At 35.1% G+C, this 1,008,392-nt stretch overlaps 5 protein-coding genes and 5 long non-coding RNA genes across 30 annotated transcripts; 5 read left to right on the top strand and 5 right to left on the bottom strand.

Moving 5' to 3' along the window:
- Positions 1-39,302: 39,302 nt before the first annotated feature.
- On the bottom strand, positions 39,303-42,848 carry LOC143179679 (uncharacterized). The gene has a single exon (XM_076378994.1). It carries the CDS (start codon positions 42,846-42,848, stop codon positions 39,303-39,305), a length of 3,546 nt encoding a protein of 1,181 aa, XP_076235109.1.
- Positions 42,849-57,305: 14,457 nt separating this feature from the next.
- Positions 57,306-58,319, bottom strand: LOC143179258 (uncharacterized). The gene is made up of 2 exons (XR_013001934.1): positions 57,987-58,319; positions 57,306-57,896 (listed from the first exon to the last, which is right to left on the bottom strand). It is a non-coding gene; the product is annotated as an uncharacterized LOC143179258 (long non-coding RNA).
- Positions 58,320-58,438: 119 nt separating this feature from the next.
- On the bottom strand, positions 58,439-60,774 carry LOC143179257 (uncharacterized). Of its 4 annotated transcripts, XM_076378387.1 has the most exons (7): positions 60,744-60,774; positions 60,581-60,662; positions 60,193-60,473; positions 59,958-60,103; positions 59,705-59,868; positions 59,286-59,524; positions 58,439-58,573 (listed from the first exon to the last, which is right to left on the bottom strand). In XM_076378387.1, the coding sequence occupies exons 4-6, from the start codon at positions 60,038-60,040 to the stop codon at positions 59,469-59,471; spliced, it is 303 nt and encodes a 100-aa protein (XP_076234502.1). In that variant the 5' UTR covers positions 60,041-60,103; positions 60,193-60,473; positions 60,581-60,662; positions 60,744-60,774; the 3' UTR covers positions 58,439-58,573; positions 59,286-59,468. The 4 variants fall into 4 exon arrangements, with proteins under 4 accessions (XP_076234502.1, XP_076234500.1, XP_076234503.1 ...); XM_076378385.1 differs by lacking the exon at positions 60,744-60,774 and having other exon boundaries at positions 60,193-60,509; positions 60,581-60,694; XM_076378388.1 differs by lacking the exon at positions 60,744-60,774 and having other exon boundaries at positions 60,193-60,493; positions 60,581-60,677.
- Positions 60,775-61,418: 644 nt separating this feature from the next.
- On the bottom strand, positions 61,419-64,114 carry LOC143179259 (uncharacterized). Of its 6 annotated transcripts, XR_013001935.1 has the most exons (7): positions 63,201-64,114; positions 63,095-63,116; positions 62,820-63,006; positions 62,655-62,735; positions 62,508-62,576; positions 61,847-62,420; positions 61,419-61,776 (listed from the first exon to the last, which is right to left on the bottom strand). It is a non-coding gene; the product is annotated as an uncharacterized LOC143179259 (long non-coding RNA). The 6 variants fall into 6 exon arrangements; XR_013001937.1 differs by having other exon boundaries at positions 62,655-62,778; positions 62,951-63,116; XR_013001938.1 differs by having other exon boundaries at positions 62,655-62,778; positions 62,951-63,116; positions 63,483-64,114.
- A 27,508-nt stretch (positions 64,115-91,622) lies between these two features.
- LOC143179253 (uncharacterized) lies at positions 91,623-92,323 on the top strand. Its single transcript, XR_013001928.1, has 2 exons — positions 91,623-91,850; positions 91,923-92,323. It is a non-coding gene; the product is annotated as an uncharacterized LOC143179253 (long non-coding RNA).
- Positions 92,324-100,463: 8,140 nt separating this feature from the next.
- On the top strand, positions 100,464-101,364 carry LOC143178998 (uncharacterized). Its single transcript, XR_013001885.1, has 2 exons — positions 100,464-101,005; positions 101,113-101,364. It is a non-coding gene; the product is annotated as an uncharacterized LOC143178998 (long non-coding RNA).
- A 3,987-nt stretch (positions 101,365-105,351) lies between these two features.
- Nbs (nibrin) lies at positions 105,352-108,626 on the top strand. 6 transcript variants are annotated; one of them, XM_076378712.1, is made up of 6 exons: positions 105,352-105,500; positions 105,577-105,719; positions 106,417-107,740; positions 107,873-108,021; positions 108,331-108,420; positions 108,504-108,626. In XM_076378712.1, the coding sequence occupies exons 1-6, from the start codon at positions 105,476-105,478 to the stop codon at positions 108,582-108,584; spliced, it is 1,812 nt and encodes a 603-aa protein (XP_076234827.1). In that variant the 5' UTR covers positions 105,352-105,475; the 3' UTR covers positions 108,585-108,626. The 6 variants fall into 6 exon arrangements, with proteins under 6 accessions (XP_076234827.1, XP_076234824.1, XP_076234823.1 ...); XM_076378709.1 differs by having other exon boundaries at positions 105,577-105,710; positions 106,417-108,021; XM_076378708.1 differs by having other exon boundaries at positions 106,417-108,021.
- Positions 108,627-113,308: 4,682 nt separating this feature from the next.
- On the top strand, positions 113,309-129,837 carry LOC143179678 (carboxypeptidase B). Its single transcript, XM_076378993.1, has 8 exons — positions 113,309-113,391; positions 117,510-117,828; positions 117,937-118,239; positions 118,887-118,977; positions 128,018-128,163; positions 128,495-128,551; positions 128,626-128,710; positions 129,644-129,837. The coding sequence occupies exons 1-8, from the start codon at positions 113,309-113,311 to the stop codon at positions 129,835-129,837; spliced, it is 1,278 nt and encodes a 425-aa protein (XP_076235108.1).
- A 33,506-nt stretch (positions 129,838-163,343) lies between these two features.
- LOC143179230 (uncharacterized) lies at positions 163,344-754,073 on the bottom strand. 8 transcript variants are annotated; one of them, XM_076378352.1, is made up of 12 exons: positions 693,343-693,378; positions 688,910-689,011; positions 643,460-643,591; positions 569,440-569,587; positions 540,602-540,709; positions 385,453-385,531; positions 299,958-299,975; positions 227,269-227,426; positions 225,362-225,496; positions 179,015-179,220; positions 167,706-167,927; positions 163,344-165,054 (listed from the first exon to the last, which is right to left on the bottom strand). In XM_076378352.1, exons 4-12 carry the CDS (start codon positions 569,582-569,584, stop codon positions 164,959-164,961), a joined length of 1,167 nt encoding a protein of 388 aa, XP_076234467.1. In that variant the 5' UTR covers positions 569,585-569,587; positions 643,460-643,591; positions 688,910-689,011; positions 693,343-693,378; the 3' UTR covers positions 163,344-164,958. The 8 variants fall into 8 exon arrangements, with proteins under 8 accessions (XP_076234467.1, XP_076234466.1, XP_076234465.1 ...); XM_076378351.1 differs by lacking the exons at positions 643,460-643,591; positions 693,343-693,378 and adding an exon at positions 754,040-754,073; XM_076378350.1 differs by lacking the exon at positions 643,460-643,591 and having other exon boundaries at positions 693,343-693,388.
- LOC143179231 (uncharacterized) lies at positions 277,556-282,772 on the top strand. Its single transcript, XR_013001919.1, has 3 exons — positions 277,556-277,654; positions 282,400-282,575; positions 282,644-282,772. It is a non-coding gene; the product is annotated as an uncharacterized LOC143179231 (long non-coding RNA).
- Positions 754,074-1,008,392: the final 254,319 nt, after the last annotated feature.

Genomic DNA, 1,008,392 nt, shown 5'->3' with positions numbered 1-1,008,392 from the left:
TGTATTCTCGAGATGTGCTGTTTTGTCGGAAATTCCCAATCGATTGGTCCACCAACAATTTTACAAACTTCAAGTGTGTCATTGGTTTTTCATTATTTATTTTTTTAACAGAAGTGTACAATATATATGCATTTACTGTACACATTTCCATCCCCCAAAAAAATATTTTTACGATTTGTTTTTGTTCTCATGTTAAAAACTGAAAATTAATTCCATTGTCTCCGTAGCGGAGCCCTCGAGTTTGAAGACAAATTTAAAATGGCTCCGCTCCGGAGCCCTCGAGTGCAAAGGGTTAATTACGGGTGTAAAGACTTGTTAGTCTAACTCATTCCACGAAAATTATTCGCATACATAGACTACAGTTGTTCCAAAGCATTGAAAGCAAAATGAGCATGCAGTCAAGATATTACAAAAAGAAAGATCATATCATAAAGCACTATCACAGAAACTGCGACATTTAGCAGTGACATAGACTGCCATCTTCTCATCACATTTCGTCACTGCATTTTTCTAGGACGAACATATTCGCTACTGTAAAGCTGCGCAAAACGAAGACGAACGATCGCTCGGCGCCAGCATTGTCATGAAATAAGTTCTTCATCTAGATCATTTTCTTCGTGTGATAGACGTACCGTCAAAGAAAATATTTCTCCTTTCGTGGAACAACAGTTCCTCTCACGCGAAATCTTCTGGACCCTGAATATCGGAGATCCTCACACGACGTAGATGTCCGTCCAGCGAAACACGTCTGACTTTAATCCTCTATGACCACCCTTTGCTAGAAGAACTTGGATTTATCAAGTTGTTAATGCTTCATGCGAGCGAAATTTGTTGCCAGCTTTCTCACGAATGTTATTCGAGGATTATACAAGAGTGGGCCAATATGTTCGTGAAATGACAAATTTAGAAGAGTAAATAAGGTAGCAATAAAAATCTTTTTGTGAGCAAGTCTTTTCAGAATAAGGTAAAATCTGTTAAATACAAAAACTAATATTAAAACTTTATTTGGTTGTTAATATTGACCCATCCTCGTATCTTCTCAAAGAGAGCTACGATTTAATCTATAAGCCTATCTGTCTATTGATCGATAGGGATTGTGTAACTTTTGGGGACCATTTTGCGAATAACAACGATACGCTTTTGTATGGAATTTTAAAGGATATTTTACTGCGATTTTTCGATGATCTTTTAACTGTCATAGGGGATTGAAGAATCCTCGAATTGAGGCTATAAAGAGTTCTACTTTATTCAGCGAAGTTAAAATATTCCACTAGCATTTCTCCGAGTTTTGTACTATGTTTTTTAATGAATTCAATACGGCACCGATCGCTGATAGTAATTAATTAATTATTAATTTAGTATCTAAATTTATTTTTATTCTAGAATTTCACTTAAATTTTTTAAATCAATTTAATTGAAAATTTTGGAGCAAATGTAAAATGCGAAATGTAAAATAAGATAATGTGCGAGTATGTATAACTAGTCTTCAATCCGCTGATTATTATTTCAAGTTCTTTTGTTACGACTTTACAATCATTTACCGCCAAAAAGATAATATCCAATTTCTGAAATACGCACTGCCCTCTTGCCTTTTTTATTAATTTTAAATATATTAGAGGACCATTTAGCTTTAACAATTATTAAAACAGTGTACATAAGAAGTCCTAAAAGATACTAATGTTAATAACTTTTCTTCTTGAACATATGACAGTGGTATATATTTTCAAGTGGAAGTTATTTTACTTTCCTTAATCATTTGTAATCATTTTATAATATATCAATAAACAAATCACTGTTAACAAATTAATAATTACATTTTAACATTTAAATGTACTTCATTATTCAGTAATAAATATTATTCAGTAATGACTTCCACCAAAAAATATCTATGTAGATTCTTGATCAAGTAGTCGTCAGATATATTTGATAAGAAGTTAATTTTTAAATCTTGCATTTAAACTGAACCTTTCGATTTATTCGAGGCGCTTAAAAAGCTTCGATATATTCTACCCTGCTCATTATTCACTTTCCCAGTATCTCATTCTTTCTTGATGACGTGCTCACATGGTCCTTGCATAACTATTATTTTTATCACTACTTCGATACTGATCCGTTTATAACGACGTTTATTTCCTGGCAAGTTATTTCTCGACGCTTCTCCTCTCATTCGAGGATTCCGTCGCGTTGCGTCGTCACGGTATGAAACTTTCATTTCAGACATCGTAAAGCTGCTTTACATTCGTACTCGTAGGTTATAGCTCGTAAAATTTCACTTCTCATTTTTTCTTCCTCTGTCTCACTTTCACTTCCACAACTGTCAATGTCTCGCGTGTTTCCGTGTCGAGACTTTTTCGTTAGCGACTGCCGTCACTCCTTCAACATGTTCGACCGTGAAAATAAATCCCGATAAGAGGCCAGAGCAGTTTTAACCTTTCTTATTTCTTCGCGGGGATCGTGTATTGTCTCGTGGAGCCAATCTTATATTCGATAACTTTTATTAACTAATACTGCTTTTAAGTTGTAGAGACAGTTACATTTTCACGAAAATTTTTAGTGAACTGTTTAACGATGGTTTTATTTATACTAAATTCTTAACACGTTCACAATTCTATAATACAAATGGTCAAGATAATTTGAACGATTCCTTACGATATTTGCATTAGATTTACACTGTACTGTTGATTAAAAAATGTATACGTGCTCTTGATAATTAAACTACGGATGATTATGCAAATTCCTATTTTGATAAACATGATTAAGAAATGGATTCAAGATTTGTTTTATATTATAAATATTATAAAATGTTTTTAACTCTCATTATTTTGTACATTTTTCTATACTACGTGAATTCTATACTTTGTACATATTGACATTTCTCATGAACACAAGTTCCGCAATTTACTGATATTTCTGATAATTCTGTGGAATGTATCGGCTTACTAAGTATATAGTGAATTAGTACTCTTTTGACGAATTGTGAACGTATTGCATATGTAAGTTTGCTTCATTCCAATTAGGATTATACAAAAATGTTTCCTTTTTATTTATGTGGCACAAAATATTCAAAACAGCTTTAATAGACTTTTTATTCTATTTTTTATTTATAAATAAATGAAAATACAAGTTAACTTAAGTAAAATAGCAGGGAAGATTATCTTAGGTCATTTTAGTTTTGCAAAAAAGAGTTCAAATATTATTATTTTATGCAGTGACATGGATATCATTTTTGAGGCGAACGGAGAACAATAACACGTGTATTTATTTGGTACTACTTGATTCATGTATTCTCGGCAAATTTTGTATTCTAACACTAAAACTAAACAATAAACCTAGAAACATTGTAGTCTGATAAAGTATTTCACTCTTAACTTGGTAGAGAAATTTCTTATTCTACTGTATAATATTCTTTATTCATTAGCTACCATGAGAACAGGATAAAGTTATTTCTCATTTGCTAGAAAATGAGTAAGTAAAAACTTAATTTTCTGTCTAGCATTGTATTTTATCTCATTTTTGTACCATCATATTACTACATACCGTGTGATATCTTTTACTCCTCTCAAATCAAGAAGTAACTAACAGACCGTTGCTATTGGCAAAGGTCACAGTCTGTAGTTAAACAAATTTTTATCGCGACCATTTCTACGATCTATATACAGCATTCCAATGCTGCTCAATTCTTGCAGAGCCTTTATGAAGTTAAAGAGCTTTCAACAAAATACGATAGTCATAAAATATCAGTAAATTTTATGATAAATGTAGATCTAACAAATTCTTCAGTAATGAAAAACTTAAATGACAGTTAATTCTACGGCCATTTCTGTGAGTCAAGATTTTAGATGAACACGTAATCGTAAATAAATTCTCATCCCTTTGCGTAAGCGTATTATTGTTTTTCCACTTTGACAGATACTATTGTACACTGCCACGTAGAGACAGCGAGGCGTACATGTAAGTTGGGGACTTCCAAAATGGTTTCTCAAAATGCATCGCTTAGAAGAAATAAATAATTGAAGAAAAACCCAATTCCTTCCTATCTTACAATTTTGTAGTCACCTTTTTATAGGGCCTTTATAATTGTCTTTGTAAAATTTATATCTTTCAAAATCAAAACAATTTTTCTTAGATTTCTTGGTTTCTTAATTCGTAATTAATCTTATAAGGCGATGTACAGTTCTTCCGTTTTGGTAGTTCCTTGATGTAAATTATAAAGTTTAAAGTACAGAAACAGTTTTAAAAAGTGGGTTAGAGCAACTTCTTTTGTAACTGTGTTAGATAAGCGGTGCGCGTACAGAAAGAGATGTTAATATATTGCAAATATACATATATTAATGAGTGTGCCGAAAGCCAAAAAGTGAGGAGAACGTGGCGAACCCGTCTCATCTTTTGACAGTTAATAATGTTTTTGAATTTTCGTTCAAGTAAACGATGAAATGGATATAACTGCACTTTCGGTGACATTTCTGGGTAGTAGGTACAGGGAAAACGAGATAATGAAATTCTTGTAATAAGAAACATGTATACATACATATACGTTATATATTATATATATATTATTGTTATTATAATTAACGTTTTTGTGCAGACCCCTGTGTACGGTTATTTACTCGAATGTTATCCTGCCATACTTCCAGGTGTGATTTGTAGCACTGTATATGTACATACATAGGTACGCATCTAAAAAGCGGTGAAAGGAAGAAGATGAAGAAGAAGGTTCAGTTCTCTTCTGAATATATTACATAACATACATTTTGTGGTATTTACAAGTTACTCTTCAAAGTAAGTAATAATAGAACTATTATATATAATACTAAAGTCGGACCGTTCTGAGACAGGGAACGGATTTTCCCTTTCTTTCGATCTACCGTTTCCTCCCTCGTCCATCACTTCTTCAAGCTGGCATCCTTTGGTGCTGCAGGCCCTCGTTCCTATGTTCTCGCCAGCGAAACGTGGATTGTTACGCTGCACTGTTGTTTGGTCTACCCCCGCGTAACAGTGGTGGAGAGCCCATGCTCACCTCCTCAGATGAGTCATCCGCCTCCTCAAAAAACAAAAAAAGACAAAAAAAAAAAAAGAATCAAATGTTACACTTGTTCTAACGTATTATACATAATGGGAGAATGTAATAGTTCTTTCTTTATCAGATTATTCTAAACATGATTATTATTATATTATGAGGTAAAAATTCCTTAATTACGAGAAGAAGAATTTAGGGAAAACAAAGAGTCTCCTTCAAAGCGGAAACAATAACATTTAATAAACTACTTTTAATAACTAAACTAAACTTCAATAAACATGGAATAATAAAAGAAACTTCAATATTGCGATAATCATGGTGATCCCTGTCGGCAGTGCATCTGCAACATAGAGTTAACAACTGGAATTACTAGTGGCACCCAGAACATCACGGATTCATTCGCATCTTGCTCCCTACACCATTTTCGTCCCATTATCATAGTACTGGCGTTAACGCGCACGGGGCGTTGGGGAAAGTAACGCATCAGGCCCCGACTTGGCACTGGGGAAATGACACACGTCAGTCCAAATTCAATGTACAGTAATGTTGCAGACGAGAGCCGCTCTCGGGTCTGGTCGCGACTCTCGTCCGCGACTGGTAGTCGATTCGGCTTCCTTTGCTCTCGGTCGCCGAGATAATTGGTACACGACCGGAGAAGCAAAAAAAAGGGTCTCGCTCGAGCTCGATGCCCGAAATCAATGACGTCAGAAAAGACAATTTAATAGGAAAAATTGAAGTTCCTTATTTGCAAACAGATTTTCACGCAAGTAACACCAATCGATTCCTTGTGCTCTCCCGATAAAAATGATATCAAATACGACATGATTCCTATTATATGTAATAAAGATATTTAAATAATAAACGTTGGAACCCTGCGACGGTTACGGAGAATCGTCAAAGTTACTTTTCTATCAGTTCTTTACGAGCTAAAAATGACATAAACAGAATTTATATATATTATATTTAATCGATGTCGGAAAGAAGATATTAAAAATAAAAAAATAACAATTTCTAAACATTTAAAACGGAACTTATATACATACTTTTTGTATTACGCTTTCATTTTCTTAATAATTTCAGTGATTAAATAATTAAACACAAAAATATGAGGGAATACATAATAGGGAGTTAGCCCTACGACGAGAGCCGCGTTCGTCGAATCGACTACCACTCGCGAGCGAGAGTCGCGCTCGAGTTTAGTCGTGCCTTAGAATCGACTACTATTCACGGACGAGAGCAGCGCTCGGGACTGGTCGTGCTTAAAATCGACTACCACTCGCGGACGAGAGTCGCGCCCGGGTCTGTTTACGAGCATGACCTTTCGTTCTACAAACCAAGTTTTATGTATCTTTGTTAAAAATAATCGGAATCATGTCGTGTTTGACATCATTTTAATCGGGAGAGCACAAGGAATCGATTGGTGTTACTTGTGTGAAAATCCGTTTGCGAATAAGAAACTTCAATTTTTCCTATTTAAATCCCTAATGCTATCGTTGTTTTTTATGACGTCCTTGTTCTCGGGCGTCGAGCTCGAACGCGATGGTTCCAAGAATTGGTTTCTCGGCGGCACGTATCAAACGAGGTAGTGGGGATAAACTACGGCTCTCGTCCGTGTAGACGAAACGGCTCTCGTCCGCAACATTACTGTATACGGGGCGTTACGGAAAGTAACGCATCAAGCCCCGACTTAGCCCTCGCACGGAATAATTGTATTCAGGGCGATGATAATAGCACTACTTGCCAAAAACGACCTACCTCCTTGACGGTACAAAGCGAACTGCCCTTTCGAGGCACCCGACAACTGTCCCAATTCCACACCGTGGACACACCCCCTCTATATCCAGGCACATCGTGCTCTCGGTTTACCTCCAGCGCCAACTCCCGAAGGGTAGCGGAGTGCGTAAACACGTGCACAACACAAAAGAAAGATCCAGCAAAAATCACATCTTACAATATATATCTATTGAATTTATTCAATTCTCAAGATTTGAATTTTCTGAGAAAAATGCTATTATTGATCATTAATTTACGTGTGGTGCAGTTATAACAAATAAAAGCAACGTTTTTTTTGTATTTCATAGTTTTTTATTATTACAATCATATAATTTATATTAAATCTTTGTAATACAATTTCAAATATCTCGAAGAATGATTGGATGGAACAAGATACCATTTTGATAACGAGACTGAGAGTCATTGCTTATTATGTGGAAATTGTAATATTGTAAGATTAGGACTTCGATAGGTAAGTATTTTATTGAAGTAAAAGTGAAGTGTTTTATTGTTACGTTACAACTTTCAATAAAAATTTTGTAGAATATGGCTTATGAATATACTTTTATTAAAGAAAAGATTAGTACATTAGTATTTTAAAGAAACAGGTGTCTATATCCTTCATGAAAATGTTAACAAATATCAACAAACTGAAAGAGATGTGTAGCTATAAGTAGTAAACGCTTGTTGATGAAAAATCCTGTTTTCGTAAATGTACTTCGAGGTGTAGAACTTAATTAGAGGTTTATTTCACCCTTTAAATATTATAACGTGTATTTAACTTGTAATATTTTATATAATTTTATGCATAAATGCATAAAGATTCGCAGTTTAGTAATAAGTACAATATTTGAACAGTTCTAATTTCAACTCTTAAAACTAGATGTAGTTAACATACGTAGAATAACCACAACTTACAGAGATTTCAACGACAGGTGTTAGAAGTGTTAAAGAGTAATTCTGGTGCTATAATAAGACGAAGATGAAGATAAGCGGAATTGCATTTCAAGCTGCGTATCCATTTGTCGCGTATTTTCGTATCGTATCATCGCTGCGTATCATTCTGGACGGAGAAGCGTTGCAATGTTCTGTATCAAACCGTGGTAAGAAGATATGCAACGGATGAATCCGGTATTTACAGGTTCATTGTCGTTGCATCAAAGAATGACGTGATATTCATTTGTTCTATTTTATAGCTGGGAACTGTGAGGAGTGTTTTAAACCTCTTAAGCTTATTTCTACCCTGATTACTGACGATTAAACTCGGTGACCAAACTCAGTGACTGGATATTAGGACAGACTCGCGCCAAGTACATTTACACCACAAGCGGTGGGGATAAATTGGCGAGAGACTCTCGCTGAGACTATACACGAAGTAACAAATCAAGTATGTTCGACACTTTACACGCTTTTAGAAGTATCTTAGAATATGTTTCCTTTATTGACGTAAATCAATTATAACTTTATGGGTCTTCTTTTACGTATTGATGCAAATTTCAACGAAAGTCGTGCATGCATTATCAAAAAAACAGCGTATTAAGCGGCTCGTGTGTCAACAAACGTTTAGGAACATATCTGTTCCCTTTCTAGTGGTCCATGTATGTATAAGATTATATAGGACATCAGAACTACATGCTGAAGCCAAGATGGAAAGATGAAAATATGGGAAGTACATAGCTCCATTTCTTTTTTATTTCGTGAAGTGTAATGCATATGCGACAGAGAGGTAACGAAGAGAGACCGATAGATATCGGAAATATACCCAATGCCCCATATAATCTTATACATATATCTGGTGAACAGATGGATGTAGGAACATATAGATGGAGGATATGTTCGGTGTATAGGCAAGGCGGCTGAAGCTAATTTGAGGGACGAGGCATATTGAAAATGTGTCTGGATTTGATTGGTTGAATTCTACTCATGCGCAGTTCCACTAATTATAAACAAAGTATCATGGTGTAAAAGGGAACGTCTCCGGTCTCAGTACTGAGTAAAATTGATAGAAAACCTATTTCAAATACTGCTTTAAATAATTGTTAACCTATAATTTAAATAAAACAATATTTTAAATAAGAAATGAAAGTTCGTTAAATAAACTATTTTTATTTGAATAATCTAAAATAGATCGCAAAAAGAGTTAATATTAGAATGAAAGAATGCATAATATTTGTAAACTAATTTTTTTAAGTAAAGCAGTGTTTCTAATACTGCTTCTTAAATATAATTACGTCTATCTTCCATTAAATTTCTTAATTGAAATGTAGAGATAATATTTGATCGCAATAAATAAGGAAAAAATAAAATAAATAAAATATTACAAATATAAGTTCCATTACTTTCAGTATCCATCAAATGAAATACTATTTTAAATGTTTGTTGTGCCTCGCGTGGTGGCTTCGCAGGATGAAGAACGGGATATGGCCTTTGGGTCCGTGCGCGGTTAAAGGATTAGAATCCACCGGGTGATTTCAACAAAACTCCGTTTATTTAGCAAAGAGCTGAACAGTTCAGGTTACAGTGGTCGCTTCGACCTGTTCTCAGCCGTGATTTGCTTCGAACTCCTCGATTTCCAACTCTCTCGAGTTCTCTTCGGCGTTTTTTTTTTTTTTTGGTGAGGTCGCACATTACCATATATGGTTCTGTTAACAACAACGTTAAGGTATCGATGCTGAATTAGCGGAACATGCTTAGTGGAACGCGTGTCTTTCTAGAACGTTTTTGGGTGACGCAACCATGTTACACGGATGAGCGTTGTCTGGCACAACAATTATTTGAATTTGCCATAGGGGATGCTTATAATTTCCAAAAACTTCGCACCATTTAAATTAATGAAATCATAGATACAGCGCACAAGTACTACTTTCATTTATAGTATGCTATATTATATTCACAATCTGGGTATAATTTGTTTAATTATGTTAGTCTTTAAATATTTCTAGTAAACTTTTCGTCATTTAAAGATATATAATCCCAAATGAGGTGCGCTAGTATCTAATTCAATTTACAACACAAGATACTTGTGATTCTCGAAAACTTTGCGCCATTTAAATTTATGAAATCATAAGGCATACAAATACTATTTTAATTCAGAAGATGCTGCATTATATTTAAAATGTTTGTAACAAACGTTTTTATATAAAATGTGCTTTTGTTTGGATTATAGCTTACTTAACTGTAATACGAAAACAGAAACGTTTTGCGCGGTATTTTTCGAATAATCATCTTATGAGTGTGATGGATATACAGGGTGTTTCTAAATTCGTGGGAAAACTCGGAGATGTAGGTAGTAGACAAGAAAATAAACCGAAAACTTCATATACAATATTCTCGGAAACGCTTAGTGTGTTAGTTATAAGCGGGTTTATATTTCGTAAAATATCGATATGACAGTGGCCCATCCCATTTAAAGGACTAGGCATCTCTGGGCCTAAGTGAGCCTCTGACGACTCGCAACGCATGCCGAGAGATACTGCATCAAATGAAAAAGCGTACTTTCTAATTGAAAATACTATTGATATTCATCTACGATTAAGGGGTTGCTTTGGCATTTTTAGAAAGTCGAAAATTTTGCTTTCTCACAAAGGGATATCTTGAACCTGTTTAAATAACGTGGAAAAGATTTCATACTAGAATATTAAAAATCCGACTAGAGTATTAAAGAAGAACGCTGTGTGTGAATAATAACGACTTACCATATGTTTATAATCGATGTTCGAAATGCCCTCCACCCTCACGCAAACACATCTCTAGTCTTTTCCGAAAGGATTCCTGAATTTTCAGATATATTTCCGGATTCGAAGATATTTCTCCATTCAAACCGAATTTCATTTTTAATATTTTAGTATGAAATCTTTTCCACGTTATTTAAATGGGTTCAAGACATCCCTTTATAAGAAAGCAAAATTTTCGACTTTCTAAAAATGCCAAAGCAACCCCTTAATTGTAGATAAATATCAATAGTATTTTCAATTAGAAAGTATGCTTTCCCATTCGATGAGATATCTCTCGACACGCGTTGCGAGTCGCCAGAAGCTCACTTAGGCTCAGAAATGCTTAGACCTTTAAAAGTTCGAGGCCTCGTCGAAGCCCGGACACTGACCTTAAAGGGGATGGGTCACTGTTACATCGGTATTTTACGAAATATAAAATCGCGTATAACTAACAAACTAAGCGTTTCCGAGAATATTGCATAGGAAGTTTTCGGTCTATTTTCTTGTCTTCTACCTACATCTCCGAGTTTTCCCACGAATTTAGAAACACCCTGTATACATCGTTCTGTAAAAGTATATGCCTGGCGCCACACGAATCTACGTCTGACAGACGTTCCAAAGACAAATGAATATCCTGTATCTCCACATTCGTGCTTCTTCAATGTAATCGATGCACAAATCATATGAAACATACCTTCAAAGATTTGCTTCTTACTAATTAATGCTGCTAATTACGTATAAATGATACGTACTTGGGGCAATAAGCGTATCATTTATATTACGCGGTTCCTGATGCATATTTTTGAACATTTGCTAATGTACAAATAAAACGCAATTACGTTAAATTATTAATACATTTGTTTCAATCACCTTTTCGGCATTTCCCTGCTGGTTTAATCTTGAATAACCTTCTCTAGTTTACAAATTCGTCTTAAAATAAGCTACAACAATATCAGTAAGAAATAAAATTATGGGTCAATGTGAAAAAATTGTCATGATCTTCACCTCACCTTTGTACGTGTATGGGGAAAAATAAAAGTCCCACCATATGGTATTCCTCTTGATACTGAACAACTTTTATCTGAAACATTTTTGTCGTAGCGTGCGATATTATAAACGAAGGCGATTTTGGACAGCCACTGGTCCTATAGTTCGTGATGGCCACTTGTGTATTATACGATGATGGTCTTAATTACTCGGTTCGTCCTTTTTTTAGATTGCATTACAACGAGTGTATGGCAGCGTCTGCCAGTGTTCGATGCTTATAGCATGTTCGATTCTTATAGCATGTGCTTGAACTCCCGATTTCGAACTGTCGACCATAGTCGGTGATGATCCGTCGTGGGTGTCCGAACCGCATCACCACACGGTCCTTCAGTGTCCGTATGATTGCTGGTGCTGTTGCTGGCCGAAAGGGCTGATGTTCCACTCATTTGTTGAACTTGTCCTGAATGACCATTAAAACGGTACGCCCCTTTTTGAACCTTGGGAGGAGTTCAACCAGGTTCTTCAAAATGATTTTTTAGGGGTAGGTAAAAAGGGTTAGTGTACATTTTCCATGGGGGAGTTCGCTGCAATACTTTATACTCCATACATCGCAATACATCTCGTTGTGCGGTTGGGACGCAGATTTTCCATTCGTCGTCTGAGTGGAATTCGGATTGGTCCAGAATATTTCGATACAGACGGTCCCCACGCACTTGGTACTTGGGATACTGGCTCGAATCCCGGGCCATGGTTTATAACTTCTTTTCGTACCATCCATTTTGGATGCGAATTTCTTCGATCCTCTACTCCCTCGGTCTAGTATTAGAGGGTGACGGCCACTAGGTCGTTTTCCCCTCTTCGGTACTAAATCATGAAGCCGTCTTGCTGTAGTTCGAGGCTCCATCGTGCCAACCTTCCGGAAGGGTTATCAATGATATGCAACCACATCATTGCTTGATGGTCGTTAGGACGGTAAAGCTGTATCCCTGCAGGTGCGAATGGAGTCTCCGGAAATCCTAGACCACCGCGAGACACTTCTTTTCGGTGCAACTAATGTCTCTCGACCGGGTTTAACGCTCGATTGGTATAGGCCACCATTCGTTCCTCTCGGACGTAGTCCTGGGTGAGAACTGCCCCTAGGCCTTCCTAGCTGGCATCGCTCTGGAGTACGAAGGATCAGCCTAAATCAGGACAGATCAGCACTGGGGCGGTGACCAGTAGTTATCGCAAAGACCTGAAGACGTTATCTTCCTGGTAGGTCCACTCCAGCGTCGCCGTTTCTATAACAAACTGGTCAATAGTGCGGCCATGTCGGAGAAGTGGGGGATGAAGTGGCGATACCACGATATCATTCCGAGAAAGCGACGGAGTTTTCACACGTTGGTCAGAGCTGAAATTTGGTGATGGTGTCCACCTTTTCGGAGTCGGTTCTGACTCTACCTCCGGTGATGACGTGCCCAAAGTGTCACAGCTTCGTCCGACAAAAGTGGCATTTTTCCAGGTCGATCCAGAAGTGGGCTCGTTATAAATAGTGCAAGATTCAAAGATGTGGTCGAGCACGATAATGTCGAAGGAGGCAAGGACACGAACCTCGAAGCTTGAGCCAACTACCTCAACCAGTAGACGTTGGAATGTGGCTGGTACAAAGTGTAGACCAAATGGCATAATACAGAACTGGTGTAACCGGGAACAGTCACACTTGCCAGTAACCATTGACTAGGTCCAAGGTGGAGATATAGCGGGCCTGGTGAAGTTGGTCGAAGGTGGCCTGTACTTATGGCAGTGGGCAGGCATCCTTCTCGGTGACGATGTTGATCCGGTGGAAGTCAATGCAAAACCGTCGTATACCATTCTTCTTCTCTCCAGATGCCCCTTGTTTGAGGGCTCAATGATTCCGACGACGAGCATTTGGTCTACCCCTTCGTTGATCATGGCCTGAGTGGCGGGATTTCGAGGCGTATACCGCTGCTTGATCGCTTCGGTTGTTTGCAGACGTATGGTGTGCTCTGTGATCGGCGAGGTATTCTGGAGATGTTCGAACTTCGAACACGATAAGATCGCTTATGATCTATGTACCTTTTGCCGTCATGCCTCCTCTAAAGCTAGCGCCGACGCCGACGCCGGAGTCGGTGCATCATAAGCAATCTTATGCTAAAGCGCTAAGTAATTCATCTATTCATTTTTTGTTCAAGAACGAAGTAAATGTCGTGAATAACATGTGTCTATTTTTCATATTATAATTTCGGGACTTTAAAAAGAAAATCCGCAAGTGGAAGTATGGGAGAAGCCGCAGTCGGGGTCGCGGCAGCAACAGCGAACCTGGCCTGGGGGGAAGAGGCGGGAACGGGGGGGAAAATTTAATTACAAATTATTATAATTAAAAAGTAAATATATTAAATTAATGTATTTTTAGCAATGTCTCCTTTTATTTTGTATATACCCAGACCTAACCCAGACTTAAGAACATATAAATATTATAAACAATTTATATTCTTTATTTTTAGTTTATTATTGCATGTAGAATCGCTCTTTCTCGATTGTATCAGCTTGTACATAAACTTGTTTTAATTTAATTTTTCATACAAAATACACAGAGAATGTCATCGTTTGATCTTTAAACTCATCCCTCAAAATTTCATAAAAATTTTTGAAGATCTCATCGGAGAATCTCCTTCCGAGTCGAAACGTGAAAATATCTATAATATCAAAAAGGCTGCGTGTGCCTTGTTGTGCTTGCCGGTGACTTGGACCTAAGCGTTTCAAGCTTCTTTCCGAATCTTTCCGAAGCCGTCCGAAGCAGTCCGAACCGCCGAGCTCACTTTCTGTTCGAACCTTACAATGTCACTCAGAATGACTTTTCAAGGGACTTCTTGTGGGACATGAGTGAAACACGCAGCTCGTATAGTTGCATGTGTAGCAGTGCGTCAAATTCTCGAAACTCACGTGCCAACTCAGGGCAGCACGGGCCTCCTGATTAGGCGCTGCCTGGTGTGTTCAAGCGGAACTAAACTTGTTAGTTTTTTACTCTGTTTTATCTCTAACCTGGCAAAAAGCACTGCCAAATCGCGCTTTAAGTTTTTGAGCTGGAAAAGGGCTCATTCGATAGAGGAAGGTTCAATCTAGCCCGCGCTGGTCATGATTTCGCTCAGAACAATCTCTAAATTAGCTAAAAATGCTTAGATTTCATGGCTATGAATTTGTCGATTTTTGCTTTACTTTAAACACTCATATTACTGAACATCAGCAGAATCTGATTAAATAATGACCAGCGCGGGCTAGATTGAACCTTCCTCTATCGAATGAGTTCTTTTCCATCTCAAAATCTTTTAATATAAGGACGTAAAGCGTCAGCGCGTAAACCTCTGTTTTTGCCTAATTTTGACGGTAATGTCACCGCCCTGACATATCTGATCCTAGGCCCTTAATGGCAACTAAGTCCTCTTCTTGATAGCGGGGAGTCGCCATCCGATTCCGATTGGAACCACGTCTATTCTCTTGCTGAATCGTTAAGATATTATAGGAATAGAATTGCTCGGATCTATTCTTTATTAGGACGATTAACAAAATTTACAAGTAGGGACGAGCACGCGACAGAAAATATAGAAAATATGCGTACGCGACTAGAAAACCAGGACAAGCGCCACCGTTAATGCCGAAATCCATCTCGTTATCCGTAAACTAAAGTCATAGTCGTAATCGTAATCCGTGATCGTATCTTTTTCTGTGCTCGTCTCGTGATTCGCGTAACTCTGACTCCGCACACCGCGGGTGCGTCCTTTTGTCTCGCGTCGATCGAACATTCTCGCATATTCTCGGTGTCTTTTTCAAATTCTATGCGTAACCGCTTGTTACGCGTCGACGATTATACCTACTGTCGCGGCATATACAAAAACAACACTCATACATCCAGCGTTCGCACACGCACACACACTCGTTCACTCGCACTCACATCAGCGCTCACTGTCTACAATATTGTTTTTCGCCTGCCAACTCAACTCTTCGCGACTTTCCAAAAACATGTCATTCCACTCTTCTGTTATCATTTCTCGGATTTTGGGATTACTTTTTAGTTTCATACCTATACCGAACAAGATCGTAAAAGGTGTGGCACTTATGCTACGGTGATGCGTTGCATTGAGGTACTTCTGACACACGTCCAAGTATTTGTGCCACTCTTTGGGTTTCGGTGCGGACAATTTGGTCAGTAGCGGGATGATTGTACTATTTACTCTTTCCACCTGGCCATTCGCCCTCAGCATACCCGTCGTGATATGACTAAGTTCGATGTCTTCTGCAATATTCTCGAAACTCTTCTGGAGTGAACGCAGTACCACGATCCGACACAATTTTCCGAAGACTACCGAAAACTGTCGCCTGTCTCTTTAACCGGTCAATAACATGACTGGCTCTGGTACTTTTCATCGCATAAAAGTCACGCGAACTTTGCGTACGCGTCTACCACCGCAACAATATGTCTGGTAAATACGGTAAATGTTCAGCAGCACTTCTCCCTTCTCGACGAGACACAATAATCCATCCTCTTTTCCACATTTTTTTTCGGCCAGAATGCACGATATGCAATTTCGCACTACTTTCTTCACTTTGGCCCTCAGGTTCGCAAACCAATAATTTTTCTTTACAAGCCTCGATGTTTCCACTCGAAAAATGTCCATTCTGGTGCAACTGCTACGTGATCTGACTCTGCATTACACGTGGTAGAACAATGTGTATGTCATCGTCTACCATTTTGAACAAAAGTCCGTTCCTAATTACGCATTCGCCACTATTTTGTCCGCTATTTACTAAATCTAATGTCTTTTAATTCAGCATCTTTGCGATGTGCCTTTCGTAATCTTATAAGAACGCTTGCCTCGCACTCGCTTACCAACATACATTTTAAAACAGACATACGACTCAACGCGTCAACATGTTTCATCTTCTCTATTGGACGGTGCTCAATCATATAGTTAAACTTTTCCAACAACAACACCTATCTCGCGACCCGTACGCACAAATCCTTCTTGTGCATAGTCAGAGTGAATATACGGTAATCAGTAACTATCTTAAATGATATTCCTAAAAGATAAACTTTGAACTTATTTACAGTCTTAACTATTGCTAATACTAGAGCCATATGCCCGAACTCTCTACAGGAGAAATATCTAGGACCCTTATTCTTCGCAGGACAATTCACGCTGAAATGATTGAATTCTTCGCAATTAAAGCACCACACGTCGTTCCTTGGTTCTTCCCTCGTGTCCTACCTTTCCGTCTTGATTGAATACTTATCCGGTTGCCTATCCTGATACCTCCTTGAATACCTGGTGTCCCTGGGCCTCGTCATGATACTGACCGGTACCGATCTTGCTCGTAGCAAAATCATTTCGAACGCTGCTAGCAATTCTCCCATAGTCCTAGACCGCTGTACCCATGCCAAGTCCCTCAAGCCAAGGTCAAGGATTCCTTCATTAATGAATTCGATCATTTCCCTGTCACTGATCGACATCCGATTTCCCAAAATAATCTTCTGCTATAGGTATGTAGGCTTCGTCATTTTTCCAAATACGCGCCTGGTAACCGTCTCGTCTCTAACATAGTCTTCGGGTGATAGAACATCTCCCGCAGATTGCCCAACAATTCGTCAAGCGGCATCGCGATATGCTCAGGTCTCGAGTGTAGCCACTCAAGGGCATTTCCCCTCAAACGCGACCTGATCAAGAGTTTTGTCATCTCGTCCGTCAAGTTATACACTGTTTTTAATATTCGTATCTGTTGCTCTCACGTATCGAAGGTGTTACTACTTCCATCGAAGTAGCTCAACAAGTCAGCGACGGCGGATACGTTTACCGGCGGCGAGTGTACTTGCGTCGCTGTTCCCTGTGCTAATTCATTTGCCTCAGTTTTACCCAAGTTCAATCTTTGCGTCTCCGTAAGCAGTTCTACCTGTTGGCAAGCTAAGTCAAGCTCTCGTTCCATTAGCTGTTTCTCTCGTCGAATCAGTTCTATCTCACGACGCATATCAGCCATTTCAGTCGCGCAGTCAGGTGTCTTGTCCTCGCTTGCCGCTTCTTCACCAACATCCATTGTGTGGACCCTCAACCACCCACCAGACGGGTCGGCCTCCGTCAAACGCTGAATCAGTTCGGCTTTGAGGCCGCAAGTTGGCAGCTCTTTTCCACGTAATTTCTCCTCCAGATCTGCGATGCAGAATTCGCTTGGGTCTCTCGTCAGAAAATTCATCTTGTGCGACTTCGGCACATCGCGTCTGTGACGATCTCAACCTTTCAACAAATTTTACACACCATTTTTCTTCATTAATGTTTTATACGCTGCTTCACAATGTCCACACTATATTCACTGCTAAAGTTCCACAGAATATTCATACAACAGAATATTCAACTCAACGTAGTGAATGTCATCGAATGACGAGATAATCGTGGGATTTGAAGTTTTTTTAAATAAATTCTTCCCGATTCATCTTGAACACCGAGATCTCAGATACCAGAATGAAAACCCCGAATATTTTCGGAAATCTCGGACATTTTTTGGAAACCTGGGAATCATCGGGAATCCCGGACATATTCGAGAATCTCGAACTTTTTTGAGAATCCAAGACATTTTCGGGAATCCTAGGAATTTTATGAAATCTCGAAATCTTCGAGATCCTATTCCATCTCGAGTTTCTGGATTTTGCACACACCTGTTCATAACATGTGGAACCCACTTTGGAAGTTCATTACATGCCTATGTTTTCCCAATGAGTGTATACGAAACAAGAAAACATGTCAAACACCATACGAAGTCTAGGAGAGTTTGGTTTTTTCCAGAAAAGGAGTTCAAATACTGGTAGACCGTTTAAGAGAAATCCTAGGTTTGACGAGCGGGTCGTCCGTCATGTTGAAAGGAATAACGAAGACAGCACTCGAAGAATATCAAGAAGACAATACAACACACGTAACAATGTGGAGAATTTTGCGAGAACAAAATATTCATTATACAGGGTGTCCCAAAACTATGGGACAAGCCGAGACATGCATATTCTTCATGCAAATAGAAATCGAAAAGTCCTGTACCGTTTTGCAATCTGGAGCTTCATCTTCGAGATATCGGTGATTGAAATTCAGGTATTGGACTTCCGGGGCGCGCTGTTCAAATCCCAGTCAGCCGAACGTGTGACCACACACACGCGAGTTCAAACGCGAGAAGCACGCGTCGGTGAACATACACACGCGTATACTGCTGATGTTACAGATGTTAATGCACTTCCATGGTATGAACTGAACAGTTACTTAACTTTTTCACTAATTGTAAGTCATAATTCACCTAATGCAAGCATCATATCGTAGTACTCTTCGTTGGAGAACATTGTTTAACGTTCGAGTTTTTAATTCGACGTAAGTTCAAAACACTAATCTTAGTACACTACAACTTAGAAAATAACGCACTAAAACCTACACAATGACACACACTAAAATCCACACACTAATTTAAACTAAAGTCTAAACAATAATTAAGGGTAAAAACTAGATAATAACTAAGCTAATAGTTAGTTGGACACCAATAATGTCTGTCCTCAGAAATCTTTTTACGATGCTCTCGGTTTCGCTCAAAGAATGATTCTGACTGTTAGAATCCGCATGTTAACAGATCAAGTCAAGGGGATACCTCGAAAGAACATTATTGGTTCCTTTAACACTTAAGAAAGCTGGAAAATGAACGAAGATTGGTTGAGAAACTTGAAAAGAGCAGGCAGAGAAATGGTAAAAATACAGCATAGAAAGTATTAGCTGTTTGTGTGGAAAATTTACGACGGTGCCAAGTGTCTTGGTTCATAGAATCTAAGAAGGGTACGAGCGAGGTAAAGACCCACTTGTCTCACGACATGCAGTTATTTCTTCTCGAGGAGTGTCTGGAAAATATCAGCTTGCTTCATTTAGAAAAGCACCCCAAAAGGACACCTTTTAAGAGTTCAGACGTCTTCGTTCTGAACAATAAGCTATTTTTTTTTAATCTGTACGTTACTCCGGCGCGTCGGCGGCTAGTACACGTGGTGACCAGATTCTTATGTTACCCCTGTCCACTGCCGAGGGACAATAGGCGCATGTACAGTCGGCAGCCAGATACAGCGATTTCGGTAAAACAGCAGGATATTGGTTCTTCACACTTCTACAGCCAGCCAGGACGTACTTGGAGTTTTTACAAAATGAGTTGCCTTTGCTCTTGGAACATTTATTATGACTTACAATTAGTGAAAAAGTTAAGTAACTGTTCAGTTCATACCATGGAAGTGCATTAACATCTGTAACATCACAAGTATACGCGTGTGTATGTTCACCGACGCGTGCTTCTCGCGTTTGAACTCGCGCGTGTGTGGTCACACGTTCGGCTGACTGGGATTTGAACAGCGCGCCCCGGAAGTCCAATACCTGAATTTCAATCACCGATATCTCGAAGATGAAGCTCCAGATTGCAAAACGGTACAGGACTTTTCGATTTCTATTTGCATGAAGAATATGCATGTCTCGGCTTGTCCCATAGTTTTGGGACACCCTGTATATCGTAAAGGAAGACAGATAGTAGATGTGTTTATATCACTTTTTTTATTGTTTTTAGACATACAATCAACTTCCGAAGTAGATTCCACATGTTATGAAATACCTTATATATGTCCTAAGCTCTATCTATACATATTAAGATTCGACATAAACGCTGTGACGTCTGGTGGCAGAAAAAACAACATTATTAACACTACGTTGAGAACACGTTTTCCTTTGATAACATTTCTATGTGAGGACAATGAAGATGCTGAATTCTTTCTAGAGATGAGAATCTTTATTCGAAAATGTGGTGCCACTGTTCGATCAATCACATTGGTAGCAGTGTTTCATATCAGAAGTCTCGGTAGAGACTCGCTAAGTACACATATTCCCATTGATTCTGTCAGAACTAGATGTAAGATACGCAAGGAATTTCGAATAAGTTTATGCCGTCTCTGCTAGAGGCCCTTTTATAAAAGAGTCACGAAACAACATACGCCCTGTAATTGTTACGCCCACTGCGACTGCTACAAAGAAAAATGGAAATACGCATTATACTTTTATTATACTACAGAACTTATAAAATAGTATTTACCTTATAAATTTGTATCCTGACTAGTAAACTATAAGAATGAAATTGTATCACTTTCAAAATGTATTTTTTGCTCTATATCAGTAAACTACTTCCCAATACTTGTCCTTATTACATATTCTTCCACCTAGATTTATTAAAGAGAAAGTATTAACATACACTAGTACTAAATAAGTAGGAAAAGTTGTATTTATTCACAAAAAATTAATTAGAAACATTAGAAATCTACTGATCTTATAATAGTTAAACTACATAATTAAAGTACGAACACTGACTAAATATAAGAGCAAATCTAACATCCAATGTACTTTTTTGTTTCCGGCGAACTGGGCTCTACAGGGTGTCTAATTTAACTGGGAACCCTCAAATCCAGCGCCCCTGCCGGTCGGAAGTAGAAATGCAGATGTCTTGTCCCTGTTTTAGATACCCCTTGAATACTGATTATGATCTATTATGGAAATGTCAATTCTGTAACCTAAATAAGTGCAAATGAACCGATTCCTTCCTAATCAACACATCAGCACAAAATTTTAATTGTGAAATGCTTGCAAATTATTTGCATGGTTTAATTTGAAATAATATAAATACAATAATAATTAGTTGAACAGTACAGAAGGGTTAATGTGGATGATTAATAATCGCTTGGACATGATAATAGGAAGACGTAATCATTTAATGACCCACTAGTATAGGAATGAGATGATAAGTACGGGAGCCGGAAACGGGAGATTCCTGGGGTGATTCTAAACAACATTTTCCTTTGCAAAAATATCCTTCGAAGCTTTGTTAACGAGTTATTAACGAAAAACACGGACCAATCAGAGAGCGAGAATAGAGAGTGCTCGGCTGACCAGCGACAGGACACAAGCTACGCGGAGCGTCTGCTATCCGCCGTGCTCGAGGCTTATACAAGAAACTCAAAATGTTTACGTCAATCCTCAATTTCTCCTAAACTATTGGATGAAAAATTATGAAAAAAATCAGGGCCACGTTAACTATTGACACACATATTATAGAATTTTTTCAGATGTTGAAATTAATTATCCAAGTTGTAAAAAATAAAAAACGAGGAAAAAGAATTTTAAAATACCGATTTAGTAAAGTAATGCCAACGTAAAAAAAATAAAAAGCAATGTTTTCGTAGCTCCTACGGATTGTACGTTATTTTACTGTGTATCAAAACATTGAAAACTGTACAAGAATACTTATTTCATAATGAATGAACAAAAGTTGGACGTATTAGTTGTTGTAATCGGTAAAAAGTACGGAAACATTGATTTTTATTTTTTTAATTATGACGGACTGTTCGGTTCACGGTTAATGTTTTACTCGCGACACTCGCCTTGCCACACGCCAAATTAATCTTGAATGGCTGTTTCAAATTCCGGATGGACCTCGACATGTTATAATGAAAAACAGTGAGTCTGCACGACGACGCTAGATGTGGTGAAGTCCAGACAGCTCTGACTTCTTTCCTTACGTTCTTATCCAAGACTCGAATGCATCTTCTTGTTTTTTGGAGTCCGCTCTCCATGCCCTTACATCCCCAAAAACGCGCGACTTTAAGGGCGTCACCGATTTTGTACGGCGGAACAAATCGACATTGATTGGCCTTCGACCCAAAGAAGGAAGATCCTCCTAGTCACCCTGACGGGAGGAAAGGAACCGCCCTGATTTTCTCGTCACAAAAGTGGAGGAGACCTCTCCACTAGGTCGAATGCCGCGAAAATTGGGGAGAAAGAACGAACCCCGGAATAGCGTGGCTCGAGCAGGCACACGCGCGTATTTTCCGCATGTTTTTACGGCCGTATTGTCCCGTGAGTCAGCGTCAACCCTCTGAGTCCCAAGAGGATGAGCTGGCGAAGGCACCGATTGCGGGGCAATACGGTCCTCGATGGTTATTAGGGAGGAACATTCTGCTCGAAGAAAGTACAAAATTACCTTACTCTGCCAGATGTGGAATTTTTGAAAGTACGAATGAATACACAAGGTATTTAAAAGAAACTCTGATTCCCACATCTGGCTGCAATAAACGCGATTGCCTCTTCGAAAGGAACACGGACCAAGGCAAAGAATATTTAAATAAATTGAGATTATAATATGACTCTAGTAATACGAGTAATTACTATCGGTAAAACTCACCCATTCGGAGAGGAATTCACCTGCTGCTTAAACACTTGCTCCATTGGGACACTGTGCCGATCCCGATCATTGGGGGACGATGCCCAGGTAGAGCTGACCACATGTACAACACCACAAGAAGTCACCTTACATTTACAACTTTTCGCGGTCACTAACACTGATCACTTCACTAAAGGAGCACTTGACCTTTTAATGACCGACAACCGATTATTCTGAAACGTTCTGCAGCATGCCGTAAATAAAGACAAGATGTTACACAGTTCGACGGCAAAATTACGATCGATACTGGCGATTTTTTCCGAAGTCTCTTTCCTCGTGCCCTCGCATCCCTCCAGCACGACTTCTCGAGGTGTAGCTTCGTCAAAATACTCGAATTTGATTTGCTAGCAGACACCAACAAGTTTGAATCTTCCTCGGTTACTTTTTTTAGTGGAGGTGGTAGTCTCTCTTTCGAGTCGAAAAAGTCACAAGCAAATTCATGGAGAAAAGTAAAGGCATATCGGATTAACGTAGGAGACCGTAACGAGTGTCTCGCAGTGTGGCCGTTTATGATCACAGGTATTGCCCTGCAAGTTCGAAGGAGCTATCGGTACCCGGGACTGAAGGTCGCAACGGTTACGTCGCGCTTATCATGGAAGTCCTTTTGATATATTCGGACGGATGAAATATGGAATTACCCGTTGTTTTTCTTCTTTTTTTTTTATTAAGCACTTTTAATTTCCGTAAGGAAATTATTTTGCAATACATTAATCGTTACAATGTTTTCTGTTGGATATCAAGGTTTTGTCCATTCTAGTTTTCTTTTATGTTCTCATGTTGGCAAGCCTGGTTGTTCACGTGTGGCACTGTGTATGGCTGTGGCGTGGTCATTTTTATATAAACAGTGTGATATTTTTGTTTTATTATTATCGTTAAGTAAAACGTTGTTTTACTTGTTACCAAAGATTGTTTCTGTTTTCTTATTGTCACGGCCGTGTACTTTGGGTAACGCCTAATAAATAGGTATTGTTGTTTTGTCACGAAAATTCAATATCAATATTTTCTTATATGTTTAATTTACATTTTTTGAGAAGTGAATGTATGATTTTACATAGTTGTACAGTAGGTTTGAAAAGTAATGTGTTACAGGACATTGGAAGGGAATAGTTCATTTTCTGTAGTTGCTTTATAAATTGTAACCTTTGTGCATCAGTAGAGAACATTGCCAAAATATATGATTTATGTCCTGTACTTCATGTCCACATTGACATCTGGAATTATTAGTTATGCCACTTCGAGCTAGCGAAAATGAGAGGCTATAGTGGTCAAATCTACATCAGTTTATTGTGGTTATTAATTCTCGTTGGAGATTCTTTTGATAATACCATGGTTTTGGATTTCTAGTAGAATAGTAATAGTAATAGTAATAGAATTTGAAAACTTTATTCCTTATTTCTAAAATATACGGGTTGGTTTTTATATTAAGGTTAATTTGACTGAGAGATATTAGAGCGCTTAGAGAATCAGTGAATATACAAAAACTTTTATTAGGATGGCTTAAGGTAATGTTTGTCGCATCATTTAAAGCTATACATTCTGTAGTGAAGACTGATGAGTCTTTAGTTATACTTCTAGTTATGGTTATGTCTAAATCTTTACATAGGTAAGCACTACCAACTGAAGTCGAATTTTTGGATTTACTTCCATCCATGAAAATAGCGTATGAATTTTCTTCTTTGAGTAATAGGTCTATTATCTTTGGATTATCTACATAAATGAGCGATCCACCCCAAAAATAAATCAACACAGATATCTACTGTGAGAATTCCATAATGATAGGTATAAATACTGTAGTTGTTAGTACATAGAATATCTTTAGAAATGTTTTTCTCGTTTTTAATACATTGTATTAGTACACGTTTAGTAGGCTTGTGTCTATCGTTGTTTCTGAAACTCGAAATAGTTTGGTAGGATAGTGAGTTTTTATTAGACATTGATTTATTTAGATAATTTTGGCATAAGAATTGTGATTGTTCTCTTAGTAGGGGGAGTTTTGATTCCGATAATAGGATGTTGGTTGGAGTGCTATTCTTATATCCAAGAGCCAATCTTATTGCCACATATTGTATTCTTTCTAATTTACCTATTTCTTTTTGTTAAGTGGGAAAATATGCAAAACTGCCAGGATCGATAATCGACCGAACGAAGCTTTTGTATATTGTATTTAGGGTCTCGGGGGGAGATGTCCACCGCGTTCCTCTAATAAATTTTATTATGTTCATTGATCTTAAGCATTTTTGTTGTACTTGATCTATATGCTTTTTGAAGTTCATTTTGTAATCAAAGATTATGCCCAAGAAACGTATACTATCATTAGATCTAATTATTGTATTTGCGACTGTAATTGTAGTCTCGCCTGGAAGAATACCACGATTATTAAAATGTATTAAAGTTGTTTTCTCAGGAGATAAATCTAATTCTATCGTTTGTAAATTATCGTGAATTATAGCTATAGATTTTTCTAGTATTTTTATATTTCTGTCGGTCTTAAACCCTTTACAATAAATGGCGATATCGTTTGCAAATTGCAGGACTGTAACGGTTCTAGGCAACCCCTCAATTATTTTGGAAACATATAGGTTATACAAGAGAGGGCTAAAGACTCCCCCCTGAGGGACGCCTTTGTAAACTTTTCTGGGTTGGTCTATTGATGTATTAGTATAAATTAATCTTCCGAACGTAATAAACTTTACGAATTTGGTTATATTTGAAGGGCATCCTATCTCTGCTAGTTTTTGTAGCAAGATGTCTGAATCGACATTGTCGAATACATTGCTTACATCAAGAAAGGCCGCTACAAGGTCTCTTTTATTCTTAAGGGCTTCTTCGATGTTTAAAGTTGGGTTAGTTACATTGTCAATAGTAGATTGTCCTTTTCTGAAACCTGTTTGGCTCTTTGGAGTGAAATTATTGCTCTCCAATCACAATTCCATTTTACTTTTTATTATAGATTCGAATAATTTGCATACACAGGATGATAAAGAAATAGGTCTAATATTTTTACCATCAGATTTCTTAATAAAGTGGATAAATGATTCTTTCTACTGGGTTGGATAGTTGTTCGTACTAAAAATTTCATTCAATATGTCTACAAGAATTAGTGTGCAATTAACTGGTAATTTATTTAGGATTACGTAGTCAATACCGTCGATGCCGGGAGATGACCGTATGTTTCTATTCTTGAGGGCAAAGTTAAATTCTGTAAAACTAAAAGGAGAGTTAAGAATATCATTTCTTTTGCAGTCAGGTATCGAATTAGGATTAGTGGGGACCTGGGGGGGGGGGGGGGGGGGGGGGGGCTAATTCTATCTACCGCTGCATTAATTTTCTCATCTAATTGAAAATTTTCTGATATATGGTTAGGAATTATTTTCGTCCATTTGTTTTTAAAAATTTTTCATCAGTTCCAAACGTAGCCTATGTTAGTGTTGAAGTCAATGTTTTTTGCGAATTCATTAAAATTGTTTCTTTTTTTATTCTTGAAGGTTTTTCTAGCTATAGCCTGACATTTTTTATATTCTATAAAGTCATTGGGGTTGTTCGTGAATTGCCAATTTTTAAGGACTGCTTTTCTCCTTCTTTTGATTTTTTCACATTCGGAATCCCACCATGGAACTGGGTTGCGATGGGTTCTGTTATTTATAATTTTTTTCTTAGGTGTATGTGTCTTTATAGCATTAGTTATTATGTTTATAAAAACAGAATATTTTTCGCTAGCTGTTAGTTGGTCATAATCTATTGATACTAATTTGCAATAATTTTCTTCTAAGTAGTTATTAACAGCATCCCACGTGTCATCATTGATTTTAACGTTTATTTTATCTGTTATGTTTACCGATGAAAAGATTAAATCGATATTAGACATTGTATGATTGTTGGAGTGAACGTATGTAATGGAGAAGAAGTTTATGAAGAAATAAGTTCGAATTATTAAAGCTATTTAGAAGTCTAATACCATTGGTATCAGTCTCGCTGCAATTCCAATTTTTATAATGTGAATTAAAATCGCCCATTAAAACAGTATGGCTATTTATATCAATATTTTCAAAAATTTCATTCTACTTTAATTGTGAAAGGATCACACCTGGAGTTCTGTAGCATATCATAAAATCTATTACGGGTTCTACATTGGTAATTTTTATACCCGCCAATTCAACAGAAGCATCTGTACTCTTAACATTAATAATCTCTATAAATGCTAAGTTATTTCGTATTAGAGCTAGGATTCCTCCTCCTCTTGAATGTAGTCGATCCTTTCTAAAAGTCTTGAATCCAGTAAAGTGAAAGTCTTTATTCGGAGATGTCCTTTCGGCAAGCCAGGATTCAACACATATGCAAATGTCTAGATTGGTGAGAATCTTAGAGAGTTCTTTTTTTTATTAACTATACTTCTTGCATTCCAAGACAATATTCTCAGGTCCTTTTAATGAGATGAAGTCATTTTCGATTTTTCTTCTTATTCTTCTTTTTCTTCTTTATTATGTTTGTGATTGATGTGAATCAAGTTCCGAGTCACTCAGTTTATTTATTATGAGTTTTGTTTTAATTCTTGAGAATCTTGCCTTTAGGGAGCGATCAATTATATGTGGATAGGTTTCCTCGATTATTTCAATTAAACCAACTATGTCGTCTGTGAATTCCAAAGTAATTTCAACTGTGTCGGAACGACTATGAGCTTTATCTATAAACGATTTAAATTGGTCGTAATTTATACAATGTTTAGTTGGATCCTTTTCAAAGATGTGTTTCATTGGTAGCAGAGTTACATTTTTTTTTTTTTTTATTTATTAAGCTGTAGAACCCCTTACAAGGTTATTAGCAATATACACAATTTAGTTTACATTTGGTAAACTAAATAAAAATTTAAAAAAAGAAATTAATTTAGGTATTGCATAATAAGTTTATATTTAGGGGTATATACCATGACTCTTAAGAAATTTGAAAATGATTAACAATGGCTGGATAAATGGTTTACACAAGAAGGCATCTATCGTATAAGGAGGGCGGAAATCGAGTTGACAGAGTTTTTGGACCATATCATTCCTTCCATTATCAAGTAGGGGACATTGCCATATAACATGGTTTAGAACTTGCTCCGGACAACCACACTCACACTTTGGAGCATCAATAATTTTAATTCTGAAAAGTGAGGCAGCCAGATGCTAATGATTTGCCCGGCATCTGTTGGTCCAGGAAACGAAATTTCTGGGCAGATTCTTGTATGCAAACAATTGTTTGGGACTGGGATTGTAAAAATGATTGAAGAACTTGTTGCCTTTAAGTTTGAATTCGTCGCGGAGCCACTCTTCAGTTTTATCTTTCGCTTGCTTTTAGAAACTCTTAGTAAAATCGGAGGACAGGACTAGGATATCAGTTGAGATTTCGAGTTCAGTTGCATTTTTGGCTAAAGCATCCATTTTTTCGTTGTAGGAAATTCCAACGTGAGCAGGAATCCAGAAAAGATAGACATTTCTTTTGCTACGAAAATTTGTATCAATTATTTTTCTGATTTCAAATACAAAAGGATTAACTTTTACACTAAGAGAATACTTGATTAATGCTTGAAGGGCACTTAGGCAGTCTGAGTAAATATACACACTTTCGTGAGAATAGGTAGAAGCGAGTTCAATAACCTTTTTAATTGCTACACATTTTGCAGAGGAAGTGGATATTTGGTGGTTTAGTCCAAAAAGGGCCGAGATTTTTAGTTCTGGGCAGAAGAAAGCTGAACCAACACCATCGTTACTGTGTTTTCTACTTCCGTCGGTGAAAAAGGAAATAGAGTTAGCAGGTCGATTATGAAAGTGATCTATAAAGCGAGAATTAGGATCGGGAGAATTTTTAAGTGAAAGACCGAAATCGGTATTCACTTCTATTGGGGAACATAATACATTAAAATGAGATAGGTACAGAAAAAAGTTTTTCTCTGTTCTTAGACTGGTTTTTAGGAGTTGAAGGGCTTGTATTTGATCTGCGAGGAGTGTGCGTGATCTGTTTACCATGTCGTTCCATATTTTAAAAGTTGAGAGCCTACATAGCAGATCATGCAGTAAAGTCCCACGATTTGCAAAATGCTTGGTTAGAAATTTTTTGCTTAGAAAGATGGCTCGGTGGCCTAGAGATCAGCATTTCGATTCTTCCTAGAGGACGTTGTTGGGGGTACTGCTCCTATAACCTAAGGCACAACGTAAAGCCGCGAACTCAATTCTCAGTAAACGACTTTTATATTTTGGAAAATAAATAAAGCAATTGTATTCAATGACTGATCTAATTAAACTCTTGTATAGGATGAGTAAAGTAAGTGGCTCAGCTCCCCATCTTATTCCACATACAAATTTTAAAATATTGAGTCTATTAAGGCACTTGCTCCTGACATTTTCTATGTGTTCTGTAAACTTCAGCTGATAATCAAAGAGGATTCCTAGGAATCTGGCAGTTGCGCTAGATTTTATTTTACAATTTTCTATATTGATTGTACAAGTACCCGGTTGTATCCCCTCTTTGTTGAAGTGAACTAGAATGGTTTTCTCGGGTCCCAGGTTGAGGCCTAATTTGTTCAGTCTACTGTTTATAGAAGTTACCGCCCTTTGAATAGATCTTTTATCTTTATCAGGAATACTAACTGGAGTGTAAACACTAATGTCATCTGCGAATTGGGAGACATGAATCCTATTACCAAGTCCTTTACAAATGTCTTTAACATATATAAGGTACAACAAAGGGCTGAGAACACCCCCCTGCGGTAGGCCTTTGAAGACTTTCCTAGTTATCGAGCTACAGGGATTGCAAATAAATGTAACGTCTCGTTCGTAAGTTAAGAATTGAACAAAATTCAGGATGTTGTGAGAGCATCCAAGTTCAGAGAGCTTTATTAGCAGGACGTCGCTGTTGACAGTATCGAATGCTCTTTTCACATCCAGGAAACAAGCCAAAACATTTTCATTTTTGTAGAAAGCCTCCTCAATTGTAAGGGTTAAAGCAGCGAGGTTGTCGGAGCAAGACCTACCGGCGCGAAAGCCTGCCTGAGATAGTGGGAGAAAACCTTGTGCTTCTGTCCACCACTGAAGCCGCGTTTTTATCAATTTTTCGAAAATTTTACAAAGGCTTGAAATTAGCGATATAGGTCTAACACTGTTGGAGTCTCTTTTATCAGTGAAAAAAGTAAGACTGTCTTTCCATGAAGGAGGAAACTTACTACTAAGATAAATTTCGTTGAGGACGTCGAGTAGAATAAGTTTAATCCTGATTGGGAGATTAACAATGCAGACGTATTCAATTTTATCAGGTCCTGGAGCAGACTTAAGGCTAACATTATTAAGTACAAGATTAAACTCATGGAAATCAAAAGGAGAGGATAGGAATTGATTTTCCTGTCCTTGATCTAATAAAAAAGTATCAGGGTTTCTTGGGACCCAACATGGGGCGATCTTGTTAATCGCTTCCAGTATTTTAGCTTCACGATTTGGAAAGGCTTCTTCAGTACTTTTGACATTAGCCCATTTATTTTTGAGAATTTTGCATTTATTCCAAACGTAAGAAACGGCTATATTAAAATTAATGCTTTGAGCGAATTCCCTAAAATTGTTAATCTTCCTTTTCTTAATATATTTTTTAACTACTGCTACGCATTTTTTATATTCTACATGATCAGTTAGCGCACGAGTGTACTTCCACTTTTTGAACGCAGCCTTTCGCAACCTAATGAGTTTATCGCATTCAGTATCCCACCAGGGTACAGCGTTCCTGTAATTCGCGGCATTTACGGATTTTTTAGTAGGAATAATCTTGATAATAGTGTCTATGATTAGGTTAGTAAAGAAGTTATATTTATCGACCGTGTTTAATAGATCATAAGAAGGATCAAGGAAAATATTATATGATTCCTCTAGGAGAGATCTATACTTAGTCCAGTCAGTTCTTTTAGATGTGAGTCTACGATGTATTCTCATAAACTGCACTTTTTCAACTTTTAGTTGGACATTTAATGGAAAATGATCCGAACTCCATGAATCTTCAAACACTTTAAGCGTAACTTTATCAAAGATATCGGAAGATGAGAGGACTAAGTCTAAGTTTGAAAGTTTTTTTCTGTGGAAATCAATGTGCGTGAGTGTATTATCATTGATTAAGATCAGGTCTGATTCAGATATAGAATTGCAGAGTCTAATTCCATTGAGATCGTTTTTCGTACAGTTCCAGATAGTATTATGCGAGTTGAAATCGCCAAAGACGAGGCATGCTCCTTCGGCACTCACCGAAAAAAACAGCTGATCCCATTCTAACTGAGGAACATTAAAGCCAGGAACCCTATAACACCCTACTATGATAATTTCAGGCGTTACATTAGTAATTTTAATCCTTCCGGTCTCCAAGTGGTCGCGAATGTTTCAAAGAGATTGAATAGGACAAAAAGCGAGTGACTTTTTTATTATGAAAATGATACCTCCTCCCGATCTATTTTTTCTATGGATTCTGAATGTGTTAAAACCAGAGAGAACAAAATTTTTGTTTTCATTAAGCCAAGTCTCAACTCTAACAAATACGTCAACAGTGGAAAGTTGTTTTTGGAGTTTTTCCTTGTACCTAGATAAGCCTCTAGAATTCCAGAAAACTACATTAAGCTCGCAGTTGGTGGTGGATCTATTGTTTTGCTGAGTCATCCTAGACAACTTGATGTAGAACAGGTTGGCTTGTGGATTCCATGCTATCTGAAGCTATCGAAAAGTCAGTGTCCGAGTCCGCATCGTTGGCAGAAATGGAGTCAACCTGATTGCGATTCTCCGCAAACCAATTGATACAGAGTTCAAGCTTCTTGAGGATTCTCGTAATTCTATTCTTGACTGACGTATTTGATATCATTTTTATCGGGAGAGCACAAGGAATCGATTGGTGTTACTTGCGTGAAAATCTGTTTGCAAATAAGGAACTTCAATTTTTCCTATTAAATTGTCTTTTCTGACGTCATTGATTTCGGGCATCGAGCTCGAGCGAGACCCTTTTTTTGCTTCTCCGGTCGTGTACCAATTATCTCGGCGACCGAGAGCAAAGGAAGCCGAATCGACTACCAGTCGCGGACGAGAGTCGCGACCAGACCCGAGAGCGGCTCTCGTCCGCAACATTACTGTATTTACAGTAAGATGGAGAGAGACAGCGATAGTAGAGAGAGATAGAGTGAAATAGGAAGAGACAGAGACAGAGTCGTGGGGCGTTACACCTCCCCCTTTACGGAATCTCTCGTCCTCGAGAGATCGAGTCTTGACTTGGATTTTACCCATTGCTTTTTCAAGATTTTTGGGATTTCCTTTGTCTTTCTGCGCTGAGATGGGTCTTCTTTTGGTGGTCTCGTGCATCGGGTGCACCTGCAGTTCCTATTTGAATTTGGGGGATCCGCAGCGCCGGTTCCAAATAGGCTTCCGATTTGCCACAAATTTTTTCGGGGGTCGTTTTGGGGTAGGCTCTTGTATTGGTTCCAGTCTGGCTCTGGAACGTCCACTTGTAGTAGCCGGTACGGGATCGTGGGTTTTGGGAGGGGTCCAGGGTCCGGGGTTATCGGTCGGGTCGGGGTGACTGGGAGGGACCAGGTTTCCTCTGGAGGCTGGACAGCTGGAGCGTCTTCTGCAGGGGCAGCTGCTTTTGTTGGGACGAGGACTGGGGCGCCCTCTGGATAAAGGCCTGGGACAGCTCTTGCTACCATTATCCTGGTCCCCGGAACGACTGGCACATTGCTCCGCACAGTCGGCTTTGACTGTGTTTCTCGGTGCTGCTTCGTTAGATTAGAGGCTATTAGTATTTTCAAAATGAAAGAATAAAGAAAATTTCAGTTAATGGTTACCGGTCCTAAAACGGATTCTGGGATAGGGAGAATGGGAGCGGGTATCTGGAGTAAATTATCCATGATTCTTTCCAGGTTAGCTCTGTAGGTTCTTCGTTTGCCTGCTCGCTTCGGCATGATGTTCTCTTCTGTGGCGATTGTGATTTTTCCGTTCTTTTATACCCTTTTTCCGAAGCTGTTGAAAAATCTTGTAGGTTTCTGATTGGTCCCCTTGTTTTTCCTGTTTCCTTATTGGTGCGCTTGCAGCTTTGTGCAGGAGTATTTATATCGTTCGAATTTTCCTCTTGCGCATTTGCTTCTTATCGGTCGTGGGGCGCACTTTGGTCGCGCCATCTTGGTTTTGCAATAATGTTCCAAGAAGGTTATGGATATTTGGATGATGTGGTGGACCTTCACCATTTTTACTAAAATCTGTGAGTCGGAGACATGGTTCGATGATAAACAGATGTGGGAAGTTTCGTGAAAGTTTTGCGCAGCGACACGGCGGGTGGTCATCCTGTGCGTTTCAAGGAAGGTTTTCTCTTCCTTGAAATGTTTTAGGAAAATGCCACACGTGTGCGTTAGAGGATCTTCCCAAAAAACGGTTGCAAGGGCAGAATCGTCTGAACCGTCCAAGCGGTCGTTTCGCTTGCAGCGCGTCACGATTGTACGCACTCGAGTTTACTTTACTCATTCAGTGTGTTCGTTTTTATTTTCTTTCCTGTAGACTAAGTGTTGCGTTTTTAATAAACTTTTATTTACTTGTTCACGAGCACAAGTTATGACCTACCCACGCTAATCCCCAAATTGGTGACACCGACGTGATCGGTAATAAACGGGGTATCGTGGGCTGTGTTTCTCTTGTGACATTTGTGATTTGTGTAATAAATCATCATGGAAAATCAACAAGTCAAAGTGTTTTCTGGTGAGGATTCCGCTAACGTACAGGATTCCGCGAGTGTGGCTGCCACTGCCCCGATTAAAATCCCCAAGTTTTGGCCACAAAAGGTTGCCCTGTGGTTTCGGCAAGTAGAAGCCCAATTTGTTATCGGTCGCATTACTAGAGACGAGACAAAGTTTGGTTACGTTGTCGCCCAGTTGGATGGGAAGTATGCCGAAGAGGTCGAAGACATTATCTGCAACCCTCCGGACATTAATAAATACGAGACGATTAAAAAAGAACTCATCAAACGTTTATCGGATTCGGACACCACTCGAGTTCGAAAGCTGTTGGAAACGGAAGAGATCGGGGATCGTACGCCAACGCAGTTTTGGCGGCATTTACGAGAGCTGGCAGACTCGGCGGTTAGTGACGATTTTTTGACCGAAATTTGGAAGAACCGCCTTCCAGTAAAAACGCAGTTAGTGCTCGCGGCGACGTCAGATAAGGACGGTACGAAATTAGCAGAAATAGCAGACCGAGTTCATGAAATACCGGTCGAAAAAGGAAGAATTGCTTCGGTTTCTCATGCCTCGGAAATTGATTTGTTGAGAGAAGAGTTGAAGCAGATGCGTTTACAGTTAAATGCAATGTCGAAGGGTGCACGTAAGCGATGGCGATCACCCAGACATGGACAGTTTAGGAGTCGGTCTTCGAGCAGAGACCCTTCGCAACGTACCGGGGGTAAACGTGAACTGTGTTGGTACCACTACAAGTTCGCGGAGAAGGCTGCGAAGTGTATTCCTCCCTGCAAATGGGCAGGTAAGCACTCGGAAAACAAATAGGACCGTCGATTGTAAACGCGGCTGATTCCGACGGTCCCCATACCCGCCGCATTTTTGTTACGGACCGACGCACTAAAATTAAATTCTTAGTGGACACTGGTGCGGATTTGTGTGTTTTTCCGCGGACGCGTGTGAAAGGACGTCCGGATAAGTGCGAATTTGAGCTCTACGCAGCAAATGGCACCCGCATTGCGACTTATGGCACCGTCATTATGAATTTGAACTTGTCGTTGCGTCGCGAGTTTGTGTGGCGTTTTATTGTCGCTGATGTGGAGAAGCCTATCATTGGCATGGACTTTTTGGCCTACTACAATTTAATTGTGCATCCGAGGAATAAGTGCCTGTTTGATGCAACAACTAGTTTGTTTGTGGTAGGACGTCGCGTTACGAACAATGTGACTTCGATTAAGACAATTAGCGATTCGGGATATCATCGGCTGCTCGCCGAGTACCCCGATCTCACCAGGCCACCCGTGTTTCGTAAGGAAACGGTAAAACACGAGGTCGTGCACCATATCCTGACCACGCCCGGCCCACCGGTTCATCATAAACCCCGACGCCTTGCTCCGGATAGATATCAGGTAGCCAAGGCCGAGTTTGATTTGATGCTTCAACAAGGGATCATTCGGCCTTCTAAAAGTCCATGGGCCACGCCGCTACACATGGTGACGAAGAAGGATGGCAAATCCATGCGACCATGTGGAGACTATCGAGCGCTCAACGACCGTACCATACCTGACAGGTATACACCCCCTCATATCGAAGATTTCGCTCAGAAATTAGCTGGTAAGAATGTTTTTTCCAAAATTGACCTTGTACGTGCGTATAATCAGATCCCTGTTGCACCTCGGGATTGCGAAAAAACCGCTATAACTACTCCGTTCGGGTTATTCGAATTCGTTTTTATGCCGTTCGGATTGCGAAATGCCGCGCAAACGTGTCAACGTTTCGTGGATAGTGTAATTCGTGGTTTAGATTTTGTATATGCGTACATTGATGATTTTCTTATAGCTTCGGAGAATGAAATCGAGCATAGGAAACATCTTAGACAACTTTTCGATCGTTTAAGTCAATTTGGAATTGTCATAAACCCGGCGAAATGTATTTTTGGGGTCAGCGAAATCGAATTTTTGGGTTATACAGTTAATCAGGACGGAGTTAAACCGTTGGCGGAGCGCGTGGAAGCTATTAGAAATTTTGTCAAACCCGCGACAGTAAAACTTTTAAGAAGATTTTTAGGCATGGTAAATTTTTATCGTCGTTTTGTGCCTGGCGCCGCGAATTTACTAAGAGCCTTAAATGATTTATTGAAAGGTTCAAAAAAGGGCAATGTACCAGTGCTCTGGACTGAGACGGCGGAAGAGGCTTTTGTAAAAGTTAAAGAAGCCCTTGCAAGTGCTACAATACTTGCGCATCCCGTTTCAGGTGCACCCATTAGTATTACTGTTGACGCGTCTGATTATGCAGTTGGTGCCGTTTTGCAACAACTGGTTAAAGGTGTTTGGCAACCGTTAGCTTTCTATACAAAAGCCCTTTCTGCTACCCAGCGTAAATATAGCGCTTATGATCGCGAGTTGCTAGCGATTTATATGGCCGTTAAAAGATTTCGTCATTCAGTGGAAGGACGTGATTTTGTGATATATACAGATCACAAGCCACTTATTTTTGCCTTCAAACAAAAACTTGAGAAATGTTCTCCACGTCAGTTTAGGTATTTAGACTATATAGGTCAATTTTCTACTGACATTAGACACATTAAAGGTACTGAAAATAATGTGGCAGATGTATTATCGCGAATCGAGTCTATTTCTTCACCCCCAGATTACAAAACGATTGAACAGGTACAAGAGGTGGATGAGGAGCTTAAAGAAATTTTAGCTTCCAATTCAAGTGCACTTTGTTTGAAAAAGGTTCATTTTCCTGATTTCGAGGTGTCTTTGTTTTGTGATGTGTCGAACGACACAGTTAGGCCTTTTGTACCTGAGGCGTTACGGCGTGCGGTTTTCAGTTCCCTGCACGGACTGTCCCATCCAGGGGTTCGTGCTACGCAAAGGTTGGTAACCAGCCGTTTTGTATGGCCGTCAATAAATAGGGACTGCCGCGATTGGACGCGGCACTGTATTCCTTGTCAGCGATCAAAAGTTACGAGGCACGTGGCAACCCCTATTGTCAATTTTCAAAATTCGGGTAGATTCGAGCATGTTCATGTCGATATTGTAGGACCTCTACCGATGTCTCAAGGTTGCAAGTACTGCGTAACAATGGTCGATCGTTTCACGCGTTGGCCAGAAGTTATTCCGATCGCGGAAATCGACGCGGAAACGGTGGCAAAAGCGTTTGTAAGTGTGTGGGTGGCACGTTTTGGTGTACCTATAAAAATTACCACTGATCAAGGACGTCAGTTCGAATCACATTTATTTAAAGAGTTGCTACAGTTAATTGGGTCATGTCATCTACGTACTACAGCGTATCATCCGCAAGCTAATGGGTTGGTAGAACGGTTCCATCGTCAGTTAAAAGCTGCAATAAAATGCCACGCGACTGAGGACTGGGTACAAATACTACCTATTGTGTTGCTTGGTATTCGGTCAGCCCTTAAGGAGGATTTAAAGGCGACAGCCGCAGAGTTGGTTTATGGTGCAGGTATTCGTTTACCGGGCGAGTTCTTCGTGTCAAGCAGGGTTGAGGGAACTTCCGATTTTGTGAATCGGCTAAGGAATTTTATGAAACATCTTAAGTCCTCACCTGTTACACGACACGGTTCTCGTAAAACTTTTGTCTTCAAAGATCTGGCTACCTCACCATATGTATTTCTGCGACATGACGCTGTGAAGAGTCCATTACAACCGCCTTATGACGGGCCATATAAAGTCGTACAACGTAGCAATAAAAGTTTCACGTTAATAATTAACGACAAAGAGGTTAAAGTTTCGATTGACAGGCTAAAACCTGCTTTTCTTCTGACTGACGATGGTAATCACCAACCAGTTAGTAGCAGACAAACAGCTCCGGAAGATAATTCAAAAAATTTATCTACTGACGAACAAATTAGACAGTCTGATCAGAATGCTGTGCCACCCACAGAAAATCTTGGCAAAACGCGATCTGGTAGACGCGTTCGATTTCCCGATCGGCTGCAAGCTGGTTTTTGAACTATGTAAATATTTTATTGTTCGCTAGTGTATATTAGTATTGTGTGTTTATCAGATTCTACTATATTTCATATTATTGATATACCTTTTTCTTTTGTATTCACGTTACATTTAATTCTAGCGTAGAAGTTAGCATAAGTTTGCTTTAATAATTTTTGTGTGTAATATAGTTATAAGACATTCTTTGTTCTTTTGTTGCGTTATCACTGGTAAGGGGGTAATGTGGTGGACCTTCACCATTTTTACTAAAATCTGTGAGTCGGAGACATGGTTCGATGATAAACAGATGTGGGAAGTTTCGTGAAAGTTTTGCGCAGCGACACGGCGGGTGGTCATCCTGTGCGTTTCAAGGAAGGTTTTCTCTTCCTTGAAATGTTTTAGGAAAATGCCACACGTGTGCGTTAGAGGATCTTCCCAAAAAACGGTTGCAAGGGCAGAATCGTCTGAACCGTCCAAGCGGTCGTTTCGCTTGCAGCGCGTCACGATTGTACGCACTCGAGTTTACTTTACTCATTCAGTGTGTTCGTTTTTATTTTCTTTCCTGTAGACTAAGTGTTGCGTTTTTAATAAACTTTTATTTACTTGTTCACGAGCACAAGTTATGACCTACCCACGCTAATCCCCAAAATGAAATAAATAAAACCCCCCTTTTTTTTTGTATTTATTATTATTATTATTATTATTATTATTATTATTATTATTATTATTATTATTATTATTATTATTATTATTATTATATATTTACATGTTTCTTTGGCGGTTCTGTCTGCGATGATATGCTAGAAAGAACGCTGTTCGGCAGTTCGTGCAATAATATATTGGTTGAGGCTCTATTACTAATTTAATGCACCTTTTGCATCTGATAGCGTAGTCTACGCTCAGGTGGTGCGAGTGGTACACTTCTACTATTTCATAATTTATACTGCACTGGCGGCAGTAGTCATTCCCATCTTCGTCCGTATAGATGCTTCCCTTTACGCAGTATACGTTGTACCACAGGTCCATCGTCCTCAATATTTTGGCGTTAGTGTTGTAAATAAATTACCTGTGTCCGCACATGTTTTTTTTTTTTCCTGGAAAATTGTATGTCCTATATCTTCTTTCTCCCCTTTTTTTTTTTTTTTTTTTTATTTTATTTTGTAGGGAGGACGAGCGGGGGTTTTATAGGAAAAATTAACGGTTAACCTATAGCACTAATAGTTTATTTTGAATTCGGAATCCCAATCGAACTGCGATCGACCTGTCACTCGTGGACTTCTGACCAGTACGCGGATCATGCACGTTGCTACTTCAATTCATTTCTCAGACAGACTCTCTGACACGCTGTCTCCCTTAAGTCTATCCTGCGTGGTTGTTTTTCCCCACTACGTCCGAATATTTTGGAAAAACCCACCCGCCTAAAGCAGTCAGCGGAGTAAGGGCACCTGGATACCGTGGGGTGCACTCGCCCGAGCTCTCGGCCGCTGCCTGGGTTTTCCCCATCTGGCCTGCAGGATGGAGTTTTACGGCGCGTCAATGTCCATTGACAATTTTCTTAACACGATTCTTATAATTCCTCAAAATCGCCACGGGTCACGTCTGCACCACAAACTCCACCTCGGTCTCATCAGGTCGACCTTGCGCCCATGCCTCGGCCACTTGCACCCTTACTTCGCTCACTAAATTGCCTACAGTTCGGCCATTCTGACATTTTAGCCGTCCCGGCTAAACTTAGGTCGATTACGAATCAGTCATCATTTATACTATGCAAAAAAAAATAAACACACTCATATCCATACACTTATTTACACCACACTTACTTAATCATATAAATATTAATTAACATTAATCCGAATCTTATCAAGTATATTATGCCGATACCCCGGTTGTTTCCCACTAGGTGGAGAGAATTCCCTACATCGTAAGCAGTTCGCTATATAATCTTTAGCCTTCTCGCGTAATTTAGGGAACCAATACACTTTCAAGATATTGTCTACTACCTTATCCAAACCAACATGTCCCAGATCGTCGTGGCAAGTACGGATTACATTATTTTCCATTGAGTGTGGTACGTAAAATAGCAGTTTCTTCATTTTATCCTTTCGGTACACTAATCCATTACACAATTCGAAAAACTTCATTTCGGTCTTTTGCAATTTATCGCGTATTTTACATATCTCGTCATCGTTATCCTGACATATTGACAATGTTTGCTCAAAAGTATTTCCTTCTATTGCTAGTATGCTATGGCATCTACTGAGAGCATCAACATGGCTCATTCTTTTACCTGGTCTATACTGTATCTCAAAATCATAGTCCTGCAAGAACATTGCCCAACGTGAGATTCGGGGGTTTATATTCTGCTTGCTTAACGTTAAACGGAAACTATCACAATCTGTCATGATTTTAAAAAAAATTCCGCCTAAATATACATGGAAACGCTTAACTGCATATACCACCGCAAGACATTCTAACTCGAAACTATGATATTTTGATTCGGCGGGTGTTGTCCGTTGACTAAAGTATGATATTGGTCTAAAATTACCATCGCTTTGTTTCTGTAAAAGAATTGCACCGAACCCTGACACGCTCGCATCGCAATGCAATTCTGTTTCTGCCTTCGGAGAATAAATTGCTAGGATCGGTTTACTGGACAATTGTTTCTTTAAGGTTTCAAATGCCTTACTTTCCTCCTCTCTGAATTTAAATTTCACCTCTTTTTTAATGAGATCGTACAGTGGTTTTGCAATCATTGAAAATTGCGGGATGAACCGTCTAAAATAACTCGCTAGGGCCACAAACCGAAGGACTTCCTTCGCATTCCGCGGTATCGGGTAATTGATAACTGATGCAATATTATTATCACTTGGTCGTATCCCATCCACACTAACGTGATATCCCAAATAATCTATTTCGTTTTGCGCAAAGAAACACTTGTCCAATCTAAATGTAAGACGATGTTGACCCGCGGCTCGAAATATTTCCTGCAGAATTTCAAGATGTTCTTCCAGAGTCTCCGTTGCAATAAAAAAATCGTCAAAAAATGGTAACATCTTTCCCGTTCTAATTAAGTTGGAGAAAACTTTACGAATAAATCGGTGAAATACCTTGGGTGCATTTGTTAGCACAAACGGACAATATAAAAACTCGTATTGCCCCAAAGGGGTTACAAAGCTTGTAAACTGAATTGCCTCTCGCGCCATTCGTACATTGTAATACCCATCTTTTAGATCAAGCGTCGTAAAGAATTTTTTCTCTTTTAATTGATCAATATTATCGTCTATCAGCTGACTCGGGAAGTTATCTTTCACAGTAATTCTGTTTAACTCTCTATAATCAATACATAGACGTGTCTCGCCATTCTTCTTACGTACTAAAACTATCGGACTGGCATACGGTGACTCACTCGGACGGATAATCCCTCTCTCTAACAGGTCATCCAAAATGACCTGCAGTTTTTGCTTGTCCGCAAAAGATAATCTCCTCGGTCTAAAACTAACTGGCTGATTATGCTTTAACGCGATCTTCATTTCGAAATCTATTTCCATTGCACTGGTTTCTTTAATTTTTAGGTAATCAGATACATACATATCCCTAATTCTTTCTATCTTTTCTGGCCCGATTTTTGAATTGATCTGTAATTTTTCTTGTTCTGTACTCAAGCCACTAATACATTCTATATTCATAATTTGTTTGATCGCGCAATCTAATTCATCGGTTATCACTTCCTGTGTTTTCCTTGTAATCACTAATTTCCCATCCCACGTAATTCTAATTAATGGATGTGACGAAAAATCCCGTCCGAGTATCGCCATAAATGCCATAGTATTATCTGGTACAATATAAAAATTTAATTTAATTGAGATGCCCTCAATTTCAACATCCTGATAAAATCTACCTAATATCTTTAACGGCGATCCATTAATACCGCAAAATTCTGGCCCGGTCTCACACACCTGTGTTCGCGCGTCCAAAGGAACAACACAATTTTTAATTAGACTGATCGGGGATCCGGAGTCCAACATTGCGCATAGCGTGTACTTACAATTTTGTCCGCTATTATCAGCTATATTGTAACTTATTGAAACCGTGTACGGTGCGTTGAGTGTGGCTGGTTGTACCATGTTCATCGACGTTGCCGCTGAGAGTTCTCTCCTAGTCGTGGTCGTTTCTCTCGCCATGTTACTCTCGCCTGATTGACTCGCTGTTCGTCGCGGGCATCCCGCTATTCGATGTAGCATCGATCCACACTCGAAACAGCCTCCCTGTTGCCTTTTCGGTTTTTGACAACTTGTCGAAATATGTCCCATTTCGGAACAATTAAAACATCGCACTTCTTTTTTAGGGGGTTTCACCACTAATGTCTGCTGCTGGATACGGCCAAATTTCGTCTCCTTCTTCTCCTTTAAGTCCCGTTCATTCATTCTCTTCGGGTCCAATTTGATATTCTCAAACGACTCTAATAAATCTGCTGTCGTTTTGATCCGCATGATGCGTGCTTGGTTCCGCAGCTGTTGATCAGTCACCCCATCAATGATGTATTCCACCAATTCTCCCTCCGCAATTGGTACTCTATTTCCCAATATTATTTTATCATGGAAATAGTCCGTAAAAAGTTCACCAGAATTCCACACTCTATTTTCAAACTGCCTACGAAGCGACAGTCTGCTTGGTCGATGGTCAAACATGATCTTCATTTCCCTCAATAAATCGTCTATTCGGAGGGTGATATGCTCCGCCTTCGAATGAAACCAACTCGCGGCTCGCGCTTTCAATTTTGAACTTATTAACACCCGCGTGGCATTCTCATCCAAATGATACGTTGTACGAAGAAGGTTCACTTGCTGTTCCCATTTCCAGAACGTATTGTCGCGACCATCAAAATCGGATAATAAATCACCGATCGCTCGAATACTCATCGTCGGGGAAGGTCCAGTTGGTCCTCTGACTCTCTCCGCATCTCCAGGAATGTCTAGACTAGCTGAAAAACTTCTCGTGCGCATCTGCTCATTCCTCATGATTTCTAATTCCCTTTGCATCACCATGTTTTCCCTCCTCAGTAAGTCCAATTCTCTCTGCATGTGTTCGTTGAGCATGGTGTCCCATCTCGCCTTATCTCTACGAATACGTTCCGATTCCCTCCTCCGCGTTTCTTCACCATACGCAGCTTGTCCTGCTTCTGTTATCCGCTGGTCGTCCAAGTGACTGGTTGGCGCAGCTTCTCTGGTTACCCTTCCTTCTTCGGCAATATTCTCCCAAATATTTTCGTCGAACTGCTCCAAACGATTTATTAATTCAGCCTTAGTTCCTGCTGAAGATAAGTCTCGAGCCCTTAAAAACTCCTTCAATTCGGCCACGGTATAAGCCATTGTGGTGGCCATGTTGCAAAAAGACAGAGAAAGAAAAAAAATTTTCCTCTTTTTTTTTTCTTTTCCCCACCAACGTGTTAAGATTCAAAGTTCGATTCACTTCGTGCCAATTACACGTCGTCCTCTTCCGCTTACACACTTCACGTTGGTCACAATGTCCAAACACAACAAAACACAAAGCAGTTTCACCACAACGGTTTCAACACTGTACACCGTTTGCCCGTCACTGTTCACAAATTCCTTTTTTCCTTTTGTTTAAGATTCCACTAACAGATCCGTTCGTTATCCGTTTCAATCCCACTTCTGAATTTGTAGGGAGGACGAGCGGGGGTTTTATAGGAAAAATGAACGGTTAACCTATAGCACTAATAGTTTATTTTGAATTCGGAATCGCAATCGAACTGCGATCGACCTGTCACTCGTGGACTTCTGACCAGTACGCGGATCATGCACGTTGCTACTTCAATTCATTTCTCAGACAGACTCTCTGACACGCTGTCTCCCTTAAGTCTATCCTGCGTGGTTGTTTTTCCCCACTACGTCCGAATATTTTGGAAAAACCCACCCGCCTAAAGCAGTCAGCGGAGTAAGGGCATGTGGATACCGTGGGGTGCACTCGCCCGAGCTCTCGGCCGCTGCCTGGGTTTTCCCCATCTGGCCTGCAGGATGGAGTTTTACGGCGCGTCCATGTCCATTGACAATTTTCTTAACACGATTCTTATAATTCCTCAAAATCGCCACGGGTCACGTCTGCACCACAAACTCCACCTCGGTCTCATCAGGTCGACCTTGCGCCCATGCCTCGGCCACTTGCACCCTTACTTCGCTCACTAAATTGCCTACAATTTTATTTATTTTATTCTTCTTATACGTATATTCTACTTACGGTCTGCCGTTCTTATTCTGAATTATTTGAAATTTCTTGACGTGCTCTTTTTTTTCGCTTGTACTAATGGCGGTTTAATGCCTGTATGTGCTTTAAGGTAGATGGGCTTTCTTAATTCTGTCCATATGGACAACCTTAAGTTGTTTCGGTCCTATAGCAATTTTTACATTATTATTCTCTAGGATTTCAATGACCTGGTAAGACCCTCTGTATTCGCTACTTAGTTTATCACGTCGCGGATTGAGTAGCATCACATAATCTCCAACTTTGTAGATTTCAGGATGAATTTTCCTGTCATAGTAATATTTTTATCTATACTTTGATTGTTCGAGATTAGTTCGTGCTAATTCCCGAATGGAATGTAATTTGGAAATTAAATTGTCTACATAATCTGTATAAGTGCCTAGACTGTCATTTGAAGGAATGCTTGAGGGTAAGCGCGCTTTTCTGCCGAAGACAAGTTCGTGCGGAGTGAATTTTGTTCCTTCGTGTGTGCTTGTATTATAGGAGAACATTGCTTAAGGTAACCATAGATCCCATTGTTTCTCCTTGGATACGTAATGCTTCAAGTATTCGATGAGAACATGATGACTTCTTTCAATGGAACCATTCGACTGAGGGTGAAAAGCGGAAGTTCGATATTGCTTGATGTGGAAGGCTTGTGCAAATTTCCTCATAAGGGATCCTGTGAAATTAGTGCCTTGATCTGTTAATATTGCCTTTGGGCTACCAAATCTGCATATGAAATGTTCAGTGAACGCTTTGGCAACATCTTCAGATGTGGTCGCCATTAATGGGACTGCAAGGGAGTATTTTGTGAGGTTATCTTGGATTGTCAGAATGTGACTATGATTCCTTTCAGTGTAGGGAAGTGGTCCTAAGATATCCATGGAAATTTTGTCAAATGCATCCACAGGTGTGTCTGTTATTATCAATGGTTCCTTGTTTTTTACTCTAACTAATTTATTTCTTTGACATTGTAGGCAAGTTTTGATGAAATTTGTAACATCATATTTCATGTTTTTCCAGTAGTATTGACTTCTGATGCGATGGTAAGTCTTCTTAATACCCTTATGACCTCCTATTGGTGATTCATGGTTTTCCTTCATGATTTGTAGGCGATCTTGCTGGGGTGGAATCTGGATGGTGCCCTTACACAAAATAAACTTCATATTTGTTTGCAGAAAATTTAACTGGATTAAATTTTGTAATTTATTCCACGGAATTTTTCCTTTTTCTCCTGATATGCATGCTTGCATTATGTTTTCTTGTTGCAGCTTAATCCTTAGTGACTTCAATACCTTATGGAGGGTTTCTTCTGAAGGATTGCTGGTAGTGACTATACCAAAGACAGTGTTCCTACCTTTCTTTAATTCTACTATTTGTACTGCTTGCAGTGGTTTGCATGGTTTGATTTTTTTCTGTTTTATTAATTCTTCCCCTAATGTTCCTAATGGTTTGCCATTTTCATTAATGAATATTATTATCGTTTCCTTCCTCATCCATAGGTGATCGTTGGACTCCTGAATATTAACTCCTACAGGCACATTACTAACAACTTTTGGTTTCTTGTGCACTTTTTTTGTTGGCTTCTTCTGCACTGGTCCATAGACTTGAGGGGTAAGTATTCTGTGTTCCTTCTTGCTGATCCTTATAGGGGATACGGGGGCTGTTAATGTACCACTAGAGTCTGACATTGGTTCCCTTTTAGGTGCGGTAAGTGTTGCTTCGCTGGAACTTGTACTGCTACTAGTTTTTGAGCAAGAATCTATTTTTGGTGGGTCTCTAAATTGATGTTTGGAGACTATTGTTTCCTCGTCAGCTTCCATAATTTCATTCCAGTCAGTAGGTTCTGGTTTTTGCTTAAGGGGAGTTGGTTTACTAGGATTTTTGGCAGGAGGTGATCTTGGGGTTTCATGGACTTCCACTTGAATTGTTCGTTTCTTAGGTGCAGGTTGGTTGGAGGAGGAAGTTGTTTGGCTCTTTTTCCTTTTTTGTTTCTTTTTTTCGTTAACTTCTACTTTTGTTTCGTTATCTGTATCGCTTGAATATATTCTTGCTTGTTTCTTTGGGGCTGGATTTCCAGATGCTGAAGTTGTGGTGCTTCTCTGGCGTGTTGGGAACTGGTGATATTCCTTTTTCTTCTTGTGATCTTCAGGATCAGAGCTAGAGTGAGATGTTGATCTCTGACGTGTTCTGTACTGGTGAACTTCTTTTTTCCTTTTGTGACCATGGTCAGAGCTAGAGCGAGATGTTGATCTTTGACGGGTTCTGTACTGGTGAAATTCCTTTTTCCTCTTGAATTCATCCGAATCTGGGCTTGAGTGAGTAATTGCTCGTTTTGCATATACAGGAAGTGAAGTCGGATTCCTGGATAAGGCGTCGGCGTTAGTATTATATTTGCCAGGTTTATAAACGATTTTAAACTCATACTCAGCTAGTTTTAGTTTCCAACGCATTAACCGTGACGTTGGGTTAGTCAGATTTTGTAACCATTCTAATGGTTTGTGGTCTGTGATGAGAAGGAATTTCTTGCCATACACATAAGGTCTAAAGTGATGCACAGCATATACTACAGCAAGTAATTCTCGCTCTGTTGGAGAGTATCTTGTCTCGGCATCGTTCAGGACTCTGGATGCATATGCTATGGGAAGGTCCTTACCGATTTCTCCTTGGCTGAGAACAGCACCTACAGCAAAGCCAGATGCATCTGTTGTTATGTTGAACATCCTGTTAAAATCAGGGTATTGTAAGATAGGCTCTTTACAAAGTGCATCTCGTAGAAATTCAAATGCTTTATGTTGGTTTCCTGTCCACTCGAAAGTGTAGTCCTTTTTTGTTAAGTTTGTTAAAGGTCTAGCAATTTTAGAAAAATCCTTAATGAATCGACGATAGTATCCGCACAGTCCCAAAAATTGTTTTACATTCTTCTGTGTTTTGGGAATTGGAAAATTTTTGACGGCTTCCAGCTTTTTTGGATCAGGTTTAACACCATTTTCGCTGATAATGTGCCCTAAGTATGCGACTTCTTTCTTTAAGAACTCGCATTTTTCTGGTTGTAGTGAGAGGTTGGCCTGTTGTAAACGTTTCATTAGTTTCTTGAACTTAATTGTATGTTCATTAAGTGAACTTGCATAGAGGACTATGTCGTCGACGTATACTAACAGTTCTACCCCTTGTAGGCCGATTAGAACTTCGTCCATTAGCCTCTGGAAGGTTGCAGGAGAATTTTTGAGACCAAAGTGCATCCGTACATATTCATAATGCCCGTAGGTGGTGGAGAAGGCGGTTTTGTGCCGGTCTTCAGGGTGCATGGGGATTTGGTGGAATCCAGAAGCCAAGTCAAATACAGAAAAGTATTTGGCGCTTCCTAATTGGTCCAATATATCTGCGATATTTGGAAGTGGATAACCATCTCCCATAGTTATTTCGTTGAGTTTCCTGAAGTCGATAACCATCCTCCACTTCTTTTTCCCTTGGGAATCTTCTTTCTTCGGAACGATCCAGACGGGGGAGTTATATGGGGAGGAAGAGGGTCTAATAATTCCCTTATCGAGAAGGTCATTTACTTGATTTTTTATTTCCTCCTTGTGTACTTGAGGATAGCGGTATTGCTTAACGTGTATAGGAACTTCATTTTCGGTAATTATCCTATGGTACACCTTGTTTGTAGCTTATAGCTCTTCTCCAGGAAGTAAGAATCTGTCTGCATGTTGCTTTACCAAGGTCTCTACACTGGCTCTTTCTTCAGAGTTAAGGTGATTTAGGCGCATGTGTTGGAGTACCTTGTAAGCTCGACACGGGTCCTTATATCCTCTTGTGCAGTTTTCAGCTGAAGGTGCCTCTTCAAAAGGCTGTATTTCGACCGTGGGCACTGGAATTTCGATATCTTCAGTTGAAGAGTTAATAGCAAAGAGATAGGCGGTGCCATTATGGTTTGCTACTACAGCATTTCCCATGTAGATGTTGGGATGTATGTTCATTTTGGGAATATACCCTGTGGTTGCTTGTAAATTAGCGACGCGTACGTAGATTTGACTTCTTGTTCTTGCGGGAATTGTAATAGTTTCTGGATCTGCAAAGGGTAATACCTCATTCCCTAATGTTATTGCAGATTTTGTGTAATCGATGGTCGCCTTGTTACTTCCAAAAAATTCGGTTCCCAGTATGCCGTCCTGAGGTATAGGAAGGTTTTCAACGATGTGAAAGGTGATTTCTGTATTTAAGGTCTTTACTTTTATATACCCTAGGGTAGTAAGTCGTCCTTCCGTAATTCCGTTGAGATCGAAGATGAGATTGGTTGATATAGATGCATAAGCAGAGATGGCAGACTTCTTTATGACATTTAAGTCAGAGCCTGTATAAACCATTAAGGTTGCTCGCCCATTGTCGAATTCTGGACCACAGAGATTAATGCTTGGAGGTTTGCTTATTTGTGTTGTGGCGAGTTTAAGTATGGCTTGTCTACGTACCATTCTTGATTGTACTGGTTCTCTTTGAGGTCTCTCCTGGTTAGCGGTTTTTGCAGCTTCCCGTTGGTCGAAGTATTTCTTCTTCCTGCATTGCTCAATTGTGTGTCCCTTAAATTTGCAGAATTGACATGTAGGAACGTCTGTAAGTTGAGCGTTTCTTCGAGGACGGTTTAGACTTCGGCATTCTTGAACTGTATGACCTCTCTTCTGACAAAATTGACAGTGTTTCATCTGCCAATCTACTCGAGAAACTTGTTGTTGATTTCCCATAGGCTGACTACTACAAGTATTTGTATTATGGCCGTAGCCGAAACAATTTGTACATTGGGTATTCTGAATAAGACCTTCTGCCATTCGAATTCGCATTTGATTTTCGTGATGTTCGGCCTCTGCCCTAATAGCTGCGCTAATAGTTGCGTCGAGAGTACTATAATCACAATATCGCATACGGGAAAATATCTCGGGTTTTAACCCTGTTAAGAAAGCCTTGATAGCGTTGCGTTCCGCAGTTATATTGTATTGCGCGGTATGATCGGGTACTTCGATCTCGTTACAATTCCTTATTTGTAGTAGAATGTTCGAAACGCGACTACTATAATCTACGACGGCTTCATTTGGCATCTGAGCAATTTTAGACATGTCGCCATATAATTGTATTGACGAGTGTAATGGAGCGAAACGCGAACTGAGCACGGAAATAAGGTCTTCAATGGTGTTATAATCACCACTTAAAACTACTCGTGAAGCTTGTCCAAAGAGTTTGTTTTTTATTAACTGTACTAATCCGTACTCAGCGTTTGGAGCAATCATTCGCCTAGCACTGCGACAGCTTTTTGCAAATTGATAAACGGCTAAGTTTCTACCGTCAAAAGAAGGAACTGTATCAGCGGCATCTCTAATGCTCATATGTGGAAAAGGAGGAGTAGTATGAACAGGCGTCGCATTACCAGTGTTTAATTGTAATTGCTCCAAATCGTTCGCTAGGTTATCTACGCCAGGGTTGTTAGTCGATGCCATTATGCCAAGTTAGATATAAGCCCCGCTGAGAAGTAATTCTCGTTGCCACAACTTAATCGATAGTACTCACTTATATTTTGGAGTAGGTTTCACAAAGCTTATTATCCTAAGATATTAAGCTTATCGTGGGTTGATTCTATCGAAATTACACGCGGTTCTACGCTTCGTATATCCCACCGCTGTCACCAAAAAGTGTATACGTAGTCTGTAACGTCCCTAAAGCGATGCTACGTTGTCCATGGAAGAGCGGCTTTCCGATGGACGAAAAGTGGGGTTCGTGTGGCGTGCGGTTAAAGAGTTAAAATCCAAAGCTTAGATCTTTCTTGACAATAATTTATTCAGTAAAACCCTATTCTAATTCTAACGTAAATACAATACTAATGCCTATTCTAATTCGTTAAATATTTATAAGAACAAATAAGGTTAATTATTATGTACAGACGAGGTTATGTTGATCGTAATCGTTATGCGATATACTTCTATCATTTATCTCGATAACGCGAGAGTTAGGTTATGTGTCTATGCTTAAAATTCGTGAATAGAAGTTAGGTTATGTGTCTAAGCTTTTACATTCGTAAACAAGAGTAATTATGCTGTTATTAATTATTAATCCGTATTAATTGCGGTAGAGGATCCTCTATTTTAGACGATACGCAGTGTAAGTGTGTGTGTGTGTGCAATAGATCTTGTCTCGTATGCCCTGGTCGCTGCCGAAGTTATAGGTGGCTATAACCTAAGAGCGGTCTCAAGGTTTCATGAAACATATAATCTTTGCTTGATTGCCTAAGCATCCGTAAGCCCTTCGTTATCTTTTCTACATCAGTCGCTACCTTGGAGAAAAGACTCTTCAGGAGCGGTCTTAGAAATGCGTCCGACTAGGAATGGCTTCTAGCGCTTGTTGGCAAGTGATTCGTCTGCTTACGGCAAGCACGAACTCTATATTAAAGGAGCATCAATTACTATTTGGTAGAACGGTCGCTACCCCTAAAGAAGCGGTCTCGATATTACTATATAAACTTCCTCCAAGATGTCGCCCGTACTGCTCTTCACAGGAATCGTCGTAGTGCACCTATCATAAGGTTACTTCAGACTGAACCTGTAAAGGAGCATCAAATACCCTTGATGGCTGGAAAACGGTCGCTACCTCTAGAGGAGCGGTCTCGATCTCACTGGACGAGTATATCAGCTGCCTTCAAGATCTTCGTCTGTTCGGAACCTGATGCCAGAGATAAGTGTGTCTCCTGTTGCTTTCGCAGCTCCTTATACACTCGCTAGTCGGAGTTCGCGCATGCGTAATGTCTTACTTTCTAATGGCGGTCTTATTCTAATCGTGAATGAAATCGGACGATATACGTTGTTTTTATGTTAACATATAATTGAAACTTATAATATATGGTATAAAAATAAGGTACAAAAATATTAATTAGTGTTAGGATAATAGAATACGCAATAATATAATAATAAAGTATTAGAAAGATACAAATATAAAGAAAGATGGTGATAGATAGAGAGAGATAGCTATATATAGAGAGAGATAGTAATAGATAGAGGGAGATAGTAATAGATAGAGTGAGAGGGAAGACCGTGGGTCGTTACAGTATTTATAAGAGGTTTAGGCTATGTTTGCCTTGCTCGGGATCGTCGGAATGTTCGGGAATCGGGAATTGGTCAGGCTGTTGTCACTTAACCCCTTACGTATATGTGTACCAATAGTTTAATTTGTTATATGTCGTTTCGGAGATAAAATGATACGTTATTACAAGTATCATTTACAATAATTGATTTACCTTATAACTATGACGGTAGCAAGTAACGAAGACCTAATGGCTCGGCGTTAGAAGACTTACAAAGGTTTTCACTCGCAGTTTTACGTCACATGACACTGATTATGGACGGGCGAAATATTGCTTACTTGAATTTTGGTAAAGGAATCGGCGTGAGACAAAGGTTACGGTATGTTTTAAAGGAGTTGATTGGAATTTTGTTCGAATGGTGGGGCCGAATGACCTGCCGCAATGGATGCTTACTCTGGCGAAATCTATTCTTAAAACGCGAATTATATACTAAGTCAGTCATCGACACACGTTTGACACCTGCTCGGTTGGTGTAACGCTGAGGTTGTCAAAATACCAGGTTACAGGGACACTCGGTTTGAAGCAATACTTCTGTTAAAATGTTATACATATTACGGTATATTTTAACCAGAACGTGACACAACGAATATCTGTTTATTTTTTCGATTTTGTTTCATAAAAATATTTTGAAAGGTAGCAGGGCAAACAGAAATAATAAATTGGAGGGTTTATGTAGTAATAATACAAGAATAAATGTACTGAGTTAAAAGAATTCGAAAATAATTGATCTAGTTAACCCTCGATGCGGCGACGAGTTAGTCTCGGCCAGACATTCGTTGACCAAATGTTTAAGGGCAAAAGAGTTTCCCCGACTTGCTGTAAAGGAATCCAACCTTTACAAAATTTCAGATTCCACAAAGAGAGACCATTAAAGCTGACAGCAGACAGTTTAGATAGTAATATGGAATGAGAGACAAGAACCTTCCTGAAACTAGTGTATCGACTTGATACTTTGCTTTAATGGTATGTATAATGGATTGACTGTAATTTATTAAACTGGTTACAGTAGTGTAGCCAGCCATAGGACTGTGTTGTTCTTCAGTTGATAGATTTTGTCTATCAACTATTTTGTCTAAGACATCAGTTCCATCGAGGCATTGACAAAGAAAATGGAACAATTGGAATTTTTAGCTACTGCTACTACCATATGCGATTTAAGGAAAGGTCATTTAAACGTGTGCAACCATGCACATGGACTGGACCAGACGTTAGAAATGATACGGTAAACTAAGAGGATCGTCCTTGAATAAGGCGGCAGGAGACGATAATGGTAAGCAGAATCACCTCATTATTACTGATAGAGAAACTCGCATACCTTTCCTCATAGATACAGGTGCAAATATATCTGTTATACCAAATAAGACTAGAAGATATACCAAAGCTACAAATTTTAAGCTATACGCTGCAAACGGAACTAGCATTAGTACCTATGGTACTAGAAATATCATGATATCACTGGGTCTCAAAAGACAATTTCTGTGACAATTTGTAGTAGCTGATGTTGGAAAAGCTATAATTGGCGCAGACTTTCTACGCCATCACAATCTATTAGTAGATTTGAACAGACGTCAGCTGATCGACCCAACCACAAGCATGTTCCGCATTGGTACAGTAATTAAAACAAAAGTTCCTACATTGTCAACGATAAATAGTACAAATAGTTATCAGGCACTCTTAAAAGAATTTGCAGATATCACAAGGCCTCAAAATCATGGGATAAAAAAGCAGAACATATATCATCACATCGTAACCAAAGGTCCACCCATAGCGGAGAAAGCACGTCGCCTACACCCAGATAAGCTAAAGATAGCTAAAAAGGAATTCCAGTACTTATTGGAAGAAGGAATCATTACACCCTCAAAGAGTCAATGGGCAAATCCAATACACATGGTGCGGAAAAAATCTGGCGATTTAAGAATATGCGGTGATTACAGAAGACTGAACAGTGTCACTGCACCGGACAAGTACCCTTTATCCCATATACAGGATGTAATCCAAAATTTTAGAGGCTGCAAAGTATTTTCCGTAATAGATTTAACTAGAGCCTATCACCAAATCCTGTAGCCATTGAAGATAGAGCTAAAACAGCCGTCATTACACCATTTGGACTCTTCGAATACACAGTAATGTCGTTCGGATTGTGTAACGCAGCACAATCATTTCAAAGGGTTATGGACAACATACTAAGAGAATTGAAATTTTGTACTTGTTACATAGATGACATTATAGTAGCATCATAAACTCAAGAAGAACACGAGAAACATCTGACAATGTTGTTTCAGAAACTTTCAGAAAACGGACTGACTATTAACTTAAACAAATGCCAATTTGGAAAAGGTTTCGTCGAATATTTAGGCTCTGCAGTAAACAGTCAGGGTATTACACCGCTGAACGAACGAGTTAAAATAATACTCGAGTACAAGAAACCAGGAAACATAAGAGATTTAAAAAGATTCCTTAGTATTATCAACTTTTACAGGAGATTTCTTCCTAAAGCAGGAGAAGTACAAATACCACTAAATAAACTGACTATGGGAAGTAAAAGAGACGGAAATAAACAAATTAAATGGACAGCAGCAACAGACGAAGCCTTTAAACAATGCAAACAACAGATGGCAAAAGCAGTTTTACTTCACTATCCAAAATGCAACGCGAGGCTAGCATTGAAAATGGATGCATCGGAAGTGGCATTTGGCACTGTACTGGAACAAGAGAACGATGGTACATGGGAACCATTAGCATTTTTTTCTCGGAAGCGGAAGAAAGCACAAATCAGATATAGTACCTATGACAGGGAATTGTTAGCGATATATAAAAGTTTAAAATATTTTAGACACTGGGCTGAAGGAAAAGAGATAACAATTAAAACAGACCATAAGCCCCTTATACAGGGTGTAACAAAAATGTCGCAGTTCCTTAAAAGGGGTGATTCAGGGGGTGATTTGAAACAACTTTTTCCTTAGCGAAAATGTAAGATGAGGCTTCGTTAACGAGTTATTTACGAAAAACACCGGCCAATGAGAGCGCGAGTTTGCCGCCCGAGCGACTGCGGTAGCGTTGGGTACGCGCGCTAGATGCTACGGTTGTACTCCGAACAAGAAAGTCGTCATACATCGAAGAAAATAGCATTAGTACGAAAACTGAAAGCGACATAATAAATAATACCGAGTCCTTTTTTTGTGTATCACTTGAAGCGAATAATTACTTAAAATCGAGGAAAACTACGTGCAACGTAAAAACACGAATATGTAAATTTCTTATTCGCATAACGTATAAACGAAAAAGCAATACAACGAAAAATAAAGGAAGAAGAGGACAAACTTCACCTGTAGTTTGTAAACCTGTGTCACTAGGTCACTGTACCGATCCTGGTCATCGACCGTCGAAATGGTTTATGCTAGGGCACGCGTTTAGGTAATTTATGGCTTTATTGCTTTGGTTTCGAAGGAGACATGATCTCGGAGTGTCCGAACAAGGAAGGTCTGAGGTGCTTAAACTACGTGGGGGGTACAAGGAGCTTCCTTGGAAAAATTCTACCCTGCCATAAACCACTCCAGAGGTCGATGACCAGTATCGGTACAGTGACCCAGTGACACAGATTTACAAACTACAGATGAATTGCATTTAATTCATTAATGATTATTATTTTTTAAATCTAACGCAGACTACTTTCAACGTTTCTATCTTCAACGTTAATTCTTCAATTCTCCGTTCATTTCTTTTGTTGCATTGCTTTTTCGTTTATACGTTATGCAAATATTTTCACACTAATGCTATTTCCTTCGACGCATGTCGACTTTCTTGTTCGGAGTACAACCGTAGCGCCCAGCGCGTACCCAACGCTACCGCAGTCGCTCGAACGGCAAACTCGCGCTCTCATTGGCCGGTGTTTTTCATTAATAACTCGTTAACGAAGCCTCATCTTACATTTTCGCTAAGGAAAAAGTTGTTTCAAATCACCCCCTGAATCACCCCTTTTAAGGAACTGCGACATTTTTGTTACACCCTGTATATGCCTTCCAGCAAAAAACAGATAAAGCTACACCAAGACAACAACGACAATTGGAATTCATCAGTCAATTTACGACCAAGATCGAACACATTTAAGGAAATAAAAACACAATAGCTGATTCATTATCACGAATAGAAACAATAGGAGTACCCGTGTTGGTTTCGACCGAAGAAATATTAAAAGAACAAAGGAAAGATGAAGAGCTAGAAAAGATCCTACAGAAACCAATAAATTGAAATTATATAAAATTCTGGTTGAAGATACAAACACACACATTTATGGAGATATATATAATGGTAAAATTAGACCATACATACCTGGAACATTGAGCAAAAAGATTTTCGAAGCAGTACACAACTTATCACATCCTGGAGTCCGTGGAACGAAGCAAATTATCTGCAAGAGTTTTGTGTGGCCGCACATTAAAAAAGATGTTTCGAAATGGACGCGTACCTGTATTACTTGACAAAAAAGCAAAATTCACAGACATAATAAAAAAGAGTACAAGCATATTGAAATTCCGCCTGGAAGATTTGATCATCTACACATAGATATAGTGGGACCACTTACTCCATCGAAAGGATTTCGATATTGTCTAACAATCATGGACAGATTTACCCGTTGGCCCGAGGCAATTCCGATTAAAGAAATATCAGCAGACACCGTTCCAACAACGTTGTACGATAGCTGGATTTCAAGATTTGGCACTCCATATACTATTACGACAGACCAAGGTACACAATTTGAGTCGCAACTATTTTTATCATTAACGAAACTTTTAACTTGCAACAGAATCCGAACGACAGCGTACCACCCGGCATCCAATGGACTAATTGAAAGATGGCATAGATCTTTAAAGACTGCTATAACCTGTCACAATAACTCTGAATGGACGGAGGTGCTATCAACAGTTTTGTTGGTTCTAAGGACCAGCTTCAAAGAGGTTATTAAGGCGACGGCAGCTGAAATGTTGTACGGAGAACCCATTCGGTTACCCGCTGAATTCTTCGCTCAAGAACTTCATCGAACAGAACCGGAATATTTCATCAGCAAATTCCGTAATTATATCCAAAGAATTCGACCATCTCCAAAGGCGCATCATTCCAAAGGAAACGTTTTCATACATAAATCATTACATACATGTACGCACGTTTTCCTGAGAGTTGACGCAACAAAGAAGACTCTGGAAACATCATACGAGGGACCTTTTGAGGTGGTGGAAAGATTGTCTGATGACGTTTTCCAGATTAATTATAAAGGAAGACTAGTTAATGTAACCATTGAAAGACTGAAACCAGCGTTCCAATAAAAAGTAGACAAATCAGAGACTGAACCTAGAACCTATACGAGAGAAAAGACTGTCAAATTTAGGATTCAGTTGCGTGGCCTTCAGGGATTTTTATTTGGACCCGGGAAGGATTCGTGCCCGTGGAGCGCTAAAGCATTCTGCTCGTAAAGAAATGAAACAAATTTAAACTCAAACTAAACTGTCGTATTTGAACCAAGGGAAAACACGTCTTATCAGTTCACAGGACTGGGACGAAGAGAGCGTACCAAAATGGTTTCTCGCTAAATTTTTATACATGTTTTGTTAATTTTTGGTATCTTAGTAACAAGGAACCAATTACATAATTATATTATAATTAATAAACTCCAATTCGTTAAAACTATCGTCAGCATTTATCGATTTCTAGCTTTCGAGTCTTTTACATCTTGGCGCTGGATAGAATTCCTTAGAGAAGGGGAAAAAGGTGAGATTTGAATGTTTAAATAAGTGTTTCTAAGGAGATATTGATTTATTCTTTACTCTGAAATATTCTGTAGAGTAATGTTTATAACTGGTTTCAAGCATATAAACTTATTCCAACTTCACTTTTGACGCCTTCTCTATTACATTCAATTTGAACTTCGCGCCTTGAGGTTAGTGTCACACGTTGTCACACAACAACCTGTGAAATGTAGTCACTAGAGATAGCTATAGCATAAGTTAGTAAGTTTACGTTCTAGATTAAGTTTAGAGTTTAAGGTTTAAATATTGTAATTACATATTGTAGCTGGAACGAAAGATATACAGAGAACACGTGTCATACGCAAAAACGACGCTCAGAGTTAATATACCCTTCCATTTTATCCGCTACATACTGTTGTGTGACAACGTGTGACACTAACTTCAAGTCGCGAAGTTCAAATTGAATGTAATAGACACGGACGTAAGTAATAGAGAAGGCGTCAAAGGTGAAGTTGGAATAAGTTTATATGCTTGAAAGCAGTTATAAACATTACTCGACAGAATATTTCAGAGTATAGAATAAATCAATATCTCCTTAGAAACACTTATTTAAACATTCAAATCTCACCCTTTTCCCCCTTCTCTAAGGAATTATATCCAGTGCCAAGATGTAAAAGACTCGAAAGTAAGAAATCGATAAATGCTGACGATAGTTTCAATGAATTGGAATTTATTAATTATAATATAATTATGTAATTGGTTCCTTGTTACTAAGATACCAAAAATTAACAAAAATATATTAGATTTAGTGAGAAACCATTTTTGGTACGCTGCCTTCGCCCCAGTCCTTTGCTCAGATCAGACGTGTCTTTCCTTGTTCTAAATATAACAATTCAGTTTGAGTTGTAAATTGTTTAATTTATTTACGAGCAGAGTGCCTTAGCGCTCCACGGGCATGAACTCATCCCGGTTCCAGTCAAAAATCCCTGATGGCCACGCAACAAATTTTGGTGACAGCGGTGGGATACGCAAGGCTGAAAAGGAAATCTCAGTCTTCGGATTCGCCGGCTCGTGAGGACTATTGGACGATTGGAAACATCTCTCGGAACATCGAATAATAAGGACTTCGTGGATTCTGGATTCAGCAATCTTCGTGGGGCCAGGAGTTGGATGAGAGACTGAGCGTGCTGGATTTCAAAAATTTCATCTCATCTGATTCGGCGAGTTACATATTAGAAATAGTTAATAGTTCGGAGTTACTGTTCTTAGTTTTAACAAAGTGAATTTGTTCTTATTATATTTTATTCGTCCTGAAACATAGTTAAAGTTAGTCGCGAAAATATCAAAATGTTGCGCAGATCTATGAAGTCTAAGCGAGCGAAGTCGTAAGTCGTTATTACCGCAAATTCAAAATTTTGAAGTCGAGGATATATTAGTAGATAAGCTTGAGCAGCAGACTCCGAATAACATGTTGCAATTGAATTCGCTTAATGTTTCATCACCCCGAACAAGTAATTCAAGTGCAGTTGATGTAGTTAGTTTAAGTGGAGAGTTACTTCGTTCTGAAACGGTTGATAAACCGGCGTCAAAAGAAACTGCGGAATCTTCGTATTTTCCTATACGTATATCATCGAATATCATTCCGCAATTTGATAGAGATTCCTCGTCATTTTTCAAATTTATTAAAATATGTTAAAAAATTAATTCACAAGTTAAATCTTCTGATCGCGTCATTCTTCTTACCATAATTCGAAATAAGATAATAGGACAGGCAGACATGTTGATATCAAATCGGGAAGAACCGAAAGCTGTTGACGGACTCGTTAATCTGCTCAAGAAGGTCTATGATTCCGCATTTGATATTAGTCAAATTCATGGTGAATTGAGAGGACTGCGACAGGGTATCCAGAAAACGTTGGCCTTTTATGTAGCTAGGGTTCGTAAAATTTTAAATCGAGGATTACCAGCGGCCAAAGATAAATTTAATCTGGAACAATTGAAAGTTGTAATAACTTTATTAAATCAGGAAGCTGTAACTAATTTTAAACAGGGTCTACGAGACCAATCTTTGAGATTACATTTTCTTAAAGAACGAGCGGAAGATTTTGAGGAAATCGCAAAAATTGCGTGCGAATTAGGACGAGAACCAGGTGAAGAACAATCAAATCAAGTTTTATCTACTCGACCTATAATTTGAGATGTTAAAGTTTTTACAATTAACGCCGGAGAAATTCAATGCTTTAAGTGTAACCAAAAAGGACACTTTCGTAATAACTGTCGCCAAAATAATGAGAGGAATTTGAATAAATTGAATTATAACTGGATCAGATGCAAATTCTGTAGGAAAACCGGTTATGACGAATCGCGTTATTTTAAAAAACAGAATAATAATTTTTCTTCACAAGCACAATTAACTTCAAACACTATCACAAAACCTCAATATTTAAACTCTCAGATAGCTCCGCGGAAGGGTGTGACACGGGGCGAACCTTTGATTGCAAGCTCTCAACTCAACGAAACAGGTTCCAGTTCGATGTAAAAAGTATAGGTTAATTACCAGTTCTTGATTTAGAACACAGTTCATTCTGTAGAGGGACTGCTAGTTTCCTTATTGACACTGGTTCACAATTAAACTTAATCAAACGAAAGAGTGAAATTTCCACTTTGAAAGTAAATCCTAAAGTTACATATCAACTTACTGGTATTGATTCAGGAAATATTAATACTTGTGGTGAAGTAGTTATCTCTATTCGAGACATCGACGTTCACTTCCAGTAAGTAAATGAGAATTTTCCAATCTCAGAAAAGGGAATTTTAGGAATTCCATTCTTAGAGAAGCAACAAGCAATTTTAACTTTTAACGATAAAATATTAAATAGTCTTCAGTTTCGCAATACAAGGGTTCTCCTCCGTTCACCCACTTCGTTTAAATTGGCTCCTAGAATAAAAACTCTTATCACTATTCCAATAAAAAACATTGAGGAGAAAGAGGGTTATGTAAGACAGTTCACTGCAGAAACAGGCATTTATGTAGGGGAAGCGTTAGTGACACAAAAGAATGGGTTTGCTAAAATATTCGCAATCAATACTACCCCTAATTACGTTAACCTAAATGTACCTCTGGTTGAGTTTGAAGAATTTTCTGAGCTTTCTCCTGCACCGCGTTCAGCTCGAACAGGAAATCCTGGCATAGAACAATCTAGGGCTGATGCCAATAGATTTGTTAAATTGATTAAAGTATTAGATTTGAAAATCCTTAACGATGTCGAATAAGCCAGTATACTGAAAATTTTGAAGAAATTTCCATATCAGTTTCATTTGCCAACGGCTCAATTAAGTTCAACAAATATAATACAACAGTTAATAATAACTGTAGATGAGGCTCCGATAAACACAAAACAATATCGATTTCCCCTAATTCACAAGGAGGAAATGACAAAGCAGGTGGAATCATTGTTGAAGAATAATGTTATTAAACCATCTACCTCTCCTTATAATTCCCCAGTTTGGGTGGTTCCTAAAAAGACGGATTCTATGGGTAAACCTCGATGGCGCATGGTTATTGATTATAGGAAACTTAATGATAAGACGATAAGTGATGCTTACCCGCTTCCTAACATAATAGATATTCTCGATCAACTTGGCGCAGCAAAGTATTTTACTACTCTTGATCTTATCTCAGGTTTCCATCAAATTCCAGTGCATTAAAATTCAAAGGTAAAGACTGCTTTTTCTACACCTAATGGGCATTTTGAATTTAATAAAATGCCCTTCGGTCTTAAAAATGCCCCAGCAACCTTCCAAAGGTGTATGGATTTAGTTCTCTCAGGCTTACAGGGGGTTGAATTGTTTGTTTACATGGAAGATATTGTCATTTACGCCAATTCCTTGGAAAAACACACAGAAACTAAAAAATCTTTTAGCTAGATTGAAAGATGTAGGGTTAATGTTACAGCCTGAAAAGTGTCAGTTTCTTCGACGAGAAATCTCTTACCTAGGTCATATCATCTCAGCCGAAGGAATTAAACTTGATCCCGCCAAAGTTGAAGCTGTAAAATTATTCCCCATTCCGAAAACTAGGAAAAACATCAAACAATTTTTAGGGTTTGTCGGCTATTATAGGCGCTTCATCCTTGAAATGACAAAGATTGCCAAACCTTTAACACGATTATTAAAAGCTAATATTCCTTTCGTTTGGAATGATGATGCTTACTCAGCTTTTAAACACTTGCGTGATATTATTTGTTCAAAACCATTGTTACAGTTTCCAAATTTTAAACAGCCCTTCCTTGTTAGAACTGACGCCTTTAATTTTGCTCTCAGAGCCGTGTTAAGGTCAAATCGGAAAAGATCTTCCCATTGCATATGCGTCGAGGACACTTAACGATGCTGAAATTAAGTATTCTACTATCGAAAAAGAGTTACTCGCGGTAGTTTATGTGGTTGAACATTTCCGGCCATATCTGTATGGCCAAAAGTTTGCCCTATTAACAGATCATAGACCGTTAGTCTGGTTACATAACGTGAAAGACCCTATTTCTCGTATAATGAGATGGAGAATCAAATTAAACGAGTATGACTATAATATAATCTATAAACCCGGGAAAATCAATCTTAACGCAGATGCACTATCGCGCAACCCTCCAGTTTCTATCAAAGACAGTCAGGCTTCTCTTACTCAGATACAACAACCCAGACATACTGACGCTTTTTCTCCAAGGAGTGTGCAGGGGGTTGTCGTGGGCGCCAACGATTTGCCTGCTATGGATTCCGAAGAGAAAGAGGATACAGACAAAGACAAACCTACAGAAGACAAAAATGAACAAATGGTGGCTGCTATTTTTCTCACATATGGAAAGTTTATTGATAAAGATAAAGCTAAGTTTAATAGTAATTGTACAGAAATTGGAAATAATGTTACTATAGAGGATGGAGGATCGCTCTCTGTGTTAAGGGAGACACAGTCTGAAAACGGTAGTCAGACGGTTATCAGAAAGATTTTTAATAACACCCCGCATCAAGTTGACAACAACGGCATCTTACACTGTGTCGTGCCGGGACCTGAGCAGACTGTATTTTTCCCAACGATTGTTGAGGCACAGGTTCAGCGGCCCAGGATTGTTTCGCCAGATGAGGTAACACCGACACAGTTGTTAAGGAACAAGTCACGATCGTCCGTAATGATGTTTCCTGGAAAAAATATTGCATCTACAACAGCTACCAATAATGAAATTAGAGTCTTAACAATGAATACACCTACACAAATACAGACACCTCATCCTTTCAACCTTCCTAATATCATTTATAGTAAGATTATCTTTATATGCGTAGAGACCATCTTGTTCATTTCCTTCTCGCTGATTGTCAGACTATTTCACAAACCAGTGAAGATTTATTATTACGAGGAAAGTTCTCCATTAGTCAAATTCAATCTTATGAAATTCATGCGGGAAATGCAATGGTATTTCCGGATGGAAAACATCACATTTTTCATCTATTTTCTAAAACAGATTCTGGAGAGGTACAGAATTCTGATCATCTTGCATCTTCATTATCATCCCTTAAACATTTAATGGATTCTCTAAATGTTAGGACACTTAGTATAGCTATGAACAACAATAATTTACAGCCAATCACATGGAATTCTCTTGAGAATCTTTTGAAAATAATTTTTGATAATCCACAATATAATGTTACAGTTTGTACTGACGAAATTATAACTCCATCTCCATCTAGACGGCTCCCTATTATTCAAGAATATCATGCATCAGTAGTGGGAGGTCATCAAGGTGTAGCCAAATTATTTAAAAGGATACATGAAGATTTCCACTGGCCTAGAATAAATAAACAAATTTCAGACTTCGTTCGTTCCTGTGTTAATTGTCAAAGGAACAAAATGTTTTCTGCAAAAATCAAACAACCTATGCGTATAACAGATACCCCTCAAAGAGCTTTTGAGAATATTCAAATAGATATTGTAGGGCCTCTACCTATGACAAAGAAAAGTAATCGTTATCTTTTGACACTTCAGGACAACTTAACTAAATATTCGGATGCCATTCCTATACCTGATATAACTTCAACAACTGTTGCAATAGCTTTGGCCAAGCAATTCATTAGTAGTTTCGAATGTCCTCGGATAATTCAAACTGATTGAGAGAGTAATTTTTATAGTAGCGTCATGAAAAATTTCTGTAAGATATTTAAAATACAAAAAATTGTATTTCGGCCACGGCATTTCGGCCGTAATCTCGTTAGGCTCCCTTGAGCAAACACGTCGTGTGTTCGTAGATTATTTAACGCACTACTGCACCAAGTCTGATTGGGATGAATGGATCCGTTTTGGTATATTTTCTTACAATACCTCCGTACATGAAGCCACAGGTTTTATCCGTCATGAACTTATTTTTGGTGTTAAAGCTATAATTTCAATAGAATTTGCTCATCAAGAGATCCCCCAAATCTTTGTCAATTATTTAGATAACCTAATTGTCAAAATTTCTACTACCCAGGCTTCTGCAGCGGCAAACCTGGAAAAGGCAAAGGAAAAAAGTAAATTGTTGTATGATAAAAATATAAACTCTCTGCAGTCTGTAGTAGGAGATGACGTATACCTATTAAAGGAACCCAAAACTTCAAAATTCGATTCCTCATGGCTTGGACCATATAAGGTTATCAGAATATATAATGATTTAAATGTGAAAATTGCTACAGGACCAGATAAATTTAAAATTGTCCATATGAATAAATTAAAATTAGCATGTATAAGATTAGATTCTCCTTAAGTAGTTTGAGTATGCATTTTATGTCTATGTTGTTCTCCAAATATAGGTTAAGATTCTCCTTATATTACACGACTCCAGATAAATTTAAATGACACATGTTTATTTACTTACGACATTGGTTCTATGTTATATTACTTTGGTTTAATATATGATTGTTGTTATGTTATTGAACCGTTATAGCAGTTATATGTTTGTATATTGCAAGTAACAGCTGCGAACATGCGTGGGTGTTCTGTAGCATCCTTTGACTTGCATTCTCTGTGAGACCCCAGGTGAACCGAGTAACTTGGCTACCACAGGGATGTGGGAAGAAGGAGGCTCAGCAATACCTACTTGCATGGAACATGTATTTGTATACATTTACGAATTCATGTCATTAATTGTTATAAATTGTTGAAAAACTGTTTCATTGAAACACTTTTCGTTGTTGTGTGACAACCTGTGACACTAACTTCAAGGCGCGAAGTTCAAATTGAATGTAATAGAGAAGGTGTCAAAGGTGAAGTTAGAATAAGTTTATATGCTTGAAACCAGTTATAAACATTACTCGACAGAATATTTCAGAGTAAAGAACAAATCAATATCTCCTTAGAAACACTTATTTAAACATTCAAATCTCACCTTTTCCCCCTTCTCTAAGGAATTCTATCCAGCGCCAAGATGTAAAAGACTCGAAAGTAAGATAAATGCTGACAATAGTTTCAACGAATTGGAATTTATTAATTATAATATAATTATGTAATTGGTTCGTTGTTACTAAGACACCAAAAATTAACAAACATGTATTATATTTAGTAAGAAACCATTTTTGGTACGCTCTCTTCGCCCTAGTCCTTTGACCAAATCAGACGTGTCTTTTCTTGTTCTAAATATAACAGTTCAGTTTGAGTTGTAAATTGTTTAATTTATTTACAAGCAGAGGTGCCTTAGCGCTCCACGGACATGAACTCATCCCGGTTCCAGTCAAAAATCCCTGAAGGCCACGCAACACTACTGTTGTGTGTCCCGCCCTCATTCCATAGCGGCGCTCAACGTAAACTCTCCAGGCACTAAGTTTAAATTGTACTAGAAAAGAAAGCAAAGCTAAAGTTGACATTATATTTTCTTAGAAACGAATGTTTAAACAGTTGATACTTGGCTTTGTCTCTCTCTCTAAATTACCATAAATCATTGCAGAGATGTAAACACTAATTATTATAAAATCAATAATTGTGAACGACGAATTAGAATTAATCTTATAAAACTAAACAACTTTGTAATTGGCTCATAGAAAACAAGAACATTTTTGTAAGGAACAAAAGCATGTACAAGGAAATGAAAGAGTCATTGATTTTTCATTCCTTAGACACACCTGAAAGATTTCAGACGTATTCCTAAATAAAACATTATTTTTCTTCGAATAGTTCAAATCATTTATTTTTAATAGTTAAAGTTGCAGTTTTGAGTTACTGAGTTATTCGTTTTGAATTTAGAAGTTTTGCGTGCGCTCACAGAGTCGGCCCGCGTTCGCGAGCCGAGCGCTTTAGCGTTCCACGTGCATTGACTCACGTTCCAAGTTCCTGCAAACACTAGATCTTCGAGTGGGCCACGCAACACTACTGTAACCGCTGACTTTGATAGCTTGGCTTGAGTTGGGATAACCATTTTGCTTTCTCGTGTGGTTTCGGTAGCTGAGTAGTTTCCGTGATTTGTACTTGTTTATAGTGCTTTTTGTTATGCTTTCTGAAGAAAGACAGGATTTGCATAGGTACAATTATTGAAGAAATGTGTTACCAATGGAGGAAAAGGAAGAAGGACAATGAACACTATCACTGCATACGATAATACGCGAAACAGAAGAATCATCACATATTGGTTTAAATCATTTACCATATGTACAGCGCCATGGGTGTAAGATATACATATGTGTGTGTGTGTGAACTATGGGGTTCCTCTTCCGTTTTCCCATGTGCGTTGATTGAGATGCAGAAGAGATGTGAAAGTGTGTTTGAGTTACTGACTAGAATATCCTATGTTAATTTTTCATTTCAAATGTAACAAATATATTGTATTTTTGATTCTCATATCACGTGAGATATGTGGGAACGTTTTTATTTATTTTCTACGCCAAATTCCACTATTTGAAAACAGTAACCAAAATCCAAGAGTTAAAAATGTTATGTTCACAAGATTAATGTGCAGTAAAAAGGCACCTTTTTGTTTAACCATTCCGCCGCCAACAAATAAAGCCTTATACACAAAAAGCTATTAGCTGCGTTCGTTGTCCTCGACATCCTAATTTACGTCGCAACACTATGTCATAATATTAACGAAATATTGCGTGGAAAGAGGACAGTCTTATATTAAATACTATAAAAAATAAAAAATAAAAATTAATAAAATTTATTATGATTTTTTTTGTTACTTATAATTTGAATAATAACGCTGTTTCGACATTGTATGTAATAAAAATAATGTCTTGTCCTCTTCTAAAATAAGAACCTAATTTTGAATAACTATATTCAGAGAGTACCGCCTGTTCCACCATATTGGACTTTAGTTCCTCAGAGGTCACTTACTATACAGAGAATTCTTACAGAGGCGAAATTTCGACGTTTCTGAGGTCCCAGTGTTCAGTGTGCATGCGTTGCTATGGTGTACAGATTTGAATGTAGCTATAATAAATTGAGGAATTAGCTTCAGATTGTTGAGCTATGGTGTAGAGATGCGAAAGCAACTATAGGAGCTATGATGTATAATCATGTAGCTACGTAAATACGATTTGGTGTAGGATTCATCATTTAAAGTTTCCACAGTCTGCAATCTATATCAATAACTGTAATGGAATTAAAGAAGTTATCATTTTCGTTATTTTAAATGTAATTGAAAGAGAACAATATTTGTTTCCAAGCTTTTGTTATGGCTTGTAAATTACTTTCGCGTTGTAAAATTATGAACAAATTTTTATTACAAGATCATCAATATTTTTAGACCTTTCCACCTTATTGAGGTATGAAGTCTATGCTTCGACAATATATGTAGGTGTATGCTTATAAAAGTGCAATTCTTAATAGCAAACAGTACATCTAATATTTTTGTTATTGCAGTATATATGTATAATTTATAATTTAAGGTACGTGTGTGTACGTGCATACAAGCCAGTTAGTATTTAATATTTCACACTTTCTTCCCATGATTCATTATGGTTTAATTACAGGGTATGGCTTGCAGATGTATGTAAGCCACCACTTCCTCTTTATTGAATCAGAAATACGCAGTTTATTCTTGCGAGCTTCATCTATCACCCAACATATAATTGTATTGAATGCAAGCAAGTGTGTAATTTAATATTTCACACTTTATTCAGTATTCTTATTTGCAACTTGTGGATTGCAGGTATAAGCCAAGGTTTTCTGTACATTCAATCGAAAATACAGTTCATTCCTGCATGTTTAAACTACTACTAATGTATAATAGCTGTCATTTAAATGAACAAAATATTATAAAATTAAATTTTTTATTATAACATATTTTAGTATAACAGCACAGTTTTCACTGAGCTTCGTTCAAGGCAATCCGCCTAACAGGGCATAGAGCGCAAAGAAGAAGCCATCTCATCTCTTATACGCTTACTAGCCGACAGATTCTTCACTGCGAAGAACTACCAATAATACAGTCTATTGAACTACCTTGCGCTATTCAGCAAGATATCGCGTCCCCGTTCCAAAAGGCACGACTGCTCGTTGCCTAGAGACAGTAAGACGTATATAGTGCGAGCTACTCGTACTTAGACGGCGCGGTTCCGCCGATTTTTGTTACAGACGTTAGAGACGATAGGACCAGTCGGACTACCGCCAGCAGCAAACGAGGCCCAGGACTTCATCGCCCCTGCGCCCCCTGGTTCTGAATTTAATAATCGTTTGTCTTTTTCAGCACAGACAAAAAGAATTAAAGTCATACGAATGCTTTCGGTTGATCCGCCTTCTCACCCAATCCGGACCGATGTTAGATCCCCTTGAACGATCCTAACAAATATTTTATTAATTGTGCTGCTGTAAATTAAATGTATATTGGGAACCAAAGCCAAGTCATGTGATTTACAGTTTACATTTTTTTGGAGGATCAGAATATGAACATCCTTTACACCCCGGATATAATCCTACTATATTTTCCGAAGAACCAACTCCAAAGAAAATTAAAACATCGCTAAGTAGATCTGAAAAACATTTGCACATAATACTTAAGTAACAACTTTGTGCATTGTGATTCAATGTCAAAAGAGAATGTACAGGACAGTCAACAGTCACTTCATTTGAAGCAAGAATATCTGAAAAAAGTTGATGATTTTATGAATTGTGAAGAAGATACAAATTTGATTGAAAACATTCCCCAATTTAGTAATTTCAATTGTCAAGTGAAGTTTGCATATAATGCATCGAATGACATTAAGGGGGCAGACTCCTTGTGTCGTAAACTGTACGCGTGCGCTCACACAAGCAAAGAAAGTCATACAAACGGTTTCGCAAATTACGCTTTACGTCTCGACAATTGTATAAAAAAATTTTTCATGGGTACAGAACCAACGGGTAGACTTCATCACAGGGTGGTCTGGTCCGTTTAAATACCAATAAACACTATACGTTGAGAAAAATGTAAAATTACAAACTCTAAGCATGAAACAGACGCTGTTGTAAACTAGCAAGATGACTGCCGAAGTAATATTTTTGCAAATATCTCACGATTTAATGGTTTTTTCACTTATAGCACACCAGACCACCCTTCCTTGAATTAACACAATATCATGGAAATGCGATTTTCTTCAATTTAACACTTCTTGAAGGCGTAAAGTGTAATATTCGCTGTGCACCCATTTTGACAGAAAAATAGTTCAACGATTTGCCGTTAGAAGCATTGATAATATATCTCAATCAATTTGGTTATATTATCATCAGCATCGATGAAAATACAGACCAGTCAGTAAATGTAATCTAGAAGTTGACAACTGAATGGCGTATTCATCGAACACACGAGTTCAGACGCAAGAAAGGCTTAGTTGCCAAAATGTATTCAAAGTCTGGTCATATTGTTGCCACATATATATATGCACATATTACAATTCTGCCCATCAGAAAAACTCAAATGAATCCAACTCCGGCTGAGATTCTGATTCTTACTAATAAGGCAACATCGCGAGGTGAAAATCTCCGATTTTGATGAAACTTTGCAGGATTGTAGAATAGCCGAAAATATTTGACACGTATTTTTTTTATCGGTTCTAATTCATGTAAAGGGTGTGAAAAGCACCCCCAAAGTCGGGACTGAGAAACATATTTCGTTTAATATCTCGAAAACTAGTGCGTGTAGCAAAATGATAGAAATTGTAATTGTGTATTTTTGAATGAGGAATACACCTATGTAAACAGTTTTTAAAAAATATGTTAAAAAGTAGTATATTGTCGTTGTTTTCACTGACTACATGCTGATCGATTGTTTTGCAAATTTGTATGCAAATACTATGAACCAAAATACAAAATACGGCTAAAATAGAATTTTGAATTTTTACGTTATAAACAAAATAATAACATTCCTAGTTAGACTACATTTTGCTCAAAATTGGGCATTGAAACGAGTGGTTTTACGAAAAACATATATCCCTATAATGTGTTTGTAATTATATTATGATACATGTTATTTACTCTTCACTAAATGTATAAATAATAACATTGCTAATGAACACTCGCAACGTCTTGCACTCGTTGCAAACAGTACGAGAGGTTCAGTGTGAGTGACCCTTGCATCGATGGAAATGTAGCAAGTAAAGATGGTTTACAAATCATTCTCCTTCAATAGTTTTTATTTACTATATATAAACAATTGGAATTGTTTCATAAATTGTAGTTTAATCCACTAGTTTTACATGAAAGTACCTTAGCTGAATGAGGCATTCGCTCATAATCTGCAGGTGTCGGGTTCGAATATCTTGGTAGATTTTTATTTTTTTTTTTAATTTTTATTTCAAGTAATTCTAATTTTCGTATACCTTTTCACAGATTACAATTGGACCACTCAACTCAATTCGCCAATTTATTATTGGTATCAATTTTGTCAGTTCAAAGGTCATTTACTACCATGTAGTATATTATGAGTAAAAGCATTATTCAAATTTGGATCAGATCGGATCCAAAAAGTTGTAAATGGAGTTGACATTATACAAAACATTATAAGCACATATGTTTTTCGTAAAGCCACTCGTTTCAGGGCCCAATTTCACACAAATTGTAATCTAACAAGAAAGTTTCGTAATCATACGAAAATGTTTTTAAAGTTTGAATTAACTTAGATGACTTTCATAATTATGGGTACATATGTATTGTTTCATTCGTGATGCTCTTTCTTTCTCGCTCGCACCATCCTTTTCTATATTCCATATGAAGCAAAATATCTGCTCAAGGCGTATTCAGTAGAGATTTACTCATGGATAAAATTGTAATTGATGTAGCAACAACGTGACAGAACTTTCCTACGATGCGATTTGGCAATTATACCTTGGCATTTCTCATTTGTAATTCAACAAGATAACGCTAGATGCCACATTATCAAATGTCTCATGTACAAATTATATGTTTCCAGTAATGCCCGTTTCCTCGTAACAGCGCTTAGATCGATTCGGAGTAGGTCCCGAAGGAGTCTGCCCCTTTATAATGATGTGCAATATGGATGTAAAAGATACTGTTTGTAATGCAGAGACACAAACAAAAAATTATATTAAAATATTTAAAGATGAGAGTGTATCGTGTTATTTGCCACTGCCACCAAATACAGAGGATGCTGCTTGCATCACTTTGCCATATGACGACCCTTCGTTAAAATACAATGGTTTCTAGTGATTCTCTTCTATTGAAACTGATGAACAGTTAGTAGATTTGGGTGGAATATCTTTTTCAATTCTATCTGAACAATTCTATCTGAAATCTAGGGAATTAAAAATAATAATAAAAATAAATTATTAATATTTTTAATGAAAATGAAGCTAGGTACCAGTTATTCAACTTTGGCTGTTTTATTTGGCGTGCATCGCATAACAATAATTAGAGTATTTATTGAAAGTTTACAGTGTCTTACAATTGCACTAAAAAATTATGTGTATTGGCCAAGCAAGTAGATTATCAAGCATACTTTGCCTGACTCATTTAAAGAGCATTATGCTAATTGTTGGGCAATAATAGATTGCACTGAAATGAGAAAACAAGTGTTTGATAATGTTGAAGAAAAAGTATTGTTTTAGTCAAATTACAAAAACTGTCACACTTTCAAAATATTTCTCGCTTGTGTACTAAACAGTTTTATTATATTTAAATGCAAATGTTATGGTGGTAGAGCAAGCAAAAGATTTATCACAAATGATTGTGGTTTTTTAAATTTAATTGAAGAAAATGATGTGATTTTGGAAAATGATGTGATTTTGGAAAATGAAAGATTTTCCACAATAAAAACCAATTTAGAAAATATGAATGCAATTCGTAAGTCACCTTTCCAGGATAGACCACAGTTTACAGCTGATAAAATGACAAGGAACCTATAAGATAGCTTATAATATTGGTATATATTGAACGCATTAAATGATTTAAAATACTTTTATATATACTAACAGAATATTTTTATATATAAATAATAGTGTCCAAGTATTGTTGCTCTTTGATGAATTTACAGAATCCTATTATAAAATAAAAATAATATAAATAATGTAAATAAATTCAGTTTTACTAAAATTTAACATTGTATTATTATTTATATAAATAATTGATACAAAGAAGTAGTTCTCATAAATATAAAATAATAAAGTAGATAATAAAATAATAGGCTCAAATAAATACATGCTACTAATAAAAATATACATACACACATAATACTATGAGTTATAAAGAACAAATACATGCATAAGATACAAACATATATTTACAAAGAGGAAGAAGGGTTTGTTTTAATCAGCATGCAATTTTGTAAGCATATTGAACTGAAATACTAATTGACGAATAAGAAAGTGTGTTATTGCAAATAAAATCAAAAAGAAATAATACTTTCAAAAGTGAAGTTATTTAATTTTACATGCTTTTAATTATGCTTAGATTTATCAATTCATTTATAATTTCATCAACTACAAAACTTTTGCGTCTAAATATAATTATTATAAATATATATGTATTTATGCACGGCAAGGCTATAGATGGGTCATTATTGTAGGATGATTGGCGGTATACAGCGTGAAGGCGAAGATTCCGGAAAGGAACCTTCCAATCAGGAGCGAGTCCGAGCGGAAGCGGGTGTGTGTGCGTGTGTGTCGGGGCAGAGGCGTCGCGTGGGGACAGAGACGCGAGTGTACAACGGCGAGTGTGGTCATTTAATTATATTATTACATTTAATAAAGATATATACATCTAGTATTCTACATTATAATCGTACAATGTTACTAGTGTTTAGTTTCTAAGTACTGTAAAGTTTTATTAGCATGTAAAAGGTGATGGGAATGATTGTATTTCTATTATTTCTTTATGTTTATCGTATTCTTCGGTTTAGTAGCCTTAGAAATTTAGAATATGTATCGCTGGCAAATTGTAAAGCCCGCTCTGGGCTCGCTCGGCGCTCTAGATCTATAGTCGATTACTATCATGCGATTCGATTAGCTATCGATAAGATCCCACCGATTTCATTCCGCTTCGCCGATCGCTCGCTCTCAGTCGGTTAATAAAGCTAAGAATCCGCGTGTCGTTACGCTCCAACACGAATTACTTATCTTTTCAATTTAGAGACGCGGTAGCGTCTCGACGTCAAGTACATGAAGAAGAACACCCTGTATATACATACATGTCGACCGTCGCTGTCGTATATCTTTACAGGAGAATCGGCAATTCCAACCTTACCTGAAACTTATTTCATTAATATCTCATCACACGGGCAATATTTTCTAAATTTAAAAGCATTTTTCTTATGTAAACCGCATCTGAGCTTTCCAATAAAACCAAATTCAATAAAATCGGTCAACTTATGACAGAGATATCGTAATATCATGTTATGGATCAGTCGAAAATTGTATGATTTTTCTTCTGATTCTTCTTATGATTTTTATTCTTCAGGCAAATTTTCGTAAACATAATACGTATACGCGTTACACACATACATTCCGCCAAAAGGAAGTAACACATGTTTCGTTCGTCGACTCTCGGGATCATTCGGCAGGGCTTGGTGGTCGTCATTAGAAAGAGAACCTGCCAAGTGTCGAATGACATTTCGGACACACCGGCAGGGAGGTTGTTTGTAGTAAAAGGGTACCGAACGGAGAAGCATCTTCTTCGCACAAGTTTTTGAAAATTTGTGCCGTGCTTGTGCGAAATATGTTCTAACAAATTGCAGCCAGAATTATCATTTAAAACATTATCATTTCATTGTTTTAACTGCTTTCAGTTTGTAATTAACTAGTTAATAAATTTCTCTTCTCTAATGGAACAGAAATTTCAAATATTGATATAATAAATAGTCGAAGAAAAATTACGATAGAAATGTATGTTTATTACAACAAATATAATTATACAAGTACTACTATCAGTATAAATTGTGTGGTACACCTTGCACTGCCCAAGATGTTAAAAAAATCGTTTGAATTTTAAGACATAATAAAACAGAATTTCACAGAATGGATAAATTTGACAGATCCTTACAATAATTGTGGTAGTTTAAATGCAAACATAATGAAGAAAGTCAATATAACTGCTTCCAAACAAATTCTTATTGCAAAATTACTTTTGTTCGATCACAATAGTAGTGGAATAATAAAAGTGGAACATTTCTACGTCAAAACAATACCTACTACTAAAATAAAAATGGGAAATCACTGTTATAAACTTAAGGCAGCGATTTTCCACCATGGTAAAAGTATTGCCGATGGCCATTACACGAGTATGGTAAGGGGTAAGGGCACAACGTGGGTATCTGTTGATGATTTACGATTAGAAAAGCAAGCTTGGTCATGAAATGCTAAAAATACATACATATTTTCCTTCGAAAGGTGTTATTTATGGTTGTTAGTACTAAGCTGTGGATGTTTATGCACGATAAATATACAAAAAGCATTTTGTATATTATACTCTATAAAGTATAATATTAAAAATTGTCTGAGGTCATTCCCTATGCAAATTATCTTTGTAAAAAGAAGTGAGATCCTAACAAAAAACTTCAAAAAAGTAAAAAAGTTACGCCAAGTATATGAAAAGGTCGGTACTGTGTCACAAAAAGATGTGAAATCGAATTGAGCTGCAAATACATAAAGGTGCTTTCCAGTAATGTGCAAAGGCGACACTATGTAACGTAATGTAAGATTCGGTGCTTTCCAACTATACTTAAGATGACACGAGTATGCACAGCTAAAATGCTGTGTTCAACTTGGCGTGGCCAGGCAATGTATTCTCGGATCATCAGTATCATACCTTCTCTCGCAGGCTTGCAGATAATTCGTGAATTTAAAACTCTGACAATATGAGTAGATTTTCATTATGTTGCATTTTAAAATATTTCTGAGGTCATTTATCGACATCAATACCTTGTTTTCACAGACGTGCAACTAACTCATCAATTTAAATAAAGTTTTAACACATTGCGTACACTTTCATTAGTTTGCAATTTCTAAATAATTCTTATTCATCGGCACCTTAACCTTGCCTGGCCACGCCATGTTGAACACAGCATTTTAGCTGTGCATAGTTGTGTCATCTATATTATATATATATATAATAATAATAGCGTCCGATAGCGATAGCATCTAACCGTCTAACAACGTCTAAACTAATAGCGTGTCTGAAAGCAACGTTAAGGCCGCTTCCCATTGCTGTAAGTTCGGGCCGCGAGCGCGTTCGCCGTCCACTGGAAAGTGTCAACTCTATGAGCAGGAGGGTCTGAAGTACCCAGCGACCCTGCACCGTGATCTGCTTAATCACCAAACGAGCCCGGCAAACCCAAAGCGACCATGCTCCGCGATCGCTGTCGCCACCGCAGGCGGTCCACAAGGGGTAGGGTCTTCCGTCCCACAGTGTGTCGCTTATTGTAATAATTTGGAGCAAAACTCCAAATAATGGAAAAACTCAAAAAAATGGAGCAATAGATATGACTGAGAAGTACCTTTCTTTCATATTTATGTAGGTATTGCGCTGTAATTATGTCATCTTGAACAAATATTGTTTAGTTTCCAGCAATAATTATTGCAGCTTTCAACAATAATTAACATGTTTTTGTCTGCTTTTAATGTATGAACCCGTACCGATACGCAATAAGTGCGCGTATACAAGTAATCTGTAGAAATAGCATACAAAATTAGGCTGAAAATTACAAATTTCACTCTGTTCACTCTGTTCACGTGCTCGCGTGCTCGGGTGCTCGTGTGCTCGGATGCTCGGATGCTCACGTGAAATATAGCCGTGGCTGCCTGCGCCGAAAGCCTCTCATGCTCGGACGCTCGTAAAAATCGACCCTTTCGAGTGGCTCGAAGCGTCGTTAAGCAACCTATGCTCGCCTAGTGGGAACGTCTTTTCGAACAAAATTCGCCGAACACGCACAATTTATGACCGAACAAGCCCGTTACAGCAATGGGAAGCGACCTTTATGGACCACGAAAGTGAACTTTCGCGCATTTATACTAGAACCAATTACCGACGGGTCCCCAGAAACCACGTGACCCTATGCCCGCACCCCGTAAGACGGCTTCACCCTCCGAGGCTATTGCTCCATTCCGCTATTCCTATATCCATGCATTTGACACACAATGTTAGATTCGGTGCTGCCTACTGCACGAGCCGTATGTACGTGAACTCGGCCCCTCGGATCATTTCGGGTAGCTTCGGAAAGATGAGAGAGAAGGCAAATACCAAATCTTACTCTCGCGTGTTTAAAATGCTATTATGGTTTGGTCCAAGTCGCCCGCAAGGGACATTGAGCGGTACGAATCACTAGCGAAATATTTCGAGTGTAAACTCTGGTTTGATCTGCAAAAGTAAATCAGTTTAATGAATTAAATAAATGTATTTTTAGCATCGTTTCTTTTTATTTTGTATATACCCAGACCTAACCCAGACCTATGCTGATTATGCTGATTATGCTGACTGTCAACGGGGGGAGTGATCACCGGTGTGACTCCCAGGCCACTATCAAACTAGGTACGTCCGACTTCACGCCGAAGCATGGAGGCAATAACCCGTTCCTACTCTCAGCCCCAGCCTCCGGATCACCCCTGCTTTACTGGCCCGGGCCTATGCAGAGTGTGCCTTCAGCCGGGGGTACGTCCTCATCGAAGTTCGTGCCATGGTTCCTCCCTGTTCGTAGCTATACTGCGTTTACTGAGAAAACGCAGTCGTTTCACGCAGATGGCTTCCATTGCCCCGACTGACTTTTCCACTGAGATTGGTGAAGGATTCAAGAGCCTAAAAGGACACGCCTTGCTTCTTTCTACTCTGTATACCTAGTGTCCAAATGAAACAAATGTTTCTATCTATTAAGAAACAATATTTATTGAGATATCAATGTATAAGAATCCACAGCTTATTTGATTATAAAGAAACAGCAACGGTAGAACTGTTTCCTGGATTTCCTACAAAATGTTCGATGCGACCAGGTAGTTTATGACACGGGAAATCTAGGGTCGTTTATGGTATTGCAACGCAGTAAGAATACTGACTAGTACCAGTACGTTTTCGGTCGACAGAGACGATATTCAAGAAGATTTTTATTTGCTAACAGAGCCGCATTAATACTTTCGGAGAAAACTAAAATCTAAAAGAATATCGTTTGCTTGCTCAAAATTTCTTTCACACCGTTTATGCGCTAACACTTGAAGAAGTGACTTTCTTTAGAAATGGTAGGACCTCCAAGGGCCCAACAAGGGGTTCATGGGTAGGGATGTGCTCGGGAGTGACAGAGCCAATAACTAATGAGCGTAGGCGTGAACTGCGCAAAGGGTACGAAAACTCGTCAACCGACAACTGCGTTCTCCCAGTGAACGAAGTATAGGAGTGGTGTAAGACGTTGGGCCAACCGAACTTCTCAGACGCAATCGAATCCTGCGAAGAACCCGATCTTGACTCACGTCAAATCGCTGCGAATTTGTCCTCGATCGAAGCCTCCCTAAGCTACCCTTCGTTACACAAACTTCCCCGTGCACGCGACCTAGGACCAGCTACTCTGGTGTCTTCCCCCCTTAGCTAATCTCCCCCCCCCCCCCCCACCCCCCACCCTCACCGTTGTCGAGCCATCTGAATTTTGCCAAAATCATCTCATCGACCAGTTGACGTTGCGTCTTTCGATCGAGCTATCGATGATATCAGTTCCGTCAGTGTTTTTGACGCGTCTCTTTTTCCTAAAGTTTTTACCCTCCAACCCCCCTTATGCCCAGAGCCGCAGAAAGCTCCCCCCCTCCCTTTGACGGATATGCAATTCTAAGTCCCCTCATCCCCACGGTATCGACTCCCCACCCTTTCATCCCCCACCCCCTCGCGTGCTTTTACTCCCTATGCTCTAGCTCCTCTAAGTTCCTGTATCTACCTACCGTTGCCCTGGAGGCTTCCGATCTCAAAATTCGCAGCTCGTTCGTTGAAAACTCTACAGTGCTGAGATGAGGTGTAAACCTTCCCCATCTCCGGCCTCTGTACTTCTTCCCTTTTTCAGGAATGTATTTCCTTTCGGAATCCCCATGTCCTTTCGGACAGGTAAGCTGGACTTGACTCCCCGCTCTCACGGGAAGCCGCCTCCATTTCTCTTATGTCAGATGCGCAACGTATGTCAAGTAGAGAGAGAGCTTCTAGGACAGACTCCTCGTCCCTATGTTGCCGCGGAACTATGGGACAATTCATCCTGGATTCTCGTGGACCCTCCTCCGCTCCTATGTTTCACCTGTTACAGCTTAACTATGGAGCGGACGATTCGCAGGAGTCGGGAATCATCTAGATCTATACTCTGCCTTCCCAAAGGTTCGTTATGATTCTAGATTATCCCGTGGATCGGATACAAGCTCTACTCCTTGTCTATTCTTCGGCATTGCTGCCTAGATATGACTCAGTTTCGTTAAGGACGCGTGTGACTCTAAGACAGGTAACTCTCTCTACCCTCCCGTTACGCATCTTATCCCTCCTTCTCTCTGTTTTTTTTTTTTTCGAATATTCATTATTTCCGGGTATATTCATTCGACGCGTCAACACAGTAATCTCGTTTAACTTTCCATTTATTTATTTTAATTCCTTCTCTTCAACATATAATCTCTCATTCTTATTACTAACACATGCGCCTCCTTACTTCCTTCTTACATATGTCCCCTCCATTAGCCACCTCTCGTTATACCTTACTTTTATTCGCATACTCTTGGTTACGTGTTTTATTCTCAATCATCTACTCGTTCCATCTATGAACTATTGCTATATTGCTGTATCCTAGTGTTGCACTCACCCGCGGTGACCCTATTCTATTGTTTATTATTCTTCTATATACATACAAAAGTCTTTCTTTTTTTTCCCTTTTTTTCCTTTTTTTTCATATTTACAATTCACCTTCGTGTCATTTCCTCATTATCATTACTATCGTTATCTAACTCTATCCTTGGTAACAATCCGAACCTTCTATCATTCCAGCATTAACATCTCCTACATCTAGTCTATTCATCATACCGTATTTATTTATTTATTTCTTCTCCTTTTCATAAAAGAGCAACAATATTTAACTAAGCTTATCTCGCATTCTAATCATACGTACATTTTTTTTTTTTTAAAGTTCTCCTCTTTTCCTTTTTTTTTTTTTTAAACAATCTATCCGCGTTACAATATTAGTTTCGTCTTGTTAATCTATTGTCCCGTTCTACTATTAAATCTACGTTCCCGTCCTCCTAATTTGACGCGTCCTTCCTTCCCTTTTCCTTCCCTGATCCTTTCCAGTTCCTTCCTGTCCACCGGGTGTCCCTTTCCTTTGGCTCTCGTCCTTGTCCCATTCCTATTCCTAGTCCTGTATTCCCTTCCTTCCGTCTGTCTCCTTCCACTCCTCTCGTTTCCCCAGTCTGCCCTTGCCTCCTCTTTCTCCATCTGGCTGAAAACATTGAACTCATATCAACACTCTGTTTCTTTTAGTCCCTGCCTTTACTCGTACCCCTTGACTATGTGGTGACGGGGGGCCCGACCTCGCCCCCATCCGTGAGTCCCCCCAGGATCGCGAGATCCTATCATCCCGAAGGATGATCTGAACTTAGTAAAGGCCTCATCGGCCACCACCCAGTCGGACTCTCCGTTGTGAATCTTACCCCTTGAGACTGGTCCGGATATCTCCACAGACCAGCCCCGTGCTCCTCTCGCTTCCCTCTGTCGGTTTCCCGCTTAGCCTATGTCACCTTCCTGCGCCATTCCTCGCTCTCTCCATCTGGAACATAACTTCCCCTCTTCCCCGTTACTTCTCGTTTCTATTCTCCTATCCTCTTAACCTCCTGCAAGTTCAAACAATCGATTAGATGTGTCGTTTGTGTACAATGTTACATTGGAGAGCCCTTCTCCCTTGTACGCTCTGTGTTCCCTCATTATCGTGCTACGCTTGTATATACAGTATGTCCCACGAAATCCTGGACAGTCGATTATTTGCTAACCTATTAAAGATACGAAAAAAGTTTTTATATGAAATTGAATGGCAAGAGGGGGCTGATTTATTGGCCGTAACACTTTTTTTTATCATTATTGTTTACAGAGATATGAAAGTTAAGTTTGGTTTTTTAAATGGGATTATATATTTTTTTTTTTATCAATAGATAGTACGTTTCAAGACGAATTCAGCAAACATTAATGTATACACCTTTTTTCAAATAGTTTTTAAGATATTACGCGTAAAAGTTTACTGATTTTCGGTGGAAGAAAATCTGCGAGCCAGGAAGCACAGTAGGGAGTCTCGACTCTCGACCACACTTAAGATGCTACGGGTTAACACGTTGCGTGCGGGGGTAAAAAAGTGGTCGAAAAAGGTTTGTCCGATTGTATGCTAGCGCGCGGCAGCACCGCCGGGTCAATACTTCTCCGGGGAAACGGGCTCAACTCGATAGATCTACCCTGTCGCGCGTCGAACGTGTTAAACCGTGCCTCTTGAAACTGATACGAAGAGACTGTGGTAGGAACGGCAGGCCTAAATCTTCCACCGAAAATCAGTAAACTTTTATGCGTAATATCTTAAAAACTATTTGAAAAAAGATGTATACATTAATGTTTGCTGAATTCGTCTTGAATCGTACTATCTATTAATCAAACAAAAGATATATAATCCCATTTAAAAAACCAAACTTAACTTTCATATCTCTGTAAACAATAATGATAAAAAAAAATTGTTATGGCCAATAAATCAGCCCCCTCTTGCCATTCAATTTCATATAAAAACTTTTTTGGTATCTTTAACAGGTTACGAAATAATCGACTGTCCAGTATTTCGTGGGACATACTGTATATTATTTGGCAATCTATATATATACATATATGTATTATTATTGTTATCATTATTATTATTATTATTATTATATGTTATTATATTTTTTTTTTCTTTTCGTACATGTTTATGTTCTCGCATAATCTACTTTATACTTGACACTTTCCTCCAACCTTCTCTCCTTTAGTTAGAAAAACCCCTCTCTCTCTTTTTACATTTACATTTACATTTATTGATACTCTTCTCTTCCTCTCCTCCATTTCTCCTCCTTGTCCTCTTTTGTTCTCCCTCTTCTGTCCTGCTTTTCCTCATCTCTCCTGCTTCTCCTGACCATTCTGGTGCTGTCCTCCTGGCTGTCTCTCCTCAACCCGCTCTTCCGCTTCCTCGTTCGCTGCAAACAGTTCAAATGATTATTTCCTCTGTTTCTCTCGCTTTTATGACCATCGCGATGAGGGCCCCGACCTCGCCCTCATCCGTGAGTCTCCCCAGGATCCAATTGATCCTATCATCCCTAACCCATTTTTTTTTTTTTTTTTTAACGTGGAGAAATGCCTAACGCACACCCCGGGTTGGGGGAATCCCGGGGTAGTGTGGGGCTTGCACCCACTAAAACTCCACGGTGGCCATCTTCAGCGCATGAGGGGGACTCCGGGAACTCTTTCGAACACTACCGGAGCCCCCCGCGCTACCCTCCGCCGCTACCAGCGCGGCGGAGTTCCTTCTTCGGTGGGGAGTTGGACCTCCCCACGTGGCCACGGACGCCTCGCGCTACGCGCCCAGCGCCCGCGACCACTTAGTGTTCCCGTTTTGGCTCAGTGACCGAGCCCGCAGCCAAGACTTAGCGCGGGGACCGCCTGTTGTTGCCGGGCGGATTAGTGTTCCGCCCGGCCGAGTGACGCGCGAGCAGGTCAGGGGGGACCAGCCCCACCTGTGGCTGGGGCGGCACGTAACCGCCGCCCCGCTGCCCGACGCGCCACTCTTCTTTCTGCGCGAGCGGGGTCCGCGACCTCCCTGACAGTCGGCTATGCCGGGACCGTCACGGGACACTGCCTCCTCGATTCGGCGTGCGAGCACGCGCTCGAATAGTTTGCCGATTTCATCGAGGAGGCAGATGGGCCGGTACGCGGAGGGTGAATCCGCGGGCTTGCCCTTCTTCGGGACGAGGACCATCCGCCCTCGCTTCCGCAGAAGCGGTATCCGCCCCGACTGCAGACAGCCATTAAATAGGCTTAGCAGCCGGGGCCCGAGGACGCGCAGCGCCTTCCTCAAGGCACGTCCGGGCACTCCGTCCGGGCCGGGGGCGGTGTCGCGCACCCCCAAGCGATGGACGGCGGCAGCGAGCTCGCCTTGCGTGACCCCCAGTTCGGCGGACCAGGTGGTCGGGTCCGCCGGCTCCGGCGGCAGTGGCTCCTCCAGATCTACCGGAAAGAGAGTGTCCACGACGCGCCGGAGAATGGGGGGGGGGTCGAGACTCGCCGTGACCGGGGGCGCCGCAGGGCGTAATCGCCCTAAGACTATTCTATACGGTCGCCCCCATGGGTCACGGTCTAGCGAGTCTAGGAGCTCGCGCCAGGCCTCGGACTTGGCCTTTTTGATGGCCGCCTGGAGGGCTACAGTTGCCTCTCGGTAGCCCTCGTATAGCGTTTGTTCCCTCGCGGAGTCGCGGTTAGCACGTCTGCGGGCCCTGGTGTAGCGACGTCGGGCTGCCACCCTTGCGTCTCGCAAGGCGGCGACTTCGCCCGACCACCAGTACACGGCCCGCTTGCGAGGCTTTCCGGTCCGGGGCATGGCGGCGTCGCAGACCGCCGCCAGAGACTTCCGGAACCATACTGCCTCGCTGTCGACGTCCGCGACGGGCCCAGCCGGCGGCTCCGGCCAGGCCATTGCGAGGGAGGCGGCCATCAGCGCGTCCTCGTCCATCTTCCTGGCGGCCCATCTGCGGGGCGGCTGACCGCCCCTGGGGCGACGGGCTGGGTGGGGGTTTTTCGGCGGCCCTGCCACCGCACGCATGTGCTTGCGGAGCCCCTTACGGGCCCCTGCGGCTTACTGGAGAGCGGGATACGACGTCCCTGACCTCATCCAGCAGCCGCTCGAACGCCGCGAGGGGGGCACTGAGCGGGGCGTAGATGCCGACCATCGCTAGGCCGCCGTATGTCGCCGCGACATATCCGCGACCATGCGCAAAAGCGCAGAGGGCCGCGGAGCCGTCGGCGATTATCGCGACGGAGCCAAGGTCGTCTCCCGCCCAATTTGGGCGGTCGAGGACACGGTATGGCTCCGCTGCGACTGCCAACCCCACACCAAGCTCGGCCAACGTCTGCTGCAGAAGGTCCTGCGACGCGGCCGAGTGGTTGAGGTTGGCCTGCAGGATTTTGGCCGTGGGGGTGTACTTTAAGCCGTGTCCATGGCCTCCCCACGGCTGGATCCTGGTTCCTTCGTTTCGGGCTCTGGGGCCCTTGTCTTCTCCGCTGGTTGCGGTTCTGGTTCCCTCGTTGCCGAGGCGACCGGACCAGATTGGCCGGACGCCCCGGGTGAAGGGCGGGATTTCCTCCCCCTTCTTGGCGGTGGCGGCGCGCAGGCTTTTGCGCCCAGCCGATGGTTGGCTGGGCGGCCCAGGTCAGTGCACACCGGGCACTTCGGCGGGGCCGAGCAGTGCCGCGCCATGTGCTCGGTGCTACCGCATGTGTAGCACCTGGCGCGGCGGTCTGCGTCGACTGGGCACTTCTGCTGCACGTGCCCCAGCTCTAGGCATTTATAGCACCGCTGGGGACGCGCAGCCAGTGCTTCGACCCTCGCCGAGGTCCAGCCGACCCTTATGCGCCCGGCGGCCATGAGTTTGGTCATGGCCGCGACTGGACACCTAAGCCAAACGGTGCCCAGCCCGGACGCGGATCGGCGGACAACGCCGGTGCGCACTTCTTCTGCGCGGCAACCGGCGATGCCTGCGACGGCGGCCGCCACCGCCTCCGCGGTCACGGACTCGTCCAGGCCGCTTATGCGCGCTTCGGCGCATTTGACGGGCCTGGACACTTTGACGTCCGTGCCGCGGAATACATCTGCTAGCCTTTCTGAAAGGCGATCAGCGCCTGAGGCGCTATCTGGGCCGGGGACCTCGAGGATCGAGGACCCCGTGCGGCCCTTTCGATATCTTAAATCGGTAATTCCGATCTCCTGCAGGCGCACGCCTGCCACCGCGTGCGCCATGACCTACGCTGAGGTCATGGCGCTGTCAGGGGGCAGGGTCAAGCTGACCGCTGCCCTTTTCGGTGCGCGGGGCGGACGCACGCGCGGCGCCTTTTTGGGCGCACTAGTCGGCGGCGCGGGAGCAGCGCGTGCTCGCTCCGCGGCCGCAAGCTTCCGCCTCTCCTTCCTGCCGACAACTCTTGACCAAGTGTCGGCAGAGGGATGGGAGGGAGCGGGTGTGACCGACTTTGGGCCGGGTTGTGGCGGGCGCGCGCTCGTGGCGGCCTTACCGCGGCGTTGGCTGCGGGCCCTCGGCGGGGCCGCAGCAGGCGACTTCGTGTTCTTCGTTGCCGCCGTGGTTGTCGCAGCGCAGGCACCATGAGGTGCGGCGCGGCGGGCGACAGGAGGGGCGGCGCGGCGGTTCGCAGCTGGAGGAACAGCAGCCCTACGTTCCGCTGCCTCCCTTTCCTTCTTTCTTTGCCGCCTTGCTCGCCTCCTTTGCGTGGCGGTCAGTCCCCCTGTAGCGGTTGCGGCCGCAGGTGGCCGCGGGGGTGGCGTAGCAGGAACGGGCGCGGCTGCTCGCGGCCGTTGTGGCGCCGTAGCTGGAGTAGGGCGCGGTGAGTCGCGTGGAGTGCGCTCAGGACGCGCCCGCGCGGTAGCGGCGTAGCTCGCCAGGCCGCGTGCTGCGGATGGAGGTGGAGGTGGTGGTGGCGCGCCCAGGCGGGCCGCGAGTCGCTCCTCCATCTCGCCACATAGGCGGAGTATCAGCCTCTCAACTCCGGTGAGGGGGTCCTGACAAGGTGGGTCGGATCGCGGTCCCGATGAGTCGCGAGTGACGGGCCGCTGGCGCTGTACCCTCGGCAATGGAGGCGCCGGAGGGGTTGGTGGCGTCGGAGGTCGCAGCGGTGGTGGAGGCGGCGCAGCCGGAGGCATTTTTACCGTGGGCGGCGATGGGCGGCGGGCCGGGGATGTGCGACCCATAAGTCTCGCCTCGAGCTCGGCTACGCGCGTGTTGAGTTGCGCAACTATGCGCTCGAGCTCGGCCTCGCGGTCTGTTACTTTTGACCGCTTAGCCTGTTCCACCGCGGCCTGGCGGATGGTTAGTGCCGCCACGCGCAGCTGGCGCACCATTGAACCCTTTAGATGGTTCGAACACTTTGCCACCTTCAATATGGTCTCGGAACCCTCGAAAATGCGGCCACCGAGATCCGTCGACGGGGCGTGACGCATCTCCTCAGCGAGCTCGTCTTCTCGGATCGGCTCACAGGATTTGGAGATGGGCGGAGCCATGACCGTGGGGTCCTCCGCCTCCATTTCTTCCCTCAGCTGACGCTCCTGCAACGTCAGCTGAATCAACTGCCTCTTTGCCTCGGCGAGGCCCACGTATTCCCCAGTGGTCGGGGGACGACCGCGCTTTTTCCCCGCTGGTCGTGGGGCTCGGGACAACCTGGCTGAGCGGATGGAACCCGCAGAACTAGCGGAATCCCACCCGTCATCGTCAGTCAAGCCCGCAGAGGCGGACCGCCACGTTGACTTTTTGCGGCTGCGGCCGGAACTCGGTCCCGGCAACCGCTCTAGACGCACCACAGTGCGCGCGAGGATCACCTCGCTAACGACCCTGGGTGCGTTTGTCGTCGAAGTAGACGCCGAGACAGACGATGTGCCTGCCCCGGACGCCTCTTCACCAGTAGTGGTGCTGAACGCTGTGGCCTGGTGGTCTACCACAGCGTTCTCCCGGTCGATGGATGACGACGCGGGGGAGCCCGGTCGGCCACTCCCATCCGCGCCGGTACTGGGGGATCCGACGCCCCCTGCACCGTAAACGTTAATTATTTTAGTTGTCATCTCGCATTACCGATACCCCATTGCGGGTGGGCCCGTACCCTAAACGCCCGTCTTACGTGCCGAAGTCGTCGTCGTTGTTCCATCCCGTTGCCAGCTCACCGCGTTCGTCCTCCGCGTCCAGCAAATTGGCACTCGCAAGCGAGTACCAACTACTGGGGCGGAGGTCCAGGGACCCCACGTGGAGGTGCGGTGAGTGGTCTTGAGCCAGTCGGGCCCCCAACTTCGCCGAAATTCCCCTCGCCTAGCGAGCAAGCTAGAACATCAGGGTGTTGGTAGAACATCAGCTCCATCGGAGTTCTCGCCAAGGCAGACGTGCCCGGACGAGACCCTTCCAGCCCTCGTGTCCCCGGGATCATCCCTAACCCAGACCTAACCCAGACCTAACCCAGACCTAGTTTTCGCATTAGGCAGTGGGGTGGACAGTCACCGGTGTGGTCCCCAGGTCACTATCAGACGTTTTTAATCCGTCCGACTTCACCTCCCCCATTAAGGTTCGTGGAGACTTGACCCGTCGTTTTCCCCCTGCCCCAGCCTCGGGATGATGATTTCATACACCTGTTTTACTGGCCCGAGCCTATTCGGGAACGCCTCCGGCTGGGGGTAGCGCATCATTGGAGCCGTGCCATAGTCCCTCCCTAATACGTGGTTTTAGGCCTTGCAAACGCGTTATTCTGTTACCTTCCGCGGGCGCGACCTACTACCGACTAGTTTGGTGTCATCCCCCCCTGACTAATTTTCCCCTCGTTCCCCCGCGTTTGGTCGAGCCAACCGAATTTCGCTGAAATCGCCTCATCGACCTATGGACCGTGAGGTCGTTTGGTCCGTTGAGCTATCGGCGACATCAGATCCGTCGGTGTGTTTGACGAGCTCTCGGTTCGTTTGTCCGCGGCTCTTTTCGTGCTTCCCAGAGAGTCGTCGAAAGCTCCTCCCCCCCCCCCCCCCCCCCCCCCCCCCCACGTCCCTCTAGTGTGAGTCTTTTTCCCCCCTCTCTCACACAATTCTAATCCCTCGTTCCCCAGCTAAGCATCGTCGCGTCGCTTTGTCGACCGGGTGACCGCGTCGCAGTCGATTCGGTCGAGACTACCGGCGACGTCGGTTCCGCCGCTTTTTAACGGGTCTCTCATTTCCCTGAAAACCTACCCCTTTTCACCCCCCTTTTATTGCCCAGAGACACCGAAAGGCGCCCCCCCCCCCCCCCCCCCTCCTGCATTTTTCCCCCACGGACGGACACGACATGATTTGACTCCCCCGCGTATCCGCTCTCCCTCCGCCCCTTCCCACTGTCCCCCTTCCCCCCCTCGACGTGGCTCTACTTCCCGTCTACGAACTCGTGGCTCGGTTATGAGATCGTCGCGGCGCCGAGGGGAGAGGTGCGACCCCTCCACTCCAGCCCCCGCGCTTCTCCCGTTTTTCAGGGAGGCCAAATTCAATTTTCCCCATATCCTCCACATTCCTCTTCCTCGTCTTTTCGTGTCGGATAGGGTATCATGGGGGTCGGAGGAGGAGCAGGTTTGCCGACATCGGGCTCTTCCTCGCTTCTCTCCTTCTCATCTGTTTCTCTACGGCTTTTCAGCCGTCGAGAGCGTACAGCGAGAGTTGTGACAGGGGTTGGAATTTGTCCGATTTTTTTTTTTTTTTTTGTGCGTATATGCGTGTATGTGTGTGTGTGTATGCATATGCGTGCCTTTTCTCGCGCGCTCGGGTCGCCTCTGTGTAATTCCATGAACTGTGGGACGACTCGCCTCTCGCTCCCCCTTTACTCTCGCAGGCCCGCCAGACGGTTCGTCTCTTTGTTCCGGTCTGTGCTGCCAGACTGAGGACGCAAATCTTGAGAAACCCCCCCCCCCCCCCCCCCCCCCCCCCCCCACTACGCAGACTAACGCACGGGCCGCGTATCCGTGAGCTCGGCGCTTGGGACAGTTTCGGGCAGCTTCGGGAGGTCGAGAGAGAAGGTGGATCGTGATGCGCACTCTCTCATTCTTTGAAATGTTTAAATCCCAATCGCTAGCAAGCGGCAAGCGGCACGCACCTTGTGCGAGCTTTCCGATTGCCCGGATATTTTCAGTTTCCAACTTAGAAAAGTATTCTAATGAAAAGAAATTTCGAAAATTTTTTTCTGCAGAAAAACTCATTTTAAGACCTCCTGATTACGTTTTAACTAATAAAAAAAGAGCTTTTTTAAAAAACCGCATATGTTTATTAACCCAATTGCATTCAAACCACTGAATGAATTTCAATGAAACTTTATATCTAAATTTTATATTCATATCTCAAGATCTTATTAGATTTAGAGCAAAATCGATGCATGGATTATCGAATTAACCCTTTCTGATTCAGAATTAATTGCACTTCAGAATTCAAGATTATCACAAAATAAATACTCTGATACTGAAAATTCGTCAAATGTATTAGAATAAGAGTCCATTCTTGACCAGTAACGTGCACTTTGTCACAATCTTCAATATAATATATTTATATTGGTAATTATTTAGAATAAGGACCTTCTCACCGATTTCTTTGAAACTTTTTTATATCATGTATCTTGATACGTGGATTAATTGTTCTAAATGAAATAATTGTCGCTCTCTTCTTATTTTCGAAATAAAAATTTTTATATGCTTGAAAATTATGATGGCAGGCCGAGGGTAGGTAGCAAAAAGGGGATTTGAGTTAGATTATAGCTAGGGCCAGTAAAAGAGATGTTTCGAGTTGGTCAGAGCTAGGGCCAGGAAAAGAGATGTTTCGAGTTGGTTAGAGCTAGAGCCAGGAAAAGAGATGTTTCGAGTTGGTTAGAGCTCTAACCCAACTCAAACCCCCTTTTTACTACCTACCCTCGGCCTGCTACCATAATTTTCAAAATTTTTCAAAATGTTTATCTCGAAAACGAAAAGAGAGCGATAATTATTTCATTTAGAAAAATTAATCCACGTATCAAGATACATGGTATAAAAAAATTTCAAAAAACTCGGTAAGGAGGTCCTTATTCTAAATAATTACCTTTATATTAACCAAAGGAACATTAAGTCACACGAAAAAAAGCTTGATATATAAAAACGTTTACATGAGTACAATGATACTATAAAAAAATGACAAAGAAAAGCAGTAAATATATGCATTTCGAATGTCATGACCCACAGGTCGTTACACTGATCTATTCGAAAAGTACGATGCTGCGCGCATCGCGATCGCGTTTCTTTTGTTTCGCGTGGTAAAGCATCCAGTGGGGTGATCGCGCTACGTGACAGTTAACGGTTAGATCAGATCGATGGCTAATCGTTGCGTGTTTTGTGATTCGTGACATTTGTTGTGTGTTGTATCAGGTAAGTAAAACTTTTTACACAGCTAATTTTGTAGTTTCCCTTTAATTCCCCCTTTCCGCGAATTAGAGCTTATTTTTCTTGCTTGTGTATATAGCTTGTATATTTTTACTATTTCATTCTTTTTGCGGTGAGATGGATACGTTCGAGAAACCTAGTGGAAGCAATTCACGTATTTTCCGTGGTTTGTCGACCGTTAAAAGACATACAGAATCTGCGAGACGTAAATACTTTTTGTCGAGAAAAAGTTCGCGAGTATGTATGGATGTTAAGGACTCGAGAAAAAAGACTTTTATGCCTCAATGGCTTGATATCGAAGATTTCAAGCCTTGGTTGCATAAAGTCCTTGAGGATCCTTTTTCGTGTTTTTGTTCGGTTTGCAATAAATCATTTGCTTGCGGTATATCGCAAATTAGACGTCATGCCGATTCTAAATGCCACATCAAAAACTGTAAAAAGAATGGAATATATGTGAGGTCAAATAACGATATCAGTACGCAATCTGAAGAGTCACCTTTGTCATTTCTTGATCGAAAGAAATCTGCGGAGATTCGTTTTGCGGCCCTGATCGCCGACAGAAATATTTCGCATCAATCGGCAGAAGCGATTCTTCAGTTTTTCCAAGACGTCGGGAAAGATCCCGATGTTTTGGAAAAAATGACGTTCGGTCGAACAAAGTGTAGTAGCATTATATCGAACGTTCTGTGTCCTCGAGAAACAGAACGTCTTAGTAGTATTTTACAGAACAATAAATTCTCAGTATTTATAGATGAAACTTCAGACATTACGAATGAAAAGTGGATGACGTTTCTTGTTCGGTATGTCGATCCCCAGACTATGGATATTCGAACGGAATTAGTCGAATTGATGAATCTCGACGCGAAGGATTGTAGCGCGGAAAAATTATTTAGCACATTCAAGCATGCTATGTGGAAAAGACAAATTCCGTTCGAAAACATTGTCGCCCTATCTTGTGACAACGCACCTGTCATGATAGGACGACACTCGTCATTTAAGACTAAGCTTGCAGAAATTCGCGGTAATTCGTTTTTTACCATGCCGTGTGTGTGTCATTCCTCGGCATTGGTAGTGCGTGCAGCATGTGCTACTATTCCCGAGGTCTGCGAAGAACTTCTTCGCAAAGTCACGACGTTTATTTATAGTAGTCCCAAACGTTCGGCCATTTTTCATGATTTTCAACAATGTTTCCAAAATTCCGACCGCAAAATTTTAAAGTTGTGTACTACGCAATGGCTGTCACATCATTCATTCGTAGTTACACTTCTAGAAAATTGGGACAGTGTGTTACATTTTCTGCAAGAGTTAGTCTTAAATGAAAAATCAAAGTCTGGAGAATATCTGTTGATCTCAATGCGAAATCCAGAAGCGAAAGCATATCTGCATTTTTTAAAATATGTTCTCGAGTTTTTTAATAATTTTAATTTATTCTTTCAAGCTCGAGAAACAAGAATCCATTTGCTTCAAAAGACTGCGGAAACTCTTTTGTATAATATAGCAAGTAATTTTTTAAAACCCGCACTTTTGAAGCACATGGGTTTAGCAAAATTAATAGATTTTTCGCGAGGCGATAATCAGATCGCACTTCATCACGTTAATGTAGGTCCGGATTGTGATAACTTCCTCCGCGGGTTGATCGAGGAAGGCAAATCCGACATCGTCAAAACCGTTCGTACAGTTTGTTTAAAATTTTACGTCGTGGCTGCTAATGAAATTCGTGATCGATTACCAATCGATGATGAATTTCTTAGCAAACTTTATGTTTTTAGTCCTCATTCAGCTTTAGATTTTACTAGCAGAGACACTTCCTTCAGAAGTGTTCTCTTTATTGCACAAAAGTTCGGCGGTTTCGACGAAGACGGTTTGCAAAAAGAATGGTTAGAATTGCATCTGGACTTCGCAAATGAGGATCAACAAAAATATGTAAATATGGATTTCGACAATTTTTGGAAAACGATTTTGTTAACCCCAAATGATCAGGGCTTTAGTAAATATCCATGTTTATGTAGATTAGTAAATTCAATTAGATCGCTCCCCAATTCGAATGCCGATGCCGAAAGATCGTTTTCCATGTTGCCGGACATAAAGACTAAGAAACGTAATAAACTTAGTTCGACTTCCGTCAATGCCCCTCATGTCATCTGAGACTTTGTATTCTTGTTCTGTTAAGAAACAGAACTGTCAATTACGATTATATGCCGCACATGACGACGGCCTCGCGGATACTCCCTCTTCGTCCTTTGACGCGACTTAGCGATGTCCAGAACAGTATCACTTTTAGTTTTATATTTAGTTTCATTTAGATTACTCTAATTTAATTTATTTTTTGGACATCGCTAACATGTAAATAGCTTTCTGACTTGCTTCACATAATTTCTATTCTTTCCCTGCTTTAGGTATGCTTGCCTGCTGTAAATATAATACGCTTGCTCGCTGTAAATATGCTTGCTTGTTGTAAATAGTATTTATAGACAGAACTTCCAGATAATTGTACATATAAATTTATATATATTAGTTATATAATAAATTTACATGTAACAATCATCTCGAAATTCCGTCATATGTAACTCTTCTGCTTGTGCTTTCTATTCTTTGGAAATGTAAAGAATTGTTTAACTTTTCCGTTTCATTTTATCTTTTATTTTGATATACATTATATTACATGTTTTCGATCACATAAACAATTTTTTACATTTCCCTCCCGATGAAAGAAACCACCACCTTCACCCGGTTTTCATCGAGCGGTAGTGTGTACGTTATTTTATAATAGCTGCGAGATCAACTCAGACATAAAATTGAAAAAATGTATTAAAAAACCTCATTGAAAAATATTTTATATTAAAAGCTGTGATAGCGTGCACGTTACTGGCTAAGAGTGGACTCCTATTCTAATACATACATTTGACGAATTTTCAGTATCAGAGTATTTATTTTGTGATAATCTTGAATTCTGAAGTGCTATTAATTCTGAATCAGAAAGGGTTAATTCGATAAGAGGGTTAATTCGATAATCCATGCATCGATTTTGCTCTAAATCTAATAAGATCTTGAGATGTGAATATAAAATTGAGATATAAAGTTTCATTGAAATTCATTCAGTCGTTTAAATGCAATTGGGTTAATAAACATATGCGGTTTTAAAAAAAGCTCTCTTTTTATTAGTTAAAACGTAATCAAGGGCTCCTAAAATGAGTTTTTCTGCAGAAAAAATTTTTGAAATTTTTTTTCATTAGAATACTTTTCTAAGTTGGACACTGAAAATATCCAGGCAATCGGAAAGCTCGCGCATGGTGCGTGCCGCTTGCCACATGCTAGCGATTGGGATTTAAACATTTCAAAGAATGAGAAACTGCGCATCACGATCCACCTTCTCTCTCGACCTCCCGAAGCGCCGAGCTCGCGGATACGCGGCCCGTGCGTTAGTATATGTAGTGGAGGGAGTAATTCTCAAGATTTGCGTCCTCAGTCTGGCAGCACAGGTTCCGGTGTTCCCGCGGTTCAGTGCGGGTTCTCCTCGTGTCCCGCACTGTCGCGCGGCTGCGGAACGGTTCGCCGCTGTGTTCCTGTGTCTCCATCGAATTGTGAGGCGTGCGTCTCTGTACATTGCGTTTGTGTTCGTCCGCTGGGGATCGCCCGTCCCCTCGTTCCGCGTTCACGCTATACTGTGAGGCGACCTCTCGTGTTGGAGTACTCGAATCGTCGATTAGATTTTAACTGTGAAACGTTTGATTTTCAGGGAGTCGGGAGTCGTCTACACCTATGCTTCGTCCTACCCAATGCGGAGCTCACTGTGGAGCTAGACTCGTCCCGTGGGATCCGAGACATCGATTACTCCTCGCCTGTGCCTCGACGTATCCGTCTGGCTGTGACCTAGTTTCATCGTTTTGTGGGCGAGTTAAGTGCATATTTCTTTTTTTTTTTTTTGATCGTCGACACCTCCGATTGCTTGCGCTCTCCTGCAAGCAGAAATCCAGGGTGATCTCAGTTTTACGTTCGGGTCGACTTTGACTTCTTGGCCGAGCGTGGGCTTACCTTTCCGTTGCGTTCCATGCCAAGTTGGCCGGGTTCGTTGGTTTCCTCGTATTTCTCTCGAACTTGCTTTCATTAGTATACATTGGTGCCCGTGCAATCGGGCTTCTATGCGTTACCATGTCGCTAGGATTGTGGTTTTTCGAGTGAATAGCTTTTGCATTATTCCTTCTGCTTCAGGTTATTTTGTATCGTGTCAACTTTGTGTTCATTTCCATTGCTTCCATTATGCTATCGCGAATCTCCTTTTTTCTCTCTGTATTCTTCGCTTGTCATTACCGTTTTTCATGTTGCATTTATCAGCTGGTTCGTCTCGGTTCGATTTCCGTTGTTCTTGCATGACTCGCGTGTCCGCTTTTATCCTTGGCCTTGTGTAGCCCTGAGTTGTCCTTAGGTTCCATGTCAAGTTTGCATGGTCCGTCTATCTTTTCATTTTTCTCTCTTTCGAGAGCCTCCAGTTGTACTTAGGTGTCCGTTTTTACGTATTATCTACTTATTATGTTCGCGTTTAGTCGCGAGGTCCGTGAGATTTGGATTTCGATGCGTTTGTGTACCGTTCATGTTGCCAGTATTCCTGTGCTTCTCATGACCTTGTTTGTCGCCTTCTATGCTGGTTTCCCGTTCCTCTGCGTTCCTTGTCTTTGATTATCATCGCTTTTGTTCGTTTATCCTCTTGTATATGTGTTCGAGCATCGTTCGTTTCGTTTCCGCATCCGACCCGCCATCTTGTCGGTGTACATGCGCTTCCGTGAATTCGGCCCGCCATCTCGCTGGCAAGTACATGCATCTCGTGAATTTCTTCGCGTTTCTCGTGTCTGATCTACTCTCCTGCATTGTTTTTATACATTCTTTTCGAACCATATTCTATACTTCGTTCACTGGGAGAACGCAGTTGTCGGTTGACGAGTTTTCGTACCCTTTGCGCAGTTCACGCCTACGCTCATTAGTTATTGGCTCTGTCACTCCCGAGCACATCCCTACCCATGAACCCCTTGTTGGGCCCTTGGAGGTCCTACCATTTCTAAAGAAAGTCACTTCTTCAAGTGTTAGCGCATAAACGGTGTGAAAGAAATTTTGAGCAAGCAAACGATATTCTTTTAGATTTTAGTTTTCTCCGAAAGTATTAATGCGGCTCTGTTAGCAAATAAAAATCTTCTTGAATATCGTCTCTGTCGACCGCAAACGTACTGGTACTAGTCAGTATTCTTACTGCGTTGCAATACCATAAACGACCCTAGATTTCCCGTGTCATTGTTACGAGTCCAGACGAGTTACGTAAAGTAACTATGAAAGGGCTCGATTCAAAGCTCCTTCCGTTGACCTTTGACTTTGCCTGGAAGTCACCATGTAAGGGCCGATAGGCATTTCCGTTGCACCCAATTAATAGATTTTCTTCGAAATTAATATCTCTCAATTTTCTTAGAAACTCTGCGATGCAACCGAGTCCCCACCATTTTCCCTATAGATTTTTGACTATAAAAAGGCTAAGAAACTCGGTCTAGCGGGCTCACTCGTAATCCAGTTTTGAAGTTAGTACGTGGCTTAGACCGGAAAGCAAGATCGAGCATTAGTTCTCCTTCAAGCAAAAATCTTTGAGTACAGTACGTAAAAAACTCACTGTAACGTAGTCTTAACGACGCGTCCCCCGCATACCTCTGTGCGTAATCGAGAGAGAGAGGACTTAGTTCCGCGACACGTAAAATCATAAACACTTGTATTCCTTCGAGTCAACTCAAACGTGTAATTATATACAGTTTTATAAGGTTTGTTAAATTGGATTTAGTTCAATCAAAACCTTTCCTAAATCCAATAAGAAGCGAACGCGTAAACGATCCCACAAATAATATATCTTTACCGCTCGAGATAGATATTGTAAATTTAAAAGTTACGAGGTTATATTAACATCTTCGCAATCCTTGCGAAGGTCCTTTTCCTAACCTACAAGTGGCTCCCGGTGTTGGCAGTTGCGCACTGGTTCGTCCACGTCCCGGTGGCTCCTGGCGAGTGCAAAGTTACTCGCTGGTTCGTCCACAGTCTTTATTCCATCCTAGTGGCTCCCGATACTCGCCAAGTTGAGTGTCGGTTCGTCCACGAAAACCTACCCAAATCCTAACGTGGCTCCCGGTGTTGGCAGTTGCGCACTGGTTCGTCCACATCCGTGAAGTGGCTCCCAACGAGTGCAAAGTTACCCGTTGGTTCGTCCACGAAAAAATAACAATATTCCAAAAACCCTGACCCTCGGTCAGACCATCTAGCCCTCGGCTCGTAACATCATAAACTACCTGGTCGCATCGAACATTTTGTAGGAAATCCAGGAAACAGTTCTACCGTTGCTGTTTCTTTATAATCAAATAAGCTGTGGATTCTTATACATTGATATCTCAATAAATATTGTTTCTTAATAGATAGAAACATTTGTTTCATTTGGACACTAGGTATACAGAGTAGAAAGAAGCAAGGCGTGTCCTTTTAGGCTCTTGAATCCTTCACCAATCTCAGTGGAAAAGTCAGTCGGGGCAATGGAAGCCATCTGCGTGAAACGACTGCGTTCTCTCAGTGAGCGCAGTATAGTTCTATGTTTTGCTCGTTCTTTACTTTTGCTTGCTCTTCTCCTTTCCCTCTCTCTTTCTCGTGTTTTCGCAGTTTTCTTTTCCATCTATCGTGTAGTCTCTCGATTTCGTCGTGTTTCCTTGTTTTTTCCTTTCCTAGTTTGTTCTTTCTTTCTCCCTCTCTCCCCCTCTCTCTTTTCCTCTCTCCTTCTTTCCTTTCTCTTTTTTTCCGCATCTTCGTTTCCCTGTCTTTTCTTTCCTGTTTTCCTCTTTGTTCTTCCTTTCCTTTCCTTTATTCCGTCTTACTACCTCTTCTTTTCCTATGCTTTTCCTTCCTTTGTTGTCATCCTGTTTCCGTGTTTCTCATAGTCCGTCGTCCTCTCGTCCTTTCCTTTACCGTTGTTCCTCGCGGCCCTGTGATTGTTGCCGTTGCGCAACCAATGCAAACGGCCTGTGTTTGGATTGTTTTTTTTTCTCTCATTTCATATGCGAGGTGCATCGAATAAGGATTCTTTGGCGCTTCCTTCATCCCGATTGCTGTTATTCTTTGCCGTCTGCATTCGTTATTCGCGGCATGACAAACGCAGCCGACGCATTCGTTCGATCGTTCCCCAGTCTCATCCCGAGCGCGCGTGCCAGGCGCGAAAAAGATACAAAGTATAAAGACACAAGAATATATAAAAATATATGCATCGTAGCGACGCGGCGGGAGTGACCCAGACCTAACCTAGACCTAAAAAATTACTATGTACCTTATAAACAATTTATATTCTTTATTTTTGGTTTATTATTGCATGTAGAATCGCCCTTTCTCGATTATATCGGCTTGTACATAAATTTATTTTAATTTAATTCTTCATAAAAAATTTTTGGCGATCTCACCGAAGAATCTGCTTCGGAATCGGAAAGTGAAAATATCTATAATATCAAAAAGACTGCGTGTGCCTCGTTGCGCTTGTCGGTGAATTGGACCTAAGCGTTTCAAGCTTCTTTCCTAAATTTTCCGAAGGCATCCGAACTGCTGAGCTCACTTTCTGTTCGAACCTCACAATATCACTGGGAATGACTTTTCACGGGACTTCTTGTGGGACATGAACGAAACACGCAGCTCGTATAGTTGTATATGCATTAGCGGGGCAAATTCTCGAAACTCACGTGCCAAATCAGGGCAATACAGGCTGTGGAGTCTACCACATAAAAGAAGAACCGGAAACAGGAAGCTAGCGTCATCGAAAATTCGATTTACGCGCGTGGTTTTATTTGTTTGTTAATTCAACTATTAATTTGTTTATAGTAACGATAGAATTGAATAGGCTTTGAGATTGTGAAAAGAACAGTCGTGTATTTTGTGAGAAATTTAATATATATATTTATTTCATAAATATTGTGGTTTTTAATATAAAAGAGTCGCTACAGGACCTCCTGATTAGGCGCTGCCTGGTGCGCTCAAGCCGAACTAAACTCGACAGATTTTTGCTCTGTTTTATCTCTAACCTGCCAAAAAGCACTGCCAAATCGCGCTGACGTTTTACGTCCTTATGTTGAAAAAATTTGTGATGGAAAAGGGCTCATTCGATAGAGCAAGTTTTAATCTAGCCCGCGCTGGTCATGATTTAATCAGATTCTGCTGATGTTCAGTAATATGAGCATTCAAAGTAAAGCAAAAATCGACAAATTCACAGCCATGAAATCTAAGCATTTTTAGCTAATTTAGAGATTGTTCTGAGCGAAATCATGACCAGCGTGGGCTAGATTGAACCTTCCTCTATCGAATGAGCCCTTTTCCAGCTCAAAGTCTTTCAATATAAGGGCGTAAAGCGTCAGCGCGTTTTGGCAGTGCTTTTTGGCAGGTTAGAGACAAAACAGAGTAAAAACCTGACAAGTTTAGTTCCACTTGAACACACCAGGCGGCGCCTAATCAGGAGGCCCATGTTGCCTCGAGTTTCGAGAATTTGACGCACCACTACGCATGCAATTATACGAGCTGCGTGTTTCCTGCATGTCCCATAAGAAGTCCCATGAAAAGTCATTCCGAGTGACATTATGAGGTTCGAACAGAAAGTGAGCTCGGCGGTTCGGACCGCTTCGGACGGCTTCGGAAAGAAGCACACGCAGTTTTTTGATATTATAGATATTTTCACGTTTCAACTCGGAAGGAGATTCTTCGATGAGATCTTCAAAAATTTTTATGAAATTTTGAGGGATGAGTTTAAAGATCAAACGATGACATTCTCTGTGTATTTTGTACGAAGAATTAAATTAAAACAAGTTTATGTACAAGATTCATGGTACAATCGCGAAAGAGTGATTCTACATGCAATAATAAACCAAAAATAAAGAATATAAATTGTTTATAATATTTATAGTATGTTCTTGGGTCTGGGTTAGGTCTGGGTTATAGGATATGTAGGAAGGGAAGATGTATAGCAGGGGGATAGAGGGGATACCTTGATAATGATCATATTTCCTGGACGAAACTAGGTCATATCTAGACAGAAATGTCGAAGAATAGACAAGGAGTAGTCAAGTGCTTCCGATCACACGGGATAGTCTAACTTCATAGCGAATCTTGCACGGCAGAGTATAGATATTAGATGATTCTCGAATCCTGCTAATCGCCTGCTCCATAGTTAACTGTAAAAGGTGGAACATAGGAGCAGGGGAGGTTCCAAAACATCCAAGATGCTTTGTCCCATAGTTCCTTGGAAACATAGAACATAGGGGTGAAGTGTCTTCCTTTGAAATGAAAATCCTGTCTCTATTCCACCGAATGCTATACATCTTAAGTATGAGAAATGGGGAAGGCAAGCTGTACGACGGTAGGCCTGACCTGAATTACCTGTCCGTAAGGATATGGGGATTTAAGACTTGCCTTCTCCTGCCGGAGAAGGGAAGGTTTACACCCTATCTCAGCACTGTAATGATCTGAATATTGAGCTGCGAAATTTTGAGATCAGAGGTCTCCGATGAATAGGTAGGAAAAAGGGAGGAGGCTAAAGCATAAGGGATAAAATCACGCGAGGGAAAGGAGGGTAGTGGATGGGGGGTATCGAAAGCGTGGGGGAAAAAGGGGGTTCAGATTTGAATAACCGTCGGGGGGGGGGGGGGGGGGGGGGGAGCTTTCGGCGTCTCTGGGCATAAGGGGGGAGGAGGGTAGATTTTGGGAAAGAGAGACGCGTCAAAAACACTGATGAAACTGATGTTGTCGATAGTTTGATCGAAAGACGCACAGTCGACTGATCAATGAGACAATTTCGGCGAAACCCAGCTGGCTCGACAACGGAAAGGGTGGGGGGGAAAGATTAGCCAGGGGGGGCAGGTACCAGGATAGCTAGTCCTAGGTCGCGAGGGAATTTGTACTAATTTTAGGGAGACCTCATGATCAGGGATAAATTCGCAGCGAATCGACGAAGGTCGAGTTCGATTCCTTCGCAGGAATCTGTCGCGTCGGAGGAATCGTTTCGCCCAACGTCTTAAACCACGTAGCTATAATCAAGGAGGAACAATGGCACGGCTCCGATGAAGACGCACCTCCGGCCAAAGGCACACCCTGCATAGGCTCGGGCCGGTAAAACAGGGGTGATCTGGAGGCTGGGGAACGAGGGTAGGAACGGGTTATTGCCACCTCGAAGTCGGACGTACCAAGTCTGATAGTGGCCTGGGAGTCACACCGGTAATCACTTCCCCCGTTATAAATTTGCATAAATCGCATAAATCGCATAGGTCTGGGTTAGGTCTGGATATATACAAAATAAAAGGAGACGTTGCGAAAAATACATTAATTTAATATATTTATTTTCTAACTAGTTATAATAATTAATAATTAAATTTTTTCCCCCGTTCCCTCTCTTCCACCCCGGCCTGGACCACGATTGCCACCGCGACCCCGACCTCGGCTTCTCCCGTACTTTCTTTTTAAAGTCCTCTTTTTAAAATTCTTTTATAATTCTAAGTCCTTTCTTTTTAAAATTGTAATATGAAAAATATATACATGTTATTCACGAAGTTTACTTCGTTCTTGAACAAAAAATGAATAGTCAATTACTTAGCGCTTTAGCATAAGATGCCAGAGGCTGACGCTGACGCCGACGCCGACTCCGGAGTCGGAGTAGGCTTTAGAGGAGGCATGGCGACAAAAGGTACGTAGATTATAGGCTATCTTATGGTGTCGAGAAGGTACTGCGTCTCTAGATAAAAGTTAAATATTTATTTATATTTTCGTTTTAGTCGTTTTTTTTTTTTTTGGTTTTTCTACCATTTATGATTTCTGAGATCTCTGAATTTTATCGGACGATGCTTTTAATTCTTCTTAATATTTTACTGCATTTTACTTCCATCTGGCGTTACTCTAATATCCCGACGACAATTAGTCGACCTTATATTTGAAAAAAGAACTAACAATTGACGAGAAATTAAAGTATATTGAAGATTATATTGTAAATTATGACAATTACTCTAAACAAGTAATCCACAAGACATTATGTATAGATTTAGGCGGTTAAAAAATGCAATTAAAGAGGGATGGTTAAAAGCTAAACGTTTAAAACATCGATTTTATAAGAAAACTAATAACTGGCTAGATGAAACGTTATTGAACTATATAGTATCATGAGCATATAGTTTTATAGAGGTATAGTGATAATAGAGGAAATAGTTTTTGCTGCTCAAATGCAATTACAATCATCAGGAAAAAGAAATGCTTCGACAATACTCAAGGAGAAATTACCAGTTCCCTCAAATGAGCTAAAAAATATAAATTTGCTTACTCAATGCGACAACAGAAAAATAAAGATAAATTATCACCACTGCAAGCTCTGTCATTGTTTATTGAAGCTGGTCTTTCAAAATAGCAGTATGTAACCATTAGAAAATATAAAAAAAATGTTTCCATCATACAATATATTGTTAAAAGAGAAAATGAATTGCTACCTCAAGAAAAAATCATACCAGGTAACTTCGATGTCTGCTGAAATAAATACGCAAGATTTGCTAAACCATACCGCTATACGGTTACTGACATATTCAGAAGATGTTTTGGCAAATTTGAATGAAGAAGAGTGTAAATCGTTAACATTAACGTCAAAATGGGGTTGTGATGAATCTCAATAAAGCAATTTCAAACAAACATTTGAAAATGAATTTGATTCTGGTGGCAATGTTTCTTAGTGTTCTTTTCTTCCGCTTCAACTAAATTGCATTTTAAATGAAAAGAAACTTTTATGGCAAAGTCCAACGCCTTCGTCACCATGACATTGTCATCCTATGAGAATTAGATTTGTCAAAGAAACGGTTGACGCCATACAAAATAAAATCGGTGACATGCGTTTGGCAATAAATGCATTACAAAACACAAGTATAAAGTTATGGGGAAAAAATTTTTCAATTAAACATGAAATGTTATTAACCATGATTGATGGTAAGATCTGTAATTCTATTACTAAAACTTTATATACCAGAAAATGTTATATTTGTGAAGCAACATTAAGCGACTTCAACAATTTAACAAAAGTGGCAGAAAAAGACGTAAATCCAAACTCATTAGAATTTGGATTACTTGCATTTTACATGCAAGAATTTGATTATTTTAGAATTTACTCCATTTATCATATAAAGTAACGGTTAAAAAATGGATTATACAAAAGACGGAAGTTGCAGAAAAAGAAATAGTTAGTTCGAAAACTACAGATTCAAAAAGACTTTAAGAGTAAACTAGGTTTACTTATTGATATTCCAAAACCAGGCTTTGGAAATACCAATGATAGTAATACCAGTAGAAGATTTTTTGCAAACCCAGATTTATCTGCTGAAATAACAGAATTGGACTGAAATCTCATATATCGTATAGCAGTGATTTTAGAAACTATTTCAAGTTATCACAAAGTGGATAATGAAAAATTTACAAAATGCAGCCTCGATAATGTAAAATTATGTACAGATTTGTATTCTTGGTACCCCATATCGCCCACTATGCATAAAATTCTTATTCATGGATCAATTGTAATCGAGCATGCTTTAGTTCCAATTGGCCAGTTATCAGAAAAAGCGGCTGAAGCTCGAAATCAACATTTTCGATCATGCCGGCAAAATTATGCACGAAAATTTTCCATTAGAAAAATACTCTACAACTGCTTCTTCCACTAGAACCTTCTTACGCGGAACAAAAAAGGAAAATATAGAAGATGTTTCCTCCGATTCCGAAGAAGTTTTGGATAATTCAAATTTCACTTCGTAAATATTTTAGGTATTTTTAAGTACTTTTTTGTTACATTTTATTGCTAAATTGAATAATTTATTACTTTTAATTTTAAATAATCATTGTAAAACTATTAAAAAAGTAATATCTTTTAGGAAAAGTGGGTTAGATATCATTCGGATACATGTATAAAATACGTAAAATAGTTATGGCCAGTCAGATCGACCATTTGGATCTCTGTGCGCTGCTGGGTACGGATCCACTAATTCTCTTTTATAGACGTCAACGACGCTGACGACACAGAGGACCCGCATTCCCCCAGGAAGTGTCAACTGCAAGGAACCTTCTTCAGCCTGCGTTAGAATTTTTAATTTTAAATAAACGTCTGTCCTTTTCAAGACCGACAAAGAGAATTACTTTTTGTACGTTTCTTTGGTTAAATCCACCTTTCTCCTTAATCAGGATCGACGTTAGATCACCTTCATCGCATCTAACAAGACTGAATAAGCGCAATGATAGGAATGGGGATTAAACAGTGGAAAAAGTCAAGTTCCTTATTTGTTAAAGAATTTTCATGCAGGTAATATCAATCAGTCTCTTGCTTTCTCCCGATTAAAATGATACCAAACACAATATGATTCCGATTACTTATAACAAAGATACATCTTTGATTTGTAAAAAGAAAGGTCTTCCTTGTCCTACTATTCAAACCACTGGTCCACCCCCCATTCATTCTCTTCTTCCGTCTCGAATCTTCCCTCGCAATCATCGACTGAATGGGTCGGTTGGAAACAGTAATGTATTCTCGTCCGTCAACAAAAAGAGAAGGATTGCAGATTGGAGAGAGATTAACAGAGCCGAAGCTCGAAAGAGTCCAGTTCTCAAATCATCGAAGCAACTTCGAGCCAGTGTGTTCAGAATGAGACGACACGCCACCGTCATCTTCTGTTCCCCTCCGCATTCCTGCCAAGTCGCAGCCATGTCCCCAACGTGACCAGTCTATGCGCTCTTCAACATCTACGCATAAGCAGGTGTATCTGTATGAACAGTAGGGTGGACCTTATTTTTGGACCAAAAAATTTTTTCAATCTCACCCCCCATTGTGACACTTGTTGAGAAAATGATCTGGAAAAAATTTGGGGTTAATTGGAGCATGGGAAATGGACGCGCATCAAATTTGAAAATTTTTTAATTTTAACATAAATACATGTTGTGATATATCGTTGAATTTGTCTTTTTTTTCTCTTTAAAGATACACAGATAACATAAACAGTTATTAATAGAAAAAACACACGTGACCTTGAAAATTTGAAAAAATGACCTTGAAAAAAAATTTTCTTTTTATCATTATATTCACATTCTTATATCCTACAACTTTTGTTTAAAGAGTTTTTTAATATATTCATAACTAACAAAGATATTAAATTAATTAATTAATTAATACGCTCCAAAAGTTTGTTTCTTAAATTTGTTTCTTAAATGTTTAATTCGTAAATATATTGAAATGTGAGTTTGCAATGCAAACTTTAAAACACAATCAGCAACCACGGGAAGATTACCGAGAATTTTTGGAACTCACAATTATTTTCTTAGGCGAAAATTTTGCAAAAAATTATGCTTTTCGAGCTCCGGGAGCTTTTCATCACGTTCGATGGATGGCCAAGGCAATATATTATTTAAAAATATATTTATTCAGAGAAGAATTTACTTTGACTAGCGAAGAGACCACTGGGATTGGGGACATTTGTATTTTCCTTGCCAATTTATACTTAAAAACGTGGATGCAAGCTCCAATCGCAGTAGAAGCTCTGCGGCAAAATTTTTACAAAATTTGTACGCTTATCGTCAAATTGATGATGCAATAAGCCGTACTGCGATGAACAAATTAATTAACCATTTATGGTACTTGGTACCATGATGTGCATCACTATATGGACAAAAAATGGAATATTTTATTTCTCCAAATTCCAAACGATTCTTCCAAAGATTTTTAATACCGACAACATTTTTGGAAAAAGACCCTTCGACATGGAATGATGACCCTGATTTCAAAATTGGGCTAAACATTGTTAAAAGCATTAAGGTTGTCAATGACACCGCTGAGCGGGGCGTTAAACTTATGGAAGAATATAATAAAATATCTAAAAACGAAGAGGAGAAACAATGCATATTACAAAATATTGCATATTACATATTACAAATTTTTTCCAGATCATTTTCTTAGCAAGTGTCACAATTCTGAGGGGTGAGACTAAAAGAATCTAGCAAAATAACTTTTGTCAAATATAGCTAAGGTCCACCCTAATGAACAGCCATCACGAGCAAAGCGTGGGCCGCTCGTGGCAAAGAATACAGAGCAACGATGAATAAATCCAAATAACTAAAAAATTAAATTATCTAGTTCTGATAGTAATTATTAAAAGATAAATAGAAAGTAAATATAATATCCAAAGAAGAAATACTGGCAATAGTGTGAATATGACACTTGAATATATTAAATTTAAGATTGTCTTCATGACACTATTTTTCCTAGCTCAAAAGATTAATTCATTGGAGAATGGTATCATGTTTATATACAATAGTGCAAAAAATTTGTACATCATCCTTATAATGAAAAAACATATTATTAATAGCAACCCTACAGTTATCGTTGAAAAAGATTAAACGACTATAGTTCAAGACATAATTCTTGAGGGATACCTGAACTAACTAAACTAATGTAGTTGTTATTAATTTTTACTATTTAGGATTTACCTGTTAAAAAACTTGAGATCCCATCAAAGGGGGAACAGTTAAAGCTAATAGCAGATAGTTTAGATAATAATATGGAATGAGAGATAAAAGCCTATCTAAAATTAATGTACATTGCATCGACTTGATGTTTCACCTAGATGGTATCTGTAATATAACGACTATAATTCATTAAACTGATTAAAGTAGAGCAGCCAGCTACATAACCACATTCTTATTTGATTAACATATTTTTTAATAATAATAACTAATCAGAAACTATTTTCTCCGATAATTTCGACATAAGATTTCCTTTACTTATTAGCCTTTAACTGGTAACTAAAGGTCTGTCTTCACCCTTAAATACAGAAGTAACAAGACTTAATTTCTATGCCTCAAGAACGATACCTGACGTGAGAGATTTGTTATAAATAAACCGAAGTATACGAAAGATAATAAAACAAGTTTCATGATTTAACAATATAACCTACAAAGTATTAGATTGGGTAATCTATCCTTCTATCCTTCAAAATTAGGGAGTACGGTGCTTTATTATCTCATTCCTAAACTAATGGCTCATTAAATTATTGTTTCATCATATTGTCACGCTGAAACCATTATTACACATACACATTAATCCTTGTGCATTGTTCAACCAATTATTATTATATTGATGTTTTTTGGATAACATCGAGTGAAAAATTCAAATTAAAAGAAGCAAATAGTTTGAAATATTTTACAACTAAAAATTTTCTGCGCTGACAATGCAAATAATTATTAGCAAGAAATCGATTCGTTCGCATTTAGGTTACAGGGCTGACATTTCCACGGTAGGCTACAACCAGCGTTTAAGAGATATCTAGAATGGGGACTAGACCTCTATATTTCCTTTGGTCGATAGAGGCAACACTTTCAAGAGTTTCTAGTTAAATTGGACGCCCTTTAGAGGAAATCTATACTTGCTGTGTAACAATGGTAACTTCAGGGGGTGCAAAATTTAAACTGAATCACGAATGTAATAGCGAAAGGAGTTAAGAGTGAAGTTAGTATAAATTTATAGATTTGAATTTAGTTTAGAAGATTTTTAAATAGGATATTTCAGGTAATGAATTAATAAATCAATACTTGCTTAGAAATATTTCATTAAACATAAAAACTTCATCTTTTTCCCCTCTCTCTAAGAAAATAGACTCATTGCCAAAATGTAATATACTTGTAAGATAAAAGATCGATAAACGATGACGTCAGTGATAACCAATAGGAATATATTAATTATAAAATAATATTCTCATTGGTTTTTAGTAATTAAGTTCTTTGGAAAAATCAACAAGATGTATTTGTTTTGATTTGAAAAAGCTGTTATTTTGTATACTTGGATCCAGCTAATCAGTCTGATCAGACACATTTTTATACTTCTTACTTTACAAAATATAATCATTTAAGTATGAGTCGTAAATTGTCTAAATTATTTTTGCGAGCAGTGTGCTTTAGCACTTCACGGGCGTGAACATTTCCCATTCCCAAAAATCCCTAAATTGTATGCAACATCCTAAGCTAAGATTCCTCATTCTGCGGCAGATAGCGCTAGGGTAGGAAGTCCTCACTCTAACACACTGCCTGTATATCAATGTAAAAAAGTACATTGAGTGATACCTCTATTAAGTTAATATTCATATATCTCTGTTTTTCTTTCAGAATTTTGGAATTGTTTTGATGTTGTAACAGTGTGCATGAGATATGGAAACCAGAGGAAATAACTGAATTGTCATTGAAATCATAGTTAGAAGAATGTGGTACTTAGAAAAAAAAACGGGTAAAACTTCCACCTTGATTAAAGAAGTTAACCCATTATATCTATTATGCTAGTATTGGTTCGTTTATCATTTCAGGAAAACGTATATATTTAGCCCCCAAAAAGGAGTTAACATTCGGGAGAAAAAAAACTGACATCATTTTACAAAATGATGAATCTGTCAGTCGGCTCCATGCATCTATTTGCATTGAACCTAGAAATACAATAGAAGTGTGTTCAGTGAAGTAAAATTTATTATATTATTACACAGGGTATTCCTAAGTAGCAGGTCAAACTTTAGTAATGTGTTCTATTCGTCATACTGCTAAAAAAATGTGTATTTGCAAGTATTTTACTCCTGAAACATAGTATTCAAAAGATTCTTAAAACAATTGTCCTCTAAAGGATCACAGTATACATATAAGAATTTCTTAATTAGCTTCTACAATAGATATACGAAGATGTACATTTGTTACCTGATTAACAATAGATATGTTGCTTACAATATCCTTAAGTTTATAATTAGAGCAACTTGAAGCCCAATAAATGGATAGGTTATTATCCTGCTCCTGTAGGTTTTATGTTCAAAATATTTTGTGTTAAGAAGACTGCATGTTTAGGCATTATAGTTGATTTGAACTTGGTTGATTCAATTTTAAGTTGAAATTTTGAAATGCTATAATATAGACATTTGATATCCAATTCAGGAAGTCTATAGTACAGATATAATGTTACAGTTTTCTATTAACAATATGTTGAAAATTCAGAGTAGAGTTGCAGATCAATCCAATTCTGTTTCCCCCACAGTATCTCAAATGCAAAGCACTTGTAATCATCCATTTATCCATATGACTAACAATAAGTTTAACCTGTTACTCTAAGAATATCTCTGTATATTTGAGTTTTATATTTACTATAAGTTTTTACATTTTCCTAGACAAACGAGACCATCTCAATATGTAAACTGAAAGATATGGGTTCAAAATATGGTACCTACATTCTCCTGGGCGAAGAAGAAAAAATAGAAATAAAAGAGCAAGAATATCATTTAAAACATCAAGATCAAATACGATTTGGCCTTCAGAACCATATATTCACAGTAATATATGTACCAGTAGTGACAATGGTGTCCACTATGACTGATAATGATAAGAACACCCTTCAAAACATCATGAACGAAATTGATGGGATAATTTCAGACAAGTGGACGAATAACTGTACTCACTTAACAGTATCAAAAGCCACGCTTACTGAAAAAGTTACTTGGGCCATGGCTTTTGCTATACCAATAGTAACTTTGGATTATTGGAAGCAAGTTAAATGTGCTATTAACAATGGGGATCAGCTGCCAAAATATGAAGATTTTGTTCCTTTCATTAGTGAAACCCTGATTAATAAAGAGAAAGTATCTCTGTGTCCCAATAAAAATCGAAAAACATTGTTTCAAAATCTAATATTTATACACTTCAGTATACGTCAGTATAAAATGTACGGAAAAATGATTAGTTTGGCGGGTGGTAAATCACTTTTATATTCAAAAAAGCCTCTGAGTAACAAAGAATTGTGTGCACCGAATGTTATTGTATTACAATATCCTAACAGCGACGTAACACAGTCGACTCAAAATATTATACCTGAATACGATTCAATATATAATATGTTGCAAACAAATAAACGTAAAATGATACCCGAGTCGGATATACCTCTAGCAATCTTACATTGCTCGGTGGAAAAGTATTGTAATCCACACTTCAAGTTTGGAGAATTCTTAAAGAGGACACAGTCCAAGCTTGAGTTTTCTGAAGTCTTAGCTATTGATACGCAAGATGTAAGAGCTTTACCAAAAGTAATCTCTAATGTGCCAGTGAAGCCAAGTTTCAGTATGAAGAATTCAAAACACATTGAAATTCCTGAGTCATGTGATATTTCTAGTAATAGTGGTGTATTAATTGAGGATAAAGCTCAAATAGAGGAGTCCAGTATCTTGCAAAAGAATGAGGAAACAAAAGATACCCTTAATACTAAAGTTAAAATTATACCAGAATCTTATACAAGTATTCAAGAAACTGTACAAAATACAAAGGAAGGATGTTTCATAAAGATAGCCACGAAGTATATTCCTGAAACAAATGATTCATTTACATCTAATGAAACACAAGAAACCATGCGACAGTCTCCCAAAAAAATTTCAAATTCAAGGCAACAAAGTATTGGCACTCTAAGTATTGAAATATTAAAGGAGTCAATGATAGTTAATAAAGGTACACCAACTAATGATAGTAGAATAGTAGACCTAAGTGCAGTAACAGAAGCACTAAATATAGAAAGATCTAGAACACTTACACCTAAGACAGATTATAATTCATTAAAAGATACATCACCTGTAATAACAGAGGACAGCCAAAAGCCAGAAAAAAGAAAGAAAGATTCTTGTGAAATTAATAGTAATGAAGAATGTGTAGCATCCGGTAGGAAAAAAGTTCGTTTAGAAGATGTAACAAAGGCGAATACTGGAAAAAACATTCCCTCAACACTATCCAATGTGAGATCATTATTTCAAATGTCTATAGATATTCGACGCTGTTCGACGATGGTACTCCTCATTCGCCTGTTATCCTTTCCAAGCGGTTCTTAAATTCACTGAGTAATTTTAGTATATACTTCGTACGCAGCATCTGGGTATTCTTCACAATAGAACCTCTAGAGTCACATGATTCCTACTGAAACAAAACTTAGGGAATTTCATGGGACTCGTAAGCCCTCGTTTGGACAGCGCTAGAACTATACTTACATGCAAATTCTGTGTCAAAATATAAATTGAAGATAAGAGATATTTGTTTCACATTTTTAGGAAATACAAGAAAACCAGACCAGTTGTAATTTATTGAGAAATGATACGTCTTCTCTTCAAGGAGGTCCGAATTATAAAAAATTTAGGAAGGTATGGTACATGTAGTAATATCAAAGTACTAAGATTATTACTATATTTTAACAAATTTTAATTCAATATTTCTGCTGTTTTAGATTTACAATAATGTTCCTGATTACAGGGTAACATTGAACGATATGTACATATGGAAAAAATATAATATGCAAATTTCCTAAAGTCCTATTTCGATAAAATAAAGAAATATTTTGTTACGAATATATCTTTCCTGCTAATACAATAAGAAGTTCCTTAAATTGTTTTAAATTAATTTTGTGATCTAATCGTTTCATCAAGTATAAATAATTACTATAGAATAATTATTTTAAAAAGTTATTTTAAAAAAGTGAATTTAATGATTTTTTTTCAATAAGATTATCAAGTAAAATAGTTATAATTTAGGTTTTGAAAGATTAAATTATTTTACATAATTTTGATTACTTTTTCTTTTGTATTTTGTATATACTGGTAATTAAATAGGATATTACTATTGATTCTTAAGGGAGTCGTTAGACAGCAACGGCAAATTGCTTCCAAACTGAAAGTACATAATTTAAATCATAACTTAAAAATAAAATGCACGGAACAACGGAACATACTAGAATCTTCATTTTTTGCATTATTTTTTCTTTGTCTAATGAGGAATCATCACTGCCTTGTTTAATCATTCCCTTGAGGATCTATAATCACTATAATTTTCATTTGTATTAAACAATTGGCAGCCGTCCTTAAATTAGAGCTATTATTTATTATTTTATGTAGAATTATAAAATTTTATACTATATTGACAAAACCTTGTGATCATGGTTTGATAAATACATTTCTTTCTACTTTACACGTAAACCGTTTTTACTCTGACGCCCCAGCATTCCCACAGCGCAGAATTTGGCGAACCTGACTTGGCAAGTGAATTGGTGAGCCTGCCTGGTTGCGTGATGCAGCATACTTGGCTTGACTCGTGACAGTATGTATGAATCCGAATCTACAATGTTGGAATGTTTTTGCTGATTAAAAAATAAGTTTCTGTAGGCTCTGCAAGACTAGGCGAGCCATGCGAGATTCGAAACTCGACATGCCAGGCTCGTAGATTCGAATTGGTATAATAAGCTTCTGCGAATCAGTAAGACTTGCCGAGGCAGACTCGTTGTTGCCCGAACCAACCGGTTCGTTAAGGAAAAACCACTCCCCCTGTGTGCCTTAGACATAGGCTCTGCGCTTCTACTCTTATCCAGTTACACCCTATATCTAGGAAACACCCTTTTCCACTAAGAAAAGAGGCCCCAACGATAATTCAGGACTCCCCTGATCGTCCCACGATACCATTTCCTAGAAATCCCAGCCTTTCCCAATATTCCTGAACCCAAAGATAAATCATTCCCTTCTTTTTAATCTCTTAAACAAAATCTCAATATCAGTTCTCGGGAAACCTGTTTTCCCCGAACTACAAAGGTCCCAAAAGGTTTCACCCTTCCTATCGCGCACCCTTAAATACCGGCTCTTAACGAGGAGCAGGGCAGTCTTGAGCAGTCTGGAACTTGGCACGAAAGTACCAAGAGCGTATCTCTGTAAAGTATTGTAAGAACCAACGCAATAAAATACTGAAAACGACATCCAGCCCAGTTCTTTGGAGCACCTCGACGACATCGTCAAGTGATATAACGATGGTCGTAGGCTCGCTGATGAATCCACTCGCCGACAATGATGCCAAAATCGTGGGACGTGGGACTGGGGGACAAAGGGCTTACCCCCACTATGACCTATTGTCGTCTCCCACTTGGCTCCTATCTGTATATGCTGTTTGCTCGATGTGTTCTGCCCAGAATTCACATTATGGAAGTCCGAGCGCGTGGCTCGCGAATCGGGAGACAGTCATTGAATCTTGGTGCAGCAATTTTCTTTTTTTTCCCTTTTTTTTCAATTATTTGCGTTATAAAAAACCGTGGCAACTAGGCTTGTGTCTTCTGTCTTTCTATTATTGCGCGGCCCACTCGAAGATCTAGAGTTTGCAGGAACTTGGAACGTGGGTCGATGCACGTGGAGCGCTAAAGCGCTCTACTCGCGAACGAGTACCGACTCTGTGAGCGCACTCAAAACTTCTAAACTCAAACGAATAACTCAGTAACTCAAAACTATAACTTTAACTGCTAAAAATAAATAATTTGAACTATTCGAAGAAAAATAATGTTTTATTTATGAATAGGTCTGAACTCTTTGAGGTGTGTCTAAGGAATGAAAAATCAATGTCTCTTTCATTTCCTTGTACATGCTTTCGTTCCTTACAAAAATGTTTTTGTTTTCTATGAGCCAGTTACAAAATTGTTTAGTTTTATAAGATTAATTCTAATTCGTCGTTCACAATTACTGATTTTATAATAATGAGTTTTTACATCTCTGCAATGATTTTTGGTAATTTAAAGAGAGAGGCAAAGCCAAGTATCAACTGTTTAAACATTCGTTTCTAAGAAAATATTGATTAATTGAGAATCCTGAAGCCCGGATTCACATTTCTGTTATCTAATGTCAATTTCAGCTTTGCTCTTCTTTCTAGTTCGGACGGATCAGATATGGAATTTCCAGTTGTTAAAACGCCAATTGGGGGAAACTTCTAAACGTTAAACATTTGGTCAACGGATGTCTCGCACAGACAGACAAACTCGTCGATGAGGGAAAAATACGGCAATTGTATTCTCATTCTTTAGTTACTTTAATATTAGTCTTGCGACCGGCATGCATTTTATTACGGTACACACACAATCATCATCCGATGTTTGTTTCTCTCTTCTCCAATTTTCGTAAACCTTTTCGACCTATGGGGGAGACTTCCTTTGTGTATTAAAAATTTGACGCATCTTTTACATGCACGTAAATGCATTTAGGTACATATGAAATCAAGTTCTCCTTTATAAACCACTTAGAAATTAAATTCAATACAATGGCAAATCATTATTAGATTTGCGTTCAATCGTTCGAGCGTTTATCTAGTAATAATACAAGAATAAATGTACGGTCACTACATGTGCAGCGTGATAACAAGCAAGGCTCGGTCGCAAGACGCAGAAATCGAAATAGTTAAAGTGATTCAAATTTAATTGATGTATTTAACCGTCGATGCGGCGACGAGTTAGTCTCAGTCAGACATTCGTTGACCAAATGTTTAAGGGCAAAAAAGTTTCCCCAACTCGCTTTTTAACAACGGGCAATTCCATATTTCATCAGTCCGAATGCATTGAAAAGACTTCAACGATAAGCGCGACGCAACCCCTGCGGTCTTCAGTCTCGGGTACGGATGGCTCCTTCGACCTTGCAGGGCAATACCTGTGATCATAAAGGGTTACATCTGCGAGACACTCGTTATGGTCTCCTACACTAATTCGATATGCCTTTGGTTTCTCCCATGAATTTGTTTGCGACTTTTTGGACCTAAAGAAGAGACTACCTCCACTAAAAAAAGTAACCGAGGAAGACCCAACCTCGTTGGTGTCAACTAACAAATCAAATTCGCGTATTTCGACCAAGCTACCAGATATCAGAAATTTTAAGAGGTGATTTTACGCATATGTAAAAATAGGACTGTGATGGTTAACGAAGGTAAGAAAAAGAGAGAGTGTAAAAGGAAGGAAAGCATTTCTTAGTGGACATCCTAGTAAGGTTACTTAGCAGACTCTGCCTTAGACTTGGGAATGGTTAGGTCAGGCCAGAAGTTGTAGGTATTTATAGGAAAGGATAGCTAAAGGACTATTTTTGGAAAAGTGGTAGAGGTAGAAGAGAATCTCTCTAGTGGCGAAGTATTTGATTGACAGATTGGCATTTAAGGCTTCGTTTCAATGTTATTAAGCCTAACATTTTCACGAAATATGTCTAATTTAGGACTTATTCTACTGACTTTGCTGTGTCTGACGTGGTTAATACCAAAGACATACCTACAATAAAATAACGTCCTAAATCATACATATTTCATGCGATTTTTAGTCGTTTTCTCAAAAATTAATAACTCTGAAATGAAGCCTTGAATACATTTTCGTTATTTTTTATTTTCGTTGTAATTGAACGCGTAGAATCACTCCTTAACATTTCTGACACTTATTGTCGGACACTTTGTATTGTGTCATGTACCCATGTTTCTTGGTATTTTAACGCTGCCTCAATTTATGATGGAGTACAAAGCATATTACAACCGTCTTCTAGTGATCGTTTCACGCATACCGTATGAAAAATGCGAGAAATCTACTTTCTGAATATTTATTTTCTGATTTTTAATAATAGAGTGTGCGAAAGTAATTATTCATCGTTCCAGTTTATTTATATTTTACCCCAGTGTCAATGCGGCACGGAGGGACAAATTAAGTGACTAAAATGAGGAGACGGATGAGGCTTAAGGATAAAATATTATTCGATTTGAAAATGAATTTCAGTGTCTACTGCAAATGGTACACGTAGCAGATGGAACGTATTAATAGACTGAAGAGTTAATTTTGTAAATTAATAACAATACAGTAACAATATTAATATTAATTAATGACAATACAGCAAATACAATAAGAAGAGGTTATAGCGGTAACATTAATCAAAAGCAGAATGTACACCGTCATCGGTGTATCACTTTCCACAAATTTTCAAGTATGTAGTGACACTTACCGTTAAGCGGTACATTGTATTTCACGTCAATCGTCAATTTATCGATCAATCAATAATTCTTCACAACGTGACGCTTCAATCAAAGGTATCTGTCCCGATAAGAAAATTTTTCTCAATCATCGCACTTATCTTGACTTTACAATAGACGATGCTCCGTTTACACGGTTTGGTACCATGTAAATAAAACGTGATTGTTATTGGTCACTGATATGAGGACAGTATATAAACCCGGAAGAGCAAGAAGTTGGTTTAATCGAACGTGACCACGATGCGCATCTTCATTTTGATTGTTACCATTCTCGTTGCGGCAGCCTTCGCCGCCGACGAAGAGATTCTGCCACCTTTAGAGGGGTACGTTACATGTTTTTTCTTTTCAGTATGTTTTGTGATACAATTGAAACACATGGTGCATTTCTAATAATAGGTATTATTTTTCTATAGAGTTTCACTGTTTGATTAACCCTGAGTAGTAGGTTTAACTGTACTTTTCAATCAGGAATTAGATTTTATTAAAATATAATGTTTTTAAGATCTAGATACAGGTGAAATCTATTAATTGCAAGTTTTTATTTAAAATTACTTTTGCATCTCCATATTTTTAATTATACATAGTTAAATTTCGTCTCGGGCGATCAAAAATGTATGACCTATTTTTGTATCTATCGATAATGTTTGACTAGTAGAAAATCAAAAGTATCAGTTTCAACTTTAGAAATTTATGGTATCAAAAGTTATGCGTCTTTAAAAATGCAGTCTATTTTAATGTCATGTTGGTTTTGTTCAGTGTCCGTGGGACTCTATTGGTAAGAAAATTCATGTTTTTACAGTCATTTTGACGGGATAAATTAAGATATAAATGATATTCATAATTTTCTTTATTATTGAAAGACATAATCGTATAATTGTATACATTAAGGATGACATTAAATGAATATTATTTTGTCGGTAAAACATCGCTATAAAAATTCACATTAATAAAAAGGACTGTAGGATAATGCCAAAACCATCTTTCTGAATAAAAAATTCGCACAATCCATCGGCGACATCTTCGTAGTGGAAGATGAATCAGTTTGATTCATAAACGATTTATAGGCGATTTTAATGTATCTGCATCTCTGTTCTCTACTATAATCATTTAGTAGTGACTTGTTACCGTATTCACTATATTCAGCAGTCAGTCTCATCCTTCTGAAACGGTGATATTTTTGAGTTGGTTAAAGATGTTATACAGTATGTCCTACGAAATACTGGACAGTCGATTATTTCGTAACCTATTAAAGATACGAAAAAAGTTTTTATATGAAATTGAATGGCAAGAGGGGGCTGATTTATTGGCCGTAACAATTTTTTTTTATCATTATTGTTTACAGAGATATGAAAGTTAAGTTTGGTTTTTTAAATGGGATTATATATATTTTTTTTTATCAATAGATAGTACGTTTCAAGACGAATTCAGCAAACATTAATGTATACACCTTTTTTCAAATAGTTTTTAAGATATTACGCGTAAAAGTTTACTGATTTTCGGTGGAAGAAAATCAGCGAGACCAGGAAGCACAGTAGGGAGTCTCGACTCTCGACACACTTAAGATGCTACGGGTTAACACGTTGCGTGCGGGGGTAAAAAAATGGTCGAAAAAGGTTTGTCCGATTGTATGCTAGCGCGCGGTAGCACCGCCGGGTCAATAATTCTCCGGGGAAACGGGCTCAACTCGATAGATCTACCCTGTCGCGCGTGGAACGTGTTAACCGTGCCTCTTGAAACTGATACGAAGAGACTGTGGTAGGAACGGCAGGCCTAAATCTTCCACCGAAAATCAGTAAACTTTTATTCGTAATATCTTAAAAACTATTTGAAAAAAGGTGTATACATTAATGTTTGCTGAATTCGTCTTGAATCGTACTATCTATTAATCAAACAAAAAATATATAATCCCATTTAAAAAACCAAACTTAACTTTCATATCTCTGTAAACAATAATGATAAAAAAAAATTGTTACGGCCAATAAATCAGCCCCCTCTTGCCATTCAATTTCATATAAAAATTTTTTTGGTATCTTTAATAGGTTACGAAATAATCGACTGTCCAGTATTTCGTGGGACATACTGTATAGTGTCCATGTTATATAACATGTAGTATAGAAAGATCTTAATAAAATTCAAAACTTAAATTCAGTATGTTGCAGAAATCAACATTTCCAACAATTTGTTTCTGTACATGTAATCGACGGTCAAAGATACTTGCATTTGTAAAGATACTTAGAAGAGAACATCGTGAAGTAAATCTCCGATTTTTATGAAACTAGGCAGAATTATATAGTAGCCGAAAATATTCAATATGTATTTTTTTGTACTGACTGTAATTCATCTTAGAGGGGTGAAAATCACCCCCAAAGCTGGGGTGGAGAATATATTTGGTTTAATATCGCGAAAATTATTGCGTGTAGCGAAATGGTGTAAACGAGGAGACTTCATATTTTTGGACGATGAATCCATCTATATAAACAGTTTTTGAGAATATCAATTTTTTTTAAATATATTCAGAAGTATATTTTCGTTGTTTTCGTTGAATAAATGTTGATTCACTTTTTCGTAAATTTGTGTGTGAATACTATGAACTAAACCACAAAATACAGATAAAATAGAATATTGTATTTTTAAATAATAAATAAAATAATAGCAATCTTTGTCAGACTACATTTTGTGCAAAATTAAGCCCTGAAACGAGTGGTTTTATAGAAAAACGTATATCTTTATAATGCTTTCATTGTTATATTATGATACATATTGTTTATTGTTCATTAAACGTATTAGTAATAGCACTGCTAGTGAATACTCGCAAGGCTTCATACTCGTTGCATACAATACGAGAGGTACAGTGTCGGTGTTTTTCGCATATATGAAAATGTAGCAAGTGAAGATAATTTATAAATCATTTCTCATTAATAAATATTATTTACCATATTCAAACGATTAGAGTTTCGCCAGTAAATATTGTTGACTCATAACGTGCAGGTCCTCAGACTTGAATCACAAACAACTTTTTATATCTTTTTCAATTTTTATGTTAAATAATTCTAATTTTCATATATCTGTGTATAGATTAGAATAGTTTTGTAATAGTAAGAATCATATTGAAAAAATGTTTCGAGTTGTGCTGAATTTTAAAGACAGAATCATCTTGTGTCGTTACACGGATGGAAGAATATTTTCCAATTTCGTCTTCAAAATTCAGGGTAGTTTGAAACATTTTTCAGTCAACGAAAATAACAAAAATATGCTATTTTTTAATATATTTTTTTAAAAATTGATATTTTCAAGAACTGAGTCGCCTTGTTTACACCATTTAGCTACACGTAATAGTTTCCGAGATATTAAGTGAAATATGTTTTTCGCCTCAATCTTTGGGGATAGTTTTCACCCCTTTAACATATATTAGAGCCAGTACAAAGAAATACGCGTCGAATATTTTTGGCTACTCTATAATTCTGCCAAGTTTCATAAAAATCGGAGATTTACACTTTGCGATGTTTCTTTGTTAGTAGCAAAAAACTTTGTTAGCTGAATGTAAAAATAGTTTTTTAGACAGAGTTCCAGGGACATCGAACAAAGCCAATATAGCGTTAAAATAGCATAGCTTTTGATATCATGAATTCCTAAAGTTAAAACTGATGTTTTTGAATTTTACTCATTCAATGCTATCGGTAGGTATAAAAATAGACTATAAATTTTTAATCGCTCAAGACGAAGTTCAGTCCAAAAATACTTTACTTTTTATGAAGGTGCAACTAAAGAATCTAAAATGTGTCTTCATTTTCAGTCCGACTTAAATTTTTTTGATTTTACATTTAAATTCTTTATACGAGGTGTTTAATAATAGGTGTCAGAAATTTTAAGGAACAATTCTATGTGTTAAAATGAGATGGAAATGAAGATAGGCAAAATTGCGTTTCAGGCTTCGCTTTCCAATAATTAATTTCTTGAGCAAACTCCTAAGATACGCGTTAAATGTATCTAACGCGGGACTTTTCTACTGACTTCTCGGAGGCTGACCTTGCTCATGAACGTCGACAGTACAATAAGTCCCAAAACAAATATTTCATACGAAAAACAGATGTTTTTTCAATAATCAATCATTCTAAGACGAAGACGCAAACGCAATTTTATTATTCTTGGTTTTTGTTCTCTGTTGATACGTAAAATCACTTCCCTAAAATTTCGAACACCCCGTATAAAACCTTTGATTTCCTGATACGTATATTTGATTTTCTAAATCGAAAATCTTTGATTTTCTAATATTACAAGCAGAAATTTAGTATTCATTACTAAGAAAATAAATTTATTTTATGTCAAATATACATGTGTACTTTAAAGTAAATTTTCAATATCGATTAGTGTCTAAAATTGAATATAAAGTGGATTAGGTCTGAAATCCAAAGGAAATCAAAACTATCTTCAAAATTTACAGGATGCAAAGCCTGTCTATTTCGTACAACACACCTGAACAATATTCCGTGTTGAAAAATTACATGGACGTTTTTGGCTTTGATTTCTTAAAAGCAACCTCCGATAATGTGGATGTTTTGGTAACAGCAGATAATGTGGAAAATTTTAAAACAGTCTTAGAGCAAAATGGTATGAATTACACAGTAGTGATTGAAAACGTTAAGAATGCAGTCACTGAGGAATACATCACACAGCAAGTTGAACGAAGGGTTCAGGCCAAGCTTCGAGGTGTCTTCGCAAGTGGACAATTATCATTCACTTATTACCCTACTTATAAAGAGGTAAGCATTAGGATAAATACAACAAAGACCTCATAACGATCAAATATTGCTTTATTCCTAATCAAGAAAGATTTCAGAATTCAAAAAATCAGTTTCGGTTCTCTATAGGTGCTTGATTACCTCGATTACGTAGTGAAGACTTACGGCGATGTAGCCTCATTGATTAACATAGGAAACTCCTTTGAAGGGCGACAAATGAAAGTCCTGAAGCTGTCGACCGGCGGTGCGAATAAGAAAGCCATTTTCATCGATGGTGGAATTCACGCTAGAGAATGGATTTCACCAGTGACAACCCTTTACATAGTGGATCAAATTTTGACGCGAAATAGAAATCTTGTAAAGGATGTCGATTGGTACATTTTGCCTGTTCTGAATCCCGATGGCTACGAATTCACGCATTCTAAATCCTCGGTAACTGAATTTATTTTACAGTATGTACGTTTGTAATATCAACGTCTAGCACATGCGAGACGAATGTCATTTTACAGATTTAATTTGTTGTTTCCCTCTTAATATTTAATTATACTTCAAGTTGTTATTTAACTTTCTGATTCTAGTCATATGCAGTAGGGTACTCGAAAAATTGGTAATTTATGATATTTTTTATAGTTTCTTTAATGAAATACATTTTATCCAATAGGGTGTTTCGATAGTGTCAGACTTTATAAGTGTATATTCTATATAAGCATTGAAAAGATCAAAATAAAAAATGTAGTAAATAGTGGTGACTCCTCATTGAAAAGTTTTGCAATTAAGGGGTCGAATACATAACACGTTATAATTTCGCGTGGTTACTGTATTCAAGCTGAAATAATTAACGTCGCAAATTAATGTAGCTACAGCAACTGATTTAAAGCGAAAGAAACTTGAGATAAAAGAAACAGTAAGTTGTCTTATTCTTCTTTGACTAATTTAAGTTTGAAAACTTTTATTCCATGTAGCCTTTTCAATCTCTGAAACACTTCTCGTTACGTTAACCAGTCTGTTTCCTTTTATACCGTTTTCGTTGCAATCGTATTATTCATTTTTCCAACTGAGTGTTTAATTATACTTTTCAGAATCGATTATGGAGAAAAACGAGGTCGAACAACGGTGGCTCGTCTTGTCGCGGCGTGGACGGGAACAGAAATTACGACATGGAGTGGATGTGTAAGTTTTCCGTTTTTTTATTTCCTATCTGCAGTAAGTAATATTTCTATATGCATACACAGCTGAAGATGGCTATTTGATGAGTCGGAAAGATTATAGCATCGCTGATTAGAGTCGACAAATTAATCTGTCTCAGATCAATCGATTGAAAGCTGTCCAAGCAATTGCGCATTTATCCATTTTTATCATATGAATCAAATACAGACAAGTCTATATTGAAGACACAAATTAATATTTCATGATTACAAAACGTATCAATCAAAAGAGTTGTTGATAATTTATCGACGATATCGACGATGTTCTCGGTGATTAATTAGAGAAAAATGAGGATTAAATGAAATAAATCAAGAAATTACAAAAGCAAATTCTGCTTTCGGAAAATTACTTTACGAAGCACTTCAGCTTTTAAATACCTCAACTCTTTAAATATAACTTTATCTTTCGTATGAGTAGCTTGTGTCGTGATTACGATAATGACTACGATTATATTATCTATTTAATCTACGATTATGAACTCGTAATAATTAAGGTACTAATCTATTTTTTATTGTTTGTTGTCACACTAACGAGTAACACTAAATTCATGAAAATGTCAAGTAAAAATGCTATCTAAAGTTAATCTAACCTTGAAGAAGAAACGAAAGAAACAAAGGCGGAAGAAACGAAAGTAGAAGAGTGAGGAAAAGGGGATAAAAAAGTCATTCAGAATTAATTATTTTCGTTGTACAAAAGTAAATTGTAATAAATTAATGATAATAAATTAGACTGTCTCACTGGACAGAGTACGAAAGAAACAATGTTCGCTTGCTCCAGTCATTGTGAAAATTATTATTGCTCAACCACTTTTTTTAAACCTTTAAACTTTTGTCAGATCGACAAAACTACCGTAAATGTAATGGATAATTACCTGCTGTTATAATTTGATTAATATTATAATTTCTTATTAATTTGTTATCATTTATTATTATCAATTTTTTCCAATTAATATCTATCATTAATTTATTATAATTTAATTTTATACAATAATTATCATTAATTGTGAACTGTTTTGTCATTCTCTTTTCCTTAGCTTTGTCTATTCGATTCTCCCGCGTTTCTTGATTTCTCTAGGACGACTAACTTTTGGTGACATTTTTAATTTACAGTTTTGTAAGCTTTATGACACATATTTTCGGTCTATGAAAAAACAACGTCTCAATTATGACATGAATTGAATAGTGTTCTTTCTAGGCGTATTTGATTATTGTAAAATACTCTGAGCAAAAGAAAGTGCTTTTGAAATTATATAAAGTTAATATTATTTTTAATAAATAAATGACATTGCATGATTATCTGCACAGTTATAGCCTCATCTACTGATTTGCTGAACGTAGGACAATGATTAGACTACGAATTTATAATTATGCAAATCCATATTTTTATAAATATCTACAACTAAAGAAATGGTATCTAAATTGAGATTTTGACACGTACTTTATGTTATGTTTCTCATAAGTCCAATTTACCAATGATAGACAGACTGTCTTAGGGTTTTTATCCGAATCTTTTAACATTTATAACTAAAGAAGGAACTTACAACTGCTACGAAAAACAAAGCCATTTTACCATAGATCATTTATTAAAGTTTTCTTCCTCGTGTTATTGAACAGCCTACACGTTATAGCGCATATTATATGTAGAGAGTGTTCGACGTCAGATGTCAGAAATTTTAAGAGGTGATTCTACACTATAAAATAAAACTAAAATCAACAATAACGAAAATGCGTTTTATATTTCGTTCCAAGGCGATTAATTACAAGAAAAACATCTAAAATGTGCGTAAAATGTGTCTAACTTTAGACTTATACTACTGCCGACGTGCACTAGCCAAGTCAAACACAGCTATATCAGTAGAATGTCAGTCCCAAGTCAGGCACATTTCACACGAAATCTAGGCGTTTTCATAAGTAGTCAGATGATATATACAGGATGTCCCACACAAGGTGGCGGAGCCGATACAGGGAGATTCCTGAGGTGATTCTAAACAACCTTCTCCTTTGCAAAAATGTTCTCTGAAGTTTTGCTAACGAGTTATTAATGAAAAACATCGATCAATCACAGAGCGCCTATAGCGAACGGACCGTCGCGGTCGCCCAGTGACAGGGCACAAGCTACGCGTAGCGTTCACTACTCGCCGTGCTTGAGTCTTGTACAAGAAATTCAAGATCTCTATGTTATTGCTTAATTTCCCTTAAACTATTAAATGGAAAATTATGAAAAGAATCAGGAACACTTTAGTTGTCGCGACACATATTATTGAATTTTTTCAGATTTTTAAATTAATTATCTAAGTTGTGAAAAATAAAAAAACGAGGAAAAAGAATTTAAAAATGCCGATTTAGTAAAAAAAAATGCCATAGTAAAAAAAATAAAAAGCAATGTTTTCGTAGTTCCTACGGATTGTACGTTATTTTACTGTGTATCAAAACATTGAAAACTGTACAAGAATACTTATTTCATAATGAATGACCGAAAATTGGACGTATTCGTTGCTCTCATCGATAAAAAGTACGGAAACATTGATTTTCATTTTTTTAATTATGACGTGCTAAAGCAAAAAATGTTTAAATAAATTGTGATTAATAATATGACTCTAGTAATACGAGTAATTACTATCGATAAAACTCACCCATTCGGAGAGGAATTCACCTGCTGCTTGAACACTTGCTCCATTGGGTCACTATGCCGATCCCGATCATTGGTGGGTGATGCCCAGGAAGCACACGACGTCTTGAAGACGTCTATTTTATGTTCATTTTATGTCTGAACGTCTTACGACAGAATTTAGACGTCTTAAAAACATCCAAGAGCATACATCTTAAAGACTTGCAAAGTATACGTCTATAAAACGTCTTAAAGACACACTACATGGACGTCCTAAAGACTTCTGCTTTTGAACGTCTTAAAAATGTCTAATTTTTATCTGAAAAGTGTAGGTCTTTAGGACGTCCATGTAGTATGCCTTTAAGACGTTTTACAGACGTAAACTTTGCAAGTATTCAAGATGTACGCTCTTGGATGTTTTTAAGACATCTAAATTACATCGTAAGATGTTCAGGCATAAAACTAATTTAAAATAGACGTCTTCAAGACGTCGTGTGCTATCTGGGAGGCCACCTTGCATTTACAACACTTCGCGGTCACTAACACTGATCACTTCACCAAACGAGCATTTGACGTTTTAATGACCGGCAACCAATTATTTTAAAACGTTCTGCGTCATTTCGTAAACACAAATAAGATGTTACACAGTTCGGCGGCAAAATTACGATCGATACTGACGATTTTTACCGAAGTCACTTTCTCGTGCCCTCGCATCCCTCGAGCGCGACTTCTCGGGGTGTAGCTTCGTCGAAATACTCAAATTTGATTTGTTAGTTGACACCAACGAGGTTGGATCTTCCTCGGTTACTTTTTTTAGTGGAGGTGGTAGTCTCCTCTTCGGGTCGTAAAGTCACGAGCAAATTCATGGGGAAAAGCAAAGGCATATCGGATTAGAGTAGGAGACGGCAACGAGTGTCTCGCAGGTGTGGCCGTTTATGATCACAGGTATTGCCCTGCAAGATTGAAGAAGTCATCCGTACCCGAGAATGAAGGCCGCAAGGCTTGCATTGCGCTTAGCGTTGAAGTCCTTTCGATGCATTCGGACTGATGAAATATGGAATTGTCCGTTGTTGAAAAACGAGTTGGGGAAACTCTTTTGCCCTTATACATTTGTTCCACGTATGTCTGGCAGAGACTAACTCGTCATCGCATCGAGGGTTCAATACATTTTATCACGCTACACATGTAGTGACCGTACATTTATTCTTGTATTATTACTGGATAAACCCTCCAATTTATTATTTCTATTTGCCCTGCTGCCTTTCAAAATATTTTTATGAAACAAAATCGAAAAAATCGTCAGTATCGATCGTAATTTCGCCGCCGAGCTGTGTAACATTTTGTTTTTATTTATGTTTCCGTACTTTTTACCGATTACAGCAACTAATACGACCAATTTTCGGTCATTCATTATGAAATAAGTACTCTTGTACAGTTTTCAATGTTTTGATACACAGTAAAATAACGTACAATCCGTAGGAACTACGAAAACATTGCTTTTTATTTTTTTTACTATGGCATTACTTTACTAAATCGGCATTTTTAAATTCTTTTTCCTCGTTTTTTATTTTTCACAACTTAGATAATTAATTTAAAAAGCTGAAAAAATTCAATAATATGTGTCGCGATAGCTAAATTGTACCTGATTCTTTTCATAATTTTCCATCTATTAGTTTAAGAAACATTGAGCAATAACATAAAGATCTTAAGGTTCCTGTACAAGATTCGAGCACAGTAAGTAGTGAACGCAACGCGTAGCTTGTGCCCTGTCACCGGACGACGGTTCATTCGCTATAGGCGCTCTCTGGTCGATGTTTTTGGTTAATAACTCGTTAACGAAGAGCCGGAGGAAATTTTGGCTAAAGAAAAAGTTGCTTAGAATTACCTCAGGAATCACATCTTTCCGGGTTCTACACTTATTCTGGGACACCGAGACGTAAATACTTTCGTTTTATTTTGACCTTGAGAATCGTATCTTAAAATTTCTCCCACGTGTAGCCGAATACTCTGTACACCTCATGGCAGCTGCCAGTACGTATCAAAGAACAAACATGGACGAATTAGCCATCATCCCAAAGGAACTCATCGGGATTCAGAAGAAATTGCTAGATTCACTGATTATAAGGTAGTTTATTCTAGGCTGGATTTTAAGAGAATGAACACAATGCACATTTACAATCCATACTTCGAACCGAGCCCGATCGAAGACACACGGTACATGATGGGAATGCGATTGAAACTTCTTGTCTAGGGTAGGTCTAGGGCAGGTTGTTAGCGACGTGCCTCTCTCTTGCGTTGAAGGAGAGTGCTCTGTGTCACGGTGCACTCGACTGATACACTCAAACTTTTCTTTAGAGAGCAATTGTGCGGCGTTTTCATGAAAGTTATGATTGAGCGTGATAAAAACTTGCTCGTTACGCCGCACACGGTTGTTACTCCTTCAGGCCTCTTCATTCGGGCTTCAGCACGTTGACTTATGAGAGCTCACAGTTATTTCCTGGCGACACTGATGTCGACGCAAATCTCACTACCCGCACTAACAATTTCACCTTTCATTTCTCTTGGAAGGAGCAGATACATTTTTTCGAGATTTCGAGTCAGAGATTCTGAGTAGAAATAAAGGAACACTGGAAAGGCTTTTTTGATATGTGAGATGTTAGTTCAAAAGAACCTTGCTTGTTCAGCTAACTGTGGTGGACTATAATTATTGGGAATAGTAGAAATGCAAGGAATGAGTATTTTTTGTTTAATTCTGTTATTTAGAGTTGAATGAAGATTTTAGTAATGTCTTATGTTATTTGTAAATTCAGTAGAACTATTATTATGAAATTACTTATCGTACTGAACAAACAACCTCATTATTTTCTACATGAACAGCATTAACTTCAGTTAACGAGATACCTCATTTGCGTATAAAATAAACTGTTCTTTGGATGAAAATAAAATATATATTTTATAAACCAATGATGCTAACGCATTAGCCAAAACCTTCGCAAACAACTCAAGCAACTCCAATTACAAGTGGACCAGACCTATTATAAACTACGATTGTATTGCGTATAGCTCAGCAAAGTATCAAACCTTAAAAATTCTTGACCCGATTCCCTGTACTCGACTGTATTCGACCAATTTAAGACTCTGAAATTTATTTCCAGCATAAATGACTCACGAAAGTTACAAGTTCGTTAATACAATTCTTTCAATCTTTTTCTCTTCTTTCCAACCTACGATCTTGCAAATAATGTATATGTATACTTATATGCGAGTCTAGATTGTTTTATGTTTAAGTTTTAATTTTTTATGCAATTCGCTGAATATTACTGTTATTATTATTATATATATGTATATTGTGAGTAGATCCAGTAAAGATTAATAATTTGATGAGACGGAAATATATTTAATAAACATAAAGATAGATATACAGGGTAAATATGTAAATATCGACTTGTACTTCTCACTCTTTCTCTACTCTCGCGGTACACACTCTCTCTCTCTAAACAAGCGTCTATCCTCTCTTATATCGTGTCACACATCTGAAACAATGCCCGAATCATGTTTTCTCATTATTTCCTTTTCACACCTCAAGATAGCTCTCACTCTCATTACCAATCTCGCATTACTTATCTTTCTAAATAGTTATTCTAGGGACAAATAGATTTATATCTATTCTTACCCTATCACACAATCATACAAATATACGCGTTCATATACAGGGTGTAACAAAAATGTTGTAGTTCCTTAAAAGGGATGATTCAGGGGGTGATTTGAAACAACTTTTTCCTTAGCGAAAATGTTAGATGAGGCTTCGTTAACGAGTTATTAACGAAAAACACCGGCCAATGAGAGCACGAGTTTGCCACCGGAGTGACGCGGTAGCGTTGAGTACGCGCTAGGCGCTACGGTTGTACTCCGAACAAGAAAATCGGCATGCGTCGAAGGAAATAGCATTAGTATGAAAATATTCGCAATACGTATAAACGAAAAAGTAATGCAACAAAAAAATGAACGGAGAATTGGAGAATTAACATTGAAGATAGATTAGATTATATAGATAGATAACATTGAAAGTAGTCTGCGTTAGATTTAAAAAATAATAATCACTAATGAATTAAATGCAATTCATCTGTAGTTTGTAAATCTGTGTCACTGCGTCACTGTATCGATCCTGGTCATCGACCATCGAAATGGTTTATGGTAGGGTAGAATTTTTCCAAAGAAGCTCCTTGTAGCCCCACGTAGTTTAAGCACTTCAGACCTTCCTTGTTCGGACACTCCGAGATCACGTCTCCTTCGAAGCCAAAGCACTAAAGCCATAAATTACCTAAACGCGTGCCCCTGATTTCTGCTGAGGTGGTTAGACTGGTCCTAGCAGCAACAACTCGACACATGGTCCTAAAAATTTGTTTCTTATTCTTCGCGGACGGAAAAGACTTTCTCTTCTTCGCGAACCCTTTTGGATCGATGCACGATGTGTCTGTTTTCTATCTCGAAGCATTGGATACGTAGGCAGTAAAAGAGTGGAGTGAGCGCTTTTGTATAACTGCTTGATGGTGCTCGTTGTGCACTTCTGCAAAGCACATGTTTTCTTGGCAGATACTGATTTTTTTCTCTCTCAATCTTGTTGTCGTAGTGGAAGTTAACTCATAATAGAACGATGGGAAACTATGTGAGGGTAGAAGGAGCTTCTTTGAAAAAATTCTACCCTAGCATAAACCATTTCGACGGTCAATGACCAGGATTGGTACAGTGACCCAGTGACATAGGTTTTCAAACTACAGGTGAAGTTTGTTCTCCTCTCCCTTTATTTTTTTGTTGTATTGCTTTTTCGTTTATACGTTATGCGAATAAGTGAGTATTCCTTTTCCTCTCACATTAAGTAATTATTATTCTTGATTCTCCTTAAACAAAAAAACTGTGTTCGTGTTTTTACGTTGCACGTAGTTTTCCTCGATTGTAAGTAATTAATGACTTCAAGTTATAAACAAAAAACGGACTCGGTATTATTTATTATGTCGCTTTCAGTTTTCATACTAATTGTAGTTCCTTCGATGTATGACGACTTTCTTCGGAGTACAACCGTAGCATCTAGCGTGCGTACTCAACGCTACCGCGGTCGCTCGGGCGGCAAACTCGTGCTCTCATTGGCCGGTGTTTTTCGTTAATAATTCGTTAATGAAGCCTCATCTTACATTTTCGCTAAGGAAAAAGTTGTTTCAAATTACCCCCTGAATCACCCCTTTCAAGGAACTGCAACATTTTTGTTACACCCTGTATAGCTCATCGCTCACACCATAATCTTACATACATATATAAAATCAATTCCATATATGTCACTTAATTAATTGTATTTGTACTATTTCTATGTCTTCAGTTGTAGAGTAGTCAAATTTGTCAAAGAAATCAATGAACAACAAATTTGCATATCGTATTTAAGCTGATCGTTGCATTTTATTACAGATAAATATTTAACAATTTTTCAAACTTAATAAATTGAAAAAATAATATTGAAATTGTAATAGAAATCTCTTAGCCATAAATATCGAAAAATTAATCTCCATTAATTTTCTACGTTAAGATTACTTCTACAATAAATCTACAAGTACGAAATAAATTCAAAAGGATCTTTAAGATTAGAGCGTCACTTTTTTTGGGATCACTCGCAAAAATATGCTTTATTAGTAAGTTATAATTTAATTAAGGAATAGAAGTCCATTGCGAGTGCCACTAATTAGTTTTGCTCATCTGTGATATTCTTCATTCTGTCCGAATGAATTCGCAAAATTCGATGAACAAAATGCACCGCCGGAGTTGCCGTTTGTAAGTTGAGATCCCTAATTCGTCCTGCCATTTGAAAGTTGGCTGTCATGGATAATTCGTGTGAGCACTTTCTCATATTAGAGTCTACCTACGGCGAAATTCTGTGTATACCAACTCTAGAAATTTTTACTGTGCTAGATATTTTTACACTGCTACGCGTTTCAAACATCAACCTCGCCCTGTTTGATACTACATATTTTTATTTCTTTCATATTAAGATGCATTACTTTCACTTGATAACTTGTTTTATCCCTGTTACTCTTGTAGAGAAACTCTTTTTTCTTTGGAGTTGTCTATTACTATACAAAATTAATTCGAAAAATAAAAATATCATGAATTTCGTAAATTCTAAATATAAAATGTTTAGGTTTTTGTAAGGTGGTAGATAATGTACAGAAGTATCTTCCAAAAATAGGCTAATATAATGCTATTTGAATTTAGGCTGCTTTAATCATAATTTATTTCGATAGGTAATTAATGGAACTTTCGATTTTGATTGTCCTTTTTCCTTTACAAATAGATGGACACGTATTTTTTACTCTTGTTGGTATGTTAATAAAAATATAACAACTGCCCACAGCTACTGGTGCATCTTCGAATCCCTGCAGCGACACATATGCTGGTCCGAAACCATTCTCAGAACCAGAAATGCAGCACATGCGAAACTTCATTTTAGCACGCAAGGGCCAAATCAAGGCTTACCTCTCATTCCACTCTTACGGCCAGGTAGGTATCGCGAAACTTGTACATATATCGACAGTTTCAAACAAGTTCTGCGTAGTCTAATTTAATCCTTTAATTGTCTCAAGTATGGCCAAGCATAGCGAGCTTCCCTTTTTCGTTTGCAAATCACGTAGCTCCGTGGCGTAAGCTTTTATTGGGTAAAGTCGAAAAATTAGTTAAGCACACGCGGATCCAGAGAATTGCAAATTCTGCTCTGCTAGAATATTCGATCTCTTGAATCGGTTTGCACGTTTTGTCCGCTAGAATTTGTTTAGGCAGTGTAGTTTTAAAATTTTCCATGGCTAATGAAAAATTTGAAATGTGATATTTTCAGTATATTTTATATCCCTGGGGATTCACATCTAAGTTACCTTCAAACGAAAATGAGCTGGTATGTAAAATTAACTTGTATTGATATTTACTGGTATTGTATTGTTATCTAATTGTTTGTTTCATTGATTGTAGCGAAATCTTGCTAGCCGTTGCGCGAATGCTATTGCTACTTATCGTAAAACTAGGTACACTTATGGTTCTTCTGCTACTCACCTTTGTAAGTAATTTATTTCTCTTTTAATTTTTTTGATAATTATAATATAAAATACTGCAACTTTCATATTTATTTTCATTGTAATATCAAAGTTGTAAAACCGTCTTTTTTCTCAAAATATTTAAGTTATGTACAATGTTGCCAAGTTACTACTTATTTGAGTATTTATATTTTTTATTTTAGTATTATATTAATTGTTATATTTACAAAGAGAATTGTTTAGACCAGCGGTTGATCAACAGATCTTTTTGGCTTTGTTGAATTTTTGCACGTAGTGTGTTGACTAGGGTTTAGTTCGAAGGACCAGAGATACCGATGAATTCTAAGTTGTATCTAATCTTTATTTTGATAAATGTTACTTTATACAGAAATGAGTTTAGAAGGAGGAGAAAATATTTAAAAATAGGAACCCTCGTTATTCCTTCGAGTGAGGCCTCTCTGGGGTAGGTTATGCCCAAAAACTCCCACCACAGACATGGGAGGGAAGCCTTTGTCGACAGCCCGTGAGGGTAGTGGCTAGGTTCCGTGTGGTGACATCACCTCGGAAAAGCCTAAGAGGCGACGGACCCCGAGGGTAGCGCGCTAACGAAAGACGCTCGGGTTTGAGGTTTACGATACATTAATTGCTATTGAGCACAGACTCGGGACCCCAAAGTGCACGTGTTCGTCAAAATCGTAAAACGATTAAGCGACTTCTAGGGTCCTTAATCCTCAATGCAATTTAACAAATAATTACCAATAAACTAATAGTGTATTTCCTCAAAAGTAGCAGGCCCAATTCGTCCGTATCGTAAACGTAGTTTACCAGATGTCACACAATTATAATCGTCTTAACAAGAATATTAGGGAATATTAGCAAAATAAATATTAGAAGAAAATATAATTGCAATATTATAAGTAACTGGTTTGTCTTTCTTTCTGTTGTAAAATTATTAGATCCTGCTGCTGGAGGTAGCGATGATTGGGCCATGGCTAAAGCTGGTATTAATTTGTCATACACATACGAACTACCCGGCGGAAATTCTGGATTCCTCTTACCACCTTCCGAGATCAAAGCTGTTGGCACCGAGACCTTTGAGGCTATCAAAGAAACTCACCGCTATGTCATTTCAAAAAACAGCTCACATTAATTGACATTATAAAATGCCTAACTCTATTTTATAATGATTAATAAAATTATCTCCTTTTAACTACTGCATATACTTCGCAGAGATATCAGAACCATTTTTATCCTTCTACATGGCATAATTTTAATATACATCTTCAGAAACTTTTAACGAGTATAGGATAGAAATTGGTTTCCTCAATATAATTGAATTTTAAAAATATTTATTATTGAATAGACCTGTGTAGATTCTCCTTCTATATTTATGAGTTTCTAATTATATCTCTGATAAGAAAACTTTGAATATTGGACTAATACTAATTTTGCATATTTTGTTTTATACGTGTTCAGCTACCGGTAGGAGAAATTTTGAGGAGCGTTTATAGACGCTAAAATAAGACGAATATCAAGATTAACGAAATTGTGGTTGTGCCCTTATTTATTAGATATAAACGTTTCAAAATTTGGCAACATTTGCATGATATCAGACAAACTGTTTTATATCATTGTCACTACGGGGCGTGTGCTAGATGACAGACGGCAGGAAGAGAGTGATGGTCACGACTGACGCAATGGATGACTTATCTAATAGAGTTCTGCGGCAAAATTCAACAAGATTTGTCTCAAATAGATGGTTCCTAAACATTGCTTATGAAATTTTAGAGCAGAAAGGGTAAATGTGTACACCTCATATTAACTTTCTGTTCAATCCATATACGTTAGGAAAAAACTATAAGAAATTTACACAAAATTAGTACATTTGCATTTTCTAAACTTTTGTAATTGTAATTTTTTTTCTAAACAAGTGTGAACTAATCATCTAACTGGGACAAGTATCGTCGAATTTTGTCGCAGAACTTTATCAGGTAAGTCATCCATTGCGTATGGATTTCACGCTGATTTTAAGCGGATTTTACCAAATTCTTGATTGTTTTCTTATTTTGGCCTCTAGAATCGTCCGTTAAAATTTTTCTCATCTGTAGCTGAAACCTGATACTTATATATTAGGTTTGAATTATATCTGAGTTACGCGAGGACTATAAATGTTTAGTACAAAGGTCGACAAACCTTTTTCATAAATGGTCACATATAAAACATTTTGAGGTTTCATGGACTAAGAGCTAGGACTGAGTATATAAATAAGTACGTCAAAAATAAAAAAATGTTTACACAATTCTTTCTTCCAATTTCTTTCAATTGCTTAGTTATTAAAGGCTAATTCACTCATCAAGTTCTTTAAACTTGATGATATTTTCTATATTCTCTTTTTAGAGGATGTCTTTCAGTAGTAGCTTAATTTTGAAAAAATTTTAATAATTATAGTATTTCGGACAGTGGAGTAATATATGGAACTATTATAATATAAATAAAACTATTTGTAAGACTTATTTGTTTACTAATGCGATGAATGGAATTGCTTCTTTTTTGATACTATTTTAAAATGATTAAAGTATTCAGACTAGCTGAGTATAACTCTGAATAATTTAACACATGGTTTGTATAGAAATACTAAAGCATTCCCAAATTATCAATTTAAAAGCAAAAGAATCTATAGAAAAATAATTAGGTGTTATGCGCGCCGACCTGGCTGATTATTCAGGCTTGAGTCTAAATCATTAGATACTACTTTATATGGTCCGAGCGGTTGGCTTTAGAAATGATACAAAATCAGCCAGGTCGTAATATTGTTTTTAGTAAATCCCACGTTATCTATGGTAAAGTGAAATTAGGGTTCGTCGATACTTTAATCCTATATAGATCATTTCATTGAGACCCTTAAATTACTAGAATTAGGAATATTGTAAAAATAAAGAAACTTAAATATCTGTTACTACGTATATTCAATAAAAAGAAAAATAATCTTAATAATTTTAGAGATTAATCAATTATTGTTTGAATAAAGAAAAGGTAATTCATCGTAGTTTGTCAATAGTTTTTAGTTTGTAACTATAAACGAATTAAACAATTTGTTAAACAAATCGAACAATTTATGAACAAACCTCTAGTAAGGAAACTCCTACAGTCCATTAGATTACTGAAAATTATTATTGTCAAAAGTCATAGAAATTCAGAAAATGAAGAATATGACAATATAGGATTCACCCAATCAAATCAAACCCTTGCTCTAATAATTTACTCTTTCGTAAATCCCAAATGGTCGCTCAATTTTTAAATTGAGTAATCCTGCTTTCGAGGAGAAAACACACTGATTATGCACAGATTTCGAATACACTTTGTACTGTATAAATTATCAGTAGTGATTACAAAGTATTAATATATGAATGTATATAAAAATAAAGAGGAAATTGAATAAAGCAAATAACTAAGATTATTAATTGAAATATGTATGTTGAAAAAAGAAATGAATATCATGAAGTAAAGTTCTTGTTCATAATTTGAACACTCTTGATTTAAACTACTTCGCGGATCCGACGACACGCACCTCGTGATTATTCATCGAAGAATGATGTAACTTCGCATCCTCAGAAAAATCCAGAGATTTGCTTCAAAAAGGCTGGACCGCATTGTTTTCTCTCTTTAGCTACTGAGAGCGTGATTTTGGCGTATGGTCATCCGCGATTGATCACTATGGCCACGTCTAAAAGAAAGAGATATGTGCATATACATGTGCGTTTTCCTCCGCCCGGTTCTCAAGATTCTCACACAAACTCACGCCAATTACAAGATTCGCAGGTCGTTACAAGCAATAGAATTCAGAATTCACACGTTTCAGAATACATCTTAGAAGAACTATGAATGCAAAGTTACACTCGGCTATACACACATATAGCAAACCTTCATACATTCGAGCTATGTGGTGACACGTTTTTATACTATTACATTAATTTAAACATTTTACAATATTGCATTATTTGATACAATTTTGGCTTGAACATGAGTTTTCGGTTATTAACAATTTGAAAGTTTTAAGATACACAGTGGTCTTATGATTTCGTTTGCCAGATGCGTCGTCTACGATTGCCGATAAGTCGAAGAGGACATGCATATTTGCCGGGGAACATTCTAAGGAAACGAGTAATTTATCAATCGTAATATCTTATTTACAATTTAACCATCCTCACTAAGTATTCAGTCACATTTACGATGTTTCCAATATTACAAAATTATAGGAACTGACTAGCAAGCAATAATTAACAATTTCAGATCAACGATATATTCCAATCAAGCCTTTAAATCAGTTTTGCGCACAATTTCTACATGTAATGCGTTATCAAAAAACGTTTTCAGCAAAGAAATTTGCAAATGGATCTTATCTTGCGAAACAATACTTTCACAACTGCAACGATTTTGACTATGGATCATCTCGGTGACGTTGATTCAGAAAGAAGTGGTTTATTTTGTTTAACATACAATGCTATGCATTATCGACACACATCGATAAATAAAAAGAAAAATTTCAAAAATTCTAGTTCGAAACATAACATAGGTAATTACGTTTTTATAAAAGATGTGTGAGTAAATCAATAGACAGATGACAAATTGTTAAGAACCTAATAAAAAATATAACATAAATAAGTATTTAATTTCACACTATTCGAGAAAAAATAGTATTGATATTATTAGTCATGCAATGATCCAATATAAGTTCGTTGCCGAATGATAGTTAGTATGCATTTAAGGATGTGTCCTCAGAATAAGATAATTTTTAACGATACATACTACTTTCAGGATGACTTAAGAAAGCATATATCTTAAGAAAGTCGAGAAAAAAACCCTTAAAGCTTGTAAGAAACAACGAGTTACGGAAAGCTTCTAGAAAAATCAGCTCGCAGTGTACAGCTATCAAAAGCCGAAAGGAAAACGAACCCATCAATGGTTGTATACTAAGTTCCCCGAATTTCCTGCTGACCCAGAACACCAAGCTTAAAAAACTACATTAAACTATCGTGATATACGAGGAATTACGTAGGCCGGTATTTCAAAGAAGAGTTCTCGCGAGCAGCGTACTCCCATGGACGTTTTTCACCCGTAAAACACGATGGCCATTGTTGTAATCTCGGCCCAGTCTCCTCATCGGCCACTTTGTCGTTCCCTTCGCATTTTTTCGGCCGTTGTGCGAAAGCGAAAGTGGTTAAGGAACCAACAAAGAGGAACTCTCAAGAATTCCGTTGGAATGAAGTAGAATACTTAGCACGTGGAGTAGAGAAGTATCGTGCCCAAGTTCCTTTGCGTTTATTCCTCGTTCATGGCGGTTGCGTTCGGTTTAATTGGAGAAACAACAGACTCATTAGCTGCGGACTCGAGTGGAGATAAGAGCTCATTGCTGGGGTTGAGGGCACTGGGCTGTGAAATTTTTGTATAACGAGCCACCCGCCCCTTGGCCGCATTGCGACGCCAACCAGGGGCTGAACGTTTCTTGAAATCGTTGACTAAGGTGACAGAGAGGCAGTTCGCGAGAAATTGCTAGGGTTATCCCCTTCTGAAGGCATTCCTCACGTTTCAGCTGTTATCGTTCGGTTAATTTGGACACGCTATTTTGTAAACACTCAGAAAGCTTTGCCTGATAAAAGGATTGGTGGGAATCTTACGCAATGACTTTAAAGGAACTTTTCAAGAGGACGGAGGATGAATATCAGCAATTGACAATTATCTCGAGAATTTTAAATGATGATTCTGCAGATTAAATTTGTGATTACAAAAGAAAACAGAATAAGTCATATATTTTTATTTTCGAGATATTAATGTTTAAGATTTTAAATTTTTATTCTGTATTGTGAACTTGAGTTTCATTCTGTTCTCGATTTTCTAGGCAGAAATATCCTTGATCAAGTTTTCTTTTTTTAGAAATACAAATAAATTCTGTTTTGTAGATTTCAACTAGACCCTTCACTAGCTATATATTTTTAACGATTATAAATCATTTATATAAATTTAAAAATTCATTTGCAATAAAAAAGATTTGATTTAAGGGGGTAGATCCGGATATGTTAGCAACATTACCGACAAAATTAGGTATAAACAGGCGATTACACCCTGACACTTTTCGTCGTTATATGAAAAAATTTTTAACTGGAAAAGCCTTCACTCAAAGTAAAAAAGTTCAATGCAGCGCGATCTGGTCATAATTTAACAAGATTCTGCTGATATTTAATAATATTTAATAATATCAGCATTACAAAGTAGATACTCTACTATCACTTCCACGAAAAAAGTCTGACCAAAGAAGACCCTCCCTCAGTCATGCTAACTGACAAATATAATTTCAGTATTTTGACGAAGTGACACCCCTAAGAAGTCGCATCTAGAACGATGCGAGGGCAGGAGAAAAGAGACTTCGGAAAAAATCGTCAGTATCGATCATGATTTCTGCCGCCAAAGAGTACAGCCTTTTCTTTTTTCTTTTGCCGCAGAGTGCCAAGGCAACGCGGAAGTCGCGGATCGGATGTACCGCGAAAAGCACCTGTACCGGTCATCACGAACCGCCGATTTCTTCTGCGGTATGACGAATCGGTTTTATAGTATGGGTAGCGTACTGGCTCCCGTAAATCGAGAGCATAAATGACAAATTCTTTCGCGTCATACGGCCCAAGTGTTAGAAACTTTGGAAGAAGATGCCACCGCCAGCGTACGTGACATAAGTCGCCAATACAAGCAAGTGTAATTACTATAGTATTTATAATACTAATTTTTTTTTTGTTTTATCTTACTATTAATTATGTTTTTTTCTCTATCTTTATACTGTATAAATTTATTATATAATTCCTTCACAGTTTATAGTTTGTTATTTCGTTCTGGATTAATTGACTTTTGTCCGCAAATAAATAAATAACTGCATTAAGTAATTAATTAATTAATTATCGGGTGACCTTTCTTTTGGGATTTTTAATTCGGTGCGTTCCGCAGCTGTCAGTGGTTAGGAGGTCAGGTACTCCTTTAATGAAGTGATCAGTATGGCTGACCGGGGAGTGTTGTGAACGTAAGATGTATTTCTGTGGCGCTGTATACCTGCGATTAGCAGGTGCTATGCTACCACTGTTTTGTCCCTCAACGATCGGGATCGGCAGCGTGAGCCACTAGAGCAGGTGTTCAAGCAGTAGGTGAATTATGCGAATGGGAGTTTCAACGATAACAATTGCATATCTACTCATTCACTTACCTGGAACTTTTTGGCCATATTTTGGATTAGTGCGCCATAGTTAAAGAAATAAAAATCGCTGGTTACGTAGTTTTTACGGTTTATATTTTGCAACATATGGCATTTACGGGTTAATTTTACATTTCTTAGGAAACAAACATTTTGACATGATTTCCAATGTTTTAATACGCATAACAATAGTGTATTATGCTTAGAAACAACGGAAACATTGCTTTTTACTTTTCTACTATGGTGTATCATCAAATTGAAAAATGTGAAAAGAATTGAGAATAATAGTATTAGTCACATTTATCTATCACTATTCCGGGATTCCGGTATTCCGGTATTGCTACAATACAAAATCGGCATTTTTCGATTGTTTTTCTCGTTCTTGATTTTTTACAATTTGGTTAGTTATCTTAAAAATATGAAAAAATTCCATAATTTGTGTCGCGATAGTTAATGTATATCTGATTTTTTTCATAATTTTTCATCCAATAGTTTAAGAGAGATTCGGCAATAACGTGGAGATTTTGAGGTTCTTGTACAAGGCCCGAGCACAGTGGAAACACGCTACGCGTAGCTTGTACACCGCCACTGGTCGGCCTAGCGCTTGCTATCCGCGCTCTGATTGGTTAATGTTTTTCGTTAATTACTTGTTAACAAAGCTTCACAAAACGTTTTTGCAAAGGAAAAAGTTGTTTAGAATCATCTCAGAAGTCCCCCCTTAACGGCTCCCACACTTTCTTTGGGACACCCTGTATGTGTACATGTGTATATGTATACGAAATATGTACTTATTGTAGCGAAAAGTTCAAACATATTTATTAGATATGTATCTACGAATGAAAATTTGTATACAAAATTCCAATATATGTGAAGTAATATTACAAAGAATTTGAATATTTAAAAAAAAAAGCAGAAAAGTTCTTTCTATATTGGGTATCGAACAGGGGACGTGACATTTAAAGAAAGAAATCATCATCTACAGTTACCCAATAGCCTTTCGTGAGTCTATAATTATTTTCTAAGTATGCATTTAAGGATTTATTCTAATTATTTATCTCAAGACTCATCCCTCAAAATTTTATAAAAATCCCTGGGGACCCTATCAGTACTGGGTTTACTCACAAGTGCTAAGTGGTTGCCTCTAGACTCATGAGACAGGGAACCTCACGCAACAATAAAAATATGTATCATTTAACCAAAAATTTGATACCTGTAAACGAATAGAATAGTATTAGCAACCATTGCTAAAAATTTCAAGTAAATCGGATGAAAGTTTACGTCAGTTTATGGAGTTATTGTTAGCTTTTAACACCTAGAGTGTGGATTATATAACTATATTATTATCGCGATGAATGTGAAACAGGTGTTCTTTTAAATGCTTAATCTAAATATTCTTATTTTAATGTGTACATAATTTTGCATAAAAATAAAGCAATGCATATTCTGCAGAATTTATTGATTTTAATGAGGTTCCAGAAATTGGGAATATCTCGGGCCTTTTCAACACTGGATTCGTTGCTGCTCCCCTTTACAAAACGAAACAAGACAATATTTGGGCAAATGAAAAGATTGTGCCTGTCTCGTGTCGCTTGTCTATAGCTTGAACAGTTGAATCTCCACATTTCAAGAGCGAGAAAATAAATGTCACACCTGCCTTCTTTCTCAGTTTTCGCAATTGTCTGAAGTACCGAGCTCACGCACACGTGGCTGGTATAGTAATATATGTAGCGAAGGGGGGAATTTTCTAAGTCCGTTTCCAATTTGGAGTCATAGAGTGATTCCATGTCGTCTTCATTACATAGTCGCTTGTTTGTAGGTAATACTATTCCTACAATGAAAACTGTAACAGCAGATACCGACCTGTCAGTCTCGAAAAGTTATGTGACTACTCTATCCCCTTAAGAATGTACGGTTTTTGAACATTTTTAAGTATGCGACTTTTTATAGCAGTACCACATACATTTATAAGTTTGTTCTGTATTTGTGAAGATATGTAGATAACATTTCCTTACTCTCTAAGTGAAACCTGAACTCTGCATCACCAACATTAATTTTTAATTAAATCAGATCCCTCAACATTCCTTCATGTTGCTCTTTAGCTGTTAAGAGTACATCATGAATTCCACAGAAGATTATGGTAGATACGATTCACATCAGAATTTTTTGATTCTCTGATATTAAATTTTGGTGGGCAAATACCACTTGAACATTTATAGGTACTTCTTCTATAAAGGATTTTGCAGCTTTTGTTGCCGCCAAGTGCCGGCGACTTTTATTATAGTTTTTGCAATATTCATGCATAAGTTTATACCATGCAAAAGGTTGTACAGCAAAGAAATCTTGAATTCTCTGTACGGCAGTAGGAGGAAACATCACGCAGTACAGACACAAACCTGCCTTTAAATGCTTAGAATATGCAAGCCACGGAGAGTATTTTTCAAGCTAACTGTATTGAAATTTACTTTTTAGATGTTTGGCATCTTCAGCAAAGTGAAGTGAATTATACTAGTTGTTCTTGTAGCAACAAACTAGAATGACTTCTGACTATAGGAGTCATTCCCAAGTACCAGTATTCCAAGGCATGTATTGCAGGTGCAAAGAAAGTAAGTTATGTCACAATCACCCAAAAGAATATGCTCCCAAAGAAAGAGCAAGCCATCATCATGGAAGCTAAAGAGGGGCTGGAACTCAAAGAATATGTTAAAGCAATTGAAAGTTTTACAAATCGAAGTAGCATACGTTTTACTTCTAGGATATCCAAAAGTAGAATTTGTATATATGTAACTACCAAGGACATTGCCGATGAATTAACAAGCAGATATACTAAAATAAACATTGGAAGCACAACACTAGAAACTCATTCCCTTCTGATTAAACACAAACAAATAATATTCTCAAATGTTTATCCTACAATGTAATACTGTAATACTACAATTGAGGAAATACTTGACCAACTTGATGTCAGAAGAAGACCATGAGTTTCTTTTATAAGAGCTGATCTATTTGAACAAGGGTATACTCATTTCTTCAGTTCTAAATGGCAGGTCTTCATACACCCTGATGATGTTCACAAGATCCCAGAAACTATTAAAATTAAAGACGATGATATTACACATTGAATTGATCCATCTTTTGACAGTTTAAAATGCTCCTTGTGTAACAATCAGCTGTGAGTTCGAATATGAAGAAATCAAATTTTGACAGACAATTGTCTTCTAACATTCAATACATAATAAGTAATAATTAGATTCGAATAGTGGCAGTGATATAAATCCCTAACTCATAACCCTAACCTCAAATCCTTAATCGAATCCTCGCGCCAGCGACGCGTAATGCGCGTGCGCACACACAACGGAATGCTTGCCATTATACATGCGCACAAACGCAGTATGTCACCAGAGCGACATCCTATGGCGTGCGATAGAACACACGTTGACGACAGGATGACGACCGGATGATAGTACGAGCCAATCAACAAGCAACGCTCTCTATACGCCCGCGCAAACACTACCAGGCGCATGCGCCAAAAACCTCGGGACCAATTGAGAGCACGTATTCTGTAATGACTCCTGAACGTGCAGACGCAACACGACGCTACCTTTACAGCAAGGACAGTCATTGGGCCCAAAAGAGGGAGGCAATTTTCCCGTATAAATATGGCAGCGCCAGCACCAGCAAAGAGGAAGACAACAAGAGTCAAAAGTATAGTTTCCTCCGAACTTCCAAATCAATACCAAGGCAGTTTTAACCGGCTGCTTGATACTTTCGGTCTAGGCAGCTTTAGCCAGCTCCTAGATCACTCCTAACCGAGGCAACTCTGACAAGCTTCTTGGATCCTCCAAATCGAGGCAGCTTTGATCAGCTTCTTGATTACCGACCGAGGCAGCTTCAACCAGCTCCATGGCCTCTCCTTGATCCGCATTGATATTGATTATCACTGCTATCTGCTCAAATTATAAGTAATTAATATTCCGGCGAGATAAAACCTCGCGACAACTATCGATTCATAAGAATCGATCTCATCAAAGACTGAAGGTTGTATAGTAAGAATAGAATTAAGTACATTAATACTGTAATACATGTAAGTTAATAAATCATTTCATGTTTTATTTTAAAAGAGAAATCGTAGTCTATGAAACTTATTTCTTAACCGCACGCCACACGAATCCTACTCCCTGTTCACAGGTAAGCCTGTGAACGTTTTATGTACTACGACGCTCGGTTCGTTACACTTGTGTAAACAAGATGGACATTTGGCCAAAAACTGTCCGACAAGTGATAAAGATATAATGTCAATTCCTAACACTAATGAAATCCCATATGTATACAACAAGCCAACAAACGAGTTAGTACCGAATGTAGTAAGCACAGAAAACTCGACTGAAGCAAATATAATTAAACAAGGAACTAAGAACACTACAATAGTGCCAACCAGAAATCCAACTTTAAAAATTTCTCTTATATAAAAATAAAAAATTTTGAAGTTTCGTACAAAAATAGAATAAATTGTTTGTCAACAAATGGTGAAATAGCTTGTGGCGTTCATCTGCATGGATAAATAAAACGTTTGGCGTGCAGATGGTGACAAGGCTTGTGACGCTTGCAACTACGGAAAGCTATTTTTGAGAAAGCCAAGTGAATTTTTATTAGCTTGTTACGTCCTAACTACACAGCGGTCGTCTCGAGCGGCGGAGATCAACCTTTGGGGTTCTTGCTCTTTTACAGTGCTAAAGCACACTTTGATTAAACTTCCTTTTACATGTAGTGTAAGGAGAGAGAGGAAAGTGAACTAGTAGATCTTGTTTAGGTTTAACAATTACATATATATTTAACAAGTCGCAGTTTACATACCAATTCTTTCTTCTTAACTGAGTGTACAAAGTCAAGGATGTCACCTCGCTAATGTAGGCGGTCGCTTCGCGTTGCGAGTTCCTTTATTTCACACACTTCCCTACTTCGTACTTCGCGGAGTTTCTCTACGCGGTATAAGGAGACGGATTCGAACTTCGCAGAATTACTAGCTGTTCCGTTCGACGCTTTACGCGATATTCCGTTACTACGCGATACGCCCTCGCTGTTACAATGTTACAGCTCTCGCGTCGCGGTGATGGTCAGAGATTCGCTCTGATCCCGGACTGACTAATTCTGACTGAAAGAATAACTAAGTGCTGATTGACTTGCCTCCTCTTTATAATATTCCTTTTGGGTCATTATTCGTAATACCCAAAAGGAAAACGTTTACGCGTTATTTTGTTGAATCAGCTCGGCGGTATCGGTTATAATCGCTCGCATAACAATGTTATGAAATGCATCAGCATTTTTCGCTTATTGACAGCAAAAAAGGGGGCCAGGTGAAGGCCGGATATAACAAGCTTCTCTTTTATATGCATGTTTTCGTCGAGTTTTGTTTTGGGCCTCAATAGCTATGGCAGGCATCATAAATACGGAATTTCTAAAGGGCCTCACGGCGATGAATCCACACGTGCGCGACCATAGGTGGACCTCATGGTTAACCTCGCCGGCAAGCGTGGGCCTGGAGGAAATTCGGATGAGTCAACAAAGTTTCCGTAAGGATGCTTATCCCCACAAAGTCGCGCGCGTTTTCTTAGTTTTAAGCTTAGTGTGTAAGAAAATAGAGGGTGCGTATATCGGAGCCAAAACAAGCTGATTGGTCAGCACCCGCGCGCGAAAATAAAAAAAGAGGGCGCACGTTTCCCGCGTTCGGTTTTGCTGGAAGCTTGGTGTCTGAGCGGTAGTCAGTTGAGACACGACACTCGAACTGAATTGTTTTATTCATAAGCAGTGAATCCTTTGAACACGTTCGTAAAATCAATAATACCCTTCAAGCTGTTTATACAAGGAGTAATGTACATACATATAAAGTAGACTTAAATACAGTATTCTTTAGCTAATAAGAAGATTATTATCTGCAATTTGTATGTTCCAAATAGTTATCAGCTACAACCCATTGATTTTTATAAACTGCTGTGCGAACTTAAAAATTTTCATGATTGTTGGGGATTTCAACAGTCACAGTATTCTTTAGAAATCCTACAAAAATGATAAAAGAGAACAACTAATTGAAAAAATAATAAACGGAAACGATTTCATTCTAAACAAAAATAAAACAAGTTTTATTAATCGTTCAATTTGTACTTCTGACATAGCAGGCTGATTGGACACGCAAGTATTCACATAACTGTTTTATAGTGATCATTTTTCAATAATAATTAACACTGAATATAACACAAGCGTTACAAACATCTATACGCCTAGGTGGAAACACCATAAAGTTGACTGAAAACAGTTTAGTATAGAAGTTGATAATGAGATTGATAAATTAGAAAATTCTAAAAAGACAAATGCTCACCTTATAGATACATTTGTGAAAAAATTTATAGATATAATTATAAAAGCAGTATCACAGGTTATACCTCAAACTTGGCACAAGAAGCAGAGAAAGAGTGTCCTATGGTGGAACTCAGATTGTGAAATAACAATCAAGAACTTTAAACATGCTTTCAACGCATATAAATGCCACAATGTAGAATTAAACAAAATAAATTATAAAAGATGTAGGGCTATAGCTAAAAAAATTATCAAACAAAATAAAAAGCAATCTTGCATGAATTATGTATCTGATATCAAAAGAGAGGCACTAGAAACATATAAATGAAAATTGAATGCACTCAAGTATCACTAGCATAACCTCAACAGAAGACTCGCCAATTTCAAACTCGCATAGCAAACTACTTTGCCAAAACCTTCACAGACAATTCCAGCGATCAAAACTTGAATCCACATTTTGTAACTTACAAACAAAATCTAGAGCAAGAAATATATAATGCCGAGCAGAATGAAGACGTAGAATTCGCATATCAGTTAAATGCTGAAATCACTTTTGATGAGTTATTGTTTGTACTAAATACCAGCACAACTTCAAGTCCAAGACCTGACAGAATTCCTAATATATTTATTGAAAAAACTCACCATAAAAGAACTCAAACTACACATTGGCAATTTCTAGATTCATCCTACAAAGTTTCATACAATTCTTTGAGAATCACACCAAAAAGTCTTCTTCGAATTGTAAGTTGAAAAGTGAAAATATTAGGACTTTCGAAAAGATCGAGCGTGGTTCGTGCCGCTTGTCTTTCTCTTTTTTTTTAATTTTTTGTCCAGGGAGATCCTATCTCTGGGAACAACCGCCCCTTTACTAGGTTGGTTTAATTATTTTCGTGTTGGTATTATCTGCTTGGAGATTTTTTAATATTGTTGCACTTTATTTACAACTATCTATAATGGTTTGCTACAATTGCGTTTACGATTATAATTGACAGCTTGACAGCTGTCAGCGCAGTCGATCTTCTTTGATCTTCCGCCATCTTCTCGCGTGCAGTAGTTGGTCTTGGCTGCATACCGGAAGCTTACACCAATATTTATATGTGTGCTACTCAGGAAAAAATTTTCAAAAAACCTAAGACATAAGGAATTGTGCGTGTGATGTTGATTAGTGTCTTGCTAGATAGTCCATTGAGGATTAGAATGGGATTTTTATTCTGTCGTACGTCCCTGTCAGTCTGATGAGCCTGTTATTGTGATCTTTTACTGTGTTTGTCGTTATAATTTTGTTTATATAATCGTAGATCAGTTCTATGTGTCTTTATGTAGTTTGGTGGTTGGGTATGTAGTTGATTCTCCCGTGATGACTTTTAGTATTTTGTTTTGTACGAATTTAGTTGGTTTGAGATTAGAAGTGGTGGCACAGGCCCAGACCTGTGCACCATATGTGAATATGCTCTTGAGATAAACTTTATAAAGGCAAAGTCTTAACCCTATGTTGAACTTGCATCAGCCGCAACCCTAGTTTTCTTTATTCTATCGTTCATCATGGGGGCCCATCTAAGTTCTCTGTCAAATATTACCCTCAGATATTTGGCCGTAGGGGTCCAGGATATTCCGTAGTTAACTATTTAGATCTGAAGACCGTTGAGAATTTTTCTGTTTATAGAAATGTATGTAGCCCTTATTTTGTGTGGATTTGAAGCCAATATCCAATTGTGGAAAAAATGATTGTATTAAGATATTCTCGTATTTTTGTAACCAATGCCTAAGTGGACCAGCATGAGACAATGATAGTAGTGTCGTCTGTAAATACAGCCCAGTTGCATTTTGTATATTTTGGTAGGTCGTTTATGAATGTATCGAATACCAAAAGGACCAAGAACAGATTCTTGGGAAACTCCAGCTTGTATTAGACGTTTTCTGAAATCAGCATTATTGATTGTGACGAATATGTACCTGTTTTGAAGATATGATTTAATTATTTATATGAAGATAATAGGAAGGCATATTTGGTGCAGTTTTAAGAGCAGTGCATCGTGTTATACTGAACCGAATGCCTTTTGGAGGTCCAGCAGGATCGTGGTTCTCCATTTCCTTACATTTACCTCGTGTATTGTCATTTCAGCCACTCTGACCAGTTGATGTGTAGTTGAATATCCCCCTCGGAAACTAAATTGTTGCTGCATGACAATATTGTCTTCTTCAAGGAATTTTGTAAGGTAAATTAAGAGACATTTCAAATAACTTTCCTATAAAGGGCAGAGAGTTGATTGGGCGGTAGGTACTAGCTTCGGTTATAGGTTTCCCGGGCTTGGAGACAGGGACCACTCAGGCTGTTTTCCAAGCATTAGGAAAGTATGAGATTTTAATTGCAGAGTTGAATATGTAACAAATTTGCAGATAAATTTTAGTCTAGGCAAATTTGAGGAGTGGCGTTGTAATGTTATTATATTCAGGTGCTCTTTTGTTTCTGAGTACGGAGATAGAAAGTTTGACATCATTGAATGATATGTATATCCGATTATTTTGGTTTGGTGTACATTCTGTTTGTATTGTCATACTAAAGGCTTTGACTGTTTTCGAAAGGTAATGTTTTATTCGTTACATTGTTGTGAACTGCGATAAAGAATTCAGCGAGTACGTCAGCTCTCTCCTTATCATCTGTAATAACCTTGCCGTCTATACCAAGGGGAGGTTTGACTGTTTTATTTCTTAAATAACTTATTGTAATATCCCCATAAGGATGTATCAGATTTACTTAGTGCGTGTATACGATCATTCCAATTAGTGTGTCTAATGCAGGTTATACTGGCTTTTATTTTGTTAGAATGTAACTGTGCCAAGTCTCGGAAATATGTCATGTCATACCTTTATCAAAGTTTCCTAGAGTTCCTTCGGTTGTTAATATAAGCAGTTAGTCGCTGATCTGCTACAAGGTCTAGACCATGGTTGGACGGTTTGATAAATGTGCTTGATTTGTTGCAGCATTTTTTAAGGATAGAAGCTAAACTTTTCACATAGAAGTCAAACTTCCCTTGTGACTGTAATTTGATTTTGACAAGGGAAGGCTCGAGTCCCGGGATGGCTTCTGGAATGAGACTGGGTGAAACTTGTAGTACATGCCTAGTGCTATAAAACCTTAATGGGGTTCGTCAAAGTGGGCCTTTGTTTTTGAGATATTTTAATTTACAGTTTTGCGTGATCCATGTGATTCATTACATAAGGACTGTCAGCAAGAAAGGATCTTTAGTAGAACGATAGAGTGCTTGATTGGTGTGCTCCAGGTCCCTGGTTCAAATCTGGTGGTTAGTGGTAGAGTAAATTTTCTTTTCTTTTTTTTTCTATATTAATACAATTTTTATATAGTCAAGTAATTTTTATTTTGTCTCGCGTTAATTTTATATGTGTCTTCCAAGTAATTTTTGCGTTTGGCCACCACTAAACATAAACTCGATTTGAACCGTTTTGTTTATTTAATATTCTATTTTACAATGTACTATTTACATATTATTTATATTGCATTATTGCATTCTATTTTACATTTATTTAGTTACATAGTCTATAAATACTGTACAATGTTGGAGATGAAATAAATCATAAAAACAAGGAAAACCCAAATTAGTTTCGCACCATGCGTACTTTAATAATGCAACGTTTTCGTAATTGCAGTATTTTAAAGTTGTTTGGAAAGCATACTTCATTAACGTTTGTAAATGCAGGCTTTTCCAAATTGTGTGTTAGTCCCCACGCGTACTAGGCGTACGTAATCATCAAATGAAATATTGGAGAGGACCGTACGGCCCCTTGCGAGAAACACGTGCCGACAGACGCCTCCTGGAGGACCTTACCGTAATTCCGAATTCACGCTAATTTCGGGTAACTCCGTGTCGAGCGCATACGACGTTTCAGGGCCGTAAGGGTAGCCTGGGGGACCCCGATGCCGTACACGTCGCCCGACCGCGTAGTTTCCGGATCCAGATGTCGCATATCACCGGAAGAAGCAAGGGCACTCCACCCTCAGAGTTGTGGGACTTGCCGCTCCCGCGGAGGACCTGAGAAGCCAAGGAAAATCTGCGGTACACGAGTCAGGGAAAGGTCCCGCAATGGCGTCCTTCTGGATAGGCTCAATGGAGAAGGCGAGCTCGAAGGTCGTTGTCCAGGCGACAGGAGTTATACCTGGAAGTCCTGGGGAAATCTCTACGATGTCGGAAAGCGGATCGTTGCCGGAGAGGAGCGGGGCTCCGTTCCTCGAGTGCGCACCTGGACAAGAGCGAGTACGCGTAGGGACTACGGCGCTTGCGGGATGGGGAAGGGGGGGGGGGGGGGGGGGGGGGGGCTGCACGCGTGCTACGCACCGTCACTCGTGCCGTAGCTAGGATCGAGCGATTACATAGCGAAAGAATACGAATTGCCGAATTACGATCAATTGTAATCAGGATAAGCTGCACAGATTACTGGTCTCAGTTGTTTTATCGGGCACGGAATGCCATAGTGTCGAGCGTGATTCGGGTTTCGTCCAGGAGCGTCTCGGATCGAATTTTGTAACGACTGAGGATCTTAAATCATACCGACTTTATCGAACCTATCTCCGACTAATTCCGTCCTTTTTCCGTGGTCGAGATAGCTAGTAATGATCGACGTGTTTCCGCATTGCCGAAGTCACCGTAACTCTCGTTAGTTAACATCGGGAATAATTGTACCGGATGAGTCCGCGCGTGCCGATTCTAGCGGACGCGCGTATTGCCTAGTATGGCCGAACATCCGCGAGTCTTCCGTTGCCGTGCTGAAAGCGCGTGCCAAATAATTTGGAATAAAATACCTGTGGAAGATAGACGCTGTTTCGTTCTCTAGCCTTGCCGTGAAAGCGATTCTCTCTACTACCGTCCAACCCACGATCCGTCTCATCCTTTCAGGACCTAGCCGAAGTTCTGCCGGGCCCTGCATTGCAGGTTGCATCTGGTTGCTGATCCTTTAGGGAAATCGGCACGAGAGTGCCTGGCGCCCATCTGGACGAGAGTTCTCTTTTCCGAGCAGCTTGCATCGCCCGAAGTTATCAGGCCCCCTGCCTCGAGCTCACGGCATCTCGACGCAGGGAAAACACCTGATAATATTTGTTGAGGCTCAAAATTCGCGCCCTTCGTATTCGGACCTCCAACAGTCCCCCATTCGAGACGCTTGGTTTTGTCTTTTGTTACCTTAACCTAAAAAACCGCCGCGTTATTCACCTTTTGTATTGTACGCAACGCGATGCGAGACGTTGTTAGATATAACGTACTGTTCTGGATACCGATTCGATGCACTACTGCCCTCTCATGCGTGATTTACGCTGTAACAATATTTATGCTAAAAGTCAATTTTTTATAGCTTAGTAAACTATTGAATGAAAATTAATATAAAACAATTATAAATATCACTAAATAATACTCATTATCAATATCATTTTTTGTTGCAAAAGAAATAAACTGGTTTTTATTGGAGTGCAAATAACAATACATGTAGATACAAGACAATAAAATAATGTAAAACTTTATAATTCATACAAATTGTAACATTAACCTCAAATATTTGCATCATTTTGAAGTTCATTATTTAGTTCACTAACTTCCTTGTGATGTTGAAGCATGCAGATCTGCTGTAACCGTATATGTAATAAATATTGTTTTTAAATTTATCTCGTGCGCTTCAGAAATACCCTGTATACATAGAAGTTTGTGGTTCCACATCGGCAGCATTCCTAATTAGGCATCGACTCGTTTACACAAGACCATCTAAATTGGTCACATGTTCCACTCTGTCTTATCGATAACACACCAAAAAGTAATACTGAGGCATGGGTTTATGGGAGTCCATTTTTCGTCCTTGTAGGAGAAGATTTTGTGCTCGAAAAGGGTTTATTCGAAAGAGAAAAGTTCAACGCAGTACGATCTGGACATGACTTCATTCAAAACACTCTATTTTGTAATAAGTCCTATTTTGTAATAGTCGTACTACCACAAATTCGATTAAATTACGACCACACCTCACTGAACTGAACTTTTTTCTTTCGAATGAATCCTTTCCCAACGCAAAATCTTATATAAAGACGAAAAGTCGATCCCCGTAAACCCATGTTTTTGCTTAATTTTGTCGGTAATGTTGCTGCGGACATATCTGATTGTACCCTCTCAAGGGGGTACAGTAGTCACGTGATTTTCGAGACTGACAGGTGAGTATCTGCTGTTACAGTTTTCATTATAGGAATAGTATTACCTACAGACACGCGGCTATATAATAAAGGCGACATGGAATCACTCTATGACTTCAAATTGGAAATGGACTCCGAAAATTCCCCCCTTCGCTACATATATTACTATACCAGCCACGTGTGCGTGAGCTCGGTGCTTCAGACAATTGCGAAAATTGAGAAAGAAGGCAGGTGTGACATTTATTTTCTCGCTCTTGAAATGTGGAGATTCAACTGTTCAAGCTATAGACAAGCGACACGAGACAGGCACAATCTTTTCATTTGCCTAAATATTGTCTTGTTTCGTTTCGTAAAGGGGAGCAGCAACGAATCCAGTGTTGAAAAGGCCCGAGATATTCCCAATTTCTGGAACCTCATTAAAATCAATAAATTCTGCAGAATATGCATTGCTTTATTTTTATGCAAAATTATGTACACAAATTATACAACATACAAAATTATGTAAACATTCTTATTAAAATAAGAATATTCTTATTAAAATAAGAATATTTAGATTAAGCATTTAAAAGAACACCTGTTTCACATTCATCGCGATAATAATATAGTTATATAACCCACACTCTAGGTGTTAAAAGCTAACAATAACTCCATAAACTGAAGTAAACTTTCATCCGATTTACTTGAAATTTTTAGCAATGGTTGCTAATACTATTCTATTCGTTTACAGGTATCGAATTTTTGGTTAAATGATACATATTTTTATTGTTGCGTGAGGTTCCTTGTCTTATGAGTCTGGAAGCAACCACTTAGCACTTGTGAGTAAACCCAGTACTGATAGGGTCCCCAGAGATTTTTATGAAATTTGGGGGATAAATCTTGAGATGAACAATTTAAATAAGTCTCTATATATATACTTAGAAAATAATTATATATATGTGTCTAATAAATGTTTGAACTTTTCTCTACAGTAAGTACGTATTTCGTATATACATATGTATAGACATACATGTGCATGTATTTACAGAAAATTAAAATAACATGTCTGACGTTGCGGCCAGCCGCTGCGTCCAACACACACAACTACGCATAACATATAAGAAAACAAATTTGGTACATCTTATATACACGGAAACGTTATGCGTGTTTCGGCGCTGCTGCATCTTGGCCCTAGGCGGTAGAAATTCCTCGATAAAATACACAGAAAAAAGCAGAAGAAAGTTGAAATGCATGTATGTATGTGTTAGATACATATTTATAAACGAAAATTTGTATTTAAATAGTACAATATTTGTGAAATACTGTTATATACAATTTAAATATTTAGAAAAAGTAGTTGTTTTCATACTAGGTATCAAATCTGGAACGTATTACTTATAATGAACTTATGATCTGCAGCTACCCAACCGCTTGTTTTAAGAATACTATTAACTTTTGAGCATATATGATGTGGCAGAGCGTGCAATACAACCGAGTAGAGGATGATTCTACATACATATAAAAATAAACAGAAAACAAACAATACAATTCTTTTTATAAGGCTGAGAGCAAAGGTTGACAATCAATAGTCGTCTGTTTTGACTTTGCACCGAGAAGGTTTCGAGGTTTCGTCCAGACTTTGAGTGGGCCATAAAATATTGTCAGACGATGTCGTGGTTAAATGAGACCTGGGCAATAAACACTGGGTCTAGAAAATGGTTGAGAAAAGCTGACATGGAAGGAACGGTCAAGCAGGCCAGAATCTAACGAGAGACACCGAGCAGTACGGACGTTATAGTATAGTAGTATACGTCTTACTACAAGGTACAGTAATGTTGCGGACGAGAGCCGTTTCGTCTACACGGACGAGAGCTGTGGTTTATCCCACTACCTCGTTTGATACGTGCCGCCGAGAAACCAATTCTTGGAACCATCGCGTTCGAGCTCGACGCCCGAAAACAAGGACGTCATAAAAAACAACGATAGCATTAGGGATTTAAATAGGAAAAATTGAAGTTTCTTATTCGCAAACGGATTTTCACGCAAGTAACACCAATCGATTCCTTGTGCCCTCCCGATTAAAATGATGTCAAACACGACATGATTCCGATTATTTTTAACAAAGATACATAAAACTTGGTTTGTAAAACGAAAGGTCATGCTCATCGCGTTATGTAAACAGACCCGGGCGCGACTCTCGTCCGTGAGTGGTAGTCGATTCGACGAGCGCGGCTCTTGTCGTAGGACTAACTCCCTATTATTCCCTCATATTTTTGTGTTTAATTATTTAATGACTGAAATTATTAAGAAAATGAAAGCGTAACACAAAAAGTATATAAGTTCCGTTTTAAATGTTTAGAAATTTTTATTTATTTATTTTCAATATCTTCTTTCCGACATCGATTAAATATAATATACGTAAATTCTGTTAGCCAAATCTTCATTTACTGTAATTTTTAGCTCGTAAAGAACTGATAGAAAAGTAACTTTGACGATTCTCCGTATCTTTATTATTTAAATATCTTTATTATAAATAATAGGAATCATGTCGTATTTGATATCATTTTTATCGGAAGAGCACAAGGAATCGATTGGTGTTACTTGCGTGAAAATCTGTTTGCAAATAAAGAACTTCAATTTTTCCTATTAAATCCCTAATGCTATCCTTGTCTTTTCTGACGTCATTGATTTCGGGCATCGAGCTCAAGCATTGACGGTCGAGCGAGACCCTTTTTTTTGCTTCTTCGGTCGTGTACCAATTATCTCGGCGACCGAGAGCAAAGGAAGCCGAATCGACTACCAGTCGCGGACGAGAGTCGCGACCAGACCCCAGAGCGGCTCTCGTCCGCAACATTACCGTATTTAATTTTAGGAAAAATTAAATTTAAAGATTCGTCTAGTATATGTATATCACACTATTTCCGGGCTTTATGTATGTATAGTGGTCATTACTTTCGATTTATGTTTACATGTAGTCGTCTTTCACGGTTGTATCACGCGTCCTACTGTAGTAGCCTGTATACAGGGTGTAACAAAAATGTTGCAGTTCCTTAAAAGGGATGATTCAGGGGGTGATTTGAAACAACTTTTTCCTTAGCGAAAATGTAAGATGAGGCTTCGTTAACGAGTTACTAACGAAAAACACCGGCCAATGAGAGCACGACTTTGCCACCCGAGCGACTGTGGTAGCGTTGGGTACGCGCTGGGTGCTACGATTGTACTCCGAACAAGAAAGTCGGCATGCGTCCAAGGAAATAGCATTAGTATGAAAATGTTTGCATAACGTATAAACGAAAAAGCAATGCAACAAAAGAAATGAACGGAGAATTGGGGAATTAACGTTGAAGATAGAAACGTTGAAAGTAGTCTGCGTTAGATTTAAAAAATAATAATCACTAATGAATTAAATGCAATTGATCTTTAGTTTCTAAATCTGTGTCACTGGGTCATTCTACCGATCCTGCTCATCGACCGTCGAAATGGTTTATGGTAGGGTAGAATTCTTCCAAAGAAGCTCCTTGTAGCCCCACGTAGTTTAAGCACCTCAGACCTTCCTTGTTCGGACACTCCGAGATCATGTCTCCTTCGAAACCAAAGCAATAAAGCCATAAATTACCTAAACGCGTGCCCCTGATCTCTGTTAAGGTAGTTAGACTGGTCCTAGCAGCGACAACTCGACACATGGTCCTAAAAATTTGTTTCTTATTCTTCGGGGACGAAAAAGACTTTCTCTTCTTCGCGGACCCTTTTGGACCGATGCACGATGTGTCTGTTTTCTGTCTCGAAGCATTGGATACGTAGGCAGTAAAAGAGTGGAGTGAGGGCTTTTGTAAAACTGCTTGTTGGTGCTTGTTGTGCACTTCTGCAAAGCACGTTTTCTTGACAGTTACTGATTTTTTTCTCTCTCAATCTTGTGGTCGTAGTGACAGTTAACTCATAATGGAACGATGGGAAACTATGCGAGGGTAGAAGGAGCTTCTTTGAAAAAATTCTACCCTAGCATAAACCATTTCGACGGTCGATGAGCAGGATCGGTAGAGTGACCCAGTGACACAGGTTTACAAACTATAGGTGAAGTTTGTTCTCCTCTCCCTTTATTTTTTGTTTTCGTTAATACGTTATGCGAATAAGAAATTTACGTATTCGTATTTTTACGTTGCACGTAGTTTTCCTGGATTTTAAGTAATTATTCACTTCAAGTGCTAAACCAAAAAAGGACTCGGTATTATTTATTACGTCGCTTTCAGTTTTCATACTAATGCTATTTTCTTCGATGTATGACGACTTTCTTGTTCAGAATACAACCGTAGCATCTAGCGCGCATACTCAACGCTACCGCGGTCGCTCGGGCGGCAAACACACGCTCTCATTGGCCGGTGTTTTTCGTTAATAACTCGTTAACGAAGCCTCATCTTACATTTTCGCTAAGGAAAAAGTTGTTTCAAATCATCCCCTGAATCACCCCTTTCAAGGAACTGCAACATTTTTGTTACACCCTGTATAGATTGGTTTCAATTGTTAATAAGAAATACGCATTAGTACGGATCACACCGATCTTTTAACTGCAGACTGGAAAGTGAAAATATTTGAACAATCGAGATGATCGTGTATGGCTTATGCCATTTACCCGTGTTACGAGTCCAGACGGGTTACGTAAAGCCACTCTGAAAGGGCTTGATTCAAAACTCCTTCCGAGACCTTTGACTTTGCCTGGGGTTCACCATACGAGGGCCGATAGGCATTTCCGTTGCACCCAATTAATAGAATTTTCTAAAAACCATCGAACTTTTCTCGGAAACTTTGCGATGCAGCCGAGTCCTCACCATTTTTCCCATAGATTTTTGAGTATAAAAGGGCTAAGAAATTCGGTCTTGTGGGCTCATTTCTAATTCAGTTCGAGTTTAGTACGCGGCTACACTGGAAGCAAGATCGAGCATTAGTTCTCCTTCGAGCAAAATCGTAAAGTACAGTGCGTAAAGTAAATTCACTGTAACGTAGTCTTAGCGACGTGTCCCCCGCATACCTTTGTGCGTAATCTAGAGAGAGAGGACTTAGTTCCGCGACACTTAAACTCATCAACAATTGTATTCCTTCGAGTCAAGCTTAAACTCGTAATAATATACATTTTTATAACGTTTGTTAAATTGGACTTAGTTCAATGAAAACCTTTCCTAAGTTCAAGAAGAAGCGAACGCATAACGATCCAACAAATATTATATCTTTACCGCTCGAGATATATTATAAATTTGAAAGTTACGAGGCTATACTAACATCTTCGCAATCCTTGCAAAAGTCCCTTTCCTAACCTACAAATGGCTCCCGGTTTTGGCCATTGCGCATTGGTTCGTCCACGTCCCGTGGCTCCTGGCGAATGCAAAGTTACTCGCTGGTTCGTCCACAGTCTTTATTCCATCCTAGTGGCTCCCGATACTCGCCAAGTTGAGTGTTGGTTCGTCCACGAAAACCTACCTAAACCTAAGGTGGCTCCTGGTGTTAACCGTTGCGCACTCGGTTCATCCACATTGGTGAAGTGGCTCCCAACGAGTGCAAAGTTATTCGTTGGTTCGTCCATGAAAGAATAGCAAAATCCCTAAAACTCTAACCCTCAGTCAGACTATCTAGCCCTCGGCTCGTAACACCCGCGACTTGAACAATGTTTTAAGAGCTTCATGAGTTGACTGCGCTGCGTTGAACTTTTTTCTTTCGAATGAGCCCATTCCCAACTTAAAATCTTCTCATAAAGGACGACAAATCGCAGGATGTACGATCATGTTTTTGTCTAATTTTGCCGGTAACGTCGCCGCTTTGACATATCTGATCGTACTTTCTTAATGTGTGCTTTTAATTTCATTTTTGTTCCAACTTCACGTCAGTAGATAATTCGGAGTAAGCATAATTTGATCAATTATTGTACAAAACGTTAGTAAATCAAAAGAGTGAAGCCGAATACATATTAAGTGTATGTGAATCAGTTATGATAAAAACTAACACGGAAAGCACGATCTTGAAATCTAGAAATAATTGTGTTTTTACAGTAATAATCACCACTTGATTCCAAAATGTAACTATTGTAGAATACGGATTGAAATATATGTAGCTTTCGGCGAGGAGAAACAGATTTTAGTCGACAGTTGAACTGAACATACTGCAGTACTTTAATTATAGTAATAAAGCATTTTGTAATTAACATAGAAGTTAATTATTCTTGGGAATCCAACAAAATAAAGAAACTGAATCTTAAGTTCATCGGCTATTACGAAGTCTTTTGTTTTTAAATCTGTAATTCACAGAAATAATGAATGTACGTTATTTTTAATATTTTATTCAATATCATATGTTTTTAACTCAATACGTACTTTATTTTTTACCTGAATACCTTATTTGTATAATGAAAGGAAATTCGGCACGTTACAGTGTCAGTGATGTTAATTCAAAGGCTTGGACTCATAGCTTCCCTAGCACGCGACATATCTAAGTCATAGCTTGATATCATAGTTTACAATTATTATTGGACACTCGAAGAGACACCAAATTTCCACGTTGTTAGAATATCTCTCACAGTCTTAGTCTTCCTCGTATTCTTCCTTAAGTAATAAGAAAAGATTTATGTCTCCAAGAAAGGACGAGGTGAGGGAGAGGCCATTCATTAGATTAATAAACGAATGAAAAGCTCCAAAAGTTTTTTCCACTCTTTATTTAGTGAATTCAAAAAACAGTGTTATAATAATCTTTGTTCCTTTTTTAATGAAATTAAAACAAACACAGTGGCATAAACTACTTACTTGGAACAAGTACATCTCGCTGATGGATCTACAGGTAAACATGGTACATTCGTCGATGAAACATTGAACCCATTAAAAGACGTAATGTACTTTATTCAGACGATAATGATCCATAAAACATTGTTCATATATATATAATATATATAATATATTTATAGGACTATATATAGAACAAATAACTCTCGTTCCTAGTATCTAATCGTAACTTAACATAGATAAATGTATCCTCTTTTCATACGAAGAAAGAACGCAGGAAGAAAGCGGCCGAGGCTTCGGGTCTCTTTCGAAGATACCTCGAAACGACACGTCATTTTCTTTTCCGTTATTTCTGTAATTTCCACTCATTGGATTCGATTTGATCACCTTCGCAGCTGTGTCGCAATTTACGATTATAGTCGGTGATACGAATAAAGTATATAGACCACTCGGAGAGAGATATGCTTTTTAGTAAATGATTAATGTAGCTTAATCTACATATAGCTAAGGGTACGGTAACGTATCTCCTTTTCAAGCAACACTTCACACGTTCCCTTCTTTATCACGATTCTCGTGAGCTCTCTCTAACGGCTCGTTCTCAGCATAATACTCGCATAGTTGCAATTAATTGCACAATTAATGCTCATTGAATCGCGACTTATGATTATTAAGTGGTATGAAATGAAACTTTCAGGACTGTTCAAGTGTTCAATGAACAATCAAGAATTCAGTTAATGATTGTTGAATTTTTTTTTAGTGGTTCGTCCAAGGAATTTCTATGCTGTACAATGTGTAAAAAAATCACGAAAATAGGGGACCAATATTAAAGAGTGCCAAAATTGAAATAAAATTTTTATATTTTTAAATTTTTAAGTGGGATGTTAAAATATTTACTTTACGGTCGAAATGTGGAACTTTTTTTATGCCGAGCTAGGTGTAAGACAATCACGAAAATAGGGAACCGATATTGAAAAGTGGTAAAACTAGAATCCTTGTCTTCTTAAACTTTTCACTGAAACATTGTTGAAAAATTTAATTTGCAATCCAAATATTTTTTTTGTGATTTGATTTTATGATTCACTCGACTTAATTCACACTTAACTGAATTCGTTGCATATTTTTGAATTTTTTGTGATTTCCTTGTGCATGTCACGACGACGTTCACTTATAATTTGGATTTTTACTTAATGACGAGATGGGAGCCTGCTAAATACTTCAGATATCATCTTTACACGATTTATTTCTCAAGCAAATTAGACGATTATCGTTTCATAGAAATTGATGGCAGAATATTTAACACAGAAGTTTGTTCTGGTATGAACAGAAAAGGCGTGGACTGTCGATGGAATCTCATTGAAGATGGAATCAATGATTTAATTATGATCGCTCTAGGGCTGCCGAAATTATCCGTAATTTTATTCTGTTTATGCTTGTTCAATTATCGATTGAATTAAGCTAAAATTTCCGTTATTCTCAGCTCCCGCGCATACATTCCTGAAGCAAATATTACGGATATTAAAAATATATAGATATATATGTGTACTTGAATAGATATGTGTATGGTTAAACAATAATAAACTCTAGAAACGGTAGAAATGCACGATTGCGTGCATTCGTATCGCATCAATAGCTCATAAATGCAATTTCATTATTGATACAATGCGCTCTGGCACACTTACACCATCTGGCTACATCGCCTCGATTATTATGGGAATTATAATAGAATATTACTATAACAGTTACGCGTAATTAATTTCACAAATTATATGGCACAGTAATAATGTATGGATTAACGAAAGCGTATTACAAGCTTTCTTCGTATTTCCAACCACGAGATCCTCTAAGTATCTCTTATAAAATAAGAGAATGCAACTGTTCGGTGGTGATTGTTACAAAGCGACTCGTGCCACGAAACATTGGTCGCAGATATAGCATTGTTATTCGAATTTTAGTACAATATTTATTGAAATACAGCTGAATGATTTCCAAGAAAATGTGGTTACATATTGTTGTTTCAAAGTACACAACATCTCAGCCATAGTTTACATTTGTGTATTTTTCTATCGGTAGATGTGCTGTTCTATAATATTACCAGTATTCGTATCGCTTTGTTAGAGATATCTGATAGAGAGTGATCTGAAAGAACGAGTAGGCTTTACCGGTACGTAGCACTCCCAAAGGAAGAAGAAAAATGTCTCCCTAGTATGGACTTTTGAATTACTGTTAACTAAATTTTTGGAGGTTTCTTCCTGACCTGTAATCCTCTTGTATTATTATTTATAAATGTTTGTCCATATCTTTATCTTTTGAAAATTCATTGTTCCATTTATAAAACATTTATAAATTTCAAAGAGAAATTTCATGTTACATTCATCCGTTATATTCAAAATTAACTTTTTGACAAAAATAACACACTTGGAAATCACACTATAAAGAAAATGTGGGCAGTAATGATAACGTAAGAATCGTTCTCTCTTCTGTTTATCATTAAAGAAATGTATTATATTCTTGTACAATATATGACTTGCGTAACAAGATTATACCCAATATAATTCAGATGAAAGTATGAATTATCTGAATACACGCATAAAGTACATTCTGTTCCTTAAAGGATAATAAACGAATTTGTTACATGAATAATTAAACTGTCTTATTATTAGAACAAAAAGTTACAGATTCTTATTTGAATAATTACTTTAATAATCCACGTTAACTGGACATTTTATCTATCTTTGTTAGTACTACTTCACCCATCCTCTAATTACTCAATTCTTTAATTAGGTTACCACGCACAAAAGGAAAATAGAAACCTCTGTAATCTAATAAACGGATATTAGCAGCCCTAGTTTCCCTCCACGTCGCCTAATTGTTATATCGATTACTTCAAAATCCAAGCGTCTCTCAAAACGAACATTCAATAGGTGTTTGATGGAAGTCTAGTTGCGCAGGAATCATTGAATATATTCAGGGTAATAACACTGTAAGGTACCTATAAGTTAATTCCATCACGATGCACGCATTGCTTAATGACTTGAGCTAGCTCGAGATTAGATGGCTATACATTTTGTTCACTTGAACATACGCTTAAATTTCAAAGCCGACACTGTTTTCCTAGATTCCTTTTGTTTCGTTTTCTACTTGTATTTCTTCCATTTTTTCTATGCCCAAATATCTTCCAATGCAGCACATGTTAAAGTTTGCCATATTGTCTAGAGCTAGTTTTAGTTCCTTTCGACCAATACTTCCTTCGGTGAGATGAAAGTCTTATGAAACGATCTGATTTCACAAAATAAACATCTATCCCGAACAATTACACACCAATAATAACAACATTACTCCGTTGGCTTTACTCAAAGTACCCACCTGTTTCGAAACTGTCACTTCGATGTTCTGATCTTCTACAGTGAAAGGAAGAGAACAAACATATTATATAATTGATACATAGAATTGTGAATATACTGCATTCAAGAGAAGACTTAATAGTAACGCTAAACGAAACTTGAATAAACAGTAACGTAGTGGAACGAAAATCACTCAGCAGTGACGTAAAGTTCTAAATTCTCGAATGCGAGGATCTATTGAAAACGGCTCTATCTTCAAAGTCGCCAGACCCAGTTTGCATTATTGTACTTAAAACACGGTGCATAATTTACTATATAACATACAGTACAAAAGAGATTTCTTTTGTCCATGACTGTAAATATAATGTAAATAACCTTTCAAAATCGTTTGGGTTCAACAGTTTCCGAAAAACTATGGCAAAAGACGTCAAGCATCGACGATTACCAAGTTCGCGTCTTAGCTTCAAAGTAACGCCATTCTTTGATACATTTAAAATACTTGTGGCTGTAGGGTAAAACGAGATAAGACACATATTTTCGTTTAAAAACTATTACCGCTGAAAGATTCTAAACACCGATTCTCTGTAATGAATCCTTGCCCCCTAGTGAAGGAAAAGAGCTCTATCAGTTTGTTTTCTTTTTATATGTAGAAGGTACGAGTTCTGCCTTCTAGATCCAAGATGAAGTATTAAATTTGTCAAAAATGTGATTCATATCATTTTACCAGTGATTGTGAATGTTCCTTCTTTTACAATCGATTGTACGCTAATTTGGACGATGCTTGCCTTCGTTCGTTTCCCTGGAGGAAAAGAAAACCACACTTATACGTCATCAAAAATACACTCGTATGATATGCTAACGATTTTCATTTGCAATCGGTGAATTTCAAGAGTCCACGCTTCACTTTAATATGTAGCGCGCGTCGATCTCACGAAATCAACTTCGCACGATGGATCTTATTCGCTATGGGTTGAGAGGATGAAAAAATTTGTCTTTATTTTTTTTCACGATTAATTAATGGCACCCTTTTTGACTTCTACTCGGATGGAAAGGTGTCATAATCGTATCAGATGTGACTGGTTCAACGTCAAATGGATTTCGCTGGATTAATTTGTATAGCAATGCGATCGGAGAATCTCGAAGTGGGGATGGTCAGAAGGTGCGCGGTTAGAAATGAACAGAAGCGCATATCAATGGGATTTAAAGCGTTTCGCGGTGTGAAAATTAATCCTATGTAATCCTATGACAATTAATCCTACGTAATATAATGGCTACCATGTTTATGCTAACTTAAGGTTACACGAATATTTATAACATCTCAAATGGAAATTAAGCGTTGATGATTAAGATACCGGACCGAACACTAATCGACATTTATTAGTTGAGGTAGGATACATAGAAAGAATTTATTTACAATCGTGTTTGTAAATCGGCAATCATTGGCCATTTTACCCAGAGTAGAAAATTCTGTTGCGACTTGGGAATCAGATTATAAGTAATGAAAGTAATAACGAATTGCATGGTGACACTACTGGAATAATCAAATTCATAGTGTTTTTTTTTTATTTTAACGTATCTGTACAGGGTGTTCGGCTACAGGTGGGAGAACCTTTAAAATGTGATTCTAGAGGTCAAAATAAGACGAAAATAAAAATGATGATTTGGTGTTCAGGGCGTCGTTAATTATTTATAAGCAATTAAAAATTTGCTAAAATTTGCCCGTAATCAGGCAAACTGTCTAACAATATCAACCACATGATATTGGATTGGAAGGATATGAATGGGAAGATGAACGCGTTAATGCTTTCTATTCCAAAATCTCATAGGGAATGTTTCGATTTTCCTTATGGATTGTGGAGAGTAAACAGGTTTATTGTTCTTCAATAATACCCTTCGATTTTCTGCAAAGCGCGTCGCAGGATTACCTAACCGAGACAAGTGTCGCCGAATTTTTTTGTCTCTCTATTAGGTAAGTCATTCGTTGTTTCAATGTCAATGATCATCACTGCGATTTGATCAGTTATTTGCCGCACACCCGATATGATCGATATTATTAGACAGTTTGCCTGATTACAGACTGATTTTACCGAATTTTTAATTGTTTATAAATAATTAACGAAGCTCTAAACACCAAATCATCATTTTTAATTTTCGTCTTATTTTACCTCTAAAATCGCATCTTAAAATTTTTCCCACCTGTAGCCGAACACTCTGTTGATAGATACATAATGCCGTCTGATAATAACTATTTTTTATGAAAAAAATCTGCGATGTCTGGTAGTATTTACATGTAAGGTAAATGTCCCAATAGCCGACCATGTCTCAACACTAACTCTAATTTTGTTTAATTTTAAGTTTAAATTGTAATGTATCCAATACAAAATAAAAAATACACTAAGTATCATCAAATTGTAATTACATTCAGCTACTGAGGCAAAATTCAAATATCAAAACATGAAATTTTAAGTTGTCCATTTACGTTTTAAGCGCCCATGTACAGGGACATTTAGCTTAGGCCTATGCGTGAAGTGTTAACTGACTGTGAGTTATCAAATTCTTGAAAAATTAACTAAATAATTTAATAGATTTAATAAATTTAGTAAATAAATAATTGTCAAATAAGGTAGGTGACTCCAATTTCGTTATGTTGACGGTTGAAGGGTTGTATGGTATTTCTAAATATATATGTAGTGAAATTATTGAACGTTTCATAAAGCTTAGAGTCTTATCTGACAGTATTATAATCTATTAAAGGAATTTTTAATCATACTTTAGAATAAAATAGTGAAAACCTGCTATTGGCGAAATTTTGCGGGTATGACAATTTCGCCATATCGTAGCGGAAAGGGTTGCTATCTTGGTCTAAGAGAATTCTTGTTCCGAGTTTACTAGTCAAACTGAAAAGATTGTTTGCCCCTGTACCAAATTTGCATACAAAATAAGACAAGTTTTACTAAATAGAAAGCTGCGTGTAAGTCATTTTAAACCCCTTAATCGAGTATGGCACGTTTTATATAGTGTAACTTGTTGTTGAAACGTTGTGAAACGAAGTTCATTCTCGGTACAAATTTTACACTAGTGCCAACTTGCGATTTTAATTATGAGTTTCTGAATTTCTTATGGGTAGCGAATTTGAGAGAACTGGCGAAATTCGGGACACCTACCTTATTAAAAATTTTAGTAACTTTATGTTTCTAAATACTGTCTATGATATAGTTCTAGTTGTTTCGTCGTAGTATCTAGTGTATAACTATGAAAAAGTCTAAAAAAGTACTGATAAGAATTCGCTTGAGATATTTATCATTCAAATAGGATCAAATATCTGCCCTATAAAATTAAAATCTGATATACTTTTCTAAACTAAATTCAAAGAGTTAGTTTGGCTCGATGTTTTTGTAACCATGTCAAAATAATATTCTTAATATTATAATTTTTTAAGAATATTTTAACAATAGTTTCCTGAATCAAATTATTGTTGAAGAGTATACAAAATTAAGACAGGATTTATAGTTAAATGCATTAAATCTTATTACTTGGGCTTTCGGTAAATTCAATTTGTGAAGACTACATACCGAATCTTTATAACTTATAATTAAATAAGAATCATCGTTTAAAATCTCTGAAGTGCAAATGTGATCGACATTTCCATTAGTCAATACGAAATATGCAGTGACACTGACAAAATACATGTTCATAGTAATGGCATTAAGACTTCGAATTCTATATAAGGTTTGACGTGTCCCTTATGTTAACCTTTTTATCTACAATTTTCTTTTGTAATGTTATCATTTTCGCTGCCGATCTGAAACGGGTGACTATCTAAAATTGCAAATCACAGAGCTCCCGCTAAGTGAACAGATTCTTCACGCGATGGTTAGGATCAGTTACTTGCGGAAATCCTTATCACGCGTTAACATGTAAGCGGCAGCGAAGATGTTTTAAAAAGTGCACGAGTCAAACTCGTTGAAATAGGTGAAGGGACAATTTCAGTATGAGATAACTATATTAAATTTAACATGCTTCAATAAAATGTACTATGACTTCCGGAATACACTGCATATTTTACTCATACACATAATATTAGTCCAAACCAAAAAAAAAGTATATATATATCTATATTAAAATTGTCGATGTTCGCAAAGAAATTGCTACGTTATTTCTAACAAAAATTATTCTATTTCTTAAACATTCTTCCACAATCTATGTTGATATTCTAAATATTGTTTAATATAGCTCTAAACAGAGTTTGTGTAAATTCTTTTTAGTTTTACATTAAAAAGTGTCCTTAAAATTTGATTTTCAAATAAGAAAAGATTCAAATAAAGATACTTGCATGGTGAGATACGCAAAAACAAGGAATTTTGAATCCAAAAGAAAGATGTTTTCACGAACTGTATCACGAAAGCATTGTTATTTCCATCGGAAATGAAACATGAAATTTTGCATTTTATTATGCTTTAAATTCATATTGACTTTCAAATATTATAAAAACAATTGTATTTATATTCTGTAAATGAAATGAAAGTGTCTCTGTAAATAAATAAATAAATACTTTTACATGTAAATATGTAAATATTTCTGCAAATAAATAAAAATTCCCAATAAAGAATTCTCAATTTTAAATTAATGATAGAGTTCGAAAGAAGGAAATTCGAATTCACATTAAAAATTTAAGATGGAATGAAAACTTGACAACAATATCTACATCAAACCTAAGACTATGTAAAAATTCTATAAAATCTTACTGAAACTTAACACAGAGTATCACTAATAATTAAATCTGTTCCTTCCAAGTGCTGCAATATTCTCGGTACTCTATGATTCGCGTGATACATTATTTTTCCGAAAGACTACCTGTAATTTTCATGAAACGCTACCACAAACGGACGGCCTGGTTTTTCACCTATTTTTTAACAACATTAGTAAAAAGAATCTATCAACGATGTATCTTGCTTGAGGGTTATCGAGACTATTTGAAAATTATTATTCGTCCCTCGAAATGGTCGGAGCTTAATCGTAACGAATCTTTCGAGACATGCCCACACAAAGCAAGGTATATGTACGTCGCAATTGGTGGGGTAAAATCGATAAGAAACGTAGTGTTATCACAGATGAGAAATACCACGCGTTTAATAACGTCAAACGGTTCGATTGCTCGGAATTTCGATCGATGAAAGTCCGCGTATCCAGTATTCCTCAAACACCGCACCGGAAGTGCTCGTGTTTGGCTACAACAATTTTTCAACGCGAGATTCGAACGCATTTAAAAGCGAATCAGGCCGGAAGTAAGAAGAGATGTCGGTACGTACGTTCTTCTAAGAAATATACATTGAACTGAAAATTCCGATTTTAAGGAAACCTTGTGTGAATGTATTGCATGAAATGTATAGGAAACAAATTGCTCTTTGACGGAGATATAGTCTGAAAGGGATTAGTGAGTTGTTAAAATTATTAGATTTTCTCATTTTTTGATATTTGTAGATCGGTCAGGATAGTTGATTAATGATTTTTTTGATGAAGACAAAAGAAAAGAGTATATATTGAACATATAGTCAGTCACAGGTTCGTTCACATGTAGTCGTTCACATTAATTACTTGCAAATACTACTACAGTGAATTCGTTCTTCTGTTTGTCTTATTTTTAGTTTCTACATATATTTACCATTTATACGGTTCTGTGAATTTTAATACAAAAATGTTTGACATTTTATTGCAAGTAGCAATAATTTGTTAGTCACTGTAGGTACGAAAGTAGAAAATTATTTCTCAGAAATGAGAGGTTAAAGGGAATTCTGTTGTTTCATATTTCCATGAACTATCTTAAACGATACGTGATTTGTTTAAACTAGATTACATTTGTAATATGAATATTTAAGTTTTATGTGCTATGTAAAAGAGATTCCATTTTCAAATTAGTCATCCTGGAAGACATTTCTATCATGCAATGGAAGCTACAAAACTGAAACAAATATTTCTAAACATTTTTTTCGATTGCTATAAAATTATAATAGGAATATAAAACAGTGGTATAATTTTTGAACCTGTGATTATCTTTTCAGAGTAATTGCCCTGCATACTTTATTGCTGGTAGTTTCTTCACTAGTGGAAACTGAAAATGTTTTCTGACTGTAAAAAAAGGAGAAAACAGGAGAGATATTAGTCGATAAGATGGACGTGAATGGAAGCGAAACGCTTTAAATCTTTGTCGTTTTTTAAATCCTCGGGGCGTTTGTTCGAGATCCATCGATACTAAATTCGCCAAAATAGGTCCCGAATCTGGCATGAGACGACCCTGAATTATTTGTTAGGCATTTAAGCTATATACAGACGGGTGTGTTATCCTTAAAGGAGATCGATATGTCTCGTTGGTGGCGTTGGTACAGGAATCCCCTATACTCGGAAAGCACCGTATTCCAATGACTAATTCTTTCCTGACTTATTCCTTTGCAGACAGGGATCCATTAGTCAACGCCATGACTGGGCCAGAACTTCCCCTCGAGTTCGTGTCAGAGTTGAGTTCCAAGGACGAATCCTGCAACACATAGCGTTATCGAATCCTGTCAGTGAAGATACACAATGGTCAATCGCCTATGGAAATTATTAAGAGATTTCAACCAAAATATTAAGAGATTTCGGGTGTAAGGTAATTCGAGAGAGCTGCTGTGAGTTATCAGTTGCCTGAGAAACGAGTTCCTGGTAGTGTATTGAATAGGAAGTGAAATCTACGTTAACTGCTTAAGGAAATTGTGCGTTTAAAATAAAAAGTAAACTATACGTGTCTGTCCTTTGGATTATGTTTTATAAAAATGACTTTTTTAAGGACTTAAAAGAATCTATTGCTATCTGTATGGGATAAATATATTCAGATGAAGACAGAATCTATTGAAAAAGGGAGGTAGAATCAGAATTTTTATTATTTTGTAACTTCCGTAATTACCGTGTTTCACGAACACATTCACCTATCCTTGTATGTAATTTGAGTGCGAAAGAAAACTTTTATCATAATCAATAAACATAGTAAACAAACTTGTAATAAAATCATGATGGATATATATATGTACATACGTAGGCATTACGGAATTATAAATTTTCATTATTCTTCTGAAAAAATTGTAGAATTGAAGAATTAGAAGTTATTCTTTTCTAGAAATTAAAAAAAAAAGATTTTTCGACAATTTAATTATGTACTAAATTACAGGCCTATAAATGAATTAATGAACTTACTAGTCTACTAATCGTAAGTAAAAATGTTTGATTTAATAATCCTGAACAATTCACAATTAGAAACATTTTGAGAATAACTCTACATTTTAATAATATTTACAATAATTTGAGTTTGCATAAAATTCCGCAGTCTAGGTATTCATTACACTACATTACATGTAGTTACTATATGTCTTCTTAAACAGTATCACTTTTTCAAGGGAAAGTTACCTTTATAACTAAGCACTAATAAATACGTTTACGATTGATATTTCCAGAATACTTAATTTACTATGATCTCCAGTTTTCCATTCGTTAAACATTTTCCAAGAGCAAAACGGTTCACAAGATAAAATTTGTAATTTATAAACGATTCGATAAAAATTAATGCATTTACTTCAAGTCTAATTAAGAGCGATCGAAATGGAAGAGCGCAGCGTATGGAATTAATAAACGTGCATTAATGAAACAGAGGTATTCAGTCGGAATTTAATGTACTTATCTGTGAGTCAGAGTATTACATTTAAACAAACGCTCTCACAATAGACGTGCACAGAAAATCGGACCAATATGTCTCTCACACTCTGACGTTTTACATTTGTGTTCCTATTCAGAAGGAAATCTGATAGAAATTTTATTTTCTTTTCAAAAATGAAATAAGTGTTTGTATTCTTTGAACAATTTCATTTCCATAATCCATACAATTTCTTTAATCCATACAATACAATTCCAAAATTGAATGTGAGATAGGTATACTATTAAAGACTGCGATTTAGAAAAGAAAACCTTTTTATTTTCGTATTTTTGTGATATTTCTAATCATGCTGGAAGTCTCTCTAAACTACAAATATAACGATTTTCTAATTGATAAAACTATTTTAAGTCTGCCTCAAATAAACAGTATATATGTATATACTCATAATTCTTATTGTAGGTATAGTGCATCTACTTAGTCAACTAAAAATAATTATACGTGTATAGGATATACCCAGATTAAGTGTCATACTTAAAGTATGAGTTTAGGTCTACAAAACAAGAAAATATGTTGGCAAATGTTTAGTTCAGGAAATACTGACTTCTACAGTTATAAGAATAAGTACGTTGAAATATCTCTTGTAAATTGGCCTCCGTGTTTAGTGGACCTAACATCGATAGTTTTTTTTCTGTATGAGGAGATTTGAAATAAAAAGTGTATGAAGTATCTGTTAATAACTTCTAATCTTTAAAATCAAGAATAATGCAAGCATGTGAAAAAATTACAGACGTAAGTATAATGTCAGTCAGCCACTTGCTCCGTCATCAACAAGTATGTGTAATACTTGTCTTCGAGCTGGAGGCCATCATTTTGAATAAAATATTTAGGTAGTTATATTTTCAGTGAAATAGTTACATTTTTATTTTTACAAAATAATAACTCAGATAAATTTAATGATATTATTCATCATATCAACTTTATAGTTTGGTAACTTTTAAGTACCAAAATTAGTATCTCTTGAACAAATCATTTGCGAACATACATATATACTATCAGAGGAAAAGTTTCCTCGTTTTGAAACCCTAAGTTCATATTTTAGGTCTGGCCACTTAATGTGGAAACGTCCTGTAGATTCGACGTGAATTAATAATATTTATTATTAGTGTTTAGTTGACAAAATGGGACACATCTGTTTTGAATGAAAGGCAATTAGTAATGCCTACGTAGTTTATGTATACAACCAATTATTATGTGATGTATCTACTTAAAATTAATTAAAAAGTACTATACATAAATAAATTAGAGGTTACTCGAGATATTTATCACAAAATATAAAAATTGCAGTCCTTGTATCATTGTAAAAATTCTTTAAGGTTTTACGAATTTCTTAATTTTATTTCATGAAGACTTACACGTTTAAAATAATATCAAAATTACATTTTTTTCAACTGCTACTATTAGAAAAGAAATGTTATGAAAATTAGAAGAGAAAAAATATTACTTACAATGCTGAGGGCATGCATAATACAAGCTTGCGTGGTGTTTTCGACATGGATCAATTCATCGCATTCCTCGTGGTCCAGTCCATTTACGTCAGATCGTATTTTAATTGGCGACAGAGCTGCCTCGTTGTCCGTACATTTGCCACTGTCAGGGGACGGTATTAATTCGTGTCCATCCAGATCCTCCTCCTCCGCGCGTTCTTCGCAATCGGACGCTTTGGTTTCCTGTTACAATTAAAGAGGGATACCTGGTTACATAAAAAGGTATAGAAGAAGTAAATTTTAAAGTAATTTTTTACGAATTTCGTTTTCAATATAGTTGCCCTTTTGTTTAATATTCTCTAAACATTTTTTGTCTGTTCTCCTTTAATCTTAAATATAATTTGATGAGTTTCTTAAATTGAGACAGTGAAACTAGTTTTACAGAAAACCATTTTTAAGAAGATAAACAAAGTTTTTATCCAGACTAATTCGAAAATATTGTTGTGCCCCGCAAGGCGATTCGCAGGACGAGGTGCGGGATTTGGTTCTTGGGTTTGTGAGCAGTTAAAGATGTCGATGCTGAATATGCACAACATGCTTGCACGTGTCTTTCTAGAACGTCTTGAAGTGACGCAACTATGTTACGGATGGGCGTTGCTTAGCACAACAATATATTTAAGTCTATGACTATAAACTTTGAGCAAAACAAAATTTTGAATAAAACATTTTATAATCGTCTGTAACACATACGAGGAAAAATACATGAAATTTGAGAAAGAAGGCTGAGATGGAATTCGTGTGAAAATGAAAAGAGTAATGCATTTATTCTAGTAATTTGAAGTGTTAAATTTCCTAATTCCATTTCTTTGAGTTGATTCTCGTAGATGCAACCGAAAGTATGTCTGTATGAGGAGAATAATAAACTTAAAAATACTCTAAAAGAATCGAAGTTGTATGAGTAGGAGTCCTGGCAACAGGTGACGGCTCATGACCATGTTGGGTCTCCCATCTATCGAGTGTCATGACATTGACTGTTTATGTTTGGAAAATGTGTATGAAGATGGCAAACGACCTGACGTCGTATTGCTAAAGGAATAAAAAGTCCTTCTAGGAATTCCTTTCCTGAAAGATCTGGCCACGGAATGGGGAAGGTTATGCGTTTTGGTAAGAGGATTGTGATGAATCCCATGGCACCTACCTCTAGAACCTAGCTAGGGAAAACGCCTTATAATTGTCATATTTATACAAGCTTCCACGCGCCGAACTAAGAAGGATCGCCGCATCACTCGCCGAGCCAGGCAGGCTCGCCGAATCCCGCGCTTTGGGAAGCCTCCTTTCGTTGGTTTTTTGCCACAAGTATTTCTAATCTTTAAAGCCTTATGAATGTTAAACCGTACGAGATACAACAAAGGATGTTAAACCTTTTTCTTCTGTTGCTCTTCCCCAGCACATGCAAAATTACAAAATCCTCCGTCTATTAGATTACCGCATAGACATGTTAACTTTAAAGCATTATTGCTACAAAACGAAGGCAGCTCGGACAATATGTGACATTGTGTGATCAAATTGGAGTACCCTACCATCTCTTAAAGTATTTCAGCGTATACTATATGTTACATAGTTAATACGATTACAATTTCTTTATTTAATTCATCTATTTTCCACCAGTTTTTATTATCTCCTTCTACTTCTCCAGTAAAAGGTAGATTCCATATCTGTAGAATTTACGGAGTTTAGATTCAAAGTATGTGTTCACTCAATTTTTCACTCCGTCGAATTTTCGAAATAATTGCTCTTTGAGACTGTCTTTCATTAATCGAAACGACTGGTAATTAGAAGGTATTACATTTTAAGGATAGGCTGGGTGAGGGAAATCTTCCTTTTAATTTAAAAACTGCGAGGAAATTGAAATAAAAATTGGACTTTCGGTTAAAATGTGCGAAACCCACTCCCCTGTCTTGTGCAGTTTTCTTAATTGTTTTAAACTGTTCATGACAAGTTTGTCTACCCAAGCTGCTTTGCAAACTCACTGGGAAATTGGGTCAAGTTGTCGTTGAACAGCAGTAATAAATTATTTGTTTACATTTTTGCTGATCTTTCACTACGTTTTTATCATTGAAATCTCCCCTGCTGAATTTTTTGAACCACTTTTCAAAAGTATTTGTAGATATAGTGTGGTCACTATAAGCATCTTTAATAAGTCATTTTGTTTTTGTCATTCCTTTTTTTGATTTAAAAACCAGCAGAATGCAACCTCAATCATGAACATTCTTTTTAATAGGAGCGGCAATGTCATCCATCAGTAATCCGTAGAACTTAATGAATGACTTAATAATGACTATCTCTGAATTTTCTACCTATATGTATAAATTAACATCTGATGAATATAATTATTAAGCTTAGTCTAATCGAATCATAAACTAACAATATAGAAAATTTAAATGTACACGATCTGACGTTCGTAGAGAAAAATCATGTAAATCAGCAATTAACACACATCTACGAGGAAGAAGATGCATGATTACTAAAAGAATAACATCGTGTTTTTTATGATTAGTAAAACATGTTCAACATTAAGATTTGTCGTATCAAATTTATATTCAAGTTGTATTAAATAAAGTTACGTTAAACAGTTAATTTCTTAAATTTTGGTTTTTACTTAAATAATTCAGTGTTTGTTTTAAATATTTCGAACATATAAAGGAAAAAATGTTAAAAAGTCGTAGTTATCAATAATATGACTTCTTTTCAATAATTTGTACATTTTCAAATTTAGACATCGTTTTTCGCGATAAGACAACTGTTTTAATCCACTGTACTTCGTTAAGAATGAATATAATAGAAAGGTTTTCCAAGTTGTAGAACCAGAAACAATGGTTTCTGCTTTTTAATAGATCACTTCGCCTAATCTTGTTCGTGCCCTGCAGTTGACATATCGACAGAAAAATATATGATGAGAAGTAATGTGTCTGTAAGTTTCCTGCTACGATTTTGTTCTGATGTTACAAAGTTTCGTTTCCGGCCGTTCAATGTCCTGTCCTGAACATCGAACTCACCTGACGATATTACTGCTCGCTTATTTTACTCTTTGCAGAGGGAAATTTATATTGTTTTTATATTGTTTAATTTATATTGTCTAATCCTAATGACAACTATTAGGGTCAGCTATTGCTTTCTTTTTAATCATACTCATATTTTAATTTTAAATGGACAGAACATAAGCCAAATGATAGATTCAGCTGTGGAATTGGACGTATAGCATTTAGTATGTTTGTAATCACTTTCGTCACTAAAAATGTTCTTTAACCTTTTTTTTCTTATACTTTTTGTTAAATTATTAAAAGCAGTTAAACTATTAAATTAGACCAAATGGGATACTTGCAAGGGAACTACTTGAAGTATAAATTTGCAATTTGAATAAAACTTTATACGTTTGTATAGCAGTGAAAAATATTGGTTGTCTATTTTTTTACTTGTTGTTATCCATGCTAAAGAGGCGAAAATCACCAATAAAATAGCGGATGGAAAACATATTTCGCTTATATCTCAAAAACTATTTAAACTTCGATAATGTTAAAAATGTAAATTTGACAAATACGTCTTTTCAAACAACGAAATCAGATGTGTAAACAATTTTCAGAAATTCCTATTTGTTTAAATAATGTACTGAAGAATGACGTATGTTTGTTAATTTTTCGGATCGAGTTTTGTCGATTTGTCAGTGTATTTACGTATGAATACCTATTTAGTATAGACCTAAACATAAAATATGCATATTTTGGAATTTTGAATGTTTGCATTATAAACGAAGTAATTGCATTCACAGTTTACTCACATTTCTTGTAAAATTGTGTAGGTATTGTTGTAAAGTATCTCAACAAAATATTTTTACAAAAAATTGTATAGAATTATAATATTTAATTATACATATAACCTATCATCATATGATCTTATTATCATTATGTTGTAATATGCATTGTTATGTGGTCATTTAAAAGCAAAAAATATCGTAGCTAAAGATGGATGGCGGTATCAAATTTCTGCTGTGAAATGTACGCAAGATTCAAAGTGTAGATTACCCCTGAATTGATTAAGATAGTAGATATTTGTTATATAGTTATTGCAATATTTTACGTTACCATTTATCATTATTTATAAATAATGAAAATTTCTACCAGAACAACACGTAAACTAAAACTGTTCTTCAGAAAGTATCTTGACCAGATGCGAAAAACAGTTATTTCACGGCCGAATTCACGTAATTCTATGTTACAAGTTAACATTGTCTTATAATTAAAATTATTAAAGATATACGTATTAATTTACAAAGCTTTAGTAAGGAGTGGAGAAACAATACGCATGATTATTAAGAGATTATTCTCCTTCTGTGTGAAACAGATAGAAGATAAATATCTCTTTTGGATACCTATGTATAATTGGTGATATTACAAATTTAACTCCTTAAAATCATATCATAACATAGTGATATAAACATCATAAAATCATTTAATTTTTTGAAAATAATTTGCTTCAGTGTATAATTTTATGTAAAACATGAGTTACGTTCCGAACAGAAAGATTTTTTCTCTTTTAGTTACTATGTCAGGTGGGATGTGTCACGATAATGCTTTGCATTTTGGAAATTCCTGATCAGGCATATTCTAAGCCTCTAACGTTCAAAGTTCAAAATGTTATTATTGTCTTTGCCTGTTCTCTCCTTGGAATTGTCGTCGGGGGTTGACGCTGTGTGTATGTGTGTGTATGAGAGCGTGTGCGAATATCCGTGTGTGTATGTGTGTACGTTCGTCTGAAACCTCGAGAATGTAAACGCTACATCTTTGTCAAAACGAGAAGCGTGCAACATTGACATTCGAAATTTGTAGGTTTTCATGAGGCAAAATCAATGTAACTAGAGCGTGTGCGATCTACATCTTTATCGCAGAATTGTACGTGTTGTTACCTATAATGCTTGTTGACACATATTGTAAATTGTTGAAGAAAACTAAACGCATTCATATCTCGCATCATTTGAGACCGCTTTAGCTGATTTCGGGAAATGCCTTGTAACGCGTTAATGTGTTATAGAAGTCGAGATGACAACCTTCCGGCGTTCAAATTTGGAGCTCGCGCAAAAACTATAAACAGCGCATGACACGACAACCGTGTGAGTGGCTATGCCTCATGGCGAGTATAATATCGAATGTTTTCGAAAATGGCGAAAACAGTTTATTATATTAATTGTAAGAGCGATTAGCTGCTGAAAATTCTAATAAGTGCGAAATCCGTAGATAGATGGATAATTCTAAAACCAGGAGCTAAGATACAGAGAGAGAACACACGCGACACATTAGATACAAATTAATGACTAATGCGACGGTTGTCGTGACGTTACCGCTAGGACCTCACATTGATACGGTAGGTAATCTATGTATTGGTGATCCGTGAAAGATCCTATCTGTTCTAGCTTCCGTTATCGAGCACTCTTCGTCGAGAAGTCACGAAGTGCGTGACGAGAGCCCGTAGGTTAACTCAATTTACTTGCTCTTTCTTTCCTTCTTACTTACTCCATTAGTTCGCAATTTCTATTTGTTTTTCGAGCATAGATTCATGGGAGTGAATGAATGCTTTGGTCTACAGGGTATTTCTAAACAGCACGGCATAACTTTAAGGGGTAATTCTAGACATCAAAATAAAACGAAAATCCAGAATAACAATTTCGCGCTTAAAGCTACGTTTGTTCGTTATAAGCGTCTAAAACTCTGGTGGAAATCACCAGAAATGAGCCCGCACGGAGGTCTCGATCAGTGGTTGTTTGCATGGTAGTGTAACCTTAACACAAGCGAGACGACAGATCAGCTGTTAGACGGTGAGTGACCTGCACTGATCCGAAAAATCAACAAACACATGTCATTTTTCAATACATTTTGTAAACAAATAAGTAATTTTAAAACGTGTTTATACCGCTTGATTCGTTATTTAAAAATACTTCACAGACTAATTTATACACACCTAACTTTGAAAGTGGTTTTGAATCCTTTAATATGAATAATAACAACTATAAAAATACGTGTCGAATATTTTCACCTACTCTACAAACCTGCAAAGTTTCATAGAAATCAGAAGTTCACACTTCGGGAAAGTCTCTTGTTAAACTTTAACTGCTTTCTCTGAGCTATTTACAATGTACGACGGTTTGTGCTTGATATAGAAAACATTTATACTGTCTACAATAGAATAGCAATACCTTAAAAAGCCATGGTAATGATTATCCTGTTTTGTCTAACCTTCTGTTACATGTATATTCATTTACAGAAATATATATATGGAAACAATTTTTAAAGATGGAATGTAATTCAGACTTCCACAACACAATATGTAAATGCTATGTAATATTGTAATTACAAATTCTATAACTTTTAATATATGTGCAATGTTCTGTAACCTTTGTTATCTAAATAAAACATAGCAGTAACATAACTCATGAACAGATTTGAAAAAGTCATCTCAAGGTCACACGAAGCATATAAGTTTACGTAACTTTTTTCTATAAATATGACGACACGTAGATGTCATAAGAACCAAATATGTAATTTATTAAATTTATTACATTTATCATACTTATTAAAACCATTTTCGAAAAATCATATACATACAATACTGTATATACAATACAATACAATACAATAATGTATATACAATACAAATATGTAAATAGATTTTTTCTACTTTCTCACATGAAATCCCTCAGAATTAATTACTCTAAAGTTCGAATCTTTACGCATGTGTTATGTCCTGGATACGCTACCGGCGACTAAATACAGTATTAATATGAGGTTTAGGCTATGTATGCCTTCCTCGGGATCGTCGGTATGATCGGGAATCGGGAATTGGTCAGGCTGTCGTCACTTAGCCCCTTATGTATATGTATGTGTACAAATAGTTTAATTTATTATATCTCGTTTCGGAGATAAAAATGATACATTATTACAAATATGATTTACAATCTTATAACTATGATGGTAGCAAATGAAGAAGACCTAATGGCTTAGCGTTAGGAGGCTTACAAAGGGCTCTCACTCCACGGTTTTACGTCGCGTGACAATGACTACAAAGCTGTGTACTCGACGGGCGAAATATTCCTTACTTGAATTTTGATAAAAGAATCGGCGCAAGACAGAGGTTACGGCAGATTGTAAAGAAGTTGATTGGAATTTTGTTCGAATAGTGGGGCCGAATGACCGCCGCAATTGATGCTTATCTCCGACGAAATTTATTCTCAAAACGCGAATTATATATTAGGTCGGTCATCGATACTCGTTTGACACCTGCTTGGTTGGTGTAATGCTGAGGTTGTCAAAATACCAGGTTACAGGGACACTCGGTTTGAAGCAATACTTGTGTTGAAATGTTATACGATATTAGGACATGATTAACCGGAACGTAACACATGCATGATGTATGATTAGAGAGTAGTGAAAAGAGGAACTCTAAATGTTCATTTTGTTCAGTAACGTGCGATTCGAACTGCGACAGCATAACAGCCAAAATAAAACTTTCGTAAAAATAAAATTAATATTTAACTTATGATTGCTAAAAGTAATAAAAGGTATTTACGTATTAAATTTATCAGACTTTTATAGTAATATCTTATATTAATAATATACATTATTATATAAAATATTTTTTTAGGTAAAGTTCTAGATATATTTGAAAATTTCAGAGATGTGGATTTTATACACAAGGATACGAATGGTTTTACTTAGGAAGGTAGCGAAAAATAAGATTTGAAACGAAATAAAAATAGGTTAAGTTATGTACGATAACTGACAACGTATAAAAAACAACTCTGTACGAAATAAAAAATGATAGTTTAATGAAAAGTATTCGAATATATTTTATTTATTCAAATAAATATCCTATAAATATTAATTATAATTATTCATTATGTAATAATAAGGTTAGTGCTATTACTCTGGGGTAACATCAAATTTACATAACAAATGTGACTCACATTTATATAGCCTGAGGTAGTTGGTGTAAGTCATAATGTTAGGTTAAAAAGGCGGATATTTTTACTCTTATGTTATCTTCATGTGACCTTCAAGTTATATAACCAAAACAATTTAGTTACATAGCAATTACGTAACAGTTACGGTTTTGTGCTGTAGGGGAACCCTTCTCAAACATTAACACTGTATTAATTTTAATTTGAACTCAAATATTGAAATACAGTAACATTTGTTAGTGCTAAAAGCTACAAAAGTTTGAATTATGAAAAATCCATTGAAAAATACAGAAACCAGAAGTTACGAAAAACAGAATCTTATAATAGATTGTAAAATTGCAAGCCTAATATCTCTTTGATGTTTAAGAAGAAAATTTCTCTTGATAACATTTTTTAAGACTTCTTTTTCTTATGTCATGTTATGACTCCGAGAGTAATCCACTGTCCTAATAAACTAAGAAGTCATTTGCAGCTCATCACGTTAGGAGCGAGAAATTTAAAAAAAAGTTTCAACTCTATTTAGAAAATTTCTATCGTGAGTTTCGACGTTCATTACCGTTTTAAAATGGTTGCTATCAAATACGTTACTCTTTTTTCACTCAGCGAAGATAAAGAGCTGATTTCTATCATGGTTATTAAATTCCTTTAATTACATATTAATTACCTACTTTTTAGGACGGATATCATGTGACTACCTTATTCTAGATTTAATATTTCTTGTGAAAAGTAACTTTTGGGAAATATTTAGTGTAGATGTAGGATATAGGTACTTTTTTCGATCATTCCCTATGTACAGAGTGTAACAAGCATACATTGAAATATTCTAAGGGGTAGTAGGAGAGCTCAAATAGAACACAAAATGTTTTATGGCATAGTATCCGATCTGTCACCATTTTGTAATATTAATGCCTTATGGCTTATACAGGGTGTTACCTCTGACACGACGCACGATTTTTCACCCACTTGCAGTCACCTGATAAAAAAAAGAGTTTAAAACAAAAGTTGCATGGTATGGGGATGTACAAAATATCAATAAAAAAGTTTTGAAAGCAGTTCGTTTTCATCGTAAGATCAAGGTCGCCTTGGGTTTTACAGATAGGAACACATACTTCTTTTTACCATATAGTAGAGGACATCGAGACGAGTTCAAAACACATATTACGATATTTTTACTAATGTATCACTGGATTTACAGTAATGGAAATGTGAAATATCTAGCTTTTCGTCGTATTTGGGTTTAAGACAGTATAAACATTATCAGCAATTATTAGTATTGAAGAATTGCAAAAGAAAATTATCTCACATGCAGAACTGTGAATTCAGCAAGTCAAATTGTAGTAACAGATTCAAACTTCTGTAAAAGAATAGAATATTGCGTCGCGGAAGGCGGAATGAATTTTGAACATGTAAGTAAATAAAGTGCATTTTCCTTATGTTCTAGTTGTATGTTTACATTTACTAATATTAAGTAAATTATGTTTACATTGCCTTAAAATCAAACACGACGAACAGCTAAATATTTCACATTACCACTACTGTAAATCAAATTATATGTTAGTAAAAATATCATGTAATATGTATTTTTAATTCGTCTCGATGTCCTTTAGAATATGCTAAACAAAAAATATGTATTCCTATTTGTAAAACCCAAGGTGACCGTGACTTCGCCATGAAAACAAACTGTCTTCGAAATTTTTTTTCTGATATCTATTATATGTACATCCCAAACTTTACAACTTTTGTTTTAAACTCTTTTTTTTATCAGGTGACTGCAAGTGGGTGGAAAATCGTGCGTCGCGTTAGAGGTAACACCCTGTATACTAAACTAATAATCAAAGAAGTTTATGATTTTACAGATGTATTGAACGGCAAAAATGCAGTAAAAAAATTTTAATATATTTCACTGCATCTCTTACGGTTTAACTATTACAAAGTTTTGAAAATTCGAGATGTTTGCAAGAAATGGATCTCGGATCTGAGTTATTTCTCATTTAGACCTTTAAGTACCTATGCATGTACATAGCCCGCGCGGAGAAGTATGTTTACAAATCAGAAATCACGCTCCGATTTAAATCGCTGCCCTGGACCTTTTATTCGTTGTAAAACATTATTTGTAGTTACAAATAATAATTATTTTAACATTAAGCATAATATATATATACATATGTACGACGTTTATATAGTTATTTATATATATATATCTTATACAAGGTGTAACATATAATATAGTCTTCGATACTTTAAGGGGTGATAGGAGATCCAAATTGAAGCGTAAAGTATACTATAACATAGTGCCCAGTTTTCCTTAATTTTCAATAGTAATGCCTTAGAACAATATACCAATAAGCTAAATTAACAATCAGGGAATTCTACAATTTTACAAATGCATTGAAAGGCAGAAATAGAGTAAAATGTTGTTATACATTTTGTTATATCTGTTACGGTTTACTTTCATAAAGTTTTAAAAATTTGAGGTGTTTATCGAAAATAGATCGCGAATTTAAAAAATAGGAATACATACGTTGAGATTTTTTATTTCGATTTCCTAATAAAAAGAACAATGTACCGTCTTGAAGATGTGAACTAACCCAAAGAGCGTGGTGTAAGATCTACACATTATTAAAAAGATTTTACCAAGACGAAACAATTTCTAACATTTTAACTGGAAAATCAGATCGTGAGATTGCAAAATCACAGCACGAGAGATGACCTCAAAGTATGCGATTTCGTGGTTTTGAACAAAAGAAATCTGTAATAAAATCCTATTTGATGCGAGAGTTCGAGGCTTCACGTCCGGAAAGAAACCGAGAATGTAAGCGATACTCTAACTAGCAGGTTGAATCGCGAAACGTCTAGGGAAGCACATTTGGCTAGAGTGTCCTAATTCTGTCTTTTCCTGTCACATGTTAACCCTGGCAGTACCAAACGAAAATGACACGTCTCTGTCCCTTGCTGTGCCGTACCGAGAATGAATTGTAAAAGAAAAATAGTTTACCAGTTCCGTAAAACGGGTACGGACAGTTCCGATGTGCGGTCCTTTTTGCGGAACAGTACTGTATAAATTTTGTATCGTAAACTGAATCCAACGATAAAAAGCACATTTATATTCATTCGGAGAGAAACCACTAAAACGACACTTTCAAGTACTTCTTGCTCGTTTATATGGATAAAAACTGCAGAAGCAGAAAAGTGTATTTCCCCAACGAGAGCGATAGAATTTCTTAAAAGGCATGTGATTCGGTAAAATATAGAAGTTAGCGTCATAGAACATAGCGTTGAGGCTTTCTGTGAAGATAAATGCTATTTGAAAAATTCGTGAACGCACCTGAAAGTCCTGCAGTGACGGTGATGACTCCTTCTGATGCTGGTTTGGACTCTGAGATGGACTGGGCGCAGATCTTGGACTCTGGGGTTGTGTTCCTAGCTCATAAATGTTGATCATATGAGCTGCCTGAGCATGTACCATCAATTCCCATGCTGAGGGGAAGGACATCTTGCAAAGAACGCAGAGCAGGGCTGTCGTAGAATCTCCTGTAGACACGAGTAGGGGACAATTCTTGTAATTCTATTGCTATAAGATATACTAATCGTTGATACATTTATTTGATGAGAAATTAAATCGTAACTGATATAGTAGGAGTCACTGTGTTTATGCTAAATCAAGGCTGAATATTTGGTAAGAAAAATAGCTGATTTACACAAAAATTAAAGAACTGAAATGGTGTGGATTATTGTTAATCCTTACTGATTATTAACTATTTTTTTTCTCAGAGTTTAAGGATTAATTTTAAATTATTGTCTGAAAAGAGAGTGATCCGATAATTAAACATTAGTAATTGAGGACGTTTGTAGAAAAGGGGCGCATAAGTCAAAATAGCAAATTGAGTAAATCGCGTTAAAAGTTTTAGTTTTAGTTTTGTCAATGTATAGCTATATCTAAATTGTTAACAAGTGATTCATAATGAACTTTGTTGTCGCGATAGATGGTGTAGTATGAATTCATTGCGTACACTACTATTATTTTGAAAATAAAATAATATATTTTAATAGTCGTATAAGTACTTTTTCCATAAATCGAGGAAAAAGGAGTGATTGTATAACAAGCAAACTAGGAATACGCAGCAAAAGTACAAAAGAAATATATTTATAATATAGATTTACAAATGAAATGGATATTTTCTGATAATTAAACTGTCTGAAGGAACTAAAGAATACTAAAAAATATAATAATTATTTTAACAAATAACAAATAATTTTTAAGAAATTTTAACAGTTTGAATATATTTTAATCCTTTAATGGTTTATTGCGTTCTGCGAACATTCTGCCGAGCTACGCAGCGGAGATTAATGGTATCAGAATGTTCGAAAAGCCAAACCAAACAGAGAACTCGAAAAACCGCACAGTTCGAAAGAAACCGAACAGTTTGAAAGTAACCGGACGGTTTGAAAGAAACCAAACGTTTCGAAAGAAACCGAACGGTTTGAAGAAACCAAATATTTCAAAAGGAACCGAACGGTTCGAAAGAAATCGAACGGTTCAAATAATCGAGTAGCTCGAAAAATCCGAGCAATTTGAACATATTTCGAACAGCTTAACGATTAACGATCGAGCATCTTAAATGATCCAAGTAAATTGTAACATTATATGTGTCAAAATTATATGTCACAATCAACATAGCGTGATCCTACATTTCTCGATTGATAGAGATTTGTGAAAACAATTTCCCGCAGAATTGATCTTGACGACTTTTTTAAGATTTTCAAAGTCAACATTTTTGTATAATTGCATCATGTTCTACTCATAGAGAGGAACAATATTGCAAAAGAAACTATATGTTAGAACTCAACCGTTCTATCGGAAAATGATGTTAATGTTTGGTTCATCTTAAACCTGTTTTATATTAATGTTTTCATATTTTACATAAATGAGTACTTTGACAAAGCACCAAAGAATTGCAATTTACCTCGAGAAATATACAATTATCCTGAGAAACAATATTAAAGCTTCACTTAACTACTGATGATGACCTATACATTAGCCATCATTAATAATTGTAGCATATTTGCGATTTCTACGGACTCGTCTCTTAAATGAACTACGTCAAATTATGCCACCATCCAGACGTCACTCCAGTTACTTCTTCCTCATTATAGCCTACCAATTGGTCAATTTTTAGATGAAATGTTTGGAATGCGACGGATAAGACGCAGACCTGTTTTACGCGTTCCTCGATCAACCACCAAAATTAGAAATGTGCAGTAATTAAAACTCAGAATTGAAGAGGCATTATAGCATCTCCGGTTTGTATCAACCATTGACCAAAAACACAGGAATAATTTTGAAAATGGTGAACATATCAAAACTACTGCATAAGTCCAACGTTTCAGGCTACTCAATCAAACAGTGCTATCTTGTGGGTTTGTCAAATAAACAGGAGACAAAGAAATCGTTGAGGTAAATAAAAGTAAAATTATTTTTTCTCACATTTTTACTTTATACAGGCTGGGTGGAAAATCGTAGAACAACAAAAAAAAATATGAAGGAAAGTGGTATACAATTTTGTTATCCGAGACTTCGTTTTCGAGAAAATCGAATTTGATTAGCTTTTACTTATCGTCTATTCCATTATCGGTTGTCTTTGACCGTGCTAGTGTTTATAAACATTGATAATCAGAGATTTGAGGCTTTTACGGCCCGGCATCATACATTTCACACTGCCGAGGCTTTCTGGAGCAAGACGTGTTCTATAGGAAGAGATTTTTTATTGCAGCTAGCTTTCTCAGGAGTTAAAAGACAATACTGAAACTGACGTGTGTTCTGTGGTTATGATCATCAATGATCACCAATAGTACGGTTCATTTACCACTAATGGGAGCTTCTTAAATTGTACAGCCGAACAATTTTAAAAAAAAACTAAGAAGATTGAGCTCCAAATTGGGTCGAGCTAATATCCTGTATCCCTGTTGATGTTATTGGAATGCTTAGCTAACTCTAAAGTTTCCCTGTATTTTCTATGGAAGTAACCCTTAGTTTGCGCGATGATGTTAGTCTCATCGAAAAGAATTTTGTATCCTGTTGCTATCTAGTGTTCAGCAACAGCCGATTATGTATAATTCACTCTGGCACAACGTTGATGTTTTCGAGTGCTCACACTCCTCCCAGTTTCACCGATGTAAACTTTACCGCAGGCGTAGAGTATTTTACATACTGGGTGAGGCACTTAAAACCGGCCACCTGAATAACTTGGCTGCTATTGGTGATAAGATAAAATGCATCAGGCCAAAATTATTTGGTATCGAGGGACTGATCATCCGATGTTACTAGTTTTTTGATAGGAGGCGTCAAGGAGATATGAAGATCATCTCTGTTTTTTTTTAAATGGAACGGTAGTTTTTCTACTTACATTCTGATAGAATATTTCGAGACGAACACAATGACCTATTGAAAAAGTCATTTGTGGTCTGGGTTAAGTCAATTGTGATGAAAAATAATTTACTTTGAGAAAATGGTCGAACACTTCTTTGCCGTCTCTGGTTGTTGGTATTATTTCATCTCTGTCTCGTAATCTTTTGTTACGGGGTGTTGAATGGAAATAAACATTCAATCACGCTGTACGCTTCAACTGTGCATACTATGGTTAGTTGTTTATGAGAATCTCTACCGAGCAATGTGTAACGTCTCTAAAGCAATGCTACGCTGTCCATGGAAGAGCGGCTTTCCAACGGACGAAAAGGTGGGGGTTCGTGTGGCGTTGAAATCCAAGGCTTATATCTCTCTTAACAATAATTTATTGAATAAAACTTATTCTAATCCTAACGTTAATACAATATTGATATTTATTCTAAGCTGGTTAAATATTAGTAGGATAATAAGATAATATGAGGTTCTATTATGTGTGATTATATAAATGTGAGGCTATATTGAACGTGATTATCTATCAGTTATCTCGATAACGCAAGGGTTATGCAAATACGTTATGTATCGTTGAACGACAGTTAAGTTATGTGATATTATTCGCGGTAGAGGATTCTCTACACAAAGCGCAGTGTGTTGTGTATGTGTCTGCAATAGATCCTGTCCCTGGTCGCTGCCAAAGTTATAGGTGGCTATAACCTCAGAGCGATCTCAAGATTCCATGAAACATATGATCTTTGCCTAAATGCGTAAGCATCCGTAAGCCCTCTGTTATCTTTTTTACATCAGTCGCTACCCTGAAGAAAAGACTCTTCAGGAGCGGTCTTAGAAGTGTGTCCGATTAGGAATGGCTTTTAGCGCTTGTTGGCATGCGATTCGTCTGCTTCGGGCGAGCACGAACTCTATATTAAAGGAGCATCGATTAGTATTTGCTAGAACGGTCGCTACCTCTAAGGGAGCGGTCTCAATCTCACTGGACAAGTATATCAGCTACCTCTAAGATCTTCGTCTATTCGGAACCTGATGTCAGGGAGAAGTGTGTCTCTTACTGCTTTTTTTGATTTTAGCTTTATTGTGGAGTTCAGTGGAGGAGTACCAGTTGAGGAAGTGTATGTCTCTTGCTGCTTTCGCAGCTCCTTATATACCCGCTAGTCGGAGTTCGCGCATGCGTAATGTCTTATTTTCTAATGGCGGTCGTATTCTAATCGTAAATGAAAACGTACGACATACGTTGTGTTTATGTTAAAATATAATTAGAGCCTATAATATATGATATAAAAATAAGGTATAAAAATATTAATTAGTATTAAGATAATAGAATACGCGGTAATATAATAATAAAGTATTAGAAGGATACAAATATAGAGAGAGATGGTAATATATAGAGAGGGATAGTAATGGATAGAGTGAGATAGAAATGGATAGAGTGAGAGGGGAGACCGTGGGTCGTTATAGAAGTGTATCTCAAGTTTCCGAAATGCGTTATTCAATAGCGGAGAAAATAGATATGGTTTTTGTTTATAGGGAATGTCGCCAAATTGTAAGAGATGTAATCCGTTTGTATACTGAACGGTTTCCCGAACGTGTCACACCTTCACGATCTGCATTTACAAATGTTATTAAAAGTTTCCAGAAACTAGACGTGTAGATAACAAAATACAAAAAAGATCCATGATAGCAACTGATAATCGAAATACAGTGAACATTTTAGCAGCTGTAACACAAAATACCCATGATAATACAAGGCAGCTAGCACGTGAAAGTGGCATTAGTCAACGAAGTGTTTTGCGAATATTATATTTAAATAAATTCTATGCTCTTCATGTTTCACTTCACCAAGAGTTACATGGAAATGATTTTCAGGGCCGTGTTCACCATCTTTGTGAATGGGGTCTGCAGAAATTACAGAGTGATGAGCTGTTTTTGATTAAAGTTTTATTTACGGACGAAGCCACATTTACAAACTGTGGTCAAATCAGTCGTCATAATATGTATTATTGGCCAATAGAAAATTCACGGTAGCTGCGAGAAGTGGATAAACAAAGATCCTGGTCTGTAAACGTTTGGTGTAGATTTCTTAACAGTGAAATAATTGATCCTTATTTTATCGATGGCACATTAAACGCTTCGAGATGTAAACATATTTTAATGCAAATTTTGCCACATCTGCTGGAAAATATTCCGCTTCATATACGTCAAACTATGTGGTTCCAACAAGATGGATGCCCTGCTCATTCTGCACGGATAATTACTCAATTTCTTAAGGTGACATTCGGAGATCGACGATTGGTCGTGCAGGAAATCATAAATGGCCCGCACCATCTCCAGATGTAACACCTCTAGACTTCTATTTGTGGTGAAAATTAAAGCAGCAAGTGAATAATGAAATACTAACAGCCAAAGAAGATATGAAAAAGCGTATAAGAACAGCTTGTGTCACGATAAACACAACTGAAATTCAACATGCCGTATTATCCGTCAAGCAACGCTTCAGAAAAAAGAAAAAAGAAAATGTTATAACTGATAATTACTAAACTAAACTTGAGCATGGTTATGTGTGACGTATAACTAAACATCGGATATGGATATAATTCTTATAATCGATTTTTAATCGAAACGCTTGTTGAATGATTCGTGCTACGGAATGGTAAAATGCGTAATACGTAAGAATTACAATTAACTAACGCTGTGAAATTATAATAATAGTTTTCTAAATACATAATAGGTACTAAGGTTATGATTTTATGCGCGAGTATGTTCAATGTGTGAATAGTGCGATGTTTTCAGTCGGGTGTCGATAATTTAGGAGGCGCGAGATTTGGAAAGATTTGATCTGATAGATTCTCAGTCGCTGCCTCAATTATGAAAACAATACAAGAGCGGTTTCCAGATCTCTCCAGAATAAAAAAGATTATCGACTACTTGCACTAAGCACCTCTAAGCGACTTTTAGTCTGTGTAGAGTTCACTCGTTATAACCGCCCAGAACTTATCTCGAACGGAGCGATCTGTCACTTTCACCAAAGTAAAGTTGCTTGTCTGCGCTTGTTACGGCATGTCCGCTCAGTTAAGCATCTTCGAGACGCATCCTAACTTGCTGAAACTTTCAGTCGCTATAGCCGCAGATACCTTATCTCGAACGGAGCACTCTATGGCCTTTTTGCAATTATCAAATAAGTTCGATGGGCTTATTATCCTGAGTTTATGAATATTTAGATGCTCTCACAATCAATCCCAAAAGGAGCATCAAATACCTTTAATCTTCTGGGCATTGAGTTGCTGTACCGGCACCATGTCACGGACGTAGTGGTCTGTAATAACTCCACTCGGAGTGTATCAGCTGCCTCCGAAATAGTCATAGTGTTATTCTTAACGTCCAAATTTGCTTTCCTGGAGATGTGTCTGGAATACTTCCTTATATACTCGAAAAATTAGAGTACACGCATACGCAGTGAGTCTAAGTAGTCGCTATCCTAATCTAATATTTACGGTAATAATTTAAATTAATCGTCATCATAAAATATTATAAACAAGTACGAAAATGAGTATGTGTATCTTACAATTCTATAATATGTATAATGAAAAAAGTATATAAAACTAATAACTGAAAGCAATTGTAATTAATTAAATATACTGAACGTAATGGAGAAGGCTATACATGAGTGGAGTAACTAACGTAGGAAAGGAACGTATTAGGTGAGAAAAGGAGACGGTTATATACATGGTGTAGCACGTGATGGATCACCTTTAGTTAATGACGCAGGTGGAAGAGAGGCCGTTACAATATGATAAGCTTCGTTTAAGTCGGAGGATCTTGTAATTTTGTAGATATATTAAGGGGGAGTAATAGAAAAAAAAATCTTAATACATTTTGTTGTATCTCTTACGGTTCAATGTTTACAAAGGTTAAAGATCGAAACTACTTGTGAAACGAACATACATAAGTAACACGCATAGATGTAGCCTAAAGTAAAAGACTGCCGGCAGTCAGCTGTTCAAGATTGACATAGGGATCGTTTACAATAGAAGACTCATTGAAGAACTTGTGTATATGAGGGTCTCAACACGTGTTAAGGGCATTCTAAACAAACACAACCTTCTTAAGTAACCGAATATTTTAGGTCAATCACTGATCTCTATAACTAGATACGATTATTGGCAAAATATAGTCGGTGAAAAGACTATGTAAGTAGGGTGTGACATCGTGCTGGTTGACCGTCATTTTGGTCAATGATGGTCAGGCGCGTCTACGGTATATTCTTTCTTTTTTTCCCATAAATTCGTCACGCTCTTCGTACAAAGTGCGAAGGTATACCGCGCTCGTTTTATGCGTACTTTAGAACCCGTCCACTGACTACAATCCAATTGCCTAGAGTTGAGCCCTGGTGATCGGATCCTCTAACTTGCGATCTTGTTGTTTCTTTAACTCGTAAATGGTGTCTTTCCCACGCGACGCGCGCTTTACTAATTAGATCTTAAGCAATTATCTACGAATATTTAATTGTGGATCCCCATAGGTCCTTGCTTATTCCCTATCTTTGTCTGGCGTCTGTCGTCTTTCCTTCTCAGTGAGATCACCTATCGCTATTACAATGGCGTTTGACAAGGGTGTTAAATTCTATTGGCAATTTAGGGAGGCTCGTATCGTATAGAAAAAGTGGTGGACAAGTCGGTTTCATTTAACTTAAACTCAAAGCATGTAAAACAATGTTTTAAACTACCCCGTAACCTCTTGTAGTAACTCGAACGTTTTAGTTTTCGTTTACGCTAGCGAATGCTAGTGATGCTAACCAGATGTTGGTTAGCAAGCAATAGCTTGGGTAGCAACATGTCGTTGTCGTCCTAGACGTTGCAAGGGAAACTTTCTTTTTTCCTTGTAACGTTTGGAAAAACCCAACACGTGTTTTACGAGGACCCTTTGGTCAAGAGGTTCTAGAGACCTCAGTCGAGTCCTGATCGCCTATGCGAAAAGTTCACGGTTTGGTTCGTACCGTACGCTTGTACAGTATAGTTTTTTATGAGTTCAATTTTAATAAATTTTATTACTGTTACACAAACAAGGGTATTATTACGTACACCCGCGACGAATCCCAAACTCTCTTAGATTAATAAATGAATATAAAAAAAGTGATTAATTTAGCAGGGGGTGTCTTTCAGATGAAGGAATCTCTTTATCTTTTTAAAGTTAGTACTATGTCCTAAAACGAAAAGAAGCTCATGCGTGTCGGTAAAACAAACCTATTGAAAGGGTCTGTTGACCCAGAGAATTCGGTTGCTTGAGAAGGTTGTGTCTGTTTCGGAAGGCCCTGAATATGTGTTAAGACCCTCATACAGGCAAGTCCTTTAATGGGGCTCCTATTGTAAACGGTTCCTGCTCTGTCGAACACTGGGTCAATTTTGAACAGTTTACTACCGACAGTCTTTTGATTTACACTACATTTGTGTGTATTACCTACGTTCTTTTCCACAAGCAATTTCGAACTTTAAAGCTTTGTTGGAAACCCAGATTTTCTTGACTAAGAATTGGTTACTTTCTATGTTTTGTTGCTGACCCATTGAAAGCTCAAAGCGTCATAAAGTAATCTAAGAGTTTGATCGGGTTCTCCACCACCACCTACCCTCTTGAACGTGCTTTGCACACTTTTCCCGAGAAAAGGACAGACTTGAGTTTATCACCTCACTGTGAGGAAGTCAAAGTGATTAAAGATATTATATTTAACATATTAATTAATTAATATCGCTGGGCATCCAACATAAATTTGGCTACGAAGATGGGATTAGTTCTGGCATTCAACTGATTTAGTGTAGCAGCAGAGGTAGCAGCTCTGTTTTGATCGTGAATGATGATATTTCAATTGTGACATCAGAACTAGACTCTGGAAATAATGGACACGCAACGTATTATCAAGGAAATCACATCGTGTTCACTCTGGGATTAGTGACTCTAGCGTCGATTGTGGAATTCTACAGTAGAACAAGCTCAATAGCATTGCCGTGAGTGCAAGTCCATTTGTAATTCGCCATTTCCTATTTTTCCCTTAACAAAATGCCTCTATCACCTCAACCTAGCACAAATAATTCACAAAACATTAAACTCACATTCAATTTTCTAACTCGGTTAATACCTGATAGTTTTGATGGTGATCATTACAAACTTAGAAGTTTTATTAAGCAAGTCGATGCAGTCCTTGAATTAGTACATGAATGGCAGAATCAACCTCTATGATTAATTATTGAAAGTACAATTACTGACAAAGCTTGTGAACAAATTGATGTTCAGTGTAATTTGATGTCATAAGGAAACATTTCTGATCTATTAGTGAGTTTATACCAAGATAAAAAAATTGCAATTATTGGAAAAATTAAATTATATCCGACAAGAGCGAAATGAAAACGTGTCACAACTCCATCAAAGACTACAAGAGGTTTCCTCTAGAATACTTGGAATTATTCATGCTAGTGATGATAGTGAAGAAACATTGGCAGATCAATTAGCGATGATTAATGACATGACTCTTAATAGGTTTATATATTATTCTTATCCACAAATAATACTTTCACTGCTGTTTTAGCTGCAGAAAAAGCACTTCGCCTTAAATATGAACATCAACATTAGCGTAAAATCTGTTTGTAAACTCTGTCATAAAAATCGTTCTACAAATTCATGTTTCCTTAGTGAACAAAGGGCATAACTGTGACTAGTTTCTAAGTCTCTACACTATAGTATTCACAATCCTATTTCTACCTGTGTAGCTTTTCATTTCATAAACAATGTAATTATTGCAAACGTACTGGTTATACCATTGACGAATGTAAGAAACGACAATTTGATAATGCAAAACGAATTTGTTAGGTAGCTTTAGATTCTAATACTAATTTTAATGGACAATCACAGAATATTTCAACACATGCAAATTCTCAGCAGCAAAATTTTCTGAGAGTTCAGCATTCACCGAATCCACCAGTTGTAATAGCATCGAATGCAATTCAATCAACTTCCATTGAAGAAATGACCCAGCAATTTAGTAACTTCATAGTTTTTCTGAGGAACTTACTGCATCAATTCAATTTGATAATGATTCTATTTTAATACTTAATGCCGTAGTTAGAGTAAAGGATCAAAATTTTGCCTTAATCATAATGGTAAATTCATCGATATCAGTTAAACGACTTCCAATTCTAGAACTAACCTTAGAACCACTTTCTGATAAGAAATAAATATTTAGTACAGATTTTCAACTTCTGAGTGTATTTTCAATTCACGCGAATGTCCTTTAGCGTAATAAATGGTCCTTCATGTTTGAAACGTTTAATGAATAATGGTTTAACGAGATTAACTGTAGACAATTGCTAATATTATTGTTCATGAATAGAGTCTCGAAGATCATAATTCAAAATTATTAAATGTATTTACTCGATTCCGAGAAAATTATTTAAAGCTCCAACAAAACAAATACAAGTTTTTAAAACACTCGTGTGAATGTGTTGGACATATAATTACAGTTCAAAATGGAGTTCAACCTATTCCAAAAAAAGTTGAATCTATCCTTTTAATACCACGTCCTCAGGATCAAAGATATATCAAAATATTTTTTGAAACCATAGATTATTATAGGAAATTTATTCAAAATTAGCTATTAATTGGAAACCCTCTTACATCATTACTAAAACAAGATACATATTTCAATTGGACAGCTGAGCAGGCAGAAGCGTTTCAAACATTAAAAAGAAAGCTAACGGAAAAGCCTTTTTTGCAGTATCCCGATTTCACAAAACCTTTTACTGTGACCTGCGACACCAACAACATGAGCATTGGTATGTAGTGTTTTTTCTCAGGATGGGAATGACGGCTATTATTCTCGAATCATAAGTAAATCCGAAACAAACTACTCGACTACAAAGAAACAACTTCTGATCGTCATAAAATCTGTCGAATATTTTCGTCCTTACCATTACGGTCGAAAATTTGTTATATTCACAGACCATCGACCGTTCTAATGGTTATTTAATTGTAAGAATCCTAGAGTTAGATTAGTTCATTGGAGATTGCGCTTAACCGATAGCACGATTTCGGCTTGGTTTTCGCGCTCGCCTATCGGGCATGTCGTCTGCTGCTTACAAACACAGACGTTACGGAACTGCCAAGTTAATAAGGTTATGTTTCGCATCAAATGCTTGACGCGATGCTCTTTCCCTTGAGTAAAAAATAAAACAGGATCGACAAATTTGGTAGCTGCTTCTATAATATCATCATATTATGCAAATTAAAGATGTTATAATAATTAGTAATTCTCTTTTAGGTTCAATTCTTTAACTATGATGTTTCAGTTGGAGAAAAAGCAGACGACATGCCCGGTAGGCGAGCGCGAAAACCGAGCCGAAATCGTGCTACACGCAGCGCCCCAGGACGGCTAGACGCCTCCACTCGCATCAAATAGGCCAAACTTTAATTACATTTTTCATGTACTTGCAGTGCATCGTTGGTCCCAAAATTTTAATGAGACATTGTTAGTGGTATATACTAATTACTGACCAAAAATCAGGGTAGGTTGGGACATGACACCATTGACACTCTGCTTGTGAGCAACGCCCTGACTTTATGTCGGATTTAATAAAATAATTAAGTAACTTATTTAAAACTAAGCATGTTACAACTACTCCATAACGTCCCCAAACGAATGGAGCCTTAAAAAGGTCATATCTAAGTCTAAAAGATCATTTAACGCATTATATAAAACCAAACCAGACAGTCTGGGATGAATATGTTAATTTTGCAATGTTTAGTTATAACACGACTATTCCTAAAACCACTAAACTAATGCCATACGAACTTTTATTTGAACGAAAACCAAGAACCAAACTTGTACAAGAATCAAAATTCTATTATACTTATGATGACTATATTATATCATTGCAGCACAAACTTAATACTAGTTTCAAAATTGCAAAAGAAAATACTGAAGTTTCAAAATCTAACAATAAGATATCCTATGATTAAAAAGTTCATCCAGTTCAATTTAAAATGGGTGATCTCATTTGTATGCAACAGAAACAACGAAAAGTAGGATTACTTAAAAAATGATCTCTAAATTATAAAGATCTTTATAAGATAGTTGCAACTTATAATAATAATATTGAATTACGTATAGGCAATTCTAATCGAACACATCATGTTAACATCCTAAAACCGTATTTTCTATATGATAATCATGGTAATCTACATATCCTTTCTACCTCTATTTCTCATTTCTAACCATATCTTTTCCAACTTCTACATAAATACTCCGATTAAACGATATAGTGAAATATTTTATGAAAACTAAGGTGAGGCAACCATTTCGAATTCTAAATTAATTTTGTTATTAATATGGCCTATATAACGTAAACGAAAAACATATTGGATAATAATCTTATTTTTACCAAACATCTTTATTCGTGAGCACAAAAAGATAAAATTAACGATATCTTATCCATTTCGCTTTTGCAGTCAAACATTAAGGATATTAGAAATTAAGGATATTAAGGATATTAAGGATATGAAAAATAAGCATGAAACATTATGCAATATGATGGGAATAAAATGTAGTAATAGAAAAAGTCGTAACTTATTGAACAATGGATTTAATATAACAAACTCATTTTTAGATGGTTTTGAAACACATGACGCAAATTATGATACAAAATTCATTCAAATGTTAATAAGTAAAGCGAAACAAACAAGTACACTTTTAAAATCGTGAGTACGTATCATTTCTGATACTCTTAGTAATTTCAATACCGCATTATATTTATTAAGAAATAGCGACAATAATCTAAAGTATAACTTTAAACAGATTAATAATATCATTAGTAAATCTTATTCCGAGCTATCCCATCTTATAACAGAAATGTTGATAATAGAGTACTACTAATTACACTCAAAATATTGCGTGAAGAATTTTCACATTACAAAGGTGAATGTGAAATTATTTTATCTGCCAAATCACAAAATTTATCACAGTTATATAAATTAATTACTGTTCATGCACTTGTATACGATAAAAATATAATTTATGCTATTCAGGTTTCGCTTGCTCAAGAAATCAATTTTAACCTGTGTCATTTCATACCTCTTCCTTTTTCACATACCAATTCTTCTAAAAATATTATTATACCAAACCCGACCATAAATTTCTATTAATCTCTCAATTCAAAACTCAATTCTGTCTCCTGCAAGATCTAAGGGATTGTGTTCAATACCTTGACAGCAGGAACGTGTGTAATAATGTACACTTGAGGCAGTTCATGGAACAACGCATTTGCGTAGCTAAGCTTTTCATTTCAAAATCCAGTCGGATTCCAGAGAGTTGCAGAATCAAAACCATGGAGGAATTTATCGAAACTTGGAAGAATGTATACAACAATCAATGGATTTATGCTATTCAAAGGCAAACTTTCTTATCAATTATATGTGGAGAAAATCAAAATCACGTTACAGGTGTGATTCTTCACAATATTGGAATTATACAGTTAAGAAACCAATGTAAAGGTTATACAAATCTCTTTTCACCGGTATTTATACGAACAACTGAGAAGAATCTAATATATTATATTCCGCTAATTATATATGACAACGATTGTTGTTTAACTACAATGAAACAAAAGGAGGTAAAATTACCTCTATTAAAAAATATAAAGTTCACAAACTTGGATTTTGCAGACCTTAAATTTGCAATCAAAAAGCTACAAGAACTTGGAAAACTCAAGCTGGATGAGATAAGGAAATCTGCAATATATCACATTCAAATTGGTATAAGAACATATTAATAATTCTATTGGCAGTAATATTTATTTTTACCATTATAAATTTTTGTCGTCAATGTCACAGCCGTCGTTTGTTAAAACGAATTCTTGGATATACATGGAGTTCAAATCCAAACACATTTTCGCCAGTAATAAAAACCTTTGTAAATTGTATATTTGACTCCAATATTAACTCCGAATTTCGAGGACTGTCAAAGGACGTTATCACATATAGGTCATCAAGCAATTGTTGAAGGATAAAGACAGCAGCATGACTAGATACGATACGAAGGAAATATGGAAAGAACATCCATCGAGAGTCGGCTATAGGACAAAGCTTTATCGTAAAAGCACTATATACTCCTTTATAGCTTAGAATTTTGAATATTATATACATATATAAAAGAAAATTTATAAAATATAGAAAATGTAGAAAATTTTGTATACTATAAAAATTTTTAAATTCTAAGTATTTTATTTTTATTGCTTAAATAAACTAGTACAGAAAGCGTGAACGCTAATTCTGGATTGATTAATTATTTCATAAAGCATTCCTTTTCTTTTTCCTTACCCTTATTACGATAAGCATTTGTAATCCTGATACTTATAGTTTTATTTGCATATGCATATTTGTTATACCAAATCAACTTACATTGTTTTTTATCTTTAAATTAAGAAAAGAACGTAATTACCTTATGTACTTATACATTTACATAACATTATATTGTGTCATTATCAACTAATCCTACTAGTGCTGTAACAAACTATGACTTGTAACGTTGCGCCTAGCGCCGTGGTCCCGTTAGGGTCTATGTAGCGGAAAGAATCGTACGGCCCCTCGCGAGAAACACGCACCGACAGGCGCCTCCTGGAGGACCTTACCGTAATAACGAATTCACGCTAATTTCGGGTAACTCCGTGCCAAGCGCACATTACGTTTCAGGGCCGTGTGGGTAGCCTGAGGGACCCCGATGCCGTCCCCGGCGCCCGGCCGCGTAGCTTCCGGATCCAGGTGTCGCGTACTACCGGAAGAAGAAAGGGCACTCCACCCTCAGAATTGTGGGACTTGCCGTTCCCGCGGAGGACCTAAGAAGACAAGGAAAATCTGCGGTACACGAGCCGGGGAAAGGTCCCGCAGTGCCGCCCTTCTGGAGAGGCTCAATGGAGAAGGCGAGGGTGGAGGCGAGTTCGGAGGTCGTTATCCAGGAGGCAGGAGTCATACCTGGAAGTCCTGGGGAAATCTCCACGATGCCGGAAAGCGGATCGTCGCCGGAGAGAAGCAGGGCCTCGTTCCTCGAGTGCGCACCTGGACTAAAGCGAGTACGCGTAGGGGCTGCGGCGCTTGCGCGGGGGAGGGACGTGTCGCGAATCGGAGGGGTCGCCTGCGCGCGCGCTAGGCACCATCACTCGTGCCGTAGCTAGGATCGAGCGATCACCTGGGGATAGAATACGGATTGCCGACTTGCGATTCATTGTAATCAGGGTAAGCTGCACAGATTACTGGTCTCAGTTGTTTTATCGGGCACGGAATGCCATAGTGTCGGGCGTGATTCGAGTTTCCTCCAGGAGCGTCTCGGATCGGGTTCTGTAACGATGGAGGATCTTAAATCGTACCAACTTTATCGAACTTATCTCCGACTAATTCCGTCCTCTTTCCGTAGTCGAGATAGCTAGTAATGATCGACGTGTTACCGCATTGCCGAAGACACCGTAAGTCTCGTTAGTTAACATCGGGAATAATTGTACCGGACGAGTCCGCGCGTGCCGATTGTAGCGGACGCGCGTATTGCGTAGTATTGCCGAACATCCGCGAGTCTTCCGTTGCCGTGCTGAAAGCGCGTGCCGAATAATTTGGAATAAAACACCTGTGGAAGGTAGACGCTATTTCGTTCTGTAGCCTTGCCGTGAAGGCGATCTTTTCCACTATCGTCCAACTCACGGCCTGTCTCATCCCTTCAGAAGCTAGTCGAAGTTTTGCCGGGCCCTGCACTGCAGGTTGCATTTTGTTGTCGATCTTTTATGTAAATCGGCACGACAGTGCCTGGCGCCCATCTGGGGGAGAGTCCTCTTTTCCGACCAGCTTGCAGGACAGATCGCCCGAAGTTATCAGGACCCCCTGCTTCGAGGTCACGACAGCTCGACGCAGGGAAAACACCTGAGAACTTTCGTCCTCATTTTAAAGGGAGGAGGTGTTAGAAATTAAGCATTTTTTGACTAAGAGTTGGTTACTTTTTAGGTTTCGTTGCTTTTCGATTAAAGGCCTAAAGCAGGCATGGGCACCCTTTCCTAATTCGGGGGCTAAATTATCATTCTGACTCTAAGGCCAGACCAAATTATTAAATAAAACAAATTAATATTAAATGAATTAAAACAAGTTGTTACTTCATGTTTTCTCTCATCATGAATCACACATACTTCGCTGAAATAGATTAGGGCCCGATCAAAAGAAGTAGGAGGCTGGATCCGACACTTAGGCAAGGGGTTGCCCATATGAGGCCTAAAGGGTCATAAATTAACTTAAGAGTTGGAAACACAGAATTAGGATACTTTAGCAGGGTGGGTCGCATTCGACCTGCAGTTGTCTTTTAACTGTTGTATCGCCAAATGTGTTTTCCAAGACATTTGGCGATCCAACCTGTTAGAGTATAGCTTGCATCCCCGGATTTTTCTCGGGCGTGGAGCCTTGAACTCTCGCACAGATGGGATTTTACTACAGGTTAAGATCATTCCCATGCTGCGATTTTGCAATCTTGCGATCAGATTTTCCAGTTAAAACGTTAGAAATTGTTTCATCTTGACAAGATCTTTCCAATGATGTGTAAATCTTATTCCACACTCTTTGAGCCAGTTCACATCTTCAGGACGGTACATTGTCCTTTCTACTAGGAAGTCGAAATAAAAAATCTTAAGGTATCTATCCCTATTCTTTAAATTCGCAATCTATTTTAAATGAACATCTAAAATTCTTAAAGCTTTATAAAAGTAAACCGTAACAAATACAACAAAGTGTATAAAAAGTATGTTTTATTCTATCTCTGCCTTTCAATTCATCTGTAAAATTTCAAAATTCTTTGATTGTTAGTTTAGCATATTAGTATGTTATTTTAAAGCATTATTATTACAAAATTAAGGTAAACTGGACACTATGTTGTGGTACATTTTACGCTTCAATTTGGATCTCCTATCACCCCTTAAGATATCGAAGACTATATTGCCTGTTACACCTTTTATAAATTACGTATAGGTAATAATATAAACGTCGTACATATGTATATGTATCTTATCCTCAATGCTAAAATAATTATTATTTGTAACTACAATTAATGGTTTAGAATGAATAAAAGGTGCACAGCAGTGATTTAAATCGGAATGTGAGTTGTAAATATATTTCTTCGCGCGGGTTGCGTATATGCATAGGTACTTAAGGGGGTACGATGAGATATGTCAGAGCAGCGACATTACTGACAAAATTAGGCAAAAAACAGGGGTTTACGTCCTGACACTTTCCGTCCTTATATGAGATGATTTTAAGCTGGGAATGGGTTCATTCGAAACAAGAATGTTCAATGCAACGCTGTCAACTCACGATTTTACGAAATTCTGCTGATATTTAGTAATACGAGTGTTATAAAGTAGAGCAAAGATCTACCATTGACAGCTATAAAAATTTATGAACCCTTCCCATTCAAAATGTTCTCATATAAGCACGAAAAGTGTCAGGCCGTAAGATCATACCACAATATCGCTTTTGGCTGGGTTATCGATAAAACAGAGCGAAAAATGTGACAAATTTAGTTGGGCTTTTGCGAACCATGAGGCGCCTAATTTGAAAGGCTGCCGATGTGGAATCGGAATCTGTGATATCCAAATTGAAGATGCGAGTTACTGAAAATTTACCCCTACACTACACAACTACCGTAGGAATCGTGTGTGCGTAAGCTCGGCACTTCGGGCCACTTCGGGCCACTTCGGACAGCTTCGGAAAGTGAAAAGAGAACGCGAATGTAAAGTGAACCTTATTCTCTCGATCCTGAAATACTGTCCAAGTTGACGATAAACGGCACAAACTTCGCGCGACGTTTTCATTTGCCTAGGCATATTTGCAAAAGCCCGTGAAGACAAGAATACAGAACCCGTCTTTTGCTATCATGCGGGTTCAAATCTGTCACATTTTATTTCATACACATTTTTTTTCAGTTTTTTAACTTTATAATTCTTCATTTCATATATTACTTCATTTATAAAATACTGTAGAAAATATAATTCATATTTAGTCACAAAGATAGCCATAAAACACAGTTGCACTGTTTTCATTTTTTTACAACCAATGTTTTATGGAATAAAATAATAATTTGAGCCTAAATAACATAAAATCAAATTTATATAAAGATTGGAATTGTATATTAAAACTACTTGTAGAATAAAAAAAGTTGCAGGTTTGAACGGTATTCGAACTCGAGCAGTGGTAAAGACATAGATGACAGGTATAGGATCCATGCATTTTGGCGTTCCTCATTTCATTACGGTTACGATGTGAGATCCTATACACGTCTGATGTTACAGTTATATTATACATAACGAAGAAACAGAGTAATTTGTCATAGCCAATAAAGTTTCCCCTGTATATATGTAGATATTATGTATACGTATATGTATGTACACGCACACATATGCGTGATCTTCGTATTAATACAAAAACGATATTTGGAAAAAGGGTCTATCTCGAGAAAGGCATCGATATGGGCAAACAATGAATAATGTGAATGTAGTGGTATTTAGAATGTGACACGTGTAAAAGTTATACACATACAAATAACATGTGTCGTTTTATAAATACCACTACATTCACACGATTCAGTGTGATATTGAATTACTGTAAATATAATATCTCAGCAATCAGAAACATCGCGCGTGGCTCGTGCTGTTTGCAGGGATTTGAATAGTTGAATATGGCGTTTCAAGAGTGAGAGAATAAGACACATATTCGCACTCTCTCTACTTTCCGCAAATGTCCGAAGTCAGTCGCGAAGCGTCGAGTTCATGTACACATTGCTCGTATAGTAGTGTGTGCAGTAAAGAGGGAAATTTTCTAAGCTGCGCCCCGAAATCGAAATCATAGAATGGCTCCATCTTGCGTTCATCAGGCAGCCACGTGTCTGTGGATAATACTGTTGCGAGCACCGGGTACATCTCCATGGCCTGCTACGCTCGCAACGAGGAATAGGAGGACATTCGAGGAACAACTGTCAGACAGAATTCTGACAGCTGTCAGGCAGTAAACACGACGAGCAAAATATCCGAATCGTTTACCTTATATCTGAGCTTAATAATACTGCGTATAGTTAATAATTGTAAATAAAGAAATTGTGATACCGTGTAAGCTTGATTCCGATGCCGCGACGCGTTAGAAATTACGGTGCGCGCGGGGAGCCGCCGGCGGCTCCCCACAAACGTAACATTGGTGTCAGAAGTGGGATTCGGGCCCCTTCTGCACGCTCGCGAAAGAGGATGGCCGACGTGGCATCCTCCAACGTGGGACAGGGGATGGCCGACGTGGCATCCTCCAACGAGGGACAGGGGATGGCCGGCGTGGCATCCTCCAACGTGGGACAGGGGATGGCCGGCGTGGCATCCTCCAACGTGGGGCAGGGGATGGCCGGCGAGGCATCCTCCTACGAGGGAACAGGGTCGGCCGACATGGCGACCCCCTACGAGGGAGAGCGAGCCATGCAAAGGCTGCTCGGAGGATTTCAGCAGGCGCTGTCAGAACAACTAGAGGAACAGTGGGAGAATGCAGAGCGACGTTGGACCGAGGAGCGGACCCGCTGGCAGACAGAAAGAACAGCGAGGAAAGCCTTCGAGAAGAAGATGGGCGCACGAGTCGATGACCTGCAAGGACAGATCCAGGTGATAATGCAACAATTTACTAGGTTAAGCGGCGCCGAGTCTCGCGCCGGGGTGGAGGGGGGACCCGGGTCGGCCGTGCAGGGGGGGCTTAGTGGTGTGCCCTCCTTGGCTGCGGCGGCCGTGCAGGGGGAGGTTAGTGGTGTGCCCTCCTTGGCTGCGGCGGCCGTGCAGGGGGAGGTTGGTAGTGTGCCCTCCTTGGCTGCCCTGGGACCTTCGTCCGCCGCGAATCACCCTTCGCTGGTCCCTCTGTTTTCGTCCGGGAGTGTTAGTGAACACCGCGTGCCCTTGGGCTTGGGGTACGCGGTGAAGCCGAAAGCGTATAACGGGAAAGAGTCCTGGGAAGAATACAGAGTACAATTTGAGGCTGTGTCTCGGGCGAATGGATGGGACGGGGCGAGGAAGGCTACGGCCTTGGTCGCCTCGTTGGAGGGTTCAGCGAGGGGCATTTTGACGGCTCTGTCTGCTGCCGAGTTAACAAACTACGAATTTCTAGTTTCGGCCTTGGAGCTCCGCTTTGGAGCTAAAAATTTAGCCAGTTTAAAATATGTGCTATTTCAAAATTGTCGGCAGCGGAGAGGGGAGTCCCTGACGTCGCTGGCCAGGGAGGTGGAGAGGCTGGCGGGTGCCGCGTTTCCGGAATGTCCTGCGGAGACGCGGGACAAATTGGCGGCCTCTCAGTTCATCACAGCCCTGGAGAGCGACGAAGTCAGGAGATCGCTACGTCTGAGCGGCTTCGCCTCGTTGGGGGCCGTAGTTTCCCGGGCCCTGGAGGTAGAGGCCGTGGAGGCACTGGCGCGAGACGAGGCGCGACGAACGGCACCCATGCGAGGATATAAACCGCTCGCGCGTTTGGAGTTCCAGAATAGCAGAAGAAGAGACCCGGACCGGAGTGGAGAGACTACATCAGCCATGAAGAGGAGAGCAGAAGAGAAGGGAGCATGCTGGAGCTGTGGACAGCAGGGCCACATGCGGAAGAATTGTCCGGAAGCCAAGCGAAGGAAGGCGGGAAACGCGAAGAGGCCGGCGTGAGGGGGACCAGCCTGGCCTACGCGACAGCGCGTCCCCCCATCGTGGGAGTTGTCTCGTCAAGAGAGACGAAGAGGACATCACTTATGGATACCGTCGTCGAGGGACATATTGAAGGAACGGCCTGCCTCATCGTCCTCGATACCGGCTCCTCAGTTAACCTCATAAGAAAAGGAGTATGTTCAATGGGGAAGCTGGACCGTACGAGATTGAGGATTCGCTCCGCCGTGGGAGAAGACATGCCAGTCTTCGGGAAAGGAACCCTTCAAATACAGTTGGGGGACTTTCTGAGCGAAGAGGAGTTCTTCGTCGTAGCAATGACGGAACCATGTATTTTAGGCATGGCATTCTTAAGCAAACACCGGTGCCAAATTGATTTAGCCCGGCAAGTGGTATGCCTCACAGGAGGAATTTCGGTTCCACTGAAGGGGAGAGAAGAGGAAAGCCGAAGACCTCAAGAGGAAAACCGAAGACATCAAGAGGAAAACCGAAGACTTCAAGAGGAAACCGAAGAGAAGAGAGGCATACCAGAACATCTAAGAGAACTTTTTGAACGATGTTCCATGGAATTGACAGCGAACCAGCAGAGTCGATTCGCTGATTTGCTTGAAGAATTCCGTGATGTGTTTGCAAAGAACCCCGATGAGGTAGGCAGGTGTGAAATCGTCCAACATCGAATAAACACAGGAGACCATGCACCAATCAAACAGGCGCCAAGGAGATTGCCGCTAAATCGCCGTCAGGAGGTTGACCAGTTATTGGAAAAGATGGAGGCACAAGGGGTGATTGAAAAGTCACAGAGTCCCTGGTCATCTCCGATAGTCCTAGTGAAAAAGAAGGACGGTTCGACCAGATTTTGTATAGATTATCGTCGATTGAATGAAATTACGAAAAAGGACTCTTACCCGCTGCCGAGGATTGAAGACACCCTTGACGCGCTCGCAAACTCCACATGGTTCTCAACAGTTGACTTGCAGAGCGGATATTGGCAGATTGTCATGGACAAAAGGGACCGTGAGAAAACAGCTTTTTGCGTGGGAGCCGGACTGTGGCAGTTCCGAGTAATGCCTTTCGGACTGTGCAATGCTCCCGCGACGTTCGAACGGCTGATGGAAACAGTTCTCCAAGGGTTGAATTGGAGAATCTGTCTGGTGTACTTGGACGACATTATAATCCACGCGAGGACCTTTGATGAGGAAGTGGAGCATCTACGCCAGGTATTTCAACGCCTTCGGAACGCGAAGTTATTAATGAATCCGAAGAAGTGTGATTTCCTAAAGAGGGAAACAAAATACCTGGGACACATCGTCACCGGAGAAGGAGTCAAGACAGACCCTGAGAAAATACGAGCCATTGCAGAATGGCCGGTCCCAGCCAATATCAAAGAATTGAGAAGTTTTCTAGGACTCTGCACTTACTACCGGAAATTCGTGAGGAACTTCTCGGATATTGCGAAACCGCTGCACCAGTTGACGGAAAACAAACAAACCTTCATCTGGACGGAACAGCAGCAGAAGACTTTCGAACGGCTGAAGAGTTGTCTAATAAGCTCTCCCGTTCTCGCATATCCCATTGAAGGAGCGGATTTTATTTTGGACACGGATGCCTCAAACGTGGCCATTGGAGCAGTATTATCACAGGTACAAGGAGGCCAGGAAAAAGTAATAGCCTATTTCTCTAAAGTCCTGGGGAAGCCAGAAAGAAATTACTGCGTGACCAGAAGAGAATTGCTTGCGGTAGTGAAATCCGTGGAGCACTTCCACCACTACCTCTACGGACGAAGGTTCCTGGTGAGGACTGATCACGCAGCATTACGATGGCTAATGTCCTTCAAGCGTCCTGAAGGGCAAATCGCTCGATGGATAGAGCGATTACAAGAATATGACATTGAAATCCGACATCGAGGAGGAAAGGCGCATGGGAATGCAGATGCGCTGTCAAGAAGACCGTGCGCTGATACACATTGTAAACCCTGCAGCAGAAGAGAGGAGCAGGACCAGAGGGAGACTACAAGGATTTTACGGACGGCCTGTGAAACTGGAGACGTCGGAGACTGGAGACAAACCCAGGCCGAGGACGAGGATATTGGACTGATCTTATTAAAGAAGCGCGAAGAAATCAGACCAACACGAGAAGAAATTTCAGCATGTCCGCCGCAAACAAAATTTTATTGGACGATATGGGATTCCTTAGAGGTCAAGGATGGCATCCTCTATCGAAAATGGGAATCATCTTGCGGCGCGAAAATAACGTGGTTGCTAGTGGTGCCACGGAAGAAAGTAACAGAAGTACTACAGGAATGTCACAGCTCCCCAGCAGCAGGACACTTCGGAGTGAACAAAACCCTGGCGAAGGTGCGGCAGCGATTTTATTGGATCACCTGTCGACAGGATGTCGTGGAGTGGTGCCGGAAATGTACTACTTGCACGGCGAAGAAGGGACCGCGAGAAAGAGGAGCCGGCGTGATGCAGATCTACAATGTCGGAGCTCCGTTCGAGAGGATTGCGATGGACGTCGTAGGACCCCTTCCGAAGTCAAGTTCTGGAAATCGATTCCTGCTGGTGGTTGCTGATTACTTTTCAAAATGGCCAGAGGTAATCCCTATGGTAAATCAACGAGCTGAAACAGCGGCCAAAGCATTACTAGTGCATGTCGTGAGTCGACACGGAGTGCCGCTGGAAATACACTCAGATCAGGGGAGGAACTTTGAGTCCACCGTCTTCAAAGAACTTATGAAACTGCTAGGAGTAAAGAAGACGAGGACTACACCCCTGCATCCACAATCTGACGGTATGGTGGAACGGTTAAATCGGACCTTACTACAGTATCTCTCCATGTTCGTCGCCGAACATCAGAGGGATTGGGATGAGTGGATTCCGATGTTCCTGTTGGCATACAGGTCAGCCCGACACGAAACCACACAAATGACACCGTCAATGGTCCTGTACGGTCAAGAATTGCGTCTCCCTATACAATTGTGGAGGGGGCTACCGCCCCAAGGAAATGACGCTCAAACGGAGTTTGTATCCCAACTCAAAGAGAGAATGAAAAAAATGCATGAGTTTGTCCGACATCGTCTGTGTTTAAGTAGCGCCAAGACGAAGGCCTGGTACGACAGCCACGCTAATACCATCACTTTTGTTCCAAGTGAAAAGGTATGGCTGTTCCAACCGCGACGAAGAAAGGGCAAATGCCCCAAGCTACAGTCGGACTGGGAAGGGCCGTATGTCGTGGTAGAGAAATTGAATGATGTAATTTATCGAATTAAGGGCACCGCCCGAGGCAAGTGTAAAGTAGTACATGTGAATCGCCTCGCGAGATTCAGCGAATAACCCATTTCCCCAGCAAAGAAGAAACAAATATCTCCGAGAGAAGAGGAACAAGAAGAAAGAAGTGCTCAAGAAACGTCAAGAGGCAAGAGGAGCTGGGGAAAGCAGGAACAGAGCTGAGACGCGGGCCCCGGGTGAACACGGGGAGGGGGGGATGCCGGGGGATCGTTGGTCGGGACTCTTCGGTAAGACGACCTAACCCAGGTCCACGCAGGCTCCTGGAGGGTTGCAGAGGACGTCGCGGCCTTGGGTTCCCCGGGCGACACTCCCTCTCCAGGCAGGGAGGTGTCTGAGACGAGCCCACAAAGTCAAAAGACTCCAGGACCACAGTACAGGAACAAGAAAGGATGGGGACATGGAAAGCGTAGGAGTATTTTCGCCGGCGAGTGCAGGAAGAAGGACCAATAGAAGAAAGAAGAAAACCGACAACCAACCTCGTCCAAGAAGAAGAAGCGCCATCGCAGAAGGCTAGGGTGAGTCTCCCTTCTCATCTCCTCGTTCAACCTCGCCGTCCAGGGGCACAACGGCTACCATCGTGTGCCGCCCGGGGTTCGCAGTGCGGATCGGCCGACAGCGGGTGGGGGACTTAACCGTACGCGGGTCTGTTTCCCCACACCGGAGAAGTCTCGTTTTCCCGGGAAGGCGAGCCTCCGGGGCCGGTCCCTGGATATGTGGCGCACCTTTGGACCTATAAAGAGGTCCCCTTGCCATACGGGGAATAGTGATTCCCTGGTGGGAAACAAGGAGGTGCGTCCGGCCGAGGTATGTTTCGTGGAGAGAGACCGTAGGGAGCAGGGCCCGAGAAAACAGCAAGAAAGAAGGACGCAAGTATGAAGAGGACGGGCGAGGGCAGAAGAGCGAAGAAGAGGAATACGAAATTGGTCTTAGCACACTGCGCCTCGCCCAGGGTTTTGGCATGGTTTTTCCCTGGGACCGTGGACGAATGTCGAGGCGCAGCCTGGGGAAGGCCATGCAGGTATAAACTTTCTTGTACCTCTTTTCCAGGCAGCAATACAGACGCCGACTTGGAAGCCTACATTGAGCGCGGTCGGGACGCCCGCTTTCCGAAGGAGGGGAGCAGTGTTGCGAGCACCGGGTACATCTCCATGGCCTGCTACGCTCGCAACGAGGAATAGGAGGACATTCGAGGAACAACTGTCAGACAGAATTCTGACAGCTGTCAGGCAGTAAACACGACGAGCAAAATATCCGAATCGTTTACCTTATATCTGAGCTTAATAATACTGCGTATAGTTAATAATTGTAAATAAAGAAATTGTGATACCGTGTAAGCTTGATTCCGATGCCGCGACGCGTTAGAAATTACGGTGCGCGCGGGGAGCCGCCGGCGGCTCCCCACAAACGTAACAATACTATTCCTGTAACGAAAACTGTAATAACAGACACCGACCTGGTACTCTTGAAAAGTCACGTGACTACCGTACCCCCTTAAAGGTCAATGTAAAAAAGTATCCTAATTCTGTCTTTTTCCTGTCATACGATACTTCGGTAGTACACGGAAAAATTTATGGCTTGTTGCTGTAAGGATCCTGTTGGTCGTTTGACGAGAGAACTCTTGCTGAGTGGTGGGGATAGTCGCGAACGTTTTCCGGGTTATAAAATGCAGCTATTTTAAGGCACAATACTGTATAACTTAAACTGCCTCATGAGAAGGCATTCTTCGAGTTATTCATCATTTTATCCATGCGACACGGGTCTTCCTAAATTACAAATAAAGTTCAATACCTTTCTCAGCGGCCATGGACAGGACGTTGAGAGTGCTTGCGAAAATAAGGAAATGATAGACGCCAAACGAGGACAGGAAATAAGCCAGGTTCCACAACTAAGCAGTCATAGGTAATTGGTTAGGAATTTAGGATTCATTGAGAAGGGTTTGTGTTGTGTCGGAAAATCCACTCACAATCCAGAAAGGCGATAACACCGCGAGTTAGAAGCTCCGACTAACAGGGATCTTCTTTTAAAATACAGACAATAGCTACTCCGAGTTAGTCGCATGCTTTTTAATTTTACATATTGCAAGGCTTAAGAACAATTGATAAACGTGTAAAATAATATCTGCGAATGTACAGAAATGTGACCATCATATGAGAACAGCGCAGCAGCAATATTAACCCTTAAGACTCGACATTTGTGCGGCATTAGAAGGGTTAACTTAAGCTCATACGTACAGGATGTTTTTTAACAGCATGGCATAATCTTTTGGCGAGAGCTCATTTTTGAAGAGTTGCATCAGATTTTTAGACACATAACTAATAAACGAAGCCTCAAACGCGAAATAATGTTGGGTACATGACCAAGACATTGTCAGTGTAAAAATGTACACTCAGTACGTGTATAGAAATCGTGGTTATTCCGGTCTTACAAAGCATCGAAATCAAATAATAAAGTCAAGTACATTAGCCTTTTATAGTTTATGTGAAAGGTTCAGTGTACGCTCTAAAAAATTTGCAAGATAAGCATTACTTTAGCAGTTATACACAAATTGAAAAATTAAACTTGAAATGTACTCGACGGGTCCCATTAATTCTGTCAGAACTAGATCTAGAGAACATGTAATTCTCTTTTAAGATGAATTTTAAGGTGAATTGAAGTATCTCATAGAGGACGTCTTTGGCAATTTTATTTAGATAACAGAAATTTACAATGATCATTCTGTTGTGATCATCGAGATTTCTGTTCTAAAATTTTTGCCAAATAAACAAGAGCCACTCAGTCGCATTTCTAATTAAATCTTGAAGCAATAGCTAAGGGTTATTTATCATCTGAGTCATCGAATATTCTGCCATTGCGGTAAACTATTTTTGCTAGATTTTCAAACTTTTAGAATCAGCATGCGCGTTCCATGACTACGCAGAACTCGCACATGCACATGAGCTTCATTCTGCCAGTACTGTATATCTGATACGGCAGCGTCCGCACCGTAATATAAACTTTTATATCTCAAAAACAAGAAGCGAGCGGCAATTTTTTCTTCCAGGTTCTTAATCTACACATCAAAATCTACAATGTAGCAAAGGCGCAAACCAATTGGCAGGAAGGCCCTAATCCTATATAAACAATTACCGCATTTATTAACAAGAAGTTTCGTGGCATAATTCATAACTGGCGCGAATGTCTGCTTAAACTTTTGATGTGTTGTTAATTACTTCAATTGAACAATGCCGCCACACTCTTAAATTGATTTAGAATTACAAAAATCGCATTTGGTATCTTCCACAGTTTCGCCAATTTACATAAATCTATCTTTCTCCGTCTAATACAACTAGTAATATAGATCTCACAGACATCTTACAAGACTTTACCAGACGTAAAGTCTAGTCGGCACACGAGCTGCTTAATATGCTATTTTTTCGATTCCCCAGCACTCGCGATGCGAATGTATTTGGTGCGAATCTCTACCAAAACTCGTGATCATTTTAGAATCGAGTTGTTCAGAGCTGTTCATTGTTTCCTCTAACGTCCGATTTCTGTTCACCATCAATATAGTGACGGTTAAATTTTCTTGGACATAATATTTTGCTTTTTCACGGAAGTCCTCCTAAAATCAGAGCAAGGAGACCTGTTTTATGACCCTGAACTAAGGTTCAATCTCTTGAACCACTCGCACCGAGGGTTATATATTTCACCCGTCTGAATGCATCGAAAGGACTTCGACGGTAAGCGCGACGCAACCCTTGCGGTCTTCGGTCTCGGGTACCGATGGCTCCTTCGAACTTGCAGGGCAATACCTGTGATTATAAACGGCCACATCTGCGAGACACTCGTTACGGTCTCTTACGCTAATCCGATATGCCGTTGCTTTTCCCCATGAATTTGCTTGTGACTTTCTCGACCCGATGAAGAGACTACCACCTCCACTAAAAAAAGTAACCGAGGAAGATCCAACCATGTTGGTGTCAACTAGCAAATCAAATTTGAGTATTTTGACGAAGCTACACCCCGAGAAGTCGCACTGGAGGGATGCAAGGGCACGAGAAAAGAGACTTCAGAAAAAATCGTCAGTATCGATCACAATTTCGCCGCAGAACTGTATAACATCTTGTTTTTATTTACGGAATACCGCAGAACGTTTCAAAATAATCAGTTGTCGGCCAATAAAAGGTCAAGTGCTTGTTTGGTGATGTGATCAGTGTTAGTGACCATGAAGTGTTGTAAATGCAAGGTGGCTTCTTGTGGTGTGGTATCTGTGATCAGCGTTACCTGGGCATCGTCCCCCAATGATCGGGATCGGCACAGTGACCCAATGGAGCAAGTGTTCAAGCAGCTGGTGAATTCCTCATCGAATGGGTGAGTTTTACCGATAGTAATTACTCATATTACTAGAGTCATATTATTAATCTCAATTTATTTAAACATTTTTTGCTTTGATCTGTCATAACTAAAAAAATAAAAATCAACGTTTCCGTAGAAGTTACAGAAACATTGTTTTGTGAAGGAAATTGAGAACAATAGTATTAGTGATATTTATCTGTTGAATTAATATGGTTATTATTTCAGTATTGCTACAGTACCAAATCAGCATTTTTCAATTTTTTTCTTTCGCATTTTATTTTTTACAATTCGGGTAATTCAAAAATCTGACAAAATTTCATAATTTGTATCGAGATAGCTAACGTGTCCCTGATTTTTTTCGTAATTTTTCATCCAATAGTTTAATAGAAATTGGGCAATAACGTAGAGATCTTGAGTTTCTTGTATAAGGCTTGAGTATGGCGAGAGCAACCGCTACGCTTGCGCTCCGTCACTAGTTCACGTTTTTCGTTAATAACTCGTTAACAAAGCTTCAGAGGACATTTTTGCAAAGGAAAAAGTTCTTTAGAATCAACCTAGGAATCCTTCCTTAATGGTTGCCGCACTTTATTTGGGATATCCTGTATAGCGTTGGGGCAAGACATGAAGTCGATACACTAGTTGTAGAAACAATTTTGTCCGTCATTCTGTATTACTATCTAAACTGTCTGCTATCAATTTCAATAGCTCCTGTTTGTGGAGTTTCAAGTATTGTAACAGGTAGATTCTAAATATTAGAATTTAATAATAAGTGTAGGAAAAGAATTTTAGCTAGTCCGAGTATCCGAGTAAAGTAAAGAAAGTAAAAAGGGAAAAATTGTCCTGAGCCTCGTGCGGATCTGGTGGCCAGATGTGACTGATGATGACCAGACCTGTGCCAATCCTTGAGTCAGGATGTAGAAAGAATAGGCTGGAAATTGTAAAGTATTAGAAGAAAAGGTTAAGAATAGCGAAAGACGAAGAGAAAGTCAGAACAGAAAACGGAAATGGAAATCGAGAGAAAACGACAAGGCCGTGATGGCAGTGCCGAACGGCCACAATATGTTTATTTAGTTCAACATGAATATGACTTTTTTCTAGATTAATTCTATGGCCGATAAATGAACTAATATTTCATTTCTTATTTGATATAAACTTTTCTTTTAATAATTTCGTAAGGACTTTCTAATTTATTATGTTAAGATTATCAAAATTGCTCGACCGAAAGCTCGTTTTGGGCATTGCCATTTATATTACTTCGTTTATTGTGTGTCGCAAAGTAACTAAACAATTGGAACTTATGCACTCGAACTGGACTCATGAGAACGATAGGACCATAAAAGATAAGGATAAGAACAGGGATTAAAAAGTGGAAAAGTCAAATTCCTTATTTGCTATCAGATTTTCACGTGAGCAATATCAATTGGTCTCTTGTGTTCTCTTGATTAAAATAATACCAAACACGACATGATTTCGATTATTTATAACAAAGATATATAAAATTTGATTTGTTGAAAGGAAGGTCTTACTCCTCCTTCTATTCTAATTATTCGCCCATCCCAAACTCATTCTCTCCTTCCGTCCCGACTCTTCCCTCGTACTCATCGACTGAATGGTTCGGATGGAAACAGTAACGTACCGCCGTTCGTACACGAAAGAAATGAACTGCAGATTGGAGAAAGACAACGAGAGCCGAAGCTCGAAAGGGTCCAATCCTCGGGTCGTAGGAGCAACTTCAAGCCAGGGTGTTCAGCACATAACGACACACTACCGTCACCTTCCTTTCTCCTCCGCTTCCCTGCCAACGGACCACGACTATCCAACCATATCCAAAGAAAGGATACTGGTAATAATGGACCTAAAATTCTTTTTGTGACAATATCTTTCCTAGTTCAAACGATTAGTCCATATAAGAATGGTATCATGTTTAGATACACGAGTGCAAAACATTTGTACGTCATCCGTATAATACAGCAACATACTGATGAAACACCCTACTGCCTACTCTATCTCCAGCTCATTCTATCTCACTCTATCTCTCTCTAACTATCGCCATCTCTCTCTACTTCGTTGTATTTATTTCGCTCTCTTTCTATTAATATTGTATTACCTTTCTTTCTATTAGTATTGTTATTGTAATACTATTACATATTCTATCAGTTTAAATACATATTAATATTTTTCTACTTTGTCATATATCATGTATTATAGGTTTTAATTATATTTGAATATAAGTGTAACCTACTTTGTACGTGTTTCATCTAAAAATTCATGGTTAGAATAAGTGCGCCATTAGAAATAAGTCATTACACATGTGCGAACTCCAACTGGGGGGTATATAAGGACCTGCGAAAACAGCAGGAGACACACTTCTCTCTGGCATTGGGTTTCGAGAACACGAGGATCTGAGAGGCAGCTGAGGTATTCATCCAGAGATCGAGACCACTCCTTTAGAGGTAGCGACCGTTTTCCAGAGATCAAGAGTATTTAATGCTCCTTTACAGACTTTGGTTTGCGTAACCACTATGACAGATGCACTACGACGATTCTAAGTGAATGCAGTACGAATGACATCTTGGTGGCAGCTGATGTACTAAGTCCTGTAGGATCGAGACCGCTCTCCTAGCAAATATAGTAATCAATGCTCCTTTAAGGTTATAGTTCACACTTGCCATAAAGCAGACGAATCGCCGGTCAACGAGCGCTAGAAGCCGTTCCTAGTCTGATAAATATTAAGACCGCTTCTGAAGAGTATTTTCTCAAGCGTAGCGATTGATATAACCGAGATAACGAAAGCCTTATGCATGCTTGGGCAATTCAAGCCAAGGTTAATTGTTTCACAAAGATTTGAGATCGCTCCGAGGTTATATTCACCTATTGCTTTGGCAGCGACCAAGGCATACGAAACCAAATCCATTACACATACACTCACACTGCGCCTCGTATAAAGAATCCTCTACCACGAATTATATAAATTAATATATCTATAATTAGTAATAGTATAATCACACATTCTAACTCTCGTTCAACGACATATAAAGCGTAAACGTATAACCCTTGCGTTACTAAGATAATTGATGAATAAATGATAATCAACATAACTTCACTTTTATACAATTACGTATAATATAACCCTCACACTTCTTTATGATCTCATTATTATTCAGCCTAGATTAGAATAGGCGTTAATATTGTATTAATATTAGGATTAGAATAGGTCTTTTTCATTGAATAAATTTTTGTTAAGAAAGATTTAAGCCTTGAAATTCAACCCCTTAACCGCACGCCACGCAAACCCCCACCTTTCATCGATTGGAAAGCCGTTCTTCCATGGATAACGTAGCATCGTTTTAAGGACGTTCCACTAGTAATAACTCCATAGTTATCGTTGAACAAGATTGAACGGCTAAGATTCAAAATATGATCCCTGAGGGACATTCGAATCAACTAAACTAGTGTACTTATTATTAAATTTTACTATTTGGGATCTACCCGTTATAAAACTTGAAATCGAATTAAAGAGGGGACCATCAAAGCTGGTATCAGACAGTTTAGATAGGAATATGAAATGAAAGACAAGAGCCTTTCTGAAACTAGTGTATCGACTTGATGTCTCATTTCAATGGCATTTGTAATGTAATGACTATAGTTAATTAAACTGATTATAGAAGAGAAACCAGACATATGACCATGTTGCTTTTCAGTTAACATATTTTTAAATAAAAATGATTATTTATGGGAAACTATGTTCTCCAGAATCCTTAACATAAGGTTTTGTTTCCTTATCAGCTTATAATTACAAAACAAAAGTCTGTATTGACCCTTAAAGACAGGAGTAATAAGACTCAACTTCTTCTATTTTCTCCTCAGAGAAAATACCTGCCATAGGAGATTTGTTATAACTAAGCCAAAGTATACGAGAGACAATAAATTTACAAGTTTCTTACTGTAACAGGTTGGGTAATTTATCCTTCTGATAAGTTTCATCATCTCATTTTTATGCTAGTGGATTATTAAATTATTACTTCATCATATTGCCACGACCAAACAATTATTAATCACGCACATTAATTTTTGTGCATTGTTGGACCAATTACTATTATTATATTCATATTCTTTGGATCACATGAAGTGAAAAATTTAAATTAAACCAAGTAAATAGTTTACAGACATTTTATAATTAAGGGTTTCGTGCGTTGACGATACAAATAATTATTAGGAAGGAATCGATTCATTCGCATTTATTTAGATTACAGAATTGACATTTCCATAATAGGCTATAACCAGCAATCAAGAAGTATCTGGATCGAAAACAAGACGTCTGCATTTCCACTTCTGAACATCATAGACGCTAGATTTGAGGGTTTTCAGTTAAATTGACCACCCTATATCTCACTAAAAGTGGGTGTACCCAATACTGACTATCGTGTTTTCTATATTTTCGCTTAAGGTATAATAAAAATAATAAATTATGGTTAATAAATTCTTGAGTAACCGCGCTGGCCTTTGCGCGTGCAAGAACCGATGAACGGTGGCGGATCCGGCGAATGTAAAATGCTGGTGTGTGTGGAAACGCCCTAATACTTTGTGACGTTGCGCATAGCGCCGACCCCGCGTTGTCAAAGTAAGCGAAACTATACTGCATTCACTGAGAGAACGCAGTCGTTTCGCGCAGATGGCTTCCATTGCCTCGACTGACTTTTCCACTGAGATTGGTGAAGGATTCAAAAGGCTAAAAGGACACGCCTTGCTTCTTTCTACTCTATATACCTAGTGTCCAAATGAAACAAATGTTTCTATCTATTAAGAAACAATATTTATTCAGATATAAATGTATATGAATCCACAGATTATTTGATTATAATGAAACGGCGACGGTAGAACTGTTTCCTGGGTTTCCTACAAAATGTTCGATACGACCAGGTAGTTTATGACACGGGAAATCCAGGGTCGTTTATGGTATGGCAACGTAGTAAAAATTCTGACTGGTACCAGTACGTTTTTGGTCGACAGGGACAATATTCAAGATTTTTATTTGCTAATAGGGCCGCATTAATACTTTCGGAGGCCCCAGGTGCATTATTATAAAAGTTGAAAGGAAGAAATTGAAAAAAAAAAACTAAAATGTAAAGAATACCGTTTGCTTGCTCAAAATTTCTTTCACACCGTTTACGCGCTAACACTTGAAGAAGTGACTTTCTTCAGAAATGGTAGGACCTGCAAGGGCCCAACAAGGGGTTTATGGGTAGGGATGTACTCGGGAGTGACAGAGCCAATAACTAATGAGCGTAGGCGTGAACTGCGCAAAGGGTACGAAAACTCGTCAACCGGCAACTGCGTTTTCCCAGTGAACGCAGTTTAGTGAAAAGAAGGACCGTACGGCCCCCTTGCGAAACACATGCTGAGAGACACCTCCTGGGAAAAAATGTCATGAATTTGGAATCGCCACTAATTCCGGGTGCCGCCGCGCCGAGCGCGCACGACGTTTCAGGACCGTAGAAGAAACCTGAGGGACCCCGACGCCGTCCCCGTCCCCTGGCCGTGCAGTTTCCGGATTCAGGCGTCGTATCTACACCGGAAGGTACAAGAGCCCTCTACCCTCGGAGTCCAGAGGCTTGCTGCTTCTGCGAAGGACCAAAGAGCCGAAGGAAAATCTGCCCACACCAAGCTAAGGGATGGTCCGGCGGTGCTGCCCTTCTGCAACAGCTCAAGCGGAGGGCGAGGGTGGAGGAAAGCCCGGAGATCGTTGTCCAGGCGGCAGGAGCCAGAGGAAGTCCTGGGGAAGTCTCCACGATGCCGAGAAAATGCGGATCGTCACCGGAGAGGAGAGGGGCTCCGCTCCTCGAATCCGCGCCTGAACCACGGTGAGTACGCCGAGAGGCTGTCGCGCTTGCGCGAGGGAGGGACGTACCGCGAATCGGGAGGGTCGCATGCGCGCATACCGAGCGTCGACTCGCGTTGCCGATACGACGAAGCATTGTGACTGCGAAATTAGGGTAAGCTGCACAGATTACTTTAGTTCCTAATTACCGGGCACGAAGTGCCGATAGTGCAAGGCGCGATTCCGGTTTCCCCAGGGTGTCTCCAATATTGCGATCGTGTTTAATTTGTCGTTTCGTTTCGCGTATTCCGGAATAAGTAAGATCAACGCATTCTTGTAACGGGCGAGTCCGTATGTACCGAGATTGTGAGGACAAGTGTTTGTTTCTGTACCGACCACCTGTAATCTTCCGTGATCGTGCCGTCCATACGGCTCTATATTGTCGAATAAACATCTGTGGAAGATAATCGAAGTCTCGTCTTTGCCTTGCCGTGAAGGCTTGATTTCTCTGCGCGTCCGAACCATGACCTTTCCTCTTCCGACGAGCTAGCTGACTTTGCTGCCGTAACGTATCGCTGTTAATTATTCGTTATTATTGGCACGAGAGTGCCTGGCGCCCAAAAGGATGATTGTCTATTCTGTCGAGCGGCTTGCAGGGCGGATACGGCAAACGTATCAGGCCGTCCTGCCTCGAACTCACGGCAGCTCGACGCAGGAAAATCTCTCGGAAAAGCCTCCTACCGAGATAAAACACCTGATAACTTATTTTATTATGAGGTCCCATAGTACCACCTTTTCCTCTATTATAAATTGTGATAACCATTGGGAACAGGATTCTCAGCATCATTTTTAATAACCTTGAAATATTTTGTTAGGAACAACATTCTAAACCATTTTTCCCTATATGTTTTTCGAGATGTACGCAAAAATATTTTGTATTGCCAAAATGTTTATTGTATGTCATATTCTGAAGCTTTTAGTTTCTGAGATATTGATAGCCCTGTTTATGTTGGATTTAGAACGCCAGAGTAGCGTTTAATTGCATTAACCACAGAGTGATTAGTGATTAGTGATTCACAGGTATGTGGGGGATCCTCCTAAAGGTGCGTCTATCGCTGGAACCGTGCTATGCTACCTATGCCGTGCTACCTAAATTTGTCGCAAGGTATAGCTAAGAGAGGTGTGTTACATTAGGCCAAACGATCCCTAAGAAGCTACGGCTCTGAGGTGCCGCTTCAGTTACAGCTATGTAGAGTCTTCGGCAGTGAGATCTTCCTCTAATACTCCTTATCAATCCGTCTAGGTCCATCTAGTTAGAACCACAAATTTCATGAAACTACTAAGGTCAAGAGATCTCGTGTTATCGAGCCTACTATTAAACATCATCAGATTCAGTCAGAGTCTTTGATGTCACTCTTTGATGTGTTTTCCTTCTCCCTCTCTTGTTACCGTGAGTCATGAAAGTCATGGACCACCAAAAAAAACGCGGTAAGTAATTTTCCCATGAATATAGTTGTAGAAGTGGAGATTTGAGTATACGACTGTTAAAGAAGGTGAAAGCATCGAAGTTAGAGGTCGTGTTTATCTCTCCTACTTTGGTGCTCCGTTAACTTTGGAAAATAGTCGGTCTGGTAGCTAATTACTAATTTCTTCTTGAAAATCTTTTCTCTCATCTACACAGCTGATTGAGTTTCTATGTTTGTTGCCAAAACGTGGACAACATGATCCAACAGATTCTGATCCCGGTTGCAAGTTCTCCGTTTGTTAAGCTATGAATTCTTCATGTGAAAGTATTATTTCGTTTGAACCCTACCCCTCGAGTTCGTCGCACTCTATAGTCAATATTAGATTCAATTTCGTTTTGGCAGATATACAGTTTTTCATTTTTTTTAACGTCTGACAGTATTTGATAGGATCCAAAAATATAAGTTTTAACGTTAGAAAGTCGTTGTACCAAAATATTTAACTTCCCCCAAAAACATTAAAAATGCAAAGTTACGCCCAGTACTTAAGGTGCCCTTAAACCGTTTAAAGAGTGTCATAGAAAGAAATGAACTTTTCAAAAACTTTATGACATTTAACTTTATATCATAGATAAGGCGCGCAAGTACCCATTATTTTAGCTTATACTAATGGGGTATGCGACATTTATACAATAAATATCGGTGCAATTATGCTGGATTTTGTTAGATAGCAGTAAATTAATTATATGTTTTTCTAAAATATTGGAGTACTAGCATATTCAGATTTAACCAACTTGCGAATAAGTATAACAGAGTATACTGTAAGTTAAAATAAGTGGGTACTTGTGTGCCTTATCTTTGATATCATAAATTTAAATGGCGCATAGTTTTTAGAAAGTTCATTTCTTTCTATGACAATCTTTAATGGCACCTTAAGTACTTTGTGCAAACTTTGCATTTTTAATGTTTTTGGGGGATTTCACAAATTTTTATAAAGGTTTCTATATAACTATTTCAATTGAGTAAGAATGAAGCAGTAGTGTAGTGACGGCAAGAAATTGGTTAAACATAGTCAATAGTAAGAAAAATAAACTAAGATGAACACGTAATTGGTTGTCGACATTGCTAATTTTTCTGCTTTTTTCGCAGACTAGCATTTTAAAGATGAGGTATCGCAATATGTTGTTACGATTCTACACAAGAGACGGGCGAGAGGCAAGGAGGACTTTGCTATTGTAGGGCTCCTAAAAGTTATTTATCTTCGACACATTATAGTTCAGATCCCCATGAACGAATTTTCACCTTTTTGTCGGAAAATGTTGTTTACCTAGATTTTTAAATACCCAAAGTTGGCCGATTATTCGTAACGGAAAAAAGAATTCATCCCGCGCATGCAGTTACCTAAGTACTTGGCGCGAAACTCTATCGAGTCTACTGATTCAATGTTGATGTAAGCCTATCCCTTGGGTGTTTTGTAACCAATATAATTAAAATATCCCTCAGGCATTGTAAATCCAACGTAAACAGGCACAACTGATACGTTGACCGCTCGATGAATCTGATCACACGAATCATTGATGTCAAAAGCTAAGCTATTTGTGTATGTGGTTACCACCGGGTAGTGTATGTCGAGTGTTGGATAAGCGTGTACACTAGGCTGCGTAGGACCTTCTATAATTTCGGTGATCCAAACGAAGTTTAAGTTAGGGAAGGTAGGACAATTAATTTCTACCATTATAATTATATATTATAATTATATAAAAAGGAATATTTCGTATTCCATTTTTTAAGCCCCCACACCAAACTTAACTAACACCAAAATAACCCAAAGCTAATCCAAACGTAATGTAAAACTGTATTAAACTTAACCTAAACTTATCTTAAACCTTCAGAATATTATAAGCCATTTTGAAAATATTTTTGCGTATATCTCGAAAACTAAAACCGGTCCGCAGTTATACGTATGTGTAGGAAAAAGTTATACAAGATGTACTTGAGTCGTTTACAGGACAAAATGATTTTTATATTTGAAATAAGTATAAATATTTTTGTTTTGTGGACAAATGAACGGCTCATTTGGAGACCATTGAAATCAGTGTTGTTAAAAGTCTTATTCCCAATAATTATTTAAATTACATATAGAAAAAATAACTTATACCCTTTAATGTCCCTCTAGGTATTATTTAATTCTCGTTTGAACTATTTCTCTATAGATTAACGAGTAGGTAATTCACATTTACCGATTAAAAGCGGACATCTTGTGTCCTAGCAACTTGTAAGAAATAAATTCATCCGATTTAACTTGCAGTACACAATTGGCAACTCTTACCGTTTTTGTAATAAATATTCCAGCTCTCCAAATCAATAAAACACCGCCTCCCCTATAGCGTTTTTGTATATACAGTTTTTGAAATCAAAGTTCTACCAAGTAGAATACTTAATAATTCCACATTCCTGTTTAATCTCTTACTACATAGTTAAAATAGGACTACTCTCGGGGTTGTTCAATTTTATGGATATTCAGCAAGTAACATGGTGCTTCCATCTTACTGTAGAAACAGAATCACACCCGTTGGTGTAGCTAGGATTTCTTGGGGGGGGGGGGGGGGGGGGGGGGGGGCCTGAATCGTTTCCATTTATTACATTGTTTTTCAAATTAATAAAATATTTTTAGGGAAACAAAACATTTTTTAAGTTTAAGTATCCGGTAAAGAGAAGTCACACATTTAATTTCACACTTCATTTACTCTTATTCCTCAAACTGGATTAAACCTATACTTCTAAAACTAACGGTCTTGGATTCTCGGAACATCTTTGTAGAATTTTCACTTCTAACTTTTTCTTATTTTCTAAAACCAATTTTTTATATATACTCATTAAATTTTTGTTATCATTGATTTTAACCATGTTTCAACGTGTCTTAAGGTGCTAAATGACCTTTCAATAGTACTTCTAAAATTCAATGGCAAACAAGGCTACGCTATTGAAATTCTTAAGGCATTTTTTATAGCGGGAAAAAATGTGTTGGTTTCTTTAATCATTTGCACTATCTCCAAGTCTGTTAAACCTTATAGATCAAGGTTTTTCTCACTCCACACCTGATACCACAATTCGAGTTCAGATTCAATCTCGATTAATTCGTAAAATTCAGCAAAACAGTTTGCTCTCCGTTTCAAATCTTCAATGGTCAAATCTAACATGAGAAACGGATGTAGAGACAATATGGAAAAGACTGGTATGTTCTTCTCAGAAAATCAAAAAATCAAGACATGGTATAATGATAGTTTGTTTTCGATATTCGGCAGGTGAGGCTGCAAGAGGATTTGAACAATGTTGCTGGTGTACTACAACTCTGAACAGCTGAAATTCTACTAGTAGTTTTTCCGCAGTGGCATGAGTAGAAATGCAAAGATCCTATATAGTTGTATCAGCATTTTGGCGGTGAATTTTCATTCTGACCAGAATTTTCTTGATATGGTTCATACATGGAAGAAGATCTAAACCTTTTGATTGCAGAATATTTGCAACGGGTTCTAGAAAGGCGTTATACGTGGCAATAATAAAGGTAGCGATAAGAAAGAGGTTTCGTGGCAGCATAGCGCAGCTGAAAAGCTATTTTTCTTCTGGCAGTATTCTTCTTGTGCGAATCTGTCTAGACCTTGCACAACTTCTGCAAAATTATCTTTAAGAATGACAATGTTACGATATTTTTCAGACATTATTGTCTCACAAAGAGCCGGCATGTTTGGAATATACTTCCTCCTTTGAACAGATTCGCGAAAAGAGTTTATAATGTCCTTTATAGTAGGCACTGTATTGCGAATTTCAGTAACACAATTTAGAGCGCTTACCATCAGATTTAAACGATGGCTTGTACAATGAAAGAATAGAGCTTTGTTGTACTTATCCCTTATTATTTTGTGTACACCGCCGTCTCTCCCTGCCGCAATCACACATCCATTGTATCCTTGTCCAACACATTTCATTGGGTCTAGTCCTTGTTTCTCTAGAAATTTGTCAATTGTATTCGCTGTGGTTGTTACATTCATAGCTTCTAATTCTTCGAAGCTAAGAAATTCTGTACGGAATGACATCTTCCTTTCGTAACGAAATCTTAATTTTATTAACCACTGTTCTTTCCCTGATATGTCAGGTGTGCCATCTGCCAATACAGAATAGGCACACGATTTTTTATAACAATACCATATAAATTCATCAGTTAGTTCTGTATTTATGGAGACATGTAGGTAACATTCTTTTACTCTATAAGTAAGACTTTAACTTTGCATCACCAAAGTCAATTTTCAATTGAATTAGATCTCTTAAAATTCCTTTATGTTGCTCTTTACCTCTTAAGGGTAAATCATGACCTCTACACAAGATTATAGTGGATATGATTGACATCAGAATTGTTCGATTCTCTGCTATTAAATTTTGGTATGCTGATATCACTTGAACATTTATAAGTACTTCTTCCATAGAGGATTTTGCAGCTTTGATTGCCGCTAAGTGTCAGCAACTTTCATTATGATTCTTGAAATATTCGTGCATATATTTATATCGTACAAAAAGTCGTACAGTAAAGGAACCCTGAACTCTCTATATCATGGGAGGAGGAAATATCAGGCAGTACAGACACAAACCTGTATGTAGAAACATACTTCATTATCGAAGTCAACTGCTTCATTATCGTAACCCTTTTCTTGAACTGATAATAAGGAAGGCCCCGGATGTCAGTCAGAATCTGGTGTATGAATTTTTGTATTTTTCTCATCACTCCTATTTCCATTTTTTTTTGAGCGTTTTTCTTTTCTCGGAAAACGACAGTCATTAGAAAGTATACCATAGAATTAAATTTTCAGTGAAGCTATAGCGATAAAATTTTTAACTAAGTGAGACAAACGTTAGAACATCATGAAGTCATAAGAACATCTTATGTCCATTGTAATGAAATGGATAACTTTCACGAATTAACTAACACTTGTGTGTTAGAAAAGTCGAAGTTAACGTATACTCGAATGGGGCATGTGCTTTTCGTCAACGTGCTTTCTCTTTCTGCGGTCAAGTAGGTACCTCTAGGGTTACCATAAACACTGGAAAGGGCGATACTGACGAAGGCGTCCTCATGGCTAAAAAGACGGTCGAAGGACCATTCTTGTACGAACAGTCGTTGTGACTGGTGAAACGCAGGAATAAACCTCGCACAGTTTTGCTATTAGCGTAAACGCCTACAAGGTCTTTATTTTGACCGCTCATTACGCCGATCCTGATTTTCCGTCTTACATGTGATTTATAGAACTTATCTAGGGGAATGGCTAATCAACCAACAGGAATGACTTGTCAACCGAATAACTGCACTCGTCTAGTATCGTAGTCACTCATCCACACGCATATACACATTTAAGCCGTGTGCCATGAAACACAAGACGATCGCGCCGAATCGACACCTCACAAGGACGGTATCGGTCCTTGATGAGTGCCGAATGTTTCGTTGCGGCAGCGGCCGCGAGACATCAAAAATACTCATAAACTCACCAATACTCGCAAGCCATGTATGTAACTTACATAACTAATTAAATATTAAAATGAAAGCTAATGGTTTGTACTGTTTCTTTCGACTGTCAGTGTCAGGATACATCTACCAACAGGGACAGCTATTGAGTGGGAGAGAAGGAAAATTATATGTTGTACTAACGAACAGTCCTGCAGAGTCTGTGGCGTAAACAAATCTCAAAAAGATCCATTAGAAAATTCCTTGTAGAAGCGAAATGAATGTTACAGACTTCCGAAAGTAAGAAACGAAAACAGAATTTAACATAATGCTACACACATTTAAACTCTCGCTAAGAACGAACTTTCAATTTCAAGGGCTTCACATCATGTAGGGATTTGAATACTTACTTGACGGGCATTTGATGTTGATTATACTGTACGTCTCGTTCTCTACGATTACTTGTAGTAGTACTGTTAAGTACGTAAGAAAACTACACAACGCTTAGAGTTTAAATAAAGAATTTTTTGACGCGCAGCGTCTTCATGGTCACGAGCGTGCCCCCATAACCTCATATTGTTTTGTTGTGAGAAAATTAACACGTGTTTAGAGAATAACTGTCGAATATCAAGAAATTTTCTTGAAACATTACAAAATCAGAGATGGGAAAGTCAAAAAAAAGAGATCATTCACGTTCATCTTCAAGAGAACGGAAAGGGAAAGAGAGCAGGATATCCAAAAAATTAAAACTGATGCAAGAGCAGTTAGATAACCTCAGAAGACGTTCGATGGAATTCCAAAATTCCATGCGAAATAATGCAGAAATAGCAAAAAAATACCGTCAAAGGTAAAAATTCTTTTTGTTTTTTTTTTTAATTTATAAAAAATGTAGCACGCATCCTCCACACGAAGCAGCGTGGTCTTTACGGTTAATTCAAAACGAATGACACCTAGTTCCATACGAACAAAGACAAGACAAGTGTAAAAAAGTTTAGTATGCATCTTCCACGTGAAGCAGCGTGGTTTTTAGGTTTATTTCAAAAAGAACAACACCCAGTTCCATACGAACAATGAAAAGATAAGTGTGGAAAAGGTACAGCGCGCATTGTTCCACGCGAACCAGTGCGCCTTTCTAGGGTTAGTTCAATAAGAACAATACCCAGTTCTGTGTGAATAAAAATGAGATAATCGTAAAAAGCTACCATACGAACATAAAATTATACATGAATAAAAAGAAATGATTGTATTTTTCAGATGCTGAATTATCAAACAAAGAGAATATGGACGAAAATACCCCTCCTGAGAATGAACTGTCCACACAGCAAGAGGCAGGTTCTACGTCATTTAACAGACATTGCCAAAAAGCGAGATCAACACTTCATTGACACTCAGAATTGTGTTGGATCGGCTATTATTTCGTTAGGTGTAGCAATATTAATGGGAATGAATCACTCAGATGAAGCAATGGATTATGTTCAATTAATGAAACACCTCTGGAATACGGGGAAGATCCTATGCGGCGTGTATCATCAACAGTCTCTTACCAAAAAGTCCTTATTACATCTACTATGGATAAAGATATAAAAACAACATTTGACGCCAGCGTCTCAGACGAATGGCTATATAGAAAGAAACTAACAGACCAGGTTAAGGAGGCAAAGTCAATTGAAAAAGCCGCTGCTGCACTTAAGGTCCCTGAAAGACAGGTCCTAAGAAAGATACGGCAAAAAAACACAGCGCAGGGAAACTTGCGCAGCCTGCCTGCAAGGCAAATGCAGGTGGGCAGTCATTTCCAACGGAAGCACTTCACGAATGTGAGATACAGACCCAAAATGTCGACAGCTCGAACATCCCAGAGATTCAACAACAAAGAGAAGAGTCAGAGGACGAACAGGAAGTAACTAAGCTAATCCCTAGCCGATAGACTTAGTTTCTTCAAAAGGAAATGGGGAAATATAACTGATGATAAGTTCATTCTGCAATGTTTAAATGGTTATAAAATTCTATTTGAGGAATACCCTGTTCAGAACGCTGAACCGAAAGAACCAATATGGTTTCTTAGCGAAAAAGAAGCAGTTAAGAAAGAAAGAAATATTTTACTCCAAAAATACGCTATTGAGGAATGCAGAGAGTGTGAAGATCAGTTTGCAACAGCATATTTCCTGGTTCCAAAGTCAAATGACTCTAACAGTTTTATCATTAACCTTAAAAAATTAAATGCATTTATAAAGCATACACAGTTTCAACTGGAAGATTTAAGATGAGCAAAAAACTTATTATCAAGTCACACACATCCCTGCGTGTAAAAGAGATAGAAAATACCTAAGATTTAGAACTGAAGGAAAGTTGTACCAGTTTATGTGTCTTCCTTTCGGATTATGCAAGAGTCCTTATGTCTTCACAAAAATTATGAAACCCATAGTAACCCTGTAGGATAAATTTGGAACACAATATCAAACTACTGTATAAACTTGGATTTATAGTAAATTATAATAAGAGTGCTATAACGCCCAGTAGAAGATGTAAATACCTCGGATTTATTCTAGATTCGGAAAAATACTCTATAAATTTAACAGATCAAAAGAAAAATAGAACATATATAAGTTACTAGAAAGCCTAAAAATAGAAATACTGGGGGTTTTAATAGCAGCCTGTCCTGAAGTCCAATATAGTAAAACTTACTCCAAAAGAGCGGAAAGAGCAAAATGGCTAGCCTTACTTATAAATAATAACGATTTTGAAAGTTATTTAACGATTAGTGAAAGCGTTATGCAAGATTTTCATTGGTGGAAGAAAAATATATGGATAGATATTAATCCAATAAAAAGTCAAAATTATAAAATTGTTATAAGTTCGGATGCGTCTAGAACAGGATGGGGTGCTGAATCAAGTGGAGTTGTTCTCACGGGTTTCTAAAACTCATGGGTTTTAGAACCAGGAAGATCAAAAACATCATATTAATTATCTTGAACTTCTAGATTCTTTTTTTGCATTAAAATGCTTTACGGAACACGCAAAAAACTCTGAGGTTTTGATCTGTATGGACAATACAACGACAATTGCCTATATTAATAAAGCGGGAGGTATAAAATTTCCACATCTGAGTGAATTATCAAGGCAAATTTGGCAGTGGTGTGAGAGCCGAAAGATCTGGTTAGTCGCCTCATATATACCTTCAAAGGAAAATGTACAGGCGGACGCTGCCTCTAGAGTAAAAAATCTAGATACAGAATGGGAACTATCCCAGAAAGCATTCAATAAAATAGTAAAAAAGTTTGATCCTGTCATTATTGACCTTCTCGCGTCCATAATTAATAAAAAATGTGAACGATTTTGCGCACGATATCAAGATCCGGAAGCCGAAATACTTGACGCATTTACAATTTCCTGGAAAAATGAAAAGTTTTATGCATTCCCTCCTTTCGCTCTAATATTGCCAACCTTGCAAAAAATTATTAATGAAAAAGCATTGGGCATCGTGGTTGCGCCAGTTTGGCCCACGTAACCATGGTACCTGCTGTTTGCTTCACTACTGACGAAACCTCCATTAATATTTAAACCATCATCAAAACTATTACTCTCCCCTTTCAGGCAAGAAGTACATCCGCTGGCGCACAATCTTTTGCTAGTGGCAGGGATATTGTCAGACAGGTCTTCTTGAAAAAAGGAGCTCCAAAAAGATCGATAGAAATACTGGTAGGTTTGATAACTCAATCAACCATGAAGCAATATGAAGGATGTTTGAAAAAGTGGTTGAGGTTTGCAGATGAAAACAAAATCGGTGTTTTTACACCTAGCAGTAATAATGTAATAACTTTTTTAACCTTAAAATTTGAAGGAGGCGCTAGTTACGGATCGTTAAACTCGATGAGATCCACGATATCACTAATATCGAAGAATGACATATCCAAAGATGCGCTTATATCTAGGTTTTTGCGCGGATGCTTTAAAAGAAGACCCTGTAGACCTAAGTATGACAGTACGTAGGATACCGAACAAGTGCTATCCTATATTGAAACAATTAATGATCTAAAAGATTTAAAATTAAAAGAAGTGTCTGAGATCATAGCTACACTGCTGGTCCTGGTCATAGCACACAGACTACAAACATTAGCTTTAATTAATATTAATAGTATAAGTAGGTCATCTATACGCGTGCAAATAAAAGTCCCAAAATTATTAAAAACTTCGAAACCGGGTACAATGCAACCGGTACTAAGCATAACTTTTTTCAATGAACAACCAAAAATTTATGTAGCTACAGCTATTTCACATTATGTAAAAATCACTGAAAAACTTCGGTCAGATACGCAAAATCTATTTGTTTCCACAATTAGACCACATAGATTTACCCATAGATATTTACACATAGATAGACCACATAAATTAGACCACGTAGATGTTAGTAAATTTAGTGCATACAGCACAAAACATGTATCTGTTTCAACTGCGTATAAAAAAGGAGTAGATGTCAGTACCATAAGAAGAACGGCGGTTTGGTAACTCAAATATGTTTGTTCAGTTTTATAATAGACCAATTAAAAAATCAAACGACTGTTCTGTTCGCGCCGTGCTTACCAACCTGGCCTAGCGTTAATCTTATGTTTTTTGTTTAAGTCTAGACGAACAAAGTGTTATGTAAACGATGATATACCTAAGATTATATATAAAAAATAAATAAATAACATACGAGTAAAAAATCGTTATCACAGACTTTAAATATCTACAAGTAATCATCTTCGAACGAGCCGCTTCATATAATTACGATCAAACGAGCCTTCGGCGGGCTCGTTTGATCGTTTAATTTCCCTTTAACTCTGTAATCCTTAGTATTTTCAGAAAACTACTAATAATAACGGAACTGATTGCATATTTTGGAATATGAGAAGATAGCCTTAAATAAGACAAGGGACAATTTAGAAGAATTTGTACAAATTACTTGCTTTCAGTACTGTAACTCTGACATCGTAATGTTCAAAAAATTCGGAAATTTGAAAACTACAAGATTTAAAGATTTGAGAATTTTGAGTGTTTGAGAGACCGAAATTTGAAAATTTGAGAAACTAAAAACTAAAGGTTAAGGAACGTTGAACTGTATTTGACTAACAAAATAGAAGTTCAGCTTCAGACTTCTCGTTGGTATACGTACGTGGAACTGTTCCGTTGAACGTGTGACATTTACATGTGAACCGCAGCTTGCAGTAGTTCCGCTTGTGCTCGAGCAATTCGCTCAGGTCTGTGAACATCTCCCTGCAGTTACCGCAAATTAGGATATCCGGATTGCCTGGAATAGAGGGGTCCACTTTTAGTTTAATTTTCTTTCGATATTATCACTGGGATAATAGGGATACGTTTTAATTCTATCACTGACAAGTAGCATCAATCAAGTCCTATTGACATATTATCTAAAGATAATTCTTTCGAAACTGGGACCCCCAGAATCTAAACTTTAAATTTTTACAAGATTCCATAATGTTATTTCTATTTTTATTATTGTAGGCTTATATCTGTAGTTGTAACACAAAACGACACGCATAAATCGTATACTTCTATCTTCGAGACAATGACGTTTTAAGGGATTCGAGGAATTGAGATTCAAAGTTCTGATCTCTTATTCAGTATTATAGACTTTACACCTTGTTATATTTTTTATCTCTTTTAGAGAACAAGTGCCTTTAATTTTGATGTAATAAATTTCAATTTTTTACAATCTGATATGTCGTTTTGCCTTAAAGTAGGTTTTCATATGACAGTAAATTCATGACTTTTGTTATTATGATTTTGTACAATAATAAAAAATAATAAAAGCTAAAGAGTTGCAAATGCCTACCCAATCTCCTGATATCAATGCAATAGAGCATCTTTGGAATTAATTGCACAATAAAATAAAACTGCATAATATTGCAAAAAAAGAAAGCCTTAGGAGAGCTTTGTAAGAGGAGTGGTCGAAAATAACATCTCAATTAGACGAAAATTTCGATGCCTCAACGATTAAAATATATAGAAGATGCACTTCGTTCCTCTACGAGATATTAACATAAGGAATTTATATAACATAATTTATATTAGGTTATGTTGTACTATTGTAAAAATGTATCTTATTTCTACTGCACGATTTTTATTGACAGCTAGTTTCTCTGTGTAATGGCAATATTTACTTAGTTTATTAAATATTACTAAAATTTTTATAATTTGTTGGTTAAATATGAAATGAGGGAATAGTATAATATTAATATTAAAAGAATATTAATGTGTAACAGTAGAGGATGAGCCGTATCTAGCCAGCCATTTTGATAAAAAATGACTTCCGTATCAGGAGTGATGACTTGACGTCAAATTGACTCCGTATCAATTAATGGTGACTGGACGTCAAATTGACACCACATAAGTACTGCAAATATTTACGTTTCTTTTGTAATTAATTTCTATTCTGCCAATTATTAATCTTACATTAAAATGTGTTGTTACATTATTGTTAAGTGTATCGAAATAAATTTCATTATTATAATTGTATTAACAAAAAATACATTTTGTTTATGAGATGTTACAAATATAATAACATTATATTGAGAATAACAAATAATAGCATCTTAATCGATGTAGAATATACTTCCATCTAAAGATACGTTAAAGTGACGTCACATCACCACTATTGATACAGAGTCAGTTTGACGTCATCACTAGTGACATTAAAACGGTGGTCACCACTTAAAGGTTAAAGCATAAAGTCACTGAAACAGTATCAAACAGAATCAATTCTAATTATTGTTTATTTCCAAAAGTAATAATATCTAGGGCACGATTCAATTTTCTAATTTTCCCTTTATCTACGATCGAAAAATTACGTACATATCTCTAGTGACCCAAAATTTCAAGATATTTACAGTTTTGATTTGCTCTCCTCTAAAGTTTGTAAAAGTGTAACTTAATACGCTTCGGCTCTGGATTCCAGATATATATTTCTATGTCTACAGGCTTTCAGTTCTATAGCTGAACTATTTTCTGAAAGAATCTCTAACAATAAGCATATTATTCGCGTAGGAATGGTGCACTTACTGTATACTTTCAACTGGTTCAAATCAGGAACAGTGGTGGTGTTTGCAGCTGGCTGTTGTTTCTGTTGTTTCGGATGCTGCGATCGGGTTGGCGGCATCAAACGAGGTCTCTTCAGTGGTGGAGCCAAACGGGGTGGAAAAGCAGTCGACGCGTAGTAACTGAAAATAAACTTATTACTGAGCACCAGCATTCCACCAAGGGGGGGGGGGGGGGGGGGGCATTGAATAATTGTTTTGTGGTTGGAATATTCACGGAGTTTCTTAACATATGTTACAGTAGGGGATAAATTCGACGTATGAGAATAATGAAACAAGCTGGTATAAATAAATCAAATGACTCCAGTAAGAGTAATTATAGATTTAACGAAGTTAGTTCCAATTTTGATCTATGGCAATCGTTAAATATCTTTACCAAGATCCAAGTTTATTTAAATCCAGTCTAATTAAGTAGTATAGCATTTGGACTCTAACAATATTTCCTTACATTTTATATCAGATTTGTTTATCCAGTCATTTGTTACTTTCGGGCTTGATAAGGCAGGAATAGGCTATCGACGCATACAATACTGATTTCAGAAATACACTATTTACTCTCTAAAAGTTCATTCAAAGATTTTTTCTTTTTAATGAATTTGTATGTCGCATCAACTGCATCCCGTGTTTATTAATGACGACTGTTATAATTGGGAATAATGTATTGAGTAGAGTTTACGTGAGTTCAAGGAATATTTTAGGAATGAAATGACTTGAGATATTTGCTTACTATTATTAGGGGAGAAGGTAGGAATATGGACCAGTGTTGTAATACGAACCAGGTCCTTATTTCTTTAATAACTGCTGGGGTATACCGAAAACTGAAATAAACATTAATTGGTATCCTTTAATACTACCAGGCAGAACTGGCATAATTCGCATGTTTATTTTTGTTAAAAGGTCAATTCCTTTGTTTTTGTGCGTCTAAAAGTTTTTCGTGGTAACATTAATTCATATGTTTCTCATATTAACTAATAAATGCAAAATGTTAGTTATAGAAACATAATGCTATATTTAGTTATTTGGAAATATCTTTCTCAGGTCGACATTTCTAAGTTATTCTGAAAAAAGGTGAGAATATGAACCAGGATGATCCATATCAGTTCTCTTCATTACATGTTGTTCTTTTCCTTTCATTTTAAGAATGACCTCCTGCTTATGCTTATGGATCTTAGAGTGATGCTTTTACTTCCAATTTTTGTGAATTTGAAGTACTTCAAATTTCATTAGTTGACATTAGTATTTTTCAAAAGAAAATTCATACAATTAATTATTTCTTCTTATTTTTTATTTTATCTTCTCATTTTCAAACTTTTTTGAAATTTTGTTTTGTCTTTCAAGTTTTTTAATTTTGTTTCTACAGAGACAATTCTAAAATGTACGAAAAAAACTTATTTAATGTTAAAATACAAAATCTGCGAAAAAATTGAATACTTGTAACACTTTTTCTACTTTTTCAGATCTGATATATATTACCAACCCACTTTCTACAACCATGGTTTTGATACAATTTTATAGAAGTGGCATAACTTCATAGTTAAATCTTCACATTAAAAAACTGCTGATCCATTGTCTCAGATCTACGAGCTACCATTTGCATCTTTCGCTCATACCATTTTTGTATTTTTAATATTGATTTTCCTTAAAAAATAAATAGGGTGATCACCATATTCTCATATTCTTCATTAAGATTATTGCGTAGCGTTGGTTTAATTTGAAGTTTGGTACAGAGTTCTGTATACTTAGGACAGTTTAGAAGGGTATGCTCTACTATATCGGAGTTACAAATATCAACATATGATAGGCTCGATTTTGGAAATTACTTAACACTACTTGTTCTTTCCGGTCGAGATGTGATGTATTTAAAGTTCTATTGAAGAACTCCTCGTAGATTTTTAGAGTGTGCGGTATTCCAAAATGCTTCTATTCATTGCTCTGGATTTTAAAAACATTGTTTGAAGATTTTTTAAAATCGAATGGGGAAATTCTATGTGGATTCTTTGTTGGTTGTAAGGTAGTCGCTTTTTTTTTATAGCTTTGTTCGTTTCATTATTGCCGCAGATGTCAATGTATGATCGTATTCAGGCAAAAATGATTTAATTCAAAGATTATTGACTACCGTTTACCTGTAACTCTAAATTAGACTTCATCATAATTATAACTTATAAAACCTCCGTAACAGTATTCACATTTACAGACATTCATTATCATTATTTTCCACTTCTTCAAATGAAGACTTATCTTTTAAAGAAAATCGTTGGTCCACGTCAGAACGATAGATCTGTCGAATATAGCGCGACGAGCAACTTTTGAGCCATCGAGAAACAACGATAAAGTTTCGCCACGGTTTGTATTTGTCTTCAGCTGTATTACTGCACCGAAGGCTCGCAGACACCGTAATCATCGAACTTTGAAAACTAAAGGAGGATTGTTACCCCCTCGGAGAAACGATTCGACGTGCAACGAGACAACCTCTGTACTTATCAGTCGCGGACGGACATTAGGAAAAGGAGAGAAAGAAATAAGGGGGCACTTCAAAAGGCAGTCGCCGCTCGACAAAGGACGACTTTCGCGGTCGCCAATAATTGGACGGTGCTTCGGCGGGGAGAAAAAAGGGAATTAAAATAGCTGAGACGACAGGAAGCGACAACTTCCCTCCTGGTGTAGACACCTTCCCTGACGTCTCTGCACGCCCTTAACGCAGTCCTACCGCGACTTCTTCGCATCCTCACCATCGCCCTCTCGTGCTTATTATCCGAAACTTACAAAGTGAAACAGAGTCAAACTTCGGGAGAGAACTTTTAACAACGCCACCAAGGCACAAATTTGAGGATTCCGAGCGCATCTTGTATAAGGGATGAAGCACGACTGTGAAGAGAAACGGAGGAATTGGACGCAGAGTAGTCTTTTTGATAAAGAAACGAATGTGTCTCATGAGCGAAAGTCGATGCTAATGTGTGGAAGACGGAAATATACATGTATATATGATTGATATATACAGGGTGTTTCTAAATTCGTGGGAAAACTCGGAGATGTAGGTAGAAGACAAGAAAATAAACCGAAAACTTCATATGCAATATTCTCGGAAACGTTTAAATTGTTAGTTATACGCGATTTTATATTTCGTAAAATATCGATGTAACAGTGACCCATCCCCCTTAGGATCAGTGTCCGGGCTTCGACGAGGCCTCGAGCTTTTAAAGATCTAGGCATTTCTGGGCCTAAGCGAGCCTCTGGCGACTCGCAACGTGTCGAGAAATACTTCATCGAATGAGAAAACATACTATATAATTGAAAATACTATTGATATTAATTTATCTACGATTAAGGGGTTGCTTTGGCATTTTTAGAAAGTCGAAAATTTTGCTTTCATATAAAGGGATAGCTTGAACCTTTTTAAATAATGTGGAAAAGATTTCATACTAAAATACTAAAAATGAAATTGGGTTTGAATGCCCTGTCATTTCTCAAAATGTTTCAACATGTATTTTTGGATGTAAACTTTTAACGCGACTCCGACTAAAGTATTAAAGAAGAACGCTATATGTGAATAATAAGGACAAACCATAGGTTTATAATCGATGTTCGAAATGGCTTCCGCCCTCACGCAAACATATCTCTAGGCTTTTCCGAAAGGATTCCTGAATTTTCAAAAACATTGTATATAATGTAACAAAAATGTTGCAGTTCCTTGAAAAGGGTGATTTGAAACAACTTTTTCCTTAGCGAAAATGTAAGGTGAGGTTTCGTTAACGAGTTATTAACAAAAAACACCGGCCAATGAGAGCACGAGTTTGCCGCCCGAGCGACCGCGGTAGCGTTGGGTACGCGCTAGGCGCTATGGTTGTACTCCGAACAAGAAAGTCGTATAATATATGTATACATATATATGTATGGAAATATATATATAAATATGATTGAATTTCTTTAAATATGCAAGGTTTCGTGATAAGTTGTGATTGTATTGAAGTCTAATTTAGAGCCACAGATGAACATTGGATAGTTTTTGAATAAACTTAGGCACAGGAAGTAAATAGTGTGTTGCTCAGATCAATTTATAGGTACGTTGACAACTCATTCTTGTGCTCTTCAAAGATGAGAGTAACAGATAACCGATTTAAGAAATCTAATACAGAATGGGAAGAAATATTGTTGGAATACAAATAGTCGATATCCTGTAAGAGGAAAGTAATAAGATTGAATTTGTATAAGCTTGGATACTGATAAGTAGGCTGTAGAATTTTGTTTTCATAATTTGTTCCATTCTTCAAATATTATAAAGTGTATTTAACTTTCGAAAATTTTCGTCAACTCTATAAACCTACCAAGTATCGTAAACAACGGAAATTAACACTTTTAGTTGTTCCCTTGTAAGTTGTATGTGTTACTATTGAAATGTCTTCCTTTTCAATAATTTTAACTTCGATTTACATAAATCAAAATTAGCATAATACAAAAGTAAAGCTGTAATAAACTTAATTTAATATATTTTTTTTTTTAAATCTCCAGAAGGGTGATCTTGGATGAATTTTAATCCATATCGAAAGTATTAAACGTAAAGATCAATCACTACGGCCAGATTCTTTACTTACTTACTGGGACCACGCAAAAAAAATTACAGAACATGATCGGGAACTTCGGTCAATATTCATTCTACATAAAAAACTACAATTTGTTTTATTTTTTGTTCGATAAATCTAGTTTTCGACATTTAACGACTTCTTGATTGTTCACCACGTCAAAGATTTTGTTTCAATTGCCATACTGAGAAATTATTTAACGAATATTGAATTGAATAACGTTTAGTTTTGCTTTTGTGGTATACGTATCTCATATTTAATAAACAATGATATCGATAACTTTAATCGAATGTCGTTGCTGCTTGTTATGGTAAATCTCGTATTTGATAATTCGTAGAGAAATATTCGAGGGATCCAGTTCCAACAAAACTTAATTATTACATGAAGCACGGTTCTTTTAGAATTGCATGCCAAATTTCAGCATATAGTATTTCTTTAGACAAAAAGTCGGTAAACTGAGCTCTAGGCAGTTTTGCGTAATTATCCGACGAAATAGAAATTTTTACAGTTGTAGGGCGGAGAAAGGCAAGGGAATGTAAAAAACTGCAAAACTCTGGTGTTCGTGAATCTCAACCGACAACAGAAAAAGAAACAGGAAATAAAAGGATGAGAGGAAAATGCATACGCTAACAACATCATGGAAAACAAAGAGCTGTATCAAAAGCAAAGCTAACAAAGGATCACGAAATTAATGATAAAATCATTAGCGGACAGAAAAGGAATAAAATTGAACAGAATATTATCTTTATGCAACTTCTACGAATATGTAAGTAATACGTTTCAAGAAGTAAATACTCTTCTTAATGTAGCGTTCTCTTATAAAAATTTACAGAAATTCCTATTTTATGAATGAGAACCGTCAGAAGACTTAAAAGAGTTTGTAATCGATATAATATTATCCAAGCTATAATGTACAAAGATCCTGCAAATTGTGCAACAGTTTATCATGTTCTGAGACCGTGATTAGTTTCATAAATTAGTTTAATAATTTGTTTAATTGCTTTTACTTTACTTATGCCCGTAGAATAAATTATATTGTACGTATATTTTTTAAAGTCTGCCTACAACGAAATTTTGTTTAATGGTAGTTCTACTATAGAGGCTCTAAAATACACAGGGTATTTCTAATCGGCACGGGATAAATTTAAGAGATTGACTCAAGAGACCAAAATAAGACGAAAATCAAGAATAACGGTTTCGCGTTTGAAATATCGTTTGCTAGTTATAAGCATCAAAAAATCTGGTGGAAAGCACAAGAAATGGACCCGTGTAGTGCAGCTTCGCAGTGGCCTAAGGGAGAGTAGGAATCACTCACGGTGGAATAGTTGCTTCAAAATTTATCGACACTTGACAAGGCTATAGGATACAAAATTCAGTTAAAATTGACGAAAATCATCGAATAACAATAACCTTGTCTATTCATTGGAATCCATAGGTCAACTCAAAACACTTACTATGAAATAAAGATTAATATATCCATCTTCATGTAAATTGTTTGTTCACTTCACCCATCTACATATCACGATTCTTTCATCCGTGAATATTTAACACCTAACGACTGTATCATTGAATAATACTAAATTTTTCTACTCTTTACAATCTACAGGCCAAGTCAAAGCCAAGTCCCAAATCGAACTCCTTTCATATTCGATCACGCACCCTCATTCTATCCAGTCATTCTTTCTTCTTTCTCACCGGTTCGCTTTCACTTTAAACCAAACGCTCACATCCATCGCGACACTCGATACAATTTACTAAATATCCTCTCGAAGCTCACACACTGCTAACAAACGTTCATTCATATTAACCTAAACACTTGGCAGAGACACAGCGTTAGTTTGTCGCCGCCACATATATATAAGTATTTTCTGCAATAATTGGAATCCAAATACATTTAAAAAGACTCTTTCTACAATAGTTGAGATTGGGGTCAAAAGTTATTACATGTTAAATCATTTAAAATCTATGTACCGATTACCGCAAATTTTGGATATATGACACATAATATGACACATAAGTACACATATCCATATCTTAACAAAATAAATACTCAGTAAACAAATATATTGAACGAAATGAATTTTCGACATATTAAAGCATCATTCTCTTGATACATTAAAATTGTAACGGAATTATTCCCTATACAGCTAAGTAGTTTTTTCTTTTTTTAATCTTGAATCTGAATCTTTTAAAGGAAATTATTAATTAAAACTTTAAGCATGTTGTTACTGAAAATTTGTAATATAAATTCAAAGGCGACATCTGGGATAATTGTAGCACCATCTATCAAGATCAAAAGTAATGTTACAATCTAGACTAATATAGACTAATGGGTGCAATGCATGGAAGGTAAGAATTGGGCACAAGAAAAGTGCACCGTGCAACACGATTTCTATTTTTGTGAAAACTGCGAAAACCAATAATTCATACCTACACAATAAGTTTTTATTTTGTTTGAAAATATGATTTATATCTAGTTTTTGATTTATATTCATGTAATGCATATTATAATTTAGTTAATAAATAACTTGATTTCTTAAAGATAAGATTTTGTTACTATTGACTCCATACCAAGTTACAATTGCTCCGGGGTACGGCCGGTTGTAACATTTTCTCCGCTTCACATTTTTTATTAATAAGTTACGTATTACTTGGTATAAAGTAAAGTGGCTGTGAATAAATAATCTCAGATAATTAGATAATATTTTCGTATAAAAATTATTGTTTTAAGTGTAATATTTTTTAAATTGTTGTATTCTAAAGTCAAAGCGTTATAGTTGACCTCAGTCTCCCCTATTTGAACATTTGTGATTAATATGAATGAAAACGTCAGAGTCATTGGTTTTGATACGTTTTGGTAGATCGACGCCAATGCATACATATAATATAAATATAGACTAGGAAGTCTGAACTTTGCGTCGTTTAGGATATCAATAGATAATATAATCATTTCCTCTGACAAAAGGTTTCTCACTCGATATTTAACACTGACGTATGTAGGTTAGGATTAACGAGAGGATCACTGTTATAATGTCATAGCATTGTTATCTTCTAATCGAAGTGGGCACGAATCCCTTTAAATTAAATGGATCATGCGTCTCTACCTCGAAATAATAAAATTGTGGTTATTTATAACAAGAAGCAAGTGCTCAAAAGAGTTCGCTGTTTCGTACTCCCAAATTAGAGATAACTCTTAGAATTAACTTTTACTTAAAAACTCCACGCACTGGAAAATGTTTTAGTAGCCACCCTCCATAATTATACAATTTCTTTGTGAATACGGCGAGGTATCTTTGACCCTTTGTTATGTAAATTTATTGCCTGTGAAAAGTCTAAAAACCAGTATTAAAGGAGTACTAATAAAAGCCGCTAGTGGCGGAGACCTGGAAAATTTAACATAAATAGATAAAAGTTTAGTAGTTGTAGTTTTATGATGAAAAAATGATAAAATTAAAATATCGATATATTTATTTATATCGTACTATTTGCCGAAATAAATATTGTTAATAAATACAGGCAAATTAGAACTACACTTTCATGAGAGACATATATGTATTTTTTGAATACTAATTTATCAATAAAGTAAACTAACTTAATATAAAATAGTCTGCGTCATTTACAATTATTGTGAGTTCAATAGATTTATTCTCATACTTGCTTTAGTTAGTCTATTCAAAACTTATTTTATAGATAGTTATGGTGAAGAAGACTAGCATTTCCCCCTTTTTAAATAACATACACGTGACCCTTTTTAAGTTAATAAATCAAATTATTTAAGAAGTTAATTGATAAAATTTGTCCCATAGAACACATGTACATATACTTAATAAAAGACATAAGAAATTGCAAATCTCATCTCCATTCCCTATTGGCCTATTCTATTGGTCTTGACTTTATAAGTCAATGAAAATCGCATAGATTATTTATTTGACAATATTTACATTTGTATTTATTACCGATTATTTCTTTACAGTGGAAGAAACTGGGGAGGAAACATACGCGTGTATAAGGAAGAAAAATCGTTAAATAAATTAAAATGAAGTGAACTGACAGGAATTGCGAGTAGCCGGATAAAATTATGACATCGGTTATGAGAAACGCAGTAATTGTGGGAAAACGCGGCTAAAGGTACTGACAGGAATATTATTTATAGGCTTTGGGGGTGCGCTCTCGACCGCGTCCCGCGTCCAAGTCGTAATAGTGGTGATAGCAAAATATATGAGCCTCGGTTTTGTCGCATACATGTGGTGGCGTGACGTTTCTTATCGTGTCACGGAGGAAAGAAAATGTGTATTTAAGGGTCGGATAAAACGATTTCGTTGACGTATTACTTTACGTGTAACGATCCTTGTTTCTTTCTGTTTACTTTTTATAACTGCTTCACTGATTGTGAGTCCAATTCAATGCAAATGTTTATTGTTAAATCAAAATTGGCTATCAACACGCCACTTAAAATACTATTTTTACCTATATTGTCAAAATTAAATGAAGTATTTAATATCTATCTCAACAACTACTCTCATGTTTGGAATACTATTGTAACAACCAGCTGCGATTTCGCCAACAAAGAAATCGAGTTGTAAAAGACAATTTTCCTTTTACATTTAATAAATAGCGAGTGATAATTAAATCTGAACAGTGGCAGTGATCTAAACCCTTAACACCTAACCCTAATCTCAAATCCTTAAATCGAATCCTTGCGCAAGCGACACGCAACGTGCGTGCGCACACACAACAGGACGCTTCCCATTACGCATGCGCATAAAATCAGTACGTCACCAAAGCGACATCCTATGGCGTGCAATGAAACACGCATTGACGACAGGATGACGACCGGATGATGACAGCACGAGTCAACAAGCGACGCTCTCTATATGCCTGCGCAAACACGACCAAACGCATGCGCCAAAACCTCGGAGCCAAGTGGGAGCGCATATCCTGCAATGACTTCTGAACACACAAGCGCAATACGACGTTACTCCTCCATCGAGGGCAGTTATCGGGCCCAAAAGAGGGAGGCAATTTTCCCGTATAAATAAGGCGGTGCTAGCACCAGCAAGGAAGAACGAAACAGTAGTACACAGCGCAGTTCTCTTTCTCCGAATTTCAACCTTAACTTCCAAATCCATACCGAGGCAGCTTTAACCAGCCCCTTGGTTCCTTCGATCTAGGCAGCTTTAGACAGCTCTTGGATCACTCCTAACCGAGGCAGCTTTAACCAGCTTCTTGGTTTCTCCAAATCCAGGCAGCTTTAACCAGCTCCTTGACTACCACTCCGAGGCAGCTTTAACCAGCTCCTTGGATTCTCCAAATCGAGACAGTTTTGACCAGCTCCTTAATTACCACTCCAAGGCAGCTTTAACCAGCTTCTTTGATCCTCCGAATTGAGGCAGCTTTGACCAACTCCTTGATTACCGACCGAGGCAGCTTTAACCAGCTCTTTGGCCTTTCCTTGATCTATATCGACATTGATCACCACTGCTATCTGCTCAGATTATAAGTCATTAATATTCCGTCAATATAGAACCTCGCGACAAATACCAGTTCATATATTAATAAGAATCTATCTCATCAAAAGACTGAAGTTTCTATGGTTATAAGAATAGAATTAAGTACTTTAGTAGTGTAAAACATTTAAGTTAATAAATCATTTCATCAAATTTATTTCTTAGCCGCACGCCACACGAATCCTACTCCCTGTTCATAGGTAAGCCGTTCTATCTGTGAACGTTTTATGTACTACGACGCACGGATCGTTATACTATCATGGCTGAGAACTGGAAGTATTTTCAACAATTTTTACATTAATTGAATATTTATTATTAATAATATTGAAAGCATAAAAGATTGAATACAAATTTTGGAAGTTAACGAGCAAAACACAAGAATCATTTCCAACAGCAAAAAATACTTTCATTTCACCTTTCCTCCGACAATAATCAGCGAAATAAACTCAGTACAAAGATTGTGTATAAATTGAAAGAGTAAGTTACTTTTAGAAGTCTGCAGAAATTCTTATCTTATTGTCTCTATTAAAATAAAATACATTTAAAAATTACACGATGTAATAATAAATAAACGTTTACAAAAATAAGTTGTATCTTTACCTATTGGGAATAGAAGTATAGGCAATACAGTATAAATTTTGAAACCCTGAAAATTAAAATAGAAGTTAGAAAATGAATCTAAAATATTTATTAAATTTTCAGCAAAATAGAGTTTTGTGTATCCAAATAAAACATAAGAAGACGGTTCCGGGGTGAAATTGTTTACTCTTCTGAGACTCAAGTTAGATATGTATACATTCAGATTAAACAACATGTACGGAACTTGAATTTGTTGGATAAATTGTAGCCAGACCCTCTAATACTAGATTTCATTAAATTCATTCAGCTAAGCAAGCTGTTACATATATGGGTTAAGCACAGCAGGATGGTGTAGTTAATAGGTTTAGAATATCATATCGAAGAGTGTCAAAACATTAATATAAAATTTTAAATAGAAAAATAATTAATCCTTCTTCAGAAATTAAATTAACTTTTAAATCTAACGTTTTTCCAATGATAATGATTGTTGAATAAAGATACTTTCAATGAAATATAAAAATGGTCAAGTCTACTATAAATGAAAAATTTAATGAATCAACGACTAAAAAAACCCTAATGCATTTAATCAATTTTAACATAATTTATACTGAGTTTTTAGGCTTTTGCAGTCAGAATTGCTAATATTATGCTTATGTAAAAGAATTTACATACCTACGTAATATGTATAATCATTCCTTTTGTTAGATTATGATGCATGTGAATTTGCCTGCATTTATGGAATGCTTAATAAATATATATCATAATATAATAACAAATTTAAATGGAAACAAGTTATTTCGGTTATATCTCTACTTTTTTTAACTGAAATAACGAACTATGTCAATTTTCAAGCTAAACCAAAATCGGTAGTACTAGTAATGAAACTAGCATTCCAGAGTATAATATTTTTAATAGAACCTATAATTTAAAAGAGCCAAAACAAGTATAACTTGCATTTATTTATATTTTACTCCGAGTCACCACATTTTCTTTTCTTCAACTCCATTCAGTTTCCCTGAATGTTCACTTTCAGATTGCCAGACAAACTCTAAGCAGGGCAACGGCAAAGAATTTAAGACTTCCATTAAAATATCCTTAACAAACGTCTTTAATTTCTTCAAGCTTGGACCTCTTCACCGAATTGCAAGGAATAGGGTTCTTCAAAGGTAGCCCGTGTTTCATTTCAGGAACTCTGACAATGACTCATTGCTGGCAGCGATATAACTCGAAATGTCGCGGGCAGACTTCTGTTGATCCCGAAAATGTATGGTTGAATAAAAATCAGAAAGGGATGAAATTCTCTTGCTTCCATGGCTCCGTGATATTTTTCGCGTGATTCGTGGAAAGAAAATAATCGTTCTTGCTGTACCAAGCTTTCTTGTTTGCTTATATTTCCTCGGGCTGCGACGTTTTCTGCCACTAATTTGCTCTAAAACATTTTTTTATGCTATAGAGAAAACAATAAAAGCAACGTTACTACTTTAATGTTGTTTTTCATTTATTTATTAAAGGCCGCATCAGTTTTTTTAGCTATTAACCGAATATTTATTCTTAAACCTAGTTAGTATATAATTCCACCTTAATTATACGTTTTTAGTTTTATTGTATATTACTTGTCTTCAAATATTTTGATTCCATAAATATAAATTATTATTTTGTTTGCGCAGTTTAGATCGTTCAGACATTACATGATAGTAGTAGATATTCCCTTGTTCTGATATTTTTATTAGCAGAACATTCTCATTATATAGGTTGACTAATTTTAATCTATGAATACTAATTATTCGTAAATTACTTATTATACCTATGAAAAAATGTTTCAGACAAGAATTAAATAGTTTCGAGATGGACATAGTCTAATTCTAATTAGTTTCTTTGTAAATAGAAGGTAACAATCATATGAAGATTACATACCTTTCCTTAAAGAGAATTATATGTATAATTTTGGATACATTGATCGATGGAGCTAGTTACTTTCTGAAAAAAGGTATTAAGTTATTTAAATCCATAAACCATTAATTTAGAAGATATTTTAATTGGAATATTATAAGCAGGTACTAGTACACTTTTTCAAAACCAATAATTCGTTATTTGACTTCAGAGTAGTAGGTATCTATACTAGTACCTGTTCACAATACTCTAATCGACACTTTACTCTGTTATGTATACGTAATTTCGCTAATCAGTGGTTGTCGGTCGGAGACCCATAAGTTTGACTTCGTTATACCAGTGGTGAAATATAGAATATATTGTAATACATAAAAGGACTTTACAAAAGACGACGGCAGTGAATGAGGGTGCTCGTCCGAAATGTATGGCCATCCAAGTGTTAATATATCTTGTATGCCTTTTCGACATAAATACCTTAACATTTTTTCTTGGAAATAACGAACTGCATTCAATGGAAATTATATGACTCCATTTAAACTTTAAAATTTTAAGAAAACTTTAAGAAGAATTGTTATCTTCTGAGTTCGGTAGGAGTTGCCAGTGAGTAAATATTGTCACTCATTTTATATAATTTTATTCTTTTTGATAACTTCCGTTCCATGTCCCCTTTGTTTCAAATTGTTTTAGAACTGAATTTTTCGACATATAATAAAATATTTCTTTTTATTCTAGTAAAAAATCTCTTAAACATATTTGAATGCTACGACTGGTTTTAATTACAGAGAAATGAGATAAATTCTAATTTGATTATGTTTTTAGCCATTTACTTTTCACAATCGAACGTTTCTAACTTATTGTTTATAGAGCATAACAAATGTGAATAGTATTCGAGCTCTCCCATTATTTAAGTATAGTTCTATTAAAGTAGTTTTATTAGCACCAACTATATTAACACACTACACCTTCGACTATATATGTATATACTTATAAACATGATCTGTGTATAATGCGTGTATAGGAACTTCAGGAATTGAGTAAGACAAAGATGACGTGGAAATATGACGTCGCGAGAACGAACCTGATGTAAAATCAGGAAGCCTCTGAGAATAGATGTGCTTGCGAACGAAACTGATCTGTGATCAGTGAGCAGCAAAAGTGATAGAGGGGACTATGTAAGGAGTGTATCTGTTTCGACTTATTCCAGTCGTGTGTATACAGGTAAAGAAACCAATTGATCGTTGCGCTTGACAGAAAGCCGGTGCATGGTAGGAATTGTAAACTATTATATCTACAAATCTTTGTGACCAGAAGACGTGTGAGTTGTGTTAGTATATTTGATAGTAAGTACTTTTGTAATTACCTTGTATGTTTGTGTATACAGTGCAGTGGTTTCCACAAAACAATTTTTTTCATGGATTCACTGCCCCGTGTTACCGGATAGAAAGTTTTCCCTTATTGCTGGACAGTACAAATCTCAATCTTGTGTGGCCCTATTTGTATTAGTGCTTATTATTTTGGTTTGAGTGGTTGAAAGATATATCTAAGTAACATGAATAATCAGGAAAAAGGTTCGTGGAATGAGCATAATGAATATGTAAAATGAATTCTGCGATGGAGACATCTTGAGTACCTAATGCCTTTAAAGAAATATATTTTTAAAGACATTAAATCTGTCTGCTCCTAGGTGCCACTTAATGACACGTCAGAAATTCTGTACTAAAGTTTAATCAAGGTTTAAGTATTATAACAATATTAAGTATTATAACAATATTAAATTATGATATTGGTTACATGTAAATAAAGCAGAATAGAAAGCATAAAATATTATTTTTTTTAAATTTATTTAAGAATAACCTTAAATGTGCGGTACTAGGGGAAATTCCTTACTTGAAATTATTATTGCCTGTACATTAATCCGTAGTTCCTTAAAAAATTGTAATCTTAGAATTGAAACTATATGGACTTATATTTCTGTATTATATTGTACAGCTGAAGTAAACTTCGATGAGACTTCAAATATCTGAAATAAAAAAACATGTAACTTCTGTCTTTTCGCTTTATAATTACAGATGTGTATTTGATAATATCTACTTTCTTTTCCCACTAAAGAAAAGTAGTGATGGTGATACTGCCTTAGCTTTTCATGCATAGCAGAAAATTTGGTGTACCTAGGATCAGAGAACGGCTACCTGACAATATTGCGGTAAATGTCGTGGACAAGCGAACTGTATCCCACAGTACAAGAATAAGGGTGGTCCAGTTGAGCGAAGGTAACGAAGAAAAACCAGCGATCGAAGCGAAACGACATTCCCCAGTGATTTGTGGAAAACAAATAATTGTCACTGGTGCCAATCACAGACGTGGTTGGTCGTATCTTCGAGAACGAGGATCTTGCCACGGGGTTGGCTCTTGATGAGAATCTGTCGATTTATTCCGTCGCCCCTTGTCCTTCGACTGTCTACCGTGCTAGGCTTATATTTAAACGAATAGGGGTTTATCCCGAGCCTCAGCTTCTTCCTTTCTCGTGGAAAAGGATTTCTGATCCCTCTGAGAGAGCTTCCGGGCAAAATTGAAATTAAATTGTTTGCTCTTCGGTTGAATTCAGCGCGACCTCTGGGACAATGATTTTGTGGGGAATTAAGCGAAATATAATTATAAAAAATTAACGTCAACTTTGGAGTAATCGATGTCTTTGTTTGTGTTTTTCGTCAAAGGAGAACCATTCTGAGATGCTACTAAATTTAATTCGAGACTTGCTGCTGGATTATGGTGGTATCCAGGATACACTATGTGAGTGGGATCAAGTAAGTATAACAGAAAGATCGCAATTACATCGTATCGCATTACATCGCAAATGGTTTAAATAGTCCTATATTTACTTTCTAGAGTAATGAAATATTTAACTTAGCATATAAATTCTTTGTTTCCAGTGATTATTATTGCTCACACTTACATATTGTGCAGCACTGAACAGTGTCTATTTCTTTATCTTTCGTAGTGGGTGGTTTAATACTCTAATTGTTACATTACATTTTTTAAAAACTACTTTTAGTATACACCTAATTCTGATTATAAACAGAACTATTTCTTTTCATTCATTTTATAATACTTTTTCTAATAGCACTTGTTAGAAAATGTTAACATAATTTGAAAACGTGCAAATTAAGATTATGTATTCATAATTATATAATTTGTTATGAGGCAGAACGCGAGCAAAACGAGCGGCGGATGAGGATAGATATACTTCTAAAGAATATAATAATTGATGTTTTATTTGGTACAAGGCTGAAACTGATGCGAGATCAATGAACCATTGGGATTATTGTAAATGAGAACGAACTCGATGTTAAATTAGGGAGCCTCTGAGTATAGAATTGATTTGTAAGATTGTGTAGAATGAATTTATAGAATACTATTATTATAAGAACCATTTAAGGAATAGTTGCCGAAGGAATTGGGAAGTTCGGGGACGCAAATGAAATAGGAATTTTAAAGGAAGAAGAGCGTAAAAACAGCGGTCTTGGTAAAGTATTAAAGAATAAAATTTAATGGAATAGGGCAGAGCTAGAAGATTTAAAAGGCTCGGTGAGTAATGGGGTCGCGGAAATTCCATAAAGGAAACAGAAAGTAAAAATTTGGAATTTTCAACGAGATACTGACAACGAACAACAATTTCTTGGAAAGAAGAAAGTAAAAGTTCAGAAAGTTCCTGCTTAGCATTAAAGAACAGAGGAACACGTTAAAAAAAGGACGTAAAACAATTTTCAACCAACGAAGAAAAATGAGAGAAATAAAGATAGCCATTATTTACAACCTAAAAGCCATCATATTTGCAATTTGATAATTATTCCCAAATGTAATATCTATAACAAATTGTTTTACCCATAACAGAAAGCCATGATTTAAAAAAGTTACTGATGTGTAGTTGTTTAGCAATAAGGGTACTTTTTAAATTTGAATACATGATACTACAATAGAAGTCAGTTGTAATTCAGAGTATAGATTGTACATAAACTAAAATGCGTATGATTTTAAAAGAATTGAAACTATTTATTGAAACTATTTATAACTAACTATTTATAATTACGTTCAAACTATTTACTGAGCTCACAAAAAATTTATATATGTGCATACGAGCTTATTCTAAATTGTACAAACATATTGATTATGTATATATATAATTAATATAATCAGTACTGCGAGAAGGAAGTTCTATTCGATTGTAGGGATAAATAATGTAAAAAAGTGGTGATTAATAAAATAGAAGATTTTTAAATACCCAAATTTTCAAGCACCAAAAATTTCGAACATTCAGATATGTGAATTTTAAAGTATTACAATTTTCAAATGCTCAAAGTCCCAACTGTTCGAGTTCTCAAACAAATCAATATTTAAATAATTATTCGAGGTTTGTAATATTCAGTTTCGAAAATTCCAATTTTTAATCATAAAACAAAATCGCAAAAACATAACTACTTACATGTAATCGGACACTTTTGTATTATTCTTAAGCCAGTCTGCTCCAAATCCTGAACCACTTCTCTCAAAATCTCTTTACGTTACCAAAAAAATATTAATCTATCTGTCATTATCTACCTTTTTCCCCTCAACACTCAATTATGTAAAACTATTTCTCTCTACATGTCAGAATGATCCTCAACATTGTTAATGGAAACTATTTCCACAAAGAAATGAGCAAAGTAACGAAAACGCTAGCAACGAGGGTCGATTTATCAAAGTGAACAGACGGAACAAAACTTTCTCGGCATTCGCGTATACTCCACGTCGAAACATGAATAACAGAGCAAAATGAAAAATCATGAAAGTGTAAACGAACAGAGGCACCGAGGACCCGTTAAATAGCAGACGAAGAGTCTCGAATGGGGTTCCAGGAAAAAAGAAGAGTACCCGAACTCGAAGATTGCAATACGGGGGAAGAAGACAGTAAAACGCACGAGTAGTGAAAGTAGAGAAGCAAATGGAGGGAAGAAAGATCTGCAGATTAAGTTTTATTCCCGAGGTAGTTGGAGGGAGGTGAGGGCAGCGGAACAGACGGAGGAACTACACAGTCGGATAAATACGAGGGTCTGCAATTCCTCTTTCCTCTTAACCCTCTCTCTCCTCTCTTTCCCGCAAGCTGAAACTCAACTAGGAGTTTCGGTCTGTCGCAAGGCGACAATGTCTCATCGATTTTATCAAAAGTCCAAACACATCCGGTTAAATTCTGTTAGAGCGATGTACAGGCCTTCTGAAGCGTAGCTGAAGTCGATGGAAATTTTGGGAGAATTAGCAACCAAGGTACAGATTCAACATCTCCATTTCAATTTTATTAGAAATTAGACAATTCTTGATAGAGGTAATTCGAGATACTTCGAAATTAGATTTTCTGTGTGCAATGCATCGTTTGTCAACGTTGTGAGCTTAGGTTTAAAAAAATTGACTAAAGGTAGGATACTCTTGAGAGATCTTTTCAACTATTTGCTGCACTATGGAGCTTGGCAGAGACCGTGTTGCTGTGTGTTAAACGTAAAAACAAAGTTATGCAATTAAGTGAGGATTTTAATACTCCATAGACGTACACATTGTTTTATATACCGTACATAAACTGGTTCGTTTATGTCTAATCACAATTCATTTACTATTCTAGCCTTCCAAAAAATATAAAAAGTTTTGGAGGTACTTATTAAGGTCTTTATTATATTACACAACTATTCTTAAAGTAAAGTATTTAAATAAAAAATACAAGTACTAAGGAAAGACTGGAAAATGTATACTTTCTTTTGTGCCATCAATCCATATTGCTTACATAACAATGAATTTAACTGTGTGAGGTGATATTAGCGTTTCAGTGCAAGGACAGTGGTAAAAATTGACCAATTTTTGACCTCGCTAGCAATTAAAGCTTTTAATAGAATATGTTTCTACATGTTTTAAGGAGTTTGATATGCATAGTTTTTTATCCGAGAGGCGATGGGAAAGTTGTAAAAAATAAGCGTAAATTCAGAAATGTCATGAGTAAAACGCATTTGTTCAATTGTCGTTACCTTCTAATGATGATCCCTTTTCAAAATATTCATTTAGGAAATTAGCTAGTAAGTTAATCATAGATCGGTGTTATACTGTTGTTGTATACTGTCATCGTTTTTTATTCATAATAGCGGCAATTGTTCGATTGAGACATTTGTTGAAAAATACAAATGTTATGTTAAAATAGTAATGACAGATTAGATAAATATGTACACGTATACAGAAATATTATTTTCATGTGTATGAACAAATTGAACATATAACATAAGGGTGCGAACACGCCAAATGCTGGTTTCCAGAGCTGGTTCACCAGCGTCTGTTTTCGGCGCTTACCAGCGCGAAGGGTGCACACGTAGGAAGCTGGAAATCAACGCAAATGTAGGAATGGTTCTCGGACTGTTCGAAAAAGTATTCAATCAAAATGTAAATTTCTTGAATGTGGTTTCTATTGGAGTGTAGTATGTTTTATTCGAATTATTTATTTGATTTATCATTCTGTTGAAAAACTTCGAGATGTAAAAATCTTGTCTATTTGTGTTATTGTATTGTCAATTTCTTATTGTTGTATAGTGTATGTTTTGAATTTCCGATTAATTTCTTATTATATTGTTTGTGTCTTGAATTTCCAGTTAATTTTTTGTCATATTGTGTTGTATTGTTTATGTCTTGAATTTACAGTTAATTTCTTGTTGTATTGCGCTGTATTGAATCATTTCAAGGTAATTTTAAATTTTACGTTCGCATGTATCGCCACCTTATTTCTGATAAATGTGGGTATACAATCATATATATTATTTATGATTATGAATATCAATCAGCGACTTGGATGCTGGAAAAGAATGCTTGTTTGGCGCTGGTCGATGCCAGTTGCAAGCGCTCGCAAATCCAGCGTCGAGCAAACATTTTTTTCCAACATCCAAGTCCCTGGTAGGTATTCGTACTCTAGTCGTAAAGAATACGAGTGATTTTATACGCAGTGGATTAAAATTAATATACTGTTGCGAACACCGGGTACGTGAACAGTGCCTGCTGCGATCGCACCAAGAATAAGAAAAAGACGGTAGAAGGGACGTCAAAAAGATCGATCGAGAGAGAGTCCGTTGACAGCTGTCACAACGATCGGACGTACGGCAGAAACCGAGCGTGAAAATAACGAGAATTGTAACTAGAACGTAGTACGCATAAGTGTAATGAATAAAACTGTTAAACTATAAATAATGTGTAAATGCCTCGTTGTGTTCCTCGAGCGACGGTGGGTCGACCGCCGGCGGCCCGCCGCCGCAACAATACTTTGAACACTGCCAAATATCGAACCAGTATCGCCGTGAAAACAAGTTCGGACTCACGAAATAACATGAATACAATTGATAGTTATCAATTAATAGCTCTTGTATATGAAAAAAGAACTATTTGGGACAAACGCCATTCAAATAGGTTATACGTGGAGAAATGCTGGCAGGAAGTGAGCAGTGAAATGCACACTGAAGGCATGCACCTGCAGTATTAATTTTACTATTATCATGATTAAGAATTGTCTTAGTTTAAAATATGTAACAATATTCATCACATATATGATGACACACTCGCGACACACTCGTTACGGTCTCCTACACTAATCCGATATGTCTTCGTTTTCCTCTGTTACGTTCCGAACAAAATTTTAATTTTTTTGTATTGCTCTGCAATAAAGTGCCTTGATAATACATGCATATATTGTGGGTTTATCCCTAAATCAAGTGCTGTTGCAAATTAATTGGCTACGAATTGGATGAAATCGAAATCCCTTTTCACTTGGAATCGTCGTCGTAACATGAATAGCCTTACGAAGCGTCAGTCAATCGCGTAAATTTCTGTGAAAATATATAATAGCCTTGCAACGGTCAGAGTAGACGAAGCATGTAGATTAAATTTTTGTATGCGTAGTGTCTCCTGATAACGCTAGCTGTGTGGGAATGTCCCTCGTCAGGAGCGCTATAAAAATTGCAAATATCATATGCAAGCCATAGAGTTCGGTTTCAAGCGTGGATTTTAAGAGAACGAGAGTGTAAGAACGTGAGAGAGAGAGAGAGAGAGAGAGAGAGAGAGTTGAAAAGAATGAGATAGGAAGATTAGCACATAGATTCACACACACTACTGCCTTATTTAGAAGATTCAACACTAAAGACGGAGCGGATCCCCTTTGGACGCTTTCGAAGACGCGAAGCTACGACACTCTACGACGAAAAGTCGCGAGGTGCGTGGCTAGGGTCCACGGAATTATATTAGAGTCAGAGTTTCTCTAAACGTTGTGTTAAAGTTAGGAAAAGGACTTGATTCCGTCATAAAAGAATTTCTGCTAATATCATTAACTTTATCTACTTTATCTTTGTGTTAATTCTTTGCATCGCATACATATATATTTTTACGTATTAAAATTTATTTTAATTATTCATTGTAGTGTACTAAATTGTCGATCTTGGTAAGTGATGTGATGTGAACAGTGCTAATTTCCTTTTCCTGCAGCAGGAACGGCGAACAGATCGCCGTTCAGTTTATCCGATCGCCGTATCAGTGTAGATATCATCGAAAGAACTAAGCTATCATTTCTTAACCGTTTATGCGAGTATATTGCAGCTAGTAGACGGCATTTTGAACGTTATTTCAATTAAATAATATTTTTTTTAATGTTTTCTTGATTTAGACGAAGAAAAAATATTTCTCATGGTGCTTGCTGAATTCGTCTCAATTTCCACTAAAAGACAGGTGTAAAAAAATTATAGGTTTACCTACAAAATACTGAAGATGGCCTTGAAATCTCTGGGGGAAAAAGAGGTTTGACAAAAAATTTTGTGTACTCGTCTTAAAGCTCTCCTTGAACTATGTTATACTTATTATCAAAAAAAGTTTCCGATCGCACAAGTAGCGGCAGAATAATCTAAGCTGATCACCTTTTGTGGTCCACCCTGTGTAAAATGACCAGGGTTACACATTTATCTTGTACTATGCCAATAATCTTTATCTACAGGTGCCATTGAAAACAATCAGTGTTCTCGCCAAGGAACAAGCATTTTTGCCCGTAACCTCTCCACCTACGCATGCTGATTGCTACAAATTAAACGATAGGCGTGCAACGTTATGCCAAGTAGTTTGAAACTGGCTGTTAAACCAATGCAAATTACTGCAAGACAGTTTCTGTGTTGCGGACGTAGGCGAAGGGGGCGTGGACCTCGGCGAGTTTGTCCTTTCTAATTACGTATCGCGGCAATAGAGGATGGGAAAAGCTTAGCCAAGTTTTCCACGAATTAATGTTGCCTTATGCATGGTCCCCACGAATTTCACGTTTCACAGAGCGCGTTGTTTTCTGGACGATTTCGTAGTTGGATGGTAACCCGACTTTCTGCTTCGCTTTACCTGCAAATTTTTATTTACAACTGCATAGGTCAAGAATTGTATTGTTAGATCCAATGAAATAGTTCGAGAACACTTAGGTTGTTTTGGGCCTGAAGTGTATAAATGAAAATTGTAATAATAAATTTGTCGACGAAATTAACAATGAGTTGATGATCGACTCGTGGTCATTTATTACCCAAAACCGCTATTGTCACCAGTCAATGGTGATCGTAACCTGAGGTTCTCGGATAGCTGAGAAATACATGTAATATACAGAGATATGCAGAGACTAATTCGTCGCTGCATCGGGGGTTAAATACATCAATTGTGTTCGAATCCCTTTAACTATTTCGATGTTTGCGTCTTGCGACGGAGCCTTGCTTTTTATCACACTGCACATGTAGTGACCGTACATTTATTCGTATTGTTTATCAAAATATTTTTATGAAACAAAATCGAACGATTAAACAGATATTCGTTGAAATATTCCGAAGGAAAAAAAATATGGATCAATTTTCTTGTGGGAAAGATAGGAAAATGATACGGATAAATAACTTATTTTATATTTCGTATTTAAACGGTAAACCCAGATAAACGGTTTGCCATTGTATTGAATTTAATTTCCAAGTGGTTTATAAAGGAGATCCTGATTTTACATGTAACTAAATGCATTTATGTGCATGTAAAAGATCCGTCAAATCTTTAATACACAGGTAAGCCTCCCCTATAGGTCGAAAAGGTTTACGAAAATTGGGGAAGAGAAAAACAAACATCGGATGATCACTGTGTGTGTGCCATAATAAAATGCATGCCAGTCGCAGGACTCTGATATTGAAGTAACTAAAAAATGAGAAAACAATTGCCGTATTTCCCCCTCATCGATGAGTTTGTCTGGTTGTGCGAGACATCCGTTGACCAAATGTTTAACGTTCAGAAGCTTTCCCCAACTGGGGCTTTAACAACAGCAATTCCATATTTTATCCGTCCGAATGCATCGAGAGGACTTCCATGGTAAGCGCGACGCGACCCTCGCGGCCTTCGGTCTCAGGTACGCATGGCTCCTTCGAACTAGGCAAGGCAATACCTGTGATCATAAACGGCCACATCTGCGAGACACTCGTTACGATTTCCTACGCTGATCCGATATGCCTTTGCTTTTTCCCATGAATTTGCCTTGTGGCTTTTTCGACTCGAAGGAGAGACTACCACCTCCATTAAAAAAAAGTAACCGAGGAAGATCCAACCTTGTTGGTGTCAACTAGCAAATCAAATTCGAGTATTTTGACGAAGCTACACCCCGAGAAGTCGTGCTGGAGGGATACGAGGGCACGAGGAAAGAGACTTCGGAAAAAATCGTCAGTATCGATCGTAATTTCGCCGCCGAACTGTGTAACATCTTGTTTTTATTTACGGAATGCCACAGAACGTTTGAAAGTAATCGGTTGACGGTCAATAAAAAGTCAAGTGCTCGTTTAGTGAAGTGATCAGTGTTAGTGACCGCGAAGTGTTGTAAATTCAAAGTGGCTTCTTGTGCTGTTGTACCTGCGATCAACGCTACCTGGGTATCATCCTTCAGTGATTGAGATAGGCACAGTGATCCAATGGAGCAAATGTTCAGGTAGCAGGTGAAATCTTCTCCGAATGGGTGAGTTTTACCGATAGTAATTACTCATATTACTATAGTCATATTATTAATCTCAATTCATTTAAACATTTTTTGCTCTGGTCCGTCATAAATAAAAATATAAAAATCAATGTTTCCGTACTTTCTACCGATTACAGTAACTAATACGTCCCAGTTTGTTCATTCATTATGAAATAAGTAAATATTTTATTTAACATTTTATAAAACATTTTATCAGCTTTTTATTTTTTTTACTATAACATTACTTTACTAAATCGGCATTTTAAAATTCTTTCTCCTCGTTTTTTGTTTTTTAAAACTTGGATAATTAATTTAAAAATCTGAAAAAATTCTATAATATGTGTCTCAATAGTTAACATGGTCCTAATTTTTTTCATAATTTTTCATCCAATAGTTTAGGAAAAATTGAGCATTGACGTAAACATTTTGAGTTTCTTGTACAACCCTCGAGCACGGTGAATAGCAGACGCTCCGCGTAGCTTGTGCCCTGTCGCTGATCGGTCGAGCGCTCGCTATTCGCGCTCTCTGATTGGTCGGGGTTTTTCGTTAATAACTCGTTAACAAAGCTTCGGAGGATATTTTTGCAAAGGAAAATGTTGTTTAAAATCACCCCAGGAATCTCCCATTTTCGGCTCCCGCACTTAGTTTGGGACACCCTGTATAATTACAGTTTTGTCTTTGTAGACGTTTCCTCTAGGTACTTGCTTCAGAGAATTCCAGGTCTACGTTAGGACGGAGAAATTTTGCATTTTATTTCTCCAAGTGTAACATTTTGATTATTGCAACTATACTTCTGATATTCATTTTTCCTGCGAAAGGTGAGAACTGCGAAATAATCTAACTATATACATATTATTCGTTGACCATCATCGCAACAAATTATACTCCTCAAATTTCTATAAAGGTTATTTATAAAATCGTAACATATTATCTTTTACTATTGCTACTAATAAATTAGAAACGCAGAAGTTATTAATAAAGTTTAAAATAATATTACGTCTGGCACCTGTGTAATGTAAAATAACAGTGAATGTAAATTTAAATGTGAATAGGGATGTCATGTCAGTAAAGAGGACGAATGGAACTATATATTCAATTTTTTTCAAATTTTTAAATTCGTTTCTGGTACTAAAAAATCGCATTTATTTAAAAGAATTACAAAAAAATGTTCTAAAAAACTTTTTCTGAACTGAAACAATTTTTTTTAGTACTCTTATGTGTTCACTATAAAAGAAGCATATTCTCGTGCCTTTGATATTTCAAGAATTATAATTTTTTCAAATAAAATTAGCACTATACTTTAAGTAGCTGTAAAATCAACACGTTTTAAAATTTTTGAAAAATCCTTCGTCATACGTTTAAATTTCACCGAAGACTACAAACATATCCAAATCTGAACAAAATCCGAGAGGGTACTCGAAAAAGTGTTCGATTTCCTGTGGAACGACCCGAATTTCAAGAGTTTCAATTGTGTATTTTGTTTCGTTTGAAGATCGGGATAATCCATCTGTAGTTAAGGGAACTGTGTTGGCGTGCTGAAAAGTATGTTTAGGTGCACGTGTATTGGTTATAGCTTCTTTTTTTCTTCATACACGCTATTTATTTGGGTTATTCTAGATGGTTGAGTTTTCCAAGGCAGAATTTTGAGTTGTCTTTTCTTTGTGATGTCCGGCATTGATAATTAAATTTCTTCCAAGTACTCATGGATTCTTATGTTGAAGGGTTAAATCAGTTTACGTTTTTTGATTATTTGTTGAGGGTTTTTTTCTTGCAAACTAAGAACTGATATGTTTGATTTGTAGGCGATGCTATTGATGAAGTGGCGTAGTTGAGGTTTAGATGTTTTCCTGTGAAGGGTAGTGGCATCATATTAGCTTGACTCATTGTCAGTACTGCAGCGACTGTATGAGACTAGTTCCGAACGCTCCAATGTTCATTCTGGCTCCTAAGTTATGGATTGGACTTGTATGCGTTCATTAATATTTGAAATTCAGCTCGCAAGTCTTTGTTAGCCTGGCTTTTAAAACTGTTCAGTTTTTTGTTAATTCGGTTTTAAGTTTCTTGATATGGGGCGCTTAGATGTGTTTTAGGTCAAATGTCAGTCTAGAAGTTTTTATACGAGGAGCTACTGGTAATTGTTGTAATCCTAAATAATATTCTAGTTGTACGGTTTTTCTGTTCGTTTTGGAGAATAGAGTTGTAGTGATTTTGTTTTGGAAGATTTTGAATCCGGTTTTTTTTGCAAATTTCTGTAATTTATTAAGAGTGTTTTGGGGAAGTTCTTACCGTGTTTGGATGTTTTCAACCTGTAATATCGTCTGCAAATAAGGTACACTTAACTTGACTGGAAATGATAGTAATAATATCGTTCACTGTTATTAGAAATAGTGTAACGCTAAGGACTGACCCTCGCGGAACCCCGTTTACAATATTTTTAGGGGTTTGATGGTTGGCCGTTTACTTATACTGCCATATTTCTAGTTTTGAGAAAAGTTTTAATGAAATATATCATATTACTACCAATCTTGTTTGATCCGCCTACTCCAAATCATGTCGTATACTTTTTTTAGATCAACATAGGTCGTTAAACGTTGTTTGTTATTGAAAGCGTTGCACATGTTATATTCCAGCATGATAAGGCTGTACATGGTTGATCGGTTTGGTTTATTTTCACATTCTTTGTTACACCATGGAAGTTCCTCTTTGCCCTTCGATCTTTTTGTTTAGGGTTTATTTCGTTTATACACATATGCTGCATTGGCTTTAGTGGAGGTGACAAAATGTTCTATTTTCTTCATTGTTTTTTGGTGCTTATACCAGTCTACACTTTCGAACTTCCATTTTGGGATAAAGATTGGAGAGTTAGAGTGCGCTTTCTTAATGTTAAACATAATCGGATAGTGGTTGCTGTCGAATAGTTCTGAGCATATTGTCTACTCTATTAATTCTACAATGTTAGGACTGCATAATGATAAGTCTATGAAGCTGACGCCTCCTGGGTTAAAGTGTGTCGTTTCTGTAGCGTTCAATAATATTAGTTCGGCTTGATCACTAATCCGTTCTACTTTCTTACCTCTTGGATCAATCTTATATGACCTGCACAGGCAATTGTGGCAGTTGAAATCTCCGACAATACAGTTTGGTAATTGGATTAATATGTTACTTATTTCCTATGTATCCAAGTCATATTTGTTTGGACTGTAACTGTTATATACTGCTAGTTGTCGAAATGCAATTGACTCTATGTATACTATTTCAAAGTTTTCGTTGTTGATTTTACTATTACTTTTGAAATTGGTTTCTTGTGTGCATATAATGACTGGTTTTCTGCCATGTATCAATTTTTGTATCAATTATTTCTTTTATTGGCGCGAGTATTTGATCAAGAGTCATTTGTAGTCTTTTGCTTGAATTGCTTTATTTTGGTTTTTTAATATGTTGCTTAGCTCAATTATTTTCGTTGTTAGTATGTTCTTGAGGCACCTACATTGATTTCTTAACTACATTTGTGCTAAGTAGGCTTTCATAGTCACTACTGTTTGTCGATTTTGAAGATATAGGTCTTTGTCGTTTTGTACTGAGGAGGGGATATTCCTTTTCGAAAAGTTAGATCAACATTTACTTGGAAAAAAAAAACAATGAAACTAAGCTATTTTTAATATCTGATTTGAACAAATAGATATTTTAAAAAAAGTATTTACATGGTTACATTTGTGGTTCAAAAATATGCAGTTGGCAAGTTCCTTAAAAATTGGAAATGCATGCCTCGAGGTGTTCCTTTATAATATACGATAACAACAATGGTACTGTGTACATTTCTTCGAAAATATATATTTATTAGATAATTAAATGAACAAATCATTTTTTTATATAGTGAGAACTGATGAAAAATTTTGATATAAATTAAGTATATAAAGTATAATTTATATGTCTATCTTTAACTTTGAGTTACGTAATCTTCATTTTAAACATTCTATTATGTACTTACTGTATTTAATAAAGTATAAATTATTCAGTTACGATTCTAAATTATAAAAATTATCTATAATTAGTGATTTATTTCAATAATGATTAATCGGTGAATGATTACAATTATCATTATTAGTTCACAGAGGTAATCGTAACATAGTTAGATATAGCTGAACTCTGGTCGTGAATTCAGGTTGAGCGAATTTATAATTTTGAAAGACGGTCTAAACCAGAGACCTAAGCGAAGTCTTGACCGGAGTTCTGACCGGAGTTCTGACCGGAGTTCTGACCGGAGTTCTGACCGGAGTTCTGACCGAAGTTCTGATCGATTATAACCGCTCACGAATTCCGCCCAAGACGAAGCTCTTGAACAGTTACAACCGCTCACGAATTCTGGTTGACCAAAAATCCTGACCGTTTCTTTTGGTTAGGACATACGGTTGAGGCGAAAACTGTAATCGCTCAAACCTCATAATAAACCAGAGAACGACCCACCACGTCATTTTGGTCGACTCTCTAACGTGACCGTGACCATAACCCTAATTTTATCGGTTTCACTCCCTGTTTTTTGTAATTTTGTATTGTAACTGATTCTCCACGGAATTTGGTGTCTAGTATTACATACTGTGATCCGTTCAAGAGATGATTCCCGGAACGGTACAGGGGCAGCAGAGGTCTCTAGATGTACGCTGGTGTGTAGCTGCCGTGACAAATCATATGTGAGAAGCGAAAGTATATGTGAAACTGGGCGTGTCCTCTTCCACTCTGATCAATTAGACCGCATCTCTTGAGCGGAGTACAGTATGTAGTCAGAAATATGTTACTCAAGTATCTAACAAGGAAACAATTAGTTTCTGTATTTGTGTTAGCCAGACACTTATTGGTATAGGTTTGTGTACGTCAAATGTACAGAATGTCCCAGATTCAAGGTACCAAACTTTGTTAGTATATTCTGCATGTTTAGATAAGACAAAAATATTATTTGAATATAGTTTGTTTAATGGTTTACTCAAAAGTAAAAAAAAAAAAAAAAAAAAAAAAAAAAAAAAAAAAAAAAAAAAAAAAAAATACGAAATTCCATGTAAACAGCTAAGAATAACGATATGCAGCTTGTCAGCTTTGCGGGTTCTGATGAGCCAAAATGAATATAACCAGAACGTGTGTGATCTACATCTTTAGCGCGAATTATACAAGTCGTTGCCTGAAGTGCGTGTTAACATCTCTTACAAATTTCTTGTTAAATGATACGTTCAGCCTAACAAGGTTCTGGGCTAAGTACTGGAGGGTTCATCACAGTGCTCTTACCAAAAGATATAGTTTTCCCCACTCCGTGGCCAGATCTTTCAGGAAGAAAGTCCCTATTCTTTAGTAATGCAATGTCGACTCGCTTGTCATCTTTAAACACACTTCTCAAACAGAAAGTCAATACCGATAGTTGGGAGATTCAACGTGGATGTCAGCCGTCGCTTGCAACCAGGACTGTTTAGTCTCACTCATTCATCTTTCGGGGCACACGTATCCTAGGACCCTATCATAAATCTATAAATGGCCAATCACCGTTTGGTCATTCTTTCCCAAATTGTCTTCAAAAATACGTTGTAGCTAACATGCTTATACAAGCTAAGTGCATCTGTATCTCGTACTATTTGAGATTATTATAATTAATCTCGGGAAACAATCTCCAATATGTAAACGACCTTTAATATTTGAAATTTCAGCGCTTGGTTTCTGTATCTCCATAAAAATTGTATACAGCGCGCGGCACGACGATCGTGCGAACAACAATGTCGCGCGACGAACATCGAACGTTTCTCACGAGAGCGCGAAAAACCCATACGGTTTGTTACATCAATTATAAAAACAATTAACCGTTGATCAATTAAAGGAGTAATAAAAAATGCGAAATCTATCGATAGATGAATAATTGAAAAACAGTGAACAGGAGTAGTGACAGAGAATACACGCGAGATATTAGATACAGATTGACGAATCGCATGAGAGCTCCTGTGACGACACCTCGTCTGATTCGCTAGGACCTCACATCGATACGTCATAGGATCCATGTGTTGTCGATCCGCGAAGGATCCTGCCTGTCCTGGCTTCAGGTATCCAGCACACTTCGTGGACAAGTTGTAAGGCACGTGACTAGAGCCCGTGGGTCCATTTACCTTTTTTTCTTCCTTTTTTGATTTTCACCCTTCGTTCTCTACTTTACCGAACTTCATCGAATGTACATTAATAAGGTACTTCATTGTCCTGAATACGAATTACATTTTAGTTTTGGGTCGTCGTTGCTGTTTTCCCATTTATGTAACAGGTGTGTTGATTTTATACTTAATATTTATTAAATAATTTTAATCAATTTATAACAGATAAAATTATAATAATATTTCACTGCGAAAAATATAATTTACATATATATATAAAGACTGCCGATGGGACACGTGTCGGCTTCAATGAATATCTTTTACAATATATCCATAGAAATTATAATATTAGCAGGTTAATGTTACATAAGTATAATTTAGATATTAAAATTAGCAGTAATATTAAGTTTTATGTTAAGAATTATGTAATATTTAGTTTTATTTATATACATAAGAATAGTATGATAGACTATATTATTAATTATATAATTGATGTAGTTATATGTATGTACTGTACATTTATAAATAATTTAATTAATGGTAAGTGTAGTACAGATAAATGTACAAATGCTTTAATTTTCAAGCAGTAAAATTAGGAAAACGAAAAATGTAAAATATTAATAAAATGTGATTTGTAAATAAATTGTAATTTATACCTTCTTATTTATAAATAATAAGATAAAACATGTTGGGGTGTGTGTTACAAATTTTAAGATTCCTGCCATTAGTCATATAGTAATACCTACATCTCACTGCAAAGTGCTGTTATTATGTTAACAAAACAATATATTGAGTGACGTTACCTTGATATATTCTTTCTTACGGGTACCTTTTGTCTCTCGTTTGTTTATCAATATTTTAATTTCTGCGCATGGTATGAGACTTGTTTTATTTTATAAGAACGAACAACTTACTTCTCTGTTAATATTGCTCATTTTTCTTTTATAATGTACTATCTTTTATTATGATTTTTGTAATATTTCTTCGTCATGTTATTTCGAAATAATGATGTTGATATTTTTTTGGTAACCTCACAAAATTCTCGGAATGTATTTATCCTTGTTTTTTTTCGCTACAATGAGTCAATTCAATTATTTTCCAAGTATAATACAGTTGTAAGCCTCCACCTCTCGAAACGCAATCACGTGTGGCAAGCCCGTATAAGACTAGATGATTTTCTAACTCATTTACCGTTATCCTTCCAAGATAATTAGCAATTGATATACAGGATGTATCAGAGGATGTCAGTCATTTTTGCAAGGTAGGTTCTATATATATAAATAATGAAAGAAATTCATGTACACATATGCCTGGAAATGCCCAATTTTTCAGTTATACGCTATTTTGTGTTGCGTAAGACGCTAAGTGAAATTCCTGAAAAAGTAAGTAAAGCGTGGGACACTTTTAGGACGATAGGTTCTAGACACAAAGCAATGAAAAAGGTTCAAATGCACATATGTCCGAAAACGAATAGATTTTTAGTTATACGCGTTTTTATATTGCGTAAAACGCTGGTCATTTTTTGTCTGCACGGTGTGCTATTCTCTTTGAGGTTTTACTAGGCCTAGGGATTTCCAGCACCTTGAACGATTGACATACAGTTATGGATCTTAAAGAAAATATTACACTGAACTTACCCTGTAAAAATGTCCCACGTTTTCTGATACACATTGTATAGTTATTATAGTGTGCCTTGACATAAAAAATAATACTGAAACTTAGAATAGAAGAATTCTACACGTTTCATGCACTCTAGAATAAGTTAGTTAAGGTCGTCAGGAAATTTTCTCATCGTCGTTTCATGCACGGCCGGTAATTTTGCTGTAAATTAAATGTAATGTAGCTGTGATGCCCTGGTGTATATGCAAGAAATCATGTATTCTGATACTTCCTTAATCATGTATTCTGATACTTCTTCTTTACCGCATCGAAAATATATGAAAAAACTATTGAGGAAGAATATATTCATATTTACAGAAAAATTTGAACTTGAAATTACTTCTCTATATAAAGCAAAAGTCAGTAAATAGTTTGAACTATGATTTCCAGGAACATTGAAATTGTTTCTTTTTTTAAGCATTTGAGCGTACATTTACCGTTGCGTGGGGGAGAACTAATTTTACTGGAGCACAGCAACTTAAATTCCACTGGAATTTTAACTAACATTATTAGGCGCGTCGAAACTTAATTACACTTTCAACGAGTACGTTTTAATTTTTCAGTAATGAAACTCGCTCACCGTGTTTCACCCATAACTGCGGAATTCTTAAAAAATTCTACGAATCCCCATTTCAAACAATTAAAAGACCAATGGAAGCAAATATTTTTTGCTGATACAGCTATTATGGTTTCAATAAATTGCGATAAATTTATTTTGAGTTGAACTTGATTTTTGTAGATTAGCTGCTTTTTAGAGCTAAATTAGGATTAGATTAGGAGAAAATTTGTTAATAAAAGTAAGTCTAAATACCATTTTATTTTAGTCATAGGATATTTCTACGTGTATACGAAAAAATAACAGTTTCATATAGAAAATCACTGGTATTTAAACTTGTATAACAAAAGAAAATAAACTTGTTAAACTTTGAGGCTTAATACAGTTACAATTATTTTTCATATTTCATGTCTTTCTTTATTTACACTTTTTTCGTTGTTTTTTATTTAGAACCAATCCTCCAGAAGTGTCTTACGTTTTTCATATTTTTACGGCATTTGACCCAACGTTTTATGCAACACAAAATAGCGTATAACTAAAAAACTAAGCATTTCGGCACATATGTTCATATCAACTTTTTGTGTTATCTATATACGTAGAACTTATCCTTCAAAAATGTCCCATCTGTTTGAAAACACCATATACATATATTATATATGTATATTCTGAGGAAATAAAAATGCATCGTAACACATATTTATGAAATACGACATTAGTTGTATTCGGATTTATCTGCAATAAATACATTCGGATTTATTTACCATAATGCATTTATAAAACTCCCATAATGTATGGTCACTAGGGTGGACCTTATTTTTGGACCAAAAAATTTTTTCAATCTCACCCCCCAGAATTGTGACACTTGCTGAGAAAATGATCTTGAAAAAATTTGGGGTCGATTGGATCATGAGAAATGGACGCGCATCAAATTTGTTTCTTAAATGCTTAATTCGTAAATATATTGAAATGTGAGTTTGCAATGCAAACTTTAAAACACAAACAACAACCACGGGAAGATTACCGAGAATTTTTGGAACTCTCAATTATTTTCTTAGGCGGAAATTTTGCAAAAAAATTATGCTTTTCGAGCTCCGGGAGCTTTTCATCACGCTCGATGGATGGCCAAGGCAATATATTGTTTAAAAATATATTTATTCAGAGAAGAATTTACTTTGACTAGCGAAGAGACCACTGGGATTCGGGACATTTGTATTCTCCTTGCTAATTTATACTTAAAAGCGTGGATGCAAGCTCCAATCGCAGTAGAAGCTCTGCGGCAAAGTTTAGAATTTTTACAAAATTTGTACGCTTATCGTCAAATTGATGATACAATAAGCCGTACTGCGATGAACAAATTAATTAACCATTTATGGTACTTGGCACCAGAAACGGCTGCATTGTCATTTTTCGATAGTGCCGTACCATATGAAACGAAAGTGCAAATGGTAGAGGCAATAAATGCCAGTACAGATAGTGACGATAAAGAATGCATTAAAAAATATAAAATCCTTTCGAAGGATGTGCATCACTATATGGACAAAAAAATGGAATATTTTATTTCTCCAAATTCCAAACGATTCTTCCAAAGATTTTTAATACCGACAACATTTTTGGAAAAAGACCCTTCGACATGGAATGATGACCCTGATTTCAAAATTGGGCTAAACATTGTTAAAAGCATTAAGGTTGTCAATGACACCGCTGAGCGGGGCGTTAAACTTATGGAAGAATATAATAAAATATCTAAAAACAAAGAGGAGAAACAATGCATATTACAAAATGTGATGGAATACCAAAAACATTATCCTGACATCACAAAGCAGAATTTGTCAAAAGATTTCTAAAGCATTTTTAATACATACAAACGCCTGATCAATCCCTCCGTGACTAATTGAATTTTTGAGACGTATTGAAGATTGCTTGTTAACCTTTTCGTGATCAGCTAAACGTATATGTCTCACTAGGGTTTTTAAACTATAGTTGATGTATGCATTACACTTTCTTTTGTAATTTATTCGAAAGGGTTAATACAGTCCCGTCTAGGGCAGGATCTGCATAGTCTTACCGAACGTCCACAAGCAGATCTGGGACGAAACGCTTGCTACATTTGTATACATAATTTAAAAACTTACATGATATGTACCTTCAATTCCAGGCAAGTAACGTAACACGTTGTATCAAGAATTAAGACAGGATATGCTGGCCTTACTGACGAGTCCGTCAGCAAATCTTGGACGAAATACTTTGATGTCATCTCTTTTCATATTTTCCATAATGTTTATAATAATTTCTTATTTTCGATCTTGGAACTCTTTTTTTTTGGAGCGTATTAATTAATTAAGTAATTTAATATCTCTGTTAGTTATGAATATATTAAAAAACTCTTTAAACAAAAGTTGTAGGATATAAGAAAGTGAATATAATGATAAAAAAAAATTTTTTCAAGGTCATTTTTTCGAGTTTTCAAGGTTACGGGTGTTTTTTCTATTAATAATTGTTTATGTTATCTGTGTATCTTTAAAGAGAAAAAAAGACAAATTCAACGATATATCACAACATATATTTATGTTAAAATTAAGAAATTAAAAAATTTTCAAATTTGATGCGCGTCCATTTCCCATGCTCCAATTGACCCCAAATTTTTTCCAGATCATTTTCTTAGCAAGTGTCACAATTCTGAGGTGTGAGACTAAAAGAATCTAGCAAAATAACTTTTGTCAAGTATAGCTAAGGTCCACCCTAATGGTCACCCATGCGCCTTTAATCCGCAACAGACAAATGGATACCTGGACAAACGGACACGTAGACAGCACTGGAGAAGAACCATTGAATTTTAGATTTAAGTTGTGGATCCAGTGATATTCACGATTCAATTTTTCCATACGCAAAACTACAGTAAATATGTACGCGGTTATAGTTCGCATATACAGTAGTGGCTATTCAAATTACACAACCTTATAGGTGTTAATGCTTTTGGATTTAACTGTTACGTGAGAACAAATCGTCTGTGTTATTGGTGATTAAAGACTAAATTTAAAGACCTGTTTTATTTAAAATTTTGACGTGTATAACAATTTAAATGTATTTAATTATCATGATTATAATTACTTTCATTTTCAGCAGATCTTATGTTTAGCAAATGTTGTAATTCTATTGGTCAGTACAGTACATTAAAATATGTATAAGGTTTCTTATTTTACTTCAAATTTGGCACAAACTCTCCGAACAAGAAAGTTGCAAAGCACGCTAAAAATACTGTTTATTTAAGATGAAAGTAATTATAAACATCACAACTAATCATTCTTATATTCTTAAACACATCAAAGTTCTAAGTACAAAAAGGAATTTGATCTTTAATGGCCAATGACACACATGGCTTCTCGTATAATAATTAAATTAAAACCGTTGATACGTATAAAGTGGTGCAAAAAATTGAATTTGTTATTAGAATGACCACAAACGTATACCTACTTGGCATCGTCGCGATACTATCGTACTTCTTAAGGAGGATTCACACAGTCGTGCTATACGGTGCAGTGCTGCCCGTGACAGTGCTAAACAGTATCGTTCTCGAGCTTTGGAATGGAGCGGTTAAAATTTGGCTGTACATTTTTCCGCTCGTATTCAAACCGTATCTTTACCTTGAAAGTTAGATTTTCTTGCAGAGTTGGGCAAAATGTTATCTAATTACTAATTTATAATTACTAATTACTAATTACAATTACAATGTAATTGCAACTTCAATTACAGATTACTGTCTGTAATCGTTAATTGTCATTGGCCGCAATTACGATTGTAATTCTCAAATGTAATTACGGGATGATTATAGTGACGATTACAATCGTAATTGCCATTTCCGCAATTACAATTGTAATTGTTAAACGTGATTGCAGGGCGACTGCAGTGGCGATTACAATTTTAATTGTTCCAGGTATGCAATTACGATTATAATCGTGATTGTAATTGTAGTTGCGCAGAACAATTACAAGCAAAATTGCTTTTAGCAGTTTTGCCTATATTCCAGAAATAGAATTTTATATATTTTTGTGAGCACCAGGTACATGGACAATGCCTGCTGTGCTCGCACCGAAGAACAAAAAGGCGGTTAAAGAGGTCAAAAATGATCGATTAAAGAGAGTCTTCTGACAACAATCAACGAGTAAATACCGAGCGAACCAAGAACTAGAACTTATAAGCGCTGTAAAGTGTCTTATCATTGTAAATAAATTAGTTTGATAATTCGTGTCACTGCAATAACGTCTCCGCGACGAACGCGAGCTCGCGACGCGCGTAATACGCAAACGGTCCGTAACAATATTTTTAACTTATTTTATTCCTAAGTCAGAATATAAGAAAAAGTTAAAGTTGGTGCTTTTAAATAAGGAGAAAGTTCAGTGACTGAACTTGCAAAGACTGTTATGCAAGCACTGAAACAAATTACAGTTGCGGCACAGTCATGGTAAGATCACGATACGGTTATGTGTGAATAGACCTGTAACCTGCTGCAACTAAATGAGTGAGTTTGTAACCGCTGCTTTGTTTACACAAACCCAAGTAAACTTGTTACATGTTTTACTCTGTTTTATCGACAACCGAACAAAAAGCAAAGTTGAGATATGAATTTACGACAGCCTATTTTTCGTCCTTACATGAGAAAATTTTGAGTTGCGAAAGAGTTCATGCAAGAGAAGAAAGTTCAATGTTATATCGTCGCCTTGTCATACCCGGGTCTACCCTCTTATACAAGGTATTTCTTTTATCTGGAAACGGTCGAATATCTTGTGAACAACTGGTGTGATAAAAAAAGAATATTCTTACAAAAATTATTTGGTGTAAAGGGGCACCATTATATGGTGTAAGTGATTTTTTAATAGATAGAGTTCTGGGGGAAATTTTAAAACCTAATTATTACCTTTAAATAAAACTTCTCATTTCTTTATTTATTACGCGATGGCATTTGCTGAGAAAAGTTCTACGAGTTGCCTTATGTGATTATTTCGTACAATACAGAGTTAGATAAACAGGAATCGCTACCAGAAAAATGAACGATCATTGAAGACAATCTAAATGAACAAAACTTAAGTACTAGGTATTTACCTTGTTTAATTAAAACAATAATAGAAGTTTTTTAATGATGACGATTTTTAATGATGTCCACAATAATTAAAAATGCATTTTTTTACTCTTTTTATGAATTCCTTTACAACCGTTTTTTATAATACGTCTTCATTACTTGGTGGAATTTTCTCCTTGCTGACGCGGTCCGCATATCACTCTTGGGATGAAGGTATCATTCACTACCAAGGAAAACATGGTAAGGTCGAAAAGAAATGTATCTCATGGTGATCTCTTACCCACTAATTGGTTGATAATTGTTAACCTTCAAATGGTGACCATCGTTTTAATATCACTAGCGGTGACTTGGCATTAAATTGACTCTGTACCTATAAAAGTAATTTAATGTCAAATTTGTTCTGTTCGACGAAGCAATCGTTGTTTATTGTTGCCATATGTGGGGATCCGAGATTTATTTAGACAATTTGCCTATTTAGCCGTCCTTTCGAAAATTCCACATCTGGCAAATTCATAAAATAATTTCCTGCTTTCGTCGAGTGGCATATTCCTTTCGAGCAATAACCATCGACGGCTGTATTACCCCGCAGTCGATACCGTTACGCCAGCTCATCCTCCGTTCGGACATTCGGAGGATTGACGTCGACTCCCGGGACAATACAACCACAAAACATCTGGAAAACACTCGCGTGGGCCCGTTCGAGCCGCGTTATTCTAGGGTTTGTTCCTCCTCCCAAATTTTCACGGCCTTCGAACTAAGGTAGAGGTTTCCTCCACCACTGTCGCGGGATGATCGGGGACTTCCCACCACCATCGCCGCTGAATGACCAGGGAAGGGGTCGTTCCACTCCTATCGAAGTGACTGGAGATCCTTCTTGCTCAGGTCGATACACAAATCGAAATCAATTTTCCGCCAATGCCTAGAAGCGTTAACGCCTCTGAACGCACGAATCGGAGGGAGACGGAACTGAGGAGGAAGCGGACGCCGGAAATGAGAACCAGAAACACGAGGGTCATCGTACGGACATCTCATTTAAAAGTAAACTCCCAATCGATTCGTGGGAACTAAGCCGTAGAATTTAGTTCACTTAACTTTCGGGATCCATTTAATATTTTATATAAAAACAATCGCTTAATATTAATTTGACAAGCGGCAACCGAAAATCGCGATACTCAACAAACGCGATACGAACTATCAGGCTAATTACTTTTATTAGATTACTTATTTTCCGATATATGGGAAAATTTTCCCTACGTAGAACTGCTGTGAGTTCGAGGCAGGGAGACCTGATAACCTCGCCGTATCTGCCCTGCAAGTCAGTCGACAAAAGGACAGTTGTCCGGATGGGCCCCAAGTACTTTCGTGCCAAGTACTGTAAAATTCGACAATTATACGCGTTCCTTGCAGCGCAGGTATGGTGGGAATCCGTGGCTAGCTCGGAGGGAGAGAGGAAAAGTCGTGGGCCGGACGCGCGGAGGGATCGAGCCTTCAGGGCAAAGCAATAACGAATCGTCGAGTACCTTCCATAGGTTTAATGTACAATTAATCTAAACCGTGTAGATGGTACGGCAACGGAAGATCTTACAGGTGTTCGGTAATAGAAAACACACACAATCGGTACGCGTGGTCTCGCTCGTTACAATGTTTGTGTCGGTCATAGCGAACCGGAATTTTGCGAGAACAATCGAGACGAATTACACGATATCGCAATATTCGAGGACGCCCTGGAGGTAACCCGAATCGCGCCTAGCACTAGGGCACTCCGTGCCCGATAATTGAGACCAAGGTAATCTATGTAGATCGCTTCCTAGATCGCTCTCGAAACGGCAGCGTGTCGGCAACAAGTGCCTACGCTCGGCACGCGTGGATGCGACATCTCCGATTCGCGACACGCCTCTCCCCCGCACAAGTGCTACAGTTCCTTGGCGTACTCGCTATGGTCCATGCGCGTATGCGCGTATGAGCGGACCCCGCGGGGCAGGCCGCTCCTCTCCGAAGACGATCCGTATTTCTTCGGTATCGTGGAGACTTCCTCAGGACCTCCTATGGCTCCTGCTGCCTGAGCAACGATCTCCAGGCTCGCCTCCACCCTCGCCTTCTTCCTAAGCCACTGCAAAAGGGCAGCACCACGGGACCATCCCTTGATTCATAGTTGGCAGATTTTTTTTCGGCTCTTCTGATCCACCGCCGAGGCAGCAAGTCCCTCAATTCCGGGAGTGGAGGGTTCCTGTACCATCCGGTGTTGATACTGCGCCTGAATCCGGAAACTGCACGGCCGAGGGACGGGATCGGCCTCGGGGTCCCTCAGGTGTTTTCTACAGCTTTGAAATGTCGTGCGCGCTCGGCACGGAGGCACCCGAAATTAGCAGCAATTCGAATTCACGATATTTTCCTCCAGGTGGCGTCTCTTGGCACGTGTTTCGTAAGGGAGCCGTAAGATCCTTCTTATCACTGATTTCACGAAATTCACTAAACCCGGGGACGGCGCTATGCGCAACGTCACAGAACAAAATTGACTATGTATCTGTAGTGATTACTTGACGTGAATTTGATTATATTTAACTAAGCTTAAGACGTTGTTACTAGTTATTCTCTAGATAATTCTATTATATTTATAACATTTCATAAACAAAATTTATTTTTTCTTAATACAATTACAAGAATGAAAATTTTGATAGACTTACTAGTAATGTAATAATACATTTTAACGCAATTTAATGCCAATTAATAATTGGCAGAACAGAAATTAGACCAATATTTTGTAAATAAAAAAACAATAGAAATTAATAAGTGACAGAACAGAAATTAATTACGAAGAAAACATAAACATTTACAGAAATATAAATGTTCAAAGTACAGCAAAAATCCATAATTCAGCTATGGAATCAAAGCATTTTTATGTAATTTAAGGATCGTTCTGAACTAAATCATGACCACAGCGCTGTCTATTGAATCTACTTCTATCGAACTAGTCCTTTCCCAGGACTTAAATCTTCTCATATAAGGACAAATAGTGTATCTCGGCAATGCTTTTTGTCAGGTTATGAATAAAATGAAGGAAAGAGGTGAGAAGCTTAGTTAAGCTGGAGCCCACGAAGCGGCGTGGCGCCTAATCAGGAGGACCGTGTTGCCCAGATTTGGCACGTGAGTTATGTATTGAGAACTTCCTCCTCCACTATACATGTAACTGTACGAGCCACGATTGTCACGCATGCTCCATAAGAAGTCCCGTGAAAAGTCGTTCTGAGGGATATTTTTATGGCACGAACAGTGGGTGAGTTCAGCATTGTGAAATCGCTTCGGACAACTTCGAGAAGAAGCTGTAAACTATGTAATTATGAGACTCTATGGAATTGAACGACTAAAAATGGAAAGATGGAGATATATGGGAAGTATAGAGGGTGTCCCAAATAAAGTGCGGGAGCCGTTAAGGGGGGAAATCCAGTGGTGATTCGAAACAACTTTTTCCTTTGCAAAAATGTCCTCTGAAGCTTTGTTAATGAGTTATTAACGAAAAACATCGACCAATCGGATAGCACGAATAGCGAGCGCTCGGCCGAGCAGTGACGGTGAAGAAATTACGCGTAGCATAGCACGTACTCATCTTGTATATTCACATGGCAGAAAGGTCATTAATGTCGCAAAGGCATTTTGGATTATCCTAAATGCCCATGTAACCACCAGGGGGCCATACATGCACGCAATATTATTTAACGTATTCTCTTCTTTTGTTTCTTCTTCTTTCTTTATCGGATATTGTATTTTCTTTGCCAAACTTAGAGAATATATATATTTTGTTATATTTGTTATTTACATACATATATTGAATTCATTCATTTATTTTTCCAAGTATAATATAATCGTAAGCCTCCACCTCTCAGGAAGTAATCACGTGTAGCGGGGCCCGTATGGGACCAGATGATTTCCTAACCGCGTAACAGTTTAAAGCGACATTAGATGGTCACTATGTGTGCTTCCTAATAAAATGCGTGTCGGTCGTAGAACTCTGACATCGAAGGAATTAAAGAATGAGAATACAATTGATGTGTATTCCCCTCGTCGACGAGGTTGTCTGTGCGAGACATCCATTGACCAAGTGTCTAACGTCAAGAAATTTTCCCCATTCATATTTTTACGGAGGGAACTTCCATATTTCCGCTGTTCCAATGCATCGAAAGGTCGACGCGACCCTCGCGGGCTTCGGCCTCGGGTATCGATGGCTCCTTCGAACTTACAGAGCAATACCTGTCTTCATAAACGACCACATCTGCGAGACACTCGTTATCATCTTCTACACTAATCCGATAAGCCTTTGCTTTACCCCATGAATTTGTCTTCGACTTTTTTGACCTGAAGAAGAGACTAGCACCTCCACGAAAAGAATCTGACCGAGAAAGACCCTCCCTTGGTCATGTCAACTGACAAATCGAATTGGAGTATATTGAAGAAGTGACAGCCCTAATAAGTTGCACCTAGAACGCTGTAAAGGCAGGAGGAAACAGTCAGTATCGATCATTATTTCCGCCGCTAAAGGGTACAACCTTTTTTTTCTTTTGCTGCAGAATGTCGTGGCAACGCAGAAGCTGCGGAACGGATGTACCGCGAAAAGTATCCAAACTGACCGCCACATTTCAGGGCCGCATTGTTTTTAAACGTGTGAACGATCTCGTGAAATAGAGAAATAAAAACTGTTGGGTATGTAGTTCGTACAGGCTACATTTTGCAACATATGTCGTTTACGCGTTAGTTTTACATTTCTTGGGAAATAAACATGTTACGATTTCCAATATTTTAATACATATAATAATAACGTAGAATCCGTGGAAACTACTGAAACATTGCTTTCTACTTTTTTACTGTGGTGTATTGTCAACCTGAAAAATGTGAAAAAAATTGAGAACAATAATATTAGTGACATTTATCTGCGGAATTAATATGATTATTATTCCGGTATTGCTACAATACAAAATCGGCATTTTTCAATTTTTTTCTCTGGTCTTTTATTTTTTACAACTTGGGTAACTGATTTAAAAATGTGTCAAAATTCCATAATTTGTGTCGTGATAGCTAACGTCTCCCTGATGTTTTTCATAAGTTTTCATTCAATAGTTTAAGAGAAATTGGATAAGAACGTAGAGATCTTGAATTTCTTGTACAAGGCTCCAGCACGACGAGAGCGAATACCACGCGTAATTTCTTCACCGTCACTGCTCGGCCGAGCGCTCGCTATTCGTGCTATCTGATTGGCCCATGTTTTTCGTTAATAACTCGTTAACGAAGCTTCAGAGGACATTTTTGCAAAGCAAAAAGTTGTTTAGAATCACCCCAGGAATCCCCCCTTAACGGCTCCCGCAGTTTATTTGAAATACCTTATATATAAGCTTGAAACGTTTAGGTCCAAGTATGCGAAGTAGGCGAAAGTTTAATGGGGGGAGTGATTACCGGTGCGACTCCCAGACTACTGTCAGAAGTCTAGGACTTCTCATCCCATCCGACTTCATGCCTAAGTATGGAGACTGCTCCTGTTTTACTGACTCAAGCCTATACAGAGGGAGCTCTTCCACGAGGGTGCGTCGTCGTCGAAAACCGTGCTATATCTCCCTAATCGGAGCTAAATAATGGTATATGACGTAGGACCTACTAACTCTTCGATTCTTGCATCAGATGGACATGTTATAGAAGTGAACCCTCGTGACCTAGGACTAGTTATCCTGGTACCTTCCTCCTCGACTAACTTTTTCTCCACAGCTGGTTGTCGTGCCAGCTGAATTTCACCGAAATTGCCTCATTGATCTGCTGACTTTGATCTTTTGATTGAACTATCAGCAACATCATTTCTGTCAGTGTGTTTTTGACCTAATTTTAAAGCTTCCCCCTCTCTTCGTTCATGCATTCAGATTTATAATATTTGCTTCTGCTAGATCCAAGTAACCGGCAAGCGGCACAAGGCACACGTGATCTTTTTGATATTTTAGATATTTTCATTTTTTGAGTGAGAAGGAAATTCTTTGGCGAGATTTGCAGAGATTTTTATAAAGTTTTGATATTTAAAGTGCTTTCTGCGTACTCTGTTCCTTTCGTATAACTCGATAAATAAATAGATTAGCGTTCAAGAAATTAAAGCATCATAATACGGTATCATCAATCTATAACTCTGTGATTCGAAAAACAAAGATTTGTATACATCAACAAAGATGGTAGCTTTAACAATTCAATTTGTAATGTAAATGTATATCAATGAAATTATTAATAAAAAGATAGTCGATTTACTTACTTCTACAAATAATAGAATCACTTCCTTCCTCGTTGTATGTACCACGCATCCCCTCCACATCTTGTATCAAAGTTTGATATTTTTCTAATTAAATTTTACTTGAATAAATTTTATTCATAGAATCTTCGGATAAGAATTATAAATAAAACGAAACTATTCTCAAATAACGGATAATTTTTTATTTTGATAAAAAGTTATTCAGATACAGAACTTCCAAATAACCTAATTATTAAAAATTCTGTAATGATACTTACATGTACCAATACCGTATAGTCCTCAAAATTTGTTCGTCGCAGAGTTATTAACGAATAAGTTTTAAAAATTTATTTACAAATTATGAATAACAATTTTATTCGATATAAGGTTATTTGTCAGTTACAAATAAATCTGTAGTGTCATCCGTTAGTTTCAAATAAATTTAATAAATTTATTCGTTATTTTTTATCCCTTATTCTTAATAAAATTTGCTCAACTCTATCTTGTATAATTACAAATTCATAGTGTCTTCAAGGAAGGTAATTGGATATACAACGATAGGCCCTATCTTTGATACACAGTATGGAAAGAACTTTTTTCTTCCTTTTGCAAATATTTAAATTCCATGTAACATTATTTCAAAAATGCTATAACCTTTTTATATGAATTTCTATCTATAAATTCATGTCTAACAGATATATTTGAACTTTTACAAGCAACTTCACAAAATAAAGCTGACATGAAGATGTTGTTGTTTATATTACATATACAAATTAACAATAATTTCAAATAGTAAATTATAAAGCGTTACAGACGAATATCTCCAAAAATATTGATTTTACGCAAAAATGTTTGAGAGGAAAGTTATTTAGCACCGAGGGGAATATCATGTGGTGGAACTTTTATGAATTTTGGAAAATTTGTTTTCATTTCGTTGATAATGCCTTTGATGTTGTCCTTAGTATTGCTGATATTCAACACATGTTATTACTCTCGTGTGAAAGTTCGAAGACACGAAACATGTGAATGAAATAAATACACAATAAACTTGTAAAGCGAAAATCAAATTATTTTTCGGAAATAAATTAAACAAAGCATTGTTAAGTACATTGAAGTACAAGGACATCATTTAAAACACTTACTAAAGTACAAATAAAACGCAATTACGTAAAATTATCCATATATATTTATTTCAATCATCTTTTCGGCATTTTCCTGCAAGTTTGATCTTGAACGACCTTCTGTACATAGTTTTCAAATTCGTCTTAAAATAAGCTACAATACTAGCAAAGAATAAAAATATGGTTGTATTTGAAAAAATGGTCGTGACTTTCACCTCACCTTTGTCCGTCTACTGCGAAAAATAGAAGTACCACCACATGATATTTCCCTCGGTGCAGAACAACTTTCATCTGAAATATTTTTCCGTATAATCAATATTTTTGGAGATATTCGTCTGTAACGCTGTGTAATTTACATCCTCTATATGTGTAACTAATTCTTTGTCAAATCTGCTATACAGGATGTGTCTGAACAACACAGGGTGAATTTAAGAGGTGATTCTAGAGATCAAAATAAGACGAATTTGAAGTTTCGTTCGTTAGTTATAAACGTCTAAAAATTTGCTTGGAAGCACCAGAAACAAGCCCATGCAGAGGCTTCGAGCAGTGGTTGATTGAACAGCAGTATCACAGCGATGTAAAGGAGGGAAGAGCTAACTCACCGTCGAACAGCTGATCGGAAATTTTATGACAAGTGACAAGATTACGGGATCAAAAATTCAGTTAAAATTTATGAACATCATTGAATAAAAGTAATCTTGTCTATTAGTTGCAATCCATAAAGCAAATCAAAGCACTCACTATGAGATAGAAAGGGTTAATATGCCTACGTTCATGTAAACTGTCTGTTCACTTCACATATCCACACGTCACGACTTTCTCATTCGCGAATATTGAATTACCGTACCAGGGTATCGTTAAATAACATTAAACCTGTCTATTCTCTGCAATCCAAAGGGCAAATCAAAACATGCCCTATGAAATTTCAAAGTAGAAAGGGTTAATGTATCCATTCTCCGATTAATCTTTTGGTCCACATCTATATACGAGAAAACTGCACATACTAATAGAAGTCTTGGCGTACAATTTGGAGAAAACCGCACATGCAACGGAAATAACATGAGAAAAGGAGTAAATTTGTAGAAAAACTCCGCATGTATCACGAATATTCGCACAAACGTTCATATGCGAAGGTCTGTCGAAAAACTAACTACGGCCTCACAACACCTGGATGTGTTAGATACCTTGGGTCTTCCCCCAAAGGCCCTTACCTATACTGAAGGCTTAAGCTCTCCGAAAACTGAGTCAATACCCGAAGAAAGTTCTTCAATGCTTGACATTAAAAAAAATATGCATAGATATTTGAAATATGTTTTTCTAAAGAATGTGGATAGCTCTGCCTGTTCTCTGATATAATATGTCCATCAATAAGATATAATTATAGATTTAAACTTATTACATGCATTTTTTATATTTTAATTAATTTCAAACCTTAGTAATACTGATAATGAAGCAAATCTGTGTAGTCAATGAAGACTATAAAGAATGTATTTATAAAATTAGATTCGAACTTGGTTGAAATCAATGTAACTATTAAATTATATAGATTTAGCTCAAACATTTCCCCACATGTTTCTGACAGAAGAATATATTTATATTTTTAGTATATTTTGAAAGTGGCACAAATTCATGATCAAGATTTATCATCACTAAGAATATTAAGGTAACGCACTTGAGATAATGATAAGAAGGGAGATCCGATTGGATATTGAATACACAACCTGACATTATTGTTTGAAATACGCATCTACCGTTGGATCCCTCCTCCGTTACACTATATTCCTGGACTTCGTTATACCTATCACGGTCTTTTTTTCGTATGGTCTATGGAATTCATTCCTTAAGTGTGTGCTACACGATTCCCATTCCCTGTTCACAAGTGTTTCTCTATTTATGAACTTCTGTGTACAACAGATCTAAATAGATCGTTACACTACAATGGCTGCGTATACTTTGACACATATGTGTGATGTTGCTATTACAATGATTCGATGTGTAGGTACAAATAACTAGAAAATAAGAGCATTACTCAATAACCCACTGATGGGCCACGCCGTTCGCAATCTGTAAAAATATCTGATAAGACGATATGATACGGACAAATGGAACCCACTATTTTTAAGAACATAATCAAGCATACTAATTAGTTTCACGACAATATTAAGAGCCCTAAAAATCGATTCATTGTTTCACGATTATGATGAACACATACATTTCTAAGGTCTCGACTTAATAGCGATAGACGTATCATTAGAGTTAGAGACCTATAAGAGTCACAAGAAGGCGGATTCAATTTTGATTGGTGCAGCCATGTTTGATCTAAAGTACAACAGCAGAGCTTCTACCAGGCAACAGAATTTAATTCCACACATGCAAAGCCTAACATCAGACAATGTAGAACAATTAGATAACACAGACTTAAATAACTTATAATTAACAAACATAGAATTGAATATATTGTACAATATAGATAGATAAATTATACATCATCTAGATAATAATTGACTTGTACACAAAACATGTTTATTAGAGGTGTGCGAGAACCCGAAAATGTCAGGTCGGGTCGGGACGGGAAATTTTTCGGAATTTTTCCGGGATCCCGAAGGTATCCATGTTACTAACACACAGATGTCATAAATTCCAAACATTCACTTTCCGAAGTACATACAATAATGAAGCGTCGCAATGTAGTGGTAATCGAGTCATGTTCGGGAATCCCGATACTTTCGAGAATTCCGATACTTTCAAGAATCCCGATACTTTCCAGAGTCCCGAACATTTTCGGGAATCTCGTCAGAATCGAGAATCCCGAAATTTTCGGGAACCCGACCCGATCCGACTCGATCCCTTCCCGACTCATCCCGACCATTGGGTTCCCGATATTTCGGGTTCTCGCACACCCCTAATGTTTATACCTAAACAAAGGTATCAAATACTCCAGTTTCGTTAAAATATGATGCTCTAGTAAAAATAGTTTATTCTTTATAAGTGCACAGTCATTTCAAATATTTGGGTACATGGAGCGGATTTTTCAATATTATTATAATTTGAAGAAAACATAAAATGCGAATTATAAAATAGCATTATTAAATTTATTCACAACTTATGTCAATTATGATTCCATACCAAAATGCCACAATTTAAATATAAAAATATGTAAAAAATATGAGACACTCTGTTGTAAAATTCACGGCTGAAGGGAGAAAAAATTAAATGTATGTCATTAAATTAAATGTATGACAGTAAAATAATAGCTACTTGTAGTAAATAAAACTTTATGGAAATTGATTGTACATTTTAACATATCCCTTCCTTCTTATATTTTCAATAATAAAAAATGGGAATTGTTTCTTATATTGAGAGAACATAGTATACCATTTAGTATAATATACGACTTATTAAACGAAACGTAGATTAATATGCATATACAAAGTGATCAGTTTTATTGGAAACCCTCTAATGGAAATTGGCAGCACTCACAATGCCAACAGTATTGACAATAAATGGTGCCAACATTCGGATATTTGCTGTTTAAACTGATCACCCTTACAGGGTGTAAAGTAAGATTTAAATGTGTGAGAAAGAACACCCTGCATTACCGCTCAAAAGTAATTGATCACACTTTTAGTGGAACAAGTATTTAATACCACTTAAGAGTAATATATACATATACGTGTTAACTGGAGTGGATAAACTGAAAATATGATAAGACAAAAGTGTATTTTATTTTGATACTGTAAGAGGTGTGGGGAGAAGGGTAGAGAGTTTCAGAGTCCCGATGGAGATAACTGAACACTTTATTTGGATATACAATTTCTCTCGATACTCCGCGGTACTTGACGATCTCTGCCACACTCTACAATGAACGTGAATTACCTCATATTTATATCAGTCGCGGGCCAAGATCCTCGCCGCTATCGACGTGGTCAATCACTCTTAATTAATTTTTGATTTGTTACTCGATCATAGGTGGGGGGCCACATTTCGGCAGTCTCACAAACCTCGCAGTATCTCGTCGCGTTCACGTAAACGTACCAACAATACAGATAAGAAGAAATGAACTACTTTGTGCTCTACTACATTTGAACCCACGTGTAATAAGTGATCAAATATTTTACAATTCGAACTTCAGATCATAGTTTTAGATCCAACATGGAGTCGACCTAACTTACAATTAAACGTATGTCGTTTCGTGACTCTTATGGAAAGGTCTTTAGTGTGGTCAGCTGTCCGCGCTATCCTTGGAGTCTGTCACTACTTTGATGTACTTTGTAGCGTCCTCAACTCCACTCTCGTCAAGCTTGCCGGCAGCAGCAACAAACCAAGGTCACCACTCACGATTTCAAGGCCTCTAGTGTGTCTATTATACTTCCGCCTGTTTTCCAAGCTTAGTTATAAGAGCTTCCTGCACCCCCAGAACAGGACAGAAATAACAGCAAACAAGTTTAAAGTACAGACACCAGAGTGTACCGTTCAGGTATTAAAGAAATCCTTTATTATAAAATCAAAGTGTTGGCACAATACGTGCAAAAGTTCCAGTGCTACCTTTCTTCCAAATTTGGAAGCGTTGTTCTAACACAATGTGTTGAGGAAGTGGATGTGTTTATGTATAATTGATGTCCAATCATCCGTGTGGATATGACGAAAATTTGTAATGCCATAGCAGGAGGAAAGTGATGCATCGAATGCGTCGTTTCCCTTATCAGCGTAGATCTGGAGTCCTTGAAAGCAGCTGCAGGAGAAATCTAGCAAAAATGACTCAATCGCCATACATGTTTTTCAGCTGTCCAAAAAACTCCGGTTATAGTCATCTTCGACCAGTAATCGAGAAATCTCGAAATAAGCCGAAGGACAGTCCATTGATCATTGACTGACTAAACGGGTGAGATTTCGTCACAAACCTAAGTTGCATTGATCATAGGCTAGCTTTAGCAACATTTGAAAAGTCATTTTACAGATTTACCAGAATTCCTGGACAGTACATGAATTTTACAAAGTTATTACAATTAAAGAGTAGACATTTAGACCAGGCGAATACGCCTAATAATGAATAAGACTGCATTTAGATCAAGTGAGCAAATGTTCATTATTCTCCTACTTTAGTAAAATTCAATTAGTATGAATTAATAAAATAGAGAAATGAATGAATTTTGTTGAACTAAGGGAAGAATAAGAATTTGCTCGTTTGGTCTAAATGCAACCTAATACAAACAGTGAATTTTTCTTGTTTGTCGGTCGTGTATGTAGTTTCGTTAAAATGCGTAATATTTAGTAGAACCGGCAAAATTATCGTTCACCAATTATCGGTCGTGTGCGTCTGGTCATTGTTACAACTCACAAATATCAAACGAAAAATACCAAGCAATGGTTTTCATACAAGCTTATCGGCAAACGAATCTTACAAAATAGTATCGTGAAGCACAAGGAGGAAATGAGGACGTCTAAGACCTTCATTGCGAATTAACGAGGTTCAATTAAGTAAATGGCTCTCCTGTGAATTTTCTGTCTCGACGATTAATTACAAATTGAATTGGTCGCGGGTATAATGGTGTAACGACTCCCTGCATAGGGAGGCACGGAGATACACGCCAAAGGGTGTCAGGTTAATTAGGGACATTCGTCCCTCAAGACATCGCTTTGTGACTAGGAGGCTTAACTGGACACGATGCATTCTGACCCCTAATAGCCACCCTGGTCTATAAGCTTGATCCCTATCGACATACATTAAGTGCACGGATTTCAGATGTCTATCTGGCCTCTGTCAAATTAAGTGTCACCTGCCAGAGACGTCAGATCTAATCGAAGCCAGCACGACACCACTTTCAAGCCCTGATTACGACATCCGAGCGAAAATCTTGTGCAGGCTTTCTTCGAATCAGGTGTTGAGGTGCGGCAAACTTTTCTATGGAAATCGATTTAAAAATTGAGACAACGATGCGAGACTTCGTACACTTTGTGATAATATAATAAGTTCGGAAGGAGTAAGTGTGAAATAACTTTGAACGGAGCTTCATTTTAATCGTGTAATTTAGTTACAAAACTAGTCGTTTCGTGACATCGCTTGGAAACTGTTTTTTAAGTTTCTTCAAGACTTCGTTTATTTGTGATTACTTTTCTTTCTAATGGGAGAGTTTAGTATTGAGAGGCGGAGACAAAAGGTGACAGTCTGGTGAAATCGTATTCTGAAGTTGAAACAATACTAAGTTTGAGAAAAAAAGGATTTTTGAATTAAAAGTTGTTTGAAGGAAATGATTAACATGAATATATTATTGTATCCCTACATTGAGGAAAATGTATTTCTACTGAAAACGTTAAAAAAATAAAACTTTGATGTGATTTTGTATAATAATAGTGTATAAAAACAAAGTCAAAACATTGCGTAACATCTCTTGACAAGGCCTCAATATTTTATTCAAGAGTTACTCTAGTAAGCAAATTAAGAACTTTGTTTGTTTTTTAGAGACCATACAGATGTATAGCATCTTTGTGGTTTTTCTTTAAAAAGAATCAACAAGTTTAATAAAAAGTAAAAGAAGATATCAAGACATCGATCACTGTTAATCGAAACTGTCAACTATACGTTTATTTCTCCTGCACGTTTCAAACTCTATTCCTTTATAAGCATGTAATAAATACAGCATGGCCAGCTATTAATTTAATTCATTTTATATCTCGTACACTTGCAACGCTAATTTTTCCAGCGAAAGGAACTCCTTTGCTACGACCTCAGTAATCAGCGAGTCCAATTCTATATAAATCCAATCTTATCAACGTACAATACCAATTTCCTTGAAGGCAGAGAGGCTGGAAGGGAGTACCAAAGGAAGAGCAAAGAATTTCGCATCGGTGAACGACAATTTACGTTTGCCGGCAAAGGAATAACCAGAAAAGTCCGACTGAAATAAGTGCAAAGAGAGAACGATAACGTCCCGTTCCAATATTCACCGACATTCGCGGCACATAATTTCCTGGTATAACAGTTTTCTGTAAAGCGGTTGAATTGCTAAACAACCCACGTAACTCTTCAATCTATTACAAACTGCTAAATTTGCAATTGGTAATATCAGAATTTCAAACTGTTTGGGAGTAGCATAGAATTTAGAGAAAACAGTACTTAGTTAGAGAAACTGTTTGCAATTTCAGTAAAGCAATGATTAATTAGATTCATTTTAAATGGATCTGTCGAATCAAAGGTACCTACTTTGGCAGTTGAACATTTTTCTATTACTTTTATACTTTCAGAAACTGAATATGAATAATAGGTATTAGATTACTAATTTACATATTTAGTAATTACAGTGGTAGGCAAAGCTATAAACACACAACCAAGGATGCATGAAGAAGGATGTATGAATACTGGCGGTTAGCAGAACTCGCATACTTAAATGTTACTTGTGAACGCGAGTCATATGACCACTTGTAAGCCGTCATTGCTCTCACCTATTGCATCTCCGCATACGACACTACTTTTACACAAAAATTATAATATTATCACGATAGAGGTATTTTCCAAATTCTGGAAAGCATTTTCTGTTGTGAGTTGAAGCACTTCTTGTCTATGAGAGTTTTCCAATATTTCTTGCTGCAACGAATTGAGTCATATTCTTACTAGATGCATCCATTACCAGTTTTTGTTCTGAATTTTTGTGTATGTGTATAAAGAGCTGCTTTAGAAGACTCATTGGACGTTTTCGCATCACTCTTGAGCTAGTTTCGGTACAAAATAAGATTGGGTAGGAATCCTCTTCAAACATGTATTAAACCATACAGTAGTTTCTACTATTACGCTGGGCCACTTCTAATTCAATAATTCCTGCATTTCTCAGTGCATCAAAACCGAAAAAGTTTGAACTCACAAAATCGAAAATAGAGTTTAGAATTTTGTAACAAAATTACATTATAACATTTGTAACATTCTTAATTACAACACAAAATACATTTCAATTTGTTCACTTTTTATAATAAGACAAATCTGTGTTCGTGTTATTCCCATATTAGAAAATAAGAAGGAGAAAAGGAGAAAAAATCTCCTACTAATAATCTTTCATGCCCTCGTGTCAAATTGTATATAGGCAAATCGACCTTCAACGTCCTAAGGGTAACTTTGTGTTACCTGCCACAGGCACGTCCACGTATTGCTCTATTGTATGACTGACTTGCGTCAGGTCGGACGTAAACTAATCCGCGTTTTCAAAATTTTGCGGCAACCTGATGTTACCTTGTACTGTAGTATCTACTAGTAACAACCTCTTATATGTACATATAAAATTGTATATTCTTGGCTTTGTATTGCTCTGTCCTTGGCTTATAACAATACAATACAAAAGTGTTTTTTTTTTATTTTTCTGATGACAAAGTAGTTATAATTAGAAGTTGAATATGGTAACAAAAATGCAATACATCTAATAGTGTACAGAGTATTTAAAAACGTAAGAACTTAATACTAAAGTTTGCATTTAAATATTGTTTTACAAAATAATTGTATCTAATAGTATCCCTCTGTAAACAATCTGGGTTGCTAAGGTTTCATGCGTAATTTCATTTATTTATGACTCTGAAATGAGGTGTTCAGAGAACCTGCTTTCCTCATCTAAAAAAAGTTATTTGCAGAAGAATTTTAATACTAAAACTACCAGAACGGTGAAATGACCGACATAGTTACTCCTTATAAATGTTTTGTTCTGTAAGTATATAATAATTTTTGTCCACTAATGCCGAATGAAAGTAGAGAAGTGTATAACTGATGATTGTTCGTATGAATTATATATTTTATCAAAGACCTATAATTTTGGCACTTTAATAAAAACAGATATGTTACCCTCGGTAGTTTTAATGTTAATCCCCAAAAATTACTAGCCTAGGCTAGATCTGTACTGATCAGTACGCGATAAAACCCATATTAAAAATAGTTGAAAGAGCTGCACGTACAATAAGTACGTTATTTTATATAAGAATAAATAATAATAATTCAAATGTATTCCACTTTCAGGTGTCCAAATAATTATACTATTTAGAACTGTTGCATGTACATATACTTGAATTTTTTTTAAAGATCATAGTCTTTGGTATAAAACGCTGCAGTAGTTTTCTTCAACGTTCATTCAGTACAAAGTGTCGATTTTCGACCAAATTCTCCTTTTTTCCCCAGTCCCTCCTGAACTTTTACTAAAAAAAGTTTCAAAGATTCGATTTAATAAATCATTGTATAATGTAGCAAAGGTTTTCATAATTATTCTAGAATTTTTTATTAGTTTTTTTATTCATTTTATTATATGAAAGGAAGTAAAACAAAAATTTTATTTGGACATAAAAGACCCAGATTGTCTATTGCAATCAACAAATATGGTTACCTGCAAAGGTGTACGAATTTCTGTAGACCAAAATTTCAAAATAAACATATAGAGTTTCAAACAATAAGAGGAACGATTACAATTCGAAAATAAAGTGGATTCCCTAATTAATTATCCCTTTGTTTTATTTGTAATCTTTTTATATAAAACAGGAACTTATTACGTCTTAGAAATAAGAAACATGAAGAAGTTCATAAATTTGCAAACATTTGCATTGTACGAATACTAAACAACGGTTGTTTTTAATAGACAAACGAGTAACATGACAGAATCAATAATAACTGTTATCGTTCCCCTCAGCATGCCATAATAAAGTACAAACATGGACGAATAAATATGCTTAAAATACTTCAAACATGTTAAACTCGAACTCAGAAGATAGCCTGAAGCGTGCTCTTAAAAATACATTTTGATTGAAGTCTATATCCGAACTACTTTTCGAGATATCAAGACGCGGCAGTGTCTCGACACCAAGTACAGGGTGTAAAAAAAATTAATGGTTGATGTGTACAATATGTACACATCTTATCTCGTATGCTTTTATACGCCAAATTAATTTTGTACAGCTAGTTACCTTTTAAACGAAACTTTATTATAAGTATAAGAGGACGCTTGACTGATGGTTTCTCGATAAAGTTCGAAAGAGATCTGCTGTCGTTGTATAAAACTTGAGCAAAGCCGCACTATGGTTATAAACTATTGCTTCTAAACGTTGTAAGCGGATGGGCTAAAAAACCTTCTATTGGTAGAGTTTTAACAAGGGTAAGCCGTGACAATCATAATATATACAGTTGAAAGTCTTTACGGAGAAGGCGACAGTAAACTAACAGATTTCTGGACATCACCACAGAAATTGCGTTTTTTAAAACGTGTTCCCTCGACATCTAGGGTGCAGTTGTACAACAACCTTGCACTTATGGTTAAATTTATGGTCACTTAGAAAACCTTCGATTCTTACAATACGCTAAGCTAACGATAGCTAGAATATGATAAATCTCGTACACGACAATGGTCGTGGCTCTCAGGAGTGAATCTATACCTCTGTGTGGATCGATGGATATTTACAAAAAAGCCCACCAGCAAAATTTTTTATAACATTGAAAACTAATGTTAATTTTTTTATAACATAATCGAATCCAGATTGTTTAATAGAACAAAATATTTGAAAGCAACCGTATGCTGCAAACAAACCGTTTAATCAGGAAAAATTGTTAAAGTTTTGGTATCGGTTTAATTGTGTGAAATCACACATGGAAGCATGAGCCTACCACTATTCTAGTACGCGGCAATGGTAGTGTGTGCACTCCAATACAGGAGGCCTAGCAAAGTGCATTAACCTAATAAGCCTAATTCAAGTAACTTTTCTGTCTTTCCAGGACTTTCTTTCCAGCGCAATTAACAATCGTGAAGTATAGGACTAGATGTAATAATAATATATTTATTTACCAATTCGTTGTCTTTGTTGTTTCATCTTATTTTGCGGAACTCAATTGAAAGGCAATGTATCAATCGATCTACTCACTGAATTATAATCTTCTATGCATCAAATAAGGTAAGTTGCCAGAATTTGAAGAGGCATCTTATTTTGCACCATTACATTATAAATATTTGTTATTGTAGGAAGAACACAATAATTCGGACCACTACTACTCAACATGTATACATATTATATTGAATTTGAAAATAGACAGTAATGTTTTGTATTAAACAAAAGCAACCAGGAAATAAATTTTTTTATTTAGATTTTATAAAGATATAAATGCGATTTTTTATCAGATTATTTTCCTCCTGTTCCATTCCTTCTCTCCTCCTCGTATTTATCCGTTTGGTATTTATCATTGATTAGTTTTTAGAGAAAAGTCAAAACATGCGTATTTTAAATTGTAACGATGTCGAATCCTTGTAATTTATAATGTCAAAAATGATATGAACGAATTCTTCATACAAATCATCTTTGTAAAAAGAAATGAATCCCAATAAAAAAAACTTCAAAACAACAAACAAACTATGCCAAACACGCGAGAAAATCCAAGACGAAAGTATCCCGACAGTAACGAAGTTTTTCGCACAACAAAACAATATGACGGCTCCCAACATAGTGTTTGGGTAGGTAACTGAAAAATTAAAATTTCTAATCTATAAAGTTGTGAAGTTTTCCATACACAAGGCATTATTACCACATAATTATTGAGAATGAGACACAAAGTATAATTTATATTCATAGGTTAAAATTAATATCCTGTGTATAGTGCAGAAATTATTTATGTCCAGAAAAGAAACATTCATCGAGCACATTCGGAACTCGCAACACACGTTAGACAGGAAATCAAAGTCAAATTAAATTAGCATCTCAGTTTGCGATTATACTTATTCTCTTTTTTTTTTGCGGCGATCGGCAACTGTACATGCACAAATTTGATGGTCCAGCTTTGATCTTCGCGAGAGGATCACGGTTTCCCCTTGACGCATGATCGTTAAACCCAATGCGAATTCATAAACTGTTTTCATTGGCGTTTTTAGCAGCGCTTTTAACAAGACTTTCATCGACACTCCGATCGAATCCTCTCTGCGTTAATTTTTAACTAAAATGTCCATTTCTGCAAGCCCTAATGCACACGAGAGCTTTGTACGTGGCGCACTCGTGAGCACTTAATTTCACAAAGTCGCGTTTATGTCAACATTTTTGCCCGTTTATATCAGACAGTTCCTCTAAAGCCTAAAAATCGTGTTTCGCCAAGGCAAACTTGAAACTAGACAACGTAATTCGAAAGTTGTTCAGTCACTCACTTGCGTTAACAAATTTGTTTATTTCGGGAAACTACTCCCTGCAAGTGTATTTTATAAGTTTGTTTTGAGAAAGTATTTAACCCACTTCATTGAACGTTGCTGGTAGGAAATATTATTTAACGAGAATGGCGGTCGCTTTCAAGAGTTATGAAAATCGAGACAAACTTATGGGGAAAAAGGTAGAAAAGTACCTACATTATTCACCAAAAATGTGAAATCATTTTGTGAATTAAGAAAAATAAAGATTCCTTTGTAAAATAGAGAATTTAGGGACAGGTGCCTGTTGTATCAATTTATTACCTTCAAACAAACATTGTAATTATTCTTCGAAATAATTATGTTAATATTAATGTTTTTTATGTATACACGTGTCTGTATCTATCCAAATACAGTGGGTTCGGTAATAAATGTCAGAAATTCTATGAGGTCATTCTACATATGAAAATAGAAGAAAAATCAAGAACGAGGAAATTGAATTTGTGTCTTCATTTCCCAGTTATTAAGTGTTGCTAAAACATCTAGAATTTGTGTGCAATGTATCTGACTTAAAATTTATTCTAATGCTAATGTGCATTCATCAGGTCAGGCACATCGAAATCAGTAGAATAAATTCCAAGTAAGACACATTTCACACATATTTTAGATGTTTTCTTAATGAGTAATAATTCCAAAACGAAACCATAAATGCAATTTCGTCTATTTTCGTCTTATGTCGTCGAACTCCGTGTATGTACAGAATATAAGCACAGAATTATAATAAATTGATATTTAAGATTAATTGCGACGGAAAATTAAGATGAGACTTCTAAATGAGGTTATCTTTTCATGAAAAATTCTATGTTTTGGCAATAAACATTCCAAATGAATATAATCTGTTGCCTAATGCTGTTACTCCTAATTCCATTGCATGATGTCTGATAAGAAATAATATACGTATTTAGAAAAGATTGTTGAATCTAAAGTGTTATCTAGAAGTGTAAAATTAAAGTTCGTATCTCTAAAATTGCTAGGTAATTGATAGATTGATTTTAGAAAGTACCATAAAATCGGTTGTAGTCCTTCATTGCTTCAGAGTGTACATGTACATGACAAGTGTGTTAATATACATATATGTATACATCATGTGTTACTTGCATTAAATGATTTTCTTGTTATGATTTAAATAATTTTTAGTTTACATTTGAAGAGCTTTTTAAATAAATTTTATAATTTTGATGTTTAACTAGTACATTACAAATTATTTAAATCATAACAAGAAAATCATTTAATACTAGTAACAGAACTATTTCTTAGATTAACTATCCAAGTAAGATAACTTTCATTAAGTGAAACTATTCTTTATATCAATATTATGTATTTAATAAATCATTTTCTCCTAAACTCAGAAATAGTTCTTTGCTTCTTCTGAAAAACACACTTTTTTGAGTTACGTCGCTTTTGAAATGCATGTGCAATGTATTAAAATATAACTAGAATGTGTACTATCAAATCATTCCAAATTTTTTGTCTGTAATGTATGTGTCAGTATATGCATTTCTTATGAGTATATGAATTTATTTAAATTCTATTTAGTCGTGTATTCAGTCGTGACTATTTAGTCGTGTATTCAGTTAATGATTATGCATAGGTTCAACTTTTGCTAGCTTGTTGAGATTGCCTAACAGTAGAGTAACGTATTGTAAGGTTAAAATATATTAAAATATATTAATTTTATGTTGACTAGTTCAATTTAATTGTAAGTTAGTTTGAATGCATGAATTATGTGAATGATTAGTTCTAATGTTTGTTCTAAAAGTTAGCTTTGAAGTTAGTTCGACTGTTGGAACCTTGAGTTGAATTTTTTGTAATTTAAATGATTACGAATCGATTCGAAGCTTGGTTCGACTGTTGGAATCCTGTTGCTTATGAATCGATTCGTCTAAATTCTATTCGCCGTTTTCTTCTCAAGGAAATAAGGAACCTCTTCTCAGTTAATGAACTGGCAGAGAAGAAAACATTATCTTTAGAAAAATGTAAATAACTCGCATAAAGCGAAAGTTGTCCGTGTCCAAAATTAAGATGTTCTCACTCTAAATATTTGTTTAGGTTACGCTGTATATCGACGAGGAGTCAAGCATGCGACCCGAGACCCTTTTTCGTCTCGATCGGCTGCAGCCCAAATGCCTAGACGCACCGATAGTTTCTAATGGGTAACATATGTTCCTCAATGAACGTCCTTTTTCTTTATTTTCTGAACAAGAATGTCTTCGAAAAGCTTTGAGAATTAGTATCTGTTTAATATAAGCAGTAAAAAATATTGAATTAAAATGTTTATAAGCACTAAAGGAAAATCTGTTTTTGTTTTTTTTTTTTTTTTGCAAAAATTACAGTATCGTTGAATGAAACAATGATCACAGATCAGTTTCGTCCGCAAGCACATCTAACCTCAGAGCCTCTCTGATCTTATATCAGTTTCGTCCGTTGTACCAACTAACACTTCAACCACTAAATTCTCTAGAAATATATCTGTCCTCACCGGTCACTCGCGCTGCTCGCGTCCAGTCCAGTAACATTTGTTTGGTATTATTTTCATCATAAAAACACAAAGAATCTATTAGGGATATTTTCAAGACGTTTGACTCGAGAACTCAGCAAAGTTATAAAAAAACTGATTTTAAGAGATCGTCTGTGGATCTCCAACACAAAACAAAAGTATCATCGATATTTAGTTGTCCTAGACCGCACCGGACAGAAGGGGATGGAACAGAACAGACTAAATATGAACTGTTCCATTTATAAATAAGGGAACATACTAATAGATCTTAATCCGATCTTGTTGCAGGCTTCTGTCGAGACGTTTTGAACGTTACTTAAATTAAGTATGATCCCGAGGAGATACATCCATGGCCTTTTTCATATTGTAGAAAAAGCATTGAGAAAAACGGTTTCAAGATATACCTGTGGTTGTAAGGCAGAGTGACCTAAGACACATGTTTCTATTTTAGAGATTTTGGCGTCTAAAGCTTTAATTTTCAGTAGTGTCTTATCGACACGTGTCTCGTTGAACTTTTAGTTCTTTTAAAGACCTTACTTCGTGTTAAAAATATAAATTTTATATTTTAGATCTCATTTTAGGCCTTAGCTCGAATTTTTTTAAAATTATGACATAGTTCGTTTTGTCTTACAGCCACGGATATGTTTGTTAATTTAAATCCATTACGCGTTATCCACGTTATCGACTATAAAAGGCGTTAAAATATCTTGATGCGGTAGCCTATGAAATAATACAATAAATTTTATTACATTTAAATATGTAAAACGAACTGTCTATATGTATAACTTATATACGACTTCTGATGAAGGAACAACTTTCCTATGCAACCTTTTCGCTTAGTGGTACCCCGTTAACAGACTATCTTTCCAACCATGGAATTTTCAATCTCGAGTCTCTGAACGTGAACCCTTTCAGCAATAAGTCACGCATACGTAGTCATGAATGCAAGCAAACGAAGTGTAAAAGGTTAATTAATTTCGAACGCTTGCAACAGAACATATTAGCACTTAATTACCTGGAGGCAGCACGAGATCATTTTTTTCCTCTCTGTTCAACCGTCTAGATACTTCTTCAATTAATTGTCTATTCGGTCGCTTAAGAACTGAACAAGGACCAGGCTGATTGAATGGAAAAGAACTCAAAGAGATGGTGCACGTGCAATTATCAAAAGCGTGGTGCGCACGCCAATGTTGTTATGCTCACGTAACCATAGATAATAATTATTAACACACGCTATGCTACTAGCTATATTTCAGTTGTAACACGTGGTCAGCGAAGAGGAGCTGCATTTTTGTCGCATTTATTCGCACTGTTCGCACGTTCGCGAACAGAATTTTCGTATAATTTAAGCTCCGCGTGCATCACTGTGAAGAGACGAGAACGTGAGAAGTATTTATTGCATACTTAATCCAACCACTGCAGACTTCTATTGAGTTTATACGTGAATATTTTGGAGAATATTTTGACTTGAAACTGGTTGATATTGAGATGTTAATATTGTTCAGTCATATAAGAACATCTGAAATTCGACTACTGATGTCAGAATCGTTATATTGGATTGAATTCCATTTTTCTTCGTCATTTGGCTGTTCAGATACAGGAAATAGTTTCGCATTTGAGATAATAGACCGGTTTTATCTTGATCACGAAAATTTAGTTATAGGCTTATGAAGATATTTAAGACTGTTGGGTGTCATTAGAATCAGTTAGATTAGTGACAAATTTGCAATTGCACAATCAAAATTAAAGGAGTTGACTGTACAGTCTTTGGTCATTGACTTAAGACTACAGGCAAAAATGTTGTTTTTACACTTAACTACGATCAAATGATTACTATTACTATAACTAAACATGTAGAATATAGACGATCATGTGTATATACAAAGTAATTTATTAATATCTCCTTCTAAAATATTATTAATGATAAAATAGTCCAAAGATAACTCTCAGATGCCACAAATATGTCGATCTTGCAATTGCTTTAATCAATTTTTCTAAATCTCCCTTAACTGGTTACTTTTATTATTTGACATGGAAAGTATTCAGGGATAATTTATAGTCATGCATAAACTAAGAAGTTGCAATTTTTTTATATGCTATTGTTAATAATTATTTATTATAGAATTTTAACGATCCTGCAGGATTCTGGCATTCGAAATACGAAAAAAGCTTATATTACTGTTCATGTTAAAGCAGGTAATCTCTTTTAGCACCAAATCTACGAAAAAGGTTGATTTATTAACTTCAAAACTTTTAGCGGGCCTAATTCAATGGCCTGAGACTGTACAGATCCATGAAGTGTTAAAGAAGGCCTAGAGTTTCCAAGTATAACTTTACACTATATGTACAAGATGTCTGCTTGTACATATCAGAAATTCTAAAGAAAAAACAAAAATCAAAAATGACGAAAATGCATTTAAAGCTTCATTTCAGAGTTATTAATTGTTCAGAAAACGCCTAAAATTCGTGTAAAATATGTCCGACTTGTGACTTATTCTACTTCCAGTGTGTATTAGTCTGACTAGATAAAGCAATATCAGTAGAATAAGTTCCGAGTCAAACATTTCACGCGCAAACTTTAGGAGTTTTCTCAATAATTAGCTTTTTAATAATAAACACAATAATAAATAAACTAATAAATTAATAATAAATGCAATAATTGTAGGAAAACAGTTATTTAACACAAAAGTTAATATTTATTTTTGCTAATTCATTAAACTGTTTACAAAAACTGTTCAAATCTCTAAAACACTTGATAAATCCCAAAAACAACAAAATTAAAATTAAGTTGCAGCGCAGTTGTCCGTACGAAATAACGTGTCTTGAGAAACGATTGTTATCTTGTTAGAAAAACTGATCATGAGGGACCAAGCGAGACGTCTACCATAGCGGAATATATTAAACCGTGGATTGTTAATTTAAGCGACAGCGAATCTGAGGATAATGTAAAATGAATATCTGAGGACAGATATTAGTGCAGGATGGCCGAATGTGTGGGTTATTGGTATTGGTTATTGATATGTTACATTTAGTATACCATATATGTATATCATATGGCAACGCACTGCGCTGCAACTCAATTTAATCTTATGTTGTTTTTGGGTTTCGTCAAATGTTTTAGAGATTCCGACCGTTTTTGTAAACACTTTAATAAATTAGCAAAAATAAATATTAACTTTTGTGTTAAATAACTGTTTTTCTACATTTTTGGTACGCAAACGCTCTAAAGTACTATCATTACATTCACTTACTAATAAACAAGTTTGTATAGAATTTCTACTTAATGCATCGACATGACTCATACTCTTGCCTGGACGATGTTCAACAATCTTGAATTGCATTAAGATCGAACTTAATCCATATTTTGATGCATCTTTTATCTTATATAATTTTAATAATAATTTAATTTAATTTAATTTAATTTAATTTAATTTTTATAATTTATCTTATATAATTTTAATACAGGCTTACTTATTAAAGTTAATTTTAATTGCTCAAAAACACATTTCTCTTCATCTCTAAACGGAAAGGAGCATCCTTTCGTAATAGATTCGGTAAAGGACGAGCAATTAAAGAATAATTCTGAACAAATTTTCGGAAATACCCTGTAAGACCAAAAAAGCTCTGAACTTGTTTTACATTTGTCGGTTGTGGAAACTTAATCACTGCTTTTGTTTTATGTATCGGTGGTTGTACCGTTCCATTTTCTACTATATGTCCCAAAAATTCGATCTTTTTACGAAAAAATTGGCATTTATCCCAATTAATCAACAGTCCCGATTTACTTGCAACATTCAGAACGCTCTGAAGCCTACGTAACCCTTCATCATAACTGATCGATGGTATTATTATATCGTCTACATATATCAGTACAATTCTAAGATTAATAAGTTCACGAAATGTAGCATTGACATATTTTTAAAAAATAGCCGGCGAATTACACAACCCGAATGAAACTCTTAAAAACTCAAATTGACCATCAGGAACTATGAACACTGTGTATTTACGACTGTCTTTATCTACCTTAACGTGAAAAAATCCGTTTTTTAAATCAAGAGTTGAATAAATTTTTGCACATTGTAATTGATCTAACTGATCTTCTATTAATGGAAGAGGGTATCGATCTTTTACTATTTTCTGATTAAGTTTACGATAATCCACACAAAACCTATGTTTACCGTTTTTTTTCTTAACTGTCACCACAGGACTCGCATATTCTGATAAAGACGGTCGTACAATTTCCTCTTTAATCCATTCCGTAATTTGTTTATTGACTATTTCTTTTTCTATCAGGGAAAGCCGTTGTGCTTTTTGATATATTATCATCTTTCAAAATTAATTTCATTTCGATACCCACATCATGAGTTTTAATTGGTTTATACATTTCAATCATTTTTTCTATCATATCACGGTGCTCACTATTTACAATATCAGATACATCTACCTTCGGGTTCTATTTTAAATATATTTGGTAAATTTGTGTCATCGACATTTTCTTCATGTATCTTATTAATTGTAATTATTCTAGATTTTATCGTTAAATCTACTTAATTTAGAAAATCAGTTCCTAATAATAAATCATGTCGCATCAATTCGTCTGAAATAACCTGCACTTTGATAGTATAAGTATTTCCATCTATTGAAATATCTATACTGAATTCACCTGTTTTACTTTTGTTTGAACCGATCTCATGAAAACAAACTTCTTTTTTAGACAATGATGGAGTGCCAATTCTAGTATAACAATCCGCGCGCATGAAACTCATGTCACTACCCGTGTCTATCAGAGCAGTAATTTCATGATTGTTTATTAATACATTCTTTACCAATTTACCTGTATAATTATTTTTAAGCATTGCCGCACAGCCGTCTTTCCCTCCTTTGCCCTTTTTCGTCACACATTTTGCTGCCACATGTCCACGCTCTCCACATGCAAAGTACATCAAACCACCAGCTTTTGTTGAACAATTTTTAAGTGTATGATCTTGAGAACTACAGCCGTAACACTTCCTTATAAAGTATCTTGAATCCTTGTTTACAAACTTCTGCTTGCTTTCTGTCTTCAATTCTGCGTCAAAATTTTGTTGCATTCTTCGCTCCTTATTATGTCCATTAGATCGTAGAATTATCTTCTTAAATGTCTTGAGTAAATCAGATATATTTTGAAATTTGTGTATTCAAGCCTGATCTCGTGATTGAGGATCAGATATACCTTTAATGATATACTCTAGAATTTTATCATCATCTATCGGTACACGATTTGCAAGAATCACTTTATCATGTATGTATTCACTAAATGTTTCACCCTCCTTCCAAACACGTGTTTCAAATTGTTTCTTCTTCGATGCCTTTCTAGTCCGTTGATTATACATTTTCCTCATTTCTCCAAATATTTTGTCCAGATTCATTTCAATAAAGTCTGCCTTCGAATGGAAGCATTCTACATCTTTTCTTCTTAATCTTAAACGAATTAATACTTTCATTTCATCATCTTCTAACTTATACGTATTTTTAAAAAATCGTGCTTGTTTCTCCCATGTTTCGTACGTACCACACTTTTCTTCAAATGTGTTAAAAAAATCAGTAATTGATGTTACTTTCTCGCGAGTTCCAACTCTCGTTCCATGGGATTCTTTTCCCTCTGCATCATTTCGAGTTCATATGCAGTCGACACACCATGCATTGGAGCATGAATTTTTGATGTATAAAAAGGACTCACTTCCGAAACTACGGTATCAGTCACATTTATATTTGTAAGTTCCTCTAAACCACCCATCCATTGACCTGACGGATCTACAGACATTAATCGATTTATTAACTCTGCCTTTGTACCCGTTGTAGATAAGCTCAAAGAATCTAGTTTTTCCTTAAGTTCTACCACCGTAAAATTATGCGTTAACCTCTTTGCAGTACTTATCGTATTCAATATCGGGTCTGTATTACACAAATCAACGATTTCACAGAGCTATCGTTCCCACACAGCACAATTTGTGCACTTTACCCACACACTATATTGAACGTATTGGACAAGCCCCCAAAAATGAAGGAGAACAGTTATTTAACACAAAAGTTAATATTTATTTTTGCTAATTGATTGAAGTGTTTACAAAAATTGTCTGAATCTCTAAAACATTCGACAAAACCCAAAAACAACATAAGATTAAATTGAGTTGCAGCGCAGTTGCGTTGCCATATGATATATATATGGTATACTAAATGTAACATATCAATAACCAATACCACATAATCAATTCTCAATAATTTTGAACTGAAGTCTTAAACACAATTTTCTTATTCCTGCTTTACATCATATTTCGATATGTAGAACCACTCCTTAAAATTTCTAACATCAATTGTCAAACGCCGTATATATGAAATTTGAACTACTTTCTCATCTCATTCCTTTTCTGAACTCCTTTGGCTGATATGTTAGGTACATGATTCGTGATTTTGATAAATACAAGAATACTGCGTATCGGACTTAGTGTTTCAAAATTAGTTGTTAGTCTGATACCCGTGTCGGAAACGCATCAAGACTTACCAAAAAGATTAGTTTGTCAACGTCGCGTAACAACATGTAATAAACAAAAGCAACACTTACTAATCTTTACGAATGGAGTACAGAAAAGAGGACTATTTTACTCTCGACTGAAGCTTGGTTAGCATTCTTTCAGAACAACATGTCCAAAATCATGTCATATCTCCTCGATCAAGGTGCAAAAAAGACCCTCGCAAACGCTAGTATATTTTAACCTTTTGCATTAATTGTTGCAATTCAGAGTCGGTTCGTGATTAGCCTAAGCAATCATAGGAATGATAGAATTAAAGTTACAAACTCAGATGAGGCATAATACAGTAGTGTAGAACAAAATTATATACAACAATGGAAGAGAAATGTGAATACTCTCGCAGTTTTCCTTCCATCCAAACATGACAAACCGCATGACAGTCCTCCCTCGTTGCTTTATTAATTATCCAGCCATCCACGATACCTCCGCTTTTTTGCGTCTCTGGTTTCTTCTCTTTCGGCTGTTTCTCCACAGACGTTATATTCCATAGCTGTACCTCGCCTTTAAATATGCAACATGGTACACTATAAAGATGCGTGTACCGTGATCAGCCTGAAGCTTCCCAATGCCTGTGGTCACGCAGTGAAGGAACATTGTTTCGCCAGGTAAAAAGGAATTGATTGCTTTTGATATTTTTTCCCTCCCCTAGCGGCTTGTTTCGACTGCTTGTTTTTGAAGTTCCATTTGCGCCAGCCACCAGCTGTGTTTTTCCAATCACTGACTGGCCATGTCTGCGGCCAATTTCCGGTTGACTTTCATGGAGCAAAAGGGCTGTCGCGTATTGTGCGAGTAACAAATTTCTGAATGGATAGGGCGAACGAAAATCGAAATTTTTCACGCGACGATTCTCTTCTTCTGCCACCGCGGCATCGCGATATATTTGACTCGATCGACCCCACATCTTGTCCTGGTTGCGAGTTATTTTGTTTTCGGTTCGATTTTGACGCAGGGCTACAGATTTTATCGGGGCTGAAATTCCGGTATTCGAACGGGAATGGGATGAAAAGGAGGATTGATTTTTACGCGGAATGGGAGGAACATTTGACATCAGCTTTTTGCCGACGGTGGTTTTTTTACACAAACGGTCATGTTAGTGATATATAACTCTAGTTTTAGGGATATAATTTTCGCGTTTTTTATAAATACATTCTTTGAATTATTGTAATCCATTGTTTAATAGAATTAGAAATTTGAAATAAATATGGGAGAAGTATAGGTGTACTTACTGATAATGGTCAGAAAGAAAATAATGAAATACTTAAGGACTGCGTAGCTTTTACCTATTAGACTTTCGACTGTGAAGCACAGAACCAGATTAAAAATATAAAAAATAATACAAAGTGAACGTAAATGTGTAGATGTAGCGCGATCATTATACATCAACAGACTGTGCGTGTCGTATGGGAACATTTATAAATATGTATATGTACATAAAGATACACTGTTTGTTAAAGTAAAAAAAATACCAAAATTTTCTATTCACATCTACAGTGACTGATTACATTATTATGATCAGATGATATGTTACATATTTGTTTTTTCACTCCAATTATAGTAAAACATATCATTTTAGTTCTTAATAGGCAGATAAACAATCACAATATTTGGATATATCGGCAACACTATTTTTATAGTATACTATAGGAGGCGTAGTTACGGCAGGCTACTATTTCATAATTTGTATTTTGTTGCTATTGTTCATGAGATATAACACGATATCGGAGATTCATGAGTTTGCTTTCACTTGTCGCTTTTTGGATTAGTATTTAATATAATGATCTATATTATTTTCTCTACTATATTATTAACTATTATTCAAGACAACTAGATGTATTCGAACAATTTTAGAACCACAGCTGTTATAAGGAAATATTGATATACATAGTCCCAAACAAAGTGCGGGAGCCGTTAAGGAAGGATTCCCGGGATGATTCTGACCAACTTTTTCCTTTGCAACAATGTCCTCTGAAGCTTTGTTAACGAGTTATTAACGAAAAACATGGACCAATCAGATAGCGCGAATAGCGAGCGCTCGGCCGAGCAGTGACGGTGACGAAATTACGCGTAGTATTTGCTCTCGTCGTGCTGGAGCCTTGTACAAGAAACTCAAGATCTCTACGTTCTTGCCCAATTTCTCTTAAACTATTGAATGAAAAATTATGAAAAAAATCAGGGAGACGTTAGCTATCGCAACACAACTTATGGAATTTTGACACATTTTTAAATCAGTTACCCAAGTTGTAAAAAATAAAACACCACAGAAAAAGATTGAAAAATGCCGATTTTGTATTGTATCAATACTGGAATAATAATCATATTAATTCCGCAGATAAATGTCACTAATACTATTGTTCCCAATTTTTTTCACATTTTTCAGGTTGACAATACATCACAGTAAAAAAATAAAAAGCAATGTTTCAGTAGTTTCCACGGATTCTACACTATTATTACATATATTAAAACATTGGAAATCATAACAACATGTTTATTTACTAAGAAATGTGAAACTAACCCGTAAATGACATATGTTGCAAAATATAATCCATAGAAAACTACATAACCAGCGAGCTTTATTTGTTTAACTATGACGCACTAAACCAAAGAAATGGCCAAGAAGTTCTAGATAAGAAAATAAGTAGACATTCAATTGCTATCGTTGAAACTCACCCATTCGGAGAAGAATTCACCTATGGGTCATTCCACGCGAAAGCTGCGAAATTTAGAGTAGGAGACGGTAACCAGTGTCTCGCAGATGTGGCCGTTTATGATCTGATCCCATGCATCGAAAAGTTTGTATGGGTGATTGCGATGCGATCCTCGCGGCCTCCGGTCTCGGGTACCGATGGCTCCTTCAAACTTGCAGGGCAATACCAGTGACCATGAACGACCACATCTGAGAGGCACTCGTTACCGTCTCCTACACTAATCCGAGAAGCCTTTGTTTTACCCCATGAATTTGTCTTAGATTTTTTCGACCTGAAGAAGAGGCCAGCACTTCCACGAAAAAAGTCTGACCAAGAAAGACCCTCCCTCAGTCATGCCAACTGACAAATCGAATTTGAGTATATTGAAGAAGTGACAGCCCTAAGAAGTTGCACCTAGAACGCTGCGAAGGCAGGAGGAAACAGTCAATATCAATCATGATTTCCACCGCTGAAGGGTACAACCTTTTTTTTCTTTTGCTGCAGAATGTCGTGGCAACGCAGAAGCTGCTGAACGGATGTGCCGCGAAAAGTACCCGAACTGACCGCCACATTTCGGGGCTATATTGTTTTTAAACGTGTGAACGATCTCATTCACATAATCCACGACCGTGGGGCTTTTAATTTGGTGCGTTCCGTGGTTTCCAGTGGTTAGGAGGTCGAGTATTCCTTGAATAAAATGATTATTATTGGTGACTGCGGAGTGTTATAAACGTAAGGTGTATTTCTGTGGCACCGAATACCTGTGATAAATAAGTCCTACGCTACCACTGCTTGCTTTATCCCTAAACGACCGGGATCAGTAGCGTGACCCAATAGGAGCAAATGTTCAAGCATTAGGTGAATTCTTCTCCGAATGGGTGAGTTTCAACGATAACAATTGCATGTCTACTTATTTTCTTATCTAGAAGTTCTTGGTCATTTTTTGGTTTAATGCGTCACAATTAAAAAAATAAATCTTGCTGGTTACGTAGTTTTCTGCGGATTATATTTTGCAACATATATCATTTACAGGTTAGTTTCACATTTCTTAGTAAATAAACATGTTACGATTTCCAATGTTTTAATACATGTAATAATAGTGTAGAATCCGTGGAAACTACTGAAACATAGCTTTTTATTTTTTTACTGTGGTGTATTGTCAACCTGAAAAATGTGAAAAAAATTGGGAACAATAGTATCAGTGATATTTATCTGCGGAATTAATATGGTTATTATTCCGGTATTGCTACAATACAAAATCGGCATTTTTCAATTTTTTTCTGTGGTGTTTTATTTTTTACAACTGGGGTAACTAATTGAAAAATTTGTAAAGTTTCATAATTTATGCCGCGATAGCTAACGTCTCCTTGATTTCTTTCATAATTTTTCATCCAATAGTTTAAGAGAAATTGGATAAGAACGTAGAGATCTTAAGTTTCTTGTACAAGGCTTAAACACGGCGAGAGAAAACTTTCGCGTAGTTTCTGCACCGTCACTTGTCGGTCGAGTGCTCGCTATTCGCGCTCTTTGATTGGTCGATGTTTTTCGTTAATAACTTGTTAACAAAGCTTCAAAGGACATTGTTGCAAAGGGAAAAGTTGGTTAGAATCACCCCAGGAATCCCCCCTTAATGGCTCTAGCAGTTTGTTTAAGAGTCCCTATATATCGGACGCGTGTAGCAACTGGACACACATTCTAACATCATACTTGTTTAAAATTTAACATAGTCTTATCAAAATGTGCGTCTAACTGTTCCGATTCTTTCAAAGCACAAGGCAATGCGTCGGACGACTCGATTCGGATTTTCGAGAAAAGAAGAACGTTGCAATAATGATGTGTCGCGTGGATGTGAATGATGTGGGAGGCAGGCCACGTCGAACATGGAATATGAAAATAACTAAACCTGAGAATAACTAAGCTTGTGAGTGGTAGTAATTGGTGAAATTATGTTTTTATGCACAGTTATTAAGAATATGAGTGTCATTAATACAGAATTAACGTGCTGTCGTTGTAAACAATATGATACTGCCGAAATATTCGTGTAATCTTCCTGTAGTTCCCTTCTACATTTCTAGCGCGCGTGGATTGTACAGAAAATAAATGGAAAGATGAATACATTAATCCTTTCTGTTCCAAAATCTCATAGGGAATGTTTTGAGTTGCCTTATGAATTGTTGGGAGAAGACAGGTTTATTGTTATTGAACCATACCCTTCGAGTTTCTAGAAAGCGCAGAATCTTCTAACCGAGATAAGTATTGTAAGATAGTTTGCCTGATTACAGGTGGAGTTTTAATTGCTTATAAATAATTAACGAAGTCCTAAACACCAAATCATCATTCTTGATTCTCGTCTTATTTTGACCTTTAGAAGCGCTTTTTAAAATTTCTGTCACCTGTAACCGAACATCCCATATCTAGGTACTAGTCTATAGAAGAGTAACGCTGAATAATCTCAACAGCAATTATGCATCTTTTAAACAGGACACGTAGACATTTTGTAATGGTGCAGAAACACGTATTCTGATGAAGTATTAGTATTTTGGTATTAAAAAACGAGGCTTTTAGTGCTGCTAAGGGTTTCAGTAAAGCTTTCAAATGAGTAGTCTGAAAGGTTTCTTTGACGACGATACACGATCTCGAAGGAGTTTAAATCCTCTTTCGTTTACGCGTATGCGGGTTCTTCACGAACTTACATTTCCTAGCATTGGCTGTTTTACCAGAATGCGAGTTACATCAAACGAAATGGATCATACCTGTATCTATCGAGTCACTAGAAATGAAATAAATTAATTGAAAGCTCGAAATCCATCAGTACCTTCCAATTCCATTTTAATCATTTTGAATATCTTTTCTTGTCTCTCTCTCTCTCTTTTTTTATTAATTTCAATTGAACGTATTAACAAGCCAATTAAAACATATAATTTGTTAATTATGAGAACGGTGATTCACTGAGTGAATTATGAAAGCTTTCGCATGGAAAAACGCAACGCAACGAGCCACGAATTTTAATTCTATTCCAGAAGAACGAACAGTGAAATTTTAATAAAAGATTCGACTAAAGAACCACCGTTAAATTTTAATGGGCGCCAGAAGGTAACAAATGTGCCCTGTATCGAAGCGGTACAATACGCAAAAATAAATTAATAAACTTCAATATTGTTGCTGATATTCCTGTTGCGTAGCATGTATGCGACGCAGAAGTAAAGTATTCAGGAAATGGTTTCGAGATAATAACTACGATTTACGGTCTGGTAGTTATAACTCTAGCATCGATGACAAATTACGAATTTGCTTTTAAAATCCCACGGATATGCGTTGGTAAACTTTTTCAAAGCTACAAAATTTTTTTAAATACTCTGCATGCAAAATAGCCTGGTCAGATTCGTTACTACTAAAGTGCCAATGTTTATCAAATTCAGATTTTCATAAGTTTAGGCACACATGACCGACAATTTCGTCTGTCGAATTAAAGGTCGATTACAAACTTAACAGAATTTTATATATCGATTTTGTATGTGAATAGGCTAAATATAACTAAAGAATCGGAAGTAGGTAAAAATTCATCCGCTCTCCAAATATAATTATTGTTTGCTTATATTACTTTGAATACGAAAGTAGCTACTTGTATAACAAATAAATGTTTTAAACATTTATCTAGATTTTGTGTAATCTATATTTATTACCCAATTAAATCTTTAATGAAATTTTTAAATAAATTTTTATTAGTACTGAAAAGATCGTATTTTGTATTATTTTGCACTTTATGAATTGTGTTTCATAGTACAAATTTCAAATAAATATTATGGATTAAGTACATAGTTATGCATTATTCTAGTTTAAAAATACAGGTTAATAAATCATTCTTTTTTACCGATTACGACGCTAAAAATTTTTCAGAATTTTGCGTATGCATATAATGGATTTAAAACGTAGCGAAATGTCCAACAATCGCAATATTTAACTAAATCGTCGTACACATTCACGGTACGTTAACGGTATCTCTCGATTGTAATTTCAAATGGAATTAAATGTATAATTTAGATTGGATTTAAATTGACAACTGTGATCAAATGAACTATTGGCTGATAGAATACTGTTTTCAGTGGAGAACAAAATTTTGTTCAAATGTTTTGTTAACTGAATTTCCATCAGTTTATAAATAAAAAATAAAAATCATGATATTCATGAATATATTTGAATTTTACGAGAATGAAATTTTGCTTTAAAAGAGTTTGTTGGTTTAATTGCAGTATCAATATCTTTTACAAAAGATTATAAAGTATAGTGGAGCTCATGTTAATAAATTTATTTGTTACCTGGATTTTTTGTACGATTTAGAACGCCACAGAATGTTCACTCACCTGTCGTAGTAGTAGTCCCTGAAATCAGAAATAGAAGTAATGATTAGTTACACAGTTTAAAAGTAGTAATACTTGTGATAGATACATATATAGTACTACAAATAAATTCTATATGTTAGTGATTGAAATATAATAAGTTAATTTCAACATAAAAATGGTGTGTTCGATTTGTACCTTGCGTTGAGTGGGTCGGACATGTTTATATCGCTTAGGCAGTCATAGGAATGATAATTTGTAGAATAATTTGCTCAGATTAAAATAGAAATACGATTGCATAGTGTGTTATGCAGGAAGAATATAAATGAATGAAGAAAGTCAACTGTAATAACGCCAGTAATGAAATCTCCAATATATGTAGTTATTACTTATAAGGGAAAATTACAAACTAGATTTCTATTTTTTGGGCTTAGCCGCAGCCAGGTTATAGGCACAGGTGAGTATTAAAGATATGTAAAATATTAGGGGTTTCTCACCAATTGTTTTTATAAAAAATAGCTTTAAAGATTTCCTCATTGCTTGAAGTACTAAGGGAACGAAAAGTCTAACAGGTAGCGTTATGGACAAAAGCCTAAGGCGTTAGTTTTGTGATCCGCAGGTCTTTTGATTCAAATCTGTATTTAGAGGAATTTTTTTACTTCTGTTTTTAAACTCATTTTTATATTCTTTTCTCTTTATTCATCGATGCACAGATAAATATATAAAATTTATGAAATATAAATTATCAAACATAATATTTAATTTTTAAATAATTTACCGTCAATATTACTGTTAGTCAATGTGCACCACAGGGAGGTTGTCGGTCGTTTTTTGTACATCGTGTGTAGCCTTGTGCATGTGGCAACATGACAACTAAGACATGACAACTTTGTCATTATATCAGATTCTCACGAACATGGTAATATAGCTGTTCATTTATTTTAAATATATTTAATACAATTTTTGATAGAAAAATACGGTACTAGCATTACAAAAATTAAATACTTTCCTAACGGGGTCTCTTCGCAACACAAAGATAAATATAATTTACTTAATCTCAGTTTCCATTTTAAAGATTTTGGAATCCATGCAGAGAGGCACTGTTTTGCAACTTCACATGGCAAAAATGCATACGATGGCGAGCCAAACCGCCTTGCAGCTTGAGTCAGTTTACAAAGACCACTATAATATTAGATCACAACACCACAAAAATTATTCAATTGGGCGATTGCGAACATTGAGAGTATCTGAGAAAGAATTATCGGAAAAAGACATTTTCATTCATACATACCGACAGACATACTGTCTGATTTGTCGACTAAAGTTTATTCTAACAGTCAAGATTAAAAAATTCTTAAAATTATTAAATAATTAGTTATTATATACTATGCGTCTTGTAGATGAAGGAATTTGCTTTATCGAGTCATTGAAAAAGACGCACTTGTTTCTAAGGACAGAAAGAGAGATCCGATTGGCTACACAATCTGACAACGTTGTTCGAAATGTACGCATCTAGCATTGGGTCCATGCTGGGCCATGTGCCTGCCGCTTGTTACGCCCAGGGCTTAATTCTGGAAAATCGCACTGTAGTCAAACAAACCTATGGTAATGAATGTACTTGAGCATAGACGGAGATCAGACCACTGTTTTATTAATATTGGAATTAATATTCAAAACAGTAAATGCATATAATCAGAAGCAAAATGAACAGGTTACCGTCAAAGCGGAGTAATTAGAGCATATTTTATGACGTCGTGTCAACACATTTCACACGTTCGAGTTTGAAGGTTAACATTGTGTGGAAAAATACAAATCTCTTCTTGATAAAATTAAAGTAATTATTATAGATAACGCGCTTCCGAAAAGAACAATAGTTAATGAAAGTAGTAGATGAAACACTAATGCTGATTTTTAATAATTTAATAAGGATAATTATGGGACACGGTTATTACATGTATTATTCAAAAAATAAATATTTGCAGTTGAAACTCAAGCAAATTTAATTTGCCGCGATAAAACGTGCTTTAGATTATAAAATAAGTACTTCTATCAATATTCTAATTAGCGAAGCTGAAATCACTACGTTTTGGCATAAAATTAATTTTCTAGTTAAGAAAATATTTTCTCAAATGTTATTTGAATAAGAGTATATCATAGAACAAAATTTTATTTCATAGTAATAGAGATACTATAATGCCATTATCTAATCAGAATTTTAGGCACTCTCTTCTAATTAAAAATCTTATAAAAATTAAAAAGTTGCGTATGGCGTTATGTGAAAAACTTGTCATCTTTAACTACAAATATAATAGATTATTATTTAGTATTTTGCTATGCCATCTTCTTGTTAGTATTAGTAGTTCTCTTTGTAAGTAATTTATCTGACTGAATTAACGAAGCGCTGACTGGTTTCACTGAATCAACTTACACAATAGTAGTAAACTAAATGATTCTCAATCGATGGATGCTGCTTATTACTGGCCACGATTAGGTATAGCAGGAAAAATTAGTTTAAATAAACGCTTAACAATTTTTACTGTAGTTACGTTCCACAAACAGTTATTTTATTTTTATTGATTCACATTTATGTTATAGCAAGAATTAGTAAAAGACATTGAATATTCCTGTCCATTAGAAAGATAGACGTAAAAACATTTTTACGTTGGTTATAAATTATTCAGGAAATTAATTACGTCCCATAACAGATGCAGCTCTAACCGCTACAATTTAAACGCTTCATTAGCCAAAGTTAATTTTATCGTGAATGGTCATTGCGAAGCCAAACTTCAAGATTTAAATCATATAATTTGACACTTGTCTGATTTCGAAGACAGACATCAAGATTTAGTGAAAGTGGTCCTTAATTGTAAGGACCATACTCTATATGATATTAATTAATCTTCTGTTAAACTAAGTATAAACTACGCCCAGGAGTTTCCGATATCTATGATTATTGCTTATGAAGGTCCAAAAAAGAATTTCGAAGTAGACTCGTTTGAAAATGAACATTAAATTCATTTTGGTATTCAAACAAATTATTCGCGAATATTGTTTTATGCAAATAAAAAGTAAAAGTTCGCAGACAGTAATTTAAATATACGAGTATTGCATCGTCATGAAATACGATATGATACGTATTTAATTTATTAAAATGTATCCACGTGTCTATTGATATCAGATTCTGTTTGTTCAAGGATTAAGAAAATATCTTCCTCCAACAGTCCAGAAAATTCTTCATACATTTGTCTCTATCAATTTTTGTTAGTACATACTCGCTCAGGAAAATATAGGCTGCTAGCGATTAGTGAAAAAAGATTTGTTTAAATGACAAGCGAGATTTAACTTATGTAATGAATTTTATTTTCTTTAGAAGAATTATTGAATTAAGCAATTTAAATATCAAACATTAAAGAACCTTTTTCGTGGATCGACTTAGTTTTTGGAGCATCTACAGTGAAGGTGATTAGGCAAATCGTTAGCACCGTTTATGGTTCAATCGAAGAGCATGTGCTATTTTTGAGTTACGGGACTTTAGTTGTGATTTGCATGTTTATTAGAAGCAATGTATATCCCAGCAAAAGAAATTGAAAACTATTAGAGACAATCTGGGCTCTTCGCTTCTCTCATCCTTAATACCAATGACATGTTACAAACCACGGGATTTCCGAAGAATAGATGATCAATGTGTTGGTCCTAGAACTGACCTGCGGCACGCAGGTGTGGTAACTGGAGAAAATTTCCGCTGCTTTCACGGTTTGACTCATCCCTTTTAGGACGAAGATAACGGTCACCTCTCTCGCCAAGGAAAGTACGTTAAGGACAAAAGAGATGGGAGGTACTTGATTAGCTTTGGGTTAGGTTAGCTTCAGGATTTTACGCGACGTAGTTAGAGTGCAATATTCATAGCTAGCAATGACCTCAACAGAAGGTAAGATCCTTTGAGGAAACAGCCAGGTATCTAATAGCACCAGGTGCTGCGGGGGATCCTTGACGAGTTCTTCAAGAAATCACAGTTAATTTTTTGACGGACCGCCGCACCGAACGGTTTATACCAATTTTTGTAATACGTGCTAAGTTTTAATAGAGATCCAATTCTTTTCTCGCGTTATTCCTATTGTATATGTGGTTTTTCTCGCAATTCTGGGACAAGAGTTCTAGTGAGTACATTTCCTTCGTGTGTGCATTTGAATTAGAAAATTAATCAGAGGATGGACACATTAATTCTTTCTACTCTAAAATCTTATATGGCGTGTTTTCACTTGCCTTTTAAATTGCAAAGACTAGGCAGGTTTAGTGTTATTCAACGATATTCATCAATTTGGGTTGCAGTTTGAAACCTATGGCAATGCCGAATATCATAAAATTTCCGATCAGCTGTAGGACGGTAAATGACCCCTTTCCTCTCTTGCGTCAGAGCTACACCGCTGTGCGGACAACTACTATGTACAGGGCGTAAAAAAAGTAATAGTCACGGCTTCTAGAGGTGAAATTTGAGGTGACTGTGCATAATAGGGTATACCTCACCGATTTTTCTAATCTTTGGATATATTATACAGGGCGATATTTTGAATAATTTTTTTCTACATATATAATCGTCGCTCCGCCTTAGTTTTCGATATATTTGCATGAAACTGTTGCTACTATCACATTAAATTTTGCTTATGCATACGCATCCGTGCCAGCGTATAAGTAAACTATTGAGCTCAAGCATTGTCTCCGAAACTTTCACTTATTGTCAGTGGTGTAAATTAACCCAGCAGACAAGTCTAAAAAAAGTTCCCCAGGCGACGCAACACCCTATAAGGGTCCAGTGAACAAACATAGAATGTTAAAGACTTAGGTTAGATTACCTTTGTTCACTGGGTCAACTTAGACCCACTGAGTCCTAGACTGTTGGTTCGCCTGGCGGCTTTTTTTTGACTTGTTTGTTGGGTTAACTTATATCACTGACAATAAGTAGACGTTTCAAAGATAATGCTCGAGTTACAGTTAGTTTACCCCTTATAATATTGATTGCCATACCCGTGCTATATTTGTAGAAACAGGAGAAAAACGGCTGTCCCGTACTAACTCATGCGCTATCAAGGACACGTACGTATAAGTAAAATTCAATGCGGTAGTAGCAACAATTTTTTGCATATATCTTGAAAACTAAGGCCGAGCGGCGATTATGTGTATAGGAAAAAGTTATTCAAAATGTTGATTTGTACAACATATTTTAATTTCATAAAAATTAGTGAAATGTACCCTTTTATGCAGAATTACCAAAGTACACCTCTGGAACGGTAAACATTTGAACAAAAAAGTTGTCGCTAAATTGTTTGTAACAATTTTGTTGCTGTTCTATGCATCGAGGCTCTGAAAGGTACCATGGCCCGATCGCGCTTAACGCACGAAGGCACGTAGAGTCCAGTTATTCACTGGCGTGTGCTATGTATGTATCGTTTTAACCAGCACATTGTTGTGTAGGAGAAAAACAGACATTTCGCTAATTCCTTGTTACGCACTCCCGTTCCCCCGACTGTACACTTAAGGTCGATCTGGCACGTTAGATCTAGCAAAATCTTCGTTGACCCTTATGATGGACATAACTTCACTTATGCGATGATCGGAATTTCTCTTACATGTACTGACGTACTACATACGATGCTAGCAAAATTATAAGAAATAAGAAATTACTTAAAATAATTGAACAGGATGTTTCTGAACAACACGGCATAACTTTAAGGGGTAATTCTAGACAGCAAAATAAGACGAAAGTTAACAATAATAATTTCGTGTTTGAAACTACGTTTGTTAGTTATAAACATCCAAAAATCTGGTGGAAATGGCTAGAAATCAGCCCGCAGCCAAATAGTGATTATCCGCTAGGCAGTATAGATCTCTCACTGTTGAACAGCTGATCTGTCCCCTTGCTTAGGTCAGAGTTATACTTCTGTGCGGATAATCACTGTTTCGAGGCCTCTGCACATGCTGATTTCTGGTGATTTCCACCAAAGTTTTAGACGCTTATAACTAATAAATGAAGCTTCAAATGCGAAATCGTTATTCTTGATTTTCCTTTTATTTTGATGTCTAGAATTGATCCTTAAAGCTATGTCGCGTTGTTTAGAAACATTCTGTATAGAGAAGGATAATATTAAAAATAGTAATACTCGATCGAAAATAATTCTTGTATGAAACTACTCACAGCACGTATAAAACTCTGGCACTTAAACATCACGGAAAAAAGCACAACGCCGATCACGTAATTGAGAAATATGTCTCTTACAAGAGAGCAAATGAAGTGACTTCCCCCCAAACACACACCCACATCCCTCTCTCCCCTCATCGACCGCATTTCCAGTATTTACAAATTAGATCGTGAAACGACCGATGATGTTAACAGAAGGCAGGAGGTATTTGTGTCCACACATTCATTTGCCAAATGTTAACGCATTTCAGCTGTTCCGTGTAGCGATACATTTATGATTATTTTCTCTTTATTGTTTTAAAGGACTAGAGAAACAAATATGCATGAATGTGTATGTGTTGGGAGCACGGGTATACGCAACAAGGAATTAGGGAAACGTCTGTTTCATTTTTACGTATAGCAACGTGCTGATGTAGAACGATGTGCAGCGCACGCCACTGTGGACATTTATAAAAAACTCGTGAGCAGAATTTTTAAAATTAATGGTATTTTTTTTTATTACGTAATCATATTCAGATCTTTTAGCAGAGAAAATGTTCGAAAGGAACCATATGCCCTAAATGAACTGTTTAGTCAGGAAGAATTGTTAACCACTACAGTACTGTTTCGTAAACCAATCGAGTTTCAGGCCCCCGAGTAGGCTCACGACAATTTCCACCACTCAGCGGGGGTCTCCTCGTCGAGCGACTGAGAGGATCCTTACAACGACAAGCCATAAATTCTGCTGGGTGCCGCCGAAGTATCGTACCCCAGGATAAAGACAGAATTAAAATACTTTTTCTCACGTTGACCTTTAAGTACGTATGCATCTACACAGCCCGCATGAAGAAATACATTTATAAATTACGCTCCGATTTAAATCACTGCCATGCACCTTTTATTCATTCTAAAACATTAATTGTAGTCACAAATAATAATTATTTTAACATTAAGGATAGTATGAATATGCATATGTACGACGTTTATATATAGTTTATATATAATTTATTATATATAGTTTATGTATAGTTACCTATATATAACTTATATGTATAAGGTGTAACAAATAATATAGACTTCGGTATTTTAAGGGATAATAGGAGATCCAAAATTGAACCGTAAAATGTACTATAACATAGTGCTCACTTTGGCTTAACACGTTCATGCCGGCGCCGCAATTCGAGTTTCTCACCAATGGGCAGCTGCTTTAAGAGCGCTTTGTTTTATCAGACGATGTGAGCCACCAATGATACGCGCCGCCCGATAGGATATTCAAGTGTGAACCACCGGTGGTACACGCCGGCGTGAATCTGTTAATTTTGCAATAGCAATGCCTTCAAATAACATACCAATATGCTAAACTAACAAACTAACTAACTTTGTTATATCTGTACGGTTTACTTCTATAAAGCTTTAAAAATCTGAGATGTTTAAAGAAAATAGATAGCGAATTTAAAAAATAGAGATACATACGTCGAAATCTTTTATTTCGATCTCCTAACAAAAAGGGCAATGTATCCTTTTAAGATGTGAACTATTCCAAAAAGTGTAGAGTAAGATCTGTATATCAGTGGAAAGATCTTATCAAGACGAAACAATTTCTAACGTTTAACTCGAAAATCAGATCGCGAGAGCACAAAGTCACAACACGGGAAATAACTTCAAAGTATGCGATCTTGTGGTTTTAAACAAAAGAAACATGCAGTAAAGTCCTATTTGGTGCGAGGGATCGAGGCTTCATGCCTGAGAAAGATCCGAGGATATAAGCGATACTCTAACTAGCAGGTTATATCGCCAAATGTCTTGGGAAATACATTTGGCTACCTAACAATTGAGAGACAAGTTTAGGTCGCATGCGACTCAACTTGCTAGAGTATCCTAATTCTGTCTTTTCCTATCGTACGTGTACCCTGGTAGTGTTTAATGAAATTTATGACCTGTCCCTGTCCCTCTTACAGTGCCATATCGGGGATGTAAGGCAAACAAAATAGTATATCAGTCCTGTGAAACGGGCACGGACAGTCCCAATATGCAGCTTTTTTGCGGGGCTGTACTGTACTCTGCTACGCGGTAACATCTGCCAAAAATAGATACATAGATCACCTCTGAAGGGTGAGGCCTAGCATGGACGTGTGTGTACCTTAGCACGGAAGGTCTAGCAAGGTGCATTGACCTAATAAGTCTAATTCGAGTAATTTTTCATTCTTTTCAATGCTTCCAATACGATACGGCAAAACTAACAATGGTGAACTACAATGTTGTATGTAACTATAATTAACTATTTACTATATAACTATTTACTTATCTATTCGATGTTTAAACCTTCTATCTCTTGTTCTTTTATTCTATTTTTGGAACACGTTCCATTCAGCACAAAACTTATATATCCACTGATAACGAAAACCCTCTAAATAATACTAATAGTCAAACATTAACGATCAAGCACTGAAACACTAATAACAGATAGCATTGCATTAGTCTTAACAGTAATCTGTGTAATAATAACTGTCATATTGTGCTGCATATATACTACACATACACATATAATACTAATAAAATAGATTTAAATTAAGTTAATAGACAAAAACCTAAAAACTTTAAATAAGATGGCAAGGAAACCAACGGTCACTCAGATGTGCTTTCGGTGTCGTTAAACTGGTTTTGATGTTCTGGAGATCTTCGCACAAAATACCGAAAATTCCAAACATAGAGTTTACAGTTACCAGTTATCAATTTTATATATCCTTTGGGAAACATTCTTAAGAAAAGGAGAGCACATTAGAGAAAATAACCCTGACTTTAACTGGATATCTGCGTTTACAAATGTTCAAATGTTGCAATGGACCTTATAGAACTGGGGTCAGGCCAGAATTGTTTTAACACTGACATTGAAAGCACGTCTAAGCAACCGTTCGTTTCCTTTATGCCTTATTTGAAGTTTTTATTTTTTGTCTATTAGAGTGGAACAGTGATATTTATTATTAGCATTTCAGTGCTTGATCATTAATGTTTAACTATCAGTATTATTTAGAGGGTTTTCATTATTAGTGGATTTGTAACATTTGTGCTGAATGGAACGTGTACCAAAAATAGGATAAAACAACAAGAGATAGAAGGTTTAAACATCGAACATGTAAGTAAATATATTATAATTACATACAACATTGTAGTTCACCATTATTGATTTTGCCATATATTGGAAATATTGAAAAGAAAGAAAAGTTATTCGAATTAGACTTATTAGGTCAATGTACTTTGCTAGGCCTTCGATGTTGGGGTACACATACCGCTATGTTAGGTCTCATGTTCAGGGTAACGTTGCCGCGTAGCAGAGTAGTTGTAGGCTCATGTTCTTATGTGTGACTCTACACAGTGAAACCGATGCCAAATCTTTAATTTTTCCTGACTAGACGATTCATTTACGGCAGATGGTTCCTTTCAAATATGTTCTTTTTTAAAAGATCCGAATACATTTACGTAATAAAAAAAAATTAACATTTATTTTCAATGTTGTAAACAATTTAACAAACAGATTTTATTTACAAATGTTTATTGATCTAGAGGTGTAGATTCACTCCCTTCAGCCGTGACCATTAATATTTTTACACCCTGTACTTGAGGCTTCCACCTAACCTAATACGTAGTGATCTCCTCCGGATTTTTAAACTCTCCTAATTAATAAACAAAACCTCGAACATAAAATCGTTACGTTTAATTTTCGTCTTATATGTCCTATATAAATTATCTATTGATTTAAGGCTAATAAGTAACTAAGGAAAGGTGAAGTGTTGTGCAAGTATTAGATGTTTCTAGTAATATCATTCTAGAAAACACTAGACTTCATTGTAGTGGTTATTTCCAATGATTATTCAGCTGGTCATAATTCTTTGATAAAATTGTATTTAACGAATTTCATATAAATATTTTTATCATTCAGGCCATAAAATATACAAGAATTCAATGAAAACTGAACTTTTGTGCATGTTTGATCTACAACAGGAACAAAATAAAGCCTGGTATGAGACAGTGACCATAATATTTTTACGCTTTCAAAAAACATGACGATAACGGGGCCAAAGAGAGAGAATATACCGTCGTGTTTCGCGACATCAAACAAAGAACAAGTGGAATGCGATGGCCAATAAACGCTTCGATTCATGTGATGAGAAATTATCACCGCCACTTTATGAAGACATTTTAATATTTAACTTTTGACTGGAAAAAAGAGACATTCCACCTCTGCTTCTAATCTTATATCCTTTAGAATTAAACACTTACGTTTAACTATCAAATACATAATATTGTTATTTGTCAATATATCTGCATATACTTTCTAATTACTTTTCTACAATTCTCTGGCACCTGAGTCAGCAATTTCATTTTGTCTCACTTTTTACTTTTTTGAAGGAGACTGCCACATATGTGCATGTTTAATTTTTTACAAATTCCCGCATAATTATAAAAGACACAATGAAACCTATTGGGAATTAATATTTCCTAGGAAATTCTCTATTGTCTGTTATCTTTGCTTTGTGTGAATATGTTAAATGAATACGTTACAATATAAACTACAATTACTCTATGTGACCTTTAAAAAATCGTCCCTCACGAGGTTAAAGAATTACGCATTTAAGAGTTACGATATTGTGTCTCTTAAATTTTTTCAACTTTTCTGGGATTTCTGAACACGCCAATTCAAATCTAAACATAGAATATTGCTTTTTGTGTTTGTGTTTTATACGCAAATTGATTGTCTGGTGCTGTTGAATGTTACAAACAAGAAAGAAATGTACTAAATCAACTAATTTTATACTAAATTAGCTAATAAAGTTAAACTAAACTTTTAACTTTTTCAACTTTATACAAATTCATGCAATGAAAGTAGAATATGATCGTAATGAGTAGTCCAAAAAAATTGAGCTAAGGCTGCATAAATTAATTCGATAGATAGTTTGACGTAGTATCGATAAGAAAGATTCATTCCGGCTTACTGGACAAGCACTCACCTCGCTTATCGCCTTCATTTTCACCAACGATCCAATCCTGCTACAGTCACAGTTCAATCACAGTTTAGTGTTCTTCGGAATCAGCTAAAGCAGAACAGTGTTCATACGTTCCAGTCACGTTTCAGTGCACTGAATAACATTTCAACAGCGATGGAATCGTGACTAGACGTCGCTTCAAGTCAAATCTAAAGGTGGTGACATTCATTTTCTTCGTGTCCCTAGAGTGCGGCACTTTAAATGCATACTAGTGACATTTTTCGAATATTTTGGAAAATCTGCTTAACTTCGTCTCAAATATACACGATTAGTTTTTTTAAGCGTCACGAGATAAGTGTTTAAATTTGTAATAACTATTTGTATTATTTCTATGTAAAATAATGAATGTTCAATCTTGATTAGAAAAAATTTCTTGTTTTGCGTTTAATTTCAAGTAAAAAGAACTTTTGAATCTTGGAAACTAAGTCAAATTTATAACGTACGAAGTGTTCAACTCAGGAGATTTATGGACTATAATTTGGCCGATTAACTAGTTTTAATCTACCTCCTTGTATTGTATAAGAAAAATATATTTTATCTTGACATAGATTTTGCGTTGAATAATTTTATAAAGGTTTGGTGTTTTTTACAGACATCACCTTTTTCTATATTTAACGTGTTTTCAAAATGGATTGGTTGCATGTATGTTTAATTACAACACATTTTATGGTGAACGTTTTTAAATGTTCGATAAACCCGCTGGAATGGAAAAACTGGTTGCCGTTCGATTAAATGGCAGATTCAGTGATACGAGTCAATTTCTGCCCTGTTTGCCGCATCGATCGCACGATGGTTTTCGAGAAATTGCGTTCTCACTGAATCGATCATAGTTACATAGATTCGCCACACCTCCGGGAACGTTTTTATCTTCCTTCTATCTTTATTCCATTTCTACGATACATCCCAAATCCTCTGCAATAGACTTTACTCTTCTCCTGTAATTCTTGGTGAACCTACAAATTAGTTACACTACTACCGAGTTCAGTGATCTTTGGATATATTGTTAGGTTCATAATTCGGAACAACTTTTTCCTATACATATAATACGCAGTCGACCTTAGTTTCAGAGATATTTGGAAAAAACTGTTGCTGCTACTACATTGAATTCCGGTTATGCACATATGCGTCCGTGGCAGCGCGCGTCACTATGCGACACGATGGCCATTTTCTGCTGTTTCTACAAATATAGCATGGGCCTGCAATTACTATTGTAAGGGGTGAACTATTTAGCTTTAATTATTGAACTCGAGCATTGTTTTCGAAACTATTACTTATAAGGGAACATCGTGAGGTGTAAATCTCTGGTTTTTATGAAATTTGACAGGATTATAGAGTAGCCGAAAATATTCGACATATATTTCTTTTTATCGGCTCTAATTCATGTTAACCTACGAACCTCTCGTACTGTCTGTAACGAGTGCAATTCATTACCGATGTTATTATTTATACATTTAGTAAACAGTAAACAACATGTATCATAATACATATAATGACGAAAACATTATAAGGATATATGTTTTCCTTAAGACAACTTGTTTCAGGGCCCAATTTCGCACAAAGTATAGTCTAACTGGGAATATTATTATTTTGTTTATATTGTAAAAATTCAAAATTCTATTTTATTCCTATTTTGTGTTTTAGTTCATAGTATTCACATAAAAATTTGTGAAATGACCGATCAACATTTAGTCAGTGAAAACAACGAAAATATACTATTTTACAACATATTTTTTAAACAAATTGATCTTTTAAAAAACTGTTTACATAGGTGGATTTATCGTTTAAAAATACGCAATCGCCCTATTTATGCTATTTTGCTGTACGCAATAGTTTTCGAGATATTGAGTGAAATATGTTTTCCATCTTCACTTTGGGTATTGTTTTCATCTCTTTAACATGAATTACAGCCGATAAAAAGATACGAATCGAATATTTTTGGCTACTCTACAATCCTGCCAAGTTTCATAAAAATCAGAGATTTATACCTAGCGATATTTCGTTGTTAGTGAAATAAGTTGACCCAATGGACAAGTCCAAAAAGAAAAAATCCCCCCAGACTCAACAGTCTATAAAGACCCAGTGGACAAAGATAACCTAAATCTAACTATCTTGCTTTCTGTTTTGAGGATAGTTCAGTGTGCGTTATCTTTTTCTACTGGGTCCTCATAAGGTGTTTCGTCGCTTGGGATATTTGTCTTTTGGACTTCTCCACTGGGTCAACTTATTCACACCCTTACCGATTTCGATTTTTGTTTATAATTTTAAAACTAAGATCGACCGCCTATTATATATATAGGAAAAAGTTGTTCAAAATCTCGTCATTTGTAATATACAAAGATCATCGAAATCGGCGGTGGTGCGACTAATCTTCAAGTTCACCTAATGTTTTATTTCTTATTTAAAATACGCAGCTTAAGAAATAAGCTCATAACAGAAATTCTATTTCGATGTTCTATAAATATAAATTAAGTTTAATTTGAGATATTACTTTTTTCTGCAATTAAAGTTTAATGTCACATCAACTGCACATAATGGTTATAACCAGCGTTGTCAGAAAAATCACTGAATCTCCGTTTGAGGGAGTGGGAGAAAGTAGGATTGTGAGGTGGCTTCCACCGTTCCGCTCTGTGAGACAGAGTGGGAGAAGCAACACTGTATATCGGACATTCGTTGCTTTTCGGAGTGGGAGTCACGGATTGAGTGACTTTTTTCTGACAAAACTGATCCTAACTTTTATAAGCGACAAAGAAGAAAAGGAAAGGAAGGGAGATTATTAATGAGCTGAGAAATTATTAATAATTGACATTAATGTGAATTTCATTAACTAATTTGATTAATATCTATTCAATAACCATTTCTACTAAGAAATTAAAGTTCTGTTATCATCTGATTCTACTACACTTATTTAATTGTCGTAGCTTGTTTGCGAATCAGCGTAGACGCAAAGTGCTTCGTTCATGTATTTACAGATTTCGAAAACCAAATTTAATCGAGAAAGTGGATCGCATTTGTGAAATCAAAATTGTTCAAGACAGATATTTCAATATGTAAAAGAAATATTCTTTTATGGTCCATCATATTTTTTCAACAGTATCAGAACGCGTTCTTTCTTGTGAAGCAAAAATAGGAAACAGTTTAACTTCTAAGTAACCTTGAACCCTGCAGCGACTATTTATGTAAAGTATGTGGCAAACATTCACAGTTTCATTCATTCTCTGAAAACCTTTTATGATACTTAAAATTTGCAGACATTAGACTCGGATTAGAGTGAATTACATAGTGCTCTGTGTACACTGTGTCGGTAAGGGATGCCAAGGCAAAACAAATTATTCACAAAGAAACATAATGGAGATATAGACAAATTCTGTGTAGAAGAATCTGAAGGGAACTTTAATTTCACCCCTCCTTTGGATACAAAAGCAACTGTAATGCAATTCTAGGTATTTTAACATTCCTACCAATTGCAATGTGTAATTATAATTAATATTAAAACTGATTGAGAATAATATTAAGGGGAGTTTCAGGAAAGTTACTAATTGTAAGTGACGAAAAGTACTATTCAATTTATGAAAATTAATTTGATAACAATTTTAGGCATGTGAAAGATTCAATACACTGAAGGATCTCTAGTGAATTGCAGGCTATAGCCTGTGTTACGAGGCCGGTCAGGATAGACATATTTCCAAAGAATATAGTAATCATAGTAATCGAGACCAAAGAGCCGTCGGGATTATTGCAGACGAGGACGAACCTGATGTAAAATCAGGGAGGATAGATGTGCTCGCAGACAAAATTGATTTGTGATTAGTGAGCCGCAGGAGTGTGAGTTTCGTGAACGCACCTAATGCAAAGTCAGGAAATCACTAGGACTAGTTTCACGGACGAACTCAAAATAAGTTGAAGTGCTGTTAAGGAGGTTGGCAAATTCAATCGGATGAACCTGATGCAAAATCAGGGTACTGTAAGGAAGTTGGATATCATACAGGCGAACCTCGTGTTACACGTAGCTGTAGGATACAAACGAATCTGATGTAAAGTCAGATAGCTGTTGGATAGGTTAACTTTCCTAGATGAACTCGAATAAATTGAGGACACAATAGGTTGGATACACTTTCTTTGGAGGTAAGGGCATACGGACGAATCTGATGTGGAATTAGAGAGCCGCAGAGAACCGCTATATCGTGGAGAATCTGTCAACTTTCAATGGGATCGCTTAAGGTAATTGTAGGTTTGAAAACAATCTAGTCAAATTGCAATGAATACTTTAGTATATTCTAAAATCAGTATTTACGAACAAATGTACAGTGTAGCGTTGGCGCATAAAGTATATGATTTTAATGGTTGGTGTTGACGCACTGACGGTGCGGAGACTTACAGGGTAGTCATAGAAATTGCCAGATAGAATTTATGCTGACTCGCGGATTCTATGAGATTAAACTATAGACTCCAAAGGAAACTTTAGCCCGATCTAACTGAATAGCAACCTACTCTGACGAACTTGGCTGTCAGCGTGACGGTACTGTTCTGAACCCGTTAGCGCTAAAATCTCGGGGCATACAGGGTGGAAATTATAAAGAGTTACAGATGAATTTCTTCAAAAGTATTGGTTATACGCAAAAATGTTTTAGATAAAAGTATTCAGCACTGGAGGGAATATCGTGTGGTGGGATTTTTATTTTTCGCGGTGGATGCGTAAAGCTGAGATGAAGGACATGACCATTTTTTCAAATGGAACCATACCTTTATTTTTTGCTAATATTGTAGATTATTTTAAGACGAATTTGAAAATTGTCTACTGAAGGTCATTCAAGGTCAAGCTTGCGGGGAAATGCCGCAAAGGTGATTTACTAACCGTTAATGTTTAAAAAAAGTACGCAATACTTATGTGAAAATATAATTAAAACCTATAATACACGATACTTGACAAAGCACAAAAATATTAACAATTGTTATAATTAATAGGATATTCAGTAATAAACGACTATATAGTAGTGATATAGAGAGAGAAGGAAGTAAATATAACGAGATAGAGAGAGGTAGCGATAGAGCAAGTCGTGGAGCATTACATGTGTGTAAATATTGACCTCTAAACACAAAAATAAGCTTGCCAAGAGTATTTTCTCTGTATTACTTTTAAGTTCTTATTTTTACGCAGAAAAAATGAAGAAGGATTTCGTACGCAAAATCGTTCTCTAATTTTGGATATATTGCGTGAATACAATATTGGATTTTATATTGCCTACTACTCTCTTCTGGTAATTATTAAATATTAATATGCATTGGGTATTAGTAATTGGTACGTATTTATTGGTACGTACTTATTGCCTACAAAGAGTGCAGTGTAATGCTAAATTTTGAAACAAACTATTCCCCGATTGAGTTAATTAGCACACTCTGTATATTGCATTTACTTTTTTCTGTTAACTAGAAAATACACTCAAATTAAGATTAAATTACAATTTTAATTAGCTTTTGTTTTAAAAGTTTTCGTGATATCTTAAATTATTTTTTTTGAAACTCTTGATATTATTTACCATCGGAAAGAAATTGGAACTTTCACCGTCTAATATGCTAGCCTAATTGGCATCAGTTGAAAACTTCTGAAAAATTTTTCAACTCTTGTTTTAAAATAAATTCTACTTTTTCAACCTGAAATATAAGGCGATAAATGGAAAATACACATACATATGTATATGTTTATAAGTGAAACCATTTACACAAAATTTATCTTTCATCAACAGCAGATGTTCAAGCATTCGTTGTTTCTTAAAAATGAAGTTTTGTAGTAAAAAGTCAAACTGAAGGAACAACCAAATCATAAAACTTGTACGCTATACTATATTTGTAATGAAAGGAGTATTTGAAATATTTAAAACAAGGACGTCTCTTTATATTTTTGGAAGTCTGGGTATCGAACTCATATTGAAAGATATCAAATACTTAATATATGTAAAGATACTTGTAATGTCGTTGTTGGAATTTATTTTAGTACGATGTATATTAGAAATTCTCGGAACTCGTTTCTCAGGAGAGTTTGAAATTTTCTCAAATTAAAGTTTCGCAATAAATTTAACATCAAATGACTACTTTCTAAGCTGAACTTAGAGCCTGTCAGCTACAACTTAAAGTAAGCGAGTTAATAACTTCTGTGAAAGCAGTACTTACAACTATTCAACAAACATCTGAGTATAATAAGTCATCAACTATATTTCGAAAAAGTAATTTATACTATAGTATGTTATACTACACTATACTGTACGTAATCTAAAATATCCTATATATGTGGCAAATATTCTCAGTTTATATGGGAATCGATAAAATGAAAATATTCTATTTATTCATAATATTTCATAAAGTTAAGCATCACGAAAGTTATTCTCGTCTCTTTCAATCTCTTGACTTTCCGCTGAGTGGTTACTTATGTACTCGGCCTGTCTTTTGAAGTATCGATGTAAATAACGTTTTGATATATGAAACGTATCAAACTTGAGTAGTTACAGTGGATAAAGTAATTGCCAATTTCCTCTTAAATCACTGAACCAACTTTGAAGAACATACTTCGCAATAAGTGAATAATAGTCTGCTCGTCAATAACTTTGTCAAATATTTAGGTAGGGGAGAGTGGAGACAAAAGTAATATTTTATACATATGGTCTAGTTTTCAATTACCTTCTAAAGATATAAACACAAAACTTATGCCTTAAGAAAATATGTCGATTGGTCTATAATTTGACCTACGTTTTAGCCTCACATGATGAGTATGAGATATAGCTCTTTTACTAAAGAGCTATAAAAAAAAACCAGACATAATATGTTGTCATTCTTGCGTGAAGAATTCCTATTCTGTATGTAATTCTGCTTGCTATGTTTCTTCATTGCTTTCCTATTAATGTGTAACGCCCCACGGCTTATTCTATCGCAACGTTTCTCTATCTCGTTATATTTATTTCGCTCTCTCTCTATCACTACTATATAATCGTTTATTGCATAATATCCTATTAATTATAACAATTGTTAATACTTTTGTACTTTGCCATATATCGTGTACTATAGATTTTAATTATATTTTAACATAAGTATAGCGTATTGTTTTTTAAACATTTACGGTTAGAATAGGAACGCCATTAGTAATAAAGTCACTGCACATGCGCGAACTGAAGCGAAGGAGCTGCGAAAGCAATGGGAGACACTTCTCCCTGGCATCGAGTTGCGAAAGCATGAAGATGTCAGAGGTAGTTGAAGTATACATCCAGTGAGATCGAGACCACAGCTTCTTTAGAGGTAGCGACCGTTCTCCAGAGAGCAAATGTAGTTGATGCTCCTTTGCAGATTTAGGTTTGGGTTTGATTAACTTTTATAACAGGTGCACTACACGTTTCAAGGCGAATGCAGTACGAGCGACATTTTGGATAGAGCTGATGTACTAAACCCTCTTAGGTTCACACTGCTCCTCTCGATCAGGGATAGCGATCACAGACTTCTATGTAATACATTATACTGTGAACTCTCCATGCATAACTGCAGACGAATGTACGAGTATATAAGTAGCTATATACATACGTACATAATACGTATTTTATACTTTTCTACGTGGCGTTCATTTTGATCTCGCTCGCATTAAAGCTGATTGAAGATTCGATCAACGTCGGTTTTCGTCAGCGTATAGTAAAAGCTATTTCTACAATTATGCGTACCAAACGTGTAGTTGATCATAATGGAAGCATAAAAATTGAAGGTTCCGGAATTGGTTTCTTTCAATAAGTATTAAATTATTTTGAAATTGTACAAAATATTTTTCATGTCAATCTTTAATTGAAACCTAGCTTCTTACATTGAAAAACTTTAGATTTTCGTTAAATAAATCACAATCATTGTTAGCATGGATCGCAGCAGTAAACAGAAAAGACTGGCTACTAAATGTATGGAGTGTAATTTGTGCAAAATATTTTAAATCTACCAATTTTTCTAATACTTCATGAGCAAAAGTGAACAGACTAACGTCAGATTTAATCCTTTCAAAAAATTTATCTAAAAATACACCACAAAATTTAACCCCTTGTCCTTGGCTGTCTATGATAGCGACAGTTCTAGCGAATTAGTGGATGACGTTCTTTTTAGGGTTATAGTTTGTGCCCGCTGTAAGTAGACGAATTACCTGTCAACAAGCACTAGAAGTTGTTCCAAGTCTGACAGATATTGAAACCGCACCTGAAGAGTATTTTCTCAAGGCCAGCGGCTTATATAAACGAGACAATTAGACTATTAAGTAAGGATTATTGTTTCATGAAGACTTGAAACCGTTCCGAGGTGTTATAGCTGCGTACATATAGCTTAGACAGCGGCTGAGGTATACGAGACAAGGTCCATTCCTCACACACACACACATACCGAGACTGCGTTTCGTATCAACGGTATATAGAGGATCCTCTATGGCGAATTGCATAAGCTAACATATTTATAATTGAAAATAGCGCAATCATATACCCATAACGTAACTCTCGTTCAACTAAGTATAAAACGTAGACGTATAACCCTTGCCTATTCTAACCTCAGTTACTTTTGTAATTGATAGATAGATACATATTGGATAATAATTACAATCATTGCAATCTCACTGTTATCTAGAATATAATCACATATATTTTACCTTTATTTTCGGTTATTATGTCATTTTATATTCAGTTAGATTAGAATGAGTATTAATATTATGTTAATGACAGATTAGAATACGATTTATTATTGAATAAATGATTGTGTATGAAAGATATAAGCCTTGGACTTTAACTCTTTAAACGTATGCAATACGAACCCGCATTTTTCGTCCATTGGAAATCTTCTCTACCGTAAATAGCGTAGTCTCGTTTTAAGGATGCTACTATATACTCTCTCCTACAAATCTTTATTCCATTAAACACTGCTTTACTACAGAACTGCGTCATGTAAAGAAAGTTTGGCATATTTCTAACCGTTGATGTTCTATCCTTGTGACTAGTGATTGTAAATGACTAGTAAAAGAACTTATCCGTCCGGCATCGTCTGGTATCGTCAGTTTACTATCGTTTCGGCATGATTATCAATTTTGCAGTGCTTTTAATTTACAAGGAGAGTTCGCGATCTGAACCAGCGCTTTTTGGATGAGGTGTAGTCAATGTGTAGAGACCAATAAATATAAATAAACTGTAGAATATCTGCCGGACCTGACCAGCCATTTTTGTAAAAAATTGTGGACGTTTTTGAAAAAAGGGTGCATAGGTCTATGAGCCCCTTTTCAGTAAATCATCTTTAATGAACTGCGATATGTCTAAAAATATTCTTCCAAAATTTAAACATAATATTTCAATTAAGTTAAACAATTAACAATTAAGTTAAATACAGTCATTTCTTTGTTTGTATATACCTCGCCTCCTTTGCGTAGCCCAGCAACCGCTTGTTCATTCAATTTTATTTACGATTCTTCTGAACGTGGTGTATTGCAGCATATTAAAGTGTCGATTACTTTCAAGTGATTCAGTGTTTCGCAGTTGTATCGTAAGTAATTTAATGTTTTTTAATGTTTTGCAAGCTCACATGTTTTATTAATTTCAATACTTTATAAACTGAAGATAGTAAAATGGAGCTGATCGTAAGAAAGAAAAGGGAAATATACTCTGATAATAGTTTTAAAAGGGAAGAAATTAAGCAAAAAAGAACGAATGGTATGGAATATATGTACTAGAAGCAGTGGAGTTATACAAAAAAGGAAAAAATTTGCACCAATTGACTCATGACTCATGATCAAAAAAAGAATCTATTCAATCTTTTCTACAGTGGACAAAACAAGGAATTATAAGACACTTATCTAGCACGATGTATGAAATTGAAAGCAAAACAGCCTTATCTTATGTTGTAGCAGGGTTCGATTATGCACAAAATTTTTCAGTTCCGAAACTAAACGTTACATCTCAATTTTACAAAGAACTGCTATGTTTGTATGTATTTAACATTCGCATACATAATGATGACTCGTGGTTTCTGTATTGCTTCATGGAAATGCGAAATGACAACGAAAGTTGTCAATGGATAGATCGAATATGCAGAAAGTACTACAGAAATTGTAATAAAATATTAAATATCAAGTAAATGTTAAAATTGGGTAAAAATAATATTTTGTAGTATTTCTATTATCTTTAGACAGTTTATTTATCATAAAATGTTCATTTCATTTTATATGCACTATAAATGTATTTCTTTTGTACGTTTCTTGCTTATTTTTAGTGTACTTACTATACATTTACATCTTTTTCCTCGATTTATGGAAAAAGAGCCTACAAGACTTTTAAAAATTATTTAATTATTTTCAAAATGGTACTAGTGTACGTAATAAAATCATGCTATGCATTTCATGACGACAACAAAATTCACTAGGAACCACACAGTTAACAATATAAGAACATATGATATGTTGACAAAATTGAACGTAAAACTTCTGATACAATTTACTTATTTCGTCATTTTGGCTTGTGGGCCCTTTTTTCATAAACATCCTCAATTACTAAACATTTATATGTTAATGCCGCGGACTTGTAATTTACAGGTCGTCAGCTCAAATCTCGATTGTTCGAAGAATATTTTCTTTTACAACTTCTAATTTTTTAATTTTCTGTCCACCTAAAAGCATAATAAAGAGAGCTCTAAAAGTTATATGATAGTTTTATTAAATTTTATATCCGGATTACAAGTCGGCGACATTGACATCTAAATGTTAAAAGTCATTTATTTACAAAATTGCAAAAGAAATGCCATTATATGTAAGAGTCAGCTTGTCAAATTTTTCTGCGATTATAAATAACATTATTCGGACAGTTATGAAACTAATTCATTTTGTTCCTACACTGTATAGAAATGATTTAGGGCTGTAGTAGTATAATCAGTTAACCGTTATAATGAAACACGGGTTGCATTGACATGTCCATCAATTAAACAAATTTGAAGAAAAAGGAAAACACCACAGAATAGGTGTTTTTGAGATATCAACCGGTGATAAAATTTTTAAAATACGAATATTTTCATGATTTATATTTTAAAAAATCTTTTTTTAAATATTGCATTGTTCGTTGTTCAAGACGCTTGACTCGACGATTCATCAGAGCCGCATAAAAAGAGGGACTGCTTTAACAATGCTTTGTCAACAATATTTAATTTTTCCGGATAGCTTTTCCGACGTGGCACCGGACAGTACCGAATGGACGAAGTGCGAACTACTCCATTCGAAAACGAGAAAACGATATTTCTACCTACAGACACAGCCGGATGTGTGCGGATAGGCCTTTATTCTCTACAAAAATTTGTCAACATCTTTTTAAAGATATTTCTACAACATTGAACCAGAATGTAGAATTAGAATCGACAATATTTATAGATTAACACAATGTAAACTTATAGTCTATAGACAGTGATTTGTAAATTGTAGTTTGCTATATAAATCATTATTTCATGGTTATTTTCTCCTTACACTGTTGACACAGAGTTTTCTATTGAAGAACAGTATCAAACAAGGGTTTTATCGGCGCCGACTAATATTTATCGAGCGAGTTGATACAGTTAGGAAGGAAATTATTGATAATCGAGAGAAGAAGGACAGTAATCGAGTTTGTGTAATGATCGGCCAAACGAAAAGTGTTTCGGTCAATAAACGGTCCATTAATTGCCGCTTAAACGCACGATTTCTGCTACTGAAGGAGAGAAAACGAAGGACGCTGACCGTGAAATGCCGACGAAAGGATCGACTTCGAAGAGCAAATTGCCAATTACTTTGATTGCTTTGCTTTCCAACGGAGAAAGCTCGAGTTGTTTGGCCATGCTTTAAGGGTGGTGATTCCGTGCCTTCGTAACATTAATGTAAAATGCAGACCGTCGCTGGAAACTGAGGGGGTGAGTGGAAAGAAGGGAACATTTCACAGAATTCTAGGCTGAACAGAGGTAAATTTAAAACTGAGCAAAAGAGACCCTCAAAGAGACTGTGAATACCAAGTGGTTGTTGACTCTACGATCCACTATTACGAATATCGTTAAATTTGCATAACATTGGACAAAAGTCTGTGATGGAAGGAGGATAAGTTCGAACGAGTCACTCCATTCAGTATTCTGGGTCTTCCATATAGAAGAGAAATTTCGTTTGTAATTTGTATCCAATTGACTCGTAAATAATACACAAAAGTACGTTGAATATAATTGAACGAATCCTGGGAGATTCAAGATGTATAAGATTTACTAAATTGTCATTAACAGCATCAAATTGGACGAAGAATAAGTACAGCTTTGAGAATATTGTTGCTGAAATACAAATTCAAAAATTCAACCTACCAGAATACTGTTTTTCGTTTTTGTGACGTTATACGTGTATCATTTTTTATCGTACAAAAACTAAGCTAACGTTGCATTTTCGAATTTTATTCCATAACAAAACTAACTGTTAGATACACTTTTATTTTGACGTATGTGTTATTGTTACTGAAGATACAATCGCCTTCACCTGGTTACTAGACTACTTTGCATATAATAAATTAATAACTATTACAGTGTTTATTAAAATCAATTTTCATGACGAGATATGAGTTTCAGAGATGTAATAAATATTCATAAATAGATTCTATATGTTCGTTAATCCTTTCTGTTTTGAATTCTATTTCTTTGCAAGTAAGAAAAGTATTTTGTGCACATAGTTATGTTTTGATTCTCAGAGTATGAGAAAATTTCGTAAATATTGTCAAAAAATATTCTCAATACTTAAAATAGTGAAATATGGTGGCGAACAAATCATAGTTTAATAGATACATGAAAGGGAATAATAGGAACGTCTATGCTACATGAAGTGACGAGGACGAGATACCTGAGAATAGACTAATATTATTAGTATAATTTAAATTACCTAATATAGAAGTACTAATATTAATATGTACAAATATATACACATCTTAAACTTACTTGCTTATGTCCACAATTGTAAATGTATATTAGGAGAAAATTCGATATTGTTACATGGCATAGTAAAATAAAAATTATATTTACAAAATATAAGCAATAACTTTCAGTATGTAAATTGTTTCTTTCAGCAATGAAATGTTAAATAAATAAATAATTTTATTTATTTATTTAATTATTTTAAATCTATAATAAATCTATTCCCAATATCATATGCTTTCGATTATTCAATATTTTTATAACATTATAAAACTCTTATTTCACTACTCCAAGATTACAACTACTCTACTAATGTGCTTACTAATAATCTACTCGGGTAGATACCATCTAACAAATTAAATGAAATAACTAAATAAAAACCTTTCTACTTCACTACAGTAACTTTGATCACAAATATATAATTTTATTATTTAAGATACAATTTAATATACTATTATATTAACGCGTGTTACCATATCAATTTGCTTAATATATAATTTTTAATCATGATTGCACTACGTCCTACCAACTATTAAATACAAATACATCACAAAAAGGAAAAACAAAACAAATTTTCTACGAAATTTTAACGAGGTGAATATCAATTGCAAAGTTCGGGCATATTATAAAGCAAAGTCCATTGCAAAATTGGAAAATGATCGTACATTCGTGATCTAGACAGTTTGAATATTATTCTCTGGTCGAGGGCGCAACTACAATGGTCCTGGCGTACAACGATTGGACACGAATAGCAAATCGATTGACGATTACTGAAGCGCATAATTCGAAATACAGGGTTTATCAAAAGATTCGGACTTCGCTAGGCCGTTAGTGAACAGATGCGAGGCAGAAAATGTTACAGGCAAAGGGAGTTTCATCCTGCGTGGAAAATTTTTTCAAAAGCACTACATTTTACGCAATCCATGCAAAATACTCGATTGACGTTCGAATAAACGTTTAATGCATATTTATGAAGCAATTGTATACGTATACTTGGAGCACAAAAAATATAATATACACCTAGCAATTTATGGAAATCGTTAACATTTATGAGAAACAGTGTATTGTTTGCTACATTTGACTGTACTTCTATGATGTGCGAAATGGGAAGATAATTAGTTGCGACTTTTTGTAGAAAAAAACACACTTTAAGTTCATGTGTATATTTGTTTTAATTTCAAAAGGCACAAAACTATCAATACTTTTAAATTTCAATAACCGTGTCACACGTTCTTGGAGGAACACTTAAATTATATGTATATAATAAGTGACCTACTTTAGTTATAATATCCATTCATAGTGGGAACTTATGTAAACGTATATGTTTATAAATATATTTAAAAAATGAAAGCTAAATAGAAACTTGTTTCGTCCTTCAAATACTATAATTTGTACTTTCTATATTTTGTATATTTTATTTATATATTCTATGTTTAAAATGTTCATAAATGTGTAAGGCATAGAGACCTGCAGCCTCCTTTTGAAGGAAATATGTATTTGCAATTTATATAATTATTGATTTTAATGCAATAGAATTATTACAAACTTGTAGGACGTTAATTCGATCGAAAACCATTTTTTATTCGAATCGAAAGATTTAATCAATGAATGTTATAGAGAAGCAAAAATTTAGCCGATGGATTGAAAACTGGAAATAGGTGCATGAAGATTTGTAAAAAACAGGAAAACGTTGATGTACCGAATTGTTACGTCTACCGAAAAATAACGGGGCAATTATGAATGCCTCGGCGGCACTGGCTGAATTCTTTGTTCTTCAAAGTTTTTGCTCTTTACTTTGTACATTTTTTTGCTATATGGAATACATAGCCTGTTCGCGATTTTTCATCAGGACTGTTTGCACATGAAAACGAAATGGAGAACGATTACATATTGATCGAGACCATAACGTGCATATAGAAAGCACATTAATCAAATCGCATTATTCTGCAAATTCCTTTATTTTCGTTGTTACGTGCTTCTGAATTTCTATACTGTACGTAGTTTCGTCAAACATTTTAATATTGCTTCGTTCTTTGAAGTTTCTAGACGATTATATTAGTAGAAAACGCAATAATAGATTTTTGACCTCTCAATTTTATTTCATAAAAAATATTTAACATAAGTTGAAAAGGGAACTTTGTCTCTCTTTTTAACAATTCTTCAGAAGGAAACACTTTTCAGGAACATCTAAAATTATATATAGTTTATATGTATAAAGCATATAATATAATTATATGTATATAAAGCATATATAATATACAAAATCTTTGTTTTTAATTAGCGAAAGGAGTAGTAGCTGTTCGAGAGTAGTAGCTTAAAATTAAAATATGATTATAAAATGAGTAGATTGTACATTATATAAATAAAATATATATATATTTTTTTTAATTTTAAGCTGATATCAACTGTTTCAATCGAAGTTTAATGATATTTCTATGAAAACTTTAATTTAGTTGTACATCAGAGAGTTTAGGTGTGAATCAGAATAATCATCTCCTCATACTGTCACAAGAAATCACGTTAAGAAAATATTTTTATTTTCAATGAAAATACAAAACTAACATAAATAGTACCTCTTGAATAGCTATTACTTTTTTTGCTAATTAAACACAATAATTAAAACTATGATTCTCTATATACAATTCACATGATGGGCGTTGAATCCCAAATTTCTTTGATACAGTGTACATATGTATATTCTAGAGATGCAATATTGAGCACAAATGCATAGACCTTTTAAACATTTCAACTTCTGATGGTGAATATTCCATACAATTTATATTTACTTTATACGACACAGCGGGTTCTAGTTTATTCATATTCACAAATTATTACGTTTTTGGCTGCTATCATTTTTTATTATGCATGATCTATAGCTGCAAGTACCGTGACAGTTACCATGTAAAAGAAACGATACTGGGCCATTAATATCATCATCAGCAGTTACATGATAAATTTGAATGCGAGTCGGACCCAGTTATTGCTACGCAAAGTTATTAAACAGCAAGATTTCCTTTGAAATAATCGTGCACGTTATGCATGTACGCGTTCATGCAGAATTTCCCGTGAAATTCATGCTACTTCAAGTACGGAATTAATTGAACAGTTTCAATGAAATTTGAGACCGTTTACACATTGTTTAAAGTAAATGAAAAGTACTCGGGCTCGTTCGTTAATTAAACCTAACACGCAAATTGAACAGACGAATTCAGGATCGGTAACAGGCTGCTCGTTGGGTACGAACGAATGTACGAAACCAATGAATTTAAATTGAATGGCCAACGACAAAAATTTTTACTGATATTTGTCGGACAAACAGCTAGTTTGCTTTCCAGCGAATTTGTGTTGTTGGGCTAAATTAAAAGGGTTTTTAATGGCTCGTCTTGTCAAATTTGACTGACACTTGCGACTATGCGAATGCACCATGTCACGTGATTTATTTGTATCCCCTTTTAAAGTTACGTACTGAATAGTATTTGGCATGAATAAAATAATGAATTGTTGATTTGAAGAATTTTTCAAATATTATAGTTATGCAGATTTGATTCTTATATAACGGTTTTAGTAATTTAAAATCTGAAAAAATGCTTTTCTTTTATTTTTATTTAAGACAGTATAACTTGAAACTTCTGCGTTCTATAGATTTTACACTGCTTCTTATCTTATTTAGCGACACTAATTTTTATTTTATGAACCTTTTGTCGGTCTACTTTCTCTTTTTTCATAGTTATAATGTTATATAATTAAAACATTGCTCTAGATAGCAGATATTTAGAAACCATAAAAACTAATGAATTCTGTACAGTGAAAAGATGAAAAAAAATCGAATTAGTGATGAGTTCTTAATACTAGGGTCAATTATATTCGCATTTTATTCGCAGGATTTCTTCTCAACACAGCTCAGTAAATTTAGCATACTTAAATTTCTTAGAATGGTCATTTCGTGTATACTAATTTGGAAAAAAAGAAACTAAAAATTCGTTGACTTGTTTCTTAACTGCAATGATAAATATTTTAGGAATGAAATAGCTTGAAACATTATTATTAGGGTTCTACATATTTCGAATAATTTAGGACTAAGACTTTATTATGGTAAAATTATGTATATGTATTGTTTATATTGTACATATTTCTATTCTGAAAATGTGCTCCAAGTTTTCAAAGATATTTCTACAGACGTTTCTACACACCTTTCACATACAAAAACCTTCACCTTGTTACACCACACAAAGAGAAATCTCCGGTTTTTCACTCAGGAAAGAGACGGTCTTGGCTTTCTCGAGTAGTGGCATTGACTCGTTATCGTAACATGATCGATGAATTGTCAAAAAGGTGGTATAAAGGGAACCAAGAGAGCGGTGAAAAGAAGAAAGTCATGGGAAAAAGAAAAACATCGGATTATAGAAAAAAGGAGGAAATAGAATTGCGGTGAACAAAACTTTCGCATCTTCTTGTCAAATACACCCACTTAAAAATAATTTTCAGAAGTGTTACAGTCTGCTCAAGAAAATTAAACTTTATAGCATGTAATATGGCACTTTGATCTAATAAAAGTTGATTTCTTTTCCAGAATAATCAGGTTACTTAAAGTAACAAATTCTATTTCTAATTCAAATTCTAGTAATTGTCTAAAGTAGGATGCTACTTGAATAGACCTTTTAAAAGTACACGAAGATGAATGGATTGTTCATTAATAATGAATAATTGTATTTTATTTCGTGTCTGTACACCGATTTTAATGATGACTGATTAGTAATTAGTAATTACAATACAAGGTTTCAGTCATCGATATATACTTGCACCAAGTATTAGGAACTTGTGAAAATAGAAATTTGTGATTAATAAATAAATATCCTGGACACATCCGGAAATAAAGATGTATAAAGTGTTATTAAATTTATTTAATTGTATCATGGTCTCATCTCTACCCAATTATAACTAAATATCACTTTTTCAGTTGAACATGGGTTGAGTTATTCGCTCTCCCCAACGAATGAACTAAACTATTGCGCTTTCTCAACCGATACCTTTGACTCGTTATCGTGACGTTATTGTTGAATGCACGTCGAGAAAGGCTACGATGGAACGATACAAGCGAAGTGAGCAGGGTAAATGGTATTTCTACGGAAAGAAACAGAAAGGAGGCGGAAGACGAGGCAGAGAGAAACAAGAATAAAATCCGAACATTCGCTGGATTCGCTGGAATTCATTCCAATTGCAAACAACTCTCTTAGTATGCTTTTATAAAATTAAGATTTTGAAATTATGGTGCATTGTGTTTTCATCGGGGTAAAAGAACGAAAATAAAAACCATTTAATTATAGACCAATTGATAAGTTAATACCTAGTTTTTAGCAGAACAATAAATTGAAATGGAAAATAGTTTATGCTTGATATCTTGAAAAACTGTTACAAATTATCAGGTAACCAAGAACGTTCTGCTTTGTGTTATAACAACAATATTGGACTTTATAAAAAATTAAAATTTGTAGATGGCGTTCTCTTTAGGAAAAGGTAATTTCATGTAAAGATAAATATCCTGAGGGATAAAATTATTGTATTTACTGAACTTAAAGCCTATTCAAATTATTATTTAATGTACTTTTGAAAGAAGTTCAAATCACAAGTTTGTTCAACTCTCGAAGTCCTTGTGTCTCCTATTAAACATTTTCTAACAATAAAAGAAGTAGTGTTGATAAATGACTAATATTCATTAAATAGACATTGGAATTTTCAGCATCGTACAAGTGCTATTAAATATATCACCTGATACAATAGTCATTTTTGAAAAATAAAATGAACAAATTCTGTTATATTGTTTCGTACGGAAGTGAAATTTAAAGAAACGGTTATTGAAAAATTCGCTCCAAGGTAATCGAAGCGATGCATATTTAATGCATCGAAACAACATGCTGCAACTTCATTTAAAATTCTATTATCACGTGTAAAATATCTACCGCTTTGAAATACTTGAAACTTTTATCCCCGTCAAGTGTAATTCTTGTCCCTGGGGAACTGGTATCTGCCTTTCCACCGGAAAACTCGTCTCATTATCGTAATACTACTACGAAATGAACAAAGGAGTTGCATGGGAACATAACGCAAAGCATCGCGCAGGAAAATGGAAAAAATGTAATTCAGTAGCAAGGAAGAAACCTAATCTTTCTCTCTTTATCCTCCTCAAAAATATACCAGATTTTTGGTTTGTATTATCTCTATAAAAATAAGAGACTCGTAAAGTTAATGCTGTTAAAATTTATTATTATATAATACCGTTGCATAATTTATATCGGATTACAGTAGAATTCATTCCTAATAATAGTGGAAAGACTTAATCTTTTTCCTTTCTTCTTTTGCGTATAAGCTTGTTATTATGCATGATTTTTTCTTCTCGTTTTCTCATATATGCATGTAAAACAGTAGACACATTTATTGTTAAGTTTAAGAATAATAATTTACGACTGGGTCGCGAGGATGCATTGAAGGCCTACAGGCCTGGTGAATTGTATGAAGGACAATTAGTCGCTGCTGTTTTGTTGTTATATCGTCGCGTTGATTGTATCGCATCGTTACGTCGCATTTTATGTCTTGTAATATTCTTACATTGTAAATACACTTCGTACTTTTTAATCTCGATTGTACTAATACTGGTTTTTCATATCACCATCTAGTAAAATCTCACATGTAATAGTATCAATTCGATGATGAATATTCAATCATTTGAATGCGGAATTAATTAAAGATAAAAGATTGGAGAATGTGCTTTAAATAAAGTGATCGGATTCTTCTTAAAGTTTTTGAAAGTAATTTAACTTAAGTAATTCTCGAATTGTAAGGTAAGGTAATTCGTCGACTAAATATAAGCTTATAATAGCTACGAAAAGAAGCGGAGAAATATTCTGAGAAACAAAATTAATAGAAAACTCAAAACTACTTTTTCTGTGGAAAGTTACTGATGTATTTTAGGAGAAAGAAAAGGGAGTGATCATCAATCGAAACATTGATTGTAATAAAGTTACTCTAAAATTATCACTTTCTAATAGAAAAATCATTTACTACGCGTAGTACTACCAATTTATTTGATTGAATTGTTAAATATCTATAATAAATACAGAGGAAGATTTCATTGAGAAAGTGGAGGACACTTTTAACGCATATAATATTCTAAAAAAAACTAATTTATTCGATCAATTAGTGTAAAATCAAAAATCTAGCAACTACATTCATGCTAGGGGAGACCGGTATCAAAAGTAATATGTTAAATAATTTAAAATCTATCGCAGGTTTCATCGCAAATTTTGGATGTATGATGCAAAATTACAGTTGAAATACATATAGTTATGCCCTAATAATATACGTGCGCAATAAACAAATACATTGAATAGAACGACTTTTCGATACCATAAAATAATTTTTCCTTAGTGCTTTAAAAGTGTGATATAATATACATTTCCTGGGAAAGTAAGTACTTTTTCTCCTTTTTAATTCTTAATCTGACTTTTCTGAATGTAATAGTGATTGTTAGTTAGGACTTTTAAGTGTCTGGTTAGTGAACATTTATAATTTAAGTTCCAGAGCATGATCGGGAACGATTGTAACATCATTGCCTTGATACGTAAAAAGTGACAAAATGAAAAATGGATATAGTGCATAAAGCAAATGAGAAATGCACAAAACGCTATGTTACGTAAATTTACCATAAGTGCGAAATAGAATGATTTATTTAATTAGACAAAGATCACATTTTTTGTGCTGTTTAAATTATAATAATACTGAAAAATCTGTTCCATGTGCACAAACATTTGAAATGTCTGTATATTTGTAAAGAATAAAGTATTTTTATTAAAACAACTTATTTTAACGAAACTGGAATATTTAATTTTTTCGCCTTTTCTTTTTCTTATTGAGTATAAACATCTTTCGCGTACAGGTAAACTATTTCCTTAATGATGTATAATGTATCCACCTATACAGTACAATATATTCAATTCTATGTTAGTTAATTGTATGTTATTTAACTCTGAGTTCTCTAATTATTCTACATTCTACATTGTCTAACGCCAGGCTTTGCATGCGCGGAATTGAATTGTGTTGGTAGGTAGAGACTGTGCTGTCATACTTTAGATCAAACAGAGGTGCACCAATCAAAATTGGATCCGTTGTTTCACGACATATATTAGAGGGTTTCTAGCCCAGGGATATTCCGGCCCCTTGAATGAGTCAGACACGATGATAGTTCTTAAAAAATCACACCGTATGCAATATAAAGTAGCGTATAATTAAAAAACTGAGCATTTCCGGAAGTATATGCACATAAACCTGTTTTATTTCTTCGTGAGTAGAATCTAACCTCCAAAAATGTCCCACATACTTAGAAATACCCTGCATTTAAATCTTCTCAGTTATTTTGAGTAATATCAAGGAATCATAACTTTTTTCAACTGCACAAATTATTTTATCTAGTTAGGAAGTTAAAATTGTAAGATTTGATATTAATTTTTCGTCGATATTTTTATTCCTCTTCCACGTTGCACAATGTACAAGAACGGTGACGTAGATACGAAAAATTATGTTTCACCTTAATGCTTCATAAATTCTTGTGTACAAATTTATTAACACTATTAACATTAATTTTGCTTAATAAGTTTTTTATTATTTTGTTACATGAAAATGAAGTTATTTAATTAAAGAAAAAAGTTAATATATTTATTAGAAGGGTTTTAGTGTTACATAACATTAGTAGTTATAAAATGTATGTAAATAATAAAGAAAAAAGTAAACAATAAAGCAAAACAGTGAAAAAAGAAACAAAATGAAAAAAAATATTATACAAAAAAACAAAATGAAAAAAGCATATTATAAAGAAAATAGAAAAGAGTGATGACTGATTTTTAGAAAAATTAAAGAACTAAATCTAAACTTCAAACTCATCGTCAAATTTTGACCAATACGCACTAATTCGATAAGTTCTACTTTCAAAAACTAAGATAACTTTACTTAAAAAATGGCTACTCTTGAATACATCTAATTAAAGCCGTCATATATTTGTTTCAATTTTTTTATTACGAAAATGAAGTATGTACTCTTCTCCACAAACATTAACGAAGCATGAAGCATGAAGCAAGTCATTGCTTGCTGGAACGGGAAACATAAACCATAAACAACATTGTTAAAGACGGTGTTTACAGATTTCCTTGTAAGAATCACCCTATGTAAACAATTTTTAATGACAAATAAAATTTGAAGTAGAGTTCCTCGAAAAATTAGAAACTTAATAACACTAAAGCTAAATAATTGAAGATGGTCAAAGTTATTATTGTTTTCGCAACCAAATAACTATTTCCAATCATTGTGCGTTGCTCCTAAAAAGAATGGCACTTGAACATCACAATTAACCTGAAACTTGGATCCACGAACTCTATTGGAGAACGGAACAGCCCAAAGCGTTTGACTAATTTAAAAAAATTTCGAGCTGTACCAATGATACTCAAAACGCTTCCACCGACCAGTTAATACGACTAACATCAGGGATCTAGGTGGAACGCACAACGAGGGTCAGAGTTAGAGCGGGAATCAGAATGCGTGAATCGTCGGAGTCTGTTTTCTGGCTGAGTTCAGCGTGAACGTGATTTTCGAGCACTCAAGCGAAGTGGAGAATGGTGTCCACAGCACGTGCCTCTAGGCTAATCCAGCCATCGTCATTCCCGGCTGACTCCATTTCGCTGTACGTACCCTCGTATGGTCTGGGGATAGGGATGAGATGTACAGGACGAAAAAGGATAGTCATTGGTCTGTTCGGTGGTTTAACCGGAGACAAATCCGAGGAGGTCAACCTTTTTCCCTCGTCATTTCAATGCAATCCCTTTTTGGAGCATCTACTCTCGATCTAGCACTCCACTGCATTCGTGCAGCTTGACTTTTACTTGCTTTTAGAAAACAGTTCAGTTTAAGTCTGGCTTTGCTACTGTTAGCCTTTCAAGGGGACCGAATTTGTATTGTAACCTTACTAAATCACGAATTTGAAAGAAAGTGTGAAGCGCGATGGAAAGCGGACAATGAAGACTGGTTCTGGTTACGGATAACATACTGATACATTGGAATACTATTATGAAGCTCAAAAATCTTGGTTAGTATCATGAACCAAAGATAGCAGTAGTAGTAAAACAATATGTTAAATACTACTTATTATTAGTTTATAATTACTTTGTATAAGACATGATTACGTTAACACGTCAATTAGTTTGATATTCTAGTACCCTTTTAATTGAGATAAGCCAGATTTCATTGTACTTCATTCCCACAAAAAGACGGTTCCGAAACTTGGATATACAAATTTGTACATACACAATGTAGATTTTTAAATGGCATGTAGACACGTTACACTGTTTATAGATAATATGAAAAAATTATTTAAGAGTAAGTCAACAGAACTCAGAATTTTATTAATAAAATTGCTTATGTAGAAGCGTGGAATCTTTACTGATAGAATCCGCCCATAGTTAGAGTGAACTAGTTGTAAGATTAATCAGAAGTTCCAGGTCAACATTGCTGAGAAGCTATGGAGATCAAGAATGGGTCATGAAGCATGACTAGTGACTTGGCTAGAGGGATCCAGAATGGGTCATAGACAACAACCAAGACCTAAATATATCCAGAATCGGTCATGGCTTGGGATAGGGTAAATCAATGTTTAGGTATCACAGAACTTTCTAGAGAAGAGGCAATGGGTCAACAAAATGATTCGAAGCCTAAAAAGCCTCGAGAGCGATTAAGAATTCTGTCTGTCATCCTGAGGTATTCAACTGAGAGCTTCAAAACCAAACTAAGAATCGTATAAATATGATCCATCATAATGTATTAGTAAATGAAACTGAACTCCAACTAAAACTAATTTAGTTTCTGAATCTTATAGACTTGAGAAGTTCTAATCTACTTAGTTTGGACTCCTACTGTATTCTTTCTCGTAATAAAATCATCCCGTTATATATGTAAATAGGGGGAAAAAACGCGCATATATGCGCGCACCGGTGTTTATGTGTTAAGATGAATTTATCTGATAAAATTATATTTTATTGCATTATTAGAATGTTAATACATTAAAAGCATTGTGAATTATATTAATCCTATAAATAAATTTAATAAAAACTGAAGTATGTAGTTTATATCTATAACAGTTATACGCACAGAACTGCAACAAAATTAAGTGATCTGAATAGAATATACGTTTACTCGAAAATAAATCATAAGTCATGGACTTACATATGTTGTGTTCTGGTTAATTATAACATCATAATTTCGCATAACATTTCAACATGAATGTTGCTCCCAATCCGAGTATTTTTATTACCTAGTATTTTGGCAGTATCAGCAGTTCATTTATCGTGTAAGTGTCAAATGTGCGTTGACGACTGGTCTAGTATATATTTCGTATTTTATAGAATATATAGTTTACAAGGAAGTAGGAATAATATACTATGCTCTCGCTGGTACTTTACTTGAGGACATCAAAACTATCATTTTCCAAATTAATTAAAATTATAGATGATAGCTTCGTGATTATAGAACACATGCTGTAAATATTGCAGGGGTTAGTGTCAATTGCGGCAGGTCATTTGACTCCACCATTTAGACAAATTCCAATCAAATTCTTTATAAACTATTAAAACTTTTATTTTTGGTTGCCTTTTGAACTCAAATATTGAGTACTAAGCTCGTCCAATACGCTTCCTCGTAAGCTAGTTTTAAAGTAACCAAATATTGTCAACTATTCTAAACTATATTTTGTATCTCCGAAAAGAAAAGTTTTTGTCAATTTACTCGTATTACCAAAAAGTAAAACTGTCTCTTTATTGAAGATAGACTTAGAATTGGTCTTGGTTAGAAACTTTGATCGGTAATATTTCGAAATTAGAAATATACGACTTAAACTTTGCCTTATAACCACAAATGTAAGAGACATATTGAACTCATTTCATTAAAATAGTCTAGCCAGTAATACGTAATGTAATTATATATTAATATAATTTTTTATATTAATAACATATTATTAATTTATTAATATATTAATTTAATTTCTTTATAACTTCTTTCGCTTCCAAAATCTCCGAAAGTGATTCTCTGATTCAATAATAAAGCGCAGCGTCCTTGAAACGACTGAGAACTGATAATAGAAACTTTGTACAAGTAGTTCTTGATCTGGGCATCCTAGGTGCAGTTTTCAGCAACTTTTTAATCAAATCAGTTCTCCGCTTCAGTTCTCATTACTTTGTTTATTATTTAAGCCGAGGAAAGATTTGAAAATTTCCAGGATTCTGGGTGAATTAAAGTCTGTTATACTTTTAAAGCGAGAAGATCCTTAAAGGATTTCAGATGAATGACGAGTTCAGTTTAAAATCATTATTTTAAAGAAGACACTCGCAAAATCTAACTTCCTGTTTCACATTACACATACCGATCCTCGATGTTTTCATTTAGCTTATTGTGTCCACTGCGAGACTAATTGCGATTGGTTTTAATGAACAGGCACATTTCCATTTTTCCATCACCTTGTTAACTGACTTTTCTTTTTACAGTGCGTATACTTCTTTTAGCTACTAGAGATCATTGAAAGCCCAGAGGAAAACGACAGAAATACTGAGTATATCCTGGAGCCGCTTTGAACATCTTGTATATGTTCCTTTGTATTCTGAAAACGTTACTGTAATATTAACGGAAATTTTTCATGGACTCTAAGGAAGTAATTTATAGACTAAGGAGTATTGCTTTTTTGTTAGTGATCGTTTGCAAATTTGACTATTAAATAAGATTAATTTAATTGACGCAAATTTGAGAAGTTTATTATACAATGTTTGATCTTGTGACTTGCACTCTCTAGACTATTTTTAATCAAATTGAAGCGTTTTCGTGCAAAACACCATAAGAGCCAAAAAGCCAATTTTAAGTAAAAATTTCGCAAAAAGCAAGGTAGGACATATCAGGGGTCCTACATTTTAGGATTATTGTAAATTGTTTAAAAAAAGACACTAACTCCAATTTCAGACTAAAGTATACCCATTAACATGTCTAACATTTTTGATAAAAAAACAATTTTTCAATTTTTGCACTTACAATGTTTTCAAAAGTAGTGTTCAATTATGGATATTGTATATGTTGTGAATTCAAGGTTTTATTCATTTTGCAAACACATTTTCTTCTGTAACTCTTAGTAAAAATACTTCGTAACATTGACTGTGTATATTAATATTATTAATAATGGAATACGTAATTTACCAGTTTTATACAATTAATACTAGGTAATACTCATATTTTAAGGTTTTACTTAAGAGGTTCTGTTTTAGTTTTGTGAAATAGTATGTTAAATGGAATTAAATAGAACAATACTTATGGAGTAATTTGTCATCTCGCAAACAAATATTATTCGATGTGATCTCTTTCTGAGTATACCCCATTCTTTCACGCACTCCCTATTTCAGCAGTCTTAGAAATTACGTTATAAAGGATCCCTTGCATTGAACTCATTCCGCAGGCGTGACTTTCCGGATGACTCGACCGAGTAGAGAAAGGAATTCTTTTCAAGATCGCCTTCAAGAATTTCAATAAAAGCCTCCGTATAGTTCACTATCCAATACATTTTGACACCACTCGTATAAAAAGTCAAATCACCATAGAACTCTTGTCCTTAAAACTTCATATTCTCTCTAAATCCATTATCTCTCACATAAATAGCATTATTGAGAATAAAAAGTTATCAGTAGGCTGCGGATATTTATGCAGATTCCTATTTTGATACACAAAATTAGAGAAATAGAACCTAATTAAAGACTCGTTTCCTCCCTTCAAATATTATAAAATGTACGTATCTTCCGATAATTTCTACATTTATCCATATTATAGAGATTCTGTCCCTCTTTGCACATTGAAATTTCCCATAATGCATAAAAATCCGCAGTCTAGTTATCAGTATTGGTAATCGAGTTGAATATTTTTATACTACTCTCTGTTTGATTGCAATAAATCAGCTAATTTTCACTCGTCACTCCTTTTTCTTCATCCAGATACATTCTTTATTACTGTCTAAGTGAATTTTTTCATTTTTGTCAATACTGGACCCATTTTGGTTTGACACAAAATAAAAACTGTTTGTCAAAAAACTAAAATTACCTCAATTGCTTTAAATGGCTTTGAGGCACAAATTTACCATACTGTCATTTCATATTTTGTAGCATGACCTACCTCATTTAATACCCTGAAGTTTACACCCACAGGTATTTGACGTTACGTTTGTTCTTGATTGCACTACTCATTATCATTTTAAAATCAATAAAGTCTTTCAGAAAATCACTGTACTATGTTTAATGACAAAGTACTTTCTACCTAATCCATGAGATTGAGTATTTGATATATTATTGGCAGTCATCATCGATAAATCTGTTCAGTGATTAATTCTGATGTCGAAATTTGAAGTATGCGTTTATGTATAATGTATCGACTGAATTCTGCGAGCTTCTATAATTTTATGGCACATTTCCGATTCCTCAATGGTCGTCGTGAAGTACTGTTACATGTACCTATGTATACGAACGTTACAATTATTTCAGAGTGATCATCAGTGTTATTTTCGTATCGGATTTCCGTAGGCACATTCTATACGAATTTAGAAGAGCAGGCGAATTTAGAAGGCTGATAGATAATGTTCGACGCGACAGAATAGTGGTATCGCTTCCCGTTGTTAATTTCTTAGGAATACCTACAATAGTGGACACAAGAACATTTAAACTTACTCATTGGTATGATCTGTACTATTTAGATGTTAGTAACTCTCGTATTAGTAACATTCATTTACTTCAAGATTTCTTCTAATTTTGTGCAATATGTAAGCTATTTCATGATTTCTTTTTTTTTAAATTATGATGACTTATATAAAGATGCTGAAAGGTAATCTAAGTAGCAATCTAATAGCTTTGTTTTGTTTTATTAATTACAGCATGTGTGACTGCAGCATATAGTAGATGCATAATACGTAATTACAAAATATTATAGGTATTCGTTTAAAGAGCTGCAGATAGAACGCAAATTTTTTCTACAGTTTTTATAGTTTTGAACGATAGAAAAGATGTATTTAATTTTCTCTAGGAATCAAACAAGTCTCCGCTTCATTTGTCTATGTTGAATAATGATAAAAATGATGATAATATTATGTTCGTTTTTTCATGTCTTATATTACGAGCGAACTGCAATAAAACATACTTTCTATTATTTAGAATGGAACTTAATGGACATAAATTAATTAAAACGGTATTAAAACATGTAAATATAATCGCATACCCAAAAATGTACTCATTATTCATACATGTATAAAATATAAAACATAAATGGACTCTGTTCTGCATTGCTGTGTTAACACACAAAAAATCGAATTCCGAAATATGAATGTAATATTATTAATCTAATGAATATTAATAATTTATGATAATTTTCTAATAAATTCTTGAATCAAAATTTTTGAATCATAAAATTATTTTTATGAATTTTTTTATCAAATAATTACTATTTTGCGTTTATATTCTATGCGTAATTTTGAGTGTAACTAGAATCTTTAATTCTTTAATATTATTCTTTATATTATTAGCTGATTCAAATAAACAAAAATTAGTAATATACACATTTACATTTTTTAGTGTCTACATCGAAGTTATGTTAAATTTTGTTTGTAAACTACTATCTTTACATTTAAATGACTATTTTAATGTATTGTGTTCAAAGTACATTAAGAAAATTGTTATTATATATGTTACTTGAGAAAAAATGCGAAAATTCGATTGCTCAAAACTAGTTATTTTTGTTTTAACACACTAATGCAGTGTAGGATCAAAATAGTCCGTGTAAAACGAGTATTATTCTATTCCATCATTTTAAAATGTAGGATTTATCTTGCAAATACACAAATATGCTTAAATTAAATAAGAAAATGAATAGAATCTGCTCAGAAATATACAAATCTGTGTACTAGTTTGTATAAAAAAATATATAGAAGATTAATTTGACTACTAAGAGATATTTATATTGACTTGAACAGATATTTAGAATAAAGATTTTCCTATTAAAATCGTGTTTTAGAATATTCAAAGTTGAAATTTTGTTTTTTATAGAGCCACGCAAAGATATTGATGAAAAAGTTTATACAATCGATATTAGATAAACTTCATTTTTAATATAAAATGCTTTTAGTAGCAAATAACGGAATTTCAAAAATATGATTTTGGAGATCCTTCTTCGAAACATCTTAGAAATACATTCAGGTAAATGTAAAGAAATAAAAACAGATATAACAAAAGTTTGTTTCAACACTTATCTTGAACTTAAAGAAAAATTACATTTACACTTTAAATCGGTAACAAATTACACCAATGATGAAATAAATATTTATAAACCCATTTGTGTGTAACTATTAAAAATATTATTTTCAATCATTTTTTTGCAATTTTGCAGCATTACTTTTACCCAGAAACCATCATAAACTTTTAATATTCTTAACCTTTGCACTTTTTAATGTAACTGCAGGTTCAAATGAGAATTATTTAGAACTGCTCTAGTTTTTATTTTATATGGAAAACATTCACTGCACACACTCTTTTTCTAGCGTATACATATCATTTTGTTTCTAGATTATCATTTTATGTCATTTAATTCTAAAGTTAGAATGTTTTGATTTTAATATTGATAGTGCAATACTTTTTAATGCACATTTTCAATTATAAATCCATGAATTGAGGAACTATTTCTTAAGTAAGGCCTTTTTCCTGTTTAACTTTCCTATTTTCACATAAGTTAATTATTGTATTACAACATTGGTAATAGGCCTGCTGCAGACAAGCGTTTTTTTGCCGCGCGCTGGGGTTATTTGTCGCAGGGCAGCACATTATAGCGGCAAGGACAATTCCCAATTTTCAATTGTGGAAAACAAAGAAAGACACACAAACGCGATAACTTGGCGACACGTTTGCGTATTTTTAAAAAAGCACACATCCTGTTTCACTGCTTTGCGTGAAATTGCCGCTGCAACTTGCTTTAAACGCGTCGCCTAATTGTCGCGTTCGTATACCTTTCCTTATTTTCCACAATTGAAAATTATGAATTGTCCTTGTTGCTACAACGCACGCGGCAGCAAAAAACGATCGTCTGCAGCAGACTCAAGAGACACGTACAATATGATGCATGGATTACAAAAGTACTGTATGTAATCGGGAAAAGAGCCTATTTTGGGAAAGGCCCGAATAACTAAAATATTGTAGCTTACTGTAGTTCGTAGAATTACAACAAACTGTTTATTAATAGATTAAATTTAATTTAACGAGATAGATATTTCATGAAGACAATATATGTACATATAACATGGTAAATAACTTAAACTTAAACGATATATTGTTGCCCGTTTACAAACATAAATATGCAAATCATGTGCATCATACAAACAGTGCAAACTAAAAAATATAGTTTTAGAATCTTCGAAATATAAAACACATTTTTGTCCAGGATTCACTGCTTTACCAGTTTTCTATAAAAGTATGTATTTTATAAACTGGAAAAGTATATTTTATGTATGTATTTAAGTTCAAAAGGAAAATATTGAAATTATGAATAACGGAAACACAAACAATGCTGTACAAAAGCTAAACAATTTCTCTAACAATTTCTAAACTAAAATCTCTGAACACAACAGTCAGGTTTACGCCAAATCAAACCAATTTTTACCAAAGACGTTAGTAGACTTTCTTTTGCTAATAGTGTAATAAGTACTAAAGACTATAAGAAAAATTATTGACATTGTTTAGGCAAATCATTTGCACAGTTTATGGCGTGGTTGAAAAGCATCTGCTACTTTTGAGTTACGGGATATTTTTAATTACATTTTTAGTGCAATGCATATCTCAGAGAGAAAAATTAAAAGCTATTAGAGGTAATCCGGAGTATTCGCTTCTCTCGCCCTCAATAGGAATGACGTGTTATGAATCGCGAGACTTTTGAAATGTAGTTGGCCAGAATGATGGTCATAGAACCGACCTTCGGCAAGCAGGTGTGTCACCTGAAGGAAATTCCTTCCAAGACGAAGATAACAGTCATCTCCCTCTCCAAGAAAAATGCGTTAAGGGCGAAAGAAAAGGAAAGTACCGAGAACCCACTGATTGGTCAAAATCATTAGCAATAGTTAACTAATCAGTAGATAGTTCAGGAAGCATCGAGGTTTTAAAGTTTTTCGAAGTTGATGAAATGGTTAAGAAATTCTTACGACTTTCGGGAAAGATTATACCATTTGGGTACCAATTTATGTAGTATTAGACAAAGGAAACAAAATGTACAAGATTCAAGCTTTAATACGTTCAGAACGGGATGTACCTCCGGTGGTACATTCGTGTTTGTCCCAAGGGACGAGCTGCGCCACCGGTTATATATACACAATTGTCGAAAAACAAAGCCGCCCTTTGAGAAAAAAGTAAATTCAGCCCCGCGCTGAACGTGTTAATATTTTACTTTTCTTTTTCCCCTAAATTTTACAAGTAGGCATAATTTAAATGAAACGTAAACAGTAAACATATTGTATACTATATATTGTATACTGCATACTATATACTATTGACTATTTTTGCTTACATATGTATGTACATAGATATGTACAGTACATATGTATGTACATAGATTCTGAATTCGTGTTACTGTGATACATGATTCCAATAAAGGCTGTAATGAAAATTATAATTCTTTCAACAAAAATTTGAGCTATTTGCATATAGGAAATTGAATATTAAATTTTCTTTAAATCACCACTCGAATGTTTTAATTATAAAGCTTTTGAAAATTATAAAGAAGGAAGAAATAGTGTCACCCATAAATATATCGATTGTTCAAAGAGGGATCATGTAATAACATGTCAACATTCTCAGATTAATTTCACGAACAAACACATCTCTCAATTTTCAATCAATAAAGTATTCATTTCTTTCCAATTCCGTTATTTTTCACGCGTTTAAGCCATCTAGTTTTCCCAGAATAAATTACATTACTATCTTGTGATCTCCAATTAAGTAACATTTCTTTCGTACAAATATATTACTTGACGATAAGTCTTGTTTCTTTTGTCAACCTCTGGATCGCATGAGATATATTTGCATGTAAAACGGTATTCTTTCCTATTCCGATTATCGGAAAGAACGATCAAGTTACTATTTAAACTCTGACAAGTTTTACAACTACCCATATCCAACGAAAGAAAGAATATTATGTACCAGGGAAATTTTTTCTACGAAAACTGTCACTGAATTTTCGATATATAGATTCTTGAGTCAACACTTTCGCAAAACGTAAATGGTATTTTCCACGAAAGAAATATAGTCATTTAATTGTTGAAATTGGAAGTGAGAATGGAGCATCGTTTGTTAATATCTAAAGTTGTAAAAGATAGCCATTATAATTGAAAGCAAACTCTGCGGATATAGAGTGAATCAGACATCATTTGTTGAATGGCAATTCAACAAAAGTGAATCACATTTTCGCTAATTTCTTTTTTTTTACTTATTCAGCTATAGAACCCCTTACAGGATTATTAGCAATATACACAATTTAGTTTACATTTGGTTACACATGTATTTGTTTTCACCGACTAGAGATCTATATGTGTACATATAAAAATAGAAATAGAAATAAAAATAAAAAGAAGTTAATCTAGGTGCTGCATAATAAGTTTACTATTATTCTTAAGAAATTTGAAAATGATTATCAATAGCTGGATAAATGGTTTATACAAGAAGGCATCTATCGTATAAGGAGGGCGGAACTCGAGTTGACAGAGTTTTTGAACCATATCATTCCTTCCATTATCAAGTAGTGGACACTGTCATGTAAACATGATTTAGATCTTGCTCCGGACAACCACACTGACACTTTGGAGCATCAATAATTTTAATTCGAAAAAGTGAGGGAGCCAGATGGTAATGATTTGCCCGGCATCTGTTGGTCCAGGAAACGAAATTCCTGGGGAGGTTCTTGTATGCAAACCATTGTTTTGGACTGGGATTGTAAAAATGATTGAAGAACTTGGTGCCTTTAAGTTTGGGTTCGTCGCGGAGCCACTCTTCAGTTTCATCTTTCGCTTGCTTTTAGAAACTCTTAGTAAAATCAGAGGACAGGACTAGGATATCAGTTGAGATTTCGAGTTCAGTTGCATTTTTGGCTAAAGCATCCACTTTTTCGTTGTAGAAAATTCCAACGTGAGCAGGAATCCAGAAAAGATAGACATTTCTTTTGCTGCAAAAATTTGTATCAATTATTTTTCTCATTTCGAATACAAAAGGGTTAACTTTTACACTAAGAGAATACTTGGTTAATGCCTGAAGGGCACTTAGGCAGTCAGAGTAAATGTACACATTTTCCTGAGAATAGGTAGAAGTGAGTTCAATAGCCTTTTTAATTGCTACAAATTCTACAGAGAAAGTAGATATTTGGTGGTTTAGTCGTAAAAAGGGCTGAGATATTCAGTTCTGGGCAGAAGAAAGCTGAACCAACACCATCGTTACTGTCCTTTCTACTTCCGTCGATGAAAAAGGAAATGGAGTTAGCAGGTCGATTATGAAAGTGTTCTAGATAGTGAGAATTAGGATCGGGAGAATTTTTGAGTGAAAGACCGAAATCGGTATTCACTTCTAGAGGGGAACACAGTACATTAAAATGAGTTAGGTACGGAAAAAAGTTTTTCTCTGTTCTTAGACTGGTTTTCAGGAGTTGAAGGGCTTGTATTTGACCTGGGAGGAGTGTGCGTGATCTGTTTACCATGTCGTTTCATATTTTAGAAGTTGAAAACCTACACAACAGATCATGCAGTAAAGTCCCACTATTTGCAAGATGTTTGATTAGAAATTTTTTGCTTAGAAAGATGGCTTGGTGGCCTAGAGGCCAGCATTTCGATTCTCCCAAGAGTATGTTGCTGGGGGTACTGCTCCTATAACTTAAGACACAACGTAAAGCCGCACACTGAATTCTTTCGATTCTCAGTAAACGTCTTTTACATTTTGGAAAATAAATAAAGCAATTGTATTCAATGACTGATCTAATTAAACTCTTGTATAGGATTAGTAAAGTAAGTGGCTCAGCTCCCCATCTTATTCCACATAGAAATTTTAAAATATTAAGTCTGTTAAGGCACTTGCTCCTGACATTTTCGATGTGTTCTGTAAACTTTAGCTGGTAATCAAAGAGGATTCCTAGGAATCTGGCAGTTGCGCTAGATTTTATTTTGCAATTTTCTATATTGACTGCATCCCCTTTTTGCTGAAATGAACTACAATGGTTTTCTCAGGTCCCAGATTGAGGCCTAATTTGTTCAGTCTACTCTTTATAGAAATTACCGCCCTGTAAATAGATCTTTTACCCTGATCAGAAATACTTACTGGAGTGTAAACACTAATGTCATCTGCGAATTGGGAGACATGAATCCTATTAGCAAGACCTTTACAAACGTCTTTAATATGTATAAGGTACAACAAAGAGCTGAGAACACCCCCTGCGATAGGCCTTTGAAGACTTTCCTAATTGCCGAGCTAGAGGGATAGCAAATAAATCTAAAGCTTCGTTCGTAAGTTAAGAATTGAACAAAACTCAGGATGTCGTGAGAGCATCCTAGTTCAGAGAGCTTTGTTAGCAGAACATCGCTGTTGGCATTATCGAATGCTCCTTTCACATCCAGAAAATTTGACAAAAGCTTGAAGTTACCGATATAGATCTAACACTGTTGGAGTCTCTTTTATCAATGAAAAAAGTAAGACTGTCTTTCCATGAAGGTGGAAACTTACTACTAAGATAGACTTCGTTGAGAAGGTCGAGTAGAATAAGTTTAATCCTGATTGGGAGATTAACAATGCAGGTGTATTCAATTTTGTCAAATTCTGGAGCAGACTTAAGGCTAACATTATTAAGTACAAGATTAAAATCATGAAAATCAAAAGGAGAAGATAGGAATTGATTTTCCTGACCTCGATCTAATAAAGAAGCATCAGGGTTTGATGGAACTCAACACGAGGCGATCTTGTTAATCGCTTCCAGTATTTTAGCTTCACGATTTGGAAAGGCTTCTCCAGCACTTTTGATTTTAGCCCATTTATTTTTGAAAATTTTGTATTTATTCCAGACATAAGAAATGTCTGTATAAAAATTGATGCTTTGAGCGAATTCTTTAAAATTGCCAATCTTCCTATTCTTGATATATTTTTTAGGTACTGCTATACATTTTTTGTATTCTACATGATCAATTAACGCACGAGTATACTTCCACTTTTTGAGCGCAGCCTTTCTCAGCCTAATGAGTTTATCGCATTCAGTATCCCACCAGGGTACAGCGTTCCTGTAATTCGCGGCATTTGCGGTTTTTTTTAATAGGAGTACTCTTAATGATAGTGTCCATGATTAAGTTAGTAAAGAAGTTATATTTATTGACCGTGTTTAATAGATCGTAAGGAGGATCAAGGAAAATATTATATGATACCTCTAGGAGAGATCTATACTTAGTCCAGTCAGTTCTTCTAGATGTGAGTCTATGATGTATTCTCATAAACTGCACTTCTTCAACTTTTAGTTGGACATTTAATGGAAAATGATCCGAGCTCCATGAAATTTCAAACACTTTAAGCGTAACTTTATCAAAGATATCGGAAGATGAGAGGACTAAATCTGAGTTTGAAAGTTTTTTTCTGTAGAAATCAATGTGAGTGAGTGTTTTATCATTGATTAAAATCAGGTCTGATTCAGATTTGGAATTGCAGAGTCAAATTCCATTTAGATCGTTTTTCGTACACTTCTAAATAGTATTATGCGAATTGAAATCGCCAAAGACGAAACATGGTCCTTCGGCATTCACCGAAAAAAACTGCTGATCCCATTCTAACTGAGAAACATTCAAGCCAGGAACCCTATAACACTCTACTAGGATAATTTCAGGCGTTACATTAGTAATTTTAATCTCTCCGGTTTCCAAGTGGTGGCGAATGTTACGAAGAGATTAAATAGGACAAAATGCGAGTGGCTTTTTTATGAGGAAAATTATACCTCCTCCCGATCTATTTTTTCTATCGATTCTGAATGTGTTGAAGCCAGAGAGAACAAAATTTTTGTTTTTATTATGCCAAATCTCAACTCCAATAAATACGTCCACAGTGGAAAGTTGTTTTTGAAGCTCTTCTTTGCACCTAAATAATCCTCTAGAATTCCAGAAAACAACATTAACCACGCAGGTGGTGGTGATTCTATTGTTTTGCCGAGTCATTATCTTAGACAGCTTAATGTAGAACAGGTTGGCTTGTGGATTCCATGTTATCTGAAGCTATCGAAAAGTCGCTGTCAGAATCAGTGTTGTTGGCAGAAGTGGAGTCATCCTGTTTGCGATTCTCCGGGGACTAATTGATACAGAGTACAAGCTTCCTGACGATTCTCATAATTCTATTTTTGACTGGCCTATCAGATACGCTGGCGTAGGTTTCTCGAAGCATTTTTATTAAAAGTGGGGTATTCTTAGTGAAGGACATTGCTAGCTGCATATCTGGATTACCTTTGGCTTTGATAAGAAAGTTTTTGGAGTCTTCATACTTCAAGACGTATGAGTGTGAATATTGGTTAAACAAATGCTTAATTGGTTCCAGTTTATACTCCATATCTTCATAGTTAGATAGCTTATCTGTGGCGTCTTTTTTAATTTTCTTATTAGCGTGTTTGATATTTGGGGGAGGTTTCAAAGATTTCAAACTGTTGTTATCGTCCTCTTTAGACGCCGTGTGCTTCTTAGCTAAGGTGACTTGGTCCGTAGTTGTTTCTTTAGAATCAGAAGGCGTGTTGCTTGAGCTGTTTGTTGATAGAAGTCTTTTTGTAGCTACTTTACTTTTAGACATAGCAGTAAAGTTGACATATGTTGTATTCATTTCTTGAGAACCTTGGTGATCACTAGGTTTAAAAATATTTACGTTGCGTGATCGAGAGTTTGTAAGCTGAGTCGTGTTAGAAGAGTCATTGGACTGGTGATTTACATTGACGTTTTGACTAGTGCAATGTTTCGCCAGGTGCCCTTCTTTTTTAGATACAAAGCATGGTTGGTTTTCGATTGAAACAAAGATCCAATACGACGTGTCTTCAGAATTAACCTGGAAATTGTCTGGTAATTTATTCATGTCATCTGGATAAATATAGACTTGCCTACGGAAGCTCAGTATGTGTGAGTAACCTGGTTCTGAGAATCCTGCTTTAATGTATGATGAGTTTCTAATTCCTAGATTCTTGAAAATGTTTTCCAGCTCAGTGTGAGGAATAATTGGACATACATTTGAAAGTATTATTCGTTTGGTTCTCTGAAGGTGAGGCCTAATAGATAGAGTGCATCTTTTTATGTTTATGCTGATGCCTTCCGAAGTAAGCCTGTCAACAAGAGCCTTCTGTGATAGATACATACAATTCGATTGTTGGAAATCCTGGATGCGAATCGTATATTAATAGGATTTATTATTTTCCAATAGCAGATATGTATTCTTTAATAGAAATGTCTTCGTATGCGTCGATAATCAGTGCTTGTTCTTTTTGGGGAAGGTTGCTTTTTGCATAATGTTAGTGTAGGTTAATCCTGAAGAAGTTTTGTCTTGTTGCTCTTTGCTTGATTCCATGGTTGATGTACGTGAAGAACTCCTGTACTCAGGAGTGTAACTCCCGTTTTTGAGGAAAAGAAAAAAAAAGAGAGAGAGATAGAAAAGAAAATCTAAAGAATTTGGATAAGTTCGAATAAATCGAGCTACACCCCACAGGAACGATTCACAAAGTAAACCACACAGTCACTAGAAACAAGCGTTGAGCACGCAAAACGAATCCCAAACAGATAGTTTACTAATATGTACGTCTGTACCGCGTGACAATTGGGAGCGAACTGTCTTTTCGCTAATTTAGAAATACATAGATTTTTTCATTAGATTATACAAGATATTCGATGACAAATGTCAGAAATATTAAGTTGTGATCCTACATTTTAAACTAAAACGAGAAGGAAAATCTATAGACGAAATTGCATTTGTAACTTCACTTCCAAGTTAACTGTTGAAAAAACACCTATAATACGTGCCTGATTTTAGAGTTATTCTACTGACTTTGTCATATCTGACCTAATGCACGTCGGTAGTAGAATAAGGGTGCAAACACATTACTGTCACATCACATGAACTCACGTTATATACTATAGCAAATTCATAGCGTAATCCAAGGTTTTTCCCTTGTCTTACACCTATTTTGCTATAATATATAATTTGATCTTACGTGATGTGATAGTGATGTGTTCGCACCCTCTGTATTTCACGCGTGTTTTAAATGTTTTCTCAGCAATTAAGTAATAACTTGAAAACGAAACTCTAAACATAATTTCGTCTACCTTCATTTTTGTTTTATTTTAGCATATAAGATCACTATTTAAACTTTCTGACACCTATGGTAAAACACCCTGTGTACTTACAATGGGTACATTGTACTCTACTAATACATACTGTACAATAATAATACATAGGCTAGTTTAAGATTGCCTATAGTAATTTTGTTACGAAAATAAATTTCCACGTATTGCGCTCATTTGTGTTTGGAATACTCTGTCCTGTCTTTAGTCATATTCTTCTAACATATCAAACGTAATTATAGTGACGTTACAAAAATTGTCTTTTATTTCTATTATTTTTCAGTAATATTTGTTTATTATTTTTAGTAATAATATAAGTATGGAGTCAGTAATTGTTAAGATCTGACTTGCAATAAGATCCACTTTCATTATTCTGTTCAACCATTTGTAGATAAGGTTAGTTAAACCAGATTTATATCTTGTGGTTACTTTTCTTTTCATGATAAGTTACGACTTTTAAACACAAAGTGCCAAGATTCCTTCCAGCTTTTATCTTAACGAGAGAAATGTTTTTTACACATTGCTTATCGCTGGTACAGTATCTTTTCACTGTGAATTTACGATTCATTGATGAGTTCATAGTAAAATACATATTTCTGAACTAAATTCATATAGGTGCAATGTTTGAAATAATGTGAACACACGTTATTTTATTAAAGAACTACGTACAAGATATGTTGTTCATAAAATCAATTGTAAATAGAAATTCAATATATCACATTAACTTTTTAATAAGAAATGTATTTCTTTTTGACGTAAATATGATTCTGTTTTCGTTTTATCATGAAATCAATTAAGTTTTGCTACGTATAAATATTTCAAATAATTGTTATGTTTATACTAATTCGCACAATACTGTCCAGTTTGATATACACTGTGGAAGATATGAGTGATAGTAACAAGTAAAAGTTGTATTTTTGTCGAAATTTCAAGACACAGTAAATACAAATAGGAACTTGATAATAATATTACTCGAGCGAAAAGTAGCGTATATCGATTAGAAGGTAGCCTAAGATCCTCAATAATCGCGTAATTGAATGCTAACGACGCTGAAATGTTGGTAGAACTCGTTTGACTGATCTGCAAATATACTCATCGGCGTTTCACCACGATTGGGGAGACGTTGTTTGTGCTCGTGCGGCCTGTGTACCGGGACCACAGAGGGTGGAGAGAGCACACTCCGCCAGACGAAGGTTATCGAATGCACGATGAACGAACCATCTTGATTGTATACCCGATGGCCAGGGTTAGGCCATTACTGACTAGTAATTAACTACAAATTAACCCTGACTATTGACGGCGAGCACAGGCGAGAGCAATTACAATACACTTGTGTCTGATACGTCAGTGAAAAATTTGAGTAGACGAGGAATGAGGGCAGATATAAGTACCTATAGGGACAGACATGCAGGAAATTGATGTTAGGAAATAGAGAGAATAGAAAATTATTATAATATTCATATAAAAAGTGTTCGCCTTAATTATGAAATTTAAGATTCGATTTTTGTCAATTTCAGGTACACTACATTTAAATTGCAAGATTAACATGCTCAATGTACAAGTCAGTGACACGATATTTTTTACGTGAACGCACACACAGTTTTAATAACTGAATTATGTCCAGCATGTTCAGCTAAAAATTAAACGCTAAGGCTTCACGTCAGTCTTAATAAAACTTGTTTCATTTTCAATGTACTTGTGCATTATACATATATGCATTATACAAGTGCATTATATAATATAGGAAGAAAATAATGCATTAAATCAATTTTTAACACTGAGTCTCTGTCATTTACTTATGTACGCTGATATTTGAGGTATAGTTATTTTTATTGAACTACTATATGAAGAATGAAACTTGAAGGTAATTAAATATTATTTAAAAATATTCATATTTATTTATATTAAATTATGCTTTATACACTAATCACCATGTATAATAACGTCAATTAGGCCTGACTTACAAGTAATTTCTTTGTATAGAACATGATATTGCGCACTTGTACTCGAAATTTAATTAATCTATAATCTGATTAATGTGTGATAGTTTCACAAAATATGGTTAACTATTATTTTATTAGTGCATTTATTATAGGAATAGTTACTTTAGGCATAGTGACTCATATTCACGAAGGATTATTAAACTCATACATTCAAATTTTGAAAATATTGTACTTTTTGTATTAAAATTATTGAAATTAATGGAAACTCACGAAGGAAAGATGAAAATAACGATAATCGTGCGTTAAATACAAATTAAAAATCATTAACACTGAACTATGAACACCTAATTTTAAAACACGAAAACTTTAAGACCTATCGATATTGAATATTTATAAAATTAGTATGATCTTGATTGTAATGTAGAAACAATATATGGCACATATTCGTAACTGTCATTACAAAGTTTTTTATGTTGAAGAGAAAGCAATAACAAAAATTATATTACGTGGAATCTGTCAAGCTCCATGTTAATAATTAAAGATTAAGTCGATATAAACTTGTGTAGGCGAGAAACTTTTCATAGGAAATCTGTGATAAGTTCTGTGGGACAGAAAATACAGTAACTAAGGCATTTATTTGCAGATGATTATAAAATCCACACGTTCAATATTAAAATTATTATACTGTTTCTATTAAAATTAAGAAGACAGAATAAGACCTGAAGGAAAGAAACTCGAAACGAGACAAGTAAAGAAAAAGTACAGCACAGTAGTTGTCATGATTAAATAAATGAAGTTCTGAACATATGTGAATAAATTTATGAGTCATTATATGATTAAAGAATATCGAATATGAATTTTCAGTTGAGAAGTATGCCAAAAATAATCAAAGTTGCACAAACTTTCTAACTTTGATACAATCTCTTTTAGTTTATAACGATAAATAACAATGTAAAATTGAATAACATAATTTACGTTATCATTAAATGAGATGCGAAAGGAGCGACGTTAAATTTATCGGAATATTAACTCTACAGATGTCACTAATCAATGTTGTTTAACACATAGTGGAGGGGTTCCGAGTTATGCAGCGGTTTGTGGTAAGCCAAACGTTATCGAGCAATGCATTCAGATACGAATAGCACAGAAGGAGCACGCGTGAGTAATCGCCAACATTAACGTACTATTCAGTAATACACAATACTACTTCATCATTGAAAATGTATCTATCATTTTGTATTATGCGTATAATCACGTTCCTGAAAAGCTTTTATTTTTTAACGACTTCCTTTATTTGATGCAATAACTTCGATGCACGTATGAAAACATTTCATTTCTGTCATTATTTTATCTATAGTTGTTTACTTTTCCTTCGCTTTAATAATTTAAGCACTCTTAATTTGCAACAATAGATAAACATAAAACATACAATAGGTACCTATAACGATCCAAACTATTTTTATTGCTGCTATTATTTAATTTATCTGTTTCTGTTCCAAGAATTCGTCAGAATTATTCATATGTTTAGTTAAAATTTATCAGTGTTTGTAGCTAAACACGTACATGGTTGTTTTGAAGATTTTATCACAATTGCTCAAATATTCACTTAATTTTTGTCAGTGTTTGTTGCAAATACAGTGTATTATACAAGCGATCCTGAAATAATGTTAAGAGTTATACAGTGTCTAATTGCGATAGCATTTAACTTATTAGTAACAATCGTAGTACATAGATTATTCTAGACTGCTCCAATTTGTACAATGGTGAATACTCAGCTATATCAAGGGATTTTTCGTGAATTGTAAAAGAATACAGTCCCGAATTCAGTTTACATTCCTGATATAGCCGAAAGTAGGAAAACGCATTAATACACCTAATGATATTTCGGAACTTAGTTTCCCCCCTTGGGACAAAATTCGCTTAATTGGTCCACTTTCCTCTGGGCACGAATCGGAGTGGTATTCGCGTTTACTATGAACAGTACTCACGTTAGATGTATGGTTACTTACGCATTATTTATATAACGTGCAGGCTAAACAGATGCGTGAAAACGCAAATTAGTGGTGTTGCCGCTATTTTGGAAATTGTTTTGCGGAAATGATGCTTTAATAAATTTGAAGAATGATAAATCTTTAGCAAACGTAGTGCCATTTCAACTACTTTATGTACTCTAGTACATAATAGTTAGTACCTAAAGCCTCTAGTACCGATAAAATAACAGTTGTTTTTCTCATGAATTTATACTGCTTTATTATTTTATTTCGATGTACATGTCACTCCATATAACATGTACATACATGTAAAGGAATCAGTTGCTCAAAATATTATCCTTAACAATATAATCCAAGCTCGTTCAAATTAGCGAAAAAATGATTCATTGATAATACCATCGAATGTTTTTCTGCTATTTTTTATACTCATGAAAATTATTATTACTTGTAATAGTTTAAAAACTATCACTGGCATACGAGTAGCATATGCTTAAAGTGACATGACAGGTACTCTTAATACTGTGACTGCCACATCACTCGTATCTGGACGAGTCTCTACATACCTATAAATAATATTAATTTATTTGACTACGAATGATGGTTATAGAAATTGATATCGAAAGTAATTAGAAAAGAAGGGACGACCATTAACTGAGTGCAAAAGTGAATATCAGTGTTAGGTATTGGAAATTAGAATCACTGTACATAAGATAGAAGTTTTAGCGCAGACAAGATGACAATAAAAGCATTAATTGAATAACAATAAATATGTATTGTCATTTTATGGAGCACTAAATTTGGAAAATAATACTGGCCTAAAAATATAGCAGAAAGTAAGTAAAACTTACGATAAATGTTAAGTTCCAGCACAATAATTTTTTCTCACGAAATCTATTTGTTGTTCTACGATTTAAATAATCGCGTGACGATAATAAAGACCAATAAAAATCTACGCAAAAGGTTCCATTTTTACGACAAACTTTATAAACGTTTCTTCAAATAAAGCATTGTTACGGTTTTGAACTGTGTTGTACGGGACAGACGGGGTCCTTCCAATCCTTAACACCGTACATAAATATTAATAAGCAAGCGGTGAAATTCACGCTTATCGTGGCACCGTGAAGATTTACATGAGATAACACAACTTTCCTTTTGCTGCACGACCGTTCGTGTGGTCTGTGCACGTGTATCCAGCAGAAAACACGTCGGCATTTACATACGACGTTGGATAAGGGAGTCACGGAGATCGTTTTGCAGCCACAACTTTTATCACGACTGATATCTCACCACCGCGGAGTATAACATTCTTTTCGGTATAAATAACGAAGCCGAGAATGATGAAGCAAGAATCGTTGCGTATCATTTATTGCAATATTCGAAAGGGGAACGCTTGGAATAATGATTTTCACATTTTGGGTTACGCACAGTGTATGTATGTATGTATTTTGTGAGCTGATGAGGAAAAACCTTAAATTTTGCTAAAATTCTATTGACTATTTATTCATATAATATAGAAGATCTGTTAAATAGGAGGAGTAATTAAAATATGTTATATTACTTGGTATTTGACATTTGCTTTAGTACAAGTTTAGAAAATTGCAGTACATACCTACTAACAATAAGCTACTTTACAAGCATTGCTCTATTTCTCTGGCATAGCACTTATTTATTTCGAAAATTACCTAAACGTGCGGCTCCACTGAGGCAACTTCTTGTTGCTGCATGTTCCAGAAGGTTTCCAACCGAATGTAACTTATACAAACCTTTTGTTCACGCTAGAGCAACACAATTCAAGGAACATTTAGATTTTGTAGGCTACATTTGTTGCCTACAACAAGTTGCCTACATACATATGTACGTATAAACCACGTTCGTTCCAGCGGCTACAAAATCGAGCGACAAAATGTACAGACTGAAGAAACATTTATTTGTGTCGCAAATGGATACCGTTCCGAATGGAAAGAAGTAACAAGTGGCGACATTATCACCAAAAACAGAAACAAGCAGCAACTTTTTCAAGAAACACAGAATGGCAACAAAATGTTACTTGTTGTTACCTTAGTGGAGCCGCACCTTAAGATTCACAGAACAGAAACTAGTGCTGCCTGTTTAGTGTTTAAATATTTGTATTAGTGATTTCTTTTATTTTCATCACAAATATATACCTACTACAGAATTGAATTTAAAATGAGTCTATCATAAATTCCTTATAACGCATTTGAATATGTGAAATAATCAGTGGGTCGTATGGAATATAGTATTTGATCAATTATAAAGCTGATGGCACATTAATGTCAGAAATACACACTGACATAATTATGTGTTATCATTTTCATAAAATATGAGTTTTCAACTTAATAACTGACTTATAAAATATTATTCTAAAAACTGTTTTTTTATTTTTGCTAAAAATACATGTAAATTAAAGCGCATTATTTTAGTTTGAAATATACATGAAGTGATTCGCGTTAATGATGCCTGCATTATTGATATTTCCTAAAGACGGACTATATTTTTTTTGTACAGTAAAGAGAATTGTAACATATCTATAGACTAAACTAATAGTAAAAGGATTTTGTGGAATAAAGCAAAAATGTCTTAATACATTTTGTTGAATCTCTTAGGGTTTAACTGCTATGAACCTTTAAAAATCCGATTGCGGATCTCGGATTTTTAAAGCTTTATAGACGATACAACAAAAAATATCAAGAAATTTCTGTCCTATTTTTGCCCTTTAATGCATTTGTAACATTGCAGAATCCTTTGGTTGTTAGTTTAGCATATAGGTACGTTACGGCATTATTATTGCAAAATGAAGACAGATCAGATACTATGTCCTAGAATACTTTATGTTCCATTTGAGCTTTCTTATCACACTTTAAAATATAGCTACGTATATTATTTATACCCTGTAAATTATAATAAAAAATTGTATTAATACAAAATATGCCGTTTGGTGTCTTGTTGTATATAGAAATATTATGTTCACGTAGAATTCTGAACGATGCAGTTCAAGGAAGTAAACAACCGAGAACGGAAATTTTATAGTCAGGAAAATATTAGCACACTCCAAATTTATTTAAAAAATATAATAGTTTTTCATTTGTTATTTACAGAAGTAATGTTTAAATTTAATTGTGACCTATAATTTACTTGGCATCAATACCTAATTAATAATCACTAATTTTTTTTGTAGCTTCCGACAAAATTTTTGACCACTTTTCTAACAGTTTAACTTTTAAAGTTTAATTTAAGTTTAAAATTATGTTTAAGATGTATATAAGTGAGGAATTGTTAACTTTCCATTATGCTTTCAAATGTGCTAATACCTTTTTTCCTTGACTGTAGAATTTTCGTGTTTCTTTTTTCACTTTCTTTGGCTCTGCTAAATTATTGATAATTCTAAGGCTACACTAACTCCCTGTATTAAAAGAAACTAAATGGCGTATTTCGCTTTAGTATTAATACATCACCTTATTGAAAAAAAGATATTTAAAAAAAGTAAAATGTATGAATACTTCTTCGCACACAGTAGATTTTGAAAAATACTACTCGTTTTATATTAGTCTGTGGAGGAAGATATTCTAATTGTAAATTTTACTTACAGTTCGTAGGATATTGTTCTTCTTCATTGAGAAATTCTTTATAATTTTTTCCATCTGTTTTAATTACAGTTTCAAAATCCATTGCTTTTCTAATGCACTAAAACTCAAAACATACAGAATTACGTGTAGAATTTGCTGTACTGTGATTAAAATTGTTGTTTCGAACTAATTATATTTATTTCATAAATAAACATATTCCCATTGCTATCATTCGACGGTAAAATCCTCAAACTCACTCACAGACCGTAATTTAATAATTAAATAATTAACAAAGTACTAATTCCATTTATAACTCCAATTGTCATCGTTGAGATAATAAACCTACAATTAATTATGATATTATTCAATCTCACAATCAGTGAAGTATTCACTATTTACTGATTTTTATACAAACTCACGTGTACTGAGAACCAGCTGAAGAAAACAATTTCTGCTCTGATATAATTGAAATTCGATTAAAAAGTGTTGAATATTAATGTTTAATGGGATTAAATATAATGATTAAGTAATTTGTGAATAATCACAGGTTAGATTAATAGGTATACATGATTATTTAAATTTTTCCTACATACTCCTACTGATTTGAAAATATATTATAAAAGATGTAAAAGCATTACAGTAGGATTTGGATTAGCCCTTAAGTTTAACACAAGACTCAAGCCAGTTTTTTATTAAAATGATCTTATTTTGACAGTTTTTAATATTTTTATTTAGTGGGCCTAATCATAGCCATACAAAAAAATAATACGTGTATGTTTCATTGTATATTTCTTTATTACAATAGAGCTCTGTTACTAATAAATGTTACAACTTTAAAAATTTTACGTAATACTTTCAAATATGTACATAGATACATATTAGTGCATTACTCTTAATTAAGAAAAGTTGTCAGAAGGTTCTCAAAGATTCTCATCAATTCTTAAAGGTCTACATGAAAAGATTCTTTAAAGAATTCAAGATTAATGCTTAAAGTCTGATGACACAAGCTCTAACATGACTTAAGATTTACAGAACATATTATACAGTATATAATTCCCTCAAATAACATTAAAAAGGTAAAAAAAAGCACGCTAAGTATGTGCGTTCCCCTCAGAAATCTACTCTACGGAAACCAATCTCCTACAAAGCATCAATCATTTGAAAACACTAATTTAAGACATTAGAGTCAGTAAATCCAGTGAAATCATTGGAAAACGCCAAGCACAATTATGTAATCTTCTATTAAAACGTTGCCAATATTGTACTCTGAACAAATATCACTTTCAATCATATTTCTACCACTGCAGTTCATTTCCCACTAAAAATATTTTTGACCCTATTTGCAGATGCTACGCAAAAATCATTCACCGTATGGAGTACGCTTTCAATAGTAAGTCTGTATTAATCGGTTATAGATGCTCTAAGTATGCACCGAAGGTGTAAATGTGAATGCGACAGTCACTTCAACAGCGGCGTCGAATTGACGATCCGCGGGTCCATTCGTTTCCCCTAAGCTCTAAACCGTAGAAGAGCGACTCGCAATGGAGAAGAAATTTGTCGCCCCTGACTATCATTACTCTTACAAGAGAATTGTGTTGTCATCATTATGATTGAATATCTTTACAAAAGGGCTCACCAAGTACTTTTTAGTCAAGTAAGCTACTAACTGTAGCATAAGTAATAATTTTTGTAAGTCAATTTCTTGTTATAAAAATGAAGGCGTACTCCATAGGGTGAAACATGATTTTCGTCTAGCATATGCAAATAGCGTCAAAAAAATTTAATGTATTGTAATTCTCTGTCCAATCAATTACAAATCTAACAACCTAAACTACGTTTTTTCTTACAAGATAATGAAATAACTAGAAATATTCATTGTTTTTAATGAGAGATATGTTACATGTTTGTTATGAATGCTTATTATAATTTCAAAAAATTTCTGTAGGTAGAAACTGTTTCTACCTACAAGGTGTGGTATCAGGAAACAATTTCTTCCTACAAAATAACATAACTATCTTGTCACGATTCTAAATACCACTTCCGAGACAGCTCCAAAACTTCTCTCAACACAGCACCAATTTATCGAGGATAATCCTAGGAAGCAAGCAGCATTTGCTCAGAAAAAACATCGAAAGCACGCGTGGGGAACGGTGCTAAATCTCCCTACAATCTGATAACGATGAATTACTCAAACTACGCGGAATAAACTTTCCCGCGACGTGACCATATTATGCTCCTTGTGTCAGGGCTGAATCAAAATTCGCCGTTTGGCACTGAGAAAAATGGCCGAATTTCTATCGCGTGAATTAATCATACGCGAATTAGAATTCCGTTCCCGTGTGATGACCTTTCAGAGAACAAATTTTAGATGGCACGGCTCAGTATCCCTTTAAAATTGATTCGGCGAGTTGAATATCAGTACAAATACAAAAACCAGGAGGTATTTAGTTCCAACGTGAAGTTTTGTTCATTTTACATAGGTAGTCCCTAGAACCAAAGTTTATTAAGTCCACTTATTTTCTGTGTGACTTAATACATTTTGAGTCTGGGGTCCACACATAGTTTTGAGATTATTTTAAGATAATTAATGTTAGACCTGTATTGTTGTTCAACTCACCTACTTAATTTGAGTAACAGTTCTTTATCCGTGACTATTGTATTTTGTCAGTGTAGCCCTTTTGTTTAAGAGCTGGTCGTGTGACTTCTCACGCATCAAGTTAACCTTATACAAGGTAATCAGTAAACTCATTTTGTTTAAAACTTAAACAAAAATAATTGTATGTAATATTTGAAATACAGAAAAAGTGTGACTGACTGGTTTGAAGGTTTTGAGGGAATAGATGTGAGAATAATTCATTCGTATTCGATACACAAAATACTTTATTTCCCACAATACTGTAGTGAACGTAGCACGGCCTACGTCTTCTCGGGAGGACACTTCGTAGCGTTCTCCCTTCACGCTCTCGGTACCCAAATATTGGCACCTCGGGTTTTTCTGTAGAGGAGTGTGACGCGATGTTGGAAGAAAAATAGATGGCCTCACTCGTTTTATGATATGGCCTGCTCGAAGGCCTGCAAGTTCCTTGGTGTTGACAACTCGCCCGAAAGTTTCTCTTCTAACCACTACGAATGCGTCACCACAGTTTTAAGCATACGAAATGATACAATCATACAAGACAGGGGAAAATTGCCTCCTAACCCTCTTAAGCGCTTCTTGAGGAAGAGCTGGACAATGTCACTATCCCATACCAAAGTCACATCTGATGTATGCTATACCTGATACAGCTGCCTTTTCACTGGTACCACGCAAGAAAGGCTCAACCGTGTTGAGGAGGTAACGAATTTCAGCATCCGTGAATTTCGACGCAGAGTTAACTTCAACGAACTTGTATACAGCTAATTTTAAAGTGTCCGTATTATTGATAATCTATTCGTAAAGAGCAAAAATGAGGGTATATTCTCATTTTCTCCAGATTTTTAAATATTTCCCTATTACAAACAAAATCGCATTTGTTTAAAACAATCGCAAAAAATAGTTAAAAACAACTTTTTTTTAACGAAATAATTTTTATTCAGTACTTCAATATCTTTGCTATAAGCATTTGCAAGCTGATTTTCTTGTTGTTATTAGTTCAAGAGCTCTGAATTTTTTAAAGAAAGTTAGCATTCTACTTCACGTCTCTATAAAGTTCATTTTTTAAAAAATTTTGGGAACCTCATTGATACACGTTTGAACATCGCTAAAGACTATAACGTATCCAAATTTGAATAAGATCCGAAACATTACACCGAAAAGTGTCTGATTTCGTATGGAATGACCCTATATGGTGAGATAATGGCGCGTGCCGCTGATTAATTATTCTCCAATTTGCAAGTATAATTTTTAAACAGCGCCGTCGTGCCGGACACGCACATGTATTAAAATATAGCTTAATATGCAAATCCGTTTGACTGAACGATTTGCATCTCTGCTACGCTCGAGTGGAAGTACGAAAGGAACGCGTGTTGAGCGATTACGATCTCGCGTCTTGCGGATCGATAGCGAGCGATTCGCTGACGAACGAGACTGTCGACGATGACGAGGAATTCGCCGAGTCCTCGTTGACGGAAAGGCTGCGGTAAAATGGATTGACGGCTACATTAAATCGCGACAGCGGAACGACGGCAGAAACTTTGGACCTAATCCCAGCAATATTAAACGATGCTTTCGGGATATCGCGCTCGTTCCTTTCTCCTATCTTTGTACCCACTTCCGACTTTGTCTTATTTATTCGTCTAACAAGAAACGGCAGTTTTGCTCGTGACAGTTTTGTTACGAGCTGAAAATCTTGTTGCTGGCTGATCGAAAAGACCTCAAGCATTCAATTTCGGAGGTAGGAAGCTTTGAAGAATGTTTGGCTTCCTCTGTTTGTCTCTTTCGTTGTGTTAAGCATAACTGCTTAGGTTTATTTATCTAATTTATGTTTTTAGAATATATTGACCCGAGTTGTTTATTAGCAAACACGTCATTCTATGTGTTATATTGATTGGGTACGACTGACAGCTGTGTGCGTACTATGGATGACACTGAATTATCAGGGTAATTGAAAATAATCTTATCAAGAAGACCTTTCTTTTTTATTGTAAAACGGAGAGACGTCAGAGACTTGTCTCCTAAAACAATTTGTTAACTATTTAGAATCCCCTACGATTTCTTAAAATAGTAAAATGTACAATGTGTACATTCTGTGTATTAGAAATGAAAGTTTGAAAAAATAGAATCCGAGGTTGACAGAAACTCGTAAAAGAAAGATATAAACGACGATAATCATGTATTAAATCCAATCTCTGTCTGATTAAGATTAGTATATCGTGAATAATTAAGTTGGAGTACACTTGCATAAGTTAGAAACTTTCAAGTAGAAATTTACGCTAAGCCTGTTGGGATCGAAGATACAATTTCACCAACCTAGTTCGGCATGAGGTAGTAACACATTACGTGTCAAGAGGGTTTCGTAAAAGCGTTCCGCAAGGGCCAAAACAACTTTTTCTTAGTAGCTTTTACCTATGAAACCATACGGCCCTGCAATGAACATTGGTGTCATTCATATATGTATGAATGGTATGTTAAATCGATGCATTTAAGCTCAACAAATATTATAACTTTTATATTAAAATAAAAATACTAAATAAATAATAAATTGGTTAACATGAAACAGGTAACATAAGTTTAAGAGGAACTACAGATCTCGTAAATCCACGAAAAGCACGAAATTATGTATTAAATATGGAGCTACATATAGGGTTCACTTGTACAGATTAATGTAACAAAAAGTTTTGGTTGAACAGAAATTTTTGAATAGAAATAAAAATTGGATTAAAGGAATTTAGTTAATAATTGGAGAAATTCAATTAAGACAGCTAATAAATCTACGAAGTTTTGTGAGAAACCAAGGGAGCAATTAATCTTACTACGTCCTTACATATCGTGTCATAGAATGTATATACGTTTTGTATATTACTGCACTCTTAAATACATATAGTAGTTAACAAATATGGTTAAATATGTAATACACAATTTAGTACTGGCAATCTCGTTAAAAATTTTCAAGAGAATGAGAAAAACCTATAGCACAGACTGAATGAAAGTCAGTAAACAAAAGTATTCCATTTATACCGTAACATTCCGAACAACCTAGGTAAGTGAAGCTACGTTTTTCGTGGAAAAGCGGCTTTCCATTGAGCGATAAGGAGGAGATTCACGTGGCTTGCGGATACAGATTGCATTTTACAGGCTTAGATTTTGTTACAACAATAGTTCATATAACAATTCATCCTAATTTATTAAACACTTAGTTAATGTAATGATTTAATTGGCGACAACAGAATAATAATAACTTGACATTTTAACCTACATTAACAATTCCACAACTATTTGTGATAACAATATAATGATTAAGAATTAAGAGAGTTCGATGAACAATAATTATGATTTGCTGTAAGAATATAACAATTAAGGTTAAGATACCAATGATATGAGTCACCATAGTAATGTAATATTTAAAGAACTAGAAAAACTTTATGATGTTAGTCGCTATAACAATTAATGATTACAAGGATCTAAAATAACAATGATACGGCAATTAGAATTTATAATCTAATACGCAGTACGAGGATCTTCGATTCAAACGTCTTTATATTGTATTCGCTATTTACTATGATTGAATATTGTTTGGATTTTCTGTCTAAGGTTCCTTGAGGTTTTTATTCTAACCTCGTTCGGAATCTGGGTCGCTACATTTAGGAAATGACCTATCAGGAACGGTCTCAGAATTCAAGATATTGAATCGCTTCTTGGTGCATGTTGACAGCTTAGATTTGTCTACTTCAGTGTGTGAAGAGCTAACTTTAAAAGGAGCACCAACTACCTTTTCCACCTATTCGGAACAGTCGCCACCTAGCAGAGAAGCGATCTTATTCCTAGAAGATGGTAAATCAGGTACCTTCAAGACACTCGTTATCACAGCTTTATGTTTAGAATCCAGAATTAGGATGTCGTATATTTGATAGGTTAATGATGCTAACCCTCGACCTTCAAAGGAGTATCAATGATCCTTGTGACGCTGAACAACAGTTGCTGCCTACTAGAGCAGTAGTCTTATTATCTCTGGACGGGTATATCAGCTACCTCAAAGTTTTTCATGCTATCGCCACAATTGCCAGAAACGAGTCCGTTCTCTTAAACTTATGCAGTTCCTTTTATACTTGAAATTCTAAGAATACGCCTGAATAGTATATCACAGTTTAAGTTATCTTATTCTATTTTCTGCATTGTTATTATAAAATATTACAATTTAGATAAAGTTTTATAATTATATATTTTAGAATAATAATATAATACAATATTAACGAAAAGGATAACAACACTTGATTTATAGAAACAATATGTAACGATTTGTAATCAATTTTCGGGAAATAGAAGAAAAAATAATGTCTAAGAGAAAAAGAGATTGAAAGTAGGGTTAAAATAGAGTAAAGTAACAGATAAGAATAAAAAGCAATAGAAAAAGAAGTGAGTCGGTAATAGAAAAAAAGGAGAGATTAAAAAAGAACAGATAAGGATGGAATAGAAAGAGATGGTGTTGTCGGACCGTTACAATACTACATAATGAGCAAAAAATGACAGTAAATGTAAACAAATATATATCTTAAACACATTAGAATGTTCGTCGCCCAGCGCGATTCGATTGAGTTTCTTGCCGGACCCAACTGAAAATCCTATGAACTTCAACAAGAACAGTGTTACCCGTATTTGGGTGACGGGGCCCCCACGAAAGCATACCCATCACCTAGATATGGGTGACGTGGCGACGAACGTGTTAACAAGACCAGGGCTGGGACAGTCGATACAATACGCAAGACTGGGACAACACGTCTACATTTGCTGCCTCTTCTTGTTAAATTAAGCACAGTCCAAAGCCAGAAACAAGACCTTCTCGCAACTGCTTCAAGTCCAATAAGACTTTAACCCACTTGAAGTTTCATTAGAGTTCATAAGAAGGAAGTTTCTTTCAGGAATTTCCATCGATATTCCTCGATCACTGCTTGCTCCGCAAATTTCACTATCACTTCTAATACTCTTCCTTCGAACATATAATTCGTTGAGTCAATGAGTGAACGATAGAAGACGAAACAGGGACAGCTAGAAGAGCGGAAGAGAGAAGACAGGAAGGTTGGCGAGGAATCTCTCCAAGAACGTTCTCCGACGACGATTTCTTTCAAACGACTAGCCAGCACATTTACCTCCAAGCTTGCATTGTTCACCCGTGGAAGCTATTACAGTCACTCTCGCGTCATCCGTCGATGAATGACGGCAAATTACGTCGATGGAGTCATTGGAGAGACTTTGGAGGAAAGAGAGAGAGGTTCTGCAGCAACGATGGACATGCGAAAGTTGTAAGTCTGCTTTCGCCACTGGGAAAAGGAAAAGAAAAGAGGGGCTAGAGAGTGGCAAAGAGGAAGAAAGAGAAGAGGTGGGAACTTTATTCGTGAAAAGGGCTATCGACGTTTTCCCACGACACTATCTGTTGTAGACGTCTTACGGATAGTGCATCAACCCGCGCGAAATATGTTTCCCAGCTTTGTCTCGTTCTCCTCTTGTCACGGCCTCTTCTCTGTGGAAACTGCTGGGCCATCCGTAGTATCCCGCGGTGCACAACCGTACTGCTATGTACCTGACGACGTTTTCAGACAGGTTGCCAGAGAGAAACTCACGAAATTTTGGTCGAGCTGTTACATCGTAAAGGAAGGGAACTTTTTCACCCCAGACGGAGGAAGAGAGCTTTTATTGGGCAAAAGCAGAAAACTGGTACAGTATTGTCTAGAAAATTCTAGGATATTCAAAATCGGGTGATTTAGTGGCTTCTTTTTAATACGTTGGAAACTGAAATCAAATTTTAAGTGGAAATGCTTAGAGACGTAAAAGCAATTTTTTTGAGTAAACTTAAGTAGAGATAAATTAGATTTGAAGTCCATACAGTTATCTAATTGAATACGTAATTACGTTTGTGTAAGATGAGTATGCAAATAATATTTTTTCCATTAATAGTAAGTTAATGGTGTTAGAGAGCGTTTCTGTTAAATTATTTTGTTAAATAATTACAGAATTTTGGTAGAGCTTTCTGTTGTACAGAGAGATATCGATAGTAATATTTTAATAATAGGCTTGCTTCGTAGTTGATTAAGAATATCCACGTACTGACTATTGCAAGGTTTTTTATTGTTACGTTTATATTTACAAGGGGACCGTTTCCTCTATTGTATACTTTTGCATGATATAATTATGAGTTTTTCCACGTCAACTTGAACACTTTTGCTTTTCAGTGTTAGGTATTTTGACGATATTGAAATACGTTGTACATAGTACACATATAATTAGAGGAGAGAAGTTCATGCATAATTTTTCTAATTTCGAAATTATTTGAAAAATACAAATTCACAAAGCCTGTAGCTTTCATTGATATATACTTAAAATGGTTTCATAAATGAATTTTTACCTTCGCAACCATTAAAAAGCCGGAATTCGGTCATTTCCTATTGTTTTAATCACGAAGATTAAGTCTCTCAAAACAAATTTTTCATGAATTGCAAAAACGATTTTTTAAAGTAAAAATAGTTTAAATATTCTTGTTTTGAAAATGTCGTCACCGGTCAACCTTTTTGTTCCAAAAGTTTTTAAAAATGATGTACTTACTCTGTGGTCTTTCACTTTTTCATTACATTTCCTTAATTGGTGAACAGATCACAAAGCGCTCGTCCAGATCGTAATCTCAGCTTCTGACTTAAACGCATCGCAGAGTTAATGACCGTACCAAAACAGTCAGAAATGGACGGTGCCGGCCGAATACGTTCGAATAGGCATTAAACACGAAACGCAAAGTACATACTGCTCCCGAGATGAGATGGTGGCATACTACATACAAACTGATACGAGTGTGGAAAAAGGGGAATCGATCACTCGCATCACTGAAAAATAATAGCGACGTTCCAACCAAGAGGTATTGATATTTTTGGGATAGTCGGTCACGTGTTAGAAGGCAGCTTACATGGAATGATTTCCAACCCAGAAATTCAGAAAATTATAAAACTTTGAAGGTGTGTAGAGTATATGCAGGTATGTATTATACAATTTTTTATCCTGCAGAAATTTACTTTGAGGAAGTAGAATCAACCCCTGAAAGTTCGATTAATTTTCGATTTTATTTCATAACTCAATCTATAGGAGATAGAAAAAAATGTTCAAGACGAAAGTTACTACATTTTTTTTAGATCTATCAACTGGTAAAATACTTTTCAATTGTTTAAATAATTAGAAAAGAGTTATAAACAAGAGTGGTAATAATTTGTTTTAGAATTCATTCTTTCACGGGAAATGTTAGTTAGTGGTGCAAGTAATTACCTAACAGCATAATCCATTTTTTAAATATCAATATAACTTTTATTGTGTGTGTTATGTTTCTTAATTCAATCGAGGAATCTCTTGATACCTTTATATCATACGTAAACTGCATGTCAATCTATAACCCTGTAACATGGATAGGGTAATTTATATACTTGTGCTCTATTACACAGTAGGAACTTATACGAAGTAGAAATAAAGTGAAGGAAGGAAATTGTTAACAAGTTAATATTACATGTAACGGTAGAGGCGTTTAGGAAGCGATTCAAGTGTAGTCGAATACCTTTGGAAACACTTATATAATATGAATAATATGAATTCATGATGATGAAACTCTTCAAAAAAGTGCTTAAAACATAGAAATTTGTTACACTTTGTATACATATCGTATAATAGCATGATTGCCGCACATGGAACAGCGTGCGGATGTATAAAATTTTTCGCTTTTTGTTGTCAGAAAGCGAAATCTACTGGACTTTCAAATTTATTTCATTTTTCATCAATATATCCACTTTTATACCACGCCTAAGCAAATATTGTAGATCATGATACTTTAGATATGAAAGCTGGTTATGAATTAATGCTTGCAGTTTCATAATATTATTTCGCATGTGCAAGTTAGCGTCATATTTAAGTAAAACTAGTACTTCGGAGAATTTTCATATAAAGTTATTCCATATTCGGTAACTGTAGATATCAAGGGGTTGAATAATTCCAGTAGTTTTTTCCGGTATTATGAATATCTCCACATGTTGATTCGGTAGTTTATTGTTTTGTAATGTGAATGCACAGTGATCAGTCCAGGAGTTCAATAACAAAACGTTTCGTGATTCTGCATATGGTAAATATACCCTTGTTAACCATAAATGCTCTACGGCCGAAAAAAAGATTGTTATACATGTGGGCCAAAACTACCACTCTGTTGCTTTAAAGCAATAAGTAGTAGAAGAAGTAGTTTTCCAGAAGCTGATATTATATGCAATATAATATACCTGGAAGTACTAGCAGATATAAATTGTACAACCGTTGCAATAGTTTGTATTCCTAGTATAGCTAAAGTACGGCCGGAATGTTGCAATAGCTTTTATTCCTAGTACAATGTAACTAAAGTATGGTCGGAATGTAACTCTAAATTAAAGCCACTTTCATTGGTATTAAATGTACCATCCTTTCCGATGTCTGTAATAAGAGGTTTTACATTATCAACAAAAGTCATGCAATTTCGTTTCGCTGCGCGGTATCGATATCGTATGATCAAGTAACAAATTTGTTTATTTTTCTTGAGACTATTCTATAAGTATTCTTAAGATTCCAGATCCAATGTCGAGATGTCTTTAAATCTTCCAATCTTATTTCTTCATTAGTTTCTAAAGCCCATTGTCGAAGATCGAAGTAATGGCATAAAAACTTATCGTTGACATATTTAGAAATTTTTAACAATTTTTTTCGTTATGACCCACCTCTGTTCACCGTTTCTTCCCATATAACATAATCAAGACAATTTTACATAGGTGTAAAGTAAAAGTTTCTTAACATAACAGTACATCGTCTACCATTCACTTATATAATTGTTGTAAAGATGTAACTTTTCGAAATTTCTGTTTGACAGATTCTAAAGAAAGCAGTTTCCTCCTTCCATTCTTTCAATAATTAACAGCATTGGTTTTATATTCTACAGTTATAATACCTCCTTATTCGGACACACACTGCTCCTCTTCGATCTATATCGTTTCCAAAAATTCTTCGCGTGTACGTGGATATGCGTCATCCATAAATTCTACAGAATGCGGTTTAAAGGGTTCCAAAATTTGCAATGTTCTATCAATTTCCACTGAAAAGGAAGTCTTTTCTTGGTATCTAATAAGCATGTCTTTTATTTTGCCACGTAATTCCATTTTTCTTTTGTTATAAGGAGCCTCATTATTCTTAGCAATTTGGAATGTTATCATAAGCAAACAAATTACATTAGCACGATTCACGGTAACCATTTTTAGCACTACATGTTCTTTACAGAATCAACATGTATTTACATGGCATTAATCAATACCAGTCTACGAAGAAACTAATATTTTTTATTGGTAACCAGTATCCACTCTTCAAATACCTTCAACCCCCTAAGAAACCTGAGAAAGGTAAATAAAAGCACGCCAAGTACATGCGTTCTCTTGAAAAATTTAACATACAGAAACCAATCTTTTACAAAGCATCAACCAATTTAAGGTACTAAGACAAACAAATTCATTGAAATCATTGGAAAACGCCAAACGCGAGAATTCACATTACTAATATTGTAGTTCCAACAAATATCACATTTATCTCATTTATTCCGTTTCAGTGTATTTCAAATTACAAATACTTTTGACGCTGCTTGCATATGCTATATGAAAATCATGTCTTACACTATGGAGTACGCCTTCATTTTTATGACAAGATCACGAGATTTTCGATGAGACTGGACTTAATCGACAGATCGTACGAACATTATATTAGACAATACAATTGAATTTAAGTTCTGAGTTACGGGTCCAATGATCTTCACGATTAAACGTATCCATACGCAAAACTGCAGTAAACGTGTACGATCGTACCGGTTACGCGTTACATACAGTAGTGGTTATTGAAAATGTACTACCTTGCAAGTGCCGATGCTTTTGGTTTAACTGTGACATGAGAAATTATCGTGTCTATAATTGGCCATTAAAGACCGAATGTTCCTGACTCGCTTAAAATTTTGATGAATATAACAATTTGGATATACTTAGTTACCATGATTATAATTAGTTTCATATTCAACAAATCTTATATTTAGCAACTTTGGCAAGTTCATTAGGCAATACAGTACATTAAAATTATTACATATGATGGCTTTGTTCGGTGTCTCGTAGGATTCGGTTATTAAAGAAGTTTGTATTTTTACCGTTCATAACCTAGAATAGAGGTTAGTGGTAAGTCTGAGCTAGGCCTTTTTACGAGATGTTCATTTTATGAGGTCATACGTTTAAGAGTGCAACCCACAGGTTACACTCTTAAACTTATGAATTGCAGAGAAGAAATTATAATTTTGGTGGTTGGAAAGACGGGAAAACGCTGTTGAAAATGTGGGTTTCTTCAACATGTTTAAAAAATATTGAAGTCAGTGAGGTGACTCACATTCTTAATAATTAATAAATTTTATAATTAACTCTTACTAAAGATAGATGAAGCGAAACTCTGCAGACAAAAATATAACCACGGTAGTAGGGTGGAGGAGTACTTTACAATGGGCATAATGGATACAGTATCGAAAGACTGCCGAATGATTACTGTGGAAAACAGAGAAAATTAAGACGGCGTTATTATTTAAACAATAACATTAATTTAATATCATGTTTAATGGATGCAATTAAACGACATTATACTTTAAGTAATAAACTTAGGTAATTTACTTTATTTTAGGTAATAAAGAAAATTACGGATATAATTTAGATATACCTTAATCTTAATCTGTCTCTTTAAAACGGCAGATTATAGACGGTAGAAACATGAGCTTTTTTACCGCCTGAGTTCCATGTGATACCAAACAAAGCCAACATAGCATTAAAATACTTGGTACGCATTTTAAAGAAGTGCAACTATTGATAATATGTATTCCTAGAGTTAAAATTGATATTTTTGAACTCTATTCGTTAAATACTGGCGATAGGTACCAAGAGAAGTAAAAAATTTGTGGTCTCCCAAGTCAAAGTTTAACACAGACAACTACTTCTTGCGTGATAGTTAAATTCAGAACAGTGACACTTTTAAAACGGTGACATTCTAAAAACAGTAACACGTTTAATGTGGTGCAATTCTAATGACTAGTACTGACATTATCGGATATTTGCTTAATCTGCTTCAACGGAATGAGCGAGTGATTTACCGCGTAGGGTACCTCTCCCATGTCGTACGAAATACCCGTTTCTTGATATATGAACGCGCCTGCGCTTTTACGTGATGGATATCCGGACATCCGTACATAGTATGGAGAAGAAAATCTTGAAAAATGATGTTAACACTTTATGCCTGGGAAGCCTATTTAATAGGCTTTTTTCCGACAACGCTTATAGCTGGGACGCCTATCAATAGGTTTGGGGCCAAAATTGGTCCGATTTATGTGCAATCCGCACCCACATTTGCTCTAGCATAAAATATTAAAAGTTACACTTTTCATAATCGCATCATAAGATATCAGCAACAGATGCACCGATTTTGATGAGACTAGTCTTAATCGAAAGATCGCTCCAACATTATATTCCAATAATACTACTGAATGTTAAATCTAAGCTACAGATCCAATGATGTAGATGATTAATATTTTTTATACGCAAAACTCCAAACAATGTACACGGTAATGCCACCTATGCCACGTGTATACTTGGCAATTACGTATATACTACTGGAAATTACAACAAGCAGAGCCATTTATTTAGTATCTTGTCGCCACTTCTTATGAAAAAAATAGAATAGATAAGTATATTTTATTTGATCACATCCGAGAAAAACATATTTACAAAGAGAAATATCTCGTTATTTATAAAAATATCTTGGTATCCAATATTGCTCATTTGAATTTTCTTTGAAGATAGCGTATCAATCGTCAGAAATAATAATTGGCTTATTATCAATGCTAAACAAAACGACAAGTAAGGCATAACATTTTCTTGGAACTTCGAAAGATTTCGCGTACTTGATATACATGTATATCGCGTATCCAGCTGCATATTTGCTTCCTATCAAATTAAAAGCGCAAGTATATAAATTATCTTATTTTTTGCTATGTGTTCTGTATTATTTCCTAATCCATGTTACAGGGGTATTGATTCACATGTTGTTTATGTATGATACAAAGGTATCAAGAGGTTTCTTGATTGTATTGAGGAACACAGTGCACACAATAAAAGTTGTATTTATATCTAAAAAATGGATTATGCTGCTAGGTAATCACTTATACCACTATTAACATTTCCGTGAAAAAATGAATTCTAAAAAAAAATTATTACTATTTTCTTTTATAACTTTTTTTTTAACTATTTAAACAATTGAAAAATATTTTACCAGTCGATAGATCTAGTAAATAGATATAATAACTTTTGTTTTAACTAAAAGCTGATTAATTTTACCTCCTCAGAGTGAATTTCTGCAAGAAAAAAATTCTGTATTATATACCTGCATATGTTCTACGTATCCTCAATGTTCCGTAATTTCTTGAATTTCCAGTTTGGGGATCATTCCTTGTTAGCCAATAATATCGATACATCTTAAGTCAGGGTGTCGTTGTTATGTTTTAGTAATGCGAGTCGACGATTACCCTCCAATTGCTTCAGCTTGTAGATAGTAAGCCAACATCTCATCTCTAAGCAGTATCTACTTTACATGATAAATTTTCCACAAACTCCAAAAACTTTAAAGAGAATAAGTTGAGGCAGTATTGGTATATAAATTAAGTAGGAATAAATAGGTTACCTATTTCATCTTCTACTGAAGATAGAATGTACAGAATACTATTTTCTCTGCTTGAAAATCCGAGGTTGTATTTTTTGTCCTACAATACAGTCAGAAATACTTACTTATTTTATTCTCCCTTAGTTGAAACAGTTTTTTCAAAACGAAAAATTTTATTCAATTTTTTTGGAATACTTAATGTTGAAAGAGGATTAAAAAGGAAATAGTTTAAATAATTTCAGAATAAAGCAACATATTCAACTGTTACTCCTGCATTTTAATTTTATTCTTTAAATCTAAAAATGGAACTATTTTGATGTTTACATTTTCATAGTAGTATTCTCCAGTTAAAAGAAATTTTAAAATGGAAGGGTTGATATCTTATAATCACGTGAAAATTAAAATTTTGTTATATGTATAGAGAGATTACTTATTCAAGGTTATTAAATAATTCTTTACCTATAACTGAACAAACTAGACATATCATCGCTTTAATTTTTTTCTCTTATTGAATTATTGTTACCTTTCTCATTTTTCATTATTTCTTTCTCTAAGGTGATTCCAATTATGTAGAAAGAAATGAAACGCTGTCCCTAGCGAACCTTTTTCGGAAGAAAAGATAAAAAGGAACTTATTAAAAATCTAGTTTAAAAATTCTAATTACTTATTCTTGCATTAGCAGAGTATCCCTGATTTAAAATATCCTGTTGGTTTACGAAACCATTTTAAGTCAGTCTCTCTGTATGTGTAAAAATCCTCTTTTATGAACTAAATATTCCTTTTAAATGAAATACAAGAATAATATTGTAGACGAGGTATTAACTTAAAGTTGGAGATCATTTGAAAGATCTTTAAATCACAGTTTTCACAGTAACACGATTTCAAATTACTTATGTCAAGTTTATATATTCATTTTTTCGAAGTTTTGCAATGTTGTTAAGTTCGTTTTCGTTATTATAAAACTTTCATATAGAAAAAATACGTGTCCATATACTCGAATAGTTTAAGAGATAATTGCATGAAAAAGATTATAACTCATCCTCTGTATATTCCTATAAGCCCATAATACTTCTCACGTTCCGTTCGCACATATTCTCTCTGAAAAATTTCGCGAGCATATTTGCATGACGTGACGGGCACAAGGGCTCCAACGGTGATTCAACTGTCCCGTGGCCAGCAGCTGTGTTAGCCAGACAACAACTTCGTCTTGTCCCAAGATGCCTCGACGCTAACTGACGTGGACGTTGTAAAGCCGACAATTTCGCGAGAATGCCTAACGGACAATAGGTACGTGCGTCTGATCAAGTGGACAGCTGTTGCTGCGTACATAAGCAATTTATTTTCATCGACAGAAGGGGAGGTCCTCGAACGATATTTCGTTTATCCGCTATTACTCCCTTTTTGTAGTTTATCCATCTGACTCTGCGCAGTGTCAAATACTTGCGGATTATAATTTCAAAAAACTACAACAAAAAGCAGAATTTTTAATATTTTTCGACTAAATGAGACATTTGAAAATATGGAAAAAATTTTCAAATAATATTTCGAAGTACTAAAATTTAAGTTTCATGATTTAATAATTTTGGAGATATGAATAATATAATAGCATCAGGAAAAGGCTACGTGATTAAATCTCGGCTGGATTTTTTAGTTCGTTCAATTTTTTTAATAAGAAGAACAGATTTCTCCGTGAGATTATTAGTTACTGTGAGTGTTAAAAACCAATTCTGTGAACATTTTTCTGTCCCGTTATAATTCAACAATGATAAATACAAATTATTGAAACAAACTAAAACTGCAATTCGAATTGGATTATATCGTTCTATCATGTTTAAATATATTCCGAAGTTAAAAATAACCATGAAACGTATAGGTACCGAATAATAAAATAAAAATACGAGTTGTACATGTAGAATGTTTGGGAAACGAACTGTATTAATTCTGATAAACTCTGCAATTATTTGGTTCTTCTGTTCGTGTTGATAGAGAATTTGAAATCAACAACACATTGCTAACGAATATCTCATTGTTGTGTATGCAATGTTAAAGAGGGTGATAACTTTCCAGTATCTGTAGACAAAATGGTCATTATTTTGCACCTTTTATTATTATTTGCACTTTCGAGTTATACTAATTGTAGTACCTATTTTGATAATAAATAATATTTTTCATTAATACTGAATTGCGAAGTAGACAAAATACTTATTTCGTAATCGAGTTGTTGTCATAGATGTTAACGGTAATTGTATGTCTTCTATTTTATAGTTTTTATTTATTGTTTGCTATTTGTGGGTGCATCAAACTTCCAAAAATTTTTATTGGGTTGTAATTAACATAATGATTCAGCAAATATGATACTTATGACAAAAGTAATTCAGGTAGGCATAGAACATGCAGTCACTTTGATGTCTAAATATGATGATAACCAGATGTAATGCCCCAATGCGCCAAAAATTTTGAACTTATTTTCATAAAAATGCGTATTTTAAAATCTTTGTCACTTAATTTATTATTTTTTAGCAAATTCGCCATTGTAGCGTGGCTAAAAAGGCGTTCGACTGCTGCCAATGATGGTAACGGCGTGTCATATTTAATAAAAACTCTTTTCATATGTGGATGTTGTTCTAATTTTGTATTTCTTGGCGACTGTTATTGAAGAATTGTAATACTTCATGTTCCGTCGATAATTTACAGTTGGAGGTTCCTTAGCCAACCTCAAAGAAGTCTGAAGTAGAAGATTTGTTATAGTTATCAGTTATTGTTGTAACAGAAAAATTTTCAGCAGCTACCATTTCTTTAAACAGGTTCATTATAGTAGTTTGTTGTTGAGTTTCCACACGAGTCAACCATCGGTTTTTAAACTTCGGATGGGAAAGAGCCGCTATAGCAGAATCGAATGATAAAGTCGATAGAAAAGTTATAATACTCACAAAATCTATTGCAAATACTTTTCAAAAAATAGTTTGATATTGATTTGCAAAACTTTCACTTTTTTGGTTCCGAAATTCAAGTTTATGTAATAATGAAAACAGGATATAATATGTATATATCGCATCTTGCAATATATCTAAAGCAATAGTAACTGGTTTTGCGCAGTGAATATATTTATATTTTTAACATTCAGCGCTTCAAAAACTTCTTGAGATTTATCTTTCATCTGCAATATTTTCTGTAGAGTATCATATAGTGAATTTCAGCAAGTCTCACTTGGTTTAGAAAGAGTGTAACCTAATATCTCAAGAAGGATTTCAGACGATTTAGGACGACCTACTGCTCTCCATAATATGTTGCATTTTGTCATCACACGATTATGTATACTAAATGAAGTTGGTGAATTTGATATCGCTTTGGAGTCGTCTGATAAAACACAAATATTCAACGTATGGGCACAATACCTAATGTGACTGGGCAAAATGTTTACGAGTTCCCTACTTTTTCATAGTATTTTAAACGCAGAATTGGACGTCTCTGATTGTGAGTTGTTTTCCGTTTCACTATCGGATTGTGTATAGTGTATCCGATTCACCCATGCACCACTGCTTGACTTCTTCATTACAAACATTTTTATCGGTTTTATAATCTCTATTATTTCGAAGGGTAGATTCCAAATTCATTATGAATATTATGTAACAACTCGGCAATTCTCTCAACAGAGTGACAGCTTCGAAATCTTCTGTAGGCAATAGCAACCGATCTGCTTTCTATATTATTTTCACTAATCCAATGTACCGTAATACCCAGAAAACTTCTACGTCGCGCGAACCAAATATCCACCGAAGTTGAGACATATTTTATGTTACGTACTTCCTTTTTTAAGCAACACATAGTTTCGTTAAAGAATGTTTCTATTTTTTACATTAAGGAGCGACGAGTTATTAGTCTGAAACCCTTCGAAGAAATGTGTAAGTCATTAAATATTGTTTTAAATTATGGATCGTCAACTATTCTCACCGGAACCATAGAATACAATACAGATTTTATAATGTTCTCTTGAAAACGTTCTTATGGACTTTTGTTTTTGTTAACTTTCAATATAATTATGTCATTAACTTGCGCCTTTTTTGTTTGACGTGATTCTGATATTCTTTAAAACTTTCCATACTATGAACCTTTTATAAATGGGATACAAAATTTCAGGATGATTTACCATGGCCTTTTATTTCTACTACGTTCAATTCGCACTTTACACACACTGCCACTGTTTGAGAAGCTGTACATTTGTCAATTACTAGCTTACCATCTAGGATGGTAATTTTCTTAAAAAGAATCTGCCGAAAATGACTGCATAGGAATAACAAACCCACAGTAAAAACAAAACTCGCTTTATTTGCTTGACAGCGTCAAGGTACGCTGGATATACTTTGACTGGAAAAGTCGATTCTTACTGTATATACGGTTAATGTTTACGGTTTACGCTATGAATATATGGGAACCTGAGATTTTGGTCTCGGATCGGATCGAGTAAAATCAAACAAATTCGGGCAATAACCTGGCACATTCAGTTATTGCTCTTAGTTTACTCTTTTACACATGTTATATCTTAGTTTACACATGTTATAATATTCGTTAATTGCAAAGATCTAAAATAATGGTTGATGACTAACGATTAATGACCAATTATTTAAAAATAACTGTTGACTGATCACAACTAATAACGAATGATTAATAATTAAATAAAGTCGTAAATAATTAATGCCATGTAGTCATAACTAACCAATAAAAAATGTTCAACTAATGACTACTAAACTACTAAATGATTAATCAAATCATTAATCATGTTTAATTATCAGTTGATTTGTGGTCTAGTCTAGTAGTGCGTGTCGTGACTTAAACATCGAGTATCGATACAATTCTTGTAATCGATTCTTAACCTAACCGCTAGTGAAATATTCCTTACTACGAAATGGTTAATATTTAGCTTTTAGTCGTAACTGACTTTAAAACAGTGTAATGTCCCTAAAATGATGCTATGTTTTCCATGGAAGAATAGCTTCCCAATGGACGAAAAGATAAGGGTTCTTGTGACGTATGATTAAGGATTTGAAATCCAAGGCTTAAATCTTTCTTAACAAAAATTTATTCAATATAAAATCTATTCTAATCCTAACATTAATACAATATTTATACCTACTCTAATTTGGTTGAATATTAATGAACTTATAAAGGAGTGTGTAGTTATACTAGACGTAATTATATAAAAATGAGGTTAGATTATCATGTATCTATCAATTATCTTAGTAACGCAAGTGTTATACGTTTATGCTTATAATTATAATTATATTATGAAAAAATGGGACTAATCTTCACCTCACTTTTGCGCATCTACCGGGAAAAATAAAAGTCCCACCATATGATATACCCCTCGACTGAATAACTTTCATCTGAAACATTTTTGTGTATAATCAATATTTTTGGACATATTCGTCTGTAACGCTTTATAACTTCCACCCTCTATACAATTTCAGATAGAGGATCCTCTATACGAAGCGTAATATGAGTGTATGTGTGTGCATGTGCAATAGATTTGGTTTCGTATATGCCTCGTTCGCTGTCAAAGCTATAGGTGGCTACAACGTCGAAACGGTCTTAAGTCGTCGTGAAACAATTAACCCTTGCTTGAATTGTCTAACCATCCGTAAGCCTTTCGTTATCTCGGTTATATCAGTGGCTACCCTTGAGAAAATACTCTTCAGAAGCGGTCTTAATATCTATCAGACTAGGAACGGCTTCTAGTGCTTGTTGACAGGCGATTCGTCTGCTTTATGGCAAGTGTGAACTATAAGCTTAAAGGAGCATCAATTACTATATTTGCTAAAACGGTCGCTACCCTCTAGGGGAGCGATCTCCCCTACAGGGTTTAATACATCAGCTACCTCCGAGATGTCATTCGTATTGTACTCACTTAGAATCGTCGTAGTGCACCTGTCATTAAGGTTACGCAAATCTAAGTCTGCAAAGGAGCATCGAATACTCTTGATCTCTGGAAAACGCTCCGATCCTCATGTTCTCGCAACTCGATTCTTTACATACCCGCCAATTGGAGTTCGCGCATGCGTAGTGACTTATTTCTAATGGCGCACTTATTCTAACCGTTGGTTTTAGATGAAAAACGTACAAAATACGTTATACTTATATTAAAATATAATTAAAACTTATAATATATGACATATAACATAATGTACAAAAATATTAATAAGTATCTAAACTGATGGAATATGCAGTAATAAATAATAAGACAATATTAGTAGAAAAAGAACGAAATAAATACAACGAGATAGAGAGAGATAGAGTGAGCTAAATGAGATGGAGATAGAGTAGCCCGTGTGCCGTTACAGCAGTATCAACATTATCACCAATTAATAATGTTACAAAAGAGAATCATCTCAACATGTGAATCCGGCAAGTCTAATTGTAGCAATACATTCAAACTTCTCTAAAAGAACAGAACATTGCGTCGCAGAAAATGGAATGCACTTCGGACATGCTATTAAATAAAGTGCATTTTTCTTATGTTCTATTTGTACGTTTATATTCAGTAATCTTAGGTCAATTATGTTTACACTAAACCGCTGCAGAGTTAATCATTACAGTTTACCCGCATCACTCTCTCGCATAGGTATTATCAGTGAACCGAAATGTGAATGCGGAAACGCAACTCAAGATATAAACCATGCAATATGGCAGTACAGTCCCCATAACTAACAATGATCTAAATCTGAACGAATAAGACAACTACAAAAAATTAAATTAAATTCTCCCTTAAGTATAGACATGATAATTACTGAATCACAAACATACCAGCCTGTACACACATTCACAGCTTTTTAAAAAATTGTAATCTCAAAATTTAGAGTAACAATCACAACCTAGAACGTAAGCTTAAATCTATGTACTATATAACACAAATTATGTTTATAAAATTTGGCCTATTGTAATATTGTATTCTGGTACAGTAGAAATAAGATTCATAAGAAGTCTTAAATGCTCAATAAAAAAAAATTATGTTTATACTGTTTTAAAGTCAAATACGACGAAAAACTAACTATCTCATATTTCCACTACTGTAAATCGAGTAATATTTACAATAATAACTTGAATTAACTGTAATTATAACGTATTATAAAAAGCGCGAAACTGAGTACGTATGTCTTCAAATTCTACAATATGTGTAATGAAAAAACTATATAAAACTAATAATTGAAGGTAATTATAATTAACTTAATATTACGAACGCAATGAAGGAGGTTCTGCATGAGTGGAGTAGCTATACTAGAAAAGGAGCGTATTAGGCGAAAAAAAGAGATGATTATATACATGGTGTAGGATGTGGTGGATCACTTTAAGGCAATCGCGCAGGCGAAGGAGGGGCCGTTACATAGGCAATAGCACGATTGCAAAGTAAACATTCTATTTATAGCACACTCTAGTATACATAGTAAATATTTAGCGATGGAATACATCGAAATATGACTTCAACACAGTACACGTGTAGGGACGTAAACAATTCAGTTACGTTTTGAAAATATTATTTAGTTAAATAACTACTAATTCACTTAATATTTCATTTACATCCTGTATGAGTTAAGGAAATAAAAATTTATATTCAGCAATTCTCAGAAACTAAAGAAGATACTAAAAACCATAAAAACAGTTAAGATTATATAAAGTTCAAATTTCTAGAACTAAATGTAATCCTTTTAAAAAGGGGTTGTACCGCGATTGTGTTGAAAAATATATTTTTTGTTAATAGCAGCTATTGAGTATTTAAAATAGCTAAATATACATTTTTTGTGGCTCTTAGATTACAGTAGATACTTATACCTCTAATATTTATTTTCCAAAATTTGAAAAGAAGTTATAGCTCTGATTACTGAGACACTTTTTTTCGAAGATTCTCTATTGGTTTACTCTGGTCTTCAGAATTATCCATACTTTGTGCTGAAAATTTACCTACAGATTACAGAAAAGGTCAACATTCTGAACAACTTTTCTTTATACATGTTCCCGTACTACATATTGTCTTTTGAATACTTGATATAAGTCTAGGTTAGGCTTTATTATATGTTTATCATATTATTCAGTTACATTTAAATTAGAAAGATAACGAATCAATCGGGGGTGCTCGAAAAAATAATGTCCTTTCGCTTATTTTTTGAAGAGAACGCCAAATTTAAAAGTCGTTTATACGTGAGCCCTTATTTAAGTAATTACCAAAATATTAGTAAGTATTGCCTTCAAGGAAGTTCAAAACTTTGTTACGTGGGCAACATGAAGTATATAACGTAAACATACAATTCAAACTTCAATGAAATGTTCATTTCATACTTTCCATGACGTTTTCATATGTTTCATGGTTTGGCGGTATTTCAATATTCTCATAATTAGAAAACAGACGGATCAAAGTTGGTCTGGGCTAGGCTCTCTTACGGTGAAAATGTATTTGATATATGAAGGCAATATTTATTAGTATTTCAATAATTAATTAAATAAGGATTCGCCTATCAGCAAAATTTAAATTTGACGTTTCCCTCAGAAAAAGTACATTCACTGCGATATTTTCATAGAAATAGTAGCTAAGCAACGACCGTGGAATGACGTGTACGCTGACATGGATTTATGTAACCAATGTAACTAAAGCTTGAAAATATATTTCAAGGTCATCAAAATCTAAGAGGTTACCCCTATTCTGTTGACCCCTAATCAAATAATCTATCGTATGATTTCTCCCTTAATTTTCTGAAATTAAGTAAACGAGATACAGATTCCTCTTAGTCAACAGAAAAGGCCTGAGTTACTTTAAGAGTGGTTGAGATCAATCAAATTTGTGTAACATATTTTCACTTACAACAGAAACATCCCGAACCCGGAAATTCAAAAAAATTATGCAACTTCGGGTATATGTAGAGCATGTGTAGGTATGTATTAAGCAATTTTTTTTGCTGCCCAAATTCACTCTAAGAGGTTGAAACTACCCTTCGAAAATTTGGCTATTTTTCGATGTTATTTTATAACTCGTAAACTACGCGAGGTAGGAAAAAACTTTTCAGACAAAAGTTATTTCTTTCGATTATATCTACTAAATGGTAAAATACGGATCAATTATTTAAACAATTAGAAAAAAGTTATAAACAAAAATGTTAATAACTTTTAATAAAATTAGTTCTTCACGTAAGAACTTAATCGGTGGTACAAATAATTGTGGAGAAGCATAATCCATGTTTTCTTCATACGTATATAACCTGTGTAGCATTGATACATTCTTCCTCGACAAATTCTGGACACCCTTGTATAATTGTACAAAAGCCGTACAAATTCTGGATACAATTGTATCTTATTAAACTGGATTATTGTATTATAGATGCGTGAAGAGCAGTATGCTTCTAAAATATATTAGAAAATGCTACATTACGCAGTAGAAAAACAAACTAGGTAGGAATAAAGGAAAAGAAAGATTCTGTTATATTTAGGTTGTTGTTATTAAAACTTTTTATATTTAATATAATTATCAAACTTTCCTCTTAGTTTCGCACTAAACAGATGAAATGATGTAGACATTGAATAAACATTTTGAGGTAAGTATAGTTTAATAGCTTTGAAAGCACTTATAAATATTATTAAGTGCCGTACGCGTGGGTAGGTTTCACTCTCGCATTCGATTCTTGAAAATATAATTGATTGTAGCAGTTTGGACAGATTCTATAATTCGAATAGATGCACGTAAAAAATTACAATATTAAAGTACACATAAGAATTGCAGTAATATGGCAATTATTTCAATATTGAACTTTTACATTAATCAGATTCGATATGAATGAATTATTCTTCATGATGATGAAATTCTTTGAAGAAGTGTTTAAAGCATAGAAATTGGTTACACCACGCACATCGTATGATGGTACGATTACCGCATATGGAACAACGAGGTGGTTATCTTAAATCTTATTTCTATCTATGTGTTATGTACTATTTTTTAATACATGTTAGAGAAATATGGTTAGCCCCGCAGCTTACATCTGATACATAACGTTATTAGATAGTCGAGAAACAGAGTTTATCAATACTGCACAGGTTATATACGTATGAAAAAAACATGGATTATGCTTCTTCATAATTATTTGTACCATCGATTAAGTTCTTACGTGAAGAACTAATTTTATTAAAAGTTATTAATATTTTTGTTTATAACTTTTTTCTAATTGTTTAAACAATTTATCCGTCTTTTACCATTTAATAGATATAATTGAAAGAAATAACTTTTGTCTGGAAAGCTTTTTCCTATCTCGCATAGTTCACGAGTTATAAAATAAAATCGAAAAATAGCCAAATTTTCGAAGGGTAGTTTCAACCCCTTAGAGTGAATTTGGGCAGCAAAAAAAATTGCATGGTACATACCTACACATGCTCTACATATACCCAAAGTTGCATAATTTTTTGAATTTCCGGGTTCGGGATGTTTCCTTGTTAGAAAGAAAAACAGTGCCGATTGTTTTGATTCGATTCGATTTGATTCGAAAAATGGCATTTTTCTCGCTGTATGTATCCGAAATCTCTAGCGTAGGGACTTGGCTGTTGATCCGTATACGCGGTTAACATCTTTAGAACAAGAAAAATTGTCAGAAGCCGCACATAAATTTTCCTCGTGGACGGAGGAGCCGTGTTTTATTCGAAGGACTTGCCGCTTTATCCTATCACTGTTTGGCTGAAGGTGAATCGCCTTAAGTACAGCACTAAACGAATGCTAAACTCGATACAACAGGCTCGATGGTACACGTCGAGCTTCTCGTCGAGCTTCTCCTCGAGCGACGTGGTGAAAATGTGTTTTACGCGACGTACGTGACCATGAAATTGCTAGAAATTCTGGGGCTGACAGAAACTCGCGAGGGGAAAGATGAACATGACAATAATCGTGCATTAAATCCAACCCCTACGACTGCTTAGTGTATCGAGAATAATTAAGTTGATGTACATACACACGGAAGCGAGAAACTGTTAAGTAGAAATATACGATTAACCTGTTGGAACTAAAGATATAATCTCACGTATTTGTTCACACATTTAGATCCTTTTTTTAGTTATCTGCTTATATACCACTATCTCATACCATTATATACCACATCTCTTTTCCTGACCTTAGCTCTAACCAACTCGAAACATCTTTTTCACTGGCCCTAGCTCTAACCCAACTCAAACCCCCTTTTTGCTACTTACCCTCGGTCTGCCACCATAATTTTGGAGCATATAAAAATTTTTATCTCGAAAACGAGAAGAGATCGACAATAATTTCATTTAGAAAAATTAATCCACGTATCAAGATACATGATATAAAAAAGTTTCAAAGAAATCGGTAAGGAGGGCCTTATTCTAAATAATTTCTCTCACTTTTTGTAGCCTTTGCGTAGTTCATTGGTTGAGTTGTACTTGGTTGTTTTTCTTTGTTTGTCGGTATATCCTGAGACTGTAGCACTATTTCTCCTCTGTAGTCAGAGGAGAGCTTACCCCTGTACTCAGGGGTAAGGGGGGCACCTCCTAGGGAAGTGGTCATTAATTTAATACACTATACGAGGTATTGGTGGTGTATAAATTGTTTGTACTTAATTCACCGGTCGCTTCTGTACACACGCACGCGTCAAGACTCGCGATCGGGAATATTCTGTTTACTAACACGTGTGGACTCTACGACGGCCGGAACAGGACTGACATTTAGATCCTTGAAGTATTATAATTTTCGTATTAACGTTAAGGAAACTGCGTATGAGTTAAATGTAAAATTTGAAAGAAAGGAAAGAAAAAATAGATAGTTTCCGTAGTTTCCACCGTTAAGTAAGGTAAATGTCCCAACTGTCAAATATTCCACTGAGTGAACAACCTAAAAATGCATATTCTGATACTTGAATTATAACATCTCAGTTGTTCAGTATAGTAGATTTATGATATTACTTTTTCTTTTTAATTACATTAAAATTTAAGCTTAACATTAAATAAAATAAGTGTCAGTGTTCAGGCATCGGGACATGATTGACTATTAAGATATTTGCCTTAATGTTCTAAATGCATATGAACTATAATTAATACCATAATATGTATCTATAAAAATTTAGCTATGCATTAGGTCTCTTTTTATATGTATAAATATTAAACTATTCATTGTCACAATGTCATAATCATATAGGTCTAACAACTATTCCAGCAATTATCTTATAATTATATTATCTTATAATCATATTACTCGTTGTTCGAATTCTATGATCACTGTGGAAGCAACATTCCACGGTCTTTTATGCAAAATTGAAGAAAACGTCACGCGTCATCTGCTTTCACCATCTCTCGTTCAAGGAAAATGTGCCTTCTAGCTCTGACGATAGTTAAAGTTCACACGACAGAATGGACCGAGATACATCGATTGTTCGGGGAAACAGAGTTGGTGGCTACGCGAAACATACGTTGTCTTCAATGTATAACGAGATAGTTGGAGATATAAAATGGTGGTAAAAGAGCGACTGTTAAAATCTAACGATCCACCGTTTTTCGTGAAAATATTTTCGTGGGGAAAATGAATTTTCCAGCAGCTACTGGGAATTTTCGACGACTAGACTCAACTTTTTGTTATTTTTCCAGGAGTATAAGTGTTGATCGACGGAAATTTTTGTCTAGCCGTTTGAAGCTCCGGAATGTTTATTGCGGTATCTTATGCAGGAAGCACGGAGTTTATGCAGGAAGAATAATATTTATGGTGTCTTGTGCTCTAGAGTTTGTGTAGGAAGAATAAATCGATTGCTTCAATTTTGGGTATTCAAAATGTGTGATATGTTAAAATATTTAAGGGTATATTATGCGAAGAAGAAATTTGTGACTATCTTGACGTAACTGTTGAATAGTATACATATATGTAGATAAGTTAGTATAAGAGCGTAAGGAACTAATCTTATTGTAAAGTATAATAAAGAAACATTTTTTGGGATGCGAAGGACGCAGAAATTATTTATAATCTAGCTCACCAGTCGTTGCCAGTTTTGGTGACATTTTGTCGCTTGCGTCCAGTTTGATGAGGCTTAGGTTCAGCCACCATGTTGACATCTGAAAATGTCGAAAATTAAATATTAGTTGTCGTAGTAAACATACTAATATTTTATGAAATACATTTAATATGAATTGAAAAGACGTATATTTTATTAATATAATCATAGTATAGTATTTTATAAATTCCTGTGAAAATACACAGATCTTAAATTAATAAATAAAACCCATATAAAAAATAAATCGAGGAATGAAAAATCTATGTGTGAGAGTATATCAAATTAATTTAAACTTAGTGATCCTTAAAACTTGATTACTTTCTAAATGAAGCCATACTAACATTAATATTATCACCCCATATTATAAATAGGAAATAAAAAGAACGAAAATGTAGACATACATATGTATAATATATTCTGAGTATTTTACATTATTATTAATTGTGTCACACACTTTAAATAATATATCAAATTTTCATCAAAAAGATTCTTTTATGGTGTATATCAGAAGCAAATTTAAAAAATATCTATCGCTTTAATCAATAATATTTATTAATCATATTAAGCCGTACATACATAACCAAGAAGTACCGTGCATTCTAATATAAATTTATTGCCAACTTAGGGTCGAACCACATTATCGATGCGCTCACGGTCTACACATCCTCCGCTCTTGATTGAAGCAAAAAATTGTTTCAATATATTTCGTTGTTTTTAAAAGTACGCCTTCACGTTATAAGTAACACACTAATTACGGTTGAACCATGTGTGAGGAGAGTATAGCCCTCACGCATGAGGGCCTCACGTTCACCCTGAACGTGAGTGGGCTGTGAGCGTATCGATAGTGTGGTTCGACTCTTCCTGAGCACTAGGCTTGAGATAAGAGATAAGTACAATTCTTGGTAACAGGTGCATTAGTATTCAAGCAGAAAATAGTTTTTAGCCAATTGTACATGTTTATGCCTAATTTCCAAGTATAGTGTCCTTAACATTACATTCTACAACCAAAGGAAATAGCAACAGAAAGTTTAACTTTTGTTCAATTTCTAAACAAGGATAAAATCTGTAAAATTTGGATCGCGAGAAATTGTGCTCACATTTTTATAGATTTAATCTCTTATCTTGATTCCAAATTTAGCGAAACGACAACAGGTGCCATGTGCTTCTCTGAGACTATTAAATCATAGGTGAAATATGATCATCTTTCCGTTAAAAATAAAAGCATTTATTGTGTTCGTAAAACGACAATCGCGATAGCATCGAAATCTGTCTTGTTCCTAATAGGCGGCGCAAATTAATAAAGCGTACCGTACCCAGGCCGGAGCTTAAACGTGCCTGCAAACAGTTATTAATTTCATCCCTTTCGCAGCACGTCTCTGTATCGTGCTAGATAACGCTAAGGTGGATAATGGATGCGTTCGTAACTGATCGCAACAGTTGAGCCGTTATGTCAGCGGAATATCCTTTCTTCCTGTCTCAGACAGGGAAGATGAAAAAAGACCTACGTTTCCCCAGCACACGCTTCGCAGACTTAATAATTTCTGGGCACACTCTTATCGTGACGAGATACCGAATGGAAGAATCTGGGAATAATGCAATAATAATTGTAGGAGATATTTTGTTGTTTTATTATTTGTGTATATCTCATGTTTCTGTATATTACTTTAGAGTATATTTTGTATATTAATTAAGATTTTAGGGAATGCAATATGTTATAGATTTAAAACAATAAATAAAGTAATTCCTTTACTCAGGTGACTATTGAGTTAAATATTGGATCCCTCTTGGGCAATATTTTGACTTTATATATTACTTATTTTTTCACATTCAGAAATGTTTGTTAACGCTGATAAAGTGTTGCGTGCTGTAGACTTAAAATAGTATCAAGCAGATTTTTAATTCTTTCATTTACTTAATTATTGAATAAAATATTGGCTCTCTCTTTCAGACGTTTTGACTTTATATAATATTTATTATCCTAAAAAGATAGTTTGTCATTAATAAAAGTGTTATGCTAGAATGACTTCATGTTTTCCATTGTCAAGTGAAAACTTCTTACGATCACTTTAAATAAAAACAGATGATTTTTAAAAGAAAATGGTTTGTTCACTGAAAAAGATTAACTCAAAAAATTTATAGACATCCAACAGAGTAACAAATCCTTTAAATTGAATTACATTATATGGGAAGACGTTTAATGTCAAGCTTTTAACCATATACACATATGAAAATTGGAAATTCACATTCAAGGTGAAGGTGGCTTTAATGTCAGTGACGTGTATCTTCGTAACCTTGCTAGTTATTTTCCGTTATCGCGCGAGCGCCCTTTACCGAGAAACCACAAATCTATGCTCTACTTGGCTCTCTATCACCGAGAATGATGATTCTCTGCTGACAGTGAGTACAAACATAATCTTAGACATGGTACGAAGCCAACTAATTCTAGTGGGTGTGTAGCCGCTACGAAACACGACAAAGGACCTATCCTTTGTGTAACCTAACCAAACACGTCGTTTGTACGACCTTTTGAGAATGTGCAAACACAATTCTTTATTGCTAAAAGTCACCACGATTATAACAACTACTTGAAAATCATGTCTTCGCAAGCGTTGGGGCAAATAACTGGATTTAGATTATCATTTTTTAAGCCTAATGTGTAATGCTTATCAAGTACTGTAAATTACACTTGTTCAGAGTTTTGTAAATTTTCTGCAAATACTGAATATAAGCAATAGCATTCGACATTTCGTAGAATATTAATGTTTGAGTAATTTCTGTTTTCTCTGGGAACGTAAACTAATCTCCGTGGTGCCATGTATCTACTTGCGCCCTTGTTTACCAAATATGTACAATGCTTGAACACTGCAGACGTAATACACAAACACGTATTAAGTCAGAATGTTCGCTGGTAGTTGATGCAGAATGCAGAGTTAACATAAATGAATGCATTCATGTATGTGTAAGTTGACGCCCGTTACATGGCAGAATAACGTAATAAACTAATACGAAGTGATGTATGTAATATTTAATAATAGAATGAGAAGTTAGATTATATATTACATAGCAAATATCACCTTGCAATACATAATGTAATAAATACATGAAACGTTGCCTTTAATGCAAATGACTTATATTCCAAGTCGATCTTTGTAAATTGGAAGTTAAGAGGTACGGACAGCGCCTATAGTATGCTTTTACACGATTAAAAAATATTTAAATGTTGCGAAGACTAAGAAATAAATTTATAAAAGATTATTGAAGGTCTTTCTTATTCATTATGACGTCCAAGTTGGAAGCTTTCTTCAAATAGTTATTCTCTAATGTTATTTAGCACATTACTCACAAAATATGTTAAAGCTTAATTTACTCATATGGTAACTAAGAACTAAGGTCATTTTCATTCCATTAAATACCTTACAGCGATCTATTTAGTTGATTTAGTTTCTAAACTCGGTTATATATTGTGTTGTGACAAGAAACATACAGGGTGTCAAAAACAGGAATGTCCAAACATTTTTTCAGTAATCATATAGGACTAAAATAGACAGAAAAACTTATGACACTTATAACATTCGTTTGACTTACGGTGAGATAACAGGCCTGTATTCACCCTCAGATTTTATATATCTAATTTCTTACATTTTCACAGAAACGTAAAAAAAGACATTGTATTAAATAGCGCAACATTAAAATAAAGTCTTAAAAACTTAGTTCTTGATAATTAGTGATGCAATATCAAACAGACATTCAGATGAACTGTCCTATAAACTTAGTAGGATTCCGTATGAACTTAGTTTTTTAAATATAGTTTATTGCCAAGATGCAATATCAAAAATCCTTTCTATAATACTGATTCCTTCTTGTTTTCAATATTCTAAGATTAATAATTCATCGACAAATTCATAAAACCAATTGTATGAAGAGATCTTGAAATTTGAAAAAAATTCTCGAAAAGCGTCCATCAAAGTATAACTCTTATGAGGGAAAATGTGTTGCCATCATATAAGGCTGACTAACATTTTGTTCGAAACTCAAAAAATCAGCAACGGCTCGGTAAACTGCATTACAACAGTCAAACAGTCCGATAAGAGTTATCTTTGCGACCCTGGCTGCCTACCTAAAATATACCCGCGTTGCCGACGAGAAAGGCGCTTAACTTTCACGAATGTTTCACCAAACGAGCTGCCATAATCCCGGTTAAATATCCCAGCTGTATCCTATACCCTTCCTACGCCATGTCGGCTCTCGAATGCTAGATTCTGCTCTGAGTTGACTTTTCCGACCGTGCAATCTGCGATATGCATAAAAATGCCATTCAACCGCGGTTCCTCGACTTTCCCGAATGAATACTCTGCTTCATCGAATGAAATTATTTCGACTACCCTCCTGTGCTGCTCAACGTACAGCCGTCTAATGAAAACGCGGATCTGTTGAGTTTTTTTGGCTCAATGTTATACACAAGAACTGTGAGTTCATTGACATTTTAGGAAAAAGAAGTGAGGGTGGAGGTAATAAATGATGGACTGATTTAAGAGAAGTTTGGTTTTATGTGATAATGGAAAAGACTGATAAGGGAAGTTTCCCAAGTGTTGATAACTGATTTTGATGAAATCTACGGAAGATATAGTTTTTGAAAAAATATTGAAGCCTTATTTTTTTATGGGCAATGGTCTACATGTAAGGGTGAAAATACTCCTCAAAATTGGGGATAGAAAACATATCTTTTTAAATATCTTGGAAACTATTCGGTATAGAAATAATCCTGTATACGAATATTATATATATTTTATCATAAATTTAATTACATTAACAGTTTTCTAAAATATAAATTTCTTTAAAAAATGTAATATTGGTTAACATTTTTTATTAATTCTTCGTGAAAAATATTATTCTATTTTCAAATAGCTTTATTTATATGAACTATACATATACCAAGATAAAAAATATGGATACTGTGAAATTTTTAATTTTTATCTCGATAAATATGTATATGCTATTATTGTAAATTTATCGTGTACCATGTCATGGAATTTTATGTAACCTTATTCATATTTTTAAAAGAAATAATTGTAAGCTCTGCAGCTTTGACAATAAGCTGATTTTAGAAATGCATCCTTAATCATATACTGAAAATGTTGAAGAAGGCTCAGTGTACCTTAAAGATTTTAATATGCAATACATACATACATACAAACTTCTACGTGTTGTACCAATCAATATTTAGTAACAATTTTCGTGCATTATTAAAATTCCAAATACAAATAAAATTATTAATTTTTTAAGTAGTAAAACTAATAAAAGGACTTAACAATAATGGGCAGATATTCAGGAATAATAGAAGTTTATCTTGACAAACAAATTAATAGAGTAGCCTCTAAATATAAACTATTTCGATTTACCATTAAACAGACTGTCTTTCTTCGTAACAATTTTTTCCGTTCTTCCCAATTTTGTTAAATCCAACGGAACGAGCCGTAAAATAATTTAAACTAAATGAGCAAAAATAGAACAAAATTATTAGCAAACAGAAAGTGGTAAATTATGTATAAATAGAAAACTAGAATAGAGATAAATAGTGACCGAATGTTACAGTCCAGTGAAAATTTTACCCTTTATCTTTCTTTTTCTTTCTATGTCCACTTATTTAACTTGTATAAATTATTTCATCATACAAGACTGAAAAAAATGAAAAACATTAAAAAGAAACATGAAAGTGTTGGTACTACATCTCTAAAAGAATTCAAAGTGTTCCCTAATTTAGGACTAAACATAGTTGATTTGGAATATCTGCAACTGTATTCCCAAATTTTAAAATCATTATTAGTCATCTGCTATTAGGATAAGTGTCATGTAATATACCTAACTGTTGAGGTTGTTAACAATACTTATACGTATGAGAACATGATAGAGTAACTATATATATACATAGAAGTTATTATTAAGGTTGAGGGAGGTTTCGGCGATAAAGAAACTCATGTGACTCGGACGAGAGAACCACAGCGGAAGGGACGTGGGAAAAACAAAAGACCGGCCGCAAGGCCCCTGTACGCAACGCTTTGACCGCGCACTTTGAATCACGCTTTCCAACACTCCCCCTTTCAAAGTGCTCCGTTCAATTGATTCACGCAGTAGATGTCTTCTAATACAAAATGTCTCGCTCAATCTTTACATAACGCTTAACTTAATTCCTTAAATTTAATAAATTCACGCATACTTCTAACTTATTCTTTGGCAATGACTTTGTCAATACATCTGCTATCATTTCGTTTGTACTTATATATCTTACATCTATTTCACCGCGTTCTTGCATCTCTCGAGAATAATGAAAGCGAATTTCAATGTGTTTACTTCTGCGGTGATACATACTGTTTTTGCACAACTGAATTGCACTTTGATTATCGCAAAATATGGTAACTTTATCGTGCACTAAATTGCTAAAGTTCATACTTTTTAACAGTCTTTTCAAATACACTGCCTCCTTTGTTGCTTCTGAGAGCGCAACATATTCCGCCTCCATCGTTGACAAAGCGACGGACTTCTGCCTTCTGGATTCCCAGCTGATGGGACCTCCCGCCAACATGCTTACGTAGGCAGAGCGACTTCTCCTTCCGTTTTCGTCTCCTGCCCAATCAGCGTCAACGTATACCTCGATTGGTTTACCTACAACTGAATAAGTTATGCCGTAGTTTATCGTACCTTTTAGATAACGTAAAACGTGCTTCGCAGCTTTCCAGTGGTAAGTAGTCGGGTTTTCGCTGAACTGGCTGAGGACGTTTGCGGCAAATGCTATATCTGGCCGAGTGGCATTTGACAGATATATTAATGCTCCTATAAGTTCCCTATATGGGACCTTTGACATGTCTTCCCTGTTCGTATTTTCTTGGCTGAACACTTCATTCGCTATCAATGGTGTGGTTGCTGGTTTGCAATCTTCCATGCCAAATTTCTTCAAGGTTTCTTCTATATATTTGCGTTGACATATCTTGATCTGACCAGTATCACCTTCCCTTTGAATGGACATGCCAAGGATGTTCGTTACCTTGCCCAAATCGTTTATTTTAAATCTCCTTTTCAATAACTGTTTTATATTTATTAGTTCTTGCAGATCATCTGATGCTATTAATATGTCGTCGACATATATGATTAATACTGTGTTTTTAGTATTATCTATATAAACACACGGATTGATTGAAGATTTGGTTAGACCAATTCCCTTTAGGAAACTATCTAAAGTCTGATACCAGTCTCTTCCTGCCTGTTTGAGACCGTAGAGCGGTTTCATGAGCTTACAGACTTTATTTTCTTTGCCTGCTTCCACAAACATTTCCGGCTGTTGCATGTACACGGTGTCTGTTAATTCTCCTTGCACGTATGCGGTAACTACGTCTATGTGATGCACGTGCATTTTGTTTTCTACTGCTCCCGCCAGGAGAGTTCGTATTATTTCGTACCGTGCTACTGGTGCAAATACCTCATTAAAATCCACTCCTATCCTTTGTTCGTTTCCACGGGCTACCAATCTTGCCTTGAACTTGTTAATTGTGCCGTCTTGATTTTTCTTCAGCTTAAACACCCATCTATTCGTGAGAATTCTAGTATTTTTTGGTTTGTCTACCAATTCCCAAGTTTTATTGCCAATGAGGGAGTTGTATTCGTCTTCCATGGCGGTCAGTCATAACTCCTTTTCATTGCTTTTCATTGCTTGTGCAAGTGTCATTGGTTCCTTATATTCTATTTCGCTTGTGTTGGCTGCTTGATGGTAGATTTTCTTAGGCCTACCTCGATTTCCGGTTCGCAATAATTTAGGACGACCCCGCGTTCTTCTATTGGATGTTCCTTCTTGTTCTTCTTCCGTACGTTCTTCTTGTTCTTCTTCAGTACTTTCTTCTTGTTCTTGTTCAATCTCCGTTGTCTCTATTTGGTTCTGAATTGGGCATACGAATAAATCATTTTCCTTGTCTTTAGCAGTTTTCATTTCTTCGTAAAATTTCACGTCTCTTCGTTTCACGATATAGTTAGTTCCACGTTCCCATAGTCTGTATGCTTTTGATTCTTGATCATATCCAATTAGAACATACTCTTTACCCCTTGGTGTAAATTTATTTACTCTGGGTTTCTTTTCCAGAGCGATCACCGTGCTGCCAAAAATTCGTAAGAATCCAAGATATGGTTTCTTACCTGTCCATTTCTGGTATGGTGTTGTATTCAATTTTCTGGTTGGACATCTGTTTCTCAGAAAAACCGCTGTATTTACAGCCTCCGCCCACAGCGTTATTGGTAATTTTGATTCCGTCAACATTGTACGTGCCATTTCAACTATCGTTCTGTTAGCACGCTCAGCAACTCCATTTTGCTGTGGTGTATAGGCGGTAGACAGTTGCCTTGTTATGCCCTCTTCTTCAAGATATCTAGAAAATTGTTTCGAGAGGTATTCTCTGGCGTTGTCACTACGTAATTTCTTTATACGTTTCCCCGTTTGCTTCTCAACACGATTCTTGTAGGCTTTAAATGCAGAAAGTATTTCTGACTTTTCTCTGAGGATGGCTACTTCAGTGTACCTACTCCTGTCATCAATGAAGGTGGCGAAATATCTAGCACCCCGTAAAGATGGTACGCTCATGGGTCCACAAATGTCTGTGTGCACGAGCCCCAATACATTTTTTTCAATGTTATTTGAATCTTTAAATGGTAGTTGTGTAATTTTACTTAAGTCACACACTTTACATTTGGGCATGCTCTCCATCTCTCGTTTGCTCATCTTCATTCCATGGACCATGTCTTCGTCAATCAACTTCCTAACGTCTTTGAAGTTTAAATGACCTAGCCTTTGATGCCATCTAGTGAATTTGTCATCTTCTCTTGATAACATGGCCCTTTGGTCAACCGTTGGTTTTACTGCATATAATCCATTTTGTTTATAGGCAGTTAACGCAATGCTACCATCTTTACGTTTCACAATGGCTGATTTTTCATTAAAAGATACTGTGAAACCATTGTCAGTGATGCTTGACACAGATAGAAGATTATTTCTAAATTCTGGGACCCACTTTACATTTTTTAGTCTAATTATTTTTGATTCTTTGTTACCTGAGTTTATGTTTATTTTAACTTCTCCTGCTCCTAAGGAGCTTGTGCTGCTTTCCGTTGCTGTGCAAATTTTGTCCACTTGACCCTCATTGAGATTTTCAAACTTTTCTCTATCCTTACACATGTGTGCAGTAGCTCCGCTGTCCAGGTACCAGTCATCCGATGTGATAGAGTTGATGTTTAATGCCATAGCCGTCATCGCCTCTTCTTTATTGCTTCTTGAGGAGGTAAATTTTTGTTTGCTTTTGCAATATCTAGCTATGTGGCCAACTTTTCCACACACGTAGCATTTTTCATTAAACTTGCTGTTACGATTTTCAGGTTTCTGTTTCTGAAAAGATTCCCTTTGTGGCTTCTTATCCTGAAATGCCTTCTTATTTGACAGTAATGCTATTTCCTTATCACAGTCTCTTGATACGTCATTGTCTGTTTTTCTAATTTCTTCTTCAAGCAACTTTACCTTCAATTCTTCTAATGTGGGCATCTTTTCTCTGGATTCGATGGCAATACAGAAGGTTTCATACTCGCTAGGCAGAGACATTAAAAGCATTATAGGTAGTACAGTATCTGGCAATTTTATACCTGCTTCCGTAAGTTGTTCCACCTTATGGATAAACTCATCTACATACTGAGACATGCTTTGGTTAGGATCTTTCTTCATTCGGTACAGCTGTTTGTACAGTACGCACTGTTTCATAGGTCCTTTTGACTCATACACACTCTTGAGTGCTTCCCATGCTTGCAGAGATGTCTCAGACCGTTTAACATGGTTGAATTGACTTTTGTGTAAACTTAATATAATTAAATCGAGAGCTTTCTCGTCCTTCGTAGTCCATGTGGCTGTATTCTCTATTGTTCGCGCAATCGTTCCACTTACGTATCCCCATAATTCGTTGAAGCGTAAAATACTTTTCATCTGAATCTTCCATGATTCATAATTCTCACTTCCCAACTTTTCAATTTGTTGGATATTTGCAGTGCTCATGGTGCTGGCTTCACTTATCTTCAACACGTGGCACTCGGACACACCTAACCTCACTTTCTAATTATCGATACTTTTGTCTTTGTTTTCTGGGCCCATAACCTGTTGAGGTTGTTAACAATACTTATACGTATGAGAACATGATAGAGTAACTATATATATACATAGAAGTTATTATTAAGGTTGAGGGAGGTTTCGGCGATAAAGAAACTCATGTGACTCGGACGAGAGAACCACAGCGGAAGGGACGTGGGAAAAACAAAAGACCGGCCGCAAGGCCCCTGTACGCAACGCTTTGACCGCGCACTTTGAATCACGCTTTCCAACACTAACAAATCAAAATAAGTTTTAAATGTGAATTATGGAGAATGACAATTAATTACTGATTAAATTAACGTGTGAATGATTAAATTAATTACTCGATGTAATGTATGTACATATGCGTATGTGCATATTTTAATAGAAACTTTTATGCTGTTGGTATATTATTATTACTTTAACTACAGGTTTCCATGAATGAAAGTAATTAAATGAAAATAAAAATGTTCTTTTCCCCTCAAATACTATAGCTTGTATTTTATTTTCTGTATTTAGTACGTTTTTACAGATTAATTGGATTCCATAATTTTTGATGTATTTAAAATTCTTATAAATAAATAAAAGCTTGACCATGATATGTTGTTGTATATTGTGCGATACGAGTTTCAATTGCTAGATAGTATATCGAGTTGATAAAAAAAAACGTGTAAATAATTTAGGACGCAAATTTCAATACTAACAACAACTTCTGACTACACTAGTAGTTATAAAAAGCTAGACACGTGGTAAGAAATTTAAAACTTTACATATTCCCCAAAAATTGTCCCATTTTTCCTTTTTTATTTGTATACCTAGATTGCGAATTTTTATGCATTTATAGAAAGTTTAAATGCTTAAAAAGTTACAAAATTCATATAATATTAAAAAATATAGAAAATATGAAGAGTATAGTACAAATTCTGGTGTTTGGAAAAATAAAAAATTTTTATTTCGGTTTCATTCTTTTAACTGTGTTTAAGAGAATATGAAATTGTATAAAAATTATCAGTCAATTCATAGCTAACTTAAACCCTAACTTAAACACTAACCATACCGGCAGTTCACATAACCTAACCATACCGTAACTGGTCATTTGGCCGGTTACGAAATGGACGTTATTTTTATGAAAAGAATTGTCAATTTATTGTAGGAAATGGTGCACAGCATAACTTTGATGTAATAATAAAGTAATCAATCATATATTTTTTATATATTTTATTTTTATATGTAACAGTATATTTTTTTTTATTATCTGCATTTTTTACAGACGACAGGTTTTTTCTTCATACATTTTCCGCAGGCATATTCTTTTACAAATCATACATGATTTGGTTGTTTTATTATCCTTACAAAATCTTATTTGGCATGTTTTTCGCGTATGCGAAATATTACATGGATCACTTGATGTTCCTTATACGCTTTCCTTTTCTTCTTGGAGAAATTTGTGGTGGACTTGGCAAGCTCTTCTGCTAATTGTAATAGAAATTGTTGCCTTGAAATCGTTTCTCTAGTTATTTCCTTATAAAGGATTCAGGCATTGATACCTGCTAAATCAAGAATGTTGAAAAAAACCTGCACAGGCCATCTATAAGATTTGGATTTGACACTGTATTTTCTCGCCATCTGATCAGTCACATTGACTACGCATTTGGTTTTATTATAGTATGCAATTGTTTCAGGCATTCCCTTGCTATTGTTATCGATTTTTACACAATTTTGCTTTGAACTAGTAATATAACTTTTTTTCTCGGTTTAGTCTTATAAATTGTTAGCGTACAATCATTTAATTTATAAATTATGGCCGAGAAGCGTTCCATTTCATCCGTTATTCGTTTCGCAAGTTTGAACAATTCTTTTCTATTACTTCGAATAGTTCCAACTAGTGTCGCAACGCTTCTACTTCTGTACACTTCTTTATGTGCTCGATAATATGATCATCGATTATCAAAGAAAATGCAGTTTTTGTTTAACCAAACATAATATTCCGTTTACTGTGTGTTGTTGGTCCTGACGCTTGTTTGAAGCTATGTGATGGTCTTTCGACTGTTGAACCTTCTTTATTTGTTGCTAAACTGTTCCGTCAAGAGCCACTTCAGTGTCAGACAAATCATCACTTTCACTTTCGGAATCTGATACAAATCTTCGGCACTTTTGTCCCCTGCGGACATTCAAAACGTTTTCTTCTTCATTGTCAGTGTCAAACAAATCATCACTTTCACTTTCGGAATCTGATACAAATCTTCAGCACTTTTGTCCCCTGCGGACATTCAAAACGTTCTCTTCTTCATTGTCAGTGTCAAACAAATCATCACTTTCAATTTCTTCAGTGTGGAACGAATCATCCTCACTATCAATTTGCTCATTTTCAGACTTAGAATTTTGCGTGTCTGAACACTCTTCACTTATACTTTGTATGTTTTCCAATAACATTCTCACTGAACGTGTGGACATATTCAGGGATAAAACAAAATACAAAACCAATGTATTGAATATTATTAAGTTCGATCATTCCTCGTCCTATTTGGTTGCTCTGTGACTATTCGATCTGCACTCTGTGATTCACAAAATGACACTGCATTTAGATTTCGTTTAGATATGGGGTACTCATTATGGGGCGAGTACTTTTTGAGAATCTCCGATAACGACAGAGCCAAGCAGATATTGCATTCAAATGTATACAGCTATAGACTTTTAGATCTTACTTAAATTCAGAGCTAAGGTTCCAGGTAGAGAACTTTAGAAAAATAAGTAAATTCGTCGACCGGTCAAATGACCGGTTCCGGTAAGCAAGCCAGGTGATCAACTTTTCTCGGTAAAAAAAGAAGCACAAAGAAATAAAAATCGACAAATTTATTAATTAGATAATATAAGAATTTAGGTAAAGTTAGACGAACAAAAAAATAATAACAAATGTACAATTTTAAATCAAACTTTGAAACCAGTCATTTCACCGGCACTTGTACGGTTAATCAATAGATTAACCATTAGATTAACCAATAATTTCTCAATAATTTCAACTGATTTGCTACTGTTTACCCGAAATGACTGAAGGACCAAATCGAAAGCTTTACATCTAACTATATCTCTGCCCTTTAGCACATCAAACCTCGTGAATCATTGCCATCGTTAATTACCGTCTCATTGGCTGAATTATCCGTCAGAGTGTAAAGTTTGTCCGTAAATCATTGCGAGTGAAAATGTAGGTAGCAACCAGTGCAAAGGAAGTCGGGTATCGATGTCATCTGCAAGCTCGTCCGAAGGGTGATGCCCAGTTACTATTGTGAATTGTTCCTTCGAACTAACCGCGGCGGCCGCGTCTGTAACCGGCAGCGTCGGTAATGGAATATGACAACGCGAGCTGCATAATGATCAACCAGCTCCCTACCTCTGAACTTTCTAATAAAACGGGCATTGTTGTGGACGGGCGAGACTCGACGGGACCAGAAACAACGAACAACAAACAAGTAACCGTGTGTCGATGCGTTCAAACTAGCAATTCGAGCGTCACCGTTGGTTCGCTAATTCGGTTAGCTGAGGCGTATAGTTGGTGGTCTCCTTGAAATTTTCTAACGAAATTGTTCTGAATTGTTTGACTGCAAGGTTAGCAGCAAGAAGCTGTTGATTTGAATTCACAGAGAAAGAGGGAGGGACAGAGAGAGAGAGAGAGAGAGAGAGAGAGAGAGAGAGAGAGAGAGAGAGAGAGAGAGAGAGAGAGAGAGATTGGGGGTAGATATAACTGGTGGTTTTGTTGTCTATAAGACGAGCATAATACGATATGATCCTGCTGGTAAGCTGTTTCGTGGTGTTAATACGTTAATTAGAATTTCGCTAATTAATACTTTCGGGACGCGACAGTTTCAGCGCCGCTTTAACAGAGGATGAATGTCTCTGATGTATTATAGGGGTGAGGAACGGTTTACAGGAGTTTGAAGCGTGACAGATTTCTATGATGAAAAGGAAGATATTATTATTACTGATTTTTTTTTGGAGGGAAGAGCTACACGAAGAGCAACATAGAAGTACACGATAATAGTGAATGTATAAGAAAATAATATATGTTGCGTTTTCAAATAGATTGAGTTTTTGCCCTAGTTGAAGTTTATAATCTAGAATTTGTATTTCTAAGAAAGAATATTGAATTAGAATAACTTTTCTTTTAACGGTTTAACGCTCGCCTTTTAAGTTACTATTATTAATAAGTGGCAAAAAAATATTCTGCCAGCCCAAACTATTCGATATTGAACGAGTTAAGAAAGAGTATATAACAAAACGTAGGTCTCTAATAAACAGAATTTAAATGAAAAATGTTAATTTTGAACACAATCACAATCAGAAATGAATATGTTTAGTCGTAACAATAAATTTATTTCCTTTTCTTCGTGACAAATATTACACATGGCACAATAGGGAAAAACCTTTAGATCCTCTTTTTAATCAGTTCATTTAAGAACTTTACAGGGATGAGGAGTAGCTAACGTGTTCGGGTTTTTCTGTCCTGTTCCCAGTGAATACTCAGCTAAGACTGACTTTCTCAAACATATGGGGGTTATTCCTTGCGCAATTTAGGAGAGAAGGAAAGTCCAAGTGCAACACCAAATGCAAGGCGCCCACCCAAGTTCAGACATCTCCTATTGTTAAGAATATCGGGACATCGACCAGCCGAGACACTCCGACTTTCTAAAACATCCGGGCACCATTCGTTCCAAAGATTTTGAGAAACCTTGAATGCTCGCTGTGGTCAATGTCAGGATTATTCCACTAAACCCAGGCGATCCCGTTTGTGTCTTTCGGTCGTCCTGTAACTCACATGTGCAGGTTTTTCTTTAACACCTTCCCTCCCTTCTGTCTATGAAACAAAAGTTTCGTTACGGACATTTACGTACGAAACATGTACGACGTTTTGTCTTATAATCACAAGTAAACCTAGTTATAGGTTTATCTTCTTACTGTAAAAATTTTCAGGATGGCAGAAACGAAAAAGGTTTTTATTCATGCACGTCTCGGGTAACACCTTCTGAAAACCGTGGCACTCGCCGATCGACAATGCACGTCGCTAACAATAAGCAACGCTTAACCGCGCACAGCAGTGATCATCTCGCATGCTGTCTGGTCATCGCAGTTCTCACACTCTATATTCTTACATTACTTAGAGTTAGTTTAACATTTGAGGTCAAGTAAAAGCCCTTCGTGATACCACATGTTTTTTAAAATATTTTAGTCAAAGTTGACTGTCTACTATTTGAATTACTTCAAATGAATATGTAAAGCTGAGCCTTTCTACACAACTACAAATTATTTCAAAAGATTATCACTTGATTAAAAATTTGTTATTAATATGATACAACACGTACAACACGTACAACTTTATAAATGAAAGCACATAAATACGTAACTGAGTTAGTACCGACGTAAAATATTGAATTATTGCATTATTTCATAATGTTTTATGAAATTGCTCTGAAATGCATTACTTGCATATACGATCTAAAATTTCAACTGTACTGTGAGTGCCTATTGATTAAGTGTAAAATCTGAGTCAAATGGTGAAACACATACTTATAAGAATTGCAACTCTGTAATCACGTAGATACATGCAGTAATAACTATAAGACTATTAATATTTTAGAATACAAATTAACAGATTAAATTATTCCTCACAATATTTTCTCTTGTTACGCACGAAGAGTATTTTTCCGTTACTCTCCTAAATATTCGACTCTCCGCCTGTTAAAAGAAAACGTCCTAGCACTTTCGTTTTTTCGTTATCTTAATGAGAGCGCGACGCCGAACAGCTCGATAGCAACAATGACGCTGTACCAACCGTAAAAAATTTCCTTATATGGAAATTTCTAACGAATCCCCACTTACTTTTCGGCCTATATAAACCCCAAGATTTTTGCCCTAACGCGTTCAGAACAGTATCGTCACATTGACAGTCAAGTTCATCAGAGTTGGTTACTATACAGTTAGATTGGGCTAAAGTTTTCTTTCGAGTCTACGGTTTAACCTCATAGAATCCGCGAGTCGGCATAAATTCTATCTGGCAATTTCTATGACTACTCTACAAACTTATGTATTATAATACACAAAAGTATTCATTGCAATTTGACTAGATTGTTTCCAAACCTATAATTACCATAAGCGATCCCATTCGAACTTGACAGATCCCCTACGATACAACTTAGCCGCTCAAGTTGCATCAATTAGTAATTAACAAGTTACGAGGCTTACTAACATTTCCTGCGGCTTTCTGATTGCATATTAAATTCGTCCGCATGTCCTTACTTCCAAAGAAAACTGTATCCAACCTAGTAGCTCCTCGATTTATTCGAGTTCGTCCACAAAAGTTAACCTATTCAACAACTATCTGATTTTACATCAGATTGGTTTACATCCTACAGCTACCTGTAATACCAGTTTCATCTGTATGTTATCCAACCTCCTTACAGCTACCTGATTTTTCATCAGGTTCGTCTGTTTGAATTTACCAACCTCTTTAACAGTACCCCAATTTATTTTGAGTTCGTTTGTGAAACTGATCCTAGTGACTCCCTGATTACGCATCAAGTTCGTCCACGTCTACAATAATCCCAACGGCTCACTGATCTCGCATCAGTTTCGTCCGTTGTACCAACTAATAATTCAACCACTATATTCTTTGGAAATATATTTATCCCGGAAATATATTTGGAAATATATTTATCCCCTATTATATATTTATATACTCGTATCCCGTCTCGTAACACTCTAAACTCATTGTTCTTCTAAATTCAATCTTTTTTCGGTCACATCCACATCAAATTTGAACCTTACTTACATCACATGATTCCAGAGGGATCGAAGTTTCTCTCTACTAAAAAGTAAACACGTCTCATTTTAATCCAGCCATAGATTTTCGTTACTACACTCACTCCACTTTAAATACTTCTTGTAATAATATAGTATAATTCTGAGCATGATATGACAGCCCAAAGATGTTTATATGATTCATATAATATAAGACACTGTCCTATTTATCCCAATGATTTATCACAAATATTATTTTTTGAGCATGATTATAATTATAATATGAAATAAAGGAAGGGCAGACTTAAAGGTGCAGTAAGAAATGGTATTTAATTTCCCGCTGGAAATTGACTCGACAAACAGTAACAAACGCGTTCGTTTAACGCCAGGCGAAATGGTTTCCTGGCTCGTTTGAAAAAAAAAAAAAATATTATTTCACGCGGTTATGCCGGCCGTTTCCCACTTCCACTCGACGATTCTTCCGCCATTCAGCGGGCCGCGATAAAACGAACGATGTAACGCAACAAATCGCAACGTTCGTCATGCTGTCCGGTACGTGACGAGAATGAGAATTGGAGGTGAAAATAACCCACGTCCCGTCAACCGATATGGTTGGATAAAATTGCACCGCAAATGGCCAAGTTGTTTCGAGTAGTTAATCCGGTAATTGGAATGTTGCCAATTAATACCACCGTCCCGAGACTGCGAAATATCGTTTCGCGCGACGCGCACGCAACGTGACGAATCAGCTTTGTCGCGTAAGGATAATCCAGACGAGTGAGTGTTGCGGAGAAAACCTAGTTTCACGTTCGAAATTAGAGATATAAAGCTTCTAACAAGACTTTTACAGAATTTGATATCTAAATATGTGTTCTTTTTATCTCAAATGACATTACAGTTATATGTATTACTTACGATTAACTATAGTTAAAATATTTCATACATACAGGTACTTAGGAATTTGGTCACGAAGAATTATAAAATGCACATATTTCAATTTTGACTGCATTTTATTATTAGGTTCTGTTGCGCCGATTTTTAAGTAAAATCAAAAGCTTTATATTTCACTGTATGACTAAAAAATCTGACACCTTTTGAGAAAATAGAATTTACAAATTACCTCACAGATAGGGAAAGATTGTAAAAAAATTATACAGGATCTTCAAGGTTTTAAATGTCAAACTTTATCAGTACGTTCTATGACTCTAGATAAAAAAAATGTTATATGAATATAGGTTGTTTAACGTTTTATTAAACAGATATAAACATAAATATGAAATTCCAAGGAAACGGTTAAGAATAGCGATATGTAGTTTTATGCGAGTTGTGTCTATTAGTAGCATACATCAAATACCAATTTTTGCTCAAAACTAATTATTACTAACAAGGAAACATCCCGAATTCGGAAATTCAAAAAATTGTCTAACTTCGGGTATACGTAGAGCATGTGTAGATATGTATTACGCAATTTTTGTTGCTGTCCAAATTCACTCTAAGGGGTTGAAACTACCCTTCGAAAATTTGGTTATTTTCGATTTTATTTTATAACTCGTGAACTATGCCAGATAGGAGAAAACTTTTGAAACAAAAATTATTTCTTTAGATTATATGTACCAAATGGCAAAATATTGATCAATTGTTTAAACAATTAGAAAAAGTTATAAACAAAAATGTTGATGACTTTTAATAAAATTAGTTTTTTACGTAAAAATTTAATGGGTGGTACAAATAATTATGAAAAAGCATAATCCATATTTTTTTTCATACGTATATAACCTGTGTAGTATTGATGAACTCTGTTTCTCGACTATCTACCAACGCCATGTATCAAATGTAAGTTGCGGGGGCAGCCATGTTCCTCCAGCATGTATTAGAAAACAGTACATAACACATAGATAGAAATAAGATTTAAGATATCCACCTCGTTGTTCCATATGCGGCAATCGTGCCATCATACAATGTGCGTGGTGTAACCAATTTCTATACTTCTTTGCATATTTCTTGCATATTCTTGTTCTATACTTCTTTTGAACACTTCTTCGAAGAATTTCATCATCATGAAGAATAATTCATCCACACCGAATTTGATTAATGTAAAAGTTCAATATTGAAATAATTGCCACATTACTGTAATTCTTATGTCTATTTTAATATTGTAAGTTTTGGCGTGCATCTATTCGAATTATAGAATCTGTACGAATTGCTACGATCAATTATATTTTCAAGAACCAAATGCGAAAGTGAAACCTACCCACGCGTACAGCACTTAATAATATTTATAAGTGCTTTCAAAGCTATTAAGCTATACTTACCTCAAAATGTTTATTCAATGTCTACATCATTTCATCTGTTTAGTGCGAAACTCAGAGGAAAGTTTGATAATTATATTAAATATAAAAAGTTTTAATAACAACAACCTAAATATAACAGAATCTTTCTTTTCCTTTAGTCCTAATTGGTTTGTTTTTCTACTGCGTAATGCAATATTTTCTAATATATTTTAGAATAATACTGCTCTTCACGCCTCTATAGTACATTATACAGTTTAATAAAATACAATGGTATCCAGAATTTGTGTGGTTTTTGTACAGTTATACAAGGATATCCAGAATTTGTCGAGTAACAGTTCATCAATGCTACACAGGTTATATACGTATGAAAAAAAATATGGATTATGCTTCTTCATAATTATTTGTATCAGCGATTAAATTTTCACGTGAAAAACTAATTTTATTAAAAGTAATCAACAATTTTGTTTATAACTTTTTTCTAATTGTTTAAATAATTGATCTAGACTTTACTATTTGGTACATATAATCGAAAGAAATAACTTTTCTCTCAAAAGCTTTTTTCTATCTCGCATAGTCCGCGAGTTATAAAATAAAATCGAAAAATAGCCAAATTTTCGAAGGGTAGTTTCAACCCCTTAGAATGAATTTAAGCAGCAAAAAAAATTGTGTAATACATACCTTCACATGCTCTCTATATACTCAAAGTTGCATAATTTGTTGAATTTCTGGATTCGGGATGTTTCTAATTATTTAATACTTAACTAATTATTTAATACTAATTGTTACTACCGATACTAATTTCTATCTAAATTCGTAGATGTAACTAATGTTCCATTATTGCTATGTATCTTGTTTTGCCAACAATGGTGGCCATTTTAAAATGGAATACTAGAATGTAAATATATGAAAGTAAGTATTTAAAATGTAAGACGCAAGTCAACAGGAGATTGCGAAGTAATTAAACAATATTATTTAATTAAACGAAGGAAATATTAAATGTTAAAAATTTTCTGATTAAAATGATGCCAAACATAATGTGATTCGAAACATATTTACCGGTTTAACGAATGTTAACATTTCTTTCATTACATACATATCGCTCTTCATAATTTACGAATGGTCCAAATTGTCATGCTTGGTTACATTTTCGCTTGCTGTAGCGAATGTTTCACATTATTATGAAAGTTTGCATGATAATAGTGCACATCACATACATACACGAAAACCCTAATGGCTTTTTCTCCCATAGGCTTTCGTTAACGAAAAAAGTAATAAAAAAGATTTGAAAGCTCATTATTACAGGTAATATTAAAGGTCACCTTAAGTAAGAGTGTGGCTGAGGGCGGTAAAGCAGATGTTTCCCGTACCTAAGAATTGGAATTGAATACCCGTTGCATGTAATTTTTTATTTTTTTTTTATTTTTTTATTTTCGCATCCTATTTCTTTCCTTTAAATGTAAACTACAAAAATAGAAATTGATAAAACATTTTCAAAGTTTAACTTGACCGTGAAGGTCGGATTTGTGTACTACTGTATTGTAAAACTCGACCATTTAAGGTGTCCAACGAATTGGTGCGCACTCTACAATATATGTGAAATCAAACATATTTAACCGGGACCCAATTTTCCCTCTGCCTAGTGCAGTGTTCTTTAAAATGAATTTTAGAAGGAGGTTAGAATTAGTTAACAATTTAATAAAAGGAGTGATGCAACACGAAGCAGAGACGTTTGATTGGAATTAAAGGAGGCAACTAGGTAAGGTATAAAAATAATGAAAATACAATGGTTCTTGGGCTTGAGTAGAAACACTCTTAGCTACATTGGTATTGGATGAAATAAAAGGCAATAAAATCAGAATAATAGTAGGAAGAAGAAGCTGATAAAGTAATATTTATAGCAACAACAATCTCGCATATACTCATGAAAATGATTACAGATGAGATAGTACAAAAATTTATTCTGGGAAGAAAAGCAAGTCTTTATCAGCTACTTTGCTATGTACGTATTGCCGGTCACACAGAGCAAATTGTTTATACATTACAAGATACACTGGTGGTCCCACCTAAGCGTCCGTCCAAATTTGGCAACCTTCTCCTAACTACTTTTAACAACAATAACGGAAAGTTACATCTCATTGTAACCTTGTCCTTTTATCAACCCTTACAAAAATACCTTGAAGAAAAAAGCTAAATATGATGTGATTGCTAGTAATCTACATTAGTAAGTCCAACCTAAAAATTACATTCAATAAATTAAGTCAAATAAATACTAAAACACTCAAGGACATAATGTACCCTCACTCTACGTGAAATCACCCTAACCACCAAATTCCCACACGTCTCACCATCAAAATTACACAAGTATATATGCCTTACATCGAATTACGAGGGAAAGAATGTAAACTGTACGGAATGAGCGTCGAACCAATTAGCAGCCCGCGTTCTTTCAGCAGACGCTCATTTCACAACATTCTTCGTTATTAGGCTTCTATAAAATTAGGAAGCACCTTAGACTCAGTGAAGTGTGCTTGCGTTAAGTCACGAAGTGGACGAGATGACAAAGTTGAAAAGCATAGAGCCGGGCGAGAGCAAAATTTAACGAGGAAACTGATCTTGGCTCGGATCAGACTATGCACATGTTTCTTGCAACCGGCGAAAATTGAGCTCTATTATAATACGATTATAGAATAACTTGCTTTTCTTTAAGCCGCGACTCGAAATGTGAGATACGTAACATGTGTCAAGAAACAGAGATTCTTTGCTTCCACATGAAATGAGAGTTTTCTGCTTTATGCAGAAAGAAAGTGCTGTATTACCGAACTTCATGACTTGATGACATTTTACTAAAATAGGTTAGAAATGAATTAATATGCATTATTATGCGAGAAACGATTTCTTTTTCGAACATTACACAGTCGTGTTAATGCTCAGAATAGAACAACCTTGTGCCAAGTAACACGACTCAGTGAAATCGCTCGATGGCAAGAGCTCATGTCTCGAGAGAATAATTAGGGTCCTCTTCTGAGATGCTTTCATGCTCGGCTGGGAGCACATTTGTGCCAACAAACGCGCCTCAGCAACCAACTACCCGATGGCAAGGCTACCTAGGAAAACAACCACCGTCAACCAGTCTTACAGGGAGCAAGATAGATTCGAAACGACCGTTTATAGCTGTGCGCGACCATGATCAATGTGAGTCAAGCTCCGTCAGACCGCCCATCTTTGTTTCACATTCATTAAATCCATTATACAAATGAAAGTGTAATAAATATTTTCTAATAAATGGTGCCCCCCCCTCCCCCCCCCCCCCTCCCCCCTCGTAATATTTTCGTACCATGCTGTAATGGGAATGCCTGGCATTGTAACCCTACGGTGAGGGGGTCCCATACAGTAGTACAGAAATAAATTATAAATGAAAGTCTTGGTCATTTATTCATAGTAGAAAGTAGTAGGTTAAGGTGTCCTTCATAATAATGAAGTCTACACAGCAGGGATTTGTTTCACTGAGAAACAATTATGTTCATCGAACAGTTTCTCTATACGCTGCTCAATGTTTTTTTACAAGGTTCTTTCAATTGATTCCTACATCATGAATTTGCTCTTTTATGAACAATTGAATGAACTTTATTTTATGAAGGCTGTTTTATTCGGATTATAGATTTTGATCAATTAATTCAATAGAATGTGTTTTTTAAAGGATTTTTAGCGAACATAATAAAACAATCGAAGTGTTGAATATACATACATATAAATTTGTAACTCTATTTTAATTGTGATTCTGTAGATATTAATTAATTTTTCTTTAGCATAAATAGATTTACATAACTTGTTTACCGTAGAATGGATGCAGAAAGAATGAAACTTCATCGTTCACTGAGAGAACGCAGTCGTTTCACGCAGATGCCTTCCATTGCCCCGACTGACTTTTCCACTGAGATTGGTGAAGGATTCAAGAGCCTAAAAGGACACGCCTTGCTTCTTTCTACTCTGTATACCTAGTGTCCAAATGAAACAAATGTTTCTATCTATTAAGAAACAATATTTATTGAGATATCAATGTATAAGAATCCACAGCTTATTTGATTATAAAGAAACAGCAACGGTAGAACTGTTTCCTGGATTTCCTACAAAATGTTCGATGCGACCAGGTAGTTTATGACGCGGGAAATCTAGGGTCGTTTATGGTATTGCAACGCAGTAAGAATTCTGACTAGTACCAGTACGTTTTCGGTCGACAGAGACGATATTCAAGAAGATTTTTATTTGCTAACAGAGCCGCATTAATACTTTCGGAGAAAACTAAAATCTAAAAGAATATCGTTTGCTTGCTCAAAATTTCTTTCACACCGTTTATGCGCTAACACTTGAAGAAGTGACTTTCTTTAGAAATGGTAGGACCTCCAAGGGCCCAACAAGGGGTTCATGGGTAGGGATGTGCTCGGGAGTGACAGAGCCAATAACTAATGAACGTAGGCGTGAACTGCGCAAAGGGTGCGAAAACTCGTCAACTGACAACTGCGTTCTCCCAGTGAACGAAGTATTCATACAGATCTACAACTGTTAATTTTCTGTCATTTTCTATTATTTTAAGTTATTTTCTCCTATTTTCTCTCAGTTTTCCTCTGCTTCACCTTCAATATTTTTTGTTTCTAACATTTATTAAATATTTGTATTTATGTATATTAACATTTTTGACGATCGTATATATAGTAAAACCTACATACTCAAGAAGATAACGTCCTGAGCAAAATGTTATCTAAAAATTTCTCCTCTCTATTTCTCCAATACTCTATCCTTGCAACGAATTTGATCTTTTTATTACATAAAAAGAAATGGTCAATACAATCAGACAATATTAATTGTTAGCATTCATAGAAAATGAATGTCTCACCACAGTATTACTCTCATATTCATTTCGTAATTAACCCATATTCATGGGACATTTCGGTCGGTGTGCATATGCACATAGAAACAGTCTGCTACTAGTGGTTCAACAAAGTTTCGTACCAAGCGATCCAAGCTTCCTCTTCGATCAGCTCGTCTAGCACGCACAGCGATATATTCACACGTGACATGACAATGCTCCCTATTAGGCACTCTTTGACTCCGGCTTATTCATGTACTTTAATTGCACCGTAATATTTATAACGGCAGTTAGAAGTTGTTTAGTCTTTTCTGAGAATGTGAGGACGATGTTACTCGCGGCCCGTTCGTGTTTTGCATGGCGAAACCGGAAGCTCCGTTTCGTGATAACCGGACGTTAACAGAAGAGTTTACTGCGCTGTACGCGTGTACAATGCCTTGTCAGTGGAAACTCACGGCTCGGGGCTGTTTTCTCACGGACAAAAGGAATAAAGGAACTGTTATGTATATCAGCCATATGAAGCTAACTAACACTTCATTTCGGCTACAAATTTTTTAAATTTCAAGAGATGTTGCTCAATATTTATCTTGCACGTGGATTATGTTTAGTGGTTTTAACGAACCCTAACACGACAATGTTGAGGTTACAATATGGCAAGAAGGCACAGTTTATACCTACAAGATACAATTTGCATTTTCAGTAAAAAGAGATTGAATGAAAGGAAAGTTTTGAATGCAAATGAATTTTGAATTAAACGAATGCAAGTTAATGATGCAAAACTGAGGTTTCAGATTTCGAACATATCGAAAGTAAAACTGTAATTTTTGTTATTTTATTTCAGTCTTATACAATTTTAATTAACAGAGATGTAAATGTCAGTTTTAGCAATCAATACTAGTTCCACGTAGTTTCTTTACTATTATTGTTTATAATTATTAAAATAATAACATAATATGAATACAAAGAAGTGTATATTCTACTCCTCCGATTATTAACCTTGTATAATTTAATCTTTTTCTTATTCTCCATCCACCATACGTATGCATTCATACAACAGAACACCTGGCCAATGCTACATATTTCTACTTGACAGAATAGTTTCCTTGTTTATCTATTGCTACTGAAATACTACTCAAGTTCCTTTCCAATGTGATACACAATTATGTAATCATATTCACTATCATTGATCATATTTTAAATATACTGGCCCCAAAAAGTAGGAGTGATTGTTAATTTTAATTTCATCTTTTCTACGTTTGCAGCAAGACAAATTGAAGCAAATGGAGACAAATGTATTTGTTGTATCTATTTTTAGGTATAGGCACCAATAGATTAAATATGTTGATCACGGCTATAGTATCAGTTACAATTTTGACGGTAAATTTTAATATAAAAACAAAATCCATAAACTACTGATAGATTGGTAACATAATCAAGAATATTTCATGTTAAAATTCATTTCGATTAATGTTAGAAAGTTTTTGAATTATTCAATATAATTCCATATTCGACAATATATATATAAAATACTGGTTTAGGCTCAATACAGGCGACGATATTTTGTAGCATGGTCTCATTGCGATCACATGTTTTCATTTGTTTTCCCAACTATAAATAACGAAGATAGACATACGATCGTAACGAGATCGTGCGACGAAATATCGCTCGTGTGCATTAGCCTTTAACAATACATTCTAATTTCGGAACTCTTAAATATGCCTTATACAATTTGTGTCCTCGTCACATTTCAACTTTCAAATCAATCAAACTTAAGAGTCAATACTCTAAATATAGTATGTCCTCTAAGTAAACAGATTACTCTTCTAAGAGTAATATATCCTCTTAGAAATAAATATCCAACAATTTTTCAATAGTTTAACTTGCTTCTTGCATTTCCTCTTGTAGTGATTCATTTAATTACAATTACCTTGTTCGGTAACAAAGCAACATATATGTAGAGTACACGAGTGAAACCTTAATCGGAAGTCGTAGCTGTGGTCTTCGTGCACAGTTGGAAAATGACTCGTAGGCTATCATCGTGCAAACTGACAAGCGACATGAATTTCCGAGTTGCTAATACAGGGCAGAGATCCTGCAGCAGGACAAGGCGTTTAACCAGATGGTAATTAAAATCAAACACGCAAAATTCTGACACACTAACGGAAAGAGTTATACATTTCAAAGACAATTTCAGCTTTGCTAAATGGAACAATGTGAATTATTAGCCAACTAGCAATATTGAAGTTACTTGTCTCAAAAACTCCTTACAAAATTGACGAATCGGTTGAGTAATTTGCAAATATTTAACTTTCAATTGGTGGGGTGTCAGTGTTACAGTAGAACATAGTGGGATAATTACGACCTTTTATAAGAATTTATTAATAGTAACATGAATAATATGCATAACACGACTGCGAATTTTTATGCATTTATGGAAAAATTAAACATACAAAAAATATAAAATACACATAATATGCTAGAGTAAATAAAATACTAAGAGTACACACTATAATACTTGCGAAGGTAAAACAAATCTTTATCCAATTTTTATTATTTTAATCGAGTTTATCATTCTAATCTATTAATTGGTGTAGTTATCTATGAATATTTTCCTAATAAACAGGGGTACGATCAGATATGTCAGGGCAGCGACATTACCGACAAAATTAAGCAAAAACATAGGTTTATGGGAATTAACTTTTTTTCTTTATATGGAAAGATTTTGAGCCGGAAAAGGGTTCATGTGACAGAAGAAAAATTCAATGCAGCGTAGTCTGGTCGTGATTTAACGGGATTCTATTGATATTTAATAATACGAACGTTACAAAGTAGAGCAAAAATCGACCATTCACAGCCATGGAATTTAAGCATTTTTATGTAATCTAGAGTGTTTTGAACGAAATCGTAATCAGACCGTGTTGCATTAAACTTTTCTCTTTCAAATGAATCCTTATCCACCTCAAAATCTTCTGATACAAGAACAAAAAGTCGATTTCCGTAAACCCATGCCTGAGTAGCGTTTTTTGCTGGGTTATCGATAAAACCGAGTAAAATACGTAACAAATCTAGTTGGGCTTGTACGAACGAGGCGGCGCCTAATTAGGAGGGTTTTCGATGTGGAATCGGAATCTGTCGTACTGAAATTGGCGACATGACTTTTTGAAAATTTCTCCCTCCACTACATAGATATACCACCGCATAAGTCGCGTACATATAAACTTGACGCTTTGGGCCACTACAGACAGCCTCAGAAAGTCAAAAGAGAAGGCGAATGTAAAGTGAACTTTACTCCCTCGGTCTTGAAACTACGTAACACGCGCGATCTTTTCGAAAGTGCAAATATTTTCACTTTCCGACTTACAATTCGAAGGAGACTCTTTGGTTTGATTTTCAGCGGATTATAGAAATTTTTATAAGATGAATCTAAAAATTAAAGGATGACATTTTGTGGAATATCTCGTATCAATGCGTATTTCTTAATAATGATTAAAACTAGTCTATATACAGGCTGCAGCAGCACGTGTGGTACAACCGCGAAAGACATGAGTTTGCATGTAAAAATAGACCGAAAATAATAACGTTGGGGCCGCTACACATCTTACGTACATGAAGCCCGGAGATAGTCAGGTACACATAGATTAGACGAAGCTTTAAATTTAATTTTCCTAAAGATTAAGTACCTTATAAAAACAATTGTATTCTTTGTTCTTGGTTCATTTTTATACGCATATATGTAGAATCATTCTCTTCCCAGTTGTATTATACGCCTTGCCACGTCATACATGTTTAGAAGTTAATAGTGTTCTCAAAACAAGCGGTTGGGTTGTAAGTTGCAGATGATAATTTCATTATAAGTAACACGCCTTAGGTTCAATACTCAGTTTGGAAAGAACTTGTTTGTAATATTTAAATTGCATGTAACAGTGTGTTACAAATATTGTACTTTTTTAATACAAATTTTTATTCATAAATACATAGCTAACACATACGTACATACATTTGAACCTTTTCTGCTTCTTCTTTGTATTTCATCGAGGAATTTTCACTGCCTAGGACCTAAACGCAGTGTCGAAACACGCACAACGTCTTCGTGTGCATGTGATCTATTGCATTTGCTTTCTCATATATTGTATGTGTTGGACGCAATATCAGACACGTTATTTTAATTCCCTATAAATACATGCATATATGTACTCTAGCGGCTTTGCTATTATTACGCCCTACAATACTTCACGTAGCTGTGTGGCAGGTAAAGTGGGTTTTCCCCAAGATTAGGGGGAGAGTTTGTGCTGGCCAGTTTTGATAACCATTGCGTATCGAACGCAGGATCTATCACTTAAAGAGAAATCATCACCCGCAGCTACCCAACAGCCTTCCTTGAGAACATTATTAATTTCTAAGTATATGTGTACATATTTGCTTAAATTGTTCGTAAAAAATACACAGAGATACTCCTCAGAAGGACATCGTTTGATCTGTAAATTTGTTCTTCAAAATTTCGTTAAAATCTCTGGGAATTGTATCAATAACGGATTTACGCAAAGGCGATCGCATCAGGATTTATAAGACAAAGGCCCCATACAACAAAAAAAATATACATCAATTAACCGGAAATTCTGTACGTGCAAATGAACAGAATAGTATTAGGCTTCATTACGAAAAATTTTAAGCAAATCGGATGAAAGTTTATAGTTATTGTTACTTTTTAATACCTAGAGTGTGGATTATAGCTACATTAATATCGCGATAAATATGAAACGGACGCCTTTTCAAATACTTGATCTAAATATTTTTAATTCTGTGTCTACTTAATTTTGCTTAAGAATAAAACAATCTATATTCTGCGTAATTTATTTTTTTAATGGAACTCCAACAATTTGGGACATCGGACCTCTTGAACACTAGATCCCCCCTTTTATGCCTCCTTTTATCAAATCGAAAAAACAAAATATTTAAGCAATTAAAAAGGTCGTGCGTGACTCGTGTCGCTTTTCGGCAATTTGAACAGTTGAATCTTAGCGTTCCAAGAGCAAGACAATAAAGGTGCGAACATATTACTGTCACGTCACGTGAACTCACGTTACATACTATAGCAAATCCATAGTGTGAGCTGACGTTTTTCCCTTGTTTCATACCTATTTTGCTATAATATGAAACAAATTTGCTATAGTATGTAGCGTGAGTTCATGTGAAGTGACACTAATGTGTTCGCACCCTTAAAATGACATCTTTCTTCTCTCACGGCTTTCTCGCAGCTGTCCGAAGCGCCGAGCTCACATACATGTGGCCTGTATATTAGTATGTGTAGTGTAGGGCGAAATTTTCTAAGTCGCGTTTCCAATTTGGAATCATATATAAGTGATTCCATCTCACCATCATTAGACAGCAATGTGTCTGTAGATAATATTATTCCTGTAACGAAAACTGTAATAGCAAATACCAATCTGTCAATCTTGAAAAGTCACCTAACAATTGTACCCCCTTAGCAACACAGCAGATGAAAGTCAATACTGATTTTTATGCATTTGTGACCTTAATACTAGAGAGATTTTAATAGACTTATAATTACAATAGCGCTTGCACTTCATCTTGCTCTTGAATGTTTTTTGGGAGGTACCAAAGTATCGTTGTAGATTTTCAAGTAACAAAACACGTTTAAGCAAAATTTCAGATGCTTCCAATAGATACATTATAAAATCAAATTAAAATTCAGAATAGTTATGATTAACTATCTATGAGAAATAAACCCTATATTTGATAAAGCTTTCAGAGGATTCCATGCGAATATTGTTTACAAGGAAGTTTTTTGCATAAAACTTTAAGTTCAAATACTCAAAAAAATGGTATTATCTATCGATATAACTGAATCATTGGGTTCAGCACTTATAGATCCTAAGAGAATTTAACCTCGATTAATCCAATCACGATTATCCGCGATCTGTTATATAAGTCTTCAATTCTTCATTGTATTAGCAATTAGGGTATAGTAGAATTTCGGCTGAGATTCAATGCTTTACCCATTGTTTTGAATCCTCTGTAGGTAATTAGTCGTTAACGATAGACACGAAATTACATATTTCTGATACTTCTTCTTCTGTTCATCGATTCTTATATTTGTTACAAAAGATTTTCAGTACTTGACTTAACGAACAATTACATAACATAGTAAAGATTAAGATCTTGTGCACTCGAACTTTTTTTTCGAATGTTTTTATCCAAGTGTCTGATAGGCACACTTTAAGTACATACAACACTATATATTGCTTACGCCTGGAAAGAGTACTTTGAGTACTCTTATATATTTTTTATATATTTTTGAAAAGCTTAGAATAAGATTAAAATTAGCTGAACTAGGTATAAATGATTACATTTGCCTAAGCAATGTGAAAGATTACATTTACCTACAAAGAATTAATAATGGTCCACAGGTAATAGAAAAATTGCTTTTAGAGGAGTGCTTCTGTCATAAATTTGGCTTTCAGTCCGTTAATTGAGGTTCTACTGCATCTTTAAATCGCTCATCTACTTTGTATTAATTTCCGGTGTACCTTTAAATCATTCATTTACTTCCTGTTAACTTCCACTGTAACCTTAAGTCAATCATTTACTTACTATTAACTTTGCACTGTCTCACTACACGTATCAAACTTATGTCACTATAGTCTGTCGGACACGTATCATAGTCACATTCTTCGAAGATTCATTTAATACCACACGATTGAAGAAGCACGATTAACTAGCATAGAAGTTCTAAAGGCTGCTACTTAAACACCAATAATGTTCTTACGGCGATCTCTCCAACCATCGACTGCTATAAAGATTTTAGAAGGTCAACGTTACCAACAAAACACGAGAAAACGTTGAAAACGTTGTAATACATTTTTACCATGAAACGAAGACTAATTCTTTATAAAATCTCAACTCCTTCCATCAATGTCTTGCATCCAACGCCTCACGTTATGGGCGGAAAGAATACACGGGAAAAAGGAACAGATGGTTGGAAGCAAGAAGGTTGCAACGTAGAGTGGTAAAGGGTACTGAAAGTGGCGCATTCAAGCGAAATGTATTGCATGGCAGCTAGATTTCTAACTATTCCGACGGAGCAAAGTCCTTTTATATGCGTTGCGGTTGTCTGGATTCGTTGGTCAATCCGTCTACGTGGGTCAACCTACATACTTTGTCACTCTCTCCGAATCCTGGATTCTGTATAAAGACTGGCTATCAAATAAGCGCATTCCTTTTCTCTATCTTGCTTGCAGCCTCATATTTCTGTTTATCAAGTGTCAGTTTTGCCTGATGATTGAATCCAAGTAAAAGGTATATCCAGAAGGCTTTCAAATGGTGAGGAAGACGGTTAAACTCCTCAACCAGAGACAAACACTAAACTTTAACTGTTTGAAGTATCCGAAGCGAAAAAGAACTCTTTTCGAAGCGTTTCTATTGCATGTGAGGCAAGGTGCTGGTTCTTTTATAACTACTACGTGAAGCTATTTTTTTGATACGTTGATTGTCGTATTACTCACGTATAGCTAAAGATCTCCACGTAATTACTAATAATATTAATTCATAAGGTGACAATGGTCAAACATATGACCAAAGCTTAGTAGTGAATTATTATTGTATTAGTATAATATCATTGCATTAGTATAATAGTACACTATAACTAATGCAGAGGAGCACTTTAAAGTAAATACAAGTACTGTTATTTAAAATTAGGATCACGGTGTATCTGAAAGAAGTTTCTGGTGAAAATAGCGTGGTAGTGGACGTGTTAATAGTTACTTATTAATACTTATACTAAGATAAAAACTGTCTTCTTTTTTTTAATTACTGCAACAAAAAATGTTAATATATCATAGCCGAAATACTTCCTACAAGTTAGTTGAGCAACCTATTTGTGTTTCATTAGCCTACTTTAAAAGCCCTGACTCGCTTAAATAACTTCGAGCCAGCTAGAATCCACGGAGTGCAAGATCTAAGCGTAAAATCCTGTTCAGATTATACAGCATAAACCACCAAGCCGAATCCTCTAATTTTGCGACAGAAAAATCCAGGGGAAATGCTACGTACAAAGCTACACGCGAACCCTCTTCCTCCTTAATTAATCCTCTCGTGACTTACGAATAACCAAGTCGCATATCCACAGAGACATTACTATTTCTTCGCGTTTACCATCAAGTCTGATCACGCGGTTACTCCATTTTACACCATATACGAAAAGTTGCACAGAAACTGTAATAGATACACTCGTGTCTGCACACTTTTCATGAAAAATTATATTTCTGTTTTTCTGTGACAATGCACAGGATTTCATACAGATATAGTTATATATAATAATTTTGAGAGTTTCCTAGAGGTACAAACATTCACTGTAAACGGTAACTTTTCCTTCGTAATACATTGAAATTTGAACACCGTAAGGAATATGTTTGAAGAATAAAAGTGAACCTTAGAATTTAAAATTTGCTATAATGGATACTACGTAAGAAAAATTTGGACAAAAAGACCTCAAAAGTATACGAAAATGGTACCACAATTACTTATTATCTTTATAACAAAACGTTAAAACAGATGTATAAAGTTGATAGAAAGTGCTTAATGAAAACGGTTTCATCGAATTTTTTAAGAAAAATTTTGCAAATGTTGCTTACATTGAAAAATTAAGAAACTATATAACGATAAAGAATATTGACGTATTGCAAAACGCAATCGAATTTTTTTATTGAAAATTAACAATTACTTCATATTATTTGAATGAGAGAACTGGGGTCAGAATATTTCGTTTACTGTTAATGAGAAAATGAAAGTAAAAGATGCTTTTAAAGTATAGAATTGAAGCTTTCAATTTCGAGTTAGCTAATAAGATATGCTAAGTAGTAAGAATTCGCATTTCGGTAAAAAAACTGAGAGGTATGTATACAAAAATCTAAACTAGTGTCATACGTTGTGATGTAATGATTGCCTTTGTACTATAATATTATGCTAGTTAGCGAGGAAAATGAGAAGTAGTTACACTATTCTAAAAACTATGAATTGGTAGTTGATTAAACAATACAACATAATCTCTATACCATTTTAATATGAATCTTTCCTTAAATTTTAGAAGAAAAATTTTACAGTACTTATAGCATTATTCTCTATGAATGTTTATTACTTTCCCAACATTACTTTTTGCACTTTTAGTCTCCCGTAGCTGATCTTCTGACATCCTCAGACTTGCTCGAAAGTACACAGACAGAACTGTATCTTCTCTTATTCACTCAAGACACCAAAAAGTCACGTTACTTACAATTTAATTAATAGACTGCAGATTTCCATGCAAAAGCATATTTTCATAAACACAGTTTACAAAATAGAAGCTAAATAAGTAACTATCATGAACTACAAATACTACCATTCATATTTTGTATATTTTTGCTTATTTTGTGTTCTCAAACCTTCTATAAATTTAACATTTCCCCAAATGTATAAGGATCCGCAGTCCATTAATTAGAAACACAGCATTCTGAAACGTTTGCTTTAGTTAAAGATTTGTTCGTGTCGAAAGAGAGAGCGAAAAGTGAGAGGAAACACAGAGGGAAAAACAGAAGGATAGACGATGGGGGAGTAAGAAAAAATGAGGATAAGAGTAGCGAGTGAGTAGAGGGGTAGTTGTTTGAATGCCGCGGCTAAAGGGCGGTTCGTAGCCTCTTAACCGCCCCTAACGTGGAAAAGCACGACTACTTCGGTGCTACGGGTAAAGTTTACCACGCTAATTCAGCCGAGGCCCGTAGGAAATGTTGAAAGGGAGTAAATTTGACCGTGGTGTAGGGCGCTTTCGTTCTCTTAAGCGCGGGCTGAGCTCATTGACTGCCGCCATGTTGGGAAATTGTATTTTAGTTTCACGTATAATTAACGAGGGAAGTGTTATAAGCACCTGTGCAACCTACGGGAATTTCCGGAACAAAACACGTGATTGGGTTCTTTGATGTCACCCCTCCGACTCTCGTCCCACTCCTCCAGCTGAATGAAACCTGCTTCGGAAGCGCCACGGGTTCATGGGCGAAGAATTAAAGGATTTCTGTGCTTTTAAATAGCGTATTTAAAACAGTGAAAGCCACCTTTCTCCAGGGCAGTTTGAATGGATATTCGCTGTTATCGCGGAAAAACCTTTTTGTAAAATGTCTGATCGAATGGACTCCATATTTTCGTAAAAAAGTATTTAAGCCCAACTGCCAGGTTCAATAGGCCCTGCAACTTTGGTTCTTTCTATAATGAAACGGTATGCTACTGAAATAAACGTTCTGCGCTTTTAAGACACGACTATGGCAAGTGATATCGAATAGTTACTGTTTCAATTACGGCGAAAAGTGCTAGCGTGAATAATTGTGTGCTGGCGATTGAGTCTATATGATTCTTAGGTTAAGCATAAAAATCCAACGCTATGTTTGTGCAATATTTCATTTGCAATAATTTCAGTCAATGTATAGTATTCAACATGTTTATTATCTCTGATTCCTAAGAAATACACTCTTTGTTATTAAGGAAAACTACAAACTAATAAAATTTAAAGAAAAACTACAAACCAATAAAATTTAAAGAAAAAATAACTTTATTTGAAAGAATCGTATTATTCTTTTGATTGACCTTAATAGGTTAAAATTAGTTCAAATGAACGCTTTTGTGGCTTATTTTGGAAAAATATCAACACACCGTATTTCATTCAAATAAAGAAAACTCCAGTTTCTAATGTGTCCTATTTAATTCTAGATGACGATGTCACAGAATAATTATTTATAAGTGATACGATAACTTGCACCCTCTTCTATTTTACATACTTATCACTATCTTTTGTTCCACTTAATTTCAAACGCGTAATTAATGAAACTCACCAAGCTTTCATCACTTTTGTTACGTATCGTCTTGAGTGTCAACGTAACTTTCAATGAGAATTGAAGTGTATTTTCTTCCTCCATGTGATTTTTACAGGTGACAGTTGTAAATTTAGGATGTCTATTATGAAGAAATATTTGTGTCGATTGGTATTGATCACCATAGTAAGACAAGTACTAAAGGTCCTATATTAGTAGATCCAAGTTTTTGTAAACAGCTCCATTTCTAATAGTCCAACTTAGTATTTAGACCGGATCAAATTTTGAGAAATGTTAATTAAATTAACATTTAACAACTATGTTGGTTACCACTGACTACTTGTAACTTACAGTTTGCCTGTAATTAATTCGCAATCGCGGTAGTGTCGAGGGGGCTGGTCCAAACCGTAAACAATAGATGAGCGTCATGTCATTTCTTAGAAGTTATCGACCGCGTGGTGTATAGACTACTCTAATTATTATAGTAAAAACTAGGAAAGAACATTATACATGTGTGTAACTTTAAAATACTGCATTATAGTAATTTCAATACATTTTACTTTTTGACATACCAATACGTCATCGGCAAAAACGACTATTTAGTTTGACTATAACGCACCAGTTCGTCATTGGCTAAATTGCGAATAGGTAAAACGCTTATAATAGTTACTCTTTAACATTTATTAATTTTTGTAACGCATTAGGAGCATTCTCATTCACAGAGGGTGTTCAACAACAGGTATCAGAAATTTTAAGGGGTGATTTTATATATGAAAGCAGGATGAAAGTCAAAAATGACAAAATTGCGTTTAAGACTTCGTTTCAAAGTTATTAACTGAGAAATCTCGCAAAGTTTACACAAACTGCGTCTGATTGGAGATTTACTCTACTGATTTCGCTATGGCTAACTTGACTTATTCACATCGGTAATAAAATAGAACTCAAGTTAGACATATTTAAAAAGGTAAATGAGATTAAAAGTGGTATTTGTTGGGACTACAATATTAATAAAGTTTTGATAAGAAATTAAATTATTGCACGTGGCGTTTTCCAATGATTTCAATGGATTTGTTTGCCCTAATATCTTAAATTGGTTTCTTCAAATGATTGATCCTTTATGGGAGATTCATTTCTCTAGGATAGGTCTTCCAAGAGAACGCATATACTTGGCGTGCTTTTGTTTACATTTGTAAGGTTCTTTGGGGGGATTTCACTTCTCTTTGTGATATTGAATAATAGTTTGGTTATTGTTAATCAAGCTATTTTTAGTCTAAAGGAGAAATGCTATGCACCTTTTGAATTAAACTTGTTTAATAATGCAATGAATCGTTTAATTTAATTCATGAAGTTCCGTAATATATTCTTGAATGAGAAAAGGATCCAATGTTGTTAATTATCAAAAAAGCGAAAATGGATGAGTTGCAAAGTACACAGGTGTCAATAACTTACTAATTCCGTAAAAGGCTGCAAAATAAGTACATTTGTATTAAGCATTGATTTGTATTAAAGTAAGATATACGTGGAAACATTGAAAGTATACGACTGGTTCACAATGAAAGAGTAATTATTATTGTCATGGAAGTAATACATAATTTGTTTAATATTATTATTTTTTTTAAGCTTGTATACAAGTAGGAAGGAAAATACTGGGGCCCGCACAGGATAATTAATATTACTGATATCAAAAATTATTGACGATATTACTGATCATTTGCAGTCGATATTAAAGAGATGTGGATTAATTATTACTGAAATTTTGATCTTTAAGACCCGAGCATCGTATACTGGCAATCTACCGCGCCAGGTGTCTACCTTTTCAATAATGTATGGTTGCGCCTGCGCCTGTACGCGACGGACATCCAGACATGCGGACGTGCGAACATCCAGGCCTAGGACAAGAAAATCTTGAAAATAAAATATTGAAAGTGACATTTTTCTGGATCGCATCACGAGACCTCAGCAACTGATGTACTGGTTTCGATGAGACTAGATTTAATTGAAATCAAATTTAATCTTAATTTATCAAAACTTCCTACCAAGTGAATTGGACAATGGACATCAGGTCGATGCTGTCTACACGGATTTCCGCAAAGCCTTCGACACTATAAACCATACTTTGTTAATACGGAAATTTAAAGTTCTTGGTTTCTCGGGAAATCTTAGTAATTGGTTATTCAACTATTTACCTAACAGATGACTTGTCAAATTCAACTACCACCTATCGGTTCCATTTACTGCTCACTCAGGAGTTTCCCAAGGCTTTCACCTTGGTTCTCTTTTATTTACACTATTTATTAACGACATATCAGAGGCTATTCAACGCTGTAAATTTTTATTGTATGCTGACGACTTGAAATTAATCATCAGAGCAAACTCCTTGATGGACGTCATAGGCATCCAGAGCGACTTAATACGATTACATTAGTGGAGTATAAGAAGTGTGTTATATTTTAATACTTTAAAATGTTTTGTTATTATTAAATGTACCAGAAAGGAAAGTGTTACTATCCATATACAATGGATGTTATACTGTTAGAAAATCGTGACTCAGTTTTTGACTTACATACCATTTTGACGTCAACGCTTTCTTGTACCGAGCATATACACCATGCCAAAAGTGCTACCTATAAGTCGCTTGCTTTCATCTTTCGACACTCCGCTGACTTCAAACGTTCTTCCACGCTTAGATTATTATACTAGATACGTGTATTACCATACCCTGAGTACGGATCACTGATATGGAATCCCTCACAACGGTACCTATCAAACATGTTAGAGACTGTACAACATAAATTTCTAATTTACGTTTCCTTTAAAATTAACAGACCTATTTCTCAGACATTTTATAATTATGACAAAATCCTTAAAATACTTGGCATATACATTTCTGAACAACGTAGGACCGTAACAGATTTCATATTAGTATATAAGGTATTCCATCAACTTGCTGATTGCCCAGCGTTTTTAAAACTCTTTAAATTCTCATTAGGCGAGAGTAATTGTATTAATAGATTATGTTTATCTGCGAACATTCATTGCCACGAAATCGATTTCTTTGGTAGTACACTAACTGCATTTAGGAAGACTACTCTACGCTGTCTTAAGTAGCCTACAAAACTGAGGTCGTTATCTCTATTTATCTATCTGATGACTACTTCTTGAGTTGCAGTTAAATTGAAAATTCAGAATCAGAATCGCATTATGAGATCTTAGCAATAGACACACCAATTTTGATGAGACTAGGCTTAATCACAAGATCGTGCCAACATTACATTGTGATAATACGTAATAATATACGTAAAACTCCAAATAACGTACACGCTAGTGTCGGCTATGCTCCGCATATACTTGGCGTCGTTGCACTAACGCCACGTTTGATATCGATTGCCTTCTTATCTATTAAATAGGAACAAAAGGATTGTTCTGCAAGGTGCGACAGCACATAATATAGTGAATTGTAAATAAAGATATGGAATGAAAACAACGTTTGCTAGATTCCTCAAAGCCTCACAATACTTCTATTTTGATTTGACTTTTGAAATTGCAACAACTGGTTACTGACGACTAATTCTCAATGGAACATTAACATTAAATACATATTTTTTACGTTAATCAAGTAGTTAATTAAGCAAAAGTTAACACAACCAAGTTATTTGCATTCTGTACCAGTGATACTACCTCTGATAACCCAAATTCTTTCTCTAGTATGGAAGCATTATTGATAAGATTGCAGTTGTAAATCGAAACAATATAAGTCATACTTTTTTTATCTTTCGGATATTAATATTTAAAGTTTCGAACCTCAATTGTGTATTATGAATTTACATTTTATTAATCCACGTTTCTAGTGGAGAAGTAGTTCTCTTTGAATTTCCTTTACTGAAAACATAAAGTGTACCTTGTAAGAATTAATTTACAAAATTTGACTTACATTATTTTGTCATATAACCAAAGAATACATAGAAACTGGAACTATTCTTAATACTTGCACACTTGTTATTATGTATACCTAATATTGCATTTTAGGTTGAAGAAGGTAAGTAATAAATATATTTGTCCTTCGTGAATCTGCGTATACATAACATTGGTTTTTTAATAACATGACTTAGAATCGTCAAAGTTAAAATAGGGGTTATTTAGACTTCTACCGTTAATAACTCATAGAGAAAACAATTTCTCTTGCAGCTCGAAAAAATTTCATCCTAGGATGAAATATACAATGAGTACCAATAAATACTGAATTTAAAAAAAACTGGGTTCAAAAAACAAATATCCCACCTATTTTAGCGACATAATACTACAACTGATCCTAAGAATCAACCGTCTACAATCAATGGTAACAACTCCAATGATCCAATAACGTAACGGATCGCGGAGTGTGCATAGTTCGCACGAGTACGAGCGCTGCAATCTCTTATCAAGTGAATGGACAAGCAGAGACACGTTTGGTGCACGAGTAATCCTGTGCATATATAACCGCAGTTTCAGTGTGCGACTGCCGCCTTTTGTAACTGCCAACAGGCCAATCTAAGTGACGAACGGCTGTGCACGGCCTCGCAACCTCATACCGCACCGCCATAATCATTTCATACACAATAGTTTCACAGCTCCGCGCGAGGGGCGCAAAGAGGGGCCAGGGTGCCTCGTGGCGAGAGTAATGGCAGCAATTTGTAGCCGCCCCCACATTCCAGGGCACCCGGTGCTCCCGTGACCCGAGAATTTACGCATCTGCGTGCCCCTACGTTTTGCTCTTTAGATCCTATACTTGACTTCTTCGATATTGGGACAGGGAAGAAGTGGCGGTTGGAACTAGAATTTTCGATACAGGAATTGAAACTACTAATATATTGGAACTCATGTATGTTATACTAATCTCGAAGCAAAGTTGTTGGGCTGCTATGGAAGATCTGATCAGTCTTTTGCTGGGATTATGCTAGTCTACCCAGATGATCTTAAAGCAGTGACTCCTTGTTATGTTCTATAACATGAGTGTAAAATATGAGTTTAATCCACTTATTTACGAAACATTGTTACGTATCGTCATTATATCTCACTTACGTAAAGTGGAAACATTATTGCTACTTTGCTTTCTATTTATTTGGATTTAGGAATTATTAATAAAAAAAAAGTCAAATTTATCAAACAGATAATTTTATTTATTACACTATGAAATAGTGTATATATTACTATGAAATATGTAAAATCAAAACGGATCTTAAAAATATATACGATCCGTGCTGCCACCAATTCTATTTATGAAAAGTGAGTTGTGTAGAGAAAACGTTGTGCATTTGTGAAATGTACTTTCAAAAAGATCCTTGCACAATGAATTATAATGAAATTAATTAATTCACTACTAGTAGTAGATAGTAGTTGGGGAGAATTTTCTGATTGAAATGATACCAAGCATTATACAATTTGAATGATATTTACTGGTTTAACGAATGGTACACTTCTTTCATTACATACATATCGTTCTTCATAACTTACAAATAATCCAAATTGTTATGCTTGGTTTCATTTTCGTCTGCTGTAAGATCTGAGCCAAATAACTTCTAATGACAACAGAGACGAAAAGCAAAACAGTTCAAAATTACAAAATCGGTTTATGAAACTCTTAACATGTAGGGGAAATGTTTTCACATTTTTGATTTCCTTATGTATTCTACTCACATTGATAAATTCATTCCTTTGTGTTCGAAAAATGCTCCCGTACATTAGTAAGTAAATATGATCAAAACTACATCGTGTTTGATAACATTTTAATTAGAAAAATATCACTAATCAGTTTGTGAAATTTTCATTGATGAAAATTTAAAAATAAAGAAATTTTAATAATACATTAGTATTGTCACACCTATACAAAACCCAGATTCGCTAGCAAATGCAAACCGACACTAGAATAGACAGACCCGATTCCGCTAACGCGTAATTCCAGAGGTCCGCTATCGAAAGAATACTGTAACTGTTGGGATATTTCAAAAACTGAAATAAATACATCAATTCGTATGTTTTAATGACACCAGGCAGAACTGACGTGATTTGCATGTTTACTTTTTTTAAAAAGTGAAAATGTCTTTTTTTGTGCATCTAAAAAGTTTGTCGAATATTTGGGACAGTAACGGAAAATATTCTCCTTACGTAACAGGTATAATAATGTGTCAATCCGTAATACAGAATTGAGGTTTAAAATAGTGAAAAAAAATTTCACAAAAATAAAAATATATAGTTATACTATTTTGCTGTATATGAATAGAACTATTGATATAAAATTTTTGGTCATTCTATTTACACCAAACATCTATTCTATTTTAAATCTAAGATATTATTTTCCAAAGAGTTTTATTTTTATACAGTCAGCTCATTCTTGCACAATACCCTTGTAATGAAGTTATATTTTGATAATTTACAATTTATTAATGTTTTGAAGTGCACACTGAGTATCACTACAATATAATCATCAAATATATACTGTATTTGGATGTGTTCATCAATTTGAATATTAATATTTATAATATTATAGAGCGCTCTATATTAGTTATTAAGGTATTAGTAGTGAAATCCATAATGGAGTTTGATATTGCATATTCATTATTTCTTTATGAGTATGCAAATTAATATTCGAGAAATACAGCTTTTTGAGAATCTCTGAAAAAGTATTTACTATCATCGAAATCTAATGATATGGTAATTCCGGGTGAGATAGCCCACTTTTCTTTAGTGCACCAGTAAATAATAAATACAATTATTATTGCAAATACAAATATATATTTTTATAAGAAAATACCTATAGAATCAGGAAACGTGGAAGAGTTTCGCGCCCAGTATTTGAGTGACGCGTGACGCTGGCAGTATACCTCTTCCGCGACCAAGATGTCCAAAAACTTTAATAACGATTTATTCTTTTGACGCAGTGTGTAATGGATTTTAACAATTGCCACATTGTTAAGTATTACTGTGCGCGTAAAAAGAGTTCTCCCACATGTAAATTGGGATAGGAAGAGCTGAGATATCAAGATATTAATTTTACGTGCAGGAGTAATTTAACGTGTCCAGTTTCATCCGACGGGGATACTTTTTTCTAACTTCCACATTTTTGCCACTAGGTGGTTTTCTGGCTTTCATATTTTTGCTGCTAAAGGGGTTCAGCTACACAGCTAGGAACCTGTCAAAATCCATCAACTTTGAACGAAAAGGTTAATAATAAAAGTATAAAAATAATAAATAATAATGAATAAATAAAAAAAGTAACAAAAAACAGAAGCAATAAATAAAAAATTCGAGGATTCTTGTACCAGCATACCCTAACACGGAGAAAGTGTTCCACAGTGTAATCAAAATATTATTATACTTTGCACTCAGTTAATATCAGCCTATAATAATTCAGTTAATGATATTTTCTATACGAAACTAGATTGATTCAAAAATCAATAAATATAACATCAAAGCTGTGCCTATTATGACACTGCAAATAGCTTCGAAGAAGTACACGTTATTAGTGCTATACTTCAGCATGGCAAATCTATTCATAAAGGATGTTATATTTGTCTCCTAAGGCAAAAGAATTCTACATGGATAAATGCTAATGACTGTAACATTTATCAAACGCGTTGGCCACGAGGTGTCAAAGACGCTTACATATTCATCTTAGACAACATATCACAATAGACTATCAAAAATCACAACATATAAGTAAGAAAAAGACACACGAACATCCTATATTGTATGGAAATAATAGTTTTCTACATATCAGTAGCAAAAATAAATGAAACCGCCCCCAAGAAACACTTCAAATCTAAAAACACACAGTAGTTAAGATCGGTTTGGACTCAGGTTCCCACAAAAAGTCTTCAAAAAATGAACCCATAAAAAATCTCTAAAAAAATGAACCCCTCTCGAGAAAGTATTCAAAAGATATTAACCACAAAAGATCTCCAAAAAATTAATTCTCCCAAAAGAGTATCCAAAAGATATTAAATAACTCCCAAAAAAGCATCCGAGTTATTAATAAACAAAATTGTTAATAAACCCCCCAAAAGTACCTTCGAAAAATATTAAACTTCAAAAAAATAACCATTTGATTCGAAAAAAGTACTAAAATCAAAAGTAGCTGCCCAATTTATAAAGGTGTTCGAAATCTCGGTAATTACGAAACCACACACAAATCAAAAATAGTTTTCCCCTTTATATAGTGTGCTCCACAACATGTTAATTAGAAAATCACGATAAAATGTTAATATTTTAAATGGATTCACAAATAACGGATACATGTGAAAATAAAAAAAATTAAACCTAATGTGCGCTTTTCGGGCCATTTTAATCAAAATCGGACAACCGACTTGTGGCATCATGTATAGTATCCTTGGTAATATACAAATAATGACATTATTTGAATATACATTTTATAACCTTAATCTTCAACTGTGGATGTGACGTCTAATTGACTCGACGTAACCATACTTACAATATTATAATTCCAAATAAACGTAATTTGCATCTGTTGTTAAATTGACGTTCGGTCACCGTTAGTGATATTACAAAGTGATGTCACCAGTTGAAGGTTAATTAAACCTTATTTGTGTAGGTTATTTGTTTTTGAAGTTTAGAATGTACATGAACAAATAAAAAATAATCTTTCGTTTAAGGGACAAAAAAAGAAACAAAAGGAAGGATTGTTATAACTTGAAATCAATATTAGTTAAGACCACTATAAATAGTGTACAATTCGAATGTATTAATAGAATATAAGATCCTAAACTATTTTAAACAATTCTGAAAATTAATTTGGCTTAGTTCACAAACCTGTTGCGATTTTCTATGTTTACTCTTCATAGATTTTAGGTTATCTTTCAGTAATGTTATAATTTTGAAGAAACTTTGATAATAATTATGTGCGACAAATTTCATTATATGTATACATGGAAAAATAATTATAATTCCGTGAAGTTTAAAATGTTCTTAGAATTTAATTCTGCAATGAAATTCCAACCGAGACACTATAAATTTAAATGCACTTCCAACAATGTTATGTTTCAAAGCTATTTAAAACTCACTCTACAATTATTCCTATTTCTTCATTCCTTTATTTACAGAATGAAAACATTTGTTTGTTAAATACCGCACTTTCGCGACAAATATACGTGAAAAGATTCCCCAAAACCCCCAGTGAGCTGTCTTGGTCTGAATATCAGACGGTTACATTAACCTCGGTTTGAATTCAAATGTGACAAATATTTAAATTCAGCCGATCATTATTCCCAATTCGTCTGTAAGTTAAACTCCAGACTTTGCTCCGTCAGCTTTAGCCGAAAGAGATGTGACCGAGCATAAATAGCCAAAGTTCATGAATCCGAAGTGTTTTCGATGGGCCACGGATCGATGTTTCCAATGGAATTAAATTATTTTTAGGAAGAAAGCCACACTACTTGGTCTGAAATGTACAGCACGTTCCGCATTACTTCCGTACCAAACTAACCAACTAATACGATCCACGTTCTGGTATAATTGAAACAATAAAATCTAGTATTGAGACGTGTAAACCTTGTTTGTGTCAATAATTAGAAGACCGATCTGGTACAAGAACTCAAATCAAATCCGTAAGGGAAGGAAGGTCTACAATATTACGGGAGGATGCATTTGTCATCATAGATTTTATTAATTTTTCAAAATATTCCTAACGCCCTTAAAATATGTTGCGATACGATGAGAGATACATGGCGGGATCACATAGACGTGAATTATGAGTCAAAGGAATAAATAAAATAACAAAATGAGTTCGTAAAAACTGAGTGGCATAGTTACGCAGGAGACACGAGAACCTGATTACGAACTGTACCAAGTGAAAATTGAACGGGAAGTATGTATAGGGGAAACGATTTCGTTTGAGCAAGAATATTAAATGAACCGTCGCGTCCCCCTGACTTTATGTATTGATGAAAAAGAAAAAATACAGCACAATCCAATCGGTACTTGAAGTTTTCTTTAGCGACGCTTCTCAATAGTATATCTACTACAGCGCTTAGAAAATTTCTGTCGTTCTTACCCGTTTGGCATCTGTATGAAACTGAAATTCAGAAATAATAAATGTAGGGGAGAATGGGGACAAAAGTAACATTCTTTATATTTGATATAGTTGCCAATTGCCTTTCAAAGATATAACAACAAAACGTATGCCATACGAAAGTATATTTATTGGTCTATCATTTGATCCACATTTAGCATCATGTGATAAGTAGTTAAAGAGCTATGGCCGTTTTCCGCAGCTACTGTCATTGTTACTTTTGTCCAGGAGGGTGGAAACGAAAGTACCATACTATGGGGACAAAGATAGCACTAATTATTTCGAGGAAGAAGTAGAAACAGTCTTTCCAATGCAATAATGAACTATTTTATTACAAAGAACGATAGAAACAAGCATTTAAATAAACAGATTTTGGGTAACGATGAAAAGAAATATATTTTAAATAATGATAGATAAAAAGCATAATCTACTTCGTACATTTATTTCGTACTGTGTATTGATATAATGATATTTCTTATTGTACTCCAAATTACAATTATAACAGACGTAATGAAGATCACTTATGGTGTAGTCTTCATTTGAACAACCTTTACAAATTAGACATTGGATCCACTTCTCTCTCGAACAGCTTTCATTGAATGGCTCCAAACAAACGAGACATATACAATCATTGTTATGTGAAGAATTCTTATTCTGTATACTATTTTGCTTGCCTTGTTTCTTCATCGTTTTATTGCCAATATGTACACATTGTATTTTCATATGGATACCACATTTTCCGGTTACGATTTTGTGCCGGTTACGATTTTGTGAGCCCCGATGTTGGGTAACGATAGTTAACTGTTACTTTTAAAGAAAAACATTAATAAATCTAAAATAATCATTTTCTTAAGTATTTGCTGAAATTTATTTTAGTATGAAATAAAAAATGGTACCCCTTAAAGGGTGACACCAGGGAATATAGCCTTCTCTAGAACCCTTCGCCTCGTACCCTTCCCGCTTTTAATTCTGGTTTGCTTCATCATTTTTAATAGTATTTTGATGTCCTATTTTCCTGTGTATTTGGCAAGCATAAATTCTATGTATCCAAATCAATAACAATAGGTTCAATTTGTAATTAAAGTATTTTCTTAGAAGTAAATTAATTTTATGGTTTAACTTGTGTTTCAAAGTAAAATAAAGCATCTAGATACGTATTGTTTTCCAAAAGCTCTGTTTAATTTTCACGTAGAAATTTGAATAAAAAGCGTTTAGCAGTTAAAGTTTCAAAATTCTACTGTACAATACAATTTCTTCCAATTCGAAGTGAATACTTCATGCAATGATTGCGGTTCAATGTAGCTCACAAAGTGAATATAATTATTTGTACTTGTTCAATTCTATTTCTCTTCATTGAAAAACTCGTTACCTTTTTGACTTATGAAATGGTCTTAAATTTTTTATCTCCGACTTAACTCGTTGCTTTTTTGACTTATGAAATGGTCTTAAATTTTTTATCTCCGACTTAAATAGAATAGTTCAAGAATTTAGGGGAAGAGAATCAACGAATCGAAGTATTGACTAACATAAATTTTTACACAGAAATGTTAGTAAACAACGAATAATGCTGTCGCAATGTAAAAATTCGGAATCCGAAACGACTTTCCAAGACATCAAGTTATTTTCGTGTTATGCAATATTAATGCCGCTGCGGCATTTTAAAATATAAACACTTTGCAGTGTCTGAATAATTCATGGATCTATGTTTTTTATCTATCCTGCATATCATCACACGTTTCAACTGCATTCCACATTATTCTGACGTCACCCACCTGTTTCGCATCGTGTACACTTTTCTAACTGCGAAAAAATGCACGAGTTAATTGAAAATGGAATTAATGGAAATGTAAATGAATCCTTTCTTAATTTTTATACTGCTTGAGAAACGTGACACTTTAATCTTTCAGTAGATATACTTATACTACATATGTGTATATGAACCATTAGTGACTTTGTTAACTTCGTATATTAAAATGATTTGTAATTCTGTGATTTAATATTAGAAATGATTTGGTACATACGTTATTTTACACTTGATGATTAAGTTGTTTCTCTGGTACTGACTCGTGCTAGTAACCAAGAGCAAAACTTAAACTATATACATTTAAAATTCCAGTATAGTAAAAACTATAAGAATGCCTTTTTATATTTAAGTACATACCTTGCCTTAAACTTCGATTACATGTGTAACATTGAATTTATTAATAAAAACTCAGATCCTTCCTTCTTTTCACTTTTGATTATTTAAACCTGACTACTACTTTCATGTGTCTTTTCTAAAGATATGAATATTGGTAATTTTAATGTTTGTTACGTCTAACTGTGTCTTTTTTTCGGTACAATAGCAAAGGTTGTCTTTTACTGTGTGCTAAAGAAATACTTTTGACGTGAGTTAGATTTGCCAGAATAAAAAAACATCGAACGGCCATTGTCGTCACAAAAATTCCACGTGCCATCGTGTACGGCGGAATACGTGGAAAGGTTTCAAAAACTTTTTCCCTATTGCCCGCTCTCGAAGCGAAAAGTTATTATTCCAATCAATTTTTCTCGGCCAGTAGAACATAACCTGTTTAAAGTTCGGTGAAACGGGATGAAACTGTAAAGGCCGATATGGCACGAGCGTGCACCGCTTAATCTAACTTCAACACATTTATCGATGTACTGGGGAATCAACTTCCTTCGTCGCTATACAGAATTTTACACAAAATGCTGTTGAATTTTTTTATAGTTTTTATGAAAAATTCGAGAACGTCATCCTTACAATTTACTTACAATTAGAGGTAGAATCAGTTTGTTAGTCCCAAAGAATCAAGAGATTGCAAAGAAATTTATTTGTGCCTGTACAGGTAACATATTTATGTTATGCAAAACTATTTTTTGAAATTCAAGTAATTAAAGGAATTGCAGCACTGATGGATATTCTGACATGTAATTAAAGTATGTATGGTATCCTAATATATGTATATAGTGAGACTGCAGATATTTAAGAAATTTAAACATGTAAAAAAAGTATAAGGTATACAAGGTATTCAAAAATATTCGTAATAAACTATAGAATCTTCCTTAAGCTTCATTTCATTCCATATGTTTATGAAACTATACTTAAATTTGTAAACAAACCCCTGGTCTATAAATGATTATTTAGCATGTGACAAATATATTCATAGTAGTTATCATTTTCGAAAGATAAGTTTGTCGTTTCTCTAATACAAAATTGGATGCATGCAATAAGTTGCTCATTTTGTTCAGATAGTGTATATTTAAAAATCTCCGGTCTATTGACACATAATTAATGTAACTAATTTTAAATTTTCTTAATATTGATCTTGAATAAACAACATTATCACAAGTATGAATTCAATCTAATAAATCAATCATTTTGACTACCACAATAATTCTTGTGTTCACTATCCACTGAAAGTCTATGATGTTTTTTGAGGTGAACCAACAAATATTTCAAATCGCTTCATAAATTGCTTAAATCACATTTTAAACGTAAGCCCAAAATTCTCCTTTTACGGGACACCTTTTAACAAAGCAAAGGAAATAAAGACAGTCCGACTTCGCTTTGACGCGTCTTTAGAGCTTTCCATATTTTTTTCGAAGCTTCCAATCGTATTGCTTCTTTAGTTAATCGATAACATATCCCTCGGGTTTCTATGAAATGTTTGATGATGTGAGGTACAAATCTGGGTTAGTTAATGAATTCGATGTGCAGAGATTCCGCGAGATCATTCTCTGGTGATGAAAAACCTCGTTTCTGGTTGTGCATGTGTTTGTACTCACTAACAAAGACATATTTTTGGCGGTTTTCCAGCAATTTAATCCCTTTACGAAATGTCGAATGAAGACTAACCGTCTCTTTAAAATGCATCCGTTGTTTTGTATTTAAAATGATGAGCCATGCAGAAGAGCATGTGCCCAGTTTCAAATAATATTATGAATCCTCGAATTGGTATACGTTAGCAGTTGCTTTGTTTTCCGTGTAACTACATTTAATAATGCATCCCTGTTATTCTTATTGCACAGTAAAGATTAATTTCTGAGATAATTGTCAAAGTGCCACTTCCACTACGGTAGAAATGAATGCTGGTTTTGCCTATTTCATTCAGTGTCATATTCGTACTTATGATTGTTCCATGACTGTGTGTGATGGTTTGGGAAAGATTGCTTCATAGAATAACGTAGCAGGGAGACAGTATCAGTGCGTTTGTACTCAAATTAAAAATCAACTTCAAATTAGGTTTCAAAGTAGAGGTAGAAACAGTATAGAGATACTATAGAAATCTCTATAGTCCAGAGTAATATCTGGACTATAAAGATAGTCCAGATATTATTCTGAAAATTGGTATTAGTTGCAAATTTATCAGGTTACGTTTTATATTATAGGGAAGATTGATGTCCCTTATCTTGTATGCAGTGACTGAGAGAGCCGTTTATATCGAATTAGTAAATTAGTTGACCATAGAAACTACTATGCAATTTTCACTGCTCACTAGCAATTTTCACATTTGTTTCCTATTTAGTTCTTTAAATTTTCACACAAAATATTCAACATCTCTTGAGTGTGTAAATTGGAACACTATTTCAAGTAGTTCACCCACGTGGATAAAAAGAGATGGGCTGAAATAGTATATGTATAAACATGAGATTTTTTCATTCCTTTAGAGAAAAATCTATATCGACTATACATCAATAAGCTTGTGTTGCCTTTGAAATGACAAAATAGTGAAAACAGTTAAAAGTATTTTAAATATTTTCTTACTTTACCTCACAAAATTCGTACCAGGTAGCACTCTCAACGTTAAGTGGTTAATATACTAATGAAAAGTATTGCCTGGTATGTCAAAAGAAATTTAAAACATCTCACTTGCAAATTTGCGTAGGATTTTATTCAAGTTCGTCTGAGCGAAGCACCAGTGAAAGTAGTTTGCTTAAAAAGTCGTGGAAGAGACGTCGGAATAAATTTGAAATTTCACAGAGGAACATCAGCATCGACAAAGCTCTCTCGATAGTTCATAAATCTCCAGGACTGTAATCTGGCAATCGAAGTTTTCTAATCATCTACACGCAAGGCGTGCCCCCAGTAGTTTATATCGGGATGATGTCCAAGGTGTTGCGATCTGGCAGTCCCATAAAATATGACTTCTTGGACTGCAGCCGTCGACTTCCTGAAATTGGAGTCTCCGTGACTTTCCGATGCATACCTGTACTTTGCCTGCAGGCGTTCCCTATATGTTTCTCTGTTTAATTGGCTACCATGAACGCACCTTTTGGTGCAGCGATAAATTCGTTAAGCGGTGAAACCTTGCGTGTTTCTTGCAGATTGCTTCAATTTACTCATACGAAGGATAATTCAGGAACTAAACAAATGAGTTGTTGCAAATGTAGGAGTAATAAACTAAAATAAAACTATAACATTTGCTGGAACCTTGTGCCATATATTATACAGAAATTTACAAATGTTTCAAGGAGAAAGTCGAATCTACATTCTTTTTTAAATAAAAATTCAAAGGGTTACGTTAACATGGAAATTCCAAAAGTTAAATATTCCTTTTTCTTGTCGACTCAAAGCTTCAAGCTCTCAAAATTTTATGAAAGATTTCACTAAAACTGTCATAATAATAGCAAAAATGTGATGTTGAGGATTAAAGTGTGAACGCACTTTTCTCGAAAAACACTTTTGGGCTGATGTTACAGCAACGTAACACCTAAATTCCAATAGAATTATAACGCTTTAATTACAATGATCCAGCCCCACTACCGTCCACTATTAAAGATCCTCAACTCAGCGGGACCAGGTCCTATAGACAAAAACAGTGAAACGATATAGTCAGAGTAAGCGAGAAAAATATAATAGGGCCAGCAGCGGTGGCCGACGCCATGCATTTAAAACAAATTCCGCGTATAATACAAAAAAAACACAGTTTCGAAAATATTAAATTCTATCATCTTCATCTTACCTTTATAAAAATGCTGCGGAAAATGCGGTGGATTGATGAAATCCTATCGATAAAAATGAGTCCAAACACTACATAAATCGAACGAATTTTTATTATTAGTCACAGTTCGCGATATTCTCTTTTGCAGTTTTTTCACGCACACACATACATAGATATATGTACAAGGCCGCACACTCTTTGCAATAAAATTTTCTTATTTTCTACCTTGTTCAAAATAGTCTTCAGTGCTTTGTGCTTGGAATTGTACACACGGTGTGTGTATGTGTATGTGAAAGCTGTGAAAGAGAAAATCGCGAACTGTGACATTACTGTAACGATATTTCGTTTCTTCTGAATCGACTTGTATAGAATGTGATACTAATATTCTCTAATTAATTTATCTATAACATAATATTTTTCGACATATTAATTATCTTTAAAAATATTAAACAGCAATTGTCGAAAGGAAATTATTTCTGTAATTATTGAATTTTAAAAATTACATCGTCCTACATATAATCACTGCATTAAAAATATTCATACACTACTACTGCTAGAATGATTGAGATTAGATTACTACACGCTCCATGAAATCAACTTCTTGTTCTTATTTATATATATACACATAAAACTCCATATTCTTCGTACACCTAATTGCACATCCACTCATCTAATTATGCAGAAATAAAATAGAAAATTCAAGTTCACAATTTGATTTAAATTACATATAGTTCTGAGTAGAGATAATCTATCATTTGTGTTCGAGGACATTGCACATAAAAGATAGGTACCATCCTTTACTTAAAGAATTCAAGTAGGAATCGCTTGTAAGAAAAGACAATACAACCCAAAATACTCTCCTTTCAATTTCTCAAAAATACCTATACCCTTTTTTCTGAGTAAGATTGTCAGAAAAATAAAATTTTGAATGTTTGGAAGACTAGAATCGCACCTTGGTTTTAGGGTTCTAAAGTCCAGTAACTATAAACATTACGAAAAGGAAAATTCACTAAGCATATAGTTGCATAAATTGTTTGTAACAAAGCCTTCAATTCTACGATCGAGATTCTTTCAATTTCTGGAAAGAAGTGGATTGTACGTGTATGTTAAGCGGAAAAATCCAGGCAAATTGTACGTGGAATCCGTGCGATAAATTCTTTAATCCGAAGATCAAATCCCGTTAGAATTTCAGCAGCAAAGAAGAATCTTCAAGACAAACAAAATGGAAATGGTGAAAATTTACTGGACCAAATAGGAAAATCGCGGGGCTTGTCCAGGAACGTACAGACAGTAAATCCCTGCACGGTTTCTCCGCTCTCCAAACAAATGGCCGGCATTTTACGACGAAACTTTATTTTTTCATGCCGGTACAAAACGAATTATAAATCATGAATAAGTGGAAATCTTATCACAGGAAATATCTAAAGTGTCGAGGGGAGAGGAGAAAAATGAAAAAGAAGAATGAGAAGGAAAATGGGAGAACAGAGTTCTTCGACTTATTGCAAAAGTTGCGCGAACTTCGAAAAATGTATTATGCTCAGAGAGAAGAGATAAACAGACATCAAACTCAATATTTCCTTTCGAGAGACGGGGAATTGAATTAAACAGGAGCCTTTGAACCGCATAAGGAATTTCGTTTCGCGATTTTATGTTTTGAATATAACTAGCGGCAAGTATACATGAATGACATTTTGACGTACAATTTCGTTGTGATCATACGTTTTTCTTTGTTTTCTAAAGTTACAAGTAACGAAGACGGACAGATGATTGCAATAAGATCGTGCATCAAAATATCGCTCATGTGCATCGGGCCTAAAGCTTAAAGGGGTACGATCAGATATGTCAGAGCGGCGTCATTACCGACAAAATTAGGCAATACCAGGGGTTTACGCCCTCACACCTTTGGTCATTATATGAGAAGATTTTGAGCTGGAAAAGGATTCATTCGAAAGAAAAAGGTTCAATGCAGCGCGATCTGGTCATGATTTAACGAGATTCTGCCAATATTTAGTAATATAAACGTTACAAAGTAGAGCAAAAATCGACCATTCACAGCCGCGAAATTTAAGCATTTTTATGTAATTTAGAGAACGTTTTCAACGAAATCGTGATCAGACCGCACTGCATTGAACTTTTTTCTTTCGAATGAACCCTTCTCTATCTCAAAATTTTCTTATATAACATCGAAAAGTGTTAGGACGTATACTCATTTCTCATTATTGCCTTTTGTTGGGTTATTCGTAAAACAGAGCAAAATAGATGCCAAACTTAGTTGGACTTGTGCGAACGAAGCGACGCTTACTTAGAAAGACTGTTGATGTGGCATCACAATCTGTGATACCTAAATTGACGACGTACGTTATTGAAAATTTACCCCTCCATTACACACACTACCGAATCAGCTGCCTATACGTAAGCTCGGCGTTTCGAAACACTTCGGACAGCCTCGGAAAGTCAAAAAAGAGGACGAATCTAAAGTGAAACTTCCTCTTTCGCTCTTGAAACTTAACCATGATCCAATTATAATTAGAAAGACACTCTTCAGTATGACCCTCAAAAAGTTGTACGAAATTCTGAGGGATGAATCTAGAAATTAAACGATGACATTTTGTGAAATATCTCGTGGTAATGCGCATTTATTAATAACAATTCAAACATATCTATACATAGACTTTAGTAGGATATGCGATACCAGCGGGAAGGTATACAAGATGCTACCTCTAACGCGACGCACGGTTTCTCACCTACTTGCAGCCACTTGACACAAAAAAATATACAACAAAAGTTGCAGACTATAAGGTGTACAATAGATATCAGTAAAAAAATTTCGAAAACAGTTTATTTCCATGGCAAAATCACGGTCACCTTGGGTTTCACAAATAGGAACACATATTTTTTTTACCATATTGTAGAAGACATCGAGACGAATTCAAAACACATATTACATGATATTTTTACTAACATATTACTCGATTTACAGTACTGGAAATGTGAAATATTTAATTTTTTGTTGTATTTGACTTTAAAACCCTTTTTGTCAGGTGGCTGCAAGTGGGTGAAAAACTGTGCGTCGCGTTAGAGGTAATACCCTGCATATATAATGTTGAGTCCTTGGAGAGGGTTAAGCTGCACATCGTTTACTCGACTAAATACCTTTTATTAAACAGAGCAACTTAACACTAAGAATACATAAGCGTCGATCGTTCATAGCGCACACAATCTCCACACATCACATGCCGCCGCCGAACCGATCGGTGGCGCTGCTGTCACGCGTCAGCGCAGGGTCGTCGCCATTCTCGTATCGGGCCCCAACATGTACATATAAAATAATGACATTAGAACCTGTTATGTTCTGAACAGAAATTTTTGAATTTTCCAGTCCTTTCGGCCATTACGATGGCCGGGGTGTGTCAGGACAAAGCTTTGTTACTATGGATTTTCTTAGTCTGATATATTCTGGTCTTTAACGTTCAAAATTTTAAATTATAATTATTAGCCTGCGGATGTTTATGCAAATGCATATGTTTCTACGAAATAGATAAAAGAGTGAAACCTAAATAGAAGTTTGTTTCATCAATAGAGGATCTTAAAACTATATTTTTTATTTTGCATATTTTGCATATTGCATATGCTTTGCATATCTTTTATAGAAACATGTGTCGAAATATACTGCATATGTCATACGTTTATTGCATTTCTTTTCATAAAATTAATGCTTATGAGCTTCCGAACATTATCTATTTCAGGTTACTAATTAAACGGTTGTGTACGATAGTCATGACAGAAATGACAATATAGCTATTTATATATCTCATGTTTACCTATAATGAATAATCAATGGTAATACTTCATAGATGCTACAATTAGAATTAATCAGTTATTCTGAAGTATTCACTGTGATAAAAAATTGCAGTTAGTACAATATTCAAATACTAGTGGGTACAGAAACAAGGCTTAACAAAACAATAATGTAGGCGAATCTTCACAATCAAAAAGTGGGCAAACAATAGTAGTAATAGAAAAAATAGTTTTTATATGGACATGTGTAAAGCGATGGTAGCGATTAATTTACCTTGGCGAAGTCTTGATAACGAAATCTGGCGAAGTTTTCTAGCAAAATATACGAATCAAACGATTCCTGATGAATCGACACTACGCAAAAATTACCTTGATGATTGTTATAATTTGGCAATTCGTAATATTAGAGAAGACATTGCTAGAAACAGTATATGAATTTCTGTGGATAAAACAACGGACAATATGGGACGAAACATAGCCAATTTAGTTATTGGGAAAATGTCCGAGGATGAAATGTCAGTACAACATTTATTTTCCTGTAAGAAATTAACAGAAACAAATTATACTACTATTGATTGATTTGTAAATTCAGCAATACGAATATTGTGGCCCGATGGTTGTGAAGAAAGAGTATTGTTGTTGATAATAGACGCAGCTGCGTATATGATAAAAGCTGGAAAACATTTAAAGGTGTTTTATCCAAATATGGTGCATCTAACGTGCGAGATTCATGGTTTGCATAGGGTTGCAGAAGAAGTACGTAAATATTTTCCAATTGCAAATAATTTAGTATCTTCTATTAAAAAGATATTTGTAAAAATACCACTTCGTGTCGAATGCTATCAAAGAATTTTAGGAAATCTTCCATTACCACCAGAACCAATCTTAACGAGGTGGGGGACATGAATTCAGGCAGCAATATTTTATGCTACACATTTGGAAGATATTAAAAATGTAATTGAATTCTTTAATGCAAATGATGCATTGGCAATTAAAAAAGTACAAGATGTTCTTCAAAATGAATCGTTAATTCAGAATTTAATATTTATCAAAGCTCATTTTTAAACTTTGCCGGACAATATAAAAAAATTAGAAACTATTGGAATGCCTTTAACAGAATTGATGGAATTAGTAGCTAATATTGATCGAAATTTTAGAAACCTTCCTGGAATTTGCGGAGAAAAAATTATAACAAAATGGAATGCAGTTTTAGCAAGAAATCCCGATTTCGAAATAATGTTCAAAATTAGTAAAATTTTGCAAGGTGAGATTGTTAAGGAACCTAAAACAATGAAAGCACGTTATTTCAGCAAATTCAAATATGCCCCGATCACATCTTGTGATGTTGAGCATTCGTTCTTAGCCTATAAATTGACTTTAAGCGATGAACATCATTAACTAGCGCTTTATAATATTGAAAAAATACTCGTAACGTATTGTAATCTAAATTATACTTGATTATTATTATTATGTTTAAGTAATCAAATTGTTTGAACATATTTCAAGTATATTTTGCATATTCCCGTATATGTTGGCATATTATTGATACATATTTGACATATGTCACTTACATATTTTGACATATTTTATTGACATAAACATTCACAGTCTAATAATTATTGTATTATCCGCTCTCTTCTTGGAATCATTGTCGAAAGTCGATGACGCGGATATGTGTGTGCGTGTGTGCATGCCAGTGTGTGTGTCCTTCTGAAGCCTCGAGCAGGTAAATGCGAACACCTTTGTCGTACCAACTAACGTTACATTTTGATGTTTGAAATCGCAGATTTTCATATGTCCGAATGAGTGTGGTCTGAACGCGCGATTAACACCGTGTATCGCTAATCGAACATCTTGTTGTCTCCGATGCATTTGTGTCTCGCACAAATTAGGGCGGTTACAAGTGATTACGGAAAAGAGTCTGTAATGCGAAAGCATTTCGAATTTCGAAATGAGAACCTTCAATGTTCAGTTTTGGAACTCGTATAAAAACTGTACACAGCATGCGATACGGTACGACGCGTGTGAGCAACGATACCACGCGACGAAGACGCCGAGCGTTTTCCGTAAAGGTTCGAAAACCTATGTGAATTGTTATAGTATAGTATGTGTACAAAAATTTAGCAATTGGTAAATTGTAGAGGAAACCGGAAAGGGAGCACAAACGATATATCGAAGTACAAATTGACAAATTGCGCGACGGCTTCCGTGATGCTGGGTCATTCCACGCCAAATCGATCACTTTTTGACCTCGACATCAGGGATTTTGTTCAAAATTGAATATGATGTAGTCCACATGAAATTAGGGGGGGCGGGGGTGGGGGTGGTTTAAGTCATCATTTTGCTGTTATCAAATTTGTTTACAAAATACAAGCGGTCAAAGTTTTCAATTTTTGCCCTATTGTCGTGAAACCGGGGTGTACTTTGGAATTTTTATCTCAGGAACTGTTTGTCGTATTGAGTTGATTTTTTTTTATTTTAATCGGAATGGTTTGGCCTATTTTAATAATATATTTTTTAATTGGAAACTCTTTTTTGTAACATGGAAAATTATAAACAAACTTTTCTTTTGCGAATTTCCTTTAGAGGGTCGGGGGTCAAAAATTAAAAAAAAAATATGACCATATTCCTTGAACTTTAGCCTACAAAATAAGCTATTGCCGAAAATGGAACTCGTAAAACTAACTCCGCAGTGAGCAGTTATAGGTAGTAGTGCGCGCCGCTTCAGGTAAGCGACCCGCGTGTCCGGAGATTACGGTCGCCCGATCGGACCTCTCGCATCCCATATTATTTGACTGAGGTGTAAACACAATATCACACGAGAATATATATCTGCATATGCAATATGTATATACTTATTTTAGAAAAACATTCAAATATATTTTTTAGATATGTATTTATGAATGAAAATTTGTACAAAACAACCGCTGTATTTGTGAAATAATATTATATACAATCTAAATATTTTAAAAAGACGAAAAGATTCTTTCCATATTAGATATTCAACGCAAGATTTATCACTCAGAAAGAAATCATCATCCGCAACTACCCAACAGCCTGCATTCCGGATGCTATTATCAATTTCCACAGATATCTACGTAAACTTCTGATTGTTCATAAAAAATACGCATAGAGATATTCCACAAAACGTCATCACTCCTAGACTCATCCCTAAAAATTTCATAAAAATCTTTGGGGGTCTCACCAATAGAGGATTTACGTAGAGGCGGTCACCTCGGGACCGCCCCGAAATGAATTCGGTAAGAGAAGATCTCGAAAAATATGTACGAATGTATTATTTCCCCAGAAATTCCGCGCGTGCAACAATGCAATTGAACAGAATAGCATTAGTATTAAGTACCAAAAATTTGAAACAAATCGGATGAAAGTATACTGAGTTATTGTTAGCTGTTCGCACCTAGATAGTGGATTATATAGCTAAATTATTATTGCAATCAATGTAAAACTTCTTTTAATGTCTTTTCAAATATTTAATCCAAATATTCTTAATTTTATGTGTATTTAATATTGCATACAAATAAAACAATACATATTGTTCATAACTTATTTATTACAATGCAACTCCAAAAATTTGTGTGGTCTCGAGTCTCTTCAAGAGTAGATCCGTCACTGCTCCCTTTTAACAAGTCAAAATATGAAAATATTTGCAACAGTTGAATCTCACATCTAAGGATCACATCTGTCTTCTCTCTCGACTTTTTTCAGCTGTCCGATGCGCCGAACTCACGTACCGCGTAGCTCATGTAATAGTATGTGCAGTCGAGTGGACCCCTACTCGGAATCATAGGGTGTCTCCATCTCGCCTGTACTAGATATCTATGTGTCTATAGGTAATACTATTCCTGTAACGAAAACTGTAATAGCAGATATCAACCTGTCAATCTCGAAAAGTCACGTTACTTCTCTACCCCCTTAAAGGGGCAGACTCCTTGTGTTTTGAGCTGTGTACGTGTGCTCACACAAGCAAAGAAAGCCATACACGTATACGCGATGAGCGAGAGAGACAAACGGTTTCGCAAATTACGCTTTACGTCTCGACACTTGCATAAATAAATTTTCCGCGAGTACAAAACCTACGGGTAGACTTCACTACAGGGTGGTCTGGTCCGTTTAAACTTCAATAAACACTATACGTTGAGAAACCTGTAAAATTACAAACTCTTAGCATGAAACAGACGCTGTAGTAAACTAGCAAGATGGCTGCCGAAGTGACATTTTTGTAAATATCTCACGATTTAATGGTTTTTTCACTTATAGCACACCAGACCACCCTTATATCGTAGAAATACAATTTTCCTCAATTTAACACTTCTTGAAGGCATAAAGTGTAATATACGTTGTGCACCCATTTTGACAGAAAAATAGTTCAACGATTTGCCGTTAGAAGCATTGATAATATATCTCAATCAATTTGGTCATATTATCATCAGCATCAATGAAAATACAGATCAGTCGGTAAATGAAATCTAGAATTTGACAGCTGAATGGCGTATTCATCGAATACACGAATACAGACGCAAGAAAGGCTTAGTTGCCAAAACATATTGAAAGTTTGGTCACGCTGTTGCCACATATATGTATGTACATACTACAGTTCTGCCCATCAGGAAAACTCGAACGAATCCAGCTCCAACCGAGATTTTGATTCTTACTAATAAGGGAACATCGCGAGGTGAAAATCTCCGATTTTGATGAAATTTTGCAGGATTGTAGAATAGCCGATAATATTCGACATGAATATTTTTTATTGGTTCTAATTCATGTAAAGGGTGTGAAAACCACCCTCAAAGTTGGGGGTGGAAAACATATTTCGTTTAATATCTCCAAAACTAGTGCATGTAGCAAAATGGTATACAAGGGGGCGATTGTGTATCTTTGAACGACGAAACCACCTATGTAAACAGTTTTTGAAAATATCAATTTATTTAAAAAATATATTAAAAAATAGTATGTTGTCGTTGTTTTCACTGACTACATGCTGATCTATCGTTTTGCAAATTTGTATGCAAATACTATGAACCAAAACACAAAATACGGCGAAAATAGAATTTTGAATTTTTACTTTATAAACAAAATAATAACATTCCTAGTTAGACTACATTTTCTGCGAAATTGGGCCCTGGAACGAGTGGTTTTACGAAAAACATATATCCCTATAATGTTTTTGTCATTATATTATGATACATGTTGTTTATTGTTCACTAAATGTATAAATAGTAACATTGCTAATGAATACTCGCAACGTCTTGCACACGTTGCAGACATTACGAGAGGTTCAGTGTGAGTGACCCTTGCATCAATGAAAATGTAGCAAGTAAAGGTGGTTCACAAATCATTATTCTTCAATAGTTATTATTTATTATAAACAAATAATTGGAATTGTTACATAAATTATAGTTTAGTCCACTAATTTTACACTAAAGTACCTCAGTTGAGTGAGGATTAGACATTCCCTCATAATCTGCAGGTGCCGAGTTCGAATCTTGTGGTAGCGTTTAATTTTTTTTTGTTTTCAGTTTTTATTTTAAATTGTTGGGGATGCCTTCGCATCATTTTCTCACGCCGGACCACTGCGCACCTAGTGGCATTATAAGGAACCACTCCCGCATCCTCGAGCCCTGCCGCCGTCTCTCTAGCAAGCCGCGTTCAACCATCCGGTAACTACCACAATACGTGTACTGTGTATTTTCCCTTCGTTCAAATATGTCTTTTGACTGTTTGTCGAGCCTTCAGTCACGGTCAGTGTTATTCACTTCGCCTGCCTAACCTTTCCCTAACAGGTTATGAGCCCAAAACGCCACTACGCTCGAGGTGCGACGAAAAACGAAAACAAACCGCGAGTGCAACGCGACAGGCGCGATTTGAGGTTACACTGAACCGAGAGACGAAAAGTGAAAACAGACAAGATGACCACGTCGAACGTGATGCGTTTCGAGCCGTTGTCGAAGGACAATTATGACACGTGGAAGATTTACATAAGAGCTCTACTGGTGAAGCATCGCACGTGGGGTTGTGTATGCGGCGAAAAGGTCAAGTCGGAAGCGACGGCGGCAAACACCGCGGCTATCATGGAATGGGAAGAGCGCGACAACGACGCAATGTCGGACATAATCGTGACGACACAATCTTCAGAATTGAAACAGACGAAGGACTGCGTTACCTCACGTGAGTAGTGGCTGAAATTAGAATCGATCTATCAATTAAGAGGGCCCGCGCGGAAGGCGACACTCCTGAAGCAAATCGTGCTTCAGAGAATGGGAGAAAACGACGACGTGCAAAATCACTTGCAAAAATTCGCCGACGCCGTCGATAAACTCGGTGAAATGGACGTGATAATTAACGACGATTTATTGTCGATATTACTATTGTACAGTCTGCCGGTCAGTTTCGAGAATTTCCGTTGTGCCATAGAGTCCCGTGAAGAATTGACGAGTCCGATCGCATTGCGAATAAAGATCATCGAGGAAAGCGACGCCAGACACAACGAGCGACGCGACGCGGCGCAGAACGTAATGACCGCCGAACAAAAGTACGATAGAAAACCCGCGAACAAATCGGAAAAGACCGAAAAAGAGCGTGCAATCAAATGTTATCGTAGTCAAAAGACGGGCCATAAAGCGACGGAATGTAGAGTGCACCGGAAACATAACAAATAAAACGCATCGTTGTATATCACGTCGGGGACGAACGCATGTAAATTCACGCGTGAGGCAGGACGCGACAGGGACAAGACGTGGTGTCTAGAAAGCGGATGCACCTCGCATATGTGCAAAAACCTAGACAGTTTCTCGCACGTAGAGTCAAATTCCCCCGACGAGTTGAAATTCGCGAACAATCGCACGACGACGATAGAGGCGATGGGCGTCGTACCTTTCGTAACGAACACCGATGGCCGAAATAAAAATTTCGATCTGCGAGACACCCTGTACGTGTCCGACCTGCGTACCGATCTGTTATCGGTAGCGAAAATCGTAGAGAGGGGCCATCGCGTAGTCCTCGACAAGACTTCCGTTCGCGTAACCGACAAAAACGGCAACACGATGTTTATCGCCGACCGCGTAAACGGGTTATACTACGTTAACGAGTCGTATCGCGCGGAGCAGGGAAAAATTGCCCGAACCGAAAACGAGCGAAAAGGGTCCCTCATGGACTGGCATGTTCGCTTAGAACATTTGAACTTTAAGGACTTGCGCGAGGCGTTAAAACGCGGAACGATACGGGGAATCGACGTCGACGATTCACAAGCGAACCCGGAATGCGAAGTATGTCTTCAAGGGAAGATGGTGCGTACCCCACTTTCAAAAAGATCCGATAGGAAAGCGGAACCCGGCGAAGTGATACATTCGAACGTCTGCATTCCCATGCGCGTATCCTCGAACGGGAACGCGCGCTATTTCGTTGCTTTTATGGATCACGCGACCGGATGGTGCGAAGTAAAATTTCTTCGCCAGAAGAACGAAGTAATGAAGGAATTCAAGAATTTCAAGACACTAATAGAGACGCAGAGAGGTAAGGAGATAAAGTTCTTGTCATCCGACAACGGAACAGAATATAGGAACACTCAGTTCGACACGCTACTGAAGGACTTCGGGATCCAACGTCGTTTAACAATGACGGACAACCCGAAACAAAACGGAGTGGCGGAACGAAGAAACCGCACACTTGTGAAGGCGGCCAGATGTCTCCTAACGCAGTAAGGTCTCCCACCTTCATTTTGGGCGGAAGCTGTGTGTACAGCGAATTATGTTAGAAACAGATGTCCAACAAGTCGTCTGAACGGGCGAACTCCACACGGAGCGTGGACTGGAGAAGTTCCGGACGTCAGCGACTTGAGAGAGTTCGAACGAGAAGCATATTGCCTGATCCGATCGACAAATGCAGGAAAGTTCGATCCTCGTGGGAAAAAGGGCATCTTTCTCGGATACGCCGAACAATCCAGAGGTCTCAGATTCTGGATCCCTGAAGAGCGAAAGGTCGAAATCTCGCACCATTTCAGATTCCTGAAGATAGGTTGTGACAAAGCAAAAAACAATCACGACGATTTTTACTCAAATCGAAGTACAAACCTTGACGAGGACCAATTAGATATGGAACCCGAAAGGACTGACTCATTGATCGAAGTCGAGGTGGCTCAAACACCGAGAAATGACGATCACGTCGAGAACGGTCCGGGCCGGAAAACTTCTCGAGCTCCGAAGTGAAGCCTGAAGAACAACAATTCGGGCGCGCTCGCGAAAGGCCTCGAATAATTCGCACGGGACTACGAGGCAGACCGAGAAAAGTCTATCAGGTACGCGACGCGACGCTAACCGATTCAGCGGCCCTGGCCGAAGTTCCAGTCGCATCCGCAATTTCAGGTTCCAAAAGGGACGAATGAATGCAGGCGATGGCGGATGAGTTTGTCTCCATTCTGAATGGAAGCCGCATAGTTCTCACGAACAAATATGGAGCAAACGGCGAAGTCGCTAGGAGGAAAGCCAGAGTCGTTGCTAGAGGTTTTTCTCAGAGACTGGGCGTGAACTATAACGAAACTTTCGCACCCGTGGCACGACTCGGTTCGATACGTCTCGCCATCGCCCATGCTGCGCGGCACAACATGCACATCCGACAATTCGACATCACAACCGCGTATCTCAACGAAGTCATTAAGGAAGAAATCTTCATGGAGATTCCACACCACACTACGGAGATTCTGGAGTTCATCGTGCAAAGAAAATGCGCACCACCAAAAATCATCGCCGATGCCAAGAAGATGTTGGGTCTACTGACTCAGGACCGTGTATGCCGAATTATACGGTCTGAAGCAAGCCGGTCGTTGTTGGTACGCACGTTTAGACGCGAAGCTAGCAAAACTCGGGGCTAGACCAGTGGCCGGAGATCAGAGCGTCTACGTAAAGGGCGCGGGTGACAATCTCCTTTTGATTATTGTTTACGTAGACGACATGGTGATTCTATCGCGCAACCCACACGAGATCGACAAGACATACAATTTCCTACAGAAGTCTTTTGACGTCAAAGACTTGGGAGACATTAAGTACTGTCTTTGAATCGAGTTCTCTCGAGGAAAACACGGCATCACCCTGAGACAAAAGGGATATGTCGCGGATGTCCTGGATCGCTTTGGGATGTCAGACTGCAGGCCTGCCGCCACACCAATTGAATCTGGAATGAAGCTGACAAAATCGAGCCCTTGGTCCAACGACGACGGTGAAAAACCCCCATACAGGGAGCTCATGGGCGCGCTCATGTATCTGTCGGTGGCCACACGTCCCGATATGTCGCACACGGTGAGCGTACTGAGCCAGTACAACGACACCTTCGGAAAGGAACATTGGCAGGCAGCGAAGAGAGTCTTACGATACCTAAAAGGTACCTCCGACGTGGGAATCACATTCGGAAAATACGTCGGAGATCTGACCGGCTAAGTGGACGCCGATTGTGTGGCATGCGTCGACGACCGCAGGTCGTACACAGGTTTCGCCTTCAGAATGAACGGCGGAGTTATAAGTTGGAAATCCAGGAAGCAACGGACCGTGGCGCTATCGTCGACGGAGGCCGAATACATGGCGCTGACCGAAGCCTCCAAGGAGGTAATGCATCGGCAACGACTCGCAAAAAAGATGGGCATCGCTAACTCGTCGATCATACTGTTGCATAACGACAACATTGGAACTCAACAACTGGCCGGAAACCTGGTATTCCATAGTCGCACCAAACATATCCACGTACGACCCCACTTCGTGTGGGAGGCGCTCGCATCCGGAACGATCAAACTGGAGTACCTACCAACGGGCAAGATGCCGGCGGATGTACTGACAAAAGGACTGTCGAAGGTAAAACACTGGCGGTGCTTGACCAGCCTTGGCGTCAGAGCAATGGACGGGTGACATCGGTCCAGCTCTTGAGAGGCGGTGTTGGGGATCACTCTCACGCCGAACCACTGCGCACCTAGCGGCATTATAAGGAATCACTTCCGCATCCTCGAGTCCTGCCGCGGCCTTTCTAGCAAGCCGCGTTCAACCATATGTGTAACATGTATTTTCCCTTCGTTCAAATATATCTTTTTACTGTTTGTCGAGCCTTCAGTCACGGTTAGTGTTATTCACTTCGCCTGCCTAACCTTTTCCTAACATAAATAATTCTAATTTTCGTATACTTTTTCACAGATTACAATTATACTACTCAACTCAATTCACCAATTTATTATTGGGACCAATTCTGTCAGTTCGAAGGTCATTTACTACCATGTAGTATATTTTGTGAGTAAAAGCATTATTCAAATTTGGATCAGATCGGATCCAAAAAGTTGTAAATGGAGTCGACATTATACAAAACATTATAAGGACATATGTTTTTCGTGAAGCCACTCGTTTCAGGGCCCAATCTCACACAAACTGTAGTCTAATTAGGAATGTTATTATTTTGTTCATAACGTAAAAATTCAAAATTATATTTTGAGGGGTCCATTATAACAATATATTTATTTTTAAATAAAAAATAATAAACATAACAATTTCATTCCTTTACTTCTAAATTTAACCCTTAAAGGATTAAAAAGTATGAATGAATGAATGAATGAATTATTTATTCTATATATATATGTAAGTTTTACGATTTCACGCATTAGTATATATATATATGCCCATAATTATGAAAGTGGTCTAAATCGTATATTTCTTATTTTGGGATATTGAAAGGATTACATTTGAATAAATTAGAAAATGTATTTCTATATTATGTAACATTGTAATTTAGAATTTTATTAGTCTTGATTAATGAAAATTTATTATGAATGTGAAATTTTGTGTGAATCTCATACGAAAATGTTTTTAAAGTTTGAATTGACTTAGAACACTTTCATAATTATGGGCACATATGTATTGTTTTGTCCTTTTCTACATTCCATATGAAACCAAATATCGACTCAAAGCGTATTCAGTAGAGATTTACTGATGGATAAAATTGTAATTGATGTGGCAACAGCGTGACAGAACTTTCTTACGATGCGATTTGGCAATTATACCTTGGCACTTCTCATTTGTAATTCAACAAGATAACGCTAGATGCCACATTATCAAATATCTCATGTATAAATTATATGTTTTCACTAATGCCCGTTTCTTCGCAACAGCGATTCGATCGATTCGGAGTAGGCCCCTAAGGAGTCTGCCCCCTTAACTACTACCACAGATTCCATGTAACTACTTGTTTTGTCTTCATTTCAAATTAATTGCTTTAGTTAAGTTGGAAATATTTTCTGATCAAAATTTCTAATATGGTTTATTTGAAAGCTACTAGGTTTAAATAATCAGTATCTAAAAAGTGGTGTCAGTAGTGATGGATTAAAAATACGTATCAACTTCGCAATTTCTTGCAGTCACTGCACAGTACAATTATTTGTTGTATAATAGAATCTTCTGAAGGAAATCTAAATCGACGAGCAATGTAAAGTTTGTATAAAATTAACGTAAATGTAAATTAGCAGTCTCGTTTCTTTAATTAGATTTTTAAGGCTACGTACTCCTACTCAGGTAATTAGTGATTAGGTTTTATAATTACGTATAGTTAGGTGTATCAAATGATAAAGTCTCATATACTTTGAAACAGGAAGAATTCTCTTACACGAGTCTGTATTTTGTAACGTATAGTAGGTTGCAAAATTAAAATTTTGAATGTTGTATATATCATAGACATTCGTATCAGCTTATTGCGATGAGGTAAGAATGGGTATTATTTGCGTGGCCTATTCGTACTCTTGTCGACATTGTTTGTTTCTTTCAGTTTAGGATTATCTTTTGTAGGATTGATAAAATGTTGTGAATTTTGGATTTGAATGTTGCAGTTTTCATTCCATAATTTTGTACTAACTTTAAGGTGATATTTTTGAAGATATTTGTAGAATGCAGGTACAAAATTCTAGAGGTTTGAGTAATTGCACCTATAAAAATTTAATATTGATGTGTTCATGCTTGCTTATTTTGCTGCAAAGTCTATCTCTGTATTACTATTAATGCCGACGTGTGATGGGATCCAAGAATATAAAACATCTTTGGACACTTGACTGGTACATTGGAACGAAAGGGTTAAAGAGCTAGCGTTCTCAATAGGAATTCCAGTCATTGTAGGGAGAAAGACTCGCAAAAGACGATATTATTCTTTCACCTTCAATAACGATGCCATTTACCTTAACTTTCGGAGCAGCTAGATCAAGAATCGTTGTTCAGAGGGAACAAAGTAAATCAAAGAATAAAATCATGAAATTCAAAGAGAGCGGGAGAATCCAGGAGGTATATACTCCACTCATTCGGGGGATGATTTAGTTTTGCCGCAGCGGGGACAGGGGTTGGCTGAGTCACGGCAAAGCAAAGAGGCGTACGTAGATGTAATTACATGGAAAAAATTCCGGTCAGGCCGTGCCAAGCGTTCTCGTTGTTGAGTTAGAGCTGCGTTGTATGGCGTGCCCCGACTTAGAAATTGCCCAGGCCAATCACCCGTGCCCGCACTACTGTCGCATCGTTTTCTTTCAGGATCGTCCAGCCAAAATCTCGACGGTACAATCAGGAACCACCGACACGTTCTGGTTAAATTGAGTGACACTTTTAAATATTAATCCACGATTCCGTTCGCCCGTGACACGAAACCAGACCCACGCGAACGGAAATAATGTGTATCCAAGGATCAGATGACCCGCTGGGACGTCAAATTGATATGTTCGAGACGATATGTTCCAACGATATATAAGCAACAAACATCTTCGCGTGGGATTGGAAATTGGAACTTTTTCTGCCTTTAATAAATCAGTGACTTCTGTGGTGGAAGGATGAAGGGAATCGACATATGTAGATGATCCAATTAAGATGATTCAAAGTGAACAACACTGACATTAGGAGAATTGAAATTAGGATAATTGTTAGTTGAAGTATACTTCATCTTCAATCGACATGAATCATTGTCTAAAACCTTATTTCCATGATAAAAAAATGCTCATTCAAGAGGAATATTCAAAGGAATTTATTCCGTACTTCGAAATTGCATTTAAGTGAACTTTATTAAGGTCTACAGTAGTATTAATTTGATTTTGTTTCTTTTCTATTTCGAAGTCTCTCCTTTTCATCCTAATCTAAAATCTAAAAGTATAAAAGAGCAACCATTTAAGGTAGGTGCTCACAAAAAATTATAACCACTTACCTGAAAAAGGGATGCGTCAAAATAACACGATTTATTGAAGAAAAATAATACTTCAATTGAAAAACAAGTGTTTTAACCAAATTTTAATAGTGCGTACATTCCTCCTTTTCCATCACTTCTAATACTGTTGTAGTCAAATTTCTGTACAAATTTTTAATAAATTGTGACGCAAACGATTTGTTTAACCTTCTTCAACAGCAATTTTTAACTATCCCAAGGAATTACGAATTAATTATTCCTATACATTCTCTATTAACAGTCTTTCTTAAAGACTATCAAGCATCAATTGACTATCAATTAACATTTTTTATAGCAGTACCTATGTGGGTTTTGAATCGAATCTCCACACATCATAAAATATCTGACTAAACATATCTACTATCTCGTTGAAATCAAAATAAGAAATTCATAAATTCCAAATAAATATAACAAGTGGTAAAGTAATATATTTTCAAATAGGTATATTATTGCTCAATTAGTATTACCTAATTGTAATGTAATACTAATGTAGAAATCTAGTAAATAAAAAATAAAATAAAAATTTTATTGGAACGATTATTTGAATAACGCTTTATTTCGATGATTTTCGGTCTTACGTCAACATTGTCGTATCGATTTCAAGGTTAACTTCATCGTTTACGCATAGTGACTATATAATTCAGGGATTCAAATGTACAATAGAATAATATGTAGCGTTTTAAAGAAACCCACAGGATAACTGCGACTGTGCAATCATATGGAACGCGCACGCATATGCGCCATAAATGTGACGCGAGTACTTTACCGTTGATTGTATCTGTGCTTAGCTTCTTGCAACTAATTACGTATATGTATATTCATCATATTGATGACTACGCATGTTTTGATGCTTCTTGTGAGACAACTACTGTTTGCAAAGAATTTGATGTCTAATCTAAAATAATGTAGATATATCATGATAATATGCTGACATTCTGAAAAAATAAAAACGGAGTAGTGAAATGAACAGTTCAGTATTTTATAGAGGAAACTTGATTGTGACCGTATTCTTCGTGGTCACCGGAGTACGGAGAAGAAAGTACCGACTCAGTCGGTACCCCGGGTTCACAGTGACAAATGAACGAGGCGAGGATGTGATTGCAAAATATCCTTTATTACTACGCTTAACCTTAAGGGCCTAGGGTAGTCACGTGACTTTTCGAGATTTCTTGGTCGGTATCTGTTGTTACAGTTTTCTTTACAGAAATAATATTATCTGTAGACATCTGGCTGCCTAATAAATGCGAGATGGAGCCACCACTGTGATTCCCCCTCCACTATACACACTACTGCACGAACCGTATGTACGTGAATTCGGCCCTTCGGATCACTTCGGATAGCTTCGGATAGACGAGAGAGCAGGCAAATGTCAAATCTTACTCTCGCGTTTCTAAAATACTATTATGGTTTGATCCAAGTCTCCCGCAAGCGGCATTGAGCGGCGAGTCATTCGCGAAATATTTCGAGTGTAAATTCTGGTTTGATCTACAAAAGTAAATCAGTTTAAAAAAAAATTACTTTTCGAGTTTATATAACTTGAATATAAAAGATGGTACACTTACAAGTTTTACACTTTCTACGTTCTTGATACCAGCCTTTAAAAACAATTAAAACAAGTTCATGATGATTTCCTATTAATTTACTTACAAACAATAAGAGTAAACGAATTTTACTTATCCCTTTGTATATGAGGCGAATTATTTCCAAATCGTTTTTCCTTCGAGTTTGGTCTGGGTTAGGTCTGGGTTAACTTACCTGTCCGCAAGGATATGGGGATTTTTCACGAATTGCCTTACTGAAAATGGAAGAAGTACAGAAGCCGGGGAAGGGAAGGTTTACACCCTATCTCAGCACTGTAGAGATCTGAAAACAGAGCTACGAATTCTGGAGATCGGAAGTCTTCAAGTATTAGGCAGGGAAGGGGAGGGGGGCTAGAGCAAAGGGAGTAAAATCACGCGAGGGGAGGGTGCATCGACACCATGAGGTGGAGGGGGATTTAGATTTGCTTATCCGTCAAAGGGAGGGGCGGAGCTTTCGACGTCTCTGGGCATAAAGGGGGGAGGAGGGTAGATTTTGGGAAAAAAAGAGACTTGTCAAAAACACTGACGGAACTGATATTATCGATAGTTCGATCGGAAGACACATACTCATCTGAATGATGAGACAATTTCGGTGAAATTCAGTTAGCTCGACAACGGAGAGGGTGAGGGGAAGATTAGTCAGGGGGAAAGGTACCAGGATAGCTGATCCTAGGTCGCGAGAGAATGAAATTTGCAGTAGTTTAGGAAGACTTCCGATCGAGGATGGATTCGTAGCGATTCGACGAAAGTCGAGTTCGATTCATTCGCAGGAATCGGTTGAGTCTGAGGAGCCGTTTCGTCCAACGTCATAAATCACGTAGCTTCAGCTAGGGAGGAATCATGGCTTCGATGAGGACGTACACCTGGGCAAAGGCACACCCTGCATAGGCCCGGGCCAGTAAAGCTGGGGTGATCCGGAGGTTGAGACTGAGAGTAGGAACGGGTTATTGCCTCCATGCTTTGGCATGAAGTCGGACGAAATTCGTCTGATAGTGGCCTGGAAGTCACACCGGTTATCACTCCCCCCGTTTGAACTCGCATAACTTCGCATAACTAGGTCTGGGTTAAAGGGTCGAACTGGTTGTGAAGGTTCGAGGCAAGTCTTGCCGATACTCGGCGTTAAGCAGCCGCATCAGGGTACCATCTAAGGATGGCTGACGTGTAGTGACCAGTCCGCAAGAATTAACGAGAATTACCTTCCTGAAAATAGAAGAAGTACAGAGGCCGGAGAAGGGAAAGGTTTTACACCATATCCCAGCACTGTAACGATCTGAAACTTGAGCTGCGAATTCTGGAGATTGGAAGTCTTCAAAGTATTAGGCAGGGAAAGGGAGGGGGGCTAGAGCAAAGGGAGTAAGACAACAAAAACACAGACGACAAAAGGTATCTTATGCTAAAGCGCTAAGTAATTTATCTATTCATTTTTTGTTCAAAAACGCAGCAAACTTCGTGAATAACATGTGTCTATTTTTCATATTAGAGTTCCGGGACTTTAAAAAGAGTTTGGGGGGGGGGGGGGGGGGGGGGGGGGGGGGGGGGGGGGGGGATTTAATTATAAATTATTATAATTAATGTATTTTAGCAACGTCTCCTTCTATTTTGTATATACCCAGAACTAACCCAGACCTAAGAGCATATAAATGTTATAAACAATTTATATTCTTTATTTTTAGTTTATTATTGCATGTAGAATCGCTCTTTCTCGATTGTATCAGCTTGTACATAAACTTGTTTTAATTTAATTTTTCATACCAAATATACAGAGAATGTCATCGTTTGATCTGTAAACTCATCCCTCAAAATTTCATAAAAATTTTTGAAGATCTCACTGAAGAATCGCCTTCCGAGTCGAAACGTGAAAATATCTATAATATCAAAAAGACTGCGTGTGCCTCGTTGCACTTGCCAGTGACTTGGACCTAAGCGTTTCGAGCTTCTTTCCTAAACTTTCCGAAGCCGTCTGAAGCAGTCTGAACCGCCGAGCTCACTTTCTGTTCGAACCTTACAATTGTCACTCGGAATGACTTTTCATGGGACTTCTTGTGGGACATGAACGAAACACGCAGCTCGTATAGTTGCATGTGTAGTGGTGCGTCAAATTCTCGAAACTCGCGTGCCAAATCAGGGCAGCACGGGCTTCCTGATTAGGCGCCGCCTGATGTGTTCAAGCGGAACTAAACTTGTCAGTTTTTTACTCTGTTTTATCTCTAACCTGGCAAAAAAGTACTGCCAAAACGCGCTGACGGTATACGTCCTTATATTGAATGTTTTGAGCTGGTAAAGGGCTCATTCGATAGAGGAAGGTTCAATCTAGCTCGCGCTGGTCATGATTTCGCTCAGAACAATCTCTAATTAGCTACAAATACTTGGATTTCATGGCTGTGAATTTGTCGATCTTTGTTTTACTTCGAACACTCATATTACTGAACATCAGCAGAATCTGATTAAATAATGACCAGCGTGGGCTAGATTGAACCTTGCTCTATCAAGTGAGCTCTTTTCCATCTCAAAACCTTTCAATATAAGGACGTATAGCGTCAGCGCGTAAACCTCTGTTTTGTCTAATTTTATCGGTACTGTCACCGCCCTGACATAGCTGATCCTAGCCCTTAACCTTAACACGAGGCAAGGGGCCGCTGCTCCTACTAGTTGGTTCTGGAATCGCTGATTCGCGGTCAGCGCTGGTCGCTGGGCTGGAGTCGGGGACAACCGGAGCCAGATCGGTCGGACGTTGGAGTTGAGGATTCACGGTCAGGTTTGCTATCCGTTAGTCGCGCCAGTCCCCTTACCTTTCCGTCTCTCGCCCTAATTGTACTGCGGAGTTTGCCTTCGGTTGCCCCGCTCTTCTGCCTGGGAGCAGGTAGGGAACCTAACGGGTGTTCTTTTGTGCTACGGGACTCTTTCTAAACAAATCAGCTAGCATAAATATATGGTTCTTTCGGAACACCCACTAGGTTGCAATTCGCGCGGTGGGCGCCTCGCGGTAGCTGCGATAACTATCGCGGTTTCGTGGTCGCAGGAGTGAGGAGTTCGCGTCCTTATAAGATATGTTACACGGTTAAACTTAAAACGGGAAACTGCTTTGCTTCAATACGAAAAACTAATCAGACTTAATAATTTCGTCTAAATATATTATATAATGTAAAATAATCTTTATGTAATAATCAATTAAAGTATTATGCAAAACAGCGTTTTCTTAAAGAAAGTCTAATTGTTTCGTTTTGACTAAACGGTATAACATTTAAATCAACATAAATTTAAATCACCGCAAATAGATATAAATGAATATAAGAATACTTGATTTGTATTTTTAAATGATTTGTAGAGAAGAGTGGAGGCAAAAGTAAAGTCGTTATGAACATAACAAGCCTCCTCCCCCTTCCACAAACATTTCCAGAAAATTTCTTTTACACATTTACATGTGTATAGTAATGTTTTTCTTATTTCATCAATTATTTCGTATCATTCAGGTAAGTTCCCGCTCTTTTGGTTTTTTGTTAATATTCATAGTTAAACTATAGATATTGAGTTAATTATTTACCACAGCATGATAAATACTATTGTAGGATTCGATAAGTCAAATTATCTTGCCATATTGCGACGTGTTAACACATACACACACCGTCGTGTGTCACGAGTTTGAGTAAGAATCTTCAATCTTACGATCTATTATAAGGCAATCGACGATCAGCGATGACAAACTCGTTGAGTCTAGTTGTGTATTCGTATAATCGCGTACTTTATTGGGAGTAAAAACTGACGAGGAAATGTAATATTGAAAATCCCAAAAGAGAGACGACCGTTCTCGAGGAAATTTGTAAGGACAAGGATATATTCGTGGGAATCGACATAATTGCGATATGAACATGCGTATTTTGAATTAAACAAAATAATAATTTATAAGATTGTCTTTTGAATGCATTTGTTTTCGATAAGTCTTTTATAGTATATAAGATATAATATTTTTATTCTGAGAAGCGTGGATGGGAACAAAAATAATATATTACCATCATGGATGAAAGTAATATGTTACTTTTGTTCACATGAAAGTTCAATATACATACATATATATTAGCAAAAAGCAATGAAGGAAGAAGGCAAACAAAATAGCATACAGGATTATAATTCTTTACATGACAATAACTTTATACATATGTCTGGTTTAGCTGGAATCTTTCAGTAAATGCTGTTCGAGAGGGTAGAAGTCCCATGAAGACTACAATTGTAATTCGGAGTGCAATAAAAAATATCATTAAACCAACACACGATCCCAAAGAAATGTATGAAGTTGATTGTGTTTTTATCTTTCGTTGTTTAAAAGGTCAAGTTTTTGATGTACTGGTTCTTCATTGATTTTGATGATTTTTAAATATGTTATGAAGGAGTTAATTTTGAATAATTTTATCTTTTGCCCATAATAGGCGGTCGACCTTAGTAGTTACTTTAGGTCGGCCTTAGTAGAGTCGGCAGTGTCCCTCCCCACCCGCGCTTCAAAATTTTGAACTTCCTCGAAGGCAATGTGTTTGATACGATATAACAATCGGCAAGGGAGTTGAACATTCGTTGCATATACTACGTCGGACTCATGTATAAGCTGTTGATGACGTATACAGATAAGATACAATTCAACTGTGTAGTACAAACAGTTTTATGCAAATATCTCGGAAACTAAGACCGACCACTTATTATGTACAAAGCAAAAAGTTGTTCAAAATCTACTCTTATATAACATCTGAAAATCATCAAAATCAGTGAGGAACCAGTATATCGAGAACTTCACCAAATTACTGTTACTTTTGTCTCCATAGTACATTACTTTAATCCTCACCCTCCTGGACGAAAGCAATAATGACACTGCCATAGTTCTTTAACTACTTATCACATGACGCTAAATGTGGATCAAATGATAGACCAATAAATATACTTTTTTAAGGCATATGTTTTGTTTTTATATCTTTAAAATGCAATTGTCATCTGGGCCGAATGTAAAAAATGTTACTTTTGTCACTGCTCTCCCCAATACAAGCTACGCGATAAGTAATATATAATACTGGGACTCTAACCCAAAAATAGCACAGAAGCATTTTAAAAACGTCTCAAAGACATCCAATAAAATCCTAAAAATGTCCAAAAGACGTCTTTGAGACGTCCGATGTTACAAATCAATATGTCTTTAGGACGTCTTAAAAAACATTTATAAGGTGGTTTAAGGACGTTCAAATTACGTATATAAGACGTTCAGACAAAAATTAGACGTTTTTAAAACGTCCAAAAGTGTAAGTCTTTAGGACGTCCATGTAGTGTGTCTTTAAGACGTTTTATAGACGTAAATTTTGCAAGTCTTTAAGATGTACGCTCTTGGATGTTTTTAAGACGTCTAAATTATGTCGTAAGACGTTGAGGCATAAAATGAACATAAAATAGACGTCTTCAAGACGTTGTGTACTATCTGGGAACCGTCATAGCTATAATCAATATGAAAAAGAGACATAGGTTAACAATTATTATCTTTACTAAAATGTTTTTAATTACAAAGAACGGTTATTAGTAATCGAAATTTGTTTCATTGTTTGTTCCCTCATTAGTAATGAAGGAAATTTGTTTCGGTTGCTCATAATAGTTATGAGCAATATTAAAGGCGATAATTTGGTTAGGCCAATGCAATCTGATAAATATTTCCCAGTTACGGATACATCTAATACGCACTATTTACCAAGACTTTTCAATGAAGCTTTTATCTGGACATAAAGGAACCTCTTAATCTTGTCTACTCGCTTATCGTACATAATAGCTGCACTGTAATCGTAATTTTGGGAAGTATGATGCAACTTCCGAATCTTCTTATTTATGACTTTCCTTATTTAGGAAATTTTAGGCATCCCCACTCATTTTTCGGTCTATATAAACCCGTTGATTTTAACCATTAGGGGATCAGAATTTTATTGTCACGTTCAGAGTCAACGTCGCGTCATATTCTCCAGAGTCGATTATATTGTGAGATCGGGCTAAAGTTTCCTTTCGAATCGGAGCAAACCTTATAGGATCCGCGAGTCGGCATAAATTCTATTCAGCCATTATTTTCAATCACTCCACCCTCGCATTACCAGTGCGTTAAAACCGAGCATTAACTATTTGGTAATTTCTAAATATTCTAAATAACTATTTTTAAATAGTTACCCACTGGTACTTGTAATAAGTAATCGAAATAAATTTACCTCATCTATAACTACTATGAGTAAAAATTTTTGTTCATGATCTTTATCGTGAATATTATCAGAATAACTTACTTCTTGGCCCGTGGGTAAGTTCGTATCGACCGAGATACGTTTGTACCTCAAATACCTTTTCTGTTTTTTAAAATACGTCATATGTTTCAAGGAAAAAGTTGAATGGTTCAATGGAACTCATACAAAATTCCAAAGAATTGTTGTTATTTTTTTTAGGGAGGTTAAGGTTAGTTCCATTTTTTTAAATGGAATCACTCCTTTTTAAACACTTACAATGACAGTTCCTTTCATAAGGAATTCAGTGACTATAATTATTCAAAGTCATTCAAAGTCACGGAGAGAGAAGACATACAAGATTTAAAATACGAAAGCAAAATACGTTTATCACGGGTGAGTCTTATAAACATATTAAGATCATATTCAATGTTATCGAATATTTTCAAATATCCTGTAGCCGACTACGCTGCGATTGATTTACGATCAGTATGTTTCCAAATGCGATTCCGCTATGTCTTATTCAGTGATTGAAAGGTGTGATATAATAACGGTTTACTGTGACTGTAGGCAAAATGCAGTGCAGGCGCGATTGCTTTATGAAGAGAGGTACCCTGACCGAAACACTCTTTCTAGTCAGATTCTTATTAATATCTACAAATTATTAAACATTTATGAATCACAGGTATACCGATTTCATATTCTAAATCGTATACGTTTTTTCTATTCCTGACTTTGAATGACCTTGAATAATAATAGTTTCTAAATTTCGAATGAAAGAGACTGTCAGGTCCTTGGAAAGGGTTAAGCTGCAAATCGTTTACTCGACTAAATACCTTTTATTGAACAGAGTAACTTAACACTAAGAATACATAAGCGTCGATCAGGCATTGTGTACACACTCCACGCATCACATCCCGTCGCCAAGCAGATCGGTGGCGCTACCGTCGCGCGTCAACGCAGGGTCGTCCCGATCTCGTATCGAGCCCCAACAGGGATTATCATTGTAGGTGTTTAAAAAGAGGCGGTTCCATTTTAAAAAAATGGAGGTGACCCTGATATCTCTAAAAAAATGACAATAAAGAAACAAAAATTATTCGGTTATTGTATGAGCTTCGTTAAACCATTGAACTTTCTCCTTGAAACATTTGATGCGATTTTAAAAAACCGCAATGATATTTGAGGTGCAAACATTAGGTGGCTCACCCTATATAGTGTAAGAAAGGCTTTCCTTCTTTAAAATCTAATTTTATGTTATTGACAAAATGTCTAAAAATTTGATCGATTTTGTGATCTCTAAAGATAGACGAAGAATAAGAGCAGAAATATCTATAATAATGGCACAAAATCAGATTGCTCGTTTTGTCAGAATGCTCATGTTACGTCCAGTTTAACCTGCCGGGGATAAATAACAGTATAATAACATGAAATTTAAACAACTATTGCCTTTCTCGGAATCATCGGAGTATTCGTGATTAGGAATTAGTTGTCACTTAAATACATGCGTATAAGGGTGCAGGTAATTTATTTAATTATATCTCTTTACGGAAATACACAATATAGTTTACAATAGTTGACAATATTTGATTATCTTAAAACCAGCTTATGAGGGAGAAGGATTATAATGGCTCGGCGTTAGGAGACTTACAAAGATGTCTCTTCTTCTCGTTCCACAGCTTTCACATCGTATGCAGCACTAACTAATAACTGTGCACTCGACGGATTTGGTACTCGGTATTTGAGTTCAAAAAGACGGCCAAAAACAAAGGTTACAGCAGTTTATAAAGTATTTGATTGGAATTTATTTGAATGGTGGGGCCGAAAAGACTATCGCAATTGATGCCTACCTCTGTGATACTTACAGTGGGTGTTCTGTAATCACGAAGCTGAATCACTCTATAATGTTTATTACTTTAGAAAACGATAGCTTTGGTGTTCTCGAGTAAAGTACCCTGGAGGGCATGATTTAATCTTTCCTAGTTCCTTGTAAATTATCTGTTCTATAAAACGCGAAATACAAAGTGTTTCATAACATGTGGGACCCACTTTGAAAGCCAATTGTTTTTATTTTCTAAACTAGCGACCTAAAAACTATAAAATAAAGCAATAAAATACTTTGCATTGATCAGAAAATTTTTGTTACTAAACTTTAATGCTACATTAATTGCCTATGATAGTTATTTGCGACAAAGAAGAATGGAACAAATGAAACTATGTTGCAATTGAAGATCAACTGTCAAACAATTTCGTTTTTTGAAGAAAAATTATCATGTTACAAATTGTGTGAACGATGAAGTTGTGTTCCAAGTTTGTCTATAATCAAGTTTATCCTCCAAAGCAGAACAAAAAAAAACATGACCTGAAATTTTTTAACACTTAAAAAAACTAGGACGACGAAATTAGCTGTAAAGTAGCATTATAAAACAAAAAGCAAACATTATACCAAATCGATAAAGCTTTCTTTTGAAGCAGATTTTTTATCAAAGAAATGGTACACGAAAATAAAAAGTGGTCTCAGCGATTCAATCTTCCAAAAGGCGTAAAATATTGTGCGAGATGACTATTTCGATGAAGCTCTTATATGTATGTATATATAAGCAGATAATACTGACAGAAAAGTGTTAAAAATGAACAGATATGGAAACAAATCCCATTGGTACATATCCAGATTTACATCGTTGCTTGTCGAACTACTCGTTTCTACAGAGGTTTGTTAACGAATACATGCTAATGCATTAGCAGCGATTTAATAATAAAGATGAGTGTTTAAAATACGAAAAGATACAGTCGACGATAATAATGTTTAATTATTAATACAAATGATACGCGGAAACCTATATAATTGTTAATTTATGGATACCATTATTAATATTTTGTCAACGAATAAATAAAAAATACGAGACTTACAATTCTAACATTTTTTAATCAAAGAATCGAGACCTTCGTTCTGACTTTTACAAATTTTCATAATATTACATCGGTAGTTGGCAGAAGGCTCAGCTAGCGCGAGAAGCTGTACACAAAGGATGAAAATGTGGTCGAGACTCGGCGAACATCTGTTCGCGACGAAAAAACGGAATATAAAACGGGAATAAAACCTCAATTCTCATAAACGTCACTGTAGACGTACGTTTTATAGTGCTCCTCTTCGAGTAATGTTTCTGCTTTCGGAAAGTAGAGCTGAACAAGGGGGCCCCGACTTTTTACAGCTTTATCGAAGTGCAAGAAAAATAAAATTCGCCCACCGCGAACAGCCGTTTATTTCCCTCCCCTTAAGTCATGTCTGGCGATACCAAGGTAATACCAGTTTTAACAGAATCAGGCTTGCTATAATTTAACCTCTTCAGTCAATGAAAACTGTCAACTTTTAAAACTCAAAGTGAATGGAAACATAAAAGAACGATTTTAACTTTTCTACGAAGATTAACACAAACGTGGAATTGCAGTTCTTCATATTCTGCAAGTGTCGATAATAGTAACACGTAATTCCAAAATTAGGAAAAGAGAAGTCTAGACATGTAATTTCTATGTGATAAAAGAAATATCAACAGATTCTATATTTTTATTGTACTAATTGTAAATAAAGTAATTACCTATGTCGCAAATTTAATAACACTAAGAATATAGAATATAGAATATTGATGAATAAAAATGATTTCACCCTGAGTATTATAAATTCTACTTTACTTGGGATATTTTATTGTACAATAAAACCTGAATTAATCAAACGTTAATTATACAATTTCTCTGTCATTCAGAGTTTTGATTATTTCGTGAATTAACGATAGAATCGCAATAGAATTGAGAGTAGAACTTGAAGGACAGAAGAAAAAGTATTGTATACGCTATAATTGTTAGACCGATTAATCGAAATTCTATTGCCTACTACATAGTAGCACTGGACTTTTTTGCTGCTTTAAACTTCTTATAAATACATACGAAATATCTGTAGTATAATTATAAGCCTAACTCATTGGTTTAAATCTTTTATAAAAATTATGTAAGCTATTTATATGATCTACGGAGGCATAAAATTTAGAAATATGAAAATATTAAAACCGAGGTTTTATTCGAAGATACGAAGGAAAACGAACGTTGAAGATCTCTTTGAAGGAAATATAAAATAATAAAACCTAACCTGTAACAGTACTCTACTATAACCATTCTACCCCACGGTATTTTATTAATATTTATCGAAAAGAAAAATATTATAACTAACAGCACTTGAAGGGTTATCGAAGACTCTTCGCTATCGGTTATTTTACCTCTTTCTAAAAACAGTTTCATCGCTAGTTTCGATATCAGTGCGAAGAGCGGCAGAGCATACGAAGAGAATAACCTTCATCCGCCGATAGGCGAAGTAACCTTCCTCGATTCAATTAACCGAGCAAGGCAGCATTAAAACGACTGTCGGAAGTACTTCTTCCGGCTTTTCCTTCGTTTCGAGTGCCAGCACGATTCGGCGAGCGGAGAAAACACGCTCCTGCGAAACGTCATTACGTTTTCGCATTTCCTCGTTAAATACACCGAAATATCCCGTGAGTCCTGTCCTTTCCTCAGTTAATTAGTTAAATTCCCCTTTTCCCGGCGGTGATAAGCCAGAGAATTTCATTCTTAACGACCTCTGCCCGGCCTTTATACTGGATCCTTTAAGGAGACAATGACGGAGGATCCAGGGCCTTTCTTGCGCTGTTGTACTGGAAACGAACCTGTGCGCGTTTGCCCTCTATACCACTGGGATGCATTCATGATGTTTGAGTCATTGTTCTGCATGTAAAGTTCCGATATCGTCCACGTTCCGTCTTTAACTGCTCGTCCACTGAGGCCCCCTGTCCGGTGAGGCTTGTCGATGGTTAACAATGATCAATTGTTTGGACTTTTTTAATAGAAGTCAAAACAATACCTACTTTCCTAAGCGAAAATGGTTAGTAAACTACTTTTCACCATTCGGTACATTTTAACAAAAATAAAACGCTTCGTGGGGGTATGGATTGTTTTCATTGAACGTTTAGTGCAAGTGCTGTGCTGTAGAATATTAGGCTATATTGAATATTATGTTTAGAAAGTATAATTATGTACTGCTGTAAACAAAAAAGTTCAGAAAATAAACAGGATGAAAATATATTCCAATTTTACGAGAAAGAAGTATAGAATATCTGAAATAGAGTATAAAGTGAGGAAACATTCCAGAACAAATGTAATATCAATATAAAATATTATATATACATACTATGATAAGCCTCATTTACTTCAAAGGGAATTTTTAATTTCTTTTTTTGGTCGCCTCTGTATATGAGGACTTTCCTATCGGTCCTGATTTTAAATGACGATACTACAATATTTGAGGAGAGGACATTCTTAAAGCATAAGCCACAATGTTTTACTATAGGAGTTAGGCCATTGGAAACAATAAATTATTACTTGCATAATAATTACTGTATTTGATTTCACAAACTTGAATGAAGGGTAGATAGTCAGGGCTGAAATATGCAAAGGCTACGACAAGATGAGCATGAAGGGACGTGAGACATAAAGAAGCTATAAAGGAGGCGCCAAGGTAACTCGAAACCTAGTGATATAAAAGATATTTTAGATGTCCCAGTTAGTCTTAGGTTATTGATGATTATCGTGATTTTAAAACAAAACAATGTAAGTCACATTTAAATTAGAGGAAATTTTACCCTCAAAAAGTAAATACAGGGTGTTTCATAACATGTTAGACCTACTTCGATAGTTGATTGTATGCCTAAAAGCAATAAAAAAAAAAGTCATATAAACACATGTTCTATCTGCCTTCGTTTATGAGATATAATGAATTTTATAAATAGACAAAATTCTCTGTTCGGCCTCTTTTCATAGACCGCAATAGTTCGTAAGCAAAAAATCGCACTGTTTACAAATAATACACACTTGATAACTTTAATGTGACTGTTTGAAGATTCAGCAAATTTCGCAATACTCTTTAAATCAGTTCAGTTCTTATTAATAATCGTGACACATGTCGTATAAGTTCGTGTTCCAAATGATAATGGAGCGTTACTTTGATTTAGAAATGAGAGATATGTATGTGATTTTATGTATGGGTTCGCCATGTGTAATGCAAGTGAATCAAGAACGATGACAAGACGAATTCAGACATGTCTTCAAATGCAAGGTGTCCTTTTGAACATCTTCTGTAAAGGTAATTAAAACAGAAAATTCATTATGTCTCATAAACGAAGACAGATAGGACATATGTTTATGTGTCTTTTTTCACTATAATAAAATAATAATTCAATAAATCACTATTATAAAATAATAAAATAATATTATTACTGAATAATAAAATAAATTACAACTAAGTTTCCCAATTAAAATGAACTTTGAATCAGTATGTTATGATTTCATTTTTACATACGAAAGCAAAAGTAACGAAAGAAACTTGTTCCTATATTAAAATATTTGAAACATAGTAAGGAGTAAGGAATATAAAGATTAATACTAACATGTATTGAACAGAATTCAGTATATGATAAATATGTTTTAAAAATACAGTATACCAATGTTCTAAATAATGAACTGTCATACAAATAATTTCTCTTTGTTTAATATTATCACTAAAATCAGAAAAATTGTTTAACAGAGTTCCTTTAAGAGACGGTATTATCGCTCTAATGGGGACGTTGTTCATTATCAAGCAATTATCCGCAGAATTTTATTAAAAGTAACAAAGGAGAATTGCTTCTCCTAATTACTACAAGTCACGCCTTCAACGATTTGACCCTTCCAGAAGCAGATACGTCTGGAAGGAAGGAAGGAAGGAAGGAACTTGCTTCTTGGCAAGTTAATTGCGAGAGTACGATGCGCAAAGTAATTTTTACGCAACTCGATTCTGCAATGAAATTTCGCCTCAAGAACTGCCCAAGAAGAATAATGAGGAACCTGTATTATATTCACTTGCAGTGTATAATTAATGCTTCAAACTAATTCTCTTTCCAAACAAGCAGAGGCGATTCCCTAAATAACATATTTCATTATCTTAATGTACTTAATAGAACGCGATTACAACAATGATATTACTTTTGTTATTTCGAGATATATAGGGTGTTCGATCACAGGTGTCAAAGAGCCTAATGGGTTTATTCCATATGCTAAAATAAGACGAAAATTAAGATAGACAAAACTACGTCTTAGGTTTTGCTTTTGAGTTATTGATTGTTGAGAAAATGCATACAACTTTTAAATGCGCGGAAAATATATCAGACTCGAAACTTATTCTACCGATTTTGCTGTACTTGATGTGACTAGTGCACGCCAGTATGTAGTAAAATAGTGTCTGAGTCAGACACACATTATACCAGTTCCAGACGTTTTTTGTAAAAACTACTAGCTCTGAAACGACGCCCTATGACATTATCTATTTTCGTCCTATTTTGACATGTAGAATCACCTTTTAAAATTTCTAACATCTGTTATCGAACATCCTGTACGTATATATATTGTATAATATGATTTTTAATTAATTAATGTAGATTGAAATTTTCTACGGTAAAAATAGCCTATCTCGTAAATTTTTGGAGGATAACTAAAAGAAGTATAAAGCATTATAATATCAAATTAAATTCGTCACATATTTATTTGTAAAAAGTATATTACACTCCGTCATTCAAGCTAAAAATGTATAGAATCTAAACTTCGTAAACTTTCCGAGTAAATAAATCTTTAACAATGTAATTCCCTACTTTTCCTTCTTACATTAGTAAAATATTCATCAACATATCAGACTGTTAATAGAAATACTTTCGTGAATCATATAGGAATTTACACAATTAGAACCTTTCATAAGAAAGACACAGTTTTAGTCCGTTCTATTTTGTAAATCTTAATCCTTGAATTAATTCTCAGAATGAAGCACGTACGATTCAAACGATTTTGGCTGTATCAACATACGCACACGCACGCACGCGCGCAGGCACGTGCGCGCTCTCTCTCTCTCTCTCTTTCTCTTATTTAGTTGCTCCCGTGTAACCCTGTATTCTAACTGGATGTGTAACAAGTCCAACCAAATGACAAATAATGACAGTACACAAACAAATAATATTTACATGCGTCAAATTTTCAATAGCACTACATTCATATGATTCATTGTTCATACATATCGATTAGATTTGTTGTAACGATTTTGTCGTTGTACGACATTCGATTAGGATAAAGAGAAAAAAGGAGAGAGAGAGAGGAGAGAGAGGGAGAGAGAGAGAGAGAAAGAGAGAGAGAGAGAGAGAGAGTCGGGTGCGGCCAGAATCGGTCGAGCTGGGTGTACATTCGGTGTAGTTTCAGAGGCACTTCTTCCCTCATATTCTCTGTTATTACAATTATAAACAATCCTTAGATCCTCCTCAGAGTGAACTTTACCGCTCAGCCTTAAAAAATTACTCATGCAAAATTGATATTTTAAGACTTTAAAGTCGTTCCTTAGCATACGCGTTCGAGCAACGTTATGCTTTTGGAAGTACTTGATAATGGTCGATCTTCAAAAGCGTTTACCACGTACATGTGTCTAGGAGCCGGGGAGTGCTATGCAAAGCAAACTATCCCAGTCAAATGTTGTCTCGGCTAGCGTACGCCTACATACCATGCACACAGAGATATCGCATATTCCAGCATGTTTCGTCATCACAGGTGCCGATTCACGAATTCATCGGGTTTCCATTGATCAACTGTCCGATCGATACTATGCATTCCCTCTTGTGATTCAATTGCGCCTCCCGTGAGCAATTATGAGCAACGACCAGGGGTGAACTTTCAATTCGCATTTTCTGCGCGCAAGAGATTCTGCGAAAGGTCTGCGTCACGTTTAGGAATTAATTCTGGGCGGGTGGAGCGTGCAAACGGTGAATTTCTGCACGTTTACGTTCAATCGAGCGACAATGACGAAGCTTCGACAAGATAACTGTGACGGGAAATTGTTTGACGAGAGTTTAGGTGGAGGTTGAGTCACTGAGAATAGAAAATAGCGTAGAGGAAGAACTTGACATGGGATTAAATTGGTCTTAAGATTTCTTGTACGGGATGGTGCATGAATTATTTTATGCGAAGGTACTTATGAATGAAGGGAGGTAGACAAACATTGGTTGCTAAAATTTGTACGGTTATAAAAGGCATATTGTTAATGGTATTTGAAATACTCTTGGACGAGACAAGTATAATCTTGGATCTGGAATGCTTTAAAGACATAATGTCAAGAATTTTTTTATGAAACAAGTCCTGAACCTTCAAGGTTGTCTTTATTTTATTGCTCAGATTTTTTTTATCTCCTTGGTACTTTACAATTTCTTCAGTAAGGACATTTGGTAAATTGTTGTAGCGGTTTAAGTCAATAGCACGTAGATGCTTCCTCACTAGTAAGCATCTGTACAGTGATTACAACGTATGTTGTTGTAGAAGAATGTCTTTTGGATATTTCCTGTGTAATCTTTTGCGAAAATTTGTTGCGTATAAGTTCTAGGCTAGATCATTAGGGTGATTTCCCAATCGGGTTTTATATCTTTTATGTAGTCGTTCTATTTATTTTGATATTGCCTTAATTTTCAGATATTTGCGTAATTCGTCATTACGTACACTCCCGCTCATAACCGTTTGTGAGCAGCCTTATTGTCTTAGGTAGAGAATGTTTTAAGATTAAACCATTGATTAGATCAACACGAGGAGCTTTGTTGTTTCGAGTTTCAACAATGAGTTTTTCAACTTCTTTTATTGTACATTTTGGGATATCTTGAACGTTGGCATTGGTTGAATTTTCCGCAAGCTCGTTTAGAATATCTGTGGAGGTGTATATGTTGTTAGGCTTGAAAGTATTTACTAGATCTTCACTAAAGGCAGTGACTTTTTCGAGAGTACTTTTTACGCAGATCGAGTCTGCTTTCTTTATAGCAGGCAAAGAAATAACCGGTTTTTTAATTTTTTACTGGCTTTCTAGAGTGAATGATTAGTATCTTTGTCAGGGGAAAAGTTAGATAGATAACAGTTAAATATTTCGTTGTGGTGATCCTTGATGAGTTACTTTATCTCCTCGGTAACTGCATTTAATTTTCTTGTATTGATTTGTGTCCTTTGCTTTTGCCAAGTATACTTCAACTTACGTTTCAATTTAAGCTTTTGTAAGATGTATTTGATTATCGCGAAATCCAAGAGATCGGGTGCTTTCTCCTGCGCTGATGGCTAGTGTGTAAGCTCGCCAGTTGTTACTGTATCCAAGGATGATTTTTTTACTCCCTATTCTAAGATTTTTCCGTGTAGCGAGTTAGTTTTGGAGTCCCATAAATGGTGTTTAGGATTATAGTCTCCACCAGCGATGAACTTATTCCTTAACGAGTTAAAAAAGTTTGTGTATTGCTATATAGATATTTTATGTTTCGGGGGACAATAAACCGCGGCTATGATGATATTGCCATGTATTGTATGGATAACCACAGTAGTAGCTTGTACATGAATGTCTACAATTGAGTGGTGTGTGTTATGTTTGATATCTTGTTTGATAATAACAGCTGATCCGCATCGTGCTCTAACGGATGGATGTTTGGTGTCATAAACATTATAAGAGGGAATTTTAATATAATTCTTATCAGTAAAGTGTGTTTCTGCGATGAGCATTACATCGATTTTGTTATCATGCAGAAAAGCTTTCAACTCCAGTATTCTCTGCTATAACCCGCTTGCATTCCAGATTGCGATCTTTAGTTGTTCCATTTTTACTGATTATTAAGCATGCATGTGAGGAGTTCTACCATTTTGTTCATTTGCTGTGATTGCTGTCATAATAGTTTTGTTCGTTCGATGAGCATGTTAGTTATTAGTTCACTGTTTACGATTGATGTTATTAGTAACTTTTTTATTTCTTGATTTTCTCTTGTTGTATCAATTACTGGGTTAGTACTTCCTGTCAAGAGGAGTGCTTTTTTTGTGTGTTTTGAGACGCAGTAACTTGAACATAGATTTTGCTATTAGTGTCGTGTTGTTGCTTCGTGGAAGTCTTTCTGTTTTCGTTTACGGTAACAGTTTAATGTTGATACTTTGAGTGTTCTGTAACTGCTTTCTGTCTGAGCCTAGAAAACAGCTTTTGTTGCAATTCTTTTCTAACTATACAACACTTATAGTTAGCCAGCTGGACTCCCTGGCAGTTAAAACATTTTACATTGTCTATTTTTCTTTCAAACGGACAATTCGTAGTTAAATGCTTGCTAGCACATTTGACACATGCAGGTATTCTGTTGCAAGAGTTTCTGGTGTGCTCATAGGTTTGACAGCGTAAGCATTAAGGAATGTCCTTTTTAGTTCTTGGAGGTTCGAAAGAAACTATCATATTAAGCAGTCTGTCTATTTTGTGTATTTCTTTATTATTTTTATTAAATTCAAGTTTAGTAGAAAAAGTGGAGCGGTTTTCTTGAATCGTGCTGGATAATATTGTTTATCTGTCTTACCTTATGGTTGAGCTCTTTCAATTCATTGATTATTGAGTTGATGTCCGTTTTGAGATGTACTCCTTTTAGCACTACCTTACAGCTTTTGTCTTTTTTTAATTAGTATATGTAGAAGTTTGCGTTTCTTTTCTCTTAGGACTAAAACTACTTTACTATAGATTTCAGTGGTGCTGACTTGGACTTTGATTTGGTCACTTTTTAATTATTTTAGCATGAATTTCTTGTCTGTTATTTCGTTTGATAGTTGGATAAGGAGCTCAATAGTTTGGGCTTCTATATAAATTGGTGGAGGTTTTGGTTCTGATTTAATATCGAATTTTACTACAGGATTTTCTGGTAGATTTTTTGACGATTCACGGATGACATTTGGTAGTATACTGAAAGGATTCTCATTAGTCGTACTAGTTTAACCATTTTATTTGGCCATGATCCGATATATCTGCTGTTAGTTGAATAGGCGAGTTTAGCTTGCGTTTCTTTGCTGCGACATTTTTTTCTTCGTTGTAGCTTCTGTTCCATCGCTTTTTACCTGCATATCAATTTCTATTGAATTTGAGCTTTTAGTTTGGCTTGGGGTAACCGAGTATTTTCCACCAGCTTTGGACAGTCTTAAATGTGCCATTAGTGCCATTTCGGAATTTGACTTGCCGTTAGGTAAGTTTCATGTACACAGACAATCTTGCTTCTCTGATTATAAACACACTCACACACACAAATAACTCAACAATCTGCTTGTTTCTCGTAAACACGTTTTGCTATTACAACAGTTCCAGCAAAATTGGCTCAGATTTCGAATTCCATTTTTATGTGTAAGGATTGTTTCTATCTACTGCTCAGGGGATTCGAGAGAAGACAAGTTTAAAAATTGTAAGAACGTATGAATATTTACTGAAAGCGTCTAATTAAAGTTAAGTTTATGCAACTTAAATAGGTTCAACAATCTTACTGAGGAAGGAACATTCCTGTGTTCTGGTCAACGTGCCCTTAATATTATCCAAGTTTTATGATACATTACAAATAGGTAATAATACGTAACTCAAACATTAGAATTTCCCAAGAAATAAGGTGGTAATATCTTAATTTCGTGCAAGAGCCGTTCTTTTTACGTTAATGACTCAAAAAAGTTATTTTTCTAATTATGTTATCGTAGCAAACGAGTGATATTTATACTACACTGTCATTATTATTATTAATATTATTCTTTAAATTCTCATTGTGTGTCCAGCGTATATGTGTCAAAAACTTCCAAAATAATTTTTTCAAGATACCGATTTCGTAAGAAACACAAAAAAGGATAAAAAATTGCTTTTTCATGAGTCTTGTTAGACACAAAGATACCATGAAATAACACAACTAACATATCTCCATGCTCTTATTTTCGGTAGATTAGCACTTGAAATTTGGATCCTCAATTCCTCATTATTACATTTTATTATATTTTTGTTCTTTAAGGTAGAAGTTCCTTTAATTCAACCTCTTGCTACTAAAAATACAATTTCTATCTTATAAATTTCGTTCTGTCTTTCAACCCCAGATATTAGGTGTCTTTGTGTTACCATTACTTATCTTTGCTTTATCTAACCCAGACTTATAGTACAAAGAAATAGTGATCTTGTTATGAGTGAAACAGAATCGATTTGACTAACCAAACGTTCACAAAATTCTGATCTTCAAAGTGTTGTAAACTCGAGGGGACCAAAATTCTCAACCCATTTCCGACTCTTGTCTATAGTATCCTCTCCTAATGGGAAACCTTTTGCATTTGACTTTCCTCGTGAGCTGGAATCGAGCAAACTCGACGGAAAGAATTCCCGTTGTTTCGAGTCCCCATTTTCACTCGATTCTTGCATAATTACGCGCCTGTTCGGTGTGAGGGACGCATCAAATTTACACACTCAGAAAGCAATTTCTACGTACGAAGGAACTACTGCCTCGTTTACGATGGACCAGCTACGTGTAAAATGAGCTTCTTCCACTGTTGATCGAACTACCGAATCCAATCCCCAGAACAACAGTCGAAGGAAAGGAAAGAAAGTACTTCGAGAGTTCGAGGATTTAAGAATAGAATTGCTGTAAGTAACATAGGTAGAAGAGGGAAGGTATTTCAGTAGTTTAGAGTTCTGTAATGTAGAAAATAGGTATTTAAGTAGAAATTTGAAAGTTTGTACATACATTTAGATATCTCATTACGAGGGGTAGTTCTCCTAGCTCCAGATGACACTTAATATTGAACATTAGCTATATTTTTGAAAAATGAAATGCGACAAAGATGACCAAACTGCAATAGTAAAGAGGAAATTCCTTTCTATTATTTTTGTAGGTTGGCCGCTTTGTCGCATTTCATTTTTTAAAGATATAGCTAATATCCGGTTTTAGGTGTCGTTCGACGCTAAGGGAGCTTCCCCTACATTATAGATGGACATACATCAAAGAATTCATAGAAACGAGCTAGCAAACTTTGCAGCTTAAGTCAGTGAATTTTTTGTTACTGTTAACGAAACAAACATTTACGGACGTGATGACACATTTTAAAGACACTCCACGTTGTATTCTCAACTGTAAAGAATAAGTGACTTTTACTGCTTTCTTAACAAGTGACATTAAACCAATACTTCGTCAAGAAATCAAAGATTCCTCGATGTGACACTTGTACCAAAGTGTCCGATAAATAATTGTAAAGCTGTCGTCAGTGTTAAAGCTAATATTGATGGCGTGATTACTGTCCTTAAATGTGCTGCATAAGAACCTCCAAAAATGAATTAAGTCTGCTTGCTTGAATCTAATTACTATTTTCAGAGCCTGATTGGTTTTCTAAAACATTTGACTTGTTAGTTCTGACTGGGAATATTTCTTACGTCTACCTCCGATTGGTTTGACTTTCAGTTTTGTTATCTAGGATGTCCTAATTCCTGTTGTACTAACTTCTCTGTACGATAACTATCCATCACCGCATAGAAAAACTAATTCTATCTTTTCATCAATAGTTAAAGACATTTGCATTGAATAATACAGTACACACAACACAAAAAACAAAGGCATGTTTCAAACTGACTTATTAAAGCTGAAAGAATTAACGCAGAAGGCACGTATACGATCGGGTTTTGTTTGCAGCATTGTAGTGATTTGTTTCGCAGACTCTTGACGCCGCTCAATGATAAGCAGATAGAATTTTCACAGATAACAAGTCGATGAAGTCGTTTAGGATGCGAGAAACTGCTGTCATGCGATTCATCGGTTTATGTAGGCCGTATTTAGTTTTGGTGTTGTTGACATAAAAACACAATCTAGATCTAAGCTTGTTTGTCAAAACGTATAAATTGATCTGCTTGAGCAAAGACGAACAATCAATACGATTGTTGATTAGATTAAAAATAAAACTTTGGTTTGCAGTTTTTCGACGTACCGACAACGTATCAAAGTTGGCCTCATTAGGTATCGTGAAATATTCAGGATCGTTAAATTCCATGGGACGGCCTGATTTGCATACATAAAAACAAAGGAATTTATGCTGAACTCCTTCGATCATAGTTTTATGAGTTAAAATTTTTGACCTGGGATATTGAAGAAAAAGTAATATTATTAATACTATAGGGGTAAATAAGGGGTCTAGAAGAACGGGAGGACCTCACAAAATAGCATTTAGAAATGTTGAGATTCATATCATTCGTTTGGCATCATTCATTAAGTCTTACAAGATTGGCTTGTAAATTATAAATATGTTTGGATGAAGAGATCTTGCAAAAGATTTTAACGTCGTCCGCAAAAAGGATGAATTTAGAATGAAGGAAAACGATAATGAATACGAATGAATAAAAGCGATAAAAAGAAGTGGGCCAGGATAGGAGCCTTGGGAGATACCAGATGTACCATGTATAGGAAAAGATCTGGAATTACGAACATGTACGATTTGAATGCAAGCGGTGAGGTAATTTTTGAACTATGATATTAGTTTACCTTTACAGCCCAAGGATGACAGCTTTTCTAATAAAAGTGAGTGGTTCACAGAGTCAGAGGCCTCGTGGAAATCTGTGAATACTGTGCCCACTTACAAATTAATTTCCATATAAGAGGAGATATGAAACCATATTGTTTGTCTCATATAGAAAGTGTGAGTGAATAATACAACTTATAGCTGATGACTTCCTCAACAATTTTCGGCATTACACTGATGACACATATAGGTTTACAATTCTTGATGTTTGATTTGCCACTTGTTTTGAAAATGGGTGTAACAAGACTTATCTACCAGCAAACATGAAAACGTCCAGTTTTTAGTGAACGGTTAAAACTTAGCCACATAGGATAGGATATGATAAAAGTACACGTTTTGAAAAATAAAGGTAAAATTTCGTTGATACGAGGTCCTTTGTTAATATCGAGATTATTTAATTTGGTAAAGATATTGTTCACGTCAATTTCAATGTGGGATATGCATTATGTTATAAAGAAGAAAGTGTAGTATACCGTTTTAAAAAATTAATTTCCTTTTTGAACTTCCCCCACCACTTCACCCCCGTAAAAGCTGTTAATACCACACAATGTAGCACTTCATACTAAACAATTTTTATAGGAATATTTTTTCTATAACTTCAATCCCTTGCGATATATTCCACTGTACTTACATAAACAGAATATCCTAGCATGGAAAAATAAGAAATACATGTTTTTTTATTTTTTATTTTAAATGTTATTAGAAGTCTTACGGTTGCTATTTATCACAAAAATAGTATTTTATTATATATTGTTTTATAGTAACAATTTTAGTTTTACACTATTTTTATTTAATCGCTAGATTCTAGGGGTGTTAATTAAGGATGGTTCGCCACCCTCCCCTTCCCCTTAGTTAGAGGTTAGAAGTTTATAAAGCCAATAATTTGTCGCCATAAAATAATTTATATCTAATTATAATATTTCTTATGGACTTTATGAATTTTCTTACAGATTTCAAGTCTTTTAAACACGCATTTAAACGATTACGGGTAGTTTACCCCTTGATAAGGGTGACTGATGAAAAGAACGTCACTCATATAGTTAGTTACGACGTAAATAAATTTGTACCAAGTTTTATAATGATTTTAAAGTCAATAATGTGATATTTCGCACCTCATCTTATAAACTTTGAGAGGTTACTTCGCCCCCTAAATATGAAAACGGGCCAAAATAAAAAACATTTATCTCTTATTTTTAGGCCCTCTACAACATATTTCAAAATCAAAATAATTGCAGGTGGACACTTAAAAACCATTCCTTGTGAATTATAAATTCTGATTACCTAACTATTTATGTATTCGTTCGAATTGCCTAACACTGCAAACCGCGAACCTTCGAACTCCGTTCAATGTGTGAGTGCGGCGGAGGTTGTGTAGCGCTGGATCTATTTAGATTTTTTGATATTGAAATGAACCGTTTTGAGCGTTGTCCGACTTTCAAGAATGCGCGTCCACCCACGGGTCATGCCAGTCGAGCGAATTTCAAACAGATCACGACCGTCCGTCGTAGTGATCAGACGCATAATCGCCCTCGCGGAACGCGCTCATGCGTTCCAGTTTTCCCCATTGCTAACAGCGTCCTTGCGCTAATCCATTATTTATTGCTTAATGCGATGAGTTAGTTATTATTCGTGTGTATTTTGTTCCTGCTGTGTTTTGACCAACCATTTCCGGCACATTGTACTATGATAATAAGCTGTTGTTACGTAAAAATTCTGATTTATTCTTCTCATACTTCGGTATTGGCAATCCTTACCCCTTCAGCAACTCCACTGCCTAACATTGACTCTTTCTGACTTACTGGTTGCTGACTTATAACTTGTTGATTGTTGCCTTCTAATTCACGTTTCAGCGTTTTGTTCCATCTCTGAATCCTCGTTGCTTTCTAAATCAATGGATTAGAGGTCAACGTCACCACCATTACTTTCCTTTTCACCCTTAACACACTTTTCTTGGTCAGGCAGGTGAGCAATGCATTTATCTTGGGAGGAATACATAAACAAATCTATGGTAGCAATTTGCTCTAAATAACACACATGCACGACGCATGTCGGTTATTGGAATCGTCATTCTATCCTATCTTTCGAAAAATCACAATTTATGACACATTTTTGCTATTGAGGGCAATAGAAGTAAAAGCTCCAAGTTGTCTCTAATAACTTTAAATTCTTCTCGCAAAGACATGCTTTACATCTAAGAAACATACTAATTATTACCTAATGTCTCATAACACCGAAACAGTAAATGCTCTGTAACCGTGGCATAAACTAAGGATAATATAAAATAGAAGAAAGATAGTGCGTACGGATTAAAAAAATGGACAGTTCATTACATTAGGATTGTGCACATACTTACTAACTGTGGCAGTATGATTAGAATCAACTGTGTCAGTAGTTTATATTGGTAGCCTAACGTATAGAACAAATTCAAGAAATTCTATGCAAGAATTAAGCAAATAATTCCATAATTACTACACTGTTTACGTTTACTTCAACGTCTAGCAGAGGAATGGTGATGGTGGGCTTTTTTTGCATCCCACACCTCGAAGAATCATCGATCTGTTTTATTATCACCAAGATCTATCATAAAACTATTATTGTATATCATAAAACTGTATCCCGAAACCCAATTCGTCTAGTTATACCGGTCATGTACATGCCGTTTCTCGTGGTCGGTCACGGTTTTGCTCTTTTTGACGTTGACAGAATTATAAATTTCATAAAAGACAAACCTAAATAAACACGTATGTTAACATTTAGCAGTACAGATGAAATTTAAAATTAGACCAACATTTCTCATTGTTTCATCTGTTATCCAACAAGTTCAGCAAAAGAAATTTGTTATACTAGATATAATTTAATAGAACTAAGTCAAAAGTACTGTCAAAACAAAATGAAATACGATATCAGAAAGGTAATTTCAAATATTCCTTCGGCCATATCCTGCTTATGCCCGAGTCATCCTCACGTTATTAATTTCCCCAAACTTGTTGAACTGTTGTTTCCCGACATACCGACAAAAACAGAATGGAATTCCAATCTCGATTGGCGTTAGAAGTCGAATTTGGAGATGTCAACGTCACAAGATGGGTGAGAAGAAACAGGACAGGGCGGAAGTAATACAGGAGGAACATGTCAGTTCGGTTTGAGCTGGTCCCTCGAATTTTCACATGGGCCACAGCGTGCATGTCGGAGCTTTTGCATCGCAGCTGAATAAGGGGGCTACAAGTCGAAGGAGCAGACCGTTGGACGGGTGGCCTCTCGCGGGAAATACGTCGAGTATCTGAATAAATCGAAACAGCCAAAGTGATTCTCCAACTTAAATTAGTTTCTGCCTGGCATTGGGGGAAGCTAGGTGCACGAGAGCAACGTTCTGTTGCTCCCTCCGTCGCAGTCGCTCGCTTTGCACGGGACACGCAAATAGCTACCTTTACTGTTTCTTTCTCCCGACCGAGTCTAGCCTCATTCCATTCGACTTTTTCCACCGTAAACGAATCCCGACTGATTTCCAGTCACCATTTGTTCATTTTATACGTGCCTACCGTTGGCTCCTAAACGCTGTACTCAGAGGACCAAATTTTTTTGTTAGAAAACCTGGCCAAAATGCAATTTTTCGACGTAATGAATATAATTCCTATGTGTTGCAATATAATGAGATAACAGACCAAAGTATGAGGGAAAATGAAAATTAACGGTACAGGTTGATTACAAAATTTTTGTATCATGTTTTTAGGCACCTCTATTTCTATTAGTTTAAATGGTTTGAAATATAATGTATTATATCCTTTTAATTTGGAACATATTTTTCTTTGAAAATAGTAGATACCTTGTTGATTCAATAATGAAATATTAATGTTAGCATTTACTTCTCTTATGATATCATATGAGCTATAACCCTCTCTAGGGCACGAATGACCGATAAAATGAACTAGAGTAAGGTCGTCTAACTGGACTAGGAGTAGCAGTGCGATCTAACAGAGTCTGCTTACAGGCGGAGACATTTGGTGATAAGGTATGTCGGCTGGCCAGCATCGCAGCCAAAGGGTTGGGTCTCACGGCCGGTGTTTGGTTCGGGAAAGCGGCCCAGGTATTCGCCGTTTCACATCACTCAGCCCGGGCAGTGACAAAGATGCCAGGGATAGGTGGGAAAAGGCTGTCGTAGCCCATCGCCCAGAGGTAAAGCAGACGTTCAACGGGGAGGATGCACCACGGTCGTAGAGGACAAGTCGCGACATGGGGAATACCCGACGTCACACAAGGAGGGCCCTCTCGGTCCATGTTCCGGAACTTGACTTGAACAACGTGACGGAAGCGCGATATATAGTCACCGACGTCGCATCGACGGCAGATGGCGGCCAAGGACACCACGGACTTTGGACCTCCTATACCGCGGGACCGTAGCCGTGAGCCGGCTAAGGGGCCGGAGTGTCGCTTACGCCAACCATTGATTATAATCTATATGTCACCAGCATGAATTGACCAATAATGGTGTGACAGGCGAAAACCAGTCAGGAAAGTCGTACGAAACGCCGCGTAACGAGATTCTGACGAGCGCGTAATCCTCGTCCTACTTCCTGTTCGAGACGTCAAAGGGACGACACATGTGGTAAGTGTTTCCTCAATAATCTCCTACGATTCCGTTAGAAACTATTGAATATTGCAGTTTGTAGTAGCTTGATTCTGGGTCGTCGTTAAGACCTAATGGCAGGAAAAAGAGCGAAGCGGAATTATCAGCAGCCTGTGGACGAGGATGAACATCGTGTTCGGGATTTTTCGCGAAGTTAAGTTCGAGAAAATTGCATAAAAACCTTTGTGACGCGAATATTGGTAACTAGCGAAACCACCTTATATCTCGTACGCGTGTAATCGTAGATTTAGAGAGAATAACGTTGCGATTATCGTTCCCGTGCGCCTTGTAGTCGCGGAACTCCCGTATAATACTTATCGAACAGCTTATAAAGCTGCTTAAAAGTATATCATCTTTTGTCACATTAACGGAGCGTTCATTGATGTTCTCGCCGTGAAGGTACCCAAAATCTGCATCCGTTTCTAACCTTCCGCCAGAAAGAACCCAGTTTCTATCCTCATCTGTAGCTAGCCCAGACCGTGGACATTTCGGAAGTACGCTTCTCACGCTAGTATCGCTAGTATTGGGGTCTGAAAGAAATTCACGATGTAAAGGACGTACCCGTAGTGCAGTATTGGGCACTATTGAGATAAAATTTTATTTAAATAAGACTAACGAATAAATAATTTAATGTTAGTCGATTATTTATTATTCGAATTATTAGTTATCCTAGTTATTCGTTATTCGTTTGCAGAAGTTTTATTCGTTGTTTATTATTCACCGTTTTTTATTCGGGTTTATCGTAAGTTTTTAAATCTTCATGGAATATGGAACGTAAACAGATGTTAATTCATCGGTCGTGTGGTAATTTCCGTAATACCACAGACAGACTGTGTTTCGCTCTCGTTTGTAAACAGTTTATGTGTTTATCTATCGAATAACATATTTCCGCGACTGTAAGGCTGGTGACTGCGATGTACTACTATCAGTAGTTCCGTAGTCATACAAGTGATAAGTAAAGTTACGTTCATCACGGCTGATATGGACTCTAATGATTTGGTATCTTGGAGTATGTGTTTTAATAAGAGTGAGCCTTTAAAAGTTAATGAGCTAACTCTTAACGGTAGTGACGTTGAATGTGTAGATGCAATCAGTAACTGTAATTTAAGGATACTAGACGGTCACTTTTTTGAAATTATAAACGAAGAGAGATTTATTGACAAGAAAAGAATTACGGCATTGTGCAAATAAATGTCAACAAAAAGAAGTTTATGTTAAAGGTTGTCGAAATTCTAGTTCCAATGTCTTATTTCATCTCAAGAGATGTCATGAGACAGATGCTGTTGAAGAATACAATAATTATAGAATAAGAATATTACAATCAAAAAATTCTGGCCCCGTTAAAGAAAAAAGTATATTACAAACCATGGAAACGTTTATCCCAGGAAACGTTTAGTAAGTCTGTTTTCATTTTAGTCATTCATTCAATGATACCATTAAGAGTAGTTGAAGATCCTTATTCCTTGAAAATGTTTCAAAACTTCAACATTATTGAATTAGGTTTACAAGTAATCTCCCGTCGTCAACTTGGGCGTCATATTAATAATTGACTTGAGAAACACATGGCAAATATTAAAAGAGAGTTAAGTGAAATATCTTTTGTGTGTACAATAGCCGATGTGTGTTCAGGCAAGAGAAGAAGATTCCTTGACATGATACTCCATTGGATCACAGAAGATCTTCAGAAAAAATCTGTTGCTCTAATCTGTAAAAGATTTTGCGGTACATACTCCTTCGACAGAATCGCTGAAATATTACACGAGTTGCATTCAGAGTTTAATCTTAATTCGAATGGCAAATTAGTAGCAACAATTACTGCTAATGGTAGCAATTTTGTGAAAGCTTTTGTAATATAGTGTTAAAAATACAGTTGATCAATTTTCTGAAAATGAAAGCTGAATTAATAGTTACTTAAATTTTTTTGAAGGACAAACACTACCCAATCATTTAAAGTGCAGCAGTCATGTATTAAATTTATGTGCCGCTGCAGATATAAAAAAGACTTTAAGTGAATTTCCGGAATTAGAGAAATTTCATAATGAAATTATAAAAAAGTGCAACAAACTTTGCAGAACTGCCCAAAGTCCAAAGTCATCTAAAATTTTTTAACGCATTTTGGGACAGAAGCTTTCACGACCTGGCGAAACAAGATGGAATGCACTTTACAATTTAATCCAACAAATTTTAAAGGTCAAAAATGAAAATGTATTATTATGCAAGAAGTTGAATATAAAAAATTCGTTAAAAAACTATGAAATTGATTATATATCGGAACATTTATCTTACACAGAGCCAGTACCACATGCACAGATTTTTTATAGAATTCTAGTACCGTGCTTAGTGGCATTAAAAAGAAACTAGAAAATTTGCAACATCACTGGATTTATTGTAAACCACTGACCATATCTCTACTCAATAGCGTTATAACCAGATTTCGTGATTTCTTTGACCTTTCTACTCATTAATCACAAACTGCTGTAATCGCTGCATTGTCTTATCCACGATTTAAAAATAAATGATTTCCCTGTATAGAATTCTGTGATCAAGTTCTGTGAGATATTTCTATTATTGTCAAAGCTCAAAGACCAGAAACATTTGAAGATGCTGTACAATTTGCTGCCACCGAAAAATCTGAACAAAAATCTTTATGAGAAATAGCTAAGTTTCAAATTTAGATTTGAAAGACACAAGACATTGTTTCAATTTTAATTGTACTGGACAAACTAAAATGAACTGTTATTTTAAAAACAGTTCATCAAATATTCCTGCGGGATCACAGTTTCGCATAAAAACTGAACAAAATATAAAGACATGTTCAAACAAATACTTCGTCACCATCTACTAGCCACGGTTGGTTAGGTAGACAACGAAATATGGTTAAATCGTGTGCATGTTGTAAGCATATTGGTCGTACTATTAACGAATATAAACTTCATTCAGTCCTCGGTGACTGCCGAACCGAGAGTAATTCAACAAATTCAAGCAGAACAACGTAAATTTAGATTTTACAACTTATGTACCCTGTAGAAATTTTTGAAACAGAAAATAAAATAACTAATCTATTACTAGATAGTGGTGCTGATATATCCATAATTAAATTATCTCAATTAAAAGGAAATACAGGGTGCGACATAAATTAGTGCCCACGATTTTTCAGCCAGTTCGGATGGTCTGACAGAAAAATGTTTCCTACCAAAATTAATCAGTATTTAACCGACAAAAAATTGCAGTTCACTAAATTAAAAAAAAATTGATTTTTAATAACAAATCAAGGTTGCCGTCATATCTTTAAATGGAATTGAGTAGTTTTAACTTCATAATATTGTAGACGATGTCGAAACGAATTCAACGACCTGCTATACGATGACTTTCAGATAACCTTGAATGAAAATATCGCCATAAATCAGTTGCAGAATATTTGAAATAATTCGGCAATACTTAACAGCAACGTCTCGCATTTTGAGATAAACATATGATATATAAATAATAAAAGAAGATAAACAAATAATAATTAAGTAAAATGTAGCCCTCTAAATTCTATTGATACTTTTCTAAAACTGGAATGTTGATTAATAATTATGCAGAATATTACAATAATATTATCAATAATGTTTAAGGAAATAAGAACTTTTCAAATCGCAAAGCCAAATAGTTCAAACAACTATCATAAACTTTAATAATACGATTACTAATCTATACAAATCCATACAAACCTTTAATGATAATTTTAAATTACTAAATAGTCATACGAGGGATATAAACAAGAAAATGGACCAGTTTGAAATTAAAGAGCAAATAAATCAACATTTTCTTACGTTAAATGCAATAGCGAATATACTTAATGAAGAAATCTCTGATTTAATAAACGATATTTTGTTTGCAAAACAAAATATTTTACATCCAGCAATTATTACTCCTACTCAAGTTTTTAATGAATTAAAGAAAACCGTAAAATTACGTCCTCTAGGAGTTCATTATCCATATGAACTTACAGTAGCTAAGGTGAATAAAATTTTACATTTGACTACATTGTAAGTCTATAATATAGACAATAAATTCATAAATAGTATGAAAATTCCATTAGTAACTGAAGTTATATTTCAACTTTATAATCTTCTACCATTTCCAGTAAAATCACAAAATGAATCATATATTTTTATTCAGCCTAGTGTAAAGTATCTAGCGATTTCATAATCAAAAACTCAATATATTACTTTAGATAATTTAAATTATTGTAAGTTAACACCTGAAAATTATATCCGTAAACTGACTATACCAATTTATACCATTCATACTAGGTCAATGTGTGAAACTGATTTACTAATTTCATCCATGGATATACCAAAATTCTGTGATATGCGTGTTACTCAAATTTCGAATGATGTCTGGTACAGATTAGCAAATGGAAATCAATGGATCTATATTTTACCAAAGAAAACTGAGCTTACATTAAATTGTCAATCCCAATTACAACCATTTGATGTTATACTTTCAGGCATAGGCATCTTTGAATTAGCATCTGAATGCAAAGCGTGTATACATTGTCAACTATGTTACTTGCGCAAAGTTCTTTTAAAAGTTCCTTTATGCCAATACTTCTTTCGATATAATTAAGGATGATTGTTGCACTAAGAATAAGATAAATGTAAGTGTTATATTAGATTTTAAGCAAGCAATACTTCTAAATGGTAAATTTAAATAATTTAGATATAGCTAGTTTCAAGTTAAGTAAAATATCTGATACTTTATATAATATTCCGAAACAAAAGTATAACAAACCTTTTTCTTTTCTGCACATTGTTTATATTTTAGTTTTACTGATAATGATGTATGTATCCTATAACATATACAAATATTATGCGAATAGATTTAGGAGACTATATTCTAAACGCGATAGTGACGATGTAGATAGGAGTATTAAAGTCGTAAATTGCCTTACTTTTAATTTTCGAAATAAACCGGAGCCGAAATATGAATCGATACAATATCGTTTAGATGATTCAACAGCTATTACAGAAGAAGCTGAATCATCTGACGTACCTACTACGTCTCATCGTTCACGTAGCGTACTTAAAGATAAGTTTTAGACACTTATCTTTAATCTAAAGGCGGAGATGTAATGTACTTTCTATATATTTTAGTTTTAGACGTAGTTTTCATGAAACTTTGTGTTAGAAAGACGCACTTTCACCAAAGGGTCATAAATTAAGTCCAAGAGCCGCGTCCTTCGTGCAGGCCGGCGTTTTCCTTTTCGTCACTCTAAGACCCATTCCAGGTCAGGATTTTCCTACCCTTAGAGAGTTTTGTAGACGTTTAGTAACAGCCGAACTGTGTGCATCTCAGAAATATATATTAAACTGAAGGTTTTATACTAAAAGGTCCATTACACCATAGCATACGACAATTTTGAGAAAATTTGTAATAATTTTAAGCTTTAAGCTTTCTTAAGACTAAGGTAGCTCATTGTGCCAAGTACAGTATTCCAAAACAGGAATAACAACAATTAACAACTAATTATAAGATACCGTAGTCGTCTCCTTGAAGCCCTAATCTCTCTTCGATAACATCACTAATTTCTAAGGATGGCGTGCTAAAATTGGTACAAAGTGAAAATTTAACGTGAAGGTTATTGACCGGTGACACTTTCGATAGATAGTGGTTGATTTTTCTGGCGAATCCTAGCAGTTATAATGAACAGAGTAATTTAGCGACTCATGAGAAATATTGATAGATTGTAGCAGTTAGAGAATTGTCCCTACGTCTTTGTTATTTCTATTTCTATTTCTATTTTTTTAACTTTGGGCATTTTCGCCTATCCTTCTCTTTTATTTACTTATTTAGTCTCATCAGTTTTTAAATCACTAGCGAACACTATGATAATATAATTTTTTTGTACATTACTTAATCTACTTAAGCTAATTAGAATTACGAACTAGAACGATCTCTGTCTAAATAATACTTTTGGTAGCCTATCTATCCCAGATAAAGAATAATATTATAATAAGTGATGTGACTAATATTTTCATCGTAATTAAGGCAACAATGTCTCAACAAATTCATAATTTCATTCAATGTTATTGAAATAGGTTGGTACTTATTTGTCTTATAATCCAGATCAGTTCAATTAGCTTTAAAATCTGAACCAATTATCATCATTTTTCCTCTTATTATCAAACCTTTATATGATTATTGAAGTTCGGATTAAAAAGACTTTCCCGATAAATTTTGAGATAACGTTTCATCAAAGTAACTCCATGTGTTCATCACAAGGGACAAAGAAAAACTGCGACACAAGTACTTTGTTTCATTCGCTTAAGCTTAATGGGCTTTTCTGTCGGCATAGACAAAGTTCAGAATGCGAGCCTTAATCTTTCTCATAAAACACTGATTGTGGATTGACTTTTAAATGCCTCGGAAGCACGGGAGAAAATAACAGCCAACCCTAGTACTGCCTGGCACGAAACATTTCAAACAGATATAACGCATCTAGTTGAACGTTTCTATTATTTGGTTTCTAGTAAAGATAAATTTGGTGACGTTTAATGCTTTCCTATTAGAATTATTTAAAATTATAAAATGGTAATCGAGTTTCAGTTATTTATATACAGGTGTACATGCATATATAGTGTGCTTAATTGGTAAGTACTATAAGTCTAACAATGAGAATTTATTTCTGAGATAGTGCATATTAAAGACCGTCTTATCCAGATTGTTATTTATTATCTTAAAAAATATTAAAAATCCAGATTTCATTGAAATATTTGTATACTAACACTTGTAACCCATTTTATCAATTTTTTAGACTCATTCTGAAGAACTATATTAGGGTTTCCTAACACTAGTTGTATACTACAATTTCCGCCTACTATGATTTCAAAAGCAATTTCCACACCTTTGGTTTTCTCATGAGAAGAGGAACTTGTTTCGCTTGTGAACTCAGAGTTACTGCCAAAACAAAATCTGATTAAGATATAAAGTATGGATAGGTACCTAATTATTTAAAAAAGTTAGAATGAAATGTAATAATAACTGAATTCTATTTCGTCAATTTTGTAAAACTCAACATTTTCTTCGCTCATAAAATTTAATGCTTTCTTTAATTCCTACATATTTCAAATAAGCTTGAATATTTTTCGATGAATTCTGCAGCTTGAGTTATGTCCAATTAAAAACTTCACGCTATTTGATTCAGGATGCCGACGTTGCTAATTAGATAGAATTAATTAATATTTTAGTGAAGAATTTAATCAACAAAACAGTTTCCGCACCAGGTACAATAGCAAGTATCTCGATGTCTATATTTATTGATAATGAAAAAATTGTTTGTGAAACAGATTAATTTGCATCTTCAAATAAACACAGGGAGAAATTGACGTGAACAGTGAGAATTTCTTCTCGGTATTTTCCAGTTTGAAGAGACAAGCATCTGATTCATCTAGAATTATCTTCTGCTATTTTTTATTTGCTTGAAGTATAAACAAATGAAAAATAATTACAATTTCAATCAGTTATCTAATTATTAGCGCGTTTCCAAATGTTTCAATTCAACTCACGTACATTATGTTCGTAAAGAGAAATTAAGGTCAGCTATGAGAGACTGTACGATTGATGATCTGAAGCACTAAAATTTCAAGTGAACAGCAAAAAGGAAAGCAAAGTGATCGATTATGACTGATTGTGATTGATTACGGAGAAGGAACGAATCAATTTCACTCGAGAGTATCCTCTTTGCAGTTATATTTGTGATGTATCAATAGCCGAAAACGAGTTACAAAGAGGTGAAAGACATTCGATTTGATAATAGACGATTTTCATAATAAGATTAATTGAGTAATTGGTCATATGTTATTTAATGCTATTATCTTCATTCTCAGTTACCAACGTGAGAATTCGATGAATATTTAAATGAACCTTAATTGATTAATATGCCAATAGATTCAATTCTTACTTTCTATAAAGAATTAAATAAAATATTTAAACTTTAATTAATTAACAAGTACTGAAATTTTTGAAAATTACTTTAATTTTTCTCTAGATATTAATTATTCAGACAAATATTTATTTTTGATACAACAAATTATCTTTGAAATCTGAAGCGACTAATGAAAACACGTTTATACGTATTCTCTGCCCGTGACCTTGAATGATCTTGAATAATAATAGTCACTGAATTCCTAATGAAAGGAACTATCATTGTAGGTGTTTAAAAAGAAGTGGTACCATTTAAAAGAATAGAGGTAAACTTGATACTTCTAAAAAGAGTGACAAAAGAAGAAAAATTTGTTTGGCATCGTGTGAGCTACATTTGACGTACCTTTAAAAACAACAAAAATATTTAAGGTGGAAACGTTAGGTGACTCACCCTGTATATGCTGGCGATTCTAGAATTAAATACACAGTACCTACATGTGATCTTAATCTCATAATATCCATACGTAATTCCGTTAAGAACATTATCAGTAACGTGGTATTCGGGAATAAAAAGATCTGGAAACTGCGTTACTAATGACAAGTATCGAGTGTCGAGTTTAGCCGACCTATAAATAGCACGTTCTGCCTACAAATTCGAGAATACAGTATAATATTGCAGAATGGAGTAGTACAACGAAGCAACATTCCGTAATAAATTCACGCAAGTATTCTACTCCCACGATACAGACAACATTCCCGTGGGAATCAAGAAAGTCCAAATTATATACTCAAGATGCTACAGAACCCAATGAAACCTCCAAATTCTTGACTTCCTTCTTATCATTTGACTTTATTTCTGAAAACAGAGCTTTTAGCTTTCGTTCAGCTTTACATCTTTTGATAAACATTATGTATTCATATCTGTAATGATCATGTTTATAAGTGTTCCTAAATTATATACTTATTATAACATTACTACACCGATATTCAGTCATTTTGTTATGTAGTCGCACATACTCTTCGTTCTTGTTCATGATAAAACATTATATTGAGGCTCGTTTGGATTAGTCAAGTTACTTGAATCAGAGATGGAAGGAAATTGCTAATGGTTATTAGAAAAGTGAAAGAAATTCGAAGAGGCATACCTAGAGATCAAATGAAGAACTATACTCACATTAGAAACAGACCGCATGTGAAGGATAAAGAAAAGTCTCCAGCACAATTTATCTTCCATTCGTACACACGTTTCTCTAACCTTCACGTGCGATCTCTTTTTAACCACAAAATGCCTTCAGAAGGTAAAGAAAGAACGTCAAGTATATGCGTTCCCTTGAAAAATTTACCCTACGGAAACAAATCTCTCACAAAGCATCACTCATTTGAAAAAACTAATTTAAGATACTAGGGTAAATGAATCCATTGAAATCATTGGGAAACGCGAAGCACGATAATTTAATCTTCTATCAAAAATAACACTTTTGATCTTATTTTTCTCACTACAATATGTCTCTAACTAAAAATATTTTTGACACTATTTGTACATGCTATACGAAAATTATGTTTCACCATATGGAATACGCCTTCATTTTTAAGACAAGAAAATGACTTACAAAAATCATTACTTATGCTACAGTCAGTTGCTTACTTCGCAAAGAAATACTTGGTGGGTTGTTCTGTAAGGAATTGCAATTATTATAAACAGGGTTACTACAAAAGAAGCAGACACTTTTAATATTTTATATCAACCAAACTATTGTAGGTATAAATAAACAAATATTTTACATGATTTTGCAGCCACTGCCTTTAAGTTTATATTAACCGGTTACAGATGCTCTATGTGAGCACGGAGGGTGTAAACGTCAATGCGGTAGTTCACTTCGACAAAGGTGATGAACTGGCGGCTCGCGGGTCCGTTCGTTACCCGTAGACCGTAGGAGAGCAACCTGTGATGAAGAATCAATTCGACGCCCCTGACTGTCATTACTCGTCCTACAAAGGGATTGTGTTGTCATTATTATTACTGAAGTTTTTTACAGAAGGACCCATCAAGTATTTTTTAGTTAAGTTGATTTCTTGTCATAAAAATGAAGGTGTACTCCATAAGGTCAACATGATTTTCGTGTAGCATGTACAAGTAGCATCCAAAATATTTTTAGTGGGAAATACACTGTAGCAGAAATGAGATTAAAAGTGATGTTTGTTGCGACTACAGTATTAGCAATGGTTAGAAGATTAAATTATTGTGCATGGCGTTTTCCAATGGTTTCGATGGATTCGTTTGTCCTAATATCTTAAATTGGTTTTTTGAAATAATTGATGCTCTGTGGTAGATTGATTGCCGCAGGGTAGATTTTTCAAAAAATAACATGTAGTTGTCGCGCCTTTTTTACCTTTTTAAGGTTTTTGGGAGGGATTCCACGCTTTTTTGTGACATTGTATTAAAGTTTGATTACTGTTAATCAAACTGATTTTTGCCTAAAGGAGAAATACTATGCATCTTTTTGAGTTAAAGCATCTTATTTAATCATGTAATGAATTGTTTAATTTTATTTATGAAGTGCCGTAATATATTCTTGAATGAAATCCAATGCTGCTAGTCATCAAAAGAACGGGAATTGAAGAATTGTAAAGTACGCAGTTGTCAATAACGTATTGATTTCATAAATGGCTGCAAAATAAGTACATTTTTTTCCTTATGTTTAAATGGATTAAGCATTGATTTGTGTTAAAGTAACACATACGCTGAAACATTGAAACTATACGACTGGTTTACAATGGAAAAGTGATTATTATCGCCATGAAATCAATATATAATTTGTTTAATATTATTATTCTTTCGAAGCCTGTACACAAGTAAGAAGAAGAGCAACTCTTATTCTGTACCGGAGCTCATACAAGATAATTAATTATCGTTAGTACCGAAAATTATTAACGATATATTGATCGTTTACAGACGTCATTAAAGAAATGTGGATTAAATATTGATGAAATTTTGATTTTTAAGACCCAAGCATCGAGAACTGGTAATCTGCCGCGCCATATGCCCCTCCCATAATGTATGGTTCGTCTGCGCCGGCCTGTGAACATCCAGCCCTAGGAGAAGAAAATCTTGAAAATAAAATATTGAAAGCGGTACTTTTTTAGATCATATCACGAGATCTCAGTAGCAGATGCACCGATTTTTACGAAACTGGGCTTAATCGAAAAATTGTACCAACATTATATTGTGATAATATCATTGAATTTTAGATCTGAACTACGGATTCAAAGATATTCACGATTAAGGTTTTTCATGCGCAAAACTCCAATGTGCACGGTAGTATTGGTTGTGCTCCGCACATACTTGACATCGACTATACGGGTATAGTTCAACAGTTAACCAGAGCATTGGCATTCTGCTTGCTCATCCCTGATTCAAGTAACTTGATTAATTTAAACGAAGCTTTAGATAATAAAGCTATTTAAAAATCAAAGGTGGATAAATTCATCACATAGAAGAAAAGGAAACTTTGGGCTTACAAGAACTGCTATCTTTTTATAATGAACCAAGTTTGGGTAAACACAATTTTCTAAAAATATAGAAACCCTCGTAAGCATAAATGTAACATATTGAGAACCTAATAACGATGCCATTGTCTTCGAAGAACAGAGTGAATTTAAAATATCGTAAAACATGATCGTTTGGACAAAACTTACTAAGTTGAAAGTCTAAGAGCAAACTAGATTAAAGCTGAATAATTTTCATATAATATCGCATGAGTGAGCTTTCATGTTGTCGGAAGCACCGTAGTCTTGGAAAACCAGGAGGATTATATCCTCAAGAGTTTGCCAGTTTCCGAGTCTCATTCAAAGGGTTTAATGGTGTAAGTCAATGAAAAAGAAAAATCGAGGACAATGGAGTGAAAAATAAAAAAATGTGAAATCAAACAACAAATAGACAGTCTTAGTTTCGGTAACGTCTATATATTATTATTCAGTATCTATAACAAATATTTATAAGACATATGTAGGTATAACTTGGTTGTACAGGAACCGCTTTATGAAAATTGTTTAGAAAAAAATGTTCCAATATAATCATTTGATGCAAAAGCACTTCCTGACCTGAACACTAAATGTGACCTAAATATCTACATTATTTTTTGCTGGAATCATAGATAAGGAAAAATATTGCACAATTGATAGTAATTAGACAAAGTTCCAGAAAAAATGTTATTTCCGGAAATTAATAGGGAAGCAGGCAAAAGGAATGTTCAGTTTTTAGTGATCTAAACTTGCAACTGAAACTTTATTCCAGATAGTGGAATTTGTTCTATTTTTGAAAAAAAATTTCCTTTCGTAAAATGTTTTTAATCCCCTATCCATTATTTTTCACTTTATACAGTGCAAGTTTGGGGGCCACTAAAGTGGAAGCATAGATGGGTAGACATAAACGAGGTGAGTGAAGAGTTCTTGTATGGGAAAGAGGTCTATAAAACTGTAACCTCGCGCGATTTCTGTGCTCGGGTCATCTTCCCATTTATCCAATCCCGTAGTCCCAGTATTTTGATACGTTTATCCACTCTCCAAATGGATTAAATACAACTTCTACTCTCGCACATGCACATAAAAATACTGATCATAAATTAAAATAACCATGGGTGAGTTGATGTTGCCCACCTAAAGCCGGGAAAAAGTGATTTGCTCTTTAGAAAGAATATGCCCCTGTTTTTTATCGTATACTCACCTTTACGGAAACCAAGCACGAAGCTATTATTCCATGATCCTTTTCGATACTATATAATCTACTCTTTGATAGGGGGTAGCGACGTCAAGGATATGCTAAGTTGATCCTAGGTCGCTTTTACCTAAATGCGTAAACAATCAGACTACTAGTAGGGAAGATTTGACTCATAAATTAATCATGATAAATGAAACGTTAATAAGTGTAGGCTTGTCACTTATCACTACTAATTAAAGTGTTCTTCAAGTTAATTTGTGTCATTTGTGATAAGTATTCAGACTTATCGATTGCTGAATCTATTATTCCGTCATTATTCATGTTTCTTTTTCATTCGATTCTGAAATGTTTTGTTAACTATTGCTTCTGGTTACTACGTTACATTAACGTACACTGACGGAATATAAAAAAATGATTCTAATTTTAAAGGAAGGAGTATCTAATAAATTATTTTGTCTATTTTATGTCGTATTATTATGATTCTTCATTTCATTAGAAGCATTTATTAACTCTTAGATAAATTAATATTACTTTAATTTATGCAAATAGACGCATATTCATCGTCTATGTATTGATGACTTGGAAGTCAACGTTTGTTTTGTCATGTGACGTTGCGCATAGCGCCGTTCCCGGGTTTAGTGAATTTAGTGCCGAGAAGAACCGTAGGGGTATCTTGCGAAACACGTGCTGAGAGACGCCTCTTGGAAGAAAATACCGTGAATTCGAATCGCCACTAATTTCGAGGGACTCCATGCCGAGCGCGCAAGACGTTTCAGGGCCGTAGTAGGAACCTAAGGGACCCCGAGGCCGTCCCCGTCCCCCGGCCGTGTAGTTTCCGGATTCAAACGCCGTATTAACACCGAATGGTACAGAGACCCTCCACCCTCAGAGTTGAGGGACTTGCGCTTCCGCGGAGGATCAGAGAAGCCAAAAGAAATTTGCCGAATGTGAGTCCAGGGATGGTCCCGTAATGCTGATCTTCCAGAGAGGTTTAAGAGGAAGGCGAGGGTGGAGGCGAGTCCAGAGGTTGTTGCCCAGGCAACAGGAGCCATAGGAAGTCTTGGGGAAACCTTCACGATACCGAAGAACTGCAGTTCCTCGCCGGAGAGAAGCAACCTATTTCGGGAGGCCCGCACCTAGTATACGCGCTTGGAGCATAGTGAGTATGCCAAGGGACTGTTGCACTTGCGCAGAGGAGGGATGTGCCGCCAATCTGGGGGTCGCATCGCGCGTGCCGAACGTCGTCACTCGTTGCCGATTCATAAAAAGGGACAATTGCTAGAGAATTATCAGCGATTATTAGGGTAAGTTACACAGATTACTTTGGTCTCAATTATCGGGCACGAAGTGCCGTAGTGCAAAGCGAGATTCGGGTTTTCTCCAGGGCTGTCTCAAACGTTATCGTTGTGGTTATTTCGTGCTGATTGTTCTCGCTTGATTTTGGTGTCATTACGACCGACACAAACTTTGTAACGGTCGAGTCCACGCGTACCGATTGTCGTGGGTGCGTACCTGACTCTGTTGTCGAAAACCTGCACTGATCTTCCGTTGCTGATTTTCTTGTAATAAACACCTGTGGAAGATACACGCCGTGTCGTCATTACCTTGCCATGGAGGCTAACATCTTCTCCGCGGTTCCGACCCACGACTTTTCCTCTCCCACGAGCTAGCTGAAGTACTATAAACTTTTCAGATTTTTCGTTACTCGGCACGAAAAGTGCCTGGCGCCTATCTAGACGATTGTTCCTTTTACCAAGAGTCTTACAGGGCAGAAACGGCGAGGTTTATCAAGCACCCCTGCCTCGAGCAAACGCTAGCTGGACGCGGGGAAAATAATCTGTAGTTAATATTTTGAAAGATCATTAAGCTCTTGAAAGATATAATAACTCATACTTGTATGTTCAGTTCTTTCAAATTTATGTAATATATAATGTTATACAATATAAACATTATACTATATAATATATAACATGAACTAGTTTATGCAGATACAATGTTAGTCTATAGCAGCACTGGCCAACAACTGCTTTCGGCCAAAGAGCAGTCATTAGTGCTCACGACTAACGGTTAGACTGGTCGTAATCATAATACTTAGCTGTGAAAGTAGTCGAAAGAAGGTCGTGGCATAGTAACCGTTTGTAGAATTACCACTTACACTCTATTCATCTGCCCCCCTCCCATTTTACTTTCGGTGACGTGACTCGCTATTTCATTGTTTCAAGAGCAAAACAAATTAAAAAGCAATCGTTTTTACTTATTCTATAAACTACTGTTAATGACTTAATATTTTCAGGTTTGGATATATTTGAGCTATAAGACGAAGTCTTTTTTACCATTTAGCAATAGTCTAAACCAGAGATCTGCAATATGCGAGTTTGACTCACCCGTCACCCGACTGTTTCTTGATTCGCCTGTACTGCCCGCCCTCAAATCTTGTTAAACTTGAATAACCCACGGCTAATTAGCCCGTCCATACTTCATACTCGCCTGAATCACCCGAGCGTCCCGATTAGCTTGCACTTGCCTTTACTTGAGACTTCACCTGCTATTCACATAATTTTTTATACTGATTCATAGTCGGATGGAGTATAAAACGTTAATAATCTAGTATTATTCACGTACATAATATTTAGAAAATATAATAGGAAGTATAGGAAGTGTGGGAATACCCTACAGAGACCAATCTCCCACAAAGCATCAATTATATTATTTGAAGAAACCAATTTAATATATTAGGGGGAACAAATCTATTAAAATCATTGGATAATGCAAAGCGCAATAATTTAATCTTCTACTAAAACATTACTAATATGGTAGTCCCAACAGATGTCACTTTTAATTTCATTTCTTCCGCTACAGTGTATTTCCCATTAAAAATATTTTTGACGCTACTTGTATATGCTACACGAAAATCATGTTTCACCCTATAGAGTACACCTTCATTTTTATGATAAGAAATCAATTTACAAAAATCATTGGTTATGCTACGGTTAGTAGCTTACTTGAGTAAGAAATACTTAGTGGGTCCTTTAGTAAAGAAATTCAGTAATGATAATGACACCACAACTCCCTCGTAACAGTAATGATAGTCAGGGGCTTCAATAGAAGCCTCTATTGCAACAGAGATTCAATATCAACAAGACAAACCGAAGCATAAGACCCTTTCCAGCGAATCATTCTATATAAACATTCAAATGTTTCCCCAACGATCCCGCACGAAATCATACAAAAGGTCCTAATAAAAAATAACATTAGAATTTTCAATACTAACCCTTATGAGAGCTGGCCTACAAGGCCCAGGAAGTGCTCATCTCCTGAGCTAGTATCATACGAAGAAATGCAACGTAGAATCTTCGCATCTACAGACACTCTTAATTACTTCAACTTTAATAAAGGGAGACACATTGCTAAGACTTGCCCGAAGACCAAAAAAACTACTGAAAACTGTCAATGTAGCAAATTCCCTGCTCTCAATACTCCACTCCTCCCACGACGAACCGTAACAGTCATCATCACGAAGAAGCTGTCTCATACAGCAGAAGTAACTGACATCGAACGAGGCTTAGTCCATATACACTTATAGACAAGGGGTCAGATAATTTCCCTGAAGAAAAGATAAAACATCTACGTGACGTCACATGTGGGCAAGATGTATAAGCAATGCTAGTACAATATATCTATACGACCTATACAATTTCAAAAGAGTGATATAAGGTAAATGTCCCAGTAGTTAACTATGTACATATGTTGTACATAAGTACATAAGTACATATGTACATATGTTTAATGTAATAACAGTTAGTTTTATTCAATTTTAGACTTAAATTCTAATGTATTAGATACACCGAATTGAACACAAACACTAGTATCATAAAACAGTATCCTCAGTTTCTAGAACATTATAATTAAAGTAGGGGGATACAGTTTTAGGTTGGTTACTTAGTGGGAGATTTGACATCTTAAGCATTTATGCATTGGGACATATGTCTAATTTACCTTACCAATGTTTCAAACATGTAAAACTACTTTAATGTTCGGCTTAATTATGCTGATAATTTTTATAAGAAATAAATAAATAGATGTATACATATATTCCTCTTAAAATATATAAGGTAATCTTTTTTTTTATTTAGCATTTAGAGACGCATCAACTACAAAGGTTATTAGTGACTACATCAATTGTCGGTGGAGAAACTGTTCATAACCTATTGGATATTTTGATGTCGTTGCAGAAGTTGAGAATGCTTTGTTAAAAGGAGAGTAATGTAAGAATATTGTTCATGTTGTCACTTAGACCGTGTTTTGTTCTTTCTTCGTTGTAGAGTGGACATTCTGTGATAATATGGTTTATTGATAATCTTGTGTTGCAAATATCACATATAGGAGGAGATTTGTTTTCAAGTAAGTGCACATGTGTCAACTTTGTATGTTTTGATCTAATTCTGGTAATTATAAGTTATTCGGTGCGTTTGAAGTCTGGGTTGGTATTCAAGTCGTAAAAATTTGGTATTGTCTTGTGGAGAGTACTGATGTTGAAGGTTTACCATACTGTGTTCCAGCTTTCCTTGAGTAATTCTTGGATATATTTGTTTACGTCAGCTGGTGTGCTGCATATAGGTTGATTTCCCGGTTTATCTGTAGTTGCGAGTTTTACAGCGAGGTCAGCTATTTTATTTCCATAGATATTTTTGTGAGATGAGATCCATACTATCACAATTTCTTTTCCAGATCTTGATAGGTTGTGGTATAATTCTTGAATATATGTGTTCATTTCAGAGCTGGTATTTGTGTCCTGAGTTTTATTAATTGTAATGTGGCATGTGTTAACAGCCAACTCGCACTTGCTTCGATGAATTCGTTGTTAGGCATATTTGTCTTTAGTTTTCATAGCTTTATCTTTTCTAGTTTTCTTTAGTTATTTACGATTTCCTGTCTTTTCTTTTGACTTCTTCGCTCACAAGGGTTTGTGAGCGAATTCATCACAGCAAGGGCGAGTTGGCCGTTACACACGCCACAGGTCTATAGTTACATATTTTAGATTGATCTTTACCGGGGTTTGGGATTGGGATGACGATGGCTTCATTCCATTTCTTAGGAAAGCAATTGTTCATCCATACATTATTGTATATTTGGAGCAGTATTTCTTTTCCTGTTAGATCCATATTTTTTAGGAGGATAGTAAGGATGTTGTCGGGTCCAGGAGATGAATTGTTAGAATTTGTAATAGCGTCATTTAGTTCCTTCATTCAGAATGGATCATTGAGGTATGGATGTGAACATTCTTTACTACCCTGCATTATTTCTTTTTCTTTGTTTTCTTTGTTGCCTAAATATTTTTGAATAGTTACTTAAGTTAGAATTTTTGGCAAAGATAGCTGCTAAGATGTTGACTATTTCTTGTGGATTATTTGTGTAGGATTTGTCTTCGCGTTCAATAAATGGTGGTACACTCTTTTGGTATCCTTTAAGTGTGTTTATTTGGTTCCAGATTTCTTTATCATTGCAGTTTTTGGTTTTAGTCGATACACATTTGTTCCAGCTATCTTTCTTGCTTTCGTTAATGGTTCTTCTGGCATCAGATCGAGTCCTTTTATAGTTAATCATGTTTTCTACAGATTTATGCTTTTCATATCGTTTAAAAGTATATTTAGCTAGTTTTATTGCTTCTTTGCACTGGTCGTCCAACCTTGCTACCAATTTTCTTTCTTTTTGTGCGGTTGTTAATCCTATGACTTCATTGGCTGCTCTGATAATGACCTGGGAAAGTGTTTTCACCATTGTATTTGCTGTATTTGTCTGGTATAATATTTGTGTTTCCTCTAAATATTTTGTTACAAGTTCTTTGTACAGTACCCAGTTTGCTTTCTTCAATTTGCATTTAGGAAAAAATTGGTGAGAATTTGAACTGGAGAGGGGATTTCCCATACGCATTAGAATTGGGAAATGACTACTGTCGTGCAAATCATCTAAAACTGTTTATCTGTATAATCTTTTGCTATGATAATAGGGTCATATGTGCCAAAAGAGTTTTCAATGAAGTTTTTAAATTGATTGTAATTGAGTGCAATTTTTTTTAAAGATGATTCAATTACTTCTTTAATAGCGGAGATCAGTTCTTCTACTGTTTTAATTTTGGCTACTTCTTGTGTGCATTTAGTTTCGTTGTTATCTATTTTTCGAATTTTATTCTTTTTCTTTAGCGGATATTGATTCGTGGAATATTCATTTACCTCTGATGAGACTTCATTTATACGGATGAGACGCTAGAACCGTTGGATAAATATCTTTTATTAAACAAATTAACACTGTTATTTTCTGTAGGTGTTAGTTGATGATATTCACTAACATTACTTGTGTTGGGAGTAGACTGACTTGGTTCCAATTCCATTGGGTCGAATGGTCCCTTCAACATTAATAATTCTGTGCCCTTTTCATTAGCTGTTTCGGTAGTTTTTTCTGTCATAACAGGTGTGTCATTAGGACAATGAGTAGCGATATGTCCTTCTCGCTTGCAAGTAAAACATATCATATTACCAGTAGAGATGTAAATCCGATACATTGTGCTATCGTAAATTATTGGAATCGATTAGGGAAGTTTATGTCCGTCGTCGGGATCAATATACACTTGTCTCCGAAAACTTATAATGTGTGAGAAACAGTGGTTCCTTCATACCTGCTCTTAAATATGATAGTTTCGTTGTCATCCTAATGTTTCTTTTCTTAATTTCAGCTTCGACAGTTTCGCGTGAGATAATGGGACATACGTTTGAAATAATTACACGTTTGTGTTTGTTGATGAGTGATCTGTTTGACACTGTTTCGTCTTTGATATTTATAGTTCTGTGGTTGGTGGTGATATGTTCGGCTATTTGTTTAGTTGCGAGGAAGATACATATTCGATTGTTTGATATTCAAGAGACAAATCTAATATTATTAGCGTTGGTTAGTGTAGCTATTTTACTGATATATTCCTTAATGGTTATTCCTTCTTTTGATTCTATAACAATTACTTGGTCTTTTGGTGGGTATACAACTAAAGATATGGCGTTTGCGTAGGATTTTTCCATTTGATTGGGTTGTGTAGAAACGTTGACGGTTTTATCATTTAATTGGCTACTCCTGCACTCAAAGGAAGCCATCTTATTATATTATTTATACGCTTGTACGCATCTTATACGCATGTGTATTGTACGCGAAGTGGTCGTATGATTGTAAGTACTGTGTATCACTATACATTTGTATAGATCTATGTTTGTAGACACCGCTCAACACGCGACACGTCTGACTACTTCGGTGGTTCGAGACGTACTGATATTTTTTATAGGTATAAAAATTTAGTCATTAATTTTTACTTCACTTTTACAACTTTAAATAGTGCTCATTATAATATATTTTCAAGATTATAATTTTGCAAAATTTATTTGAATTTGATATTAAGGTAGTGATAATATTTTATAAAAGGTGTCTAATTAATTATTTTCTTAAAACTTATCTTAGCTTAAACAAGTGATAAAAATACGAATAGTACACAAGTGTTTGGAGTGAAATTATTTATTTCTAACTGTAAATTATAAAATAAACTAATTTATTGCCTATATATTGTTGTGGATTTCTTTGCAAGCTCGAAAACAGCATGTTTGCACCATTTTTAATAATTTATTATGTAAGTTAATTTCATATCAGCCATTTTGAATTATGGTTTGCCCACATATGATGCCACACTTTCCACGTTATCTTTGTCTCACTTGATTCCTAAAGTTCCTATACACGTACTGTACGCAGGCCGTGTCTATAAGTATACGTGGTCGAAAGTACGAGGAAATAATAACGGTACGATCGCTAACAAAAAAAACTCTAACTACGTCATCCAGACCGGTAAGCTTGAAAGACATCAACATTACCGATCGTGAATCTACACAAGCGTTTGTAAAACCAATAGACAAGATAAAACCCAACATAGAAACACCAAAGGAAAGGTCCAAACACACTAAATAACCTAAAAATACAATCAGTGAAAAAATTGAACCAATTGGAAAGATAATAAATAACCCAAACTACAATTATCTTATTGACACCACTCAATTAACTAGTTTGCTGAAGAACTTACAAGAAAAGGGAAACATATGTGAACCTGCACGGAAATATACAGAAGGCTTACGCGGACTAGTCTGTATACTATCGTAGATATACCCATTACTAGAGGAGGGAAGTCTAAAAAATAGAACATATTGAACTGTTGAGAAGTTAAAAAGTGACCTAGATGATCTCGATACAGACGATTCCAACAATGTAACATATAGTACTATCCCAGTTTTAACGAATAACGAATCTGACGGTCTTACAGAACCAAAAAGGGCCAATAGTTCACAAAATATGTCTCCATTAGAATATAATAATGTTAACGATTCTACAATGGAATTTTAACGGTTTTTTCTTCACGTTAGCCTATCTACAGGTCCTACGCAAAGAATACAAACCTCACATTGTGTGTTTACATAAAACCCACTTTAAACCCGGGCAAAACATCAAATTGAAGAACTATACTTCATAAGTTACTAACTGAAATTTCCAAACCGCAAGTGGAGAGGTTGCCATACTAGTTACAAACTCTGTATGATTGACTCTATACATTCAGCGAACAAATTAAAATTTCATCTGCGATGGAAGCATCATCAGTCAAGATAAATACAACACCAAACATACATCTGTGCAACTTTTCTTTACCTAATAGACAAGATCTTAACGAAAGTGAATTGAACACAATGTTCGATAAATTACCTAAGTCATGCATCATTGCAGGTCACTTCAACAGTCATAATAGAATATGGGGCTGGGAAAAAGTTGATCTTAGAGGGAAAACAGTCAAGAAAATCATATCTAACCTGAATCTAATCATCTTAAACGAGTACAAACCAACACACTTCAACATGGCAACAGAAACTTACAGCTCAATAGACCTAACGATATGCAGTGCCAACATAGCTTATAGAGGCAAAACTATACCAGATTTATATGAGAGTGACCACTTCCCAATTTTAACAAAAATCAAACAAACGATTGAATGAAGCATTTCCTTGGTGAACCCCCTCTTTGAGACCACTTATCCAGAAATTAACAGAATAGTCAAAGAATTTACCTCCATCTTAACAGAAACAACGGACCAAACTATTCCCGAAACAAAACCAAAAAAGAGTCAAAATTTCTTCAACATACCTAGGTAGGACAAAGAATGTGAATATGTTATCCAAAAGACTAAACATGCGTTGAATAGACTTAAAAAGCACAAAACTGCAGAAACCCTAATTGAATATAAAAAATCAACAATTAGGGAACACAAACAACAAAGTTGATTAAATTTCATACACGAAATTAACAGTTCTGCTCATACAAAAACAGTATGGAACAAAATGACAAGTATCCAAGGCAACTACCACATTAATTGAATCCTGTAACTTCATTACTACGAATGACAAAGAAATAACGAACCTAATTGCAGAGACATTCACAAAAAATTCAAGCAACTCCAACTACACCCTCGAATTCTCCAATAGAAAGAAAATATACCCGATTTTATATTCGAACAGTTAATGAAGAGTTTAAAATGTTTAAACTTGAAAATATACTAAAAGAATATAAAAATACAGCTCCAAATTCGGACGAAATACACAACAAGATACAAACCAAATTACTACCTTAAAAACTTCAATATAATTTGGAGGAACGGTGTTTTCCCCGATAGCTAGAGAGAAGCGATAGTGATCTTAATTGGTAAACCAGGTAAGGGCCCTGCATTTCTTGAAAACTACCGCCCAATATTGGTTGTCAACATAATGGAAAACCACTAGAAAAAATGATTAAAGTTAGATTATGCTGATATTAGAAAACAACGAAGTCATTCCTCCACGTTAGAGTGAATTTATCCAGTATGGATCAACTAATCAATATACAATTTCAAATCTGTGACAGCTTGGCAAACAAGCAACATCTGATGACGATATCCATGGATATTCATAAGACTTATAACATGGTATACAGAAGAAGAACCCTGGATATATTAGAAAAGTTGCGATTTATAGGCACCATCACGAAATACTTTAAAAATTTTCTCAGAAATAGACAAATAAAGTCAGAAACAATAATACACAATCCAATATCAAAATCAATGAAAATGGATTCCCTCAGTATGAGTGATCAGGGATGAGTGTTCCATTATTTCTAATATCAATCCATGATATCATAACATCAATCTCTACTCCAGTCTGAGCCTATCTTTTTGCTAATGACTTAGCCATCATACAAAAGGGGACAAATATAAAAATATCGCAAGTTATACTACAAAATACTATCAAAATCTATACTATCATTATACTATCAAAATTCGGCAAATAATACTGAACTCAAATTTTCCAAAACCAAAAGTAAATTAATAGTATGTTCCAGACGATACTTTACACCTAAAATCAAGCTATACATTGACAACTCGATCTTGGAACAAGGAAACTCATTAAAATTATTGGGTTTGGAACTTGATAACCGATTAACATGACATATCCATATCAACAATCTTCAAAACGAATGTAATCGACGTCTAAACATATCTCCAACTACTGGAAAGCAGACATGAAGGTTTTACTAGCAACATATAAAGCGATAATCGAACAAATCGACCAGTAATAAAGTCGACTCGGCAGACAATAGGGCCCTTAGAATAATATCTGGTGTGTTTAAAACTAGTCCCATATTCAGTACCATGAGAGATAGTATCGAATCTCCAGTCAAAATCCGAAGAAACCTACTCAGTATCTCCTAGGCTAACAAAACCTCTACCACCCCTAAAAAAAACCAATGTACGGTAACACATTTTCAAATCGGCTCACACGTATATATAATAAAAAAAAAACACCTACCAAAGCTCTTCTATTATAGGATATGTGAACTAGAACAAAAACACAATATGAAATTTACTACCATAATTCCAAGAAGAAATTTAATGATTCCTCTCTGGATGAATTAGTATTGAATCGAAGTAGATTCACAATTATTCATACACAAAAAAGAAAATACCAACTCAGAAAAACTCTGTAAATTAACAATCAAAATGCTACAGTGCTATAAAGCATATATATACAAATTTATACCAATGGATCGAGGTCTGAGCAAGTGTAGGATATGTAGTGGTAACCTCCTATGCCATATTTAGCTGCATATCACAGAACAATACATCAATATGCACTGATGTACTTATGTCCAGTAACCATGCGATCTAAGAAACATATAAAAATTCGTGTAAACGAACTGCAATCCTGTATAACTCTAAGAATGCCATCATTGTATTACAAGATATCTTGTAAATCACCGAGGAAACTCGAGCAGGATTGTAGAGTAACAGAAAATATTCAATACGTATTCTTTTTATTGACTCTAATTCATGTTAAGGGGCTGAAAATCAACTCCAAAGTTGGGAATGGAAAACATACTTCGCTTAATATCTCGAAAACTATTGCGTGTAGCAAAATAGTGTAAATAAGGTCATTGTGTATTTTTGAACAACAAATCTATGTAAACAGTTTTAGATAATAACAATTTATTGTTTCTTTAACATGAATTAGAGGTAACAAAAAAAAATACATATCGAATATTTTCGGCTACTCTACAATCCTATCAAGTTTCATACATATCAGAAATTCACACCTCGTTATGTTTCCTTGTAAGTATAAGTATCCTAGTATCTTAGTTATTATACAGTTTTTGAGCAACACGGGATGAATTTAAGGGGTGGTTATATAGACCAAAATAAGACGAAAATCAAGAGTAACAATTCCACGTTTGAGGGTTTGTTTGTTAGTTATAAGCGTCTAAAAATCTGGTGGAAAAAGCACCAGAAATGAGCCCGCGTCGAGGCCTCGACTCGTTGTTGTCCGAACAACAGTATGACACCGATGCAAGAGAAGGGAGGGGTCACACACCGTCGAACAGCTGATCCGAAATTTTACGACACTCAACAAAGTTATAGGATCCAAAATTCAATTAAAATTGATGAATGTCATGGAATAACATGGAATCTTGACTATTCGTTGCAATCCGTAAGCCAACCAAGATAGAAAGGGCTCGTTTTTATAAGGTAGATTTTTCAACGGAATATATATACTTGACGTGTCTTTTTTAATCATTTTCAGGCTTTTTGGGATTCTTATTTGCTGTTCCATTGAACAGAACGAAAATGAGAAATACTGAAATCATCTAGGTCGGTAAAACTAATATAAACTAATTATAAAGGAAATATAAACCTAAATACAACTGATATAAACCGCATATAAATTACATGTGTAAAACTAAATATGTTTAATATAATCTAAATATAAAGAAAACACAAAAATAAGTATACAAGTAAATATAAACTAATACTGCTCTATAAAGTTAAGTATTCCCGGGATATAAGCTCGCTGCTCGGGACCGGTCGGGAGCATTAGCCTCGGTTTATTGATACATTGGTTACTTGCATGATCAGAAATCTATTTTCTGCGTTTTACTAGAATCGATAATGACAGAAAATGAAAGTTGTTAAAATACTCACCTGAAAATTACTGAAATCATTTCGTGTTTGGTCTTATTTTCATCAGAAAGACCACAGCAATATGATACAACTATTTCCATACAAATAAAACTAGAAATTAAAAACTTTAACTTTTAATTTTTAGTCCTGATCCTTAAATACCTCCTTAGTCGTTTAAATACTAGTTTCTAACTGTTTATAAACAAGCATCACGCAAGCAGAATCATTTCACACTTCACGCTGCATTGATTCCGAGGGGTCCCCCATTCTCTCGGTAGTGGGGATAGCGACGAGCGTTTAACCCGGGAAATCTGGCGAACCTATAGCCCGGGAGTACTGTGCTCTTTATTCCTATGGTTATAACGACTTCGGATCTAATGTGCTCGTAGGAATCAACGCTGACTTGTTAAACTGGATGTGCATACGGGAGGGCCGAATAAATCAAGAGATGATCAGGTGACAGGCGGGTAGATCAGCGATATACCCGCCCGTTGGGCCCCGTCCAGAGAGATTCGCTGCAAACGCAAATAGAGTTGCGAACATCCTAGGAGAATAAATAAATGGAAAAGTGCTGCAGACAGAGTTAGAAGATTCCGGGGGTTACCGAAAGTACCCGAAAATCTCCGATGGAGTAGTAAGATAGCATTCGGGGCGAACAACTTGGAACTGTCTGGATGGGTGCACAACGTGCGCAGCGAATCGCCTAGCTCGATGTTCAGATAGACCAAACTGGCGTTGGCCTGCGATTCGCCGCGCACGTTGTGCACCCGTCCAGACAGTTCCAAGTTGTTCGCCCCGAATGCTACCTAATCACTCCATCAGAGATTTTCGGGTACTTTCAGTGACCCCGGGAATCTTTTAACTCTGTCTGGATGTTCACAGCGAACCTGTCTAGATGGGACCTTGCAGAACTCTGGTCTAAATGAACTTCACATAAAATTTAATGATTCTCTAAGACTCCAGGATTAATACTATTCAAAGACCAATGTTGCATATACACAACCCCATCAAAAGCAAATATATTGATTGTTTACTGTTTGTGGACTAAAAATACAATGTTAGGAATACGCAACATCGAGCGTAAAAGAGTTAAATCTGTTACATTACGTAACGATTAATTTTTTTTTCTTTTTCTCTTTTCCTTTCCCACGAGGAATTATCGTCATCGCGACGGTTGATCGCCACCCGATATTTGGCGTTAGCATAAAGTAAGTCGCAAACGTCTCTTGAATCCTGCAAGGAGCTGCCGTTGCAGCAACCCGATATTAACGTCCGGTTATTACGTAGAATCTCTGGACGCCCAGTGGTTCTCCAATAAAATTAATAATAATAAAATTGCCATTCACAACGGATGCATTAACAACACACAGTGTTATGGGGAATCCCTTGTTAATTGCATTCGTTCCCGTTATTTCCACATGAACAACAGTTTTGCGAATATTTCTCAAATCCTTGCCGAAATACTACCTCATTGGTAAAATTATAATGTTTCTTCTTTGTATTATTATCCTCTTCATTTTATATTTTATACATACACATATTTTTATATATATTCGGAATCACTATTGTGCAAATGAATGCGAGTATGTAAAAGTGTGGACTCAAAATTTAAAAGAGTTGAGAGCATCACCAAACCTACTGGTTGAAGGAGTGGAGAAATCAAAAGAGCACATATACCATGCACACACGCGTGATTTCAAGCGAGCCTCGTGAGAGCAACCGCGACTTGCCGTCGGGTTGTAATAATACAGCATCAGCTTTTTGGTAGCTAGCCCAGCCTGGGTCCCGCCCGAGTGCTCCAAGCCTCGACACTCTTCGTTGACAAGTCGTGAGGTACGCGGCGAGGGGCCCGTGGACTAATTATCCTGTTTTCTATCAGTTAGACTCTCAATAGTTTCGAGCAGAGATTCACTGAAAAATGCAGTGAGCCGGGAGTGAATAGACTCATAGCCGCACGTTAAAATTTAAAATAGTTTAGAATTCAAATAGTTTTTCTTTTTCTTGAGTATTTCTTACTATCCAAATTCGGCTTAATAATATAGTAATGATGTCTCTAATCGTGTGTGTGTGTGTTTTCCAGGTATATTCCATTTGTCTGTAGTACTCCAGGTTTTTGGAAATCGGATAAAGACCAAGTAATTCAAGAAAACATATAAAATTTGCATAAGAAGTAAGCAGTAAATTGGTGAGTCTCTCATTGTACATTCTTTTCATTTCTCTTATGATTGTAATTCTATTTTTGTTTTACTTGACTCTCCTGTTTAATGTTCTTTTAAAATATGTTTATCATCAGAACATATTCACATATCTTAATATTGCAAACGCAATACAATATATTTAATAATCAGACCTTCAAACAAGCCTCCACCCTCCCTCGAACAAGCATCCACTACGGGGCCTGAATAGGACTAGACGAAAACGAATCCACAATAATTAATTTATCGTCGAGGGTGAAGTAACTGCTCTACTTCATTGTTGAATGTACTGTTAACGCGCGTAGCGTTTGAGCAGAAAACATTCCGCCGACCAACCCGACCACGCTACGCACGTTACAAATCCAATGTCCTTGTCTTAGACGTTCATAAACTTTGTCAGCATTCAACCCGTGCTCAAAAAACCAGTTCTTATCGACAAAATATAAAAAGTAAGATAATAGCGAAAGGTTCAGTACATAAACGTCGAAAGACGTTCTACTTCTATCAGGATACCAACCCAAGAAATGATCCTGAGAAAAAATTCATCACTGAAGCCAGGTTAAAAATGAAACTATTAACAATAATGTTGAAGTCACTAAAAATACCAATAATATTTCAATTAACAACAGTAAATCTACGGAACCATTGAAAATAATTGAGGTAAATATCAAGAATGATATAAATCAGACTCCGGTGCTGTAAGGCGACGCATTATTGACAGATATCGACTTACTCCACGATACAAGTTCATTAAAACCACCAGAAAGATCCTCCAGAAATACGAAGAGGAATAAAATCAGGAAGACAAGAATTAAATCGGAGGCCAAACTTAAGCTTGGGAAATAGTTAAGTATAAACCGTATTATAATGGCTCTGAAATAATGGAAATTGAAGTAATTAATCAGAAAGAAAATTTGCTTGTTGAACAACCCAAGCAGGAAATAACTTTGATTATACCGCAGATTCTAACCCCTACTCCACGTATTCTAAGAAAAGAAGACGACTTGAGTACAATTCTGAAGGAAATAAAAGTTCTCAGAGCCGAAAACAATTATCTAAAAAAGGTAATAAAGAATTTTGAAGAAAACAATAAAGAAAGCATAAGTCAAAAAGGGCAAGCAAAAGATTAGCAAAGAATCAGGACCACAAGTATCGAAACAATTACTAAAGCATACAAAGATCAGCATAATACAATTTTCAGTCATTCGAGATAAAAAACCGTTTCGACCTATTTTAAGCACAAAATGAGAAGGAGGAAAAAGAAGAACAGCAACAAAAAGATCAGGATGTTTTCTTCTATGAAAAAGCATAAGATGTTATTCAAGTTCACACAGACAATGCCACGCAGCACAACTGTATCAAATCAGAGCCACCCCTCCCCCCGCCCATAGCACAGTTCAAGAACGCAATCTATCCAAATTCGTCAGTAGATTTTATAAATATTAAAGAAATAATCACTTCTAAGAATTTAAGATTCTTTACATATACACCAAAAGCATTAAAATCGCTAACATATCTATTAGAAGAAGTAGGCCAAACAGTTAGTAAAGCAAACATCGATATAAGAACTGATTGAAAGTGACTGAAACTGAAACAGGCACATCCTTTTTAAAATTCATCAAACATATCAATTACCAAAAGCGAAGATATGGAAGGCTAATTACAAACGACAGTTTTTAGTGCTTTAAACTGCCAAAGATTTAGTCACATATACTCCAACTGTACACTCGAATTCAGATGTGTGAAATATGAAATAAAGCATGAACGAGGTACATAATTGCCTAACAGTTCTCGACTTGCCTGGGGAAGCTCTATACCGCATTAACTGTAATTAAAGAGGGCGTGTCCCTCAATGCACAAAGGCTGTCCAACCTTAAGAAGTATAAGAGCACAAAAAGCAGCTAAAAAATACACAACTATTATAATCAACTCGATAAACGACCAATTTAAATAGGTGACAAACGAAGTAATAACAAAAATTGTCCCACATTCAATCAAAACTTACTAAATAAAACAATCACTTACAGCAGAAAGGTGAAAAGTTCATCAACTAAAAATAGAATCCATAAAAAAGTACACTAGTAATGAAGTAAACAAACTACAAAAAGTTAAGTCACTTCTACTAACAAAATTATTCAAAACTCATAGAAAACCTTAAATATACTATCCACAAACACAGAAACTGTTAAAACAAAAAGTAGATCTCTTAAATCATGTCCTAAAAATAGGGTACACAAAAATCTCGTTTACATTCTGGAACAACAAACTCAGAAACTTCGATCTCAAAAGCTCAGTCAAAGCGTACTAATTTATCAATTCAACATTCAAACCAAAAAATCATACTAGCTCTAATCCATTCAGAATCAACACAAGTGAGGTAATTTTATTAAACGACACAAACATTAACTGAAGTAATACAAAAATCGAAAATAACCACAGTTTAATAGTCAATAAAGCAGATACAATAAAATTACTTGGTTCTCATTTTCAAAAAATATACGTAAAAAGCCTAAACAATTAACAACAAGGAAATAATAGTTCTGAGAATCCAGTAAATAACATGGCTACCGAATTTTTCAATCAATCAATAGACATCCCCGTCAGCAAATTTACGAACATGAATAATTCAGTCAATCCAGATAGATCAGATAATAAATTATCAACCTCGATGCACGAAATCAACCTAATCCTTAAAAAATTGAACGATGAAAAAACTTCTAGCTTTGGAAAAATCCCCAATTTCATCACTGGAAAACTTCCTCCAAATATCGTAAAAGTGTTAACAATAATTTACAACAACTGTCTAGCAAACTTATACTTTTCCCAAAAGTGGAAAATCGTGAAATCAAATGTTTTACAAAAGAAAAGCAAAGATCCCTTCGTGCTATCAAATTTTAGACCAATCAGCGTGTTCCCCAATCTAGACAAAATCCTAGAAATAGCCATCAATAATTGAATTTTATTGTTAGAGACAGTAAATGCAGAAACACTACTATTCATGCCATGTCTCATTTTCAAGCTGTTTTTCTACAATGATCGTTTGAATAAAAACAGTTTACAATAAGGCGTGATCAATTCTCCGTTATTAGCATCCAATTTCCCAATATCATAGCATCTTTTTTTCCGATATACTCAAGTTATTTGATTTAAACAAACCGAACAATCAAGCAAGCCTTAGTATTTTCGGATGATTCGATATTGTACTATTTATATTACAACCTAAGCATAACAAAAAAATTTTACAGAAACTTTTTAACAAAATATTCATGTACTGCACAAATTGGAATTTAAAAATTAATATTAACAAATGTGAAATGATGATATTTAGAATTTCTACATACTATTTATCAATTACTAGATGAGCTAGATTAAAAGATTTTCACCTAACATAACTGGAAGGTGCCATACAAAACAAAATTTAATTACAAAATTTAATAACAAAATTTAGATTAAACAAAACACGTTCAAATAAATCTAAAAAAGGCAGAAAATTCATTTAGAACACTATACAAACTATTCAGTTCTAGAGTAATACAAGCAAAAATTAAAATCCTCTTGTAAGCACATTTGTAAAATTAATCACGTAATACGCTTGCTCAGTGTGGTACAATATCAAACCAAGTTTAATTGAAGCAAAAATGTTAAAACTCATTCTAAATATTCACTCCAAAAAAGATGAGCAGGGAAATCGCCGCGTCAGCAAGAAAATGCTCATCTGCAGGAGGTCTGCACACCCCCTGAGGTATTCGTGCACTTGAACGAAAAAAATTTTATTTAGAATTTGTGAGAGTGTGAATTGGTTGCGTTGAATGTGACATGAACACAGAGCATTCTCACAGAGGCGAAACTTCTGTCAAAACCATTGATGTTCGTGTCACCGAAATCCATACAGATCGTGCATATCATAGGGACAGCGTTGCCAGTTTTCTAAAGAAATATGTATCCGTCACTTTCTATGAGGTAGCAGGTGAAAGAAGAAAGACAGATATCGAAGAACAGTGAAAAACGCGGAAAATTTCAAACGTAATATCACAGCCCCTGTGCTAATATCATATTAAGCAATTATTTTCTAATAGTTTGTTAACAAATAATGTTCCAATTAAAAATTGTGTCACAAATAAGAAATAAATCCATTATTAATACATTTACGAAAAATAACAAATGGTAAAGGTAAATGGCTCGAAAAGTTTTACATCTGTAAGCCCTTAGATTCTGTTTTAATGGATAGATGCACGTGCAATTAACAATTGTATAATTTTTTTAATGGAAATGTATATTTTTTGGTGGAGGTATATTTTGATTTCTCCATTCGCTTTACGTAAAAAACTATTAAAGTACAATAGTAAGAAAATTATTAGTTCTCAAGATATTTTCAAAAATGTCTTGTAACGTTGCGCATAGCGCCGTCTCCGTTTTATTAAAGTAAGTGAAATTAGTGAAAAGAAGGACCGTACGGCCCCCTTGCGAAACACATGCCCAGAGACACTTCCTAGGGAAAAATATTGTGAATTTGGAATCGCCGCTAATTCCGGGTCCCGCCGTGCGCGCACGACGTTTCAGGGCCGTAAGGGAAACCTGAGGGACCCTGAGGGACCCTGAGGCCGTCCCCGTCCCCTTGCCATGCAATTTCCGGATTCAGGCGTCGTATCTACACCGGATGGTACAGGGGCCCTCCACCCTCGGAGTCCAGAGACTTGCCGCTTCTGCGGAGGACCAGGGAGCCGAAGGAAAATCTGCCCACAGCAAGCTAAGGGATGGTCCCGCGGTGCTGCCCTTCTACAACCCGATTGTCCATTCTGTCGAGCGACTTGCAGGGTAGATACGGCGACGTTGTTAGGCTGTCCTGTCTCGCGCTCATGGCAGCTCGACGCAGGAAAACCTCTCAGACAACATCCAACCGAGATAAAACACCTGATAGTCTTTATTAAAAAAGATTCTCAAATGCTCGTTTCATTACATTGCAGATATTCCTGACAACGTCTTTTATTGTTCTTATAACTGCATTTAAATTATCTGCACTTATTGCTGCACATCCCACACAAAATCCATAAAAAAAGTCAAGAGGACTCAAATCAGATGAATTAGTTTCTTTAGATCAGATTCTTAGTTTTCGTACTTGATTTACAATACGTAAATTGTTACTAAATGATAAAATGTTTACTTGTATAAATCAGTTTCTGTTATGACAACAACGTGGAAACTGTGTTTACGTTTACAACATTGTCATTTTGCATTTGAACATCTTCTTCAATATTTCGAGAATTAATCATTTTCTTGCCATTATACCCTAATAGTTGGAAGCTAATGAACAGAAAAATTGATGTGTTCAACAAAAAATTAGCATTTCGATTTAAAATGTGCAACTGTTAATTGCGCATACACCGTTGCACTTAAACAACATCTAAGGAACTGCAGATGTAAAGGTTTTTGAACCATTCATTTTTCTCATTTGGCATTTTTTCGTAAGTGCAGTAATACTGGAGTTATGACCTGAAATAATAGCGTGGTCCATCCTGTATTACGTGTCATGCCTGTGAAAAGGAAATTGATACAGAAATATTGAATGTTCTGGGCGAAGAGCCTTCTGGCCAAGAGCCAATGGATGTTCAATTACATCATTCATTAGTAACAAGGGGGAATGCATGGCTAGAATCTAGTTTGTAAAAGGAAGTTAAGGATTCCTTAATTAAAAAGCACTCTATAAAAGGCAATTGTAATCTAGAGGTACTATAATTAAACCCTGAGATTTTTCCTTCACTGAGCAAATCGTCCCAAAAGGGGGATAGCCGTTTTAGCCGTACACAAAATTTAGCAGGGTCAGGTTTGTCAGCTTTGGGTATGGCAATCTCTATGATGCTGGAAGAAGACGAAGAGTCTGTGGACAGACTGAAATTTTTAGAGTTGCTTTGTGATGCAGGAAAATGTTTTATTGAAGTGCATCATGCTCAGTTGAAGGCAAGAGTTGCATCCATATTTTACCAGGAGTAAACAAAAATATAAGAGACCTACTGGAAAAAACAAAAACAGATTCCTTACCTTTTGGGAAGGATCTGACAGAAAAAACTAAAAACGCAAAGGCAATGGAAAAATTGAGTAAAGAAATAAAATAAAAACCTGCAGACTGCAGACTAAACAGAAGAGGCTCATTCCAAACACAACAGGGAACATGGAGAATGAGCAACAAAGCGAGGAACACCCCACGCAACAGGTTCCCACTGAAGGGCAGGAAGACCCAAGAGACATCTCAAAATCAACAAAGATCGCAGAAAACATACCCACCTCCGAGGTCATAGAGGTAATATACGTTTAGCAGGCAGGTTAAAACAATTTTATTCTAAATGGAAGAAAATCACAAATACTAAGTTTGTGTTAGAGTGTGTCAAAGGATATAAGATACCTCTTGTTAAGAATATAATACAAGGAACAGTACCAAAAGAACCAGTTTGATCTGATACGGTAACGAAAGAACTGAAGGCTTCCATTAAAGATCTTATTGTTAAAGGAGTGGTAATGAAATGTTTACCATCCTTGGGACAATTTGTTTCAACATATTTTTTGGTACCTAAACCAGAGGGATCTAAACGTTTCATATTAAACTTAAAGGAATTAAATGAATTTGTTAAAAAGGTACATTTCAAATTAGAGGATCTGCGAACTGTAAAAAGACTAATCTTTTTAGACGCCTTTATGGCCAACATCGATTTAAGAAATGCATACTTCTTAATTCCAATAGATAGAAATAGTAGAAAACTCTTGAGGTTTCAGTTTGAAGGCCAGTTATTTGAATTTGTTTGTTTACCCTTTGGTTTGAGTACTAGTCCCTATGTGTTTACGAAGGTAATGAGACCAGTGATATAAGACTTAGGTAAAAGAGATCTAATTTCTTCAATCTATTTAGATGATATTTTATGCATAGGGAAGGATAGTCAATCTTGTTTAAACAATGTTAAAATAACGGTAGACACCTTAAAGTCTCTTGGGTTTATTATTAATAAAAAGAAAAGTGGTCTTATACCGAATGAAAGGTGTAAATATTTGGGTTTCATTTTAGACTCAGAAAAGATGAGGTTAGAATTAACGGAGGAAAACCGAGAGAAACTAGAACTGACGGTTAACGAATTTATAAATAAAAAATTTTGTAAGACTAGAGAATTTGCTCAATTGATTGATTCTCTAGTAGCAGCATGCTCAGCTATAAAATACGGAATGTTGTATTGTAAGATTTTGAAACGTGAAAGATTCTTAGCTCTGTTATTTAATGAGAATGACTTTAACGCGATAATGAAATTACTTAGGAAGTTAGAAAAAGAATAAACGTGGTGGAAAGAGAGTCTAAGAGTGGCATATAACCCAATTAGAAGTTCTCGTTTTGTTAAAGAAATCTTTTCGAACGCATCACTCACCGGATGGGAAGCGTCTTGTGGCCAAGACAGTATACACATGGGTTTTGGTCAATAACAGAAAAAAGTCTACATATTAATCAATTGGAATTGATAATGGCTTTTTTTGCTTTAAGGTGTTTTGCAGACGAGTTGAGAGATTGTGAAGTCTTGTTAAGGTTAGATAGTACCACCGCGATAGCATATGTAAATCAAATGGGAGGTATTCAATATCCAATGTTAAATCAGATAAGTCGTGATATTTGACAATGGTATGAAGAAAGGAGTATTTGGATTTTTGCATCATACATTTCCTCAAAAGAAAATCTTGAAGCAGACAGAGAATCAAGAAGAGAACTTCTAGACACAGAATGGGAATTATCTGATTGGGCATTTAATTTAATTTAACAATGAAACAGTTGAGGTACCCAAAAATAGATTTATTTGCACCCAGGAATAATAAAAAACATGAAAAATTTTGTTGCTGGAAAAGAGATCCAGAGTCTTTTGCAGTGGATGCGTTTACTCTATGTTGGTCAGATTGGTTTGTCTTTGCCTTTCCATCGTTTTGCAAAGTCAGACGCAATAGGGCATATGGCATGTTTGTACTGCCGTTTTGGCCTGTTCAGCCATGGTTCCCCATGCTTAGGGAAATGCTGTTAGAAGAGTCTATTGTATTGAAACCATCCCCTGATTTATTATTATGCCCTTTCAGGTCGGGCCAGCAACATGCTTTAGCCGGAAACCTTTCCTTGATTGCAGGGAAATTATCAGGCAAAGTTACGTAAAGAAACATCTTGGTTTGATTACTGCCAAAAAATTGACTGTGATTCTTATTATGCTGATATTAAGAAAATTTTAGAATTCCTAGCGGAAATGTTCAAGAGTGGTGCATCCTACGGTACACTCAATACTTTTAGATCAGCAATTTCCTTGAACTCAAAAGAGAAAATATCTGAGAATGCAGACATTCGCAGATTTTTCAAGGGGGTGTTTAGATTAAGGCCTACTAGACCTAAGTATACTAAGACATGGGATACAGAAGTATTGCTCAATTATGCGGCTAGCCTGGAACCATCAGAGAAATTAACCTTAGAGCGGTTAACTAAAAAATTAGTTGTATTACTAGCTTTAGGAACAGCGCACCAAGTACAAACCCTAGAGTTAATAAGAATTGATAACATTGTGATAAATCCAGAAGGAGCGGAGATAAGAATTGGTGATCTTATTAAGACATCAAGACTGGGCTCAAAGCAACCGGTTTACTTTATTCCATCGTTTAGAGAAAAACGAGAGTTATGTATAGTAAGATCACTAGAATTCTATATGAAAGTCACTAAGAAGTATAGGAAGGATGAAAACAGGTTACTTATCAGTTTTAAAAATCCGTATAAAGCGGTCTCGTCACAGATCATCAGAAGATGAATCAAAGATTGCCTGATTCAATGCCAAGTGGGTGATGACTTCACCGGTCACAGTACTCGACATGCAGCCACATCGGCGGCCCTTAAGAAAGGAATTGATATCAGTGTAATAAAGAGCACAGCTGGTTGGTTAGAGGGATCGAAAGTATTCGCAAAATTCTATAACAGACCAATAGTGGAATCGAGGGGAAGCTTTGCTGCTGCAAGTTTGAATAAAAAATGAAAAATTTTGTCTCGTATGTATTGTTTATGTATATTAATCGTTAAGTTGAATAAGTCAGGCCGAAATAAGTGCATGTTACATGTTTCTCTGTTGCAGATTATAATTTCTGACGATAGTTCTTATGTAGATAGTATAAGGAAATTATTGGGATACATTTATTTTATTTTTATTTGTTTTTGTTTAATATTAACCCCATTAACAAGCTTTGAACGATATGAAGACGGAGACGCGAGAAGGCACGCAGGGACCTCTTTTCGCGTGCTTTAGTGACACTGTGATGACTCCTAGTGGAAAGTAGCGGTATTACAATGGTGTAATCATCTCGAACGAGTTTCAACATATAATTTCGATCAAATTTCGCTATAGGCACTTAATAATGGTATTTCACTTAATAATGGTATTTTATTTAATAATTACTTTTGACATTATTATTTTACACATATTAAAAGAGAATATTCCAATATAATATAAATAGTGACATGGATAGTAAAAATATAATTGGTATAATTACACATATATTATTTCATAACTTTGCTGTATACATAAACATGTATGAATTATAATAAAAAATTAAATTTCCTAATATTTTCTTCATTTAAATAACAGCTATTATATATTGGCAGTAGTTGAAACACGCAGAAATAAAATATATTTTTTATTGAATGTACAGAAAACCTTGTCTTAAACCTGCAATCCACAACTTACAAATAAGAATGTTGGGCAAAGTATAAAGTATTAAATTGTTATTGAAATATCAATAATCATCAATTGTTATTGAAATATCAATTTGAAATATTAAATGTTTGCTTGCATTCAATGCTATTATATGTTGGTATTAGATGAGGCTTTTAAGAATAAATTGTGCATTTCTAATACAATAAACAGGAAATCGTGGTTTCCATACACCTGCAAGCAATACCCCGTAATTAAAACATAAGAAATCATGAGAAGAAAGTGTGAAATATTAAATACTAACTGGCTTGCACACACATACACACATACCTTATATTATAAATTATATACATATATTGCAATAACAAAAAATATTAGATATACTGTTTGCTATTAAGAACTGCACTTTTACAATCATATATCTATATTGTCGAAACGTAGACTTTATACCTTAATAAAGTGGAAAGGTCTAAGAATATTGGCGAACTTGTAATCAAAATTCGTTTATAATTGTTACAACGCGAAAGTAATTTGCAGGTCATAATAAAAGCTTGGAGACAAATATTGTTCTCTTTTCACATTCACACACTTTAATTCCATTACAGTCTTTAATATAATAATATATGTATAACATGTTACACCCAGTACATGATTTAAAGGACTAAGGACTCATGGATCTAAAGGTTCGTGCCCTCAAGGTGCGACGGAGGAGGAGGGGAGAGAACGCTACCGCAGTCGCTTGGACGGCAAACTCGCGCTCTCATTGGCCGGTGTTTTTCATTAATAACTCGTTAACGAAGCCTCATCTTACATTTTCGCTAAGGAAAAAGTTGTTTCAAATCACCCCCTGAATCACCCCTTGTAAGGAACTGCGACATTTTTGTTACACCCTGTATATATAAATTTGATTACTTATTATTCAAGCTTTAAAGATACCACTTTTCAGAAAATACATAACACTTACTAATACTTCATTTCTAATACTACAAAACAATAATTCAATGATATCTAAAAAACCGCAGACTAAAGTATTGTGTACCAGGTTAACGTTTTATGATATCAATATACAATAATAGCGGTACACGTTACCTCGCAATTTCACATTTTAAATCACGTGACTAGTATTATAGTTTCATTTTCGAAAGAAGAGTCCTGAGCTGGAAGCGGCTAATTTGCGATGTTGCCGCGTTCCCGGCTCATTACTAGTACTTCTCTCACGCGGTACATTTCCCTACTCTTTGCCTTCGGCAGCTGAATGATGGAGTCTCGCCTATTCCTTGTCTTTGTCGATTTTCAGTCCTACTCCGTCTAAAAGGGACCAATGTCAATGTCCATAGTAATTGAATAGGGTGTTCAATTGAATAAAGTGAAAAATACGCATCGCACAGAATGAATGGCGGAGCTGAGTCAGTATTCCTCGGTACAATGATGCATATTGTGCCCCTTTATCCGACAAATATAAATGTGTTATTAAGATTTCGATGTGAAACTTACTTGAATAGTACATAAAAGTTAAATGTAAATAATAACTATAAAAAGTTACTAGTTTACATTAACTCTGTACAGTAATGCAAGTAAAAAGTACATAAATATTTAATAAAATGAAATAAAACAATGAAACAGAAATAAGAGAACACCTCAGTTAATGACATGTTTTAATCATTGCAGATACAAAGTACTTGTTCTCTAAAATTGTCATTTCATCATAGAAGTTCCTTTACTTCTTCTCTTTAATTAAAAATCATTTTATTTAATTTTTTAATTAAAAATCGTTGTATGAACATTGCATCTTCTTTATTCTCCTCGTAGGTGAAATAGCTTTGAAGATTTTAAGATTAATCTCATGTACCTATTAGATGGGATATTATAATACGTATAAGTGATTGATACGCAGGTATCATTTAGAGATATTTAGAGGAATCAATACGTTTATACGTTTTTTAAAATAAGGAATTACTGTATAATTATAAAGCAAAAGTATCGAAAATTTTATTGCTTAAGTCATTGTATATCTCGCGCAGAGTAAGTATCGTTTTGAACGAATGTTATGATATAATTTGAGTAAAAATAAAAATATATGTACAAAAATTATATTCTGTTGTCTTGAAGAATGTTCAATCATGGGAGGAAAATTTCGAAACTCTTGAACTGTAATCGTATAATAGAAATAGATAATACTTTATTTAGAAATCGTCTAAAATAAATACGATTAAGTTAGCCTACCTCCTTATACAGGGTGTTAAAAAAAAACCATTCAATATTTATATGGTATATAGGATACACTGTACTGAGTAAAAAAGCTTTAGTAAACATAGGTCGAAATGTCAACCGTTTCTAAGATATAAATATTTTTGTTTGCTAGTATCATGATTGACTTACTTGCTTCTATCGCATGCGATGTTTACTTTAGTGTTTACAAACCGCGTTCTGAATTACCTCAGTACTTGAATGATATGCCTTTGGCAGAAAGATTATCGATGTGGTACATGCATGATGGGGCACCACCTCATTTTGTGCGTAATGTGAGAGACCACTTAACATGGTGTTCGGTCAAAGGTGGACTGGACGATTTAAACCCTTTGGACTTCTTTTTATATGGATATTTAAAAAGCCTAATGTATTCCTCGCCGATAACTGATTTAGAAGAATTATGTAACCGAATCCACCATGCTTGTCAAACAATTCGACAGAAATGTGGAATTTTCGAGAGAGTTCGCGACTCTGTAAAACGAAGATGCCAAGCGTGTGTAGAAATGGAAGGTGGACATGTGGAAAATCTTCTGTAAACATCGAAAATTCAGTATTAAGTCAATTATGATAATAACAAATAAAAATGTTTATATCTCAGAAACGGTTGACCTTTCGACCTATGTTTACTAAAGCTTTTTTACTCAGTACAATGTATCCTATGTACCAAATAAATATTGAATGATTTTTTTTGAACACCCTGTATATAGCGACGACAATTGTACCAATAGGTTTCCGCATCACCTATAAGATACTATTGTCGATGTGTTTTTTTTTTCTTGCTAGTGGTATCCCCTGTAGGCCTATTCCACTGTCTCGCGTTAATAGTTCGGAAAATCGCGAAAAAAATAAACAAAAAGAAAACACATCAACAATAGTATCTCGTGGGTAATGCAGAAATCTATTGATATAAGTGTTGTCGCACCAATGTGCCACACGCGATTCCTGTGGAACGCGTCTGAAGCCTTCCGAACATTACGGTCGCCGTAGGCATAGGTAATGCTCGGTGGGAGAAGCGAGGCATCGCGTCGCCTTCAAGAGTCGGCCAAAAACAGCAGTTAATTCCCAAACCTGGTTTATAGTCTACATCTACACTAAGTTTTATATAACTAAGTTAATAAAACAAAAGATAACTCGAAGTCCATCAAATACTGAATTACAAAAATTCTTGAATTTATATCATTTTTCCATTGTCCAGATCCCTAGATGTAGATAATTTTTTAATAATAAGTCATTCCGATAAAACGTAGTAGTTTCAAGTAGTATTTTAAATACAATACAAGTAGTTGTATATAAAATTTATGTTATTATAGAATTTGATATAACCAAGTCATTTTGTGACTCACATATTAGTGTCAAATGATGAAAATTTACCAGTTACCAGTTTGATGAACAAGGGAGAGATAGAAAACCCTTTACTAGTTATCAATAATGTCTTTGACAATTAGATATTCGTAACATTTAAGTTTGCGCAGTATTTCGAGGAACGCGGATGCGATGTTTTTGTTTTATTGTGTCCACGTTGGTCTTGTTACCGGCGAATTTAATTAATCCAATTAAACAACGCGAAGTACAATTCTATACGAATCCCTGTTACATCACGTCGAAACAGAATATAAACCAGAAAACCCTTCTCTCAGACGGATAATTCTGACGAGTTGACATTACAACGAATCAAGTTGAAATGTTTCCCACTTTTAATGGGAATACCGGTTATCATTATTTGTGCAATCGTTAACAAACACGTGAATTTTGTTAGAAAGGTGAGCTGTGTTTCGAGGATCACTGTCGATTGGAATTTGAAATATTGTGAAATATTTGCCGAATGAACTTTTCGCAATAAACAAGAAACACGCATTGTAACTTGTTTTGCTAATAATTGTGAAATATGCTTTTTATTCATCTAATGTGAAGAGATATTATAGACATTGTTACGAGTCCAGACGAGTTACGTAAAACAAGTATGAAAGGGTTCGATTCAAAGCTCCTTCCGAGACCTTTGACTTTGCCTGGAAGTCATCATGCAAGGGCCGATAGGGATTTCTGTTGCACCCAATTAATTGAACTCTCTGAAACTAATATCATCTAACTTTTCTCGGAAACTCTGCGATACAGTCAAGTCCCCACCATTTTTCCCATAGATTTTTGAGTCTAAAAAGGTTAAGAAATTCGGTATAGCGGGCTCATTTCTAAGCCAGTTAAACAACGAATTTAGTACGTGGCTTAGACTGGAAGCAAGATCGAACATTAGTTCTCCTTCGAGCAGAATCATAGAGTACAGTACGTAAAGTAAATTCACTGTAACGTAGTCTCAACGACGCGTCCCCCGCATACCTCTCTTGCGTAATCTAGAGAGAGAGGACTTAGTTCCGCAACACTTGAATTCATAAACACTTCATAAATTCATAAAAAATAACAAAATTCCAAAAACTCTAGCCCACGGCTCGTAACAACATTGATAACTATTTTAGAGAAAACTAATCTCTAGTACATGATAAATTTTCAAACAATTACCAAAGGAGAGAAAGGTAAAATTAATAAATTGGCTTTGCTTTTTATTTTATTATAAATTAATTGGTATAAATAACATCTAGTAATAATAAGTTTTCTAATTGTAAGAAACCCATTGAATGAATAGGTTGAAAATATTTCTCCCAAATATTCACATGTAAGTGAGATGAGTCCAAGAGTTTTAATATTGATTAAAAAATATTTTATACTGGAAATGTGGCTTGTATATTAACATTTATTTCCACAGTTTTATATAATGAAGCAGGATGCAAGTGAAAAGTACGACTTTTCAGTATGAATTCAGCATGAATCATACATCTAACGGCTTGTATGTCGTTAATTTATTAATGAACACACTAGGACACTTTTGTGTGTGTTTACTGTAGTCTGTGCGAAGGTAAACATTTGCTAAATATGCAGATATACGGTTTGAGTATCGTATACACAGACAAATAAATATACTCAATTTAATGTTCTCTTTTTAACCCTATGAATTTGAAACGAACTTGTTCATTCTGCTTTTCGTATTAATTTTTACACAGACTGAAAGGATTACTGTCATTTTCATTGAAATATAATGTAATCTCACAATAGAAAAGCAAGATATTTTTCTGACATTAAGATAATACTTCCACTTGAAAAAACAATTATCTTGTACATTATGTGGTTAAATGATCACGAGGGACAATTTTAAGCTGATGTATACTATAAGTGATACTAATTTAAGATATTTCGTATTTTGATCTACCTACAGAACAGAAATCACAGCCACTCAGTGTCTCAATTGTGAAAATTGGTATGCTGTATTTCTTCTTTCATTTATTTCGATTCGAATTTAATACAATTCGTACAATATTTTTAGAATTCGATTGTGTGGTATCTTTCTTAAAGATATTCCTGAGTCATTGTACAATTCTGCTACAGTTCGACTTAAAGAAACTCGACAGGCCTTGCTCACTCTTTTTACCCTGAAATTAAAAGAAAACTTCAAAAAAGTGAATTATGTAGAACGAATCGATTCGTAACATCGAGAGCAGCAGCGCGAATTTCTTTTGTACGTTGATTCGACCGCGATTTGCATATTTTACTAAAAAAGACGCAGCGAAGAGGGAATATCCGAGGTATTCAATGCGCTCGCGACCGTGGAACGTATTTTCCACGGGTCTTTACAATTTCGCCTCTTCTCTGAATATCTAAACATTTTTCGTGAAAATCCTACTTCAGGGCCGGCTTACGGGACCACCTATGGCTTCACATAAGTCCGTGAGCTGCGACGGCAGACTTTTCTGAATGAAAAAGACCCAGTAGCCCCTCTGAATCAGCGGATTAATCCATAATGTGATTACCATAATAAATCATCGCGTTCCATCTCGTTGCACGCGCACCGTTAATTACAAGCGGCCCGCGTTCCCTCACATGCTCGATAATTGTCGATACTTTCGCAATTTTCTGGCTGCTTTCATATTCGGTGATTGCACGAATTTTCCTTCTTCGACTGCGAACCGATCCGAATGGAACATAATTGAAATTAACGATGGAAATACGCGATATTTTTTTTCTTCGCTCTGCCCGTCATTCGATCGAATTCAATTTATGGACTAATTATTCTCCACCCTGCATACGGAGCGATCCAAAACGATTCAACAGAAACTTTCAGAAATTTTAATCGAGCTGCAGAAACGAATTCTGATGGAAAATACAAGCAATGACTATCTTGATGGAATAATATGGCGATAGTAGAGTCATTACTCTGATGACGTTTTTAAGCGTGTAGGATGTCTACAGAAGTTCTAACGGAATATCTTGGGTAAGGAAATAAAATGAAAATGAAGAATGACGAAATAGTGTTAGACGTTAAAAGACGTCTGACATTCTATTGACTTGTTCTGCTGACTACAGTGCCCGACTTGGTTAATGCATACAGAAAATAGAATAAGTATTCACGTTAGTTAAATTTCACGCGAACTTTAGAAGTTGCAAACTCTCAAATATTTAAAGTTTATAATTATTTAAAATAGTCTTTAGTTCGTTAAATTCTCAAATTTTGAACTGTTAAATATTAAAAACTTTCAAATTTTATTAATATTGTTACGTACGAAGAATATTTTCCGTTACTCTCTCAAATATTCCTGTGTCTGCCTGGTAAAACAACTCTCTCTATAAAAGCACTTTCGTTTTTTTAGTTTATCTTAATGGGAGTGCGATTTCGAGCAGCTGAATAGCAACGATGACACTGCACCAACCGTGATTTCTATTCTTCTATAAGGAAACTTTTAACGAATCTCCACTCACTATACATTCGGTATAAACTCCGAGATTTTAGCCCTAACGGGTTCAGAACACAATACCGTCACGTTGACAGTCAAGTTCGTCAGAGTTAGTTGTTATTCAGTAAGATCGGGCTGAAATTCTATTTCGAGTCTACAGTTTAATCTCATAGAATCCACGAGTCGGCCTAAATTCTATCTGACAATTTTTGCAACCATTCTGTGAGTGCCCGTATCGCCAGTGTGTTAACATCGAGCATTAGAATTACATATTTAGTGCGATAACACTACACTGTAAAGATTTCTTTTCTATATTGAATTTATACACTCAGAATCATTGCGAACATACATAACGAGAAAAAAGAAAACACAATCTTATAAAAAACAATTTTATACCATTTTATTTCGCAGCTTCATACCCTGATCCAATAGAATCTTTTCTCTTCTAGGAGCCTTTGTCCCTCCTGTAGGATACGGTTGTACTCCGTTTTCTCGTCAGTTATTTAAATCCGTTCTCCTTCAATGGGAGCCGTCGTCCATTGGTAATATAGTTATATTCTAGCGTCTCGTTAAGTTACGTACAATGAAATGACCATTGCTATCAAAATTCCGTAATGGTTGATTGTCTTCTATCCTTGATCATAAGGCCCAAGATCCTAGTCTTAATTGGAGACACATGGCGGTGCACATGCATACGCCAACGTACCGCCAGTGTCGCTGTACGGCAGGGAATTTGATTTTCCGATCTCTGCGACAATATACACTTGTAACGTAAACACTGATTTTAGAATACATTAAAGTACTCATTGCAATTTGATTAGACTGTTTTCAAACCTACAATTACTTTAAACAATCCCATTCGAAATTTACAGATTTCCCACGATACAACTTAGCCGCTCGAGTTGTATCAATGTAATAATTAACAAGTTACGAGGCTTACTAACATTTCCTGCAGCTCTCTGATTCCACATCAGATTCGTCCGCATGCTCTTACTTCCAGAGGAAACTGTATCCAACCTAGTAGCGCCTTGATTTATTTGAGTTCGTCTACGGAAGTTAACCTATCCAGCACCTACCTGATTTTACATCGGATTCGTCTGCTTCTTACGGCTACCTCTAACACCAGGTTCGTTTCTACATTATCCAACCTCCTTACAGCATTCTGACTTTGCATCAGGTTCGTCTATTTGAATTTGCCAACCTCTTCAACAGTACTTCAATTTATTTTGAGTTCGTCTGTGTAACTGATCTTAGCGACTCCCTGATTTCGCATCAGGTGCGTTCACGAAACTTACACTGCTGAGGCTCACTAATCGCAGGCCAATTTCGTCCACAAGCACATCCGTCCTCAGAGGCTCTCTGATTTTACGTTAGCTTCGTCCTTGTTTACAATAATCTCAATGGATCCCTGATTTTGGATCAGTTTCATCCGTGTACCAACTAACACATCAATTACTATATTCTTGGGAAATATATCTATCCTTACCGGCCGCTCGCGCTGCTCACTTCACGTCTCGTAGCAACATCACTGTGTCTGAACTGACTGATCTACGCCGACAGTAGAATAAGTTCCATGTCAGACACGTTTCATAAATTTTAAGCGTTATGTTAAGTACTAATAACTCTTAAACGAAGCCTTAAATACAATAATGCAATAATCGAAGTCATTTGTTTCAATTCTGTGTTTAAATGATTTATGCTGGGTGCAAAAAGCATGTATCTTGGTAATTTTTGATAATTTTTTAAAGGGTGATAGAGAAGCTCAAATAGAACACAAAATGTTTTGAGGTATAATATCCAATCTACATGCATTTTGCAATAATAATGCCCTGACATTAACATACTTATAAGCTAAACTAACAGAAGGTTCTGTAATTTGGCAGATGCATTGAAAGGCAAGGAAGGTAATAGAGCAGAAAAGACTTAATATACTTTGTTGTGCTCCTTTGACTTTTATAAAGCTTTAAAAATCTAAAATGTTTGTAGTAAATGAATACACATCTTCAAAGCTTTATGAAAATTATACTGTAGGAAATAGAACAAAATGAATTAAAATTTCTTTACTATATTTTTGTCTTCCAATGTACCTGTAAAATTACAGAATCCTATGATTGTAGGTTCAGCGTATAGGTGTGTTAATTTTAAGGCATTATTATTTCAAAATGGGGGCACTTCAGACGTTATGTCACAGGACTTTTTTATTCCACTTGAGTTCCCCTATTACCCTTCAAGGTATTACTACATATATTATTTACATCCTGTTAATTAGATTTATTTCAGATTTCAGAACTTAGAACTTGCACTTTATTACAAATATGTATTTATTTCACGTTAACTTGTCAGAAAATTGCGAACTGTATATGTGGTTTTTGCAAATTACACATTACTCGAACATTTGTACAAATGTGAATGGGAAGTTATTAAAATTTCCTTATGAAATTCAATAATTTTGAATGAAAATTGATAGATGGGGATTCCCGTTTAGCAATTTACTCATTATTATGTAACGTACGCAGTAATTTATTTAGAAGTCGTAGGACAAAGTGTATCACTACGGTGTATCGTGGTGGATAACATTGTGCCACCTTTCAAGGACAGTAAAGGTGACACCTGAATATATAAAGTGTGAAGTGTGTCGCAGAAAATGATGGGAGGCACCAGTAGGTGGAAAATCATAATACAACGGGCTAAAATGTTTATAAACATTGATAATGATAGGATACTGTAGGAAATACCCAGATAGTTTGATGTCTGGCAGAAGTCATAGTTTATCACACTGCGTAATAGTTCATTTCGTATCGTTTGTTGCAAATTATTAAGTTATGACAAGGTATTCTAATCGAGAGTATGCTGACCTGTTACTCGCTTTGGGAGCTTGTGGAGGTAGCGCTTCTGCTGCAAGTAGATATTACGAAGAACATTTCCTAATTGCCGACATCCAGATTCCTATTTGGACTCTCCTGAGTCACACAGACAGTGGAGCAAATTGCAACTATCAATAAGACTCGCTTATTTGTATCGTGTCATGAAAATCGTGGTCGTAGTCGACAATACCATAACAGTATTGAAGAAATCGTTTTTCAGAGTGTAAATTAAATACCTAGCATTAGTACAAGAAATCTTAGTTTTACACATAATGTTAGCATAGAAACAATCCGTCGTACTCTGCGCAGTAACTACATGCTTTCATACTACATTGCACGGATACAGAATCTTCTGGCACGGGACTACGTGTCAAGAATGAATTTTTGCGTATTTTTGTAAATTTTCGTGTAACTTCCTGTAATTCTCTTCTACACTTCTAGCGTGCGTGGATTGAACAGAAAATTAATGGGAAGATGAACACATTAATCCTTTTTATTCCAAAATCTCATAGGGAATGTTTCGATTGGCCTTATGGATTGTTGGGAGTAGACACGTTTATTGTTATTCAACAATATTCTTCGATTTTCTACAAAGCGCGTCGCAGAATCATCTAGTTAAAACAAGTATTGTCGAATTTTGTTGCCTCTCTATCAGTAAGTCTTTCGTTATTTCAATGATAATGATCTCTGTGATTCGATCAGCTGTTATTTGCCGCGCACTTGATGCGATCGATATTGTAAGACAGTTTGCCTGATTACAGGTGGATTCTTTTAAATTCTTAATTGCTTATAAATAATTAATGAAGCCCTAAACACCAAATCATCATTTTTTATTTTCGTCTCTTTGACTTCTAAAATCGCATCTTAAAATTTCTCCTACCTGTAGTCGAACACCCTATATGTGTAACACAATATGATAGTTATTATTTAAACTACTGTTAAGAGTGGTGCAATGCTATCTATTATTAGTGTTTCAGCGTTAATGTTTCACTATCACTGGTATTTAGAGGTTTCTATTATTAGTGAATGCGTAACTTTTGTGCCGAATGGACCGTGTTCCAAAAAGTAGGATAAAACAACTCGAGATAGAAAGTTGAAACATCGAACAGACAAATAAATATATTATAATTACATGTAATATTATAGATCACGATTCTTAATTTTGCCATATCATATTGGAAGTATGGAAAAGAAAGAAAAGCTATTCGAATTGACTTATTAGGCCAATGCACCTTGCTAGGCCTTCGATGTTGCCTTCGGCCTTACATTCAGGGCAAACATTGCTACGCACAATGGGATATTTGCATTCAAAAGCCGGAAAAAGTACGGTTTTAAAAGTTTCACGTAAGGCGTAAAACTTTTATTATTCGAAATAGTTAAATATATGAGAAACAATGTATCAATACTTCTTTTTTCATTTAAACAATTATAAAGCGGCATGATTCATCGAAAGTTAGAATATTTATGACCTGCATTCTTCTCTATGCAATCTTCGAAACATTATCATTCATTTATAAGCGATTGTTAAATATTTTAAGTAAGTAGTATAAATTCTTGCATTATAATAGCTTTCAGGTAAGTACGTACTACACTTTCGAAGTGGTTTTACTTTTTTATCTTATATATTTGCATAGTTATTATTATTTGAAAACAATCAGTAATTCAATAATTTTGTTACGAATATAAGACTTAATAAATGATTTCCAATGCTTGTTCTAGTGTCATTTTATTCGATAAAGTGTTGAGGTAAATATAAAATATCTTGTATAAAATCTGATTTCAAACGTAAATGGTTGTCTGTAAATTACAAGAAAGAAGCTTTTAAAAGAAAGTATAAGAATTGGCTTGAAGGAACAAAAAAAGTTTCCGGCTTAGATGATGCGTCAATCGTATTGAAGGAGATCACAAATTTGTCTGAGCGTACAACTAAATACAGGAAAAGTCATACCAGTGTGTATCAAGGAGAAAGAAAATGATTATCGAGTTTACATGCCATATCGAGAACATGTCATTTTGGCAATAGGACAACATTTATAAGAGACTGTAGAAGCCAGAAATAAATATTTTCGTTCATACAGGCAAAATTTTGCCAGAAAATGCAGTTGAGAGTCATGCAATATACTGATATTATTAATAGACTTCTATTGAATTCAGAGCCTCTTTTATCAAGTATACGCTCAGTGCAAAAAAGAAAAACAATGGCATATTCAAAGGAATCCTTGGATATGTTTCTTCCAGAATCTAAATCATACGAGAACATATCATCTAAGGAAAAAAAATAACAGATGTATTATCTATTGAAAATTAATGGTAATAATTTAAAAATGTTTTTAAAATAATTTATTAAAATTTATTATTTAATACATTAATTTATTGAAATAATAATTTAAAAATGTTTTTAAAATTACATGTGTACTTATTAAAAAGTTTCACATTAAACATATTTTGCATTAAAATAATAACTTATATTATTTCAACATAATTTACATGCAAATTAAAAAATTAATTTTTTCCAGCTCTTGAGTGCAAGTATTCTACTATTGTCACAATTTTTGAAGGACTTCAAAATTTAAGAACACAATGTTTCAAACAAAAGTTAAACAACATTTAGACACTTACAAATTCCAATATGTAAAATTTCAAAAAAAACTTTTTCGACGGAAATTGAAAGTAACTGATTTTTTAAACGTTAAAATGCACTTTTGATTTCATTATATTGTAGCTGACGTTACGTACGAATTCAGCGACTTATTGCATTATGATATTGAATCCATAAATAAAAGCTAAAATAATTTTATCTAGCTTCTCAGGCCAAATACCCCATTGTGCCACGTAGCAAAGTAGTGGTAGGCCCATGTTCCTATGTGTGACTCTACACAATCAAACCAATGCCAAATCTTTAAAAATTTTTCTTGACTGAACGGTTCGTCTGCAGTATATGATTCCTTTCAAACATTTTCTCTGTCAAAAGATTTGAACACGATTACGTAATAAAAAAAAATCAACATTAATTTTCAGTGTTATAAACAAATTTGCGGATGGATTTTTTTACAAATGTCAATCGATTCAGAGGTGCCGATTCACTCTCTTCAGCAATGATTACACTGTTCAACACGGGTCTGATTTTGTAAGCGTGAATAAACATTTCTTATAGATTTCGACGTGCTGATTGCGAATCTGCAAACCGTTTTTTTCCAGAACGTACAGTTTTTGAAAAAATCAATTTTGAAAAAAATGACAAATTTTCAACTTTGGGATTTTTCTGTGCTTTTGCCGTAGTAGTTATTTAGTTGCTCTTTGCAGGAAATGATTCTGTGAACTCTCCCGAATAAAATAATATAAAGAGTTATTAGATTATAAACATCGAAATAGGTTTAAATAACAATTAAAATGAAAAGGACACCCAAAACGCACCCATTTTTGCTGATATTTTTCACTTTCTTTTAAAAAGTAAGGGTCTAGGAGAAAATTTGACTACACCACGCGATAGAGCAAACCTTTCTACTAAGGAAAGCATCAAGCGAATGTTCAAAATTATTTTTGTTTTCAATATAGAAATAAAATAGTTTGGCGAAACGCGCGGCGGCGACAGTGGTACTCAATGACGGCGGCGCGCGCCGCTGGACGCCTCGCTTATCGCCTGCCGTTCCGCGGACCCTATACACATTGACGTCATTGAGTACCACTGCCGCCGGCGCGCGTTTCGCCAAACTATTTTATTTCTATATTGAAAACAAAAATAATTTTGAACATTCGCTTGATGCTTTCCTTAGTAGAAAGGTTTGCTCTATCGCGTGGTATAGTCAAATTTTCTCCTAGACCCTTACTTTTTAAAAGAAAGTGAAAAATATCAGCAAAAATGGGTGCGTTTTGGGTGTCCTTTTCATTTTAATTGTTATTTAAACCTATTTCGATGTTTATAATCTAATAACTCTTTATATTATTTTATTCGGGAGAGTTCACAGAATCATTTCCTGCAAAGAGCAACTAAATAACTACTACGGCAAAAGCACAGAAAAATCCCAAAGTTGAAAATTTGTCATTTTTTTCAAAATTGATTTTTTCAAAAACTGTACGTTCTGGATAAAAACGGTTTGCAGATTCGTAATCAGCATGTTGAAATCTATAAGAAATGTTTATTCACGTTTACAAAATCGAAAAAAAGTCAAAATTTGTTGAACAGTGTTATTAATATTTTTATATCTTGTACATATAACCGGCATAACTATTATCTATAATTAGTGTAACCTATTCTATACGTAAGCAAATTAAATATATTTTAAATATTTTGGAAATAATATACGAAAATAAATGCGAATAAATTTTTTAGTTATTTTTATTAATATATTACAAATTAGTAGCGATAAATACAATATTTTTAAACAATTGAACATTGCATGTCTTTTTATTTGTTTCTAATAGAATAAACACGATTATTTTACTTATACCTGTTCGTTTTCTTATTTTGATTCTTTAGTGAAGAATTGAAGAAGGTACTTTTTACATAGAATTTGAAAAATACTTGTAATTAAATTTGTTCTCTGAAAAGAATGAATCAAATACTAATAGGTGTTTTAAATTTTAAGTTACAATATTCAACAATTTGTGAAAAAATTAATGTTAAACAGGAAATGTAATGCAAAATATCCGAAGTGATACGATTCTGTTAACTCTCCTATACAAGTAAAGGTACGTAATAGCTAGAATTTGACAGCAGAATTAATGAGAACTGAATTTTCGAGACGTATTTGAAGATATACGATAAAAATTAAAGTTCGACGAAAAGATAGATTTTCCATATAAATATAGAAAAATTGTCTAGTATACTTAAGGGCTACTATTAATGCCCTAAAAGATAAAAACCATTACGAGAGTACTAAGATGTACTCTCATTAATATAATGTACTATAAAATACGTCGAAACCCCAAAAGTCACTGCGACATTAATCCCACAAACTCAAATCTCTTAACCAAACAAAAAATTCAACTGATTTCATCCTTCAAATGTGAATATTTCTCAATTCATTACTTCAATTTATCCCCTCCAGACAACTAACTGAAGCCTCAATTACAATTTCCAACAACTATATCGGTATACCAATGCACTCGACTCTCCCGATGTTTTTCTTTCATTTCTTTCGCAATTTCTAAACCGCTCAAGACACAATTTTGGTGCTCAGATATGACCATCACTTCGAACAATTATATCCACCGGCGATCCTATTGTATCATTTGCTTGTAGCAAATGGAATACCAGGACTCCAACTGTGAGTAGTTCTTCCTTCGACAAGAGAGAACGATCGGTTCTGAAACGATGAATCGCGGGTGTCTGATGCCACCCAGAAGGAGTTTTATTCGAGCATTTCTCATGGTTGGAAGTTTCCCTATATACGCGGAAACGTGTGCAGCCGTGAGAATTATATAGGGCGAGGGTGAGACGGTTTGGTCTTGGTACCCCTGTGGTGAATTGTATTTGTAAATACACGTCGCTCTTCTACGTACAACCTACTGCATACAACCTTGCACCTATAGCCCTGCGAGTGTGTATGTGCGGCGGGTATATGGTCGCCGGAAGGTACGCGGCTGCGAGCTACAGTGGGAACACAGTTCTTGCATTAGCTGAAGAAAGATTTCTGGCGAAACGAGCGAGAGACCTCGACCAACTGAGCCGAAAGGGAGCAGCGAAGAAAGGACCCGTATAGATACCAAGGGTTCTTATTGGGAGGCGTGGTATCGAGAGCCTGTCGTTGATCTTTGCTGGCTGTATCGTTCTCCGCGAGATTCTTGTTCACGGTACACGGTTTCCGCGGGGGTGGGAAGAGAAACATGCTCGTGGAAAGGGGTGGCTCGTTTCAGCAATGATTACGCTCTCCGCGATCTAAATGCCAGACCCAACTTATGAAGTTCTGTCTTTGATTAATGCGCAAGGTTCTTTCGAGTCGGTGTTCTTTGAAGGTTTAAAAGACGGTGGAGGGTAAGGTTGATTCTGGATGGCTTTAAAGGATATTTATCGAGAAGCTGTTATTTAGCGGTGGGTTACGCTTTGAAGTGACGAGGAAGGGGAGATGCAGTTAACGAAGTTATTCTTTAATTTAGAATTGAAATTCTTTCAGCGAGATTGTGGTGACTAGACAGGTTTTATAAGATTCAAGGCTGAAAAATTATTTGGAAAATTCTGGAGAATTTCTTATACGTTTTTATTGAGGGAAGGACAGGTGACATAGGTATCGTTTTAGTACCTATGCAAATCATGTTCATGCAAGACGCCTGTCATAAGTAGAAAACATAAAATTCTTAAAAAAAATGGAAACAAAATTTCGAACTATATAATTAGTTATTACTGCCTTATAAAATTAGTATATGATAGTTGAAGCCTATCTTGTCTATCTTATCGAAACTTCGTTTCGAATCTCGTTTCGAATTTTTATGTTGAACTCTTACCCAAGTCTCGTTGTTTTCACATAGAAAGTAGAATATTTTTAGAATTTGAACGTGTGGATTTAATCATCCTCTGTGATCCAAATCGTGAGTCATTACATCTTATTGTATCTCTTTGGTTTGATCACATTTATCATATATTTCTTGTTGAGAGTTTCTCGCTTATATATATGTTTAGATCAAGAGTTTGTAGCAACTTAATTATATTCAATATACCAACTACATATATAGCTAAGGAAAAGTAAGAGGATTATTTTATTGTACAATTTCTCGTAGATCTATATATCAGAAATAATTCATTTTTGAAAGTATTAAATATTTCCAAAACTGAAAACCTTTACATAAAGACAACTAATACTAATCAGAAATCGTAATATTCTTACTTTACAAAATACTTTTAATCTTTATAATTACTGTTAAAGATGTTTCCATCTTCTCCAGACACGGCAAAAGCGGCGTATGACTCCTTACAGTTATTACAGTTAAATTCGACCGGGTAAACACGACCAGTATCAGCTGTTCGAATTGCAGACCCGAAGTCGAGTTGTGATGTCAAAGCCTGAGAGAAGAGAGAAAGAGAGAAAATTGTAACAGAATAGAAAAAGAATTATGAGAAGAAAGCGAGCGCCGCATAGCGGCTAATTAGTGTTAAGTGCTTACGCGAGGACATATCTGTCAGTCTTTCGGCAGTCAGTGAACATCCGCTCGAGAGTACGCTTCACTAAGCGCCTTTTGGTTATCAAAGCACTCGAAGAGTCCGAATTGATTACTAACTCGCTGACCTCTCTGCCTCTCGCGACTTGGTCCATTCGATCTGTTCGAATATCACATATTGTGCGTGCGACAGTCGAAGCAACTCGCAATAAAAGTAACATTTTGGCGAATTATTGCACTTTAGGAATCAATAATCTCACCTTGATTCCATGCGATCGTTATTCGTTTTGAGAGCAAAGTCGCAGAGCATCGGTGAGATAAGCCGCCGTTATCAGCCACCGGAACTAGTACTGCTAATAACAGTGATTCTCTCTGCTCATGAACCACAACTTTCGCTGCGATTCGTTCGAGACAATCCCTAACAAAGTGCATTTAGCGCAGAGAAGAGTTTAACTCGCTTCTGTACGTTCGCTAACCGACTGTTTCTTTGGTACAGAGAGTCGTCGGTAATACAGTCCACTGCTCTACCTTGCCCTTAGTACCCAGGTATTGTTTCACCCTCCTAATAGGCTCAATTGTTAGTAGTCTGGAATCTGGAGTCGGCTTATACGCAGACAGTGCGATTTATTCGTACGCTGATCAGTGCGGAACCATCAATTTTCTGTTCTAGACGTCAACGACGCTGACCTAGAGAGGACTCGCACCCCTCAGAAGGCGCCAAAATAGAAACCCGCTTCAGCCACCCTTGGGAATTCATTTTAAGTAAAAGTCCTTAAAAGGACAGACAAAAGAGAATTACTTTTGTGCGTTTCTTTCGTAATAAAATCACTTTTATCGATTCTAACACCTATAACACTGTTCAACACGGATCTGATTTTGTAAGCGTGAATAAACATTTCTTATAGATTTCGACGTGCTAATTACGAATCTGCAAACCGTTTTGTTCCAGAACGTACAGTTTTTGAAAAAATCAATTTTGAAAAAAATGACAAATTTTCAACTTTGGGATTTTTCTGAGCTTTTGCCGTAGTAGTTATTTAGTTGCTCTTTGTACGAAATGATTCTGTGAACTCTCCCGAATAAAATAATATAAATAGTTATTAGATTATAAACATCGAAATAGGTTTAAATAACAATTAAAGTGAAAAGGACACCCAAAACGCACCCATTTTTGCTGATATTTTTCACTTTATTTCAAAAAGTAAGGGTCTAGGAGAAAATTTGACTATACCACGCGATAGAGCAAACCTTTCCACTAAGGAAAGCATCAAGCAAATGTTCAAAATTATTTTTGTTTTCAATATAGAAATAAAATAGTTTGGTGAAACGCGCGGCGGCGACAGTGGTACTCAATGACGGCGGCGCGCGCCGGTGGACGCCTCGCCTATCGCCTGCCGTTCAACGGTCCCTATACGCATTGACGTCATTGAGTACCACTGCCGCCGCCGCGCGTTTCGCCAAACTATTTTATTTCTATATTGAAAACAAAAATAATTTTGAACATTCGCTTGATGCTTGCCTTAGTAGAAAGGTTTTCTCTATCGCGTGTTATAGTCAAATTTTCTCCTAGACCCTTACTTTTTGAAAGAAAGTGAAAAATATCAGCCAAAATGGGTGCGTTTTGGGTGTCCTTTTCACTTTAATTGTTATTTAAACCTATTTCGATGTTTATAATCTAATAACTCTTTATATTATTTTATTCGGGAGAGTTCACAGAATCATTTCCTGCAAAGAGCAACTAAATAACTACTACGGCAAAAGCACAGAAAAATCCCAAAGTTGAAAATTTGTCATTTTTTTCAAAATTGATTTTTTCAAAAACTGTACGTTCTGGAACAAAACGGTTTGCAGATTCGTAATCAGCACGTCAAAATCTATAAGAAATGTTTATTCACGTTTACAAAATCGAAAAAAGTCAAAATTTGTTGAACAGTGTAATTAAAGGAAATTGTAAAATTGTTCTTAGAGCAAAAAGTTGAAGATATGCGTGTACATAAAATCAGGTTACAATGATCATATTTTTGAACATTCACTAGCCCTACAATCGCTGAAAAACGATTCTATACTATTTTCAAGAATTGTTAAGGTCGATATAGTTATAAACTGGGATACGATTGCTAGAAGTAGAAATACATGATGACAACAACAATCCTTCTTCTATCTAATGGATATAGATCTTCTGTCTAATGGGTATAGAAGACAGTGTAAAATTTCTAACGATTGTATCCCAAACGTATCCCAACGATTGCATCTTTCTGTTTTATATTACTATTAACTTTCATCGACAGGATTAATTGAAGTGAAGTAATAAACATCCATGTACACTATTTTCCTACCTCTATACACAGTAATCCCCCCAAAAAGAATAACCTTTTATGTATTTCAAGATTTCTGCTTCAAAAAATGATATAATCATATAGCAATTAACTCTTTAAATAAACGCATCTGTTAGGAAATCATTAAATGGTAGAAAAACTATCTTATTTCGACTATCAGAGAACCTCTGTGTTCCACAAACCTCACATACTAGAGACTATACTATGCATACTAAGTTCTTTATTCTTCTTTTCGCCTACATTTATCTCATTAGCTGCCATATTTGTACCTATTCGTTCAAGTTGAACTATCAGAACGCAAATAACCTCTTTGGGGGTTAAATCATCTTTCAACCACTGGAAGCTATGAAATCTCGAATTTAATCCTTGATACACATGCGCTGAACGACAGACTAGGAAGAATACGTTCAAGCGTCGAAGATCTAGTAAATTCGCGAAGGAGGAAGGGAGACGATTCTCTGCGAAGTTTCACGAGTTTATCGAATGCTCTCGAGCGAACGCATCCCTGTCTCGAGTCAGATTCCTCCAAGTTTCAAACTAATGGGCGAGAGTCGATGATGCTTCGCTTTTAAGGATCTGCTGGGTGGCCGATCTTCCTCACTGCGGAACAGCTTCGAACACGAAGTTAACTTTCTGAGACAAGGGCCCGTTTCGTAAATGATTGCTGAATCTACAACCCTGACTGAGGAAACCCCGTGTTCGCCATTGATTTAACAAACGGGCTGCCTTCTAAATGCAAATGTTCGTATCAAATTGTTAATAATATGTTTAGCATTTCCTTGGGGTCTGTGTCCATCTGATAATTCTCTATTATAGCTATTCCTGAAAGCACTTCCAATTGTGCGTCAATAAATTTTTATGTGCTAGGTAGTTACTTTCTGCGAGCATTCTCAATACTGTGTATAATAGTAAATTTGGCTTTCGGAAGCAGTACACAATAGCTGTACTTTCAGGTGAACACGTACATAAAACACTTTTTAGGATTCTTTAGGATAAGTAGTACTTATCCAAGTACTACTTGTGAAATGAGGAAATATTCAAAATATACTGTGATAAAAAATACGAAAAAGTTCAGTTTCTTGTATAAGACAATAATATTTTATATCGATGATGGATAATAGTAGTTTTAGGGATTCACGTATGCAGATGCTCCGATCTTTAGAAGATAAGTTAGAAGAATCGCCAGTTTTCAAACATGTGGGATATTATTGACGGGTATATTCTAGATACGAAGACAATGAAAAAAGTTTATGTGCACATATGTCCTGAAACGCTCAGTTTTTTAGTTATATGATATTTTGTATTCTGTAGGGTGTGATATTTTCTTTAAAACTTATCATTGTGTGCCACCCATTCAAAGGGCCGTAATATTCTTGGGCCCAGTAGGACCTTAAGAATGATAGCACACCGAGCAAGCAAGAAATGAGCCAGCATTTTATGCAATATGTAATGTTGCATTTTATGCAACATGTTATGTAACATGTAAAATAGCATGTAACTATAGAACTATGCATTTGCGAGCATATGTTTATATGAACTTTTTTTATTGTCTAGGAATGCAGACCTATCCTAAAAAAAGGGACATTTTTGGAGACACCTTATACATTATTTATATGTATAAATATACTCCAGAAGTAAAGTGTGCCTTAGTACATTTTGGCTTTAGGACCTAGAAATACTATTGTTATTATTTGAAAACGGTTAATTCTAAACGTGTACTATTCTTCAACTTACCGATTCAATTATTGTAATTTGTGAAATTATAAATCTTCCTTATTAGAGTTACATTTATGTAGACTCAATAGATGTGGTAGGAAGATTATTATTTATTCTATTTGAAAGTGATGTTCGTGTAAGACTATTCAGACATTATCTTTCTGAAAAAAATGTATCAAATTTTCGCAAGCATGTCACCAGTAAGTCAATTGATACATAAAAGTCTTTTCAATTGGTCAGTTGATCCTCCTTAACAGCGAGAACAGCATATGTAATACTGAATCGCGGAAGTTTCTAATTATTAATACTCGTTTACTATCAGCGCCTGCGCCAATTTTATATCTTCTACTTACCTTCACGAGCTTTTATCAAGTGAACAGTATTTCCGATATTCTACTATAGAACATATTATAAAACTCATGTCCAAAGAGTATCTCGAATTTATCTTCCACAGCATACGAATTAGGTGTCTTCTAAATAAATGAACGCTAGGCTTGTCAGTAGTTAACACTTTAAGTACCAAACAAAATTCACATACAGCGATTCTAGGTTTAAAAGAATTGTTTTCAATTAATTTTCATGTAGATTCTATAGCACTCTCCTTCTAGTAGTATCTCTATAATTTTTCATTAGTATCTTCCATAATCGAGTAAATTAATGGTATTATCAACATATGGATGACATAGCAGTCAAAGCTTTAATCGGCACTTGTGTAGAGAAGACGACAAAGTGAGTGTGTCATGAATATTTGCGCCCTTCAGAAGTTAAACTTTCTGTACGTAATTCTGTAATTCTCTCGCCAAGCATGTGACTTACGTTCAACTTTTCAAAAATCAAAAGACTTATCTGCATGATATCCTGTTATGAAATAGTAAAATTATATGTAATTATAAAATAACGAAAAACAAAAAAAACGGCAGTAAATATGACGAATTTGGAGTTCTTACAATTGGTTAAGAATTCGAAACCTTGACATTGATAGTGTCTCAAATAATCCAATATATTCTCTCCTTTATTCCTTCACTTCAAGCTCAATTTTGAAAAACATTATACATATACCGTATCGCCATTTTTCTCTGTTTTCCGTTTCTGGAGTTGATCAGTTTCACATCTGAGCAGCTCATTTGAATTGTATAAATCAACAGAATTGTCAATGTTTTGGTGAATAGAAAAATTATTATACTTACCGAGTATCTGGCTAAGAACGGTGCGGCCATCTTCGCCAAGGCAGGCGCTGCGGGCATCAAAGGGATTTGTGAATTGTACGAATGCATAGCCTTTGTGCATGGATATTCCTGAAACAACAACAAACGATTGTAACGTTTCAAAACGGGTCGTTCATTCTCGACGCGAATAAAACAGGAATACCGAGATAATAGAGACAGAAATCTTTAATTAAAATTGTTTCTATGAATTTTGATGAGGGGCGGAAATCTTGGAGGAGAACCATCATTCTGCGAGTCGGACATTGAATCAGAGTTACGGTTCCTCAGATGAAAACAGACTTGGCTTTGTTGCTCGATTTTTAAACTGTGAAAAGCGACACGGGATAAATAGCAGATTTAGAAATATTTGAAAACACTCTCTACTGATAATTGAGAAAGGAAATAATGAAATTTAAAAGACAAGGAATTTTAGGAGGTGCTCAAAATGCAAATTTATTATAACTTAAGTTTCGTAGATTTAGCTTTGAAGAACGTTATTATATAGAAAATAAGGAAGTTTTGTTTAAGAGATGAACTTCTGAAAGAGGAATTTCCATTTTGAATAATTTATTAAAATAGTTTATTAACGAAGTATTCTATAATAGAAGTGAAAATCTAATAATATAAGCAGTGTGAAATATTGAGTAGGTTAATGCGTCTATAGGTATTTAAAGTCCTATATTAAGATGTATTCGATTATTATATTGTAATTGTATTACTGCAAACAATGACAAACTTCACTTTTGTCTAGATTAAAATTTTCATTATCTTTATATTCTAGTACATCAAATTACTATAAAAAGCTGTGTACCCAGCAACGAAATACAATACTGTTTTCACAAATATTTGAAACCTGTAAGAATCAGCTTTTACAATAGTAAAAGAACACTAGAAATTGTATGCATTATTTTATACAAATATAAAGAATTTGATAAGTACAAAATGTAATTATTTTTCAAACGATAAAAATTTGACTCATTCCAAAAGTGAAAAATGTTCCCACGATTTTATGAAGCCGTCTTTTTATTAATGTCCACCTAATTAAATATTTCCTTCATGTTGGAAGAGATGACAAAAGGATAATTATTATACTTTGTTTTCTTAACATAAATAATTCCAGTAGAGTATTTCCAGGAAATATAGCAAAGTTGCTGGTAATGGGCATCTAACTTTTCAAATAAACTTTTCGTTTAATATAACATTCATTTCACCTTCCAGTTGTGACATGTACAAGTTTCTGCGGAGTAACAGTTTTCATTGCACGAAGAACATTTATGAACTAAAACTTTATACTCGTTTAAAATCTACTTTCTGCTGAGCAACCGAAGCAGTTTCCTTTAATTAATTATTCAAATCTTTAACTTTGTTTCAAGCTTGCGAGAATTTCAGACATTATGGACATCTTTGACGGAAAAAAGTTCTGTTATTTTGGAAAAGCCAGTTCAAATCAGTGATGTCAGAAACATAAAGCATAAATAACTTTCACATAAATCTACTGTTTTTGCGCTCGTTTGATGCATGATATTTAAACATATGAAATTAAAGTGTTTAAAGAGAAGTGAATTACACCTTTGCGATAATTTATTCTTATTATACTAAAAGCAAAAGCAAGAGAAAAAACAAATTACACGTGAACGAATGCTCTCAGAGCATTTTTAAAGTAAACGTCACATGAAACATCCAAGAGCTTTTTCCTGAACCATCGTTCACTCTATGGCTATAAAGCGAAGTTAGTTTTACGTGCAAAACTTTATGCAAACTTTTCTCGAAAAGTATTAAAAACAGGCAGATCAAATTTCATGTTATTGCTAAAATTTATATTTAGGCGAAAATGTGTTTTACTAAATAACATTTTTAACCAAGGATTTCAAATGAAATCGGTGCTGTGAAGATTTCGAGCACGCCGAAGTGAATCTATCGCGTAATCTGGGGATACAGATTTCAACTGTGACGTATTTGTTGTTGAAAATTCCTCTGTCAATATTTTTCCATTTTTTCCCTTCCTTTTTTTGCACTACCTACCACATGGTACCCGGGTCATCGATTCCGTGGGCAGGCTGCGTAGCAAGTCGGCGGATACGTTCATTTTAACGTGCAAGAGTTGCCTGTAATCTCTGCACCCGTAATAACTTTTGCGTGGTTAGCAGCTGACCATGCATGGAATTCATTATGCCGAAACAAATATGTAAATCTCCATATATTCCTGCCATGAGTTATACACATATGGCAACGGGTGTACACCCCTGCTAGGATATATTTCGCGTGGGACACGTGTGTGTCCACCTACCCTCGAAACAGTCGGTGACGGTTGAAAAAAAAGAACTTATCTGTCCATGCCAGTTGCGTCGGACATGTTAATAATATCAAGGGTTGAAAATCTCGACCACTTTATGTCCTTCTCCTGTAACCGTGGGTTACATATTATTTTACAAGTCTCGTATGTAGTATAGAAATTATTTTTAATGATATTCACGTTGCTTAAGTTATGAGGTCATATTCTATCATATAACACATTCTGTTTTTCCCGACACTGCGGATTGGCGAATAATTTTTACGAATGTGACTTTATGTAGTCATATATTCAGGTAGGCTTACACTAAAAAGGTGCTCAATCCTTCGCGAAAACCAAAGATTCTTAACCTCTTACAACTTCGATCAGCCTGCCTTCCGTCTATCCTCAGACGTGATTCTAAATTTTTACCAAATATATATTATTCCAAATTACGGCTAGTATGTACGATAACATATGATAAAATACAACTAATGGTTATAGGATACGATTATACGATAGAATACAAACTATAATTAAAAATAGAAATTATATTGTATAGTAGGCAATTATATACAGGGTGGTCCATTTAAGTAAGGCCACATAAATATCTCTTTTTCTAATTGTGATGGCATAAAAAATATCTTATATGCAATTTGAATGGTATCGAAGTATCAGTATATTACAAGGAATGTTTTTCTTTCGAAATTTCAAATAAAATACTTTTTATAAGCTTTGTAAGCTTTTTATTCCTTATTGAATTGGCGAGTTGAAGAGCAATACAAGTCCAAAAAAAAACATTTTCGGATATTTAATTCCCACGTGTAGTTCGATGCATTTTACACATCTAGACACCAGAGCTATTGGCTTTCTGTATGACTTAACCAGATATAGTTTTGAGATTCTCCGAAAATAACTAATTTGAGACTTGTTCAGTTCTTCAACTTTTCAGAATTTTACTGAAATTGAGCGTACTCTTAAGTAATTCTTCTAGTCCAGAGCCCCAAAAATTGTGTTAGTGAGAAATTTTGTCTTTCAAACTATTACAGACATAAATTTTTCAAAGTTTATATATTTACCTTACAATTACATTTGAACGAAATTACACAAATTTTTAGAAATTAGAATAATCCGTTGGTTTCAAAGATTTTGAGTCAGCTAAGAAAAGTAGTTTCGAGTAATATAGACTTAGTTTTACAGTTGAATCGACTATAGTTTTTTAAATGTTTGAATGAACGTAAATTTTATTGACAAGATATCTACACATATTAAAACAAAAATTTTTCCAATCAGCCCTTTTTTCAGTTTTTGAAAGTATGCAGTTCTCCGAAATGTTAAATCACTGTATCAACGAAGCAAAAAAAAGATTCAGGCTCGTAGGAGTTCCAGTATATCGCACTTTTCCGACCATCACGAACTTCTAGGAAAGTCTCGAGCGCTCTTTACCGCAACGACACTTCGTAATCTCCGCGACGACTGCTTTGTGCGCGACGCCAGAGGGTGGAGAACAAGAAAAAGGCCTCGTGTCCTTACCGACGAGCGGCTCGAGCCAAGAGAAACGTGAAATTGGAGAAGATGCGACTTGTTGGATAGAGAACGGGGACGAAGGTCTTCGTTGCGAAATGCCGGGCCAATGGTGACAGCTGAGCCAAACAGATTGCATGAATCGAGTGGGCTAACAATACGATGACTCGAATATCGTATCAAAACTGGTGACATTCGCGTATCAGGTGTTATATTTTGCTTTAAAATTGTAGAACGATATAATTCCTGACCAATTCATGAGATACATTTTTGTACGTTTTTTTAATATCAGAGCTGCGAACCAATTGATTAAAGAAAGTACAATATTCTTCCAACACAGATATTGAAATTTATTTACAAGATATGGGAGGATACTTGAAATCCTTAGTATACGCAAGATCTGTTGAAAGTGTTAAAATACTTTGATACAAAATTCAACAGGGATCTCAACAAATTGAAAGAGCATGAAGGAGAATTGAAGGAGGAGTTATATCGATGATAAGATGTCTCCAGAAATGTGTTGATACTCAAAGTACTTAGTTTTAAGCATCTCTTGTGAAGGTAACTAAATATGAAATGATAGGACACGAAATATACTACATCTCATAAACAAGGTGAAATAGGATATATGTTTATATAAACATTTTGCATTGATTTTAAGTGCTGAACAGCTCCTGAAGCATTATCCACTTATTGCGATATTCAGTATATGTAGATTCATCATTATATTCATTATATCTTGAAATTACTTAGACTAATTGATATTTACTTTTCATGCATAGTTATACTCGTGTCCTTGATAAGATTACACCGTATTTTAGTTGAATCTGAAAGCGTGTCCTTTATTATAGCTCGTTAACCATGAGTCTACAGGGTGTTAAAAAAAAACCATTCAATATTTATATGGTATATAGGATACATTGTACTGAGTAAAAAAGCTTTAGTAAACATAGGTCGAAAGGTCAACCGTTTCTGAGATATAAACATTTTTATTTGTTATTATCATAATTGACTTAATACTGAATTTTCGATGTTTACAGAAGATTTTCCACATGTCCACCTTCCATTTCTACACACGCTTGGCATCTTCGTTTTACAGAGTCGCGAACTCTCTCGAAAATTCCACATTTCTGTCGAATTGTTTGACAAGCATGGTGGATTCGGTTACATAATTCTTCTAAATCATTTATCGGCGAGGAATACATTAGGCTTTTTAAATATCCCCATAAAAAGAAGTCCAAAGTGTTTAAATCGGGGGATCGAGGAGGCCATGCAACTGGTCCACCACGTCCAATCCACCTTTGACCGAACACCATGTTTAAGTGGTCTCTCACATTACGCACAAAATGAGGTGGTGCCCCATCATGCATGTACCACATCGATAATCTTTCTGCCAAAGGCATATCATCCAAGTACTGAGGTAATTCAGAACGCGGTTTGTAAACACTAAAGTAAACATCGCATGCGATAGAAGCAAGTAAGTCAGTCACGATACTAGCAAAGAAAAATATTTATATCTCAGAAACGGTTGAACTTTCGACCTATGTTTACTAACGCTTTTTTACTCAGTACAGTGTATCCTATATACCATATAAATATTGAATGGTTTTTTTTGAACACCCTGTATATTCAGGATCTCTGAAATAGTGGTCTGAAGCTAGAAATTCAATATTAAAATAAAAGAAAAAATTAAGACTAATGAAATTGCATTTGACACTTGCTTTCCGAACTATTAGTTGTTGCAGATATACATCTAAAATGTGTGAGAAATATGTCTGACTTGGGAACTTATTCCACTGTCGGCGTACATTAGCCAAAACAGACATAGTAACATTAATAGAAAAAGATTCCGAGTCAGACACATTTCACGTCAATTTTAGGTGTATTTTCGATAATTAATAACTCAGTAACGAAGTCTCAAACACAATTTCGTCACTTTTGGTTTACTTCTTATTTTAGCATATAGAATCATTCTAGAATTTCCGCCACCTGTTGTCGAACATTCTGTAGAACAAAAGTAATTCTATAAAAAAATCTTTTTTGTCCTACAAAATCAGGAGATGTCTCATAATAGATGATTAAGTTTTGAACCAAGACTGAATCATGTTCTTCGTAATTTTAGAAGAGTCTACCTCGAAAAGTCGTTGAATTTTTTACAATTTTAATCTATTGCTGTAGTTGCAAACCTGTAATGCATTTGGTTTTTTACATGTAAAGACAGAAACTTTTAGGTTGCCTACTACATGATAAACCAGATTGCAATTGAAATTAGAAAAGAATACCACAATATTTCCTTCTCTGTGCGAGAGTACTGGAAAATTGACCTTTATCTCTATTTACAAATTAAGATTGCTTTACAAATTCAGATTCTGTAATCATGCTAGAACAAGGAAAGCTCTTCTAGAGTTAGAAACATTCACAAATATGAAGAATCTTAGTGTAACTTCAAATGGGTTCTAATATGTTTAAATTTAAGGCCGCTTGAATGTAGTGTCTTGCTTCGTTATGAGATCATTGCTATTTAACTTGAAATTATTCAAAGGAAGAAAGAAAGAAATAGTCTCAAAGAATCAAAGAAAGAGTCTTGCGATAAGCATAAGTTGAACTGATAAACACGTTCCTCTATGTATTCATTATTTATCTGTAAGCTTATATCGACAGAGCACTTAAGTCTCAGTCCAGGCTCAAATCAGATTTGGAACTCATTAAACAGATGCCACAAAAAGAACGCAACTTTTCAATAGACAAAGTTACATTAATCTCTAATGTAATTAAAACATCCTGTATCACACATTATTTTTTTCTAGTTACATCCCTCAGCTAAGGATTGTATCTTATTAACTACAATATTATATTGTCATAAATGGTATATTTTCCTTAGTTACCCAAATTTTTATTAGCTACGAAAATAATCATGTGTAAGTGACAATAATTAGTTTATTACTACTTGCATTTGAATGTATGTATGTGAATATGTCGATCTTTTCAATTAATCAAAAAATAATGTAAAAAACGACAAGGCACATTAAATAAGAAAAAGTAATCCCTATCGTCTATGATACCCCAAACGAGTAGTAACCTATCTCAGCGTCAAACTGCAAGTAATGAGTAGTAAGAATCACTAGTTCTATGCTGAAGAGTATTTCTGTTTGTACACGTAACTTCGTAGTTCGAGACTTTACGTGTAATCACACACTCCGACTTAACCTTGTGTGGATGGGTTAATTATAGAGACTAGTTCTCGGAACAAATGTATAATCGTTTATTCAAAGGTTGGTTGTAGCTTGGTGGTCTAAACAGTTCTGTCTTCTTCGACTTCTTCTTGTCTAAGGAAAACTTCCAAACCCTTACATTGGGTAGAGGTGGGAAAATCAGAGAGGGGGTCGAATATGAAAGTAATTGTATACGTGATACCTCAATATATCAAAATTGTCAGACAAATAAAAATTACAAGTAAAAGAAAAGAAAATGAGATTAATAACAAATAATACAGACGATTACTTCTCATGTGACAGTCAAGTCAAAGACATTGATATTTGTAAAGTGGCACAATTTCATTGGCTTCTACTGTAAATGTCTCGTTATCACCAAGTTATTTGACAAGGCAACACTGATTTGAAATAATTTAACGCAACGAAGTGTTGCAGCATTATCGAAAGCTCAGTCTCAGACTGTAGCATTGTTCAATCGGGCTTTCGCGCACTGGACTCTCTTTGAATCCTCGAAGCCTCATGGAATGTGACGCCGCGGACAACGGTGTCTGGGTGGCGCCGATAAACAGCTTACTTTCAGAAGCTTCCTCAATAAAGCTCGAAGACAGCGCACTGGCCCCTCACAATACGACTGCGTGGAACTTTGTTCCGAACTTATGAGCCGTCGGAGGAATTAAAAGGGGGCTTCGATTCGTCAGATAAGAGGACGACCACTATAGACAGACGAGGCTACATTCATCTTGGACGACAGCTGTACGAAGTAGATTGTATAGATCAAGTGCATGGCAAGGGATCCTATCGTTTTCCAAACCTGAGAACTTCCGTTTAATTTTATTTTCGAATTGGACTGTTGAAGTATGCTTCGAACTTGTACTACCACGACATAGGATTCGTTGACTTTATGTTTCTGAAAGGGGTTAAACAGAGTGCTGTAGGGTTTGACAAGTCGAATTCTTCCGCCGTTTTGCAATACTGGCGACATGTTAACGCGTACACGCACGCCGCCATGTGTCGCGAATCAAAAACAATGATCTTCGATTTTACGATCAATGCGGGAAGACAATTAACTATCGATGACGCCAGACACGTTGAACATTTATACAAATAATCATCAGAAAAAGAAGTATAACCGCATCAAAAAGGAAAGACAACAGTTCACAAACAGAATTGCAAAGCCGAAGAAATAATAATGGGATTCGACAGAATCATAATATTACTATGTGTATTAGAATTGTACAGAGTAAATTTTTATAAGATTGTCTCTTCATTGTTATGTTCATGATGAATCTTAGTTGTCTAAATGTAATAGACAAAAAAGATTAATTACAATGCCTTTTTCGGGACAGTAATAGGTTCACGTTTACGGCTAATTTAGCAAAAACTTCTCTGTTAATTAACTTTACAAGCTTCTATATTTATAGAATTAAGGATTAGTGCACAGTTGACGAGAAAAGAGAGACTGTGAGATATCTATCTGTGTTATAACGAGTGATGAAGTCTTTCAAAATTATTTTAATGACAAAAATTCATGACTTTTCTTATAAGAATCGTTTTAGCGGTAGTAATAAAAATGGAATTCACAACACAATGAAACTTAAGTTAAAGTACCCAGCAGTTGAACTAAAAGTAAAAGTGCTATATAGTTTGAACTTTACTGGTTTTAAATTCACAAAAAATTTACCATACGACAATATTGTTTTGCTCAAGGTATCGAGTACTAAGTACTTTACCCTGTATCATCAAATACATACTGATATATCATCAAACATAATTTGACAAAATACATAATATAACAAACAGAACATATGGCTACAATTTAAAGTAGACAAACTCAATGCACAGTCAGAAGTCAAACAATACCAACGATTTGAGAGCTTCTATGGAAGTAAAAAGACATCTCAATACTAATACGAACAAGTTAAACAATTAACTTCAGTTTGATGACTAATAAAATAGATTACACCTGAAGAATGGCGATTGAGAAGTATTTCCAATTTTCTGGATGCTTTTAAATAATTATTATTTGGTGTTTCAACAGTCGCTGTCTCGTCCGACATTATGAAATTCCGTGAGCGCTTCTACGAAAATGTGCGTTCTCATTTTGAGCATGTATTAGATTTCACGTTATTAAATACAGCGGGGATGGCAATTATGACGTACAGTGTCGAATTAATTGAATCATCTAAATGTAATGCAGCAAGTTTTCATTAGAAGCGTGAGACGCGTTACGCAACTTGGAAGGAAACTTCATCATAGACTACGCTTTAATTTTACTTGTTTTGGGAACACCAAACATGGATCGCTTTGCGTTGCAGTGACAGCTGTACGCAACAGGCTTGAAGAAACTCGAAATTCATATAAAATGGTTCGAGTTGCGCGAAACTTGTTCTAGCACAAGTGTTACGCTGTTATTTGAGAAGGTACGGTACTACTGCATGTTAAAGAGACAAATGTGGTTTAATAATATGGCAAATTTAGAAAAATAGTGTATTTCTTATACGAAATACAGTGTTGTTTCGGTACGAACTCGATAGTACAGTCGTGTTTTTTTATAGGCAGTAAGGTAGTAAGTTGAGTTTAGAATGAATCTTCTTCTTCATTCTTAGTACTTAACTGGTTTTAGGTCTTGAGCTTGTCTCGGAAGAGTACTATAATTTCAAGGAAACGCATTACAAATATTACTGTACTCAATTACTCGGTGAGGGTTGTTTGATAATCAAGGCAACACAGTATTATCTTTATACAATATCATGATGGTACATTTGTGTTTTCTTGTGACTAGTGAGTAGATAAACCTTTGTTAGAAACTACTTTCTCAACTTCTTCAGCTTCTGCACTAGTTTCCTGTTGTGTGGCTTCAAAGAAACCTGAGTGTTTCAGCAAGTTTTTATCGGAACAGTAGTTCACTACTACATGTTGTACCCATAGTTTCAAAACATCAAAAATAGCAAAAGAAATCTTGCAATAGAGATTCAATTCGATTCTAAGCTCACATAACAAAATAACTCCTATTCAGCCCGAGAAAAATTTCATACAATGTAGTTCTAAATTCAATAACAGAAAAAAATCTCGCCATTATATCAAATTTTAGTCAATAACGAGATTCCAGACCAGTTCAAAAACTATTTATCTAAACTGAATTCGTTGGCCACAAAGTGGATCATCGTGATTGATATTTATTATTCTCCCCCAGTGGTTTAGTTACTCGCAATAAAAGTACATTTCCCAAACGACGTTAGTGGCACAATGAAAGTGATGGAGTCATCGAGGGTTCGTGCGAACTGGAGACGAATATCCAATCGGGATATCGAAGGTCAAGGAGCTATCACGGCGCAAATTGGGTTACCGAGGACGGAACGTATCGAGAAAATCTTATTTCCAACTCGCTATTTTTCTCAGGCTAGGACTCGGTGTTTTTATGTTGGATAATAGGATGAGTTTCCCCTGCTATCTGACCCGTTCTTTGAATCTTCGCAAGTTCAGTTTGTAACTATCCCTACTTCGCAACTTTTCTTAGACCAATGTACGATAGTTCAAAATGAATCACTCTATAATAAAATGTATGTACAGAGTGTTAGACAACTGATGTTAGAAATTTAACGGGATCATTCTGTATATAAATATAGGACGAAAATTATGAATGATGAAATTGCGTTTAGATCTTCGTTTCAGAGTTTTTAATCGATTCTTATAAAAACGTCTGAAAACGTGAAATGTATCTAATTTGGAACTTATTCCATCTACTGCCGGCGCACATTAGTTAGGTCAAACATAGCGAAATCAGTACACTCTGTAGACACATTTTCTGCGTATTTCAAGCATTTTCTGAACAGTTAGTAACTCGAAAATGAAACCTGAAGTGCAGTTTCGTCTACCTTCATTTTTATTTTATTTTAACATGTAGGCTAACCTCATATTTCTGACACTTGTTGTCGAACACCTTGTGTGTTGTACAAAGTTGTAAAACTAAGAGGGAAAAGTAGATACAAACAATTATGAAATTTCGTATATAAGTAGTGTATTTCGCCTATAATACAAAGCTATTTTTTGTCATGTTGAAAGTCATTTTAAGGGTATGAAGTTAACTCCAAAAGTTTTAGCATTTTTTAGTTTTTTGAGTATAACTTTGTAACGGTACGAGATAGAGCAAAACGTTACATGTACCAATTGTTCAATTTTTTGTGCTCTGTCACACTATTGCATGGAAATTGTCCTCATTGTATACCATTTTTAAATAAACAAAGTACTATGTTGCTCATATATACTAACGGTGACAGATAGATACGATTTTTATACATAAAAAATTATCATTTTAAACAATCGAATGAAATATAAAAGAATATTTTTAGTATGGTATTTGTCATAACAAATAGTTACTGTTATACGCATGCTGCTACATTTTGTCCGATGTTTCATTCGATTTACATTTCTTAACACAAATTAGGTGATTTCTATTTTATTATGACGATGAATGCCTATTTCATACAAATCAAATCTTTTTTTTCAACAAGTTGTTCCACATACGTGTACGTAATAATACACATGTAGACTTTAGGAAGGGAGTGATTGTTTATACATTCACCTATATGAAGGGAGTGAAGGATCATGAAATATGTAATAAATAAAATAGTATGTGATATTTAGGACAGCGTAACAATGATTGTTTAAAGAACGTTCAGTACTTAGAGACGGGAGATCAGAGTTATTGTCAGGTTCAAAAAGGCTTCGTTACAAAGCGTTTAATGTATATTTTTCTGTTTAAATACATTTTCTTTGTCTTTTTAGTAAATCGTTACAGTCACTCCACCTTATCCGATTCCTAAATCCTACATGTATATTATTATGTACACGAATATACACATATATTATTTTTAGCAGTTAGGGAAAGTGTCGAATCTTATTAGTAATTTAGAGAGGCCTGTGGCGCATGGAAGAAATGGCGAATAGTTTCGAAAATGTTGCCTTAAAAGACTTATGCGATTTTATGCAGTATAAATATATTTATTGCAAATATGAGTATGTAACAGTTATTCCAATAATACTTAAGGATTAAATTAATATAAATAACACACTGTTATTAATTTATATTGCAGTTTAGAAATAAAAAAAAGGTAAACTGTAATAAACAGTAAACAACAAAAAAGGTGAAAGTCGAAATATCTCTGAAACAGTGAGAGTCAAAGTTTTGTACATATATATCACTATTACATAAAAGACATATATTTTTATTGCATAAAATAGCAAAGTAGCATCTGATCATTTGTATATATTTACTTTCGCGAAAATATTTTTTTCCATTGACTTTTACCACGAAAAAATTGTTCCTTTTCTTTTACTTTAATGTGATAGGTCTATCCTATTGTATAATAATTCTTATTTGGCCAATTTTACATTTTCGACAGGTATTGTACTCGACTGAATAGTGCCATTTGTAACTATAGATAAGCTCTACTATTTAAACACACTCTTGGCCAATGACACCTTTTATCTCCTTCTTATGTATATATAAAAAAAGTATGTATGAAAATTTCAATCTAAAATATTCATTTTTCTCAACTAAAATGAAATTAATAATTTCGATCAGCACGTTTTCACAAAAAAAGGCAAAAATATCATGTTACAGTGTCCTATCATGAAAATATCATGTTTCAGTAGAGTAAATAAATTCAAAATAAGATAAACAGTATTTTTAACTGCCTTGCAATTTTATTTAGATCCATTTAAGATTGTAAACCTCTTACATTTGTCGAAAAAGTAAGTAAGTATTCAATTTGGTACGGACGCCATTGCTTGGAATTACTTACAGGCGAAGAAATCTGCTTTAGCGTGTCTTTAGCGAGAGAGACGAATTTTTTCATAAAGTTAGAAAGATCCGATCTACTGTACAATCTGGCAACGTTGTGGGAAATATGCTTCTGAAGTTAAGTCCCCCTCATAGTCAAGCGTCGATCGCCTGACACGCGCAGATCTCAACTTTAAAAAATCAAACAGTAGTCAAATATACCACTAACTGTACCATAAGCAATGCTTGTTGTAAGTCGATTCTTTATTACAAAAATGAAGGCATACTCCATAGGGTGAAACATGATTTTCGTGTAGTATGTGCAAAAGCGTTTAAAATATTTTTAATGAGAGACGCACTGTAGCGGTAGAAATAAGATTAAAAGTGATATCTGTTGGGAGTACAATATTAGCAATGTTTTAGTAGAAGATTATATTATTGCATTTGGCGTTTTCCAATGATTTCAATGGATTTGTTTGTCCTAATATCTTAAATTGCTTTTTTTAAATGAATGATACTTTGTGGAAGATTAGTTTCTATACAGCAGATTTTTCGAGGGGACGCATATACTTAGTTTGCCTTTTTTTACCTTTTCAAAGTTTTTTTGGGTGGATTTCACGCCTTTTTATGACATTGAATAAAGGATTAGTTATTGTTGATCAAGCTGACTTTAACCTGATGGAGAAATGCTCTGTACTTTTTTTAATTAAAGCAAATTATTTAATAATGTAAGGAATTGTTTAATTTGATTCATGAAGTTCCGTAATATATTCTTAAGTGAGAAAAGGATCCAATGTTGCTAATCGTCAGAAGAACAAGAATTGAAAAGTTGAAGAATACGCAGTTATCAATAACTTATTAATTTCGTGAATGGCTGCAAAATAAATATATTTTCCCAGTCTCGTGTTGATGGTCGAGGTGATAAACGTTCGCTCTGTTCCACGAGTTATACGCTATTAGTGTAGTGGTAGTAGTGCTTGTTGTGATTTCTTCAATACGTAACTCAACACGTTTGGGCTTCTTAATGTCCTCCTTTTAACTCTATTAATTCAGAGATATATTCCAGTGTACAGGAATCTCTCCTACTGGAATCATGGCTACAGAAAATGTATCTCAAGTCAAGATTTCTTCGGAATCTACATACGCAAGTATAATGCAAGAAGACAGTCTCCCCACGAAAGAACATGCTATAGTATTAGACGCATATGACGACATCACCATTAAAGAATACATAGTCGCAGTTGGAAAAGCTATTAATCCTATCAACATAAGGTTCGCTTCAAGAATTTCCAATAACAGAGTTTGTTTGTACTTATCGGACAAATCATTGGCAAACAAGCTTACGTCAAAAAATGTTAGCATTAGTATTAAAGAACGTCTTCTCTCTGCTAGGCCTTTACTCATAAAAACTATACGGGTCATTCTCTCCAATGTTTGCCCTGTTATTCCACACTCTGTGATATTAAATATCTTTAAGCAAATGGGTATTAGAACAGTATCGCTTATGTCCTTTATCCGGGTAGGATTTTCTGAAGCAGGTTTCTCAGATATCCTCAGCTACCGAAGACAGATTTACATCCATCCAGATGATACAAACAAGCTTCCAGAGAATTTACAAGTTAATTTTGATGATACCATCAACTGGATATTCATTTCAACGGATAGTTTATCGTGTTTCTTATGTAAAAAGGAAGATCATGTGGCCAAACATTGCCAAACTACTAACAAAAGTCTAAATCAACAGAATGATAATCCTTCCTTATTAGCTCATGAAGAGAAATCCGATTTGAACACGGAAAGTTATTCTCAATTAACTGGCCCGAAAAACTCTCAGAAAGCTATATCCAATTTTGATGAAATAATGGATTTTGATGCAACTAAGGTGTCTAATAAAAGACCCTTTTCCTCAACTGCATCAAATGCCTCTCACAGTTTATCAGAGGAGATTAATAAAGAATTCTCTCCGTCACTCTTAAACACTACCTCATGTAAAGATGCAACTGGCTCGAGCTTCATGAGTCTTACCGCAGCTAAAAAGTTGATTGTTCCTGTCAAGAAAAAGAAAAAACTGAATGCTCCGAAGAAGTGACTAATTCTAATGCAATGGATGATTTGGATCAAGTCTTAAGACTAATCAAACATACGCTTACCCAACAACCAGATACTTACGTTCTACAGTATAATCAATACAAAGAATTTTTAACTAAAGCTAAGGGCAATACAAATAACATTCATCTGGCCCAGTCTTATACTGATGATCTGACTCAACTTGTTAAGATGCTTCGTGAAACCTACCCCAGTGTTTCTAGTAGAGCTATTAAAAATAGAATCCCTAGAATTATTAAGAAATTGGAACTCAACGTCACCTTGTCCTAAGATAAGGAAGAAGATATCTCTGACTCATCTTTAGATCTCGGATCCGACACTGATGTTTCTCTCTCACCAGAAGACCTTCCTTGCAATATACAAAAGACTTAAGCCTGTCTAAAATAGTGAATCATGAACAATCTTAACACTAATCCTCGCTCTAGTCCTGACCTTGAAGTTGTTCTTTGGAATTGTAGAGGTATTTCTAAGTGCAGTGCAGAACTTCAAAAATATTTGGAGAATATTGACGTATTTATTGGCGTAGAAACTATGCTCAATAGTAACAAAAAATTTGATATTCCCAGTTTTCACTCCCTTAGAATCGACAGAAATAACAGACCTGGTGGTGGTCTTATCTTCTTAGTAAGAAAATCTCTTAATTTTTGTCCTGTACAAGGATTATGTAATGTAGCTAATAATTTGGAAACTGGGGCTATCAAAATTCATGGTGTAAGTCCTTCTTTAGTCTTGGCAGGTTGCTACAGGGTTCCTGCCACTTATATTTCTCAGATGGAGTGGGATCAGCTCTTCTGACAATAAGCTCCCATGGCCCTTGTCTCATCATTGGTGACTTCAATTTTCGTAGTACTCACTGGAATTGCTCCATAACAGATCCCAATGGTATTAGACTTTTCAATTCCATAAATGATTACGACCTAATTTTAATTAATCACAACACTCTTACACATATAGATACATACAGGAATAAATTCTCGAACTTAGACCTTACTCTTTGTCCGCCTGAAATTTTCGACACTGTCAAATTTAGTGTTTTTGATGATACCTGGGGATCGAATCATTTTGCTTTAAGTCTCAATCTAAGGGTAGAAAAGATATACTACTTCAAACACCGTCGCTGACTCTCTTCCAAGAAAACGGGTTGGACGCAATTCCAATCTTTATTGGAAGAATCATATAATAGTCTTCGTGATCCTTGCTATGAATTACTAAGTACCATTGATAAATATAACTTTTTTACCAAATTAGTAACTGATGCTGCTGTAAAAATCACTCCTACTCCTAAATTGTTTAGTCTTAAGCAACATAGAAATCTTGTACCCTGGTGGGACAGTGAATGTGCAAAACTCATTCGTCATAGAAAGGCTGCTTCTAAAAAATGGACTTACACTAGCTGTATAAATGACTATATTGAATATAAAAAGCGTAAGGCTACTACTAGGCAATGCATTACGAAAAAGAAAAGAGTCAACTTCACAGAATTTGCTGCAAGCATCAACTTTCAAGTTGATGTATCATATGTTTGAAATAAGTGTAGAATTTTGAGAATCAAATAGGCCAATATCAAACCAGACAAAAGCAGTTCCTCAGATCGTATTAATAATATTCAAGAAACAATTAACAAGATTAGTACACCCTGGGTACCTACACTTCCAACTACTTCTCTTTTTTTTTTCCGTTTAACAATATAAACGATCGGTTTCCCAGCTCCACATTTAACCTACGTGAATTTAATCTGGCCCTTAATAGTTGTAGTCTTAAGACATTTCCAGGGCCTGATAATATTGAATATAAAGTTATCATTATGTTACCTCTTAAGTTTAAGCTTATTCTGCTTGATCTCATTAATGAAATTTTCCTGAATAGTACCTTCCCCTCTTCTTGGAGGTATAGCCTGACATATTTTATTGATAAAAAGAATGGTAATGTTCGTCCCATCTCACTTACTTCTTGTCTCTGAAAAATTTTGGAAAAAATGATTAAGCTTAGACTTCAGTGGTGGGTGGAGTCCTCTAGTTTTCTACCACCGTCTCAAGCTGGTTTTCATTCCGGAAGATCCTGTTCCGACAACCTTGCAGCATTAACTTTGGCCATTGAGGAGGCCTTCTCCATGAATAAGGATGTTTTGTCATACTTCCTTGATGTCAAGGGGGCTTTTGACAATGTCAACAATGATATTCTCCTTCAGAAATTGCACGACATGGGATCTCCTGGCAATATTATTGATTTTTTAGGTTTTTTGATATATGAACGGAATGTTACGTTTATTCTTAACTCATCGAACACAGTAACAAACAAGGTATTTAAAGACCTACTGCAAGGTGGTGTACTCAGCCCCCTTCTCTACGATACTTAAAAAATATTGTTAAATGGGCTCGATAGTTGCATCAAAATTTTCCAATTTGCAGATGATATCGCGGTCTCTTGTCAAATCTCTGTTTCTAATATTGGAAGAAAAGCCTTGGAGGATGCAGTCTCTGTAATTAGTAGAAACCTTACTCTCCTTGGACTTTCACTATCTCCCAAAAAGACTGTTTTAATACATTTTAACAAAAGAGGAATCTACCCAGGTGTTTGCTCCATCAAAATTGATAATTATAGAATTAAATCTAGTGCTCAGGTTCTTCTTCTGGGCATTCTGTTTGATTATCAGCTTAAATTCAGTAAACAGATTGAATACATACGCATTAAATGTTTTGATAGACTTAACATCTTAAAATTTACAAGTGGCATAAGATGAGGTGCAGACCCATCTACTCTTCTTACTCTATACAAAAGTCTTATTCGTTCAATCATTGATTACAGCTCTTATATATATTTCCCTAAGAATGAGGATCTCAAGTTAAGTATTGAGAGAATTCAGTTTGCAGCCCTTCGTATTACCTTGGGTTATAGATGTATCACCTTGGGTTATAGATGTAGCACCCCTAATAATATCCTTTAGGAAGAGTCCAAGTGCTGTCTGCTTCAACATAGATTTGCTTTCCTATGTAACTGTTTTCTTATAAAAAAACTTTTCGAACAGGGGAACAGCTCTTTATAATTTAATACAAAGGCTCATAGAATCTACAAGATGGTCTAAATTAGTAAGCAAAGCTTGATCTATACTTTCAAGCCAAATTGATGGCTTACAACAACATAGAGTTTGGCTTAGAACCGAAAACAACTTCACTCCATACCTCTGTGGATACATTTTCCTTAGTCCGTCGATAGAAATAAATACTGAATTTGGTTTCCTTCTTAAGGAAGCAGTAGACTCTAATTCTATCTTTTCGGGCCACTTCGTTAATAGGCCTCCCAACTCTATAGCTAGTTTTACTGATAATAGTAAAAAGGAAGAGACAGATATGGTCAGTGCGGCTTATATTTCACCTGAGCTAAACAAATCACGCTTACTAAGTTCACATAAGCACATGTCTGTCTTCTCTGCTGAATGTATTGCAATCAAACCTGTCCTTGAGCTTGCTTCTGATTGTTCTAATTATAATATCTACATCTATTCTAACTGTTTGAGTGCTCTGCAAGCACTATGTAACTATTCGGGCAGTGTTAAATGTAATATCTTCCTACTTAACATTCATAAACTGATAAACTCCTAGTTCACAGAAACAAAGAAATTATTTCTTTTCTGGGTCCCTTCTTATATTGGCATTACATTTAATGAATAAGCAGATGATTTAGCTAAAGAAGCGTTTCATCTCAAGGTCCCGTCTAACATTCTAGTTCCCTACTCCGACTTTTCTCATAGCTTTAGAAAACAGGCTAAGATATTAACGATTAGTAGAAGAAGCTGAGTTCAAAGGTACCAAATTTTTCAAATCTTTTTATTATTCTGGCTCTAGGCTTTGGTTTAGCTATCATAATCTTCCTAGAGATTTCATTTGCTGGGTTAACAGACTTCGATCTAAATACTATCAACTAAAGGCCTCCCTCTTTAAGATCAATCTTGCTGCTGACACGAGTTGCCTGTGTGGTTGTTTGGTGCAGGATCTTAACCTTGTGTTATGGCAGTGTCCGATCTGTGATAATAATAGAAATGTTCTGTTTCACAAACTGTGCAACAAAGGCTACTTCCCACTACGGTGGGAAGTATTACGTATACATATTATATACGTATAATAGATGCCCTTTTGTATGAACCCTCTGTTTACCCTTTACTTTTTGTTCATAAATTTCTAGAGTTTCATTGTTAACACCTTTAGAAAACAATTTAAAGATGTACCAGTAATTTGTCAACCCTAGGTTCTAAGCTATTCTTGTAATGTTCGCATACACAGCAATATGCATACTGCTAATAATCCCTCTAGCAGGTTTATAGCTTAATAAGAAAAAAAGTACATTTTTCATCTTCCTTACGTGTAAATGGATTAGGCATTGATTTCTGTTAAAGGAATACATACGCCGAAACATTGAAAGTATACGGCCGGTTTATAATGGAAAGGTGATTATTATCGCCATGAAAGCAATACATAATTTGTTTAATGTTATTATTCTCTTTAAACCTATATACAAGTAGGAATCAAAACGACTCTTATTCTGTAGCGGGGTCTGCACAGGATAATTAAAATCATCAGTATCAAAAATTATTGACGACATCAGTAATCGTTTACAGTCGATATTAAGGAAATGTGGATTAAATATTGATGATATTTTAATTTTCAGGATCTAAACAATGAGTATTGATAATCTGCCGCAACAGGTACACCTGCTATAATGTATGGTTGTGCTTGCGCCTTTACGCTACGGTCACCCGAAACATCCAACCCTAGGAGAAGAAAATCTTGAAAATGTTGAAAGTGGCGCTTTACTGGATCGCATCACGAGATCTCAGTAACAGATGCACCGATTTTGGTAAGACTAAAGTCCGGCCGTTCTAAGACAGGGAACGGATTTTCCTTTTCCTTCGGTCTGCTATTTCCATTCACACCCACTAGTACTTCTTTAGGCCCAGCACTCTTTGTAGGGCTATAGCCCCTCCTTGGTATATTTCTTTACCTATACCAAGCATCCTTTACTTTTTCAACCACCTTTTGGGTAGATCTTTTGCAACGTGTGTCGAATAGACAATTGATATCCCGCTGTTGAAAACATAGAAAGGAGGGCCTACTGTATCAAAGGGAGCCGGATCTAAAGAAGTGGTGGCGGATGTGAGAGGAAACGGCAGACCGAGGGAAAGGGAGAATCCGTTCCCTGTCTCAAAACGACACGACTTTAGGAGTAATCAAAGGATCGTACGAACATTATATTATGATAATACACGATTAAAATTTTTCATACGCAATACTCCAAGCAATGTGCACAGTAGTGCCGTGCCGACTACGTCCCACGTATACTTGTAGGGTTTGATACGTTAAATTCCCCGCCATATAGCGACACTGGCGACACGTTATAGCATGGATGCACGCCGTCATGTGTCGCGAATAAGAACGATGATCTTCGGCCCTACAATCGATGAAGACAAAAGAATCGAACGTTAAAGAGGACAGACTCGTTGAGTACTTAAATTGAATGAGTACTGGAATTAAATCGGCAAAGGAACGGAAGAATATAAGAAAAAGGAACGATGACCGTTACGAAAGAAGTTTCCGAAATACAAGAGGCTTTATTTCTTCAATTCTCCAACTGTAAATACTATCGCAGCAACGAGAAAATAATAACAGGAATCTGTATGCTTGCAGTATGATCGCGCGTACTTATAATTATATTGATTAGAGTTTTGTAAGCTTCTATTCCTTAGTTTTCTATTTGTGGCGAATCTTAACTGTATAAGTTAAACAATAATAAACAATCAATACATACTTGGCGTCGTGGCACTACCATGCCGTTTGATCAAAGTCATTATTCTAAATAACTTTTCTCTATATGTGTTACCGTCAGTTGCCGTTAGTTTCTGAAATATTCTCAATAACTGCTGGTACACTTATATTGAACTCTGCATATACATAGATACGTATCCGAGTGACCCTATGCACGCTACTCACGTACTTCTTCTACAAACACATCGTGGTGAATGTATTCTTGCTTATTTTTTTAAGAATACGTTAAATTTAAATATTACCTTTAGGTTAGCCTTTATTTAAATAATTATCGCAATATTAGTTAATATTGTCTTCGGGGAAGTTATAAACTTACATAGGCGGGGCAAGGGCTAACCTAGACTAACTCTAGTCCGTCTTTCTTTCCCAAATAGAGGAATATTGAAATATCGTGACCATATAATTTGAACTTCAATGAAATGTTCATGTCATACTTTCCATGATATTTTTCTACGTTTCATGGGGTAACGATATTTTAATATTCTCGTTATTACGGAAGAAAGGTGGATCAGAATTAATCTGGGCTAGGCCGTTTTATGAGGTGGGAGAGTATGCGAGTACTGCCCCAAAACAGTACTTTCGGTAATATTTCAGTAATTGTTTAAATAACAGTTCATGTATAAGCAGAATCTAAATTTCACGTTTTCTCCAAAAAATAAGCAAATGTACATCTTTTTTCGAGCTCCCCCATTTGATTCCTTATCTTCCAGTCTTGAACGTAACTGTAAAACAAAGTAAGCTTGTAGGAAACCTAACCTAAACCTATCGCAAGTGTTCAAAAGACAGTATATGTATAGTATTGAAAATATTTTTCAGTATATCTCGAAAGGTAAAGCTGAGCGACAGTTACATGTATTGGGAAAAGTCATCCAAAATGATTACCTTGACAACATATTTCGAGGTTATGAAATCGGTGAAACGGTTCCTTTTCTATATAATTACCAATTTCTTTGCAATAGCTTGAGAGTGCCCAAAAAAGTGAACAGTTCGTACATTTAAAGTTTTGTTGTATTTCATATCATTACAAAATTATGCTGAAAAAGTGAGAAAACGCCAAAACTTTGATGGTTGATTTCATCCGTCTAAAATAATTTTGACATGAAAGAAATAGCTTATTGTTATACAGAACATACACAATTTGTATGTCAAATTTTATAATGTTTTGAATTTTTAAGTTCTCTACCTTTCGTTATAAGTAACGTAAAACGTATAATTTCTATTTTCTAGATGGTAAAGACATCTGGTAAGACCAGGTTTACGACACGAACGTTCAAAATCCGTTATTTTTGAGGACACATAATCCAGAATGTTAATTAGCTTTACGTCAATGTGACAGATTGTGACCCTAGAAATCGCTTCATTGCTTTACAGTTATGACGAACACGTCAGTTTCTAAAGTCTCGACTCAATAGCTATACGGTAGACGTATAACCCTAGGGAATTCGCAAGATTCATTAGACGCAGTCTGCTATATGCAATGTTCTGGGGTCTATCACTCCCCTGTGGTCCTCCGTAGCCGCCTCATCCTCACTATCGTTAGAGTAGGTAGCAACAGTAAAATATCAAAGTCACTACATACGTTTTCAAGGTCCCCGATTTGCTTATCATGCCTCAGCTCGTATCTTGAACCTAAATTTAAGAGTTTCCTGCGCCATCAGAACATGTTAGAATAGAATAAGAATGAACAAAATCATACTCAAGACAGTATACATAATCTATACATATACAGCTTCCTGCATATTATTGAATAAATTCTCTATTTCTAAAAAGTCAAAGTATTGACGCAATAGATACAACAGTTCAAGTGTTATTTTCCCTGCAAATTTGGAAGCGTTGCCTTAACAGAAATATTGACGTTCGAAGTTTTGAATCCTGATGCTGTCTTATAGACATGAACTTTATGACACTTTTACTTTTTTATGGGAAACATTTTTTTAAATCTAATCTACTTACTTGATACTGAAAAAATTCTATAATATGTGTCGCGATAGCTAACGTGTTCCTGATTTTTTTCATAATTTTTCATCTATTAGTTTAAGAGAAATTGAACAATAACGTAGAGATCTTGAGTTTCTTGTACAAGACTCGAGCTCAGCAAGTAGCGAACGCTACGCGTAGCTTGTGCCCTGTCACCGGACGGCCGTCCGTCCGCTATAGGCGCTTTCTGATTGGTCGATGTTTTTCATTAATAACTCGTTAACGAAGGCCCGGAGGAAATTTTCGGTAAGGAAAAAGTTGCTTAGAATTACACCAGGAATCACCCCTTCTCGGGAGTTACACTTATTCTGGGACACTCTGTATACATATGCATATACATATACATACATACGTGTACGTGTATGTGTATATGTATACATATATGTGGCGCTGACACTTAGAGATTTTCGTTATTCGTACTCATACTCATCCATCTTCCGTTCGTTGTAAGTAAATCGTCGTAAGGCAAAGAAAAATTTTAAAGATAGGGTAGACCAGGGACACACGTAACACAGGACGAATCCAGCAAACGGTATAAAACAAATACCAATCGACTAATAAACCAATGCTTCCATTTTTGTATCTCATTTACATTTCTCCTCCCCCTGATTTTTTGGCAACACGTGATAATAAACGATTCTTTGGATTTTAACGTTTTATTGAAATAGTATATTAAACGTAAACTTGTAGTATCTGCATCCATTACGTATCTTATTGTTCTGGCTTCATAAAATCTTTTGACCTTTTTTGTATTATATTCATTATATATTGACCTTATAGGTAGGTATAAAAAATGTTATAATTATATGTTAGATTAGGATGTAAAACACATTCATGAGAAATATTACTAACAGGGATAAAAGTAAAAAGTTCTTACTGTTGTCCCGATTGTAACTTGTGAATTTCAACTATACTTTTTGCTTCAACAAATATGTTATTCTCATAAAATTTATTAAGGAAAAACCTCGTTACGTCATATTTCCTAAATTTACACATCAGTGATTTTGAAGTTTGAAACAGAATACTACAAAATAACAAAAACGAGTGATGCAATCAGCGTAGTAAACATTTTTCAATACGATTACTAGAAACTACGTAATACCTTTGCATTTCTTGTTAATTCGTCAAATTATTCTCCTGTTTCACATAAGCGTGTCAAGTTACTTTCCTATATACCCATTATGAAAACAGTTATTCATATTTTGAAACTTATCAAAGTTTTCAGTTTTTCAACTTTGATATACAATATAAGCACGCTCGTTTGATTATCATACGACATAAATAAAAAATAAAAATGGACAAAAATAGAGTTATTAAGCTCTTAAATGTGATCTTCAAATACGGGATTACTGTTTACAGAATGTCCCACATTCGCAAAAGAGAAATAGATTGTGGGTTGGCTTCTTACAAGTCTGTATTAAGTTTATGTTGATATTTATACTTAGTTTTACCTTTAAAATAAGTAGAAATAGATTTAGAATTTTTAGAATTATTTTCTTTATTATTTAATTTAATTTTTAAACTTGAATATAATGTTACCATCGTCTCTACCTCAAATTATCGCATGTTATTTTCGACCCTAGGAGTAAGGACAAAAGTGACGAATGACGTACTTTAAAAAATAGTTTATTGAAAAAAATTAGTGTAATATATTGCTAATTTTTTGTTTGATTACATTGTTGACTAATGTAGTTTTGCTGCCCGGTTCAACTTTATTTTAAATTTTATAAAACTTAGAAGTTACAGAGTCAAAAACCCAAATTGTTACATTTGTTCCTGGTTTCTCCTATCACAGACCAAAGTGAATCTTACGCAATGGCAGCAATTTTTTCGCGGCATTCTCTTTGTACCTAGATTAATTTGTATATCTATTTTTTCAAATGATCGCGAATTTGCTACGAATTCACTACCGCTGCGGAAAATCGCATTGGGTTGTTGGAGCCTTTAGGGCCAATGCACACGAGTGATATTTTGACGCCCAATTTTATTGCGATCATATGGTTCTCTTTCTTTTCTCAATTACAAACAATGTAGACACATATATAATTGCAACGAGATCGTGCGTCGAAATATCGCTTGTGTACATCGGACTTTACTTGTTATCATGTCCGTGAACACACTTCTCGATTGAGAGAGAGCGGAGCTAGTTGGAAATCCTTGCAATTGTTTACATGTGTTCACGAACGGTCAATTTCCTACGCGAAACGGAATGGTAACGCTACTAATTTTGACATGCATACGAGTAAGTTTCTGAACTTCTTGATTTACCAGAAAAAGAAGTGGTTTTGTCGAACCTAAAACACTCGTTAGGGTGCACGAGTTCGAGACTATCTGAGTCCAAGTGTGAGCAAGTGATGTGAGAGATTCGATTCGTCGTCGATTATACTCAGGCATAATCGTATTCGGGAATATTCACGATGTGTGTGGGATCGATTTTATACACATATTATACTTTATAAATGTTACTTTTTTGTTTTAGTTAGTACTCAATAAAATTAAAACGTATAGGTATAAATAAACCATAGTTCCACGAATTCTGTACCTTTTAAGAAACTGTAATTTTGCATAATTATAATATTATACCGTTAAAAATACATAGGCATGTCTACGTCTACCTCGGTAGCCCCATTGTTAAAAAATGTCAAATAAATAAAGATAAGAAGAATGCTATCACAATCATATCATAATCACTAAATGATTCCTAATACTAATTAAATTCGATTTCTATAATTTCCTATTAATTATTGTTAGAGATGGATCGACATGTGAATTTATATTAACATATTGTTCATGGTTATGCCAACGGAAATTAAACCTTCTTGTTTCTTTTTTATGTATGTTGTTGTTGTCGATCGTATTAGCCGCGTGTGTGCGTACCGTACATACCGTGTATTATGTGTCAAGGAATATTGTTATTTTAGTTTCCTTCATGCATATTAGTATTCCTTACTCTTAACTTTACATATTCATTTACGCGTGTGTGCGTACCGTACATACCGTGTATTATGTGTCAAGGAATATTGTTATTTTAGTTTCCTTCATGCATATTAGTATTCCTTACTCTTAACTTTACATATTCATTTACGCGTTCGAATATCCCTGTCCATTATTAAGTCCTATCTCATGGTTGATTGCAAAACGTTTTATATTTAATTGTTGGAAAATTGAACTTCCATAAAATAAAATATACGAATAATGAGCAAAAAGCAAATCTGAAATCACTCTATTATGTAGAAACCTGGAAATGAGGGAGTGAAATATTAATGGCGCAGTGTAAAGAGAACGATAATGGGTGCAATTGAAACAGTTTAAAAGACTGACGTATTCGCGTACTCATATTTTTGAAAATTCATGTTACGACTTTACCATTTTATTAGATTGTCTTTGTACAACAAATGCGAAAAGTAAAATTATGTTATAGAATTGTCGTTCATTATGATATACGACACGTTGTAATACTTACAAAATATTGTAATATTTTTCAATAATACCTACTATAAGATAACATTTATACACTTTTTTATAAACTTTCCTGAACTTTCATGAACGTTCATGGCTTTTAACAGAATCATGCCAATCAGTTATTTTTTTGGTTATTCAATGAGTTAAAATATATATCTTTCGAGTTTCAACTAAAGATATTCAAATATAGGACACGAATTACGTATTTAGATTCTTGTTGGTTATTAACGGTCTATGATATCGATCGAAAATGATGCTTATATCGAATTGATAAACATGCGATTTTGCAACCTGAAGACAAAACAAGATGAGGAAGGAGTTAAAACTATGAAAAATTAAACGCAACTACCTCTTTAAATGATGCTAGTTAGCAGCTTTACCTAAGCTAGAAATTTTGTTCAACTAACACGTTCATAGTTCTATGATCCAGATGTGAGTTACGATAATTAGAACAATCATTTTTGAGAATATTTTTTAAAACTATTCTAATGAATTTCTATTAAAGAAATGTATGGATTTTTGCTGATATTGGAACCCACTCCTGACTAACTTTTCAGTACAAACTTTGAATATTTTTGAGAAACTTCCATTATTCTTCTAAATGTAGGAGTGAAACAGTACGTTTCTAATAATGAACTGTGAACGTGTTACTTTAACAAAAGAAACAACATACTGCATAAAAATGCATACTAAATAACATAATTGGGCTACGGTTCTTTATGAGAAATTTTAGCACGCAAAAAAGTATAGGATTCATATACAATAATGCCTTGCTTCCTGATCGGAACTCTGGCTTGCAAGCTGGACGTCGCTATCTCTGCCACTTTTTGGAATTGCCTTTTCAAGTGGTGACAAGTGGAGCTTCGGTGGTACCTACCTAATGTTAACAAACGTAACCTAAACTATTACGTATTACGGCAAAGCAAAATTTATGGTATAAACCCATCCTTGCAAGTTGGTTAAATTTGGTCTCGAGCTGTGGTCAATGTATTAGGCACTACTGTGATATGCACGGTATAACATGTATACGTTTTAATATTTTAAGGGGTGGTAAAATACCTCAGTTGGATCACAAAATGTTTTAAATTGTAATGTCCGATCTGCTTCCATTTTACAGTAATAATGCCTTAAGGTTAGGAATATGTTCTGAAACGAATGTAACTCGTGCATATTGGTGAGACAAACGCGTTGAAAGAGTCCGTTAATCTAGAGAATTCAGCTGCTACAGAAAGTTGTTTGTCTCGAAAAGCCCTGAACAACTGTTAAGACCTTCGTAGCATAAGTCTTTCAATGGGAATTGTAAACGATCCTTACTCTGTTGATCACTGAGTCAATCTTGAACAGTTAATTGCTGGCAATCTTTTGGTTTATACTACATTTGCATGTGCTGCTTACGTTCTTTTCCATTAGCATTTCTGATCTTCAAAGCTTCACAAAAATTACACCGTAAGAGATATAACAAAATGCATAAGGAGTTTTTTCTTCTATTGCTGCTCCTTTATGTACCTGTAATTTATATTACATTTGTGTGTGTTACCTAAATTATTTTCCGCTAGCATTTATTATTTTTAAAGCTTTACAAAAATTAAGCCGTAAGAGATACAATACAATATATTAAGACTGTTTTCTTCTATTGGTTCTTCTTCATACATATATCTGTAAAACTATAAAATCCTCCGACTGATAATTTACCGTATAGACATGTTAATTTTAAAGAATTATTACTGCAAACCGAACGCAAACCGGACACTATGTTATGGGACATTTTGTAATCCATTTGGGGTCCCCATCACCCCTTAAACTATTGAAATATACAAATTTTACACTCTGTATATTAGCAATTTTTTCAGAACATGTTTCCAATCAACCGTTCTGGGGAAAGCACCATGAGGTCTTCCGCACTCCGTGGTCAAATCCTTTAGGAATTCTACTCCTATTCCTTAGCAATATGGTGTCGGGCCGTTTACCATCTCTAAACAGTCGTTCTTCTTCTAAACCTAAACAGTCACATGACACCAAATAGCTGGAAGGCCAAACATAGTCATCTGGCATCGGTCGCCAACACAACTGTTTAATCTCATTCACCCTCTTCTATAGCTACGTACTCTAAGTCCCTATCATAAATCCATTAAAGGCCAAACATCGTTCGATCATCCTTTCTCGAACTCTCTCTAAAAATTCATGGTCATTAACATACATGTGTATCCATATTAACTGTATAACTATAATATCCTAAAATATAAAAAAGATTGAAGATTAAATACACTTTAGAATACATAGAAGTTAATATACATAAATGTTAAATTAGATTCCATTTCTTTAAATTAAATTTATGAAAATATGAATTTGTATAAACTATTATGAGCACATTTTGAGAAGATACATATCTTCAAATTCTACTTGGAAAAGAAATTCCAGTATAACTCTTTAAGCTGTTAAATAGACAATCTTTATTCCTGTGATTTCATCCATTTCATAGGTACGAACTGCTCTAATCATACGAATCTGTGAAGCCGGATTACGTGACCCGTGTCGCTTTTCACCGTCGCGAATCGAGTGTCGTTTTTCGCCCTCAAAAATCTGCGACACGGCGTGGGAAAGTTTTTAAAATGGGTCTGATCCGGGAAAGGGCTTTCCGTTTCGTGCGATTTCGCAAAGACAGAGAGACCCACCTGCCAGACGGCCGTAGCGCTGGAACATTCGCTCCACATCGGTCTTGCTGCACTGGAACGTGTTTAGATTCCCGACGAAAACCCGGGAATTCACCGCCTGTGGGTCCTGCGAATTGGTCTGGTTGCCCACTTTGCTCATCTTCATCGCCTGGAACAGTGGAATGTAACGGACACGGTTTATCGCCGAACGTGATTTGAGTGACGATGGAATGAAAAGTGATACAGTCATTTTATTGCTCCCCTCTTTAATGGAAGCCCTACAACTGGCGAAAGGCTACTGCCGGGAGCACATTTTATGACGTTCATTTTCGAATTCGGATGGGAGCTTGCTGCTATGTTTTATCGATGGCCCTGTTATCATTTAATCTTCTCGATTTTATATGTGTTGCAATACACATATAAGTATTGCTGCGTACATCGAGGCGAATGCGTAGGAATGCTGGATAGAGAAGTGACAAATTACCTCGCATATTTAGGTTCGTTAAAAATATTGTGTCGGGACCAAAGTGTTTGTCTCAACAGAAGTACTTGACCATGTAATGCTTGTTGAAAATAAATTTATTAAAGGTGAAGGAGGAGGAAGTGGTGAAATGCTGCGAAAAGGAGTCGGTTACACACTGTCTGCAAACCTTTTCAAAATTCTGCTTGGAGGTATTAAAATACTAGAACAGTGAATTTAGACTGCAGTTATAATACCTGCTTTAGCTATGTGGAATGGAACATTTTTTAATTCGCTGTCTTCACATTAACAACGTAACAACTACAGCTTTATCTTGATAAAAATTTAGAACTTAGACTCATAACTAGTTACGAGCTTAGCAAAAAACACAGACTAATTGTAAGATTACTTGACACGGTAGAATATAGATCATCAGACATAGAGGATAAGATAGTGAAAGAATAGTTCCAAGAAAATATGAATATGTATTTGAATCACCGGGTTCTTATCAAGACAACTGTACATGCTAACTATACAGGGTATTTGTCAATAGTGGTAAAAAATTTTAAGAAGTGATTGTACATAAGAAAATAATACAAAAATTAAACACGACAAAATTACATTTGAGGCATTCTTTCGGAGTTACGAAGATAATCGTTACCGAAATCAAATTTTTTAGGATTGTCTTGAAATTTTAATTGCATGTTAGATAAGTCTCATGTACGTTTGGTTAAAATTTCAAAGAATTTCACTATCCCAAATTCGGATTGTTTACCTTCAAAGTTTCAATTTTTAACACATAATTCCTTCTCTGAAATGACATTTCTGGTGCTACATCTGACAATTTTCTTAGGATTTTTGTTAAGAAAATAATATATGGTACAAAACATTCATAAGAATTGAATAAAAAAGACATAGAATAGTTTACATTTACTTACTGGTTTACAGCAATGTAAAATTCATAATTTAGCGAAATTCCAAAGAATTTCGACACAGTGTGTCGTAGAATTACCTAGTCAAGGCAAGTCGAATTTTGTTATCTCTCTATCAGTAAATTGTTGTTTTAATGGCAATGATCATCACTGCAATTCGATCAGCTGTCTTTTGCCGCGCACGTGATACGATCGATATTGTAAGACAGTTTATCTGATTACAATTATCTGATTTTAATTGCTTTTAAATAATTAACGAAGCTCTAAACACCAAATCATCATTCTTGATTTTCGTCCTATTTTGACCTCTAGAATCGTATCTTAAAATTTCTGGCATATGTAGCCGAACATACCCTGTATAATCCTGTAGTTCATGATTGTTTTACCATATCATACTGAAAGTATTGAAAAGAAAGAGAAGTTACTCGAACTGGGCCTATTAAATCAATCGACCTTGCTAAGCCCTGTGTATAGAGGTACACACACCACCATGTTGGGCTTTATGTTTAGAGTAGACATTGCTGCTAGCAGAATAGTAGTAAACCCATGCTCCCACGTGTGATTCTACACAATAAAACCGATGCCAAATCTTTAACAATTTTTCCTGACTAAACGGTTCATTTGCGGCATCACTCCTTTCAAAGATTTTTTCTACTAAACGACCTGAATACAATTACGTAGTAAAAAACATAACATTCATTTTCAATCTTACAAACAATTTTGCGGATGAGCTTTTTCAAAAATTTCCACCGACCCAAAGGTGTAGATTCACCCCATTCGACCGTAACCATTAATATTTTTACACCCTGTACTTGGCGTAACTTTTTTTACTTTCGTGAAGCGTTTTTATTGGGAGTGACACTTTCTTATGTTCATGTCAATGTTTTTTTGTATGTATAGATAGTAATTTCCTGTATTTATGTAAACGGCGGGCGAAGGGCGTACAGATGCATCGAAAAGTTTTGTCATATCCTTAGAAACAAATAGTCATAAATAATGAAGCCATTTGCAATTAACTTTAACACGATTCTGCATAAACAACTACATTAATTTGGTAAAGTTACGTGTATAAATGGGTGAGAAATGCGTCTGACTTTAAAACTTATTCTACAGCTGGTACATTATCTACAGTACAATTATCCAAAGTTAAGCTCTGGGCGTGCTAAGTGGCCAGTACATGGACTGGCAGGAACCCAACGTTAGATGTGTATGTCAAGCAACATTGTTAGATTGTGTAGCCGATCGGATATATTTTTATATCTTTAGGAGCAAGTGTATCTTTGTCAGTGACTCGATAAAACAGATTCCTTCATCTGCAAGACACCTTATGTTAAATTGATTACTTCTTGCATATTCTTTATCAACCTAAAAGATTCTGCTACCGGTTCAATATTATGCGGGCCTACAAGAAGTTACGAGGTTATTTAAAACATTGTTTTATCTGTCCTGAACTTGAGTTAAATAAACCCGAGTTGTCCGCCATTTTTCCTGTACGACACGAGCCTCCCCAAATTATCAATACGATTCAACACCCTTGTCAACCGTTACTGAAATAGTGCTAGGTGGCCTCACTGACAAGGAGAGTGCAAAACCTTCGAGTCATTGATTTAGTTCAGATTTTGTACATTGATAGATTTCGTTATTATATCTACTAAAATGTCCATTATATACTCAGATATTCAATATTTTTAAAGATATTCATGACTGAATACTTTGATAAGATTTGTAATAAAATGTATTTTACTTTTACCATATGCTTTTAGTGTGTACTATCTAATTACCTTGTACATAAGTATAAATAAAAGAAAAAAGGAAGTGAAAGAAGAAAAATCTATATACGCACTGAAACAAACTTGGGGTCTCCGTAGTAGTAACTCGACGCTTTACCGTCACGCTAAAATGGTATTTGATCCCACCTTTTATTCAACTACATTTCAACGTTATATTACGACTTCAATCATGAATATCTTAAAAAATATTGAGTATCTAAGTATATAATGGATATTTTAATAGATATAATAACGAAATCTATCAGTTTACAAAGTCTAAACAAAATCGGTGACCCGATGGAAATCAGAATAGATGAGCATTAACAGTATGAAATAAAATATAACTTTAGCAATGAATTTACCAATACCAATTTAAAGACTACTTTTACTATAAAACCTGTAATTTTCAAACTATATCAGTATCAATACTATGCAATCATATTGGGATTTCTGAGAACCTTTCCTTATTCTTCAGATATACACCGAAATGTAAGCTTTAAATAAAACATACTATTCAATATAAGTTACATAATTACATCTAGAAATCGTAAAAAATGAATTAAAATTATCTTATTGTAAGATGAGAGAGAAATGCAAGAAAGAAGAATAAGAAAGAGAACGTTAGCATTAACAATGAACATTAAGAATGTCTGTAAGATATTCAGACTTAATTTTTGTTTTTATAGTAAATAGAAAATATAGAAAATATAGTACACCATCCTCGTATTTCAGATACCTATAACACACGCATATGACACGCTCACGCACACGCACACGCACACGCAAATGAAATAGAAGGAGAAAGAAACACACAAAAAATTGATTTCATTTTAGCAGATATATGTAAAAAAATATACATGTAACTCGAGCGAAACACTAAATGGGTTTTCAGTTTTAATAAATTTATTCTTCGTTATTCTATTTATCCTTGGATAATATAAATTTAACGAAGTAATTATTTTTGCCATCGTAAACTTTTTAAAATTACTGGAACTGTAGAAATTCAAATGTTTAATGAGCCAACGAAAACTTGATATTGCTGAAATTATATTCCACGGTTGTTAGAATTTAATCCTGACCATGCGTAAGGTTAATACATGTTATAAAATTGGACGTTATCCGAATAAAACATTATTCATTGCGAACAAATAGTTCGCTTTACTCACAACCTTGAAGAAGTATACTTATACGTATAATTCCGTATTATATGCAAAATTAAAACTTTTCCCAGGTTTTAATTGCTTAATTTAATTCTCTTGCGCGTACTCGTGTGTTTTATTGGAGAAGAAAGACCAAACCAGTAGTTGATTTAATAAAAACGTCGCATGACCTGAATTTTTATTCCACGCCGCCTGTTTGTCATATTACATAATTGTGTATTAAAAAGACAGATTTCAAATGGAAGTTGACGGTAATCAGTGACTCAATTTTAGTGAGCCACAATTATTCTTTTCCTTTTAAACACAACTTCAACTTTAATTTTACTTGCTTGAAGAGGTATTATAAAGTCTACATTTCTTATCTCAAAATAAAATGTAATTATTATTTCTATTTATAGGTACCACAATTGACGCTTTACACTATTTAAATAATGTAATAAAAAATATGATAGAATTTTTAATGACCAATAAATTCTGTTTTGAATGCAATTTCATATTGCTTTGACCGATACAACAAAAACGGTTAGATAATGAAAAATTCACTGTCCTAGAAGTATTTTTAACACGAATGAAGCGTAGTTCTCCAAGTAGCGATCGGCGCGAATATTTAAACGTCGTTCCTTCGCAAACATTAAATTACAATTGGAGCGATGGTAGGAAAAGTGAAACAAATGCAATCAGCTCAACTGAGAATCGATGAAACTATATTTCCCGGTTAATGAATAAACTGACTGCGTTTGCGGCGATTTAATGAGATTCGCAGACGTTCTTTAAATCGACTAAAGACGGTTAGCAGTCGCGCGGAGAGAACGAAAAATTAATTAACGCGTCACGATTCCGTTCGCAGGGGCTTCGGCTTCGTCCATTGTTTTGTTTTTCCTCGACATAATATGCCACAAAACTAACGAGGTCGTTAACCATGCAAATAGTAATCACCTGCACAGTTCGACAACGCGACGCGACTGTGATTTTCACACAATTGATTAGTCTTACGAACGATCGCATATTAACCGAGCGACGTGGTTAATTGAAACTGCGATGCGACATCAAAGCAAGTATCGTTTTTTCTGGAACCTCGAATGGCGGCGAGGTTCCATCGTGCAAACTTTTAACTATTTGCCACTTGGCATCATTTAATACTGAATCTATCAAGCAGAGGATATGCGCAATATTGTATTTTAATTCATAGGAACTGAACAATAAATATATTTTATTTTGTTGGCGAAGTTACGTATATGGAACATTGAGCGTCAATAGCAGTATTGGATGACCAACTCTCTATCGATCCCTGTTTGAATCACTTAAGGGCCTAGGATCAGATATGTCAGGGCGGTGACATTACCGACAAAATTAGGCAAAAACAGAGGTTTACGCGCTGACGCTTTACGTCCTTATATTGAAACATTTTGAGATGGAAAAGGACTCATTCGATAGAGGAAGGTTCAATCTAGCCCGCTCTGGTCATTATTTAATCAGCTTCTGCTGATGTTCAGTAATATGAGTGTTCAAAGTAAAGCAAAAATCGACAAATTCACAGTCATGAAATCTAAGCATTTTTAGCTAATTTAGGGCTTGTTCTGAGCGAAATCATGACCAGAGCGGGCTAGATTGAACCTTCCTCTATCGAATGAGTCCTTTTCCATCTCAAAACCTTCCAATATAAGGACGTAAAGCGTCAGCGCGATTTTGCAGTGCTTTTTGCGAGGTTAGAGATAAAACAGAGTAAAAAAGTGACAAGTTTAGTTCCGCTTGAACAGACCAGGCGGCGCCTAATCAGGAGGCCCGTGCTGCCCTGAGTTGGCACGCGAGTTCCGAGAATTTGACGTACCACTACACATGCAACTATACGAGCTGCGTGTTTCGTTCATGTCCCACAAGAAGTCCCATGAAAACTCATTCCGAGTGACATTGTAAGGTTCGAACAGAAAGTGAGCTCGGCGGTTCGGACCGCTTCGGACGGCTTCGGAAAGATTCGGAAAGAAGCTTGAAACGCTTAGGTCCAAGTCACCGGCAAGCGCAACGAGGCACGCGCAATCTTTTTGATATAGATATTTTCACGTTTCGACTCGAATGGAGTTTCTTCGGTCAGATCTCCAAAAATTTTTATGAAATTTTGAGGGATGAGTTTAAAGATCAAATGATGACATTCTCTGTGTATTTTGTATGAAAAATTAAATTAAAACAAGTTGATATACAAGCTGATACAATCGAGAAAGAGCGATTCTACATGCAATAATAAACTAAAAATAAAGAATATAAATTGTTTATAATATTTATATGTTCTTAGGTCTGGGTTAGGTCTGGGTTAGGTCTGGATATAAACAAAATAAAAGGAGTCATTGCTAAAAATACATTAATTTAATATGTTTACTTTTTAATTATAATAATTTATAATTAAATTTTCCCCTCCGTTCCCGCCTCTTCCCCCAGGCCAGGATCGCAGTTGCTGCCGCGACCCCGACTGCGGCTTCTCCCATACTTCCGCTTGCAGATTTTCTTTTTAAAGTCCCGAAATTACAATATGAAAAATAGACACATGTTATTCACAAAGTTTACTTCGTTCTTGAACAAAAAATGAATAGATAAATTACTTAGCGCTTTAGCATAAGATCGCCTATGATCTACGTATCTTTTGTCGTCATGCCTCCTCTAAAGCTAGCGCCGACGCCGACGCCCACACCAACGTCGACTCTGACGTCGACGCCGGAGTCAGTGCAAGCTTTAGAGGATGCATGACGACAAAAGATACGTAAATCATAGGCGATCTTATGCTAAAGCGCTAAGTAATTTATCTATTCATTTTTTGTTCAAGAACGAAGTAAATTTCGTGAATAACATGTGTCTATTTTTCATATTACAGTTCTGGGATTTTAAAAAGAAAGTCCGTAAATGGAAGTATGGGAGAAGCCGCGGTCGGGGTCGCAGCGGCAACCGAGATTCTGATGATTATTATAAATATATTAAATTAATGTATTTTTAGCAACGTCTCCTCTTATTTTGTATATACCCAGAGCTAACCCTGACCTAACCCAGACCAAACCGGAAGGAGAAACGAATTGGAAATAATTCGCCACATATACAAAGAGATAACTAAAATTCGTTTACTGTTATTGTTTGTAAGTAAATTAATATGAAATCATCATGAACTTGTTTTAATTGTTTTTTAAAGGCTAGTATCAAGAACGTAGAAAGTGTAAAACTTGTAAGTATATCATCTTTTACATTCAAGTTACATAAACTCGAAAAGTAATTTTTATTAAACTGATTTAGTTTTGCAGATAAACCAGAGTTTCCACTCGAAATATTTTACGAGTGACTCGTGCCGCTCAATGCCGCTTGCGAGCGACTTGGACCAAACCACAATAGCGTTTTAGAAACGCGAGAGTAAGATTTGACATTTGCCTTCTCTCTCGTCTTTCCGAAGCTATCCGAAGTGATCCGAAGGGCCGAATTCACGTACATACGGCTCGTATAGTAGTGTGTATGGTGGAGGGGGAATCATAGTGTGGTTCCATCTCGCATTCATTAGGCAGCCACATGTCTGTGGATAATTTTATTTCTGTAAAGAAAACTGTAACGGCAGATACCGACCAAGAAATCTCGTAAAGTCACGTGACTACCCTAAGCCCTTAAGAGACCTATCTGATAAAGTAAATATAGATAGAGAACCGTCTTGTTGCGTTCAGAATAAATTAGTCATGTCTGTTTTCACTTTATGTGCGAAGTCCAAATATGTTCAATTAGTCACCCTGTAACTAAGAACTTGTAACAATTGAGCAGATCTTTTTCTTGTCCATGTTAGTACGTCGTTATCAACTAGCCTTAAATTGTTTCCGAGAGTCGTATAATTATTGATTACCTATATACATTTCTTTTCAACCATCACAGAATACGACAGCATTAAATTCGATAATTTTAGTCTAATTTTATTAAAGCTTCGTTTAGGCTTCTATTAATATCTGATTAAAAAAAGTATCTTTTCTAGAAAACAATTTGGTGACAAAGGGATAAGTTAGTAGGTGAGCACAATTATGTCACGTTTCTAAGTACATATTAGTGCAGGCGTAATGTAGAGAAAAACTTTTTCAATAATTACAATGTGGTAATTAGCAGGATCATTTTTGTTATTACCTGCATGACGAATCTTAATTTTTCAGATAAATTTTGCAATGTTTAGTACAAAATGTTTGCGTAGAATGCGGAAATTAACAATAGAAGAAACGTAAAATACATGAATGTACCTACTATTTAACCTAATTATTCTGATTCCAATTTCACTTTTTGTACTTGGTAGTACTCATTTCTAAGATCTTTATGTTGTCGAAAATTTTGTAAATTGATATAAGACAATTAATTAAATAATCAGTATATTTATTTCATGCGAGTTATACTTTTATTATCAAATAATTTTATAAACTCTAATTTAATACATAGTATTTACGTAAATATATACAATAGTGTTTAAGAATGTGCAAAAAAGTATAGGTACTTATTTATCAGTAATAAGCGTTTTACTAATAAACTACGAAGAATATTATTGCGAGTACCGGGTACATGGACATTGCTGCTATGCTCGCAACGAAGAATGAGAAGACGGTCCAGGAAGACGTCCCTGAGGCCAATTAAAAAAGAGACGACTGACAGCTGTTAGGGTGAATAGATTAAAAACGTCGAATCGAAACATAAAGCGCTTTTGGTTATTTTATAAATAAAGTGATTAAGTTGAGTAGTGTTAGCATTTACTATGGCATCGCGACGGACGCGAGCTCTCGTGGCGCGTGTGAGGAGTTGCCGGCGACTTCCCGAAAACATAACAATATTATATACGATGATACATCTGTTGACGTTAGATCATATAGTTGTACGCGGAGCCAACCCTTAATATTGGCTTGATTGATATAGATAATTACTAGGGAGCACGTTCAGACAAGGGAAATTAGAGGTTCGTCTAATTAATCTTGCAGCAGGTTTGTCCTTTAATTAGTAAATAACAAGAAGAGCTTCCAGGGACACTTATTGGTGACATTTACAAATAGGTACATTACTCTATTTTAGTTTCTCTTTTCGCTTCTTTATTAGCGCTCTTTTCTCGATATCGAAAAAAGCAGTATGAGATATTTTATGCAATTATATCATTTTTAATTGTAAATAATAAGAAGACTGGTTTCAAAATAATTCTATAGTTAGTAATTGTTGCATTCCGTATAATTATATACTACTTTACTAGATAAAATGTTTCAAGTTTCACAAACATAATCCTTCTGTTTTGTGCATTAACGTTTTACGTACGAAAATTCGTACACTTCATTACAGGTAATAGTTTCTAGTTTATGAATAAGTAAAGCCTTTTCATTTCTTTTACTTTTTGTCTGGTGTGGCAGCCAGCAATCAATGTTTTATTAGAAGAGGTTTCGGAAATAATAACCCAGACGGCACCATACATCCAAAGGACGTCCGTTTCATATTTTATTTACGTTGTTACGTACCGAACATAAAAAAATTAAATTTTTTTTATATATACAACTCGGTTGAATTGCGTCTCGATAATGCAATGCATTTTGGGAACTTCCCTAATCGAATGTAATCCTGGCCTTTGAGTTTATGAAATTAAATATCCCTTTCGGCAACGCGATCAACTTGTTAATATAACGCATTCCTTTCTTGAAATCAACGTGGTCCCATTACGTAGTGTACAGTCTCACCAACGCGTTATCTCACAAATGCGTAGGATGAAATCAGCGATCACATTGTATACGCGGTGATCCGTTCTGAATATAATTTTTTATTTGTTAAATATGTGTAAATGGGATTCGGAATTTTGACACTCCTAATTAAGTTCATACTTTTATAGTTTTTGGTTATTGATAATTTGGCAATATATATATATTCAAATTATTCGATGTGAAATAGTTAATCAATTGACCAATTAAATCCATAGCGTGTGTATGTGTGAGTTCGTGTCTAATTCTTTCTTTCATAAAGAGTTACTGACAAGAGCAAATTCAAAACGAGACGTTAAGATAACTTTAAGGAGATTTTAATAGGAAAAAGAAATTCTATTGGTGAGTCTTCAAAATTAATATTGTTTCCTTCTTTCGTTCTGATAATAATTTAAAGAATAATCATTTTGCAACAAGTGGCAATAATTTCAGATAGTTTAAAGACTGTGGGAATCTCCCTAGTCTCAATTATTTCACAATAAGAGAGAGAATGAATGACTGCTTGTATGTATCAAAATAGTTATTTCTGTTCTTATATTTTTATATATCTATATATTGTAATATCAATCTACACATACTTTTATACATATATTCATTTTTATATACTTTCTTATTGAAACATTATGTTATTCGACTTTTAACTAGTTACACCAATAAATTCAACTTACATACTTTATATTCTTTTCTTTTAATTTCTTTCAGCCTTTAAGCTGTTCAGATTTGTGATACGTTTGATCAAGGATCCGTATGGGACTGTAGCACCACCGATCCCTTTAACTACTCGAAATAATTTTTCAAATTTTATTTAATTCTAAATTTAAATCCTTCTCATGCTCTCTTCCGTGCATTAGAAATTAAAAATATTATAATTGTTAGCGCTCGGGCGTATCAACCCGCTCGGCGCATAACAACGTCCATTTTGAACATCTTTAGGATGTTCGTAAGACTTAAATTTAGGATGCTTTAGAAGCATCCGTCCCGTAAGTTCTACGGGATATTCTTGAGACTTAAATTTCAAGTGTTCTAGAAACGTCCATCTCATAAATTTTGTTAATGTTCGTAAGACGTAACTTTCAAATATTCTAAGAATATTCATCTTGTAAATATTGTACATGCTCTAGATGTCTAAATTTTGGTTGTTCCAAGTACATTCTGGTTAGTTTTGAAGATGGATATCGCGATACATTAACGCGAACGCGAAAATATGATATTTTAGAAACTATAAAATATTGTTTTCATTGAAAATGTTGTCAATAAAGGGACAGGTAATGTACGATAGGCAACACAAATTCCAGTAAGAGTTGCAGTAGATCCGTGGTTTAGAGGCTGGCTACCAGTCCTAAGGACCCAAGTGTTCAAATCCCCGACTGCGGCTTTTTATATTTTGGAATGGAAGAGTTAGTTTGTTACGTCCTGGCCACGTTGTCGGGAATAAATAAATAGTATAATATATGAGCTTTTAGACTCCTGTTGCCTATTCTTAGGATCGTCGGAATTATTCGTGATTAGGAATTATTTGGACTGGTCGTCACTTAAGTACATACGTATAAGGGTACTAAAGGTAGGTTATTTAATTCATATCTCTATTCGGATATAGTGTAGATACGTTATTACAATTATATACCTCTTTTCGAAAGTGCAAAATATAGTTTAAGTTACAGGATATCTCTTTTCGGAGATACAAAATATAGTTTTTAAAATATACTAACTTTTAAATAACTTTTCTCAAATTATAGTTTTTAAAACTAGCTTACGAAGGAGAAGGGCCCTAATGGTTCGGCGTTAGGAGACTTACAAAAATGTCTCTGTTTCTTGTTCTACAGTTTTCACGTTGCGTGGGGCATTGACTAATAACCGTGCACTCGACGGGCTGAGTACTCGATACTTGAGTTCAAAAGACAGCCAAAGGCAAGAGTTACAACAGTTTATAAAGGATTCGATTGGAATTTGTCTGAATGGTGGGGCCGAATGACCTGTCGCAATTGATGCTTACCTCTGCGATATTTACAGCGCATGTTCTGTAATCACGAAGTCATCGGGTATAATTTTGGTTAATTTGGAAAACGATAGTTTTGGTGTTCTTAAGTAAAGTCCCAGCGAGAGCATAGTCTGGTCTTCCTACTTCCTCGTAATCTATCTATTGTATAAAACGTGATATACAGGATGTTTCATAACATGAGGAAACCACTTTGGGTGTCGATTGTTTTTGGGCAGACAATGTATGACAATGTATGTCATATGTTATCAAACACCCTGTATGTACTAGGTGTGTTATCAACACCCATTTGGCATCTATACAGCGAATGAACTGCAGATTCTGACAAAATACCAGGTTACAGGGACACTCGGATTCGGAGCAACGTCAATAAATAATATTATAATTGTAACAAGACAGTATTAGCATGTAAATAGTGAATTAGCGTGTAATAAGTGAATTAGCGTAAAGTCGCGCGGCGATGCGACACGACGATGGGACAGTGCAGGTAAAAAGGATCCGCCCGCGTACAAAGGTAGCGCGCTGCACCCTCATTGGTTGACGCTAGGTGCGAAAATAAGTATAAAAGGCGGCGATTAAGACAAAAATAAGAGTCTTAACGGAGCAGACATAAAGCACGGCACTCCGGTCAACTGAACATAGGAAGAAACGAATCCCCCTAGAGGAAGACGTCAAAACGCACGGCACCTCTAGGTTTCGGCAATCCAAAAACCGTTCAAGCAGACGTAGAGACGGCTCTTGTGCGATTTTTCCTGCCACAACCTATCCTCAACCTCCACGGGATCATACTTGTCGCGTCGTGAACGTTCGTTTTACCGGAAAAAAGCGAAAGACTAACAATATTCTTTTCCGAATAGAACCCATAGAAATTAAGTGATTTGTGTACCACCTAGTGTAAAGTGTTTGTTTAGGTGTTTCTGATTCTGTTTTAATAAATTGTGTTAAAAAGTGTTTACATAATGAATTTTCAATAAAGATGTTTTCCGTTATAAAGTTAATAACTTTTTTGAATAAAAAATTTATTTTATAAATTTACTTTTATTAAAAATCCTAATTTATAAGCAATTTTGTCCACAATGAAACAGTTATATGATATTCATTGAGCTAATTAGATTAGTTTTAATTTTATTTAAAAACAAATTTGGTGCTATGTGGACGTTCATAAAAGATACACAGAGTGTTCCTTTCGAACACTCCAAAAATGTCCTGAGAATGTTGACACAGCACGTCCTTAGGACATCTCATTTTGTAAACTGGACGTTCCTACGATATTTGCAGAACTTCAAGGGGACATGTGGATTTTCTGGGGATGACCTCAGAGTACACAAAATGTCCGCAACAGATGTTTTTTGAAAATGTAAAAAATATTTGAAAATGTTACTTATTTCTTGCCGTCTCGGAGTGTTGCTCCCCTTAGAAGTTGAAATGTGACTGTCGCAGCTCTTGAAAGTCAACGGTTCAAATAATTATAGTCAAGATATACGTCTGTATCCCGCTTAATACTACATAAAATTTTTGTGAAATATTTCCTGTATTGTCCATAGTTTTTGAAATACTTTCACGTTTCCAGATAAATCGAACACATTGTATACATATGTATACAGGATGTTTCAAAACATGTCGAACATTTTTGGAGAGTAGATTCTAGACACAAAGACATTGAAAAAACGTTCATGTGCACATATGTCCGGAAACGTTTAGTTATACGCTATTTCATATTACATACGATGTGATACTTTCTTCAAGATCTATCACGGTGTTTCACTCATTCAAGAGGTCGAACAATCTCTGGGCTCAGTAGCAGCTTAAAGGGAATAGCATTCCCTGCAAACCAGAAACTGCAGAGGCCGGCACTTTATTCAATATAAAATAGCATGTAATTAAAGAACTATGCTTTTCCTGGCATATGTGCATTTTAACATTTTTGATTGTCTTTGTGTCTAGAACCTACACTGCAAGAACGTTTTGTATTTTCCGATACATCCGGTATAAATACTTACTCCATCTCCCCAAAGACTAGTAACAATCTATGAGTAGTAACATTCAAAAAATCCATTATAAAAATTGTCGCCAAATAAAGGAGTACAAACAGCACTCTTATTTTCCAAAACGAGTGCCGTTTTCTTCACAATAAATTAAAAATTACGTGAGAAAAAGCCACGGCTTTCGTAAACAGTTTTGTAATGTCGGACTTACAGTTAACGCGATAATTTCAAAACATTTTTAGCGGCAAAATTATGCATACCTTGGAAAGCGATTGTCTGAAACTTTATTTTAGAAACACAGACTACCAATTTCATAAAATTAATGACTGGAACTATGTTATACGAGTGTGTAGTGAGCACGTGTACCGGAATTATGTCGAATTGGAAAATGTTATCGCATCAGTATTTTTCGTATGGCTAAAATTCTGAACGCATAGTTTTCATAGTTTCGGTATTCCTTTCACCTCGATGCTTCAGGTAATCATAGCAATTCCATTGCGTTCGAGTGAATGCGATATTATCAATACCATTGAATAAAAGTTCTCATTTGCTTCTGACCATTAATGTTTTTAGCGTTGCGCATGATTTTAAACAGGAATCGGAAAAATGGATGACAGCTTTTGATCGATAAAAACGGAACACAAGCGAAACCAATCTCTCCATTCGATTCAGAGTTTGCGAGTAAATGTTTAGAAGAATCGATTCCTATGAACAGATTAAATTGCGCAAGTTTTCACCCTTAGTCTGGTAATTTAATTGAAGCAGGCCAAATAGACTATAGTTTTTCACTAATTCCAATTATGTTTAGAAAAATTCAAATCTACGAATACATCAAAGTGTTTACACAATAGATATAAATAATAATAGTTTGACTTCTTTGCTTTTTTTTTATTAACAGTTTCAATTTCTGTACGGAGATTACTCTACAAATCCAGATACATGAATGTACAAGGTATGTTGCTATTATAAATTTAATGCTCGAATCTGTCACCCAGTTAAACCATATTTAGCATTTAAACTATATTATATAAGTCGAGTATCTATATTGTAACAACCAGCTGCAATTTCGACTACGAAGAAATTAAATTTTAAAAGACAATTTTCCTTTTACATTTAATAAATAATAAGTGATAATGATATCTGAACAGTGGCAGTGATCTAAACCCTTAACTCATAACTCTAACCTCAAATCCTTAAATCGAATCCTCGCGTTAGTGACACGCAACGTGCGTGCGCACACAATAGGACGCTTCCCATTACGCATGCGCACAAAATCAGTACGCATCAGAGCGACATCCTATGGCGTGCGATAGAACACGGATTGACAACAGGATGACGACCGGATGATGACAGCACAAGCCAATCAACAAGCAACGCTCTCTATACGCCTGCGCAAACACCACCAGACGCATGCGCCAAAACCTCGGAATCAATTGGAAGCGCGTATCCTGTAATGACTCCTGAACACGCAAGCGGAACACGACGCTATCCCTACATCGAGGCCACTTATTGGGCCCAAAAGAGGGAAGCAATTTTTCTGTATAAATAAGGTGGCGCCAGTAGAAGCAGATAATGACGGAAGTAGTAGTACGCAGCGTAGGTTTCTTTCTCCGAACTCCAACCTGAACTTCCAAATACATACCGAGGCAGCTTTAACCAGCTCCTTGGTTCCTTCGATCTAGGCAGCTTTAGTCAGCTCCTGGATGACTCCTAACCGAGGCAGCTTTAACTAGCTCCTTGATTACCACTCCGAGGCAACTTTAACCAGCTCCTGGGATCCTCCAAATCGAGGCAGCTTTAACCAGCTCCTTGATTATCACTCCGAATGAAGGCAGCTTTGACCAGCTGCTTGATTACCGACCGACGCAGCTTTAACCAGCTCCTTGGCCTTTTCTAGGTCCACATTGAAATTGATTAACATTGCCATCTGCTCAGATTATAAGTCATTAATATTCCATCGATATAGAACCTCGCGGCAAATATCAGTTCATATATTAATAAAAATCTATCTCATCAAAAGCCTGAAGTTTGTATGATTATAAGAATAGTATTAAGTACTTTATTAGTGTAAAACATTTAGATTAATAAATCATTTCATATTCTATTTTAAAGAGAAATCATAGTCTATGAAATTTATTTCTTAACCGCACGCCACACGAATCCTACTCCCTGTTCACAGGTAAGCCACTCTATATGTGGACGTTTTACGTACTACGACTGACGGTTCGTTACAATATTTTTAATTCGTATGTTTTAAGAATGAGTGAATAAATCGACTATTGTCTGAAGTGGGCTTATGGAGTAGCACACTACATGATAGTGGGTGGAAGAGGCTATACAGACGTAGTTTAAAGATAAATTTCGAGCTTTGTGTGTAAAATAATGAACATTGCCACAGAACACGGTCAATATCCTACGTTGCCCAGCCCTAATTGCATTTGAGATCATCTAGAACATTTATCTTAGCTAGTGAGGAAGCAAGACTGCAGTGCCCAGATCTAATTCTGATTGTGATTATCGCTTCTCGCAGTAAATTTGTATTTTTAAATCATGGCTTCTACCTCTCCACGTATAAATGCTTGAAATATTTTACGCATTTATATGTGTCCTTCTTGATAAAAAATTCATTGATATTAGTAAATTCCCACGATTTCGAAATATCATCTAGATCCGTAAAAGGAATCTTGAAGGAAAACATTGGAGCTGTATTTGTAATATCCCTAGCTAAACCATCAGAAACCTCATTCCCATGAATCCCAACGTGCGCAGAAATCAGTACAATTCAATTTTGTTCACATTTGAATTGTTCTCACAATGGTCATGGAGTTTATTCTTTATTTCGAGAATAAAATGATTAGTCCATATATTAAGAATAGGATGATTAAGAGAAGTTAAACAACTCAGAGAATCCGAGAAAATTACAAATCTTTGTTTAGGGTTATTTAAGATGATGCCGACCGCGTAATTAAGAGCGATACATTTAGCTGTATATATTCATGCGTTTTTATTTGTACTTCTACATAGTGAGATACGTAGGCAGTACCAACAAAGACCGAATCCTTGATTCTACTCCTATCCGTGTATATAGCAAAAGCACCTTTTTTATCTACAAGTTGATTTATCAAAAGGTTGGAATTATCATTACCTACCTACCTAGATTAACTTTACCTACTGCTCGACCAAAATGAATATCTATGGAAACATTATATGTAAATATTATAGCGTATAGAAGAAAAGATATAATCACGTAATCATTATTAAGATTTTGAATACTCTGGAGTAGCAAGCGATTACTAAATTTGCGTTTTCGGCGTTGGTTAGTTCAAATTTTATTTAGCTGCGTAATGATTTTATCGATTAGGAGCTGACTACTAGAATGAATTTTATTCAGGTAGCTGTTGCACAGAAATCTTGAACGTTCTTTTATAAGTTGTACTTTTGACTCAAATAAAAGAATATTAGGTGAAGTACTAAATCAATACCCCAGGGCCAGTCTTATACCAGCATATTGAATTTTCTCATGTTTTTCAATTTGATCAAATTCAGTCGGAAAATAAACAAAACAACCATAGTCTAAAATTCAGCGGACACAACATTTATAGAAGATTATTAGAGTTTTTGGGTGGGCTCTCCGCCAGGTACCTCTGAGATATTTTACAATATTTAAAGCTAGAAAAAATATCTCTTTTCTGTGAGTCAACAAATGTTTCTAAATCTTTAGTGAAATCAGAAGAGAACAATAGGTTGAAAAATCAAGGAGACGAAAACTATGCACGGTCAGACATATTATAAACCGAAGTCTGTGGTATTTTAGTTTCCCGTTACTTTTTATGTACGCATAATTCAAAAAGTACATTGTATTTTAGAACATTAATAAGCTCAGAGATAGTGAAGAATGAAAAATGAAATTACAGCTCCTACATATTATCTACCTTAATAATGAAACATGACTAATTTAATGGTTTACTCTTACTTGCTCCTTTGTAATCTATTTTCCTTTACGCAGTAGAATTTCAATCTTCCAGTGCAAGAAAAATTACACAAAAAACATGGATAAATAGATCGATAAGTAATTTTGCATAAATTCAGTTGCTATTAATATTTTTAATACTTAAAACATTTTAATATTTTCAGGCCAGACTAATTCTTCTATTTTTCTGCAGTTTTCAACAGCTAAAATTTATTACAAATGAAACGTGTTCCTTCGCATTTTAATATTACTGTTCAACATAAAACGACAGAAAAGTGACAGGGCTAAATGTGTGGAATGTAAAAGGTGCGGAACGACTCATGACGAGTGCAAGATAAGGGCTATCATTTCCGTATATTGATTCGCATTTGCAGGAGGCTATCAGCTCCATTATGATACCTCTTTCCTTTACTGCAAAGTGAACCAAATGTCTTGATAATATTCTGTCTATGAAATTGATGCAGAATGAACCATGGCACCTTCTGGTATTCTTGCTGAGATACACTTTACATGTAATAATTTAAGAGTACAGATGTAAAAGGATTAAAAGGAGCGTTTATTAACGATTGCCGCGTGCAGATGAAATAAGAATATATGAAAATCGAAAGAAAAACTCGTCTAATTTTCGAAATAGATTAAAAGAACCTCCCTGTTTTCCCATTAAAAATATTGATTTTTTTTTCTTTATGTCTTGCAACTGATATTTATCTGAAAATTTTAACAAATAATGTTACAGTTTTGTTATGTTTTACTGAAATATAAATCTTATTATTAGTACCACTAAGAATGTCTTAAAACCTCTTTAGCTACGTCGTACTTCAATAAAATTGAAAGAAGAGACGTAAAACATTGAATAATTCCCAAGTCACACATTTCATGCATATTTTAGGTGTTTTTTAGCAATTAATAACTCGGAAGCGATGTCTGAAACACAAATTTATCTATCTTCATTTTGATCTTATTTTAACATGTGAAATCATCCTTTAAAATTTCCGACATCGTCATTAAATATTTTGCACAATAGTTTTAACACATTTACAGTTCTACAACTTACATGTGGGTTACGGAAAGGTGAGCCGAACTGGTTGTGAAGGTTCGAGGCAAGTCTTGCCGATACTCGGCGTATTAAGCAGCCGCGCCAGGGTACCATCTAAGGATAGGGTGACCAGTAACCTGTCCGCAAGGATATGGGTATCTTAACGAATTACCTTCCTGAAAATGGAAGAAGTACAGAGGCCGGAGAAGGAGGAAGGTTTTACACCTTATCTCAGCACTGTAACGATCTGAAACTGAGCTACGAATTCTGGAGATTGGAAGTCTTCAAAGTATTAGGCAGGGAAAGGGAGGGGGGCTTAGAGCAAAGGGAGTAAGATCACGCAAAGGTGAGGGGGTTATCAACATCGTGGGGTGGAGGGGGATTTAGATTTGCTTATTCGTCAAAGGGAGGGGGGGAGCTTTCGACGTCTCTCGGCATAAAATGGGGAGGAGGGTAGATTTTGGAAAAACAAAAGAGACGCGCCAAAAACACTGACGGAACCGATATTGTCGATAGTTCGATCGAAAGACACATAGTCATCTGATCGATGAGACAATTTCGGTGAAATTCAGTTGGCTCGACAACGGAGAGGGTGGGGGAAGATTAGTCAGGGGGGAATGGTACCAGGATAGCTGGGTCCTAGGTCGCGAGAGAATGAAATTTGCAGTAGTTTAGGAAGACTTCCGATCGAGGATAGATTCGTAGCGGTTCGACGAAGGTCGAGTTCCGATTCCTGCAACGGAATCGGTTGCGTCTGAGGAGCCGTTTCGCCCAACGTCATAAACCACGTAGCTTCAACTAGGGAGGAATCATGGCACGGCTTCCATGAGGACATACCCCTGGCCAAAGGCACAGCCTGCATCGGCCCGGGCCAGTAAAGTAGGGGTGATCCGGAGGTTGGGGCTGAGGGTAGGAACGGGTTATTGCCTCCATGTTTCGGCATGAAGTCGGACGAAATTCGTCAGATAGTGGCCTGGAAGTCACACCGGTGATCACTCCCCCCGTTTTGAATTAGTATAAATCGCATACGAAAAGGTGAACATTAATTTCTGGCAAAGTTTTTGTTAGATTTTTGGTGAATTCTGACACAAAAGAGTACATATGTAGATTATGTTCACATTCCCTTTACTTTTTTCATTTGACGTTTTTAATAAATTTGTTAAAATTGGTACCACTATTCAAACTGAGTGAATCAGTACTTTTTGTGAACTGTGAACGTGTCTGTGAACTACGCCTATTAGTGTCCCACGTATCACTGGTAACGACACAGAAATTTGTTTTATCTAAATTGTGTTTCACTAAAAGGCAATATATCAAGGGAGACTCTTCTCTCCAAGACGTGAGTCAGAAGAAGTAACTTTTCAAATCCGTGAAGCTATATTTAATCAGCATTGAAACTGAATAACGGATAGAGATTAAGCGGAGATTCGTATAATTTCGAAAACAATATAAAAATGAGTGGGATGCGACGAAAACGAACGAAGTTAATACATTTCTACGGAAGGGGGTGGTGCGGATTCTCGTATTCAAACTTAATCTTTGCCGCGATCATCGGAAGTGGAAGTTTCTCAACGGAGGTGTGAAACTAAGAAGATTATCCATAATTTATGTAGGAAGTAAAACAAAGAGTGGACTGCTGGTGATGGTGCTGTATAATTTCAGGTATCGCCACGTGGGCTATCGCTTCGAGTTTTGGAATCTCGTTAACTTTCTTTCTGCCAACTCGGAACTTTGCCATTGTGATTCGCATACTTATATATTTAGACAGGGAGTTCGAAAAATGTACTTTCATGAAATTACTGTAGACACAATCAGTGGATAGTCAGCAATATTTATTACTATACAATGATTTACCTCTAATCACAATACTTAATATCTACTTAATAATTGTGAAAACAGCGGTGCAGTATGTTTCCTTCAATTTTTCTATTTAAAATATTGTCATGTTTAACTCTTTGGGGTTAGATGGGTTAAAAACTGTCCCACCTTTTGCTTAGTTTTTTATGCATGGTGGGATATAATTACTCATATTACTAGAGTCATATTATTAATCTCAATTCATTTAAACATTTTTTGCTCTGGTCCGTCATAAATAAAAATATAAAAATCAATGTTTCCGTACTTTTTACCGATTACAGTAACTAATACGTCCAATTTTTGTTCATTCATTATGAAATAAGTATTCTTGTACAGTTTTCAATGTTTTAATACACAGTAAAGTAACGTACAATACGTAGGAACTACGAAAACATTGCTTTTTATTTTTTTTTACTATGGCATTACTTTACTAAATCGGCATTTTAAAGTTCTTTCTCCTCGTTTTTTATTTTTTAAAACTTGGACAGTTAATTTAAAAATCTGAAAAAATTCTGTAATATGTGCCTCAGTAGTTAACGCGACCCTGATTTTTTTCATAATTTATCATCTAATAGTTTAGGAGAAATTGAGCATTGACGTAAACATTTTGAGTTTCTTGTACAAGCCTCGAGCACAGTGAATAGCAGACGCTCCGCATAGCTTGTGCCCTGTCGCTGGTCGGCCGAGCGCTCGCTATTCCCGCTCTCTGATTGATCCAGGTTTTTCGTTAATAACTCATTAACAAAGCTTCGGAGGATATTTTTGCAAAGGAAAATGTTGATTAGAATCACCCCAGGAATTTCCCATTTCCGGATCCCGCATTTAGTTTGGGACACCCTGTATTTTAACTCACTTCGAAAAGTTGAAGTTACTCATAGTTATACAGTTTAATATTGAATATTTTATTTAAAGTTTTTCATTCAGTTGGCAATATTATGAAGCAACGATAAATACGTGAATAAATGAAAACAAAAATTTATAGAAGTCAAAACGCATTAATAAGTTGTTGACACTGGTGCAACTTGGATTTTTATTTTCTTTAAAATCGTGTACCTCAAAGAGTTAATTGAATAAATTGTCATCTGTTTATCACATGTTTAGTTAACGTCTAACAAGAACGGTGTAAGAAGCTCTTATCTTTGACTTTTACACGAGAATCTTTGCAATCTAATAATACATACGAAAAAGACCTGTTCCACAACAAACCGAAATCTTGATCTGTTATAGCTTTTTCAAGCAAATTGATAGAGCTCAAAGAAGCAAAAGCAAAATTAAAGTTAGATGTATTATAACAACGCAAATACAACAGAACTACAGTCTATAATCACTTAAACACAAAACCAATTATTTTGTGCTCATCTTCTGCTTTATTAATTTCACACCGATTCGAAAAGTTCAGAAACAAATTAAATTTAGCAAGAGTTACAAAATCATTAGGTCAGAAACGGTCACTACACCACCCCATCGATCTGTAAAAATCAACAAACTGGAATGCTGGTCAGGCGTGCAGCTAATTATTCGATTGAGGCGAATCAGGGTCGTGCGTGGAGGAGGAATGCAGCTCGTGTCCCTGGCCAATTATTAGGTCAAAGAAGCACGTGATTATTAACGAAGACGAAACAAGCAAGTTGGCACGAGCATACAAATTCGATGGAACGACCGAGACTAGCATCAGGTTTCCTACTCACGAACCTTTACCTTCTTTGCTCTCCACGGAAACTCCAGCACATGGATAGCAATGCGACCAGTGGACGCATCTATGTTACAGGTCAGGTGAAAGAACAATCAAATCTGTTCTCTGACCTAAACTTTTCTACTATTAATATTAACCATGAACATTATCTGGTGTAGACTACTCGAAAAGAAATATAAAGATGCAAACTGGATAACATAATTACCACTTTTTTAAAGGTATTCTCTTACTTTACCTGTTCCTCGTCTTCAGGAAAGTAAATTCAAGGTCTTTCACTGATTTCAAATCATAAACTTGTATCAAGACAGTAAGGCTATTTCAAGGAGACATGAGTATCTTAGCGTACTTATATCCAGATAGTTCTGTACTTCTTCTTAAATTTATTTTCCACTGAACCAGCAACAACAAAATTGTTATTTCTAACAATAGCAAGACGAAGACGCTTAGAGAAACGTTTAATAACAAATGGTGAAAGACTAACAAAAAGTTCCTTGTTGTTACTTCAGTGAAGACATATTTGTCTTGATAACTACCTTAAGCTGGCTACAGACGTTCCGATTCGATATCCGTTTATACCTATCAGGTCGTCTGTCAGGTTTATCGAATGCCTGTCGATTTATTTTGCTTTTGAAACACGTTTTCGTTGCTAGTAAAAAACCAACAGCAGCTAAAACATAGTTTGTCAATGCCATGATCAGCCGATAAACTGTGGATAGAGATCCGGTATACTAGAACAGTGCACTTGAAGAGATCTGAACAGGTGACCTGACAGGCGACCTGAACCGCGCGCGGCCTAAACAGACGGCCTGCATAGGCAGTCTGGACAGGCGACTTGACAGGTGTAGTGGAATGTCTGTAGTCGACTTTAGTGTCTGCATGCAAACTCACGTAATCAATTGAAAACTGAGAATACAAGGAACTTGTTTTTAAGATCCATTCATAGTAGCATGAAAACATTCGTGTGTCATTAAACTTATATCGAAATATTATATTCTTACACACACTGATAACATACTTGGACGATTGAAAAATGGACCTCTTCTATTACGATTTTCGAAATCATAGCACTTTGAAAATGAATACCTAAAATCCTACTCGTAAATTTTACGACATGGCAGTGTTACTGTTTCATAAATATTGTATATGCCAAGCGTAAAGTTCGATTTTATTCCTTAGTACTCAAAGAGTTAAAGAAAAAAAGTTTCAGTATGAAACAGTATTATTTTACTGATAGATAATTACCATATATAAATCATTCTATTTGTTTAAAATTGACATAGAGAACATGTATAAATTACAAATCCTGTTTTCATTCTATCTGATTACAGCGAATACAGTTTTAACTTGCTCAATGAAAAAGTGACACATGCCCACTAACTCCCATTTGAAACACTTTCTTTCACTGTTTCTATTAAAAATCTAGTTTTATGATGGCTTTCTTCTGTCGCAACAACTATATGTTAACATACCCTTTTAATCCACTATTACTTTGAATTATAAATATTTTGTTATAGCATGTTCTAACATTGAAACGTAAGACCCTTCTAATTTTAAGAAAAAACATTGATAACATTTTAGGTAGCACTCTATAGGCCGTTATCCTAATCAAGCTATGATTTTGCATTTCTTACAGATTGTTCGTATTGTTAAAATAGCAAATTGGATTCTCGCACCCACAGAGCTAAACAGAAAAATCGTTAATTTGCAAAAAAGAATTTGAGAACCAAAACTAACGACACATTAACGAAGTAAACGAGGGACAGAGTGTTGGTACACAAAATTTCATGCGTCCCAACCCGCCTTTCCCCATCTGATTGTATCTAAGCATAATGAGCTATTACAATTGCCTCCTCCCGAGCAAAACGGTAATCCCGCGTCGCTTTGAATTGCGCTCGTTACGAATCTATATAGCCTGGGTCCTCTTAAACACGGAATTTGCTAGCAATTGTACGATACGCGATTTCGAAGCCACCGTCGGATTGTGGCTAGAGCAATAGCGAACAGAAATATCGGCAATTTAAGAACAGCTTTTCAGAATACGGAACTCGATTTACGCCTAGAATTACGTATCTACGGCTTTCGGTTTTACTCTTTTGGCCCTTTGCGCGTTTAACTTTTTTCAATTTAGTCCTTAACTTAATTGGCATAGGTATGAAACCTGCTTTTTATAACGAAGTATCTGATTAATGGTATCTGTGTACTTTTATTGACATTATACAAGCTGACAATTAATGCTAAATTACTCTTTCTTCTCCTTTTTTGAATATCTGAGATAATTAAGTGTTATCTTAAAGGAAGTCGTCAGTAATTTACGGGAGATTCTAAAGCGTAACATTCATTTTTTAGTATTTATTAGCTTGTGGATCTCAGCTAGTGGTTAGCTGAATTTGTTAATATACATTTTTGGGGACATGTTGCTTTAATTCAAACTTTTAAAAGCAGTGGTAGCCTTAAGGATAAATTCAAAAGTTTTTATACGAAGTACAGATATTCTAAAAATGTGTATTTCCCTGGCAAGTTTGCTGGCAAAGTAGTTCGCAGAGACCTAATATATTTTTGATCCCAGCAAAGTGAGATGTGATACAAATGCAATATTCTGAGGGATGAATTTTCTGCTGAGGATCTCACCAGTTTCAGAAAAATTCAAATCTTGATGAAATTCGTTTCCCGTATTGAATATTTTAAGGTGACTTCGAAGATTCTTTTTCGTTGGAAATTGTAAGAGTGACCATTAGATAAAGGAACTTCAAATTCACAGGCTTAAGGCAGTATTCTAGTCTAGAAACGTAAAATAGTCGCTTTTTTCTTAATCCCATTTCCTGAAAGTATATGCTCTCGACAATGTTTCTGCCAAAAGATATTGCTGATTTCGCAAAATTAATGAAGTTAGAAGCGTTTGTCCGAAACTTGCGATGCAGCGTTGTACGGTATTAGGTACATTTTAAACCGCAGACTTATACATAGTGTATATAATACACTAAACTGCTACGTTTCGTCTGTGAGGCGTCCCAACTTTTATGTACGAATTTGGTATACAGACTAAAGCGCATGCGCTGCGAAAAGATACATAAGAAACTCTAAAATTTAAACGTCCATTCAAATATGTACTTATGCTAAAAGTCAATTTTTTATAACCTGGTAAAATTTTTGATGAAAATAATACTTATTATTAATAATATCCCTTTTGTAGTCAAAAAATAAATTGGTTTTTATTGGAGTGTAAATAAGAATATATCTATATACAATAGAATAAAGATAATGCTAAACATTACAATTCATACAATTATGTATACATCGTTCTGAAGTTCATTATTCAGATCACTGTCTTCCTTGTGATGTTGAAGCATGCAGACCTGCTGCAACCATGTATGTAATAATACTGTTTAATGCATTTGTACATGTAATATATTTATATATATCAATATATAATTTGATATATATATTTATATATATCAATAATATATATCAATAAATATTATTAATGAAATCACATGTATCTGTGGCAGAATGACCTTTTGCATTCTGAGGTTCTGAGTTTCCATTTATTTTGTCCCCTAACAGGAGACAACCGAGGACAAGAGGCTAAATTCTGTGGTGTGTATCCTTAGATAAATTTTCTTAAGTATTATAAAAATTTATGGATTTAAAATGTTTTGTATAAATTATATTCCATGACTTTAGTAGCCAGTCTTCTCTGTTCACGGCTGCGATCCATACTGACAATAATTGCAGTTCACTTAACTAAAATCTAAAAGTTTTCCAATGTAAGAAGTTAGGTTTCAAATAAAATTTAACATAAGGCATGTTTTGTACAATTTCAAAATAGTACAGTACTCACTGGAAGAAACCAATTCCGAAACCTTTAGTTTGTATGCTTCCGCAATGATCAACTACACTCTTAGTACACATAATTACACAAGTAACTTTTCCTACACGCTGACGAAAACCGATGTTGATCAACACTTCAATGCGACTAAGATCAAAATGAACGCCACGTAGAAAAGTATGCGACACATATTATCTACGTATATGTATATGTATAGGTACTTATATACTTGCTTTATGTATGTATGGGTACTTACTTGCACCTTTTGTGCGCCAGTTTAGTATATACTTTTTGGATACATTCGTCTGCAGCTATACAGGGGAAATTCTCAGTCCAGTGTATTATACATACAGTGTATGTATAGTACAGTGTATATCCTCTGTACAATGATCGAGTAAGATAACGAATTTTTTTTTATATTTACTTTAAGGTCGCATTAAACTCATAGGTCAGGAGCGACCATTAACAAGTTACGTTTTAATGGTTTAAATTTTGAAATATATTTTAATGTCTTGCAAGAAGAAAATAAGCTTTTCTAGATTATCGGTCGTGTTTGTTTCTATTATTTTTAATTTTATGTTTTCCTGTATTATGATTAAAATTGTTACATTCAAAGATAATGTGTTTCATACTAAGATCTACATTGCAATGCAGATATATTGATCTATTTTTCTTGGATATTAGGTGTGAGTGAATTAATTTAGTGTGCCCTATTAGTATTCGTGTGATTTTTACTTGGTCATACTTAGTTTATTGAGTGCTCTAAATACTTCTGCAGATAAATTGTACGCCATTCTTGTTAATAATAATAAGGTCAATCTTTCAGTCCAATTATTCACAAGACTTCTTGTTCTTTCACTGATTATCGATATGGCATTATGTTTAATAAATTAATACCATATGTATGTATTGATTATTTGGCTGCTAAATCAGCTTTTTCGTTGCCTATAACTCGAATGCATGATGGGATCCAAACAAGCTGACTGTCTTTATTGTTTTTATGCATCTTGTATATATTGTTTGAATTTCCCAAATAATCATTTCAGTCGTTTGATCGTCTTAAATAATTTGTAGGGCACTTTTTGTGTCGGAAAATACGGCAAATTGGTTAAGTGTGTGGTTGTTGGTGAAATTTAGAGTTTTTTTAATAGCTATTAGTTCGCAACAGAAGACTGAGCAGAAATTAGACTATCTGAATTTAAGTTCTGCTATAGTGGTAATGATAGAGCATCCGCTTTCTTCTTCATTCTTAGAGCCGTTTGTTTACAGGGTGGTAGTTATAAAGCGTTACAGAAGAATATCTTCAGAAACATGGATTATACGCGAAAATGTTCCAAATGAAAGTTGTTCAGCACCGAGGGGAATATCATGTGGTGGGGTTTTTATTTTTCCTGGTGGACGTGCAAAGGTGAGATGAAGGTCTGGGTTAGGTATTAAATAATTAAATTATTTTTTGGAAATAAATTGAACAATGCATTATTAGGTGCATTGAAGTACAAGGTACCTATTTTAAACACTTACTGAAGTACAAATAAAACGCAATTACGTTAAATTGTCAATATATTTATTTCAATCACTTTTTCGGCATTTCCCTGCAAGTTTAACCTTGAATAACCTTCTATAGATAGTTTTCACATTCCTCTTAAAATAAACTACAATACTAGCAGAAAATAAAAGTATGGTTCCATTTGAAAAAATGGTCGTGACCTTCACCTCACCTTTGCACGTCCACCGGGAAAAATAAAAATCCCACCACATGATATTCCCCTGGATGCAGGACAACTTTCATCTGAAACATTTTTGCGTATAATCAATATTTTTGAAGATATTCATCTGTAACGCTTTATAATTTCCACCCTGTATATGTGTATATGATCGGCTCTAAAATTGCATATTTTTATGAATAAGTTATTTAACATCTGGGAGTTTGTCTCACTGTCGGTGCAAGATGATAGTTTTTAGTTCACTGCTGATCGATGATTGTGCTATGAGGGTTCCTTGTGGATCTACCTCTTAAAGATGCAATAAGAGTCTGGTGTGATAACTGTCGAAATTAGGAACTGGTTAACTTTAGTGTGGAATAGGTTGGCTAACCGGGACTTCTTAAGCTAACATCTTCTCAAGATGTTTTCAAAGATTGAATTGTTAGCGGCAGTTGCTATTTGTATTGCATAATTTACTCATAGGAGTTTCTGTCTATCACTAAGTGGCGGTTCAATTGTTATTGCTAATGTATTATTTACTAAGCTGGTGTATAATGCTACCAATGATGTTCTTAATGCTGCATTGTGCTTGGCAGAACTGCAGAGTAGCCGACAATATTCAACATATATTTTTTCTATCAGCTCTACTTCATGTTAAAGGGGTCAAAACCACCCCTAAAGTTGGAGGTGGGAAACATATTTCGCTTAATATCTGGAAAACTATTGCGTGTATCAAAATGGTGTAAATGGGACGATTACGTATTTTTGAACGACAAATCCATGTATGTAAACAGTTATTGAAAATATCTATTTGTTTAAAAAATTTATTACAAAATAGTATATCTTCGTTATTTTCACTTACTAAATGTTGATCAATCGTTCCAAAAATTTATATGCGCATACTATGAACCAAAACACAAAATACGGATAAAGTAGAATTTTGAATTTTTACGTTGTAAACGAAATAATAACATTCCCAGTTACACTACATTATATGAGAAATTGGGCCCTGAAACGACTAGCCTTAAGAAAAATATACAGTCAGTCCAATGAGTATTCGTATCGTCATTGCTCATAAGAGAAATTTGTTAAAATCAAGCGATATATGTAAGATTTTGCCATAAACTGTTTATTATAAATGAACACATACATGAAGTTTATTTATTTCAAATTATAATAAAATTGATAAACTAATAACAAAAGTATATTGATTTTACCCTACATCGTACGTAATAACTGTCCACGAAAGTATTCGTATCATTCTTGGCAGAATCGATTTTGGTTTGTTTATACAGTCATTTCATATCGAAAATGATTCGTACAGTTCACAGTCGGTTGACTGAGTGTAAACACACTAGTCTAGTTCGAAACATTGTCGAAATAAAATTAATAATTAGAAATGAGTCGAAAGAAGTCCGAAATTACTCTAGAAGAGCGTCAAATAATTTTTACATTACACCAAGAGAGCAAAAGTTATATTGAGATTGTAAAATTAATTAGTAGAAGTAAATCAACTATCCAATTCATCATTATACGGATAAAAGCAACTGATAGTTTGTTAAATAACGAACTTACTAAAAGACCTAACCCAGACCTAACCCAGACCTAAGTTAGCCACAATGTGTAACGACATGTTCAATAAGAAGGTTTCTGCTGAAACTTGTCGAAGAATATTGAAAAGTGAAAATTTTCATAGTCAGTTACCGAGAAAGAAGACCTTTATTAATAAAATTGACAGAATAAAGAGATTAGCATTTGCTAAGGAGTACAGAAATCAAAGTAATACCTCTTGGAAAGAAGTTATTTTCTCAGACGAGTCGAAATTTAATATTTTTTGATGTGACGGAAGAGGAAAAGTTTAGAGAAAGCCTAATAGAAAAATAGAATTAAAAAATATACAACCGATTGTAAAGCACGGCGGAGACTCCGTGATGGTTTGGGACTGCATGGCAGCATCCGGAGTGGGCAATCTTGTCTTTATCGGCGGAATTATGGATAAGATAAAGTATAAAAATATTCTGGAAGAAAATCTGCAATCAAGTACGATTAAGTTGGGTCTACAAGATGACTACTATTTCCAACACGACAACGATCCAAAGCATACTGCTCAGATTGTTCGTGAGTGGATACTTTACCACGTTCCCCATTTTTTATGCACACCTCCTCAGAGTCTGGATACAAATTTTATAGAAAATTTATGGACGAAAATAGGCAAAAGACTACGCGGACATGAAATTTCTAATAAACAAATGCCAAAAGAAGAAATTTTGAAAGTTTAAAATAGTATTAAATTAAGTATCACTTTAAAACTGGTAGAAAGTATGCAAAATCGATTACATGACGTACTAAGGCATCAAGATGGACCAATGAAATACTAAAAAATTAACACAAAGTATTAAAGATACTATAATGTACAATTTTTTGACAAAATGTATGCCAGTACGAATACTTTTGTGGACTTTTATTACGTACTATATAGAGTAATATCAATATATTTTTGCTATTAGTTAATTAATTTTGTTCTAATTTGTTACAAATAAACTTTATACATATGTTCATTTATAATGAAAAGTTTATTGCAAATTCTTACATGCATCGCTTGATTTCAACAAATTTCTCTTATAATCATTATGAGTACAAATACTTATGGGACTGACTGTATGCCCTTATAATGTTTTCGTTATTATATTATAATACATGTTGTTTATTGTTTACGAAATGTATAAATAATAACATTATTAATGAATACTCACAACGTCTCGCACCCGTTGTAAACAGTACGAGAGTTTCAGTGTCAGTGACCCTTACATGAATGAAAATGTAGCAAGTATAGATGGTTTATAAATCATTTTCTATTAATAATTATTATTTACTACATGCAAATAATTGGAGTTTCTCCAGAAAATATGGTTTAATCGAACAAATTTACGAAAAAGTCCGATAGAGGAATACGAATAGATATGTACATCGTTTCTTTCATTTTTTGGTACCAGGTGAATCGACGCTTTCTTATTAGTCCCTTCTTAGACAGAAATATCATTGTTAATGAAACATGAACCATCATTTTCGATTCACCTTCGTAATATATTATTTCTTTGTTTGTACTAGTTTAATCATTTAATCACTCATTGTTTGCTCAAATGGAATATAAAGTCTTCTTTTATAACTACATAAAAACATGAAAATATATTTATAGAAAAAATTAAGTTTATATTATTACACATACTTAACAAATTTTTAGCAAGTAAATCAGCCTGTACAAGAAATTGTTCGGCTTAAAACATTGCGCTGGGAATAAATTTTTATTCGTTGCTAGCGTTACCCCAGTTTCATAGATTTACACGTGGTACGGCCTAATTCAGAACAGTGAATAAACCCTTATTGTGTAGAAAGACATGGTGTCTTTGCTCAGGTAAAGTTTGCTTGTTACGAAATTCCGTAGTGAAGACGCAGCGATAGCAGCGAGTAAAGCGTAAACATAGCAACTTGACCCGAATGCCGTGACAAAAACGGTCAATGAATGCAAGTTCGAGACCGCGAAACGAATATATTCTGCTTCTTATATTGATGGAAAAAATATATGTACATGGAAAAGAAAAATATCTATAACGAGATGTTATAACATAATATAAAAACATCTCGTTATTGAAATATACATGTAGTAAAAGAGCCATTGCAAATACCTCCGCAAAGTTGAGGAGCTGTTTAAAGATTACAGTAATTATTGTTGGTTTTCGATTAACTCCTTAACACTCAAACTCGAGTACACTTGGGTACTTCTCATAAAATTACGAAAAACCGGACCACAGAAATACTTAAAACTTTAATCAAAAGAGGTATAAAAAGTATGCTAAGTATACATACATATGTATACGTTCCCTACAAGAATCACAGTAAGGGATAGGAACATGCCATAAATTTCGTTCGGCACTGTCAAGGTACACGTGCGACAGAAAAACACAGAATTAGGATATTCTAGCAGGTTGATGGCACTTGACCTACACTTGTCTTTTAATTGTTGGATCGCCAAATATATTTTCCAAGAAATTTGACGATCCAACATATTAGTTAAAGTATCGCTTACATTCTCGGATTTTTCTCGAGCGTGAAACCTCGAACCTTTGCACTAGATGGAATTTTGCTACATCAGGTTTCTGTTGTTCGAAACCACAAGATTGCATACCGTAAGATCATTTCACGTGCTGTAATATTGCAATCTCGCGATTTGATTTTCGAGTTAAAACATTAGAAATTGTTTTGGCTTGGCAAGATCTTTCTCTACTTTTTAAATTCGCGATGTATTTTCGACAAACATCTCAGATTTTTAAAGTTTTATAAAAGTAAACCGTAACAGATACAACAAAGTGTATAAGAACATTATCTCTATCTCTGCCTTTCAATGTAAAATTCCAGAATTCAGTAAAATTCTGTAAAATTGCAGAATTCTCTGATTATTAGTTTAGCATATTGTATGTTATGTATGATACTTTATTTTAAGGAATTACAATTTCACAATTAACGCAAACTGGGCACTATGTTATAGTACATCTTACGCTTCAATTTGGATTTCTTATCGCCCTTTAAAATATCGAAGGCTATATAGGTGACTATATAAACGTCGTACACATGTATCTGTATATTATCCATAATGTTAAAATAATTATTATTTGTAACTACAACTAATGTTTTAGAATGAAAAGTCGGAGTGTGATTTGTAAATGTACTTCTTCGCGCGAGCTGTGTACACGCATAGGTACTTAAAGGTCAAAGTGAGAATATCCTAATTCTGTCTTTTCCCTAACATACGATACTTCGGCAGCACTCAGAAAAATTTCTAGTTTTATGGAACAGTGCTGTAGCTCTATATGCTACACGAAAATCATGTTTCACCCTACGGTGTACACCTTCATTTTTATGATAAGAAATCAATTTAAAAAAAATCATTGCTTTTGCTACAGTTTAAGTGATTAAGAAATGCTTGATGGATCCTTTTATAAATGAATTTAGTTATTATAAATACAGGGTTAAGATGAAAGAAACAGACACTTTCAATATTTTATATATCCCAAACTAGATATTAATAGATATTTTACAGGTCCTATAGGGAATGTTTTGAAGCTTATATTAGCAAGTTATAGATGCTCTATATATGCGCCAAGGGTGCAAATGTCAATCCGATAATTTACTTTGATAAGGGTGATGAACTGGCGCGAGAGCCCCCGGGCCCGTTCGTTACCCGCGGACCGCAGGAGAGTGGCCCGCAATGTAGAAAAACTTCGTCAGCCCTGACATACATATATTATTATCACTGATAGAGGAGAAACATGTTGTCATTCTTATTACTGAATTTCTTTACAGAAGAATTCACCAAGTATTCCTTACTTTAGGTCAATTAGTGAGCTACTAATTGTAGAAAAAGAAATGATTTTTTTAAGTTAATTTCTTATCATAAAAATGAAGACATACATCGTCAGGTGAAAGATGATTTTCGTGTAGCATGTTGAACTAGCGTCAGAAATATTTTTAATGGGAGACATAATGTAACAATAGAAATAAAATTAAAAGTGATATTTTTGGGACTAGTTACGTCCCGGTAAATTTCTATATGATATGCAGCACTTCATTCAGAGCGTTGCTCTGAATTTAAGTGTCCCCGTAGTTTGGTATTTTGTCAGTCTACAGGTCATTCACCAGTAGGTGTTAAATGTGTTGATAACAGATGTAATACATTTTCGCGTTAGTTAGAATAGATAATGTAGACAAGAAAGCGAGAGAGACAGAGGTGTATTCTCGGCACGACGCAAACGGCGCATTACTTGAGTTACACAAAACCATCATTTCCGTGTTATTAAAATTATAGATGTATTAACTTCGCAGCTATAGAACTCGCAATTCGCAAAGGTAAACATCAATTGCGACAATTTATTCGGCCTCTCCATTCGACTAAATTTTGTTCGATCCTTTAAAAACTGTCGCAACACTCATTTTTCGCTTTTTAGTATTCTGAACTCCAGTACGCGTAATTAGATCCCTCTACTGCATAGTTTTGGTTACTCAGTGCTGCACAAGATAATAAATGTGTGGCACGGATAAAGAAGTATAAATCTCTTAATGCCGAGCCATCTAAGACCTCCTACCCGTAGAGTAATAGATAATTAAATCTTGTAAACTATATTCCATATATCAAAAGAGATATAATTGTAATCGCAAACCAATATTTTCGAAACGAGATAATAAATTAAACTATCTATACCCGTATAGATATATTTTTGAATTTGACCAGTCCAATTCCTTCTCGGATCTTCCAACGAATCCCGAGAAAGGCAGAAAATATCTGAACCTCTATTTATACTGTAACTATCTCTGGCAGAAAGGCCGGGTAACACTACAGTATTGGTAATGTTTTGGTAAAAGATTAAGTTATTGCGCTTGACGTTGTCCAATTATTTCAATTAATTAGCTTACCCTAATATTTTAAATTGGTTTTGTCGTATGATTGGTCCTTTATGGGAGATTCCTGTTGGGATTGGGATGTTAGTGGACTTCTTTATCTTTTTAAGGTTTTCTGATTTACTTCACGCTTCTGTGATATTGAATAAGAGTTTGATAACTATTAATCAAGCTGATTTTAGCTTAATAGAAAAATGCTATTCATCTTTTTGGACTATATCTACTTATTTAATAATATAATGAATTATATAATTTGATCCACAAGGTTCATTAACATTTTTGTGTTTGAGAAAAGGATTAAATGTTGTCAATTATCAATAGAAAGGGAATTGAAGAGTTGCAAAGTATGAAATTGCTAATAACTTATTAATTTCGTAAATGACTTCTTTCCGTAAAAGAAACAAATTTTCCTTTTTTTGCTGTATAAATGCCGTGAACATTCATTTATGTTAAGGTAATACACATATTGAAACATTGAAAGTATATGACAGGTTTACAATGGAAAAGTGATTATTATTGCCACGAAAGTAATATATCATTTATTTGATGTTAGTACACGAGTCATTATGATTGTGTAATATCTTGCCTGTACACAAGGAAGAAGAGAATGACTCCCATTTTGTACCCGGACCCGCACAGGGTCAATAACATCATTAGTATCGAAAACTATTAACAATATTACTGATTGTTTACAGTTGATATTGAAGGAATGTGGATTAAATATTAACGAAATTTTTCTTTTTAAAGCTGTTCGGTTCGCGTTTAATCGATTTACTCACGACACTCGTCTTGCCACTCGCCAAATTAATCTTGAGTGGCTGTTTCAAATTCCAGATGGACCTCGACAGTGAAATGTTAAAGTGAAAAACAGTGAGTCCGCACGACGACTCTAGTTGCGGTGAAGTTCAGACGGCTCTGACTTCTTTCCTTGCGTTCTTATCTAAGACTCGAATGCATCTCCCTCAGTTTTTTCGGAATCCGTTCTTCATCCCCTTACATCCCCCAAAACGCGCGACTTTAAGGGCGTCACCGATTTTGCACGACGAAAACAAATCGGCATTGATTGGCCTTTGACCCAAAGAAGGAAGATCTTCCTAGTCACCCTGACGGGGGCAAAGGAACCGCCCTGATTTTCTCGCAACGAAAGTGGAGGAGACCTCTCCACTAGGTTGAAGGCCACGAAAATTGGGGAGGAAGAATGAACCCCGGAATAGCGTGGCTCGAGCGGGCCCACGCGCGTATTTTCCGAATGTTTCTATGGCCGTATTGTCGCGCGAGTCAGCGTCAACTCTGTGAGTCCGAAGAGGATGAACTGGCGAAGGCACCGATTGCGGGGCAATACGGCCCTCGATGGTTATTAGGGAGGAACACTCTGTTCGAAGAAAGCATGAAATTACTTTATTCCGCCAGATGTGAAATTTTTGAACGTACGGATGAATACACAAGGCATTTAAAAGAAACTCGGATTCCCACATCTGCCAGCAATAAACGCGATTGTCTCTTCGAACGGAACAAGAACTCAAGCGCCAACAATGGTAATGTGGGAATATTGACAATATTGTAACGCCCCACGACTCTGTCTCTGTCTCTGTCTCTGTCTCTGTCTCTTCCTATTTCACTCTATCTCTCTCTACTATCGCTGTCTCTCTCCATCTTATTGTAAACATATCTATCTGTTTCTATTTCTATCTTATTACTGTATATAAGCGCGTATTCTGTTCATCCATTTACTAATAGACATTTTTGTATTACGACACACATTATATATTATAGATTTTAATTACATTCTCATATAAGTATAACATATTTCGTACGTTTTCATATTAAAACAGTCACTATTAGAATAAGAGCGCCATTAGAATTAGAACAACTGCGCATGTGCGAACTCCGACTGGCGGGTATATAAGGAGCTGCGAAAGCAGCAGGAAGACACTTCTCTCTGGCATCAGGTTGCGAATAGACGAAGATCTGGGAGGCAGCTGAGATACTCGTCCAGTGAGATCGAGACCGCTCCTTTAGGGGTAGCGACCGTTCTACCAAATAGTAATTGATGCTCCTTTAATATAGAGTTCGTGCTTGCCGTAAGCAGACGAATCGCTTGCCAACAAGCGCTAGAAGCCATTCCAAGTCGGACGCATTTCTAAGACCGCTCCTGAAGAGTCTTTTCTCTAAGGTAGCGACTGATGTAGAAAAGATAACGAAGGGCTTACGGATGCTTAGGCAATCAAGCAAAGATTATATGTTTCATGAAACCTTGAGACCGCTCTTAGGTTATAGCCACCTATAACTTCGGCAGCGACCAGGGCATACGAGACAAGATCTATTGCACACACACACACACTTACACTGCGTATCGTCTAAAATAGAGGATCCTCTACCGCAATTAATACGGATTAATTAATAACAGCATAATTACTCATGTACATGAATGTAAAAGCTTAGACACATAACCTAATTTCTATTCACGAATTTTAAGCATAGACACATAACCTAACTCTCGCGTTATCGAGATAACTGATAGAAGTATATCGCATAACGATTACAATCAACATAACCTCGTCTGTACATAATAATTAACCTTATTTGTTCTTATAAATATTTAACGAATTAGAATAGGCATTAGTATTGTATTTACGTTAGAATTAGAATAGGGTTTTACTGAATAAATTATTGTCAAGAAAGATCTAAACTTTGGATTTTAACTCCTTAACCGCACGCCACACGAACCCCACTTTTCGTCCATCGGAAAGCCGCTCTTCCATGGACAACGTAGCATCGCTTTAGGGACGTTACAATATTATTAACCATTTGCGGTTTGAGTTCAATATTTGAAATCAATATTAATACTATTGGTACTATTCACAGTATAAAATCTATTGTTTTCTGTTTTTATTAAACGGATTGATACGTCAATAATATTGATTACGTGCGATCTCAAAAGAATTGAAGCGTGTTGACAAGATTATTGTCAAACTGAATTTCTAATATTAATATAATGTAGTATAATCTATCATAAACTACAACTGTATGTGAACTACTAAATTAATTTACACTACGTGTGCTTTAATTGTATGTATATATGTTATATAATATTCTGGGAAAATAGATAAAAATGCATCAGAACATATATTTATGAAATTCAACCTTAGTTTTATTCGGATTTATCCCTAATAAGTATTTTAATGTAATTTTTGCCTGGTATAATATGATATACAGGGTGAATCATTTAACTTTTTCACCCTAATTTATTCGTGAACTATATGATGTATAAGAAAATGTTTCGAACGAGACTTATTTGGTATAAACACGAGCACGCAGTGCAGTAATTAGCTTACTGCTATTTCACTTTATTATCAAAATATGAAGATCACTTTAAGTTTTTTAATTGCAATATGCTAAACGTTTAATCATGCAATTCGAATATCTAATGAATACAGAATAAAAAAATATTACGATACATGGGATCAAAAATTAGTAGTTACCCAGATATTCTTTAGTTCTTTTTTAATGCAACAAATATTCAAAATGTTGTTCATTAGAATCAATGCAAACACGTTGATCAAGCAATGTGAATAATACATGTATAAGTGTTTCTAGAATTAGTGCATTACATGCTCTGACGATGCGGTTACTTATACCTTCAATGGTCGGAGGTGGTTTACGATAGAGCTCATTTTTTAGACATTTTGTAAACATTTAAACTCAGGCATGCGGTTTGTGGATTTCTCATGCATAAAACTACCACCATCTTTCGCTGGAGAATATCTCAGTAACTATTCATTTTTGACACCATGAACTTTAATTTTTTTATTCTATATGCTACAGATATTCGAATAGCATTAAATGTTGCATACTATAGTTTAAAAAACTCAAGGTGAGCTTTATATTTTGATAAAAAAGTGAAATAGCAGAAAGCTAATTACTGCACTGCGTGTTCTCCTTTACAAACATTTTTTTTATACAACATACAATTCACGAGTAAATTTGGGTGAAAGAGTTAAATGACTCACCCTGTATAATATAATACATGTACAACACTTCCATAATGTAAATACAGTCGTGCATGTGCCTTTACGGCGTGACAGGCAAATAGACACCTGGACAAAAGGACATAGAAAAGAAAATCCTACAAGGATTTTCACAAGAAGTCACTAGGGTAAGTTTACAGACATATTCAAAATAAATTATGGTGCTACTAAGGAGGTTGGTGAGTTCAAACAGACAAAGTTGATGCAAAATCAGGGAGCTGTTAGGTCAAACCGATGAATCTAATACAAAATCAGGGTGCTGTGAGGAGGTTGGATAATGTACAGACGAACCTGGTGTTACAACTGGTTGTAAGATGCAGACAAATGTGATGTAAAATCAGGTAGCTGCTGGGTAGGTTAGCTTTTGTGGGCAAACTCGAATAAATCGAGGAACCACTAGGTTGGATACAGTTTCTTTGGAAGTAAGGGCATGCGAATGAACCTGATATAAAATCAGGGAGTCGCAAGAAATGTTAATAAACCCCGTTACTTGTTAATTATTAATTGATACAACTCGAGCGGCTAAGCTGTATCGTGGGGGATTTGTCAACTTCGAATGGAATCGCTTAGGGTAATTGTGGGTTTGAAAACAGTCTAATCAAATTGCAATGAATATTTTAGTATATTCTAAAATCTGTCTTTATGTTACAAATATACAGTGTACTGTTGTTACGTAAAGTGTATAATTTTAATGCTCGATGTTAACGCACTGTCGATGCGTGGATTTACAGAGTGATCGTAGAGATGGCCAGATAGAATTTAGGCCGACTCACGGATTCTATGAAGTTAAACTGTAGACTCGAAAGGGAACTTTAGCCCGATCTAACTGAATAGCAATCAACTCTGGCGAACTCGACTGTCAACGTGACGGTACTATTCTGAACCCATTAGGGTTAAAATCTCGTGATTCATATAGGCTGAAGAATAAGCGGGGATTCGTTAAAAATTTCCATATAAGAAAATTTCTCACTGTTGGTACAGCGTCATAGTTGCTATCCAGCTGCTGGGAGTTGCGCTCCCATTAAGATAAACGAAAAATGAGAGTGTTAGTGCGTTTTATTTTAACCGGCAGAGACTCGAATATTTGGAAGAGTAACGGAAAATACGTAACGTAGTTACTTTTATATTCAGCAGTTACTGTTTTTAGTGAATATTATAATTCTATTGGTCAGAATAATACATCAAAACATAAACTTTCTTATTTTACTTAAAAATTCGCACAAAGTTTCCAGATAATAAACTTGCAGTACGTATTGAAAACATTATTTGTTGAATATGAAAATAATTGTAATCGTGATGACTATGTATAAATATATTTACATTGTTAAATACACACAAATTTTAAGCATATAAAAGAGAATTCGACCTATAATGATCAATAACACGGACAGCTACTTCTTGTGTGATAGTCAAATTAAAAACGGTGAAACATGTAAGGTGGTGCAATTTTAATAGCCACTACTGTATACTTACTCGGTATCGCAACATTATCGGACATCTTAAGAAGGATTCACACATAGCCGTACCGTGACGGCATAGTAACATTCGCGATAGTGCTTAAAAAGTATTCTTCTCTACTTTTGGAATAGAGTGATTCACATTTGACCGTACTTTGCCGTATCATGTTAAGTTTTTTTGGCAAACGATATTTGCTTTTTCACTGAAGGCTTCCTGAAATCGGACGAAGGGGACCCTTTTTTTCATAACTAGTCGAATACGCTGATCAAACGCCTGTCATAGAGGGACCTCATACCTGAAACACTTCGGTCTTAAAGACAAAGAGAGCAATAGGTCTTCTAGTAATGAAAATTCTAATTCATATATTTTTTATTAGATTTTCTTATAAATGTCACTCGATCGATTCCTGCTATTCTGATGACTTTTCTGATCAAAATAGTACCAAATATGATATAATTCTGATTACTTTTTCAAAACACTGAGGAATACAGTCGGAATGGGTCTGATTATCAGTGAAATCACGGTCGCGGCACGTTCACGGCACGCTATGATTATAGTGCGGCTATGTGTAAATAGACCTTTAACCTACTCCGACTGAATGAGTGAGTCATTTGCCGCGACAGTACCCCTCCAATAATGTATGATTGCGCATGCGCCTTTATGCAACGGACATCCGGACATGCAGACGTACAGACATGCAAACATCCGGGTCCAAGAGAAGAAAATTTTGAAAATTTAATGTTGACAGTAGCATTTTTCTTGATCGCATCACGAGACCTCAGCAACAGATGCACTGATTTGGATGAGACAAGGTTTAATCAAAAGATGGTACAAACATTATATTGCGGTAATACCACTGAATTTTAGGTCTGAATTATAAATCCAATGATATTCATGATTAAAATTTTCCGTTCGCAAAACTTCAGTAAATATGTACGGTTGTACTGACTACGTCCCGCATATACTTGACGTTGCAACACTGCTGTTCCGCTTGATCCTTAAGGGATTAGTTGACTTAAACTTGGAGTACCTTTCTGATGCCATTTTCGACCATATTTGGTACACAGTTACTAAATTATAGTTAACGTTGTAACCCATGTTCTATTATACTCTTATTGTCATTACATCGAATAACGATAAGTATTTTTAAATAAAGTAGTACTCATCGTACTACCTGGGTCTTATTAAAAATTGTAGATGACACTCGACGCAATTAACACTCTTCCACTTTAAATAAAACCAAACTATAGCAAATACAACAACAAAGCTGAGTTGAAGAAGTACTGTATATATTACGATTTGAAATGAGAGACAATTTCACAATGTGAACACTAGAACTAAAGTTCATAATGAGTCCACAAGAATAAAACTGCACACTTTTGCATTTTCAGGTGTCGAATTAATTTTAAAGTGAAATTTGATTGAGAAGTAAATGGGTCTTCAACAATACCGTGAATTTGAACTAACATGTCCAAAGTATAATAATTTATGTCTATACCTACGTGGCTATGTGATTTCAGATGCTGGTAATTGTCTGATATCTACCGCTGCTACATTGTTACATTCCTACGATTAGTTAAAGAAATTATCCTAGTGAACCAACACACTGCCCTAAAGTAGTAGTAGCGGCAAATATATCAGTTCAAATTCAGTGGTGCTTTCACGAGCATCTGAACACTGCTAATGGTCAACAGTGACTTTTTACCTGTATAACGTTTAACATTCTCTTCTTTTTTTAAACTTACAGCAATGAATGATCTCAGAAGCCCTTACAACTCCTGCAAACAATGCCTCACAATGCGACAAGAGTGGAAAAGTAAAACTCATAAGACTAATAAAAGATATCGGAATTGTGGTTTGTTTAAAGAATAATTTCTTCATGAAACAATAATTGACGTTCACTTTCTGGGAAAAAGGACTGAAAAAAGCAGTTATTTTAACTCTACGTAGACAATCTGTGACATTGATGGCAGAAGAGAAATTGCGTATTTTTCGGACGTTTCTGTGAATTTTTATATCAACGATGCAGACTACTAATATTCCAGAATTTTTGAAGATTTTTTAGAAACTTAGCCTGAATAAAGTGAATAGTGTGCAACTTTTTTAATTATATTAAGCCTCGTTTAAGGATCTTAGTATTACTATTATCAGGGATCTATTATATTTATGAGGAAACGTGAGCACGAAAAGAAAAACTATAGAAAAATATAGTAAGTACATAAAATGACTCATGAATTTGTACACGAAGAATGATAATCCTAGAGCTGTGCCAAACTCCGAAAATATTCGATACCCGTTGTTCGCGATGGGTCGAGAAGAAATCGGGTTAAAATCTGGGTTAAGTCATTATACAATTTATTTATTTGAATATAACTGTATGGGAGAACCGGGGCAAGTTAATTTGAAATAAAACATTATATTATTAATTTGCTGCATTATTTCTGCTCTGTGTGTTAACTTTTGTAACTTTATAACAAAGTTTAAAGATGCAAGGCAACAGCCGTAATAAAAAGAAGTCGCTCTGAAGCATGATTCGGATTACCGAAATGTTCGGGAATCCCAACCAAATCCGAACCGGTACAATATTACTCGAATTCTTCCAATTTTATTAAATCCAGAGTTAAAAAAATATTAATAGTGTTTTACTTTCTGTATTAAAATGGTCGAAAGTGAATTGAAATTAAATTATAAAACTTAAAAATGGCCAACTGAGAGAACAAATGTACCTACCATTGTTAGATACTGTCTGATTCTTACATTAATGATAGCGATATTGGTTTCAAAAAATTAATAAAAATGTCAACTAAAGAATAATGAAGGGAATATTTCGTCACTAACAAAACCTATGCATACTTTCATCAGAAATTCAACAACAATCCGAGTTGAGGTCTCGTGAACGCATTAATCTTCAGATATGTAAATTTATGAGTCACTATACATATATAATATATGTATAATACATGTATAATAGTACAAGCATAGAAGAAATATTACTCATTATTCATTAAAAAGTCATTAATTATTAAAAACAGAACATTTTCCAAGTGACTATATTTACCAGAGTAATATTGTAATTTTTGTAAATGTTAATCATGATAAATATACGTAAAATACGAAGGTGGGGGGGGGGGGGGGGGGGGGGGGGTACATATAAAAACAAAAATATAGAAAAAAATTTAATCCAAACTTAACCATACCTTTGTGTGAAACGAAACTATCTTATTCTAAGTTTAACTTGAGATAGGTTAGGGTTTGCAGTTCCTCGCCTAGGTATTTCATAAATATTTACTGTCTATATTGACATGTTAACCATATGTAAGGTTCAGTAAGTCAAATACCCCGCCTTATAGCGATACTGGCGATATGTAAATGCGCGAACGCAGGCCGCCATGCGTGGCAAATCAGAAACCAGAATTTTCGGTCCTAAAATAGAAAACCGACCATTACGGAAGGTAGATAAGTTAAGCGGTAAATCATTTTGATACCAATAGTCATTTTATGGCGCATAGCTTAATGAGACGACAGAATATAACTATATTACCAATGAAAAACGAGAGCTTCCATGCAAAGAGAACAGATTTGAATAACTGATGAGAAAACGGACTATAACCATATTCTACAGGAGAGACGACGGCTTCTAAAAAAAAAAAAAAGATTCTACCGGACCAAGGTATGAAACTGTGCAATAGAAATGTATAGAATCATTTTTTTATAGGATTTTTTTCTGGTTATATATGTTTGTGACGATTTTGAGCATATACATTCAATATAAAAAACGAATTGTTACACATACATATACAAGACTATACGGGGCATTGTATATATTTCCAATGAGAGGCCAATGAAGCGAACATCAGAGTACAAATATGTATTTCTGTCTTTTTTCGTCACTTTCCTGACGCATGCATTTCAGGGAACATAAAACAGATGGAACTATACAGGGTGTAACAAAAATGTCGCAGTTCCTTAAAGGGGGTGATTCAGGGGGTGATTTGAAACAACTTTTTCCTTAGCGAAAATGTAAGATGAGGCTTCGTTAACGAGTTATTAACGAAAAACACCGGCCAATGAGAGTGCGAGTTTGCCGCCCGAGCGACCGCGGTAGCGTTGGGTACGCGCGCTAGATGCTACAGTTGTACTCCGAACAAGAAAGTCGTCATACATCGAAAAAAATAGCATTAGTATAAAAACTGAAAGCGACATAATAAATAACACGGAGTCCTTTTTTTGTTTATCACTTGAAGTGAATAATTACTTAAAGTCGAGGAAAACTACGTGCAACGTAAAAACACGAATATGTAAATTTCTTATTCGCATAACGTATAAACGAAAAAGCAATACAACAAAAAATAAAGGAAGAGGAGAACAAACTTCACCTGTAGTTTGTAAACCTGTGTCAGTGGGTCACTGTACCGATCCTGGTCATCGACCGTCGAAATGGTTTATGCTAGGGCACGCGTTTAGGTTATTTATGGCTTTATTGCTTTGGTTTCGAAGGAGACATGATCTCGGAGTGTCCGAACAAAGAAGGTCTGAGGTGCTTAAACTACGTGGGGGGTACAAGGAGCTTCTTTGGAAAAATTCTACCCTGCCATAAACCACTCCAGAGGTCGATGACCAGTATCGGTACAATGACCCAGTGACACAGATTTACAAACTACAGATGAATTGCATTTAATTCTTTAATGATTATTATTTTTTAAATCTAACGCAGACTACTTTCAACGTTTCTATCTTCAACGTTAATTCTTCAATTCTCCGTTCATTTCTTTTGTTGCATTGCTTTTTCGTTTATACGTTATGCAAATATTTTCATACTAATGCTATTTCCTTCGACGCATGCCGACTTTCTTGTTCGGAGTACAACCGTAGCGCCCAGCGCGTACCCAACGCTACCGCAGTCGCTTGGACGGCAAACTCGCGCTCTCATTGGCCGGTGTTTTTGATTAATAACTCGTTAACGAAGCCTCATCTTACATTTTCGCTAAGGAAAAAGTTGTTTCGTATTTCCGAAGAAGCATCTCGCAAAAATGAATTTCATCGGTGATAATCCTCTTTCCGAAGGTAGGGGTGGGATCAAGTACTTCGTAAGTAAATTTGACCTATGATTGATTCAGTTCGAACCCTCTGCAAGTATTTCGGGAATTCAAAACAGTAGTCTTATACTAACTCTGTATTTATAATAACTGAATTTATTTATAAAAGAGCCCACCAAGTATTTCTTAATTACCTACAATACTAGCTGTATTATAAGCAATGATTTTTGCAATTGATTTCGTACTGTAAAAATGAAGACGTACACCGTTGAAACATGACTTTCGTTTAGTATGTTCAAGTAGCATCAGAAATACTTTTAATGGAAGACATACTGTAGTGGTAGAAACATGATTACAAGTAATATTTATTGGTACTATAATATTGGCAAAGTGTTCGTAAAAAGTTAAATTATTGCGTTTGGCGTTTTCCAATGATTTCAATCGATCTGTTTGCCCTAACATATTAAATTGATTTTTGCAAATGATCAATTTGTTGTAGGGGATTCTTTCTTATATAGGACGGATATACTTAGCGTGCTTTTTTAGCATTTTAAGCTTTTTCCGGCCTATACCTTTCCCAAAATTCTCTGTTTTTAATTATTCTTTCTTTGCTATCTATCGAATCACTTATGGTACCATTTATGCGTGTTACAGGTATAAAACAATAACTGAAATTCAGAAAATGTATAAAGACACCCAGATAGCACACGACGTCTAAAGATGTATATTCTATGTTCATTTTATGCCTGAACGTCTCGCGAGATAATTTGAACGTCTTAAAAACATCCAACGGCGCATGTCTTAAGGATTTGCAAAATTTACGTCCTTAAGACGTACCGTAGGATATACCGCAGGGATGCCTTAAAAGCGTCTGAAATTTGCGTTCATAAAACGTATGTACTATGAGATGTACTGCATGAACGTCTTAAAGGTGTCTTAAATTTACATTCCTAAGATACCTAAAAAATGTACCAGATGAATGTTTTAACAATAACTGAAATTTTCGTCCTCAAGACGTCTCAAAGGCATATCAGATGGATATCTTAACAGTATCTGAAATTATTATCTTTTAGATATCTATGAAGCGTATCGTACATATTTTATTCGTCACAAATCTCGGCCTTCTACTTGATAAATATATCGATGTCGAATCTAATGTGTTAAGGCGTCTTTAAAATATCTGTAGGACGTAATGAAAACGCCTTAAAGACCTCCTATTTTGTAATAAGGCGTTCGGAAGCCGTAAGTAGGACATTTCTAGAACCCCAGATAGCACCATACATCCAAAGGACTTCCGTTTAATATTCGATTCACATCCTACGTCCATTTTGAACAACCTCAGAATGTTGGTAAGCCTTAAATTTAGGATGCTCTAGACTCTAGAACTTCCGTTTCGTAGGTTAGTTTTGACATCGTGCGCGTGATACATTAACACGAACGTGAGAATATGTTACTTTAGCACATTATAGATTATAAAATATTATTTCTACTGAAAATGTTATGTTATTAAAGGGACACGTAATATATAATAGACAAAATGAATTCGCGTAGGAACTGCAGTAGATTCGTGCTTAGAAAGCTGGTTACCACTCCGAAGTACCCAAGTTCTAATCCCCACTGCGCCTCCTATACTTTGGAATTGAAGATTTTCTTCATCGTGTTTTGTACGTTTCCACTTGTCGCTAGGAGAAATCTTTGTAATAAGATTAAATTATGATCTCTATAGTGTGATGTTGTTATTATCGTGAAAAATTGCATGATTGCAATTGAAATAAAATATAACTGCTGCATCTTATTATTCCACAGCTGAGTTTAAAGTGGATAGTAGCACTCGCGGTGTATGTTCTTTTTGTGTGAATACTAATAAATAATATTGTAATGAATTTCCAATAAAGATATTTTCCGCTATAAAATTTATAATTTTTTTTGTAGTAAAAGATTTATTTTATATATTTACTTGCGACCATTGGATGTACGAATGTCCGCCTTGACATTCTCAAAACGTACATAAAATGTCTCGGTGCTGTCTGGGACATTGCCGGTACTTATAAGACGTTCTGAATGTCTGGAACAAACGGCTTTAAGGCGTCTTTAACCCCTTGACCTATAACAACGTGTCAGGCACGTGCACTTTTGGTAACATCTTCGCTGCCGATTACGCAATAATTACGCGTGATGAGCATTTTTTGCACATAACCGATCACGCGCCATCGCGTGAGGAGTCTGTGTTCGCTTAATGGGAGCTCTGTGATTGGTAGTTTATGATAGTCACACATTTCAAATTGGTAGCGAAGGTGACAATATTCTGAAAGAGAATTGTAAGGGAATAGGTTAAGACATCTTTATGTCTTTCTGAAGACGTCTTCAGGATGTTACTACCAACAGATGCTCCCATGACCTATCTACGACATTCGGAGGACATTACCGACGTCTTTAGAACGTCTCGAATATTAGGCTCGGATGTCTTTATGACCTTACTAAGATGTCTTTCTGCTATCGGGCTATGCACATCAACACATTTTACGTAGAATACTACAACGATTTTTCGAGAAATTTTTAAAGACATGAGATAAAATCAATCAATAAGTTGATATTTTACTTATTGTAAAGTTTACTTATTTTAATTGTTTAGAAATGATTTCCTAAACAATTACAAGTTACTAATTAACGAGAAAGCAATTGAGAATACAATTCTTGTTGATAATATCGCTTTCAAGACTTCTTTGATTGTGTCTGATCATTTCCCGGTTATTTATACACTTTCCCTTTGTTCTCGGTTTTATTTTATTTTTAATATAAGCCCGTCTCTAAAAGGCTCTACTCCTTTAAATGTATTACATGGAATTGTATTTTTTTAATATGTGCAGGTCACTTTGAGACACACACAATGACTGCAGTTATTCAACAGCATAGGACACTACTTCAAGGTGGGTCTACACTATATGTTGTATAACAGAATTATATAACGTTCTAAATAGATTATATAACTAATTATATAACGTTATAATAAGATTATATAACTTTGTTAGATAATATGTAGAGTAGATCCACCTTCATATTTTCAAGTTTTAATAACTATACAACCTATATAAACAGCAGCAACATTGAAACATTTACGAAATTGAAAATTTGTATTTTAAATAGGCAAGTGTCTAAAAATTTGATAGCGTTGAATATTTGCGTTTAGTGTTGCGTTTAGACCGAGCAAACGAAAGCGTTCTTCTTCCACCTTCAGCAAAATTCAATTGTTATAAATTAATCAAATCAACAACTGAATGAAAGAATGCCCATGTCACTTGAATTTTGCTACGGTAGGGGATGAACGAGCATTGGTTCGCTTAATTTAAACGCACAATAAGATTTGAAATTTTGAGATTTGTGTGTAAAATGTTCGGACGTTTGAACATCTAAAAAGAAAAGGATTAGCCAATACTTTGGCTAATAGGAGTTGGTAAACTTGCATCCGGGACGGCGCCAATTGACTTCGCCTTTCCTGAGTAGTTGTGATCGCTTCAACCAATACATTGCGGCCGAAAATACAGGTGAAGTCAGACGGGGCCTATTTACTGCGATCAATTAGATCCGTACACTTTCCAGCTGCAAATTTACCAATTATAAACAGTACACAAATGTAAGTATTGTGGGTTTAAATTCCGTCACTAAGGTTCTCTCTTTGTCGACTCCTAACACCTTTTACAAACTTTTGATTTTCAAAATCCAGGTACTACAATACTTGCAAAAAGCTTCAATCCTTTCCAACATCAAGGTACGTACGTATAGGTAGGTACATTTTTGAAGCCCTCAGCTACTATTTCTAGAATTTGAAATCTGCTTATACAATTTAGATCAAGAGTCTCGGTAGACACTCGCGCCAAGTATATGTGCACCACGAGTGAAGGAGATGACTGGTGAGAGATCTCGACAACATTCTATGTATACATGAAACAACGAAATCGAGTGTAGAGAATTTAGATGGCTTTGAAAGTATTTTAAAAAATATGATCTTCATGCAAGTAGATTAATTAATTATAACTTTACGAACCTTGTTCTACGTACTGATGCAAATATCTACAGAATTTATGCATGTATTATCGAAAAATCAACGTTTTAAGGGACTCATGTAACTGCAGACGCCTGGTACATAATGTCTGTGAACACAAGATGCACATTCGTGTTAAGGAGACGAAGACCAAATACATGGTAAACGTGTACAAAGAAGAAGCATGCTGAATATTTTTTTATAGGAATATTCGTTTGGAGAGTGTTGGCACTGTTTAATCCAAGTGATATTGGTAGTAATATTTTAATACGAATAATGTGATTTTTGTTTGCTGTTCACGTCGTTTGACAGATACAGCTAGAAGTAGAAGGTATTTTGTTTTTCTGTTTTTGACTGTGTATTTTGGACGAAGGTAATAAAATATTTATTACACTTTTAATTTGAGTTGTCTTTGTTAAGTTTATTTTATAGTTTCATTCCTTTAGGCATTATTTATTGACTTTTTTCATAAATTAATATTCAAAATAGAAGTTTTTTGAAAGAAAACATTAATTAACAATTAAATTAAAAGCTGTGATAAAATATTCGGCATTTCAAAAAGAGACAATTTATGTGATTGTACATGAATTTTGAATTTGATCTTTGACAACAGGCAAGTGCAATAACAGACTTAATAAAACGATATAACCAAATTTTCATATCACGATCACCATATCAAAACTAATGTAATTGTTTTTTAGATAAATTCACTTTCATTGGTTGAATGTCCATGTTTCCCTACCAATCTGTTACTATCGTCGGATTGTAATAATTGACATCCTCTTCTTTTTGAGTACGAAGTAAATTGTACAACTTTATTCCAACTCTCGATTATTTTCTATCTGTTACCGAAATCACAACATCCAGAAGAACGCAAAATTCCGTAATTGGATGAGAAAAACCAAATTTATAAACTTTGACACGTCTCCTTTTGCTCGTTTGCAAAAGTTGTGCAATTATATAAAGAAATTATCGTTCGATGCTATTTGTTTATTTTAAATTTGTTTGATATTATAAATTCAAAATTGGTTCAAACATTATCGTCGAATAAAATTATTCTTGAAACTGAGGATGAACTAGTTTCTGATCTGTTTGTTCCATCCAACTAAAATGACGTATTCGCGGATGTCGTGTACCACCAGCGAACTTAATATTGGGTGGCTAGTTCACGAATTGTCGTACGATTTTTATTATAATACTGATTTCGAACTCGATGTCGGTCGTCAGAAGACCCGTACGATACTCTCCCGAAAACTTCAAAGTATCCCTCTTTGTTTTTTCGGAGTCCGTTCCTCCTCCACTTACATTCCCCAAACTCGCGATTTTAAGGGCGTCACCGATTTCGCGTGACGATGTAAACTGACATTGATTGGTCTTCGACCCAAAGAAGGAAGATCCTCTTGGCCACCCTGATGGGGGCTGAGGAACCGCCCTGCTGACTTCGCGACGAAGGTGGAGGAAGCCTCTCCTTCAGGTCGAAGGCCGCGAAAATTGTGGAGGAAAAAACGGTACTCCATATTAACACGACAAGACCTTACGAGTGTCTTGCAGATGTTTTATGGCTATATTGTCCCGCGAGTCGGTTGCAACCCTCGATGACCATGCCGAGGTTGAACCGAAACCATTACCGACCGCGAGGTAATATGTCCTTTCGAATGATTATTGCTAGGAAGAAACATGCTGCTCAACGAAATCTCAAAATTACCCTCTAAAAATATGTCAGATGTGGAACTTCGAAACGATGCTAAAAGAACACGATTTCCGCATCTGGCAACAATAAACGTATACCTCGCAGAACGGAACAGATCAGGTCACAGAGGTAGTGACCAGGTCTAAAGGTTACTAAAAGATTTATTAATGGCACTATTGGTGTGGTATCGTCTGTTTCCAGATACATTAATACGAATAACATTGAAGCAATAAAAATTGTATCACCTTCGGGACCGGAGTAGACAATTGACAACTAATCGCGAATTTTGAAAAAAAAAGGATAATACTTTTGTATTTCGAAAACAGTTTTTCATATCATTCACAAGGGATAATCCGCAACCCGGAAATTGAAAAAATTATGAAACTTTCGGAATACGTAGAGCATATGCAGATACGTAATACGCAATTTTTTCCTGCGGAAATTCACTCTAAGAGGGAAAAATCAACCCCTGAAGATTCCGCTGACTTTTTATTTTATTTTACAACTCGCAATCTATAGGAGATAAAAAAAAATATTTAAAAGAAAGGTTACTATATTTGACTAGATCGATTGACCGATAAAATATTTTTCAATTGTTTAAATAATTAGAAAAGAATTATAAGCAAAAATGGTAATTTGTTTTAGAATTCATTCTTTCACGGGAAATGTTAATTGGTACTTCAGGTGATTACCGAAGAACAGATTCCACTTTTTTAAATACAAATACAACTTTAATTGTCTGCGCTGTGTTCTTCAATACAATCAAGGAACTTCTTGATACCTTTGTATTATATGTAAGCTGCATATGAATCAATACCTCTATAACATGAATCAGGAAATAATACGCAATGCATCATAGAAAAGTAGGGTTACTTACCCAGGTAGGTACCCAAATTTGGGTATATATGTATACTTGCGCTCTTCATTACACAGTAGGCGCTTATACGAAGTAGAAATAAAGTAAAGAAAGAAAATTGCTAACAAATTAATATTCCATGTAACAGTAAAAGCGTTTAATGAGCGATTCAAGTATAGTGGCATATCTTTGAAAACACATCGCAGATAACAGAAATACATTTTAATAACGTCATAAAGACATCCATGCCAACATTCAAGACATCCTAATGACGTCGGTAATATCCTCCGAATGTCGTAGATAGGTCACGTGAACATCTGTTGGCAGTGACATCCTGAAGACGTCTTCAGAACCTCATATAGATGTATTAAGGACGACTTAAAGACGTTTCTTTTACCCTCCTAGAGTGAATTTCCACAAGAAAAAAATTGCGTATTACATATGCTCTATCTATCTGCATATGCTCTACGTATTTCTAATGTTTCATCATTTTTTGACTTTCTTGATTGAAGATCAGCCCTTGTCAGTTCTAGAATAACTATTCACACAAGTTCAATTTACGTTATGTAATTATATATTGTTTTCATCTGATTAACTGTGATCCTTACACAGTAAAGGCTAGTGAATCGGCAGTTCAGGAGTATAATCAAATGAGATGAAATTATAAATCTGACATATCTGTTAGGAAAGTTACAAAAAAACGAAAATCTAAAATTGAGGATCTTACATGGGTTACGAGTAACGCGATTTTACATATGTAAGAATAATTTAACGAAAAACGTATTGATACTGCTATAAAGTAGAGTATACGTCAATTTTTGAACATGGACAAAGTGTCTTGTTATGCAAATGCAATAGTGTAATGCATGTTACAATGCATATCGATAAGAACGTTGTATTATGGCAATTACATAATTCCGGTTTGTTGAATGAGTCGGCAAGTTCATATTTAGCGATGATTGAAAGTTTAGGTACCATGACTATTAGACATTTCGTCAGAGGAAAGTTTTCTCCAAATGTAGAGTAACATGCATCTGATTGTTTTGTACCTTTATGTACTCAATTGAACATGATTCATAATGCAGTTTCTTCATTAGTTAATAGATTATATCACTGAAAACTTCACCATTACACACCCTACCGAACCAGCTACGTGTACGTGAGCTCAGCGTTTCGGATTATTTCGGTTAGCTTCGAAGAGTCAAAAGTGAAACCGAATGTAATGTGCTTACTTTCTCGCTCCTGAAACTCAAATTGTCCAAGTCGCGGCTAAGCGACTTTCTTAAGTAAAATATTAAATTAAATTCTTCGTAAAATATTTGTTGTCAATGCGGATTTGTTAGTAACAAAACAATTCTATCCATAGACTGTAGCAAGACGCGGGGTATAATCGTGAAGGCACACATACCATAATGACATTAGCACCGCGTGATAGTCAAGAACACATGTATCGGACGAATTTTTAAATTCAATTTTTCCGAAAACTACATTCTGGTTTTCTAAAATTAAGCCCTGGTGGCCGGGTTCTCTAACTTATGATGTTGTCGGTTTCGAACTCGTGAATGATGCCTCTGTCACGCGACGCACACCCTACTCATTGAGCCTTAACCAATTATCTACGAAATACTTAGTCGTGGGTCTTCACAGGTCCTTGCTTATTCTCTATCTTCGTCTGGCGTCTGTCGTCTGTCCTTCTCAGCGGGGCCACTCAGCGCTATTTCAATGGTGGTTAACAAGGGTGTCGAATCCTATTAGCAATTTAGGGAGGCTCGTGTCGCACAAAAAAAAATGGTGGACAACTCGGTTTCGTTTAACTCAAACTCAACGAGGTTAAACAGTGTCTTAAACTACCTCGTAACTTCTTGCAGGTTCGTATAATATTAAATCGGTATCCGTAAGATCCGTAAAACACAATCCCGAAAAATATACATGATTATTTAACTAAAAATTCCGTACGTGCAACTCAACAGAATAGTATTAGCAACAATTATCAAAAATTTCAAGCAGATCGGATAAAATCTTACTGACAACGAGTTATTGTTAGATTTTAATACCTAGAGTGTAGATTATAAAGGGTGAGTGGAAAATCGTAGTACAACTGACCAGGCGATAATTCTACGTAAAAAATAAGGAAAAATGTGATATACAATTCTCTCATTCAAGGCTTCGTTTTCGAGAAAATCAAATTTGAAGTTTGCTTAACTACGCAATGCGATTTACTTATCGTGTATTGTATTACCGGTTGTCTCTACCTGCGCTAGTGTTTATAAACATTGATAAGGATTTTAGAGTTTTTACGTGATATATTGTCTTCATTGTTAGAAGATGTACCTCTAAATATCAGAACTAAAATTATTTTTCAACATAACGGTGACCAGCCACATTTCACGAGATCAGTTTTACATTTCTTAAATGAAAAGTATTCGTGCTGGATAGGTCGTGACGGTAAGGGTAAGATATACCTACTGGTCCCCAAGGCTGCAGACCTCACACCGTTGGATTTATTACGAAGAATGAAAATATTTGGGCAACTGAAACGACTGTACATGGCTCGTGTCTCTTGCCAACAATTCGAAGAGTTGAATCTCAGTATTTCAGGAGCGACAGAGTATCGGTCACATTTGCCTTCTGTGTCAACTTTTCACAGCTGTCGAAGAGCTCACGTACACGTAACTCCTGTAGTAGTGTGTTTAATGCTTTAATTTAATTTGGTTCCAATTCGGAATCATAAAGTATCTCCACCTCGCCTTCATTAAAGAGCTATATGCCTGTAGATAATACTATTCCTGTAGCAAAATTTGTAATGGTAGATATCAACATGTCAATCTCGAAAAATTTTCTGACCACACTACCTCTCCATTAAATTATAATTTGAACAAAACGGCTGAGAATAGCTAAAATTCTAACAAAATATGCGCCCTCTTGAAGAATGAGGGTTAGAGCTAAAACCCTCCTAGTCTCCCTTGGAGAAGGTTTTTTGTTTTTGCGAAAATGCCTGCCAAGTACATTTTAGATTTAATTTTTCAATTTGTCCATGGCCCCTAAACTAATACTTATTTCGAAAATTTTTTAGAACACACAGTATACTATTCACATAAAGTATAAGACTAGTATATTTGGCTTTATTTGATTTCAATACTTTGTAAGTTCAAGAATAAGTACGATTCTTCAGAATGTACTTCGCACATATTTTTACACTAATAGTATTTTTATTAGGATTGAATACACTGGAAGTACAATCATTGAAATATTATTATTTTTAAGGAGTTGAAATCCGTGAACTGAAACTTAAAGTACATTTTCACGTGACGGTAAATCGTGACCAGAGATGAGTAAGGAGATTGACAATGCTCTCGTTAGAATAGGGAAGCAGTTTCAATAGAACCGTTCCTAACGATTACTGTCGATATACATATGTATACACATATTAGAAAGAGACCGCACATAAAGGACAGAGAAATGTGCGTACGAATGAAAGATAAATTGTTGTAAGGACCTTTTTACAGAATTTCATATAAAATATTTCTCAATCCTTCACGTGTGGTTTCTTTTTAATGTGCGTGTAATTCGATTGTTGACTACTAGGAACGCCTTTTCGAACCCGCTTTGCTTTTTTAGCCGAACAATGGCAATCTCCTTACTCATCTGTGTCATGACTTTTATGATCATAACAGTAAATATGATGACTTTTGTCGACATGAAAACTAGATTTCGCGTTGCCATATTAGATTTAACTGTCGCGACATGTTAAAATTTATAATTTCGCCAACAACGCGGGCAGCAGTCAAAATTACTTCAATTTACGCCATGATTGAAAGTGGTTAAATATTGTGAGCCGCAAAAGACTGTCATACTGCTATACAGTGTCATGATGACTAAACTCATAACTGTTACTGTCACGAGAAAATGTACTTTTAAATACTGTTTACTCAAATTCCTGAGTACATATTGAACTTAATTCCATTTCTACTCGTAAAATACCATGAAAAATTTTCAGTTCTTGTTATGGAAGCCGAAACAAAATTCGCAATAAGAACGATAACGTCGAAGGGAAAGTTGGATGGCCAGAAACGAGGCGAGACAGGGTGCTCGTGAAAGGGGAGTCGCTACGTGAATTGCACCGACTTGCCAGAATTGGATCAGTTGAATTATACTTGCATGATTCATTAGCGTTTCACTCGGTGATACAATAAGTGAATTACCACGTACATTGTGCGAGATGGTAGACGACAATCTCCTGTGTTTTTGTCACTCGATGTGTTGCAAACCTATTGTTCGTCGAAAACCTGAATCAACTATACGATAGGCGTGATAATTTCGTTACTAGTGGCTGCTGAAAATCGAGCCATTGTTCATGGATGGGTGATGATTATACGATTACTGTCGACGTGATGCAACAAAAAGACAAAATGCGATAATTTTAGTGAGATACTTAAGGCTCCGTCCAAACAGGATCGCCACGAACACAAACATAACTGAGAACATCCTGAGAGGATAGATAAATAGAAAAAATATGCTGCAGACAGACTTAAAAGATTGCGGGGGTGACCGAAAGTACCCAAAAAATCTCAAAGGAGTGCATAGGCAATGTTCAGGGCGAACATCTCAAGACTGTCTGGACGGGTGACATTCGGCGCGACGAATCGCCTAGCTTGGTGTCCAGATAAACCAAACTGGCCTTGTCCCGTGCGCTGCTACGGTTAGCTAAAAAAAAAAAAAAAAAAAAAAAAATGAAAAATGGAAAATGAAAAACAAGTTGTTTATATGCAAAATCCAGGTTACAACTACGTAGAAATATGATACAGAGTTTTATTTATATCAAAACTGCAATTGCAGACGGTTACTGGCATCTAGAATTAATAAAAGACAATGTAGGTAACGATTAATACGAGTTAATTTAACAAGATTGAACAGAAATATTTTTAGTAGCAATGTATATTGTCCTCTGCATTGAAAAGTTTGTCTTTTACCTACTTTCAATCTCTGACTATTTTAAAAGCGTCATTGTGTAAACCATAGATTTGTTTCGTATCCATTTTGGGTCTCTCGAGGAGTTTCTGTACTGAACAGATAACTGTATGTACATTATTACCACTTTGCAACAGTAATTCTTAAACTGCAGACCTTTACGCATTTATGGGTAATCTTACTATGCAAAATAAAACAGAATTTATAAAAAAGTGTACGGACTATCAAAAGTTAAATGTACTTTATAATATTTAAAGGGTAAAACAAAACTTTACTTAGGTTCTAATTGTACCTGTTAGATTTCAGATCGTGCTTATGAAAATAAGAGTTATCTATTATATAATTATAATAGTGAGACGTGATGATTTGAGAGTAAAAATATTAGATTCTTTAAAAATGAGATTAGTGAGTTATAGTCTTGTTAAAAATAATTCACCAATAAACGCAGGAGTTATTACGTCTACAATTAATGAAGCATCATCATTTTCGGCGATATTTTTCATTCTTAAGAAAAGTGCACACAACTTCACCCTTTCAGTTTCGCAATCGAATCCTTTTAGTTGATCCTGCAAGAATGCAAAATTTTCACCTGCAGAAGCACTGTATAAGCATAGAGAAATGACAATTCTACCATTAGAAAGGTTATAGTATTTAAATTGAATGGTACACACGGGTTTTACAATAATTGAATACTTATTTGGTAACATTCAAGACTGTTGCATGATAACTGCTGGAGCATTGTAGAAATGATTGTAAACACAGGTTATTTTTTTGAACCACTCTGTTGATCAAAAAATCAATTTTATATAGAAATACAAAACACTATGTTAAATGCTGAATGAAGAATATGTTCTATATTATCATTGAGTTTGTACATTGTTATAGACATGAAATTAGTTACTTTTTGTAACATAAAAATCCCAAATAATCGTGTGTTTACATGAATTCGTATAATTGCAGACGATGCAAGAAAAAACGAAACTGCAGACGACTGTTGGTAATCTCAAGTGCAAATGTTACAACTCGAAAATTTAATATCTAATCCTGAGTTTGAAAATGAGTACCCCACTGTAAAATCTGCACACACCACGCAAGATCAAGGAAATGTAAACCACAGAGCACACATGTCATACGTGGTATTGTCTCGCGACGATTATCATTAATCGTGCATAATTAATGGGATGTGAATCATATGAAGCATGTAGCAGTGAGGACGGCGGTGTAAATTCTTCGTAAGTGCAGGGTAAACCATTATACGGACTACTTGATGGACGAACTGAGCAGTGTATAGGAAGGAAGTGAAGGCAGAGCAAAGCGAAAGTTGTGCAAATATTTACAGTCGAAGTGAACTGGGGTAAGGAAAACGTAGGTGGCGGATGCTTTTCGATGAGGGAGAGTCAAGTTATTCAGATCCTGAGAACATCGAAGGGCTCTAGAGGGAGGTAGCCTTGCGTATGAACTGCAATTAAGAGGGCTACTTTCGGTAAAGGAGCAATAACAGCACTTCGTCGCTTTGACATTTTTGAGACTACTTGATTCTTCTTAGAAATACAAGCAAGGGGTTCGTTTAAAGAAATTTGTTTAGATTCATTCAAGCGCAATTTTCAGGAGGAGCAAGGAGCGATGAAATTCTTTGACATTAAAAGAATTTTTAATCTTAGACATAAAGCTTACACATATTTTATCTAAGTGTTCGATGTCTTTAAAAGGGCAACTAGCACTATTTTATCAGTCTAAATATGTATACAGGGTGTCACACGTAACACTTTTCACGATTTTTCAAGTACTTGCGATAACAGTGTTCAACAAATTTTGACTTTTTTTCGATTTTGTAAACGTGAATAAACATTTCTTATAGATTTCAACATGCTGATTACGAATCTGCAAACCGTTTTTATCCAGAACGTACAGTTTTTGAAAAAATCAATTTTGAAAAAAATGACAAATTTTCAACTTTGGGATTTTTCTGTGCTTTTGCCGTAGTAGTTATTTAGTTGCTCTTTGCAGGAAATGATTCTGTGAACTCTCCCGAATAAAATAATATAAAGAGTTATTAGATTATAAACATCGAAATAGGTTTAAATAACAATTAAAATGAAAAGGACACCCAAAACGCACCCATTTTTGCTGATATTTTTCACTTTATTTCAAAAAGTAAGGGTCTAGGAGAAAATTTGACTATACCACGCGATAGAGCAAACCTTTCTACTAAGGAAAGCATCAAGCGAATGTTCAAAATTATTTTGGTTTTCAATATAGAAATAAAATAGTTTGGTGAAACGCGCGCCGGCGGCAGTGGTACTCAATGACGTCAATGTGTATAGGGTGCGCGGAACGGCAGGCGATAAGCGAGGCGTCCAGCGGCGCGCGCCGCCGTCATTGAGTACCACTGTCGCCGCCGCGTGTTTCGCCAAACTATTTTATTTCTATATTGAAAATAAAAATAATTTTGAACATTCACTTGATGCTTTCCTTAGTAGAAAGGTTTGCTCTATCGCGTGGTATAGTCAAATTTTCTCCTAGACCCTTACTTTTTGAAATAAAGTGAAAAATATCAGCAAAAATGGGTGCGTTTTAGGTGTCCTTTTTACTTTAATTGTTATTTAAACCTATTTCGATGTTTATAATCTAATAACTATTTATATTATTTTATTCGGGAGAGTCCACAGAATCATTTCGTGCAAAGAGCAACTAAATAACTACTACGGCAAAAGCACAGAAAAATCCTAAAGTTGAAAATTTGTCATTTTTTTCAAAATTGATTTTTTCAAAAACTGTACGTTCTGGAAAAAAACGGTTTGCAGATTCGTAATCAGCACGTCGAAATCTATAAGAAATGTTTATTCACGCTTACAAAATCAGACCCGTGTTGAACAGTGTAATCTGACAAAAAAATATTGTAGACAAAAGTTGATTAGTTTTCGATTGGCAATACATTATATAAAAAAAAGTTCGAAAATGTTTTTTATTATTATTGTCGAGGGCACCTTCATCTTTTTAAAAAGCACTTTGTATTTTTGACTTAACAAGTGGGCTACATATTGTAGCCCGTATCAAGATGAATTCAACGAACTAGTATATCATAATCTTCGGATGACCTTAAAGGCAAAGAAATGAAAATTTCGACAAAAAATGACAACCTGCTTAAATGGGTGATAATAACTTGTTTGTTATTAAGCCTCGAAATTACATTCAAATCAGGAACATTGACTAAATTAACACAAACGATTTCGTAAAAAAGTCACATCAAATTTTCGAACCAAAAAGAGCAACCAATGCAAACTAGCTACGTAGAGCGGAATTGTGCCTAGAAGAACATGTACTTCAATTCGAACATTTGATGTAAGTTTTTCACGAAATCCTTTGTGTTAATTTAGTCAAGGTTCCTGATTTGAATGTAATTTCGAGTCTTAACAACAAACACAAGTTATCGTTAGAAAACTTCGATGAAACAGCCTGAAAGTATATTCGAGCGTTTGCGACTAAACAAATGAACCGATAACAGGCCCGTTCAGCACGACGCCAGGCCCGGTCGTACATTAATGACAGACCCTTGAAAGAGTACAGCTCGGGGGAGAACGAGGACCTTTCTCAAAGGAAAAGTCATTCCAACGATATCCTCGAGTTCGTGCAGACCTCCAAATCATTGTACCCAGAGTTTTAAAATATACTCATTGTGGAATTTTTACATTTCTTATTTTCTTACATTATCACCCATTCAAGCAGATTGTCATTTTTGTTGAAATTTTCATTTCTTTGACTTTAAAATCATTCGAAGGTCATGATATACTAGATCGTTGAATTCGTCTTGATACGGGTTACAATACTGTTAAGTCAAAAATACAAAGTGCCATTTAAAAAAATGAAGGTGCCCTCGACAATAATAAAAAACATTTTCAAACTTTTTTTATTGCAATGTATAGCCAATCGAAAACTGATCAAATTTTGTCTAAAATGTTTTTTTGTCAGATTATCGCAAGTACTTGAAAAATCGTGAAAACTGTTACGTGGAACACCCTGTATACAATGTCGTTTCGATACAAGCTTGATGGTAGACTCATATTTTTTGGACACTGTTCCTTCACGTTAGCAAGATCCGGCCTTTGATAACTTTGAAAAGAAATTCAAGTCCCTAACAGATGAATTGTTGAAATAAATGTTTATTATAACAAAAACTTAGCCTAATACATAGTAATTATTAACTTTATATAATACTAATAATAACTACCAAAAATAACGGGCGCGTAAAAGCACATAGCCACGCACATAGCATCGGCTTAAACACAGCAGAGAAAAACACAACGCGTCAAAAAGACGGATGAAAACGAAAATTATACGGGCGCCAGTAGCGCCGCTCGTTAGAATGGGCAGAACAATCCTTCATGAATAAACTGGTAATTCATTATGAGTTATAAGCTTAAATCGTGACAGTAATGTATGTGCACACTTCTAAGGAAACGTGAGTATCTTAACAAATTTGTATCAAAGCAATTGTACGCCCTCTGACCTTACTTGATTATTCTTGTGTCTAGGGCATAGATCTGCTAAGTAGTTTTGTTGAAAATTCGACTAACAGACCTAGGACTCTTTCTTTCCCTCTCTCGTTTTTTCTTCTACACATCTTTTTTTAGGTACCATCTTATCTATGCCACCTTCAACTGTCACAAAGTAACTTTCATCCTTTGCACTCAAGCTTTTTCAAGTGGATAAATTTTACAATAACTTGAACTTTTTCTCTATTGTAACCCAGATAGCACACGACGTCTTGAAGACGTCTATTTGATGTTCATCTTATGCCTGAACGTCTTACAACATAATTTAGACGTCTTGAAAACATCCAAGAGCGTACATTTTAAAGACTTGCAAAGTTTACGTCTATAAAACGTCTTAAAGACAAACTACATAGACGTCCTAAAGACTTATGCTTTTGGACGTCTTAAAAACGTCTAATTTTTGTCTGAACGTCTTATATACGTAATTTAAATATCCTTAAAACGTCTTATGGATGTTTCTTAAGACGTTCTAAGGACATACTGATTTGTAACATCGGACGTTTCAGAGACGTCTTTTGGACATTTTTAGGGCTTTACTGGATGTTTTTAAGACGTTATTAAGATATCTCTGTGCTATGTGGGAGTATATTCGAGTGCCTGCTTACACTTTGAGTGCAATACCAAATATTGCTTGTGTCTGAAAGGAGTACTTCGAATTGCAGGAAGTATATACCTTTATATAAACCTGACTAATCTACGTATTTGAACTTAACATCATTGCCAGTAAACCACAGAATTTCAAGAAATTTTATTTCACAGGAAGTACTGTAAGATCTTAATTAATTGGTTAAATAGCAAATTCAAAATTAAACCGCCCTTTTAAAAAAAAACTTTTTTTACTTTCTGCAGATTGTAATTAGATAAGGATTTGACTTTCAACCAAGATTCTACTTTTATTATTACTTCCTGTACTACTATTATCAGTACTTTTATCGTTAGGTACTGCTAGGTAGGCATTTGAACAATTGTAAAATAAATGCACTTTCTGCATTTTTTTGCAGCTTGACGGTTTGATGTATTTCTTCCTTTTTACTTCGTTTGAACTATATGAACTACTTATAAACGAATTTGGTTTAAAAAGTTTGATTTCAAAAGTTATAAATATTTTTTTGATGTTCCTTTTTTTTAAACAGCTGAAGAAGGGTTCAGAAAGCACCTGTATATTATATCTGGAAGGAAAGACTGAATACTTAATAGTTACCTGTTATCCAGGCATATTTCAGAACATTAAAATATACAGGGATAGTGACATAATAAAAAAATGTTTGGTTAAAAAGCTAAAAACGGGGGATCATATAGAAAATGGCCTTCGCTATCAGATGAGAAATCTCATGTTGGACCTGCATGTAAAATTTGAAGTCGATTAATCAATCGCCGCTAAAGTTATCAGAGTTACCGTATAGAAAAATGTTTTGAGGAAAACGCATTTAAGCATTGACATTGGCTCTATTCTCTTCTGAATAGAGTGCAATTTCTAACAAAATAGTTTTCATGTTGTGGCTTGTCGTTGGTTGTATTACAATTACAGTTATAATTATTTCTGACTGCTTTCCTATAACATACTGTAAGTTCGTCAACTAGCAATAAATTCTTTTAACAGACGTACTGTAAACCCCCTCTGCAAGTTGGCTGGCTACCTGCATGTTCTTTCAAAATCCTATAACGTTGCTAATTCTTCGTTGATATTCTCTCATATCAATCTATGTAGAATATACATGAAAAGTAATTGATTTCAGAATTCTTAAACGAGTATTCCCATTGAATACAGTGACAAATTGAAAACCGAAATATAGAAAATCATAACTAATTGTGACTTCGTTAAGCGAGGTCCTATTGTATTACTCTCTGTATACAGTTACTATTCCAGAGAAAATCGTTGAAAATCGTTAAGATAGTTCGATCTTTCCTCCAAAGCTTCCTGCTGTACTCGGATTTCTACTACAGATAATTTATTTGGATAATTGGATAGGGTGTGGCACTATTGTACTACACCCTACGCACATCGATGCAAAAATGAAAAACACCGAGTTAGCCTAATTTGACCACAAAATGTTCCTACTACACTCGAATCTTCCACAGAGATGTTAACAACGTACGTTAATTAGAGTTCCAGTATATGTACAGATATTATCGGTTTTAAGGTGTTATTAACAGCGGAACTTTCGTTTAGGTGATAAATTTGACTTCTCTGGACCAACCTTGAAATTACCTGGAAATTCGTCTGAAATTTAACTTCAGTGTAACCTTAGAGGATGCAATTCCGTTTCTGAAAACAGTGGTTATTCGTAACCGCGGCGGGTTAATTACATCGGACGCAACGTTCAATTTCTCTGCTCGCGGTCGCTTGTGTGCGTGCATCCGCTCACGGTCGAGTTCGTAAACTTTATGGTTTAAATTAAGAAAGCTTATAAAGAAATGCTGTCAGCGGTGGTATCAAGAACTTTCTTCGATATTTGAACGTGCCTGTCACACTTCCATTGCAAACTTGGCGAAAGTGAACGTGTCAGTAAACTTTAATCTGTTTTTCAGTTGTTTTGGATCAGAGTAGATACTACACACTATGTCGAATTCTATTGGTTCCGTGCGATTACCAAGCCAGAGAATGAAAAAGTAACTTAACATAGTTATCTTACTAACTAGTATCTATTGAAATAAATGAAATAAAATATTAGCGAGTCAGTAAATAGTAATTACTTTTGCAAGAAGATAGCACGTAGCTTGTGAGTTATTTTAAATTAGAAGTGTGTTGAAGAATGTAGGAAGGGCTTTATGGAACTTTGCATTGTGTTCACTTTTAGATTAGTAATATTTTGCACCTTGTTTTACGATAGAGAAGCTGATTCATAATGATTACTTAATTTTAATTAATAATAAATAATATTTATTTCAACTAATATGTTGGTTGATACTTATTAGTTAGTATATTAATCAAATTTTGCACAGTAAATACCGATACTGCTAATATTAAATTTATTGGCCAGAACATGACCCCAGATAGCACACGACGTCTTGAAAATGTCTATTTTATGTTCATTTTATGCCTCAATGTCTTACAACATAATTTAGACGTCTTGAAAACATCCAAGAGCGTACATTTTAAAGACTTGCAAAGTTTACGTCTATAAAACGTCTTAAAGACAAACTACCAAAGAACTACCTATAATTAACAAAGTACAATGGAATCCCACCGTTCGAACGCAATTCGTTTCAGGATATGATCCGATTTTCGAATGAAATTTTGCCAGGTGAAATAATGTAAATTGAATTAATCCTTACCATAACCCTAAAACTGACACAGTACAAAATATTTCAAGTACTTATTTCGAGAAATCATATTGATAAGTACCTGATGGTAAAACAAATTCAATATTTAAACCTTTTTAGTCGTACATTGTGATACATATATAAAAAATACTTTATAATAATTAGTCAATTAATAGTTTTAGTCTGGAATCCATTAGTGGGGGGTTGAGGTTTATTCATATTTTATTATTACCAAAATTATAATGTTATTAATATTTTTCTTACTTAAAGAGTTCTTACTTAAAGAATTTTTTCTTGTGTAAAGGTTTAACGTCGTATAGAAATCTAGGTCATATCAATAGTTTCGTTCACAATTTATCAAATAGATTTGATTCTATTAAATATTCAATTGTATTCTTTATATGTTCCTGTGAGGTCAGAACTGTATTCGAGTTGATCCCATGTTTCTGTCTTTGAATTTGAATTTTTTGTTCGGGTTTGAATGTATTTAAATATAAAAAATGTACTATTAAAACATTCTTGCTATGAGTTACTTGTCACTATGCCCGATTTTCCAAATCAGAATAAACAATTTCTTGATTAAACTGTTACGCCCATAACGAAACTTGTGTTTCATTGACAGGAAAGAAGGGAAGTGCTAAAGAAAGACATGCACATGTACGTTGCAGGACCCTCTGCACGATGCAAACATGGTCGCCTGGATTCAATGCGATAAACCTGACATTGACCAGAGCGAACGCTCAAGGATTCCTAAAATCTTTAGGATGGACGGTACTCGGATGTTTTGGAGAGTCGGCTGGTTTGTATCTTAATATTCTTAACAATAGGAGATGCCTGAACTTGGGTGGGCGCCTTGCATTCGGCACTTGAACTTTCCCTCTCTCCTAAATTGCGCATGAAATAACCCCCATATGTTTTTCAAATTCAGTCTTAGCTGAGTATTCACTAGGAATAGAGCAGAAAACATCAACACTTTAATTACTCCTCATTCCAGTAAAATTTTTAAATGAATTTACTAAAAAGAGTAGCCAAAGGGTTTTCCCTATTGATTGTGTTATGTAAAATACTTGTAAGTGGACAAAGGGAAATAAACTTATTCTTAAGAATAAACATTGGTCTCTATGCGTAACAAAACCTTTTCCCATTCCCATAACTTTTATTTCTATAATTTAATAGATTCATAAGGTGACTTCTGTCCTAGATGGACAAACACATGAAGTATTATTTAATTTCCAAATGCCGAATCCGATTAAAATCCTGTTTTTATACGCGCAATACACATTGCAAAATCAGTTTTCTAGGCGTTAAAAAATTAATCGCCTTAAGCGGGAAATTGGGTCGTTCGCGGCGGTCCGATCTCCTTCAACGCATTAACGTGAAAAAGGCAGATGGTGATTCCTGAATGAAATTCGCACAAAAACAGACACGGGTTCCGACATTTTGAAATTCACGAGCTATTGCTCCGAGCAAATCTTTGGAATTAACGGATTAGACGGGTAATGCCGATCTACCGTTTTACGAGCTGACGTGATCGCAATAAAACTTTTTCATCTAGTCGTAATGAGTCTGCGATAAATCGAGACGACATTAGAATTTCTTCCCAGCAAGAACAAAGTTGAGGGCTTGACTTCTGCTTTGTGTTACGAACGACCGGTTCTGAATGAGGGGATACCTTTCATCTCGTTCGGGGTACGTTTCCACTGTCACGCGTTTACGAGAGGAAACAACGAATGTTAATTGATGAAGTTTCGGCAGTCTTCTCTGAAGCGAAGGGTTTGCCATAACACTGTCGAGAAGAGACAAAAGCTATCTCGTAGATAATTGGACAGTAATCGCAATTGCGAGAGTATGGATGATAGAATATGAAACAGATCTCGAAATGAATTCCTTTCGGTAAAAGATTCTCGACGGAATTCGTGCTTTCGGTTTGTTGATACAGTATGTCTGATGTATTATATTTCAAACAAGTTCAGACTGAAAAATTTAACTGAGAAGGACAGTGACGTGTAAAATCTTACTATAAGTTGGAATGGAAATTCATGCTTTAAGTACTCAGACGTGTTTTAATATCGAAGGGTGATGAAGAGAGAAAATTTCAATGCTTTGGATTAATACTCTAGAATTTGATTGTGTGTAGGAATAAATGTTCTTATTGCGAAAGTAATCAAGCTAAAAGTATGGAACTCACGACACTATTACTGTATTGTCGTCATTTCTAATCAATCTTTGGGTAACAGATTTCTTACATGGTTCTATGATAAAATTCTGGAATTTTGTGAATAAAACAATGTCTCAAAAGTTACTATAAACAATTATAAGTCTTGTCCTTTAGCAGCATATTATATCTTGCGAATATTGGACTCTGACCTGTTAATGACCATAACAGTAATTAATGTCGGAGTAAAAATCTGACATATCGATGTAATCATGACATCTCTTATAGTAATTTAGAGTTTAAGGTATAGATATGTGTGTGATATGTTTTTATGTCTTGTATGAGCGAATGACTGAGTCATAAGACATACCTTGTATTGTGAGCAAGTCAAGTGTTAAATAATTCTGCGTGCAAATATAGATAAATTTTGTGAAAAATTCTCAGTCCAGAATTTCATAACTATCACAAATTCCAACAGGTTATGGGCCCAGGAGAAATTTTTTTGGAGAGTAATTCTTCTCTAGTATATATATTTCTGTGCACGTGCTTTGAATATTAATGGCTCAGCGGTTAAAACGACACCGTGTTACGTAACCGACAAAGTATATCGGTGAATTTCCTGCACCATTGTATTATAAAAGGAATACGGGAAATATTTCAAATCTTTTCCATTCTTTACATTTCTATTATCAAAAAATCGTCAATTTTTATTCCGAAGGAGCTAATTTTTTGTCATAAAACAAAAAGAAAAATGTCTTCAAATGAATCTAACGGTAATATGGCAGCGGTCAATGTCGTTATTGGTAATATTCCGACGATCGATCCCAAGTTAAATGGTACACGTAATTATTCGTCATGAAAATTCGTAATGAAAATAACTTTGATTGGCTTAGATCTGTGGAAAAGCATCGAGCCTTCTAGCACATCGGCTATAGACAGTAAGAAAGATCAGAGAACATTAGCTGTCATTTGTTTGAATGTAAAGACACATTACAATGTTCATTTGAAGGTTGTAAACACGGCCAAAGACGCGTGGCAAAAACTATGCCAAGCCTATGTAGATACAGGCTTATCGCGTACTTTGATTTTTATGCGAGCATTGTTCAGACTAAATTATTATAGTTTTGAAAGCATAAACCAATACATTTCTGAAGCTGTTTCTCTTTCACAAAAGCTTGGAGACATCAGCAGTCCAATAAATGGTAAACTTTTGACTGGGTTACCTTCTGAATATAAACCCATGGTAATGGGTCTAGAGTCTAGACAGTTTATCGATGCCGATTACTACTGAATCGGTAAAAAGCAAACTATTACAAGAAGATGTAAAGCTGCAACTCCATAACACAACGATGGACAAATTGGCGGATGTGGAGTTTGTATTTAAACGCAAATAAAATTATTACAATGAAAAAAATTGTATTTTCAGATAAATGAAAATAGGTACCACGAGTGTGGAGACAAAGGTCACATTAAACCGCACTGTTAAAAATCACAAACAGGAAATTCGGGAAGAAATTCAAGATTCTGAAAGATAAATGGAATATGTTAACTGCTATCATACCATGATATTTGGTACATCTATTTCAAATTTACTAATCACATTACCCCTGAAGATAAGTGGATAAAAAATTACACTCAGTTGTCAGAACAAAATAGAACAATCGCTGATAATAAAATTCTTCAAGCGAAAAAAGCGGAGACGCATCTGTAAATCTTGAAGGTTATTGTCAAACTGAAACGATTCCAAACGTCCTGCATGTTTTCAATTTAAATGCAAATGCAGTCCATTAGTAGACTAGCAAGCAAAGATTTTATATTAGCCTTTAACGAAACAAATTGTAATTTATATCGTAAAGATAATTTTCACTCAAAAAGAAAAATAATGGTAACTGCAATCAATACGAATGGACTTTACAAACTTGACGTTGAGAAAGTAAATACAGTACCGCGTGTATTTTTCAATTTCAGGCCTTGTGGCATAGGAGGCTAGGACACCTGAATCATCGCAATATGTCTTTGCTTCGAAAAGAATTTGCCGATTAGCTTTGCAGATTACCTTTTACTGGAGAAGGAAAAATAAGAGCAAATGCTTTTTTTGGAAATTGTGCATATCGACGTATGTGATTCATTCACCGAACCAAACTAATTAGGTGCACGATATGTTTTTTTATTTGTCGATAATTATTTTTTAATGACGTTCTGTTATTTTCTCAAGATTAGAAACGAAGTATCAAATGCTTTCAAAGAAGTTCAAGCTTGGATGCCGAACGAAAAGGACCGAAACATAAAAATATTTAGATCCGACAGTGGGACAGAATTTATGAATAGTCAAATAAAAGAATTCTTTAAATTCAAAGGCATTTGGCATCAATTCCTCATACGTCTGAGCAAAATGATGTAGTGGAATGAGCCAATCGTATAGAAATGGAAAAAACAAGGTGTATGTTGCACGATTCTAAATTAAATAACAAATTTTGGGAAGAAGCCGTACGAACTATGGTTTATTTAAAAAAATCGTTTCCTATCGAAGAGCAGTAGAGGTACAACACCATTTGAATTATGGATTAATAGGAAGATTAACCCAAAACATTTAAGGATTTTTAGATGCAAGGCTTATATGCATATTGTTATAAGATATGCATACATATAAGATCCAAATTTGATGAAAAAGCACTATATATTATAGTTTGGTAAATTTAAGCAACCCGAAGAAAATATTTAAAGCACGGGATGTTACTTTCATAGAAGATGAATTGGTAGAACAATGTACTCAAAGCCAAAACGATACGTATAATGTTGTTTTTTCAAAACTAAATTGCAATGATGAAATCTTTAATCAAAGTATAAGAGAAAAGAAAGATAACACAACCATGGAGGTAGATGAATCAGACGATTTCACTATTAATAGTTCAAGTTCAACTTCCGGCGAAGATGTACACTTTGAGTCCACTGAAGAAGCTGATACGGAGTTTCCAGTAAATAGTCAATCTGATCGAAAGAGATATCTCGAAAGTCAACGAAAACAGCAGGAATTTTCGGATATGGTGAGGCACCAGGCTTTTTTACAACAGTCCAAGATTCAAAATCATTACAGAATTTGAAATCAAAGATCTTGAAAATACAAATAGAATATTAAGTATAAGAGTTACTAGCGATAAGAATACGATTAGTTTAGATCCAAAAAATTATAGAAATGAAGTCTTCTGTAGATTTAATATGCATAATTGTAAACCCGTGAATACTACTTACGTAGCTGATGAAAAATTAGCAAAACCAAACGTAGTTACTCATCATCCATATCAAAAGTTAATTGACAGATATAGTAGATATGTCTTTCTATTAGGCAAAGGTGCAGTGATCTGGAGGAATAAGAAACAACCTACTATGCCAATTTCCATCAGTGAGTCTGAATACGTTGCCCTCTCTGAGGCATGCAAAGAGGGGAAATTTTTGAGTAATCTACTACACGAAATTATGAATAAACGAATGCCTATAACCCTATATGTATAATGACATCTGCATTTTCTTGAGCCAAAGAGCAGATGCCGTTAATCGTACCAAGCATATCGACGTAAAATATTATGTATTTTCTATGCGATTTTGTATGCGTAAAATTGGAATATTTAAGCTCAGATCAAATGATAGCTGTTGTGCTGATTAAACCGTTAAATTCTGTTAAACACACTAAATTATAGTACCTAGGTTTGTGTTCAAGATGAACCGATTAGGGGGAGTGTCGGAACAGAAAGCTGATGTGACGATGTAATCGCGACATCTCTTATAGTAATTTACAATTCAAAGTATAATTTACAATTTAATGTGTGTGGTGCGTCTTTATACCCCTTTTATGAGCGAATGAGTCAGTCGTAAGACATATTTCGTATTGTAAGCAACTCAAGTGTTGTATATTTGTTTATTGTAGGTCAAATGTCGTGAAGCGGGGAACCCGACCCCCCCCCCCCCCCCCCCTCCCAGCTTTTCAATTCCTATTAGAAAATTAATTTTTATTATAAACTACAAAATTACTTATTTCTGAAATTAATGGTTTTCTCTAAATTAATGGTTTAAATATAGCCAATTTCACTTATAAGTAGCAAATATCTTAAAATAGTTATTTAGTCCGATAGAAAACTATAGATTTGAAGGAAACTCTAAGAAATATGCAACTTCATTTGTGCTATCAACAACTCACAAGGGAATGACCCAAAGTGATAATTTCCGATTTTGATGAAAATTAGCAGGTTTGTAGAGTAGTCGAAAATATTCAAGACATTTTATATCGGCCTAATCTACGTTAAGAGGGTCAAAACCTATCTCAAAATTGGTCGTAGAAACCATGCTTCACTTAATATTTCTCAAGCCATTGGATGTAGAAGCACACTTTAAATTAGTCGATTATGTATTTTTAGCGTCTAATGTATTTACGTAAGCAGTTTTTGAAAATATTTATTTGTTTACAAAATTTGTCACATTGCTTTAGGAGGATTGATTTTGCCCCGCTCTTCTCACAATTAACGAACAACCATTTTCGATTCCACTTCAAAAATCAGATTGTCTCCGGCGATAACAAATAATCGAACATACAAATCATGCGTTACTTAATCGACATTATCAGTATCCACCTCACCATGTCACTCAAGATCGATTCAGCTTCCATCCAAGATTGATCTCTCAAGTTAAGAGTTCTGAATCAACCTTGTGATTCTCGATCTTCCATTACTTACTTCGTGGAACAATTACGTGGACGCTGGCTGTTTTACAGTCATTCGTATTCTGCCCTCGCGCCGAGCGAACGGTAAAGGTTTAATTTTTTTCGAAGCAATGCAGCGCGGTGTCGTGTCTCCGTCGGATTCGACTGAATTATTAAAACTACTCTCGGGGATTTCCAAGCAGCTGGGGGGTAGCAAAAAGGTGGATGATTGCAATCACGTCGCCTCGTAAAGCGATCGCGAACAGTCCCTGCTCCGGCTACGATCCCCGATTCGACCCTTTAACTGGATTACTGAATCACGAACTCGCTCCTTCGCTATGGCACCCCGTCTATGTCTCGTGAAAAAATTAGGCGGTCCAAGGAGAATCCCAACTCTCACCTGTGCAAAATAAATACACGACAGGGATCTTTTTCCTGTTGTCCACCTGTACCAAGTTATACATCGTCCAACCGTGAATAAAACAAGCTTGAATGATATTTCTGGACTCTATAATGGAACGATGTTGTGGAAAGTTACTGGGAAAGGGGGACCTTGCACTGGAGCACCATTAGGAAAAGATTTAGTGATAAATATTGCAATTTTGTTGCGAAAGTCGATATAATCTTGAAGGAAGCTGGAGTTGCTTTGCTTTTAGGCTGATAAAGCTGTGGCTATAAGGTTAAATGAAAAATACACAATAAAGTTACAAAAAAAAAGAAAAAATTGTGACACATCTATATTTTGTACATAATGAGATCTCCTACAATAGATGAATATTACTAATTCAGTATAAGAAATGTAGTAGTAAAGTTTATAATACTCCTATATGGATATGAATCTCAAGTTGAAGCCTTTTCTGACTACCATTTTAGATAATATATGTATACCTACTTTAGAGATATTAACGTTCAAAGTTTTTCATCTCAACGCCGTCTTATAGAGATGCATATTCTCGTATACTTGTTCTTGCGAATAAAGTTTGTTTAATACAGGTTGCTCTATCAAAGCTATAAATTCCATATTGTACGTCCTAACATAGGGGTAGACTTACCGACAGTCACTGACCAACAAGTTTGTCGGCCTCAAGAGCTTCATACATAATGAGGTTTGTTGGACGCTGGATGAGACTGGGAACATGCCCTCTGCCAAATACGCGAGCTTGTTCGTATGAAGAGGCTTCCCACGGCGCGTGCTTCGACGAGCCTGTCTAGGCGAATGTGGCTTGGCGCGTAGAAGCTTGTATGAATTCGAATTTGCAAGGCGTACGAAATCCGAGAATCGGCAATCCAGGCAAAGGTACAAGCTTGCAGATTCGGATCTCTATAAAGTTGCATTAACCGAATCAAGTATGCCAAGGTAGAATCGCCAAATCACTCGCAGCGAGAACCTACCGCGCTATCAACCACTGGGCAAACAGTTTGAGGCACTTGTTTTTATACACGTATCGAGAAAACGTATCATGTTTCATTCATTACATATTACTTAGATAGACAGTATCCGTGCAGCTAATTCCGTAAGCTGAGTGTATATACATAATGAGAATATGAATAACTGTATCACTATATTTCATAGTCGCAGCATTTATTATTAATAAATCTTAAATCTTATCTTGAACTGCCCATGAAATTTGATGTAATTAAATTAAATAAATTACAAATACCATTTTTATTGTTTTTAATGCATGAACATTAAGTATTATTTATTATCAATAGGGAAAGTATCAAAATTCCATCTTCATCGGAAAAATGTCAGCAATTTTCAGCAATTTTTTACAATCCCCTTCAGTTTTTCGAAATTAAAAAGGTAATATTTATTTTACAATTTACTGTTTCACAAAATAAGTGAAATGAACAAAATTCAATGGAAAAAGCATTGTAGGAGAGTGAAACTTCATTGAATTAAGGTACTGTTATGAGCTGAGTTCGTCCCTCGCTCGTTACTTACTATTTAGTTAGGGGATGGTTGGGCCACCCGAGATGTGTTTTGTAGATTAATATACTCACGCTCTGTGTAGGTCATTAATCGAGCAACTACTCTGCGTTTATTAGCGTTTTATCAATCGCTAATAACATGAGATTATGCGGATTGGTTGTGTGGTCGTCGCGAGAGCAAACGGTTTCTAGATGAAGGAAAAGCTGGAAAAGCTCGGACAGGATAAGCAAATATATCTATTATTCTATTATTTATTGTATTATTCTTATTAATTAATTATCCAGAAAGGATAATAGTAAATGGGTTAGGAAATCATCTAATCTCATACTGGCCCCGCTACACGTGATTACTTTTTGAAAAGTAGGCTTAGGATTACATTGTACTTGGAAAAATAAATTAATGAACTCAATGTATATATATAAATAACAAAAATAGGAAAAATATATATGTTTTCAAAATTTAGTAAATCTTGAAATCAATTTAACAGACCAGAAGAAAATAGAAAGAAAATGCAGTATTAGAAAGACGAATAAAAAGAAAGAAAAGTACAATATCTAATACAAGAAAAAAGAAAATATATATGTAATAATACGTTTGGTTTCGCGTGTTTCCATACCCTATTGTGGCTACAAGGACATTTAGGAGGATCCAAAATGCATGCGATATTAATGCCCTACTAGTCATGAGAGCACAAAAGATGTGTTTGATACATTGGGCATAGTAATATAACAAAATCAGCCACAAGTATAAAATCAAAATCAATATCCATATATAAGTAAAATCAAAATCAAATCTAGTAATATGTACAACTTACGCAATCGAAGAAATCAATGTAAGAAAAAAATATAGAAAGCCAATTCAAGATCCAAATATGTCCAAATTAATATCCAAATAATGCCAAATCGTTATAAAGTCTCTGTCCGGAAAAATATCACTGGTAGTACCACTAGAAGAGAGAAAAGAATAAACACATGGAGATATTAAATCTATCACAACATAAATTACACTATAAACTGACCTATGCATTTTAGATTGTTTAACGTGAGTTACTGAGTTCATTCACTCCCGTGAATCTATGCTTGAAATAATAGAATTTAACCAAATCAGGAGTTTCGGTAGAGACTCGCGCCAAATGTATTCGCACGACGAATGGTAGGGATGACCTGGCGAAAGGGAGTTGCCGAAACTATCTATACACATATGAAGAAAGAGGAGATGTTAAAACTTTGAGTTTTTTTAAAAGTACCTTAGAAGATGTTTTTTTTATGGAAATTGATTAATTATAACTCTATGAATCTTCATCTAAGTCTAGTCAGATGTCTGTGAGAACTATGTATATTACTAGCTGTGTTAGAGGGAGAAAGATAGATTTATGTAAATTTGCACGAACGTGAAAGATGCTTTTTTTGTAGTTCTAAATCAATTTAAGAGTGTGACGGCACTATTCAATTGAAGTGATTGACAACACAGAAGTCTAGGCAGACGTTCGTGCCAACTATAAATTATACCACGAAGCTCCATGTTAATAAATGCAGTTTTATTGAACTTGCGTAAATAAAAATGTTTATAAATGACTAATGTTATTTTTAGTACTCGCGTACCGATTGCTGGTTTCTTCTGAAATTACTGTGATCATTATAAATGTGATATGACTTTCATTTCCCGTGCATGACTATAGCTTGTACAGATAGAGGTTATGTATCTGGGTTTTTTGTTTTTAACTGTGTATTTTAAATAAAAGTAATACAAAACTTTATACGTTTTTAGTTTAATTTGTTATAAATTTATTTCATAGTTTCAGTTATTTAGGAATAGGCATTATTTATGCGCTCATCAGTTTTTACATATATAGACAGTTGAAATAGAAACTTTTGTAAATCAAGCACCAATTAATAATCAAATTAGAAGTTTCGATGAAGTATCCGGTATTTCAAAACGGAGGCAATCTTGTGAAGTAATATGTGAATTTTGAATTTGGTATGTAAAAACGGGTCAGTGCAATAACAGACTTTATAAAATGATATATTTGTTTTTCAGTTAAATTTATTTCTATTAGTCGACTATTAGATAAACTTAATAATCAAGAGTAAGGAAAGAAGATAATAGAAGATGGTGAAGTTATATTGGATAATAGGAATGATGTTAGCACCATTGACTTAAGAAATGACTGTGTTATCATAAAAAAGGAGTTTACGATTTTCAAAGGTTATTATACTACTACTAAATTAAAATTATAATACTACTAATTTTTATACTACTAAATTTCTTATTTACTTTTTTATATCATAAGTTACATCATGGTTGTTCAATATTACAACAGAAACAGACATAATTACTTAGAAAATCACTCGCAAACTTTATAGAGCGCATATTGTGTATGACTGCTAAAGTGATGCTTGTCTTGCAAATGTTTTAGAGCGCACACTGAACTATTCACATAAATTATAAAAGACGAACGTACTTGGCTTTATTATTTGATTCCGAAACTTTGTAAGACCCGGATAACCATAATTTTTGCACATGTACTGGGTGTACACTTTTACACTGACGATATTTTTACTGGTATAAACCAATAGTGTTTTTGTTGGGCTACACTGACAGTGTTTTCGTTACGATACACTGACAATGTTTTTGTTGGGATCGAAGTAATCACGAAGTAATCACGTTCTGTGAATGTACTTGTGGCATATTTTGTTAGGATAATGAATTAAGGAAAGGAAAGAAAGAAAAATTAAAGTAATTTAACCCACGAGCTTTTATCACGCACCTCGCGACTTGCCGACAAGCAAGATAGCGGAAGCTAGGACACTCAGTATCCTTCGCGGATCACTAATTCATAGATCGCCCGCCGTATCGATGTGAGGTCCTAGCGAATCGCTCAATGTAACGTTACAAAAGCCGTCGTGCTATTCGTTAATTTGTATCTAATGTATCGCGGGTGTTCTGTCTCTGTACCTTAGCTTTTGGTTTTATAATTATCCATCTATCTACGGATTTCGCACTTAATAGAATTGGCAGCAGTTAATCGCTTTTACATTTAATATAATAAACCGTTTTCGCCATTTTCGAGAATATTCGATATTATGCTTGTTATGAGGCATAGGCTCTCACGCGGTCATCGTGTCACGCGCTGTTTATAGTCTTTGCGCGAGCTCCAAATTTGAGCGCCGAATGGTTGTCATTTCGACTTCTATAACACGTCGACGCATTACAAGGCGCTTCCCGAAATCAGTTATTGCTGTCTCTAATGATGTGAAATACGAATGCTCTTGGTTTCCATGAATAATTTACAATAGGTCCTAACAAGCATTACAGGCAACGAGGCGTACAATTCTGCGATAAAGGTGTAGCTCACATGGTGTAGATGCTGGCTTATGAGAACACGCAAATTTGGAATGTCGATGTACAACGCTTCTGGCTTTGACAAAGATGTTAGTATTTAGATTCTCGAGGCTTCAGAAGAATGCACACACAGACACAGATAGCGTCGACACCCAGTAACGATTCTAAGGAGAGAGCGGGTGAAGACAATAATAAAATTTTGAATTTTTAACGCCAAAGACTCGGAATATGCCCGGTCAGGATTTTCCAAAATGCAAAGCATTATCGTGAAACATCCCAGCTGACGTAATGGCCAAAAGAGGAGAAATCCAAAAATTTTCCTGTTCAGAACGTAACAATATGATGAGGATGCTCTTTCTGTGGAGTTTATTACACAATAAACACCACTATCATGTCCACCCGCCAAATCCAATCGGAAAAAAAATACGAAGACTGAAGATTTGTTTGGTTGCTAAATTATTATGAAACTGTGCCGTCAATGAACCAAGTAACTAAGGGTAATCTTACAAATTGCGAGACCAGTGGAGTAAAGTATGGGCGTGACATTATATCATTTGGTGCAGTTCAGAGAAATTAAGTAGAAAAAATGGTGGCAGATGTAATTTTTTAGGCAAAACAAAAAAGGTTAATGGAGCATTCAATCATCATTGATAATAATGAATAATAGCAATAAATGAATTCAATTAACGAAGAATAATTTGTACTTACATGTATTCGTTTACAAGTTTGTCATAAATTTCTTTGTACGTTTCGAGAACTATCTTTCCAATTACTTGAGGAGAAACAGCAATAGACCGTTGTAAATCCTCGTAACTATTTCCAGTTGCTAAGAAGCGTTAAATCACAATTAGTTTTTCCTCAGCACTGATTGCCTGTCTTATTTTGGTGTTCTATTTTTTTATTCTGTGTCTAATTCTTTCTAGTACATTATTAAAGAGAGTTTCGTTCATGCGTGGATCATTTCTGAGATCGTGTGGAATGGTCATTCTTAGTTCGTGAAGTAAATTCAAAACAGTGTATTTATTTCGGTTAACCAACCATTGCCTTACCTACGCTTTCTTTTTTCGCCGCCTTAAAGTTTTGTACAATTTTACTGTAATTATTATACACCGATATAAAGGAGGCAACATTTCGGTATTTATAAGGATTAAATTGAAATGTTTGCTGTAAAGGCAAAATGAAATCTGTTGCCGCAGATTACCGTTATTATGAGCGGTGTGAACTTTGCTGTCACTAAATTTTTGTAACGAACTGCCTAGGTCATATCAGAGTTGTATTATATAAATTTATATAATTTACGTGTGACTATCGAGCAGTTACTTTATATTCTGCTAATCGCTATTAACAATATTACGCGAGATGATAGTGTGGTCGTAATAGCAGAGCAGTTTTTAAATAAGGTAAAATGCTCGAGCACGATACGAAAATATAAGTAGTATTATTATTTGTTAATTATCCTGAAAAGGATAATGATAAATGGGTTAGGAAATTATCTAGTTCCATACGGGGCCCGCTACACGTGATTACTTCGCGAAAGGAGGAGGCTTACAACTATATTCTACTTAGAAAATAAATGAATTGACTCAATGTAGTGGAAAAACAAAAAGGTAAATATATTCTTAGAATTTTATAAATTTCAAAAAGAAAATATCAACAATATTCACATAAGTTATTCCAGGGTAACATAAGAATAAAATGTTATTACCAAAATAGAGAAAGAAAAACACATAAAAAGATGAACAGTATTAACAAATAAGTAATTCATACTTACAAAATAAAACAAATATACATATAAAACGAATATATGATACAAAAGAAAGAATATGTACAGGGTGTTCGACAACAGGTATCCGATAATTTAGGGGGTGATTCTAAACAACTTTTTCCTTAGCGAAAATGTTTGCTGCGGCTTTGTTAACAAGTTATTAACGAAAAACCTCGACCAATCAGAGAACGTTTTTAGCCAGCGCTCGGCCGTTCAGACGGGGCACAACTTACGCATAGCGTTTATTCTCGTCGTGCTCGAGGCTTGTACAAGGAAGTCAGCATGCACCAAGTTATTGCTGAATTTCTCTTGAACTATTGGATGAAAAATTTTGAAAAAAATCAGAGACACGTAAGCAGAACGTAAGTAGAACAATAGTACTAGTCATATTTATCTACAGAATTAATATGATTACTGTTCCAGTATTTCTTCAATACAAAACCGGCATTTTTCAATATTTTTCTCTTATTAATTTATTTTTTTCCAACGTAGATAATCAATTCAAAGTTCTGAACAAATTCCATAATATGTGGTTCGATAGCTTACGTGTCTCTGATTCTTTCCAAAATTTTTCATCCAATAGTTCAAAAGAAATTCAGCAATAATTTCATGCATGCTGGATTTCTTGTACAAGAAACTTGTACAAGAATAAACGCTACGCGTAACTTGTGCCCCGTCTGGACGGCTGAGCGCCGGCTAAAGGCGCTCTCCGATTGGTCGATGTTTTTAGTTAATAACTTGTTAACAAAGTCGCATCAAACATTTTCGCTAAGGAAAAAGTTGTTTAGAATCACCCTCTAAATTATCGGATACCTTTTGTCGAACACCCTGTATATGTATCAATAGCGTGGTACTATATGCTCATATACGCGAAGGTTGTCACAAAGACACTAACTACGTCCACAATGTCGGTGAATATTGTTACGAGTCCAGACGGGTTACGTACAGCAACTATGAAAGGTCTCGATTCAAAGCTCCTTCCGAGACCTTTGACCTTGCCTGGAAATCACCATGCAAGGGCCGATAGGCATTTCCGTTGCACTCAATTAATAGAATTCTCTGAAAACCAATATCATCGAACTTTTTTCGGAAACTCTGCGATGCAGTCAAGTCCCCACCATTTTTCCCATAGATTTTTGAGTATAAAAGGGTCAAGAAATTCAGTCTAGCGGGCTCATTTCTAATCCAGTTCGAGTTTAGTACGCGGCTTAGACTGGAAAGCAAGATTGAGCATTAGTTCTCCTTCGAGCAGAATCTTACAAGGGATGTTCGGTGAGTGTTAATCGCCGATTTTAATGAAACTTTGTACAATTATTTTATAGTCCTACCTCACCTTTGAGGGAAAATAAAAATTATAAAAAATCATGGGTGAAATTAACTGATATTGCTATTTTTTCTCCCTTTTTAATTTTTTCTCCTTCGTCCAGAGCTGCCAACTACAATGCAAGTTGTGCCATTCCATACACAAGTCATATGTATACAAAAACTATATTACATTATCGGTAGCATTCAAAAGTCAGAAAATAAGTTTTGTTATTATTGCCGGCGCATTGTAATGAACAACGATAACGATAATACCCGAAAATCAGAATGAAAAATGTAATAATTCGATATTTACTTCAATTCACCGTATCAATAATGGCGAATATTACACTACCAATGTAATACCAAAAGCTCCTTATTTATCTGAAATAAAAACATTTCTTTTTAGAAACGGGGGGGGGGGGGGGGGGGGGGCGAATTTTGATAAACAATTCGTTTTTTTAAAATTTTTTTAAAGCCATTTTATAAGCCTTGAAATACAGTAAAACTTTTGTATGCAACACTTTTTTATAGCGTTTAAACTTTGTAAGCTACTATACTTATTATACTTATACTTTATAAGCACCGAAATGAAAAGCGCGACTTGGATTAAAGGAGTAGTTTTTCCCTTAAAGGTGCGTACAAAGTTTCATTAAAATCCGCGATTAACACTCACCGAACTTACCTTGTTAGAGTACAGTACGTAAAGTAAAGTCACTGTAACGTAGTCTTAATGACGCGTCCCTCGCATACCTCTGTGCGTAATCTAGAGAGAGAGGACTTAGTTCCGTGACACTTGAATTCATAAACACTTGTATTCCTTTGAGTCAAATTTAAACTCGTAATAATACATATTTTTATAAGGTTTGTTAAATTGGATTTAGTTCAATCAAAACCATCCCTAAATCCAAGAAGAAGCAAACGCGTAACGATCCCACAATATTATATCTTTACCGCTCGAGATATATTATAAATTTGAAAGTTACGAGGCTATACTAACAGCTTCGCAATCCTTGCGAAAGTTCCCTTTCCTAACCAACAAGTGGCTCCAGGTGTTAGCCGTTGCGCATTCGGTTCGTCCACATCCGTGAAGTGGCTCCCAACGAGTACAAAGTTATTCGTTGGCTCGTCCACGAAATAGTAACAAAATTCCGAAACCCTGACCCTCGGTCAGACTATCTAGTCCTTGACTCGTAATAACATCAATGTCTTTCAGGTCTTGCGAAGTATACAAAAAAGTATTTGTGTGACAAATTTGAAATCAAAATTAAACAAAACTCGATACAAAATCAATATCAATCAATATTTAAGTAGTAAAAATAACTCACAAAACTAAAGAAATCAATGTATTGATACCGTTCGTTAGCGAAAAATCGTGATCAATCATTTTCATTTCAAAATAATCTCAAAAGTAAGCCGAAAATCGTGTACCAAAGGTATGCCATATTGTATACGGCGGTTAATCCTCAGTACGGAGAAACGCTAGAAAAACTGAAAAGCAGAAACACACGCACAAGCGGAATTTTTAGAACTGTTTATAATTGAAATTACGATTTTTCGTAGTTTTACGTGGAACTACGAGTATAATAACTCCCGGAACACTGCACTCCTGAGTGACGCTATGCTAAAAAAGAACTATTGCAAGATTTTAACATTAAAGATAAAGTGTCAGAACAAAGGAAGGAAAACTGTTAAAATCAGCGGTTGATCAAAAGATCCTTCTGACTTTGTTGAATTTTACATGTAGTGTGCCGACTAAGTATCGATTCCTGAAGGAGCAGAGATACCCATAAATTCTATTTGTATCTGAGCTTTGTTTTGACGAACTTTCCTTTATACAAAGGAGCCCTCAGTGGGCGGAGGAAATAGTAACACACTTCTAACAATCAACGTTGCGCTTACAAACCGGGGACCCAGGTATGAAAGCCTCAGGAGTTACAAAAGGGGCGTCATGCTCTATTGTCAATATAGCATTGTCAATTAATTACATAGTATCTAATTACATAAAAATTACTAAAACTCAACATTTAATACATACTTCACTAAAATTTCAAATTTGTTATGTTATTTTTTTTTTACTATTTGCAATATTTGATTAATTATTAATGCTGTACTGTTGATAATAAATTGTTGAATAATGAATCTTAAAAACATTTGCCTACCGTTTTTGCTACCTCTGCCTCGAAGTGGCAGGAATCGGGATAAAATGCGTTGAGGTACGGTTCGTACCTGGGTCCCCCACTTGGCCATCGCAATGCCAATAGTTAAAAATATGAAGGACCGGTACCCTGCTGGTTTAGTGGAATCGCTATATCCTGCCGCCGACTATACCTCACAACTTGACGAAGAGACATCCTCATGAGAGTTCTCACACAATTTGTCAATTCATATTTCAACAAATCGCGTGTGTTTCTCTTCGTAGTTTCCTTTAGCACATTATTAATTAGTAATATTTGTACATATATCGCATTTCCTATTTCTGCCTTAAATTATCAACAGTCAATAGTTGTTGTAATTACTGTAACAATTCGTATAGTTTTCCATACTTTTACGGGAAACGTTTGGCGTTTTCGTCGCGTGGTATCGTCGCTCATATCGTCGTCGTGTCACGCATTGTGTACAGTTTTTACGTGAGTCTTAAAATCATGCACTGAAAAATTCTCATTTTGACTTTTACAACACATCGATGTATTACAGATGATAGATCTGTCAGGTAATACGTCAGGTATTACCCTACAACGACGATTCCAAGGAGAAAGCGGATGATACGTCAATTAAAATTTACAATTTAGAACGTCAAAGGCCAAGGATGTTCATTTAAATCCAAAATGCAAAGCATCGTCAAGACACCCCAACTGACGTAATGATCAAAAATTGAATCTGATCGAAAATTTCCTATTCGGCGCGTAACATCGTACAAAATACGATTTTTTTACTCACGATTGGAACAGAGATACAGAGATACATTAGAAGGAGATAATAAAATAAGTAAAAACACATAAATAAATAACAAATATATACAGGGTGTTCCTGAAGAATACGGTAAATATTTAAGGAATGATTCTAGAGACCAAAATAAGACGAAAACCAAGAATAACGATTTCGCGTATGAGGCTTTGTTTATTATTTAACTAACTCATGGCGTTTTGCCTTATACCTGACTTATATCGTTCAAATAAGTTTTTGTTCTTTTAATTTTTTTCTTTGTTAATATTCATCTCAATCATAAATAATTTAAGAAAGTTAAACTATAAACCATAATGTCTTTATAAGTCCTTGTATTTGTTTTCAATAAGTTTTTTGTAGTTTAAGTTTCACAGAAGGCTCGCCAGATGTTTTACTGCCCTATGCAAGCTTTGCAGTTCCACAAACTGAGAAAGTACAAAAATATTCAAAATACGTGCTTTAACAAGGTTTAAACAACGAATTAGTAAGCAAATATATTATCATTATATATAATCCAATAGTTCTCGATTATTAATTTTTCCATATCATATTGAAAGTATTGGAAAGAAAGAAAAGTTATTCGAAATGGACCTATTAGATCACTACACCTTGCCAAGTCTTCTGGATTGTGATACCCACATCACTATGACGTACCTCACGTTCGGGGGAGACGTTGCCGTGTACTAGAGTAGTGGTAGGCCTATGCTCTTGTATGTGACTTTATACAGTCAAACCAATGTCAAATCTTTAACAATTATTTCTGACTAAACCGTTCGTTTGCGGCATATGGTTTCAAAATTTTCTCTATCAAACGATCTGAATACGATTACGTAATAAAGAAATTAACAGTAATTTTCAATGTTATAAACAATTTTGCGGGCGAGTTATTTTGCAAATGTTCACGGATTTAGATGTATAAATTCATCTCTGAAAGCCATGACCATGTATTCTTTTACATGCTATATATATTAGCAAGAAAACAATGAAGAAATAAGGCAAGCGAAATAGTGTACAGAATAAGAATTCTTCACATAACAATGATTGCATACATCTGGTTTATTTGAAGCCCCTCACTAAAAGTTGTTCGAGAGAAAAGTACATCTAATGTCTACATTGTGGGGGTTCATTATGCATGTCATAATTATAAACTGAAGTGCAATACAAACAATCATAAACCAATACACGATACTAAAGAAATGTGCGAAGATGGTTTTGCGTTTTATCTTTCGTTATTTAAATTATATTTCTTTTCATCATTATTTAAAATAAGTTCATTTAAATGCACGCTTTTTGTAATAAAATATTCTATTATTGTATTAGAAAAAATGTTTTTATTTAATCTTTCTCGAAACAATTAGTGTTACTTGTATCTTTGTAATATGTTACTTTCCTCCCCACCCTCCAGGACAAAAGACAGTAACAATGATAGTAACTGCGGAAAACTGCCATGATTCTATGACTACTTATCATATGAGGCTAAAACCTGAGTGAAGTAGTAAAGCAATAAACATACTTTCTCAAGGCATAAGTTTTGTTTTTATATGTTTAAAATGTGATTGTCAGTTAGGCCAAATGTGAAGAATGTTACTTTTGTCCCAGCTCTCCCCTAATAGTGTATGGAAAATTCACAAGTTTTTAAATATCAGTCTCTGTAAATAGTTTGTAGGTGAAGTTGCATTAATCACGAAATAAAATGTTTATAGTTTTGATATAAGTATTTTATCAAATTGGTACTCGAAACCTGCCCTTTAGCGACTACACATGTTCGCGCAGCTACGTAATTGTTACATTTATTAACAATTATTAAAACAATTATTATGAAGATAAAGTACTATATAGTTTTCATACCACTGACGCTAAATAAATATCATATCAACTTCATTGAAGTCATAGCTATTCACATTTATATTTCTCAATTTAAATAATACTGGAAACAAAAGCCCAGGAAGGAATAAATACGTCAGTGTTTTCGAAATTGATTAAAAAGCCTGAATGACAAATAAAATAAAATAACTTTTCATAAACAAATATCTATAATTCTACTACTAAAAAGTATACAATCTGATAAGTCAGCCACTTCTAATTAATATAGGGTGGACAAAAATTAAATGACAACTTTAAATTGAAATATCTTTTTTGAAAAACGTTTATTTAAAATACTTTTTTTGCTCGTGTGTTTATATTCAAAAAGGAAATTTTTTAGTGGTAATTTTAAAAGTTTTAAAAGCGTTTAAAAAATGGAAATTTCTGTCGAGAATCGATTTTTTTAGGAAAAATATATTATATGTCGAATCAAAACATCACGCAAACATTAAAGTAGCGGTCTTCAAGTAAGATAAAAAAGTCTTAATTGACAGGATTAATGCTTGATGACCGTAAAGTTTCACAAAGGACGTTCTTGATGGTTTTTTTCATTCTTTTTACTCGAAGACCACATTCTTACAGTTTGCGTGATGTTTTATTCGACATGCAATATATTTTCACTAAAAAAAATCGATTCTCGACAGAAACTTCCATTTTTTAAACACTTTAAAAACTTTTAAAATTACCACTCAAAAATTTTCTTTTTGAATATAAACACACGAGCAAAAAAAGTATTTTGAATAAACGTTTTTCAAAAAAGATATTTCAATTTGAAGTTGTCACCTAAGTTTTATTCACGCTGTACTTCCCACAAGCACTAATAAAGGAGAAATCTATTTTAATCTAATTACGCTGCAAAAATTGGAAATCCTTTGAAAGTAGCATTTTTGTCGTCAACGAGTTCCACAGTGGCTCGTAACAAATGAAAATGGGGTATCAGTGGAGGGTATGGGAGTAAAAAAGGGTGGAAGTCGAAGAGCTGAAACGAAAGAGATATTGAGAAGGGGTTTGATGCCGACGAAGATCGCAATCACATCGCGTCGTAAAGGGATCGCTAACGTTTCCGCTATCCAGCTAAATTCAGGTCCAAAGGGGGAAACGTAGGGTGGGGTAGAATATGGTTTTAAGCGATATTAACGAGGCGGATGAAAGTAGCGATAAAGGAACAACCAGGAAAAGTAAATTTCAACCTGATCGAGCGATGAATAAATTTGAACTTGCCGAGTATTTCGAGTTCAGATTTCTTCTTCTAATTTCGCCATAGAGTCCTAAACGAATTACGAATCGGATGAAGAAATTTGCATAAATGAATAATTCCCTGCGATTTATGTTCTCCTTTTGATGTCCTCTTATCGTTTGGATATTATTACAATCATATTTCACTTACTGTTATGAAAGCATTATGATTCTACGATTTTGTTCGGTTCAAGCTAAAGTTTTACCTCTTCAGGTCAGGGAGGGGCAATCAAGTGATAATCAATTACCAGTAATTTTTACGACAAAATTTTCGAAACATATTTTTGTGTCATTTCTGACATTAATTTTAATTAGGAGAAAATTAATTTTGTAAACAAATTTTTTTGAATAAATGATCGGAACATAAAATCCAAATTATCGTATATGTACATAAACCACAAAAAAATTTTGATTTGAAAGCTTTTATTAAATTCCGTGGTTTTTCGAAGATAAATGTCAGAACACTTTGATTAAATTAACACTCTTTTCTGTTCTTAACATCTAAATTATGATTTACTCAATAACTTTAAGTTACTTCTACTTTTTATAAAACTATATATGTACTTGCTTTCTTATGGATCTCACACACACATTTCACTCTCGCACGGCATCTCCAGTCACATGGTTTCCGGTCACGTGGTATAAATTTACTTTATAATACAACACACCTCCTTGAATTTATAACACAAGTTTACAATAACTTTAACATTGTTCTGAATCTTTCAAATTTGTTTCTCCCTAGAGATTTTGTCAGAATATCCGCAATATTATTTTCTGATTCAACTTTCACGACATTAATTACTCTTTCCTCATAACATTCGTGTACAAAATGATAGTGTACCTCTATATACTTAAGAGTTCTTCGTAAAATTTAGCAATGGCAGCAACTCCTGAGTTGTCTTCGTACACATTTATTGGTTTTTGAATTTCAACTTTAAAATCTTTGAATAAATTTATCATTACTTTTATTTCACTAACAGCCTCTGATAAAGCAACATATTCAGCAGCTGTTGAAGACTTAGTCACGCTGCCCTGTTTCCTTGACTTCCAGTAAATTACATTCCCATACATTTTAATAACATATCCTGTTGTTGATTTTCTGTCTAACTCATTCCCAGCCCAGTCAGCATCAACTAAGCAGTCAATCATAACAGTATTTCCATTTCTCTGATAAGTCAATTTGAGATCTTTAGTTAAATATAAATATTTTAGAATTCTTAGTGCACATTTATAGCGCATTTCATTATAGTTATTTTGAAATCTGCTTAAGTAATTAATACTATGACTAATATCTAATCTAGTCCCTGTACTAACATATAATAATGCTGTAATCAAATTCCTAAATTTAATATTATTAAATATTGACTATGCGAGTTCCAATTTCAATTTCTGTCCCATTGGAGTACACTAACGTTTCGCATCTTCAATGTTATATTTTCTACCTAGTGACTCAATATAATCTCTTTGATATAAAATCACTACTTGTCTGTTATGATCATATCCAATGTTTATACGGAAATAAGTTTTCATTTCTCTTAAATCTTTCATTGCAAATCTGTCTGTCAATTTACTTTTAATACTCTTAACTTTCGTTTCATTTTTACCAGAAACCAGTCGTCTACAAATATTATCAAATAGATCATAGCACATTGATCGTTTATCAAGTACAAACAATAGTCATTTTCACTTTTCTTAAAGCCTAAACTTCTTAAATAGCTATCGAAATATTCATACCACGCTCTTAGACTTTCTCGCAAACCATACAAAGCCTTTTCTAATTTGTACATTCTATCTGTACAATCTTCATAAGCCATCGGTTATTTTACATAAACTTCCGATTTAACTTTTCCATTGAGAAACGCTGTTTCTACATCCATTTGCATTATAATTAAACCATTTTGGCAACAGTATGACAATAATAATCTTAAAGTTTGCATCCTAACTACTGGTGAATACAAATCTTCTAACACTTCGTTTTAATGAAAGCCTCTAACTAAAAGTCTTGTTTTTCTTTCTGTTATCAGTTTTATTTGTAAAAACCCATTTTAAATCTAAAACTTTCTTATCTCTAGACCTCTGAACTAACTTTCAAGTATTATTTTTCTTTAAACAATTTATGTTTCTATCCATTGCTTGTTTCCATAATTTAGACTCATTGCTTTTTAACGCATCCTCAAAATTCATTGGACTATCTGAGCTTATATAATTTACATAGATACAACTTGAATAGACTGAGTTATCGCCATACCTTTCAGGCTTTTTCCTAGTTCTTCCTGACTTCCTCAATTCATCTTCGCGTCTGTTACCCTGATTATGACCACTTTTTCCATTAAAAACTGTATCATCAACTTCATCTAATTTATTTTCCTTTTTTATATCAAAAGTTAAATTATCATTTTCATCTAAATTATCGCTATCATTTACATCACCCATAGAATTGTTTTCCTCAGATTTACATTTTCCTCAATGACATCGACATTTCTTGCTATAGCAATTTTATTATTAATCAAAATTCCATATCCGACACTATCATATCCTAATAGTATCCCTAAATCAGCTTTTCTGTCCCATTTCGACTTTCTTTCTTCTTCTAGAACCCGTACAAAAACTCTACCCCCATACAAGCGCACATTGCTTATGGTTAGTTTCTTGCCAGTTAAGATTTCATATGGAGTCTTATTTACTAAAGTGTTTGCTAACGTTCTATTCTTTAGGTATGATGCAGTTTTAATTACTTCAGACCAAAACCTTTTATTCACTTTAGCCTCAGATAACAAACATCTAGCTGTATAAATTACTGACATACTGACCTATTATATCTCTCCACTGTACCATTTAATTGAAATACATAAAGTAGGCAAGGTTCCATACAAATACCCATTTCCTTAGCTAATTTGTAAATACCTTTGTTTAGATACTCTTTACCATTGTTGCACCTCAACTTTTTGATTTTATTTCCTGTTAAATTTTCAACATTATTTATATAATCCATAAAACATTCATAAATTTAAGCTTTTTATGTAAGTGTATATACTCTTGCTGCTTTATTGTAATGATCTATAAATGATAAAAAATATTTTTCGCCATTAGAACCAGTGGTACTCTAAAGAGCATTTAAATCTGTATGTACTATTTCTAAACACTCTTTGGTCCAAGTTCTTTTATTTTTAAAAGGTAAATTGTGCATCTTATTTTGTATACAAGTACCGAATCTCAAAAATTCAAACTCTAGTTCATTTGGTACTCCATCGACTAATTTAGTTTTGCATATAGTATCCAAATAGTTGAATTTAACATATCGTAGAATTCTATGATACTTTTCTTTTAATGTCAAATACTCATTATTTCTCATAGTTATATTAAATTATTCATTATCATTAAAACTACTCATTTTATATAAACCATTTTCTTTAAATCCAATTGCAATCAACTCCTTTTGTTCATTATAAATTTTAGAAGTTCCACTTACTGACACAACTCTGTTTTTATCTGTGACTTTGGCAAAGCTAATTAAATGTCGGTCCATTTCTTTTACGTAAAATACGTTTGATATTTTAATTTCCATTTTAATTCCGTTAACAATAAAATAATTTTGAATATTACCGATTTTTGTAGCTTGCAATAATCTACCATCTCCAATTTTCACATTAATAGGTGCTTTTAAGTTTACATAGTCAGTAAAATATAAATCGTTCATACTCGTTTATACAATCAGTCATCATACGTTCATACTTTTATTTTTCGACTTACAAACGAACGACTTACAAACTTTTGTTAGTCCCTATTTCTGTATAGAACAAACCCGCATTACTGTTACGATTCCTGTAACTTGCATCAAGTCGTCGATTTCCTTCGCCGCGTTGCTGCCAACCGCTTCCTCCCTCGCCGCGATGTTCTGTGTCTCAACCGCCGGCATGACCTCGCTGATCATAATCTCATCCGCCGTTGCCTCTCGCACCGTCACCGCGGTGCTGCTGAAAGTGTGACTCGCGGGCACTTCCTTGCCAATATGCCCCACCACTAGCGCCGCTCATTCCGTAATTTCCTTTGGACCACGTGCTCTTGCAATTATTTTTTATATGTACCGATTTTTCACATCTAAAGCATATTTTCTCTTGATTTCTTCTTTCGGTTTTGAATACACTCGATTTGCTTTGATTTTGGCTATTTTCTCCCTCTTTTCTTATTTTCCACATTGTTATTTTATTTTTAATGAATTCACAAGTTTGATCTGTCTCTTGCACGGTCTCGATTAAATCATCAATATAACTTAACGATTGTGGCAACGTTCATAGCATGTAGTTTAGTTTTTCCTTTTCATTCGCCGTTGCACCTGCATTTTTCAACTCATTTATCAACTTCTCAAAATCAGTAAAGAATGTGCTAGAATCCACATAATCTCTTAACTTAACTTTATCTTTTCTAGTCAATTTCTAACACACATCTGTAAAGCCATTGATTCTTTCAAATAAATTTCATCAAATTTCTTTAGAATATCATAAGCTGTTTTTTCATCGCTAACAAATTCCATTTGTTCATTTGAGATACCACTGTAGATATAGTTCATTTTAGATTTTTCTCTTCCCATAAATTTCCATCGTCAGTCGCTAATCTTTCTCTTTTTGCTACTTCGTCACATTTCTTCCACTTCAAATATAACAAGATTCTCTTCTTCCAGATGCTGTAGTCTCTGCCATCGAACAGTTGAATTTTTATTTCTCCTACCATTTTTCCTTCTTTGTAATCTTTTCCAAAACTGAATTTTCCTTTATCTGCTTCACCTATCGTTTCACTCTTCACGACATTTTTGTGGTTACGTTTTCTCATAACCTCAAAACGCTGACTCACAAGTAATCACGCTTTGCTACCATGTTAAATTTCGTAATTTTTCGTAGGTGAATGTCAGAACAATAATTTTGCATTACTTCTGCTCTTCATAAAACTACGTACTTGCTTTCTTACGGATCTCACACACCATAGCACTCTTGCTCGCCATCTCCAGTCACATGGTTTTCGGTCACGTGGTATAAATATACTTTATAGTACAACGACTTTACTTTTTTTAAAGTTATTTTAATCTAATGCACAACGCCGGCACTTGATATGTAACATATTGATTGCTTTTTCTATATTTTCTTAATTGCTTTTCTATAATTCTCTGGTACTCGAATTTTAACAATTTCGACATATTTTACATTCTACAGTAAAAACTAGATAACTGACTGAATCTGTCTATAGCATAGACACTCATCTTCACCGCTGAAGGGGGACCCCTTTCGAGATACCCTGAATCTCAACAGCGAAGTAGGTACCGATAAGTAAGGTAACCATATTCGAGTTCGTGTATAAGTGTGTTACTTTCCGAACAGGAAAATTTTTGGACTTTTTCTCTTTTGGCCACTACGTCGGTTAGGATGTGTCTCGATAATGCTTTGCATTTTAGAAATTCCTGATTGGGCATATTTCGAACTACTGACGTTCAGAAGTCAAAATTTTATTATTGTCTTTACCCGTCTTCTCCTTGAAATCGTCCTCGGGGATCGACACCATGTGTGTATGTGTGTACGTTCTTCTGAAGCCTCGAGAATGTAAACGCTAACGTCTTTGTCAAAGCCACAAGTGTTGTACATTGTATATCGACATTCTAAGTTTGCGGTTTCTCATGAGCCAGAATCAATGTAACTACAACGTGTGCGATCTCTATCGCAGAATTGTACGTGTCGTTGCCTGTAATGCTTGTTAACACCTATTGCAAATTGTTCATGGAAACCAACAACATTCGTATTTCGCATCATTAGAGGCAATTATAGCTGATGTTATAGAAGTCAAGATGAGAACCATTTGGCGTTCAAATTTGGAGATCGCGCAAAAATTGTAAACAGCGCGCGACATGACGACCGCGTGAGCGGCTATGCCTCATGGCGAGTATAATATCGAATGTTCTTGAAAATGGCGAAAATGGTTTATTATATTAAACGTAAAAGCGATTAACTGCTGACAATTCTGATAAGTGCTAATTCTGATAATAATTATAAAACTAAAAGTTAAGATACAGAGACAGAGCACCCGCGATACATTAGATACAAATTAACGAATAATGCGACGGCTCTCGTGACGTTACCTCCCGCGATGCGCTAGGACATTGATACGGCAGGTGATCTATGAGTTGGTGATCCGCCAAGGATCCTGCCTGTCCTATCTTCCGTTATCAGGCACTTTTCGTCGACAAGTTGCAAGGTGCGTGACGAAAGCGCGTGGGTTACCTCAATTTACCTTTCCTTTCTTTCTTTAAATTTAATTACAATAATTTTTTTCGAGCATAGATTCACGGAAGTGAATGGACTCATTATCCACATAAAATCATAACTGCATCACCCGTTTTATAGTGAAAATTTCGATATATATATACGAAAACATATATATATATATATATATATATATATATACATATATACATATCTATAAATCTAAAGCATCCGCGTGTAGTTGTGTTTTCGTTCTTTTTTCCAGAATTAGCAGCATACCGAGCATATCTTTTTACATAACGACGACCTGGCATAGAGTTGGCAATTTGCTTTTGGCTTTCGATTTGGACTCCGATTTGGCAATTTTTGTATACTGATTTCTTCAACCGTGTAAGTTACACAGACTACTTCATATGATGTTGATTTTGTTTATGTAATGATATTGATTTTGGTTTAGTATTCTGGTTGATTTTGTTATAATATTACAAATCTGTTGAACACGTGCTCGCCTTGTATATTCACCTGGCAAGAAGGGCATTATTGGCACAAAGGCATTTTGGGTTATCCTCTATGCCCTTGTAGCCACGGAAAGGTCATAGAAATACGTAATTGTACTATTTAATTAACATATTCCTTTTCTTTTGTTTTTTATCGGACACTGTATTTTCCTTTCGTTCACTCATCTTTCCGACACTGCAATTCCTTTTATGCTGTCTATGTTCAGCGAATTAATTATTGTATTTGCCAAACTTTGAGAATCCTATTGGATAATTAATTAATAAGTACAGTACATATTTACTTATTTAGTAAGTAAAAAGAAGAGTTATTATTACTCATTATATACGTAAACATAATTGAAATGATTTGCCTATGTGACGAAACATAGGTCGAATGCAAATTAAAGACGAGGAAATTGTGCTAGGCAGTTACAACTGTCCAGAGTAGGCAGTTATGAAATGCGATGGTTGAACAGATCAGATGTGCCGAACGAAGGACATATTTCTTTACATTGATGCTTGATGATCGGATAAGGTATCAGTCTGAGCTCGTGTATCGGAGAGACGACAGTAAGTACATAATACAGAAATGAAACTTTCGTAATTTTGGTTATTTTACAGTAATCCTTTCACAAGCGTATTTGTGCGGGTTTTGTAATTAAAATAAAACCAAATACAATATATTTTGGATTACATTTATTTAATTAAGAGATAAAAAAGACAGTTGTCACTCATTAAATATGCAAATATGATCCAAATTATTTTTTGTTTGGTCTTGTTTTCATTAGAAAAACCTCAAAAATATGATTGTAAGAGCTTTATTAAAAAATTCTCAAAATTAAAGAAGTTTTATCATTATATTAGTATTATGTTAATGATGTTTCTTTTACGTCACCTTCACTATCTACCCTCTTTCTCTTTCACTTACTGTCTTTTTCCAGGTTTAAAACACTTCAAAAGGAAATTCGGGCCTTTGGCTCAAGTTCAATCAGAGGAAAGAATCTTTACCTGTGCTCGATAACTGAATTTCAGTCAATTACCCAACTTTTACTGTGTTAGCAGATTTGGTACAGTGTAGAAATGTTTGAAATTCTTATCGTGAATTCGACTTTTGTTGAAATTCGATATCACAATTAATGGAGAATGAGTTTTGTGAACACTTATCCTGCTAATGCGTGAACAACGGTTTTGATTGGAATAATTCATTAAAGTGTAAACCAAATTAACTATTTCCACTTCTGCATAGTAGAATTACACCATTTCGCAGTTATTCATTAGCATATTATAGAGCTAGTTAATTACAATAGATATTTCAATCTATTGTCTAAAAATGTCTACTGAATAACTGATAGCAAAGATTGATTAGTAAAGCAGGACTTGACTATATGTTAAATTCAATTTCAGACTTCACATAATCCTAGAACTTCTATCTAAAGGGCGGACGTGTTTTAGTTGTGTTTGTAATTCCATTATCATTATTTGCATTGTGCTGTGCAATGAGACACTTTTTTTATACTACTTTAATTTCTGAATTATATACACCTAAAGAATATGAATCTATAAAAGTACCCCTCTTTACTTATTTGTCCATATGATTGAGGGCAGTAAAGCTTCCGCTGTACGTTTTCAAAAGATTATTAAAGAAGTTTTTATTGTTCCACATATATTTCAAAGTACAGTAGAGAAACCCAATTATCGAAATAGAAAACTGATATTTGTCCATGATAAAGTGATAAATGATCATTAATAACAAATAGATGAAGAAATAAATTATACGTTCAACTACAAAATTAACTTACTCTATTTTTTAACTAATTATGATCGTTTCAAAAATATCCAAAAGTAATATAAAACGGAGTCACAAATTCAAGGATAACGTGCCTCCAAATGACCATGAAAAATAAATGCACTTTCTCAAAGAATGTTGCGTAGTTCCAAACCCATAAAAATGTACTTCCGTTGAAAGTGAATGCAGTTTTAGAAGTAAGAAACAAGCAAACAAATTGAACGACTCAACGTTAATTACAGTATTACTGAGAGCAATTTAAATTTCATTTTCCAGTTGGAGACTCGATGATTGTAGAAATGCAGATTCTGATTTTTTTCCAAAAATCCATTTAAAATAACTGAAAAGGCCATTTCAGTGTTAACTAAAAAGGTATGTAAATAGAAGAGGAAATTCTGAATGAACTATAAACTCACAGACGAGCTTAAATGTAATTAATATCGCATTGCTCTTCCTTTCATTCTCCTTTCAACAACGGCTCTTCCTTCCTTCCTTTTCCACCCTCGCAACCCTTTCAACGAAGGATTGGTGCATCAAGGTGGTTTTACTGTGGTGTTAACTCAATATCTTCGCCATCATGCCACGATCTATTCCTTTCATCACCTTTCTATCTCGATACCAAGACAAATGCTCGAATAATATCTCTAGTAGAGTAAGTTCAATCCCTCTTCCGGCGTAGGACTGACAGACTAATATTCTATGCATATTTATTGAGCCAAGAAAATTATGGAAAACAGTAACGTTTTGGCTAAAACCTGCACGTAGAAAGCGATCAGTCAATTTACCAGGCGAATAGATTTATTATTTTTAAAAGTAATCAGATATTACTCTATTAGTTATTTTTTGTAGAAAAATGGATTAATGTGGAATTGATGTGTCATTATAAAAAGCTGAGAGTTTATTATATGAAGATACTTATCAAGGAATAGGCGTAGTACTCCAGGAGGTGTATTGGAAACAGCATTAAAGACTGCATAAAATCTATGTATTGTAAAATAGTTGTAGTATTGTCTGCGCAGAAAATTTTTTTATTATTAGGTGACCAAGAAATCTCTGTTATTTTTTAAGTTAAAATAAGATCGCTTGTTTTTTTATCTAACTAAAAGAATTGCAGCTCCCCTTTTGAGCTATCCTTTCTTAACGAGAAGATAATTTATACATTTTACTTTTATGAAATTCAGAATTCTTATTTACTAATTTTTATTGCAATAGCGATCTTATTTTTTACCTTTGAAAGCAGCAGAATTGTCTTGGTTACGGGTAATTGTATCCACTTTCTTGTTGTCACATTTCAATTAACGTTTTGTTTTTGAGGATGTAATATCGATTCAATTTCTAGAGATCATCTACATATTGTTGTAAGCACGACGTACATGGTCATTGTCTGCTGTGCTCGCAACAATGTATGAGAAGACGGTCGAGGAAAACGCCTTCGGGCATCGATCAAGCAGAGTCTACTGACAGCTGTCAAAGTGACAAGACATATCGAACGCCTATTTGAATCGTTACAAATTGTAAATAAAATTATGTTACGTAGTATTTAGAGTTTAGAGTGTTAATATCCACGCGATCGTTACGAACCCGCGGTGCGCGTGGAGAGTCGCCGGCGACTCCCCAAATCCGCAATATTATACAGGATGTAACAAAAATGTTGTAGTTCCTTGAAAGGGGTGATTCAGGGGGCGATTTGAAACATGTTTTTCCTAAGCGAAAATGATAGATGAGGCTTTGTTAACAAATTATTAACGAAAAACACCGGCCAATGAGAGCACGAGTTTGCTGCCCGAGCGACCGCGGTAGTACTCCGAACAAGAAAGTTGGCATGCGTCGAAGGAAATAGCATTAGTATGAAAATATTCGCATTACGTATAAACGAAAAAGCAATGCAACAAAAAATTGAACGGAGAATTAGAGAATTAACATTAAACATAGATTAGATTATATAGATAGATAACGTTGAAAGTAGTCTGCGTTAAATTTAAAAAAAACCACTAATGAAATAAATGCAATTCATCTGTAGTTTGTAAATCTGTGTCACTGAGTCACTGTACCGATCCTGGTCATCGACCGTCGAAATGGTTTATAGAATTTTATTCTTGATTCTCCTTAAACAAAAAGACTGCATTCGTGTTTTTACGTTGCATCTAGTTTTCCTCAATTTTAAGTAATTATTCACTTCAAGTGATAAACAAAAAAAGGACTCGGTATTATTTATTATGTCGCTTTCAGTTTTCATATTAATGCTATTTCCTTGGATGTATGACGACTTTCTTGTTCGGTGTACAACCGTAGCATCTAGCGCGCGTACCCAACGCTACCGCGGTCGCTCGGACGGCAACCTCGCACTCTTATTGGCCGGTGTTTTTCGTTAATAACTTGCTAACCAAGCCTCGTCTTACATTTTTGCTAAGGAAAAAGTTGTTTCAAATTACCCCCTGAATCACCCCTTTCAAGGAACTACAACATTTTTGTTACACCTTGTATATATCGCAATATGTATATCGGTGAAATTAAACTTTAGAATAAAGGTTTGGGGCATTTAGGAGCAAAATGGTACTCTCTAATTAACTGTGTGTTTTGAAAGGATAGTATTTTGATCAATGTTACTAAAAACAGTATATCGATGGGAAAAAAATTAAAATATAACGGATTATTTATTAAACATGTACTGCATTATTGTAAAAAATACACTATTTAACATTTAATGAAATTTGTGGCCTATCTTGCATTATATTGTATAGATTTTCTCATCGACCAGTCAAAGTGTCATAAATTTAGGTAAAAGTGTATTGTCCTGGACGACTACACTCCAGATGTGGAGGCTACGCGTTTAGTAGACAGCAATTTCTGTGAAGACGTCTAGAAACTTTCCCTTTCCTGTTTTATGCTAAAATTTCAAAGCACTGTAATGTTACCGCTTACCTCTTGTTGTAATTCCACCAATAGTAACATTTTAGGCTATCCTTTTTCATACTGAATCAACTAATAGAGTTTAACCATACTCCACCTTTGTACATTTTCCTGTGCAACAATCAAACTTTGTTCAACTCTCGAACCGAACACTAGCGATATTGTATCGATAAAAAAATAAATACAATTTTCTAAACAACTCGTTGTACAATATTAATTTGGTGTACAACATCGTACTTGTACGTACACAACAAAATTCATTAATGGTATTATAACTTTTTTGAGATGTTTATTGTATTCAAGTAATTATCCTAATACTTTTGAACTGGGGTGTATACCTATATCTGCAGAAAGATAATAACTAAGAGATTATTTTATAAGTCTCACACATGTGGTTCCAAGGCATTGCAGAAAAGTTTTCGCTTATACTAATATCAATTTTTTGTTAAAAATAAGTTTAAAACTGGGTTTTCTCGTAGACATTTTAACTACAACGGCAACCATTATCAATGGTTCCTGCATGCACCATCCACATCCTATATTTTAACACAGGCATACTTCCTCCAATTTTACTTTCTCGTTCCTCTCGCGCATCTCAGAAATACGTTTAGATATCCTCAGCAACGTTTAGTTATATTCAACCAAATGTTTGGGTGGCTAAACATCCTTCGTTTATATCATAATTTGAAGTACTCTATCCTAAATAATTTTTCTTTGCGCCTCTACCATTCAGGGCTAAATATCATGTGTTTAATCAACAATAGCTCTTGATTAAACTTCAACACACTTCCCAAAACTTCAACATACAATGCGCTGCAAACATTTATGCATATTTCATTCTCATAGTGTGTTAAGGCTACATGTTTGGGTTTATACTGCATCAATAGAGAACAGTACCGTTTTTGAGAAAATTGATTTATTACGGGTTCCGAGGCAAGCGCGAGCAGCTGGAAATGCCCGGAATCGGTTTTGGAATTTGAATATACAGGGTGTCTCACCTGATTTTGACATCTTGATTTTCTCGCTATTGTTACTCGTAGCAAAAAATGTTTCAGGGGAGGCTTGAATGGTATCGAGTGGAGCATATTCTGATGTTATTAGTTTTTTCGTGAGTGGACGCGTAAAGGTCGCATAAAGGTCAACTTTGTTTTTTTAAATGGAATGATGTATTTTTTAATATATCAATCGATGCAGCTGGACATTCGTTATAAAAAAGTACTAACCTATGTATGTCGAAAAGTTAGTAGTATATATATACAGGGTGTCCCACATAAGGTGGCGGAGCCGAAAAGGGGAGATTCCTGAGGTGATTCTAAACAACCTTTTCCTTTACAAAAATGTTCTCTGAAGTTTTGTTAACGAGTTATTAACGAAAAACATCGACCAATCAGAAAGCGCGGATAGCGAGCGCTCGGCCGACCAGCGACAGGGCACAAGCTACGCGGAGCGTCTGCTATTCACCGTGCTCGAGGCTTGTACAAGAAACTCAAAATGTTTACGTCAATGCTCAATTTCTCCTAAAGTATTGGATGAAAAATTATGAAAAAAATTAAGACCACGTTAACTATTGAGACATATATTATAGAATTTTTTCAAATTTTTAAATTAATTATCTAAGTTGTAAAAAATAAAAAACGAGAAGAAAGAATTTTAAAATGCTGATTTAGTAAAGTAATACCATAGTAAAAAAAATAAAAAGCAATGTTTTCGTAGATCCTACGGATTGTACGTTATTTTACTGTGTATTAAAACATTGAAAACTCTACAAGAATATTTATTTCACAATGAATGAACAAAAATTGGACGTATTAGTTGCTGTAATCGGTAAAAAGTATGGAAACATTGATTTTTATTTTTTTAATTACGACGGACCAAAGCAAAAAACGTTTAAATGAATTGAGATTAATAATATGACTATAGTAATATGAGCAATTACTATCGGTAAAACTCACCCATTCGGAGAAGAATTCACCTGCTGCCTGAACACTTGCTCCATTGGGTCACTGTGCCAATCCCGATCACTGAGGGATGATGCCCAGGTAGCGTTGATCGCAGGTACAACAGCACGAGAAACCACTTTGCATTTACAATACTTCGCGGTCATTAACACTGATCACTTCACTAAACGAGCACTTAACCTTTTAATGACCGACAACCGATTACTTTGAAACATTCTGCGGCATTCCGTAAATAAAAACAAGATGTTACACACTTCAGCGGCGAAATTACGATCGATACTAACGATTTTTTCCGAAGTTTCTTTCCTTGTGCCCTCGCATCCCTCCAGCACGACTTCTCAGGGTGTAGCTTCGTCAAAATACTCGAATTTGATTTGCTAGCTGACACCAACAAGGTTGGATCTTCCTCGGTTACTTTTTTTAGTGGAGGTGGTAGTCTCTCCTTCGAGTCGAAAAAGTCACAAGCAAATTCATGGGGAAAAGCAAAGGCATATCGGATTAGCATAGGAGACCGTAACGAGTGTCTCGCAGATGTGGCCGTTTATGATCACAGGTATTGCCTTGCCTAGTTCGAAGGAGCCATCCGTACCCGAGACCGAAGGCCGCGAGGGTTGCGTCGCGCTTACCATGGAAGACCTTTCGATGCATTCGGACGGATGAAATATGGAATTGCCCGTTGTTAAAAAGCGAGTTGGGGAAACTCTTTTGCCCTTAAACATTTGGTCAACGAATGTCTGGCAGAGACTAATTCGTCACTACATCGGGGGTTAAATACATCAATTGTATTCGAATCCCTTTAACTATTTCGATGTCTGCGTCTTGCGACCGAGCCTTGCTTTTTATTACGCTGCACATGTAGTGACCGTACATTTATTCTTATTGTTTGCCCTGCTATCTTTCAAAATATTTTTATGAAACAAAATCGAAAAAATAAACAGATATTCGTTGAAATATTCCGAAGGAAAAAAAGTATTGCCATTGTATTGAATTTAATTTCCAAGTGGTTTATAAAGAAGGTCCTGAGTTTACATGTACCTAAATGCATTTACGTGTATGTAAAAGATCCGTCAAATCTTTAATACATGGGTAAGCCTCCCCTATAGGTCGAAAAGGTTTACGAAAATTGGGGAAGAGAGAAACAAACATCGGATGATCACTGTGTGTGTGCCGTAATAAAATGCATGCAAGAATGAGAATACAATTGCCGTATTTTCTCCTCATCGACGAGTTTGTCTGTCTATCCGAGACATCCGTTGACCAAATGTTTAACGTTCAGAAGCTTTCCCCAACTGGCGTTTTAACAACGGGCAATTCCATATTTCATCCGTCCGAATGCATTAAAAGGACTTCCATGGTAAACGCGACGCGACCCTTGCAGTCTCCAATCTCGGGTATCGATGGCTCCTACGAACTTGCTGGGCAATACCTGTGATCATAAACGGCCACATCTGCGAGACACTCGTTACGGCCTTCGTTTTTCCCCATGAATTTCCTTGTGACTTTTTCGACCCGAAGAAGAGACTACCACCTCCACTAAAAAAAGTAACCGAAGAAGATCCAACCTCGTTGGTGTCAACTAACAAATCAAATTCGACTATTTCGACGAAGCTACACCCCGAGAAGTCGCGCTGGAGGGATACGAGGGCACGAGGAAAGAGACTTCGGAAAAAATCGTTAGTATCGATCGTAATTTCGTCGCTGAAGTGTGTAACATCTTGTTTTTATTTATGGAATCCCGCAGAAGGTTTCAAAATAGTCGATTGTCGTTTAAAAGGTCATTAAAAGGTCAAGTGCTCGGTTAGTGAAGTGATTATTGTTAGTGACCGCATAATGTTGTAAATGCAAGGTGTCTTTTTGTGGTCTTGGATACCTGCGATCAGCGCTACCTGGCCATCATCCCCCAATGATCGGGATCGGCACAACGACCTAATGGAGCAAGTGTTCAAGCAGCAGGTGAATTCCTCTCCGAATGGGTGAGTTTTACCGATAGTAATTACTCGTATTACTAGAGTCATATTATCAATCTCAATTTATTTAAACATGTTTTTCCTTGGTCCGTCATAACTAAAAAAATAAAAATCAATGTTTCCGTACTTTTTACCGATTACAGCAACTAATACTTCCAATTTTCGTTCATTCATTATGAAATAAGTATTATTGTACAGTTTTCAATGTTTTGATACACAGTAAAATAACGTACAATCCGTAGGAACTACAAAAACATTGCTTTTTATTTTTTTACTATAGCATTACTTTATTAAATCGGCATTTTGAAACTCTTTTTCCTCGTTTTTTATGTTTTACAACTTTGTTAATTATTTTAAAAATCTGGAAAAATTCTAAAATATTTGTCGCGATAGCTAACATGTTGCAGCATTTTTTGTTATAATTTTTCCACAAATAGTTTTAGCAAAATTGGTCAGTATCCTTCTTGTCTCTCGTTTTTTATGTTTTACAATTTTGTTAATTAATTTAAAAATCTGAGAAAATTCCACAACATTTGTTGCGATAGCTAAGGTGTTCCTAATTTTTTTCATAATTTTTTGTCCAATAGTTTATGAGAAATCTACACTAACATTGTCTTTTATTTTTCTACAACTTGGCTAATAATTTAAAAATCTGAAAAAATTCCACAATATGTGTCGCGATAGTTAGCGTGTCCCTAATTTTTTTCATAATTTTCCATCCAATACTTTAGGAGGAATTTGGCAATAACGTGTAAAAGTCTTCAGTTACTTGTACAAGCCTCGAGCACGGTGAGTAGCAGACGCTCCGCGTAGCTTGTGACCTGTCGCTGGTCGGCCGAGCGCTCGCTATTCGTGCTCTCTGATTGGTCGATGTTTTTCGTTAATAACTCGTTAACAAAGCTTCAGAGAACATTTTTGCAAAGGAAAAGGGTGTTTAGAATCACCCCAGGAATCTCCCCTTTTCGGCTCCGCCACCTTATGTGGGACACCCTGTATAATACATACATATGTACGTATGTATATCTGTTCATTTCAACCTTTTTTATATTTTATTATTTATTACATTCCTAAAACACCCAATATTGATATAGGTATTATGGGTATTTAGTTAACGATAATTACAACGAAATGCATTACTTCGCCGTATCCTATCTCGTGCTGCCGCATGTGCTAAGGCCAAGCGATGTGCGCCGACGCATCGCCCCACTCCTGAATTTCTACCAACGACTCCATCTTGTTCTCTCTTTACTCCCTACTACATTACAAAACAGTAACGCCATGAAAATTCTCTATGCGTAAAGAATAGCCCAGTAAGCTTGTTGGGGAGACGTCGAAACTACTCTAAGGCTGTTTTTTTAGAAGTGAGGGAGCCGCTCAGAAAAATCAGCTTGCGGATACTTTTTCTGCGTATCACGAAGCTACATCATCCTCAATGGCAACACATCGTACGGCCACGCGCCTTAAGTAAGGACTTCATAAATTTATGGATCAGTTTCCCGAATAAGGGACTCTTTATGAAGTCCTACTTGCATAATTAGATGCATCTAGTTTGTAGGTGTTGTACAATTGAGGAGCCACTTCATTTTTCTATTGAACCCTTCCAAGACCCATCCAACGGACATTTTGGATAACAACGAGGTGCATGAAGGGAAAATTGGGTCCTCTTGGAGGTATCTTTCAAAACGAAAAAATCGGAATGTATTTAAGTTTAAAATATGTCAAGTTACAAACTCTGAATTTGGACTTTTACGTAGAACTTGCACTGATCATTTAAAACGTACATTACATATACTACACTTTGTATTTTTATGACATATTTTGTTATTTACTGTTAAATGTATTTGTGTTTGTAAACTGAACGTAATATGCTATATAACCAACTTTACAAACGCTATGGAAGTTACCACATAATAACAAAGATCGTTCCTCTATCTGTAGACAATCCTATGACGTAAACATCTGTTATGCTCGGAGAGGCTGACACTGTGTCCTCCATAACAAATCTCGTTAAAAAGTCTCAACACCAGGTGTGGCCTCGGATCTTCTTACGCACTTTTAATTATTCGGAATTTTATATAACCACAGAGACCAGCTTTGCACTATATCGTTACATAATTAACAGACACTCATTTATTCTCGTGGAAAAGGCTCCATGCGCCAATTATTTTATAACATTCCCCAATGGCTATAACGAAGCTACTTTAATGCATAATTAAAGCGCAACAGAAGTCCTCGATTTTAACGCAGAGAAATCACGCTTGGAAGAGGAAAACACATAGCAGAGATATAAATTGCACCAGGGTGCAGAACTTGCAACTTTCTGCGCGCCCGGGATGCAGAGTTTTTACTCCCGTCGCATCGCAGGAAACGTCGTAATGGGTCACAGTATATGGGGCATATATTTCGCGTAAATATTTCTCGCTTTTTGCTGGGAGCTGGACTTGCTTGGAACCCAGAAAACGCGGACGATCGGACAGAACTTTCCTCAGGATGAAAAATCTGGGGAATGAATCGATGAAGACTCTGTCGTGACATGCAGTGCGATGAGATTGTGTGTGTAAATTGAAGCGGATAAAAAAATAATTTTGTTTGTGTGTAAAGTAAAGTATAGCAATAATTAAATTGTTTAGGAAATTTAATTCTAATTAAAGAAACAAAATAGAGATGCACTTTTATTGGATCCTTCGAATATTGCACCGTGTATTTTGTGGTACAGAGATTGTGTACTTTTACATAAACTATGCATTATCTACTTTTTAAAATTCTACGTGCAAAATAGTATTGTTTCGAGACGTTTATGACTTAATATCACAGTTCTAATTGTTCTACAATGTTGAACACTGTGACTACTGGGTCGGGGTTTATAAGACATATGCAAATTACTATTAGAAAAGATAAATATTTTTAAAGCTATTACAAGTGGAAACAAATGTTAATACGTTTAAACTGTGAGTGGGTACATGATATAAAGCATGAACCTAATTTATTTATGTAATTATTTAAGTGCATTCTCTGTTTTTGGATCTACTTAGGAAATAGTATTGTCTGACAGTTTTGTAATATTAATTTTGTCACAATTTTAATTATTCTGTAACGTTAATGTAACCTACTGTACTAACTGGCGATGTGTTTATGTGTAAACCAATAAATTACTGTTACTATTAAATTTAATAGGAAAAAGTTTACGAATCGCTGTACTTATTAAAATACTATAATATTTACAAATACAATTGATAAAAGTGTATTGTACGATCTGGAATCCAACCATCCTTGCAATCTGGCTGACACGAGAATTTCTGACCACTGGAATGGCTGCAGGCTGCAGCGAAATACAATTACGTGGCAACAGCTGTCCATCAGTGCCAATTTATCTATGAAATCCGCCGATAACTAATGATTATCATTATTCATCGTTGACGAGCTCTCACATGCCGTGCAACGTTGCCTGTATAATCAAGAAAATTATTTAACTTTTCTATGATCAGCGTGAAATTGAAAACGTTTCAGTGACAAAGCGACTACTGTGTAACCTTCAGAAAGTCCTCAAATTGATTCAATATGTTAAAAAAGGATTCGAGGAAAACATATGTTTAGATTTAAATTTAAATGGAAATCAATTTGTGATACAATCGATATCGGAAAGTATCAATTGCGAGCTTCCCACTGAACTTGTGAGTGAAAAAATTTGTGGATCAAATAGTTCCCAAATAAACTTTCTATCCCTTTAACTTCACATTTTTGTAAGAAAATCACAAGAAAAATTATAGAAGAAAGTTCCTTCTGGATAGAAAAATGAGCAAGCGAGGGCAAAAAATTGAAATCAACACTCCTTTCAGAAAAATTTCAATCAAATCCATTATAAACTGTTGTAACTTTGGCTCTGACGGTCTATTAAACTCAAGTAGCAGGTATCCAGGCCGTCGAAAGTAGAGTTTATTAGTTAGCTAACAAAGGAACATTCCGAAGTGTAAATGTCCGATTTCTATGAAATTTAGTAGGTTTGTAAGTTAACCAAAAATATTAGACACGTATTTTTTCTTATTCGCTGCTATCGATATTAAAGGGTTAAAAACACCCAATTATGGGGGTGAAAAATATGTTTTGCTTATATCTCAGAAATTATTTGACATAGGCGAAAAGTGTAAATTGGATGATTACGTGTTTTTAAACGGTGAATCAATCTGAGTAAACAGTTTTTGAAAATATTTGTTGATTTAAAAAATGTATTGAAAATGGCATGATTTTGTTGATTTGTTGTATCAAACACTAATGAATCGTTTCATGAATTTTCAGGTGGATACTATAGACCTAAACACAACATATGGATATTCTCGAATTCTAAATTTTTACATTGTGTTGTGCCAGACAACGCCCATCCAGGTAACATAGTTGCGTCATCCGAGAACGCTCTAGAAAGACACGCGTTCCGCTAAGCACGTTTCGCTAATTCAGCATTGACATCTTAACGTTGTTGCTAACAGAACCATATATGGTAATGTGCGACCTCACCAAAAAACGCCGAACAGAACTCGAGACAGTTGGAAATCGAGAAGTTCAAAGCAAACCACGGCCGAGAACAGGTCGATGCGGCCACTGTAACAACCTCCTGAACTGTTCAGCTCTTTGCTCAATAAATGGAGTTTTGTTGAAATCACCCTGTGGATTCTAATCCTTTAACCGCTCACGGGCCCAAAGACCATATCCTGTCCCTCGTCCTGCGAAGCCACCACGCGGGGCACAACAATTGAAAAAGAAATTGCATTGCATTCAAAATTTATCCGTTTGAGATTGCATGTATGAAATTGTGTACTTGAACAGGTTCCTTCAAGAAAATTTAATAAATTTATGATATTTTCGTCACAGTATTATGATATATGCTGTTAATTGTTCATAACATTGACCAAACATGACATAACTAAAAATGATCTGTGGACTTAGGTATCCGTCATGTAGTGTGTCAAAATTTCGAAGTGTAAATTACTTCTAAATCGATTAGTGTTGTTAGTACAGCTTGTTATTGCAATACTTTACGTTGCCATTTATTATTTATAAATAACCGAAATTTACGATTAAGAATATTTTAACTGAATCCATATTCCTGAAAGTTTCTTGGCTCAATGCGATTTTCAGTTCGATTTTCCGCCCGCTGCTTTCTTTTTAAATCCATATTACAAATTAAAATTATTTAAGACGTATCCATTATTTTACAAAGTTAAGAAGTTACTCCCTTCTTGTAGATATATCAGAGGTTATATTATAAACTTATTAACGTTCAAATAAGTTCGATGATATAATCATAATTACCAGCTTGAGAGGTTAGTATTTCTAGTTATATTAGTTGAAAAGACTGAGATTATTACTGGAATGATTCAAAAATCGTTCAGAGCATTAATTCTGGGAGCGAAGCGGATCATAAAATAATAAGCTTAAAACGTTCAGGTACCTACAACTGATGAACTTACTAAAGTCATCTACTTTTGCAAGATGAATTCAGTTTAAACATTCTTACCTACAAATTTCGGTTATTTATAAATAATAAATTGCAACGTAAAGTATGATAGCAACAAGCTATATTGGCAATACTAATCGATTCAGGAGTAATTTAAACTTCGAAACTTTCGCACACTGTATGACGTGTATCTGACTGCACGGATCATCTTTCTTTTTTTTTTATTTATTTATTTATAAAGGTCATATCCACCATGAGGTTATTAGTGGATCATCTTTAATTATGTTGTTTTTGGTCAATTTAATGAACAATTAACAGCGTCATAACACTATGGTGAAAATATCACAAGACTATTAAATTGTCTTGAAATAACCTGTCGCATTATACAATTTCATATGAAACGCAGATAAATTTTGAATGCAATTTTTTGTTTTCCAATGCAAAAATTCAAAATTTCAAAATATCCATATTTTGTGTTTAGGTCTATAGTATCAACTTGGAAATTTATGAAAGATTCGATTAAATCAACAACAAATCAACAAAATCGTGCAATTTTTCAATATATTCTTTAAACAAATAGGCATTTTCAAAAACTGTTTACGCAAACTAATTCGTCGTTTAAAAACATGTAATCGTCCAATTTACACTTTTCATCTATGTTAAATAGTTTCTGAGATAGAAGGAAAACATGTTTTACACTCCCAACTTTGGGGCTGGTTTTCACTCCTCTAGCATGGATACTAGCAGATAAAAAAGTACGTGTATAATGTTTTGGGCTGATTTACAAATCTACTAAGTTTCATTAAAACCGGACATTTACACTTCGAGATGTTCCCTTGTAAGACAGTGCCCTACCCGAGGTGAAACGCCGTGTCCCAACGACGAACCATTAGGATCCTTCTCCTTCATAAGTAAGTAGTAATGTAATCAAATATTGTCAAGTATTGTAATGTATATTTCATATCTCCAATAAGAGATATCTTGTAACTGAACTATTTGCCTTATCTCTGAATAGAGATAAAATTATAATAATGATTCTACATTATTTCCGAAAAAAGATGTAAGTGACGACCAGCATGATTAATTTCTAATCGCGAATACTCCAACGACATCAAGGAAGGCAATAGTTGCCTGAACCTCATATTGTTATACTGTTATTTGTCTCCTGTAGGGCCTGCTAGCGCGTAACAAAGGTAAAAGATTTGAAATAATATTTCAATTTATTATCTGAAAATATAGATAATATTATTATTTAAATAATAACTTCATTCACCTGCTTTGTATTTTAGATTCTGTAGATAAAATAATCATCAAAGTAATTTTAGGTGTATGGGCAAGTTTAATATATACTGCAAACTCACATAAGTCACACTTTCAAAAAGTTTGAGTTTATCTTTCCATTGAAGTCTACAAGATAAAGACTGTATTTTTGTCCAAAGAAGATTGTATTAGATTAATGTTCTCTTTAAAAGACGGGAACAAAATGAAATACAAGTTCATAATATAGAAGTGAGATTTAAAATTTCGAGTGTCTATTTCTCAAAAATAACAATATGTGATTGCCGGTAGTTTGATAATTTGGCTATTTTAGACGGTAAAATGATTATTTTTTAAATTATTTCTTAAAATAAAATACAACGTATTTCAATATGAAAATACCTGTGAAATAAAGTACCTAAATTACTTGAAGCAATATTTCAAATAATAGATATTATTTGAATCTAAATACTTTGAACTAATAGAGTATCATACAGTTAGCTCAAAGACAGAAAAATCAAATTTCAAGACCCTCCAAGATACTTAGGTTAATCAGCCTTCCTTCTAGGCCAATCACTTGTCTCACAACACGTTACAAAATCGCAACGCACTACAAAAATATAGACCGAATCTGAGACCTCCATAACTTGACATGGCATTTAAAGAATGGAAGGGAAAAAAAAGATGAAGCTACTACCTATCCTCACGATTCTTATGCAGCAGACGACTCCATCCATTTTCAGATCCCCGACTTGCACCCTCTTGTTATTCACAGACAGGAAGTCGTGCATCACGATCAACTAACAGAAGAATATTCAAAAAGGCGAGGAGGAGTGCGACATCCCCTTCCCCCTCCTGTCAACGAACAAATCTTTTCCGAGCCGTTAGCCGATGCAGAACTTCGTCGAAACTAAGTTCAGATTTAATTTAATTAGAAAGACGAACGGTGGGGGAGCCTAAGGGTGCTATCAAGGAACTCCCGTCGAATTTTTTCGTCGCTCGATCCACGCGTGCCATGTCCACCGCGAATATTGGATTCCAAGCATGGCACCGCGAGAAGGGTTTTTCCCTTCCCTGGTTCTTTAATCAAACGGAAATTACTCACGCCGAGTTGTCACCGGATGCTTGAGAACTCACGAATCTGGTTCGCAGGGCCACGGGGTAAAGGCGGAAAAAAGTTTTCAATCGGAATGCTCTAAATCGAATTACGTTCGTGGCTCAAGTTGAAGTCAAGGTTTGCTGGCAAGACTAATTGTGTTTCCATTTCAGCACCCTTCTTCATGAACCGACTACCCAACAACCGAAACAAAATCGGTTGTGTGGGTTCCTTTTACTGTTTTTGACTATCGCCATTATTATTCGGTGTATCGACGTCAACTGAAATTAGTTTTACATTCTTCGTGCAAATACTTACTACTACAGTCCTCTCGGGATATATGCTCGCTGCTCGGAACCGGTCGCGAACGTTTATCTCAGGTGGGATGCTAAATTCGCACCTCATTTGACTTTGAGTGAATAGTTTGTTTAGACAATAACGTCAACCCACGATGATCGAAGACAAGGATAGTTTTAAGAATTGATGAGAGTGAGTGAGATAGAATGAATTGCAGTCAAGGAAAGGATAGCGTAGGGAAAAAGTGAGAGCGACTGGGAAAGAATGAACCAATTAATATCGGTTGCATTAGTATCGGTGCATTTAGTAATGCTTGCGGTTTGGGGTCCGAACGATGAACCTATGACATGTAAGAGTGAGAGAGATTGGGGCTGCATGCATTTTGCATTGGCTCATTTGTACCTGCTTACTCCATCTTACTCTTTCTTACGGCATAAGCTTGTTACTCGCATCTCGGACCGCGTGCGTTTAGCATCGCTTCATTGATATACTAGTTACTTCCATGACCAGAAAACTATTTTTTGTGTTTTACTATAATCGATAATGACGAAAAATGAAAATTGTTAAAATACTCCCTTGAAGATTATACAAATCATTTCGTAATTGGTCTTAGTATCATAAAAAAGCCACAGTAATATAATACAACTTTTTTCATGAAAATAAAACCAGAATTTAAAAACTTTAATTTTTCAGTCTTAGTCCTGCTCTTTATGTATCTCCTTAATCTTTTCCAATTGTTCACAGCGGAGCATCGCGCAAGCCGAATCGTTTCACATTTCACGCTGCATTGATTCCGAAGGGTTCTCAATTCCCCGGGTACTGGGGATAGTGACGAGCGTTCATCCCGGAAGTAAATATTTGGAAGGAGTAAAGATTAAACCTGTTTGGTGTGAATGAAGATTCAACCCGTTTTTTATAGTGGAACGCAAAGCAAAGGGAAGTCATCGAACTTATAATATAATTTGCAAAAACTCGCGAAGGCGTGCTGCCGTTATTTGTGAGGTTAAATCCTAGTTTTGGCATATCTATCTAGAGACGCGGTAGCGTCTCGACGCCAAGTACGTGCAGAAGAACACCCTATATGTATATATATGTATATATATATATAAATCTCAGGTAAGGCTAGAATTGCCGATTTTCAAGTAAAGATACACGGCAGCGACAGTCAACACATATATATATACAGTCGACACACACACACACACATATATATACATATATATACATATATATATATATATATAATACACAGCCTTTTGCTGTGCATAATTGTGTCATCTTAAGTATAGTTGGAAAGCACTGAATCTTACGTTGCGTTACATAGTGTCGCCTTTGCACATTACTGGAAAACACCTTTATGTACTTGCAGCTCATTTCGATTTCATATCTTTTTGTGACACAGTACCGATCTTTTCATATACTTGACGTAACGTTTTTACTTTTTTGAAGTTTTTATAAATACTTTCGTCCAAATTTGTGTCGAATTTCAACCTTCTTGAGTCGCACATCAGATTCCTCTTTTTCGGTTCTGATTTAACATTCCTTTATATTTAGGCAGTGAGTTATTTGCAATAAGCATTCGAAAGTTCTAAAATAATTCTAAATCTTTAAAAGTTCAGTTCCTGTATTAAAGAATATTCTTTACTAAGAAAATTTTTACAAAATGCTAGAAATTCAAAAAAATATACAATAAACTAGATATTTTCTATAAAATTAAAGTTTGAAGATCAATATGATAACAAAAACTATTAAAATTAAATTATTATGCTTACAGCTATTTGTAATCACACAAATAGATGATTAAAGGAAAAGTAACTGGATTAAGTGTAACTCTTTTTTTCATAGATCTTCGTTGTTACAAAACCTCAGACATTATTCAATCTTTTTTGTACGTTCCACATTTTAAAAAATTCATACCTTCAATTAAATATGTTTTATAAATTTGATCTATGCACATCGGATACTGGAACTGCATAGGAAGCAAAATACAACGAGGCGCGTTCGATATTACGCAAACAAAAGTGTGTTTTAAAGTTCATTAGACTAAAACATTTGAATCACGCAATACGAAAATAGCATTACGAATTAAAGAACTTTTTAGTTGATTTTTTATTTTTCGATATTAGATTCTTTAAATAACTTTAAGAAAGTTTATTAATTAACTTCCTACTTTCCCACATGGGTATTATTTCTGTTTAATGGTGTTACTACTTTATGTTTCATTTGTATGTTTTAAACATTTTGGTTTTTGAAAATACTTTTAAACACGGTTTCGAATAAATAGTTATTATTTGTAATTTATAACTAATTGTAATAATAACATTGAATGATCCGTCAAAGAAAATTAAATCCTGGATTTCGAAAAAAGTCCAGCACGTGAACTGACTTGCTCGTTCAAAGTAAAGATTACTCGTCTAGTAGCAGAATTGTTGCTCAAAATGGAATACTCGGTCATAAGGTACTATATCGACTGTACTTAGAAGCTATTTGAAAGTCAAGTACCTCGGGGAACGGGCATAGGGTGCAAAGCAGCAACCCTCACGAGAATCCCGAGACATCTTACAGCGTGTTACCTACTGCTCCTACGCAGACCGCAGACTTCATGCGATTAACGGCGGCTCCCATAATGCGAGCATCTTGTTAAGTTGACTACGGTCGGCCTAATTAAATTCAAATCGATCTTTCGCACCATTCCTTGGGTTTTCAGAACGTCCAGGTCGCCTGAATTTCTGTATGCTGTGAACTTTGATTGTTAGTCTAAGGTCCTTGCGTTTGTCTAACGATAAAACGTTGCCACCCTTCTACTAAATGTTGCTTCTTTACTTCAGCTTGATCTGAACTTTGTGAATGTATTACATTAGGAGATTTAAAATGCATTAAAAACGAATTGAGGAAGAATATTTTATATTTAGAATCTGTGTGTGGATTTAGAGATATTGAGTTTTTGCTTTAGGCTGTTTCTTGAAATGTATGCAGTAAAGTTTGCTAATGGCAGGTGAAAAATATGTATATAGGTAGTATTAAAGTATTTTAAATATTTTCGGAAGCTTTGACTTTATTTCTTTTACGATTTTTTCTTAGGGTGTGTGCATAAGAATTTATGTAAAACGTAAGTTGTATCAATCTTCATTTTTTTGGAAATATTCTATTAGTGGTGGTTTTGTATGCATACACACTATGGGCACTGGTGTCTATTACATTGTCGTGCACTACTATCTACGGACGGGGTAGCGTCTCGACACCAAGTACATGAAGTAACACCCTGTATATGTACATGTCGACTGTCGCTGCCGTGTATCATTACTCGAGATTCGGCTATTTCAACCTTACCTGAAACTTATTCTATTAATATCTCATCACACGGGCAATATTTTTTAAATTTAAAAGCATTTTTCTCATGTAAACCGCATCTAAGCTTTCCAATAAGACCAAATTCAATAAAATCGGTCAACCTATGATAGAGATATCGTAATATTATGTCATGGATCAATCGAAAATTGTATGATTTTTCTTCTTCTTCTCCTTTTCCTTCTCCTTCAGGCAAATTTTCGTTAACATAATACGTATACGCGTTACGCGCACACATTCAAACAAAAGAAACTAACACATGTTTCGTTCGTCGACTCTTGGGATCATTCGGCAGGGTTCGGCGGTCGTCATTGCAAAGATAACCTGCCAAGTGTCGAATGACATTTCGGACGCACCGGCATAGAGATTATTTGTAGTTGAAGGTTATAATAGAACGGAGAAGCATCCCCATTCGCACTAGTTTCTGAAAATTTGTGCCATGCTTGTGCGAAATATAATCGTTTGCTTGTTTTAATTTAAGTTTGCAATTAACTAGTTGATACATTTCTCTTCTGTGATTCTTTATTATATTTGTTGGCTTCATTATTAATTAATTATTAAGCTGTACGCATGATAAAACGAACATATTTTCAACAAATTACACGTATATACAGGTGTATGTGCAGTTAAGTTAAACAATAGTTTGGTCAGAGAAGTTATTTGCAATTACCCTGATGGTCCTGCGTGTCTTTTTCGGATCAGCAATTGCATAAATTATTATTAGTAAATCGGCTAACTTCGTAAATGACATTTACATTTATTTATCTATAGTAGGTTATAGAACGGAGAATTTAATATCAGTTTGTAATTAACTAGTTGATAAATTTATTCTTCTGCGATACTGTTTATTACAAACTTCTCGTTTCTTATTTCAGCTTTCAAAAAAAGTAAAATAAATAATAGTTTGCTCAGAGAAGTTGTTTGCAGTTATAGTAAAAAATAAGTGTGAGACAAGGCGAGGCCTATTTTGCTCTTACCAAACTAGACTCGCATTCCATCTACGACACTTCTTTTCAGCCCTACCCAGTAGGTAGCTAATGTTAATCTGTGGTTGTAAAGCAAAACGACCTACGTCACATTTTCAAAAAGTTCTAGTTCAGGGTTTAATTAAGATCTAGAACATAGAATTTATATTTGCAAAAAGAAGAACGGATACTAAAAATAGTTAGTTTTACATATAGAAGGGAAGTTTGACAACTCAAAAATTGCAAAAATTCTGAAACACAAAACTATTTTCCAATGGTGCCCATGTTTATTTTAAAAGGGTAAAACCAAGTCTCAATGTTTTTATATTTCTTAGTTTTTTGAGTATAACTTTGTAATGGTAGGAGGTAGGACAAAAGTTTCAACGGATGAATTGTTCAGTTTTGAATGCTCTATCACTCTATTACAAAAAATGATCCTCGTCGTATATTTTTTTTTTTAATAAACAAATTCTTTTATGTTTTTACATAACGGTAAATGATACCTTTATGATCTACCTAAATGATATCTCTTTTCGGAGGTAGTGTAGATACATTATTACAATTATATCTCTTTTCGGAGATACAAAATATAGTTTACAATAGTTGACAATATTTGGTTACCTTAAAACCAGTTTACGACGGAGAAGGACCTTAATGGTTTGGCGTTAGGAGACTTACAAAAATGTCTTTTCTTCTCATTCCACACTTTTCACATCATGTGGAGCACTAACACACGACTACCGAGGTTTAGTACTCGATACTTGAATTCAAAGGACAGCCAAAGACCAAAGTTACAACAATTTATTAATGATGGGGCTGAATGACCTGTCGCAATTGATGCTTATCTCTGTAATATTTACAGCGCTTGTTCTGTAATCGCGAAACTATCATCTCTATAATTTTGTTTAATTTGGAAAACAATAGTTTTGGTATCCTCAAATAAAGTACCAGCGACGGCACAGTCTAGTCTACCTACTTCCTGGTAAACTGTCTATTCTATATACTAGGTCAGTTATTAACACACATTTGACACCTGCATGGTGAGTGAATTGCTGATTCTGTCAAAATACCAAGTTACAGAGACACTCGGATTCGGAGCCACGCTCGTGTTGAAATGTTATGCGAAATTATGATGTTATAATTAACTGGAACGATGCTCTGAACAATGTACAGCATTTTTGCGATAGTGGTGCCAGCTTTCGACTGGTTCGGTCTTATCATCGAGTAGGTACTACGAATTTTGACGTCACATTACATCAGAATGACGGTCGGTGGCTTGCTTTCCTTGCAAAAAGGACAGTGCTTTAAAGAGAGAGAGGGACTGAGAGTTGAGGTTTCAAAGAGGTTTAAATGTCTGCATATCAGTGAGACAATACTAACGTAACGTCATTAGAAAGTATAAACTTTCTCATTTTTGGTTTTTTGTGAATAAAAATTTCACTATCACACTGAAGAGAATTTTCCAAATTCTCCAAAAGAGAATTTTCCAAATATCAAACATGTTATGATTTGATTTGTATTTACCGGTTTAATGAATGTAAAAGCATTTACAAGAATACTACTACGACAACAAAGCATAAAAAAATTCAAGATTAAGAAATTATAACATTAAAAGAAAAAATATGTGCCCAGGCACAAAAGAATTTTCGATTTCCTGTGACACAAACGAAAAATATCAAATCCCAAAGAGTCTCTAGATCTCGTAAATGTTTCACTGCACCACGAAGAAAGCCAATCGAAAGTAATCTCGAATTAATTAAAATTTCTCAGCGACAATTTGGAATTTCAGATCCCGCGAATATCTGACAGCGACGTTGATTTAGAGGCTCAATAAAAATTCCAAAAGAACGGTGAGCAGAAAATGTAGCTGGTACTCATTCCTCCTTCCGTTCTCCTTCCGTCCCGAGACGATCAACAACAGTGATATGCATATCTACTGTGCGTCTCTAATTTTTCATTTTTGTGCCCAGACCCGACTTTTATCTACACCGACAAGCCGATGAATATTCATATAAATCCAGATCGCAGCCATCGTTTTAATATTTATTCGCTTTTAACGTTTCGCTCGTCGGTGATCGCCGTTTCCGAAACGACCACCCTAATTACTCGACGCGTGCAATTTCGCGCCGATGATAATCGTGTCTCTCGCGCGAGCGGCCAAAATTAACGTCGAAATCTCGCTTGTTTTTCGCGGGGGCTTCAAAACGGCTCGTTTTGCGTTACTGTATTGAGTTCTTCGCGTAGAATGGCACACGGAGTTTTTGAACGAGCTGCAACGCGACATTAAACAAGGCAGCAGGCGCAAGCAGGTGTTTCGTGAGTATTTCGCGAAAGTACACCAACATCTCGACCACCGGAAACTGAATCCTAGGTAGCAGAATAGAAATAAGAGAAATTTGCACGTGAAAGTGAAGCTTCTTTCTGGGATGGGTAAATATACAGATTAGGGGAGACATCTCCGATTTCAATGACCTTGGAATATGTTGTTAAGGTTATCATGCTGAACAATTTTTCCCTATACATATACCCGGCGGTCTCTTTTAGTTTTCGAGATATTCGCAAAGAAAATTTTTAATATTGAAAAGAGTGATCGAAATAAGTCTGGGTTAGATTCGTTAGCGACAGCTTCTGTTTACCTTCCTCGCTGAAACCTATATTGTTATTTTTTATGATGTCGAAAGAACTCGAGGAAAGACGGTTCATTATTATCAGTTTCGAACAAATCGTTGTAACGTAACGTCGTGCATTAATTAGTACAAACTGAAATTTTTCAAATTTCTAGCATTAACGATGCGATACGATAACCTAATATAATATTTGTGCGAGAAAAATGTTCTTCGTAAAACAATAAAGTGTCCGCGATGTGAAAATATTCAACACCTAGATACAAAAGAATTAATTTTTCATTGCACAAATCATTATTATAAACAAACAAGAAAGCGCAAACGGACACGTTTAACGTGTAATTTTAAAATTAGTGCGCTCCACAGAACTTGGTTTTCGAAAGCACGTCTGTCTAAACATTGATGTAGCTTGTCGAATAATCTGTTACGCTTTGCCCCTCGTCAGATGTTTCTTCAAAAAGAACTTAATATTTCACCAAATACCGCAGTTGACTGGATCAATTTTTGTCGGGAGGTAATTAATTTAAACAGTTTTACTATTTTTGTTATCAAGGCATATTCTATAAATAATTAATAATTGTTTAACTCATGTATGAATGGTTAATAAATAATAAAACTCAAATTGGTGGAAATGGAGTTATTGTAGAAATCGATGAAGCCAAATTTGGACGTCGAAAGTATACTCGTGGACGACTTATTACGGGACAATGGATTTTCGGTGGTATAGACCGTGACACAAAAAAGATATTTGTAGTACCAATCCTGTTCCGTAGAGCAGAAGTATTACTGCCTCATATTTTAAAAACGATTGCTCCTGGACCAATAATTCATAGTGATTGTTGGAAAGCATATGAACAAATTGATAAAAATATATATCAACATTTTGTAGTGAATCATTCAAAAAATTTCGTTGATCCAATCACAGGTGTCCATATCCAAAATATTGAAAGAGTATGGAGAGATATTAGTAGCAATATTCCTAGGTATGGTCGTAGAGAATATCATTTCAACCACTATCTGGCAGAATTTGTATTTAAAGGAACATTCGATTTTGATGAACGACTGGATGCTTGTTTTCAAGTAATGGCAGATACATATAAAATAACTGCAGATATAAAGGAATAATGAACTAATGAACTGCTAATGAACCTAACCCAGACCAACTCCGATTACACTTTTTAATATTGAAAATATTTATGCGAATATCTCGAAAACTAAAAGAGACCGCCGGGTATATGTATAGGAAAAAGTTGTTCAGAATGATAACCTTGACAACATATTCCAAGGTCATTGAAATCGGAGGTGGTTCCCCTAATCTATATAATTACCCTGGGATATTTCTACGCGTGGATCTTTGAAATTGTCGAAGAATGTTTCTTCTGTTATTACTTGGCGTAGAAGGAAGATTATTACTCGATTCATGGATGTCACGCATCTACTGCCTCTTCTTATGCGAGAGATGGTTTTACTGGTTGCGAATGCCTATAGCTCGTGACTGGGAAATTTTTCAAGATTTTCAAGTCCCAAGAGCAAAATTTCTTACAACCACGAACGTTAAGCGCAGTCTTCACATCTGCTCGTTTAGTACCTCCAGTGCAAGAAAAGGGGTAATTTATCCTGGCTCGAATTCAGGGTGTAGTGATTGCTAAAAGGTAGATTCTTGCAATTTTCCTTCTAAGCATTCCTTTGGAAGAAAGTAGCTCCGAGCCTCTCTACTACACTTAATGCTTCTTTTCACACATCCGAATCTAGGTTCAAAAGGTCTAAGAAGATACTGACCTGCTGGAAATAGTTTCATTCACAACTACCCTTACTCTTTCGCTCTTCCCTGAGTGTTATAGAATTTTGTGCGGGGTACTAGAGAGCCTTCCGAACTTAATCCAAAATATTGCTACAAAAACCTAATACATACATACATATGTCTTCATGACATTGCTTTAAAAAGTGATATAACTTAAGGGGTTACATCTACCTAGATAAATTGAAACACGGATTTTTTGTCTTTTACACGTTTGGAAACCTTCATATTTCAAGAATGTATCCTGAAATTTCATATTGATGTCTCAAAAATTGATAAAGTTATGCAGCTTTGAACGATACAGGATCGTGCGGTCTAATGCTGCTACTTACATACAAGAAACTACATATCTAAAACTTTAAACGCGTTTTTCTTAAATACGATTTCCAAATGCGGTGGATATCATATCTCGAGAATCACTCGACCGATTCACTTCAAATTTACAAGAGATATTCTTAGGAATCTTACGTTGGCAATGAGGATCTAACTTTTTAAAATGTTATTTCCTATTTCTCAATAATAAAAAAAAGGACGACCTTTCCATCGAAATTCCAGATTATTACTTTACATGACTGCCATTTTGTAATAAAATGCAAAATTAAAATTTAGAAATCGTCAAGGACTTCAAAAGTTCATCTATTCTTAATATCGATTTGGTTTTTTGCTTTTAGATGCATTGTTTAGGCTCGGGAATGTCCACCAAGAAATGCTTGAAAAAGAAACACGTCTTCTATCGATAACAATATATTTATTATTTAACAGCATTTCTTTACGAAGATTTAGGATAATATAGTTGAAAGATGTATCTTCTAGAAGAAAACTGTTTGCATTATTTTCATTCACAGTTAAAAAATAAATTCCCGAACTTATATAACTTTTTCGGGCTACTGGGTAGATATAACTCTTTAAGAAACATAATTTTTGAATTTTTAAATTACAACTGACATATTTTGATAAACAATTTTTTGAGCTATGTCGCTTTTGAAATAAATGTGCAATATTTGCCTACCATTGCTATTTTTATGACTATTCTTATTAGTAGTATTGTTTGCATTAAATGTAAGATAAGTACAAATATGGATTGACTTAATGTAAGAAGATTTACGATATACTGGAACCCTTCACTAGGAGATTGACAGTAATATGGCATAGTGAAAGATATTTAATTTTCAACTTCCTAATTACTCAAATTTTCTAACATTTCAATAATTAAATATATAAATTTTTAACTATTCCAATACCTGAATATTATGACTTTATCATATTCAAATATCGCAGTGTTCAAATTTCCTAATTTTTCCTATTTCTGACTAAGTTATCAAATTACATTTAGAAATTAAGAAAAGATATCACAGCACTAAAATTTCTAGGAATTTGTAGGAACCTAAATATTTTGTTATACGGGGCTTTCTCTTACAAATGTAAACAGTCCACAATGTTGTATTAAATATCATATCGTTACACGGAATTAATAAATTAATAAAAATCAATTCGAAAGTCATTCTACCTTTGACGTACCAAGTGACCACGGAAAATTCAATTCGTCGAAAGAAAAAATGAACGCAGCGTTTGTCAATGGAAACTCGATATATGGTTGAGTAAAAAGAACTCACCAGAACTTTCACCATGTATACCGTCCAGCTCTAAAATCCAGCCCAGTTGAATCGGGATGGGATAGTCTAAAATTCTCACAGCTGCACGCCGTCAGGCTTCCGCTGAAAATTTGCAGCAGAGTTAATGGGGAATCGTCTAACCCTGTTTGCCTGTCAAATATTTTCAAACAACGGAAAAGAATGAAGGACAGTGTCGTGATTTTCGCTACCTACTTAATATAGACTGAAAATTAGTTTTCGCAAACATCTTTTGGTGCTGTTCAAAGACATGAACGGTTCTCCTTTTGTCTTTTAAGGAAGATGATCTTTTCAACGTCTAGTCTTTTTATATTGTGCTTGTACAAACGTAATTAGGATTCGCACTAGGTAGGTATGCTAAATTCGTTTTTAATTATGTCGTGCATTCAGCCGTAGCGACGCAACCTAACGAAGTGGCGACGAAACCGCCTGTTGCAGTTTTGACTCACATAAGGCTGACGAAGACTCTCTGAGGAAGCACGAAAAAAATGAAGGGCAAACTCTATTCGATATTTTTAAACATTTGGGAATTTGAAGCTATGAATGGTAGGGAATTGAAATTTGAAAATTTGAGAAGTCAAGGGCTTGTATTTTAAATAATTGAAAACTTAAAAACTTTGTACATTTAATAGTTCAAAACCGATTAAAGTTCGCATGGAATATGCCTGACTAGGTACATTTTACTACCTTTTGTCAGTAGCTTGAGATAGTAGCACAAGTTAAGCCGAACATATTTCACATGCATTTTAGGTATATACATATTTTTAACGTTTTATTTTAGCATATAGAACCCGCCTTTAAAATTTCTGACACCTGTTGATCAATCGTCTTACGTATACTTATGACTTAGTTTGATTATACAACAAATATCTGTAGAAAATTCTATCGAAAGTTTTTCTTGTTATATATTAAACTTTCAGGTTGCAAAGCTTTCATTTTTTCCACTTAATGGATCAAAATAGAAAACTATCTCAATTATACACATATTTTGAATACTGTTACAGAAACACTCAGTGAATGCCAGTCGGAATAGAGATGACTCATTAGCCAAGTAGAGTTGTTCGTTGTGCACGTGGTTAAGTCAGACAGATATGCCAAACTTTCGATCTATCGGATATCCATTATACACGATTAGTGCCAGATCCGTTATCAGCCATAATTTATCTACTGACAAGCACTAGTTTCACGATCAATATCAATTGCAAGCATTAATTGCAAGATATTTGTGTAAAAGATGTAAATTTATATTATCTGACAAATTAGAATCGATGATCTATTCTAATGGTGTAATTATTAGGCACTTTAATGAAGAAGAATACAATAAATATACTATTAGAGATTTTAACTTTTATTGTAGGTATCTATTAATACTTAGGATTAATAAATAGAGTTTAGTCAGTTTCGAAGTTGAAAAGGCTATGTTTCAAATTGTGACTATAATGCAGTCAATTGTATGTTGTTAAAATCTTAAAAAAGACATAAAAGAAATTGAATAGAATCTTTTATTGTATACAATTGATGTTTTAGCCCGCTGCTTTCTGTAATCGTTTTATGAAATGCTTTCTAATTAAACCTGACCTACATCCAATTATAATATGGGAAAGCTTCAATACTTTCCCAACTAGAGAAAATTTCAGTAGCAACAATAGCAATAAAATGTTATTAGAACGAACATGTGCATGTGATACCTCTGTATAAATTATTTTATTTGCAAATAAATGTGTCGATAATTATGAAAATGCTTTAACAATAAGTCAAAACTCTAAAATAATTGAATTCATCACTTATTTGATGTAGCCTCAAGTTATGTTATAAAATAAGTGATAAATTCAACTTTTTCACATTTTTAACTCAGATCACATTCGTAATTACCAGTAAAAATAACGAACTAATTAATATTTTTCGGTCTAAATAATAATGAAAGAATAACTTTAGTAAGACTGAATGAATAAAGAATAAGCATGTAAAGGCAAATCCTTGCCTCAAAAATGCATTAAAAAGAGACATGATTGAAAACTATAATCCAAAGTGCAAAAATACCTCATCACTTAAACCATTATACTGGACATAGCACTATTCCATATTTAAATCGCCTAAAAGTATTCAAGGTACAACACCGTTTTTCACCTTTTTCAAAATTTCATCAAGACTTGCCCTACTTATTTTCGCTATTATTAATATTTCAACCTTTTTCTAGCTGAGCATATCATTCCTCTTTGTACAGCATTGACATGCAAATTATTAAACAAAGTATTCGATTAAAACTGGTTCTATTAACATAACATTATTCCACCAACGAAACGGCTGTTGGAATTTCGCGCAAGCTGTATCCGTGATGCGTGAAAATAAAAAAGAAGCTGAAAAAAATAATAAAACGACTTCATAGCTGCGTTACGCTGTCGCTGTTTCACGGTGTTAGCATTTTTGAGTTGATTACAGGCCTAGAACAGAAAATGTTCGCAAGCGAGTAGTGAACCTCTATGCTGCCAGAGCTCTGTGATACATAGATGGTATGATAGAGGTCTAGGATTAAATAGATGTTCTGATAACGAAGATCAAGATAGTCAAAAATTCGTTTTTTATAGCGTTGTGATCTCTCGACTTGGGTAACCTAATTTGATGTTTTCGAAAATGGTTAAATCAAGAAAAATCATACAGATAATAAAATTTTAAAGTAGAATTATTTAGCAAAGGTTTGTATTCATAAGTGGAGCAGGACAGATTGAACGCTTTCTTTGTCGTTATCATGGAAAGTAATTACTCAGAGCTCAAATGTAAAGTTCTGAGAAATGTAATTGGGAATTGCAACAATTCTGGGCAAAATATTCTTAAAATTATTCGTTCCAGAATAGTTTCACACGAAACACGAATAAACTATAAACGCAATTATTATTCTTTACAATATACTCATATATAAATTTGTGAAAAATTTATTTACAATGGTTTTCGAAGTATTAGATAAAATATGGTTTCCGCCCCAACTTCAAGGACAGTTTTCAACCCCTTAACATGGATTTGAACCGATATGAAAAATACGTATCGATTATTTTGGGCTACTCTACAAACCTGCCAAGTTTGATAAAAATCGGAAATTACCACTTCAGGTTGTTCCCTTGTAAGAACAGCTCTATGATATTTATTCCAAAGCTTACTTTTAAATGTGGCGAAATTTTGTTTGTCATAAAAATGACTGAAGAAAAAATTCAATGATTTTGAGACTGTTGAACGTATCCGTTGTGGCGATTTAATGATGGAGAGCTCTGTAATCTGATTTGATCGATACCATAATGACTTCACTCAGGTTTGGATTAATGAAACAGAGGTCGTATTTATCATGATGGATCATCAATCGTGTTATTGAGGATGGAACATTCAGCGTTGGATTTGTAAAATCTTTATGTCGTAATCACAAAAATATTCTATCTTTAACAGGAGGTAGAGTATAAAGAGAAAATTTATTCTGGAAATTGTTTATTTCCTTGATGCAGACACTCCAATTCGCATGAAATTCAGACCGAAAATTGATCATCTGATGAATGAAATTATTTGGTATTACAAGCGGTAAGAATATTTGTTGATATTACTGACATCTCCTCCAATTTATCCTACGACTTATTGATATTAAACTATTTCCCTCTAGATTCTTGCTTTTAGAAAGGAAAATATGTTAGGCATTCGAAGCGGTTTGAATGTTTTAGGGATATAAATATTTCCAGACAAAGGGGATACAACGCAATCTTTTTATTGAAATTTTTTATATGTTGACGTAGAATTGCTATCAAATATTTGTGAGTTCATGGATGCTTAAATAATAGTAGAAAAAAGGATCTATTGATTTTTGTAATTTTAGAGTAAAATGGACTGAATGTATGCAAGTACTATTTGGTTCTAATTTTCTTATTCACTTCCTTCTGGATTTGGTACAAAATATTTGTTTCAAGAAAAACGTCCAATTATTATTCAAGCAGATGGAAAACATAAATACTGCAATTCGTTTGAAATTTTATAATAAATATAAAATATGCATAAGTAAGTAATTTCAAAATTAGAAAAGTTTATTAGTTCATAACTAATACAGAATACATGTCTATCTAATATAGAATATTTAAACACTTTAGAAGCTAATTTATTCAAGCAAAAGTAATAAAAAGAATTCAGAACAAAAACGCAAAGATTAAGTTGAATTCGAATAAATCGAATATCAACAACATTCTTGACCGATTCAATGTACACGTATATATCGAATTTCCTTCCAAGAAGTTGAAATACTTAAACTGTTACAGTTAAGTCGTACGATACTACATTTACCTAATTCGAAAATCAAATATTCCTATGATTATGTCCGCCATCCCCAAGAACATTCATAACCAGTAACTGTCACGTTCACTTTGATAAAAAATAAAAAAATACTTTACTTATGTGGCACCTGTTCCGTGCCCCCGAGCTGGAAAACCATTCAGACGAACTCTAGAAATCAAACGACGCACATTAACGGTTTTGTTGTAATTTTAAACATATGCACCGCATTGGATTACATCCAAGCCCAAATTATAAACTGCTACGCACGCGGTTGCTTGATTCGAAATAGAATGACTCATAGACAGAGACCTTGTTCTAATTCAGAATGAAACACGGAAAAGCCGTGGACCGTATCGGGTCCCTCGCATATTTCGCGAGCCTCATTATGTCCAGATCATAGCTATTTCTGTGCATCTGTGCGCAAAAAAATTTTCAAGAGGTTGATAACAAATATCAACGAAGGGAATATTTTCCTATGTTACTGAACGTGAAACATTTTTCTGGTGAGTTTTCTCTATACTAAAAAGGAGAATGTGGATTTATGCTAGTGCCGTTTCTTGAATATTTGGAAGAAAATGGGATTTGGGAATTTATAGAAATAATATCGAACAAGTCAAACGTTGATTGAGGTTAATTTAATCAATTGTGTGATAGAATTGGTAAACCATTTTTAGTAGTTTAAATTTAAGTTAGAAATATTTTGCAACAATATTTTGTATCACAAAGTGTACATAAATCAAAATTTACAATATTTGTCCCAATGAATACAAGTAAACGTGATTTCAATAATAACAATAATTACAATAATAGTCTGGGTTATCACATAAATTCTTAATATGAAAGAACATAAATGTACAATATTACAAGATCTTTTTGATGTTCCTAAAATAATGTAAATTCAGTTACAATAAACTCTATATATGAACGTTCAAGGCACAATATACATATTAAAAATGAGTCTACTAATTGTACATTACTGACCAAAAGTTTTGAATCATTTTTCATAAATTATGGAAAATGAATTTTATCTTCTTAGATATACAATTTAATTAACAGCAAATAATTGTGTTAATTTTTTTCCATTATGTTACAATAAGGCACACTGAATACTATTGTATGTGATGAATTTCAACTAAAAAATTCTTTTCTTCCGATTTTTTTTCCAAATCATTCTGTCACTTTACCGAAATCTTTGAGAAAATAAGTTGTTAGTTTCCAAATTAATTTCAAAATAAAGTTTATCCTCTCTGCGTTACTAATTCATTCCAAGTCGTTGGTTTGTAACGATTCTCTTCTATTGAGACACCATACTAGAAGTCACTACTAAAACTTCTATTAAAAGGAATCACCATAATACATGAACCAAAAGAGTCTACTTGAAATTTCACTAGCAATCTAACTTATTGTTAGGTTCAATATATATCATCAATAAATACATAAACTAATACCTACTGTACGGCTAGAGCATTTGAAAATGATTGATCTGTTTGATCGAAAGGACTACCGTAACCAATGATCTTAAAAAAGGACACAGAAGTGTGGTAAATCCGTCAGCAATGTCAATGCGCTTGTAGGTCGCGATAGATCCAAGTTTCGTCGTTATGCGCTAAATGAAACGTCCAGCAGCAATCGTTAGCGTATGATCTATATTAGATCCTCGCTGAGGGAAGTTAGAGGGGTGCGACAAGGAGCCTGTGCAGAAAGGCAACATGCTAGTAATCTACCATTTTATGGATCAAGACAGCACATTGGCAGGGCTGTTGCCAAAGCTATTTCAAGGCAGCGCTGACTTCGCTCCGTCGACGCTCAGGTTTCTCCTCAGCTGTTCGCCGAGATCCGTGCGCAGCCGTCCCGCTGTAATACCATCAGACGTAGCCAAACGTCCGTTCTTATGGTTTCGTCGAATTAGTTTCAACCAGCGTTGCGCAATTGTCAGAGATAGAGTCGCAAAACGGCTCTTTGGAACGGCAATCGCCGCGTGCTGACGATAGCTGTACGTGAATACTAATTGCTATCGTGCTTATGATCCTTAATTACCCTATGATCCTTGATTATGATGCTCATTCTTAACAACGATACTCTCAAAATGTTATTTCCTCGTTACTCATTTCAATACCACATGAAATCGAATTCTACCTAGCCTTTTTGATTTGAGAAGTGCCGTTGTTTTTGCTGTATTTCTCTGTGAAGTTTCATTTGTTAATAGAGATACAAGAGAATCTCGATTAACAGGTTACTGATTATCTACAATTTCCGTTATTTAGGGTTTCGATTATTCTGTGCAACAATAATATAAATGCAGTAGAATTGGGAATAGAATTCAAAACAGGATTTATTGGCAACTTAGGAATGTTTAAAAAATCAAACGTTGAAAGGAGTAAATTCTGCCACAGATACATGTAATTTCAATAACAAATTTTATTGATATACATTATAAATATGTTAAACATGTATGTACAAATGTGTCTAACAGTACTTATTACATATGATTACAGCAGGTCTGCATGCTTTAACTTCACAAGCAACAGTCAGTGATTTAAAATATTTAAATAATGAATTTGAGAACGATGAAAATATGTGTAATTATAAAGTTCTGCATTATATTTATTGTATTGTCGTTTGCACTTTAATGGAAATCAATTTATTTCTTTATTATGAACAATGATACTATTAGTAATAAATATTATTTAATGACATTTAAAATTGCTTTGTTTTAATTTTCATTTGACATTTTACCAGGCTATCAAAAATTGACTTATAGCACAAATACATATTTAAATGAACGTTCAAACTTTCGGACTTCATTTGAACATTTTACTGAACTATGTACGAAATTCGTACATAACAGTTGGAACGTCTCACAGAGAGAAGCTAGCAAACTATCACTCAGCGATCACTCAGCGTCGAACAGCTGATTTCTTCCCTTCCTTGTGTCAGGGCTACACTATCGTGCAGAAAACCATTGCTTGAGGTCTCTGGTGGAGATTTCCACCAGATCTTTCGACGCTTATAACTAATAAACGAAACTTCAAATGTGAAATCGTTATTTTTGATTTTCGTCTTATTTTGGTGTCTAGAATTACTCCTTAAAGTTATACCGTACTATTCAGAAACACTCTGTATGTATAAAATAATGACATTGGCACCACTTATTCTTCCATATATGTATGAAACCTGGGGATAGACTTATAGACATGTATCAGACGAATCTTTAAATTCAATTTTCCTGAAAACTAAGCATCGTATAAAAAGATTATACCACACAATTGTACCACACGCCCTGTCACATCCTATACGTATATGGAGAAGTTAATAGTAATCTTAAAATAAGCGGTTGGGTAATTGCGGACGATAGTTTGATTGTAAGTAACACGTTTCAGGCCGATACTTAGTCTGAAAAGACCTTTTTCTTTCTTTTTTTAAATATTTAAATTGCATATAACGGAATTTTACAAACACTGTAATTTTTTAATATAAATTTTCATTCATAAGCATATTTTTAACACACACATATATATATATATATATATATATATATATATATATATATATATATATATATATATATATATATGAACATTTTTCCGCTTTTGTCTTTCTGTTTTATCGAGGAACTTCCACTGTTTAGACATAGCGTCATAATACATACGAACGCAACGTCTCCGGGTGACAATTTGTACAAAACAATTGCAATATTTGTGAAATAATGCTATACGCAATCTAACTACTTCAGAAAGACATAGAAGATCTTTCTATACTGGATATTAAACGCAGGGTATGTTATGTAGAAAGAAATCATCACCTGCAACTACCAAACAGCCTTCATTCAGAATGCTATTATTAATTTACAAAGGTATGTATACAGACTTGTTTTAATTATAGTTCATAAAAATATAATTGTTTATGAAATGTAATGTAATAATTGTTTGTTCATAAAAAAATACGCACAGAGATATTCCACAAAACGTCGTCACTCCTAGATTCATCCCGTAAAATTTCAGAAAAGTCTCTGGGAGTCTCACCAGTAGGCGGTCATCTCGGGACTCGTAAGACACGGTCCCGAAAAATATGCACATATGCATTATTTCGTTAGAAATTCCGTACGTGGAGCGGTGCAATTGAACAGAATCTAGAGACGCGGTAGCGTCTCGACGCCAAGTACATGAAGTAACACCCTGTATACGTATATGTCGGCTGTTGCTGCCGTGTATCTTTACTCGAGATTCGGCTATTCCAACCTTACCTGATACTTATTTTATTAATATCTCATTACGAGGACAATATTTCTAAATTTAAAAGCATTTTTCTTATGTAAACCGCATCTGAGCTTTGCAATGACACCAAATTCAATAAATTGGTCCACGTATGACAGAGATATGATAATATCATGTCATGGATCTGTCAGAAATTGTACGATTTTTCTTCTGATTCTTCTAATTCAGCCAAATTTTCGTCAACATAATACGTATATGCGTTACACGCACACATTCAGCCAAAAGGAACTAACACATGTTTGGTTCGTCGACTCTCGAGATCATTCGGCAGGACTCGACAGTCGTCATTGGAAAGAGAACCTGCCAAGTGTCGAGTGACATTTCGGACGCACCGGCAGGGAGGTTTCCTGTAGTAGAAGGTTATAAAACGGAGAAGCATCTTCATTCGCACAAGTTTTTGAAGACTAGTGCCATGCTTGTACCAAATATGTTCTAACAAATTGCAGTCAAAATTCTCATTTAAAACATTATCATTTCATTGTTTTAACTGCTTTCAGTTTGTAATTAACTAGTTGATCAATTTCTCTTCTATAATGGAACAGAAATTTCAAATATTGATATAATAAATATTCGAAGAAAAATTACGATAGAAATGTGTGGTTTTTACAACAAATATAATTATACAAGTACTACTACCAGTATAAATTGTGTGGTAGACCTTGCACTGCCCAAAATGTTAAAAAAATCATTTGAATTTCAAGACATAATGAAACATAATTTCACACGATGGAAAAATTTGACAGATCCTTGCAGTAATTGTGATAGTTCAAATACAAACATAATGAAGAAAGTCAACATAACTCCTTCAAAACAAATTCTTATTGCAAAATTACTTCTGTTCGATCACAATAGCAGTGGAACAACAAAAGTGGAAAATTTCTACATCAAAGCAATACCTACTACTATAATACAAGTGGGAGGTAACTGTTATAAACTTAAGGCAGCGATTTTCCACCATGGTAAAAGTATTGCCGATGGTCATTACACGAGTATGGTAAGGGGTAAAGGGTATAACGTGGGTATCCGTTGATGATTTACGAGTAGAAAAGCAAGCTTGGCCATGAGATGCTAAAAATACGTACATATTTTACTTGGAAAGGGGTTAATTGTGGTTGTTATTACTAACCTGCGGATGTATATGCACGACAAATATGCAAAAAGCATTTTGTATATTTTACTGTATAAAGTATAATATTAAAAATTATCTGAGGTCATTCCCTATGCAAATTATCTTTGTAAGAAGAAGTGAGATCCTAACAAAAAACTTCAAAAATGTAAAAAAATTACGCCAAGTATATGAAAAGATCGGTACTGTGTCACAAAAAGATGTGAAATCGAAATGAGCTGCAAGTACATAAAGGTGTTTTCCAGTAATGTGCAAAGGCGACACTGTGTAACGTAACGTAAGATTCAGTGCTTTCCAATTATACTTAAGATGACACAACTATGCACAGCAAAAAGGCGGTGTTCAACTTAGCGTGGCCAGGCACGGTTAAGGTGTCGATGAATAAGAATTATTTAAAAATTGTAAACTAATGAAAGTCTACGCAATGTGTCAAAACTTTATTTAAATTGATGAATCAGTTGCACGTCTGTGAAATGCAAGGTATTGATGTCGATAAATGACCTTAGAAATATTTTAAAATGCAACATAATGAAAATCTACTCATATTGTCAGAATTTGAAATTCACAAATTATCTGAAAACCTGCGAGAGAATGTATGGTATTCATGATCTGAGAATACCTTGCCTGGCCACGCCAAGTTGAACACAGCATTCTAGCTGTGCATAGTTGTGTCATCGCAAGCGTAGTTGGAAAGCACCGAATCTTACATTACGTATTTTCTAAAAATTTGTGAGTTCTCAAGCCATTTGAAAAGTAGATCCGCCGCTACCCCCTTTTAAAAAATTGAAAAATGGAAATATTTGGACAATTGAAAAGATTGTACGTGACTTGTGCTGCTTGCCGGCAACTTGAACAGTTGAATCTTAGCGTTTCAAGAGCGAGAGAGTGGGAGTCACATTTGCCTTCTCGCTCTGCTTTTTGCAGGTGTCCGAAGCGGCGAGCTCACATACTGCATGGGCACGTAATAATATGTGTAGTGGAGGGAGAAGTTTTCTAAGTTGCGTTCCCAACTTGGAATCATACAGTGTCTCCATCTTGTCTTTATTAGATAGCTACGTGTCTATAGGTAATATTATTCCTGTAACGAAAACAGCTGTTCACAGCTGATAGCTGACTTGCAAACAGCAAATACCGCCCTGTCAATCCTGAAAAGTCACGTGATTGTTCTATCCCCTTAATAAAAAAACTAAAGTATCTTTGGACTCCGAAGGTATAAATTGAATAATTCCACAAGAACAAATTTCTAAGTTCTTGTACTTTCGATTTCCAAATACTACTCCTATCAACTTCTTAAGAAGAAAGTCATTTCGTGAATACACAATCTTATCGAAAGGACCCGTCATCATTAATGCTGGTCTTTTCATCAAATATATATTAAAGGTCTCACGTTCCAGCGTTCTTTGTCTCGTGTTTAAGTCGATTAATAATCACCAGCCAGACTGCAATTATTGACTGAGACGAACGAGTTCCTTTCCGTCGAATCCAATAATATATTCAAAGAGGACGGTAAACTATTCGCTGTTAGCCTTGATGAAATATTTCCTTGGTTTTCAGCGAAGTTTCTTCTTCTTAACCATGGAACTTGTTCTTTCTCGCACGTTAATTTTCCACGAATTTAAACACGAGCCATAATGAATTAATTAAACCAAAGACTTGCGAAATCTGTCTCATTGCATCAAGACTCACAAAGAGAAGATGTTCTCGGCTTCTCGAAGGGGAAGTCAAGATTTCAATCTGATAATTGTCACTCCCAAAGGCTGCGGATTTTATCGAGTCTACATCCTGCGCTGTGAATAACCCACTCTTTTGAGAGCACTCCAGTTGCTCGACAGGTGAATTCTTAGTAATTATTAGCGTTCATTTCTTCGTTAACACGAGCAATATTAATTCAGAAAGTAGATTTTCTCTTAGACTGAGTGGTTTGATCCAAGTTGGGAGTCTTCTGTGCAGTAACTATGGAGTCCACTTGAGAAATAAGTAACTCCTGTTGGTAACAATAATTTTTAGCCAGATTAATTGCTCCAGAATAGTTACCTAATTTTACTCTGTATAATAATAGAGGATATCAGTAATAGTATAGACGTACAATGACTCACGAATTCGTTTCCAGATTACTAAATTCAGTTGTTGAAATTTGGAAGATATTTGACATTTTGCAGAAAAATTTGGAAACTCAACAAGAATCGAATATGAAAGCTAAATGGAAGGTAGGTAAAAGACAAAAAATACGAAATAGTAGTTTTTATAATTAATTAATCTACTAAATATGTGGAAATGTTGAATAATTATGAATACATAGGTCTCTTAACGCGATCCTTCTACTTTCATAACTAAAAACTAATGCTCCTATTTATATTCGTTTCCCAAGTTCTTCATTTTTTTAACCGAAAGCAGGTACAGCTTAAATCTTGAAACTATTCAATTAATTTCATACAATAAGGGAGGGTATAGGCCAAGGATCTAAAGGATGGTGTATTATGTGGACTTCTAGACGAGGGGATGAAGCCGACCTGTTACAGGGGGGAATAGCGTCCGTCATATGCATGTGGGCAATACGCAAAGCACACTAAAGCCAAATTTAAGTATTAATACTAGTCGCGTAATTTGAAATTTGAAATTGCTTGTTAACGCGTATCGCCATTATTGTATATTGGTCTCATAAAACGATATCGTGATATACATTGCTTTAGTCTATATTTTTCTTTTAACATCGTCCAATTATTGTTTTGGGCATGTAATTCTGGTATTAAAAATAAAGTATTATACAATGTGAAAAACAAGTACTGTCCCTATAAAAAATACAGTGCAGTATAATCCCTGTTAATTTAATACCTCTGTGCATTCCGTATCAGTTTTTGTCTTATATTTTCTGGAAACTAGTATCCCTAAACTTTGAATAATGAGAAATCAAATTTATATACGTATCTGATTTTATTGCTTCACCACAAGCAGTACCACTTATCGCCCATAGGCAAATGACGGCGGCGATCACTCCTCCCTTCCATCTATGACTGCCGCCCCCACTCCCACCTTTCCTCGCCAAGGAGGCTCCATCCTTTAGATTCATGGTACAGATTTAAGCATGAACGTGAATGAGGCAAGCCGAGTCGCAATGAACATATAAGTGTGGACGTTGATCCAAAACACGGAAAACTACCGCGGATTGTTCACCACACGGTTTCACATGGCCTTGAGTCGATTCATGAGCTGTCAATACACCTCGCCTGAACAAAAGTTTTCACCTTACGCGTTCTTACATTCTTTCACCAGTTTATACAATATCTTTTCAGCATATCAAAGCAACCTATATGGACAATAGTCCTTGAAGTTAACCAAACTCCGAACGGTCAAGTAGAACTGAAGTAGTGCGCTTTAAAATGTTAAATATTCCAATAAATGAACAATTTAAGGACACATAACATCCCAATAGCTGAACATACCGGCCGAACTTCGTCCTGGGAGACTAAAAATATGACTTTTTGTATCTATTGATAGTATTTGACTAGTAGGATTCAAAAATATCAGTTTTAACTTTAGGAACTCATAATATCAAAAGTTATACATCTTTGAATGTGTGTATTATACGGCTTATTTTAAGGCTATGTTGGTTTCGTTCGGTGTCCACAGGACTCAATCGGTAAGGAAATTCAAGTTTTTACCGTTCAAAACCTAGGATAGAGGTATGGGTTAGATCTGTAACAGATATTTTACGTGCTGGGAGTGTGGCTACCCGTTGAGATTGTGAACATATAAATTGCATAGAAAAAGTTATAATACTGATTGTCGGGAAAATCAAAAAAGTTATTCACAATGTTGATTTCTACTATATATTTAAAAATGATCAGAAACTGGTTCCGAAATTGATATGACTTACTGTAAATCTTAAGGTTAAGTGCGAAAAGCTGTATACACAAGACAATAAACCATAGCGTCGAATTTATAAGTGAAATTCAGGTTTAGTTTGGAGTCAACTGAATAAAAATTAAAAAATTGTTAGCTTGATTATAATTATATAAATTTAAGTTTGGGTCAAAATACTACATTTGTCGAAGTACTACACGATAACCGATTTCAATGATTTTTAAATATGTCATAAAGGACGACATTTTTAAGAACTCTTTCATTTGTTTTCTTGAACAACTTCTTTATATGTATAATCGTACTTTGCGTATACGTGCACGCCCATGACAGTGTATGCGTCACCAGAGATGAACGGGTAGGTTGCCAATGCCTTCGTTAGAAAAGCGAGGCAGATTCAATACAGGCGTTCCTACCGGTTAATTGCCGAGCTATGTGCACATCAGAAAGAGACCATGCGTGAAGCATAGAGAAACGTGCGCGCGAATGGAAGACAAATTGTGGTAGGGACTTTTTAAACAATTTCATACTCACATTTCTCTATCCTTCATATACGGTCTCTTTCTAATGTGCGTATAGTTCGACAATTGATCGCTGGGAACGCCTCTTCGAATCTGCCTCGCTTTTCTAACGACAATCTCAGTGAAGTAAAATAAAACAATCGAGTTAGTCAAGCGTTAACCCTCGAGTGAACTAGTGAGTGGTTGTGTAGCGAGTTTTCTCATTTCTACCGAAAATGGTTTAAGTTATCTTTGTCCACTGGGTGTTGGATCGTCTGAGGGACGTTTCACATTTTATTAGACATCTGAAGAATCCGCAATTTCATTCTCTGAATTATATTTTTATGACACTTTCTAGTGTGTTTTGCTATTTTAATTCGTCAAATACTAACCTAATTCTTTCTTTCAATTATTCGATATTTTTAATTATTTCAGACTAAACACGTGATCTCATAGCGAGGTCCACTGAATAAAAACAGAGTTAAGTATAAGCATACCTAGCTAATATTTAAAACCAACTTTTTTGAAAATCAAACCTTATTTAAAAAGATGTTATTCTATATTTTTTATTTATTTTTTCATGTAAAAGTACCCTCTAACCGGTTGTACCACTAGTTACCGACCACCGTGTATATACTGCTAGCAAGCCGTCCCAACGTGTTTATAAAAACAGTACTTATGTATATAAACTACGGCCATGGGCTCCTCCATACGTTGAGGCCAAACGTGCACGTATACGTAGAATTCAATGTAGTAGTAGCAACAGTTTTTCCTCAGCATCTCGAAATCCAAGGCCGACCGCCAATTTTTTCAAAGGAGAAGTTCTTACAAATATCGTCCTTTATAACATATTTAAAAATCAGTGAAAGTGAGGATATAGTACTTTGACAAGTTCATCTGAATGTAGATCATAGGTGATGATGGTTCACATACGCTGAAAATCGAATCACTTTGGCATCCTGCAGACGACTAGATACGTGGAAGAGCACGTTTCCACGACGACGATTTCGCCGATCGATTTTGTGAATTTTTATGGTGACGTTTCTGCTGGAAAAATAACATTGGTTTAATGTGACTCTAATTGATGTAATTAAACGAAATCATGTTTTTAGATAATAAAGAAAACTAGAAATATAATTTATACTTTAAACTGTGCCATCAAAATGACAGACTATAAACGGTGAAAGCATGAGTTTACCGACTAAATTTCACGGACATCGAACAAAACCAATATGGCGTTAAGAGAAACCGTATAATACACATTTTTAAAGACGTGTAACTTTTGATACTATGAATTCCTAAAGTTACAATTGATATTTTTTAATCCTACCTGTCAAATATTATTGATAGGTATAAAAGAAGTCACAAATTTTTGGTCTCCTAAGACAAAATTTAACCGAGTATACTATTTTATGATACTATTTCTTCTTTTTAATTTCATTAAAGTTTAAGCTTAGAATTAAATCAAACTAGCATTTGTGTTCAGGTACCAGGACATGGTTAGCTACGGGGACAATTAACTCAGCTACCTCGGCTTGCCTCATACATCCTATGTTCCGCTCCAGAGATGATTTCTGAGACGGCACAGGGGTGAGAGGGGTCTCTTGATATACATTGTGTGCATGGTTGCCGTAGCAAATCGTATGCGAGAGCCGAAAGTACATGTGAGATTGGGCGTGTTCTCTTCCACTCCGACCTATTAGACCTGCATACTTTTCGGAGATCATCTCTTGAACGGAGCACAGTATTCGTATGGAAACTTCATAGTCAGGTGCTATTTAGAGCTGGCAAACTTGTATGAGGAAAGTATACGGATCTAATTGATCGCAGTGGATAGGCTCCGTCTCATCATACATGTACCCTCGGCCGAAGTGTATTATTGGTCGAAGTGTTCATAACAACTAAGGAAAGGCGAAGTCACTCGATGCGAGTGAGGGATCCCTTTTGCCCCTGTGCTGTCCCGGATACAAGTTTATTAGCTCTGAACGGTACTGCGCTCCGCTCAAGAGATGATCCCCGAGAGATATGTAGGTCTAAGTAATTGGTCAGAATGGAAGAGGACACGCCCAGTTTCACATGTACTTTCCACTTTCGCATACGATTCGCCACGGCAGCCACGCACACAATATAGACCAGGACACCCTTCTTGCCTCTGTACCATCTCGGGGATCATCTCATGAGCAGAACACAGTACAGACTGTAGAGCACGAACACAAATGAGGTCAAGCTGAGACATTCGATTTGGTTTTGGTGCTCAAATTTGCACCCAGCTTAAGAGAACAGTACGTTAAAGAAAATGAAATATAGTCAGATTTCCTGTTGTAGGTAAAGCACCAAATTATACCGCTTACTAATTTCTCTAAAACTACCAAAAATGGTAAGTTGTTTACTTAAGCAGTCCAGTATCATGAAAACAGGTGACGTCTCGATTTATACCGTTGGGTCATGTGCGTTTATGTAGAATCCAGTAAACTGGAATACTTAATTCATTTCTCCTATAGTCGTAGAAGATAAATGAAGTTATTTTCTCCGTAAATCTTACAAAAATTCGCGATTTATGTCTAAGAATATCAATGTCACGTTTATAGTTCGCGAAGTATAATTTAATTTTTGTGTGAATTTTAAAAATTTATCGAAATACACTTTTAGCAGTTCGAATAATTCAAATAATTAATAATTTACTATAAATGTAATTCTTTCACTCAATACTCTAATATTAGTAAAACTATATATGAAACTTGTAATGTTAGACAATTCCGCAAAATAAATGACTAACAATTGTCTAGAGCAATTTACTATAAATGTAATTCTTTCGCTCAATACTCTAATATTAGTAAAACTATATATGAAATTTGTAATGTTAGACAATTCTGCAAAATAAATTACTAATAATTGTCTAGAGCAATAATCACTTCTAAATGAGAAACAAAAGAACAGGATTCAAATCTTCTCTGCCTCTTGTAACAAAAAACGTTAACTGAACCTTCGAATTATTCACTAAATCGTAGTAATAATACCGTGTTTAAAGCATCAATGAAAATTCCTCTTCGTACGTTAAATTTCAGGAGATACTGAGTCCGTCGTTGCAACGATATATACAGTCACACTGCAATAAATGGTTCTAATTGTCATTGACAGTGATAAGATTAATAAATTGATACAAAAGCGGAACTTCAAACCTTCAGAATTTCCGCATTGTTAGCACAATCAAATCAAGTTGAATCCTTATTGAGAATCAACAGAATAATTACGTGAATACGGATTCAATTAAAACTAGAACATACAATTAAATCTAGAACACTAGAAACTTCATAAAATATTTACAATGTTTCTATATATTCTCGAAGAAATTTTCAACGGATAAAGAAGTAAGAAACTGAAATAATAACTCTAAGGAATAGCAGAAACAGTAGCGAACTTATAACGACAGAATATTATTACCACTTACACTTTTTGTAGAAAAATTAATTATACAAATCATTACAGCAGTGAATACCTTTTCAGGACCAATCAGGCATTGAACGTGAAGTAGCATAATGAAAATAAAATTGTCCACGGCGAATAAAGAAAACACATATCCGAAATGATATTGGTGCGAAAGGAATGCCGCAAAAAATTTCTGTCGCTGCAACAGATTCGCATCTGTCTGTGGAAGACTTAAAACGTTAACAGCATGCACTAATAATTCAAACATGATCGAATAACCGTATTAATGTATTGAAATATTCACGTCTCTTGACACAACGATTTACGTCATCCACCAATGCAGCGTACAAATGGCTACAATTGCCGATGACAGTGACAGCAATAATGAAATAATGCTGAATACATTTCCAATGACAGTGAAAAACCGCTAGTTTCGAGATCCAGGGCTTTTTTCAGAGGCATCGAGTAGCCGTTATTCGCGACTGTTCACTATTTGAAATCAGTTTTAAGAGTAGCGCAATGCTCTCAAACGGAGCGCAATAAATTCGTAAAAATGTAAACATTCGTGTCCCCAATCTGGTACTTCGGACTACAGCGTTATTTAAAAGTCGACTTCAGAAATAAATAGTGATTTTAAGAAGAATATTAGAGAAGAAGAAATAATTTAATATTGAAAAGCATCAAATTTAGAGACAGAGGTTATAATGTTTATTTAAGTTAAAGTTCAATACCTATCAATAAAATAGCATGAAAAATTTGTTCCAACTTTTAGCGTTTAATAAAATTATTCTGTCCAAAATGAAACATCTCAATGTAATATTATTTAAATAAAATAAAGCACACATGGTAAATACTGATATTACTGAAATGATGATTTTATTTGTTATGTATCAAATTGTGATTAATTTACTTTCAATGTTATGTTTCCTACATGTTCTTATATTTCACACAAAATTATTTTATTGTAATTATTCAAGGTATTTTATTTCCAGTTGTGTAAAATTACCTATTCTCTGCTGTTTTACTATACTAAACCGTTAATGCAATATTCATACTTTGATAAATATGAGCGGAGAAACGGAACTCAAATGAAACTTGCCTTTATGTTCCAGATTTTAAATGTTATAACGTTTTATTAGATATATATACATGATGTATCATCAAACTGAAAAATGTGAAAAAAATTGAGAACAATAGTAATAGTAATATTTACCTGCTGAATTAATATGATTATTCCGGTATTACTACAATGCAAAATCGACATTATTCAATTTTTTTCTCTCGTTTTTTATTTTTTACAATTTGGGTAATTAATTTAAAAATCTGACATAATTTCATAATATGTATATTCCATAATATAATTTTTCATTCAATAGTTTAAGAGAAATTGGGCAATAACATAGAGATCTTAAATTTCTTGTACAAGACTCGAACACGGCGAGAGTAAACGCTACGCGTAGCAGCTTGTGCACCGTCGCTAGTCAGCCGAATGCTCGCTGTCCGCGCTCTCTGATTGGTCGATGTTTTTCATTAATAACTCGTTAACGAAGCTTGAGAGGGCATTTTTGCACAGAAAAAAGTTGTTTAGAATCACCCCAGGAATCCCCCCATAACGGCTCCCGCACTTTCTTTGGGGTACCCTGTATATTCGTGGCGTCGCATACAAATCGCGTGTTGGAGAAAAGCCTTGGGTTGTTGGCAACGCTGAGTGGGCCTTCACACCCTTAACAGGCCGGGTAATAAATTTCTTCTGGTCTCCTGGTTTTTCTTCCCGATACTGCTTTGAAGAACAAGGAGTTTTCGTTAAACCCTTGAAAAGTCAGTTCATTCAGTACTCTTAGATAACCTACATGAAAAACCGTTTCTGAGGAAGGTTTTGTTTCACTATTAATTTATATAATACAAATTTCACTATAATGTGGAGCAAGTAACAATTCTCAGCAGAGTAGAGAAGTAATACTAGTATAAGTGTTATTAAAAAATTTTTAAAAAACAAGTAAAGAAAGGTAAATTTTAATTGCCAATCAATTATTCGTCACAATACTGAAGTCGAAAATTAACAAAAATATGTCAAACATTTGTTACGTCCGTAACGAAACTTTTTTTTACATTAATAGGAAAGAGGGAAAGTGCCTAAGAAAGGAATGCACACGTCCGCTACAGGAGCATCTGCGCGGTGCAGGCAGGGTCGCCTGGGTTCAGTACAATAATCCTGACATTGACCAGCGCGAGCTCTTAAGGAAGATTTCCAAAATCTTCAGAACTGATGGTACTCGGATGTTTTGGAAAGTCGGAGTGTCTCGGCTAGTTTGTGTTTCGATATCTGTAACAATAGGTGCTACCTGAACTTGGGTGAGCGCATTGCATTCGGCATTGCACTTTCCCTCTCTCCTAAATTACGCAAGGAACAACCCCCATACGTTTTTCAAAATCAATCGTAGCTTAGAATTGACAACGAACAGAGCAGAAAACACCCGCCCGTTAACTACTCCTCACCCTAGTAAAATTCTTGAATGAATTGATTAAAAGGGGTCAAAAGTAGTTAGCTGTTAATTGTGTAACGTGGAGTAAGACAAAAAGAAATAAACTTATTCTTAAGTATAAACATTTGTTTCTGTACGTAACACACTCAATGCATTAGATGTGGCTACACGTACTACATCTATTGTTTGTAATACTGCAATATATTGTAGTATAGGTGTATGTATAGGTACATGTACAGGTGCAGAGGAATCTTAAATTTTCCAATGCCAATTAAAGTCCGTGTAAATAGAAACTATTTAAACAGTTAAATTATACCTAATCATTGCTCGGTAGTATCTACTAATAAATATTTTAGAATTTTACATTCTACATCATCCTTTCCGTTCAATAATAAAAACTTACTCTGTCTGACAGTCAAAAAAGTACTTAAATATACAAGGTGTTCCCTTTAATACCGACATATATTTTTGTAGCTATTGACACAAAAATATATCGATATCAAGTGTAGACTAAATGACGATAATACAAATTTGGAAAATAGATTACTTTCATAACGAAACCAAGGTTATTCTTGAACTTTTCAAATAGAAACATATAATTGTTAACTCTGTAAATTGAAGGAGATATTAAGTTGAATTCAAAAAGTATACTTACAAGATATTTTTCTTAACATAATACTTGGTTTGCAATAATAGAAATAGTAATATTAAATTTTTCGACGCATTTTATATTTTATATTTGAACAATGTAAACACATTTAACCTTAAATTACTAAATGTAAACAAAGAAGTAGAATATTACAGTATTGTAATGTAATAAGATACATGAAGAACATTGAACATTAAAATTAACAACGTATCAGTTCTGTCGGAATTAGAAAATTTTTAAAAACCAAATATGACCTAGGTTTCACTATGAAAATAAACAATTGTTGTATTGTATTGTTTTTGTTAGATGTCCGCAAATAGCTGAAAAATCATGCATTGTAATAGATAGAACACCTTCCATGATCCACAAATTTTCAGTTTTTATTTCTTTTGTTCAACAAGTAAAGTTTCTTTTGTTTCCATCTAAAGATGAAGAAATCAATGTGAGTAGAACTCAGAACGCAAGTTCACTAGACTGAACTTTAATCAATCCGTAGATGGCAGAAATTGTGTCAAAATTATGTAAATTCAAGTCGAAGAATAATCTCACTTCTATCCTATCAAAATCCTAAAGCTTCTCTATAAAACACATCGCTTGGAACTGGTCAGCGGCCATCAAGCTTTGCCACTGCATCGAAACAAGAGCAACTCGCCTTGAGCCCCATCCCAAAGCGTTAGCGAGCGTGTTGAAATCGTCAAGCACTATTCCTGCTTTATTCGCCCTGGAACTGGCCAGCGAAACTCACCACGTCAGTTGCAGATTCCTGCATGTGTCTCGTCGATTTATCTCGCACACGTGGCCCAACTTTCGCTAGTCATTGGCCATGATTCGTCGCCGCAAAGTTTCGCTGCGGACGTCGGTGAAGGAGCACGGAACAACTGAAACAGCGACACCGCGGACCGTTCCTATTCTAGATGAAACAACTCTGGCGAAGGGATTCACACGGTTCGAAAGGTACAAGAAAATATCGTGGTATAAGGAAAACAGAGTATCTCGAATGGAGCTGCGATGTGCTTCAACTGTCGCTCTGGAGTGCAATGTTAATAAAGTTGTGGCTATCAGGTAAATCGACCTATATCGCATTTTTGAAAAATTCGAGTTAAGGCCTTCATTAATATCTACAGTATAGAATTTACATTTTCAGCAAGAAAAAGGAGCGTTAAAAGAACTTTTTCCCTTACACTTAGATACAAGGGTTCAAGAAGACACAAGTCCATAAGAACAAATACTGCTGTTGAAAACATTAAAAGTCAATATCTTGAAAACAAAAGTTTCTATAAGACAGTTTGTAAAGGAATTTTTAAAGGAGGAATAATCGATTTGTTAAAAATTTTCTTCCATTAATAACTACAGATCTAAATGAAAATGAAAATTTTTTAAATATTATTTAAAAAATCCTAATTTAATAAGCTTCTGCATCTTTCTCACAGAATTCCATACGAACTCACTTTAACTCCTTGATATAAGACAAGACATCCAGGATACGTCATTTATTCATTATGTTATTGTAAACGCTGACATCTCTGACAAAGGAACTCTATAAATTACATCATATGCACCTAGCTTTGTGTTAAATTTTTCTCATTCAGGGGAGGACAAACAAAATACTTTTACAATGTAGAAAGGAGCAGCTTTGCCTTAAATTCGAGAAATTAATTATTGAAAACATGAAAACTTCTGTACGGATGTATGGCTAGCGTAACGGTATCGATGATTTATGAAACGTTTCCAATGACTTATCAGAAAAAGTTAATATAGTCGAACCTAGAAACTTGGACCTCTTTAACTCGAAAACCTCTATAAACTTACTTTAACTCGAATTATTTACCACAAATTTAGATGCATTTTTTACCCCTATAACTCGAATTTAGAATAACCAAACCTCTGCAAGTCGAAGTTTACCTCTAGAAGTCAAACTTTTATCGTTTACTACCTCTATAACTCGAACTTATGTGTAGTAATTATGTGTAGCATGTGTAGGTATGTGTAGTAATTTGCCAAACAAATAAATGTTGGAAAATATGAGATGACACATACCGTCTCTCTATACATACCCATGCCAGCTGGTCTTTTATCATAAGTCTAGTACATAATTCCCACTATCGTTTTAAATTGTCGCCTTCGCATTTATATTGATAAAAATTCTAAGTAAAATGAATCCTATGAGGAAACCTAAGACAGTAACAGTTTCCAAGTTGAAATTGAATTTTCTTCTGTTTTAGTTATTACAATCAGCACATTGTTAACTTATACGATAGATGCCTTCTTGTGTAAACCATTTATCCAGCCATTGTTAATCATCTTCAAATTTCTTAAGAGTCATGGTATATACCCCTAATGTAAACTCATTAAGCAGTACCTAAATTAATTTCTTTTCTTTATTTTTATTTCTATTTCTATTTTTACATGTACATATATGTATAGATCTCTAGCTGGTAAATACAAATACATGTGTAACCAAATGTAAACTAAATTGTGTATACTGCTAATAACCCTGTAAGGGGTTCTGTAGCTTAATAAATAAAAAAGAAACTCTAGTGCAAGTCCTCTTTAAATAAAGTTTTCGTAGATATATTAAATTTTTCTTACTCGAAAACTTCGATAAGTCGAAACTTTTATAACTCGAAGGTTTTAGCTCTCCTCTTGCGATTCTAGTTATCGAGATTCGATTGTACATGAAATTAATTGGTAGTGTGTCAGCAAGAAATTGCAATAATTTAGATTTCTGTAATGTTCTTCTATTTAAAAAGAAATGGGTCATATTAATTTTTTCTTAATGGAACCATATATTTTTTTAATGCATTACTTGTTGCATCTTGTTGTTTCTTATAAAAAAGTATTAAAATATTTTCCCAAAGAGTCATTAGTTTGGGAGATATGTTGGAGACATATAGAAATTGTCACATTTTCAATAATTAATTTTTCGAATACGAGGCAGAGGCGCTCTTTCCTACTTTGTGACAGTGTTGTGTCTGTCCTCCCCTACATTTAAAAAAAACTTGAACTCAAAGCTCGGTACGCCTTTTGTAGAGTTTCCTTGTGAAATGACAGAAACCTGACACCAATTAAATTCAAACAGGCATTAAAACCGATAAATATGTTACAAAATCTAGCTACAAAAACAAATATGCAAAACAATTATGCATACACAAATTAGTTAAAGTAGCACACGTCATGTGTAGTATTTGGATGGTATGATATGTTTATATTTAGACTCAATTTATTTAATTCTGTTTATAAAGTATTTATCAAATAATCAATGGTGTGAAATTTCTAAAGCATCAATTATTTTGCTAATTTAATTTCAGATGATAAACTAATTCTATTCTAAAAAGATACGCCCATAAATAATTCAGGTAAAAAGATAACCCTTCCTGTTTAAACTATAACATATCAAGGGGTTCATCAAGACGAGCGATTTTAAATTTCGATTAAATTTTCAAATATTTAAATTCCAAAGTTTCAGATTTTCAAATTTTTGAAATGCAAATCTTCAATTCCTCAAATTGTCATATTTTGAACCCTCAAATATTCAATGCTTCCAAATTTTCAAAATACAAATCTTAATAGTGAACATTTAAACTTTTAAACTCTCATATATTCACTGTTTTATCATTTTTAATTTTTAAACACTAATTTTTAATGTTTAAATTTTCGAAGTCTTTTCATGAGTTTCTTCCCACTTCTGATTATCCTTTACTAGAATTCCCTAGTTGAGCTCTTGAAGCACATTCAAGGTGATTCCACTTTATTATGATAATGGTTAAACAAATGAAGATATGTTTTACTATGAAAGAAGATCTATTTTAGAACGAAAGCAAATAGAAATCAATTTCAACGAAAGTTGAAAAACGTTCCCTGTGTTAGATATGACTTCATAAATTTCGAATCTGAGTCCGGAATATACGAGGCGAACAAGAGATATACTTCGTAAACGCAGGTGCAAATTCGTTATATTCACATGCAGATTATCTCCGTGTACCCATTGCGGGGCATCCGTGAAATTATGATATAAATGGAAATAACTCTGATTAATAGTGAACCGGTAAAATGGTTAACGTGACCTAGAAGGCATTATTAATGGTTACTTTACAATAGGTCCAGAATTGAATGCAACTAAAATGAGCTGATTTCATTTACCTCACGAATTCTGTAAATTATTCAACGATCTCAATAAAATCCATTGCATCGAGATTCTCTACCTATCAACGTGAATTCAACTTCTATGTCTTCCAAATGTTATTTTTCGCGATATCTATTACTATCAATAGTATCACATCCTAATTTTACTGATGTCATTAGTTTAATCACTGTCTTCATGAAGAAACAGAATCAAAATAGAGTCAGTTGAGAATTAGTGAAATGATTAAACTTGACCTGAACGAAGTATTTGATACAACAGAGATACCAATAACAAACTGGTAACTGTTGAATGATTGGCATTTTCTTCGCGGATTGTAATATCGTAGAAATCATGTTTCAATATAAACCAACGAAACATGATATAACCACAAATTAACACATCCATTGAAATATAAATTGCAATCATTATTTCAGATTCAGTTACAGAGTATAAATAAAAGGTGTTTTAGTAAGAACTAACGGTTCTGTTTTTTTCTTTTTTTAAACATAAAATAACGAAAATATTCCTGAAAATATTCCTTTTATTTATTATAAAATTGATACGTAGGAACTACGTATGGAATACAAGATTATTCGAATGCTTGCCTTGGTTATTTTAATAGACGACCATTGCTAGATAATGTTTTTCATGACATTTGAACATAAACTTCGTTCTATCTCGCCTATGACACGACAAATATTATGTTTTAGCTCAGAAATTGTTGCAGGATTATCGGCGTAGACTTTATTTTTAACAAAACATTAAAGAAAAAAGTTTAGAGGTGCTAAATCGTACGATTTCGAAAGCCAATTGAGGTCGCCAAAACGATAAACGCTGCACGATTATAATCGAACGAGTATTTTGATAATAAATATTCACAATTTGTATGTACAGGTTATTTTACTGTATAGCAGGCCTACGGATAGTTTCAACTTTTTGCTATACTTTCAGAAGTACGGCCTATTGCTGCTCGCCACTTGAATCGTTTCGCAGTATGTTGGCTTCTTGCAGCGACATAAGACGATCGGAGCTCGGGAGTGACTAGGTAAAAATCATAGAGGTGGCTTGCGACACATAAATAAGAGTAAACGACCAGGCAGTATATATTATACTTGAATGCAATATATTTCCGCATCACCCTGCAGGTACTATTGTCGATGCGTTTTTTTTTTTAAATACTACTTGATTGTTTCCCTTATTTTATGTGCTGAAAAACTCACCCATATGATTTTTACCTAATCGCCTTTGAGTTCCAATCGTCCTACATCCTCGAAAGGAACCAACATACTGCAAATGATTCAAAAGTATAGCGAAAAGTTGAAACTTTCCGCAGGCCTACTGTATACGTAGTATCCATGACTCTACATAGTGGATTCACGAGATAAGACAATAGATATAAACAAAGCGTTCACATAATCGATTGCTGCGGCTGCAGGTATTGGTTACAAATCGATTGCTAATTGTCCGTCTTCAGGGGTATACTAGTATTGTTATTTTACTGTTTTTTTTCTAGGTAACACTGTTCGACAAATTTTGACTTTTTTTCGATTTTGTAAGCGTGAATAAATATTTCTTATAGATTTCGACGTGCTGATTACGAATATGCAAACCGTTTTTTCCCAGAACGTACAGTTTTAGAAAAAATCAATTTTGAAGAAAATGACAAATTTTCAACTTTGGGATTTTTTTCTGCTTTTACCGTAGTAGTTATTTAGTTGCTCTTTGCATGAAATCATTCTGTGGACTCTCCCGAATAAAAATATATAAATAGTTATTAGATTATAAACATCGAAATAGGTTTAAATAACAATTAAAGTGAAAAGGACACCCAAAACGCACCCATTTTGGCTGATATTTTTCACTTTATTTTAAAAAGTAAGGGTCTAGGAGAAAATTTGACTATACCACGCGATAGAGCAAACCTTTATACTACGGAAAGCATCAGGTAAATGTCCAAAATTATTTTTGTTTTCAATATAGAAATAAAATAGTTTGGCGAAACGCGCGACGGAGACAGTGGTACTCAATGACGTCAATGCGTATAGGGACCGCTGAACGGCAGGCGGTAGGCGAAACGTCTTCCTCGCGCTCCGCTGTCATTGAGTACCACTGTCGCCGCCGCGCGTTTCGCCAAACTATTTTATTCCTATATTGAAAACAAAAATAATTTTGGACATTTACCTGATGCTTTCCTTAGTATAAAGGTTTGCTCTATCGCGTGGTATAGTCAAATTTTCTCCTAGACCCTTACTTTTTAAAATAAAGTGAAAATATCAGCCAAAATGGGTGCGTTTTGGGTGTCCTTTTCACTTTAATTGTTATTTAAACCTATTTCGATGTTTATAATCTAATAACTATTTTTATATTTTTATTCAGGAGAGTCCACAGAATGATTTCATGCAAAGAGCAACTAAATAACTACTACGGTAAAAGCAGAAAAAAATCCCAAAGTTGAAAATTTGTCATTTTTTTCAAAATTGATTTTTTCAGAAACTGTACGTTCTGGGAAGAAACGGTTTGCAAATTCGTAATCAGCACGTCGAAATCTATAAGAAATGTTTATTCACACTTACAAAATCAGACCCGTGTTGAACAGTGTAATCAACCTGAAGATGTCTGCGAATAATTCTAACTTTGAACGGAAAAAACGCCAAATGAAAAACGCATTAAACGAACATATCTCAGTGCTAATGAAAAAAATATCGTTTTAAATGATTACAAAGCAGAACTGGAGAACAATTCAGAGGAAAACATTGATTACACAGTAACAGCAATTGTAGGTACTACATTCATATCGATAATTATAATGAAAATGAACCAGTTATTGATCATAAAAGTATGTAACTTCTTATTTCCTAATTCGAAGGAATTTGGAACAAGTGAATTCGATCATGTCTTGACTGTTAAATAGACTATAAATTACATATGTCAAATTTCAAATGTCAGAGTAACACTTTCACAAAATGGTGACATATACAAAAATCAGCTTCTACTGATGTACACTTTAGTATAAACTGTCTATTGTCTATTGTATATACTGTGGCGATCGAAGTTGATTTTAATTTGGAAATAAACGGAACAAAATGTACATTTAATACGATAGAACGTTGTGGTAAAGTATCTGGTACCATTGCGTGACCATGACGGAACTGATAAGCTTAAGAAGACTATAGTAAATTTCGTTTACTTAAGTTTCTTCAAAAACTTAGTACTGAATCATTTAGGTTTGGAAAATTTTATTATGCCGATTACTAGCTTCTGCGATTACTTTTTACTTGTTCATTCAAATATGTATGTTTAATTTCCTTGCTTAAGGAAATGCCTACTTTATTATGTCGAAATAAGAAACGATATACTAATATTACCCATTAACCTGGTGTGTGCATCAATCATTGGAATTTAAATAATTACTCCACCATGATGTCGTATACGTATAAAACTTCAAAAGAAGGGTACGTTAAAATTTTTCAGTTCCTTCACACTAAACTTACAATTGTTACAAACCTATTAGCTCCCTTAAGACTTATTGAAATTTATTCGTAAAAGAATTCTTGTTTTCATATTAAAGTATAAAACGAAACTATACTTATGGAATACCTACTTCGATGAAAATTTTAAATATAGTAGGTAGACTTTTCAGGATAGTAAAATAGAGCAGTGTCCTCCATGCAATATTCTAGACACATAAAGGTCAGAAGTGTAAAAATTAGTCACTTATGTGGTTATGTTGTTTATAGTGACTAACTCGGATGGGTGTTGACAATACGCAAGAGAAGAACAGAAGATGACAATACTAAGGGCACATGTGTAAGCAGCAACACGTGGTCGTTCTAAAAGATTGTATTGAGTAAAGCAATAAACTGTAATTTGTTAAAGAAGTAAACTGCATAAAAATTGTTTGATTCTTTTAAATTGACAAGATGCTGTACTTTTTTAAGGCAGAGGTAATTTCTTGCATTAAAACCGATTTTATTCTTGTAATGTCGATGCAAAAAAATTCCAGTTTATATCGCACATTACTAAGGTAAATCACGTAAACTCGAGAGGAAAGATCGTCAGATAGCTCTAACGACACAAATCCAATCGAAGTCATTAAAAATAGCTATTTAGGTTTTTTAAATGCAAAGCCACAATACTGCTACTGCTCTTTGCCTATCGATCGAAACGTAATTGCTATTCCTTGTTTTCTCTCGTGTTCGTAGGCGAGAAGGAAAGAAAGGCGAGAACGAGCCATACATTTCGTGCATCCTTCACAGAGAAGCTATAAAGTACAGGAAACATACGCGAGAAGATCTCGGGGGACTAATGTAATTTGCCTCTATACAAGACGACCCCCTAATCCGTGCGCGCGAGCTTGCGTTCAATTCCAACTTTTTCCTTGGCAGAGCACCGAACGAAGCTTTGTTCGCGCTGCTAGAATTGGATTATGTCTGCGAGGAATGAAACGACGGAATCATTTTTAACCGAAGAAAACTCGAGTAGAATACGGTGCTAATTAGGACCTTATAACAAATGCAACGGTGCAATATGTCGCGACGATTTTTGTATAATTTTTGTATGTTCTTTTGGAAATTTGAATAAACGTTCTCTTTGAAACTTTCAAGTTTCAACATATGTGATCAATTAGTTCCAATTTTTCATGAAAAAGAAACTATTGAAATCTTTGATTATTATATCAAGATTAGTGGATAATTTCTATGATAAGTTGCTGCCACATGGAACACATATTTGTAACACTAATTTTATACAAAATTAGTAAATTACTAGTAAATAAATTCGTTTCTAATTGTCTTTAAAATTCGTGACATCAATTTTTAAAATTTAATTTATATTTATTTACCTACGGATTATAGTCCACTACACGCATATGTATACTTGAATAAAGTCTGCGCAATAGACAAGAAAAATATGTGTGTATATCACTTAATTTAATGTTTAAAATTAGAATTAGTTTCCATGAAATGAAGATTCTCAAAAAATTAATTGTAAGTTCAACAATGGCATTAGTACGTAGTAAAAATTGCTGACATTAAAATTAAAATAAATTTAAGTGAAACAAATCGGCCCTATGTGCATAAATGAGTTGTGTTAGGCCACCTTCAGACAGGTTCGTTGCGAACGCGAATAGAGCTGAGAACATCCTGGGAGAATAAATAAATGTAGAAGAGGTGTTGTAAACGGAGTTAGAAGATTTTGGGAGTTACCAAAGGTACTTGAAAATCTCCGAAGGAGTGCTTAGGCAGCATTCGGAACAAACAGCTTGAACCTATTTGGACGACGTCTTAGATTGGCAAACTTAAAAGTAAGTTATCTTTTAAGTGGCCTCTTTGTACAATTTTTCTATTTTTCTGTTGAACTAACAAGAAAAAAGGCTAATAAGTGCACGAAGCTTACAAGGAAAAGACACAGTGAGATATAGACCAATTCTGAAAATAAGTTGACACATGTTTGAGCATTTCTTAAAATAAGCCTTAATAATTGAGATATTTGTATGAAAAATTTTAAACATTTGTTGGTCATTACTTCGATTCTCCGTATATGTAAAACTTGGTATTTTTTCTTTTTTTTTTCATTTATATTATATTGCAATAAATTATATTATTTTATATCAAGTAATTAGAAAATTAATACACCAATAATAACAATAGTAACTATTATAGTAACAGACCAACAGGGTAGACGAGCATCTTGTCGAATGTTCTACAGCACTCCTTTGAAGTATAAGGCTGTAGCACAAAATATACACCGGTATATATAGGATGTTTCTAAACAGCACGGCATAACTTTAAACGGTAGTTCTAAACACAAAATAAGACGAAAATCAAGAATAACGATTTCGCGTTTGAGGTTTCGTTTGTCAGTTAAGACACCAGAAATTAACCCGCGCATAGGCCTCAAGCATTGGTTATCCTTATGGCTGTGTAGCTCTGGTACAAATTGACCAGCACAGTTCTAATTGAGGGAGTTTTAAACTTTCGAACTATTTTCTTGTAAAACTTCAAAATTACTATTTTTTATGTTTCCCTGAATGGGCTTCATTTGTGATAAAAAATTTGTTAAAAAATGGCCTATCACCCAGACATAACTTTTACATTTGTTATAAATATTCGATGTCATCAAAGTAGCAACCAGAAGAATATTATTCACCTATACACGTACATGTTGCTTCGAAACAAACTCTATAGTAGATTCAACCTGTTTGATCCTATTCCTTCATTTTATTTCATCCTCGCTCATTCAGAAGGCAAGTCGGATATTTAACGCCTGCATTCTCTAAGTTCTTAACTAATTTTAAGCCTTGAGCTTACATCGAGACAAGGCGGTATTTGGCTTTTGCCTTTGAGAACTCAAATTCATGTTGCAACTCTACAAATTGATTTCAGGTCCAAGGCTCATATTAATTATAACATTTCAACTGGTTTCACAGCTTGAAATTATATTAAGATAACACTTTTTATAGTCTTCGCTTTCGGAAACTCAAACTCAAATCGCTAGTCCAGACACTAATATTAGAACCAAACTTCTGGTTTCAAGTCTTGAAGTTATATTAGGACAATACTATACGTGCAAGTTGAGTAGGAAATACACGGAATTTCCAGTTAACATTAATATTTTTTCTTGGAAATGTGAGGTACAACTCTGAACTGAGACGTTACTGGATGAAGAAATAGTCCTGTTTGTGTGCCTTTATTTTACTTCTGTGTTCGGACGTGGGGTAAAATGTGATCTCACCAATCTCTTGTGGGAACTATGCGAATTGGTGTTGTAGGAGCTGTTCTCTAATTCGAGCATACCCTTCTTACGCTACGTTTCTTGAGAATTTCGCACCAGACTTCATGATGGCACTGTAGCTTTTCAAAATTTCATTTCGAAAACATGACAGTGCTACACTAACGCAGCGGTTATGCAACACAATGCGCCGTAAAATATTCTAAAAAGTCGACGTGTGTATTTGACGTTCACGGAATTTACAGAAGTGACATGCAGCAGAACCAAAATCTTTCTACTGGAGCTGTGCGATTCTTTTTGTAGTATTTGTTAAGTCACAGAAAAGAAAATGCTTCTTTTAGGTCATTTTAAAGATATTAGTTTCACATTTTAACATGCTTCAGAGAGAGTGGGAACTGTTTGAAAAAGACACATAGGAAGTCTTATATTGATAAAGTTAAACATGCGAGTGGAATATCATCAATGATCAAGTAAAGATATAATAATTACAAATATCAATTTTATTCTAAATAAAATAGTGCTCAGAGACATTGTTTATGGGATGATCAAATTACATTGATAAGTTTTAGAATAAAAACTGATGTTTTTTAAAAGTTGTTTTAGGGTAACACGTTTATGGTGATTATTGAAATTATTCTTCAGTCTATGTAATTTAAACAATTTTTGCAATATATTAGTCCTCTGACACCATATAATTTACATGCAAAATATTTCTTACATTATTATATGTAAAAAAGATATTTAGGTAGCTACCTTTAGATGGGATACATATGTAAAATCTAATACAGTATTCTCTCGATAGCGGGCCTCTGGAGCTATGCGTTAATGATTCCAGATCTAGTCCTACTCCAAGCTGAGAGACCCCTTGAAACGGGTAGGATTTTGGTACTGATTTGCATGTGTAGAGTTTCCTGGCTTCTGTATAGGTAAGACAATACTAATGTACTATTGAAATTTTTTTATGTTTAGTTTTTCATCACTGAAAATTTCACAAACTGATTGGTGAGATTTTTCTGAATTAAGTGGTATCAAACACAATATAATTTCATTCATATTTGCTTAGTAATGTACGAAAACATTTTCGGAACACAAAGAATGAATTTTTCAATGTTAGTAGAATAAATAAGGAAATCAAAAACGCGAAAACGTTTCTCCTACACGTTACGGGTTTCATAAACCGATTTTGTGCACTTTGAATTGTTTTGCTTTTCGTCTCCGTTGTCACTTAGAGGTTCTTTAGCGCAGATATTACAGTAAGCGAAAATGAACCGAAGCATGGCATAATTTGGACCATTTGTAAATTATGAAGAAGGATATCTAATGAAAGAAATGTTAACATTCGTTAAACTGGTAAATATAATTTAAATCATATCATGTGTGGTATTACTTCAATTAGAAAATTCTCCCCAATAAAACAATGAAATTTTTATTCACAAAAAATCAAAAGTGAAAAAGTTTATACTTTCTAACGACGTTACGTTAATGTTATCTCACTAATATGCAGGTACTTAAACCTCTTTGGAACCTTGACTCTCAGTTCCTCTCTCTCTCTTTCTCTCTTTCAATCACTGTCCTTTCGGCAAGAAAAGCAAGCCACCGACACTTATTCCGATGTAGTTTGTTGATGATTCTCGTTATTCGGTTTTTCATATAATTCTTTCATAAACGATATTAGACTATTCCAAAGCTGTTTCTTGTGTATTTGCTGTACCAGAGGCACATTCTATAAAACTCTTGAGTTGGAAATAGTTTAGTAGTCTACCTGGCTAGTCGAGTAAATGTTTGATACGATATAGTATTTCATCAAAATTTTTTTTTCTCGACAGTGTAGGTGTATCTACGTTATCTATTTTTTCAATGTATGAGGATTTTTCTAGTGTTTCAGATATGTTTATGCTGCCTCAATAGAAATGGTAGGTATAGTACTGATTTTGTGAAAATTTTTTATATCAGTAATCGCGCTCACATATGCCAGTACCGTGCCGTCAGTACCAGTGGTAGAAATATCGTTCCTTTGGTTTGTAATGGAACGATTCATACTAGGCTGTATTGTGGCGGCCGTACTCGAATCGTATCCGTACCGTGAAACTTAGGTATTTTTGGCAAACAATATTTGTTTCTTCACTGAAGACCTCTCAAAATCAGTCGAAGGGGATCTTTTTTTAATAACGTTTCGAATACGCGAATTGAACGACTCACAGCAGGGGACCTCACACCCAAAACATGTCAGTCCTAAAGATAAGAACAGCAATACGTCACCTAATAATGAAAATTGTAATTTCTCTCTTTCTCGTTAGATCTTTATACAAATATCACTGATCCATTTCTTCTGCTTTTCTGTTGAAAATGACCAAACGTGATATAATTCTCATTACTTTCAATAGTTACCATAGAAAGCGTATTCGAATTTTACACGATATACTTTCGCTATGGTGGCCCTCAGCTGTACGCGATAAAAACGTTTTGTCCAATTTTTTTTATTCTCATCCCCTAAAATGGTATGAATGCATAATAAAGTAACATATTTAAAAGACGGGTTCAATCGGAGAACATGAAAAGATGTCCCCAGTGCCCCAAATTCATTTTAAATCAATTCGTTTGGAATCTACATAATGTTGCATTTTCCATGTTAAGCTGTAACTGTCAAACGGTCATTATAAATCTATTAACTTTAGTTGGCTTAAAAGTTCATAATACAAGAAATATTTGTAATTTATTGTATCTTTGTTTTCCTCTAAAGAATTACTACTCTTTTTAAAAATCATTTTTACTACGCCTACAGATATACCTAAACAGTTTTCTAAAAAGTTGCATTATACCTACAAAGAAATACGTTTGTCGCTTGGAAAACAAATGTGTTCCCGCAATAAAATACCTGTGTTTGGAACGGTAGATCAGCAGACGGAGCAATACATATATTTAAAGTTGAAGATACTAAATAATATCCACATGTGGAGGCAAGCAAAGCATTCTAATATTCAATGATTGGTTCATACCGCTTTTAGAGTTTTGAAGAAAAGGTATTTAGGTGGGCTTATTTAACTGAAATACCCTATACGTTCGTTAATATTCTAATTAAGTTCTTCTGAGGATGAGAATGGTAGTGGGAATACAAATGGTTCGTGAGTCTTCGTTTCGACAATGCTGATGCAAGTGAGTAAGGAGGTCATCAGAAAGGCACGACACGGGTAGCTCTAAATAGTAGTCATTGAAATCACACACAGTACAGGCATGGTACGCACACTGTATTGTCACAGTACGGCTATGTGGGAATCATCCTTTAGACTTTAGAGTACCGCTTACATCCTCGGACTTTTCTTGGGCGTGAAGTCTCGAACCCTCGTACCACATGGGATTTTACCACAAGTTTCTTTTATTTAAAACCACAAGATCGCATACTTCGAAGTCATTTCCCGTGTTGTGATTTTGTAACCTTGCGATCTGATTTTCGAGTTAAAATGTTAGAAATTGTTTCGTCTTGGCGAAATCTTTCCAACGATATATAGGGTGTCCCACATAAAGTGGCGGAGCCGTTAAGGGGAGATTCATGGGCTGATTCTAAACAATCTTTTCCTTTGCAAAAATGTTCTCTTTGTTAACGAGTTATTAACGAAAAACATCGACCAATCAGAGAGTGCGAACGGACGGCCGTCCAGTGACAAGGCACAAGCTACGCATAGTGTCTACTACTCGCTGTATTAGAGTTTTGTACAAGAAACTCAAGATTTCTACGTTATAGCCCAATATCTCTTAAACTATTACATGGGAAATTATGAAAAAAATCAGGGACACGTTAGCTATCGTGACACATATTATAGAGATTTTTCAGATTTTTAAACTAATTATGCAAGTTATAAAAAATAAAAAACGAGGACGGAGAATTTAAAAAAGCAGATTTAGTATTGTAGCAAAACCGGATTTATGATCATATTAATTTAGTACATACATATCACTAATACCACTGTGTAACATTTTTTAACTTGATACGGAATAGTAAAAAAAAAAATAAAAAAACAATGTTTTCGTAGTTCCTACGGATTGTACATTACTTTACTGTGTATCAAAACATTGAAAATCGTACAAAAATACTTATTTCATAAGGAATGAATAAAAATTGGACGTACTAGTTGCTGTAATCGGTAAAAAGTACTGAAACATCGGTTTTTATTTCTTTAATTATGACCAACCAAAGCAAAAAAATGTTTAAATAGATTGCGGTTAATAATATGACTTCCTCATTCGATCGTACCCTTTATTGGATGGTGAGTAAGTAGACATGTAATTACTATCGGTAAAGCTCAACCATTCGGAGAGAAATTTATCTGCTGCTTGAACACTTGCTCGAATAACTTGGGTCACTGTGCCGATCCCGGTCTTTGCGGTATGATGCACAGGTAGCGTACAGCACAGGTCCTGCTAATCGCAGGTATACAACACCACAGGAAACCACCTTGCATTTATAACACTCCGCGGTCACTAACACTGATCACTTCTGCCCTCACATCCCTCCAGCGCGACTTCTCGGGGTGTATCTCCGTCGAAATACTCGAATTTGAGTTGTTAGTTGACACCAACGAGGTTGGGTCTTCCTCGGTTACTTTTTTAGTGGAGGTGGTAGTCTCTTCTTCAGCTCGAAAAAGTCGCAAACAAATTCATAGGAGAAAGCAAAGGTATATCAGATTAGTGTAAGATACCGTAACGAGTGTCTCGCAAATGTGGCTGTTTATGATCACAGGTATTGCCCTGCAAGTTCGAAGAAGCCATCAGTACGCAAGACCGAAGGTCGCGAGGGTCGCGTCGTGCTTGCCGTTAAAGTCTTTTCAGCGAAAATATTATAAGACACTTTGTGACCCGTTTGAGGTCTCCTATCACTCCTTAAAATATTTAAACGTATACATGTTACACCCTGTATATGTATATTATCCTTAATATTAAAATAATTATTATTTGTAATAACAATTAATTGGTCGGTTTGACAAAAGTCGGACGGGATCGGGTGGACTTCCGAGAATATCTCTCGCATCGGGACTGATCAAGATCCCGAAAGTATCTAACGCATCGGTACTGACATCGTAACGACTATTTCAAAAATAATTATTTCACAAATATATAAAGATTTGAAACTACAGATTCAATAAAGATTTGTACAAATATTGAAGAAGGTAAACCGTTTTGACTTTCTTATATCCTTTTTCCTATCTTTATGTGATATTAAATTTTATATAGCTTATAAACATTATATTCTTTTCACAATTAAAGGCATCACCTTAGAATTTCTCGTCGATGGTTGGAAAAGATTTAAAATTTTAATATTACATGTTGAATTTACAAAAATTATCTGAGACACATACCCATAAAAATATTGGGATGCTGCATGGGGCTTAAACATACAGGAATCAATTTTTCTTACAATGGATAATAACACAAAGCTTTTAAAAACCCTAAATAGGTGTAAAACCGTGATTTGCAGATTATTTACAATTGATTATTAAGAATGGAATGAAGAACGTTGAATTGTATGAACTGGTACGTAAAAAATGTTAAATTATAAGTAGGGGTTTTTTCGTGATGAACGTCTGTAAGAGAAAAATTGATGGAAATACAAAAATCGGTTTAATCAGATGATATTCACAGTACCATAATTACAGAAATGTATCATAACAGTCACAATGCATTCAAGGTAATTTAAAATGTTTGTTTAATTTTGGTTCTCCAAAATTCGATAAAACTGTTATGCGGTTACATAAAATATATTTCATTTGCAGAAATATTTTGAAGACATCGTAAAAGGTGATACAGTAATCCAATATCGATATCCGATACAGTTGTGAGCAGTCAGATACTTTTAGGATCTTGAAAGCCTGTATATCTATGATACTTTCGGGATCCCGATCAATCCCGATGCGAGAGATACTCTCGGGAGCCTGCCCGATCCCGCCTATGTTTTTTTGGACACGACCCGAATCCGTGATCTCGTCTACCCCCATACCCGAGTATGCGGAATATTTGGATTAAGAATTTGGAAAGACATCTGTTTCATTTTTATCGCGATAATAATGTAGCCACATAATCCACACTTTAGCTGTTAATAGCTAACAATAATTCAATATACTTTCATACTTTTGGTAGTTATAGCTAATGCTAATGTTGCTTGGATAACGTTTAAATTTCAAGAGCGAGAAAGTAAATTTCACTTTACATTCGCACTCTCTTTTGACATTCCGAGGCTGTCCGAAGTGGTCCGAAACGCTGTGTTTACATACACGCAGCTGGTTCGATAACGTGCGTAATGGAGGGAAAATTTTCATTGACGCACATTACCAATTTGAGTATCACAGGTTCCGATGCCACATTGGCAGTCTTTTTAATTAGGCACTGCCTCATTCACACAAACCCCATTGGATTTGTGACGTGTTTTACTCTATTTTATCGATAACCCAGCAAAAAGCAATGCTAAGGCATGGGCTTACAAGTATCGACTTTTCATCCTTGCGTGAGAACATTTTGAATCAGAAAAGAGTTTATTAGGAAGAAAAAGATTCAATGCAGCGCAATCTGGTCATGATTTCGTTCAAAACGCTCTCTAAATTACATAAAAATGCTTAAATTCCACGGCTGTGAATGTTCGATTGTTGCTCTACTTTGTAACGTTCGTATTGCTAAATATCAGCAGAATCTCATTCAATTATGAGCAGACCGCGCTGCATTGAACCTTTTCCTTTCGAATAAATCTTTTTCCAATTCAAAATCTTCTCATATAATGACGAAAAGTGTCCGGGCGTAAACCTCTGTTTTTGCCTAATTTTGTCGATAATATCGCGCCCTGACATATCGGGATCTACCTCCTTAAGTTATAAGTGGTAATAATTCATAAAATAAGTGGAAATAATTGCTTGTTTTAATTCGAGTGCTTTTATTGTCTGAAGAACTAAAAAGCAAGTCACTTTGTCAAAAACAGGAAGGTAGGAAAACTTGTAACTGGAAATTTTTGTACACAGATAGTCCTACCCATCCACGCTATACAGTATTCTCTCGATAAATGTGATACCCTCGGGGGCCGGAGAATCACATTTATCGCATAGATACTACATTCTTTATAGTTTGCCGAACGTAGAAAGATATCATTAATCGGCGAAAGAGAAGGACAGAGAGTCGAGGTAATTCTGCAAAAATTAAAAGTCACATATTGGTAAGACAATACTAGTGCATGAGCAAACATTTTTTATTTGTGGTTCCTTTTTTACGCAATTTTTTTATCACATTCGTGACATTTTTCTGATCAAAATGATACCAAACACAATATAATTTATAATATGGAATATATATTATATATTTAATATATATAGAATAAAATACCTTGTATTCAGCAAAGTCTGTAGATTTTACAGGAATAATGCTCGTACAAGAACAACTTGACACATCGCTTCACAAGGGCACATATTATTGTTAGCGTTTTGCCAAAAATTTCTTTGCCCGATATGCATACTGAGATTTTAAATTTTCTGTCGGGGAGTGAGACACAGCACAGAGAAAAACTGAGGGTCAGCAATGTTCTATTACCTGACCTGCTCAAAGGCCTGAGAGCCAACTCGACGTTGCAACTAGTCCAAAATTTTCTCTACGCACATCGGAAGCTTCACCACAGGTATTCCAAGAATAGAGGTCTATATTTTTAAGATTAAAATCTGTTTGTGTCGCATTTCACAACTAACCACACGATCGTTGATGAGAAAGCTACAAACTTCCTGTTTACATTTACATTCATCATATAGAAGACACGAATTCTACGCCACTTATTTACTAATTTATTACCTAACTTATTAACAGCAATAGTAAATGATAATAAGTTACAATTTTATAAGTAAATATAATCCGAACTATATCATATTTGATATTATTTTAATCAAGAAAATATCAGGAATATGCTAACAAAAAATAAATAATTTTTGCCGTTGCATTAGTATTGTTTCACTCTCTATTTACACTGCTCAGCGGTCGAATCTTTGTGCCGCCACTGTCGCTGCATTAATCTCTTCACTGGTTCCTAAGTTAATTATCTTAGTGGTGGGGATAAAACTTTCACATTTAACGCACAGGATTTTGTCACATTTATCAAGAAAATGCTGTACCATGATCCCCAACTTTTTTACAACTACTATGGCTGCGAGTGTTCTAGCTGTTGCTTGCGATCGTCGAAATATCGAAGATTACTAAATCGGTATAAACTTGCAAGTTACTCTGAAGTAGAAATGTACAGTAAATCTGTTTGGGCCAAAAATACACATAAACACGTGCATACTGATTATTAAATGCACACATTTGAGTTCTTGAAATATTAAATTTTTTGTGTTGAAATCAAGAAAGTTAGGTCAGAGTAAAATGTAGGAACTTGAAATAAGTAGAAGAAAAGAAATTAAATAAATTTCTAAACAGGTACATACGTATGAACAGATCTGTAGTCACTATATTAAATTAATTCTTTATTCACTGACCCTTTATATACATACACTAATATATCAAGTTTCTTAAAGACACGTATCAATAATTTAAAAACAAAATTGACAGATGGAGCACAGATAATGATAATATCGAAAACATTTCAATTTTGGGGATTTTTTCAAGTAATTCTTTGTGAAAGAGAAGTTAAAAACTGTAGATAATATTAGCTTACAATACTGTTCTTGCATGGTCAAATAACTTATAAGTAACAGCATAATTTACATACGTACACACCTAACCCAGACCTAACCCAGACCAATAATTTGCTTTTTTTATGAAAAAGCTACATGAATCGGAAATTGAGTAAATTTGGAAATAAAAATTATACTCCTAATATTAAATATTAACGCGTGCAGTGATTCAAAACAAGATCAGTTAACGACTCCGTGAGTATTCTTCCCAAAGCTGTCGAAAATCTCTCGCCACGGATACATCACAAAAAGCCACATTGAAGCGTTTCAATGCGAAACAAACCAGTGCTCTTGATCGCTCGAGTTTTCCAACAGGAAGTCTAGTCGTGAACGGATGAACTCAGCCAGGGAACAAGGAACTATGATATAAATTCGCGTAATTTTCCACAATGGAATTCCACGTGTCGACGTGGAAATGTTGCTTCCTCTCATTTACTCCATCCAGGTTTGAGCGGAATACATGTGTATGGAGAACAGCGCGAGAAGACGAATGGAATGAAATGGGGAAAACCGTTGCAAGAAGAGAGACCTAAGCGAATGTACGGGTGGAAATCTTAAAGATAAATTACAGACGCGCAATGGTAAAGGGAGCAAGAAAATGAGAACAACACGAGAGAAGAACAGCGGAACGAGAACTTGAAAGGGAATTGTAGTTAGCGATAGTTGCCGAAGTAGTGCAGATCGTCAATCATCGGACGAGTATGTCAAGTACTGTTCTGTTACAATTGTCTTCGTGTATTAAATTCGTTTTGACGGAAAGAGAGCGACGAATCTGATAAATGGAATGGTACTGATCTAGTAGAATAGTGGACCGTGAATGAAAAAAAGTTTTTTAATTACTAAAGTTTCGTGTAATGGGAAAACGTTTCTCAAAGAGAAAGTGAAGAAGTATGAAGAAAAAGTTTAATGAAGAACTTGACGGAAAGAAGAACTGCAAAGAGACGAAGAAGATGCAGTTCCTGTTTTTGTCGGTGAGAAGTAAGTGGTTCCATGGATCTTTGATAGTCAGGCACATTCAAAGTTTGGTGAAAAAATATTTTTAAATATTCTGTTACCTTCTGACGAAGAGATAAGAACACTGACGTGTTATTTTTGTTAAGTGTTTTTTTAAGATATAAAATTTCTGATTTTATTTCCTTATTCGTGTGATATTGAGAATCACTCTTTCTTCTCAGCTATAGCCGAACACCCTGCATAAAGTGCAAGAACGTACCATCTTCATATCAACCTATGCTTTAGTGGTTCTTCTGCCTTCTTAAAGCTACAAAGAACAGAAAATAAGGTTTAAACAAGAGTAATTCACAAAATGACGTACGTCATAATTCGCTTACACGAAGAATATACTATATACATACATAAAAAATATTTTCTTGTTTCATAAATACTCTTTTTGCTATATTCACAGCAGTTTTAAACAAAATGAGTTAAACTTGTGAGCACTGTGATACATCTTCAGTAGAAACCAGTTAGCTATACAAGCAAAGCCAATACATACAAGCTTAGCAGAATCTTGTTTCTCACCATAAAATCTCGAATGACTCCTGAACCTGTATCGAACAACCCGGCATAAAACAACGTTACACATAAGCTGCTTCAAAACTTAATTCCAAAGAACTCAGTAAAGGTGACAAAAAATACTGTCTTGAAGCTAAATGCACAGATTCGCTTTCCATGAGCTTATATCAAAGAAATCCTGCATAGACTAATGCTATATCCAATCTAATCCCAAAGCTTAATTCCAAAGAACTTAGTTCAGACAAAGAGTCCATTTCCAAAGTAGCCCTCCCACCATGCACCACACCCTGTACAGACAATCCTAGTTGTCAGCACGAACAATTACCACTGGTACACGAGCTATCTCATACATTAAAGATGCGCCAGAGTTTGCGACAATACCTGCCAAGACTGTACGCGTCATATGTTGGCCCTGCGGCGCGGCGTAGCAAGGCTGCTAGGGCCAAGAGACGAAGGAAAGAGGGCATGAGTATATGGGCGTAGCCTCTGGACGAGCTGACGGAGACGATTTGAATTTTGCATTAAACATCAATGCGTAGATTCCGCGTGTTTGCCCCCCGCAATTTCACCTTTATTGGATATACCCCGACCCATCGGAGCATGGCGAGATCTCGACGCTCTCTCGACGGCTGAATAGGCCAGGCGATGGGCCACAGAGACGATAGAGCAGGCTGGGATTGCGAAATCGCAGGGGTTCTTGGTACTAATACGCCTAACACTATATGCCTTTTCTAGCTGCTAAGTGATCGCAATAGCGAGACATGAATCAAACAATGTTGGAGAGAATTGGTAGTGGATCATTCTTGTTTGGATGTTTCTCTAAGCCAAGTCCTAAATTAATGTGTCTGGCGATAAAACTTTCTAATACATTATGGAAAAAGGGATTTTCTATTCTTGCGTAGTTTATAGCAGGACATCAGCTTTCGGCGCAAGTTTTAGACTTCAGTCTCAAATATAGATTGTTTGACTTTAAGTTAGCTAACTTATAGTATACTGTGCTCTAGTGTTAAGACAATTTGGTGCTTGAAACTCTTTGTTAGAGTGCAGAAAAGAAATTTTGGATGTACTCTTCTACAGTTTATAAGAGGACCCAAGGTTGAACATAGCTTCTAGGCGCTAGTCTGAAATATAGCTTATTTGGCTTTGATTTAGGAAGAAATATGGATTTTCCCAGAAATTCCCAAGTAAACTGTAGGTATAGGAATGTTTTCCTTTAGTTATATAGTTTAATAATTTCTCACGTTCTTAATACTTAATTGAGAATCTTAAGATGATGCTTATATCAAGGCAAGATTACGAAGTTTTATGCATTTATGGGAAATTTCAACATCCAAAAATTATAATCCCAAATAAATATGCAAGATTGTACTAGATGTCAATAGTTACAATATTTGAAGGGTAAAACGAAACTTTAATTGAGTCTCATTTTTCTAGCGTGTATATGAACATACGACTTTCGCATAAACATCCGCTATCTAGTGATAAGTCTTTTAGAGTTGCGTATAATATAAACAACAAATTTCATAGAAAATAAATGTGAAAATAAATGTTTATAATATTATTATCTAGCTTTCATTAATCCAGATCAATTCTAATCTAGTAGTAATGACTGCATAATTAGTAATTCTAAAATTTCATAATTCCCTGCTATTTTCAAATTAACAATTGTGATCTCTCTTCATCAAATCGAAAATAGCAATACGAATACTAAAAATAAAAAATTGAAAAAGGGACTAGAAAAATGAAGTTCATATACTTTATGTTCAATATTCACTAAGTGGATGATACAATAGTTATAACAAGTGCATTTTGGCAGTGCTCCAATACGACATAGCTGCGAGCGATACGCAATTTTCCTCCATTTGGCTCGCTCTCATTAATTAGACCGAAATCCATGCGCGTAAAAGAGAAAAATATACTAATTAAATGAACATCAAGTGATGTTAATTAAAAGTGCCCTTTGGAATTTAAGAGCTATCTCAACACTCAAAAACGCATGGAAATTTATATATTTAATTGCTTATGAAAGGAAATAAAATTGCCGCAGTTGATGAATTCGCAGACTTCGGTAAAATCGGTTTTGATTATTCTAGGAAATATTGGGGTCTTCTTTACACAATAAATTGTCATACACGTTCTCAAGTAAATTTTCGCAATACGAACATCAATACAAGTAACAGGTTTTCAGAAACAATAACTTAAATAAATCCATGTTCACGCTTTTCTGTTATAATTTAATCACTTTAATTAGAATAAGAACATCAACGATTAAAAATTCTAGTATTAAAACCTTTCCACCCAAAATTGCTATTTCATACACTTTTAGTACACTATATACAATATGTCTGTCTATGAAAAATTTAAATAAACATCTTGCAATAAATATGCAAGATGTTCAAAGTAAAGTACATATTATCTAATAACAATTCTATATTTATACTTATTTTATTTCCTTATTCGTGTTTCTAAAGATATGAATTTGTGTGAACATTTATGCTGCACAAATTCCACGAAGAGAATTAAGAAAATAGTTTTAAATTATCTTCGGTATTCAAAATTTTACTGTATTCTGAAATATTTCATATCATGTCATATAATTTCATATTATGACATTATGAAAGTTAACACAACATTTCATTTATAATTTTTTGATAGTCAATTTAAATTTTCTTTTTTCATAACATTCTGGTACAAATAAACTATTGCTGACCAATTTTTTATTGAAGTTTTTCAGTTCATTCCCATGCGATTTCATAAAAAATATATAATGTTATGCGTAAAAATTGTTATTTTACACCACAGTCTATAAAGAGTCAAAGTACTTATTGCGAGTGTTTACTTGAATTTATTCGTTTAATGAAACAATTTTTCCAATTCATAAAGTGATTCTAAATTTTTAGGTAGTGATGTGACACTTTAAAAATCGCTGGAAAACCTGAAGAAAATAGTTTGGCGTTACCTTAGTTGCTTCCCATTTACAGTGAGTTCCCTTACACACAGAATAGCTCTCAAGTAGTCATTGAATTATAAAATATCATCTCATCTTTTGACTCATGAGCGACCAGTTGTTAAGACGTAAGAATGCACCGCGATTAGCAGAACTGGCGAATTGCCCAGTCGCGTCTAATGCAACCGTAATCCTCTTAACGTTCCTTCTCTTGTTTTTTTCTTTTCTTCTTTTTGTTGCTCCCCCCCTTATATGACTTTACATCATTATAGGCATACGTAGAATACTATCTAACACAATGACGAATTACATTCAATTTCTCACTAGCGAGGTAAGTACGATGATAGCTGTGTTAAATATGAATCATACGTCAAATTTAGAATAATTAGTCATGCGGAAGACAGATTTGGGATTTGGAAGTAGGTTTGTTCTGTATTCTAACTGTGGCTATTGTGATAGATTTTCGTCTCACGTTCAAGTTCTACAAATATTGTACATTTTATGTAAAAATAAACTTGATGGAAAGTCACGGGAAAAAGATGAAACCGACGACAATCCATATTAAACAGACGGTAACTTATGAATTTGTTCATGAAGCATTATTAAATTGACACGTACAAATTATAAAAATATGGTACTCTATCGGTATACTATTATATTCATAGTATATTATATAATTCAAAGATTTAAACTGTATACGATTCTTAGGTTTCTTCTAAGTTATAGTTATGACTATCCTGATTGGCCTTAGTCCCAGGAATGTAAAGAAATTATATTTTAGGGACGCATGTTTGTAACACTTTGGATTAGAAATTTATCACCTGTATATAAGACACATTATTTCATAGAACGTGTACCTTCCTAGTAACAAATATAATTTTGTAATAATTATGTAGTAAGTTATTCCATGAATAATGTCACTATAAATTACTTTATTTCTAAGAAAATTCATGTTTACAATTATATATATTATTTAATTATATATATATATATATATTATTCCAACAGGAATAATATGTAATATATAATATAAACAGGAATAATAATACAGAAATATGTATCCATATATATATATATGTATACATATTCTGTATTATATATATATATATATATATATATATGTTAGAAGTCAAAGTTTTAAAAGATTCGAGACACGCTTACTGCAACGATTCTGGGGTAAGTGCCGTGGGGTTCGTCACAGTCCTCTTACCAAAAGGCATAGCCTTCCTCACTCCGTGGCCAGATCCTTTAGGAACAATATTCCCATTCTTTAGCAATACGGTGTCGAACCGCTTGCCTTTTCTGAACACTCGCTCTTCCAAACAGTCACACAACACCTGATATCTGAGAGGCCCAACGTAGCCATCAGCCATCGGTCGCCAACTGGACTGTTTAGTCTCATGCACCCTCAATCAGCCACACATAAACTAAGACCCTATCATAAATTACCTAAAGACCCATCGTCGTTCGGCCATCCGTCTCAAACTCTCTTAAAAATACGTTGACGCTAACATATAATATCATAAACTACCGATCATTATTCAACGTATTTTTAAAGAAACTCTTATTTCTTCGAACACACATATACAAATAAGAACGGCAATATTAACGAGATAATGTAATAATTTCGAAACAAAAATGAATCTTAAAATTTATAATAAATGATAAATATTTTCTACAAACAGACCTCAATTTATTTCAATGTCGATAAAAATATTTCTTAGAAACACACCTCCACATTTAAATCGGATACTGAATTATTTAATGTTCTGAGTGTAATTTGTACAAATCCTGGTGATAAATTTCTATCGTTAACACCTCGTCTAGCAGTAAGTAACGTCACCCTGCAAAGTTTCGATGCGTGCAAGCCAAATGTAATCTGAAACAAAGCTAAGCATAATCCAATGAATTATTCTAATCACTATTCAGTTACGATTCAAGTTACATACGATACGTCGCGGGATTTAATCGGAAATAAGCACGCTGCGGTGCAATCGTTAGCCTGATGTAATGCGCCGGTAATGATAGTAGTCTGTACCTAAACGACATTTAATGCTAATTATTTGTTACGTTATTCAAAATGACGTTTATAGCGTTCCCCAAGCGTGTGCTCATGGCGATACTGATTTACAAGTCGATACCTCTGAATAATCTTTGCGTGTTTTACGGTTACCATTCACCAAAATCGATGAAATTTTGCATTAGATAATGATCCAATTTCTAAACTAGCATTAGGTGACATTAGATTTTTCAATCTTGATATTTTCTGGTACATTTATGTTTACATAGGAAATTTCGAAAAATTAGTGTCTAGTCAGTAACAATAAAGATTCCGTGTCATCTTAACAGTTGTTTCTCGATATATTATATTTTATTACATGTATAGATACTATAATGTTAATGTAATATTCTAGAGAGGGGAAATATGAATATCGAGGCCCATTACTAAGAACAGCAGATGAGTTTCAACGTGGTCTAAAATCTAATCTGTTCCAAATTTCACGTATTGCAAGATACAGAATTATTCCGTAAAAGAGGCGCACATCGGGACTGTCCGCGACTCTTCTACGAGACTGATATACTATTTTCTTTTTTCTTTTTTTGCTTTTCATCCTCGTCACGGCACTAAAAAGGATAGAGATGTCGTAAATTTCGTTCGGCACTGCCAGGGTACACATGCGACAGGAAAACACAGAATCCGGATACTCTAGCAAGTTAGGTCGCATTCAACCTATACTTGTCTTTTAATTGTTGGATCGCCAAATGTGTTTTCCAAGACATTTGGAAATTCAATCTGTTAATTAGAGCATCGCTTATATTCTCGGATTTTTCTTGCGCATGAAGCCTCGAATCCTCGCACTAGATGGGATTTTACTACAGGTTTCTTTTATTCAAAACCACAAGATCGGATACTTCGAGATCATTGTCCATGCTGTGATTTTGCAAACTCGCCATCTAATTTTCGAGTTGAAACGTTAAAAATTGTTTCGGCATAGCAAGATCTTTCTCTATTTTTTAAAGTCGCAATCTATTTTTCGACAAAAAACTCAGACTTTTAAAGCTTTATAAAAGTAAATCGTAACAGATACAACAAAGTATACAAAAACATTTTACTCTATTTCTGCTTTTTGATGCACCTGTAAAATTGCAGAATTCTCTAATTGTTAGTTTAGCACATTGATATGTTATTTTAAGGCATTACTATAGCAAAATTAAGGCAAACTGGGCAGTATGTTAAAGTACATTTTACGCTTCTATATATTTTTATATACAGGATATAAAATATATTTATATTTTTAATATTATATTTTTAATGATAAAATAATTATTATTTGTAATTACAACTAATGTTTGAGAATAAATAAAAGGTGCATGCCAGCGATTTAAATCGTAACGTGATTTGTAAGTGTACTTCTCCGCGCAGGCTGCGTAGATACATAGGTACTTAAAGGTCAAAGTGAGAAAAAAATATCCTAATTTTGTCTTTTTCTTGGCATACGATACTTCGGTAGCATACAGAAAAATTTATGGCTCATCGTTGTAAGAACCCTCTCGGTCACTCGACGAGAGGACCCCCGATAAGTGGTGGGGATAGTCGCAAACCTTTTTCAGGGCCTGAAATTCGTCCGTTTTAAGGGACAATACTGTAAACGCTTTGTCTCAATACAAGCTGATCAAGTTTATACATGTAATGGCTGAAATTTGCTTTTTCAAAGCTGAGGATGAGAAAAAATAAAAGAATAGTGCTGTTAAATTTTTATCAAACGAATGATAGAATATTTCATAAAAATAAAAAAATCACTTGAATCATACCAATTACAATCCACAAAATATGTATCCATTACCTGATAGTATTATCTGATCTCCTATATCTGGAAGCTTTACAAATCTTTTCAGTATTTCTCCCTTTAAAGCATCACAGTTTCGAATACTCGACGTAAATCCCGCACCATTCGCACAGATATCTCATTACATTAATTAATTAAACTGTTACGATTCGAAACGTGCAAGTACACGTGCAGGTTACTTTGTGTACAATTGTGCGAGCAACGAAATTATTAATTAAATGCATAAAATGAAGTGTAAAGCAATAAAATACAAAGATTGCTTTTTGATAATCAAAACTAAAGGTTCTGATTACTTTTTGATGCCTTCAAAGGAATTGATAACCTTGTTGAAGTCAAATTTTTTTCAAATGAGAGGAATTTCTGTTATCACCTATTAATAGTAAATGCTTATACATACAAGTTTCATATAAAATTTAACCCATTCACTTCATTTGACAAGCTGAGCTCATGCCATTGGGAGGTCACAAACTCAAATTACTACCACAACTTGCACTGTGTATGTACATACAAAATAGATAATCTCGATTTTCAGAGTAGTTATCAAACATTTAAATCTGAGGCGAATGGGTTAATGAATTTAGTTCTTTGGATTTAACACAAATTGAGAACTAACGTTATACTTATAAAATTACATACTACTGTCCATATTTTGTGAATGAAAATAATCAAAATAGTTTATAATCAAGTTGTAATTATATCTACAGCTATATTAATTGTACTTGTATTACTTAATTCCTTTTGTTGGTTATTATATTATTTATCAGTGTGTAGGTACTTATACAAATACTGGTTATGTACAAATATGTGTATAATGGGTTCACAAGTGTTTATAATATCTAAATAATAATAATAAATTCAACGTTAGGTATATGCAACTTTAAGACAAAGGTACACTGAGAATTATACACTGACAGCAATTTAACAGATAGGTAGAGAAATTAGATTTTAAATTTGTCGCCAACGTTGTTTCGTTTCGATTCTTGCCACGGACTCGAAAATAAGTTGAGAAAGGGCAACTCGCTAGGTTCCATTACTTCCTCATTTTTTTGCGGTATTTTTCAGGGAAAATTTTCAATTTAACCGCGGGCTGCAAATTATAGCCTCGTAGATTACATCGATGACGACAGCAGCGAATTGTAACACACGCCGCACTGCAACGCGACGCATTTCTGCTTGTACTATGCTTCTCTCTTCTCTCCTCTCTCCGCACTCTGCGCTCCTTTACCCGCTTTCCTCCCTCGCACGTTCCCAATGATGCGAATAATTAGATAATTTTGACGTGATAAATGGCTCGCTTGCAATGACTGTCGCCCTGCTACTGTCTCCTCAAAAATTTTAATCAATTGTAACGACGACAGATTCTGAGAATTTGAGTAATTTTACGTGATTAATTTTTGTATATTTATAAAACTTCTGAATTTATTCCTACCTTTTCTTAATATGCTGTTATTGAGCGAAATTTCAGTAATTTTACATAATTAGAAGTAGAATTGTGACTAAATTTAACTTTTTATTTAATATGATCGAAGGACTACTTTTAATAATTATTATTTACAAGAAAAATGACACAGGTTTAGAAAAGTTGTGAAAAAATGTCAACCGAAAAAGAATGAAGAAACTATATTATTATTAACAAAATTCACATACTTTTTTGTTCGAAAAAGAAGAAACTGATTTAAAAACGGATCGTCAGAAATCATCGTTAAATCTGCCCAGATCTACATATAGGCTATACGACTACAAACCTGTTAACATTGAATATTCACATTAGTCTGTGATCTGTGTTAGATGAATGTTTGATGATAAATATTCTGTTTCATTTTCATGTCATTGTATGCTAATTACTTAGCTTAGTTTTCTTCTGAAGTTATTAAACCGAAAATTTATCAATGTTAAATATTAAGGGCAACTAATCTGAGTTATCCATAATGTATTCGATAGCTTACGTTCAAATTGTACCGTAACGACCCACGGTCTTCCCTCTCACTCTATCTATTACTACCTTTCTGTATCTATCACCATCTCTCTCTATATTTGTATCTTTCTAATACTTTATTATTATATTACTGTGTATTCTATTATCCTAATACCAATTAATATTTTTGTACCTTATTTTTATATCATATATTATTAGTTCCAATTATATTTTAACATAAACACAACGTATATCGTCCGATTTCATTTACGATTAGAATAAGACCGCCATTAGAAAGTAAGGCATTACGCAGGCGCGAACTCCGACTAGCGGGTATATAAGGAGCTGCGAAAGCAGCAAGAGACATACACTTCCTCCTGGCAACAGGTTCCGAACAGACGAAGATCTTGAAGGCAGCTGATATAGTCGTCCAGTGAGATCGAGACTGCTCCTTTAGAGGTAGCGACCGTTTTCCAGAGATCAAGGGTATTTGATGCTCCTTTACAGGTTCAGTCTCAAGTAACCTTATGACAGGTGCACTACGACGTTTCCTGCGAAGTGCAGTACGGGCGACATCTTGGAGGAAGCTGATATACTAATAGATCGAGACCGCTCCTTTAGAGGTAGCGACCGTTCTAGCAAATAGTAGTTGATGCTCCTTCAATATAGAGTTCGTGCTCGCCAGAAGCAGACGAATTCTAAGACCGCTCCTGAAGAGTCTTTTCTCCAAGGTAGCGACTGATGTAGAAAAGACAACGAAGGGCTTACGGATGCTTAGACAATTAAGGCAAAGATTATATGTTTCATGGAACCTTGAGACCACTCTCTGAGGTTATAGCCACCTATAACTTTGGCAGCGACCAAACCATACGAGACAAGATCTATTGCAGACACACACGCACAATACACTTCACCTTGAATAGAGGTTTCTTCATATCACCTCTACCGCGAATAATATAAATAATCACATAACCTAACTCTCGTTCAACGACGTATATATCGTATTTGCATAACCCTTGCGTTATCGAGATAATTGATAAATAATTATAATATAACCTCACATATAGGTAATCACACATAACATAACCTCATATCATCTTACGATTTTGTTTAACCAGATTAGAATAGTTATCAATGTTGTATTAACGTTAGGATTAGGATAAGTATTATTGAATAAATTATTGTTAAGAAAGATATAAGCCTTGTATTTTAACTCCTTAACCGCACACCACACAAACCCCCACCTTTCCGTCTATTGGAAAGCCTCTCTTCCGTGGACAGCGTAGCATCGGTTTAGGGACGTTACAGTACCGAAAATAGTACTTCCAAACTTTTGAAGTCTCAACTGATATTTTGTTGATAGCGTTTATACTAACTGAGTATTACATATTTGGCATAAATGTTGTGTCGCGAATTGATTTAAATCTTCACAGTTGTAAGCCGTGTTCGCGATCCGGAGATTACTTGCCTAATTAAATTTGAGTAATTGTTTATAATTTGACGGTTCGAAAACCACTAATTATTTCGACGATTCGGTAATTGTCTTTCGACGATTTAAAGAAGAAACGATTGTCTTTGACGATTCGAAAAGACGACTGACTTTGCTTCCGGAGTCCGCTTCCTCCTCCAGTTTCATTCCCTTCGAGATACGCATACAGGGGTGTCAACTTGACTTCGAGTCTTGACCAGTCGAATCGATTGGCTATCGATCCGGGCAGAAGCATCCCCCTGAGTCACCTTGAAAGGGCGGAAGACACCCCCACTTCCTTGGTCCCGCGACGGTGATGACGGGAGGCCCCGTGGCCCGGTAACGGCAGTGGAGGAAGCCTGCTTTCCTCCCCGGTCGAAGGCCATGGTTAAGGAGGAATAACGGAACTCCAGATTAGCAAGGCAAGTCCACAGGAGTGTCTCGGAGATGCTTTATGACTTATTTTCCGCCGCTCGACGAAAGCCCGATATTATTTTATACTAGTCGCCAGATGCGGGACCCTTAGCTGTCGAAAATATAAAGACAGAATTTCGAACGGACTCTGACTTTCGCATCTGACAACAATAAAATAAACGATTGTTTCGTCGAGCGGAGGAAGGACCGTGTCGATTATCCCTATTCTTGTTCCTCGACGGAACAATAAACGTATATCTAAAAATAAGTGTTATCATTTATTACGTGTTAAGTATAAGTGGTATTATGAAGTCGCACTGATAAAATTAGCAGTAACAATTACTTAGTACTTTTATCTAATTACAGTACGTTTGAATCAACAGGAATGAAAATACAGAAAATATTCTGTCTCTATAAAGAGGCTTAGGCACTCATAAATTAATGGATGTATTGCTAAGTATCAGTTTTCTGGGTCCAGTAATTAAATTAGAGAATCACGAAAGGACGCAAATACAAGTTTGACTTTCTTTGAACTTGAAAAAGTGTCCTCGACTTATCACGCCATTAATTTCCATGAGATAATTTTGATATTCTTTTCTGGGGAGTCGAAGGAGTTTACACAGCGCCATTGGCAAAAAAATATATACAAAAATACATTTAATTAAAAAACACAAAGAGACTGTTTTCACCAACACAAAATTTACAAGCAATTTGCATTATTCAAAGTGAAGTTTTTAGACAGCGATGGTTTAGTAAACTCGCCATGTTTTAAAAATAAAAGTTACATACACTGATTGTTTCATTTAATTCAACTTCTCCACGACCTTCTCAGGCCTGCTGAAGATAAACGGGTTTTTACGGCCGCGACCATTCGCCGCCGCTCGTTGTAGCAACAATATAATTTTCAATTGAGAAAAACAGGGATAGACATATGAATACAAGTTACAGTGGCAGATTAACGTAAAGCGGCAGCGGTGTAATCGTAGTGAAGCAGGATCTGCGTTCGTTTGAAAAGGCGCAAACGTGCCGCCTAGTTGCTGGTACAATTTGCGTTCGTATGACTTTCCATGTTTTCCACAACTGAAAAGTGGAAATTGTCCTTGTTGCTACAATTCAGAGCGGTAAAACACCGCTCATCTGCAAAGAGTTTAATTAGCCACTGAAGGCAAAGTTATTGGAACATATAATTTTTTGACTAAACATATTATTAACAAAATTGATAATGTGATGAACAAGGACATAGATAAAGATTTCAATGTTGTCAATCACGTAGCTGCCGGTACACGTGATTAGCGAAAATCGGACGATACTGCTAGTGCTGTCACAAGTAATTATAACAAACATAAGGACGAAACATAAAGTTAATTCACTAATATTCACTGGTAGGACAAGGTTATCATTTCATAAATAGAGTAATACATAAACTTATAAAAACTTGTAACAGTAAAATATCTTTTTATCTCATTACCATATTTACCCACATCCATAGATAGCACAGTCCAATAGCAATTAAATAGTTCAAACCACAGTGCTCTAGCTCATGAATCTTTGAACCTAAATTGAAGAGTTGAAAAGTAAATCCAGATACAAAAAATAAATATTCTACAGTACATACATCAAATGCAAACGTTTAACAGTGAACACATGGCAGTTTCGTCAAATCGCGCAATAAGATAGTCACGCGACGACTACCGCTCTTTGCATCGCGTTTGTTCTCAATGCGTCGAATACAATTTTCAGGTATCACAGGGTAAAACGCGATATCGTTTTTCGCCATCATAACGTGGAAGGCACACTGGAGTGCGCCAGGCCTTCCAACCAGAAGACATACTTCCACAGGTTCTCAACAACGAGAAAAAACACAGGGAACAAAGCTTTTAGATGAAACGGGGGAAAACGGTACTTTGGGCGTTTCGTCCTCGTTTCTCTAAATCCTCCTTCTATATGCTACCTGTGTAGTTTATTGTACGAACTTAACAATGAAAATTAATTTTTTTTTAATACTGAGAAGGATTGATCGTTCTGGTCCTGTTTTGGGATAGGCAGGTTCGCTTGATGATTGTTTATCTGAGATGAAATCAAGAACCTCTAGGTTTTCAACGTTTTTAATTTACGTCGGAAGTTCATTTTCCTTGGATATAATTTGCTTTGAAGTTTAGTGAATTATTGTGTAGAGTTTAGTTGCTATAAGCTTAGCGTTGAGTTTTTATTACCATTCTATTTTATTATTTCTCTTGGTAAGATGAAAAGTGTCATCAATATATTGACTACCAATAAAAATGTATATTTTGAGATTACAAGCTCGTTGTTAATTAAGACCAGTTAAGGCCGATTATAATGAGCAATGACTGTACTAACATTAATAGATACACGTCTAGAATGTTAATCTCTCAAGGGGCTATGTTGTATATACATAGATAGATTATGACCAAAATCAATCCATAGCGGTAATGACGCACGCGCGCGCGCGCGTATATGTGTATATATACATATATATATATATATATACATATATATATTATATATATTATATACATATATCGTATGTATCGTATATATATACATACTGGTACTGTGTAAACATGCAATGCCTTTTTGACACTTCCGACAGCATTCCCCTCGCGTATTTTTCATAACTAAGCCCCGTTTCTCATGTGTGTTCCGCGTTGCACCAGCGAACCTACCCTCGGTCACTCGTCTGAATTTAGCACGCACGCTGTGATTCACTTCACGCGGCACATGCGCCGCATTCCAACTTTCCGTGCAGCTGTGCCTCGTCGCAAATAAGCTTCAAAAGTGCTTTGATCAATTGTCACTGCGTAATCGTACATTCTGTTCGGCAGCCACAGGGTGGAGACTGAAGCGATTGATTCGTCAATCGAATCAATGCCCTTTTGACATGGTCGAGGCTTCAAGTCCTAGTAGAACTTGAAGACTATTCAGACCACACGTATGAATTTATGTTGCATTGACATAAGACAGTGCTGCTTTTCAGGAAGTCAATTTGTTATGGATTGTATATTTTCTTCAGGGGAGATAATTGTTTGAAGTTGTTAAAAAATCAATTTATTTTTCTTACATATTTACATATACTGACATTTGAAGAATATTTTGAAATCAATTCCGTGAAAAAATTCCAAGAGTTTTGAATGGAACGATGCAGATGGCATCGCAGCAAGTCCAGGGGGTTGAATAAATTTTTCTCGGAACTATATATTTCAATACAATGACCCTGTTAACTCGAACAACGTGCGACTAATCGACGTCTGATTTTGCATACGTAACTATTATAAAATGACGTATCTGACAACGAAGGTTTTTTTCGATATGACCTTTCATTTTTTAATTATATAAAAAGGAAATTAATTTTTCTTCCGAAACAACCAAACTTTCTTTTTAACATGCCACTATTCCTTTATATTTAAAAATTTTGAAAATCCACTTGAGTATAAGATAGCTATTAATCCTCTATCTATAGTTTTATTTTTACTGCTACTGTCTGCAAACTGGGCCCGTTCAGATTTTTTTATGTGTCTGGTTTAAAAAATTAAAAAAGTTCTTAAATAATATTCAAAGTTTTTCGAATGTCATCAAATGGTTTTAGTCGTTATAGATTCATTTATTAAACAAGACAGGAAAAAATTAAAAAGGCCTGAATTGTAAACGACCTAAGTCGCAGATGAGGGTTAAAAGGTCTATTGGCAAACATCCGTCCGTGTCCGTACCGTCCGGCGCCGTCCGGTAGGCAGAAATATCGTTTCCTTGTTTTCGAATGGAGCTATACACACTCATCCGTCTGACAAAATATCTGGATGGTTTCATTCACACATGAATTTTCTTCTGTTCCGTTCGGTGCCGCCCGGTAAGTAAAAATCCCCTGATCTTGAATGGAGTAGTTCACACTTAGTCTGTCAAGTGCCTGTTCGGGAAAGCTAAATATTGTTGCTGAAGATATTCTTACTTTCTGCTGGAAGACCTCTTGGGATCGGTCAAAGCAGATTCTTTTTTTATACGATCCTGATGAACCCTCAAGTCAAGTGTCTTGAACAACGTACCATAGAGATCCATCATAAAAAAAGCAGTGAGCTATCTTCTAATAAACGCGCGATATCTATGTTAGACATTAGACCTTCATAAATTGAATGAATGATTCTTGACCTTTTCCTGGTGAAAATGATACTAAACATGACATCATTCGGAATACCATTAATAATTGTAATATAAAGAGTAGGTGTTTCAATTTCGTACAATAACTATGCAACCGATTGTGGTAGTGATAGGCATCACAGAATACGTGATTGAACTGGTAAAGACATGTACATACAAGTTTAACAAAGTTTTTAATACATGAAAAAAAACCCTTTTTCTTCACTTATAAGGAACAAGTTATTGCAATAAACTTAGCTGTATTTCGGGACATCTAGTCGATAATCGGAAGAATATGCCTATTTCGAATTTGATTGAGTGACATATTGACATATTGACTGTTGCAAGATTTTGTATTGCCACTGTTATATTTTCGAATGGACCGTTTCCTCAATTGTAAATGCTTTTACATAACATAATTATGGGTTTTTCCATGCCAATTTGCTTCTTAATATTAGATATTTTGATGAGATTAAAACGCATTGTAGTGCATATGTAATTAGAAAAGAGAGATTCAAGCATGAGTTTTCTAATTTTGAAATTATTTAAAAAATACAAGCCAATAAAATTTTTAATTTTCATTGAAATGTATGCAAAATGTGTTCATAAATAAATTTTGACCTTAGCAAATATTAAAAAGCCGGACTTCGACCATTTTCTTGTTTTAATCAAGGAGATTAAGTCTCTCAAAGTAAATTATTGTAAAAATCATTTTTCAAAATATAAATAATGAAAATATTCTTGTTTTAAAAATTTGAACGCCAGTTGATATCTCAAAAATTGTTAAAAATTATATACTTATTCTATGGTGTTTCTCTTTTCCATTAAATTTATCTAATTGACGGACATGTCAATGCATCCCACGTTGTATTATAACAGTTAGATGATCATATTACTACAGCCCTATATTATTTCTATGATATTTAGAAACAAAATAAATTAGTTTCATAATTATGTGGATAATGTCATTTATAGCCGCAAAAAATTTCACAAGTCGACTATTACCTACAATGACACTTGTTTTGCAATTTTATAAAAAAATGACTTGAAACATATAGACATCAATGCCACAAACTTGTAATCCGGATATAAAATTTAATAAAACTATTATATAGCATTTAGAGCTCTCTATATCATGATTTTAAGTGCAGAAAAAACTAAAAAAATTAAAAATAGTCTGAATAGGCCTTAATAGACATAATACATCACTGTTTCAGTTTTTTATTTTAAAAACAGGCATTCTTAGGACCTCTATCCAAAAAGGTGCGCCAGAAAAACCTGTGCGACTTTTGAAAATATATATATATACTAGCTCCTGTTCCATGTTCATTTTTTGAGCCATCGATAAAGATCTGAGAGAAACAATCATATTTCTGCGTTAATTTTTAAAAAAAACTTTTCCATGCTTCCGGGGATACTTCTTTTTTATTATTGGATGTGAGTGACGTAACGATATTTAGTTGAATTAGTGTCCATGGTGGTACATTATGGGTTCTGTTTTTTCTATATTTGATATCTTGTATTCTATTTTGTTACTATATTTATTTATTCTTTGGTAGACGGTGATAATATGGTCTCTTAGTGCATATGATCTGTGGAATTTAGGGTGTACGTCGGTGGAAATAATAGGATTTGTTGAACTAAGAGCTTTCGTTGCATATTTCAGAAATAAGTATTTTCTTCTATGAGCCAAGCATGGTTCTCTAGCTTCGATTAAAATACTGCCGATTGAGGTGGTATGGAAGGCTCCTACTGCCATTCTTAGGCTAGTGTTGTGAATTGGGTCAAGGTTTTTTAGGATGACGGATTTGGCAGAGCTGTATACTATACATGTGTAATTTAATTTAGATCGGATAATAGCTTTATAGGCTAGCAAAATTACAGTTTTGTCTGCATCTTGGCTTTTGTACGCTATTGATTTGAGAATATTTATTCTTTTCCTACAATTACCACTCAATGTGTTAACATGTTCTTTCCATGTAAGTTTCGTATCAAAAATAACACCAAGTACATTAGTAAAATTAACAAATTTAAGGGTACTGTTTCCCAGATTAATTGTAGGTATATTCTGTTCGTTATGTTTTGAAAATAAGATAGATTCTGTTTTTGTAGACGAAAATTTAAATCCCGTGTATTTACAGAAATTATCAAGTGTTTCCAAGGCAGAATTAATGCATTTTTTGGTAGATTCAATATTCTTACCTTTGCATAAAGGTATTATATCATCGGCATATAACTCTTGTGATTATTGGTGGTTGAATGAGTTTGCACACATCGTTTATAGCAATCAGAAACAGCGTTACACTGAGTACAGACCTTTGTGGCACTCCGTTTTCGATATTAGTTTTTTCTGAGAGAAAGCCATTGAAGCGGACATATATACTTCTGTTGTGCATAAAATTATTCATGAATCGGCATATGTTTCCAGTAATTCTTATATTACGGAGTTGTGTTAATATTCGATGTTTCCAGGCCATGATTTGTCTTCGATGTTTCCAGGCCAGGATTTGTCTTCGCGTTCAATAAATGGTGGTACACTCTTTTGGTGTCCTTTAATTGTGTTTATTTGGTTCCAGATTTCTTTATCATTGCAGTTTTTGGTTAAAGTCGATACAAATTTGTTCCAGCTATCTTTCTTACTTTCTTTAATAGTTCTTCTGGCATCAAATCGAGTCTTTTTATAATTAATTATGTTTTCTACAGATTTATGCTTTTCATATCGGTTACAAGTATGTTTAGCTAGTTTTATTGCTTCTTGGTACCAAGAACTGGTCGTTCCACCTTGGTACCAATTTTCTTTTTTCTTGTGCGGTTGTTAATCTTATGGCTTCATTAGCTGCTCTGATAATGATCTGGGAAAATTTGTCCACCATTATATTTGCTGTATTTGCATGGTCCAATATTTGTGCTTCCTCTAAATATTTTGTTACAAGTTCTTTGTACAGTACCCAGTTTGCCTTTTTTTAATTTCTATTTAGGAATAAATTGGTGAGAATTTGAATTGGAGAGGGGATTTCCCATACGTATTAGAATTAGAAAATGATTACTGTCGTGCAAATCATCTCGTTAAAATCGCCGAATATTATAAAAGGTTTAGGTAGTTGTGGCAGAAGGTCGTTGATTTCGCTTATTTCAAACGTGTAGCTATTTGGTAGATAGATGTTACACACACAAAGATTTGTAGGTAATTGATAACTAACAGCTGCTGCTTCAATATTTGTTTGAAGATGAATTTCTGACGTTACTATATTATTTTTAATATAGATTGCCACGCCCCACTAGCGTGATTGCTATTATTGCGGTTTTTAGCGAATTCTTGATAGCCTTTGATCGGGTGGATGGTCTTATGCTTGAAATTGGTTCCTTGGAAGCATAATATGGTGGGTTTGCAGTTTTTTACTAATAGTTGAATTCTCTCTATTCTGGGGTAGAAACCGTTAGTGTTCCATTGGAGTATATTATTCATGTTAGGCTAAATAACTATGTATTTTTGTTATTTATGATATTTAATCAGATGTGTCTAATTCCAATTCTTCAGTGTATGACTTTATATCTGTTAATGAACTTTTCAGTTTCTTAATAATTCCTTTAATCGATCTTTCGGTTAGATATTTATATGTGTCTCTCATCGAATCAATTAATGGTTGTATGTTATCTGCATAATCTTTTGCTACAATAATAGAGTCATTTGAGCCAAAAGAGTTTTCAATGAAGTTTTAAAATTGATCGTAATTCAGTACAAATTTTTTGGAGATGTTTCAATTAGTTCTTTAATAGGGGAGATCAGTTCTTCTACTGTTTTAATTTTGGCTACTTCTTGTGTGCATTTAGTTTCGTTATTATCTATTTTTCGAATTTTATTCTTTTTCTTTAGCGAATATTGATTCATGGAATGTTCATTTACCTCAGTTGCTGTTACATGTGTCGATACTAATGAGACGCTAGAACCGGAGGATAAAGGTCTTTTATTAAACAAATTAACACTGTTATTTTCTATAGGTGTTAGTTGATGATATCCACTAACATCACTTGTGCTGGGAGTAGGCTTACTTGGTTCCAGTTACATTTGGTCGAATAATTCTGTGCCTTTTTCATTAGGTGTTTCAGTGGTCTTTTCTATCATAACAGGTGTGTTATTAGGACAATGATTAGTGATATGTCCTTGTCGCTTGCAAGTAAAACATATCATATTATGTGTAAATGTAAATCCGATACATTGGGTTATCATAAGTTATTGGAATCGATTCAGGAAGTTTATGTTCGTCGTCGGGGTCAATATACACTTGTCTCCGAAAACTCATAATGTGTTAGAAACCTGATTCTGTCATACTTGCTCTTAAATATGATAGTTTCGTTGTCATCCTAATGTTTCTTTTCTTAAGTTCAGCTTCGACAGTTTCACGTGGGATAATGGGACATACGTTTGAAATAATTACACGTTTTTGTTTGTTGATGAGTGGTCTGGTTGACACTGTTTCGTCTTTCATATTTATAGTTTTGTGGTTGGTGGTGGTATGTTCGACTATTTGTTTAATTGCAAGGAAGATACATATTCGATTCTTTGATATTCGAGAGTCAAATCTAATGTTATTAACGTTGGTTAGTGTAGTTATTTTACCGACATATTCCTTAATGGTTATTCCTTCTTTTGATTTTATAACAATTGCTTGATCTTTTGACGGGTATACAACTGAAGATGTGGCGTTTGCGTAGAATTTTTCCATTTGATTGGGTTGTGTAGAAACGTTGACGGTATTATCATTTAATTAGCTACTCCTCTACTCAGAGGAAGCCATCTTATTGTATTATTTATACGCTGCGTAAGCAGCGAATTTGTAGTGTAGGTGACCTTGTACGATTGTGTATCGTACGCGAAGAGATCGTATGATTGTAAGCATTGTGTATCACTATATATGTGTATAGGTCTGCATTTGTAAACACCGATCAACACGCGATAAATCTGACTACCTCGGTGGTTCGAGACGTATTGAATATATTTTTCTAGTCCGAAGTTTGTTTGAAATAGTTTAAGTTCTTAAGCTATTAAAAAGAACAAAAATACATCAAGCTTTTGAGCTATAATAAAATGAAGAAAATTCGTGTATTTTACGTCGGTTCAAACGGTTATGTACTCTTAAGGAATTTAGTCTGGCCGAAAAAGGGCTCAATTGTCCCTCGGACATAATCTTGTGACTCAACGATAATTGATACATTGCAAGAATTGTGAGTCACGCGATCAGTTTCTCGAACAAGGGCTTTTTGTGCAACGTCCTATAAATTCAACTTGCATAATGAAATGCATTTGTTCTGTAACCATTGTGCACTGGGGAAATTGTTTTATTTTCCAATTAGACTCATATAAGGCCTACTTCTTGAACATTTTTCTTACACGGAACGAGTAGAGAGGAATGGGCCTTTTAAAGACATGTTCCGAATTGGAAAAAGACATACGACTTAGGAACTCTTCGAGCTTAAGAATTACACGAGAACTAACAGGTGATTGAATCTGATTAAAAATACCTCGAGTGGTGTTACAACTAAACAGTCTTAAACAATTACACAATAGCACAATATTTGGAAATATAACCTAACACTGTATTTTATTTAGTACGAAAATGAACATAGAATCTAGTTTTACGAGATAAAGCAACTTGCTAAACGACTAATTGAAAGGTCAAATATTTCTGCAAAGTAGCACGTCATCGATTCTAAATAAAGACTCAATCGACCCTCCATAAATACATATTTATATTGCATTTGTATTTAATAATAGTTGCCAGTTGTATTTAATTCCATTCCAAAAACTTGATTTCAGTAATTCAAGAACTTAGTTTCATAACAGAAATGTGACCCTCTGCACTAAACTGAGGTTCTTATATCGTCCTGTGTTTCTTGAAGCGTGAATTTATATTAATGTAGCAAATATTACTGTGTCAGTTTTTGCGAGGTTAAAGACTCTAGATCTTTAATCTAGTTTTCTACTTCAATACGAAATTTTTCAAAATCACTTCTACGTGAAACGGTCAGAACTGTTTCCACCAAACAATGTATTATACATTCACAGCGACTGAACTACAAACACGAGAGGCGAGTTGGGTAACAACTAATTAATCTCCTGCAGTTTGCGTGATTCAATCAACATATACTAACGCAGAATTCGTCCACCCTTAGCTCTGTTACAATTTATATCAAATTGAATTTCGACAATTTCATTGGTACGATTAAGGGAAGTAATATTAGTTTCCAGAAAATTTATAATGGCGTTTGACAACTCAATTGACACATATTTCACTGTAAACTAATGTCTCTAATAATTATTCACACTTTCACAATTAATTTTACGTGCATTAATACATAAGAAAGTACAATAACGATCATGTTGCATTGAACAAAAATGATATAACAGTATGCTTTCCCACACATTATTTATTCAATAATCTATTAATAGGATAATAAATGTACTAGGAAAAGTAAAGAAACGAAATACTGTTTAATAATTGAAAATAATTTTTTCTGAATATGTTATAATATGTATAATATGCACGTATTAAGTACCTACGTCTAATAAAATAATGTTTGTGTCTAATCTATTTACCATCAAGTTCTCGATGTACTAGTCCCTCGCTGGTTTTGATGATTTTCAAATATGTTATAAAGGAGGTGATTTTAAACAACTTTTTCTTTTGCACATAATGGGCGGTCGGCATTAGTTTCCGAGATATTTGCAAAAATCATTATGTACTACACAATTGAATTGTACCTTATATGTTTACGTTACTGACAGCATGTGTGTGAGCCCGATACCATCATTTATCTATTGTTTCTATGAACATGTCGCAGAAGCCGGCAGAGACAAGTAACTTTCATAACGGTAAACAAAAAAAAGATTAAATTTGTTCAATTTCAATGTTGAATTTCAACAAAATGTTCATTCTATATCTTCCATAATGTTTCCATACATGCCGATATTCCCCTAACTGGAAAAGAAAGACGAATCAGAGTTGGTTTGGGTTAGACCCTCTTACGGAGTACAGGTAGTTTTACCACTCCCCAACCTATGCTTCGAAATTTTCAACGTCCTCGAAGGCAATATGTTGGATACTATATGTCGATCGGCAAAAAAGTTCAACATCCGTTGCATATTGTATTACCTGCCGACTACCACGATGTGTTTATAGTTTATAGAAACAATAAATAAACGGCTACATCGGATTCACACATAAACTATTAGTAACGTATATATGTATATAGGGTACAATTCAACTGTGTAGTACATAAAGTTTTTTTTAAATATCTCCAGACTAAGACCAACCGCCTATTACATGCTAAGGAAAAAGTTGTTCAAAATTACCTCCTTTATAACATATTTGAAAATCATCAAAATCGGCAAGGAACTAGTACAGATTTTGTATCTAAATTTATATTTACTATACAAATGATCACCTTAGAATATTTCAATTAGTTATATTATCGAATATCGTGAATATTTAGAACATTAAGACAATATTACTAATATTGAGTTAATAAAATATTGTAATTTAATTATGTACTTATTAATATTACATGTTTCAATTTTATGCATGTCGTATTTCAATCAATATCCTAGATTCAGCATTTATCGAACAATGATCAAAACAGTTTCTTTTAAAGTACTATCTGTTTGCTCATATCGAAAGCCGTATCGAACATGTTAACGATGCTGATAATTTCCATTACCTTGTTCTATTTTCGGAAATATTCCATTAAAGTATAGGATTTTTAAGTATTAGGAGAAATCCTATATTCTTATTGGTTCTAGATTGTTAGTACTTTAATTCATTTTACGTAGAAAATTTTTGATCTTCGATTAAGTTTCCATGAGCGTTTCTGGTTCTATAGGTAAGTTTGTACACAAATACTCACAAAGCTTTGAACATTTCAGGCTTGCAAATACTGATTATTATTAGTGGCACAGTATTTTTACTTTTCGCTAATAATGTCTCCCACATTTTCAACGATATTCTTTGACCGTTTGCCAAATTATGAATTCGTACATTTTGCAATTAAATATTTCTATTTTAAATAGCATGGAATGAATCGTCTGAATGTACCGTCAGTTCTTTCTGGATCAACTCTCCCCCATCAAACGTCGCATTATTGCTTTTGAAACTTTTTACCATTCTACCATTGCCTATATTGATCTAGTCCAATGCAAGCAGCTACTTGTGGACCAATCTAGGAAACTTGACTACATAATAGAAAATATTTTACGTAATCTTAATTTTAGATAAAAATTTAAAAATAAATGGAGTAAATTGTAGCTTTATAGATGTACTTTCTATATAGATTGTTTTAGAACAGCTCAGCATAATATTAAGGGATGATTCTAGACATTAAAATAAGACGATAAGAATAATAATTTCGCGTTTGAGGCTTTGTTTGTTAATTATAAGCGTTTAAAAATCTGGTAGAAAGCACCAAGAATAAGCCTGCGCGAAGGCCTCGAGCAGTGGTTGCCCAAACAGCAGTACCGCAAGGGAGGGGAGAAATTACTCACCATTGTACAACCGATTCGAAATTTTAGGATTCTCGACAAGGCTACAGAGCCCAAAATTCACTTCAAATTAATGAATATCATCAAATAATAATAATCTTATCTATTCGTTACAATGCATAAGCAAACTCAACACTCGCTATGAAATAGAAAGGGTTAATATGTCTACCTTTATGTAAATTGTCTGTTCACTTCACACATCCATGTATCACGATTCTCTTATCTGCAAGTATTAAAAGACCATACGAGGGTCTTGTCGAATAACACTAAACCTGTCTACGCTTTACAATCCAGAGGTGTTAGATGTATAATATGTATATATATTGCATGTATTTATTATATAGATAAAGTTGAAAGTCATGCTAGTTATTTTAGAAAAAGTAGAGTGCTCATAGGTGAGTATTAAAATATTAGATTTTCAATTGTTAAAACAGACAGCATTTGTTTATTTAAACACTAAATGGTACTGTATGACAGTTATTACTGCATCAACTAATTTACAAGGGTACATCCTGAAATGTTTGTAGATTAGCCAAGAATATTAGACACGTATTTTTTTATCTGTTAGTATTCATGTTAAACGGGTGAAAACCACTCCCAAAGTTGGAGTGGAAGATATATTTGGTTTAATATCTCGAAAATTTACGTGTAGTGAAATGGTGTTAATGGGGCGATTCCATATTTTTCAACAACGAATCCACCTATAAAAACAGCTTCTGAAAATATCAGTTTATTTAAAAAATAGTATATTTTTGTTGTTTTTCTTTACTAAATATTGATTGATCTTTTTACAAATTTGTAAATTACAAAATTAATGGGAAGATGAACACATTAAACATTCCTATTCCAAAATCTCATAGGGAATGTTTCAGTTTTCTTATGAATTGTTGTGAGTAGGTAGGTTTATTAGTATTAAACGATACCTTTAAATTTTCGAAAAAGCACGTTGTAGAATCATCAAGTCAAGATAAGTATCGTCAAATTTTGTTGCCTTTCTATCAATAAGTCATTCGTTGTTTCAATGACAATAATTACCACTACGATTCGATCAGCTGTCGTTTACCGCGCGACCGATGCGATCGATAGTGTAAGATAGTTTGCCTGATTTTCTAGGAAAATTTGCCAGATTTTCGCAAATTTTTAATTACTTATAAATAATTAACTAAGCCCTAAACACCAAATCATCATTCGTGATTTTTATTTTATTTTGACCTTTAGAATCGCATTCTAAAATTTCTCCCACCTGTAGCCAAACTCCCTGTATCAGCAACACATATCTGTCACACAGCGCAAACTGTTACACGATGTACTGGTAGTCCAACCTAGGTGCCGATCCAAATTCGACAACCTTCCTCTAATTACTGTAGCAAATAAATTCTAGACGTAAAAACGACCTTTCACTTTTCTTTTCAAAATAGAATTCATATAGGAGAATTGATAAAATCTTGTAACTACAATATCTATATTTTTAACAATTTTTATTTTTTTTATTTGTAGAAGTTCGTAATACTCTCGGATACAAATTTTTTAATTTTGATAACGTCTGAAAGGTGTGTTGATTATATTCTGATTTCAACTGGTTAAATACGATTAGAAAAGACAACTTGTATCCACTTTTACAAGATATAAAAGAATATTCTGCCTCGACGTTTTATCTCACCCTGTTATAGAGTGGTTCGCTTCTTAAGAACTCAGTATTAAGTTTTATTAATATCTCAATTTTTACGTCTCTTGAAAATTTTGGGAAACATATAACAGAATATTCAGTATGGGATCTCGAAAATGTCAGGTCAGGTCAGGACGAGAATTTTTTTCGGGATCAGGGCGAGATCCCAAAAATGACCAGGATTGTCGAAAAAGTTCGGGATCCTGAACAGGTTCGGGATTCCAAATATATCCGAGATTCCTGAAAAGATTTGGTATTCCCGACAATGCTCAACGAAAGGAAGAAAAACAAGCAAATTACTAGAAACCTTAAAATTTGAACACTAGAATGAAAAACCAGGATATTTTCGAAAATCCTGAACATTTCAGGGAAACCCGAGAATTTTCAGGAATCCCGGACCTTCATGAGAATTCTGAACACTTTCGGGAATCTCGGAAATCCCGGGAATTTTCGGGATTTTCCTTTAATCACATTGTTTCCTCATAATAAATCATATTTTAATCTTTTTCTTTTAAATAATCCCTGTCGGTCGCCATACCTTTAATACTACAAATCTCTCAAGAAATAAATGAATTAGTTGCCTTACTTATAAATTTCTTCTTAGGACAAAACGCTCCAAAGCGAAATTTCTGTTATAATTGTGCCATTAAATATAAATAGAAGGACCAGAATCGCTAAAATTCAATTTTGTCTTCGCAAACTTCGAAGATGCTTGTTCTTCACAGCAAAGTACGACCCTCTTCACAATCAAATTCCATGGATTTCGTTGCGTGTAATTCCTTTCTCGTATTTTCAGATCGCAAATATGCAAAATTTATAAACTAGCCACAAACACTTGTCTTAACTGGAGAATTTAATTAAGGTGGAACAGCCTTTGCAAATACTAAAATACTCTTAATTCTTTATACAACTAAATAAGGAACTTTATGCACAAAATTGGAGACAAAGATGCTAAAGAATTGGTCAGAAGATTAAATTCGCTTAAAGATAACCATTCTTTAAACTTTTAAAAGTCTTTAAACACTTTTCACACACACTACACCTCATTTATGGTGGTTAATTTCTCAAAAAGACTATGTTTTGATTTGTATAATATTAACTCCAATAAAATGACAAGATCTTAATCAGTATATCTACGAGGTGTGACAAATAAATAACGAGACTGGTGTGAGAAATGTGATTAATTGCAAATAAAGTTACATTTAGCTTTTATCCCCTTCAACATACTCTCTTCCCCAATCTATACACCCCTGCATATGTGTATTCCATTGTTTAAAACAAAGCTGTAGCTCATCAGTTGTTAGCCTCTTTAACAACTCTGCCGTTTTTGTTTTTACATGTTCAACAGACTCAAAATGTGTTCCCTTCAATGCATTTTTGACTTTTGGGAACAGGTAAAAGTCACACGGTGTGCGATCTGGTAAATATGGAGCATCAAACACAGGTATGTGCTTGTCCGCTGAAAACTGCTTCGCTGTTAGGGCATTGTGAGTTGGTTGTCCTAGTGCAAAATCAATGAGTCGTTCTTCCACAAATTCGGTCTTTTCTTCCTTATTCTTTCCCCCAGCTTGATTAGGATTTCCTTGTACTATTTTTGCTAGTCAAAAGTGCATTGAAGGGACACATTTTCAGTCTGTTGAACATGTAAAAACAGAAACGGCAGAGTTGTTGAAGAGGCTGACAACTGATTAGCTACAGCTTTGTTTTAAACAATGGAAGACATGTATGCAGCGCTGTATAGATAGGGGAGGAGAGTATGTTGAAGGGGATAAAAGCTAAATGTAACTTTATTTGCAATAAATCATATTTCTCAGTCTCGTTATTTATTTGCCACACCTCGTATACTTAAATATTTACCTTTCCATGCTTCTAACAATGTCTACATATAAGCAAGATTAATTATAGAGCATCTTATTATTTGTTTCCCCAAAAAAAGATTTTCTCACAGGCCACATTTGCAATGAAAATTTCAGTGCTCCTATCGAATCGATTTTTAGCGAACAACGAATATCAGACAAACTCGACCGAATACCTTGGACTACGTTCTATGAATATTTATAAGCTCGTGCTGAGCATAAACAGATGTTAATTAATTATACGTGGTCGGTTAGATGATCCCACTGTTTCTCGTTGTATCAGCGGACCACAGAGAAAACACATTATGCTGAAAGTTCGAAAATGTTGGACAGCAAATTTCGCGTACCCTTCGATGAGCTCTACTTGTCACGATATTGAATGTTCGGACGATAGCACATGATTCTTTTAGGCAAGCGTATTTGTCGCAAAAGTTTCAGGACCTGGGAGTCGAGATGTGATTGAACTTTTTGACAAAAAGCTGCATAACGTAATGTGTGTGGTACTCATCTCCTTACTCGCGGTATACCCTGTATACTCAGTAGCATCTGAATTGTGCTAAAGATGTGTTTTAATTATTTTGGTATCCTCTAGTGACTACAGTAATACCTTCGTTATAAGATCCTTGCTAATTCTTTTTATAGTAATAAACAGAAGAAAATTTAAAATTGAAATTTGTGAATATGAGTAATTCCACTCATAGTAAGCCTCTGCACTAGATATTTTCTCCCCGAGTTGGTAACACTCATTTACATAAATATATTGAGATACCTTCTAATTTTGTATGATATAAATATTTCAAGATTCCGTTTTATAAAATAATAATAGGTGTTTTACATTTCGCATACTTTTTCAATTTCCTTTTGTCTGCCACTGTAGCGCGAAATTATTTATGGCGCAGTTAAAGCACTCACAGTTTTGATGAAACTAAAGAGGATTATCATAAACTTGAAACGCGTCCCTTATTATAAACTCGTCAGTGAGCTGTGAAAATATATCGAGGAAACGTGGTATCATGTGACGGAACAAGGTACTTCTAACAAACTCTAGAAGATGCACTGTTGTTACGATACAAAATAATACACTTATGCTTTCTTGGAACTACTTTTTCATTTTATTTTTTTTCTCAGAAAGCAAATCCAAGTTGGTAGCATATAAATTGATCTTACTTAGAAACAAGTTACTCCTCTTTTATGAGTCCCAAGCTGAGTCGTGAACTTGTATTGAAATGAAACTGTAATACCATTTATTCATCAAAGTGTTAGTTAATATGTGAAATTCCAGCGTCGAATCCAGTGTGTAAAAATCCGAATGGTTTCTCTTATATTAAAATTCTCTTAGTTAAAACTCATCTACTCCAACAATACGTTCGTTGAATTCAGGCCTTCGAATACAATAAAATGTGACTGTACTCGAAATAGGGGGATTTAGCCTTGTAGTTTTCAAAATATATTGATAAAAAAAAAACAAATTTTGACGAATAAATCTTTGTGATACATCAAATCTGCTCATGACAAAATTAATACATTTACAAGGAAACATTGCGAGGTGTAAATCTCCGATTTTGATCAAACTTTACAAGATTGTAGAGTAGCCGAAAATATTTAACACGTATTTTTTTATCAACTCTCATTCATGTAAAGGGGGTGCAAACCACCCCCAAAGTTGGGAGTGGAAAACATATTTCGTCTAATATCTCGAAAATTGTTGCGTGTAGCAAAATGGTGTAAATTGGGCGATTGTGTATTTTTGAACGACGAATCCATGCATGTAACAAGTTCTGGAAAATATCAATTTGTGAAACAAATATATTAAAAAATAGTATATTTTCGTTGTTTTCATTGACTAAATGTTGTTTGATCGTTTGACAAATTTGTAGCAAGTAATGATGGTTTATAAATCATTATCTATAAAAAAATTATTATTTATTATATGCAAACAATTGTGCTAGTGCTGGAGTTTCTCTAGAAAACTTGGTTTAATCAAAAAAATTTGTACGAAAGTTCGGTAGCGGAGTGCGAATTCATAATCGCTCATAATCTGATGAGTTTTTTTCTTTCTGTACAATGAATATCTTTAAAACTAAAGTCTACAGAATTGCTGAACTGTTCCGGTATATTTTCTGTGTAATCACACTGAAACCACGCATATTTAAATACTGCTTTGTATCTCGGGGATGATAACTGATCATATATCAAAGACTGAAGTTTAATTATTGAATCTTTCAAATGTAAATTAACTGTAAATTTGAAGCCGTTATTAAATCTAAATTCTCAAAAATTGAAAAATATCCTTCCATTCGAGATTCTCTCTCCTCATCGGGTGATCGAATGATTCTGTCTCCAAAGTACAAGACAGCTTGAAACATTTTTTAAACAAGATTAATAGTCTTTATTACAAAACAATTCTAATCTGTGAAAAGGTATATGAAAATTAGAATTATTTAAAATTAGAATTGAAAAAAATAAAGAATCCACCCAAGAGATTAGAACCCGGTTACCTGCAGATTATGAGCGATTACGTATTCGCAATCGACTACCGAAGTTTCTTGTGAATTTGTTTGATTAAACAAAATTTTGCAGAGAAAGTCCAATTGTTTGCATGTAGTAAATAAGGTTTTGATAGATAATGATTTATAAACTATCTTTACTTATTACATTTTCATTGATGCAAGGATCGCTGACACTGAACCCCTTGTAATATTTGCAAGGGGTGTGAGACATTGCGAGTATTCATTAGCAATGTTATTATTTACACATTTAGCGAACAATAAACAATATGTATTAAAATATAATGACAAAAACATTGGTCCATAGTATTTGCATACAAATTTGCGGAACAATCGATCTACATTTAGTCAGTGAAAGCAGCGTAAATATTACTATTTTTTAATATACTTTTTTAATAAATTGATATTTTCAGAAACTTTTTACATAGGTGGATTTGTCGTTCAAAAATACAGAATCGCCCAATTAACACCATTTTTCTACCCGCAATAGTTTTCGAAATATTAGACGAAATATGTTTTTCACCCTCAACTTCAGGGGTGGTTCGCACCCTCTTAACATGAATTAGAATTGATAAAAAAATACGTGTCAAATATTTCCGGCTACTCTACAATCTTGCAAAATTTCATAAATATCGGAGATTTACACGTCGCAACGTTCCCTTGTTAGAAATCTGTTGTACATACATGATGATAGCTTTATGACACAAAATGTATTTTGAAGTAAAAATTAAATTATTGACACTTTATTATATACTTTGCATTACGTATAAAGACTCCCATAGATCAACTTGAATTTTTTACAGTCGCAGCGAATCTTTCATCGCATCCTCTTCGCCACAATATCAATTCGTATGTCTGTTTTTTCAATTAATCGAGAATTTGTTGCCGCTGCGAAAAGTTTGCATTGGTCTGTGGAATTTTTTGCTTCTTAAAGGGGTACGATTAGATATGTCAGAGTCGCGGTATTACCGACAAAATTAGGCAAAAACATGAGTTTACGCCCTACGATATTTCGTTCTTAAATGAGGAGTTTTTGAGCTGGTAATGGGTTCATTCGAAAGAAAAAAAGTTCAACACAGTGCAGTCAACTCATGATTTAACGAAATTCTGCTGATATTTAGTAATACGAGCGTTATAAAGCACAGCAAAAATCTATTATTTACAAACATGGAATTCAAGCATTTTTTAGTAATGTAGTGTTTTGATCGAAATCATGAGTTGACTGTGCTGCGATAACCTTCTTCTTTTCGAATGACGCCTTTCCCGACTTAAAATCTTATAATATAAGGACAAAAAGTCGTGTTTTATGTATAAAACAGAATAAAAAATATCACTGAAAATTTCCCCCTCTACTACACACAGCACCGTAAGAGTCACATGTACATAAGCTCGGCGTTTCGGGCCACTTTGGAGAGCTTCAGAAAGTTAAAAGAGAAGGCGAATGTAAAGTGAACCTTATTTACCCTCGCTTTTGAAACTGAAACGTTGTCTAAATCACGGGTAAGAGGCACGAGCCACGCGTGATCTTCTCGATTGGCCAAATATTTTCACTTTCCAAAGTACAATTAAAAGAAGACTTTTCGGTGTGATCCTCAGAGAATTATATGATATTTTGAGTGATGAATCTAGAAATTAAACGATGACATTTTGTATAATACCTCATGTCAATGCGTATTCCTTATTAACAATTAAAACTAATTTATATACAGACTACTACAGTAGGATACGTGGTACAACCGCGAAAGGCATCTATCTGTAAAGATAAACCGAACATAATGACTGCTATACATATATGAAGCCCGGAAATAGTGAAGTACACATATACTGGACGAATTTTTAAACTTAGTTTTCCCGAAAACTAAGTACCTTATAAAAAGAATCGTATTTTTCGTTTTCGATTTATTTTTATATGTATGTAGAATCAGCCTGTCCCCCATTGTATCGCATGCCCTGTCATATCGTACACGTTAAAAAATTAGTAATATCCTCAAAACAAGCGGTTGGGTACCTGTGGATCATAGTTTCATTATAAGTAACACGTCCCAGGTTTAATACCCAGTATAGTAAGAATTATTTCTTTTTAATATTTAAATTGCATGTAACAATATTTTACAAATATTGTAATTTCTTTATACAAATTTTCGTTTATAAATACATATCTGACATATAGGTGCATACATTTGAACCTTTTTCTGCCTTTTTCTGTGTATTTTATCGAGGAATTTCCACTGCCTAGGGCCTAGATGCAGCAGCGTTAAAACACGCATAACGTTTTCGTGTGTATTTGATCTACTGCATTTGTTTTCTTACATGTTGTGTGTGGTTATGTGCGTTGGACGCAGCGGCTGGTAACAACGTCAGACACGTTATTTTCATTCTCTGTAAATACATGCGCATTTATATGTACACATATGCATGTATGCAATATACGTATACTTACTGTAAAGAAAAGTTCAAACATATTTATTAGATATATATTTACAAATGAAAATTTGTATACGAAAATTATAGTATTTGTAAAGTAATATTACATGCAATTTAAATATTTATGAAAAAAAGAAAAAAAAGAAAAGCCCTTCTCATACTGGGTTTAGAACACAAAGTCTACCCAACAACCTGCCTCCAGACTATTATTATTTTCTAAATATACATATACGGACTTGTTTTAATTGTTCATAAAAAATGCACACAGAGATATTCCCCAAAATGTCATCACTTGATCTCAGGACTTATCTCTCAAAATTTCATAAAAATCTCTAGGGACCGCATCAGTAGCGGATTTACGCATAGGCGGTAGGTGGTTGGCTCGGGATTCATAAGACAGAGACTTCCCATGCAACGATAAAAATATACATCATTTAACCAGAAATTCTATACATGTGAACGGACAGAATAGTATTAGCGAACACTGCCAAAAATTCCAAGAAAATCAGATGATAGTTTACGCCAGTTTACGGACTTATTGTTAGCTTTTAACACCTAAAGTGTAGATTGTATAGGTACATTATCATCACGATACATGTGAAACAGATGTCTTTTTAAATGCTTGATTTAAATATTTTTAATTTTACGTGTATTTAATTTTGCAGAAGAATAAAGCAATACATATTCTGTATGATTTATTTATTTTAGTGAGGCTCCAGAAATTTGGAACGTCTCGGGCCTCTAGAAGACAAGATCCGCCACTACTCCCGTTTACAAATCGAAAGAAGAAAATATTTGGGCAAATGAAAAGATTGTGCCTGGCTCGTATCAGTTGTCGGCAACTTCAACAGTTGAATCTCAACGTTTCAAGAGCTACAGAGTAAGGGTCACATCTGCGTCTTTTCTCGACTTCTCGCAACTGTCCGAAATACCGAGCTCATGTACACGTGGCTGGTATAGTAATATGTGTAGTGGAGGGGAAAATTTTCTAAGTCGCGTTTCCAATTTGCAGCCATAGAGTGACTCCATTCTGCCTTCATTAGACAGCCATGTGTCTGTAGGTAATACTATTCCTATAACGAAAACTGTAATAGCAGATACCGACCTGTCAATCTCGAAAAGTCACGTGACTACCATACCCCCTTAAAGCATATCAGGCGCTCTAAAGCTTTGTTCAAATTAGTCAACTTACTTGAATTCAAGCCTCTTATATTCAAGTAGCTCAATGTCAAGCTTGTGTTCACACAACTCAACTTACTTGGATTCACGTGATTTGAATTCTAAAGTAACTTGGATTCAAGTGATTTGAATTCTAAAGTAACTTGGATTCAAGTGATTTGAATTCTAAAGTAACTTGGATTCAAGTGATTTGAATTCTAAAGTAACTTGGATTCAAGTGATTTGAATTCTAAAGTAACTTGGATTCAAGTGATTTGAATTCTAAAGTAACTTGGATTCAAGTGATTTGAATTCTAAAGTAACTTGGATTCAAGTGATTTGAATTCTAAAGTAACTTGGATTCAAGTGATTTGAATTCTAAAGTAACTTGGATTCAAGTGATTTGAATTCTAAAGTAACTTGGATTCAAGTGATTTGAATTCTAAAGTAACTTGGATTCAAGTGATTTGAATTCTAAAGTAACTTGAATTCAAGGCGTCATACAGAAGTAACAAAAGCGGCGTCGGAAAAGGTGATGCATGCTTGTCACATGCTAGTTATTTGGTTATGTATTTTTCAAACCAAACATGCACTTTTGACAGCTTCCTTGATGTTCAAATATTTGTCAATTTGCTTGAAATTCGCCGTGTAGGGTACAGTATACATCAGGGTGCAAGGAAAAGTTGAAAAGACGTGAACTTTATTTCAAGCTTGAAATGATATGTTAAGTCAAGTATTATAACACTTTCACATTGATTAAATTGCCCGAACCACTTGCATTCAAACCGCTTGAATTCAAGTAACTTAACAAATATAAACAAAACTTAACTGTTAAAGCCATACTTGTGTAAAGTCCCCTCATACTTTTTTCCAGGCATGCGTTCTTTATTTTATCAAGTATCAGAAACTTAAAAAATTTTAGAATTACTTGCCTAGAAACCGCTATTAAAACATTATAAACAGATGAAAATGAAAGATAAAAAGACAGTATTAAGTTCAGCCAATTTTAACCTGATTTCTCTTCTACTAAATTCAAATTCTAGATAAATGACAACTTCAATTTCGAGTCGAGACCTATCATACATCGTCGATTCAGGAAATAGTAATTCCTTCGGCAAAAACTTTGATAAAATCCTCATTGCTTCTCATTTCGAAGCGATTTAACACGCCTCGATTCCGTTACGACCCAGCGTAAAAATATATAGCAAATCTGAAATATAAAAAAGTCCTACGCAGAATCAACTGAACTTCATTTTATCTAAATTTCACTAATTCAATTACCTCACAATAACAATAACTCATGCAAAAACTATTATATCTTGAACATTCTACATATTAACTTCTACGATTACTAACATATATCTGTCAATCCTCGAGAACAAACAACCGTTGCGCAGTCACAATTACATTTAAGCAATGAAATATTTTTCAATAAATCCCGATTACTTCCCGACAGAGGGAAAATGAATGGCTGGACGGTCAAATCGAGATTTAAAAGGGCAAGAAAATTAAATAGACGACTAGTCGAAGAAACGCAACAAAGGGATGAGAATTTCATGGGAAGACATGGAAGAAAAAAGGGGGAATATTTGGGGATAGATGGTTATTCGTTTAAAGGTGTTGAAGGTCCAGAAAACCCGGAAACAAGGAAGAGAGTGCGCGCATGGAAGATGAGTAGAAATGAGAGAGCGTGGCCGAGACAGGGGCAGTTCCACCTACGATTTACAATTCCATTTCGCACGAAAGGTATTCGCTTCATTAACCTTGCAACGCGTTAACACGCAAATATAGCATCGAGATCTGCGAGAATGAATTTCGTGACCAGTGAATACACTTTTTCTACTATTTGAAAACGAAATATGGTGACACGTCATGTCTCGTATTGTGTTTAAAACTAAACTACTATCTAATAGATAAAGCAATTATTTTTGATATTGCATCAAAATTATAATTTGTTATTGGATCCCACTTTTCGAGATCTGTTTTGTCGTAACAGACTGATCATTAATTCGCTGTTCTCTTCTTTCCTTCTGTTTTATTTTCAACTTTTACATCTACATTTGTCCAGTTTTATTAATACATTATGTCAAATATATAATGTTTTTAAAATTTGAACGTGGGAATTGAATACTTTCGCTCCTCAATCAAATTTCGGAAGATGATAAAAATAGTTTCAGTGATAATATTTTGATTATCATATATGTTGCGTCCCTTATGCAGCGCAATTCTTCTTTATGAATCTATCGGGTTTGTAAGGCCCAATACACTTGTTCGTGACGATGCACGGGTCGCTGGATTGCATCGATCGTCTAATGCAATCCTCGTTGAAATTGGGAGGTCGAATTGAACGAATCGATTAATTAAAAAAATTATAACGATTTAATAATCACAATTCTACAGATCAAGTTCCGAGTTCGATTATTGGTTGTTCACGAGTGTCTTTTTTACAAAATTCTGTCGCTCCGGCTGTGTCCGAGTTTTTATCAAATTTTTTTGGGGGTTGGAAAAGTTGGTGGTGGGTGAGATGTACGTAGATTGGTCGTCGTCTTCCTGCGTAGGTTGGCCTAAGGACTACGGTAAAGTGGGGGTTTTGGTAGCAACAATTTCTTTTTGCAGTTTTAAGAAACAATGTTTTATGAGGGGTATTGTCCCTTTAGATCGGTTCGTCACATCTGGTGTCCGGAAGGTGCGGTACGCGAGGTCGAGGTGATAGTCATAAAGTAATCGGAAGTAACTGGAGGTATCGGTCTGATAGTTTACGGGTTCGCAAATTAATATTTAGTTTTTACAATGGTCTTATATGTCTAGGAATTAGTATAAGTTTTAATACAGTCCTTAAGACTGGACAACATACCTATGAGTTATGTTGATCAAAAAGACATAAGTTATAATAAATTGGAATAAACTTGTAATGATGACAACTAAACCGAAGAAATAGCAATGAAATTCTTGAAATTATTGCTGAAAAAAAAATCGAATTAAGAGTACTTCCATTGTGAAATGTTTAATAAACGTTTTTATATTCTGTATTATTAATATCCTATGTGCACTGAAAGCATTTGGAAACATAAAACAACCTAGAAATATAACTACAAGCATAGTATAGAATACTTATTTCTCTCACGTAGTGAAGCTTCTAGACTAAATATATAATTTACTATGACTAAATACCTATTTGTTAATCTTTTCTTTGTCCTTGTTTTTTGCGACAAATCTGTTCCCATATTGTTAAAGTATACGCAAACAATGAGTTACACAATGCATAAAATACAATCAAATAGAAAAGGTTCTTTGTCCTCTATAAAATCATTAAAAAATGATTCCTGCATCGATAAACTGTAATATTAGCGTTCACACTCGCTTGTATGTACAGATGTACACATTTTGTGTCAAAGTTACACGAATACCTAATCAGATTGTAAACTGATCGAATATCTATCACGGAATATCTTAAATCGTTTTTTACATAAATTGATGGGAACAATAGAAATCGAATAAAGCAGATCGATTTAATAGAGCAATAAAACGAGATCTTGTTTATTTCCAAATCATGCAAATAAAAGACTCATCGAATTAAGAAGAGAGATGTAGATCATTACCTTGCGAAATTAGTTGGCACGACAAATATTCGTTACTTGGACATTTAAGTACATCATGAAAATGATCCTGATTTTTGGTAATTATCAACGTGATTATACACGGTGTTCCCGAATAACATGTACAAGCGAGCGCGCGGGAGGGGGGAGGGGGTGTCTTTATGAAAAAATAAAGAAATAAAAAAATATTTTTTCGATTTCGGCTTAATTTTCCAAATAATCAGGTCTGAAAATTAGCTCTTATTATACGCACTTACGGCTAAAATACAATTTGCCAACCGACGTATAGTGACAACCGTGTTTGTAGACAACGTTTACAGAACTCGTCTAATTGTTAAAATTGATCGTCTCGCTCTTGTATATATAACTGTGCTCGTCTAATATATCTTATAGCCGCATGAACTCTAGGTAACGCGTTTTCACGTTAACTTTCAAATGCGTGATTAATATGTTATATCAATTGATCCCGACTCTGAATGTTTGCATCATAAACTTTTTTCTTGATATGACCCCACAAATAAAAATCCAAGAGTATAAGGTTAGGCGATCTTGGAGACTAGATAGTTCTTCATTCAGGACCATCCCAATATTGATAATTCTCATTTAAAAAGTTTCTGCTCCATATGGATTTTTACTTGCCCATAAGTGTATATTATGAATGTTGAATACACCATCTTTAGTAAATTGTGCTTCATTTGACTACAAAATGTATGGCATAATTTGCAGATTATTATCATGTTGTTGAATTATCCAATGAGAAAAAACTATTTGTGACGTGAAATCATGTTCTGTTAACGTTTGCACTCGAGTCAAATGGAATGGACACATTCTGTTATCGTGTAATATCCGATGGATTGTAGTGACATGTCATACAGCGAAGATAACATTCGCAAACTGAATCTAGGATTGTTATCAATGTATTCTAGAACACGATCTCTGATAGGACTTTGCTGACAAACACGACCACGATCTCGTCGCTGCGGTTGAAAAGAGTCATTTTCCAGAGGACTTCTTTCTATTCTATGTATCGGTCTTTGATCGGGAACCCTACGATTAGGATATCGCTCTCTGTAATATCGAACAGTAGCGGATAAATTTCCGTTATAGATTCCCAAAACGCCGATCATATCATACTCCAATGCATGTAAGTGATCGTGGTAAATTAACGAAAATTGAGTGTTCACGATGAACCGACGATTCGAGTATCATATTAAAAGTCGTGAAATATTGTTTATAAACACGATACACAATACATCGGTGGGCGAATCATGCGGCACGGTAGTATATGTGAAGCGTAGCTGGCACTACCGTGTACATTGTTTAGCGTTTTGCGTATGAAAAACTTTAATCGTGTATACTATTGGATCCGTATCTCAGATCTAAAATTCAATACAATTATCGCAATATTATGTGGATATGATCTTTCGATTAAGCCTAGTCTCATCAAAATCGGTGCATCTGTTGCTGAGATTTCATGATGCGATCCAAAAAAGTACTACTTTCAACATTCTATTCTCAAGATTGTATTCTACTAGGACTGGATGTCCGCACGTTTGCATGTCGGATGTCTGTCGCGTAAAGGTGTAGACACAACCACACATACATAGTGCGAGAGGCCCCTGGCGCGGCAGATTACCAATACTCGATGCTTCGTTTCTAAAAATCAAAACTTCATCTATGTCTAATCTACATTTCTTTAATATTGACTGTAAATGGTCAATAATGTCGTCAATAATTTTCGATACTGATGATATTAATATATTTGAAAAATGTTTTTTTAGTCATAAAAGCTACTAACTATAGCATTTTTTATCATAAAAATGAAGGCGCGTTTCATAGGACGAAACATGATTTTCGCGTAGCATGTGCAAGTAGCGTAAAAAATATTTTTCGTGGAAGACACGCAGTAGCGGCAGAAATAAGATTAAAAATGATATTTGTTGGGACTACAATATTGGTAATGTGTTGGTAGAAGATTAAATTCTTGAACTTAGCGTTTTTCAATGATTTCAATGGACTTATTAGCCCTAATACCTGCAATTGGTTTTTTCAAATAATTGTTGCTCTGTGAGAGATTGGATTCTATAGGATAGATTTTATAAGGGAACGCATATACTTGACATGCTTTCGTTTAGCTTTTTAAGGTTTTCTGGGTTAGGTCGGGAGTAGATCGTATCTTAGTTATAAGTGCGTATAATACGAATTCAAGCTTGATTATTTCGCAAACCAAGTCTAAATCGAAAAAATTTTATTCTTTCTATTTCTCTTATTTTTTTCATGAGGAATCACCTCTCCCCTGCTTTTACATATTATTTGGGAACACCCTGTAGAAGAATGTTAGGAAATTAATTAATCAGTTCTAGGATGTACAAAATAAAGTCCGCGTAAGAAGATGAGAATGTTAAATCAAAATTCGCAGTGGATCTAATAGTTTTAATAGCCTGCCAATTTCTGCTCACGTTTTATCATGAGGAGAAGAGTTTTCGTAATTAATAAAGTACAACTGAATTTTTAAGGTAAATTTCTTTCTCTTAACCCTCTTTTAATACATAATTTCTGAAGCTGTAGTTAAAAGTTGGATATTAACATTGACTAGGGATTTGAACTGGAGAAATATTAGTTAAAATATTCTCTATTCATAATAAAAATAGGTTTTTTGATTTTCTTTTTTACACGCTATTGAATAAACCATCAGATCTTTTTGGGATCAGTAGGTAATGTTTAAAACATTTTCCTTTATAGGTCACGAAACATAGCATTAAACTACTCGTATTGTGTATTTGATGTAATTCTTGGTATTTATTTACATTATAGATGACCTAATCGATTTTGATAACCATAAAATATATTGTCCAAGTTAAGATTCTCAACAACTTCTTTCTACATATGTACCCACCGCTCCGCTTTTGTTCTTTAAATAAACTAAAAAATATTTTCCGTACCACATATTGTCTTTTGAACGTTTGAGATAAGTTTATCTTGTTTTTCAGTTACATTACGATAATAATGTAATACTTTAAAGCTTAATATGAATTATAATTCACTTCTTATGTAGTGTAACGTGCGTAGCGCGGCTGCGTTGATCGGCAGAATGTTTTCTGCTCAAACGCTACGCGCGTTAACAGAACATTCGACAATGAAGTAGAGCAATTACTTCATCCTCGATGATAGATTAATTATTGTGGATTCGTTCTCGTCTAGTTCTATACAGGCACCGTAGTGGATGCTTGTTCAAGGGAAGCTGGAAGCTTGTATGAAGTTCTGATTATTGAATAGACTGTATTGATGATAAACACATTTTAAAAGAACATTAAACAGGAGAGTCAAAGATACTCCGGGATCAGAGGCAACTCTCTGACTGACTCCCTTTTCCTGTTACAAAACAAAAAAAAATTACAATCATAAGAGAAATGAAAAATAGAACAATGAGAGACTCGCCAATCTACTGGGACCAACCGTCGCGACAACGATAATTTCTCGCGAGAAAGAAAAAAAAATTTAATCGTTACGGAACGTAACAGTATTACCTAAACTTTCACACCGGTCAGATTCGTGTATACAGGCGAGAAACATCGTGTACTTTTAAAATGAATCGTGTAAGTTTAAAATCTACGTATTTTGTAAGTTTTTCGCTTATATTAAGGTTAATTAGTAAGAATGCATATGCGTTCGGAATATTCAATAATACAATGTTACGTCCCGATCTGGTTGGGATTTGTCGAAAAATTCGGGAAGGAGTTGGACTGGTAGAATTCAAAAATATATGTACACGAGTACAGATAGTTTAAGTTATTATCTCATTTCGGAGATATTGATTCGCTATTACAATTATGTCTCTTTTGAAATACGGTATACGGTATAGTTACAAGATTTGATTACCTATTAGTCCACAGGGAGGAGGCTTTAGATGGCTCGACGTTATGAGACTTACATAGAAGACTTATTCCTCCGTATCGCACGTTTATCGTCCTGTGTAGTACTGAGTGATAAAACTGTGCACTAGACAGGCTAATTATGCGTACTGAAGTTCAGAATACTAAAAAGCGAAAAGCAAACATTGCAACAGCTTTTAGAGGATCGAATGGAATTTGGTCGAATGGAGGGACCAAATGAATTGTTGCAATTGATGTTTACCTCTGCGAATCGCGAGTTCTATAGTCGCGAGGTTAATTTTGATTAATCTACAATTTTGATAATTAGGAAATTGTGGTTTTGGTATAATTCGAGTAACGTACCATCATTGCGTCGAGAGCACGGCTCTGCGTCTCTCGTTCTCCTATCTATATTATCTATTCTAACTAATGCGAAAATATATTGAGGTGATTTACACGAGGGAAATACGAGAATTATTCTGGTACTAATGAAACTTTATTAAAAGAAATGCGTACGCACGCTAGAATTCCGCGTGGTACCTTGGATTCGTCCGCTTGCTGAGAACGTTCGTTGCTTTCTGCCCTTTTCGAACCAGGAACCGTCTGTCTTCAGGCGCAATGGAAAAATCCCGTATTCATCGGGGGAGGTGTGACATCACGGAGAAAAACCAGACGTCGAGGGAAAGTTTATTGCCTGGCCTGCTAAGTGTCTGTAGGCTCACTCGACGTTGCTAAACAAATCAAAACTTTTCTCTACCCGCGATTTTTATGCATCGCCACAATATTAAGTCGATTATCAACACATTTGACACCTACTGGGGAATGACCTGCTGACTCTGACAAAATACCAAGTTATGGGATCACTCGGATTCAGAGCAACGCTCTCAATGGAATGTTGTATATCATATTGAAATTTACCGGAACATACCAATAATATTAATCAAAATGGTAATTAGAATTAGTTTTGGGTTATATTTTTTAATGTAAAGGAGGTAGGTCAGAGTGATTCAATTTGTTCCGGGGTTTAAAAAAAAAACTAATTTGTACATACTCGAGGACTACCTGAAAAATTGATATCTGAAAAATTGTTTTATTTCTTTTTAACCTCAAAACATGTTAAATTCACTTCATTGTTATGTTATCAAACCCCTTTCCGCTACAAAATCTAACCCAAAACTAACTTCAGTCACCTTTTTTATATGTGTTGAGTAACAGATATATTTTTGTGAATATCTCGAAAACTGAAGCCGAGCGGTGGTAACATGTATAGGGAAAAATTGTTCAGAATAATGTCCTTCACAACATTTTTCAAGGTCATCAAAATCGGTGTGGTTGCCCCTATTGTAAACAATTACCTAAGTCTCTTACTGTTGCAAAATTATGAATTATTGAAATTACAAAGATTATTTTCCTACAATATACTACACATAGTTATTTAAAGAAATGCTAAAAAGGTTTTCTTATTTTTTTAGACTAACAAAGCCGAGTAAGCCCTGTATAATAACTTAAGGATCAATCACATCTGTGACTAAAAAAGGAATTGCAAAAATTGCTCAAAGTAATAATATAACCTAACTTCTTGAGACTTTGTATCGAATTGAGTCCGAATTTGGCTACAACTCGATTGGAACGCGGTAGATTGATAGAAATCACCACATATTGCAAATTGTACTTCACAGAAGTCTCGAGGGTCCATGGTTTTCATGGAACATTGTAACCCACATATTTTCATCTTGTATTCGCTTCTTCAGAGTCTTTCCACAAATATAAAAGTCTATCCTATCTCCGCGGAGACTTCGCATATTGCTCCCAACGGAGTTGCAGTTTTATTTGAATAACCGAAAAATAATATTCCCCATAGACTGCGGGGGAATGATAATTTCGAAGATAGCAACAGTGTTTTTGATACGAACTAATCCGAAAAATTTTATTAGTAGAGATGAAGGAGCTATTTACGGAAATGTTATGCACAAGAGATATGAATTGTTTAAGGTGCGTTATTTAAGTGAAAATATCCCATGTTTTAATGTATTGTGCTGCAATTTCATCTAATGTGATTTTAAGACAACAGAGAAGGAAGAATTCTATCAGGAAACGGGGTAGCGTTTCAATGCGAAGTAAGTACATAAGTCGTACACTGTCGCGTTATCTTTCTCCCGAAAACTTGGTATTTCAATCTTACCTAAAACTCAATTCATCAATATTGCAACACGCTTGCACTAGGCTCTACATTTAAAAGCACTTTCGTTATATAAATCGCATATGAAGTTCCGAATGAGATCAATTTCAATCAATTGGTCCACGTATGACAGAGGTATGGTAATATCGTCTCATGGGTCACACGAAAATGTTAAGATTCTTTTTCTTTATTTCTTTCATTTTCATTCATTTTCTGCATTTCCATCCCAATTTAGTACGATCTAAATTTTGTTTGATATAATACGTATACGCGTTACACCTGATTTATACTACATATCCGTCTAGCCGGCAGACTAGTTTCTGCTCCAGCGCCGTACGACTATCAGCGGACAGTCACATAGCGTTAACCATCTAAAATCGAAAACCCATTGGAAAAATTTTGACGAAGGCTAGTTTGCCGCCAGGTAGACAGATAGTGTAAAGAGACGATTTATACACACTAGCACAGACAGAGACAACCGGTAATACAATACACGATAAGTAAATCGTATTGTGTAGTTGAGTAAACTTCAAATTCGATTTTGTCGAAAACAGGCTTTGTTCAATAAAAAAATTGCATATCAAATTTTTTCCTTACATTTTTACATAGAATTACCGCCTGACCGGTTGTACTACGATTTTCCATCCATCCTGTATATACCCACTGTTTGGTCTTAATTTCCGAGATATTTACAAAAAACTGTTCCTATTGCTACATTAAATTTTGCTTATACGTGAGTCCTTATTTAAATAATTACCGAAATATTAATAAATATTGACTTGGGGAAAGTTTAAAACTTCAATATCTGCCCTGCACTCCCAACCCGTAAAAGGGTTTAGCCAAAACTAACTCTGATCCACCTTTCTTTCCCAGTTAGGAAAATATTGGAAGGCCGTGACCATACAATTCGAACGCCAATGAAATGTCCACATCATACTTTTCATGATGTTTTCATACGTTTCATGAATCAGGTTTGTTTTCATAAAATAAGAATTTTTTATGCTTTTTAAGTAAAGCATCTAAAAGTATATTACTTATTTCGAGCTCCCCCGATTAATTTCTTGTTCTGATGACAAACTGAAGCCTTATTAAAACTAGAGTGAAGTAACCAATACTGGAAAAAGTCGTTAAAGTAAACATTTACCTCAAGAGCTTTTATTTATGTTTTTCATGACTCTCCGCTACTTAATTTCTAACACCAACTAGGTAGCAAACTATCAATTATCTTTCAATTTTGGAGGATATTAGTTTTAGTAAAGGATATTAGGAGTACCACATTCAAATTCCCAACTCATCGATCAGTAGCCTGAAGTCACGTCAAGTCACCGACTCTCAGTAAACTCGTGCCTTCGAAAGCATAGCAGCTATTCTCTGTTTACCAAATTCAAAAAGACTACAGAGAGTACTAGCCTAAAATTATCAACCGCCTGAAAGATATTTATGGTCACCAGTATCTAAAATTATTGTGGCTTGGGAAATTCTAACCGATACTAGGTGCAACCGGTGCTGCGGGTTACGATACACGCGGTCAGATGTGTGTATGCTCGTACGTACTCGTATACATAGGCGGTAGAGTGCATACGTGAAGGGTGTGTGCATGTTACGCGCGTCGTGAGCCGATTTGCTTAATCCATTCGCCAGTTCTGCGTGTAATAGACATTATACAGTCACGTGTGACTGATGAGCCAACATGAGGAATCCGGAATCGTCGGAAATCGGAGCTGGAGGAGTTTCAAAATTCTCGAATACTGAGCTGACGCTTTCGGCAACCTGCCCCCGTGAACTATGACTATTGTTAGCAGTTATGTTGTTAAAATCAGCTCCAAGTTCTAAGATTTGATAGCTCAAACCGCGGTTGAAGCTCTAATTGCTTAAATCGTCTGGGTTTGAACCTTGTTGCTATAAGCGTTAAAGCTGTGGAATCCTTATTACTCTAGTACTTAAGCTACACAATTTAAGCCTTTAAATTATTACACATATACACACTATATATTTTCATCGAAGTCCGATTACGAACTAAACGGCAGAATATCATAGACTTTGAGAAATTATTCTATTTGACAATAAAACAATTGAATATTAACTAGTCTAATAACAGTGGGCTTCATAGAACGATTTTTCCAAGTCTAAATTGAGAGTTTAAATTGTAAATGAAGTCAAAATAAATAAGAATTAACGTCGAGAGCTTCGATGACTGAGCGCTGAAGTTTTGAAAGCTTTGTATAACGGAAGTTTTAACAGTTTAGCCTTTAAAGTTGTACTTTAAAGCTTCAAAGAACAGAAATCATGCTTTGAGTATACTTATCGTCTTTCCCAAGTGAGTAGGTAAAAAGTTACATTACCGCACTAGATATATTTTGTAGCTACTAGTAAATAATGTACTCTACAGAGATGCAGACTATCACATAAACTGAACCTGAATTTCTCCCCAGTTTCTTAAATGTCTAGCTAACTTAAAAAGTTAAAAAGAAACTTAAAAAGACTTTTAATTGGTGAACGAACTGGAACTTGAATGATAAATCACTACAAGATACGCATAAGTTTTATCGTGTCACTTGGTTCCCTGATGAAGCCAGCTACAATACTTTTGAAAGTTTGGGAAATTTCTTTCAAAAAGGCGCGGATTATACCACAAAGCCTCAAAAGTAAATAACTACCTAGTAAATGGCAGTAAATAAAAACCTATTAAATGGCAGTTAATGATGAAACTTGAAAGCTTCAACTACCAGTACCCTATTTGCAATAGTTGAAAGTCTCAGATTTTTAAAAGGATAACAATTAATGGTAACAATCACATCAAACTATACAGTTTAAACTAACAGTGATATTTTAGTAATCACTGTCATTTAATACAACGCAGCAACAAGTTTCGGATGCTTATCTATATCAAGGTACATAACTGTAATACATGGGTGTTATTCAAATTGGTGCGAAACTAATACAGAATTTGGATTAGAACCGATTTAGGAAGAATGAGATTGAAACTGTTCCAGGACTAGTTGGATCAGTTGAGCTGATAATGAAGTAATACTGACGTGCATACGTTCTTACAACATGGAAAAATTAAAAAAGTCGTTTTATATTTGCAAACAGGCTCTAGTGAGTAAACTATATGTAAAGCAGAAGATAATATTTACATGATATATTTGTGTGTTAGTGTGGGAAGAAGTGATGCCAAAATTAAAATTTTTAACAAACTGTTCTCAGATTTTTTAGTTTGTTAAATTCAATAAATATTAACCATTTTTTGACAAAAATTACATACACAATAAACATTCTTTTTTCTTGAATTCAACACGTATTATCTATACATATGTAGGTATAAAATAATTAAATTTCATAGTTATGGCGACTATCAAGCTTTTGAAAAAGGTTTAGAAGTACTTGCTAATTACTTTGAATAATATTTACAATTAGTCCAGAACAATGGCCATAAGTATGTTAACTGAAACTTCTTAACCCTAGAACGGGATACTAAATACTTATTCACGCTTTACCACAAATTTCTTATTTAAAATAATAACAGAGGTCACTTGAAGAGATTATCTCAGACCTCTTTTCGAATGTTTCAATTATTATATAATTTTAAACTAAATATGTGAAAGTACTTAAGGTGTCATTTGAAATTTCACAATTTAAATTTAAATTTGTTTAAAACAATAAAACAATATGCTAAAACAATTTGCTCCAAGAAATTGACTGTGTTCTTTCTTCCCAGATCTTATTACCAGGTATCCAGCAGCAAATTAAATATTTAAAAGTACTCCTACATGTGCCGTTTAAAGCTTCATAATTTGAATCTGAAGAAATTTACCGAATTCAAACAGAGTCAAGCTTCAGCGTCTTCTATTAGGTACTCGGTTTTCCAAACACTAAACGATAGAATTGCAATATTTAAATGAGAAAATTTTACCCACGAATTTTCTCCAACTCTAGTCCATTATTACCACAAATGATACAATGATTAAACTTGCGTGACAGATTAAACCACGCGAGGTTCTTTAGTGAACTACGTGTCAAGCAAACACGAACACATCACACATGAAGATTCCATTAGGACGTGCAGTTGTTCATGAATGCACGCGGTGCATTTTCGAGCATCGTTCGGCGAATTGCTGGTACACTTCTCTGGTGACCCTTTGCTTTGGTTACTAATGACGCTTCTCGGTGCAATGATCCTGCCCATTTAATTGGCATGTTATCTTTCAACGGGAGTTTGAGGCATAGTGTAAATGAAATCACGCGTTCAAGTTGGCAGTCACTCAAATATTCAACGATGAAAGCGGCAATTTTCCATCTACTTTGAGATATTATGATTCGAAAGACTCTCAAAGATAAATGTACAGTTTTAGCGATCGTATAACTATAGAAGATTCCCTGTAGGAGATCAATTTGTTTAATTCATAACTAACATAGTGATTAGCATATTTATACTACTGAATACTCGCTATACAAAATATCAGTGAGATCCCAATGACCGTACCATTTCAGTTGAAAATTTATCGCCTTTCAGAACAATTCCACCCTTCCCATGTTGAAATATTAGAAATATTTCCATTTACAAGAATTTTAAACAAAAAGCAATCCAAGAAAGTGGAAAGAAGACTCGACAACCATTTTGCTCAGTAAATAAATGACCACGATTCGACTGACTGTTAAACGAAATTATTCGATTTAAACAACGATTCCCTGCCTCGGAGTCGACGTCGTGTCAGCGCAATTTTTTTATTAAATTCAGTTTATTCAGCCGTGGTAGTGCGATGCGGCTGGCGTAAAATTACATTTGCTATCGTTGATCCACGAGCAGACCCGATGAAAATTTTTGCACTGTCACATCTTTGATATGCGATGGAAATCGCAAGTACATTTTGGCAAGACCGATACTGTGTGATATTGAGCAAGAATTGCTATTGTTAGCACTTATCGCTAAATTGCAAAGCGTTTGCCTTAACTGCGAGAAATAAACACAGGTTGCATACAGTGAATCACTAATTCGACATGTTTATGGTTTGAAGATACTTTAGAGCTGTTTCACACTACGCTACTTGTATCATATACGCACCCAATACGCATCCGACCGATTGAGGATACCGAAAATCAGTATCGCGATTCTGTATCCCACGAAAGTCTCTGTCTGATTGATATCCATTATATGCGTATACGATATAAATATCACATTGTGAAACAGCTCTTAAAGGCGTGGAATGTTCATGAAATTTTGATAACAGAAACGTGGTGGAAGTTAATTAATCTTCCAGTGGCTGAAATTAATATTTCTGCAATTTCGGTAATTAGTACTGATTATTACTTCGAAGTGAAAATATTTTTAATTTTCGTTGATTAATATCCAAGTAACTTTAAGAATAATTTTTCGGTAGGTTTAATTGAGATTTTGGAGTATGAGTTACTGAACAGGTTATAATATAGAAAGCGAGACAACGTTGAGACATGGAAGTTAGTAAAATAGTATAAAATCATAATCACTAACAATGATGAATTACTGACTAAACAAATAGAATTTATTAACTAACAAGAAATGGTTTTTATGGTTAATGATTTTTAGGTGTCTGTTTCCCTTCTCTCCCACACCACCCAATAAGGGTCGAAAATGATAAAGTCACTAATTTGCCATCATAAAATAATTTATATCTAGCTACAAAGTTTCTTATAGATTTTATGAACATTTTTACAGGTTTATATTTAAACAATGAGGGGTAGTTCACTCCTTGATAAAAGTGACTAATAACAACAATATCATTCATACAGCTAATTATAACTCAAGTTTAATTATACCAAGTTTTATAACGATTTTTAAACCAACAATGTGATTTTTCGCACTTCATCTTATAAATTGAAGGAGTGATTTTATCACTTAAATATGAAAATGGGCCGAAATAAAAAATCACGTATCTCTTACTTCTCGGTTCTGTATAACATATCTGAAAATCAAAACACTTGGAGGCGGATACCTAAGAACCTCTCTTTGTAAGTAGACTTTGTTACCTCATCATCTGGAAACACGTGACATCGATCCTGTAATTTTGTGTTTTCTTTCTCTTATTTATATTATTTTTCACTGTACTCTCATTAGTTTACATCATATTTCTAAGAAGTTAAAGTTAAGGAACAAATTGATCATGAAAGTGCACTTCGAATTGTATACTATTTTACCTATAAAGGTGATTTATTTTTGTTTATCCTATTGAAATAATTTTTGAGCAGTATATTCGTGAGACTTACTCATCTACCGAACTCACTACCACTGCTTCTCATATTTACTATTCCGCCAAAGGAATAAGGAATTACGAAAGTTTGAAATTTCCTTTGCCACAAGCCTGGTTTCCAACTCTCCCGTGTTTCTCATAAACTTTCAATTTTCTTCTCACGCAGCTTGCAACGTCATCACAAGCATAAAAAATCGAGAGCGATCGGAACATTAGAGAGTTACTTAAACTATATAGAAGATCAAAAATAGAGTAACTAAATTGTAGGCTAAAAACAGTAAATATCAAGAAAGCAAAAATATCAAACAAATATGGTTCAACTATAAACAAAGGTAATAAATAAATACAACATTCAGCTGCCAAGCTTGATTCACTCTTCGCATTAATAACAGGATTTATCTCTCCACTCCTTTGAGAAAAATATTCGTAATGTTTGACTAGAAGGTTTTGCAGTTTGGAACAAATTCTTTGATGGTATCACCTCCACAAAAGTCAGTTTATATTGAGTATCTTATTTTGAATTTCAGTGTTTTTAATTTGAATTACTTCAGTAATAAAATTGACACCATTTAAAAAATTGAGTGGACGGATAATTTCAATTACTACTCAAACAGATATTGACCTACAAAAGAAGTCATACTTAGTAAATATTTATCATTGTTTTAATATTTATTCAACAGTGTCAAGAAATTGACCAATTATACGCAGACAAATTGGATGTTCTTACAGGTATAATGAATTTATAAACATTTAATTTCCTAACAAAGATGGTTTAAAACTAATATATTCGCAATCTACGAAAACCCTGTTGATTTATTTCTACATGTACGAAAGAAATTTTGCAAAATTGTCAGAAATGTCAATAAATAATTTCACCATGAACAAAATTGACATAATCTCACGTAATATGTAGTAAAAGTTTGAAGTAGGTATCGTCGTAGGTATCGTAGGAATCATTACTAGGATCATAACAGAATAAACGTATTTAATTTGTCATTTCTAAGAGAAAGCTATGCTTTAGAATTTCCGATTACTAACAAAAAATTAAAAAAATACAATTTAATTTCCAATACAAAAATTAGATACAATCTCACAAACATAAATAGTAATTATTATTAGTAACCGCTGGAACGAGTGGAAAGATTGCGATTCTATGTGAAAAAATAAGCCGTAAATCGAAAATAACTTGATTTAGTATCCCATTGCACGTTTATGAGAATTTATTTTATTAGGCAAGCAACTGCTTTAGAGATAGTGATCTAAGCTTTGATCTGAAGCGGATATGTCCACTTTGCAGTAGAATCAATAAAGTCAGTTGTCAACTCTGTGCGTTTTTATTCTTCAAGTTCCCAAAGCTGTAAACACTGCGAAAAATCTTATTCTCCGTTTTCGACTTTTCGACTATTATTTTCCACCTTCGAATAATCCTCTATACATCTAACTAATTGCTAAAGGACTGTATTTTTCTTATTTCACATAAAGAAAAAAGACTAATAATAAGGTATGCTCTATGAACTTGTGTTGCTATGCTCGCCATAGAATGAGATATCGATTAATTGGTATAACAAAACTAACACCTAAAGTACTCCCTGAATGGTTAGTTTCCCTATTTTCAAAGATAATTAATCATAATTTAAATTTCGTTTGACGTTCCACTGTTCTTCCATTGCCATTGTAATGGATATAACACTGAATAAAAAGCTTTTACTGTATCTACAAATCATTTATAGCAAATTAAATGTGTAGGTATGTATACAGTATGTCCCACGAAATCCTGCACAGTCGATTATTTGGTAACCTATTAAAGATACGAAAAAAGTTTTTATATGAAATTGAATGGCAAGAGGGGGCTGATTTATTGGCCGTAACAATTTTTTTTATCATTATTGTTTACAGAGATACGAAAGTTAAGTTTGGTTTTTTAAATGGGATTATATATTTTTTGTTTGATCAATAGATAGTACGTTTCAAGAGGAATTCAGCAAACATTAATGTATACACCTTTCTTCAAATCGTTTTTAAGATATTAGGCGTAAAAGTTTACTGATTTTCAGTACTCTCGACCACATTTAAAATGCTACGGATTAAACCGTGCCTCTTGAAACTGATACGAAGAGACTGCGGTAGGAACGGCAGGCCTAAATTCTACACAACAGTTTTTTTCACAACCGTTACCTTTACGACATGCAGAAAAATATCGCCCATGTTTTAGTAAAGAAATAAAGCTAACGGATAAAGCTAAAGGACTGCCTACCCCAGTCTCTTCGTATCGGTTTCAAGAGGCACGGTTTAACCCGTAGCATTTCAAGTGTGGTCGAGAGTCGAGACCTCCTACTGTGCTTCCTGGTCTCGCAGATTTTCTTGTACCGAAAATCAGTAAACTTTTACGCGTAATATCTTAAAAACTATTTGAAAAAAGGTATATACATTAATGTTTGCAGAATTCGTCTTGAAACGTACTATCCATTGATCAAACAAAAAATATATAATCCCATTTAAAAAACCAAACTTAACTTTCATATCTCTGTAAGCAATAATGATAAAAAAAATTGTTACGGCCAATAAATCAGCCCCCTCTTGCCATTTAATTTCATGTAAGAACTTTTTTCGTATCTTTAATAGTTTACCAAATAATCGACTGCCCAGGATTTCGTGGGACATACTGTATAAATCAATTTTATGTATTTTTTTTTTTTTAGCGGCGACAGACCGACGCCACGTTGCTTTCGAATGTTTAGATTAAGATTTGGAATGAACGACTGAATGTTAGCGGTGTGTATAAGGTTTGAGAGGATGTTTGGAAGTGTGTATCGAGTGTCGCGCAGAGTTTAGAGTGCAAGCGAATCAATGAGAAAAAGAAGAGAATGACTGTGGAGAATACGTCAGTGCGTGAATGAAAGGAAAAAGTCAGTCTGATTTGAGAGGCGTAATGAGCGGACACGCGGACATCGCGAGTCTTGATACAATTGATACAAGTTTATTACTTTCCGTCACCACCATCATCCTCCACATCCTCACCAAACTCTCAGTAGTTCTCAACAGTTCATTGTTAGAGAATTACAAATTACCAATCAGAAAATACACAACAAGTTTATCAGCAAGCACAAAAGCAAGAACACTAGAAAACCACACAACTGAGATAAAAGATTCCTCGACTTATCCTCAAAAATACTTCAACCCCTCAGCTCCTACTTTGCATTCCTTCAAAACAAAGCTTTACATGAGAAAAGTTCATTTAAACATTTCGACTTCTTCTCTATCAAATCACTCTCTTCTCACAAACTCGTTTTTAGCCTCAAGACATAATCCCGAAGACAAAACGAATCACAGCAGCTCGTTCGTTTCACGCTGGCAAGTTCGTGGACTCGTTACGAGCACCTCAGGCGAAAAAAAGAGGATAGAATGAAGAAACGGGCGCGCCGTCTAACAGCTTCTAGCGGAGACAGTTAAAAGCGAGGGATGAGAAGAGAGAGAGTGCGGGTGCATCTGCAATTCTCACGTGTCGGGAAAGTTGTCAGCCAACCAGTTGCGTGCATTCTCACTGCATTTCATCCCGTGCCTTGCCTCTGTCTGCTGGGTCAAGGTAAAACTTCGAAGAAAGAAAACTTGCCGAGGTACCGCCCTGAAAAGGGCCGCGGCAAGTTTGCTAGTGGAAGTTGCTCGGAAACGGTCGCAGCTTTTCTTAAGGATCTCCGGTGAATAAGCAAGAAGCTTTTTTTTCTTGGCTAAACATGAAATTTCGAGCACCACCTTTCGTAAACAGTGGAAGTTTGCTGAATATTGCTTGCTGTTTGGATTAACGAAATTTTCACGTGAATCTTCATACAATTTTATACAGAACGAGATACTTTTTCCTTTAATCTAATCTTTTATTTTGTGACCAGGGCATTGCTAATACAATATGCAAGTGCACGATCTTTAATCAGAGTTGCAGTCACAGGGGCACGTCTGTTACTTTTTTATTTATTTAATGTAATACATTTCTGATTAATAAATTTTTAAGCAATCGGATATTAAAATTTTCAAACCTACTTCAAAGAGAATTGTCTTTGGCACAGAATCGCCTAAGTCTTTGCAAATATTATATGTAGACCCGAAAAAAGGAATTGTAGTGACTTTTCTTGTTAGTAACAGCATTTTGTGTGTAATGTACAGTAATGATCAAAAATAAATTTTAGGTGTTAAAAGATTGTAATAGTATCATAATATAATAAGAAAGAATCATATACAGGGCGAGGCACCTAAAACAAACCACCTGAATATCTAATTCGCCTTTTTCTAATAATAGAAAAAAAGTTTAAGACAAAAATTGCTTGAGTTTAAGGGACACATAATATGATGTCAATTATTTCTATAACACATTTCACAAGACGTGTGCTTTGATTAATGGATAAATTTCAACTAAAAGCCATCCGAACTGAAATACGAAAATTTCACACTTCTGTCATACGATTGGTATTGGTGAGATCTTCCACTAATTTTTCCATCGTTTTTCCGCCACGATCACGCTAATAGAAACCAAGGCTTAAGAAGAATTGTCTTCAAACTACTTTCTATTACAGTTGTTCTTGCGTAATCTTGAATGACCTTGTACTTATTATTTGTATTTTGAGGTACTGTAATAAATACTATTATTGTAACATACAATAACAGATTCTTAACCTTAATCATATTGACACTTGGAACTCGAATACATAGTTTCACAACTTGGAATTTAGAAGTTGTAATAAACACATAAAAAGACTTCGAAAATTAAAAAATTTGAAAGTTTGATGCCTCAAGATTGGAGCATTCGAGAAATTGAAAGTTTATACTTTTAATATTTGAAAATTAGGAAGCTTAAAACAGGTTAAGATTAAAAAATTCAAGATATTTGTATTTGAGGCATTTGAAAAATTCAAGATTTGGACATTTTTTAGAATATCAAATTTTAGGAAAATTTGATTATTTGGAAGCATCTAAGTTTACAATTTGAAGATTGAAGGAATTTCAGATTTTTACGATGGTTTGAGGGCAACAATAATGACTGAAAGCTTAAAAATTTGTTATTAAACCCCATTTTGGTTACTAATGTGAGTTTTACAATACTCACTTCACAATATTAAATGGTCTTTAACTTTCATTGCACTAGCGCAAGAGGCAGAAACGAAAACACCGAATGACGTAAAAGAGACGTTAATAACAGTTTAATTCTGAAATTCTACATTTTTCATGAAAAAATCAGTACACTAGTAAATGCAATTCACGAGATTATTCGTTGTATCGTATCGAGGAGTTATAGCGTTATTAAAATTGGAAGCAGCCACGGCAGTTATGTTTCAAGGGATTTATATATTCAAATTCGTAGAAAACAAGAGTAAAGATTGCAAATCAATACGAACATGAAATGTATCTAATTGTAAATTTTCGTAAAAATGCCGTTCAAGAGTCTTGATTAGGAATCGTAATAACAAACTGCTATTTTTTTGGAAATAGAAATATTAACACCTTTATTAATTACGGTGCTATCAATGTTACCGTTCGTCAAATATTTATACACGGAAACATTTCTAAAGCGAGCCCACTATATTTAATTGAATCCCGACTCCTCCCGACCTGTTCACGATTTCCTCTTTTTAACAAGCCACGTTTCATTCTAGTTTTGACGTGTTTTTATTTATTTAGACATTCAACTTCGTCTGGATCGTAGAAATATTGTACATAAACGGAGCGTTCGAATTAAACATCCAAACTTTTATTATAGGTTTTAAAAAAATTATATAAAATTGTAAAAATTGTGTTGCTACGTTCCTGCTAACCTGGTTCGCTTACGTTCTTGTTTCAGAGAATTAGCGAGTTACTAATCAAAGGGGCTCCACACAGTAGGTATAAAATAAATTCTTAATTAACAGAGATCTGTTATGGAACAATACAGCTGTGTGTATGGTATTCTATTTTTTAATTGTCAATGTTGCGAGTTGAAGAAAAAGAAGTATTTACTATTTTTACATTGTATTCTTTTAATGCATGAAATCAATTTTTCAAAAAATGATTTCCCATGTCGTGGAAATTCGTGAGAGTGACAATTTTTACTTGTAAGTAAACACAAGAAGATACTTCAGAGATAGTTCAGAAGATGAACAATGTATAAAATAAAATGATATGACTAGAAAATTTTCTGGGACAAAACCTATTACATACTTTTAAATTGACAAAATATGAAAAATACCACTTGCTAACTTGTATTTACTATTTATAGCTATTTGTTGATTCTTAGCTCTAATTGAAACTCATCAAGTCTGTACTATTAAAAACGTAGTACGTATAATGTAATTAATAGTTCGTAAAAAGAGTTATAATGTACTCAACAAAAATTAAAGATACTAAAGTAGGATTTCTCTGATTTGGAAAAAGACAAAAGTTGATTATGGGCCATTCTTTTAATGTAAGGAATTCAGTTACTTTTTCTAGTTATATACTATATCTAATTTGCAAAGATCTTTACATTATATTTTGGACAATAGTTGCTCTTGAAATTTAGAAGCATTAGATATATGCAAAGTTCAGTGGTGTAGGTACGTTAATGAATTTTCATGGAAATTATTTTCAAAATTGCTCAGAATTCATTCACCAAAGTACATTTCTCTTAAACCGATAAACAAGTCTTTTTAAATCTAATCCTTCGAGGCATTTAACTTATTCTAAGTGAACAGTTTTTGCAATTTACAGTCCCAAGCGAAGTCCGTTCTAGCCAAGTTGTTTCAAGAGATGACACACTGTGCGTCCGGTTTTTCGTTTTCAGCGGGCGTAGCTCACCCCTCAGTTGAATAATGGTCGAGGAAAATTCATTGAAGACGAGCTGACGCAATTAGTTTTTCCGTACGCAAGAGAATGTGGCGGTTACCAATCCGTCGGTGGAGAATTTAATTTTGTTACGCAGCAAAAGGAATGCTGTCCATACCAATGCAGGAAAACTAAGCGCGACCGCTGTTTGAAAACAGGGTTTGAAAATTAAGCGAGGGTTATTTGATCGAAACCTTCTACATATTTCTACCGGATCGCTTCTATCTCTGTGAAATATTTTTGCAAAAACATTTTTTGAGAATGTACAAAAATATCGAAATATGAGTCCTAAATCTAGCTAAATTCTTGTCACCATAATATTTTGTTGTTATAAAGTAAAACAACATAAGTTACATTATCAACAAGTTTAAGTTTATAATATACATTTATCTAATCTAATCTAATATATTATGTATATTTATCTATCAATACTATATTCTCAATACCGTCGAATTCAAATTTTTGAATTTTCGAATTCTTAAATTTCTGATTTCTTTAATTTTCAAATATTGAAACCTTTAATTCATACACTTTTAAAGTTTTTTGACATACTTGTTTCAATTTCCAGAATTCCAATTCTTAGAAACGTACTTGAAGTCTGAGTAAGCTTACTTTAATATTACTTTAATATTAGAAGGCTTAATTGAAATCAACAAGGTAAGACTTTTATTTTCCACAAAACAAGTTTGGATTATAGGAATGATCTTTTCTTAATATAATGAAATATCTATAATTTAAAATATGACTTTCAATATAGTGAAAGACAAGTCTGTAATATAGAACTAAAATGTGAAACTTCGAACGCCAATTTCTAGAAATTAAAAATACGTCACTTCTACTGTGTTGTTTTACTATGTTGTTTTAACTGACAATTTTAGTGAAGATAAATTGTTCAGAGTTTTATATAGATTTATATAGATTATATAGAATTAGGAAAGGTCAGTCATTACGCATTCAATGTAATCATCGCTTATCACGTTTGTCCGATGATGCGTTTGTTCGGCTATATTCATCAGAAAACGTATCTACTGTAATTGCAGCCTAATTAGGAAATTAGAAGCTTCAGTGCAAGTAAGGTAATTCATATGTAATGTATCTAAACTAGTTGCATACTGTGCATAAAGTATTCCCTACACGATGAAACGTATCTCACGACATATCTCGAGACAAATAATCGATTTGAGACCACTTGGAATTATTTTGAATCTCTTTGCCTTTCCAAAAATCGAATAAGAGTCAAAATACAAAGTCTCGTCGTGTAGAGGATACTTAAAAGTATATGCGCAACATCTTAATTTATGTTTATTTTTAGCACTTAACACGACTAAGAATTCATTGTATTTATATGTAGTATTGTAAGTGAATAGAACTATACAGTAAGATTTAGTTACATAATAGAATAATGGTATATAGTGTACTTTTAAACATGTTTTTTCCATAAGATGAGTACCCGTATTGATAGTCAGAAGTTAACTCCTGTACTCGGTAATAATCTATTTTCAGAGCAAATTTAAAAAGTGTTTATTATTGACCTAGCAACTGAACTGGAACAAATTAGGAATAGACATATATGAATATAGTACTTACATAATATATGAAGTTATTGTTCCTGAAGAATTTGACATTTAACATTTTTCTTTCTGCTTCTACTAATAATACAGGGAAAATTATTTTCTAACTAAATGTGCTTTTAAACTCTAGTTTTATAAATTTCGTAAATTTTTGCTAGACTGAGTTCTATCCTACTGTACTTTTATTGTGAATATACCTACCACGTATTTGAAATCCTGATGAACAAAGGACCTACATAATCTGATTTCAGTTTATTTAGGTTTTATTGGAAACGCGTTTTTTACTCTAACTTTTAGTGTCATTCCCATTTCTCTAACAAAAACCCTGACTGTCCAAGAATCCACTTATTAAATATTTCTCAACGTTCCATCTGCATACTAAATATTAAGAAAGTATTAATTAACTGCCACAGTACTTTCTTGTAATGTACATCTCTGGCATCATTTTTCAAATACTCAGCCTCCACAAAATGGCATACATATCGTATAAGTTCGAAAAATTTAATTTTTGAAAAAAACAAAGGTATGACAAAAGGTTGGTAAATCCATAAGAAAGTTTATAGCGACACCGTCGAGTAATTTCCAATAAAAAAAAAAAAAAAAAAAAAAAAATTAAAAAAAGAAAGAAAGAAAGAAAAAACAGTTCTACGGTTAGAGAGTCGGTGCAGCTTTGCTCGAGGGCCTAAAACTTTGTTCCCGATAATTTTCCGTGGTTTCTCATCCCTTCTGGGCCGCTCTTTCAAGTGAAATCCACTTTTGACTTTCTTTTCTTCGGTCGCAGATACACGGACTCGGTTCTTGCTGCCTACTCAGCTGCGGTCAGTTTCAGTCGAAAAAGTTGTCCATCCAAAGAGTCTCGCAGGAAGGACCTTCAATTTTCCCGATGAAGGTAAAGGGTGCAGTGGCTTGAAGTGACGGGACTGGGGGATGGGAGCAACCACAGACGCCATTCACCCGCAACAAAAGGCAATCACCATGAAAGTGGGATTGAAACCAGTAGTCATCATAAGTTATCGAAATTGCGTCGATATTTTGTTCAGAATTTGGATGGCAACGAACGGTCGTTAAGAATCCTTGTGCGTGTATAAGCGACTTCTTAGGAGTTAAGGCTTTTACGATCAACCTGATCGTAACCTAATCTTGACTATCTAAATTAACAATTTTTAGGATTTCGATTATTCACATTATTGCACAGTGGAACTGGGAATAACACTCCAATCGTAGTCTTTAATGCTAGTAGATTAACCCTCAAACGTACGAAATATATATTTATGCGCTTGTTTATTAGAAATGTAATACGGGCTTATAAAAGTATCCTTTTATAACAGACTCCATGAACTGTTTGTTATGAGGCCTCTACCTTAGACTTTGATGATTTTCAAATATATTATAAAGGGTGTGATTTTGAATAACTTTTTCATTTGAAAAAATTTACGGACGGCTTTAATTTCCGAGATATTTGCAAAAAACTATTGTTACTAATGTAGTAACTTCTGCCTGTACGTACACATCCGCAGCAGCGTATGCGCGAGCTCGATGCCACCGCTTATCTATTGTTTCTATGAACACGTCGCGGCAGTCAGCAAGTAGCTTATATAATGGGTAAACCAAGAGATTAAACTTGGCCAATTTCAATGCTGAATTTCAACGAAATGTTGATTTGTCAACATTCCCCTAACTGGAAATGAAAGAGGAATCAGAGTTGGTCTGGGTTAGGCTCTTTTTTAGGGTGGGAATGTAGACGGAGGGGCAGAGTCCACTCCTTCGAAATGTTGAACTTTCCCAAGGGCAATGTGTTTGGTGAGTGCACGTGTAAATAGAATACAATGTAGTAGCAGCAATAGCTTTTTGCAAATATCTCGGAAATTAAAGCCGTCCGTAAATTTTTTCAAATGAAAAAGTTATTCAAAATCACGCCCTTTATAACATATTTGAAAATTATCAAAATCTAAGGTATAATAAGGTATAATAATTATAAGAACCCTTATAACAATTACCGTAAGGTTTTATAAAGTTCAAATTAACTGAATAGTTGACTGATAAAATTGACGCCTCGGAATAGAGCGAAAAGCAAAAGAGACGAAATTTCATGTAAGACTTCAATTGAGAACTATTCATTGTTACAAAAATTGTCTAACGTTAAAAGTATCTGACTTGAGACTTATTCTACTGTCAGCGTATACTCCTCAAGTCAGGCACAATGGTATCGTAAACGAAGTCTGTTATCAGACACATTTCACGCATATTTTAGGTTAGGGTTTTCTTAACAATTAATAACTCGGAAACAAAGCCTGAAATGTAATTTCGTCTACGTTCATTTTCGTTTCATTCTAACGTGTAGAATCAGCTCTTAAAATTTGTGTTCTGTTATCGAACACTCTGTACAAACAAAGACTTGCTTCGTCCAATAATAATGGATATTACAAATTTTTGAGCGATAGTGTGTGCACTAAAAACTACAGGAACACGAACAGTAGGAAATAATCAACCCACTCTATACAGTAACTAACAAAACTGAACACATGAATGAAACTTTAACTCTTAATTGGTGTCGTACGGGTCATAGCATTTATAGTAACGCAATTTTCAATGAGCGGTGTGAAAAATACTCTGGCATAATTTACAGAAATTAATGAACTGAAAAGTTTCGACTTTTCTATGTTTTACTGTTAATTATTTCTTATTATAGGATACCATTAACATTAATATTAATACCAAATTAACTGAGGGTTAGCACAAGTAATATTTTAGTCTATATTTGTCCGATAACCCGTAAAATAAAGAAATACATACTGTTACATGCAACACTTCGACTTTCCAGAAAAAATATAAAACTTGGTTTTATCGCTATACTGGTTAATATCAATTTTCTCATTAAAGTCAGATTCGCAAACCAATTCACTTTTGATAAATATTTCACGCTCTTTTAGATTTAATGCTAGTGTTGGAAACCTAACATTTCCCATCTTAATAAGTAGTGAAATAACCTTGCTTTTCCTTCTAAGCGCAACCTTAGAAAAACCTATAATTCATCCAAGAGGCCTACAAGATTTCCATCACCACCTACCCTTTCAAGGTTAATCGTTACTCCCTTTCGGTAAAGAGATTCAGATTTTGGTCGACTGTCGAATTTTACACACTGTTGTAGTAATAAAGCATTTTATAATCAACATAAGCTAATTATTTCAGGGAATCTAACATAAAATTTTGGCGACGAAGATGGGACCTTGACGTTCAGAAGCTAGAGATAATTTGCAAAATAATTTCCATTTCCTATTTTTCTTTCTCTGCTCTATACCAAAATGGCACAAATGTCACACCTCTGATTCAAATGAAATTTTTCAGCTATTGTCCCTTGATTTTCTGGTCCGACTATTTCCTATGGCATTTGATGGAAATAGATATAAACTTCGTAGTTTTATGAAACAAGTGGATGCTACGTTCCAATTAGTGAAACCTCATAAAAAATATCCTCTTCTTTTACATGTGAAAGGTAAAATAATTGGTAAGTCACGTGAATAGATAGATGTACACTTTGATCTAGCTATATGGGAAAATGTATCGGAATTATTACTTAGTTTATATCAACATAAAAAATCTATGGTTCAATTATTAGAGAAGTTAAATTATATTAAACAAGAAGAAAACGAAATTGTGTCTCAATTCTATTAAAGACTCGAGAAATGATGTTCGCGAATTTTAGGTATAGTCCATATAAGTGATTCGACTGATTTAACATTAGCGAATAGATTAGTTATGATAAATTACATATATCTAAATAAATTTATATACCACATGACTCCGCAAATTTCACAAATGTTGAGATATAGAAATTTTAAACATATAATTGACGCTTTCACGACTGCTATATCCGAAGAAAAAGCGTTACAGTTACGGTACGACAATATTAAATGTAAGATTTGTTTAAGATTAACCCATTTAACATATAAATGTTATTTTAATAAAAAGAGACCTCAAATACAACAAGTCCATTATAGTAACTATTCGCAAAATCTCAATAAACTGTCAATAAAACCATTAGTGAAACAAGGCAGATACTGCAAAAATGTAGATTATACAATTGAAAACTGTAGAAAAAGATAACGTAATAATTCTAGGAAGTTTGGTAAAAACGTCAAAAATATAACTTGCCCTTCTAATTTAAGTGCTAACAATCATCAAACAGGCGGACCTCAACAAATAAGTTTTCATAAGGAATACTACACTTCAAGAACATTTATAGCGACAACAGCAAATTATGTTCAAATGGAACAAATGAACAAAATTCAGTCACATCTTGTCGTAACCATTGCAAATACTTTCTCTCCGTCTAATGAATTAAAATTCCACATGTAAATCTAGTTCTTTAAGATTTCTTGTAAACTCTGGACCTTCAACTTCCTTAATTAAATCTAGAATTAAGAATTATTATATACTAAATCAATCACCTATAATATCAAACGGAATTTCATGGGATACACCAATACAAACTGCGGGATAAATAGAAATTGTTCCACAAATTCACAAAATATCCAGTCCTACACAATGTCATTTATTAAAAATACCAAGCAATATTCCATTTAATGAATTATTAGGTAATAATTTTTTAGAAGTTCAGAAATGTAAAATCAATTATTCTCCTTTAGTACTTTTAATTGATTCAATTCCAATAATACACTTCATATAAAAGCAAGAACAGCAACAGTTATTCCTACTAAATTGTAAAATCCTTAAAATCTTTGTAAAGGATTTATTCACTCGCAGAATTTAGAAAACAATAAATCCTTATTAACACCAAATACTTTTGTTAAAGTCTATGGAAGAAATTTAACACTAATAACTGTTGTAAATTCATCTATACATATGAAACGAATATCTGTTCCCGAATTAGTACTTTAATTTACTCCCTCAGAAACAATTTTTCATGTCACTGAATCACACCATACAGATTCTATAATGAAAGATAGAATACAAGTTCTTAATGAAAAATTACAATTAGATCACTTAAATGCCGAGGAGAAATCTTCAATAAAAAATATTTGTACTTGTTTCAATGATATTTTTCATTTGCCTAATGATACTTTAACCTGTGCATTTTCTGCTGAACATTCAATTAAAACAACTGATGAAGACCCTATACACGTGAAATCATATCGATATCCACAAGTTCATAAAGAGAAGGTTAATGGGCAAATAAACGAAATGTTAGAATTGACTAACATGGTCAAGTCTACTATGGGTTGTACCAAAAAAGACTGACACTTCTTGTAAACGCAAGTGGAGATTTGTAAAATATTATAGGCAACTAAATCAAAACACGATAGCGATGCATATCGTTTCCAAATATTGAAGATATTCTAGACCAGCTTGGACACGTACAATATTTTAGCAAGCGGCTTTCACCACCTTCTAATGGCCGTAAGTGACAATCCCAAGGCTGCGTTTTCGACATCAGATAGGCATTTTGAATATAAAAGAATGCCATTTGGTCTTAAGAATTCATCTGCTCGTTTCCAAAGGCTTATGGATACTGTTCTGAAGGGGCTTGATAATAAACAGTGTTTTGTATATATCGATGACATTGTTATTCATGGATCAAACCTTGAAGATCACAACGATAAACTTATCAATGTATTCACTAGACTTCGAGAACATAATCTTAAAATTCAATCAGATAAATGTCAATTTTTTAAACAATTTTGTCAGTATCTGAGACATATCATTTCAGATAAAGAAATTCAACCAAATCCTAGGAAAGTAGACGCAATTAGTTTAATGACTCATCCTAAAAATCACAAACATATTAAAGCATTCTTGAGCACTATCTTTTACTATCGAAAATTTATTGAGAATTGTTTTATAATCCCGAAACCTCTGATAGAAATTTTAAAACTAAATGCAGCTTTTATTTGGACTACAGAAAGAGAAGGAGCTTTTCAAACATTAAAACAGAAAATAATAGAAAAACCGTTATTGCAATATCCAGATTTCTCATTTCCTTTCAATCTTACATGGGACGCAAGTAATTGGTGGGACGTTGTCACAGATCAGAAATAACCTAGATGCATCTGTTACTTATTATTCTTGCACATTAAATGATTCCGCAAGAAATTATTCTACTATAGAGAGAGAACATCTTGCAATAATCAATTCAGTAGAACATTTCCGTCAATATTTGTATGATAAGAAGTTCTTTATTTATACGGATCATAAACCATTACAGTAGTTGCTCAATTCTAAAAATCTATCATTTAGATTAGTTAGATGGCGATTACGATTAAATGAATATGAATATGATATTAAATATAAACCTTGGCGACTAAATTTGAATACCGATGGTTTGTCCAGATTGCCAATTAACAACGATGTACAAGTACATATTCTCACCGATACATGCAATAGTTTTGCAGATTTCATAAAGTTTCATTATACAAATCAGGATGTGATAACCTTTGAAAAACAAAAAGCTCCACTTTCTAAATAAGGGGATCCTATTGTTCTTGTTTGGTCCCAGAATTTAGACGCATCAAATTAATATTCTAATTTCAGTCAACTAAATTTTGATATCACTGCGATTAAATCAATGATAAATAGTATTAGTAAGTTAGAATCAAAACAGCAAACTGTGTATTTTCTTTGAGTTACTAATCTTCATTTTGATAAATCAATATACAAAGATATTTTTGAATGTCTCTTTAAACTTCGTGAACTCATAACATCTACAAAATTTATATTATAACCCCCGATAAACATAAAAATATTAAATCTCAACAGCTTTATGAGATATTTAAATTTATATTTCTGAAAAATGAAATAAAAATATTTCAAACGGCAAAGTTAGTTTCGAAGACAAAAGAAGATATTAAACAGATCCTCGAGGAGAACCATGATATCAAACTAACGGGGCATTATGGTTTCAATAAGACTTTTCGCAAAATTAAGGAAATATACTATTAAGATTCTATGAAAAGTTCTCATGTTTAGTCATAATACCTCTGTACATAAAAGTATATATTATTCACTTTATGAATTATTATTTGGACAGAAGCATTATTTGACATCATCTATTTTACAAGAGCCTGAATTTCGTTATACATATGATGATTATATCAAAGCTTTACAATTTAAACCAAACAATAGTTTCAAAATAGCCAGAGATGATATTAATAATTGGAGGATTCGGAATAAAAAATATAAGAATAGAACAAATCCCGCAAAATTCAAGAAAGGCGATTTAATTTGCATTCAGCAAAAAAGTGAAAAAATAGGCTTACTTAATAAACTATCTTCTAAGTATAAAGAACCGTATAAAGGAGTAGAAGTTCATAATAACAATAATAATGTAGAAATACGAATAGACCTATACGCAAATATCATTCTAATCTTCTCAAACCTTATTTTTCAGATGAGATTTCTAACGATTTCGCTGATTCTTCTATACCTAATAGTCAGTCCTATAATATCCCATAAATATAATAATATTCTGATAAATAGCACTAAACCATTACGATAATATACTAAAAATTATATCTAATAATAGTTTATTGTGTTTGGTTTGTACGAGTTCATTAAAACTAATGGTTAATAATTTAAAAGATCTTGATGATAAATATAACATACTATGAAATCTAGCAAGGACCAATAGTAATGGAAGAAAGCGACGATATTTAATAGATGAAATTACAAATACATTTAGCTGATGAATCAAAAATACTCATGACGAAAAGTATACAGAAGTCTTAAAAGGAGCGTTAGAAAATTCTAAATAAACAAATAATCTCGTGAAGTTTCGAATTCGTGTGATAAAAAACGCCAATATAATAGTTCTTGTAATATTTTACAAGAAGAATTAGGAAATTTTAAGGGTGAGATTTCGTTTTATCTGTAGATATAAAAAATGATAGATAACATTTTAGTTTTTAAATTTTAAATTCCATTGGCCAGTAAAACCAATTTTGAGCTACTCCATTTAATTCCTCTATCTACTGTAAATTCAAAAAGTTCAAATCTCCTTTTTATAAAATGTAAACAACCATTTCTACTCCTAGCCTCATCAAAAACTCAATTTTCCTTCTTGTGAGATCTGACATCATGTTTTGAATATATGAATATGAAGTACATATGCAGTGAAATGTACCTGCGAGAGACAACAAATCAAGATATCTGCGGATTACAACTTTTTTCTCTTCATTCGAATTATACATCGAAAAATTCTCCAATAGAAGCAACGGGTGTTGTGGATGAGCTATGGACTTACATAAGTAAAACTATATGGTTGTATGTGCTACAAAGACTTGTTGATTTAACTATTATATGTGGAAAATGGCAACATCACATCGAAGATATTCGTCTTCACAATATGGGAATTTTTCAATTAACAGAACATTGTACAGGTTACGCAAATAACATTTCCTGTTAGAATCTGTTTCTACCATGAAGAAAAATCCACCTTATCATATATCAATGATAAATACACTGGACGAGGACTGTTGTTTCACGCCACCGGGTTTTATTAAGATAACTCAACTCCCATTAAAACACATTCATTTAAATAAGATCGACTTTACAGACATGAAGTATATCGATAAAAAAATTATGGATACGAAGAGTAATGTGACTAATGATGAAGACAACGAGGTCCCAGTATCTAAATTTAATGGATTGAGTTGGAGCTCAGTCGTTATATATATATTGGGAACATTATTGGTTTTAATGTTCATAACCCAATGTAATCGATGTAAATGCCTTAGAATAGCACAATTCGTTCTTGGGTTTTGAAGGCGGATGAAGAACGATTTGACGTATCCTGTTATAAAAAACATAAATTGCAACAGACAAGCGGATGGTTGCTCTGGAAGTATGGAACTACTTAGGAATATTGCAAGTGAGTAAACATCAAATCAAGGAGGGTATATACAAGATCATGACTGTGAAATTGATGAAGTAAGTCATTCAACAGTCAAAACATGTTAATCCTACATCGAAATTGTGTAGAAGCACTACACATTTATAAATTTTTGTCTTTGTACCCTATTATTAATTAAGTCAAATGTTAAACTGTGTATCTACATTTAGGTATATACATATATATGTTGGATCAGGAAAGAAAGAAGTGCGAGTGTGAATGTGGGCGTAAATGTAATGTGAGTGCGAAGGCGAGTGCGAGCGGGTCAAGGCGAGAGGCCAACGTACGCGGATAATAACAGGCATAAGAAAATAGCCGAATGTGAAAAAGAGGTTTACGCGATGACGCTATTAAAAACAAAGGACCGTGCGTTGAACTTAGTTGTTGACAACCCGCGAGGTTGAGGCGCGGCTGGAAGGCGTAAGAGAAAAGTCGAGTCACAACCGTTGTATCGACAAGTCGAAAGCGAGGCGATAGAAATTTGACGTAGTATTAGCATAGCTGTAAGACAACTCGGTATAATTCATTCTACGCCGTGAACCACTACACCTCCGAATCCCTGATCCTACATATATAGGATGCGGCACAAATTAATCCCCACGATTTTTTAGCCCCTTCGGATAGTCTGACAGAAAAGTGTTTCCTACCAAAGTTAATCAGTATTTAACAGACAAGAAATTGCAATTTTTCAAATTAAAAAAAAATTAATTTTTAACAACAAATCAAGGTCACCGTAATATCTTTAAATGGAACTGGACATTATTAACTTCATAATATTGTAGGCGACGTTGAAACGAATTCAACGACCTGCTATACGATGATTTTCAAATAACCTTGAAAGAAAATATCGCCATAAATTGGTTGCCAGAATATTTGAAATAATTAGACAATACGTAATAGCCAAATTGAAAACATAAATGGTACAAATGTACATGTAATTAATTAGTAATTATATTAAATTTTCGAACTGCATCCCATCTTCTACAACGCAAAGTTCTGCTCTTTGTAACAAAGTCTTATGTGTAGCTTCCATTAGGGAACTTCTTTTTATATTTCTACACGCGTGAATTATGCATTCTTTAAGAATTTCAATACTATCCACAGGTCTTTCATGCACAATTGATTGTAAATATTACCAAAGATGAAAATCTATAAGGATTACATCCGGCGAGCAAGCTGGCCATCGAATTGGACCATATGTTCCGATCCATTGACCCCCAAAAACTGTAGTTAAATTCGTTTTTACTATTGCAGCATTATGAGCTGAACAGCCATCCTGTTGAAAATACATATTTTCGTTGATGTTTTTCGGAATTTCTTGTAACAATGTAGGAAGTTCATGTCTCAAAACATTTAAGATCTTGCGACACAAACGAACAACAGTTGAAGAAATGAGCATTCACAAAGTTTACATTCATTTGTTTATTTCAAAATGCGAGACGTTGCTATTACGTATTGCCGAATTATTTCAAATATTCTGCAACTGATTTATGGCGATATTTTCTTTCAAGGTTATTTGTAAGTCTTCGTATAGCAGGTTGTTGAATTCGTTTCAACGTCGCCTACAATATTATGAAGTTAATAATATCCAATTACATTTAAAGATATGACGGTGACCTTGGTTTTTAGTTAAAAATCAATTTTTTTTTTATTTTAAAAAATTACAATTTCTTGTCCGTTAAATACTGATTAGCTTTGGTAGGAAACAATTTTCTGTCAGACTATCCGAAGGGGCTACAAAATCGTGGGGACTAATTTATGTCGCACCCTGTATACATTTTTTTTTATATGTTCTATAGTTTCTATATACAATTTATATTATTTATAGTTCAATGCGAATCCATATACGTATTATTTCTTTTGTTTTGTTTTTTCCTTTCTTATTTTATTTATTTTCCATAGATTAACGAATTAATATCTAGCACACTAGCATTGAATAACTAATATAAGTCCACATGTATGTATGGGAATATAATTCTATGTAATTCTTTTTATCATTGTATTTATGTGTTTTTCTAGATTTTATATATATTTTTCTTACTTTGTACATTCTCGAAAATAGTATTTTTGATTTAAGGGAAGGAGATATTAGACACCTAGCATTTCCCATTTTAATAAGTAGTGAAACAATCTTACTTTTCCTTCGGAACACAACCTTGGAAAATCCTACAAATTTCATCGAAGAAGCCTACAGGGTTTCCACCAGCACCTACCCTTTCAAGGGTGATCGTTACTTGCTTTCGGTGGAGACATTCAGATTTTGGTGGACTGTCGAACTGTACACACTGTCATAGTAATAAAACATTTTATAATTAACATAAGTTAATTATTCCTGGAAATCCAACACTACTTTGGAACTATTCTTTTACCTGTTTCGTGTCTTTGGAAAGACAAATTCAAGTTCCTAGAGCAATAGCTAATCTCAGGAACAAGTCTTTAATGATTTTTAAATTTCTAATTGATTCCACCCAACTCTGTACTAGATTCCGAAATCGGAATCTTGACTGAGTGTCGAGACAGCATTATATTTATGTTTTCCTGAAACTATTCTTCAATCTTATCTGAAACTAACTCGTAAAAATATAAATACAACTAATTTCAACTGATCTCCAAGATAACCTTCTTACATTCTACAAACTCCTAACTGATTTCAAATTGACAGTTTGTATCAAAACAGCATTGCATCTCCATTTTACTTTCATGAACTATCTATAAACCCTAATTTTTATGCAAGTAGGAAAAAAGAGTGTTTTTCTTCGATCTGTCACCATCATTAATACTCGTTTAAATTTCAAATGAGAAGACACTGTTGCAAATAGGGGCTCAGCCACGGATTCATTTCTAGTAATAAGGATAATACGCCTCTTTTGGCATGCAATAAATCCTGGCTTTGATTTTCTTAGACTCTCGAAGAGACTCTCGGCTGGTTCCTTGTATCGCGAGGTTCCGATAGTTGTGAATAATAAACATCTTCAACCTCGTTGAAAGTGTGGCTTCAGTAAACATCATCAGACAGGAGTAGACGATGCAATTGCTACGATTTAATGGTCCACTCGACACTTCGGTCTTATAATCGGCCCATCGTTTGGCAATGCTTCGATGAAAGGTCTCTTTGATTCCCGTGCCCGTTCTACCTAACCTTTGCCTCAACTCGAAAGGATCTGGAAATCTTAATAGAACAATGGACAGGTTCATGAAAATTAAGACCAGAATTTGCAAATCGCTCGACGATGAATCTCCAGGCTAAATCGATGACAACCTCGTAGTAAAATAATAACAAATTTCGGTAAGTCGAAAAAGGTTTCAGTTTGTGAGCTGTCTTCGTGGTCGTTTCCATCGAAACGACGTGCCGATTTGTTAACAATCATTTGTACGAGTTGTACCCCGTTGAATACACACAAAACGCTGGATACTTGCAGGGAATTTTTAACGTTTATTGTGTTGTATGACCGTTGCTATTGCAGAAACAATGTGATAGTAATGCGTAAGCTGAACTTCATTTGAATTAGTTGCTGATAATAATTCTTGTAAAATGAGATTAAGTCAAAATTGTTTCATGTAAATACATATAATGTACGAACATGTTAAGCTGGTGGAACTAGGATAGTGATAAAGTGTAGTGAATGTTTGGTCGAAAATTTGATACCCTGTTTTATTATTACGTTGGCGCAACTGTAAGATTTACAAGATAATGTTCTTGCATCATTCACAAATTCTCGCTATATAATCAAAATTATAATTAGGTGAATTCCTCGTTATATGTTCATAACATCGGACATACCTACAGGTTGTCCCTGAATAAGCGCAAGTCCCGAGAAGGGATGATTCCTGGGGTAATTCTAAGCAACTTTTTCCTTAGCGAAAATTTCCTCCGAGCCTTCGTTAACGAAAACATCGACCAATCAGAGAGCGCCTATAGCGGACGGACGGCTGTCCGGTGACAGGGCACAAGCTACGTGTAGCATTCACTACTTTCTGTGCTCGAGTCTTTTTAACAACGGGCAATTCCATATTTCATCCGTACGAATGCATCGAAAGGACTTCCATAGTAAACGCGAAGCGACCCTTGGGGCCTTCTAGTCTCGGGTACCGATGGCTCCTTCGAACTTACAGGGCAATACCTGTGATCATAAACGGTCACATCTGCGAGACACTCGTTACGGTCTCCTACACTAATTCGATATGCCTTTGCTTTTCCCCATGAATTTGCTTGCGACTTTTTCGACCCGAAGAAGAGACTACCACCTCCACTAAAAACAGTAACCAAGGGAGATCCAACCTCGTTGGTGTCAACTAACAAATTAAATTCGAGTATTTCGACGAAGCTACACCCCGAGAAGTCGCGCTGGAAGGATGCGAGGGCACGAGGAAAGAGACTTCGGAAAAAGTCCCCAGTATCGATCGTAATTTCGCCGCCGAACTGTGTAACATCTTGTTTTTATTTACGGAATGCCGCAGAAAATTTCAAAATAGTCGGTTGCTGGTCATTAAAAGGTCAAGTGCTCGTTTAGTGAAGTGATCGGTGTTAGTGACCGTGAAGTGTTGTAAATGCAAAGTGGCTTCTTGTGCTGTTGTACCTGCGATCAACGCTACCTGGGCATCATCCCTCAGTGATCGGGACCGGCACAGTGACCCAATAGAGCAAGTGTTCAGGCAGCAGGTGGATTCTTCTCCGAATGGGTGAGTTTTACTGATAATAATTACTCCTATTACTATAGTCATATTATTAATCTCAATTCATTTAAACATTTTTTGCTTTGGTCCGTCGTAATTAAAAAAATAAAAATCAATGTTTCCATACTTTTTACCGATTACAGCAACTAATACGTCGAATTTTCGTTCATTCATTATGAAATAAGTATTCTTGTACAATTTTCAATGTTTTGATACACAGTAAAATAACGTACAATCCGTAGGAACTACGAAAACATTGCTTTTTATTTTTTTTACTATGGCATTACTTTACTAAATCGGTATTTTTAAATTCCTTTTCCTCGTTTTTTATTTTACACAAGTTAGATAATTAATTTAAAAATCTGAAATAATTCTATAATATGTGTCGCAATAGCTAACGTGTCCCTGATTTTTTTCATAATTTTCCATCTATTAGTTTAAGAGAAATTGAACAATAACATAGAGATCTTGAATTTCTTGTACAAAACTCGGGCAGAGAAAGTAGTGGACGCTGCGCATAGCTTGTGCCCTGTCACCGGACAGCCGTCCGTCCGCTATAGGGGCTCTCTGATGACTCTTTGATGGCTCGGAGGAAATTTTCGCTAAGGAAAAAGTTGCTTAGAATTACTCCAGGAATCACCCCTTCTCGGAACTTGCACTTATTCTGGGACACCCTGTATATCGTTAACCGGACAGGAGATTCTCATTCTCTTTGAACTCGAGTTGATTGTTTGAATCGGGTTGGGTCAATAAGTGAGTGGGCAGCGATGAATATGTAACGAAAAAAATCTAACGAACATGTAACAGGAATTTATTGTAATATTATACAAAATATATTGTTAATTATCCTTGATCCTATGTGGTTAACTTTTTCAGATGTTTCGCTGCTGTTATATACTTTGTAGTTTGTATTTTCCTTGTATGTTTAATGAGAGTGAGAATTTTGAACTTTAGCAATAATTCAATCTTTTAAAAATTTAAAAATTTAGAAATCTTCATATTCTCAGATTTTCGAGTACTTAAACTTTTTATTTTTTCATTTTTAAACATTCGAAGTTTTCCAAATTTCGAATACTCAACAAAAAAATCTTCAATTTTCCAAATATTCCAATCTTAAACGTGAACAAAATTGAACAATGAATGTGTTCGGAATTAACAGCGGAGATCCTGACGTTATACGCGCAAGGGTGCATGCATTTGTGATGGGTCAAACGAAAAGGAGATAAAAGTGGCATCTCGTGGCCGCGAAATTACTAATTACATGACTTGTAAGTGACACACAATCACAGACCATCAAATGTAAGATGTGACTGATGACACTTGGCATCACATGGTTAATTGCGTCACAGGATTCGGAGGTCTTCCACGGCTGTGAGACAACGGTCGACCTCTCTCTTGCTCTTTCTTGTATTTACCGTGCTCAGTACTTACATGACGTACGCGATCTCCCACCTTTCAAATGAGTTCTCGTTTGTGCCAGTGCTCTGGTCTTAACTAATATTGAACTTTTGGAATGAAGTAGGTTAAGGATAGTTTTAGCATAGACATTTATTGTAAATGTAATCTAGATTAGTTATTATGTTCATCTCGTAATTCTAAGTGACTTCACCGTGCAATGATTCTTGTAACTAATAAACTGTTGAACACATATTGAAGTAATCTCGGTGCTCCTCACTTCTCCTTAACAAAATACTTAAAATAAAAATCAATTTAGTAAATTCTCAAATGTTGAAGTTTCAATGACATAATTTGATCCGAAACTGAATTTTCGATGTTTTTTTTTAATAAGAATTCAATTAAAACATAATTTATTGTATGAAAATGCAATTCACAATGTTTATTTTGGGCGATAGACATTAATTCGATTATATTTTTGTATGTATAATAGTTATTTGAACAGTGCACAAGGTTTTGAGTACGGTGACCCGAACATTAATATAATGGATGTTACGACGTCTGTTGTATGTTGTTCTTTGTTTCCTAGTTAAAAAGAATAAAGACACATGGAATCGTCTATCAAATTCGACGTCCGTCAACCCTTGTGTGACCGGGCTCTTGAACGTTCGTTGAAGCTTTCAATCATTTAAAGTTCTTAAGCTTTCAGATTTCCAAATTTTCGAAATCTTATTTCGTATTCATTTAAATTTCTGAAACCCTGTACACAGTATGTGAAAATAAATGTGAAACATTTTTGAAACATAGGTTTTAAACACAAAGACAATGAATGAAGTTCATGTGCACATATATCCAAAAACGTCTAGCTTTTTAGTTACGCGCTGTTTTATATTGCGTAAAATACTGGTCCTGTTTAAAACTTGCTTGCCTGTGTAGTGTGTTATCCCCTCTAAGGTTCCACTGGACTCAGAGACAGTCCAGTTCTTTGAATGAGTGGTATACGATCATAAATCTTAAGGAAAGTGCCATATGCAATGTAAAATAGCATGTAACTAGAAAACGAAGCATTTCCGGATATATGTACACATGAATTTTTTTCATTGTTTTCCCTCCAAAAACATTTCATATTTTTCATAACTTTGACTTTAACTCCTTGAAAAGATAAGGGTCGAACGACACTATCGACACACTTACGTTCGGTTCGATCGAATATCATTTCATTGTATTTCATTGTTTTTAAATGAACACGTTCACAATGAGTAATTTCCAGCTAAAGACAACACAGTGTAACACTGCTTTCCAAATAGAATATTCCAACGAGGGCATAGCGTTACACTGCTTTGTTCGACACAACATAAATCTAAGTTATAGTTTGCTACCAATAATACAAAAACAAAACAAAATTTTGATTTGATAACCATGATTCCACTGTTCACACCGTAACAGTATGGTTGGTGGAGAGGTTCTAAGAAAGTACGCAAAAAGCAGCCGTGATAAACCTTCGCACTCTGCACAAAGGACGTGGCCAATTCATTATACTTGTTATTGTACTTTCCATTAAGTAAAATATAATTTTATAATTCAGTTTTTGTAACTTTAATAATCTTTACAAAACAAAAATGTTTTCAATAAATTGAGCATTTACCATACATAATTTATTTTCTTAATTATATTATAAATAGCTGAAAATTTTGTCACTTCTTGGAACATTAAGATTATAACTTAATTACGTACGCTAAATATTCGTGTATAAATTCAGAGGAGTATAATACACTCTAATATTACATTAAGGAACTAAACTGCGTTCCAACATGTACCTTACACAGTACAGCACAGTGTAAGACGCTGTGTCATAACTAGAAAGCATCCATTATGAGAAACGCTCCAATCTCGGTTCAACCGTGTGTTGAAAGAGTATAGCTTTAAGAATTGAGCGTGAGCTAACCATGCGCTTATCGATAGTGTGGTTCGATCTTAAGGGTTAACAAAATCAGTACACATATTACTGGGAAGTTGGACCCCTGGCAAATTCCGGTTAACATTATTGAATCAAATAGCGATTTTTTTCCCAGGATAATGACTTTTCGGTAAATTAAAATCGATAAGCCGCGTACACCATTTCTAGATACCACTAACGATCTTTTTACTCGCATCGAAGAGGGCCAAACACAGTCGACAAAAAAGCTCAATAGAGGTCATCCAGCCTTTCATTTCGGTCAACCGAAAATTCGCATATTCGCCTTAGGACCAATGATTCCAAGGTGTTAATGTAGAAATTTCCCTAAGAAAGAAATGTTAACCTTTAGCTCATGCTGTAGTTTTAGCTATCACATTTTCAAAAAGTTTTACGTTTTTCGGACAACAATAACCATTACTGTATTTTTCTCGAAAAATGTTAGGAAAATTCTTACCACACACACGCTTAACGAGTCACAAAAACTAGGTTATACAAATATTTTTGAAAACTTGGTAATCCGTTGAGCGAAACCTTTTATTTATCCCTCGTCCAAAACGTTTCAAGCTGCGCAATATTTATTCGAATGCTTTTATTTGGGAAATGCTTCCACCGGGTTCAACAATTTTTTCCCCCTATTTGAAAAATTGCTCGTTTACGTCGATTTATGTGGGAATCGCTCGTACACTATTTGTGTGCTGCGTTATTTGACGTTAAACGCGCCTAACGTGATGAATCTGGAGCAAACGCTTTGTCGTTGCTTCGATATCGGGCCGATTCACTTCTAAAACTTATTCTGGTCTACGCAAAGTGGTCCAAAGTGGCTGCCCGCCAAAAAAATTATAGTTCATCTTAGAGATGGATACATCTCAGAGAACAAGGTATTTTATTAAAACTTTTATTAAGCGTTCTTTTCATAAATTTGCAGTATTTAACGCAGAAACTGAATGATTTACCAAGAAAAAGTGGAAATATCGGCAATGAATATATTACAAATATCTCACTCTTATATTATATATACTTTACATCTTTCATAATTGATTATGTTGTTTTCCTTGAAAATGTATTGTGGATTTTTAAAACACTTAAGTAATCACTTGAAAATTCCATTACAGGGAGAGAATACTACAGATGATTTCAAATACCCAAATAGTGGACGATATTGGTTTGTAGTAGGTCCGTAGACTGTTCACAACATTCAAAGTTACGTTATAAAAAATGGAGTAAAAAATAGTGACTGATTTTTACAAAAATTAATGAATTGAACTCAAACTACAAGTTAATCGTGAAAGTTTGGTCAAATATACCAATACAACGAATTGTATTGCAAAAGATAAAGAAACTCCAGAAAAAAGTTCACTATTTTTTAGTATTAACTTTTCAATATTTTTATTACAAACATAAGATACGTAATTTTCGGCACAAAATTTGTAATATAATTGTTTACTAAATGAAAAAACAATATCCACAAAATAGCATTTTTCTTACTGCGTAAAAATTACTCTCTTTAAACAATTTTTGTAAACAAATAACACTTCAAATAGGAATTCTCAAGAATTTGGGAATAATACCAAAAATTAAATAATCGACGGTAAACAGTATTTTATTTTTTGTCGCGTTGAGACAACCATTTTGAAACATTGTACTACTTGAGAGGGCTTTAGGCTAATAATGGCAAAGGAAATTCGCAATGTTATGTCAATGGCAGATGAGAATGTGCAACTAAACATAGTGAGAGACGAAGCTAAATAAAACGGAACAAGCGCGAGGCTACTTGGCCACAAATTTATAAAGACAGCATCTGGCACAGATGACGTTCATTAGCTTCTTTATGACGCACTTTACAGCAATGAACGATCGTGAAAGCATCCATTAACCAGAAGCTAAAGCACGGTGATTTATAATCTGTCTTCGGTTTATATTTGCATGCAAACAAATCGCACGGTACTGGTTAAATCTTATGGAGCCGTTGGGAAACTTACTTGTATTAAGAAGCTTAAGATAAAGTTTGTACTCCTACTCACCAGTATCTGAAACAGAGAAAAAATAATTGTCTATTTTATTTAATGCTGTAGGACCTGATGTACATATGTTGAGTACATTATTACGAGATTTGATCCAAAAGTTTCCGGAATTTCTATTTATTTAAAAATATATTTAAAGTACTATACAATATTTATATTGTCCCCTTCAAATTAGTCCCCATAGGATATTATGTACTTATGCCAACCTTTTTTTTCAATCCTCAAAACATTTCTTAAATACTCTTTTTGATATAGCCTTCAACTTGCTCAGCGATTTTGCTTTTATCTCCTGTATGGTCGCAAAACGTTATTCTTTCATTGTTTTCTTTATCTTTAGAAAAATAAAAAGGTCACAGTCTAGTTTGTTGATAAGTATTCACGAACAAGTAGTGAAGTGTGTACTGGTGCATTCTTCTGGTACAATTGCCAAGAATTGTTTTTCCACAACTCTGGTCATTTCTTTCAAATTGCTTTACTCGAATGGCATGAAACTTCGAGATAATACTCCTTATCAACTGTAAATTACTTACCAACTGCAAAAGAACAACGTTTTGTAACTACAGAGGAGATAGGCAAAATCGTTTAGAATGAGCTGAGGACTACCAAGAAGTGCGTTTTAGAAATCTTTTAAGGGTTGAGAAAATGCTGAAATGAATATAGAATATCCAATGAAGACTACTTTGAGGAAGATCATATCAATATTGTAGAATAAACAAACATTTTCAGAAGTAGATAAATATTCCTGGAACTATTTAATACAATCTCGTATAATAAATTACTTGGGTACACATTTTAAAAAAGATTATGTTGCAATTTCTAATAAGAGTAGTGTTCCTTAAATATGAAATCGTTTGTGTTAATTTCGGTAAAAAAAGAAGGAAGAATTATAAAGGAATTGAAATTACAAATTACAAGCAAGTAAATCTGCTAAATAGTATATATATACGTGTTTAAATATAAAGACGTATCAGTTGTCATCGATGTCGTTTATAACGATGTATCAATCCTTACCTCAGGATCCTCTGTCAGGTTTGCAGTTATGCTAATTCACTTTTCGAATATTTGTTAGGAAATATTTCTTTGGTAAGCCTACTTGGATTGATCAACTGAAAAATTGTGAATTTTTTGCAGATTGCTATTTTAATAAATATTATTTACCATAATGAAATTGATGATATTGGAATGACTCCATCCTGTCATAACATTAACACGTTGAAAGTGAATTACTAAGTCATCTCTAATGTGAATAACAATAAAAGAGTTAAAATAGAGTCGCTGAGAATCGTCCTACCGAAAATTCAGTGTTCTATGTATTACAGCGAAGAATATTTGCGTTAACACCAACACATCGACGTTTCCACATTGACCCTCCGTCGCTCGAGGCTCTGAAGTGAATTTCCGACGGGAAAGAGTCACGTTTTTTTCTCCTCCCCGGGCGAAATGCGGCAATTTTCGAAACGAGATTGTGAGGAGAAAGTTCCCTTCAAGTGGAACAGGATTTGGAACGCTGGACGGTGTATGCGAATGCACTTTTGAATTTTGATCAGGTTGTAAGTGTTTTTCGCTAAACATCTTGAACAGGACGACTATTTCATATCAAAAGAACTCGTAGAATTAAGCATTTTTTAATCGCATATAGGCTCAGTAACAATAATCTTCATAAAAGTTCAATTGGATGGAAAGTAAGATTAATTTAACGATCCTTTGAGGTAACCACTTTCAGACTAAAATTTGAATATACATATGAAGATGACACTGTTCTCATGCTTGTACTACAGTTTTGAATTCTAAACTCTATGTTTTAAATAACTCTACAGCTAGTAACAATAATATTCTTATATTACATCACATTGTAGTACACTATACATACTGGAGAGAGCTTGCAAGGTTTCACTCGGGACACATTTTGACATAATAGTAATTTTCCATGTTATAGGGGATACGTTGATTCAGATAGTAGTTATGATATGTTGTTCAATAATATGCTATATCTGAAAGTGCGTGTGATATCAGGCGATTTTATCTACTGTAACCATATGTATCCACATTTTTTCCAGATGCAACCTTACCCATTTTGTATAGTATACATTGATACCCAAAAGGAAAAAATAGTTGTCACGTTATACATATGTATACTATTACATAAATATAAAAAAAAGAAGAGGTACAAATTCTAAAGTCTACTAAAAAACTAACATAAAACTTTACAAATTAACATCTCAAAACTGAAATCATGGTTTTTTGCCAAGATATAATCACTCCTATGAAATGAACTAAATCGCAGAATTTGCACAAAACGACAATAAACCTAAAAAAAATCTAATTAAAAGATTAAAGATTGCGAGCAACAGACGAAACATGTTCGAAATCGTAAAATATGCATAAGAAGAATATGTAGGTAATTCTTTTACTGTCGATGTCAATATTGTTTAACATCTTATATATCAATCACCAAATTGTCAGTACTATTTGAATGCGATCATTGTGGTGAAAGACAAATTGCTAGGTTCGAAATGGATTTCCCACCGTTGAATTACTCTGCAATGCAGCTCAACTGAAACCTTGCAGCTCTGTATTCTGTAACTGAAATGCAACTATCGGTTTCGTGAAAAAAAGGCACGAACAATGCCTTGACCGCGGGCAACCGCGTCTCTTTCATTTTTTCCCCAACTGAATTTTGATCGTTCGAGGTTTGATTGTCAGCTGTACCTTCTACGTGCATCCATCTATAAAGACTGGATCGCGGAACTACTAGGATAGCACCGTAAATAATGAATTTAGTATAGATTGGTTTCAATGAATATTATATGGCTCGAAGGTTGGCTAGGTACTACAGTATTCAATTTATTTTAACGTTTTAACGTTTCTCTTGCAACATCAGGGCGACCTTCATCTTTTCTAGTCAAAGTTCTGATCAAATGTTAAAATTGTGAAGACTAGTAATCGCGCTAAGTAGTATTACTTTTATATAAATTCTACAATAATTTAACTAATGGACGTTTTGAAATTTAATCACAGAAGATGTTTCGTGACAGATTGTTTCAAGTGGAAAGGTGATAATTACGTATGAAACACAAATGGAAAATATAGAATTAAATTTTTTAAGTTCGTGATTCCTTCTGGAGAAAATTGACTCCGAATTTCAGACTAGCACTAAAGTGGCGATTTAAAGTTTAAGTTAAGATATCTAAACTTTAGACATTTGTACAGAAATAGAGTGAAAAGAGAACATTTCTTTGCTGTAGATAAAGTCAGTGGTCATACTTTTAGTCTAGTTGCCTATTGGCTGCACGTGCACTAGATTATAATTCCAAAATCAGACAGTCAAGTCAATTTCCTAAAGAACTTACAGTAATCCCTCCATAACCCACAGAATAAATTGCTAAAGCCTTCACCTAACGGTATAGATACATTTCAGAGTTTGGCGAAAAATGAGGGTTTTTACTTGTGAACAGAATTTTATGTAGTTAAATATATTTTTGAAGACATTAATTGTCATTTCAGTACTCTTTGCTTTCATTTAGTAATAATTGCAAGAAAAAATGTGACTTTATTCCGACCTCAGAATTGCAACAATCAATTCATCTCATTCTTTTACATCACTGCTGAAGATGAAACAACATTATCCTTGTTTTTTAATAGGAAATTAAATTCGTTCATGGAAATATTCTGCAAATTTAAAAGTTCTCTGCCATTTATTATTTAATACTTTTACTTGTATAGATATATTGACAGTAAATGGTTGTTATATTTTACCATAGAGTAATTTGTCAACAATTTATATCTACTGAGAAAAGTATGCAAAGATCAGATATAGACTCGAATGAAAGTATCAATATACCGAATGTATTACAGCACTAAAGCGGCGTAAGAGCTCTCAAGGAAAAAATAAAGTAGCAGTATAAGGTAAGAAGTTTACGCGGTGCCTTATGGCGATACACTTGTGTTCTATATGATAATATCTAGCTGAATGGTCTTGAACTATGCGTAACCATCGCCAAGGAATGTTTATATAAAATGCACTTGTTTATTTTTATTGAGCTAAAGTGCACTATGCATTGAAAGTCCATAGATGTCGAAAAATATGATTAATCCTTAACTACTGACATGGAGTCTAACAGACTTCATGTTATACCTTCCTTATTGTTGCTCGCATTTAATTATGGAACACTTTATAGTGAAAGTCGATAATGTACATAGAGGGCGGGTGGCGATTGTTGCACAATCTGATAGAAGGTGATTCTGTGTGAAAAAATAAGAAAAGTACTCAATGTAAGTAACATTGTTTTGTCTGGCAATTCGCTTTCGAGAAAATCGATTTTGAAAATTGTTTTACGCAAGCGATTAACAATAAATATGACTTGACTATCGTATCATTTCGTTACTAATTGTCTACGTCCGAGGTCACAGACAAATTTGCTTTTTGAGTTATTAATATAAAAAGAACACTTTCCAAAATACGGTGAAACTATTTCATTTCCCTGGAAATCATGATTTATTTATGTCACTCCTGCAGCAAATAGTAGATATCGTTCCAGTGACAGAACGAAGTTTTGTAGAATACTCGATTTTTATTTTTCATCGTGTTATACATTTTACTGTCGAAAATGTCGCCCCTATTACTGTGTACATAACTCTACCCGCCGAATTAAAAATGTCAGCCTAAGCGCACACGACTGACAGTTTTGTCGGTCTGAACAATTCTCCTTTTTCTATTTAGATAGAAATGCTGGAGACGAATCGTTTTTGCCGCCGCCGTGCGTCATAGCAACAAGAACAATTCCCAATTTTTAATTGTGGAAAACAACGAAAATTGCCACAATTTGCGTTCGTATGTCTTACCTTCTTTTCCCCAATTGAAGGTTTGAAATTTTCCTTGTTACCAATACATGCAGAGGCAAAAAACCGTTCGCCTGCATCTGGCCTAATGAATAAGATAATCGATATATAAAATTCTGTTAACACGTTGGGTGCGGAGGCGAATTTAGTATGCTTTCCGTTCGACCGGCAGAGAAACCAATATCTACACGAAACGTACAAAGTCAATCCCTAAGAATCGACGCCGCACCCAACGCATTAAGTCTGTAATCGGCCTTTAGTTAAATCAACAAAATTGTTGGTCATGTGCGCCTAGACTTAAGACATTGTTATGTGTTACTGCTTTTTAATTCTTCAATTTCTTGTTTGAAACGTACAATGTTTCAATACATTCTTTGTACATTTGTATCCTGATATTCTCCCATTAGTAAAAGTCGAGGAGTATAAGATTTGATAGTCTTGGTAGTCTATCCAACTTCACCGTCGTGGTACACTACGATCAAGCCATCATTAATTCGGAAAAAGATAATCAGTAATGCCTAGGCGCACACCTACTGACAATCGGAGACCGACAATTCTGTTGGTCTAACGGTCGATTACAAATTTAATATATCAAATGTCTTCTTATCTATTAGATAGAAAAAGAAGAATTATTCAGTCCGTAATCAATCTCTAAACCGACAAAATTATCCATCACCGATTGTTGATAGGAGTACGTTTAGATAAAAAAATGATGAAAATACTTATTCACATCTTATAGCTTATCAAGATTTTGAATTTTTTAACTTTTATATGCAATAAAAGCATTCTCTTTTGACAATCATACAACATAAATAAAAAACAGAAAATTGGCAGAAATGGAGATAAGTTCTTAAACGTGATCTTCAAATACGGACTTACTGTTTACAGAATGTCCCATATTCGTAAAAGAAAAACAGATTGTGGGTTCGCTTCTTAAAAGTCTGTGTTAAGTTTATGTTGACATTTATACTTAGTTTTACCTTTAAAATAAGTAAAAATACCTTTCAGAAGAATTTCTTCTATTACTTAATTTTATCTTTAAATTGAAATAAAATGTTACCATCGTCTCTACCTCAAATTATTGCATATTACTTTCAGCTCTAGAGGTAGGGACAAAAGTAACAAATAACATATTTTAAAAAAAAGTTTATTTAAAATAATTGATGTAATATATTGCTAGTTTTTTTGTTTGATTAGGTTGTTTAATAATGTAAGTTTGCTGTCCTGTTCTTTTTAAAAATTTTATAAAACTTAGAAGTTACAGAGTCAAAAATCCCAATTATTACATTTGTCCTTGGTCTCCTCTACTCTTTTACTGCAGCATTATACCAGAATTATCGCCGATCCTGTACATATATTATATCGTTTTGATATGTGTAACAATTAACATCGTATTAATTTTATAAATATTTGATACAAATAAATTCGAATCAAAGTTTATGTATCTTAGAACTAGGTGTCCATAGTTGAGGTTTAAGGGTTTTGTAGGACTCCTGCAAATAGCAGATGCAAACTACCAGAACAATTACATTCAAAGAGTTAAAAAGAAGTACTTTCAACTTACTGTCGTGTTTATAATTAATCGACTGGCTGTCGTCTTCGACGCTGCTGGGCGAACGTTAGCCCCGCCAACGCGATAGTGCATTATCGTGTACCAAAGTCGTGCCTTTGTCCGTCGAGAAATTTGGCTGCAAGTACAATCGATCAGGCCGAAGGTCTATCTAATTACTACACTCTCGAAACGCCGTGTTAATGACGTTGCACAATAGTATTCGATTTGGGATGCATGCGACTATGAATTGTACCGAAGGCGTTTCGTCCTGAATTTACGGGGTGTCGTGAGACCAATAATTTATGTGAATCCAAGTAACAAGTCAAAGAAACAATTAAGTAGTGCAAAATGAGTATAATTTTCGTAAAAAATGATAAAGTAATCGAAAACTTCTATAGAATTCTACAGTTGATGGCTTTATTTCAGATTAAGAAAGCCAATTTCAAGCGCGCAATATTCAAATTTTAAACATATGCATTCACTTGGGAAATAGTATAACGAGGTATGTGAGATGCAGAATTATGGATACTACTACGTTATCTACAAATACTTTGATATATTTTGAAGACTATTAACAGCATATTTCAGTATGGAGATGACGATTCACACGTTGATGCTCGATAATAGGTACTTGTGTGAACAAGTCGATTAGTACTTTGAATCGCAATAAAAAAATGTTCCTGCTACAGGTTACCATTAGAAGAAAATTTTAAGAGAACTTTAATAATTACAGTAGTTATACACCTCATTAAGACAATAAATTTCCCAAATTATTTTGTTATTTTCCTATAAATAGAAATTAATTCCTTTTTGAAACTATTCATTAACTTTATTTGGTCCTAACTTGTATAAGACAAATTCAACTTACACTACGCATTGACAAACGTTTATTGAATTTCGTATGTTCTATGTTTAGGTATCTATAACTGATTGTATATCGCGAGCTTCTGTTGAGAGAACATTGAATTTTTCCAAGCGAAAGTGCACTGTTTAGTTGTATCACGACCATAGTGTGTAACAAGTTGAGTGAGTTGGGATCTCTAATCCTGCACACGAGCATATAAGTACTTAATTATTTAGACATCTAAACTCTGTCAGATAAGTCTAAATTTCACATCTTGACGCCGGGCCGTGAAAGCTTCAGATCTCTGTTCATGTAAAATCGTCTAAAATTTGCGTGAAATGTGTCTGACTTGGGACTTATTCTGCAGACGGTATGCATTGAGTCAGAGATACCAGGAGAATAAGTTCAGAGTCAGACACATTTCATGCGCATTTTAGAGATTCTACTGGCGTGGCTGACCTGACCTGATTAATGCACGCCGCCAGTAGAATAAGTCCCAAGTTAGTCATATTTTGTACGAATTTTAGACATTTTCTCAACAATTAATAACTCGGAAACGAATTCTATAATAAAATGCAATTTCGTCTATCACTATCCTTGTCTTTTTTTAGCATTAGAAGTCGTCAAACATCTTGTATAAGTATAGTTCACTGCACATTTCCAAAACTCAACTGCAATACTATTTTACAAGATCAGAAGTATAATAATTATGCTATAATAAAGGACAATAAAGATGTATTATATTTAAAATTATCGGTCAGCTAAATGATCAGTTATCAATCGAATACAAAGATTTCTAATTTTTATTGCGTAGCGATGCTATATTTAAACCGCAAAGTGAATAATAAGTATCAACCAAGGAAAATTTCTTACAAGAATGAAGATAGAACGCAAAGGTAATGGCGGCTAATTCGAAGCTTCTATTACTCCTAACAGGGGTTAAATTCCATCAGATCAACAGAGTCTGAGGCTGGCAGGACGCCATAAAAGTTAATTCGTCCTGACGCCAAATTAATTCTTGCGTTATAAATATACCACCTAGGAATTTATGGTCACGTGAATTCTGCGTTTTCAATGTGTTCTGTTACTGCCTTTCTGCCTGTCCTCTAAAACAGGGCAGGAATTCAAAGAGGATGAAGAAAGGTGGAATCGAAAAGCATATGTAATATACAGGTAAACTAGTTACTGAACATTGAAAATTATTTTGAGATTTGCAGAATACCCAGTATTGAAATCTTCGATTAAATGTAGAGTATAGTTGGTTTATTTCAAAAGATACAATCACTCCGAGGATATAGACGATATAGGGTCATTAAAGAATTTTCAATAAGGAACACGTTATTAATTACGAGGTTAACTTACAATTATGGCAGGTTATTCTGGTTGCTTCAAGGATGCAAATGTCAGCGTACTCAAGCACATCTCTTTTACCCTAAATAGTTATAATGAAAACTATAGTCCGTCTAAAACGATTTAATAATTATTATAAAATCTGTGAAGTAAGAAAACTGATCATACTTGTACAATTCATCCTTCTCGTATCAAGGTAGAATCATTCAAAGCTGAAATATAAAATTCCAAACGTTCGAATTCAGAAAATTCTAATAGATACACGTATATAAAAAGAGTTTGAAAATTTGAAAATTAAAGATTTAATTATTTAAAAGATTATGATTTGTATTTTAAATATCTGAAAATTTTGAAACTGCAATTATCTAAAAATAGAAATTTCAAAAGTTTAAGAACATAAGAATGTGTGTTCCAAATATTCGTATATCTAAAGAAATGCAGATTTCAACGTTTCAAAATTTGAGAGCTCCCATATTTACAAGTTTGAAAGTTCAATATGTGAAAATTGAGTAAGTTTAAAATTTTCATTTGAAATATTCGAAGGTCTGAGATTTTAAAAATTTGAAAACTTAAATTCGATTGTGCTGAAGCAATAGTATTCGGGTTTCTGAGTAACTCTATTGATTATCAATACACAAAAACCAGGTTGAAAAATTGTTTAGACACAGGTTGGCGATATACTGGATTTAAGATACTATCGTTAATATTTTCAGTTTTCTAAGGCCTGAATAATTTGATGCTTTCAAAACTATAAGCATCAGAGTTAACGGTATAATACATATTTTAATTTTTTAGAAATCAAAATATTTGAACCACAGGTATAACTTCTCAAGTTATCGCATTCTATGTTAAAAAAAGCTACCTCATGTAAACTTCAAATAACGAACAGATTTTAATGTAGTATTACCAATCATTCAAAACTCAAGTATGATTACTAAAATAATCATAATCAGTTTAAACCTTTCATACCCTAGTAGTTTCATGCTCTCTAAAATTACACCCATGATACTTGAACGTTGGAGTTTCAAGATACCAAACTGCAGTTCCAAAATTGAAATACGTATTCTGGAGCTTTCAACGAAAGTGGCCAACTCCCTTAAATTCTACTCAAATCCATAAATTCGTAGGAGCTAAAGGATCACGAACCACTGAAGACTAAATGGCTGATTCAAAAGGCTGCAAAGGAAACTGAAGGACATGTTCCTCTCAACCACCTGCCAGTCCAATCGAACATCAAAGAGTTCCAGCTTATAAAACGACGCCGAAAAACGTGAAAAACTGTGCGCGAAAGAAGCAACGGAGATGAAAGGAAATTAGGGAAAGAAGCGTGCATCGGTGTGTGGGCTAATTACAGATCACCCGGGGCCGCATATAAATTCTAGTGTGAGCAAGGACGTAGATGATGGCTCGCAGTGGTAAAACCGCGTATTAAAATTCCGGAGGCCCTGTGAAATACTGATCTGCGTCGAGGGTGGTACCACAAAGGTGTACGTCGGACGGTCGGGCGGTGAAGTGTGAGGGGTTGGCTCAGAGGGGCTGAGAGGGAAGGTGAAGGTGGTGAGATGCACCGTCGGTAGTACCAGTCCGTGCCCTGAGGGATTAATCACGGGGCATTATGGCGGTGCCGACTCAAAAGCGGCCAAGGAACGAACAGGGCTGAATCATAACTCAACCTCCTCAATCTCCAACCGTATCTGCTAGGACTCGCATTAATAAGGGCATAAACGCTGTATAATTTCAAAGTAGGCACTGTTGGCAGCCAAAGAGCCACCCTTCTCAAGCTCTTCGTTCCATCCTCAGCTTCGCCTCCACCTGCTCGCCTTCGCGGTTCTTCCCTACAATTCCGAAACCATGATGCTGAACGCCGTGGTATGTAGTGAATCCTGCCTTAAGCGAGCCACCATTGGCTCGCGAGGAATAGATATTACTCCCGGGCATTAGAGGTTCATAACTGAAGCCTTAGACCATTTAGGAATGAATGTTCAAGAATTATACCGCGAGGTATAATACAGCATCCAGTCAATATTCAGCGCACTCAAAGCTATTATATTTCTACCTGCTTTAGGAGTAACATCGAGAATGGTAACAACCGTTGCAGATTAGTTCATTTGAATGTGTTTATAACAGAGCCAGCTAGCTTTTTTCTATCAATCATCTAACCTTAAGTAGAGTGAAAATTGCCAAGCATAAAAAAAGTCTGTACTCACCACGAATATTATTGGTGAACGGAATTTGTCCCACATAGCGACAAATCTTTCCACAAGCACACCCACCAAAAAAATTGTATCTTTACCGTGCATATAACAGTAAAGAATCAGAAATTAAAAGAATTTCAAAGCAGATACAAATGGACCGGTCTGTAGGACTGCGTCCTACTATTGATAGATCAATACCTTGGCACTAAAAGGGTTAAGGATTCATATTTTAGCGCTAAACTATAGCTTAGAATTTAATCTTTGCCATTTGTCGTGTACGAGAATAGTCATATCCTGGCTATTGTTAGCTTAGTGTCTTGTCAGAGTCGAAGAGTTTTCTAAGTGACCATAAATTTAGCCAAGAGTGCAGAGCTGTTAGATAACTGCACCCCAAACATTGAGGGAGCACGTTTTAGAAAACGAAAGTTCTGTGTTGATGTCCAAAAATCAGTTAGTTTATTTTCTCTTTCTCCATAAAGATTTCCAATTGCATACATTATTATTGTCACCGCCTACCGTTGTTAAAACTCCAACAATAGAAGGTTTTTTACCCCCTCCGCCTACAAACGTCTTCAACCAATAATTTTTAACCATAGGTCAATTTTGCTCACGTTTTACGCAACGGCAAACAGATCTCTTTCGAACTTTACCAAGAAACCATCAGTCAAGCGCCTTTTTATATTTATAATAAAGTTTTGTTTATAAACTAACTAGGTGTTCAAAATTAATTTTGCGTATAACCGCGTACATTTTATATGCAAACCACTCATGGGTGCATTTTCGCAGAAGTTAAGGACTTCAACATAAAAACTTATTTCATTTAGAAAACGTGAATAAGGTTATCTATCTCATAGGGTATGTTTGAATTTTTGAAAACTTGTTTGAATGTTTGAAAACTTGTTTCTAATTTCGGGTTTACGTGAGTTGGTTTTTTAAATATAAGTACTCTGACTTTCAAAAGCTCTTGAGACTATGTTATTAACTTCGTTTCTTATAGCTTTCAAGGCATCAAACTTTTCTAGCCTTGGAAAACTGGAAACAGTGATCCTTTGTACTCGTAGTACCTTCAATTCAATGTTGCAACCACCTCACAATCAATTTCGCAACTTGCTCTTCGTCCATTGAGTGGGGTTACTCGGGAACCCCAATGCTATTTCTCCAACACGCATTTAGGTTTCCAAAGTCTTAAAATCTTCGAATCTTCAGCATTTTAATCGCAAATATTCAATTTTTTCAATTTTAAAATTTTGAACTCTTAAACTGGCTAGGTTTTTAAATTTTCAACTCTTCAGATTCTTGAAGTTTTAAATGTTTAAAATATAATACAACTCCCCAATGAGTTGATCTGACAATAAGTAACTTGTCCTTCACTGTATTACGTATGGAGAATATTTTCCGTCACTCTCCCAAATATTCGAGTCTCTGCTTGTTAAAAGAAACCGCCCTAGTACTCCCGTTTTTTTTTTTTTTTTTCGTTTACTTTAATGAAAACACGACTCCAAGCAACTGGGTAGCAACCATGACGCTGTACCAACCGTGAGAAATTTCCTTATATGGAAACTTCTAACGAATCCCCACTCATTTTGCGGCTTATACGAACCGCGAGATTTTATCCCTAATAGGTTCAGAGCAGTATCGTCACGTTGACAATCAAGTTCGTTAAAGTGGGTTGCTTTTCAGTTAGATTGAGCTAAAGTTCTCTTTCGAGTCTACAGTTTAAGCTCATAAAATTCGCGAGTAGACATAAATTCTATATGGTAAATTCTATGACCACTCTGTAAGTTCCCGCATCGCCAGTGCATTAACACCGAGCATTATAATCATGCACTTTACACGACAACAGTACACTTTACAATAGTACGTAAAGACTGATTTTACAATACAGTGAAATATTCATTGTAATTTGATTAGATTGTTTTTCCTACGATACAGCTTAGCCGTTCGAGCTGTATCAATTAATAATTAAGAAGTTATGAGACCTACTAACATTTCTTGTCGATTTATTCGAGTTCGTCCACGAAATTCAACTTATCCAGTAGCTATCTAATTTTACATCAGATTCGTCTGCATCCTACAGCTACCTGTAACATCAGGTTCGTTTATATATTATCTAACCTCCTTACAGTACCCCGATTTTGCATCAGGCTCGTCTGTTTTGAACTTGTCAACTTCCTCAACAGCAGCTCAATTTATTTTAAGTTTATCTGTGAAATTGAACCTAGCGACTCCCTGATTTCGCATCAGGTGCGTTTACAAAACTTACGCTCCTGCGGCTTAACACATCAACTACTATATTCTTTGAAAATATATCTATCCTCATTCGTCTCTTGCGCTGTTCGTGTCCTGTCTCGTATCAACTGAGAAATAATTTTGGGTAATTTCGCTGAAATGTATTTACGATTGAATTAGGGATTTGATTACTGTTACTCTACTTCCTACTCAATTTGCTAAAAAGCAGATCTTTTCCTTTTATTGTTGCACAACTCCGATCAAAGCCTGATTTTCCAGTAATTTCTAATACCACAATTCTTCATACATTTTTATTTCTATTTTCCTGTATACATATTATTTTTGAAATTTCACGTTCATATATTACAATTCCTTTAATGTGAGATTGCTAGTAAGATTCATTTGAAAATACCGTTCTCGTGACCTCTCTGACTAAAACAATTACCTGCAGTTACTACTGAGATCGCAGCATAATTTGAAGAGAAAACTATCCTATCGAAAGAATATCAATTCTGAAATCTCGATAATCGTGATCGTAAGGAATGTAAACACTTTACTGTACTACTTTCCTCGTGACTATCCTTCTTAATAATAACATATCATCAGAACTAGGATAAAGATTCACGATTTTAAGAGACTTAACTTGTCCAGCAGCCTTTCATCTTCATGAGCCTCTTGCTAATTTCAACGAATTTATTGATCAGCGCATTGGGCTCATAAAATTAATTAAATTCATGGCCCTAATTGCATTAATTATTCACAAAAACTTTTGTTTTCTGTTACACTCAAGGTAAACAGCAAGGCCGACAACCGTGGGACACTATGATGCTGAAACCAGCTTCATCGTCTGCTAATTAAGCCCAAAGTTGAAACTCTAACCTATAATACACCATAATCAGATTACGAATTTGGACGTGCATATTATATTACACGGCTGCAAGGAACCTGATAAGACACGCTTTTGTTGCCCTAATCCCTCCGGTGATCCGGAAATAAATGAAAAACAGAAGGGAATTCGTTTAGCAGCTTTGATCTAATAAAATTGTTTACCATCACGTAATGAGCATGAGCATTAGCACTCATATCAGGAGCGGATCTTGATTGAAATTAACCATCGAGGTTGATTTGCCCCTGTGGATATTTCAACGAATAGAGCTAATTTACGTAATAACTGTGATGAAGTACAATTAGTACAAGATGAGTCCAAGTAGCTTTTTACCATTTTGTGATATCAGCCATGTACGAATAGTAATTATTACATCATTGTAAATAACATTAACTTAGACGATTATAAGTAAACTGCAAATATTTATGCAAATTTATATTTTTATAGATTTTACATATGATAGAGCGTATTTAAATTCTAAAAAAGATATTCTATACCACTTTGCACATTGCAATTTGCTATAAATGCATGAAAATCATCAGTCTAATTATGGATAATGCTAATAGAAAATTATAGTAATATATGTATAACTATTAACAGAAATTATGCACTATAGAATAAATATTAACATGATTTCAAAACATTTTTCTTCAACAGGTGGGAGGCGCTATTCATTTGATAGAATTTCTAACGAGTCTAGTGCGGCCTCAGAGTATTAAATTCGAAGAAATCAAGCATAACTGCGGTTGAATAATAATTCAATCCTGCCAATCCAAGTTGCATCTGCCTTCGTTCGTTCTGTTCTCGTATTGTCCTGGTTGTACCCTTTCAGCGAACTACCTTCGGGATACAACTACGCCAGGATGATGGAATATACACCTACCGTCAGAAACTGCCGGAATTCTCGCGCAAATACACAATGCCAAAGCTCATATTGCATAAAGGTTCACACAAGTTTGGTAGTTTAACTGAAATACCGACTCCTGCTCCATTGACACTCTAGTAAAGTAAAAAGCCATTAATGGTATTGTTACTTGGATCCTGATAACCCTTGATACTGTTCATTCAATAGCTATAATCGAAATTAGCAACTGAAGTTACTGCTCTGAGACCGATACATAACGGGTTAGCCTGAATACTATTTTACTTTGTAAGGAATATGAAGATGCAAGGTCAGGGATTAATATTAGAAGATACAGTAGTGATACACTTAATTTCATCATAATCATAACAATTATTTGCACTCAAAGCATCCCTAGTACTGCATGGAATTGTTGACCTCTTGAGAGCTACACCAGCGAGGATTCGAAACTTAAGGAGCAATGCAGTCATAAAAGTTCTTGATCGAACTAGGCTTTAACAATCGAAAGTATCAAATTACACATTTCTTATTGGATCTTCATCAGCAGAATTTAAATGATTTATAAAAAAATTATATAGAAAAAACAATTTATAGAACTTCGAGCTAATTTCGTTACAAATTTCTTCGATAAGGAATTTATCTGTGTAACTCTCGTACCAACACAGCCTATAATAACAAAATTGATGTTTTATGACAAAGCTATAAACTTTCGCTTGAGAGCTAATGCATGTATGTGCCGTTGGATACCGCGTATTTTCTATTCTGTGCAATGTAATTGTAGCACATGTAGTAATTTTTCTTACATCTTTTGGTGCTATACGTTGGTTAAAATAAACAAAATATTCTTCAATTTTTTCGTATAGATAAAAATCCAGCGAAGTAAGATTCGGAAAACAGGCTAACCATCTAATTATTCTCTCTCGAAACAGTAAAAATTGTAATTAAACTGTAAGAGGTTACGATGGAGATGTCGACGACGCTTCTTTGTTTTAGATTCGGCCGAAATGCGTTTGACGTGGTCCGTGGGGGGACGGTGCGCGACAGTTCCGATCGAACCCTGTCGCAGTGACATCGAGAGGATACGTTTTGGTTACGTTTTTGCTTTATGTTCTTTTCCTCAATCGCTGACCTCTTACAAAACACTGAAGTAAACGGCTACGCGATTACGTGTGCACTTCTAGAACAGTGTATTTTTATCTTGAGGATTATTTTTCATAAAATTATAAGCAATGGATGGATTTATGTGATCCTATTTGGATGTCACACTCCGTACGGACTATTCTTGATAATTTCGAAATTACTTAAGAAATACAAGCCCCCAAAGACTACAGTTTTTGCCGATTTTTACAACTGACTTTATGTTGCAATTTATAGCTTCGAAATGATTAAAGATACAAAATTCAGTTTTTTTCTTCTATTAATTTTGAAGGATGTAAAAATATGTGAATAAATTTTGTTCATATTCTGAAAAAATGTTTATTCATACAAAAATGTCAAAACAAATATTTTATCACAACAAATGTCAAAAAATTTGAAAAAAATATGGCCATACTTTCTCGTCTTTTCCCTTTTGATTCCAATTTTTCTATTTGCGGATATATAATTATACTATATATATACCCCATAATTAAGGGTATGTATGTATGAATATTTCTGGCTATTCTACAAGTATGCCATAATTCCCTTATTTCGGTAATAGATTTTAGAGGTCAAGAATGAAATATTATTGTGTGTAGATAAAATGATGAATGAAAGTAACAATAACATATTTAGTTCTCCCTACATTTGATTTTTTCCCATACATATATTGAAAAAATGAATTTTTCCAGTTTTTTCAAATCCACACCGTCATTTCTTTCTATTTTTTGTCATTCGCATCGATCTAAAGAAAGCCGCTGGTGGCCAACCGATCAAGGATCATGGTTGAGGATGTGCAAAGTTCGTATTACGATTCTATGTATATCTCCCCAAAGTCGCTGTGTGAATGCTCTCACTGAATTACCTGCATAGTCGGTATTTATCATACGTAACTATGCCCGATGTCAAGTTTGTGTTTACACAAGTTAAGTTACTTGCATTCAAGTGGTTCGAATTGAAAAGTAACTTGAATTCAAGCTGTCAAACAAATATAATATGTATTTTTGAGAGATGTGTGGGTTCCCGAGATCTCGGAATTCCCGAGCTTCGGGTCGGGTCGGCAAAACTCGAGCGGGATCGGGCAGCCTTCCGAGAGTCTCCTTCATATAGGAATTCATCGGGATCCCGAGAGTATCTAATTCATCGGGACTGATCAGGGTTCTGAAAGTATAGGCATATACAGCGTGTCCCAGCGAACACTATACAGTGCGTTAATTCCTAAAGTATTAGAGATTAAAAAAGTTGTTCATATAGGATTGCGTGGTTCGAAGGGACCAATTTATTAGCGAAGGCGAATTTTTTATACCATTATTATTACATGAGATATGATGGTGAAGTTTGGTTTTTCAAACGGAACTATATATTGTTTTACAGATCAGTGTATAGTGTGTTTCAAGACAAACCCAGCAACGTCTAATTTATATACTGTCTTTAATTAATTTTCGAGATATTGCGCCTACAAATTTAGTGATTTTTGTCGGAAGAGAACCGTAGTATTAGTTTCAAGTGGTAATGCCTATCACACACCATCGGGAGGGAACAATAGACCGCCCGCAGTACCTCCTGGTCAGAAAGGTTCTCTTCCGACGAAAATCACTAAATTTGTAAGCGTAACATCTCAAAAATTAATTTAAAAAAGTACATAAATTAGACGTCGCTAGATTCGTCTTGAAACACACTATCAACTGATCTGTAAAAAAATATATAGTTCCGTTTAAAAAACCAAACTTAACCATCATATCTCATGTAATAATAATGTTATAAAAAATACGACATTCGTCGAGCGACACTCGTCTTGCCACTCGCCAAAGTAATCTTGAGTGGCTGTTTCAAATTCCGGATGGACCTCGACAATGAAATGTTATAGTGAAAAACAGTGAGTCCGCACGATGACTCTATACTGCGTTCACTGAGAGAACGCAGTCGTTTCACGCAGATGGCTTCCATTGCCCCGACTGACTTTTCCACTGAGATTGGTGAAGGATTCAAGAGCCTAAAAGGACACGCCTTCCTTCTTTCTACTCTGTATACCTAGTGTCCAAATGAAACAAATGTTTCTATCTATTAAGAAACAATATTTATTGAGATATCAATGTATAAGAATTCACAGCTTATTTGATTATAAAGAAACAGCAACGGTAGAACTGTTTCCTGGATTTCCTACAAAATGTTCAATGCGACCAGGTAGTTTATGACACGGGAAATCTAGGGTCGTTTATGGTATTGCAACGCAGTAAGAATACTGACTAGTACCAGTACGTTTTCGGTCGACAGAGACGATATTCAAGAAGATTTTTATTTGCTAACAGAGCCGCATTAATACTTTCGGAGAAAACTAAAATCTAAAAGAATATCGTTTGCTTGCTGAAAATTTCTTTCACACCGTTTATGCGCTAACACTTGAAGAAGTGACTTTCTTTAGAAATGGTAGGACCTCCAAGGGCCCAACAAGGGGTTCATGAGTAGGGATGTGCTCGGGAGTGACAGAGCCAATAACTAATGAGCGTAGGCGTGAACTGCGCAAAGGGTACGAAAACTCGTCAACCGACAACTGCGTTCTCCCAGTGAACGAAGTATAGATGCGGTGAAGTTCAGACGGCTCTGACTTCTTTCCTTGCGTTCTTATCCAAGACTCGAATGCATCTCTTTCTGTTTTTTCGGAGTCCGTTCTTCATCCCCTTACATCCCCCAAAACGCGCGACTTTAAGGGCGTCACCGATTTTGTACGACGAAACAAATCGGTATTGATTGGCCTTTGACTTAAAGAAGGAAGATCTTTCTAGTCACCCTAAGGCAAAGGAACCGCCCTGATTTCCTCGCGACGAAGGTAGAGGAGACCTCTCCTCCAGGTTGAAGGCCGCGAAAATTGTGGAGGAAAAATGAACCCCGGAATAGCGTGGCTCGAGCGGGCCCACGCGCGTGTTTTCCGAATGTTTTTATGGCCGTATTGTTCCGCGAGTCAGCGTCAACTCTCTGAGTCCGAAGAGGATGAACTGGCGAAGGCACCGATTGCGGGGCAATACGGCCCTCGATGGTTATTAGGGAGGAACACTCCGCTCGAAGAAAGCACGAAATTACTTTATTCTGTCAGATGTAGAATTTTTGAAAGTACGGATGAATACACAAGGTATTTAAAAGAAACTCGGATTCCCACATCTGGCAGCAATAAACGCGATTGCCTCCTCGAACGGAACATGTAATGTCAAATGACTTCAAATGTAAATTACGAATTATTCAAATAATAACAAGAAAACCATTTAATGCAAATAATTCATAATTATTTTTTAGACTAATTATTAAAATAAAATAGCTTTCATTAACTAAAACTACTTTTTATGTCAACATCATGTATTTAATAAATAATTTTCTCGTAAACTCATAAATAGTTCTTCGTTTCCCCTCAAAAACATACATTTTTGAATTGTGTCACTTTTATAATATATGTGTGATATGTTCGAGCAATTATATTTTTTTACAGAAGATTCTACTATACATTTCAACTATATTTCTCCTCATCCAATTCGTTCATTTTTTGCGGATTGACAAAATAGAAGCATGATCCATCAAAATATTTGTGTGATTTAGGATCTCAATATGATCATATTTAGAGGTGTGCGGGTACCCGAGCTCAGGTGGGTTCGGAAAGAGTCGGGCGAGCTCGGGCGGGAATCCGAGCCATACGAATGTTCGGGTAGATTGATCGTGCCGAGTAGCTTGATCGTGGCGGATAGCTTGACCGTAACGGGTAGCTTGATCGTGACGTATACTCCGAAACATTCGAGTCAGATCGACGAAATCGCGGCGTACGCGATCGAGCTCGAAGAAGTTGCTTCGATGCTTTAAATTCCGATTCAGTTTAAATCTGAATTTAAATTTGAATTTAATTATACAGCTAATGTCCGACCGCGGATGCCGCGTGACTACCCGTCACGATCAAGCTATCCGCCACGATCAAGCTACCCGGCACGATCAAGCTACCTAGCACGATCAAACTACCCGAACATTCATATGGTTCGGGTTCTCGCCCGAGCTCGCCCGACATCTTCCGAGCCCAACCCGACTAATCGAGTTCCCGCCATTCCGGGTACCCGCACACCTCTATACAGGGTGTAACAAAAATGTCGCAGTTCCTTAAAAGGGGTGATTTAGGGGGTGATTTGAAACAACTTTTTCCTTAGCGAAAATGTAAGATGAGGCTTCGTTAACGAGTTATTAACGAAAAACACCGGCCAATGAGAGCGCGAGTTTGCCGCCCGAGCGACCGCGGTAGCGTTGGGTACGCGCGCTAGATGCTACAGTTGTACTCCGAACAAGAAAGTCGTCATACATCGAAGAAAATAGCATTAGTATGAAAACTGAAAGCGACATAATAAATAACACCGAGTCCTTTTTTTGTTTATCACTTGAAGTGAATAATTACTTAAAATCGAGGAAAACTACGTGCAACGTAAAAATACGAATATGTAAATCTCTTATTCGCATAACGTATAAACGAAAAAGCAATACAACGAAAAATAAAGGAAGAAGAGAACAAACTTCACCTGTAGTTTGTAAACCTGTGTCACTGGTTCACTGTACCGATCCTGGTCATCGACTGTCGAAATGGTTTATGCTAGGGCACGCGTTTAGGTAATTTATGGCTTTATTGCTTTGGTTTCGAAGGAGACATGATCTCGGAGTGTCCGAACAAAGAAGGTCTGAGGTGCTTAAACTACGTGGGGGGTACAAGGAGCTTCTTTGGAAAAATTCTACCCTGCCATAAACCACTCCAGAGGTCGATGACCAGTATTGGTACAGTGACCCAGTGACACAGATTTACAAACTACAGATGAATTGCATTTAATTCATTAATGATTATTATTTTTTAAATCTAACGCAGACTACTTTCAACGTTTCTATCTTCAACGTTAATTCTCCAATTCTCCGTTCATTTCTTTTGTTGCATTGCTTTTTCGTTTATACGTTATGCAAATATTTTCACACTAATGCTATTTCCTTCGACGCATGTCGACTTTCTTGTTCGGAGTACAACCGTAGCGCCCAGCGCGTACCCAACGCTACCGCAGTCGCTCGAACGGCAAACTCGCGCTCTCATTGGCCGGTGTTTTTCGTTAATAACTCGTTAACGAAGCCTCATCTTACATTTTCGCTAAGGAAAAAGTTGTTTCAAATCACCCCCTGAATCACCCCTTTTAAGGAACTGCGACATTTTTGTTACACCCTGTATAGATCATATGTAGTAGAATACTTTCAGGATCTCGAAGGCCCGTATGCCTATGATACTTTCGGGACCCCGATCAGTCCCGATGCCAGAGATACTCTCGAGAGTCCGCCCGATTCCGCCGGAGTTCTGTCGACCCGACCCGAACCCGTGATCTCGAATACCTGCACAGCCCTAATATTTTTCAAATAAGACATGCACTTTTGACACCTTCCTTGACGTTTACATGTTCGTCGACCTGCTTGAAATTTTCCCTATATGGTACAGTATACACCATGGCATACATAATCAATGTGTATTTCAAGGCAAGGAAAACTTGAAAAGACGTCTACTTCACTTGAAGCTTAAAAAAATATTTCAAGTTAAGTAATATAACACGTTTACATTGGTCATATTGCACCGAATCACTAGTATTCAAGCTTCTTGAATTCAACTAATTTGACTAATCTGAACGTGCCTAGACAGAATAAAAACTTGAAGGGATGTTCAAGTCACCTAAAACAACACGTTCATTTTGTTCCAATTACCCCACATAACTTGCATTCAAACCACTTGAATTCAAATCTGAACAAGGATTAACAGTCTAATTGAATGTCGACTTAATTAGTAAGTACATATGCAATATTCATCAAAATACATCTTGGTAACTCAAAGTCAATATAATAATTATTAACGAAACTTTAAGGTTTTTTTGTTTCTTTTTTTTTTTTGTTTTTTTTGTTTAATTGAAGTAACCACATTGAAACATGTTTTCAAGTTCCACTATTTCTGATATTTTTATTAATTACTTTAATGACAAATTAATGAAACTTTATTGTAACACGCTATGATGCTTTAACGAATCTGTATATTTTTGGGGTTAATAACTGGACTAATTACGCTAAAATATATGGAGTTATGTTCGATATCGGTGTATCGAATAATTTTAAAGGATAGACCAGACCGGTCGTGTGGCAAGAACTCAATTAGTATCAGTGAAGAAATATTGCGATATTTTCCAATGTAAGGTAATTCGATAATATTCATGTAAGCCGATAAAATGTAGCAAAACGATTCCTTTTGTAAAATACTGAACGAAAAGAACACAAACAATTCAGTGCATTTACATATATATGCATGTACTGCTCTTAAATAGTTTATATTAATCTCAAATGACAATAAAATGTAACTATTATAATACGGCAAATCAAATTAATTATTTCAAATTATTAATCAGGAGAGAGTTTCCTCCAGAAATTTTCAAACTCAGGAAGATCGGAAAAGAATTAGTGCCGTTCCAAAATATCGATCTTTCATACAAATATGACTATATTAATTTAGAAAACATACTAAATATCAACACTTTGAATTAGCAATTGGACTATCTTTCCCAAAAATTATTTCAAAGCTTAAAACATTTCGATCAAAATACGCTAAAAGTCTTCGTATGAATAAATACGCTTCTACAAAAGTCACTCTGAAAATCTAGCCTTGATATAACTCTAAAACGCGAGTAAAATGACTCCATAATTCTTAGATACATTAAATCCCAATATAAAATAAACGTTTATATAGTATAATATCTCAGCAAATGCTAAAAGGTATCAAATAGTGCAAATATAAAGGTACATGCAACGAGAATGGTTTTTCTTGACAACTAAAAAAACTAAGAAAAGGTCTTTGAAATCCCAAAGCACTTTTCATACAAATGCAATTATCTCAATCTATAATAAATTTGTATAGAACCCACAGCAAAAGTATTTTTATCAGACAATGTCCTAACCATTTTAAATCGCCAGCTGCAACATTTTTCTCAAAAATTGTCCTATATTCAAAACTCCATTATGAAAAGACTTCGAGTCTATAAAAATGACTTGATCAACCTGGCCAACGCCTACAATGTCAATAAAATGACTCCACTAATTTTCAGGCCAATTAAAAGTCATCAAGGTACCACTTTAATCTCAAGACATATTCAGTGCCTCAGCAAACATTAAAAATTCTAAACCAGTGGAATTATACAGATACGTGCTGTGAGGATAGTTGATCCGGAAGTGAAATCGGATTTCTGGTATCAAGGATCGTGTGATCGTCGTGTAAAGACTTGTAAACCAACCGTAGCACGAACTGAGAGCTGCGTGAGCAAATGGGTATAGATTATAGATAAATACAAGCGTGACAGTGTCGTGGGAGTGAGAGACGAAGTGTGGCGCTTGCGCATGCCAGGCCTTTAGGCCTGGGCCAACGTTCAGACGACACGAGTGTGGGTTTCTTCTTATCGGCTGAGAAATATATTGAGTTCCGGTTCGCGTTACGTACAATCTGAAACCTCATATAGTAGGCGTGTTCGTGTAATTAAGCCGCAAGAGATTTGCATACGATCTGACAGATACACTAACCCCAGACCACGTGCTTGTACTCGTAAATGCCGCGAAGAAGAAACCTATTACGAATGATAAAAGCTACTCTAGACGTCTATAAGGTGCTTCTCCGCAAATCAAACGCGGAGACGTCGCGCAATCCGGTGGTAAAAATTGTTCAATTCCAGGCTATCTCGCGGCGGAACTTAATTACCGCGGGAACGTCGTCAAGGACAATGCCGAGCGCTTAATTGTACAATTATGGCGGTAAGGAGCTTCAGGAACGAGAGCACCTTCTCTTTGAGGAAAAATATAATCCCTTTTGAGAAACGTAATTAGTGTGTTCCGGAACCACTTTGTGCCGTACGCTCGTAATTCGAATAATTTAAATAGAATTTTGAAAATATTTGTCTGTACTTAAAATTAGACTCATAGGAGTATTCCTGTATCTGAAGACTAGAGTGACATAGGTCTCATTTTTTATGTTTTTCTTTAGCTCCTGGTATCCATGTTAAAGTGGTGAATACCACTCCCAAAGTTGGGGGTAGAAAACATGTTTTACTTATATCTCACAAATTGTTCATCATAGGCGAAAAGTATAAATTGGGCGATTATATATTTTCAAACGACGAGTCAGCTTGCGCAAATAATTTTTGAAAATACCTATTTGTTTAAAATAGATATTTAAGAATGATATGTTTCTGTTCATTTTCCGTATCAAATATTAATCGATTCTGACATAAGTAACATGTTATTTTCATCACCATAATGACATATCACTTTTGTCCACAGCCATGTTTTTCAGAATGAAAATGTTACACCCTATATAATGAACAATTGACAGCGTATATCGTAACTCTATAATAAATATCATAAGACTATTGAATTTTCTTGAGAGAACCTGTTCCAGTGCACACTGTCGCATGAAACACGGATAAATTATTGCAATTATTTCTTTCATAATACAAAAATTCAAAATTCAAAAATATCCGTATTTTGTGTTTAGGTCTGTAGTACACACTTGCAAATTTATGAAAGAATTGGTTAATATTCGATACAAAAAATCAACAAAAACCTGCCATTTTTCAATATGCTTTTTAAACAAAGAGGTATTTTCAAAAACTGTTTACGCAGCTGATTTGTTGTTTGAAAACACTTTTCGCCTATGTCGAATAGTTTCTGAAATATAAGCAAAACATGTTTTCCACCCTCAACTTGGAAGGTGCTTTTCACCCCTTTAATATAAACACCTGCATAACAAAAATTCTTGATTAATATTTTTGCCAAGTTTCATCAAAATTATACATTTACACTTCGGTATGTTCCCTTGTTACTTAAACCCAGACCTATCTCAGTTTTAAAATATATTCTTTACATTAATCTTCTTAATCATCTTTATTGTAATCTTCTAATGGTAGTATTGAATATATGATCATTTCGGTTAATATAAATATGACACGTCAATCTTTTTGTTTTATTTCAGGTGAAGTTCTATTTTTCACGTGACAAATTATGGAGAATCATTGTTTCTTTACATCTGTAGAATCTCTGTTATTATCGACTATTCACTTTTCCTGTGCATGGTACATGTATATTAGAATTAGGGGAAGATTGTAAGTGGAAACTTCCAATGACGCTGATAAGATAAGGTATTTGACATGATAACATAAAATAAGATATTTAATACATACATGTACATTGTAAAAGAGTAACTTTCAGTCGAGTCATTGACTATTAACTACATTCTAGTGAACAACAGATATTAGTTCTTACAATTTATGTCGAAGATATTTAGGTCACCTCTCTGTAGGTGATAATTAACCATGCTCAACGACAATCAGGGAAGTTCTAAGGTATCTAATGTTATTAGCAACGTCAAGGGCCCTTAGAAACTCGCCTTACTTAACAAAATTGAACTTGCTTCAATGCCACTTACAACTCACCCAACATATAACTATTCCATATCAACATAAAATACATCTGCAGTAAGCATTAAACTCGAAGCATTGACCAACCATCAGCAAAGGTAGCAATGGGATCCCAGCTTAACATTAAGTTCACGCTAACAAAATCGCTAGTGAAATATCAAACGGATTGTTTGCTTTTACATCATAGATTACCACGTGGAGCCCAATTTTCGCGCTGATCTATTGAATCAATAAGCTCGAATCAATCGCTGCCACGTTAATTGGACCCCTTTGAATGTCCATGAATTACGAATTATTAGGATGATTCATAAAACAGTGATAACTGCCGAGGGTCGCGCGGTCAATGTAAGGTTCGGATAAAATTTTGGAAAGGGAACGACATCTGCCGCATCCATTAGCTCATGATATCAGGTAATCATTAGCGGACCAACATGTAGAATTTATGACCTCGTTAGAGCGCGACACGATACACGTATGCGCGCACACGGCAGTGCACATACAGGGTGCCTCACTTAAATTTTCGCATATAATTATCTCCTGAACTATTCATTATTCCAAAAAATGTATCAAGTGGAACTTCCTTTGTTCGGAAACAAAGACCTTCTGGTCTTTAAACAGAAACAGAAATATTATCCAAGAGAACGCGCCTCTGAGGTTTCAATGTGAATGCAACTAATTTTAAATAAAACTAGAGTAAAAGAGTTGCTGTAATTACAGTAATGTAACGCATAATTGCATCGGGTACGGGGATCGCTGGGTGGACATACATACGTATAACATAGACACTAATTTCGTAATCAGTCCCTTCGCCTGCTAAGGGTTCCTTTGTGCGAGAAAAGGAAGACCTCTAAAACAAAGTATGCAGTTCTACATTTAATATCATATTTCGACGGAAGCACTACCAATCGATTCCTTATGTTGTTCCAATGCAAATGATACCCACGCCACAGTTTGGATGATTTGTAAAGAAATTATATATAAACAACAATTTGAACAATTTTAATCGAATTTTTTCAAACATGATCCGGTACACAGAGTTTGGAATCATTTTAATCGGTAGAAGATATGAAATTTATACATACATAAATCACTTTAGGGATAATGTTTCCTGTTACTTATTAAAAGCCTCTAATTTTATTAAAATGTGTTTAAGAGTAGTACAAATAAATTCCTTATATTCTGCCAATAAAAATAAAAAACGCACTTAAAATACATGTTATAGACATAAGCTTTGCACAAGAAAAGTTGAAATTTTCTTAAAATTGAGTCCTATATTCTTTTACGTAATATATCATAAACCATAAGTAAGAAAGGGAAAGAAAGATAAAAATTAAATTACTAATATTAAAAAGCAAAAGAAAAACCTCTTTAAAGTAAAAAATATTATTTGTAGCAGGCAAGCAGTAAAAAAATTACTCGTCGCAGGGAAGATTGAAAGACGTAGTTCATTTTCACCATATTCATAAAATAATATAGATATCAGCAATTTTTATATTTTAAAGTTTTATAATTCAGTAATAATCTTATTTAGAAGGAAGTGCCTCAGCATTAGTGTTTAATTTGGAGGAGTAAGGGCATTGGCACCTTAAACCTAAAACAATTTGCATCGGTGTAGCAAATGCTTAATAGTTAATTAATTAGTAGTCTTACTAACAATTTTTACATTAGGCAACTGAAAAGGACGGTACAAAGTTAAAAATGGAAAATCGAAAGAAAATAATCCAGGATAAATTTTTATCAGATTTGACTTTAAGAATCGATTTTTCCAAATTCGGAAAATATGGATTAAAATTAATATTAAACTACTCTCAGAAATCACATCGCTAATAGCAGGAATCTCATAATTTGCTAAAAACAGCACTGATCCAGACCTGTCTCACATATTAAGTTTTAAGAGAAAGGTTTATGTAAACCCAGAAGACGCCAAACATATTTCGAATTCTTTTACAAGTACAACTGATAACAATACATATAGAATATTCTCCACAAGAGAGAAACAGACATGTTTCAACTGCCAACGAGATGGACACATTGCAAACTAATGTACAACACAGAAAACCCAAAAAAATACAACTCGCATATTCATATGCACACAAATCTAAATTCATCTTCATATCGCCCTATTACTGACCAGGCACCTGAAACGGAAACACTGAAATAGACGTTACCATAGAAACCGAACTACCAACACAAAATATCCTCGAAATAGTCAAGCCTAGGAATGAAGAAACAGAAGACCCAAAAACAAACAGGACAGAAAATAAAATATCACTATCCACAGCGTCCGAAGAATGCACTGAATACCCGGTAAAGTTAAGTGGCCTAGACGAGGACACCAAGAGCTTAATTTTACAAATAATCAAAAAATACCATAAAGTCTCCGAACTAACCTTCAAAAAACCCAAATGCTCCCAGTCACCTGCCTTCACATTAGACAAAGAGATGCTTGAACCAGCAAAAAACAGGTGTGTGTGTGTCAAAGACAAAAAAACAACCAGGTATTGGATTATCTCCAACTGAAAAGCTTTTTAGAAAATGCAATAAGAGCATACAACCCGATGGAAATAGCCAAAGAATAGATCACTAATATGCCAACCTTAGCCAAATTGCTAATAAGGATCTACTCCCTACTTGAAAAGCGGCCAATAAAAAATAAAATACACAGATTGCATAAGAAAATGGTTTAAGACCCATCTGAACAATCAGCACTGAATTGGACATCGGAGGTGGACAGCGACCTATCAAGTTAAGTAATTACTAATTATTACCACTTAACTTATTAATCAACAGCTAGCAACATTATAAAAACAATAATCCAATGGAATATAAATGGATATTACGCCCACTAAGAACAACTCCAAATTATTGTTAAACTATACAATCCAGTTATGCTACGCCTTCAAGAAACTATCTTCAAAAACAACCATCACGTATTACTGAAAAATTACAGCCTCTTCGTCAATAATAGAAAAAATAATAACTTTCAGTGGCGGAGTAGCTATTACAATTTCAAACAAATATTCAGTCACGGAAATTCTACTAAAAATAAACTTGGAAGCAATTGCAGTAACCATTTATTTTCTAAACAAAATCCATGTTTGCAATACTTATTTACCAAATAGCCAACCTCTCCATCTTCAAGAGGTACAAAATTTGATAGAACAAATCCCTTCATCTATAATTTTAACCGGGAATTTCAACAGTCACAACCCTTTGTGGGGGTCATCCAGGATTGCTGTCCGTGGAAAGATAACTGAGAAATTATTACAAGACTCTAATTTAATTTTGTTAAATACAGGACACACTACACACTTTAATGCAAGTAATGGCTTATTCAGCGCAATCGATTTGACTATCTGTGATTCCAAATTCACTCAACACATTGAATGGTGTGTGATAGACGACTTGCGTGATAGCAAGCATTTTCCGCTCAATATAACCTACGAAAACAATATCTTACATTGTCAACTCTTGCAAACTTCTAAGTAGAACTTGAATAAAATTGACTGGGAAATGTATTAGTTCCTACAAATGCGACACAAAAAATATGTAATTCCCCCCTCCCGTGAATAAAAACTCCGGAAATAGACACAACTCTCGCCGACTGTAGCAAAAATCATAAATCAAACCTTAAACGTAAAACCAAATTTCTAGAACTTAACAGCAAATATACATCTTATAAAAAATTGTTCACTGATGCATCCAAATCTAATCAAGGAGTGAGATACGCCATTATTAGAGACGATAATATTATTAGAAAACGTCTACGTATACAAGTATCCATCTTTACCGCTGAAGCCTATGCAATACACGACGCTCTTAAATATACATATGTATACACACTTCTGATATCTAAGACCACGTAATCTACACCGTTCCATGAGCGTCATTCAAGCCTTAAAAAACACCTCTAAAAGAAACAAAAATGAAATGATCAGAAATACTTTAACACTATACACGGAACTAGTTTTTACCAGCAAGAAAATATCTATTATATGGAGCTCCTCGCATCAAAGAATAACTGGGAACACACAAGCAGATTTGAGGGCCAAAGAAGCAGCCATCCTCCAGATCGAATAACATCTAACTTCTACCCCATTTCGAGAAATTATCCATTACGAAAAAGAAAAAATTAAAGAAGAATGGGACAATATCTGGAAATAAAAACTAACAAAAATCCATAGCGTAATCAGAAACTATTTTCAAGATATCTTACGTGGTAACATGAGTACGAAGAAAGAATTGTTCTTTTTCGACTGAGAATTGGTCATTGCAGGATAATACAGGAATTTATCATAAAGAAGACAGAAATCGTACACCTTTTGTATGATTGCCCAAAATTTTCTACCAATCGTCTCAAATTCAAAATCAACCCAGATACTGCCCTCACTTCTGAAAAGTATATTAGAAATACCATTGAATTCTTCAACGGAACCAACCTCTTCCACAAAATCTAAAGTCACTGAGGAACCTCGTCGCTAATGACCTTGATGTTGATGCGAGGTAAAACCTTCGGTAAAAAAAAAAATATATACATGATAAAAATATAAATTAACTAGTATCTTGTAAATTGAAACCCATTCATACCCCTTAATTTATTTATTAGTATTTGCGGTAAACGTATTTAAAGTACGTGATTTACTAAACATAATAATGAGAAATTTTTTACAGAAACGGCAAGCAAACAATAATTCGATAATAATAATTTTCAAAATATTATTATTTCATTTTTTTAAACATTTCATTTTAGGCGAAAATAGAAAGTTATTAATTTTCAAAAGAATAACTTACTCCTAATGTTGATGGCTGTAATAATATATCCTTTATCTATGAATCTTTAATTTTTCATAATATGATTGAATAATGTATCTCGAGACCCATAGGACACTAAATTTCTACTGAATTTGATATTATGCCGTGCATACATCTGCCATTTTGGATCCGCCTTTTAGTTTTTTACAATTTCAATTTTAGATTGGTCATCAGCGACCTCGAAAATCTCTATCTGAAAATTTGTATGCCAATCAAAGGATGCTTAGATATTTTGGCTAGTTTTTTCGCGATTTCTACCACTGTGCGTCGGTTTATGACCCGGCAATCGAAGGTTTATAGCTTTGTCTCAAAACATCAACTTTATTATTAATGCGTGTTACCATTATAAGAATGATACATATGAATTTCTTATGTTCTCCCGATTAAAATGATACCAACTTCTTGCAAATCGTTTTTTATGCATAATTTCGTTATAAATCATCTAAACTGTTTCGTGCTTTGTATTATTTTCATCGGGAAAACATAACGAATTGATTGGTAGTACTTGCATCGACATTGCATACTTTGAATCGCTAAGGCCTAGTCTGATCTTTAGCTTTTATGACTGCATTATTCCTTAAGTTTTGCGCGCTTGCGGGGGTTGCTTTCCTAGGGTCAGGCAGCCTCTGAGGTAGAAGGGATGTTGCGGCCACAGGTAGCTGTTATGTTTTGGGTTCAGTTATACGTTACACTACTGTAGTGACACCTATCAAATGATTGTTATTCTAAATTATTTTACTTAAAATAACAAGCAAACATTAGGAAATTCTATATAAGAGAAACGTAGTATAAAGTCTTAATTGTATGATTTATAAGATACAAAAAACACTACTCATATTTTCTTGTTAATTTTCATAAGATCAAAATTTTTAGATTGATTCGAATAAAAAATGCAAACACGCTTTTAACAGAGAAGGAGAAAACAATGAACAAAAAAAACTCTAATCTTAGAATTTAAGCTACTACCATAATAAAATATAATTTTTTAGATAATAGAAGTGACATCAAAAATACAAAACAATATTATTCAACGATTATACTTTTTTAAAATTTAATATTGCAGTAACTGTAATAGATTAAATTAATAGATTTCTAAATAAAAAACAGGGGTTTTGAAGGTGACATAAATTTCTGTCTTCAAGTAAGCGTATTAAATAACAATAAATAATAAGGAAAACACATGGTTTTTTTCGATAAATGAAAAAAAATGCAATAATGGCTATGCCAGTGCTTAAAGTAATAGTAGTTGGATCCTTCATGCTAGATCTGGAGTCCAGAGCTGGAGTATATTCAGTCCATGCGCTTTCAAAAATTATATTGTACAGATTAAGTCCATACCTTGCTCCGAGCTAAACAAGGTAATGAACTGTTAATACATCTCACTTTAGCTCATTTAAAATCCCAAGGTGCTTTTTATAGTATTAAATCTCGCAATACTCGTCTTCATAGTATTTTACAAGAATCTTTAGGGTAAAACAGCTTGACCTATTCTAAAGAATATTTCACAGCAATGTACCGAATACTATATCCAGTATTATAATATTTAATTACAAGGAAAGAAACAAACTTGAAGGTAGATTCTACCCTAGTGGGTAATTCCGAGAGAGATGGCCTTGCGGGTGAGATGACTTAATCTTAGATTTTATCGATATACTCAAATTTTATGTCATGTATTGTGGTATCAGTTAATATTGATTACAAGCTACAACAATCGTTGCTTTTGTTTATTTTAAATTGAGAAATTAGATAAGTTATTTGTAATCCAATAATTGACTACTTTCAAAAAGTTTCTGCACGTTCTATAATTTTTAATTTGCTAACGTTTTACTAAGAAAACAGTAGCTTCATCCGAATGTAGAGTGCAAATACAATGTTTAAAGATTATGTTTTAATTATTACGATGAGATATTGTTGATATCATTATGCAATAAACAAATAAGTCACGTATCCTAGACTGTTGCGATGAATGACTCACGTTTTTACGGAATAGTTTACTCACCATAAAACTATGTATAAGAACTAGCAAATGTTTTTATTTTGTAATAATTATAGTAAATATTTGTTCTCTTATTGTTCGAAAAACATAGAGAACCAATACCTACCTTACTCAGTTGTGTACGTATACTTAATGAAACAATTCTGCCAGTAGACATGTCAGACGTGCTCCTCGATAAAATTAATCCAATCCCATTACATTGGATTTTCAGCAAAGTAGAAAATCCAAAAAATAAAATGCTCTAATTTATTGATATTTTCTGATAATATGAAATATTCAAGAACGGAGGAAAACAATGCTCAAAACATATAAAGCGACAAACGTATTAAAATATGCTACATGTTCCTTTAAACGTAAGGTTATGGAAGAGTCATGTTCAGGTGAAAATTTTTCAGATTCCCCATCTTAAGAGTATGAAGACGACAATACCAAATACGTTTTTTTAATATTTAAAATATAAAAAATGGTACCATGAAGAACGTTCTATGTTCTTAAACTTCTGTAATCGTTGTGGAAAAGTTTTGTCTAACAAGGGAACTACCCGAAGTGATAATCTCCGATTTTGATGCAACTTCGTAGGTTGATAGAGAAGCCAAAAATATTCGACACGTATTTTTTTATATCGGCTATATTCGATGTTAAAGGGGTGAAAACAGCCCCCAAAGTCGGGGGTGGAAAACATATTTGGTCTCCTATCTCGAAAACTATTAGGTATAGAAAAAAAGCGTAAATTGGGCGATTACGTATTTTTCAGCAACGAATCTATCTGCATAAATAGTTTTTAAAAATACCTATTTGTTTAAACAATATATTGAAAAATGTCATATTTTTGTTAATTTTTCAGGTAAAATGTAAATCGATTTTCTCGCAAATTTATGTGTAGATACTATACATCAAAATAGAAGATACGGATATTTTGGAATTATAAATTTTTGCCTTATAAATAAAATAAGGGAAACGAGCCCTGAAACGAATTATTCCGGAAAAATTATATATTTGTATGATGTTTTCACCATTATGTTGTAATATATGTTGTAAATATTTCATCAAAACGTTAGAAACCAATGCACAGCTGATAATGATCAGCGCGAGCGCGGCGAAAAACTGTTGGCTGAAGCAAAAATTATAAACTTATTTGCACTGCTGTTTATGTTAGCTTGAAAGGTTCCTATTATTTTTTGAATTGTTCAGATTTCTATCGCCGCTGAACTAATCAGGGGGTCGGAGCAAGTAACTGTCATAAAAAGGATAGAAGGCTTAAAGCGTCAGTTATCTGTAACACGCTCAAGACCTTAAGCCTACAAGTATGAGGGCAATTAGACCATAATCAAAGGCTAAATTTGTTTGGGCCTAATATTGTTTACGTCTGATTTCATTTTGGGATTTTTCAGTATGAGCGATGTTATTTCCTAGCTTGTTTATTTCTTATTTATGAAGGTGGAAGGCCCAAATTACTCACTACGCCCTCCCAACTTCAACCATTTTTGACGTATAAAAGTATATACTATGAATCCCTTTTTCACATTTCCTTGTTGGACTTCTTTTAATGAACTATTTACAACATATATTACTACATAATGGTGAAAACATCATACGAATATATAATTTTCCTAGAATAATTCGTTTCAGGGCTCGTTTCCACAGAAAACACGGATAAAATGTGAATGTAATTATTTTGTTTATAAGGCAAAAATTAAAAATTCCAAAATATCCGTATCTTGCATTTTGATATATAGTATCTATACATAAATTTGCGCGAAAATTGATTTACATTTTACCTGAAAAATTAACAAAAATATGACATTTTTCAATATATTGTTTAAACAAATAGGTATTTTTAAAAACTATTTATGCAAATGGATTCGTTGCTGAAAAGTACGTAATCGCCCAATTTACACTTTTTTTCTATACCTAATAGTTTTCGAGATAGGAGACCAAATATGTTTTCCACCCCCGACTTTGGGGGCTGTTTTCACCCCTTTAACATCGAATATAGCCGATATAAAAAAAATATGTCTCGAATATTTTTGGCTTCTCTACAAACCTACAAAGTTGCATAAAAATCGGAGATTATCACTTCGGGTAGTTCCCTTGTAAGTGGGAAAACATTATTTTTTTTTTATTATTTCTAAAATATGCATTTTCTATCTGAGTCATCTCACCCGAACAGTTTCGGTACCGAATCTTTTGTATATGTTGCAACTTCCTTATTTCTTTTTTAAACCGAAGATTATTTTCTATTGGTACTTACACACTCTTATTCTATATGTATTATTCTTTAGAAATATATTTATGTATTTGAAATAATAATTGTATTGATTATAGTGTAGTGGCACACTAAAAAAAAGTGGACCATCTCATCCAGAATTATCTTATTGGGATTTTACATAAAGGCGGGATATAACCCATGTGCACTAAATACGGCGACAACTAACACTGCGTTGACCACAAAATATACGTAACTGTCTTGAGTAACCTCAAAATGTTAATTAAAATCGAAGAAATTTACTCTTGAATGAAGCATATAATTCTTCGCATAGAAATAGATAGAGATATATTAAATCTTTAATGTTTCAAAATTACAAGATTTTTGAACTTTTAATTTGTTCTTCTTTAGAGTTTGTAAATATAATCATAAGACGTCCTTATCAAAACAAAGTCTGTTCTACTTGAAACTTCTGAACTAACGATTGTGGTTTGGAAGATAATAGCGTGCAAAGGCTCAAATGGGACACCCTGTACATGCCAGCGGCAGTTACGAACGCAGACGTCGCACTGCACCATTTCTACGGGCGATAAAGTTTCTTAATTTATACTTGTCGATACCGTTGACCGAGTAAACCGTTCTGGGAATAGCTCTGTTGGATAAAAAAAAGGGAACGGGCTTGCTTTCCAATTATTCCAACCACCTCTCCAGAGTACTTTATCGGGGGAATATTCCAGCCACTTAGGGGATCCATATTTCGACCCTCTGGGAGGTAAGGGAGAAACACATGAAAACCAGCGACCATCGAAATTTCATAAATTTGCTAGTTTACGAAAACGCCGCTAACACGTTCCTGTATAAAAACTGTTTGGTATTGGAGAGAATAATGTTGTAAATGGTATAGAGCATGCAACAGAAACAGTACTACACTCGCGAGTAAGCGGAGTGAAAAGGTGAAAATTTGGAATAAAGTTTATTTTAATATGGAGCTTCGCGTTAAGGGGAATAGTTTTGAACGTTTATATGTGTGTAATGTGTAGGTATAATTTCCTGAAGAGGCATGAGTGCGCTTGATTTGATTAAATAGATTGCTGGTTTCATGTATGAACAGTAGTGAATATCTAATTTCAATTGAAATATATTTTATAACGGTACGGGCCATTCCAAGTCAAACTCGATCACTTTTGTACTTCGACGATAAGGATGTTGATGATATTGACGTATGTTATGCAGTCAATGTGCATGTGTGGTACGTTAGGTCATCCTTTTGATAACTTCAAAATTATTTAAGAAATTCAAGCCCCTTAAGTTTACAGTTTTTGCTCATTTTTACAATAAATTTCACGTTTGAATTTATATCTCCGAATCAACTATAGATACGAAATCAAGCTTTCTTTTCGAAAAAATTTTTCGTATTCCGAAAAACTTTTTCAATACAAAAAAATACAAATAGTTTGGTTTTGCTAATGTAAGCCCTGGTTGAGGTGTCAACAAATTTTAAAAAAGATACATCCATATTCTCTGGTCTTTCCCCTTTCGATTCCAATTTTTGGACACTCGGTAACTGTAATTAGGACACGCCAGCAACCATAACAATGTAACTTACATTGTTAGGACCTACATGATTTCAGGCGCGCCGGGACATTTGCCGGCACATTCTAATTACAGTTTTTGAGCATACGATAGTGTACTATCTGTTTCGATAGTAATTGAGGACATTTCTGGAAAAAAGGCCTGCAGGCCCGCAGATCTATGGGTTCTTTTTCCAGAAATGTCCTCAATTTGTATTATGGAAAATTTTGCTAATAGAGCAGAACTTAGTCTCTACAGTTTGTTTCGAACTAGATAAACACTTTTTCTTTGAATTATCTTCACCAGAATGTTTCATAATAAAAATTGTTATTTGCTACGATAAAATTTGCTTACAAATTCTTTTTTTAATGAAAATTCTGAATGAGGAATCATATTAAATTTAAAAAACTGTTCACCTGTGTTTTCAATTTCAGTTAGTATAGGGAGCATAAAGCAACATTCGGATCATAAATTTTAAATCTTTTAGACTTGCTAAAATCTTGTTCATTTTTAAATAATAGATCTGTAAGTGCGATATTTTTCCTAAAATCAAATAGTAACAAAGCGTGGCAAGTAGACGTAGTGTGCGTCGAATTTTTTCCTTCAGTTCTAAATTTACGCGAGAAAAAAACAAATAATCATGGTTTGTTCATCAACGGCTTGTTATTCTGTTTCTTGCAATGTTGCGTCACGAATATGCAAATATTGTTATGCCATGAACGTTTAAACACCACTAGCACACAAATAGACAGAGCTTGCCTCCTGGTTGAGCCTCTGGAAGAAGATAAATGTAAGTTTCGCATGTGGTTTGAACCGCCTTGGCATCCGAGAAAAGGCTTGATCGGTTAAAATACCGATAAGACTTTGCACACCTTGCAATTAAGATCGACTGATCTATTAGAATTCGCATACCTCTATCTACAGAGATAAAGACGGACAATGAAGGCAATGAGAGCTTCCTTGTTTTGCGAAACTCCTTTGTTCTTTACATTTTCTGCTCCCATTTTATCGCATAATGGAAAAAGCTTGGGTAAAATTATGTACACGAAAGTAGGAATACACCGAAACTTTGTTTCAAGTTTAATAGAGTGAAAATAAGGGTACAATTTGTGTCAATGAATACTGTGATTCAAACAGCCCGTCTTTTAAGTATTTTTAAACATTCATGAATTTGATGCGTCGTTTGAAATAAGGTAAGTTATATGTATCTATTTGTAAAAATGTTTGCATAGATATGTTGATATACGGTCTTAAATTTAATCTAATTTTTTTTTTATTTTCTTGAAAATTTTTATAATTTCAAAATGTATTAAGAAGATTTTAACAAACACTTATGTATATATTTTTACAGCAAAACGACAAGAACCATAGCAAACCTATTCAGTATGTTCCCTCAATTTTCAATACTTCCTCTCTGTAGCTTTATTAAGTCTACATTCTGTTAACTTTAAATTAAAAAATTTAGAACATAGAAACTTATAAAACACACAGGCGGTATAGTGATTAAAAAGCGATTCTCAGAACTATTACGTACCTATTGTATTGTTCTTAATTTCGACAGTGCAAGGCTTCCATTTTGTACTTTTGTAGAACAGAAAATTTCCTCTCAAAATCTCTGTTAAAACAGTTCGGTGCCCGTTATGCAACAACTCCTCTTAATACACTATTTAATCGCATATGTTTGATTTCATGAGTCTACACTGCGAAACAAAATACGCTTTAAACAATAAATATGATGTCGATCGTATCCACCTACGTCCACGTATGTATGTACATTCGACGCTTAGTTCACCTTATGAGATCGTTTTCCAGTTTAAATGGTTATTCACTTCTCACAAAGAAGGTAATACACTCGAAAATTTAAATAGTAACTAAATTCGAGTGGAAAAATCTTGAAAAGGGTCCAATTTTCTCGTGGAATAACTGAGAGCATGCACAAAAGGCAACGATTCTTTTTCAACCGCCAGGGAAATGACGGTCGGCGAAACCGTCAGGAAATTTCACCTCTCCGTGGAGCAGTTTGGCAACCCTCAAAGATAATCGAGCAAGTTAAACTCCTGCGAATTGAAGTTGAAGGCGCTGTAACCAAAGTTGGACTATCACCTCCTGGTGACTCTAATCAAATTGGCACCCTGGCGAAGTAGCGAACTACGCAAGTTTTAGCGCTTGCCTTACGTAGAAAAACAGAAATGTACATGCATTACGCTTGCCACGATCTGTACGGAATCCTAGATCGACTTCTGAGGTGGGAATTGGAAGCTTTGCTGAAACTTCTCATTCGATTTTGTCAATAGATCTTCTTTGCATTCCATGTACAGTGAACATTCCTTGAAAATTCTACGTAAAAAAAGAAGGAAAGAATTTGGTATTCAATTTTTTCATTCGAAGCTTTGTTTTTGAGAAAATCGAATTTATAGGTTGCTCAACTATGTAATGTGATTTACTTATCATGTATTCTGTAACTGGTTGTCTCTATCCGTGCTAATGTTTATAAACATTGATAACGATAGCACACTTTCTTCAATGCTGTTGAATAATCGTCGACTACGACCACGATTTTTATAACACTGTTACGTTCGTAACGAAACTTTCGTTTCATTGACAGAAAAGAGGGAAAGTGCTAAAGAAAGAAGTACACATGTGCGTTGCAGGACTGTTCGAATGATGTAAACAGGGTCGTCTGGGTTTAGTGCAATAATCCTGACATTGACTAGAGCGAGCGCTCAAAGATTCCCAAAATGTTTAGTACGAATGGTACTCGGATGTTTTGGAGAGTCGAAGTGTCTCGGCTGATTTGTGTCTTAATATTCTTAACAATAGTAGGTGCCTGAACTTGGGTGGGTGCCTTGCATTCGGCGTTGCACTTAGACTTTCCCTCTCTCCTAAATTGTTTATATGTTTTTTAAAGTCAGTCTTAGCTCAGTATGCACAACGAACAGAGCAGGAAACACCAGTACTTTAACTACTTCTCATCCCAGTAAAATTCTTAAATGAATTGATTAAAAAGAGGAGCCAAAAGTTTTTATCTATTAATTGTGCTATGTGGAATAATTGTAATTGCAAAAAAATAAACTTATTCTTAAGGATAAACATTTGTCTCTATACGTAATAACACGATACAAATAAGTCAATCTCATCTGCCGTTTGCTCCACTCTCTGTATGACTGTATTGGATAAGACATCTGAATAGATGTCGGCGATTAGGAAATTTTTCTACGTGATATCTATTTGCAGCAGAAGTATTACTTTCACAAATTCCCAAAGCGAGTAACATGTTAACATATTCTCGATTAGAATACCCTGCCATAACATAATAATTTGCAACAAAAGAAACGATATGAGCTGTTATGCAGTCTGATGAACTATGACTTTTGTCAGATATAGAACCATCTGGACGTTTCCTACAATATCCTATCATTATCAATGTTTATAACCACTAGAACGTACAGAAATAACCGGTAATAAAATACACGATAAGTAAATCGCATTACGTAATTAAGCAACCTCCAAATTTGATTTTCTCGAAAATGAAGTCTTCATGAAAAAACTATATACCATCTTATTTTATCATTTTTTCCTTACTTTTTGACGCAGAATTACCGTCTAGTCTGTTTTACTATGATTTTCCACCAACCCTCTATGTTCATTAATAATTCTATTGTTTTATATTTACATTACAGAACAAATTGTTAAAAGTGCCATCCTTGTTGATGCATCCAAAAAAGGGGCGCCTGCATCACGCTCCTTTTTTTCTCTAGTACAGTTTCTTTTTGTATGTCATTTGTTTTACACAGTACTTCCTCGATAGGGGACCTCTGGAGCTATGCGTTAATGGTACCGGGTCCATTCCCTCTCCTAGCAGGGGGACCATAAGAACCGGGTAGTATTTTGGTGTCAGTTTGCCTGTGCTAATGTAGCTGGGTTCTACATAGGCGAGATAATACTAATGCACTATTAAAATTTCTTTATTTTTAGTTTTCCGCCAATGAAAGTATTACTAACTGATTGATGAGATTTTTCTGATTAAAATGGTACCAAACACAATATAATTTCGATCATATTTACTTACTAATGTACGAGAACAATGTGAGTAGAATACATAAGGAAATCAAAAACGCGAAAACGTTTTCTTTAGACGTCACGGATTTTATAAATCGATTTTGTATACTTTGACCTGTTTTACTGTTCGTCTCCGACTTATTTAGAGGTTCTTTAGCTCAGATATTACAGTAAGTGGAAATGAAACCAAGCCTGAGATAATTTAGACCATTTGTAAATAATGCAGAGCGATATGTATGTAATGAAAGAAAAGTTAACATTCGTTAAACCGATAAATTTAATTTATATTATATCATGTTTGATATCATTTTAATCAGAAAATTTTCCCCAATATGAGAACAAAATTTTTATTGACAAAGAACCAAAAATGAAAAAGTTTATAATTTCTAATGACGTTACGTTAGCGTTGTCTAACCGATACACAGGCATGTAAACCTCTTCGGAACGTCGACTCTTAGTGCCTCTCTCTCTTTTAATCACTGTCCTTTTGTCCAAAGAAAGCAAACCACCAACCCTCATTCCGAAGTAATATGACACCGAAATTCGTAATGCCTACTCGATAGTGGGACCGGACCAATTCTAAACTTGGTACCACTATCGCGAGAATACTGTGCTTTGTTTTCTCTGTTTTCTGTTTAGACCATGTATACGTACTTATAGATATGGCATCAGATAACATTTTTTAGACAAAGGTAAAATCATCTACGTGACGTCACACGGGAACAGATGTATAAGCTAGGCTAGTATGATATATCTGCAATTTCGAAAGAGTGACACACCGACGTTTCGAACGTATTAGACTGTTTTACTGTTCGACATTAATGAGAATGTGAAAATGTTTAACGTTCAGAAACCATATTGAATTAATTAAATATGAAATATGCATATGTTGGGAACTATAATTTCGCATGAGTCTCACCATTATTAATAATTATTTTAAAACTAGATTCAATCAATTTGCTCGAAGCTTCACATGGATTGCGAGGGTTGGTAGAGTCCAGTAGCGTCTCAGTGCTTAGTAACGTGTCATAACCTCAAGGAAAATACCGATTCAGTATTTAACAGTGATACCTTCATCGATGAAATCATAATCACCCTCAACCAATGTAAAAACTCCAGTCCAGGTCCAAACAAGATTCACAACATGTTACTAAAAAAGTTACCACAGAAGGAACTCAAATTAATTACACATTTGTTTAACGAAATTTGGAACAAAGGACTATTCCCCAACGTCTGGAAAGAAGCTATAATCATCCCTGTTCCAAAACCTGGAAAAGATAAAAGCAGGACCAAAAATTACAGACCAATAGCATTAATCTGTACACTCTGCAAATTAATGGAAAAAGTTCTCAGTAAAAGACTTAAAACAATTCTAGGAGAAGGAAACTTAATTTCACCGAATCAAAGTGGATTCCGTCAAAACAGATCAACACTAGATCATCTCGTTTCCCTCGAAAAATTTATAACCGACGCTTTTATAAAAAAAGCTTCACGTAGCAGCTGTAAGCCTTGATCTAGAAAAAGCGTACGAAATGATATGATGTGATAGATTAACTAACATACTGTACAACTTGGAAATAAGAGAGACAATATTAGGTTTTATTAAGAATTTCTTAAGAAATCGATCGATTCAAGTTAAGATGAACGGCTTGCACTAAATAACACATCAATCACAGAAGTCTCCTATGAAAATACTAGGAATGACCTTTGATCAGAAGTTATCCTGGAAAAAACATATCGAAGTACTGAAAAATTACTGCACGAAGCGGTTAAATCTCTTAAAAATACATGCAGCTAGGAACTGGAGTGCTGATATGAAATTTCTAATTAACACATATAAATCAACAATTATATCAAAATTAGATTACGGATCTATCATGTAAAGTACAAGCAGAGAAGTAACTCGTCTAAATTCCGTCCATCACTCCGATCTCCGAATTACGCTAGGCGTATTTCGAACGAGCCCAATATTCAGCATACTAGCCGAAAGTGGAACAGAGTCCTTAAAATACAGACGAGAGAAACTAATGCTCCATTACGCGTGCAAGATAGCTGCTTCACCAAAAAATCCAGCTTTTAAATGTATATTCGAATCATCAAATGACAAATTCTATTTAAACAAGCCTCAATTCTCTGTCCCTCTGGGTACACGGTTAAGGAATTAGTTACAAACAAACGACCTTACACTCCCTGAAATTCTTGTCAAAGACATTCCACCGCCTCAACAATCTATTTTAGCAATCTAAATACTAGAAGACCACAGTTTAAATAGGGATTATAATAACGGGACCTACAACGAAAGAAGTAAATCAAATCACCCTAATAATCGGTAAAGAAAGAATTAAGTACTCACTTACATCCACAACTTCACAATTCTCTTCCCAAATGCTAGTAATCGAAATAGCTCTAGATAAACTCGAATCCAAAAGAAATGGAAAATACATCATATCGACAGTTTCTGAAACAGCTTTAAAAGAAATAACAAACATTTTCATGTAAAATACCATAGCAATTACCCTCCAAAATAAAATAAAAAATCTAGAATATTATGAAGTTAAAATAGAACTTTGCTACCTAAAACACCCGTCCAACAACTCAAATGATTTAATAGAAATTCCACACAACACCCTGGATACCAAAATACCATACGAAGATGCGCAAATATACTTTGTCAAAATAACAAGCAACAAATAAAACCAAGAATGGAAAACTTCAAAAAGTACATCGCTACATGAAATTAGGGACAACACCACACGTAAGAATCTAGCCATCACTAAACAGACCACAACAAATCATTATTAACATATTACAAATAGGACACACAACAGCAGCTCACAAACACATATTCGAGAAAACCGACTCACCAAAATGTTCGACACACAATACACAAATAACAATTAGACATATACTTGTAGAATGTGAAAAGTATTTACCAAGCCCTGAGGAAAAGACACAGACTAACCAACGACATTAAAGTCAGCCTAGAGAATTCAGAAGAAATAGAAAAGATCTTAAGCTTTATCACAAACACAGAACTTAAGAATAACGTATAAATTCATTCGAGTAAAATAGATAATATACATAGATAATATACAATATTTTTCTTACAATACATACACACACATAATACTCCAAGTACAAATAATATGTAGCAATATGTAAATGTATAGTGGTCGCTAATGACAATAGTCAATGCGACGATAGACAAATAAATAAAAACAAGAAAAAGAATGACTCGGCTCGTCATTTCACAAGGACACTTATTGTTGTTAACGTTTTGCCAAAAGTTTCTTTGCCCGATATGTAGGTATTGGGACTTTTAATTTTCCGAGGGGGGATCAGCAACGCTTTATTGCATGGCCTGCTCAAAAGCCTGAGGGCCTACGCGACGTCGTAACTAGCCCAAAATTTTCTCTATGTACATCAAAAACATCACCACAGTTATTTCAAGACCAGAAATCTCTACATACTATTAAGATTAAGTTCTCTGTTTGTGTCGCATTTCAAAACTCACGACACGATTGTTGGTGAGAAAGCCACACATTTCCTGTTTACGTGTTTACATTCATCGTGTAAGAGACACGAATTCTACGTCACATTACATACGCTCTAGACGTAACATAATTTTAAATTTTATTAACAGCTTGTGTTTCTAATTTATTAACAGCAATAGTAAAATATAATAAGTTATAATTTTATAAGTAAATATAAGCCAAATTATATTGTGTTTGGTATCATTTTAACCAGAAAAGTGTCATGAATATAATAAAGAAAATTGCGTAAAAAAAGAACCACAAATAAAAAACTTTTACTCATGTATTAGTATAGTCATACTGATACCCGACCTTTAATCTTCGTCGATCTACCTCGACTCTTAGTCCGTCTCTCTCTTTCCCACTAACTCTTTTTTCATGTTCGGAAAATTAGAAAGAATGTAGCACCTATGTATTAAATGTGACTCTCTTGACCAGAGGGTTTCACATTTACCGACAGAATACTGTACCAATATTTCAAATATGTAAAACTATTTTAATCTTCGACTTGAATACAGTACTCTCGGGACATAGGTTCGGCAGATCTCTCAACATAAACGCTCGTCGCCATACCCACCACCAGGGGAATGGGGAACCCCTCGGAGTCAATCAAATGTTAAATGTGACACGACTTGGCTCGTACGATGCTTCTTTGTAAACAGTTGGAAACTGGTATTTAAAAGATCAAGGGGGTACTGAAAGACTAGTATTAAAAATGAAGAGTTAAAGTTTTCAATTTCTGGTTTTATTTTTATGAAAATAGTTGTATTATTTTACTGTGAGTTTCCTAATGAAAATAAGGCTAAAGACGAACTAATTCAAATAATCTACAAGTGAGTATTTTTACAACTTTCATTTTCTGTCATTATCAATTCTACTGAATTACAAAAAATAGTTTTCTCATCATGCAAGTAACTATAGTTTGATTTTCTAAAAAAGAGACCTAAGCTGGGAACGGTTTATTCGCGATGTTGACGCGTTACTTGCTCTTTGCATTTTAACCAATATCCTTCGACAGCTGAGTGATGGAGACTCGCCTATTCCTTGTCTTTGTCGATTCTTAGTCCTATCCTGCCTAAAAGGGCCTGACCAATGTTATTGTCAAAGTAACTGAATAGGGTACCGAATTTTATTGGGTAAACCGAAAAATACGTACCGCGCAGAATGAATGGCGGACAGCTGAGACAGTATTCCTCAGTACAACGATGCATATTATGTACTTTTATCCGACAAATATAAATATATTATTAAGATTCCGATTTGAAATTTACTTGAATAGTACATAAAAGTTAAATGTAAATAATAAGTATAAAAATTTCTTAATTTACATTACCTTTATACAGTAATGCAACTAAAAAGTACATAAATATCTAATAAAATGGAATGAAAAAATTAAATAGAAATCAGAGAACACCTCAATTAATGATGTTTTAGTCATTGCAGATACAAAGATCTTGTTCTTTAAAATTGTCATTTCATCGTAGGAGTTCTCTTACTTCTCCTCTTTAATTAAAAATCATTGTATTTAATTCTTTTTAATTTTTTAATTAAAAATCGTTGTATGAAAATTGTATCATCTTTCTTATTCTCTTCGTAGGTGAATGAGCTTTGAAGATTTAGAAAATTAATCTCATGTACCTATTAGATGGAATATTATGATACGTATAAGTGATTGATACGCAGATATCATTTAGAGGTATTTAGAGACGTCAATTTTATACGGTTTTTAAAATAAGGTATTATTGTGTACCAAGAGTGTATATAGACCAAGAGTTTTGAAGTTTCTGTTACATGTTTACTTATTTAAAATAACACAGTGTAATTGTCATGCAATTGTTTTTATTATTATGTAAGTCAATGTATGTCTTGCGCAAAGTAAGTATCGTTTTGAATGGCTGTTATGATATAATTTCAGCAAAAATAAAGATATATATATAAAAATTATATTTTGTTATCTTGGAAAATAATTAACCATGTGAGGAAAATGTCAAAACTCTTGATTTGTAATCGTATAATAGATAATACTTTATTTAAAAATCGTTCAAAATAAATGCGATCAAGTTAACGTACCTCCTTAAGTGCCTCATTCTATGTATACATATACACAAGTTCCTTCTAGGAAATAAATTTTTTGTATAAGTTAACTAAAATTTAAGTCGCAGTCCACCCGGTTCGATTACCTGGGTCGGGATGCCCCGCTACCTTTAACAATTCATTATGATATCAATTTTAGCAGTACTACTCTAGAGACAGACTAATTTTCGTTTAAAAACAATAAAGAATGTAGGAGCCTCTTCTTTTTAATATAAAAGGGAAATAACTTGGAGTTACTGATACATATGATACGAAGTATGTAAAATATAAGGGAATCTATTTTATCGGGACAGTGAGCGAGAGATACAATTGCTCTCAAAGATAGAATGGGACATCCGATACACTACATAACGTAAGATCCACTACATAATGGTTTGACTGATCGTCACGCTTGAAGTCTCTTCTTTCGAAAATTAAAATATATATAAAAACAAATTTCAAAAAAGTAAAAAAATTATACCAAGTACATGAAAAAGTCCGTACTGTGTCATAGAAAGATGTGAAATCGAAATGAGCTGCAAGTACATAAAGGTGCTTTCCAGCAATGTGCAAAGGAGACACTATGTAACGTCATGTAAGATTCGGTGCTTGCCAACTACGCTTAAGATGACACAACTATGCACAGCTAAAATGCTGTGTTCAACTTGGCGTTGTAATATATATTATTAATATATATATTATTAATTACAATTATAAAAGAAAAGGAAATATAACAATGAGAGAATCGCCAAATCTACTCGTTACTTCTTAATCAATTTTTTTTTGCTATATTATGTTGTAGTGAATTCAAGTCCCGGAAAAACTACACACACACAACACGCAGCACACGCGATCAGAAACGTTATTTCTAAAACTTTATAGTAAAAATAAGAAAATAAACATAAAAGAAATTAATGATGATGATGATGATGGTGATGATGATAACAATAATAATAATAATCAAGGAAAGGAAAGCTATTTGACAAAAAAAGTTTGTACGTAGAAACTATGAGTCATTTGCATTAATAGATTTCGGCTCGAAACTGAATTTTTATAGATAGAAAGAGAATATAAGTTCCATAGACTACCACGTGACGCACTTCGCGATCGTACGGTGAGGAGTGTTGCAGCTGAAAGCCTTCGAGAGCGGCCTAAGCTGGGCGAAGTACCAAAAAACTGATGCTGCATTACTGTAGAATTTTGACGACAAGACACGGTTTTCTCACGAGGTTCATGCAGTTCGCTAGAAATACGCGTGTGTGAATATATGTATGTTTCTCTTATTCCTGCATTCTTCAACCAGCAGGTTTGACGATTCTCGTATTCATTTTAAATTTTGAATGGACATGTGTACATACATATATTCTCACATACATTCACAAAATTGTGATTATATATCTGTCGGTGGTCCGATTTTGATAAAGCTGACTCGCCAAGTATACCTTAAGTTTAATTTTTCTGGTTTTCACATGTAGTCGTTATTTGTGAATCGATCTAAAATATTAATGTTTTATCATGATTTTGTAATTGATGTGTTGTGGAGCGCATTGTACAAATGGGGAAGCCACTTTTGATTTCAGTACCTTCTTCAAATCAAATAGATTAATGTTTTCTGGTGATTTTGTAATTACCAAGATTTAGAGCACCCTTATAAATTGGACAACTACTTCTGATTTCAGTACTTTTTTAGAATCAAACGGTAATAAATATGTTTTGAAGTTAACATCTTTTCGATACTTTTTTGGAAGGATTCATTTTTTTGGAGATTTTTTATAGTTAATATCTTTTGGATCCTTTGGGGCGGGTGGGATTTCACTTATTTTTACTATTGATATATAGACAATTATTATTTTTATGCAATGTAGGGTGTCCGTGTATCTTCTTCTTACTTATTATGCGTATTTATTATGATGTCTGATAGTCTATTTTGATATGTTTTCTAAGATAAACACATAAACGTCTTTGACACCTCGTGACCAACGCGTCTAACGAATGTTACAGTCATCAGTATGTACCCACGTAGACTTCTTTTGCCTTAAGAGACAAGTATAATGTCCTTTATAAATACTCGCCATGATGAAGTATAGCACTAATAACTTTGTACGTCTTCGAAACTATTTGCAGTGTCGTAGTAGGCACAGCTTTAATGTCATATTTACTAATTTTTGAAACGATCTAGTTTCAAACAGAAAATATCATTAAATGAACAGTTTTAAGCATCCTACTACCTCCATAGAACTCGCATGGACTATCAAGTGAAAAATATAAATTTTTTCATGATAATAATTTAGTGCGAAGAATAATAATATTTTGAATACACTAATGACAGTCGCTGTCCACAATGACACAAATGATTAAGTATAGAATGTAATAAACCACAAAGAGTTAAATATAAAATGTACTAAATAATCAAAATACATATATTGAACACAATTCATCTTCTATTGTTAATAATACCTGATTACTCATAAGCAACCACTCTTCCAAAATTTATAACATTTAGCATGTATTATATTAACTCACTCTTTATTGCGTAACAATTTCCCCCGTGTTAGGACATGTTATTACTAAAGTCCTACTTTTTTATTTATTGCTTCTGTTATCTTTTATTTTTTTTATTTATTTATTATTGTTTATTATTCTTATACTTTTATTATTAACCTTTTCGTTCAAAACATGACGAATTTTGACAGCTTCCTAGCTTCGTTGCTGAATCACTCTAGCGGCAAAAATATGAAAGCCAGAAAACTACCTAGGGGTAAAAATGTGAAAGCCAGAAAAAAGTATCCCCGTCAGACGAAACTGAACACGTTAGATTATTCCTGCACGTAAAATTAATATTTCGAATCTCAGTTCTTCCTATTCCAATTTACATACGGGAGCGCTCATTTTACGCGCACGGTGATACATAGTAATGTGGTAGGTAATCGATAAAATCCATTACACACTGCATCAAAAGAATAAATCGTTATTAAAGTTTTTGGACGTCTTGACCGTAGAAAAGGTATACTGCTAGCATCACGCACCACTTAACTACTTGGCGCGAGACGTTGTCGGGTCTCCTGATCAGGATATTTGTAACGTAAAGAAAAGACACTATAATTTTACAAAATGAGATGTTACGATAAGAATTTAAGAAATATTCGGTAGACTATCATCCATGTAAAAATAATGGAAACAGATGCAATCAGCGAAGGATTCCCCAAAACGCTATGTGTTGTTTATGCTTCCATTGTGAATAGCAGTTTCATTATTATTAAATCTTATTGGAGAATCACTGGATGTTCCAGGTATTCTATGTTTTAACTGGATGCCAATATCAGGTAACTGCAACGGCAGCTCGTTGCAGGACTCGAGAGACGTTCACGACTTACACTATACATACGACGCCAGATATCGTGTGGAGACAGTGTCACAACGACGATAATTCTTCGTGAGAAAGATATTCAATAAAAAAAAATTTAGTCGTTACAGAACGTAACAAGGATATCATGAAGATATGATTTTAATATATTAATCTTTATATATATAAAAAATTTAGAAAATTTTAAATTACGTTTAAATGTATTTGTAACTCATTCTGATTTCACACCTTTTTTATGTGCGTATTTTTAGGGTGCTGTTGGAATGTTTTCGTCTTGGACTTTTTCGTGTACTTGGCGGAATTTGTTTACTTTCTTGAAGTTTTTTTATTGGTATCATTTATTACAGCAGCATTCTATGAAAGCAAATTTAACCTATTTTAACGTTTGGTGTATTTTATTGAACTGTTGCAAGTTTTTGAGTCCACAGAATCTGTGGTTATCCCTCAGGTTAAACGTGACTAAAGAATTGTACTGCATTGTTTCTGTAAAACTCTCTTATAAAATATGGTATTCCTTATTTTGAGCACCCAACAATCTGCTTAATGGTCTAAGAGCTTGACCCCTCTAATAATTTCCTGTCCCCTGGTGGGCGAGGTCAGATCGTAATCTAATAAATGTGTAGTGATACTAGACCCTGTACTCTCCGTAATTATCTACTACGACGTAGTTCCACGCCTATTTTGCCAAATACACAATTTCCTTGACAAGGTAACACCTGCTCAATAAGTTTTTCTATATATCTAATGAACTAAATTGAACCAGACATATCTACATTATTCCTAGGAAACTTGGCTGTCATATAATGGGGTTTATTTCGACCTATTTTGCGTACAATCAGGTTATTAGTATTAGTAAGGTATAATGCTATATTGACACGTTCACAGTTCTATGATTTTATGATTAAACAATGGTTTCTGACGAAATTTTCATCAAATTCTTATCAAACTTCTGATAAAAGAATATGTAGGTTTTGTTGATGATAGTATAATTTTTCCTTGTTATTTTTCACGGTGAAATTTTTAATAATGGTGCGAAACTTGTATAGCTTTCCTGAATGTAGGACTAAAACATTAGGTTTTTTATGAACTGTAGACACATAAATATTATTTTATAAGAGAATTTTAACTTTGAATCACACAAAAAGTATAAATGAAAAATTATTTAGCATTTATGTCTCAATGGATCTTCCAATCCCATCATAGTACTTCTTTTAACCTGTTCCTCATTCAAGATATCTGGAAATAGAAGTCCATTTCATTTATACATACACGGTGCCGCATTTGAAATTTCGCAAGCAATTATCTCCCAAACTGTAGCTTGCTTCAAAAAATGTTTCAAATAAAACATCCTTCATTTCGAAAGGAATGGGAGGGACGAAGGAGACAATTTATGATAATCACAAATTTTCTCTAGGTGGACGTGCTTCCGTGATTTCTAGAGATTGCCGAGATTCCGTGCGAAACTTCAATTGAGACATCCTATATAATTATTTTGATGTTATATAATCACATGACGTGCGTGTACATGTATATATTATTGTATGTATATATTATCGTATTTAAAATTGACGAAGAATATTCAGAGATAGTTTTGATGCATGGAATCATGTTCAGTCCCAAATTGAGAGTTAATTCAAACACTAGTGTTAAAATCTTCCTCGCGACCAATACATGGCAACCTTCCACACTATCAGTCCAATTTACTCTTTTTCTCTAGCCAATGTATCGCCAAGGGACGCATTTCACCCCAACTGGTATGAAGCAAACATTGCGTTAAAGGAAAACAGGCGCCAGGAAAATTAACGCAAATAGAACGATGGTGCGCTCTGTTATCGCGCAAAACGGCTATTTGCTCATTTTCCACAGTTTAACTGGCTGAGGACAGCATTGTTATTGCGCGAAAAAGAGGGCGTAAAGGAACGAAACAAGAAAAATTACCGCGAAACACTGCCAGTAATTTTTTAACGAACTGATAAAACGTCTGAACCTCTTATTTTTCTCTTGCCCGCTTGAAGAACCGACGAGTGCCATCCCAGAGATAATTGCGAGAAATATAATGATGAGAAGCTAGCATGTGGCTTGCTTTGTATCCAACTTCGGCCTCAAGTGGATTTTCGATGAGAAATTATCGGCTGGATTCGAGTTTAATCGTTAGGAGAAAGTTTTATAGAGCCTTTTCACGGCCCTTTAACGCCACGCTTTTCACATGATCAACGAGACACAGTTATTGTTCAGTTATAAAATTGAGGAAGAAAAGAATTAATTTATGGATTATTTTTTGGAAGAATGGCGTAACTCAGGAATTCTGATTTTCTGCAAAATGAGATAAATATTTTGTTTTTCATTTAAGGATTTTACAGCATATAAATAACATAATTATTCATGACGAAATTGTCTGTATAGCACAATTATTAAGCTATATCTCTATTGAAGTAACAACAAGGAACTTTTTGTTGCTATTTCATGTTTCTTCGAAGAATCGCCATTTGTTGTCAAATGTTTCTCTAGGTTTCTTCGTGTTTGTATTGCCAATAACAAATAATATCGCATTGAAACAGAAACAAAACCCAATTTTGGAATACGTAGCAGCAAGAAGCAACAAAACGTTCCCTATTATTACATCAGTGGAGACGTAGCTTTAGTTTCTTGGCAAGGATTTAATTCGACTAGGAATTTAATGGTATCTATTTTTATACCATCTTGAGAAATTAGGCTAATATCTAAGTTAATATTGTGTCTTCACCTAAATTCAGTACAAGAACATTTTTTTTCTGCAATAATAATATAAAACGTTGCAATTGTTATGTTATGTTTATTAGTTATCATGTAAGCGACCATTTGATCATACTTGTTGTATATAGGATGTATTAGAAAATGTGGAATATTTTTGGAGAGTAGGTTCTAGACACAAAGACGATGACGCAAGTTCATGTCTAAGCCTAGTAGGACCACCAAGGAATAATACATTCTAATAAAACAGTCAAGTACTGTGCTCCGCTCAAGAGGTGATCCCTGAAAGGTATGCAGGTCTAATTGGTTAGAGTGGAAGAGGACATGCCCAGTCTAACATATACTTTCGGCTCTCGCAAACGATTCGCAATGGCAGGTACACATACAATGTAGATTGAAGGACCCCTTCTGCCCCCGTGCCGTCCCGGAGATCTCTTGAACGGAGCACAATACATACATACGTACTGCTTTAACGTTTTACGTAATATAAACGTTTAACGCAGAAAAGCAAAATATATAATACTATAATATACAATAATGCACAAATTTGTTGACGAATGTTTATTATGTCCATATATTCAAATTTCAAAATATTTACATTTTGTATTAAAATGAAAGAAACTAAACAGAGGTAGATTGTATCTATCGGAGCTAGAAACACACCACAAGAAAGAAGGAATAGATCACAGTAATTTTATAGTCAGCTACACTGTATGTACTATTGTCTGGAAATTATGATATCAGTCATTAATGACTCATCGCAAATTGGATTTGTAGTACCCTCAGGATTAAGAGCAACTTCTGTCTCAACTAAATATCTGAAAATTAAATAGTTTTTGTTCTTCAATATTACATACTTACGTTTCCTTTATGTACTATTTTTATGTAATCTATCGTTGCATTTAAGCAATAATTTTCCATGAAAATAGACGCTTCAAGTGTGAAAGTTTGATTTCCCTTGCAATTTTGTACAACTGACAATTATTTAATATAAGCCATATTGTAGAACATCGAAAATTATGGAGTATTTAACTGTACTTTTAGAAAGTGTTGAAATTCATTTGTGCAAAAGTTATTTATAAAATTTTATAGGAGATTCTGATGCAGATTAAATATTATATTTTGTCTGGAATACTTGAAATAAGTTAATCTTACTTCAAAAATAGAAACTTTTATCTAGGAAAAACCACCTAAACTTATACACTATAATAAGTAAATATAACAATATTAGGATTTTTCTATTCCATTTAGCGAGTACTATTTACACTAAATATTATGAACCCTTTTTTATTCGCCCCCTTTCAAAACGTGCACATAAATAATTTGATCAAAAACAAGACGCTTTTATCAATAATGCAACTAGATCTGTAATCCAACGTAAATAAAAATTCAGTACCAAAATAAACTTTATACAGTGTACTAACTATTCTTAATCAACGACACAAGTAAACAAAACGTAATTTAACAAAGTAAGCAATATTTTTAACCCTCTCTCAACTGATTTCATCCAACGAATATATAAATATCCATATTGGAATGTGTAATACCAAAGAAGCAAAGGCACAGTACGAGGAAAACGTTAAAAATACATTCACCATCAACGCCAAACATTTTCGTCAAAACTTTTCATACAGAACGGAGAAATTATTTGATCATTTGTATGAAAACCACCGCTTCCGGTGACTGTTATTCGCAGACCACTTTTCACCTACCGAAATAGCGTCGTTTTCCTACCGGATTCTCATTTTGTGCATCAACAATACTCACACACGCACAACCGAACAGGCGGCTTCTGCATTTGGCGTTCGATGCGGTTTTGTCGAATCGACACGGGACCGTGTCTCTATACGCGTCCTTTCCTATTTATTTCGCAGCCATCTAGCCCGCCATTGTCCCCCAGGGCGGTACACGCAAAAATGTATTTTTCGAGAACGATTCACGGTAATCGGAAATCATCATAGCTCGTTTTTAAACGTTATTTCTTTCTGACGGGAATGGTTGAACCTAGTGATGTATAAAGCTCCAGTTTTTGAAACTTTAACACTTAACCTTAAAGGTTAATTCTACATAAGAAAATAAGATCAAAACAAGACTAAAAAAATTGTTGAAGTTGTAAAAAAATGATTGAAAAATAAAAAATGTCTTATTAAAGGGATTAGGCTGTTGAAACATCCAATTTTTTAAGTACATTTTTTGAAAGTACTACTTTCCTAAATAAAATTTCATTTGATTTATATCGAAATTCACTAGTAGCTGAATAGATCGAGCGACTCACAGAGTCGATATTGCTAGACTGCAGATAGCTGAGCTACACCGTTTGGAAAGACCTTTGTGGTATTACAAAGGCAAAGGTCATAGCTAAATTGGCAAACTATAAACACAAGCCAGGGATTCCTAGTCCAATGAAGAACTTGCAAGATGTATTAATAAGTTTACATAGAATGGTAAGTCAAGTTGCAATAACATAGTTCAAAAAAGACTTTTAGCAGGGTTGTGAGATCAACAATCAAAATTCTCGAGTACGACTTCCACTTCTACTCTTGTACGTATAATAAATTCTTAACATAATAAGTACTTACATGTATGTATAGATGTACTTATGCAGTAGCGGACATGTACTTACGAATATGCAAATAGTTACATTTTCATTGTCTATATTACGTTATAACAAATTTTTACAATTTACTTCACTCTATTTCTTACATGTGTGAAGTATGTACTACTACTTACTTTTGTGTCACTTATATAACGTTGTTATTATGGACAGTAAATAATATTTTGTCTCAGTTCTACGACATTACTGCAGACGCATACTTATAAATACTACGAGTTATAAGTTCATGCGAACAGCATTTGTTTTAAATTTTTTGGTCTCGCAATCAGTTTCTGTTTGTTTATCCGTACGTTCAAACAGTGTGTATGCCAGAACTAAAACATTAATCATGAGTTTGGGTAAAAATATCACTCCAGAGCAACGACGCCAAGTACAGGTTCTTAGAAAGCAAGTATTAACGTATAGATATATTTCTCAACAATTAGGCATATCTGTTGGGGTTTGTCAGAAAGTCATGCAACGTATTAATATTCAGAAAACTGCAGAAAGTATTCTCCGTAAGCTAAGAACACGTAAAATTGAAAATCAAAGAGATCGTTTTATCCATCAGCTGTTCGAGACCGATCGTTTTAAGACCGCTGTTGACATTCATGGAGGAATATTATCACATTTGAATAAGAAAAAGTGTCTGAACTGTCCATCACCGGTTATGTGAGTTTCAACTGATTGGTAAAACAACACAGCAAAAACCACTAATCTCTAAAAGGAATCGATATGCGAGACTTCGGTTCGTGAATGATCATATCAACTGGACCGAGGAACAGACGAACAGACCCAGTGACACAGATTTACAAACTACAGATGAATTGCATTTAATTCATTAGTGATTATTAGTTTTTAAATCTAACAGAGACTACTTTCAACGTTTCTATCTTCAACGTTAATTCTCCAATTCTCCGTTCATTTTTTTTATTGCATTGCTGTTTCGTTTATACGTTATGCAAATATTTTCATACTAATGCTATTTTCTTCGACGCATGCCGACTTTCTTGTTCGGAGTACAACCGTAGCGCCTAGCGCGTACCCAACGCTACCGCGGTCGCTCGGGCGGCAAACTCATGCTCTCATTGGCCAGTGTTTTTCGTTAATAACTCGTTAACGAAGCCTCATCTTACATTTTCGCTAAGGAAAAAGTTGTTTCAAATCAGGCCCTGAATCACCCCTTTCAAGGAACTGCAACATTTTTGTTACACCCTGTATTACTACTCAATACGTCTAACCCGATATGTACTGTTTATCGTTGCGGCTCATTACTCATCTGCTTTCCCTTTCAATCATTCCTTTGATCCACGAAAACATACGTCATACGTAGAGTAAGTTTCTTGAGAATAGAGATGTTTATTTATCGCGCTGATTTAACTTGACTAGAGTGCGATTTTCCAGAGTTGACTAAATAGCTGCAATAATTGTGCAGAGACGAAATTCTTACACTTAAAAATAGCGAGTAAGTCACATCCGCGTCATAGACCCCATCAATCCCTCAATATTTATCAGTTAGAAAAGTGACAACACAAGTTAAAAGACCCGGTCCTCAGAGCTCAACTCTAGAAGCTTGGACTGTACGTAGTATGTATATCCTGTTCTGTACTAGTAGAATCAGTCTGTAGTTAGACACGTCTCGAATACGCTTAGATGTATTTTTAACAATTAATAACTCAAAATAGAAGTTTCAGATGTTACTTTCCTATTTTTTGCCTATTTTTCATTTCAGCCTATAAAATTATCTTTAAAGATTTCCAATCTGTTGTCGAACACTATTTTATGTAGTTTCTTTTCGCCCAACTTGTATTTATTAGCCATATTAGGCATGAAACTATAAAAATGTTACGAAAATTATTAACTGAAAATTGATGGGAGTTTATTTCTACTGAATATTTGTGTAGACACACTTACGTCTCCGCATCAAGGCAACGATTTAATACACAGGGTCATTCTAGTAATTGAGACAGGTGAATTTCGAAAAAAGTTGCAAAGGAAAATTTTGCACTATTTAATAAGTTTTATCATCTACTAAGGTCACTAGCCAGACTCTGCAAATTTTTATTGATAACTGTCGGTGTAGATAGCGAGCTCTGTCGACAGTTGTCGATAAATGCGACTCTACTACATAAACGTATCAATATTTGACGTTAAAACACTAGCTAAAGCCTCGTTCAGAGTAGTCAAATTACCACTTGGATACACGTGGCTTGATGTTAAGTTTGTGTTCATGCAAGTCCAGTTACTTAGATTCAAGTAGTTTGAATTCACATGTAACTTGAATTCAAGCTGTCATGCAAAAATAATCAAAATGGCGTCGTAAGAGGTGGTACATGCTGGTTATTTGATTATGTATTTTCCAAACGAGACATTCACTTTTGACAGCCTCCTTGACGTTTACATGTTTGTCGATTTATTTGAAGTTTGCCCTGTATGGTACAGTATACGTCATAGCATGCATCAATTAATGTGTATTTCAAGACAAGGAAAAATTAAAAGAATGTTAACTTCATTTGAAGCTTGAAAGGCTATTTCAAGCCAAGCAATATAACACGTTCACATTGGTTAAATTGCCCCAAATCACTTGTATTCAAGCCACTCGAATTCAACTAATTTGACTAATCTGAGCATGCCTAGATGAAACAGAAACTTAAAAGAATATTTCAAATTAAGTAAAATAACAGGTTCACATTGGTCAAGTTGCTTTAAATCACTTTCACGTACAAACTGTTTGAATTCCAGTAACCTGACTATTCTCAACAAGGCTTAACTTAACGATAATCGTCGATAGTGTACTGAGGCTCGCAAAGGTCGGCGGTAGAGGCCATGGATTTAAAGAATGGAGCATTAAGTAAACCTTTAGACGAGAAAGTGAAGCCAACCTGTTACAGGGGGGAATAGCTTCCACTATATGTATGTGGGCAACACGCAGTGTATACTACAGCCGAATTTAAGTACTAATACAAGTAACGTGATTTGAAATTTGAAATCGCTTGATAACGTGTACTGTCATTATTATACAGTGTGAGTCACCTAAGATTTGCATCTTAAATATCCTTCTTCTTTTTTAAAATACGTCAAATGTCTCAAGGAGAAAGTTAAACGGTTCAATGGAGTTCATACAATACCAAAAGAATATTTCTTTTATTATGTTTTAGAAGTATCGAGGACAGCTCCATTTTTTAAAATGAAACTACCGCCTTGTAAACATCTACAATGACAGTTCCTTTCAAGGGACAGAGAAAGCGTGCAAGATTTAAAATATCAAAGCAAAATATGTTTATCTCAAGTGAGACTTGTAAACATTTTAAGATCATATTCAATGTTATTGAATATTTTCAAATGTTCTCGAGTCGAACACGCTGCGGTTGATTTACAATCAGTATGTTTCTAAATGCAATTCCGCTATGTCTTATTCAGTGATTGAAAAGTGTGATATGATAATGGTTTACTATGAATGTAGGCAATATATAGTGCAGGCCTGATTGCTTTATGAAGAGAGGTACCCTGATCGAAACACTCCTTCTAGGCAGACTCTTATTAATATCTACAAATTATTTAGAAATACTGGAAGTGTAGATATAGGAAAGCGTAAACGCAAGAATCCTGCGACCAATGAAGACACTGAAATTAATGTTTTAACAAATATAGCTGGCAATCCACACGTGATACGGAAAAAGTTGCCCGGGAAGCAGGCATGAGTCAAAGTAGCGTAATACGAATTCTGGTCAAACATAAATTTCATCCATTTCACATATTGCTACATCAGGAATTACACGGAAGTGATTTTCAAAATCGAATTAATTTTTGTCAGTGGAGATTACAGCAAAATCGTTTTCTCTAATGTCTTTTTTACGGACGAAGCGGCAATTAGTAATCATGATTCAATTAATCTACAAAATGCCAATTATTGGTCTGTTGATAATCCGCACTGACTTCGAGAAACTGACCACAAAGGCAATGGAGCGTAAATGCGTGGTGTGGTATTTTGAACGACAAAGTAATCGGGCCCCACTTCATTATCAGAACGATGACGGAACAAAACTATTCTCCATTTTTGCATGAAGATCTGCCAGTTATGCTGGAAGATGTCTCTTTACAAAACCGTCATGATATCTGGTACCAACATGGCGGCTGTCCTGTTCATTATGCACGAGTAGCAAGAGAAACGTTGGATTCTAGGTTTAAAAACCGATGAATTGGGCGAGGTGGGACTGTTTCATGGCTAACACGTTCGCCTGATTTAAATCCACTGGATTTCTTTTTGTGGCGTCCGCTAAAAGAGACCGTGTACATGAATGCTCCAACAACAATTGAAGATATACATCAGCGTATCATCACGACATGTGCAAATGTCACCTCGGATATGCTTGTCACAGTTCAACGTTCCTTCAGAGTCCGTTTACAGCAATGTATCGACATAAACGGCCATACTTTCGGATATTTACGAAACAGAGCTATTCCATTTTCATATTTTAAATCTTATACGCTTTCTCTATCCGTGACCTTAAATGACCTTGGATAATAATAGTCACTGAATTTCTAATGAAAGGGACTATCATTGTAGGTATTTAAAACGAGGTGGTTACATTTTAAAAAAATGAAGATGACCTTGATATCTCTAAAAAAAGTGACAAAAATTAAAAATTTTGTTGGTATTATGTAAGTTCCATTGAACCATTCAACTTCATCTTTAAGACGTTTGACGTATCTTTAAAAACAACAAAAATATTTGGGCTGCAAGCGTTAGGTGACTCACCCTGTATATTGGTCTCATAAAGCGATATCGTGATATACACTGCTTTAATTTGCGTTTCTTTTAAATATCATTCAATTATTGTTTTGGGACACGTAATTATAGTATTAGAAATAAAGTATTATACTGTTACGTATGCGCTGCCTGTGTGGCCTTTTTAACCCTTTTTGAAATCTGAAATGTACTTGATACATAGATAAGGACCCCTCACATGCATCTGCTTTACACAACAGTTTTTCGGAAAATCCTAACGAAGACATTAAATAACGTCTGTGTCCCCACCACTTTTAATAGCCAAATTTTGGGTATATAAAGAGCTGACAATCAGGCTCCGTGGGCTCATATAGAGTTCACTAACTAGGGACGCCGTTACTCTGTCAGTAAGTCTTTGCAAGATCGGGTCAAGTGCTTTCCCGATTTTATTAACCGTACAGTACGTATAGTTATTCTTAGGTATTATACATAGGTATTATATATTATTTTATTCTGAGACCCCCACATTTCTCAGTGCATCAAAACTAAAAGTGGCTTGTCTCCGCGGCGATATCACACAACCACCAATTGTAAAAGTCCTATTGTTTGTGTAAAAATATAGTTACTAAATTATAGATCTAAATTACGATTAGTTTATTTAAAAACCAAATATCAATATCCGAATTTGATTATATCGAACCCAAAGCAATATATTCTAGGCGCTCAGAGTGTGTCGTTTAAAAAGTAAGTTACATGCCTTTACTAACAATTTCAGAGGTACTCCCGGTACAGGTACTCAAAAGTTTGAGACACAAGCCTATTCTCCAGATCTTCCTTAGTGCTGGCCCCGTGTTTCAGACACGGACCTATCCTCGAAACTCTTTCCCTCTATAGTACCTCCATAGAATGGAAGTTTGGGTTAGACTTGGGACAGACTTTTTACATGCTGGGGGTATGCCTACGCGTTGAGATTTTAAACATATAAATCGCATAAAAAAAAGTTGTAATATTGATTGTTGAGGAAATGAAGAGTTGTTCACAATGTTGATTTCTACTACATGTTTAAAAATCATCGGAAATTGGTTCCGAAATTCATATGGATTGCGTTAAAAGTTAAGATTGATTGCGGAAGGGTACATACACAAGACAGTAAACCATAGTGTCGAATTTATAAGTGAGATTCAGGTATAATTTGGGGTCAACTGATTAAAAGTAAAAAATTGTTGGCTTGATCATAATTATATAAATTTGAGTTTGATATTATTTATAAGACTATGAAATAGAATTATACATGTATTTGCTTGTGAGCTACGTGAGTTGTTTGTTGGGTAATGGTCATTTGTATAATTTTGAGTATTCCCAATACTACTATTTGAAATGTAATATTTATTTATATAAGCGTTTTTCACATTTGCTAAGAAAAAGTAGATGAAATTACAATTACTGAGAGCGTAACTATATAGTGTTGGATATTCTCGATTTATGTAATGTAATAACGTCATTCCATAAGGAGAAATTTAAATTTCCCCTCTGAATTATGAAATCACAATTAAACATATTTTCATACAATAAAAAGATCGTTGAATACACTTTAAAGCAAAAGTTCACTACTGCAATAATCGTTCATGCCTTAAAACCCTAGTGATTTGTAAGAACTCTAACGAATTTATCGGTACCACTAAACTTCCGGTTTGCACCAGTAAGTCTCGATAGCGTTGTATAAGAGAATCGCCCCTTACCGATAACGTCGATAGCGCAAGATACAAGCGTTGTTACATAACGACACCGACAATTGTCGGTAGAAATTAGCAAAATCCCACTACAGTAGGTCTTAAAGAAAGCATCATACCGTACGCAATATAAAATAGCATAATTATAAAATTAAGCGATTACGGACATATTTGAACATATTTTCTTCGTTATTTTCGTATCTAGAAAACACGAAAAATGTCTCACATGTTTAAAAACACCCAGTATTTGTTGTATTAAGTAGATTAGGAAATAAGATTATACCAAATGTAGTTAACGGCGTGTAACGATCTGGATTAGTGTGATGAAAAGCAATTAGATAAATACAGTAACGGTTAAAAAAAGATTAAAGAATGAAAGCAAAGGAATTTTTTTTTTATTTATTAATTCCTTCAGTTCATTTTAACCATCTTATTTCATCGACTTATTTTCATCTATTTATTTCAACTTATTTTTGACTTGATTAGTTTAATAGTGTAATCAAAGACATGAAATAGCTAGTTCCAAGGAGTTAATCTTTTATTTGTTTATTTATGTATATCTAATTGTATACATACTACCTAATTGTTTTCCTGTGAAACTCGATGTTCACATCTATCTAATTTCTTTAGTTTCACAATTGCATGTTCTGCAAGCTCAAGGAAGATACACTATACGCTGAAATTGAAAATTTTGAATAATTGGGGCTTCAAATTTAAAAAATTTTAAAGTTTCAAGTATTTAAATATTTAAATTTTAAAGTGTTTGAGTGATCAAATATTTATACATTCAAATTTTCAAGTTCTTGACTATTCAAATCTACAAATTTTCTTCAGGAGTTCAATATACAAAAATTTAAATCTTCAAATGTTCAAATTCATAAGTTTTTCAACACTTAAATTGTAAAGAATGATATTGTATACAGTCTCAACAGATATATTGTATAAACTCATAACTGCCAATGCTCCCCGAATTTACGGGTATTACTTGTTAAAGACATTTCATATTCTCACGCAAAAGTCCAACAATTTCACATAAATAATGTCACTTCAATCTCGACTTCAGCTTTATAAAACCTCTATATGTTCCTAATTCATTGAGACCGACACAGAAGGAGAAAAGTGGTAGTGAGTATTGTACGACTCCCACGGATATTTAGAGTTTGAAGAGCATGCCTATTTTCGGCGTGCTATGGGGCGCGAATAAAGTAATCGGGAAATATTTTCCTTGAAGCGTCGATAGCATAGATTATGAGCCGCAAACGAGGGAGAGCACAGCGGAGGCGGGAGCTATCACGATATCAGAAAAGGTTGGAGTAATTTTGACTTCCTAGGTCAAGTCAAACAGACGTCTTTATTGTGGAAGGTAAAAAGAGAGAAAATAGGAAGAAATGGGAAGGGAACACAAAGCAACAGTGTTTATACGTGGAAAAGAAATTATGGTCACTTTGTACCGAGTGTTAGAGGGTAAGTATTCGGCGGGAGCACGAATTATTCGCGTAACCCGAGAATTTATGACGAAAACTGCCCTTTTCATCCAATGGGGCTGTTTAACTTAGGAATTCGTAATGTACGGTAAATAAAAAAATCATTATTACCGTTCTTGACAATGAGGCAACTGCCGTCTAACAAGCGTTAAATTAGTTGAATATTGCATCGATATATGTAGTTGAATTTTTCTCGACTTTGTGAATATCTTTACTGACGTGGGTAAACATCAATCCAAGCTTTCTAGTAAACAAAAAAGTTGGGCGATTAAATACTGAATTTTCGTAAACAAGATACAAAAATACACCCTAGAGGAATTAATATTTCTGTGAAATGAAAAATTTGATAACAGTGAAGGAAGGCAATTTAATTTTCACCATGCAAATAGTGAAATAATTGTATAGTTATAACTATGGAAAAACGAAGCAATATCAATTTCATTTGGTTTTATTATTCGCGTACACAGAGAATATCAACTTCACGTCAATTTTATTTTATGAATTTTCAATTAAATAGAGAACAAATATTTTCACTCTTTTAAATACAGGGTGGGTGGAAAATCGTAGTACAACGAGCCAGGAGGTACTTCTACGTAAAAAGAACTGAGAAAAAAGTTGGTATTCAATTTTTTCATCCGAGGCTTTGTGTTCGAGAAAATCTAATTTGAAATTTATTCCTTTCATTTTAGTTTAATATTTTATAAGTATTGTTAGAAATGTCCTTTTCGTTGATGCATACGTAACTGTGTTCGACGAATTAAAAATAACTGAACGGATTATAACGTATTATCATTTTTTAGTTTTTTCAAACACTTGAAGAATCATCTGCTTTAGTTGTACAATGTTCTGAATATTTTCTGTGCACACTTCTGGTTTGACATGTTCCCATGAGTTTTTACTCCTTAATCCAGGCGTGTGAGGTCCGAAGACTTTGGAGACCAGTGCATCTTACCGCCACGACCTATGCAACGCAAATACTTTTCATTTAAGGAACTTAAAAGTGATCTTGTGAAATGTGACGTGACACCATCATGTTGAAAAATCATTCTAATTCTAATATCTAAAGGGACTTTTTTTAACAATGAAGACAACATATCACGTAAAAACTTTAAATATTTGCTTCTATTTAAGTTGTCTGGGAGAAAATAAGATCCTACGAAACATTAATTGTGCCTGCCCAAACGTTAATACTATATCTCGTGTAAATTTGGACTCATCGGTCCATAAAATACGTGATATGATAAAAATTCATTCTTGGCACGTAGACCTGTTCCAGAAGATTCTGTACCCGTGTAACGTGGTATGGATGAATGCGGTTATTGTGCAGAATACAACGAATTGCTAACATTATGTGTAGAACTAAGATTTCTTGTACTACTGCTAGGTGTATCATTCACACTCTGAAGAACACTTTCTTCAATACTATTGTATAATCGTCGAGTACGACCACGATTTTCATGACACGATATAAATGAGCCAATATAAACTGTCGCTTGTTCCACTCTCCGTGTGACTTTCCTATACGGATGTTAGCTATTAGGAAATTTTTCTGCGTAATATCTACTTGCAACAGAAGCGTTACCACCTGTAACGTTCAATGCATTAAGCGAAAAAAAAGGAACAGATTACGAAAGGAGAGCAGCTTCCTCATGAATTTAAGATAGGGGGAGTTCGTGTAGCGTGTGGTAAAGGAGTGAAATCTACGACTAGGATCTGTTTAATATTAACAACTTATTCAAAGCTCGTTAATTAACTAATTGAACATTAAGAGAATAGGAAGTGGTATAATTGATAATTATTAAACTAAACTTAAGCTTTGTAGTGTGTGACGTATAACTGATTATCGAATATTGATATAATTTTTGTAATAGATTCTTAAAAATGAATGTATGCATGGTAAAATGAATGCATAATACGTAATAACAATTAATTAACGCTGTGAAATTATGACAATAGCTTCCTAAATACATAATAAGTATTAGGTTATGATTCTATGCGTGACTACGTACAATGTGTGAATAACACGATATGTTCCATCGGGTGTTGATAATGTAGGAGGCGCGAGATTTAGAGAGGTTATGTGGTCTTTTATAATTGTCGAATGAGTTCGTCGGACTTATTACTCCGATTCTATAAGTATTTGGACGTCCTCACTATCAATTCCAGAAGGAGTATTAAACACCATTAATCCTTTGGACACTGAGCTGCTATAGCCACTAGGACCATGTCATGAACGGAGCGATCTCTAATAGCTATTGGGAGTGTATCAGCTGCCTTCGAGACAGTCAGAGATTGTTCTTGACGACTGAATCTGTTCTCCTTGAGATCGAGATGCGTCTGGACCACCTCCTCGTATACTCGAAAAATTGAAGCACGCGCGTGCTCAGTAAATCAAACTAGTTGCCATCCTATTCTAATATTTACAATAATAACTTAAATTAACCATAATTATAGAATATTATAAAAAATACAAAACTGAGTATGTGTATCTTAAAATTTTACAATATGTGTAATGAAAAAAGTATATAGAACTAATAGCTGAAGGTAACTATAATTAACTAAATACTATAAACGCAATGAATAAAGTTATACATGAGTGGAGTAATTAATGTAAAGAAGGAGCGCATTAGGTAAAAGAAAGAAACGGTTATATACATGGCGTAGAACGTGGTGGATCACCTTGGAGTAATGGTGCAGGCGTAGGAGGAGTTGTTACACTCCACAAGTTTCCAAAGCGAGTAACATGTCAACATAATGAGTTGTTACGTAGTCTTATGAACTATGACTTCTGTCAAACATCGAACTATCTGGGTATTTCCTACAGTATCCTACCATTATAAATGTTTATAAACATGTAGCACGAACAGAGACAACCGGTAATAGAATACACGATGAGTAAATCGCATTACGTAGTTGAGCAAACTTCAAATTCAATTTTCTTGATAACGAAGCCTCGGATGAAAAATTGTGTACCACATTTTTCCTCATTTTTTTACGTAGAATTATTCGCTGACCGGTTGTACTACGATTTTTCACCCACCCTGTATAGATGTAAAAAATATTGGTTTTGGGGATAAAATGTAAACGGTATGAGTAATTTAACGTAACCAATTGAGAGATTCTGTTTCAATTGAGGCAATGAATAGGAACTATTTACTCAGTTGCATATATGGGAAGAGAAAACCTTCTCTATCAGAAGAGAGAATTTTTTCAATTATTAAACATTGTAGTGGAAAACTAGAAAGCTTGTTTGACCCCCACAGTACTGGTCGGTGTCGGAGTTACTTTTGACTCCCCTCAACGAGTCACCAGTGACTCCGGCATGGTAATGGGAGGGTTAAGATAAAGACAAATTAAAAAGTTTTGCAGGTACTTTAGAATTAATTTTACGTGAACTTTTCAAAGGACAGAATGTAACGGAAAATGTGGAACATTCTTGGGAGGCAGATTTTAAACACAAAGACAATGAAAAAAGTTGACATGCATGTGTGTTCGGAAACGCTTAATTTTTTAGTTATACGTTATTTTATATTGCATACGGTGTAATACTTTCTTTAACATCCATGATCATACGCTGCTCATTTAAAGGCCCGAATCTGGGCTTAGTAGAATATTAAAGGGAATTGCACGTCGCGCAGGTAGGAATCAGCCACTGTTTTACGCATTATAATACAGCATGTAATTAAAAAACTACATTTTCGAAGATATCTGCATTTGGCCTTTTCTCATCGTCTTTGTATTTAGAATCTATTCTCCAGAAGTGTCCCATATTTTTTACTTTTACGAAATTTGAGCCAGAGTTTTATACAAAACACAAAATAGCGAATAAGGAAAGAACTAGGCATTTCCGGGCGTATGTGCACATGAACTTTTATCATTTTTTACGTTTGCAAAACCTACCCTGCATAAGTATCCTACATTTTCGGATATTCCTTGTATACCTGTAGCTGTCAGATAAAAAAACCTATAGCACAGTTTGGAAAAATTCGAGTTAAGGCCTTCATTAGAATCTAGAGTATAAAATTTATATTTTCAAAAAGAAGAAACAGCATTAAAAGAACTTTTTCATTGAAAAATGAAGGTTCAAGAAGACACAAGTCCATAAGACAGTATCCAAGTTGAAAACTTTAAACGCCAATAGATCGAAAACAGAAATAGGTATGTGATATAAGTCGTTTTGTCTTATAACCACAAGTATACATACATATACTTAATATAAGATTCAATGGTTCTCTAGAAGCTCGTTTTGATAATGTTGCAGTTTCTGGAAACCAAAACAGAATTTTACACACATGGTATTATGTTTCAGGAAAAATAATGACCCCGTTCTTTTACTGAAAACATCTCTCAACAGTAATTGTTAAGGTTGGATTAATAATATTTTAAGAAAACATGTATCTAAACCGTATCCTCTTTTATTTTATCTATCTAAACATGTACTAAAGTTCTATGTACTAACATGTTTAACAACACTAGCAAACAAGTGAGGAGACTGGAAAAATGAAAAAAGAAGAATGCAACAAAAATATAGCTGTCCCAAATTTGTCGTAATATTACGTTTATTAAATAGATTAAACTTGATTCATATTCAATTATCCTAAGTCATTCTATAAGTTTGGCTTTAAATAAAATAATTTTCAGTGGTATTATGTATAAGGTATCCTAAATAATATTTACACATCTATGAATTATATTTGAGTTCGAAATGTCACGATCACATTTCATAAAACCTATAGTTTTACAAGGTAACTAACTCATTTTAAAATTAATAAGAAGACATTAATTGATAAAAATATCCGCTTTTTCTTATCAGTTTGAAGAACGAATTGAAATCAATTTTTTTATTTCAATTATATAATTACCTTAAATATCGCCGAATAATTTCCTTAGCATATAATGATGCAAGTAAAGAAGCGTATAACAAGAAACACCGTATGCATCATCAGACTGCACACTTAAACAGGATAAGGAGTTTCTGAGGCGCGCCAACGAAAAACCGTCCGCACTTTGGTGAAACAACATACCAATTAGAAAATAATTCTACAAGCGATGGATATTTCCCGCCACCTGATACCAGCAGAGGAGGAAGTTTCGCATACCTGTAATCATCGTGACGTCGAGGTTAATTTACTTCTAAACATGCAGTCCGACATATAATAGGAAAGGGGCTGCCCTATAATTTGCGTAAACTTCACACGGCGTGTAAAGCTAGTTTGTTTACTTAATGTCCAACTTTATTCCATCAATTTGGCACAAGTTTGGATAAGTCCTGTTAAATTTGCATGTTTCCAGTCAAAGTCAGCAGCCTCACTCGTTGCTGGAAACATCAATCATTTACGCGGCATCTTTGCGTATACAAGAACGGTGTAGTTAATAAATTTAAAATATCGAATGCTGCTTAAAACACGACCCTTCGAAATTGATTAACTTTTCGAGAAATTACGTGGTTGGCGTTGGAAATTTCTTCAAGCAGACACCTTCCATTCGCACGATGCTTCACGGAAAAGCACTATGAGTACTTTGAACATCGATATTATTGGCATTTGTGAATTTATTTTACGATTTGCGGTGCTGTGATTAATTATTTTTTTAACACTTTTTTTGACATATTACTTACACATGGGTGATAATTTTTATGATTGTGAACAACATTAACTTACGCCAATTATAGATGACACCAATCAAATATTGCAGCAATAGCTACTAGAAAAAGGGGGGTACTATAGAATAATCATGAAAATGAATTAAAAACAATTTCTTTTAAGTTAACATCACTGATTACATAAAATTTGTATTGAACTAAACATGACACTTGAAATGTTAAAGAAGTTACTTCAAGAATACTTCAATCAATACTATATTCAATACTTTGAAAATGCTTGTTTATTATTATTACACTTAAACTGCACGGCAAACTATTTTTGACTCGCAGTTGGTATTTTCAATAATAATTATAATACTATTTATTTCACTATAATAGGAAAAATAATACAACTGTTCGTTGCTACTTAAGTTACGTGTTTAACAAGATGATTTTATTCTTTTAATTTAGAAAGCGATTCAAAACTATTGGTCAGTAGTATATGTTTATCAATGTACCTACTTTCATTACTGATAATAGGTATAACCAAGATACAGTGGTAGATATTTGTATATTACAAGGTGCATGAGAACGGATGTCAAAAACTTTTAAGACTGATTCTAGATGCTAGCATAAGACAAAAATGAAGAATGACAAAATCATGTTTAACACTAAAATTACCGAGGTTAACATGTGTATACTTTGAACCGCATGCCAAAATTAAAAGTTCCTAATAAAGAAATTATAGAAATTGTGAGTGAAGGTTGTATGTGTGTAAAATATAGATGAGTTTAAATGAGTGAGAGTCCTTTGTCTAGAGTGATGTTACGTAGTTTTGTGGTGTAAATGTTAGACGTGACTGTCCTATCTAGAGAATGAGATATTTATGTTTTAGAAGTGTGTGAGGGTCGAAGAGAGTGAGTTGATGAACACAGAGAGTGCGAGCACAGACCGCTTTGAGAGAGTACAGAGAATGAGAGATTATACAGTGTGCGTATTAAGTAAAATCCAAGAATATTCATTTTGTTAATGTACTTTATTCTTGTTTCTATTATTTATTCTGTGTTCAAATATATATCGTTTAAGAGTGTATTAAAGTATTTCATCCTGTTCTACCTACAAAAATAACATCTATTTAAATGTCTTTTAGTTTTATTTAGCATTAACCAAGACAAAAATAATGTTTGTAAACAAAATTCCTCAGGTCAGATACATTTGCTTCATGCACATTTTGAATGGGTCTTTAATCATTCATAACTCGGAAATGGAGCCTCAGACGGAATTCCGTCATCCCTAATTTTCGCTGTGTTTTGACATATAGAATTACTTCTTCAAATTTCTGACACATGTTGTTGAGCATTCTGTATACGGAACCAATGAGCATTTAAAATAGTACGTACATAAAACGTTCAGAAGCTGTATTTTGGTTTGTATTACAAACACATCGGAAGCTTAAGTATGATTGGTGTGATTCTTCATCAACCCACCATGTAGGTATGTTGTTAGTGGAAATTTATCATGACGATTTTGTTCTCTATCCCTGTGTTTTTATAAAGGTAAATTTAGATCAGTATTCTTAATTTTATCTTTCCACAATCGTAAGTATCTAGAAGCATACTACTTGCAAGGGAACATCCCAAAGTGTAAATGTCCGATTTTGACAAAACTTGGCATGTTTGTAGATTATCAAAAATATTAGATACGTACTTTTTTATCTGCTGGCATCTATGTTGAAGAAGTGACAACCACTCTCAAAGTTGAGGATGAAAAACGTTTGTCTTAATACCTCGAAAACTAGTGCGCGTCTAGTGAAATGGTGTTAATGGAGTGATTGCATATTTTTCAACAATGAATCCACTTATTCAGAAACAGCTTCTGAAAATATCAATTTATTTTTAAAAAAATGGCATATTTTTGTTGTTTTCCTTGACTAAATGCTGATCTCTCTTCTTACAAATTGGTATGTGTATACAATGAACCGAAACACAAAATACGGATAAAATAGAATATTGAATTTTTTCACTATAAACAAAATAATAGCAATCATAGTTAGATTACATTTTCTGCGAAATTGAGCGCTGAAACGAGTAGCTTCATAAAAAAACATATATCTTTATACTGCTTTCATTATTATATTATAATATATATTGTTTATTGTTCACTAAACGTATAAATAATTACACCGTTATTGAATACTCGCAACGTCTCGCACTCGTTGCAAACTCGTTCGATGGGTTCAGTGTCAGTACTTTCGCATAAAAGAAAATGTAGCAAGTGAAGATGGTTCATAAATCATTTCTCATCAATAATTATTTACCATATTCAAACAATTAGAGTTTCATCAACAAACATCGTTTAATTAAACAAATTTATAAGAAAGTTTAATAGCCAAGTATGAGAAGGTAGTGACTGAAGAGGAGACAGAATCGAAAAATAACCTCCTATCCGTATAACGATACCGGATGATTCGGCCTTCAAAATTTAGGACAACTCAAAAAATCTTTTAACTTTATATTAAATATAAAATATAACATAAAATACCGTGAGTAGTATGAATTTAAAATTTGAGTAAAGCTTTTTCAAATTGAGTAGCACCAAAATTTCTTTAAGATTGTATATTGTCGTATAATGTATAAAATTTTATCGAATTACTTAATCAACGACTTTATGAGATTAAACGAAATAATTAAAATGAAGTGGATATAAAGGACCAACGAATGAAATGGGATGTATCATTTCAAGAGGAAGAGATATAAAATTACTGAAATCTCTTGCACGAGGCGCAACAAATTTTGAAATTATCGGATACAGCATTCTTTATTCTTTTAATTAAACTCCACCTCATCAGAGCAACTCATCAGACAATTTCGGAATGATTGAAAAGAAGAAAAGTCAGCTGCCGTGTTAAGACACCAGGAGATTACTTTTCTCTTTTCCAAAAATGAATAGATTACATTAATCACTACGTTGTTTTGACTAAAAGCGTATTTTAAATTGAATGTATGGAAGGATGGATATACGAGAAATGAATCTATTTGCGTATTCTTAATTTATTTACACTAATTTATTTACTTACTTATCAATTGAGAATCCCTTAAGAGATTTCAGGCTAAAATGGATAACACAATATTTTTATCCACTCTGATCTCTTCGATAGAATATATCAATGGATTACAGGAGGCAATTTCAAGTATCTGATGGTCACCATTTGGAGGAAGGAAGTCAGTCACTATAAAGAATAGTGAATGTCGCGAGTGGTAATATATGCCTTCATATCAATCCGGAACTTACAATGCATTCTAGGACTGTGATTCAGAAGTTTTCAATCACTCGACATGCAATTCGAGATCTAATTCCAACGAATTTTCACATGTTCCCAGAAAAGAGACATTTCACTCCTAGCTACGAATTCCTTTATTATTATAGAATAGCTAGGACCAAGTCTCACTTGAAACTTGCAGTTGTAAACTATAGACAACTTAAAAAATAATAAAGGATAATACTAGACAAAAATTCTAGTAATAGGAATGTGATATTAGAATAAGAACAATGTCATAGGTTTTCTACAAAAAGGTTAAAAATAAAGATAAACTTCGCTTTTAGTATTTTGAAACTTAATGTAATCTTGTATTTTCTTAACTATATAAAGCATAAAAATGAATGTTTTAAATAAACATTTTTTCCAAAACGACTACTCAAATTTATAAATAAATATATTTATTGTATAAGATTATGTACTATTCTATGAAAAAACTAGAGAATCTGCCAATATCTTAGAAAGCACCAGAGTGACACCTCCTATATTATATGAACGTCTTATCGGATGTTAAAGTACAAAAATATTTGTCTCTCTTTATAATTTGCAATTTCTGAGGATATAGCTTGTAACACTTTATATGGGCCACCATGTACATATAATACAATAGCAATACGAAGATACTGTAAGAAAACATGAATTGAACATCCAAACAAATCAAAACTCAATGAAGCATTTGTTTAAAAAGAATCATTGAATTCACATATTAGCAATTTTTTAAATATTAGATACTTTTGCAATGAAACTCAGAAGAAGATGAAAGGAAAAATGAACGAGCAGTCTTCATAGTTAACTAATGTTAGCTTCATATGTAAATGCACTTTCTTGATGTGGTTCAAAGATACTGTGAAGCTGTAAATTATAGTAAAGTTTCCTAGATATGCATACAACTTATTGTCAGTTATATGTAAATTGACACTTTTAGTAGCTACAGACTGTCAGCTTTGATGGATGTTTAAAGTGGAAGCAACTTCTTTTTATATTATACACAATTTATTATCACACAGACAACACGTGTTAGTTCATCGACTGCCGAAACGAGAAGAACCTTCGAAAAATAAACTAAATAAATCACGTCTTGCAATCTTGATCACGTGATAGTACATGATCAACGATACGAATACAATACAAGAGATGTCGCGATTAGTCCTGTTCTAACAAGCTTAATTGTAAGAATATTGGTTTTGGTCTTAATAGATGATCTCCAGAGATGTTACGCTTCAAGGACTAAACTCGAGAACTGAGCAACCCTTCGAGTTTCTTCGAGCTCTAACACATAACTCGTGAACGCGATGACCTTCATCCTGAACATTCATAACTGAATAAATAAGTTAAACTCCATACAAATTCAATCCTTGAAAGATAAAGTGAGCTTGCGGATGCTTATTGTCTTGAAAGTAACTATTTAACAACAATCAAACCCCACAAAACTTTTCCCTATATATTAATTTTTTTAAAGTTATAGATGGCGCTAGAGCAATGTAAATTACCCTTTTTTTGTAGAAACTTTAGAAACTAAACAGAAACTGAACAACATACCAAACAAATCAGTATGCACTTTATTCAATGTTTCTAATAATTTGAAATAAATTAAAGAGATAGTTCAAGCTAACCCAACCTATGACTTTGTGGAAATTCTATTTATACCATTTTTGTTTGTACAAAAACGAACAAAGTCTACATTTACCAGATTTTTTTATCTCCACTAATTTTCCAGGAACTTGGCAAAACAAGATTTTCATTCCAGACTTTGAGTGCCATTTTCATTTAAACATGTTAACGACAGTACATTTTTGAGAGTCGACGAAGACAATTAACTCGACACTATTTTGCTTTCATACAATTTCAAACGACTTCATAAACAGTTTTAGTGGGGAGCGATAGCTGGTAACTATGTTCGGTCTTCCAGCTATCTGTTGAGAATTCCTTATTATGAGAAGACTATTTAGAGATGGCTTATGCCCTCATATCGTGTTGCTAAAGAATAATATTGGTTCTAAAAGATCGGGGCATGAAGTGGGGAAGGCACTTTTGGGAAAGAAGTCTTTTAGTACAAAAACTAATGAAATCTATGGTATTTAATCCAGAATCTTAAGATTAAGTGAATATTGAGCAGTTCAACTAATGTTTAAAGCAATTTACTAACAAAAATGGATGTGGACAGTTATAAAAAATATTTACGTATCTAATATTTCTTGAAATTCTACATATGCTAGGTATCATTAACAATTGAAGTTTCCTATTATGTAATGTTCCTTGGAAAAACTTTATTTCAACCTTGAGGAATTTATCTTCAATTATCCACGATTTCTAATTAAATAAATAGACCACATACACTTCTTCTTCTCACTATCACATTCTTCACTTCACAACTACATACTTTACCTACATGTTTTTCTAAATAGGAACAATAATCTTTCCTAACTGGTTGTTTAAAATGGGCCAAGGAAAAGTATATAATCGGCACCGATTAAATTAAACGAAATCGCGTAACCAGGCAAGAAGCCATGAACTGGGAGAGAGAGAGTCAACAGTTGGACCTGATTCAACTGAAACGTGCACATAATCAAGCTTATGTGAAGAACGTCACACGCATCTCGTGTATGCGCGCGTATGACGTGACCGGATTGTGGGTCCAGCCGATTTGAAAGAATTGCGAGTCCATCCACGTAACATAAAATATAGTAAATCGGGCAGAGAGTAATGCCTAGCTCGTAAATAACATGACATATGTTCGTAGAAGGCACGGCTGGCATGCACGCGGTAAATCTCCCTGCGATCGATATAATGGCGGACCGATTGCAGCGTTAACGCGCGTGCACCGATCGATCGAAGCAGACCTGAGTTGACTTGAACTGCGATACTTCAAGAAGTTTCGTGGACTTGAAAGCTGCCAAGGCCCCGACCTGCACCCATCAACGTAAAGCTGGAGAACGTTTCGAAGCAAAACACTGCTATCCCCTCCTTGCAGCGTATCCATTCTTGTTTCTGGAGATTACTTGCGAACAACCTACAAGTCCGTGTTAGAAATTGCTGATCTTTATGGATTTATGAAAAATTGAAGAAGGTATATCACCATGTAGGTCTTAAGAAACGAAAAATGTGTTAAGTTTTATATATGTAAAATACAGGGTATTTCCAAACATGTGGGATATTTTTGAAAGATCGGTTCTAAACACAAAGATACTGAAAAGATTCAAATGCACACATGTTCGTAAACGCATACTTCTTTAGTTACATCCTAGTTTATATTGCATAAAACACTGGCTCATACATCGACCGTTTAAATAAATGTCACGCATAAGTCTTAAAGAAAGTATCACATTGTTCGCAATATAAAATAGCGTATAACTAAAAAACTAAGCATTTTCAGACGTATGTGTACATGAACTTTTTTCATTGTTACGTACGTAGAACCTATCCTCTAAAAATGTCTCACATGTTTGGAAATACCCTGTATAATGGTATAAGGATTTTTTTGAAATTGGAATAATTGTTGAAGTCACAGTATTCAGGAAGTTTACGTTACACTTAATCTATAAATGACCCGGCGTAAAGATCCATTTCTATTTTTTTCTCATGTATAGATATCCCATTATACCTCATGCTAAAGTGTCGCAATTTATCCCACACGAGATAACTTGATAACCACTTGATACTTATACATTAGATAAAAATATCGATCAGAGGTCCGAATACAGCGTACGGGCTATAGAATGCAGTGCTGTACTTATTCTAATAAATTCTCTAAACAGAAGTTAAAAAAAATGATAGTAACGCTAACGCAAAACCTAAACTTTAACATTAGATATTTTTTGAAGTCTGTCAAACAAAAAAAAAATACGTATATAAGGGGTTGTGGTCGATCACGAAATGTGAGGACAGCTGGCTCTATATCACATAATAGCTACTCATTTACAGCTCTTACCTAGAAAAACCATTGACGTTCCGATTTATCTTATTCCTGTTGTCAGAATATTGAATGATTGAAACTCTGAGTAACAGAGACAGCAAATAATTGAGACCTGGTTAATTAAAGTTTTGCTGTACTGGAAAGTTTTGCTGTGCGGATACAATTTAGGGTATATGTACTCGAATCGGTTTAAAGAATGCACTGCTTGGATCATTTGAAAGACATAGTTTCGCTGGAGTTTCAAACTTCATACCGCGAGGGTTTCTCGACAAATAATGATACAAAGAGAGATTCTGTCTCAATGAATTTTACTTTAGATATTTGGCATCACCGTCGCTTGAATACAAACATTTGCGTTTGGTGAGCAGAGTGAAACATCCATTATTCGAATTGATGCGGAGACGGAGTGGGTGTTCGACAGTCTATATTTTCAGAGCAAGTAGCTAAACGCTGGTGATAGCGAGGATGTGACATGGTGAAGCGAGAAATTGGAAATTCAATTCCAAATTTAAGGACAATGGTTTCGTACTCGAAATACTGGATCAGATTGTGTTTCATATTAATATAAATCTTAACACGTAGAATAGTTTAGAAGTTTTAAATGAGAATATTTTTCATAGTAATATCTTTCAGTATTGTCATAACTTTACGAGATTTTACTGAAATTCCTGTTTTTGTCGTACTGAATTGTTACTTTGTATTACTCTGCAACAAAGCTTATATAAATTAAAAACTTGGCTCAACCAACTTCCCATTCATAATTTTCAAATTTTTTAAATTTATAGTCGAAAAAAATATGCGTCATTTGAAGTTGGTAGTTAGGAGAATTCAATACGACTACAAAAGTACGAATAGTGAATCTGTGATTCACAATTAAAATTAGCAAATTATTAAATTAGAAAATTAGCAAGATTCTTGTAAGGTCCTTGCCAATTTTGTGATACTATCTTCAAAACAAATTGTCAAGTCAAGTCTATCTAACTATTTCTCCATCACAAGATTATAAATTAACATGTAATATATTAATAAGTAGAATATATATCACCTAAAAATTCCTAAATAAATAGATAGCATTAGCATTAGTGCAAAAGTGACCTCACTTGCTGATGCAGCGAAAAATCACTTCAGCTAGCCTATTTCCCAGTTACAAACTTTCATGAGCAAAACTGTCTTGCATAATCTATGCACCTCAATTTTACTTTCTCAGTAAAATCCCTATCACCCTCTGTCTGTTTCAAGCTTAGCGCATAATTATTTCCTTAGGACACCTCATGTTCACACCCAGAAATTAAAATTTTCCTACCACAGTTCACGGTGATATTCTGCATGAATGATCAGGATTCGAAGGGATCGTATAATTGAATCATTTCGCGGATTATATGGGTTTATACCTACTGTAATATCACGGCTTGTGTTGTTGTTATTCAGGCAACTGACAGACTTCGAGCTCCATTGCCTTTGTCCGTGTTCGATCGACGTTGTAAACAAGTTTGCAGCAAGTTTCGCGCCGCGATGAATCAATTCATCCACTGAGAGATCAAAGCTAAGCTTGCATGGAAAGTTAATGTTCTACCATTAACCTCATCAATCAATACATCTCAGGAAACGATCGTCTTTCATGGGCAATTGGAAGTTACTAAAAGATCTAGTGAAACTTGTGTTATATGCACCGATGAAAATGTATTAAAAAGAGATCTATTTAAAAACAGATTTGTCGAAAACATGTGATTTTATATTGACATTATCAATGTAAGGAATTTGGGTTTATGTCGTATCTAGTTGATTCAATCTGTACTCCTAAAAAAGATACTTTTACTTCATTTGAAAATTTGTCTGTGACAATAGTCCTATAAACAGAAAAACACACTGTTGACATTGAAAATGTCTTCATTTAAAATTTTCAAATTATGCTAGATATCAAGATTCATGTTAACACGAAACACAAAATAGATGCACCCAGAGTTATGTTGGTAATATAAATGAATAGAAATAAGTTACACTTACAATACTCGAAAGATAGAAGCATAGGCTATTGAACAATCTTTAGGTTTTTAAATTTGTATTTGAAGGATTAGTCCTACAAGGCTGACTCTGCCCACACTTGCTAGAAAGGGTAAAAAAAATGTTTTTGCCTAGCCTATAGAAGTCTTTATATGTTAGAGCACTTTATTATAAATGTAAATGCTTAAGATCCAATTTTCTTGAGATGTCCTTTATCACTTTTGCTGTGATCAAAAGCGTAGCATTACGTTCTTTTCGTTTGAAGTACAAGTAATTGAAGAATACAATAGAAATTTTAAAAAGAGACAGGAAGGCATCAGTAATAGAAGATATTAATCTGTTGAACTTTCAGAAAGCCAAATCCTTTAATAATCTTAAAAGCTGAAGTTTTCTTATTTTTAGTAGGTAACGAATAACACCGATCCTAAGAATCCATGAATTTCTGCAAAGTGCTTGAAGCCTCCATCTCTAAAAGGATAAAAATACATCTGGGAAAGTGGAATGAAAACTGCAAAGAAGAAGAAACGATTACGTTGATCCAAAGAAGAGCTGCGCGAAGTATGCTGCAGTTGAGAATACAACTACGTATCGTGAGATAAGAAACGTTCATACGCGGAAAAATGCAAATTCCCTTTCGGACGGAATTACATATTTGCCGGGTAAGTGGCTGGGTGAAAAAGGGAACTAGATCTGGCTCGCCACGGACGCGATATAATCGCTTCACGGTGATTCGAGTAAACCTTATTTAATTTTACGTCTTGCCTGTCGTTTCCATCACGCAAGACTCGCCTCAAGATGCGAGGGCTTGATTCGACGTGAGATTGATTAAAACTGATTGCTCAATTACCCTAAATCGAGTTCGTTTTCGAACGAATCGCCGGCTGCTTTCCTCGCAAGTTCATTAAATCTATTTGGGAAAAAGGAAACCGACGTAAATGAAAAATTTGCTAATGCAGTTATGAAGGAGTTCTAACGAGCGAAGATACACTCTGCTTCGTTAAGAGAAGTGGAAAGAAGCTGGCGCGATACTTTCGTTTATCTAAAAAAATCGACGAGAATTTGCTAACTTTAATACGATTTCTAAAGCTTATCTTGTGATAGCTTCGTTTTAATCAGTGTTTTCAGATACAGGTAGCGCAAAAATGAAAGCTAATTCATAGACTGAATTTTTATGCATTTATGGAAAATTTAATTCGTATTCCGTAAATAAGAATCGCAAAACTTTTTGAAACGCAAAACTTTTCATGTAAAAACTGTCTAATTTTTAGTGCACTATCACCCTGTTATAAAAAATTCTCAGACAGAAATGTATTCAAAACATGAAAAAATGCTAAGCTTTTGGGAGTTAATTTCACCCCTTCGAAAAGGTTTTCCATGAACAAAAAAATTGTTCCAAGTATAACATATTGTGCTCTACATGAACTAAACTTTCACTAAAATTAGAATTTTCGGTTTAGATGAATTTCCTTATAATATAGTATACGTAGACCTTTGCGACTGACTATATATAAGCATTAAAAATAAATTTACAGAGAGTATCACAAAGGCTTAATTGTACAAAGAAATATGTACGATGCATATAATATGTACTATGCAAAAGTATTGGAAGTAAAATTCACGTTGCGATAATTAGAAGGTGAAACACGTCTTTATTTAACTTCCATTATTTTAATTATTTATAAAACTATGAATTTGCATAAATATCCGAAGACTATCGAAACCGTTTACTGTTTAAAACATACCAAGAAGATAGTCGTAATATCAGCAAGTAATTTTAGCGATGTATAACAAAGAAAGATTAAATCTCTAATGAAAGACATTCAGGAAACCATTGACTTCAAGACAATTAATGGTTTCCTGATCAACTGCCAATAAATGCTGATCTACTTTATTTGTTTAGTGGCGTAAACACATCAATTGTAACTGTGCTCCTTGAGAACAATATGGACCCCATTCCAGTTAATTCACTACATATGTGTAAGCACATATACAACGTTTAACAAGTTGACTACTGAGCAATTTTTCCAACGTTTCCACGCAGTTTCATTTCAGCCTTTTAGAAGTCAAACTGATCAATTGAACAATTCAACTTCTTATAACAATTTCATTGCTATCTCTGAAGCAAGCGATTAGTAATAAAGTTTTTACAAACTGGAAAATTTATCGGTCTAATTGTACATACTGTCACGAAATAATAAAATTACGTGTGGTTATTAAATAACGTTCAATATTTTGCTGACACTATTTTGACAAACTTTAAGTTTTCGATCTGGTATAAATACCAGATGAATGAATACCTGGTATGAATGACACTTCAAGAATAAATCTTCTTTAAGAAAACCATTTTGTTTAATTCTTTAAAGTCTAGATTTCGAGCTATCATATTTGTTCACCATTTATTAATAACAAGTAGCTTAAATAAACTTCGTATAAAATTTGATAATTGTAAGTGTTGTTATTTAAATGTTAAAGTTTTTGTGATATAAAAATACAATGTTGCGTCTACACATCGAGCGTGAAAGGGTTAAGATAACAATTCAGTATACTACATCGCGTCACTTTGCTTACTCTAAATTTAATTTTAAATTACACTATTTATCGTATTGTCATTTTTCTCTGTTTTTTGTTTTATATGGCTCAAAACTTGTTATGTTTTTTAATTGTAAGTATCGTGTTTTGAATCTAACACCGTAGTTATAAAAGACACCCTTGTGGACGGAATAATTAGAATTAATTAAAAATTAACTGACACTGTTGCAATGAAATTCGTTCATATACGCATTAACTTATTGAAGTATCATTTCGTCCGTTCTGAAATCCTAACATGTTCCAAATTTTTTAACACTAATATATGTACTACCACCACGAATGAATGCAAACAAGCGAGCTCCAATCCCGCGTTTTATCAACCGATTTCGCAATTATCGAAAAATGGAGAACAATTGCATTTAGCCGCCACAGATCGTTATGTGAAATGGTTTAACGAGTGCACAGGCGGAAACGAGAATCGCGGGAGGAAACAAACAACTCAGGAAACGCAATATGAAGTTCCCAGGCACGCGGACGTTAATCTAACGGACTGATGATGACCAAAACCGTTTTACTCATCAAGATTGGTTTAGGGTACCTGTTTCCCGAAATTTTATCCACCCTTGATTGCTTCCCTATGTGTCCACCCTTTCGCAGGGCCGTCATTCCCCAACCCCGTCTTTAAATCGACAATTTAAAGCTACAGTTACGGAAAACTAGGACAAAATGGGACACGATCAAAGTCGAGGCGAACAGCTTACTGTGTTGACCAGAAGAAAGTTTAAAACATGAAGGATGATATAGTTACTGAAATTTGTGAAGAATCAAATCTGCTGGGGAATTGATCATTTTGTAATTTTGAAGTAAGAGAAGTAAGGAATAGGTACATATTTAGGTAATCTTTGTCATACATGATATCACAAATGAATAAATCTTCAAAAATTTGAAAATTAAGAATTTGAATATTTAAAAGTCTAGAACCTTGAATTTTTGGAACTTTGAAAGGTCAAAATTTGAAAATTGAAGAAACTGAAGATTTGTATTTTAAATATTTGGAAACTTAACAATTTACAAAATTGAGAATTTATGCTTTATATACACAAAAATTTTTAAATTTGTAAATCAAACATTTAAATATGTAAAAGTTTAATAGCTTAAATATTTGACTGTTTGAAGATTCAGCAATTGAAAACCTTAAAAATTTTTAATGTTGAAAATTTTTAGTCTAGGTATTCAAACGGTTGAAAATTTGAAACTTTGAATTCGACCGTGTTGGGAGACTTAAGGTCCTTATGTTCAAGTGACCATGATGCATACAATACGTTTAAATTTTTAATTGTGTGAAATAAAGGACATATCAAATCAATTCATTCGCTTCATAACATATTTCTCAACAATATTAATATAAATATATGAGTACTGTATAAAATATTATTATCTCAAGATAAATATTCAGGATGCAGTCCTTTACCATCATCGCCCCAGATTGGTCAAGAAGAATTAATTTCTCTACTTCAAACTACCCATATATACATTTATAAGCTATTGAATTGGCAATATAAACAATTTTGTAGCAACGCTTGTAACAAGTAACCCTTAGACCTTATAAACTTCTAAGCAACTTCAATATAATCACAATTTTACATAAAATGACACAAATATTGTTTTAATAATAGGGATATATTTGCACATGTAAAAGAGCGTGAAAAATCTAGAAAAACTATTTGACACTAAACTTGTTAAATACCTTCAAACCATTGAGTACATCATGAGAAAATGTTATCAAACCCTTAAAGCACCGATTCCTCGGAAAGCGTTATCACTGCCACTGAATGCCTCTAGTGTGAATAGCGACGAAAAAACTATAAATCCCTGGGGTGTCCCTACTTTATTTTGTTACGTTCAAGGTGGCCACGAAAAGTCAGTTCAACGAATGACTTGGCGAGAGTATCGGATAATACGGCGAACCGTGGATGAAGCAAGACTGGAAAGGGACCCGAGCAAAGCAACCTAAGTGAAACGAATGTTGGTAGTTCCAGAGCAGTTTCGGGATGTTGCAACGGTGTCAACTTTGTCCATTAACCATCGATTTCTCTCGACGTGTTAGCCAACGGGGCTGAAGCGTTCACCCCTTTCCGCTGATAACGCCAACTTCGCCCAGGCCTGACAACCTTCGCAGTTTACACGCTTCTCCGCGGGACTTTTTCTTCGCCTCGGGACGCACGATGCAGCTAATTGCGATAGCTAATGAAATATACCTTTTGAATGGGATTCTTCGCGACGTTCTGCTATAATTTTATCGAAAAAACGACGTTCACGGGAAAAATTGGCGACTCGGCCAGAGAAATATTAAGGAAAGTTAAGAATCTTACAGGAGTTGTTAGTGTAAATTCACGAATGCGAAAGAAGGGATGCTTCGTGGGAGCTAGGAAATTAAGTTTGGAAAAATTATTTTCTGGATAATTAGCTACACCGTCGGGTTGCTCAAACTTTATTAACGTGGTTATTTATTTCAATAAGAGAATGTGTTTATAAGCAGGTTTAATAGCTATCAAGCTGAGTTACATTTACGTCATCACAATGCTAGCTGTTATGGTGTATTAGACAGATAATGTATTTAAAAATTCAAAAAACTATCAATAATTGTTCTATTTGACTTCAACTTTTCACGCACAGGTGGTATTTATTAGTATCACTTACGCTAACCCTCTCAATACTATACCGGAATCACTGGTGATTCGCTGCTGTGAGTCAAAAATGATTTCAGTACTGACAGAGTTAAAATGCTATCATAAACGAAGTATGCTTAAGACCCTGATAGCATTAAAAATCTTATATCTTTACTATATTGTTTATAATACTAATATTTTGCACTAATAAATAAGATTAATATTTATTATTATCAATAAATAATTGTTTTATAAAAAAAATTTACACTTAGCATATGTGTAATTTTATCAGTTTTCAAGTGTTTAGATTAAAAATTGTAGTAAAAAATAATGCTAATATAATTGAGAGCTTACATGATTAATTAGTAGCTAAAAGCTAAAAAAATGAAACGTAAATTAGAGTTTGTTTCATTCTTGAAATACTATCGATTATAGTTTATTTTTCATATCTTGTACATTTTTGCACGTTATACACATTCTATAACTTTTTACACAGTTGTTGTGTCAATACAACTAATTACGATACAGGCATCTATTTGCAATGTGTATCTAGTTAAATAATATTATTTTTAATTTCAAGAATGATAAACTTTTTATTAATTTTGGAACCTAGCTCTCCTAAAACTGGCTAGCATAGATCTTAAATTCCATATATGTAATTCCCCACTTTACATACTTTGTGTCATCAACGTCACTCTTTCTTTAAAATTGTCAGTCTTTGTTTAGCGACACTTTTAGGGCACACAAAATTTCATTTCCCTTAACCAAAATTCAAACTCACATATTCAATCATTTAAGAAATAAGCTAACAAAGGGTTCATTAAGGGAGCATCCCCTCGCATTGAGGCAGTCAAAATTTATATAATGTATGTTTCAGGATGACAGCAGAAGAAAGGGTTGCGTCTTCTCATCTCCACCACCGACTGTCTCTGAAGAGATGAATATAAATAAGAGTATTAAGACAATAATACCCAGCTCATATTAATTTGAGTTACACTTAGACTTATCGTTACGCTTTAAATTAGCACTCGCCCATGGCTGTCGCATTCACCCTGACTCTACAATGTTAAGTGACGAATATTTACGAACAGAGGCAAACATCGTGAATATTTGAGACTAAACCGGCAAATTAAATACCGAGCAAAAGATACACCTGTGCTTTATAAAACCGTCTGACAATAAGACTATAACTCGGATTTAGCAAGTTAAGCTCTTCGGTAGAAATGTGAATGGGGTCACGCCACCCCTTTTAATTAAGACTGCAATCATTCCATTGTAATCCAATAGCCGATCTCCTAAGTGTCCCATTGCCAGCTCCCGTTCGGCTTACCCTAAAGTTAAATTTGCCGTAAAAACTTTCAACCTTATCCCCTTCCTATCTTCTTTCGATATTCGATATATCACTCGTTAGCTTTTCAAATGGCAAAACTTGGAAAGTGAATTTTCATGTCTTGAAGTATTCTTTATTGACACGTTCACAATTTATCAAAGCTTTATAAACTTAAATTTGTCTTTTCAAAGGCAGGGATCGAGTAAACTTGAAGAATAGTTCCCAAAAAAGCATGAGTATACCATCGAGCTTATCTCGAGATAGTACTGTGATGATTTGAATTTATTTTCTCAGAAACTGGAACTACTTGAAGTTGATGAATGGTTCCATGCAAATATAAGTGTACTATCGGGCTAATACTGAAACCACACTGTATTTTTTAACCTCTCAATGGCGTTCGACAAGTCCTGCTTATTATGGGGAGACCCAAATACAAAGTATTTGGCCGCTGAGGGATTAAACGTGTTCACACTTTGAAAGTTCATTGTATTAATTCATTCTGAGTTGGATTCACAACAGTGTGAATTACTTGTAGTGAATAGACAATAACGGTTATACACGGTCAAGAAATATCTAGTATACAATATTAAGTGCATTATTGAATTATGGAATTTTCTTGTTTCAAATTTATGTGGCAACATCATTTAAGTTGAAAGTAGCTTTGCTTAAATTAGAATCCCTGTATTGTGATACATAGAGCGTATAACGTGTTACGAGTCCAAACGAGTTACGCAAAGTGACTATCAAAGAGCTCGATTCAAAGCTTCTTCCGTTGACCTTTGACTTTGCCTGGATGTCACCATGCAAGGGCCGATAGGCATTTCTGTTGCACCCAATTAATAGAATTCTTTGAAACTAATATCATTGAACTTTTCTCGGAAACTCTGCAATGCAGCCGAGTCCCCACCATTTTTCCCATAGATTTTTGGACTCATTCTCGGACTCATTTTCAATCGAGTTCGAGTTTAGTACGCGGCTTAGACTGGGAAGCAAGATCGAGCATTAGTTCTCCTTCGAGCAGAATCTTTGAATACAATACGTACAGTAAAGTCACTATAACGTAGTCTTAACGACGCGTCCCCCGCATACCTGTGTGCGTAATCTAGAGAGAGAGGACTTAGTTCCGCGACATTTAAACTCATCAACAATTGTATTCCTTTGAGTCAAACTTAAACTTGTAATAATACACATTTTTATAAGGTTTGTTAAATTGGACTTAGTTCAATCAAAACCTTTCCTAAATTCAAGAAGGAGCGAACGCGTAACGCTCCCACAAATATTATATCTTTACCGCTCGAGATATATTATAAATTTGAAAGTTACGAGGCTATACTAACATCTTCGCAATCCTTGCGAAAGTCCCTTTCCTAACCTACAAGTGGCTCCCGATGTTGGCCATTGCGCACTGGTTCGTCCAGGTCCCGTGGCTCCTGGCGAGTGCAAAGTTACTCGCTGGTTCGTCCACAGTCTTTATTCCATCCCAGTGGCTCCCGATACTCGCCAAGTTAAGTGTCGGTTCGTCCACGAAAACCTACCTAAAACCTAAGGTGGCTCCCGGTGTTGGCCTTTGCGCACTGGTTCGTCCACATCCGTGAGGTGGCTCCCAATGAGTGCAAAGTTACCCGTCGGTTCGTCCACGAAACAATAACAATATTCCAAAACCCTGACCCTCGGTCAGACTATCTAGACCTCGGCTCGTAACAAACGAATGCATATTAGTTACCTTAATTCTCACCAAGTTCTTCTTAAAAATGGTATCAAAATTTATTACCTGTAGGCACGTCATTATGAATATACCACGTAAGCTTCATAATATCAAAGCAGCAGAAATGTAGATATCAAAAATAGCTGTTTTACATTCTATTCAAAATTAAGAAACTTCTTAAAAAGGAAAGATCACAATTGAGGCAAGGTAGACCCAAGGAAGACCCAAGGAACGTGCTAGAACTAAACATTTAAAGTCTGGAGTCTCCTGGACATAGATTCACTGATTAACACATCCCGTGCTACGTCGATACATGTATCGAGGAGAACTACTGACCTTGGAAAACTATTGACCCCACGTCAAGCGGTGCCCCCGCTCGAGAATGGACAAAACTTTTCCGACAATTTCGCTACTCCAAAACTTGAGCACGGAACGTGTTAATATAACGAGTTTATAATGAGAAACACTCCTTTGTAATCAACTCAAGTTTAGAGTAGTCTAATGTGATCCTAACTAAGACGTGATACCTATGTAAGGAAAACCCTAACTTTCACCTCAATTAATTTCAAACTACTATTAATACAACAAAGAGCGCACTTTCGCAGAACAATTAAATTTTGAACAATTTTTATTTGCATCCAACTTGAAAATTTGGTGAAAATTTGTTTACACAGTAGTCTAAAATTCAATGAACTCATTCAATGCGGAAAATATCAACTGGATTCTCATTCGAAAACGTGAATAATTATGAACGTCAGTGCGTGTCTCGCGCGAACACGTGGCTATCTATATAGAAGCCAGAAATGCAGTTACGGTAGGATCGTAAATGAAACATTTTATACGATATTAATGCGTTAGGATGTGCGAAATATCACGAGACCGTGACCAATTTTCGTAAACGTTCCCTTTGATGCGGCAATAAAGCGTTTACTGTCGCCCACGATGGCGTATCGCGGCGCATAAACTCCACTTTATATACCTAAAGTCTTCTGCTTGGCTCCCTGATCATCGTTCACGAATCAGTGGATGCCCGTTGCTCGCTGCTTTATATACGTACTTCACGTTTGAATTTTAAGCAGCACTTTCAGCACGCACTCAACTTTTCCGCTCGTTGATTATGCTCAAGTGGGCCAGCGCAAAATCGCGACGGTGTTTTCGTACTTTCTGTTTCCGCCATCCTCCCTTGATAATTTACCTGACTTAACCTTTCCCTGACCTTCGAACGCAATTTCGTTTCAAACTCGATGGAACCAAAATCGTTTAAAAAAAAATTTCTGAACCAACTGTTGTTTCAAACTGTAATTTCAATCGAAAATTTTAATTCGAAGTAGATTCTCCTATTCGTATAAACTACGAAAATTAAAAGCTTAGTTCCTATGTAACATCTTTAAAAAAAGATAGTGTAGAAAATTATTTTATTTTATAATATCTTAACTCTTCATTTTAGTTTTCTATTTTCGAACGGAATTTTTGATTTAATTGTATCTGCAACATAAATTGTTCTTTGTTTTAAAAGAAATTGTAAGTAATAATGATTATAAATACTTAAGTGAATATTTCTAATTTCAAAGGTGTACTCCACATAGTCTCGACACTTTTATACTAAAATGACTGCAATGTAACTTCCTTCAAAAAGATTGTAATTTATAGCCTAAACAGGTACTATGATTCTTCTTTGAAGCAGGTACGATATTTTTGTTATATGGAATTTATCTTCTGTTTCTTACCAAAGCAAAAGGTAATAAGATTTCTGTAAAATAGAAGTTTATTGCAATGGAAAAATTCGCATTGCAAATGTCTGCTATTTTGAAAAATTATTCCCTGTTAGAAAGAGATCAAGAATCTCTTCCACATGTTATCTTAACGATAAATATAATGTACATATTAGCTGCAATGGTGAACGAGAATGCATTGTCTTGTTTATGTTTACCAAACTCAGAGATACACCGCAGAGTCGCACGAATGCTACTACAATTATGTGAGAACCCACTTATTGAGATTTCAAATATCGTACACAGAATAAACAACTGGAATTGTAATTATTTAGACTAAATATTAAAAATAATCGATGATTCTATCGTTCCGTTTCTTCACATTGTTTATGCCAAATTCAAATTTTTATAGGTCTTACCATTTATTTGCAATATGAATTATTTATGTCAGTACTACAGTTTCCTGTCTATTTCTACAGGATATACTTTACACTTTACATTTCCATTAATCTTTGAACTAATTGTAAGAATATTATAAAATAGATTATTATAGGGTCTAATAATTTTTTAATAATAATATATTATATTCCATCTTGTTTACTCCATTTCTACCATTCCCTGAACACGTAAGGATTACAGTGAATTTTACTTACAGACCAATACCCTCACCTGTGAATCACCCACTTCGGACATGCACAACCGAACACGCCCAAGCTATCCCGATCAAGCTCTTAGTACTTTTAATAAGCTCGATTCTGAAATCAGAAAAAAATTAGGTTTCACAAAAAATTTTGTAATTATGATATTATTTTGAAATCACAGTAATTCATAAATTTGTTAAATATTATTGTACGTTTTGTATTAATATTAAAGAAATTGAGGGAAACTCACGGAAGAAGGATACAAACAGCAAAGAAATCTTAAGAAGACAAAAAACTCTTAAAAAGAAATGTATAGAGTATACAAAAATTAATGGTCGTGGCTTTCAAAGGTGAATTTACACCTCTGAATCGGTAGGTATTTGCAAAAAACCTGTCCGCAAGGTTGTTTATAATATCATTACACAATCGTATTCAGATTGTTCCATAGAGAAAATGTTTGAAAGGAATCATATACCGCAAACGAACCGTTTAGTCAAGACAAATTGTTAAAGATTTGGCATCAGTTTAACTGTGTAAAGTCATACATACAGACATGGGCCTACCGCTACTCTGATACTAATAAACACTGAAACACTAATAACAGATAGCACTGCACCACTCGTAACAGTAGTTCAAATAATAATAACTGTCATATTGTGCTACATATGTACTATATATATGCATATAACACTAATAAGGTAGGTTTGAACTAATTTAATACATAAAAAACTAAAAACTTTAAATAAGGCAACAAGGAAATCAACGATCACTTAGACATGCTTTCGATGTTGTTAAAACGGTTCTGACCTTTTGAAGCTCTTCGCATAATTCGGGAAAATTCCGAATTCGAAGTTGACAGTAACCAATCTTTTCGTATCCTTTCGAAGACATTCTTAAGAAATACGGAGGACAACAGAGAAAGTAAACCTAACTTTAACTGGATATCTGCGTTTACAAAGATTCAGATGTTGCGATGGGCCTTACAGAACTGAGGTCAGATCAGAATCGTTTTAACACCGATATGGAAAGGACGTCTAAGCGACCGTTGACTTGCTTCATGCCTTATTTGAAGTTCTTATTTTTTAAACTACTACAGTAGAGCAGTGTTATTTATTATTATCGTTTCCGTGCTTGATCATTAATGTTTCTGCTATTGTGATCACTAAATTTGTGCTGAATGGAACGTGTTCCAAAAAAACAAAATAAAAAAACACGAGATAGAAGGTTTAAACATCGAATATGTAAGTGAATATATTATAATTACATAAAATGATGTAGTTTACGATTGTTGATTTTGCCATAGCATACTCGAAGTATTGAAAAGAAAGAAAAGTTACTCCAATTAGGCTTATTATACTTTGATTTTCGAAAGAAGAGACTTCAGGCACGATCGTCAGACGGTACGTAGTTCGGTAGGGACCCAAATACAGCCTGTATGTCTCATTCTATCTTTAAGAGCAAATGTATCTCTCGTTCACTGTCCCAATAAAATAGATTACCTTACATACTGCGCATCGTACATATCAATAACTCGAAATGATTTCCCTTTTATATTGAAAGAAGCGGCTCGTACATTCTTTATTGTTTTTAAACGAAAATTAGTTTCTCTCTAGAGTAGTATTGCTAAAATTGATATCATAATTAGTTTCTCTCTAGAGTAGTATTGCTAAAATTGATATCATAATGAATTGTTAAAGGTAACAGGACGTTCCGGCCAAGTAACCGAACTGGATGGACTGTGTTATTATGATCAGATGTCAATATTGTTACTGTTATATTATGTGTCTAGAAAGGGGACCAATAATACTTTTACTACTATAACTTTGTGCAAAAGGCAGCATTATTCACAAAAGGAGTTATAAAAGCTTTCAAATACTGCAGCCTGTAAACCCATCAACTGATTGCAGTAACTCATAATGTCGTTATTTGAAATGGAGTAAACTTGCGGGACTTGAATTTTAGTTATTTCTATTTAGTTAGAATTGTAGTTTAAAAAATTTTTTTAAATTAAATAACATGATTTTTAATTAAAAAGGAGAAGTAAGAAAACTCCTACGATAAAATGACAATTTTAAAGAACAAGGTCTTTGTATCTGCAATGATTAAAACATGGTATTAACTGAGGTATTCTCTTATTTCTATTTCATTTCTTTTTTTTACATTTAACTTCTATGTACTATTCACGTAAGTTTCACATCGGAATCTTAATAATACATTTATATTTGTCGGATAAAAGGACGTAACATGCATCGTCGTACCGAGGAATACTGACTCAGCTGTCCACCATTCATTCTGTGCAATGCATATTTTCCGCTTTACCCAATATAGGCCTTCTCAAGTAGGGTAAAACCACTCCTGAAAGATGTGCTAAGGTGGAACAGTTCTCATTACCCTCTCTCCGAGGAGATAGTAATGCTGCTAAGAAATATGTTAAGGTGCTTTAAGGTGAAAGTACCTAATGTGTCAAGTTTTTATAGAAAATACGGTAATTATTACTGTATTGTTGTATATAACAAATTAAAAAAAATTTTTTTACGTCTTTTTAAAATGCTAGTTTAAATTTTAATTTTTCCTAATATTTTTAAGTCATTATGAAATTTCCTATAAAAACTTGACACATTTGGTACTTTCACCTTAAAGCGCTCTATATTTTCTAGCGGTGTTCCTGTTTCCTTGGAGAGAGGGTAGTACAATCCGTCCCATCTTAGCTTAAGGCGCAGCGTTGGAACAAGAACCAAAGCACGTTTCAGGAGTGGTTTTCCCCCACTTGAGAAGGCCTGACCCAATAGAATACGGTACCTTATTCAGTTACTATGACAATAACATTGGTCAAGCCCTTTTAAACAGAGTAAGACTAAAAATCGACAAAGACAAGGAATAGGCGAGACTCCATCACTCAGCTGTCGAAGGATATTAGTTAAGACGCAAAGAGTAAGGAAATATACCGCGTGGGAGAAGTACCAGAAATGAGCCGGGAACACAGCAACATCGCAAATAAGCCGCTTTCAACTAAGGTCTCTTCTTTCGAAAATCAAACTATAGGTCAATGCATCTTGCTAGGCCTCCTGTATTGGGGTACATACACATACACCATTATGCTGAGCCTGACGATCAGGGTAGGCGTTGCCGTGTACCAGAGTAGTGATAGGCCCGTGTTTGCGTGTGTGACTTAACACAGAATCTTTAACAGTTTTTCCTGACTAAACGGTTCATTTGCGGCATATAGTTCCTTTTAAACATTTTTTCTGCTAAACGATCTGAATACGATTACGTAATGGAATAAATAACATTAATTTTCAATGTTATAAACAATTCTGCGGACGGGTTTTTTTAGGAGTGTTCGCGGATTCAGAGGTATAGATTCACCCCCGTCAGCCGTGACCATTAATATTTTTACACCCTGTACCGTAAACCTGTTGAGATCGAATGTACAAAAACTCGCGAGTTTGTTTACAAACCATTGTTTAAACGCAGACTTTCTAATCTTAAAAATATTATACGTTCTATATTATAATTTAAAAAATTGAGGAACAAACAAAAGAAGAAAATACTGCACGATAGGTTTCACAATAAAGTAATCTTTTGAATACATTTGAATGAATCTGTAAGTCATTGTACTTTGTTTTATTAATGAGAAAAACAAGGTGTAAATTCAAGGTCAAATATTTCTAAAATATTTAAAAAACATATTTTGCTATTTATTCCTCTTCCAGTACATGTATACATGCGTAGAGAGAGTTAAGAGGAATCCTAACTATTAATTAATTAGTTCTCTCATATTACTGGAGAATTAGTTGTTGATACTGCATACGAATTTTTCCTGACTAAAACGGTGAATCTAAATTCGCGTTCCGTTCGGTTAATGTGCACAAGCAAGCACATCCTATTAGTGTCATAGCTTTCCGTCGGTGCACCGGAAGCTGCTTAAACTTAATAGCTCAGAGTAAGCTTAATGAAAGGTGGTTTTATATTTTTCTTCCAGATAGTTCACTAGTGAAAATAACTTTCACCATAAGATAGAAAAAGATCAATATCTTTGTCATTTCCTTAGACTTAAGGTTTCTCTAAGGTTTTATTTCTTCGAACTTCAAGTAAAAATACTTAAATATAATTACATGTACAAAAATCTATTTATGTGACTACAAGTTTCTTCACTTTTAAGGAAAGAACTTAGTCATGAGCCATATTGCAAACTGACATCGAAGACTGACATATTTAGTTACAGCGTCACTTCTACTTGGTAGTGGTTAAGAAATTGAGTATTGTGTACAATATCCACTTTCTGTACACGTATGATTCATCACGAAATGGCAAACTATAAATAAAAAATAGAATATATGCGTTTCGAATGTCAAAGTCATCGATGCCTTTGACAAAAGAATATCCTGAGAACTAGTTGTCCGATACTGATATATGATTAATCTAAAATAAACTTTACTCATTTTTTTAGATTAGATCACTATATCTGAAACCTGTTGTATCACAAAAAGTGAAGTTTAATTATACCAGAAGAATAGTTTGGAATTTGATCAGAATCTAAAGTTATAAAAACTAGTTTTATTCTAGGGAAAACATTTTTCACAGTTGTTGTTCACACTGTATTCATTGCAGAATATAGCGATACATTAAGAAAGAATTATTAACAATTTGAAACTGAATTCCACGAACTCAAATTGTGATGCTTATTACAACAAAGATCCTCGTACCCATTTGTTACAATTTTAATTTATTGACACTTGATAAGTTAAAGAAAACTAATTACTCTTTCGCTAGTTCAACTTTCAACTAGTCCGAGCATGTTATTTCTTGTTTGGTACCAGATTTGATCGCAGATTTTTTAACATAACTACCGTAACAGTTAAATGACCGTAATTTTCGACTTTAAGCTTTCACTAAACGATACGATTTAACCGAATGGATGTAAATAGTCTGCACGCACGCGTTCGTTTGCTGTTTATAGAGTGCATGGAATACTTGCACACCAGTAAATCTCTACCGTATTTCTATTCTTGTATCACGCGAGAGTTCTTAAGGCATATACATGGAGTTGCATTTAGTCAACACGCCATAAAACTGAAAACACCGTGTCGACAGTGGTTTTATCGCATACTCATCCCGACGTGGCGAGTCTGGTTGGTTGTATATGCTAGTGGTTAATCTGCGATGACTGTCGGATCGAGTTTGTCTCATAAACGTTTATTATGGGGCATATGAAAAATAAAAAGCTTTATACAATTTTGATTCTACAAAGTTATATTCATTAAACGAGACAAATTAGTAAATGTAGACATGCCATCCCCTTTATACGTGTTGTTTTACAGTCCCTGTCCTTGTCCCGCGAATGTGCACTTGTTTATCTGTATAAAACAAATAAGTTTGCTGCTATCCTTAGTTTAAAATAAAAAATTAGTTTGTGGGTAAAGTGGTCATCTTGCCTAACTATTCGATAAGACTGCGCATACACTGGTGTAAGATGATTCTATTAATTTAACGAATGCAATCCTAGCATGCGAATGAGTCAATCCTTCAATATTGTACTTTAATAAAATATTAGCATAAGATTGTCCTTATTTTGTATCGTGTAACCTGTTAATAAAGTATCTTGTGACCAATGCTCATCTATTTGTTTTTTTAATACACTATCCTGCAGGTTACAGTCAACAGTATCGGTATTAATTCTTTCCCCGTGTGTTAATATAATTTCGAGGTATTGTAGTGAATAACTGTACAATACACAAACTGTAAAGCGAATGTACTTTGCTTCGCTCAAGAGATGATTCCCGGGACGGCACAGGGGCAAGAGGGGTCTCTCTATCTACATTGTGTATGTGACTGCCGTGGTAAATCGTATGCGAGAGCTCAAAGTATATGTGAAACTGGGTGTGTCCTCTTCCACACACATTGGTCAGAACCAATTAGCCTGCATATCTTTTGGGGATCATCTCTTAAACGGAGCACAGTACCACGACATGATAACATGAAAAGTGCACCATCTTACCTCAGCTATTTTATCTCATACAGGTTGTATGGACAAACAATATATATACGTATACATATTTATATATTTATATATATTCTTTCTGTACATATAATTGCCCATACAAAATTTACCTTTATTTATTCTTGTTTCGCTAACTTATGATTTTACATTCTTACAAGTGGCACGTGACAAACCGTGAGTCTGTTAAAACTTTCTATTGCATCATCTTTTGTCCACTTTATCATGTTAAATTACATTATCGATTCATTTACATAAATAGCGTACCAAAGAAAATCGACCTGTGTTACCAACAAAAACAAAAACTAACACTTGCCATGTTTCTCCGATCTCATTTTATGATAACCAAATATCCATGTAAACAAACGATGTTTGTAAAGATAGATGCATGTTAACGATTACATCAAAGAATACGCACTCACTTTTTAAAAAATTTATTAAACATTATGTAATTTTCTTTCCAGAAGATTTATAGGAAAACGCTGATGCGCTGGTGCAATATATTTAAAATTATTGCCAGGGCACTCACCATCAGTCAGAATTTGATTGAAATGCTTGTAGTGGTTTGAGAGAACGTAGGTTAGGAGTTTCGGCAATTTTTCATATGAATAGACCTCGATTGTAAGTTCTTTTAAACCTTTAAAGCTTTATTATTAACTCTTTTTGCAAATATAAAGGCGCTTGGTTACAATTATGCCTTTTGAGTTCCTAAGTAAACCTATTTACAAGAAACTAGGCAACTATGTTTTCGAAATTGAGACTCGAAAATTAAAAAAATGTATTTAAGAAGTGTATGTATTTAAGAAACTTTGAGTTTCTAGACATTCAAAATCTTTGAAAATTTAAATACATTGGAATACGCGTTTGAAAATTTAAATATTAAAAAGTTGTTATATTTGAAACTTTTAGTTTCTGAACATTCGAATATGTTATAATTTCTTTAAAACGCAATTCCACATTTTTTTCTGACAATTGGACAGACGATAAGAAAATTAGAAATAAGGTATAACATTACTGTCATTTTATAATTTTTAGATTTCAATATTTTACGAATTAGAGGGTTCTTCATCTGTGATGAAACAACATCTATTAATTACGTTTAATTCGAAAATAACTATCTGTAGTTCGTGCAACAGAAAGCAGAAAAGGCTAACACTGAAAGAACAGTTCCGCTAAATCATAGCAAGTAGCCCGAGGAAAATGGAACAAAACTACCTGCATACTCAATGAGCTGTTACAAACGCGGAGTGGCCATCCTACTCGAGTTTCCGGCGTTAATTATATTCCGGACACGGCTCGAAACGTTCAGGCTAAATCCCTATTAGCGAATTCTTCGCGACCCGCTATAAATTTCTGACCGTCAGAAATTGCGTTTCAACCATCGATCACGTCTTCAACCGACAGGGACATTAGAAGTTAGAGTCGTCCATATTGCCTCCGAGTTCATCAATCGTATAATGCATGAACTCGCTTAATTCTCATTAAATTCTCCAACTTCAATTTGCTACGAAATAAATCGAATTAATTCTGACATGTCATATCAGTTTTGACGGCGGTTTCATAAATAACTAGGTTAATATGTGTCAGCATCATAGGTGAAGTTTCTGAGATATCTGAATATACATGATTGTATAACTGAATGACATAAATCATTTATACATGTAAGTACATATTTCTATTTTTGAGATATTGATGTCTAGTAGTTTAAATCTTAATTTTGTATTATAAACTTACATTTTATTGTAAACTTGTTCTGTACGCAAAAAGTTACTTTAAACTATTGTGCGATAAATTTTATCTTGTAGACTCCATTTACATTATGAAATCAGTTTTTGAAAATGTAATTTATGCCAATTAGGAATGTCCAAACGTGACATGCTCTTGATTACTTTTACTGTTTTCTATATGAGTAATAAACTGAACTACAACACACTACAACAATGTTGTCGATTTAATTGGCTTCTAACTGATATGGTATTATTGCATCAGAAAAAATAATTTACATAGCATACAGAACATTCACAGTGCTTTTTGTGAAAATATTAACAGCCTTGGAATCTGACAAATTTCAAAGCACAAATAATTTTACACCAATTGTAAATTTGGTTTCTATACGAAGCAACCTAGTACAGACACTCGCCAACCTGGTTTCTGTTTTTGAACATTTGGATATTATGGTTTCGTGCATCATATTTTAGTTAGTAACTTAATTATACCACTTACTACGTAAGTCCTAGTAATCTTTAACTTTCATCTGAGTAATTCTCATGGTTACACACTAGGGCTTGATTTCGTCACTATCATAGTCCTATAAGACACACGTGGGCCTGGACAATTTGAACTCTTATTGAGTTTTTGATTACAAAAAACCTAGATATTACATGTGGATAATAACAATTTGCTTCATTTTCTTTCATTTGATATTTCTGATAGTTTTATGAAACTTGTAGCAACTTTCTGAATGTAGGGATGAATTAGTACTTTCTTGTTGTACTATAAATGTATTAATAACATAGTTAACCAAATTCAAATAATAAGGATAATTGTTAATGTTTCCAACATGTATACAGGCAATATTTCTTCTCTCTAGGAAGAACAATGGTTGCTACATATAGTTGTCGCAGAAATATAACATGGTAAATTGACGCATCGAGTGGCGGTGTTGCATAATGTAGACAGGTAATAATTAATAACAATTACTCATGATCCTGCATGGGGCTAAAATTCTTATATCCCAATATTTCGGTAACTTGGCTTTTCTCAGTCCAGCTGATTTTACGGCTGCGTTATATTTTTGCGATGACTGTAAGTTTTGTTACTTCTTTAACCCTTATCTGAGATCATAGTTACACATCAGTATACAATTTCAATATCACAGTTAATCTATACCAGTGAAACTAATTAACTTCTCATTAGATGATCGAGAAAATGAACTTTGAAAACTATCAATATTGCCAATACGCGTCTAGGAAATGTTTCTCCTGTCATGGGAAGGCCAATGGCCGTCATCGCCTGAGCCAAGAAATTTCCATAGATCGGTAAAACGTGATTGGTGCACGCAAAGCGCGGTAGACTGCAGTAATGTCGCATCGTGCATCAGCCACAGGTGCCTCCTCGTAGTCTCGCCAACACCAGGCGTTTATGGATGTTGTAAAAGCGTCATCTCGCACCTCGGTTCAGGAACATATCGGCATCCCTCAACGCCTTTGTAGCGTCCTCCTGTCACAAACCCCCATCCCCTGGAGCGCCCTTCAGTAGATGCAACAGGGACACAAAATAACCGTTTCACGTTCCAAGTCAAACGAAAGCCCATGTTCCCTTAGACAGTGCGATTTTCCAGAGTTGAGCCCTCAACGTGCTAAGCGGTCGGCATATGGTCCAGCAGGAATCCAACCTTTGAGTATAGAAGCGGGGACTGCTAACGCCAACTTCAGGTTGCCTGTCAAGATTGTCAGCGCCGCTAGAGATCAAGTTTTAGTAGCGAGAATTAATCGTAGGATGCTATATCTCCGTGTAGACTACGGAAACGTATATTTATTGTTGATATAAAAGCAATGGGATGATATTGGTTCGTAACTGGATATACCAATACGAAATATAGAAACAAAAGAAGGCAAAACAAAAGAAACGTCTCTTTTTATCGGTAAGTGAATTAGTTTTATTTTTCAATCTCAATTTCTTTGTTAATACAAATTACATTAACTATTCTTTTTTTTATGTTAATGTGATTTATATATTAATATATAATTTTTATTTATTGTATGTTATTACAAAGGTTATGAATACATGATTTTTAATGTTCATTTAGTAATTTTCATATTCATGCATTTAGTAATTTTTTTTTAATTCAAGCATATTTATTATTTCAACCCATACTTTTCCTATTATCCGATTTTCTAAAGTAGAACTCATGGCCGGGACCTTTAACTTGCAATGTTGCCGTTCTTCTGGCTCCTGAGTGGCACTTCTCTCACGAGGCGTGCACTCTGCTCAATGGGTCTTACCAATTATTTACATTTGCTCGATTGTGGGACCTTATCTATTCTCTGTCTTAGTTTGCTGTCTATCGTTTTTCTTTTCCTACAGGACCACCCAGCATCTTTTTTATAGAGGTTAGAGAAAGTGTTGAATCTTATTGGTAATTTAAGGAGGCCTGTGGCGCACGGAAGAAATGGCGAATAACTCCGAAAATGTCGCCTCATAAGACAGTTTTATGCAATAGAAATATATTTATTGCAAACATGAGTATGTAACAGTTATTCCAATAATGCTTAAGGATTAAATTAATATAAAGAACACACTGTTATTGATTTGAAATACACTTCAGAAATAAAAAAAAAACAAACTGTAGTAGACAGTAAATAACAAAAAAGGTGGAAGTCGAAATATCTCTGAAACAGTGAGAGACAAAGTTTTATACATTTATATCACTGTTACATAAAAGAAATATGTTTCTATTCCATAAAATAACAGAATAGCATCTGATCATTTCTATGTATTTACTTCCGCGAAAATATTTTTTCCATTGCTTTCTACCGTGAAAAATTTGTTCCCTTCTTCTACTTTAACGTGGAAAACATACCATATAGTTTAATAATTCTTATTTGCTCAATTTTATATTGTCGAGAGGTATTGTACTTAACTGAATGGTGTCAGTTGTAACTACAGAGAAGTTCTATTGTTTAAACCCGCTCTTAGCCAATAACACCTTTTATTATAATTAAATCTATACACGCGTACAAAATATTTCTTAAATATATATGAACATTTTAATCTAAAATACTCATTCTTAAAGTGAAAGAAATGATTTCAATCAACACGTTTTCACGAAAAAAGGTAGAAATGTCATGTTTCAGTGTCCTATGTGCAGTCAATAAATTCAAAATAAGCTAAACAGCGTCTTTAACTACCTTTCAATTTTATTTAGATCCATTTGAGATTGCGTCGTCCTCTAAACCTCTTACATTTGTCAAGAAAAGTAAGTAAGCATTCGATTTGGTACGGGCGCTATTGCTTGGAGTTATCGACACACGAAGAAATCTGTTTTAGCGAGTCGATGAAAGAGACAAATTTTCTCTTGAAGTTAGAAAGAAAGATCCGATCTATTACATAATCTGGCAACATTGCAGGAATTAAGCTTCTAGCATTGGGCCCCCCTCACAGTCAAACGCCGGTCGCATGACACGCCCAGGGCTTAACTCTAAAAAATCGGATAGTACCAATAGAATTCGACATTTCTCTCAGCGACAATAAAAGGGACATTGGGAGTACTTGCGGAAACGAGAAAATGATAGACACCAGACGAAGGCAGAGACTAGGTCAGGTTCCACAACTAAACAGTCGTAAGCAACTAGTTAGAACCCACTGAGAAGGGCATGTGCCGTGTGGGAGAAATTCCACTCACAAGTCAAGAAAGCACCAACATCACAAGTCAGAGGCCCCGGCAACCAGGAATCTTCTTTCGAAATACAGACAATAGTTTTTTGTATTCGTTTATCAATCTAAGGGATTCTAATATCGCTTTACTATTATACGAGTCTACAAGAAGTTACAAGGTAGATTAAGACACCGTTTAACCTAGTTGTCCACCATTTTTTCTGTGCGACACGAGCCTTTCTAAATTGCCAGTAAGACTCGTGTGCGTTGCGTGAAAGGAGCACCATTCATGAGTTGAAAAAGTAACACCATCGCAAGTTGGAGGACTTGGTCATCAGAGTTCAACTCTAGAAAATCCTTAGACTATATATGCTTATAGACACAGCGTCAAATAATTTTTCTGAAGTAAAAATAAAGCATCTACGTGACGTCATATGTGGACAAGATGTACAAGCTATTTTATTATGATATATACTATCTATGCAGTTTCAAAAGAGCGATATATCAATGTTTCAAGCATATAAAACTATTTTAATGTTCGACCTGACTACAGTCCGATTTTTTAGAGTTGAGCCCTCGTGGCATGGTCTTCTAATGGTATTCTTCTTGCGATGTTCTCGTTTCTCTAACTCGCGAATGATGCTTTTCTTACAGGAGGCAAGCCCTACTCATTGGGCCTTAACCCATTATTCACGAATACTTAGTCGTGGGTCCTCGCAGGTCCTTGCTTATACCCTATTTTTGTCTGATGTCTGTCGTCTTTCCTTCTTACCGGGACACCTAACGCTATTTCAGTGGCAGTTGACAAGGGTATCGAATCCTATCAGCAATTAGGGAGGCTCGTGTCAAACAAAAAAAGGGGGACAACTGGGTTTCATTTAATTCAAACTCAAAACAGGTTAAACAGTGTCTTAAGCTACATCGGAACTTCTTGCAGGCACGTATAATATTAAATCGGTATCAGAATCCCTTAGACTGATAAACGAATACAAAAAAAATAATCAATTTAGCATGGGGTGTCTTACAAATGAAGGAATCTGCTTTATCGAGTCATTGAGAAAGACGCATTTGCTCCTAAGGATAGAAAGACGAATCCGATTAGCTACACAATCTGGCAACGTTGCTTAAAATACACATCTAGCATTGGATCCCTGCCGAGCCATGTGCCAACCGCTTGGCACGTTCAGTGCTCAACTCTGAAAAATCGCACTGTATGTTGTTAATTTTGGTAAGAAATAAATACATGTACACATATATTCCTTCCAAAGTATATAAAGTAATATTTATTATAGATACATATATTATAGTCATTTATTTTTACTTTACTTTTGGAGATTATAATTTTGCAAAATTTATTTGAGTTCGATATTGAGATGTTGATAATACTCTGTAGGAAGTATCTGATTAATTATTTTCTTAAAACTTATTTTACCTTAAATAAATAATAAGTATACCAATAGTACACAAATGTTTAAAGGACAATTATTTATTTCTAGTTGTAGATTACAAAATAAAATAGTTTTAGTCAACTTGCTGTATATTTTATTTTTATCATAAACTATGTATATTGTTGCCTATATATTGTTGTGTTTTTTCTTGCAACCTTGAGCACAACATGCGTGCACCATTTTTAATAATTTATAATGTAAGTTAATGCCGTGTCAACCATTTTGAATCATCTGTTGCTCACATGTGACGTCACACTTCCCACGTTATTTTTGCTTCACTTAATTCCTGAATTCTCTATAGACGCATTATAGACAGGCCGTATCTACAAGTAGTACATATGGTCTAAAAGAAAATCGAACTGTAGACAGTGAGTAAGTGTGAATAGACGTTTCTGTTTACTTTCCAGGGAGACTATAAGATTTTTCTGATCTTTTCATTTCTTAATTGTTAGCTACTATGGTACATCTACGGAAGGTGGTCTGAATATAGGCTACCACTTTTATTACACAGTATTGTGTGTCTACGTACAACACGGGAAACACTTCACCTGAACTATGTACTCTCTCTCTGTGTCTTCAGAGGAAAGTTTCTCACAAAACATGCAACTCGCGTTTTCGTCGTCTGGGTACTCCTTTTGATGAATTTCAAAACCAGAAATAAACTACAACTAGCTCATATTTAGACCATCTCCTCTAGTAGTATGAATCTAGGAGGTTTCTCAAATCCATACCTCGTACATAATGATCCTACAAAAATTGTTACTGTAGAAACTTTTGAATATCGAACACAAAGTGTCTACGACGATAAATACATTTTTGAGAATTTTTTACAGAAAGGAAATAGTAATAGAGGAATGAAAGAAATAGAATAAAGGAATAGAAGAGAAACTTCCTCTTGTCTATTACAGTATTGAACACTTGAGAGAAATGTAATCTATATTACTTCTATATGTTGATTATCTATTATCCTACTAGAAGCGTCCCAATTTTATTTTGCACTTAAGCCCACAGTGTAAATATTATTCCTATACGTATAATATTCAAATATCTTTAATTCTTAGACAAACTTTCTTTCCAAGAGATCTCCGGTACGGATTGAACACGTGTTCTTTGTGGTTGCATCTAAACTATTTCTGAAGGTAATATTTTGATAACATAAAAAAGATTCAGAATCTCAGAAATACGACAACAATAAGAAGCAATAAACAACATAGTAAACGATGAATTGGGAGGTTTATGACCAAAACAAATACAAAGAATCTTGTGTAAGGTGAGAGCAATCAATATCCCAAGCCGTTTCAGTAATCAGGCTAACAGAGTGCACGAAAAGTTTCTGCCATGGTCAATTGAGTAACGTTATCCGAGTACTAGCCCTTTGTTCTGCACATCATTGTAATACAAAATCAATAAATGAATGTCTCTTTAATTGATAGTTCCAAAATATATCTTAAAAGGACACATGTTAAAATTTTAGCAGAACGAGATATAGTCACTCACATGGGGATACCAATAGTATTTTTCTCAAAATTCAAGGATTCAATTTTTTAAGTATTCAAGACTTCCAATATTCATATTTTTTAATATTTAGAAATATATTGTGCATTTGTTTAAACTCTCAAATCTTAAAATGCTGGAATATTTTAAAATAAAAGTCTTCAGTTTTTTCAACTTTTAATGTTTTAACTACCAAACGCTAAAACATTCAAGTTCTCAGAACTTTAAGTATTCAAATTCCGAATATTCAAATCTTTTAAACCGTTGTATATCTTTGTTCCAGTTTTCTAACTCCAATTTCATATACGCTCAATTTAGTCTCTGACTAAATAACTCTAAGCTAGTATGATAAGGGTTACATTCTAGTTACTTCTGAAAGTATTCGAATGCTCATTATTAATAGTTTAAATAATAAAAATGTTTATACATTGTAGTTCCAAGAATGACACAACTCAAAAAATCGCGATTGTCGGGTTATAATTATAAATTAGTTTTAAAAATATATTTTTATTCGTTATAATAATCTTGTTAATTATACTTCGAAGTTATAGAGTCCGTTTAACGAACTTTTCAGATATAAATTATAAATTATTTTAATAATGACAAAAAAATCATATATTGCAAGTAACTTAGAACTATTTTCCAGAAAAATAATTCAAATAAGATAACTTTCGGAATGATATTTATTTGAAATATATGGTCACCATTGTAAAAGAATAGCTATTGTCTAATACATCACATACATTAGGATACGCTTCCACAAAGTTAGCATATTCTCAACTTAGCCGAATATGCGTGGACAGAAATCGGCAGGAAATAAAAAAATTGCGACATAAATTTAAAAAACCAATTAAAACAAATAATTATATGTAGAAGTAAAGAATTTCATCAAATTCAAAGTAACAAAAAATTACATTGCATGCAGCAACGCCTTAAAGCCGTAAGTGAAGTCAAAAGTGGTTTAACTAAATATTGGGACAAAATAAGGTAAAAATAATTTACTGCCGTTTCAATACTTTTGTGATCTACTTTCAATATATTTTTGCAATAAATATTTCATACTTTCTACAAGCATTATCTGACTGACTTAAAATTTTACTCATTTCTATATCGAAATTCTTCTCGATACTTTTGTCTCATAATAGAAGTTACAACTTCAAAACTTAAGTCTAACGTGTATATTTTTATTGTTTAAACTTTTAATAACGAGTGTTCAAATACTTTCGGGACTGCAAAATAAAATAAAAAATAACACTATCGATGATCGAAAACTCTCGTTATGGCTACAAATAAGAAACATTACAACGTCAGCCCTAAGCTAAACTATACACGCCTTCACTCCCCCAAACTGAGCTCACCTCAAACAGTAACGTATATCTCTTCCAAAATCGGCACATTGCTAGTTGCAACCAAATCATCTATAAAACTCACTTACAATTTGTTAGAAAACATTCGCAAAAGCTGAGCACATGATCACAGTGCTGGTGCGCACCAGCTCGATTCGCAGCTCCTCGCAACTTCTGTTCGCCTGTGCCTTCCTGGCGTGGATATTAAAATCAATACGGTGTGCGTTTGACTGGTGTACCGTGTTCGCGGCTATTACTACACGATAGCCGTGGGCTACACACACCAACAGTGAGACATATACATTCCTGTCTCTCGGATAGCTCCTTCGCGATGCACGCTGCAATTGTAGCGGCAACTGGAGTGGCTTGCAGCGGACAAGCAACCGGCATGGTCGAACCCTGCCAAACGGCTGACTGAATAGGTAGCTGGGATATGGGGGTGTGAAACTATTACGAGACGAGAGTAGAAAGGGAGGCATAGTTCTCCGTGTCTGCGGGGCGGATAATTTCATACCAAGTTAATCAGACGGCCTCCAGGGGAATGCACACGATACTAGGGAAAAGTGGAGAATCAGAAAAGCGAACAAGAAGCTACAAGAGGAGATGAGAGAGTGAGAAGAGAATATTAGCCGCGACATCAGATAGTGTTCAAGACGCGGGATGTTACGTAACAGCTGCTGCTAATGACCTGTTTAACTGGTGGCCGGAAACCGCTCATTCTCACGCCTGGATTAATTATAGTGTCGCGTCTTTAATTCGGACGACGGAGCTCAACGTTCTCCATGTGCAAATAATCTCGGAGTTTTTAACCCTTAGCATACCGACATGGTGTTACTCGAAAACTTTACTACTACTTCCCTAACCTAATCAAATTCAAGTTTTTAAATGCTCAAATCCTGCAATTCCCAACTTTAAAATTTTCGAGTACTTAAATCTTTAATTTACAAATTTTCAGTCTTTCTATACGTTTGTTTCAATTTCTGTAATCCATTTTCGTGAAAATTTAAAACATCGCTAATATGCATCAGATCTAAAGCGTGGTTCCACTTTAATCTAGAAATTTTAGAAGAAACACGATTCAAGGGATCAAGTTTGGTATGGATGTTTGGACATACCAAGCTAACAGTAGGTGTCCCTGTACTCAAACGTTTGCAATGCCAAACATCTCAGTAGTTGAACAATTTAAATTTGCATATTCTGATAGTTGAATTATAACATCCCAGTAACCGAGTATACTATTTTATGAGGCGATTCGTTGTTTTTAATTACATTAGAATTTAAGTTTAAAGTTAAGGAAAATTAGAGTTAGTGTTCAGGAACCGGGATGTGGTCAGCTAATGAGACATTTACTTTATCGTTTTCCAATTCACGTAGAAGTCTTTCAGGATATGACAAACAGCTTTAAGCTGTGTGCACTTGCTTCTGCTTTTGATGAGGTATGAACTAGACGTTTAAAATGATAAAATAAAAATATAAGAAGTAGCAATAGAGTTACAAACAAAATTAAGTTCAAAATTGGAAAATAGAGAAAATATTGGCACCCATCAATGGAGCTGTAGACGAGCGTTTTCTGCCATCGCGATAATTCGCCGCTATTCATTCAGGTAGAATTGGTAATATACTGCCATTGTCCTTATAATCTCTCAACATTAAACTAACCTTAAAAAAATGTTCAATTGAATACTCAAAATTTCCAGAACTCCCTCAAAATTAATCCTGCTACTAATTGATTTTTTCCATAATTCCACCTTCCAATAATCATCTCGAAAATATCCCGCAATACAATAGATTTATGCTAAAATGTAGCTGACATGGCTACCACCTGCGAATCAGTTACGATTTTCCGTCTGCGTGCTTAATCACTGGCAGTATCAAATGCCGTGCACCGTAACAAGCGGAGCAGTAGATAGAATACTGTTGCGGAGGGAGTTACATTTGATACTAATTAATTAGCTACTGTCACTTCCCAACAGCGTGCTCGTCCGCCCAAGGTTGCGGCGTGTATGTTAGTACCTAGATACAGTCTCGAATCACCGTGATACCTTGTGCGCGCGACGTACAGAAAATTAGACGCTTAATTGTTCCCGACTGCGAGCGCAGTCAACTTAGTAATTTATATGAGCATTCTGCCATCCTGTCGCGTACTCGTTAAACAAGAACATTCGATTTTCATTAAAAAATTTAAAAAAGACCGATTTTTTCATCATTTTACTTTCCAAGAGTCAGTCTCCTGTTGATTCGTTTTCAGTTTTGCGAGGCTTGGAACAGACATGACAAATTAAAGCCTTCGAGATTTGAAGCTTCTTGAGATTCAAAAATTAGGGTCGCCACGCGGAAAATGCTTCATTAACCCTTAACTATTATAGATGTTGAAATATGAACTCAAAAATCAAATTAACTTGAAAGGTCCATGGCGTGAGAAGATCATAAGCCGTATAGGAAGAAAAATAGAAGCTATGGTAGGTTAGGGTTAAAGCCACTATGGGAGATAAAGCGTTGGCCTCACGGGATCAAAGGTAGAGAAGTACACACAAGAAAAGTTAGACAGTTGGCGCGGTATTTGAGGAGGACTTGGTGAATTGTTACGATTGTGAGTGTTTCAAGTTACGAGGCCGGCTTCGAGAAGAGTATCAGAGCTCTCTGTGGAGAATCTGTTATCGATAATATTGGGAAATGTCGAGAGAGACTGAATTGAACCTTAAAATTTGATAAAGCACATAAGATTTGCAACTAGCTATTGAAACAAGTTGTGTTTCAAGATTTCTACTTGCACTGGATGTAATCATTGGCATCAAAAATTGTATTTCTCTCAAAGTTTTGTTTGTATATTCGAAGATGGCCGACATCCTCTTTCGTGTTTGAAGCATTGCGCGTGTCAGTTGGACAAATACAATTGAGAAATTTAATAGAAGAATATCCTGAGGAGAAAAGTTTTGACAAATCCAAGATAAATAAAGTAAGTACATTTTATAAACCACGCACAATGATAATTGTCGAAGACTGGTTAAATTTACGATGTTAATATTTGATATATATTCCTTGACGACGAAGGTGAGAATATTATTATAGAAACAGAGCTATCGACTGCTCTTCAGCAAATTAAAACAAACAGAAGGTTACAAAGAAGGCAGAATCATCGCACATTTATTTCTGTTACATATAGTATCCGTAATTCTGTTTAGAGTTTTAGAAAATTCCAGGTGAAAAAAGCAAAAGCGTTGAATGTGTTTTTTACTCTTTTATACTTTCAAGTACAATTAATTTCCGTTTTGGAGACTAAGCATTATTAGATGAATTAATCTTCGAAGGCAATGTAAAATAAATTTTTATCATTTCATCTGCAGGAATGAAAGAAGTCTCGATCTCTTTAATATTTCTAGGTCAAGTTATATCTACAGTAATATTCTGAAGATATTGGCATATTAAATGAATGATTGAAAATCGTTTACTTGAAGGTTGCAAAACATTTATCAAAATGTGCATGTAAATTAAATCATTTCATATCATTCATATTGTATATATATTAAATTTATATTATGTTATATATATTAAATTTCGGAATTATATATTTTAAACTATATATATATATATACATATATTATATATTTTAAACTTCGGAAGCTAACAATTCGCATGCATTAGTTTCAAAACCGCAACGCTGATTAGAAAATTTGATTTCATCTTAGATTCTACATATTCCCCAGACACCTTGCCGTTTGATTATTATCCTTTGTCAACCAGTCGTATGCAGAACAACCAATTTTGAAACCACGGGACAAAAGGTTTGGAATAGTTTGGGATAACGTTTTCATACTTAAAAATGGAAAATTTGTCTATAAACTTCTATCCTTTTCGATGGAGAATATTAAAAATTCATACATATACCTACTTATCTAAAACACATACTTGTATCCTTAGAGCTGAGAAAAAAACGACAATTAATAGCTTAAGAAAAGAGATGTACAGCTGAAAATTCGGACAAATATTTTTGTTAAAAAATGTATTTAATAATTCGGATAGGTAGATAATATTTGTTGATGAAAATCAATTTTACAAATAAACCGAATAAGGATTTTGTTAACGATATTATTTTCTCTAGTTTTATTATCAATTTTCCGTGATTGCTAAATAACTAAGTTTTTAATTTTCAAATGTATTATTCTTCAAAGGATTCTTAATTTTTAAGACACATAATTCTGTAGATAGACTATTTTAATAAATAATAGTTGTATTACTTTGCTACATCATATTGAAATAAAAAGCATTGTAATTAGTATTGAATACTTTAACTTTCAATCAAAAGTCATACACTTGGCCATACACTGTACTTTCATAAGAATTAGAATATAGATTATATTCTAATTATAGAATATTAGTTATAGAATATAATATTAGAATATATTAAGTAGAATTCATAAGAATTATATTTAATCATACTTCGGAATAAAAATAGAATTTTGGTGACATGATATTCATTGAGAATGTTTTGAACTTTAAAATTATTTTCAATCTGTGTCCGTAATCTTTATACAGGATGTTCAATAAGACCACGTCCAGACAGGACCGCCGCGAACACGACATGGCTGAGAACACTCTCAAAGGATAGATAAATGGACAAGCCGTGCTGCAGACACAGTTAGAAGATTCCGGGGATGACCGAATGACCCGAAAATCCTCGAAGAAGTGCGTAGGCAATATTAAGGGCGAACATCTCGAGACTGTCTCAACGGGTGATCGCCGGTGCGGCGAAACGACTGGCTCAGTGGCCAGATAGACCGAACTTTTGTTGTCCCGTGCGCTGCAACGGGTATCTCCAGAAAAATGAAAAACAAGTTGTTGTTTGTATGCAAAATCCAGATGACAACTACGTAGAAATACGGTACAAAGTTCGATTTCTATCAAAACTGTAATTGCAGACGAATACAGGCATCTAGAATTAATAAAAGACAATGTAGGTAATCAGTAATACGAGTTGACGTAACAAGATTCAAGAGAAATATTTTTAATAGCAATGTATATTATCTTTTGTATTGAAAAATTTGCCTAGCTAAAAATGCCCACGAATACATAGTTAATGAGAGCCCGAATTGGTTAAATGTTTTTTGTTTCTATCCAAGTAGTAAAATGTCAGTGCATGTATTGCAATCAAATCCTACAGATTAGTAGCGTTCACTTATTATATGACAAAAGTGAATAAATAAACCTGCAGTGGGGTATGTTATATTGTAAGATCTGTTTTAAAAGTAAGTAAAACAGAAGAATGATCGATACTTGCGCGCATTTATCGCATTTAATTCATAAGCACCAAGCGCAGAATACGCGTGAATACGGTGAAGGAAGGTAGCGGAACTACGATCAGGGGTGCAAGTTCTACTATTATTGTGCCCGTAGTAAGCAAGAGCGAGAGCAGCAGAACATGGGTTTACAAAGGAGAAAGTGAGCTCGTCATCATCGGATACTCGTATCATTTACCGCTTCCGACTTGTCAAAACAAACCTGAGCTCGGAACTGTTGTTGAAAGTATTACGTCCTAACTAGACGGGCGGTCTTCTCGAGCGGCGAAGATCGACCTTTAGGATTCTTGCTCTTTTAAAGTGCTAAAGCACACCTTGATTAAACTTATCTTGTAACTGCGTAGTGGAAGGAAAGAGGGGAAAGTGAGCTGATAAATTATGCTTAGACTTGCCAATTTCATATATGTAGTAAGTTACGAATTACATACTAACTCTTTCTTTCAGTCGGTACAGTCTCAACGTTGCCACCTTATAAGTTAATGGAACGCTGTTCGCTTCTGGTCGCTTCTTGACACGATTTCTTGGTCGCACGCACTTTCCTATTTCAAACTTCGGAATTCACTCAACGTGGTCTAAGAAGGTGGATTCGTATTTCGCGGAGTACGCTCGCGATACTTTACAACTCTTACGCGGTTTTCGAAAAATCGTTACAATACGCCCTCGCTGTTACCATGTTACAGCTCTCGCACGAGCAGTGATCAAAGATTCGCTCTGATCCTTGACCCTATTCAACTTCTCTTCCGCTTCTCTTCTGTCGCTTCTTTCACCTCTGGCGCGCGCTGACGGTTGTTGTTCTTATATTATTCCTTTTTGGGTCATAACATCAAAAAGAAGTACGCTTATACATTGGTTTGTCGAATCAGTTCGATTGAGTTGGTTGCAATCGTTCGCACGCTTAGTTACATATGTATTTTGAAATGTCTTAACACTTCTCGCTGATTGACACCGAAAAAGGGGACCAGGTCATGGCCGGATATAACAAAAGACACCAAGCCTAGAGGTAAAAATTGCTTTCGGGCAATGAGTAAAACTATTTTCATGTCTCATGGAATTTCTCATCCGATCGGAGAAGAAACAATCGAGACGACAATTCATAAATGCGCGGATCTTATTTGTTCAGAATTTCACTCTTCCTTTTCACGCAAACGAGATTTATAAACAGCTTCATTCATTAGTCGAACTTGTTATACACACTTATCGATACAGCGATCCGAGAAGCCCTTTGTGATAGATCATTAGCACGGTGTTTCGGCATGGACGGAATACAGAAAAGAATCAAAAGATGTGTATCCCATTCCTTTCGATGTAAAATGTCTTCCGACTTTCTGTCGTCCTTTCCACTACAACAGCAGGTGAATTCTCAATAATTGTCACCACATAACTTACTATTGTTAGTATTATTATCATTATTAGTACTAATAATCTGTACAACATTGTCATTTTCACGTTGAACGTTTTTTCCTCTACTTACCACTAATCCTCGTACAGCGACCGATTCGAGTGACTGCACGGGAGAAAGGGATCGAGGGTCAAATATTATTACCTCGGATTCGTCACCTTAGTAGTAAACTATCGTGTTCGAGTGAATGGATTTATAACCAAAACAGCCCATAAACGTACTTTCTAGCTAAGCTGCCTGTTTTCAATACAGTTCCGCATAATAAACCAATAGTCCCGCTTTTGAAATGGCCAGAGATTGAAAGTAAATAAAAGACAAATTTTTCAATACAAAAAACAATATACATTGCTATTAAAAATATTTCTCTTGAATTTTGTTAAGTCAACTCGTATTAATGATTACCTACATTGTCTTTTATTAAATCTAGATAACTGTATCCGCCTGCAATTGTAGTTTTGATATAAATAGCACTTTGTACCGTATTTTTACGTAGTTGTCACCTGGATTTTGCATACAAACAACAACTTGCTTTTCATTTTTCTGAAGATACCCGTCGCAGCGCACAGGACAACAAAAGTTCGGTCTATCTGATCATCGAACTAGACGACTCGCCGTACCGGCGATCACCCGTCCAGAAAGCTTCGAAATGTTCGCTTTGAACGTTGCCTACGCACTCTTTCGTGGCTTTTCGGGTACCTCCGGTCATTCCCAAAATTTTCTAACTCTGTCTGCAGCACGACTTTTCTATTTATCTGTCCTCTCATGATGTTCTCCACTATGTTTGCGTTCGCGACGAACCTTTTTGGGCGGGGCCTAACGCATATCATATATTTTGAGGGTGAATTTACATACCTAGATCAAAATAATCTAGATGAAAAATACGATAATTAAGTTTAAGGCTTCGTTTTAGAGATATCAATTATTGAAAATTTGATATGACACCGCAGAAATAGCGATTTTGCGTTATTCAACGAAATCATCACTAGACAATGGTCCTTTATTCTTTCTATCGTTGAATTTTTGTCCAGTTTTCATTTGCGCCCATGTTGTCAGCGTGTTCAACAAACAGCAAACATTGCGTATCATACAAATCAAAATTTTAATTACAATTAAATCACTAATTATCGGTTCATAACCCTAACAAAGCTAAAGACGCGTAAAATGTGTCTGACGTGACTCATTGTACTACGTGTAGTACAACTTTCCAAAAGATTTGTATAGCTAAAAGAAAAATCACTTACGTCCTATAAGATATTAAGAACCATAAAAACTTTCTGACACTTGTTATCGGACCTCATTCTAAACAGCTCTGAATCTTTTCGAATTTATGCACTATATATATATGAGTCTACGTAAAATAACACACAGAGTTATTTTACAAAATCATTTATTTCTACTGAATGAAATTAGATGTTGTTCAAAGCACGTCCAAACAACATTCTCCCCTTGATCGTCATCTTCCTTAGAATTAATGGCTCGATAACTAAATTTAAGTTCAGCAGGAATACAGGTATGAATCTTGGTATACAACTAGGCAAATTTGAATATCGTACTTATAACGCAGAACAGTCATATAACTAGAAGATGTATCACACGGTTATTTCTTTTAATGTTAGTGGTGACGACGAATTTATTACCGTGCGAGGGGACATTCAAAACCAGCTGAATCATCATAAAACGTTAATGAGAGGGCGCATATTGTGTCCATCCATTGATATGGTAACCACGAAAATTCTGCTTGCTCTGGTAAACACGCGGCTCGAAACCCATCGACGACACGCCGCGCCGCGCCGAGCGCTGCAAATTTTGTGGGCGTTCCGTAAATGCGTGAAATCGATTCGAATGTTTATTTAATTGCGCTGCACAGCCGCCGGCAAATGACTGTTCTTTTCTTCCAATTAGTAGCTCTATCGGATTAATCGCTATTCTACTGCCAACCGCTAAGTACGTTCATGAAACTCGATGATTTTCGTGTCAGTTTTGGTTGAGGTGATGCGTTTTAATTGTTTTGAGTCTAAAATAAATAAGTGCAGTAGGACCTCGATTGGTCAGCTTAAAACAAAAATGAAACTAAAAGTACACTCCTCATGACGAACTTTAACATTTACGGTATTCCACTTGGTGGATCACTATTAACACATTCGCTAACACATTTCACGAATCACATATGATATACAATTTATGGTATGATAATTATGGTAACTATGATAACGCTGGGAGTTAAATCATAGTTCGTCTCAATGTTTTACTATAAGTCTTTTTCTTCGAGTAATAATCTTGAATAAACAAGATTAATAATAGGAATAATTGAGACTCGCTCAATCGAGGTCGTCTCTAATGCGAAATTGGGTTTCCTGAGTTCTAGATTTTGGATTCTGACTCTTATTGTTTCATGAACACAAGGTAGAAATAATAGTGTGAAATTAAACATAATCATCGAAATACTATGTTCTGAAATAAAAATAATTATAAACAAAAACATGTTAAATTAATTGAATAATTTCTATTGAATTATTTTCAATTGAATCAATTTCTTTTCATAGAGATACCTTTAAAAATTGACTGTATAATTGATTTTTAAACTAATCGCGCATATATTACAAAAAAATGAATTGAAATATTGTGTGTCTAACATATAAGAGGTGTACTAAGAAATATTGTTATGTTATTTGATAACATAATGCATTTAAAGTCTCTACTCTTCATCCATAATGCTGTAATCTCCATTTAGTAAAATTTCTACTAGTTGTGAGTAAAATCCAAAACAGATACTACTTTTTTGGCATCAAAAAATTTGCAGTAGACAGACACCAATATATAAAGGAAGAAAAGAGCTTAAATTTTCTATTATACCGTTTCAAGATTTAAATACTGTACCAATTTACTTTATATTTAGTTAATTTATTTCAAGCTTTATAACTCTAACGGTGTAATTGCATATGTTGCCATTCATTCAACATATATTCAAAATGTTTCTAAATTTACAACAATGTGAACAGTCTCCTTAATCCAGTCTCTGCGATACTCTATGCCAAGTTTGAAATACTTTTAGGTTCATTATGTGCAGTTCACTGGTACGAGCATTTAAATACTTTTAGTCTTTCCTAGTTCAAAGTAGTTAGAAATTTATAACATATAATAATTCTAGACTCTCTTCAGTGATTCAAATAGATACTTACAGTGCTTCTAAGTTGACTGATAGACTGTTTCTATCTCATAGAGGCGAGAGTGAGAGAAAATAAATAGCTATAAATTTATAATCACAAAATATGATATTTTTATATTGAAAACCTTATTCTATTTACTAAATAGTTGAAAACTGATTCACTATTCTCAAATTTAGAACATATTTGTATCCTAGAATTCTAGACACTTACAATTAAACTTCTGTTTGGAGACTTAAATATTCCTTATTCATTAATATCAATAAGACTGCAACAATGTTTCCTCCTTATAGGCTTATTAACAAGGTTACAATTAAAATTTGCATGCCAATTCTACCTTGTTGTTATGAAACTGGCAATGTACACAAAGACAACTCGTTTTGTTTGAAGCACAGTCAATATGACAATGAGAATAGTACACCACAACTTCGATTAACCGAATTATAATTACCCATGATCTTCAATATTTAGGTCCTGAATTAGTCGCTCTATTAACGATAAGAGAGCCATGTACAGTAGGACTATGCTTAAGACTCAAATAGAAGAAAATAAAAAACTTAACGTCAAGACATTGTTTTATTATTGATTCCGGTAAAAAATTGTTATCGAGGTTCTACTGTATGTCATCAATTTTAATTACTTGAAGATGTCAAAAGAGAAATAGCTGATCTGGAGACATTATTAACGCTTTTCCGATTTTTTTCCACATTTTACCATGCCACAGGAATAAAAAGAAGAAATCTAAACTTAATGGAATTTATTAACCTCGATGCAAGATGCAAGATTCTACCTGGCACATCTTATCAGTCAATATCTACTAAATGCAAATGCGTATTCAAAAAGAATTTCGAACACAACTTCAAGCTGAATCACCCAGATTAAAAACCTTTAGCGTAAAAATACTATAAACAAGAAAACCCTAAAAGTATCCAAGAATACACTACGAGTTCAAATCGTCAATTAAAACAAACTCAAAAAATACAGTGAAACTATTACTGAAAATACCTAGCAATAGTCTAAAAAAAGAGACAAAACTCGGCACAGGAAAAAAAGATATAGCAGTAATCCCAACTAACAATACATAATACTTCAAACATTATCAAGCTGTCGCTCTTTCGCTTGCGATTTGAAAACTTGTATAGGGTCCCTGCTGCCACGAAAAACACGGATCTTAATAAGCCGCGCCATTCAAATGTCCAGTTCAAACGGCCTACGGGGGATTAACGGACAGTGGCCGAGAGTGAAATTCTACAGATATTTCCTCTCTCCCGCCGGCACGGTGGCAGGTAAGCGTACTTTCTGCTTGTTTAGCTCTCCATGTCGGATTAATCCGTCGATGAAGAGCAAGGGAGAAAGAAACGCGTGAAGAGATGGAAAAAAGGGGGTGGAAGAGCAGAGTAGGGGTGGAGATCGTGCGAGTCGCGAATATATCCTGAAGGGGCCACTGGCTCTCTACTGACGAAGGCGCACCAGGATTTGTGGCCTTGATTTATGCCAAAACTGGCGCCGTTTATTATCAGTACCGCTGAATGTGTGCATGCATGAAATTGGAAACGCAGACAAGCGTCCATGCAAATTTAACCCGTCCGTCTGCCTCCGCGTGCTATTCACCGACAAAGAAGGAACTTTACTGTCTAGCCTGTTCGTACCCCTTCACAAGAACTCAGACCTACCATCGACCAATCTAACCCTTTCCTGCGATCTAGGCAGGGAATATTTTACACTATGTCTCGGGAGGTTATGAATGTGCCTTTCCAGTGTTGCTGTTCTTCGAGAGTTGCTAATCGACTTGAACTGTTTCGAGGAAACAACCTTTACTAATTGTCATCTTTGGTCTTGTTTCTTTCACAAGTTTTTATAGTTGACAGTTCTTGCAACTGTTACTATTTAAACTTGAAGCTCCGATCTCTAGATCGTGCCAGAACTACTGTTCTACTCTCCAAGTTGACTGTTTACTAACACTAGACCATCGTAGGTCTCTGTCTGATCTTACTTCTCCCTTCTTAATGGTCAAATCAACTTTGCTGATCTTCTACTCCTTATAAATCTTTAGCAGCTTCTGCTTGTTTTAGATTTTTTAAAATTTTTTATTCATCAAAGCACAATATTTTTCTTGATATACATACATATAATGCAAAATTCTATCAGGCAAAGGATTTTTCGAAATAACTAGAAATTTTTTCCCTGTAGAGAGAGCCTTGGTTAAGATTTTATTTTCCATATTATATTATTTTATATTATAACGCTTATCTAAACTATGTACAGTCTTACCTGTAGAGAGAGAAACGACATTTAAAGTTATTCTGTTTCTCCTTTGTTTATTCCTTTATTAGTTTATCTTGTTTTAATTTAATTACTTTCTCAATTTACGCACACGTGTATTATATAATCATCTTTTCGTCGTTCTCTCTCTACGGTAAACATTGTGCCATCACTCTATACTCCATGTTCTCCTATGCGCGAAGCGCGGTAAAATTTGACTTGAAGAAATATCATTTCTTTACATACACAATTCTATTAACAGAATATGTTGATTAGGTAACCTTTATAAAGAATATTTTGATTTTTTTATAATTGTGAAAACACCACGAGGGTAGAGTTTACAAGTATAACCCTACGATAAGGTTTTTATAACCTTTCATACTGTGATGACGAGTACAACGTATTGACAGGAGTGGCAGATCAATTATGAATTCTCTAGTACAGAATTGATACATGCAGTTTCATATGTTGATTCATACTAATAATTAAATGTGGTACAGATAGTAAAATCTAATATTCATAAACAAAGTGAGGAGTTCACCGTAGCAGGACGATAAGACTACTAGCTTTAACCATATAGAATTTCCAGTTCAAGAGAAGAGAATATTGATGAAGGGAAGAAAGAATATAGATACAGAGTACGGTAGAACCTCCATTAATTGGCTGTGAGACAAAATTTGAATCCTCCTAATGCTCAGTTTTCAAAATTTTCAACTATACTGTAGGTCCGATTCTCACTCTTACTATACTTTTATTGTTAACACATCGGGTAACCAGAATGTTGAGTAATAAATAATATAGATAACCAAGGTTTATTTAATCGAGATTGCTCTGTACAGTTCTACTTCCGCCTAAGCTCGCCAGTGGGAATCATATAAATCAGTTCAAGAAGATCAATTTATGTAGTAATAACTTAAGCGTTCTGGGTCATTTGGAGAGTGCAAGAAGAGAGATGTCTTTTACATTTTTTCCAGAAAAATGTACTTAATGAAATGAGCCAAAAGCTTTATACATATATACATTTTGTACATACATACTTCACATATACATATACATCTTCTACATACAGTATGGCCTATACAACAGAAACAAGCTATCTTTAAAATGTTTCTAGATAAAGAAAAATGTAATAGTGCAAAGTTAAATGATTTAAAATGGTACATGTTTTTATATTAGCTTTATGCATTTTTTTGCATTACTACAACTAAAAAATTCAATTGCATCCATTTTTTATATCGAATTACATACTTTTAAATGCACTGATCGATGCACTAATTTTAAAGTTACTGGAATTAAAATTTTTCATAATTAGAGCCATGTATTCAAGCGATATATTAAACAATATATTTTGGAACGAACATTGAGAATCATTTAAAAAGACTTGTTTTGTGCCTTAAATAATGTAAAAAAAGATGGAGAAAGTGTACAGAGTGTAACTGGGGTACATTCGAACATTTGTTATAAGTATTCAACAATGTGAAAATTAATTTCGATGTGTAAATGGTCTAAGGTCTCGTTAAATTGCAATAACTTTAAAATTAGTAGTTTTAAGGCGTAAATCCTTTAATACTTTCTTGTAGAGGAGAAAAAGCATATTGGTTACAGTATTTAAAAATATGGAGTTCGATATAAAATATAGATCCAGTAGAATTTTGTAGTTGTCGTAATGCAAAAAGATGCATAAAACTAATATAAGAACATACTCTATTCCAAACTACTTAACTATGCCCTATGACATTTTTCTCTATCTAGAAGTGTTTAAAAGATATAACTTGTCTTCGTTTGCGTGGGACACTGTAGAAAGTGCACACATTTTTTTAATTTGAAATATTCGCATTGGCGTGAGACGTGTTTTTTGCATGATTTGTTTAAATTACTGACATTCTGCTATAAAAGCTATTGATATAAATTAGAAAACGAGACAGAATTTTAATTAGTATTAGTGCGGCTATACAATGAACTTAAGAAAGAGTATTAAGACTGGTAAAAAAATCTGCTGTTTCAACTGTTTCAAACATTTTTCAAACGTCCACAACACGGTTGTAAAATCCAAAAATTGAATAGACTGAGATAGAGTGAATTTTCGGAGCATGAAGCTAATCTTTTAATCTGACTTATTTAACGTCAACGATATTCTCTTTCAAAACGATTGCAACCGATAGAATATATTCACCACCGTGGAACTAAATATAGCTAACCGTAAAAAACATCCTTTCACACGTTGCTTAGAATCATGTTTACTTGTCGCTATTTCACTCTACTCATCCTTTTAACAATAAACTTCGAAACTCTCTCTCTCGAACATAAGTATTGGCATCATGTTCGCATGTTTCTTTAACGCCAAACATACTCATAAAATTTGCCGTCGTGGAAACACCTCCTCACAAACACAAGTACTGAAAAGATTAAAATAGGCCAGTGTGTGTTCCAGCACAACAAACCTCTAGATGCGTCCAAAGCGAAAACAATGTACGTTCGAAGCTATCGAATGAAAATATCGTGTGATGCAGCAGCGCGATTTTGGCGCGAAAAGAGAACGAATTTCGTTGATTTCAGGGAACAATGGGGCAGCCACCACTCAATTAACCGACAACCTGACAACAGAACGGGTGCCAGGTGCCACTGGCTCGCCTCACAAAGCCCGACCGAGTCCAAACTCTTCGGTTATCGACTTTTCGCTCACCAGAGTCAGCGTCAAGTAGCCCTAGTCGGATTCAATCGACTCGGTTCAACGCTGCAACCATCCCCCAAAAGTGTTAACCTCCTTAAACCTCTAGGCAAGAACGGTCTTGACAGCTCCAACGAACACTGCTTCTATAATGCCGCGGGATTTATCAATGTCTTTGTAATTGATGTCCACCGTTAGAGATCTGAGGTTAGGCAAAGAGCTTGACTTTGTTCACAGTTGGTTAGGAAAAAAGTAATGTCTGCAAGGAAGAACAACTAGCTGAATGACTCATTGTGAGACATTCATTGTTCAGAGGTGGAAAAAAGTCTGAAAGAAGAAACGTAAGAGAAAGAAAACTACTTCGTTGATTTTGCATGACACTGTCTATGGTATTCTATCTACTACTTAAGTGATGAATATCTTGCCTCAGATATACAAATAAACATACACGCTCAGTTATCGAAACACAAGAACCCGCTAGCAAATCTGAACTATGAAGAGATCGACCATAGAAAAAGATGTTATTCGGAGACGATTTCCCATAAAGGCCTGATACATGTAACCCGTCTAACGCTCACATTTTAAGAACTATGAGAAATCAAGCGTGTATCACTTGCATATTGAAAAACATTGTGTGCGTCTGGAGGTTGTATTAAGATACATTAGCCGAATATTTAGTTACTAGTATGAACTACAGTATGATGCAATGAATTCAGAGAAATAAGATCCTAACTTTTCAAAAAATACGAAATATTTTAAAAACCTGAAACAATTGTAACCCAACCCACCTAACTTAGTCGCACATTCCTTTCCTATACAAAATTTATATACTAGTACGGACACGGAGTCGGTAAAATTTCACTTAAGACTACTACTGTGGAGCGTTTATAAGATTAATATAGCATTAATTATTATACAGGGAGCATGGAAAATTGTAGTACAACCAGGCAGGGGCTAACTCTACGTAAAAAAAAATAAGGAAAAAATGTGGCATACAATTTTTTCATCGGAGGCTTTGTTTTCAAGAAAATCGAATTTGAAGTTTGTTCAGCAACACTATGCGATTTACTTATCATGTATTCTATTACCGGTTGTCTTTGTCCGTGCTAGTGTTAATAAGCATTGATAATGATAGGATACTATTGGAAATATCCAGATAGTTCGATGTTTGACAGAGGTTCGGTGTTTATCAGACTGCGTAACAGTTCATTTCGTTTCGTTTGTTTCAAATTATTAAGTTACGGCAAGATATTCTAATCGAAAATATTTTCACATGATATTTTCATATGTTTTCACAGCGCTTTGGGCGTTTGTGAATGTGACGCTTCTGTTGCAAATAAATATTACGCAGAAAAATTTCCTAATCGCCGACATCGGGATGGGAAAGTCATACAGAAAGGGGAGGAAACGGCAACTGGGACTGGCACATTTGTACCGTGTTATGAAAATCGTGGTCGTAGTCGACGATTGTACATCAGCATTAAAGAAAGTGTCCGATCATTATCAATGTTTACAAACACTAGCAAGGGCAGAGACAACCGGTAATAGAATACACAATAAGTAAATCGCATTACGTAGTGGAGCAAACTTCAAATTCGATTTTCTCGAAAAGGAAGCCTCAGATGAAAACATTAAATACTAAATTTTTCTCTTATGTCTTTACATAGAATTAATCCCTGGCCGATTGTACTACGACTTTCCACCAACCCTCGTTAGACAAGAGCTATAACAAATATTACAAAATTCTGTCAGAAAATATTCCAATTACATAAAGAAAACAACTTTTAGTGGGGGCTAAAATAAGAAATACATCACATGGAGTGTGTGACACTCCGCGATAGTAGACAAGAATTAAGTTACTCCTGCGTTAAAGTATCGCCAACGCACATGTATTAATCACAACTAATAATAAGAACAACTGATAATTGGCACGTGTTTATCAAAAGCATAGAACCACTGTCTCTTGGATAACACCTATACAACGTTTCTACGTTCACATGTCTACTACCTCTAACAAGTAAGCATTATTCCCACAGATACGACTATTCGAAGACTTCTCCCTTGAAGCAGAAAGGAACGTCACAATGCAGCGATCAAGTCGAGAAGCATTGCACGTCCTTTTTTGCTGTTTGCATATTACAACCGTGCATCCTACCACCTCTATTCTCGGCTCCGTCTACAAGCCGTTACTCGCCACTTTTATTTCCACGATAGAGGCTCTCGGTTGCGTTGCACGGTATCCGTTCTTTCCACCAGATTTCCGTCTTATTGTGCCGTCTAGCAATATGCTGATAAGGGGAAAGCCTCGGGTGCAGAAAGGAAGTACGGTACAGTTTGTAATCTCGACAATTTTATCGCCTGCGTATAGAAACACTTTTAGACGCGTTTCGAACAAAATATTACCATCGCAAGACCTGTTATCGCAAGGAACCGAGAATGTCCATTTCGTTGCTCGTTCCTTGCTTAATTGTCAATTGATGGCGCTTACTAAGATCTTCACATTTACTTTAATGTGAAAAATAAGCACGATGCATGTGGAATGATCAAATGATCGAATAGTAGAAACATATGTATACAATTTCGCACGTTGGCCAGCGTTGGCCAAAAATTAGTTCAAATAACGAATAAATTCAATTTATTCGGCATTCGTGAATAATGAATAGCTTAAAGAGTGCTATTCACTAATAACCAATAAAATTATTTGTCCTTTAAAATTTTTACATAAAAGAAGGAATGAGTTTTCCAATAAGTTTGATTTATATTCCCTCCACCGTATATGCATTTATAGATAAATGTACATCAACAATTATTAACAATTATTAACACGTATAATGTAGTTTATATCATATATTATGTACATGATTGAAATAATGAGAAAAATAAAATAAACAATAAGGCGTACCAATAGTATGATGACAATAGACCTTAACTGTTAGAATTTAAGCAGAATAAGTAATTGAATTAGGTATTAAAATTTGTTTTTAATACAAACGAATGTAAGGGAGTTTGAAAAACATACACCAAGTGACTCATCAATTTTTAAAGTAGGGGAGGTTCTATATAGAATTACTTTAATAGCAATAATTCAGGGAAAAGCCTACTGGAAATTTTAAACGACTTAGACTTTACAATACACAATACAGCTAGATATTCTAGAGTAGGAAGTAGGAGGCAGACATCTGCAGTGACCTGGATCTTATTAATGCAACGACAGATATCACTGGATCCACACACGAAGACAATGTCAACTGTGATCACTTACCCATAAATATCTATATTAGTACGATACAATATATTTATAATCACAAATCTAATAAAATATCGACAAACAAAACTAATTGACAGGACTGTGAAATGGGTATGAACCACATATATGTAGGTACACAAACTTTCTTAGTTAAATGTATGAGATGACAACTGAAGGAAAGTACAAATATTTCACTTTATTGATATTTAACGTCAAGAAGACCAATATTTCAGAAAATCCAGGATATCCGCAACTCCCACAAGGAAAAATGCATTCTCAATTCAAAGAATATAGTCTTAGTAAAACTAGTAATATTACATTGCCCATATATTCACATTTCCAGTTGTACTTCATAATCTATTTGTTTATTTAAAACTTTGTTTCTATTTCAACAATTATTCCAAAATAGTTGTAACTTCGAAAGATTGCAAATTTAAAGAGTTAACAGCTACGGAAGTAGGTACTTCTTTTCAGGGCATGATTTACCTGTGACTATGCTAATAGTTGGATTCTAATCTTGATTGTCTGTGATCAGTAAGGTCATACGTACACAATATGGGTATCGAGTATTAAATCAAATATTTTTGCAAATCAATCAAATACATTTCATTTTTAAAATGAAATCTTTTTTCTAATAAAATGTGTTTCATCAGACTTTAGATTTAAAATATACTTATTAGATATCATTATTAACAACTTTTTATCTTTTTTTTGGCAACTTGTCAGATCCATTTACATAAAGTTTTTGGAATAGTGAGACGCTGTCTGCATCGGCACTTATTTACAACTAAACTGAATAATTATCTACTTCTAACTGGTGATAAATTCATTGCTTCCCCTCAATTTGGCTGCAAATGCACCAGTGAAGTGACGCCACGATACATTCGGCGGGTACTCATAAATGTTTGAAAAGCGAAAGCTCCGGAAACGCGAGCTTCACCAGTCAGTCGATCGTTTCATACATGAAGTCATAAATCATGGGCAGCCATAGTACTTCGTTCCTCTATTGTATGTCGACACAGGTGAAACATTTGAATATTTCATTGACTGGCGAAGATAAATAAAATAGCAACGCTCGCGCTTCTCCTTCGAAATCATCGATGTGGCACGATTTCTCGAGTTGCTACGATTGTAATAAAGATAACAGTTTGTACACGCGATGAAACCTCCTCGGTAGAATCAGTCTGGTTTACCATTTCAGGATCACGAAATGGTTTGCGAAAATAACCACACTTTTACAAACACGATCACTGCATTTTGATTCGTTCACTTGAAATGTTTTGTGAAATTATATTCCGCGAATTTGCGTACATAATATTTTGTAAATTATGTGTGTTCGCGCGCGTGAGGGGGGGGGGTTACAATACTTTTACAAGTTTACAATATTGTCAACTATGTACGTATTAAAGTGAAATGTTAATAGCCTCAAACATTTCGTATAGAACAAAAACGTTCAACGCTTCCACGAATTTCGTTACATTAATATCATCTCGGTAGATGGCTGGAGGCAACGAGCCAGAGTGCACAACCTGTAATCGGCTTGTTTTACTTCCATATATCATTGTTTTCGTATTTGCTCTCATTCTTTGCGCTCAATACAAACTGTCAATATTGATGCAACGTTCGGACGTGTTAACGAAATATGGCAGTGGCATTTTAATGTTTTTGCTCCTGCTTCCTGGTAACAACGGCTGCTAATTTAAACCCAAGCAACTCCGTTAGTAATATTTCAGATTTCATTGTACTCTTTTAAAATTGAGCTATGAATCTAATATTTTGGATCTGACTTGTTTAATTTTTCCAAATAGTTTTACTTTTGTGTACTGGGAATCAATTCGACCCAAAATTCAATTTTAATTTTTAACATTCTTTTCATAACAATTCAATCTATTTGTTAATCAAATTTGTCAACATTCTGTATTTTTTTCTGTAGAAATAAATTTATTGTAGGTGAAAATTATTTGGACCGTACCTAAGGATTGAAGTGGAAGGGTCCTTTTCTCTTGAAATTGGATCTATTTTGATGATTATCATAATCTTTTAAGAATCCTACAGTACGTAAAACGTAATACATTATTGCCTCTGAATGGAACAAAAATTTGTTACAGTAGATATCTCAGTTCCTGATAAAAGTGACAATCACCAAGAAATGTTCTAACAGTACAATTTCTTTACATTTCGAATTTTGATCCTAAACGTTAAAAATGGAATACCTGATCTATAAGTAGTACTCAATAACTTTAAAAAAATCCAAATTATTGCATTTATTTTGTAACTAGCAATAAAGAAATTCTCCAGTTGGAACCTTCAAACTCTGTTGTCCGTTAACTCTTAGTGACTCATCGCTCAACTCCACATCTCGTGTGCACTCCTACTTTTTCCTACATCATTATCAAATGCCTCTAACGTGCCCCATACATCAACTTTATTTAAAACCATTCTTCTAAATAATATTTCAATATAATTATGTAAGTGCGTGAGGACCTTTCATACATGCGATAGGTTGAGTACCCTTCACGTAGATTCACCTACAGTCTAGACTTCACCTATACATATGACAGAGCCAATAACTAATGAGCGTAGGCGTGAACTGCGCAAAGGGTACGAAAACTCGTCAACCGGCAACTGCGTTCTCCCAGTGAACGCAGTTTAGACTCTACAGGGTGTCTCGTAATAAATGGTCAGAACTTCAGGAGCTGATCCAGCATGTAAATATAATGAAAATAGTTCATATGAACAGATGTCCTATTTGACCGTGTTTACGAGATATAGCAAGTTCTGTGTTTTATCATTTAGTATTTGATTACCTTCACAGGAAATGCTTAAAATGACCAGCTTGCATTTCAACGCATGTTTGGAAACGTCTCGTCATCGATGTGACTACTCTTTCAAGACTCTTTAATGTTCCATGAATTTGTTTGAACCCTTGTTCAATTTTGTATAAGAGCATTTCAACAGTTTTAACAGACCTTACGTACATTGAGAATTTCAAGTACCTTGGCATATTTCGTAAAAAAATCAAATAGGATATATGTTTACATAAACTTTTCATATTACTTCTTGAGTCTATATCAATTCCTGAAATCCACTTATTACGAAACACCCTATATAAAATCGCATTCGCGAAATCTATTCGCCAATTCGTAGCGTCGAGAAAAAACATTAAAAAATGGTGTCGAGCCGGACATCCCACACCGCGGAATGCGCGCGTCCGACTGCGAAACTATGCTGAACAATCGAGACGCTTATGTGTTATTATTTACTGAATAAACGCATATTATATTCGTACTCTTACAATTATAAAATACGCGTAAAACATTTAATTTATTATTCAAAAAGATAGACTATCTAATATTTAGGATAATTTTGCTATATAATTTTTAACAATTATGAGACGTACTTAAACCAGTTAAATTTGCATAACATAGAAACGTCAAACTCTCTAATGATGTTACTTTCATTTACATTTGTATGATGATACGAAAAGTAAAACTGCCCGTCCTTGAAGCATTAGCAGAGACCAAATCGCGAACGAATCCTCAACAGCAACGACACCATCCCCTCAGACAGAACAAAGTCTGAGAAACAACTTCGATAAAGAAGATTCGAGGCAGCCTGCAACGAATGCAAGGACAATAAAATTCCCGTGAAGCAGTGGCGAATTTTGAGAAGAATCTTTCGGAGAAACACGTCACGAGAAGCGTGCACGCGCAGAGGAATACGTGCTTCACGTTTCGTTGGCTAGCGATCGAGTTTTGCGCTACTTGCGCACCCGTAGCCGTACCTGCCTGAATTTAATTTTACCATCCCTGTGCGCGGAAAACAAGCATCCCTGCTTTCTTCATCTCCATTTTTCGCAACGATCGCGGAACGTACGCCACCGAGTACGCGTCTGCTCCGATTATATTACACTCGCATGCAGGTAGACACCTTGCATGCTGCACCTCACTCGAGCGCAACAAGATTCTCTACCGAAAACTAATACAGCGAAGTGCTCGTAAAAATATTCTCCTGTTTCTGCTCACAGCCAGCGAGACGATCATTCGTTAATTTCTCATCGGAGTATCGTCTTTTGAATTATTTGATGATCTACCGAAGATGGTTGTTAAGGTGTCTCAATTCTTGACCTGGTTTCTCTTTATGTAAGATCGTAAATGTTATTCAGGTTTGGTGGTAAAGGTAAGTATCTGTGACAGGGTGAATGGCTTTGATGGGGTGTAAGGATACTGGAAAAGAGCGGTCGAGCGATAAAATAGAAGAGTAGGAATAAAGCTGTAAATGAGATTAAGAGTGCCACTAAGGTGTCCAGTTGTAGATTCTAGGTTTCTGAGTAAGCAGAGAGAAGTAATCACAACAGAGGTTAATCATATTTTGAGAATTAAAAAATTCAGGCAAAGGATGGAACTTTGATTTGAAAACTTGAAATACTTAGAAATTAGAAATCTTTGTTTCTTTTGCTATATACGATATTGGAAAAAGGTGAGACATAGGTCCACAGTTTTTATAAAGAAATGCAAAATTTGCTTAATCACGTACCTATTAATAATAATGAACCACATTCCTGGTATACACTATGTTTCAAATACTGATGCTAGACATTGTTACGTTACACTCAGCAAAGAAGTCGAAGAATATTATTTTGCATAAATTCTCATCGCGGCACGGCGTCAGTATCTAAAAATGAAAGTGTAGGCGGAGGATTGACACCAGACAATCTACACACTGTTCTATAACAATTCGAAAGAAGTCAGTGCTCATAGCGCTCATATAAAACGCAAAAAACTAGAGAATGAACGATGATTTTAAAAAATGAAGGTTGACATAATTTACATATTTTCATTCTATATAAACCCCTATTTACACCCTAAGACATGTTATAAGGCAAGTGCTTAATTGACACGGAATCAAAGTTCCTTGAAAGATTCAAATTCCTAGATTTTACTCTATCACTAACCAACCTATAATAGATACTTCGCTATAACAATTCACTAGAAACCAGCATCGTAAACATAGCGCGTATATAAAACACAAAAACAATAGACAAAGCTTCGAAAAAGTGAAGTTTGATATCAATTCTGTAGTCCGTCATCATCCCAACTGAGTAGCAGCAACTCGAAATTTCAAAGCCAATTAATCTTCTCTACGGCTTTATTTTCTACGGTCAGTTAGCTCCGGCGAAAAGAGAAAGAGAGGAACGAAGTAAAAACGGAGAAAGGCAATACCCAGAATGGAATGGCAAAGCGGGACACAGGAGAACGAGGCGAAATTCTGAAGCACGATCTATGCCCAAGAGTACTTAATCTAATTCACCGACGCCTCATGCATTTAATCGCAGGCTCAAAATTCCAGCTACGGACAGTTCATTTTTTTCCCTTTATTTTGCAGGAAATGACGGAAAATGTTCACCAATAAAGCACGACACTCCTACATAAGTGAATGTGAGTGTCTGGAGAAAAAAATGTGTGCATTTGCTTTTATTCTTAATGCATTCCGCCCTAGAGGTAACTTGACTTTGTAGTAAACATCTGACACTCTAGACTTTTGTCAATGCACTGTTCTAGATATCCAATTGTAAAATCCTGAAAGTGGTTAACTTGGAATGATGTAGTCGTGCCTAGAGTAGCTTCATACTTTGTGATACCCATTGTCAAACTGCGGTTCCTGTTCCAGTATCAAATGTTGGCGTAAGTTAGGATTAAAGTTGTAGCAGATCAATGCAATAGACTTGATCTCTATGCTTCTGAGAAACTGAGATAAATGAAGTTTCAAATTTATTACATTATCGTGGTCTAGGAATCTACTATATATCATACCTGGGAGAAATATCAGAAGTCAAAAAACTTCAAGTTCAATATAAAATCCAGCTTAAAAAACAATTCAAGGAATCAGCAATATAAGGATTTAACTAATTCCAATGACCAATTTTTAATTTAACTTCTCAATATTAAACTATTGTAAAAACTTCATCAAGATTTACAGAGTCGTAGAGAAACAAAATCGCAAAACGAAAACGTTAGTCAACTTGATAAGTTTGTTAGATTTATTAAAAATGTGTCTCATTTTCCTTCAATTTATCAGATACTCGGAAAAACTGGTGGAATTTTCCAAGGCAGAAAATGAAAATTAATTAACGACTGATCCAGCTGCGAGTGCAATAAAAAATTTGAATACATACGTATTGAAATTTGCATATGTGGCTTATCAGCTCCATTATATTCCCCAATGGCAGAGCTGAAATCGCCGATTTAATTTACATTCTCCGATTCGGTTCAATAAACGTTTTTCATGTCCGATTAAAAATGCCCACGTAATGGGCGAGTTCATTTCGTAGCGTTGTCCACGAATCGCGGGAACGAAATCGATGCACATTTTTTCCACTTTTTTTGCTTACATCCGTAATTCGCTTAGCCTGCAACGTTCGAATATGATTCGTCAAAACGTCACACATAGGCCGCTCGACGACTAAAAATTTTTTAATATTCAGAACGTTTGCATGGCCGAGCTGCAGAATTTTGTCTCCATCGTCCATAAGCCGGATTAAATGTTCAACGGTCCGAAACGTTCGACTGCAGCGCAGGAATGGTTTATCCAATCAACAGGTACCAAATTCACTTTGTCGCGGAATGTTAAACACACTGGAAGCTTTTACTACGCAAACGAAACTATATTTCTCAGCGATAAAGGTTCTCACATAAACCGCATTATGCCAACCTACCGTTATCTTTTACATTTCACCAATACACAACGTTAAGTTGAATTATTCAAGAGCTCTTCAACAAAGCTGAAATATGAGAAAAGAGAAAGAGGTTTGACTGGTAGTGTTATCAGAGACGAGGTGCAATATCTCGTTTAAACTTACAATAATACGGATGATTTACATTCTTTCAGGATACCGACATTTACAGTGATACATGTATTTGTTTAGGAATGATTATTATTAAGACGTTCATAATCTATTGAAAGTGTCCTGCACCCCTACATTCAGAAAGTAGATATATATTTCATAGAGTTAGGAATATATCAAACGCAAGATAGTAAAGAGGATTTATCGGGCAGTATGAAGACGGACTATACAAGCCTCAAGTCTCCAGACATCTACATATATATTTTTTAATTGCAAATTAAGCAAAAATATAACGAAAATATCCTGAGGAATTATCGTTTTAACTGTCCTGACTTACATGTAGATCATAGGACTGCAATCCTGTTAATTTCATATTGCCTGTTCACTTTACGCGTCCGCACATCACGATTGAATAACAATTTTCGGCGGACCTTCGCATCGAACCTTTGTGCGAATATTGGTGATACGTGCCAAGTTTTCCTACAAATCTGGTCCTTTTCTCACGCTATTCCCGTTGTGTGTGCGGTTTTCCTCCACATTCTACGCCAAAACTTCTAATAGTATGTGCAGTTTTTTCGTGTGTGCATTTGGACCAGAAGATTAATCGGAGGGTTGACACATTAACCCTTTCTACACCAAAATTTCATAGGAGGTGTTTTGACTTGCCCTCTGGATTATTAGGAGTACGTATGTTTAGTGTTGTTCGACGATACCCTCGTATGGTGTAGCAGTATTTGTGGATGAAAGTAATCGTGATGTGTGGATCTGTGAAGTGAACAGACATTTTTCACGAAGGTGAACATATTAACCCTTCCTATCTCATAGTGAGTGTTTTAAGTTGGCCTATGGATTGCAACGAACAGACAAGATTATTGTTATTCAATGATATTCATAAATTCTAATTAAATTTTAGATTCTGTAACCTTGTCGAGTGTCGTAAAATTTCCGATCAGCTGTTCAATGGTGAGTGACCTCTCCCCTCCCTTACGTCATTGGAATACTGCTGTTCGGACAACCACTGCCCGAAACCTTCGCGCGGGTTCATTTCTGGTGTTTTCCACCAGATTTTTAGACGCTTAAACTAACAAACGAAGCCTCAAACGCGAAATGGTTATTCTTAGTTTTCGTCTTATTTTGGTATCTAGAATCACGTATTAAATTTGTCCCGTGCCGTTCAGAAACACCTTGTATACACGAGGTAACGAATGGACCATGTTCGATATTTAATGTGAATTTGAAAGTATCTTAAAAGACATTTTCTTCATGAATGGAGAATAGTTATAACTCTATGAACCTTCCTCTACATACTGATGCAAATATCAACGAAATTCGTGCATGCACTATCAAAAAAACAGCGTATTAAACAACCCGTGCATCAACAGGCATCTAGTAACATGCTTATTCACTCTTCTAGTGGGATCATTAGAGCGAGAAAGATCAAACTACGTGGTAAATGTGTGGGGAAGAGGTAGATGCTGAATTTTTGCTGGGGATAAGAAGTTTTATTGGAAAGTGTAGTGTTACTGAATCAATCAAATTCGTAACAATGTTTGATATAAATACTACCACGAAGGTTTTTGTGAATAAATGTATTATTAGTAGTTTTACGTAAATAAAAATGTTTATAAACTGCTAAAGTTATATTTAATATTCGTGTGTTAATTTCCCATGTCTTTCGAAATTGGTGTGATCATTCTAAACGTGACGTAATCGTCGTTTGCCGTTCGTGTCGTTTGACAGGTGGAATAAAAGGTAGACGTTATCTTGTTTTTTCTTTCTGATCGTGTATTTCAACGAAAGTAATCAAATAATTTGTATATTTTAATCTAATTTGTCAAGTACATTTCATAATTCTATTCATTTAGGTATTATTTATTGGCTCACAAGCTTTTCAATTGATTGTCAGTTAAAATAAATATTTGTTTAAATAAGCAACAATTGACAATTAAATTACAAGCTTTGGTAAAATATTCGGCATTTCAAAATACAGACAATTTTGTGAAATTGTATGTGAATTTTGAATTTCGTATTTGAAAACAGATAAGTACGATAAAAAACTTTATAAAATAATATAACCAAATTTTCATATCGCAATCATTACATCAAAACTAATGTATTTGTTTTTCAAATAAATTGACTTTCATTGGTGGAGTAGCGGATAAATTAAATAACCAAGAGCAAGGAAAGAAAAGAACTTGTTAGATAATGAGAATGATGTTACCACAATTGACTTGTCGAGTTGCTGCCCTCGTTAGAAAAGAAGTTTACAATCTTGAAGAAATATTAGTTTATTCCGTTTTGTAATCTTTAAAGATAATTTCTAGGATAGATATACTTCAAGCTTATAATGCAGTTGAATAATTGTGACTGATGTCATGACTATTCATAGCAGATTCTATTTGCTTGTCAATTGATTCTATCGGTTACAAGGAAAACACACTAAATATCGTTAGAATGTTTTAAAATACTTATTAAGTGGTTTAGGTTGCATTTGGTCGTTTTGAAACACAATGAACCATGATGACTTTTAAATGTATTATAATGAACAGATTCTAAAGCATCTTGTCAGAATTTTATATGAAATAAATGAAATAATTCTCTTTCTCTTTTTCTAATTTCCTCTCTTCCTTTTTCTCTATTAATGAATTAAGAATTAGAAGTTGGTTTGTAAGTACTATAAATATTAAACAATAAACTGTTAATATGTAGTACTTATTTTAATATTACAATACTACAATATTAGAACATATATACACATAGGGTATAACAAATATAGCCTTTAATATTTTAAAGAGTAGTAGGGAATTCAAAACGAAGTACAATGTGTCCTATAACAAAGTGTCCAGCCTGCCTTTGTTTTGGAATAATAATGCCTCAGAGTTAACGTACCTATATGCTAAATCAACAATTATAGGCTTTCGCAATTTTACAGATAAAATAAAGAATAAAAATAGAGTAAAAATATCTTAATACATTTTGTTGTATTTTTACGATCTGACTCTTATAAAGTTTTAAAAATTCGTAGACGTTTATAGGAAATGGATCGCGGATCCCTGAGACTTCATAAAAACTAAACGATAAGAGGAACAACGTAATGTATTCAGGCTTTTTTGCTACCTTTTTGTTCATCAATGCATAAATAAAATTGTAGAATTATGGGATATGAACAGTACTTATGTTAACATATGGTCAAAAACACTTTCTAGATAGTTATACGTACGTAATTTTATATAGCGTATAATGTGATACTTTTTTTAAGATCCACTTATAGCACAGTCTGTAGGCAAGAAATGAGTCAGCGTTTTAAGTAATATAAAAGAACATGTTACTAAAGAATTGTGCGTTTTTGAGCATGTGTGCGTTTGACCCTTTTTCATCATCTTTGTATTTAGAATCTGTTCTCCAAAAGTGTTCCATGTTCTTTTGACTTCCTATGGAATTTGAGCTAGAGCTTTACACAACACAAAATAGCATGCAACTAAAAAACTAAGTATTTCTGGATACATGTGCACTTAAACTTTTTTCATTGTCTACGTATATAGAACCTACCCTACAGAAATATTCTACATTTTCTGATACACACTGTACATACAGGGTGTCCGATTTTAATTTATAAGTGGAAGTTACTCGTTAACTACACGTTTTATGAAAAATATTTCCGACAGGAATTGAATGTTTGCGAAGGGGACATAAGATGATATGATTAGTTTTTTTTTTTTGTAAGTGGACGTGTAGGGAGCACATAAAAACCAACTTTGTTTTTTTAAATAGAATTGTATAATTTTGTATGCACCAGTTGATTCAACTTGTTCTTTCCTACAAAAGAGTATTAAACAATTTCAATACAACAAAAAATCGTTAGTTGACGACTTTAACTGCAAACACTGCCAAGTCGCATTAGCACATCTACAGAGTTGAATTAAAGTTTTGTAAGGCTTAGGGCTGGAAAACGTGTGGGTGGGGGGGGGGGGGGGGGGGGGGGGGGGGGGGGGGGGGGGGGGTATATTATGCTAAAGTATCCCTTACTTTTTGAGAGAATTTTATAAAAGATAACTATTCTCAAACTTTGGTTTGAACCAAAGTAAATTCCAAAACTTCACAGTAAATATGACTTTTGAAAAAAAAACTATTAATAAGGCGATAATAATTTTTATGTTTTAACTATTAACAGAAATTTATTTTAATATATAAAAAAGGAGCCCCTTAAATACTGAGGCTAGGGGTTATAGTCTCCTCTAGCCGATCCCTCAACCTAGGCCTGCACACTTATCTACATTTTCCCAATTGATACTGGTAATTTTTTTCAAATATGAAAGTACAATTAGAGTCAACTACAATGTTATTTCATGTGTTTTATTGAAGAATTTTTAGAAGTCAGTATTACCTTATATCATTTCAAAACAGTAAGTATCCATGTGATTATCACTTTGCAATATTTATTAATGTTTCGACTACAATTGACCATACCCACTTTCTGCAATTGTAGTATCTATAAATCATGGATCTAAAGGATAAAACATTATATAGACTTTTAGACGAGGGGGTGAAGCCGATATGTTACAGGGGGAGTAGCGTCCGCCACATACATCTAGGCAACACGCAGTGTACACTACAGTCGAATTTATGTATCAATACTAGTCGCACTATTTGAAATTTGAAATTGCTTCGTAACGCGTACCGCCATTATTGTATATTGGTTTCATAAAACGATATCGTGATATACACTGCTTCAGTTTGCGTATTTTTTAATATCATTCAATTATTGTTTTGGGACACGTAATTGTAATATTAGAAATAAAGTATTATATAATGTGAAAAACAAGAGCTATCCTTATAAAAAAAACAGTGCAGTATAATCCCTGTTGTATTTCTAAAGCTTAAATAATGAGAAATCAACTTTATCTATGTATCTAATTTTATTACTTCTTCTATTACATTTGATTAGAAGAGATCAGCGCTCGAGTTTTTAACCTTGTTTTATTTGGCCTGTCAAATCATTGTCAAATTTGAAATAACTCCATGATATGCCATAGGCGGCACCATTTATCGCCCATATGCAAATATCCTTTAGATCCATGCTATAAAACTATAAATGGATCCATCTCTATCACATAACCCCATGAGATTTAGATGTTTAATTTTTAAGAAAAATTATTTATGTTAAAACTTGAAAATATTGGTATTTAGACAATTATTGCAAGCGATGAAAACCGTTTGCTATTACTTAACATTACTAAAATCCTTATTTTGCCATATATGATAAAGTACAATTTCCATGGTAGCAACATTTTTCATAAACGCAAATATAAATTCATCTGATCATTTTCAATGGCACTGTCAGATCGCAAAAAGTATTTTAAGGACTATAAATAATATATTTGGATTAAGCCATAGGACTGGCTTAGCGATTGGAACCCTTCATGTTAATGTTAGATCTGAGTTAAGTTTGCTTCTTAAGCGGTACCTCCTTTATTCATTTATAATAAATTATTATCCATCTAAGAAATATTTACGCTAGCTTGCTATCTTTTATTTTCATTTGGTTAAACCGTGACAAAATAATAATTACTGTTGTCTGAAAAAATACAATAGAAAAAGGTTTACTCGACTTTTAATTTCTTTGGTTAATTTAGTTTAATTTTTTTCTTCGTGCAAAAATTGTATTATCTTCATACTTCAATTTCGTAAAAATAAAAATTCAATATCTTTTTTACGATACTGTGAATTATGTATTAGAGCTCTAATATATATGCAGGTGCTTTGTAAATTTTATTTTTTTCTCCTTCAAATTTGTTAAAACGTAAAAACGTTAATCTCCCTTTCCTATCATTTGCAATCTCTAACTTCAAGCAGATCTGAGACTCAGCTTTTCTTTCACTTAGAACTGATCAACGTTTTGGAGCGATCTTTAAAGTCCGAGAGACATTCAAGTATGGACTTTCTACCATGTTGAATGTCGAGCGAGATAATTAATACTCTTATTCGCAGTGCATTATGCGCAATTCGATGATTCCGTTCAAAAAACGACGAACACACTCGTTGTGACAATTGTCTCGCGAAATGGCCGTCGACGATTTCCTCAGATAAAAATATGGAAATATCGCGAGAATCTCATTTCGTCCCGCCTCTGGTAAATTCTGCACCTCTACGAAAAGCCATTTCCCTAATAAATGACTGACAGAATCCTGCTAGAAGCTTTATAATCGTGCCTCACGCGGAATGTGACGGGGACCTCGTCGAGGTATGTGTGTACCGAAGCAAGTAGTTAACTGAATGCCTCTATTTACGAACAAAGCAAAATAACGTTAGACCAAGGTAAACGGCTGTTTATTAAGTTCCTGTTAAACTCTGGGACCCTGTTGTCCGGAATGAGATGACACTGCTCGCACACCCGCGCAAAGTCACACACGAAACGATTGTAATCCCTCGGCTTCGTGTTTCAACGTTTACATGCGCTTCAGTATCGTGCTTTAACAGCAACAGTAACACGATTGAGGACTTTTGCTGTTTTGCTCTTCTTGACAAAATGCCTTTGCTATCGACCGTCGCGACAAGGACCTTGTGTGATATTTTCCCAGTTAAGAAACGTTGTTACTATTTAACAGGTTCGATACAAATTTTAGCTAGTATCCTGTGACTTATACTCTCACGATCGAAAGAACAGAAAAATACTGCTTCACTATAATGGATCTGTAAAACGCTAACGATAACAGAGAAGAAGTTTTCATTTTCGATTATAATTACATTTGTACATTTTGATATCTAAAATGCTGAAATTTTTCACACTTGAAATACTCAAAATCTTTACAATATAAGTTTAGTGTATTTGATGAAATAGAATCTTTTAATTTTATCCAATTTAAAGGTATCACTCCCCATCACTTTAAGTGATGGTACAAAAGCTGACCTAATTCAGAAACTGATTGTATTGTGTACCAAACTAGAATGAATCGTATATCTTTGTAAGTATGTATGAGCCAGTCTTCTTCTTGAAGAATTAAATCTTTTATTACATTTAAATTTATTACTGCAATAATGCTTTAATGAATGAAGCCAATCTACTAGTATCAATGCTTATTTTACTGTTGCGTCAATATCCGTAAACGAAGTGTTAATCAATTTATGAGGAAAGGTAACAAATCTCGAGATTTTCAGAAAATGCTGAGACGGCTGGAGTAATTTGTAATAAGAGCAAGAAATACAGTAAACTCTCAAATATCTACATTATCTCTTCTTCAGACTTTCGATTATTCTCTGTATTGAATGGTAGAAACACTCTAAGCCTAAAAATAAAACTTAAACCATGAATTAACCTAAACAGTAGAATGCAATTTCAAAAAGTATGCACATTAAAAACTGGACATCAAAAGACCAATTTATTGTTGAATTTGATATTAATTTAGTTGTTCGAAGCCCCACTATTATCTTCCACCTAAGTATATCCTTAAGATGAGGAACAAGTCTCTGTCAGAAACACCTGACACAGTTGCGAGATAGTAGATAGCCATAACCGTTGACCTATTACTATTCCAAAATTATATACAATTAGAAAACCTACTACTAGTCACCAACAATATGCAAGATGCACTCCTTGCATCAACAGTATCGACAATAAGGATTACGGGGAGGTCCAAGGACCCATACTCTACCTGAGCAACTTAATCTTAATGCTTATTAGAGTAATTAGCAGATACTGCAATGAATATCTTTTACTTGCAACCACCTACAGCTGAGATACGAGGACGAATTAGCCCTCTTCCGTTAGCCCATTCGAGACGAAAGACATTTTTTAAGACGATCTCTAGGAGCCGACACTTCTGCTTTTTAGTATATTCCACACACATGTGTCATTCGTCTTCTTATCTAGGTATCACATTGCACATCTGGTGTGTAATTTGTCTTGAATAGGTTAAAGGAAGACTTCACTGGACTTACTAACTGCAAAGAATTTTATTCTTAGCTGGGTTTTAAGGGAAAGGACTATGAACAATACTTTGGAAACTAATCGAGACTAATAATGGCATTTAATGTCACTTTAACGCGAATACCTCAGAAAGACCTCAACCTTTCAGTCATATTCCTTCATCTGATTGGGACAAATTGGAACTCAAAGCGCTCAAAGGACTACACGCTCTTTTCACAGTCACTGTACAGTGCCAGCTCAATGAGGGTATTCCTGTCTTTATGAACCACTAACAATCGTTGAAACTGGTAATCCTATCGCGCAATTCCACAATCAGAGAGGATTATAAGTAAACAAGGTGACCATCGTGTAATATCGAAACTACAGCCGAAAATATAATGCAGTTACCGACTGCCATGAGATACATTCCACGGAAAATGACAGCGTGAGCGTGCTTTGCAAACAATAATCTCCATGCGCGACTGAAAGCGTGGAAGCCGCGACAAGACAGCAAAAACCGGTTTATGAATCAAATATTATGCGTCGTGGCTCATGTTCCGTGTCCACCCGCTTAAACGACTGACAAAGCGGAGTTATGTGACGCCTGATGTGTACATAAATACCTCTCACAGAGGCTTTTTAAAATTTCCCTATTTAATCGCAATGCGCTTGACGCTTTCGATCAGTTGTATCTCGAAAGATACATTTCAGGATGAAACGTTGCCACGGATGGCGAGTGTTAAGTTTTTTATGATGTCCAAGTTTGAGGTGGACATAGAGTAACATTGGTGTCTAGACAATTGAAATGATAGACAATGGACACTGTTGGAACTTGAAGATTAATCAGTTTTGAGCATGGCTAAACGTTTTCTAATACTCCTGTGGAAATTTTATTATGCTTAGCTCCACAGAATGAATCGTTATCACAGTGGGTGATCGAGTTATTGCGCTTAATTAGTTATGTACTATACGTTTTCTGTAACATTGTATCGATACATGTTTGAATAATTATACATAGATGCCAACGATAACATAGAAAAATATTGATATACAATTCAAAAGCATTTTAAATAATTTGTGAAACTTTGAAAATTCTTGTTATACAATAAGTATTATGTATATACCTACAATTACGAAAATGTAAGTTAAACATTTGACAAAAGTTTGTTTAATATGATGGAGCACGAAAGAGAATAACAGATTCTATGTTTGGCCTAATTGCCAATTATTTTTTAAAGACATAGAAACAAAACTTTTACGCCTTAAGAAAAATTTATTTAGTGATCTATCATTTGGTCTGCGTTTTAGCCTGATAAATAGTTAAAGAGCTATGACAGTTTTCCATAGTTATTCTCACTGTTACTTTCGTCCCCACCTACGTTTTTCAGAATAAAAATGTTATACCCTATAAATAACAAAAGACTTATTGAACGCAAATACAAAGTCTTATAAAGACATTACTTAAGAATGCTCTAGCAAATAATTGGCTCAATATCTATAGCTTAGCTATAAATATTAACAAAACAACCAAAAGAGGAAAACATTACCTGGATGATCTAAGTAAATACACAATTTTAACTTAACACCTGCAATTCGGGTTACTGGTCAGCGCCAATTGATGAAACAAAATAAACATTACTATACACATGTGACTGTATAGAAGGAATTTTTTAAAAACATTTATGGAAGGAAGGAGGAGGCTTGTTACTTGCTACTTTAATGACACTATTACTTTTATCTCCGCTCTCCCCTACTTATATTGTGTTGCACCAATTTCCACTATAAAATGTGATAAGTTCAACTATTTCTACTTTTGACTCACAAACTCTCATAATTACTAACACATGTTAAAGATGCAATAGTACATTTTGTAATAAAAAAGGTATCAGTTTAATTATATTTTCAATTCCATTCTTGTTCAAATTTCAAAGAGTAATTTCAGTGTTCATAGTACAATGCTGCGTTTGTCAATGATGTATCACTATGTAATTATTCATAGCATAAAGAATGTATTTACTTGTTATGAATGCATGATTTTCTCTCATTTATAACATTTCAAATTTTCAAGTATTGAAAATTCGAGAAATTGTAGATGTGTATTTTAAGTATTTAAAAATATGAAGGTATAAATGTGTTTATTATATCTATTGTATTGTTTATTATAACAATACTTGTTATAATAATACTTGTTATAATAATACTTTTTATTATAACAATACTTGTTATAATAAAGAAAGGTTCTACTTTAAGTATATCTTCACTTCCATTCTAGTTGAAACTTTAAACAATAGTAATTTCAAAATAATCATGACAGTGCAAAATACCCAGCAACTGACATTAACACGATCAACAGCTCTTTCCACCTATTTAATTTTAAATTAAAATTTTAATGCCATTCTTTACTTTTATAATGTATTTCAGTTAATTTTAATTTCATTAAAATCCGCCATAGATTCCAGGTCACGTAATACCCATATACGTTTACTGTTAATTTATTGCGGCTGAAAGACATGTTTTCAATGTTCAGTATCATTCATGTTCAGTATCAAATATACTGTTTTCATTCAATTCCTTGACCTCTTGGACTAAAACCTTTGTATCGACTAAGACGTAGTTAATTGCACCTCCTGACTTTTTTGTTTGATTATATTGCTGTTTTTCTATCGGTTTCTGTAGAAATATTAATATAAATAGTAATATATCCTATTTTTATCCCACCGTCGATCATTGATGCACTAGGATTCCCAAACTGAACAAATAATTGTCGTAGACACTTATAGGACAAATTTATTGGAATTGTCATGATGATCACTGGGTCACTTGTGTTGATTACTTCATCATTGATGTTTAGGAGTTGTTGATTACTGGTACACCTCGATATTTACGTGCATGGTATCTATTATCTCTACATATTATTGCCACTTGTATTTGCAATTAATTGTAAGCTATAGATAGTAGAAAATTCTTTAAATCCAATGCAGTGAGTAAAAGTAAATTCTAGATTACTACGAACTTCTGACGAGCAAATAATTTGTTAGGTTTTGCTTATGGTGTCGATTACCTACTCTATTCTACCCAGACTTTTCGATGAAAAGAAACCAACCTTTTAGCACTCTGTTCTTTTTCCTCGATGCTGATCATTAACTGCGAAATTTCGCTTCAAATATAAACCGCTCGATATTGTCAAACAATTTCCCGTTAGGAATGGAAAACACATCCCTGTTTTCGAACGTAAAGCATGCACTGTGTCGAGGAACTTGTATTGTGTAGTTTAGATTCATCGATAGAAGCATCGGCGTCCTGCGAGCCGACAATTGTTTCACCTGTTTGAAATATTTTCCATCGATTGTTCAATAAAATAGAGGCGAAGCGTTTGGCACGAACGGCAGCCGGGATAACGGTGCGTTCGCGATTTAATGGAGGGTAGCTAGGGGGTGGCGCGAGGGGATAGTCGACATGAAGCATTCCCGCAGCGTTCTAGGGACGCATTATCGGACGTAAATTCGTTTCATTAGACTTTATTAGAACGCACACGACCGTTTCCACGTTTCCAAGTCCCTGCTCGACTACATGCACGTCGACGGATAATCCATGACGACCGGGACACACGGAAACACGACGCGAATGCGCTTCTCTTTGGTGTTCGTTTAAAACGTCGTGCAGCCAACCTGCCACGGCTGCTCCCACGATATTTCATTCATAAACTCGTTTTTGCTGTCTTGTCGCGACGCTCGCCGTTCGTTTCGTCTTCTTCCCGTCTCATTTACCAACCGCTCTCGCCGATACCTATTTTCGCCTTCCTTGTCGATAATGCTTTTCGCAAGTACCTACTATTGGGGACTCTCGCACGAGTATTCGATGCAAATTATCTCTCTAAAGGTCCGTGCTTTTTCTGTTTCGTTAATAGAGTAATTGGTTAGTTTAAATAGCTGTCTTGCATTAAGAAGTCGGAGAATAGCGTTTATGGACTATACATACATATATATATGTAAATATGGGATTTAACTATACATATATGTAAGTTATTCTTTCAGCGTTCAGAAAAAATGAGGTCTACATGTGGTATATTATGCAATAATATCTGTGAGCCGTATAGATGGATTACAGCATACTTTTAGTAGTGCAAGAAAAACAGGTTTTAAAATACTTTATAACTGAATAAATAACTTTGATCATATATTTATTATCGTACATGGTTATGTAATACAACTATTGTGGGATTGGTTTTATGCATGTATGTGAGATTATGATGTGAGTGATGAGCTATGAACGCATGTATTTGTATGATCGTACGATGGCATAAGGGTAGATATAAATATATTTGTCCCTAGAATAAGTATTTAGATAGATAAGTAAAGAAAGGTTGGTAATAAAAATGAGAGCCATCTTGAATTGTGAAAAGAAGGTAATGAGAAAACGTGCTTCGGGCATTGTTTCAGATGTGTGACGATATAAGAGAGGATAGACGCGAAAAAGACTGAGAAGTGCGAGTCGATTTTTACATATTTACCCTTTATATCTATCTTTGTGTTTCTTAAACATATTTTTGTCTCATCAAATTATTAATCTTTACTGGATCTACTCACAACTATAACTTAAAGTATTTATTTTTCATTCAATATATGTAAATCAGGTTCCCCAAAATAATAATAATTCGGTAATGACATTTCAAAGATGGACGATCAATATGTTATGTAATATATAATACTCTATAGTATATAATATAGTACATACATTAAAGTTGTTTATAGTATACAGAATAAATCACGCAATTAAGGCGGGTTATATCTCGAATTTGGCAGCAGATAAAAAAGAGACTGTAAAGGGAAAAGTTGAAGTTCACTTTCTTCGTGTGTGCAACGATGTACCAGAAAAATGCAGATGGATATCTTTTTAAAACAGTTGCATATTTTTGTTTACTCGTATAGATTCCTCGCGTTGTTTTGCATAAAAAAATAATTAGTATGCCATGTTAAAAGAATTAATATTTCGTAAGATATTTCGTATTTTTACTAAAGCGAAGGACATTCAGCATAAACATTTGCGAACGTAAGACACGTCAAAAATCAACAACACTTGAACCGAAACACAAGATACGGACAAGAAAGTCCAGTAGTCGAGTGCGAGAAAGTACTTCGCTGAGAAAAATAGTATAATTCCCGACGTACAATTTGGATTTAAAAACAAACATTCGACAATACATGCAATCAATCAGTTAACCTCTGACGTTTCTTGGGTCCTCAATAGTAACCAATACGTAAGGGCCTATCTAATAGATTTGGAGAAGGTCTTCGATACTGTCTGGTTAGAAGAATTATTATATAAACTCGACAAACTAAACTTCCTTTTTGATTTAACAAAAATAGTCTGGAACATTCTGCAAAATAAAAAATTTTTAACCTCAGACGGAGAAAACATATGAGATAAAGACTTTATAGTAACAAACGGATTTCAGCAAGGAACTGTCAACACTACAACACCATTTAACATTTCCATAGCCAACCTTTTAAAACTCTTTGAACTTAACGACAACCATAAAACAAACGCAATAGCATTTGCGGATGACATAATCATTTATGCCATAGCCAACAAAGCCTCCACAGTACAAAATTCATTACAAACACAATTTGAAAAAATACAAATTTATTTTAATAACTGCAAATTAAAAAAACTGGAAACATTCCGATCGACAAAACACCAATACCACATAAACAAATAGTAAAGACCTCGACCTAAAATATTTTAATCATATTAACACAGAATTAAACAAAGCTAAACTTACCTTCAATAGCCTAACCAGATTATTCTTCTGTAAAAACCGAAAACTCAAACGTAAACTACTAATTCGACCAATCTTAACTGACGTTTGCCTCTTTGGTACAATATTCCAAGCTATGTATAAAATAGAAAAGCATCGACTATTCGAAAGATATTGCCTCCCAGCCTACCTTTTGATATTCAGAAGAAAAAAGTCAAACTACAAGAAACATTACAGAAGCAGAATATTCTTAAATATTGCAAATATTCAAAAAATAGATTGCTATATAATACAAATCTGTAGAAACTATTTCTCCAATGCTACGTCAAACCTAAGCGATCAAATTTCTATTAGATTTTGTTTATAGTGTAACAATTCAAAATTCTATTTCATCCGTGTATTCTGGGTTTTGGATCATAGTATTCACATTTAAATTTGTAAAAAGGTCGATCAACATTTAGTCAAGTAAAACAACAAAAATATATTATTTTTTAATATATTCTTTAAACAAATTGATATTTACAAAAATTGTTTATGTGGGTAGATTCCTCGTTGAAAAATATGCAATTGCCCCATACGCACCATTTCGCTAGATGCAATAGTTTTCAAGCCAAATATGTTTCTACCCCCAATTTTGTGGGTAATTCTCACACCTTCAACAAAGATAACAGTAGGTAAAAAGAAATATATATCTAATATTTTTAACTAATCTACAAACATGCCAAATTTCATCACATTCGGACATTTACACTTTGAGATATTCCCTTGTCAGTATTTCTTTGGTGTAACAATTCTGTCCCGTTAGATCGCCGAAATATCACATGCTATAGAGAGTAGAAAAGAAGAAGAGTAAACTTGAATAGGAATCTATATTTCGTGCTGGTGGTAATAGCCTTAGAGCATATACGCTTATAAACGCGGCGTCAGATAATTTTCTTGAAGCAAAGATAAAACATCGACATGACGTCACATATGGGCAAGATGTATAAGCTATGCTAGTATACTACCTATATACTACCTACGCAGTTTTAGAAGAACGATACAGCAATGTTTCAAACATGTAGAACTATTTTCATGTTCGACTTGACTATGTTGTTAATTTTTGTAAGAAATAAATAAATAAATGTGTATACATATATTCCTTTTAAAGTATACAAAATAATATTTTTTATAGGTGTATATTTTAGGCATTAATTTTTACATTCCTTTCAGAATTTTAAATGATGCTCATTATTAAATTTATTTTGGAAATTTTAAGTTTTCAAAATATATTTGAATTTAATATTAAAATAGTGATAATATTCTATCAAAGGTGTCTGATTAATTATTTCCTTAAAACTTATTTTACCTTAAACAAATAATAAATATACGAACAGTACACAAATGTTTGGAGGAAAATTATTTATTTCTAAATGTAGATTACAAAATAAAATAGTTATAGTCAGCCTACTACGTATTTATTTTTACCACAAACTAATTTGTTGCCTATATATTGTTGTGTATTTCCTTGCAAGCTTGAATACAGTATGTTTGCATCATTTTTAATAATTTATCGTGTAAGTTAGTGCCGTGCCAACCAGTTTCAATCATTTTGTGCCTGCATGTGACGTTATACATTCCACGTTATTTTGCCTCGCTTGATTCTTGAAGTTTCTATACATGCACTATAAACATGTCATGTCTATAGGTATATATGGTCTTAGCTAATAACAAAGAAAACTCCGACAGATGACGATGATCGTAAGAGAAACTGCAGTGAAAAGACAGAGACAGCATATCCGTTGAATAAAGACATAAACTATGTATTCTTATGAAAACATTTCTTACATCTTTTTAATACTATGTCTCTACATATTCAAAAAATACGAAACAGTAAACACTTGTGATTTAACTTTCACTAAAGTAATTTCATTGTTTTGTTAGAAAATGAAGAATATAAAAATTATAGGAATTATTAATAAATCAAAAGATCACTCCGATTAAGAGCAGAAGAGAAATATAAAATGTTTTTATGTATTTATTAAAGTCTTAATATAATTTATAATATGTATAATTTTAACTTAATTTCCCTAATTTCTTTAATCGTTTGGTATTTATATTTGATATTTGATTTCATTGCTTATTTTATTATATCGTTTTGCCATTTGATGTACTCCAGATATTAGATAACAATCTAGTACCTTTATTGTTAAATGTTGTACATGATCCGTACAGCCGAATTATGGTAATTGTATTTGTGAAACTTTGTCTAATACATAGAATATTATATTGTATGTTATATTATACCCTGCCTCTTGTAATAATTTCTATTCTAAAGCCTTGTTCCAATTAGTCAAGTTATTGGAATTCAAACAGTTTGAATGCAAGTGATTTGGATCAACTTGACTAACGTGAACCTGTTATTTTAACAGGTATACGGGACAAACTTCAAGTAAATCGACAAACATGTGAACGTCAAAGAAGCTGTCAAAAGTGAATGTCTCGTTTGGAAAATACATAACCAAATAACCAGCATATATCACCTCTTTCGACGCCATTTTTATTATTTTTGCATGACAGCTTAAATTGAAGTTACATTTGAATTCAGACCACTTGAATCCAAATAGCTTGACTTGCGTGAACGAGGCTTAAAACTCCTCATAATTTAAATAACGCAATACTTAAACATAACAAATGTCTACGTGATAGAGAAGAAATTATTACATGGTTATTCATTCCTTTACCGGATGTTAGTGTTGGTAAACACATCTCACATGCTTCACTGAAAATCCGGCGAAACAAGTTTGTGCTTCTTGTTAAGTACAATATTCTTCACTATCATGATCTGATTCATAATTGTCTTGTGATTTAACTTCATTAAAAATTGTTTGTAATTTCGTATTCTAATCTGCATGTTGTGTATTCTTACGTGCACGCTTACCTTATCCACTTATCCTACCCCTGCCTGCATCTTCTTTTATTACCGTCAGAGCCTCTACTAGCTAAAATTGGCATTACTAGAACCTAAATTTTGACAGCTATTCCCTACACCAGTCTACAGAGGTTATTCTTTTTTCTACCCTTCATAATCTGATCACTGACTGCTTCTACCTACGGTAAGCTAAAAGCATTCCTGTTTACTCGTTTACTCCTCAAATGGCTAAAATTCAAAGTCAATTTTTCGAAGACAAAGCAATATTGCTCGAATTTACAAGTATCCGACTATTGAATACCTAAGTCCCGAACACTTGAGTCTCGAGTATCTGGATATCCGAAGTTAGATTCGAGTATTTCGGATATCCGAACTCGGTTCTGAGTATTCGGGTATCTAGATCTAGATTGTTTCTCTTAATTATAATTCCTACTCTCCTTATATCCGAGTTCACGAAATGTTGATCGATTATCGATCATATAATACTCATTTTCTACGCGGCCATGCCAATTTTGTTTTAAATTGTTTTGATACATTTAATCGGCACAGTCGCGTAGAAAATGAGCATTATATCGATCGACAATCGGCCAGCATTCATTTCTCAATTTTACGACGAAAACCGAATAATAAGAAATGGCTCTTATAATGAGTATTTCGGGTACTCTATAATTTATAACTGGTGAAAAGATTTAAGTGAACTCACTCACATAAGTGTGTGTAAAATATTCACAAATATATTCTACGAGTATTACCTGTTGTCTTTCTTTAAATAACATCATAGTATTGTTTACAAAGGGTCCATTTCAAAACTACCAGAAAAAATTCCTCCAAATATTCCTCTAAAAAATCATTCTTCAACTTTTCATAAGCTTCACCTTAACCTACCCTAACCCGTCTCACACTATTATAAATTCGAGACGTCGAAAGTCAAATATAAAAATTGTACGTTCTAATACAACATAAACTGCCGACTGCAATCTAACATTTAACACTTAACTATAGATATTTCTATAATTCAGCGGAATTCAGTGCAATGCACGTGTACTATTAATTTTTTCCGTTTCTTTTTTACACCGATAATAAACATTTTTCAACCGTGAAAGTCCTGTTGCCCTTTTACGCCCGTGATTCACGGAAACGTGCGAAAGCCAGATGAGAAAATATAAAGTGTTTTATTGCGTGGTAAATCTTCCGTGCAATAGATCTAGAGGAGATAGCTTGAAGGATGCGATTTGCATAGACATTAAAAAAACTAATTAAAATCCAACGTGTTCCTCTCGTGCAGTGTGTTCGTCGGACCTCACGGATGACGAACACTCGTTACTTTAATTCTCTTCGCGGTAACTCGATCCACCATCGTAGAGTGAAACGGTACAGCGTGAAACCTGGATATAATTTTGCCTCGAAACGACAAGTTTACGACGTGAAAAAATTGTTAACTATTTCCGTAGGTCCCACCTTCCTAGCTAACGCGATGTATGCATTCAATTTACTCAAAGTATCGACTCGATATAAGTTCGATGGTATACTTACATCAGTAAACAAAGAAAAGTTTAGGACATAGGTAAACGAATTAAAAAAATAGTACACTTACATGAGATAGAAGTATGAAATATCTAGTGGCAGATGGGCCCGAGACGTGTTACAAAATTGGGACCATAAATACTGTGACAAAGAGACCTATTATTAAAAAGGTTTTACTTTAAAGCGAAACAGTAATTAATACAAAAAAACGGTGATAGTTAAAAAATGTTATTTGTTTATCGTAATAAAAAAGTAAGTAATTCTTTACCAATTTTGATCAAGGCATGCGTCTCATGCGCCACTGAAAACATCTGTGTCACATGGGATAGAGAAACATCTCGGAATAAATGTGTTAATATTATGAAATAAAATATCTACATCATGCTATGTACAACTAGCAATGTTAAACTTCTACTTTCTCAATTTTAAACTGCTTACGATAAACTATCTATAAATTTGGGAATTCATTACAGTCCTTATTTCATTATAGTCATATAGCCCTTCCACCTTTTATTGCTTTACAAAAAAACAATGGCAATGCATACACGAAACCATAACAATGAACAGCAATGAAAGTCGAATGCTGCCAATAACCAATTTTTCTCTGGAACAATTTCGCAGTTCTGCTTCAAAGATAGATACATCTGTTCGCTTATCTCGTTGTGAGTATTGATTAGCATTACTGACTCGCTACGACTCTTTCTACAGTTGCATTCATCTCGATACATTTCAGCTGATTGAATTTTTCTTCGTCCTGTACTTCATCCAGTATTTCACTTCGCCTACCTTATCGAGAATATTTCTTAGCCTCTGCGGTACGATATCGCGGCTGTTTTGCCTTGGTCCTCTTGCTTCCGTTTCCGGTATCTCTTTCTCTTCTATCTATTAGAGAAAGTTTTCTACTAAACCCGTAAATAAGTCGGATAAGCAATACATCCAGAATTAAAATTTTTAGTAGGAACAAAACGATTGCCTTGCCAATAGAGAATTCAAACTTTCGAACGTTTCGAACGATGAAGTAAACGTAATAACTTTTTATAACTCTGTAATTTTAATAACAATTTTTGTTTATTATTTACAAATAGTAATGCAAATTAGTAATTCTAGGACTGTTTTAATTTTAATCATTATTCAGCTGTTGAAGATTTAATGGTGAAGCCAAGGAATCTAGTTGTGGTAATGATTCATCATTACCTACATAATTATTAAGTATCCTGTAATCATTATGAAGTGTGATAAGAAGCTACCGTTGTTTTAATCGTGATTCTTTTGTAACACATTAAGAAGTATTGATAAAGTTATATGTAATGAAAGATTAAGAAACACCTCAAGCAACAATTAAATAATTTAACATTTCTCAGAATAGAATCATCTTACCTCATGAGGCTCAAACATCTATTTTTAGTACTCCTCGATACAATATTGAGTTAGGTACAATTACTATGCAGTTATTATGTATTATTGTACCACGTAACTCATAATTGTCCTAGCAAAAATAAATGCCATATTAGGTAAGGTAGACCAAATCGAATCGGATCAAAACAAGAATATGGTTCATAATTACTACATCGCGATAGAAACGAGCGTTCTTATCGTTCATTTTACTTCATCTCTCTCCCGTATCTACTATAGTAGCTTGTTTACTCTTTTAAATCGTTATTTAATAGCGGCATATTTTGCAAGTGAGATGAACGCATTACGTCAACAACAACGTTATAATTTTGGTGCGATTCTAATTCTACGATACATAATCTGCAGTTTTATATTTAAAACAAAAAATAAGTGTAAAAATTCAAATCTGTTTATTATTACTAATTTAAATGATGTCCGAATTTAGTATTTAATATACTTTAGACTATTAGACTATGATAAATTTAGACATCAGAAAATTAAATTAATTAAATTAAATCAGTCCACTTAAAAATTCTTACATGTGGGGCTAATCGGATCACTTGATTCAGAGTGAATTAGATCACTCTTTTTCTTTATTTCAGAATTTTCATTATTATAAGTATGATAAATACCTATTTATATATAAATAGTTCGTATGTATAGAAAAAGATCAATTAAAGATCACTGTGTTTTGAAAAATTGAAGAAGGTTGGATAAAGTGCAATGTCTGTGATGAGTGCTACTACGAGAATCATGCTGATAAAGATAGCAAAAAAGAACAATATACTTGCGACCTATGTAAAAAACAGTGTCAGTTGACCTCACTATAATTGAATAATACGTTTTTCAATTGTTTCCTAACATTTCATTATGAAAATCGCAGTTTTATTCAGAGATTCATGGGTGATTAATTCACCCCAAAATGGGGGGCGAATTGGAGTACTCATTGTTTGATTTTTATTTGTAGAAAAAAATTTTTGAATTTATATTCAGTTTTTCATCAATATTCAAGCCAAATAAGCATTGATTACGAACTTATTAAAACAATCCGCTTTTTAATGTTTAACTGTAATTTGTTGACTATCAAACAAAAACTAATCCGATTTGTCTCGATTTTTTTCTACATGTAGATATTAACATAAGTAAAAATTATTACAGAATGATACTCCCCCCCCCCCCCCCCCCCCCCCCCCCGCCTCGCCCCATCACCCCAACATTAAAAATGCAAAGTTTGCGCCAAGTATTTAAGGTGCCTTTGAACCTTTCAGAAATTGTTATAGAAAGAAATGGACTTTCCAAAAACTTTCGTAGATAATGATCACAGATCATAGACAATTATAGATAAGGCACGCAAGTACCCGCTATTTTAGTTTAATTATAGCAACTACACTGGATTTTGTTAGATAGCAGCAAATTGGTTATAAGTTTTTCGAAAATATTTAACCACTAACGTAGTTAGATTTAACCAATTTGTGAATAGGTATAACAGAATATACTGTAAATGAAAATAATGGGTACTTCCGCATCTTATCTGTGACTTCATAAATTTAAATAACACAAAGTTTATAAAAAGTTCATTTCTCCCTATGACGTTCGCTAAAATATTTAAAGGCACCTTAAGTAACTTGGGTCTTGGCGCAAACTTTGTATTTTTAATACTGTTGCATTTATAATGTTCTTTAAATTGAGTAAGAATGTAGTAGTATTGGAGTAACGGCGAAAATTGATTAAACATAGTCAATAATCAGAGAAAGAACAGATTAAGATGAAGAACTAATCGGTTGTGGACATTACTAATCATTCCTTCTGATCTTTCTCGCGTGGAGAATTAATACCTCAATGGTGAGGGATCGCAATCTGCTGTGGTCCACAGATTCAGTCGGCCATTTCATCCGGTCTTATCCTACGCGAGAAACAGATGACGGTAAGGAGGGCTTTGTCATTATAGCGATCTTAAAATTCACTTATTTTTGACACATCATACCTTAGCTTCCCGTGTACTAATGTTCTTCCCATTGTACTCACCTATTCATAGCATTAATATACATGCCCTATCACTCTTGTTTTCACCTTTTTGCCAAAACATGTTTTTTACATAGTTGTTTACATGCTCAAAGTTGGCCGACTGTTCGTAGCAAAACAGAGACTTCGTCTCGCACGCACTTTTACTTAAGTACTTACTTGGCACGAGACTATACCAAGTCTTTTGATATAAGTTTTTTAAGTTTCCAAGTATCACAAAGTTCTTAGGTTTAAGCAAAACAAGTGCATTCGTCTTTTCGTTATCAAAACTGATCAACCTTTATGCAAAACAAAAAAAAGTACTGCTATATTATGAATAGCAACTCAGGTAGTATTTACGAGTACTATTGCAAATTGTAAGGGGTATTCTGTTTCATTATATTTATTCTAAGTACAATGAAACGAGGTGTCTAAAAAGTGATATGAAGAATAATACAATAAAATGCACCATACGTTTTAACTTCTCGTTAGATTAAACATTTTCATGACGTTCAGCGTGTTGCAAAATAACATAGATTGAGATATCTCTGTAACCTCTGAATATTCTTCAAATTGAATCGAAAATCCGAGGTAAAGGATCGAGGATCCTCTTAGAATCTTGTTTGCTCGCACACATAATTCATGTAGCCTAGTATTACATGTCACCTCGTACCCCATTTTTTCCTCTTTTTTAGGTTTTCCGTATTGACAGAGTCCCATGTATTCTTTATCATCCCACCGATGTACCTATTCGTGTAATGTGAACGGATCTGCCTATTTACCAATATAAATCGTAGAATTTCAATTTATGACAAGAAACACGATGCTTATACGTTAATACATACACGGACACAGAACAACATTTTATTCGAATTTTTATCGAATAACTGAAATAAGTATCATTTGCTCGGACAATTTAATATTCGTTAAAAAAATGGCGTCAAAGTCCACTGTAAGTGGCTCTGAAACAGGATATAAATGACATTTTTTTGTAAATTTTGTTTACATTTTGAGTTTTCCTAAATACATATAAGTGATATAACTGGAATAGAAAAAGAACTCGTATCTCGATTGCGCTAGAGGGTTTTAACATCTTTATATGTATTCCTGTCGAAATTCGAATTGCGTTTGAGTATAGTACACTTATAAAGTTGTAAGTAATACTTTATAATTATTATGCAGATCAAAGAATTATATTACGAATTAAAATTGTAAAATTAAAAACATCCTATTAATTTAGTTTTCCTTGATGAGACAGACAAATTAGAATAAATAAGTATTCTGATATAAGTAATACAATATTGAAATATACTGTAGTCTATATACAATTAAAGGGGATTCAGCCATCATTTTGACAATTTCGAAATTATTTAAGAAATACAAACCCCCAAAGGTTACAGTTTTTGCCGATTTTTACAACTGTCTTTACGTTTGAATTTATATGTTCGAAACTGTTAAAGATACAAGATTTACCTTTCTTTCTATTAATCATTAAGGATGTATATATCTCAATAAATTTTTTTCGTATTTTGAAAACGATTTTTTTAATACAAAAAAAATAAAAATATTCTTGTTTCGTATGTTTGAACTTCGGTTCAAGTGTCAAAAAATTTAAAAAAATATATTCGTATTATCTGGTCTTTCCCCATTCGATTCCAATTTTTTAATTTGCGGAAGCTCAAAAACTGTAATTACGGCACTCCAGCACAGATTCGAAAGGGGAAAGATCAAAGAATACGGACATATTTGTTTTCAAATTTATTGACCCTTGAACCGAAATTAAAATTTGCAAAACAGCAATATTTATTTTTTTAGATTGAAAAACTCTTTCTCGAATTATGAAAAAAATTTATTTAGATACATATATTCTTCAAAGTTGACAGAAAAAGCTGAACTTTGTATCCTTAATAGTTTCAGAAATATAAATTCACTCGTAAAGGCAGTTGTCGTAAAAATCAGTAAAAACTGTAACCTTTGGGGTCTTGTATTTCGTAAATAGTTTCGAAATTATCAAAATGCTAACTTAACCCCCACTCGCTCATTTGCACATGGACTACAATATATTTCAATATCATCAAAATCCCTGACATGTAAATTTCTCTTACTGAATTTTTTTGTAACTTCACCAATTTACGAGATATTTGCTTCGACATTTATGGACAGATACGCTGTGTATTTTTGTAGGTGCATACATTCATTCAACTTTATAAGTGTACCACACCTAAACGCAATTGGAACTTTAGCAGAGATAAAAATAAAGATGTTTAATATCCACTATTGAAATCGGGACACTAATCTGTTTTCTATTCTAGTTATAACATTTACACGTATCTAGAAAAACTCAAAATGTAAATAAAATTTACGAAAAAGTGTCATTTATATCCAGTTTGGAAGTTATTTACATTGGACTTTGACGCCATTTTTCTAACATATATCAAATTTTCCAAGCGTGACACTCATTTCAGTTATTACCAAGTGGAGTACTATAGCTTCCAATCAGTTTTTTTTTTAAACCAATTGTCTATTTGGATAACGTCCCTTGTTAGAAGAAATTATATTTGAGGCTAGAGCGACACAAGTGGTTTTTCAATGGCCGATCGTATGTCTTTCTTTGTTTTTTCAGTTGAAAATATCAAAACAGACATACAATTGTCCGTTTTTCCGATGCTCGTGATACTAGCGTTAATTCGAAACAACGCGAATCGTATTTGATGCATGAAATATAACGATTTCTCATTACATGTACATAGCTCGTAAAGTATAAGTAATAATTCAAAATGTGATTTAAGAAATAACAAAGCATATATAACAGACAATGCGGGTTTAAATTGAATTTTTTATTTAAGTATGCAATATGAATTTTTTTGAATGTTTAATGTAACATGAATTTTTATCTTCAGAAAGAATAACACGTCCATAATTCTAATTTACAGTTTTCATCTGACTGGCAAGATATATAAGCTTTACAGTACAAATGATTTAAAATAAATAATAGGCACATTATACTTAATAGTATGCGTGTATGTAAATACATATTCCGTAAACATATTATTCCATACCTTCTCAAATTTGATTTCATTTACTTCTTCAAATTCTGCATACCGAGAAGCTATAATTTCATCATGTTATGTTCTATCTAATTCTTCATACAGAGTGTATACAATATACATACGTGGTAATGTTTTAAAGGGTGACAGGTGAGCTCAAATGGAATATAAATATATGACATAATGTCTCATCACTTTTTATTTTGCAATAATAATGCCTTGAAGTTAACATAGCTATATGCTAAATTAACAATTAGAGGATTCTGTTATTTTGCAGGCACACTAAAGTGCAAAACTACAGCAAAAATGTGCTAATACATTTTGTTGTATTTCTTTCAGTTTGACTTTAATAAAGCTTTAAAAATTCGAGAATTGTTTCCTATAAACATCACGGTTTTTTTTAAACCATAAGAAACATGACAAAATGTATCAAGACTTTTTTGCTCTATTTCTGCCTTTCAATACATCTGTAAAGTTACACAGTCCTCTGCTTGTTAGTCTTGCATAAAGGTATGCTCACTTTAAGGCATTATTATTGCAAAATGAAGGCAGATCGGACATTATAATACACTTGTGTTCCACCTGAGCTTCTTTACCGCAGTTTAAAATATTACCATGTATATTTTTGATATACTATATATTTTAATAATTTCAAAAACTGTAAATAGCTACACAGAATTTCTCCTAAAATTCTTAAACCTTGAAGCTTTTACTATACTGCGAAGGTAGTCAAGTTAAAAAACCATTTAGGCGAAATGTAACTGGGGAAATCATCAGGGAAAACCGAACTACAGCGATTATCGATCAGTGACAGAGGTCAATTGTATAGGACTCATTACATCCTTCTGTATTCTCAAGGGAAGCATAAAGATTGCTACGCTCTACTCGTAAACTCCTAGATGGAAAACGGTAAATCAATCGTTATGGTGGCAAACTGAAGGGAACTTAATCCACATTTAGAAAATTGCTTTAGAAAATGCCACAGTATAGTCAATCTGAAAACATCAAATCTAATATGATTTACATATGTATTACTAAAACGAAAAATTAAAGTTTTAATTAAAATCAGTGTTACATATCAGATAATCACCTACTAATAATATTGAGAAAATAAACCCGTATCTTTGTCTTGTACGAGCATACTTCTTATCATTAAAAAGAAAAGTGAATGGTAACCGTAAACAACCTAAAAAATGGACACTTTCTACTTGGAATAAGTATAAATAAAAGGGACAGATACTTTAAATTAGATAACAAATAAGTTTATTCAAAAATAATAATTCGATTTCGAGCCTTCCAATACAAATACAAACTAACAAATAATCTTTATTTTTTTTTCTTTTTTTAAATTATAACAAGCATATTCAGTATTATAAATTATTGGCTTTCAATACAACACAACTCAATGTTATTTTCATTACTTTACTCTTATCCTACGATGTAACTTCATTCCTGTTTTGAATAGGTTTATTTTGCGAATCATTAGTATTATCGTTATTACGTACATAAAAAAAATAGGTTTATTTAACAAACAAAATTGTTAGTTTCTTGCCTCTTGAAATTCGAAACAATTCTGGTAAGGGCAAGAATGACGCATGTACTGAACATATCTGCAAAGCCTGAAGTAGACTGCTAGAAATTTTTATACATCAGTTTTTATACAGTTTTAATGGTATAATTTTATATTTTCGATAACGAATAGGGTGTATTACAAACAAACTATTATTTGTTACTTTGCATTAATATTTGTAATAACGAAATTATTTGAAAAATAAATCATTTGAAAACAATTTATTTATCAAATATATTATTAACCACTATATTGTTAATATATTTGTTCAATATACGACCGTGTGATTGTTCTTCGTCTGCCTTTCCATCTCCTCTAGCACACCTGACCCTGATTTGTATAATAATTGAAAATAAAGCAAAGATACATAAGTTCCCAAATCGATCCCTTCTAATCAACAGTTTTCTCCATCCTTTTGTTTTATTACGTTCAAAAAACAGACTGATCCATGTGCATTCTAGATTTGTAGCTCATATCTAGACAGTGGATGGTTATACATTTACTAAAAATTTAAATGCATTAAAAAGTACAGAATACACATCATTTATAAAAATATAAAAAATATCCGAAGTATATGTTTACAATATTATTCTTCAGAGTTAAAGTCTTTATGTACGTACCATTCTTCTTAGTGATATTTATAATAACATACCTAAAACGTAAATATCCGCAGTCTAGTCATATTATTTTCCCTAAAGACTAGAGCCTAGACAAAAATGGACGACAGCAATTTTATTCCATGTCATCCCCAGAAATTCTGTGAAACACTTTAGACGACAAGAAGAGCTAAATACGATCGTGATATCGTAGTTATATATGTTACGGTTACTTGACATAAGGTACAAATCCGATACTCCATCACGTTGGCGAACGTGGTCCACGCTTGTTCATGAGCTATAAAGGATTGTAGTGATAAGGATAAATGATGAAAACCGAGACGTACGTGCCCGCTCAACGCAAACCGGTTTTATGTGGCTGGTTAAACGTTTGGCGAATCGTTTTGCGCCTTTACGAGCCTATACTCGACACGTGAAATATCATTCTTACACATTGCAAGCATGCTCTGACGACACCTCAAATATTAGAATAAATCTCTGCATGTCGGAAAGAAAGAAGACTCCCTAACTTTAACTAGAAGTACCATTCAATTGATAGTGGAGTCGTATAAAACTTTTACTATGAATTAAAAGAAAATACTAATAAATCCATGAAAATATATTTAACAAGTGCTATTGATAACTATTTTATGACTTAGTATTTTCATGAAAAATAATTGAAGAATTTTAGATGGAAGTCGCAAATTCAACTGTTCAAATATTTTTAACTGGATAGAAAGATTTTTTCTCACCGACAAAGTATGTGAGTTCTACAAGATAGATTAAAACTATTTTTAAACAAAAGTCCTTATTTATGATTCTCTGACTGTCTCATAGAAGTAACACTAGCCCATATAAAAATTATCAATACCATTCTTAAACTATATCCTTATAATAGCACACTATTGAACAGTCTAGAAAAAACTGCGTACTTTTATCACGAATGAAATGATATTCCTAAAAGAAAGAAGAATGACTAAACTGTCCTAAACCTCTAAAATTATTTTGTGAAATTAGCCACTAAAATCTCGTGACTAGAAATTAGAAAGAATTACTCCAGGAATCACCCCTTCTCGGGAGTGACACTTATTCAGGGACACCCTGTATAAAGCTATCGAATGTACTGTAAAATAGGAAAATGAACACCAGTTTATCTTTTATAGTTTTCATTTTCATGGTTCTATTGTTCTTCTTGAAAATTTCTTACTTTTGGTGTACCTACTACAAATTGAGTAGCTCATGACAAAAATAGCCTTTATTGAATTTTACCATTTTTTCTAAGAACGCATTTTATCGTATACAGAAATGTGTTACATAAATTACAATTTATTGAACAAGAATCAAAAATCCTAGAGTATTTTCTTGCCGTACTGAAAAAACATAAATTGATAAGGGTCGTTTTTATTATGAGCCCCTTAATTAATAAAAGGAGTTTAAGTTTATTTGTTCTACCAAAGTCAATAATGTGAACAAATATTAATAACAATTCAAAATGATTTTACTACGTTATGAAAGTTGATCTCTCTTGAACTTCAATAAAATTGGTGGTCGTATTGAACATGGGGATAAAAGCAAGTACGTAAATTAAATATTCATGAATCAATTCACGTAAAAGCTTGCATCTTCTTATCTGTGTGTGCTGGACACTACCAGGAGCAAACTTGTCGCAAAATGAACACTGTATTTTACAAGTTCCAGAAAATGTTGTGCATTTTAATCTGGCGAATTTATCTAGAACTTTGTACGCCGTGTAATCAGCGGAGACGCTGATATCCCTTTCCCCTTGCACTAGAGTGAAATTGTAGCTTATTCGGCAAAAACCATTTTAAATCCTATGACTCTTTTTTCTGCGATAATTTAATTCATAAAAAAGAAGATTACATAATTTTTTGTAAGTAAACGTGTCTCTTTGAGAAATTTGTGAATATTTTGAAAAAGTTTTAGATCCAAGAATTTTAAATCTTTTCTTAGCAAAAGATACTAAAACTATAATAATGTAATATTTCCAAATTACAATACTTTAAATAATTACTCTAATGTAAAAAAGTAACATATAATGATTAATTTTTGTGTTACTAAAATTTGGTTGATAAGTATGTATTGCTTTAATGATTGAATGATTCAGTGATTTTTTATTTCGTCGTGAAATTTCTAACTGCACGAAATTATATTAATTTGCACTTAGCAATTTCTTAGAGTGTCGAATTATGGGAGAAAACTGAATAATATCTTTGGCTCGCCGTGATCTCATTGTGTATTCAACAGGACGAATTTCTTTATGATGTCGATATTCTTTATGAAGATAAAGCTGATCAATTTTGCTCAAGCTATAAATTTATGTATCTCCCGCACACACCGCGAATATTTGCAAGTGATGGAACTCGCGAGTAGTGTGGGACTGGATACTTGGAAATGTTCGTTACTTGTACCCCTTACTCGTAATCTAAAGACGCGAGTATCATCAGTAGCAAATATTCAGAATGTATGTGGGACTGGACACACAGGGATTTTCCTTATTAGTACTCGTATTCGCCCATCTTCCATGCGTTGTGAGTAAATTGTCGCAAGGCAAAGACACATTTTAAAGATACCACAGACCAACGTGAATCTTAAAGTGAATCGTAAGGGCAGCAATTTTTTCACGCTATCCTCTTCACACAAATATCAATTCGTATATCTGTTTTTTCAAACCGCCGCGTATTTGCCATGGATTCCCTACCGCTATGAAAAATCGCATTTGCCTGTTGGGGCCTTTACTTATCATACCTGTGAACAGACGTCTAGACTGGGAGAGCGTGGGTATTTGGAAATCCTCGACATTATTTGTATGTATTCACGAACAGTCAATTATCTACGCGAAACCGAATGGTGACGAATGGTAAATTACAAAAAATAAAATAAGGCATGGAACTATTTAACGAGCAAGTTTTTCAACTTCTTGATTTACTAGAAAAAGAAGTGGTCTTGCGGAACCTGAAACATCCCTTAAATTGCACGAATATGAGGCTATCTGATAAGTCCAAATATGAGCGAGTAGTGTGGGAAATTCGATTCGTCATCGATTACTCACGAGCATACTCGTATTCGGGAATATTCGCGAGGTGTGTGGGATCGGTTTCACAGTCGGTTGTTTTCTAATTTTTGTTAAAACTTTAACAGAAAAGAGAGAAGCATCTACTATTTTTGGGAATTAGACATATTAAGTTAAACATATTTTTTTCAAGAGAACAATCTTAAAGTTTAAAACGCCCATTATATTATAAATTTCACTAACCATTAGAATAATCTACTTATTTGTATATATTTCAAACATCAAGAAATTTGAAAAAAGTTGTTCTTATTATAAACCACTTATACAAATGCCATGTTAAATTTGTTTGAAATAACCGAGCACGATTTTAAAAATTGGAAAAAAATGATAATATAATTTTATTCATCCTCTTTATGGATATATGTTCAAAAATATGGATATTTGAAGATTGACCCAATGAAAATTGATTGAAGGTCGTACGGCACTAGTGGCTAGGCGGCTATACCTGCCATTAATGTAGCTTTATGAATTTGTTGGTGTTGGAGATTTCACAGAAAATTATTCATTTCTTATTCAAGATGAAATTCAGAATTACTATTGGTCTAACAAACAAGCAACAATACACACATTCGTTGCTTGTTATTATATCAAACACTCACGAACATGATGGTATAGCTGCTCATTTATTTCAAACACATTTAATACAGTTTTTAATAGAAAAATACGGTGCTGGCATTATAAAAATTAAATACTTTTCTGATGCGGCTTCTTTTCAATACAAAAATAAATATGATTTACTTAATCTCAGTTTTCATTTCAAAGATTGTATAATCCCTGCAGAGTGGCACTTTTTTGCAAGTTTATATGATAAAAATGCATGCGATGGTGTTCGCGAGTCCTTAAACCAGTTTACAAAGACCACTGTAAGATTAGATCACAACACCACAAAAATTGTTGGATTGAGCGACTTCGAACATTGAGAACATTAATTTTAGATTGTGCTCAGTTAAAGAATATAAAGAACACTCAGAACTACTACTAGAGAAAGACGCATTAGCTAAAAGAATTTCCGGAACAAGACATTTTCATTCCTATATACCAACAAACAACATACTGTCTGATTTGTCGGCTAAAGTTTACTCTAACAGTCAAAATATAGCTGTCTAGCTGTACGACCAAACTCCACGCGGTACACTTCGACGCGACGCAGTGTCACCTTTAATCAATTTTCATTTAGTCAATTTTCAAATGTCTATATTTTTTAAAATATGTTAGTATAGAGGACAAATAAGACTGTATCTTCAATTTTTTCAAATTTTTAAAATCGTGCCCGGTACTAAAACATCGTATTTGTTTGAAACTATTACAGAAAAAGTGTTTTAAAAAAAACTATTTCTAAACTAAAACAATTTCTTTTAGCACGCTTATGTGTTCACTATAACTACCAAGAAACATATTCTCGTGCGTTTAGTGGTTCAAGAATTATAATCTTCTTAAGAAAAGTTAGCACTATATTTTTCGTATCTATAAAATAAGTCATTTTCAAAATTTTGAAAAATTCTTCGACATATGTTTAAATATCACTAAAGACTGCAACATATCCAAATTTGGATAAAATCCGATATATCACTCCAAAAAGTGTACGAATTCCCATGGAATTATCAAGTACTGTTTTGATACAAGCTCAATGAGAAGACCAATTCATATTCCACTAACATAATACTTTCATCTATCTAAAATGTAAATACCGATTAATTGGGGGTCTATTTCCTTGAGAATCGATGAGAAGAAAAATCTTTAGAGAGACTACAGAAAAGAATCAATAATTTTCAATTATTTCAGTTCTATATAATTTTAATGATTCTATTAAAAGGTTTCATCCAACTTCTACAATTAATTAAACTACATAAATCGAACCAATTGTCTGTTTTAGAAGTTTCCTTGAAAAGGGGTGTCTAGTGTGTTGAATATTGATCATCAAAGGCAGTCACCTCATCTTCTCAGCTCGTCTTGAAGCATTGGCAAGTTCTGGAGGTAATTGAATATTACTTTATGGATTACGTATGGCTATGTGTGTGTGTGTGTGTAATTTTCTAATATATTATATATTAATTTATATATTATATATTTTAGAAACTATTTACGTAGATGGATCCGTCGTTCAAAAATAAGCAATCGCCCCATTTATACCATTTCGCTAGACGCAATAGTTTTCGATATATGTATATATACTGTAGATAATCGTAGATAATCGCACTTGAATCAAAATTTTTAGAAGCAACAAAACCAAAATTGTACTACAAGTACATTTATTAATGTTGTATTCGTATATTTTATCGAATTTATTTCAATTGATTAAAATAACCCTGGTTCCATTCTAAACAATAATTTCGGATTTCTTTCTACTCCAAAATATATTATCAAACTATGATGAATCTGTTTAAAGAAATCCAATAACTAGACTGCAAGTGTTTAATACACATTCCTATTTTTATAAACGCAATTAGAGAAATGGAGCTTAATTACAAATAGAAAGGTTCATTTTCCAAATATTATAAGATATATTCAATTTTCAATACTTTGTACACTTTGTACATTATGTAGGTTCTGTACTTTTTCGTATATTAAAATTTCTCACCGAGATACTTGACCTCCAGTAACGCTTGTGCATAGTTTATATCTATTACATACAAGTATAATCGAATCACTTTCTATCGCATAAAATGATATAAATTATATTTTCATACGAGTCGCTTAAGATAGTAAGGGCGCACACATGTGACTCTTTTTCTTTGAGATCACCCTTATAGAAACTGCTTGCATTACGCATACTCTATAAATATGAGAATCTATCTATACCTTAAATATTAAAACATTAAAAGTCAACGAATTTTATGTAAACTAAGTTCATATTTAAAAAAAATAGCATTAGAAATTGAAATTAAATTTTAGATCAAATCGACTAACGGTGAGAGTTAAAATTAGATACAAATATGTTTATAAAATATGAATACCGAAAGAAAGTTTTCTTCCATATTCTGTACTTACTCCTTTGAAGGACCCTATCTATGAAATTTTTTGACTACTCCATGAACTACCTTGCGCCTAACCTTTTATATGGTATTTATTAATTGCTTGCTTCGCTATCTTCCAACGAAGCGTTTTCCCTTCAAAGATGGCAAGATACGAATACGAATTCAATTATGATTGTACGAGGGAAACTAGGGTATCATTATAGTTCCGAGGTACAAAGGCTGCGAGTTACGGGATTTCTTCATTTATGTAAAAGTCCGCCGAGAAGTTGTCTCGCGCGCCCTCGCAAGTACAATTTTCCCCTGCAAACGAATTGTCATGTCGTCGTCTTGCTTAGAGGCAATTAAAGTTTTCATTATCCGGTAAATGCGGCCACGTCTACAGGACACCCAGTAATTTCGCGTTGTCGGAAATACGACGGAACTAAACAAACACTAACTTTTCTCTGTCCTTTTCTTTTATAATAAATGTATGGAAATGTCTTTCTGAAATTTGATTAATAAGGACCATTTTGATGAGAACTTCTGATTCAAAACTTCGAAACAAACGATTTTTGTTTTTTATATACAAGGTGTCCTACGCAGTGAAAATAAGCTATATTTTTAAAATACTTGTAGACAGGACCCTAATGTTATAGAACAAGTTAAATGATTTAGAATTTTTTGCATTTTTTTGCATTACTGCAACTAAAATATTCGACTGCATCTATTTTTTATATTAAGCCCCATACTTTTAAGTCGATGCACATTTTTCTCTTCTAGAAGAAAGTGTTAAAGGATTCATGCCTTAAAACTACTAATTTTAAAGTTATTGCAATTTAAAGACATCGTAGGCCATTTACTTACCGAAATTAATTTTAAAATCGTTGAATACTTATAACAAATGTTCGAATGTACCTCGATTACATTCGAAACACTTTTTCCACCCTTTTCTTACATTATTTATGACACAAAATAGGTCTTTCTCAATGATTCTCGATAGTTGTTCCAAAATATATTTTCGGCAAGACATGCCTAAATCACATGGCAGTCAACGTATTGAACAACGATATATGCATGTATAATAATCCAGACGGAAAGAAATGGTCATACAGATCTTGCAAAAGTTTCCTAAGCAGATTTAAGCAGTGTAGAATCTGATACAGACCTTTGTAAAATTGACAAGCTTATACTGTAGTATAATTATGGTAGGAACAGCTTTGTTAAATCTAGAATGTCGTCTGTTACTGTTTCTATTAAACTCAGGTCTGTTAAAGTACTTTTATAAATTCTACAACACACTGTAATAACTTCAGCTTATTTTTTATCGTGCATAAGTATGAACTTGTATTGAACTTGTTATTGCATCATTTTTGTGATACAGGCACTTTCCATCAGAACCAAAATAATAAATGCAGTGAATGTTGCAGTGAAAAATTTGTTTACGAAGACCTCGAGATTTTAAAAAATTGACATGTTCAAATCTTCACAATATTTTATATTTTGCATGAAAATTAAAAAAGCTAAACAAATATTGCAAATGTAGCTAATGTTTTAAACACATACGAACGAATCTGTGAGTCGTTGTATAAATATTATTTTAAACGTCCAGAAATTCATGAGTTGTTACATTTTTTACATACATCATATTTAAAAAATTATTTCTTCATATGAAACGAACTAAAAACGAAGCTATCAATTCCAATTCATTTAAAAATAATTTAAAATCAGGTAGTTAATAAGTGCACTTACAATTAGCTTAAGATTTAATCTGTGACACTCTATGTCAGCGCGAACAACTAGAAAATCGTATTTTACAGAAACAGGACAAAGAGTGAAAAGCAAACAGGTCTTTCAGCTAACTTTGCAGCGTATGTCCTCAGTGACTCGTTACACAATTCCAAAGTCGTCTTTTTCACTGTAAGATCAAGGAGGTGCTTCATTAGACATTCTTTCCCGCTTCTCCTCCAAGGCGAACGACAAAAGAAACGACATTTAAAAGCACATCGTGAAAACAAAAGAACGCTGACGGGTCTTTTGGTTTGTGTTACGACACTGTTGGGTGTCATCAAGATACATGAAATTACACATCCTAAAACAATGGAGGCCCAGAGAAGTAATTTCGCTGTAACATCAAAGAAACAAGTTCGTGGGAAAAAATGTGAGAATGTCGTGCGAGCGTCAATTTACCACGTCGTTTAATCTTGCGCCAGTTACTTTTCAGAAACACTGTTTTCATGTGAATATTCTTTTAGGTACAGTATTTTATGTCTGCTACGTCAAAGGACTGGAGAAGAATGAAATTTGGTGAAAATTTCCCTAAAGAACATGAATCTATACTTTTATTTTTTTAATGTAGATATCTTCATTTATATAATTTAATATTTTAGATTGTAGTAAGTAACCTTTGGATACTCGAAAAAACTGAATTTGAGACACAAATATTCTTTGCAGTGTATTCTTAATACTATTCAAACTGCACTGAAAAATTTTTTGTGTCGTCAAAAATAAAAGATTTATACTAAGGGCAAAATGTATCGCATCGCACAAATCGTAGTGAAAAATTGCTAACACTAAAATTATCAAGCCTAACGCATGTCTGTCAAAGTATAGGTCTTTGACAAAATACATAATTCATAGTGTTCCAAACATGTATACAGACTATTCCAAAAGTTAGTCCCATATTTTAAATGACTTTTAAAAGAAATGAAAGATTGCTGATTTGCATACATGTAGTATTTATGGAAACTTGGGAGTTAAACATAAAGGTCAATATCGCCCAGATAACCACCACTATTCGCGACACAAATTCGAACTCTTTGAAGTGTACTTTGCATGACATTTATATGCACAAGTTTTCGAGGAAGTGTTTCTAATTTTCTGGCATTCTCGCTTTATTTGCGTAGACCTAATTCTTTCAGAAACCCCAGAAGAAGGAATCGGGGGCCGTCAGGTTGGCTGATCTAGACGACCAATCGATGTCACAACTTTTAGATATCAAACGACCTGGAAATATTCCTTTCCGGGTCCTATTGGAGTAACATGGTTTTCAAACCTAACTCAACCACTTTGAATAATAAGAAATTTTGCAACATATCACAATAATGTATACCAGTAACCGTTAATGAATGTACGTCATCTTCAAAAAAATACGGGCCAATGACACCTCTTGCCCAAATTCCACACCAAACCGTCACTATACTTGGATGTAATGATCGTTCGTGAATTAAAGATAGGTTTTCAACACCACAGAAACGACTATTCTGCTTATTAGCGGAGCCATTGAGGTCGGAATAAGCCTCATCAGTCATGATGACTTCTTCATAAAATTTGAGATCACCATTAATGACATTTATTATTGACGTACTATATTCTTGTCTGTGTTGATGATCATTTCCTTCAAGCTGCTGAGTTAGTTGCATTTTGTAGGAGAACAGTTTCAAATCTTTGTCTAAAATATTGTGTACAACACTACTCGAAAGACCAAATTCCTAAGCGCGATGACGAAAAGACATACACGGATCTTTTTCAACAGTGTCCTGCATATTTTGAACATTTTCTACTGAACGTCCCATTCGAGGGCGGCCAGATCGTGCTCTATCTGCCATAGTATCAAACTCCCGCAAATTTTCGGTCAAACGTTTAACTGTTTTGTTATCAGGCATACGATTCCGACCGAATTTTTCGCTATAAATTTCTGATGCACAACGTTAGTGAATACCGATTTAAAATATAAGCTTTCACGATAAATGCACGTTCAATACACGTAAAATAACGGGAGAAGAGTATAATCTGTTGAAGCGTATGTTCTTTTTGTAAATTCAATTTGTTTATTATTAAAAAGCGAATTCATTTTCATTCGTTCAGAAGTGTCTTACCAGTGGTTTTGTATAGAAGGACGATAACGGTCAATTTTTTTAACAGCGACTTTCACTAACGGACACTGGACGCCGGGACCTGGCCACTCAAGGGTGGGTTTTTCCCATGACGCATGGAGATTATCTAGAGGTAGTATGCTACCGCTTTCTCTTCTTAGCAAAGGTTTGTGCGGGTATTTCTTCGCGCCTAAATTTTCAACCAATAGGAGTGCCGATTGAGATACTCTATAGCGCGCATTTTCAGAGCTAATCACAAGGCTTATTTTTCTCGTCATATTTTCCGAGGGAACTAATAGTCGTGGACGTTTGCATAAGACGCGGAAGGAAGTAATGTAACGAAGAGCAGAGCAAAACAAGCCTTCATACAAGCAACACTTGGGACTGTATATTTCAAATATATCTTTGTTGAGTTTAAGCCAGTTTGCAGTCACTCTAGTATCCTCACATATACATTTTGATTCACGATAATATATCTTCGTGATATACGTTAAATTCTTCTTAATTGAAGATTTCGCGGACACAACATAATCTGTTTACAGGATAAGGTCTTTAAGCAGTAATTGTGCTAGTCTGGTAATTTTAATGTTAAACTTCAAAGTTTCATAACTTTGTTAATATCTTTCCAAATTCGATGCAACAAATTATTTTGATTCTTTTATTCAATTTCATTTAAATCAGTATCCAACAGATATTATCCTCTCTTAAGTAGGGATTGTTAAGTCGTAAAAATTTCTTTAAGTTTGACGTACTGTACCGAACTGGTAAGGTTGCAGCCGACACACATGTTAACGTAGTGGTAATTTTCTGTACATAAGGGATATGTCAATTCAATTATCAGTTACGACCACTTCGACCAACAATACGCTACGTCCGAAAGTGTGTATGAAATCAAGCGGTCCTATCTACTATAATGATAAACATCCCATTTTTCCAGATGCAAAGCTTATCAGCCCTGTACAGTACTTATAGCTAATATTCGAAGTAGACTCGTTACAGTAATGTCTCTAAAAAAGTGAAACTGTCGCTCTATGCACAAAAGCTAATCATGTACTGGCATTTTTTCCGTGAGGAAAGCTTTTTTTCGTCAATACACATGCAAGTTAGTGACTAGTAAATCTCAATGAGTTTAATGAAGAAACTGAAGGACTGATGTACAAACCCGGAATTGCAGATTAGACGTAAATATTTCTTAATTGGACTTTTTATCACATAAAACTTTAAACGCGGCACGGATGCTTTTAATATTTGAACATAATAAAAAAATGACGCAACTTTCTGTATGCTCAAAAGGCATATAATAAAATTCCAAAAACCACAAGTTGGCATCCTATGCTGTTATAAGAAAAATTATAAACATTATTTTTTTGTAGTCTTCTAGACGAGTCTAGAATATAATTCTAGACTTCCCTGAATATAATTCTCATTGCATTCATTTTGAGTGAATATTATTGAACCTATGGAATTTTGAAGTGTGACAATTTTTCATTACCATAAGTGGTTCCTGTTTTTTTAATGATTAGCAACACTGGATCTCATTCACTGGATTTCATTCATGAATATTTTACGAATCTTTATGAATCAAATTAAACAATCTCTTATATTATCAAATAAGTTGCTTTAATTGAAAAAGGTGTATAACATTTCTCTTTAGACTAAAATCAGCTCGATTAACAATAATTAAACCTTTTTTCGATGTCACAAACAGGCGTGAAATCCCCATAAAATACTTTAATAAGGTAAACAAATGCATGTCAGGTATATACGGTCCCTTGAAAAATCTATCCTATAGAATCCAATGTCCCACAAAGCATCAATCATTTGAAAAAACCAATTTAAGATGTTAGGGTAAACAAATCCATTGAAATCATTGGAAAACGCCAAGCGCAAGAATTTAATCTTCTATCAAAACATTGTCGCACATTGCCATAGAGTGAAACACGATTTTTGTATATCACCATTGTGTGCAAGTAGCGTCAAAAAAATTTTCCGTGGGAGACACACTGTAGCGGTAGAAATAAGATTACAAGTGATATTTGTTGGGACTACAACATTGGCAATGTTTTGGAGATGTTTCCTTATATGGAAATTTCTTATGAATCCCCATTCATTTTTCGGCTTATATAAACCCCGAGATTTCAGCCCTAACAGATTCAGAACAGTATCGTCACTGATGGTGATTTTGTGGATCAATAAACAAAATATATTTATTCACTTCGACTTTACATCGTATGTTAATACACGCTGTATCGTTCAGAACTACGCAATCGAATCTAACAGACAGAAAACAAATTACGACCGACAGACACCACTGGCGCTACACTTGCACACGCCTCGTGCGTCTCTAGTACCGCGCGTATTTCAAATGTGGGACAAATCTCTATCATTCCCCCACTTTTGTCACACATTTAACTTTCGTAAGCACAACTCTCATACAATCTTAATCTATTTGAATGAATACATACTATGTTATGAGGCAATGCCTTTGTAAGTATATCCGCAACATTATCACTGCTCGCGACATATTTTAGTTTTATTAACCCTTCCTCATACTTTTCCCTGGTTATGTGATACGCTATATCTATATGTTTTGATCTTGATCTTTCTACTCTATTATGGGTAAAATCTATAGCTGATCTATTATCGCACCTAACAATGTATGGTTCACGAGGAATATCTAATTTTTTCAATGACCGTAATTCTTTGAACATCATGTTCATCCATATTGCCTCTTTTACAGCATTTTCTAACGCAACATATTCCGCTTCCATAGTTGAAGTGGATATGGATTTCTGTTTACTGGATTTCCAAGAAATTGGGTTACCTCCCAAAAATACTACCATGCCACTATATGAATGCCTATCGTCAACATCAGTTGCCCAATCTGCATCGCTGTATATTTCTATATCATTACTTCCCTGACTATACGTTAAAGCTTTCGTTTTAGTAGTATACAAGTATTTTAACACTCTTTTCGCTTGCACCCAATGTATCTTACCGGGATTCGACACAAATTGCGCTAATTTCGACGCCGCATACATTATATCCGGCCGAGTCGCTAACGCTATATACATCAACGATCCGACTAGTTGTCTATACGGGACATTTTTCATCTCGTCCTTTTCTGCTTCGCTTGAAGGACCATGAAACTTTGATAATTTTAAACCCAATTCAATTGGCGTGTTAGTGGTTTTACATTCTATCACATTATACTCGTCTAACAGTTTTTGTATGTACAGCTCTTGCGATAATTTCATGGTTTGGTTAGTAGTGTAACTTATACTTATTCCTAGTAAGTAAGATGCTAAACCTAAATCTCTTATTTCATACTTTGACATTAATAGTACTTTCACCTTTTCTAACGTACTCGCATTTTTACTAAACAATACAATGTCATCTACGTAAATAGTTAGTATGAGATCACAATACGTGTATACGCAATTATTACTTACTAATCTTTGGAAACCATTTTCGACTAGAAACATATCGATTGCATTGTTCCAATTCCGACCCGATTGTTTCAATCCATAAATTGGTTTCTTCAATTTCGCCACTTTGGTATCTAAACCATTATATCCTGGCGGCAATCTCATGTAAATCTCTTCGGTTAACTCTCCGTATAGGTATGCGCACTTAACATCTAAATGGTGTACTTTCCAACCTTGACACATGGACATTGCTAGCAACAATCTAATTGTTGAAATACTTGCGACTGGGGCATAAGATTCAAAATAGTCTACGTTCTTTTTCTGACCGAAGCCCTGTGCTACTAACCTCGCTTTATATCTAATGATGTTTCCTGCCGGGTCTGTCTTAACTTTATAAACCCATTTGCTTCCAATACATTGCATGTGTTCGACTTTATCAACAATTTCCCAAGTATCCCTATTCTCTAAACTTTGAAGTTCCTCATCCATGGCTACTTTCCACTCCTCGCATTGAGGTAAAGACATCGCATGTTCAAACGTTAATGGTTCTATTACCTCAGCTAGGTTGATCTCTACGTTCTTAGGCTTACCTTTACAGCCCCAAGGATTTCTCACTACCTTTCCCCGTCGCCCAGTGCGAATAGGTGTTTCCTTATAGGGTACTTCTTGGAAACTAGCATCGTAATCAACATCAGTCTTTTCATTGTTATATTCCACTTCCTGAGTTTCGTTCGTTAACGAGTTACTCGTATTTTTGTCTTCACCTGGTTCTGTATCTTCTTCTACCTTTTCTAACTCTGCTTCATTCCTTGTATCAACTATAGTTTCCCCGTCAATTACTGTCTCATATGTGTTCTTCCTGTAAATATAATCGAATCCACATATCTCCTCCACAAACTCTACATGTTTTGAATGTATAATATCATCTTTTGATGAATCCCATAATCTATATCCTCTAGTCTGATTCGAATAGCCTACAAATATGCACTCTTTTGCCCTCGAGTTGAGTTTGCCATGCTTTGGAAGGTGCACATACGCTAAACATCCAAAAATCCTTATGTGCTTTACGCTTGGTTTATTTCCAGTCCATATGCCTTCTGGAACATTATTGCCAATTGCTGCATGTATTGTTCTATTTTTAATATAGCATGCGGTTAATAAAGCTTCCGCCCAGAACTTATCAGGTAATTTTGCTGTTTTCAGCATTGCACGCACAAGATCAAGCAACGTCCTATTGACTCGTTCTGCTACCCCATTCATCTGTGGAGTATACGCGTTCGAGCGCTCATGCTTTATTCCCAAACTGTCAAGAAATGTAGTCATATCTTTATTACAGAATTCTAGACCATTATCTGTTCTTATTCTTTTTACCTTTCTATCTGTCTCTCTCTCTACTCTAACAATATATCTTTGTATGTAGCTCATTACTTCATCTTTAGTTTTTAAACAATAGACTGTTATTTTTCTTGAGTAATCATCCGTGATTGTGAGAAAGTACCTCGAGCCCCCTATTGACTTTACAGGTAAAGGTCCACATAAGTCTGAGTGGATTAGTTCTAATACATTCTTCGTCTGTCTAATCCCTATGTTTCTACAAGGTGCTTTTGTAGATTTTCCTACACTACAACCATCACAATGGACATCCTTGATTCTTACCTTTTCTAGTCCTCTAACTAAATCCTTACTAGATAGCTCATTAATATTTCCCACGTTCACATGACAGAACCTTCTATGCCATTTATCACTATCATTCAATTTGTTATTGCAAGTAATATGTGTCTCAGCTGGATTTGAACTATTTCTAATGACCTTAGCTCTAACTATGTATAACCCATTCTTGCAAATGGCCTCCCCCACTATCATATTAGTCCTTTTATTTAATATTTGTAACTTATGATTATCTATAATCAGTCTTTTCTGCCTACTCTCTATTTGTGACGCAGATAACAAATTTCTTCTCACATTAGGAACATAATACACATTATACAATGTAATACTGAACGTCTTATTGCCTACGTAGGTTTCTATGTCAATGTCGCCAATACCTACTGCCTTTAAACTATTTTGCGCACTGCTATCCGCTGAGTAAATGGTTTCATCTACTATAGGTTTATAATTACTAAACCAGCTTTTGTTTTTGCATATGTGATGTGTCGCACCACTGTCTACTAACCATGAATTATCAAGCTGTACATTATTTAATTCTAGCAAGAACGCATCTTTGTACTTACATTGACTCGACGTACCACTTTTCCAATTCGCCCTTTTATTTTTATCTTTTAACCTACAGTTGGTAGCAATGTGTCCTTGTTTTCCGCAGGCGAAGCACTTCCTTTCGTCCTTCTTCTGTTCAATCTGCTTATGCGACGTTCCCTTAACCTGGTGGTATGCTTCCTTCCGTTTTTCTGTATACGTAGACTCCTTCGCTGCCCTCCTCTCGTACTCGCTAAGTAGCATTCCTTTTACTTCTGATGACTTGAATTTCTCGTCATCAAGGTTTGCCAATGCCATCACAATTCCCTCATAACTGTCTGGCAAACCGCACAGCATCGAATATGCCAAATCGTCATCACTTATGTCGTAACCAGCCTCCTTCAGGCTGTCGCTGCATATTTTCATTCTTGATAGATATGACGTCATGGTTTCATCTGTCTCAAGTTTTATTGAGACCATTTGTTTCTTAAGCTGTAGTATTCTTGGCCGGGATTTTGGCTCAAAGACTTTCGCCAAAGTTTGCCAAGCCTCAGATGGCTTTTCGCAGTCCATAATATGAATCTGGTGTTCTGGTTCGATGCTAAGTGCTATCGTGGCCAAAGCTTTCTCTTCTTTTCGGTTAAATCTTTCTCTCGCCTCTGCATTGTCTGCCGGCGGCTGACCAGCTTCGCCGGTTACGTGTTGCCACAATTCGCGTTGAACTAAAGCCATTTTTGTGTTGTATTTCCACGAACGATAATTGTTTCCGTTTAATTTATCAATTCGATCCACGATCTGACTCGAATTAGCCATTGCGTTTTTACTTTCACTCGTTCGTCTATCAAGCACGTGGTTGTACGAACATAACCTTACTTATATAGCCCTTTTCACGTGGGTAATCTTTCTTTACTTCGTACTCACTTGCCCTGATTTTTGCGCAGTGGAATCATTGCCTGGGCCCATAACCTTGATGGTGATTTTGTGGATCAATAAACAAAATATATTTATTCACTTCGACTTTACATCGTATGTTAATACACGCTGTATCGTTCAGAACTACGCAATCGAATCTAACAGACAGAAAACAAATTACGACCGACAGACACCACTGGCGCTACACTTGCACACGCCTCGTGCGTCTCTAGTACCGCGCGTATTTCAAATGTGGGACAAATCTCTATCAGTCACGTTGACAGTCAAGTTCATCAGAGTTGGTTGCTATTCAGTTAGGTCGGGCTAAAGTTCTCTTTCGAATCTACAGTTTAACCTCATAGAGTCCGTGAGTCGGCATAAATTCTATTTGGTAATTTCTACAATCACTTTATAAGTCTCCGCATCACCAGTATGCTAACGGCGAACATTAGAATTATACACTTTACGCAACAGCACTGCACTATACACTTTTACATAAAGACTCATATTAGAATATATTAAAATATTCATTGAAATTTGACTAGATTGTTTTCGAACCTACGATTACTTTAAACGATTCTGTTCGGAGTTGACAGATCCCCTACGATACAGTTTAGCCGGTCGAGTTGTATCAATTAATAATTAACAAGTTACGATGCTTACTAACATTTCCTGCGGCTCTCTGATTCCACATCAGATTCGCCTACATGCTTTTACTTCTAAAGAAAACTGTATCCAACCAAGTGTCTCTTCAATTTATTTAAATTCGTTCACGAAAGTTAACCTATCTAGCAGCTATCTCATTTTACATCAGATTCGTCTGCATCCTACAGCTACTTGTAACACCAGATTCGACTGTACATTATCCAACCTTCTTACAGCACCCTAATTTTGTATCAGGTTCGTGTATTTGAATTTGCCAATCTCTTTAACAGCATCTCAATTTATTTTGAGTTCGTCTGTGAAACTGTTCCTAATGATTCCTTAATTACGCATCAGATGCGTTCACGAAACTCACACTACTGCGGCTCACTGATCACAGATCAGTTGCGTCCGCAAGTACATCTATCCTCAGAGACTCCCTGAATTTACATGAGGTTCGTCCTCGTCTACAATAATCCCAACGGCTCATTGATCTCACATCAGTTTCGTACGTTGCACCAACTAACACTTCAACCACTATATTCTTTGGAAATATATCTATCCTCACCGGCCTCTCGCGTTGCTCACGTCCCATCTTGTAACAATACCAAACATGATACAATTTTGATTATTTTTTCGGATTCTACTAACCCGAAAATACTGAAGAATACGGTGTGGAAAGGTCTGGTTGTCAGTGAAATCAGGCTCGCAACAGGGTCATAGCATAGTCACTACACGGTACCTTCATGGTACGGTCACGGCTTATTTTTTCACGTTGAATCATTAGCTTTTCGTTTGTACCAACAATTTTGGGACACATTATACAAGGTACAAGCAGAAAGTCAATGATTCTACATGAAAAAAAAGGCAAAAATATACTAAAATTTGTTAATATCGTGCTTCCTTTTCGAGAAATTGAATTTGAATTATAATTAGGTACAAGTGAGTAGAAGTAGTTCTGGGTGCTTCAAGGGTACACTGTGTTAGGAAAACGTTTGTGGTCTGATTATCTACAAACTAGTGATTCCTCTCTATCCATTTACTCCTCAAATCCTGAAAACAATGCTTTAGTACTCTCGTCTTTGACTAAAATTCATAGTCAATTTTGATTTCTCAAGACATTTTATCTTATATTTTGGACTTATGTCTTTATGTAGAAACAGTACCACCAGTTCTGGGGCGCCGTGCATAAATTTCAAAAATTTTAAAGACTGAATGTATGTAGAGAATAAAGGGGAAATGAAGAACAACGAAATTGTGTTTGAGGCCAGGAGTTGTGTTCCCGAGTTATTAATTATTAAAAATCTATCTGACACCTGTATGCGTGATACATATCTGACTTGGGAACTTCTTCCACTGTCGCTCTGTTGCCAGGTCAGGCTCACAATCAACAACGCTGGTAGAATAAGTCCCCAAGTCAAAAGCATTTTAACGTGTATTCTCAGTTATTAATAGTTTTGAAATGAAACCTTAAACGCAATTCAATCTTCTTTAATCAAATAGAATTAGCTGTTAAAATTTCTTATATCGATATCATACGTCGTGAACAGAAAATAAATAAAGTAGAATCTGAATTAACTGAACTTTTATTATTGATAATTTCTGTTATTCGGCGTTACACATGGGTATGATAACAATAAGAGTACAGTAGAATATCTATTGCGAAACCACATGGGTAACGAGCGTGTGTGAGTGTCAATCACAAGTTCGCTCTCAACCCCTTATGTTGCCACCGCGTGCAAGCATATTGTTACATTTTCTCCAAAAAATATTAGACTACCTAAGATAATAGAGTTAGCTATCTAAAAGGGTTTTTTAGCTCTAAATGTCGTGATATTACGAATAGACAAGGTTGTCTTCTATACTAAAAACTCTAATGTACCTCTCTTTTCCACATACGTAGATATCCTCTAACCAGTTGTTGTAGATACACTAGTAATTTTGCAATATCTATAAAAAAGACAACTCTTTATTCTATACCCATTTAATCCATGATCTTCTACGCAAATTGGCTCAACATTTGCATTTTATAAAATGCTAAAAGTTCTTTTGAAATCGGCAGGCTTACTTGTCGAAATTTTCATGCCCATACAAACCTGCAAAAATGTCAACTCCCCATTAAATAGCAGCCAAAAACAGAAACGAGCCACTGTCCCTCGCTAAATCAAAATCAGAAACCGTATTTTTGTACAAAACTTTGGCCAGAAAATTCTTTGTTTGCCCAAATGGCTCTGTTGCTGAATAAAAATTCGATCAAGTGGGAATTCAGCGTAGCAACGCAATTTCTATTTCGTTAATCAACAGGGAGGTAAAGTGCCATTTGAATTATGCCCGGCGAGTGGACGCAGGATATTTAAAAAGACTCGGGACAGAATTTAAACCGGCGTAAACTACGTTCATTAAAACAAAGAACGGCACCGTTGCGGACACGCGGCAATGCGTACACACGGTATTCGCGCAGAGAACAGGGTTGCCAAGGGAGGCAGGAAAAAAAATAAACCCTCGGAAATACAACCTATGTAAAACACTCGGAGATAGCGAACACAGCAAGTTGCAAGACATGGGTTATATCTCCTGCCGCCTCTGGACTAGTTATAAAACGTAATCTCTCACATCGACTTTTACTTTTTAATTCGTCCTGTAACTCGCGCCAGATTGTTCCTAGTGTTGTTCAAATAAGATTCGAAGCTTGAATTTTGAAAGCTTCAGTCGTGTCAGCTTCGAAACCTTTTGCATTTAAACATGTAGCTATAGGGACTACAATTTTTCATACTTTAGTCCTTAATTATTTAGTACTTACTATTTATAATAATAAATGTTAAAGTAGAACATTACAGAAAATATTAATATCTACTATATTAATTGATTTAGGGATAATTTTCAACTTGAACCATTTGCACATTTCATGACGGATCTTTACCTCGCTGGTTATCCTTAGCTGTGGCAAATTTGGTATATTAACTATTTTTAAACAATTTTTTTAATGCACAATTACACGTGAAACACGGGTAAACCTTAATTGCACTTACTTCTTTCCCAGTATAAACTTAAAATTCCAAAATGTATTATTTTTTAAATTAATACAGTGTTTCACGAAAGTATTTAAATGCTCATTATTAAACTTTAAAGAATAGATATATATGCAGGTACATGCTCAACTTAAATTCTGAAAGTAGGTAATATTATAAGTACTGCAACTTGAGAGATATCAAGATTTTTGGACAAGTTATAAATTGTTATTTGCAAAACGTTAAAAAATATAAAAAATTAATTGCGAACGGCAGTAATTATTCTTACCTTGCTTTGTACTAGTAAGGTAAATGTCTCAGTAACCGATCATGTCCGGGTACCTGGATACTAATGATAATTTTAGTTAACTGAAGCTTAAATTCTAATAAGAAAGCAATATTAATCAAAAATAAATATCGTAAAATAGTATGTTCATTTACTAGGACATTTGACATCTTTAACGTCCAGATAGTAAGACTTTTTGTTTACACCACCTTAAGGTCGATTCGCACATATCCGCCTGTCCCAGTCCGTCTCTGTCCGCTTTTCTCTGAAACGCGATACAGGCGAGTGTCTTTCACCGCATAATTGTACATCGGTCTTTGTTATTTTCTACTGGAAAAATAAGGGAAGAAGTCGCTTGATTGCATCGGATCTAAATCGGGTGCGTATCTCAATCTGTAGTCTGTCTAGACTACAATTTTTGAATGCCCATCAATTAAATAAGTTTAATCATTTTTCTTTCAAATTTATCAAATACTAAGTCGAACCATTATCCATTTTTAAATTAATTACTTTTTCAAATGAATTCGTACATTAATCTTCCTAGAGTCACTTTAAATGGTAAATCTTCTACTTTCACATCTCTAAGTTAAGTTTCCAAGAAGACGTTTCGACACTGATTGTAAGAAGCATATGGAAAAGTTTCTGTAAACAATTGTACTTTTTAAAAACGTTGAAACCGTGCCAATGTTTACAATTTACTGGATGAACACCATCTTTAACCTTTTTTTACCTATTTAAAATGACTCCAGGATAAAGGTTACTGTGCGACTGCTTTTCAGGAACTGATATGTAGTAATTAAAATATGTACAACGTTTTAGTCTAGTATTTGATCAATTTGTGAGTCACTATATTTTTATTATATTTATGTTATGAAGATCACGAAAAATTTATTATCAAAAATCTAAGATTAATCTGAGAAATCTGCGTGATTAAAAAAACGGCCGAAGTCCGTTTTCTAATAGTTTTGAAGATAATTCATTTATGAATGCACTGTACATAAAGATTAATGAAAGGTGGAAAGTTTTAAAGATTAGTATTCTTTAAATGATTTCCAAATTAAAAAACTTACTTATTACACGTGCACTACAATATATTTTAATAATTTTAAAATCACTAATATTGAAGAGTAAAAGTAATCGAGTTAGCGTGAAGAGTTGGCCCACAATTATGTTATGTCAAAACATTCACAATGGGTCGCATTGGTATTGTATGAAATTGATATACTTATACATCTACGTTTCTCATTACAATTATTTAAAATATTCCGAATTATATCATGGTTGGTACCATTTTCCTCAGAAAAACACAAAGAATCTAGTAATAACACCTTCATGAAGATCTAATGAGAAATATACATTTGTATCTATATGCCTATTAGATAGCCCACTGTTTTTTTTTGTGACAGTCCTCGTGGTAAGTCCTTCAATTTTTAGTTATTTTAATTAGTTATTTTTAATTTCTTAATAACTTAATGTACTGTAGATACGCACACCTTCAACAAATTCAACAATATACCTGTACGACTTACTATAGTGCCTTTAAGTATACATTTCTATTATTATTATTATGATTCCCTCTCGCATATCTGTGTTTCCGACTTTTTGGTGTTCATTCTTAGGTAATTGTAGAGACGAACTAATATTATTGGTAGAGAAGCATGCTCGTTAGTGAACTGATCAATGTAGAGTAAGAGTGCCAATTACTATGTGTTGAACGGATACTGCTCTCCGCCTTGTATTATATTTTTACATACAATACAATATCCGATTTAAACGTCTATGCGTGATTATTTCTCTAAGTATTAAAGATACCGTTGAAAAAAATATAATTCAAACATCCCGCCATGAAAGTGGCGCAATGTGGAAAGTGAAAGAGTTAGATTTAGAAACCAACACATATAGATAAAGGAAGAAGTGCGTAGATTGGTAAAAAGAAAGGTTGCGTGCACGCCTGCAAATTGAATTATAAGTTTCTTTCTTATTTTTTTTGTGTCGTAGAGAATAAGTTAATTGGAATCAAATAAATACAATATAACAACAGATATAAACAAATATTTTACACAAAAGTTACATAGTATTAAGGGAGGAATATGATGATGACTATGATTTAACTTTGAGATCACCTTGGAGAGGCCTGTAAAGGTTACACTTGAATTATTAAATGGAACCCTATATTTTTTACTGTCTATTCTTGTAGCTGACATTGAAATGTTTTCAAAACACTACCTGCACGTATATCTTGTGCAAACCAATGTTAAGTTAACTTTTAAAGCTCTCGTATCGCCGACATTAGCGTTATTCGATGTACACCGCGAGTAGGTTGCATAGTCAGACTTTGTACATCATAGTGGCCTTAAAAAAAGATCCATTGAAAGTAAAAAGTGGTGGAGGCATGTGCATACATCAAAATAACGAATGTAAGGTGGTTAATCCGACCAAGTAACGTTCTCGCGGTGTACATCGGGTAACGCTAATGCTGGCGGTACGTCAACTCTAAAAGTTAATAACTTAACAATGATTTACACAAAATACACGTGCCGGTAGTGTTTTGAAAACATTTCGAAATTAGCTACAAAAATATGCGGTGAGAAATATAGAGTGCGCTTAAACATTCAAATGTAACCTTTACAGGGCTCTCCAAGATTATCTAAAGGTTAAATCATTGTCATCGCCAGATTTGCTTCTTAATGCCATACAATTTTTGTCTGAAACCTTTTTTTGTATTTTTAATACTTAGAGAATTAATTGCGTGTACACATTTAAACCGGGCATACTATATAACAAAATATAGCATTATTAAACTGAAAGCATTTATGTCTTTTCAATAAAATCATATATTTTCAGTTTAAAACTGCTCCAACTTGCTGTATGTAGAAATGGGGGTGGAGGCGCAAGGTAATCGGCCAATACACAGTAATTGGTATTCTTATCCTATACATTTTCTGTAATACAATCACTTACCTGATCTCTACGCTTTGGAATCTTTTCGTGATCCACTTTTAGTGCCTAATATTTAAAATGAATGTATCGCAATTAATACATATATTATCCGATTGACTTACAGTAAATATAATATTACTTTCAGAATTTAAATCTAACACTTATGTATATTTATTCTGTTTAAACTTTTAATAGCGAGCGTTTAAACAGCTCTGTCAGCCACTATATATATTTTTAAAAGCAGTTTATTTCAGCAGTTTATATTATTGATCATCCAATTTACACTTTTTACCTATATCTAATAGTTTCCGAAATGTTAGGTCAAATATGATTTCCATCTAAACTTCCGGGGCTATTTTCACCTCTATAATATTTTTGGCTTGTAAGCTTGCAAAGTTTCAGTAAAACCAAAAACTTACACTTCGAGTAATTCCGAATAAGTAGGTTTTATAAATGATTCGTTTTTAGGCTACTTAGGACCGAACTTGTGAGACACTGTACTATAAAGTATAACACACACTGATACCATTGGCATACGTAAATGAATAAAAAGCTGTTCAGTTAATATTTTCGACTTGTTTATTAAAATTGTTTGTTGCCACAATATTATGTCTTACCGAATTTTACTTTTTATTTACAGTAGGTTGATACCTATTCCATGAATACGAGATGTTTCATATTCTTCCTTATACTAATAACCAGGTTGCATTCTCGCCTTTGGCGATGCAGAATCAATGTTAAAAAACTCTTCCCGCATGAAATTGCTACTAACGATTTAAGATAGAAGCAGTCACTGTTGCAACTAACTGATGCACGACCGTAACCAGATATCAGCAACTACGATGAAGTCGTCAGCTAGTTTTCACAGTTCTGCTTGCTATTGCAAAATCGATATTCGATGAAGTTTACATTTGACGAAACATAGCCACACAGTAACAAGACTATCCTAAAAAATATTCCCAGGGTATCAAAAAATGATTATTATAGTATTTAGGTAATAATATAGCGAGACAAATAATATAAAAAATCTTACAGTATTTGCCAATGAAACTTTACAAATTAAAAAAATTCCTTTCTCTATTTTGATATTCCCTTAAATCACACTCCTAACTTGCTTTCAAGATTTAATATTAGACACAGGATGTTCGTGTAATTCTTTAATTATCAATCACAAACATGCAATTTCTGCTATCGATAGTAATTGCGGAGCAAAGGATAGAAGAGGGACTCCATTTAATGATTGGAGAACACGTTACCATTAAGATAATTATAATAGTATACTGTAGCTACAAGCAGATCACACAGATTAAGCTGAGAAAAAGCTAATGTCTTTCTATTGACTCTTTAATACATTTGAAATATTTGTCGCAAGTCTAAGAAAGGAAATGAAATAGAGCAAAAGAAAACTCGTAGATTAAATATTCATATACTCGATAATATATTTAATTTCGAAAAATTTTTTAATTGAAAAGAAATTAAAAATTAGAGAAGTGCAAATAAATTTCTTTTGAAAAAATTATCCGTCACTTGTCAGTTGTTCACAACAGCTAAAACAAAGGACAAATTGTAAAGGGCTCTGTATTTTTATTCTACACCTTCAAAGAATATTATTAAACTTGGATCGATTTTAAACTTGTAAGATTAAAAATTTATTTTAATAAAAACTGACCAACTGTTTAAACGTCGAATACGTGCATTAACTCTGTGTTTCCTCTTTATATGTTTAATATATTATAGAAAATATATGCTAGGTATAGGTATACGAGACTTAGCTGTCTATAACAAGAATAAAAAAACTTATTCAATTTAAAATATTGAACAGCGACTTAAACCATGAAATCGAGCACCAAATTTATCAAACTTACAAAACATTCAACATCTCATAGGAAACATTACCTCTACAAAATAATCCTTCAATTAAACCTATTTAAACTTTGCTACCTGTTTTGCCATTGTACAGTAATATAACACCTAAATTCCAATAGAATTTTGACGCTTTAATTACAATAACCCAACCCCACTACCATCCCACCATTAAAAATTCTCAACTCGGTAGAACCTGATCCTATGTACAAAGACAGTGAATCGATGTAGTAAGAGTCAGCGAGAAAGATATAATAGGGCGACCAACGGCGGCGAACGCCACGTACTTGAAACAATTGCTGCGCACGTTACAAGAAACATGCAATTTCAAAAATATTAATTTCTGTAATTTTCACCTTACGTTTATAAAAATGCTGCCGGTGGATTGCTGAAGTCCTATTGATAAAAATGAGTCCAAACACTACATAAATCGGATGAGGTTTTATTATTAATCACAGTTTGCGATTTTCTCTTTCACAGTTTTTCACGCACACACATACACAGATATACATGGCCGCACGCTCTTTGCAATACAATTTTTTCACTTTCTGCCTTATTCAAAATAGTCTTTTAGTCCTTGTGCTTAGAATTGTACACAGTGTGTGTGCATGCGTGCGTGCGTGCATGTGTGTGTGAAAGCTGCGAAAGAAAAAATCGTTAACTACGATTAATAATAAAAGCTTGTCCGATTTATATTATAGTGTTTAGATTCATTTTTGTCGGCCGGACTTCACCAATCCACCAGCAGCATTTTTATAAAGGTAAGATGAAATTTACAGAAATTAATATCTTTGAAATTGCATGTTTCTTGTAACGTGCGCGGCATTTATTTCAAGTACGTGGCGTTGGCCGCCGCTGGTCGCCTTGCTATATCGTTTTCACTTATTCTTGCTATTTCTTTGTTTAGAAACTCGAGTCTCCAACGTGAACGAAATCATGGAATAAAATCGTTATTTCAATTCCAATGCGGATCCCCGACTTACTGTAATTTAAACGTGACATTACTGTAGTTCTATCAATCCAGGCACAAAATATTTAAAATTTCATTTAAAAATACACTTCCTGCACAAAGGAGTTCAACTAAATCAAACTGTTTAGTCTTAACTATCTTAGATGCTATTAGGTGTGACTGTACCCTCATACATGACTCGAAGATTATTGGACTAATCTAACGTAGTAGAATAACGCTAGCTCAAATGGTAATGTACTTGAGGAATCTCTGCGTCCATAATCTCAGCAAAAGAGACTTTTTCCCTCGTTCATTAACTCTTGGAGAGATTCCATAGATTGCGGACGCGCCTTATCCAAGTGAAACATATGGACTGATCGCGTGCATGAGGAAAAGCCTTGGTTTTAGGACTGTCGGGTGGCAGAGAGACGTAGGGTGGGAGATGTGTCGGTATCGGGTTGGATCTATAGATCGTGGTGGCTGTCCTCCATGAATCACACCCCTATCTGCTGGAATACGACCTGTATTTACAACGGCACGCTAACCCTCTCTTACAAGCCCAGGCCAGTCTTCCGTCCTATCCTACACACTGAGGCGCGCCTATATCTTTCTAATCAACTGTTTGTCTAATGTCTATGTAAATACGGTATGTTAATTATCTAGATGGTAACGTGTACGCCGGCTATTAATCTGTGAAACATGTTTCTTCCTCGTTGCTACGCTTCCTGACTGCCCGGATGAAGGGATGTTACAAATTGACGCTAGAGAGCGCTTACGATTGATTTTTTGCATTCACGGTTACCACTGAACCTTTCACTTGCACTACCTCTTCTGTCTTTCATAATGTAATGCAAAATTTACACCACTCTCTTCGAAGAAGTTAAATTTAATTTACATTATTCAAGTTTTAGTTCCCGTATAAATCAATAGTCGAAGAACACAACATATAGACCCTTGATATAAAAATACAGTCTTAGATAATAATAACACTTAGTAGTATTTATTCATTGTCAGTGATTTAGTAATCTTTAAACAACGTCACCAATACGAGTGATTACCAACAGACACAAATTTTCTATGTATTTAACTATGTCGATTTATTAAATGTATAAACATACAGAATAGATTGTGGAAGAAAATTAAGAGGTTGTTGAATTTGACAAGAAGGAATTGTAGAGTGATCAATTTGTTTCCCTGACCTCACTCCATTAGATTTGTATTCATGGAGTAAACTCAAAAATATGGTTTGTTGTGATAAACGAACATCACCAGAAGGTATAAACGAACGAATTGTAGTTGCATATGTATCAATAACGCTGTAGGTTTTACGATGAAATAGCTAAAAGGTTCCAGTTACACATATTAGCAAATAGCTGTTACTTTGAACATTTGTTCTGTAGTTTTAGACATTGTTAATGAAACGTAAAAATAATGCCTTCGCTTCTAATAACAGCTTATGTTTACGTTTGAATATGAAAATAAGACTCATTATATTGCATAAATTTTGAGGAGATTTTAATCTCAAGGTAAACAGATTGTAACAGTATGATTAATAAGATTATTCGATTTACTTTTTATGCTCTTTAAGGATATGGAAAATGTCTTTTTAAGAAAATGTTAGTTACAATCTTAAAAGATACTGTTGACTTTGAAATTTCATATAAAACGACTTGTACTGGTGCAAGTTTTTGTATACAACATTAAAGAAGATATACATTTAGGAAACCCCATTTATAGATATCGATTTATAGACAGAATATAGATATCGTCTAATTTTATACATTATCATATTTCTTCACTATAAGTTTTAAAACCTATTGTAATTAAACACATTTAAATGTGTTAGCATTGATTGTCATTTTTATGCAATATAATGCATATTTATCCCTCATGAGTGGTTATACCTTCACAAATAAATCAAAACAAATATTTATGTGACTGTAGAACGCGTACCTGTTCGATTCTTTTTTTAATATTTATTTAAAAAATTATGTGTATTAAAGTAATGTTTTCCTTGGTTTCTTCGACGATATGTGTCCACAAAGTTAACAATTTTTATTTCTCATACCAACATGTACCTTGTCAAAGACAAAAATTTGGTCACTGAATAATAAACAAAATTGCTATTTCTTTACTATTTGAAATGCATCGACTTCGATAACCATTGTTTTAAATATTTTTCTTTATATATTTGTATTTACAGTACTAACCCTACCTAATAACATAAAAGTATTTATAATAACAATCGTTTTACCAATAACGTGCCTGTCACCTATAAGTATACATATATGTACATATCCTTAAAGCACTCTTATTTGTGCTATTCATACATCCAGTATAAATATTTTTAGCTGTAACAGATAAAAATATGAACATTCCAGAGCGATCCATTTTTCAGCGTTCAGAAATCTGTACCCAGAATTTATGTCATTAAAGTTGAAAAAATTAATTTATTATCCGAACACCACACTTAAATGTCGACAAATTATTATTCACAGCGGTATCTCACATCTCTGCAGAAACAGCGCAAGAAAATTCAGAGAAACTACTGCACGGGAGCTAGTTACAAACAGTAATTAATGCGAGTATGTTGGCTGCTCATTACCCAAATATCAGCGTCCAGAGCTTACGGTGGTTTCCGAGAGACTAAGATTTTCAGAAATACTACTTACGTTGTCCACCACTTTCCCGTACACTCCTTCACGCAACATTAGCAAATATAATTAGACAAATTTGTTGACATTACGTAAATGCCATACAAAGTCTGGTGGCGTTGTGTCACGTATGCTCCACTGTCGCCGCTCCTTCTATACTTAGAAATATAGCAATTTACTTCAGCAAATTGTGTGTGCAGAAGTTCATGTACTCCTCTTCGCATCGATTCGATACTTTCATATTGTAAGAATCCTACTAACAAAAATGAACGTTATAACTATTCTTCGTTGCAGTTTGGGGTTCATAAAAATTTAGTTAATAATATACACATGTTTCAGGTCTTGTAGTCTAAGTTTCTCGAGCAAATTCGATAATTATTCTGAGTTTTCTTAATAGAATGTATAATTGTAGTTATTAAGCAATAGTTGTTAAAAGACATACGTTCTTCGAATATTCCTAAGTGGAATACTTGCTATTAAGCTGCAATTTGAGCTTCCGACGATTTGGATAATACTGCTTCAGGCTTGCAATCGAAGCTTTCTATAATTGAAAAGCAAATTCCATAATTGAGACACTCAACAAAAGCGACCTTCCTTACTTTTTTTCCAATAAAGCAAACAACACTCCAGGGTTAAACTTCGTCTTGAGAAAAAAACTTCGTCATGAAAATTCAAAAATTTCAATTTTAACTTTAAGTATCCATAGTATCAAAAGTTATACATCTTTAAAGATACGTATTATACGACTTATTTTAGCGCTACAGTGACTTTGTGTGATGTCCGCGGGATTCAGAATCAAACTCCACCGATATTTGTATTAACCGATATGCACCACGGTGAGATTGTTGATCATATTGATGCGTACCTAGTTTGGACATTTCTTGGGAAAATGCGTAATTAAATATAAAACATTCCACAAACGACTCAACGTCTTATAAGGACCTAATGGGTCTAAGTTGACCTAGTATACAAAAGTAACCTAAACCATTTTCGATAGAAATACGAAAACTCGTTATACAATATAACGCTCACTATGTAATTCATTTGACAGTTGTCGCTCGACTAATTCGGGTTTTCTATTTCTATACAACTTTTTTCACTTTCCTGACAATCAATATTATAATTTTTTCTATGTAATTCATATGTTTGAAACCATAACGCCTAGGCACATCTCTACCCCACATAAAAACTTGGCTCATACTTAACCCAAACCTCGATTCTAGGTTATGAACGATTAGAACAAGAATTTTCTTACTGACTGAGTCTCGTAGTCACCGAACGAAGCTAACATGGCGTTATAATAAGTCATATAATACGCACTTCTAAAGACGTATAATTTTTGATATTATGAATTCCTAAAGTTGAAACTGACATTTTTGAAATCTACGCGTTAAGTAATATCGATAGATATAAAAGAAGTCATCAATTTTTAGTCCATCAAAACGGAGTTCAGCCTACTCTAGCATCTTTAATTATTGTTCAACCGATTAAAATTATATTTATATTTTATTCGACAGTATAGGATTATATAAGGTATTACATAAAATATTGGACTTACTTGCTAACTCTCATTCAAGTTATACTTACAAATTGCAAAGTAGATTTTCTCCAAAATTATAATAAATTATTACCTGCAACAATAATTACAACTTTCTGACTTGTCGACTAACTACTGTCAATCAAGCTTTGCGTGTCGCACGTCCGCTATCAAGTAACTTTTTAAATTTTTCATGTACTTTCACTTATGTAAATAGATATTATTAAAAACAAGAAAGCTTTGTCATTCAAAATACATTTATTTGATGTACATTTTTAGTAATATTAACTCTAGAATACAAACGTTATTTAATATTTTTTTAATATAATCATCTTTTTGCAATTTAGAAAATTTCGAACTCTTGACTGATAGTGTATGTCATTTCTTTTACATTTTAAAAGTAATACACTAACTTTAACATTATTGCAAAATTATTCTCTATGATTTTAAATGAATCTAAATTCCGAATGTCTAGAGAAACCTAATAAATCTTTGTTCAAAATGCAAATAACAAAGTATCAATAAATCATACCATAAGATTTTGATAATCACCAGATTCAATATTATTAGAACTCGTTCCTAATATTCGTAAACTATTACGAGACCATTGTATTTTTAAATACGACGAGAACCTCAAATATGAACAAAAAATAGATCAAATTTTTAAATCAGTTACCAAAACTTAGAAACGATGAATTACTTTGTAGAGAACGTACTCCATTCATTATTTCTGTAAGTAAAATTTCTCATGTTGGAGCAGAATTTCAGTTAATGACAAAATCATCGAACTGCGAAGATAGAGTAGAATGAAAGGAGTTGGAGTGAAGAGTGGCCTAGCGAAACAGCGCTAATACCGCATTCCACCCTAGAAAAAAAGGAGCGGACAGACCGTACCAGACCGTACCGCTTGCTTTTACTCCCGCCTAATATGCAGTAAAGAGACTCGGAGTTAGCAACCTCAAGCTACTAATTAACCCTGCAGTAACGGCGAGTCTGGAATTACTGATTTTCGGCGATACAAGCTTATCTTCGTTTCCTGTTATGCCCGTCCCAAGATCATTCGCGAACACAAATTGATTACGGCAAAATACATTCGAATATTTCGGTTTGTCACTTGTGTAGCTACTAATTGTATCCTGCATTAGAAGTGGAGGTTTCGTTTTGACTTATAAAACAGTATACTGTTCATTTAGCCCTCCCAGTACTATGCCAGAGTCACTGGTGACTCGTTGGTGTGAGTCAAAAATGACTCCGTCAGCGGCTACTACTACGAGGGTTGAAACTTGAAATACTAGATACTACAAATATCACCTTTTGATCAATTTATTTTTTGAAAGATATGAAGATTTGAGGATTTGAAAATTCTTAATTTTTGTTACTGGTTTGTTTCTGTTACTTTTCATATATTCAAATTCTCAAATTCAAAATTGTATGAATATGTATTAATGTATGAAATGTATGAAATCTTCATATATTTGAGGTTTTTAAGTGTGAACGTACAGAATAACCTAGTTATTGAAGTCTTCAAATATTTACATTATTAAATACTCAAAGTTTTAAGCACTGAAATTCTCAAATTGTCAAATTCTAAATTATGAATATCATAATAATTAAATCTTTCAATTTCTAATACCTGGAGCAACCTTAACATCTTCTAATATCTTCTGCATTATTGTTAAATCCTCCAAACACATTCAATGGCAATATGAGATATATTTTACATGTTATTAATAAAATAATCGCTATAACAAAAAATTCTGCAATCTAATCACTTTTATATCATTTCCGGGATACCTGTTTTCATTTCCCAAGATAAAGTTTACTTAAAAAATTAAAGATTCAACCGTATAAAGAATACTAAAAGAACCGTCACTGAAAAATTCTCAGCATCCATAACATTTTAATTCCTTTTCTCATTTTTATAGTTTTCTACTTCAAAGTCTTTCCTTCTCTTTACGTCGGAGAAAATCTTTCTATAGAGAACTTGTGTTTACAAGGACGTCTATGAATCGACAAAGTACCATTTCTGTACCTAAATACAGAGGTTGAATTACACGCTGGTATGATTCTCAGATTAATATTTTCTTATTAATCCTGCTGATATTAGCGAAGAGTAATGAACTGAACAGTTCATTCAAGAAAAATCTTGAAAATCTTTACCTCAATACAAACAGTAGAAAGAGTTTGCACGGCACAAATCATTCTCGCCAGATGGTTTTTTAGTTTCCATAAATCACTCGTGAGCATAGATTCTTGCATACTAGCTGTTTCTGCCAGAATACTCTGTTACCACTGAAACGCACTCGACGAAAACTAGAACCTTCAACAATAATTGATTTCTCGAGTCTCAATTTATGTATCGCACGTTTTATTTGTAATTGAGATAGGTCTAGATAGATATACGAAAGAAATGCTTGAATAGAGAATATTTTTTAGTGAAAGTCACTCAGGTTACCTTGATAAAAGAATATTGTGTTTATTATTGAAAACTAAAACAAGTCAGTTGTTCGACCGTCATGAGAAATACTCGTAGAAAATCATAGCTATATAATACACCGAAAACTGAAAAATAAATTGCTTTCTAAAATAAAAAATTGACGTTTTATCAAAACATGTGATAGTGTTTTTCGAACAACAAAACAATTACCTGCTAATATTTACTAATATATAGAAACAAAATGACATTGCTGGCTAGTGTTGTAAAAATTACAAAAGGAAGTCGGTAAAATGTGATTTCTGGAAGTCTTTCGACGCGGGCATAAATTGCCGGTCAGCTTGTGCTTTTATCGTTGGCGTATGATCGATGAGTCAGCCGATCGACGAAACGTAAGGAAGAATGCGGTTACAATTTTTTTTCCACGCTGACAAATGATTCGCGCCAACCAATCGGATGCGAATCTGAAACGTTATGCATCATCGTTCGCGTCCACAGGTCGTCCCACGTTTCCAAAGCGAGCTTCACAACTCGGTTTATTTATTATGACTTTTTCGCTATTATCGTGCCATCAAAGAATTCCATACATCTCGAAAATTCAAAAGCTTCGTTCGAGCCGTAAAACTACCATCGATCAAAATTTTGGGTGCCTGTATTAGTGGAAAGGAAATTAATAAATATCGCTGGTAAATTGAAAAGTTAGTACTGCATATATCTGTGGTTGTAAAGCAAAACGATGTATAAGTCACATGTTTCTGTTTCCGATATATTGACAGTTACAGCGTTCTATTTCAACACTGTCTTATAGACTGATCTATCTATCCTACTATATTCTTGAACCTACATTTTTGAGTAAAAAAATTCTTTTAAGAAGGTATTCTGGTCTAATCGAGCAATTTTCAAGTCATTTTTATAAATTTATTTTGAAGAAACGGGCAGCATTACAGTATTGGCGCTTTATGTAACTATTTATCAACACTTGGAGATCTAACTCAATTTCTTTCATAATATTTTTTTAATTTTAAAAAGGAACTTTAGACGCACATTTCCAAAACAACAAACATTCGAAAAATAGAAAGATTGAAAAATCCATGTTTTGAAGTTTCTAAACAAGGATATCCCCTTAATGTCTTTCTTCTTCCGGAAAATATAAATTTTACAAGGTGTTCCCGAATCAAGTGACCAGACCTATAGTATGAAGCCCCAAGCTTCAAAACAAGGAAATTTTTTCTCTGTAAATATGTAACTGTTAACTACACCTATCGATGACGGAACGAGTGGCTGACTCACGTTGTACGTCTATAGTTTCTCCAAGTACTTGCACTATTCTCGTTTTTAAAGATTGAAAGTTATTACCGGCGACTCCATACACGTTTTGTTTCAAAGCTCCTTATACAAAAGAAAGTCCATGTATGTTAAGTCAAATAAACAAGAAATCTAATTTACAGGAAATGTTATGATGTGTTTCTTCTTATAGTCTTATAATTTTAGAAGACAGTATCTCCTAAACGAAGCATTTGCCGGCATACTTACTTCCAGAAGAAAAATTTCTCTGTCTTAAAATCCTAAATTCATATTTTAAGTCTGGCTAGTTAACCCGGGAACATCCTGTATATTTTACACCTCTCTTAAGGTCATAACTCGAATTTTTTTTAATGCGACATAGGTCGTTTTACCTTACAGTCACAGATTATTATCTCTTGAGTGGTATTCTAAACACTTTTAAATTGTTCGCAGCAAACACTTCGGAACCAGTCAAATTGCTTAAACATACCAGGGACTCCTTTTTATTAGGTACATATTCGTAGTAAATAATATGTATGTATCATAGAATTTTCAAACATACTCTCTCTTAACTCTTTCACTGTTAATATTGCGTATAAGTAACATTGTACCTATCTTAACTCACAAAAGCTAAACAGTAAATATATCTGCTTTTAGTGGAGTTGCAAATATATAGTAATGGTTTTCGAATGATACCAAATTTAAAGATTTAAAATCATACATTATTTAAATTATTATTATTAATAATTGGTAAAAAAGACTTTTTACCACAGCCGCAAAATATCTGAACCTGAAAGGGTTAGTATGACAAATGGAAATGCCTATTCTCGTACTCTTCTTTCAGTTCATTATGAACAGATATCAGTAAAATGTTTAATCTCTGAAATAATACAAGTGGCAACATTACTTATCAGATACTATTATATGTGTAACATGCAGGATAACCTTTATCCTACTTAGTGTTAACTTGTTTATAACTGTCCATATTTTGCACTACAAATTTACAAGTTAAGGGGTGTGAAATTTGTTTATATATGCTTCTAGAGGACCTGCAAAAAGGCGGTGTTACAGAAGCTTACAACACATCGTATGTCTAGTGGAGATGGAAAGAGAGAACATATAAATAATTTTATTGACGTTCATAAAAATTTGCAAAGTGCATTGTTACATAACAGTTTGCCAGATAGTTATGACAATGTTAAGTGTACAATGAGGACAAGGAACGAACTTCCCGAATTAGAGTTGTTGAAGATCAAGATTTTAGAAGAATTTGAGACAAGAAATCAAAAAGATTTCAAAGAACATGGTGCAATGACAGTCAAGAGCAGTTACCAAAGAAATCAAACAAGATTTAAAAGAGAAAAGAATAATATTAAGGGAAGTACAACAAGAAAACCAAAGATAAGTTGTTACAAATGTGGCAATATAGGACATAAGGCACATGATTGCTATTCGAAGAGATCCAGCTAGAATTGTAATGAAGGTAAATCTCAAGATTTTATGTAAATTATGAAAATAAGGATGAGACGTACATCATTACTGAAGATCTAGAAAAGCAATATTGGTGTCTGAATAGTGAATGTACAGCAGATCTTTGTAAAGATTCATCCAAGTTTGTTCAAATGAACGATACAAACAATAAAACGCTGAATTTGGCAAGTAATGCATACGCTACAGTAAAAGCAAAAGGTAATATATGCATTAAAACATATAAAGATAGGCAAATAAAAGAAATTGAGTTCGAAGATGCGCTATATGTGCCTGAATTAAGATCAAATCTACTGTCTGTTTCAAAAATGTCTGATAAAGAGAATACTGTAATTTTTAAAAGTAACAAGGCACTTGTCGTTGATCCAAATGGAAAAATAAAAGTAAAAGCTAAACGTATTGGTAACTTGTTATGTTAAAAAAGAATTAAAAGATATAGTTCAAAATATAAATGTTAAAAGCACAACAACCTCCTGAATGAAATTATGGCATGAAAGATTAGGTCATTTGAATACCAGGGATTTATTAGACCTACTTAAGAAAGAACGTGCCATAGGTATCAAGATTCAAGGACAAGCACAGATGCCAGTGTGTGTGACTTGGATACAAGGAAAATTAACGAGTACACCCTTTCCAAAAACGTCTAAACGAAGTACAAGGTTATTACAAAATGTATGTTCGGATATCTGTGGACCAATAAGCCTTGAATCTTTTAGAGGATATAGGTACATGTTATTATTCACTGATGACTATTCAAGATGGATTGAAATTTATTTTTTGAAGCGGACGGATGAAATGTTGCAGAAATTCAAAGAATTCAAGAATTATGGCGAAAGAAGAACAGGAAGAAAAATTCAGTATCTTCAAACTGACAATAGCCATAAGTATTGTAATAGACAACTTCATGAGTTTTTAAAAGGTGAAGGAATACAAAGACAATTGACAGTACCTCATACACCAGAACAGGACAGTGTAGCCGAAAGAAAAAATCGAATGTTAATTCAGACGGCCAGATATATGTTGTTGAATACTAATTTGAGCGATAGGTTTTGTGCTGAAGCAACTCGTACTGCTAACTATTTAAGAAATCCGTATCCGACGAAAACTTTAGAAGGGAAAATGCCTTTTGACTCGTGGAATAAAATGCGGCCTAATTTATATCATTTAAAAATATTTGGTATAAAAACATATATATTAAACAAAGATCATACTAAGCGAAGATTTGCAAAAAGAACGGAAGTAAGAATTTTTATGGGATACTCAGGAACTGCTAAATCGTATCGTGTGTGGATTCCAAACGAAAGAGGAATAGTAGAGTCAAAAGGCATTAGAGTATTAGAGCATGAAAGATATTACAATGATAAATTTAAAGGGCAGAAGAATATAATATGCAAGGATTTGAGCAATATCAAAAACCAATTTCCAGCGATATTGAGAAGAGGCGATAAGTCAGGAAAATTTAGAAAATACAGAAAGGTCGAACGTAAACGAAAATACACAGAGTGAATTAAATTATGAAAATCAAACAGAAGCACAGCGCCTGGAAGGCTACGAATTGAACATACTGGAAGAAGAGGACGTCCCAGGATATTTCATTATTAAGTCAGAAGTAATCAAACGAATGGAAACAAAAGTCGCGAAGAAGATTCTTCAACTGCAAACACTGAAGACATTGAAGAAGGTGTGGTTGAGGATCCAGAAGAAGATCACGAAACTAATCTGGTTGAATTAGTAGCGAACGTAGCCGAAGTATCTATGAATGATATTTTTGGTGGAGAGGACAAACTCGAGTGGCTATGTGCAATAAAACACGAGATACGAAATCTAATTAAAAATAATACGTTTAAATTAGTACAACGTCCGCCAGAAAAACCAGTCAGGTTGTAGACCTGTATTAACCCATAAGTATAATATGGATGTTCTCTTGCAAAACGAAAAGCGTGAATAGTTGCTAAAGGATTTGCTCAGCGTCCAGGTATAGAATATCTTGATACATTTTCTCCTGTGGCACAGCTGGAATCAATTCGATTGTTCTTAACGTTAGCTGTTAAATATAATACGACTGTTGAACAAATGGATGGATATTTAAATGTGATACTTCAGGAAGTAGTGTACATGGAAAAATCAGAATTATTAATTCAATGTTTAAATGACATTGCAAATGATGCTAACGAAGAAAAACGAATAAAGAAGATCGCAATGGATTTATTGAAATGTCTGAACAAAAATGAAGACGTAGTGTGTCACTTGAATAAAGCGATTTATGATTTACGTCAAGTGGGCAGGCAGTGGTACGAACAACTTTCTCAAAAATTGAAAGGGCTAAGGCTTAAACCAACAGTTGCTGATCCATGCGTCTATTCTTCAAAGAGAGGTAACTCTGCTTTATTCATGATAATTTATGTGGACGACTTGTTAATTATTTCGCAGAATCGGGCATGGATATCTGAAGTAAAGAATGAATTAGCCAACGAATTCAAAGAATTAGATCATAAATTTGTTGTATTAGTACTTCGCTTATGAAATTTTTCGTAAGTAGTAGCTTCTCGTTAATATGTAACGTTCCTAGCATATACAAATCAAAAAAGTTTGCAAGCTATATAAATAGATGAAGGTCCACTCAACCGTATTACCGTCAAAGAAATTGTCTGATTTTTCATTGATGTTTAGTGTCTTCTTCTACAGAAGTTTCTCTTTTTGGAACATCGACAGATAATTTAGTGATATTAGAGAACGAAGGCGGAAAATTACGTGGAAATTCAGTATCGACCCGAAGGAACTGAGAAATATCGAGTGGAAAATTGTCCTCGACGCAATTGTATTCACTGATCGTTGCTTACTGTGATACGGCCAATATCGAACCCAGATTATTTCTGATTTCTGGGTTTTAGAACCTCTTTAATCCCAATGATTACTAGAGAATACACCGCCCAGTGAACATTAAACGAACAGGTTGCATTGGAAGACGCCTGACTCGATTAAAATAAATAATCTCGGGAAGCTGTTAGAAGAAATGGGCCGAAGGGATTCTCCATTGAGTATCAAGACTTTTATAGACAGCGAAAACTCGAAGTGAAGAATCAAATCGACCTTGACGATTTCAGGAATGTATGCCTGATTTACGTCGAAATTGCTCTCGGAAATATAAAGAAACATTGAAAGCTTATGAAATCGTAGAAGATACAAAATAAACCTAGCTGTGTACACTTCGTTTAAAAATAGAGATTTGAGTGTGAAATGGGAACATGAAATAAGCCATTCGTGCACATGGTTCGGGATTTATGTAAATAAAATAATAAAAGCTTTCGAAGAGGAAGAAAAGATTCTGCGATTCTTTCTGCTGGTAATATAAATTCAGAAGTGTTTAATTTTTGGTATGAGATCACGATATTTGCTATTTTACGGTGAAATTTCTATAATACCGTGCAATTTAAGAGCTACGTATTTACGTATTGTAATTTTTGAAATTTTGTTTCATTTGTTCTGTGCAAACTGTTTCATAAACCTACAGATTCAACAAAACTTACCTGAACATATTTTAAATCAAGAAACGCGGTAGCGTCTTCTCGATGCCGAGTAAGTACATGAGGTGATCATTGCCGCGGATCTTTTTCCTGAAAATCGACTATTCCAACCTTACCCGAAACTTATTTTATCAATATGCCAACACACTTGCAATATGTTCTAAATTTAAAGGCATTTTCGTTATACAAACCGAATATGAGCTTTCGAATGAGACCAATTTCAATCAAATTGGTTCACGTATGACAAAGATATCGTAATAGTGTCTCGTGGGTTATACGAAAACGTCAAGATTCTTTTTCTTCATTTCCTTTATTTTCATTCCAATTTTGTATGATCTAAATTTTATTCGATATAATACATATACGTGTTAGGCTTGATTCACACTATCCGTCTAGCAGGCGCGGGGGCAGGCTAGTTTCTGCGCCAGCGCAGTACGACTACACGGGGGCGGTCACATGGAGGTCGCCATCTAAGAATCATTGGAAAAAATTTGATGGAGGCTAGCCTCTCACTGGTTAGATAGATAGTCTGAAGAAGCCCTTATACATACACATTTGGGCAAAAGGAACTAACACATGTTTCGTTTGTTGGCTCTTGGAATTATTTGGCAGGGCTCGTTGCTCGTCATTATAAAATACATATAATACTTTAAAAAGTATCTTTGAGGTTAGATGCAACATGTAGAGAAATGGCACGGATAAGGTGTCGATGCATAATCTTAATTATTTAAAAACGCAAAATAATGAAAGTGTATTCATATTGTCAAAGTCTAAAGTTTAAGAATTATATGAAAGCCTGTGAGAGGCAAATTATGATTATTGATGAATAATGTTAGAATACCTTGCCTGGCCACGCCAAGTATGTACCTTCCAAGCGACGAACATCGAAGCAAATCTCTAGATGTTGCATCTGACCTTAAGGATATTTTTTAAAGTAGGCAGGTAATAAAACGTATTGAATGCATTTTTGACATATTACGACGAAAATATTGCTAAAAATTCGGATTAAGCGTACTTGAAGCTGATTTTCATTTCACACCTTTTTTATGTGCGTGTATTGTTGACTTACACATGATTGTGAAAACGAGTAAATGTTTCTTTCCTAATTAATATTTTTACCTAGTTTTGCATGAGTTATAAATAAACAAAATTTATTTTATAGTACTTTTCCTTGTACTTGGCGTAATTTTTTAACTTTTTTCAAGTTATTTTATACTTATGACATTTGCGGTCAAAATTAAGTTGACAGACTCTTCTTCTTTTAAGTCAATATTTTGAAATTTATCCTTTTTTTGCTGAAGTTCATAATTATTTCCACATAATAAAAATTGAATCATTTTATTACATAATGAAAACCCCTTCTAGATTTTTCATAAATAATCATTTCTATTGGGCAGTTTAAATTTACGAGAAAAAAGATCAAATTTATGATACTTTTTTAAAACTAGCGTTTTGAACATATTTCCTAAATTTGAAACATTTACTACAATTTTTTATATGAATTCTAGTAAAAATTTTTTTTAGTGTTTGTTGTCTGATGGTCTGTAAAGAATTACATTAATTCTCTCTAAATTCTTTTTATGTCTACATTTTTTCTTTAGTATACCCTGTGCTGTATACTATAGACCGTTGCGAATTTTTGTTTTCCAAGATGAAGAAAAAATGGAACCACAGAGAGCTTTATTTCACTTATTAATTCGTGTTCCGCGAGCTGGACATTTCAGACTTTATAAGAATAACGCGGCAACATAATAAGCCGAAGGAATATAGTTAAGCAAGCCACAAAAAAGTATGTAGATGCTTCACTCAAGGATTTCTCCGTTCTTGTTCCAGCGTCTAACTTTTTACGCTGTTCCGCGCAGTGAAATGACGTAGTAAATTCTCGTTGCATGAATTTAGTCCCGTCTTTCGTATAATAAAGTAGACGTATTTCTGCTCACAGTACTTTCACACGACTAGAATACGATATTGTTCTGAAAAATTGCGTGTGTCGTGGTGGAAAACTACGATTCGCTACTTGGTAAATTGAAACTATTATACAAACTTAGCAGAGGTATATGTACATGCTTATACGAAAATATGACTATATTCACGCTAATGATTGAAATAGTTGGATATCACATGTATCAGAACGGTTTGAAAAAATTTACTCATAAAGAAGTCTCTACTTTAAGTATTGACATCAATTCCTAGGCTTAAATGCATACAGTGGCTCATGAAATTATTCAAATACTAAGTCGAAGCAAGGAAATTGGAAACGTTTGAGTTTTTACAATTTTTTAAAGTAAAACTATTTTTGCCTTTCTATCTACTTTCTAGAGTTAAAATGTCGTGGACATTCAATTTAGAGGGGTGAAAGTAGAAGATTCTTTTAGCTAGAAAGACAATATTATAAATCGTAGACCAGAAAATGGTGTTACAATCTTATCTTGATAAAAGCTCGATACTGTGTATACTATGCACTAGGTATTGAATTTAAATATCAAAAATTTAAGTTTATTCTAAAAAGTGATTCAAACATAACTTAAGTTGACAACTCAACTTATATTCAGACAACGCTGTAAACGAAGTCATATTTGACATCTCGAATACAATAATTATGTGATTTCTTCTGTTTTACCTTGCAACCACAAATATTAAGGCAGTATGTAAGTTTCAATTACCATAGTTTACTACTTCGGTTCAATATTACCTTCTCCTTTATTTTCTCTCAAAAATAATTAAACAAAAATTGAACCTCACTTAAAATCCAGCCGGTACTTTGTTTAATCATTAATGAAGTGATGGTCAATATCATTTATCCATTGTTTAGATTCTGCGAAGTGCATCGAAAATTACAGAATGGAAGTTACACAATAATGCTTTGAAGAGACAGTGGCAGACAGCGGTCTGCAAATGATTGCAAACAGCATTAATGGCGAGGTATAAACCAGTCGTGTTTATTTTCCCGGATGCTTGAAAACGCATTTGTTCAGTGAACAATTGACACTGTACATTCTTCGTAGCGTCACAGGTATATCGATCAAAGCGTGCATTGAATTCCAAACATATCGACTGGAGAATCAAATGGATGGAACAGAGTAGATGAATTTGTTTATTTGAAAATACAAACTTCCCCTATCTAATATTACCAAATTATTCTATTTTTCACGTCCGACCACTCCTATGATTCATACAAAATTAATGTGCAAAAAGAATTGATTGGACTAAAAAATGTCAGTAGTAATGAATTCAGAAGTTAGTATTAGCAGTACAATAGTATCTTTTGTGAAAATTACTCTACTTTGTTAAACAAACTTAAACAGAAAATTCAGAAATGTTGCATGAGCAATTTTTAAATTATCTGACCAAAGAAAGAAAAATATTGCATGAGAAATGTCCTTTAATATAATAAAACGAAGGAAGTTTCAATATTCAAATATTTGAAAATTAAAACGAAGGAAGTTTCAATATTCAAATATTTGAAAACTTGGAAATCGTAAATTCTAGTTTGCCAAATAATGTCCTAAGGCCAGTACCATTGATAGTGAAAAAATTATGTACCTATATATCTTTCCATACGAAACAAATTTAATATTGCAAGAGTGGATCCAAAACTTTAAAGCAGAATTAGACAGTAGATCATTTCCCAACATTTCGAACCCTGTTACGTTTAAGTGTCAGTTAAAATTTAAATCTAATTCATAACTTTCCAGTTAATAAAGTGATTTACCAGACTCAAGAGAAAAAGAATCAAAGCACAAACTACAGATCGATTAAACTTGAAATCAACCTCAGTGTAAGACACCAGAAACCGCTTCAATTTTCCCCATAGATACAAAATCCAAAGAACAAAGAGAATAAGTCTGAAACTTTCTAGACGAATAACGAAGATCTCAAGGGAGGATGCCTCGAGATTAATCGCTAAGTAGCGTGATCTAAAAATGAAACTTGGAAAAATGATTAAATACCACCAGCATCGCGCGACCAATCAACATCATTCCCAAGACAATCAGCGGCGATCGTCATAGAAGTCAGCTGGTAGCAATTGGTTCAACAAACTTTCGGGTGTTCGTCCTCAAAGTTGCCAGCGGGTGAGAGCAGAGGTTCCTCATGCATCGACGAAATGGAACCCGAGGAAATTTGGTTACCGAAGGAATGCAAACGGTCCCGCCAATTTTCCCAACCATTTTCTTGGTATATATAACTTCCCCGTCCGCGGAAACCGTCGGACTCAGCCTTTTTTGCCAGCAGCAGCCTGTCTGCTTTATTCCCTTTGCTCTTTCATTCGGCTTTATTCCTTCCCATATCAAAGTCAATTCGTTCGACCCCCTCCCAGCAGTTGGTTGGCCGGTGATGCGCGCGAGAAAACGTATTTTGCATAGTTATCTCCATGGCGCAGAGCTCGTTAAAACGGCTTCTGTTTTCGTACCAGAATCATTTCTCTTTCATGCATCGATATCGGCCCCTAATTGCGCACATTTCATCGCTTGACTCTTTATTGGTGCATGTTGTTCCGTCCGTTCTGTTGTAGTTACATATACGTTCTATCGCAAGGGATCATTCTATGTAACTGTAACAAGATTAGGTAAATATTAAACTGAAAAAAGCAAAAATTATTACGTAGAAAATTAGACAACTTATTTGAAGGCACACTCAGAATACAGACTGATTTAGTTTAATAGCTTGCAATGTAATTTCGGGTAATAGCAACTGTAAGGAGCTATGATATGACAACACTTCGATATTCTTTCACTAACACGTTCACAAAATCCTATGACTATGTTCACATGTGGCTCAGAGATATTTTAACAACGGTTTCCGATAATATTTTCATGTAAATATTCTTTTTTGGATGTAAGAATGTCGTACACTATTCCCTAGCTATAAACTCATGATTCACTGACGAGATTATATTCAGGAATACATTCTGGGCTCTACTTATACGTATACTGATAGTCTATTATTATATAACAAGCAAAAAATATACATACATGGAGCTTGTAACAAGATAATAGTATGTGTTTTCAGTGGACTGTGAACGTATTAATTTAAAACCTGAATACATGATGCAGTCCTGAAACACGAATGTTATTAATCTAGGAGTATGTTTTTGGGCACAATATTTGGAAAGCATCTTATAAGTGAAATACAGATTCTTGCTAACTTTCAAAGTCTTCAATTCATTTTGTATTTTGAGATTCAAACGCTATCTTCGGTCCAACTAATGTCCTGCAATTTAACCGAGGTATATAGTCATGTAAATGTTTGACTGAAGGTCAATGTCTATCTTGGGAATCAAATGCTAATTAAGTCTGACAGTAAACAAGCTACAGAGTTATGTTCCCTGTACTAACGACAAGCGAGAGAATAGTGGACGTGGAGGACTTATAACAAGGCTTCGATGCTTTCTGATTACCTTGAAAATGATCTAAATATGTATACACGTAGCTGTTCACAAGTTATGAACATTTTTCATTATTAGGTGAAGGAGACTTTTTCATCAGAAGTATTAAACTATTTACATTACATAAACATGATTTGAGATTGGTGAGGAATGTATTTCCGCCAAAACTATTATATTTTGTAATTTGACTTTATAATACAAATTTAGCAAAACAACTATTTAAATAATTTGAACTTGATAATATTATATCAAACGTCTAAAAAAAGAACTGCCGTATTGTAGAAACCATGTTATGTGACTTTTTTCATATGGTTATGAAAAAAATAGCATAATTTCATGCATGTTAAAAAAACATGCATAATTTCGATACTTAAGTCTTACAGTACTTATAATATTACCATCAGAACCTAAATCTAACAATATGTTTAAATTATTTAAAGTTTAAATGGCAACCATTCAAGTACTTTTGTGAATAAGATAGCGTAGGTCACTGTACAAAACAGATGCAGCCACCTAAACAATGTCTGGGTAAAAGTCAATTTCGACCTTAGGAGTCAAGTATTGTTCAAGTTCTAAATGTGTTTATTTCATTTTGTATTTCAGACACAGCTTGGCATAAGGAAATTCAGCTAAGTTTCAATCTGTAGAAAGAAATGTAATTTCTATGGTTGGAGTCCAAAACAACATAAATCACGTATTTCTATTTTCAAGACACTGACGTTCGAAGTTTTGAATTCCATTTCCTATCATGAACTTTCATATTATTGTAATTTTGTAATCTACTTAATTCTTTAAGAAAAATATTCCTTTAATTGGATGTGCTTATACCAAAGATATAAATTTTATAGTAGGATCTCGATTTATCAGTTGAGGCTCAAACTCGAAACTGAAGTGTGCTTCCTATGATCAATTCTTTTAATTTTGTTAAACTATCTCTAAATTACGACTCAAATTTAATCCTTATTGTCAATTCCATTATAATGTTATCATAAGTACTTCGAGTAATCAAAACTTTAGCTGAAAAAGAATATGCAGTATTGTGTCAATTATTATGAACGCAGCCATTATTTGGAATTTGTATATATAAGAAGACTTAAATGATTCCATGTTGAAACTTATGCTAAAACTCATTGACATCAAAGTCATATAACAAAGACAAAAATAACTAAAATTTAATAGCTGTGACCATATTAATTCGCACAATACTGTAAATAATAGAGGTTCTACTGTGTCCTGTAGACATCAGTTAGGTCACAAACTCCATTTCTTAAGTGCATTCCTACACAATATTTATCATTATTCGCTTTGTCTATATCATGAAAATATGATTTATACTGTAATACCTTACAGCCACAAAGTTAAGTATTGTACAATGTTACAGTATTGTACAAATCATCATTATTCCCTTTGCCCACACCTCGTTTTCCCTTAGTTTATTCTCTCCTGTGACAGACAGTATAATATGCTCACAGTCAAATGTAATTACATATTGCTGTAGCAAAGCAATCGTCCGACGAAACGACGTTTTGCATCCACCAACTGTGCTACTGCCAGATACTCTATCCACCCTCCCTCTATCAACCGGCACCCAACTCCTAAAATCTACATTGCGTATCTAGCGTTGCCAACAACCTGTTACACAATCCCGGAAGATACACAAAGGGGCAATTTATGCCCGGTATAACGGCAACCAGCGCGAAATTCGAAGCCAGCTACGCAAATCTCTACGCACAAGGAATGCACAATGCGATGCAGCTTACAACGGATTTCGATTAGCCGAAAGTTTATTACCTATGGACAATGGGCTCCGTGCAACATCAGGATAGAACCATACACGATAAATGAAACGAGTAACGCATCCGAAACTGGCGATTCATTTTCAAAATACGCTTTCTGTTAGATAAACGCTTTGTGGTTGACGTTCTTTTTTACTGTAGGCGAAGTTGCTTTATGCTTTCTGTTGTGGTAAAAGCTAATAAAATGCTTGGTAATTAGGGTTTATTAGATTTGCTAGAATTTATTAAATTTTCAGATTTTGAAATTCAGAGTAAGTATTAGTTTTATTTTACAGTGATCGTATGAATAATAAACATTAATGTAGAACCATGGGAGAAATCTAAACCATTGAAATATTTATTAACCCTTAACTACAGACAGCCAATTTCAGTATACGGAGACTTCTATTAAAACTTATTTATATTAAATATTTATACAGTTAACTGTTATATAGAAATGAGGTATAACATATGTATTTTACGAATTTTCATTACAAAATCTATTATAATAGAATGACGGCAACGTTAAAAATGTATCGTAAAATCTGTCAGACCCTATATAAAGAGTTAAGA

The sequence above is a fragment of the Calliopsis andreniformis genome, chromosome 5, assembly GCF_051401765.1.
Source record: "Calliopsis andreniformis isolate RMS-2024a chromosome 5, iyCalAndr_principal, whole genome shotgun sequence".
Lineage (NCBI taxonomy): Eukaryota > Metazoa > Arthropoda > Insecta > Hymenoptera > Andrenidae > Calliopsis > Calliopsis andreniformis.
This window is presented reverse-complemented; position numbering and strand designations above follow the sequence as displayed.

Bases quoted from the DNA above. Each gene is read 5' to 3' on its own strand.
- LOC143179679 (XM_076378994.1), bottom strand. From the start codon at position 42,848: ATGGCCACCACAATGGCTTATACCGTGGCCGAATTGAAGGAGTTTTTA.
- LOC143179230 (XM_076378351.1), bottom strand. The intron at 385,532-540,601 runs GTAAGTATAATA...CGACATTTTCAG, and splicing joins CGTTCTTAGCCAGATACTCG to ATGTCAACATGGTGGCTGAA. The intron at 179,221-225,361 runs GTACGTATACCA...TCGTGTCTACAG, and splicing joins GTTCAACGGAACAGTTCCAC to GAGATTCTACGACAGCCCTG.
- LOC143179678 (XM_076378993.1), top strand. From the start codon at position 113,309: ATGCGCATCTTCATTTTGATTGTTACCATTCTCGTTGCGGCAGCCTTC. The intron at 118,240-118,886 runs GTAACTGAATTT...TATACTTTTCAG, and splicing joins TCACGCATTCTAAATCCTCG to AATCGATTATGGAGAAAAAC. The intron at 128,711-129,643 runs GTAAGTAATTTA...TAAAATTATTAG, and splicing joins TTCTTCTGCTACTCACCTTT to ATCCTGCTGCTGGAGGTAGC.
- Nbs (XM_076378708.1), top strand. From the start codon at position 105,476: ATGTGGTACTTAGAAAAAAAAACGG. The intron at 105,501-105,576 runs GTAAAACTTCCA...TTATCATTTCAG, and splicing joins GTACTTAGAAAAAAAAACGG to GAAAACGTATATATTTAGCC. The intron at 108,022-108,330 runs GTGAGATCATTA...TCACATTTTTAG, and splicing joins TTCCCTCAACACTATCCAAT to GAAATACAAGAAAACCAGAC.
- LOC143179257 (XM_076378387.1), bottom strand. From the start codon at position 60,040: ATGATTCCACCTGCTTTGTCATTTCCTCCTTGTGAATTAGGGGAAATC. The intron at 59,869-59,957 runs GTTATTATTAAC...CAAAATTTTCAG, and splicing joins TTATCGGAGCCTCATCTACA to TATACTGGCTTATTCGACAT. The intron at 59,525-59,704 runs GTACATTTAGGT...TTTTTATTCTAG, and splicing joins TTCTTCAAACTCAACCAGAG to GAGCCAATTTAAACGAAGTG.